The sequence below is a fragment of the Ambystoma mexicanum genome, chromosome 9, assembly GCF_040938575.1.
Source record: "Ambystoma mexicanum isolate Mex_15411 chromosome 9, UKY_AmexF1_1, whole genome shotgun sequence".
Lineage (NCBI taxonomy): Eukaryota > Metazoa > Chordata > Amphibia > Caudata > Ambystomatidae > Ambystoma > Ambystoma mexicanum.
The window spans coordinates 1,109,912,662-1,111,066,094 of record NC_090931.1 but is presented as its reverse complement, the minus strand read 5'-3'; the positions used below and the strand labels follow the sequence as shown (position 1 = coordinate 1,111,066,094).

Sequence of the window (1,153,433 nt, the reverse complement as noted above, 5' to 3'; positions counted from 1 at the left end):
TATCAGCCGAGCAGAGAGATGAACTGGAGATGGAGATCACTCTTGAAGACGTGCAAGGGGCAATCAGGTCGCTCTCCACCAGCAAGGCCCCCGGCAGTGACGGCCTTCCACCTGAGTTCTACACAACGTACGAGCACATTCTCACCCCAGTTCTCTACGAAGTCTACCAGGAGTCATACACAAACGGGGTCTTACCCAATACCATGAAAGAGACCATAATCATTCCCATGCTCAAGCCACATAAATCACCCACCGACTGTGAATCCTATCGCCCCCTGGCCATGCTAAATTACGACGCTAAGATTCTCACATCCATACTGGCCAGCAGGCTGGCTAGAGTGGTGGGATCCATAATCCACGAAGATCAGAACAGATTCGTGCCTGGGCGCAACACCACAGCTAACCTAAGAAGGCTACAACACATAATGGCCGAAACCTACGAAAGAGATGAAGACCTGGCGGTATTGTCGCTTGACGCTATCAAGGCCTTCGACTCTATATATTGGGAATGGATTAGGGAGGTCTTGAGGAGATTCGGCTTCGGAGGGGGCTTCATCAGGTGGATCACGGTTCTCTATAATTCCCCAATGGCAAGAGTAAAAACGGGAAGAATGGTATCAACAGCCTGGGAAATACAAAGGGGAACGAGGCAGGCTGCCCCCTTTCGCCCATGCTGTATATACTGGGCCTGGAGCCGATTGCATTATACTTTAGGCAACAGCTCTTCGACGCCGGCATCAAGGTGGGCAATGTACACCACATAATATCCCTATATGCAGACAATGTTCTTCTATACCTGAGGAACCCCGAGGTCAACGCACCAACAGCGCTAGAGGTACTCGACAATTATGCGAAATACTCCGGGATCAGATTCAGCAGAAGTAAGTCCTCCGCGTTCCCCCTGGCGGGCTTACACGGCACACCAGAAAATTATCTCCCTTCTGTAGGAATAGAGTGGCAACCAGTCAAGTTTCGGTACCTAGGGATCAACGTGAGCCACACCCCGCTACTTACGCATGAACACAACACAGAAGTTGCAACCACAAGTCTTCAACGCTCTATAAAATTCTGGTCCAAGCTCCCGCTGGCAATGGTAGGCAGAGCTGCGATTGTCAAGATGATCATACTCCCCAGATTCCTGTATTTTTTCGTGAACATTTGTCACTGCGTCAGACCGCCCTTTTTCAAGAAACTGGAGGCAATCATCAAGGACTTCCTGTGGGGACCTCACAGACACAAACTGTCGCTATCCATCCTATCCCTGCCACATAAGGAGGGAGGAATAAAGCTACCAGATCTCCAATTATACTACCTTGCTGCCCAGCTAAGCCACATAACGAAATGGCTCTCGGACGAACCTTCGGCTGAATCGGAATTACTGAGGCAATCCTCGACCAACGTAATCCCCAAGGAAACCCTTTGGCTCCCCTTACGACAATCCCCGTTTACCCCACTGGTAATTGAGCTAGGCAGGAAGATATGGGCCAGGTCCTGCTACATCAAGCGAGTGAACGGAGGCAGACCTATCCATAGCAAGGAGGTGGGAAGAAGCCGGCATATACATATGGGGTGACATGTTTGAGGAGGGGGAATTCAGGGACTTTGAATCAATAAAGGCCATTGAAGGAATACCTCTGGGCCAGTTTCTCTGGTACCACCACCTCAAGCAAACCGCCAAGAAACAATGGAACAGCTGGCCAGAAGTGCCCACCCCAAATCCTCTACTACAAGAGATGCATTACCTTATGGATGGTTGGAGACCAGTCTCCAGGCTCTACAACAGACTATGCGACAAACCCAACCCCAAAGGCGAAGCTCTGAGGGCAAGATGGGAAGCAGACCTCGAGACCCCAATCACAAAGAAGGTGAGAGAGTGTTAATATTCCCCAAAAAAGTGTCAAGGAATGCTAGATTCGGCCAGATTCAGTTAAACGTCCTGTACCGGACATATATGACCCCACACAGGGTTGCTTCCTTCAACAAGACATCCTTCCCAGCATGCCCATGGTGTGGGAACGATAATGCGGATATGATCCACATGTTCTGGACCTGTACTAGGGCGATGACACTATGGTCCAAAGCTAAACAGACTTGCATGGACGCCGGAATGCAGAGGTACGAATGGACTCCCGGCGAGTGCCTACTGGGAAATTACCCCAGACCCAGCAAATTCAAACATGTTGTTAGGTTAATGGACATCTCATGCATCCTGGTTAAGAGAACCATTGTGATGGCTTGGAAGACGCCTTCAGGCCCCAGACATGAACGCTGGTTAAAAGAGATGGAGAGATGGACGGCAGCTGAAACCAGAGCCTGGCAGGACGGAACCACATCATGCGGCGACTCAGAGAGCGGCGCCTTGGACTCTTGGAAGGCCCTCCTGAGAGACATACGCTTCAGCGCAGACTACAAACCTCCCTGATAGCCCACAGCATCACACTGCAACAAACTCCCTGCACCTGGCCTGAATTGACGGACCCTGTATGCGACCCCTCCTGCTTCCTGAAACACTAGAACTTGGTCTCGACCCACCCATCCACCGAAAGGTTCGCTACCACATGAAGACTGTTGTTGTTTTTGTTGTTCTTTCCTTCTTTTCTCAGTTTTCCCCTCCTCATTTTCCCTCTTCTGTTCTCCTCACTGTTCAAATTTCATGTTTGTACCGCACAGCACATTTTTCTCACCAAACACCAATAAAATACATTTAAAAAAAAAAAACAAAGACAGTATTGCCATTGCCTATCCCTGCCTAGCTCTGTCTTCACCCATGTTTCTTGCATCAACAGAGGTGACGGCGGTGGGTTGGACAATCTATTCACTTTTCTCCACCAGGGTAGTGATGTCAGCATCCAGCAAACATACATTGCAGACCTCGTTGCACTCCCCTGCCACCCCATCCTTAGGCCCTAATTCTGAGGTGCATGCAAATATAGGAAAGTGTTCTTCTATTAAGGAAGAACACTTTCCTTAAAAGCACCATATTCTATTAAAGTGATAATGTAGCAGCCTAGCATCAAAGCCACAACATTTGCATGTGCCTGAATTGCTGCTTGACAACAGCTTTCGAAACCATGAGGATTGCAGGGGAGACACTGCGAGAGGATTCTCCTTTCAAAAGCACTGCTTCTGCACGCAAAAATCGGAGATACACGATGACACCTCTGAGGTGTTGTTAACCTCTACTGTACCTTTTTCTCAGTCTAAAAATAGCATTTCCCAGACTGCCACACCATGTTTCTAAATTGCTGTGAGCTCAAGGACACTTTCACAAATTAGAAAAGCGGCAGCCTTTAAATACATGATTGTACTGCCACTGATGCACATGTTTCTCCCACAATGAGAGGTTTTCGCACATTTTTCTGCAGTAAAGCATCACCCCTCAAATACTCCCACTCACCTCAGACTGGTGGTGCTGGAAACTGGAGGAGAGAATGTCGGCTTTGCGCACTCCTTTTAGCACGAGCTCAGAATCGGGCCCTCAGTCTTCATATCCTCTCACCCATCAAAGCAGACTGACATGGAATGCTTCCCACGCTCAACAGGAAGGAGCGCATGAAGACATGATGACGTGGAGCCTGCCGGACTGTGGGGCAGCACACGTGAAGGTGGCACCACCGTCATTACTCTCCCAGTCTTGGAAAGGAGAACATGGATTTGGTTACCACCATTGTTGCAAAGGCAGTCCTCTCTCTTGTGTGGCATGACTCGTCAGTGCACGTTGACCAGTATTAGTGCACGTGCGTTGGTGCTAGCACTATAGACAGTGGTGCACTTGCACCCTACAGCCTCTCTTCGATACGGCTGCCATGGCATGACAAAATAGTTATTCAACCCCCTCACTATCTTGCTCCACGAACCTCATGCACGGCACCTCTTGTTTTGAGTACACTGGAATACCCCCTTCTCCCCACTGACCTCCCTTTTCAGGGTGACTTCCTCCCTGGTCCCAACCTGTGAGTGCTGCTGAGGACTAGTGTCTCACTCTGCAGAGAGCAGCCAGGTGAAAAAGCAGGTGTGTGTGATAGAAGCGGCATGGAGGCAAGGGTGCAGGTGACGTAAGCTGCGGCATCCTTGCTGGCCGACAACTGCTTTGAAGAAAGTAGAAAGTGTGTGGCAGGAGCGCTGGCACTGCAGGGGTGTTGCTAGGTCTGGAAAAGATCAGGGTCTAAGCTAATGTCCAGGCTTTCAGGACTCGGGGGTAGCTGGCCTTTTGGTTGTAGCTCCTGAGCTTCTATACGGGGTATACAACCAAAAGATCCCCCCCCCCCAACCCTAGCAACGCCCCTGGCTGGCAGCTACGCCTGCTCAGTCAGGCTAAGATATTCTCATGAGGAGATTTGCACCTCCACATTAATAGTGGCATGCGGGTTTTGGATCACTTCCGCAATAGTGCCATTCCCCCCCCAACTTTCCATTTGCACACAGTTCCTCGTTGCCCACCTTACCTGTGCATGTCCTCCGTGAACACTTTCCATTCTTCACACCCTCTCCCACTTGCGCACCTTTCACATGAAAAAATTGCCCCATACACCTTTTCGCACACACATCCGCACTACGCCCTTTCAGCCCACCCTGGGTACCATCTCACTGCCCCCATACACCGTCCCCAACGTCAAAAACACCCTGTGCCCCTGCACACCTTCTCCCAACGCTATGTACCTTTCCCACTCCTACACTGCTACACATTCCCTGCCCCTGCACAACATCTCACACATCTGGGCTCCTCGGCCACCACCGAGCTCCTTCCACTGCCAGTGTGCACATTGGCCCATAATCAGAGGATCTTCTCCCATGCACATTCTCCACCCTGCTCATCTTCCTCCTGTGCATCCCTTTCCAGATCCTGTGCGCCTTCCCGCTTCCCTCTGCTCCCTGCCCAATCCACGAACCTGCACCTCTTCCCATTGCACCTGCCCCACACCCTCACGCACTTTCCCCCGCCCATGCTCACCTTTCCTCCCCACTGTGCAACTCCCTTTGTACCCCAAGCACCACCCCCTACTTTTCCCCACACCTGAGCCCCTCGCTTTGCACCTGAGGGATCTTCTCCCGCACATCTACCAACCCTTGGACTCCCGCCACACCTGCACATCATCCTCAGCCGCTTTGCACCTGAGGGATCTTCTCCCGCACATCTACCAACCCTTGGACACCTGCCACACCTGCACATCATCCTCAGCCGCTTTGCACCTGAGGGATCTTCTCCCGCACATCTACCAACCCCTGGACTCCCGCCACACCTGCACATCATCCTCAGCCGCTTTGCACCTGAGGGATCTTCTCCCGCACATTTACCAACCCTTGGACTCCCGCCACACCAGCACATCATCCTCAGCCGCTTTGCACCTGAGGGATCTTCTCCCGCACATCTACCAACCCCTGGACTCCCGCCACACCTGCACATCATCCTCAGCCGCTTTGCACCTGAGGGATCTTCTCCCGCACATTTACCAACCCTTGGACTCCCCCCACACCTGCACATCATCCTCAGCCGCTTTGCTCCTGAGGGATCTTCTCCCGCACATCTACCAACCCTTGGACTCCCGCCACACCTGCATATCATCCTCAGCTGCTTTGCACGTGAGGGATCTTCTCCCGCACATCTACCAACCCTTGGACTCCCCCCACACCTGCACATCATCCTCAGCCGCTTTGCACCTGAGGGATCTTCTCCCGCACACCTACCAACCCTTGGACTCCCGCCACACCTGCACATCATCCTCAGCCTTTTTGCACCTACCCAGGCCTGTACCACTTCTCCACCCCAGAGGAACCATTCCTCGTGTGCACATTTCTTCACCTGCACACCCCCTCCACGTGCTTGGTTTCATTCAGCTCGTATCCACTGGAGCTCCTTTCCCCGCTGTGCTCCTCCCCACCCCCACTCTCCCTCCACAACATACAAATACGCTTGACTGATTGCTTCAAACACGTGGATACATTAATTTCATGCCAGTTGTGAAATGACTTAGTGAAAATGCGCGAAAGTGTGGACCCACCTTTTATCAACATCATTAAGTAAATAACAAAAATCTATTTGGCAACAGTATGTACGAAATACCACGTGATGCATAGTAGCCAGTGTGGCTTTCAAGGGATCATCTAGCCTGTAACGGGGTCTACACACCTGGAGAAATGAGCAGGTATAAAGAGCACGTGTTCTGGCAGATATGATGAACTGATGGGATTCTGGGATCTTAATTGACCATTTGCCATGTTGTGTTTGCAAAATGTCTTAGTGTTCACTGGATGAAAAGGCAAGGTGGCAGAAGTAGTCATTAACGTGATGGAGACCTTAGAACAGCGTGAACTAGCAATATGCTCTATGGAACCTTACCCATCATGAAGCTGCTACGGTAGATTCTATGTCAAGACCGGAGGCTCACATTATGCTTCTCTTTCTTTTAATTAATTATTAAACAGAAGCTCAGCAGCAAGGTATTTCTGCAATTAGATGTAACAAAACTCCTGTTGGAAGTGCTAGGAAAATACATAACAAGAAAAATAACATAAACACAGTAGGAGAAAAACTACAAATCCCATGATGCCCAGTAGTACATAGGGTTCCAATGTCACGTGACAAAGTTCCTCCAATAAGTGACCAAATGTCTCAATAAACAGTCCTGAATAAGAAACGTCTTCCTCTTTCTTTGCTGCTCACAGCAAGAGATAAGTCATTTCTTATTCAGCATTGTTTTGCATATTTAATACTTGCTATTGCTATATATTTACATGTTTGCCTGATTTTACGTATACACGACTCAGTATATTTGTATTTGTGTTCACTGGAGACAGCCGCGCTGCCGTCGGATTCTCTACTCGGAACACGAACGTTGTGTAAAGAGAGGGGTTCTGTTTACACAACTGTTCGACACATCGCGCGTGTGCCTTCCCTTTTTTTTTTCTCTCTCCTTCCCGGCCCAGATTTACATGCGTGGGATCCGGGAAGGCATTGTTTCCCTGGCGGGACACGCCCGTGAGGCGCAAGGGGGAGCTTGCCAGCGCGACGCGCCCGCGAGGCACGAGAAGGAGCCCTCACACGCGCGGGTTCTTTCTTCTAGCTCCGGTGCTCGTACGAGCATTTCCGTGGAATTTCCTAACGGCTGCTGCAGTACGAGCACCGGAGCGAGCGAGAGAGTGTTTGATTTTCTTCTGTCTATAAAAAAACAAAAAAAAACAAAAAAAAAACAAGAAAGAAGAAAGGAGAGACTCAGTCAGCTGCCAGCAGTCCCTATACAAGGAGCTGACTATATGCTGCTGCTTATTGAGTATTTAAAGGAAGTGAGCCTCCTGAGCCTCATAAAAAATATATATATATATATTCAGTGAAAAAACTTTGTTAAAGGGACGTTATGGTTAAGTTGCGCTACTAAAAACCTATGAAATTCAGTGAAAAAACTTAGTTAAAGGGACGTTATGGTTCAAAGCAAAACCGAAAAAAAACCTGAAATTCGGCAGTTATGGTAAGATAAGCAACCATAACTCGCGCCACCGTGCACTGCTAACACTAAAACCCAGGACATCAAAGATGACATCACAAATGTCATTGATGACATCACTGACCCTCGAGCCCGGAGGAAGACCAGCAGGGCAATGAAGAGGATACAAACCCGATTGTGCATGATGAGGATTCATCTCATACCTCCTCAGATGAGGATACAGAGAGATGGGCTACAAAACCCTCGACCTCGGGGAATGCGGCAGTCCCCTTCCCCAAGGCAAACATTCAGGGTCAGTGCCCTACGGAGGGAATGTTTGATTGAGAGGACTTGATTGACCCCAGATCTACTGACTGGCAGCCGTCAGTCAGAACATCAGAGTATATGTCCTGCAGGCTGCGTAAGCCATTAGAAAAAGAAACCCGAGCTCGACTCAGAGCAGAATGCCCTCGTCCAGACATCCCCCAGAAGATTGCCTTGACACCGGAACTAGATCCTAAGATGATTACCTTCATGGCCAAACACGTAAAAGACCCCAAGAAGGGCATAGACAGGGCCTGGAAATCATGCCAGGACAAATTGCTGGATGTAGCAGGCCCGCTCGCTAAGATTTTAGATCTGGCAGAAGGAGCTTCCGCCTCCTCCAATCCTATTGATCCGATTATTCTTTTAGGATGGGCTCAAAGAGCTACTTGTCTGCTCGGAAATGCGAGCTGCGCCATTTCTGCAGAACGCATGAAGGCTATTTTATTCAAGATTGATGGGAAGCTCGCAGAATTGGCGAACACTGAGTTTGGCGCGGCCGCACAAGGACTTCTTTTTGGCGATCCCTTTGTGAAAGAGATGACCAAATTCGTGAACACCTTCACCGCTTTAGATAAAGTGCAGGCCTCCATTAAGAGGGTCTTTTCATCTAAGGGTTTCGCCAGGGCCGGTCGAGGTCGAGGTCGCTCCACCGGCTGCTATGCTGTCGACCGAAGACCTCAATACCATCAGCAAAGCACATGGCAAGATCGAGCTGACACCTTTTTTCCCTCCAGAGGACGTGGTAGAGGAGGCTACTGGAGGAGAGGATCAAGGGGCGGATCCCAGCAACCCTCAGGTCAGTCTAACAATCGCAGCGCAAGCGCCGCGCACGCCTATTGGGGGGAGATTAGCTTTCTTTGCAAATGCTTGGGACGCTTTATCAGGCGACGCATGGATCAGGAATGCGGCGCGCAGATTGCAGCTAGAATTTTTCGCACAGCCCCTTCAATACACTTCCCCGGCTCCGATCCTTATTACAGAGCTAGATCAAAGAGCACTAGACAGCGAAATTCAAAACCTGCTCCAAAAAGGTGCGATTCAGCCCTGCTCGACAGCAGGCGGTTTTTTCAGTCCAATTTTTCTGGTACGGAGAAGGGAGAAAGTGAGACCAGTAATAAATCTAAGGGCACTCAACTAATTCATTGTCTACCGACACTTCAAGATGGAAGGCATTCACATGCTGAGAGATCTCCTCAGACAGGACGATTGGCTCGTACGTCTAGATCTCAAAGACGCTTACCTGGCAGTGCCCATCCATCCGGACCACGTGCAGTTCCTGAGGTTTTCTTGGGATCACAAAGATTGGGAGTTTACGAGCCTACCCTTCGGGCTATCTTCAGCGCCCTGGGCATTCACCAAGCTGTTAAGACCCGTGGTGGCTCACTTAAGAGAACGAGGCATCCGCCTGATAATCTATCTGGACGATATCATACTCATGGCTCAATCTCGAGAGCTACTACAGGATCAGGCCAGAATAACAATAGACTTACTTCACAGTCTCGGTATCCTCATCAACTGGGAGAAATCGGTTCTGTGCCCTTCCAAGAATTTGGAATTCCTGGGGTTCATTGTAGACACCCAGAACTCGCAGCTTCGCCTTCCGGCTGCCAAGATACACTCAACCAAAAGAGAAATTTGCAGGCTCTTGCAGAAGGACTTCATCTCTCTGCGGGAGCTAGCGAGAGTAATAGGCCACCTGTTCTCGTCCATACAAGCGATTTTTCCGGGTCCTTTACACTTCTGAGAATTACAGAGGCTGAAAGGTCAGCATCTGCGCCGCAGCCTTTCTTACTCCCAAAGACTGACACTATCATCACAGGCGAGGACAGAGCTGAATTGGTGGCTTTCGCACATGGAAGCCTGGAATGGCAGAGCCATTTTCGGTTCCACTCCAGACATCATCATAGAATCGGACGCCAGTCATTCCGGATGGGGGGCAAGGTGTGGCGCAGCCACCACTGGAGGGACCTGGTCTCCGCAGGAGTTGGATATGCACATCAATTGCCTGGAACTCCTCGCAGGATCTTTCGCAATACGATCTTTCGCGAAAGACAAAGTGAGCTGTTGCATTCTACTGAAGATGGACAACATATCCGCTGTGAGATACATAAATCATCTGGGTGGTACCAGGTCTCGTCCACTAGCAGAGCTCGCCAAAGACTTCTGGCATTTCTGCTTGGACCATCAGATCTCAGTAACGGCGGAGTACCTGCCGGGCCTCAAGAATGTAATAGCGGACTGGCACTCTCGCCATTACGTCGATTCCAGCGATTGGAGTCTCGACAAAAACATATTTTTCCGCTTACAGCAACATTGGGGTCCATTGTCCATAGATCTCTTTGCGTCTCGGCTCAACACGCAACTACCAGTGTTTTACAGCTGGAGGCCCGATCCAGCAGCATTAGCGACAGACGCTTTTCTACAGCCTTGGACACAAGGGGTACTCTATGCGTTTCCCCCCTTCGCGATGATAGCGAGGACTCTGGCGAAGGCACAGCTGGAGAGAGCAGAATTAGTCCTCATGGCCCCAGTATGGCCTTCTCAGATTTGGTATCCAGTTATTCAGGAACTTTCCACAGATTCTCCAATCCTTTTACCCCAGCGTCAGGATCTCCTGTTTATTCCAATTGCTGGAATGCATGGAAGCGCTGGTGTCAGGACCGAGACGTGCATCCAATTTCAGCACCACTGGATGAGATCCTAAATTTTTTAGCATCCTTAGTAGAGAAGGGTTTAGCCTATAGAACAGTGAACGCTTACGGTTCAGCAATTTCCGCAGGGCACAATTCTATACAGGGAGCTCCTGCGGGAGATCATCACCTAGTGTGTAGGTTAATGAAAGGTATCCGCCTCACAGTGCCTCCCACGTCTCGTTACAATAAACTTTGGGATGTCAATAAAGTACTTAATCTCTTCCTTTCCTGGCCCGGATAATGAGGAGATATCTCGTACGGCACTATCCGGAAAGCTTACCCCACTTCTTAGTCTCATCTCCCGCAGGAGAGTATCCGACGTCAGAGCCCTAGACCTGGAAGGTAGGTCTTTTTCTCTGGACGGTATCATTTTTCATATACGAAGGAGAACTAAATGTGATTCTAGAGTAATTTCTTACTCTGCATTCAGAGAGCAACCCAAGCTCTGTGTGGTTCGTTGTTTAAAAGTGTATGAGGAAGTCACAGCCCCGCTTAGACTCTCTCCAAACGGGCAACTCCTGATAGCTATTCGTAAGCCTCACAAAGCAGTTTCTGCCCCTACCTTAGCTCGCTGGGTGCGTTGGACGCTATCCCAGGCAGCAATAGACACATTACAGTTCAGAGCCCATTCAGTCAGGGGTGCCATGGCTTCTAAAGCCTTCCAAGTTGGCGTCCGTCTCGAAGACATCATGAGAATGGCTGACTGGGCAGGCGAGTCCATTTTTAAACAATTCTACTTGAAACCAGTAGCACAACCTGCTTCGATAGTGGTAAGTAAGCTTTGAACCAGCATAATGTGAGCCTCCGGTCTTGACATAGAATAAAGATTTTCCATAATAACTTACTAGAAATTATTGATTCTATTAAAGACACGGAGGCGAGCACTATCCCACCCTTCGAAGAAAAGCATATAGCGCTGTATGTAAATATCGCTTTATTGTTTCAGACTGCTAATCTAACTTTGTTTAAGATGTGTATGATATGCAGATGTTTTTCTTCCCGCCCTCTTGAGAACTAGGGTTGTCATACGCAAGAGCTAACTTTTAGGAATGTTGTTAGAGTGCCATCGTTTGGCAACAGGATCAGGATTGTCCAACGTGATTGAATTGTGCAACACGAACCAATGGTATCGCAAGAGAACCTTCTTTGCCTACTGATGTGCCTATTAAATTGCCATTTGTAGGGGCAGGATCCTGCCTTGTTGTGGTGGATTGCATTGGGCATTTGTTTTACAGAAGACACTGTTTACACTGCAACAATCATATCTTTTGCTAATGACCCACTCGGACCCCTTTAGAAATAGTACGTTTTCTTTTTATAATTGGATTAAGAGGACACGAAATATTATTCTAAAAATATTGATAACTATTTCCAAGAGTTTGCCAGGACCCGCAGAAATATTATTGTTTATTTTTCTGAAAATACTGAAAAAATATTTATTTGAATTTTTTAAATAATCCAAAAGAAGTCATGGGGCCTCATTACGAGGCCTCCGGTAAGGGGTTAATTGCACTGGTAAGGATGCCGGTGCCATTAACCCCCTACTGCCGCATTCCGTGGTCCCTTAGCGGGTCCCACTAAGGCCGGCTGGTTTTACCAGCCGCCCTTAGCGGTAGCTGCAAAGGGACCAGGGAGCTAATAACGGGCCCGCTATTTGCGGGCCCGTTATTACCTCCTTCCCCATTCCCATTGAGCCCTATGGGGGCTCAAATGGGAATGGGGAATGGTTTTCAGAATGGGGACTTACTGGGTCCTCCAAGGTTGCAATAACCCGGTAAGTCCCCATTCTGACTACCCAGACCCGGACACGGGTTTGGAGGCAGCCATGGTGCTAATAGCACCCTTGCTACCTCAAACCTTGTAATGAGGCCCATGGTCTGTGAAAGGGACCCACAATGCCTGGTAAGAATAGATGGTCATGGGGTGTGTCCTTTATGAAATGTCACAACACAAGATGTCCCACAGCCTGGACATCCACTGCCAGCTCTTAGTAATTACATCCACTGCCACCTGCATTAAAAATAATATTTAGGGTAATGCTGGCCAGGGCAGCGCCTTGGAGAGCGTGGCACCATTTCTGTGTTTTGCAGGGCCTACCTAGTGCCTCTTAGATATAGACAAAACATACTGGACGTTGATGTCATTCAAAGAATGCAAATTCACACCCAGGGAAGGGGGCACAGCCAATCAGGTGGCTGAAACAGCAGGCGAGAACACACTGCGTACTACTGAGGCCCTTCCCCAGCTGGCACCATGTTGATTGTGAGGAGGCAACAGTGAGCCTCTCCCTGTTGCCTCCACACGTCCCCACCCTCCTCCCCGCCTCCAAAGACATCCCTTGCCCTTTCCCCACCCTTGCTCCCCACTTCCCTACTGGAATGGAGCTTTCTTCTCTGGTCACTGCACTTCACCCACCCTGGCCACCGCCATTGAAATGGAAAGAGGACTAAGTCTCTTTTCCTATGGCGGTAGAATTCTTGTTTTCTTTATGTGAGATTGGGTTTGCACAAAACACGCAGAGCCCATCTCCCATAAAAATAAAACTATTTGCCCCACGGCCAAACACCAGGGTCCGAATAGCTATCACCCCCTTCTCAGGGGTGCGTACATGACCGGTACTGGCCCACAGCTCTCACAGAGGCCCTTATTTCACTTGCCTTTCACACGCTCGATTTCGCAGGCTGTTACCAGCCATGTTTGCCCCCTCCGCCCCCGACACTCGGTTGATTTCTACAATCGTAAAACAAAGGTGTTTATCAAAGAAAATAATTTAAACAATATCTTACATTCTATCATGTTTCCATCACCCCGGCACAATACCGATTTAATCCGCCAGAAAGATCACATGTATGAAAAGCAATGCAAGTGACCCTGAATAGTCAGAAAAATAAAACAGGCAATCAAGTCTTTAGTTACACACAAACCACAATCTCTCCCAACATGCACTATTCACAACCATGTATACAAATGAAGAAAACCAGTTTTGTTTGTAGAAGAATGTATTCAGTGGCTGTGCTGTGCCATCTTTTTGTCACAAGGCAAAATACTGGCAGCAAAAGAGAAACTCCTAACATTGTATGGTGGTAGGATATTGCATTCTGTGAGTATTAGCGGCTGTGCCATTGTTTTGTGATGAGTCAAAATACTAGCAGCAAAGTCATAACATTACTTGAAGCAGGGTGATACATTAACGACTGATAACGGACTGCGCTTCTATGACCACGTCTGTGCTGGCATGCACTGATTCCTCTTCATGCTGAGATGTGGGATGTTCTCGAAGAGACCAAGAAGATCCTTTCCTTTATTCAGAGCAACCTGTGGGAGGAACTAAGAGTGTCCCAAAAAGCTTATTTATTTCTACTTTCTTTTGTGGGGAAAAGAGCAGGGTTAAAGAGAAAGGGTTAAACAATCACACAAAGGGTGCAACACCTGGGGTTTACCAAGGGTTTCTAACAAAGGGTTTCTTTCACTTTCTTTTTTCAGTGTAAGGGCATTTAAGGTAAGTGGTTTCAAAAATAAAATCACAAAGGATTTCACAAAGGATTTGTTCTTATTTGTGGTGAAGGAGGAAGGGTGAGGGAGATCAGAAAACATGCAGAAAAGTTTCACAAAGCGTTTTTTAAAAGTTGTCACACTTCAGAAACTACACATATAATAGTAATGTGTTTATTGTGCCAGAGAAACGGATAGAGGTCCTTGAATGGCGTCTTAGTATAGGTGAAGAGAAACAATCGTAGAGCATAGATAGTGGCCTTAATGGGGTAAGACAAAGCCGCTAAGGAGTGACTGAAAACATAGGTAAGGTCGGCAACATCACAGGGATGTGCCAAGTATTTCTCTAATTCGCACCAGGGGGGGAAGTATCCGAGGATTCAGGAGGAGCAAACCAGCAGCAGGATTATTTAAGAAGAAACGCTGAGTGATATAGCTTGTAGTCCGGGAACCTAGCCCCCCCATATCATGGGGCTTTTAACTTGGCCACTGGGGAACAGCATAACTTTAATGGTGTCAAGCCGACCTCACCAGGAAAGGTAGAGAGGTGACCATATCAAAGTTAATTCTTTAAGTCTGTTGACCAATGACTGCGTGTTGAGCTTAACGGTATCACACACCGAGGAGGGAAAACCAAGGCCAAGGTATTTCATTGAATCGTTGCACAACTTAAACCAAAGCACATCTAGGCCATGTTTAATACAGAATGAGTTGAGGGTTAGAATCTCAGATTGTCTTTGTTGAGCTCATAGCCAGAGACTAAGGAAAACTGGTGCAGTGTCTTCAGCAGCTGAGGGAGATGGAGTTTGGGGTTCTTAATAAGGATAAGAATATCATCAGCGTATGCAGCAATTTTAATATTGGATTTCCCACAGGAGAATCCAGGAATATTTTTGTCATATCTGATAAGTTCCAACAAAGGTTCTAGAGAGAGAATGTAAATAATAGGATAAAGGGGACAACCCTGTCTAGTTCCCCTGTGTAAAGAAAAGAAGAGAGAGTACTGGCCATTAATACTAATAGACAATTTGGGACAAGAAGAAAGAAGGTTAATATTGGAAATAAAATGCTCTCCATAGCCATGCCATCTTAGGGACTGAAACATAAAGCCCCAATTAACCTGTTCAAAGGCTTTCTCTGTATCAAGCGCAACTGCAGCATAGCCCTGTTTATCTTTCTTATCCGTAGATACAATAAGAAAAAGTGTCAAGCAGTAATCTAGAGTTAGCAGAAATGTTCCGGCCCTTAACATAGCCGACTTGATCAGGCTTAATGAGAGCGGGTAAAGAAGATTTGATTCTGTTAGCGAGCATTTTAGCGAAGATCTTGCTATCAGCATTAATGAGTGAGATTGGCCTGTAATTGTTGAGAAGAGTGGGATCTTTGTCAACTTTGAAAAATAGAATGAGTAACACTTCTGAAAAAGAGCCGGAAGAGGATTTCTGGGAGACAAAGTAGGAGTATAATGATTTAAGTCTAGGGGAAATGGAATGGGCAAAATTATCAAAAAATTCAATAGAATTCAAAGTGGCCTTCCCATTACCCAGCCCCTTAATGGCACAAGTGATTTCAATAAGAGAGATATCGCCATCCAAATGAGTATGGTCAATCTGGGGATAAGTATGTCTATTGATACTACTGAAAAAGGATTCAATGTTTGCAGAGTGTATAGTGGTTTCGGGAGTGTATAAGTCAGAATAGAATTGCTTAAAACAATTTAAAATATCATCAGGATGAGTAAGGGTGATGCCAGATTTGTCTTTAATGTGTAAGATATATGTTTTCTCCTTTTTGGTCTTAAAATAAGAGGCAAGCGACTTCCCAGCTTTGTCTGCGGTATTGTAAATCTTGGTTTTATATTTGAATAGAGTCCCAGCAGCCAGCTCAGTTAGCTCATTATTAATTTGGAAATGTAAGGCCAGGACTAAGCAGAGGTTTGTTTCCATGGAGGCTCGATAGAATTGTATTTCTGCATTGGAAAGTTGTAGATAGAGATCATCAAGATGCTTTTTATGCTGTTTCTTTTTTCTGCTAGAATAGGCTATAATATGGCCCCTAAGTGCAGCTTTAAAAGCAACCCAATTGTTGACCACTGAAGTGTCACAATCCAGATTCTCAGCAAAGTATTGTTGTTGGAATGATTGAACGGATTGGATCAACTGCTGATCTTGCAACAAACAGTTGTTGAACCTCCATCTAGACGACGGGCTTCCAATGTCAGCAAAATGAAAGGAGGTGCAAACAGGGGTATGGTCAGAAATAATGATATTAGAGATAGTAGAATCTGTGATGGTACCAGTGAGAGATTTTGAGGAAAAGATGTAACCTAGGCATGATAGTGTGTCATATGGAGGAGAGTGAAAGGTGTATTCTAATTGCGTTGGATGAGGGAGTATCCATGTATCTTCTAGGCCGGACTCATTGAGACAACTCACAAAGGATTTGTGGGTCTTGGAACTCTTGAACACACATTTAGATTTCCTATCAAAAAAAGGGTTGAGAACCTGATTACTATCACCGCACATGATGAGATTAGTGAGACCATCATTGAGAATCATTTGTTTCATTTAAACTCAAAAACCTGTGTCACGTAGTGTAGGGCCATAGATGTTTAAAATAGAAATATGTTCCGACCCAATCAGAAGTTTGACCCATGCTCAACACCCATTAGTGTCAGCATCCTGGCCCACAATCTTGAAAGACATTTTTTTGTTGAGAAGTATAGCAACTCCATTTGTCGTACCCACAGCAGGACTCTCAGTGACATCTTTAACCCAAAATGATTTGAATTTCATCTCTTCCGCAATAGAGAGGTGAGCTTCTTGTATATACGCCACTGATGGCTTGAGTTTGTGAGGTGGGATATAATTTTGTGACGCTTAATAGGATTATTGCATCCCTTAATGTTCCAAGTTACACATTTAAATATCATGGAGTCAGATAAACAAATGTAAGAGCAAAATATAAACCTGTAATGAGAGCTGAATGAGAGCAACCCAAAATAAAATGTATAATGCCTGAACAACATGAATCAATGAACTAAAAACCAGGGCAGGACAGCCCATAAACTGGGACCTAACATAAATGGAAAACACATAAGGATGAGAGGATAGGAAAGGAAAGTCTGACCAGAAACAGCATATTAGGAGATAAAAAGTGAGGAAAAAACCTCAGTACCAGAGGAAAAAAGCTTTAAAAAATATGAGATAAAAACAATAAGAAATTCAGACTAGGAAATGGGGAAAAAAAGGGAGAAAAAGCAATAGGGGTAGGTGACACCTACAGAGCCGTCAAACGGCAAAAAACAAGCCACAAAAGGAGAAGGACGCCACAACTGCACCCGAACCACCAAAATTATAGCAAAGAGTTAATAACGGCAATGAATAGAGTTCACATAGATGAACTGTTAAGAGCATCATGTTTCAGAAGAGGAGGGGGCATTCAAGGCTAACGATGTATCCATGCCCTCAGTCTTTATGGAACGAATAAAGGACTTTAGATCAGCAGGACGATCGAAAATGGCAGTGCGCCCCTCATGAGTAACTTTGAAGGAGCAGGGATGGTATAATCCGTATCTGACATTAAGCTGCTTCAAAGCAGGGTGGAAGGATAACAATTATTTTCTACGTTGAGCCGTAATCTTTACCACATCCTGTGAAATATGCAGTTTGCAACCATGCCAAGTGCGGGAGTTTTTCTCAGTGACTTTTGAGATTATAAATTGAAACTGAGTGTATTAAAGCAAGTAGAATATGAGCATACAGGAGGAAGGCAAGGGGATGCAGAATCTCTTGGTGGACCAATGCGGTGAGCACGTTGTATCTTAAATGAATAATCCAGAGGTAGATGAAGCAGGGCAGGCAACAACTTCTGAATAAATGCAATGGGATCTGTACCTTCACAGCCCTCAGGCAGGCCAGAGATGCACAGGTTATTACGCCTACTCCTATTTTCCAACTCCTCATTATGTTTCTGAAGGTCTTTGACCATTTTTTCTAGTAGCACAACCCTTGCAGGGACATCCTCAACAAAGCCAACCCTTCTCTCCATTTTATCCATTCTATTTGTAAAGCCCTTCCACCTATCATTCAGTTGCTTAAGTTTTTGATTAGTAGTTTCAATGAAAGGCTTTAGTGTTGTGATTTCTTGCAAAATAGTCTCAATGGCTGGATATGCAGGTGCGCGTGGGGGAGGTGAGTACCTCTTACGTCTTTTCAGGTTGGTCGAGGAAGGGTTAGTGTCTTTATTGACAGATGGCGTTTTTAGGTTATTCTTACCAGTGGCCATAGTAACCCAAGGCCCCAGAAGAGAGTTCACTATATTGAAGAAAACTAATTAAGAAAGGAGCAGGCTGAGGCGAAGCCAGTAAGGTGATCTAAACAGAGGCTCACACACTCAAACATGCAGAGGACAACAACGAATACTGCGCAGTATCCAACTGCAAACCTGAGAAACTGAAACAGTCCAAAAAAAAGAAAAAAAAAACAGTGGAAAAACTGCATATCCAGGTTCAGAATTACTTCAGAGAGGGATAATATCTGCTAATTGTAATATAGGTGTTGTTGTAGTGTTTACTTCTTTTATATCCTTTGTCCTCACCCTTTTCTTTTATATTTTCCTTTCTTTTCCTTCCTTTCTTTCTTTCCTTCCTTTCCCTCTCCCTTCCCCTTCTTCCTTTTTTTCCAAATGTTATTTTAATTAAGTTCACCTTTAATACTTTCTCATACACTCCCCTCACCCGTACCTTGTTTCAATCCTTTGCTTTTCTTATTATGTGGAAAGATGTGCAGTAAACAGTAGCAGTGAGCATTGAGTAGAAAATAAACGAGCACCAAAAATGACCACCAGACGTTCAATTAAATGAAAAAAGACAACTTAGCATTGATGTATTTAAGCAGTGATCTTGGAATTCATTATGTCTGCATACGACGGCGCTGTTTCAAATAGGAAGGCCGACAAGGCCCGAGCCTGCGCGTTGCGTCCTGAACAACACCGGATGTTTCCTCAGACGAGGTGGCCGTTGTCGGGAGCAGCAGGCACAAGAGAGAGATGAGGCATATGTGCTCGCTGAGGAACGCAAGCAAGGACAGCTGGGATTTGAAGAGTCGTTGCCTGTAACCAGCTGCAACATGGAGGAGAGGACACACTGAAGAAAAAAGCAGGTAAGTGCAGGGAAAAGCTGTTAAAACAAGCAAGGTGGGTCGGAGCGGCGGTCTCAGGTGGCTATCATCCACGGTGCCAAGCCACGCCCCCCCCCCTACATTCAGAGATCTTGTTTGAGGCAGAGCACCCGTGAATATCTGGGAACCTCCTGCACCCCAGGGGATGCATGGAGTCCATGTAACCATCCTACTGTATTGTGAACAACAACTAGAAGTCGCAATGAAATGTAGCAGTTGATCAGCAAAGATGTTAATGTGTGGAAGAGCAAAACCAGATAAAACGGGCATGCGATTACCCAAGAAAAAGAAGTCAAAATCTGCTAGTAGGAGTGAAGGGAAGGACATTTATCATGGATTAATATCACTAAAATGATGGGCCAGGCTAAATGTGTATGCTTATATTCAGTCTTACTTTGCCTTGAACAAAGCATATTCAAATAGCCAACTCGAATGGTGCATTCTTTTGTGGTGGAAGTACATTGAGAATACTTTGTCAAATCATTATGACTGCAACTTTTATGAGTATTAGACTTCCAAGAACAGAAAATGTGATAATAATTCTTGAGTCAATCCTTCTTTGAGGCTGGGGCTATAGCTATTTTGCCCTCTGAGTATCATTCCACCTTTCATTTGTCTGTATGTCATATTCATAGAGAAGCAATGTTGCAGGAAATCTAAAACCAACCAAAGGTCGCAGGTAGAATTATTACAAGAATTCTGGAATAGGCAATGTTTTAGTCAAGCAATAAACTATGATGAACGGGGTCTTTACTGGGTCAGGGAATACCCTGGTCCAGGTTCCAGGGACGAGTAAGGCAAGGGCTCTAACGTGAACCCCGGGGCATCATTACCAGACAATGCCCTACCCAGAGGGGTTTATTGCTATTTAGCATCCCGGTATGTTTACAGGGGTGCTAATAGATTTTTAAGTTGAGAAATAGCATGGTGGCCGTTTCTCAACATTAAAAAACGTACAAACCAAGATGAACGCGATGGACAAGGGAGAAAGGAACTGCACGTAGTCCTTTCTCACTTTCCATGGTGGCCATTGTCACTACAGGGAAGCACCGCAACACCAAGTGTTCCAGGTGCAGCGAGGAACCAGGCAGTTTTTGGGTAAGGGAGTAGAGGGTAGGGTGAGGTGGGGAGTGCAAGGGATGTGGAAATTGGGAGTCAGGTAGAGGAAATTGCGGCCTCCCATGGCTCAGGGAACTTGGAACGCAGGATTTACCTTGTGGTTAAGCCTGAGTTAGTGCTCCCTGATTAACTCAGAGGACCCCCGACCCTACCTGATTGTTTGCGTGGCCCGCTGCACCAGCCATCCAGGATGATAATGAAGGATAATCTGGATACAACATGATTCCACCTATTTTAAATTTAAATACTCTTTTATTAGACACAGCAAAAAACGTCTAAAGGAAATAGGAAAAACCTCTGAAAAAACGACTGTCAGAATGATAGCCACATAGAATCAAACAAGTTACAAAGTTTACAATATCTTACAAAAATCTTCAGTCTTCTGCATTTAGACAAACCTAATAATCAAGTCATCCCTGAGAAACTGATGATCAGGTACTTGAAACAGCCAACACTTAGAAAGACATGTTGTCCAAGTCTATTACCTGAAACCAATCCAAGTGCAGGCTGTGTGTAGTTCATTATCAAACCCATGGATATTTCTAGTATGGTGTCTGCTTGATGTGTAGAAAAACCCAAAACAATAGCAAAGGTTTCCAATATGGAGTCCGTAAAAAACACTGTATTTGGAGTAGAATAAGAAAATGTAGGAATCATTTTTTTCAAACTATCTGAGAGCTTGCTTTTAAAGCTGTCAATGAAAGCTATGAGATAGCAACCCATGTGTTCATGGAACAAATTATCTGTGATTTGAACCAAATTAAGTTCTGTTGTCTAGCACATGTTCCAAAGAAAAAAAAAGGTGGAGGTGATCAGTCCCATTTGGTCCCAAGGGAGAGAGAAGCAATCTACACACACTGCTCTCCTTCAAGCTGCCATCTTCTACCTCCTCCTCCTCCTCCCTTATACCCAGTGGTCTCAGTGTATGAATAGAAGTAGCTGGCCCCCGCTCACCACAAACCCCATCGCTGCGCCACCTCCCACACAAAATACAAACCCCCCAAACAAATGTGCCTACACTTTAAATGAACGTTCAGTACAGTGTAGTGAAAGAGTAAGTTTTAACTGCTTCCTATACTTTTATTTTACAATGAAACCATTCCGGAACGGTTTCTTTTTCAAATCAAAGTATAGGAACAGTAAAGCTTAATAAAAAAAAGTAGAGGCGCACTGGCGCTCCCAACCACTCCCGCCCACTTCGACCACTGCTTATGCCTAAATGCTATTCAGGCATGGTGCTCTGCCAATGATCTCTGCCTTAATGCCAGTAAGACAGAGATCCTACTCATTGGGACGCCTGCTGCCTGTCTCCCCCCATCTCTCTGGCCAGACTCCTTGGGTACCATCCCCTCACCCACCTATGAGGCAAAAAACGTTGGAATCATCTTTGATTCCTCTCTCTCTATTTCTCCACACATCACAGATCTTGCCAATTATTCCAACTTTCAGAACCACCTTCTCAAGAGCATTCTACCTTTCTACTGCAACAGTCTCTTCCTCAATCTGCCTATTTCCTCCCTTCGTCCCCTCCAACTAATTCAGAATTGGACAGCAAGACTTATCCTTTGCCTCAAGCCCAAGGACCACATCTCTCCTTCCCTAAAATCTCACCACTGGCTCACGGTGACTTCAATGAACAAATTCAAGACCCTCTGCATCATCCACAAGGCTGTCTGGGGCCTGGCACCTCTTTACATCCAGTTTTCCCTCCCTAAATACCTCCCGTCCAGAGTCCTTCATTCCTCTGGTTCCAACTCTCTGCAGGTCAAACGTTTCTCTAAACAGAGAGAGGGAGGTAGATCCCTTTATGCAGCTTGCTCCTCCCTCTGGAATGGCCTTCATTCCCCCTCTGACTTGAGCCCGATCTTCTAAAGTCCATAAACATATCAAGACTTTCCTTTTCTTCTCTTCCTTCTCTCTCCCCTCCCTTGCTAACTCTTCATCTGCCGCTAGGACTGGGGACTGGTCCCTTCAGAGTCATACAGGGGCCAGACCACCCCCACCAGTCCCTCCTGCATCCTTTGACAACAATTGCCCTCAGACTCCCTTTCCCGGACTAACCCAACTTAGTCCACCCTGCTTACCGCACTCATCCTCCCTTTCCCCCTTTTTCCCCTGGCACTTACCTTCCTGGCCCACCCAGCACTTCCCTGCCCCCCTCCATGGGGGCACCCCACTCCTGCACTTCTCCCTCTAGTCCGTCACATCCTGCACTTACCATCTTCTCAAGCATTTGCACGGCATGATTGTCACAAGACCAATATACCAGTCTTTTATGTTTTGTTGTTATTCTCTTGCCCCTCCCCCCCATCTTGTCTTGTGGCACCTGAAAACACTTGTGTATAGGTGCCATACAAATGTACAATAAATAAAAAATAATAAATAACATGTACACATAAATCAGAAACAATGTACACTCCTGTTTAAGTGTCATCATGACAAAATGAGGTGTGATGAACCGCTTTGAGCACAAAACACTTGTCGGTGTCTTGATTGTAATCACTCACATATGTGACAAATAGAAATCCCTTTGAAAACGTATCATCTAATGTCATAGATTTTTTAACAAATGGGAGAGCACATATGAATCACCTCAGGTTGATATCTTCCTTTTCTCACTCTCCTGCAGGAGCAAAGGCAGACACCCCAACATCTTGTGACAGCTTTTTGCTGGCTCAATTGGCCCTATCAATCTCATAAACTATGCTGCGCTGCTCAACTGCACATTCCTGTCTATCTCAAATGTGCATTGACTTGGCCAAGACTTCTGAGCAAAGCTCCTCTCTTACCCCATGGGATGGACATCATTTTAATTGCCTCAATGCAGAGTTAACTGGGTCCTTCATAGTCATTTATTTATTCACTCACTGTTTATTTATTGCACCACATGCAGAGCCTGTGAGAGCAATGAGAGTAAAGGGGGAAGATTGGGTGAAGAGGGTGTAGGTGAGAGGGAGGTAATGAAAAGGGGAGAAAGAAGATGAGGATACCCGTTATTGCTAGACGTGGGGAATTTCTGGATCCATAAACGTTCATAAATGGAGGGGAATTTCTATTGGGATCTGTAACTCACTGCAGTGGATATTTCACTGCATTTTACTGTGGCAATTTTATGGTGGTGGACAGTCTCCCATATCAAATTGGTCAACCCTTCCTTTATTCCCCAATTCCTATCCACCCTGTTTTACCACCCCACACCCTCTACTTTCCCTAAAAATGCTTCAGCAAAATGCATTACAATGTACACTTACAGTTTGCAGTGAAATGGCTGCGGTGAGTTGGGAAGATACATTTCGCTTGTCATAAACCCTCCAGTAACAAATACATTAGGTTTTAACGCCATCTCTAAGATCAAAGGTGTTTCCTTTTATTTGGGGGATTCCCCCCGCCTTCGCCTTCTTCTCTGTGTGGATTGTCTTTCCTTTTCCCTATTTTGTTCCCTATCATCACCTCTACTGTGTTAACCGTAGGTTGTATCCCAGCTTGTACAACCCCCTGTTGAATTATTTCCTTTATTTCCTGTTACCCAAACCGTAAAACTAATCTTTCCAACTAATCCGTTCCTTCTGTAACCGTTTATTGAGAGGCCGCCCTCAACACAGGGAGACATTTAGGTGTCATACAATACATGGTTTAATGTCAGTTCTTTACTAAGCCCTACTTCTGATGCATATTATACCTCTTGCATCCATCACCCTGAGCTACCAATGAGCCAAGAACCAGGCCGGTTTACAGGAAATACATTTGTATTTATTTGGATGATAAGTAATAGAAGATCACACTAAAATGTCAAACACCACGTTATCTATGGTACAACACAATGAACCTCTTGCTACATAAATAACTTACACAATTTGGATGGGAAAACTTAAATCACAATATTTTCAAAATAAATGGTCATCAACAGAGGTCCCTGAATAAAATCACTTTACATTTGCAATGCTGTACAATTTCGGTTTTCCTGCACGCTTAAAAAGGCTAGCCGGTAATAAACACAGGGTGATTTAGGAGTGGGGTTTTTTCAGACCCTTTACCTCTACTTTGGTCTGCCTGGGATTTCAGACCCCATCCACTTAAAGGCCTGTGTTGTGTAGGCTGGATGGTAAAAATTGGGATGATTTGAGAATTTTAGATTGCAGTCCCCATCCGCTTACAGGCCTGTGCTGGGGAAGCTGGAAGTTTAGGGATTTGTTTAGTTTTGGGACAAAGACACCCCTATTCCTAAAATAAGTCAGGGTTAACAGGCAAAATAGGATTAACCAATTACATTGCAGTCTACAGTTTTCAGTGCACAATGGAAATTAGTTTTGTTAATTTAAAATTTTAACAAAAATCACCCCAATCATATTTAATTTAAATAGGCTAAGGATCTACACAGTTTGCCCCCACTGTGCCCGATATGAAGGGAAAGGATTTAAGTCCAACAGATTCCCCCACCTTTTGTTTGCAAAGGGTTTAATTCTACTTAAATAGAAAAAACTTCTATTTAAAGTTCCAGAAAGCCAGCTGCAGTTGAGGATACTCTTGGAGTGCAGGGGTCTGATCACACCACTCTCAGGGATGGTCCCCAGTTCTTCACCTTGGGTCCCAGTCAGCTTTTAGGCCTTCCCAGCAATAGAGCACGCCACCCAGGTGCAATTTCAGCAAAATCTCCTTATGATATTTCCTTGCACCTGTCAGATGATACATTTCAGCAGCTCTGTCCTTTCCTCTTAGTGCATTCACTTTATACACCTGTGATGACACCATCAAGTTTACAAATGTGGGCAGGTCCCTGCAAGAGTTCTCGCAATGATGATTGGCCAGTTACACTTCTGTCTACACCCAAGTTCAGCCTCGCTCTACGGATTGGTTTAGGAGTCTGGAGCAGATTTGCAATTCCCTTTGGTTTCATGTCAAATTTTGGCAAGAATCTAGTTATGTGTCAAAAATGTTATGATTTACTAGTAACTGCCATAATCTATATATATAAGACTAGTCGTGTTTGTTTGTGGGTTTGTGGGTTTTTATGTGGCGTTTTAGGGGACGCAACTCCTCATGAACGGTGAGGTCTGGTTGCCAAAGTAATGCACCTATTTCTGGCACAAAAGGTCATCCCGTTCCCAAGATAATTTTTTCGGCGTTATTTTTTGTGGTGTTACACCGCCATATACAGGTCATTCGTAGAAAGTGCTTATCATTGCACATCGATGCTGAAACACGATCAACACCTGATTAATTTCTATCGCAACATTTTGTAGAGGACAGGTACTTCACCCTCAAGACATCAAATGGAATATTGCTACAGTTTGAAGATGACATAGTTGAATCAGTTGATTTGAATCAGGTTCCATGTTTAACAAAAAGGCTTCTTTCTTCTGTACGCTCTCCTTTCATTAATGCTTTAATCCCACGAATATATTTTTACAGAAATGCCATGAAAAAAGAGAGCAGTATTTAATCCCACCCGAAGCAAAACAAAGCATTAATAGCTGAAACATGATCAACATTCGGAAGAGGAAGATCTCAAGACCATGAACCACATAGAATTCCACATGCTTTCAGACAGAACAATGAAACTGCTCAAGAACCTGGAGCAAGACTTACCAATCAGAGAATTTGTGCTGTTAAAAAACAATGAAATGCAACTGCTGGGGGAACTGAAACATGACTTGCTGTTATGAGAATTAGTGCTGCTGAATAACAAAGGAATGCAACTGCTGAAGAAACTCAAGCGAGACCTACTGATCTGAGAATACATGCTGCGAAAAAACAAACCAATGAAACTGCTAAAGAAACTGAAGTGAGACTTACTGATCAGAGATTTAAAAATCTGAGAATGGACATGCCGGGAGAAGCCAGTGTTGCAGTGTTTGCTGTTGGCTGCCCGTGATTACCATCTGCCATTTGGAACACTTTTGTGTGTGGAGTGCTGCTCGCCTGAAAAGTGTCTTTTGATGCCGTTCTCATTTGAAATATATATATATATATATAATTTCAGCTAATCATGGGGAATTTAATCAAACAAAACAACACCCGGGACCGCACCATGTTGCATGCCCATGCCATTTGTCAATTTTCTGCCGTTTTTACAAAAAGCATAATCCTTAGGAACATGCAATTTGTTCCCTGCATACCTAATTTTACCCACCACCAGTTCATCAAGCCTTAAATCCGGGGCATGTTCATAGTAGCCAGGAACACCTTTTAGCTCACCATTACAATTCCCTCGTCGTTGTAAGTGGATACATTATATTTCAACAAAATCACTGCTGAGAAAAATGCCTAAATGGTACTAGTCCTTTTAAATTAATAGGAAATCTTTCGTTTCTGCAAATTGGAGCCCTCCTGTCCATTTGTGTCTCTGGGCCACTGTTTTCATTAGTCTCTTTATTGTTTGAAGTGTAGGCTGCAGATCGTAAATGGGGAGACATTTGCTACAGAGATCCCCCTCCCCACATTCCAGTCATGCAACGGCTAGGGCCATTTGCTCTGCACAGAAATGAGCTTTCAGCGACACCAAGTCTGGGAAAAGTCACTATTCAACACCTCTATTAGCAGCCACAGCTTATTGCAGTTGTAAACCACTGGGATGCCAGCTAGGCTTTCACTGGAGGTGTCCTTTGTGAAGTTTGCCCAACAACAAGCAAAAGGGTCTGTCTAGGGCCTACAGGAACTTTTTCATGGAAACAAAGTGGCTTTTCTTTTAAAATGTTTGCCAGTATTTTGCATGTGAAGCTTAATATACATTACTTTTTGTCGACATGCACCATGGTGGTCATTATGACCCGTGCGCAAAGGGATACCGGGCACCGGTAATGACACTGGTGCCAGTAATCCCTTTGAGCCCTATTCCGAGGACCCTTTGCAGGTCTGTTGAGGAGGAGAGGAAATTACTGATGAGCCCATTGGTCAGTACTCACCCTCGAAAACTAGTAATACAAGATAGCTGCACCATGCGAGGACAGAGTGCAGGATTCACATACTCCAGCAAGGCTCAATAATCAGGACTCAGTAAATTGGCGAAGGGAAGTCCATTTAATGATACATACATCAGCTTATGGAAATCAGCAGCATCCCGAACACCTGCCTTACCCCGACTTCCTCGAACATTAGTCAAACAGCCTCTTTTATGGGCAAAATCCGTCTTCATTGACGTCTAATTCTACAAAAAATCATCATGCAATACAATTGGTTGGGAAAGGTAACTTAAGTATAGGTGCTATATCTGTATATGGAAATAAAGCAAGTGGATTGGATAACTCTTATCGGGTGGGCGTCTACGCCCTTCCCTCTACAACACACGTGATTGACGTCACTACAAGTACGACGTCTCCTTGGTTACAGTGTCTATAGGACCCTAGATTACATTGTCCCTTGTGATTGGGCAAGTTACACCCCTAAACATAAATCTCCATTTTAATTAGCAGCATGCAGAGTAGACACCCAGGTGCCTAGTGTCCCAAGATTCACCCTTCCTCCCTTCCATCAATCAGTGTTTTAGGGCTATGAGTCAATTAGTTGGCTGGGCATGGCCTCGGATCTGTAGTCTCTTATCAGGAAAAGTTATGGCACCCTCTGGTTCTGGATGACATCAGGCGGTGGTACATCTTCGCGCCTGTCTGGTCACGTGTTGGTTCACCATACATCTGCTTCAGTTTCCAACCTTTTGTGCATTTAATTCTGTGTGCGCTTGGCCACCTGCATGGGTCTCTCCTATCTTGACCTTCACGGGCGGGCTTGTATTCTCTGTAGTTGGAGGCTATCCGAACCAGAGCAGGGAAGGAGGGTTAGGGTCTCGTTGATTGGATAGGTTGGGGGGTTTAGGAAAACCGGATTGAGGATTGGGTAGTGGTTGTGGATAGGACGGGGAATTTTAGGGAAAAGGGTTGATTGTTGCACACTTTGGATCGTACTTGGTACCAAGTAGCTATTTACACACCACCTCCACGTAGTCAGACTTAGGCCCCCTCACTGATTAATCTAATTTACAAGTCTAAGGCATGCACCTAGTTCTGTCCACAACTAATTAGCTTTTTTCAGCATGCACACTTAGCTCTGGTTTTCAGTGTCCTGTCCATGATGAAGCCGTCAAGTCTTGTGGCAGGTCCGTACTGTTCAGTGCTGGTCCAAGAAGCTAAAAGAAATAACACGAGTTAGGGTTCTGCCTCTGCATTCCCATAACCTTCTAATTCGTTCCTCACACACATACAAACACACAACATTCCTTGCTGCCACCCGAGCTCAGATCACGGGCTTTTGATTGTGCCAAAGTTCGCCACTCTTCTGAGGCTTTTCCACTTGTTCCTGATGTGGAAAAAATGGCAGTGTTAACTTCCACAGGGGTCTTCCTTCAGACCGCTGCGGTAACTTTTGCCCATGTGTTTTCGCCTCCCGTGCGCCTAGTTCTCCCTGGTCCCAGGAGGCGGGAACACACGTACTAGCGTTTCGTACGCTTCACTTCCCCACTACAAATACAAGCGCGGATTAGCGACGCGCCTAGGAAACACGCCCACTTATCTTTTCAGTAGGCGCAGGGGCTAGGAATGGGCGGGCTAAAGCCCCCTGCGCTTCTCCCCCGATCCCTCTGATCCCCAAGATGGGTTTAAAGACTTATCTTGCGGGAGCGAGGGGCCGAACTGCTTCTCCGGCGGGGCAGGGCCCCTCGCGAATGGTTCTGGAGGAGCTGGGCTCTGCACGTCCTCTCCTTCCGAAGTCTCAAGCGCAAGCCCCGTGCCTCGGGGCTTGCGCATGCGCGTTGATGTGCCACACCCTGCTGGACTCCTGATTGGCCCGAGGCGCCCCCGAGCATGCTGGGAGTTGTAGGCAGGAGACTGCTTCTGCTGGGAGTTGTAGTTTTTGAAGGCTGCTTTTCTGCAGAAGGGGCACAGCAACCTTTTAAATGGATACAACTTTCTGGACACAACTCGTACGCTCATCACAGCCCCCACCATGCCCCTCTGCACCCCTTGTCTTGGTCTGGTCTTGCCTTTGGCCCTGACAGCACTCCCCCTCCCATGGAAGGTAGGCCCTCCGGGTTTATCTGGATAATTCTTATGGAAAGTGCGCAACAATCTTGGAGCATGAACGTGATGTGAGGGCTCCCACGAGCGCTCTTCAGGTCCATACCCCACCCAGTCCACTAAATAATACAATTGGCCGTTAGTGCTCTTTTTGGAGTTCAAAATTGCACGTACTTCATATTCAGGTTCTCCGTGAACAATTATCAGGGGGTTTTTCTTAACGGGAGTTCCATACGGGGCAGGTTTTAGCAGGGACATGTGGAACGTGGGATGAATTTTCATTTGGGATGGTAATTCTAATCGAACTGCAACTGGATTCACGATTCGTACAATTGGGAATGGGCCTAAGTAACGGGGCTGTAATTTCCTGGGACCATCCAATCGAATATTGCGGGTGGAAAGCCACACTTTGTCACCCACACGATAGGGAGGACTGGCACGGCGATTTTTGTCTGCATAATACTTATAGGAGTTTTTTGCTCTAACGAGATTACCTTGTACCTCCTTCCATACTTGCTCAATTTCGATTCGCTGTCCCGCTAGTGTGGGCAATTCCACTCCTAAGGACGGGACAGCTACGGGAAGAATACGTGGATGTCGTCCATAAAGACAGTAAAAAGGAGTCTTTTTGGTGGACGTGTGTACGGCGTTATTATAGGCCAGTTCAGCTAACCAAGTATGCTGGACCCAAGTGGTTTCTCTGCTTGCAGCAAAGCAACGCAAGTATTGCTCGAGCCCCTGATTCACACGCTCGGTTTGGCCGTCGGTCTCGGGATGGTACCCGGATGACAGATGGACTTCCATCCCAATAATCCTACAAAATTCACGCCAAAATCGTGAAATGAATTGTGGGCCTCTGTCGGTAATAACATGGTGTGGAAGCCTGTGTAGGCGAATGACGTTTTGCAGGAAGAGTTCCGCAATTGCACTAGCGGTTGGGACTCCCTTGCAAGGAATAAAATGGGCCATTTTCGAAAAGGTATCTACTATAACCAATATTGAAGTGTGACCTTGTATAGGCGGGAGATCCACAATGAGGTCCATGGTTATAGTGTGCCATGGTACGTCCGGAGTTGGTAAGGGACGCAGAAAGCCTGCAGGTCTTTGGTGACTGGCCTTATTGCGGGCACAGATGTCACACTTCAATACGTGTTGTTGAACATCTTGTCGCCACTTTGGACACCAAAAATATCTAGCCACCAGTTCTTGTGTTTTTGATCTTCCCGGATGACCTACAAGGGATGAATCATGACACCACGACATGGCCTTTTCCCGGAGTGCCGTAGTAGGCAAATACAGAGCATGAGCGTGGTAGGGAAGCCCTGCAAGAACTACGTTCCGAGGGTCCTGTTTGCACCAATGGTGCAGTTCTTGCATAGAGATTTCTTTCTGAATTGCTTCAAAGAAGTCAGAGGTCGCTCCAATAATATGAGCGGGAGGGATTATTGACTGGGGCGTGGGGTTCGCCTCTCGAATTGTCGGCTCGGGATAGCGTGATAAGATGTCAGCTTTCTGGTTGCTGTTTCCGGGCCTATATGTGATGATAAAGTCGAACTCCGCGAAATACATGGCCCAACGCAACTGACGCGGGCTCAGGGTCTTGGCAGTTTTGATAAATTGTAGGTTTCGGTGATCTGTGATTACTGTTATCGTATGACGTGCTCCCATCAGATAGTGCCGCCATTCACTAAATGCTGCCTTTATTGCCAGCAGTTCTCGATCTGCGATGATATAATTCACCTCGGCTGGCAGCAGCTTCCTTGAATAATAGGCCACCGGATGTAATAAACCCGTCATGGGATCTCTTTGGGACAGAACGGCCCCCAAAGCATAACTGGAGGCGTCCGTTTCAACCACAAACGGTCTGGACAAGTCTGGGTGTTTTAGTACCGGAGCGTCGGTGAAGGCCTTTTTGAGCTGATTAAAACCCTGTTCGGCTGAGGCATCCCAAACAAACGGGCAACCCTTACGAAGAAGCTTCGTGATTGGAGTAACCAATGCTGAAAAATTCTTAACAAAGCGTCTGTAAAAGTTTGCAAACCCTAGAAAGGATTGTATATCCTTTACATTAGCCGGAGGTGCCCAATCTAAAATTGCCTGCACCTTTTTGGTATCCATTTGTACGCCGGTTGGGGTTAGGAAATAACCTAAGAACTCCACAGTGGTACGATGAAACTCGCACTTTTCCAGCTTTGCGTAGAGATGATGTTCTCGCAATTTCTGCAACACCGCACGTACATGTTGGACATGTTCCTGGAGGCTACTGGAATAGATGAGGATGTTATCAATGTACACAACGGCACATACATCTAAATATTCTCGAAGTACCTCATCCAGGAAATGTTGGAAGGCGGCGGGGGCGTTACAGAGACCGAATGGCATGACCTGATATTCATACAATCCGAACTTGGTTTGGAAAGCGGTCTTCCACTCGTCTCCTTCACGTACCCGTACCAAGTGGTATGCGCCTCGAAGGTCCAACTTGGTATAGATTACCGCATCCCTAACTTGGTCAAGAAGTACAGGGATTAAAGGGAGCGGATAACGGTTTTTAATGGTTATCCGGTTCACTCCGCGGTAATCAATACAAGTCCGGAGCTCCCCAGACATCTTCGGTACGAAGAACAGAGGTGACGAAACCTGAGAATTAGAGTGCCGAATAAAACCACTCTTGAGGTTGGATGCTATATATTCCCGGAGGTGATCATTTTCAGCCTCGGTCAAAGCGTAGATGCGGCTGCATGGCAATACCGCTCCTGGCTCCAGGTCTATCCGGCAATCAAAGGGCCGGTGTGGAGGTAAAGACTCAGCAGCCTGTTTATTAAACACATCCACAAAGTCGGCATATTCTTGGGGCAGATCTTCAGGACGTACCTCTGGTTGACTATTAGCTATGCTGATGGAGCATATGTCCGGCAAAGCCTTTTTTAAACAATGTTCTCTGCAATATGGAGAATTCAGGTCTATCGACCCTGAGGTCCATTGAATGTGAGGGTCATGCTTCTTTAACCATGGCAATCCCAGGATAAGCCCAAATTGCGGGGCGGCAATAATGTCAAAGGCAATCTTTTCTGTATGCCCATCTCCACACTGAAGGATCATAACACAGGTACTATGGGTAACGGGACCTGAACTAAGGGGGGTACCGTCTACTGCATGTACCAGTTCTGACTTAGGTTTACATTGCACAGGAATTCCTAAAGTATCCACGAACTGGGCATCGATGAAATTACCAGTCGCACCCGAGTCGATTAACAGTGTAACCTGTTTCTTTTTTGTCAAGAACTCTAGGCAACCCTTCTGAGTGATATATGGGCCATGATTCGAATAGCCTGCAATTGGGGCCCTCCTGACTAGGCTCGACCGGGTGACCCCCACTACCGGTGAGCCGAGGCGTTTCCCTGGGTTTTTGGTTTGGCGGGGCATTCGCGAACGAAATGCCCAGCCTTACCGCAATACATACAGACCCCGTCTTTTCTTCTCTGCTCTTTCTCTTCTTTTGTTAGGGGGCCCCGGATTGAGCCGATTTGCATCGGCTCATCCCCCTCAGATTTGTCCACCGTCCCACGAGATCCTTTAAATTGATCTAACCGTGGTACAGGACGAGATTCTCCTCTTCTCTTGTCGCCTCGCCTTTCCGCCAAGCGGTGGTCAAGACGCAAGGCTAAGTTTATCATATCCGAACACTCTCTTGGCTGTGGATCAACCTGAGCTATAAGATCCTTTAACTCATCTTTCAATCCCTGATAAAATAGGGACATCCTTTTTTCTCTGGGCCATTCGGCTTCTGCCACTAGCCGTTTGAACTGCGTGACATAAGTCACCAGTTCCCTATTGCCTTGTCTTAAACTCAGCAATTCCCGATCTTTACAGAGGGTAGCTGCCTGTCGATTAAAGATTTTCTCAAATTCCCCTAGGAACTCATCCCAGTCATACAGGACGGCATTGTCCTTTTGAACCAAAGGATTCGCCCAAGAGGCGGCGTCCCCTGAAAGGTACGATATCACAAAGGCAGTACGTGCTTGAGCAGACCGAAAGGCTGACGCCTTGGTGAGAAAGTGGAGACGACATTGGGTCAAAAACGTAGAGAATTTTTGCGGATCCCCTGCATATCGCTCTGGAGGTGCAAGGGGAACTATGGCTTCCGGGGTTACATGTACCTGTAACGGGGTAGACGGTTGACCAGGTAAGGGCGATGCTTGGGCAGCTAGACTCCGTACTTGCGCGGACAAAGTTGCGTATTCCTGCCTGGATGCGGCTAACTCCCCTTGCAAATCCTGCAAGGCTTTAGCAATTTCTTCCATGACTGTTGTGAGGGTTGGCTGTGCCGCTCAGGCGCCTGGAAAATACGTGGGCTTGCGCTTCTGTCAGAGCATTCTGGTCCTAGGCGCAGGAGCGACACAGTACCAACCACCCCCACTATGGTCATGGAGCCTGCAAGTCAGAGCTTACGCAGGCTACCCGAACCAGAGCAGGGAAGGAGGGTTAGGGTCTCGTTGATTGGATAGGTTGGGGGGTTTAGGAAAACCGGATTGAGGATTGGGTAGTGGTTGTGGATAGGACGGGGAATTTTAGGGAAAAGGGTTGATTGTTGCACACTTTGGATCGTACTTGGTACCAAGTAGCTATTTACACACCACCTCCACGTAGTCAGACTTAGGCCCCCTCACTGATTGATCTAACGTACAAGTCTAAGGCATGCACCTAGTTCTGTCCACAACTAATTAGCTTTTTTCAGCATGCACACTTAGCTCTGGTTTTCAGTGTCCTGTCCATGATAAAGCCGTCAAGTCTTGTGGCAGGTCCGTACTGTTCAGTGCTGGTCCAAGAAGCTAAAAGAAATAACACGAGTTAGGGTTCTGCCTCTGCATTCCCATAACCTTCTAATTCGTTCCTCACACACATGCAAACACACAACATTCCTTGCTGCCACCCGAGCTCAGATCACGGGCTTTTGATTGTGCCAAAGTTCGCCACTCTTCTGAGGCTTTTCCACTTGTTCCTGATGTGGAAAAAATGGCAGTGTTAACTTCCACAGGGGTCTTCCTTCAGACCGCTGCGGTAACTTTTGCCCATGTGTTTTCGCCTCCCGTGCGCCTAGTTCTCCCTGGTCCCAGGAGGCGGGAACACACGTACTAGCGTTTCGTACGCTTCACTTCCCCACTACAAATACAAGCGCGGATTAGCGACGCGCCTAGGAAACACGCCCACTTATCTTTTCAGTAGGCGCAGGGGCTAGGAATGGGCGGGCTAAAGCCCCCTGCGCTTCTCCCCCGATCCCTCTGATCCCCAAGATGGGTTTAAAGACTTATCTTGCGGGAGCGAGGGGCCGAACTGCTTCTCCGGCGGGGCAGGGCCCCTCGCGAATGATTCTGGAGGAGCTGGGCTCTGCACGTCCTCTCCTTCCGAAGTCTCAAGCGCAAGCCCCGTGCCTCGGGGCTTGCGCATGCGCGTTGATGTGCCACACCCTGCTGGACTCCTGATTGGCCCGAGGCGCCCCCGAGCATGCTGGGAGTTGTAGGCAGGAGACTGCTTCTGCTGGGAGTTGTAGTTTTTGAAGGCTGCTTTTCTGCAGAAGGGGCACAGCAACCTTTTAAATGGATACAACTTTCTGGACACAACTCGTACGCTCATCACAGCCCCCACCATGCCCCTCTGCACCCCTTGTCTTGGTCTGGTCTTGGCTTTGGCCCTGACAGCACTCCCCCTCCCACGGAAGGTAGGCCCTCCGGGTTTATCTGGATAATTCTTATGGAAAGTGCGCAACAATCTTGGAGCATGAACGTGATGTGAGGGCTCCCACGAGCGCTCTTCAGGTCCATACCCCACCCAGTCCACTAAATAATACAATTGGCCGTTAGTGCTCTTTTTGGAGTTCAAAATTGCACGTACTTCATATTCAGGTTCTCCGTGAACAATTATCAGGGGGTTTTTCTTAACGGGAGTTCCATACGGGGCAGGTTTTAGCAGGGACATGTGGAACGTGGGATGAATTTTCATTTGGGATGGTAATTCTAATCGAACTGCAACTGGATTCACGATTCGTACAATTGGGAATGGGCCTAAGTAACGGGGCTGTAATTTCCTGGGACCATCCAATCGAATATTGCGGGTGGAAAGCCACACTTTGTCACCCACACGATAGGGAGGACTGGCACGGCGATTTTTGTCTGCATAATACTTATAGGAGTTTTTTGCTCTAACGAGATTACCTTGTACCTCCTTCCATACTTGCTCAATTTCGATTCGCTGTCCCGCTAGTGTGGGCAATTCCACTCCTAAGGACGGGACAGCTACGGGAAGAATACGTGGATGTCGTCCATAAAGACAGTAAAAAGGAGTCTTTTTGGTGGACGTGTGTACGGCGTTATTATAGGCCAGTTCAGCTAACCAAGTATGCTGGACCCAAGTGGTTTCTCTGCTTGCAGCAAAGCAACGCAAGTATTGCTCGAGCCCCTGATTCACACGCTCGGTTTGGCCGTCGGTCTCGGGATGGTACCCGGATGACAGATGGACTTCCATCCCAATAATCCTACAAAATTCACGCCAAAATCGTGAAATGAATTGTGGGCCTCTGTCGGTAATAACATGGTGTGGAAGCCTGTGTAGGCGAATGACGTTTTGCAGGAAGAGTTCCGCAATTGCACTAGCGGTTGGGACTCCCTTGCAAGGAATAAAATGGGCCATTTTCGAAAAGGTATCTACTATAACCAATATTGAAGTGTGACCTTGTATAGGCGGGAGATCCACAATGAGGTCCATGGTTATAGTGTGCCATGGTACGTCCGGAGTTGGTAAGGGACGCAGAAAGCCTGCAGGTCTTTGGTGACTGGCCTTATTGCGGGCACAGATGTCACACTTCAATACGTGTTGTTGAACATCTTGTCGCCACTTTGGACACCAAAAATATCTAGCCACCAGTTCTTGTGTTTTTGATCTTCCCGGATGACCTACAAGGGATGAATCATGACACCACGACATGGCCTTTTCCCGGAGTGCCGTAGTAGGCAAATACAGAGCATGAGCGTGGTAGGGAAGCCCTGCAAGAACTACGTTCCGAGGGTCCTGTTTGCACCAATGGTGCAGTTCTTGCATAGAGATTTCTTTCTGAATTGCTTCAAAGAAGTCAGAGGTCGCTCCAATAATATGAGCGGGAGGGATTATTGACTGGGGCGTGGGGTTCGCCTCTCGAATTGTCGGCTCGGGATAGCGTGATAAGATGTCAGCTTTCTGGTTGCTGTTTCCGGGCCTATATGTGATGATAAAGTCGAACTCCGCGAAATACATGGCCCAACGCAACTGACGCGGGCTCAGGGTCTTGGCAGTTTTGATAAATTGTAGGTTTCGGTGATCTGTGATTACTGTTATCGTATGACGTGCTCCCATCAGATAGTGCCGCCATTCACTAAATGCTGCCTTTATTGCCAGCAGTTCTCGATCTGCGATGATATAATTCACCTCGGCTGGCAGCAGCTTCCTTGAATAATAGGCCACCGGATGTAATAAACCTGTCATGGGATCTCTTTGGGACAGAACGGCCCCCAAAGCATAACTGGAGGCGTCCGTTTCAACCACAAACGGTCTGGACAAGTCTGGGTGTTTTAGTACCGGAGCGTCGGTGAAGGCCTTTTTGAGCTGATTAAAACCCTGTTCGGCTGAGGCATCCCAAACAAACGGGCAACCCTTACGAAGAAGCTTCGTGATTGGAGTAACCAATGCTGAAAAATTCTTAACAAAGCGTCTGTAAAAGTTTGCAAACCCTAGAAAGGATTGTATATCCTTACATTAGCCGGAGGTGCCCAATCTAAAATTGCCTGCACCTTTTTGGTATCCATTTGTACGCCGGTTGGGGTTAGGAAATAACCTAAGAACTCCACAGTGGTACGATGAAACTCGCACTTTTCCAGCTTTGCGTAGAGATGATGTTCTCGCAATTTCTGCAACACCGCACGTACATGTTGGACATGTTCCTGGAGGCTACTGGAATAGATGAGGATGTCATCAATGTACACAACGGCACATACATCTAAATATTCTCGAAGTACCTCATCCAGGAAATGTTGGAAGGCGGCGGGGGCGTTACAGAGACCGAATGGCATGACCTGATATTCATACAATCCGAACTTGGTTTGGAAAGCGGTCTTCCACTCGTCTCCTTCACGTACCCGTACCAAGTGGTATGCGCCTCGAAGGTCCAACTTGGTATAGATGACCGCATCCCTAACTTGGTCAAGAAGTACAGGGATTAAAGGGAGCGGATAACGGTTTTTAATGGTTATCCGGTTCACTCCGCGGTAATCAATACAAGTCCGGAGCTCCCCAGACATCTTCGGTACGAAGAACAGAGGTGACGAAACCTGAGAATTAGAGTGCCGAATAAAACCACTCTTGAGGTTGGATGCTATATATTCCCGGAGGTGATCATTTTCAGCCTCGGTCAAAGCGTAGATGCGGCTGCATGGCAATACCGCTCCTGGCTCCAGGTCTATCCGGCAATCAAAGGGCCGGTGTGGAGGTAAAGACTCAGCAGCCTGTTTATTAAACACATCCACAAAGTCGGCATATTCTTGGGGCAGATCTTCAGGACGTACCTCTGGTTGACTATTAGCTATGCTGATGGAGCGTATGTCCGGCAAAGCCTTTTTTAAACAATGTTCTCTGCAATATGGAGAATTCAGGTCTATCGACCCTGAGGTCCATTGAATGTGAGGGTCATGCTTCTTTAACCATGGCAATCCCAGGATAAGCCCAAATTGCGGGGCGGCAATAATGTCAAAGGCAATCTTTTCTGTATGCCCATCTCCACACTGAAGGATCATAACACAGGTACTATGGGTAACGGGACCTGAACTAAGGGGGGTACCGTCTACTGCATGTACCAGTTCTGACTTAGGTTTACATTGCACAGGAATTCCTAAAGTATCCACGAACTGGGCATCGATGAAATTACCAGTCGCACCCGAGTCGATTAACAGTGTAACCTGTTTCTTTTTTGTCAAGAACTCTAGGCAACCCTTCTGAGTGATATATGGGCCATGATTCGAATAGCCTGCAATTGGGGCCCTGCTGACTAGGCTCGACCGGGTGACCCCCACTACCGGTGAGCCGAGGCGTTTCACTGGGTTTTTGGTTTGGCGGGGCATTCGCGAACGAAATGCCCAGCCTTACCGCAATACATACAGACCCCGTCTTTTCTTCTCTGCTCTTTCTCTTCTTTTGTTAGGGGGCCCCGGATTGAGCCGATTTGCATCGGCTCATCCCCCTCAGATTTGTCCACCGTCCCACGAGATCCTTTAAATTGATCTAACCGTGGTACAGGACGAGATTCTCCTCTTCTCTTGTCGCCTCGCCTTTCCGCCAAGCGGTGGTCAAGACGCAAGGCTAAGTTTATCATATCCGAACACTCTCTTGGCTGTGGATCAACCTGAGCTATAAGATCCTTTAACTCATCTTTCAATCCCTGATAAAATAGGGACATCCTTTTTTCTCTGGGCCATTCGGCTTCTGCCACTAGCCGTTTGAACTGCGTGACATAAGTCACCAGTTCCCTATTGCCTTGTCTTAAACTCAGCAATTCCCGATCTTTACAGAGGGTAGCTGCCTGTCGATTAAAGATTTTCTCAAATTCCCCTAGGAACTCATCCCAGTCATACAGGACGGCATTGTCCTTTTGAACCAAAGGATTCGCCCAAGAGGCGGCGTCCCCTGAAAGGTACGATATCACAAAGGCAGTACGTGCTTGAGCAGACCGAAAGGCTGACGCCTTGGTGAGAAAGTGGAGACGACATTGGGTCAAAAACGTAGAGAATTTTTGCGGATCCCCTGCATATCGCTCTGGAGGTGCAAGGGGAACTATGGCTTCCGGGGTTACATGTACCTGTAACGGGGTAGACGGTTGACCAGGTAAGGGCGATGCTTGGGCAGCTAGACTCCGTACTTGCGCGGACAAAGTTGCGTATTCCTGCCTGGATGCGGCTAACTCCCCTTGCAAATCCTGCAAGGCTTTAGCAATTTCTTCCATGACTGTTGTGAGGGTTGGCTGTGCCGCTCAGGCGCCTGGAAAATACGTGGGCTTGCGCTTCTGTCAGAGCATTCTGGTCCTAGGCGCAGGAGCGACACAGTACCAACCACCCCCACTATGGTCGTGGAGCCTGCAAGTCAGAGCTTACGCAGGCTACCCGAACCAGAGCAGGGAAGGAGGGTTAGGGTCTCGTTGATTGGATAGGTTTGGGGGGTTTAGGAAAACCGAATTGAGGATTGGGTAGTGGTTGTGGATAGGACGGGGAATTTTAGGGAAAAGGGTTGAGCAACCTTTTAAATGGCTACAACTTTCTGGACACAACTCGTACGCTCATCACAGCCCCCACCATGCCCCTCTGCACCCCTTGTCTTGGTCTGGTCTTGGCTTTGGCCCTGACAGTTTCTAAACTCGGCCTGTCAGGCCTTTGGCCGCCTGGGTACATTTCTGCTTTCACACAATGTAGTCGCACATGTACATTGTGCAGTATTGAGGTAGATATATGGTTGGCGCTTGCCGCTCTGCTCTTCTACTAGGCATTGCAAGCAGTATCGATTTCTTAGCCTCTTGCATTTCAAGCTTATTTACACACATTCAGCAGGGCGGTTGCTTCCATCTTGTCTTATGGCACCATTCTCTTACGTTTTAACAGTGTCACTCCCCTGCATCCATTATCATTATCCTTGCAGTTACTAGTACTGGCATTCGTGCTTTCAGTAGCCAAGTCTGTTTGTTCTCGGGGCTGCTCGGGCCCTTGGTTTATTTTCATTGGCCTTCCATTAAGGCTTTAGGGGTCTCATCGTGGACCGTGTGCAGGTATTCCTCATTTCATATCAGTGGCTGGTATGGCTGTCTGATAGGTATCGTGCTGTCCAGGGTTGTCGCGTTATGGCTGCTTCAACCGGTATTGATCACCTTACGTACAAGGGGCAGAGTCCCAGTGCAGCTCTCTGTTGGTTCATTTGCTCCTCATACATCACGTACCACGGCGAGTACCTTACTGGCAACTCGCAATGGGGGGCAGGAGTGCAGGTCATATTTGGGACCTTCTCTACAGTCCCCCCTCTGGTCGGTTCATCGACCACTTCTGCTTCCTCCTTTATATTCAGTTTCTTTGATTCCTCAGCTTCTTGCTCATCGTTTCCTGGGTTTACACAAGAAGGCGTGAAAGTATGCAATTTTGGTGTCCATATCTTTATCCCCACTTTCAAGCTTCCTGCTGTTCTCACATGCTCATCTTTGTTCCAGGTCATCAACTGGCATTGTCCATTTGGACTGCAGTAAATCCATTTGCCTTCGTACCTCCTTCGTTTCTTGGGATAAGTGAATTTTGTTCCTTCTGGTGCAAATTCACTGGCCTTCACAAAGTCCTTTATTTCCTCATCTGTCAGGTCTCTGGGCTTCCAGCCTGGCTCGACATCGACCATAATTTTCATCTCAATGGCCATCTTTGCTGTTTTCTGACACTGTGTGATGATTATCTTGATAACACAGACTCCTAGCAGCACCATTGCTAGCAAAGCTCCCAGGAACTTGAATATATCTGGCATCCATTGCGGGACCCATGAGAATAGGTTCAGAAACCAGCTGTCGTCGTCCACTTCATCTGGCTCATCGGTTATCTGGTTTTTCAGGGTTGTTAACATGTCTATGGCCTCTGTGAGGGTTCCATTTTCTTCGTCGTGTGATGGTATAAATGTGTAACATAATTCTGCCATTTTTGCGCAAACACCTCCATCCATTGCGGTGATCATGTCAAGCACATATCTGTTCTGGAGGGTCATCAACCTGACTGCCCTCAGTTCTTCCTTGATTGCGTTGAACCCTTTTATGGTGGTATTGATGGTCTGCAGTAACTCCCATCTCGTTATCTGCAACCACTTGGTATTTGCACCAACCTGGATGTGCGGCAAAAGTATTGTTGTAAATATGGATGAAGTCAGGCTAAACAGCCTGTGTTCATAGGGAATGGCATAAAATGCATCCTCTGATTTGGCAGAGAAGTAATTCTCTCTCGTCATCCTTGACATTAGTTCCACAGACCTCCTTTTCCTCAGGTGAGCGTCTGCTTTCGGGAAACTGTCCGAATTCAGTTCATTTTTTGGGATCACTAGTGCAGGAACGTGGACGTTTACCAGTGTACATATGCCTCCCCAGTTCCTCGGTAGTCTCATGTAGGCCTTGGATCCACATGCCCAATAGTGGTCCATCAGGATTGCAGTCCCTTGCGACATCCCTGGGGCTTCGTATATTCGCCCGCAGTTTTGATTCTCCCCCATTTTCCTCGTGCCATTACTTCTAAAGCACAGTTTTGGGTTTTCCAGTGGTACTATCTGCAGGGGGCCTCCTCTGTCTTCGACCCACGTTAACCGCTGTACCGATTTTGGCCAGAGTGGTTTACATAGTCTTTGAGAGTTTTCTATGGCTTCTTGGCAGGCTCCAAGGTCCATTCAAGCTCGGCAGATTACAACTCCTTCTTCCCAACCGTCGGGGGAAACAACTGATCCCCAGATCTGCATTTGACCTGGGTTCTTCCATATTTGCGCTTCTTCTGCCGTTTTCCCTTGGATGTTCAGTCTTGAGTTTATTTCCCACCTTATTCCTGATCCTTCAATGTCAGGGTTCTCATATCTAATCACATGATTCTTGGTGTGCGCCCTGTTTCTTGTTTTGATGTCCTGGACATATCCGTCTTCATCAGGGTAGTATTTTTCGTTGGCCCATATCAACGAGGCATCTCTCCCCATGAATTGTCCTCTGGTGTTACACATTGCCACATGTGACATGCAGTGTGCTATGGGGACATCTATTTCTACAGCCACAAAGATTTTGGGCTTGCCCATGTTTTACAGAAGGAGTACACAGACGAAACATTCTCCTTCTGATTGACTTCGTCCAACTTCCTTCATGTGCTGGTACCATATGTTGTTTCCAGGATGGGCCGTGCTGTCCAAGTAATCGTTTAACTCGTTATCGGTTTCATATGGACTTCTCTTGATCCTTAGCATTTCTCTGTGGTTGGCTATCACTGTGTCTCTGAATGTGTCTGTACCGCTCTTTTGTTCAGGCAGACTCTCCGGCATTATTCAGGGAGAGGCAGGTTTCATTTCCTGCCCTGCAGTAATAGGGGGAGGTTTTGCGCTTCTTTTCCTTCTCTCCTGCATTCTTTTGTAGACCTCCTCCCACCGCATGTGATTATCATCCTTCCAACACGTGGCTGTGTCGTAGGCTCAGTAGTTACTTCTGGTGTTGGAGCTGGCGTGCTCGCTATCACAGTTGTGGTGGTTGTCTTGCACAGCTCCTCCTGTAGCTTCTTTGCTCTAAGTATGAGTGGAAACAAATAATCAACTACCGCATGTGTTTTCTCAGTGAGTTCTTTCATTGCTTCCTCTGATCTACTGAGTGATTTTGCTATTTCACTTCGGTTCGGTTTCTCACATAGCTCCCTGCTTTTTGGAGCTGCTTGTTCCACAGGTGATTTCTCTCTTTATGTTGGTTTGGCCTGCGGTTTCATAGCCATTGACACTTGCCCTTGTTCGTGTGCACTCAGCGTATGGGTGCGTGCCGTGGACAATGCTATGCTATCATTCATTCCGTGCTGACCCTGTCTCCAGCCTGTCTCACCATTCATTACTTCAAGTGTATATGTGTTACTGCTAATTACATTCAACTGTAAATTGTTTGCTTTATCATCAGTTTTTCTTGGAACAGGGATGACAATATAAGGTCTGGGTGCTTTTGTGGGCCCCAGACGTTCATTACCTGGTGGATGCAGAGACATTGGGATGCTTCGTGCACCAATAAAAAATGCAGTTCTAATAGTTAACGATAAAAATACTACAATAATCACAATGCATATACATATGACAGCCTTGAAAGACAGCTTGCAGCATCTCCTTCCAGGGAACTATGGGCGCCCTTCCACTGGTGGCTAGACTAAGTTACTGTTTTGGGCCCGCATTTCAAATACATCCACAGTCAATAGTTTATTTTTCTTCTTATTCTGTTTTCGTCGTTCAAAGTTCAATAAACACTAAAGGGACAAGTGCAGTCCAATGTCCCCCGTCTTATGAGTGCTGATGATGATAGTCTCTGAGTATGGAGTACAGTTCCTTTACTAGACTATGGAAAAAGGTTAGAATATCGTTTTCAACACATCATAATTATCCTGTATTTGTGTGGTCAGCGTATGCCCAGGGCACTCTTCCAACTCGCCTTGGCCCTGGGGACATACAGGACCTTGTTTGCTGTGACACCATGAAAGGATGGATTTGCTACAAATCACGCAAAATAAAAATTTGAAAAAATAAAAATAAAAATAGAAGTGAACATATGAGAAGGTAGGAAAAAATAGGAAAAAGGTTGAAAAAAGTAAACACGGTGGTGAAGTTCGTGTCTCTGTTCCTTTCACTTGGTCTTTCGAGGTCGAGTTGGTGAACAGTCTCTCTCTCCGCCATTTACTCCACTACGGAACGATGATGCAGAAAATAGAAAAAATAAGAAAAATAGGAAAAGAAGTTCAAGATGTCGTTGTCTTTGTTTTCGCCTTTTCGGTCCGTTCTACGTTGGAAGCATAAAGAACTGTGTCTTTGTTTCCTTGCTCTGTCCCCGGCTGGGGGATGATGGAACGTTTTATCTTGGATCTCCCTTCTAAGGCTCTTCTTAGCAGTGGATGTCCATAATTGCTTCTTAGTTGTGATGCAATAGCCCTCAGTAGCCGATTCAATTGGGCATTTTTTGCTGGATCATTAAGAAAAGTGGGCACATCAATGTTGTGGGGTGTGCCCACTAGTTCTGGAAAGTTTTCAATGAGATGAAAGAAAAAACGAAACGCATACCGACTGTCTTCGGGTGTTAATGACATTTGCTCTGACGCTTTGGCTCTTAGGTCACAGGCCTTTCATGCAGTGTGATCAGTCTTTGCCTCCTCCATCTGTCCCTCGCCGAATAGTCTCATAGGAATCGCCTTAGGAATTCTCGCTGGAAGTTGGACAGTTCCACTTGGAGCATAATGCCATGGAGAAGAGTCTTCATGTGTAGGAAATTGACTGGATCTCTAAGGAAGGTAGCAACATCGACATCAGCAGGCCTTCCCACCATTTCTGGATTGTCTGTGATTAGCCTAATCAGGATGTTGTGGGCTAGCTGCGTGTCTGCAGGGGACAGGGACATTTGCTTTGTTTTGCTGGTCCCCGATCACAAGTCTTTTTGTTGTTGCGAACAGGTCTTGCACTTTCCTGCTGCGTGGTCTGCTACCACATTGTTCAGTTTACTCCATATTTGATTCAGGATGTGATTATTTCGGCGATCTCTGATGAAAGTCAAGGTATCTGTGGTTCTCCCGACAAGTTCTGGGCACTCCTTAACGATTCGAAAGAATAAGATGTAGGTAACTTTCTCAATAACTGCTTGAGGCGGAAGCATTAGTCTTTTGTTCACTGTGCTCGGGCAACTCGGCGAAGACCTCTGCGATGACAGTCAGTAGTTGCCTGATTATCTTCTTATTTTCTGGATCCTGAATATATTCTGTGACACTTGTTTCTCTCCTTATGAGTGACGGATAGGACAGTACTACCAGCTGAAAATAGGTGAGCACATCCCACTTGAGACTTGTGCTGGGGTGAACCATATGTCTGTCAACAGAGTCTTGATACTGGATGCTTCAGGATACCAGTTTTAGTTTACATTCAGGATACCAGTTTTAGTTTACAAGAGTGTCCTGTTTTTACAGTTTATCAGAGTCTGAGAGTTTGTGTTCAATGCTTTGTGGCTCAACGAGATCAAGCTATCAGTGTCACTGCAGGTTCCGAGTGTGCAACTTTTTCCTTTACCCTGCGAGTTCAGCTGCAGTTTGCGTTCATTTGAAGGTCTTGTACCTCATTCAATGCCTGGAGTAGAAGTTCAGTGTACAGCCACAATGTTCACAGTGTGCTCCTTAGTTTGTGTTTTCTGCTCGTGCGTCTTTCTTCCTTGCCATAGACCTTGTCTGCATGTGCTCTAGTCCTTCCCCGTTGTCTGTGGATTCCTCGGCAGTAGATGTAGTAGGAGTGCTCTCTCCTATAAAGGGTTTTATATCGTTTGCCTTTGAGCTTGACAGCTGACGGGGTGCAGTCCTCTACGATGAACGGGCCATTAAACCTCGGCTCGTCCCATCTCTTAATCGCAAAGTTCTTTACCAGAACTCTGTCTCCAGGGAAGACAAGGGGTGCGCCAAGGCTGAGAGCTGCGCCTGCATCACCACTATCTGCAGTGGTTCGTACCAGGGAGAACCTCCCATTGAGTCAATTTTTGCATCTCAAAAAGAATAGCTCCACACAAGATATTTTCCAAGTGGAAGCCAAAGTTTTAAGTTCTAAATTGAAAGAGAGACGGTACCCGAAGAAAATAATTAAACGGGCATACAAAAGATCTACTAACAATAATCGTGAGGCTCTCCTCGAGTACCGCGACAGGACCACAGAGAAGAAGAAAAATCTTGTGTTTGTCAGCACTTTTGACCGTTTGGCTAACAAAGTGGTTAAAATTATTCACAAACATTGGCATATTCTACAAGGCGGAGAATGCCAGATGGAACGACCGTTATGTGTTTTTAAAAGGGGAGCTAACCTGAAGGATTTGTTAACAAAAAACGATATTTCAAGAGGAGATTCAAAACAAAAGAGCATAACTGAACTGTGGGGATTGCCCAAATTGGTGGGCCATGCCCCGTGCGGTCACTGCACGAATTGTCACCTTACAAAAAGATCTGAGCAAGTTGACATTGGTCTGAGAAAACCAAGGTCCAAGTTAATTTCACCAATTGTAATACTGATAATGTTGTGTATGCAATTTGGTGCCCTTCTAAGAAGATGTATATTGGGATGACAAAACGTAAAGTGAAGGTACGCATCTCAGAACATAAAAGCTGTATAAAAAATAGGGTTTCTACAGCACCTATGGTTAACCATTTTTTAATGATGAACCATGGAGAAAATGACTTCGTATAGACTGTATTGTTACATGTTGCTCCAGCTTCAGACGGCGAATCAGTTGTTAAGAAATTACAACAGAAGGAAACCTGGCTCATCTTTCTTTGTAACACCACGGAGAACGGACTTAACGAGGCCATCGATTGGAACAACACAGAGTAATTAATTAGAGGCTTTTTTTAATATGGCTTAACAGCCATTTCTCCTATAAGGATTAGAGCCATGAGGGCTAGCATCCGTAGTGACCATCACTACAATACGGGCGGCTAGCTGTATTTTCATTATAGAGGCTTACTAATATGTAAAAAACACATACTTGTTGAAGCCGAATACCAGGCACGTGTAGCGCGGTCAGTTCAGATGTGGTTTTTTTTTGGTTTTTTTTTGTAAACGGGCGCCTTGGCAAGGAGCGTTGCAAGAAACTCATTGCAGCTTGCGTCTGCAATTAGGTGCTGTGCGTGAGCCGGTAACTTTGAATACAACATACAGGAGAGACGTGGAGATCAGGTGACCTGAGATGTGATCCGCAGCAGGAGGAAGCAGAACAGCTCGTAAGCTACACAAGTAAGTCGCCTGTCCGCTTGTTTGGGCAACCGATGTTATGCAGTAGCAGTTTGTTTTGAACTACACCTAATGAGTCATCTAATTTCCGTGACTCCGTACACCCGCGATAGGAGTGGCGATATGCTCATCTAATGCGTCCTATTATGATGTAACGCATAACTTCTACTCGTAGGATGCCGACTTGCGAGTAAAGGTTCCAAACTGCCGGCGCCAGAGTTTATGACATGAACAGCAGCGGCAACCCTTATACGGAGACAAGTGTATACTTAAGGGTGCAGATGGAAGAAAAACCGCTGTGAAAAGGGTAAGCAACATGCTGGTAGTCATAGATGGAGTTATATATCGCTTTTCTGAGTTTTGGGCTTTATAATGAGTAGGTTAGTAAATCAGGTTGACGCTTCTAGGCCCTTTAATTGTTAGAGTACCGTGTTTCAATGCATAGTTCAAATGCAAGTTTGAGTATGCCGTTTAAGATATTTGATCAGAGAAAGCCACAACTTTGAGATTGAACTAGGAACGCCCCTCCCTTGTTGCTTAAACAAGTCCGCAGTTTCTGCTGGTTAAGACATGTGTATTTCAAAGGTTATGGCAGAGACACCAGCCGGGAGTATTGGAGTTGAAATAGGTTTTGAATGCATCCCCCAGGGGTGTTACCCGCCACCAATGGTTGTGTTTGTCTTTTTAGATCGTCGTGTTGTCTACAAAGAAGACAATCCTACCAATCCGCCGGAAGAATTAATGCTGAATGCAAATGCGGTAAGCCATCAGGTGGTTGTCTTGCACAGCTCCTCCTGTAGCTTCTTTGCTCTAAGTATGAGTGGAAACAAATACTCAACTACCGCATGTGTTTTCTCAGTGAGTTCTTTCGTTGCTTCCTCTGATCTACTGAGTGATTTTGCTATTTCACTTCGGTTCGGTTTCTCACGTAGCTCCCTGCTTTCTGGAGCTGCTTGTTCCACAGGTGATTTCTCTCTTTCCGTTGGTTGGCCTGCGGTTTCGTAGCCACTGACACTTGCCCTTGTTCGTGTGCACTCAGTGTATGGGTGCGTGCCGTGGACAATGCTATGCTATCATTCATTCCGTGCTGACCCTGTCTCCAGCCTGTCTCACCATTCATTACTTCAAGTGTATATGTGTTACTGTTAATTACATTCAACTGTAAATTGTTTGCTTTATCATCAGTTTTTCTTTTTCTTGGAACAGGGATGACAATATAAGGTCTGGGTGCTTTTGTGGGCCCCAGACGTTCATTACCTGGTGGATGCACAGACATTGGGATGCTTCGTGCACCAATAAAAATTGCAGTTTTAATAGTTAACGATAAAAATACTACAATAATCACAATGCATATACATATGACAGCCTTGAAAGACAGCTTGCAGCATCTCCTTCCAGGGAACTATGGGCGCCCTTCCACTGGTGGCTAGACTAAGTTACTGTTTTGGGCCCCCATTTCAAATACGTCCACAGTCAATAGTTTATTTTTCTTCTTATTCTGTTTTCGTCGTTCAAAGTTCAATAAACACTAAAGGGACAAGTGCAGTCCAATGTCCCCCGTCTTATGAGTGCTGATGATGATAGTCTCTGAGTATGGAGTACAGTTCCTTTACTAGACTATGGAAAAAGGTTAGAATATCGTTTTCAACACATCATAATTATCCTGTATTTGTGTGGTCAGCGTATGCCCAGGGCACTCTTCCAACTCGCCTTGGCCCTGGGGACATACAGGACCTTGTTTGCTGTGACACCATGAAAGGATGGATTTGCTACAAATCACGCAAAATAAAAATTTGAAAAAATAAAAATAAAAATAAAAATAGAAGTGAACATATGGGAAGGTAGGAAAAAATCAGAAAAAGGTTGAAAAAAGTAAACACGGTGGTGAAGTTCGTGTCTCTGTTCCTTTCACTTGGTCTTTCGAGGTCGAGTTGGTGAACAGTCTCTCTCTCCTCCATTTTCTCCGCTACGGAACGATGATGCAAAAAATAGAAAAAATAAGAAAAATAGGAAAAGAAGTTCAAGATGTCGTTGTCCTTGTTTTCGCCTTTTCGGTCCGTTCTATGTTGGAAGCATAAAGAACTGTGTCTTTATTTCCTTGCTCTGTCCCCGGCTGGGGGATGATGGAACGTTTTTATCTTGGATCTCACTTCTAAGGCTCTTCTTAGCAGTGGATGTCCATAATTGCTTCTTAGTTGTGATGCAATAGCCCTCAGTAGCCGATTTAATTGGGCATTTTTTGCTGGATCATTGAGAAAAGTGGGCACATCAATGTTGTGGGGTGTGCCCACTAGTTCTGGAAAGTTTTCAATGAGATGAAAGAAAACACGAAACGCATACCGACGGTCTTCGGGTGTTAATGACATTTGCTCTGACGCTTTGGCTCTTAGGTCACAGGCCTTTCATGCAGTGTGATCAGTCTTTGCCTCCTCGATCTGTCCCTCGCCGAATAGTCTCACAGGAATCGCCTTAGGAATTCTCGCTGGAAGTTGGACAGTTCCACTTGGAGCATAATGCCATGGAGAAGAGTCTTCATGTGTAGGAAATTGACTGGATCTCTAAGGAAGGTAGCAACATCGACATCAGCAGGCCTTCCCACCATTTCTGGATTGTCTGTGACTAGCCTAATCAGGACGTTGTGGGCTAGCTGCGTGTCTGCAGGGGACAGGGACATTTGCTTTGTTTTGCTGGTCCCCGATCACATGTTTTTTTGTTGTTGCGAACAGGTCTTGCACTTTCCTGCTGCGTGGTCTGCTACCACATTGTTCAGTTTACTCCATATTTGATTCAGGATGTGATTATTTCGGCGATCTTTGATGAAAGTCAAGTTATCTGTGGTTCTCTCGACAAGTTCTGGGCACTCCTTAACGATTCGAAAGAATAAGATGTAGGTAACCTCGTCAATAACTGCTTGATGCGGGAGCATTAGTCTTTTGTTCACTGTGCTCGGGCAACTCGGCGAAGACCTCTGCGATGACAGTCAGTAGTTGCGTGATTATCTTCTTATTTTCTGGATCCTGAATATATTCTGTGACATTTGTTTCTCTCCTTATGAGTGACGGATAGGACAGTACTACCAGCTGAAAATAGGTGAGCACATCCCACTTGAGACTTCTGCTGGGGTGAACCATATGTCTGTCAACAGAGTCTTGATACTGGATGCTTCAGGATACCAGTTTTAGTTTACAAGAGTGTCCTGTTTTTACAGTTTATCAGAGTCTGAGAGTTTGTGTTCAATGCTTTGTGGCTCTACGTGATCAAGCTATCAGTGTCATAGCAGGTTCCGAGTGTACGACTTTTTCCTTTATCCTGCGAGTTCAGCTGCAGTTTGCATTCATTTGAAGGTCTTGTACCTCATTCAGTGCCTGGAGGAGAAGTTCAGTGTACAGCCACAATTTTCACAGCAAGCTCCTTAGTTTGTGTTTTCTGCTTGTGCGTCTTTCTTCCTTGCCATAGACCTTGTCTGCATGTGCTCTGGTCCTTCCCCGTTGTCTGTGGATTCATCGGCAGTAGATGTAGTAGGAGTGCTCTCTCCTATAAAGGGTTTTATATCGTTTGCCTTTGAGCTTGACAGCTGATGGGGTGCAGTCCTCTACGATGAACGGGCCATTAAACCTCGGCTCGTCCCATCTCTTTCTCGCAAAGTTCTTTACCAGAACTCTGTCTCCAGGGAAGACAAGGGGTGCGCCAAGGCTGAGAGCTGCGCCTGCATCACCACTATCTGCAGTGGTTCGTACCAGGGAGAACCTCCCATTCAGTCAATTTTTGCGTCTCAAAAAGAATAGCTCCACACAAGATATTTTCCAAGTGGAAGCCAAAGTTTTAAGTTCTAAATTGAAAGAGAGACGGTACCCGAAGAAAATAATTAAATGGGCATACAAAAGATCTACTAACAATAATCGTGAGGCTCTCCTCGAGTACCGCGACAGGACCACAGAGAAGAAGAAAAATCTTGTGTTTGTCCGCACTTTTGACCGTTTGGCTAACAAAGTGGTTAAAATTATTCACAAACATTGGCATATTCTACAAGGCGGAGAATGCCCGATGGAACGACCGTTATGTGCTTTTAAAAGGGGACCTAACCTGAAGGACTTGTTAACAAAAAACGATATTTCAACAGGAGATTCAAAACAAAAGAGAATAACTGAACTATGGGGATTGCCCAAATTGGTGGGCCATGCCCCGTGCGGTTACTGCACGAATTGTCAACTTACAAAAAGATCTGAGCAAGTTGACATTGGTCTGAGAAAACCAAGGTCCCAAGTTAATTTCACCAATTGTAATACTGATAATGTTGTGTACGCAATTTGGTGCCCTTGTAAGAAGATGTATATTGGGATGACAAAACGTAAAGTGAAGGTACGCATCTCAGAACATAAAAGCTGTATAAAAAACAGGGTTTCTACAGCACCTATGGTTAACCATTTTTTAATGATGAACCATGGAGAAAATGACTTTGTATGGACTGTATTGTTACATGTTGCCCCAGCTTCAGACGGCGAATCAGTTGTTAAAAAATTACAACAGAAGGAAACCTGGCTCATCTTTCTTTGTAACACCACGGAGAACGGACTTAACGAGGCCATCGATTGGAACAACACAGAGTAATTAATCAGAGGCTTTTTTTAATATGGCTTAACAGCCATTTCTCCTATAAGGATTAGAGCCATGAGGGCACCTGGCATCCGTAGTGACCATCACTACAATACGGGCGGCTAGCTGTGTTTTCATTATAGAGGCTTACTAATATGTAAAAAACACATACTTGTTGAAGCCGAATACCAGGCACGTGTAGCGCGGTCAGTTCAGATGTGTTTTTTTTTTTTTTTTTTAACAGGGCGCCTTGGCAAGGAGCGTTGCAAGAAACTCATTGCAACTTGCGTCTGCAATTAGGTGCTGTGCGTGAGCCGGTAACTTTAAATACAACATACAGGAGAGACGTGGAGATCAGGTGACCTGAGATGTGATCCACAGCAGGAGGAAGCAGAACAGCTCGTAAGCTACACGAGTAAGTCGCCTGTCCGCTTGTTTGGGCAACCGATGTTATGCAGTAGCAGTTTGTTTTGAACTGCACCTAATGAGTAATCTAATTTCCGTGACTCCGTACACCCGCGATAGGAGTGGCGATATGCTCATCTAATGCGTCCTTTTAGGATGTAATGCATAACTTCTACTCGTAGGATGCCGACTTGCGAGTAAAGGTTCCAAACTGCCGGCGCCAGAGTTTATGACATGAACAGCAGCGGCGACCCTTATACAGAGACAAGTGTATACTTAAGGGTGCAGATGGAAGAAAAACCACTGTGAAAAGGGTAAGCAACATGCTGGTAGTCATAGATGGAGTTATATATCGCTTTTCTGAGTTTTGGGCTTTATAATGAGTAGGTTAGTAAATCAGGTTGACGCTTCTAGGCCCTTTAATTGTTAGAGTACCGTGTTTCAATGCATAGTTCAAATGCAAGTTTGAGTATGCCGTTTAAAATATTTGATCAGAGAAAGCCACAACTTTGAGATTGAACTAGGAACGCCCCTCCCTTGTTTCTTAAACTAGTCCACAGTTTCTGCTGGTTAAGACATGTGTATTTCAAAGGTTATGGCAGAGACACCAGCCGGGAGTATTGAAGTGATGTAATGGAGTTGAAATAGGTTTTGAATGCATCCCCCAGGGGTGTTACCCGCCACCAATGGTTGTGTTTGTCCTTTTAGATCGTTGTTTTGTCTACAAAGAAGACAATCCTACCAATCCTCCTGAAGAATTAATGCTGAATGCAAATGCGGTAAGCCATCAGTGGGAGACCAGTGGGTCCTGGCTGATTAAAGGCTTTTTTTCAATTATATACAGCTTCACTGACGGCTGTTTTCTATGTTGTTTTTCTCCCTAAGGTATTTGAGGTACACCATGAAGAAGCAAGAATGCCAGTGTGGCGTTGAAATTGTTATGACCAATTGTTGTTAGATAAATTGCTCTTAGTTTTGCCCCTGAAGAAGTTCTGTTACATCTTTGACTATTGATATAAAACTAAACATGTTGGGTTAAGAAGATGTGGTTAAGAAGATGTTGTACAAATTAGCCAACATCTAGTCAAAAGGTATTAGGTTATTCTGAACCTCATGTGTGTTCACATGAGGACCAATTGAATTAGGGCATTAGGTGTCACAAGAGGGTACCCTCGAAACAGGACAGTCTCTTTTTTTGCAATTGGAGTGTCTTATCACAACACTGTTTTTTTTATGTAAGGCAGAAGTAATTGGTTTCTGTATTATATGTGGGTGCAGTATAGGATTTTATTCATGTTTTTTAGAGGCGAAAAATTAATTAGTATTGATTGATTTGCACTTTAAATTTGTTAAAATGGAAAACGAAACGAAATAAATTGTGTGTTTTTATTAGATCGATGTTATGCACCGAGTTTTATGAAATGATGATTTAACAAAGTATTAAAAGTTTATGAATTGAATGTTTGTGTATTAGTCTTGCTTGTAGAGTGGTGACCATTATCCCTGGGGAGAAACAACATAGTAGTTACGAGATTCTAGAGTTTTGAAACTGTTGTGAGCCGTGCTAAGGGGGTGAATCTCAGGGCTAGTTAAATTTTCCCCAATGTCTTTTCTATGTTATTTCGTGCTGTGCTGTCCCCCTTTCGCCGTCGCTGTAGCTGGCCTGCAATAACAGTGGCACTTGTTGTGAGACAATCCAGATAGGCTTTCATCTCCTCTCCTAGAACCTCCCTAGTTGACTGGGCATCACATCTAGCTCTGTCTCGGGGGGTAAGGGGAGTTCTCATTCTTCTCCCAGTAAATATTTCATGCAGCGTAAAATGATGGTCGGAGCCTGGTTGGTTCCGAAGCGCATACAATTCCAGTGGTAGGCAGTGCATCCATCCCTTTCTTAATGTGAGCTTCAACTTGGCTATCCTTTCCTTAAGCAAGCTGTTGATCCGTTCACATACCCCGTTTCCCTTTGGGTGATACGCCGACGAGAATTTTTGCTTTATACCAAGCAACAAGCTAATCTGTTCGAACACTGCGTTCACGAAATGAGGCCCATTGTCTGATCTCATAACCTCACACGCCCCCCACCTAGAGAAAACCTCCCTCACCAGGAATTTGGCAGCACAGGCAGCGTCAGGGTGTGTACAGGGGCCTGCTTCTACCCATCTGGAAAAGTGACACACCACCACAAGTAAATATCTGTACCCATTACACACGTGAATCATATCGACATAATCAATATGTAGGTGCTGGAAAGGTCCATTTGGTCTGGGGATGACTCCTCTCACTACTTTTAATGTGTGCCCAGAAGTGAATTGCTGGCAGACAATGCAGTTTACCACAAAGAATGCAACATGCTTGGCTAAATTCGGTATAAACCAGTCTTCCGCGAGCGTTGCAGCAAGATTTTCTTTTGACATATGAATGGGGTGGTGAAGCTGTTCTAGCGCTACTTTTAGAAGGGTGACAGGCATTACTGGTTTACCAGTGCTGTCTTGCCTCCACAATCCGTCAGAGGGCTTTAAAGAACACCCTCGACGCTTCCATACATTTTTCTCCTCCTGAGGTGCCTCCCCCTAGAGCTCCATTAATTGAGACTGCCCCATATTGCTATAGGCTTCTGGAGTGGCTCGTGCTACCATCATTCATTCATGGGTACGTGCCACCTCTACGTCCATATTTGTTTCAGTTTTGGATGCCATACGTTTGGCTTCAGTGTCCGCTTCATGATTTCGATGTGACACAAAATCTGTCCCTTTGGTATGAGCGGCGCATTTTACGACCGCTATGCCCACTGGGAGCTGTAGTGCTTTTATCAGCCTGTCCAACAAGGCTGCGTGTTGCACTGGCATGTCGTCTGCTCAGAGGTAGCCCCTCCTTTTCCAGCACGCTAATCCTGCATGCACTGTTGACGTCACATAGGCCGAGTCGCTGTACACTATTACTTCCTGGTCTGCATGGTTCTCAATGGCTAGTATCAGTAACAGTAGCTCTGCAGCCTGCGCCGAATAATGAGATGGTATTTGTGCACTGACAAGTACTTGGAACTCTCCATTCGCCATGTGTTTCACTACGGCCACGCCTGTATACCTTTGTCCGTCTTCTTGGTCGATTCTAGAAGACCCGTCAATAAAGACGATCTCTCCACTTGGCTGGGCATTTTCCTTGACCCTGGGGATCTCATCATAGTATTCTTCATAGTTCGCACAGTCATGCCCAGGTTCTCCCTCTGTGACTGGCTCAGCAATAAACATAGAAGGGTTCACCATTTTGCATTGCACTATTTTGATCGATGGATTGGAGATAATCACTTCATAGGCAGATGCTCTCTGAGAAGTCAGAGTGCCCTTTGGCTTTTCTAGTATGGCGAATAGCGAGTGTTCAACATATAATGTCATGGAACACCCCAACACAATGGATGATGCCTTCTCAATGGCGAACGCGGCGGCAGCTAGATTTTGTTCGCATGGGAAGTGGCCCTTCATAACCGGGTCCAGACTCCCGCTGTAATAGGCTAGGGGTTTATAGCCCAGTGAGGTTCGCTGCGCTAGCACTGCCATCATAAAATCGCCATCAGTATGAGAAAACAGATAGAATTCCTCAGCATAGTTAGGAATCCCGAGGACTGGGGCCTTACAAATTGCCCCCTTGAGTTCTGTAAACCCTTTCTCCATCGCTTCATTCCATTCAATTTCTTCTCTTGTCGCCTGGGCCTTTTTAAGGGCCAGCAACAAGGGCTTGGTACACGAGCTGTAGTCAAAGATCCATGCTCTGACATAGTTGCACAGGCCTAGGAAGCTTTGCATTTGCTTTACTGTGCGTGGCTTGGCCGTGTTCATGATAGCCTCAGCCCTTTCTGAGGTTACCTTTTCCCCTCATGTGAGATCAGTTGCCCTATGTACAGCACCTCCTGTTGGCAGTATTGCAACTTGTCCTTGTCTACTTTGTACCCCTTGTCAGCCAATATAGTCAATAGCTGGACAGAGTCGTGTCGGCATTGCTCTTCAGTGATGCTGCAGATTAGAATGTCATCTACATACTGCAAAACAACACTGTCCACTGCAATATTGCTTAGGTCCATTTGCAGGACTCTGTTGAAAATAGATGGAGACTCGCAATACCCCTGTGGCAACCTCGTACTTTTCAGGCGCATTTGCCTGAAGGTAAATGACATCAGGTCTTATGAGTCACGGTGTAGTGGTATCGAGAAAAATGCATTTTCCAAATCGATCACCGTGAAGTATTTTGCCTCAGTGGGTATGTTGCACAAAATTGTGGATGGATTCGGGACTAGAGGGAACTCGGCTTCGACTATGTCGTTTAGGGCTCGTAAATCCTGGATTAAACGCCAGGACCCTGCCTTTGATTTCTTGACAGGATAAATCACTGTGTTGCAAGGTGATTCTGATGTCACTAAGATGCCCTGCTCGATCATGGCAGAGATTGTCTTTGCAATCCCTTCATCCGCTTCTCTGGACATGGGATATTGCCGTGCCCGCGGCAGAATTGCTTCTGGTTCCAATTTAATTTTTACTTCGCCAGCCCCTTTCAGAAGACCTACGTCATAGGGCCCTGTAGTCGATACCTTGGCCGGCACCAGGGCCATGTTGTTATCAAAGTATTCTGGACGTACTAATGCTAACATCATCCTCTGCGGTACCTCCCGCCTGATCATTTTGACCCAAAATATGAGACTCACTGCCACCCGCGTCTCTTCTAGGTCATGGTGTTCTTCGAACAGATCGTCATCGGTGACGTCAGTCACTCGATACCCTTCTTCAATGGCGACAATCGCACACCAAGGTCTGCCCTCATCGTCACATCCCTCAACCAATACCACTTTTCCTCGCACTGCGGCAGAGTGTATCATTAAGGGAAATACTTGTCCCTCCTCTTCATGCATGGGTATTCTTGGCCTGAATAGAAACTCATCCGGAGTTCTCATAGTTTTGTCTGCGAGGCTTGGCAACCCTGCCATAATCACTTGTACGCCATATGAGAACACTTCTAGTTCCAGTGGTATGGCACTCATGGCTGCACGTCCGGAGTATGCTCTAATCATTTCGCACACATTTGAATAATGCATTCCTGGGGTGGAGCACACTATGCCATCCTCAGTGAACGAGATGGTCATATTCAACTTTGTCATCGAGTCCCGACCCATGATATTTACTGGGGACTGACGAGAATACAATAAAGGTACATTCATGTCGCACTCTCCCACAGAGGCTGGGAGTGCATCAGTAAAGGGAACTCTGCTATGAGCTCCAGTAAAACTCGGGGTATCTCTTGCCTCGCCGGACAAGAAGAACTTGCCTTCTCGTATGCACAAGCACGTTGCACCCGTGTCAACTAAGAAGGAATATTCTTTCCCCCCTATGGTGACATTTACCCTAGGTTCCCTGTTAGGGTGTGGTGTCACTGATAGGATAGAACACATCAGAGTCCCCTGTGAGCCGTCCTATTTCATATATAGGTTCGGTCCACTGTATACCTGTGGGTTTCCCCCTCCGAAATTAGTGCCCTGAGACACTTGCGGCGGTATCTGCTGGGGTTGCCCTTGTGGTACATTCCCCATGTTCAGTGGTTGGACCATTTGCTGTGCATCTTGCTGCAAGCCAACCGCCTCCTGCTGCACGGTATAGTTTTGTGCATTGCCCTGTTGTGGGATAGCAGGTTGACTCGCCATGCCTGCCCCCATCCCTTGTTTGTTTTGCCACATGCTTTGGCTCCTGCACATGCGCGCCACATGTCCTGTCACTCCACACAGCCAACACACTGGCAGTGGTTGGGCCATCTGTCCATCTGGCATAGTTGGACTGCCCATTGGTGTGCTCTGGGTACCACCTTCAATATTTTGAAAACCTCCTTGGTTAACTCTAAAGCCTCCCTGATTGCTCTGCCATCCTCTTCCTCCAAATCCCCTTCCTCTTGGGTAATATCCCGCATTACCCTGATTGGTCTGTGGTGGGTTATTTGCACGTTGTGCACTTGATTCGGCTGTGCTTGTTAGCATGGCTCCCTCGAGAGCATACTTTGAGAGCTTCCTTTGCACTAGCTTTGCCTATTCTCCCTTACGTGTTGTCTCTTTTTTCCGATTCTTTTCTTGCAACCATCTCCACTAATGGGCAATCATCAGCTGGATTTCGGCCCATGGTTTAGCTTATACTCCTACCAATTTTTTGAGCTGTTTTTGCACTGGCTCAGGCAACCCTTGGCATAATACATGGTAGAATACAGGGATAGATTTTGTCCAAGACTCATGCGTTTGGAGCACCCACGCATCTTGAAAATTCTGGATATAAAGCAAAGGATCCTCTGACTCCTTCATTTTTCGAGTCATTATAGCTCCTATATCAGATGTGTCTGGATATAGCGTACACAGCGCTTTCCACACTGCTGCTCTAAAGTTGTTAAATGGTGCTCCGTCATGAAAGGTGTTAGTTATGGTTACCCTGAGGTATCCTGCCCTTTCACCAAGTATAGCAATTAGAAGACCCTTAATGTCCCCTATGGCTAGAGTGACGCCCCCTGTCATTTTCTCTAGCTCATGTATCCACTTTCCGGCTCCCGAGGTCAGCATTGGAAGCTTATTTTTAAGATTCTCTCGGTCCATGTGTGGCCATGGAATATATTGCGGTCTTGCTCCCCCCTTTTCTAACAGTGGGAATTGGAATGCGCAATCCTCCTTTTCCTTCTCTATCCCTCCTCGGTCTCTTGCCTGGGCGGTGTTCCCTCCTTGCCTTCTACCTGGCAATGCCCTTAGCCTATCTGTACAGGCAGGTACCGATGCCCCCCTTCGACCGTGGGGTGTCCCTTCATGTCGGCTGGACTGTCCAGCGGACTTCGGTGTCCTATCTATGGACCCGCTTGCATCTGACCATTGTATCTCTCAGTTCCCTGGGTGCTGCTTTTCACACCGCCTCCATACATCATACGCCACTTCCTCCGCTTCTCCATCGGAGTCTGACTCTGAATACTCCCAGTTTACACAGCTTCTTGCATCAACTTCATTCTGCCCAACTTCTAGTCTATCTAGGGAACGTCCCCTACTCCCACTACTTTGGGTGACATCCTCAGTGTCATATAGCTGAGTGCTCTCTAAGCGCTCATCTTTCCTTCCCTCTTGGGAGATTCGTTCCAGTCCCATCTCATCGTATATTTTATCAATCGCTTCCCCGATGCTTCTGGTGTCGAAGTTATCATCAATAATTGTCCCGCTTGTACCTGGTACCGCATCGGTGCAGAGAAGAACTCTTCTATGTCTTCCCAGTCTACAACAGAATTGGGTTTTTTCACTTCCTGTTGCAAATATTCTAAATCTCGTGCCCATTGCCTGCGTTTACGTTCTGCTTCCTCATCCATTTCTCTTCGCTTCTTTGCTTCCTTTCTAGCTTATCAACTTCCCTCATCCGTTCATCTCTACGTTTGTCCTTCTACTTTCCTCGTCTTCTCGCTTTTTTACCTTTCTTTCGTGCACTCTCTTCTATTCCTCTAACCTAAGCATGCTCTGCCTGTACTTTTCCTAGGCTGCATATTGCGTGCCACTGAGCGGTATACCTTGCTCTTCGCAATATAGTTTTTCTTGCCGCAACCTATCGTTCTTTCTTGCCCTTTCGTTTCTTATGTCCAATTATTTTTTACTTTCCTTATCTTTTTTTTGTTCCTCATCAGACCGTTCACTCGGCCTTGCACCATCACTTCCTTTTCCATCTAACTTCAACAGTATCTGCCCTCCCATCCATTCGTCCTTTGTACATGTTAACTCATCGGTTCCTTTCCGCTTCTTTCCCTCTCTCTCTCTATTAGAGGTGCACTCGTTTGTGCCTGGTCCTTCCTTTCCTCACCTCGCCTCTCTTTTCCCCATGGGACTGTGGAGACCGAGTCAATTTCCTGTTCCTTCTCTTTTGTCTTGTTACTGCTACACGCAGGTGACTCATATGCAGGGTTGCTATAACCTGTGGCTGCCTTAAGCTCTCTTAGTGGGTAAAGACTCTCTGACTTACTTCCCTCAACAACTGGTTCCGGCGGGGCAGGTGGCGCGGTAGGCGTCTCACCCCCCTCCGTACATACATTTAATATCCAGGCTGCGGGGGTTCTTCTTCTTTTGCTTGTTCAAACATTTTCCAAAGCTTGAGAACAGCAAGGCGTTTTTCGAGCTTCTTCCTGCTATATGTGGCATGTAGGAAGGTGATCATGTGCTGTAAAACAGCCTTTCCACAATGACCCATTTTGGGGCCACGGCATAAACATTTTATTTGCAGTGCCCTTAACCCACTCCTGGCTATATTTCTTCCATTTTGTTGCGTGCTTTGGCAACTGCTTGCATAAGTGCGCAAGCGGGGTAACTTCCTCCATTCTTAGTTTTGTCTCCAACAATATTCACACAGTTTTCAACGTTTTACTACTATGAGCGAGCACCACATACGCAAGCTCCAATCCAACTTTTCCGCCAAGCTCTACACCAGCAGTTTCGCTCAACACTTCTCAATTCAGTGGCGATTCCCTCTCAATTACAGAATCGCATAAAACCAAAATGCATTACAATTAATCAACAGTACAACAATTTCACATTTGACATATAAAGGACATTAGAGGACATATAGGACAGACGCTTGACTAGACAGACGCCAGCTGGTCATAAGTACACCTGCCTTCTAATTGTTACCCCGTCATGGGATTTGAACTATCCCCTTTATGACGTCTTTAAACTTCATCGTAGCCTAAAGTCCCCCCTCTGTGGGCTCTGGGTTCAAGTTCCTTCTGACCACTCTTTAAAGTGCAGGAACAAGGCGAATTTTACAGTTTTCTCTCGGGTGCCCCCTTCCCCCCCCCCCCGCTATTCCTTACAGTTTTTTCTCGGGTGCCCCCCCGGTATTTTTCCCAATTACTTCAGGTGCCCGGGTTTTTACCCTCTATATCTCTACAGTCTTTCCTACTTTTAACTGTATTAATCTTCTCCACCACCCTCCGTTACCTTTCCCCTTCTTACTCTAAGGCCTATAAGACATTTGCCAAGGTAACGAGTTTCGTTGTTTTCACTCACCAATCACCTCTGGAACTTCGGGATCACCGCCCCTTCCTCTTCCTGCTCTTATGGTTTTCGTCCGATCAGCTGCCCGTGGGAATGAGAAGGGTTATGCTTTGAAAGGCGGGTTCCTTCAGACCCACTGCAGATTTTTTGGGAATTATTACACTATCATTGTCCAAGGGGGGCTTCTCAGCCTACTCAGCCGGAATAGCGAAAGCACTTGTGATGTAACCGAAGGCCCAGAGTTACTTCGTGCCGTCGGTCTAAAGGTGCCTTGTACTATATCAATCGATGATCTATAATCAAGGGCTGAAACCATCCTCATGCTACCAAGTGTTGACAAGGAGAGGAAATTACTAACGTGCCCATTGGTCAGTACTCACCCTCGAAAACTAGTAATACAAGATAGCTGCACCATGCGAGGACAGAGTGCAGGATTCACATACTCCAGCAAGTTTCAATAATCAGGACTCAGTAAATTGGCAAAGGGAAGTCCATTTAATGATACATACATCAGTTTATGGAAATCAGCAGCATTCCGAACACCTGCCTTGCCCTGACTTCCTCGAAAATTAGTCAAACAGCCTCTTTTATGGGCAAAATCCGTCATCATTGATGTCTAATTCTACAAAAAATCATCATGCCATACAATTGGTTGGGAAAGGTAACTTAAGTATAGGTGCTATATCTGTATATGGAAATAACGCAAGTGGATTGGATAACTCTTATCGGGTGGGCGTCTACGCCCTTCCCTCTGCAACACACATGATTGACGTCACTACAAGTACGACGTCTCACTGGTTACAGTGTCTATAGGACCCTAGATTACATGGTCCCTTGTGATTGGGCAAGTTACACCCCTAAACATAAATCTCCATTTTAATTAGCAGCATGCAGAGTGGACACCCAGGTGCCTAGTGTCCCAAGATTCACCCTTCCTCCCTTCCATCAATCAGTGTTTTAGGGCTATGTGTCAATTAGTTGGCTGGGCATGGCCTCGGATCTGTAGTCTCTTATCAGGAAAAGTTATGGCACCCTCTGGTTCTGGATGACATCAGGCGGTGGTACATCTTCACGCCTGTCTGGTCACATGTTGGTTCACCGTGAATCTGCTTCAGTTTCCAACCTTTTGTGCATTTAATTCTGTGTGCGCTTGGCCACCTACATGGGCCTCTCTTATCTTGACCTTCACGGGCGGGCTGGTATTCTCTGTAGTTGGAGTCTCGTGAGCTCATGCTCACCTCCCCTTCTCTGGTTGACCTCGATCTCCCCGGCATAAGCCTCTCTTTGTTGAGTTTCGATTCCGCTCCTTCTCTGGTCTTTACTGGGTTTCTAAACTCGGCCTGTCCGGCCTTTGGCCTCCTGGGTACATTTCTGCTTTCACAAAATGGAGTTGCATGTGTACATTGTGCAGTATTGAGGTAGATATATGGTTGGCGCTTGCCGCTCTACTCTTCTACTAGGCATTGCAAGCAGTATCGATTTCTTAGCCTCTTGCACTTCAAGCTTATTTACACACATTCAGCAGGGCGGTTGCTTCCATCTTGTCTAATGGCACCATTCACTTACGTTTTAACAGTGTCTCTCCCCTGCATCCATTTTCATTATCCTTGCAGTTACTAGTACTGGCACTCGTGCTTTCAGTAGCCAAGTCTGTTTGTTCTCGGGGCTGATCGGGCCCTTGGTTTATTTTCATTGGCCTTCCATTAAGGCTTTAGGGGTCTCCTCGTGGACCGTGTGCAGGTATTCCTCATTTCATATCAGTGGCTGGTATGGCTGTCTGATAGGGTATTGTGCTGCCCAGGGTTGTCACGGTATGGCTGCTTCAACCGGTATTGATCTCCTTACGTACAAGGGGCAGAGTCCCAGTGCGGCTCTCTGTTGGTTCATTTGCTCCTCATACGTCACGTACCATGGCGAGTACCTTACTGGCAACTCGCAATGAGGGGCAGGGTTGCAGGACATATCTGGGACCTCCTCTACAGGTCCTCCCTTAACGCCTGGTTTTAGCAGGCGTTAAGGACGGGACCCGCAAAGGGATACCGGGGTCAATAATGGTACCGCAATTTGCGGTACCGTTATTGCCGCCTTCTCCCTTCCCATTGAGCCCTATGGGGGCTCAAATGGGAATGGGGAATGGCATTTCAAATGGGGACTTACCGGTCCCGCAAAGGGCGGAATGGACCGGTAAATCGCCATACCACCACGTCGGTGGCGGTACCGGTATTGGTGCTAGTCATGGCGCTAATAGCGCCATGACTAGTACCAACCTCGGAATGAGGGCCCATGTCTTTTCCATGACATCTTCATGTTATCAGGGGTACATTTTTCTCACGTCTTACTTTAAACTGCAAACACACATGCAAAGACATTTTGGTGTCAATGTTTTAAAATCCAGTTTTTCATGTGAAAGAGACCTGAATATCTTCTACCACTGTGAAATAAAACGGCTGCTTTTCCTTTTGTAATGACAGGTAACCCTTTTCACATAGCGCTTCCATGTGTTACATGCAAAAACCCCACATTTCGCCTCAAAAGGCCCCTTTTCAGTGTGAAGGTTCTGTTATTTTTTTATCAAGGTTGGCAGGTAATTCTTTCTGTGGGGCATTCAGTTCTGTGGGTTTGGGGCCTTTGATTACATCCCACACTTCCCTTTATTATAACGTATTTTCCCTTTTGTTACCTCTTTCTACAGTTGTCATGCTGAGAATTTGTTATTATGAACTCATCAAAGTGAAAGCATTCTTGTTGTCTCATAGAACATTCATCTTAATGGTGGTAAAGGATTGTATTAAACCATCCTGACTTCTTTCTACAAGCATTTATTAAGAAGAGGCATTTTAATTTTTACAGTGTGTTTCAATTCAGAAACGTATGTCTATTCTGGTACAATAGCTGAAACCGAAATATTTTGAAAATCAAGCTCAATTGACTTTATAGGAAGTTTAAACTGTCCACATATGCCCATTTTACCTTTCTTTTCTGCTGTGCTGAGAAATGTTGCTATTTGTCCTGTTTATAGGTGCAGGAATAAAATGCAACAGGGGTTGTGATTGTGGTTGTGTTGTGGGAACAGATAGAATTCTGCCTGTATTTACACACAACCAGAACTCTTGCAGAAGTAACAAGAGAAATAACGTCTTTTGCTGAAAATGTTGTGTTTTCGCAGATCCACACCTTCTGTCAATGTGCATGCATTAATTCACTGCAGGAGGAATGTATGTATGTATGTATGTATGTGTGCCCCATGTGCCAGTGCACATCTAGCTGTGAAGCAAGGAGGCGCTGTTCACGTGCATGTACCAACCATTCCGTATCAGCACTAGGGCAAACTTTGCAATGGTGCAAAAATGCTTTGAAGGTGATTTCTTTTTGCATTAGGGTGTCTTTTGCCCTAGTGCTTGTGCCATGAAACATTGAACTTGTCACGTTGCGAATGTTTTCTAATATGCCCCATTTGTTTTGCACTAGGGTAAACCATGCCCTCGTGCTTATACTGTGCAACTTTGCACTTGTGGCAGTGCAACGTTTCTGTAATCTGGTCAATGCATATGTGCGGAACAGGGTTTGTGATCAAAGCTTGCATCTTTGGGATCATATGAGTAGTTCCATTGACCCCTTGCGCAGGTGGAAATGGAGGGTGGACGAGGTCTTCCACTGCACTGCACATGTGCTTAAAGTGGAGGATTTACCTCGAGCATTATTCTGCAGCTAAATCCCCCAGGACAAAAAATACACTTAAAATGTTAAAATGTACAATTCGGCAGTGTGGTAAAAAAGGCTATAATTGCGTTACTGTCGAAAAAGTTATGGGCTTCCATGGAATTAGCAACCCATATTTCCCACAATGCCGAGCTCGTAATGAGGCCCTATGCTATAACCATACACACTAACAGGAGGCATTTGAGCATAAGATTATTTTTAAAGATATATTTATGAAATCCCGGTTGTGCTTTATGCAGGGGACCCACTGAGGTTATAAAAACGGATTTATTGCACATCTATTTTGTGCTATGTAAAAAAATAAAGGGACCATGGTTGCAATGGGTCGTTGCTGGGCACATTTTTGGGCGCAACACAAAGCAAATTCTTTTGTAGTGTTCCACTTTTAAAGAAGATACTTTTGTGGTTGTGATCAAATTTCACCACTATCGTGATGGCCTCATTACGAGGTTGGAGGTAGTCATGGCGCTATTAGCGCCATGACTACCTCCAATACCGGTACCGTGTCCGGTCCCGTTCGATGGGGACTTACCGGTCTATTCCAACCTTTGTGGGACCGTTAAATCCCCATTGAAAAAGCCATTCCCCATTCCCATTTCAGCACCCATAGGACTCAATGGGAAGGTGCTAATAACGGTACCGCAAATTGCGGTACCGTTATTAGCTCTGAAGTCCCTTAACGGGTCCCTTCCATAACACCTGGTAAAACCAGGCGTTAAGGAAGGGACCCACTAAGGGACCTCGTAGTAGGGCGGTAAGGGATTACTGGCACTGGTGCCCTTACCGGTGCCGGTAATCCCTTACCGCCCACCCCGTAAAGACGCCCAATGTCTTTACACTTAACTGCAGGAGCGAGCGGAGCCTACAATGATTTCCTATGGGAATTCAAGACAAACATACTCGGCCTTAGGTGGTAAACAGATCATGTGAAATGCTAAGCTCAAATTCTCCATGAAAACTGGGACCGCTGTCTCAGACAGACTCTATTACATTGAAGCAAGGTGCGATCCGGTGGTCGCCGGCACCCATGTCAATCATATCCCACAGATGGGGGCTAGATGGGGGGCCCGCGGGCCCTCTCCCTTTCACAGGTAGTGTGGTTGCCCAAGTGCAGGCTTTTATAACGTTATTATAAAGTGATTACTGTTTGTTTGTTTATTGCATTTCTATAGCGCTCCGGACCCGGGAGTATAAGGGCGCTTAGTACAAGTTACAAGGCACAGTACATGATAATAATCAGTAGTAGTAGTAGAACAACAAGTATACATGATATATGTACATATATATATATATATATATATATATATATATATATATATATATAGAATATACAGACAGTAGAGGTAATAGCAACCAAAATGACAGAAATGAGCCATGTGCAATATATACAGTTTATAGCTGAGGTCTAACTTGAAGGTAGACTTTTTGTCAGAAGCCACCCAATGGCCAGCTTCCAAAACGTTTGGAAAGATTTGGACGTCTTAATATTCAGAGGCAAGGTGAACTGGGGCCAGGCTCCCAGTTACTTATCCTAGCTCTATACATTTGTATGTGTGTTTTGCCAAAGCAATTCAATCTTACTGCAGACAAATGAGACACCAGTTGCGTGCAGGTCAAGATATTATTGCGAAATATATTCCCATTGGTAATTGCAAATACTGGTGTTTGAAACAGCGCGGTTTTCTCCGTTCTATGTTAGCTTAATTGTTGATTGTATAAGGTTTTCATAAACATGCTTTCTTTGCTTACTTTGAATGTATTGTTTGTATTTTATTTCATTCCAATTTTGAACTACTGTTTTATCTTTCTGAAAATATACATAAAATGTCAACAACAACAAAAAAATGAGTAGGACACACAGCGAACCATGGGCATTGCCGTTGTGCGTAAAAACCTTTCACCAGCTCAGGGTGTGCAACATGCTACTTTGCTTCGCTTCCCCCATCAGATCCGACCCTCCCCATCCCTTGGAGCACGTGTCTAATTTAAGGTTTGAGAAAATATACAGATCCTTCAAAACGCGAGGGACCAGTAAGGAATATGCGTTAAAGATGTGCCGAAGAAGCAAGATTAAACGCTGACACCAATAACAAAATCAGGAAGGGAGCCGGAAAGAAATTAAAATAGGCACCCCCTAGTCCAATAGTAGCGCATGGGTTGGGTGCAGTCGGTGACAGATGAAACCACACAAGCCTCCACATCTGCTTTGCTCTTTGCCAGTTGTATGTGAATAACAAAACAGCAGGGCTTCCCAAAATCAATCCGGCTGGATGGCTTCCAGGAATCTTTACGTGGGACGGGGAAAGCTGCAGGAATTCTGAGGCGCGCAGGAGTTCGGCTCGTGTTGCAGAGTTCGCTCTGGTTCCACTTAATGCCTCCTAGTTCCTTCTGGTGTGAGATCAGGTGTCTCCTCCCAGGCCACATGTCTGCAGAGTGTATGTGAGGGCCACTGTGGAGAGGGGCTGGCGGAGTTCAAAGGAAACACGTGCAGCCCCGGCAGGGTGGGTCCCCCTGCAGCTGATGAATGCAGCAGTCTGAGGGAGCCTGGAAAGTTCACTTCAGTCGCTGGATGCGGTTATCGCCTTTCGGGGCACAGCAGGCCTTCGGGAGCGCATGCAAAAGCCGGGCCAACTGTGCACACTGAGGCGCCGTGTGCCAAACCGTGGCCAACCTGAATAACATAGGCCATTTACATTTCTTGCATGCATGTCATGTGAAATTGCAGGGCCTGATTCCGAACGTTTTTGGCATAAGTGTGACTTCGACCAGGAAGAAGTCACCTTGCCTGATTCACAAACAATTGCACGTGAACAAATACGGGGAAGCCGTGAACATCTGAAATGTGCATCTGCTTCCATGCACATTTTCCGACTAGAATTATACGGCAGCAGGCCTGGAGATGCCCGTGAACATCTGACGTGCACCTGCTTCCCTGCACATTATTCGCCTAGCACTAAACTGCAGCAGGCCTGGAGATGCCCGTGAACATCTGACACGTGCACCTGCTTCCCTGCACATTATTCACCTAGCACTAAACTGTAGCAGACCTGGAGAGGCCCGTGAACATCTGAGTGCACCTGCTTCCCTGCACATTATTCGCCTAGCACTAAACTGTAGCAGACCTGGAGAGGCCCGTGAACATCTGAGTGCACCTGCTTCCCTGCACATTATTCGCCTAGCACTAAACTGCAGCAGACCTGGAGATGCCCGTGAACATCTGACATGTGCACCTGCTTCCCTGCACATTATTCACCTAGCACTAAACTGTAGCAGACCTGGAGAGGCCCGTGAACATCTGAGTGCACCTGCTTCCCTGCACATTATTCGCCTAGCACTAAACTGTAGCAGACCTGGAGAGGCCCGTGAACATCTGAGTGCACCTGCTTCCCTGCACATTATTCGCCTAGCACTAAACTGTAGCAGACCTGGAGAGGCCCGTGAACATCTGAGTGCACCTGCTTCCCTGCACATTATTCGCCTAGCACTAAACTGCAGCAGACCTGGAGATGCCCGTGAACACCTGACACGTGCACCTGCTTCCCTGCACATTATTCACCTAGCACTAAACTGTAGCAGACCTGGAGAGGCCCGTGAACATCTGAGTGCACCTGCTTCCCTGCACATTATTCGCCTAGCACTAAACTGCAGCAGACCTGGAGATGCCCGTGAACATCTGACACGTGCACCTGCTTCCCTGCACATTATTCACCTAGCACTAAACTGTAGCAGACCTGGAGAGGCCCGTGAACATCTGACACGTGCACCTGCTTCCCTGCACATTATTCGCCTAGCACTAAACTGTAGCAGACCTGGAGAGGCCCGTGAACATCTGACACGTGCACCTGCTTCCCTGCACATTATTCGCCTAGCACTAAACTGCAGCAGACCTGGAGAGGCCCGTGAACATCTGATATGTGCACCTGTTTCCTTGCACATTATTCACCTAGCACTAGACTGCAGCAGACCTGGAGAGGCCCATTAACATCTGACACATGCACCTGTTTCCCTTCACATTATTCACCTAGCACTAAACTGCAGCAGACATTATTCGCCTAGCACTAAACTGCAGTAGACCTGGAGATGCTTGTGAACATCTGACACATGCACCTGTTTCCCTTCACATTATTCACCTAGCACTAAACTGCAGCAGACCTGGAGAGGTCCGTGAACATCTGACACGTGCACCTGCTTCCCTGCACATTATTCGCCTAGCACTAAACTGCAGTAGACCTGGAGATGCCTGTGAACATCTGACACGTTCACCTGTTTCCCTTCACATTATTCACCTAGCACTAAACTGCAGCATGCCTGGGGATGCCCTTTAATATCTGAGATGAGCACCTGCTTCCCTGCACATTATTCACCTATCACTAAACTGCAGTAGACCTGGAGATGCCTGTGAACATCTGACACGTGCACCTGCTTCCCTGCACATTATTCACCTAGCACTAAACTGCAGTAGACCTGGAGATGCCTGTGAACATCTGACACGTGCACCTGCTTCCCTGCACATTATTCGCCGAGCACTAAACTGCAGCATGCCTGGGGATGCCCTTTAACATCTGAGATGAGCACCTGCTTCCCTGCACATTATTCGCTTAGCACTAAACTGCAGCATGCCTGGGGATGCCCTTTAACATCTGAGATGTGCACCTGTTTCCTTGTACACTATTCACTTAGCCACCGTAAAATTCAGCAGACCTAGAGATGCTGGTGGACATGTGAGGTGTGCACCTGCTTCCTTGCACATTATTCGCCTAGCCTTAAGTTGCAGGAAACATGGATGTGCCCTTACACGTGCTTAGCCTTAAACTGCAGAAAACCTGGCTAGGCCGCTATCATCTTCGAGATTCTAACACGCAAAAGCCGATCCACAAAGGTGTGATCGAGTGCATCTCAAAGATGCTTAAGGCCTCGCCAAGTTTGCTCCATTGTAAGGCTGTGTAAATATGCTATAAGGATGCAGGTGTGCACTTGTGTAAATTATAGACCGGATTCACACACATGTGTACATTATGTACGAGTCAGAAAAAGGTGAATTCCATGAATCGAAATGTAATTTAGGCTTGTGTGCATTATGGGCAAGTAATTTACATCCAGCTCTGCATATGTGGGCGTTGCCTGGGTTGTGTTGCGGAGGTAACCAGGGGAGGGCAATGCAAATGCCGGAGAAGCTCCACACAGTTCCAATCTTGCCTGGATATTCCCGAACAGCTTCACAACTATTTTCCACAAGTCTGCACTCCATGAATGTACACCTGATTGATCCAGGCGTATGTAGGTGACGCAGTGTGCGAGGGAAAGTACACCAGCTGGGTAGAATAGTACCAGCAGGTGTGCAGAAAGGGAACACAGTTATAGCAAATGATAGGGGCAGGCAGCAGAGAGAATATTAAATGTAAATGTAATAATGGTGACTTCCCTCTTTTAAGGCTGTTTCTTCTTTCTGAAGGCTTTATATAGAGACACACATTCACGGTTAAAGGTACGCTTTGGTAATTTTTGTCACTTATGGAAGCACCTACAGGAATGCACAGGTTCCCGGTGTGTTGCCCACGGTTGTCTGTGAATAGCATATACCCATGCACAGCTGTGAACGTTAGGCATGATGTAATTGATACGTTTGCGAATAAGTCACTAATTGAGCCTTTGCAATAGCACACACAGTTGGTGCCGGATGTCTGTCTCTGTGGCCATCGTATGCCATTTTTAATACATGGGTGCGTTCCTCTGGGGTATGAAGCTCCCCTGTACACCTAATGATTCAGAATCCATGCCTTTATTGACTGGAAATCTACATGGGGAGACAGGCCTCATGTAACACAGGAATGTGGCGGATCAGTCCTCATGAACGTAAATACTCTACTGCCAATAGCCGTTTCTGTCTTGGTGGCCCCTTTCAGTTGTTCAGGCTTAACTCTTGGAAGTCACATTGCCGCATCAACAAACATGGGGCCTCATTCCGAGTTTGGCGCTAGCCAGGCAGAAAAAGATGCATTCTCTCCGCTGACTCCCCGAGACAGAGCTAGATATGATACCCAGCCAACAGGAGAAATCTTCGGGTGTGAAATGCAAAATTACTTGAATTGCATGACATCTTGTCTTACTGTAATTTCAGGACAGCTGCAGCGATGACAATAAGGGTGTAGGGCAGCACAGAACACAGAAGGAGATATTGCTACACACTCAGTTCAGAGTCTACGCATTCCATCAATTTTTCCTGGAGACACGGTCCTGGTGAGAAACCACACAAGAAAGAAGTGGGACGAGCCAAGGTTCAAAGGACCCTTCACAGTGGAAGACGTCACTCCATCTGCAGTCAAGCTACAAGGAAGAAGAGTTTGGATTTTCCTGGGCGACATCAAGCCGTACATTGGAGAAGACCCCCTGCCCATACCCCAATGCATAAAGACTACAGACAACGGGGAAGAACCACAGCACATGCAGACGAGATCCATGACGAGGAAGAAGGACGCATGACCAGCAAAACAAAGAAAAATAACTTTTGCAATGAAATAGTGGCTTAAAACTGGACATTTCCTCTGAGAAAAAAAGGAGATAAGGACATAAAACACGAACACTCTGTGCATCCTAGTTTCAAGGTGAAAAAAGAAAATTGTACGTATGAGCCACAACATACTCTGTTGACTTTGAACCTTGGACTGAGGCACACTGAAGCCTTGATAAGAAAAGAATATGCCCAAATTTGATTGCGGACACACAAATTGGAAGAAAATACAGTATCTAGAGTCATTCAAAACAGGAGCTTTGTTTGGACTCACTTATGACTCCCCACAGCAGCAGCATCACTAAATACATTCTGAATTACTTTGACCTAGTATTGAGGTCATACCCGTCACTGGTGGGAAGACTCACTAGCATCACTGAATTTCTCCAAGACTCCGAAAACGAAAAGACAATAAGGAGGCTGCTCACTGTGATTGCCGAGCAGTTCCTCCTGCTTCCGGAATACAGAGAAGAAAAAACAAATGTCCCAAGCAGAAGGAGAAGCAAATAGAATTGTCAGCGTGCTATTCTTTAGTTTAATTGAAGACTGGCCAAATCTTGTCGGGAGACACACTGACGTCCTGACATTTTTTCGAGATCCAGCAAACACAGAATGCTTGAGTATAATCCTGAACAGAATAATAATTCAGGTTGTTCTTCACCCCCACCGAGTTCAGAGAAGCCGCTCACAGTGAGTACTGAATGGTGCCAGAATTCAGCAAGGACAAGACAAATGTCCCTGTCACTAGAAGGTAGTAGATTGGTGAGCAATGTCTTTTTTTGCCTAATTGAGGACTTTCTAGAACTTGTGGGGAGGCCCACCGGTGTTGACGTCCTTACTTTCATCATTTCATCAGAGACCCAGGGGACCAATTTCCAGGGGAGACTGTGAAGCTTTCCGCCGAGGGACAGATCGAGAAAGTATTGCCAGAGACTTCACTTTTATTCATACTATTAAGGACACGATATTTCTTCCGGATGAAACAGATAAGAGGAGTAGAGTTAGCAACTTGTGTATTTTTGAACACGTACAGTAAAAGAGAACTTGCCGAACCTATAGCATTAATTGACATTTTTTCGAATACAGAAAAGAGAACTGTATCCAGAGACAATAGACAATCCGTGATCCAGGCAACGGAGGACAATTGTTCCAATACCTGCAACCTACCAGCAAAGACATCAAAATCCAGAGATATTGCTGCATAGAATATATTAACGTTAGTCTTTTTTTTCGATGATAGAGATGGGAAATCAAACCAGCAGCATCGTCACCCCCCTGGAGGAAAGACGTACTTATTGTTCCAGAACTAAGTGCCACTGCCTAACTGATAGGGGAATAATGTATTTATGCATCATTTTCATCATTGTTTTATTATCACTGACAATTCAAAACTCCATTTTTTATAGGTGTAAAAAGTGTTCCGAGTACAGTGCACCCACCTAATAATGTACGTATGACACCCACAAAAGCACCAAAACCCTTTATAGTGATCCCAGTTCCTAGGAGGTCCTACACAGGAGTGAGTGAACTTGAAATTAATGTGATTAGCAATGACACACACACAGTGTCAATCAAGTTGAAAAGCCGTAGACAGGGTCGGCAGAGTAAGAATGAAAGAGGGTTAATGGCAACCACATGCATGCAAGCTATGAGTGCACACACACCAGGTCTAGTGTAAATAAAAGCAGAACCTTAGGCCAAAGAAGGGGAAACGTTTGGGCAGCCAACAATGAGAAGCTACCCTACAAGTGAAGTGATAACACAAATGGGAAAAGCTGAACTTTTAAAGAGGCAAAAGGAGTTGGAGAACAAACCAACTGAGACAGCATTGACAAGCATGAGTGCTGCAAAACTGTCACGTGCAGAGATGATAGCAGAATCAATTTGGCCATTCATAACCAGGGCCAGGAAAATGCAAGAAGAGAAGGAAAGAATTGGCAGACTTTCGCCTGCTCCACTAGTACAGATGAAGAGGCCTGAACCATAGATTGAGGTACCTGAGAATCCTCCAGTGAGAAGAAGCTACAAGGATGCTATTAAGGATGTGATGATAGCGAACTACATGAAAACCGTGAGAATAAAGAGAAGCATACAAGGCGATGACAATGAACTCAACAACTACCTGGACAACAGTGCACATTTGGGCACTAACATATGGTACTAGCATATGAAAGAAGTTGGAAGACAGAATTCAGAGGAGGAATGCTTTGTTTGTGCACTCCTACCTTACAGCATGGGGAAGTCAAAGATCTTTGTAGCTGTATAAATCGATGTCCAAACAGCACACTGTCTGTCACACGTAGCAATGTGTAAGACCAGAGGCCAGTTCATGGCAAGTGATGCCTCACTGAATTGGGCAATTGAAGCAACTGATCCAAATGAAGACGACTATGTCCAGGACATAAAGACAAGGAACAATGGAAAGACAAAGCACATTGTGATCACATACGAGAAGCCTGGAGTTAAAGGGCGGAGATCAGAGGAGAGGCAAATCAAAAACTGAACTCCAGAAGAAGCCAGAAAATGGAAGAACAGAGGTCAAATACAAATCTGAGGAACAGTGCTTTCACCAGACATATGGGAGAAAGGAGTATTGATTTGCAGAGCATGGATGTTCCTTGGAGCCTGCAAGATTCGCAGAAGATATGCAGACCATTATGGCCGAGACTTGCAAAACTACTAACATGGGTCGAAGACAGAGGAGGACCCCTACAGATAGTGCCATTGGAGAATGCCAAACTGTGCTTCAGAAACAATGGTACAAGGAAAATGGGACAAAATCAGAACTGTGGACGTATCTTTGATGCCACAGGAATGGCACATGGTACCGCAGTAATCATGGATCGTTATTGGGCATGTGGATCCATAGCATATATCAGGCTGCCAAAGAATAGGGGAGGTATTTGCACAATAGTGAATGTCCGTGTTCCAGCATTGGTGATTCCAAAAAGTGATCTGAATATTGACAGTTTTCTGAAAGCTGATGCTTACCTATGAAAAAGGAGATCTGTGGAACTGATCAATAGAATGAAGAGAGAGAATTACTTTTCTGCCATATCAAAAGAAGCTTTTCATGCAATTCCGTATGAACACAGACTGTTCAGCCTGACCTCATCAGTCTACATGACAATCTTCATGCCACAGGTCCAAGTTGGAGCGAATACTAAATAGTTGCAGATTGCTGCAAACCATCAACACAACCATAAAGGGATTCAACGCGATCAAGGAAGAGTTAAGGGCGATTGCACTAATGACTCTCCAGAACAGATATGTCCTTGACATGATCACAGCCATGGATGGAGGTGTTTGTGCAAAAATCGAAGAATCATGTTGCACATTTATACCATCTCACGACGAAGAAAATGGAACGTTAACAGAGGCCATAGGTATGCTGACAAAACTACAGAATCAAATGATTGATGAAACCGATGAAGTGGACAATGACAGTTGGTTTGGATCGCTATTTTCATGGGTTCCACAATGGATGGCAGACACATTCAAATTCCTGGGAGCCCTGCTAGTGATGATATTGTTCGGATTCTGTGTTATCAAAATAATAATCTCCCAGTGCCAGAAAACGGCAAAAAAAGCTATAGGGATGAAGATCATGATTGATGTCGAACCAGGATGGAAGCCCAAAGACCTGACTGATGAAGAAATAGGAGACTTTGTGAAAGCTAGCCTTCATGCACCAGAAGGAACAAAGTTTCGGTATCCAAGGAAACACAGAAATTATGTGGGAAGATGGATCTACTGTAGCTCAAACGGACAATGCCAACTGATAACATGGAACAAAGATGAACATGTGAGAGCAGCAGGAAGCTTGAAGGGAGTCATAAAATTATGGACCCCAAAGTGACATTTCAACAGACTTTCGTGTACGAACCCAGAAGATGAAGGAGAAGTGAATGCAGAGGATGCAGAAAAGATGGATACCAAGGAAAAAATGAAACTGGTCGATGAATCGCCCCGGGGGGAGTGTAGAGGAGGTCCCAAGCCCGACCTGCACACAAATCGCCCATTTTGAAGTGCCAGGACTTTCACGCCGAAGTATGTGACGTATGATGAGCAAATAAACCAGCAGAGAGCAGCAGTGAGGCTCTGCCCGGTACCTATCAGACTGACAGCACCTGTTGAAGTCCCTGCACTTAAGAAACCTTGGACAGTAAGGTACCCATTGAGAAAAACCATATCGGCAAGTGAGACAAACTGACGATTGCCAAAACACAATGTCTGAAGAAGCCAAGAAAGTCCTAAAGGAAGACGAATGGTGATGTCATAAGAACCCGGACTGACTCACATATAGAAAATATGACAACCTGAGAATGACGAAAAGAGACGAAACACCATGGATAAGCGACATCCTGAGTTTAAAGTGAAATGAGTGATGTCAAATATAAGAAGCTTATGCCATAAGCGTGGTGAAGATATGCAGCCAGTTTGCACATGTACATATGCTTGGAACTACAAGAAAGCTGAGAAAATTGTGCGGCTTGCTATGCTTAGTAGTAAGATAGATTGCGGCAAGCGTCACCTATACATATCTACCTCAAAAAGGAGCATTTTATATAAGTATACTTCCACTTTGCACAAGAGCAGAATCAACCAAACGTTACTAAAGGCCGCAGGAGAAGAGCCCCTCAACACGAGAATTGAAAGCTAAGAGCAGAGTATCCTGTTCAAAGAAGTCAAGATAAGCAGCAGAAAACTAAATTAAATACACAAATTGCATGGAAAATGAGATGATTTCACGGTGTCTGAATCACGTGACCTGCCAAGCAAGAAGAGTTTTGGCCCTCACACCTACGCGCGGTCTTGTGCCATGCACAGATATCTGAACTCTTCCAGACAGAGATGCAGTCTCAAGGCCAACCAACAAGAAATAATTGACACATGGCCATTGGGGAGATGATTGATGATGGCAGTGGTTGGGTGAAGGCTGGGAGAGCGGGTGAGCACCCTGCACCTGGCTGACCATTCTGCACGCTGCTAAGCCAGTGGAAAAGTACAAGGGGGTTTGGTGCCAACCCAATCATAATGGACCAAGTAATCTAGGATCTTATTGTTTGTAGAGCAAATGGGATGTCGTACTTTTAGTGACGTCCACAATAGCTATTCTGAAGGAACGGCTTAGCTGCCCCACCTGACACTGGTTACCCAATCCTGTCACCCCGTTACCATATACAGATATAGTACCTATAGTAAAGTTACCTTCCCATAACCAATAGAATTGCATGCCACATTTTAAGCGTTACACGCCAGTGATGACAAGTTTTTAGTAGAAAACATGTGTTTTCTATGAAGTTTGTTGGAGTTTAAGCAAGAAGGAAGATCGAGCGGTTGCTAATGTTCACTGAACTCCCTGTTTTTTGTACTTGTCATTAAACAGACTCTCTTTGCCAAACCATTGAGTTGTCATTATTGATTCGATGCTAGAGTACTAATCTGCATCCCCATCCATCGCACAGGTGCTGCTGCCTCATCTTAAAGTGCTATTGGGAAACCCCCAGCTTTATGGACCGGTTGGGATTCTGGTGCACAGTCTCGCAAATATGCCAAACTCGTGGCCGTTGAAAGGTGGACCGTTGTCTGACTTAATGGTATCCGGGATCCCCCATTCACTTATAACTTCATCACAGATAGTGGCTACATGGGCAAATGCTGTAGATTTTGCTTTCTTTACAATCAGGAATCTAGAGTGTTCGTCGATGAATAAGTAACAGGTACTCCCCCGTTTCGAGGGGCCCATAGAAATCTACGGCAACCCATTCCCACAGGTGCTCTGGGATCTGAGTTGTTCTGAGCGGTATTGGAGGCCCAGCCCTGGCTGTGCATTGGCAGACTACACAGTGTTTTACCCATAGGTCCATCATGGCATCCAGGAACAGGAACCAGACATGACATCTAAGTTGACGTTTGGTGTTGTCTGCTCCTCTGTGTCCTTCGTGAGCAGTCTTGATGACTTCCAACCGGAGGGTTGCCGGGATGACCATTCCGCACCCTCGCAAGAGTATCCCCTTATCTTGGACAGCAAGCTCTGTATGTACTTTGGCCAGCATCTGTAGTTCATCCTTGCAGGCGCTGAGATGGCTGAGGACTGCACGACGGACGTCCTTCCACTTGTTTTCTGTGAGACTTATTGCCAAGGCCATGGAGGGGTCTGATGCTGAGGCAGCAGCTACGGTCTCGAGTGAGAAAGCAGGAGGCAGTGCATTTGATGTGACATAGTTGATGTATTCAGAGTCTCCCGGTCCGGGGATTGGCTTGCCGGCTGGGTGTCTGGACAAGTAGTCTGCCAGGTTGTTCTCGCCGCCTGGGCGGTGGATAATTTGGAAATCGTACTCCTGAAGTCGAATGCCCCAGTGTTCTATCCTCAGGGGCATTTTCGTCCTAGGGATAGCAGAGCTAGGTGTTCCGTGATAAGAGTGAACCTTTTTCCAATCACAAAGTTGTGGAAATGTTCGCCAGACAGCTGCCAGACTCTCCTTCTCGGCCTGTGAATAGGCAGACCCAGGAGGGGCAAGCGCTCTGCTAGTGTATGCTACAACGTGTCTCGGATTAGTGTCTTCACCGCTGGTTTGCACCAGGATGGCACCTAGCCCCACTGGACTCACATCGACCGCTATCTCAGTATCCCAGTCCAGGTCAAAGTAGGCGAGTCTCCTGGCTTCAGCTAGTGCATGCTTGTGTCGAATGCTGATTGACACGCATCCGACCACAGGAACAGGAGCTCCTTTTTCAGCAGTCACCTAAGAATGATTTTACGTCTGCGACCTGGCTGGGTTCTTGCAGGTTGAATATGGTGGAGTCTTTGTCGGGATCTGGTGTCATTCTGTCAGCTGAGAAAATGTGTCCTTAAAATTTGAGCTTGGACTTGCTGAAACAGCATTTTTACAGATTGGGGGTCAGTCCTGCTTCCTGGACGGCAGCGCAGGTGGTGTGGAGGGCAGTGTCGTGTTCCTCTTGTGACTTCTCGAATACAAGGATGTCATCACTGTAGTTAAGTGTTCCCTTCACAGACCTGATAATTTGCTGAATGGCCTCCTGGAAAATTTCAGCAGCAGATGAGATTCCAAAATGTAGGCGTTTATATCAGAACAGTCCGTCATGAGTGGCAAAAGTAGTGATCCCTCTAGAGTCAGGGTAGAGTACCATTTGATGATATCCCTGGTTGAGATCAAGTTTTGAGAAGAGGACAGCTTTATTGAGTTGTACAATCATGTCCTCTATCCTTGGGCCAGGATGCCGCTCTCACTGGATGGCGGTATTGGCCACCCTCATGTCCACACGCATAGTCTCAGTCGGCCCCCTTCCTTTGGTATGATGGCGAGTGGTGAGACCCATGGTGTTGGGCCTGTGGCGGGTTCAATGATGTCATCTTTTAGAAGCTGGTTGAGTTCATGGGACACGGAATTCTGCAGATGGAAACCAATCCTGCACGGATGTTGGGGGACAGGGCGGACTGACGTCTCTTGAAAGATCCCACGCATTGTAGTGGGACGTCAGCGCCCCATTGGAAGATTTTGGAAGGTGTCTGTGTTAGAGTTGGTTTATTCTGGAGTTGTTGAAATTCTTTCTCTCCCATAATGTTCACGGTGGCCTCTGAGTCGATGAGAAAACAGAACTGTTTTCAACATATCTCCACGGGTATTCAAGGTGCTTCTTTCGCCTCTTTGTCATCCATGATGAGGTTCAGAAACTCATCTTGTGAGTAGAGGTCGTATGCTATTGATCATTTTCAGATTTTTTAGTTGTAGGGCGGTGTGGTGTAGTGACCCTGACGTGACGCCGGTGGTCCGTCGTACTCATTGCAAATTTATGGGTTTAAGTCTTGTGTTTCAGGCTCTTGTAGTTTATCTTCGGGTTATGGTTCTTCAACCACTCTGACATATCTCCTCAGCCCTTGCTGTTATGGGCGCATTTAGTAGGTTCGATTTTGTGGTGTCCTTTGGTAAGTCCTGTATTGCGGTGTCGAGGGTGGTTGTGGCATGGGGAATGGTCTGCCCTCTCTGCAGACTGACTGGAAATGTCCTTCTCTTCCACAGTTTCCGCATTTTTGGGTGAGTGCGTGCATGTGCCCGCATGTGGAAAAGCCATTCCGCATCTGTAGCACTGTCATTGCATCCTTGGGGTCTGCGTGTAGCTGGACCCATTGTTTCTCTCACTTCCTCGTGGTGCGTTTGTTTGGATTGCTGCTACCATTTCGCCTATGTCCTGCCTGGGTGTTGTGTTGCTGGTCATTTGAGTTGCTTGTCTATCCACCCTTTCGAGGATCCTGGCCATTTCACTAATCTCCTCGATGGTGAGGGGCTTTTTGAGTAGTTGTTTCCTAAGTGTTGGTGAGAGACAGCCTTCTATCACACGCAGGCGGATGGCCTCATCCAGGGAAAACACATGGAACCGGCAGTGTGCGTCTTTGATTTGCAATCGGGTTATTAACTCATCTACAGTTTCATCAATTCTTTCGGTGCATTGGTTAAATATATATCTCTCGTAGTCCCTGTTTGTTCTATTACTAGTCTTTTGTTGAGGGCTCTCATTAATGAGAAATCTGGATGTTCTGCTGTCGGGATGGTATTGATCAATGTTTTAACCTCTGTGCCATCTGTGTTTATGAACATGCTGCGCAGTCTTGGTGAAGCTTCTTCGCCTGCTGCTGCAATAAAGTTGTTGAAGTCTTCGAGCCATTCCACCCATGAGGGCCTTTGTCAGCTTGAGGGGTCATTCAAAATGGTAGAGGCATGCGCCATGCTGTGGCCGTTGATTTGGTTGCAGGGATCGGAGGTGGTGGGGCCTGGGCACCCTGATCAGGGGATGAGCTCATGGTGATGGCAGGCTGTGATGTGGGTTCAGATGCCTTGTAGTCGTGCTGTGTAGCAGCGTGTGCGGGCACGTGCTGAGGAGGAGCTTGCTGGTGCTCTTATTTCACTTCTGTTGGGTTCACTTGTGGCTCACACGTGGTGTGAAGCTTTGGTGTGAGGAATAGCTGTGTGGCAAGTTTGGAACATGTTTGCTGCCACGTGTCCTTGATATTCCTGATGACTGGTCTGTTTAGCTTTAATCTCTATGAGGGGGCTGGCACGTTGTAGCGTGATTGCAACCACATGTCCTGGGCACTCTTGTTGTCTTGCTTCTGTTGTGATTAGGGAGCTGGAGCGTTGTGCCGTTGCTCTCCTTCATCATAGGAGGGGGATAGGAATGTTACTGGTGTCCCTTGGGACACGTGTGCAAGGAGCGCAGGTCGGACGGAGCTGCACGGTGGGGAGAGGGGCAACACCCACCTGGAGTCCTACGTGGAGCCGTATTTCACCTCTGGCAGATTGCCACGCGTTTGTGGGACGATGCGCTTCCCTTTGCGCACCGTCTGTGGATGGAGATCAGCTTCGTGGAGGGAGGCAGAGCCCGGGATCGGGTCTGCCTCAGGACAGCAGGATGTGCGTGCTGACGCAGCATGGTGGGATCGCCCTCACTTGGAAAAGGAGAAGGACGCTAGTGCACACGGAATGAGCCTCGCCGCCAAATGTTGGGCCCTATGTGGCCTAGTAAATGAGGGCACACACTAGCGGAAAGGTTAACGTCTGATTTATTCATATTCCATCTCGTAACTGAACTCCCCACTTCCCCCTCCCTCCTTCCACGTCACAAGGTCACGTGACTTCTCCTCACGCCTCTGTCTTAAAGGCGCAGGGCCGCGTAAAAGGCTCTTATTGCTAGAGATTTACTAGTTACAATGAGCATAAAGGGCATTAAGGATGAACAAGACATTGTTAGCACATTGCAAACCTTCACTATTTTCTGGCACAAGATACATAAAAATAATGGTAGGGCCTGGCCATGCTCCTCATTCACTGCAGTGGGTCAAATCTCTGGGATCTCTACAAGGATGAGAATTTTATTTCGTACAACACAGACAAAAAGTGGGGCACGTTTATCTGTGTATCTATTCTTAAGTGGGGAGCTTCTATCTCTAGAGATGTGTGAGGAGCAGCGTGGTTCATTTCTCTTATAAGGGTTATATATTTCAGGCTCGGGGACACATGAAAGCATTCCACTTCAATTGACGAATTTTGCCACGCTGGATTACACAATCTCGGCCAAGGAGTGGGATGCATTGGTGTCTGTATTATACTTTCAAGGAGCTCCCACCCTGAGGATGAGCGACAAATGCTGTATAGCTGTGGATATTAAGATCCAGGACAATCAATAGCACAACAGATTTATTTCAATTACAGAAATATAATATTGCACATTAAATGTATTCACGAATGTTATGATAGGTTATTTATAGTGCGCTTAATACTCAGAGGTTTCTTAGCACGGACCCGTGGATCGTACCTGTGTTGCTCCGTGTCGTCTTGCGTCGAAAGGCGAGCACGTTGCCGCTGAGCTATCCCGTAATACTTTTTTTGCAAGTGCAAATATAATGATGCAGATCTTCAAAAAAGTGGCAGGGTGTAACTCACACAATTGGAAAAAAATGTTGATCTGAAGATTCCCCAGACTTCCTTGTTCTGTGCATTAGACATGGCCAGAGTGATTTCTTTAAGAAAACTAGAGGATTTGTGGGCTTTCTGTTACTGCATTCTAAGAGATAAAGGGGCCTAACTCTATTGGTTGAAAAGTGTTTAAAAAATAATGTGTACAGCAGCAGGATGATGATGAACTACATTCTGACAGCCAATCAGCCAATATAAATGCCTTCCCTTAAAACAAAGGGCGGGAGATACATACTATTTCATGAATTCCTCATATTCTCGAGATTCTGACAGTAGTGACTCTTCAAAAGATGAAATATCTCTTGTGTATCAGTGGGTTCAATTACAGATTGTTAATACTGATACGTTGGTGCATACACCCTGGGGTTAAATAAAGTATGTACATGAAAAGAAGATACCGATTTCACACTCGTGTAAAAGTGATACAAATGATAGTATTCTATTGCTCCTGGTCTGCTTTTATTTCATGCATTTATTACATATTTTTATATATATATATATATATATATATATATATATATATATATATATATATATATATATATATATGCACACACAAACACACATACATACACACATACGCACACAGGCAAACACGCTCACTCACAAAAGGACATCTAAATATAGGCACATACACAAATTCACACAATGATAACCTACTTAGGGGTTATTGGGAAGAGCAATACATGCTTCCCAATAACCAGTAATCAAACTATAATGATGTTGATTCCGGACATTGATGACTTGTTAATTTTGTGGAAAGGTACTAAGTCTGATCTTGAATTTCTGAAATGTGTTAATAATCATGATCTGAATTTGAAATTCACCTTGACATTTAGTAATAGTGAAGTAGAATTTCTTGACTTAAAATTATTCATAGATGACAAAATACACACAACTATGTATTAAAAAATGATGTCTCATAATTCTATAGTACATGCACAATCAGACCATACTCACAGTAATATTGACAAGATATCATACGCTAAGTTCCTAAGAGTGAAAAGAAACTGCTGTCCTGATGCAGATTGTGTTAGAACTTGTAAAGAAATGACTCAAAGGTTTTTTGAAAGAAAGATGATAACAAAATGAATTTCTAGGATAGCATTTAAAAAGACCTCTTCATGCAATATCATATTTTTTGGAGTATTACGTAAACATTGGCACATCTTGCTTAGTAGTCATCTATAATAGGATCACAAAAAGATCCAGCCTATGCTTATGATAGTGTTAAAACGTAAGAGCTTTCTTTTCAATAGCTACTTTGTTAATCCCAAAAATAAGTAAATGTGGCTAAAACAATGACATGTAATGTCTGCAATCTGGCAATGAACATTTCAATCTTTGAAGCTGATGGAATTAATTGCAAACACTACTTTTGCAATTTATAATTTGTATTATATGTTCTAATATATCTGTGCTCACAGCTCCGTAGGAGTAGTACTGTACAAAAAACGAAAATAAGAATTTTAGAGCATATAAGGACAGTGAAACACAATGAGACACATAAAGGTAAAGGTGACCTTTATCTTTTGAAATTGATTGGTCTTGGTATAATTAAATAGCATTGTAGAAAAGGTAATCATGAACTTATATTGAGATGGTTAGAATAAAAATGTCCAACCAGGAAAGATGGCTCAGACAATCAGGTGCCTGGCAGTGCAAGCAAAATCTGTCAGTGACCACCCAGGTTTTCCCCTCCACCTCAGCGCCTCACCCAGGTGCCCCTGTTTTGCCCTCTGCCCTCCTGCCCACTCCCCATTCCTTCTCCCTTTCTGAGGCCCACCCTTCACTCTGGTCTACCTGTAGTATGGCTGGTGAGCAATTATTCGCTCTTTATGCACCTGATGTGTGCTAATCACTAAATGAATCATTAGAGTTACCTGAAAGAGTCACTTTGGCCTTTACCTCGGCGGGGAGGATAGCTCGTGGGCAACACATTTGTCTTAGAAGCAAGACAACACAGAGCAACACAGGTTTCAACCAGAGTCCCGCGCTTAGCGACTGGTCTCCAGTATTAAGCTTGTTATAAAAGATTAATCAATGAACTTCATAGAAGGACATGTTTTTATTACTAAAATGGATGATGTTGATGCTATCACTATTTGAAATAGAGAATTTAAATGTTGTCTTGATGTTAATAATTATTAATATTCAAATCTAATCATATAAACACATTTTATTTGAGCTAATTACTCACTACTGTATTACAAATGTTGAAATATGTGTTTCCTTGTGATTGTGCATCAATGAGACTATGCAGGTATTATAGAGGAACATTTAAGAAAGGCACAATTATAGATAGATACTTTAGAGCAGTCCCATTGAATTTCTAGTGCAAATTGAGTGCAATTGTTGGGAGTAATATTATTTCGGAATCTCCGTTACCAAGGTAGATTACATTTGTATTGTAGTTACTACTCATTACAAGCACTTGCACTTTAAATTAATGCATTTAAAGAATATTCACTTCATGTATATTAATGGTAATCATTAATTTACAACATTCTCCAATTAAGTGTTATGAATAAATTATATATTTCAGAAAACATCTTGAAAATATTAGAGAAATGCAGTACGAGAGTAGTCAAAATGTTTATATATGACTGACAAAGTCATATTAAAATATTTTCATCACCTTGAATTTACTGCATTGTATCTATAATATAACTGTTTGCTGTCTTGAATGAAATGGGATAGAAGCTGTGAGAGCAAAACTAATTTGTTATGTTTTGTAACTGCTTGAGACAATGAAAAGGAGGATTGTCTCCTTTAAATATAACAAGAACAGCAGTTTGAATACAAGTCGTGATTAAACTGATGACATGACGACGTAATGAGCAGTTTAAAAAAGAATGCTTAAGACCAACATATACAGATGAATATAACAGCATGGTCGTTGTCACCACTGATCCTGTGATCAAGCAACAGGACAGGCAGAGATTGTGAATCAACTACCGGTGGATACATAACTGTGCTCACATACAAAATGCAAGGAAGACTTCAGGGAGTTAGGCCATCAGTTGATCGTGGCAGGGATGGCTGCGTGAGGACGCTTAGTCAGAAAAATGCAACAATGTATTCACGCACTCCACTTAAAGTCTAAAATGTTAAAATGCTGCATTTAAGAAGCCTGGGCTATGTTCCCAATCTTCTGAATAAGGTGTGACTCCTGCTAGTAAGCTATTCACCTGGGCACAGTGGGCAGAGACCTAGGACGAAATAATTACCCCTGATGAAGAGAGATATTCGAAATTCAGCCTCCCACCCCCAGCAGACCCCACTCATGTTGTATCACTCAAGGAGTGTTTATTTCCAGGTTCGCCATTTTGGGCAAAGCTCGCTTTCCTGCCTAAAATTTTATTTTTGATCTGTTTTATTCCCCTAAACCTTTGTCATATTTTCACAGCCCCTAATTGTCTAAAATTTCAGGTAAAACCACCCACAAAAAATCCTGCTAAGAAAACAACCAAAATTGCCATTTCGCTACATAGGCGAAATTGGTGAAGTGAGCAGTTTCGTCCAGAATGCACCAATTTCTATATAGAGCACACTTCATCTGTTTCGCCATGCCCTGTGCACAGGACATGGCCAAGCTTAGCCTCCACTCTTTCAAATTTTCCAAGGTACACTTCTAACTTCACCCAGCAAAATTAGCCTCTGGGAGCGAAAATCCTTCATGAATTGTACTGCAAACTATTAACACACTACCTGAAAATATTCTTGCATCTCCACTGGTAAAGTTTAAATGTGGGCTATTTTAGGCTTAGTGCCAGACTTTCTTCCCCATAGATGTGCTTCCCCAGTCAATCAGAAAGCGCAAGAAATAATCTTGCAGTCTGTTCTACACTTCAGTTCATACATTATGGATCCACAACTATAAGATACTACTTCCTCTTACAAAAATGTTTTTAAAAAGCAAAAAATGTGATAAATCAGATAATTCTTCTTCTCTTTTTTTTTAATGAAGTTTAGGAAGAGGGGATACATGAAATGTGTTGGGATAAATGTGTTAGGATGATGTAATAATGTTAAAGCTTTATGCTTTTGTGGCCACTGTGTGGTCGTTTTCTTTTTGTTCTTTTTGCTTTTTAAACCAGTAATACATTTTAATAAAATATATATATATATGTCAGATAATTAGTTCGGGCCAGCTTGCCGCCTTCTTGGCATAACCTATTTTCATATTAACACCTATCAACAGATAATCGATCAAACTGAAAGAAATCCTAACCACTCTGCCTGGTTCAACAGCAGCCACTCACGTCAATGGAGGAGACAGACTATGCGGTGTGGCGTAGGATCAGCCAACCCCGGCCCCTCTCCCTAGTGCCATTTACAATTCACTATGAGATGGCAAGAAACAAAGCCAATAAGAAACTGTTCCCCACCTCGAGTTCCTTGGAATTCAGCCACCCCGATATTTTCCAGTGCGGCTTTCCAAAGTCATTAAAGGGAGCACCGGGGATTAAGGGCAAGCATCAGATGCAAAACAGATGTGTCAGTTCTCTCTTTTATCTCTCGCATTTCCTTCAAATCCATGTCATGCTGTCTCTGGCCACTCTGAAAAACACCGGCCTGCCAAGCCATTTTCAAACCATAACTTTAAAAATGTAAATTCATGGTCTGCAGGCAGCCAGTCCAATCAGGCACATGCCTCCTTTCTTTACCTCTTCTCTCTAATATATAAGTGAAAAAGCCAGGAAAGAAACAAGCTATGCATATTGCAGACTGCTTGCAAGCTGCAGCAAAATAGTAATACGTTGTTAAAAACAACAATACATGGGCCAGGTTTGAATCTTATGCATATTAGTTTAATATAAATGCACGCCGTGGCTGATTAGTTTCAAGTTTATTTTGTCACTTGAGCAGCAGGTTGAATTTCTTAATTTCAATTGAGGATTGACTTGGCCAAGATAACTGCCGTTCAGATCCATGGGAAATGGAGCTCTATGGTCGAAAAGGAATCCACGAAATTTAAGTGTGCAACCCAAAGGCAAGCAAGCAAATTGCAGCGAAAGAGAGAGAAGGGTAAGCGGAGGATGGGGTGCAAAGAGTTGTGGGATGGACAGGGGTGATGCACAACATGAACAATGAGCACCAGGAAACTGGAAGAGGACACAATGGGTCTAAGGGCATAAAGAAAGAGCAGTACTGTCTTCCTTGCCAATTTCATTTGATCTCTTCTGCAAATCTGGTCACAACACTCGTGCAAACAATGCAACTACGATCCATGCAGAAAGATCCTCCTCTGCATCTGTTAGGAGTAACCAGGAAAGGGAGCGAGCAAGTGTGGCACCAGAGCAGCACAAGCAGCCCCGGCTGGGGCATGATATTGAGTAGAGGGGGGAAATGACCTCAAAACTCTTAGCTCCTCCAATCAAAAGAAGGCCTCAACCAGAATTAGCCCATGTCAGCATGAGTGAAAAACAGCAGGGAGGGGTAGGGGCATCCTACTCGCTCCCACAGAAACCCAGTGGCATTTAATGGACTCTCACCTGTAAACCACAGTAGCAGGGCTGAGGAAGACTGTGCAGGAAAAGGAGCACAAACATGAGATGAGTCTAGCACATATCACACAAGCGCTGTGACCACTGGTGTCCAAGCAGGAATCGTGCACACACACACACTCGGAGCAGAAAATAGGTGCTGCTTCCCCACATGCATGCTGCATGGCTGTGGCCTTAGGAAGGAGAAGAGGCACAGGCTTAAACAGGGTAGGGCCTGATCAGGCAAAGCCAATACTAAATCCTGTAATCTGTAAATGCCGACTGAGCAGTACTGTGTGGTCACTTGCATATGTCAAGTTGCAGCTGAGTAGCAGGGGTTGCTCTGCTGTTCCTCCCGCATGTGTCAGAAACCAGGAAGCTCTCCCAGCTTCCTGCTTCATGGCCGTGTGGAGCAAGGGAGACGAGGCCTAGAGAGAATCTGAGGAGCCTGGAGGAAGCGTTGTATCAAGTCTGAATTTTGACAGTTAAGACATTTTGACAGTTAAGACATTTTGTTTTAAAATGTGTGTGTGTATGTGTGTGTGGGAGGATGGTATTTATTTATGAATGTTTTTTTCATGCATGCCAGAGTTATATGTGTAAGTGCACGTATATATATTTATGTAAGCGTGGGAGTGTCTGTGTAAGTGCGTACATATGAATGAATGCTGTATGAGCAGTGTACATAGGTGCTAGTGCGGGTGTGGATGAGAATGCAGTACGAATATTGTGGGTGTTTTTGTAAATGACAGAGAAGCTGTATGTGTGCTATTTGTGCATGACTGGTGGGTGAAAATATGTGTGTGTGTGTGTGTCTGTGTGTCGCCCCCCTTGAGGTATTGGAGCATGTACATATTTTGGCAGGGTAATGGCAGGTTTTACTGGCGTTTTTGATCGAAGCCAACTTGATATTGTGGAGTTGGAGTCGGGGAAGGGTACTACAATGGGGATGGTGGCTGGGTCCTACTGTGCCATGGAACTTTGCACTTGCAGCAAGGACAAAGCCAACATGATGAGTGTTCTTAAATGGAGGAGAGGGGGGTATGTTTCCTTACTGTTGGATGACACTTTTCTACAGGGATCAAGGTCAAAGGCAATATGGTAAATGTTCTCATATGGGGAGGTGGATTTGTGCAGCCTGCAAGGCAATTGTTTTCTATGTGTCGTGTCATTTTGTTACTGGTGTTACCGGGTAAATACAACATGATGAGTATTCTTGTATGGGGGAAATTTGTATAACCAGCAAGGACATATTTTCTTATTATGGCATGGCCTTATTTTACTGGCATTAAGGTAATGCCAGCAGAAATATGTTCTTACATGGGCAGAGCCAGCATAAATAGAATCATTATTGGTATTATGGACAAAGCAAACATGGGTATATTTTTATATGGGAACACGTGTATATATTGGTGCACCAGCATGGATATGTGTGGGCACAATCATCAGTACAATGGCAGATTATTGGCATAGAGTGGCCAAAGGCATTATGAACATGTGTTGGAAAATGCTCCTATGCATTTTTGGTATTTTGGAAAATGGATGATATATAGGTGCACTCCTGAGATGTAAATGGAAAATGATTTTAATCTATTTAGGACTGTAATAGGGTGCGGGGGAGTAATAAGCAGCCCTGGCACTAGGCTGCAAGTACAAGAGACAAACAAAACAGGTGTCCACAGTCTGTGGTACACTTGCTTCCCCTGGACACCCAATGTGTTTGTAAAGTCAAACAATAGTTAGGGTATAAGTGCCAGGCTATTATGGCCTTTAAGGGATTAAGGTAAATTTTAAAACGAACAATTTTGGGAAATAAAGTTAATGAAAAAGTAATTCAAGCATAGACCTTCAGAATACAAAGAAATGTTATTTAAAGAATCAGCATAACATATAATGGATTGTACGCATTCTTTCAGTCATTATACATAACACATTAATTCCATCAGTTTACATATAATATTATTGTACAGTGTATAACTTGTACAACAATGAGCTCTATGCGTTTCAGGATTGAAGTCCCTTCGTCAGGAACATCATTTAATTGGTTTTTCATCAATCAACCTTCAATCTGATCTGTATTTCAAGGAAACAAATAAAAAATAACTGATATTAGCTAATCTATACTAATTTATACATTACATATTTAAAAATCAAGTGTTAACTCTCATGTGTACATCTTGGCCATTCACCTGTAGAAGATCAGAAGATGAAAGGGGCCGCGTGTCTGGGTGGACTACATACGATGTGGATTTTCCTTGTGTAGCGCAACCTAGGGCATGTATATGGGAAAAGGATTAGAATGGGGCTGCTAAAAATACATGAGGAATAGTGGTTTAAAAGATAGGTTCCCTCCTGAGAGTCCAATGACTGGGGTTGAGGCTGTAGTGGTGTCTAATGTCCGTGTAGCATAATATAGACACTGTTCATCTTAGTGGCGCCATGATGGTCAGCAAGGGTTCACTCAGAGCGGGGAAACAGTTGCTGTAAAGATACTGTGTTCTCTGAAAGTGACGAAAAAAAGGTTTAAAAAATGGCTCAGTGTCATGAAACTAAAAGTCAAGGTTTAAGTGTGGATCCCAATGCTCACCTGCGTCTGTGCAATGTTTCATCCAGAGTTGTCCAAGCGCGTGCGGATGGAGCGGCCTCCATTTGCGGATTAATTCAAGTCAGCACTAGGATCTAAAGATAATACAACTCTAGCACAGTACTACCGTGCCCAAAGAATTCCTAGAGGGTTGAGAGTTTACCTCCGACCCACTCTATGCAAAGACATTTCACACTTTGTCAAAAAATGGGAGCAAATCCTGAACAAGAGTTCACTTGATCTAATCTTACTGACCATTGAGGAATTATCTAAATCTGTCACACATTTAGATACAAAAATTAATGAACTTAGTGAACAATTTCAGCTTTGAAGAGCAGGGAAGAACTGCAGACCACCCTTGTCGACATTAACTTTTCCCTTGATAGCTACAAGAAGATAGCTACAGCGTAAAGTGCGTAAGTTCAGACGAGACATATTAGATTACTCTCAAGATATTGTCTACTCTTGGCAAGAATACTACCAGAACATTCGCCCTACATGCCCAAACAGACCACAACCCAGAGCTCCAAGACAAGACCACATTAGCAGCGAAACTCCCTCGGGCCAATGTATTTTGTTGCCTTTCTACAAAACAGACAACGTCCTGTGACCATAGAAAAAAAGAAAACCAGTTTTACATTAAAAAAAGTAGACTATGGAACAAATTGTGTCCCTGTTCGAAACCGTGTATTGCACACCATTATTAGAAAACTTAAAGAATAATCTTCTCTACTCCCTATCGCTAAAATAAAAGAAAACCAGTTGTTCATTCAAAAAAGTAGACTATGGAACAAATTGTGTCCCTGTTCGAAACCGTGTATTGCACACCATTATTAGAAAACTTAAAGAATAATCTTCTCTACTCCCTATCGCTAAAATAAAAGAAAACCAGTTGTTCATTCAAAAAAGTAGACTATGGAACAAATTGTGTCCCTGTTCGAAACCGTGTATTGCACACCATTATTAGAAAACTTAAAGAATAATCTTCTCTACTCCCTATCGCTAAGATGAATTTCCTACTCTACAAAAGAATAAAAAAGGGTTCTTGTCAGGATGTCAGAATGTAAGTGATGTCCTCGGTCCAAAACCTAAACTGACCTATCACTAACCTACACTGGAAAGAAAGAAGATAGAAAAGAATTCCAAGCTGATGATTTCTCAGGGTTACTCCAGCCTGAGGGGACTTTGGCAAAGACAGATTTATGGCCCCCACCCAGTGGTGCATGAAGTCCCTGGGGACTCTTCAGTAGAGTTTCTTCACACCAAACTTAGAGTTTGTTTAAATTCAAAGGAAACAGTATTTTCAAATAAACAAAATGTCACCAACAAGTTCGTTTAACAAGGCCTCTGCCAGATACCTGTGTTTATCCCATCTCTGGGGTTATTGAAGATGTCCTTTAGGTCTAAAAAAGGCAACTACCAAGAATGGTGATCTATGAGGTTTCCTGGCTGTTCCGGGGTCTATGGCCTCAGGTAGGCGGTGGGCCCCTCTGTGGGATATTTTTACCCATGCCGATAGGCCCCCTGCCTCACTTTACCAATATGGAAAGAAACAGCCAAAAATGGATGTTGTGCGTGCAAAGAGCTCCAAACTGCATGCGGGTCACACTCACCAAAGGCTGCACAACCCTGCCACACAGTCAAAGTGAGGGGAAACCAGAACTCATGGCAGGAGAATGCCAGTGGGTGATGTTACATGTAACATGAAGCAAGGTCACAGAATTGGGCTAAAAACTGAAAATGCATTTTAAAATGCAGCTTCCCCAACCAATTGCAACCTTTAAAGTGCTGTTTAGGTGCTAGATTCATTCATTTTCCAGTGAACCATTGAAATTAAAAGTGTACTGAAATCACAGCTCCTCCAGGTGGCTCAGAGAAACCAGGCCTCACTGACTGACAGCAGCTAAGAAATGTATTTCATTAAAAACTAGCCCAGCAACATTGTTTTCAGTTCCACAGGAGAAATGCAGCTAAAAATGGCAACATGTAACTAATTCAGCTGTGCAGCGAGAAACTACAAACAAAAGGCTGGATACATATCTCCAGACTGCAAGTCAAATTCCAGCAATCAAGGACAGAAATAATGCTGAATTAAAAGTGTATGTACTGCCTAAGAAAAGTGGATTTAAAAGACGCAGTTTAAATGTGCGTTTTCCCTGCAGGAAGTGCAAAAATCGCCTTTTTAAAAGTATGCTGTTGTGGAAAGGCTTAATTCTTTAATTGTCAAAATACACTGAAACTATATACATTTTAATTGAACGATGTAGGCAACTTAAAGTAACCCAGTCTGGAGTTAATTAAATAATTAATTCTGACTTGACAGTGCCAAGCCTGGGAAAAACGACACTTCAGGTTGACACTCCCCTGCTACCGGAAGGCTTAATTGATGCTCGAGGTTCTCGCATATTGACAACAATGACCTCATTAGACATTCGTCTCTGGCCCAGCCAAGGACAATGGCAGGCTGCATACTGATCCCTTCAAAGGAGTGGCAGGAAACTTCCTCCCTCTCAAGGGCAGAGGACCCCACCCTGATCAAAGGAATTTGGCAGCTGTTGCCTGTTGAAAGGAAAGTTACAAAGAAAAAAAAACTGGCAAGAACTTTTGGTGTTTAAATGCCTGTCTGTGATTAAGTTTTGAAACTATTTGACTTTGCAACATGAAGGAGGACAAATCTAAAAATTGGTAGTTGTAAATCTAATTTTATGCCCTTTCCTTGAAGACGTGAGTGAACCCTACTGCATAAGGAACCAAAGATACACCAAAACACTAATTGCGCCAAAACTATTAATGCTGCAAGTTTAATATTGTATACCCATGCTCTAGTGATGATTGCGCAGATATGTACTGAATTAGGAATTGTTAGGCCAAACCGTTATGATTAAAATTGACAAAATTCCACATAATGACAAAGACAGCTCTCACTGAGATGGGAATTGAATGTAAAGATAACCCATCAAATATGTAATGCATGTGTCTGATTTTATTGGCGGGCATTATTTCTTTTTTTTCTTTTTTTAAATTAAATTATATGTTTGATTGGACAAACTTTTCATTGTGCAGTTCGGTAACATTTGTTAAGAAAAGTAAAAAAAAAAAAAATGAAAAGATTTCATCTATTACTCAGTGTCCTTCTGGATCTCTATCCAAAATTTGATGGCTGTTGAGATTAGATGTTTGTTGTGGCCTTTTAGTAGTTGGGCCCAGCATTCCTGCGTAGTCATTTGCTTTTTCAATATTCTAAAAAAGTCCTTGAATACATTTCTTTTTTCACTCAAAGCAGGACAGATCATGATGATATGGAATAGAGTCTCTCTGGTATTTTCAATATTACAGAATCAGCAGACTGAAGATTTCATATCTGCCTCTTTGATCTTGCTCAGATAATCGCGGGTCGGTAAGATGTTTAATCGGAACCGTAAAAAGAGAACTTGCATGTATAGGTCTGGAAAGCCTGACAAGTATACAGGGAGTTCATGTAGAGCTCTTGTGTCTATTGTGCATTCTTGGTGTCATTTATATTTTGTCTGGACACTGAGGGTCTTTATCCAGTCATTCCTCTGTATCATTCGTTTCGCATGTTGTGGTCTGTTTATTAACATTTCTTCAGTGATGTCTCCTTCTTTCATCTGGCACCTGATCCTGGTAAATCATTGTTGCAAAACTGTAGCATTTACCGCATTCTTTTTAGTTTTAAATATATCTACAGATAGTATTTTGTCGTGACTTATTATTTTCCTAAAAAGGTCCATTTGTTTCCATACTATTATGGATTGTAACGATTGTAGAGCCAGTTCGAATCGGATTCTTGGCATTGGAAAATTTTTGGGTAAAGCTAGAGTTTTCCTCCAAAATATGGCTTTATATACGTGCCGTTGCAATCCTTGTTTGTTTACCAGTGTTTCACCCACATAGGTCAGAATGGGAACCAACTTTTGTTTGTAAATGGCAATATTTGGTTTCAATGAGTATGTGCCGGAATTTACAATGGTAGAATCGACCTAGTCGAGCTAAAGATCTTGCTTTCTCTTCTATGTGAGAAATTTCCATTCCTGCTCCATTGGTGAGGTATTTATCATTACACCTAAGTACTTGATGGCAGTAGTCAGTTCAATTTCCTTACCTTCAAGGTAAAGTTGTGGGGTTTTTTGATAACTCTTTTTTTTAATTGATCATTTCATTAATTTGGTTTTGTTTATGTTAATCTGAAGCGTGTTCTCTGTCATACAGCTTGCTACTTTATCAAGAGTTTTTTGCAATCCTGACGTTGTTTCATCCATTACCGTAATGTCATCTGCATATATTAATGATAATCCAGGTTCGTTGTTTAGTTTCGGCGGATTTGAAAGTGGATCTTTGATCGAATTAACAAAGTCACAAGTGTATAGGTTATAGAGGCAGGCAGCAAGAGGACACCCTTGCTTCAGACCATTAAAGGTGTTAATCGGTCGAGTGACTTTACCATCTTTTGATAGCCTAACTCGCACTGAGTGTTGGAATACAATTGTTTGATAGGATTTAGAATTGATAGTGGATATCCCCAGGTTGTTAGTTTGTTCCATAATTTTATTCTATTTACAGAATCGAATGCCATTTTTAGGCCAATGAAAACGACGTATACCTGCTGTTTCTTAGATATAGCCTCCTATTTTAACAGGTTCAGGAGTAGCAGGTTCACATTCGTTCCAATCTTGTTGACAAATCCAGTTTGCCTTTTTTCTAATTTTCCATTGTTTTCAACCCATGCGTTAAGTTTTTTCAATAAAAAATCTGCAAACAATTTTCCTAACGGATCTAATAAGGCAATAGGTCTGTAGCTCTGTGGGTTTTTTCTATCACAGTTTTGAAGATTGGAATCAGGGTTGCCGCAGTCCAACTATGCAGAATTTGTTGTGTTCTTTTGATGATCAGAAGCAGGTGGACAAAGAAGCTGGCCCATTTTTGCAGTGCTTCTTTTAGATTTGCATTTGATAGTCCGTCCGGGCCTGGTGCTCTCGATGATTTTAGGGTTGTGATGGTTTTGATTACATCTTGTGTTTCCCACCTGAGATTCCATGAAGGACCAATGGGGTCTTCTTGCATTTGGGTGGTAGCGGCTTTGGTTCCATAGAGGGTTTTGAAATGTTTGATCCAAGCTTGCGCTTCTACTTCTTGAACCATAGTTGTTTCTTTTTTGGTTTTGTTTAGAAGCGACCATAGTTGTCTCGTATTTTTCCCCTTAAGTGCTGCTAAGATTGCTTCGGCATGCGCTTGGCGTAATATCGCTTTAGCTGATTTAATGGAGTTCGAATATTTTTGTTTTTCCTTTTTTATATCTGCTATTGCGGCAGATGTATTCAATTATTTTAGTAAACGTATTTTTTTTAATGCATTGTTTTCCTATGTTTGATTTAAAAATTAAATGCATGTTTGTGTGTGGCGTTGCGATTGATGTCATTATTCGCCAAGGTCTGGTAGTCTCGAATTACCCATTCATAGTTGAGTTTTGAAGAATCTGGCAGCACTGATGTTTCGAACTTAGAGACGACGTTGGTCATGTGGTGCTGTTTTATTCGTAGTTTATTCAGGGCGTTGTTTATTTCAAGGGCTGGAAGAGTTAAACGAGATTCTAAGGTTCGAACTGTCTTCCATGTTATTAGAATTTGGCAATGATCACTGTTTGATTGCGGATGGTTTTCGGTTGCGATTAGGCTTTTCTTCATCCCGTCAGAGACATAAATACAATCGATAATTGAGTTAGATTTGCCTCTTGACCAAGTTGGAGGCATTTGACCATGGTCATTGGAAGGTTGTTCTGTGGAGTTAAGTTTCGGATCTTTATCTCTTTAGTCCATTTCTTTGCTCTAGGGGATAGTTTTTGAAAATCCAATCGACTGTCTTCAGGGTTGTAGAGATGAATATTTAGATCACCCGCAATGATGAACTCTGTTTGTGTGAAGGAGTTTGCTAATTTGTCGAACTTGTCACAGATTGAATCGATGAACTTGTTGTCATTCATTGCTATCGCATTTCAGTAAATATTAAAGATTGTTAAATATGTTTTGTCTGGATGGTGATTTGACTCGGGTGATGTGGTCGAGATGCAGATGACGATGTACTGGGCCCAGGCATGGATGTTTTTCTTCTTTACAATTGACCAGTTGGGATCTATTTTGGTCATAATTATCATTCCAGATGATGGTCTGCCTTGTCAGATGGTGATCGCGGGGTTCATGTAAGTGGAGAATCCGTCGCAAACAACTTCTGTTGAGAGCCAGGTCTCTTGGAGGCAAATTATGGGCGTTTCTTTTTGATTAGATGATCTGTCAGATAAGAGATGTTCAAAACCTTGTGTGTTCCATGAGGATAATGTAATCTCATTAGTTGAATATTCTTTAGGGATTGGTTGTTATAAGAAGGTTTTCATTTGTGTAGGTTGGAGTTTGGTTCCAATTAGCGAATTTCTGTTCTGGTATGTTTGTTGGATTAAGTCACGTGGTGAATTTGTTGTTCTGTTATTCAGGTATATATTTGGTTGACTGGTCAGATTTTTGCTTTCTCTTAGTCGTGGTACTATAGATAATAGATAGAGGGCATAGTTATAGAAATGTGTATTTGTGGAAAAGTTAAGTTTTGGTCCAAATCACTGAGGAAGTTCCTAAGTCACATCATAAAATATGACAGCTCTTTCTGACTTCCAACCAGGAAGAGGCAAGTGCCTCTGACCTATCACAGCCATGGGGGTGTGGTTTGAAATTCTGCCCCTACCATAAACTTTGTGATGTCACTTGGCATGATAAATATAGGAACTTCACCACACACAGACACACACTGATTCCTGACTTCATCCTGATTTCCACGCAGCGCTTTGTTCCTGACTTCTTCATCCTGTCCAGAACTTTTCATCTTGTCCAGATTCCAGAATACTTTGCAAAACCAAGGGCCAGAATTTGCTGAACTTTTCTTCAGCTAGACCCAATTCCTGAAACATCCCAAACTTCAGGAAAGAATAATTCTTATCCAGTCTGGCTTGCTACCATTCATGCTTGCCTACTGAACTCGCCACCCTGCTAATCTACCGTGTCCAGTGACCAGAAGGGCCAATCCCATCCAAATCCAGTCTGAGGTGCCAGTCCAATCCACCAGAACCGCCCAGTTGTCCTATCCCAATCTCAACCCATCCTCTCTTTAACTTAAGAACTTTTAGTAGTGTCACACCAGTCTGAAACCTTGCTTTGATTTCTTGTAATATTAATAATTTCTTAAAAATCCTTTTGTCTTTTGAAAATCCCAAACCCTTAATATTATCCCACGGGTAATCCGACTGAGTCCTCCAAGGCGGACACGGAGGTGCTGGGGTTGGTTTCCGTGGACGACTCTGTGGCTTACTGTGTTTCAAACTGGTAACCAGCCTGAATACCCTAGTTTAGAACATAATTGTCACTGTAAGAACTGATTTCTGTTTTCATTTTCACGTCTTTATTTTCAAAAACGCCTCTTATTCAAACTTGCATAACTTCTTCAATTTTATAGATAGAAACGTAATTGCAACTCTCAGTTAAACCTAACACCTGTTGGAAAACAGTATATATGATCCATTTTTATTAAAAATCGCGTAGCAGAAATTAGGCGCAAATTTGCATTTTTGCAAAAGTTTCACACATGTCTTTTTCTCATTCAAAGTATTTCCACACTCCCATTCTGATTTAAAGTGTGTTCTGTTGCTTATCTGGTAGCTTATGTTTGCTAGAACCCATTTAGTGTTGCTTCATAGGAATTTTTTTTTATCAATTTAAGCATTTGTGCCCGCTTTTCATTGTTTCACAAAGCCATTTTTCACCTGTCATTTAAAAAGTGTAAAATTTCCAAAAACGGTTTTCTCTCTTGTTTGGGGAGGGAAGATTGCATTCAAACTCTAGACACTGTTATGTCATTCCTGAATACCTGCTGCTTACTTACACTCATGTAGAATTGCTCATTTGTGCATTAAGAACTTTGCAGGGGGAAACTTTAACCTAAGCGCTATCTTTTCACAAGCCAAAACTGTTCTTTTCCCTGTGTTTTCTATTCTGGATTACAATAAGTGAATGCAATTGCTTTACTTACTTTCTGATTTGTTTTGTCACCACATTGGTGATTGCTGAGCCATATATATATATATATTCAAAGAAAAAACTTTGTAAAACGGATGTTATGGTTCCAAGTAACCCCTGAAATTTGCCAGTTATGGTAAGCTAAGCAACCATAACTCGCGCCACCACCGTGCACTGCTAAGACTAACACCCAGGACATCAAAAATGACATCACAAATGTCATTGATGACATCACATATCTGGGCCACTTGTTTTTGTTCCTTGACATATATAGACCAGGTGGTTTTGTTCACTGGCAGTCAGAAAAATAACATTTAAAAAGGTGCTATATATCTAGATGTTAACATTGTCGTATGTTCTTTAAGTACTTCCCTTAGGGTTTGGTCTCAGCTCATGGTGCACATACATGGGAAAATGAGCAGGCCTCAAACACGCAATTCATTTGTATACATGAAGATAAACTTTAATGTCATTAACATTTTCTGATGATGCAGTTTCTTTCTTCCTTACTTTAGTTTCCCTGTATGTGCCTCTGATTTGTATGCATTGTGGTGCTTCATATGTATTGTTTGTACCAGCACAAGTGCTGTAAGTCTTGAATTGTTAGCTAGATATTACATATTTAACATTACTCAAAACTCTGATAAGGGAGCATTCATTATTGTTTTATCCAAAATTACAATACTATAAATAGTGTACTAGTATGGTGCATGCTGCAGTCATTGCCTATGTTTATATATGATTAGGTTTCTGTATTAAGAACAACACTCCAATACAATAATGATATTAGATGAGTACATTCTTTAATAGATTAAGTAGTTCATGATAGGTCTCCCGATCACTCCTGACATCTTGTTATCAACAATATAAACACAACTCCTTGTAGAGACTTTTCATCAAAATGTATTTCACGTGTGATGTCATCAGTGATGTCATCAATGACATTTCTGATGTCATCTTTGATGTCCTGGGTGTTAGTCCTAGCCGTGCACGGTGGTGGCGTGAGTTATGGTTGCTTAGCTTATTATAACTGGTGAATTTTCGGTTTTACTTGGAACCATAACGTCCGTTTAACAAAGTTTTTTCTTTGAATTTCATAGGTTTTTATTACTCCAACTTAACCATAACGTCCCTTTAACAAAGTTTTGTCAGTGAATTTCAAAGGTTTTTATTAGTGCAACTTAACCATAACGTCCCTTTAACAATGTTTTTTCATTGAATTTCATAGGTATTTACCAGTGCATGCTATTTTCCTACAACTTACTAATATCATACTTACCCAATATAGCAATATTTGTGTCCAATTTCTAAGGTTTCACCATAAAACTCTGCCATTTCCCACCATCTGGAATAATTTTTAACACTTCTATACACTTCTTGCAACTATTTCAACTAGTTTTGCATCCGTAGACGTCTACGAACATCTGACTTCACAGCGGACCTTACGGACAGTGCCACATGACCATACTCTGGCACGAGGCATGATGACGTGTCTGAGAACCCGTCCGCACTTCACGATAAGATCTCTGCTTGGCGGACAGTTCGGAACTGCATTTTCTACTGACCTAGGAACTTCCAACTTCAAAATTTCCCTTGCACAGCTCCAACACCTATTCCTACTCATTATCCATTAACAATCTAGTACACAATACATAATTTAAGAAAAACTGCTATTTATCTTAAAATGGCATCAGCTAATGCCATCCCTCCTCCAAAAGAGCCACTACCACTGCTGTAATCAAGGATCATGACAAACAGTGCCCCCTAACTTAGAAATAACACACGCGCAAAATTTACCCTAGTCCACCTACCCCTCCATATTAGTGTTTGGTTGCTCTTCCCTCATTTCCCTCCCCACCTTTCATTCTCAGCTGTCCTGCCAAAAAGAAAAATACATCCAAAAACAACAAACGACATATTCCTTCAGGAACCACCTTTCACAATTAAAAAATAGAACAAAAAAAAATGTATAGACTCCATCTACTTTATATTTCTCAGTAAAGTACATATACTAAATAAGATTTTCCAACATTTCCATTTGCATTTTGTGTTATGCTAATGGGAATATTGTGGCATTCATCCTCTGTTCCAGGGACTGGAACGGTGGATACCAGCCCAGCAGCCCAAGTTACCAGCCCAAGCGAAGCGAGGGTGGATAACGAGGTCTCTGGACCATTATCCCCCCCATTCCAGCCCCTGTAATGGGGGATGAAGGCCATTAGCACCCTAGGTTCCCAAAGCAGGAACCCGGGGTGCTAAAAAATAGGATTTTTCTTCCAACACCGGGACACCCGTGGCCTGCGGCGTCCCGGTGCAGGAAGGAAAATCCTTTTCCAGGATGGCCACCATGGAAAGGGAAGGTGAGGGTTCCATACAGGGCCCCTCTTCGCTTTCCATAGCAGCCTGCAGAAGGCAAAAAGAGAACCTTATGACCATATTACCACAAGCACATTTTTCTTCCCTTTCAAATCTATCCTAATTTTGAATAACTTTACCACAAAGCCAGTCCCAGGTGGACATGGCCACTTTAATCCTATGTTTTGTTCTTTTTGGTCATGGCCAGTAGCCAGATTGTCCGGATCATGACCTTATTCCATGACCCAGACAATCTGGCCACTGCCCATGGCCACAGGCTATCCCTCAGTCACCAAAGGTATACCGCTATTTTTTGTAGCTACATTATGACACTTGTCAAATAATAAAACACTGGCACATTTGCAAAGCCATGCTTGTAGGTCCTTGCCAATGCTGCTTACGCAAGTTTGCTGGAAATCAACCCATGTTTTATTTTTTCAAAAGTGTCAAATGTATGCACATACAATCATCATATAACCTAGCCCCCACTTGACAAAATCCATTCAGACTTTACGAAAACATCTAAATCTGGATCTATAATCTTTTTGCAAACCTTTGTGTAAATTTGTCAAATGGCACCACATTTATAAGCCTTTACAATATTTTGGGACCCCCACTCTAATTTTGCTCCCTCTTGACAGAATCCCGCCAAACTTCGCAAAAACATGTATATCTTGATCTATTATCAGGTTGCCAAATGAAGTGTAGATTCGTCAAATGGCACCTCATTCATAAGCCTTTACATTATTTTGGGACCCGCCTCTAATTTTGCCCCCTCATGACAGAATCCCACCAAACTTTGCATACGCACTCAGAATCAGCCCAGGAATATACATGCAAAATGTCATGCAGTTACATTAAGTGGCGCAAAAGGTATAAACCATCCAAGAACTGCATTTCACCAACCCTGTAATGCTAAGGTGTTCGCGAACTTTCATAGGACTGTTCGCGAACATCTGAACTGTTCGCGGACTTTCGTGGCAAAAAACACCCGGTTTTTTGGCTTCTTGCAGCCATATCCCATCCCATCCTCATCACCCCTCAACTCCCCAGAGATTATTTGATAAGTTTGACAAGTAGAATGCTGTGTTTTTTATATGTTTTTACTGTGATGTCTGCGGACATCGGGCGCTGTCCGCGAATCAATCAAAGATGGCGGGCGTTTCCAAAAATCTGACGCACTTCACGCTCCTCACCATCCAATCAGCGAACATGTCGCATGTCTGCAGACATGACGCAAGCCGATTAGCCAATCAGACCACTGTCCGCGGAGCGAACAGGGAAGAGTGTCCGCGGACCTGATATAGATATCACAAATATTTTGTGACCTACTTTTTGGTAATTTTTTAAAAAACTACTGGATGGATTTTCACCAAATTTACAACAGAACACTTTCGGGACCAAGCCGCTGCTCCTGCTGCAAATCTGGTCAAAATCCGTCCAGCGGTTTGGGCTGTAGGCGTGAGCAAAGTTTTTTCCCCATTCAGACTATGGGAAAAAAAGACATTTTGGGACCCCCCTATAACTTTGCCCCCCCCTGAACCAAACCTCACCAAACTTTGCAAAAAAAATCAGAGTGGTCCATATACTTTTTTGAAAAGTTTGGTGAGGATTCGTCCAGGGAGAGTGAAGTTAAAAGCCGCCCAAAAAGTGCTCTTCCTATGGGATTAGCAACTTAACCATAACTACACGGCCACTACTGTGGCCGTGTAATTAAAACTTATGTGTGATTTGAAATTTAAATAAAGAAATAAATATTGACCTTTATCAACCAGTCTCATTCCTGGTCCATTGCGACCTGGGGGTGGGGGGGTGTATTTTGAGACGGGTCTGATATGAGTGGTATATCACTCACAATATTGAACCTATAGATATAATAAATAAGTATTTCATCTGTGCATTACATGCTAGGAGAGACCCGGGTGTGTGCCTGATTGAAATCCTTAACATCTTCAGCCCCACTCATGTTAACTCCTCATAGGATATAGGCGTCTCTAGCCCCTGCTGATGCTTGGTTAATCCATTCTGGGTTACCCCCATCTGAGGCTCTTGTGGTTTCTTGGTTCAGGTCTCATATGTTTTATGCCTCTCTCTCTATTTGGGTGCAGGTTGGCAATGGGCTTCTTTGGCATGGTTTGTGGTGGCCTTTCAGAGGCACTGGGTATCTCCCTTCCCTTTGACTCCTCAGTTGGTCCTTTGTGGGCTACATGTCTTCCTGACCCTTGTGGGTCCTTGATTAGCCTCTTGCACGCTATAAGCATCAGCGACCCTCCTGGTTTTGCAGTTCGCCCTTCATGGACGATACGCATCTCTCATCTCTTTAGTTCATTGTTTGGCCCCTCTTGGGCTATGGGCTCTTCTAGCCCTGACAGATTCTTCACACTTTATCCAGGACCATGGATGTGTCTCCGCCCCTACTGTTCCTCAGTTGACATCCAGCAATGGGCTCCTCTGGCCATGGTACAATCTCTGGGTTCACCCATCCCGGGCTTTGGCCGGGGTTAGTTTCCCCATGTGGGGATTGGCAGTCTCAGCATCTCCAGATGTGGTTTGCTTTTTATATTGGTGGAGAGGGCAATGCTCACTGCCTCGTCAGCCCCGTGGTGCTTGGCACTCTGCCTTTGTCTGAGCTCCAAAGCCCTTCTTTCACCTCAGAATACATCTTGAGCAGGACTCCTCCCTTGCACAGCTCCAATCGGATGAGATTTGCCTGTTCTGCGGTTGTTCTCCTCCTCTTTGGCATGGATTGAAAGAAACTACCCGGTTGGTCCGGGTGGTCAGTGAGAGGTGGTGTTATATTCAGGTCATAATCCCAGCCTCTCACTTTGAAGGGACTCTGTACATAATGGTCCTGCTTAGTCCCCATATATCCTATGAATATGTCAGACTATAAGGAAAGGGGAGGTGGACTTTTCTTGTCCCCAGAGGGCCCTACCCCCAGTGGGATCCCGCTTGCCCTGCCCCCTAAGAAGAGTGTTGCATAGTGACTCACTTAGTCACAAAGAGGGTGGCTCCCTCTTTGGAAGAAGAGACAAGCTCCTTGGATTCATCAGAGTTGGTAAGACGACTAGAACTTTGACACAGAAAATGGGTGAACATAAGTCTTGAATATAGTGCAAAGTGATAGATGCCCTGCTAGTTGCCCACTGTATGCAATACCCTCATACAGCAGACAAAGTAAAATGGTATGAATTAAAGAATAATAGAGGAAATACTGTCATAGAAGGAACCATGTTTTATATTGTTTTTAGGTACTTAAGAAAAATGGGTTGAATTAATGTATTGACTAGCCTGCATTAACGGTCCAAACATAATAAGGTGTTTATGTGACACAATCTGCCAAGATAATTAGTCAATTACTCCTTAGGTTTGGGTATCACCGCTTGTCAATGGTCTGGGGCTCATGTTACATGCCCAAGTTAAGTGAGGACCCTCCTGTCTCAACGCCATTACCAAGTGGTAATGCCCTCCAGTGAGGGGTTTATTGCTCTTAGCTCCCTAGCATTTTGTCTGGAGTGCTAATAGTTACAAAACGGCAAGTGGTAGTTTCACAAGTTGAAAGAACTACAAAAGAAAATGACCAGAAAAAGGGAGAAGGTACCTACTTTCTTTTACTGGCAGCTATCATTAAAGGGACAAGCTGACTGGGAACAAAGGCTGCAGCCTGGTAGAGGCCAGTCTGGTGGTGGCACCATCAGGGGTGTTGTGGCGATGGATTGTGTGGGACTGGTGTGTGAGCAGGGGGCCGAGCTGAGAATGGGCACAACTGTTTGCAGGGTGCAGCATAAAGGAGTGCAGGATGAAAAATCTTCAGAATTCGGCGGATTGGGGGTCTGGAAAGCTGGGCAATAGATCAACTAATGCCTGCCACTCAAGCCTTCTTATTGGGCGAGACATCACAAGCCATTGATATATCTGAATATTTTTGATGAATTATAAAAGTAAATCAGTATTGCAATGTATGGAGTAAAATAAGATCCTTCTATATTGTTGTTAAATTAGAAGTCAGTAGACTATAGATGGTATTAGATCATTATGACAAAGGACAGACAAAGACCTCACTTGTTTGTGTCTGTTCGAGCCTGATAGGCCAAGGACCAGACCCCATATCCTGCATTCAACCTACAAAGTCGTCACTACTGCTACTGCTCATCAAAAGACATCACCATGTGTCTCCTCCCTCCACAGCCTATCCCCACCCTCGCTAGAGTTCAAATGGCCAAGCGCCCTTGGCAGTCCCAGCAACCTAGCCCATAGAACATCATCAATATCACCCTTGCCCTCATTCAGCACCCACAACCCACACAGACACACCACCTCATGCTGATAAATGCTCACTCAGCAGTCCCTCACACTGCAGAGATCGCCAACCTCATCTCATACAACAAACTTGTTGCCCTCTTTGTGAACGAAACATGGTTTAGCCCATCCTCCTCCCATGTTTTTGATGCCCCACTGCCCCTAGGTTATTGCTTCCAACATGCCAATTGGCCAGGAAGGGCAGGAGGAGGAGTGGTAATCATCCACAGGAGTGATGGGACATACCCCTTCATCCCCTCTCCCAGAACAAGCTTGTTTGAATCGCCTCATCTACAGACCACCTCACAGGAGTGACTCTTTCACTGCTGAGATCTCCAACTTACTCTCCTCTGCTAAACTAGCACACACTAATAATGCTGTTCTCTGAGATTTTAACATCCCTGATTCTCATGGTGACAAACACACTCAAAGCTTGCTTTTTGCACTCACCAGATTCATTGACCTTAGGCAAATTGTGCTCTCCCCCACATAAAACAAAGGAAACACCCTAGACTTAGGGCCTCATCACGAGTCTGGCGGTAACCCTTAAATGCGGCGGTAGCGCTATTAGCGCTGCATTTAAGGGTCCACCACATCATGGCCTTGGCGGATTTCCCCCCAGCTCTGAGGTGGAGGGAAATCCGCTGCAAAATTGCCGATTTTCGGCGCTATTACCGCCAGTGGGAAATCTGCCGGAGGTAATAGCGCGATTTTTCCCCATTGGGCCCAATGGGGTATGAGGAATTCCCGAATGGGCCCAATGGGGAATGGGCACTAACCGTTCCGCCAAACCCGTGATCCGGCGCTAATAGCGCCGGGGGGTTTGGCGGTAGGGCTAATAGCACCGGCAGTAATACCGCCAGCGTTACCGCCCAACTCGTGATGAGGCCCTTAGCCTTTACATAATCTTCCTCATCACCTGCATAGACCCTGTCCCATTCAACTGGTCTGACAACGCTGCCATCCCACTGTCGATCACCAACTTGACAAACAACGGCCCACAAAAATCAGGCTAAACACCGCCTCATCTGCGCTGCTTATTTAAAATGTTCCCGGTCAATGAGCTAGAAGCACATTTCAGAGACTTCATCACCACAAGGTCCTCCACCTCACTCCTCCTAGAATTATTCAACAACTCAGCTATGAATCTGGTGGATACTCATGTCCCCCTAAAAACCACCCAGGCTAAGACCAAAGAATCTGCCCATTGGTACACATCTGAGCTCACCTCAAACAAACACTCATAGCCCTAGAGGAATGGTGACACACAAATCATAACCCAGGAGTAGTCACCAACCTCAAATCTCTCTGTACCACCGTACCACCCTAGGATTCTGATTACCGAGGCCAAAGCTGCATACTACTCCACCATCATTATGGCAGCCTCTAACAGGAGCAAAGCCCTCTTTAAAGTAGTAAAGCATTGTACCAAACCCTCAACCACCTCAGAGGTGCAAGCAACTCAACAGAAATACAACAGAATCAACAACTATTTTATAGAAAAAAATAGACCAAGTTCAACAGATCATCAAATCAACCCCACACAGCATTAGCTACATGTACTGCAGCACACACACTACACCTCTGGCCTGAATTCTTTGATCGCTTGCCCTCAGACCTCCTAAAAAACAATCGCCTCTTGAAAGCCTACTTCCAAGCTCTGATGATATAATCCCAGCCTCCATCATTAAACAATTGATGGGCCTGTCGGTCAAGGCACTACTCAGCACCATTAAAGGCTCCCTCACAGAAAGGTCATTACCAGACACCCTGAAGACTGATCTCATACAACCTCTTTTGAAAAAACAACTGTAGACCCAGGCAACCTCGCCAACTACCGGCCCGTCATGACGCTTGGTGGCAAATTATTTGAAAAAGTAGTTGCTACACAACTACGCGCCAGAATCAGTCAAATACACCTCCTAAATGACTATCAGTCAGGGTTGCATCCCAGACGTGGGTTCCATGCCTACTGGGCCTAGAGACCCAGGCTACTCCTCACTGATGAGGCCCAACAAGGCCGAAACATGTTTGGGGATGTTTGTGGTCTTGTGCAGAAGGGATGTGACCAGGCAGTTCGAACTGGGCTTTCCCCTTTTGTAATGGCTTGGTGGGTGAAGAACGATGGTCTAGAGGATTGCCCAGAGCAATGGCAGAGGTTAAGATTAATTCTAAACCTTCCATCCATCACCTCTTTTGTTTTGCCATTGAGATGACCACGATCCAGGTGTTGGATGGTGCCCACCATATCATGTATAAAGGTGACTCGTGCCTCCTCGTCCTCCGTGACGTCTCGGCTGCATTTAAAACAGTTGCCACTGTATCCTCCTCTCACTCCTCACTGACAGGATGGGATTCTCTGGCAATGTCTTCAATTAGTTTACCTACGTGCCAAAAACTTTTGACTGTACAAGGTGGTTTGGCTTGACCCTCGTATGACCACTTTGACACCTCACACTGGTCTCCCCTAAGGCCTCTTGGTACTTGTAGTTTCTACAACAACCGAAGACTTTTGAATATGCACAGGATTCAACATAACCTGCTGCAGGACCACTTTGATCCCCTTATTTAACACATTCAGGAGCCGGGCACCAAGTAGAGTTCTTTGAATGAGCGCCCACGTGACGCTGGGCCACTCTAGCACTGATGCCAATTTTACTCACAAAAGACCTTTGTACTTTAGTCTTCTTTCTTCATACAATGCTGCTCTTCGCAACCTTGAGCCCAACACAGTCCGGTCTATTATCAGCTCTTTCCAACTCACTGGCTGTGCAGAACTCTGTTGGCGTTGTTGCCTCTGGAGTCAAGAACAGTACCACAATGGCAACTTCTTCTCCCCGCCCTGGCTATCAGTACGGGAGGGACCCATGTACCGCTGACACCCTTTGCACCATTCGCCAGCTGCAATTCCCGGTCTTACGTTTCCCTTCTCGGAGGCTCCGCAGGTCTAGGTTGCAAAGGGCAAGGGCAATTCCCTCCTTGTCGTCCTTTCAGGTCTTGCAGCCTTTCTCCTCCGTTTTAACTGCCGTCCTGGAATAGCTGCTTCCTCTTGCGTTTGGCCTTGCTCACAGTGTGATTTTGTGCTTTGCCTTTTATCCATATGGGGAAAGGGAAGGGAAGTCAGGTGTGTGCAATTATCGGCAATTGCTTGACTCTGCATGACCCTTGTGCTGTGCAAATGAACTCATGGTGGCAACAGTAAAGACAGATACAAGTGATCATAGTTCAAGAGTGTTTATTAAACTGTATAGGTAGGTTGGAAAAATGCCTAATCTAAACCTAAATCTAAGATGGGAGCAAGCTTCGACCATCAAACAATAAGGAGGTGAATTTGCCAAATAAAAGGGCCTATACTGAAAACCCTATTGCCAATCCTTACTCTAAATATAAAAGGAAGTGTGGGATAATGTTCATAAGAAAGAAGAAATTGTTCACAAATAATTCAGGATGCAGTACTTGGGGTCTCCTTTCCCCACGTTTTCTTTACGGGATAGGTAGGACCTGGAGAACAGTACACACTCAAGCTTTCCCAGCACGAGCTAACAGTTCTGCTCTCAGAAATCAGGGCCTTTAGTGGTTAAGTCTATTTTCTACAAAAAGTCTCTTGCCTCCATGGGCCCGATGTATTAGAAATAATAAACAAAAGTAATTTCCTGCTTGCACGTTCTATGATGCCTTTCACCCTTGGATCCCCTCTCCAGGTCGCAGATCCTTAGAAAGTTCCTTAATGATACCAGGCCCTCCAATAGCTATGTTTTCTTGCTTTCAAGGACCTGACAGGTTCAAAGTAAAGGTTTTAACAATCACTTCTGTGATATTCATATATCTTAATGTCTTTTATACATTTCACTTTGGACATCCCTCACCCGGGTTCACTTTTGTCAACACACTGTATTTCGGGACTTTATGCTTCGCCCCCTCTTTATCGGCATCCCTATTTCGGGTTCACTCTTGTCAATCTTGTGTACTTTCTCATTCAACTCTTATGATGCGGGATGAATTTCCCTTAGCTTCACAATCATCTGTCGGTCAAAGACTTCCGACTGTACAGAGGATTTTACAAGACCCCTGTATGACCACTCTGACCCCCTTCTTGCCTTTCCAAAGGCCTTCTGGTTATGATTGTTTTAACAATTGGGTAATTGCCCAGTGTTTCCTGAGTGAGCACCCATGTGGTGCCGGACTCCTCTGTGGCTGGTTTTCCCTTTTGCATCAATCGCTCTTTATGCTTTCAAAGTTCAATTAGCCGTCTTTGCTACTTTTCGTTCAACACAGTTTGGTTTCTTATTGACTCTCCCCTCGACTCACCGGCTGTGATGACCCGCTTGGCTTTCTTTCTCTTTGGAGTCAAGGTTGGTAACACAGAGACAAGCGTCTCTCCCCAGCTTGGTTATCAGCAGAGTAGGGTATTGTGTACTGTTGACATTTGCTGCAACACTCGCCAGCTATTGTTCGCATTCTTACGATTCCTTCAGCAGAGGTTTCACAGGCCTTGGTCGGCTAGGGCAAGGTTGCTTCTCTCCTTGTCACCCTCTTGGTATGCACTGTCTTTCTTCTCCTCTTGAACAGCTGTACTGAGTTAGCTCTCTGGATGTGCAGTCTGTGTTTCTTGTATTGTGCTCTTGTGTTCCACCTTTTATCCCTGTGGGGAAGGGAAAGGGCTGTCAAGTGTGTGTGTTTCTGGTCAATTGCCTGACTTTGCCTGACCCTGGTGTTGGGACATGTCAGGTAAATGGCTCGAGTGTTAGTCCGTCATCCTACATAATATGCGAAAGGGTTCGCATCGGAAAAGGGGGGGTCAAGTTTTTGTGTATCCTACGTGGAAGGTTGAGGAAAAGTTGTCATAAGAAGGTGGATACCGCGTCTCACACATCGGTGTCCCACTTCCACTCCCAGAGGACCCCCCATCTAGGTGATCCTCCCTCACTGGTCCACCCCCAGTAACTGGATACAATAGCGATGGCCGTGTCCCGGCCACCTGGATGACAGACCCCCGGGAACTAGTCAAGGAGACACCTTCAGGTTTCTCACATACCCTTCTCCTATGCAGGGTGGATATGTCTGTTCTTTGTCCAGGATCTGGAAGAGAACAGGGACGAGAGATATCCACAAACTCTTGCATATCCTTTTGCTTGGCTCTGGTTGGTTTTCATAGACGTCTAAAGGTTCTATTGGTCTCTCTACAGTAGCCTATAAATTGGGGTTAGAGGGTTGTCTCTGCTTTCATGAATTCTGCGTTCTCCCAGTTCCATGTTGGAGAGCTTCGGGAGGAATAATCTGTTTGCCACCTACTCTGGGGTAGAAAATCTCCAAATGGAGGTTTGTTCTCCCGTAAGAGATTTGAAAAGGTAGGAAAGTCTCATCCCCGGATAACTTCAGGAAGGCCAGGTATTATGGCTGACAATATTTCACAAGATTCTCCCCTGATGTTAATGCGTGCGGGTATCTTGGGGTACCCTTCGTTATCGCCATGCACACAGGTGACTCTAACTAGGCCTGCATTTTCTAGGTCCTCAGTTGAGACTAAATTGGCTCGGATAGCAGTTTGCTTACTACCCAAGTCGATTAAGGTCCTTACTTGTTATCCGTTTAACCAAGCCTTCTCGTATGTAAAATTTGTAGATGATTGTCATAAACAGATATTAAAGGTTTCTAGCTCTTCTTCAGGTTCATCCCATTCCTCACCCTTTAGGCAACTTATTTCCATAGGTTCATCCTTTAGATTCTTTGGACAGTACCAAGCCACATGTCCAGTTTCTCTACAAGAGAAACAGACAGGAGGAGATGGTCTAATTACTTTTATTTCTTCCTTTTTGCTTTCATCTTTGGTTTTGAGGTCAACTCTTTTGATGTCTATTTTTTCTCATAGCAGCCTTTCATAGCCTTTATATAATCCCTCTGGTTTCTCTGTTACTTGCGGTTGAGGTTGGTGAATCGATTCATGATCCCTCCATTCCTCCAAATGATGGTCTGAATGGAAATGTTTAGCAGCATCTGAGTGGTTTTGTGCAGTCTGAATGGCCGTAGCCAGGGTAGGGCAATTTAACTGAAGGACAGCATTTTGCAGAAAAGTGGGTAAGGAATTAGTAAACGGTTCCAGGGTGATTATTTCTGTAAGCTCGTCTAAGGTTTTACCATTGATCCGTAGAGCCACAGTATTTTTATTCGGTCACCCATTTCTAAAGGGGTTTTCCCCTGAATTTATTTTAATAGTTCTCAACTTCTGCTGATAAAAATTGCAGGTTTGCCCTAATCTTTTTAGCAGCCCCTCTTTGATGGATAGAAAGGTGGCTCCTTGGGCGAGATTAAGGAGTAGATATGAGGTTTGTAATTCGCCATTCAACAGAGGTTCCGAATAACATCTTTTAAGATTCTCTTCCCATCCCAGCTGCGCTGCTAGATGCTCAAAATTTAGGAAAAACATTCCTAAATCTTCGCCCTCCTGATATGGTTGAAGTGCCCCTTGTAGTAGTAGGGGTCTTTCTTGCAACTCAATTAGTTTTGTTAAATTCCCTTGGAGTCTAACCTCAGCTTGTATCTAATGGACCACTAATTGGTCAATGATATTGGTTAGATCGGCCATCTCTTCTGCGGGTGTAAGGGTCCCTTCTGTGGATGGTTCAGAATCAGAAAAGAGACAAGTCTCAATCCCTTCAGATAAAGTCTCAAAATCTTCTGATCCTTCTGAGTCTGAATCTGCCGAAGGTTTGGACTTCGGTAGGTTAATCTGTAGCCCTGATGATCCTGTGACTGAGGGTAATTGGGTGGCAAAAAAATGGTTCACAGGGGGGAGGGTTCAGAGCACTAGGTCTATCCCACTGCTGTATATTATAGTGTGAGAGAGGAAGGATATCTAGTAATACCTGAATCTTAAAGAACAGATCTTGTTGACCAGTCGGAATATGTAATTGGGAGTACAACGCCACTTTGAGTGTGGATACGCGGTCAGAGTCGAGGAGTTCATCAATTCGGTTTTCCCCTTCTGGAGGTACCACAGTTATCAGCATGGGTTTAAATTTTTATCAGTTGACTCATAGCCCACTTCTGACACCATGTGTAAGGAACTCATGGTGGCAACTGTAAAGACAGACAAAAGTGATCACAGTACAAGGGTGTTTATTAAACTGTATTGATAGGTTCGAAAAATTCCTAATCTAAAACTGAATCTACTATGGGAGCAAGCTTCGACCATCAAACAATAATAAGCCAGTCCTAGTGGTGTCTTTGTCAAATAAAATAGCCTATACTAAAAAAACCTATTGCCAATCCTTACGCTAAATACAAAAAGAAGTGTGGGATAATGTTCATAAGAAGTGTTCACAATAACAAGTCAAGATGAAGTACTTAGTGTCTCCCTTCCCCATGTTTTAAGCACGGGATATGGTAGGACTTTGGAGCACAATACACGCTCGAGCTTTCCCAGAACAAGTTAACACTTCTGCTCTGAGCAATCAGGGCCTTCAGTGTTTAAGTCTCTTTTCTACAAAAAGTCTCTTGCTGTCGTGGGCCTGATGTATTTAAAATAATAAACACAAATAATTTTCTGCGTGCATTTTCGGTGATGCCTTTAACCCTTGGATCCCCTCTCCCAGGCGCAGATCCCTAGAAGGTTCTGTAATGATACCAGAACCTCCAATTGCTATGTTTTCTTGCTTTCAAGGGCCTGACAGATTCAAAGTAAAAGTTTTAACAATCTCTTTTGTGATATTGACAAATGTTAACGTCTTTTTATACAGTTCACTGTGGACATACGTGGAGCGTGGAGCGGATGAAGAGTGTGGAGCGGATGAAGAGTGTGGAGCGGATGAAGAGTATGGAGCAAATGAAGAGTGTGGAGCAGATGAAGAATGTGGAGCGGATGAAGAGTGTGGAGTGAATGAGGAGTGTGGATTGAATGAAGAGTGTGGTGCGGATGAAGAGTGTGGATGAAGTGTGTGGAGCGGATGACGTGTGTGGAATGGATGACATGTTTGGAAAGGATGACGTGTGTGGAAAGGATGACGTGTGTGGAAAGGATGACGTGTATCGAAAGGATGACGTGTGTGGAAAAGATGAAATGTGTGGAAAGGATGAAGTGTGCGTAAAGGATGAGGTGTGCATAAAGGATGAATTGAATGCAAAGGATCAGTGCGTGGAAAGGATGAAGTGTGTGGAAAGGATGAAGTGTGTTGAAAGGATGCAGTGTGTGGAAAGGATGAAGTGTGTGGAAAGGATGAAGTGTGTGGAGAGCATGAAGAGCGTGGAGCAGATGAAGAGCGTGGAGCGGATGAAGAGCATGGAGTGGATGACGTGTGTGGAGCGGATGACCTGTGTGGAGCGGATGGCCTGTGTGGAGCGGACACGTGTGTGGAAAGGATGACGTATGAGTAGAGGATGAAGTGTGTGGAGAGGATGAAGTGTGTGGAAAGGATAAAGTGTGTGGGAAGGATGAAGTGTGTGGAAAGGATGAAGTGTGTGGAAAGGATGAAGTGTGTCAAAAGGATGAAGTGTGGGGAACGGATGAAGAGCGTGGAGCCAATGAAGAGCGTGGAGCAGATGAAGTGTGCGGAAAGGATGAAGTGTGCGGAAAGGATGAAGTGTGTGGAAAGGATGACGTGAGCGGAAAGGATGAAGTGGGCGGAAAGGATGAAGTGTGTGGAGCGGACGAAGTGTGTTGAGTGGAAGAAGTGGGTGGAATGGAAGAAGTGGGTGGAACGGAAGAAGTGGGTGGAACGGACAAAGTGGGTGGAATGGATGAAGAGGGTGTAACAGATGAAGTAGATGGAACGGATGGAATGCATGGATCAGAAGGAATGCATGGAAGTGATTGAACAGATGGAGTGCATAGAACTGGGTGAGTACATGCGACGGATGGAATGCATGGAACAAATAGAGGGCATGGAATGGACATTGTGCAAGAATGGTTGGAGGACATGGAATGGTTGGAGTGCATGAAACGGTTGGAGTGCATGGAACGGTTCACGTGCATGGAACGGTTAGAGTGCATGGAAGGGTTGGAGTGCATGGAACGGTTGGAGTGCATGGAACGGTTGGAGTCCATGGAACGGTTGAAGTGCATGGAATGGTTGGAATGCATGGAACGGTTGGAATGCATGGATCGGTTGGAATGCATGGAACGGTTGAAGTGCATGGAACGATTGAAGTGCATGGATCGGTTGTAGTGCATGAAACAGTTGATGAGCATGGAACGGTTAGAGTGCATGGAATGGTTGAGTGCATGGAATGCATGGAGCATGAGGGAGCTCGATCTCAAGCACCTACTGAAAACCACCATATCACATCACCACGCTTACTCTCTTCTATACACCACCACTCAACTAGAACACAGCGATACTATGACAAATTCGGTATAACTGTTCTCATACCAACACCTGCCACATACTCCCCATCATCCTAACTAAACACAGCTGGCTGCACACCCGCCAGCCTAGGCGTTCTCCTCAGGACTAACGCAGCCAGAATCAGTCTGATTTCACCCTGCCAGAATGAACACATAGGGCCTCATTACACGGATGGCGGTAAGGATTTACCGGTACCGGTAAAATACCGGTACCGGTAAATCCTTACCGCCTTACTACGAGGTCCCTTTGCGGGTTGGGGGATTTAACGCCTGCTTTTTGCAGGCGTTAAAATCCAACCTGCAAAGGGACCTCGGAGCTAATTACGGCACCGCAAAATTGCGGTGCCGTAATTAGCGCCTTCCCCATTCCTATAGAGCCCTATGGGGCAGAAATGGGAATGGGGAAGGGCAATAGTGGAAGGGGCATTTACCGCCCCTCCAACCTTGGAATGGGGCGGTAAATCCCCTTTCCACCAAGGCGGTGCCGGTTTTTTGCACCATGGCTCACCGCCTACCGTGTAATGAGGCCCATACTCTTGATCTCCCAACCACCACACCTACCGCTAAGAAGCAGCTATCATATGAGTGCCACACCTGCTGCACACATAACCGGTGCATGCACACACCTTATGGCTCTCTCTCTCTCTTTCTCTACTGACTTGAACTACGGTTCCTGAGGGCGTTCAACCTACCAGCGCCTTGAGATCATAACAATGGTACATAAGGCGCTATATAAATGCAAAGTAACATAACATAACATTCCTCAGCCGGGTTCACTTTTGTCAACGCACTATATTTCGGGACTTTAAACTTCGCCCCCTCTTTAACGGCATCCCTCTTTCGGGTTCACTCTTGTCAAACTTGTGTACTTTCTCATTTAACTCTTACGATGCAGGATTCATTTCCCTTAGCTTCACAATCATCTGTCTGTCAAAGACTTTCGACTGTACAGAGGATTTTACAAGACCCCTGCATGACCGCATTGACCCCTTCTCAGTTTCCAAATGCCTTTTGGTTATGGTAGTTTCAACAATCGGGTAATCGCCCACAGTTTCATGAGTGAGCACCCACGTGGTGCCGGACTTCTCTGTGGCTGTTTTTCACCCTTTGCATCAATCGCTCTTTATGCTTTCAAAGTTCAATTAGCCATTTGCTACTTTTCGTTCAGCACAGTTCGGTTTCTTGTACACTCTCCCCAAGACCAAGTGCGGGTGAAGTATAAAAGGCTTTACCTAAATCAATGTAGGGCATGCAGAGGACTCTGCATACTCCGAGAGCACTCTGCCAGATAATAGAAAGACATTCATAATTATTACAAAAACACGTCATTGGTGAGGTAAGCTATAGGGGGCACATAATCGTGGGGATTGGGTGGTGAAGACTAGTTACTATGTACGATGTAGGTGCGGCGCTCCATGATTGGCGGAGATCCACGTGATGGGAGCGCGGGGTGCTCGGGTCAGCTGGGCTCATCGGGGTGGAGTATCAGGTCACGAGCTGTTTGAGTTGATACATCACGGCTGCACTAACATTTTGCCCTTGTGACCACACGTACTCATTCATTACTAACTTCTACTTCAATCTGTCATATGAATCCTACAAGTTGTTAATCTAACATCATTAAAAGAAATAGCATGTAACTCTGGGTCTTCTCAATACATCATCATAAAGTCATTGTTAACAGAGAGGGGCAGGTTTATGAGCCCAGGTGTCTTTTCAGGGGGCATGACTCCAGGTACCTTTATCATTCTACTTTGTTAGATGTAGTAAGAGGCATTTTTATAGTGTGTCAGTACAAGAGTGAATAACTGCCACCATGGCCAGTCGAGGTTGGGGTAAACTAAAATACCATTGGGTCAGGGGGGCACATAGCTGGTACATCAAAAGGCGGCAGCATATGGGGCCTTGTTACTCATAATTCTTCTAACCAGAGGTGGAGGTACACAGTGATTTTATGGTGGCATCAGGTATCAGGGGGTATGGGGGAAAGTAAATACCTCATGCGGGTTCAGCAGGAAAGAAAGCAAGGACGTGTAGCTGTGTTATTCTGACATCAATAAACCAGAGACCTTCAATCCCCGGCCTGGCCTTGGAGGGAGGAGGGTGGGGGCTGAGTACACGGCTCTCCAGGGAAAGGGGGAGATGGCCTTGTAACTTCTTGCACGTCTACATTACAGGGTTGCATGCAAATCATTATAAAATGAAAAACTGAGGTAGGCCAGTACAATTTCATGTACACATATATATATGTATCAACGATCATGTGAGCTTATGAACATTATTTGTATTATACTTTTTCGTATTTCATAGGTACTGTATTTACAGAATCATTGGAAGGTTTTGTTAACATCACGTCATTCATAGTTTTGCATTTGAGTGCGGGGACACATGGGGAAAGCTAGCATAGAACGTGAGGTAGAACCAAGTTGGCGTATACATCAGCATCAGTGAATGTTTACAAAATTCTACTTATGATCAGACTTGTGTACATGTTCAAGGGTTAAACAATTACTTTAAACGACATTTCATTGATAAAAAAGGCGGTGCTTATCACTTTAAAAGACTCATATATGTTGCAAAACTTAATTATTTACTTGTAAACTTGCGTGTTTTATGGAAAATCATATTTTGCATAGGGATTTTACACATTGCTTTTTAAATATTGCGCAGAAACGATGACCCTTGGTTAGTAATGACAAATTCGAATATACATATGTTTGATAACTTTACATGTGGGTGTTCTGGGATGGGCTAAGGTCCTCCCATTTTAATATAAACAATCAACCTTATGGACTTGAGGCTATTTCATCCTCCTTGCAAATGGCTTAGCAGCATTGATAAAACTGGGTGGCACACAGGCTTAACATTCATGTCTGATACTTCAAACGGGGAACAGGGTTGGGGGTTATTCCCAACATATATTATTGATGCAGGGGTCTTCGAGGAGACAGGACATATTTTATAGAGGCAGCTTTGTTTTTTCTCAGACCCCAGCTTAAGGTCCGGTCGCCGTTAGGTCAATGATGTACTGCGGAAGGTGAAAGATACAGTGTTTGTACTATTACTTGTTCGCGCCTAGTAGCTCGTGAGAACAGGCCTTCAGCGGAGCCGCCATGGGGAGGAGGGTGAGGGGAGTGCTGGCTCGCTCTGCGCGGTCGGGTGGGGGAGAGCTGCAGCCCACCAGGCCGCTTGTGCCACTGAGGCCTAGATTGTTGTACTCAAAATTGAGTCTACGTGTATCACAAAATGGAGTCTGTATCATGCTACAGGGTGAGCAGTGCAGACTCATGCGTTGGCCCGCAGCCATCCCACATCCCGGGCCCAGGTGCATAGATGGCTGCCGGCGGGTCATAAGTCCCACGTAGGTGAGAAATGTAGGGGGAAGGAGGTCCTAAAGACCTTTCCTCCCATACATTCAACCCTTTTGTTACTTAAGTAACAAATATTGTAACTCACCCAACCTACTTCATTTCTTTTCATCAGCTACTGCTTCATCCCAAGCTGGCGTTCCCTCTATTGGCATCCAGAGCCTACATACTCCCCGGAGACTCTGTCCTGCTCTAGCATATTCATCAGGGGTGCAGGTCATGTATATACATCCCCCATCCCCCTCCAAATCCACCCATACCTCTTTATACCATTCTAGTGTATGGGGCTCCCTTATTGTAGTGTGAATCAATCTGCCCACTATGTCCCTGTCATAGTACAGTGCTACCATTCTATATTTGGGCCCAGGGTCCTCACCTGTTTATACTTGTGCCTCTTGTGTCATCTGCACCACTCCTCTAGCATTAGCCATTGTCACCATCATGATTGCACCATTAGGAACTGCGTTTGTGCAGCACAGAAGACCCAGCTGGCGCACACAAAAAATCAGGAGCAAAAACACTATGATGGGTATCAGCAGTTTAACAGTCATCTCAGGCCAGGAAGGTACCCATGAAAAAATCTCGTTGAACCATGAGCTCTGCTCCACACCTCCTTCGTTCTTCATCCGCTTGCCCAGGCTGTGCACGGCTGTGATAACGTGGGACAGTGTTCCATTGTCCGCGTCTGCAGAAGGTACGAACGTTCAGCATGCGCTCCTGATTTTTCGGCAAACACCTCCATCCATCGTCGTCAACAGGTCTAGGACATACCTGTTCTGCATTGTCATTAGGCGCAAGGCCTTTAGCTCTACCTTGATCACGTTGAACCCCTCTTCAGTGTCGTTGGCCAATTGGATCAGTTCCCAGTGCGTTATTTGGAGCCATTTTGCATTGGCTCACGCTTGGCTACTGGGAATAAGGGAGGTGAAGAATGTTTCAGCGGAATTGAACAGCCGGAACTTGTCTGGAATTTGTGCCAAAGGTTCTGTGGATGCTTTGGATATGTAATTGGACGATCTCCTTTTTCTGGATACCAGGCTTTGCATGTTGTCCGCCGATAGGGCATACATTGGCGTCTCATCCGTTGGTTGTGTGTGTTCTGGAACTTGGAAGGCTTACAGCCGCCTTCCCCCTTCGATATGACTCTCTGGGACCACCATCAGGGTGGAGTGCAGCGTTACCAGAGAGCATGTGCCCCTCCAGGATTGTGGGAGGTGCAAGTATGCCTGTTTACCGCAAACCCAGTAAGTGTCCATCAGGGCAGCTGTCCCTTTCTTCATATCTGGAATGATGAGTGTTTTGTTACAGTTCTTGTTTGCGACCATGTTAGTGTTCCCTTCACCGAGGAAGAACAGTTCATATGTAATTTGTTTTTGCAGTTTGAAGGGTTTTTCCACGGGTGTGACCCAGGTGAGCTTTGTGATATGTTCGGCCCATACTGGAGCGCACGTTTTCTCGACCCATTGCAATTTTTCTGCTGCCAACCCTCGTAGTGCTTCTGCTTTGCATGTCACTTGTTCCTCTTTCCACTTGTTGTCCGAAAACAGTGTCCCTTTATCACTAGAAAAGGTTCCGTCAGGCATATCACTCCTTTAGGTCTCGAGTACCACGTTGTTTTGTTCTGCAGCATTTCAAAAGAAACTGTGTGCCTAAAAGGTGTTCTTTATTCTACATAGGGTGAGATGAAGGAGACACTGGGTGTCTGCAAGAGGTAGTTCCTGTGGCAGGAGAACCTTGGGGGTACCTGAGGCGTGGGGTATTAGAGAGCACACATAGCAGCTCTCTTTTGTGGTTTGTTTGGCAGTGGAACTCATATCTGCATACCACTTGTTGGACTGGTGTGGGTGTCTGGGATCTTCTATTGTGTCTAATCCCAACCCGGAGTATTCATCATACTTTCTCCTCCCAACCTCCATCTTTCTCCTATTGCTTCTGGCGTTTACTCTCTCTTTTTCTACTTCATGCCGTATTAAAGGCGCCCCACCACCCCTCCTTTTTCCCATTCGTCATACAGGGCAAGAAATCTCTCAGCTATTTCAGAATTTTCTTCTTTATACTTGTGGGGGAATTGTAACCTACAGGTGTTTCAAATGTTGGTGTTACAGCGGTGGTGGTGTCATCATATAACCAAGGCAAAACAGAAGGATTTGGATCATTCAGTTCATAAACATTATATTCAGAGGCATTGTATGGGGAAATAGGACATGGGGTTATCTGCTCATTGTCTGTATCATTTGGGTGCTGTGTGCCATCATGGTGGGTACCATGCTCCCATATGAGCTGAAAGCCGTTCCCTATGAGGTAGGTCCCTTGTTTTATCATACTTGTTCCGTTTCCTCCCCCCTCATTTATATCGATAGATATAAATGCAACCGTCCAGTATATTACTAGGCCAAACATCATTGTAAAAAATATTATAGCACACAGAAACAAGCCACACTCATAAGAATATCTTTGCAAGTCAAAATTAGTATTTCCATTTCTATCTATTCTAACGCTGTTCACGGCGGGAGCCCCCTCAGATGCCATGGTTTCTCCTATATAGTCAGACATAAAAGTTCATTAAGCATCCTATAGCATCCATTTCTATTTAATTTCTTTTGTTTTTTTTGTTTTTGTTTATACAACTCATAATTATGTCATTATTAGCATGTTCATTTTTTAAATTGAGAGGTGGAAGGAGAAGAAAAAGAGGAAGAGAGAAAAAGAGAGAGAGAGAGAGAGAGAGAGAGAGAATAAAACCACATCTGTCCATTTCATTACCATTATTATGTACATCAGGATATATATATTCATTTTTGTTTTTCTTCTCATTTGTCACATGGATACCATTAAATGTCCACACTTTTCATTATTAAGTCTGTGTATCTCCTTCATTCATACCTTCTTCTCTTTCCTGTGTTACACTTTCATAAGCCTTTCATACGTCTGTTAAATGTATCCAATACCTCAGGCCCTTCACTTTGACCGCAGTTGGAGTGCAATACACCACCTCGTACATGCCATGAAATCTTGGAGCATTCCACCGACGAACAAAACGTCTCACATACACCGTCTCCCCTGGCATTAGCTGGCATGTTGGACTGTCTACTGCAGGTGTTATGGTGTCACTGGATTCTTCGCATGTAAATGGAGGTGCTAGCTGTCTGTCTATCATATGAGCTGCTTTTGTGAGCTTTGTCAAATATTCATTGAATTCTTCCCCTAGTACTGTAGCACTTCTGTGAGCATCTAAATGTCTGCGTAGCGGGGAATGTGCAGTATGCATGTGCCTTCCTGTTACAATTTCATGTGGGGACAGGTGGTGGTCCTTGCTGGGTTGATTTCTCAGTTCAAACAAGGCCAGGGGTAGACAGTACACCCAATTTTTCTTGAGTGTGAAGCACAATTTTGACAACCTTCTTTCAGTAGGCCCTTGATTTTATCAACCATGCCATTTGATTGCGGGTGATAAATCGTGCATAGTTTATGTGTAATTTCTAGTAGTGCTGTTACTTCTTTCTTTGAATAAATCATTTACAAAATGTGTGCCGTTGTCGGAGCAGATTATGTCGCAAATTCCCCAGCGCGGAAACACTTGCCACACTAAGAACTTTGCAGGGCACTTTGCATCCGGGTGGGCACACGGTCCTGCTTCTACCCATCTCGAAAAAGGACAGACCACCACTATCATGTAGCGTGACCCATTGCACCTTTCTCCCATATCTGCATAATCAATAAGCAGCTCTCTAAAGAGACCTGTTGGTTTGGGCAATGTCCCTCACAATGTTCTTAATGTAATTCCTGAATTATATATCTGACACGTTGTACACTCCATTGTTAGTTTTAAAAGCTGCTCCTGTAGCCCAGGGATGAACCACTTTTCTTGTATCTCTGTGGCAATGTGCTGTTTTGCATTGTGAGCCTTGGAAGTGAAGCTGTTGGAACGTTATATCTAGTAGTTTGCGGGGCATCACTACTTTACCTGTGTTGTTCTGGCGCCAAAGGAGATCCGTGGATGACTGGCTACACCCTCGTTTCTCCCATAACTCCTTTTCCTCATCTGACACCCCTTCTTGCAGCTCTAATATTTGGGATATGGGCAATGAATTATACCCGTCTGGGCGATCCTCTTCCACATGTTTCTGCATCAAGTACTCACCTGTTCTCCCTTTTGTCAAATATGATTCGTCTTTCGCGTTTCCCAAAGAGATGACGTCATTGTTGTTTGTATGGGCCTGGCATTTCACTATGGCCACAATTGTAGCTTCTTTTAGCGCCTCTATCAATTCTTTAAGTAATTCTGCATGTTCCACAGGGGATCTGTCTGCTCTGTGGACTCCTCTTCTCCCCCATCTGGCCAACCCCCAGATTACTGTTGTTTTATCTTTAACCTTTAAAATGTGCCACCAGAGGTTTTTCAGGGACCTGATTCTTAACACAGGACCTGTGTTCACAGATCCTTTGTCTGATCGGCCTGTGAACACAGGTCCTGTGTTAAGAATCAGATCCCCGAAAAACCTCTGGTGGCACATTTTAAAGGTGCCCACCACAATGCGGACGATATGTTTTGAAGTACCTGGACTTATTTCAGGCCATAAACCATTTCGGGCTGTATACACCCCCTACACAAAGTATCTGGTGACAGGGGGGTGAGGGCAGAGAGTACATTTCCGTGAAAAATGTGTTGGTGAAATGTTGTTGTGATAAAAATACTGGATAACAATATAGACAATGGCACCGAGAGGAAGACTGGGAGGTGCTAAGTATTGTAAAATTGTATGTTAAGAAATGAAAATCTAGTGGTGTACAAAGAAATCACGATGCAATATATCCCTCTGCTGACATTAGAGAATAGAGATGAAGTTGGTACAGGTTCAATGCATGAAATGTTATGTTATAAATGTATGAAATGTTATGTTATAAATTACACAACCATGTGTTTTAGACTGTCTATGTTTTATTTTTTTAGAGATATTGGAACTATGGCTGGTAGCACGTAACGTTATGCGTGACAACTGGAAGAATACAAGAAAGATTTAAGTGCCCTGAAGACAGAACCAGCAGAATATATACTAGGGATGAATTCATGTATATGTTTGTGTTGAAATTGAGATTAATGCTGGTTCTAGAAACACATGTTTAGAGTGTTGGCACAGCCTCGTTGCCCGTAGAAATCAGGAGGGGCATCAATCACACCACTGAGGGTTAAGATATATACCCCACAGTGTGGTATAGAAGGGGTCTGGTATAAGAACTGGTGTTCCAGGTAGATAATACATATACAAGCATAGGAATGAATTCTGTATGGTGTCTTTGTTAAACATTTTTTAGAATATGATTGTTAAGTGTAATGTTTTTTGAAAAATTAAAATATGTATATTTTTGATAAATAACATGGTTAATTGCTCCTTTTTTGAGTAGGGGGTGAACATGACATTATGCGTTTGAATCTGTGAATACTCACTCTTAGCAAAGAGGATAGGAAGCTGGTTTGTGGGAATTTGTAGTTTTTGCCCCTACTGTTACATCCAAATCTTCTGTGTAAGGAACTTTGACCACCACCCCAGAGAACCCCAGTGTCTCCAATTTACGATTAGATAGCGGAAACCTGCCTTCTTGTAGGCATGATTTATCAGCTCCCGAATCTACCATAAAAATAAATTGTTTGTTCCCTATCTCCGCCCCCACCAATGGTTCCTCTGCTGAATCGAGGGTCGTTGATAGTACTGGACACGCAAGTGCTCTCTGTGGGCTGTCCTATGCTGGATGCCTTGTTGTACTCCCATTGTCAAAAACATTTCCCGATACCACAGCCACCCCGCCAAAAGGTGTAGGTGCACCATTTGCCATTGTGGCGAAAGGGTTGCCCTGTGTGTGTGTCATTTGCTTGCAGCATTGCGGGTGTTGCTGAACATTATGCGGCTGTGCCCGATGCTCGTCTGGGCACCTCTGATCTTGCTGTCCTCCTCCCCCTCCACCACCCATTGGTAGCCCATATGGGCTTCCTGGGTGGGGGTGGCCATACTGCTGTCCATTTTGATAAGTATTCAAGGGTCTGCTTCTACACTCCTGTGAGAAATGTCCCCACCTCCCGCAATTCCAACAATTCCCTTGTCCCCACGTGGGCCTGGACCTCCGTACCCACCATGCCCTCCGTACCCTGGACCACCACCTCTTTGCCCTTTGTACCCACCTCTTCCTCCCCGGGCGCTCCGCACTTGCCACTGCGGCCCTCCGTACTGCTCCTGCCCATGTCCTACCCAATTAGCTGCCATTCTCCCTTGTAATGCTACTGACCCCTCCTCCTCCTCTGGTTCTCTATCTGTGGGGAGTGCAGCTACAGCTGCTGTGACCTTCACCAGTTTCTTCTGTATTAATTTTGCCTCATCTGCCAACCTTCTCTGCGCTATCTCCTTCTCCATTTCTTTGATCCTTTTGCAGTGGTGTACTATGATTTTTGTATCTCGAGCCATCCTTTTGCTTCAATTCCTGCTATTTTGTCAAGCGCTTTCTGAACTTCTTTTGTGAGCCCTCTCTTTATTATAAAGTAAAACAAGAAGGTTGATTGGTCCTAAGCCATACCCGTTTCCACTCTCCACATCTCATGTACCCGTAAAATGAAGCTCATAGCATCTTCCCCATCATTCATTGTACACTGCATTACTGACTGTAGATCTGGTGTATCTGGGAAGGTGTCTCTTAATGCATCCCAGATTCTTGCACTTACTGTGTTAAAAGAAGTACCATCATGCCTGTCACAATCTAATGTTATTCCTGGGAATCCGGCCTTCGCCCAAAACCGGTCAGCTTGATCACCCACTTCCGATAGTAGCAAACTTTTAACATCACCTACCGCTAATGGAACCCCTGCTGTGTGTTTCTCAAATGTGTTTATCCATTTACATGCGCCTCCTGACAGTGGGGGCAACAATTTCAACAAGGTGGCCTTATCCATTTATTTCCCAGGGTATATAATTTGGCCTCCCTCCTCCTCTGTGTATCAAGGGCAGCTGTAACCTACTTTTTGTTCCTTTCCCAATACTCACCTTCAACCCTTTCTTTCCCACTACTGCCATCCTTCCCACTCTACTCCTTAGTCTTCCATTCCATCCTTCCTCCATTGGCCTCCCCAGAGGTGTTTCATCTAGCCTCACTGGTGCCCTTCCTGCCCCGAACCCTATTGTAACGCTCACCTGATTCCCGTAGAGGCGCCGGTCTTGACTGGGCGTATACCGTATCTTCGAAGGTGATGTGCAACACACGGCTGGCTCTTTGGGCTGGACCTCTGTGCACTGTATGTCTGACGCGAAGGGTAAGATCTCTGCAGATAGAAAATATGGGATTAAGGAACTGGGTTATTGAATGTCTCTCTCTTCTTCCCTTTCTCTTCTCCTGTAGAACCCCAAAGGTTAACGCTCTCACCTTAGGTAAGTGAACGCCGTGCTCTCCATCTGCCTCGGGGCAGGGTGCTGTAACCAGTTTCTTCACTGGATAAGGGGAGCAGGCCTCTTGACTTCAGAGGACTGCTGTCCGTCGTTTACTGCACGAACGGTAAGTTTCGAGTAATTCTAATGTCTTTAAAGTCTTTAGTAATGATGTTTCTTGTTTTGCAGGGTTCCGGCGATGGCGGATGACGGGCTGAAGTGAGTTGAAGATGGAGCCTGTGTGATGAATAGAAGCGCCTGGAAGCACATAAGTAAGCGCTTGTTGCCTGCTTCACGATGCGCTCTAACTGTCTTTTTATTTTGCAGGTACAAGTTCGGAGCGGCTGTAGGGTGCCGGAATACCCACTGGGTTAGATGTGGAAAGGAGTAATGGCACGTGAGTATTAAAGATCCCCAATGTCTTTAAACGCACCTTGTTTTGTCTTTCCGATGCAGGATGCAGCGCCGAAGGCCTCCGGAGCGTGCGAAGAGTTGGTAAGCTTTTGTCTTTCAGATGCCGGAATGCAGTGTGAAGACCTCCGGAGCGCACGAAGAGTAGGTAAGCCTTTGTCTTTCAGATGCCGGAATGCAGCGCGAGGCGTTGGTGACAGCCGATGGACCAGGTAAGTGAAGAGCTGTCACTGAAGACCGTAATGCTAACCTGTTCTTTCTTGTCTTTATAGGTGTTGCTGAAGACTGGATTCAGGATGGTAAGCCTTTTTCCTTAGGCCCAGGATCAGATGCAGAAGACACGATGAGCGTTCTGCTGCAGAGGATGCAGAATAACGCAAAGCAAGATTCATCCATCGGGTGTGGTTTAAATAGCCTCCTGTAGTGCTTAGGTGTCTCCTTCCACAGCCACGCCTAGGTAAGAAAAGAGCTCCTGCTTTCCAGAAAAGTTCCAGTGTTCTGAATCTAGGGAGTGGCTCCTGCCCACCCAACAGGAAAAGTAGTTCCAAACAGAAGAGGATCAGAGGCTTAACTGGCAGGCAAGTAAGCAGCATGGTCTGCTGCAGGTAAGTCCACCCAAGCATTATGAGCCCGGCGCTTCCAGCGCTGGGACTGGGCATATTTATGAGCCTGGTGCCACTGGCGCCAGGACTGGGTCCAACAGATCCCAATTGGGACTGGTTGGCACTCGGAACCTGGGTTATGGATCTGCTTCCAAGGGAGTCGGGAAAACCCTGACCTTTTGGAAGCAGAGATCATGACAGTACCCCCCCTCAAGGCCCCTCCCAAACCGGGCTTCTCCGGGGGTTTTGGCTTGTCAGGAAATGTTCGGTGAAATCTTTTGATTAGGCTAGGAGCGTGGACATATTCAGCAGGTTCCAGGATCTCTCTTGGGGGCCATAGCCTTTCCAGTCAATTAGGTAAAATAGTTTAGATTTGGAGATCTTGGAGTCCAGAATGCTTTTGACTTCAAACTCGAGTTCTCCATCAACTAGGATAGGTTTTGGAGATTTAGTTAGTCGGTTTGAGGTTGCACGGGTTTTAATAGAGAGACGTGGAAGACTGGATGTATCTTCATGTGCGGGGGCAAGTCCAACTTGACCGCTACTGGGTTTACCATGGTATTGATGGAATAGGGACCAAGGTATCTTGGGTTGAATGTGCGTGGCCCTTTTAGAGGTAGATATTTGGTGGATAACCAGACTTGATCCCCTACTTGATATTGAGGGGCTTCCTTCCGATGTTGATCTGCTCCTTTCTTGTATTGTTCTTTAGCCCTTTGAAGGTGAGAAACAGCTTCCTTAATGGCTTGGGTGATTGTAGAATGCAGGTAGTCTACTGCTGGTGTTTCGAGATCTTGGAGGGGATCCAATTCTGAGGTTCGAGGGTGACTGCCGTACAAAAGAAAAAACGGGGTTTTCCCAGTTCCCGAATGGACAGAGTTATTGTAGGCATATTCGGCTATCCAAAGAATGTCTTTCCAAGTTTTTTCAGTTTGTTGCAGCATGCAGCGTAAATACTGTTCCAGAGTTTGATTGGTCCTCTCGGTTTGTCCGTTGGTCTGAGGGTGGTGACTGGTCGATAGTCTCACATCAATTTGAGCCGACCGACAGCAACTTCGCCAAAAATGAGAAATAAATTGACTACCTCGATCCGAAATTAGAACCGAAGGAAAACCGTGCAGTCGGACGATGTTTTCGAGAAATTCTCGGGCCAGAGTTGCTGCTGTTGGCAAGCCTTTGAGCAGAATGAAATGCGCCATCTTGGAGAATAAGTCCACGATTACTAGAATCGTATTGTATCCGGAGCATGGAGGTAGATCGGTGATGAAGTCCATAGAAAGCGTATGCCAAGGGCGAGGTGGGATGTCAATAGGGCGTAAGAGGCCTGCTGGTCTTTCCTTTTGACTCTTGTTTTGGGCGCATACTCCACAGGACATTATAAAGTCTCTGATATCTTTTTTCCAAGACGGCCACCAGAAGTAGCGCTTGATCTTTTCTGAGGTTTTGGCCATACCGGGATGTCCTTCCATTAAAGAATCGTGATAACAAGAGATTACTTTTTTCTGTAAATCTGTGCTGGGTAGGTATAATCGTTCTTGGAAATACAATAAGTTGTCCTTTACTGCAAAGTCCTTTCCCTGCAGATGCCAATTCTGTATGTCTGCTGGAGTTACAAGTTGCCTGGCTTTATCCTTAACTTCCTCTATGGATTCTGTGGCGATTACACCCAGAATTCTTTGTTCGGGAATGATTGGTACAGGTTTAGGGTTGATCAAGTGTTCTTCCACTCCCATCCGAGAAAGAACATCAGCTTTACCGTTCTTTGTACCAGGTCGATAGGTAATTATGAAGTCAAACTCGGCAAAGAATAATGCCCAACGGAGTTGTCTAGAGGATTGGGCTTTTGCGGTTTTCAAATATTGCAGGTTTCGGTGATCCGTAATCACAGTAACGGTGTGTCGGGCCCCCAGCAGATAATGCCGCCAAGCCTTAAAGGCAGACTTGATAGCCAGAAGTTCCTTGTCAGTAATCGTGTAATTGATTTCAGGAGGCGAGAATTTGCGGGACCAAAATGCCACGGGATGCAACTGATTGGTTACCGGGTCCTTTTGTGATAGAACTGCCCCCATGGCAAGGCTTGAAGCATCAGTTTCCACGATGTAGGGGAGTTCGGGGCGAGGGTGTTTTAAGATTGGTGCAGAGATAAATTTAGTCTTCAAATCCTGGAAAGCTTGTTCCGCCTCGGTAGACCATTCAAAACGTTTGTTTTTCTTTAACAAGGCAGTGATGGGCTGGACTATTCGAGAGAATTCGGGGATAAACCTGCGGTAAAAGTTAGCGAAGCCTAACATGCTTTGCACACCTTTTACGGAGGATGGTGATGGCCATTTGAGAACTGCACCGACCTTCTTTGAGTCCATACGCACTCCGCCAGGTGATAATATGAATCCCAAGAATTCAACTTCAGTCACGTTGAAAACACATTTTTCCAACTTAGCGAAAAGTTTGTGTTGACGCAATCTTTCGAGGACCATTTTCACGTGTTTCCGATGTTCAGATTCCGATGAAGAATAAACGAGGATGTCGTCAATGTAAACAACAACACACACATCTATGAGCTCTCTGAGGACATCGTTCATAAAATATTGAAAGGCGGCCGGGGCATTGCAAAGTCCGAAGGGCATGACCTGATATTCAAATAGCCCATACTTGGTGCGGAAGGCCGTCTTCCATTCATCGCCCTCTTTTACTTGTACCAAGTGGTAAGCTCCTCTAAGATCCAGCTTTGTATATATGCATGCTTTTCTGACTTGGTCCAGGAGTTCAGGGATCAAAGGTAATGGATATCTATTCTTAACGGTGATCTGGTTCAGGGAGCGATAATCTATACAAGTTCTAAGGTCTCCTTCCTTTTTTGGAACGAAGAACAAAGCTGAAGAAGCAGGGGACTTGGAAGGACGAATAAACCCATTTGCCAGGTATTGATCCAGGTATTGTCGAAGGTGAAGGTTCTCAGGCTCGGTGAGGGCATAAATTCTACTACAAGGAGGAGTAGATCCAGGTATCAGGTCTATCTGGCAGTCATAAGACCTATGAGGAGGTAGAGAGTTAGCCTGATCCTTCCGGAAAACATCTTGGTATTCTAGGTATTCGGGAGGTAACTGGGGAGTCACTGAAGAAATTGCTGCCAGTGCAACACCAGGTGGAGGGTGACAAGTAGAGACACATTCTGGAAACTGGACCGTTCTTGCTCGCCAATCGATCAGAGGATTGTGTTTCTCTAACCAAGGTATTCCTAGAATAATCTGAAACTGAGGGGCCTTGATCACATCGAACACGATCTTCTCATGGTGTCCATCTTGACTTACTAGCGTCACCTCTTGAGTGGTATGCGTTACTGGCCCGGAGGCTATCTCCGTACCATCCACCGTAGTAATGACGTCCTTTACAGCCTTGGGACAAAGAGTTAGATTCATCCTCAAAACCATTTCATGATCCACATAATTGCCGATGGCACCGCTGTCGACGTAAGCTTCAATTGCATGTAATCGATCCGGATTATCAGGGCTAATGAGGACCATAGGTATCACGAAATGCGAGGTCACGGAACTGGTTTTCACGCTCGGCAAGAGGACCTCTATTCTTGTCGGGCGAGGTCGTTTCCCTGCTCAGAGTTTGTAACTTTGGTAACTGCAGCTCCTACTGCCTTCTTGGCAGGTTTCACCGGACAGTCTCGAAGAAAGTGCCCTGAGTTTCCGCAATAGAGGCATAATTGCAACTGTTTTCTCCTTTCCCGCTCCTTTTGTGTTAGAGGACCTTTCAGACCCCCTATTTGCATGGGTTCCCCTGAGTCTACTCCTTTGGAAGGAGTTGGCGGTTTGGAAAATACTCGAGCATCAAACTTGGAAAGATCGGCCTTCCTGTTCTGCAGTCTGTGATCTATTTGAACGACTAAGTCTATATAGTCCGAACAATCTTGTGGGGGATTCACTACTTGGGCTAACACATCTTTGAGCTCTCCACATAGACCTCTATAAAACAGCGTAATCCTTTTGTCCTCAGGCCATTGAGTTTCCACTATCAGTCTGTTGAAAGACGCAATATAAGCCAAAAGGTCTTGATTACCTTGTCGCAACGAAAGAAGCTCATTGTCCAAGGCCTGCCCCTGTGAATGTCTTGCGAACAGTTTTTCCATACTGAGCTGAAAAGCTTGAAAATCATGGAGGACCGGATCATCTTGATTTACTAGAGGGATCGACCAGTCTGCCACATTGCCACTAAGGTACTAAAGCACGAAAGCTACTTTAGCTTGATCAGTTGGAAAGGCTGCTGGCCGGCATAAGAAATGCAACCGGCACTGATTGATAAATACTGCAAACCTCTTTGGGTCACCAGAAAATCGTTCGGGCGGAGCCAGAGGTACATTCCCAGGTAGGTTGATCTGCACTGGATTCATAGAGGATGTAGAAGGAAGATTTCCCCCAGATGCGGGTAACGGGGTCTGTCCGGCTTGTGACTGTAGCAATTGTCTAGCGAGATCATCTGTTCGCTCCTTGAAAATAATCAGTTCCCTTCTTAGAGCGTTCGTTTCCTGACGGGCTGCATGCACTTCTGCCCTTAGTTCCCCAAGTAACTGGGCAGGCTGGTCGGTACCGGAGGTTTCCATAGCGCCTGGATGGGGGTTTTGTGGTAGGCTTTGCGTTCTGTAACGCTCACCTGATTCCCGTAGAGGCGCCGGTCTTGACTGGGCGTATACCGTATCTTCGAAGGTGATGTGCAACACACGGCTGGCTCTTTGGGCTGGACCTCTGTGCACTGTATGTCTGACGCGAAGGGTAAGATGTCTGCAGATAGAAAATATGGGATTAAGGAACTGGGTCATTGAATGTCTCTCTCTTCTTCCCTTTCTCTTCTCCTGTAGAACCCCAAAGGTTAACGCTCTCACCTTAGGTAAGTGAACGCCGTGCTCTCCATCTGCCTCGGGGCAGGGTGCTGTAACCAGTTTCTTCACTGGATAAGGGGAGCAGGCCTCTTGACTTCCGAGGACTGCTGTCCGTCGTTTACTGCACGAACGGTAAGTTTCGAGTAATTCTAATGTCTTTAAAGTCTTTAGTAATGATGTTTCTTGTTTTGCAGGGTTCCGGCGATGGCGGATGACGGGCTGAAGTGAGTTGAAGATGGAGCCCGTGTGATGAATAGAAGCGCCTGGAAGCACGTAAGTAAGCGCTTGTTGCCTGCTTCACGATGCGCTCTAACTGTCTTTTTATTTTGCAGGTACAAGTTCGGAGCGGCTGTAGGGTGCCGGAATACCCACTGGGTTAGATGTGGAAAGGAGTAATGGCACGTGAGTATTAAAGATCCCCAATGTCTTTAAACGCACCTTGTTTTGTCTTTCCGATGCAGGATGCAGCGCCGAAGGCCTCCGGAGCGTGCGAAGAGTTGGTAAGCTTTTGTCTTTCAGATGCCGGAATGCAGTGTGAAGACCTCCGGAGCGCACGAAGAGTAGGTAAGCCTTTGTCTTTCAGATGCCGGAATGCAGCGCGAGGCGTTGGTGACAGCCGATGGACCAGGTAAGTGAAGAGCTGTCACTGAAGACCGTAATGCTAACCTGTTCTTTCTTGTCTTTATAGGTGTTGCTGAAGACTGGATTCAGGATGGTAAGCCTTTTTCCTTATGCCCAGGATCAGATGCAGAAGACACGATGAGCGTTCTGCTGCAGAGGATGCAGAATAACGCAAAGCAAGATTCATCCATCGGGTGTGGTTTAAATAGCCTCCTGTAGTGCTTAGGTGTCTCCTTCCACAGCCACGCCTAGGTAAGAAAAGAGTTCCTGCTTTCCAGAAGAGTTCCAGTGTTCTGAATCTAGGGAGTGGCTCCTGCCCCACCCAACAGGAAAAGTAGTTCCAAACAGAAGAGGATCAGAGGCTCAACTGGCAGGCAAGTAAGCAGCATGGTCTGCTGCAGGTAAGTCCACCCAAGCATTATGAGCCCGGCGCTTCCAGCGCTGGGACTGGGCATATTTATGAGCCTGGTGCCACTGGCGCCAGGACTGGGTCCAACAGGTCCCAATTGGGACTGGTTGGCACTCGGAACCTGGTTATGGATCTGCTTCCAAGGGAGTTGGGAAAACCCTGACCTTTTGGAAGCAGAGATCATGACACATATTCTTCTTCCTACTAACTCATCTTCCTCTATGTCACACCACAACTCCTCCGCCCCTCCTCTATGTCACACCACAACTTCTCTGCCCCTCCTGTGGTCATTCCTTCTTCCACTCTCTCTCCCTCAGGAGTGTGTTGCTCTAGCTCTATTATTCTGGTCGGCTCATCCTGTATTCAGACTAGTATCTCTCCCTTTTTCCACCCTTCTTCTATAGACCGGTCAGGTGTTTGCACCCTCTGCGTTTGTTCGATTCTGGAACTGCCTGATCCGCTCTGTTCACATATATTTCTTATCCTAGTCTAGACAGTTCATTTCGGGCCATTGATAGTCTGGAATCTAAATCTTCTGTGAATTCTTCAATATCTATTGTCGGAGTACTCCCCTGTCCACTTGTTCTTGAGCACTCATATGGTGGAGGTGCAGTGGGTTGTGGTGCATTCGGGGTGGTGGGTTTTATACATACACTGGGTCACTGTATCCCTCAGTGGGCACTGGTTTATTTAAAAGGGGATATAGTTGTGTTACTTCTACTGGTCCTTCCTTCCCTTCGCCCTTTTTTTTCACTTCCTTCTGTTGCCAGGGGAGAGGTAATCTGTTCCTGTGCTGGTTCCTTTCTTTTAATTGGGGGCATTTCTTCAAACAGCCTCCATAAATCTAATATCTCCCTTCTATTATGCAATTGCTTTACTTTGTATTTCACGAACAATCATGTGGCCGCCATGTCCAGCACACTTTTGTCAAATGATCCTCCCAGGGGCAATACCTGGGGCAGCCCTTCCCCTTTTAATTCCGTGACCCATTGGTCATATACGTTCTGCATAACCTGGTAAATTTTGGCAAATATGGGCCCGGGGTATTTCTGCCCCCATCCTTCTCCCCCGCCTGTCACCCACCTCTAACACCCTGTTTTAATTGGTACACTTTATTTACACCCTACAAATGACGGTAGTATTCTAACACTAACGTACCACTTTTATATATCTTACGTACCAAATCGCTGAAGGTCACACTTACAATGACCAGTTCTCGTCAAAACCTTACACAATCATTTTATCATTTCACCAAAACATTATAATCACAAAATAAACATAACATATTCCATACATGACATTCATTTGACAAACGTTTTGCATACAACATGTAACATATACCTCCCTCTCTTCCCTACACTATTCTTCATCCAAAGGATTCTGTTTATTTTAACCTGTCACACCGTTTTAACCCTTAAATTGTCGGAATAACCCCTCATAGATTTTTAGAAAAGAAAAAAGCGTTTTATAAATTATACTCCGAGTCTTTTCCTCATCTGAGACTCTTACTAATATTTTTCTCTGTTTCAAATATTCCCAGTACTAGTCAAGATAGCACTATGCAGCACCGCCTTCTACCCCCTTGCAGAGCTAGATTCCCGTCTTCCCTTTTTCACCTTGTAATCTCCTTAACTCATCCTAATGGCCATATGCAAAAGATAGAAAAAGAAAGAATGAAAGCACCAACTATTTTACCCTCAAAACAGTCCCTTTAGCTTAACTTGACCTCATATACTATTATCTATATCCGACTCCTTTTAATATCGCTCGCACTTGATACTCACATGCCCGTCTTGATTCGAGACCCTCCGGACCCGGTCCGTCCAGGTGACGCCCCCCCAAGCTCAATGGCCACTCCCGGTTCCGGCAATTGGTACTATGGGTTTTGTGAAGTGGGACCTGTACCCTCTCGCCCTACTGCGTGCGCAAGTCTAAGCGTACCAGTTGCCGTAGGCAGGCAGCTCTCTTGAGGGGGCACGCCGTGCGTCTCCGCTGTGGCCAGGGACATCTCGTGCCAAAAGGGACAAAAAGACAAATCACGTCTAAGGGGTCACCACTTGAAAGTGCGCGTCCCCCAAAAAGGCATTTAAACTCTACAATGGGAGTCAATAATGGACACACCACAGCAGGGAATGAGACCAAGACCAAGTGCAGGTGAAGTATAAAAGGCTTTATCTAAATCATTATGGGGCATGCAGAGGACTGTGCATACTCCGAGAGCGATCTGCCAGATAAAAGAAAGACATTCATATTTATTACAAAAACACGTCATTGTTGGGGTAAGCTATAGGGGGCACATAATCGTGGGGATTGGGTGGTGAAGACTAGCTACTATGTACGATGTAGGTGCAGCGCTCCACGATTGGCGGAGATCCACGTGGTGGCAGCGCAGTTTGCTTGGGTCAGCTGGGCTCGTCGGGGTGGAGTATCAGGTCACAAGCTGTTCGAGTTGATACTTTGCGGCTGCACTAACATTTTGCCCTTGTGGCCACACGTACTCATTCATTACTAACTTCTACTTCAATCTGTCATATGAATCCTACAAGTTGTTAATCTAACATCATTAAAAGAAATAGCATGTAACTCTGGGTCTTCTCAATACATCATCATAAAGTCAAGCTAACAGAGAGGGGCAGGTTCATGAGCCCAGGTGTATTTTCAGGGGGCATGAGTCGGGGTACCTTTATCATTCTACTTTGTTAGATGTAGTAAGAGACATTTTTATAGTGTGTTAGTACACGAGTGAATAACTGCCACCATGGCTAGTTGAGGTTTGGGTGAACTAAAATACTATTGGGTCAGAGGTGCACATAGCTGGTACATCAAAAGGTGGGGGCATGTGGGGCATTGTTACCCATAATTCTTCTAACCAGAGCGTGGAGGTACACAGTGATTTTATGGTGGTGTCGGTTCTCAGGGGGGATGGGGGAAGGTAAATACCTTGTGCGGGTTCAGCAGGAAAGAAAGCAAGGAGGTGTAGCTGTTTTATTCTAACATCAATAAACCAGAGACCTTCAATCCCCAGCTGGGCCTTGGAGGAGGAGGATGGGGGCTGAGTACGCGGCTTTCCAGGGAAAGGGGGAGATGGCCTTGTAACTTATCGCGCGTCTACGTTACAGGGTTGCATGCACATCATTATAAAATGAAAAACGGAGGTAGGCCAGTACAATTGCATGCATACATATACATGTATCAACGATCATGTGGGTTTATGAACATTATTTGTATTATACTTTTTCGTATTTCATAGGTACTGTATTTGCAGAATCAATGAAAGGTTTTGTTAACATCACATCATTCATAGTTTTGCATTTGAGTGCGGGGACACATGGGGAAAGCTAGCATAGAACGTGACCAGGTTTACAACATTCTACTTATGAGCAGACTTGTGTATATGTTCAAGGGTTAAACAATTACTTTAAACGACATTTCATTGATAAAAGAGGCGGTGCTTATGACTTTAAAAGACTCATATATGTTGCAACACTTAATTATTTACTTGTAAACTTGCGTGTTTTATAGGAAATCATATTTTGCATAGGGATTTTACACATTGCTTTTTAAATATTGCGCAGAAACGATGACCCTTGGTTAGTAATGACAAATTCCAATATACATATGTTTGATACCTTTACATGTGGGTGTTCTGGGATGGGCTAAGGTCCTCCCATTTTAATATAAACAATCAACCTTATGGACTTGAGGCTATTTCATCCTCCTTGCAAAAGGCTTAGCAGCATTGATAAAACTGGGTGGCACACGGGCTTAACATTCATGTCTGATACTTCAAACGGGGAACAGGGTTGGGGGTTATTCACAACATATATTATAGATGCAGGGGTCTGCGAGGAGACAGGACAGGTTTTATAGAGGCAGCTTTGTTTTTCTCAGACCACAGTTTAAGGTCTGGTCACCGTTAGGTCAATGATGTACTGCGGAAGGTGAAAGATACAGTGTTTGTACTGTTACTTGTTCGCGCCTAGTTGCTCGTGGGAACAGGCCTTCAGCGTAGCCACCAGGGGGAGGAGGGTGAGAGGAGTGCTGACTCGCTGTGTGCGGTCGGGTGGGGGAGAGCTGCAGCCCTGCAGGCCGCTTGTGCCACTGAGGCCTAGATTGTTGTACTCAAAATGGAGTCTACGTGTATCACAAAATGGAGTCTGTATCATGCTACAGGGTGAGCCGTGCAGACTCATGCGTCGGGCCGCAGCCATCCCACATCCTGGGCCCAGGTGCATAGATTGCTGCCGGCGAGTCATGAGCCCCACATAGGTGAGAAATGTGGGGGGGGGCTAAAGACCTTTTCTCCCATACACTTGTTATTTGCCTAACAGCTGTGCGCAAACATTATGTAGAACAATTAGCAAGATAACTTGAGAATTTATGAAAGTAAATATCACTTATTTGTATACAAATGTGGCCTTTCTTGACTCTGGAATATATTAGGACAGTGAAATAATTATCAACAGCACTGCATTTAGTATTGCATTTTTTGCCTCTTTGAAGCTTTTCTGTTTTGTCTATCTCTCTATCTCTACGTGTGCATTAGGAAGCGACACAAGAAGGTGCGTGGAATGGTTGCAGGACCTGTGAGTAATCTATCAGGCTCAAGGGTTGTAAGTAAATGGCTATGATATTGAGTTGGGAAGAGAAATATGCTTTGAGGCCTGTGTACTCTAAATATAATCATTGTAGCAAGAGCACTAAATCAGCTGTGTAATGGTCAGGGGGAGGCATCCTCTGCACTCAGTCCAGTTGATGATAGCTTCATCTGTTGCTTTAGAAGAACGCTAGACATTTTCTCTGCATTGAGCTGAGAGCAAAGAACGAGTTCTTACTAGCCGCCGGGTATAGCCCTCAAAGTCCTCTACCCCCTCATTAAGTCATAGTTGATAGACGTACCTTATCGTGCCAAGAAAGTGCATGGTTTGGTATCATTAAGTTGCATAATACGTATTTTCCTTCGCTAGTGAAAAGAAGCGTGGGTTTCACACAGAGAAGGCATTTAGCAATTTAAAAGACATAAAGATATGAGAAGCCGTGGGTAGTAGACCTATCAGCTAGGGACAAGCACTGTTCATATACTTTTCCAGTGCTGACAAAAGCTGTGGATGTGCTGTGATAGATTTAAACATCCTAGCCCTTTTGGCAGTGAGGAACAAACACCTGTTTTATAACTGTTCACTATGAGTGCTTCAAACACACGCACTGATGCACGTTTGTCTTCAGATGGTGCTGATGAAGGGGTATTTGAAATGATGGCTGGTGGGATTTACTCGTCATTCACACATGACAAGTACATTCTCTTTCAATGTGTAGATAAGGTTAATGCCTGGCTACGCGCATACAATGTGTACAAAATCAATCAGGATTTTATAATTTGGGTGCAACAGCCGAAAACACAGATTTCTTTACCTATAGATGTGCCTTATGCACATGTAAAAGCACCCGCAGTGAGAATTAGGGGTTTGTTTAGATGCCTTGTAAATAGAGCACATCAGACAGAAATGTCCTATGCGTCAAATACAGAGCCAGAGCTCTGGCTCTCTAGAGAGAGGAACGTGAACTAGTTCCTCCCGGGAATGCCAGACATGTGTTCCTGGTTTAGGACCCTTGGTCTTATGAGAAGACATTAGTATTTCATCCCATCAGAGAGTTGACCCCCCCAATTGATGCTAGGGATTACCTTCTCTTAAAATATCAATATGGTCATCTGTGCAGGTGGACACTGAAGCAGCGAGCAGAGGTGCAGCATAGTCCTACGCTAAACTCTCAGGATGAAGGGATGACATATGAGTCTATACCATCAGACATAGGTATACAGACCTCAGCGTCTGATGATAAATTACCTCCAAGATCATTTAAATGCAAGCTGGATGGTGCGCACAAGGCAGTTTCTAGGATTGTCATATTATTGTTCAGAGAATCCTCTAAACAAAAGGAATACTCTAAACAGTAGGAGACATATAGAAATCCGAGAAAGGCACCGACAGGTCCTTCCTCTGTGAAAGCAGGACAGAGCACCAAGCAAGTGACTTATACCGTGGACATAAGAAGCCCTTGATTGTACTTAAAAAAATACTCTAAAAGCATGCCTAATAAATCTTTTGATGGATGGCCAGTTTCTGGCAACATGCAGTTAAATGCTACATAGAACAATGAAATACAAGATGCAGAAATGTAATCAAGGAGACATTCAAAGTAGAAGTAGAGAATAATAGCACAGTAGACCTATCTTATATTGTCTATTAAGTCTTTGTACATCCAATATAGGTAATGTGTAACACACTTCGTGAAAGCACATCTAGAACACATATGTCCAACAGACACATGTGATGCTTGTAGAAGTAAGAAGTACAAAATATACACTATGTATATATATAATTCCGAATTGGTGAAGCACAAAGAAAGCAGTAATGTATTGACTAGTGTGAGTGGCACTATATACACCAAAAGATATTTAGATTTAGCAATGGCTAGAAAACAGGTGTAAAAGATCAAGGCGAGAAGTGGTAGGGCATGGCAACAGAAACTGTAGAAGCCAAAGGTATTATTCACTCTATTCTTCTATTCATGGCACCTAGGGAAGATGTCATGGTGTTTCTCAACAATAGCCCTGCAGAGTTGGAGCAACCGGTGAGACACCATCTTATTTCAGAATATCACTTCATAATAGCAGAACTAACATAAGCTTTAAAAGGGCAAGTAGAATATAGTGCCGTGAAGGGAAATAGTAAGATGTGTGATAGATACGTATAACGATCTGAACTGCAATAGTTAGAATAGCAATAGTGCTTCAAATAGCAGGAGTATACTCAAAGTGCTTTAATGCCCAAAGAGGCCCCAAAGGCCTATATTAGCATTGCATAGAAGAGTAGTGACATAGCGAGAGAGCTTTAATCATAGTGTCACACACACATATTTAGAAATGTGTTTGAAAGTTAAAACACATTAATTTAATCATTTGTTTATGCAACCATTTATTATAGCAAAGCACTAAGCGGCTGGTTAGCTTGATCCTATCACATATACATGCATGCAAACATGCTTAGGCGTGTGGTTTTGAGCAGGCCAGTACATTAACCCCATATGCATACATTTAGCCCATAGCTATAATGAGTAGACCGTGAAATCAAATCCACTGCATTTTCCATGTTGGAGGAATAAGCAGCATTCAGCTTAGGAACCAAGACAAAACAAACCTGACATATGGTCCTTGAACTAGGCACATTCAGGGCCTTTAGATAAATCAGCAAGAAGTCATAGGTATAAATCAGCAAGAATCCAAGTCAAGGAGGAGGTAATTGCACATTAGATTCAGAAGCAGGGGATTTGCCCACCAAGTGACAGCATTTTATGGTAAGGGGGTTTCCAGAATTGTGATCCTATAAATATGCTGCCAGCCCATACACATGGGGTGGCTGGCTTGCTGTTGTTGCGTTTGCTGAGATCCTGTCAGGAGCATAGGGGGTGTGAGCTATGCGCTACACCTGAATGACTTTTTAAAATGCAATGGGTTATAGCTTGAATGAATAGTGTGCAATTCTGGTATTTGGTCCTTTGATGCTGTGTTGTGTGCTTTGCATTGAATATGGTCAATTATTGAAATGCATATGATTGCTATCTTGATATTTTTTATTTGATTTAGGATAGGGTTGAATGCCTTTACACTGGATTGCTTTAGATACTTGAGCATTGTGATTTGCCTTTAGAAATTAGATCATATTGTATACAATATTGCTTCAGACTATATTGCTTTAGTGAATTTAGTGCAATTTTGGCTTTAGAAATGTTTTGCCTTTTCCTTGAGAGAAAGGATAAGGTTGGACAGGGCTTTGTTTCGGAAATGTGAATTAAGTCTCATTCCTGGAGGCTGTATAGTCTCTTGGTCTTGAAAATGTGAATGAAGCCCCATGAAGAGGGTGTTGATGATAATTGGTGTTGTTAAAGAAAGGTGACTTGTTATTTGCCAAGCAGATGCATTTGAACATTTTGTAAAATATTAGAGAGATAACTTGACAGTTTATGAATGTAAATAAAACCTATTTTTATACAAAGGTGGTCATTCTTAACTCTGAGATATATTGATACAGTGAAATACTTATCAACAGCACTGCATTTAGTGTTGCATGTTTTGCCTCCCTCTTCAAAGCTTTTCTGTTTTTTCTATCTCTCTTTCTCTATGCGTGCATTAAGAAGCTACACAAGAAGTTCTGTGGAACGGTTGCGTAACCATCGAGTAAGCTACCAGGTTTGAGGGTTGTAAGTAAATGGCTATGATAGTGAGTTGGGAAGAGAAATACGCTTTGAGGCCTCTGTACTCTAAATATAAACATTGTAGCAAGAGCACTAAATCAGCTCTTCACTGGTTAGGGGGAAACATTCTCTGTGGTCCGTCCAGTTGCTGATAGCTTCATCTGTCGCTTTAGAAGAACGCTCAACCTTTTCTCTCGGATGAGCTGAGAGCAAGGACAGAGTTCTTACTAGGCAGGTGTGATCGTTAAATATAGCACATGACAATTAAAGCAGCTGGGGATGCATAGTCCTAAATTAGATGTTTGCGCAACAAAAATGATTATAGGGAATTATATTCAATAAGAATTTTGCTACATTTTAAACCCCGGCAGTGCCTTATCTTTGAATGCACAAACAGACTCAAGTGTAATATGCAAGGGCGGGGAGGGGTTTCAACATTGTAAATGTTAATGGGGAATAATAAATCTCCAGCCCAAAAATACATGCAAGCTGAAAATTACACACAGACAGAACACCTAATGCTGTGTATGCATAGATAGATTGACAGTTGCACATGTAAATAGATTGAAAGTGCACACAACCATATGTATTTAGAGCTTCACACACAGGTGTATACACAGGCGCACACAGACAGACATACATACATGCATTATAGACTGAAAGGACCACACTCATGTTTAGTGAAAGTGGCACACAGTTGTTCTGAGAAACTGTACATCCCGATTCTGAGACCACAGCACACAAATGTGGGTTCAGAACAGATTAAACAAGTACCTAAGAGCATTACTTCGAATTCAAACCTGCAGGAACCAAATTAAGTTGACCATTGTCTATATTTAAATGACTGACACATAGCCTATACAGTCACTAGCACACATCTGCACATGGTAGTCAAATTGATATTAAAAGTACTCTAAATGTTAATCGTTCAAGTACATTTCTCTGATACCAAACTTGTCTTGATACTGGAGAAAAACAAGTAGTTAGAAAAGTGGTTTGTAATGTTTCCATATGAAAATGCAAACTATTGCCTTAAGTTTGACATGCTATCCTTGAGGCATTCTGCTGTTTAGATGGAAGCAGTAGAAATGATCAAAATGCCTGGGATCATTTATAGTCCATTACATATATTGCATTGAGAGTGATTGCCTGAATGACTATGAAAAGTGAGATTTGCGTAGGCAGGTAAATTAGATGTGCTGACTATTTGCTTGTGGCATTTATACTATTGTAGTGATTTCCAGAGTAAAGCTGGAGACCACCTTTATCTAAATTGAGTCAATACTTTTTCATACAATTAAAATTTTGAAAACCACACTGTCTACATCATTTCCCAAAATTGGGGGCTGTGACTGTACATAGAGGGGAGATTAGATTGCGGGTGCCACACTAGCACATTCTAATCCACATATAAAATCAATGTCTTCCAACAAACCTTACGCCTATGAGGGAGAGGCCTGGGCACCTGGAAATGTCATGCCCTATCCCCTCCACAGTTCCCATCCACCAGCCTAGATACCTGCATCCTGCAGGGCAGGTCCGCGGGGCACAGAGCCCTAAGCAACAATTATACACTTCCCACACAAGAGTAACCAAATAGGATATGAGCTAGCTGTGATGAAATGACTTCTGCTCCTCTGGATACAATGATAGGTAGCAGCTAGACCGCCTACTGAGGTCCCACACATCTACAAACGGTGGTAAGTCAAGAGATTTACAAGATGTCATGTTTGCAACATGTGTTTTATTGGACCCAAGAAAAGAAGGCCTATCCTGTCCCTACATATATGGTAGTTCTCTGCCCTACCTACTGGAAAATAATAATGGATGCTCACCTAAAATCCAGTACTCCATCCTGGGACAGCTGTGGGGCTGAGAGGGCTGTGACACCCTGTGAATCCCTACCCTTTTTCCTGTCACTTGGACCCTGGGAACTATTGTGCCCATCAGGGGGAGGCAGTAGGGGACAGACTCTGCATGGGCAGACCCACAGCCTTATAAGTGGACAGAGGGCCAGGGCTCAGTCTCTTTTTGTGGTTGCACTGCTGTGCTTGATGTGTGGGTGAGGGGCAGAGTAATTATAGAGGCCCTTAGCAGGTATACTTCTCCCAGTCTAGCCTACTCCCCTTTCCTTCCCCTTGTGCCCCTTTATCCCCAACCAGTTCTCCTCTGCCCGTGCCTCTCTCTCTCTCTCCCTCTCTCTCTCTCTCTCTTTCTTTCTTTCTCTCTCTCTCTCTCTCTCTCTCTTTCTCTATCATTGTCTCTCTCTCTCTTTGTATCTCTCTCATTCTCTGTCACAGCCTCTCTATTCTCTCTCTCTCTCTCGCTGTTCAACACTCTTTTTGCCAGCCTCTCTCTGCACCACCATCTGCCTCTCTCTCTGTGCCACCCTCAATCACTCCATGCCACCCTCTCTCACTCTGTGCCTCTCTCTCGCTCTCTCTGCTGCTTTCTCTGTACTGCTCTCTCTCTCTCTGTGCCGCTCTCTCTCTGTGCTGCTCTCTTTCTCTGTGCCGCTCTCTCTCTTTCTGTGCCACTCGCTCTCACACTCTCTCTCTCTCACTCTTTCTCTCACACTCTCACTTCCGCCCTCTCTTGCTCTCTCGCTCTCTCTTTCTCTCTCCCTATTCCAGGTGTGCCTAACCAGTGTGCCTTCCATCAATGTCCCACCTTTCACCCGCAGTCCTGTGCAGACAATCATCCATGTCCAGTGTGCCTAACTTACTCTGCTGAAAATGAGCCCAATTCCCTGTCAGTATTAAATCTGTTTCCTGATTTCTGCAAAGACTTTGGTGCCTTCATTTTTGTTCCCACTTTTCTGTGTAGCCTGCCTGTTATTGCCTGAGGGTGGACCTAGTCTGCATAAACAAGGCACGACTCACTGGGGCCTGTTAATTCCCCAGCCCAAAACTGTGACTCTGCCTGTGGTCTACCACACAGCCTTCCCCATTTTGGGCCTGTCCTCCACTTCCACAATGGTGGTGCTTAATCCTCACCCCCACACAAATGTCTCTGTACTTTCTCACAGGCTGTCTGCTTTGCCTTACAAGTCAAGCTTCAGATTTCTCCATTGTCTCTGTACCTTTTCTTTCTGTCTTGGGTAACAGTCTCTGTTCCTTTGGGTCAACCTGTAGTTACCCGCTTCTGAACTATGGTGTCTCTCACCCTGTCTCGGGGTTTCACTTACTTCTCCCTGCTTGGGAAAATGTTGCACCTTGCATTAGGTTCCTGCTTCTCTCACCCTGCCTTGGTGTTTGACCTCTCAAACCCCATCTTGGGGTTTCCTGCTTCTTAGCCTGGCTGAGGGATTCCTCTCTCTCACCTTGTCTTGAGCTCTCTTGCCTTTTGCACCATCTTGTGGTAACTTGTGACTTGCCTCTTCTTGGGCTCTCGAGATTCTCACAATTCCTTGAATTGTCTCGGTATCTGATATCTCGCCCCTTCCTGGACATCAGGTTTCTCACCCCTTCTTTGATTAGCTTTCACCTCGCCCTGTCTTGGGCTACTAGACACCTCACCCCTTCTTGCGGGATATTTTATCGTGCTCTGTCTTGGGCTATTGCCAGGTCTGGCCACCCTCCTCCATGTCATCGAGTCCCGCCACATACCTTGTGCTGTGTGGCGGCAATCTTCGGGAGAGGCAGTCTTCCTGCCTGCTGCGGAACCATGACTCTGGTTTTCTTCTTGTCACTTTGCTTGTGTCGGTTCTTCCCATTGGTGCATGAATGGACTTCAGCCTCTGGGCTGGTTGCGTTTCTTTTCCACTTGGCAGGACCAAACTCCTCTGACTCCCAGCTTTGGTGCAAGTAGTAGCATTCCACAGGCTTTCTCACTCGTCCCCTCTCTGCCCTGTCTGTGTTGGTGCTGCTACTGGCTCTGCTTCCAAGGGGAACGGTCCCTTCTCCGCGTTACTCTGCAGGTCTGCATCTCTCTTTCTCTCTTTCTTGCTTCACCTTTGTGTCGGTTTCACATGGTCTATATGGTGTTCCCTGCAATAAGAAGGGGCAACCCATTGCTTCTGCTCTTCATACAAGGATACCAGCAATAAAGGGTCAAAAATCACACTAGGAATTTTTAAAGGGCCTTATACATTATTGCCCTGCTCAATGTCCATATAACCAACAAACACATGTGATTCTGTATGTGAGGCAGGATAAGTAAAATCCCTGCTTAGTGATACCTTGTCATCAAGGTGGAGTCACCCCTAGAAGGATCCTGCCGGCCCTTTCCCTAAGGTATATGAAATATGATATATATGATATGATATATGATTGTTTATACAATGTGTTTTAAAGCGCTTCAAAGGTAGGTTAAGCGCAGCAGGCTCATCTCCCTAGTCCCAAAGGGGTTGGCTTTCCCTTGGAGAGAAGTGATGAATTCTCTGGATTTGACACAAACCAACAGTGATCCCAATCGTAAAGGTAAAACAGGTACAGCTAAGAGATATACCTCCGTCGCCTCTTGTGGTAATGTGGGCAGAGGGAAGGCTATGCTCTCAGAAGAGGTGTGAATGTGATCCAGTAGCATCCGGACCAGCAAAGTAGCACAGTTCCAAAAAATAAAAATCCCCAGTCAAAGTTCTATGAAAATATACTTTACTTAACAAATCATTTGTACAAATAACTATTTAAAACATTATAAAAACCCAGCCCTCCAAAGGAAGACAAGGAAATGCAGAACAAGACCTTAATGCACTCAGGATACTTCCCAGAGAAGAAAAACAGGCAAGAAATGCAACAAGACATTCAAAAAGGATATGTTCTTAGTGGAAAAAGGTACAAAAGGGGCTTACCCAGTCTCTAGGACACATTAATGTGGACCACGGAGGCAGGGGCAGTTCAAAGTACTTTATTCCAAGTTCTGATCGTTTGACTGGTTACATGTGATTTTAACGAATCACAAAACAACAAATTAATTTTGAACGAACCAAATATATCTGAAAAAAAAACACATTTGGTTTCTTTGTTTTTAAGGGTTCCCTCCACCCCTCTGTTTATTTTGTGTTCATACTTTCCCCCACCCTCAAAACTACTATTTCGTTTCTCAACTACATATATATACCTTTAACAACTTCGTTATTTTTTTTAGATCTTTTTGGTTTGTTAAAAATTCTATTTCTTATTTTTAATTCTTCAAATCACTGCAGACCGGTTTGACTGTGTCGAGCCTGGTGTCGAGCTGTTGTGCCTCTGGGTGAACTGGATTTAGAGACAACAAGTCTCTTTGATCCTAGCCAGCAAGTCAGAATTGAGTCAGATTTTAGTGGGTGCTCCATGTGGTTGGGGGCAGTGTTGAGCGATGAAGGTCGAAAGGGTCAACAGGAGCAGTTTCCTGATCGATCAAGTTTGAAACTATGGGTACCGCTGGTTTGGGTCGATGAGTTACACTATGGTCCAGCAGTTTAAGTCGAGTTGCAATGCAAAGTCCTGGCAGTTTGATGCTTTGTTTCATGCTGCGGTTCAAATTCGTCTGCACGAGGAGGTGCTGCATGCACCGGTCAGGTAATGTGGCTATGCTGGGACAATGTGGCATTGAGCCAGGTTGATGATGCAAGCACAGTGGTTGAAATAGTGAGTTAGTGTCAAACGCAGCACCAGCAGATCATTCTGGTTCGAAAGTAGTGAACACGACTCAAATGCAGCTCGATCGGTTTGATTCAGTGAAAACAGGGATCCTCACTGTTCTGGCCCTTGATATGTGGTGAGACCCACTGCAGGTGCTCTAGGACAGAGGTATTCCTTTCAGGTTCTGTTCTCGCAGGCTAGAGAGGTTTACAAGCAGAGCAGCAGATCCTGATGCTCAGCAAGAGTCACCTCCAATGTGCCCTGGGAGTAGGTAAGGAACAGAGCTTTCCTCTGCCTTGAAAAACGTCTTCTTCACAATGGCTGAGGGCATTGGAAAGATCAACTCCCCCAAAAGAAGTCCAAATGAATTCTTCCTTGAGTCCTGGATGATCCAAAAGCAAATCAAAGGGTGTCAGATCAGCTCTTTTTAAGCAAAAGACTCCACAGGATTGGATGAAAGCAAGCCTGCTTTGAGGGGTCCACTCTCTGTCCTTCTGACAAGTGGTCTTTGCTTGGTTGCATCATACCCAGAGTGCATTGTGATAGATGACGAGTGGGGGAGAGGAAGGAAGAAGAGGTATAGAGAGAAACAAGATGGTGTAATCGTTCCCCAACGGTGCTGAGCTCCCCCTGACCAAACTAAACCTGGCCCAAATTCCCTTACAACACCCTGGTGTGAGGCTTGTCCGTTTTGTTTTTGTTATGTTACGTTAATGTGATTTATACTGTGCACTACTGCCCTTTTCATGGTCTCTAAGTGCTCTGGTGGATTTGAAAGTAAGAGGCAGAGGGGTGGGTTGGTTAGTAAGAGGAAAGGGAGAGCACAAGAGTGCTTTTGTTGTTTTGTTTGTAGTTTCAGTTTGTAACTACTGGTTGCTGTTTGTTGAGTTTACTTCAAGGTGGTATGGGTTGGTGGGCGTTTCAGTGTGTGAGTCTGCATACATTGTTTTGTGTGTGTGTGGCGTCAGGTTAGAATTGAACATGTTGTAATTGTGTGATTTCTTGAAGGAGGTGTGAATTTGTCTATATGGTTTTAGAATTGAAGTTGCATAGATTGCTTGGTGTTTAGATTTAAATCCCTTGTGCAGTGGTTAACGATATTACATTTTCTTTCACAGGGCCTACTCAGCTTGGCTGACTTGACTTGGAGTCCTATACAGGACCCAGAATTTGTGGTTTACCTCATTGTATTGAGGTTGTGTGTTTCGCTTACCCAGTGGTTTAGCTTTTTAGTCTGCAAAATCAAGCAGCCATGTTTTCCTCTATTGTGCTTATTTGGGGATTGAGTTCCAGAGTTTTGTTGAGATGTATATGAAGGCTGATCCACCATATTGCATTTTTGAATATTTTTAGGTTTGAGGTATATGTCATTGCTAGATATGAGGGTTCTTTAGGTTTATAGATGGTTATTCTTTCTTGCAGGAATTCTCATCTTTGGCCATGAATTGTTCTGTGGATGATGCAGAATGTTTTGAAGTAAATCCTTTTTTTGACTCGTAGCCTGTGTGCTGGTGTGATATGCTCTCTCTTGCAGAGTCTGAGGAGTACTCTTGCTGCTGTGTTCTGTATCCATTACAGTTTTATGGTGAGGTAGTCCAGCATTCCACGGTTGTTGTTGGTGTGGTCTATTCTTGACATGACGAGAGAGATGATGGCAAATGCATGTGTAAAGGTGAGTACGAATAGGATCCAATTGATTGTGCATTGGTGAAAGAAGCATTGTTTCACTAATGCATTGACTTGGGGTACTGGTGTTAGGCTGTTGTCCACTCTGGTGTGTTTCCCATTTTGGTCGGCCATGGTATGTGCTGTTTGTAGGGATAGGTTGTTGGGCATGATCATAATTTCTGTTTTGTCTGGGTTGAGTTTAAGGCTATTGCACCTCATCCATCCTGTTGATTTGTGAGGATCAGTTGGTAAGGGTTTGGTCAAACTCTCAGCTGGTGTTGATTGTGTAGATGATTTGAGTGTCATCTGCATAGTTGTAGCAAGTCAGACCATATCTTTTAATGAATTTCATGAGTGGGGTCATGTACATTTTGAAGAGTAGTGGGTGGTAAATAGCTGATTTCCCTTCTTTCTGTCAGGAAGGATTTTATCCAAAGTAATGCAGTGGTACTTATCCCTATTTCTTAGTGTCTTTTGATACGAGTTGAGTGTTCACCTGTGCCACAGGCCACTGAAAGACATAGTATTATCAGTGCAGAAGTACATTTGGAGTCAGAGTTCATTTTTAGGTTTTTTTTTGTTTATTATTTATACAGTACGCCACACCCTAGGGTATCTGGGTGCTTTACAAGACGTCTTGGGATACAGAAGTACATACAGGTAGAGATTAATACATAATAGAACGTAATGGGGGAGGGTAGAGTGAAAATGAAAGCATGACAGTTAGGTACATTAGTAAATACACACAGCTACATACATTTGTCGGTGTGAAGGCTAGATGCAACAGAGGGGTTGACAGCAAGAGTGGTCATGAGTGCAGGTAGATGGGGCAAGTAATAGCTGATTTACAGAATTCAGGCCGTGAAGGCAGTAGTGTCATTGGCGAGGAGCAATTTTTTGGCATTGAACCTGAAGCTGTGGAAGTTTAGGTCGATACGTATGTTGAGTGGGAGGGCATTCCAGGCTATGGCTGCTTGTACCGGGAAGCTGGTACCACTGGCTCTTTTTAAGTTAAAGCGCGGCGAGATGATGCAGCAGGAATTAGCTGATCTTGTGGGTCTGGATGATGTTTTCAGAGTGATTTTATCTGTCAAGTATTTAGGGGCAGCATTATTGAGACATTTGTGGGAGATGGAGACAAGTTTAAAGTAGATTCTATCCTGAATAGAGAGCCATGTGTGGCTATTTCTTGTTTCAGAGATGTGGTCCTTTCTTGGAATGCCCAGGGCAGTTCTTAGTGCATTGTTTTGCAAGGTTTTCACTTGTTTGTTTGCTTCTGCATAGAGTGCATTGCAGTAATCGAGTTTGGACAAGATTAGTGCTTATGCTAGGATCATGCAGCTGTTTGTGGATAGATAGGCTTTGCATGCATGGATAAGTTTGCAGGTATAGGCAGTGGCTGTCGCAGTGGTGTTGACTTGTTTCCTAAGGTTCAATGCGGAATCAAGGTGGAAGCTTAAGGTTTTTGTTTCCTTGGCTGTTATAATCCCGTTACCGTCTATGTTAAATTACGTGTATTTGGGGTTGAGTTTTTTAAGATAGGTAGGGGGCGTAGTATGAGAATTTCAGCCTTCTCGTCATTCAGGCACAGGCTGTGGGTGGCCATCCAGGCCTGAATGACGAGGTAAATTTTGTTTAGTAAGTCGTTGTCAGAGTCGTAGTTGCCAGATAGTGGGATCAGTATCTGGGTGTCATCTGTGTAGTTTGTGTAGATGACACCCATACAGTCCAGGATGTCGAATAAAGGTTTGGTAAAAACATTATACAATGTAGGGGAGGCTGCAGGATCCTTGTGGTTGTCGCAAATAGAAAGTAGTACTGATTCCGCTCCTCTCATAGCCCAAAGCAAACTTGTTCCTGGTCCAGTAGATGGCTGGCTTCTCCATAAGTAAGAATGTGTGCTTCTAAGTAGGTTTGGTTTCTAGGAATTCCACTGAGTAAGGGATGTTTGAACCTGGCCAGTAGTTGGTTCGGCTGTCTGTGTTTCCTGAGGGATCTTTGAGAAGTGGTATAATGTGGGCTGCTTTAAAACCCCTCTGCATAGTTCCTGTTGCCAGCAAGTCATTCAACATTTTCTGCAGGCACTTCTTTGCTAAGTATGTACTTGTAGATGTCTGGTGGACAAGGGTCTATTGGCAATCCAGCTTTATTGCTTTACTTTGCAAGTTTAGTGAACTCTTTTGTTGAGATCGGTGTGAAGTAGTTCAGACTTGTGGTTGCCTCTGGAATTGGGTCATTGGTGATGTTGTTACCTAAGTCCTTGGGCATGGTGTTGATGACTTGTTGGATGTTTATGTCTGTTTCTGTGTGAGAGTTTATTGCAAGATGTCAGGTTTCTTATCTCATTGGTGCTAAACATCTCTTTCTCTGTGTTGCTTGCCTTTGAGATTTGTTCGGCATAGTGATAGTTATTTCACATTCAGGATTTCAGCTTTATAAAGCTCTATCTGTTTCTGGTATTGACAATTTTAGTGTTGGTTGTAATCTTTCCTCCATGCTTACTCCAGTTTCCTGTTTGTTTCCTTCAGGCCACAGAAGTAGTTCATGAACTATCTGGCAACCATTTCCTTTTATGGTGGGTGAAAGGTTTCTTCGGAGCAACAGCATCTAGAGATTCCATAATCAATTTTTTTTAGTATCTCAATTCTTTCTTCTGTTGGTAGTGTGTCCTGGTGGGTGTTTGGTGGTTTTGTGGACTCAGGTCTGGGTTTGAGATCCATGGTGTTGAGGGATTTCTAGTTTCTTTTCTGGATAGGAATGTTGCTTATGCAAGAGGTCTGTATTATGTTGGTGCATGGATCACGAAAGGTATCGTAAGGTGATCACTCCAGAGAGCGTGTATTGAGGGTACAGTTGTGACTAGTTTGTTTTGCAGAAACTTGCACCCAGGTGTGCTCAACTGAGTGGGTTGCATGGGTTGTCTCATCACTAATTGTTGTAGGCACATCATGGATAGTTGTGAGGTCAGTGATTTGGCAGAGTTGGTGTTTTCTTCTTGAAGCCAGATTTTGAAGTATCCTAGAATAAACAGGTCGAGATGAACTGCATGTAAGTGGTCGATAGACAAGTAGCAATGAAAGATTGGTTTGATGGCTCAGAGTTAGGTTGAGAAAGAGTGATTCACAATTTGGGATAGTTAATGATGGTGCCGTTGTGATTTTTAGATGGTCTTTGCATGCAATCGTAAGGCCATCTCTTATTTTTTCTACTTTATTTGCTTGCCTGAGTTTGAAGTTGTTTCGGGAGGGATTTTTGCGCAAATACCTTGAATCCGCCATTAGCCAGGTTTCTGTGAGGAAGAGGATGTCAGTTCCATCTTAATTGAGGAGATTGTGTATCTGTGGGCTGTGTTCTGACATTGATTTGGTGTTAACCAGTTTGCAGTGAATCCTTTTGTTTTTTGGTGTATGTATGTTTTTTGGGGGTTGTGTTGATAAGTTGTTTTGAGATTGTTTCTTTCTTTCGATACTGTGGTTGGCATGGTGTGTGGGTTGTGGTTTGGACCATCATTGGACCCAGTTCTTCACTGAGTAGCTCATGTAGGTTCCACATTGGGTCAATGTTGTCTTTGGGTTTTGCTGTGGATTTGTAATTTATAATCCTGTAATGTTGACAGTTTTGGATGATGAAGGGTGAGTTAAAGTTACTTGACTCTATTATACTTATTTTATCGTTGTTAGATGCATTTCTCTTGTTCTCTCCCTTTTGGGTAGAAATACCTTTGGATTGCTGGTTGATATGGTTTGTAGGTAGATAGGTAGCGTGAGACATAGAGCGATTTTGGTTGTATTCTCACGAAAGGGCTCTCTTCCATGAAGAGGTTTTGAGCAGGGTTTCTCTGTGTGTTTTAGCTCAGTGAGGTAATAGCGTTTGATGCTTGGTTTTCTTCACTGGAACTTGCTCATTTATGGGTGGTTCTTGTCTATCGGTCTTTCTGAAATCGAGGCATTTCCGTGAGGGTCCTGCAGTTGGTTGTGAGGTTGCTGGCGGATTGTCTATATCTTGTTTGGGTTTAGGGTGTCATTATTTATTTTTAACTAGCAAAAAGTACCTGTTCTCCGAACGGGTTCTTTGGACAGGCATGACAACACTCTCATCAATTATTGAAAGTCAATGATCCTGTAGGTCACTGTTCCAATTTGCTTATCGCTTGATATGCTTTGCACTCTGAAGTAAACTGCACAGAGAATGGGTGTGTGTGGCTTGCTGACATACCCAGGAGCAGACGTTGGGGGAGGCTAGAGTTGGTGTGCTGCAGCATACTGGGATCTACTGTGCTCTCTCCCCACCTGTTGCCTCACCCTGGTGGTGGGGCACAGTTTGTTGTGGTGCATTGCAGTGCAAATGTCCCCGAAACCGTGCATTCTAGGCTTGAGGACCAGTCCTTCTTACACCACATTGATGTTTTGCCAATGTCAGGCACCCGTCTCATGTGTAAAGGTGCTGAAATCTGGGGAAGGGAGTGGGGTGTCCAAAAGTCATGTAGCCAGTAATGTCCAGGGGGTCGTAACAGATATCTATGCAAAATGTGGTGCAAATTGGTGATACATTGGGGAATTGTATAAGGAGCAACGCTTCACCAAGCCACAAACCCAAAAAAGAATTCAGAGTTTTGCTGGAATCCAGGGAGAAGGGTGTGGTGCCCAAATGTCATGTAGCCATTAATGTCCAGAGGGTCCTAACAGATAACTATGCAAAATGTGGTGCAGATTGGTGAAACAGTGTGGAATTGTATAAGGAGCAATGCTTCGTGAAGCCACAAATCCACAAACAAATTCAGAGTTTGGCTGGAATGAGGTGAAAGGGGTGGGGTGTCCAAATGTCATTTAGCCTGTTTTGTCTGGAGGGTCCTAACAGGTAACTATGCATAATTTGGTGCAGATTGGTTAAACGGTGTGGAATTGTATAACAAACAATGCATCGTCAAGCCACAAACACAGCCAGAAACCCGCAAATGTTCACTTTTATAAATATAGATTATGCAAGAAAATTGCTAGGGGATTATCTAAATGGGAAAAGACTCAATGGCATGTAACTCAGTGGGTGTGATAATGTGTGATAAGGTCATCCTTGGCTTGTCCTAGTTGGTGGGTGTCCCAGTGGCCAGTATTTTTCGAGTGGCAGTTTGTTGGGATGTGCAGATGTTACTGTTGCTATTGTGTTTAATGGGAGGCTAGATTATTATTAGCAGCCAACTGTCGCTCATTATAAACTATCCCAGTGGCCCAGTACCCCAGTGACCAAGTGCTCACATGGCCAAGTATCTCTGTGGCCAACTATCCCAATACATATGTATCCCAGCAGCCAAGTATCCCAGCTTTCAAGCATCCCGGTGGCCATGTATTCCGGTGCCAAGTGTTCCAGTGGCCAAGTCGTCCAGTGGCAAAGTGGTTAGGTTCCAGTACAGTCTAAGTAGCTTGTTACTCATGGGTTGGTAAGCCAATGAGGTTTCTGGCAACCTTTGCTGTTGATTATATTCAGGGTGGTAGGGTGGCTTTGGAACTGCAGGGGCGCAGAGGAGTGTTGTAGTCCTCCAGGTTTCCCAGAATCAGAAAGCTATCAAATGTATCAGAGTGGCACATTATTGAATGGGTAGATTAATAGGCTAACAGCCTATCGTAGCGGGATAACATAACTGTGAGAAATGGTCATAGGGCCAGATTATCCACCAGGGTGGTATATCATCGGGGACACAATATCAACCGGGGCACAATATCAACCAGGGCACACTACAACAGGGGAGCACTATCACAAGATCACAATATCCCAGGGGCATAATATCAAAGGGGTGCAATATCAGCAGGGCATAATACCAGAGGGCTACAGTATGAGAGGGGAAAAATATTAGAGAGGCACAATATCCAAATGGCACAATACCTGGGTGACAGGCTATCAGGGTGCAAATTGTCACAGTGGCAAATGATCACACCGGAAAAACATTACAGTGGCAAACCATTACAGTGGCAGAACATTACACTGGTAGAACATTAAAGTAGCAAAACATTACCTTGTCAAAACATTAAACAGTGTAGCAAACTACTGCACTGGCAAACTACTGCAGTGGCTAGATTTCACAGCGCCAACATTTCACAGTGGCAAATTATTGGTTTGGCCAACTATCAGTGTGGCAAACTACTGCATTGGCAAAATAACACAGTGACAAAGCATCACAGTGACACATATCACAGTGGCAGAACTATCAGTGTGGCAAACTCGGTGTAGCCAACTATCAGTGGGCCAACATTCAGTGTGGCAAAGTACCACACTGGCCGAATACTACAGAGATATATGTGTGGAAAACTATCTATGTGCCACCTACGCCTTTGGCAGAATATTACAGTAACAAAATATTACAGTGGCAAACTAAGCTCCTGCTGAGGTGCTGTCTTGCTGGAGAGAGGTATTACCTTGCCTCATAAAGGATCAAAGGAGAGGCAGCCCCCACCTGCTATGGTCCTGCTGGGGGCAGCTGGGACAGTCAGACTGGGGAGAGTACACACAGCCTCTATATGGTGGGCCTGGGCTCACACGGATGACATATGTATGATACAGATCAGATGCAGCTTAAATAATTATATGAAATATCAATCACCATATCCCAAATTCAGGTATGGCTTATGTTTAAAGACTAAACTGTCACCAGAATGGTAGGTAATTCATCATAATTATGTAGTTTTGGGAACAGAGGTGCAGAGTTTAAAAGCAGCCTCTGTGCTGAAGTGACTTTGCTGTCACCCCAGCTGTCAAGAAAACACCTGTGACCTCTGTACCTGTTCTGTCACTGCCAATGAAAAGCATTTGCTACAGATAAACATACTGATGCAGCAGGGCACATGTGTGCACTAGTCTTTTGGTATGGGGTTTGATGAAAGGGGGTCTGGTTAGCCGACCACCCTTTTTGAGAACGAATTACCTGCTTCATTTTATTAAAAATTAAAAAACAGGAGTTTACAACCTTGCCAGATGGCAATTCTTCAAGTCTAACACAACATTGTAACCATCTTACAATATGGGAGAGGGGTTCGTTTTTTCTGACAGTGGGCAAATGCATGTATCTTGCAATAACAAAACACCCCATTTGAGAAAAGTATTTGTAACAGTGTACAATTGGACACAACTGCTATGAAATATCAACAGACATTGAAGATCCATATTGACCAATTAAGGTGTCAGTTACATCAGAACAAATGGCACACATGTTATAGTTAACATTAAAAAAAATGATGCTAAAAAATAAATACACATACAACGATACGCTTTTTATTTCTACTATACTTGTTTCTTAATTTGGCAAATAAAACATCTAAAATAAGTTAAGGCAGGACCTGGCCTCAAACATCAGTTTGGCTCAGGAAGTAATAATCACTCAAATGCATTTGTCCCTGCAGATTTCTTTCGAAATAGTGACTACAATGTCAGGCCAGCCATGAAAAGTCTTGTATTTTAGCAGTCTCACAAACATGCACAGAAACTGGACAGAATGTTCTAGCACCGCTTACCATGAAGACCACAAAGCACTGATGCTCTGCTTCCACCTGCTTACAAGTTTGCCAGTATACCTCTGTTGGGGGAAACGCAGTATTACTGCATGCGGAAATACCGAATGGGGTAACAGCACTTCTGCCAACGCTTTTGATTGCAGGTTGTTGCCTCCACACAAAAGCAGGTGGATCGATCGCTTACAGGTTCCAAAAACCAGACTATAACAGAGCAGCAAAAACATCGGGTGAGGTTGCACACTTCAGAACCTCCGCCTACACCCCTGTTGGCTGACGCGGGACCTGAGGCTCAGGGAGGTAAAATGACTAGTCCAGAATCAAACCATGTTGGTTAGGTTGGAAAGACCGATTTCGATCCCAGGTCTCCTAGATTCACAATTAGGGGCTCCAATCCAGTGCAAAGATTAATGGGCCCAGTCAAAGACGAATTTGAGCAAGACATGTCTAAAGAGGACAGCTGTTAGTTTTTATAGGGGCAGTCTGGTGCCGCGGGATCATGGCACCTGGTCCTTGTGCTGTGGTCTCGCTCCATAAAAGAGTTAAAGGGATTATAAATGGCTAGTGGCTAATGTACTTGCTAAATTAGGAACAAACGACCTAATTAAATCATGGTATGGGACAAGCAAGCCGAATAAAGCTTGCGTTATTCTATTTTAGCTTGAAGGCAAAGGCAATGCCAAGTCTGCAGGGTCACCATCATGGGCTGCACGCTATGGCGTTGGATTTCCAGTGAATCTAATGTATGCACTTTGGAAACATTATGGGCAATCTTGCATTAAGATCGCTATGTGCGGGACAAAATAAACTTTTGTCAATACATTATAAATAAGGCATCTTGGCTGAAATATATACTTCACATCCAGGAGGGTAGAGCTGAAGAGAGTGTAATATTCCAGCTGGGGATGTCTGCCATATGCCTGAGCGATTGGTTTCTTTCAGTGATATGGTATCCTATGTGACCGGGGATGACATCTAAGCGTTGTTTATTTGCTCCATGCTCTTTTGTTCATGTAAACATGCTGTCCAAAATAACTAAAACGAATTCACCAAGATAATAAGAGACAGAACAATATACTATGTTGGAATATGTGATGTTATTCTGTTTAATGACATTTTTAAATTCAATCTGGAAAAGCATAGTCTGCATCTTTTATTATAAAGTTGTTGATCGACTCAATTGATTAAAGTATTACTTTCAGAAGCGCTGTTTGTAGGCTAGCTGCAATATAGTGTGATATTTAAAAGCAGCCGGTCTGTAAAATTCCAAGGACATATTAGGGACATGTGTTAAGGAGCATATGCAGAGAAACATACCCTTCCAGAAGCGAGGAAATCCCTCACCTAGACTCAACTACCTTCCACAAAAGCAACACTTTGGGACCACTGCCATTACTGCTCCCGGACCCCCTGTTATATCACACGCTGAGGAGCATCTACAGAAGGTGAATGAAGCCACAGTGAACAAAGTGACAGAGAGATGCTTCTCAATGGAAACCCCATGGGGCCTGCTCCTACAGATGTGAGAGTCCACCCAGACCTATAGGCTTATGCAAACCCACAAGGCCTGGAATGGGGCACATCAGGTAGATACCTCCATTGAGAGGTGATTGAGGTTGTGTCTGACCCAATGGGAACCAACCAAGGTAGGGATGCTAGATGCCCCGATGTCCAGTATTCCACTACAGGGAGAAGATGCTCCCTGCAGGTGCATCCCAACAACATTATATAAGGGAGTACTGGGGAGACCCCCGGCCGGGCCATAGAGTCGGGGTTTGCTCCGAAGTACTTTAAGACGAGATAGCTGCACCTTGAGATGAATTGGGGTGCAGATTTATTACTCCAACACCAATTAATAAGGACAACTCAATGGTTTGGCAAAGGGAGTCCGTTTAATGACAAGTACAAAGAACGTGGGAGTCATGGAAATCAGCAGTGATGCGATCGTCCGTCTCGCTTCAACTCCACCGAACTTCATAAAAGCCTGTCATTTATACTAAAAACTCGTCATAACTGACGTGTAACACTCAAAAGTTAATAAGCATTTCTATTGGTTTGGAAAAGGTAACTTTAATATAGGTGCTATATCTGCATATGGTAACGGGGTGAGGAGATTGGGTAAACACTGTCAGGTGGGCATCTAAGCCCTTCCTTCAAAATGACTACTGTAGACGTCACTAAAAGTACGACATCTCATTGGTTCTACTAACTATAGGACCCTAGAATATTTGGTCCATTGGTATTGGGTTGGCATCAACCCCATGCATATTCTTCCACTTTGCTTAGCAGCACGCAGAACAGTCAGCAAGGTGCAGGGTGCCCCCCCTCAGCTACCCGTCTTTCCTCCAATTACGGTTACAATCAATCATCGCTACAACAACTATGTTTTAATTATCTCACTGTGGTTGGCCTTGAAACTGCATCTTCTGTCTGGAAAAGTTCTGATATCTCTTGCTTGGGCGGATGCCAGGCGAAGGTGTGAATTCGTGCTGCTCTTCGCTCGGCTGGTCACATGATGCAGACACCATGAATTTGTCTAGTTTCTTGCCATTTCTGTATTTGATTCTCATTCAGCTTGCCCCCTGCCCACGCCTCCTTATCTTTGGCCTTTCAGAGGCAGGATATTCTGTTCTTAAGTTTCAATTATGTGAAGCTACTGTTCGTTCCTTTATTAGTATGACCTTGGCTCTCCTGGCACGAGTTGCATCTGCTGAGTTTCGAATCAGCCATCTCTTCTCGTTTGCTGGAATACGAATCTTGTCTTGTTTGGCCTCTAGTAACCTAAGTTGGTTCTGCTTTTAGTGCAAAGTGGACTTGCACTTATAATACTGTGCCTTGTTTTGAGGTACATTTTGTATAATGGTGCTTGCCGCTCTATTCTTCTATTAAGCATAGCAAGCTGCACTGGTTTCATATGTACAGGCGTTAGCGGGTTGGATATCTTCATCCTGCTTATAGCTTAAGCTTGTACATGTTTCAACATCGTTCTCTTCTTTTAGGTTCACAATATCTTTATTCATGGCTTTTCGTCTCTCTGCATCATTCTCTGGTTGTCATTTCTTCTATCTGCAAGTCAGTCTGGGCCCTTGGGACATCACCATTCGTCTTCCATTAAGGCCTTTTTGGTTTCTTCCGTGACGGTACTTAAGCAATCTTCATTTAGTCTCATTTGCTGGTAGGGTTTTCTTAATGGATACCTTACTGTCCATGGTGTTCTTGGTATAGGTACATCAATAGATGCTGTTCTTCTAATGGGTACTGGGCAGAGCTCTATTGTGGCTCTCTGCTGGTTTATTTGCTCATCATATGTCACATATCTCGGTGTAAATGTTCCTGGTACTTCAAAATGGATGATTGGAGTGCAGGCTTTATTTGGGACCTCCTCTACACTCCCCCCTCTGGGCGATTCATCGACCACTTTCACTTCCTTCTCTAAATCCATTTTGTTCTGTTCTTCTTTATTCTCCTTCACTTATTCTCTTGGGTTCATTCCTTCTTCATCTTCTGGGTCTACACATGATGTTTTGAAGAAGTGTCTCTTTGGAGTCCATATTTTTATTACAACTTTCAGGCTTCCTGCTGTTCTTACATGTTCATCTTTTTTCCATGTCATTAGTTGACATTGTTCTTTTGGGATGCAGTAAACCCATCTTCCCACAGAATTTCTGTGCGTCTTGGGATAGAGTACCTTTAGGCCCGTGCCTGCTGGCCTTCACAAAGTCTCTTATTTCTTCATCAGTCAGGTCTTTGGGGTTCCATCCTTGCTTGACATCAATCATGATCTTCATCCCTATAGCTTTCTTTGCAGTATTCTGGCATTGTGATATTATTATCTAATAACACAAAATCCTAGTAATATCATTATTAGCAGGGCTCCCAAGAACTTAAATATGTCTGCCATCCATTGCGGGACCCAGGAGAGCAGTGATCCAAACCAACTGTCATTATCAAATTCATCAGTTTCATCGATCATTTGGTTCTGTAATTTTGTCAGCATACCTATGGCAAAAATATCTAAAGGGCGCCTGGCGGAGTCCTGATATGCCCAGGAGGGTACGTGTATATAAAAAATAATCAGGATGTGAGACCCTCATACAGTTAAAGTTTTGGACATATCTATTTCAATCTCAAAACAGTTTTTAGACGTTTACATTGCTTTCGGTAAGCACGAAAGTAACACTGACAAATTTCATACGATTATGAAATTCAGAAGGCACTGGGCTTATGATTAGCCTTAGATCTGTAAGAGGGAAGATAAACGGCATCTCTGTGTCAGAGCCCCATGGCTGATGGGGGTGCGACTTTGTGTAGTGAGCCGCGGTGAAAAAAACCACCAGAGTGCGGGATGGTGGAGGAACAAGCCTCTGTGGAGATTGTACCATGGCTACAAGACAGTGAACTCGTACAGTAAGGCAAAATCACATGGCCATGCTTGATGGTTAAAAGACAAGTGCCGAGTGACTGCTGGGCTATGCCAAGATGGCACGTGTCAAAGGTTAAGCCCCATGGGTTGAAGAACTGGTAATACTGGTGCCAGCAAGCGTGATCTAAGTGATGTTGCAAATACGTCCTAGTTGGAGGATGCTGGTGTGGCCGTGTATCCCAAAAGGGAGTCTGCAATGGGAGTAAATGTGCAGTCTCAAGACCTGAGCGGCATGACTTACCGGCTATGAAATTATCTGGATCTTGCAGCACTCACGACTTGGCAGGATATGGCTTGCCGAGGTGAGCCAGCATAAATCCACCGTGCGCAAACCACGCCCCCTAGATTCAGGACGAATCAGGGAGGGATACGTTGGTCAATGAGAAAGTGGGTGTGTGCGTCATGGGACCGCAATTGCGTTGGATGAGACTGGGGAGTGTCTGCGAAAGGCTGATTAGACGGCTCAGGGTGTAGGGATGTCCCGCCCCTCAGGTGCGCAGGCCAATTGGAGAGAGGGTGTGCGCCATCCAAGGTGCCGTAAAGTGAAAGTGTAACTATTACTGATGGTAGCTACAGAGAGCCGGGGAGGCACAGAGTGGCTGTGTATCCCGAGAAATGTAGTTTTTACAAAAGCACATAATGACTGTACACATGGTGCACAGTTGAAAACTTCAGTAGCAGGGGGGCCGTGCTGCACAAATGTATGCAACAGAAACACTCATCATGTCAGTACAAATAGGTGCAAAGTTTTTGCATAAGTGACTGGGTAAACAAGCTGAATTCTGTCATGTGTATGGTACGATAATGTAACTGGACAAAGGCCAGTGCATGATCAACAAGGCAGTGTATTAGGCACTTGTTGGCGTGTATGAGTTCACAAAATGGTGACATGAATCAGGTACATAAATGAATGTTTCTCTTCTGGTACAAGGAGGCAAAAAACAACTACCAACGTACGTGCCTATAAGGCCGTGTTTCAGCACGTATTGGCATGTATGTGTTCACATTATAGTGACATGAATCAGGTACATAAGTGAATGCTTCTTTTCTGGTACAATGGGGCTTGCCCCGCATGGAAGCAAAACAACAGCCCAGTATGTGTTTTGACAAACTGATATCTGAGACTGTGTCTTCCGCAAGGTAAAACTTAGAAACCATGATCTGAACGGGGTGATGGAGTAACCCTGTGCAGTATAATGTGGGCTGAATAAGACCCAGGATGTCGGGGGCATGTGGGTGTGAATAGTATCATGCCGCCTGGAATGTGCGGTCAAACAATGATGATGAGGGAGGACCAAGTTGGTTCCAGAAAAGACCTAAAAGACCTAAAGCTTCAATGTTCTTGGCTTGAATTAGTCCCAGAAATGCTTCCACTCATCCGTGATATAAGCCCATTTTTCACTGTGTCAAGTTTATGGACCCATTTTTGTTCCAGTCTGGTGAGGGCTAGGTTGAAGTCTCCTCCTCGGTTTTGTGGTAGTAGTTGCTGAAGAATTGTCCAAGAAAACTCTTCAAGCATGTGTCCCTTCTTGACGAAGTGTTCCACAAGGGGTTTGTCTTGTATGACATTTTTTATGCAAGACCTGTGTTGTATGCCCCTGTGACCTAACATACATTGGGAAAACGCATAGCCTTTGTGAATTTTCAATTGCTTTTTTGCAGGCTCCAAGGACCATCCAGGCTCTACAGATTACTACTCCTTTCTCCTATCCGTCTGGTGAAAGCACTATTCCCCAAATGTGCATTTGACCTCGATTCTTCCATCTCCAAGCCTCTTCTGGAATTTTTCCTTGGACATTTAGCTTCTGATTTGCTTCTCTTCTAATCTCTGCTCCTTTAACTCCAGGCTTCTCATATCTTATCACAATGTGTTTCGTCTTTCCATTGTTTCTTGTCGTTATGTCCTGGACATAATCGTCTTCATTTGGATCAGTTGCTTCAGTTGCCCATTTCAAAGAGGCATCACTACCCATGAACTGGCCTTTGGTCTTGCACATTGCTGCGTGTGACATACAGTGTGCTGTCTGGACATCAATTTTTACAGCCACGAAGATCTTGGACATCCCCATGCTGTATGGTAGGAGTGCACATATGAATCATTCCCCTTCTGAACTTCGTCTTGCAACTTTTTTCATGTGCCGGTACCAATGTTGTTTCCCAGATGTGCTGTGCTGTCCAAGTAATCGTTTAGTTCATTATCATCTCCATGCATGCTTCTCTTGATTCTTAGTGTTTTCCTGTAGTTGGCTATGACTACATCCCTGAAGGCATCTGTATGGGTTTTTCTTGCTGGAGGATTCTCAGGTATCCTGGTCCATGGTGCATGCCTTCTCATCTGCGCCATTTGGGTAGATCGAATTCTGGCAGCTCTTTCTCTCTCTGCATGCATCTTTCTCTGTCGGGTTATAAATGTTCGTATCCATTCCAGCATTTGTCTGGTGTATGGCTGTACTGTGGAACTGGTGTGTGTACCTTTTTTTGGGACATATATGCTTTGTAATACAGTTACTGTGGGTTTGTTCTTCAGTTCCTCTTGCAGCTTCCTTGCTCTGGCTATGTATGGAAACAATGAGTCTACTATCCGTTGTGTCCATGTAGAGAGTTTCTCCGAGTTGGCTCTTGTTTTCTTAATAGTTTCTGGTATGACGGCTTCTGTTGGTTTTCCTCTTAACTCTTGTTTTCTCACAATGTCTGCTGTGGAGTTTCTTATGGTGGGCAGTCTCTTCTTCTCTGCTGTTTGTGTTTGTGGTACTTTAGTCATTGACAGTAGGCCTGTTTTGTGTGCATTCAGTGTTTGCGTGCGTGTAGTTGTCAGTGACGTTACTTCATTCATCCCTTGCCAACCCTGTCTCCGGCTTTCCTTTCCATTTGATACCACAAGAGTGTGTGTATCACTGCTAATCACATTCATTTCAAGTTCATTCACTCCACCATCAGATTTTCTAGGGACTGGAATGACTACATAAGGACTGGGTGTTTTTGCGAGTCTTATGCGTACATCATTAGGTGGGTGCACTGAATTTGGAACGCTTTGTGCACCAATAAAGAATGCAGTTCTGATCGTTAATGATAATAAAATAAAGATGAATATGATGTATAGATACATTATGCCCCTGTAGGTCAGGCAGCAGCATTTTCTTCCAGAGAAGCGGGATGCCTCTCTTCTTGTGGGAGGACCAGGTTTCTGCTCTGGACCCCCATCTTGATCATTCGCCAAATGTCAATGTTAGTATTTCCTTAACCAGTATCGTCTTTTGAGTTATGTGTTTTAGAGTGTCAGATACTCCACAAGTGTCCCCCTCTTGCGGGTGACAAATTGTCTCTTAATTCAGGATACAGTTCCTTTGTTAGACTATGGCAAAACAAATAACACTTCAGTGAGTCCCCTTTACTGTGCATGTTCAAAATAGGTAAGCTCCCAATCCACACCCCTGATTTGCTTCAATCCTGAGGACATGGTGTATGTTGGTCAGATACGAAGAGTAAGGACAGAAAATATCAAATGCAAATGAAGTTCTTGACGCTGCTTCCTCGATCTGTCCCTCGGCAAAAGCTTTTTAGAATCTCCTCAGATAGCTCCTCTGATGGTTAGAAAGTTCCACTTGAAGCATGATTCCCTACAGGAGCATTCCCATCTGTGCAACATTAGTTGGGTCTCTGTTGAAAGTGAGGACGTCAACATTGATTGGTCTCCCCACTAGCTCTGGAAAGTCAGTAACTAGGCAAAAAAGGACGTTGTGTGCCAACCTGCTGTCTTCTGGTGACAGGGACATCTGTCCTGTCTTTGGTGAGGTTCAGGATTATATGTTCTTTCCTTGATGCAAACAATGTCTGCACTGTCCGGTCGCATGGAGTGCAACCAGAATGATTATCTTATTTAAGAGATGACTCAAATGTTCTGTATTTGCTGGATCTCGAGGAAATGCGAGTGTGTCTGTTGTTCTCCCAATGAGAGTTGGACAATCTTCGATTATGCGAAAAAACAGTGTGTTGATGAGCTCATCTATTTCCGCCTGTGTTGGGATCATTTAGTTCTTTCTCACTGTACTCAGGGAGTAGGATAAATTGTTCGGCAATGACAGTGAGCAGTTGTCTAATTATATTTTCGTTTTCAGGATCTTGTAGAAAGTCAGTGACACTGGTGAGCCTCACTACCAATGACGAGTAAGATTTTAGCACTAGGTCTAAATAGGCGATCACATCCTTTGTGATGTCTCTACTGTGGGACACCATAAGTGATTTCGAACAGAGTTATCGTACGAAAAGAGTCAGTATACTGGTTTTTCTTACAGCTTATGTGTCCTCGATCAAAACTTCTCATGTTCTCCTGTCTCTATTAAGGCTTTTGTGTGCCGCAGTCCAGATTTCAAAGTCATCCGACTGTGTTGTGGTTTGTGCATGCAATTTTCATCTTTACCCTGCAATTAGGATGCACAGAGTGTCTGTTTTTATGTCCTTATCCCCTTTTTTGCTTAGGGGAATTGTTCAATTTGAGCCACAATTTGCAAAAAGTTCTTTGTCTATGTCTGGCTGGTCATGCGTCCTTCTTCTACATCATGGATCTCGTCTGCACGTGCTGTGGTTCTTCCCCGTCCCTTGTTGATTCCTCTCGTTGGGGTGCAGGCAGGGGGCCTCCTCCAATGCAGGGTTTTATATCGGCGAGAAAAATCCAAGCTCTCCTGCCTTGTAGTTTCACAGCGGACGGAGTGCAGTCCTCCACTGTAAAAGGACCGTTGAACCTTGGCTCGTCCCACTTTTTCCTTGTATGGTTCCTCACTAGGACGGCATCTCCAGGGAAGACGGGTGGAACACGTAGACCTTGGACTTGGTTTGCTGTAGTATCTCCTTCTGGGTTTTGTGCTGCTCTGCACCCTTTTCGTCGTCGCTGTAGCTGGTCTGAAATTATATTAAGGCAAGATGTCATGCAGTTCAGATAGTTTTGCATTTCAGACCCTAAAATTTCTCCTGTTCACTGGGCATTACATCTAGCTCTTTCTCGGGGTGTCAAGGGAGTTCTCATTCTTCTTCCTGTGGCTATCTCGTGTGGCGTAAGATGATTGTCAGAGCCTGGTTGGTTCCGAAGCGCATACAGTGCCAGTGGAAGGCAGTGCAACCATCCCTTATTTAGAGTAAGCTTCAACTTGGCTATCCTTTCCTTTAACAAGCTGTTGAGCTTCTCACAGATCCCATTACTTTGTGGATGATACGCCGACGAGAACTTGTGCTTTATACCAAGCAGCAAGGTAATCTGCTCAAATATAGCATTGACAAAATGAGGGCCATTATCTGATTTCATGACTTCGCAAACCCCCACCTGGTGAACACTTCCCTCACTAAAAATGTGGCTGCACAGGTAGAGTCTGGGTGTGTACATGGACCTGCCGCAATCCACCTAGTGAATGGACACACCACAAAAATTAAATATCTGTACCTGTTACATACTTGAATCATGTTGATGTAATCGACGTGCAAGTGCTGAAAAGGCCCATTTGGCCTGGGTATGACTCCTCTCATTACTTTTAATGTGTGCCCTGCTGTAAATTGCTGGCAAATTATACAGTTCACTATGAAGAATGCAACGTGCTCAGTTAAATTTGTTATGAAGCAGTATTCCGCGAGCTTTGCTACTAGATTCTCTCTTATCATGTGGGCTGGGTAATGTAGTTGCTCCAACGCTATTTTTAATAGGGCTACAGGCATCACTGGTTTACCAGTGCTGTCTTGTCTTCACAAGATGTCAGAGGGATTTAAAGAACACTCTTGACGTTTCCACAGGTTCTTCTCTTCCTGTGGTGCCTCCCTTTGGAGTTCCATTAGCTGTGTTTGCCCCAAATTACTGTAACTTACAGGTGCAGTTCGGCCATTATAATTAAAGAATGTCCCCCTCTTTTTTTGTTGGAAGCCATTTTGCAGTTTGTTAATGCCGCCTTTAAAGAGAGTGCCGTACCAGACAAACTGAAACGCTCCTGGGTCACTCCATTGCTCAAAAAACCAGGCCTCGCCAAAGATGACCCCTTGAACTATAGGCCCATTACTAGCTCGGCCTTCTTGATGAAGATTCTGGACCGAGTTGCCTATATACAAATAGCTAAACACATAGAAAGCCATCCAATTCTTAACTGTCGGTAATCAGGCTTTAGAGCGGGTCATAGCACTGAAACGGCCCTCCTGGAACTAAAATCCAGGCTGCTTACCAACATAGACAGGGGAGTATCTACCATGCTTATGTTGCTGGACCTTTCAGCCGCATTCGACCTGGTTGACCACGCGTTGTTGGTCACCAGCCTCGAACAAGTGGCAGATTTTTCCACCAAAGCCTCTCAGTGGGTGGCTTCTTTTCTCAAAAACAGGATCAGTTGTGTATGCTCAGACCTAGCTGAAGCAGACACAATCCCGACTGAGTATGGAGTCCCACAAGGAGCTAGTCTTTCGCCCTGTTTTTATAATATCTTTACCGTCCCCTTCTTCTCTATGCTGGTGCATAAAAATATTGGGTTCACTAACTTCGCAGATGATACCCAATGTGTCATTCCCCTTACGGGAGACCACACAGAAGATGAAGAGCGTATCAACAAAGTCTACACCTGTATCGATAATTGGATGGTACAAAATGGACTGGCGCTTAATAGAACTAAAACGGAGCTTATGGTTGTGGGATCCCCTAATCGGATCTTAAAACTCGACCCCAAGTATAGCAAAATTCAGCTTGGCGAAGTCAAACTAGACACACTTAAAAAAGTTAAGTCGCTAGGGGTGATTCTTGATCAACATCTTTCTATGAATGCTCATGTGGGAAGTGTTGTATCTGGGGCAACCTACTACCTTAAACTATTCACTCACCTTAGACCTATGATTTCTCAGGCCAACGCCAAAACACTGGTGAGAGCCATAGTAGGCGCACAAATGGATTACTGCTGCAGCTTGCTGACTGGTATCAGCAAAAGGGAGCTTAATCGACTGCAAGTTATCCAAAATGGTGCTGTGAGGGTGGTTACAGGCCTTTCGGGGTGGGACCATGTTACACCAGCAAGAAGAGCTTTACACTGGCTACATGTAGAGGCTAGAATCCAGTATCGCCTTATGCTCCTAACATTCAAGAGCCTTCTGGGCATTATGCCCTGTTACATCAACAAACTCATTCTGCCTAAGTGTTCTCCTCGTATTCTCAGGTCTCAGGATACTAATATGCTCTTAATTCCTAAAAGCAAATCCTTGAAAGTGGAAAGTGGTGCATTTTCACAGCAGCCCCTATTGCATGGAATTGCCTTCCCCTGGACCTTAGATTGGAACCTACTCTCGAGGCCTTCAAAAGAAAGTTAAAAACATGGCTCTTTGAATAAAGCCCAGTTGAATCTTCAGTTCTCTCCCCCAGCTTTATCTGCGCATATATGTTTCTTGTTGTCTAGTCTCGTCCATGCCATCATACCCACGGGTTTATTGCTGCACAGTACAAATGCAATAAAGTAAAGTAAAGTGTAACCATCATTCACTTGTTGGTATGGATAACTTCCACTTCCATGATCGTTTCACTTTTGGATGCCATACGCTTGGCTTCTGTGTCTGCTGCTTGATTCCCGCGTGAGATCAAATCTGACCCCTTCATGTGGGCGGCGCATTTCATGACTGCTATGCCCACTGGGAGCTGTAGTGCCTTGACCAGAGTGTCCAATAATGCTGCGTGCTGCACTGACGTGCCGTCCTCTCGGAGGTAGCCCCTCCTTTTCCAGTGCACTAAGCCTGCGTGCTGTGTCGACTTCACATAGGCAGAGTCACTGTACACCGTTACTTCCTGGTCTGCGTGATTCTCAATGGCAAGTATCAGCGCCAATAATTCTGCAGCCTGTGCTGAATAATGAGATGGTATTCGTGCACTAAGAAGCACTCGAAATTCCCCATTTGCTGTGTGCTTCACCACAGCAATGCCTGTGTATCTTTGCCCATCACTTTGGTCGATCCTCTAAGACCCATCAATAAAGACTATCTCTGCTCCTGCCAAGGCATTTTCTTTCATCCTGGGGATCTCATCATAGAATTCTTCATAATTTGCACAGTCATGTATCGGTTCCCCTTCAGTAACTGGCTCTGCTATAAACATAGCTTGGTTCACTATCTTGCATCTGACTATCTTGATCGATGGATTTGATATGATTACTTCATAAGCAGAAGCTCTCTGAGATGTCAAGGTGCCCTTTGGTTTCTCTAGAATGGCAAATAGTGAGTGCTCGACGTACAACGTCATTGAGCATCCCATCACAATGGTTGTAGCCTTCTCTATGGTGAACGCTACGGCAGCTAAACTTTGTTCACACAGGAAATGACCTCTCATTACTGGATCCAAATTCCCACTGTAATATGCCAGGGGCTTGTACCCCAATGAGGTTCTTTGAGTGAGCACCGCTGACATGACACTGCCATTTGTGTGCGAAAACAAGTAAAATTCCTCTGTATAGTTGGGGATCCCTAAAACTGGTGCTGTGCAGATGGCTCTTTTGAGTTCAGCAAACCCTTTCTCCATGGTCTCAGACCATTCAATCTTTTCTTTTGTCACTTGAGCCTTCTTTAGGGCCTGAAGTAAAAGCTTAGTGTAAGAGCTGTAGTCAAAGACCCATGTCCTGACATAGTTGCATAGGCCTAAAAAGCTCTGAATCTGCTTTATCGTGTGTGGCTTAGCCGTGTTCAATATGGCTTCAGCCCTTTCTGGGGTCACCTTCTTTCCTTCATGTGAGATCAGTTGGCCTATATACAGCTCTTCTTGTTGACAATATTGTAATTTTTGCTTGTCAAATTTATATCCTTTCTCAGCCAGTATAGTCAATAGCTGAATAGAATCGTGTCTGCATTGCTCTTCTGTTGTGCTGCAAATTAGGATGTCACCCACATATTGCAGGACAATACTTTCTACTGCAATGTTGCTCATGTCCATCTGCAGGATTCTGTTGAAAATAGGAGACTCACAGTACCCCTGTGGCAGCCTCGGGCTTTTCAGGCGCATCTGTCTGAATGTGAATGACATCAGATCTTGTGAGTCATGGTGCATTGGGATTGAGAAAAATGCATTTTTCAAGTCAATCACTGTGAAATATTTTGCCTCAACGGGTATATTACATAGGATTGTAGACGGGTTAGGGACTAGAGGGAACTCGGCCTCAACAATATTGTTTATTGGCCTCGGGTCTTGCACTAGCCTCCAAGACCCCCCTTTACTTTTTTCACAGGGTACATTGACGTATTACATGGTCACTCTGACGTCACTAAGATGCCTTGGTCCATCATGGCAGAAATTGTCTTAAGAATCCCCTCATCTGCCTCTCTGGACATGGGATATTGTTGTGCCTTTGGTAAAATAGCTCCTGGTTTCAATTTAATTCTTACTTCTCCAACCCCCTTCAAGAGGCCTACATCAGAGGGTCCTGTAGTCCATACTGAGACAAGCACCTGGGCCATGTCGCCATCAAAATATTCAGGACGATTTAGTGTCAACATCATTCTCTGGGGCACCTCACTTTTAATCATTTTAACCCAAAAAGTGAGATTCACTTCTACGATCGTCTCTCCCATATCTGTTGGTTCTTCAAACAGATCATCATCAGTGATGTCAGTCACTCAATATCCTTCTTCAATGGCAATTATCATGCACCATTATCTGCCCTCGTCATCATAACCGTCAACCAAGACCACTTTCCCTCGTATTACAGCTGTGTGTATCATCAAGGGAAATACTTGTCCCTCCTAATGCATCAGTATTCTGGGTCTGAATAAGAACTCATCAGGGGTTCTCATGATTTTATCTGCAAGGCCTGGTAATCCTGCCATAAGCACACGCATACCATACATGAAAATGTCTGGCTCTAGTGGTATGGCCCTCATGGCTATGTGTCCTGAGTATGCCCTAATCATTTCGCATACATTTGAATAGTGCATTCCTGGAGTTGAACATACTATGCCCTCCTCCATGAACGAGATTGCCATGTTTAACTTCGTCATTAAATCTCTCCCCAAAATGTTTACTGGGGTCTGACGTGAATATAGTAAAGGCACGTTCATTTCACACTCTCCTATAGAGACTGGAAGTGTGTTTGTAGTGTACATTGATGTATTACATGGTCACTCTGACGTCACTAAGATGCCTTGGTCCATCATGGCAGAAATTGTCTTAAAAATCCCCTCATCTGCCTCTCTGGACATGGGATATTGTCGTTCCTTTGGTAAAATAGCTCCTGGTTTCAATTTAATTCTTACTTCTCCAACCCCCTTCAAGAGGCCTACATCATAGGGTCCTGTAGTCCATACTGAGAGAGGCACCTGGGCCATGTCGTCATCAAAATATTCAGGACGATTTAGTGTCAACATCATTCTCTGGGGCACCTCACTTTTAATCATTTTAACCCAAAAAGTGAGATTCACTTCTACCATTGTCTCTCCCATATCTGTTGGTTCTTCAAACAGATCATCATCGGTGATGTCAGTCACTCAATATCCTTCTTCAATGGCAATTATCACGCACCACTGTCTGCCCTTGTCATCATAACCGTCAACCAAGACCACTTTCCCTCGTATTGCAGCTGTGTGTATCATCAAGGGAAATACTTGTCCCTCCTCCTAATGCATCGGTATTCTGGGTCTGAATAAGAACTCATCAGGGGTTCTCATGATTTTATCTGCAAGGCCTGGTAATCCTGGCATAAGCACACGCATAACATACGTGAAATGTCTGGCTCTAGTGGTATGGCCCTCATGGCTATGTGTCCTGAGTATGCCCTAATCATTTTGCATACATTTGAATAGTGCATTCCTGGAGTTGAACATACTATGCCCTCCTCCGTGAACGAGATTGTCATGTTTAACTTTGTCATTAAATCTCTCCCCAAAATGTTTACTGGTGTCTGACGTGAATATAGTAAAGGCACGTTCATTTCACACCCTCCTATAGAGACTGGAAGTGCGTTTGTAAACGGAACAAGACTTGTCGCTCCTGTGAAACTCTGAGTATTTATGGCCTCACCGGACAAGTAAAACTTGCCTTAACGAATACACGAGCGTATTGCACCCGTGCCAACTAAGAAGAAATATTCCTTGTTCCCCTATAAAGACATCCACCCTAGGTTCCCTGTGAGGATCTGGTGTCACTGAAAGGCTAATAGGATCGAACACATCAGGGTTCCCAGTGAGCTATCCTGGTACATATACAAATTTGGCCCACTGTGTGCTGGTGAATTTCCCCTATTCCCATTGTTACTTCCCATTTCAGGGTTTGTGGTCTGCCCTGTGCTTATTGTCTGTGACAGTTGCTTCGGTGCCTGTTGGGGTTGTCCTTGTGGAAAGTTCCCCATGCTCTGAGGTTGTGCACCTTCTTGCGCTCCTGGCGCTTGTTTTTGCACCGTGTGATTTTGTGCAGCACCCTGCTGTGGAACTGCAGGTGGATTCACCATGTCTGCTACTGCCCCTTGGCCGTTCTGCATCATGCCTTGGTTTCTGCATGTGTGCGCCCAGTGCCCTGTCATTCCACACAGCCAACATACTGGCGGTGGTCGGATTATTTGCCCATTTTACATATTTTGATTACCTTTTTACATACTTTGAAAACCTCCTTGATTATTTTGGAAACCTCCCTTATTGCTCTGCCATCCTCTTCCCCTAAATCCTCTTCCCCTGGGATAAAACCCTGTATTGCCCTGATTGTTCTGTTGTGGGTTAACCACCTGCTGCATGCTTGATTCAGCTGTGCTAGTTATCATGGCTCCCTCAAGAGCATATTTTGACAATTTCCTTTGCACCAACTTCGCTTCCTCACCATTTCGGGTTGCTTCCTTTTTGCGATTCTTTTCCTGCAGCAGTCTACAATAATGTGCAATGGTCAACTGTATTTCTGCCCAAGGTTTGGCTTTAATTCCCACCAATTTCTTGAGCTGTTTCTGTACCAGTTCTGGCAGTCCTTGGCACAATATATGGTAAAATACAGGTATAGATTTCGTCCAAGATTCATGACTCCCGAGCACCCATGTGTCTTGAAAATTCTGTATGTAAATTAACGGATCTTCAGATTCCTTCATTTTTCGTGTCATTATAGCTCCCTTATCGGAAGTATCTGGGTATAGCACTCATAGCACTTTCCATACAGCGGCTCTACAATAGTTAAATGGAGCTCCGTCATGCAAGTATGGCAATTAGGAGACCTTTAATATCCCCAATAGCTAATGTATTCCCTCCTGTCATTTTTTCTAACTCGTGTATCCATTTTTCGGCTCCCGATGTCAGTATTGGAAGCTTGTTTTTCAAGTTTTCTCGATCCATGTGTGGCCATGGAATATATTGTGGTCTTACTCCCCCCTTTTCCAGTAATGGAAATTGGAATGTATTGCCCTCTCTCTCTTCTCTCATTGTTCTTCTGTCTATTGCAGGAGTAATATTCCCGCATTGCCGTCTACCTGGCAATGCCCTTAGTCTGTCCACATAGGGCGGCAAAGACACCCCCCTCTGACCACAAGATACTTCTTCATATCGATCAGGCTGCGTGGTGGACTCGATGCAGATTCGCTATTGTCTGACCACCTTAGTCCTTTCTCCCTCAGGAGTCGTCTTTTGGTCCTTCCCTCTTCCTCACTTTCTTCGCGCTCCTACCTTTTGGAGTCAGACATTGTCTGTCCCCAACTAGTGCAACTTTTTGTGTCCTCTTTGTTCCTACTTATTTCTAATCTATCCAGAGATAGCTCTCTATTCCTACTACTTCGGGAGACGTTCTCAGTGTCGTACAGCTGAGTGCTTTCCAGGCGCTCGTCTTACCCCTCCCCTTGAGGTATTTGTTCTAGTCCCATTTCATCATATATACTATCAATTGTTTCTCCGATGCTTCTGGTGTCGAAGTCATCGTCAATATTTGCCCTAGACGTGCCTGGTACTGAGTCGTACTCAGGACCAAATTCTTCGATGTCTTCCCAATCTACTACTGGATCAGGTTTTTAACCTCTCTCCCCAGATATTCAAGATCCCGTGCTCTCGGTCTTCGCTTTCGTTCTGTGTCATCATCAAATTATTTGTGCTTCCTCGTCTCTTCCCTGACCCTATCTTCTTCCTTTCTCCTTTAATTACTTCATTCCTCTGCCCTTTGAATTTCCTCATCTCTTTGTCGTTTTCTTCTTTTCTCACGTATCCTTTGCTCTTCTTCTAACCTTTGCTGTTTCTGTCTGTCTTGATCATTGGCTGCCCTTGGGTTGCGATCGAGCTTTCTTTCTTGCTCTTCACGATACAGCTGTCCTCGCCTTTGTCTGTCTTTCTTTCTTATCCTTTCGTCTCTTAACTCCTTCTCCTTCCCCTTTCTCTGTGCCTCGTCTGACCTCTCCTTTTGTTTTGCGTCATCAATGCCTTTGCCATCAAGTTTCAGTAAAATTTGCCCTCCCATCCATTCGTCCTTTGCAAGTGCTATCTCATCAGTTGTATTTTCACATCCCTTCCATCGCTTCCCTTCTCTCTCTTTGTCTAGAGATACACTTGTCTGTGTCTGATCTCTTTTGTCATCTTGTCTTTCCCTGTCCCTTAGGACTATGGAGGTAATATTCTTGCCCTTATATTTCCCTTCATTTTCGTCACTACCATGTGTAGGTGACTCATATGCGGGGTTAATATACCACGTGGCTGCTTTGAGCTCTCTTAGTGGGTATAACCCCTCGTCCTTACTTTCTTCAACTTTCGTTTTGGATGGGGCAGGTGGTGCGGTAGGCGTCTCACCCCCCTCTGAGCATACATTAAGTATCCAATCTGTTGGTGGCTCTTCCTCCTTTCCCTGTTCATACATTTTCCACAACTCGAGAACAGCAATGCGTTTTTCTAACTTCTTGCCTGTATATGTGGCATGCAAATATGTCGTCATATGTTATAAGACAGTTTTAGATAAAGACCCATTTTGTGGCCATGGCATAAACATCTTGTGGGCAGTACCTTTAACCCACTCTGTACTATATTTCTTTAGTTCGGGTGCGTGCTTTGGCAACTGCTTGCATAAGTGTGCTAATGGAGTCATGTCTTCCATGCTTAAATCTGTTCCCTTTCCTTTTATATAACACTTGTCAATGTTTTCGTGTGACTTGAACATTTCCAACAATATGAGCGAGCAACAAACACTGCAAGCTCCAATCCAAACTTTCACAAACATTTTTATATCTTCTAATTTACTCAAAAACATCAATTCATATGCGATTTTATCTCAGCTGTAAAATCGCACAAAATTTGGATCCGTTTTCTCAAAGAAAAATGTTCAATATATATGACGTCACAAACAGGAAACATGTAAAACAGACACTCGACAGACTAGACAGACACCAGCTGGGCACAGATATCTCTGTCTCTAATCATTACCCCTTCGTGGAGTGTGAACATACCCCTTTCAAAACATCTTTAAACATTCTGGTAGTCTATTCATTCCCTATTATGTGGGACTCGTTTCTTCTGGCCACTATATTAAAGCGTAAGAACAAGGCGAACTTCTACTATATTTTGTTTTCTTCCGCCTCCCTCCGTTACCTTTTCCCTTTACTTGTTCTAAGGCATGCACTATTTGCCAAAACATTCACTTTTTTGTTCCACTCACTGTTCGCATTGTTCCTCTCTGGACCCTCGGGATCACCGCCTTTGTTATCGCCTTCTTCGGTTTTTCATCCGCTCAGCTGCCCGTAGGAATGGGAAGGGAAGTGTGGGGAACACGGGTCCCTTCAGACCCTGACTGCAGTCTCTCTTTAATCTGCCACTGTCTACAGGGAGCTTCACGGTCTACTCAGCCGAATGGCAAAGGACTTGTGATATTGCTGAAGACCTAGAGTTACATTATGTCGACGGTCAATAGGTGTCTTATTCTAATCAATAATCGATAGTCGATAAACCATCAATCTCTGCTACCAAGTGTACTCTGGAGACCCCCGGCTGGCCCACAGAGCCGAGGTTTGCTCCAAAGTACTTTAAGACGAGATAGCTGCACCTTTGAGATGGATGGGGGTGCATATTTATTACTCCAACAACAATCAATAAGTACAACTCAATGGTTTGGCAAAGGGAGTCCGTTTAATGACAAGTACAAAAAAACGGGGAGTCATGGAAATCAGCATTGATGCGATAGTCCGTCTTGCTTCATCTCCAACGAACTTCATGTAAACAGTGACATTCATACGCAAAACTCATGATAATTGAAGTTTAACACTTAAAAGTTAACATGCAATTCTATTGGTTAGGAAAAGGTAACTTTAATATAGGTACTATATCTGTATATGGTAACGAAGTGAGGGGATTAGGTAAACACTGTCAGGTGGGCATCTAAGCCCTTCCTTCAAAATGACTACTGTAGTCATCACTAAAAGTATGATGTCTCATTGGTTCTACTAACTATAGGACCCAAGATTATTTGGTCCATTGTGATTGGGTTGGCATCAACTCCATGCATATCCTTCCACTTTGCTTAGCAGCACGCAGAACGGTCAGCCAGGTGCAGGGTGCCCCCATCAGCTACCCGGCTTTCCTCCAATTAAGGTTACAATCAATCATCGCTACAACAACTATGTGTCAATTATCTCACTGTGGTTGGCCTCGAAACTGCATCTTCTGTCTGGAAAAGTTCTGATATCTCTTGCTTGGGCGGATGCCAGGCGTAGTTGTGAACTCGTGCTGTTCCTCGCTCGGCTGGTCATGTGATGCAGACACCATGAATTTGTCTAGTTTCTTGCAATTTCTGTATTTGATTCTCATTCAGCTTGCCACCTGCCCACACCTCCTTATCTTTGGCCTTTCAGAAGCAGGATATTCTGTTCTTAAGTTTCAATTATGTGAAGCTACTGTTCGTTCCTTTATTAGTATGACCTTGGCTCTCCTGGCACGAGTTGCATCTGCGGAGTTTCGATTCAGCCGTTTTTCTCATTTGCTGGAATATGAATCTTGTCTTGTTTGGCCTCTAGTAACCTAAGTTGATTCTGCATTTAGTGCAAAGTGGACTTGCACTTATAATACTGTGCCTTGTTCGGGCCCTTGTGACGTCACCATTCGTCTTCCATTAAGGCCTTTTTGGTTTCTTCCGTGACGGTACTTAAGCAATCTTCATTTCGTCTCATTTGCTGGTAGGGTTTTCTTAATGGATACCTTAGTGTCCATGGTGTTCTTGGTATAGGTACGTCAATAGGTGCTGTTCTTCTAATGGGTACTGGGCAGGGCCCTACTGGGGCTCTCTGCTGGTTTATTTGCTCATCATATGTCACATAACTCGGTGTAAATGTTCCTGGTACTTCAAAATGGATGATTGGAGTGCAGGCTTTATTTGGGACCCCCTCTACAAGGGCCTACTTATGCTTCCCAGCATTAGGGTCATTTGGGTCCAAGAATGAAAACAGCCTGAAATGTATTGGTGCAAGATATACCCTTGTTGAGGGATTTGAGGAAGAGCTCCCAGAAACTGTCAGGTGCCTTCCTTAGGAAAATTATGGTTGTCACAGAAGATGAAGCCCCTGCAGACAGTGTGGATCTCACCCATTTTGCCAACTTTTTTCATGAGAGCAGGCATTGATGCAGCCCACACTGCACAGTATCTCTAAAGGGATAACTAGGCTCTCCTGGCCTCCATGGGCACAGGAACCTTTTAGGCTCGTCCTGTTGGGACCTAGGCTCCGGGATATTGACGTTTGCTTAAATATATTGTCAACCGAAGCATTGAAAAATACAGTGCTTTCGATGACAGTATATTTAAGCAAACACTAAATGCTCAGAACATGGAGCTGTACTGTGAGTGAACACTCCATAGCCAAATAAGTTATGCAAGCTTAAGAGAGAACTGTTTCCTTACGTTCATTCAATTGATATGGGAAGTATATGAGTTCTCCTTTTCTTTATAGTGGACCTAAACTGCTGATTTTGTTTTCTGAGTTATCCTCTGTTTTACCTTGTTCCTCACTGGAGGTCTGCCGTGGATACAATGTTAAGGTATTTCCCTCCAGAGTGTAGAACCACTCATTGTTTGGAGGAAGATGTATTGTCAAAGGTTCTGTGACAGTCCCCTCGCTTTTGTCTTGTTCTTTCACAGATATGATTGTGATGTCTTGGACTTCAGTGTTTTTGAAATTAATTTCTACTCGATCAGGATGTTTCTCAATCAAATGCGAGGTGCCATTCAATCTACATTAATTGGCACTTCTCTTTAACTTGATCATGCCGCAAGTTTGGGCCAAGAGAACCTGGTTCTCACAATCTATCGGGGACGAAAACCTCAGAAGTAAATCGTTCCCTAGTAAAGCAGGTGTGCTCTGGGAAGCCATGACTATCATTGGATGGGTGAGTCGATGTCACCCTATTTTGATTTGTATTTCAGTAACTCCATCTAGTGGGCTGCTTTATATCAAAGTTTTGAAATTCCCCAAGGAGTAGTTTGATAGAAATACAGTGACTTTTCCTCTTTCATTGGTTTAGAGTCGCAGGTACTTCTCTGGGTATCACGGTCACTTTGGACCCTGTATCTATGAGAGCTGGTAAGGCACACTGTCCCTGAACCTGGACAGGCACAAAGAAACTTTCATCTTTCATCTCCAACTTACACGAAAGTGTGAGCTAGTGGATAATACATATCACATTTGAACTTGGGCAGCCCCCTCAGGGGCTTTCTCCTCATGGTCAGGTTTATGTGGGCTGATCAAGAGCTCTGTAGGAATAAAATAACATTTTGAAATAATGTAAGGGGGGCAATGTTGAGCAGCCTGCAAGATGGCTGCTTAGCTTTTCGGCTCCGTGCTGCGCCGTCCTTCATCTATGATTATCAACTGAGTTGCTGGCCATCCGATCCTGTAATGAGGACCAGCTGTCAAGCGCCTGTCTGGGCACCACCGGGCCGAGTTGCAAAAATATCCAGTGCCTTGGGGCTGAGAATGAGGACACTCTGTTCGAGGCGCGATCAGCGCCATCTACATCCGTCTTGCCATGTGGTGGGGCGGAGGGGACCGTTGAGTGGCACCTGCCTGCTGTGCTGGTCCTGCTGGGGGTGATCTCAGAGTCCTGCGGGCACTTAAGGTGCTGCTGGGCCACTGCACGGCGGTTGTGACCATTGAAGGTCTCTGGAATTGGCTGCGGGGTTCAGGATTCCCTGGATGCCCCCCCTGCCGTGGAGCGGCGGAGAGCGGTGCGGCCACCTGAGGAGGGGAGGAGGACTCCTGGTGCCAGACTGTGGTGCATAGACTGGGGGCTCCGACCGGAACGGAAGGCTGCAAAGTGCTCCTGCTGGTCGGGCCCTGTGGTGCTGCAGAGGCCGGGACCGCAACGTGAAGACCACAGGTGAGCCCGTGCGGAACGGCCCATTTCCAAGGCGGCTGGGTGCTTCATCCGCTCCCTGCCACGGCTGCACCAGCTGCACTGCAGCCCTTGGCCGTCGCCACCCTGCGGATCCCGTGGGTCCCCTGACCTGTTGCCTGTTCCCCCTCCGCCTAGCCTGGCTCCGGATCCCGTGTTGGTCCCCCTGTGCTCGCCTGCTGCGCTGTATGCGCTTTCTCTTCCCTGGGATGCCTCAGGATACACTCGCCTTGGGAGGGGCCATGAACCCTCCACTGCTGAATGCCCAAATCAGATCTATGGGCTGAGGGCCCCCTGGTGTGACTCAAGGAGCTGGGGGCGCGCATTGTGGGCTAGAAGCTCTCCTGGCCTGGGTACCCCTCCTGACCTCTGTTACTTTGCCCATCCTGGGACGGCCTGGCCTTGAGGTATCTGTATTTCACATTCAATGGCCATCTATGAGGCCCACAGCAGCACAACCTCCTTGCCCTGCTGCTGCAGCTTGCATGCGTGACTGTGGGATCCCTCAACCTCTGCCCGGTTGGGCAGGTTGCTGGCTCTGAGTCACTTTTTTGTGACAGTCCTGCCTGTTGTGCCTCCCCTGACCCCCTATTTCACCTCTGATCACCCTGGCTTGTCTCTCCGCTCCATCTGGTCACCTCTTGGGGCCTAGGAAAACTGCTCACCACATGGCCTCACCGTGGGGAACTTGGGGGCCACCACTGAACAGCGACATTGGCCTGCATAGGCGTCTACTACCCACATCATATTGGCAAGTGCCCGTCAGATCCTGAGGTGCCAACAAGGTCGGGGCAATGGATAAATTGGCTAAAGCAGTGCCTAGGCCGGACATGGGACAATCATCTGTGGATCTGGAGGATGCACCAGGACCTGTAGAGACTCCTCCTGTAGACTTACCTGCTATGATGGAATCCACGGCCAAGAACTTTGCATCTTTTCACGAGAAGCTGGATGATATCAATGCCAATGTTTCGTTACTCAAATCTCAACTGGATCATGCGGGTACGCGGATCACTGAGGCCGAATTGAGAATTGGGACCAATGAGGATGGAATACACACACTCCAGTAGATGGTGACCACTCTGGCTAAGGACATGAAGCTAGTCAAGGCAAAGTGCGACGATTTGCTCAGGAACAATATCCGAATCGTCAGCGTGCCTGAAAATGCCCTAAAGGGGAAGATGGAGCTTGCCATGAAGGAACTCATCAAATAACTACTGGACAATCCTGCTCTATCCCCGTTCTTCGTCACCGAGCAGGAACACCACGCTCTGGCACTGCGCCGCAGACCCGGAGACTTTCCGAGGCCCATAATTGCAAAACTGCTCAGTTACAGGGATAGAGACCACATACTCCGTCTGGCACGGGAGAAGGGGGAACTCAGACTGGGGTCCCAGATCATTAGAATCTTTCCTGACTTCTTTGTCGGCGTGCAGCAGGAGAGATGGCAATTTATAGGAGTGAAGAAAATGTTGAAATAACTAAACATCCCCTTTGCAATGCTATTTCCTGCACACCTCAAGTTCACCTTCAGGGACAAACTCTATTTCTTCACAGTCCCAGGTGAGGCTGTGAAATTCATTGAGGCGCAGGTCCCACTGAATGATCCTCCCGGGGATCTGGATGAGAACGACTGAAGTAAGATCCTCCCCCTCTATTTAGCGCCTTCCTGTACTCTTACACTGCGCTTCTGGTGTGACATGTGGAGTGACTCCTGGTGATGGGGGGGGTCTGTGGCCTTGGATACACCCCCGGTCGATTATCCTTAGTGGAGGGCTTTATTTGTTCTTAGTCTCATATGTCCTTTTGATTGAGGTTTCTACTTGTCATTCAAAGGATGTTGATACTGTAGCGCACAGTGATGGGTGCAGGATCATATAATTTTTCCTTCTCATATGTCCATAGTGGACCAGTATGGTATGTGTCCAGCATTCTCTGCATAGTGTGGCTTGGCCACAAATCCTTTTCAGTTGGTAACACGGCAGCAGCACACCCCACTGTGACTGCAATGGTTGGAAATGTGGTTTGGTTATGTAGAGACCCCTGTTGGGCCCGTCATGCAGGGCTACCAAGTTGGGGAAGGCTAGTCATTGCCTGGGAACAGGGATGGGGATAGCACTGCTCATGTTGGGGGGGCAGTGAGGGAGGAAGGAGGAGAGGGATGGGGAGGGAAGTTGGGGGATGTTATAACAAAAATTGAAAGGATGTACGTGAGACATGCACATTTGCTGACCGATACCGCAGCAACACCGGCATAGGTATGCTTCTACTAGGATACACATGCTGGGATGTCCCCTAAAGTAGGGATATACCTATACAGCTGATGTCTTGGAATGTGCAGGGTCTGGGCAACTTTATGAAATCCCGTAAAATCACGGCCTATGCTCAAAGACATTGGGCCTCATTACGACCCAGGCGGTAAGTTACCGCCTGGGCCGTGACTTTACCACCATGGCGTAAACTACGTTTACGCCATGGTGGTTGGCGGATTTACCGCCCCATTCCAACCTTGGCGGGGCGGTAAATCCCCATTTTCCCATTTTCCCTTCCCCATTCCCATTTTGCCCCATAGGGCATAATGGGAGTGGGGAAGGCGTTAATTACGCCACCGTAAATTACGGTGGCGTAATTAACATCAAGGTCCCTTAGCGCCATGGATTTTAACACCTGCTAAAAGCAGGTGTTAAAACCTCCATGGCGCTAAGGAACCTCGGAATCAGGCGGTAAGGGTCGGCGCTGTTTACGCCGCCGTAAAACCCTTACCGCCTGAGTCGTAATAAGGCCCATTGTGTTAAGATACTCTTATTACAAGAAACACACGACCTGGGCCGCCTTGCAAAGAGCCTGGCCCCATCACAACCTACTCCACACAGGCCAGAGGTGTCTTATTATTAATTCACAAATCTATCAAATTCGAGTTGAAAAAGAGGTACATTTTATTCTGCATTGCATTCTGGCCGGTGGGTAATACCTCATTGTAAACACATATGGGTCTAATGTCGATTCCCCAGATTTCTTCGACACAAATGCAACCATACTCATGGGCTACGTGGGGGTACAGGTCGTCTGGGGGTGGATATGAACCTGATACTGGACAACGTGATGGACAGGACCAGGGCTGCCCCAAGAACCCTATGGCGGGCGGCACGTAGGCTGAACATGCATCTTGCTTCTCTGGGTGTACGGGATGTCTAGAGGGCCTTTAACACACAGCAACAGGAGTATACTTTCTACTCCTCGGTCCATGACAGCTCCTCCAGGATCGACCTCTTCCTTGTGTGAGGTGACCTGATTGGCAGGGTCGAGGCAGCCCGGATACTCTCTCGCAGCATGTCGGACCACGCTCCGGTCACCTTGGCCATCACCTTGGGCCCATCCCCACCTTCCAGCAACACATGGCGTTTCAAATTGGCGGCCCTGCTGGACATAGTTTTCAAGGCTGAGATTCTGTCAGACATTGGAACTTTCTTTAAGTGTAACACACTGCAGGACACCTCAGCATGGATTAGGTCGGAAGCTTTTAATGTTTATATAAGGGGTATGTCCATCTCGAGGGAAGCAGGTATGCTGAAAGTTATTAGAAGGGATCTGAGACGGTCTGAGGCTATGGTGCAGCGCTGGAGCGTGAATGCTTGACGGCCGCCACCCCAGCCAAACTTGCGCTCATTAGAGAAGAGCTTGAGATATTTGAATTGCATGCCACACGGGAGTTTCGATCCTTCACTGCCCGCAGGCAGCCAAAAGGTACGGGGAGGGTGATAGACCGGGAAGGATGTTGGCCAGGCTGATTAGGGGTGAATGGGGCCAGACCCAAATAGAATGTATCAAAGACACCCAAGGCGCTCGGCAGTGGACGGACCAACAGATATTAGATACCTTCAGCCAGTTCTATACCGAACTTTATACTGCCCCCCAGGGCCATGATCCACAGCATATACGTGACCTTTTAGACCAGATCCCAATGACATCCATTTCCTGCTCCACCAGGGATCAACTTGAGTCCCCGATCACACTGGATGAGATAACTGAAGCTATTACCGGTCTCCCCAAAGGTAAGGCCCCAGGGCGGGATGGGCTTACATCCGAATTTTATCAGGAATATATCTCTATTCTGGCCTGAAACTGTTGGAAGTCTGGGAGGAATCACTTTGAAAGGCTGCTCTCCCCCCTCCCTGCGGGAGGCAATCATAACTATTTTGCTTAAACCTGGCAAACCCAGTGATGAGTGCAGGTCTTACAGGCCCCTCTCGCTTATGAATATCGACACCAAGATCTTCGCCAAGGTAATAGCGAATAGATTTCTGCCGATTATAACATACCTGGTACATGAAGATCAGGGAGGGTTTGTCCCTGGGAGATCGACTTCTCTCAATATTGGAAGGCTCTTTAATGTCATTTCTAGGATTGATTGGGACTCAGTAGCAGTGGCGGTTACGCTAGATGCCCAAAAGGGTTTTGACATGGTTTCCTGGCAGTATATGTGGGAAGTCTTGGAGGCGATGGGGGTGGGTCCCAATATGATTGGTTACATTAAAATACTGTATACAGACCCTGTTGCAAGGGTGTGGGTTAATTCCCGGACCTCGACACCCTTCCCACTCCTCTGTGGCACTCGGCAGGGCTGCCTGTTCTCCCCCATTCTCTTCGCCTTGGTCATTGAACCAATGGCGGACTACATTAGAGCGTGACACGCACACAAAGGGATACGCCTGAAGGATGCATTTGAGATAATATCATTGTATGCGGACGGCATACTTCTGTATGTCAGGAACCCTACGACAAACTTAGATCCTATTCTATGGGATGTGATGCGTATAGGCACCTTCTCAGGCTTCACAATTAATTATTCCAAATCGAGATGTTTCCGCTTATGGAAATGACTCAACAACTGGGGTGCGAGTACCCACTCCGGTGGTCCCCTGAGGGAATCGAGTACCTTGGCATCCGGTTGTCCCTGTCCAAGCCATCCCTCTTGGCCGATAACTACAATGAGGTAGCGCAACAAGCCGAATCCAAGATGTTGAGGTGGCAGACTCTCCCCCTGTCGCTAGCTGGGAGGCTCTCGCTGCTCAAGATGGTTCTGGTCCCTAAGTTCCTTTACGTCTTTGGAAACGTACAGGTATGGCCTGGGAAACAATATTTCAATAAGATACATGCAATGTGTGCACAATTCTTGTGGCATGCCGGTGCGGTCCGAAAGAAATGGATTCACATGACCTTACCGTACGACAGAGGGGGATACACTGCCCTCAATCTGTCACTATACTGGATTGCAGCCCAGGCCAATATGGCACATATTGGTACCCGAACCCGACGCCTCCCCCACATGTCAGACTGGAGGTGTTGGCCACTGCTGGACTGGATGTTATGACGCAAATTTTCTGCCGTGATTATGTACCTGCCTCCCCATCTGACCCTGTGGCAACCACGCTATCAGCATGGCGTAGACTGCTACACCAGTCTTCTGAGTCTCGTCCCTATTATAAATGTTTTCCTATATGGGGATTCCCCGGGCTTGAACTGACACATGATAAGCTTCTGGCTAGGCACTAGCCGGCATTGGGGTACCGGGCGCTCACTGATTTATTCCCTGATGGGAGGTTCATAACGCCCCAGACGTGGCGACCTGGTCATTCCAGGTCGGCGCTGGAATTCCTGCAATACTACAGACTCAGAGCAGCTTTACGTGCTATGTGGCCCTCATGCCCAGTCGAACCTCCTGACACTCCGGCAGTTAGTTGTATAGCTAATTCTAGCAATGCATGTGGGGTGGTCTCCTCCCTGTACAAACTACTTCTTGCTAAAACCCCTGATCAGCCCTCCAAAGCACGAACTGAATGGGCGACCGAGCTTGGCCTTGAGGTTCCTGAGGAATTATGGAAAGAAAATGTGCTCCCATACAAATACAGTATCTCTCAATTTCCGTCTCAGATGTATGCAATACAAACTGTTAAATAGATTATACTTTACCCCCGACAAAATCACAAAATTTGCACGAGGTGACCCGCACACTTGTCCACGTTGTAAGGCGATGGGGGCTGAACACTTGCATATGATCTGGTCGTGCGGGGAGCTGTCCGGCTTCTGGGATCAGATCCTACAAGCCCTCACAGACATTATTGGGGCTGTGGTTGATCCGTGCCCCCCGGGGGTACTGTTTGGGGTATCGAAAACAGATGACACTAGAAAGATGGCGAAGTTCCTGAATGTTAGTTGCATGGTTGCCAAGAAATGAGTATTACAGTGCTGTAAGTGCTCCTACCCCCTCCCCCGACTTTTAAGAGGTGGCACGCTGCACTTAGCTGGACTCAGACCTGTGAGGAGGAATATATCAACTCTCTTCCATTGCATTCCCGTCCCAAGATTGTGTGGCCTGCCTTTAGCGCTTGCCTTCTCAGACAGGCTAACAATGCATCTGGGGCTTCCTCCCCCCGGCCGTCATAAGTACAATATGAACTGTTATGGTGTATTGGAAGAATGTATCTGTTCTACTGTACTAGTTTGCATTACTGGATGTGTAAAAGCTGTTGCTACAAGCGGTTTGTCATGATCTGCCTTGTGTGTTTGATGTAGTTCCTTGCTAATAAATAAATGTTTTTAAAAAAAAAGAAATAATGTAAGGGATAAGGGATGGCGACTTCACCCTTTTCTGCAAGTTCCAGGTCACTGCTACTGCTTGGATTTTGAGGCTTAGAAACACCTGACACGGGTGGAGTATCTTCTGTTTTAGGGTTTCGGTCAAAATGATTGAATTTTGTTAATCTTGGGTCTTGTGTCTAGAGATTTATTGGTTACTCCCTGTCTTTTAATTCAAGTTCTTTGCCAGACTTCTTTTCACTTTGATTCTCTGTTCTTTTGGAGGAGGTTTTACATCTGGAAGGAAGCAACGCTGTGTTTCATCTCCACAGTTCTCTTATTTTTCAAATGTAATAGTTACATTTTTCTCCTCACAGAATTTCACTTCTCGTTTTTTCTCTGGTTTTATTTAAAGGAATAAAGAGAGTTCAACATCAGCCTTGGGCAAACTTTCAGCAAGCTTGTAGATACTTTTGCATTCGGTGAAAGAAGCTGCCTTGAAAAATTGGGCATATCGTTCCTGTTGCATCACCCTTTCCTCTTCTCCTTGTGTATTTGGAACTTGAACAATTTCTTCTTGTCATTGTCCACCCTGACCTGCCGATTCATTCTGGCCAAAGTTTCTATGAGCATTAGAATCAGGATCTCCCCATGGGGATCTCATGGATTTACCAATGCTCTCTGTCAATTGTTTGAGCTGTCACTCCAGTTATGAGAATCTCTCTCCACTTTCTGGACTATGTGGCCTTATTTGGTCATACCTCTGCTCTTCTCTGGAAGGGTAACCATCTCTTCTAGGGAAGTAGAATTGGTTGTTCTGAGAACTGTTATTATAGGTAGTATTAGATCTCCACTCACCCTGGTACTGAGATCTGTTATCCAGAAGCCTAGAAGGATGTGGATAATGGTCTTGGTAATTGGTTCTAGAAGGTGGTGATTGGATTTGTTCCCTTAATAATTCTGAATTCATTAATTTGTTCCTGGGCTCTGAGTATTTCTCTCTATGGGATGAACATGCTTATAGCCTAGGATACATTTTGAGCCTAAATACCAAGGACTCCAGGTGTAGAACTGGACAGCAGGCTTTGAAGAGAGGACCTTCTCTTTTAGGTTTCTTAACATCAGAGGCATAGGTCTTTGGCCCTCCATCCCCAAATCCAACTGAGGAGTACTCTTCACCTCAGCTACCTTAATGTTGGTTGGATAAGGCGTTTGTTTGGGGTTCTTATCCTTGTTTTTGGGGTGTTGTTGGGTTGTGTACCTCATAGATCCTCGTAGCCTGCATGATTATCCACTCAAGGGTTATCGAGTCATCAAAATCATGCACTAACTGAGTCACTTAATTATATATGTGAACAAGGATGAGTCAAGGCTACCTCTCCCTTTGACGCTGGGTATATGTTGACAAAGAAACTATATGTAACTAAGGAATATTTACATTATCTGTGCTAGACCACACTATCATGACACATAAGCAGTTAAAACTGTTGAAATGTGCCATGAATATGTATGCAGCACATAAACACTTCATGTTACTAACCTCACTGATTTGAACCAATAAATGACTATGTCGGCTATCTACAGTTGTCGAATTCTACTTTTATGTTGATTTTTTAGAATACATTTTGTTTTAACTGCTTATGTGTTGTGATAGTGTGGTCTAACACAGCTAATGGAAATATTCCTTAGTTACTCAACATATACCCAGCGTCAAAGGGAGAGGTAGCATTGACTCATCCTTGTTCATATACATAGTAATTTCACCCTCTTGAGTCAGGCCTCCCGTGAACAAAAAAGAGGGTATTTACCCATCGTTTTTGATGACTGAGTCACTACATGTGGAAGGACATGGAAGACTGTGGTTAAGAATTCTCGACTTTCGGTATCGACACGTCGATAAATCTGGCTAAAAGCACGCTTGAGTTCTTGAGTAAACTACCTAGGAGTTTGATGCTCAGCACATATTAAATTGTAGGCTGGCTTCTTGAGGATTTCAGTAAACTGAAAGACATTTCAAAATGGTCACCTTGTAAGAGGAACATTTGTAATGATTTTGATCTTCCAGCCCAGCAAAGAAACTAGAAAACTCATGAGAATGTCCATTTTACAAAGTCCACACTATTTTGATCATTCATCAGTCCAAATGATGCCATCATTTGTACATTTCTAGATGTTCCCAAATAAAATATTTAGCATTTTTATTGTAAGTGGTCATAAAGATGTGTATGGCCTTAATCTGTTTGATTGGGGCTTTCACTAACTGTGATTGTGACTTTCTTTTTCTATGGCTATTTACTTGGATACAAATTCCCTCATCAGAATCAGAGGCACTGCTTGAAGCACCTTCAATACTAACATATTTCCCCCCTTGTCACTATGACTGTAAGGATGTTATGTTATGTTATGTTATGTTAATGAAATGTATTAAGTACAGCATCCATCAAAAAGGCATATTGGCCCAAACCCACAGATCGGTAACTCAGAAAAATAAAAAATGAAAAGAGTAGACTCTTAAAGGAACTGTGAAACAGAAGATGGTTTTCAGTAGCGCTAAGAGCCACAGAAAGTGAATTCCATAGCTTTACAGCTCGCACAGAAAAGGCACAGCTGCCCAGATGAGACTGTCAAACGCAGGGTACTTGGGTAGTATAAGAAGTCTGAGAGAGCAACGGTCGGCGTGGTACATAGGGACAGAACTTAAGTCGCAGATTCTAAGCCCCGGTCTTATACAAAGCCCAATGCACAATGCACAAGGATTTAAATTGGACCTGTTTATCAATCGGGAGCCAGTGCAGCTGATGAAGAATAGGAGAGAAGTGTGCAGCAAAGGGTTTTGCACCACAACTCTTGCTGCAGTGTTCTGCAAGAGCTGAAGCCGGCGCATCAGATATGCTGTCTGAGCTAGATAAAAGTTACCAAGGTATACGCTACTGGGCACCAGGGGAGTTGCTAGGTCTGGAAAAGACCCGGGGCTAAGCTGATGTCAGAACTTTTGGGACTGGGGGCTAGCTAGTCTTTTGGCTGTAGCTCCTGAGATTCTATCCGGGGCTACAGCCAAAAGATCAGGGGCTATAGCCCCCTTAGCCCCCCCCTAGCAACGCCTCTGCTGGGCACCCTCTCTAATTTATCTTTCCCGTTTGTTGTCTGGGTTCTGGACCTCAAATCCTTTCTGACTAGCTGGATATTATGGCATTTCATCATATTGTCGTTGAAACTCAGTGTTTCTCCATCTATCCAGGCACTCTCAAGACTCACCATAGTCCCTGGCATAGATAGGAGCTATTAAAATGCTCTTTTTAGGTTAAATTTCCTGTCTGTCAATGTCAGCCAAGTGGGCTAAATGGTTTCTCTGTTAAATCATGCACTTTAACTCTTGTTACCATAACTCATTTTCATCTCTTGACTCACTAGCTCTCTGTTTGGGTGTACGTTCGCTGTCTCACCTATCCACCCTTGATATGCTGTGTGCGCCTCTCCACTGACCTGGATTTCTTTTTTATTAGGTCTTCCTGTGTATTTGGGTAGAAGAGACGGTGGGTCTGCTGCCCCCTACATCTTGCATATGGATAGGTGTGCTAAGGCTACTAGAATGACCCTTGGAATGTTTTGGCAATGGAGGAAAGTATCAGGGATGTGGGAAAATCGCCCCTCTTCTTCAAAACCGATCTTTCTGCAAGTTTTTGACTGTAAATTCAAAGTTGCATGTACAGCTTTAATTTCTTGTCTCAGTCTAGCATTATCATCCATTTCAATTATTATCCGTTTACTTCATACTAGCTGTTCCCTAGACCCATTCAAACTATCCTCACCAGCATCAAATACCCTAGTTTTGGAGGCCAGTGCTTCTTTCATATTTTGTAAGTCCATCTGTAGTTAGTCTCTTTGTTGCTGGAAATCTTTGTTTCATCTTCAGACGTGACTGATAGCGTCACGTCTGAAGATGTTCTTTATTACTTTCTGCAGGCATTCAATCTCTGACTTTGCATCATCAAACTTTTTCGCTAGTGCGTCTTTCCTTTAATTTCAATGATACATTTAATTCTTGTGCAGTCACCTTACTCTGACCATCTTGTTTTTCACGCATTTGTCACGTGCAAGGTAAGCTGGTCCATCTGCGGTACAGCACAATCTTTCTCATGAGTTAATTGAGTTATTTGCTTCTTAATGATTTTGATATCATTGTACAGCTGATCAAACTCGGTCTCTGAGTCAATCTGCTATATTACAAATTTGCATTTTCATCTTGACTCTGCCTCAATTACATTTTTATATTCACAGTGTCTCCTAAAAAGCCTTCAGTAAATTGTGAATGGTTCGTTATTTTGGCCTTTAATTCCTCATGTGTCTGTATTCATTGGCTGTACATGTCATTAAGGTCTGTGGGTTCTGCCTTTAGGTGCTCTTTGGCGTCTTGCGCCAGTGCTAATTCTCCAGTGGCCTCTTGACTATTTTGTGTACAACAGTGAAAATCATGCAAGCATTCTGCTAAACTATTCTTGAATGCAAAACAAAAGGTGCGCTGAAAGATTCACAAGATTGTGTATTTCCTCAGCTTTTGTGAATGTCAGGTATACTTTTTGAAGGGCCTCATCTAGAGGTCCCTGCAGTGCCCAAATATATGAGTCCTTACTTTCAATCATATATCTCATTTCTGATCTCCATGTTTCCAAATATTGCGTTTGCTACTGACCATGCAGAAAATATCTGGTTATTGCATGGCCAAGAGCTATATCTAAATCTGCCCTGACCTCTTGTGATGCCATGGCTCTATTGTATCTAAACAATTCTGATCAAGCAATATAGTTACCAACTTCAGTCATATAGGCAATACTGCTTCTTAAAATCCATTTCTCACTTTCAATTTAAAAACAAAATTGCCAACACTGTTAATTCTATGGGATCAAAGCGACCGTCTAATTCCATGCACTAAGGCAGTCTCTCACATGTGTGCTTTTTGTGCATATTCTGTGTTACCCAATGCACAACTGCATAGACACCAGGCAGGTCATCAACCTAACATCCTGGCTCGATGACCCCCCATTTATGTACAAATATTTAGTGTTTTTACTTATTCATAGACTTGGCTCACGGAGGTGTGGCATGCCAGTCTCACATTCCCATTTATACAATCCCACCCCATTATTCTGGGCAAGGCTTAGAGGGTGTGGCATTCAGAAATTCAAATATATTTAAAAGAATAATATAAGGTCATCCAACTTGGTCTCCAGCTTCACACTGTGGAGATCAATACAAGGCTATGCATAGCAAATCCAGCAAGACATTTCAAAAACCAAATTAGCTGCCTATATAAACCTCACTATTATCAGTCCAAATATGCATTCACTCTTCATTTAAACAGTCCTTATATCAATATATTGTATTCTAAATGATACTAGACATTCTAAACATGTCTGCTGCTTTGACTGCTCTCTAAATACCAATTTCTCAATGATTATGCTTCAACATGATGCAAATATCTTACAAACATCAGATGTTCTGCAGTATCAAGACAAGTATGGTATTGGAGAAAGTTATTTGAGCCATTGATGTTACAAATGCATCTAACGTAGGTTAACTTCCCTATATAGATGTGAGGTAGTGAATACGTATATGCTAGCTATACTAAACTATAAACAATGGCCTGCTTAATTTGGCTCCTACTGGTTTAAATTTGAAAGGCCCCTTAGTGATTGATTTACCCTGCTCTGAACAAACATGTATAGTGTGTTCTAAATACACACGCATGCAACTTTCATTAATCCTGCATCTATGCCTTTTAGTAAACATGAATTTGTTACTTTCAGTTTGAACATGTGGTGCATCTTGGTGTGTGTGTGTATGGGTTATTCTGAATTCAGCTAAATAGGCAGCTTTAAATTCACGTGGGTATGCCTGCACAATGTTGATGCAACAGTGTGTGTGGTTGTCAGCCTGCATGTATTTTTGGGCTGAAATTATACTCTTCCCCTGTAACATGTACAATGTTGAAACCCCCTTCTCTTCCACATTACACATGCGTCTGCCTGTGCATTGAAAGATAAGGGAATGCAGGGATTTGTGCTTCGCAAAAATCTTCTTCAATATCATTACTACTTTATATTCATTTTGTGGTGTCAACATCTGATCTATAACCATGGCTTCCCCTGACTGAAATAATGCATGATATCTCACACTATGATCCAAGGGAGTCTATACCAGCTTACGGCAATAATTATATTTCAAAAAGGTTCAACTTCAGAACATCCCCTAAGTTCAATCAATTAATTTCTTATAATATACTTCTGAAATTACCCCTATTTCCTGTGGAATTGTTCCCCCAACTTATAACACATCTACACAAATGAATTTCCATTAATCAAATTTATTGAAACAACTTTGTCTTATTTAGTTTTGCAATACCACAAATACATCAGCTGATTTAGCAGATTTATGTTGTATCTAAGTCCCTGCCTAACAATACCTACCTCGTCAAGGCATTTATGTACAATTCATTTGTTTAGTCAATACATTCCTCACCTAAATTCATGTCATATAGCATGCCTCTGCTAACACATGTTTTGCTAAGGTGTCACGTCAATTCATGTGGTCCCTTGTGAGCTTCTTTACGGCTGACTTAAGTTTCATACTTCCCTAATAATTAAATCTAATTTGCATGTTGTGAAAACAAGTTTCCAAATCAAACAACCATAGGTATAGGAGACAAAAATTAACAAAAGAAACAGATTAGGAACAAACACAAACTAACATTACTCATTATGTTTTATCCTCAATTTCATTAACAAAAATATACTAAACTCTCTTTTCACCAATACCTCTATCCCATTGGTTATGGATTTCAAGTGCTTCCAACCGGCAGTGTCATTTTATATTTTGTAAGACATCCCGCATGTGGCTTCACCCTAGTTTCCTTCCACTGTTTTGTGTTCCCCTCTGAGTCAATTAGACAACAAGTAAAAAAAGTGTCATGAGGCAAACCAGACATACCAGAATGCATAGAGCGGCAGGCACGGTTGGGGGCAAAAATCACAGCAGGTGACATGTGTGTCCCTCCTGCAGGTGCACCAGACAAATGCAGCCAGCACACGCCGGCAGAAAACACAAAACAGAACCCAATTGGGGAAAGACTACAAGCCCCAGCAGCACCAGCAGCTCCAACACCCAGAAGGCACAGCCCACAAGGCCTGTAAACTCTCTCGGCAATGCCCAGGCTAACACCCAGGCTTGCGTGCATGCATGTGCAATGAACGCTTGTTCGCACTCAAGATTTCCCCTGCAAAGACGCTCACAGAGATGCTCCCGGCAGGCAAAACTCACCTCTGGGCCACTACCTTGCCTGCAGCAACACTCACAGGCCCTGCAGGCTATACAGATAAGTGCTGGGATTCAGGCGCTTGGTGCGTCAGTGGGGAAATAAATCTTATGGCTGGGAAAGTGAAACTTAACAGCATGCAGTGGGGAACGGGCACCGGCGGAGCCACTAACATGCACAATGAAGTGTTTCGAGGGCGCACACCCTCAGCAGTGTATGTGCTATTTGATATGCCATAGACTAAGTGCATAAACAGACGGGAGGCATGTACTAACTGTCCCCTCTTTTCCAGATCACAGACGCTGCAACACTCATGGTTTCACGGCTTCAGAGACAGCTGATCACTGGGACAGGCTCTGGAATCACGCAAGCAATCGAAGCTAAGTGCTGCTTTCTTTTAATGACATTACAGCAAAAATGTGTGCAATGTCTGATTTATCTCTGTGATAACAGCAAAGCAAAGGTTGTTGCTCAGCCAGTGTATTCGTGTATTTTATGTTTACAGTCTAGGTTGTGCTTCAATCAAAGGTCAGGCGCTTCAGTCATAGGTCTGAGTTAAGGTCACTGAGCCACTGAATCTGTGTCAGGAGTGCTACTGCACCCTCCACCAGACAGGAGGGGCAACCACAGTGGGCAACAAAACGAGAGTACATGGTGAAAATTCAGTGATAGAGCAACTGAGTGGCTAAACCCCATACTGAGTGTATGCTTTTATGCATGAGAGTGCAATGTGCCAGATTGTGCTCTGGCAAGGAGCCAGCAAGGTGCTGGCCTGCAAGTCAAGAGCCAAGGAGCATGTTTACCCTGACACCCCTTACGTATCCATAACCTTTTCCTAACCCTCTTTCCGGTGATCCTACTTCCCCCTTCCCATTCAATCCATGGACCCTAACCCTCTTTCCCCCTAGGGGTCACAGAGGCCTGTGTTTTCACTACTACAGGTGCAAAGACCCACAAAAGGAGGTAGGTGTTCATGCTGCCTCCGCGCTGGTTCAAGATTTGCCTTGACAGTAGCGCAAACACACGTATTTTACAGCGCCCAGATAGCACGAATAGCCAACATGGAGGACATAGTCCAAGTCCTACAGGAATTAAAGGCAGAGTTAGCTGCTACCAGACAGGACTATGCCACACTGGCCAGCCGAGTGCAGGACCTTACCGCACAGGGGAGCCCGCTCCCAGACAGAACCCCACCAGCAGATTACCTTGCCCCGGTTCATGTCCAGGTGACAGCTAAACCCCCATTGCCCCTAGCCTCCCCAGAAAAATATGGGGGAATCCACAGACGTTCACTACATTTATCAGTCAGTGCCAGTTGCACTTCCTCACAAAACAAACCGCTTTCCGATCTGCTCAAGCTCGCACCGCTTTTGTCATCTCTTACCTCATGTGAAACACAGCAGCCTGGGCAACACCGCTTGTACTAAAGGATGATGCCATGTTATATGACTGGTGCGGTTTCCTGGAAGAGTTTGGGAAGATATTCAACCGCAAGGCTGCCTCCCTCATACGGGATCGAGAGCTATTGATGCTGCGCCAAGGCAGCAAGGACCTCGTGACCTATGTGGCCACTTTTAATCAGCTGGTGGTGGATGCAGAATGGCCACAGCAAAAGAGGTTGGCCTTATTCTACCAAGGGCTCAGAGACGACTTGAAGGACCTGATAGCACAGGTTGATCCATGGCGACGATTGACTAAGCTCTGCACCTAGACCACCGCCCTGGGGGAAAGGCACCAGGACAAAAGACAGTGGGAAGCTAAACAGAGTCACATAAGATTGGACTATCAGAGGCCCACCATCATTACCAAGAGTGTGAAAACTACCAAAGCGGAACCTATGCTAATTGGGTCAGTACAAGGCCCAATATCAAAGGCTGAAAAGGAAAAGACAAGGCGAGAGAAATTGTGTCTCTACTGTGGCAAATCGGTCATTTCATTCCATAACGGAATGTGGGTTAAAACCAAAAGGGGTCCCAAACAGCGGAAACTTCAGTGCTCGCCAGTGATTGGGGTGGACCTGCTGAGCTTATACCTTGCTGACGCCCAAACCCTTGGCTTGGCCAACTTCGCACATTCTTCCAAGCCCCACATCACTGTCACAGGATGGCTACGATCACGCCAAAAGGATGTACACGTCACGCTTATGTTGGATTCGGGGGCCACAGGAAGTTTTGTAGACAACAACCATGTACAAACTCTGGGTCTTCCAGTGTGGAGAATGAGGAGACAGTCTGGTCAATGGATGGTTCCCCGCTGACCTAGGGACCCATAACTCAGCCCACCAAGGAGGTGTTACTGGAAATACAAGGGCATAAGGGGATCATCCAGTTTAACGTAGTAGCAGCTCCCCAGTTCAGACTTATTCTGGGACTCCCCTGGCTCACACTACACAATCCAACGATCGACTTGTCTTGAGACACGGTGCAGTTTTTGTCAGACCATTGTACCAAAGAAGGAGAAATCAAGGGTCAGGTGTTGGGTGCAACTCAGATAACAGAGGCCGAAGTCTCCCAGGAACCACAGCAGACCTGCCCCAGTACGAGGAATATCGTGATGTCTTCAGTAAGGCAGCAGCGGTAACCCTGCCCCCTCATCGGTCGTTCGACTGCAGGATCGATTTGGAGCCCAGGGCTATGCTGTCCTGTAGTAGAATACATGCTCTGATGGAAGTTGAAAAAAAACGTTTGAAAGAATACATTGACGCAAATCTTGAGAATGGATTCATCCAACACTCCACATCACAGGTATCATCGCCGCTGTTTTTCATTCCTAGGAAGACCGGGGACCTCCGGACTTGTATCAATTACTGGGGAGTAAACTGCATCACAGTAAAAAAACGCTACCACTTGCCACTCATACCGGTTCTCCTGGATCAAGTGCGTGGAGCTACCATATACACAAAACTGGACCTACGGAGGGACTACCACCTGGTGCGGGTGCGTGAAGGAGATGAATGGAAGACTGCATTTAGGATGAAGTTTGGACTGTATGAATACCAAGTCATGCCAATCGGTCTCTGTAACGCACCCGCTGACTTCCAACAATTCTCTGCGGGTATTTGGACATCTTTGCCGTGGTTTATATTGATGAAATCTTGATATATTCCCAATACGAGGAGGAACATGTACAGCAGGTGAAAGCGGTTCTGCAACATCTGCGGAAGCACAACCTATACGCTAAACTGGGAAAGTGTGTCTTTCACTGCACCAAAGTAGAATTCTTGGGATTCATCATGTCCCGGAAGGAGTATGGATGGACATACGCAAGGTGCAAGCGATCTTAGATTGGCCTGCTCCTAAGAACATCTAAGAGGTTCAATCAGTTTTGGGATTCACAAAGGACTTAATACTTTGTAATCCCCAATCCTAAATATCTCCTTACATGTTTCTGTAGCCATGCCCCCTTTCAATCTTAAGCACTATCAGGCACCAGCAATGGTGAAGCCCGAGTTTGGAAGAGGGCGAGCAGAGTCATCTGAGCGGGACCGGAAGCTCAGCTGTGTTTGTGTTGCCACGCTCCCTTTGAATCTTAAGCACTTCAAGGCACCTGCAGCGGTGAAGCTCAAGAGTGGAAGGGCGAGCAGTGTTTTACTCTGCAGGTGTTTGACTTGAGCAGGGAGGACCTGTCAACACTTCCACTAATGGAGGCTTGTCCGGGACTGCCTGCACTATTCCCAAGGTTGTAGTTACCTGGATTTGGCTACTATTTGCTTATGGTGGGCAAGGTAACATTTATACAAGCTCCAGGTTCAGGGCTAGAGCAAGGCAATTTACATTGGACAGACTGCTGATCGACCATTGAGATTGCTACACAATATAAGTTGATTTTCATACCTTGTCCCCTACACTGTTGGGAAACAACCAAAGGACCCTTCCTGTCTACCCTTGCTTGGCTCTTTGCAAACCCAGTTGAATTTATGCGTAGGAACCCTGTTGCAAGTTAGTTTCAACTATCCCATGGGTTCCTACATTTGCACGACTTCTGCTTAACGTGTGGAGCAGGAAGAAGACAGCCTCTGGCAGCCTCCTTAGCCATTCAGGCATGCCCTGCTCACACTGGTAATGTTACTTCTTTCTTTCTTTACCGTTTTTTCTCACTAAGGTCTGCCATGAGGTGAGCTGGACACTGACCCTGCCCTTAAAGGCATGCTCAGTTTGTCTTGAAGGATACTGTTTGCCAGTTTATTTCTCTTGTGATATATAACTTATCTCCTTGGGCTAGCCCTAACAGTGATTTTTAACTGTCACTTTCAGCCCACAGCTTGCATTTCTGGGCCCATAAAGCTTGCAGGACCAATTTTACTTGCCTGGTGCACTAGGGTATGAAAATGTTCATCTGTACTCTAAATCTTTGACATCTTTTACCTATTTTACCTATTTTGAACTGTTCATAAACCAATTTTATTCCTTAAGACTGGGTGGTTTTGCTCCACTCGGCATTGTTTGTATTTGTATTTTTGCCAGTTTTTATTATTATTAAGCACACCATATGTATTAGTTTTTCAATTTTTTACCTTTTATTACTGAGCTTTTTTAGTGCTGTGTAGTGCTGTGTAGTGTTGTGTAATCCTAATGTACCCCTATGCCCTGGCCTTTATCTTGCTCTTATTCTGCTTTTTTTCCACAGATTGTTGTTACTCATTGTGGCCCCTTAGGGAGAAGGATGGTAAAGCGTAAGGCAAATTCATCAATTTCACCAGGGGTGGACCCCAAAAGGGTTTACAAACCTTTTGAGCTTATTCAAGAAGTTCATGTTTTGCTCTCTGAAATCAAAGGCTTCTTATTTGACCTGGATGGGGGGGCAGCGGATGCTCCAGTGCAGTTAAAGCCTAACTCCAACTGTGCACCCCAAGATGAGGATTGCAAGGTGTCAGGTGCAAAGGAGCCATGGGTTGAGAGAGGGTTAGTTGTTCAAAAGGAAAAAATAAACCTTGGGTCCTAAGGAGACAAGCTAAAGTGGACCCGCTGGCAAAGTTCATAGTGAACAACAGCATAGATAAAAGAGGTGGGAAAAGTTATCTCCTCCCAGTGCACTGCCCCAATCCATCGGGTCGAGAAAGATGACAAACGAGTAGCATTATTGAAGTGCACTCTCTCGTAGTATCCCCCAAGAGCTCTGATAAATTGGCGCAAAACCCAGATCAGAACTTAGAATTGGGTGTGATTGCCCGGTCCCACAAATCAGAGATAAGCAATATATCTAACACAAGCCCAAAAAGGGTTGGACAGACGTGGAACCAACCAGCATGACAACCATTGCCCCAGAAGTTACTCTCCACAATCGATTCTCAGCCCTCGTGGCTCCAACTTCGGTGTAGTCTGAGAACATGAATGTAGAGTTGGCTAGAACGGAAGGGGGACACCCTCCCCATGTTCTAGAGGAGAGAAATAGGCTGAATCAAATGGAGGGGCAGACTAAGCATAGCGTGGCTCCCCTTAACATGCACAAGAGTGCTGGTATAGGCGTGAATTTAATGTTACCATCTCATTCCTTATGTAAGTATAAATGTGACTGCTTAAGTGGTTTTGGCAATTTACTAAGGGAGGTGGGCAACCATAAAAGAACTGGTTGCCAGCCTAATCAAAACTGTTATGAAGCAGGAGGATTCGCTTTTACAAGCCCAGATAGGATCTTCGCCTGTCCCATGCAACAAGTAGAACAGCTGCAGTATACCCATTCTTATGAATGGAGCTAGAGGGTCCCCTAAGGGACAGCGCCAGGCTGTGGATGGTTGTTCCAATGAACGGGGGTCCGCTTGCCAGCTCCAAAAATTAGATCTCTGAAGGACCTCCAGTGGGTCAAACCCTTAATTGATATTATTAGTAAGCACGTGGCGAGTTACCCGCCATGGGCAAAATACCAAGGTGGGAACATTCCTTTCCAAACTCGGAGGGAAGGAGCTCGCCTAGCAATCAACCATAAGCCTCTGAGAGTACCAAAGGGTAATTCAATCTTCCTGTGTAATGTTCCTAAACTAAGTCCAAGCACTTTTGAAAATGAGGGCACGCTTATTAAAAAGAGTATCCACTGAATTTGCCATGTGACGGGTTGTACCTCTGTCATCAGAGAAGATATCCTACAGGCTGGCAGAGGGAGTATGGCACCTGAACATGGTGATCATATAGAGCTGGATCTGAGGGACTCTAAGATGTTAGAGGGACTGCTGACAATAGAGTCAAGAATCTACCCCCACCCCGCTGGGGGGTCATCAATTTCCCTGAGACCTTGTCCACATAATGCATGGCAAAATTGTCACCAGGCCTGCCACCGTTGAATGTTGATCGGGTTCTCCCTGAAAGGGGCGTATGCTTAGATGAGGTGTACTGACATTTTTCATCCCCCTACTTGCAAGCCGAGCTGGGCCGGGATGTATGAAGGTGCTTTTCTGGAACGTTGTTGGGATTGCTAAACATCTGATGCACCCTGACTGGAAAGCCTTTGCATCTTTAAATGAGATTATATGTATGCAGAAAACTTGGGCGGTACTACCTGTTAAGATACAAGGGTTTAAAGCTCTTAACATTCCAGCAGTTAAAGGCCGCAGAGGTAGACCATGGGGGTGGGGGGTTTAGTTGTTGATGCAGGTGGCAGTTGTGTTAAGGTGGGAAACAAAGATGAGTGGAGAAAGCACTCCGGGTTTGCAGCTGGTTGTCGCCACAAACACAGAGGTGCAGTCACTGCTAATGTTTAATGTGTAGATCAGGCCCTATGGCAACAACCCTTTGGGGACATTGGCCTTAATGAATGACCTCATGACTAGTTGTGTGGCAAAGATGCTTGGCCACTGCCATATTATTGTAGGAGGAGATTTTAACCTTCAGTTTGTGGTGCTCCGTGAACTAGAAGGGTCTGGGAGGATGTAGATGGAGCATGGGAGATACCGCCCCTAGATGCTAGCTTCCCCACTCAGACACACAAATATGCCCTGGAGACAGCAAAGATCTTATATGGCCCTAATTTAAGGGCATGTAATGAAGGTGCATTGAAGGCCAGGGAAAGACAACTTTTTTGTTTCTGACTGTTCCTCCAGGATTGATTACATTTTGGTTACAATGGGTGACTGGGCTGTAGTGGAACAGTTTCTCATTTCTGACCGCAGGGACAGTGACCATAAACCTCTTTGCATAAATCTAAGGTGGCAGGGTAAGGGGAATATTGGCACTGTGGCTCCTGTTCCGATCGTGATGTCTGGGAACACCCGACGGGTCGTCAAGTGGGCCAATATCTTGACAGCAGGGATAAAACATTCCATCTACCTCTCCCAGTAATTGAGCATCTAAGTGATGTTGACAGGGGGATGTTGAGGTATCCCTGGTTCTCTAATGTAGCAACCCGTCCTAAGCAGAGTACTGATCAGAATCCTTTGTGGTTCGATAATCTTTGTAACCAGGCTAAGAAGGCCCTTATGCTCTATCTTGTAACAGATGGAAAGGTGAACAAGGAGGTGTTGCGTATCAAGAGGAGCAATTATAAAAACATAACAAAGTCTAGAAAAACGGAATTCCTTAAATCTAAATGTAAAGCACTTAGGGAAGCTTTGCTTAACAAGGACAGTAAGGCCGTTTGGTCTATTATAGCTGTCGGGAAGGATTCTAATGGTAACAGGCTGCACTGTATGATGAACAAACCAGATGTTTGTCCACTTTAGTAGCCTATATCAAACTGAGGTCTGCACTGAAGGCACTGTTGAAACGGAATCAATAGAGATAGAACAGATGTCTATTGACCACACTCGGTCGCTTATTATTATCACCATAGTGGCTGTAAGAGCTCCCTTATCAAATACTACGGGGCAAAAGGCAGCTGGGCCAGTTAATATTCTGGTCGACCTTTTTAAGGATGAGTCAGACATTTGGGTGCCACTATTAGCAAGGCTGTTCCAAGCAGCCGCCAACTGTGAGCATATCCCGGAATCCTGGTGCCACGCAGAGATTATCCCCATATACAAAAAAGGGGTGAGGGGAGAAAACCTAGCCAATTTTAGGCCTATCTCATTGCTTGACTCCATGGGGAAACTCTTTACCGAGGTTCTTCGCCAACAACTGCTGGATTTGTTGCCCTGTAATGGGCTTATTTCCCATTTACAGGCTGGGTTTCAGCGAGGGTTGAGCACAGTGGATCAGTGCTTCCGCTTGTCTACCCTCCTCGAGAAATATACTGTACTAAAACATATCAGGTCTACAATGTGTTCATTGATTTACAAACTGCCATTGTCAATGTACCCAGGACACAGCTTTGCAGGTCCTTTTCAGAAGGGGGGTGCTGGTGCAGCTGGTGTCTGTAATAGCTGAGCTTTATTCAAACAACATGGCGGCTGTGAGGTGGGGCCCAGGAGGAGACTCTACTAGGAAGTTCCCAGTTTGTAGAGGTGTGTGGCTAGGCTGTGTCCTTGCCCCGCTCCTCTTCTGTCTTTATATCAGTGAAATTATCCTGGACCTGGTGGCAGAGTTCACTGGGTGAGAGCTGGGCCTCTCTAAAATTGGTACAGATGTTTATTAGGCTTTATTCTTTGCTGGCAACTTTTGTTGGCTACATCTCCCATGGGGATCAAGTGTGGTCTAGAGCATTTTATTCTTAAGTGTTCAGAGCTGTATCTGACCCTACATAGCAGTTACTGTTCAGACCAAGGAGATCTAAACCTGTGGTCCTTCATCTGGAAATTAATGGCACTCTCTTAGAACAGATCACACATTATGATTACTTGGGAGTGAGGTTTACAGACACTGATTCTTGGATAGCACAGTCTACTAAGTGCAGACCATCATGGAAAGAAATAGTGGAGCCCTCAAGAAATGATTTGTCTCACACGGAGAGCAATCTGTGTACCCTGCTCTAGATATCTACACCATCCAGGCTATACCAGCGACTCTCTATGGTGCTGAGATTTGGGGCCACATCAATTGCTTGAATCCAGGAGTAGCGGAGAACAAATTCTTGAAAAAGTTACTTAGACTGCCGTGTAGCTTCCCAAGTGCACCACTCTTAATGGAATGTGGGCTTGTCCCCATTATTGACCAGTTGGTCTGGAAACCTGTTTTTCATTGGATTAGACTCTTGGGGTCGCCTGAGTTGGAAAAATATCAAGAAGCGCTTTTCGATTTGATGAACCACCCTGGTGGACGTTCCCTTCAATGGTTGATTCACCTTAAACATCAACTTAAATCAGCTGGTCTGGATACATTTTGGCCGAAATTGAAAAATATACGCTGAGTCTCAAAACTGATGTTAAGTTGTTGGCTAAATGTGACACGCAAAAACGCCTTATAATCTCATGCTTAAAACTGAAAGTGGGATTGGCATATCTATCCCTGAAGGCATCATTGGGCAGAGAGAGATATTTGGAACTAATAACTCCAGCTCGTGCACGTTCCTTATTCCTGGAATTCAGGATTGGCACATTGCAGGTTGCGACCTTAACGCGTAGCTGGAGAGGTGCAGTTCTGAAACCTGCCCAGTGTGTGGTTTCGATTGTGAGACTGATACTCATTTACTGCTACTCTGTATGTGTTACAGTGATTTGCAAAACACATATTTGATGCCACTATTTAGGAATGCATGTGTGAACACTACTGCAGAAGCTATTAACCTTTGTAATTTCACTGCTCGTGTGAATGATGTGTACTTTGTAGCTAAATTTATCCACTGAGCTAGGCTTCGTAGGACATCCTTTTTAACCATTTGACAAATTTTGCAGAGTTTTTATCTATTAGGTTTTATTGGCCATTGAATATTTTCGCCTACCATTAATTGTTTGTTTTTTGTATGTAATTTATGTATCCTTTTTTCTTTGTTTTGTATTCGTTTGTGTGTGCTAAAGGCAAATTGCCAGAATAAAGCTTTACGGACTGACTGATTATTAATTATTTGTGTTGAATTACCTTCCTCATAGCTGATCACTGTGTCTTGATAAGCAAGTGTTTTTCAGAGTTTGCTTCAACCCGGGCGACATTTTGAACTCCCTCTTATAGGCACATTTCATCCTCATTGAAAGGGGACTATGTTCCATCTCCCCTTCAACCTATGTCCTTTGTCCAAATGGTGGTGCCAACTTGGGATGGTGTTGATTGTACAAGCCCCATGTAAATAGTATGTTATATCACTTGTAATTATTGTAGATATAACAATATCTATGTATGTCTATAAATGCTTCCTTTAGTTTGTAAATTGAATCCATGCAAAAGAAAATCCCATCAATCCCAGCACCATTTTGAAATCCCTCCTATAGGCACCTTTCATCCTCCCCTTCAACCTATGTCCTTTGCCCAGAAAAGGTGGAGCCATCTTGGAATGGTGTTATTTGTACGGGCCTACTGCTTTCCTGTCCGTCAGTAAAAAGTGCCTGAGTAACTCTGAAAATGAAACCTTTTGAGACAAGAAGAAGCAAAGCTTATCTTTTTCTTTCGAAGTTCATTTGTGAGTGTGAATACGGACGGTAGGCAGTGAATAAGTCGAAAACATTATGTCGAAAGACATAATGTCAAAAAAAAAAAGTCAAAAAAAAAAAAGTCAAATGCTTTATTTTTTAATTTATATGTTTTTTTTGGGTTCCGGAGGTAAAAAAAAGGGGTAAAACAAAAAAAAAATACTAAAAAGGGGGGTTGGGGGAACCCCCCATTTCGAACAAAAAGCAACAAAAAAAAGAAATTCGAAATTTTTTGTTTTCAACTTTTTTTTTAGACATTATGACTTTCGACATGATGTCATTCGACTTTATCACTATAAACCAATACGGACCACAAGTTACATTCATTTTTGGGATGATGAACAAAGCAGTCACAAGTGGAAAGCAAGCAGTGCACTTTCGCCAGTAGACCACGAACTAGCCTAAGAATGCCAACAAGAGCCGATGAGTCAGCCCATGGATGGTGAGGACCCCGGGGCATATCGATGACTGTGCTAAAAGCAAATGTTAATAAACAGAACAGAGGAAAGCGAGAAAGCAAACAGACACATTGTAAAAAGGGGAAGCGAATTGCTATCGAAGCCCTTATCAGTTTATGAATGCATGGAATGCAAATACATAGGAACATTGAATCGAATAAGCTAGCAGGAGGATATATTATCCAACCAAGTAAATGTAACATTGTGGAAGTGGAAAGAAACACTGAGTGAACATAGGAAGCTGTAAAGGTGCAGGTGTTACGAACAATCATAGTATTTTCGGCAGATGGTCATTCTGGCGCCGTTGGCGGCGTATCTCGAATATACAAACTCCCCAATCCAAGATGGCTGGGGTTTTACCGGTGGACAGTGCAGTGTTTCGGGAGACCGCAGACCAAGCTCCTCCCATTCATCACAGGAACGTATTTCCGGTCCCGGATCCATCACAGCATAGCGTTGCTACTGTACACAGAAGCCACGCTTCGTGAGTATCGCTTCTAGATTTCTCGGACGCCGAATATCAAGAGGACTTTATCTCACGGCCTTTATTCTTTACTCCCTTCCGTTAGGAACCCCCCGGAACTCCGGAGCCAGCCCTTTCGTAGCTCAACACGACACGGAAACCTCCGGGACCCTTCCACTTTAAGTAGTAGGCAGCATTCTTCATCAGTCATCCATGATATACTCCCTCCACTAGCGCTTGTTTACCCTCTCCTCTGTTTTCTCTGCACAGCTCAACCCACATCTTGCACGCACACGGACCACACCTCCAGACTGCCACTGCGGTTGGAATCCAAATCCTGGCCCTCAGATACTAGTTCCAACACCCAGTCAGGATTACGGTACGAGAAGGAAGATAGACTTCCGTAATCGCAATACTTTCTCTCTTTGAAACTGCATTCATTTACCAACGTGTCTGTTTTTGCATAGATATTTACCTTTGTCCTGCACGTGGGATCCAATCTCTCCACATCTCCGTACAGTCTCACTCCTAGGGTAGGTTCCACTTTCTTGAACCTACTTTCCTTTCTCACCTACCTTTCTATCAGGTATAACCTCTCCCCTCTCATTTTCAGCCGACACGGACAGCTGAGGGAAGGAGACGTTGAATTCAACACAAAGGAATAATACGCCAAACCTACTCTACGGAGATACGCATCTGTATCCTGTCCCGTCCAGCTCCTCCTCCGTTGGACTCCATCAGCGAGGGTTTTTTCCCCCTTGAGGGTTTCCCTAGCGTCTTCACTCTGCGCCGACTGGTCAGCGCCGAGAGAGGGTGTCAGGTGAATCACTCCCTTCCTCCGAATACCCTCCGAAAACCAGGTAGGAGACGCCTTGTTCATATACTCGTGTGATTTTGGGAAGGTGAATGTCGGCGCATCCCCAACATTGAGGGACGCCATTTATATAGGCTGGTTCCCCATTAACAGCCATAACAGCAGGTAAATGCTTTCTCAATAGTTCCCATCCCCCTCTCCGCCATCATACTGGAATGGTTGGAGACAAGCAGTAAATGGGACCCCCTGTGTCATTCCCATACCGCATCGAGGGTATGAGAGATGTTATGCACTCCGACAACCATACAGAATCTACCCTCACGTTGAGCCACTGGAAGGATGCCATGTGGAAGGATGTCAGCACACACCTATGGACATCATGGAGCATTAAGGGAAATCTTATGAGGACAAAGTAATGTCATAAAGAAGATATATGAAACAATATCAAAATATGCGTTGTGGAGCTGAGTGGTGCAGAGTGTGTCTTTTGTGCAAAGAAAATACTTTGTATACTTACACAAACCTATTGCCGCTCCACAGCATCTAGGCTCATTGTGTTGGGTCTGACCGGTTTGGCGCATCAGCGCTCTCCGCTCACCTGAAGGCTTGGATACAAAAACTGCCTTCCAGCGCATCAGTGCACGCTTCGTGGAGCTCAGTGGTGCAGAGTGTGTCTTGTGTCTCGTGGCGAGAAGGCAAATTGGCGAGAACATTCTCTAATATTGGCTGCCAGGTAAGACCCTTACTCAACATTTTCTTTTTAAAATGCCTGTGCTGCCACCTGCAAATATGGACTTTGCAGTGTGGCGTCCAGAGCAAGTAAAAGGCACAGAAGCCCAGAAACAATTGACACTGCTCAAGACCTAATGCAAAATTCAAAGAAAGACAGATTCAGTGAAACCATAAACACTCAGAAGTAATTACAGGCTTTTTCGACACCTTTCCCCTGAAGACAACTAATGCCCAGAATCCGGATCCTATATCTGAAAATTCTGCACAAGTTCTCTCCCCAACAATTGACAATAATCACTTGCTTTTTAATATGTGCATTGGACTAGAGCGTGCCTCCCTCCGTGGCAAGAAGTCTCTTCGTCTTAGCTCCAGAACTGAAAATGGAATTGGAGCAAATTTGTCAATTACACCGGACCTAGCTACTTTGATTTCCTCTTCTGATTCTCTGAATGCTTCATCTTCTGTTTTCTCGGATGATTCAGACAGTGATAGTGAAGACAAACTGGGCTTTAATGACGATGCCATGTCTCCAACTGTGGAGCCTATGATAGTAAATATTTTCAACACATTAACATCTAAAATAGATGCTTTATCTATACTAATGTCTACCGTTTTGAATGAACATTCTGACTTTAAGTACATACTGGCTAAAGTTGTGGACATAATGCTGTTAAATTCCTGCAAACCGGCTGTAGAAAGAACAGACCCTTTGGTCAATATCCCCAAACAGTTTTCGGTGCACACCCAAGGTGCCAGTTCAAGTGAACCTAAAACGATCCCTCAAAATATGGCTACGGCTATACCGTCTATACTTTCTAACGATAAAACCTTGTTAAGAACAAATCCCAGAGAGACTAGACTCGATCATTCTTTGCCTACTTCTTCCTCTGGCTGGGATTACATATAAATACACATCCCTCCCTCATTGCCTGACCCTATACTTCTGATAGAGAGTGCTATGTCGGAAGTAATCGACACACAAGTGAAAACAAATAAGAATATTAAGAGCAGCCAAAAAGCAAAAACCAAAAAAGTCACTATCAAAACATCAAAGCAACAAGTTTTACATAAATGTCCCTGCAAAAATGGCAGTTAAATGCTACTGACCAATCTGTCATCAGAAGGCACTATGAGACATACTTGGCTACAGGGTCCCATAGACCATTGGTTAAATCTCTCACTACCGACTGAACCAATGGACCACTCATTGCCAAAAACTTCTAATTATTTTTCCAAAGTCTTTGTACACACTGCCATGCAAACACAAACTCTGGAAAATGTTATTCATGTGACTAGAATAAGCCAGCCTTCTAGTCCCACAAAAACCATGGCATCCCCATAAGAGCAAACAAAAAAGTACTGGAATGTGCAACCCGGCTTTGAACATCAAAACGAATGAAAAGGAAGATACGAGTGAATTGTGAAAATTAGTAACCTTGGAGGAAATGTACCCAACTAACATCAGCCCTTTTTTAAATTGCTCGTATATTTTGCTCTTGTTTAACCAAATAAATCAATTAAGAGTGATTACTTCAGCTGATACAGTGTGGATAGCTCTCCCAAAAATGGGAAGTGAAACAAATGGGGCTCTTATAAAATGTACCACACCACTGATGATGGCGTGGTTAAAAAAACATGTTCTAACATTGGAGCAACTGGGCTTTGCCCTTACCATCTGTCGAAAACCTAAGAAACAACTGCCACTATCAATTGCTCCCAATCCACTCAAGGACCTATGCAAGTACCCAACACAACAGCTTCGAACATGTTATTCTAAGAGCTCTTCAATGCTCGAATGGCCAAAAAACATCAAATTACCAAGAAATTGAATATTGGGCACCTGAACAAGTAAAGACGAGGGGAAATTGGCAACTTGCAAGACAGCGATCTATGACTTGGCTCCCATAGAACATGAGGGGATATTAATCTTTAGAAAATATTGCAGCAGTCTTGCCTCTTTTTTGTGCTTTTGTGACTTATTCATTTTACAGGAAACATGGCTTACTATACTTTTCAATGTCGATGGGTACACACTGCTGGTCAATCCTGCCATACCTTCTACCGGGGTCATGCAAGCTGAGGTTCGCGATAGGGGCTAGATCACATTACATGTTGGAGTCATTCTTGGCTCATAAATCTTCTCCATATGTTTGGAGTGCAATGTTTTCTATTCCATTAATGTCTGTAACTAAAATATTGATCATCAATGTCTATGACCCCCCACTGGTGCACATAATAAAGCTACCCAAAAGAAAATTGGAGAAACAATGATTGAATGGTATGAAAAACATCCTAAAGATCCCATTGTTTTAGCCTGTGACCCAAGATCTCCACTTACTGTGCAACATTGGGGCAGCGCAGACCGTTACTGGAAACAACTTTTAAAAAGCTATGAATTAGAATGTTTACCTTTTAATATGCTGGCCAGTTAGGAACCTAGCTATACTTGGACTAATGGTACATCTCGATCATACAGTAATGGCAGCACTTTGTGGACCAGTTAACATTTGCCCAATTTACTTGAGCGATCATACTATGCTAACTTGATCTGTTAAAATATCACTGCCTATTTGTAGAACTTTAGGCAAATCAAATTTAGAAAATCAATCTACAGGGCAAGCGAATAAGATGGTCTGGTGCTCAGATAAGGGAGATTAATAATTGTCTTTCAAATAACCAACTTGGAGAGGAGAGGTGGGCGACGGAACAGGTCTGGGACTTAGAGGCCCTAATCAGGCGACTAATAAACTGTTCCTATTTTAAGAAAAAGAACTCCTTTGGTACATACAATTGGACATATAAATCTGTCCCCATTCGATGCCATGATACATCAACAGAAAATGTATTATCGTAAAGCTAGGACTGCCATTAGAGGAAACCCTGTTCTTTCGAATCTGCTAGAGTAGTCAATCTTACTACTTGCCAGAAAAATTGGCTGAAACAGCATAAACAGTCTATGCTCAATGCCAACTGGCAACAAGTGGCTGCCCTGTTAAAATCTAATGACAGCTGTAAATGTTGGTCTTGCTTCAATGATTACCAAAAAGCCCCTTTAGCTAGGGAGTTAAATTTAGTAACAGAAACGGCATGGTTGCTACACATTGCAGAACTGTATATGATACTGAGGTAGTACAGTTGGAAGACATTGCAGACTATATTAACCCGGAGGGGATTGCGCTAGGTTTGGAACTAGAGGAGATAGAAATTATTATTGGAAATTCCAACGCATCCAGGGCCCCTGAGCTGGATGGCATTCTGAATATTCTTTTTAAGGCTCATCCCCAACTATGGGCTAACATTTTGTTTAGTCTTTTTATTCAGATAGAACAAAGTGGAAAACTGCCGGCTAGCTGGCAGCGATCTGTCTTCATTCCTGTTTTTAAGAAGGGAGACAGATCCGTCCCAGCCAACTATCGTTTGCTGGCTATGCTTGACACCAGTCAGAAAATATTTGTCACCATATTATTAAAAAAAACTTACAAAATGGGCTTAAGACAAGATCATCCTAAAACCCTTTCAGATGAGTTTCAGAAATACATATAGCACAATTAATAAAATTTGGGCTATACACTTTTTATTGGCTGAAGCCTTGAGTGGTCAAAAAAACAACTTATTTTGTTGCTATGTCGATTTTAGCAAGGCCTTTCACTTGGCCTCACAACCATTTATTTGGGGTTAACTTGAGAAATGGAGAATTGACGTTCAGCTTCTATTTTACATTAAAATGCTACACACAAACACATCCATAACAGTACGATTGCATCATACTGGTGAGCTTGCCAAATATTTTAACACCAGTATGTCCTGGCACCCCTGCTTTACAATCTATATGTTACAGATCTCGCTGACACTCTCAGTTCCACAAATAATGTTCCTAAAAAAATTAATGGTGGGGGCGTGGCCAGGAATGCCAGCGATGTGACTTCTCCTCTGATGGCCTCCGTTCGGGACCCGCGGCATCCAGCTATAAACTAATCTTTCCGCGGTCGGGCAGAAGGGATCTCCAGATCAAAGGCGACGAGAATGGCGGAGGCGCCTTCTGCAGTTTAGAGGGACTCCATCACCCCCTTCCCCCAAGAAGCCCTGAAACGGACCGGACCTGCCCGCGCCTCCTGGCCCAGAGTGGTGCTTCCAAAATGGCGGGTGCGAAAAGCTGACTCTGCCGGACAGAGAGGGACGTGGAGGGGGACCCCTCCCGAGAGGCGCAGAGGCTGATATTCAGACCGGAATGATCCTGGAGTGCAGTGGGGGCATGAGCCCTGGAGCGAGGGCCGGGGCTCGGCCCCGGGGAGCCACAGACCCCGCCACTGCAGAGCGGCTGTTGTGAAGGAGGGGGCCCGTCGCTCTGGCGAGGCAGACCCGCTGGGGGGGCGGCAGTCTCTGCTCCTGGGATCCTGATCCAGCTGGTGCCCCCGGGGCTGGACCTGGCCTGAGTCTCCCGAGGCGTGATGCGGAGCCTCCTAAAGCCACCCAATGACAGGAAGGTGAGAGCCCTGCGGCGGGGTCTGCGCCCGGGCCCCGAAGTCCCGCTCTGGGGATTCCCCCCCTCCCAATCAGATTACGCTCACGGCCTGATGCACGCCGCGAAGCCCACAGGGGCAGAGAGGCAGATATAACGATAGCACCGAGGGGGGGGGCTCCAAAGTTGGCCTCTTAGCAGTGGAGAGGGAATTTAGCCCACAGCCTCCCGCTAATCAAGTCCCCAAAGCTCGGCAACTCCCGGTCAGCTGATCCTTTGTGTTGCAGATGCTGCCCGGAACATCAAGCGGCGCCATCACCACTCTGGCTGTGGGCTCTCAGTAGGACCCCGAGCCCAATAGTTTCCTGGGGTGCCCCATCCCACATCCACTAGACCACTGAGAATCTAAGGCCTACCATCAGTGGCAGTACCTTATGAGCACGCCTCCTGGACCCTCCAGAAGCCCCCAGCTGGACTGCACTACCCAAGCAGCGCTTCACCAGAGTGCCTGCACCGGCAACACGACAGCTCCAGCGCGGCCCCAGCCCCGCTGACTCCCTGTGGGCGAGCTCCCACTAAGCTCTCCGGCCCGGCTGCTTCCTGGGGCACCCCGGCCCACTTTCCTCCCCCTCGTCTTGCCGGTGATCTGAGACTCAATCTTTGCTGCGAGGAAAGAACACCCTGCCTCCATCTGGGCCTTTCTGGTAGCGCTGAGAGTCTTGCCCTAGCTGCCAACCCCCCCCCCATACCTGGAGCCTAGAGATCTGCTTATTGAAACCTCCCTAGGTGGACCTTGGACCATCAGCAAACCCTAGCTGGGGCTAACCTCTCAGCATCGCCCAGCTGAACCAAAACAGACGCAAGAGTCCCCGAATTAAACGTTAGGAACAATGACGAAACTCGTTAAAGCAACCAAAAGTTCCGACATTTCCACCATGTTGCTGGCAGCGGACAAGACAAAGAAACCGGACCCCCCCAAACTCACCCCACAGAAGACCCCCGAGGAGCAGGGGGAGCTGGCTACCAAGGAAGATATCCAGGCATTCATGCTAGACATTAAAGCAGAGTTTATATCCTGCATGGCAGAGTTTTCCACGAAGATGGAACAAACGGATCAAAGACTCACAGAGGCGGAACAGAGGCTGGGGGAGGCCGAGGACCTGACCCAGAGTCATGACGCAACATTAATAGAAATGCAGCGCGCCATTCAGGCTCTGCAAAACAGGAGCGAAGTGCTGGAATTTAAGCAGGAGAACCTGGAAAACAGGGCGCGAAATAATCTTCGCATCCGAGGGGTCCCCTCAACAATACAAGACAAAGAGCTGCCAGAATATATAGGCAACTTCTTCCAATCTCTGCTCCCGCTCACAGACAAGGCCCAACTCATCCTAGATCGCACCCACAGGCTACGCCCAAGACAAGGGGTAGATTCGAATGCTCCGCCGGATGTGTTAACTAGGGAACTAGGGTCCACTTCTACACCACTAAAGAGGCCTTCTCGGCAATAAGCAGCACCAGGGATGAGCTGTCCTTCCAGGGTGCCCCGCTCCAGATTTACCAGGACCTCTCCCTGACAACCTTGCAAAAAAGAAGAGCCCTCAAACCCTTAACCCTACTCCTGCAGAACCAGTATATCCGTTACCGATGGCTGTTCCCCACTACTCTCCAATTCACCTATCAAGGAACCTAGCGCAGAATAAGCCACCTGGAAGACGCAGAGACCATTTTGCACCCGGTCTCTCCGGGGAGCTCGCCCACTTCCAGTCCTCACCACCCGCCGGAGGAACCAAGCCAGCCCCCCCAGAAACAGCAGCAACTGACCTGGTCCAAGGCGCAGAGACGCCGGAAAATTAAATAGGCCTACCATGACCCACGGTCGTGAAACGACCGACCCCGGAACCAATCAAAGAAACAACAATGCTGCGGGCCCGAGCGGGCCATACCCCACTCCAAAGAGTATGCATCAATTTACCCTTGGAGGCGAACTCAGTTAGGTTGTTCGGTCCTAGCCCCGTTGGCTGGGAAAACAGATATGGCCCTGTTGGCCATGGGAGACGCCGAGCTGGAAAAACCGGCCCCCCACATTACCACAAATTTACTCTCCCGTTGGAGAGATTACAAAACCCAGCCACAGGGGAACTGCGCCGACGCTGAGCCTTTAGATGATGACTGAGAACCAACACCCCCCCCCCTCAAGATCAGCTTCGAGCACCGGAGGATGCCCGGGAGGCCCCCCTCCACCCCAAAAACTGAACTTTCTGACGATAAACGTCAGAGGCTTGAACTCACCGCAGAAGAGGAAATCCAGCTGCGGCGCTTGCAGAACGAAGAGGCCTCTGTAGTCTTTCTCCAAGAGACTCATTTGATCCCGGCAGATTTCACTCGGCTCCGCGATAGGCAATTTCCGTTACAGTTTTTGGCATCAAACGGCACAAAGAAGGGTGGGGCGGCGATTCTTTTTGCCAAGGACCTCAGACCTTAAATCCTAGACTATTTGCTTTGCCCGGAGGGCCGCTTCGTAGCAATAAAATGCCAGATTTATGACCAACTCTACTCACTTATTTCGGTCTATGCACCAAATGAAAAACAAGATGAGTTCTATTCAGCCCTAGAAGAGGCCCTCCCACAATTTGTTGAGGGCCAGACTATCATTGGGGGTGATTTCTACAGAGCCCCTGATCCACTGAAAGACAAATCACACCCTCCGGCTCGTAAAGATTTCAGTTTAGCAGCAGCATTACTCAAATTATTCAGAACCCTAGATGTGGTGGACACTTGGAGAGTCCTACATCTTGAGGAACGTGACTATTCGTTCTATTCATACATGCATAGAACTTATTCTCGCATCGACCTCCTGCTGGCCTCGCCACAAGTCTTAGCATTCACAGATGAAGTGACCATTGGTCCCAGGATGCTTTCAAATCACGCCCCAATAAAGCTAACACTCAGAGACCATGACCCTGACCCTGCCCCGAGACGCAGGTGGTCCCTATATGATCCGATCTTGGGAGATATGTCACTAAGAGATGCGGTGGCGAAATCAATAAAAGAGTTTTTTAAGGAAAACAAAAACAAAGATACCTCCCCAGCCAACACCTTGGACGCGATGAAGGCGGTGGTGAGAGGAGCGCTAATCTCCCAAGGAGCAGCCTACCATAAACAAAAGCGACGAGTCCGCCAAGGCCTGGAAGACAAAGTGCACGAGGCGGAAGCAGTGTGGAAAGCCAGAAACTGGACTCCGAGAGGGTTATAGGTTATAGTATCGACTCAAAAGGGTCGAATGACAAAAGGGTCAAGTCAATTCGACCGAAAAAAAGGATCAAACACCTTTTTTAAGGTAAACTAGAGCAAAACAATATATATACATTTAAAAAATGTTTTTGATCCTTTTGTTTTCGGTCGAATGCACTTTCACCTTTGGCATTAGATCCTTTTGTTTTTGAAACTTTAATTGGCCACCCTCCGAGAGCCCACCGAGCCCTGCAGGCAGCCCGAAAGAAGTTGGAAGCTCACTATGCGGAGGACACAGCCTAGCTCCTAACCAAAACAAAACAAAGCTACTACGCCAAAGGTAATAAGGCAAACAAATTCCTGGTGGAGAAATTAGCGAAGGTCAAGAAGAGGAACACCATCCTGGGCCTATGTGATCGTCAGGGCAGAGTCCAGTTTGTGGATCATGACAAACTACGAATTGCAGTGGCCCACCTCACAGACACTATGTTGGCATCTCTAAGATCGCGCAAAGAGCAACAAACCTACTTGCAAGATGCAGCCCTCCCTCACATCACAGCCGCGATGAGAGAAGAGCTAAAAGTCCCGATCTGATGCGAGGAGGTTGACGTGGCCATTAAGAGTCTTAAACCAAGAGCCCCCGGACCAGACAGGTTCTCGACCCGATTCTCCAAAATCTTTGGTCCCCAGCTGCTGGCCCCTATGACAACGCTTTTTAATTCCTTCGCCATCTCAGGGATTATCACCCCGTCAATGCAAGAAGCGATCACAGTCCTTGCCCTCAAGCCGGGAAAAGACCCCAGAGACAACACGGCGTATAGACCCATCTCCCTGCTGAATCTAGACTCTAACATATATTCAAAGGTCCTGGCAAACCGACTGGCGAGAGTACTCCCGGACATCGTAGATCCAGACCAGACGGGATTCATAATGAATAGAACAACCACAGACAACATACGCAGGGTCCTCAATTTGATTGAGGTTGCTAAACTAGACTCACAGAAATTAGCCTTGCTAGCCCTGGATGCAACCAAGGCCTTCGATAAAGTGGATTGGTCGTTCCTCTGACTCTCTTTAGAATCCTTCCATTTGGGCCCTCCTTCCTAAAACTCGTCCTAGTGAACTACCAAGTCCCAAAACCCTCCTCCGGGTTAATGGCCTGCTATCCAGTCCAATCCCTCTAACATGTGGAACCAGGCAGGTATGCCCCCTCTCCCCCTGCTCTAGTTATGGAACCCCTGGCCCAACAAATCCAGAATTAAAGGCCTCCAAGTAGGCCCCTCTCAACACAAGATTGCACTGTATGCAGACGACGTGATGCTGACCATAACGGACACCTCTCAGTCGCTGAGGTCTGCCCTAGCAGAAATTCATAGATTCGGAAGGGCATTAGGATTTTCTATTAACTTCGCAAAATCAACAGCCTTGGGGGTGGGGCTGGAACCAGAAGACAAAGAGTCCTTCAGATCCCACTGCACAATCCAACTAAGCGAAAAGTCAATCCCTTACCTTGGGGTCCAGATCCCTGCTCACCCGGAAGACACCTACCGGACAAACTTCCCTCCACTGTTCAAGAGCTTGGAGAGAGATCTCAACCGCTGGCTTGCACAGGAGATTTCGCTACTGGGTCGCATTGCGGCCTGCAAGATGAACCTCCTTCCACGGTTCCTGTAGGCTTGTTCAGCCCTCCCCATCATGATCCCACGCCCCCCGCTCCAGCGCCTCCAAAGGAAGGTTTTTCGCTTTATCTGGAAAGGCAAAAAGTATCGGATCCCACAGAGAACTATGCTGAGCGCCCCAAACCTGGGAGGCCTGGGTGTCCCCGATCTCCAGAAATACCAGATAGCGGGGCAGATAGCTCACACTCGAGCTTGGACCATCACATCGAGGCGCCCAAAATGGGTAGAGATTGAACAATCTCGCCTACCCCTCCCCCTCCGCTTCCTACTGCATCTGCCGGCATCCCCCTAAACACACCTTAAAAGCATGGGAGTGGGCACGTAAATATAGAGGCATCCCGAGAGACTTGAGCCCATCCGCCCCAGTGTTCTATAACCCAGCCTTTTCTCCGGGAGCCTGCCCCTCGAACTTAAAGAATTGGATCGCCGGGGGTCTTAGCTCCTTGGGTCAACTATTTGAAGGGAACCAACCGCTGACCTTCGAACAATGTAAAAGCGCTTTTCGCCTAGTGGAAACCGATAGGTTCTCATATTCCCAAATTCGACATTGGTGCTCACACCCACAGACCCGCTTAGCGTCCACACGAGAACTAGACCCCCTCGAGCTGACAGCAGCAGATCCACTGAACCGAGGGCGAATCTCAACGCTATATAGACTATTGCAGACAATCTTTCTTGTTGCTAAAGCAACCTATATGCCACATTGGGAAGCAGATTTAGGACACCCGATACAGGGCCAGTCCTGGGCAGACATTTGGTCAAGAACTCGTCCTCCTTTTGCATTACCAACCGGGAGTGCGCGCACAAACTACTTTTTAAGGTGGTACAATCCGCTGCTCCGACTACATCATTTCAACCAGGCCCTGGACCCCCTATGTTGGCGCTGCTGCAGCCTCCCGGGCTCCTACCTGCACATGTGGTGGACATGCCCGGTGGTGGCAAACTTCTGGTCCCAATGCATAGCCACCATAGCAGACATTACCCAGATAATGCTGTCAATGGAGCCAGAACCTATCTTTCTTGCTAGGAGTCCCGATCGCAGGCATATATCCGAGATCGGGTAAGAAGGCGGCCCTCATAACACAGCTGCTCCTGGCCGCTAAGATCACATTGGCGCAAACCTGGAAATCTCCAGAGGGCCCCCTAATGATCCTGTGGTGGCTAAAACTCTGGGACATCTTCATAGCGGAAAGGATCACGGCGGCAAACAGGGGTCACCTTCACCTTCTCCGCTTCACAAACATTTGGTCCCCCGTGATAGACTACGACCAGAGCTACCCAGCACTAACATATAAACCACGCTCAGTGGTGAACGCCCTACTGGCAGAGGACAAGGAACCGGTCCAACGATCAGAGGAGCAAGGACTTGACAGCGATCAAGGGGTAGAGGGTGGTGGGAAAGATTAAGGGAATGTGAATATATGGCTTAATAAGCGGCATGTACTTAAATATCTGTAATGCAATGTTCTCCTGTGCGCTGATCAAAATAAACAAGTTAAAAAATTAATGTTGAGCCTGTTTCATGTCTGACCTATGCTGATGACACGATCATCTTTGATGTGATTCCAGTGGGCTTTTAATGATCACTAGATGTATTGACAAAATATGCACAAGAGAATCACGTTTCGAAAACAAAAATGATGTGTCTTGCGGGTGGTTTTCCAAGAAAACCTGTTTTTGTGTGGAAACTATATGACAGTAAGCTAGTAAGTAACTACTGATGATTATACCTATTTGGGATTCCTGATAAAATATAAAGCTTCTATACGTTACTATGGTGAAATATTTATTTCCAAAATTTGGAAACAGTTGTTAGCAGTAAAACATGATATAGTGAGACTAGGGGGTTATAACATCGAGGACAAGCTAGAAATGTACCTAATTGGTATAGTACCAAGCTTGCTGTATGGTCTAGCATCTATCCCTCTTAAACATGTCTCTTGGCTGGATAAGATTGAGGGAAGAATTGCACATACTATTATTAATCTTCCCCCATCTATTCCCGTAGAAGCTATAAGACTGGAATTTGGACGTTCATCATTACACTCAACTTGGTGTCTTTAAATAACTTTGCTTTTTTGTAAACTAGTTCCCCATACATACATTCAAATGCCCTAATGAAACTAATAGGCAATAGCATGTTGTGCCCAGTAACAACACATTTATTGAGGAACTACAGCAATGCGCTTTGTCCCACCTTTCCAGTTTGGACATTTTGTTAACTACAGTTCTGAATTCTCCTAATATTGAATCCATTTTAAAGAACAAGTCAAAGATATGGGATAAGATAAAAAGTTTAGATACATTATTAAAAAGGAGCTATAATGAATACTCTCATCAGGCATTTGATCTAAACATCCCGCAAACTGTTGGGTGTCCTGACCCACGTTTGGACTATTATGCTGTAACATTTGGTGCTGTGGGCTTAGGAAATCCAAGATGGCGGAAAAGCCCACATTTGCGCCAGAATCCAGGAGAACCGTGCAGTTTTGCGCACACCAAAATGGTCCCCTGACCTGCCACCCACCAGTGCAAAGAAAGATGGTTCTGTTCAAAACCCGTTTTTATTAATGTCAAAAATTGCTAAGATCATGGGCCCGGAACCACCAAACAAAAATCCAACTATGGTTGAGTGTTTTATTTTACTCTACTACAGATCCACATCAATGCCATGTCAAGCAAGGATCATATACTATCAAGTAAAATCCTTTCTTTTTGAAATGTATTAATTCAATACAGCTGTCAAAAATAGGTGCAGTACCGGCATTGGACACTGACCGGCGCTGGCACTCTATAAATCCTGACAGGAGAGCTGTCTTGCAGAACTGTGCAATGAACAGAAGGGGGTCTTATGTAATTAAAAGTTCAAAAGACATGCCTTTCCTGAGAACTCTTAACACCCCAGAGACCCACACCAAGAGGCAGGATATCACATGGCCTGTTGATTGAGAGGGAGGGGACTTCCCTGCAGCCTGCTGGACCCAACACAATGGACCCTTTCAATTGAATGGAGTATGCTGATTTTGGGTGTGGACTGTAAACAGAGCTCTGCCTGAAAGAAGAGACATGTGATCCCTGACTCCCCCAGTTCCTAGGGGCGGGCCAGACAGGACTGTGGATTCATATTGCAGCAGAACCATCCCAGAACCAACAACCAACAATACAGAACTTAGACTCCAGATAGACTACAGAACTTAAAGCAAAGGCCTAACCCACAAGCTGAGAGCTCTTCTCAGGAGGCCTTCAGAATCAAGCAATCCAACCTATTCTACAGCCGGGCGAGTTATTGGATTCCTTGCCAAGAACTTTTGCCAGAACCGGTAGCAGACCCAGAAAGCAGTGCTGTATCCAGAATCCACTTGATCCAGACCAGCAGAACCACAGACCAGACCGCTGTGAAGTGCAGAGCAAAGCTGACCCAGAGAGCTGTGACTTCAGAACCACCCGCCAGGAGTCCAGTCCAACCTGCTGACCAGACCATGACGGCCTATTTCAAATTCATAGTGTGAGTACTCAGCCAGAACTGTGCAAAACCAATCTCTTAGCTTAATATAATGTGATTCAAAACATTTGAACCTGTCCAGAACTGCATCGTAGGAATCGTGTGTTCATTCTCCGATTTTAAACCTGTCAAAGTGTCATTTTGCCATTTTGAATCATTATTTCATTTCTGAAAAACTACCTTCATAGAATCGTCCGTATCTTTGGAATCGTAGGTGCTAGGAACGTGGTTTAACTTTCATCTTAAAGCTAAGATTCTAAGATTTCCAAAAAGCCTAAACCCGACTTGCTACTCCTTAAAGTTCTTCCGCAATAGCGATCGCCGCACTCGGAAAAAAGTGCCGCGAATTGACAGTTTGCTTCATTTCAGCCACGTGTAAAAATATCTGTCTTTTGCTTCCATTACTGAATCCCGTTTTCAACCTGATAACCATCCCTGAATCATTGGTAGGGCTGACCTGAACTGATTTAAAGTATCTCTCACTCACCCTGAACCTCCAGAGGGAATTAAAAGCATTTTCAGCATATTTTTCACTTCATTGCCACCACATTTAAAAGGATCTTGCCTGTTTTAAAATCATACCTGTTTTCCTCTAAGCTCGCTGGGGGGAACTGGAAATTTGTATTGCATTTTGTATTCCCGAGAATTGTGTGCTGTCCTTCCATCTCCTTATCTTGCATGGGGGGGGGGTGAATTGTCAAAGAAAAAGTGATCATATTATCTTTTGTTGAAATCATATCAAGTTTATTTCTGTGCTGCATTTTTCCCTCATTGCTTTCCTTGAAACCATAAAAGTATTTTCTGCTACCTTATCCTTCCTATACTAACTCCTCATTGATTGTAAAGAAGTGTGCTAGCGTCAGATTATCTATTGTCGATCAACATTATATTCATATGCCTAAGTGTGATATCAAATATTAATTTATTATAAAAGTGTGATATATATATATTGTTTAATTTTTCCAATAAATCTTTTAAATTGCAAAACAAACCTACTTCTTGGCTCAGTGAGGTCAGGGGGATTCATAGAGAGGGGTGTTATACAAGGGTTTATCATCCAGAGTATAACTTGTCATAAAAATATATAAATAAGGGCTTCCCTTGGGTGTCCCAGACGAGGCACTGACTTAGTGGGATTGCTTGGTTGAAGTCACTTAACAAAACCTATTTGAAAACATCTTGTCTGATGGACCTGAACTGATTTATTCTATACCTTAAACTAAATATTCTCACTACAAGAGATTGGGCCTCATTACAACTCAGGCGTTAAGGGTTAACGCCGTCGTTAACCCTTAACGCCTGATTCCGATTTTAACGGCTGCTTTTAAATCCATGGCGCTAAACCGCCTTGGTGCTAATTACGCCACTGTAATTTACGGTGGCGTAATTAGCACCTTGCCCACTCCCATTATGCCCTATGGGGCAAAAATGGGAATGGGGAAGGGTAAAATGGGAAATGGGGATTTACCGCCCCACTCACCTTGGAATGGGGCGGTAAATCCGCCATCGACCATGGTGTAAACGTAGTTTACACCATGGTGGTAAAGTTGGCGTACTTACCGCCTGGGTCGTAATGACCCCTATTATCTTCCGAAGGCAGAAAAGCAAAAAGTTTGCTTGGATTGACTACTAAAGCAACATGATGCTATCTATAAAGGGTGAATAAATATTTAAGACAACAACATGTTGTATTCATCAATAATCAGATTATGGTCAAGTACAATAATTTCTGTTAAGGCTATGTAGTTTCCTGTTTTCATAATAGGTGTGGGGAAACACCTATCTTAACTAGATTGCTGCTGATTGCTCAGACATTTTACTAGGGGATACGGAGCACACAAGTACCCTGCTATTATTCTCCATTTGTGATCATAGGAAATATATTTGTATTTATTTAAATTAGAAGTAATACAAATCACAATAACCTACACACACAACCTTCTTTGTGGCTCACAATGAACTTCTTGTTACAGAAATAAATCACACAAATTACAATAGTTTTCTTTTTTTTTACAGGTTACACTTCAAGAAATAATCAAACTGGTCAATGAACAAAAGTCAGTTACATGTGTAATGCTGTGCAATTTTGATTTTCCCATACGCTTAAAAGGTGAGCAGTTGGGTTAATAGATTGGTACAAATGCATATAACAATTATGATTTCACCCACACTTTTGGTTTAAAATAAACACAGGATGATTTAGCAGTTTGTTTTTCAGTCTGTGTGGGGGAGGTAGGACAGAAAATTGGGATGCTTTAAGAGTTTGGGCTTCGAGGCCCCCCTCCACTTGAAGGCCTGTGTTGGAGAAGCTGGATAGCAAAAATTGGAATGTTTTGAGAATTTCAGATTTCAGCCCCCCCCCCACTTAAAGGCCTGTGTTGGCGAAGCTGGTAGTTTAGGTGTTTATGGACAAATACATCCCTCATCCTAAAGATGTCAGAGTCAACAGGACAAATAGGATCACCAAATTAAATCACAGTCTATAGTTTTCATCACACATCGGGAATTATATTTGTTAACTTCGAATTTAAAAAGATCACCCTGTGGTGTTCTGCCAAGGGGAATTAATTAAATTAATATTTATGTGTTAAAATAGGCCAAGGATCTACATAGTTTTGCCCACTGCCCGCTATAAAGAGAAAGGATTTAAGGCCAGCAGATCCTCCCCACCTTTTGGTTGCAAAGAGTTCAATTCTACTTACATAGAAAACCTCTTTTTAAAGTTCAGGAAAGCCAGCTGCATGTCAGGACCCTCTGGAAGGACAGGGCATGGGGTCTGGTCACTCCACTCTAAAGAATGGTCCCCAGCTTCACCAAAGAGTCCAGTTTTAGGCCTCCCTAGAAATAGGCAGCTCTGCCCAGAGGCAACCTCTGCAAAGTCTCTTTTTGGTGTTTCCTGGCAGCTGTCAGATGGTAATTTTCAACAGCTCTCCCCAATGGTAAACTTCAGCAGCTTTGTCACTTCCTCATAGTACATCCACTTAATAAAGCAGCGATAACACCATCAAGTTTACAATCTTTGGGAGTACCCTGCAAGAGTTCTCGTAAATAGGATTGGTCAGGTATTCTTCTCTCTCCTGCCAACTCCAGCCTCTCTCAAAGGATTGGTTTAGGAGTCTGAAGCAGACATATGACAATCCCCTTTGTTTTCATGTCCAATTTTTGACAAAAACTAGTAATGTGGCAAAACTTCATAATTTTACTAGCAACTACCATATTATATAGTTTCTGATTCAGCTAATCAGCAGGAATTTAATAAAACAACAGCCGGGTCCGCACCAGGTTGCACAGCCGTTTGGCAATTTTCTGGGGTAAGATTGCCCTCGTCTTGTGTAAACCTGATGCATATTTGAAGAAATACTTTTAGCTGCCTCATCAGAGGAATGATACAATTTTAAACTGAATTTCATTTAGTTTTTAGCCTGTCATTAATATTGTACACTTGTACTGTAATGTGATATTGCTTTAGGGGTCTTTTTAAGTGGTGCTTGGTTAATTGAAGGACTCCCGATCGGACGTATTTCCTTTATTTCTGTTGCCGCATCATGCTCCCACATTTTACACTGCATTTGAATAGCAGCCTGGAACGGACACAGGGCAGACTGGGTTAAGATTGCCCTCGTCTGTTTGCCTGATTAAAGGAACAATAAAAATGTTTTATTGAATTTTATATAGTTTTTAGAATGACATTAATTGTGCACACTTGTATTGTAATGTGATATTGCTTTGAGGGTCTTTTTAAGTGGGACTTAGTTCACTGAAGGACTCCCGATCGGAAGTATTTCCTTTATTTCTATTGCTGGGTCACGCCCCCATGTGTTAGACTGCAAATAGCAGCTTGGAGCAGATGCGGGGTGGACTCGTCCAGTGGGCGTTCCGAGAGCACATCAATGGTCGCACAAAAGGCAAGCACATCTGGGTATAGGATGGGCCATGGGCCCAGTTGGTATGTCTAAATGTTGATATTGTACCCTACCACAAACATACATTTTCCATATGATGCTCTTAAACAATACTCTGGTGCAGAACTCCTTAATCTGGCCCCATTAGGCACTCGGATGTCAGCGGGAGTTCAGGGGAGACAGACATGTCTGCTAGATATGACTGATGGAGAAGGGACTACTACCTTAAAGGTGAGAGGCTTGAGGAGAGGTGGAAAGACTGACCCCACTATGTCCTTGAAGGGATTATTAATGAATGCTAGGTCAGCTAGGGCACATCGGAATGACATTTATAATGTACTCGATGAAATGTCCCTGGATATTTTGAGTGTGACAGAGACCTCGTTTTCAGCATGCTCTGACCCTGATGTCTGTCAATTGTTGCCTGACTCCTATGCCAGGGATAGGCCCCCTTGTAGCCGAGTGGGTGGCCCAGTAGTGAATCATCATGCCTCCCTTAAATGTCTACATATTCCTGTAGAACATGCTTTGTCATGTGAAGCTTTTCTGGTAAGAGTACAAGTGACCCCATATATGTTGGTCCATTTTCAGGTGATGTATCGATCACCTTTGCTTAGACTAGCTAACTTTATAACAGACTTTTACCAATTGATTACTGATTTAGCATTTGGCTATTCTAATCTGGTCTTGCTGGCAGATTTTAATGTTCACCCTAATGACCAAGCTGACTCATATGCAAAAAATGTGGTGGCTAGTCTAGTCAGACTCTTCTCTTAGTCTGTCCAATCATCTGCTTACCCACGATAGTGAAAATACTCTCTGAAGAGAGGGTCCCTGCAATGCCCCTCCTCACCCCCATGAAAAAGTCACTCACTATTCAGACAGTCCCCAGGAGGACCTGTGACTGACATGTATGCAAGAAGATATTCTCTCAGACAGCCATTCCAACTTTATCCAGCGAATGTCTTAATGGATACAGATGCGTCAACATTAGTTATGGACCCTAATGCCTTGATGAATGGCATTGACTAATGCTGAGAAACCAGATGTGCTGAAATCACTAGTGACACCACAACATAGCCACGTTAGTCACAAAGTACACTCACAACCATGCACAGAGTTACACAAACACACACGTGAGGACACGAAGAACATGTTTACACAGTTCTGTAGCTAGAGGACAGATACATACATACTGTGAAAAGCTATCATTATTTTTTTCATTACCCAGATGCAGAAACGCTGAACGCAAGGTAGCGAAGAGATGCAGAACAAGCTTGCAGATGCTTAATGCAACTAACCCTATAGAACTACAGGATCATGTAAGTAGCCTGGAAGGACCAAAGGTGACAAACCTATAGGAAACATAGCATGGTATAGATGTGGAGAAATCACAGCATAAGTATAATGAAGATCGCATGAGGCCACAAGCCGCAGGATGAGAGGCAATGGAAAGCAGAACCAAGCTGCACAGAGCAGGCCAGGACAAGCAACCAAGGTCAAAGATCAGTAGCCTATTCCAAACCGAACACGACAAGGGGCCATCTGAAGAAACACAGAATAAATCCTCATAAATTGCAAACCAGAAAAGCTCGATTTTGTGGTCCTCAGCCATGTGATGCAGCCGAGCTAGACAATAGGTATTCACCCGCAGTGGGAAGACGAACAGTTCTCAGAGACACAGACATGAAGTGAAACATGAAGTCATCAACAATGTTGTAACATTGAGGGCACTCTCACAGGCAAAAGTGGTACTGCTAATAGATACATTGGGAACACCTTCTCATCATCTTGAAGAGGTGCACGTTGCGCTAAGAACAGAGCTGGATCCCAGGCCTGGGGAGACCAGTTCCAGGAAATCAGGGGACAGAAATCCAGGGGTGGATGGCAGAGGGCAAGGGCTAATGGGAATCCTGTGACCCTGCCACAATGTAATAGTTTCTTGAGGAAGGGGAAGGCCAGCCACCTGACATGTGAGGGCCAATTAACTAAGGTCTATAGGGGTTCCCTATACGGTATACCACTATGATAACCCAACCAGAAAGTAGGATAGGTTTTTCAGGGAAGGGCCCATGTTGCGATGTTACTTTGCAACAAAAAAGTCTGACACGGGTTTGGGAGTGGTGACTCTGTAGATTTTTGAATGTCCTGTATGATCTGTGTCGGTTTTTGTAACAAACAACAGTTCTAACTTGCTCTTGAGTCCTCTGTTTGTTACTGGAGGAGGGTTGTTGGGACCTGGGAGCTGAACGGGTAAGCTTGTAGTAACCCCCAGACCTCTGGCAAAACTAAACCAACAAGTTGGTAGTAGAGGGATGGTGTTCTATGCACGTTCGGCATAAGTCGACTCTTCCGCCGTAGCGCCTGGAGGGCTGCGGGGTGCCTCGTGGAAATTGAGCCCGGCAGGGAGTGCACACCTGAAGGCCATCAGGAGCCACCTTGGGAATATCCTGCCCGCGGTCCGTGAGTAGTCCAGCAGACCAGAAGGATGGCGTGGCATTTTTGGTCGAAGCCAGCAGCTGAACAGCATCAGAGAGCCACGGAGTGTAGGTATTGACTCAGTCACACAGCAACTAAGCGGAGTGGGAAAGTAACAGTGGGCACGGGATGGTAATGAGTATTGTTGAGTATGTTTGGGGTATTGTTGAGTATTGTTTAGTAGTGTCGAGAATTGTGAAGCATAGTAGGGAAAGGAGCAGAGGTAGATGTAGTTTCTGTGGTTAAGGAACATTCAGTCTTAAGGAAAAGTTTCTGGTGAATGACCTAGATTATTGACTTAAGGGTATGGATGACAGAAGTTATGTGAATATTGCATTCCCTGTGAATTGGGCGTTTTAGCTCGGGTCATGGATGATGGTATCCACACGTAAAGGCTTAGAAAAGGGAGCTGGCCTAGATTGCAGAAGGTGTTCATCTGGGTAAGTCTCGAGGAGGCATTTTATCTGCAAGGCGACGCTGTAGGTACAGATTTAACACGAGAACTATTGGTATCCCCTGTTAGGAGACAGGAAGACCGCTGTGGGTTGATGTTGGGGTAGTGTAAATGTTTGTGTAATGGGACATTAGCATTGTAAGCATTGTAAGTCACCTGTAGCACTCCCTTGTTTAGTGAAGTGGTGACGTCACCCATCAGGTCTGCGCATAGGACTCAGAGCACATGAGGAGTTACAGAAGTTGTTGGTGAGAAACTTAAAATGGACAGAGGAGACTGTTCGGTGGCGGTGCGTGGATGGCGCATGCGCAAGATTGGTGGGTCTGCCTGAGAAGGCAGACAGTTGTACAAGGACAGTGCACGGAGTATGGCTGACAGGTTGTTTTGAGCCAGAGAGGCCAGGAAGAATTGTTGAGAACTGGTACTTGTGATATTCCTAAATCTGTGTTGAAAGTATTCATTGTGCTTGTGTAATAATGGAGTGTCGAAAGCCTTGACTTGAGGTTAAGTAAGTTTAGAAGCAATGTATCAAGGCAAGTCCAGGGGGATACGCCCCCACAGCACCTATATAAGGCCCTTCCATGATATAAGGAGAAGATTTGCAAATATAACGCGGAATGTATGAAAAGCACAGAGGGTAAATTGACTAAGCCATGGCCACAATGTGGAGGTTTCTCTAAAAATGTGCAGCAACCATTACAGACACTTATAAGGGAAAGAAGTTGGCCAATCGTATGGCGATGTTTGAGCTCTGGAAATTGTTTCATGTGGACGAAGGGGGAAGTAGTGAGGTGTCAATGGATGTTGAGCCAGCAGGAGACACCGGGCGAAATGCCCTCAGCCCCTGCCGCCCCCACCCACTTCCTCCTAAGCACGTGAAGGAAAGGGCTGCAGCAGAGGTGCAGGGATTATACCCTAAGAGTGAGCTAAAGGCAGCGGAGTGGTACACAAATCCAATATTTCAGCCTCCACCATACATTAAGGAGGAGAGGTAGAAAGAGGGCAGGCAGACAGGTGTGGGAGAGGAGCACATGATGGGGCAGAAACGAGCACCAAGGGGGGCTAGAAGGCATAGCATAGCATTGAACGAATGAGTAGGAAGGCAGATACTTCTGAAACTGGATGGGAAGACAACAGGAGAATCAGCAGGGTGAGTAAAGAAATAGAGGGTCACAAGGGGAGCAGCGAAGCGCAAGACTGGGTGGAGATAATGGGAGAAGTTGAAAGAAAAGAGAAGGAACAAGAGGAGGGACATGAGAGAATGTGAAGAGACAACCAAAGGGAAGAAGAGAAAGAGCAGGAGCAGCGATAGATGAGGAAGAGGAGGGTGCTCAAAGAGTTAGAGAGGCGAAGGGAGGAGGATGAGAGGAAAAGGCAAGTTCTAGTAAAAAGGGAATGGAGGAAGTGGGAAATAGAGCGACTCGCAAGAGAGTGCAAACACAAGGAGGAGGAGGAGCATGCAGAGAGAGACATAAGGACAAAGTGGGAAATGGGCATGAAAGATGACAAAGCAGGATGAGGTAGGTGAACGGAGCAGTCCATCGGACAGGACAGATGTGGGGTCCTCTGGGAGAGGGGGAAGCAGGAATATGATTGACTTCGAAGAACCTCCAGGAGGTTGAGCTTCGCAGACAATTCTGACAGTGACATGAACACCGACACAGGCAGGAACGCAGAGGGAAGTGAGTGCAAGGGCAACCCAGGGATCGGTCAACATGACAAGCACAGACAGGAGCATGACATGGGAAGTAGGAAGGGACACAGAGGGATCTAGGGGTGACATGGACGATAGATCACGACACTCCGGGGACACATCCCGCAGCATGGATGCTCAAATCCCATGCGTGCAGAGGCTCAGGGACCTTCTCGGACGAAGGAAGGGAGAACCTGCAAGGGCATGCACTGACATTAAAGATGCTGAGAAATCAGATAGGCAGTGGGGAATGGGGAGATCAGGTTCATACAGTTGCCCCTACTAGAAAAGGGAGGGGACAATCTCAATACATACCATGGACGCATATAGATAAGGAAAGCTTGAGGTGTAGGCTACCCTCGTTAACCGTGGGTGCAGGCAAATGGATGTATGATGTAAATAATGACAGCAGGCCAGAAATTAGCAGTGGGAGACGAAAAGGGGCTACTGGTTGCAATCATCAGGAAGGCCGCTGACTACTTATGGAGAAGGGCGGGGTACCCAGGAGTAAACACCCAGGACATGGCGCACAATGGAGCAGCATTTGTTAACTTCTGAGCGACTGTATGGCAAGCTCTACGGACACAATACCCATACACATCAGACATTAGTGTGATTATGATACGCAAAAATGGGAACGACGAAGACCCCTTACACTATATTCAGGCACGAGAACTGTGGGACAAAACAGTGGCATTATTCTATCATATACTATGCCAAGGGCTGCTAGAACAGGTGCAAAGGCAACTCAAGAGGTTGGTGGGGATGGAGGCAAAGCCTTGGTCAGAAAAACAGTTCACGATAGTACACTACAGTGGGTTAATGCAAGAGAATACAAAGAAAAGCACGAGGAAAGAAAGCAAGAAGAGGCAAAGTTAGTGCAGAAGAAGCTATCTAAATATGCCATGTAAGGGGTAGTGTTAACGAACACGGGAGGACAAGGGGCACCACACATACCACCGCCCGCAGGAGGGGGGTACATGGGGCGGGGGATGCGCAGCATGGGTTCCGAGGAAGAGGGGGGCCACCAAGCGGGCACAGATATGGACATTCAATGCAGCAGAAATAAGGGAGATTTTCAGAAGGGGGTTCCGAGGATATGGCCAACAAATGCAGTAGGGCCCAGAAGGGGATTCTGGGGAATTTTAGAGGCAAGTGAGTAAACCATCCCAATGTTGGGTGTGTGGACAGATAAGGCATATCTTGAGGGTGTGGAGGAGAAGGGGAGGAGCGCAACAGAGTGACAGAATGCAATACCAGCCAGCATATCAAGAGGAACAGAATGACTTCTATGCCCAAGACCAAACACAACACCAAGGACAGGAACTGAACACATACCCACAGACATACTAGCCAAACCATCAACTTGTGAGGGGAACTCCTCCCTTCTAAGATTATTTTAAACAATAAACAGCTATTTCTACCTTTTTTAGTACGCCTGATTAACGCTAGCTTTAGGGAATCCTGTGTGCCTGAGACACTAAAAAAGGTTTCTGTGACGCCATTGTTGAAAAAGCCAAGCCTTGACCATAATGTGCCAGCTAATTTTAGACCTATTTCTATTGCGCCGTTTCTTTTAAAAATATTGGATAAGGTGGCTACTTTCCAGTTACAAGAATATCTGGAATCATATGGAAAATTGCACCGAAATCAGTCTGGTTTTAGAACTGGGTATGGGACTGAGAGTGCACTTTTGAACATAAAGAATGAAATGCTTCAGATTATGGATAGGGGCAAGGCGGGGCAGCTGATGTTGTTGGATTTATCAGCAGCCTTAGACCTTGTCGGCCATGGGAAACTGTTGGCTGGTCTGGCCCTAGAGGCTCTTCTTATTTTACTCAGGCTATGACTTGGTTAAAGTCTTTACTAACTGGCCGTAAATCTCATCTAGTGTGGGATCATGCTTATTCCCCATATGAACTATTGGAATGTGGAGTCCTCAGGGTGTGTTATTATCCCCCTCCCTATTTAATATCTTCTGCTGCTCTCTTTTTTAACTCTTAGACAGGCTGGGTGTGCATTTTACAAATTATGCAGATGACACCCAGCTCGTGGAACACATAAATAAAGTCTACATGGCAATCCAATATTGGATGGCCACAAATAGGATGTGCTTGAACTCCACTAAAATGGAGCTCATGCTCTTTCGGATCCCCCCAGGCCAGATCTAATCTGGATGGCCAGTATGAAAGCTTCTCTATTGATAATCATACTATAAAAATGGTAGATCAAGTCAAAACACTGGGTATCATTTTTGACTCCTCTTTGAACTCTAATCTGCATATTGACCAGGTCTGTAACAAAGCACAATATCTCCTCAGGTTACTCAAGAGAGTGAAACCATATGTAACAGAGGTTAACTGCAGGATCCTCGTGCATGCATTAATCATGCAGAGGATCGATTATTGTATTGGTCTGATGATTGGAGATAGTAAAAACTGCATGAGGCGCCTCCAGGTTCTCCAGAACGATGATGTGCGCATAGTCAAGGGGATCCCTAGATACCAGCCCATTACTATACATTGGAAGAGTCTATACTGGCTCCCAGTGGAAGCACAATTCCATTTTTAAGCGTTCACCATTGTTCATAGGTGCCTGTATGGCAAGGCCCCAGACTATTTAAGAGATTGGGCCTCATTAGGAGTTTGGAGGTAGCCATGCCGTTCTTACCGGCATGGTAACCCCCAAACTGGGTACCGGGTCCGTGTCCCAAAAATAGGGAATTAACGGGCCATGCCGACTTTAGCGGGCCCGGTAATTCCCATTCTCGGGACCCGGTACATCCCATTCCCATTTGAGCCCCCATAGGGCTCAATAGGAATAGGGAGGATGCTAACAATGGACCCGTTAATGACGGGTCCGTTGTTAGCATCCTGGTTTGCTCGTGGGTAGCAGTATGCACGTCTGAAAATGGCCCTCACTTCGCCAATGAGATGTTCCAGCATATTCCAACTTTGCTCGGAATCCAACACAAAATCTCCTGTGCCTATCACCCACAAGCGAAAATGATGTGTGAATGCCTCAACAGCTTGCTTAAAGAAGCTATAGCCAAAACTAAAAAGAGTTTGAATGAAAGCTGGCTACATTGCTTCCCTCTAGCCTTGTTTGCACTGTGCAATAAGCCCGGGTCTGACCACCATTTCCGGACGGCACATGTGACTCGCCCTGGTTCCCCACACTCGGGCAATAAAGGATGCTAACAATGTGTCTGATGTATTGGGTCAGGAAATGTACGAGTATACAACTTCCTTGATTGCCAGTGCCTCTTTTATTTCTCAACAGCTTCAAAGACACCAGGAGAGGCCTGAAGCCAGAGAAGACGGTGACAGCGTCGATCGCAATGATGACTTACCAGCCACTGGTGTACCCAGGAGACAAGGTTCTCCTGAGGAACTTTTCCCACAAGTGGGATGCGCCATGGTTTACCGTCCCCCATATAATAGAAATTGTGACTGAGAGAGAGGTTGGGAAGAATGTTTGGAATCACCTCTGTGACATCAAGCACTACAAAGCAGTGGCCTTCCCTAGCACCGACATCGACAGGGCCAATGATCCACAACAAGAAGAGCGAAACAACAATCCGCAATCCACACTGCCGAGCAGAGGACACCCACTGGTCACTCGCTCACGAGCAGCAGAGTTAGGGCAAGGACTTCCTACACATCCAGAGTGAGGGTAGACTGTCTGTTTGTTATTTTTCTTTCCACACACATTCATCGTGAACATGCAACTGTTTTTATTACATTTTGCCCAAGCTGCCTACTGATCCCCATCCTGATACCTTCAAAGGCCAATTTATCCAATTTGTCAGAAGAACCAACAGGGCTCGGGGACGTCATCCTAATGTGTATTAACATAAACATGTCATCATAGCATATCTGGCCCAGGTTTACCCACAACTAGAAAAAGGAAACTCATCTGTTCTAGCAGTCCTCAGAGACCCTAGAATTAACGCTGTGTGGGAGCAACTATTCATTTTTTTCATGACAGACTACAAGGTCTACGGGACTTGAACTAATCCAATATTAATACGTTAATGCTCATTTTGCGCATTTCAGGCGGCAAACTTATATAATCAATCTCAAGCTGCACCAGGATCCAAGCAGTAATGGAGATGATTATTTAAAAAAATGCTCATCCTGTCTTGTCTCTTATTTCCAAGTGGTGTTTTGCTTTACTTTTCTGGTGGCTATCCCTTGTATCTAGTGCTACTGCTGTATCCTCTACTAACATTACCCCAACTCCAGCAGATGGACCAACCATGTCAGGTGGACAGGGGAGCACTGCAAGCACAATAATGAGAGGTAAGCGCAGTGCTGATACAGACATGAGGGGGGTAGACCAATATCTCACTAACGCTGCTCGAGTGTCTTACAACATGTGGTACAGGCACATGACAAAAGTAGGTAAAGAAACCACTGGAGATAGCTTCTATGTCTGCTCACTAATACCCTATGCCACGAGTGCCTCCAGAACATGTATAGCAACTGGAATACCAGCAGCAAGAGCACAATGCATTATGTACCTATCCATGGTCACAATTTGAGGAATATTCCAAGGGAAGACAGCAACATTGAGATGGATGGCCAAGGCAACATTTCCCTATAAAGACAGTTACATAAAGACTCTTGACATAATGAACAATTACTGGCAGTCACACCAGGCTATACAATACATAACTGACAGCCCACAGAAAGGAGAGATTTAAATAATCATACTGAAGGAACTGCCCTGCCCGAAGAGGGGGGTCAAGGAAATAGGAGGAGAACCAGGATGTTGGCAAAGACCACAAATGTCTGTATATGGCCAAGTATACACAGAAGAAGGGTGGAATGAGGGAGTAGTAGGTATCAAGGCACACACCCTAATACAAGCACTGGTAAACATAGTACAAAGGGAAAATGACAAGTGTCTGAAGGAACGGATTGCAAGCACCAAGTTACTAACCTGGGTGGACAATGAAGCTGGACCAATGCTCATAATACCACTGAAGAAACCAACTTTATGTTACCGGAATGACTGTGCAGTAAAGGATTGGGAAAACACAGAGTATAGCTACACAGAAAAGCATCCAGCAATGAAGGTTGGCACAGCAGTATTAATGGACCACTATTGGGCGTGCAGATCCAAAGCATATGAGAATCTGTCACTCAACTGGGGAGGAGTTTGCTTGTTGGTACTTATCAATATGCCAGCACTGGTGGTGCCACAGAAGGATGTGAAGATAGACGACTTCCCTAAAATGGATACTAAAGAGAGAAAGAGGAGATCAGTAGAAACTGAAGAAAAGGGAAGAGAGCAACTGTCAGTAGAAGTGAGTAGAGTGAAGAGAGACAACTATTTCTCATCAGAAGCATCACTAGATGATATACCAGCTGAGCACGGGTTGTTCAGTAGCACAGAAATGTTTTTCACGTCAGTAGTTCCAGCTGTCCAAAACGTGTACAAATGCAAAGTTGCAGATCACAAGATGGGAGCTGATGCAGACAATAAACTCTACAGTGAATGGCTTCAACACCATAAAAGAAGAGCTCTGTGCAGTAAGGTTGATGGCACTCCAGAACAGATATGTGCTAGACCTTCTCACAGCAATGGAAGGAGGAGTTTGCGCCAAGATCAGGAGTTCCTGTTGCACGTTCGTGTCTGCAAATGACGGAGAGAATGGCACACTTTTATAAGCATTGACAAAATTGTTGAAAATGCCTGCAAAATAGAGAAGGAAGCCAAACGGAAAGGAAAGGACCAGAGCTGGTTGTCATACATATGGTCATGGATGCCATCATGGCTAGCAGACGGACTGAAAGTATTTCTAGGAACACTAATAATAGTACTAGTGGGACTGGGTGTGGTCACGATTTGTATTAAACAATGTCACAAAACCACTGAGAAGACAATCGGGATGAAAGAGTTAGTGGACATAAACGATGACGAAGAAAAGGACAAGATAGTAGAAGAAAGATGATAACTTTCAACATTTCCTTTCACAACAAAAGATACTGGGGGAAATGGGTATGCTGCAACCTGGAGGGAGACAGTAGTTATATGACATGGAGTTTCGATGACCATGCAAATTACTACGGACATCTTGGAGGAGTAGCGAAGATATGGCTATCAAAAGCAAGGGTGATGAAGAATGGAGAATTGGTCAACACGTCGACCAGAGGCGGGACTGAATAGAGGGTCCCTGGAATGCCCCTCCTCACCCCTGTAGCACTTTTATCGGGACTGCTCCTGCATGGAAAATAGGGGGCTTGAGTATGCCAGCTTGTGCACCTGATCCCCTTCCAGATCCCTTCTCCCAAACCGTGGTACCCGTGGGATGCGCTGTCCCTGGAAAGCTCACCTGTTGATTAGTTTTGGCTAGCACTCTGTCATGCTGCTTCTGGCAGGGGCGCTTGTATGATCTGGACCAAGTTCCTTCACTGGTCCCATGCACGTGGTAGTCCAGTCCTGCTGCGACTAAGCCACTATACATCAGGTAAGTGTTCCTGTTTGCCTTTGTCTTTCCTCATCTGTTTTTGTTGTATTATAAAGTTTGTTGTCTTGTATTGCTGTCTGTTCCACTTTTGATGTTTGCTATTTTGCTTTCTTCCCTTGCAGGTGATGTTGCCGGCCCGGTAGAAGCTGCAGAGCTCGAGGTGGCAGCTGGAGGAAATGAGGAACGAAGCTGCAGCAGTACAGTAGCTGGTAAATTGTTAACTAGGGGGCGCGCGGGGTTCAAATGCGGTGCGGCACTCAGATGGATGTTCTAACCTTGTCTTTCTTCTTCTTCACAGGGTGCGAGTTCGTGAATACGGAGTGCAGTGCTGCGGCGTCGGGATCAAAATGACTGGATGTCAGGAGATGAGTCTGCAGACGAAGTGATGAGGCACCAGTTTTCTGGAGGTGAGTATGCAGGAGAACGCTTGGTTTCAAAGGTAAGTAAACTGGTCCAAGCGGCCGCGAGCATCACATTGCACGCAAGTGCACAGTAACGCGAAGCACCGGCCTTAAGGATGGAGCAGCTTATATAGCTGAGCTTCTGAATCCACGCCCACCAGGTTCAGCCTGCCTGCCACACCCTGCCACACCTGATGAGTCAGCACATGAAGACCAGGCCTAGGGAGTCAGCATATGAGGATGTTCTCTGGAATAAAGGCTTTCAGCTCCTGGAAAGTTCTTGTAAAATAAAAGCACTCCTGCACTGAAATAAAGTAAAAGCACTCCTGCACTGAAATAAAGTGTTCCTGCTCACATCTCTATATGAGCCTGGCGACAAAAGCACCAGTACTGAGTCCAGCCAGGGCCCCTGTGTTTATAGGTCCCAAAGGGACATAAGTGAGTCAAGTCACCCATTTCTCCCATCACTAGATGGTGTGGTTTTTGTGTTCTGGGGCCTGTGGCCATGACAACACTCCCCCTCAAGGCCCCTCTCATGGGTGGTTTCCCCCCTGGCTCTGGTTTAGTGGGGTTATTGTGGTGGAACTGCCTGATAAATCGTGCAGCATGGACATGCTCACTGGGTTCCCAGGTCCAATCTTGGGGCCCATACCCTTTCCAGTCTATAAGGTAGTATAACTTGGACCGGACCATCTTAGAGTCTAGGATCCTTTTAACTTCGTATTCTGGTTCTCCTTCAACTATTTCGGGATCCTGTGGAGTATCGATCCGCGTACCTGGTCTCAATGGTTTTAGGAGGGAGACATGAAACACCGGGTGAATCCGCATGTGGGCCGGTAATTCTAATTTCATGGCCGCAGGGTTGATCACAGCCTTGATAGTGTAGTGTCCCAGATATCTGGGACGGAACACCTGTGGTCCTTTCAGGGGGATGTTTTTGGATGCTTACCAAACCTTGTCTCCGACTTGGTAGTTGGGAGCTTCCCTTCGGTGTGGATCCGCAAACTGCTTCTGTTTCTCTTTGGCTCTGCTTCCTTAAAAACCTGGGTGATGGTTTTGTGTAAGGTCATTACAGCGGGCATTTCTAATGATTCGAGTGGGTTGAAAACTGATGTCCGTGGATGTCGACCGTACACTATGTAGAATGGGATTTGTTCCGTAGTGGTGTGAATGGAGTTGTTATATGCGTATTCTGCTAACCAAAGTACGTCCTTCCAGGTATCCTCGGTTTGTTGCAGCATACACCTTATGTATTGCTCGAGGGGCTGGTTAGTCCGTTCGGTCTGGCCGTCAGTTTGGGGGTGATGGCTTGTAGATAACCGGAGGTCGATTTTGGCAATTTTACAACACCTTTTCCAGACTGCAGAGACAAACTGAGTTCCTCTGTCTGATATCAATGTTGATGGGAACCCGTGTAGCCGGACGATCTGTTCCAAAAACACAGTAGCCAGAGTAGAAGCAGTTGGGAGACCTTTCAAGGGAATAAAGTAGGCCATTTTGGAAAACAGATCTACGACGACTAAGATGGTATTGTATCCGTTACAGGAAGGAAGGTCTGTAATAAAATCCATTCACAGTGTATACCAAAGTGCTGGTTGTACTAAATGACATAGCAGACCTGTAGGACTTTGTTTTTGGGACTTGGGTTGTGCACAGAGGCCACAGGTTGTGATGAACTGGACAATGTCCTTTCGTCAAGTTGGCCACCAGTAATTTTTCTTTGTTTTAGCTTGGGTTTTGGCTACTCCCGGATGCCCTTCTACTAATGAATCGTGATAGTTTGCAATGATTTGATTCTGTAATTTCTTATGCGGGATGTACAATCGTCCTTGGAAGTATGGTAGGTTGTCCACGATTGTATACCGGTCTCCCTTCCCTAGCCATTCCTGTTGCGCTGGTAGACTCATCAAGTGTTGGATGTCAGATTTTAAGTTGTCTAGAGTGGTGGTTGCGGTAATCATGCCTTGAATTCATCCATCAGGGATGATGGCCATGGGGTCTGGTGTAGTGAATGCCTCTTCTCCCTCACTCATGCGAGACAGGGCGTCCGCTTTTCCATTGTGTACTCTGGGTCTATAGGTGATGACGAAGTTGTATTCTGCAAAGAAGAGAGCCCAGCGGAGTTGGCGTGATGATTGCGCTTTAGCGGTCTTCAGATATTGTAGATTGCGATGATCCGTGACGATGGTGACTGTATGTCTCGCTCCATGAATATAATGTCTCCAGGCTTTGAACGCTGCCTTAATTGCTAGCAGTTCTTTATCAGTGAATGCATAATTCAATTCAGGGGCTGAAAACCTGCGAGACCAGAATGCCACGGGATGCAACTGACCTGTTTTGGGGTCTCGTTGTGACAGGACTGCTCCCATTGCTATGTTGGAAGCACCAGTTTTGACAACGTATGGTAGTTCTGGTCGAGGATGCCGTAGAATTGGTGCTGTGGTAAATGCTTGTTTTAGCTCCTGGAAGGCTTTCTCTGCCTCTGCCGACCAATTAAATTGTTTATTTTTCCGTAGTAAAGAGGTGATTGGGTAGACGATCTGGGAGAACCCAGAATGAACCGGCGATAAAAGTTGGCGAACGCGAATACACTCTGTACTCTCTTTATGGATGTCGGTGAGGGCCAGTAAAGGATAGCGTCTACCTTGCGCGTGTCCATGCGTATGCCCCGTGGTGTGAGAATAAAGCCGAGGAATTCTACCTCTGTCACATGAAAGAAGCATTTCTCCAATTTGGCATATAGCCGGTGTTGCCGCAGTTTCTCCAAAACTGCCCGAACATGGTTGACGTGGTCCTCCTTGGTGGTCAAATAGATAAGAATGTCATCAATGTAAACAAGAGAACAGACGTCCAACAGTTCGTGCAGCACTTCATTCATGAAAAATTGGAACGCCACCGGGGAATTACATAGTCCAAAGGGCATAACCTGATATTCATAAAGGCCATATTTCGTACGAAAGGCCGTCTTCCACTCGTCTCCTTTTTTTACTCTTACTAGATGGTAGGCCCCTCGTAAGTCTAGTTTTGTATATATCTGAGTGTTTTTGACTTGATCCAAGAGCTCGGGGATAAGTAGTAATGGGTATTGTTTTTTTACCGTGATCTGGTTAAGTGCTCTGTAGTCAATTACAAGTTCTCAGGTCTCCCTCTTTTTTAGACATAAAAAAGAGGGGCGAGGATGCAGGGGACTTGGAGGGACGAATGAAGCCATTTGCCAGATACTGATTGAGGTAGGTTTTTGTACGCTGGTTTTCCTGTTCAGTTAGGGCATAAATCCGGCTGCAGGGAACTTGAGCTTCAGGTACCAGATCAATTTGGCAGTCATACCGTCTGTGCGGAGGTAGGGTGTTTGCTTGCTTTTTTTGAAAGACATCTTGGTAATCCAGGTATTCAGGTGGTAGTGAACTGGTGAGGCCCAGTATGGTTTCTTTCTTCGATGAACCTGGGTTGGTAAGACCTTTTAATGAGAATCCCTTGCTATAACAGGTGTCGGCAGAGTCTTGGGGAAAGGTCAGAACTCGTTTACGCCAGTCAATCCTGGGATTGTGGGTCTCCAGCCAGGGCATTCCCAATATCATCTGGAACTGAGGAGCGCCGATGAGATCAAAGGTGATGTCCTCTTGGTGACCGTCCTGACACAGAAGCTTGACCTTCTCAGTGTAATGTGTCACTGGGCCGGATGATAGCTGAGATCCATCAACTGCTGTGACGTTTTCCGAAAACCGGCTTCTGTCGGAGAGGAAGGCCTATCCGGGTAGCCAGATCTTGGTCCATGTAATTTCCCACAGACCCACTGTCAATGGATGCCTCCAAGGCATGTATTTTTGACAGTTGCTTGTGGTTCACCAGGAGCACAAGGATGACTAGATGTGAGGTCTGTATAGGTTCCTTTTCACCGCTCGACAAGTGGACCCCTACGCTTGCTGGGCGTTGAAGTTTCCTCGAGTCCTGTTCTTCTTCTTCACCCTTGTCAGTTGCTCCAACTGCTTTCCTGGCTGGTTTCACTGGGCATTCTTGGAGATAGTGACCTGCCTTACACAGTACAAACAAAGCTGCTGCTGTCTCCTTTTCTCCCTTTCTGCCTTGGTGAGTGGGCTACGCAAGCCTCCGATTTGCATTGGCTCAGACTGATCGTGTGATTTGGTTGGATTCTCACGGGGTCACACGTACACCGACCGCCCCTCGGCCTTGGCCCGATCCATCTTCCGAACATGCAATCTGTGATGGAGCTGCACTGCCAGGTCGATGTATTCAGCACATCTTTCCGGAGGATTTATTACTTGGGCTAATACGTCCTTAAGTTCCTCTCGCAAGCCTCGGTAAAAGAGCATAGTTCTTTTCTCCTCTGGCCAGTTAGTTTGTGCTATCAGATGATTGAAGGAAGTGATATATGTTAGTAACATGAAGAACATGCTTACACAGTTCTGTAGATAGAGGACAGATACAAATACATACTGTCAAAAGCTTTTATCATTATTCTCATTAGCCAAATGCAGAAACACTGAACGCAAGGCAATGAAGAGATGCAGAGTAGAGCAAGCTTGCAGAGACATATGGCAACTAACCCTATGGAACTACAGGATCATGTAAGGAACTTGGAAGGACCAAAGATGACAAACCTATAGGAAACATAGCACAGTATAGATGTGTAGAAATCACAGTATAAGTATGATGAAGATCGCATGAGGCAAGAGGCAAGGGAAACAGGAGCCAGGCTGCACAGAGCAGACCAGGGCTTGCAGCCAAGGTCAGAGACCACTAGCACATTCCAAACCGAACACAACAAGGGGCCATCTGCAGAAACACATAATAAATCCTCATAAAGTTCAGACCAGAAGAGTTCGATTTTGTGGTCCTCAACCACATGATGCAGCCGAGCTAGACACTGGTTTTTCACCCGCAGTGGGAAGACGAACAGTTCTCAGAGACACAGGCATGAAGTGAAACATGAAGTTGTCAACAACGTTGCAACGTTGAGGTCACTCTCACAGGCAAAAGTGGTACTACTAACAGATACATTGGAAACACATAGTCATTCTCATCACCTTGAAGAGGTGCACAGAGCGCTGAGAACAGAGCTGGGTCCCAGGCTTGGATAGAGCAGTTCCAGCCAATCAGGGGACAGGATCCAGGGACGGATGGCAGAGGGCAAGGGCCAATGGTAGTCCTGTGATCCTGCAACAATGTAATAGATAATTTCTAGGTCTATAGGGGTTCTCTATATGATATGCCACTCCAATCACCCAATCAGAAAGTGGAATAGGTTTTTCGGGGAAGGTCCCATGTTGTGATGTCACTTTGCAACAAAAAGCCCTGACACAGCTTTGGGAGCGGTGACTCTCAAGATTTTTTAATGTCCTGTATGATCTCTGTCGGTTTTTGTAATAAAAGACAGTTCTAACTTGCCCTTGGCTAAGTTCTCCGTTTGTTACTGGGGGATGGTTGTTGGGCCCTGCGAGCTGAACAGGTAAGCTCGTAGTATTTGTATTTTATTTATTTGTATAGCGCACCTGGCCCACAGGCAACTGGGCGCATATCTTGGTTTACGATATCACAACAGCATACATTAATTATACATCATCAGCAGACATTAATAACAAAGGAGCACTCTAGGTTGAAACAAAGTGTAGAACTTTAAAAGATATACTTACAAAAAATATAATACAGGAAAGAACAAAATATACAGATCATTATAATAATAACAGAGTATGGTAACAGTGTGGCGAATCTAGCTCCCACATGAGAGTATTTAGGATAGTAGTGAGAGGTGATGCGTGTGGGAGTCCTGCGTAGTAAGCCAAAGTTTAGCTTTGCTTTTAAAGGAGAGGAATGAGGATTCTGTTCTGAATGAGTTGGTTAGTGAGTTCCAGAGTCTTGAGGCAAGGACGGGAAGCTGGAGCCTCCAGCTGTCTGAAGCTTAAATCTGGGTACAGAGAGACCATGTGCTTGGGCAGCTCTCTGAGGGTGGTTAGAAGTGTGTGGATTGAGGTGGCTAGCCAGGTAGATGGGTGCTTGGTTGGCCAAGCATTTGTGTGTGAGAGCTAAGGTTTTGAGGGAGATTAGTTGTGCTACTGAGAGCCAGTGTAGGCTACGTCTGGAGTCCGATATGCGTTGGTTCCTGGGAATGTTAAGAGCAGCCCTAATGGCGTTATTTTGGGTGACTTGTAGCTTGGTGAGGTTTCGTTGACTTGTACAATGCATTGCAGTAATTCAATTTAGCCATGACGAGAGTCCTGGCCAGGATAGTGCAGTTGGCAGTGGTGAGGAAGGGGCGGCACGCTGTGATAAGTTTGCACATGTAAGCAGATGCCGAGATAACGGCATTAGTTTGTCTGGTTAGTGATAGGGTTGAATCAGGGTAAATGCCTAGTGTTTTGGTGTCGTTGGCGACTTTAATGGTGTTGCCATCAATGATAAAGGTTTTAAAAATGGGGTCTAGTCTGCTATGTCGGTGATGGGAGCCCAGGATGAGGAGCTTTGTTTTGTCATCGTTGAGGCAAAGCTCATGTTGAGCCATCCAGGCCTGAATGACTAGATACACATTGTTTAATGCTTGGTGTCAGTTGTGTGGTCGCCGGTGCTAGGGATGAGTAGCTGGGTATCATCTGCATAGTTAGTGTAGATGATAACCAGAGAATAAAGAATATCAAAGAGAGGTTTTATGAACACATTATAAAGTGTGGGTGAAACACAAGATCCCTGGGGGACCCCACAGGGTACCGGAGATGGTTCTGCGGCTGCGGTGGGAGAGAAAACCCTCATGGTTCTATTGTCCAGGAAGGATCTAATCCAGGTAGTGGCCTTTTCAGAGACGTGGGCTGCCGGTTTGAGGTGCTGGCAGAGAATTTGATGGTTCACCAGGGCAAAAGCTGCCGATAGGTCCAGAAGTAGTAGTAGGGCCAGCTTTCCATTGTCTTTTAAGTCCTCGATTTGAGTTTTAAGATCTATGAGGGCGGTTTCTGTTCCATGTTTAGGACGGAAGCCCGATTTCCTGAGGCCTAGGAGTTTGTTAGTTTCCAGATAGTCCTGGATCTGCAGGTACGCTGCACGATCCAGTATTTTAAGCAGGGGGGAACGGTTGTAATCGGTCTGAAATTTGTGGGTATGCATGGGTCAAGGGTTGTTTTTTTAGTAGGGGGATAACGCAGGCATCCTTGAGGTTATCAGGAACGATGCCGGTACTAAAAGAGGTGTTAATGAGTGTTGTGATGAAAGGGGCTAGCTCATGGAGAAACTCCCAAACCTCTGGCAAAACTAAACTAACATCTCAATCTTATATTTTCTGAATTGAGTATGACTGGCACTTTTGCTCCCCTTCCAGTATCATGGTTAGATCACTTCTTGGTACCTTTTATTGTGTCTTTAAACAATTGCCCCCTTCCCCCCCTAAGGTCTCACACTGTCTGCAAACTCATCGGTTCTGGAGTAAGGTGGATCTTTCTCTCATGGCAGACTATATGGTAGAGACTAACAATCACTTTTTGATGGTGGACGGGCAAGATACGTGTACTGTCCTTCACAGCACCTTGACATTGGTAGCAGACTCGTTAACTCCAGTGGAGTCCTGGTTTGGACTATCTAAGCCAACCGCGTCCTGGTTCACCGATAGTCTGCAGACGTACAAACAAGCCTGTCACTGGAGTGAAGTGGCAGACAAATTATATCCAGGAAGCTAAAAGCAGCCATTACTAGTTTATCACAAACTGATTGCTGCAGAAAAATCAAAATGTTATGCTAATCGGATTACGGAAGCTGCATGTTTCTCTCTGGAACTTTTTATAGTTGTGAAAGAGCTTTCTGCATCGCTCTCAAAATCAACAGCCTGATTCATGGAATTATTTGCGTGAAAAACGCAGATTTGCGCGCCTTTCTGCCTGAAAATCCCTGTTTGAAGTATAGGGATTTTCGGGCAGAAAGGCGGGCAAATCTGCGTTTTTTACGCAAATAATTCCATGAATCAGGCTACAAATGTTAATACGCCTGACTCTCAAGCACAATGTAATGCTATTAATGTTTTTTCCTCTCACAGGATTAGTTGTATTCAGCAAGCCATAATTGATAAGAGCCAGGTACTTGGGTCAGACGCCCTTATGGACAGTTCCTGTAGGATGCAAGTCACACCGACCCCAGTTGGCATCTTCCAAATGGACCCTATGAATGAGCTAACTGTTGCTAGGACCATGAATTTGCTTAAACCAGCGTCCCCTCTTGACCTTAGTCCCCTTCATATTCTTAAAGCGCTCCCTTCGAAGGTTATTCCTATCTTCCCAGCACCCTCAAGCATGCATTGGTTACGACTCTTCTAAAAAAAATCATCTTGATCCTACCTAGTGGATAACTATTGGGCCATATCCCTGCAGCCGGTCTTGATGAAACTTATGGAGGCTGTAATCACTCCACTTTTTTCTGATTTCCTGGAAGATAACAACTGTCTGCACCAGTTCCAGTCAGGGTTTAGGCCCTTAATGGGCACAGAGGCAGTTATGATTTCTCTCCTGGATGATTTTGCACTTCTTCAGGATCTGTTGACTGCCAGTCCAAGGTAGTCACTTCGGCAATTATTACATCGTTGGACTACTGTAACAGGGTCTACCTGTAGCCTAATCATCAGATCTAGCAGCTGCAAGTACTCCAGAATTCAGCAGCCAGGCTGGCCCTGAATGCCCCTAGGATGACCCCCTATGTAGGCCTGCTGTTCAACTGCATTGGTTACTGGTAAAGGCGCGGGTTGATTTTAAAACTTTGTGTGTGACTCACCGGGCACTTTACGGTACTGGTGCTGCTTACCTGAAAAACAAGGTGGAGCACTATCATCCCACTAGAGGCCTCATTCATCCTCACATAGGCGCCTTAGAGTACCAAGATACCAGCGAGCTTGACTAGGTGGTTGCTCCTTCTCTTTGCTTGCTCCTACCCTGTGGAACAGACTCCCACCCCCTCTGAGAGTAATTGAGGATTATCTGCCATTTTGCAGGGCATTCTCTTTTAATTGTCCCCTTTTTACACTACTTGCTTTCCCCCCTGAAAGTTCGCTTTGCTCTTAACGCCTAGATGCCCATGGGTCATAGTTGCGCACTGAAGAGGGTAGGTCGAAATCCCCCCCTGCTTCCCCTCTCACAAGACACACAAACCGGAAGAAGAATCAAAGGAACCATGACTGTTCATACCTATTCCCAGTGCCCCCATAATAGACAAGTACATTGAGAGGTACCGACTCAGTGAACCCTATAGCCCAGGAGCAGTGAAAACGTTGCCCAAAGTGGACAAGGAGGCACGAGACGCGACCAAAGACACCTTTATTGACAGTCTTGATTAAAGCGCCAAGAAGCGATGCATAACGTTGTTAGAGTCATCACTACATAGCTGCCACACACCTGAGTTCACGAAGAACACATGCGTGCAGTTCTATAAGTTAGAGGACAGGGACATATACATACACTCTTTACGTTTATTATTTTGTCATTAGCTTGACCGCAGCAACACAGAAACTGCAAGAAGCAAGAGATCCTGTGTAAAAGCTTTCAGATGTTTATATGCAAATAACCCTATGGAAGTGCAGGAGCACCTGAGGGACCTGACAGAGCCATGCACAACTAACCTATGGATACTATAGAATAGCACAAATGGTTAGAAGCCATTCCATGGCTTAGGGAAATTACAGTAGGCCACAACCTCCTCAGTAAAAACTGAGCTGAGCGGAACTCAGCACGAACGGGAGAGCAACCGTGTGGGACATGTCCTGCTGTCAAGGCCACCAAGATACGAGTGACATTCCATTCCCTGAACTACAGTAACATCGGCTGCAGTAAATGCAAATAACTCTTCATAATTCGGGCTAATTCAGAGCTGCAGAGCTCAAAAACACAGTCTCTAGACACGTGACCCGGCCGAGCCGATGATGAACCAAAACTAGCAGCTGGGAAAGCAGAGCATCCAGACAATGGCTTGCAACAAAGTTGTTACAGAAGAAGTTGAGTGTTGCATGATGAGAACGAGCACTCTCATAATCTTTGGTGGTGCACACACATTACAATGCAGACACATAGTTGTTCTTATTACCTTGAAAAGGTACACTCTGAGCTGAGAACCGATTTGGGTCCCAGGCCTGGGGGTGACAGCTCTATCCAATCACAATTCAGTACCCTGGGGGTGGGTGGCAAGGGGCAAGAACCAATGATCAGACGCTTACATTGCAGCATTGTAGAAGTAGCATTTTTCGGGGATGATCCAGGCTTGACACCTGACATGGGAAAGCCAGTAAACTAACCTATATAGGGGCTGCTATAGGGGAACTACCACTCAACACCCAATCTACTTGCTCGATAGGTTTTCTGGAGAGGGGCCCAGGTTGTGACCTCATTGTGATGTGGATTTGCCTAAAAACTGGCCTGCGAGAGAGAGAGATCACTGAGATGCTCCAGGAGTTTGTTCCTTGTTCGGATCCCTGTTTGTTTTGGCTGTAATAAACTGCAGTTGAACTTGCTGGCTGTCTCGGTCTGTGTTCCTTTTGCGAAAGGGAAGGATTTCAGCCTTCCATGAGTTCGGGGTTCGCAAACTTCTAGTAGCCCTCCCGACTACTTGGGAGTTTTATCAAAGCAAGTTGGTAGCAGAGAGATGGTTGGCTGCGCCAGCCCGGCACCAAGCCAACCCCTTCGCCGCCGAAACCTGAGAAGCTGTGGGACCCTCACATGTATTTTGGGAAGAACGGGAAACGTGTACCCATTGAAAAAGTCATTAGGAGCCGTTTGAGAGTCATGCTGCCGGAATCAGCGAGTTGTCTAGGCAGACAAGGACGGGGAGGCGAGTGCTTTGATGGGGGAGCCAGCAGCTGAGCAGCACCAGTGCAGCAAAGAACTTAAGTAATGGTCCAGACTAACAGCATTTGTGGGTGTAAGGGAGGGTGTTGAGTACTGGGAAGTATTGGGTATTTTTATCTTGTATTGTTAGGGTATTGTCTGGTATTGTAGTAGGGACTGTACCAGAGGTAGAAGTATTTGTTTTATGGGTGTAGGTGATATCCGGTCTTAGAGGGCTTGGATGATGAGATCAGATGAGTAAAGCTATCTCTGTGGGTTGGGCGTTTTTAGCTCGTTTCATAGATGATGGGATTCTCGTGAGGGTTAGCTGGAGTTTTCCTAGATTGCGAAAAGGTAAATTGGCTGGTTAAGTCTCCTGGAGAAAGATGTTTCACACGTTAAGCAACGCAATGGGTGCAGTTCGATCACAGGAAAACAGGTATACTCTGCCCTGGAGAGGCACGAAGACAGCTGTGGGGTCTGTGTGGAGTTGGAGTAACGGATCATTGTTGTGTGTGCACAATCGTCTATCTGTATTGTGATTTTAGCCTGGTGATATCACCCTTAGATCATACATAAGATGAAGAAATTGTGGACGGTGAGGAGCTAGTGTTGTGCACTTGAGATTGGCAGACGAGGTGAGCCAGTGGCGGTGCACGGAAGGCGCATGCGCAGAATTGTGGTGGTGTGCCTAAGAGAGGAAGCAATTTTGAAGGAGGAGCGGTGCGCGGAGTACGCCTGGTAAGGTGCAGGGCCAAGAGGCTCCTAGAAATTGGAACATAGTATCCTTGCATTGTGACTTTTATTGCTTGAACAGCAGATTATTGAAAGCCTCGATTTAAGGTCAGGTAAAACAAGGGTTTTCAAAATGTATCAGGGAAATAGTGGGGAAAAACCACCCTTCAGAATTTATGTAAGACATTGCCACCTTATAATGAAAAGATTGTTAAGTATAGTACAGAATGGTGCAGAGGTACATAGGGCAAATTCACCAAACCATGGCCGCCCTGCGGCAGTTTCTCCAGAGACATGCAGCAATCACTATTGACACACATACAGGGTGCTTACAAGGGGAAGAAATTTACCAAATGCATGCCTATATGTGAACTGTGCCGCACGTTTAAGGAGGGAGAGGGGGATGCGGCGAGGCGCCAGTGGATGCTAAGCCAGCACGAGGTGAAGGAGGAGGGATCACACCCTTCCGCGCCTTACCCTGATCCTCCTAGCGTAATTTATGATGACACAGACGATGAGCAGGGGATATATCCAGTAAGCAAACTAAGGGCGGCAGAGGGATATTCGAATCCAAAGTACAAGCCACCACCATACACTACAGAGGACAACCCAGAAGGCTGCAGGACAACCAGCCAGTAGTGTGGGAGCAAGCGAGTAGGGGCTGCAGCATGCAAAGGCAGAGCTTCAGGGCATAGGTACAGAGGAATGCATAGCAGCACAGATACTCTTGAAACTCCAAGGGAAGACAAAGGGAGAGGTGGAAGGGGCAACTAGGGCAATAGAAAGTTTGGATAAGGAGCGTGAAAGACTCTACTGGGCAGAACAAAAGGCCAGGAGGAGAGAAGGGAAAGGACAGGGAAATTAGATTGGAATGTGAAGACAGGGAAAGGAGGAGAGAAGAGAAACTGGAACGGGAAGACAGAAGGGAACAGTTGGAAAAGGAGCGAGAAGAATAGAAAGGGATCTCAAGGAAAGGAAGAGAGCGGAGAGGGAAATGAGAGAAAAAAGGGAGGCGGAAATAGAAAAGGCAGTGAGGAGGAGAGAGATAGCACAGCAAGAAAAATGCAAGTTAGCAGAGAGGGAACAAAAGAAGTTGCAGTTGGACAGGCTGGCCAGGGAGCCATCAATAAAGGCGGTTAGTGCGCAAGTTGCCCTGGAATGGGAGAGAAATAGACGGAAGGAGGAAAGGCTAGTAAAACCAGACAGCATGGATATACAAGGAAGGAGCGCAGTAGGAGGTGGTGCTGCACGCCTAGGGGTATAGGCAGGAGGCAGCAAATATAACCTGGTGGACATTGATCTCAGTTTAAAACCTAACGCTGACTTGATATCAAGGAGATTGAATTTTTCCGATGACTTCTGCAGCAACATGGGCATAGGGTCTGACAATGACGACAGAGACAGTGGCGGCGAGAGGGTGGATCAGAGCAGATCCCACTCTAAACGGACAGGGGTGGGAGCATCATGGGGATGTAGATCCCACGGACAGGGAGATGGCGGGGCCGATCTTGAAGAACGAGCACAGCAAGCAACCAACAAGTGCACTAAACATAACAAATATGTCAAAAGACTCAGGGATCTCCCAAGGCGCAGGAGAGAGGAGACAGCACTGGCACATTCCAGAGAATGATTGTCTAGAGCTTATGACAGAAACAAGCAAGTACCCACACTAGAACCAGTGGACATATACACAAACATTGAGGACGAGAGGGGGCCAATAAAACTTAGGCAATACCGGAGGACCGCGGAAGAGAGAGCAGCATATTCACAGATGCCGCTACTAGAGAGGGGAGGGACGAGGCCGCAGCTGTTACCCTGAAAACACACAGAAAGGAGAATGTCAAGTGCAGATTGCCATCCTTAAGTGTGGGAGCTGGGAAGTGGATTTATCAGATGGAGAAACTGACGGCGGGTCACAGGTTGGCAGTGGGTGACGTAAAAGGATTATTGGTTTCAATACTCGGTGACGCAGCTGATGACATATGGAAGAGGGCAGGGTTCCCAGGGGTGACGATACAAAACACAGCGCATGATGGGTCGCCATTTGCAAACTGCAGAGCTGCAGTCTGGTAAGCGCTACGAACACAAAACCCAGACACGTCAGATATCGGAGCGATTACATCACACAAAATGCGTGAAGATGAGGACCCTGTCAAATACATTCAGGAGATTCAAGAGCTTTGGAGCCATGAAACTCGAGAGCCGTGGGACAAAACAATAGCTATCTTCTATCTTGGTGCAAGGCTACCTGAGCCAGTGAAAAAGAGTTTGAAGAAATTAGTGGCGATGGAAGCGAAGGGATGTCCATAAATACAGCTCACAATAATACACCATTGCAGACTATGGCAGGAGAAAGTAAAACAAAAGGCAGAAGAGAGAAAGGCAGATGAAGCTAAGCTAGTGGAAAAGAAGTTAGCAAAGTGTGCGATGGAAGGGGCAGTAATAACCAGTCCCACCCCGCATGCACCAGCACCACAGCAGCAGTGTTAACCACCACATCAATATGCACCACCCATGGCAGGAGGGTACATGGGGTGGGGTGGATTCCAACTGGGGTTTCAAGCGAGGGGAAGATTACAAAAGGAGCATGGGTTTGGACCACAAACACATCACAATCAAGGGGGGTTTCGGGGGCATGGACAACACATGCGCAGGGACGAGGCGATTTCCAGTGGGTTTCCCTGGGGAGAGGAGGGAACCACCTCAATGCTGGACCTGTGGGCAGCTAGGACACATTTCGAGGGTGTGCTGATTTAGAGGGGCACAGCAAGATTGGGGAGACCAGTGACAGTGAGCTATCACGGGGGACAAGAGGATTATTATGCTCAGGGGCAACAGCAACAGGGACAGATACAGGGGACCTACCAACAAATGCCACAAACACAGATGCGAGCAACAACACCACCACAGGTACAGACACAAGCCCTGCAAATGGCAGCACAACTACCACAATATTTGCAAGCACCACAGATCAGGGGGAATACACAGCAGCTAGCACAAATACAGAACAACAACACAAGGGAACCCATGGACACGATGGTGACAGTACCAGTTAGGAGACTGGGAGGGGTTACCATGGTGGGGAACAACCCCTTCAGAGGGAATGGATTGTCCTTGTACCCTCAATAGGACAGCCCACAGACGAACCTGATGTGTCCCATCCTGTCAGTCACACCCAATCCTACGGAGGAACCTCACATAGGGGTGGCAATGGGTGAGAAAACATTTTCTTTTCTTGTTGACACTGGGGCGACTAGGTCATGCATCCGGGAAGGGACATTTGCATTGTCAGGCGATGACATGAACATTCAGGGATTCTCTGGGGCTCGGAAAGTGGTTCCTTTTACTGATAACATCTCACTATCCATAGGGGATCACAACTTATTACTACCTTTACTTTACTCTCGACAGACACTTGTAAATATATTGGGATGTGACATCATGAGTAGGTTAAACATGACCATTTCATTCACAGACAAGGGCATAGTGTGCTCAACACCAGGCATACACATGTTGAACGTAAGATAGATTGTTCAGGCATATTGTGGGTGCACAGAACAGAGGGGGGTGCCGGTGGACCCCGAAATGTTTCAGTATGGGACCATCATCGCCATTGCATGGATGCCAGGCATCGCAGGAAGGGTATGGCGAGTACCAAGCGAGTATCTGTTCAGGCCAGAGACACCAAAGGATGAGGCACAGGGAACAATAGTGTCCATAGAGATTGAAGCAGTAATGGCAAGAGAGGATTGGATTACAGTATGCAACAGATGACACAGGAAGGGCATGGAGAGCAATCATTGCAGTTGCAGAAGGGTGCAGGCTAACAACAGTGATAGATGAGGAGCTCTTCCACCCAGAAAGACTGGAGGTGGAAATGGTGTTCGAAATGAGTGTAACCTTCTGGTTACAGGTTAATTACAGAGAAGTACTGCAGAGAATGGTGATGGCGCTGGAGGAGCCACCCTCATTCTGGGAGGAGGACATGGCCAAAGTACAGCCAGCTTATGGACCACAAGTCCTTATGACGTGGGGTGCATAAAGAGCGTGGGGAAGTGAAGATCAAACTGAAACTAGGAGCAATATTGCAAAGGGTGAAACAGTATCCCCTAACCAAAGAAGCAGATGAAGGCATTTATGAAACAATTAATACCCTCATTGAGAGGGGCATCCTGGTACCATCAGAAACTCCATTCAGTGAACCCTGTGTGCAAGGCCAACGGGGGGTCGTAGCATTTCATTCAGGATTTGAGACCCCTTAATCACATTGTAGAAGCAGAATATCCAATAGCAGCAAATCCAGTGACAACTTGTGTGGGATTCCGGCAGCAGCCAACTGCTTCACAGTTATTGATCTAAAGAATGCATTCTTTTTAGTACCAGCACCCAGCCTCACAAGATCTCACCAGTTTTATGTACCACAACCAGAAGTGGAAACTTACTTGTTTGCCACAAGGGTACTGCGAGTCACCATCCATCTCAACAGGGTGATCCAGATGGATCTAAGCAATATAGAGACAGAGAGCACAGTCCTACAGTATGTTAATGACATTTTGATTTGCAGTGAGGCAGAAGATGTGTGCAGGAAAGACTCAGTGCACATGTTGACAGTGTTTGCTGACAAGGGGTACAAGGTGGACAAAGCCAAGCTACAATACTGCCAGAAGGAAGTGCGATACATTGGACAGATGATATCTAAAGACGGTATTAACATTGCCCCAAAGAGAGTGCAAACAATATTTTCAACACCACAGCCAAAAACAGTGAGGGAAATGCAATGATTCCTGGGGTTATGTAATTACTGCAGAGCATGGGTCTTTGACTACAGCGCATACCCCAGGCCACTCTTGACTGCACTAAAAGAGGCCCAGAGGGGAACAAAGACACTGCAATGGACCACAGAGATGACTGACGCTTTTGACGAACTGAAACTGGCCATATGCACCGTTCCAGTGTTAGGGACCCATGACTACAAAAGGACTTCTTCCTGTTCTCCCATACTGACGGTGTAGTGATGAAGGCGGTAATGACTCAAAAAATGAGCATGGGCCATAAGCCGATTGCTTAATACAGTGGACAACTTGACTCAGTGTCACCATTCCCAGCAGATCCAGCAAGAGACAGAACAGGTACTCCCATACTGGCTAGGTATTAGGATCATTACCCCACACTTGTAGCATTGGCAGAGTTTGGGCTTTGAGAATAGCTGGCTGGCATAGGCAGCAATGCAGCAGTACTGAGCAACTGTACCAAGATGGCCACCGGGTTGAGCCAGTGAACAGCATCCCAGATGGCCCCTTAGTGGCCCATAATGAATTCATCTTTGGTGGTCTTTTGTTCCAGGGTGCAGCCAAGGGCTATAAAAACGTACCTTGGGCTGCACCCAGTACTTAGCGTTTCTCCTGTTTCATGGTGAACAGTGTACTGCTTATCTTCTGCCTGGCCGTGGTTGTGCCAGCAAGAATCCTGCAGCGGTGCCCGTAACACGAACTCAGGTCTGCTGTCACTTACCAGCTCTCGCCACTCCTGACTGCGATCTGCTTCCGTCGTCCTCGAATGCCTGAAAGACAAGAAGACACAGGTTCAGCAATTGGCAGAGACTCGCGGCCCTACCTTCTCAGACGGCTGCTCACCTTGGCTTCTTTCGGCTACAGTTCTAACATGGCTGCTATCCCTCAGTTGCTTGACAGCATTTCCAACATGGCTGTCAGTTTCCAGCCTCTCAGCCTTCCGGAGAGTCACTGCATCTACAAGGAAAGAAGCAAACAGCATTATTACTTACAACACAGTGCGAACGCTGCGCAAACTTTGTCAACACAGCTCAATTGTCCTATGCAGCAAGAGCCACCATTACTGCAACGCACCACACGCTTGGCAAGCAGCAAACAGATTCATAGAGACTCGTGCATCACAGCGCAACCTTCATTACTCCAAGACTTCTACTCACTGCCTCATCACGTGTGTCACAGCTGGTCTGGACCATGTCAGTCCACTGAAGCAACGGGATCCGGTGCTGGAGTCTGCCTGCAGTGCCATGTCGTCCCTTGAAGAGGTGAGCCAGTGCCATTGCCAGCCAGCAGCCACAGCGGAAGGAGCAAGGTAGGTCATGGGTCCCATGTTGAACCCAGACTAAAGTGTCCCTTCTTATCTGTAGGTCACACAGCAGCCCATTCCCAGTCCATACTGCTGTCATCAGCCACATCAGCCGGAGTAGACACCAAATCCCAAGACACTCCCCTCCACACTGCTCACAGGGCCAACGTGCCAGTATGCATAGTTGGTGGAGGAAGGAGTGTTTTGGACTAGCTTCACGTTTGAACACAGTAGAGGAGTCACTCACACAGAACCACTAGCCAAAGACGGACGCTCCTGCAGGACACCTGAAGGTAAGCGTTACACGCAGTGATGAGAGGACACCCAAGCAAACAATCTTTGGCAGCTGCAGCCTTCTCAGTGGAAAGGGCATCAGCGGTGACAATGGGGTGCACAACCACCCTTTACATGGAGCATGCCCCGTTTGCGATACTACATAAGCCAAAGAACACACTGACAACGCAGAGAGCATCATGGTACGAGGTCATACTGTCAACAGTGGAACTGAAGATAGCACCTTGCAAAACAGTAAACCCTGCCACATTTTTGGCAGATGCCCTTCAGCCAGGGGTCTGGGCTCATGACTGCACCAAGAACATAGAACAATTCAGTGAGACACACAAGGTGGAGGAAGATGCACTCGAGGGGGGAGGCGTGCTGTGCATTGATGGTTCATTGACTATTGATCAAACTGATGGGATCAGAAGGACTGGAACTGCCATAGTGAGACTGAAGGAGGACTGGACAAGTGAGGTGATTGTGAGTGCACAGTTACCACCTCGTTACTCAGCACAGGCAGCAGAGCTAGTGACTCTCATATTGGTGCTAGAGCACAGCATAAAGAAAAGTGCGACCGACAATCTATTCTGATAGCGCTTATGTCACCTCAACGGTACATTCCAGATTGGCGCGATGGCTGAGGAGGGGGTTCGGAAGGGCAGGTGGGTCCCCAGTACAACATGTGCTTTTACTAGGCAAGCAGATGGACGTGATTGCATATGCACGGGAGCTAGCACTAGTGAAATGCCAGGCCCACACAAAAAGGGAAGACACAATATCAAGGGGAAATGAGGCAGCAGACTATGAGGCAAAGTGTGCAGCATACTTTGGGGAACTGTGGGAACTGGAAGAGAGACCCAAAGCCCCAGGAGGAGTAAGGAACATGGTAATGAGGGAGGGCTACAGCAACATACCAGAGAGACAAATTATGGAATTGCAGGAAGCAGCACCACAGGAGAGAGAGAACTCTGGGTAAAAAGAGGCTGCGCCATGTCACCAACAGACACCCTATGGTGACAGAACAACCCTGGGAAAGTGGTCATGCCACTTGCTTTAGTGAAAACAGCCCTGGCGCAGTTACATTATTCAACACATACAGGGAAAGAAGTCATTGCTACACGCATTGGAGAAATGTGGCTTTGCCCAAATTTGAAGGAACATGTAGCCATCTTTATTAGTAACTGCTTGACATGCCAGCAGTTCATAGCTGGACACACCCTGAGAGTTGTGAGAGGAGCCATACCAAGACCAAAGTCCCGTTCCTGCATCTCCATGTGGATTACGTAGACATGATCCAAGTGTGTCAAGGATAGCGCTATAGGATAGTGATTGCGTGCCCATTCTCCAGATGGATAGAGGCTGGGCCCTGTTCGCATGCTGACGCCCTCAGGGCAGCAGAATTTCTGGTCCGGGAAATACTTCCAAAATGGGGCGTTTGTGAGGTCCTGCGTTCTGACAATGTCCCTCATTTCGCCAATTAAATGTTTCAACACATCACAACCCTGCTAGGAATCAAACACAAATTTGCTTGTGCATCTGCATCTGCAAGCAAATGGGGTGTGTGAACGCCTCAATGGCCTCCTGAAGGAGTGCATTGCCAAAACTCAGCAGAGCACCAAGAAAAACTGGCTTCAATGTTTGCCTTTGGCACTATTTGAATTGCGCAACAAGCCAGGGTGCGACCACCACAAGGTGGTGATAGGAGCATATGCATCTTCCCCTGGCTCCTCCCACTAGAGCATTGATGGACTGTGAGAATAGTGCAGATGTGTGAGATGTTCGAATATATCAATTCCTAGGTTTCTACAGTTTCTTTTATCTCTCACCAGATACAGCGAACACAGGGCAGGCCTGAAGACAACAAAGCCACAGATTCTGATGATCAAGAGCAAAACATTGGGCACCCACATTCAATAAAGGTGGTGGCCCTAGTCCTCCTAAAGAAATTTCTTTGAAGATGGAATGCACCCAGGTTCTCCGGCCCCTACGTAGTGGAAGATGTCACAGACAGAGCTGTGCGGTTCGAGGGGAAAACCGCCTGGAACCACATCCAGAACATCAAGCCCTACAAAGCAGTGGCCTCACCCGGCAACAGAGTAATAGTAATCGACAGGGCCAACGTTGATGATCTTGATGAAGTATAAGTCCGGGCAGATCTTACAGATTTAGGGAGGCCTGGCGATCCTATTGTCCGACGATCCCAAGCAGCTGAAGTAGCGACTGGAACACTTGTGCACATTGACAGCTGAAACACGGTGGGTTGTTTTCACTTTTTCCGTGCACACAGGTTGTAGATTTGCAACTGAAAAACTCTCGCCCATTGACAGCTGAAACACTGTACTTGCTTTCTCTTTTCTTCCGCACATGCAGGGTGATGCAAATGTTGTTAGAACTGTATAGGGAATTCTCCTGATGTTAACTCCCACTGACCACCCATAAGCATTTTCCAACCAATTAGTACACTATATAAGGAGACCCAGACGATTCAGAGCCCAATCCCCTGAAGTATACTTTCTCGTATTCATAGAGTACCTGGCCCAAGCATACCCACAACTTGAACAAAGTGCTTACCCCGTTGTGCCCACACTCAGAGATCCCTTAAGAAGGAAAGCCTGGGAGGAGGTCTTTGCATTTACCATTAGCGACTATCTAGTTTGCAGAGTTTGAGGGTACTGACAAGTATTAACACCATAACCCTTTTCTTGCGATTTTCAGGCAGGTAACTTTATTATCCCATCAGCTGCAAGAATCAAGCAACATAGGTGGTCATGTAGAAAATAATAAAATTTGGTTTAACTTTGGTGTGTTTATTGAGTCCCACTGGAGTGCTGGGCATTATAGTCTGGCAGCTCTACTTCGCTATGAGTGCTGCTGCTTTATGATATGATATATGTTATTTATAACACACCAGAGGTTTCTAAGCGCCGGACCCAGGAATCGAACCGGTGTTGCTTCGTGTCATCTTGCTTCCAAGACGAGCACATTGCCGCTGAGCAGTCCTCCCGGGACAACATTTTCCTGACCCAAGCAGGAGGCCCTACCATGTCAGTTTGAAGAGAAGCCACTGCTGATAAGGTAAGGCGAGGTAAGCGCAGTGTTGATGCAGACATGAAGGGAGTTGACAGGTATCTCACAGACACAGCACGAGTAACAAACAAAATGTGGTACAAACACATGTCAAGTTGGAAAGGACACCACCGGGGAGAGCTGTTATATCTGCTCCTTAATCCCCTATGCCATGAGTGGTTCTAGAACATTCATTGCAACTGAAATACCTTCAGGTAAAGCACAGTGCTTGATGTACATCACAAAGGTTGAAACACAAGCTGATTCCAAGGAACGATAGCAACTGTTAAGAAGGCTTTCCAAGGGGACCTTCCCATATGAAGATAGTTACATCAAGACCTTAGACATGATGAACAATCACTGGCAGCTCGATGAAGGGTTGCAGTACATAACAGATGGGCCAGAGAAGGGAGAGACTTAGACTATCACACAGAAGGAGTTGCCATGCCCATGGAAAAGAGCAAAGGAGATAGGACAAGAGCCTGGCTGTTGGGAGAGACCACAGATATTTGTCTATGGATGTGTATAAACTAAAAAAAACTGGGAAGATGGAGTGGTGGGAAGCAAGGCACTGACCTTAGCCAACTCACCAGTGAGCAAGGTACAAGAAGAAAATGACAAGTGCCTGAAGAAGTGGGACAGGAGTGCAAAGCTGGTAACATGGGTAGAGAACGAAGCTGGACCAATGCCAATAATTCCCCTGAAGACATCAGCCTTGTGTTACCGTCACAATGGCGATATGGACGTTGGTGAGAATGTGGGATGCAAGATGACTGAGACAATACTGGGCAATGGGAGCAGGAACTTCAGTGCTAATGGATAACTATTGGGCATGCAAACCTAAAGCATATGAGAAATTGCCACCTAACTTGGGAGGGGTATGCTCCCTAGTGCAAATCAACATGACCTTGTTGGTGGTACCCAAGAAGGATGTGAAGCTTGATGACTTTACAAAGATGGAAAACAATAAAAGGAAGAAGAGGTCACTAGGGGGGACACGACCTGTCCAAACAGAAAAGACTGACAAACAAAGAGGACTGAGCAGAGTGAAGAGAGGGGGGAATTACTTTTCAGGCAAATCAGAATCAGCACTGGAAGAAGTTTTAGCAGAACATAGACTGTTCAGCAGAACACAAACATTATTTGCATCGTTGATACCAGGAGTGCAGACATATTCAAATGCCAAGAGGCTACAAATCACTCGTTCGGAGCTGATGATGGCTGATGATGACCATACATTTGAGAGTGAATGGGTTCAATGCAATAAAGGAAGAGCTCGGAGCAATAAGGTCGGTGGCACTCCAGAATAGGTACATTCTGGATCTCCTTAAAGAGATGGAAGGAGGAGTTTGCGCACAAATCAGGAGTTCATGTTGCACGTTCATACCTGCCAACGATGAAGATAACGCAACTGTCTCAGATGCACTTGCACAACTAGTACAAATGTACCAGAAGATGGAGGACGAAGCACGTGGAACGGGGAAGGACAAGAGCTTGGTAGCATATCTGTGGTCATGGATGCCATCATGGCTGTCAGATGGAATGAAGATGATAGTTGGAGCACTGGCACTAGGGGCAGCATCCATGTGTGGGATCAAGATCTGTATTGGAAGGTGCAAGTAATCAGCAGAAGAAGCTATAGGAATGCAAATCCTGGTGGATGTGAACATAGGAGGAGCGATGGATGACATTGTGAGAGAAAGAGACAAACTAAGGGAGAGAATAACAATGGGTGACCTATTTTGGGCAGGGACAAAAGTGGACAATCGCTGTGACCCAAGGAAGTATGAAAGGAAGTGGGTTTGGTGCAACCCTGAAGGAGTGTGCGGTTATATGTACTGGTCCTTTGATGATCATACAAACTATTATGGACATCTCGGAGGAGAGACTAAGATATGGAGACTCAAAGAGGATGAGTGGTTTTTAGTGATGTGGTCGACAAGTCGACCACAGGGGGGACTGAAGAGGGTAGGTCAAAATTCCAACCCTGATTCCCCTCCCACCAGACACACGAACCGGAAGAAGAACTGAAGGAACCATAACCTTTGGTACCATTTCAGACCAATTTGCAGTGCCCCCATGATAGACAAGTACGTTGAGAGGTACCAACTCAGTCAGCCCTATACCCCAGGAGCAGTGAAAATGTTGCCCAAAGTGGACGAGGAGCCATGAGACGTGACCAAAGACACCTCCATTGACAGTCTAGATTAAAGCACCAAGAAGCCATGCATAATGTCGTTAGAGACATCACGACATAGCAGCATTAGACATGAAACACACGGGTCATCCGCATATCGGGACGCAACCACACACCCCAGTACATGAAGAACTCATGCGTGCATGCGTGCAGTTCTATAAGTTAGAGTACAGGGACATATACATACTGTCTTCATGTTTATTATGTTGTCATTAGCTTGACTGCAGCAATGCAGAAACCACAAGAAACAAGAGATCCCGTGTAAAAGCTTGCAGATGCTTATGTGCAAATAGCCCTATGGAACTGAAGGAGCACCTGAGGGACCTGACAGAGCCATGAACAACTAACCCATGGATACTATAGAATAGCACGAATGGTTAGAAGCCATGCTATGGCTTAGGAAAATTACAATAGGCCACAACTGCCTCAGTAAAAGCTGAGCTGTGCGGAACTCAGCGCGAACAGGAGAGCAACCGTGTGGGACAGGGCCTGCTGCCAAGGCCACCAAGGTATGAGTGGCATTCCATTCCCTGAACTACAGTAACATCGGCTGCAGTAAATGCAAATAACTCTTCATAATTCTGGCTAATTCAGAGCTGCAGAGCTCGAAAACACGGTCTCTGGACACGTGACCCAGCCGAGCCGATGATGAACGGAAACTAGCATCTGGGAAAGCGGAGCAGTCTCACGCATCCAGACAATGGCTTGCAACAAAGTTCTTACAGAAGAAGCTGAGTGTTGCATGATGAGAACAAGCACTCTCATAGTCTTTGGTGGTGCACACACGTTACAATGCAGACACATTATTGTACTCATTACCTTGAAAAGGTACACTCCGAGCTGAGAACGGATTTGGGTCCCAGTCCGGGGGGTGCCAGCTCTAACCAATCACAGTTCAGTACCCTAGGGGTGGGTAGCGAGGGGCAAGAACCAATGATCAGACCCTCACAATGCAACATTGTAGAGGTAGCATTTTTTGGGGCTGATCCAGGCCTGACACTTGACATTGGAGAGCCAATAAACTAACCTATGTAGGGGCTGCTATAGGGGAACTATGACTCAACACCCAATCCACTTGCTCGATAGGTTTGCTGGAGAGGGGCCCAGGTTGTGATGTCATTGTGATGTGAATTTGCCTAAAAACTGGCCTACGAGCCAGAGATCACTGAGACGCTCCAGGAGTTTTTTCTTTGCTCGGATCCCTGTTGGTTTTGGCTGTAATAAACCACATTTGAACTTGCTGTCTGTCTGGGCCTGTGTTCCTTTTGGGAAAAGGAAGGAGTTGAGCCTTCCATGAGTTCGGGGTTTGCAAACTTCTAGTAGCTCTTCTGTCTACCTGGGAGTTTTATCTGAACAGCTCTAAAAGTATCATTACATTACATTACCTTTTCAAAAAGCATAACAGTTAAGAACATGTAATTTATTACCCGTATTCCTAATTTTACCCTCCATCAGCATACCAACTCTTGCATTCGGGATATGTTAAACGCAGCCAGGAACACATGATAGCTTGCCAATACAATTCCCTAAGTTGCAAATGGAGGAATTTTATATCACCAAAATCGCCTTGCAATTATCTAAAAAACAAAACATACATGTATACAGTGTGATTTGTAGTTTGTCAGGAAAAGCACGCTTGTGACTGTCCATTTAAACAAAAGGAATCTTCATATGAGCAAATATGAGGTTCCCTTCCTACAGGCCATTTGTCTTTCTGGGACAGCCTGTTTGATTAGTCTCTTTGTTGTGTGAGGTGTAGGGTGCAGATCGTAAATGGTGGATGAATTTGCTACACAGACATCCTCCCGCTGCAGACATCTGGCATCCTGTCCTCTTATCTGAAAAGCTTCTATTTTCCTGTAATTTTTTCTCCAGAGTTCAGCCTTAATTATAGCCCCTGTGTTCACACCTCCCCCTACTTTGGTCATGCACCAATTCGAGCATTTGGCCTGCTCAGAACTGCCCTCAGAGACAATAGGTATAGGGAAAGTCTGTTTTCAACACCTCTTAGCAGGACACATTGTATTGCAGTTGTAAACAGTTGGGATGCCAGCCAGACTTTCAGTGGTGGAAGTTCTTTGTAAATTTTGCCCAGAGCCCCATCATTTGTCCATGGCTGAAATTGACTCACATATTACATTTTCTAACATCAGCCTTGATTCCTTGACATACAGTGTGTTTTCAGGGTCCACTTTGCTTTTTTTTCACTGAAAGGATAGGGCAGTTTCTTAGTCATTAATAAAATACACTTTTAATTATCTCCTGTTCGTTTTCCTGCTGAAATGTGAGTCTGAATGGTCACAGCGCACCACCTTTTGATGGTTGGCAGTCTCAGTGAAAATGCTGCATTTGATTTTTCAGCCAGTAATGTGATGTGCTTTTACAATCTGTACTTGGATTACATTTCTGTTTCATCCTTCTCTGGATTTCCCTTGCAGAAAGACATCTGCATATTCTGCCTAAATAGGCCTACAGGAAATGTTCATGGCAACCAAACTGGCTTTTCTTTTCAAATGTTTTACCAGTATTTTGCATATGAAACATAATCTACCTTACTTTTTGTCAGCACCCACACCATTGGCCTCATTACACGGTAGGCGGAGAACCATGGCACTATTAGCGCCATAGTTCATGCCGGTAAAATACCGGCACCGCCTTGGTGGAAAGGGGAATTACCGCCCCATTCCAAGGTTGGCGGGGCTGTAATTCCCCCTTCCACCATTGCCCTTCCCCATTCACATTTTTGCCCCACAGGGCATAATGGGAATGGGGAAGGTGATAATTACGGCACCGCAAATTGCGGTACTGTAATTAGCACCCTGGTCCCTTTGCGGGTTGGTTTTTAATGCCTGCAAAAAGCAGGCGTTAAATTCCCCAACCCACAAAGGGACCTCGTAGTAAGGCGGTAAGGGTTTACCGGTACCGGTGCCCTTACCGGTACAGGTAAACCCTTACCGCCGTCCGTGTAATGAAGCCCCGTGTCTTTTCCATGACATCTTTATGTTGGCAGGGGGACATTCTTCTCATGTCTTGCTTTAACTTGCAAACACACCTGCAAAGCCGTTTTTGTGTCAGTGTTTTAAAATCCTGTCTTTCATGCGAAAGGGACCTTTGAAGTTTTTCTTCCTTTGTGAATTAAAATGCTGCTTTTCCTTTGGTAATGGCAGGTAGGCCTTTTTCAGATGGCCCTTCAGTTCTGTTGGTTTGGGGCCTTTGATTACACCCAACACGACGCAAATATCCTTCTGAGAGTGCCCTGCAGAGTGCTGACTGCTGTCCTGCTGATCCCGCTCTTCGCCGTGCCGTTGATCCTCATCTGCAATCCCTCAACTTCACTGGATTCACACACACCATTGGAACTCTTCAGGCCACACCCTCCATCATGTGACCACCCATAAATTGAAGCGAGCGCGCGCAACAGCATGTGTGCACCTGTGAGAGTGCCCTGCAGAGTGCTGACTGCTGTCCTGCTGATCCCCATCTTCGCTGCGCCTTTGATAGTCATCTGCAATCCCTCAACTTCACTGGATTCAAACACACCATCGAACTCTTCGGGGTATTTAGAGTACCCACTTTGTACTCATTTGGACATTCGCTAATGTACCCCTCTATGCAGCCACGCCTTCCATCATGTGACCACACATAAATTGAAGGGAGCGTGTGCACCAGTGTGCGGCAGCAGCGAGAGTGCCCTGCAGAGTGCTGACTGCTGTGTGCCCTCTGTCCTCTTTCTTGAAGCCCCTGGACGTCTCCTTTCCCTTCCTGGCTGTTTCAAATTGTTCCTTGAGCTTGATCCTCCCAGCTTCTCCCACGGCCATGTACCATCTTACTTCTGGCATGCTTCAGCCAGCAGCAGCTCCTTTGATTAAATAGACTTGCACCACAGCTTTCAGCTCTATGCCTCAATCCTTGCGCTCAAGTCCTCCCGCAACGCTGTAATGCCAACGCTGACATCATAAACGTTCTAGCCTCCAAAGATGAAACTATGTTGCCTTCAAAGTTAAAGCCCAACTCTATTGTGGGTTCTGATGCAGCCATGGTTACCTTTGCCCGAACTCTCAGTTCGCTCCCCACATTAATCCTGCCTTTCCTCTCTCAGATCTTACAATGCAGACATAATCGACTCCAATCGCAGCAGAACAAGACATTGAAATCTATCATATGCCAAGCTTGACTGTAGACTCCTCCTCGGAAATTCAATCCTGTGCCTCCATCCACATGCTAGATTTGTCAGCAATCCCTCCTCTATATTACCAGATAGTAAAATGTGACATATTGCCCGCTTTACCATCTTTTCATACTACTGTACCCAGACCGCTGCTTACGCAATCTCCACTCTTTGAAAACCATTCTACTCAAATACGATATACTTGTGCTCAAGTCACCCTTAACACTTCCCCCCAACAGAATATTACTGAACAGTCAACATGACTCTCAAATTCTCCAAATTTTATAACAGTGAAGGAACTTCGAGGAATATATCTCCACCAGAATCTGACTCTTCCGTTGATAGCCTCCTTCACAAAACCAACCCGAGACCCTCCTTTGGTTTCCCCTCAACCTCTACCTTTGCTCTTGGTACGGCACTTATGGCTGTCAACGTGAGCATTTTCACTCTATGAATTGCTAGAACAGAAGGCAACAACACACACCTCTTTTCTCCAATATTTGACAGCCAAAGTTGACTGGATAGCCTGGAATATGACGTCCAAATTGAACATCTCTGACTGGAGTTCTAGATCTAATGAATAATCCTTAGCTAGACCTGAGCAACCAACCTTGATAATGCCGGACACAGGGACGGACAGCAACTCGATCACTGGAGTTGCATTCCCTGAATCTGTCACTTCATTGATCTCTCCCCCGATCTTCCCATCTGAGCACTCCAATCTATTTCCCACTGTGCCAGAAATAATAGAAATCTCTCATACTGAGACTCCATTATATGATGTATTTCGCCTAAAGCAACAAAGCAGGGAAAAAAAGGAAAATAAAACTTCTTTGCTGGCTAATGAGCCCAAAACGAAGACAAAGAATCTGTCTATGCCAATCAAAAAAAACTGCAACCAAAAAATAAAGAAATTCATAGATAACCTAATGACTCCGGCTAACAACCTTCCCTTGCCCCTAGCTGTTTCTGTTGTAGAAGATGATCAGATTAGCAACCAACCTTCAGCACGGCATCCTACTAGTCTCCCTCCCGTGTGTCATCCGGCATCGTCTCAAGGTAAGGTTGCTAACTGTGCTGAGAATGTCATAAACAACAATGATTGCTTGATTCAAGATCCGTCTGACTCCGATATTGTCAATGCAGAACTCATTAATCTTTCTGTGTACTCTGCAACTTCGCTTCCTGTGATAGAAATTGTTCACCAGAGTTTGCATGGTCCTCAAGTAATGTCAGATAAGCCTAAGCAAACCTTCTGAGTCAACAATGATGTAGAACTTCCACTTTTTAAAACCCTTGAACAAAAACGAGTGGTCTCCTTAGGAACAGTCACACCCAGTGACAACTCCTCCCCTCAATCAGAATCTGGTATAATTCATCATACCCTACCACCCCAATTAATCACGAACCAAGTCCTACCTTAAACACTAAGGCAATAACAAATGTCCCTGATTCCTGTCTCATTGAGTCACCCATATCAGACAGGGACATGCTAATTATAACAATGCTCGACAGGCTCTGATCCATGCCCCAATAGATGTACCTTGATAACAATTTTTCACTCTATCTCGGGTCTCGACAACGAGACAATAAGATACATTGACCCATCCAACCTTGATACTGTTGAACTGAACATCCCTTCCAAAATCGTTAAAAACATAGTGTGGCCGAATAGAGACACCTTAAAACGTAATGGGCTTCTTTTACAAGCTCAAAAACAACAACCATCCCCAAAGGAAGTGGAGATCCAACAGGCAGGACCCCATTGGCCATTATCTCTAGACAACAAACCAGCGCCGCAATCATCTCTGCAAGTATGTTGTAGATGCAAGGAAGAAAGTCGTCCAGATTCTCAACATCGATCACAACCAGCACAGTCCAAATCCAGATGGATGTGGATATCTCAAGCTGCTCAAGCCGCTGCTAAATCCACTTCATGCTAGCCTCATATTCCATACCACTCACATTCATGCTCTCTAGCAGTGTGGAACACAAGAGTATTTTCTCATCTCCTCTGCTCTAAGGCGGATTGTCTGAATTCTTATGACATTGTCATGTTTCAAGAAACCTGGCTCACGTCCGAACCGATCTGGCCAGATCATCACGTGGCTTGGGTAAGAATGAGCAATCAAAGCGCTGAGAGGGCGCCCTGCTGTAGGCTTACTCATTGCAATCAAAATCGATTCACAGATCCAGCTTGAGCAATGGCAGTCTTCCGATCCTAGTATCCAGCTAGCAAAAATATCATGCACAAACCCTTACCATCCTCTTTATCCAAAATTGGCAATCCTAAACTTCTATTGGAATCCCCTATCCTCCGACAATCTCCAATTTCTCAATAAAGTAGAACCAATGCTAGACCTGATTCTCCTAGACTCCTCGATCCATACTACCATCATAGCTGGGGACCTCAATATAAATTGCTTACCAACAAGTACTAATAAGTACAAATCGGGAGCAGCTAAATGGATCTCACTTATGCAGGTCAGAGATTTCACCATGTTGAATGGATCGACTACTGAAGACAATCCACCAACTCCAACCTGGCAGAGAGGCTCGAGCTCCTCCACGCTTGATTATGTTTTCATTTATTCTAACGCAAACAAGCAAATTGCATCCTTTAAAGTAAACCCAAATTCAGCCAGCAATCACCAGATACTAGAAATACACTGGACCCCTCACGTATACCAGGCTTCGTACTATTACTGACAATCAGTAACACTTAACCATGCCAGAAATCGCTTGCGGTGGAGTCCAGCCCAGATAGCATCACTAACACTGCACCTGTTCAAGGCCTATAAACATAAAGACTCGATCATGGGAACTAATTAAACCGACTACCTAAAGGTAGTCATACAGACTACTCACTACTCGAGTCGATCACCATTTAAACATAAATGTGCCCATCTTCCAGCTATTCAAGATCTCAAGACAAAATTATGTTAAGCCTTGAATTCTCTCTCACCTTTCACTCATGCAGATCCAAGAGTCGAATTGCAAACTAAATATAGAAATAACATCAAACAAATTCTAGCAACCAGGAAACAAGCTGATGCAGAAAAAATGTTAAGAGCTATAATGATGAAATCTGCTAAAGAGATTTGGAACCTAATCAATAATTATGCCCCAGATGCTAATCAATCACTAGTACTTAACACGATAAATGAAGAACAGTGGATCACGCATTTCAATGGTCTCCTTGGTAAACCTAGTCCATTATCATCAAATATACAATCTCTCTCGTTTGATCTCACAAAAATTACATTTGGCACCCTCGATATTATTCTATTGATTAAGAAATTAAGTACATCAAGAGCCCAGGGCTGTATAATCTGACCAATGTGACACTAAAAGCCCATCCCTCTGAATAGCCAACTATTTTAGGGATAATCTTCAGGCAAGTGATACAATCAGGTCAGATTCACCCTTCGTGGCAAGAATCTATTATAATCCCCATCTTTAAAAAAAAAAAGGGGACAGGAATAATCCTAGCAACTACAAGCCAATAGTGCTTATGGACGTACCGGGAAGATTTTTACAAGACTTACAGCCGATTCATGGAATAATTAGCGCAAGTGGCCAAAAACGTGCGATTCGCAGTGGAATAGCGAAAATCGCAGTGCAAGTTCGAAAATCGCACGAAAAGCAGCGCACATCGATTCATGGAAGGCCGTGCGCGAGAAAACCATCGGATGTGCGCTAAAAAAGTGCGCGGCACACGTTGGCGCACAGGCCATCTAACGGCGTGCGCCAGGTCACAGCGAAAATCGCACAGGCCACAGCGAAAATCGCACATAGCACAGCGCACACAACAAAAGTAGGCGGAACACGGGGCGTAACACTCGGAATGGGGAACAACTTGCCAAAATGTGGGCGTCACGGGGGAAGTACAGGGTGCAAGTGCGCGGAACGCCCACATGCTCGCCTACAACCCGTATTCATGGAATCGAATAGGGCAAAAAAGCGCACGGTCAAACCAGCGCACAGGCACAAACACGACCGCCACAAGAAAGCAGGCGGTAGCGGCTCTGCGCCTGTAATAAATGTGCGCCAAAAGGTGCGCCAACAAATAGCACCTATATACAGCCATGATGAATGTCCTATATTGTGGCCCTCCAGGACAAATGACGTGCAAAGGGGTACCCACAAACACGGACACCCGCTGACGGAAAAATAACGTGTGCGTGTATTCCGGGGTGCGCGGGAAGTCTCACGCGCGATTTGGCAGGTTATGTGGATTTCAGGGGTGCGTGGGAAGTTCCACACGCGATTTGGCCGGGTACGTGCGCGGGAATTTCCACACGCGATTTGTCTGGGTACGTGGATCTCAGGGGTGCGCGGGAAGTCTCACACGCGATTTGGCAGGGTACGTGGATTTCAGGGGTGCGCGGGAAGTACCACACGCGATTTGGCCGGGTACGTGCGCGGGAATTTCCACACGCGACTTGGCTGGGTACGTGGATCTCAGGGGTGCGCGGGAAGTCTCACACGCGATTTGGCAGGGTACGTGGATTTCAGGGGTGCGCGGGAAGTTCCACACGCGATTTGGCCTGGTACGTGCGCGGGAATTTCCACACGCGATTTGTCTGGGTACGTGGGTCTCAGGGGTGCGCGGGAAGTCTCACACGCGATTTGGCAGGGTACGTGGATTTCAGGGGTGCGCGGGAAGTTCCACACGCGATTTGGCCGGGTACGTGCGCGGGAATTTCCACACGCGATTTGTCTGGGTACGTGGATCTCAGGGGTGCGCGGGAAGTCTCACACGCGATTTGGCAGGGTACGTGGATTTCAGGGGTGCGCGGGAAGTTCCACACGCGATTTGGCCGGGTACGTGCGCGGGAATTTCCACACGTTATTTGTCTGGGTACGTGGATCTCAGGGGTGCGCGGGAAGTCTCACACGCGACTTGGCTGGGTACGTGGATTTCAGGGGTGCGCGGGAAGTCCCACACGCGATTTGGCAGGGTACGTGCGCGTGAATTTCCACACGCGATTTGGCTGGGTACGTGTATGACAGGGGTACGCGGGAAATTCTACACGCGATTTGGCTGTGTGCTCCCAGGTATTCCCTGTACACCCTCCACGGCCCCTGCAGGGAGCCGACACCACAGGGGACTACCCTGCACACCTGCTCATGTCACCCAGCACCCCCACCCCTCAGCAGTGCAGGGGCAGCCTCCACCAGGCCCCCACTCATGTCTCCCACCACCCCCACCCCCCAGCATCCAGGGGCAGCCTCCACCAGGCCCCCACTCATGTCTCCCACCACCCCCACCCCCCAGCATCCAGGGGCAGCCTCCACCAGGCCCCCACTCATGTCCCCCTGCACCCCCACCCCCCAGCAGTGCAGGGGCACCCTCCACCAGGCCCCCACTCATATCTCCCACCACCCCCACCCCCCAGCCACCAGGGGCAGCCTCCACCAGGCCCCCACTCATGTCTCCCACCACCCCCACCCCCCAGCATCCAGGGGCACCCTCCACCAGGCCCCCACTCATGTCTCCCACCACCCCCACCCCCCAGCATCCAGGGGCACCCTCCACCAGGCCCCCACTCATGTCTCCCACCCACCCCCACCCCCCCAGCAGTGTGGGGCACCCTCCACCAGGCTCCCACCCATGTCTACCACCACCCCGACCCCCCAGCCACCAGGGGCAGCCTCCACCAGGCCCCCACTCATGTCTCCCACCACCCCCACCCCCCAGCAGTGCAGGGGCAGCCTCCACCAGGCCCCCACTCATGTCTCCCACCACCCCCAACCCCCAGCATCCAGGGGCACCCTCCACCAGACCCCACTCATGTCTCCCACCACCCCCACCCCCCAGCATCCAGGGGCACCCTCCACCAGGCCCCCACTCATGTCTCCCACCACCCCCACCCCCCAGCAGTGCAGGGGCAGCCTCCACCAGGCCCCCACTCATGTCCCCTTGCACCCCCACCCCCCAGCATCCAGGGGCACCCTCCACCAGGCCCCCACTCATGTCTCCCACCACCCCCGACCCCCAGCCACCAGGGGCAGCCTCCACCAGGCCCCCACTCATGTCTCCCACCACCCCCACCCCCCAGCAGTGCAGGGGCAGCCTCCACCAGGCCCCCACTCATGTCTCCCACCATCCCCACCCCCCCAGCATCCAGGGGCACCCTCCGCCAGGCCCCCACTCATGTCTCCCACCACCCCCACCCCCCAGCATCCAGGGGCACCTTCCACCAGGCCCCCACTCATGTCTCCCACCCACCCTCACCCCCCCAGCAGTGTGGGGCACCCTCCACCAGGCTCCCACCCATGTCTACCACCACCCCCACCCCCCAGCCACCATGGGCAGCCCCCACCAGGCCCCCACTCATGTCCAACTCATGTCTCCCATCACCCCCACCCCCAGCAGTGCAGGGGCACCCTCCACCAGGCCCCCACTCATGTCCCCCTGCACCCCCACCCCCCAGCATCCAGGGGCACCCTCCACCAGGCCCCCTCTCATGTCTCCCACCACCCCACCCCCCAGCATCCAGGGGCACCCTCCACCAGGCCCCCACTCATGTCCCCCTGCATCCCCACCCCCCAGCATCCAGGGGCACCCTCCACCAGGCCCCCACTCATGTCCCCCTGCACCCCCACCTCCCAGCAGTGCAGGGGCACCCTCCACCAGGCCCCCACTCATGTCTCCCACCACCCCCACCCCCCAGCATCCAGGGGCACCCTCCACCAGGCTCCCACTCATGTCTCCCACCCACCCCCACCCCCCCAGCAGTGTGGGGCACCCTCCACCAGGCTCCCACCCATGTCTACCACCACCCCCACCCCCCAGCCACCATGGGCAGCCCCCACCAGGCCCCCGCTCATGTCCAACTCATGTCTCCCACCACCCCCACCCCCCAGCAGTGCAGGGGCACCCTCCACCAGGCCCCCACTCATGTCTCCCACCCACCCCACCCCCCCAGCAGTGTGGGGCACCCTCCACCAGGCTCCCACCCATGTCTCCCACCACCCCCACCCCCCAGCATCCAGGGGCAGCCTCCACCGGGCCCCCACTCATGTCCCCCTGCACCCCCACCCCCCAGCAGTGCAGGGGCACCCTCCACCAGGCCCCCACTCATGTCTCCCACCGCCCCCACCCCCCAGCCACCAGGGGCAGCCTCCACCAGGCCCCCACTCATGTCTCCCACCACCCCCGCCCCCCAGCAGTGCAGGGGCAGCCTCCACCAGGCCCCCACTCATGTCTCCCACCACCCCCACCCCCCAGCATCCAGGGGCAGCCTCCACCAGGCCCCCATTCATGTCCCCCTGCACACCCACCCCCCAGCAGTGCAGGGGCACCCTCCATCAGGCCCCCACTCATGTCTCCCACTGCCCCCACCCCCCAGCCACCAGGGGCAGCCTCCACCAGGCTCCCACCCATGTCTACCACCACCCCCACCCCCCAGCCACCATGGGCAGCCCCCACCAGGCCCCCGCTCATGTCCAACTCATGTCTCCCACCACCCCCACCCCCCAGCAGTGCAGGGGCAGCCTCCACCAGGCCCCCACTCATGTCTCCCACCACCCCCACCCCCCAGCATCCAGGGGCAGCCTCCACCAGGCCCCCACTCATGTCCCCCTGCACCCCCACCCCCCAGCAGTGCAGGGGCACCCTCCACCAGGCCCCCACTCATGTCTCCCACCGCCCCCACCCCCCAGCCACCAGGGGCAGCCTCCACCAGGCCCCCACTCATGTCTCCCACCACCCCCGCCCCCCAGCAGTGCAGGGGCAGCCTCCACCAGGCCCCCACTCATGTCTCCCACCACCCCCACCCCCCAGCATCCAGGGGCAGCCTCCACCAGGCCCCCACTCATGTCCCCCTGCACACCCACCCCCCAGCAGTGCAGGGGCACCCTCCATCAGGCCCCCACTCATGTCTCCCACCACCCCCACCCCCCAGCCACCAGGGGCAGCCTCCACCAGGCCCCCACTCATGTCTCCCACCACCCCCACCCCCCAGCCGTGCAGGGGCAGCCTCCACCAGGCCCCACTCATGTCTCCCACCACCCCCACCCCCTAGCCATCAGGGGCAGCCTCCACCAGACCCCCACTCATGTCCCCCTGCACCCCCACCCCCCAGCAGTGCAGGGGCACCCTCCACCAGGCCCCCACTCATGTCTCCCACCAACCCCACCCCTCAGCCACCAGGGGCAGCCTCCACCAGGCCCCCACTCATGTCTCCCACCGCCCCCACCCCCCAGCAGTGCAGGGGCACCCTCCACCAGGCCCCCACTCATGTCCAACTCATGTCTCCCACCCCCCCCACCCCCCAGCATCCAGGGGCACCCTCCACCAGGCCCCAACTCATGTCCCCCTGCATCCCCACCCCCCAGCATCCAGGGGCACCCTCCACCAGGCCCCCACTCATGTCCCCCTGCACCCCCACCCCCCAGCAGTGCAGGGGCACCCTCCACCAGGCCCCCACTCATGTCTCCCACCACCCCCACCCCCCAGCATCCAGGGGCAGCCTCCACCAGGCCCCCACTCATGTCTCCCACCACCCCCACCCCCCAGCATCCAGGGGCAGCCTCCACCAGGCCCCCACTCATGTCTCCCACCGCCCCCACCCCCCAGCCATCAGGGGCAGCCTCCACCAGGCCCCCACTCATGTCTCCCACCACCCCCACACCCCCAGCAGTGCAGGGGCAGCCTCCACCAGGCCCCCACTCATGTCTCCCACCACCCCCACCCCCCAGCATCCAGGGGCACCCTCCACCAGGCCCCCACTCATGTCCCCCTGCACCCCCACCCCCCAGCAGTGCAGGGGCACCCTCCACCAGGCCCCCACTCATGTCTCCCACCACCCCCACCCCCCAGCCACCAGGGGCAGCCTCCACCAGGCCCCCACTCATGTCTCCCACCACCCCCACCCCAGCATCCAGGGGCACCCTCCACCAGGCCCCCACTCATGTCCCCCTGCACCCCCACCCCCCAGCAGTGCAGGGGCACCCTCCACCAGGCCCCCACTCATGTCTCCCACCACCCCCACCGCCCAGCCACCAGGGGCAGCCTCCACCAGGCCCCCACTCATGTCTCCCACCACCCCCACCCCCCAGCAGTGCAGGGGCAGCCTCCACCAGGCCCCCACTCATGTCTCCCACCACCCCCACCCCCCAGCATCCAGGGGCAGCCTCCACCAGGCCCCCACTCATGTCCCCCTGCACCCCCACCCCCCAGCAGTGCAGGGGCACCCTCCACCAGGCCCCCACTCATGTCTCCCACCACCCCCACACCCCACCCACCATGGGCAGCCTCCGCCAGGCCCCCACTCATGTCTCCCACCCACCCCCACCCCCCCAGCAGTGTGGGGCACCCTCCACCAGGCTCCCACCCATGTCTACCACCACCCCACCCCCCAGCCACCATGGGCAGCCCCCACCAGGCCCCCACTCATGTCCAACGCATGTCTCCCACCACCCCCACCCCCCAGCAGTGCAGGGGCACCCTCCACCAGGCCCCCACTCATGTCCCCCTGCACCCCCACCCCCCAGCATCCAGGGGCACCCTCCACCAGGCCCCCACTCATGTCTCCCCCCACCCCCACCCCCCAGCATCCAGGAGCACCCTCCACCAGGCCCCCACTCATGTCCCCCTGCACCCAGGTCCTCTCAATCCCCAATAATGTGCGTTATGGTCATCCTCCACAGCCAAAAGGCCCTACCAAGTAACTCATTCACCCACATGGAAATGGAAATTACATGTTACACCCCCAATGTTCATAAAGCAAATGAACCCATGTCCGTCACACACAATGGTTGCAAATGAATGGGAAAACACCCAACATGACATGCATGAAACCAATGAGATGATACCACACAGTGAAGTATGAAAACAAAATTGTATTAAAAAAGATTGAATGCAAATGAAATGAAACAAACTACAATGGCAATGAAAAAAGATAAGCTGCATGTCCGTCCAAAAAAATCATAACTACAAATCCAAATCCAAAAAAATGTTGTTCAAAGTCACATTAAAAATAAAAACAATCCGAGAGATAAAAATAAATGCAAAGACCATTGCTCCATGGAGAATAAATCAAAAATAAAAAAAAAACAATCCAATGAAGAACTATGTACAAAACATCCAAGGGTCCATGAGCCCAACTGAACAAAGGAAACCTACAAAAAACCCTAACTAAAATGCAACTATATACAAAAAGTGGAGCAGTGTCCGTTGACTCCAAATCATAAGAAGAAACAAATGAAACCTAAAACTAAAGAACTATATACAAAGGCGGCGGGCAAGTCCAGCGGCTCACTCCGTGGTGTTCCGGGCCAGGGCATCATCAAACTCCTCGTCTATGTCCCGGAGGCGGTCCTGTTCCATGGCCCCGAGGGTCCGCAGGGACGACGCCATCTGCTCCTCCAACCCCCTGCGGATTGCCTCGAGGCACTCGGCCCGCCTCAGGGCCCTCCGCATGGAGTTCTCCGCCCTGACCATCGTGAGCCGCGCCTCTTCCGCCCGCCGCCGCTCCGCACCTATCTGCTGGCCCAACCGCAGCCACACGGAAGACACTTCCTGTCCTGGGTCCTCCTGCCCTCCGGCCGATGCCTGCCCCTCCCATGTTGATGGCCCCGAGCCATGATACCTCCCACGTTGACTCTGCTGCTGCCTCCGACGCAACTGCCTCTGCCAGCACGACGGCATCCAGGCTGATGGAATCCACCGACGCCGTCGTGCACGGGCCCTGCCTGATGATGCCGGCACATCCTCCATCTGCTGGGGTACACCCCTGCTGGACCTCCGACTCCCGACTGTGGCAGGGATGGGATCCCCACCGAGCTGGCTGCATTGGTCAGGGCAGGTCCACAGGGGGCACTGGTGGCATCTGGGCCGGAAGACGGCAAGGAGAACGACCGGCGTATAGCCTCCACAGAGGAGGAGAGGGCCGCCAGATTGGCCGACACATGCAGGAAACCCCCGAACATGGAAGACCCCAATTGGGCCACGTCGGCACGGTGCTCTTCGTGATGATGTGCGTGCTCCTCCCGGGAAGCACGCACGTCATCACGAATTGCACCCGCGCGCATCGCGACCCCAATCAGGACCTTCTCCATACGGACACGGGTCCCCTCGCACGCAGGTGGAGGGGAGTCAGGTGACATGGACATCCCCTCTACCTGCGGACGGGCCTGGGACGCGGCATCCCTGCTGGTGCATGGTGGTGCACTCACAGGCCCCTCCATGGTGACCTGTGCTGCCTTCTGCCCCTGCCCCTGGACTGCACCACTTGCACCAGCAGGGATGCCCCCACCAGGCCCCATGTGTGCCTCAGTGGCGGCCTCCTCCTCCTCTGTGGAAACCACCAACCTGGATGGCTCCTCACCGTCTTCCGCCGTAGCAGGCCCCTGTGGGGGCTCACCCACCCCTTCCGCTGCAGCCGTGGGGGCATCCCCGCCGCCTTGCTCCACAGCGCCGTCTCCGCCCTCTTCTTCACTAGCCGCTGCGTAGAGGGAGACATAGAACACAAGCATCAGGGTACTGTTCAATGGTCCCCCAGACAGGAAGCAATAGCAGATGAGTACCACTGTCAAAGTACACTTCCATCATGTCCCTCCACAACACATGGGTCAGTCCAGGCAAAACACACACAGTAACAGGCATGGTGCATGCCATGGACATTTCCATACATGTCCAATGGACTCTTGAAACATACAATGATATGGAACTCACATGCATCATGGGTCATGCCTATCACATGCACACACTTCACCTCAGTCACATCCATCTGGCCTCATACACCCCAAACACAGCGGATACAAGGGTAACTAGGCTGCATCAGTGAATCTGTGCATTGTCACACACATGTGTCATGCATCCATGGCATTCACAAGTCACAGACACGCAGGTCAGGCACACAGACATGGCTACCATATATGTTCCTGGCATCAGCACCCATCCCTCACCCCCACCCATGTCCAGGAACAGAGACTGGCATGCTCTCATGTGTAAAATCTGCATAGGGCTCCCCATGTGGCATTTAAACACATGCAACAACCATGTGGTTCACACATCACTGGTCGCACATGCATTACCATGATGTCCCTGCACACATACATGCATACATGGCCTATGTCACACATACAGGCAAGTATCAGACAACCAGCACACCGCAACATGCCCTGTCTCACACAGCAATGCTTGGACACTTACCGCTCAACTCCAGACGGGTCTCCCTCTCAAGGATCTGGGCGTGGAGCGCTGGGCGTACGCGTTCCAGGACCCTCATCTGGATGGAACTCATGCGGCCCCGGCCCCCCTCCACAAGGCGCCGGGCCTTCACGAGGGTCCTGGACCTCAAGTCCTCCCAGCGCTTCTTGATCTTCTGGACGTCGCGGGTTGCCACCCCCTCTGCGTTGATGGCAACCACACAGTCGGTCCAGATCCTCTCCCGTCCTTCCTTGCTGGCACGGGACGATCCAAAGAGGGCATCATACTGCCCCAGGACATGCTCCACCAGGACACCAACTTCGGTGGCAGTGAAGCTGGTGCCCCTCTTCCCCTCTGGCCTGGGGTTGCCACTGGTGCCAGATGTGGAAGTGCCCGACATGGCAACCCCAGAGGCAGGAGTGGGTGGGCAACTGGGTCCTGGGGCTGGGCTGTGGAGCGATGTTATCGCAGTCGGGAGTCTTCAGTTCCAGCAGGGGTGGACACAGCAACTGGACCCCTGCAGATGGCTGATGTGCAGGCACCAAATGGCAGGGCACGGTGGCAGCAGGCAGGCAGGCAGCAGCAGCAGATGGCACGTGGGAGGCTGCTCGGGGCACTGGGGGGCAGTAATTCGGCCTTCTGGGCAGGAGCATGGTCTTCCGTGTGTTTTCGCGTGGCCAGCTTGATACGGAGTGATTTGGCACGTGAAAATCCTGCACGTCAGCGTGAAATTCGAGGAAAGGCCCTTAGCGCGTAAGCGCGTCAGCACGCATACGCGATTCTATTGGACCAAAGGCCCTCAGTGCATAAGCGCGTCTGTGACGTGACCCGCACGGGTGTTTCCCTCATAGCACGTGATGACGGAGCACACGTGGAAAGACTGCACGTCAGAGTGTCATCGCGTGTAATTGGACAAAAGTGCGCGTACACGCGAAAGGCCTATGTACGTGTATTTCAGGGGTGCTCGGGCACTTACACAGGTGAGTACATCAGCGCACGTGTATACCGGGGTGCGCGGGAATTTCCGCACGCTATTGGCCTGGGTACTGGATTTCAGGGGTGCGCGGGAAGTTTCACACGCGAGTACATCAGCGCACGTGTATACCGGGGTGCGCGGGAATTTCCACACGCTATTGGCCTGGGTACTGGATTTCAGGGGTGCGCGGGAAGTTTCACACGCTCGCCTACAACACGCGCAAAGAAACACGTACGCCAGTAGGTAGCAGGCATACGTCGACCCGCAACGCATAAATTTGCGCGCAAACAAAATAACAAGCTCAGACGCCAGGATGAATATACCGTTCCTAGCAGCAGTGGCCGTGGGCTACCAAAGGAGGAGGAGGAGGATAGTCAGGGCCAGAATATTCACACCCAGAACCAGCCTTTTCGGGATGCCTGATGACCAGGTGTATGGGAGGTACAGGTTTCCACCACACATAATACTGGACCTGGTGAGTGAGTGGGAGGATGACCTCACATCACCCACCCTGTGCTCCCAAGCACTCAGCCCCCTGGAGAAGGTCCTCAATGTACTGCACTTCTTAGCCACTGGATCATTTCAGCAGACAAGTGCCATAGTGGGTGGGGTGTCACAGGCCACGCAGTCACGCTGCCTACACCAGGTCTTGAACATCATCACTGCACACCCATCAGTACGCAGGCACATAAACCTGCCCAGAACACCTGCAGAAAGGCACGCTGCCACCCTGGATTTTTACGGTGTGGCACGATTCCCCAAAGTGCTAGGTGCCATCGACTGCACCCATATGGCTCTACGTACCCCCAGGGCATCTGAGCACATCTATAGGAACCGCAAGCACTGGCATTCCATCAACGTGCCGGTAGTATGTAATGCCAAGGGAATCATCACCTCAGTATATGCCAACTATCCCGGGTCCACCCACAACAGCTTCATTTACCGAATGTCCACCCTAAGCCGGGACCTAGAAGCTGGGCGGCATGGCGATACATGGCTGATTGGTGAGTATGAATGCCACTGCACATGCATGCATGTCAGATACTGAGCAAGGTCACAACCCCACCAATGATACCAATCACCACCTCCACAGGGGACAGTGCCTACCCTCTCAGCCCCCACATGATGACGCCAATTCGGAACCCCACCACGCCACCCGAGGTAAGATATAACACAGCCCACATTGCAACCCGGGGCATAGTGGAGCGCACATTCGGAGTGCTTAAGTCACGCTTTCGCTCCCTTGACCGTTCTGGCGGGCAGCTGTTATACGCTCCCCCAGTAGTGTGCAGGATCATAGTGGCAGCATGTGTCCTGCACAACGTTGCAACACGCCGGGGCCTGGCCGTGGACATGGTGGTGGCCCCACATCCCCAACCACATGCACGGCCGCTGCGCATGGGAGGGGAAAGGGCACGGGGGGAGGCAGCCCGTACACAGCTAGTGGCTAATTACTTCACCTAGAAATCACACCCCTGTGGAGTGCACACTGCTCTGGCACATACCATCTGACAATCAATGATGACTCAACCTGACACTGATCCTGAATGTCTGGAGAATCAACCGTCAAAACCATATCAGCCTGAGATTGCTCACCTGGAAGTGTTACAATGTGTGCATCCCTACCTACACAGACACCACCAATGCAGTTTTGTGAAAAAACACATTCAAGCAGCTAAAATGAATACCCACTTGCAAAATGCAACATGAGGACAGTGCCATGTCACCCAACCCATCCCCAGCACCGCCACACGACACACCGTGCCATGTCATGCTATGTGCAGGTAAACAAAGTAATCCCCACAACATGACACAAGTGTCACAATGTACAGTGTCCCTAATTGAAACTCGCGACACCTGAAATGCTCACAGTAATGCAGGACCAACAACACACTTGAGCAGGTATTTAGCAATAACACTTATCAGCCACTGACCCTCAAAACTACCATTAACATGACATTACGAATGTAAGGTATTAGTAGTCTCACCACCTGGAAATGCCTGCACTCCCACCACTTCCAACTGTACAGTGTTGCCGCCATGTAGAGTTGTAGGTGCACTGCTGCCAACATGGACCTCATCTCCAAAGTAGAGGGCCTTGTGTAGACATGAGGAAGGGACCTGCAAATTGGGAGGTAGACACAGATGATGAGTTACACATCAATGCAACATGCAGTGTACAACACAACAGCAGTATGCACTAGGAATGTATACACAGTATTGACTAGACTACCCACACATGTAGTGGGAGTCCAATGTCACCATGTACGTCAATGTCACTTGGGCACACCCTTTGCAAGCCCATGGAAACGGGAAGTAGGAGGGGTGTGTGTGACAAAAACCCAAGCATCTGAACCAAATACATGACAAGCCTGCATGTGCCCAGCCACAATGCAGCGTATGCCCACAGGAGCCACGGAAGGCAACACATTGGCCCTCATTACGACCCTGGCGGAAATCGAAAAACGATGGCGGAAATGCAATACCGCCATCGAATAGCGCTCGGTGCGATCATGACCCGTCACCGTAAAGTACGATGCCATTAGCGACACCGTAGTGAACGCCAACGCTAACTGCACCAAGTACGCGCACGCGCGCCATGCCAAACTGTAATCACCACCATGGCGCAACGGTACGCGAATTCTGACCCTAGCGGACATGCACCTAACGCCATCAAGCATGGCGGAAAGTACCATTCCGCCATGGTGAGAAGTACGGCATCGCGAACCAACCGTAAACGGCCCTACTGAGTGCCTGTACACCACTCCCTGGCCACATTGCACAACTCCTCGTAGGTGCAATGAAGTCACACAATGCAACCAGTGAAATGTACAAGTCATCCATGCCTGCCAACGAACAAATGAATCTAGGGGCTCCAAGTGCCTTGTGAGTGGCCATCCATATTTGCCATGGCACCATTGCCGCACTGATGCAGCACAGGCATGTGAAGGGTCAAGTCCAGCAACATGAACAGAAAAATGAGACAAACAAAAACAGGCCCCCCCATCGACTGACACCAGTGTAAGGCAACATTCAAAGCAGTATCCTGAGTGACACTGCACCAGCCCTGGACTCCTGCCAGTAAACAAACCAACCATCAGCATAAGCATGTACCACACAAGTTGGCAGAGTGACTGAGCAGCCAGGCTCATCTCAAGAGGGGCCAATGGGAGCTGCAGGGCACAGATGGCACGAATACAGAAGCCATTCAAATGGACATGACCTCAGTCTCCCTCCAAGAAACGCACGCAAACACAGGCACCTGTGACCAGCCATATTCTGATAATCACATCATTCCACCAATCCACCTGGCTGACCGGCATCTGTTACACAAAAGCTAATCCCCCGCCCCTGAGCATGACATCATTAAAACAGTCATAATGGCAGCCCCTATCCCTGACCTCACTGGGCTTCGTAGGCAAACGCGCCCAGCACAGTACCACGCAACTATACTCAGAAGCCGGAATCCAATGCAGATCTCCTCACAATACATCGCTCCACAAATAGGAATATGCCACATCACTTGCAAAGAAGAACGCTACACGGTTCATATCAGAATAGAAATTTAATGCACAACAAAATCACCAAGCCCATACAGCCATTAGGTCATGAACTCCAAAATATATTTCATCATTGTGGGCTGCATCCGCAATAAATGACCAGCTTCTTCTTGTGTGACGCCCTGTTCCTTCATGGTACACAGGGGCTACATTCACGTTCAAAAAGGCAACATGGAAGCGCCTAAAACCGCAAGGCCGTCCCATTAGGTAGGCACTAGTCCAGCTGAAAGGCCGAAATGTTGCTCCTAGCCACTAGTACTGCGTAAGGGCATGTGGCCCATTGGCGATCGTCCCATAAGATCGTAATGGTGCTCCACTGATTAACACGAAGCAGCATGTGTCGGGAGTAAAATCCATCTGCAGGAGTGGCATACAGATGGCAGTGGCAAAAGGGGAGGAGATACCTGTCACCCAAATGAAATGAAAAAGAATAGTATGGGCATCCGAACTTCATTTGAATTACTCACTTCAATGATCACACTAAATCCACAGCCATATGCATGCTAGCCCACTCCAAAGGATTATTTCCACCCAAAAACCACTTGCGAATCATAACTATATATATCGAGGTGAAAACACTATTACAAACGAGTGTTTTTGTGCATGCGTCTGTTAAAACAGAATCCATTAGATGGGATTAGTAACGTGCATAGACACAAGTGTTTGAAGGTGCGTCGAGACAGGGAGGGTTCAACAAGGGCAGATAGACGATGGTCCCACTATGGCAGCTCTGCATCACATAGCGCAGGGGAGGTGGATAGATTCCAAAAAGCCCTGTACATGGCAAACTCCGTATAAAATCATCTGTCCATGCATCCATACATCATTCCCTCATCCCGTAATGAAAACGCCTGATTTCATACTCACATAACATGTGAAATTTCCATTGAGTCTGTGCGTTATGCAGTCTGCAAAATCCACTGTGCTCCAGCCCGTAATTCCAGTGTTGTGAAGTAACATGTATTTGGGAACGTCCGGCCTCACCGTCCACTACGCTATTGCGCATCCCATACTATTCATATCAATCATTGCATTCTCGCCATGGCCCCTGTCCCAAGGACATTGAACAATAGAACGTTATATTTGCAGTCAGACCTGTGGGCATCTCCTCGCCGCTAGCTGAAAACCGAAAGCGCTGTCCTTCGAATTCCTCATTTGCAACATCACGTCGAAAAGGCATCTGTGACCGCTTGAAATCACAAATTCATCCATCTAGTGCGGCAGTGTGTGAAAATGGCAACTGGCTTCACTCACAAATGGGACGCCCCGCCCGTCGGTGAACCTCGGTACAGTGTTGCATGAGGGTCCACCGTTAATCGAGTACTACATTCCACTGACCCTTCACAAGTCTGTTCGCGACTGCAAAGATAGTATGTGAAACAATGGGACCATAGCAGAATGAACATATGAACCAATATTTCACTGCCATCGGGATTAAATACGTGATTGCAATAGCAAGATGCCATGCGTCGATTTGCAGCGTTGTGTGCGGGACTTGCTCGCCCAAAGGGGATAGCAGCTTGCACAGGTGGAATGAATCACCACAGGTGGAGGCTATACAGCCTGAAAACACATAAATTGCACACCCAACCCCCTCCCACAACCACACCCACTCCGAAATGCTACCGGCAGGACTAGCGATGTTGGCCCTGGTGGACCTGATAGCACTGCAAGTACTCCAACTTCAAGAAGAAGACGAACACCAACTACTACAACAACCGGCCACACAGAGGAGACGCAGGAGGAGGAGGAGGGCAAGGCAGGGCCAGCAAGGGCCGCCAGCACAGCCACTACCACCACGCAGGCAGCCCGCAATCCCACGCCTCCGAGCACATCCGTTCAACCTCACTGATGAGCAGATCCACACCCTCTACCGTTTGGACCGGGACACCATAACCGCCATTGTGGACATGACACAGGCTGACCTTGTCAGCATGATAGATAGCCCAACCGCCATCCCACCCCTACTGAAGGTGGTGTCTGTACTCCACTTCCTGGCCACAGGCACCTACCAGCACACAGTCGGACAGTTGCATGGCATTTCACAGCCAGTGTTCTCACGGACACTATTGCAAGTGCTCGATGCACTCCTGAGGCACGCAGACGACTACATCTCTCTACCACGCTCGGAGCAGGAAATTACGAACGCCATGACATTCGTCAGCATATCATAGATGCATGCTTCTAGCACTCACGCCTGGTGGCTGATACATGGACACGGGACTTGTGGCACTGTGTGTGTCTGGAACATGCATAATATGGACTGTACGCCTATAATGGCCTCGTACACAAAGATCAATGTCCACACATCTCATTGGATGATCGTGCATTGTTTATGGCATATGTGAAATTATGTTACACACCCCATCGACCCGCCACCCAAGTGAGCCCAACACACCCCCTCCACCCTCCTACCTCCCCCCCCCGAACACCAGTGTCCAAAGATGCTCATTGTCAGTGGGCAGACGCTATTGCAAGCCCCCTCTCCGGGTATCAGGGGCACCCCTGCCTGTGGAGCGCAGGTTCCTCCCAGATCTACGTTGGGGGCTGCCCTGGACGGAACTTGCAACGGATGATATCTCTGCCTGCTCACGTCCATGCATGTCCCTAAGGGTTTGTGAGAGCTCAGTGAGCATACGGCGCACAGCGGCAAGTTCAGCACATACGTCTTTGGACGTCGCATGCAGTTCCCCCCTCAGGCTCTCGGTGCTTCTCTCCATTTGTACTCTCAGGCTCTCGGTGCTTCTCTCCATTTGTACTCTCAGGCTCTCGTTGCTTCTCTCCATTTGTGCCCTTAGTGTCTCTGTACTTCTCTCCATTTCTGCCCTAAGTGTCTCAGTTGATGTTTCTATGGCTGCCTTAGTACCCCCACATTCATCAGCATGGTCCTTGAGGAGCGTGGCCAGTTGCTGCTGTTGCACGATCACCTGGTCGAGGGACTGTTGCCTCTGCTGTGCCATGGCCATTTGCGGTGGTGTCACAGAGGGGCTGGTCACCTCATGTTGCCTTGCCACAGGGCTTGTGGGGGATGGCCAGTCGTCGTCTTGTGGGTGCCCCTGCGTGGTATCCTCATGGTGTACGGGATGGAACAGACAGGGGGATTGAGACAGGTCATGGATGGATCTTACTTCGACATCCCCGTTTTCTGTGTCGGAGCATGCTGCCATTAATGCAGTGTCACCTATGGTGCTGCTGCCACCAGAAGCAGTGCCTTCTGTGGCATCCATTGGGGGGACCTGTGGTGGTGCTGTTGTGGGCATGCTGGCTGCTGGGGTGCCTGTTGAAGTTCCCTCCTGTGTGCTGCCACTTGATTTGTGCTGCTGCCGTGTCTTGATGCGTGCAGCTGAGGTGGAGGGTCTTTGGCCGTTGGTCTTGGCCCTCTTTGCAGGTGTGCTGGTAGAGGTGTCCTGGAGCTCGTCGTTTGAATCGGACCCTGTGGTGGAGTAAAGGAGGGCGAGCGTTATTAATGGGTCTGTGGAAATTGGAATGGCAATGTATCACATGCATTGGGGTGGTACCTGAGGGTGATTTGGGTCGTGGCCTTGGAGGTGGTTTCATTTTTGTGTGGATTGAGGATGCAGTTGTTTTGCAGCCTGCAGTTAGGGTGTGCCTGCTGCACGTGTAGAGGGTGTTTTTAGGATTTTTAATTATTTATGTATTTAATGTGACTTTTAAAGTGTGCTATCAGGCCTATGTATGTGGACGTTCTCCTGGACATGTGTTACTGTTGCACTATGTGGACACATGGTGCTTCACATGATTGGACATTGTGGATTTGGCATTGTTTTATTTGGGACACCTACCTGATTCTTCGGATGTCTGCACTCCTTTCTCCATCCCTCCGACTCCCTCTATACTCTCCATTCCAATGGTGGAGGCACAGATTTCTTCCCAGGGGGTCACCTTGATGGGTGATTCCGATCCTCCCCCGGTAGCTGTGGCAATGTTACGGTTGGCGGATAGTATGCTCCGTACGCGTATCCGCAAGTCGTCCCATCGCTTTCTGCATTGCTGTGGGTTGCGGTCCCCACCGCACTTACCCGCTGTGCCACCAGGGCCCATATGGCCTTCTTGTTCGCAAGTGCCGTCCTGGTCATTTGCGTCGAGAAGACGACGGCAGCATTCTCCTGGAGGGTCTCTGTGAGCACGGTGAGTTCCTCACGGGAGAAGTGGACCTGCCGCTTGCGGTCGCACGCTTTTTTCGCTACTTTTCCCATTTTTATTGGTTTCACTAGGGTGGATGACGGGTTGGGATGAGTCTCAGGGTAGTATTTTTAATGGTTGTGTGGAAATTGTGTTTTTATAGGTGTACGGCGTGCTGTTTCCCGTTCCGGGTCCATGTTTTTGCTTCCGTTTCCGTATATTTCCGGTCACCGTACTTTCCGATTGCCGCTCATTGCGGTGACCGCTAAGATGGGTGGCGGAATTGCACCTAGGGCGCCGTACGGCGGCGGTGAGGGCCGTTTTGGGGACATTTCCGCCATCGCGGACTTTGCACTTCCGCCATGGCGTAGTGCTCGTGCCCGATGGGTCGGAATTAGCCGCACTTTGCTCCGTCGTGCAATGGCGGAAACGCAATTTACGCTATGGTGGTCAGGTCAGTCACTTTCCGCCAGGGTCGTAATGAGGGCCATTGTCCCAAAAAAATAAATAAATAAAAATAAAGAAAAAAAAAAAAATTCAAAAATGGCCATTAATGGGCTGGGTTGGGGAGGCCACCCAGGAGGTCCGAGGACAGGGTGCACACCAAAACCCACCTGTGTGGATCTTGGGAAAAAAAACACCTCCATGGGCTCATGGCCCACACGGCTACCCTATTGTGGGAGTATCACTGCTGTCGCTATTATCACCCTGTGCAGCTGCATCCGGAGGTGGTTGCACTATGGGAGGCAGCCCACGTTCCTCCATGGCTGCAAGCATGCGGGTGTTGTAGGTCTCATTCTGGAGGATGAGTGTGCGGAGGTCCCCATGCAACAACTCACGGGATGCCCGGACCTCCGCCCTAGTTGCCTGCATCTCAGCTGAGAGCGTACGGGTGAGACGCTCCAGCTGCTGTTCTGTCCTTCGGTTTGTTGAAGCCTCAAGCTCAACAAGAGTCGTCCTGAGGTGAAGGAGCTCCTGCCTCAGGGCTTCCCTGTGGCCCTGGGACTCTATGGAGATGGCTTCCTGCAGAGTCGCCAGTGCCGCCCGCCTGTCCCTGTTGGACGCCAACATGTCCTCCCTGTGTGACTGGCAGATGGAGTCGGTTGCCTGCTGTAGTCGCTCCATCAGCCTTTCGGGGGGACAATGGAAGTGGCCACCCTATCCATGGCCTGAGCCATCATCTCTGATGATGCTGCCTGTTGGGTTGCCATACCGTAAATGGATTGCTCCCATGCGGTATTGCCAGGTGGCGTACGGCCACCACGTCGGCGGGCACCACACCTGTCTGGGGCAAGGCGAACTGCGCCTTGCTGTGCCGGCACTGCCTGAGGCTGCAGGACTGCATTCCCCCTCTGATCTGCTGGCCCAGGAACAGGATCAGATGTCGCGGAGTGTGACCCTGCATCCGTAACCACCAAAGGCGTAGCTGCCAACACTGACATCCCCATTGAGGGTTCTGACCCTGGTGCAGGTGGGTGGGACAGAACAGAATCCCTCCCAGGAACACTCACCTGCGACGGCACGTAGGTCTCATCATCCGAATCAACACCTGAGTACAGCTCGGGGGAGGTGCAGCCAGAGACACCCCTTGAGAGCACGACCTGCAGCAGTTGTGGGTTCTCACCCACCACCACACCACGTCCCTCACTGGTGGTCGGTCGGCCCTCGGACCCCTCCTGGGTCTGCACCATCTCCACAACCCCAGCAGTATCAGGTGCGTCTTCCCCTGCAAAGACATAAAAGAAAACAAATGGAAACAGGCATTAGCACCATGGCACACAATGAGGGCTGAGAAGCAAGAGAACCAGTACTTGATTGACACATGTCCCACATGACTAAAACCCTCCCATGCATGCACCCTCACTGCGTATGAAGGGCAGGCAAATGGCACACACTGATGACACCAAGATGGAAGATGAACACATTTTCTGCATGCTGCCTGGCAGTGGCATCACACATTGGCCTGTGATTGCCAGGTGAAATACACATGCCATCACACAGATGGCATGTACCATTGCTATTGAGTGAAGATGGAGAGGAGGGCAGCACCTATTCATTCAGTCCAGTTCCCGCATGTAATAGCTTTTCTAATTCAAACAGGTCTGATTTTTCACCTGGAGCTGCCAGTCCAAAATGGTCCGATTGCACAGGGACATGTGTGAACAAATGATATTCAGGTAACAAAGTCACTCCACTTTACCATAGCCATGTCAGACATGTGACTACAGGACTGAGACATGCCTAGTAAAAGTGGTGGAATGCAAACAATCTGCCTGAATGAACAGAGAAAAATAAGCAACAATGTCGTGGCAAGGTGACACTTCAAGGGCAACTGGCGTGCTGTTGGCCTAGATGTCTACTGTTGGCAGAAAGGATACTGCTATGGCCAAATGCTGCTGTGCAGAATGTATTGCATGAAGCACATGGGTGACCCAAACGACTCAGGCGCACACACCCTCACCTGGCACACAAACAGAAGCCCTCACACACACACCATGCACATGGATGACACACACATGCATGTGCACTCACCGGACAATGCCTCATAATCAGGCAGATCTCCCACGCCTTGGATCTGTTCCTCCGTGACGTAGGTCCCAGCGACTGACTCATGTGGAGTGAGTTCCATGTCTTCTACTGGAGACCCACCTCCAGTCACTAGAGTTGCGGCATGACTTGAGGCCAGCTTATTCTTTGCCCTGCGCTTTAGGTCATTCCAGCGCTTATAGCAATCATTGGCTGTGCGCCTCACAATTACAAGGGCACTTACGATGTCCGCAACGGTCTGCCAGTGTGCCTGGCGTTGTGCAGGTGTGGTCTTGGATCCTGCAACAATGACCATCTCGTTATCATGTGCGGACACATACTCGACAAGTGCATTCAGTTCGGCATCCGTGAAGCTGGGCTTCCTCGACGGGCCGGACTGTGTAGCCGTGTCTGGGGCATCAGCCTGTGCCGGATGAGCACTCTTCCTCTTCCGCTTGGAAGGTGGTGGTGATCCTGAGTGTCCTGCGCTGCTCTGGACACTAGGGGCAGGAGCCCTGGTGGACTCTGTATCAGGAGTGTGGGATTGCACACTCAGCATGGGAGTTGGTGCAGGCATTGGCTCAAGTGTAATGGTGTCAGGGGGAATGTCTGCAGGATGGACTAGGACCGACACTGTCCTGGCTGGGTGTGTGAGAGCTGGGGTGGATGGAGCCGCAGCTGCCCCTGCAGCCTCTCCACCCTGCCTACTTGGGGCAGCAGATGACCTTGCTGCCCCTGATCCACGTGGCCTGATGACATCAACGTGCACCAGCGCACGAGTCATAGGCCTGCTGACCTGGAAGTCAGCCATGGAGTCAGCCAGGTCTGGTGCCACAATGGGCTGGTCCAACAAGGACTGAGCATGGATGGTGTCAGCCACATCAGCCTCAACCAGGGGGGGGGGATTATGGGTGCCCTTGACTGGTCCTCCACACATGGGGGGACAGGGTCACCCTGCAAGTAACGACCACGTCCCCTACCGGATCCACCACGGCCACCACTTGTGGCCTGTCCACCTTTGCCACCCTTACGGAATCCTCGCCTCCCAACCATGGCACTGATGTTAATGTGCGTATGGGAGTGGCTGTAAACTATTGTCCTGGACAATTGGGGGTCAAAGGGGTTGGGTACCAGATGGTAATTGTACCCTAGTGCTCTAGCAAGGCTGAATGTGACCCCTGGGGAAAGATGACGGGTCACACAACGCACAGGAAGCCCAAAAAAGGGAGATGACGTGCACGCAACCCCTCCTAGACCACATGTGCGGAAAAAAAAACCTGCACTACGCTGTGGCACCCAGTAACACAAGAATGAACGTATGCGTGTCACACGCAGCCTAGAATGACCTCTGAAGGGGTAGGCTACACACGGGGCAAGCACAGATGTTAGATACGTGCGTGACTCACCGTCTGCCAGGAAAAAGAGCGTGAAAAAGAAGCGCGTTTGGTTGGCAACACCGCCGCCAAAAGAAGATTTGTACGCTGTCTGAGGAGACAGGACAACAGTAGAAGGGAACACTGTTTGAGGGAACAGGCCCAGGAAAACCAGAAAAAGAGGAAAAAGAGAAAAAGCTGTCAGAGGTAACAGGGAGTACGAACTTGAAACGCCGTGAAGTAAATCGCGTGTGAAACGACAAGAAGTACAGAATTCACCCACTCGCTCTCCACGAAAAGCACGTACAAGGAAATGGTGTTCTACACGTACCTTTTATGCAGGCCCACACGTCCAGCGTCACTTACGCGGCGTGTACGCGCTAGGGCCATTTCCACCAATTACACGCTTTGTCACTTCTGCGTGTAGGGCCATTTCCACCAATTACACGCTTTGTCACTTCCGCGTGTACGCGCTAAGGCCATTTCCACCAACTACACGCTTTGTCACTTCTGCGTGTAGGGCCATTTCCACCAATTACACGCTTTGTCACTTCCGCGTGTACGTGCTAAGGCCATTTCCACCAATTACACGCTTTGTCACTTCTGCGTGTAGGGCCATTTCCACCAATTACACGCTTTGTCACTTCCGCGTGTACGCGCTAAGGCCATTTCCACCAATTACACGCTTTGTCACTTCTGCGTGTAGGGCCATTTCCACCAATTACACGCTTTGTCACTTCCGCATGTACGCGCTAGGGCCATTTCCACCAATTACACGCTTTGTCACTTCTGCGTGTAGGGCCATTTCCACCAATTACACGCTTTGACACTCGGATGTGTCTTTCATTTTTTTAACACGCAACATTTCCAACGTGTGCCCTATTCAACGTGCACGTGACTTCATAGACGCACATACGCTGGTGGCCTTTGGGCCAATGAATGTACAGTGTGCTGACGCGTTTACGCGCTAAGGGCCTTTCCTCGAATTACACGCAGACGTGTTGGATTTTCACGTGCAAGATCACTCCGTATCAAGCTGGCCACGGGTTCACACACGGAAGACCACGCTCCTGCCCAGAAGGCCGAATTACTGCCCCCCAGAGCCCTGAGCACGCTCCCACCTGCCATCTGCTGCTGCCTGACTGCCTGCTGCCCACGTGCCCTGCCATTTGCTACCTGCACATCAGCCAGGGGTGCTGTTGCTGTGACCACCCCTGCTGGAACCGAAGACTCCCGACTGCTTTTCCATCGCCCCACAGCCCAGCCCCAGGACCCAGTTGCCCACCCACTCCTGCCTCTGGGGTTGCCATGTCGGGCACTGCAACATCTGGCACCAGTGGCAACCCCCGGCCAAGGAGGCAGAGGGGCACCAGCTTCACTGCCACAGAAGTTGGTGTCCTGGTGGAGCATGTCCTGGGGCAGTATGATGCCCTCTTCGGAAGGTTGCGCGCCGACAAGGAAGGACGGACTCGGATCTGGATGGACATCGTGACTGCCATCAACGCGGAGGAGGTGGCAGCCCGCGACTACGAACGTGTCAGGAAGCGCTGGGAGGACTTCAGGTCCAGGACCCTTAACAAGGCCCGGCGCCTCCTGAAGGCAGCGGGTGCTAAGGGGCGCCGGGGCCACTTGTCGGAAGATCAGATGAGGGTCCTGGAACGCATATCCCCAGCGCTCCACATCCAGGTCCTTGAGAAGCAGACCCGTCTGGAGTCGAGCGGTAAGTGTACATGCATACTGATTGTAAGCTGTGCGTGTGGTGGTGTGCCAGGAGTGTGCAGGTTGAACATGTATTTTTATGTGGCCAAGTAGGGGGGGTGTACAGGGCCGTGAGGGTGACACATGCGAGGGGTCTCATGTGTGACACATGGATGGTGCTTGTGTGTGTGGGCTTGCATGGCACAGGATGTGGAGGAATGATTGTCAGGTGTGACATGGATGTCGATCAAAACACTGCGACAGTTGGCGGAGGTGTACACATGCATGCAAGTTTGGTGTTGTGTGTGCATGTGTAGTGTACTCCCTATGTTGCATGTGATGTGTGGATGACCTTTGGCTGCTCATGCTGTTGTATGTGAATGGATGGTGCTGGCTGTTGCAATATGGCTGTGGTATGGCTCATGTGTGCAAGTTGAAATGACATGTGTGTTGGGGATTGTGATGCCATGTCTGAGGTTAACCAATGCCACTCATGTATAACTGTCATGTGTGTATGAGTCCATTTTACAGTGCCCTGATGCCTGTGTTTTCTTTCTCCCTGTCTGCAGCGTCAACTGATGAAGAGGGCGGAGAAGGTGCTGTGGAGCACAGCGGCAGGGGTCGCACCACCAGCCGGAGACGCAAGGCCCGGTTCCCCTCCCAGGTTGTGATCTCGTCGGGGAGTGAGGAGTCCGGTGCCGCGTCCCAGGCCGCAGCTGCCGAGGGGAGGTCCAAGAGGCGGAGGTTGGAGTTGGACTCCTCGGCAGCAGAAGGGGCAGCTGGGACCCCACAGGGCCCAAAGGAGGAAGATGGCACAGAGTCATCCAGGTTGGTGGGGGGTTTGGTGGAGGAGGAGGCCGTGCAAGCGACAGCGGCGGGGTCTGGAGGTGGGGATTCCACTGGTGCTAGTGGTACAGTGCAGGATCAGGGACAGGAGGCAGCACAGGCCACCGCGGAGGTGCCTGTGTGCAATCCTGTCCCTGCTCCTGTCACTGCATCATCTTGCACCAGCGGGGATACCTACCTCCAGACCCGTTCTCAGAGAGAGGATTGGTTTACAACACCTGGCCTTCCTCTCCCTGCGGATGTGGCTATCCTGCACCAGGTTGAGCCTGTCCAGGGTGGGGTGGCGTTGCGTCAACGGGCCATGCGAGCTGACCTGCAGTCTTTTCATGATGAGTCTGCATGTTTTCTCGCATGGCTCGTTGACCGCGTTGACCCACTGGGACAGCTCACCAGGGCTGGATTCCTCCGTTTCCTGGACCTTGTTCCGACCCCCTTCTCCACAGAACCCCCTATGCCCCAGTCGTCCTCCATGCCATCTTCCCACCCATGTGTCACCTGGGTGCCCTGTGGAGCTGCCTCCGACCGTGCGGCCAGGCTGGTGGACAACAGATCCCTGCCACAGTCGGGAGTCGGACGTCCAGCAGGGGTGGCCACATCAACCACTGCACCCCAGCTGGAGGAGGATGTGCAGGCACCATCGGACAGGGCACATGGACAGCAGCAGCTGCAGCAGCAGGAGGCTGTAGGTGGGAGCCACGATAGCTCGGGGCCTTCAACATCGGAGGGGCAGGCATCGGCCGGAGGGCAGGAGGACCCTGGACGGGAAGTGTCTTCCGTGTGGCAGTGGTTGGGCCACGCCATAGATGCGGAGCGGCGGCGGGCGGAAGAGGCGCGGCTCACGATGGTCAGGGCGGAGAACTCCATGCAGAGGGCCCTGAGGCGGGCCGAGTGCCTCGAGGCAATCCGCAGGGAGTTGGAGGTGAACATGTCGGCATCCCTGCGGACCCTCGGGGCCATGGAACAGGACCGCCTCCGGGACATAGACGAGGAGTTCGATGATGCCCTGGCCCGGAACACCACTAAGTGAGCCGCTGGACTGGCCCGCCGCCATTGTATATAGTTATTTAGTGATAGGTTTCCTTTATAGTTTATTTTTATTTGGAGTCGACGGACACTGCTCCACCTTTTGTATATAGTTCCATTTTAGATTTTTTGGTAGGTTTCATTTCTTCTCTTGGGATGATGGACCCTGAATACTTTGTACATAGTTGGACTTTGGATTTGGATATTTTTTTTACTATGAATATTTTTTCCCATGGAGCAATGGTTTCCTATTTCTTTTTTCCCTTCATTTCCTTTTCATGGACTTGAACTTTGGAAGATATTTTTTTGGATTATCATTTATTGATTTTAATTTGAAAAGGGACAGCCAGCTTAATTTTGTTATTTTTTTACTTGTGTATTTTGGTTAATTTTGATTGCCATTGCTGTTGTTTTTAATACATTATTTGGATTTTTTCATTCTTCAATGTGTGGTTTTGTCTCATTGTTTTCATGCATGTCATGATATGGGTTTTCAGGTTCACTTGCAACCATTGTGTGTGTGTGAGACACATGTGTTGATTTACATTGTTTCCATTGGAGTAGTATCATGGGCACATGTAATACTTGGTTGTGTCTTCGGGATGTGGTGGCTGGCCATGAGGCACATGCTTGAGGATTGTCAGGGCCTGTGGGCAGGGGGACATGAGTGGGGGCCTGGCGGAGGGTGCCCCTGCACTGCTGGGGGGTGGGGGTGGTGGGAGACATGGGTGGGGGCCTGGTGGAGGGTGCCCCACACTGCTGGGGGGTGGGGGTGGTGGTAGACATGGGTGGGAGCCTGTTGGAGGGTGCCCCACACTGCTGGGGGGGTGGGGGTGGTGGGAGACATGAGTGGGGGCCTGGCGGAGGCTGCCAATGGTGGCTGGGGGGTGGGGGTGGTGGGAGACATGGGTGGGGGCCTGGTGGAGGCTGCCCCACAGTGCTGGGGGGTGGGGGTGGTGGTAGACATGGGTGGGAGCCTGGTGGAGGGTGCCCCACACTGCTGGGGACATGGGGGTGGGTGGGAGACATGAGTGGGGGCCTGGTGGAGGGTGCCCCTGCACTGCTGGGGGGGGGTGGGGGTGGGTGGGAGACATGAGTGGGGGCCTGGCGGAGGGTGCCCCTGCACTGCTGGGGGGTGGGGGTGGGTGGGAGACATGAGTGGGGGCCTGGCGGAGGGTGCCCCTGCACTGCTGGGGGGTGGGGGTGGGTGGGAGACATGAGTGGGGGCCTGGTGGGGGCTGCCCATGGTGGCTGGGGGGTGGGGGTGGTGGGAGACATGAGTGGGGGCCTGGCGGAGGGTGCCCCTGGATGTTGGGGGGTGGGGGTGGTGGTAGACATGGGTGGGAGCCTGGTGGAGGGTGCCCCACACTGCTGGGGGGTGGGGGTGGGTGGGAGACATGAGTGGGGGCCTGGCGGAGGCTGCCCATGGTGGCTGGGGGTTGGGGGTGGTGGGAGACATGGGTGGGGGCCTGGTGGAGGGTGCCCCACACTGCTGGGGGGGGTGGGGATGGTGGGAGACATGAGTGGGGGCCTGGCGGGGGCTGCCCATGGTGGGTGGGGGTGGTGGGAGACATGAGTGGGGGTGGTGGGGGCTGCCCATGGTGGCTGGGGGTGGGGGGGTGGTAGACACGGGTGGGAGCCTGGTGGAGGGTGCCCCTGCACTGCTGGGGGGTGGGGGTGGGTGGGTGACATGAGTGGGGGCCTGGTGGGGGCTGCCCATGGTGGCTGGGGGGTGGGGGTGGTGGGAGACATGAGTGGGGGCATGGTGGAGGCTGCCCCACAGTGCTGGGGGGTGGGGGTGGGTGGGAGACATAAGTGGGGGCCTGGCGGAGGCTGCCCATGGTGGGTGGGGGGTGGGGGTGGTGGGAGACATGGGTGGGGGCCTGGTGGAGGGTGCCCCACACTGCTGGGGGGGTGGGGGTGGTGGGAGACATGAGTGGGGGCCTGGCGGAGGCTGCCCATGGTGGCTGGGGGGTGGGGGTGGTGGGAGACATGGGTGGGGGCCTGGTGGAGGCTGCCCCACCGTGCTGGGGGGTGGGGGTGGTGGGAGACATGGGTGGGGGCCTGGTGGAGGGTGCCCCACACTGCTGGGGGGTGGGGGTGGTGGTAGACATGGGTGGGAGCCTGGTGGAGGGTGCCCCACACTGCAGGGGGGGTGGGGGTGGGTGGGAGACATGAGTGGGGGCCTGGCGGAGGCTGCCCATGGTGGGTGGGGGGTGGGGGTGGTGGGAGACATGGGTGGGGGCCTGGTGGAGGGTGCCCCACACTGCTGGGGGGGTGGCGGGGGTGGGAGACATGAGTGGGGGCCTGGCGGAGGCTGCCCATGGTGGGTGGGGGGTGGGGGTGGTGATAGACATGGGTGGGAGCCTGGTGGAGGGTGCCCCACACTGCTGGGGGGGTGGGGGTGGGTGGGAGACATGAGTGGGGGCCTGGCAGAGGCTGCCCATGGTGGCTGGGGGGTGGGGGTGATGGGAGACATGAGTGGGGGCCTGGTGGAGGGTGCCCCTGCACTGCTGGGGGGTGGGGGTGGTGGGAGACATGAGTGGGTGCCTGGCGGGGGCTGCCCATGGTGGCTGGGGGGTGGGGGTGGGGTAGACACGGGTGGGAGCCTGGTGGAGGGTGCCCCTGCACTGCTGGGGGGTGGGGGTGGGTGGGAGACATGAGTGGGGGCCTGGTGGAGGGTGCCCCACACTGCTGGGGGGGTGGGGGTGGGTGGGAGACATGAGTGGGGGCCTGGCGGAGGGTGCCCCTGCACTGCTGGGGGGTGGGGGTGGGTGGGAGACATGAGTGGGGGCCTGGCGGAGGGTGCCCCTGCACTGCTGGGGGGTGGGGTGGGTGGGAGACATGAGTGGGGGCCTGGTGGGGGCTGCCCATGGTGGCTGGGGGGTGGGGGTGGTGGGAGACATGAGTGGGGGCCTGGCGGAGGGTGCCCCTGGATGCTGGGGGGTGGGGGTGGTGGTAGACATGGGTGGGAGCCTGGTGGAGGGTGCCCCACACTGCTGGGGGGGTGGGTGGGAGACATGATTGGGGGCCTGGCGGAGGCTGCCCATGGTGGATGGGGGGTGGGGGTGGTGGGAGACATGGGTGGGGGCCTGGTGGAGAGTGCCCAACACTGCTGGGGGGGGTGGGGGTGGTGGGAGACATGAGTGGGGGCCTGGCGGGGGCTGCCCATGGTGGGTGGGGGGTGGGGGTGGTGGCTGACATGGGTGGGGGCCTGGTGGAGGGTGCCCCACACTGCTGGGGGGGTGGGGGTGGTGGGAGACATGAGTGGGGGCCTGGTGGGGGCTGCCCATGGTGGCTGGGGGGTGGGGGGTGTTAGACACGGGTGGGAGCCTGGTGGAGGGTGCCCCTGCACTGCTGGGGGGTGGGGGTGGGTGGGAGACATGAGTGGGGGCCTGGCGGAGGCTGCCCATGGTGGCTGGGGGGTGGGGGTGGTGGGAGACATGGGTGGGTACCTGGTGGAGGGTGCCCCACACTGCTGGGGGGGTGGGGGTGGTGGGAGACAAGAGTGGGGGCCTGGCTGGGGCTGCCCATGGTGGCTGGGGGGTGGGGGTGGTGGGAGACATGGGTGGGGGCCTGGTGGAGGGTGCCCCACACTGCTGGGGGGGTGGGGGTGGTGGGAGACATGAGTGGGGGCCTGGCAGGGGCTGCCCATGGTGGGTGGGGGGTGGGGGTGGTGGGAGACATGGGTGGGGGCCTGGTGGAGGGTGCCCCACACTGCTGGGGGGGTGGGGGTGGTGGGAGACATGAGTGGGGGCCTGGTGGGGGCTGCCCATGGTGGCTGGGGGGTGGGGGGGTGGTCGACACGGGTGGGAGCCTGGTGGAGGGTGCCCCTGCACTGCTGGGGGGTGGGGGTGGGTGGGGGACATGAGTGGGGGCCTGGTGGAGGGTGCCCCACACTGCTGGGGGGGTGGGGGTGGGTGGGAGACATGAGTGGGGGCCTGGCGGAGGCTGCCCATGGTGGCTGGGGGGTGGGGGTGGTGGGAGACATGGGTGGGGGCCTGGTGGAGGGTGCCCCACACTGCTGGGGGGGTGGGGGTGGTGGGAGACAAGAGTGGGGGCCTGGCTGGGGCTGCCCATGGTGGGTGGGGGGTGGGGGTGGTGGGAGAACTGGGTGGGGGCCTGGTGGAGGGTGCCCATGGTGGCTGGGGGGTGGGGGGGTGGTAGACACGGGTGGGAGCCTGGTGGAGGGTGCCCCTGCACTGCTGGGGGGTGGGGGTGGGTGGGAGACATGAGTGGGAGCCTGGTGGGGGCTGCCCATGGTGGCTGGGGGGTGGGGGTGGTGGGAGACATGAGTGGGGGCCTGGTGGAGACTGCCCCACAGTGCTGGGGGGTGGGGTGGGTGGGAGACATGAGTGGGGGCCTGGCGGAGGCTGCCCATGGTGGGTGGGGGGTGGGGGTGGTGGGAGACATGGGTGGGGGCCTGGTGGAGGGTGCCCCACACTGCTGGGGGGGTGGGGGTGGTGGGAGACAAGAGTGGGGGCCTGGCTGGGGCTGCCCATGGTGGGTGGGGGGTGGGGGTGGTGGGAGACATGGGTGGGGGCCTGGTGGAGGGTGCCCCACACTGCTGGGGGGGTGGGGGTGGTGGGAGACATGAGTGGGGGCCTGGTGGGGGCTGCCCATGGTGGCTGGGGGGTGGGGGGGTGGTAGACACGGGTGGGAGCCTGGTGGAGGGTGCCCCTGCACTGCTGGGGGGTGGGGTGGGTGGGAGACATGAGTGGGGGCCTGGTGGGGGCTGCCCATGGTGGCTGGGGGGTGGGGGTGGTGGGAGACATGAGTGGGGGCCTGGTGGAGGCTGCCCCACAGTGCTGGGGGGTGGGGTGGGTGGGAGACATGAGTGGGGGCCTGGCGGAGGCTGCCCATGGTGGGTGGGGGGTGGGGGTGGTGGGAGACGTGGGTGGGGGCCTGGTGGAGGGTGCCCCACACTGCTGGGGGGTGGGGGTGGTGGGAGACATGAGTGGGGGCCTGGCGGAGGCTGCCCATGGTGGCTGGGGGGTGGGGGTGGTGGGAGACATGGGTGGGGGCCTGGTGGAGGCTGCCCCACAGTGCTGGGGGGTGGGGGTGGTGGGAGACATTGGTGGGGGCCTGTTGGAGGGTGCCCCACACTGCTGGGGGGTGGGAGACATGAGTGGGGGCCTGGTGGAGGCTGCCCCACAGTGCTGGGGGGTGGGGTGGGTGGGAGACATGAGTGGGGGCCTGGCGGAGGCTGCCCATGGTGGGTGGGGGGTGGGGGTGGTGGGAGACATGGGTGGGGGCCTGGTGGAGGGTGCCCCACACTGCTGGGGGGTGGGGGTGGTGGGAGACATGAGTGGGGGCCTGGTGGGGGCTGCCCATGGTGGCTGGGGGGTGGGGGTGGTGGGAGACATGAGTGGGGGCCTGGTGGAGGCTGCCCCACAGTGCTGGGGGGTGGGGTGGGTGGGAGACATGAGTGGGGGCCTGGCGGAGGCTGCCCATGGTGGGTGGGGGGTGGGGGTGGTGGGAGACATGGATGGGGGCCTGGTGGAGGGTGCCCCACACTGCTGGGGGGTGGGGGTGGTGGGAGACATGAGTGGGGGGCCTGGCGGAGGCTGCCCATGGTGGCTGGGGGGTGGGGGTGGTGGGAGACATGAGTGGGGGCCTGGTGGAGGCTGCCCCACAGTGCTGGGGGGTGGGTGGGAGACATGAGTGGGGGCCTGGCGGAGGCTGCCCATGGTGGGTGAGGGGTGGGGGTGGTGGGAGACATGAGTGGGGGCCTGGTGGGGGCTGCCCATGGTGGCTGGGGGGTGGGGGGGTGGTAGACACGGGTGGGAGCCTGGTGGAGGGTGCCCCTGCACTGCTGGGGGGTGGGGGTGGGTGGGAGACAATGAGTGGGGGCCTGGTGGAGGGTGCCCCACACTGCTTGGGGGGTGGGGGTGGGTGGGAGACATGAGTGGGGGCCTGGGCGGAGGCTGCCCATGGTGGCTGGGGGGTGGGGGGGTTGGAGACATGGGTGGGGCCTGGTGGAGGGTGCCCACACTGCTGGGGGGGTGGGGGTGGTGGGAGACAAGAGTGGGGGCCTGGCTGGGGCTGCCCATGGTGGGTGGGGGGTGGGGGTGGTGGGAGACATGGGTGGGGGCCTGGTGGAGGGTGCCCCACACTGCTGGGGGGGTGGGGGTGGTGGGAGACATGAGTGGGGCCTGGTGGGGGCTGCCCATGGTGGCTGGGGGGTGGGGGGGGTGGTAGACACGGGTGGGAGCCTGGTGGAGGGTGCCCCTGCACTGCTTGGGGGGTGGGGGTGGGTGGGAGACATGAGTGGGGGCCTGGTGGGGGCTGCCCATGGTGGCTGGGGGGTGGGGGTGGTGGGAGACATGAGTGGGGGCCTGGTGGAGGCTGCCCCACAGTGCTGGGGGGTGGGGGTGGGTGGGAGACATGAGTGGGGCCCTGGCGGAGGCTGCCCATGGTGGGTGGGGGGTGGGGGTGGTGGGAGACATGGGTGGGGGCCTGGTGGAGGGTGCCCCACACTGCTGGGGGGTGGGGGTGGTGGGAGACATGAGTGGGGGCGTGGCGGAGTCTGCCCATGGTGGCTGGGGGGTGGGGGTGGTGGGAGACATGGGTGGGGGCCTGGTGGAGGCTGCCCCACAGTGCTGGGGGGGTGGGGTGGTGGGAGACATTGGTGGGGGCCTGTTGGAGGGTGCCCCACACTGCTGGGGGGTGGGGGTGGTGGTAGACATGGGTGGGAGCCTGGTGGAGGGTGCCCCACACTGCAGGGGGGGTAGGGGTGGGTGGGAGACATGAGTGGGGGCAAGGCGGAGGCTGCCCATGGTGGGTGGGGGGTGGGGGTGGTGGGAGACATGGGTGGGGGCCTGGTGGAGGGTGCCCCACACTGCTGGGGGGTGGGGTGGTGGGAGACATGAGTGGGGGCCTGGCGGAGGCTGCCCATGGTGGGTGGGGGGTGGGGGTGGTGGTAGACATGGGTGGGAGCCTGGTTGGGGCTGCCCATGGTGGCTGGGGGGTGGGGGTTTTAGGGGACATGAGTGGGGGCCTGGTGGAGGGTGCCCTACACTGCTGGGGGGGTGGGGGTGGGAGACATAAGCAGGTGTGTAGGGTAGTCCCCTGTTTTGTGGGCTGCCTGCAGGGGCCGTGGAGGGTGTACAGGAAACACCTGTGAGGACCCACACAGCCTAATCGCGTGTGATTATTCGCGCGCACCCCTGTAATACACGTACCCAGCCAAATCGCGTGTGATAATTCCCGCGCACCCCTGTAATACACGTACCCAGCCAAATCTTGTGTGATTATTCCCGCGCACCCCTGTAATATTCCCGCGCACCCCTGTAATACACGTACCCAGCCAAATCACGTGTGACAATTCCCGCGTACCCCTGTAATACACATACCCTGGCTAATTGCATGTAAAACTTCACGCGTACCCCTGTCATACACGTACCCAGCCAAATCGCGTGTGATAATTCCTGCGTACCCCTGTAATACACGTACCCTGGCTAATCGCATGTAATACTTCCCGCGTACCCCTGATATGAACGTTGCCCGCTTTGCGTTCCTTGTTTGGCAACCCTGTAAACTGGTCCAGGGTTGGCGCAGCCCTTTGCGATGATTTAGCGATTTTGATGGCTTTTCCTTGCGCGAGGGCGTTCTTGGGGGCGTTACTGGCGCTGCTGCAGGGTCGCTGCGATACTCTGCGCCACGGCTGGTTTGGGAGCCTGAAATCCATGAATACGCTGTGCACGGAAATCGGTTTTGGCGCACGCGCCTGGCGCAGACAGTCGCACGCGGACTCTCTGCGCCAGCCGCTTGCGACACTTTTCTGCAAAATTCTATGAATTACCCTGTTAGTTTACACGTTTTCACAAAATGGTTAGATGCGAACAATCTGCTATACAGACACCAATCAGGGTTTGTGGAGGGAGTTGTAACAGTCTAAAACTTGATGATCTTTTTGGCAATTAAAAAGCAAGCCATCGCTACTAAACAGCCAGTCTGTTTAGCCCTGGTTGACTTTAGACAAGCGTTCGCTTCAATATCCCAGGAAATTCTATGGACAAAATGTTTTAATGCAAAATGCCCTCTCCACATTATTTACCTGATTTACCAATTTTATTCTCACGCGTCCATTAAAGTTAAAGTCACTACTGGCTGTCATGATGCCTACCCCCGGAGCACCAGGCCAGGCCCAGCACCCCCGGGAGCAGGCATCACGCCCCTGGGTAAAAGCCCAGCGGCCCTTTATAGGGGCTCTTTGTACTCTGTCCTGGCGCCGTTGGCGCCAGGCTCATGTTGGACATCAGTCCTGGCGCCATAGGCGCCAGGCTCATAAAGGGAAGTGTTTGGTGCACTTACCTGAAGCAGACCATGCTGCACACTCACCTGATGCAAACCATGCTGCATGAAGAACCAAGCCAAATGAGGCTTAGGAGGGACTATTTTTCTGAAGGAACTATTTTGTTACTTGGGTGGGGCTGTGGAAGAATACTCACCTGGAACTTCTTCCAAGGCTAGTTAAGCCACACCCGAACAGCCACACGTGCTTCGCGTTGTTCTGCATCCCAGCAGCTGAACGCTCACCGTGTCTGCTCCTGCACCTGGGCTCCAGCCACGCCCGCCTCGAACCTGGAACACCTGTAAGGGAATAAGAGAAGAGAAAGGTGAAAACCAAGAACTATTTCAGCCTTCTTACCTGCATCCGGAATCTTCACGCCAGCATTCCTGAAGGAAGACTTCCATTTAAAAGCACCGCGTTGCTCGCTGCAACGCCGCGCTTCACTCACCTGTTCCCGAGACGCCGCCCGGCTCCATCGCGGCTCTCAGTGCCGGTCGCCAGATCTCTGCACCGCACCTAAGGGAGAGAAGAAGAGACAAAAAGTGAGCAAGGGAACACAAGAGGAAAGCCGGGTTTTCAACCATATTACTCACCGGCTATTCTTGGTGAGTCATTCCACATCTCGGGTCGGCGCCACATCTCTGGCAGGTACCGCACCCCGGCCCCTATGGCGAAAGGACAAAAGACATTACTGGGGAATTATAAAGACATTTAGAGGGGTCGCCCTCATCACTAACTCACCTGATTTTACCCCGGCAATTTAACCCCTCAACGCATCGCCTTTGTTCTGCACCTGAAATAAAGGACAGAAAAAGACAACATAAAAGGAGGCTCACACTTGAACTTTTGCATCTTCATTCTTACGGCGTATCGCTCAGTAAAGTCAAGTGGATTTGCCAGCGCCATTCTGAAAACCAGTGAAGTAACTGGACTAACGCGCGCCCCTGCACCAGAAGCAGGATGGCGAGTTCATCCTTCCAAACCATAAGGTGATCTTAAACCGGGGGTTTTGGAGGAAGTCAGAGGAGAACGAAGGGGGAAAGGGAGAAGCAAGCACATTATTCAGCAGACAGTTAATCCCCTTTCTCATCTGCAGAAGGATATTCCTACGGGCCAGACAAGCAAGATTTGGGGGTCCTGTTCAATCGGTGGTCCGAATTCTGCGCATCACGCTTGAAGAGGCCACAGCAACCCAGACCAGACCAGCGCCTCCGTGGGAGCCAGGTGAGCGTTACAGAACGCGAAGCCTTCCTACAAATTCCCACCCAGGCGCTATGGAAACTTCCGAGACTGACCAGTTGGCCCAACTACTGGGGGAATTACGGTCCGAAATACACGCCACTCGTCAAGAGACTAATGCTCTGAGGAGGGAAGTGATTGTAACAAAGGAAAGAGCTGATGACCTGGCTAGACAGCTTTTGCAAGGTCAAGCTGGACAAACTCCTTTACCCGGTTCCGGAGGGAACCCCGCTCCTGTGCTTTCCGGTAACCCGGTGCAGATTAATCTACCGCTGGCCCCACCCGAACGCTTTGCTGGGGACCCCAAACGATTCGCCGTATTCATGAATCAGTGTCGTTTGCATTTCCTGTGCAGACCTTGGGCCTTCCCTAATGACCAGACCAAGGTAGCCTTTGTATTGTCATATCTCAGCGGCAGTGCTGCCGATTGGTCAGTTCCACTGGTAACTCATGATGACCCGATTCTTCGTGATTTTCAAAGATTTCAAGCAAGCATGGAAAGGTTATTTGCTCGTCACTCCCAGGGGCAGGCTCTAGATGATGAACTTCTATCTCTGCGACAGGGGAATCAAGACCTCCTTTCCTACATTGCAACCTTTAATAGACTAATTGTGGAAACTGGGTGGCCAGAGGATAAAAGAATCACGTTATTTTATCGAGGTCTACGCGGAGAACTTAAAGATGTCCTGGCCCAAGTTGTAAATCCGCCCCAAGAGTGCTCTGAATATATAGACTTAGTGGTCCAATGGGATCACAGACTGCAAAACAGAAAAGCAGATCGGTCCAAGTTTGAGACCCGGGTGTTAGTCAAGACCCACGCTAACCTCAAGGGGGCTGAAGCCTCAGAGCCAATGCAAATCGGAGGAGTTAAAGGACCTTTAACGCAAAAGGAACGTGAAAGAAGACGGCAGATGCACTTATGTCTTTATTGTGGATCCTCTGGACACTTTCTACGAGATTACCCAGTAAGGCCGCCCAGGAAGGTGGTAGGAGCCGCTGAAAAAATCAATGAAACCTCTGTATCGGGAAACGACCCCGCCCGACAAGCGTAGGGGTCCACTTGCCGAGCTTGAAAACGAACTCTCAGACCTCGCATTTCACTGTGCCAATGGTCCTCGTAGATCCGGAACAGCCTAAGCAGTTGCATGCAATAAAGGCATACATCGATAGTGGGGCTATAGGAAACTACTTGGATCGTGAATTGGTCTCCAGGATTAACCTTCCCCTGCGTCCTAAAACCAGCAAAGATGTCATCACCACAGTCGATGGAACCGAAATTGCCTCAGGACCGGTAACACATTCCACAGCTGAGGTAACACTTGTAGGTCCGGACGGCCATCGGGAGGCAGTTGTGTTTGATGTAACCAAGGCTCCACAGTTTCAGGTTATACTCGGAATCCCTTGGTTAGAGACACATAATCCTCGAATTGATTGGCGAGCGAAGAGAATAACCTTTCCAGAGTGTGCACGAACCTGCTACCCAGAAAATCTGATGGTCAGTCTAGCATCAGTAACCTCTGTCTCCATGCAACTACCTCCGGAATACCAAGACTTCCAGGACGTCTTCCAAAAGGAACAGGCCAACACGTTACCTCCTAACAGATCGTACGATTGCCAAATCGATCTGGTGCCCGGTGCACAACCCCCTTGTAGCAGGATTTATGCCCTTACTGAGCCGGAGAATCTGCATTTGAGACAATATTTAGATCAATACCTAGCCAATGGTTTCATTCGCACATCAAAGTCTCTGGCATCCTTGGCTTTGTTCTTCGTGCCAAAAAAAGAAGGCAACCTTAGAACTTGTATCGATTACCGCGCATTGAACCAGATAACTGTTAAAAATCGTTACCCTCTGCCTTTGATCCCTGAACTCCTTGACCAGGTGAAGGACGCTTGCATATACACCAAGTTAGATCTCCGGGGGGCTTATCATCTGGTACGAGTTAAAGAAGGCGACGAATGGAAAACGGCCTTCCGTACAAAATATGGACTATTCGAATACCAGGTGATGCCTTTCGGGTTGTGCAACACGCCTTCTGCCTTCCAATTCTCCATGAACGATGTCCTTCGGGAACTCATCGACGTCTGTGTTGTCGTGTATATCAATCACATTCTGGTGTACTCCTCTTCGGAATCTGATCACAGAAAACATGTCAGGGCCGTCCTTGAGAAATTGCGCCAGCACAAACTGTTTGCAAAGCTGGAAAAATGCGTTTTCTATACCACTGAGGTTGAATTTCTTGGATTCATCCTGACACCTAAAGGGGTCCGAATGGACTCACGGAAAGTGGATGCCATCCTCAAATGGCCATCACCTAGTTCGGTGAAAGGTGTCGAAAGCATGCTTGGTTTTGGCAATTTTTATCACAGGTTTATCCCAGAATTTTCACGGGTGGTGCAACCCATCACTGCACTCTTGCGGAAGAATAAACGTTTTGAATGGACCGAGGAAGCTGAACAGGCCTTTCAGGAATTAAAAGCTAAATTTACGTGCGCACCTATTTTGAAACATCCGCGTCCTGATCTCCCATATATAGTCGAAACCGATGCATCCAGCTTAGCCATGGGAGCTGTCCTGTCTCAGAGAGACCCCGAAACCAACCAACTGCACCCCGTAGCATTTTGGTCCAGAATGTTCTCGCCGCCAGAGATAAATTATGCAATCACCGATAAGGAATTATTAGCCATTAAGTCCGCCTTTAAGGCTTGGCGGCATTATCTTCTTGGCGCCAGTCATACCATCACCGTGATCACCGAAATTTACAATATTTAAAAACTGCCTAGGCTCAGTCTTCACGACAGCTCCGATGGGCTTTATTCTTTGCTGAGTTCGATTTTGTAATCACCTACCGTCCTGGCTGTAAGAATGTCAAAGCGGACGCGCTATCTCGAATTGGAATGGGAGAAATGGACACAAACTCAGAACCTGTGCCGATAATTCCCGAACAAAGAATCTTGGGGATAACCACTTTACAAACCCTTGAAGACATTCAAGCACGGGTAAAACTATTCCTGGACTCTTCAGCCTTGCAGGATTGGATCAAAAGGGGGTCTGCCTTTTCAATCACCGATGGCTTACCTTACTTCCAAGGACGTTTATTTTTGCCAGAAAAGGAATTGCAAGAACTGGTTATTTCCCGTCATCACGATACTCTTATGGAATGACATCCTGGCATTGCCAAAACAGAGGAAAAAATTAAACGACAATTCTGGTGGCCATCCTGGCGAAAGTATATTAAATCTTTTGTGATGTCCTGTGGAGTTTGCGCCCAAAACAAAGGTCAAAAAACAAAATCCGCCGGTCTTCTTCAACCCTTAGACATTCCACCAGCACCTTGGCACACCTTGTCACTAGATTTTATCACAGATCTGCCCTCTTGTAATGGATACAATACTATTCTGGTTGTGGTGGATTTATTTTCCAAGATGGCCCATTTTATTCCGTTGAAAGGATTACCTTCAGCTTTTGTTCTTGCCAAGGAATTCCTCGAAAATGTCATCCGTCTGCATGGATTCCCGTCCATACTAATCTCCGATCGGGGAAGCCAGTTCATTTCTCGTTTTTGGAAAAAGTGTTGTCAACTGGCACAAATCGACGTAAGACTCTCAACCAGTCACCACCCACAGACCGATGGTCAGACGGAGAGAATGAACCAGACCCTTGAACAATATCTACGATGTATGTTGCACCAATCGGAGGGTAATTGGAAGAACATTTTATGGGTGGCTGTATATGCATACAATAACTCGATACACTCTGGAACTGGTCAGAGCCCCTTTAATACCCTATATGGACATCACCCTCGTACTTCAGACCTGGACTCACCTTTGAGTCTCGAAATGCCCGCAGTCGACCATTTGCATTCTACGATTACTCAAGCCTTCAAGGATGCTACTGCACACTTACAACATGCGAAAGAGAAATACAAAAAGAATGCGGATCTGCATCGCAAGGAGGCGCCTCCATACCAAATAGGGGATCAAGTATGGTTGGCTACCAAACACTTATCACTCAAGGGACCTCAGACTTTTAATCCAAGGTATTTAGGCCCTTACTCGATCAAAGCTATAATTAACCCAGTGACAGTCAAGCTAGATCTACCAGCTAACATGCGGATTCATCCCGTCTTTCATGTGTCGCTTTTGAAACCAGTGCAACCAGGAACCAGATTAATAAAGCCACCAGAACCAATCCAGATAGATGGGGAGCCTGAATTCGAGGTGAAGAACATTTTGGACTCTAAGATCTCAAAATCAAAACTTTTCTATCTAATTGATTGGAAGGGGTACAGGCCTCAGGAAAGATCTTGGCAACCCAGCGACCACATACATGCACCTCGGCTAGTAAAAAGGTTCCATCGGAATTTCCCGAACAAACCGAAATCTCCTGGGGAAAAAACCTTGGGAGGGGCCTTGGGGGGAGTGCTGTCATGATGCCTACCCCCGGAGCACCAGACCAGGCCCAGCACCCCCGGGAGCAGGCATCACGCCCCTGGGTAAAAGCCCAGCGGCCCTTTACAAGGGCTCTTTGGACTCTGCCCTGGCACCGTTGGCGCAAGGCTCATGTTGGACATCAGTACTTGCGCCATAGGCGCCAGGCTCATAAAGGGAAGTGTTTGGTGCACTTACCTTAAGCAGACCATGCTGCACACTCACCTGATGCAGACCATGCTGCATGAAGAACCAAGCCAAATGAGGCTTAGGAGGGACTATTTTTCTGAAGGAACTATTTTGTTACTTGGGTGGGGCTGTGGAAGAATACTCACCTGGAGCTTCTTCCAAGGCTATTTAAGCCACACACGAAAAGCCATACGTGCTTCGCGTTTTTCTGCATCCCAGCAGCTGAACGCTCACCGTGTCTGCTCCTGCACCTGGACTCCAGCCACGCCCGCCTCGAACCTGGAACACCTGTAAGGGAATAAGAGAAGAGAAAGGTGAAAACCAAGAACTATTTCAACCTTCTTACCTGCATCCGGAATCTTCACGCCAGCATTCCTGAAGGAAGACTTCCATTTAAAAGCACTGCGTTGCTCGCTGCAGCGCCGCGCTTCACTCACCTGTTCCCGAGACGCCTCCCGGCTCCATCGCGGCTCTCAGTGCCTGTCGCCACATCTCTGCACCGCACCTAAGGGAGAGAAGAAGAGACAAAAGGTGAGCAAGGGAACACAAGAGGAAAGCTGGGTTTTCAACCATATTACTTACCGGCTATTCTTGGTGAGTCATTCCACATCTCGGGTCGGCGCCACATCTCTGGAAGGTACCGCACCCCGGCCCCTATGGGGAAAGGACAAAAGACATTACTGGGGAATTATAAAGACATTTAGAGGGGTCGCCCTCATCACTAATTCACCTGATTTTACCCCGGCAATTTAACCCCTCAAAGCATCGCCTTTGTTCTGCACCTGAAATAAAGGACAGAAAAAGACAACATAAAAGGAGGCTCACACTTGAACTTTTGCATCTTCATACTTACGGCGTATCGCTCAGTAAAGTCAAGTGTATTTGCCAGCGCCATTCTGAAAACCAGTGAAGTAACTGGACTAACGCGCGCCCCTGCACCAGAAGCAGGGTGGAGAGTTCATCCTTCCCAACCATAAGGTGAGCTTAAACCGGGGGTTTTGGAGGAAGTCAGAGGAGAACGAAGGGGGAAAGGAGGAAGCAAGCACATTATTCAGCAGACAGTTAATCCCCTTTCTCATCTGCAGAAGGATATTCCTACGGGCCAGACAAGCAGGATTTGGGGGTCCTGTTCAATCGGTGGTCCGAATTCTGCGCATCACGCTTGAAGAGGCCACAGCAACCCAGACCAGACCAGCGCCTCCGTGGGAGCCAGGTGAGCGTTACACTGGCGGACTTTTATCAAAAGCCATTCCGACCTATGCAGAACTAAAGCAAGGCTGCATTCTCGCATCCATTCTATTCAACTTCTATATTAGAGACATAAATGTAGCCTTCGAGTCTGTCCGTTCCTTCTCTTCTAAATTGGGTGCAACAGAGACACCATGGCTACTTTATGCCGACGATTTAGTCATCCTGGAGAGAACTCTGATAGGCCATCAAAGAAAACTATCAGTTTTAGCCAATGTTGCAGAGGCCAATCAGCTCAAGATTGACACCATGAAGTCCAACATTCTGATCTTTCATCACCATTTACCTAAATCTGGATACAAATTCAACTGGTTTCTTTCCAAAATCTCACTCACTCAAGTCTCTCATTACAGATACCTTGGAGTAAACCTTAATACCCATCCCTCTTATCAACCGTACAAAAGCGAACTCAAAATCAGAATTAAGCTACTTACAATTCCAGGCAAAGCCCTACAGCGGAAATATGGCACATTTTCCCACAAACCAGCAGTAACGTTTTACAAGTATAAAGTGGTCCCAATAATCACCTAAAGAGCTCAAACGGGACATTCTAGAAGGTGCTTATCCCTCCCCCTTAGCACTCCAATTCCCATTATTAGCTATGAACTAGGACTTATTTCGCTGACAGCACTTGTATCCTGGCAAATGCTAGCTGTATACAGGAAATGTCTCGCCTTCTTAAGTACTTCCCACAATCTTTTCCCGACATTAAAATCTGCACTCATGTCTTCAGCACTCGGCCCTCTACAAGCATGGAAAGCGTGTTGCCAAGTGATTCTTGTTGATGCTGATATCACATCTGAGCTATTATTAGAGACTCAAGATAAAGCAAAATCAAAGCTCTGGTTGTGGGACTGGAGACTCACATGGGAAGCGTGCAACATATATACAACCTTTAAAGCTGGTGTCTTTCTCCTTAAGCCAATGCATGAACTATCAGCTTATCTCTCCAAGTTTCCTGACCGGTACATGCTAACTCAATCCTCTATTTTTGAAAAAAACAGATGTTGCAGCCAATGTCGGCTTGAGTTCCTATCTAGAGCGAAGCCTTTGTGCCTCTCTGGTTCCTTTCTCAGATGGCCAAGGGTCTGCACCAGGGGTGCCTGTATTGTGGCTGCAGCAATATATGTACAATTCCGAGAAATAAAGTTGGTACCCTTTAGTGCGCTCCTTGGGAAGAATTACTCAATCACTTGGTTATGTTAATTCCAATTTGTTTATTCAGTATAGGTTCTGGATACTCCATACACTTAAAGTTTCAATAATCAAACTTTGTCTCCCAAATTGTCTCCCAACACGTGTTTCCCCATGACTTTAGCCACGGTTCCACAGGGGAGATTCTAAAGTGAAAAAAGAACCCAAGTTCATACATTGTATATAAACAGAGACTTAAGTGCATTAAACCTCTAGTTTCATAACCACTTCTATCTGAGAAGAGGACATACACTCACCCTTGTCATGTTTCTCATAATTCTGATTCAGTGTTGATTGGTATTCAATTTTCTCTCTCATCGGCTCTCTATTTGTCTTCCTTTTGTTCTTTTTCCCTTTTTTTCCCTTTTTTTTCCTTTTTTTCTTTTTTTCTTTTTTTCCCTATAAGAAAAATGCACAAAGCTCATATGCTTTGGTTCACATTCTAATACTGGCTATTAATGTGTTATATTTCTGAACAGCAAAGCAGTCTTTGCTGTCCTATACAGTGTTCTGTGTCCTTCCTAGCCTATATAGAATGGCATTTTAGTATTGGTCCATTATTACTAGTATACATTCTGCATTTGCATTGGTATTCAGTTTGATTGAATTTATGCACCCTCTATGAGGTAGCCCTTTACATTTCTAGAGAAAATTATTTTAAATTGCTATAGAGTTTACCTTGTGTGTAGATTCTTGTGGATTCAAAGATGTTCCTTTCTCTCGGTACGATTGCCTCTGTGCATCCGTGGTTCCCGGATGCATCTTACCTCAATTCTGCTTCTGTTTATATATCGCGGAGCACGTCGCGTGATGACGTCATCGCATAATGTGCCGCGATGACGTCATACGCGTCAAAAAACGTGCGGCGGCCATCTTGGATTTGTTTTTTGTGTGAAAAATAAAAAAAAATTGTTGTGTTTCTATGTTGTAGCCTTCATTTTTGTACAAATAATTTTCAGGTTGCATTGCTATTTTGCAAAAGAATGGATTTATTTTCAAATAACCCCTAAGCTAACACTAATGTCTTCTTTAATTAAATTGTGTCTCTAAATGTTGTTGTATCTATGCGTATGTGATGGCATCAACACGTTGGATCCAGCTTTCCATTTACTATATTTCAGTGTATGTGATATAGCGTATATAGGCTCTATGTATAAATGAACAACAAGTTGCTTATACATGCTTTCAGTGGTAGACAGAGAGGTACTTAGGATGATGCACATATACAATCAATAGTGTTTTTATAACCAGTTTGCCATCTCTGGATCTGTGTTTAGACCAGTTTGGCATGTATCCATTATACAAATCCATTTTGACTCCATTCTCTTTAATATAAGTTCTCTGTCTCCTCCTCTTTCAGGTTGCTCGATTTTTTCCAGTCCAATGATTTTGATGTCCTTGATGTCTGATTGTTGGTGTTCTTTTGCAAAGTGTATGGCCATTGGGTACCTTGCATCCCCGTTCTTGATTGCTCTAAGGTGTTCCAATATCCGTATTCTAATTTCTCTTATCGTGCTCCCGATGTATTTCTTGTTGCAAATGCATTGTATAGCATAGATTACATATTGACTTCTGCAGTTTATAAATTGTTTGATGTCAATCATTTTTCCAGTGGGTAATTTAATTTGTTTGATTCCATTTATCATGTGTGAACAAATTGAACATTTGCTGCATTTGTAGGATCCTGTTGGTGCCGGCACTTTCAAAAAACTACTCAAGGAGTCCTTTACTGGGTTCCTTAGATGACTCGGACTTAATTTCTTTTTCAGAGTTGGAGCTTTTCTAAATACCATTGATGTTTTTTCTTCAATAATGGTGCTGAGTGTATCATCTGTGAATAGAATGTTCCAATGTTTATTCAAAGTTTTCTTTATGTTGTATATTTCACTACTGAATGTTGTAATGAAATGGGTTTTCATTTCTTTATTCTTTACTTTTCGTTTTTCAATTAATAGGCTGGTTCTTGTTACTTTTTCTGCTTTCTGAATTGCATGGTTAAGAGAGTCTTCTTTATATCCTCTCTGTATAAAGTTTTCTTTTAGATCTGTTAGGTGTTTTTGGTACCTGGTATCCAAGCTGCAATTGCGTTTTATTCTAAGTATTTCTCCATATGGGATGTTCTTTATGGTGTGTTTTGGATGATTGCTTTGTGCATGTAGCTTGTTGTTGCTAACTCAATCCTCTGCCTTCATTTGAATTTGTGGCCGACCAAAATCAGATTAGCAATTTATAACAAAAAATGGCACCACAGACACCATGTGCAGATTCTGCAAAATGCCAGAGTATCAAGAATCCCTCCAGCACTTGATAACAGAATGCCCCTCCCTTACAGAATCTAGAAATCTATGTTTTTAAGCATCTTAAACACATTACACTATTAACCAAAGAACACATGTGGGCTGGTATATTCAATGCAACTAATATCTCGTTGAATTTTGCAACTGTCCAATTGCTTCTAACCTTGAATCTACCATCAGTTCTTGAGTCCACTTGACCTCATCACTAGGTCCAAGTCAATACATAAATAAGCAGCAGTCTAACGCATTAACCCATCTACTGCGCAATCAGCAAAGACCCAATTCCTTTGCAGAATTTTAATTATGTATTGAGTACAGAAAAGGTTATCATAGTAATTCAATCTCTTTTAGAATCTTATTAAATGTTACCATTCTGACCATTTTCTGCTTGCATCACTATTTATAGCATCTTTTATAGAATTGATCTTAGGTGAAGTTCGAACTTTTATCTGTATTTATCCAGTTTTACCAGCTTTTACTTTTATGACCTAATGTATTTAACTGCATTGACTTGTTCAAATAGTGTATACTTGCTACTCACAGATCTAATCGAATTTAGAATTGATCTTATGTGAAATTTGAATTTGTATCTGTATTTATCCAGTTTTACCAGCCTTTATTTAACTGTATTAAATTGTCCAAATACTGTATATGTGTTAGCCACAGATCTAATCTAATCTAGAGCCAAATTCACAAATGTAATCTAAATGTGATGTACCTTCACTTTGGCTTCTCCGATTCTTGTAGCTGTGACATCATGGTCTAATTAGCTTCGCTGCAACGAAATGTGCAAATGTTGTATCCTTGTTACCCATAGATTTAACTTGCAGCTCATCGATAAACCCAGTGGAAAATGCAATACAAATCTTGCTCGGTTGTTAACATTTAATCTGTTTATTATCATAAAAACTGTCACTATAATCTTACTTATTTATATATATATAATCTATTGAAAAAGTTAAAATCTTCAACTAAAACAATTTTCTAATAAAAAAAAAAAATATATATATATATATATACATATCCTTCTTATGTAGTTCAGTAAGGCGAGGAGGGGGACAGTGGATATTGTTGTGCAAAGGGCTGTATGCCCAACCGTTGCTGTAAGCTACACAGACTACAGCCTCCAGGTTGGATTCTGGAGGTGAACAGAAAAACGCCTAAGTCTAGACTTATGAACAAAAAGGTCTGCCAGATTTCATCCACTTAACTTTGTAAGTACGGTTGAGTTATATTTAGGGATTGGTAAATCATACTGCAAGGCATGACCATAACAGGTTTATGTTTGCTCCAAAAAAATCACTGATTGATCTTTTGTGGTCAAAAGTACAAAAAGAATGCAGAGTACGCTGTTTATATGGTATCACATGTAAAACACCGGAGAATGTGTTGGATTCGCTTATTTAAAAAAATAAGAAGCAATACATTGTACAGTTAATATTGCAAATATACTGCAGTTAAAGTACTGAAGTCTTTGGGGCAAAGGATACTACAGTAAACTTCAGATTGGTCTCTACTGCAGTTATGATAGTAAACATGTGGTTTATATTACAATATAGAGTGGTAAATAACAACTGATACTGAGTAACATACTATTATACTGCAGTTAATGTACTGTAAATACTACTTTATAAGCTAAAATCGCTACTGTACTAATTATATTGAAAATACTGCCGTTATACTAGACTATTGCAATATTGCATGTACATTGCACTAAATTAATGTTTACGATTCTACAATGACTCCAAACAAATGCGTGGAACCGCATCACACTCTCAAAGCATTGCCATTTTAAACATGAACTTACTAGCTGAAAACCACATCACTAAACTCATACGCATATGTGCTGTGCCACATTAAAACTTAAACAGTGATGTTGATGGCATAATGTGAGATAGGGAAAACTCTAGGGTGATTATGACATACAGTCTCAACCATTGGGTGAGTTAAAAAATGTAGATAACCTATGAAAATAGTCTTCACGACAATATACACGCCATGGAACAACCTCCTTCAACCCTGATTGATGGAAGTCTTCCCAAAATAGAGTCGTAAGTAGAACGGTAATTGATTAAACTATTCATTTGCACCTACCTACCCATCAAAAACGTGGATTCTACTAGGAAGGTACTACGCTGTAGAATATGAATATCTACATTTTGGTTTTGAATACTGCAAACACTAAAATGAATAATATGCATATTTACAAAACCTGGAGTAGGTAAGCCATTCCTTGCAGTATTTAAGGCAAACAAGTGTACAGTTCTGTAGTACTTTGCGGTTGACTAACTTAAACTGCAGAATATATGGCAGTATACTAGAAACAAAGTAATGATCAAGGTATTTCTACTAGGAATGACTGCAGCTGAGCTTTGAAAACTGTAGGAAACGATAGAATATACCTTTCATCTGTGCAAATATTACATTATGCAAACCTTGAACTACTTTGTTCATCAAAAAATACTGCAGAATTCTATAGCTTACATTATTATAATGTGAAATATATCACAGTGTATTGCAATCTACTTTTATAAGGGTTATCTTCCGTCTTTACTAACATTACATAGATATGACTTAAACGCATTATTTTTGATTGCTCATGGGAAATATGCTGAATGAGGGAAAATATGGGCGATAGTAAATAAACTTTGCACCAATGTAATTATCACTAGGGCAAAAATATATTTTTGCACCAGGGGAAGAAGGGCACATATTGCTCTGGTACAAAAATGCAGTGAAATAATATGTTTTTGCACTAGGGCAATGTTTGCCCTTGTGCTACTTCCATTTGTACTGGTGAAAAGAATCTGTAGTAGAATGTTAATATAGCTTTCATACTGCTAAGAAATAGGGCCTGATTCACAGAGGGTTTCCCAATGGGGTTGCGACTTTATAAAACGCTTCTGTGAATCAGGCCCGTAGAGCGGACCTTCCTTTGAAATGCTACCCTAACTTAAAATTTCCACTGAAATCAAATGGAATGAACAAGTCTTGAAAGTATGAACTGTGGTATTTTTAGACCAAAAAATATTCGTAAATGAGGACATGTCCTCCAAAAGACTAGTGGCAAATGTGACTGGTGTATATGAAGTTAACAGGTTGCAAGCGGTGTATTCTGTACATACAGATGTATTTAATCGTCTCGAGGAAGCATATACAAGTGTACGTTTTAGTTTGAAATTACAATGTATTCTTATTGTACGGATTGTGTTAAGCAAAATGTTCAATAAAATACTGAAGTGCTGATGAAAAAAAAACGTACACGGTTCTACATTAGATGGAGTGCTCACTTGAGTCGGTGATAAGGTAACTTTTCATAAAAGCACACGACTTGTTTTGTGTGTCTGTAATTAATACACTGAAACCAAAGAAACAGCCCAGTTGGAAATCAACGGAATGCAATAGTCTTTACAGTTACTTGTAAAATCTTGTTATGAATACGTTTCAATTAGGTTTCAGGGGTAGTTTGGGATACTGTAACTATTTCAGGCAACTGTTACTGTTAGCCCGTTGGGCTCACTCACGCCTTCTGCCAAGAACTAAAGCTTTATTTTCTGTGCCTGTGTCCAATAGGAATGGAATGACAAGAGGTCGAATCATCGCACTGGAGGCTCTGTTAGAATATGAACATACCTAACCAGTGTACCATACACTTGAAGCCAAGAAATACGTCAACTGATGTGCATATTATATTCTCTCCAATGTCGCGTGCTTTAGAAAATAAATGACGCGAAGAGTTTCATTATGTAAAATGTTTAGTTTACGTTTTGTATATGCACATTCTTAAGATAGAAACACATACATAGGTAGGTTATTTTATGGTGCATAAAGTAATAGTGAACTACGTTACTAAGATGTGGTAAAGACACCTGCCAATATGGCCGTCATGAAGAACGTTTATTCCTGAAGGCGCGCGGGAGGGGGGTGGCGTCTCGTGCCTATTCCTGGGATGAGCTCCCAGCCTGAACTGAGAAACCTCCGATTCCCAAAATGGCTGACGGGGTTTCAGGCGGGGTGTGAGTGTAGGCGTTGTCCTTTCTCTGTGTCCATGGAGGTTAGCAGAATCATCATCTGAGTTATGCTCTTTGGCTCCCCTGGTGGCTGCTGGCTGCATGGCTGCTGGCTGGGCGCGTTGGCTGCATTGTGTGTGCGCTCCCTGTACGGTAGCAGCAGCAGCAGCATTGTGCAGAGCACTCAGCCAGCTTTGTGCACCGGGAGCTGCTGGGGTATTGCCAGCCCAGCATCATCATCACTATCGTCACCTGAGGGATTATGGAGTGAGGAGGGACCGCGGCCAGCCATGCTCCTGCATCTCACCATCCCCATCTTCATCCCGGGGGAGTGTTGGTGGCGAAGGGATTGTGCAACATGCAGAGGATGAAATCCCGGTTTCCTGCCACCCGAGGCTGCGAGCGAGGCGCCGAGATTGTGCTTGGAGGAGAGGGTGGCAGCATGCGGCTGGCACAATCCGTGCCTGGGAAAGCCCGCTGCTGACCGTGTTGCGGGGCCGCTGCGGGGGTCGCGGGGGATTGCTGACGGAGGACACTCCCTGGATTTCGTTTTTTTTTTGGTTTGCGTGACACGGGAAGGTGGAGCGGATCCTTGCCCTGCTGTGCACGGGGCCTGCCGGCACCATGGGGAATGCGGGGAGCATGGACGCCACCCAGACGGACTTCAGAGCCCACAGCATGCCCCTGAAGCTGCCCATGCCAGACCCCGCCGAGCTGGAGGATAGGTTCGCCGTGGTGCTGGTGAGTCTTTTCCTTCTTGCATCCATTCATCCCTTACCAGCCCTGGGCTGACGCGGACCTGCGGTGCTGTGCATGTCTCTTAGGAAGAGGAACCAGGGGGTGGGAGAAGTGGCCTGGGTACTTTATTACTTGCGCTACCTTTACTCACAGTAAGACCATTATATCACCCTGAGTACTGTACTGCAACTCGCAGCCAGCACACTGTACTACTACTCAAAGGAAGGTTTGTGCCATGTATAACCTGTGTACTGTGCAGCTAAATGTTACTGCAGTAGCGCTCACCGGCAGGGCCCCTCTCCCAAATGTTTGGGGAATGTACTGCAGCTCACAGCTGGGGGGGGGGGGGGGAGTTGAAAGTATACTCCCGGCCAAGCTTCTTCTGCTTGCAATCAGGTCTCTGCTACTCACACCCAGGAGGTTGCACTAGTGCACCCATCACACTGTTACTCGCTCGCAGCGCTGGGAAGACCGCACTCCTGCTCAGTCTTGGCACTGTATTTCTTGCTCTTTGTGCGCCCAGACAGAACGAAGGTTCATCTAAAAAAAGACGTGGCACTTCTAATCCCACCAGGGGTACCTGCACTTATATTTACCAGCAGGGCATGAGTGCACACATGTGTGATCCCTGACCGCGTCCCGGCGGGGGGAGAGGGTGGCGTTACTTCTACTGTACTTCTAGTCACACTGACAGAAGGGTGGGGGGATGCAGCGCACCTCGCTGTAGCAATGTCACTCCCACCGGGAACACACAGGGAGGTCTTTCTTACAGCCACACAGCTTTCAGTGCACATGCTTCCTTTGCGTGGAGTGGAGCTCGCACACGGATGCACGCATTGTCTGGGGCGGAGACGGCTTCTTCGGAGGGAGATGTTTAGCCATATTCCTGTTAGAACAATAGCTTTCCTTTAGATGTACTGAATAAGGGGGGCCAGGGAACGCAACTGCTCCCGCTGCTCTGCCGCGCAGTGTGCGCGAGTGCTCTCCGGCCTCCAGATGAGGCTGTCTTGTCTGGGTGCCTCCAGGGCCAGGATTTCGTGGCCTGGGCACACCCCTCGTCTCATTGTTTTGAAGAGCTATAACTAGGCAATCTGCATCTCATTGGCAACTGAAAAGACCCCTTTGTAATTGGAGAAGCTCAGAAGCGTACGCCCACACGAGGCTGGGCACTTTGGTCTTAAAGCCGTGGGCATTTCTGTACAGAGTTTTGGTTTTGTGCACGCGTTTCTTTAGTGACATGGTTGGGGATTTGTTTGCAGGCGTTGTGTACTTGTTAAAGTCGCCATTTTTAGTAGAGTTCTGTTTGAGCAGCGTGTGCGTGTGTGTGTGTGCCCCGTTAGCGGCAGGGAAGCTGGCCCCGTCCCTCTTATTGTGTGCAGCAGCGCGTGGGTGCGCTCGGGAGGGCGTGTCTGTCTAGAGTTCTACTCCAGTCTCAGTGTTTTGCCATATCATGCATGGCACTGTCTCTGATTGTGCTTTGGCTCGCCGAGTGTGTTGCCAGTTCGGTCTATCTCTCTATGTATATCCCTGGAAGAAATGACCAGACGGAGCACGATTTTCTTGGCAAAAGTTGCTACTGTTTCTGCTAAAGGAAAAGTCACTGCCTGCGAATGGGAAACTATTACTTTCAGAAGCTCTTCGGCTTTCAGTCGGTTCCCTGGTCCTCTTCTGGCAATGTTGTGATTGCCAGCCTTCATGGATGTGATTCCCTTTGTGTTGCAGGGGTGTATGCCATCTCGCAAGTGTCCCCAAGCTTGAAGAATAATCATGTCTAGTGATATTAGGACTCACGTTTTAGATCAACGACATGTTGTCACGATGACCAATTAAACATGGTATTTACTGGGCCCATTTGGTGCTGTGTGGGGTTTTTAAACATCTCGTGAACCGACAATGTGAAAACATTGGAGGATTATCATATAATTTTGTTGGAGACTATTGGTTTCAGGATAGCTATGTGTGTATGCATGTGTGCGCGTGAGTTCTTTTAATTTTCCCGTATCCAAATGTCATCTGTTTCGACTCGATCTAGTAGCAAAGATTTTTCAGCATGCCAAATTAAGTTTCCACCACAGATGTACTTTTTATAATTGTATTGTACTCTGAAATTGAAGTACGTGTACTGTGGGATGTGCACATGGACGTTCTAAACTCTAAGCACGCAGGCGTCTGCAAACTGCCGCTCTCCATGTGTTAGGACTGCAACTCCCATGATCCTCCGCCCTTGACTACTTTGCCTGTGGTTGATGGGAGTTGAAGTCCAAAACATCTGGAGACCCAAAGGTTGCAGACCCCTGCCCTAAGTTAACTCAAACTTTTGTTTCCTCCAATGCTAGTATTTGGACACTTGGAACCATGGTGTGCAGTGAGCCAACGGCAGTACGCACACACTCTTCTCTCATTCTCCATCTTGACACTCAGTGCTCAGGACGCAAAATCAACAGCTAGAGAGGGCAAGGGTAAGGAAATAAAGTGACAACGTTTTCTTGGCAATCACGACTGGAATATTCGGATGCCACTGCGCCCACATGTATTCATAGTGTTGAATGGGGAACAGTTGTTGCCTTGCCATGTCACTCAGACCTCTAACCATGTTGCGTTAACGTCTTTCGCCACAGACGTTGGCAGCTTGGCGGATGTGAGAGCTGTTTGTATTGGTTCCAGAGACAGCGCTGTTATGTAGCAGGCTGGCGGGCTACTGTTTGTGTACATTGGTAAAGCCTGCTAACGAATGGGGCTCCCTGGCTTTAAAAATGGCTCGGAAAAGACCAAGCAGCGAGAAAGTGGATACCTTTATGTGACATCATCGGAAATGAGCCATTCATGTGTACATTTGGGCCCTAGTGGCTACGTTGCCGAATGTGCACCTAGAAAGCCAGGGTTGGAACCGTGACTTCCCCCACTCGACTACACTGTGTGATCTTGGAGAAATCAAAACCAAAAGTTCTTATAAATAAAGTAAATACTGTTATGAAAGCAGCATGCAAATATCAATGTATTGACACATGCTGCTGGCTTCTGAAAGGCCACTTCTGGCAGGTTAGGACAGGCAGAGATGACGTGATTTGTCCACTATCACACATCATTGGGAGCGATCTAATTCACACCTCAGTCCGCAAGCTCCGTCTTAAATGTAAGCATTAGCAACATGTACTCTCCAAATAGCCTGCGCTGTATAACAGGAGCCCATACGTACACGTATGATCTTGACAGGGACCAAGCCAGAAAGCAATGCACACCCATGAGAATATAGACTTTTATAGAACTGAAAGTTATTGATCTGACCCTTTGTCACATATAGGCCTGTGCATTTGTCGGTCTTAAGTTATCACCATTTATGTTTCATTTGCGTCAGATCTAAGTTTTTGAATGTTTCCTGTGGAACATTATCTGACTACCACCTGGGGGTAGACCATTTTTTTCTCAACATCTGGCCCATTTGCAGTATCAAAAGATTAGGTGCCAGAGGGGTGATAGCTTTAATTTATGTGTCAAAATACACATGGAACCTCTGGATGTCTATCTCGCTCTGTATTGTGGTCCTTGAAGTTGTGTTTGGGAACTGGCCATCCTGTGAATGCTGTGGGATGTTCTTGGTGTACAGTAGTATTCTGTGTTTACCTTTTTTCCTGTCGCCTTTGATGATATGGCAGCTTTTATACTGATGCCTGCGAACAGCTTCAGTTGAGCTCCAGTGCAACCTTTGTACAGGCACTCCTACCGTTTCATGGAAATGACCTCCTCGTGGATGCTTGGGTGGAAAGAGTAGTTTGCCAAGGATTACTTTATGCATGGCATTTTCGATATTGCTTAATTATTGTCGCTTGAAGTAGGGCATTCATATGCATACCCAGCAGGCTGCTGAATGCCGCAGAGGGCTGGCAAGGGAGCTGAACACCTGGAATGGGCAATAACTTGTGAGGAAGTGGGCGATCCGAGGGACGGCCTGCAGGCAGTCACTCGCACGCCCACTATTGCGCAGCAAGAGACGTATTCATGGAATCAATCGTGCAACGTCTCGTCTGGGAAATGCCCACGCAAGTCCTTCATAGGATCCGCCACGCGAAGGCTGGCATAAGCACAGTTGCGCATAGGATTTTCAGCACCCAGATGCAGGAACATTTTACGTGGGTTTGTAAGCACTTTTCTTGAGTTTTTGCAGAGTTGTAATTTTTCATACGCATGTCGTCGGGGTGCCGGTTACAGTTGCGGGGGACCCCGCGCGTGCTGCCTGAGTAACAGGCTTGCTTACGGGGACCACACGCACTGTTTGAAGGGTGCGTGTATTCGCACCTAGGGGACCGTGTAAAGGTAGCGGATCTGGCAGTTTCCTATTTTTCGTGTGGGTGGGTTGGGTGCGTTCCAGACGGGACTTGCGAATACGTTACTATGCTCGAACAATCTATGAGTATGCGTTGTGTGCAGATTTTCTTAATCGCGCAGTGGCCTTTTTCGGGGTGCGGCCATTGCACGATTTCTGCACGTAATTCCATGAATCGGGCCCTGTGTGCTGAAATTGATTCTGTGGTCGCTAAGTAGGACAGAGTACCCTCTGGATTGCCTTCGGGAATTGTAATGCTTGAAGAACACGACTTTTTGAATGTGTGGGTGTCCCACATATCAATGGGTGGGTTGCATTGAAATGTACCAATGCTTTGTACAAGAAACAAGTATTTGGGAATGGTGAAGTTTAAAGGCTATGAAAACGCTCGATGTAAATGTGCTTATTGCAGAGCAGAAACTGTTTAGGGCATCAGGAAGTCGAGCAGAAGCGCCAGCCAGGATCTTCATTTTAGGGAACAGATCCGCAATCGCTTGTCTGGAAGACTGGGGGAGTTACTGTGTGAGACGGAGAGCAGAATTAAAGACTTTTGCCACTGGGATCCCAGCAAGTTGGGTGCGGCTGTAGCTGTAGGCTGGAGTAACTGGCACTTACTAGTTGCTACAGGTTGTGACTGTGTTGTAGCACCGCCCTTTTTTATTTGAAGCACGTCGTGACGTTGGCTGCCCCAGTAGTTCCGTTCTCATTTGTGACTAATACTGTTATCAGTTAAAGCAACCGCATAGTGGCCGGCCAGCTGTCTCAGCGCAGAGTTCACAAGTCAGCGCTGCATTTAACTTCGACATCTCTGCTTCATGTTATGCACCCGCTCCAGGGCAGGGGTGCTACTCTGTGATGGGGTCACTTCAGGCGATTGCTCCTGCTGAAGTTTCTCTATGGCATTTCCTAGCACACAGGGCTTTGCTTCTTTTCTGGAAGTAAATATGGAAGATTAGGACAATTAGAAAAAGGCACAGAACAAAAAGCAACAGAATCTAGTGATTGAAGCAGGACCACACCCCAGCCCATGCTCACTGGCAGCTTCATTTAATAGCTCGCAAACTCTCTTTAGACATGTCGCAAGTACATTCCGTGTGCCAATGTATGGCTGTTTTTGCGTGCACCTCTAATTCCTGCCTCATCTTTGTGTTTGAAGCCACTGTTAGAAATGTGCCTATCATATTGTATTGTATTCTAGTTGTCATTTATATAGCGCCATTTCCCCCATGTAACAGGCAGCCCCGGTTGTCCATGGTCTCCTCAACACATTTGTGGCCAATAAACTATGAGTGTTGTTGGAGATCCAGTTGCCTATTTAGCCAAACTCAGCAGTGAGCATGCAGGTGATCGATGTGGAGGCAGTTGCGACCTTTGGGGGGGGGGCTTGAGACCTTCCTTGTGTAGCACGAGAACATGAAAGTCGTGTGATTGCCCTGGGCAGCAATGTTGATGTCTTTCACCCACCCTGGAAAGACACCAGCATTCCCTGTGATCAGCCTGGAACTACTGTGGTGGGTGTAGCCCTCTGCCGTTTCATGGCAAGTCTGGTCCTCTGAAAAGTGAAACACGCCCGGCCCTCTCACGACCGTATTCAGATTGCTGATCTGCCTCCTGAACATGTATAGCTAATAATCATGATCTATACATTTGCAAGCAGGAAAGGCCTTGCTTAGCTCCACCGCCCAGAGGTGACCTCATCCTGAGGTTTGCCAATGAAGTGGTATCACATAAGGGCGGTCCACGTACTTATTGCTCAAATGTTCTATATGCACTTGGAAGGGTGGCACTAGAGGCATTGCTAGGGGGGGGGTTAGGAGGCTATACCACGGGTCTTTTGGTTGTACCCCCGGATAGAATCTCATGATCTACAACCAGAAGGCCAGATAGCCCCGAGTCCCGACAATCCCGACATTAGTGTAGACCCGGATCTTTTCCAGACCTAGCAACATCCCTGGCGGCAGAACATGGCGACTGCAGGTTCCTAGTCCATATGCATTTTCCCGGCATGCTCACCAGGTTTCCACATTAGGTATGCAGCTCCCCTTTTATTTTCTGTGCAGGGGAAGGGCTGGACCCATTCTGTCAAACTGCATGTGCCGCTGGCCCCAGCGAGCTCTGCCTGGTTTGAATGCAGGCAGTAAGCTTACTCTGAAGAGGCCCCGATGAGGCCGATCATTGCACAGCCCCCCACATTGTCAGCATGGCTGAGGGAACAGCAGCAGGGCCATTCTTTCTGGAGTGTCCATTTTGACAGTGTGCCGGGATAAAGCGCGCCATTGAGCTTTCGTTGTTTCAGCAGCATGCATGACTTCACTCTTATTCACAGGATAATTCCCTCATAATAGCAGGGAGCGAAAACGCAAACTGTACAGAACTCTGGGGCCATGCTGAATGCTGGGATCTGTTCTTCAATCACGTGCTGTTGTTCATTCCTTCTGCTTCTGGATCCAGAATCCTACTTGTGTAAAGAATAGTGAATTTGCTTTAGTGTTTATTTATCATTTGTTTTTTAAACTAAGATCAAGGTGCGAGGCTATCATTCACCCGGTCACTATTGAAAACATGCCTTCCCTTTTATTTTCTGTACTAACAATGAAATAAAGTTTAACAGTTCAGCTTTAGGTGTCATTAGACTCCACATGTTATGGATCAAAGTCTGTATGACACATGCTTTTCTGACAGCGTTTTGTGACAAGTTTACTTGACCATGCACGGACATCCAGACCCCACGGTAGGTGTGGTGGTCCCTGTGAGAGCTTCTGGTATTGGTCTCGTCTGTCCCATCACACCCTTTCAGAGCTTTGCGCCTGAGCATAGCCCCACCTTATGCTCCTGCAGTGTTCCGGCCTGCCTCCCCAACACTGTAATGCAGTGCTCCTCCCTTCCAGTGCCTTGCTTCTCTGCACTCTTGCCTCACTTCCCCTCTATAATCTAACATGTCTCGTAACTGTCCACAGCTTAATTCCCTATTGTGTCCATCCCAGTACTTAATATTAGGCCAGCAGGGTTCAACTTTCAGGGGAGCTGGGAACCATTTAGCTCCTTCTTGTAGCCTAGAAGAGCCTGGTTAGCTTGACACCAATAGCTACCAGGAACTACTTTTGGCTCCCCAAGCCAACTGATGGCAAAGAAACACACCTACGTGAATTTAACTATGTGCATTTGGACAATCATTTAAAGCACAAGTAGTCACAAATAATGGGCAAAATTATGTGTTTCCATCTTATGCGGAAGTTAGAGTTGCAGATCACTATGCAGTAGCTCCTTGTTCCCCAGTGGTAGCTCTTGGTCACTGGTTAATATTGGATACCCAGTAGCTGCGTTTAGCTCCTGCCTATCAAATCTTAATTTCAAGCTGTGGGCCTGTCGAAAGTCAGGTCTTTGGTATATCCTCGTTGGTGAGGAAGGTGACCAGGAAGTTTAGCTGGGTGTATGTCATAATTACATACAGGAACTTCCATAACCTCAGCTACCCTATCACAGAAGTATACGTATAGTATAGGTTCTTATACCACACACTGTTGCCACCTGTGCGCTCTCTTGGCTCTCTGGCAAATCTTTAATGCAAGGGGGCTGGCAAGTATGTTAGTAGGACTGAGCTGGAAAAAGAGCAAGAGAGCTGTGAGATGCTGTTGGCAGCTTTAGTTTGGATACACCGGTCACTGAGCGTAGGTGTGTTTTTCGGTTGGTGGCCGCCATGTGGTGTTGGATGGATTATTTGAGGTTTGTTTCGTTGTTGTGGTGTTGTGAAGTACGTGTTGTTTGTGGTGCTGTAGAGGTATGGTTGTGATTAGTTCAGAGTCTGAGGGGTGTATGCAGAAGGGTGAGTTTTTAGTATGGTTAGTTAGTGGCAGTACATTTCCTACCCCCGCTGTTCTTACTAAATGCGATCCATATCCATTCACCTGTTGTTCAAGTGCCGAACTATTGTTATCTTAAACAGCTAAATGCAAACTGTGATCACCTTACCCACTTGGGCGAGATATGAATGTTGGCCTCCTAAAACAACTATGCCATTGGTTTTGGCTACATTTCCACCCGTTGGCTAATTTTCAAACTTTAGCTATCTTAAGCCAGTGGCTAGATGCAAGCTGAGGCTACCTTAAACAATTTGTTAGATGCAAGTATTGGCTGTCTTACATGCCATGGAGTCCAATGGGGATTTGCCACCAACACCAGCACTCGTAATCCCGTGGTAATAACGCTGGGCCGAGTATTGGTATTCCGCTTGCCGGAACTTGTAATGAGGTCCAATGTCTGAGAATCGACTTTCTGGCACATTTGCAAAAATCTAAAATGAGAATGATACAAATTATTACGGGGGGTTTAGTATGTCTTTCGCTTGCCTGCTCATGTTGAGTGAATGATTGAGAAATTCCAAATCATTTTAAAATCATATGAGAATGACAAACTTTCAATGCCTTTCTGAGCATTCCTAATATTGACAAAGGGAAGTGGGGTACAGGATGATGAAGTGACTTGTATATGATTACATATTTTGATCAAGCTGGAACGCTATGAGTAGGACTCCATACAGTCTTCTAGATCCATAACCAACTGATCATTTAACCACTTTACTGCTGTTTGTTATGATGCTGTTTGCGACCTTGTTGTAGGGTCAAGAATACTCCATTTGCCTGTCAATCCTTCTAGTTAATTTGCTTGGAAGCATTCTGAAGCAGCTGAATATGGGAGGTTTAGTCTAGTCTAATATAGTTTCACTTAAGTCTCTCGTCACCTTCTACCCGGACTTGAACTATTTACTCACTCCTCTACAGCTTCCATTCTTGACCACTCCACTCTCCCATCGATCAGTCTGTTCTGGCACTTGGGTCACTTCCTTGTACTTTTCCTTCCTTCGTCCTCTCCCACCCTCCTGCATTTGCCTTTCTACTCTGACGCGGTCCTCTTTGACAGCCCATGACTCAGCAGGCCAAGGGTTAGGCTGTTGGGCTTTGGTTTCGGGGCGATATTCATTGCCATACCCAAATAAGCCTCCTTGCTTCAAGGGAATGCTCGAGCACATCTCAACCCCACCAAACACCTATTAACAGTACTTTATATGAGGCTGCCACTCAGATATAGCAGCTTCTAGCATTTTGCACCCCAGTATTGGCTTTCTTCTCCCCACGCAGCTAGAGGGAGCACATTTGAGCCCTACACATGCATATTCGAGCTTAAGCAAACACGCCCTAATGCTTCACCAGCAAATGATGTTCAGTTTTCCTGTAGCTGTAGCCACTTTGCCCTCCTACCAGTACACCCGACAGCGCCACAGACTGCCTGCCTACCTGCATGCAAGACTCGGTGCAGGCAGAGCTGTATGGGGGTAGCCCATGTAGGATAAAAGACTGCTTGTATTTACTCCAGTCCATGTCTTTCATTTCTCTGCTTGTTTTCCAAGGTTACATACTGCCTTTCCAGGAAAATGGTGAGAATTCCTGCTTCCTTGTATCGTTTTCTCAAAACTTTGGAGACGCAAAAAGCAAAGCGATCAAATTAACCGTTGCGTAAAAATAACTCTGAAGAATTCATGAGCAAATGGACTGCTTCTTCATTTTTGTTTAACGTAAATCTTATGCAACTGTCATGGAAGTAAAGACTTACAACTGTTCCATCAGTGGAGAAAGGTTCGCGCCATTATCTCATTGAAAGTCGATGAGAAATACAGGCCAGTGTAGATTCTGGGCTAGCGACAGCCGACCTCGTAGTCTGCTATGTTGAGAGCGTTGTCATTTGGGGTCGCTCTCAGGCCATATTTGCTGGCCGGCATTAAAAGGACTGAATAAGAAGTGTTTGGCAGGTAGGCGGCAGTCCGACTGCCAGCAGTCTTACAGCTCCGGATACTGTTGGCAACCGTTTCTGGGCCATCATTTCCTTAGTCTCAGTTCTCTCTGAAACGATGACGCGAATGTGTCTGGCACTGCTTGGAACAGAGAAACGGAGCCCCGCCCCCCACCCCACCAGCAGGAACTTCAGTTCTTGTGTTTTTCTTTGCAACCAGCATCCAGGAACCCAGGACTTTAAGGGTAGACGTGGCAAACTTGCTTCCCTTCATAAAATCCAGGTCCAGCAGGGTTATGCACAAGAACCTTTGGACCGTGCATGCTTTCCCACTATTCCCCTACTACTTATCTGCTGACAGCAACCCCATCGACATTTGTAATTGAAGCTAAAGGCCGTTTGAATTTAAAAATGTGATAAGAAAGAGCCACATTGGCGAGTCGGCAGCAAAGGTGTGTAAGGTTTTGTTCCCCAGTTCTGCTTTGCACAGATGTTTCCTTTTATTCCAAGCGAGCTGGGTGCAGGAAGCCAGGGCACTGTTGAAAGCATCCTCCCCCTTGCTAATGGAAGAGGTGCTCTGCGGATAAAGTGTACAGCGAATGTTCTGTAAACATTCAAGATGACATGCCACATACAACAAAATGGGTCAGCCTGTGTTCTCTGTGGGTTCCTTTTCTTACAGAGGAGGGGACTAGACTGCCTCAGCGGCCCGCTACTCGTGCTGAGGGTTGCCTACTGCATGAACTGCCGAAGGACCCTTCCCAAGCCCTGGAGCATACACAATCATCCTGAATCAGTGCACGGGCAGGGTCCTGCTAGCGGCTTGGAAATGTGTGAGGGGATACGCACTAGTATAGAATTGGCAGACTCTAGAGCCAAGCAGGGGCCAGGTGGCATTAAGGGCACCAATGCAGGGCCGGCAGTGTGATTCGCATTGGTGCATGGTAGTTTTAGATGACACTTACACTGACTGGCCAATCTAGAGATGGCATTTTTCACCAGTCTCGTCCATGCAAATGTAAGTGCCAATTTGCCCTGCTCCACAACAATACATATAGTGTGACCCAGGGATTGTAATCCTGGCTTCCCCACTTCGCTACATTGTTTAATTCAGGGGCTATCGCCCCCCCCCACCTCCATCCCTGTTCCTCAGTTCCTTGATCTGTCCATATTTGGAGCACTTAGAAAAGAGCTTAAAGTGCTTTATACATTTCTCAGCATGTACACATACACACGTGTGCAAAATATGCCATACTCTTCAACGAAATGCAGGGAAAGTGAACGTGCTTTGTGAAGCAGAACTATGGCTATACCCATTCAAATGGGCTAATTCAAGGTTTCTTTCTGCATATTTTTGCCGAAGTTGCTGCTTCCATTTGGCATGGATAACAATAATGTAGAAATGGGTGAGTGTCTGTTAAGCAATACCTTCTATGTTGCACTCCCAATGTGTTAGTTAGGGTTTTGTGGCTCCCATGAAAAAAATGATGGCTGTATGGCCCATCCAGTTTTCCTGCTCGCCTCCTGAACTGAACATTCTGGATTCTATGGATTTTGTGTATATCTACCCTCTGCACAAATTTGATTTGTTCCTCGTCTCCTTTATCCAGCTCGGGTTACGCGTTGTTCATCGGTTATCATTCTTTTTTAACGTAGACCTCGATGAAAGCATGCTGTCCAGAATCTGTAGACTTGCGTTCACCACCCTGCAATCTGTTTGAAGGACATTCCTTTATTGGAGCTCAAGGGCAAGGAGCAAGTAGGCGTCCATGTTCCTGAAGCCAGCCATTATGCCTCAAGTGGAGGCCTTCCATGGCTACTGCAAAATTGCCACACTCAACGGTTCTTGAAATGGGCTTTCAGCATTGATTCAGGCCACGCTGTTGAGTATTGGATAATTATGTTATTTACGCAGTGGATTCGCCACGAGGTGCTTTTAGCGGTTAGTCGGTCCACTTAGGATTATTTATAGTCATTTACACTTTGATGGTTGCCAAAGATGTCAGTGGCAGTCCGTGTGTTAATTGCCCAGGGACGTGTGCAGTGTTGGGTGCAGACGAAGTGACTTGTAATCGGGATGATAGCTTTAAAGATTAAAGCAGCACGTGGGCTGCACATATGGAAGCGCCACTGTGGATTTGCTACGCCTTTAGATACAAGCATTCATTAGGACCTGTCTAAAGCGTGATCTTCACTGCATGCCATTTTTGGAAAATATAAGTGTGTGAACATGAAATTGAAAATTGTTTTTCGTCTTGGATTTAGCTTGGAGATGTTAAGTTCTGGGGAGGTACAAAGTGACTGGATGACTGCTCCCCCTCACGAAAGGGGAGCCACACCCCACATTATTTGTTGCTAGAAGACCCCATTTGCTTGTGTTCTTCTGGAGACTTTTTTAAGTTGGAGAGAAAATAATACCAGTTTAGAAAGGCTTTGATTTCCTAGCACACAATAGGCACGTTACTCATACTCGCATTACATCAACCCATTGACGCAGACGTATTTACTGAAAAGCTTCTCGTTCATCTTCTATATGGGCAGTCCCACCCAAGATCTGCAAATGCTCGCTCCATAATTATAATTGTTCTTTTATAACATGCTTAATACCACAGATTGGTTTCTAAGCGTGAGATCGGGGTTCAAACCTATGTTGCGTGTGTTGTCTTGCTTCCAAGACAAACACGTTGGCCCTGAGCAATCGCCCCTCACCAAAGCAGTCGCTGAGTGGAACTCTGTGCGAAGGCGCCCCTATGTTGAGTATCAGTCTATTCTATGGGCTCCAGCTGTCTTTATAATCTATAGGAACGGCCAGCCAGCGTATGATGGTATGTTGTGATCTCTATGTATTGATGATCATATACAAAGGTTTTCTTATTTTTGGGACATTTTTCGAACAAGAATGTCCTTCACATATGATTTAAAGAGGACAACCAATGTATTCAAGTGATAAATATTATCTCTGGAAGATTTTTATATTTTGCAGCCCATAGAGACGAAGAACGACTGGAACGGAGTTGAGTCGTGAGATGCTTTTAAACAAGACAGGGCTTTTGAACTTTAGACCTTTTGTGGAGTCATGGGTGTAATGACTGGCTGTGTGTGTAATATTCCCTGGGACACATACGTTTTATGACCTTGATGTAGGATACATATTCTCCTGATGGCCGCGAAACGTGTTAAGATTGCTGTTGTTTCTCTTCTCAGGAAGATCTGTTTCAGATATTGGTGATTGATGTAGCTAATGGTGAAGTGCTTCAGAGTTATCTTAGTTTTGGGAAAGAAAACATTATAAAAGCAAAATAACTAGAATGCAGTGGTTTCTTGTTGTTGTTGGAAACCCAATCCAATATGATTTTATAGCGGTTGCTTGTAATCGAAGAAATCGCTTCGGATCTAAGACTTGGATTGATGGTGTGGGTGGGGCGTGCCAGAGTTTGATGTCAGCTTTGGATCTAAGATTTGGCTTGATGGTGTGGGTGGGGCGTGCCAGAGTTTCATGTCAGCTTTGGATCTAAGACTTGGATTGATGGTGTGGGTGGGGCGTGCCAGAGTTTCATGGCAGTGAGCACTTGAAAAGTTGTATATGAATCAAATTAAGTAGTGCTTATTGTTTTCGGAAACATCTTGAACTTTTGTTCCAATTTCCTTTTGAAGTTATAGGTCTATCTACTCATAAGAACAAAGTAAATCTAAGGAACAACGCTATGTCACTGCAGAGAATGAATTCATACCATTGGGAAGAAAAGAAAGAGGTTGCTTTACTGCACACCGGGAAAGGGGGTAGCAATTGGAGGGTGTGTTCCCCCACTGTATGCAGAACAGTACACGATAAACACATCATGTTAACTGAGTTATCTAACCAATAAGATTTGTTCTTGTGTGGCAACATTTATTACCACAGACAAAGTAACAGTGATACCCCGCACCATAAAATGTTCTCCTCAACAAGGGTGTGGTATAATGGTTGCTGATATTTGTTTCTGAAAGCATGAGTTACCACTCTGGTTCTCCCTGTAGCAGTACTGCACAGAGCTAATTCTTTATCTCTCTCTATAAATTGGATCCAAAAACTCTATTGTGAAATAATGTCACACCTCTCTCTGAATTCCTGATCCTCGGCTTTCCATACTGCCGCGGTACACTGCTCTTGTGAATAGATTGCGTGGGCCTCCATTGACTGCTGAACTCAGGACTTTGCTTCTGGGGCTTGTAAACTCCTAAATTCTCTTTTAGCAGCAGTGTGTAGTCTAGTCCCGGACATGTTCATGCTATTAGTACTCAGTTCAAGAATTGTATTCAGTGTTCCTTTAGTTCAGGTACTTTTTACAAAATAGTTGCATCAGTCCTTAACCACAGACCCCGGGCGCCATCTCAAGACATTACATTTTTCTCCCATCTGCCAAGGCCGGTTTCAGTATTTTAATAAGGTTATCAGTGATTTTCCTATTCCAGCCCTCCTGATCAGTAAACTAGAGAGATGTGTGCTTCATTTGGCAGATTTCTGTTCCATATGAAACATTTGATGCCTTGGTATATAAAATGGCTTCCTACAGTATAAGGATGTGTACTCGGTGGCCGTCTTTGGAATGCTTTTGACCACCATTGGAAGGGAAGCCGATGATGGCCAAACCAGGAATTAAACAGAGAAAAAAGTCTTGTACGGGTGACTTGGTGAGGTCTGTTGTTCCGGTAATAAGGGCCATCATGCCTTCACATCTGTCAATAACCTCTGCCTAATGGAAAGGCTGCAATTTCCAAATACTTGAGTTTTAGACATGGACAATGTCACTTGCCAACCTTCCATGTGAACCTTTTGATATTACCATAACTCCAGGCTGCCAAACGACAGCACATAGAGTTCCAAGATTCAGTCTGTCAGGGCTGGGATACGATGTTCACTTTTGAGTGAAGCACATTTAATGCTGTTCTGTGCATTTAGCTAACTTTAACAAAACACATGCTCTACTCCATGACTTATAGTGTAGTTAATTACTGTGTGGACGTTTCATTTTTATAAATGGCTTCTTTATGGCTTCCTGGTGATTCTGGGTAGAGGTGTGTTTATTAGCAAGAATATTGAGCTAATGGCAAGCATAATACTTTCCTCGTGTTCCTTGTGATCCTATGATTGGCTGCCTTTGCTATTTTAATGCAAATATATGAAATTCCTGTAGGTTGTGTGCAGTGATGGCTGTATTAGTAACCGTTGAAGGGCTTTTCCTTAAACAAACACACGTAATAACTCACACACTTCCGTTGTAAAGAAAAAAGACCTATCCCTGACTGCAAACGTTTGAACACATCTCCCCACTTGTGTGATTTTTGAGCCATTTCATTGTGAGGGGGAGTCTGCTGAGAAGCTGATCAGGATAAGAAAGGTTACAACACACGTGCTGCGATGCTCAGAGCCCTCCCCTGTCTGGACATTTCCCCACCCACTGTCATTAAATGAATCGGCCCTCTCCATCGCTTATCCTGCTCCTGTTAATATTGTTAATATTTCTAGTCTTGTGGTAATTGGTCTACTACTTTAAAGCCTTCACTTGAACATGCGAGATCATTTTTAAGAGGCTCATTTTGCCACATTTGTCCTTGTCTGTTTGCACATCCGGCGTTGTACTCCCAAGAATGAACCATGGATTTGATGCGAATGTCCCATTTGTTGAGGATGTCTGATTATTGTCTCCGGATGGGGGAACGTTTGCGGATCCCATATTCAGATTTGTCAAACATGCTGTTCAAAACAGCGCGCACCTTCTGTGGTCAGTCTGACAATAAGCATGGCGGCCATACACGAATCGGGAACACGATGGGATGCCATTGCCTGGAGCTCTGGGAGAGCCTACACATCCTTGTCCAACTCATTATCGCCAGCTATGCCGCTCATTACCACTGGAACAGGAATTCCTTCCCACCAGATGTCAAAGTCATTACCGAGCTCCGTGGATCCTCTGAGGAGCTGACGTGTTCCATACAGTGATCCGCCATCGCGAGTCCTATTATTTGGCATTCAGTCTGGTAACTGGAGAGTTCTCGTTTATCGCCTGCACATAGTTGTGGGCTCTGAATAGACACCGGTAATCCTAGCTTCAGGGCGGCAGAAAGAATGGAAAGCATATCATTTTGTCAGAAATCACTAGGCTATAAGCTTATAAAATGCAATTTTACTTTTCCACCCTTGCTTCTTGCTTTAGAATTACGTGGACATTGATGTATTCCAGGTTCCTAAACGTGTGCACACATCTTGCACACACTCTAGATTCCTACTTCACAATCTGTTCCTAGCCGCTGGAAAGGTGTGATCTGAGCGGTCCTGGTGATAACCTAGCCTCTGTCTGACTGCTCGGACATGCTGAGAACTTCGCCTCTATCTGCTTGTGCTGACGTCAACCAAGTATACAGGTCCAGTTTCTCATAAAGTCCCTGTATTTGTGTTCGTCACATTCATACGTGCATCCAGCCGTCCTGACCCCCTCATAACGTCAGGCAGAGGGAATACAGGCAATCTTGTTGCAACAAAGGTCTGTCAAATTGTGCATTGCGGTGTCAGGGTAGTTTTGCCTCTACCATACCAGACATTCACTGAATCCTACTTGAGTACAGCCCATTTTATTTTCTGTATGTGTTACTGTAAATCATTGTCACCCATCCTCTACCTTAGTTTCCAGTGAACGTCCACCTTGCATAGCCCACAACAATGTGTCGCCTATCATTTGAAAGTAATTGAGTTATTTATGTGCAGTTTGTTGTAAAAGTTTACAAAAGGATTGCCACATGTAGGAAGGGCTGATATCGGGAGATTAGTATTATTATTATTATGGTATTTATTGAGCGTGGACTTGGCTTCGAGAAGCAACGGAGCGCTTTACAGAGGTTTACAACAGTACAGATGCATAACGGAGCGCTTTACAGCGGTGTAGAGCATTACAGATGCATAACGGAGCGCTTTACAGAGGTGTAGAGCATTACAGATGCATAACGGAGCGCTTTACAGAGGTGTAGAGCATTAGAGATGCATAACGGAGCGCTTTACAGAGCTGTAGAGCATTACAGATGCATAACGGAGCGCTTTACAGAGGTGCATAACGGAACGCTTTACAGAGGTGTAGAGCATTACAGATGCATAACGGAGCGCTTTACAGCGGTGTAGAGCATTACAGATGCATAACGGAGCGCTTTACAGAGGTGTAGAGCATTACAGATGCATAACGGAGCGCTTTACAGAGGTGTAGAGCATTAGAGATGCATAACGGAGCGCTTTACAGAGCTGTAGAGCATTACAGATGCATAACGGAGCGCTTTACAGAGGTGCATAACGGAACGCTTTACAGAGGTGTAGAGCATTACAGATGCATAACGGAGCGCTTTACGGAGGTATACGACAGAACAGATATACAGGTCGGGGTGGGACACAGAGAGTCACCGAGAGAGATGCCCTGAATGGCAAGATTCGAAACGGTGCTCCTGCCTTTAGGTGCCAACACACTGGTGCCAGCCCAACCTCTGAACCAAAGGGGGTGGAGCAAGTAACACCCTGTGTCATCTGCATCACCTGCTGCAGATACAGTGTGTTCTCAGCAGATACACAGCAAACGTAGCGTCTGGCAATTCCCCAGTAGTCATCTACAGCAGTATCACAGACTGGCATAGGCCCATGTGATCTCTGTATTTATCAAGAGGGTTGTACAAACAGAAAAAAGAAAAAAAAAATACAATTCTTGGTAACCGGATACTGGGAAAGAATGTCCTCAGAAACATATGTCACATCTGATGTTTAATTAACAGACATTTCAATTAGGGATGTGTCTATCAAATGGCTTATATTAGGAGTAAACATTTCAAGTTGCAAGCTAATAGCCATAAAAGTGACGCGCCACCAAAATTCTACAAATACAATCAGCTCACCATTTCTTACTCACCAAGAGTCAGTTATCACTAGCCAGTGGCTAGCGGCAAGTGCACATTTCGAGCCCTTCTTGTATGCAATGCAAATGACGAAGGAATGCAGATATGACTCTGTCTAGATTCCTTGTCACATGTTGGCAAGACCCAGCTCATGCAACAGTTGCAGAAAAGTAAATGTCACTTTGCACTTAAGGTGTGTAGCGTGTGCCCTGAGGTGCCAATGGAGATATTCATCCTGTGCCCAAAAAGTCAAAGTCTCATGGCCCAGCTCATGATCTGTGTGTTTTGCATGTACATGAATCTTCTTGTGTGCTTTCTGCTCTTTAGTCAGGGAGCACATCTGGTGACAACTTAGCAGGACAAATCGGGCTTGTCAAAATATCTGCCTTGACTTGGACAGTGGTCCAAAATCTAACAGTGCAAAAACCTAGGGTTTATCCTGGAATTCTTTTGAGCGTCTCCCCCATCTGTCACCTGTTTCAGTATTAATATTTACACCCACCATGGTTGGGTAGGGATCAGTGTTTTTCTTGACCAAAGTTGGCGCAATGTTTACAATGCTGGTTGAGCAAAATACCGTCCTTTGTATCAGCTTAGCTCGCCATTCAAGTAATTGCTCTTTACTCCGCTCCAACTGATTACTCAAACACTTTTTATATTGACTTGAAACTCTTTCTCTAAAGCCCAGACCTTCCACTGGTGTTAAGAAGAATGCCTTTAACAGTCAGCATTCATTACCTGTTCAAACACGAGTGCTCTTAAAGGCAGCGCGGCTTGTGCACAAGTGTCTCTAACTCTGTCCTGACTTGTCTACCAACAACTGCGCCGCTCTGTACCCACCTTGCCTTTCTGGCAGACCCATTCTTTGGGACTTGTTGTGCAATGCTCGGCCTTCCACCATCCGTGGTGGGTTTGTCTCTGCATCATTGCTTTTGGCTCCTACTTTGTTTAGAGACTAAACTCTTCAGTCCAGTCAGTCATGGTCAACAATTTAAAAACCATACTTGATATTGGGCTATCTGGAGACAGCATGCTAGGATGGTTTAATGCATTAGCTTCTGGGGAGGCGCATTGTTGTGTATCTTTCCACCTAGCACTGTCTGCGTGATATTGAAAGCCTATACGTTGAACCATCGTGACATAATATTTAGACTTCTCTGCATAGAAAGTATCATAGACTTGGAGTATTTGGATCTTTCCAAGACCAAGCGTCTCAAGGCTAGCATGCAGCTGACAAACCTCTTGCTTGGCAGGGCGACGGGGACCTTTCTTCCTCTCAAGCGAGTGATCTCTGGGTTTATTTGCTGCCTCTGCCTCCAGCAGATGAATACACCTAAGGGCATTGATCTAAGCTTGCAGTATGACTTGTGACATGTAGGTGACCTTTTTCATGGTTTGCCATAAATAGCACAGTTTTTGTAAGTACCTTATGAAGGTCGGTTCTTATTTGCTGAAACCAGGTGGCATCTAGTGAAAGCAGGTCTTCTAAGCACCAAGAGCATTTTCAAGTGATGCTGTTAATTACTCATCTATTCTGGAGAGATGTAGCAAATAAGGGAGGGAGAAGTGCTTGTTGCAAATTGTGAATTAAAAGTAGCACAAACAGCGCCATATAGTTTGAGGATATTCAAATGCAGCATTTTGGGGTTTCCTCTAATTAAAACCCTTTGATTGCAGGGACACCATTGCTTTCCTATGCAGATTCAGAACACGTAGGCGCTTTGTGAATGCAGTCAATGAGTTAGGTGTGCATGGATGTGAAAAGTTCTCTCCGGGGAAATGCCTGCGCTTGAAGAGTGCACGGCTTCTTTGAAGGTTTTGTGAGAATGTTTTGAGGAGACTTCGTTCAGAAGCAGAGATCTCCAAACTCTGGAAGGCGGAAGAGATCTTTGACTTCTGCGTTCAAGAGTGGGCACAGACGACGTGTTATTTTTTCTTCTTTTTTGTGTAGTTCCAGTATCAGCTAGTGGTGTCACTTAACTGCAAAGCATGTATGGGTAGGAGAATAACAAACGACAGAATATGCCTTTGCTATGGAATACTCTGCGCATGAACGCTTCTAGGCACTTGGGCCTCTCACCCTTTAATTCTGATGGCTTTGGGGTTTTAAATGCATGGCATTACAAAGTACTTCAGTCTTTCCTACGAACATGTTGCTTGTTCAAGCTGATAAGTGAGCTGCATTGGGGCCCTGGCAAAGACTGGGCAACAAAAGTATCCTGTTAGCACCCACCCAGAAGAGAGTGGTGGAAGCCATTCTTTTCCCTCTGTCCAAGAGATAGTGGTGGAAATATCCACCATCCTGTTCTATCTCACCCATGAGAGCCTTGAGGAAGCCATCCTGTTCTCTCACCCATGAGAGTCTTGAGGAAGCCATCCTGTTCTGTCTCACCCATGAGAGCCTTGAGGAAGCCATCCTATTCTGTCTCACCCATGAGAGCGTTGAGGAAACCATCCTGTTTTGCCTCACCCATGAGAGCATTGAGGAAGCCATGGGTGAGAGCGTTGAGGAAGCCATCCTGTTCTGTCTCACCCATGAGAGCCTTGAGGAAGCCATCCTGCTCTGCCTCACCCATGAGAGCGTTGAGGAAGCCATACTGTTCTGCCTCACCCATGAGAGCCTTGAGGAAGCCATCCTGTTTTGCCTCATCCATGAGAGCATTGAGGAAGCCATGGGTGAGAGCGTTGAGGAAGCCATCCTGTTCTGTCTCACCCATGAGAGCCTTGAGGAAGCCATCCTGCTCTGCCTCACCCATGAGAGCGTTGAGGAAGCCATCCTGTTCTGCCTCACCCATGAGAGCGTTGAGGAAGCCATGGGTGAGAGCGTTGAGGAAGCCATCCTGTTCTGTCTCACCCATGAGAACCTTGAGGAAGCCATTCTGTTCTGCCTCACCCATGAGAGCGTTGAGGAAGCCATCCTATTCTGTCTCACCCATGAGAGCCTTGAGGAAGCCATCCTGTTCTGTCTCACCCATGAGAGCATTGAGGAAGCCATCCTGATCTGGCTCACCCATGAGAGCATTGAGGAAGCCACCCTGTTATGTCTCACCCATGAGAGCATTGAGGAAGCCATCCTGTTCTGGCTCACCCATGAGAGCATTGAGGAAGCCATCCTGTTCTGTCTCATGCATGAGAGCGTTGAGGAAGCCACCCTGTTATGTCTCACCCATGAGAGCCTTGAGGAAGCCATCCTGTTCTGCCTCACCCATGAGAGCGTTGAGGAAGCCATGGGTGAGAGCGTTGAGGAAGCCATCCTGTTCTGTCTCACTCATGCGAGCCTTGAGGAAGCCATCCTGTTCTGCCTCACCCATGAGAGCGTTGAGGAAGCCATCCTATTCTGTCTCACCCATGAGAGCCTTGAGGAAGCCATCCTGTTCTGTCTCACCCATGAGAGCGTTGAGGAAGCCATCCTGTTCTGCCTCACCCATGAGAGCGTTGAGGAAGCCATGGGTGAGCGCGTTGAGGAAGCCATCCAGTTCTGCCTCACCCATGAGAGCGTTGAGGAAGCCATCCTGTTCTGTCTCACCCATGAGAGCCTTGAGGAAGCCATCCTGTTCTGTCTCACCCATGAGAGCGTTGAGGAAGCCATCCTGTTCTGTCTCACCCATGAGAGCCTTGAGGAAGCCATCCTGTTCTGTCTCACCCATGAGAGCATTGAGGAAGCCATCCTGTTCTGGCTCACCCATGAGAGCATTGAGGAAGCCACCCTGTTATGTCTCACCCATGAGAGCCTTGAGGAAGCCATCCTGTTCTGCCTCACCCATGAGAGCGTTGAGGAAGCCATCCTGTTCTGCCTCACCCATGAGAGCGTTGAGGAAACCATGGGTGAGAGCGTTGAGGAAGCCATCCTGTTCTGTCTCACCCATGAGAACCTTGAGGAAGCCATCCTGTTCTGCCTCACCCATGAGAGCGTTGAGGAAGCCATCCTATTCTGTCTCACCCATGAGAGCCTTGAGGAAGCCATCCTGTTCTGTCTCACCCATGAGAGCATTGAGGAAGCCATCCTGTTCTGGCTCACCCATGAGAGCATTGAGGGTGCCATCCTGTTCTGTCTCATGCATGAGAGCGTTGAGGAAGCCACCCTGTTATGTCTCACCCATGAGAGCCTTGAGGAAGCCATCCTGTTCTGCCTCACCCATGAGAGCGTTGAGGAAGCCATGGGTGAGAGCGTTGAGGAAGCCATCCTGTTCTGTCTCACTCATGAGAGCCTTGAGGAAGCCATCCTGTTCTGCCTCACCCATGAGAGCGTTGAGGAAGCCATCCTATTCTGTCTCACCCATGAGAGCCTTGAGGAAGACATCCTGTTCTGTCTCACCCATGAGAGCGTTGAGGAAGCCATCCTGTTCTGCCTCACCCATGAGAACGTTGAGGAAGCCATGGGTGAGCGCGTTGAGGAAGCCATCCAGTTCTGCCTCACCCATGAGAGCGTTGAGGAAGCCATCCTGTTCTGTCTCACCCATGAGAGCCTTAAGGAAGCCATCCTGTTCTGTCTCACCCATGAGAGCGTTGAGGAAGCCATCCTGTTCTGTCTCACTCATGAGAGCCTTGAGGAAGCCATCCTGTTCTGCCTCACCCATGAGAGCGTTGAGGAAGCCATCCTATTCTGTCTCACCCATGAGAGCCTTGAGGAAGCCATCCTGTTCTGTCTCACCCATGAGAGCATTGAGGAAGCCATCCTGTTCTGCCTCACCCATGAGAGCGTTGAGGAAGCCATGGGTGAGCGCGTTGAGGAAGCCATCCAGTTCTGCCTCACCCATGAGAGCGTTGAGGAAGCCATCCTGTTCTGTCTCACCCATGAGAGCCTTGAGGAAGCCATCCTGTTCTGTCTCACCCATGAGAGCGTTGAGGAAGCCATCCTGTTCTGTCTCACCCATGAGAGCCTTGAGGAAGCCATCCTGTTCTGTCTCACCCATGAGAGCATTGAGGAAGCCATCCTGTTCTGGCTCACCCATGAGAGCATTGAGGAAGCCACCCTGTTATGTCTCACCCATGAGAGCCTTGAGGAAGCCATCCTGCTCTGCCTCACCCATGAGAGCGTTGAGGAAGCCATCCTGTTCTGCCTCACCCATGAGAGCGTTGAGGAAGCCATGGGTGAGAGCGTTGAGGAAGCCATCCTGTTCTGTCTCACCCATGAGAACCTTGAGGAAGCCATCCTGTTCTGCCTCACCCATGAGAGCGTTGAGGAAGCCATCCTATTCTGTCTCACCCATGAGAGCCTTGAGGAAGCCATCCTGTTCTGTCTCACCCATGAGAGCATTGAGGAAGCCATCCTGTTCTGGCTCACCCATGAGAGCATTGAGGAAGCCACCCTGTTATGTCTCACCCATGAGAGCATTGAGGAAGCCATCCTGTTCTGGCTCACCCATGAGAGCATTGAGGAAGCCATCCTGTTCTGTCTCATGCATGAGAGCGTTGAGGAAGCCACCCTGTTATGTCTCACCCATGAGAGCCTTGAGGAAGCCATCCTGTTCTGCCTCACCCATGAGAGCGTTGAGGAAGCCATGGGTGAGAGCGTTGAGGAAGCCATCCTGTTCTGTCTCACTCATGAGAGCCTTGAGGAAGCCATCCTGTTCTGCCTCACCCATGAGAGCGTTGAGGAAGCCATCCTATTCTGTCTCACCCATGAGAGCCTTGAGGAAGCCATCCTGTTCTGTCTCACCCATGAGAGCGTTGAGGAAGCCATCCTGTTCTGCCTCACCCATGAGAGCGTTGAGGAAGCCATGGGTGAGCGCGTTGAGGAAGCCATCCAGTTCTGCCTCACCCATGAGAGCGTTGAGGAAGCCATCCTGTTCTGTCTCACCCATGAGAGCCTTGAGGAAGCCATCCTGTTCTGTCTCACCCATGAGAGCGTTGAGGAAGCCATCCTGTTCTGTCTCACCCATGAGAGCCTTCAGGAAGCCATCCTGTTCTGTCTCACCCATGAGAGCCTTGAGGAAGGCATCCTGTTCTGTCTCACGCATGAGAGCGTTGAGGAAGCCATTCTGTTCTGGCTCACCCATGAGAGCATTGAGGAAGCCATCCTGTTCTGTCTCACGCATGAGAGCGTTGAGGAAGCCACCCTGTTCTGTCTCACCCATGAGAGCCTTGAGGAAGCCACCCTGTTCTGTCTCACGCATGAGAGCGTTGAGGTAGCCATCCTGTTCTGTCTCACCCATGAGAGCCTTGAGGAAGCCATCCTGTTCTATCTCACCCATGAGAGCCTTGAGGAAGCCATCCTGTTCTATCTCACCCATGAGAACGTTGAGGAAGCCATCCTGTTCTGTCTCACCCATGAGAGCATTGAGGAAGCCATCCTGTTCGGCCCCGCCCATGGGAAGGTGCTAGAATCCACCCCGGGATCCCCCAGCCTGGTGAGCGTGGTAGCCAAATCCTTCCTCTTTCCTGCTCAGGAGAGAGTAGGGAGATCGGTGCATTTTTCTTGCATTCTTCCTATTTTCTTGTACCTGGCAGAGAGCAGTGGAAGAAGTCATATTCTCAGTCATCTTACAGATAAAAGTGATATCCCTCAGAGGCACCCGGATCAGGAGGGAGTAGTGGAAACTATCCTGTGCGCCTATAATGGAGTAGGAGAAGAAACCATCCTGGAAACAGAAGCCATCTTCTGTTCCCTTGCTAATGAGGGAACTGGGTGAAATCCATTGTATTTTCCTGAACAGAGCAGCCATAGTTTAAGCTGTAGTATTCGTTCCAGGGCAGGCCAGCTGGGTGTGACTAAATAAACTCTTAAGGTGACATCACTTTAAAAAAAAACAGCTTCAATAGTATGGCATGAATAGCTGGATTTTATTTCATGGGCACAACCCTTTTTATTCATCACTAAATGAATCGCGGAGCATTGTCAAAGAACAGTTAGCCCGTGTTTCCAACTTTACTACCTATAATTATCAATGTCGGCTTCTTTCGTTCATCTCTTGATGTCTATGGCCGTCCTGATACTGTTGACCACTTATATTGGCTTGGCTCGGGAGGAAAGCTCAGGGGCAACGTGCTCGCCTTGGAAGTAAGACGATACAGAGCAACACAGGTTCGATGCCCGAAACCTCTGGCTATTAAGCGCGTTATAAATAACCTATCATATCATGTAAAGGTGCGGCAAGTGGATTTCAACACTGTCCTTTTTTTGTAAGGAATAATGTATTTTTGCAGGATAACCTAGAAACTGCAAATGTTAGTGGATGGCTCCTATTAGAGTACATTTTCCCTTGTTATTTAATAGGCCACTCAATTAGTGATTAATAACAGGGAGTTTCCCATCAGATCTTGATATCTGCCTTAACTGTAAGGTGCTGTGAAGCGCACAGCGAATCTAAAGTTATGCGCAGAATTATCGAATTCGGAGGTGCAAAGATATTTCTGGCCTTTAGACATTTTAAAAAAAAGTTTTCATAAATTGTATTGGTTTTCTTTGATGGCTTATTGTAGCAATACTTGTTTTCAATTCGTTGTCATTCATGTTGTCTGGTCTTTCAATTGAAACCTTTTAAGAACTGTAATAAAGACAATTGTGCTGAAGATATGAACGCGAGGCAGGCGATAGCGTAATGTTTGACTTTAGCAAGGAGGAGGTTTCATTGTGCACTGTGTAAGGCATCCACTGATCAGCACCAGTCAGTGCATAACGGAGTCCATGGAGGAATCCCTACCGGTATGCACTGCACATGGTGCGGCAGTGGGCACTGAGCAGTGTAGCAGAGTGTGCAGACCCCCCACAGAAGAGCCTCGGCCATTTGCTGAAGTAGCTCATATACTTATCTTTAAAGTTAGCACCGCCCATCTCGCAAGTGGGTAATGACAGAAAGACAGATGCCACAAAAGCACATTGGTGACTCGCAAATTTCGGCACCGTTGCAACTTAACAGTGCGAAGGAATTGCTGTATGGTAAAAGTTGTCACCTTGTATTTATCATCTAGACTATTTTTACATAAAAGTGAGAAATGAAATGTGTATAGTACATTATGAATCCAGCCTGGGTATTTAGCTAGGAGCCTGTGCTTTGTATTTTGTGCTTGCCTTGTTGGGTTGGACTCACCTACAACCAGACCAATGATCAACGGGTGGTCTCTTCATTTTCCACTGCCCCTCTTTTACTCTAGTGGGCTGCATCTGTTGAGTGGCATGCATTTAATTGATGGGCTCTGTTAAACTCCCCTTACTGTACAACGCCCCCCTGCATCCCCAACATAACATGACAGTGGCTCCTATTGGTTATAATTGGGACACAATATTGCCTCCTAGTTTGATATCGCATCTGTCCAAGGATGTTCGTGTGCCACATATGTATGTTTCTCTTTCTTTATCTGACATTTCGAAGCTTTTGATTTTCAAGAAACAGTGTCAGCCTAATGAGCTCTAGCAAGAAAGCCAGGTCTGATTTTGTCCAAGGTTTAATGAGTTTTAGTGATGCTGCGCTATTGGACGCGCTGTCTTTGAGTTGTAAGGATGTCTAGTTTCGAAGGCAGATCATAACAAATCCTTGCAAGTTTTTCAGAGACTGGCAGAAAAATATCGTCTACAAATGTACTGCTGCAATACAGAAGGCAGCGCAGCACACACAACAGTGTAATTGGAACGCTGGTGGCCATTTTGAAAAAAAAGCAGTCTATTTTAAACCATCATGTTATCTTCATTGTTAGGCTGACATTGTTTCTTAAAATCACGAGCTTCAAAATGTCACATAAAGAAATACAAACATGAATATTGTTCTGGCCGTACTGTCAGTGCCACGCAGCCCTGCATGGCAACGCCCTCCCTCCAAGTGCTGGTCGGACGCCAACCCGTATTATGGGTCAGGCATTCAGGAAATGATGAGGCGGACACGGACCAACTGTTCATGCTCATTAATTAACATGTACTGATCACTTCAGACCCTATCACTTTCCTTCTCCACCCCAACGAAGTCCCTCCCACACAATGAGACTAACAGGCCTCATATGGTAACATGACACATATGTGGCACATGAACATTGCTGGTCAGCTACAATATCATAATAGAGGCCAATCCCATGTCCACATTCTAACAGGTGGAAGTCATTGCTATGCTACGTTACGATGGGAATTTATTCAGCGAAATCCTAGCTTGGGAGCAGAAGAGCGTTGCACAGCAAGCAAGGGGACCTAAAATAGAATACACCCACATATGAAATGAAATGTCTGTTCACTAAATTGACATCAATTTAGAGACATTGGAATCGTTGCTTGAATTTCGCCAAGCCTGATTAGCATATGGTCTTTCCCCTTCTGTAATGGCTTGGCAGGTGAAGAACAATGGTCTGCATGGTTGCCCAGAGCAATGCCAGAGGTTAAGATTAATTCTAAACCTTCCAGCCATCACCTCTTTTGTTTTGCAGAGGCGTTTTTGGACATGGCTATTAGGAACAGGAAGTCTGAAACTAAAATGCTCTATTTTCAGCCGATTGTTCCTGCGTTGCAAGATTTAGCCACAGGCATCTGTAATTGTCTTTCTGATAGTTTGGAAGAGGTCAACAAACACTTGAATGGCTGGAAAGCCTTTGCACCTGAGGAAATGAAGTCTAACCTTTAGGGACATTAGGAGTAGATGCCCACCATTCCGCCCGTTCAGCGAGCACTGATGGGAAAGACCAGCCAGAACATGGCGCAGCCTCCTATGTTGAAATAGTCAACCCAGAGCAGCAGTCTCGTCATTGTCCATGTGAAAGAGGAAGCTGTGCCTTTGCGTAGAGTTTTTAACCACCCCCTCTTTCTGTGCCAGCGAGGCAAACGTAATGGGCAAATGGAGCCATGGCAGTCTGAACTTTCCAGATTCTTGCTGTAGCTTTGTCATGCTGAACCCTTAAAGCACGGGTGACAGTGATGCCTGCTTGGCTGACCATGTTCCTCTTTTAGCAGGGTAACTATACACTACGGTGAAATGTGTTCTGTGCAACATCTGGCAGGCAATACAATCAAAGCACCATTTGTCTATGATATCACTCAGAACCCAGAAGTGGAACACACACTGTAGTTGAAAGCTACCCATCTGTAATTTTATGGTGTGACTGGTCCCCTCTGTGCCTTTTCAACCCCCTTAACCTGTCCCCAGGGACCAGCATTGGAGGATGGGAGTTGGCGAAGGGAGGCATGAATTACCTGTCAAAACCTATCAAGATACCAGGCTCCAGCTCACCGTACCTCACCCACACACCAATCCAAACATGAAAAATAAATAGCTGGCAGAGAAAATGTCATATGCCCTAATGTGATGTCATAGCAGTTGCTTATCAAATCCATACCCACTGCCCTAACATCCCGGAAGGAGATAACAGCATTCAGACAGGGGAATGGATGCTATTGTCCTCCCACACAGTTCAATGCATTACAAGAAGGAAAGAGCACATAAATTACGCAAGCACAATGTCTGCAATTATCAATAACCTTGGCTCTGGAAGCATCTTTGTTTTTTTAAAGCCACTGTGGTAAAATAGGCGTTTTTAAGTAAGCATCCGTAACTAACTCTTTCTGGAGCGGCGTTTTTGATCCAGAGTTTGAACTAATTAAAGAGCATTTTAATTTATAGCAAGTTCTCTTCGTGACTCCCATATTGGATATTTTATGATGCACTATCATGAGGTAAATGTGGGGGTTGATGGGCTAATGCAATCTCCAGATAAAGGTCCCACAGCTCCTCAGGCATCTTAGGGTGCAGATAATACAAAAGATTGTGAGAGGTCCTGTCACAGTTACTTTACCCACAAATACGACCTTCCTCCCCCTGAGCAAGCTTCCTCTACATTCTTCCCAGGAATAAAATACCCAACGCCAAACATCTTGGGTCTGAGCAATGCACAAGTTTGCAGCTCACTTGAATACTTGTGGCTGCTTTCTATCACCCAGATGAGCACGTGCCTCCTAAAACCGCATGCCAACGCTGGTGTAGTGCTCCAGCCTTCATGTGCAAGGGTGACTTCTGCAACATATTTCCACACACATGAGGCCAACTCCATCCTAAGTTGCAGAACCTAAGAGAAGTCTTTTCGAAGCACCCGCTATCTCAGTAGATATGTGGACATGTGAAAGCTGGGGGTGGAGGGGGGGCTCTGAATGAGAACTTTTGTGCTCTGGGCGAAGATCTTCTACACAGAAACCTTCTACCTCTTGTTAAGTGAACTCTGTATCAGACCTTGATCAAGACCGGGCTGAGCTGCGTGATCCCCTTGGAAAGAGCCAAGAGAAGAACGGTGCATCCAGGCTAACGTTGCTGGCACGCAGCATGGTGGTTAGATCTCTGGAATCCCAGCTATAGTTCCTCCTTAGGTTTTGGCTCTTCATATGCCGCCCACTTGCACGCCAGGTGCTGGCTGCTGTGCTAGAGCATTTGTTCCAAGGGCTCTCTATATAGCACAAGCCACCACGTGACTTTCTCTCAGGCTCAGATCTCCTGCATGACGGGCTTATGCCCAATCTTGGTGACGCTTGCAAGGGCTGGATCCCCACAGAATGACTATTCCTAAATGCACCCTGTGGTGGCTTCAAACATGTAACCTCTCTTTAGACAATTTCACCATTTCTTTCGGACAACATTTGCGCCTGATGTACTGCAAGAAAATCACCTCACAAACCTGTCAGTCACTCTCATCATTATCACATATTCGCACTGCGGGAACAATGTTGAAATCATGGGAGCCAATCAGGAGGCAATTGTGTTAGGATGTGGTCTTGGCTCTCAGGATTCCTTCAACCGCACTGGGTGCTCCTGCACATTCCACTCCTTCCCACTGCCCCCTCTAACCTGTGGCCACCTTTTCACCAGATCCCCCATGGGCCTATCCCACATCTCCATTACTTTCTGGCCCAAACTCTGGCATTGGCAGAGACACGGTACTTCCGCTGTAACGCTGCCAAACATCCGTTCCGTAGCAGACCTCTTGGTACGTTTGGTTTTCTGCCACAAAATCACAGGTTTCCACTAAGATCTGGCCCCGCAGCTCGATACAAACAGCCTTTATTGCGCAGATCCACTGGGCAGTACTGGATGTTTTGAGCCCTTTCCCTTTGCTGTGTGCCCTCGCAAGTATTGACTCGGGGCTCCGTTTAATAATGCTTAAACATTACAAGACTGTTTGTGGAAAGTCAACCACGTCCCACAAATCAGCCAATCGCCAATGGTCAGAGCACACAGAGTTCATGCTTCCAGTCAGGGTCTCTCTGAGACTCTGCGCACCATGACCACGAGGCCAGCACGGCATGCCTTTCTGTCCAGCATGCAGTGTTGAGCAATGAGCAGCCTTCTCCTTTACAACTTAATAACCTTAATCAGCAACTTAACCTTTATTCCAAAAATACTCCGAGGATTGTCACTTTTAGCCAAACTCTTGCTCATTCTGGGTGTACTTAGCTAAATTAAAACAGCAGCTGTTTTGGCTTTCTGGAATCTGTGTGATGAAGGAGAACATTGGGCTCGTGCACCTATCAGAACTGGTCCTTCTGAGTGGTGGGCATTGAGAGCTTTGCCTTCATCCCATTAGAAAAAGAGAACCCCTCCTGAATGGAAAAACATCAGAAACTGTGTTGATGGCACCTTAGAACTGACACTTAATGCAATGTTCTCTCTGTTTTGCATAGCACGTTTGGCAGGGCAGTGGCCTCTTACCTCTGGTGTCTGACCAATGGCGCGCAAGTTCATTTTCATGTGGTAGTGAAGGCTGGTCATTTTGTTAAGTGGCCGCCTGTTTATCGCAAGGTCAACGGGGGTATTGCATTTGCCCGCACGCACTTTCATTCTTGTAAGGGGACCGGCATCCACGCGGAGGAGGAGGAGGAACTGATGTGCAGGTTCCTCACATGTTCATAGTGCATTGTTTTCTTCATGCGGATATGATGAGTCTAACTGTGGAATTACAGATGTGTAATGGATAGGGGACTGGATAATACTGTAATGATGGATTCATCAAGACTGGGAAAAGATATGCCCTGCAAATAGAACACCAAGCGAACCATGTTTGTGAGATACAGAGTGGTGGCTGGGATGTAGTGTCATCAAAAACCTAGAAAGGGAAATTAAAGTGAGAGTTCAGGCAAGGAGGAAAGGGGTGTAGACGGAGCAAATGGAGCATGCATCGAAAAGAAGAAGTAGTCACCACCATTCTTGGTCACGGTTTCTTGTTCCAACCCCTTGTTGAGCAGTCTCGTATCTTTCCCCATTTGTCTGTCATCCTATGCCTTAAGTGCCCGTGATTGGCCCTCTCCTTTGATTATGGTGCGCTTTCCTGTTAAGTTTCTTAATCCAAATGTTTTGCTTTCAGCTCCACCTTCCACGTGGCGGTGGGCATTCTGCACACCTTACTCTTAGCTTGAAGTCTGACGCATAGGCTTGCTGTTATGAGCCTCTTCCCACAAGATGGTGCCACACACAGAGAAATGGCCCCATATTGCCCCACGCACTTCCTTTCTGATGGCTGCCTTCTCTACGCTGTATGTTTCTGATGTGAAGCTCAGACCGCGGCCCCAATCATTGTGGTTCCCCGTTTAAGCCTATCTTCTTTTTCTGTACTACGTTTTGGGATGAGCCGTGCCTCTCGGACAGTCATGACAACTTTGTGTTTCCTTAAAAGGTCGCAGGACAAAGTCCAGGTGCATAATGTCATTTTCCCGAGGATAGTTTACAGGTCGCTACTCTAATGCACTGTGCCGAAGAAGTCCCCTTTGTTGGAAGGGCTCCTTGGAAGCTCATGAAAAGGAGCTCTGAAACTGAAAGACGCCCAGTTTACAGGAGGGGAATTCCGTGGAAAGCTTCGTCATGGGTTTCTGTTTCCAGAGGCCATTTTGCTTGAAATGTTTGTCATCTTTTGAGTACACGCTAGCAAACCATCAGCACATCGTGATGAAGACCTGTAATTGTGTAGATTTGGGGGGGCATCAGTAATCTACTTTTATAAAGAAAGTGCAGTGTTTATGATGAGCAGGGCTCTGAAATAGTGGATCATTAGAATTGATTTTAAATTCATTCTACCAGAGTGATTTGTACAAAGTAGAGTACTTTTTCTAAACGACACGCAAACCTGGTTTGTTATTTTAACCAAGCTGACTGCCATCCAGGTTGTGGTGGGGAGGGAATGGGGGGTCTGGTGAGTGTGCAGCTGCATCTGACCCCTCCCTTCCCTATGTAACCTCATTGGACCCGTTCTCCACTTGGATAGGCGGCGCTTCTCCTAACATCTACTCACAGCTGCGCATCCCGCCTACACCTAGGGTCAAATGGGAGTATGGCAAACTATTTGGGGTTTCTCTCGACTCCAGGGTACGATTGAAGTGTTTCAAAGGGAAGCCTATTTCCTTTTAAAACTGCTTTCCAAGCAGACAATTTGAGCACCAAAGTAGCCAGCAAGTGTGGGTTGGTTGAACTGTCCCTCTTCAGAGTGAACGCTCCAGAGCCAGAGTTGCTGCCTGTTGTCACTCCTGCTGTACTCTCCTAAGCCTTGGCCCACATCTCTGCACGCTAGTCTGAGATATTCTGAGATTGCATATTACACTGTTATGCTGCTACATGCATTCAGATATGGAAAGCAAAAAGAGGCTTTATGTTGAGAGTCAGTGCTTGTGAGAGGGAGAAATACGTGGCACAGTGGGAATTTTGAGGTGCCAAGGGGACTAGGATGTACTCAATTTCACTTGGTATAGAAACCACTGTGCCACAAGCAAGCAGCATATCGCACCTTCCAGAATATCTCCCATATCAGCCGATAACAAGGACGGAAAGAAAAGTATCCCAGATACATGGTTCTTGTCATTCATTCTTGGGGATGAACCACCGAAAAACTGAATCACAGGATCTGTGCAATGTGTTCCGCAGTTCTGAGGAAGTCCTGTGGGTTGTGGGGGTGGTCAGAAACCATTATGAAAGTCATTGAATTCCAACAAATCTCCCTGCAAGCTTCAAACCTCAAGGAAAGCTTAAGGGAGCTGGAGAGAATATGGCTTTAATGCCCTGCCTGGAGTGTGGACATGGTCTTCAACGGCCCGCCAGCCTGGGCTAAAGCAGGCTCGAGCTCGGACTGTGGGACATTAAAGGTCATGTCCTCCCAACTGGCAACGCATGAAAGCCCTCCCACGTCCCTTTTCCATGTCTATGGCAGCCAGACGGGAGGCGCTCCATGACTGGATCGCAATGCTCCGGGACCGGATCGCAATGCTCCGGTCTCACAGGTAAGTGGAGGGAGCGGGGAGGCAACAGGGAGACGCTCCCTATTGCCTCCCCACAATGAAAAATGGAATAAAAAAAGCACCGCTTGCTGTTCCAGCCACATGGTTGGCTGAGCGCCCTTCCCCAGGTGTGAATGGAGCTGATTCAAGGTACAAAAAGGGAAGTTCGTAGCACTTCAGCTCAGTGTGTTATCAGCCATATTGCAGACTTCTGGGTGCAACCCAAAGGCCACCTGTTTGTAAACAGGCATTCAGGATTCAGCCTTTCAAAATAATGAATTTCATAAAATAGCTAGCATTGACAGCCTCATTCCTTGACTGCAGAGGAAACCCACTCCAACATGCACGTGTGGGTGTCCCTGGTGTCATCAGATTGGGAACATGGACAACATTGGGGTCCTTTCAAGACTCCCAAACCCTTTTGGGATCCCTGGGCTGGCATAAACCTTTCTCATGTCACTAGGAATGCCTAGTCCCTTGCCCTTGAATCGATACATTTCGGTGGATTGTGCCTGGCGGTCTGCAGCTGTAATTCACTGAAATTAGTATTACAATAACCCCAGCCATGTTTGCTACCTCAGATCTCCACTGCAGACTTACACATGTGGTGAAATGCATGCATCCCTGGGCAGATCACTACACACACTCTGTGATCCCTTATCAATTTCTGACGTATGCACAGATTGATCAGCATCTGAGGAGGAACCCGGCCATATGAACGTGACTTGAATCCACTGACATGAGAAGGAGGCTATGTGTTGGGAAATAACTCCTTTTATTACGGCAGAAAGCTATTCCATTTTTGGGTTATGCTATATATGGGATCAAATACCATCCACCTTTACATTTTTGTGATAACATAAATCACCAAGGAGTTCAATAACCAAGAAGAAGAAAGAGAATGAATGCAGAGTTCTTTTATATGGTCAGGGAACTCCAGGATGATTTCCAGTGGGTGTCCGGACATTTCGTCGAAAGTCATTTGGTCGACAGAATTTGGTCGAAAACCAAATGGTCGAATTTTTTATTTTATTTATATACATATATGTTTTAGGTTTTAGTTTAGGGAAAAAAGGTTTTTTTTTAGAAAAAAAGGGGGTTGGGGGGGACCCCCCCAAAAAAAAATAAGTGGAAAAAAAAAAAAAATCATTCGACCATTTGGTTTTCGACCAAATGGTTTCGACCAAATGTCCTGTCGACCATTTGTTTTCGACGAAATGTCTGGTAACCTTTCCAGTGTCCTATTTTCGTATGGCAGATGTTATTTTACTCTTATGGAAAACCCTCAAACCACTTCAATACTTAGGGCCTCATTACACGGTAGGCGGTAAACCATGGCGCTATTAGCGCCATGGTTCATGCCGGTAATTTACCGGTACCGCCTTGGAGGAAAGGGGAATTACCGCCCTATTCCAAGGTTGGGAAGGCGGTAATTCCTCCTTCCTCCATTGCCCTTCCCCATTCCCATTTTTGCCCCATAGGGCATAATGGGAATGGGGAAGGCGCTAATTACGGTGCCGCAAATTGCAGTACCGTAATTAGCACCCCTGTCCCTTTGCGGGTTCGTTTTTTAACGCCTGCTAAAAGCAGGCGTTAATGTACCAACCCGCAAAGGGACCTCGTAGTAAGGCGGTAAGGGTTTACCGGTACCGGTAAAATACCGGTACCGGTAAACCCTTCCCGCCTACCGTATAATGAGGCCCTTAGACTCATGCATAATATTTCGCAAGAGATCTTCCAGCTGTTAATACATTAAATCAAGACAGATTCAATTTGGATGGGAACAAAAACACCAATATGCACCTTGCAATGCGTTGCAAAAAAATATGCTTACCCGATTCAATAGCCCGTCTTTTAAAGTATGTTTTGTGGTTTAATATAAGTAATGACAGGCAGATTGATTCTTGCTTTCCTGTGTTAAGAGTTAATGTTTGGTCTTCCTTACTGTCAATCATTGTACCTGCTTGTAGTTAGCCTTGACATGGACATGGGGCCTCATTCCGTGTTTGGAGGTAGTCATGCCGCTATTTGCGCCACTACCTCCCATACCGGGTCCGACCTGGTTCAATGGGGACTTACCAGTCCATTCCGACCCTGGAGGCACCGGTAAGTCCCCATTGAAAAATCCATTCCCCATTCCCATTTGAGCCCCCATAGGGCTCCATTGGAATGGGGAAGTAGCTAATAACGGTACCGCAATTTGTGGTACCGTTATTAGTGCTCAGGTCCCTTAGCGGCTCCCACTAAGGGCGCCTGGTAAAACCAGGCGACCGTTGCGGGACCCGCTAAAGGACCTCGGGATGGGGCGCAAAGGTATTACCGGCACTGATGTCCTTAACGGTGCCTGGTATCCCTTTGTACCCACCTCGGAATGAGGCCCACGGTCTCATTTTCATGAGCACCCCCTGATCTTTTCATTCATTTAGATTCATTAGAACTGTCAAAATACCTCGAACCTTTCTGAACAGCTTGAAAAGTTGGACCTGGTCAAATTAGCTGAACATGGAAAGATTTGAGTAAAGCTTGAATCTGATCATCCAGGACTCTTGACAGGGTCTCTTGTCTTTGGCAGGCCCGGTGAAGGCCAATGAGTAATGGTTGCTCACGAGAAGATTCATCCTTCAACAGGACCATGTGCAATTCTCCTGAACAACCTCACAAATGCAAGCAATGTACCATTGACCAGGCCTGCATGTAGTATTTCCAGTCACTACATGGGCTGTGCATGTAAAGTGCTGCTTAAACTGATTGAAAGCATATTCTATGCATATGTCACGTTATAATATGAGTGATCCATGAAAAGGACTGAAAATGATCCCCGCACAGGGAATTGCAGCATTTGAGACTAGTATCAATATTCTGTTAGTTATTTCTATTAACTCTTGGGGATGCCTTAAAGGTACTCACACCAATCCGATTTCTAGATGGAAATCCTTCATTCCTTACAGCAACGCACCCCGAATAAGCATCAGAAAGATGAAGTTACTGCGCATCTGAGTCTGACCTTGGCTTCATCGGTGTGTACTGAGCTCTCAAAGCAGAAGCAAGGGTATTGTGATCACGAGATCTTGTCCCTCTTAGGAGTGCGTGGCTTATATCACATCCAGTAATGTGCCAGATAATCCAAAGCAACTCGTCGTATCTTTTGGCTCCCCAATTATATTCACCTTTCACCTAGTCTATTCTTGACTGGTCTAGATTCGATCTCCAGGCATGGCAGTACCTGAATTTGGAGATTGACCCTTGGAAAAACTTAAAGGGCATCCCAGGTCAACAAAAACCCTGTGTGATTTTACTAGGTGGCTTGAGCACATCTTGAGGCCATCACACAAACATTATGTGTTATCAGCCTATCGATCTACATGGTATGCATAGGTGCTGGAATGCCATATGAGATAACAACTCCTATGTTAGGTTATGTCGGTCTCGGCCCTTAGATCATGTCTGAATGGTCTCTAAGACAGGGCTGGGCGGGGCATTGCTTTCTCTGGGAGCTTCTAAGGAAACATGTGGAATCCTGCTGGAATCATAAAGACGACATTTCATGGATCCCTCCCAGATGTCATCACATTCATAGCTACAGTGGTTAAAATCCCTTGGGATTAATACATTCATCACACTTGGGTCATTTTGAGATACGTAAGCATGGAATAATATGCCATTTTTGTTGTGTAGGAGCAATACACATTGGCACATTCATGCTACAGAGTGGCATATTATTTAATAGTAGGGTTCCGGGAAATGTAATCTCTGACCTATTGCGATTTTGCTGAATTGCAATCTCTTCATGACAGCAGGAAATGGAAGCGTGAATACTGCAGACAATGAAAGTAAAAGGTGGCCTTATATGTTCAACACAGCTGTTCTTTCTACAGACCCTTAAAAGTGGGGGCAATATAATGTGGGATTTACAGCTGTGGTTGCATCTCTGTTTTAGTGCAATTTAGCAGAGTTGCCAGGTATCTTGATGTGGTTTTCTCTTTCTTCATGTCTTTCCTTTCACCATAACTGAGTCTGTCTCAGTGTTTCTGACCCCCTCACTCGCTCTCTCTCACGCTCGCTCTCTCTCACACTCGCCCTTGTCAAGTCCTCTGTTAAATCGGATTGGCCTTCCTGTTGGTTGCGTAGCAAGTTACTCTGCAAAAGCTCCCTTTGCCACTTCCACTGTCTCTGAGCGGTATATGCCAGAGTTCCATATATGGTGTACGTTCCACCTGAGTGGAGTTCCATAGCACAAACATCATACTAAATGAGGGATGTGAGAGCCCGCTGTTTTGTATATCGCAAGGGGTCAAGGAGCTGTTGAGTAGTGTAGTGTTAGTGGGTGGGTGGGTGTGTGTGTGTGTGTCTGTGCCGGGTGCACGTTGTGTGCATGCACGTGTGTGGGTGAGTAAGTGTGTGTGTGTTATCGGGAAGATGGAGGAGGGATTCAATGGCGGGGCTAGAGGTGGGACTGGTGGGGCGGCTACTCCCTCTTAGTCTCCTTTCAGATCTCGGTTGCCCCCTCACTTGAAAAGTAACTAAATGGTATAGACCTGACCTGTGCCCCATGCGAATCCTGTTCACTGCTCTGGGCAACCGAGAGCTGTTAGAATGCACACAAGTAAACATATTGCAGATGGGAGTTGTTTCTTCCAGCTTGATATTCTGCCCCCCATGATGTTTCAGGAGTGGCTTTTACATTGTGCTTACTCAGACCCGATTTCTCTGTTTGGGGTTTGATGGGAAAGGGGGAGTCAGAAGTCAAATGTGATTTGTCTTTCCAAAGAAGATTTTTTCTCTCCTCCGCAAAATTAATATGAAGCACGTTCAGTTGAGTTTTTTGTGTAACTTTTTACCCATAGCAGCAACACAGAAGACGGCGAGCTCTTTCCAGCCGCAGTGTTCCATAGGCTTCAGATTTGCGTAATGGCTGCCAGGTCCACCGGAGTCTGACGTGGGAGTGATTAAGCCATGGCACAATGCAAAGTGCCTCAAACTCTGCTCCGCAGATGTTCACATTGAAATGTGAAGCGTCTCCTTATTTCTTGGCCAGAGTTGAGTTCTGTGCCGCGGAGCATGGAAATGGCCTTTTTCTGTCTTTGTGGCTGCGCTGTTGGGTGGCAGCCATGGAGCCTTTGGAGGAACTCTCTGGAGCCCACAGCTGCCTCTGGGAGGGCACGTGCTCATGAGCTAATGCGAACAGTAGGGAAGGGATGATATGTTTGGATCAGACTCACGCACCACTGTACCTGCTACCTTTTTCCTAAACAGAAACGTTCCATAGGAATGTTGAGTTTCTTGTTGACCCTTTGCAAATGAAATAAGGCTTTTTTCCTCTTTTTTAGAAGACAGTGCCCAGAGGCATATAAAATAGTTTGTGGGCAGGTTAGGATAGTGTACAAGAATAGTTCAGCAAACTTGGTTGTTGGAATATTTTTGTTTGGAATTGTAGTTCTTTTTATATTTTAGTTTATTCGTGTAATGTCTGTCTGTGTTTTTATTTCCATAGTTACCTGGAAATAGTTCAAATGTGTCCCATACATTAGTCAAAGTTATACATCCCAAAACTATTTAGCGTGCCGGGAGGAAAGCTCAGGGGCTATGCATTTGTCTTGGAATGAAGACAACGCAGAGCAGAACAGTTTTAAATCCGGCCCGCGCTTACAGACTCCGGTGTTAAGCGTGTAATACAATATAGTCATTAATTAAAGAAGGAAATTACTGTCAATCGGCTAGTGACGTGTATATATGTAAAATGTTGCAGGTGGTATTCTGGTGGTATTCTGCCCTTAACAATAATAATAATAATAATAATTTGCATTTTTATATAGCGCTACAAACCCTCAGGGATCTGAGCGCTGCTTATTATTACCCGCGGGGAACCCAAGTCATTGTTTATATGTGCTTTCTTGTGACCTCCTCTGGCATTTTGTGTCCCCCTTAGGCAGACTAACCTTCCGGGCAATCTGCATACTTCCCTGAGGACAGGGGCTCATGAAATCACCACCGGGACCGAGTCATTCACATTTAATGGACTTCTGTCTAGCCCGAAATGTCCTGAATCCCCCCAATGCAACTCTTGTGCCCCCCATTCTTATGAGTTGATAAGAATCTAAAATATCCTCAGCTTAAAGGTTTGAAGGCTGCAGCCATTGACTGCAGTATTCCCTGTGTCCCTCTTGATGCGCTTGTATATCATCAGCGCCTTGGTGTAAAGCGCTATATAAATAAATCAATAAATCTATGTAGCAGAGCAGCCCTAATGGTTTGGTTCCACCTAACCCACATTGCATGCACATTCCTTTAGGTGGGCTGCTAGACCATTTACTAGCATGCATGGGCCGGCCACCAGGTCCTCTGGCGCCCAGCCCTTCGTTTTTCCACCTATGCTTACCACGTCAGATCTGTACTCTGAAGATGTAGAGTCATTGCTTACCTAATTCACTGTCATGTGTTTTATCAGCTGCATGGAACAAGTTAGAAGCATTAGATACGTTTGACTGGAATGGTTATCTAAGATAGCCAGCGCCTGAGGCAGAGTTGATGACCTTGGGAAGCTGATGAAGCTATAGTGGCCACGCACAGTGCAGGCCTACTTGGACTGCACTAGAGGAAGATTGCAACTTAAAATACGTCGGGAACCCTCGAACGTTCAGTTTTATGTCTATATATCAATAGCGCCAATACCTCACTGAGACGCCGGTACTCTGTGCAAATGGGAGATTTAAACTTTGTCCAAATGTTGGGATATTGGTGGACAGATTGGGTTTGAGTTCTTTACTGGAGGCCAATGGGATAAATGCTTGGCAGAGGTCGTGTGAAAGCCTGCTTCAGGTGACTGTAGCAGAATGCTAGGGACAGGGGTCTACAGCCATTGATTCTTCATGTTTTGGACTACAATTCTAGATAGTCAATAGTGAGGGACTATGGAAGTCATAGTCCAAAACATTTGCAGAGCCGCAGGTTGCAGCCCCTTACAGTAGAAGTGTGAACTTGGTAGGCAGGCCAAAATGGGGAAGGCCGCGTGGGAGACCCCAGGCAGAGCCGCAGTTGTGGGACAGGGATTAACAGACCCGGTGAGGGTCCATTGTGTGTGAAGACTGACTGTGTCCCCCCTCTCACAATAATAGGGAAGCTACACCAAAAAGTGGGAACATCAATGAATTATTTATTAGAGGCTGAGAAGTAGGCTTATTGCTGGTAGAGTACGTTAGGCACACTGGACACAGATGATTGTCTGCACTAGGTTGCAGATACATGGCAGCACATCAATGGCATGCATACAGGATATGCACACTCATTTTCATGGACCCAGAGGCCTGGGGAGTACCCTTGGATGCAGGGGGAGACAGGACACCAGGTAAGGAGCAGAAGGGTTGGAGAGGGAAATGTTTGAGTGGGGAGACTGCTGTGAAGGAGGAGAGTGGGCGAAAGAGAGAGGTAAGAGTGAACAGCTGGGGAGCGGTGAGCGAGAGAGTGCATGCAAGGAGGAAATTAGCTGGTGGGGAGATAGTGGGAGATGGTAGAGAGGGTGGGGGCCGAGAAGGTGGAAGAAAGAGAGCGACACAGAGAAAGAGACAGAGGGCCTCATCATGAGTTGGGCTGTAGTCCTTAAATACAGCAGTACCGGTATTATCGTCGCATTTAAGGGCTGGACCTATCACGAGTTGGGCGCTAAATGGGCTGCTTTACCTTTAGCTTTTTCTGGAGGTGAAAATCCCATTTAGTGCCCTGTATTACCGCCGGCTGTATTAGCACACAGTATTCGCACCGAAGATTCCCATTGGGTCCAATGGACCCAATGGGTAATTGGGATTTACAGTTAATACCCAACCCGTGATCTGGTGGTAATACTGCCGGACGGGTGGGCGCTAACACTATTACAGTTGGGCGGTATTACAGCTGGTATACCGCTCAACTCATGATGAGGCCCAGAGAAACGGAGAGTGAAAGAGAGAGAGAGCAAGAAAGATAGGGAGAAAGAGAGAGAGAGAGAGAGAGAGGAGAAGGAAGAGGGAAAGGGAGAGAAGGGGGAGAGAGAAATAGAGAGAAGTAAATAAGGAGGGAGAGGGGGGGAGAAGGAGAGAGAGGAAGAGAGAGAAGCAGAGTCAATTTATTGGTGGAAAAATAAAGCAGGTTCGGGTAGAAGGAGGAGAAAAGGGGGAAAATGGAGAAGTGCAAAAAGGGTACCAGCTAAAAGGGCCTTCTCAGCTTCTCTGCCCCCACCCATATAGTCAGCACAACACAACCATCGTCCAAAAGGAGGCCAGGTCCTCTCTCCACATGATTATAAGGCTCTTGCTTCCCCACACCGCCCCCATGATGGACACAAAAGGGTGGAGCTGGTTTCTGGCTGTTCTCTGGGCTCAAGGCAGACACAGAGGCGGTGGGACATCAGAGATGTGCAAACATAGGCAGGGACAGGTCCTCCCTCCACACCCACCCCCAGGATGGATGCAAGAGGTGGAACTGCTTTCTGGCTGTTCCCAGGGCTCAAGGAGGACAGAAATGGGAAGGGACGTCACAGGTGGGCAAACGTAGGCATGGACAACAGATGGTGTTACTGGGGAGAGGAGGACATTTCTCAGGAAGATTTAAAAGGGTCAGCTCCCAGGCTGCAGATTGCACTGGCTGTAAAAGCTCACGGCTGTCGCCTGGGCTGGGAACAAGTTTAATTCTCGGAGAAAGAAAGGTGGGGGGGGGCAGGGTTGGCCAGGCCTTGGAGGGAATGGAATCCCTTTGTCTGGGCAGGTGCAGGGCTACAATTCGACAACCCCCACAATATACCCATAATTATACACAAAGTGCAAGGGACACAGAGTGGAATAATATAAGAACTCAGCACAGGTACACGTAGCAGGGCAGGGTCACGCATACACACACACCAGAGATTGCTATCCAGTCTAGAACACAGGAAAAAGGCTGACAATGTCCAGTGTGCCAGGAGAGACTAAAAAGTACAAAGCAAATTGAGCAGGCAATGTTGGAACCAAGTACAGTGAAGCGTCAATGCAATAAAAAAATACAGGACAAAACAGAAACACAGGAGAACATGCAAGTACTTGGCAGAAATTATCCTCAAGCACAGGAATGCAGTTAGGGTTTGTCGTAAACAGAAAATAAATACAGGATAAACACGAGCACAAACTGTAGCCAGGGGCGAGTCCGTGTAGGCGGGGGAAAGGAAATATAGACTCACATGCAGTGCACGATAGAAAATACATTTGGGAAAAATTAAAAGTCATGCAATACATTGGTACAATGAAAAATACAGAAAACCCATGGTAAAACACAAGTGAATGCTGCCAGTGGTCCACACGCGGAGACTGCCATTTCCACAGAAGGATTGTCGCTAGGCAAAGAGTTTGGCAATGGACAGCATTTTAAGGAGGATCTGACTGTCGGTTCTTTTCATGATTCTAGAACGGAGAGCTTGATTTTTAGTTTGGTGTAGTTTGGGGTATCTCCATGGATGGCTTTGTATGGGAAGGTAGGGTATTGGGATTGCGCACTAGTGTAAACATCTCAGGAGGAGGAGGATGATTTCTTCACTAGTCCTAAACATAGTATGTGGTGGTAATACAGGTTTTCCCCACTATTGCCTGGGGGAGAATGTTCACTTGTTTTTGGGTGGGTGTAGGTGAATCCCTGTGAGTACTGTTCATGTAGCTGTCGCTGGATTTTGTTTGTGGTTGTTCTCCTTCATTGCTACCTCTGAACCTTATTTAATCCTAGTTTTCTTCTCTGTTAGTCATGAGTGTGTTGAGTCCATGGCTGGAGATGTCCTGGAAGATGACGGTTGGCGATGTATTCTTTTGGTGTTAACAGGTGAACGACACCTTGCAAACTTGTACATTTTCGTTCCCTCTAACATTTGGTGAAGAATATAAGGTAGTTCAGGGCTGCTGTCCCTTTAATGGAAGTACCAGGAAGTCACGTGATGAGATTGGTGTCTATGCACAAATGGAAGTTGCGTCATTTGTGGTCTCAGATGTCATATAGTGCATTCACATTGATGTTGCGGGAGTGAGACATGGTTATAATTTTAATAGGGTGCAAAGCAGGCAATAGCTCTTTGTTGAAAGAATTGCTGCATGTTTGTTCCTGGAGGTGTGTGGGGTATATGTTATGTAAAATAATGTAGACTGGCGATGACGATAGTGTGACTGGCTGCCTCACACTCTCAAGAGCTGGATAACCTTCCTCATTAATTTGATCACTGTTGCCATAGTGATGTTTGACAATTACCTACCCCCATGCGACCACCACTCAGCATATGCACTGAAAAAATCGAATAGATGTATTTTTTCTTCAGAAGCTTAATTAATGGAATCAACAAGAGTCAGGAATAATTGTTTCTTCATGAAAGAAGCAGTCCCACCTAATCACTTTTTTAGGGTCGTCATGGGTGATTTGCGGCAGTGTTTCACCGCCTGATTGATGCACTGGCCCCTTTTTTGTCTTTGTTCCTCTTCCAGCGAAAGTAATTTACTGCTCCATCACCACTCACTACAAATCCATATTTTCTCTAATCCCTGCCTAAGGGAAAGCTGCATGTGTGTTACATATTGACGTACAAAGAGCAGTCAGCGATATCAACCAGTTGATTCTCCTTGCGTGAGTCGTTGTCTCGTGCACCCCGTCATATCTCAGATCCATTGTCCTTGTGGTTCTCTTTATTTTTCGATGTTCTCACCTTTGGGATCTGGAACCCGCCAGCGCACGCTTTTGGGAAGAGCCTTTGTGCGAAGGCAAATCAAGCCCAGGGAGAATTCGTAGACATATTGATTCTGTATACATACGTCACTAGACGCAAGCCATATGTCAGAGCTCAGTGTTGGTAACTGAAAGCATTTATACTTTCTCTTGTTTGGGAAACTAAAATAAACCCTAACACATTGACCTCTGTGCTCCTAACCTGCCAATCAAATTATTTAAAAATGTGAATGCTTTCCCAAACCTAATGGTATCAGGTGTTTGCTTTTATTGGTGGGCCGTTTTGCAGAATAGCAGATCTCTCATTGGCCACCCGCCCTATTTAGGGTTTGGCCAGCAGATGTCTGCAGCAGTGTCTAGTATTTGGGTGGTACCTCCAGGGGGGCTCTTTGAAGTGTTATTGATCATCAGAATGGAGGAGTGTGTCACACCTACTGCAGACTGGCTTGTGATCTGGTAGCAGTGGAGGGTGGACTAGAGTCTATGTCCCCACCTGTGAGATGAGACACAGTCACCTGGCCCTCACATTATATGCCAAACAAAGAGCAACAAGCAACATGGATGAGGCACCATTATCTGCAAAGGAGGATTGAAATGTTAGGTGGTGACCAAAGCATAAAAAGTAGGCAGTGTTCACACCCAGCTGGGGTGATGTCGAGGCCCCATTGTGCAGAGCCCTTGAAGAAAGAAGTGATTGAGCATGACAGGTGTGCCCAGGGTTCCTGTTGGCAGGTGAATTATGTTATCATGTCACTTTGCACATGCACCAGTGAGGTGAAAGAAGAAACCATTTCACACGCAAAAAGGATCCTCTGACAGACCAATGAAACCGGTAGAACCATCCCAAACAGTGTCTCTGGATGAACCAAGGCCACTTTTCCAGTAGAAATCTGTGAAGCACCAAAGGCTTGTTCATACCGAATAATTTGCACTCGTACATTTTCAAATTCAAGTTCATAACTGTCTGGGACATTATGGTTTGCCTCAAATTCAGGGGTAAGGACAGTTAGAAAATGCTGTTGGTGGATCAAATGGAAAATGCGAAGGGGTCCCAACCAAAACCCAACCAAAGTAGTTCTTCCACTTCACAGGCTCTCCCTTACCTTTCATGCAGTAGTTCCTCTTCTACAGTGAGGACAGAGTGGACATTGTTCCTCGTCTTTCGCTATGTTTCTTTGCTCTCCGGGACTCCCTTTCATCTCTTCAGGAATTCAGCTGGCAGGATGGGTATTCACCTCAAGCTGCAGAGTTGAAGCCCTCTAGTACTGGATTCAGGCAGATGGGCATCTGGCTGCTGGCGACTAACCTAAGATGGAGAGTCTCTCTCTCTCTCTCTCTCTCTCTCGCATCCCTCATTCAGTAAGTCTAAGTAACTCGCAAGTATTAGAGGAGCTTAGACAGCCCACTCCCCCTCCCAGCTTGGGTTGTCTCACGGGGGTCCTAATGCTCCTTACCAGGTTTCCGATATCCTCTGCACTGACGAGGATTACAACATAAGTGAGGCTGGACAGTACTTGAGGAAGATCAGGACTATCCACAACTACACTTACTGCTGTCTGTGACCTCCGCCCAGGCGCAAGCAATGACGAGAGGGAGGCAGCCTTTACTACAATGCTTTTGCTTCCTTGAGGCTCTTGTGGAATGAAGAAGGATAACAAATATAACAGAGTAGAAGGGGGCCTCCAAAGAGTTGGGAGTGTACATAAAGCTATGGCATAGGGTGGGCAAGACTAAGAGTCTTCAGGAAATACACAAATTCAAACTTCCAAAATCTGTTCTCTTGAGGAAGCATCAACGGGGTAACAGGCAGTGTTGCAAATGGACAAAATCTACTCTGTTACCCCCACCCCCTTTGAGGGGAGCTGGGTTGAGAGGGGCAGAGTGATCAGAGTGATGTCGCAGGGGTGCAGCCCCAGCCCAGGTTGAACAGCCTGATCTCCTCAAGGAACCAAATCAAGTGCAACTGGGTCACGCCTGCAAAAGGGACCGAGTCTTGGCGATTTGCAAAGCAGCAAAAAGGGTTTTGGGATCATAAGAATAACCACAGAATGTTATATTTGAAATATGCCTGGGATAGTGATTCAAGCATGAAACCCTTTTGAGCAAGAAATGAAAACTGGGCTGTGCTAATTTAATTTGTCACAGCACCCACCTGTACAGTAAAATGTCTGGAAACCCCCAATACCTATATACTCATTTGGACAGTAGGTGAGAATGGATGTGAGCGCGTCACATTTCCCCAACCTGTACATAGAGTGTGTAGATTAAGCACTCTGTCCCCCACTTCCTGAAGTCTCCTGACGCATAGCACTCGGCGGTCTGGGCCAATACGGCAGTCTGGCAATTTCTAATTTAGAGCCCTGGTTGTTTGATACGTCATGCCCTTAGGTTCCCGATTGCTATGAATGGGATGGGGACGTGACTATAGCTCAGGGACAATGCAGTTGTCTTGGAATCAAGACACTTCAGAACAACACAGGTTCAAGTCCCAGACCCGCTTAAACACTGGTCTCCGGTATTTGTGCATAGTAAAAGATTAATTAATTATGAACTAGACAGTGTTGTTCTATTAGCAATTTTCCATTTTTGAAATGCATAGATTACTTAAATTACCTACCTGTCTATATTTGGCCAACATGTTTAGGTGGTTTTCATTGCTGATATTTAAAAAGGAACTTCTTATGTGGATTCAGAGCTGGAGCATAGTACTTCTTCTAATGTATATAGAGTTGGGAATGGCAAAGGAGGTGGACCGGACATAGCAGCGTGTAACTTTTCATGCAATTGTAGTTTTATCTATTTTGGAAGATTTGTCTATTCTTTCCTTGTAGTTTGTAGCTCTCCCCTTTGTCCTGCAGCAGCGGATTGACGAATATCAGTGGTTTGTGCTGAAAACTCCTCTGAATGGGTTGCTGTTGGAGTTTCCTTGTCTGCAATGGTTGCATAAAGGTGATTTTCCCCTTGCATGAACAAGAAACCCGACCCTTGAAATAAAGGATTTACACCAGGGGGATAGGGCAAAGAACAATGACCCGTACAATCTATTTGATGTGCTTAAGCTGCAGTATGCATGATGAAGTCCTGACTCTTGTTGTGGGTCAAGGTATTCCCACGGGTGCCGGGGGCCAACCTCACAGTATGATTCAGGACCTGGTGGATCCACCTCCTCCTACCAGCGGAAAGCAGGAGATCGCCAATGGTCACCAGACCAACACCTGTCTCTGGTGAGGAATGTCACTTAACTTCGCCATATGAAGCCTCTTACTAGCCTAGAGAGTGAGGGGGACAGGGCTTCCAGGTAACCCACATTAATACGATCAGCAAACTAAGACGCATGGTTCCTGCGTGGAGACGGTACATTTAGTCGCATGTGCGCAGTAAAGAGAATTAGGATTTTAAAGGTCTTTAAACAGTGGTCCAGTTGAGGCTTTGCTGCCACACTCCGTTACTCTTAACAGGTGAAACGCTACAGGAAATAACGACAGATCAATCGTATTAGGATACTTATAATGGATTGCTGGAGACAGAGAGAGGTGCGAGAGGAGCAGAGAGGAGGACCTTTTGGAAGAGAGTGGAGAGGGAGAGGAGAGTGAAGAATGGAGGAAGGAGGTGGAAATGATCTTTAAAGGACAGACGAAGGAAGGAGGAGGGGGAGCGGGTGGAATTGAAAGAGATGGGAAGGAGGAGAGGTGCAAGATCAACAGGTGGAGGAGCTGAAGAGACAAGAGGTTGAATGAGGAGTAAAGTACATTGGAGGTGGAGGGGAGTAGTTTGGAAGAGGAAGACAACTTAATAAAACCTGGAGAAAGGAGTGGTGATTTGAGAAATAGGTGAAGGAAAGTGTATGAGGAGAGGAAAAGGGGAGCACTTGGAGGGTAAAATTAGATCCATATAACACCTGGAGTGAGCACTGCCTCTTAGGGGTCTATAACCTGTGGCTCTCCAGATGCTCAGGACTATGACTCCTATGATCATCATGCATGTCTGTCCTATCTAGGTCTGATGGCAGGTGCAACGGGCCTGCAGGATAGCTCAGGGGCAACCCACTTGTCTTGGAAGCAAGACAAATCAGTGCAACACTGGTCCTGCACTTAGAGACTGGTCCTGGGTATTAAGCGCTTTATAAAAGATTAATTAATTAATGCAAAACATCTAGGGAAATGTCCTCCAACTTTTCAGAATCCGATCCTAAGTGTGCCCAGTGGGGCCAATTCTCCAGCTCTGAGGCAAGCAAAGGCCTGAGTGCAGCACATTACATTTCCCAGGAGTGGAGACACAGCTATATAACTAGGATCCCGTTTCTCCTTCCTAAACTTCTGATTTCTTTTTAAAGCAGTCCCTGTGCCTTTTCTGTGAATAGGGGCACTCTAAATAAAACGAACAAAAAAGGGTAAGGATTTTGCTTTATTCGTGTTCGTTGTTTAACATGTTCTATCCTTGCATGAAGATATCTGATACATTTTGAAAGGTCTCTTTTAAAAACCAAATATTCTACAGAACGTCACCAGGGGTGGTCAGGACCAAAGCCTGCTAAAATACATCACACCACAGCATTTTCGAACTTCATATAGAGCCGAATGACAAAAGGCATCAATGCCAACTCCCAAAGCAAATGAAAGCCCAAAAAATATGACATTGGACTTGAGATCCATAGGCCGCTGCCCACCCTACTGCTATGAGTGAACTGCACAAAGAACATTACAGCTATGATCAAGCGTAGCTCTATAGCCCCAAAGCATGCCACGTGGCCTGCAGTGCACATGTCATTCCGGATGTAGCGCAGACTCAGTCCTGCGCTCAACCAGAGAAGACCTGAAAGCCACCACCAACGGTGGGAGCGCCCGCTGTGACCCTTTTTAATCTCTCCACTACTTTACATACCATGAACGCTGTGCGTTTTTCAAGCCGTTCCTCCCTCCCAAAAGATCACTTCTTCTGTGCATTGCAGACATCTTCTCTCCACAACAACTTGCCGACTCTTGCAATGTTTTTTTTTCCACCCATTCTCATCAAGGTCTATCTCGGATCTTATCACGCACCCCCTGCCCATTACTACTTTACCTGTGGCATGATATCACCCCTCTCTGTTGTCCAAGTAGCCTCTTCCCTCATGTGTTCTTGTTATCCAGTGTACCTTTCAATTCTAGTCTTTTTTTCTCCACTCTGTGTCTGCCCTTTCTCCTCACTTGTAGATATGTCACCACTACCACTCTCACCAGTTTTAACCCTCTTTTGTCCTCCCACCCCCTCCCCCCAGACATGCCTCTTTTCCTTGGCCCGCTACCTTGCCACATGCTCTGAGGGGATTGGGGCCTAGGGAAACCGGGCAGCCGCATGGCACTGCGGGGGGAGTGCCAGAGTGAGTAGAGACGTGCCTAAGATGGATGGCTAGAAGAGAACACTGTGAGAATGTGGGCAGGACAGGAGCGTTGCTTCCATCACTTCCCCTCTGCTGATGGGGGATTTCTACAGGAGGGCACTACTCCTTTTTGATGTCTGATCCTTGCATCCCTCAACTTCAACTTATGTCATTATTCCTGACCCTCAGTCTTTGGCAAGATCACTAAGTGTGGTCAGATGAAAGGTCCCTGACCTGCGCTGCACACCACCCACTATCATAGTCTCAGTGAAATACCCTAAAGCATTCCTTGGGTGAAGAGACTGAGACACAGAGAGAGCGAGGGGGGCGTCAGGGGTGAGGGGGGATCCCTGGCACTTGGAAAAATGACATGGTGACCTACATAATATTTAACGGGGATCCACTTCGGGTCCGGGAGGCTGACCCTGCTTACTCACTGCAGGAACCAAAATTGCAAATAATTGGATACTTTTGGAAATTGCAAACGTAGGAGGTTCTGGAGTTGTGCCCACACCCATCAGTTAATTGGTTGGTAATACACACTTGTATTGTCCTGAAGTAAGAGCTGAAATGCGTGTGCATCTATCTCTCTCACGCAGACTTTGTAAACTGGGTGGGAAACTTAGGAAAGCAAGGACCCCCATAGATGCTTCAATTATTTTTAAGTATTTTGGTTTGTACAAACCTGTACATTCTCTCTCTGATCCTCTCTCCCTCTCTTGTCTTCTCTCCCTCCGTCAGGGCTGTCAGAAGATGTGGTGAGGCCCGGGGCAAAACATTTAGTGAGGCCCCCTTACAATTTTTTGCACTCGGCCAGCGGCGGCACCTCTGCAAACAGGAGACTCGAGAAATCTCCCCTTGAGTTTGTGTGCAGGATCCCAAATATGGTTTATTACTACAACTCCAAATCAACTACAGCAAAGTTAGATTTCTCTACTGAAGAAAGGTTTATGCCAGACTAACCTTTGTATCATATGCAAAACTATATATAGGATGGCATGAACTCTCCACTGCGCCACCTCCAACTCTCTGAGGGTCAGTCACTTTTCCAAGCAAAGAGTTGGGGTCTCCCTCTGAAAACAACCTCCCTGCCTCTCTGAAACTTGAGCAGAACCATCACCGGTTCTGGAAGTAACTCAAGACCTGTCTCTTTGCTTCTGCCTTCTCTCTTCCTCTCCCTTGCTGATCACCTGCCTGATCCATGCACTGGTCACCTGGTCAAGCTCTGAATTCGGGCCCAGGTCCCTGCCTGTCCTGTTGCAATCCCACACTGCCTCTTGGCTCCCCTGCACTTGTGGTCTGTATCTGTAACCCTACAGTCCCCGCTCTTGCTCTTATTCTCCACCCGTTGGCTGCACTTATGAGTACCCACACTTGCCGCCCGTTGGCTGCACTCTTGTTTCTACTTTGTTTCTGCACTTCTGCATCCTACCCCACCCTCAGCACTTCTCCCCTCGCCCCTAACATTGGGTTAAAAGTATGCATTTTACAGCACTTTTTTTGCAAAATTGGGTAGAAATCCATACAGTTTGCAATTAGTTTTGTATGGAAGCACATGGAAATTCCCAATAGTTGCAAATCACAAATTGTGCATAGGAACATTTTCCAATAAATTTCATGCCACCTTTCCATGCGAAATATGCTATAATAAAAATATATTCATGCTGGTTGTTCTAATTATGTCGATGCAGGCTGCATCAATATATTCCATTATTACCATGTACGGACTCCGAGCTAGTAAATATTCCATGCCACAGAAAGTATATCCAGGCTGACTGTGTGCCATAAGTGTTATTACTGGCTAGATTGGCCTACATTCAATGTGGGCCAATTTAGCCAAGTAGTATGTTTGCTTTAACCTTGATGCATAGTCCTGTGCATCAAGGGTAAAGCAAAAAAGAGCACTGGCAATGCTAACAGTTTGGGCATTCGTGTAGGCATGGGAAAAGCACTTCTGTATTGGTATTAGCTGGCCATTGATAGTGTCAGTGCAAAATGGTTTGAGTACCTGAGCAGCTAATAGCAGTGCCTGATAAATGCCTAATACTTATACACAAGCCAAAACTGTTGGCTTCGCCAGTGCTTATTTTTAAAAGAACTTCAGCGAAAGACATGCAGGGTGTTTTTAAATTGAGTGGCCAAAGGCAGACCTGATTAAGACATTTTTATTACACCAGTTCCCTGTTTACAACTCCAATGAAGTCATGAACTCTCAGAAGACTCCTTTGAGGAAACACTTGCTGGCACATTGAGGGCAAAGTTTGATGGCAAGGCATGTTTAAAGCTAGCTCAAAGAGTTCCAGTGAGGAGGTGTTTTGGGTGGGGAGGGCAGGAAATGGGTGAGAATTGCCATAGGGATTAGCATGACCATGGGTGAGAATTGCCATAGGGATTAGCATGACCATGAGAAGTCATTTCACTGTTAGCACCTGCATTCATATCCATACATTTTTAGGTAATTGAAATTGTGATGTGGGATTAGAACTTGCATGCTAGGGGAGTAATTGGAAGGGAAGTGGTGACATGAGGCATCTCATTCTCACAGCAGTCCTTAAGTGTGACGTTTCAGAAATGAAGGCAAGAGGTAGCTGCTTGTAACGTTGAAGCTTCACCAGAATATACTCATTCGAAATGTGGAAAGATGTTAGGTGCCCCCACACAAGGAAGTTTGCCCCTTCCTCACAACCTCTGATGTTAGCGCCTCTCCCAACATTTGAAGTGTTAGTCCCCTCTCCCCCCTGACATTTTAGCCTAGGTGCACCTCTGATGCCATGAACCCACCCCTTAATGAAGTGGCCCCCAGGGTGGCTACATTTAGGGGTGGTGCTGAATACACACAAAAAACACTTTCACCCATGCATTCATCCACCAGTTACACAACTCCATACATGCATGTATACATAAAACCAAACACAGCATTGACACAAACACCAACATGCACGCGCATGCATTCATATATACACATATACATACTAATTTAATTTAAATACACATATGCACTTTTAATTTAAAATAAAAAAACACTTACCTTACCTCCATGCACCCTTAAAAAGCATCCACGCAGCCGACACGTAGACATGCTGCCTGACAAGAGAGAACTCCTCTCTCATCAGTCAGCGTGGTCACGCTGAGCAACGTGAACACACTGACTGACAAGAGAGATCTCCTCTCCCATCAGTCAGCGTGATCACGCTGACAACATGAACACGCTGACTGACAAGAGAGAACTCCTCTCCTGTCAGTCAGCGTGGTCATGCTGAGCAACGTGAACACACTGACTGACAAGAAAGAACTCCTCTCCCATCTGTCAGCGTGATCACGCTGACAACATGAACACGCTGACTGACAAGAGAGAACTCCTCTCCTGTCAGTCAGCGTGGTCATGCTGAGCAACGTGAACACACTGACTGACAAGAAAGAACTCCTCTCCCATCTGTCAGCGTGGTCACGTTGAGCAACATGAACACACTGACTGACAAGAGAGAACTCCTCTCCCATCAATCAGCGTGGTCACGCTGAGCAACTGAACACACTGACTGACAGGAGAGGAGTCCTCTGCCATCAGTCTGCATGGTCAAGCTGAGCAATGTGAACACACTGACTGACAAGAGAGAACTCCTCTCCAATCAGTCAGCGTGATCACGATGACAACATGAACACACTGACTGACAAGAGAGAACTCCTCTCCCATCAGTCAGCGTGGTCACGCTAAGCAACGTGAACACACTGACTAACAAGAGAGAACTCCTCTCCCATCAGTCAGCGCGATCACGCTGACAACATGAACACACTGACTGACAAGAGAGAACTCCTCTCCCGTCAGTCGCGCTGAGCAACGTGAACACACTGACTGACAAGAGAGAACTCCTCTCCCATCAGTCAGCTTGGTCACGCTGAGCAACGTGAACACACTGACTGACAAGAGAGAACTCCTCTCCCATCAGTTAGCGTGATCACGCTGACACCATGAACACACTGATTGACAAGAAAGAACTCCTCTCCTGTCAGTCAGTGTGGTCACGCTGAGCAACGTGAACACATTGACTGACAGGAGAGGAGTCCTCTCTTGTCATTCAGCATGGCCACGTTGTCAGCTGAATGACGGGAGGCAGCAGAGCCCACTTCAGAGCCCTGCTGTCTCCCATTATTTTGCTGATTGCTGCGGAGCCAAACGGCTTTGCAACAGACAGCAAAATCATTGCAGGGGCAGAGAGGAGACAGCATAGTCCCCCGTGTGAATAAAGGACACGGGAGACTGTGCTGCCTTCCACTTAGGAGAGTGGGCCGCGAGGCCCCCCGCAGGTGTGAGGCCCGGGGCAGTTTGCCTCCCCTGCACTCCCCTCGTGACGGCCCTGCCCTCCGTCTATGGGAGCCTATGTCCCAGGGTGTGTGTATTGTCTAACCATGTTGTGTGCAAGTGTTACAGGCATCTGCAAACAGGTTCCTCCTTCACGTATTATGATTTCAACACTGGACGTGTCCTAGCCTATTCTGAGTCTGTGCTGAAGTATGTCTGATCTAAGCGCTCCGCCTCCATCTCTCGCGGGAAGAGGGCTGCCTGTGTGCCTAAGCAAGCCGCCCCGGGACGCAGCACGGCGGTGTGCTCGAGCCGGTTGCTATGGCACTGGTAGGGACTGGATGAAGAGCCACACATGGCTTCACAGGCCTTGGAGCCTTGTGCTCGGGACGCATGCCCCAGTCTGCAAAGCTGCGTTTGGGTGTTTTCTTTACTTGTTGCTGCCTATGAGCGTGACTCATATTTACACGTGACAGGCGAAACGGGATATCAGAGCAGTTCAAGGTTCAGAGAACACGCTGGGGTTCCAGACAGTCACTACAATGAAGTGAAAGTGACATGGGATCAGGTGACGTGAGACTTCAGCCGCCTGTCTGCCGTTGGCCGGATTTGTGCTTGTCATGTGATCATGCGTGCCTCTGCTACTGTCCCCCGTACATAATGAAAAAAGAATGCACTGTCTTTGCTTTCTGGCTTAGGGAAGGCAGTGCAAGAAGGACATTTCATGCCTCTGTCTTTACATCAAAAGTCTTAAAAACAAAGCTATGTGTTTTGGTGCAAACCCTGTTCGTATATTTTTCAATATGAACGTGTCATGAATAATGTTGGTTTTATCTTCTGTTTACTGTTAAATAATCAGTTCAACCTAACATTGGCATTTCCAAAGGTTGTAGACTACATTTTTATAGATAGTAATCTTGAACTTTTTTTAAAGACCTGTGTCCACATGTTTGTGTGTGTTTGTGTGTATATGTGTATCTTGTCTATATAATATCCTATGTGTTCCCAAAAGCGTAATATGTGAGATGATGATGAAATGATTATCTTTTACCAAATAACTTTCACTGCAGATTTTGTACCAAACATTTTTTGCCACTTTTGCTCCCAAAAATGTAGGTAGTTGGTTTGGGTGTGCCAATGTTTTAAGGGGAGGCCTACGTGGTAGGGGCCAAGTGCACGGGGCAAGTGCGAGGTGCAGGTGCACCCCACACATTTTATGGGGGGGAAAGGCAGTAAAAAATCTGTGGTGATAAATTGAAATGACTAGAAAGTACCTACTGGTATTCTTTGTTCCTAAGAGCCGTAGTCTTCCTTGTCACAGTCCTTCCTCGCATTAGGTGAGCCCTCGGGAGTGGTTCATTTTTCTGTGGGTCTTTTTCCATGGACAAGTTTTCCATGGCAGCCAGACTTTCATATTGGGCTGGGCTGTGTCCATGTCATGGTAGAAAGGGGTGGGGTGGGTCATGGAAAGGGAAAACGGATTAGGAAGAAAAGTATAAAAAGGCAACAGTCCTCCAGAATTGAGCAGAAAGACCTATCCTTTGCCTTAAGCCCAGGGACCGCATCTCTCCTGCCCTAAAAAGGCTTCACTGGCTCCCGGTTGCAGAACGGATAAAATTCAAATTCCCCTGCATCATCCATAAGGCTGTCTGGGGCCGGGGACCACTCTATCTGCAACTCTCTCTCCCATACACTCCTTCTAGACCTCTACGTTCCTCTGAAATCAACACCTTGTGTGTAGAGCATTTGCGTTCCGCTAAACAGAGAGCAGGAGGTCTGTCGCTTTCCTAAGCATGATCCCTCATTTGGAACAGGGCCCCCCTCCCTCTACGTAGTGAGCAGGACCTTCTTACATTCTGAAAGCACCTCAAGACTTGCCTCTTTTCCTCCTCCTTTCCTTCTTCCCTCCTCTGCTAATCTCAGAGTTGCTGTGATTGGTGTCCTGGACCCTTATGCATCCTCTGGGCCCCTGACCACTCACACCGGATCTTCCAAGCTTCTGTCTACATTCAGCACTTGCCTGGGCACACCCTCCGCCCTGGAGACTCGCACGTTTCCACCCAGTGTAACTCCAGGCTGTATAGCACTTACCATGCCTCGCACTTCATCTGTGGCTCACCCACAAGCACTGACACCCCAGAACCTACCCCACTGCCCTCTTCCTTGCTACACTTGCATGTTTTGAATTCTCACAAGGCATAGTAGGTTTATCCGTTCCTTCCCACAATGTATTTATAATTGTGATTTTTTAATGTACTTCAATCCCATGCCCCCCGCGCCTCCTGCCCCGTGTTGCCCAAGGGGGCGTTGAAACTGAATTTGTTTGCTGTATAAGCGCCTAACAAGCAAACAATTAAACATTTTTTTTAAAAATGAGTGTACCCCTTGGGTTAGGTCACAAAAAAAGATGGGATGTCCCCTATGACAGGGCATCCGCAGGATTGGAAAATGCAGACACAGTGCTCCTGTACTACAGAGAAAAGATGGACATGCACTCTGAGAGGGGAGCTGGCAAAGCAGCAGAACAAACGAAAATAATAGAGAATTCGAGGACAGCGGACTGGGGACGGGTGGTGATGTGGGAAAGATGGCAAGAGGGTTCCAGGGATAAGCTGGGGGGACGCTGATCTGCAAGATGTGAACAGAGTGTGGGCAGCGTAGCCACCGTGGAACCAACAGATCTGGAAAATGACCCAGGGAATAAAGACCCCCATCTGAGTCCTCCACTGCATCCATGTATCCATGATGCTCCTAGAACTGGCATGCGGATCGGGATGAAATCCAGATTTTTTTTTTTCTAGGGCGCATCAGAGATTCCTGACTCCAGGCGAGGACTCTGCCTTAATTTAGTAAGGTCTATGAGGAGGAGGAGCAGGAGGAGGAGGAGGAGGACGGATGAGGTGGTCATGGGTAGTGCCTTGTTGGGCTTAGATGGTGCTGAAGATGCAGAAGGATAACGATGATCATTAAATAGCATACCGAGTGCTGGTATTTCCTGATTTTTGACTGGGCATGTGGGCTCTACTGCAAAAGGGCTGTGACACAAAAGGCCAGTATGCAGCATGCACACCTTCACGTCGCTTGGCCACTCCTTTCTTTGGGAGTGTAGTTTAAACTGGAGCTGCCAGTGTATGGTACCAGTGATTAAAGCATCTGAACCGCTAGCCATTTGTACATTGTTATGATTCCCCGTGTATAGATTTTTAATCACTGAACAGATTTTTAGTGAAGTTCTTTGTCTGGAAAGAGGCCCGAATGAAGGCTATGGTCATGACATTTCCCAGAAGTAGAAGCATGCATGGCTATGTTATTGGGCATTCAAATAGAGGATTTAGGTTTTAAGTTTAGTGATCTTGGTACTGATCAGTTACATAGTAAAGGATCCCATATAATTTTGCTTTGTGGTGTACTACCTATACAGAATCTATAATACATAGCAAGGTGCCGCATACTACATGCCAGCACCACGAGAAGCAGCATCATGTACATCGGGCCATGACACTAGAAACCTGTCAATTTGGACTGGGTGCCTGGAGTGAGGAGAGAGTGTGAGGCAGTGGTGGGGGCAAAAGGGAGCTTTTGTGGGGGGAAGTCAACCTTGATAGTTTCCAATTAAACAAGATCAAGGGCTGCGAAAAGACACTTTGCAGGTGATTTTATACAGGTAGAATGACATGTGCCTTATTTGGGTGCTCGTCTATAACCCAAGACCACCCTCTTCCCGCTGTAAAGATCATACAATGTAACCAGCTAAGAGCATTTGAAACCCAGGCGCTCTATTTTTGCAAAGAGCTGGGACATCTTTGCCATACTGCATTCGCCAAGGACAACTCCACTACGTTAGGTGGAAGCCCCATTGTTGAGAAGAGAACCCCTTCTTTTCTAAAAAATATTTTGTTAATGTTTCCACTGTCTTCCACTACCTCCCCAGAGAATATGTCTCTGCTTTGAAGAAAGCTAGCACACTTTTTCAAAAATGTCTCACTCCCCCGCCATATACAAACATCAATTTTTCTTGTTTTCAATGTTTTTTTTAGCAATTGACTCCTCTGCCTATTTGTCCAAGTCCCATCCTGGAACTGGAAGAGGGAACGAGTTTCCATGCCTTATTTTAAGGTTACATGCCATTCTTCTCTGTGGCATCTGTTGCAGATGCAGCAGTGCTCTATCTTACCCACATGATATGATATGATATGATATGATGTGGCATGTATAACGCGCCTGTACACACGTGTTTCTAGGTGCAAAACATGCTACTGATGTTCAGAAAAGAGGATGGCTGTGAAATGGAAACAGAAAACGGCTCTATGCCATGGCGGCTCCTCGCACACAGCTGCCCAGTAACATATTTCCTACTCGCATTAACCACCCCAAGCCCCATCCCGCCAATCTCCGGTAAAGTGGCAGATAACAGAGGTGACAACTGGTCAACAGGGCCGATGTGAAGAGATAGAGTCTATAGAAAAAGTGGTATCATTTGATTACTCAATCGAGCATGTACTCTCTCTGATTATTAAGCGGATGGTAACAGCTTAAAATGGGAATGCACTTTTTACAATGTTATTCTGGTATATTTACTCTGGGTATAAACCGAAGTCTTTTTGTTTCTATACAATGAGAGTTACAGCCAGCAAGCAGTTTCCTCGCTAGCTCGTGTTTACTTTAGGACTAGGAACAGACTCGACGTTAAGCATTTCCACATTGGAAGTCTGGACCGCTTTTCCACTCGCATTCATCACTCTGTGTTATGTGTTACCATGTCCCCCCCCCCCAGCAAGCACACACGGAGCACCAGGCAAAGCACTCCTCAGACTTGGCAAGAGAACCTAGACAATTGTAACTGCCAGGCAGACAAAACAAAATCCTAAAGAAGTTACTGTAAGTTTGGGGAAAGGAAAGGAATGTTCGTTTTTCTGGACGATGAGGCCCCTGGACCACCCCCGGGGATGTGTTTCATAGACGTGTTTACCCGGGCACTGCAGACCAGTTCGATTTCCACTGAGCTACCTGCTCCGAAGAAGCTCATTGCCATAAACTGGCATTTCCCCAATTTGCATGGCAAATGCACTTCCAATTAATACCGGAAAGAGCTCTGTGCTGCTGTTAATAAGCTCTTTGTTTAAGCTTTTACCTACCATCATGGGCTTTGCACTACTAACTGTTAAGCTGCAAATAACACATTCAAATAGAAGGTTGATCAACAACTTAAAATGCCCAATGTGGTGTTTTCCTACATTGCAAGAGCAACAACACACATTTTGGCCAGGCTTGCATGTGTCGGAATTGAAACATGGACTATTCATTTGTAAGTAACCAATTTCGATCTTGTGGAATTCACCCTGAAATCGTATGACTATTTTCCCCCAAATGGTGAAAGGTCAGCCAAAGAGAAATGGCCAAGAAGCCCTACAGCTAATATTGACAACTTCAATATCAGCCACTGTTGTCTACCAAATGTTGCAAAACACCACCTTGGCCATTTTAGGTTGTTGGCCGTCAATCAGTTTAAGAAACCTTCTATTTGAATGTGTTATCTCACTGGCTGGTTAAAGAGTCACTCAGACATATGTCCTTCTAGGCCCGACACCAGCCAATGCAACCATACAGGTACACCTCCGCAACCATAAGCATACCAACTGATAACACCATCCCATTCCCCCAAAACGCTTGAATTCCAACTGTGGTGCACAATCGTGAACTATGCCCCTGCAGCCTTCAGCCTCTTCACTTTTTTCCGCTGCCACCTGTGCCCACAAATAGCACCGTCCCACTTCAATAGTAGGTAGAGGAAGGGCATCCTCTCCTCACGATGGTCCTCTTACTAGAACATCAGCAACCCTTCAGGCATCGTACAGAATGGGTTGGACTCCTCCTCACCCCCCAGATCTTCCATTTGGGAGATTGAGAAATCAGGAATGAAGGCATAAGAGGCTTCAGTTCTGAGAAATAAGCAATGAAGGCATAAGAGGCTTGAGTTCTGAGAAATCAGCAATGAAGGCATAAGAGGCTTCAGTTCTGAGAAATAAGCAATGAAGGCATAAGAGGCTTGAGTTCTGAGAAATCAGCAATGAAGGCATAAGAGGCTTCAGTTCTGAGAAATAAGCAATGAAGCCATAAGAGGCTTCATTTCTGAGAAATAAGCAATGAAGGCATAAGAGGCTTCACTTCTGAGAAATCAGGAATGAAGGCATAAGAAGCTTCAGTTCTGCACAGAGTGTGCAGGATGAGGATTTCCCAGTGATTCTCCTCAGTTGTAGTCAACGCCCTGCCTTTAGGAAAGAAATTGCCCTCCCACACTACATTTGCCCTTGCAACCCCCTTGAAATTGAAGGGCACTGGGCCAAAGAAACATTGTTTTTCAGAATTGCAAAACAACACGAAAAGTGTTCTTCTTCCCACCCATGCTGCTTGTTCTCATAAGGTAGCATCCCACATTCTTCAAGCCAGGAAAGGCGTGTTATCAGTATGCTCATCCCACATTCTTCAGGCTGGGAAAGTCAGCATAGCATAGCATAGTCAGAAAGTCAACTGCAAAACATTTCCAAAAGGTCTTTCCATGTGTACATTTTAGTCCCTGCGCTGTTCAAACTCAATCGCCTCCCTCATTTGTGCTGCTTCAGCAGTCTACAGTGATCTGCACTGCGCCTGTGTTCTTGGCAGGATTTTTGCTTTTATTTTGTTGGCAACTTTTATTTTTTCTTCATTTCACTCCTTTTTGTAGGATGGACAGTTGCTATTGGCTGCATTTATCTAGAGTCTGTTTATTGCGGCCTACCCATGCGCCGGTTGCATCAATGTGCTGTCCACACCGCGCTTAGCGAGACTATCATTATAGAACCTTTGAAAGCTTATCTGTGGCTCTTTCAAGATATGAGTCAAGAGCACATGAGATGATGGTTTTTGCGCCTGACATTTGATGATCTGTGGTCTGCAAAAGGGATTCAGGACTGGGCTTAGTACCATATGCAAGCAAGTGCTAGTTGTGCTTTTTGAACAGGCTTGACCATTCACTGTTGCCGGTTCCTACCCGTGTGACTAATCATGCTCCATCTCAGCAACTATGGCTCATACATGCAAGAGCTCTGCAAGTAGCGTGTAAGACATTGATGTGACTGATGCCTACTAATAAACATGATCTAATGAGACGCACAGACACTTAGAATGCCGAAGCCCAGAAATCCTGGTCTGTAAACTGTAAGATCTGCACTTAGTCTGACATGATCTCTAGGATTACAGCTGAGCCTTTGTCTCTCATTGATGGGTCCTTGCTCTTAGAGAGCTATTTTGTTTCCTATTACAGTGTTGAGTCTATGGGGTACTTGGAGATATGTCAAACCATGGTCATATGTGAACAGATTTTCTTTCGGCCACTTGCTTGTCAGTTCACCGATTTTTATTATGTGACTTTTTGCACAACTAGCATTGGCAATTGTTGGGGTGTACGATTGAGCTTTGTTTTCGTGTGGTGTGGTAGGTCAGAAGAAGGACACAGGCTCTGATTAGACATTTCACTAGTAGGTTTAATTAAAGAAAAGGAATAAAGCCTGTCTTTCCCCATTCTACCAGGCATCCCTACCTAACAAAACTAGCTAAACTCGTCAGTCGTCAGTGAATTTCTGTAAATGAAACTGTGCAGCGTCTGACTCTAACCCATGTGGCCCTACCACTATTTCTAACAACTCAAAATCAGGAGGACTTCTCCTGGGGTGTGTTGACTTATCTTTCAGCCACTTTTCAATAGATGATCTTCAAATAGCCTCTAGTGATTACTTTTATCAGTTCCTACAGTTCATTGATTATTATTTTGGACTGTTGAGTATTTTCCTGCTTTCTTCTTTAAGAGTTGATCCCTATCTCCTCCTCTGGTAAATTTATCACAGAATTATCTTTTCCTTCTGGGCCGTTTCCTATTTTCCTGAACAGTTCATAATCTTTGATTTCCCTTAGTTCTTTATCTTGATATGGTTTTTACCAACTCCAGCTGGTCCTCAGGGTTCCTGCTTATGCCCAGATCTTTTAATTCGTATAGACCCTTTTGGTATTAATTATTACAAACTGGTTCACTTGCAGAATATTTCTCTTTATGTTCTTTGTCCTGTCTGTACAACACTTCCTTCTGGACCAAGACGAGTATGAGCAGTCCAACAATGAGTCTCATTCAGTCTTGTTAGGCTTTCCACCTCTTGGTTGTAATGATTATGATCATTGCAATAGCGATTCTCATTCACCCTTATTATGTTTTCTCTCTCTCTCTCTCTTGACTGTGACGAGGATGGCCATTCCAATAATGATTCTCTTTCACTTTTATGTTTTCTCTCTCATGACTGTGACGAGGATGAGCATTCAAATAATGATTCTCATTCACTCTTGTTAGGTTTTCTCTCCATCTCTCTTGCAACTGTGATGAGTGTGAGTGTTCCAAGAATGTCTCTCATCCACTCTTCTTTCTGGTCTTAAGATCTTATCTCTCTTACAACTGTGACGAGAAGGAGCATTCCAATAAAACTGGTTTTCATCCTCTCTCCTGGTTCCCCCGTTATCCTTTTTACCTTCAGTTCTTAGGGCTTACCTTACATCACCAGGGTTTTTGTTAGTTGAGGGTCAACTTTCTCTACTCATAAGCTGGCTTCTCGCTCCCTTTCGCAGGCCTCTCTTCCATTCATTAGTCTTGAATGGCGAGTCCATATTTCTGTTGTCAGCTTCTCCTGAGCTGATCGTATCGGAACGGTTTCAGCAGTGTTATGTGTAACTCTGGTCCACCATGGTCTTCCCGTGGTCATGCCACTGGTCCCTGCTTTTCTCCCTCTCTCTGCTTCGGGACACCTTGTGTCCAGCTTCGGTTTCTCTGGCTTCCTGGTCACCGGTGGTAATACGTCTGTTAACTCTCGGTCTCTCACATCTGCAGGACGCTGCACATCTTGCCTCTGCTTTGCGTTGAAGTCAGCGTTCCTCCCTTTTTGAACCTTGCAGGCTCCTCTTGCATTTTCCCAGGCTCCTCCCCTTCTCGGATTGACGTAGCCATATGGCTTCCCATGCGCAAAACCTGTTTCCTATTTCTCTTTCTCTTGTGGATTCACTTCTCCTCCATACGTCCTCTTCTTCGTCCCAGTGGAATGGGAGTTTAAAAGGATGTTTTCAATTTCATGATGGCATTGACACATATTGACCTTTTCTTCACAGATCTTTTAAGGTTTAAAGGTGTTATTTTGCAAGGTCCTTTAGAGAGTTCCTCTTGGGAACAGGGGTCCTTGTCCCGAAAGGGGGAGTCTCTCCCAGTGAGGTCCCACTTGCCTCTACTCCTAGGGGGGTATTTAGTAGTTGGTTCACCTCCCTAGCCTCACCTGGCGGGGCTCCCCCATGGGGAAAAGGGACAATTTCCCACGATTCGTCACAGTGGCTGTGGTGGGGGCATATGGAACTGAAGAGAAACCTTGTGACAAGATCCTTTTTCGAGCATGATACAGAACTTGTTTTCAATAACAAATCCAGTTTTTGAAACCAAAATTGTTACCTTTGGGTAGGCAACTTAATGTATTCGGAAAATTGTGTTTAGTGTAGCTTTGTACACTTTAACTTCTCTGTTCCAGGGTTTATGTGCCCCTCTTTGTGCAAACTCACATCAGGTTTCGAAATTAAGATTAGATCAGGAGGAGCTAAAACCAGCTCCTGAGTGTCAGGCATCAACATGTAGGCTGGAGCTACTGCAGGGGAACCAGGAGTTACCAAGAGATGCAACTTTAATTTTGTGTCTATTATGTATGATCCATTGTGTGTAAATGTGTATTAGATTGGCTTTAGTTCTGCTTTGTTAACCTTCTCAAAGTTAATATCACATATACATGTTTGTAAGGCATCAATTGGCCTGAGGAGCCAAAAGTAGCCCCCGGCAGCTGTTCGTTGTAAGCAATCCAGGCTCTCCTGGGCTAGAAGCAGGAGCTTAATAGCTCCCAGCAATTTTGCACCCTGTATGTACATTGATTCATTGGGGTGTTTTAGATACCCTTAATTCTGGCGTAATGGAATATCAGAAGGGGACTTAAGGAGTAAGATCAAAACATCTACAACTAAAATAATTTGTTCCATCTAGCCACCCACCTCAGCAGAGCAAGGTATTTTACCTTGGATGCTAATGTATCTGCTCAAACTTGTAGGTTGCAATGATCTCCAGATGTCTGGAACACGACTGACTCCAAAGGTTTGCCCATTGTGTGAACGAGGTGCGATGTGAGTTCCTTTGGTTAGGTACAATTGGATCCGGCCAACTCTCTTTTCCAGACGAAATATATTCTTTTTTTTAACATCATTCGGCTCCTGTGATCTTTTCCTTCTTTTTCACAGCGATTGCAGTTTTCTAAAAATGAACTAACTCCCTGTTGGCCATTTAGGGGAGAGTGGATTCCATCTGGATTTTCAATTCTCTTGAAACTGTCTGCAACAGAAACTTAAGAAAACGAGTAGGGCGTCTTTATTTGTCTGCAGATATTGCCTCAACGAAAGGCAATGAGGCTCGACAAACAGCCTGCACCAGGTCCCTTCCATTAACCTGGCATGGTCCGCCTTAGGGTTTTATAGTTATCAATGTAACTTTGCTTATTATAGTTTTTGTGCCAGAGATTTATACGTTGTTCCCCCAAATAAATGACCTCATCTGCTATGTTCAACTGGCAAATAAGGAAGACACGTCAGTGGAGTAACTTTGCAGAAAATGTTGGGGGTGGAGGGGGTAACATCTAAAGGAAAGTGGCCCCTGCTAAAGGAGGGGGACAAAATGGTGTGCCACGAAAGTTGGGGGGGGGCAAACACCCTTGCCCCCCCCTAAAATTACACCCATGCAAAACGTTCTTATTTTTACTTGCCGACACACCCGCAATAGAGTCTGCGGTTTAGACTCTGGAGGCAGGAGGCAGGGACAGGAGCTTGCCATAAACAGCCTCCCCATGAAGCCCTGGCGTGCATCTGCTTATCGCTCATATATTTGTATCGCACGTGCACCGGGCCGAAATTGCTGTGAATGCGGCAAGCTGTTCTGGAGGGCCCGCTTGAGTTTGCATCATGCTCGGCAACAGCTTCACCCAGCGTTTCTGCTGGCAGAGGATTCTCGCCTCCACTGCATCCTCTCCGGCTGCCAGCCTGGGGTACTGAATGGGCCCGCATGGCATACTGCAGACTCTTCCCCTGGCCCCGGGCCAGGCGCCCGCATTTGATATTAGCTTGATTTTCTTCCTGACACCAGGCTAATCCTTTTATTTTTCCCCTCCCAGGGGGACAGAGGAGCCCAGGGTTCAGCGTCATCTGAGAGAAAAGAAGCCCAAATAGCCTCTAAATATTCAAAGAGACAGTGACAGCGCATCACAGGCCCTCGTGGTTATTTCTGAGGAAAATAAGGATTTGGCAGTGTTTCGAATGCAGAACCTTGCTCAGTGTTCTATATTGAAAAGGAATGTTGCTTTTCTATGGAAAGAACCAGAGTCTTGCTTCATTCAGTAAGGCGCTAATGCTCTTATTTCCTTTATTGTTCTCTGATGTCTCCCAGGAGTCCGGATACAGGGACCTTGTTTTCTGAATGATGTGAATTTCATGCCATCTTTTCAATCCTCTCTCTTGTAGAACTGACGACATCTGACCTAGAAATGTGTAACGACAGATGGGCCATTCTATGGCATGACTAAATTGTAAATTTACTGATTTAAATATAATGATCTCTCGTGGCCCAAAGTCCCACTAGACAGCAGAGTCTATTGGGTTGGGTGCCAGTATGTCAGTACTGCTTAAAACTGAGGGGACCTGGTAGAGAGATGCAGACTGACCTCTAGGGAAACCAAGAGTTCTCAAAAGGCCAGTGCCACTGAAAGACGAGTGGAGTTAGGGCAGAGGGATTGATTCTAAAGTTCAATTTTGTTTTTCGGTTGTTTTTACACACAACATATATTTAAGCAGTATAATACTTTGAAAGTTAAAATATGCCGTTTTTTCTTTTACTCCTTTTTTGTGAATTTCAGGTGCATTTCTGGTATTTGACATGGATGTATAAAAGCATGAAAATATATCGTGTTTTCTAAACATGTTCTGACTAATTGCAATGAATGGTGAAGTTAATAAAAATGGACATGAAAGCATTTTAGAACGAGTTTGCTGCATTAAGCCATGTATAAATAGGCAATCCCCAGAGGAAACAAAGCACATTGTGGGCAGTCCACCTACCTTCGATGTCTATTACAGAGGATTTAAAATAGATGGGGAAGTCTACAGGTACGATAGGCGATGTAAGCCTTCTTAGAATGGGATTAGCACAGATCCCATACATGCTGCGTTTAATTAGCCCTCCTAAGAAGTCGAATGCCCCTAGCAGACCCTAAATGAAGACACTCTGTCACTCGCTTAGGGGAGGTAATAACCCTGCCACGGCAGAAGCTGATTGGTGGATTTAACGGTTCACACCTCTTGATTGCTATCTGACATTGCCAAATATAGGTCTTATGAGACGCTGTCACCTGGTTCTTCTCTCTGGCGCGTGCAGCTCCAGTCCTTTTTATTTGCAGCCACCGCTGCCAACTGCAAGCAGTGCCAGGGGAGTATCTGTGCTGCCGTGGGGCTGGATTGTGGGTCAGGGAGTATTACCCCGCCAACCTGATTCTAAGCTTTTATATAGAGTAAGAGAGAAGGCAAGGGCAGCGTGTAATATCACACTCTCGCGTGCTCTCATTCTGCAGTGCACTTGGGGGACGCCACAGTGGATGTTTTATTATGTAATTTAAAAAGCAGAAACCCGATCCTTACACAGTCATTATTGTGCAACACAGCCAATCCCTAACCACATTAGAAATACATAAAATAATATACCTCCAACTATAAATCTTAAGCATATACAGTAATTGTTGAGTTAATGCCATATAAATCACAAGGACTCAAGGCTGTGGACGTTGAGTTCTGTGCCACAGTAAAGTAGTGGTTTTTTGGGGGTATGGCGGGGGGGGCATTATGTATGATATACAATTTACAAACTGTTGCAGCTACAAAAACTAGCGATGGTGCCAGAATTAATTTTAATGGAAAGTTTGGATGGGCGATCATGTTATGCTATGATGCATGCATAGCACCCTCGTTCTGAACGCTAGCGAGGTGGTGGGCTATGCCTCGGAGATGGTGTGGGACTTGGAGCCAGTTTGGGGCTATGGGACAAGGGCAAATAGGGAATGGGCTACATGGTGGGCCAGATGAGATTGGGCCTTGGGTGGGGGTGGGCCTCAGCTAAGAAGCAGGTTTGGTCGTTTTGTGAGGTGGTTGTGGAAATTGCCTGTTTTAATGTCCCTTCTCATTTGAAATGTAGTACATGACTTTTAATTTCCTCACTGTATTCAATGTATTGCACAACTTCATTTTCCATGGGTGACTTTTACTTTTCACAAATGTATTTTCCTCTGCGTCCCCTGCACTGTGTGGGGGGTTGTGGTAAGCCATGACCCCCCTAAGAACCAGTTATACCTCTTGCTCAGCTGAAGCCTGGGACCCCTTTCAACTCTTCATCCCACTCGCTCCACCCTATAATTAATCTCCCCCTTGTTTTGGCATGAAGCCTCTCTGAACCCTGCAAAACAAGTTGCACTGTTGTGTCCATTATGGGCGTGGGTGGGCTCTGGAAAGCAATGTGTCCCACACCATGTAATTATCCTAAGTCACCAAGCTTGCACCCTTTCTGTGAACCTCCTCCTTTCGCCAGCCCTGCAATTAATCTCACCTTGGGGGCCAGACTGCCCTGCACTCTCACACAGAATCTAGCTTCCCCTATTGTGGGAATGGGTGGAGGTGGGCTCTAGAAGCCCTCCACCTTGTAATTTCCCAAAAATGTGTACCCTAGTCCCCTCCCTTGGAAACCACAAAGAAAACTTGCAACAGTCAAACAAACCTGTTGCTGGTCTCCCCTCCCCAGGAAACCACACAATTAACCTCCCGTGGGGCCTGACCTGGGAATCACACAGAATACCTGAAAATGTGTGTCCAGCCCTGCATCCCTTCTCCCCTATTAACCAAATAAACTGTGCCCTGAACAACCAATCAAACCAGTTGCCTGGTCTTCCCTTCCCAGGAGACCACACACAAAAGCTTATCCCTGGCAACCACATGTTGTGTTCCTGGGTGGGAGCGACAGCCTTATATAAGACCTCTGGAGAGAAAACAGGGCTCTTTCTTTTTGGTTGCTGGTGGTGGAGTGCTGACAGGGGGGCAGCAGAGCTCAGGAGGCCCCTTCCACAGGTACCCTGGTTTTCCAGCAGTAGGCCTCCTGGCCTGGCTGCCTAGTCCCCTCTTTCTCTCTCTCTCTCTCTCTCTCTCTCTCCCTCTCTCTCTCTCTGACTCTGTCTCCCTGTGTCTCTGTGTCTGTCTCCCTGTGTCTCTGTGCCTGTCTCCATGCATCTCTGTGTCAATCTCCCTGTGTCTCGGTACCCGTCCCCCTGCATCTCTGTGCTTGTCTTCCTGTGTCTCTGTGCCTGTCTTCCTGTGTCTCTGCGCTTGTCTCCCTGTGTCTATGTGCCCGCCCCCTGACTCTCTGTGCCCGTCCCCCTGCATGTATGTGCCTGTCTCCCTGTGTCTCTGTACCTGTCTCCCTGTGTCTCTGTACCAATCTCCCTGTGTCTCTGTGCCTGTCTCCCTCTCTGTGTCTGTCCACCGTTCCCTGTGTCTGTGCCTGTCCCCCTCTCCCTGTGTCTGTCTCCAACTCCTTCTTCAACCCTTCTCTTTCTCCCTTGGGGTCCCGTCTCCCCCCTTGCATTCAGGGCTACTCCCCAGGCCTCGGGTTCCATGCCAGTGGGTGTGCCTAGCTAGTATACCTGCCATCATTGCCACGCCTTGTGCCTGCAGGCCTGGCAGGCAATCATATGTGTCCAGTGTGTCTAATGTATCCTGCTGGCAATGAGTTTACTCCTCTTCCTGTGATAAATCTGTTCCTGATTTCTACAAAGACCTTGGTGCCTTCATTGTATTCCCACTTTTCAGTGTAGCCTGCCTGTTATTGCCAGAGGGGGGACCCAGTCCATCTGCTTACACAACATACCCCCACCGGGTCTGTTGACTCTGTGGTCCAAACCTGTGGCCCTGTCTGGGGTCTCCCTCACGGCCTCCCCCATTTGGTCTGCTCCGACTTGCACATGCTTGAGAAGGATGTTTGGAAAGTTTAACTTTGACTTGTGCGAGAAAAACAGTGTCTCATGTACAACCTGATGGTGTCCGTGCTTGCTAATTGGTTACATGTGACTTTATCAAATTATGAAACAAAAAATCAATTTTGAACAAACCCAAAACATCATCCAAAAAAAGAACAATTTTTTCCGCAATGTTTTTGGGGGGTTCCCCCTCTCCCCCAATTCCCCCTTTTTTTCTTTTTTTAATACTTTCCCCCACCCCACAAACTACTATTTCCATTCCTAAACACATAAGTACATTTGAAAAAAATTACTTATTTTTTTAGAGGTTTTGGGTTCGTTCAAAATTGATTCTTTGTTTCATAATCCGATAATATTACTTCATACCTTGCTAATTAGGTTATAATCTGATAGTTCTGATGTTATTATCTCCTGCTGATTATAAGATTATTCTGAGCTGTAAATATTATATTTTGGTTGTGTTTGCCTAGTACAGTACATGTCTCGCTGTTATTTTGTTCCACCACATTGCAGTTTCTTTCCACATTGTTTCAGGGTTAAATCTGCAATTCTGGATCTCGCTTTTGTTTTGTTCCACCACATTGCATTATCTTCCCACAGTGCTTCTGGGTTGGGCCTGCATTTTTGATTCTCGTCAGTGTTTTGTTCCACCACATTGTATTATCTTACCACAGCACTTCTGGGCTGTGTTTGCATTTTTTTTATCTTGCTGTTGTTTTGTTCCACCACATTGCATTATTTTACCACAGTGCTTCTGGGATGTGTCTGCATTTTTGAATCTCGCTGTTTTGTTCCACCACATTTCATTTTCTTCCCACAGTGCTTCTGGGTTGAGTTTTATTTTTGAATCTCACTATTTTGTTCCCCCACATTGCATTTTCTTCCCACAGTGCTCATGGTTGGGTTTACATTTTTGAATCTCGCTTTTGTTTTGTTCCACCATTTTGCATTATCTTCCGACAGTGCTTCTGGGTTGGACCTGCATTTTTGATTCTCGTCAGTGTTTTGTTCCACCACATTGCATTATCTTACCACAGCGCTTCTGGGCTGTGTTTGCATTTTTTAATCCTGCTGTTTTGTCCCACCACTGCATTTTCTTCCCATAGTGCTTCTGGGTTGAGTTCTATTTTTGAATCGCGCTGTTTTGTTCCCACACATTGCATTTTCTTCCCACAGTGATCATGGTCTCATGGTTGGGTTTACATTTCTGATTCTCACTTTTATTTTGTTCCCACACATTGCATTATCTTACCACAGTGCTTTCCAACTGTAAATGCTACTGTTTTCCACTACCATACTTTCATACGATAAAACATAACCGTATACCGCATGGGCACGGCCCACTCTCCTGCATACCTTTCAATAAACCCTACTCGATGACACACACCCAAAACACACATCACCTCATCCAATGGAATACAGCTGAGACCCACTTAAAATTTGGACCAGCCGTTCACATAATCTCGACCTTTCTGAATATCCCACGCCCCTGATAATTTGTCACGGCACCCATTCCCTAACCTGGTAAGTAAGTATGTGTTGCTTCTAGGGACCTACACACTCACTTCTTCATCTCTTACATTACTGAATACGGTCTTCTGAAGGGCGTTCAACCCCTACATCCCTTCGAAGCCTTACCAAAGGCAGTAGGCCCTATACAAGTGACAGCATAACGTAACATGTTTGGAAACCATTGTTCCATTGACCGAGACCCACATGCACAGCATACAACTGGAAATGTATTGACACAACCTACATTCACGCTGCATAATTATTCTAATTGTGGCCAACACCCAAGGATGCATGTCCACACATCACGTTCATAAAAGCAAAGGAAAAAACAGCACTGGATAAGCTACGGACGCCTCATACGAGGCGGCTTGAGAGCTCTGCAAGAATGTTTTCTCAGAGGAGATTGTCTCATGGAATCAAACAATGCATAAAAGCACCCCCCAACAATCGCAATTTACTCAAAGCACGACTTTCACCCTCTGTTGGTGGAAAACATTTTAAACTTCCTATGGTCCCGATCAGTGTGACCAGAGATCCTGTGCCAGTGGAGAGGGCTTTCTGTATCATCTATTTATCTGCTGTGCTGTTAAAAGGTACAGCGATGAGTTTCTTCCTTTACATCCGCCTGTCGCAGATGTTGCTGCTAATATATGTTCACTGTGGTCATATTGATCAACTGGATTTCTTTGGTACCTGGAGGGTGGATGTGGCAGTTCAGCGTCAGGCATGGCATTGTCACACTGGTCATGAAACTTCGAAAGGGTTCTGCCAGCTCTCTCTACGGGCACGACCAGTCTTGGCTAGCTACGCGGAGGATGGGGGAGGGTTGGGGCTTGCCTTGCATCTTGACGAGCTTTCAAACGTGTGCAAAGCTTGTCCTTTGGAAATTCGGCCATTTTGCAGAGCATTCTCTGCATTCTTAGCAAAAGCTTTTCCAATTTACTGCAGATGGTGGATGCTGTGAAAGTATCAGCAGCAGACAATGGCTATTCCCCGTGAAACAGTCCATTGATACTTCCAGGGCCCGCTGCCGCTAACCAAACAGTAGCTGTTTCATATCTGCGCTGATGGAGCCTGGCACATAGGTCTGCGCGCACCAGCTTTCAGAATCTGCTGCCAAGGTAAGGGGTACAGCGTTCCTCCTGCTTCCATGGTGACAGTAGGCTGCGGCTGGGAGGGGGCAGGAGTTAGCATGGGGGCTCCAGGATCCTCCACATTGAGTAGACCCACCCAGTGTGGTGCAGGCTTTGTTGGGGACGTCTTGCTGAAGTCCACTCACTTCCAATACACACAGAAAAGCACATGGTTGGTGCAGTAGTTGTAATGTTGTACAAGGAAAAAGTGCAAGACCTTGGGAGATGTCCCATTCCTAAATTGCATCCCAAATATCAAGTCTTCTCTGATGTGAGTAGTGCTGTGCCAGTTAAAAGCTGAAGGGTGTTAATATTTGAAATATTGTTATTGATGTATATATACACCGACCTTCAGTGAGTATGTTTTGTAGGTTATGCTGATGTGCAGGACCATATGAAATTAATATGACTAGCACAAAATGTGTATGATCATCCTATGTAATGAACTCATGCCAAAGTGTTTATATATGAACCAAATATCTTCATGGGGTATTCACGTGTTACAACCTAGGCTTTCTGTCTGAAGTGGGGTATGCTGGAGATTTTGGAGCAGGAATTAAGGCAATGGTTGAGTCCGAGTGGTAGTGACTGGAGTTTAGCAGCTTTGTTTCAGGCAGTAGCGTCATCCCTAACTGGATATGCTGTTTCCTCAAAGGACCAATTGATTTCAGACATTCTTTCTTTTCCTAAAGTTTAAGGGCTCACCTGCCCTCTGCTGTCAGCTCTTGATAGGCTGTGCTTATGTTTCTTTTGCAGCCACAGGCCTGGTCTCTGGTGGTCTGTGCGGTCTTCAATGTAGTTGTTATCCAGAAGCTGACAGACAGTGCTATGGCGATCAGTGCTTTGTGGATGTGGTGATTGCTGGGTTCCGGGAGCCCATAAGTCACAGGAGGGCTACTGTCATAAGGACACATAATTGCACTTCCGGGGTGGAGCCTTCCGTTATCGGAGTTTATTGGAGCTAGTGGAGAGTGACACAACCCACCCTGCCTCCCAACATATCTGGTCGACTGGTCATGGAGTCTATCCCTGCCTGCTTGTCTGGCAAGGGAACTTCCTACCAACTCCAACGGGGGGGGGGGCGGATCTTCTTTAAGACGCCTGATAGTCTTTCCTGGTTGCCAAATAGGTGTGCGCTACAATCTTCTCATCAGCCCAGCTACTGGCACCATATTGCTTTTGACAGCCTTACTCATGTGATTGCGTATGTGCATTTACTTTTTTATAGGATTTTGTAAAGCTGACATTAGGGCAATTGTATGTATGGAATTTATGAAATGTGAGCCTACCTAGGAGGAAACGGAGTACTCTAAATAAGTGATGAACGCAGGGGGGGCACATCCAGGGTACAGGGGTTGCAGAGGTAGCTGGAATGGGTAAGGGGCCAGGGAAGTGGTGGAGCTCAGGAGAAGTAGGTCCGGAAAGAGTGAGCAACAATTGGTGAGATGTTTTGTGAAGAGTATGGTCTTCTGGTTCTTCTTGAAGTAGATCTTCATTGGTAGCTATTTTCAGAGACAGGGTGCATAGCAGGAACAGGCCTGTTTCCTAGATGTTTCCCTCTTGCAGTTCTTTGTTTCTAAACTGGCAATGTCTTGGCTTCTAGTGGTGCATCTGCAACTTGGACGGTGTTGTTTTTGTTCAGGTAGAGTGGTGTTTTGGTTGTGACCTGTTTTGTATTTGAAGCAGGCTGTCTTGAACAAGATACATGGTTGGAGGGGGTAGCCAGTGCAGCTCCTTGAGGATGGGAGTGATGTGGTTGGATTGTTGTATTGCTATGATGAGGCATGTTTCAGCATGCTAGACTGCTTTCAGATGGGCCAAGGTAGTATTATTGACTACTACAAATAGGGTGTTGCCTCCATCCAGGATCGAGATGACCAGGGCTTTGACAACTGTTGTAAAACACAGGGCGGTGATGAAAAGCTTGAGTGTTCCCAGGTGCACAAGCTGGTACCATGCTGTTTGGGTGTTCTTACCAATGTGTGTTTTGAATGAGAGGGAGGTCACAGTTGATGGTAAAGCCAAGAGATTTTGCTTTGGATCAGAGGCGTGAATCTCTCATGCTTTGTCAGTCAGACAATTCTGAATGTGGGCATGCTTGGGGGGGGTTCCCTAGAAAAAGTAATATTGTCTTTGTTGGGTTGAGCTTTTGGTAGGTGTTTGACATTCAGGCTTGGATGCGGGACAGGCAGCGCTTCAGTCAATGGGCGTCGTTGAGGCAATTGCCCTTTAGGTAAAGCTGTGTGCTGTCTACAAATTTGTGTATCTTCATGTTGATGTTGGCAAGGAATTCCCCAGAGGTTCCATATAGAAGTTGAAGATGCCAGGTGATAGGAAGGTGCCTTGTGGAACTCTTCAGTTTTCTGGGTGACAGTGGGATGTGTCGGGGGCCTATCTGGATGAGCTGGTCTCTGTTGTAGAGGTAGGAGGTGCACCACTGCAGGTGTGTTTGGTCAAAGCCCATGCTTGTGATGAGAATGTTGAGGAAAGCTTATTGGTTGACTGTATTGAAGGAAGCAGGGAGATTGAGTAGAATGAGTAAGCAAAGGTTCTATTTGTCCAGAATCTTGAGAGCATCATTGATAATTTGGTTGGGTGCGGTCTATTTGATGCACCATGGCCAGTATCCAGCTAGGGAGTCATGTATTAGATTGTGTTGATTGATGCCTTTATGCAACTGGTATCTCTCAATCACTTTTGTTTGATAAGGCAATAGATGCACTCATTACCTGGGTTGAGTTTTGGTTTTGTTAGCAGGTGGAGGATCGCCCAATTTTTATTGCATCTCGGAAGTTGTCTTGCATGAAGGATACATTGATGATGCTGAAAAGTGTTTGTTTGTGATCCACCTGTGATGTTCTTCATAATGAGGCTGTTGGCATGTCATCTCTGAGATGGTAGGTTTGAGGGCTGCAATAGTGTTGATCAGATCTTCTGGAGTGATTATACTGATTTTGGTCAATCGTGATGCTGCATGGTAGTATGGATGGCTGCTTCGTCTATGGTGTGTTTGGAGCTGTCATTGTGGTGCCTTATCTTCTATCTTGAAAGAAGCTCTTGATAGTGTTGCATTTGTCAGTGAATGTTGTATTGCAGGCCTTGGAAAGGGGGTTGATGTAGTGTTTCATGGCTTGGAAGATTGTGTAATGATGGTTGCTGTATAGTACTTTTCTTTAGCTGTGTTGATGATAGTTCTGCAGCTGAATGGGGGCGCTCAAGGTGATAAGTTCTTGGTGGGATTTACTCAAGACCTTTTCTTGTCTGTAGATGCCACACTTACTGTCGATGGGATCCTGTGTGTATCAATGTGTGAAGGCCTTATGTTTGTTAAACCGAAGTTTCAGTTGCACATGGGGTTTGGTGTACTCAGGTTGTGGTTCATTGTGTGGAGCTCGACATTGACATTTTCAGAGGGTTCAGACGCGAAGTACAAGGTGTTGAGGTTTTTCTCCTTTGCATCTAAGGGTAAGTTCTTGGAGGAGCGGTGGGGTGTCTTGGTTGGTTTGGATGGACCAGTGTGTGAGGTATGTGGTGGAACTGGATGCATATGGCTGCCTTGTTTGTGCAGCCCAAAGGTAGGGGAGGAACATTCTATGGCTTGGGGGGTGGGGTGGGGTGAATACCCGCTCGAGCGTGTTGCCTCTATTCTGGGTTGATTCTGTGATGAGTCACTTGATGTCCATGATGTGGAGCAGTTTTACTAATGCCTCTGGTGTTTTTTGGTGGCTCGGCTTCCAGCCAGGTTGAGGTCTCTGATGAAGATGTTAGTTGTGCTGTTGGAAGCTGTGGTGATTAGCTATTTGAGGTTGTTTGATTTTTCGTGAGAAAGGCCTTTTTGGTTTGGGTGGTCAGTAGTTCAGGCAAAGTGGTCGTGTTTGTTTAAATAATGCATTGCTATGAATGTCTTTATTGCCAATGTTTCCTTTACTTGGGCTCCATTGCTATTCTCATAAATGCGCTTCATGCCTTTGGGATAATACAGCATATGTTCCATCACTGTACGGTTCAAAATAGAAACGTTTTGTTGATGGTATATTCACATTTTATAACACGCTTACTACGTAGACCAGTCACGAAGCGCGGGGCCTGTATTCGAGCCTGTGTTTTGCTGCATTGCCGTGCTTCACAGACAAACGGGTTTCCCCTGAGCTATCCTCCCAGCCTCGCGGTGTGTTCTGCCTTCGTCCCTCCGGCACTCTCCTGAGACTTTCGATCTGTGGACTACAAAACTTACTGTTATTCACTGTGTAGGTATGTTTTCAGTACTAATCTCCACCTAAACAGAAAGTTAGGAGGTATAAGAAGAAAGGTAGCAGGTTTACAGTTTTTGAAGGTTGTGGAGTTTTTAGATGAGACGATGTGCGCATGCCCATGAACACTTTACTTTTACTCTGTGAGTGAACATACCCCTTGCCTTTTTCTGTTTCCCCTGCTGGCCACAATCTGTGGACATCCTTTTTAGTGCTCACAATTAGAAAGTAATTGCCATCGAACAAAAATGCAGAACATGAATCTTAATTTAGAAACTCACAATGTTTCTGCACACCACAACCTCAGAGGCACCACTAATGAGACAAGACTTGTGTCAGTGCTCACCCCACTTGGTGAAGGACTCCCAGCTGTTGGGGGGGCTTGCTCCGTCGCCGATCTCCACAGAAAGAGATTGCAACACTGTTCCCGCTGCCAAGTCAGCGCAGTCACAAGTGGCAACAAGGCCAACGTTATTCTCCAAGTCAAGGACAAAACCTTGAAACTGGCAAATACTTTTCACACTCTTTGGCATCTTTCAAAGCCGTGACTCCATTGCTCGTGGGAGGCACTGCAGGACAGATGGGAGACCCCTTACTGCTCATTGCTTTGCATATCCTGGAGACCAATCTAAAGCGGGAGAAGGGGTGTCAGACCGGTAGGGAAGGGGAGTGGAGGGCTGGAGTGTAGACTGGCAAAGCCTCCCTATACACCCCACCCCCAATTCTGTTGCTCATTTGTTGTTTTGGGGGTAAAACTGTCACCACCCCCTTTGCACGTTGATGTAAAAGTCTTCAAACTATCTGATGGAGTCAAACCTTAAAGAGCCAAAGAGAGGGCATAACATTTTTCTCCCAGGTGATTATTTTATATTCAGACTTTCGTCACAGACACTCATTTCACCTACAAACAACTGGTATGTGTGGGGTGACTGGTAACTCCATCCCACGAATGCATTACATGTATGTAACCTGGCGAGTATTGAAGGTATATAACCTTGTGCCAAAAGGTCAAGTGTGCCACTGCTTAAATGTATTTGGGCTGGAAAAAATCTTTCTCTCGTTCGCATCAGCTTTCCTGAGCTCTGGTCACACCTCACTTCATTTTTAAGAGGACTATAAGACCGGACTCCAAATTAATTCTCCTAGCAGATTGAGAGAGACCAACACATCAGAACACACGTTGTGCAATCTCTATGAACACTAAAAGGCTCCCTTTTTATCAGGATTTGGATCATTTTACCCCATGCCATTAAATCGATAGACAACCACCATCTACCTGCCGCCCTCCCAAGACTCTCTCTGTTCAGTAGTACTGACCCCCCCATCCCCCCTGACACAGTAAGTCATCCCAGTGGTCGCTTTTCTCCAGCAAGGTGCACAATTTCAAGTTGCACGCTACTAGCCAGCCATAAAAATGCCACATGCCACCTCAATTCTATACATACAAACAGCACACAATTTCCCACCCGCCCACGGTCCATTATTACTAGCCAATGGCTAGTGGCGAGTGGACATTTTGCGCCCCTGCCCTAGGGGGTAGATTCAGTGCATGGATTTGGATTTTCATAGTGGACAGTAAAGTGCTATTCTAAACAACATATTTCAGTCATACAGCGCTACACATATGCCAGCAGTGTTTGCGTCATGCTATCAGATCCCTATTAAAATGAACAGATATGTTTTGGTGTTTACATTGGAACCACTGAATCGGTTTAATTTACGTGTATCCATGCATGCACGTCTGGGAACTGGAAAGATTTCTTATTTTTTTCATCTTTAGATCATCAGCGAAAGCACCTCTTAACATCCCAGAAGCACAGGCGACAGGTTGATAGTCTTCTTCGTGGACCCCTCTTCATAATTACTAATCAATCTGCTTCCTTGGTGTGGCCGTCATTGGGAGTGCTTCCAAAGCAGTGGGATGATCGGTGTTGCAGTAAACAAGTGCCGTGTTGCCATTTTGGAAATTCGAACAAGATAAGTTACACTAACCGACCAACCGCATCTATTCTTTGACGCACACCAGAAGTGGAAGCAGCCTTTGCCATTTAGCAATCCGTATTGTTGCTGAACCATCATGCCATAAGTGCTGTATCAGGGAAACCAGACTAATCAATGTTGTCTAGACTTGTACAAGAACATGGCGGACGTGAACACGAAGGAAGCACCAGGAGAGTTGGAGTCTGGATGTAAAGTCCAAGATCTCGGACCGCATCCGTGGGAACGCGCAGGCGCAGTGAACTAGTGTGACTGACTAGTCCCCACCGAATGAGAGCAGTTGGTGAACAGAAAGCACAGCGGGAGCTGAGGTGCAGACACACGCTCACAGCACATATTTATACACGGAAGTGCTGCATTTACCAAGCTGTAGCTGAAAATGGTACTGGGCTATTTTATGAAGGTGCAGTTAGAAGTCCAAAATTATGTTTTCTCGTTTAGACTCGCAAGGTGACTTCTATAGTCAAAACCGTGGACTAGGTCTCTTAAACCTTCTGAGTCATGGGCGCACCTGGCCGTTTGGCATGATGAGCAACCTAGATATATTAGCAAAATTCGGGGCCTCCAGCTCTGAAATGGATATTCTGAGCTCTCTGTCCTCTAATCTGCTTCGACTGCTGATGCAATGAAGATCATTCTTTAAGAAAGGCAGCACACCAGGAAGGAGCAGTCTTGACCTAACTGAAAGTTCCACATTGGCCCTTCCACATAGGAGCTGCTAATTAAATGTGTGTTTAATGGACAGAATGATATGTTCCGAGGGATGTTGCATATGATGGCTTGGGCACGAGTAGGTAGAAAGGTTAGCGTTACTATTCCCTCTATAGGTGGCCGACTAACGCAAAGTGCAGTCTTTCACCGTCTTGGTTATATCTGCATCATTGATGGGGAAGGGCCAGCATATTTTAGCCTTTCAACTCACCGTGGTGGGCGTTGCTAGCAGGTAAGGGCACAGTGACCAAGCAAAAAGCGATAGCAAACATTTGCTCAAGCCTTTATCTTCGACTCTGGGATTTTAATTACCCATGTGGTTATTGATGTATCCTGCCTCCTGCAGGATCTACCTTGAGCCAGTAATAACAAGGAGCAGGAACCAGGCTGACTCAGGTATGTAGAAAATAGGAAACACGCTTTATTCTCTTGGTTACAGGTTCAGTATAGAATATAGGAGAGAGAGATCATTAGTAGCTTCTTCCCTGGTTCCCTGCCCAGCTCCAAGTCCTTAAACGTCTCCCTTGGAATCTCCTAGAGCCTGAACACTCCAAGCTCCACTAGCATTCCAACACAGCTCTTACACTGACTCAGACCTCATTCACACATATGCAGGATACAACACATCCCCCCCCCTTTTTCAATCAAAAGAAAACACCCAAACTCACAACCACGTAAGGACTAACAACCACAATATTTTACTAGTGCTCCTTCCACCCTGGCCTGCCACACCAGGGTCTTGGTGCCGCCACCACCAAGCACAACCTTGCCACATGGGCAAACAAAACAAAACTACAGCCATCGACCCTCCTAAACTAAACACCTTCCGCCAAGACTGCCACTCTTGGCCTCAAGTCTGCCACACTTGAGCACAACCCAAAACGCCCCAAAAATAGGCTAACTTCCTTGCCAAAACTGTGTAGCCACGAATCTTGCAAACTTACACAAGGCCATCACAATAGTCCTAAACATGCCAAACAAAATATAACAATGCTTCATCCCCTCTCCCCTAAAAAGAACATGAAAAAAATTGGAAATATCTAGGAAAAATGACACACGATACAAAGATCACAGAAAACACAACCACAAAAAAGGAGAGATTGTGGCTTAAAAATTGCATAGCAAAAGCTATGAAAAAATGTTAACATGCAATTACTACTAGATGACAAAATTAGTAGTGCATTGCACATTCACCTTTGCAAAAACCAAAATTCAGATGTAAGCATTTTAACACTACCAGACGAAAAGAAACCAGTATTGTAGTGCAATTTCAAAATTTTGCAAAACCCAAAAGCTCCGACACACCACTGGGATGAAAAATCAAATGGTGTGACCTGAAAACTCTGAAAATATATTGAAAAAGTGTAATTCAAACTGAAATTAAATCAAGTAACCCCTGCCAGTGTACAGTCCACAACTTACATACTAAATAACACTGGCTAAACACTGTGTGCCCTCCACTACTATTAACTACCACTTGCAAACTGGCGTGCAAAAACAACAAATATCCTCCTCCCACTTGCACCGCCTGGCATCACAGAACTAACTAGGGCAAACCCTAAACTCAACAAAAGGAAATATCTTGCCGTGCGGTTACCTACAACGCAGACAATATAGTGTAGCCCTGATATAGAAAACATACACAACTGTGAGAAACTAAAATCTATATTCCCTTCCTTTACCAAACGCACCACTGCGTTGTAAATCCACAAAACAACTCCGAAGAGGGCCCATGCCCTAGGGGAAGGAAGAAGAGAAGTGCTGGGGGCAGGTGGACGGGAGAGTGCAGTAGCAAGAACACGGTAAGTGCTGCCAGGGTGGTTGCTCAGTAAGTGCAGAGAGGTAGGGGACTGTAGGGTTGCAGATACAGCCCCTAAGTGGGTGGGAGGTCCAGAGGCAGTGCAATGGGCTTCTGGTCGCAGGTAGTGCAGCAGCCTGGTGCTTGTGAGGTTCAGTGGGCGGCCAGGTAACCAGTAAGCAAAGCAGACACGAGCCTCAGCAGGCGAAAGAGAGAAAGCAGAAGTGAAACGGAAGGTCTTGAGTTGCTTCCGGAACCTTAGGTGGTCCTGCTCAAGTTTGAGAGAGTCGGGAAGGCTGTTCCAGAGGAAGGCCCCAGCTGAGGATAGAGATCTACCCCCCCACTCTCTGCCTGGAGAAGCGTCTGACCCTTAGAGAGTTGGAGGTGGATGAGCGGATGGCTCGAGAAGGAAGATCCTTAGGAAAAGAAAGTTGGATGTAGTGTGGTACCCGGCCCCAGAAAGCCTTGTGAATGATGCAATGGAAATAACTGGTGTCAAAGGGCCAGGTGGTGAACCTGCATTAGTCCGATAAGTTAATGTGCGAGTGAAGAGATTCAGTCATTGTTCGTCTGATAAATGAGTGCACAGCCAAACATCAAATAGCCAATGAGTAAGTCCTAGGTAAAAAGGGGAAATCAAATGAGAAAAATCTACAAAACTGGGTGCTACCAGAGAAATCCATCTTTGCAGGAGGAACAGAAAACCCCTTCACACAGTCTCTTTTCCAAACTACACTCCCCTAGCTCTGGCTTACTCAACGAACATGTGATACTTGTGAAAGGTTGGTAAATAAAACTGGATCTTGATGAAGGCGTGGAAGGCAGCACACTTTCATGAATCCAGCACACATTGACCCAGACACTGGGATTTCTAGCACTTGGTATACCCCTTTGGGTTGTGCTGTGCCAGCTCCAGACATATTGCATGGCCTGTCCTCAACGCATCTTTCTTAAATAGAATTTTCTACAGACACGTTTACAGGCCAGTCAGTCTCAGTGCATTTGATAGCATGGGTATTTCAGGCAAACCTAAAACGGTGATGGATTCTTATCAATGCAGTACCTAATATATGGTGTGTTTTCTATGTCTCTCTGAATATGCTTTTCCTACTCCTATTGATGGTTACATTAATGTCTCTGAATGTTTTTTAGCTGTGCTACTTTCATCGCATCACTGTCTTCCACTGGAAGTCTCGCTCCTACTTTAGTTGCTTTGTGCTAAATACCCCTCCCCAACCCTTGGATCAGTTCATGATACCTTTTTCTGAACACCTTGTTTCATACATCCCTTCTCTAATGCATGGCCCTCTACTGTCTGGGCCCTTCTCGCTGGAATCTTTGCCCCCTGGCTAGGGCTTTCTCTTTTTGAAGGTCACAAGGGTCGGCCTGGGACAAGAAATAGGCCCAGACAGGCAAAAATAAAATGGCCAACTCCTCGCCTCAAAAAAGTGGCCCACCCCTTGCCTCATGACCCTTGACCTCTGATGACATCACCGGAAGTGATACCATTTGACCCCACAGCAAAGTGACATCCCGGGAAGCGACAAAACGCAACCTTTCACCCCTTGACAAAACAGGAAGTGGCATCAAATAGCATTGTTCCAAAGTACACTGCGAAAAATATGGTTGATTTCACTAATGTGATATACATTTCATACAGGAATGGATCACCATATGTATCATTAATATCTGTGTGTAAAGATCCATATTGTCAAATTACTGTGAATGCAAGCAGACGTCCAAGGCCAAATGATATGTTATTCTATACCAAAAAAGGACCGTGGTAAGATTCACTTTCTGTGGTTTGAATAGCTTGTTCAAAAATGTGTCTCCATTCCAGGTGATATTTATTAAAAAATATGCTTTTTTATTTTCATATTTGAGTCCAACAAGTTAAAGTCACTGTTGTGGCAGATGCACTAAATGAGCTGTAATTGGCCTATTCATTTCGGATTTAACATTCTTCCTCAGGGCCAGCTCGTGCTAATATGTACCTTTGTAACCAATTGACCAATTTAGATAATACACCACCATTCGTAGAAACGCCATTAATTAACACGGCTGTACGAAATGTATCGCAGAATGTTCATAACACAATGCCACATATTCATAGAATTTATTGGTCACATATTCATGAATGATCAGTATCACATTGTCAAATTCATTCATTAATCAAAGAAATCAAACATTTTGTATATGCATGGGACCATTTTCACCTGTTCACAATCCCCCATTGTCAAAATCCAATACAAACGAACCATATGGGATGCATAAAACCAAATTGTGATTGTCATAATATTATGTATGCAAACATGAGCAGGTATTGTCATAAATAAGGAGTATATGGAACGTATACATACGTGTGTTGGTGTTGCCACATGTGATATCAAAACCACGGAATAATGGAAAGAGAAAAATATATATATGGTGACTTAAGTTATCAAGGTATTCCTGAGGTGATCATTGTTGCAATTAACTCCACATATGTTAACCAACTGTCCGACATAAACACTAACCTGTGTTCCTCACTGCCAATAAATCATCTAAAACAAATAGATAAGCATATGGATGGAGACGGTGCATCACAATTAACATTTTAGCTTTTATAAAATCCCTATATATAATAGAATCTCTGTTGTATCTTACCTATATGCTGCAATTATGGACTTCCAAAGGAAATTACTGTTTGTTAAGAGCACGAACCCTGCACTGTAAAAAGCCACGAAAAATAAACATCAGAACACTGATATTTATCTATGCCGTGTGCTTATGCTTCAATTATTGCCTTGCAGAATGAGTTTCTATATGTTACAAGAGCGGATGATGCGCTGAAAAAACTCGATGAGAAATTACCGATTTAAATAAAGATTCTGTTATTGTGCCATGTAATTCTATTACCTCCTAGGTGTTAACGACTGTCTCCAGAGACGCCAAAGGTGCGCGCGCCTCGTTGCTGGGCAAATTAATGTTTTGGAAAGTTACCATGGGAACGCTGCAGGCGAAAAAAGGCGGCGGCCATCTTAGACTAGTAAAGATCATGCCGGCTGATATATGTTAATCTTCTTAATATGCAACAGTTATAGTGTTGTTCAGGTAAATATAACGAATATTCAACGAAAATGTAAGCAATATTCTATTTCTACATCACTTAAAAAATGCATGCTCGTAGCTCATACTTCGTATTTCTAGCTCATAAAGAAAAAGTGTACTACACTATCCTAAATGTGTTTCCTAGTACTATCAATGTATCAGAGTTAATTTACTGTATGCCAACAAAACAAGCTGTGCGCTGTTGTAGCAGCAAAATATCAAAAGAATTTATTGTAAAAAATAATACGCCTAACTTAGGAATATCCTGATGCGTGATTAGAACAGAAGCAAGGTAAAAACACTGTTAATAAAGGCAGCATAAAGGGTGCTGCCTACGTTATGACACTAGATGCAATATGGGCTGCATCTGAGATAATTTCAACTACTGAGACTGAGGCAGGTAAGTACAAGTGTAGGTGTTGGTGTTTCCTGTGGGAGCCCTAAAATTATTCAAGTGGGGGAGCTAACAATACTCTAACCTACCATTCTACTTTCCCATGAGAACTTTCCTTTGTCATAACAGTGTGAGAAGAGCCTGTTGCAAAAACATAATACGGTGTCAACTTTTGCCATTCAGCAAGTACCAATCTATGCAGTCACCCTACTTGGGGTTTCATGTTCATTGTTTAAAGATTACACTGGCAATCTGTTGTGTGCACTCTGGTGTCACCCTAAATGTGATTCAGTATCCATTTTCATGGAACTCAACTCCTCCACAATCTATCGTATGGACTCCAATGTGCATTTGTCAGATGTGGCACTGCATCCCGCTTGATCTCAAAATTGGGTTCAACAAAGGTTATGCATCATTCATAAGAAACAGCTTAAATCCAGTTATTCATTCATTCCATTTGGTGCTAACGCGTCTAGTCTTTCAATCCAAAAGGCTTCCTTGTGTGCTCGCCATTTCTTCATATCTCTATTCTGTCCTTTGGTTGGTATCACTTCCAATATCTGGAAGCGCAACTTTGTGATGGAATGTCTGTTATCTTTGAAGTGTCTTGCGACTGCTGAAGCCTTATTATTGTTTCTAATGTTTGATTTATGTTCATTCATGCATATCCGGACCTTACATGACGTCTCGCCCACGTAATACTTCCCGCAGGGACATTTTCCGAAAAGCATATGGTGTGTTCTTTAAGTTTGATTATTTCTCCTGTTCGTGGATGTGTTACCACACTGCCTTCGATTACATTGTTGTAGTTACTGCAACTCATTCACGGATATGTCCCTGGATGTTTGTCTGGTTTGGTTGTAATTGCTTTTCGTCCGGTGTCAACCAACATATTGTGCAAGTTGTTGCTTTTCTGATAGGCAAACACTGGTGGTTGCGGGAACAGATCTTTTGTTCTTTCATCGCTGGTAAGTATGTTCCATCTGTTTTGAATGATTGCCTTGATTTGTTTACTTTGAATGGAAAATTTTGTTACAAAAACAAGCTCTGGGCTCTTACACTCAGTCTTCTTGGTTAGAAGTTGCTTGCGTTCTTGAGTGTTAGTTTTGGCACGGGCCACTGATAGATCGGTCTCCAGGTATCCTCTTGATTGTAGCCTTTCTTGTAGTTTTTGTAACTGTATTTGACATTCTTCGGGATCGCTGACAATCCTTTTAATTCTTAACATCTGTCCGTATGGAAGATTTCGTAAGGTGTTTGGAAGATAAAAACTCATCCGGTGTAGAAGATTGTTCCGATCTGTTTGTTTGGTATAATGGGTAGTACTGATTTTGTTGTCCTTAATTACAGTTTGTAAATCAAGGTAATGTATATCAGGATTACCTATCTCTAAGGTAAATTGTATCCACCTGTCGATACCATTGAGGTACTCTAAAAATTCCTCCAATTAATTTCTGTTTCCTCTCCACACTCCGAAAATGTCATCTATATAACGCACCCGTGTTTTCAGGTGTTTCTTCAATCTTTGATGACTGAGAATGTCCCAGATACTTGTGAGTAATATTTTTGATCGTACCTGAAATATGAGTGCTTAGAAATAAAGTCCAGTAGAATCATCAGAAGCTCTTTGTTGGCTCCAATATGTCCTGTATTTAATAGTAGAGTTCCAACAGCTTCTTGTCCCAAATCATGAGGGATGCGCGTGTACAGAATTACAACGTCAATCGTGTATAATATATCGTCCGTTGTTAATACGATCTTGTCTAATATTTGAAGAAAATGGGTAGTGTCTTTAGCATATGTTAGCGTAGCTTGAATGATGGGTTGTAAAAAAAAGTCGATGTAAGTCCCAAGTGGTTGCAGAATGCTCTATAGGCCTCCCTGGTGGATTGTCAAGTCGCTTATGTATTTTAGGTAAAGTATATAGATGAGGAATTTTACGAAGACTAGTTAACAGACATGATTTTGTTTTTGTGGTGATCCATTCTTCATCAACTGCTCTGTTCAATCCTTCTAGCTCTTTTATGGTAGCCTGCGTTGGATCTTGTTGTAATGGTACATATGTGCTGATGTCTGATAGTTGCTGCAAGCATTCCTCGTGGTACTGTGTGGTATCTTGGATCACTATTGCTCCACCCTTGTCTGCTGGTCGTATTGTAATAGAATCAACTGTAAACAAAGTTCTGATTTGTGATAGTTCGCCTCTGTTATGCCTCTTGGGTGCATGGAACTGGACTTTCTTCAGGTCATTCAATACCGTTTTCTGAACAATATCAATTGCTGGTACATTAATTGGTGCGCAGAATGTGCTGCTGGGTTTGAACTAAATGTATTCCGTAGCTGTTTCTGATTATGTTACTGTTGGTGATGATTCTGCAAAGAACGTCTTGAGTTTTACTTTGCACACCAGTTTGTCTCTCGTCCAGTCAGAATCCTTTTGGATAAATTGACAACTAAGCCCGATTCATTTGGAGTCTGGTCTGCATTCCTTGGTTTCTTATTCTTCCCTCGCCTTGTCCTCTTCCTCTGTCTAAAAAAAGCTGTGTCCATAGTATTCAAGGGTTGTGTTTGTCTTAAGTTTGTTCCTGAAGTGCCAGATGTTTGATTCTCTGTTGCTGTGTTATCTCCTTGCTCTTGGGTGTCTGATTCAGAACTGCTGTTGCCGCCAGAGGGTTTCTTAGGTCGTGGACCTTGTTGCTGGTACTTGTCTGCCCAAGTATATATGTTATTGTATAGCACTTACGCTTAAGCTCTTTTTTATAGAACAAATATGCATACAATATCACCCAACCTGTGTTGTTACTCATTTATCGACCTAAGAAGGATGAAAGGCTAAGATGGCTTTTCTGGGATTCGAACCTGCAGATTACACACACATCGCAGTAGCAAGCGCTCAACCCACTGAGCTATCATATCAGCTATACTAAAATGAGCAATTATTCTGTAGTGGATACCATTTAACAGGTAACTGAGATTTAACAGCAGACCACTTAAATTCATCTGCAGGTCTGGTGCAAAGTTGCCCGCATGTCAAGCCTGTATGCATCTATTTTCAGGCTTCAGAGGTTGGCAAAATAGGGAAATCAGCGCACTTGCAGGACATCCCATACTCTGAGCACTCGTTACCTCATACATGCAAACAAACATCCTGAACAGCATGCCAGTGAGATGGGAAAGATAGACACATTATAACAAAGCATTCATTGTGGCACAATGAAGTCAATGGCCACATGATGTGCTATGGTCAAATATTTGTACACCGTACATAAGCTTTTAGGCACAAGGATTTTGTCAAGTGACCGAGGACACTGAGATGGAATGTCTTGTGATGATCGTAATAGAGACAACGGCAGAAAAAAAACATGCAATTACTGCAACTTGCGAAAGGCAAAATACATAGTCCAAAATGGATGCTTATTCTACTCTAAAATTGGTTGTTTACCACTAATATCACTAATACATATTTATCACTAATACAACCGCACAGCAACTCCAGGGGGCACTGTACCCCCTGGAGTGGCGGCACGTTGACAGCCGCCGGCCTGGCGGAAGCCCCGGCCCCTCAAATTTGCATGCTGCAGCAGCATGTGAATGATGCTTGCATCATAATTTATGATGCATACATCATGCATGGCAATAAATCATCAAAGCAAAGTAACATGTGTTGCCTTGCTTTGATGAATTATGCCATTGCAGGTATTTTTTTCTCCAAAAATATATTTTATCAACATTTATTTTTTTTCAATTTTTTTTGTTTGTTGTCCAAATTGGCCCAGGTAGGCCCACTCCCCAGGGACTATTTCAGCCCGACCGAGGGGCCAATCCAACCCTGAAGGTCACCCCTATGCGTTTTGCCAGGTTTAATGTCTTCTTTGCTTACACGGTGGATCTGTAAGGCTCCTGTTTGACTTGGCTGGTTTTATGACTAGATTGTGTCGTCTGAAAGTACATGAATAAAGAGACATTGTTCTCTCTGTGTTGTCTTCTTAAGTCTAAAACGTGCTTCACCTCACGAGCTGTGTTTAAGCTTCGTTCCCTCCCAGCACAGATGCTAAACGAATCCCTGCTAGGTGCTGGGTTCGTGTTTATCACGGTGCAGATGCGATGGATACAAATCTTGATTCTCGGCTTCCGGTTAGCTACGGTCACGTGCCTTGAAACTTTGCCACCATGTTGTGTAAGGCATTAACTTCAAGAAGCACCACGTTTATATGCGCCTTCCAATTAGACTTCAAAGGGCAGTTTCTGAGAATAATAATTTCATGCTAGATTCCATCTGCTATTGGGAAACCATACAACATGGCAATTAAGTTTCAGCTGTTATCACATTCAAACAAATTACGTCCAATTATTTTCCATCCATCTCTCCAGCTTTAATTTGCTGACGATTCTGAAGCTCAAGTCTCGTTGCACTTTGTGCCACAGAACCTATCCCGATAAATGTCTCGACTGACGGTCGTAAGTAATGGTAAATCATTTACCCGGATTACCTGGATCCTGGCATGGCTCAGCAACCTGACTGCTTGGCTCCTGCAAGGCTTCTGCACTCTCTGCAAACGTCAGGGATACCGTCAATATGGCAGGACTCCCCCCCTCTTCCTTCCCCCGTAATACATTTTGGACAGGACAATGTCAAGGAGATTCTTTACTTGGTCCCAGCAGCAATGGCATGGTTCTACTTTCTGCAGGTGGGTGCTGTCAGGCCAGGCAGACACCCTTCTCAAGAACAAATTCCATGTGTTTTTCTAATTTGATTCGTATAGTTCTACGGTTCTGGAACTCTGTATGGCCAGCAAGGAGATCCAGATCTATTGAGGTCATCGAGAAGCAGTCACAAAATGGGATCTTAGTCTATAACTGCGCACATGCATGTCAATAACAGGATGTCCTGGGTCCTGGCTACTTTGAACACGCCACAGACTAGGATGTTTCGTCCATTTTCTAGATCTAGGTCTTGTTTGACGCATCCCTGCTGGGTGCTGGGTTCGTGTTTAGCAACTAAATACCTTTTTAGTTGCTCTAGAAACGGGCAGTAGTGGTGGAGCATCAAACAGGAACAGGTGACAGCATCCTGAATTGAGTGCATTTTCAGTGCACACCTCTAGGTCTTCCCAATAGCCATAATTCAGCAAAATTGGAGATTTGGAGAATCGTCGAGGACCACACAATTGAAGCAAGTAGAGTAGCTGGGGTTGTACCCAGGGGTCATCAATTTGGACACTGTCCATTTCTGCCTCCTTAAATGCTCTGTGGTGGCCCTATAATGCGAACATGGTTGCCTAGGTGATTGTGCTACCATTTGCTCAAACATGTAAAGATAAGGGCTCATTGGCACCGTTCAGGTAGCAGAACGGTCACCTGTGTTTGTGTTTTCACCGGAATTTAATGAGTCTAAATGAGCATGTTTACTGGATCCCATGTTGATTTCAGTAATCGAAGTGCAACACAGGGTTAGACTATGGGTTGCCGGTTCCAGTCTGCACAGTATCTCCAGGAAGGCAGCGGGTTCTGACACTACTACGTTCCCACTACACGGTTAAACGCAAGTGTTTGGCTACGGCATCAAACCACTCTGCATGGCAACTCAAGATAAAGCATGACCAACAGTCTATGCACTTTCAGCCAATCATTAAAGCACATCTTTACAATCTTGGACTAAGCCTTCTCTAGTGAATCAGACTGGCGGTCTTGCATGTGCAAAGTACCAGGCGCTGTACCACTGAGAACAAATGCTTTGCCTGGAGCAATAATATACCAGTGAATGTTCAGAATATTTTGCCTTTCAAATAGAAATATATTGATGTTGCAAGGGATTACGAGTTGGATGTGTCAGAGCTGTGATGCGTGTTAGTGGCCATTTTCTATGGTCACCACCATGTCCAGACTGTGGGGGGGGAGCGCAGTGTAAGTGATCTGTGGCCACCAATATATTTAAGTATCTAATATGTACAATGCTGCAAGTGCGCTCCACCTGATTTGATGTTTTTCTTTACACTTTGGAGAAGCTACAAAAAGACACTACTCTGCTATTGTTGAGTTAAATAATTAAAAGATTGGGCAATACAACGTTGATGCCTGTTGGCGAAAGCTTAGATTAGTATACACGGTGAACTCCAAACCTGGTTAACCACAGTTAGAAATGGGAGATTTGATGCGTTTCGTCTGATTTCAGATCAGTAAACAGCAGCAGCTTCGTTAGTGAACCTATTGCTTATTTGCTTGTTCATTCCAACCAAATGTATGTGCAGCACAGCACTGATTTTCTGTTTGCACCCCTCATACCCTGCATATTGCAGTCTTTTTGGCCCTATGAGAAACTGGCAAATTCGGTTAACCTCTGCATTTCTGTGAACCTACGTTTATCGGTGTGGGATATTTTTATGTGCAAAATGCAGAGATTTTTTTTATATGAATTTCTAGTTGGTTTTCAGCAATGCTAAAATCATGCACAATATGGATTTCTTTCATGACATAGAGCAACAGCAACTTGGGTTATCAAGTCTGACTTTTGGATGTGCCAACTTTGTCGAGTGGCGCTTTCTCTAATGCTGAGGTTTATTTTGATTGTCTTGTCTCCCATGTTATTTAGAGGTTATATTGAAAACTGCCAATTCTTGAATGTAGTTTTTGCGAGGTTTGGTCAGTGTTTGCTAACTTGCACATCTTGGGGTTAATTCATTTTCACTAATTGCTGATCCTAGTCGTAATAAAAACCTTTTATTTTCTGTTTTTCTTATCTCTTCAGTACGCTTTCTGTAAGCTTAAATATTTGCATTTGCCATCCTTAGGATCATTAGATGAATCCATGCTACCGGAAGCCCAAATATACTTGATTTTTTTTTTTTTAACAAACCGTGACATTCTGAAAGCTGTACTCCTAAGTAAGATCCATGAGTTACATTGGAATTTAGCACCTGGTAGCCAAGATTTGTAGCTTGAATGTGCAAGACTGGAAACGGACTACCCAGTAGTACATTGCCATCTACCCAATGTCATCTGTGATTTGGCATTAACTAGATAATGGAGTTATTTTTCACTGTAGCTTTTGTTTTCCTGCTCCCAATGTCCAGTTTTCGGGATAACCACAGACTATGTAAATAACTCCCTTTTGGTTAGATCAGCAGATGTTCATTTGTAAAACATCTATCAATGTACTAGTAAATAAAGGCAACATACAAAACAGAGATATATTTATTAGAGGGAGAAGTAAAGAAGCTGCGTGAGAGTCTTCTCTACTAGGGTGGACTGCCCTATACCAGAAAAACAATGGTGTGGAAGTGGGGGGCCTGCCAAAATGGGGAAGGCCATGTGGGAAACCCCAGTCAGAGCCACAATTTGGACCAAGGAATCAACAGACCCGGTGGGGGTGCATTGTGTACGCAGATGGACTGGGTCCCCCCTCTGGCAATAACGGGCAGGCTGCACTCAAAAGTTGAAACACAATGAAGGCACCAAAGTCTTTTTAAAAATCAGGAACAGATTTATTACAGGAAGAGGAGTAAACTCATTGCCAGCAGAATACATTAGACACACTGGATTAGCTAGGCACGCCCACTGGCATGGAACCTGGGGACTGAGGAGTACCCTTGGATGCTAGGGGGGAAACGGGACCCTGAGGGAGAAAGAGAGGGGTTGGAGGGGGAGTTGGAGAAGTGGGCCGATAGAGATGGTGAGGGGTTAAAAGAGAGAGAGGGGCAGGCACAGAGAGAGACACACATGGAGAGAGAGACACCTGGAGAGGGAGAGATGGGAGGGCAGACAGGCCAGGAGTCCTACTGGTGAAAATATAGAGCCGGTTGAGGAGGAAACGAGGCGAAGGATGCATAGGGAAGACAAAGGTACATATGGAAGGGACCTCCTGAGCTCTTCTGCCCCCTCGTCAGCACACCACTGCCAGCAACCAAGGAAGAGAGAGAGAGAGAGACCCAGAGCCCTTTCTCCACAGGCTCATATAAGGCTGTTGCTCCCACCCGCTCCAGCCCTGCCTCTCACCAAGGCAAGTGTTTGTTTGGCTGTCGCCAGGACACATTTTGTTTGTTTTGTAGGGGAGATGGGATGCAGGGCTGGAAACACATTTTCAGGTATTCTGTGTGATTCCTAGGTCAGGGGAGTTGAAATTAATTATAAAGTGCAAGGCAGTTGGAGCCTAGAGGGTATGTTAATTGCTGGACTTGGGAATGGTGGATGTTCCCAGAGCGAGTGCAAGAGGTCAGGAGCTAACTTGGTGACTTGCGATAATTACATTGTGTGGGACATGTGGCTTTCCAGAGCCCGTCCCCCATGATGGACACAACACGTGGAACGCGTTTGGCAGGGTTCAGAGAGGCTTTATGCCAAGAGAAAGGGGAGATGGAAATTATAGGGTGGGGCGAGTGGGAGGATGAGTTGAAAGGGGTTCCAGGCTTCAGCTGAGCAACAGGTAGAACTTTTTCTTGGAGGGATCATTGCTTGGGTCCACAACCCTATCCCCCCCCACTCTCCACCCCCACACAGTGCAGGGGACACAGAGGAAAATACATTTGGGGGAAATAAACTTCACCTAATACCTTGGAATAATAAGTTGTGCGATACATTAAATACTGTGGGGAAATTACAAGTCATGTACTACATTCCAAATAAAAAGTTACATAGAAACTGCGATTTCCACAATGTACTCAATTTCTGTACTACAGCTTCTGGTTTGAATTGAAAAAGGGACTAGAAAACAGTTGAGTCTTTGGAACAAGCTCATGTTCAGCCAGGAAAGAGATGTAAAACAGCTTTGGAGGATTGAGAGAAGGGTCAGGAAGCTGGAAGGGTCAAGCTGGAAAGTTAGCCTCATCCCTTTCTTATATGTCTTTGAGAAACCTCATGTCTCCATGCATTCAACGACAACCCCATCTTCCTTCCTCTCACATTTATTGTCCATATCTATCAACACACTTGTTCTGTGCTATTTGAGTTTGCATTCTTTTGATAGCTAACAATCAGCCAGCAGAGTGAGAGATGTAAGGCAGACGATGCAGGGCAACTAGAGTCAAAATCAGCACATTTTGTCTGATCTTCCTCTGTATTGCAGGTGCACTGCTGAAAGCTCCTGTTCCTCTCTTAATATTTTGTTGCCAAGGCCATGTTGACCTTTGTATTTGCCTCTTCACTGAAACCAATATGTTGTGCCTGTTTGTTCAGTAATGAGTAGGTAGGGTTAGACATCTGAGTGGAGCAGAGGGGGGCAGAAAAGCAATGTACCGCTAAAGCCCCACCTCTCCAAACTCTAAGAAAGGTCTGCCAGTCCGGCTTGGTAGGGTCGCTTGCAAAACCAGTAAGTCTACTACAACTGGCAGAATCCTGATTTTGGAGGTTCTGACAAATTGAGAGAACTGCCAGTCTGGCAAGGCAGTTGTTCAGTGTGGGTTAACACCTGATTCTAAATAAACCTTAAAAGCCCTAGCTGGCCAGTGCATGGCCAACCTGACCTTTGGTATGTGTCCAAAGAATCAGATCTTGGTTGCAAGACCTTTCTTTGTAGTTTCTCTGCTGGGCAGGGGAAGCATTTCAATTTGCAAGCTACTAGCCAGGCATTAAGTCACTCACCCCCTCAGTTAGGTTTCTTGCTCGCCAAGAGTCAATTACCACCAGCCAAAGACTAGTCACAGTTTCAGATGTTGAGCACTGCCTGCTTTCTTTTTCAACAGGTGGTGTATGTACGTATTTCCCTGGGCATGGTTTTATGATGTTTTTTTTATTCTGGTTAAACGTAAGCCATGTTGCAATTAACACATTTAAAAACTACCATGGTCGCTGTCTCTGTTGATAAGGCTCGTGACCGTGTATTGAGAACATGATGTTAGGACCTCTTGCTTCTCTAGTTCAGCTGTACGGTTTTTACGATAATGGCCACCTGCCTAGTTTATTGTTTGTAACTGAGGCCTTAGACATAACCTGCCAAGAGACATCTGTCAAAGCAGGGATCATTTTTAAAAAATGCACCATGTTAAGAAACTAAATCCTCTCGCGGGGCGGAAGAGAGTCCTGCAATAAGAGTTAAAACGCATGGCGCGTGTGGTTGGGAAAGTGCATCCTGAGAAGGTGCAATTACCATCAGATAAATTTTTGTGTTGATTGACATTTTTGACCTTGAATATATATTTGCTTCCAATGTGACCCTTGATTGGAAAAGCTGACATTATCTCTGAATTAGGACGATGGATCCAGCTATAAACATTCGGCTGAGTTACACTACTACTCACTTAGCCCTGCTTACAGCCTTCCCCAGAGGCGTTGCTAGACCGGCCTGGGGAGGTGGGAGAGGGCTGTAGTCTCGGATCTTTTGGTTGTAGCCCCGGATAGATACTCCCTGGCTAAAACCAAAAGGCTAGCTAGCCCAGAGTCCCGATAGTCCCAACATTAGCATAGCCCCAAATCTTTTCCAGACCTAGCAACACCCCTGGCCATCCCTATGACTTATGAGTGAAGCCTGTTAGTCTAATGAGTTCAAATGAGTACTGGTCCCCCTCATCTCCAAAATAAGCAAAGCACAGTCCTGGTAGGTTAGGCACGTTTTCTTAGTGGTTGAGCTCACACATAGCACAAAAACACATTTTCTTGGTTTTTAGGAAAGTGACAAAAAGAAACAATGAAGCAAACCGCTTTCTGGATCTAGGCCTTGGAATACTGCAGCCTATGCCTGTCCGTGCCCCTGGCCAGGGCTTCAGGGGTGTTCCTTGGACTGTGTCTTCATCTCCTCAGGCTCCGGACACTTTATATTTATTCATGTATTTTTACTTAATACAGCGCAATGCCCGTATGCAGAATGCCTTGTGGTGCCCCAAAAGGTTGGGAGGGGGGTGAGCAGGGGGCACTACAACAGAAAGGAGGAGAAATACACAAAAAGGAATTGCACACTTCTTGGAGCGTTTTAACCTAGGGGAAGAGTAGGGGGAGAAGGTCTTCGGGCAATAAAAGATAATTATATCGCAGGTATAAAGTATGTTCCAGGAACAGCCAAAAATGCCAAGGCACCCCAAAAGGATAGCAGTACAGTTCAGGAAGAAGGCCAAGGGCCTAATTCAGGAAGCGTTTTCACAGAGAGTCCCAAGTGTCAGTAATCGGTAGCCAAGGAGGACGAAGAGTAGCACAGTCTGGTCAGCATTCTCCAGGGTCAAGGTGACGGGGGCTGATCTCCATCAGAAGCAGTGGGTCTTGTTTTCTTCAGATCATATGCCAAGAGGTAAAGCTGTTCCAGAGGGCACAGTCCCCAGAGCCCAGCTTTGTTTCCTAAATGTAGGGATGTGAAACATCCTCTCTGTCATGGATCTTAAGATCCGGGTTGGAGGGGTTTATATTTGGCTGTGAATGGCTCAAAGTAGATGGGACCTCTGCTTCTGTGACTGTTTTCTGAAACTGTGTCTGGCTCGGGGCTGCTTCTTTGACTGCCTCCAGCTCTGTGCATTTAGCTCTTCAGGCCTGGATGCTACTGTGACTGCGTCTGTAGCCTGCCAGGCTCAGGGGTGCAAATGTGATGGTGTCTCCGGCTTGTTGTGCTTCTGTGGCTGTCTTCATCCTGGAAACCTCGGGTATGCTTCTGTAACTTTCGTCAGGCGTGGTTTGCTTCTGTGATGGTTTATCCAAGCTTCGGATTCTCTGTCACCATCCCTTCAGACTGGATGCTTCTGTGACTATGTTGCCAGGCATGGGTTGCTGTTGGGTCTGTGTCGCCAGGGCTAGGAGGCTTCTGTGACTGTGTCTCTTGGCATAGGATGCTTTTGTAAGTGTGTCTCCAGTTTTGAGATTCTGCTGTGACTGTGTCTCCATCCATTGGATGCTTCTGTGACTGTGTCTCCAGGCTTGAAATGTATCTGTGCCTTCTAAGGTAGGATGCTGCTGTGACAGTCTCTCCGGGCATACTATGCTGCTGTGAATCTATCTGCTTCAGGCATGGGATGACTATGACTCAAGCACTTCAGGCTGAGGATACTTCTGTGACTATGTTGCCAGGCATGGGATGACTATGACTCAAGCGCTTCAGGCTGAGGATGCTTCTGTGACTCAAGCGCTTCAGGCATGGGATGACTATGACTCAAGCGCTTCAGGCTGAGGATGCTTCTGTGACTCAAGCGCTTCAGGCTTGGGAGGATTCTGTGACTCTAAAGCACTTCAAGCTTGTGGATGCTTCTGTGACTTTCCTACTGCATTGCTTTCTTTAGTTTGTGGTGCAGTTCTATAAAGTCCACGGTTCTGTTCCAGCTCAAAGCCCAGGGCTTGCTTCCCGACTTGGAGTGCAGTGCAACACTAGAAAGAAGCCTGCCCCAATGTCCAGGTTATTTGCAGCAGAAGGAGGGTTTACTGAATTGAGCTCTTGATACCGGACTGCCCAGTTGCTCTTGTCCTGGCTGCCACCCAACAAGAAGCGTTTGGAAGAAAATGGACCCCACCTCGCATGCATGGCACCTGACCTCTACCCCTCTGTGCCTGAAGCCTCCCTGTACCGCAGTCCTGTTTTTCCGCTGCTGGGTATCAACTATTCCATGTCAAGCTCCCGTGTATACCAAGCTGCTGCCCTTGACCCTCAGGTTCAAGTGTCGAGTTAATAGTGCTGCTTCATTTTAAAGCTCATCTCATGCGCCCACGCTTGTCTTAAATATTTTGACAATTAAGTTCAGTTTGGGATTTTTCTTTCAAGCTTTCCTCGTAATGCAGACAGGCCCTGGGGTTTGCTTCCGTGTGTATCCACTGCCTAGTCTTTGGCTGTCTCCACGCATCCCTCAGCGCAGTTTCCCTTCTGGTGTATGGGCAGTGTGCAATAAACTGTTTATCTTCAGCTGAATAAATCTGTCTTCCTCGTGCAGCATGCTTCCTGGAGCATCCCGGCAATGGCGTGCTGGCCCAGAAGAAGGTAAACACGCACTCTGTGTGGATGTCAGCCCCTTTCCCTAATGTGCTCTGGCAGGTTCTGTGTATCGGTGCACTGTGTCTGCTCCTCTAAAGTGGGCTTCATCAGCTTAATTAAATTCAAGTTGCAATATGTAAGCATTGCCTCCGCGGTAATGAAGGCTCGCGCATGGTGGTGCGCCATCCTTTTGAGGGCTGAAGAATGGAGGGGGGTTCAGCGGGTGTCCTGCATTTGGTGTAGGAACATGGTGACACGTGACAGCACCCTCGCGAGACCCCTTCGCTCGGAAACAGCTTGCTTTGCAGACATGCTTGCAGTTTAAGCTGACTGTAAATACGAGGTGTTATTACCCGACTCCATGGTACTCATTTTATCGACCTCTAAAGGATAGAAGGCTGAGCCTTCCCTGCCTGGAGGCGAGGGTTGACCGTTCAGGTCAAAAGCGCATGCGCAGTAGGGTATTCGAGGTATCCTGTACAAAAAATAGCCAAACCTCCCACAAAACAGCACCCTGCACTGCACCATATGCCTATGTGGAGTGGCAATCATGTTACTGTGTTGGAGACAATGCCCTACAGAACATTTTTGACACTTTCTCTTTGCCTGTCAAATATGCAGGTGTATACACTAGCAAAATAAAAACTCGAAGGCACCAAAATACAGCCTTTATATGCGTTACAAACCCAACCTGTGAGAGCCGCATTCAGTGCCATAACAAATGGACCGAGGCTACCTGTGAAAATTCATGGTGCTCTAAGATCCGGTTGGGCGGGGAGTAAGGCCTTAATGGTGTCGCTCCCCCAAATAGTGGGTGTGCATTACCCTATAGTAATACGTGCATGTATACAAGAGGGTACGCAACGAAGCGCTGCACTAGGGGAAAGTGTATGGTGTTGTAGGGCATGTGTGAGGGTTTTTGTGTAAGGCAGGGTCATAAGGTGGGAGAAGAGTAGTTTGCAATTCAGCTCTGGACGCTCTGAAACACAAGTGCAGACTGGCTGGGCGGAAGTGGCAGGCTTTGAGCACATCCTCTGACAAACTGGCCTGCCGCCTGCTCCAAAGGCAATACAGACTCTCCATCTGCTTGAGGAAGAGGGCCCAAATCCAAGGCCGCATCTCTGCGGTCACTACCAACATGGCTGAACTTTTCAAAATCTGCAAGGAACTCGCCAACCCTACTGCAGTCTCCACTTCTCCTCTGCCTTCCCTGGCCCTCTGCACTTCTCTGGCCTCTCACTTCATTTCTTAAACTCAGGACATCTTGTCCTCACTCGCCTCTACTCCTCACTATTCTCCCTCACTAGCTCTCAGGCCTCTATTGGCCCCCCTCCCCCCTCCTCTCCCACTCACCTCTATTTCTCCCATAACACGTGATGAGGTTTCTAGACAACTCCGCTCTAAGAAGGTCTCATCCAACGGGGGGCTCCCCTGCTCCTCCAATACTATCAATGACAACATTGTCTCCCTTGCTCCAGCCTTGGCTGATTTCTGCAATCACTCCTTTGCCACTGGATCTTTCCTCTGACTCCTCAAGCACTCCCTTGTGCAACACCTCCTCAAAAAGCTTTCTGCTGACCCTTCTTGTCTGACAAACTACACCCTATCTCCATTACCCTCTTCCTGGGCAAACTCTTGGAGAAACTGGCTATCTCCCAGCTTATCCACCACACTGAATCTGTTGGTTGTCTTCACGACCACTAGTCTACCTTCAGAGCTGACAGATGCACAGAAACTGCTCTCCTGAACATCCGTGAAGACCTGCTCTCTAATCTCAATTCCAGCTCTCCTTCCGTTCTCATACTTCTCGACCTTTCCTCTGCCTTTGATATGGTCAATCATGCCACCCTTATAAATTGGCTCAGTGATACCCTTGGCATCATGGACCTGGCTCTAGACTGGTTGACATCCTTCCTCACGGACTGACCTTCCCAGGTTCAACTAGGCCCTTTTATCTCCACCATCTCACTCTCCACCTGTGGAGTCCCTTGGGCTCTATGCTCTAGCCTTGGCTTTTCAACATCTACCTGGCCCCTCTAGCCCATCTGACCTCCACCTTCTCTCCTAATCTTATAGTGTTATGTAGACGACACGCAGATCTCCTTGAAGTTTCCCTCCTTTGCCGCCTCCTCTTCCTTTCTAATTTCTGACTGCCTGTCAGCTATTCAGGCATGGTGCACCGCTAAAGATCTCTGCCTTAATGCCAGTAAGACAGAGATCCTTCTCATTGGGACCCTTGCTTCCTCTTTCCCTCCCACATTCTGGCCGTCCTCCCTGGGGCCCCTCCCCTCATACTCCTGTAAGGCAAAAAACATTGGTGTCATCTTTGACTCCTCTCACTCCTTCTCTCCACACATCGTGGACCTTTCCAAGAAGGCTCACTTCGAGCTGCACCTCAGAGGCATTCTCCCTTTCCTCACCTTCCCACAGAAACTCAATGTTTCCAGATTTCCAGAGCTCTGGTTCGCTCCAGGCTGGACTACTGCAACAGCCTCTAGCTTAATCTGCCTAACTCCTCCCTTCGCCCCCTACATCCAATCCAGAATAGGTCTGCAAGATTTATCCTTGGCCTCAAGCCCAGGGATCACATCTCTCTAGCCCTAAAATCTCTCCACTGGCTCCCGGTTGCTGCGAGGATCAAGTACAAGACCCTCTGCATCATCCACAGGGCTTTCTGGGGTGTGGGACCCCTCTACATCCAACTCTCTCTCCCTAAATACCTCTCTGCTAGGACCCTTTGTTCTCACTCCTCCACAGGTGCCTCCCTCTGGAATGGCCTCCTTGGCCCTCTCAGACTTCAGCCTGATCTCCTTACGTTCCGGAAGCTTCTCAAGACTTTCCTTTTGTGGAAGTGGGAGGCAGGCTAAAATGGGGGAGTCTGTAAGTGAGACCTCAGACAGGGCCACAGTTTTGGACCAGGGCGTCAACAGACCCAGTGAGGATGCGTTGTATATGCAGGCGGACTGGCTCCCCCTCTGGAAATAACAGGCAGGCTACAATGAAAAGTGGGAATACAATGAAGGCGCTAATGTCTTTGTAGAAACCAGGAACAGATTTATTACAGGAAGAGGAGTAAACTAATTGCCAGCAGGATACATTTGACACACTAGAATTGCTAGGCACACTGACTGGCATGGGACCCGGGACTTGGGGAGAACCCCTGGATGCAAAGGGAGGGCACACAAAAGGAGAAAGGGAAGGGTTTGTAGAAGGGGGGGCTGGTAGAGATGGTGAGGGGGAAATGAGAGAGAGGTCAGAGCAGAGACGCACACAGGGAGAGAGACACGCAGGTGGACAGACACACAGAGGCACAGGGGTACAGAGGCACAGGGAACAGGGGAACAGAGGTTACAGGGGTACAGCGGCACAGGGCAACAAAGGCACAGGGAAACAGAGGCACAGGGGGACAGAGGCTGGGAGGCCAGGAGAGAGAAGCAGGGGAAGAAGAGACAGAGGCCAGGAGACCCACTGGTGGAAATATAGAGTAGGGTTGGGGAGGAAGGGAACCAGGGGAGAAATATAAGGTCAGACAGGGGGAAGGGTACCTGCCAGAAGGGCCTCTGCTCCCAATCCATGTCACCACACCACACTACCAGCAGCCAAGGAAAAAAGAGAGCCTGCAGTCTTTTCTCCACTGTCTTATCTAAGGCTGTTGTCCTCACCCACTGCAGGGCCGGCCTCCCACCCAGGCAAGTGTTTGTTTGAGCAAGTGTTGCCAGGGTCGTCGTGTTCAGGGCCAGCCCCCTCACGCAGGCAAGCGGTTGTTTGGGCAAGTGTTGCCAGGATTGTTTCCAAATGAAATGGGATGCAGAGTAGGACGCACACTTTCAGGTATCCTGTGTGATTCCTAGATCAGGGGAGTTGCCAGTTTGAACCCATAGGGGAAGTTAATTGTAGGGTATGAGATGATGAAACTATAGAGTGTGGGGAATTTGGGGCCAAAAGGGAGGTTACTTGTTGGACTAGGGAATGGAGGGGGTTCCCATAACATGGGGTAGCTTGGTGACTCAGGATAATTAGATTGTGTGGACAAGTTGCTTTCCAAAGCGCCCCACTGATGATGGACACAAGTGGAACTGGTTTTGCAGGGTTCAGAGAAGCTTCATGTCAAGACAAAGGGGAGATTAATTACAGGGTGGGGCGATTGGGAGGAAGAGTTGAAAGGGGTTCCAGGCTGCAGCTGAGCAACAGATATAACGGGTTCTTTGGAGGGATCAACATAGAAGAAAATACATTTTAGAAAAATAAGTCACCCAATACTTTGGAAAATGAAGTTGTGCATTGAACACAGTGGGGAAATTAAAAGTAATGTACTACATTGCAAATAAAAGGGGACATAGAATTGCCATTTCCATACTTTTCTTCCTTCCCTCTCCCCCACCCCTGCTAATATCCATTTCTGCTTCTAGTCTGGCTTCCTGGTTCCTTCAGAGTCTTACAGGGCACCAGCCCCCCCAATGCAGTCTAATCATGCATCTGGTCGCCCCGACCCCCCCCCCCAACCTGCACTTGCTTTTCTGGGCCCCTCCCCCTGCGCTAGCCTGACTTGTCTTGGGCCCTTATATCCTTATTGCTCCCTACATTGCACTTAGCTTGTTGATATTCCTTCCACAGTCTCTGCTTTCCCCTGGCTCAATCCACCTGGCTTCCCCTGGCACTTGCTTTTCCCATGGGCCCTGCCGCCCGGACCGGCACTCCGCTCTTCCCCCTCTACCCTGCACTTCTCTTTTACTGCACTTGCACATCCAAATTTCACAAGGCCTAGTAGGGTTGTTTTTGTTTTGTCCTCACTGTTTCCCCCTCCCTCATGTCTTGTTGCGCCTCGAAACACACTGTGTATAGGTGCATTACAAATACCCAATAAAAAAATAAAAATTACATAATACTGCTCCTTAAACATTTAGCTTCCACCGATTTGTTTCTCTTTTTTTTGAAAATGTGCAAACTCAAACCCTGAATCACAACTCCAACTATCACAATTAGACCGCTTCTCAATGTTGGGAGGGTCTTTCAACATAAGTGGGTGCTGTACTCACTCATTCACGCCCTAGCCTCTATTCTCTCTCTCTCTGCCTCTCTCTCTCACACCAGATTTTCACACAAGACAACCAAAAGCCTAGCTTGATGTCTTTTCTCCGTTCTGAAGGAGAACTCCCACACGTGTCATTAACCATGTATGTTCTTTTTCTATGGTTATTAGAAATCACTACAAATAGTGAATAGCAAATCGCCTCCACCTCTCTCGTGACATATGTGCATTTTTGCCCCAGATGGCACCGACAAAACACTCAGTCAGAGACAGTTTACAGGTTTTTTTATTTTTATTTGTGGGGCCCAAGGCCATCCCTGTCTCTCTCTCTCTCTCTCTCTCTCTTTCGTCTGACCCTAAACCTCCTCCCTAGCCCAGGAGTCTGTAACCCCTAGTTAGTTGTACTTAATGGTTATACCTGTAGTCTACCATCTTTTCTTCTCCTGCAGATGGTTTTCCTATATGCAGACTATCTACACTTTCTCAGGGACTTCCTTCCTGTGCCTACTCTAGTGACAGAGTAGTGTTCTATTGGGAGATTGGGTAGTGCCTTTCACTTGCTCCATGGTATTCAGGCTAGATCCATCACATTCACTCACCTCTTCTAAGCTTACTACCACTCCCTCCTCCCACCAGATCTTCAGCCCTCTGTTTCACTCCGCCTACTCGCCACCACCACCCTTTATGTAACCACTCCTCCCAGGCAATTTCACTATCCCCCCTCACACTCTCCTCCCCTGAATATTCCACTCCTCCTCCCCATTACTACACTGCCCCTCTCACTACTATACTGCTCCATTCATACTACCTACTCACCCTCCTTTCTCCCCAGTATCAGTCACTTCACATTCACTCCTTACACTAACATGCTCTACTCACACGCCACCGAAACACACACACTCAAACGGCACAATAATTTTCACTTCAAAACAATACCTAACCTGCTCCGCCATTATTCTCCACAAGCCACTGCTCCTTCCTTACTCCTGCAGATCTCTTGGTCGCCCCCCCCCAACGCCACCTCTTACCTTCCCGGGTAAAGACACACTTCCTGTTCCTCCCTTAAGTACCTCTTCCTCTTTAAAGATTGGTCACTTGTCCCTATCCAGTGTGGACTGCTCCCCATGCCCAGGGTGTGCACGTGCATGCAAATGCTTTGAAAAGGGGTCTACCCTCTCCCCCCTATCTCCTTGTGGGCTCACTGCATAATGTCCATGGCAGTGTAACAGAGTCATGGTAGCAGTTTATATCCCTAGCTTTTGGCATTGAGCTAAAAGGGTTATCCAAGAGGAGGCTTTGTTTCTTCTTCATTCTCTGGTGGTGGAGGGGGACATTCTTTACACACTGTATCCCGACCACGCCGTCCTTGTGACTGCCACATAAATTAGTGGCTTTCTCCAGCGTCTTGTTCTGTCTCGCCTGCTCGTTAGTTGGCTTTGCGCTAGCTCTTCTCAGGGCTATACAAGTGCAGGTTCTCTGGAGGGTTTCAGTCTCGCACGTGGGTAGTATCTCCCCTTCTGGATGATTTTCATATGTTTCATGGTTGCTTGACTGGTTATCTAGAACAACGTTCGATCTGAAAGCTGAAGAGAAACACTGGCAAGCATTAATGAGGCATGACTAGAGATAAGGAGGATAGGTTGGCGAGTGGGTTGGATAGGTTGGCGAGTGGGTTCGAGTAGAGTCCTGTGTGCTAAATGCCCACCTTCTAAAATAATGTTACGTTTTGACAGGCATTGTACTTTCCTCCACAAAGCCCACCCACACCAGGGCCTGAACATGATACAATTAGGAATAGGGTTTGAAGGGGAATATAAACGCGCACTGTCTGAAAGTTATCACTCAAGTGAAGTGAAAGTATAAAAAATCGTATTCCAAAGAATGTTCTGTAAAAAGTCTGTGAATTTATTCCAAGGAGTTCAGCCGACACGTGTTTCGACCATAACGGTCGCTGTCAAGGCAAATCTTCTGGATTTGGACAAAAAATAACCATAAGGATTTGAGGTTGCGTGGAAGAGCCAATGTCTTGGGAGTTTTAATGAACTTGGTATTGTTGCTACACATCAAATTGTGTTACATATCTTAAATGGAATAATACAATAGTAAGCCAAGAATGCTCAGCTGAAATGACATCACAGTTATTTCCTGAGCGATGCGATGCGAGTCCGATATTCTGCCTGCCTCTGATGGCGTGTAGCAAGTCATGGGGTTATTCCCTCGCTGATGTGTAGCAACAATACCAGTTTATGCTCCTCTTGAATGACTAGAGATAAGGGTCTGCAGAGATACATACTGGAACAAAAACAAACAGGGGGTGGGCTAGAAATTTGGGCCGTCTCTGCTGCCAGTGTTCACCTCAAGGGTAGGACTCACTCGAGATAGCTTCCTGGTAGGCCGCCCACCCCTGGCTGAAAGGGATTTCCGTCATAAAATGAAAGTCATGGGTGCCAGAGGCTCTTAGCCCCACTCTTGCAAAAGGTTGGACATCTCTATGACAATGACACAGATCGGATACTCAATCTAACTTGGCAAAAAACATTGGCAGATTAATTTTATAAATCTGCAACGGTTTGTCAGTGTGCTGTCAAGGACACCTACAAAGGGTGCAACACCATGCTAGATTAAGTCCAATTCTGTAGAAATTAGTATCTTTGCCCTCCAAAAGTATCTTTTCACCCTCCAAAAGTATGTCCAGTGCACCATTTAAATCCTGGGCCAATTTCTGGTTGCATATTCTACTGAAATCACTATTGAAAACTCTCCCTTTCATTCATGATAAATATGGAACCATAGCAGGCTCGCTCAACAACTCACAGCTAAGGTAAGCAAGCACCCTCTGTGCCAGCCTCCCTGCATACCAAACTGGGAGATCACATCTGGTGCTAAACGAAGCAGGCCGCTTCACTGCTGGCATTCGTAAACACGTGCCCATTGCTCTTTCCCTGGGACAAGTATACTGGCTCCCTCTGCAGCACTGCGTCTCATTCAGACTACTGTGCCCCAGTGGCACAGCTGCGTATCCAGCATATACGATCCACCCTCAGCACCCTCACAGAGACCTCCAAGCTGCGAAGCAGAGGCACCGCCCGGCCCTCTGCCGCCACCAGCCTGGCACCCCTCGCGCCAGGACATCATGCTGCATCGGTTGTTGTGTCAGCAAGTACCCTACCTGGACACTCTGAGATTCTGGATCAATGCTTAGATACTGGTCTGTGATTCTGCACTGTACAAGCATTTTACCATCACTGTAGCAGGGAAGATGGAAGACTCTCTGGGTCGCTCATCTCCTTCCCTACAGAACACTTTCCCTCCACACATCCCTCGTGCTACTTCCTCACTACAGTCTGGGAAACCCTGAGCGACCTGACTCCTTGTGCACGTTTAAACTGTCCCTCCTTTTTCTATTCAGGAATGTTCTTGGACTGTCCCTTTCTCGGCTCTGTCTGTCTCTTGCCCCACCCCATTCAGACCCCCGCATCCCATCTTGTTCAACAACCAGAAATAATGTATGTTGTGGTGTGTACTCAGTAACTTCTTCAATAAAGCAATAATGTGTGGAATGTGACACGATTTGTTTTAACTATTTCTGTTATAATTTCAGGTACAATATTGATACTTGAAAACATTGCAATGTGATATGCTTCCAGAGGGGATCATTCCTGCCTCGAGAGGAAAACCGTTATGTGATGTTCATACAGTAAACCTAAACCGAGTCAGAGTGTTGGCTATGAACCTTTGACCCTTGGCTGTAGGTTTGGAAGCCCTGCGGGTGTCTCCAATGCAGGCTCTGTCACGCGAATCAAGTCTTTTTCCTGAAGCATAATTGCCGTGCAAAAATATTCAATCGTAAAACAATTGGGGACGATGCCATTGGTTTCTAACACTTGACGCCATACACTTAGGCATAATTATAAAGTATGTTCTCGGCAGGTGATTGGCTCTTGATTGCCCTGCTCCAAGCCTCATTTAAAATCCCAGGAGCGGCTATAATCCTTTGTCAAAGATTTTTTTTTTTTTATTAACCCAGCCTGTCTGGCAGACTGGCTCTTGCAGCGAAGTTGAAGTTTGCCTCTGAAACACGCTGTAGTCAATTTGGCCCCAATAGGGTTAAATTAACCGGGGTCAGGAAAGCAACGTAAAGGTCAGTGCGCCAGGACGCAGCGCGCAGCGAATGCTGGCTCTGCTGCGTGCGGGCCTCGCCTGTGAAAGGAGCATTGTCTGGCCTGCGCGAGGACACTGGGCGAGATCACACGGTCTTTGTTGCGGGGGAGGAATACGATCATCCAGCAGATGCATTGCTGGCATTTTCATGCCCATTTGTTTGGATACTTGCATTTTTACCCGCATTGTTTCCAGGGGCATCTGGGTGACCGCATAGGTTGTGGCTTTCCACATGCACATATTCCGTGCGAGTAATATGTATGTTTATATTCCCTTGTTTTGAACCGAACCAACTGTAAGATTTTGAAAGTAAAAATTAAAGTTGCAGTTGCTACACTAAACATACAGCCTTGCGTTTTCATGAAATGTGAGTAAAAAAGTTCAGTCCTGGAGTCATCCTGAAAGATCCTGTGCGCTTTTCGTCCGGCCTCCGTGGTGGCGCTACCAGATTGTGTGGTAAGCAGATGTGTCGCATGCCCCTGGACAGCGGATGTACTTTGCTATCTCTGATGAAGACACGTGTGGGAGACTACCTGAGGAGCATAGAGGGCTCTTGTGGCTGGGGAAGACTGTAAGCACTGGAAGGAGCTTTCCTGGGGCATAGAAGGAGGATCCCCAGAGTCCCTCTCCCCTTTCAAGCCCCCTATGCATTGTACATAATGACAGTGGCAGAGGTCTACATTATGGCCACACATCTGATGAAGCAGACACTCGCCACCACAAGTATTCCCCTGACGAATGACAGATCGTTTATTCGGGTAGAAAGGGTGGCTCACTGTCCCCACACCTCTTCCCACAGGCCTGTTGATGCAAAGCAGGAGTGATCAGTGGCTTTTGTGGTTAACAATGGAGCATCGTGGCAGAGTTTGGGAGCCGCTCACACATATTCGGGCAGCCCCGGGTAGTGTGAATATCCCTCCCAATTCCATGCAGGCAGAAGGTACTCACCAATGAGCTTTGGAACAGTCCTGGAGGCGAGCCAGGGAACGTTGAGCCTTGTAATGGTTATGATACTTGTGCTTAACCACAAGATGGTGGACTGGACTTTTAAACCCTCGGTTTGTGCCGGAAGAGGTAATCAGCGCACCAGTGGGAATAAAAGAGGAGAGGCTAGCAGGGAAGGTATAACACCTAGAGGGGTGGAGGGGAAACCGGAGCATTGCCAATCCCACGAGCTGCAGAGATGGAGGACATTGGAGAACCAAGCCTACATCATAACGAGCAGTGACATTCAGACAGAGCCCCATAGAAGGAAGCAGGAAAGAGGCGGGATTGGCACCCTCGGGGCAGTGGTCCAGATGGAAGAAAGTGCATTAGGAAAGCAGGAGAAGGTGAGAACCCAGCACCAGTTAAAGGCTGCCAGTCGTCTGTTTGGGAAAAACAGCATCTAAGGAAAGAGGAAAAGCATCCTCCCGCTGAAGGCATTGGCCAAGATCAGAGAACAAGATGGTGTGTATACTGCAAGCTTATTGGAGGCTTGTTTCTAGTACCCAGCACGAGCCAATGAAAAAGAAAGTCAGTTAACCTGTTATCCAGTTGCTTTCCTCTGTCCATACCCAAACTCCTGAACCCTCAGGGGCTGCCACATTCTACTGACTTCGGTGCCACCTTCTTAGTACAGCTAGACTAATCCATGCCGTGCCGGTTTGTGTCTACACCAAAAAGTTGGTGTGGTGCCGTCTCCTTGGCTGCAGTAAGGCAGCTCAGCAGGGATTCCCCAAACAAGGGTCCTTAGTAGGGGGATTGTGCTGTCATACTTGTACTTACTTTTGAGAAAGACCACAGTAGCAACTCCCACCTTTCTGCCCAAACTGTCCATCTCACCCATGTCTCCTAACCTCTACATGAATGTGTAGCTGCCTTCCTACCCATCGCTCACTCCACGGCATTAGCCACGGCATGGCCTATCTGCTACTGCGCTTACTCCATGACGCATACCTAGCCTGTCATGGAGTCAAGTTCCAAGCCAGAAAGGTGTCTTCTGTGTTTGCTATTCAGTCACAGACCTTTAGACTGGATCCAGTCTAAATCCTTACATCTTTAACCCAACATAAGGGGTCCTAAACGATGAAGTCTTCTAGCGATGCTCCATGGAGCACACACTATTCAAGCCCTCAGGACGCTAAACCTGGATTCTCACCGTGCCTGCTGGCTAGATCCTGGTGCTCTTCAGCACCTCACAATTTAGTGGTTAGCATGCAACAAAGCCAACTATAGAGAAAAAGGGAGGTTGGAGTGGGTTGCTTTCAGGTGATGAACCTAAAGCATTAAAACACATTTGCCCTTGAGATTATGCTAAATGAAAACATTGCACACATGATTACAAGCACACAGTAGCACCGCTCGCAGTAGTCAAACGGAATAGTTTAAGGCCTCGTGACTGGCTTTCAAAATTCATCCAGCGACCTGCTGCCACTTGGGTGCTGAAATGTATCCATTCCTGCACCCCAGGAAGGCCAGCTAACTTTATTTTAAGCAGAAGCTGCAAGTCCCCAGATTTCCTTGTGTGCAACAAAGACTACCAAGTTCTTGCTAAGAGGTGAGACCTGCAGCTCTTGCCGAGCCTGACATCTCTTCATGGACGAGCACCTTAAGGGAACACATTTCATTTGGGTACTGTACAAGTATACAGATTTACGCAAAATGTCAGCAGCGTTCTAAAAACCTAATGAAATCTTGCCTATTTCTAACTTGTACTTATTGTAGCCTGCGCCGCTCTTCCTCACAGTGCTCACCAATTCGAATGCTCTCACACAACCCTGCTTAAGAAAGGGAGAACAGGTGAAATGTGGTGCTTCTCACGCATCACCATGATTAGTTTGGGATATTTTGTGGTGCTGAGAGTGCTGGCTACAGGCCAAAATAATCAACATGGAGTGTGGAGCGGGTAGAGAAATGGGATGTGAGGAGGGACGGACACACAGCCTGTGGGGATGTTTTGGATTTTAACCCCAACCATTGACCACCTATGGACTTGGTAGCTGCTATGGCCACTCCTACACACTACCCTACCTGCCCCTCCATGTCCATAACCCACAACCGAGATCTCTTCAGCTAGGTATGTGTTTTGAAGGTGGTGCCAACATTATTTCTTAGCAGTCTTCAGAAAAGTAAGGGATACACTTCAGCTTGTGGGATGTATTGACCCACTCCGCTGTGCTATGCGGCATCACTCTGATAGTTATGGTGCAAGGAACAGCAACAATGGCAGCAAAACTCTTGTGTGCGCCAAAAACCTACAAAAACTGTGTGTTTGAGCACACAAAAAGAGGGATGCACAACCTGCCACCCATGGTGCATGTGTGGTGGAATAGAGCACACACTACTGAAAATGTGCCAGTGGGCTCCATGACCAGCAGAGTGCAGAGAGAGAAGCAGCACTTTACAATTGAAACTCCAAAATGCGTCTATGAATGACATTTGCTTTGTTGCTAAAAACTCCAAAATGCCTATAACACAACACTTCTCAACATTTAAAATCTTGCTTGACGCTAAAATTCATGTAATCTAATGAAGCATGGTGAATATATAAAGTCCTAAAGTGTAAAGAGTAAAACATTTCTTCAGAAAAACTGGATTATCTGTAAACTGACAGCCCCTGTCAAAATCTGTGTGCAGTACCCTGGGCTACCTGTAAATCACAGCTGTCAGAGGAGCTCCTGATGAACCTTCAAAGTATTTAAACTAAGTCTGCCAGATTACCAAACATAAAAGGATTGTTGCTAAAAGGAATATAGGTCTTAGTTGTGCTTTTGATCCCACAGATTTAAAGCTAAGAAAGTAATGTATTTATGTGATTTGATGCAACAAGTTTGGTTTCTGCTGGATTTTAAGAATACATTAGCCTGGCTGAGCTGCAACCCCTTGGAATTGGAAAAACAGGTTTCTTCCAAGGGGAGGGGGAATCCTCTCAGCAGAAACTGACTGGTAGATGATAATTGTGGGTTAGACCAGACTCTTGTCTACAGAAAGAGAACGAACAATAGAAGACCCTTCAGCCCAGGAAACGGAGGTGTGAAAGGGGTCATAAACTGCTCCTGGAAGGAAATCCCAAGGGAGGGGGCTGCTTCTGGACTGCAGGGAGAGACAAAGGGGCAGGACCATTTTCTGTTAACCATGAACAATGAAGATTTTTTAAAGATTCATAACTTGTGATTCAAAGTGGTGAAAAATATACAAAGGACAGATTTGTTAATCTAATTTTTGGCTGCATGTTTTAAGAGGCGGTAGAACGGTGTAACATATTGTGGACAGGAATGGCAATATGTGTGGTTTTATGTGAACTGTGTTAATGCTAAAATTATGAAACTTTACACACACATCCCTACGGTAAACACACACATTTGTGGAAAGTTGCAGAAAGATTGGAAATTGTATTCATGGTGAAAAGGACAACATTCTGTAGAAAGATGAAACAAGATTCCACAGCTGCAGGATTTTGAGGAACAGCTACTACATATAATATGGAATCCTTGTGTGTGATTTGTGTAGAGGTGACCAATGTAGAAATATGTATTTAGGATAAAATCCAATTTTGAGACTAGTGGCTAAAGGGAGGTTTCTAAGGACTGTAAAGCAAACCATAAAATGTGACATCATCCGGCCTTGATCCAATCACTCAGATGTAAGGTGATGAGGTTTGGATCCAATCCCAGTTCACAGGGGCAAGCTTAGTTAAGCCGGCCCATACACTCATTTTGTGATGTCATTTGAAAGGATAGAGACAGCTGACAACACTCACTGATTCACTCACTTTCCTGATTCCGGCGAAGCACTCTGATCCAGCATTCTATATCCAGCTTTAACATCCTTCTAGATACAGATGCCAAGACTCTTGCCAGCAGTAGAGAACTACTGACTTCCAGCAAGGCCGAAATTCTCAAAAATTTTCTCACAACCCAGTGAAGCGCTGTGGTGTGGGAAGGCCTTTTGAATCAGTATCCTGAAACTCTCAGGCTTGCTACCACAAGGCTTGCCTGAGGAACTCGCTATCCAGCTGATTGAAATACTCACAAAAAAGAAGGGCAGATCCTGTGCAAATCGGATGACTGGCCTAGCTGCTGCAGTCCTGCACCTGATGTGATGATGTTTCTTGACAGACCCAATCCATGACCAGAACTGACGGTCCAATTTAATAACTTATTCTGTGAGTATTAATAGGAAGAACAGTGACCCAGAATATATCTGCATTGTATGATCCCAATCTCAAACGCAACCCATCTCTAATTCAGAACCATAGTATTGCTAGAAATATCTTTGCGCTAACTCTTTTCTCATCTGTGTTTTCAAACCCTAAATTCTTATTGATTTGATTAAGAAAAGTAAATCCCTGGAAGAAGTAGCGTATCCACAATAGGCGGGTTACGCTGATCACGTGACTGTAAAATCCATCTGTGGCCGTCGCTTTTTCATAGTCATAATCTAGTGTAATCAAACCCATCTGTCATCTTCCAAAGTGCATTTCCGTTTTCCATTCTCGCGCCTATTTTGCAAAAACGACTCTTACTAAAACCTCTATAACTCCCTCAGTTTTTATGATAGAAGCGAAATTTCAACTCCTACTTGTACCTAACATCCTTAGCTATCCATAGAACCCTAAACCGATTGGCCCATTATAGCGAATATCGCATAAGGAAAAGTTTGCCGCGATTTGACATTCTGAAAAATGTTACACGTGTGAATTAGCTTTAAATTATTTCCTACTTTAAGATTTCAAATGTTCTCTTCTGACTAAACCATTGCTTGTGATTGTTTGCATCTGTTCAAAGCGGCTCCCATAGGAATTTATAATAATTTAACTATTTTTGACCACATTTGGTGTTTTTGCTCAGCCAATTCCAAAAATAATTTCAAAGCCATTCTGACAGTTGAAAAGTCAATTCCGTTTTTCTCTTGTGTTTGAAGGGGGAAGGTGGGAGTGACATTCTGTTTGATTTCTGTTATTCCTGAATACCTGCTCTCTCGGTTGAGGGGTGTTGTAGGGGGAACTCCTAACTATAGTGCCATCTGTTCTAAACCAACCCAAAAGTATTCCTTTCTGTGCTGCATTTGTTTTTGTGCTCATTACTTGATTCCTAGTGTATTAAAGATATTACTCAGTGTTCTGTCACCCCATTGGTGATTGTTGTTTACCTATTAAAATATATTGTGATTAAATTTTAAATACATAAATAAATATTTACCTTTACAAACTAGCCAGATTCCTGGTTCAGTGTGACCGGGAGGGAGGGGGTCTCAGGAGAAGGGTGTGATATGAGTGGTATATTGTTCAGAATATTGAACTTATAGATAGAATAAATAAGGGTTTCACTTGCGCACTAAATGCTGGGCGTGACTTGGGTGTGTGCCAGATTGAAATCACTTCAAAGCTATACATCTGCTCTTATAATAAAAATGTCTTAAACAAGCGCGTCTCCATCCTCATGATTTATGAGCATTATGTGTGACCTTCATCTGTTCCTTGCATTGAATTTGTGTTAAACCAAGCACTGGCAAAGCCAACCGTTTTGGTTCATGTTTAGGTATTTGTCAAGTACTATCATTATACTCCCAGGTTCATTTGACAGCGGTTGACATTTTATGGCCAGATAGTACCATTATGGCAGTGCCTGAAAATGCCTAACCCATGCATATACAAAAGCCAAAACTGTTTGGCTTTGCCAATGCTTGTTGTTCATTATTGTTACCCCTATTATGCCATTTGATGTGATTGCCCTATAGTACGGTGATAGCTCAAGTAAACAAAGAAATTGGTAGGGAGCTGCTGCCAAGAACTGCAGGAGCCAAACTGAAATAATTCGCTTAAAAAGAAGATAACGTTTTTTAGCTGCAAAAAGAAAAGCCCTAAATCTGAGAAAAAAAGTGGAACTATTTATCAGAAATAGCAAATCATAGATACTGTCTGTTGTGTTTAGTGTTATGCAGGGTTATGTTTTACTATGCTAGTATGTTTTTGTACTGTGCTGAATCATCACTGTACTAGTATTTTCAAAGTGCCAAATTCTTATCCATGGTGGATTATTCGGGATGAAGAGCATGAGCAAGGCTGAAGAAGAGCATGAGCAAGGCTGAAGAAGAGCATGAGCACAAGTGAAGAAGAGCATGAGGAAGAGTGAAGAACAGCATGAGCAAGGTCGAAGAAGAGCATGAACAAGGGCGAAGAAGAGCATGAGCATGGGTGAAGAATAGCATGAGCAAGGGTGAAGAATAGCATGAGCAAGAGTGAAGAATAGCATGAGCAAGGTCGAAGAAGAGCATGAGGAAGGGTGAAGAATAGTATGAGCAAGGGCAACGAAGAGCATGAACGGGGTGAAGAAGAGCATGAGCACGGATGAAGAATAGCTTGAGCAAGGGTGAAGACTAGCATGAGCAAGGGTGAAGTATGAGCGAGAGAAAATGGGAATTTGCAGACAGAGGGAGGGCGTGGTCTATCTTCTAGAGAGAGAGAGAGAGACAACAAATCTGTTGAGCTAGTATACGCACTGGGATTCCAAGTCAGCTTTGGAGTATTATAAGGTAGAGATTGAGTAGTGTTGGGTGTGTGATGTTCTTGGGAGCATGCTCATGCCATCCTGGTAGATGTGTAGGCTTACAATACCTGCGGTCTCTATTTGTGGTACCACAGGTAAATTCCAGATTAATAATTCTGGGGATGCCAGGCCAACTCAACAGGTGGTCTAATCCAAGCGAAGGAGGTGTGGGAGGCAAATATTGTTGGTGACAAGAGGCACAGGAGTGGGATGGGCACCTATGTAAATTTGCACAACTCCTAGATAGAACGAGTTGAAGGTTCAGGTCCAGTTTTGTTGTAGCATGAGCCTGGCATATGAGCTGCTCACTGCAGGTTGCAATCTTGATGAGACCGCTGCTATGCAGATCTTTTCGAGGCGCGTATTATTCTGCTTAGACGGGATACTCACGATGGAGGAGGGCGGGGGCAATGACCCTCTCTTCCACTGCAAAGAGTTGTGCCATTCTTATGGATATGAACGTCTGTCCTTTGGAAACAAAAGTGAGAAAGTTACACTCTGTCAGCCCCATACACCGGCTGCTTAAAGGAGCCAACCCGCCTCACTTGGGCTACTACATACCAGTTTCTCCGAGCTACTTGTCCTTTTACCCCAGGCCATGTCTTTGACAGCTGATGTCTGTCTGCTCTTGCGGGATCATGAGCATATTGCCATTTGATTGGAATGAATAGAGGCAGAATTCGGCAAGCAAACAAAAATGAGATAGAAGTGATGGTAAAGTCCCATGCCGGATTCCTACCACTTACAAGTGCTGTACTAATAGGTGATATTACTGCCAAGCTCAATGCAAATCAACGTATTCAGCTTGTAAGGATGAACGGTGAGTCAGACTCGCAGGGGGTCTCAAGCATGTGTGTGCAGGTTGGATTCAGTACTGTGGCTTTTTCTTCAGATTCACAAATACAAATACATGTTAGTTGCAAGTCTAGTTGCTTTAAATACCGCTTTGACTTGTTTTTGCCACACCACTATAACTAACCAGAGTGCAAGCTGTGAGGGGGAAAGGTCAAGGGGTACACACTAGAAATGAGGTAGTATGGTCCAGCCGGCAAGGTGCAAGGTGTTTCCTACTATATGTGCGATAGTGTTTGGTTCTATTTTTATTGTGCTAAGGTCTGGCATAGCCGTTGTTTTTCTTTGTCGGCGGGTGCATTTGTAACCTCGGCACTCCTGTGATTTAGGGGGTGCCTTCCATGGAGCGAGGCTGAGTGAGGCAAGTAGGTGCACTTTAGTGAGGGCTGTGGTTTCATTTTGGGTTTAGTTGAAAAGCTACGTTCTTTGCTGTTTTCTGAAGATTAGAGGACCTGCACGGAGAAGCTTGAGTAGAGAGCTTCTGAGGGTGGTTGCTGGGAGGGAGCAGGAGGCAACGCCTTGTCGTTTTTGGTTTAAGTTTGGTACCATTGCTAATGGCAGTCAAATCTTTATTTTGGGAGTACCACCACTCCCCTATAAGCAGAAACACAGTCACATCATTTATAATAAAAATAAGATAAATAAAAGTATTTCCAGTAGTAACAGCACACACAATTTTCTTTTTATTTGCATTTTTAAAGCGCTCACACAGCCTGGGGGCATCGAGGCGCTGTTACAGGAATATGTCTTAGTTGCGTATTTATAACGCGCTTAATACCCAGAGGTTTCTAAGCGTGGAACCGGAGATCGAACCTGTGTTCCTTCGTGTTGTCTTGTTTCCACGGCGAGCACGTTGCCGCTGAGCTTTCCTCCCGGGACAATAAATATAATCAGTTTTTAAATACAAAAAAGTATAAAAACTGCAGATATAACTATATTTCATTCGAATGAAATGACCACCTATAGATGTATTTGAATGAAGACTTCTCTAAACTGTGTCATTCCAAGGGATCTAATGGCCAATGCTGTACCTGCATGTTGTATTAATGCCCATGCTGCTTTTATTGTGTGTGCCTGAAGCACAGAAAGAATAGCAGGCTTGCAGTCGCCAAATCTTGCTATTAATGTAAGTACAACAGTGGCTCCAAACATCCAGTGCACATAACAATTACTAATGAGTCGACGCTGGATCACAGCGTTCCTTAAGGTATGAAATGTGAGAATCCGAGTCCCTGCCGTGGTAGGAACGGCGCGCAATGCAACGTTTTGAGGTCAATCCTTTTCTTGATAAGAAGCCAGCATAGCATGCGGAGTCCTGGGGTAATGTGTTCACATCTCTCCAGCCTTAAGGCTAATCTGGCTGCCACAATTTGAACTCTTTGTAGTTTCCTAAGCAAATATTCCAGGAGCACAAGGTAAATGCTGTTTGCTTAGTCAAGTCTTAGTACCAGTGAGAAAACTGCTAACATAAGCTCGGTGTGGAACATAAGCTGCTAAGTTGCTAAAAGCAACTCTTACAATGGGTTAAACCTGTGCTTCAAGTGCAAATCGTTGCCCATTGTGATTGCAAGGCTCCTTAACAGGGCAAGGGGCAAGGGCCCTTGCACCCAGCCAGGGGAGCGCTGCGAGGTTAGTACATGTTGCACCACAGATCAAGAATTCAGTTTGACTGGCTTCAGATTAGGTCTACTGGAAGTCAAACAAGAGTCCATAGGTGCAAGGCATGTATTGAGGTCCGGCCTGCCCATTGTTGGGAGATTTGTGCATTTGCAGATGTGTGTGTTGTCTGCATAGTTTGGGCATGTGGGGCCTGTGTTGCTGATGTGATCTAGGCGTGGTATCGTGTATATGTGGTAGAGAGGAGAGGATGGAGCCATAGGTCACTCTGCGTGTCAGGTTGTGGGATTCTTCAGTTCGTGGATGATTTTGAAGACTTTCCTCTGGCTCTGTTGTGTTGATTTGATATGAAGAGTGCACTGGGCTTTTATTTTGCTTTGCTCGTTTTTGCCAGTACTACTATTGGATTCAATGGTAGGCCAGTTTGTCTGTCAGAGAGTTTATGATGTTCTTTTTTGAGGCGGTTCAACTGGGGATAACAATTGGGCAATTTGTTCCTTTTGGGAAGATTTGAAAAGCTGTTTTGGTGTTAGGCTGTACAGCATGTTGTTTATCCAGATACGAATGTCGTTCAGTTGGTCGTCTGGTTTTCTGAGCTGTAATATGTAGTTTTTGTAAGAGAGTGCCCAGTTGGCTCTCCTTCCATGGTCTGGTAAACATGTAGGGGGTTTTGGATGTTTTTGCGAGTACTGGCGTTGCTGTGAAGTAAGTGAAAGGGATGGCAAGCTGGTCTCCCCTGGATGGTGGACCAGGGAGGACAGTGAAGTTCTCATTGTAAAATGTTCTGTCCAGCATGTGTCCAGCTTCATGGGTGTGTTCTTTAAACAGCTGTCTGATGTGAAGAGTACTGAGATTTGTGCATTGTGATATATGTAGCTGCGCTATCCTCCTTCTCAAGACAGTTGTGAAGTCACTGAAGATGGTGAGGTGTTGGGGCCTACAGTCAGGTTAGCGGATCAGCCAGGTTGGTTGGGAAAGAAGGGTTCTAGGATGGCGGCCAGTGGATGAGAAGGAAGGTTGGTGTGGATGCATGTGCGATTACTGGAAAAGTCATTTCGATCCGGGTCTATCTTGTTCTGGAGGTGCATAAGCATTTGCAGATGTGTATGAACACACGCATAAGCACGCTCACACACCCCAGCACGCCCCCTCTGGGTGGAAGGTGAGGGGGCCCATGCATGGAAGGTACGCGGGCACTTGTGAGGTGCATGTGTCTTCATGTACCTTTCCATACAGGCACGCACACGTGCCCATATACAGCTTCAAAAACTGATTGATGGACCAGGTTAGACATTTAATTTCCAAATATAGTGTCTACTCTGCAGGGCAGTGATATAATGTGACCGTATTCACATTCAGACCGGATGCAGGCTCAGCTAAACAGCTTCAGGTGCCAAGTCCTCAATCTGTTCTCAATTCTACCAGCGGTCCTTTTGGGGGCTCGTTCATATAGTCTTGTGTATTCCTTGAGATGTCACTGATGATTACCTCAAGGTTTATATTAAATGACGCATGATAGGACTCTACTGATCATATGTCTTCCTTTCAGACCTTTGCATGCGAGCATTCTGTATGACATGTCCTCCTTTCAGACCTTTGCATGCAAGCATTCTGTATGACATGACCTCCTTTCAGACCTTTGCATGTGAGCATTGTGTAAGACATGACCTTCTTTCAGACCTTTGCATGTGAGCATTGGGAATGACATGTCCTCCTTTCAGACCTTTGCATGTGAGCATTGTGTATGACATGTCCTCCTTTCAGACCTTTGCATGTGAGCATTGTGTATGACATGTCCTCCTTTCAGACCTTTGCATGTGAGCATTGTGTATGACATGTCCTCCTTTCAGACCTTTGCATGTGAGCATTGGGAATTACATGTCCTCCTTTCAGACCTTTGCATGCGAGCATTGTGTATGACATTTCCTCCTTTCAGACCTTTGCATGCGAGCATTGTGTATGACATGTCCTCCTTTCAGACCTTTGCATGTGAGCATTGTGCATGACATATCCTCCTTGCAGACCTTTGCATGTGAGCATTGTGTATGACATGTCCTCCTTTCAGACTTTTGCATGTGAGATGACATGTCCTCCTTTCAGACCTTTGCATGTGAGCATTGTGTATGACATGTCCTCCTTTCAGACCTTTGCATGCGAGCATTGTGTATGACATGTCCTCCTTTCAGACCTTTGCATGCGAGCATTGTGTATGACATGACCTCCTTTCAGACCTTTGCATGCTAGCATTGTGTATGGCATGTCCTCCTTGCAGACCTTTGCATGCAAGCATTGTGTATGACATGTCCTCCTTTCAGACCTTTGCATGCGAGCATTGTGTATGACATGTCCTCCTTTCAGACCTTTGCATGTGAGCATTGTGCATGACATATCCTCCTTGCAGACCTTTGCATGTGAGCATTGTGTATGACATGTCCTCCTTTCAGACTTTTGCATGTGAGATGACATGTCCTCCTTTCAGACCTTTGCATGTGAGCATTGTGTATGACATGTCCTCCTTTCAGACCTTTGCATGTGAACATTGGGAATGACATGTCCTCCTTTCAGACCTTTGCATGCGAGCATTGTGTATGACATGTCCTCCTTTCAGACCTTTGCATGTGAGCATTGTGCATGACATATCCTCCTTGCAGACCTTTGCATGTGAGCATTGTGTATGACATGTCCTCCTTTCAGACTTTTGCATGTGAGATGACATGTCCTCCTTTCAGACCTTTGCATGTGAGCATTGTGTATGACATGTCCTCCTTTCAGACCTTTGCATGTGAACATTGGGAATGACATGTCCTCCTTTCAGACCTTTGCATGTGTGCATTGTGTATGACATGTCCTCCTTTCAGACCTTTGCATGCGAGCATTGTGTATGACATGTCCTCCTTTCAGACCTTTGCATGCGAGCATTGTGTATGACATGACCTCCTTTCAGACCTTTGCATGCTAGCATTGTGTATGGCATGTCCTCCTTGCAGACCTTTGCATGCGAGCATTGTGTATGACATGTCCTCCTTTCAGACCTTTGCATGTGAGCATTGTGTAAGACATGACCTCCTTTCAGACCTTTGCATGGGAGCATTGTGTATGGCATGTCCTCCTTTCAGACCTTTGCATGCGAGCATTGTGTATGACATGTCCTCCTTTCAGACCTTTGCATGTGTGCATTGTGTATGACATGTCCTCCTTTCAGACCTTTGCATGCGAGCATTGTGTATGACATGTCCTCCTTTCAGACCTTTGCATGCGAGCATTGTGTATGACATGTCCTCCTTTCAGACCTTTGCATGTGAGCATTGTGTAAGACATGACCTCCTTTCAGACCTTTGCATGGGAGCATTGTGTATGGCATGTCCTCCTTTCAGACCTTTGCATGCGAGCATTGTGTATGACATGTCCTCCTTTCAGACCTTTGCATGTGTGCATTGTGTATGACATGTCCTCCTTTCAGACCTTTGCATGTGAGCATTGTGTATGACATGACCTCCTTTCAGACCTTTGCATGTGAGCATTGTGTATGACATGTCCTCCTTTCAGACCTTTGCATGCGAGCATTGTGTATGACATGTCCTCCTTTCAGACCTTTGCATGCGAGCATTGTGCATGACATATCCTCCTTGCAGACCTTTGCATGTGAGCATTGTGTATGACATGACCTCCTTTCAGACCTTTGCATGCTAGCATTGTGTATGGCATGTCCTCCTTGCAGACCTTTGCATACGAGCATTGTGTATGACATATCCTCCTTGCAGACCTTTGCATGCGAGCATTGTGTATGACATGTCCTCCTTTCAGACCTTTGCATGTGAGCATTGTGTATGACATGACCTCCTTTCAGACCTTTGCATGTGAGCATTGGGAATGACATGTCCTCCTTTCAGACCTTTGCATACGAGCATTGTGTATGACATATCCTCCTTGCAGACCTTTGCATGCGAGCATTGTGTATGACATGTCCTCCTTTCAGACCTTTGCATGTGAGCATTGTGCATGACATATCCTCCTTGCAGACCTTTGCATGTGAGCATTGTGTATGACATGTCCTCCTTTCAGACTTTTGCATGTGAGATGACATGTCCTCCTTTCAGACCTTTGCATGTGAGCATTGTGTATGACATGTCCTCCTTTCAGACCTTTGCATGTGAACATTGGGAATGACATGTCCTCCTTTCAGACCTTTGCATGTGTGCATTGTGTATGACATGTCCTCCTTTCAGACCTTTGCATGCGAGCATTGTGTATGACATGTCCTCCTTTCAGACCTTTGCATGCGAGCATTGTGTATGACATGACCTCCTTTCAGACCTTTGCATGCTAGCATTGTGTATGGCATGTCCTCCTTGCAGACCTTTGCATGCGAGCATTGTGTATGACATGTCCTCCTTTCAGACCTTTGCATGTGAGCATTGTGTAAGACATGACCTCCTTTCAGACCTTTGCATGGGAGCATTGTGTATGGCATGTCCTCCTTTCAGACCTTTGCATGCGAGCATTGTGTATGACATGTCCTCCTTTCAGACCTTTGCATGTGTGCATTGTGTATGACATGTCCTCCTTTCAGACCTTTGCATGCGAGCATTGTGTATGACATGTCCTCCTTTCAGACCTTTGCATGCGAGCATTGTGTATGACATGTCCTCCTTTCAGACCTTTGCATGTGAGCATTGTGTAAGACATGACCTCCTTTCAGACCTTTGCATGGGAGCATTGTGTATGGCATGTCCTCCTTTCAGACCTTTGCATGCGAGCATTGTGTATGACATGTCCTCCTTTCAGACCTTTGCATGTGTGCATTGTGTATGACATGTCCTCCTTTCAGACCTTTGCATGTGAGCATTGTGTATGACATGACCTCCTTTCAGACCTTTGCATGTGAGCATTGTGTATGACATGTCCTCCTTTCAGACCTTTGCATGCGAGCATTGTGTATGACATGTCCTCCTTTCAGACCTTTGCATGCGAGCATTGTGCATGACATATCCTCCTTGCAGACCTTTGCATGTGAGCATTGTGTATGACATGACCTCCTTTCAGACCTTTGCATGCTAGCATTGTGTATGGCATGTCCTCCTTGCAGACCTTTGCATACGAGCATTGTGTATGACATATCCTCCTTGCAGACCTTTGCATGCGAGCATTGTGTATGACATGTCCTCCTTTCAGACCTTTGCATGTGAGCATTGTGTATGACATGACCTCCTTTCAGACCTTTGCATGTGAGCATTGGGAATGACATGTCCTCCTTTCAGACCTTTGCATACGAGCATTGTGTATGACATATCCTCCTTGCAGACCTTTGCATGCGAGCATTGTGTATGACATGTCCTCCTCGCAGACCTTTTGCCGCCCAGGTCCTGCCCACCCTCTCCGTCGCTTGTGAAGGGTGTAGGTATGTAATGTTAATAGGTTTCTATCCCACGCCAAATCTCCACGTACCAGTCTCAGTGTACCTAGGCTGGTCCGTGGAGGGGCCTAGTGTGCCATCCAGCCTCCCGTCACACTCTCCACGCTCATGTTTAATCAGTAATTGTGGTTGTGGAAGGAAGTGGCCATTAGCCTCTTCTCATGCGCCGATCTACAAACTTCCATCATCACGTATAGACGATATCTAATAAAATTGTGTTATTCGAAGTGTGATATGTCTTTTACGCGGCGTGCAGACAGTTTAATCCTCATTGCATTAAAGTGCAGAGGGAAGCAAATAAATTGGATCCTTCCCTCTTCCAATAACCATGTACATTATAACCCTCTTTGTCCTGCAAATTTGACAGCATATTAGCGCAAGTCTGGCGAGAGCTCGAGAGCACACGTTATTATGCTTCCTGCAAAAGATTGCATTTCACGGCTCATTTAAAAGTGAGCAGCAGATCTGAATGAAAGAAATGGCAGTTGTTGGAGAGGACCCTGGCGCGCTGTGTATTAGCCCATAGACCCGGTGACGGGCCTCTGCAGATCACGCACAAGACGGGTGTTCATGTCTTCATTAAAAAGCAGAAGGATGCCATAGGGCGACGAGCCAATGTTCTGGGGCGGAATAGCATGACATCAGCACATCGGTCGCGATTGCTCTCCTTCCTTAAATCTGCTAGCCCCGTTCCTCCTGCCAATGGAGCTCTGTTCTGCTGCTTTTGGAAATACTCCCTGCACATCCACGTGGCCAGCCTAGAAAGACCTTCATGGATAGCAAAATGAAGCCCGTATTACTGAGCAGGTAACCAGACGTGGTTGTGCGGCCTCATGTCTGGTGCCTGGCGAGATACTCAGTATCAGACCTTTTTACTGGCCTACAGATCTTCTTTTCCTGTTGACTGGTTGGTTTTCATGCCTTTGAAAATGTAGGACACCCCTTGTCGGTGTTCCACTGGAACAGAAACAGTCCTGGCCACAAGAAAACGTGGCCCACATTCACAGATTGCAATTCGTGAATCTTTAAGAAAAAGTATTTGAGTTGGACGCAGAGGTGAGTGGAACTTTGCACATTTTAAAGAGCATTAGGCTGGCTCCACTGATCAGAATGCCATCTCACACAGCACCGCGTTATGCTAATATGCCTTTATACTGAGTCTTTCACCGCTGAGGGGTGTCTGCAAAGATGCCTATTGTGCCACACACGTGGGGTAAGCAGACCATGGCCTGTAGAGGAAAAGGAAAGGGAAATTGGTGAGAAAATGGGAAAAGATGGATTAGGACGAGAAAAATACAGAGTAAGAAACCGACAAGCTGGCTCATGCCTACCTGAAAGTGCGCCCACACTGTCTTGTTGAGGCATCGCTTTTTTGGGCAGTCAGTCTCTGCCCACCGTCTGGGAGGAAGACCGTGCAGGCCTTCTCGCCTCCGAGTCACTGCCTCTTCATCTGATTGGCTTCCTCTTGCCCTCATTTCCGGAGAGCCAGTGGCTGCCTTCCCACTGCTTAAACTCATCCACTCGACCCCCACCGATTGGGAATGTTCCAGTTTTAAGAGCAGCAACGCACGCAGGAAGGAAATGTATTTATAAAACAACAATACAGTTCCACACAAAGACAAGGGTAGCTTCAGCCTTAATGTCAGTGTGGGTAGTACTCCAAATAAGAGAGCAGGAAAATCCCAAGGAAACGGCTCTCGGTTTCCGTGGCGGTGTGTGTGCTTCCAGGGTTGCTGAGAGAAGCCATGTTGGCCTTGAGTTCTTGGAAATGTCTGTGATTACTCTGTCCTTCTGTTGGAAATGCTGGCCCTGGCCTCACCTCTCTAGTGCTCCTCTGGGACATGTACATTTTACTTAGAAAACTGTTGTCTCAAAGTGTGGCACTGCTTGTGTGCATGGCCAGTGCATGAACATGACTGAGCCGCTTGCATGTGAAAAGGTGGCTGACTGCGTAGGAAGTGCAGTGCATGGTCCGAGGGGATCCTCTCTTTTGTTGCGTGTCAAGAGGAGAACGCGGCACGCAGAAATGAATGTATTGGGCAAAGTTAGAAGTTAGAAATATAAGGAAAATGTCTGTTTCCCCACTGTTCCGGGATGCGCTGGCCGACCATGCCCACCTGCCGCAATGGGAGGCCAGGTTGGGGTTGTCTGTAGAGTGTGTAGGAAGAGGAAACATTATATGTGCATTATGTAGTGTCACTCTTGTTTTGGGACTTCAAGGCTCTCTGAAAGGTGGCTAGTCCCAGTCTCTACTTAGTTTGGTTCCCAATTAGCACATCATAAACAGCACATTGTCCTTGTGGGGTATTGCGTATGGGGGATTGTTGATCGATTAATGCCCCCCTTGGGGGTGCTTGGAGATGTGCTACTGGCGGGATAACGGAGTGAAACGTCGTTGTGGGATCTGAGCCCTGAAACTGGAAGCCTCTGCTGAAGTAGCTGATCGGATTCTTAACTTAAATGTTGTTAAACATATATATAAATATACCCTTTGTGGTCATTACAGCAGAGAGGCAGAGGACAGGTGGGCATTGAAACAAAGAGTTTATGAACCGGGACTGTGAGTACCTTCATTTGAGAGTTGGTTGAGCAAACCTAGCCTCAAGCAATGATGGCTGAACATTTTCACCCGGTTTTTTTAATTCATTATTTTAAAACACTGGGGTGCCTTTGCCTATCGCAATCTTCCTTCTGTAGGTGCGTTGAGTAATGGTACATGTAGCTTCTTGTGCCCAGTGAAGATCCAGTTACCCTTAGTCCCAGCGGAAGCTATTGTCCCTCTGCCACCTACCCACCCACCACATCCCTCCCACCCACTCCTGACACTCTGGTGAAGTCCACTCTAGACACCGGGGCCTTCTGTGGCCCGTTGACTGTTCAGAGAAGTGGATGAGTCGGAGTATCCTGTCGGAGCAGTCACGTCTACGCTCCAGCCCACCAGAGTGGCACTGAGTGCCTCCTGCCTTCTGGTTGGAGCGAAGAGCTGGTTTGCGAATAGAATCTGTTTTTTTCCTAGTTGAGATGGACACTGTTTCATACTTCTGTGCGTAATTTAATGCTAGACATAGGGGCAATTTAATGTTTCAAATGAGCCATTGTTGGCAAGTGCTTCTGATCAAGTGGTCATATTCCTAAGGATGTTGGGTAATCTCATGCCGCCTACGTGTGACTTGAAGGGGTTATTTAATAAATCCTGGTCCAATCTCGTCCTTCATATGATTCTAATTCTCTGTTTTACTGAGGATTTGTTTTATGAGTATATGGACAATTCCATGCAAGAATGTCAGGCGCCTTTACATAGAGATAAAGGCCATCCCATGATTGTGTGCCTGCTGTCCCATGGCTGACGCAAAGGTCATTTTAGGCCTGTGATGTCAAGTTCAACTACTTTCAGAGTCATTTGTGTGGGTCTTGTACTGTCCGTGATGCGAGGACCCATTGCGACGTTATAGGGCCAGTTTCATACTGCTATTGGGCAAGCAGAACTGCCTATGGCTAATTTCACTGACCTGAGAGCAGATAAGTTAATGACTGAGTATGTTTTATATAGAGCACCTTACATGCTTCATGAATTCACCATTTTGCCTCTTATTTGGAGAAACCCCTGCACCCTTTGTGCAGCGTTTCTCTTGAATATAGCATACACTGCAAAGCCTTAGCAGAAGTGCTAATAAAAGACACCCTACTCTTTATGACATTTGCTTCGGTGGTGAGGGGGGATGGTCACAGAATAGTTTCTCTAAATATATCATGTGGGTAAAAAGAAGAATGAACCGGAATTGCTCGTAACATTGAGAAATGTTGCTCCCCCTTGGAAAGGTTTATGTTAACCGTATCGCGTTGAGGCCGCCATCCACTCGCATTGGTGGAACTGTATTGGTGTAAAACACCCATCATTGTCGGCAGACTGGTTGAATCGGGTTAGGGTCGCTAAGTGTCCCGTTATGCCTAAAGCGCATTGACTCATTCGCTGTAGCGCTCTTTGTTCTGTGGCACAGGGTAATCCTATGAATGACATTTCGGGGAATGAAATGGCTGGGGAGCAGTTTAGTTCCTGGGTGTGCTAGAAGAGCCTGGTAAGACTGACACCAGCTGCGTGGGCACTCTCCGAGTGGTGCCACAACTCTTATGTGCTTTGGGGCATGTGTAAAAGGTAGCCGTCATTCAGAGCGTAAAGGCTCATAGGTAGTGGGCACAAATGTATAGCTTAGCTTGCCTTGCATGTGGAAGTTATATTGGCAGCACACTCTGTACTCGATCCTGGTTCCCAGGGTAGCACCTGCTCGCTGGAGGATGTCTGATACCCCTCAGTCGCTTTTAGCTCCCTTCTGCCCCTCGGATCTTCATTGCACTCCCTGAATTATATAAGCAAAAATAAAAGGCAGTGCTTGTTGACTTCAACCACCTCTGATGTTTGTAGGGCACACTCATTTCTTGGGATATCATGGACAGTCGCCAGACCTTTTTCACAACCCCTTTCTTTGGACTAAGACCTCAAGCCGCGCGCATGGCACTTTAACACACACGGGCAAACACGGCATTAAGTGGAATCTCCTGCATAGCCTGACATGTGTAGCTGTAGATGAGAGACCATGAACTGAACTAATATCGGTAGACTGGGGAATATGGCAGTGGTGTGCCGTATAAAACGTAATAACATAATCACCTCTGTCTGCATACTTAAAAAAGTTATGCACCGTATTCTTGTTCTTACTGCCTTTTATAACTAACATGGATGGCATACTGAAGACATAGGAATAGAATCCTGAACCCTAGAAACCCAAGTAAGGAATTGCACAGAATCATCTCTGAATTCAACTCCCCAGTAGGGGTGTCACGGTATTAGTTTTATGACGGTACGATAACCTTCTTGCCAAATGACGGTGTATCATGGTTATCGCGGTACAGCAGGTGGAGTTAACCAATCTTAACAAATATTTTCTAAAAGGTCATAAATTGTCAGATTTATCATCACAAACAAAACCAGGCACCCAGAGCCAGAATTGGGCTTTTCAACATACTTTACACTGAAATGTCACCCCTTGCTTCCACCAAACACAAACACACGTGTGGAGAGGAGGAGGGGGGAGCCCTGCTGAGAGTGGCAAAGCAAACTGAATAGCTTTTCTTAAGTGGTCGTTAGGCTTTTAGCTCCCTCACTGGCTACTGGTGAAGATGTACATGTTGCCATCTTTATAACCTGCATGTCGCAGATCAATGGAGGCTGATGGTAGTATACGCTTGTGTGCATACACACACGCACATGCACGTTCTCTTTACGTTACAACCTTTAGTTTATTTGTGGGCCAAAAGGTGTTCAGTAATCACGGACATGTTACCCTTTGGTATGGCAGCAGGGAATACCCACAGAGATGAGTGAATTTCGTAGTGTGACTTATTATATGTAAATTCAATGATAGAACCAGGGAAATCCCCATTGTCATATGTTTAGGAAACATTATCCATTATAAATGTATAGACCCCAAAGCCGCCAACCCAAAGTAAAGCCTTTTCCTTCTTGGCACTGTATTTATTCTTCCTTTTGCTAACATATTGATTTTGTGTCAGATACATGTGGTTTATGGAATGGCATTAAAAACTGCTCCAACTGAAACTACTTGGCAGATGGCACATCCAACAGTGCAAGACCAAGACTGTGCAGCACTTGCTTACTGCAGCCTTTCCAAATCAGATTGAGAAGCACACTTAACGGTATAAACGGTATACCGGTATAAACAATGTGACGGTTATTATTGTTTAATTGAGTGGTTCACGGTATCTTTAACGGTATACCGTTATACCGTTACATCCCTACTCCCCAGCCTGCACCAGCCCCGCCCCACCGGTCATGCAAGCACGATGTGACACGTTATCACTACACACCCACGATTTCACTATTGACAGACATTTTTTTGAAAACAATTTCCAAATTGAAACACTTGCCCCTGCGCACTGCCGACCCACATATCGAGTCTCTCAGCACACCCCCTCACCACCCGTTACAAACCTTTAACTGTTTCTCTCCAATCTCACACCAGGTGTTCCACTCCTAGCACAAAGCCGCCCATTAGACTCACCTGAGGATCCCTGCCCGCCCTACATCCTCAAAAAACATCCTAGCCTCAACCTGTGCAGGCAGCATCGCTCGCTGAATCATCAACCACTCACTCTCATCAGGATCATTCCCGGAAGCCCTAAAAACCTCATACATCAAACCCCTCCTCAAAAAACCTGCACTCGACCCACTCCACCCCCAGAACTACCGGCCAGTCTCCAACACACACTTCATGAGAAAACGAATTGACGGCACAGCATACAAGCAGCTTAGCCTATTGGCTGAAACCAACAACCTCCTGGACCCTGCGCAATCAGCTTCAGGCCACTCAAAGGAACAGAATCCACCTTAGTGTCAGCCTGTCATGACCTAAAAAGAACAGCTGATGCAGAAGGATGCGCTGCACTAATCCTCCTTGACCTCTCGGCAACATTCAACACCATTGATCACACTATCCTCCTGAGCAGGATACAAACACTAGGAATCAAAAACAAGGCCCTCTCATGGATCTCCTCCTTCGCCTCCAATCGCACTCAAATCACGCTCCTCCACCCGTTCAGCTCCACCACACGACCAGTAACAATAGGTGTGCCACAAGGAGCATCCGTTTCCCCCCCATATCTTCAAATTCTACTGTAAACCTATGCCCGCAATCATTCGCTCCCACAACCTCACTTGCTATAATTATGCAGACGATACCCAGATCATCCTAAAAATCCCAGAGTCACCAGGACCCAACAGTCCTGACCTGTCATGTCTCTCGGATATTGACCACTGGATGACTACCAACCACCTCATCCTGAACCCAGGGAAAACTTAAATCCTAGTCTGCAGGAAAACAGCGCTCCTTCCCCAACCGATTCCTTGCCCGAAATCCCTAGGACCCACACCAGTAACTGCCAACTCAGTGAAAAACCTGGGATGCACAATGGACACAGACTTATCCCTGTCCTCACACACCACCTCCGTATCTAAAACCTGTTTCTTCCATCTACGGAATTCTCAGGGGTACCTTCCTTTACCTCACCTACCCCCACCATTTCTCAGCCATCAACTGCATCATCCTCATCCGCTTAGACTACTCAAACTGCCTCTATCTAGGCGCTCTGGCATTCCAACTAAGGAAATTTCATTTCATTTATCACGGATGCCGACAGCTTTTGCATCCCATCACAATCTTTCACCCTCCAGTGGCTCCCCTCTGTCCCAGAGGCCTCGTCAACTCTACCGCCTTCGACCATCGGGACCGGCATCGCTATTCATACTATTTTTGCAAGTAGAACTGGAAATAGCGAGACCAGCCATCACCATCAGACAAAGAAAAACAACTCCATCCAAGCATATGGTACGTATATCTCACACCACTTCAGTGGACACAGGTCACAGGCACGGCCACCCATCCATACACCATACAATACAGCTATGGCTACGCCATTTCGGCCTAGCTGCACACATAACGATCTGCACTGAAACACCTGACGTACTTCACCACCTCTGCCACTAGGATGCAGCGACAACCTACAAAATAAGTTACGGTCTAGCTGGGCACACATTGACTCTTCTTCATTAATAGCTCTCTAGCCCAAACTACCATCAGCACCCAACCACGTGCCTGACCTGGGCTCTTTAATGGAGCTTAGCCATCCATCCAAGTCCTAATCCGGTGAAAATGCACACAAGCATCTCTTAAATTATACTCTTAGAACCTCCTACACACGGACTGCAGTCACCGAGGGCGTTCAAACCACAAAGCACATTGAGGCCATACAAATGGGGAAAGAGTGATATATAAATAACAAAATACAATATAATACAATACATACCTCAGTTGTTGCTCGTGCCCTCAACTACTCTACAACGGCTTTCTAATGTCCTAAAGTACGCAGGTCCATTCCCCATGTTTTACATTGAAGTAGATACATCAGGCTGGGACAGCATCATGAAAGTGTTGTGGCATCACTAACATGTGTTGTCATGTAGCTTCCTGAAAATGGTTTACATTGGCATGCTGGCATATAATGTGGTCACAGTTTCATGAAAGTTCTTTACAGTTGTAATGTTTGCAAATGTTGTGGCGGCAGCATCGTGGATGTGATATTCAGTCACAACGCTGCCGTATATTATGGGCGAACATATTTGCTAATTCTAGTGCTTCTTCCACAGTACCAGAAAACACCATCACTGGTAAATGCTTGTTACCATCCATTTTTTATATTTTGCCTCTTTCTAGATTAGCTTTTTGCCTGATTTACTACCTACCATTAGACATGCACCCTTACTTATACAATCATATTCTCTCTGCCACAATACAGTGATATCTTCTCAATTAGTTCTCTCTGTGCATCATTGTCGTAGTCCCGCTTCTCCTCACGTGCCAGTTTTGCCCTGTTTTCCCTTCTTCTTCCGTCACAGACTACTACCCCAAACAAGAGCACAATAAACTATTTTCTCATGCAATGTACCAGTACCAGAAGACCACTAGAGTGGTGGTTGGCACTGTATAAAACTTCTTAACATAACATGTTGGGGCAGAACGAGTGCTCCAGATAAGATTTTGAAGTGGGAGTATGTTATTGCCTATTTTTATTTATTGGAAGTAAAATTATTTTTTAGGGAGTAAAAATGAAAGCCCAATTCCCCAATGGGAGTATTTTATAAGTGAGTAAAAAATATGTTTTAACTGGGAAACGGAAATGTTTTTGTAATAATTATTTATTTGGGCCCAATTATTCTTACACGTTAAAAGATACATGTTTACTTCTTTCAATCAGGCAGTAACCATAGACATGTCTTCTTGTGGTACTGCCTGCACTGCTGGTCCGAACACATCCATGGGGCTGTGTGAGTGGAAGCAGGGGCACAAGGTCATATGTGTCTGTTTCCCATTTTTTGTTGCGAGTATTTTTACTCCATATTTCTGTTTTTTGTGAGTATTTGCCTATTTTTAGGGAGTAAAAGTGGCTGATACACCCCTCATCTTTAGGGCTGGGCACAAGCATTGTAAAAATATTGTAAAATGCTTTTGTGTACTATGGTGTTTTTGCATCTATTCTTTTTTCATGGGTAAAATGCACCATTTCAAGCCAGTATTTTAAAAATGTTCTTATTGAGAGCCCCCGTCTCTCCCAGCCCCATCGTTACTTCGGGCTTCTTTGCTAGACCCAGTTGCTCGTGATAACTTGGTCGGGATATGAATACCCCTGCAATGAAAATATGTACCACCCGTTACTGGCTTTGAATTATTTACAATGCCAGGACCCCCTTCCAGAGCCCCCCACAACCCTGGTGCCATTGTGTGAGTGCCTTGTGTTCCCCCTCTAGGGAACAAGAGCATTGTAGATCCGAGACCTGCATGACAGCAGAACAAAACGCTTGCCAGTCTCCGAGGCATAATTGGGATCCCAAGAAGCAGCCAATGGGTGTGTAAAAATACAGACAACACCCACAGATTGTTTCCCCTCCTCACATCCCATCTCCCTCCCATGTGTACTCTTATGCTAATAGTTTTGGCGTTATCGGTGGTCCACAAGCATCATCTAATAGCCAAAACTAAGCATCGAATTGACAATGATAAGAAACAAAGATGGTGTCTATAAATAGGCAGATAAAGTCAGCTGCGGTCAGGGTGTCTTAGTGCCACAAGAAGGCCAGGTGCTTCTGTAATCCTCCATTGTAAACCGGCAGTGGATTAAGTGCCTTCATTAAAACAAAAAAATGGAGCTGAACATATTGTCAACTCGTATCACACATAGAGTGCAGAAGGAATGTAGTGGGTGTGTTGTTTCTACTTCTTGTGTGTGCCAAGCAATTAAAGCAGATATGTGCATAATGTGACGCATTCGAACCTCCATCCAAAGCACTTATTTGTTTGCATATGTTTTGCATATGAAGCTTCAGCAACAAAACAGTTCTGTTATTGCAGGAGCACTCCTTTTTTACAGACATGTGCTGCAGGGCAAGCATTGCTAGGCAGCCCTCTGGGGCCCCACCGGCCGAGTGCACCAATGTGCCCTTACGCCCATCAAATGTGCTCCAATTAGTAGTGAAGGAGCCGGCACAGAGCACCTTGGGCTACGGTGGCGGAAGTTAATCATTTCAGCGGCCCTGTCTGCACCAGCCTTTGCAGTGCCTGTGCTAAGCACGTACGTGGAAACTCCAAGTGCTTTTCCCCCGAGGGCCTCTACGAACTGTGGCAATTCCGTACACAGCACTGGCAGTGGAAAGTTCAGGTAGGGAAGGTAGGCGTACAGGATAGGACCTGAGCGGGCGAGGCCCACCCAAAATCTGTAAATGCTCACTCAGCAGCGCTGCGTGGGCATTCACAGATCTTAATGTCACTGCGGTGGGCCCAACTACATTAGCTTCAGGCGCCAGTTGGTAGACAATCTTGGCTACGCCTCACGGTACTTTCGTGTCATAGAGCCCACATGAGACTGCTGTGACTGCCAGGCAAACAAAAATGCAGCACAATCAGTCTTGTTTTCATGTACCCTGCAAAGAGCACAGAACCATTCTTTTTATTGTCTGTGTGTATACTATAAGTAGGGGGCTGAAATTGTGGATTTACAAGCTACTAGCCAGCCATAAAAAGTCACTCGCCACCTCAATTCTACACATACACACAGCTCACCATTTCTTACTTGTCAAGAGTCATTCATCACTAGCCAAGGGCTAGTGATGAGCACACATTTTGAGACCTGCTATAACACGTCCCCCAGGACCGGCCTTAGGGGCAGCAGCACCATGGGCGAATTGGCGGACCACCCCACTCGCCCCTGGTTAATGGGGGGTGGGGCATAGGGGCGGTTGGGGCCAGGATGTGCCACTTTTTTTTTCCAGGATTGTTATTAAATGTGCTCTGCCGCGCGGGCGCATTTAATAACAAAGGGCACCTGACGCGCCTTCTGCCACTATGCCAGCTCGGTGCAGCCCTTGAAAGACTCCCCCGATCTGGTGTGGTGGGAGGCTAATGGCACCCTTTTGTTATTAAAAGGCGCCTGCGGTGGTGGGGCACATTTAATAACAATAGGGTGCTCACAACAGCACCCTATTGTTATTAAATGCACCCACAGCTGCGGGTGCATTTGTTTGTTTGTTTTATTATTTGTAATGTGCACCAGACCCGAGGGTATCAGGGCGCAAAGCATAAGATAACTTACAGCTTAGTTACACATCAAGATAATACAATACATAAAGTTATACAAAAACAGAAACTATGTACAAGCAGAACAATCAAAAAGAAACATAGGGCTGATCTTGTCAGGTAGGGACAGGTACGGTAGACAGAAATATGACTGATGACATTTGAGGTCTAGGCAGATATAAACTCTAACTAAGTTATTTACGTAAAAGCAGCGAAGGTCAGTTCTGGTGTCAGGAGTGGGCCTTACTTATCCGACCCTTAGAGCCATTTTATGAGGATCAGGTGGAAATTTTAGTAAGATTGGAGGGGGTAGAGAGTTCCATAATTGGGCGGCCTTGGACGGGAAACTACTACCCTCAACTCTAGACAGCTTGAATCTTGGGACTAGGAGGCAATTGGTGGGAGATAATCTGGTGAATCTTTCTGTCAGATAGCAAGGTGCTGCATTGTTCAGGCATTAATAGCAAAAGGCTGCCTGCCATGCCTTCTCCCACAACGCCTGCTCGGGGAGCTCTTGAAAGACTCCCCTGAGCTGGTATGGTGTGGCTAATGGCGCCCTGCGGGGGGCGTGGTGCCCCAAGTAGACGCCCAGCCTTCCCTCCCCTAAGGCCGGCACTGACGTCACCCTATGCTCAAGGCGAAGCCGAAGAATCAATGATTTTCCAAAGATCTTTACGGCCGGGCCCCCTAAAACTGAAAAGTTTGGGGGACATTCGTCCAACGGTTTAAAAGCTATTAACCATGAAATAATGGGTGGTTTTTACTTTCTGCATTGATTTTCCTACAGGAAACATGCATTCATTGCACTAGGCAGAGCCCAAACTGCTGGATGCGTTTTCTTTAAATTGTATTTTGCAAATGCTTGAAGCAGTGCAGATGAGCTTTATGTTGGTTGGAAATCCGTTTAGCAATGTTTTATTTTGCAGCGAGCGGAGTAGCCAGCATCAGACTAACATCTTTTATAATTCTTCCCCTGTGAATTGCATCAATGGAGGTTTTTCAAAAGTAAAAAGCCACCCCTTCGTTCACTCATGAAGCCATTCTCGCGATAATTCTCACTAGAGTGGGAAATGACAACGGACTAAGGAAATTAGGAACGATCGAAGTGAACGTTTGACTTCCTGGTGGATGTGGAGTGGGCAAAACTAGCAATTTAGAAGTTTCAGAGTTCGTGGTCAAATAGAGAATATTACGTATTTCCTTACGTTTTTGTCTTTTCTCGAGAAGCCACATTCTGTGATCTTTCCCGGGAGAAGTGACGTTTTCATAGGAATTCAGGAAAGTGTGCCCCAGGACTAAAAACATGATTAAAAAAGATATTGGGTGAGGGGAGCAGACTTTCTGTTGCAACCCCCAGCTCTGCGCTGTTAATAAACCAAAATAGCACGGATCGTACTTAGCAGCTGGCATGCTCTTCCCCACCTGCACGCTACAATCTGGACATTTATAAAAATGCATTAAAATTGACACCCCTTGTCTGTGTGGGGAAAAGGGACCTGTCATACAGACGCTGGCCGAAGAAAGGGGGATGGTCACCCGTCAAGGCTAGCCCCAGCTTTGGATATCCAGCTTGGCCGCTGCCTGGTGCTCTCTGTGCTCTCTCTCTCTGTTGGATTACAGCTGACTATTGCCGGATGGGAAAGGCTCAACGTTCCCGAGGTTTCCCGTGACTGCTCCGGGTCGAGGCCCATTACCTCGGAGGGCCGCTCTCAGCAAGAGAGAGGGATTATATGTGGGCCAAGAGCCAGTCGCTGAATACTTCCAAACATTCCCTGGACATATAGGCAGTGCTTCGCAGGGGGTGCTGAAGTAGAACCCTGGAATCGCACGTTATTAAAACCAGTGCCATGCGTTTGTACTGCATCTGTTTTACTTGGCTGCAGCTGGGGTGGGCTCGACACATGTACGAGGCCTTTTTCGCTGTACAAACTAGGAATTCTATTATGCTCACAGACCAGCAGCCATCAGATCTGAATGGGGGGCTGGGCTGCGCATCAAGTTATTTTTTCGGGGTGAGAGGTCCACCCCGGGTGGTTAATTATCTTTCTTATTGCATTCACCTTATGTGGCATTGGCTGCAAACGCTTTTTCCGCCATATGATCGGAGCAAAGCAAACGGTTCCAGTTAATGGCGTGGGAGGTGATGTGCGCCTGTAAGCGACAGAAGAGGGTGCGATGGGGAGGCTTGTCAGCCAGGATGCCTGGGGCTGGGGGGCGAGGGGGACCACCCCTCAGGACCGCACACGAGGCTCGCGCCTCACGCTGCGCGTGGTGAAGCGTCACGTCGTGATCCGAGCCATTCCTCTACAGGTCAGAGCCGCGAGGAAGCGTCCAGGGCGACTCCTGCCCGGGCTCGGGAGCCCAGCACACAGCCAGTGCCGCGGCCATGACACCGGCCCATCACAAACACACGCGCACGTTGCAATGAGTACAATGCATGGCGGGACTTGGCTGCCTCGGGGCCTTTTCCTGCCTCTCTTGGCCTCCGGAAACGGCGGCAGGAGGCTAAATGTGGACGCTCGGTGACCTTCACGCGGCGGAAGGTAAATCACTTCTGGCAGCTTGTTTTTCCACATCATCTCCGCAGGATCTTAGCGCATCCGAATGAGCGGCCCTAATTGACAATGCATTTCCCCAATCCGCTCGCATGCATTAGGCGCCCTGTGGCTCAGAGCACACGGCTTATCTGCAAGGCTCCCACGCCCTTACAGACAGGAGAGCTGTAACTTTCCTCGCAGGAAGAAAAAGACATGGGACACCTCACTTTGTAAACCTCCATTTAAAGTAGTTAATTCAGATGGCATCATCATACATGTTCAGCTGGAATCTACGCAGCATAACAAGAACCCCCCCCCCCACCCCGAGTCTCGGACTGGCCTATAGGGCAATGCCCGAATGCTAATGAGGGCCAGTCTTTTTGGTCAAAGTGAGCCACTTGTTGGGCCAATGTGGGCCAATTTGATGAGTTCCTTTGCTACGTGGCTAGTAGTTTTGACCATTGTCGCTGAATACATATTCTTTAAATTTCACAGTTTGCATCACATTTCATCAAAAAATTCCCCCTTGGGTACTATTCAAACAGTCTGTGTGACAGAATTGCTATTTGCAGCTGTGGGCCACTTTTTCATTGGTGCCCCAGTCAGACCCTGCCTCCCCTCCTCCACTGAAAGTAGCGCAGGCTGCAGCAGTCTCTATTCTATGAGGAATGCTTCTGATGCAAGAGTCGAAGAGGCCAGGCAGGGTTGCAAATGCGTTATAGAAGATATAACCCAAAAAAACAACCTGAAGAAGGAGCTGGCGAGGAGAGTCTTAGACTTAGAAGGGCCGAGTGTTGTGTGCACTGGAAGCCCTCCCGCCAGGAACCAAGTGCTCTGCGTGTGCTGCCACTGGATGGCTGGACTCTATCTACGATAATGGAGGAACAAGGCAACGTTTGTTCTGTATTCTACACGCCTTGGTAACAGCAGTGCTGTTTCTGTAATGCTAGTTCTACCTGCAATTAAAACATAAAAAAACAGGGCTTATGTCGTGAACGGGCGTTTAATTAAAATTGAAACAAAGGCGTGTTTAAAGGCCGGCGCCTTGGAGGGGGCGTTTTCAGCGGGGCGCAAGTGATGGATGTTTCATGCCATGTTCTGCTTGACTGAAGAGTAATGCGCGCTTAATCAGTGATTGGGGATTAAGGGGGGCGTGCATATGCTAGTCTTTGCCTCTTGATCAGACAATAGTCTACTCTCTTGCTGGGATTTCTCTATCCCGACATCTGCATCTAACGGCGAATCAAGCACACATTTCATCAGTTTTCCTGGGCATGGACGGCAGCTCGCGCATCTCGGAGGCTCACATACGATGTCAGTGCTCCAGGCTATGGGCCGTGTGGTCGTGCTTGCAGTCAGAAGTGGTGCGGTCTCGGCCGATGACGTACCCTGAGGTTGGGCGAGCTGAGCTGCCTTGGCCTTCACCCCTCAATACTGGCCTGGGAACCCTTTGAAGTCTGCATGGCTTTCAGAGAGCGGGATGCTGCATAACGTATTCTGGAGTTGCGTGGGTGGGAGTAGCCCCCCCCCCACCCACACCCCCCGCGCCTGAAATAATCATCAAGGACATGGGAAGGATTTCCACAGGGACTGGCAATGGAAACCTACTCCACCAAATGCCCTTCCCACGGGGAGTGGCAATGGAAACCTACTCCACCAAATGCCCTTCCCACGGGGAGTGGCAATGGAAACCTACTCCACCAAATGCCCTTCCCACGGGGAGTGGCCATGGAAACCTACTCCACCAAATGCCCTTCCCACAGAGAGTGGCAATGGAAACCTACTCCACCAAATGCCCTTCCCACGGGGAGTGGCAATGGAAATCTACTCCACCAAATTCCCTTCCCACGGGGAGTGGCAATGGAAACCTACTTCACCAAATGCCCTTCCCACGGGGAGTGGCAATGGAAACCTACTCCACCAAATGCCCTTCCCACGGGGAGTGGCCATGGAAACCTACTCCACCAAATGCCTTCCCACAGAGAGTGGCAATGGAAACCTACTCCACCAAATGCCCTTCCCACAGGGAGTGGCAATGGAAATCTACTCCACCAAATTCCCTTCCCACGGGGAGTGGCAATGGAAACCTACCTACTCCACCAAATGCCCTTCCCACGGGGAGTGGCAATGGAAACCTACTCCACCAAATGCCCTTCCCGCAGGGCGACTGGATCATCTCTAGGTTAAATGGTGAAGAAGGGAGCAGGCAATCATTACTTATTTTGCTTTAACTAATCATTCTTTGTCCAATGTTATTGTCCATTATTTTTGGCTTTTGTGAACGGCATATAATAAATGCTAGCAGGTGAAACCAATTAATAATGCTGTGTCTGGTAATTAGATGGTGCATCGGTAGCCCTGGGAACGAGCCCATTTGTGCCCATACTAAAGGCTAGACTTCACGGGGTTGGGCTAGTACTGCCAGTATGCCCCCATTCTATTTAAGCACAATAGCCATCACAATATTAAATGCTTTTTGCCCGCAAGATAACAATAAGACGTCAGCGCGTGGGACCTGCTGCCCAGACAATTAACATGATGAGAGCAATCTCTCTGGGATTCAGGAAATGCACCAGTAGTATAAATGCCATCCCTCTACGGAATATTAGAGCCCACCTAGATCATCATTGGTCATTGTAGTTCTTCCTCTCCTATGTGTATACTGCTCCATTCAGGCTCCCATTCATATCTTTATGCAGAGTTCAGCATTGCATAATGCATCCAGGTTGCTCATATGGCATATCCTGTTGCCTCTGGTGCATTCTGGATTGACACTGTCATGCCACTGACATGTTCACACATGCGCGGGACGATAAAACTCCAGCGATGGACCATGGAAAGCTCTGGTTGGGAGAAGCCCCATTTTAGGCCCTCCTGGACAACATTACCCACAGTGCAAATGGCTGCTGGCTGCATGGTCGGTGACCTTCTCGCTTGCGGCGCGGGGTGTTTTCACTTGATGGCGATCATTTGGAAGTCAAGATGTTCTTGAACCTTATTCCTATGCCACGCTGCTGCTGTGTACTTAGCACATGTAGTTGGCGGCTTTGTTATGTTTCTTCTTGCAAGGGGGCAGAGCAGTTTCTGTAGCCCCAACATGGTGTCGTTCGGCAATTCTTGAGCACTCGAATGCCTTTGAGACCTCAGTTAGAGGAACTAGAGGGCAAAGCAATGTAAGTCAAGATTGGATTGGCAGCCATGCCAAGTGGGAGCAATGGAAGCAACTATGGGGAGAGCGGCGGAGGTGGCACACAGTGATTATGCGGGAAAGAAAGCTCTGGATGGTAGGACTAGGGGGACAGGGTCTTGAATGGAAGAATGGTTTGCGAGAGCGAGTACAGCAAGAGGTAAGAATAGAAGTAAGGGTGGACAGGCAGAGGAAGTGACAGGAATGAAAGTACCAATATTGTGCTAGTGCAGGTTTGGGTGAAGATGTGGCAGGGCACGTGAGGACGCATTTCAACATGATGTTTGGGACAAACAGGCTGAGCCACCCTCGGGTGCTTACATCATAATAGAGACAGAGGAGTGAGCTGTCAAAAGCGGCTGATTATCACGGGATAAGGAGCCACTTGTAGCTGAAACACTAAATGCCCACTGAAAAGCTATTTAGTGCCTTACTGACGAATAGCGATGACCAGACAAAACAGATTAAAAGGTGATAATAACGTTGCTGGAAACTGCCAAGGGGACAGCCTCAGGGTGCCAGCAAGGTCAGCCTGTAACATTCGCTCTGCAGAGCGCACATTTAATGTCCTGATTTAAAGAAGCTCTTGCTGTATCGTAGCACTGACAACATCTTGGGGGCATGCTGCTCGGGGGTGGGCTGAGCCTTGGGCCCTATTTCACAACATGATTGAAAGGCCCTACCGCCATCCCATGCTGAGCTGAGAAATGTAAGTTTGGAAAACAAAACCCCCACCAGCCCAGAAACTACGCATGTGTTTCTTTTGTAGCGTCATGGGGCGCTAATTGCAGAAAGTCTGGCGGTGTGCTGCGCAGGCACCTATAGGCGAGATGCCTTGATTGCTAGGAGCTCAATAAGAGGGCTGTTCAGACCTCAACTATTGAGTGATGCAACTGGAAGGATTCAGTAAATGCGAGCCACTTGCTTAATTATTTCCTTAGGAAATTTCCACAGGAGAGTGACCCTGTGTCGGTAGAATGTGGTGCAGTCTCCAGCTGAAATGCCCATATCCTCGTATTTAGCATAGTAGTGAAGGACAGGAATGAACTGATGAATAACAGAAGCACTCACTAAGCTCGGAGGGGCTGTCTCAGTATAAGGGGACCTTTGCCCTCAATCTGAACTTCATGCCTACGAGTTGCCTTTAATGAGGAGTTCCCTAAGTTGGGCTAACCGCTCCGCCTGGTGCAATGTCTGTTCTGAGAGGGCTCCTCCTGTGTATCACAAGCACCCAGGGTAGGAAATGGCTAAGAATGGTGCTTCAGCAAAGCTTGCCGTTCAAGAACACTGCCTCTCCCAAGACCCAGAAAACCCCCAGATCTGTTCCCAAGCCAAGCTCTCACGCACAAGCAAACAACACTTCAGAAGACTTGGCATGCAAGACTGAATGCCGAAACAGCCAAAGCCTCCTATCCTGCGCAGAAGATGTCTCTTTCTTTCTTCTTCTTGCTGACAGATTTGTATCCATCAGCAGTGATTATTGGATACCGAGGCTTGAGCCTCATTACTCCATCTTCTTGGGTTGAGTATGTAGTCGTGGGCTGGGTTTCTTCATGGTCTGTGGGCTGGTTTCACAGGGTCTTCACCCTGATGGGCCGTGGGTAGTGGTCTAAAGGGTTTGCAGTGGTGGCAGTGAGTCTTCCGATCAGAGAATTTGCTCCAGTCCTTGGCAAAAGTTCTTGCTTAGCTTCGCTAGATGTTTGTCCAACATCTCGATGTCCAGTTCTCTGTGAAGGTCTGCTATCCTTGTGAAGAGTGGAGCTCCAGACGCTCTTCACAGAGCCTTGTTCGGAACTATTTGAAGACTCTTCTGGTGTCACTCATGGCAGGCCATCCATGCTGGTTTGGCATAAGTCAGGGTAGGTCCAATAATCGCCTTGTAGACATTGATCTTTGTCCGCAGGGGTATGTACTTGGTCTTCAGGAGTGGGTACAGTGCCGCCGTCCTTCCTGATGCCTTCTGCTGAGTATTCTCGACATGGCTTCCCCAGTTGAGTTTGCTGTCCAGGGTCACACCGAGATAGCGTCTGCTGCTCTCCCACTTAATGGTCTCCCCATTGAGGCTGATGTGTGGGTGCCCCTTGATCGTCTTCCTGGTGAACAATGTGGCTGTTGTCTTCCTGGTGTTGAATTCTATCCGCCAATCTCGGTACCACGTCGAGTTAGCATTCAATGAAACCTGCAGGTTCTTCGCCACTTCCTTTTCACTGAATGACTGGGAGATGACTGCAACATCGTCCGCATACAGTACCAGGTCATCCTTGTGGAGATCTGTTGGGATGTCCTTGGTTAACATGTTGAACAGGAAGGGTCCGAGGTTCAACCCCTGTGGCACGCATGCTCGGATGGGAAGTGATGAGGACATCTCAGAACGCATGGCAACATGGAAGAGGCCGTCTCCTAGGTAGCTTGCAATCGTCTTCACCAGGTAGTTCGGAAATCCCAGACTGATCATCTTGTGCATCAGCCCTTTGTGCCAGACTTGGTTGAATGCTTTGGCGACATCCAAGAAGACGATTCCCATGGATTTGTTGATATTGAATCCATGGCTGATGGCGTCCACCACTCTCAGCAGCTGACGGATCCAAACTGTTCCTTTGCTAGTAGATTTCTTTCGGATGCGAAGTCGCTGAGGTAGGCGAGGAGAATCTTCTCCAGGAGCTTCAATAATGCAGAGAGCAGGCTGATAGGGCGATAGTTCGCAGGATCTCTCGGTGGTTTTCCGGCCTTTGGGAATACGATGACCCTTGCTTCCTTCCAGGATCTCGGGACGTACTGAAGTCCCATGAATGCATTGAAGATCTTTGTGAGGTGTTCCATTTATGCCGGCGAGAGGTTCTTGATTGCCAGGTTGGTTATTCCATCGCTCCCTGGTGCCTTGCCATTCGCCAGCTTCTTTGCAAGTCCTGCTACCTCAGAGCTGGTACCACTCCTTGATCTCTTCTGCTCCCATCCTGGTTTGGTCTTCACCAAGATGCTTCTCAGTTTCTTCCTCCTCGCCGTCTGAGAGCCTGCCTGCCTTGTTTGGTGTGAACAAAGCCTCCAGTGTCTCGGCAAGGACTTCAGTCTTGTCCTTGTTGCTGCATGCAAGGTTGGTACATCCCTGGATTGGTGGTCTTGGCTCATTCTTCCCAGTCAGGCAACAAGTAATTCTCCACACTAAGTTGTATGCCTCCTTCAGCTTGGCTGTTGCGGCCTCCCACTTCTCTCCACAGTGCTCTTTGATTTGCTCCCACAGGAGACTTGTGAGCGTGTTGTACTTCTGCAGTAGATCAGGCTTGCAGAATTTATGCCACTGGCGTCAGGCTTGGTTCTTGTCAACGATTGACTGCTGGATGCCTCTTGGTAGGATATAGATGGAACAACGGTTTGTCTTCTGGTTCGGAATGCTGCTCTCGACTGCCTGCTGGACTGCTATCGTAAAGTCCTCCACAGCCTTGTCAATGTCTTCCTTGGTGCTGAGGGGATAGGTGTGACCTTGCTGTTCAGCTCTACCTTGTAGCGGCCCCAGTCAGCTCTTCTGAAGTTGTACCGCTCAGCCTGCTGGAAGGGTCCCATCTCCTCTCCGACAGTGATTGCTACTGGGTTGTGGTCCGAGGTTAGCTTCGCCAGTGTTTCCAGCTCCACAGAGTGTTGCTGGTTCTTCAGTAGCACGATGTCCAGCACATCTGGGTTGTGACTTGCTGCTCCTGGGTAGTGCGTGGACTCAGTCGGACTTGCTACCACACAGCTGTTTTTCCCGGAGTACATCAGCAGTGTCCTTCCCCTCTGGTTGGCAGTCCTGGAGTTCCAGCATCAATGTTTAGCATTGAGCTCTCCTCTGATGATTGTCCGAACAGTGGAATCCAGAAAAGCATCCAGGTCTCCAAGGTCCAGCTTTGCTTTCAGAGGGCAGTAAGCTCCAATCAACCAGAGTGGTCCTGTCTCATTCTTGACTTGCACTCCAGTGGCTTCGATGCTTCTGAGGGGTGGGAGTGTAATCTTGTGGTGGTCGATCGCTTTCTTCACTATCAGTCTACCTGTTACCTTTTGCCTCCTTCAGAGGCGATACAGTTGGTAAATGAAACAGTCAAACCTAATAGAGTTGTAATTGTCTTGCTTAGAAAATCAAGGATTATCGTGTGGAATGTGTGGCGATTAATGGTTTGGCGTGCTTTATCATACACCTGTGGAAGGGGCCTGTTTTAGTGACAGGCTTAATCTGGGAGAGCATATAATCAGGTCACAATGGAGATATTTTTGAGGGTTATGGGATGTCACCAGTGACCAGGAGCCAGCAAAGGAAGCCCTGATCCTGATCCATCCTTGACCCTGATCCATGGCTCTGCGAAAACAGTCGGTCCACTCGAAGAGCCAGAGACCCGTGCAGGCAGCATCCAATGGTCTATTACGATGTTACGTATGACTGTCATGACGCATGCGGGCAGGTTTGCACGAGCAAGAAGTGCACCTTCATGAGTGGGAGAATGTCAACCCATATAGACATCAAGGCAGTCTAGTTGAAAATTGAAGCTGGCATGATTCCATGACATGAGGGCCTGAACTGGGCGACAGCTAATCTTCCTAGAATGTCCGCCATCAAGCGAGCTTAGTAGGTGCTGGCCACCCGATCATCTTGTTGGTAGGATACAAGGGAAAGCCTTTTTTGAGGGTGATGGTAATCCCACTCCCAAGGGGAAGGCAAGGGAAGAATTGTCTTTGTTGTTAAGGGATGAAGCGAAGATGTTAACATATTCCTTGGCAATTGAGGTTGGGGCATTGTCTGGTGCTTGGCAAGAGTCCCGATTCTGGGTGTGTAGCATACCATAATCTTCTGAGACTGTCACAATAAGCTGGAGTGGTGTTCGGGGTATCAGGCATATTAAAATGCAATTATGGGGAATTGAGCAGAAGTATGACGTTGGGTAAAAATGTCCACCTGATTTGCATCACGACTTCTTTTTTGAGTGGTCGCTTTGGTCGTGCACTTTTCAATGACCAGAATTTGGGTAGCTTTTTTGTTATGGGTATGCAGGGGTAGGGAATTATGGGGTACGGGGTTGGGAGAGGCAAGCTGGGGGTGTGGAGGTAGTGAAAGGGGTCATGGGGCGATCCCCATAATATTTAAAAAACGGCTGAATTCTGGTCCAACAAAAGTGCACGACCAACATGACCACTTTAAAAGGGAAGTTGGTAAAAATACCAAGAACCCACTGGAATATAATTGAGCTATAGATATATTTTTTCCATTTTTTTTTCAAAAAGCCTTTCATCCTTCTAAGGTCGATAAATGAGTACCAACACAGGTTGGGTGATATTGTATGCATATTTGTTCTATAAAAAAGAGATTAAGCGTAAATGCTATACAATATCTTATTATCATTTGGCCTTGGACGTCTGCTTGCATTCACAGTAATTTGGTATTATGGGCCTATACACACAGATATTAATGATACATGTGGTGATCCATTCTTGTATGAAATATATATCACTTTACAGTGATATTGTAATTATATTTTTCATAGTGTACTTAGGAACAATGCCATTTGATGCAACTTCCTGTTTTATCAAGGGTTGAAAGGTCGTGTTTCATCGCTTCCGGGATGTCACTTTGAGATGGGGTCCAATGACATCACTTCCGGCGATGTCATCAGTGATCAACGGTCGTGAGACGAGGGGTGGGCCACTTTATTTTGGGTGACCGGGCCTATTTCTTGTCCCAGTCCGACCCTGCAACAGGCTCCCCGTTCTTGGAAGCTGACCAGCATTTTATTTGGAGGCGCGCAATTGAGGAAAGGCAGTGTCCTTGTCGAATTTGGAGAACCCCTGTATCAGCCATTTTATTTGACGTTAGGGTGAACTGACCAGGTTTGGAGCTGCGTGGTTTCAGCGCGCCCACAGTAATGACCTCAGCTCCTTGGAAGGAAGTTGGTCCGGAGAGCAAGACACTGGGACACGGGCAAATTACTGAGATTGACAGAAATGTGCGCCCTACATTTTGAAAACCTTAGTACCTCTCTGAAAACGCATCTGCAAAGGTGCTGGAGTCAATGCCTCGTTGGCATTGGCAGCTCTGAAACTTGGAAAGGAATGCCCAGCTCAGCGGAGCATGTGAAACCAAATGTGCAAACTCTAATGTCACTTCCATGTGTTGTTTTACTTTTTTAACCCATGCATTTATCAATCAAGTCGCCCCCTTACATTTTAAAGCTGCGCTTTAAGCTCCCCCCGTCTAACAGCTCACTTCACTGCGGGGGTTTTGGCGACTTCCAGGTGAAGAGGTCCTGTCCGACGGTGTGTGTCTTGGGATCGGAGTGGGCATGTCCCATGTACAGTGACCTTAACATTTCTGGCTGTTTCGCTATTTTGCTGTGAGCAGTAACTGACTGCCTTTTGGGGGGCACTCAATGACTGTCCTGCAATGGGTTGTAGGGGCACGCTGGCCTTCCGTGGCCTTTCAGTGGTAACAGTTCCACAGCTCCATGTGCGGTGATCCAGTGATACGGTTCCCCACCACAGCTTGGAGTTGCTTGATTCATTGCAGAAAAATGTCCTTTATTTAATTTTTTTATGTGCAAAACAAGTTGACATTTTTCAAGGCACTTTACATTGTGTTTACAGAAGGCATAGCAATGAGATGCAGGCCTTTTTCAAACAATCATAGTAGCAGGTGATTTCTTTTTGCATAATAAAACCCTGAGAGGGCGAATACTGACTTCACAAGTAGTCTCATTTCACTTGTGGATAGCACACCGAGAACACTGCTTTTCCTGTTCTGCCACTTGCAGCCTTACATTTGATAGACAGCACAACTACAAGTCCCAGAATGCAACCACCACTCCCACCTAATCTTAGACTCTGTGATCTGTTACCCCCTATTTCCTCCCCTGGTTGCTTGTGGATTCCATTGTTACGAAAGTGCCCAACCCCCCCTTGAATGAAATACTAATTTCCCCACTTGTCCAAACTGTGTGATCCTGGGAAAATCCCTTTGGATCACTGTGTCTTATTTTCCTTAGCTGCTAAAGTTGGGAGCACCCAGAAGTAATTACTTTAAATGTGCAGTACACAAATGACTCACTCATGCATTACACTACAGTGTTGCTCTGTGACAGTAATATTGACAGTTCACAATGTATTAACATACTGCCACTCACAGGCTGAATGCCTCTTATCACGGCAAGGCCAGGCAGAAACCGCCTCAAACAACTGGTTAGCAGTGTGAGCTGCCCCCAGATTGCACACTGTCAGTGCTCTCGTAGTCGAGTAGTGTGAGCATCCCTACAGAAATCAGTGTTGTGAGATTCTTATAGCAGTACCCTGTCCGGTACACCGTCCTTTCATCGTGGGATGAAAGGACGCTGGGTTTTTCACTGTTGTCATTTCAACGTGGAAACTCATCGAAATTTGTAGGGGGGTTAAAAATATATATATAGATGGGTTGTGGCTGTTCGGGATTAAAGGGGATGTCTGGCATACATTACTCAGAACATGTGAGCTACTCCAACAGTTACATGCTGAGGCTACAGGGTCCGACACAGCAGGACCTTTCCACCCTGCAGGGCTCCGGGTAGTGCGGGCTGCCTGCTGCAGTGCTCTTAGCTTGAGATTTCGCCAGCAGTGCCTGTCAGTGCACATTCTCCAGGCGAGCATTGTCAGCTTGATAGGACCTCGGCAATGCACCGTCAGTAAGGTAGAGTCCCAGTAGTTTGATCTTCCTCTACTAATGTCCCAATAGTACTGCACGGCTCTAGCTGGGTGGGCTTCCACCAGCAATTTAGGCTACAGGAACCCAGTATTGCGAGCTTCCTCCAGCAGTGCCCTCTCACTATCTGGAGTGAGTACTTCAGAAGAAAACTCTGTGTTGACGAGTCATACACTGTGCCCTGTTTCATAGAACGGTAGCAGTGTGAGCGTATCCAGTTTAATGAGTTTCGTTTCATTATAGTGAAGGCAGGATATTTTAAGGTCGTCTTTTTAGTTTTGGCTTATAGTTGGCACTTGAGCGCCACTCTAAGCTGAAGCTATTGCATTGGAGGACAGCTAGCACGGAGATTACATATAGGGAGGCATTTACCCACCCATTGATTGTTCATTGCCATGGTAATCCATATGGCTATTGCCACCCACCACCTGCCCCTCTCCACCCAAAACGCATCCTCCTGTGATCTCTTTGAGCTAGACCTATCAAGCAGTAATATCAGCCGTTCGGGTGCCAGTGTTATTTCTAAGTAATGCTGAGAGTTAGTAGCTTAATTGCAGCTGAACGTGTGCTACTGGAGTAATAAAGAATGTCTTAACCAAGTGTTCCTTCATAGCTTGATTTGTATCTGTTCCTTGCACTGAAGTCCTGTTAAAAACCAGCATTGACAAAGCCAATAGTTTTGGCTTTTGCATAGGCATTCGATAGGCATTTGCTTGGCACTGCTTTCCTATACCCAGGTAATCCCACTATTTTATAGCTGTTGCCATCTTAATGCCAGGTAACACCCTTAGGGCAGTGCCTGTCAAATGTCTGTCGTTCCTACAGAAAAGCCAACACTGACGGCTTTGCCAATGTTTGTTAAAAACTGTGTGTGCTGTTGTCCCTGATAATAAAATCGCATCACCCGCACGTGTGCAGGCATCCTTAGTAAGGTTAGCAATGAAATGAGGAACAATTCACTTTTGTATTAAAATGTATCGCCTCTATGTTTCTTGGAAGAATAACTTTAGACAAGCGTAGCCAGCCACCCAAGTCCTAGACCAGCGAAAAGGCACACAAGCATCTCCTAATCCTAATCCCTGAACACATAGGTGTATACGTTCTCTCACACTGTGTTCAGGGATTCAACCCAAATTCACTGCTACTGCACTATTTCTTTCTACAACATACGCTGAAGCTAAGAGAATCACGATATAGGATTTGGATGTTTCTCGAGTAACATTTTCAGACATTTTGCTAATGATCGGACAATTTATACTTCTCATTTTTCTCCATGCGGAGCTAGAACAGGGATTTGAATGCTGATTAACCTGCCTTGAGGACAACCCAGAGGGGGTCGAAACACGTGTCGGCTGAGCAGCTTTGCCAAGTGGACAATTAAAATACGATTGTTATATCATATTATTGTTGACAGCCACTTTTTATCTAACAATCCATATTGAATTTATATCCTTCATTTGAAGCTGAGTTAATCAACAGGATTGAGCGCTGACAAGCAAGACTCAATTCCCTTCCTTTGCCTTCCTCCAGAAGTACACATCTATTCAATAGAACTCTAGCAACATGAAATATCCCCACATGCCCTTTCAGTGCAATGGACTATGTCAGTATGAGCTTCTTCCAGCAAGCTGTTGTCTGTGCAAAGGAACCGAGCAGTGTAAGCCTCCTCCATCCCGAAGCACAGTGCCAGTTCTGTATGACCCATAAAGTACCTGTGTGCCATGTAGGATTGTGGTACAGTGAGTTTCCTCTACAGTATCCTATCAACATCTACAGGACACAGCAAGGTGCTCTCCCTCCAGAAGTCCAATGTCAGCGCAATTGGATTCCTTGTGCAGTGCTGCCACTAAATAGGCCCCTCTCCCTGTGCCGCTGCAAACCTTCTATCCATCTGGCCTGCTCAACACGTTAACAGTGGTTTCCCCACTCAGCGCACTCTGAGACACTGCAGCGGAAAAAGAATTGCAGAGGATGCAGCCAGTCACAGCTGCCCGTCACATTTTAGTATTCTGCATTTGCACACTAGAAATTGTGAGGCAGAGTCTCCAAACCTGTTTCCGGGCAAGTGATAAGCTTTGCAAGCTCATCTCGTACCTTGCACCAAACAAGTGTGCCCCATTGACAAAGGGCATCTGCCCGTGCAAATCTCAGCCCCTTTGCAAATGGTGCAAATAAGGGGCATTTCTGCACATTCTTTATCCTCAATTCAGAAAAGGAATGCGCCTTGAAATGCTCAGAAATCACACACATTCCCCAGGCCTGTTCAGAGCAGGCACAGGGGTGTGGGCAAAGTGTGACAGGGTGATCGCTGAACCTGTCTTGCATATTATTTAGGTGTAGCAGGCTTGGTATGAACTGCTGCTATCCCATTTGCATTTCTATCCCTGCGCCGGGATAGCAATGTATTCTTACTTTTGTTAACATTTCGGAATAATAAGCCCTTTAACGGCAAGTCACTGTGAAACGATCTGCCAGCACCGCCAGGGTTCGATGCGATAATGTCGGAGTGAAAAAGTCGCCAGGTATGCGACTTTATTTTCCTGACCCCTAAAATTCTTTCCCCAAATATTCTAGGGGGGGAATAGTTGTATATGATTACCTCCAATCCTAGAATATTTGGGGAAAGTGTTTTTGATTGTCTGGAGGGTGCACTTTTAGGGAAATGTTGCCACTTGGCAGGTATTTTGACAGCAACATTATCACTGGATACCACTACCAGCACCCACATGGCTGCTTGGTGCCTGCAATGCACCCACATGGCTGCTTGGTGCGTGCAATACACCCACATGGCTGCTTGGTGCCTGCAATGCACCCACATGGCTGATTGGTGCCTGCAATACACCCACATGGCTGCTTGGTGCCTGCAATGCACCCACATGGCTGGCTGGTGCCTGCAATACACCCACATGGCTGCTTGATGCCTGCAATGCACCCACATGGCTGCTTGGTGCCTGCAATACACCCACATGGCTGCTTGGTGCCTGCAATGCACCCACATGGCTGCTTGGTGCCTGCAATACACCCACATGGCTGCTTGGTGCCTGCAATGCACCAAGCAGCCTGCAATACACCCACATGGCTGCTTGGTGCCTGCAATACATTAGTGTTGGCTTGCTCCCGATACTAATATATGCAAGGGGCTGGGCAGCACATCTTTTGCATTGCTGCGCATGTCTTAAAGTGGTGCATGACTGTATTTATGCCTTGTGCACAGTGTTGGAGTTGTGCCCTGCAAATGACTGTAAGTCCAGAAGCCGGTGGCCAAACCCCGGCGCTGGGGTAAAATGATCATCCGGCCTGATTCTTATCAAACTGGGATAATGCACAGTCCGCCCATCCTTCCTAAATCTTCCTCCTCGTAGAAACCCTTATATATTTATTAACCTACAGGTCAGCCACCTAGTAGCCCACTCGTTAACCTCCTGTCACCTTCGGTTTCTGTTCCTCCTCTCTGCTTTGTCATTATTAGTCTTGGACAGTTAATCGTGGATTGCAGCCGCTGTACTGGCCATGCCATGTTTTATGCCATGCAGTTCTCCAGTTTCATGCTCTTGTGGTTATGCCAGGCCACAAATCCGGGCAAAGATCTGGAGAGAAATCAATTAAAAAAAATATATATATTTTATTATTTTCAATCAAATACTATACAGCAAAACATCCAATTTCCCTTCCCTTCACCCGACCACCAGCAGGATAAATCAGTTACTGTTCACGATGGTGAGTCTCTTGATGGTTCATAAAATGTCCAAAATTCTTATCTTATGGGGGCTCTATTGTAACATGTAGTTGCTCTGTAAATACAATAAAACTGTACCCCAATCCCATCTAATAGCTTCCTGGGCACCCTGTCTCGTATATGTAACCCATTCCAGTGAAACACTGGACCACACTTTCCGGAGCCATTCCTGATTTGTCGGGGGTTGTCGATGTTTCTATTGTTGAGCAAGCACTAGCCATGCGGCTATTAGAAGGGCCATAAAGCTATTTTTTCGAGTCTTTGAGTAAGCTTTGAAGGAGGGGTCCCGCAGGCCACATAGCCACACCTCTTTGCCTAGCCATTCTGTCCCCTCAAACATTCCCCCCATCTCCTCTCCCGCCATATCAATCCCCTTCATTTGATCTGGGACACGAAGTTTCACTAATAATGACTCTAGATATAAGGCATATAATAAGGGAGATAGGGGGCATCCCTGATTGGTGTCTCTCTCTATTTTTATGGTACTAGAGAGAGTCCCATTTACCGATACCCTAATCGTGGGGGGTTTATAATTAGCCTGCACCATCTGGCTTAAATTCATGCCCAACCTCATAAGCTCCTTTGTACGAAATAGGAAGGGCCACTCTACTCTATCGAACGCTTTCTCAGCGTCAAGAGAGACCAAAAGCGCAGGTTTCCGTGTCATGTTTGTCTCCTCGATTAAGTAGTTGTCGTGGGTTTGCCTAATGGGTATAAACCCTGATTGATCTTGATGTACTAGTTTCGGCAGCAATACCGACAACTAGTACATCAACTAGTTGATCAACTAGTCGTACGCATTATTTTTGCACATAATTTAGCATCGAGATTAATCAGCGCTATGGGCCTGTATTAGGCTGGCAATTAGGGCTCCTAATACTGCTTAGGAAACACCACCATTTTAGCTTCCTTCATTGGTGGCGTATTAGAACCCCTCGAATTAAATGTGTTGAATACTTTTGTAAACCCTGGGGCTAAAATATCTTGATATTTCTTATAGAAACCCACCGGGTACCCATCAGGGCCTGGGACCTTGTTACTTGGCAATGACCTTATTGCCAATCTGACCTCTTCCTCTTGTTTTTCCTTTCCCAGGAGTTCCCTTTCCACATATGAAACCTTTGGCAGGAACTCTTCCTATTGCCTGGTCATCCGTGGAATACAGAGATTGATAGTTTTCCTGAAAGATGGCCCCAATCGCTTCATTAGACAGCTGCACCGCCCCTTTTATATTTTGAAGTTTCATAATTGTTTGAGTACGCACTTTATCCTTCATTTGCCTAGCTTGTAATTAGTACCATTGTTTTGTATACAGTAACGCTTTCTCGGCTTGTTCCGTGCGCAATGTTTCCAGCTGGCCCTGAATATGTTTCAGTGCCCTCTGTAGCTTCCTATGCTGGTTCTTAGCTACCTCCCCTGAACATCTCTTAATTTCCCTTCCAATTCCCACATACGCCTTTGTCTCTTGCTGCTTACGTAGCTTTCTTAGCTATTAGTTGAGCCCTCAATACTGCCATGAATGCATCCCAAACCATTTCCGCAGCTGTATCTGGGAACTCGTTTTCCACAAACTACAATTCTGTCTTCTCTCTAACTCTACTAGGGCCTGATCACTTAATACTTCTGAGGGAAACTGCCACTTCCAGGCCCTCCCCCTGAGTTCCCCCAACGATAGTGATATAGACAGCGGAGCATGATCCAACAACGATATAGGCCCCAGTTCTATACCTTTCACTTTCCCTACCAATCGCGTAGAGACCCAAATGTAATCTATCATAGAGAAAGATGCATGTACGTGTGAATAAAATGTATATGCCTGGGCCTGTCCCCTTAGTGCTCGCCACACATCATGCAAGGTTAGCGTAGTCATTTTAGTTTTGAGAGCTTTGGACGGGGCCTTGACCTGTAGCGCCACACTTGAACTCCTATCTAGCTGCAGAGACCAGGCCAAATTGAAATCCCCAGTCAAAATGATATCCCCCTTAGCAAAGCCTTCCAATCTCAATAAAACTTCCCTCAAAAAAACCTCATGGTCTGTATTAGGGGCATATACATTAGCCGATGTGCATCTATACCAATATTCCAAAATAAAAACCTCCCTTCAGGATCAAGACTTGACTCCAAAACATGTGCCCCTACCCTATCATGCAGTGCAATAAGAACCCCAGCTGTCTTGTCACCTGCATTAGCTTGATACACTTGGGAAAAAACCCTAATCTTGATATTACCTCTATCCCGTTTCCTTATATGGGTTTCCTGGTACATAGCAATGTCTGTTTTTTCCACCCTCATGAGCCCTTCTAGTTTCTTCTGCTTGACAGGCGTATTCAACCCTCTTATATTAAAAGACAATACCTTGAAGGCCATTGTCATAACCACAAGTCTATAAAGCCCCCACCATTGCCTGGTTATTCAATTCCCTTATGCTTCTCTCTGGCGCTCTCCCCCACCCTCAACCCCCCCACCCCCTCTCCCAATCCCAACTTCCCCAAATATGAACAACTTCAAACACGCCCCAACTAATCCCACCCCCCTGACCCCAAGCCCCTCTTTTCCCTGAGGAGGGCACAGGTTCCTATGACCGCTGGGGCGTACTGCCCGCTGCGCCTGGCCCTTGCACCTTTTCAGAGACATGTTGTGGGAAATACTAAACCCCACTCTGGATCCCAAATCTCTCTCCTTGACCTAAGCCCCCGGGCCGCCAACCCCTTGTAGCATGTGTAGTTCTTTCCCCTGGACGCCAAGATATCTCCCCTCCAGGGTATCCATATTCAGTCGCTCCCTCCCCCTCAATATGCCCCACAAGGAAAAGTCTTCCCTCAAGTTTGGCTCACCACCCAGTTTCATGTCTTTTCTGCACTGGTCTTTCTTGTAGCTTTTTTCCACTCCCAAGGCCTTCTTGTGCCTTCTCCTCCTCACTGTGACTCTTCTCGGCCCCCCACCACCCATTCTTGCAAGTTCAGAATCCGTTCCACTTCATTGCAGGTCGTGATCCTGTGTTGCCATCCCTCCCACAAGAACAGAAGGCCGAACGGAACTGTCCATTTGTATCTAACTTTCTTTTGTGCCAAATGTCTCACCACCAGACCCATCCGTCTCCTCTTCTGTAGCGTGGATTGGGCGAGATCCTGGTACAGCTCTACTTCTACTCCATTAACCCTTATCTGGTCCCTGAATCCTTGCCACTCTCAAGATCTGTTCCTTCTGATTATATGATGTTATTGCCGCCAAGACGTCTCTTGGTCGTGAGCCCGGTTACGCCACACTCCGCGGGCCCACTATGAATGCAGTCTTTCTGGACTTGATCTTCTGAGCCACTTGCCAGGATCTTGACAAAATGTTGTTGTCCTTCAGATCCCCATCTGGGATCAACTCAGGGAGGTTCTTGATCCAAGTGTTGGATCTCCGTGAACAGTTCTCCAAGTCTTCACACTGAAGTTCCAGATTGTGTGATAGACGCAAAAGATATTACCAGTCTTCTGCATGTCCTCTTCCATGCTTTGAAGCGCCCTTTCCATGTTATCAGTCTGTTCCTCCAGTTTTGCCACATTCACTCTCAAATCTTGTACCAACTGCTTCATCACCTCCTTCAACATCTCAAATTTGGACTGAAAGGTCATCATGAACTGGTCCTGGAACTCCATGAACCAGCTCTGCATGTCCTCCCTGCGCAAAGCCATTGCTCCTTCCTGAAGGGTGGGATCCTGAGTGCCACCCCCGCTTGCCGCTTGTGGCGACGTCTCTGAGCTCCACAGTTGCCGTATACTCGTCTCTTGATGGGTCTGAGAGAGTTCTGACTTTTTGTTGCGGCTTTCCCCATGTTTTTGACATGGAGGCAAGAGGGAATGTTTGCTACTTGTGCACAGTCTCTAAGGCCTGGGCCCCTTCGGCTGTCAAATGATAGGACTTGGCCAAGTTTCTCTCGGCGTGCTCTGTGCGGGCTAATCCAATCCAACCAACATGCTGGTGGTGGCACTAGTGATGGCCCCTTTAGATCTCGTACGTGCTTGCTGGTTGATCCTGGCCCAATGACAAAGGCACCTCAGTCCTGCTGCTTTTCCTCCTGGGCCCTTGACACCTCATCAAAAGGCCTCTGCCTGCCCCCGGAAGGGAAGCCTCCTCTGATCTGGGAGGCTGATGTTTCCTCTGCTTTTCCCTAGGTACAGGGGTGCCCCGTGCCGCAGCCACCCTTGAGTAAGTCGCCTCCCGCTCAACCTCTTCAGGGAGTGTTATTTTATTTAGTCCTGCGTTGCCCTGGGATCTTTAACATATCTCCCGGGCTTCACCGCGCTGTACCTTCCCACTTCCGTTGCATCTGCTCTGCGGCCTCCTTGCCGGGTCTGAGCACTGTCCTGCTCCGTGCCCTTCCGTTAAATGTTGCTCACTTCCTCCTTACTTAGTTCTAGGGGCGTGGTGGGTTTACTCTACCCCCGCTGCCTGGTGCTCACGACCGCTCAAGCACTGGCCACTGTTTCCCTTCTCGGCTGCTGCTACCCACACTTCCTCTCACCCCCGGGTGCGCGACACTTGAACAGTCCACAAAAAATCAAAATGCTGCTCCACAGGATAACGGGGAGCACAGCTATTTCAATGCACACGTTGCTTCATGGTCAGCTGCAAATGCGGCCCAATGGGGGACCGAGACACTCACACACGTCCGCCTCTGCCGGCCAGCATCATGGAATTGGAGAAATCAATTTTGAATGTTTCCAGGGTATGTCTCTGACTGCGGGCATCCACTGAGTGCAGCTAACTGGGTATTGGGCAGGAGATAACTAGCTAGTAAGCTTTGTTCGAAAACCTTTCCACTTAAGCATTTTCAGTGAGTCATGTCCTCCTATTAAAGTTTACTCCCAGTTTTACAGCTAAGGTTTTGCCAAGTAGAGACGGCTGATCCACTTCCCTGGGGACTGGGACTACCTAACTTACATTGCCCGTGTTTGTTTGTCATGTATTGGCAGGGGCGTTGCTAGGGGGGGCTAAGGGGGCTATAGCCCCTGATCTTTTGGTTGTAGCCCCGGATAGAATCTCAGGAGCTACAGCCAAAAGACTAGCTAGCCCCCAGTCCCAACAGTTCCAACATCAGCGTAGCCCCGGGTCTTTTCCAGACCTAGCAACTCCCCTGTGTATTGGTTACTGTAAAGTGAGTGTAGCAAGCAGCAAGCAGCATGCATTCTGCATTTAGTGTGTCAGCAAGTCTGTGTGTTGGGTGCCAGAGATGTACTGTAGAAGGTTCTGCTAACCCGTAGTCCCCTATGTTCAGTACTCTGTGTCTTCCCAGCTGTGTTTGCACTTTATAAGTCCCATACATACATGCAAAGATGAAACGACTGCCAATCTCATGTTTTCTATTAGTTGGGTGATGGTAAACCGGTATCTCACTGTACAGTACTCTAATCTATATAGTTCAAATGTTAAAGCACTGTGATTAAGCTTTCCAAAGGCTCACACACTGAATATTTACACATACACTGAGGTGTTGTGATTGTCATGGCTTAATTTGATATTTTCGGTCAGTGTCACGCATGGAAACAGTGGGGCCATTTCCCCAAAATCATAAGGGTCGAGGAAATGACAACACATGACCCTTGACCTCCTGATGACATTGCGAGAAGTGAGTTCACATGCACCTTAACGCATTATAAACTCACAGTGACAGCACATGATATTTTTTGATCTGTGGTGATTAGTCATTGGGACTTATTATAAGCTTGCCAGTCCCGTAACAACGGTACTGGTAAGCTTTTATCTGGGAGGATAGCTCAGTGGCAACGTGCTCGCCTTGGAAGCAAGACGACACGGAGCAACACAGGTCCGATCCTCGGGTCCGCGCTTAGAAACCTCTGGGGATTTAAGCACGTTATACGCGACTAAAACAAAAACTCCTGTAACAGCGCCTCGATGCCCCCGGGCTGCGTGAGCGCTTTAAAAATGCAAAATAAACTGTTGTTACCGGACTGGCAAACTACGAGTTCTGCTTGTGGGTGCCTTAACGCCTGCCAGGTCTGACCTGCACTCACAAGCAGACCATGTCGGATGCAGTGGCACCATTAATGAATGGTGCCGGTGCATCCGGACTCCCCATTCTCATTGAGTCCAATGGGACTCAAATGGGAATGGGGAGTAATTATTACCGGCACCCGGCAATGGAGATTAAGCAGGTCTGCCGTGGCTGGAATGCCCCGGTAAGTCCCCATTGCCGGGTGCCGGTAAACTCATGACTCACCGACATGGCTAATGCCGGAGTCATAATGAGGCCCATTGTATGTATCGCAGAAATACTCCCAACAAAGTGGAGGTTGCCACATGCTGGTGAATATCGATTGACAGCCGGCAAAACACCCAGCTGGCAAGGCTGGCTGTGAAATGCTGAAAGCATACATTTCTTTTCCTTCATTCGATTAATGCTGCTGTTGTGAATGGTGAACATTGGGGATTGTGGATACATTAGGGATGGTAGAAATATGAAAGTGTGTGAATAGACTTCTCTTGTCGATACCGCATTAGTATGCATCAGTGTCTCGTCTTTTCCTACAGTTCGACCTAGATAATCATTCCGACGTAAATCCTGGACAGGTCACTTCATCTTGACGGAATGTTAGCGTTTAGCAGCCTCTTACATCAGCACCAGGCACTTTGCTAATTACTTTGAACTTCTGGTTAATTGGCTGACTTGCTTAACTATCAGCTGCGTCATGGTGTCGCCGATGACGGATATCTTTGAACGAGTGTAAACGAATTGTTTTGTCTGCGGTGTGTCCGTTTATTTTTAAAGAAGACAGGTGCAAAAACAAAGACTGCGCTAATGTGACACCTGCTGCCGCGCTGATCTTGAAGCAGTCTAATTTTCAGACCGAGCAGGTGTAAAAGTAGAGCCCTGCTTCAGCCTGTAACATTAGGGCGGCTTTAGTCCAGGCTTATTTTTACACAGAGCAGGCGTGCTTGTCCTGAGCCTTGAGCTGTCCCTTGGATCCATTTGGAGAATGCCATTGGCAGGCGGTTCCGAGCATAGCTCCTAGACTCTGGAACTGTGCTTCTCTGGGTGATTGCACACGGATGGGCTCCATCGAACAGACCCTAAAAATGTAATTCAACAGCCTTAAAACACAATATTGACTCCTGAAAGATTTAAAATGCAAGTAGTCAGGAAGAGACCAATAACGAAACAGAAGTTTTGAAGAAGAAAATTCAAAAAGGACTACAACTGTTTGTACTCAAAATGAGAGATTCCCAGCGCACGCATCGTTTGGTTCTTTATCAATGATCAGCACCTTTTGCACTCAGGTTACTGAGATGTGCACTGACTAACACCACCTGTATTCTGATTTTGAAATGTTAGAATCAAGGTCAGGTCCCCTTCTTGTAGCCGTTATCCTGCTGCACATTTTTACGCCCGTTCTCTCGCCCATATAAACGATGGGTGTGGGCATCTTAATCTGGAAGGGTGATGGGTGAAGGGGTGAAGTACCAGGCCCAAGGATCAGGGTATTCCCGTGAGAAAATAAAGATATTCGGGCCTACTCAGGTTATCCCAATAAATGTCCACAGCAAACAGAGAATGGCATGGCCCATGAGATCGGAAGGCAAGAGGGGTGGCAACTATCCAAAAAATACGGATAAAGAGGGGCATGGAAACAGGCATAGGGATTGCAGGAGAGGGTCACGAAGAACCCCTGGCAGCAGCCAGTATAGATGACAGGTAAGGAGATAGGGTGGGAAAAGGACTGATCTGATCAGAATAATGGGCCTCAGAACCACGGGCCGTGGAACCAAGATCCTAAGTGCTGCAACTCTCACCGGGCAAGACTTCGTGATTCGCTGTTGCTTGTCAATGCCACTGACACATGACTCTTGGTGTCTTAGAACCACAATTCCCTAAAATCAAAGGGCATTGTTTCTTTCGCTTGTTGGAGTAACTGCTGCTTGGATTTTGGAGTGTTAGACCCACAACTTCCAATATGCAATCGTTTTCCACCTGTTCAGTACCTGTCACTTCACCAGCCAGCCCTGCTGTCGCATGGGACCTTCTCTCGGGCTTTAGGGATCGGTCAGCCACTCTGCGTCTGAGATACTTCTGGAGCGGCTTCTGAGTGGCCAGTTATTCTCAAGGTCTGTTCATGAGCTGTCCCTCACTTTGCAGTGGCTTTGGTCTTTGAAGTCTCTGTGGAATCCTCCTACTGCAATTCTGTTCTGTGAAGGTAGTTCAAAGGTCTGTTGGCGTGGTCGGAACTATCTCCGTCAGCTTTTCCACTATGCACTGTGGTTCAGAGCAGCCTGGACTTATGGACTCCCAGACTAATACAGTTCCCTTGGTCATGCATTTCTGACCTGCCGCACAACCTCTTGCGTGTCCTGGATTTCTTCCATTTCTGCCCCTCACAGCTCCACTAGTGGGGCATGTAAAGCAGTGTACTGCTTATAATGTATGGTCAGACTGCCATCTGCCACAATTCCCAGACAACCCAAAGCACTTTGAGGCCATGACAGTGGCAATGTTGCTATACGAATATCACTTAATTACATCTTTCCTTGTATCCTCTTGTTTTAAAGGGCCTGCTTCGTCACAATTGCTTTAAAAGTGTTGTACTTTTTGAGGGCACAACCCTGCTTTTTAAGGGCAATTCCTCCACCTTTGAGGGGCTCTCTGCAGAGTGGAATGGCTCCAGATCCTTCACAGGAGTGTAGGCAGTGGCCCTTCAACAGCCGGGCGCCTTTCTCTATTTAACACAAGCATGATTGCTTAGAATGGCAAAGTAGGTTTACCCTTGGGAAAACTCCAGCTATTTGTCTGTTGAGTAGAGCAGTGGTCGAAGTGTACGAAAAGAAGTAGTGGAACTATGTTCCCAGCTGGCACGCCCCAGCTCCCCACAAACCCCATTTCCGCGTCCCTCCTACGTGCAATCCAAACCCCCAAACAAACACGCCTGCTGTTTAAGGGAACGTTCAGTGCAAGTTTCAACTTCTTCCTACACTTTTATTCTAAAACTAACCCATTCCAGAACGGTTTCATTTTAAAATAAAAGGATAGGAACAGAAAAACTTCATACAAAAAAGTAGAGGCGCACCGCTCCCACCCAGTTGGACCACTGCATTAGCGCCCGATACCATTCATCCTGCGAGAAGTTTTGTTGATTTCAGATGCGGGGAGGCGCAATAGATCCGTTCACAGCTCTGCTCCCCTCCCTGGGGTCCAGCGCGCGTAGGTGCCGCCTCGATGAAGTTTCAGAGTAACCGAAACTTCAGGGACAGAGTGAGAGATCTTTCTTGGTTGTGGTGGAGGCGGATGCACGATGCGCAGTTGCTGGGTCCATTTGTCTAGTTAAATCGAATAACACAACCTTGCTGTTGAATTTGAGTCTGCCTCTTCATGAATTCACATTAGTCATTGAAGTCTTTTTTAAAATGTTACTTTCTCCTTTAGGAAACTTTCAAATTAAATTTAGCGTGCAAGAAAATAAAATATAATCCCATAAATACACGTGGACGGAATGTTTAATAAATGAATGCAAGTTGATGCACCTGCAGTGTTTTAGCTGGCACGAGGGTATTGCTTATGCAGTGTGTATTAGGGCCAGCCATAACATCATAACATAAAGAGGTGTTTAAAGGTATTCAGGCACTCATATAACCAAATCACGATTTTATCCAGCATAATCACTCGACTGCATTCCGTTAATAGCATCTAGCCAGAAAGGACGATAGGAATCCATAGACATCTCTGGCACGGGAGTGTTTGGGCAGCTGAGGTGTATTTAATAATGTCCCATTATTAGGGGAACATTAATAGAACGTTTTGGAGTGTGCCCCTACACAGGGCCTCTTGTGCAGTCGAAGTCACTGCGCAGTCATAACCACCGTTCCCATGTCTTCATTGTGCCAGGGCAGCCTTCACTTCCGTGAATGTGCTACAATGGGCTATTATGTGGCATACATAGATTTGGGGGTATTTCTTTGAGCCTGCATTGATTGGTTGGTGAGATTGGTTGTGGGTAATGTTCCATGCCCTCACTCATTGTGTGCTGACCGACTCCACATTGGGTGTCACGATTGCCACCTTTCTATAAGACATTGGGAACACACTCACAACTGCTTTGAGAGAATGCGTTTGGTATTCAGTTAAATAGATCTTCTGTATATTCCTGGTGAACTTCATACATTAGGTGCACAATGTTTCTTGGCCTAATATAATATTCTTTCCATTACTGATTACTTCAGATTAATTTGAATCACTGAGTTATCAAATTAATGTGTTCAAATAATGTAGTATGAAAAGTAAGTTAATGATCGCAACAGCAGCTTAAGGCAATGCGAGAGATTAGATTTATATGATGGGCAGTGGCAGACTTAGGCTTGTATACCTGTTAAGTTCCATGCATTTAAAGTGGCTTTTACATGCTATTTGTGCAGTGAATTTATTTATTGTACTCCAATTCGCTGTGTTTTTAGTTTTCCCATTTTCCTGTAGATGCAACAACCTGTCCTCGGCTCAGCATTTTGATGGTCTTTGCATGAAGACCGTACCCTCTCTTGCCATCGGATGAGATCCTCTAACTTCTTATCTTAGAAATGATGTTCTCATTTAGTTCTCATTTCCTGTCTTGATGTCGGTCTCCACTGAATGCTTCAAGTCCTTCTTTTCCTCTTTTCTGCCAGCAGAAAAGCGATGCCCTGGACTAAGATGCCAGACTGTCTAACTCCTTGCCTAACCATATTTGGAAAACTGCAAAACGTCCAGCCCTCCGTGCCATTCTTGGTCAGTTGACTAGACTTTTGGCTCTAATATGTGGAAATAACTCTTGACAACTGACCCAAATCTGCCCAGGAGATATAAATCATAATTCCAAAACATCCAGCCATGTTCATGATATTTTTGGAGAATTTTCAAATGTTGTCATTAATTGTGCAACACTGAACCAAGAAATCGAGGAGCATTTGGGAATGTTCCCATCTGTCATTGAACTCCTCACCGCTTATTCTAAGTAGAATTTCCACACTAAAAATGTGTATTTGTGGAATGCTCAGCCAACAAATCTAGAATTAGTCCCAATCTACCAGTATTTTCCCCATTTATTTTGGCCTAGTTATTTTAAGGAGAACTTGAAAACATCAAGCAGTTTACAGTGAATCTCATATGTAAGCATGATTCCAAAATATGTAGCCGATCATTGCACAACTTCTAAAAAGATATGTGAACGTAATGCCCAAACCTCATATATTAACTGTTCTATTGTGGGGCAAGTGTTTTAAGGAAGATTTTTACATTTCAGATGTTAGTCCTTAAATATATCCAGAGAATGGAGGAGAATCCCCAAACGTGCAGCTTTTAAACTTCAATACAATCTTGGAAGTTTTCACACAAGAACAATTAACTTAGGCCTTGCTTTATTTCCAGTCTAAACACAACTGAATTGTGAAAGGTTTGTGGGGGGTTTCTGCATTATTTCAAAGAACATACATTTTTTAACAGATGGTCTGTGGTACCCATCCAATTCCAATGCCCCAAGTGTAGTAGTAACACGGCTTTCTGCAGAGATTTTGGCCTTAAATTACCCCTCCTAGCAGGAAAGCACAGTAAGCTTCGCTCTAGGTCAGGATCTGCAATCCTTGGCTCTCCAGATGTTTTGGGCTACAACTCCCCTAGATAGCAATGTCATTGGCGGGGGATTTTGAGGGCCCTAGACCAAACACCATGATGAGCTGTAGGTTGCAGACCCCTGCATAGGTTGAAGCTCCTCACCTCAGATTATAGTATAATCAAGTTGAGTATTCATAATGAGGAAACACAGATGAAAACTATGCCCACCACAATTCATTATAGGTACACATTTTGCACACATTTTTTGTTGTGGATATCCTGATTGATTTTCCTATTGATAGGACCAGAAAGCACATCTCAACTTTATACAACCTTTGTCCAAAGGCGGCACGAGTAAAGATGGACTGTGGACCTTATTGCAGTGTACTGCTGGCTATAGTCCAACCCAAGTTGTTCCCTTTTACTGGCATAGAAGTGCCACCAAACTCTCTCTCCCATCTAGTGCAGGGCTTTTCTTCCCACAAATGTTCTGTTGGAAGATAATGTTCCTTGAGTTGATTGTTTCGTGTCTGTTCTCTGGCCTTCTCTCCAGACTTTTGAATCTTTGTCCAGCTTATTTTACCCATGCCGCGGCCCCTGACTTGCTTTTATACATTGATTTCCTTGTATGTCTGTACCCTCTTTAGTTTCCTTACCTCATCCTGCATAGATTGCTCGTCTCAGCTGAACCACACACCAATGCTTCTGACTGTTCCCATTGGTCTTGTGCCTTCTATCTGAGAGAAACATCTATTACTACAAACGTTCTCTGTAAATGATTGAGAATAAAGTGCTTGAGTTGGTACACAGTCCTTGTGCTTCACTTTGACTGGCTATTTTTGCCTTCTAGGGTACAGCATTACGGTGACTTCATTGTCCCTTGTCACCAATATAACACCTTTTCAGTCCTGGGCTTTCCCATCACAAATCATTGGCATCAGGTGCTTAAATTCAATTTGATCAATCTGAGTTAGAGAATACTACATCTCCAGCCAACGCTTTAGCTTGTTCGATAAAAGCCCAGTACTGGGAAGGGGTTTCCCAGTGGCCATGTAGTCATCCGGTCTCCTAATTCACTCAGGCTCTGTAGACCTCGTTCTGAACGGCGCCACACGCCCCATTAAAGTAAGGTCCAGTGCCTCCTTTATGGATTGTTCTTGGTCAGGCTCTTGGAACATGGTTTACAAAGGTAGCGGGCGCCCCTCTCTCGACAGAACAAGGCATGATAACCTGTTCAGTGGTTATTAACCACTTGAGAGTTCGCAGCCACTGCTTTTACTCACTGTGCCTTTCACAGATGGGAAATATCCATTTGCATATCAGTCTTTGTCCTGCCCAGGGGCAGTCCAGCACCGAAATGCAATGGCAATTCCAACCTGAACGAGAGTACCACCAGCAACCCCATACACGTGTTTCACCCTTGTTGGGGATCATCAGTGAGGTGAAGCTGATGCCTCTCTAAGCACAGTGAGAGGGAGACCACGTCTGGTTGCCCCCAGGAGACCTAGGGTTACCAATCCCAGGTTCCTTGAAATTTGGTTTACAAAGGTAGCGGGCGCCCCTCTCTCGACAGAACAAGGCATGATAACCTGTTCAGTGGTTATTAACCACTTGAGAGTTCGCAGCCACTGCTTTTACTCACTGTGCCTTTCACAGATGGGAAATATCCATTTGCATATCAGTCTTTGTCCTGCCCAGGGGCAGTCCAGCACCGAAATGCAATGGCAATTCCAACCTGAACGAGAGTACCACCAGCAACCCCATACACGTGTTTCACCCTTGTTGGGGATCATCAGTGAGGTGAAGCTGATGCCTCTCTAAGCACAGTGAGAGGGAGACCACGTCTGGTTGCCCCCAGGAGACCTAGGGTTACCAATCCCAGGTTCCTTGAAATTTGGTTTACAAAGGTAGCGGGCGCCCCTCTCTCGACAGAACAAGGCATGATAACCTGTTCAGTGGTTATTAACCACTTGAGAGTTCGCAGCCACTGCTTTTACTCACTGTGCCTTTCACAGATGGGAAATATCCATTTGCATATCAGTCTTTGTCCTGCCCAGGGGCAGTCCAGCACCGAAATGCAATGGCAATTCCAACCTGAACGAGAGTACCACCAGCAACCCCATACACGTGTTTCACCCTTGTTGGGGATCATCAGTGAGGTGAAGCTGATGCCTCTCTAAGCACAGTGAGAGGGAGACCACGTCTGGTTGCCCCCAGGAGACCTAGGGTTACCAATCCCAGGTTCCTTGAAATTTGGTTTACAAAGGTAGCGGGCGCCCCTCTCTCGACAGAACAAGGCATGATAACCTGTTCAGTGGTTATTAACCACTTGAGAGTTCGCAGCCACTGCTTTTACTCACTGTGCCTTTCACAGATGGGAAATATCCATTTGCATATCAGTCTTTGTCCTGCCCAGGGGCAGTCCAGCACCGAAATGCAATGGCAATTCCAACCTGAACGAGAGTACCACCAGCAACCCCATACACGTGTTTCACCCTTGTTGGGGATCATCAGTGAGGTGAAGCTGATGCCTCTCTAAGCACAGTGAGAGGGAGACCACGTCTGGTTGCCCCCAGGAGACCTAGGGTTACCAATCCCAGGTTCCTTGAAATTTGGTTTACAAAGGTAGCGGGCGCCCCTCTCTCGACAGAACAAGGCATGATAACCTGTTCAGTGGTTATTAACCACTTGAGAGTTCGCAGCCACTGCTTTTACTCACTGTGCCTTTCACAGATGGGAAATATCCATTTGCATATCAGTCTTTGTCCTGCCCAGGGGCAGTCCAGCACCGAAATGCAATGGCAATTCCAACCTGAACGAGAGTACCACCAGCAACCCCATACACGTGTTTCACCCTTGTTGGGGATCATCAGTGAGGTGAAGCTGATGCCTCTCTAAGCACAGTGAGAGGGAGACCACATCTGGTTGCCCCCAGGAGACCTAGGGTTACCAATCCCAGGTTCCTTGAAATTTGGTTTACAAAGGTAGCGGGCGCCCCTCTCTCGACAGAACAAGGCATGATAACCTGTTCAGTGGTTATTAACCACTTGAGAGTTCGCAGCCACTGCTTTTACTCACTGTGCCTTTCACAGATGGGAAATATCCATTTGCATATCAGTCTTTGTCCTGCCCAGGGGCAGTCCAGCACCGAAATGCAATGGCAATTCCAACCTGAACGAGAGTACCACCAGCAACCCCATAAAGGTGTTTCACCCTTGTTGGGGATCATCAGTGAGGTGAAGCTGATGCCTCTCTAAGCACAGTGAGAGGGAGACCACGTCTGGTTGCCCCCAGGACACCTAGGGTTACCAATCCCAGGTTCCTTAACAAATAGTATTACAAAGGTAGCGGGCGCCCCTCTCTCGCAAGAACAGACATGATAACCTGTTCAGTGGTTATTAACCACTTGAGAGTTCGCAGCCACTGCTTTTACTCACTGTGCCTTTCACAGATGGGAAATATCCATTTGCATATCAGTCTTTGTCCTGCCCAGGGGCAGTCCAGCACCGAAATACAATGGCAATTCCAACCTGAACGAGAGTACCACCAGCAACCCCATACACGTGTTTCACCCTTGTTGGGGATCATCAGTGAGGTGAAGCTGATGCCTCTCTAAGCACAGTGAGAGGGAGACCACGTCTGGTTGCCCCCAGGAGACCTAGGCTCTTGGAACACGTTATGGATTTGTGGATAAAACTGCTCTGTGCTTGTTCACTCATTTCATCGGCCTACTGCTGCGCAGATCTTCACTAGCCTCAGTTTGTGGGTGCAGTGTGCTGTAGAACGTGTACAACATTTGCATATTCGGATCTCCCCATAATCATGAATGCGTTTTATTAACCCCAAACTGCAGTGGCATGTCCATTGCTATAGTGCAGCTCTGCACAGTTGGATACACGTTGAAATTTAAAAAATTTGCACATGGAGAACAAGGAGTGGATTAGATGCTCTGACCATCTTCGCTGCTTGTCTTCCTTTCTTGACTTCTTTGGTTTTGTGCATTGTCCTTTGTTTTATGTGCACTCTGAAGCCTTCGGGTGTATTGACGCATTATAGGCAATAAAGTAAAGTAAAGTAAAAATGATTGTTCTGCTTGAAAATGTTGAATAAGACATCTGTGCTTCTGGAGCAACCTCCTTGTTGTCGTGTGGGTGCCACTACATTGATATGAAATTAATGCAATGGCAACACGCTAAAAGAGGGTGAAGATGGCAGTGCCGATTGGTTACAGCTCACAGACGTAACTATACATGTATTATCTATGGGGAAAAACCGTTTTACAATACTCCAAAGGGAGCATTCCTTGGTGGGAGGTGGAGGGGGCTATTGTGCAGCTCCAAACTAGCAGAATTGACCTTCTCCCTAATCCTGCCTCGCCCATACCAGCAGTTTCTGTTATGATCAAAAACATTTTGTGGATGAGTTTAGCGCTGTGACGCAAACGCCCAAGTATTTACCACTCGGCTACAGACCTGGAGTTCTCTTGTTCTGGTGCTGTTCACTACCAGATACGGCTCCTTGTGGAGAAGAAGAATGACAGTAGACGACACTTTCATGTTGCAGTGAACCTGTTTGCTTTTCATTCATTCTAGTTATTCAGAACGTGGTGGAGCTATTCTCCTCATCCTGGTGAATTTCCATGATCTAGCTCATAGAATTCACGTTGAGGTGGGTCTCCTCTGCTGACAGGTCACTAATGGCTTACTGTCAAGATGGGAGAAACACATACGCTGACGGGCCATCCTACATGGCGGACTGGACATTTAGCCAGGTGAAAACACTACCCGGAGAAGACCTGCACTGGAGTGTTGGCTTCCAGATTCTCCCCGCGCTGTTCTTCTAAACTAAAAAGCAAAACATTGCTGTATTTCACTTCAATAAAAGTGAAGTTGCAATATGGCCCAAGGGAATATCTACTGAACTTTAAGAAACATGCCTTTGGCCCATAATGAGATTGTGGATGCAGGTCTGTTTATTTTTCCTCTGGAAGTTAATTATGCCATGCAGCTTGTCTGGATTACTTAAAATGTCTTTAACAACTATGTTCAATCTTCATCGATGTAGATTACAGAAATGTAGCAGTATAGATGTGAAATCATACAGGCCTATGCCGTGTCAGGAGGACCAGGCTAGCAGATGTCTGAGTCTAAATGAGCCCTTCCCTTCTATAAATCTCAGAGAGGAAGTGCAAAACAAAGTGTCATTTCTATAGCAAGTGGTTTAGAGTGCTCCTGCCCACATGACAATCCTATACTTGGGTCCACGTAAGAAAATGAGTGACCATTTTGTATTTGGTCAATTAAAAAAATCCCTTCTTTCGCTGGTACAACAGCTAAGCTAGGGGTCACGAAACACTGCTGTTGCTCCATTTGCTTGCTTGCTTACATGACTGGCTGTATCCACTGCCATGAACTCATCTCCATTCCTCTCTGCTTCCTGCAGGAGGGTTGCCAGTCTTCCTTGAGTGTAGACCTCTTGCATGCCTTTAGCACAGTCTTCACCCAAATCAGGTGTCTGCAATCACCGCCTCTCTAGATGTTTTGGACTAACATTACCATGAACCCTGACCATTGACTATGCTTGGTAGGCCTGATGGGAGTGGTAGACAAAACGGGTCTGGCAACCCAATGGTTGAATACCCGGGACGTAAATCAGTACTGCAGACCATTTGGAGAATAGCCCTATTCTTGGTATTCTATGATCGTATCTCAGTGTAATACTAATTAGCCCTTTTTTGGCCACATACTACAGCTCATTTGAGATGGATGAGGAGCCAGCGGGGGGAAATAACATTTGAGGAGGTAGAGTTTCTTAATCCACGGCCCTAGAATATTAGTCACCCACATAATGTCTACATAGTTATCTCTCAGAAAACTCATGAAGACCCAGCTAAATTACACCTACCTGTCCGGAGGCTACAGCAGATGGAGTACACCCTGTCGCCATCTTTCAGGCCAAAGCTTTAATATGTGGTCAAGAAGTCACTGACTGGCCCACACCATACCCCTGGGCTATAGGCTCTCAAAAAGCAGGGATGGAAATTTGAATTTGTTGACCAAGAGTAAAAAGAAGCTCTTGTGTATCAGTCATCACCCGTTAGGCAGAAGCTACATCTAGGGTGCCAGGAGCTAGAACATAGCGCACAGGAAATATAACGTTGCCGCAAGATGCAAACTTTATAACTTTTTGTCTATTAATAACATACAATAATATATATAACATTATATATTATCGAATCTGATTTAAATGCCCTTAGATGTGTCCATAATTCTCTTGTATAGATATTCCAAACCTGCACAGTTAATATTACATAGGTATGTTTGCATGGCATCATTTGCCTGGGGTGCCGAAAGTAGCTCCTGGGAACTGTTGGTTTCAAGCTAACCAGGCTCCCCTTGGTAAATGTGTGCCCCTCCAGTTCATAAATTCCCCAGCCGCTACTGATGTGAATGGAGACCAGCAAAACAAATATAATTTGGAGCCTTAGCTAGGACCTGGCGTCTGCTATCCTTGTGAACAGTTTACCACCGAGCCGTGCGACTGCACAGCTCTCCATGAGGTGCACCAGAGTGTTTGCTCATTCAGTGTGGGTTTGCCTGTAGCATTTCTGCGTCCTTCCTTCAGAAACTCTCCCTTGTCCGATCATAGTTTATACTGTTTATCGACCCGCCATCTCGTAGCCACTCAATATTATGTGATGCGTCTTTTTAGAGCAATGTTTATTGAACAGAATCACTGGCGTTTCATTGCTCTATTGAAGACTTGCGTTTTATGGCCAGGCATTATTTATCATCCCCTGTAGGACGGGGTACTTAAGTCATATTGTAGCATAAAAAAAGGGGGGGGGGGGAATACGAATACAAATTCTCTAACGTGGATTTTTACCAAATGAGACTTTAACTAGTGCTGCTTCATGTCTCTGTAAGTGAATACAAACTGTTTCATATATCAAAGCTGTTAAATTTGACACAGGTTTGTTGAATGTGAAATCATTGCATTTAGAAGATCCGTGCGTCCAAAGGAAGGGTGATTTCTGGAGCTTGTGAAATACATTTCTTTAATGATCAATTTGGAGAGCACCGTACCTTACTCGAGAAATGCCCCAAAACGGGGGTTTGTTTAGATGAATATGAAACTCTCATTATGGGGCATTATGGGGCAGTGGGGCCCATCGTTCGGGTGTTTCCTCGGTGTGCCTGTGTGTGCATTTGGCTGAGCCCCTGTGAAACTTGACCTTTTGCAATGAAGAAGTCGTCGAACCATGTAATCCTGCCAGACGGGTCATAAAAAGCACGCTTGCACCTAAGAAATAACGCTTTACAAATGGCCGCCACATTAGTCCCCTGCCCTTTAATCTCCACCACACTAAACTGAGTTGTGGATTAAACGCGATGTGACCGGGTGAGCCGGCCGGCCGGGCGCATCATTTGAGACCCTTGTGGTTGTGGAAATGTTTCTGGCCCACGGGTTTCCAGACACATGTTTATTTCTGTCTCACCAGAGGTAAATCCCAAGTTGCATATCAGGGGCTTGGCAGATTTTTCGCTTCAGCAGCCATTCAAATGTCTACCTCATTCACGCCTGGAAATGTAAAATAAATACACGAGCAAAGTTGAGCTGTTTGACGACCTTTCCAGGTGGCTGGGAGAACGATATTCTCATTTGGCGTCCCTTTATATCCACCCTCTTTTGGCCAGGGCATGACTAGACTCCTGTGGTGGGCAAATCCGGGCGGCCATGGCACAGAGAAATGGTAAGGGGCCCCACATTGCATCTTTTACATGCACTTCCCGATCTCCCTATTATTTGGGGTTTCACTACTGTCTGTGAAACCGAATTTAGTGTTGTTCTTTAAAACACAATAGCAAAGCACTGAAGTTAGTGAGGGAAAAGGAATTACAATATATATACATACATATGCTGGTCGTTTCCTGGTTGGTATGTTGATATATTTCGGTCAGAATGCTATTTAATGGAAAGTGAATAAATAAGGTCTTGGAGGTGTTATCATCATATCAGGAAACTTTAATAAGCTTTTTTATCACGGTTTTATGTTAGCAAAGGAAGAGCGACTAAGCGGGTAGATGCCTGGTCCACTGGGGACTGGGGTGTTGCGTACCATCTCATTGCTGCTCCAAACAACCTCCATGTGTTACACACCGAACTTCCGGCTGCCACGCACCAACCCGCCACCACTCACTGTGAGACAGTTCTTCCCACACATGCATGAGGAAGGTGGAGAATGCCGTCCGAGCCCTTGGTTGGCGAGCTTCAGAAGCATTAGCCTCCAATGGTCGCACCAGTCTCTTGTCCGGGTATTGTCTGAAAATGTTGTGGGATGGGACTGCAAAGATGGTGGAGCTGGACTTCTTTCCAAGCGATGTGGCCATCATGATTTTCTCTTTTCCCATGATGCCTTTGGGGGCTAGAGGAAAGATTCTTGGCATAAGAGGAAGATGGAAAAACACTATTTCATAAATGAATGGAACATGTCTTTATGCCAACAGAACAATATAAACTGTTCATCTGTCTCGAGTCCGCCTTCCTGTCTGCTTATGGACTTGATTGTGTGTCAGAAAGTGACTTTAACTGTGTTTGGAAGGACAGACTTTCTAAATTTAGAGCAGTAACTCCTAAAGGAACGGCGCTTTTGGCCGAAAATTGAATTTTTACTGAAGGATTTATAGCGTGCTTAATGCTCCAAGTGTTGTCGGAGTGGTAAACGATACTCCATGCATGTAAGTAACAATGCATTTTTTAAACCATGCTTCTCCAGTATTGGATCTTTCATAGAATCACATGCTGTGAATATTCCTTGTCATCAGGCTGGGACTCCTCGGTAACGTAGAGCAGTTTCAGCTTCAACTGAAAACTTTCAGTCACTTTTTGGTCATTCTGCTCACAGCCAATAGAAACACCTAACTTAGATCCTCCCTTGTTGGCCATCTTCAGCTTTCTTACTGCATGTTTGTGTAGGGAGTCCTCAAATATCATCTCTTCAACGTTTGTATGTGCCGCATCAGTCAATGAAGCCGTCAACAGCCACGACCACGACTACCTTGTCATCGACAAAATCGTCATCGGCCACTACCACAAGGATCTCGTCGACTGCATCTACGTCCACTTCTGTGATACCCCTGTGGACAACACTGTTGACGACTTTATCGACGGGCAAAAGTGGTTCCTCCCATACTATTGTTGCCACTGCCCTTGTCACTGGTGTCTCAGACACCCACACCAGCACAGTATTTGCATTGACTAGGGCTGTACCGAATAGCATATTTAGTATTCGGCCGGATACCGAATAGTTTGTCAACTATTCGGCCGGAGCCGAATAGTGAGCCGAATAGTTATTATTGCGGTGAGGCCGCAGGGGTTCCCTGAGGCCCTGCGGCCTCACCGTGGTAAGGGGGATGGGGGGGCACATTGGAAATCGAGGCCGCCGGGGTCGGCAAAGTGCCCCGGCGGCCTCATGAGTCTGGGGGGGGCGCTCCTGTAGGAGCGGCCCCCAATGCAAAATAAACGTCGGGCCACCGGCTTTGCACCGGTGGCCCGACAAACACAACATTATTGCGGTGAGGCCGCGGGGGTTCCCTGAGGCCCCGCGGCCTCACCGTGGTGAGGGGGATGGGGGGGCACATTGGAAATCGAGGCCGCCGGGGTCGGCAAAGTGCCCCGGCGGCCTCATGAGTCTGGGGGGGCCGCTCCTGTAGGAGCGGCCCCCCAATGCAAAATAAACGTCGGGCCACCGGCTTTGCACCGGTGGCCCGACAAACACAACATTATTGCGGTGAGGCCGCGGGGGTTCCCTGAGGCCCCGCGGCCTCACCGTGGTGAGGGGGTGGGGGGGCACATTGGAAATCGAGGCCGCCGGGGTCGGCAAAGTGCCCCGGCGGCCTCATGAGTCTGGGGGGGCCGCTCCTGTAGGAGCGGCCCCCCAATGCAAAATAATCGTCGGGCCACCGGCTTTGCACCGGTGGCCCGACAAACACAACATTATTGCGGTGAGGCCGCGGGGGTTCCCTGAGGCCCCGCGGCCTCACCGTGGTGAGGGGGATGGGGGGGCACATTGGAAATCGAGGCCGCCGGGGTCGGCAAAGTGCCCCGGCGGCCTCATGAGTCTGGGGGGGCCGCTCCTGTAGGAGCGGCCCCCCAATGCAAAATAAACGTCGGGCCACCGGCTTTGCACCGGTGGCCCGACTAACACAACATTATTGCGGTGAGGCCGCGGGGGTTCCCTGAGACCCCGCGGCCTCACCGTGGTGAGGGGGATGGGGGGCACATTGGAAATCGAGGCCGCCGGGGTCGGCAAAGTGCCCCGGCGGCCTCATGAGTCTGGGGGGGCCGCTCCTGTAGGAGCGGCCCCCCAATGCAAAATAAACGTCGGGCCACCGGCTTTGCACCGGTGGCCCGACAAACACAACATTATTGCGGTGAGGCCGCGGGGGTTCCCTGAGGCCCCGCGGCCTCACCGTGGTGAGGGGGATGGGGGGCACATTGGAAATCGAGGCCGCCGGGGTCGGCAAAGTGCCCCGGCGGCCTCATGAGTCTGGGGGGGCCTCTCCTGTAGGAGCGGCCCCCCAATGCAAAATAAACGTCGGGCCACCGGCTTTGCACCGGTGGCCCGACCAGCATACATGCAATTACTGCGGTGAGACCGCGGGGGTGCAGGGCACCCCCGCGGCCTCACCGTGATGAGGGGGTATGGGGGGGGTCACTTACCTGGTGATTTCTCTGGGTCCGGGTGCTGGCATCTGCTGGAATCCGTCTGTTGGCATAGGAAGCGAGGGAAGGGAAGAACTGTTCCCTTCCCTCGCTTCCTATTTCAACACGTTAGGCTGGTTCCTCTGTGGTCAGACTGCAGAAGCCAATAGGCAAACAGCTTGTTTGGCTTCTGCAGCCTGAACTCTGTCAAACATTCTATGATTGGCTGTCATCTCCCAAACAGGGAGAGGGCAGCTAATCATAGAAAGTGGACTTCGGCTTCGAGTCCCTAAACAGAAACTATTCTGCCGAAGCCGGATAGCTGTATTTCAGCCGAACTTCGGCAGAATAGGGACTCGAAGCCGAAGTTCGGTACAGCCCTAGGTTTTGACGGCCCGTCCACAGGCATCATTCGGAAACCTTGGGGTGGGCTTGGTGCAGAGTGTTATTGTGGTGCCAGAGGCAAGTCTATCCTAATCAGATGTGGAGAAAGCAGGGGGACTAGGCCATTATATCAGCGTCGTCGCCAACGCGCAGGACATTGCCTCCCAGAAGTTCACTGCGGGGTGAGGCAAGCCTGATCAGGCTACCACGCTTACCCCCTCTATATTCAGCCCAAGCCATAGATCTACCTGCCTCCACAAAGAGACATGTTACTAGACATTTTATCTACTCTAACCACTCTGGTGTTGACTTTGCAACAACGGCTGCCTGCTCCAGCCCCAGTTAGTGAACCTATCAGGTGACCTTTCTCAGGGGCCCCTGGACCATTCAGGGAAATAGATAACATCCCTTGTCCCCCCCAGGAGGGGTAAACACCAGTCAGTACCGCAGAGGCACTCGGATACTGGAACAGACACAGATTACGATGAGGTAGTCTTCACACACACGACCCAGACTGATGAATTTAATTATTTCATCACAGCTGAGGTGGAACCAGATGCCGTTACACTCTGACAACTCACCCCCTGATGAAGAAGGGGCCTTTCATGCTCTCCTGTCCAGGGCGGCCACGATGTTCGACCTTGCGCCGCAGAAGCATCGAAAGGAGCGTGTGCTGTACCAGCGCAGAGAGCAGCTCAGGAAATCTGTAATGTCTATCCCACTGTTAGAAGACGTCTGGGAGGATGGCCTCATCACCTTGAAGCATCCCGCAACTGCCCTGGCTAAAAAGGACTCGTTTGACAAAAAGTACAGTGTCCCCGAGAGCGCTGCCGCCAGCCTCCACACCCAACCGACCTTGTCTTGACGACTGCCAGGAAAAGGTTGGCTAACCCTTCTTTATCCTGCTCTGTTCCTCCAAACTAAGAAGGCAAATGCCTTGACGCCTTTGGTAAGAAGATCTTTACCATCGCAGCCATGACTATCAAGGTGGCTAATGCAATGGCCATACTTGTGCGTTACGATTGCAAGCTGTGGTACAAGTTGGGTCCTTTGTTGGAGTTCCTGTCAGATGACAAAAAGCAAGAGGCCTTGGACATCTTCCATGAAGGTGAGTTGGCGTCAGACCATGCCATTATGGTCTCTGTGGACATTGCCAACACTGGTTTTCACCAGCTGGGAATGGAGCGGTCCTACGTGCCCTTTGATGATCTGCCCTTTTTGGAAAGAAGGTGGATGAGGCCTTACAGTCCATAGAACTGACATGGAAACCGCTTGCTAATTGGGCTCACTACAGCAGAGGCACCAGTCCTTTAGTTCCTACAAAACCCCATACTCATCAGGGGACCAATACAGGAAAAAGTCCCAGTCCTATAGGTGATTGCAGCGACACTGTGGCTCCTCCCAGTCTAGGGGCCAGTTCAGCAAACAAGCATGACCAGCCCAGGGCTAGGTCCTCTCACTTCAGCACCCCTGTGGGAGGACAACTGTCAATGTTCGTCAAAGAATACACACACATCACGACCGATGAATGGGTGCTATCCCTCCTCCAACAGGGCCACCTGCTGGAGTTAATGGACTATCCACTGGACATTCGTCCCGCACACAAACCAAAGAAGTTGCGACACCTCTTGCTTCAGGAAGTGGGAGCTCTGTAGTAGAAGGGCACAGTGGAAAAGGTTCCCAAGGACGAGCTGGGCACAGGAGTATACTCCCGCTACGTCATTGTAAGGAAAATGTCTCTGCACAATAAATCAGGGGGTTGGAGGCCCATGTTAGATCTGAGAGTGGTCAACAAATTCTTAAAGGTGCAAACGTTTTGCATGGTCATGCTAGAGCAGGTGTTGTCCCAACTACAGCAAGGATATTTCTTGGTGGCCCTTGACCTCGAGGGTGCCTACTTTCAAATCCCTATTCACCTCTGACAATGGCGCCACCTAAGCTTCGTGATGGTAGGAGTACATTATCAGTTCAAGGCCCTTCTATTCGGGCTGCGGTCTGCTCTGCGGGTGTTCACCAAACGCCTTGCGCCAGTGGTGTTCACCTGCAGCAGAGATTCACGTCTCCCTGTATCTGGATGACTGGTTAGCAAGAGCCCCCACGTATCCGCTGGCAGAAACCAACACTTCCACCACCATATAGTGTCTGCAGCAACTGGGTATTTCCATCACCTTTCCAAAGTCGTGCCTGGTCCCATCTCAACACGCACTCTATCTCGGAGCAAGGCTCGACACCCAAACATGCACCGCCAGACCCTCAGACGAACCGGTGGCAACTCTTCTACACAAGGTGCTCTCTCTTAACAGCGCCCGAGTAACGCCAGTTCACAAATACAAATCCCTGCTGGGGATGTTGTCATCATGCATCCCATTGATCACCAATTGCCGGTTACACATAAGACTGGGGCAGGAATTCCAGGATGCACGCTGGATCCAAGCCTCAGGGTCCTGGAATGACCACATTCCTGTAACACTGGTTTTCAGACAGAGCCTTCACTGGTGGTCAGTGAGGGAACATCTGGTGCAGGGCGTCCCCTTCAGGTTGCCGGACCATAAGGCACTGTTGCAACGGATGCTTCACTGGAGGGCTGGGGCACCCACTGTCAACACCAACACATCAGGGGCCTTTGGTCGGAGGAGGACATGAGCCAGCACATCAACCTGCTGGAGCTACGAGCAATTGTTTGGGCCCTGACGTCTTTTCTTCCCCTCCTGAGGGGAAAGGTGGTGCGAATTTACACCGACAACACAACATCGATGTTTTATGTCCACAAGCAAGGAGGAACAAGGTCCCCACAGCTTTCCAGGGGGCATTGGGCTCTACAGTAGGGCATGTTTCTCATTCCCCTTCATCTACCGGGAATTGAGAACACTCAGGCAGATTCCCTCAGCAGGGAGTTATGCTCTTACCATGAGTGGGAACTGCACAACAACCAGCTGCACTTGTTGTTTCAAATGTGGGGAACCCCGGAGATCGACGTCTTTGCCACCCACAACAACAGTCGCTGCAAGACCTTTGCCAGCTCCTTTCCCCATCCCGAGAGCTTGGGGGATGCCTTTATGTTTCCATGGGAAAGGAAGTTTCTTTATGCATTTCCCCCGATTCCTCTTGTGCCTCGAGTCCTTCACACCTTCAGACTGTCTCGGTGCAAACTGATATTAGTGGCCCCTGCATGGCCTGACAGTTTTGGTACTCAGACCTCCTTGCTCTCTCGTCAGCAACACCGATCAAGGTGCGCCAACACCAGTCGCCCCTGTCCAGGAATCAGGGAGCGGCACTGTACCATGACCCGGCCCCTCTCAATCTAACAGCCTGGCTCCTGTGTTCCTAGAATTCACAGCTATGTTCCTTCCGGAAGATTACCAGGCAATCCTGGCTAGTGCTAGGCCTCTGTCTACCTTGAAATGCTACAAGAGCAAGTGGAAAGTTTTTAAGGATGGTGCAAAAACAAACGACTGCAAACTCAGGCCATCCGACCGGAGGATCTGTTGCATATATGTTGTCCGTAGCTCAGTCTGTTTTAATGCTTCCATTAAGGTGCACCTAGCGGCAATATCCAAGTACAATCGCACTGCAGGGGTGCCATCTCTGTGGTCTCACCGGCTGGTGAGGGAATGTTTGCGTGGGCTGTTCCGGTCTTTCCCACCTGTCCATCGCCCAGATCCAGCATGGGAGCTCAATGTGCTACTTGCAAGACTCATGAAACCACAGTTCGAGCCTATCACCAAGCATCTATTAAGCATCTTTCCTGGAAAACAGCGATCTTGGTGGCCATAACTTCGGCCAGGCGAGTGGGGGAGAACCAGGCATTTTCCGTAAAACCACCCTATTTGACGTTTCACAAGTCTGTCCTATGTACCAACCCAACATTCGTGCCAAAGGTGCCATCCGCCTTCCACCTAAATCAGCATGTGGTTCTGCCTGTATTCTTTGGCACACAGACATCTCCAGCTGAATGAACACTGCACACGCCAGATGTGGTGTGCGCCCTCAAATACTATGTGGCGCGTACTAAGTCCTTCCATACAACGGATCGACTGTTTCATTTGGGCCTTCTGGGCCTGGGAAGGCTCTCTCAAAGTCCTCCATTGCAAGATGCATTGCTACCTGCATCTCATTCTGCCATTAGGAAGCCGGCAGACCGCTTCCCTGCAGGTCCCGAGCTCACTCTACCAGAGCAGTAGCTGCAACCACTGCTTTCCACTCTGGAATTCCACTGCCTAGCATCTGCTGTGCAGCCACCTGGAGATGGGTGCATACGTTCTACTGTGTCAACAGACATTCTGCAGAAGAGTCTAGAGTCGGCCAGTCAGTTCTGCAGAACCTTTTTGCGTGATGTGGGTAAGTCTCCAGTGGTAAATTATGCTGGGAGTTTGCCTCCGCCCATGGGTGTTGTAAATACTGCTTTGTAATCTATTCACAACATGTGAATCTATGAAAGATCCAATGCTGGAGAAGGAATACATTACTCACCTGTAACTCTGGTTCTCTAGCATTAGTATCTTTCATAGATTTGCATGTGACCCTCCCACCTACCCCGCATGGCTCACCTTTTGGCTCTTACTGCCACTTACGTGCGCTACCAAATCTGAAGATGGCTGACAGGTGAGGAGCTAAGGGAGGTGTTCCTATTGGCTGTGAGCAGTATGACCAAAAATGACTAAGATAGAGCACAAAAGTGACTAAAGGTTTTCAGTTTAAGTTTAAACTGTTCTATTTTACTGAGGATTCCCAGCCTGACGACGCGGGACATTCACAGCATGTGAATCTATGAAAGATACCAATGCTGGAGAACCAGAGTTACAGGTAAGTAACGTATTCCTTCTACTCACCGAGAGGATACCTGAGGACAGGTATTAATCTATTTTCTCAAAGTTGGATATGTGTTTTACAGGCATGGGATGACTGATCTGAACTTAATAACTAAGTCAGTTAATAATAGGTTACATGTTAAGTGTAGGTTCTACTTTGCTCTCCTTAGACCAGTGCATATATTTCTGGCCTTCTTTTTTTAAACTTTGAACTTTCTTCCCCACTATTGTCATTTCATGGCTGCCTGGCTTTAAAGGGGCCAGGTGAGCAGCCGGGACCTTTCAAGTATGGCTTTACCCAATTGATATGCAAGATCTCTAGGGCCTGCACCACTGTTTAGCAGTTCTGGGGTGGCAGGCAGGGCTTGATCTTGTGGTGAAGAGATATCTGTTACCAAACCGTTTGAGACTTTTTCGAAATGTGTTGTTTGATGGATAGATTGCTATCTTAAATTAAGCCTAGTGATTTTGCTGAATGAGTGAGTCGTCGGTTGAACCCCGAGCCACCTTTGAGTGGGTTCCTGTTTGGAAGGGTGACCCAAGAGAATGAATTTAGACTTTGTGGGTTTTAGCTTTAAATAGGCACGTGTCACTCGTGTTTGAATTGTTTCAAGGCATGAGAGAAGGCAAGTGATATCTTCTGTCCCCTTGATCTTTAGGCCCATCTGTGTATCGTCTGCGTACTGGTGTGTTGGGATGTTGGGATGTATCTACGTGATAATTGCAGCACTGAAAATCTCAAATCGGAAAACTCAGAATTCTAAAACATGCAGCACTCAGTAATCACGTAGATCACTCTTTCCCGCATTGCCCTTACCCGCTGTCCCTAAACCCCTGTGTAAGCTGAGGTGCACTTACCTTTTTTACTTACCTGCGTCCGTTTCCCTGAGGTGTGAGTTCTGCATCCCCATTGTGGAGCGGAATTTCAGCCGGAGGGTTCGGTTTTTAACTTTTTTAAAAAACTTTCTTTTCACCCTGCTTTCCATATTATGGAAGCGGGGGACACCCACTAACCCCTGAACACATAATGCCGAACAAGGGGAGTGGGTGACACCCCTGCAACCTGCGCTTCCCTTGATCAACATTATGGGATTTGGTTTTTTTTCAATGCCGAATGCAGTAGCCGGTCATTCGGCATTTGTTTTCTCCGTATTTTCTCGGGCAAAACGATTGTGATTGTCTACGAGGAAGCCCAGCAGTTCCCTATAGAGGTTGAAGAGAAAACTCTCAAGCTGTTGTTCTTCTGCCATGGCCCGACCAACTGGAACTCAATCACAACAGAGGCTTGAAATGCCCCCACTGTCCTCCAGTTTCGCAGAACACAAAAACATGTCTCTTTTAACAATACCTCCTGGATGAAATAAAATCCCTCTTTCACTCCACCAACATTACTACGCTACTGTATAAAGTGCCAAGCGTAATGCTCTCCCCCTCCCATTGTAAGGTGGTCTGCTCGTGTGCTAGGTCTGCACTACTAGCAATCAAATAAAAATAAAATAAAAGTTGACCGGTGAAAGAATGGAACCCTTGGGAACTCCACATGTGACAGGGCAGTGTTGAGACCAGAGGGAATCTTTCTGAACAGCCTGGTGCCTGCCAGATAATCTTTTCCTGTGTGCAAGTAGGGTGAGAAGTGTGTGATGGTAGGTTGTGTCAGCCAAGAGGTCCAAGAGGACTAACAGGAATCAGTCCCCTTTATCGAAAATCCCAAGTGTGCCATCTACCAGGTCTATAAGGACAGTTTCACTGCTGCATTTGGGGCAGTACCCGGATTGGTAATCTCAGAGAAGACCTAGTGGCTCAACAGTTGATTATCAACTACCTTCTCCATGACTTTTCCCATAAACAGGAGGCTTCTGATTGGCCAGTAGTTTGCTAGGTCTTCCAGGTCGAGGGTGGGGTTTTCAGGAGCGTTCATTTAAGCCTTGATTTAAGAGTTCTGAGAAAATACCTTCTCTGAGAGAGGCTTTGACTATTCTCAGAGCCAGTAGGGCAGGGCCGGTACTTTTTTTAAGGATGGGGGCCAAGAGGATATTTTCAGAGTAAGAGTTCCGTTTTAAGAATGTAGGGGAGTCCTTCCAGGGATGAATGGTCTAGGGGTCAGGGGGGACGAGGGAGTTAGAGGATTTGGAGCCCTCAAAATTAAGCCTAAAATTAAATTGATTTTGATAAAGAACGTATTGATAGACATGCACTTCTCCTGGGCTTCTCGTACCTCTTGGTCTGGTGTGGGAATCAAGAAGTATTTGAATGCTATGAAAAAGGCTTTGCTCCTGTTAGAGGCTGCTGTTTGGAACATGAGGCCTGGAAAGATAGAAGGCCCTCGAGTCTGTGGGCCTCGATCGGGCATTTCTCAAGAGCTATAATGAACCGTTTCTTGATATAGAGAGCTCTTGTGTATACCAGGGCGTGGACGGTTTGATTCTGGCGTCGGCCTACTTTTCTAGAGTACAAGCTTCAGCCAACTCCTTTGAGGTTTGGCTAAATCTTTCTAGCAGTGAAGTAACATTAGCAGTGGTGGGGAGGTTGGAGAAACTGAATCCAGTGCCTCTACTGCACAGTTTGTGAAGGAGTGGTGTACCACCAGGGTTATTTTATTTTGCCCTGCCCCTTGTGAGCTGCCAGTGAGTATCATGAGAACAGGGAAAGGGGTGGCTGCATGGTCATAGTTCACTGAGCCACCCCCCCTCTCCATCTTTGCCTAGAAGCAGACCAGCTGAAATTTGAAACGGCACCAGAAACCCCCTAGTGCCATGGCACCCATGCATGTGAGATCATTGGAAAGCACCCTTTTACTTTCATTGTTGATCATACCGGATGTTTTTTCCCTTCCTCCCACACCTCCCCTCCCACGGCTCTGACTACCTGGCAATATGAGCACGTTATACAAGAATGAAAGAAATAAGCAACAAGTAACCAAGCTGTTCGATTGCCCAGTGTAAACATGAGCAAGGGTCGCAGCCAGCATGGCTTGGCCTGGTATGTACGTCTCTACAGCTGCGGAGTGATCTGGCCTTGGAAGTTACAGGGATGGCTCAGAAAGAGTTCTGTTTTAGGCATACATTTTGTTGGAGTTCTCTAAAGAACTGTATGCGGGAGACTTGGCCAACATTGCCTGAGAATGCAGCGCCGGTCTCGGGGTGCCCTCGTGGGGGTGACATGAATCTGCTTTCACAGGCGGTTATCACTGGAAAGGGAACCCGTCTGTTTTGCTGAAATATGCTCATGAGGTGCCAAGAGAGTTAGCTGGTTTGGTTTTTTATTTCCTTAAGACCAGCGGTACGTGGCGCCAGCACAGGCGTGCGTAGCTAGAGTGGAAGCGGGGACATAGTCGCCATGAAAAGCAAGGAATGTTGTTCACTGGAATGGCTGGACGACGGGCCCCACTCCATGCAAGGAAACGATCCATAGCCATTGAGCGTCCCTAAAAAGCCACCAGGGAACAGACCATTCGCCGCTTGCACAAACGTGCCATGCGCTTAGCACCAGACTTGTGCGAAATGAAGCAGTCTGATAGGTGCACTATGCTTGCTGCCTGACATAAACACGAACAGATCTTGCACCCAAGCAGGTCACACACTTCACACGGGAAAATTGGAGTAACCTTTATGGCGTGTTTCCCCCTTACATAAACAGAAAATAAAGATGTTCAGGATCCCTGCATTGGTCTAGAAGGTTATGCAACAGATTCGTAGCAATGTTTGGAGCCAACCCCCTTTGGAGTATTACCTATCACGCCGGGATAAAACGAAAACAAAAAATTGGTTTAAAAAAAGTCACTTCTCTATAAAAATGCTTTATGTGTTACGGGTCGGGGAAACCCTGTTTGTTCCATTCCACGTGACATGAGCAGCCTCGCTGGTGCAAAGTGCATTTGTTTGTTTGTTTATTTATTAATTTGTAAGGCGCACCGGACCCTCAGGTAACTGGGCTTAGGTGATATTGCTAGCGCCGGTGTGATCGTGGGATGATGTAGCCCACTCCCAGCTGATCATAGTGTAAGGCCCAGGTCATGCGTATCACTGCCTGCAGTTTTCTGACTGAAAAGCAAAAACGCACTCGGGTTTCCTGGTGATGCGCCAAACTGCAAGTGCATGATCAAAACAGAACTTCATCTAGCGCAGTCCTCAGTCTTGTTCAAATACAAAATACATTTCTGAATGAAACATTAAACACGATGCCTATCCTGAGGGAGTGCAAACCCTTACAAACCAACGTTTCTGAAGTAAATTGCCCATTGTCGCCAATTTTGCTACTCCAAGCTTTCAGGAGAAAGTAGTTGGGAGTCTTTCCAAGCCCTAATGCTGTTTTTGAGTGCATGCCCCTTGAGGAGGTTATTGCAAAGCCTTGGACTCCACACCCGGAAGCCATGGCCCCTCGAGGACCTTCATTGTGCTACACCTTAATTCCATTCCTGGGATACACAATGAAATTCACTTGTTCAAGTAGCTCTGGCCAACACCCAACCAGCACCAGCGCATTGGTCGAAGAGTTTTGAATTGTACTGCGCTGCCGATTGAGTAGCGCGGCTCTCCCCTCCTATTGGAGGAATGTTTTCTTCTCGTAAGGTTTAAGTTGAGCCTGACCGCTGTATTGTCTGATATCATCCTATGATGTGGAGAGTGTCATGCAAAGTCGATAAAAAGAAAGGCAGGGGTGCCTTTCAATGCATGCTACCTCCATGTGAGCCGGTTTATCTGTAAGCACTCCGGCCTGCTGTATCCTCCTCCAAGCCATCACAACTGGCCACAAGCGTTCTTGCTCAAGTATAGCTTCTCAGGGGTTCTGGCACTGTAGGGAAGGGCTGCCAACCCCTGGCTCGTGATCAAATATTGTGTGTCGCACATTGAGACCTGCGAGCCTGTCAGCGGTATGGCACTCCTTCTCCCACTTCCCTGAGTACACGTGTTGCAGAGTATGGAACTGCAAGATGGGGCCCACAAATAGAGCGGACACAAGCTGCTGATCTGAGGTGGCAGTAGAGGAATCATAAAGTACGATGGCATGCTTAAATTGCAAATCTGAAGTGTATGCTAAGAAAAGATGATCTTTTCAAGGTATTTGGAGCCTAGGAAAGAGACCCTGTCTTGGGTGCTCGTGCAGCCTCTGCAACACTGTACGAGCCTGCGGCCCTGCTGGAAGAATGTGCTCGTGGGGCTGGACAAGGCATTGCGGTTGGAGTGCTGGATAGTGCAGTTCGTTGAAGGCATCTATTTCCAAGACAGGCTTGTCTGATAATGAAGAGAGTATGGGAGATCCATCAGTCTCCGGCAGCACACGGAAGAGAGTGCACTCGGCTGCTGCTTAATGGCCTCAGCATGCCTTTCCCCATGCGCAATTGCCCAAGTTTGACATGCAAGGGGCGACTTTGGCCTCGGGCCCTGGTGGGAATTGTTGATAGATCATCTGGACATGTTCTTTGCAGAGAAGAAGGAAACGGACGGCATTGCCAAGAAGTCCATTCTCAGATTTTTCACTGGGGATGGAGTGCATAACATCTTCAAGATGCTACAAGTGGTTGATGATCCCCAATCCCGCTACGTCAAGCCCCTAGTCAACCCAGAGAATGAACGCGTCAGCTAGGGCAGGCAAGACAAGGTGTTCAAGAATCCTTGGATGCATATCACGCAATACTCTGACACTTGGCATTGACCTCTGTGTGGGGGGTGAAACGGACATTATTCAGGTGAAATTCATCCAAGGGTGTTCTTCAGTCTGATTGTGGAGTCAGATAATCGGGGAGCCAGGGAACTCCTTGCAGCTCCTTTTGGAAATGGGGAGACAACATGAACTTGCAACAGTGCTCGGAGATCACATGGACGATGCCGTAAAGTCACTCAGAGCAGAGGAGGTGAGGGCAGCGAGGGACAAGTCACCGTCACATGGTTGACAGGATCTAAAGGGAATACCAGTGCTTCAAGACAGGCATCATCGTAACTCTCGGGCAACATGCTATGGAGTTCAGTTGCCACAAGCGTGGCTGTTGTCCAGCTGCGGACCAGATGTATGATCAATGCCTTTAGGTGAATCACTCGTCGAAGGTCTGCAAGGCGGCTGCACTGGTGAGGATGTCCATGGTTAAGCCTATAGTTAAAAGGCGGTGTAGAAGAACCACTGCAATCCCGGAGTACGTATTGTTCATCTCTTCCATACTCAGCCACCATGCAGTTTGCTGGAGATTATTAGTGTGTGTATTGGTGAGCTCCATGTGGAAGCAGTTGCAATAGTCAAGACGAGGCTTCGTTCGGGGATACTGCCATAATGTGTAATTTCACCTTGGTGATAAAAGGCAGGATTCTTTGCACTTTCCTTAGTAGAAAGGACCGTTTTTATGGTTTTATCATTGTGTTACCATGGGTTTGGGGCAGTATTTTGTTTGTTTTGTTTGTTTATGAATTTTTCCTAGACATTTGGTTTTAGCTAACATTTTGATGTGCTCCCTAAGAATGTTAAATGGTGACTGGCAATTTTCATTGACTGGTGTTATATTTGTACTCAATTTTTTCACTTTGTGCATGTCATGAAGTACCACAAATGCTATGTGTGCCATTGATGAACACACCTTTCAACCGCAAGCCTCAGACCTACTGGATTCACCCCACTTAGACCCGGTGTTGCATTCAGTGGCCTACTTTATAAGAACTGTCAAGGCTAATGTTTCTAAATCACTTGTGAAATAGCTTCATATGTAATTAATAAAGCCTAACCTTGCATGTAGGACAAATCATTGCCACTAAAAGGTGGAAGGCTGAAATCTTGGGCATACCCAGTCACATACGCTTTCCCAGAGCATCACATGTACCAGGAGAAGCACAGTTGGCACACAGAGGTACACCGGAAGGTAGTGGTGGGTGGTACCAGAAATACTGTGCTTGCAATGGAGAATGGTGAGTGAGACATTACAAGACGACTGCAGATTCATCAATGAATATACACTGCAGTCCAGGGAGTCCAAAAGGTATCTGAGTGCAAAGTTGTTTTTGGATGCCGGTTCATGACTGACCCACGGCAGGGGCCTCCCATCAGCCCTGCAAGCACAGTCAATGGTGAGGGATTGTTGGAGTCCTAGCGCAAAACATATAAAGAGCAGCAGTTTGCAGACCCGTGCCACAAGGCTGGCAGCATTCCCTCATATTAGATCAGGTAAAAAAACAATGGGATGGAGTGTTCTGCACAGGAATCCCCAGAAGCCAAGAAGCAATGGTTCAAGCATGTCAATCCTTTACTCGTTGCTCTTCAAAGACAGTATAGAACCTTTCAGGGACTGTCATGCTGCCCTTTTCCACCCATGGGCACCCCTAGATATCTCATTGCAGACTGCGTAACCTCTCGTCACTGTATTGTCTTGTGACCATTCTGTGGATAACCTAAGGGCATGATGTTTCCTCTCCCAAAATATGATTAATAAGCAGATGTCCGCTTTAGGCAGTGTGTTGATCTAGGCAGGCCTCATCCCGCAGAATCTGAAGCTTATGGAATGATTGGCTGGAGTTCAGTTTGGCAAGGCTATGCAGTCGTCAGCGCACCTTCCCTGCCTTTCTGATTTTTTTTTTCCAAATGCTGACGTGTAAATTGCTGAGTCATCAACTCGTTCATGTTTTTCATTTTGTCGAACACTCCTCTAGTTTGTTGTACAGATTGATTGGGTAGTTTTTTTTTAAGTGTCTTCAGTGGCATAAGAAATTGAGTTAGAGTGCTAAGGAGCCACAAAACCATGTTTAGGGGGACCTAAGAAGTGTCTGATTTTGCCATAATTATCTTAGTAGCCCTTAAAATGAGCCGCCTAACAGACAGTCAAGTTTTCGTACCAGGCACAAAAGGGAGCCAAATGTATTTTAAAAGATGTGCTAATATAATATAATTCATAAGCAGTCCAAAATGCATAAAAATAACAAAATATATCAACTCCCCTAATTTCTTTTGAGTGAAATCCATGATTTGTATATCAATATAATACATTTCAAAACTCAAACAACGTATTCTGTCTATCTGTTGTCTGCAACCCTTGGCTCTGCAGATGTTGTTGGCTACAAGAATATTGATTAGGACAATATACGCCAAAACGAGACCCTGACACAATACTCACCTTCTGATGGGTACCAGTCAGACCCAGACCTTTCCAGTGTCAACAATAGGCACGGGATATACAAACATAATTTGGTCAACTATACCCAAATTCTATCAATTACATTTTAATGTTTCTCCTCAATTGGTCTTTTTGTTGACTCTTTCACACCTTAGGTTATCTATATTTTATACTTTATGATTCAAAATTATGATGAAACTTCATATCTCATCATTCAACTGTTCACTCTGAAAAATGTTTTCTTCTTGACTTATTAATCTTTAAATTGTTCCTTTCACAAGCACTTGCCTCACTGTTATAACATTGTACGTTTTTAGGCTATCAGAGCCACCATTGAGCATCACACACGTAACTACCGCTTTACTTGTACAAAATGTGACAGTTGATTGCTCCTGGTTAAGAATTGTTGTTTTTATGTCAGTGCAACTATTACTATGCAACTATGATTCATATTGTATGTTTCCTCGTATTCAAATTACTTTCTTGTCAAATATTATATTAAAAAAAAACAAAATTGCATTTTTAAAGCACTCACACAGCCCGGGGGCATCGAGGTGCTGTTACAGGAATTAGTTTCTTAGTTGTGTATTTGTAACACGCTTAATACCCAGAGGTTTCTAAGCGCAGACCCGGAGATCGAACCTGTGCTGCTTCGTGTCGTCTTGTTTCCAAGGCGAGCACATTGCTGCTGAGCTATCCTACCGGATTATGTAACTGTGATTCACAATTTTGAAACAATACACATATATTGATTACGTTACTTCTCTCCTAGTTCATGTTGTCTTTTGATTTAATTATAACCCGTGTTAAGTGGTGGGTACCCATAGACCCCACTCGATGAGCTCTAACTACAGAGACACGACAATTTGATTTATCAATAGGCCAAAGAGTGGTCTATTGGGTGAACCTCCTTTTTTCCACGTTTGGGGAAGAGATACATCTACTAGTTGAGATCTGCAGATGTTTAGGACTTGAACTCCAATCAGCCATAGCCAACAAAGAAAATGGGCAGGCATCATGGAAGTTGTAGTCCAACTTAGCCGTAGAGCTGCAGGTTGCTGAACCCTGATATTTTCCCTTCAGAGTATTACAAAAATGTCTCAAAACTGTGAATCCCACAATGTGATTTTAAGCATAGGTTTCTAATGACATCTACTTGGCAAAAGTTATGACGTCACTCCTTTTTTTTCCATTGACATGCTGCATTGGGGAAGTCTGATCAGGAAGAACCAGTTGAGCCCTGGCTCGAGAGCAATTTTTGGACCATGCCAGGTATAAGCCCTGTTTAACCATGCCCCACTCTGGTGGTTGTGCCAAGAATTCCTTTTGTAAATTACATCACTCTGTACCTTTTGTGCAACATTGGTAACCACTTTGCATTCTGGGCTGTCAACTCTGGATTATTAAAGAAATTCTAATCCAGTGGCACTCATACTTGTAATCACACCCTGGTGTCGCGAACAGCTGCAAAGTCTGACAAGGATGGGAAAACAGGTCCACATCGATAATCACAAAACTAGTGTCATGAAAAGTTGTGAGAAACAGCCACCAGGAAGCAACAGGCCTACCCAGAGAAATTACAATAGAGTTGTGGAAAGTTGCAATAACCAATCACCATGAGGATACAGGCCCACGCCAACATATCACACCTTGACAGGGTATGTGGGAGGATCACCAGGAGGCAACAGGCCTACCCGGAGAAATTACAATAGACTTGTGGAAGGTTGCAATAACCAATCACCATGAGGATACAGGCCCACGCCAACATATCACACCTTGACAGGGTCTGTGGGAGGATCATCAGGAGGCAACAGGCCTACCCGGAGAAATTACAATAGAGTTGTGGAAGGTTGCAGTAACCAATCACCATGAGGATACAGGCCCACGCCAACATATCACACCTTGACAGGGGCTGTGGAAGGATCACCAGGAGGCGACAGGCCTACCCGGAGAAATGATAATAGAGTTGTGGAAGGTTGCAATAACCAATCACCGTGAGGATACAGGCCCACACCAACATATCACACCTTGACAGGGTCTGTGGGAGGATCACCAGGAGGCGACAGGCCTACCTTGAGAAATGACAATAGAGTTGTGGAAGGTTGCAATAACCAATCACCATGAGGAAACAGGCCCACGCCAACATATCACACCTTGACAGGGCCTGTGGGAGGATCACCAGGCCCACACAGATAATCCCAACCGGTGTTGCAAGTAACATCTGCCATGAGGGTATAGCCCCACACTGACAAATACCACCCTGCGGTTTTGAAAGGTTCAAAAACATGACCACTGTGAGTGCGCGGCACTTGGTTATATGTTTGGGATGGTGAGAAATACCCTGCCCAACCTCAACTGGTGATGTGGAAGGTTGCAGGCCTGGACACCTATGAGAAACAGGTTACACAGATCATAATCTCGCTCAAGCAGCCATGCAAACGGATATCACATATATGATGCATGAAATGCCCTGGCACCTGTCATACTGTAATGTCAGACGTCGTCCACCCAGCCCTGGCCTCCAGCCTGTGAATCACTGATGTGCTCCCTTTCTCGTGGGCACCCTGAGTCAAGACGGAATTGTTTAACAAATGGACTAAAATGTGCTTTTTTTAGAATGCAGATGTAAAACTGGGGAAGTGCGATGAGAGTAGGCAGCTCTTGGTTCCCCCTTTATTCAATGTGAATCACAAAGCAGAGGCGCGTCAGGTTAAATTCAGGAAGATGGAAAAAACACTTAGCATGGAACTTATCAGCAGGCGGACCATCAGGCTCGACCAGGAAGCTGCTCTTACTTCTCAAGCTGTTTGGTCTCCAACCTTGCCCTGGCTTCCTCGACACTATTGGTTCCTTTGCTAGGTGTTTTTGAAAGAATGGGCAGTGGTTTGTAATGTCGGCTCCTTTCTTTTGCCACCCACAAGTATTTTGTGTCCCTCTCCTATCCTGTACACACAAGGGAATACGAATAGAGGCTGAGACTTTCCACAAATCTTCATGGAGGTCATGTTGTCATGTTCTTCCTATAAAATGGTTCTCTGTGTTTTAAAAAAAGGTTTGCTCTGTTATTAGAGTGACTAATTACCAGATACTTGAAAACATACTTTCCACTCTCAATTATTACGGAAGCACCTGAGCATTAAAATAACAAAAACTTCATTTTGTCCCATACTTCATGTTTTCATTCACACATGATTTTAATGCGCAAAGCATTAAACGTTACATGTTACGCATGCTGTGCTTCATCAAGGCTTCATAAAACTTGAACACCAATGGCAGTGCAAGCCTGGATCTCTATTTTCCCAACTAGTTTCTTTCACTTATTGCTCCAAATGTTTTGTTTGATCGCGGGCAGGGATCAATTTGAGGATTTTTGTAAAGGTTTATTTAATACGTGAGGTTTAAGCAGTGGCTTCTAGCCTAGAGAAATTACTTTTAAAATGGAGGCCCTAAGAACTAACTCCAAAGTGTACCTCGCACTAATTGACTTTTCATATGCATTTGACAACATAGACAGAGACAAATTGTGGAATAAACTGGAAATCTGGTACTGCCCTCTGAATCTGTTAGCTGCAATTAGAGATCTACACACGGCCACTAACATCAAGATTCGCCTAGACCAAAAAGGAACTCTCTTGGCACAGATCAACACCTATCGGGGTGTGAAACAAGGATGCCCATGGCCTCTGTCATATTTGGTCTTTTCATCTCCGACATCGGCGGAGCAATAGACGAAGCTCACTCTTTTCCACCGAAAATTAATGGGTCACACTTTAGCTGGCTACTGTATGCCGATGATTTGATTTTGTTGGATGTCACTCAGATTGGCCTCCAAAGAAAACTAGATGCAGTTTAATCATATGTGGAAAAGAATAATTTACAGATAAACACAAAAAAATGCAAGATTCTTCTATTCCAAAATTCCAAAACAGTGAGCAAAGTCAACGGCAAGAAGTTCGCTTGGACATTGGGCCAAAGAAGCCTGAAAATAGTGGCAAGCTCGAGATATCTTGGCATGCAAATAAGTGCGAGCATCAACGACAGCCCTTGGGTAACAATTGCCAAGAGTTAGTGCAGACAACTTGCCTGTCAAGCTTCTGTCTTAAATAGGAAATATGGAAAATTCGCTTTAAGACCGGTACTCAACTTTTACCAACAAAAAGTTGTACCAGCTCTTATTTATGGAGCGGAAAATGCCTTCGGCTGCTCGCACGATTTGTGGACAACGCTCAAACATTTTTTGAGTCAAGGTGTTGCAATTGCCAAAGGGCACATCAAAAGCATGTATACGATACAAACTATCCCTGACTTCCATTCATGCAAGAGTTTATTGGAACTTACTATCACTATTTTGAAAAACAAAGGCCATCAAAAAGATCCCACAATTTGAAATTCTGCACGGATCTGACGCAAACAACAAAAAAGACTTCTTATGAACCTGGAACAGGTGTTGTGAAGACATGCTGAAAGAACATGACATCAACATGGACACGCTTCATGGAAATCCTGATCTGGCCAAGAAAAAAATCTGGCAAATTTACTATATTCGAACTGGGGAGCAAAGATGGACCAACAGACTTATGAGGAACGCCCCATGTGAGGCAAACGGCCTTAACAAACCACAAAGCTACATAGAGCGCTTCCCCAACCAACACTCAAGATGACTCTACATGTATTTCCGTCTCAATGTCTTTCGGACAAAAGAGCGACTTCGAGTTTGGGCTAAATTGCGTGCATTGAGCCTAACATGCAGGTTTTGTAATAATGAAGGTGAGACTTTGAAACATCTTATTTTGCTTTGCCAAAAACTGCGACCATGTAGATCTAGCCACTTAGGTTCTGTGGTGTGGAAAGAGCCGTCCTTGTGTGCAGAGGACTGGTGGCAGAAGAGGTATGAAGGAGTCGACATGAAGCTGACCTTTGCCCTGACTAATTTCTTGAAGGACATAGAAAAGCTGTTGACACTTAACAGCATAGATGTACTGTGATTCTAAATAGCAAAAAGAAAAAAACCATCTTCGAATCACTTGGATACTGCGAAACGCTTGAATAAGGCCAGATGTGTGAAACGTGTATGCTTTGTATTTTAAAGGTTTGAATAAACCAATTAAAAAAACATTTTTTTTATTACTTTACTACTCTCACCCTGATCTAGTTGCTTCACTGGAGGATTATTGCATTTTAAATTGTACATCAGGGCTCATATGCTACCTATTGTCCCTTGACAAGGTTCAACCTATAGACTGTGCTCCACCATGATGTGACCTAGGAATGTGTAGAACTCCCAGGAATGTGTAGAACTCCCAGGAATGTGTAGAACTCCCAGGAATGTGTAGAACTCCCAGGAATGCGTAGAACTCCCAGGAATGGGTAGAACTCCCAGGAACGTGTAGAACCTGGGAATGGGGCTTCCATCAGAGCCTCTTGCTGAATCTGGCACCACTGTGTGAAAAGGCCCCTGGAAGGGTTAAAGAAATGCTGCATCAATACTCCCTTTCCGTGTGAAGTGTGGAACGCTACAGCAAAATCCACAAATTATTGAGCTAATGTATTGGACTGTGCCAAGGATGTCATGTTGCAGATCTATGGGGCCGGTCAAGGGATTGCTCCTGGTACATAGAGCCCCCTCAGTGATGTATTAGCATCTGTATAATGCCTGTTAAGATCGACCAAACAATCTAGCAAGGAGTGAAACGCCTCCTGGCTACTGCATGGACCGGCTGGGGAGCACACTCTGCAAATATACCCCTAGACCCTGACCAAAGTAATGCACACACAGAACCGTATAATCCGGTCCCACATATGCTTGCATTCTGCCTTGAAGCAAAATGCGGCATGCATGTGCTTAGCACAGGCCACCAGCTACCCTTCCCATGCCACACTTGTACCCCTTGCCCTCAAATGTACATATAGCTTCCCCACAAAGTAAATGTATCCAAGTGAATTACCACAAAGTAATTCACTTCGATGAAGCAACCGTACACCCTCCTTGGCGTTACCGTCTCTCCTACCTTTGGATCTTAGGCCACTATGTCTTTGCTTCTGCTTGTGCATGGACTTTGGTTTACTTATCTTTTGTACGTTTTTGATGCTGATATACTCTGGCTGCCATGTGCTGCTTCCGAGAAACTTTCAACCACAGCATCGCATCACAGAATGCAACCCAAGTCATGCCACAGCGCTTGCTGGGCTTGATCGGAATGAAGAAGAATTATCCAATGACCGGCCCACCAGCCGTGCCTGGCAATGCTGTCATTATGCTAAAATCATAGCAGTATTGGAAGCAACATCATTTGAACTTTGAGAACTCGGTAGCATCACAGAAAGTCGGGTCCCGGGAACCCGATGAGGCGTCATGCTGAGTAACAGTAACAGTAGAGGCAGAGGCAGCCTCGACACTTTTGGGGGCTGGATGACAGTTGTCGGGGATACAAGAGCCAAAAGCAGCTTCTAGGTGTCTAGCACCAGAGTGAGCAGGAGCCTTCCCCTGGGGAACGAGAAACTAATATAGGGAGTTATTAATGCCTTCTGCATGTGTCCCAGTGTTCCATTATACACATTCCCAAATACACAGAGTTAATGTCACAGATGACCTAGGGGTCGAAAGTAGCTTGGGGTTGTTTTTGTCAAGCCACCCAGACTTGTCTAGGCTATAATCGGGAGCTATATAGCTCTGAGCAAGTTCGAACATTGGTTCTGAAAGCAGGGGCTGTCGACCCCCACCCCCTCTCCTCTGAACCCAGGAGCCTGGATAGCTGTTCAACCTTCTTTTTTCCCATTGGATGCATCTTTCACCCCAATTCAGAGGATTATTTTTTTCACAAAGAGATGCTAATTGGTCTTGTCCCTCTAAAAGCTGACCATAGCAGTTCAGCTGTTGGCTTCCTTATATAGGGGGCATGTTAATATTCCCCGGGCGGGCGGTTGTCCCCTGCCACTGCACGTTTGCTACCGCCACCACGTTCAGGGCTGTTACTCTGCTAACCCAGGTGAGATATCTGACAGGCGGTAGCACCCCTAGCCCACCTGAGCCCCGGGCTGAGTGCCACAGCAGAGCCTTGCTTGCTGCCCGCAACCTGCTCCATTTAGGAGGGCTGAAGCTGGTGCTCAGTGCTCTCAAGTTTCCTCTTTCCATATGCGAGGATTGGGAAGACAATCACAAGTGGCTTTTGAGGAATTCTGGGATTTGTAGTTTTGGACACCATTTTAAATTTAGGACCACAAAATCCAGAATTTTAAGAAAGAAACCAGGGCGGGTGGCTTTCGCACGCATGTAACTGGCGAGCGTGGGAGCTCTGCTATGCCCGGGGACGATCATGGTCTGCAGGTTTTCTGCACAGTTAGACTTCTCCTATTCCCGTCAACTAATATAACGGTTTCGCTTTGTTGTGAATTTGTGTTGTGAATACAGAGTTGGGTCTTTCAGCAAATGTTAACAGAAGCCAGTAATCTGAGGCAGCAGAAGCACGAGTACCAAGATAGCTGAGATTCCCAAGACGAAAGCAATTTGTTTTCATTCCAATCAAGTGTTTCCGAGTATGCTTTGCACGTCTAGCGTTTGGGCAGTGAGCCACAGCACCCACTTCAGACCAGGAGGAGGTAAAAGGCTGGCGCAGCAGGGGCACACAGACGAGTGCATAGCTGAAACTCGTAGGCCGTTGGAATTTACAAGCAAACTGGGGGGGGTAACACTGAAATGGGAGGTTTGTGCTGAGGAACAGCTTGGTTCTGTGTTTTTGCTGGGTCTTTGCTTGGGTAATAAGGCGTCCATTTAATCTGGCAGCAACTTGGCAGGGAAAGCGTATCTCTCGGAGTGTAGTCATTATTTTAGCTTCATGTAGCAAAGGTCAACATGCGACTACATATGGGCGCAATGGCGGTGAATGCTGTCGGAACTGAATGGGGTTTACGTCACTGGCGTGCCAACACCACGTTTCACGTTGACGCAGCGTAGTAGGACCATAGCAGCACGTAATATGTGCACGAGACGCCTGCCCACATTTTTCAAAATCACTGCTGTTTTTTAAAATGGTGTTTTGCATAATTCCCATTTTCATTGGAATAATACCTTATGTAGGATTACAGCTAATCCCGATAGTTAGTGAAGGTGCCGGCCTTCCAATTATTTTAGCGGCTCAAATTCAGGTGCATGCATTTATACACAAATCACCACTTGGCCAAGTAACCTCCCCGGGGGACGCACCTAGCCCTCTTTCTAGGGGCTGGTGGGGGCAGTTGCTAGGGTGATCTCTGACTGGGTAGTGTGCTGGGGTAGTCGACCAACCTCAGGGTGCTCGCTGGTTAGCTAAGGTCATGGCACTGCTCCACTTGCAGTCATTGATGGAGGACAGTGCATTTCTATATTTGTGTTTGGGTTGGTATAGCAGAAGCCTTTGGGAAGGGAAGCACCGTTCCAGTAGAGGCCGCAGTGCCCTTTTCCCTGAAAAAGGTGATTAGCAGGAAACACTCTTCCACATCAGTGACTAGTCACAGGAGCAAGGTGGTAACGTCCCAAGACTTCAACTTCTTCTCCCCGATAATGAATTGCTGTACCGGCTTTTCCCAACCCAGATGTGTAGGGGGGCGCTATAGACAGCGTATTGAAAAAGGGCCACCACTGTCCAGAGGGAATCGCCGGCTGATTTGTGAATGTATCGGAAAGATGACTGACTGGCCTGAGGGTTGGAGTTTGTTTCATGGTTTGAAAGGTGTCAAGGCCATGGTGTCAGGCAGACACATCTGAACATGCAGCATATGAGATCTGTTTGGGGGAGACCCCTGTTACCCTCTACTTTTTTGTTTGTCAACTACTTTTCCTGCATCACTGTGATTGCCATATCTATCTATCTATCTATCTATCTATCTATCTATCTATCTATCTCTCTATCTCTCTATCTATCTATCTATCTATCTATCTATCTGGCTATCTCTCTATCTATCTATCCATCTATCCATCTATCCATCTATCCATCTATCCATCTATCCATCTATCCATCTCTCTATCTCTCTATCTCTCTATCTCTCTATCTCTCTATCTCTCTATCTCTCTATCTCTCTATCTCTCTATCTCTCTATCTCTCTATCTCTCTATCTCTCTATCTCTCTATCTATCTATCTATCTATCTATCTATCTATCTATCTATCTATCTATCTATCTATTTAGACTTTTCTCAGGCTAATCTGCATATGAATGTATTTGTCCCTGCAGTGATGTTTGCATGGATGCATTTATTTTTTCCGGTGATCCCTTTTTTTCTATGTTATCTTATGATTATGATTGTCTCGGGAGGATAGCTCAGTGGCAATGTGCTCACCTTGGAAGCAAAACGACACAGAGCAACACAGGTTCGATCCTCGGGTCCGCGCTTAGAAACCTCTGGGTATTAAGCGCGATATATAACCTATCATATATCATATCTTTTGTGCTGCGGCAATCGCCACTGTAGTTATCTGAAAGCACTAAACCTTGTCTGGAGACTGGCGTCTTGCGCCCCCGCCTGGAGTATCCAGACCCTAGCCTGCGAGAGAGTAGAAAAGGGCATCAGAGGAGAGGAAGAGTAAAGGGGGAGTACGTTAAAGACTTGTAACAGATTTGTACTGATAGGAGGGAATGAGGGTGAGGAGAATGAGTTTGCCGTACCTCACTCACATTTACTGTATGGATTTAAGATTTGTATTTCTGGTTATCCACGTGATTTCACCCATTTATTCATTTGGAGAATGCAAAACCTTTATTTCCTGCTCTTCCGATAGGGGGATGCATACAAGGTGGCGACAGAGGAAAGCACTGATCCAGGGATTCTCCCAGCTGACCAGGGAGGGAACCAGAGCCGTAGGAAGCAGTTGACCGGAGCCCCTCGCTTGCCACATGCTCACGCTAGCCCCCTTGTGTGCAGCCACGTGTGGCTTGGTAGGCAGGGAAAAGTGTGCATAGTAATGAGCTGGTCAGTCTATTTACATGAGCCACGTCGCTACCATGTGCCTCCTGGACTCCTAGCTTTTGCCGTCTTGGTGGGCAATGCCTCTCGCAAAGGAGTGAAAAGCCCGGATGGCTGATTCATTACTGGGAATCAGCATTGTGAAAGGAGTGCTTGCCCCCCTTGCCCCACGGAAGGGCCGCTAGTTCCAGGCTGCACCCAGACGCAAGGCCAATGGAAAGCAGTGGGAGCCTCAATATGGAGGGGTTATTAGGCAGTCTGTAAGATTTTCCGCAGTGGACATGTTGCATAGATGCATGTTCTTCCATCACCTACACGTACTTTTGTGAATGGTGCTCCCAGTCCACTGCCTCGGCACTGAGCGGGCTTTGCAGCCTCTACACTTCGCATTATGTGCGTCCTACATACTTGTGTCTCGGCATCGTGTTCTGTTCTCCCTGTTCAGAGCTCAGAGCTCCATGGGCCTTTGGTTCTTAAAGGGCGCACTGATCCGTAGTCGCAGCCCGATGACATCACGCAGGCATAACTGGCAGCTGACAGGAGGACTCTCGGAAATCACCTTCGCAAAGGCTGCGCTGTGCTACCCTTACCTGCCTGTGGCTCAGAAGTCCCAGACTATTCCACAAACGTGACATTCAGGCAGAGACTCGTTTCTCGAGTACGTAAGAGACTGTTTAGCAGGTCTTCCAGTCCCGCGACACTTATCTGCTACGGCGAGACCGCTGGTCTACCTGAAGGTTATAAACAAGTGGCCACAGCCAGACCACAGTAGGTGTTTGCCAACCAGGAGTGGCGCACGGTCTCTGTGCTTCCCCACACGCACCCTTCCCTCCTTCCGTTATGTGAGTGGGCGCTCTTCAGGTTTTCGGCCAGGTGTGGCTGGAGGGCAGGGCTGAGGTATTCCCCTGAATGCTCTTGGACTGCTGCTGCCTGTTTTAAACATCCGTCTTATGCGCTTGGTTGCTGCTAATTAAGGCCAAGCAGCCAGCGTTTGTTTGCATGCGCTCAGGTTTCCACCTTTCTATAGTTCCCTATGGTGGGCGCGGGTACTTCCTTGTTCAGTGGGGGTTACGGCTTTCTCTTGCGTGTTAACATTCTGCCTTGCTGTGAAGGGGGGGAAACCCGCTGCACATCTCCGAGCAGGAATTACTGTGTGTTTTAGCCCGTGCTCATGTCAGAAACCAGTTTACTCATAACTTTAACAAAGGTGAGACTGTAAAGTTTCCTCAGAAGTTATTGGCAGGAGTCTTTCCACATGAATTTTTGGGATGAAGATTTTAGAAGCTGGCGACAGTTCATTCCTTTTCTGCCTTTTCGGTAGAATCTAGCCACAGGCACGGCCGCCCACCCAAACACCAAACTAAAACACTATGCACAACATCTCGGTCATTAGAATGCAGCGAAGTCGCACGAGAACATATTCAGTCTAGATGGGCACATAACAAGTCGCTCTCCTGACCACCTCTCAGCACCCATCCACATGCCTGACCATCATGGGTAGCTGACTGGGCCTCGGCCATCCCACCCATTTTCTATTCGACCAAATGTACACACACATTCTAATCCTTCTGACAATGTTCCCACACCTTGGACTTCGGTCCCCCGAGGGTGTTCCCCCCACAATCGCATTAAGGCCATAATCATGCAATAACGTTGCTTTATAAATGACAGACTTCTTCTGGTGCTACTAGTTAATCCCTGAAAGAGCACTGATTCCATCTACACCCTTTGGCTCTCCAGCTCCCGTCAGCTGTAGCCAGCATGGCCCATAGTGAGGGATCATGAGGGTTGTAGTCAGGGCTTTAAGTGGGGTAATAAATCGAGGTGGGGGGGCTCATTTGGGGGTGTGGCTTTTGGGATGGGCGTGGCCTAAAAAGTATACAACCCATAGTAAAGTACGCAAACAAATATATATAAATGCATTTAAGCATTTATATATTTGTATGCGTACCTTACTATGGTTTGTGTATTATATAAGCCATCTTTTATAAACATAGAAATATGTAACATATGTCAATGTTTATAAAAGATGTCTTGAAAAGTACACAAACCATACTAAGGTATGCACACAAATATATACCATTTATATATATTTTTGTGCATGCCTTACGGTTTGCGTACTTTTCAAGCCATCTTTTTTAAACATTTCTATGTTTATAAGAGATGGCTTGAAAAGTACACAATTAAATCCATCTTATAAAAAGCTTTGACGACGGACAAAGCCTGACACTTCTTTGTCCGTCGGCAAAGCTTTATAAAAGATGGATTGAATTGTGCACTTTTCAAGACATCTTTTATAAACAAAGAAATATGTAAAGGAATCCCCAGGTTCTGAGGGTTAAAGACTCCTCAGCGACCTGGGGAGGGGTTGGGGAAAAAAGGGACAGTAACTTCCTCTGGTGACCCCTCGCGTCAGGGGTCACCAGAGGAATTTACAGTGACTGATAGAAGTGCCAGCCAGCCACAGCATTGCTGTGGCTGGCACTTCTGTCAGCTTGCCTGACTTAATGGCGGGCACATCTCCCGTTGCGGCTGGGCCGTGGTGGGATAATGTGTCCCGCCAATATAGTGGTGGGACCGGGGGGACCTGGCAGGGCCCCGGCTCAGCCCCACTTTTCGGAGACTGCCGGGGCCTGGACCCAGCTGGCCCACCCCACTTAAAGCACTGGTTGTAGTCCACAACGTCATAAGGAGAGCCACAGGTTGTAGTTTATGTTTTATCGCACTTAAATATGCACAGACTTGAAAACTGGACCGTTTCACCAGTGTCCCCTCTCTTGGCTTTATAGCTGCAACACTTTGCATGCTGAGTAATAATTCCATTCCTAAAATTCAAAAGCACAACTACAAGCACCAGTACGCAAAGTGTTGTTGGGTAAAAACCTCTTACTGGATGAACTTGACACTAACGTGGGGGCCAATTGGGAATGCTATGCTGTAAAAGATCATTGAGTTCATTAAAAATATTAGGACTTCTAAACAAGCCGGGAAACCTTCTTCATCAAGACATTGACAGATATCACATTTTCTGTCCATTGCAAGGAGCCCGGAATGGTAAGGCAAGATTCCCCTGCTTCTAATGCTAATGGAGATTTCCCTGTACTATCAGGTCCGGCACTAGGGTCTCTCGCACTCTTCTCCTCACTGCTTCTTGGGGTTTCTTCACCCCTGGCTTCTTTGTCCCCAGTGCTTTCCATGGTCTCTTCAGGTGAGTCCCAGTACTAGGTGTATGGGGACTTCTTCACTTGTCTACATTGGCTCTCTTCTATTCTTCTTGAAGTCTACTGCTGCTGTCCTCCAGTTGGCTGCTGAGGCCATAGGATATTGCCACCCTTGAGTTCTCACAGGGGTCGCCTTTAGTGCCCTCTCTTAGGGTCCCGACTCCTACACTACTTCACTACTCCAGCTCTTATCTGGCTAATCAATCCCAATCACACTCTCAGTACTCCTCTTTCTGCCAATGGCGTAACAGAAAATGTACCCGTCCCCCCGTGAGCCATGCTGAGGGCCCCCCAGCTCCTCAACAAAGCACGGGCTGTGCCACAGACTCCTGGGCTTGAACAAACCACCATTTATTTTCTGTTTTCCCCTCGAATGGACCACCAGGCATGCGCATTGCACATGATGATCAGGCTGCTGCAGGGCACACTGTGCCCTGCAGCAGGGCAAAGATGCAAGTATGTTTTTTTGTATCAAACCTTAATATTTCACCTAGTGTAAAAACAAGGTGGCAGGGGCATGGCCCCCGGTGCTCAAATTCACCAGCCTCCTCTGTGTGTGTCCAGAAATATTATGCTCAGTAATGATACCATGGTGAAACATGTAATAACATACTCCTGTTAGTTTTCACCTTAATGCCAGTAAAAATCTCATGCCCAAGGAAGAAAACATGTTATTGCCAGCTGCACAAAGGCTTCCCGCACAATGTAAGAACACTCAACGTGTTGACTTTGCCCTTAACGCCAGTAAATAATGCCATGCCACAGTAAGGAAACATTATCTCTTTGCTTGCTGCACAAATACGCCCCTCCCACCATGTAAAAACACTAATCATGTTGACTGTGCCCTTAACGCCAGTACAAAATACAATGCCACAGTAAGTAAACATGTTCTTGGTGGCTGGACAAAAGCCCCCCAGACCCCACCACGTAAGAACACACATCATGTTGGCTTTTCCCTTAACATGAATACAAATTGCAATGCCAGAGTAAGGAAACAATTCCTTGCTAGCTGGACAAATGCCCTCATTCCAACATAAGAACACACATTAGGTTGGTTTTGCACTTCATGTAAGCAAATGTCCAGGCAGCCTTCCCATTGTACTATAAACCCCCTCACCTCAAACAACCCTCCACATTATAACACACCTTTATTTGTTTTTTTCTTCTCCAGAAAGGCCAGTAAAACACACCATGTCACTGTAAGAAAACGTCCATGCTTCTTTGACCCTTGGTCCCCAGCCTAGCACACACATTCTTCATACCTATTCACTCACCAATACTGCTTCTCTCTCATTCATTAACACCCAGGCATACACATCATTCACACTGCACTCTCATTCATATGCGCGCTTACACAGATACATCCTCACATGCGCACACACACGCACACGCACGCACGCACACACACACACACACACACACACACACACACACACACCCGACACACACACACACCCGACACACACACACACCCGACACACTCACATGCCCACGCAGATACATACAAAGCTGACCAGTTTCCTGAGCTGCTCCAGACTCAATGCTCCTTTCCAGGCCACTGGCTCCCACGCTGAACACAGGCAGGAACCAGGAAGCAGTGAGAGCTTCTAGGTTCCTGACATATGCAGTGGAGTTGGGGCGCCTACATCTTGCCACCGCCACTGATTTTGGGCGGGTCTTGCCAAGGTCCTATCCCTACCCTGTCCACACCCCTGCACCCTTACTTTAGAAAGAAATCTGAGCTAAAATCAAAGTGCTCAGTTCCACCCCGGGGATATGGAGTGGCTGGGCCCCCTGCTACGTCAGTGCTTTCTATGGGATTTGACTCCTTCGGATCAGGGTCTCACCCCTTTCTATTAGACCACGTTTTCCTTTTAAAACTCGCACTTTCTAACTTGCTAGGTTCTTCTCCCCCTCCTAGTGATGTTATTCAACTGCCTCCTGGTCTTTCTCTAGCACCTCCCCCAAGTCTCCCTCCATCATCCCTTGAAGTTCTACCTCCTCCTCCTAACCTATCTCCCCTTCTGCTCTCCAACATCCTCCTCCACGCTCCTTGCTCTCTCTCTCTCCAACCTCCTCTAAACTTCTCCCTCACTCTCCAACACCTTCACACTCCAGGTGACAGCTCCCACTCTAACGAATGACCCTGCCTGACTGAAACGCAGGTCTTCCTTTAGTCCTGTAGGTACCTGTCCTGGGGCTAGGCCTTTAGTGAGGGTCTGCAACTGTGAAGGGAAATGGGAAGAGGGACTTTGATTGGCTTTGTGCCACTAGTCCACCAGTGTGCGGTTTCTGATTTTTGGGTTAGGTGCTCTCTACTGTGGCGTAACTCAAGTTGGTCCATGGGAGCCAGTGTTTGCTGTTTGCGATCTTAGTTGGTAAAGGTAAGCAAATGAAAAGCATGTTTGTACTTCCTGCAGATTCCCAGTCTAAGTGCTGGAGGTTTGCGCTACATGGCGATATCAAATGTGTCAATGTGTACATTGGGCCTGGAAAGTGCAACTTCTCGCGGAGACCAGCAAAGACACGCATGTTGTGCCGTGTGGCAGATTTCCCTCCATGGTACCCCACTAAAAGTCCCCAGCATCAGGCAAGGAGGTGACCTTTTCACAGTCTCCTTAAACTGTGACTGTGCCTTTTACACAGAGACAATCGGCATGATCCCTCCAAGTGCTCTGGTTCCTGAAACCGTCCCAGCTTCAGAGCCTGGAAATTCCCTTGCATGCAGGCCTGCAGATGGAACCCTAGGTCAGGGGCCTTTGTCAAAAAGGATTGCCCTTTTTTTAGGTTGACTCGAGATGATATAGTCTCAATGTTAGCACCCCAACCACAAAATGTCACGATTTCCTTCTTTCTACAAACTGATTACCCTTCTCGAAGATTTGCAAAGTGGCACAATCTAGATGCTTTTTGTCTATTGTCAACAGGCAGCGAGGTACTATCTAACATTCAGAAGGGAACTCCAAGGCCATATCCAGGGACACTAAAACAGTAGTGCTGTGATTTTCCGGTGAAGAGGGGAGGGTGCTTGGTTTGATAGCTACCCTCCAGGGTTTCATGGCATCCCAACGTCTAGCTGCAGGCTTTTCAAGAGTGATCACGTGGCTTGCCCATGTTCAAAGCAGAAATGGAATGGAATTAAGGTACTTGCTCGGGGAATGCAGTTTGCAGGTCTTGGGGCTACCATTTCAGTTTATCAGAAAGATAGCGGGTTGCTGCTCCATGCCAGGCTTTATGAACTCGTGTCTTAAGGTTTGCCACAGCAGACAGGGGCAGCGGGTATGCAGTGATTAGAACTAGTTAAATTATAGAGAATGCTTTAATAACAAAACAATAATAGCAAAGAAATATCGAATTTTTGTTTAAAATGTCTCTGGGGTAGGGTAAGGCATTAAAACGGGTGGGGAGGGGTTTCGGGTTCGTTTGGAAGCATAGGGAAATGGAGATTTGGTGGCTGCCCCCCTAAAATAAAAATAGAAATTTGCTGTTTTTTGTTATAAAACTTTTGTAAATACAATCCTTTCAAAAGAGCCAAATACGTTGGCTACAGAGCTGAGTGCAACCTGTAAGCCCTGTACAATATTTTGGGGGTGTACCAAAGAGCAACACATCGCAGTAGTCAATTTTAGCACCAGTTGTGTCCCACGTAAGGTTGTAGTTAGTACATTGCCACATAACCCCAACCTGTTTATTAATGGGCAAGACAAAGTGGAGAGTCTCCCCTCATCTTTTTGCGTGCTGCAGTGTATGGATGGCTAAGAGAGACTGAAATGAGGATACGGCTGTATGGATGTTTCTTTTGAGCCCAGTGAATATTGGAAGCCAGTTGCAGTATCTTTGTCTTTGATGCAGACCAAGCCAGCTCACATGCATCCGGTATCTCCTTTACATTATCACAATTTCCCCTATGACCTCAGACCTCAGATGAAAGACAATTTAGGTATGGGCGTACTTGTAGAACATGCCACCGTCCTGAGCCAGTAGATCATGTAGGGTTCTCACATATATTTGAAGTGAAAAGGTAAAACACCTGAGCCCTGTCTACCTGCATAATCTACACTTGTGTGCAAGGATGTGAAAAAATCCCTGTGTGACTCTGTGCTGTCTGTTGTAATGAAAGGAAGGAACCCATGTCAAGGTCTCCATCCACTCCACCAGCAGAGCCCTCAAGCGGCCAAGGAGGATGGAGTGGCTGAATCAGGGGTGGACTGGCCTATAGGGAACTCTGGAGATTTCCCAGTAGGCCTTTGCACCCTCGGCCTCTTTTGTGTGGTATTTCCAAATTTTCCCATAGGAAAAGGGTTGGGCTTGCTGAAAATGTGTAACATGGGGCCACTTTGAAAATTATTTCCAGGGCCTCTTTTGCTTCCCAGTCCACCGCGGGGCTGAATATGGCAGAGGGTGCAAACAGAAGATTCCTGGGTGCTCCTTGCTGGCGTTTAATAAAAACAGGTGAGGTGGCAGCTTTTAGAAGCAGAAAAGATTCCAACTTGTGAAGGGCGTGTCAGGTTCATTTGTACATATACGTATGTGAAATAAAATCAGAAACGCGTTTCCCCCCACTATGATAGGATCTAAAATGTCCAGTGTCACGTGTCAATGTGTTTAATTGAGTCCTGTTCTCTGTGCAGCATGTGTCAATTATAGACAAAGGAAACTTGATATCAATGTTTTCGATGCAGGCTCGTTTTTAGGACCTTCTTACGGTTGGAGTGTGACCCGTTGGTTTAGTGTTTAGCGACAGAGTTCACGCCTTTGAACATGTGCCTAAACTGCAACCAGTGTGGTTGAGTGGGGAAGCCGGTAGGTAGCCTCCTCGCCTGGTTGCTTCACAATCCGTGGAACTCACTTTTATGCATAACGAAGTTAGCTGTCTTTTTCACTGGATTTGCTATGCAGTGTGGTTTATTTATAGTCAATAGCTTCCATGGGATCCATTTGGTAGATGTTCTATCCCATGTGTTCCACGTGTCACAATTCCCAGGAACATGATACTCGACAGAAAAATATGCTGGTTTTTTTTGTTAGCAGAAGCCCGTCCTTTCATAACTTTCCCCAAAAGACTCATACTCGCTGTCAGTTGCCCCCTGTTGCTTTTTCCCACATCTGATTTCAAGCGTTGTATTTCTTGAGCTGGCCCACTTGCATGCTTCCCAGCCCCAGGAGTATAATTCGTGACCGCCTGTCTCTGCAATGACATTTCTTTAATCGGTTTCAGCCCAGGCAATCATGTATTCAATGAGCATGCTGTTATTTGGACGCATAAACTAGAACACATTTTTATATAGGGGACATCAACCCCGATTTCGCCCACATCCAAGCACCGTGTTAGGTGGGTAGTATTGTTATCCAATGTATTGTTCCTCACATTATCACACAGTCTAATGGACACAGCCTGCACAGGTAGCTCAGGATATGTTTTCTCACTATTGATATGAACGTATAACTATCATTTGATAGCCCACTTCCAAGTAAGGCACCAAGGAATTCGAGCCTGGCATGGTATGATATGATAGGTTATTTATAACACGCTACGCTTAATGCCCAGAGGTTTCTAAGCGCAGACCCGGGTATCGAACCTGTGGCGCTCTGTGTCGCCTTCTTTCCAAGGCGAGCACGTTGCCCCTGAGCTATCCTGCAGAGACCAGAATAAACTCTTAACCTTTGACATCAGGGTGTCAGGTTTTTTCAGTTTTACTCTATTAGTTTGACCACTGCATTCCCTGGGCATCTGTTACCAACACAATTCACCTGTTGTACACATTCTAGGTTTGACTAGGCCACTCTTTGCTTAGGCAGGGCACAGTTTGACCTGGGGTATAAGGTATAGAGACGCTCTGGCCAATACGCTAGGACAATGCCAGGGTTGTGTGAGAGCACTCTACAGCTCTACGTGCAGCCAACATTACATTCCGGACTAGAATTCTCAAAATCTGCCTTGGAAGAACGACTATGGTCCAGCGCACACGACTGACAAGCGCCCATGCTATCGGGAAACACTCTTCCCCACTGCATCCCTCCCTCTATCTGTTGGTAGCATCTAGTCAGCGTTGTCCCATCCTAATTTTCTTTCCCCCAGTAGCCTACGGTCAGGATATCCTTGACTGGACATTCTACACCACCCCATGGACTAAGTGCTCTGAAACTACTATGGCGGGGATTTCTTACTGTATAAAAGCCTATTAATACAACATAAGGTTCTCTAGCGGAAAGGAAGACGGGCTAAACTGGCTCTGCTGGGATTCAAACCTGTGACTGAAAGGAGGGTGTATGTGTATATATATATATATATATATATATATATATATATATATATATATGTATGTATATAGGTAATTTATAAAGTGTAAACACAGCTACAAAGAAACCAAGTGACGATACATAGTGGGGGCATAGGACAAGAATGCTTAATTTCTGGTCATCGTGTTGCACTTTTTGGATTCCAGTCTGGTGATATCTTTCTTCCTGGTGTTGTGTTGTTCCCCTGGGATGGTGATATTGCAACTATGTATGCTGGCATCTTGTCTTGGACATTAGAAGTTTGTAGGTGATGCAGGCTGTCTTGAAGGTTCTCCAAGCTTGCAGGTGTTACCCGTATAGTTCATTGAGAGTAGAGGAGATGGGGTTGAATATCTAGTCTTGTGCTTAGGCATGCAGTGGCATGCTGCACAGTTTACAGAGCGGCAGAAGTTGTGCTTGTGTCTTCCGCGTTGGCCCGATATAGGTGGGGGAGCACCAGGAGCTGGACTAAGGATCTGAACTCCAAGACTGGGATAAGGGCTTTTGAATCGGTGCAGGTGTGAGAGCTAGTACCGTGCTGTTGCTGTCTTTTTGGTGATGTGTGTTGTGAAGAAGTCACAATCAATGGTGATGCTAAGGCACTTTGTGCTCGGTGTGATTTGAGGGAACAAGGCATTGAGATCCATCTATCAGCAAGGTTTGAACTTGGGGTGGGTTTGGTGGCACCTCTGAGAAAGATGAACTTTGTTATGGTGGTGTTGAGTTTCTGGTAGGCACTTAACATCAAGGCATGAATGGTGGAGAGGCAGTGTTTAAGTTCGCGAATGTCATTGTGGTAGCTGACCTTGAGGGATAGCTGTGTGCCATCGGCATAGTTGGATTCCGATGTTGAATTTGGCCATGAGTGCCCCCAGTGGCTCATTGTAGAGATTGAAGATGATAGCGAAGATGACGAGCCCCTCTGGAACTCTGCAGGTGATAGTGTCAGGATTTGCAAGTGCCCATTTGGATGAACTGATGTCTATTATTGAGATGGAAATCAAACCATTGTAAGACTGTTGCATCAAATCCCATGCTGAAGTGCAGGGCATTGAGTAGCGCTTTGTGGTCAGCTGTGTTGAATGCAGAAGAGAGGTTGAGTAGGACAATGAGGCATCGGTCGCCTTTGTCCAAGATGAGGAGTGCCTCGTTGTTGACCTGAATAGTGGAAGTCTTGGTGCAACATCTTTGGTTGGAAGCTGGATTGGGATTTTTGAAGTAGGTTGTTTTGGAAAACCTTGTCATTGAGTTGGAGGGTGGAAGTCTTCTCGATGATCTTACCAATGAAGGATAGATGCGTGATGGGGCCGGTAGTTTGCTAGGTTGTCTGGGTGGAGTGTGGGCTTCTCTAGCATAGGTAGGCTTTGGCTAGTTATCAAAGCATTGCCGAAGATGCTTTGCAGGAGTGACGCGTTGATAGTGTGGAGCAGAGGAATGAGAACCTTTCCTGTGATGATCTTCATGATGGAGGCGGGGATGATTTTGCACTCATAGGAGGCGGCATTGAGCGATGCAAGGAAGTTTGTGTGTTCTTCTAGTGTAAGTGTCTTGAATTCTAACCATCTTGGGACATGATGCGGTGGTATGTCCCGGTGTCTATGGTGGATAGGATGTCATCAATGCAGTGACGGATCTGGTTGATTCTGTCCGAGAAGAACATGTTGAGTGCATTGCATGGCTCCAAGGGCTCAGGTTCTGCAGTGGTTGATAGCCCTGAAGAGAGCTCAGCTTTGCTGGAGGCTTCTGCTGTGGATGCTGTGTAGTAATGTGCTTTGGCTGAGTGAATGGCCAAAAATAAAAGAAAATTAGATTTGAACAAATAAAGCGTTAGCATAATTTCATCCGTTCATTTAAACTGGCATTTCACCAAAACCCTACTTTCTCAGCTTGTACAGAACAGTTAATGGACAATGAAGTGTTGGTCATTTGATAACCTTGACTATCATTGTAGTTTCTCTGACCTGTTGCCTCGTGGTGTTCAGTTAAGGAGTAAGGGAAGCGCTGGATGACAAGGCGCTACCTGCCAGACAGCTGCACACCATGAAATGCCATTTGAATTGCTTCATTTGCAACATTTGGCTTCTGAGATGGGTCTGACATTTTATAATGCTGGATTTCTCTTTCGATTCTGCTTTTCTCTTGAAATATAAAGTCGTGCAGTAATAGTTCCCCTTTCACGGGTTTCCTAGTCTGCCATCTCTCACGACATGAATGCCTCTCTCCTAGAAGGCTGGACATATTTTCTTAGGGGGGGATTTTGAACAATTTGCCTTTTCTGATTCCACTTCGTGGGTTCCCTGTGGTTAATAATTACACGTCACTAACCCAAATCCGAACATGTATGAATAGGGTTCTTTGTCTCTATAGAACTGCCATGGTACACATGAAAAATGGCAATGTTTCTTTTGAGTTTCCCAAGCCACAAAATCCTGACAGCCATATTTATAGAGCGTTCCAAATGTATACAAAAGGCAAAGTGGATATAGGCCGGCAATGAGAAAAGCAGCAGTGTAAGCCATTCACCTCCGAATATCATGTTGGCTTTTCTTGGCTCAGCTGTTGCCATAGTCTGCGTGATTGATGGCGCGCCATTCCTTTTATCCGCAAACACTTGGGCAGTTTAGGGGGCTGAGCCTCATTGTACCTGGCTCTGATGGGGCTCTCATGCCTCCAGGTCTAGCAGGGCATTGCCCCGACTACTTACCAGTGATCTTGATCACGCCGAGTCACCTCTTCCTCGTCACAGTCCACCTAAAGGCCCCGCACATATCCTGGAGATATGTCCTAGCGTGGTCAGGTCTAGTGGCCCAGGCCCTGATACCGGTCACCAGCCTTTCTGGCCTTCCCACTGGGCTACGCTCTTGCTGCGATCAGGCTACGTGCTGGCCCTTCTATGTGTTTACAGTCCTGCCCGCAGCCTCCTGTTATAAATTATGTTTGGGTTCAAAGAAAAAAGTGGGCAGCACAGTCTGGATCCGATGCCTTGCCAGTGCACCCCTGTACGAAGCTCTCTGAGACCAGTCCTAGGGCACACGGGCACACAGGCATTCTGCAGTAGCAGAAGATCCCTTAGTGGCTCCATTCATTAGATAGACACTCGTCATACTTCCTGGGTAGTTACTCTTTCCCAGCCACCATCACAAAAAATGATATGAGGAACTTCTGTGCAAGTGATGTGCCCCCGAGGGGGTAGTGCACGTTTCTAAAGGCTATCCGCTGAGGTGCATTGTTTGGATACTAGCGATTTCCGGAAGCTGCTTTTAGGGGAGATTTAGAGGGTCATTACGAGTTGGTCTGCTTTGGTAAACACAGTAGTATTTGCCAAATACCCCCGTTTTAAGCATCCACTCAATTCAGAGGCGACTTTTGAAATGTTAAATGTTATATTTGTACCGCACACCGTCACCAACAGAGTTGGTCCGCAGGCGCTCTGGCGGATCTGCAAATGAGAAGGTGGGATGGGTTAGTAAGGTGAAGAGGGAGTAGGATAGTGAGAGGAGTGGTGTTCTGTTGGCAGCTTCAACTCGGTATACACCGGGTGCTGAGCTTTGGTGCGAGTTTCAGATCGATGTCAGTCCTCGTGTGCTGTTGGTGCGGCTTATGTGTTGTTGCGGTGTTGTGAAGTGTGTTGTGAAATTCTGGTACTATTTCCATGGGATACCACTGGCGTTATTCTGAGATGATATTCATGTTGAAACGCCAGCAATGTTTATCTACACCTCAGATGTGGACGTAACATTTGTAAGGGCCATAAAATTGTGTTTAAAGGTATTTACCGCACAGAATGAAGGCACAAGCGCTCCGTTCAATGCAGTGACGCCTGTTCGTAAGGGGCCACTCAGATGCTCCCACTCGGGCTTTCTTACGCATGTAATGCATACACGGGTCAGAAATGAGCTGTCATAATGACATGGACCCCCTACTGCACAATGCCCAATGTGCCCAATGTCAATCTGATGGTGGAAACGGACGGATAAATGGAGCACAGGAATGGGTATCACTAGAGTATTGGCAGTGGGTTCCAGTGGCACCTCTGAGTTGTGCACATTTGTTAGAATACTGCCACCAGAAGTGGTATTTTTCTCTGGTGCTATTGCTGTTAAAAATCAATCCAACTCCTAAGGGGGTGGGGGAAGGTGGTTAATTGTAACCCTAGCTCCACAGAGTATGTGAAAATATGCAGGGCTGTGAGTACCACTGTCCCTATTGCTCTGTCCTGGCTGGACTCTTATCCTTCTGCTTCAGAACAAGCATCAGGGCCAGTGCAAGCCTAACACGAATCACTGGTCCAGTGTGGTCTCTGGATGGATGGATGGATGGATGGATGGATGGATGGATGGATGGATGGATGGATGGATGGATGGATGGATGGATGGATGGATGGATGGATGGATGGATGGATGGATGGATGGATGGATGGATGGATGGATGGATGGATGGATGGCTCATCAGGCAGCAGAATGATGTAAACATTAAGCATTTATTTTCCAAACACTGCCATAATGGTGCTTGCTACCTGGCCATAAACTGGCAACAGCTGGCAAATGGTGCAAGTACCTGGGCAAATGATGGCAGTGCCTGTAAAATACATGTTTACTACCTCTACAGGAGGAACAAGTGTTTACATTTTCAATGCTTGTTTTTAACAGGAATTCAGTGCAAGGAACAGATTCAAGGACACACATTGTTTATAAGCTTAATGGTGGAAGGCACATGGTTAAGGCATCTTTATAACACCAGGAGCTGGTTTTTAGGTACCACTAAGCCATTGTCTTCCAGAAGACAGTAATAACACTACCATCTACTTAAAACACAGTTAGCTCAAAGACATCTTGAGGGAATGTGAAAGACTATAGGCACTAGCATGGCAATGGGTGGTCAATGGGTCGGTAAAAAGCCAAACCAATTCCACAGGCTGTCTGTCCCTCCCCACATCCCTTCTTTCGACGATCTGCTCTTGCCATGCCAATATCTTCAGGTTATTTTAAGCACTTTCCGGGCCACCTAAAAGATAAAACGGTCAATATGAAGTTACAAGCTACTAGCCAGGCATATGTCGCTCCCTAGAATGAATGCCAGTTCTGCATATTCACACGGCGCTCCATTCCTTACCAAGAGGGAACGATCACTCGCCGATGGTTAGTGAAGAGTGAAGATATCGTGGCCGGTATTTCGGACTTTGGAGCACCCTTTTCTACTTTCTGAAAGTGGATTATGGTAGCAGCTTCTGCCTCATTTATTTATTTATTTATATTTCTATAGCGCGCAGACAGCCCAGGGGCATTGTGGCGCTGTTACTTGCAGGAACCTAGTTACAGGGGGTACAGGATTGGTAGCAGTCGTTGGCACATTATGATTGCTACAAACAGGTTAGTCATTACAGCTCATGCATCTTTGGTTATTACACTCATGTTCACCAGAGGATGCCTGCACAGCAGGCTTTGCATGTGTATTGGTGCCACATGGCTAGCAAGGAAAATCATATGTAGGATGAACTCTCAGGCTATGAGCGCTCTGTTCCGGACCAGGCATTTTCTGGCCTTGGGACAAATGAGGGAACCGCTAGTTTAGATCTTGAAGATTGGAAAGGAGGCAATATGTTTGTGGGCTTGTGACTTCTACTTCTATATGACTTCCATGCATAGCAAGTGCCCTGGCGTAATGATTTCATCCTGGCCAAATCCTACCAGCTCCAGATCCAGGGGTAGACTGGGAACCTAAAGTGTCCTTGGAAACGTTATCAAAGTGGCCCCATATTACAACAAGTGAGCAAGCCTAAAGTCTGTGAGAAGGGTTTGTGGGTGTTCTCCCACAAGAACATTTGGAAAAAATGGGCAACCACACAAAAAAGGGCCATGTTGCAGTGGGCCACCTGAAAATCTTCAGAGTTCCCTGTGGGCCTCTGCCAGTCCACCCCTGTCCTTCTCAAGCCGACTTCCACTTTTTTTAGGAGCAGATCCCTTTTTGCCCAGTGGGAGGGCCCTCCTATTCACAATGAGGCGTGCATTCATAATCTGGGCCTCTTGTCCCGGAACTTGGCAGTCTGCGTCCTGCAGAGCAGCATGAAGCACGGCCATCTCATTGTTTTGGCAGATGTTGAGTTACGCCAATATCTTGATATCCGCTGCTGCAAAAAGGAAAGAACCAGAAAAAAAGCCTTCTCTGCATGCGCCCCAAGACTATGGAACACCTTCCCGTCTGCATCAGACTCGCCCCCACGCTCCTACCATTCAGAAAAGAACGCAAGACCCACCTCTTCAAGGAATCTCTCCTCCTCAACACCATGGCCATCACGCCGCCCCTCGTGCCACTTGACTCGCTAGATGCTGACCCGCCCCTCTCCTCCCAGTCACCCAGTACAGCTGTACCCCTCCTCTGGGCCCCTCTGTATCCTACCCTCCGCTGTAGATCTATTTTGTTCTTGCCTCTGAAAAGCGCTCCATTATGCATCTGTACTGTTGTAGACCTCTATAAAGCGGTCTGTTATGTATCTGTATTATACCTCTTTAAAGCGCTCTGTTGCTTCTCAAAGCTAAGTCCGTGCTCAATAAATACTCATATACTATCTGAGCTGTTCACCTGCAGTCCATACAGGATAAAGTGGCGTAGATTGCAAGTACACGGTAAAGAGTCAGAATCTGGCGCCACGTGGTGTATTTTAACCCTTTAGTCCACTGGCTAAGGAACACCATCGTTTGTATTCTATCAGTACAAACAGGAGACACCTCAATTAGTTGTTCCCACTAAGACTTAATGAAGACCGCCTCACTAACTTGCAATAGATCCCGATGTGAATGAGTCGGCTTCCTTGTTTTCTGTATTTAGTAACGCATTGAGGCCAAGGGTGGTCTCTCACGGTGTTTTCAAGAAAAATTCCAGTAAGCTAAGATGTGCTGCTTTTGAGGAGTGTTGTGAGGGGCATGAGTGTGCCTTTAAGGGGTGGATTTTGAGCCCGTCATGGCGGTGTCATTGTTTTTCCAGATGCCATGTAAATGCATTTACTTTGAGTGTTTTAATACGGTTTCTATTCTTACGCTGCGCATGGATTTTAGATTTTATTTCTTGGGGAATTTTAATTTCATTATTCTTTTTTCATATTTCTTCTGATCATGTCATTACACGGATCCGGCTCCGGGCTGGCGCCAGAAGCCGGCCTCTCCATTCATCAGGCTAGACGCTTGGACCCTGGCCCTGGGAAGCGTACAGTCTGTTAGATTGAAGTCTGTTTTTCCTTTGACTATCATTTCAGAAAGGAGACTGAGGGGCTCATTATGAGTTCCCCGGTATCCCACCAGCGATTCCGGCGGGGCACCGTGGAACTACCGTACCGTCTCCACCGCCGGATATATTACCGGGATATTACGGGCAGCAGAGACGCCAGTAACTCGCTATACCACGGATGGGTTTGCCGAATCACCCGCACCGTTAGTAACGGTGCCAGTGAGTCAGGCATTTATCTGCAAGTAGGGGCCTGATCTACCAGCAGGTCAGGCCTGCCAGTAGATCAGAGCCCCAACCGGCAGTCTTGGAGTTGGCTGTTCCAGAAAGGTGCGGGTATACGTTGTTACCGGCACCTTATTTCTGGACCGGCCAACTTGTAATGAGGTTGGGAGTGTGTGCACTTGCATAATGGCACTAAAGCAATGAACTGTCTCTAGGATGCATGCTCTTCATGCTGCTACACTGTCGACTTGTAGGCTGCCGCAAGGTGGTCTTCTCTGCATACCCATGCCTCATGCCTAAAGTTTTATCAAATTGCCCTGTGAGTCATTAGAGCATTGTGCTATGTATGTTCCTGTGCTTTGTGCGCCATTTGCAGAACGGGGTGTTTTACTGCCTCAGTGGAACCGCCTGGGCAGGTTCCTGGTTTTGCCAGGGTGTAGTGAGGAACTGTGTCTGCTGAATGCATTCCCTTCATCCTTTGCTAAGTCCGTTTCCTCTTGGTTTACCATTGAAGAGTGTGTCTCTACGGAGACTGTATCCCAGGTAACTTCCTCGCCAATGACGTATTCTCCCTGGATGCACACAAAGTACCACCTACTCACGGGCCTGTATAGTGCTCTGGTCCATATTCTTCAGGGTAAAAAGCTGAAAATGGATGCGTGGTGGTCTTGTGAATCAGGACCTGAGGTCTACCCACCCTGGGTAGGCAGTTGCCATGCGTGTGCTGCTTTGCGTTATTGGATTTTGGCTTCTGATTGGCTGACGTTGAACGGCATTAGATCCATGAGAGCGGACACGAAGCGTGGATCCGTAGAGGCGATCATTGTCTCTTTACTTTTGGCATCATGCAAGTGGCGGCAATCATCAAGGTCCAATAGCGAGAGGGAAGAGTTTTTAGTAAAGAAATAAAGATTCCCAGGCGTCAGGATCCATTGAAGCGGAGGCATCCATCGAGACTGCCCAAGAGCAAGAGACTGGGGCGCACTCCGTGTGTGAGCGCAGCCCCGGAAGGTTGCTGAATAGCCTGCGCAGAGCGCCCCTCTAGGGGACATGTGGGTTTCCAGGCAGGGGTTGCTGCTGGGTGTAATGAGGTCCTCATCCAGTACCTCACGTGGGAGAGTTTGTAAAATGAAATGCCCAGAGCAGAGGACCTTGTTTGAGGCAGGATCCAGAGTGTCGAAAAAAGTGTACATAGAGCGTGTAACACTTTTTTTTTAAAAGGCCAGATATCCCTCCATGTTGCGTTGACTTGCTGGGTGAAGGCTGAAGGTGGGGCTTATTATGCGTAAGACATAAAGAGTCTAGGGAGTGGGCGCGGCTTCAAAAGGATTCAGTGTTTGTTTCCCCCCAGGAAGGACTGATGCCTGCAGCACCAAGTAACTCCCTCCTTGGCTGGCTTGCAAAAGTCACTCGAGTAGAGAGATTCTCTTTAAGACTGCCATGGAGTAGTGGTCTGTTCATAAAAGAACCTCCCTAGTGTTTGCAGGATGACTGTAAGCATGCCTCAAGCGGCTCCATATTGATTAACAACTGGGATGTGTTCAGTGATATTGAGGCCACAGTCATGTATCTAACAGCACTTCTCTTGCTGGCCTTCTGTGCCACTCAATTCCCCATCTATGCTATATCAATTTCTAAAATCATGGGTCTTCAGGTGATGCTGTGACCAGTGGAGTAACTTTGCTGAAAAAGTTGGGGGGGACATGACATCTGAAGAAAAGGTGCCCCAGCCAAATGAATGGGGACACAATGGTGTGTCATGAAAGTTGGGGGCGGGGGGGCAAACACCCCCGCCCCCTCCTAAAATTACGCCAAACCTGTGACAAACATTCCTTTAATATTATTGCCATAACGTTCACAAGACTCTATAAATTAAAGGTTTTCGTAAATGCATGTTTATTTTCTAAACAGGTTGACACGTGTTTTGTGCTCTCAGTGCTTCTTCAAGGCTCTATCATTGAGGTTCTAATCTTCTTTCATAATGTTATTAGAACTCAGAGGCAGTTATGATGTATGGTGGTTACTACTGAATTTGGATGAGCATCAACTCCACACCCAAAGGTCTAGAAATTGGTATAAAGTTTTATCTGTAGACGTATAACGCATAGATGCAGAAGTGCATGTCCTGGGACATATACAATATCCACAAACTCAATGGAATAGTGATCATTTAAGCCAGCATTCCTGTAGGTGTTGTTACATACCTATTCCCTAAAAGCTTTCGAGCTCAATAAAGCAGTTTGATTTCTGGTAAATTCTGAAACCCCAGATGGCCATCAGCCAATGTATGGTTATATAACTTAATGGTAATATCTGTCTTTGTAATGGATTCCTCCCACCTCTAAGCACTGTAAAAATAGCGCTTATTATTGCCCAATTGATCAGCCTCAGAAGGATGAAGGCAGAGTTAATGTTGCCAAGTTGTGAGCTTGTAAAGCGCATCCTCATCGCAAGAAAGGGTCAAGTGCTTAATCCAGAAGCCATTCACCTGGTGTAAGCACTTGGTCAATATTGCAGCGGTGATGGTTGTCTTCGATGACCAGGCACAGATGAGAACGGTGGCACCTTCTCTCCCACTTGATTTATTTGTATACTCTGCGGTCCATCGGTAGCACCTCAGTGACTGTGAATACTCTGATCAGCATCGCAGAATGAAACAGAAGTGAGGCACTGGCCGGCCTCTCTCCACTAGAAGTATTGTGGAAAATATTTAGATAATCTTGATGACCACTCGATAGGCGTGGAGCTAAAGAAAAGCCCACCAGACCCTCATAGTAGCCTAAACAAGTGCTGGTCCTGACGAAGGCAACAGCAGTCTTCAGTCGCTGAAACCAGTCGACGATCTATGTGGGATATCCTTTAGGGTGCATGATTTCCAGATGAAGAAATACCCAGTGATGATGTTTTTAACAATGTTTTTATTGTACAGAATTGGCCTGAGTTCTCTTTGGCTTGCACACTCCAGGGAGGGTTAATTAAAAATGAAAATCCCTACTGTTGACTGTAATACTTAGACTTGATTCAGGTATGCTCTAACTACTGTTGCAGCGTGTTCACACCCCATAGCTGACTGTGGGTCCCTCAGGAAGGGGCGATCTCTCTTTGCAACAATCATGTTTTGCTGCATTTAGTTCATAACAGAGGGGTGGTACATAGGAACTGTGTCTCGTTATCTGTCCCTTGTAGATAGACGTTACACCACCGTGGGCCTAGGGAAAGCATGCCTCCCACCTATGGGGATAGCTTAGCTCTTCTTGGGGGACAGTTAGGGATGACTGATGCTGTTGTGATAGAAATAACTAGAATGTTCTCCTGGTGTGTTGCATGTCTTTGTAGGTGACCTGCCCAGCAGGTATTCAGCATTTGCTTCTGATTTTTTCACTGTCGAGAAGGCAGCGGTGTTTCAATTATGGCACATGCTTTGATGTCAGTCGCTTTTGTTCATGCAAGTGGTCCGCTGTTGACATGTTGCTCCTTATTTTTTTTTTATTTGCTTGTGCAGACAAACATTTTTCATAGTTCCCGATTAAAGTCCTACGTATTTGACATTTGTATGCGCCTACATTTTAGCACCTCAAATTCTAAGCACAGTTTTGTATGGGTATTATGTAGCGTGGCGCAACTAAAGTTAATAATGGTCTCGTTAAGCGGTAAATGGTTGAGGCATTGTGTTCGTCCATTCTCCCCAGAGGGGAACCACCCTCCTTTGAATCTGGGTAGGTGAGCCTGCCTAGCAAGAAGCTCCCTAGGGGTCTGGGGCGGTGGGACCTCACCGTGAGTGATTCCCCTCTATGGTACAAGGACTTCCATTCCCACGAGAAACTCCCTATGAAAGCCAAACTATCTGCATACATGGAACTGCCTGTCAACAACAGTAAAGTGGCTTCCCTTCTATGGGCTTCAGGTAATGCTGGACTGGCTACAACATCTGAAGAGAAACGTAATGCCATGTGGAATGCAAGTCAGCCTGTAAAAGGAACGAGTGAATCATTGCAAGAGAAAGAGATGCATACGCAGGGGAAGCCCTCTGGCGTATGACCGCATTGGAGGGCAGAGCCGCACAGAGCCAGTGAGAGCCGGTGAGCCCGAGAACGCCAAACGAGGACACTGAAGGCTTCGTGTTGCCACTGCACAGACAGAGCTCAGGAGACCGAGAGGTGGCGTGACCACCAACAGGCCGTGGTGGGTCGGGTACCCAGACAACAACACTGATACCAAAATCAGCAGGAGGAATGAAACCTCCCATCAGCAAAGCTGTGCCTAGCACCGAGGACTAATGGCGTGAGAGGCGCGAGCCTCCAGGAGAAGCGAGAACCGCGAGACAGACAACAAGGAAAACAGATGTGTCCCCGCGGCAAGTCCGCAGAATCAGCCCACGCGAACTGAAGGTACCCGGGTGATTCTAAAATAAATGTGTGCAAAAAAACACTTGTGTACAGGCATGTTATAAATGGCATATCATATCAGAACAGGGGGCAGCAACGGGGACTGTATGAACTATATACAAGGAACTTTAAAGGAATGGTTCGCCCAAAATTTTTTATTTCAAAAATAGATAGGCAATATTAAAAAAAAACGATTGGCATTTTTTTTTCTTCAAGTCCCTATGTAGAATTTTCAGCAATTCAAGCTCAAAATTTGCAAAAGCAAGCACATGGGCGCATCCATTTTGTGAAATGGATGCCCGCCTGTGCTGGCTTTTGCTTTTGCGGCACTAATGAAGGAAAAGCCAGCCAGCTGTAGTAAACAAAAGCTACCACTGGGTGGCTTTTCCTTCATTGGTGCCGGGACTCGGAGGACGCGGACCGGAGACTACAGGCAGAAAAGCTGCAGCTGCATCTCGGTAAGTGCTATTTATTTATTTTTTAAAATAAGCACTAGCTGCAGTTTTTTTTCTAAGTTTTCCGGGCTGGAGGAGCCCGGAAAACTTAGAAATAAAACTGCAGCTTTAAAAATGTTTTATTTATGTTTGCGGTCGCTTTTGAAGCGACCGCAAACATAAATACAACGTTATTGTGCTTGAAAACGCTGCAGTTTTTCTTTTTAAGTTTCTCAGGCTCCTCAGAGCCTGAGAAACTTAGAAAGAAAAACCGCAGCGTTTTCAAACACAACCGTGTTGTGTTTCTGCCTAAATCTGCTTTCCCATTTGGGGCTCTAGGGCTCCCCCCGGGGAGCCCTAGAGCCCCAAATGGGAAAGCAGATTTAGGCAGAAACACTGCAGCATTTAGCATTGCAGAAAACAACTGCGTAGTGTTTCTGCCTAAATCTGCTTTCCCATTTGGGGCTCTAGGGCTCCCCATATGGGAAAGCAGATTTAGGCAGAAACACTGCAGCATTTAGCATTTAGCATTTGGGGCTCTCGGGCCCCCCGTGGGGAGCCCGAGAGCCACAAATGGGAAATCAGCTGTAGGCAGAAACACTGCGGCATGTAAACACAACCGTGTTGTGTTTCTGCCTGCCTTGGCTTTCACTTTGGGTCTCTGGTGCTCGCACCAGAGACCCAAAGTGATAGCCACGGCAGGCAGAAACACAAAGCGGTTGTGTTTAAAAACGCTGCAGTTTTTATTCCTGAGTTTCTCAGGCTCCTCCGAGCCGGAGGAGTCTGAGAAACTTAGAAAGAAAAACCGCAGCGTTTTCAAACACAATAACGTTGTATTTATGTTTGCGGTCGCTTCAAAAGCTACCGCAAACATAAATACAACGTTTTTAAAGCTGCAGTTTTATTTCTAAGTTTTCCGGGCTCCTCCAGCCCAGAAAACGTAGAAAAAAAACACAGCTAGTGTTTATTTTTATTTAAAAAATTGTACTTACCGAGATGCAGCTGCAGATTTTCTGCCTGTTGTCTCCGGCCCGCGTCCTCCGAGTCCCGGCACCAATGAAGGAAAAGCCACCCAGTGGTAGCTTTTGTTGACTACAGCTGGCTGGCTTTCCCTTCATTAGTGCCGCAAAAGCCAAAGCGAGCACAGCGGCGGGCATCCATTTCACAAAATGGATGCCCCCATGTGCTTTCTTTGAGCTTGATTTGCTCAAAATTTTACATAGTGACTTGGAAAAAAAAAAATTGCCAATCAATTTTTTTAATGTTGCCTATCTATTTCAGAAATAAAAAAATGTGGGCGAACCATTCCTTTAATATTGAAATTAAAAGCTTTAGGAAAGAGGAAGATATATTTGGAGAGGCTCCAAGGGGGTTGTCTAAAATAACGTGTGATGAATACTGGCAATCTTTGATGAAGAACCTTGACAAAGTCATGAAGTTAAGTTTAATCCCCAGTTACAAAACTCTAAGACACTTGTATGTAAAACCTGAGGACAGTCCCCAGGAGGGAGACTATCATAACAAGGCAAACAGTGGAATACGTTTGAACCAAGTGGAGCAGAGCATCCAAAAGTCAGAATGATATAAATTGTTGAGTGGCAATGGACAAGACTACCAATATAAGAGAAACCTGAGAGAACGTAGAGGGGCTCTGAAGCTCACAGATATCCAGTGTACCAATATCTATCAAGAACTCAAGAAGCTTATTCAGGAGAGTGGCCAAACCCAGATATATCCAAAACACAGACTGGACAATACTGGACAATACATTTCTGAACTAAACTCCTTCCGAAACCCTGCGAGAAAGCCGAGAAGCCCAGCTAAAGGGAAGATACCACACTTAGTTATTAGTTCCAAGTGGTAGGGCCAGACAGGTAGAGTTTTGAACGGAGGAGGTTTTTGTTTTAGATTCCTGATGACTAACGAGCACCCTTATCTAGTTTAGTTATGTAGGAAAACCCCATAGTGATAGGGCAAGCTAGGCATTACTAACGTCCAATTTGTGTCTGACCCCTTCTTCTGGTTCATCACAGCATACATAGTCTTGTGATCATCTAGCTGCTCCAAAATGCTGATCTGCACTATCTAGGCAGCGTTGTTCAGGTGTGATAAACCTTGCTCTAGATTAGTACCTACCTGTGGCTGACCCTCACAAGGCAAACGTTGATATGGTAAACAGACTAATCCATGTCATAAAAATTGAACCAGTTCATAAAAACAATGGTATGAGGTCTGCCTTCTGTCGAGCACTGACTTTGTGCAGATACCTCCTTATCGGAAACCACCCAAAAATGCTTTTCCTCAAATTACCTCATCTCTTCCCTTAGGCCCTAGCTCTGCCCTCATCCCATCTTAAGTCGGCTGTAGAAAGTAGCAGGCGTTCTCCTTGGATTTGGGGAACTGAAAGCTTTCAATTCAAACAGCTTGAAAGAACGGGCGCTTTCAGTGTCTGGTATCTTCATATCTGCACACCAGCAAGTGAAGCTGCCAACTATGGAAATACAGAAAATCCTCTCTGCGTCTAAGGTGTGCTTCGCGACCTCCCTGGTACATATTGATGGCATTGCCATCCAATCCGAAAACTTTATCCTGGGTGGCATACATCATCTGCTCACAGTAGAAAAAACCACCAGAGCTGCACACACTCATGCCCATTAAAAATAGTTTAGTTGGTAGGAAGAATAATGCATATCTTTTTATTTTAATGTCAGTAAAGACATTATGAATGCTTCAATCTGCTTTGGTAACTAATTCAATGTCAGAATTTGTGTTTGAGATGTTAAGCTTAAGCCCATTTGTCTTAATGTTTGATTGGTCTAAAGCCAGGGCTTCCAACCAGTAGATCACGAGCCACTGGTAGCTCACCTGAAGCTTCCCAGTAGCTCCTTGCATCAGAGACCAAAATGAGTGCTTTGAGTTTATTTTTGTTTCTGAAGTCCATGACCCTCTTCCCCTGCCCCATTCCTCAACTCTTCCTGCAAAGCAAACAGCCAAAAGCTCTGTGGATTGTGAGAGGAGGGGCTGCATCTGGGCTTGAAGCGCTTTTCGGCAGTGTCCCAAAAAGGGGTTAGCTATCAATAACAAAAGTAAATGGGGAAATGTGTGTTGTGGCCATTGTCACCAAGAGGTGGAAATGGCAGCTGATTGGAAAGGGTAGAGATGCATACATCTGCATGCCATGTGATACAAAGCTGGGGCTGTGCTCGTTTCAGTCTCACTGTGTTTCTGTAGATTTCTTTCAGTTAGCATTACTTTGCATGCTGGTAATTGTAGACTTTCAATCCGAATGGGGAAAATAAAGCTCCAGTTGCAATCGTTTTTTGCTCAGTGTGCGTTTACAAAATGGACAATCCCAGTTTCCAAGAAGAAAAGTAAATTTAGTGTTACGTGTCGCTGTTTATGGTAAAACTGAATTATTATAATTTTTTAATAAGATTTTAAGTTTTTGGTTTTAAGGCAGTAGGGTTAAGATGGAATTAGTTTTTATATGGACGATGCTACCTCTTTGCATGTCCCAATACAGGAATTCAAGCGCTAACACCAATTTTGCATTTAAGTAAATGGGGAAAATTGCTAGCTGCACTGCATTCTGGTGCTTGTAAACTTACATTTATAAAACTAAACAAAATGTAAAATAATGTGCGATCAATGCCAGGACTTAAAAGGCATGATTTGAGAGTACTGTTTCAGGCTAGGTTTTCTAAAACCATAGTACATGTAATTAGGTGGTAAAAGTGATCAGTGGTTTGTATGTATCTATTTTGATATATATAGGATTAATATAGCTTAAACCTAGTTACTAAGTAAAGAAGGACAGTACAAAACAGGATGGTGAATACAAGGAGAGAATATTGAGGAGCGCCATGGGATGGGAGAACAATTAATATGGTTGATCCCCTTTGGCTATGTACACAAACCGGGAGATCTACAGAAACCTGTGGGGAACCTGTAAGCATAAGGCTGGGAGAACAGCGCAGGGGCAATGCGTTTGTCTTGTAAGCAAGACAAGGCAGAGCAACACAGCTTCGAATCCCGGTCCCGTGTTTAGAGATTGGTCTCCAGTATTAAGCACATTATAAAAGATTTATTGGTTAATTAATATGGTCAAACTCTGGCAGGGTATTTTCAGCCTTTCAACACTGGGTTGAAATGGTGCAATTTATGAGCACTGCTCTTGCTGAAAATTGGGCAAAACAATTTACAATTAATTCGCTAATACATGGACATTCAAATAAATGTGTGGTCACCAACAGTACAAGGAATATACCGGCACTGATGCTGTAAAACACATGTTGATGCCACTGCAAATAATATATCATAATTGTCCATTTTAAACTATTTGTGCGAATCTGGCACCCTCAATATGTCTGAGAGCTGTAAATACAAGCCAGGCATGGCCCGTTGGTCGTGCACCAGAATTACCTGTATGATTCCTGCTGGGAGAGGCAGTGATCCTGTTGGCTGTTCTCTGTGATACTGCCTCCTTCATAAAGGGCAGACGGGTGGCAGTTCGTTACCCATTATGAACAAGTTGCCCTTCACAACAACCATAGTCTCTTTGCTAAAATTGTTAATATAACCATTCGTACATTGTCTGGCTGGGTTGTTATATGATTTGTGCACATTTCAAGTCATCGCTATAAAACGGAATATTATTGCAGCCCTGCGATTTACACTTTTTTGCATCTAACTCGATCACATGGGTTCCACATGTACATTTTTTCAGTCTTGACAATTATTTTGACATAAACACATTTAAGGGTAGTCAACAAAATAGGCTTTGTCTTACTTTTCAGTGGCTGAGTTATGTGACCTGGCATGTGAGCAATTTGCATCAATTGGGAATATGCTAAACTGGCAGTGGATTGTATTTTTTGACAAAGCAGAACGTGGTATATGTTGAATTTGTTTTAAACCCGTATAACACATTGATTGAAAATGCTCCTTAGATTGTTTGTGCACATGCAGTGGCAAAAAGCAAAAGATGTACCTTTTCCATCCAGATTAAGAATCCACTTTCTTTTCTTCCAGCGTAAAATGTTAGTCTGCATCTTCAATCTATGGTGCCAAAGTGACAAGTGGAAAAAAGAGTAATGTTGATAGACATTTTGCAATAATACACACAATTAATGAATATAATTTTCCCAAATGAAGCTGGCTGCGAAACCTAAAAAGTTGGTAAGCAAAACGCTGCAATGCCAATGCTCTGACACTGTTACAGAGGCATCCTTCAAATTAGCTTTTTTTTTGGCTTGGGAGGATAGCTCAGGGGCAACATGCTCGCCTTGGAAGCAAGACGACACAGAGAACCACAGGGTCGATCCCCTTTTTTTACATGAACTTCCCGAAATCACATCTGTGCTCCTGTCTGACATAGGTTACCGTCGTCAATCTTCACATGGAATATCTCGATTTGTTTCCTACATTCTGATATACTTGACAATTTTTAGGAGACAGCTACTAATAAAAATAATGACATAAAGAAGTTTTTGAAGTTATTAATATCATGCTAAATGAATAGGTTATTCCTTGTTTATATAAAGAGCAAGTAAACCGGCCAGACATATCTTGGTACGAATTCTGATACCCATGGACATCACCACCCCAGTAGCTCCCGCCTATTGGCAATTAACTAACCAACGTAAAGGCGGAAGTATTGTGTCTTCATAATCCTGTGGGGTCCTGCCAGGGGCTGCAGGAAGGTTTGCTTCAGGGGGGAGAGGTTGCATCAATTCTCCCTCTGACGTTTGGAAGTGTTCCTAACGCTCATTCTGTCTGATTCTTTTCTACTGAACTGACTTGATGAACTGTTCCCCCTAATTACTGTCATGAGGGATTTATGTAATTCGTGAAATCAAAAAATGCTGACGCTTGATTGAACCAAGCCCTTCACCTCGGTGATTCTGCAGGAAATCTGACATTATTACTTCCCCAAACACCCAGTCCCACACGGAATGATTGAGTTGCCAGGCTGCGCGCGATGGTGCTTTTTACTTAGGAGATGTTGCGTGACAGATCAACACAGTAGAACAATGTTCCCCCAGCTCTTGTGCGAATGTGAAAGATATAATAATAACAATTAATCATTTGATATTTATATGGCACTTTGATCCAAAGCGCTTTACATAGCATAGATTTGCATACATTACTATTATTACCCAATAGACTTTGCTGGCATGGCAAACACACCGTCACCTCCTCTTTGATTTTTGCAATGCAATCTATGGCTCTTTTCACGCGCCTCCCGCGTTGCCTTTTCCCCCATGTATCTTGGAAGTGGCTTCATGTAGCTTGTCCCCTTTCCTGGGCTGGCTGTTTTTCCTGGTTGCGTGCTGCTTCCTCTTCCGCTCATCTGCTTATCCGATCCTCTACTCCAGCCTGCTGCCCCCTTTGTTACCATCTGGGCTCAAGTATGTTCCCATCCTCCATTTCCTTGCTCTTCGTGTTCATGGCCGCCCTCCTCTTTCCTGGCTTGAAACTGTCATGCTGTATTGTTCCGTACCCTTCTCTGTACTCTTTAGGGGGACTCTCCTATGATTGGCTTTCTAGCATTATGCCATGATCTTTTTATGTAGCGCTTAATGACGCGTTCCTCCTGGTAAGTGCTGAAATAAGACCCTTTTCCCACCAAGTCAATGGCATTTCATTTTTCTGCTCTGAAGGATGGAGGGCCGAGTTGACCCTCCCAGGATTCGTACTGGTGACTGCCGACTGAGGTCTGTGTAACTCATTGTGCAATCCTACCGATGTCCTGCTATCAGAGGGTGGCCCAGTGCCCCCATTTGAAGTTCTTTAGCAATGTCCTGGAAAGAATTATACTTCACGTTCGCCCCATTTGGGGATTTTGTTTGTTCTAGACCTAGCTTTACATTTTGATAACTGTTCCCATTCACTGTCTTTACAAGTTTATGGATCTAAATCGCTGTAAGGTTTCTTCTTAAAGTTTTTTGCCAGTCATGGGGTGCAATTCATGCAATCTTATTCCGTATAGCAAGCCACACATTTCACACGCAGATCTATAGTTTGTGGGTCCCGTCTCCACGGCAGCCGCACCCCATTTGGTCTTTACTTGAGTTCTGAACTCGCCCTGCCAGCACCTTTGTCTCTACATTCTGATCTATATAGATGTTGTTCCGGATACACTACTCCCGTCGCGTTTCCATTTTGGAACCATTGTTAATTATTGATTTTCTTTGGTTTATATTGTCTTCCTCGCCTCCTCAATGTGCTCGGATTGTCCATCAATAATAGAACTTTGTATATTCTTCATTATCTTCTTTATTAAGTCCCTCACCCCCCCCTGTCTCCTCCATGTTTGCCTCACACATAAGCTGCCCCTGCATGCGCCTCATAGAGACCCCCATATAATTGCCCCTTTTCTGGGAGAGGGCTCCGGATGAGGCAAATCAGAAGACCATAATGGAGTGCCTTGTCGCCCCCAGGGTAACGCGGCCTAAGGGTGAGACATAGAAGACGTGAGATAAAACTCCACAAAAGATATTGCTGTGCAAACCAACTTATAAAAAATAGCCAGTTTCATGATCTAATTGCCACCTCTCAGTGCTGTCAATGCGATTGCAGTTAACATGGCGTTCCATGGGGTGTAATGTTAATCACTATGAAAATGTCACAACATAAGAAAAAACGACCCGTCTCTGGCATTAAGCAAAGGTCTTACCAGAAGGCAAGTCCACAAGCTGGGTTCACTCAGAGCTCCACAACATGTGGCAGCTCTGCAGCTGCTTCAGTAAGTGGGTCCTTCCATAATATGGAAAGCTCACAGAAGCCCCAAGCTGGGTCCCCATCCAGCGAATCCTTTCCTTTACTGGACCGGTGCAGATGACACCGCCCTGGTCACTTGCAAGTGGCTGGAGTGACCTGGAAATGATAAGAGAGCCTTCAGCACTCCTTCCAGGTACTGGGCGGTGTCCACTCTTTCAAGACTTGTAAGCACTGTGGACGGCCATAGAGATAGGCTGCGACAGCATGCAAGTAGGCTCCTTGATAGTTCCATTATCCCAGTGTGAGTGATATGTTGCCCCCCTCATGTAAACTGACTCATGCAGGCATCAGCCAGTCCTTTGCAGGTCTGGCAGACCCGAGGGGTTCATGCAAGAGGAGGACAACCGTTCATGAGTATCCAGTCAAAAGGCATAGTCCTTTCAGCCTCAAGGTCCAAGATTTTACCAATGAGCGGTTGCGGTTGCATACCAGTTCACCTCTATTCATAACTCAGGGCAGGTACACAAATCAACTCCGGGCCCATCTCTGGCTAATGTTCCCACCCAAAGTCATTCAATAAAGCTGAAAAGTATTCCCCTTTGTACGTTGCGAGACCGACCTCACACCTTACTACTGCTGAGGCTGTTGCAGGACCAGATTAAGTAGAGGCCATGAGTCAACCTTCTACAAAGGGAGCCTCCCAGTCCATACTGGTACTGCTTCTAACAAGTTCAGAATCCCACCCAGCCAGAGTCCATTATAGTTAGAGAGCAGGTAAAAGGTTGCTTGCTCCAGCTTCATTTGTTTAGCTTATTCCAAACCCCATAACCATGCCGGCAAACAGTGTAATCATCATGATTCATCAATAACTTGCCAGTTAGCACATGGAGATCGTTATTGATCTCCTCTCAGCCAATCAGAATATTTAGAGTCTAGTCTATAACTAATGGTATTGACTCCATTCTGAAATTCTTTCTTCAGAATCAAGAGTATATAAAGGGCGCCTGGCGAAGTCCTGATATGCCCAGGAGGGTACTTGTAGGTAAATAGATAGAAATCAGGGTGAGAGATCCGAGAGCAGCTGTCAAGTTTTTGAAGCTATTTTATTTTGCCTTCAAAAAGATTTTGCACAGATTAGTATTTTTAAACATTTACAAAACTTTAGATAAGCACGAAAGGTTAGGTGGACAGATATTTCTTTTTTTGCGAAATACAAATGAGTATCGTCCTCTTTTCTTGCGGAGGAACAATTTTCACAGTGATGCACGAGTATACAGTACAAGTGGTGGATGACAGAGGGTGTCAACAGTGTGCGGCCCAGGACTGTGATTGGTCCGGGGGTACTAGAACAACAATAGTGAACACAACACTATTCTACAAACACATATAAACAGGGGTTGTGCCACAGAAAAACGACATGACGGTGTTTCGGCCAAGCTGGGCTTGGATTGAGCCCGAGGTGGTAGTGGCCTTCATCAGGATGGTCTCTTAATAAAGGTTCTGTCCGTAAAGGAAATCTGTGGGGGAAGGGGAGAGCTGTCAGGATCTCAGGTAGTTAAGGTTTCATTTAAGTATTAATAAATAATGGCTGATTGGTGCCTAAAAATACACTTGGAGTGTATTGCCATAGAACAGCTTACCGTCTGCTGTGATACAGCGGGGACGCTGTGCTGTAGTCCTGTTATGGTTGCCGGACTCTTGGAGACAGGAGAGGACTCGTGTGAATCGGGTCACTCAGGCTATTGATTAATGCCTATGGTCTCTGGGAGCTGTAGAGACAAAGGTAAGTATACCGTTATCCCCACGTGTGGGGGAGACAGTGTATTTCTAGCAGAACACAAGGTCCATATACATCCAGCAGGGGATGTGTTGGAGTGGTGAGTGTTGGACCCGGATTGGTGAACACCGGTGGTGTGGGTGTCTTGTGAGAATGGTGTTTGTCAACAAAACAATCAGGTAATGGCTATCGATTTGGTATCCTGTCGGTGGCAGGAATCAAGTTTAAATGCCACGGTGAAATATGGGCTGTACAACGCTGTTTACTGTGATTAAAGGTGATACGAGCATACAAGAGGAGAAATACACTGTCTCCCCCACACGTGGGGATAACGGTATACTTATCTTTGTCTCTACAGCTCCCAGAGACCATAGGCATTAATCAATAGCCTGAGTGACCCGATTCACACGAGTCCTCTCATGTCTCCAAGAGTCCGGCAACCATAACAGGACTACAGCACAGCGTCCCCGCTGCACCACAGCAGACGGTAAGCTGTTCTATGGCAATACACTCCAAGTGTATTTTTAGGCACCAATCAGCCATTATTTATTAATACTTAAATGAAACCTTAACTACCTGAGATCCTGACAGCTCTCCCCTTCCCCCACAGATTTCCTTTACGGACAGAACCTTTATTAAGAGATCATCCTGATGAAGGCCATTACCACCTCGGGCTCAATCCAAGCCCAGCTTGGCCGAAACACCGTCGTGTCGATTTTCTCTGGCACAACCCCTGTTCATATGTGTTTGTAGAATAGTGTTATGTTCACTATTGTTGTTCTAGTACCCCCGGACCAATCACAGTCCTGGGCCGCACACTGTTGACACCCTCTGTCATCCACCACTTGTACTGTATACTCGTACATCACTGTGAAAATTGTTCCTCCGCAAGAAAAGAGGATGATACTCATTTGTATTTCGCAAAAAAAGAAATATCTGTCCACCAAACCTTTCGTGCTTATCGAAAGTTTTGTAAATGTTTAAAAATACTAATCTGTGCAAAATCTTTTTGAAGGCAAAATAAAATAGCTTCAAAAACTTGACAGCTGCTCTCGGATCTCTCGCCCTGATTTCTATCTATTTACCTTTCTTCAGAATCAGACATGGAAACAATGCAATATCCAGGCAAACTTTGTTTTAACAAAGCAATTCTACTCTGGGAGGATTTTGTTTTGGCTGCAACATGCTATTTAACATGAAAGAGAAAGCTAAAACATTGGAAAATGCTATTATAAACAGTTTACGTTTACATTCCACCTACTACATGCTCATGTTAAACCTGTTCGAGTTCAACCAAGTTCCAATCAAAATGCTTACCTTATGAAGACAAGCATGTTATTTAAATGATACAAAATAAAATCATTTTTCTATTTACTTTACTCTCTCATTTTTTCCTTCACCTGCAAAACAAGTATTGCTACTACCGCCATGTGCTAACAGCCCTATAAACTTTGGCAGGGGTCATTACTGCTTGAGATAATTACCCTTCCCCAAATTGTGGCCCTTGACTTCGCCTCAGGTTATAACTTGGTGGCAGGTCATTAAACTGGGATAATGACCCCTCCCTTAGTCTATCTATCTGTATTATAAAAGTGGGCCCATGGGTGCCAATCACACCAGGGTCTAAAGTCAGGAATTGTCAGCATGCAGAAGCAGAGCATGTTAGGCCAGTACCATGAGGCACTTGCTCTGTAGTTGAGTCTTATCAGTGTGAAACAATTAACCCAGGATACAGAATAACCTGGGGGTACGTACACACATTCTGTGTCACCTTCCTACTTAGTCTCTCTATTAATCACAAACAATGGCAACTTGGAAAATGCATTGAAATAGACACAGAGTCCACTGTGTTCTGCTTTTGCTTTAGATTGCATTGCACTGCCTCACCACACAGAGCTGCTGCACTAGACAGACTTGGAAAACATAGTCAAGCAATGAAGGGGAATGGCTGGGGGGAGGGGCATACGGGCAGGGCGCGCATGTGGGCGTATTTGTGAGAAAGCGACCATCAGACAATACTTCATAATTGCCCTGACCGTTGACCATGAACTGCAGTATTTACCAGTGGGCTGAAGGCAATTTCGGATACATAGTTTGTTATGAAAAGCTGGAAATTATTCATGCAGAAGTTGAAATTCTAGCTGATGGGAGGGAGGGGGTGGTATAAGTTGAAGGCATTGTTAAAAAGGCTTATTTCGAGACTGCACAAGGAATGGAGTGTGTTTGAGTGGGCTGAGTGCAGACATTACCATATCCCAGAACCTGGAGGCTTAATTGAGAGTGCTGAGCAGTGTGCAGCGGCATCCTGAGTGCTTCTCTCTGAGCATGTAGGCATCTGAAAGAGTAGCGGGAGTGCCTCGGCCACCCATGCTGTTTGCTCTGATGAGGAGGATCTTGTGGGCACCTTGCATGGTCAAGACAGATCACCCTTTCAGACTCGGCAGCAGTGGGCTGGCCGGTGGAATGTTACTAGAGTGCTGTGGGGTGTTCTAGGAGTGATATCATTTTATATAAAAAGGCCTATCTGTGGCCTGAGTCCCAAATGTATGGTTTAAGTTTTTCATGTGATTGTATATAGGCATGGGGAGCTTTCTAGGGAGTTTTGACACAAAGGCGGTGCTTAGGCACCCATAAAACAAAGGCATCCTTGAATAGGTATGTTAATAAGAGGCTCTCTTTCTGGACAGGTGAGGGCACACACAGTTGCTTGCTTTGTGGAGGTGGGCCGAGGGAGAGGTATATTCATTTGTAATGATGTTGTGGTCATTCATTGGTGGCAGTCGGTGTTGTCCAGCCAGTAGATCCCAGTGGCTTTTTCTAGATGTTCAGAGTACGGGGAAGTGGATCCCTGAGCTGTAGTGAGGCTGTGCTAGAGCTGCATCTTGAGTGTTGGTAAAACAAGATGGTTCCTGCAGGAAGGCTATATGCTTTGGTGCACGCTGCATCTTGAGTCTGTTCCGACGTGACTTTTTTGGCTGGGACATGCTTGAAATGGGCACGATAAGATAACAGTCCTTTCGATTCTTACTTGATGTCCAACAACCAAGCCTTTCGGAAGGGCATCTTGTTTAAACATTATTTTTAATTCCGCCAGGGAGAATGCTTAATCCTTTAGCAACAGCCATTTTCATTTCTGCGTTGGAGCATGACGCTGGGCTAATTGGACAGCTCTTGGCCTACATTTATAATTACGTGAAAATCATCCTAAGGCCCATCTGAAATGGCCATTGGGTCTCAAGACCTGTAAAGAGCCATGTGAGATGAATGGCTGGAATGTCTTTGACTCTATATGGAACCTCTGAGCTCAGACCTTAAGGCTGGCTGAGCATCCTCTAGAGGTCAAGCTTCGCTCATGCCACTAGTGGAGCGATGCCCGAGCCCTTCTTGCAGAGACGGTCCCGCTAAACTTGTCTGAATTCTAAACTATTCTAGTTTGCATTGTGTTGACCACTTCACATTTTTGTTTCGTTTGTTTTGCACATCCATTCTAATCGGTGCTTCTCTTGCTGTCTGCTGGCTTGCCTTGACATTGAAGGGGTTGGCTTTAGACGCCCTCCAAGCATAATTAGTGATGAAGCGTTGGTCAAATGCCTACGATTGATGATCCCAGCCCCGACAAGCCATATCTGGGTCTTTTCTTGGAGACGTTGAAGCAAATCAATGGGAATTCCTTACTGAGAAGTGAGGCACATTTTTGTTGAAAATTAGGAAATGTAATGTAATGGTGTAGTTCTTGTAGCGCGCAAATGTCACCTTCTGGTGCTGAACGAATACCAGGAGCAGGATGGCAACGGCCAAGAATTGCTGTGGAATAACAGTGTTTAAGGGTTGCCTGAATTTAATGTAGTCTGTTTCCGTTTTTAGCAGAAGATTGTTTCACACCCTCATGGCCATCTTGGAGAAGGCCACATACCCGGTTCTGCATTTCTCGGTCCCGGATACGGGAAGCTGTTGGCAGGACTGGGAGCGCAGAGAGTGGCCAGGAAGGAAGGAGTAAAAGTTGCCCCAAGAGAATTGTGGCCCCTGCCCAGGGGGAGCCTGGTGGACCATGCAGAGGGGCCTACATGTGGCCTGGACAGAGACCAGCAGCAGAAGCAAGGGATGCTGTGCACCCGAGATGCGCTCAAGCTTTTTAAGGAGTGGAGGAGAGGTGCAGCCGCATTCTGGACACCTTGGAATCTGGCCATTGCACTGCTGGGGAGCACTAGTAACATGCTGTTGACATAGAAAGGGTGAAGAAACGGGGACCATATATATAGTATGTTGAGTATTTATTTCTCATAAGAATAAATTATAACTATTAACTGTAGTAAGTATAATGGATATACTAGGGGACATGAACAGCAACATCTCTTCTCTCCTTCGTCTCTCCAACTGACACCCTTCAATATTCCAAACTGGAATCCTTCCTTCACGACCTCGCCCCCACTCCTCGTGCATTCCTCACGTGCTGGACGTACGAGCGGTGTCATGTAGATAAAGAACACTACACAGGGCAAGCAAAAGTTACTGCCTGGACCCTCTGCAGGAAAGGTAGAATGGGACAAACCTTCACCAGTTTAAGATTTTGAAGAAAAAATCTTCTTGTGAGAAACGTGAGCTCATCATCCAATACCACCTCCAAGGTCTGTACTACAGATGAAGGTTGTGGGACAGAGCCTGGCTGGGAAGGCCAGTTGCTATCACTGTTTCCCACCGCCAAGATTCTGGTAACCTGGGGCTTAGTTTGAACACATTTTGGGGTATCCATTGATGAGATACAAGAGATCCTTGGGGGGATAGCACGGGTGTGTGTCAAAAATGGATGCTTCCAGTGGCATCGCATCATTTCCCAACAATGCGCAAGGTCCGTATTGTGAGTGAAAACATGCACAAGGCCCCAACTCTTAGGGAACTAACATCACCACATATCTTTTTTTCGCTGACTTCTGCTGAGCCACGTAAACGCGTAACTTGCCAGGAAAGGCCATGCTTAAATCTTCTTATACTGTGATGCATAGCACAGGAGACGTCTAAGCACAGCATAAATGCGTAGCGGGTAGCCTCATCGCAAGATGCTATCATAGGGACCGAATATGATAGGACAGGATATATCTGTGAAATAAATTCACAGCTCACAAGCACAGTTCGGCCCACATAACGACCAGACGAAGGAGGACAAACACAACAAAAAGATTTAGCTTCTGCAAAACTTTAGGTCCCAGCCCTCCATCAAAACGTAGCATTATCACATTGGCCCTCATTACAACCCAGGCGTTAAGGGGTTAATGGCGCCGTAAAAGGTGGTGGCGCCGTTAAACCCTTAACGCCTGATTACAAGGTCCCTTTGCGGGTGGCACTTTAACGCCTGCTTTTAGCAGGCGTTAAAAAACCAACCCTCAAAGGGACATAGGAGATAATTACGGCTCCGTATATTACGGTGCCGTAATTATCTCCTAGGTCCCTTTGCGGGTTGGTTTTTACGGTGCCGTAATTAGCGCCTTCCCCAGTCCCATTGAGCCCTATGGGGCAAAAATGGGAATGGGGAATGAGGAAGGGGCATGGCGGCATGGGGACTTACCGCCCCGCCAACCTCGGAATGGGGCAGTAATTCCCCATTCCGCCATGGCGGAGTCGGTAAGTTACCGGCATGGACCATGGTGCTATTAGCACCATGGTCCCACGCCTGGGTCGTAATGAGGGCCATTGACTCTACGGCATCCGTTTGGGTGTTGAAGGAGACACCATTAAGGGATGTACCATCACATTATCCTATAGCAACCCAGAGATGAACACAAGACCACAACTGTTAGCTACTGGGCCTGTGAGCGGCCTATGGGCGGCTCGGGGCATATTACATAATTATCAAAGCGCTCGAATTTCAGGAGGTCTAGTTACAAACCACATCAGCGGATTACACTGCTCAAGCCCACGTTTTCAATAACATAATATCCGAATTAGGTTTCTCATTTCTAGAAATGAGAAAGATGATTCTCTAGGTGCCCTCGGTCCATCTTTGGAATTCCAGAGTGCAATTGTGGAGGTGAGCTGCAATTTCACTGTATGTGCTTTTTGGAGATGTGTTATGGGCTTTGTTTTCGGAATATGTTACAGGGAGTCACTGGGTTCTTTTGACCGTGTGCCCCTGAAAATCTCTGCACAAAAAGCTAGCTGCAGGCGTTTTAAGTCTTCTCTTCTTGAGTGTCGGTATCTGTGTTTTTGATGATCGCCCACTAGTTTGAGTCATGTATATCATAGTCCCGCCCACTCAACACCTGCTAGAGGGTGCCGCATTAAGCAAGAAATGGGAAACAGCATGATCTTACGTAGATCCATGTTATTTAGGCGAGAAGACATTTTCTGCGCTTTTTTTGAATTGTTGTTGTGCTTCAGATGTTTTCGTTGGCGATTTATATTTAGGGTAAGTAAAAAAAACTAATTGGTTGCAGGAAAGAGCCTTCAACGTCTACGAAAGCATAAAGTTGTGATGAATTGGTTTTGGTTCACTCTTTACGTAGCGCTTAGTGACAGCGCCGCGCACTGTTAGGCCAGGGTCCTTACTTTGGCCCAAGGCATTTCTTTTCTCTACTTGCAGGTCAGTAGGACATGGGAGGACGTGTGACCTCTTCATGATGAAGGCTGTCAATATTCCACATGTAGAATAGAAGTAGTGATGCAATAGCAACATCATCGACCATTTTAATAGAGTAGCACCAACTAAAGAAAAGGACCTCTTGGTGTTGCTGGCCTTACTGGCCGCTCAGAGGCAGCCATTTTATCGAGATCGGCAGCTGCGCCGCGTGCTGAACCTGCGGCTGCTCCAGGTTACACACACACACACACTTCTCTTGGGCAGGTGCCCAACCCTCTCACCTATCTTACCATCTTCTATATTGCTAGCTGTTGCTCACAATAGCCACTATTATTTCATGACAAGAAATCAGTGTATCCGAAGCTCTATCTTTTTTTCTCGACTCAGTAATGATAAAAGGATGAGGTCATGGCACTCGGATAGCTTGAGAGTATTTCGACAATTAAACACTCCCTTCATTCTATTCTATTCTAATATTTTTTATATAGTGCCAACTAACCCACAGGCCTCACAGCGCTCGCTCTTGTTTCATTTCTTTTGTTTGTTCTGCAGCTTAAAGTGTGTTTCCTGTCGTTGCGCATGATTTGCAGCGTCACCACAAGGAACAGTATGTTTCGAGGGTGGGGGGGGTATATTCCCCCTTTGTCAAGTGCTGGGACCTTTGATGATTTATGTAGAAGGACAGAGCATCAGAGAGTGCTCTTGTTAATCAAGCTGGTGAACATTCTGAAGAGCTCGCTGCTGCTCTGCCATTGTAGTCAAAGATAAATAGTTGTTTAAACAAGATTGCCTTATTTGGTTAGTTAGGCATACCATCATTGTAACCACAGTCTCCTGATCGGACGGTAGACAGTCGAACCCCTGCACTACCTCTCCTCCCATATTGACTGAGGCTGGGCTGCATTTAGTTTTGCACATGGTGTTGACGTGCTGCTGGTACTATATTCCCTAAAGGTGGCCTTTTAAAATGTCGGTTCACCATGACTATTGCCTCAGTGTTTTGGATGACCTGCAGGCCACTCAATGGGTCTTATGGACCTGTGCATTCAGGAGAGTTCAGTAGTGGATGGCTCACACGGTGCTGGTCAGGCATTGATGCGCTAGAAGCCGCTCCCGGGTGTCCAGCATTACCCAGTGACCAGGAGCTACCACTGGGGAATGATATTGCTTTCTGGAAATCTAACCTCCAAATACAATGCAAGCATATTGTCGTATCCATTATTTATGACCCCTTATGCTTTAAATGTCATAGAGATGTGTCCTAATGTTTATTTATAGATTGTCCCAAATGCACAGTTAAATTCACATGTTGTGTTTGTTCGGCATCAGCTGATCTGGGGAGTCAAAAGTAGCTCCTGGTAACTGTTGGTTTTAAGGTAGCCTGGCTCTTCTAGGCAATGAGCAGAAGTTAAATAGCTCCCAGCTCCCCTCCATGTCGACCCCTGGTGTGGGACGGACCCCTGGTGTGGGACAGCCTGGATTCTCTTCATGATGGGCTGTATTGAGTTGATCAGAATTACACAACCAATCCATAATATTGATCTTTTTTCCACATCTGAAATGCTAAGCGAAAGTGCATTCACAGAAAATTACCTTGTATATTGCTATGGGTTTATTACGATAGAGGAGGTTTTCTTCCTTTCTTAAGAGTTATTTCAAAACCACAATCTCTAACTGTCCACATAACATTGATCTAAAATACTTCAAAGTTTAAAAACAATGCATCGGATTTTCAAGAAAATGTAAATTCTATATGTTTCAACAATAATATCTGCTTTTGGCTATTGAAATCAATTTAAATTGACTCAAAATTCTGTAGAAGCTGGTGAGACCTAAGCATGATCTTCAAGTGTAAGGCTGAGCATGGTTTGTATATGTGGTCTGTATAATCAAAAAAAGGTGTGTCCCAAACAAGCTGTACATTCGTTAATACTTTGTTTGCATTAGTGACCCCACGTTCAATTAATATGGGTGTTACAGATAAATGTCGACATGTTTCGGCCTTATAATAATTTAGGCACTATCCCTAGTGCCTTGTGTTCATTCTTTGGGCCATCTTCAGTACACACATTTCTTCCACACAAGTCGATCAATGACTCTATACCCCACTTAATATTCAACGAGGTGAATTTTTTGTGCGCCTCGTTTTTTCGCATTTTGAGCGCTAGGTGTTCAGTCAGCCTTTATACAAGCAGGCTGCTCTCTCTGTGTACCACTCAGAAGCACACAAAATGACATACAACAACACCCATATTAATTGAACGTGGGGTCACTAATGCAAACAAAGTAGTAACGAATGTACAGCTTGTTTGCCACACACCTTTTTTTGATTATGGTTGTTATGTGCAATATACCCTGTTTGTCCAAAAGGTTTTAGAATATCCTTTTGTAATATTTTTTGTACTTGTGGCACTATGTGCTTTTTTAACTATATACAATATACAATGCATTGTTTTTTTTATTCTTCTTATGTGTATTGGGTTCTACATAGCATAACAACAAACTGTATTTGTTTAAGTTTGTAAATGCTGGTCTCTCAAACTTTTGGGCATTGTAAAGGGGGGTAATCAGACTTATGTTCAGTGTTCTTTCTTTCTCCATAGTATCGTCCACATGTTGTGTTGGGTTGTTGTGTTTCTGAAGCAGTGGATGCAGCATGCATTGGGGGGTTTATAATTTCCGATGCAACTGTTACAATGCAGCTCACAGCCTAGTGTTCTGTAGAGCAGTTAAAAATGCACGAGAAGCATGTGGTTTTAACATTGTTTTGCACACATCTTGCACGTGAATAGATTTAAGGCCCAGAAAGAACATGAGTAAATATAGCACAGACAGGGCAAAACACGGGGGAGAACCCCCATGTGGAATTCGCTCGTTCTGCTAAACGGATGTTTAACAAAGAAGCAAAACAATTAGAAAGGAGGACATTTGTAAATGGTGTTTTCTTTGCACGCGGCAAGCCTTGGGGTTGTACTACTCCCTTAAATGAAAAGGCCATTGACGTTTTACTGAACTTGCAAATGATAGCAGACAATGTGTCAAAGTGCTGTCAATCCTGTAACAATAATCCACTATAACCGCATACAAGCTCCAGAGTTCTTGGCAAAATAGCTGCCAGAGTATAGTGGCTCCATGTGCCCACACACGTGGCATCATTGTAATGCCCATTCCAATGCCCTGTGAAGCTCATTGAAGACTTTTAGCCCATTTTAATCAACCCCTGGACTTTAGCATCTGCAGCTATTTCAGTGTCATAATTAAAGAACTTTATCAAAAATAGGGCACTATGACCGTACTAAAATACGTTGCCAGTGGACACTCGCTAGGTAATTTGGTGAGAAGGCCACCTTACAGCAAGGAGAACACTAGTTAACACAGTGGGTCGCATTGCCAAACTAATGACATGTTTACATAACTTAAATAAATGATCAATGGGACTGCATTTGGCAACTATAAGAATATTTCGAAATGGGTGAAGGTTAGTGGGCTGCAAGTATGAGGACATCGGGAAGACCAACTTCTGCAATAAGACCATGGATCACAAATAATACTGGAATGGTAGAGTTGCCAATGACCGCATGCTGCAGTCCAGGGCTTTCCTTTTACCAATCAGTTCTTTGTCTAGTTAGCAGGTTGAATTAAAGTTGGCCAATGCTGCATTTTCTAGAATGCCTTAAGTTGTTAAACAATGCCCGGTCATATTGAGGCATCTGATAACCTCAATGCATGTTTTCAGGGTCCGGCTGGAATTGATGCTGCTTGTGGATAGGATCAAAAGGGCACTCTGGATTAAAGAGGAAAGAGTTTGGTCCCTAAGAGGGCCTGCCTTACATCACGCCTGGAAGAACAACTGCTACAGCAGCAAATCATTTCTCTGTCAATTTTATGATGAAATCTCCAAAGAAAGATGACTTTTGCAAAAGTATTCTTGCCAGCAAGGAATGGCGATATCACATCTTTAAAAATGTACACGAACCACTCATACAGGAGTGAGGGACACCTTCATGCATGTGTGACTTACTGAATGCATATACCAACCTGCACATGATAGCTCTGCAAATTAAATTGTCTGAAAGTGTTTTCTAGCTAAAGGAGTTTTTTCTCTGAGTAATAAAAAAAAGGAGGATGAGGTGGTTTGTTTCCAGATGTCCCTACAGAGCACATCGATAGCCAGGTCTTTGGCAATTGATTTTGCCACAGCAGATGCACTTGCTCCCAATGCCTCATTCTCTGCTTTCGTTCAAGGTGCCCTCTGCTGGCAGGGCATTTGTTGGATCTCCACATTTCCTAAAATAATTGCCAGCCCTGCTGCTGTCATTGATCGACACAATGTCTAACTCCATTTGAGATGCAGTGTGTTCTTGGGAAGCAAAGCATGGTTTTTGCTCGGGTGTTGGCTGAGAGAGCACAAGAATATTGAGTATTATTTTGTTGACTTATTATGTGGGTATTTATGTGGAGGCAATGATGACATACTTATGTTTTGAATTATAAGATAGGATTGAAGAATACAGGAACTTATAGTGGCCCACGTGATTATTTATGGCGGCTGTTGTGACTGAGTTCCTATTTTGGGGATTCTGGGGCCGAATTTAAGTCCCATTCCACTTTTTGCTTTTTCTGCCTTTTATTTGTGGATCTCTGACCTATTTTCGGTGGGTAGGGGACTTCTCCTGAGCTGCCCCTGCAACTGTGGTTCACACTTCATGGTCCTGAGTTGCCCATAAAGCTCCTTATGCATGCAGTGCTTCTGAAGGGTGTCCAGTCAACTGGTCGACAACAAACTGGTCGACTGCAATTTGGTCGACACCATTTGGTCGAATGCCAAATGGTCGAATTTTTTTTTTTTTTATATATATATATATGTGTTTTGTGGGTTTTCGTGTGGGGGGAAAAAAAAAAGAAAAAATGGGGTTGGGGGGGGGGACCCCCCCAAAAAAACCCAAAAAATGGGTAAAAAAAAAAAAAAAAAAAATTCGACCATTTGGCATTCGACCAAATGGTGTCGACCAATTGTCCTGTCGACCAAATGTTTTCGACCATTTGACTGGTAACCCTTCTGAAGCACCCCATTTATGTCTTAGGGTGATTTGACCACCCTTCATTGCGTTTCAGAGGTAGGTTGGGGACAGCTGTACTTTCCTTTTTGCTTCACCAGGGGTGCAAGCAATGTGAATGCATTGGCAGCCCAAGGCAATTTTATGGTAGCCATGTTTGTATTTTAGGGCTTCCTTTGTTCTAAGGAACCACGAGATAGGCTTAAAATGGCGGTTCTGCACATGTGAGCTCTTTGTGAATCCGCATGGCGGCCTCCATGTTGGTTTTTACTGGTTTACACCCCTATAACTTCCTCAGCTGTTCCTCTCATATCCTAAGGGGGTGGCTGGGCTGGGTGGTAGTCCCACCAGCCAAACATATTGGTTGGCCACCGGATCCCTTTGTCCCTGATCTCCTCTTGTGATTGGTGTGATGGCATTGTCTTTGTATTGTGTGCCTACCACCAAAAAAGTGGACCTACAAAATATTACAAGAATAGGCTATCTTTTTTTGGACAATGTTCTGTGTTGTGTAGCCACTAGGGATTTTATTTGATTTTTTTAGAATGTCGGGTTCCCTTTCTTCCCCACACCATTGTCACTCACTACAGTTTGTGTGCCTTTCTGTAGATAGTGGATCCACATTTAAGTATAGGGGGGAGTACAGTCCTCCAGGACATGCACTGTTTTTATAATATATTAGTACCTGTTGGGACGTGGCTTAGGTCTCTCAGCTAATGAGGAGGCTCGGAGCAGGGGCTTTATCACACGGTATAGCCCCCGCTCCGAGCCTCCTCCGAGCCTCCTCCGAGCTGCAGGCTGACATCTTCCCCCAGACGTATCACTGTTAAATGTGCGCTTCCCCCATGTCCCCTTCCCTCTGCCCCCACCCTCCTTTTCCACATCTCCTCTCCCACACCACCCATCTCGCCCTCCACTTACCTGCGCTTCTCTGTGCTTCTGCGCTGAGAACACTACGTTCCCGGTGCATCACCGACCTGACAATGGCCGCCATGGAAAGGGAGAAGGGACCACGGGTAGTCTCTTCTCCCATTCCATTGCGGCCATCTTGCTTTGACTAGCAGTCGGTACTACTGCACTTCACGGTGCTCTTCATCATGCATGCTCGGGGAGCACTGTCGCGTGCTGTCATTTGTGGGGTCATGATTACTTCCCTGGGGTTGTACACCTCAACTCTGACTTGTGTCCCCTGGCCAGTATTCTCTGACCGCATGACTGCATTGCATTGATGTTGTGTTTGAGGTTGATGTGTGTTTAGTTTCTTTGCCTTGCACGCTGCCATGACTGTATTGTGTGTTCCTTGCTTGTGCGAGCAGTGGAATTCGCTCAACACAAGTGTGAAGGGAAGTCATTTGTGAATACATATATCCAGTCAAGGTTGTTTGTTGGTGCTTGACATTGAAAAGGGGCGTCCTCAAAAGGGTTGGTATTGTGGCACGCGTGGGCATGTGCGGATCACTCCTAGATCAAAGCTTGTGTTGGCTGTTCAGCTTCCGCCGGTTACTGGAAGATGCTTGGAATTCAGCATTTTAGGAAACTGGCTCACCCCACGTGACCCTCCCCCTGTCGGCTCCACGTCTCTGTTTGCGCAACCCTTCATCTATATTTCATGCTGGGTTGTCTGGCAGTACGGGCGTGTTGCATAAAAGGACAACATCTGCACTGCATTGAAAATGCCACCTTCGCCGGGAGCAAAAGGCGCGCCTGCGCGCACGGCACCGGATAAAGAGCACGTGCTAGACTCGCACACGAATGGGAGGAAGCCCAGGGTGCCCGAGTGCCCGTGGACAGGAGAAGTGGCTGCCGCCCCGTGCTCCACCGACGCCATTACACAGTCAGTGGGGATGCCTACTGGTTGCTGCTCGCTAGACTCAGCCTTGTCTGTTGGTACATTGATTTCTGGCAAGCTGCCAGATGCTTGAAAGGGTGTGAAAATTATGGGGGGTGCGAGGGGGGGAGAAATCCGCGAGTGAGATTGCAGTTGTTAACACTTAGCAAAACCTGCCTTAAGCTGGGAGGATCAGTGGGAAACAGCTGTTCAGTGTGCATTGGTCGTGCAGGCAGGATTTGGCACCAGAAATTGAATACAGCTAAAACCAGTCTCCGCTTTTAGTAATCAAGCAGGCCTCACGTGGCCTCCAGATTATCACTCACTTGCTCATCACTAGCAGTCCTCTGTGCGTGTTCAGTGACTGTTTTGTGCACTTCTGCACAAAGACTACCATGAAGAGGCAGGAGTTAAGGTGATTGTTGCATAAAGACTACCACGAAGAGGCCGGGGTTAAGGTGATTGCTGCACAAAGACTACCACGAAGAGGCAGGGGTTAAAGTGATTGTTGCATAAAGACTACCACGAAGAGGCAGGGGATTAAGGTGATTGTTGCATAAAGACTACCACGAAGAGGCAGGGGGTTAAGGTGATTGTTGCATAAAGACTACCACGAAGAGGCAGGGGGTTAAGGTGATTACTGCACAAAGACTACCACGAAGAGGCAGGGGGTTAAGGTGATTGTTGCATAAAGACTACCACGAAGAGGCAGGGGGTTAAGGTGATTACTGCACAAAGACTACCACGAAGAGGCAGGGGGTTAAGGTGATTGTTGCATAAAGACTACCACGAAGAGGCAGGGGGTTAAGGTGATTGTTGCATAAAGACTACCACGAAGAGGCAGGGGGTTAAGGTGATTGCTGCACAAAGACTACCACGAAGAGGCAGGGGGTTAAGGTGATTGCTGCATAAAGACTACCACGAAGAGGCAGGGGGTTAAGGTGATTGCTGCATAAAGACTACCGCGAAGAGGCAGGGGGTTAAGGTGATAGCTGCATAAATAGGCACGAAGAGGCAGAGGCAGAGGGTTATGGTGATTGTGAGACTCTCTCAATGGGTGCTGTTTTCTCACTTGTTTTGCTTTCTGCATCCATAAACGTGTTCCTTCCTGTCGTGCCCCGTTTGAACTTGTGGACTGCATCGTACATTCAATTTCCAGGTAGTCTGGCACACGCCTGTAACGGGATTATATATACTATCGCACTTTATGTGCTACTGTTTTATCAGTGATTTATTAGAGGCCACTGATACAGAGGCAAAGAGTATGCGAAGAGGGGAGAAAGGTGGCAATATTGCATTCAGTTGCACTGGGTTGGGACAAGGTTTGTGAGGAAGATGGACTTGCTCCCCACCTTTCGTCAAAGTGGTCAGTGATTGCCCTGCAACAGGAACCAGGGAATCCTGTTAAACATACAATTCTCGTCTGCGCCACCAAAGACTATGGGCCTCATCATGGCCTTGCCGGTATCCCGGCGGTAATTCCACATTGTGTCCATTTTTCGACACAATTAGTGCCACGCTAATATCACCGAAAAACGGGTGGAAAGTTGAGTTTTTTACCTCCAGCCAAAAGCTGGAGGTAAAACTCAAGATTTCCGTCCAACTCATGATTGGGCCAACCCTTAAATGTGGCGCTAATAGCGTTACTGCCTCATTTAAGGGCCACCGCCCAACTTGTGATTAGGCCCTATGCTGTAACCCACACGGGTGGCACAGGGTTCCATCCAAGACAACCTAAACTACCACTGTCCCTAACAAGAAGGACTATACTCTCCATGAGGGAAGAAATGACAGTAGGGAGCTGTGTTCAGCAACCTATCTAACAGGCATAGCAGGAGAGAACTATCCCTCCACTAAACTCAGGAATGACTCAGGCAGCCATTGCTTATGCAGGGTATCAAAAAAGCTATCGCTCAATTCACCCACCCACTGTGCTCGTTTCCTATAACGCAGACCCCCCCACACTAGCAGCGAGCAAAAACATGAACTCAATCTAGCCAAAAAGCAGATTAGCTAATAGTTAATAGTTAAAAACAAAATAAAAAAACAAATGCACAGGGCTATTTGTTGCGGGACCAACCTACCAGGCATTTCAGGGGGATTTCTCACTTCCTTTGACCCACCCTCAAGTGTGCGTGCATGTGATTTGCCCACAATTCAATCATCCAATTACATTAAACCACAAGCGACAATGCCCGTAAAAGCCAGAACTTCGCATCGTATCCCTATAGCGCAGTTAAAAGGATATCCATGGGTGCAGGTCGACCAGTTTCAGTGAGTATGAATCTGCCAGACCTTCCTCAGGGCTAGCAAACTCCATAACCAATTCCTTTGGGGCTTTCCAGTCCTCAAAGCAATGTAGAGGCGGCTCGTGGGCAACCTGTGTCAGACCATGCCACTGTCAGTCTGCACACTATGAAGAGCTTGTGTTCTCAAACTCCCGGCCAATGGACTGCCTAACATTCCCATCCCTTTGATATCATCTGTATTGATTGCCTTCTTTCCATGGGTAGCCGGTGTCCGTCCGGGACAAACGTTCGGCAAACACACCCACGCCCCTTCTCATTCGATAATAACGCTGCGCTCAAGTGATTGTATCCCCTGCTCCTTTTGCAAACTTTTGTCTATTCTGATCGTAAATTCACAAAGGGGAAGGATGTTCTTAGTTCTTTCCATGACCTCTTTTCCTGCTGTCTTGGGCCCGGGTTCCATGTGTACCCGGGGTTTGACCTACAAAAGCCTCACGTTGAACATTGTTTTTGTGACCTTGTTGCCGGCCCCTGATTTCCTAGTAGTGGGGAACCATTTTCCTCTTTCTTAATTTACAGCCGCTGTTTACATCTATACAGTTTAGTACAAGATGAAGTTGTTCCGTGGACTTTTATGGAAGCCTATTATATCGCCATTATTGTAGGCGCGACATGATAACATACAGGCGTGTATCATGTCTCATTTTTTTGGATAAACTGAGCACAAGGGGACATTTGCTGTGCGTGTGCGTTTGGCAGTGCACTCTTTCTGTAACCACGTTCTCTCGCAGGGGTATGGGAAGCAAAGGTTTGCTACACAAGTAGACTTGTGTAGCAAACCTTTGTCATTTTGATGGCCTTATGGTACGTGGCTTTGCAAGAAAAGAGGAGGCATTGTGGTGGTTTGTGGAATCGAGCGATGGGGTGTGGGTGCAGGCTTAAGACCTGAAGACTATAGACTGAAAGTACCTGCGTGCCAGTATGTTTCTATCTGGTTTGGTATTGACAATTGGGTATTTCTGTTATCTGTATGGTTCCATCTGTTTTGGCTTTGGCCATTAGGAAAGTATTTGTTTTATCTTGAGGGGAAAACCCATGACCTGCTAAATCACGGTGCTGTGGGGGGAGGCCGGGTTAGCTGCTGTCCTGGGTGAGACTGGAGGGCACAGCTATAGATGTGAGCTTGGCCGTAGCTTTGCCACAGTCAATGTTTTATTGGTGGGCATGAGCTAGCAGAGTGGGAGGTGGTTGGTGTGTATGTGCAGTGGAGTAACTTTAATGAAATTGTTGGGGGGGGACATGACATCTGAAGAAAAAGTGCCCCAGGCAAATGAATGGGGACAAAATGGCGTGCCATGAAAGTTGGGGGGGACAAACACCCCTGTCCCCCCCTAAAATTACGCCCATGTGTATGTGTGCATAGTGTAAGCTGGTAGGAGATTTAGAGGTGAATCGGTTCGTTTGGTAGAAGAAGAGGCTTGACATTAGTAAAGGATCCTGTTATGGAGTCTTGATATTTGGCTTAGCCGTTAGAGTTGCAGTCTTTTGTTGATCCGTGAGTGGGGTTGTAAGTTCTGGTGTTCACCATGGGAAGCATGATTATTAATGTTCTGTTTTAAGGCCAGAGCAGGGGAAATTGAACCGACTTAATCTAATATCCTTAGTTTATTGATTGAGGACGTGTGCAACGGTGTAAGCTGTGTGTTTGGTGAGACGAACCTGAACGGGTCGCATCTCGGTTGCACCGTTCCTTGTCATGAATGTCAGCATAAAGAAGGTTTCAAAATAACCTTGATCACTTTGGTTGGAGGAATAGTTGAGGGGAGAAGGATAGCTAGCAACAAAGGCATTTGCAGTGCTGAATGGACTCGTCTCTCCTTGCAGAAGAGAAATGGGTCCGTCTTGGACCTGTACCGATACAGGCTACTGTTCCACTTCCATTCCTGTTCCTGGGGAGTCAGGTTTCAGTGTCTTGATTGGCCTGCGGATCACTGCCAAATCGGATCATGATTTGCACAGCATCTGCTTAAGTCTAAAAGCACATCGATAGATAACATTAGCCAAGGGATGTAGTTAATCACTGAATAGCCAAGGTGTGATGGGAGTGCTCGGGCTTTAACTGCGAAAGTGGGCAGAGCCTACAATGATTCCTTATGGGAATGCAGGATTCACATACTCGCCTTTGGCATTTAGGAGGTAAAAGGACCCAATTGTATTTGCTGTGTTCTTCCTGGACTGGAGGAAGGGTGTAATCCACGCCATGGCCATGCCAGGTATGGGCGTGTGATCGTGCAGCAGTGAAACCAAATGGTCTTATGCTGTTATCATGCTGTTGTAAACTTCAGAATCGGATACCGTCACAGGGAATGTGCATCTCTTATGGTATCCATACGGTGCATGAGATTTAGGGCCTGATTCACAGAAGTGTTCTTATAATGGTGCAATCCCATAGGAACGCGCTCTGTGAATCAGACCCCAAGTCTTTTGCCGATGCCATGTTTACATCTCAGCTTTAATTGCTTCCACTATACTTTCAGTGGCTCAATATTTAGTTCTAGCTCTTTCCAGTCTCTCCTGGCATCCCTATTCCTCCTACACAATAAAACAGCAATTTGAAATGAAATCTCAGACCTTTTCCACATCAGCAACCTGTAAGGTCACTTTGCTACCATTGGTTTTCGTTAGGTTTTGAGGTGAACGACATTGGTGAAACGGAGCAGGAATAACCAATGGGCCCAGGAGGATCTATCGGACCCTTGCCATAGTATTTTTTCACAAGGTAACTTTTAGCAGGGCGGATACATTTTATGTGCAACTCCTTGTCTTGAAATGTATCCACGGTCGTACTCCCCCTTCCCCGCTGACTGTATCTCTCTTTACTATTCTTCTCAAATGCTGCGATTTGCCCCCTTCCACTCCCTGCCCCCTGTTCATCCTCCCACTTTCACTCTTTCTCTCTATTGCCCCACCCCACAAAATGCCCTCTCCTGGGCCATCAAACCCAGCCCATCTGTGGAACTCTTCAGGACCAACCTCCACATACTAGGGAGTGAAGCGTTGCCGCCCACCCCTCCCTACACTTGCCCCACTGACCTCCAGCTGACCTTTACTCATCAGCTCACACATGGCTGTTTCTGTGTAGATTCTGGCAATATGCCCTCTGTGGTCATCTCATTTATGTCCCTATCCTGGCCCCTGTGCCCGGTCTGTATGCCACCATCACACGGCATAATTTCATCCAGTAATAATCTCATGCCATGAAAGCAGCACACCTAGTAGGGCAAGTGGAAGGGCGTAACATTAGAAGAGACTGCCACCAGACTGGTCAGCACCTTGCAGAAATACAAGCCAAGAAAGGGCACTGCTATTGTTTTCTCTTATATGGTACCTAGATGTCCTACCCAGAACCCCAATGACTTTTGCATGGCCGCCTACGCGAGGCTGAAAGCCTTGTTGCTCTTGTTTAAAAGGTCCGCCTGATGTTGGTGCAGGGAGTTCACATCACTCCTCCGAGTTATTGCTGACACCATACTTATAACTCGGCTTTCTCTGCATCCTACCAACACTGTGTGTGTGGCTACTCTTGTTCCTTTCCTATCGTGTCGGCTCTTGCAGTTTACATGGGTTGTTTTGACACTCTTTAGTTAAGCACAGCGTCCTCCTTTTGTTCTGTCCCTTCTCAAAGGTGTTTTCCCCAATATATACCAAAGAGTAGGCGTGAACCTGCGCTTACCTTGAAACAATGTGTGCATTTTCTTTCACTTTAATGCTGCGCTGTCTTCGTCTTCAAGACCAGTTCCTTCATTAATTATTGTCAAGCTCCAAATGTCCACATATAATATCCATAAATCTATGATTGTAAATAAATCATTAAATCTATGATTGTAAATCTCAGTATGTCCACAACATCCGTTTGCCGATTAAATAACCTTGCCATCTACTTTGGTTGTTTTGTAGTTTGCTGAACCAGCGCGGGAACTCTCTGTGCCTTCAGGACCGGATTCTCGTTTAGAGGCATGAGGCATCAGAGGGAGCGTTGCAAATACTGCTGAAATCCAATTGGCCCCTGTCGTCTTGTTGAAGTTAGCGCTCTCTTGGGATCTCACACAATTTCAGGATTTCATTGTTGCAAATGGCAAAAGAAGTGCAAATGAGAACCAAGGGTCACTAGATCTTCCCTGCATCACAATAAAGATGGCTCCGATGCTGTAGGATGGGTCTCCTCGACTCCTTGGCCATCGGATAACCAGTGCTGGAAATGGAAATGATTAACTGCGGGATCCCACCAACCACACACGGGAGAGACACACGTGCTTTGGGATGGGGCTGTACTTTAAGGCGAAGTGGAACAAACAAGGTTTTTCTCAGCACCCACACATGTTGCAAGCAAATTAGAAAAAGTGCACATCTTTACAAAGCTGTTCTTGAGTATTTTCTACAAAGTACAATCCTGAAAGGAATATTCACACAAGTGTTATAAGCAGAAGTTGCTGTAAGTGTAGTGGGTAAGCCACTCGACTTTGGTCCTGGTGGTTAGAGTTCAAAACCCGGTCTCTAGAACAAAGGGAGATTGGATACCTTAATGCACATAAGTAGTTTTCTCGGATCTGTGACCCAAGGAGAGATTTTTTGCCGGATCTTGTAACTGGGAAAATCCAGCCCATTGGCCATCACTGCTCATCACCCACGATAAGCACATACATACTTTGATATGATTTCCTGCACATGTATACGTTAAGGGCGGCTCCCTTGTCCCGATATGCTTGTTGGTGTTTTTCTAGTGCAGGTATGTGTAGGATCGCTTGCATGTTGGAGGTGGTGGGGGAGTTAATAATGGTCCCACGGGTAAAGAGAGGTTTGAATCGCACCTGCCATATTGGGGACTGGGGTGTTGCAAATCGGCACAAATATAGTGTAGTTCATGTAAATGGGATGAATGTTACCTTTAGGTTATTTGTGTAAGATGATACATTTTTAGATTTGCACGTGTGCAGCAATACAGTGACAACTTTGTCAATATGATATAAATACCATATAAAGGCATGGAGTGTCACTCAGCCTTAATGAGAAGCAAGGAGTTAAATATGCGCATGTGAGATAGAAGGTTCTGAATGGAGATTGTGATAAGGGGACACAAGTCTATAACTGTTATGCTAGGATTGCAGTTTTTCAGCCAGAGTTCAGAAATAGCACACACACCACCTACCAGTATCCCGATCAATGACTTCTGGACGACCTCTGCAGGAATTGATGTCTTCCTAATCGTTGTCGTGACTAAAGGAATCTACCTGAGCTTCCCTCTGAGCCCCAGCACAAAGCTCGGGCTCAGTGACAATCCCAGGGAAACCCCGAAGGGAAAAATCCCTGAGGAGAGCTGCTGGGGTTCGTGGAATCCTGAATGCTGTCTTCTCTGAATCAGGACCGAAGATATTCGAGGATGATTTCTTCTGTCCTTTAGATCGATAGCGTGTACTGGGGCTGGTTATTAACTGTACAAGAGAGAGGAGATGGTTGTGAAAGTTGTTGTTCCCCCTATTCTCTACTATAGAAAAGCTTTCACCTGCCCCACTCCTCCTTACCCCCGTTATGCAGCTTTTGAGTAGGAAAGTCTAGGAGTTGAAAGGAGAGGATGGATGAAACTGGAGATGAAAATAGAAATACAAGAGAAAATCCGGAAATGATTAAATAATGGAACCGGAGGCAAGAAAACAAATGTTCGGGCCGTATATGCAAGAAGGTTCCTACCGAGGATCGGCGTTCGTTCCAGAACATGAAGTGTTTGCGTTCTTATAACGGTATGCTCAGAAGGCAAATGCAGAAGGAAGGATTTCCGTTCGACTCTAAAAGAGAAAACAGATTGCAGGGTGACGACCCGGAAGAGTGAGATCTCTGATCCTAAGGTAACACATTGTGTAAGGGGGAGGAGTCTGATGCTTAACGCAGCGTCTCTGTGTGGCTCTCTGGGACTGAATCGACTGAATCGAGCGGAAGTTGCAAAGGGACTTAAGTAAGTTCTGCTCGATAGCCAAAAAGGCAGATCTGGAGTAGAAAGGGAGAAAGATCAAGGAACAGGTTAGGAAAGAGAAACAAGTAATCGGGAGTAATCTAGAACCAAATCACTAGGCGAGCTCACGGAGCGTGGGCATACTCCTACGAGAGTAGCAACGCAACGTAACCAGGATTCGCCTCCCAGATATATCGTACTGGATGTGGGCAGAGTCTTCACCCGACCTTCTGGGGAGGAAAATACTAGACCGCGGCTTGAGGTCTCATAAGGTTCTTTCTGGGGCTCACTTCCTTTCGAGCCATTACCCAATGGAAAGCAAGAAATGTTTGTCACAATAACACCCACATGCACAAGCATACATACACAGGAAGCTTTTTGGGATAGTTGGGAGATATGGGGGATATTATGAATAAAGGATTCTGTATTGTGTGCCCCCTCGTTGTGGGGAGTTTCTGTGCATCAAAAAAGCTTGGATCTGCTGCGAGGTGAAACTTTGAACAGCGAGAAAACTGATTTTACAAGATTGAAGGCTGAGAGGGAGAGCTGCGGTCAGTTTCGACCAAGCCTGTTGCTATTTTGGAAGAGAGATGTAATCTCTGTAAGTACAAGGGAGCCTGTTATTGAATGACAGAGGAATTACGGCCACCTGGTAGGGCTGAGTTTAAGGGCCGGACAATTAACCTGATGCAAGTGTTGCTTGCGGGGAAGGTTCACTAATAGAACATGGGCTTCGATGTTATACCTTACAATAATTCTGTCAACTCCAAGCTGCAATGTGCAATGGAACCCCCGAGACTAGAACATCTGAATTACCTCTAATACAAATTGAAGGGATGGAGGCTATCAATGAAGCTAAGTCCTGTCTAAAGGACATGCAAGAGTGGCGCTGGCTTGCACTGTCCTTACGAGAATCCATTGCACAACTGAAATCGGTCCCTAAACCACTTTAGCACGAGGTCTTATTTCCAACTTATATCATGGAATACAAGGGGATATAAACATCTTTTGTTAGACACTGTGCAATGTGTGAAATTTAGTGAATATGACTTTGTGTTGTTGCAAGAAACCTGGGTCACCTCTGGCTTGTACATTGATGGTTTTAATACCCTAGGATTAGCTGCAAAAAAAAAGATAGAGGCAGACAAAGTGGTGGTTTGCTGCTGGCTTATAGAATTGATGTGTGTATTAAACTACTGGATAGTTCTTTTGTGCTGGATATTGGATTGTGCCATAAGAGCTAGTTTTGAATTGATAACAGAGGCTGGTATTGCTCATTTGTTGATGTTCAACGTATATTGGAATACATGTAATGAGAATAGATGTGAACTACAGGAGTTCTTTGTCTATCTAAATGTAGAGATATGTAACTGGCTTGATTCATACCCACAAGGTTTTATTTTGCTTGCGGGGGATCTGAATGCAGATTGTTCACCTACAAAAGTTGAACAGTACCAGATACGTGCCTTTTCATCCAATCTGGGTAGTAAAAAAACTAGAGGTTGTCAATGGCTGGATTTTGGAAAGAGTTGGGGCATAGAACCAGTCTACAATATCATGCCTACTTGGGCTGTTCGTGGGTCATGTTCCATACTAGATTATATATTTGTGACCACTCATGAGAAACTGTACTGTAAAAAGTTTGAAGTTATAGAAAATTGTAATAGTGATCATGCAATGCTAAAGCTGGAAATCCCTTGGCTTAAGGGTAATAATGAAACCATGTCCTTTCCTATTCAAATTGAAGCATTTAATGATGGCAAACATGTAAAATGGAATTGTGGCAAAATGGAAAAGGTTAAGCACATTTTTTCACAGGACTTTGCATATTCAAACTATGAGAAAAAGTTGATCTGCTACTCGGTCGATAATTTTGGTGATTATATTGAAGATATGCTACATTGTAGCAAGGTGCTCAGAAGTGACAAGACAGAATCAATTATTAAGTGCACACACATACATTTGCTGAGACTGTAAAAAAAAGCAACGATCACTTTGAGAAAACATATTAGAAATATAAAGAGAAAAGATATGGGAGAATCCGAGAGGAGTCTAAAAATTAGGCAATGTAAACAAAAATATAAGAACTGGATCAAGAGTATCAAAGGCGGGCTAGCTCAAAAAGATGGGGAGGCAATGTTAAAGGCCATGCATGGGAACAATAATACCAGCTTTTGGTCTTTAATAAATAAAGACCGCAGTAATCAACAGTGTTTACAACTGAACCCAATTGATGCTGGGGTATGGTCCAAGTACTTTGGTTCCTTATATAAGTCTCCGGAAAATTGTTTGTGGTCTGAGGTTTTCATAGATGCTGTATGGCAATTGGACACATCCATTCTGAATATTAAAAGCCTAATTAAAAAAGCGAAGCCTACCTCCACTCCGGGTCCCAATCTTTTATCTTTTGTTAACCTAAAAAACAATATTGATCTGTGGTCTAAGATCCTACATTTTTTATTTGTGGACATTTGCCTTAAAAAAAAATCCCAAATAAATGGAAAGTGTCTTTATGTTTTGCTACTATTTAAGAAAGGTGATCGTCTGTGCCCCAAAAATTATCGCCCTATTTCACTTATGAATGTGGAGTCAAAAATCTTTGCTGGTATGGTACTTAAACTGAAAATGTGGATTGATGACAACAATATTCTTGACTATAGGCAGATTGGTTTTTGTAAAGCCATAGGTACTGTTGCTGGAGGTCTGCTGATGGTCGAGTTAATGAGTGCGGTCAAACAAAAAGCTATGAAGCATTTATATATTGCATCCATGGACCTAAGTTCTGCATTAGATCTCGTTGACAGGCCCACTCTATGGAAAACCTTGTCAATGTTAGGCATAGATAAAGACCTGTTAGACATAATTATTCATCTTTATACAGAAACATCAATTAGAGTCAGACTAAACAGCAAAGGAAACATGACTGATATTATTCCCACTGAGAATGGGCTTAAGCAGGGCTGCAGATTAGCTGCAACACTCTTTAATCTGTATGTGTCTAATGCAGGCAGGTCCTTGGATGCTAGCGGTCTAATTGGACCCAAAATTGGAGGCTCAATTGTTAGGTGGGTGTCATATGCTGATGATTATTTATTAATGGACTGCACAAAAATCGGCCTGCAAAAGCTTATAAATGATTTTGGTTTGTTTATTGAAGAAAGAAAACTGAAAATTAACCCGAGCAAAACCATAATCTTTCACGTGGGCTGCAAAAGTCCAACACCATTTTTTTCCTATTGGACCTGTAATGGTGCTAAAATCAAAAGCCAATCTGTCCTAATCTGGTTGGGGTATGTTTTGTTTTTTCCAGTAACTCCAGTAAAGTAATAAAGACCAGACTGATACAAAAAGCAAAAGTCGCTCTCAATCAAATAAAAGGCACTGAAAGAACATATGGCAAATTTACTCTCGACCCTTGCATCTTGTTTTATAGGCTTAAGGTCTTGCCAAGATTGTCCTATGGGTGCGAATTTTTCTCTAAAAACATGTGGTCCTTTTTACGCCAACTGGAATCTATGATCTGGCGAAAAGTTCTATACTATGTTCCAAATTGTATTCCTTTAGAGCTAATAAGATACGAACTTGGTCAACGATCACTCAACAGTATCATGTTTAATAGAAAATTGGCCCTATTAAGAAAATGTTTGGTTGCTAAAAATGGCACAATTTATGCTCATCTGAAACATGCGTCAAATGGAAACTTTATGCTTAATCTAAAAGAGGACTGTGAGAAGAAACTTCTTGATTTGGGTCTATCGGTAAATACACTTATTAAGTTTCCACACAAAGGGCCTCATTACGACCCAGGCGGTAAGTTACCGCCTGGGTCGTACCTTTACCACCATGGCGTAAACTACGTTTACGCCATGGTGGTTGGCGGACTTACCGCCCCATTCCGAGGTGAGTGGGGCGGTAAGTCCCCATTAACCCATTTACCCTTCCCCATTCCCATTTTTGCCCCATAGGGCATAATGGGAGTGGGGAAGGCGTTAATTACGCCACCGTAAATTACGGTGGCGTAATTAACAACAAGGTCCCTTAGCGCCATGGATTTTAACACCTGCTAAAAGCAGGTGTTAAAACCTCCATGGCGCTAAGGGACCTCGGAATCAGGCGATAAGGGTCGGCGCTGTTTACGCCGCCGTAAACCCCTTACCGCCTGGGTCCTAATGAGGCCCAAAGTGACCTAGGTTGTTAATGCATTTGATTGGTTGGAGAACAATGTAGTTCTGCTAAACTCGAAGCTATACTCTCAAAGTGTGTCATATTGGAAATTCTGTCCTTACCCGGAAACATATCTGAAAAAATATCCCTCAAGAGAATTTCGAAACTCTTACATGCGATTCAGGTTTAACGTTCTAAGAACAAATGAGATTCTCTTTACTCTGGGGTTGAGCTCCTGTGGGACAGAAGTTTGTCGGTTCTTTAAATCAAAAGATGTAGGTGAATCCCTAAAACATTTACTACTGGAATGTCCAAATCTTCGAGAGAAGAGATTGGAAAGCTTTGCACAATTTGTTTATAATACAGCCTGGGTGGATAGAAATAAACTGTGGTGTGAAATGCTTCATGGTTCTTCTATCGCCTTGAAAATAAAATTCAACGAATTTTTGAAAAACATTTGTATGTTGACATAAACCTTTGGTGCCTAAATGGATGATGCAGAATGTGTTATAGTTTAAAAAGGTCAATGAGCTTGTAAGATGGTTATATTTTGGATTGGAGTAGGTTAATTCTCTCACTTGTTCATATGTGTTTTTCTGTATTTTGGATTTTAATGAAACTGAAATGTATAAGTAATGTATTGTGAAATCATTTTTTTAATGAAATCTGTTTTCTGTACATTGTGATATCAGTGTTTAATGAAACCTGTTTTCTGTATATATTTCTCCTTGTAAAGGTTTGAATAAACCAAAACAAATAAATAAAAAAAAATTAAAAAAATAGATCATGTATTTTTTATTGAGTTTTCAGGGTGTTGGTTGGGACCATGTGGGCTGGAATGGTAAGTCGCATAGTTTAGAATGAAATGTGGACACCAACAAGTTTGGGCAATAAAACCAGCAACAATAGATCAAAAGGAAGTGTGTTTGTTCCCCTTCTCATAAATGGAATTTCTATAGAATGACCGTGTGCGTCACAAGTAGGGGTAAAGTTTTCCAACCAGATGGAACCTGTAATAACTGAAACTGTAAGCTGTGTAAACTGTATAACTAGGAGATGAGGGTGTGGCCAAATATGGACGGACCCCAGAGAGGGGTATAGTGTAAATATGAAACATGTAATCATAGGTTTAAATAGGATGGTGCTTAAATGAATGTATCCAATGAGAAGTGTGAGAACTGACGGGAAAATGGTTACATTGTATAGGTTTAACCAATCATGTGTGGGGGTTGACTTTGTAACAAAACCTGTGGGAGTGTTTGAACTGTTGCAAATTGTATAAAGTGTGTGTTCTATGTGTGGTTCAGGGAGACTCTGGTTAGTTTGACTCTTTGATGTCCTCTAGCCCCTCCCGGCCGTTTGTACAATAAACTTGCTTTACGGATAAACGCGCACTTACTCTTTAAGTGGTTGGTTACGATGAACAAAGGCCCACTTCTACAGAGGTGACATATACTCTGTTATTCCCTGATTTGACAAATGTATCTTTCTATGCCAAGCTGCCACTAGCTTTGACTAACCTGTACCTTTGGGGCGACCCTGGCAACCTCTGTCAGATGTAATATACTCTTTGTATTGGGCTATTGGCTCTTTACTCACAGACTAGAAGTATCCCTTCTGGGCCAGTACTGCATTGTTAGAACTTTGCAGCACTGTTTGAGTTGCAGTGTTGTTAGCATTGCCTTTCCTAGTTGGAGATTACTTGAGTGACGACGCTGGCGGGTCTGATGCTTGTCGGAGCTTCCTTGGCTATGTTCTGCTCACCAATCCAGTTATGTCTTCCATGATCATGTCCATGTACAAGGGGAGGCTTCAAGAAGCCAATAGCCACCTGCGGTCCAGAGGCATAGGCCAAGAGAAGTAAAGTTACATGTATTTTTCCTATTTAGGCCTGTCTACCCATTCCTCCCAAAACCCTCCAACTCCCTTCCCGCGTGTTGCTTTTGATCCCCAATAATCAGTCCGCAGTTCCTGCTGAGGGTGAATTTCCCCCATACATAGATGGGCAAAGCAGCAGGTCTCCTCTGCTCAGCTGAAAGTGTGCATAACGTAGTTGGGTGTGGCTGAGCTATGCAAAGTGTGTGTGAGTAGTGCAGTAATTGGTCCACATTGTCGGCCAAAATACGGTGGCCGCCTCACGGCTAATTTTTCATTCCAGAATGTTGTGGGCCCCTCAATATACAGGTAAAAGGGCATAGCGGTCAACTAGCAAAAACAAGTTCGAATTGAAAAGTGTAGGTCTTTGAATACAAGAATAACTCTGTGTGCGGCTGGTGTATGCAGCAATCATGCAGCATGCTCCATGCGCGGCTCATTCGCAGAACCAGATGTGCGCATTGAAAAATATGCATCCCCGCTCCCCCAAGCGGGAGACCACCTAGAGCCTGGGAATAGAGAGCCAGTGTTCCAGGCTCCGCCCACGCCCAGGTGACTCATTCTCAGGCTGCATGAAGGAACAGATCTGGGCCATTCTAGGGGCTATTTTTAGAACTCTGGAGTGTGCTCATGTGCACCATACACTATACACAACACAAACATTCCATAGGAAATGTATGGAGAACACAATCACTGCCAGGGTAGACAGGTCAAAAGGCCTGCACTGTTTGTTTTGAAACGGCCCTGTTTACTCAAGTCATACTTTCTGGCGGCGACTCCGACCTTTGCGTGTTGGACATAATCCACTTTTCTGCATATCCAACCCTAGCTCTTACCGCAGTAGCATTCCTCGCTGTGCACGCCGCCTAACTCTGTGTACAAACAGTGGCATCCTATGTGACCACATAATGAAGGCTCCGCTGAATTTAATTATCAGACATCTGAAAATATGTTTATCAGGCATCTAATTTGGATTCCGGCATGCGATGTTTTCTCTTTATTTGCCTGGTGCAGCCAGGCGCTGCGCCCCTCCACTGTTTCATATAGAGCCGGATTACAAAAATAGGATTTTCTCCACGAATAGAGCGTTACTAGTTCCAGCTTTGCACCTCGCTCGCGAGATGACCCTGAAACTGGATTCCCGCGTCAGTTCCTCGAACCACCTACTGTGCAATGGAGAATAGCATTGTGTTGACCTTCGGGACCTCGCTAGGGCCCCATCCAGTATGGTCCATTTATGCCAGATCGCCATCACTAGCGGCGCTCTCTTGAATTGGCAAAACTGAATGAAATGCTGTGCAATGCGGACAGGCTCGGATTGACCTATAAGGGGTCAGGGCAATGCCCGAAACAAAAATGCAAAATGCAAGTTTGGTCAAAGCGGGCCACTTTTTTGGCCAATGTGGCCCAGTTTAATTAGTTAATTCACTATGCGGCTAGTAGTTTTGACCATTGTTGCTGAATACATATACTTTAAATTGCACAATTCGCATTACATTTTATCAAAAAACTCCCCCTTGTGTATTGCTACACCGGTCTGTCACAAAAGGAATAAGTAGCCATTTGCAACTGTGGGACACTTTTTCATTGGTGCCCGAGTCAATGTTATGCCCCAGTCCGACCCTGAATGCAGAGCACCAGCCCCGAACTGTGATGTGTGAATTGACATTCTCTGCCTGGCATTCAATATTGATGTTCTGGAGGTGAAACGTCCGTATTTCTTAGCTTGTGAGTTGATGTGCCAATGCAGTCAAAACAAGGTTTCCATTCATTGTGTGACACAGTATCTATGAGTGCATGATCCAGGCATAGGTTTCTTTGACTCATTCTTGTTAGTAATCACTGCCGATGCTATGGACCAAGCGAGGAGATTTAACCAGGCTAGTTTAGGCTAGGCTAGTCTAGTCTAGTCTAGTCTAGGCTAGTATAGTCTAGTCTAGTACAGTGTTTGCTTCGGATTCAGGTGAGCAAAATGTTGCTTGGTGGTGGCCAAGGGGCACAGGAAGCACCCAGCTCTTGTTCATCCAAAGAATGGTCTTACTCACCCAGTTTCTTTACTGCAAGTCAACCTAACAAACCCAACGAGCAGGCCGTTCCACCACACAAACTAGCAGGGCTCTGGACAGCCACCATATTGGTAACTGGTGCTCTCGCCTTCCTGGTGGCACCTGCATTGTTATCTAGGACCTCGCTTCCTGTAGCCACCGTGGATAGCGGACACATGTGCTCTGTTGACCCTCTCACATCTGTTTACAGGTTTCTTGAGCAGGAAGAGGGAACAGTGTACAGAGTTGCAGCTTCACTGACCCCCGCTCACTGTGTGGGGGGGGTGCATGAGGGGGTGGCAGAGCAGTGGTTAGTCGAGAAGTAGCTCAGCATGAAGGTTTAATGCAAAGCCGATGAGCCCCTCTACTGGACCACACCATTATGCATGCTCGCGGTGCTTTGAATGTCTGTCTAATCTCTCTTCCGGGCTGGCTAGGAAATGTCATTCAGCTCCATCTCTGTCTATGGCCATATTGTGTGCAAGTACAGCCCACATGTGACCGAAAGGAGCAGTGACTGCATGCGGGATGGGATGGCTGGATTCCTTCATCTTCTTCTGCCTTGTGGGGCCTTGTTCCCCTATACCTGGTGCATGATCTCTTCTATGTGCCCTCTCTACGACCCCCAGAAGGTCTTCTGTTATTCAGTCTTTAGTCTGCAATGGCACTTTTATGCTGATGATACCCATCCCGTTCTCTCTTTTTCCTCTCACGCTCTGATCAGATCTGTCGGCAATGAAGTCTTCGATGCGTTCACATTACTCTCCACCTAAATTCGTCCAGAAATGGTCTCCATTTTTCCTGTTCCCTATCCTTATCACTGCCCGTCCCGATCTTCTCTCAACTTTCCCCCGATCATCTTTTCGTTTCATCTTCTACACGTAGCCCTGGAGTCATTTTTAATCCCTCTTTTTTCTCCACATTTAGTTGGTGCCACACACCTGCAGCTGTCAACTGTTTAAAATACACAAGATACATCCCTTTCTTACTTGTTCAGCTGCGGAAATTCGCATTTTTGCTCTAATCGTCTCCGGGCTGGACTCTTGCTCTTCCCTGGTTCTTGCTGTTCCTGCTTGTGCTCTTGCTCCTCGGAATGTGATATGCAATTCATCTGCTATTTCAGCGCCTGGCTCGCCCCTGCAGCTCCTCTTCCTAAGCCTGTCTGGGCTGGCACGCACCCTCTGCTCGTCTGAGTGTCTTTAAGGTCTCGCTGCGTCGTATCGTTCCTCGCCCATCTCTGGGTACATCCTGTCTCGCTCGCTGTCCGCATCTTATTCATGTCTGTTATCTGTACCCTATTCTCCTTGTGCAGTCTCGTTTCCACCCTGTTTCTCTTCTTGCTCCTAAACTATGGAATTCTGTTTCTCTCTCTTGCTCTTTCACGCTCTTTTCACTCGGCCTCCACTCTTGCTTTCTTAGGGTCTTCTCTCACAGCCCATCTTCTCTCTTCTTTTACATTTTAGGAGTGTTACTTCATACTGGCCCCACTTTGTATATTAATGCATTTTTTTCAGATTTTGTTGCATTATGTACAGCACTTTGTAGGCATAAGCTTTTTCATAAATTTGAATAAATAGATGTCCAAAGTTTCCGAGTTTGGGCTGAGACAGTTTTTATTCGGTAGAACCTATCAGCAGGTCCGATGGGGCCGCTCAGATGAATCCAGCAAATGGCTTGAGCCTTCTGCGTCCCAACTCGTGCATGGGCTGCAGGTGTCTCGCGGGAGCAGCATGTAATGCAAGGCCACTTACCATCCTTGGCCACACGTATCTCATGACCACAAGTGCCGCAAAACAGTAGTAATAAGAGAATAATTCGTAAATGCAGCCCTACAGATAAGGGGTGTATCGGACACTTTTACTCCCAAAAAATAGTCAAATACTCCCAAAAATAAGAACAGGGAGTAAAAATACTCCCAACAAATAATAGTAAACTGACACGTCGGACCTTGTGTGCCTGCTTTCTCTCCCGCGCGGCTCCATGGATATGTTTGGGCCAGTAGTGCACATAGTACCACAGGAAGAAACTACTATTATTTCTGCCTGATGGGAAGAAGAAACACTTGTGGGTTGCCTGTGGGTTGTATGGTTGTTGGTCATTGTCATGTAGATGGATATATTTTTCTTTAGCATGTTCATATGATGGTGATGTGTTGGAAGCACTATCAGGGAGTAATACACTGGATTATGCTAGTGTGCTAGTAGTTAAAGGGCAAGGTGTGGTTTAGTTTGTTAAACGGAATTCTCTAGGCTTCTGCTTGATAGATATGTTTTCATTACTTTGAAAGCTTGAACAATTCCTATGTAGTTTGTCATAAAAGTCCCCCTGAAGGCATTGTAGAAAAGCGCTCAGAATCTTGCAACACGTGCCAGCTATGCTTGATGCCAAATGCAGAAGTGCTGTGACTAGAAGTATTACGTGGCGGCCATTTTATGCATGTTTTGGAATATTCATCCCTTCTCAGTTCAATTCTACATGTTTTTAATTGTTATGGGCGTATTTTTTAAATGGACAGGAATTATGAGATGAGACTGGACAGATGTGTGATAGATGAAACGCGAATTGATTAGGTTTTTTTTTTACCCTATGAAATCAAAGGCAAACGTTCCTGGTCTGTGCTTGAGTATTAAGATTGCCTAAATGTAAGCAAGCACACACACACACAAAAATCATTAGTGGGGAAAGGGACATTGAATGGGCCTTTCCATTGACTAGTGAGAGAGGTTTCTTTTGTCAACGAATATGTAAGAGGTTCTAGTTTCGTTGACTAGTGCATCCACTCGGCAGAAAGAATAAAAGCCATAGGTGGGTACAGCACCTGCTTCCCACACCCAGCAGGAAGGGGCAAGAATGCTATAGACATTCCATCCAGGACGTACCCGCGATAGGACCCTGGCCCCTCCAGGTCCAGGATGTACCCGCGATAGGACCCTGTCCCCCCCAGTTCCAGGACAGTCCATCCATGATGTACCGCGATAGGACGCTGGCCCTCCAGGTCCAGGACAGTCCGTCCAGGACATACCCGCGATAGGACCCTGGCCCCCAGGTCCAGGACAGTCCATCCAGTATGTACCTGCGATAGGACCCTGGCCCCCCAAGTCCAGGACAGTCCATCCAGGACGTACCCGCGATAGGACCCTGGCCCCCCAGGTCCAGGACAGTCCATCCAGGATAGGATTCTGGCCCCCCAGGTCTAGGACAGTCCATCCAGGACGTACCCACGATAGGACGCTTGCCCCCCAGGACGTACCCGCAATGGGACCCTGGCCCCCGAGGTCCAGGACAGTCCATCCAGGATGTACCCGCGATCAGACTCTGCCGCCCCCCCCATGTCCAGGACAGTCCATCCAGGACATACCTGCGATAGGACCCGGGCCCCCAAGGTCCAGGACAGTCCATCCATGACGTACCCGCAATAGGACCCTGGCCTCCCCAGGTCCAGGACAGTCCATCCAGGACGTACCCGCCATAGTCCATCCAGGACGTAGCCGCGATAGGACCCTGGCCCCCCCAGGTCCAGGACAGTCCATCCAGGACGTACCCGCGATAGGACCCTGGCCCCCCAGGTCCAGGACAGTCCATCCAGGACATACCTGGGATAGGACCCTGGCCCCCCAGGTCCAAGTCCAGGACAGCCCATCCATGACGTACCTGCAATAGGACCATGGCCCCCCCCCAGGTCCAGGACTGTCCATCCAGGACGTACCCGCGATAGGACCCTGGCCCCCCAGGTCCAGGACAGTCCATCCGGGACGTGCCCACGATAGAACCCTGGCCCCCCAGGACGTACCCGCGATAGGACCCTGGCCCCCTAGGTCCAGGACAGTCCATCCAGGATGTACCAGCGATCAGACTCTGGCCCCCCCAGGTCCAGGACAGACCATCCAGGACGTACTTGCGATAGGACCCTGGCCCCCGAGGTCCAGGACGGTCCATCCAGGATGTACCAGCGATCAGACTCTGGCCCCCCCAGGTCCAGGACAGACCATCCAGGACGTACTTGCGATAGGATCCTGGCCCCCGAGGTCCAGGACAATCCATCCATGACGTTCCCGCGATAGGACCATGGCCCCCCGGGTCCAGGACAGTCCATCCAGGACGTACTCGCGATAGGACCCTGGCCCCCCAGGTCCCGGACGTACCCGCGATAGGACCCTGGCCCCCCAAGTCCAGGACAGTCCATCCAGGACGTACCCGCGATAGGACCCTGGCCCCCCAGGTCCAGGACAGTCCATCCAGGATAGGATTCTGGCCCCCCAGGTCCAGGACAGTCCATCCAGGACGTACCCGCGATAGGGCCCTGGTCCCCCAGGTCCGGGATCTGAGCTGGAGCTAGATTGCAGGCTTCCAATGCCCACTGTTGCAGGATGCGAATTTGCGCCAGTTCAAAGCTTATGATTGGGGCCACTGGTTATGAGGGCCACTCAAGCTGGCTGGGGAGTAATATGGCGGGTGCTGAATATCGATTGCGAGACCATGCAAGGCTGTTTGTACCATTTATTTTTTCTTGGGGGTGGTGGGCAACTTGGCCGTGAATATGATGATGGGTGAGAGCTGAATGCAGGCGCATACAGTGATAATGAAAGGAAAATCTGCTGGACTCCTTTAGAGATGTCACTTTGCGCATGGCTGCGTTTTGATGATGGGTATTTCATCAGTTCACCAACTCCTGCATGCTTGGCAATTTCAATCGGCTTTAGAGCAATCTCAGGCTTAGGGACCAGATAGTCCAAGGTGATTGTGTGATGGTGCTTCTGGAAAAGTAAAAGATCCTGTGCTTTTGGTCGAGTAATTGTATAATCTTCAGGGCTAAAAGTGCTCTGCAAACGCTCACCTTCTTTGCACACATAAATTGCGGTCTAATCACCCACCGAGTTATTTCAGCTTCGTTGAGGCAGGCTTCTCGCGAGCCTAGTGTGGCTAGCATGTCGAGTCACTGGGGCTGGGTGTCCAGTGACTTGCCTGTATTTTAGCCCATTTAGCTTATGAGACTACAACGAGACGACACACTCACTGGCTCCCAGTCCAAGATAGAATTAAATTCAAAGTCCTTTCACTTACCCACAAATGCCTCTCAAACAACGCACCAGCATACCTTAGCAAACAAATGGCTAAAACCCAATCCAACAGACCGACTCAGGCTTCCTACTCCAACCTGATCTCTACACCGAGACCAGCTTCCCAGTGGTCATGGCTAAACTGTGGAATACCCTGCCATTCAGTCCGGAAAGCTATGAAACCCCTGCGTTTCAAACAAGACTCCCATTAATTGCTACTAAGTCAAGCTAAAAAAAAACATATCTAACATGGGGGTTAACCTGCAGAAACAAGCAAATCATGCAGATCCGTCAACAAATGAAAGGCTGTAAAAATATGTATAAATCTATGGACATTTCACTTCAGTCTTCAACTAATGTATGATAATGTATGTTTATGCCTGAGCTGTTTGCAAGATCTTACTGTAACTATCCTTTCTATGAGCTTTACCTGTATCAGATGAAATCTATGTCTGTAACCAACTTCTTAAGTTCAAGCGCCTAGATACCTCTGGGTTATGTGCGCTTTATAAATGTTCAAATAAATAAACAAGTGCCATCTATGAAGATGGTATCTATAGAAGAATGGCTTTTTAGCCACTCTGGAATGCCCACCAACTGACCTTTCTGCTAAGTGATGGACATGTTTGCTGTCCAAATGTCAGAATTTGATCGTCTCATGTCTTTGGCTTATTTGTGACATCTTATCAGGTTCCCAGTTTTCCCTAAGGTCCGGGCCGTGGTTTGTGTGGATCAGCTTAGCTGTATATTTTTCGCTCTGTTTTTCCTTATCCCACACTATGGCACTTCCCCAGGATCGAACTGCCCTAGTTGTGGGGTGGAGGTGGGGGGGTCATGATGACATTTCACTTTTGGATCCTTGGACTGACAGACTAATAGTGCACTTTGTTATGAGTAATCCTGCAGCTTGGAACCCTGATGAATTAAAACTTCTGTTTTTGTATTCATTTTGCCGATGTACTTGAAGGTTTCTTAAAAATGAATGATTCGTAGTGTATTGGAAATATCGAATCTTTTCAAGGTGCCTGCCAGTCTCGTTAAAACGGTGGCAGGTGGAAGCTGTTTTGCGAATAGCGGAGTTCAAAATTGTCTGTGAAGTTTACGAAGAGCTCGGGTGCAGCTGGTGTGCCCCGCTCCCATTGGCATCATTTGGGGATCACAAAGGGTCGCACCTGCGACCCCTGTGGTCTCGATTGCTACCCCTAAAAAAAATATATATTATTTTAACTTTCTAATTTAATCACCTGGGCTATGGCCAGTGCCATATGGCTCTTTGTTTCTAGAGTGGCTGGCGTTCTTGTTCAGGCCTCTTTAAAAAACAACAGGGGGTTCCACAAGTATAACGCTTTGAGAAGTGGCCCTAAATAAGAAAGTATAGGAATAACAAACATGTTGTCTTTCTGGAATTCTATACAATAATTGCTAGACCCATTAAAGGTTTATATCAGGCACACTTTAGGGTGTGAGTCACTGATTTAGTCTGTTCTTAAACACCTCAAATTCACAATGCAAACAAAAACGTCCAAAAGGCATTTAGAGTAGAATAAGCATCTATTCCGGACTATGTATTTTGCTTTATGCAAGTTGCAGTTATAGCATGTTTTTTTCCTGCCGTTGTCTCAGTTACGATCATCACACGACATTCCATCTTGTGCTCAGTCACTTGACAAAATCCTTGTTCCTAAAGGTTTGTGTACAGTGTATAAATGTTGGACCATAAAACATAAAGTGGCCCTTGATTTAATTGTTGCACAATTAATGCTTTGTTGTAATGTTATCTTTCTTATCTCCCTGGCATGCTATTCAGGATGTTTGTTTGCATGTATGAGATAACGAGTGCCCAGAGTATGGGATGCCATGTGAGGGCACTGCTTTCCCTGCGCTACTCTAAATTCTTTAATACACAGTTATGAACTATCCCAATGGTATGTATTTTGCCAACCTCAGAAGCCTGAAAAGTAGGTCCACGCAGGCTTGACACGTGGCCAACATTGCACCACACCTGCAGATGAACTGCAGTTAGCAGTTTAATGGTATCCACTACAGAGTGTAATTTGCTTTCTGACTTTGAGAACATTCAGACATGTAATTGCTTATTTTACTGTAGCCGGTAAGATAGCTCAGTGGGTTCAGTGCTTGCTGCTGCAATGTGTGTGTGATCTGCAGGTTCGAATCCAGGCAAGGCCAACTTAGTCTTTCCTCCTTCTGAGGTTGATAAATGAGTACCAACACAGGTTGGGTGATACTGTATGTATGTTCTATATAAAGCTCTTAAGCGTAAGTGCTATATAATAACACATCATTATTATTTGGTATTGGACGTTTGCTTGCATTCACAGTAATTTAATAATATGGGCCTATGCACACTGATATTAACGCTACACATAGTGATCCATTCTTGTATGAAATGTTTATCAGATTACAGTGACATGGTAACCGTATTTTTCGTAGTGTACTTAGGAACAATGCTATGTGATGACACTTCCTGTTTTGTTAAGGGGTGAAAGGTTGTGTTCCATCGTTTCCTGTGATGTCACTTCAGGGTGGGCTCAAATGACATCCCTTCCTGGGATGTCATCAGAGATCAAGGGTGGTGTGATGTCACTTCGGCTACCCGTGGCATTTTGGTGAAATGACGTCCCTGACAACAGGTGTGTGTCATTATCACCCCCCTGCATGCTCCCCACCAGGTGTACATCGCTCCATATTTAAAAGGGGCTTGCATATATTTAAGGTTTTAGCAATAAAAATATGAGCAGATTGGCATTAATTGCATGTTTTAAGGATTTCGATGGTATTCTCTTTGAAGCCCTAATGTACGTCCTGGCTTTATGCCCCCTAGCTTTGTAAAGCGGCGCTCGCGCACACAGCTGCTAATCACGTGCAAGTGAATGATCCCGGTATTATTGAGGGGCGCGTGTAGCCTGTAATTTATGTATTGAATGCAGGCCCCTCGCGCGCTCTGACTTCCTGCGGCCGCCTGACAGTCGTGCAATTATCACAGCCCGCGGCTGATGAAACACTGCCAGGTTGCAAATGGGCGGCCTGCCTTTCATTTGGAGGCCATTGTAAGTGTGATGGGAAAGGGGCTGTGTGAGTAAAAGGGAGTTCATTCTCATAGGGAACTGAAGAATCATGTTCACGTTTAATGGAAGCGACTCTTGCCCAGTAAACATTTCATCTTTCCCAGTCTGCATCTTCTGATGGTCTTTCCAGGTAGGAGCCGCACTGGTCAAGGGGTCGGGTCAGGGATCCGGCATCCTATGTCTTCCCTGATCTCGGACCCGGCCTTCCTCAGCCCTGACCAGGCTTTACCGTGACGTCAGCGTCGCCAGGGAGGCTGGGGGCTTGGTCCTCTAATCTGCTCTGTGCTCACGTGCGTTTATAGGTTCCATTTGCCTGCCCTGTTTCTTTCTTCTGGCCTTAAAGTGACACCGCTAATCGAGGGGCCATGACTAGGACTGGGGTGGGGGCATCACTGTGGAGAGCAGGCTTTCCACATGCTGGGCACACTATTGTTCACTAAATGTGTGTATATTACACTTTCATAAGGAAGCAAAGTAATTTCCAAACTCAAAAATGCTGCTTAAACTTGCATTCACTAGTTTTCTTTCAAATGGGTTTCTTTTTTGTTAGACTACCACACAAATACCCTGTAATGTGTGTTCCCCTTCCTTTGTGTTTTCTCACAGGTTATATTTATAAAGATGTAACATGCTTGTCAAACTGCTTAATCACAAATTCTTCTACTGTGCTGAAGAGCAGTTATTAGGACATTAAACTGTGGGTTTATGGGTGCCAATTTATGATTTTCACTACAGGGGCAGAAATACCCCCACCTCCACCATGAATATAAGCAAGAGCCCAACCCATCCCCCGGCCAAACACATTTTATAGGGCTTGTTTTTATAAAGAATCGCAAAAAGTAATATGAGTAACAACCAGCTTTTCATATATAACATCTCAGCAACGGTCTCTCAACCTGCTGAGCTACCCTGGTAGCCTTCTACTGTAGAACGTGTCTATGGATCTATTAATGTATTAAAAATCACTGCATAACCAACAGTATTTTGGGTGCACCACTGCCACGGAAGTGCTTTAAAGTGGAACGGGTGTACATTGTGCATTTTGGAAAGAAGCAGCATGAAAGGAATTGCACCATTTAACAACTATTATTTGGAACATTTGCTTTGAGTGGAGTTCAACTGCCAGCTCCGCTTCCTTGGCACTCTGACCCCTCGGACCTCGGCCCCCTCCACCAAACTCCGCCCCACCCCAGCTCTTGTGGGATCATATCATATCATATCCCCCTTTACATGTGTTTCCCTTTTCACCACTGGGTAGAAGTATTTCATTCTGGGAAGAAGTGTATGGGCGTGCTTGTTGAAATACACCAGAAATACTGAAGCTGCATAACCCGTTTCTGGCGAGAGAGAGGTGTGTGCAATAAGTCTGGGAGATGTTCTTAACTATGGACTAATCTCCTCTACAGGAATGGCGCCGCGACTTGGCACCCTGCTCCACTTTTCTTGCTTTCCCCGCCGGTTTTTTAACCTGTGCAGTTTGAAGCGCTGGCTGGCTGCATTAGCCGGCAGAGGCCTAATGGCAAATCCCAATACCCTACAGAGAGCAGAACAGAATACTGCCAGTTACCAACTAACAACGTCTGTTTCGACCAGCTTCCATTTTTATTCAATAATGGACTTTGGGAAAACGGAGGCTCTTCTCCATGTAGAATCAGACTTTGCTCCAGTAGGATTAATTAATGTGTCTTTTATAACACACTTAATACAATATTGGGGACCAGTCTCTAAGCAGGACTGGGGCAAGAAATAGGCCTGGTCACCCAAAAAAAAGTGGCCCACCCCTTGCCTCAAAAAAGTGGCCCACTCCTCACCTCATGACCCTTGACCTCTGATGACATCACCGAAAGTGATGTCATTTGACCCCACTCCAAAGTGACATCCCGGGAGGCAATGAAACACGACCTTTCACCCTTTGACAAAACAGAAAGTGGCATCAAATAGCATTGTTCCTAAGTTCACTAAATTACTGTGAATCCAACTAGACGTCCGAGGCCAAGTGATATGTTATTGTATAGAACTTACACTTAAGCTCTTTTTTATAGAACAAATATGCATACAATATCACCCAACTGTGTCAGTACTCATTTATCGACCTAAGAAGAATGAAAGGCTTTTTGAAGTAAAAAAAAAAAGAATTAAAAAAAAAGTTTTTTCTAAAAAAAATTCTTTCAAATCGGCCAAGGCATGGTCAGAACGCGGCTCCCACTCCCCAAGGACGATTTCGGCCTGGCCACGGGCCGAAAGACCGAGGGGCCAATCCGACCCTGGCTCTGTGTTATCTTTCTTCTGAGACAAGCATGTTGCCCCTGAGCTATTCCAATCCATATCTTCTGCTGCTGGAGGTGACCGTATAACCACTGGACCACACCCCCTATTGTCAGGGACGGCATCAGAGCCTTTCTACTTTTCAATTGGAAGGGGCTTCGAGCCTCAGAGGGCCCCACCAGAAACTGCCCCCATATTGCCTGTCAGCAGTCTTATAATACAGCAATATATTCCTTTCTATATTTCTTTCCTTCTGGGGCTTTAAATCTGGTGGACAAGGGCCACGTGTATGTGAGCCCAAATGTATGGTTACGAAGAGATGGGGGCTGGCATTTCGGAGGCGTATCAAACTCCTTTGTGCCCTTTGGCTGCAATGCTGTGTGTCTCTGGTATCAGCCATTTAAGGCAGCAGTGGCATAAAAGGAGGGGTAAATGGGTGGTAGTGGGTAGAGGGCTGGGGAGTGGCAGGTGGAACAGATTGCACGTGGTGATGGGACTGCGGGGCAAGAGGGGGTACACAGCAATGGTAGTGTCTAAATAATCATGGCATCTGCCAGAGTGAGCAGGAGGCTGGAAAGGAATATATCTGCTTATACTGGCAAATATATGTTACATTTTGTTAAAGGTTCTTATGCCGTGCACTGTTGCCAGCTGCGTGGTTTCTTGGTGCTCTGGCGGATCTGTAAAGCGGGGGGGGGGGGGGTTAAGTTAGTGGGACTGACCAGGAGAAAGAGCAAGGGAGCTGCGAGGTGCTGTTAGCAGCTTCGGTTCGGTTGACACCGTTCACGGAGTGTAGGTGTGTTTTTCGGTTGGTATCCACCATGTGCTGTTGTCTGAAGCTATGTGTGGTTTATTTCGTTGTTCTGGTGTAGTGAAGTGCGTGTGGTTTGCTGTGCTGTAGCAGTATGGTTGTGTTTAGTTCAGAGTTTGCAAGGTGTATGTAGAAGAGTGAGTTTTTAGTAGGGTTGGTTAGTGGCAGTGCCCTTTCCTACCCCCGCTGTTATGACTGTTGCCCATTTCCCTTTGCCCTGTCGTATATTCTGGTGCGCTGCAATTACCGCATCGAGGATGTATGCAGAAGTGTGGGTTTTAGTAGGGTTGTTTAATGGCAGCAACTTTCCTACCCCCACTGTTCTGAATAAGTGCCGTCCATGTCCCTTCCCCATTAGTGCCTGTCGGTGTGCAGCAATTATCACACCTACGGGTTCCCCCTTGGAGCACAGCTCTTATGCATGAGAAAGTCTAGAACCGAAACCCAGTAGTGGTGTGGGGAGACCCTGGGACACCGTGCTAGAGGGGAAACGCCTAGAACTGGGAGATAGACTCACAGGTGGAGTAAAGCGGCCTATGGAAGAACATCTAGACTGGAAACACGGGCAGTATGGCGACCTCTATAACTGGCACGGAGTTTCTGGAGGAGCTCCCACATTTGAGATACAGCAATAAGTGGGGAAACAGATTGGAGATACCTGGCAAGTGGGGAAAACGGCACATATAGCAAACGTTTCACACCACCTGATTGGTTGGTGCCACTCCCCCCCCCCCCGTGTCAATAAGATTTTACAATTTTGAAGTATATTTCCATGAGACTGGCTTTTACCATTAGCGTTGGGCACGAACCCAGTGCCTCTATGGCACAAACTGCCCACCCATTTACTGTTACCATTTTGTCTTCCGTTTTCCCACACAATCCAATTGTTTATTCTGTTGCCTTAGATGTGTACGTCTTTTATTTTGTTGATGTTTTTGTAGCAAGCACAGCAGCAGGAAGCAACTTCAGAGTGCGGGGGTGCACGGAAAGTGGGGGAGGGCAGGTGTCACACATGCAGTCATTGAAGAAAGGGGACCAAATCATGAGGGTCTTGAGACATTCGATGTGAGGATGAGATGGGAGGGAGGTGCACGTGGAGGAGCCTACATATGACTCCCCTTTCTTTATTTTCCTTTGCTTCCTGTCTCCCAAGTTCTGCACTTTCGTTTCCCTTCCTTAATCGCCCCCCTGCCCCCTCCTCCCCCCGCCCCCTCCGTACCGTCTCCCACGGCAGGAGAACAGTTGTGCAGAACGCTGCTCCCCGCAGAGGCTTCCGGCCCCAGAGCGGGATTAAGAGCTGAGGTCATGAAGAAGGAAAGTGTTCGCTTACCCTGGGGTTACACAGATAACAGTGATTTGCAGTGAGTAATAGGAGGTTTCCTGTTTCACGGTTAAGCTTGAGTTGTCACGTGACGAGGCAGATAGGTAGTGCTCGGGTCTCATATGCACATTCCAGACAAACACATGTGTGAGTTCAGGCATTGATAAAAGGTGGAATGGCCCTAGGGAAACCGGTTTCTGATGTGAACACAGAAGGGAACAAAACGCTCCCACTGTTTGTATCTGTCACTACTAGCTATCCACGGCAACAGCAAGCATTACCCCTGTGCTGCTATCACTGGGTGCAGCGCCGCCACAGTGGGAGCAGCACATCACGAAGAGCTGTCCATGGTGGAGCCCAGTGCTACACGCAGCCATGTGACGCTTGCCACCCGCTCTGGCGCCTTATCCAGCGACGCATAGTAGAGGCTACAGTCAGCTACCCACAACTGCTCCTAGAACTGGGGAGCATGCTAGCCACAATGTGTCCTGGCACTTGCACAAACAAGCAAGGCACAAGACTGCAAGCTCTACACAAGGCTGCCGCTAAAGAGTACAAGTAAATGAAGTCTGTCAACTAAACTACCCCCGTGTTACCTAGCAGCCCCAATCTGCCCCAACCGGCGTGTGACCTTAACATCATCCCCGCCGCTTAGGCCCTAGGAGCCTATGGCCCCCATTGATATTCTTGGTCAACAGCACTCTTACTGGCATAGGCTTCTGCACCAATGGCCAGCAAGCCTCAGGTCCCCTCGGCTGGAAATGATGAAGAAAATGCCAAGTCATTTTACAATTGTACAGACGTAGTAACGCAAGAAGACAAAGCATACTTAAAGGCTGGCTACTTAGTTAATAGATTGCAGCGATGCGCCAACATAGATGCATAGGAATGTGTAGACTATTGTGGGTGCGATTTCTCGCCGTCCATAACCAGTACAAGAGGGACCCTGCAATAACTCAGACAGAAAAGAGCCAAGTTAACATTACTTTATTAATGCACAAGCATTCGCGAATGGGCAGCAAGTTCAAACGTCTCGCAAAGCAAGTCGTCAAAGTGCCGCGCTTTGCCCTGCACATCGTGGTCCTTTTATACCCATCTGTTTTACATTGTCATACATTGCTGCACATAGATTATGTCCACCACAAGGCGGTTCCTCCCAGTCATGACTTTGCATCAAGGTCAACAGTTCAACATCTGCTATTGTGGTTTCCTGTTATCTGTTATTCGCTCTCTCTCGTGCCCCTCTGTGTATCTCTGTGCACGAGGCTGTGCTTACTCATTCCTTCCCCACCCGTAATCTGCAGATAGTTTTAGCAGGCTCAACATGCTTCGACATACAGTGACCAAACACAATTCTTCTGTTAAAAACAAGTTCTTGCCAGGTCAGCAGGTCTCTTTCTAGTTTGCAATTGCTATTCATATATGGCCATTAAACGCCACCGTATAAAAGAGAAGGCCTCTTCTTTTAGCAAAAAGTACATTCTTTTAACGCATATGATGATTAGTACAAACTCCAAGTGTGAGCACAACATTACATATGTATGCGTACCTTCAATCCACCCTTTGCTCACACTTGAGCATCAATCTAAACCTTCCTAGCATAAGCAGATGGCAGGAAAGCAACATCATCACATACTGTATGTACCATAATCTTCTCCAGGCCTCCCATGTCAAAAAATTCCTGTTGTACATGGCTTTTATCCATTGGATTTAGGCGCGTTATGCTGGAAGAACACATGGAAACACAGCACGACACACATACCGGGAAACATTGGATGCAGAGACAAATACCTACAACTATTGCCGCTAGAACCAGTATAGGCGTAAGAAGTTGCCATCCAATTTCTTTCAGGAGCTTCATCCACCAGCTATCTCCTGACCCTTCCTCCTGGTGGATGCTATCCGCCACTTTATGCAGTTTGTTTACTCCATCCAGGATTCCTGTACTCCCTTCTGGTATGTAAACACAGCATTGGGATCCCACCAAAAAACAGACTCCGCCCCTTTCTGCAGTGAGTATGTCTAAGACATACCTATTTTGGAGAGCCACTAGCCGAATTGCTTTCATTTCATAAGTGATGTTTTCCATTAGGTCTGCAGATTCTTCGATTACGAACTCAAGGGCCCTGCTTAGCTTTTGGATTTCTTGACTGTTCATAAAGATGCCCGCTGGAGGAACCAGGACCCCCATCAGATCTATAAACGTTTCCCATCCTGTAGGTTGATACGTAGGAATTTTTGGGTTTACTGCTCGTTTATTTCTGCTGTGTATTTCTTTATGCAGAGTAGACGGGGCATATACCATCACAGCCGGCATTATTCTGGCTATGTAACATACCCCAACAAAATCTTTGGCTAACCACAAATAAGCCCTCTTGTTACAGACGTAGGCATGTCCTTCAATCTGTAACAATCCCTTTGTGTAGTTATTTAGATTCACCATTTGACTGCACCCCGAGATCATTCTTTGATTACCTCTTGCGCTCCTCTTAAAACATATATTCTTTGGCCTAAACTCTTGTGTGATGGTGATAGGGGGAGGAGGTTCTCTTACTATCTGTACCATAGCAGGTGCAAGCCCGATTCCCTCAGTTTTGATTTTATAGCGTATCTTTTCCTTTAGAAGGGTTTTGTTCTCTCCTCTAACATAACAAGCGGTATTCGGTATCATATATTGCTGTGCTGACACTATTCTCATGTAAATTAATGTACACCCCGCATCCTCAGTAACTGGCGATGCGTACACTGGGATGCCTTCACTGCTATGTCGGGGCATGTGGGTGCAGATCCAGCAATCAGTTTTATTCACTACCCCATATGTTGTGTTTATTATCTTCACGTATTCATTTTTAGCATAGTCTTCCGGGTCGTGTTGGTCATAGGCATCTCGATTCCTGCTCTTGACCCAATCTGTTCTCCCTGTTTCATTTGACTCGGGCAACAGGTTCTTTAATTCATATCTAGATGGATGTTCCAGATACCAGAATATTATGGCAAATGCTATTAGTACTACTATCGTGCATACAGAAAACAAAATTTTGCCTCTTGTGGTACAAACTGGTATTTTCCTCTTACCTTCTGTGTTTGAGGAGCATACACTTATCCGTTCAGGGACTAAACCAGCATACACGGGTGTAGACATAGTTCAGTATATGGCTCAGTATACAGCGTATATCAGTTGCAACCTAGCGATATAGCAATATCCCCTATTTAAAGCACCAGTGTCCTTATTACTCTAGTAGTGGTAGGTCTCACTGAAAACCTTCATCCGATCTGTCCCACGTCTCGTAGTGCCTGTCCCAGGAGGGGAACGCCGAAGGCCCTTCAGGCTACAAGCCCGTCGTCTTCAGTAAGGCACAATTCTGCTAAAACCAACAAGAGAGTCCAAATGTTCATCTCCCTAATGATCAAAGTTCAAAACAGTGTCCTTACACGTTGCTTGGCACATACACGTCACGGGATCGGAGGCGATGGGCACACCTGTCACTGGCATCTGGCAGTACACTTGCAACCTGCGGTTTGTCGGTTCCCTTTTCTGGAGGAATCAATAGTGGCAGCGTCTTCTTGACGTGATTCACGTGGTACCAGTGCGGTTTGCCATCAACTTTTACCGCAGTTTGTGTTGCGAGGAGAACCTGAAACGGGCCCCTCCATCTGGGTTGCAGTCCGCTGGTGCGATCGAAGGCTTTTATAACAACCCAGTCACCGGGCTGCACGTCGTGACCTTCTCCTATCAGAGGAGATGGAGCTACTGCGTTCACCTGTGCATTAATAGAAATCAGTCTATTAGTTAACCCAATACAGTACTGTTGTAATGCAGGCCATGCTTGCTCAGACAATCTCTTAGGTGATATGGGGGTCCCAATACTTGGTGGACGCCCCATAACAATTTCGAAAGGAGATAAACCATGTGTACGCTTAGGCATAGTACGCATACTCAATAATGCAATAGGCAATGCATCCGGCCATTTCAGTCCCGTTTCAGCACAAGCCTTTGCCAGTTTGTTCTTCAATACCTTATTTGTGCCCTCTATAATCCCAGCTGATTGAGGATGAAAAACTGCGTGGAAACGTTGATCAATACCAAGGGCCTTGCAAACTTTGCGTACTACTTCACCAGTAAAATGAGTCCCATTGTCAGACCATAGATATCTGGGGACCGTATACAAGGGCACCCAGTGTTTCAATATGCATTGTGCTGTGGAGGTGGCACTATTGTCCCGCAGGGGATATGCTTCCACCCATCCTGAGAACCCACATTTCATCACCAAACAGTAGGAATGTTTATTTACAGGCTCCAGCTGTATAAAGTCCATATACACCACCTCAAAAGGGCAGGTGGGTAACTTACTGTGGCCCGCCGGGGCCGGTACACCTTTCCCCACATTATATAAAACACATATTTCACATTGTTTTGCCCATTGGCGACAATACATTCCCAATCTTTTGTTGTACCACACAGTACTTAAAACTTCTTCCATAGTTCTTGCGTTAACGTGGGTTGGACCATGAGCCACGCTCACTATCACAGGTAAGTATGCGTCAGGTAGTACCCAGGTGTTCGTTTTGGTATGTGCCCATAGCCCATCTACCGTCTCCTCATATTGATCATCCTTGTGCCAAGATAGTCTTTCTTCAATGGTTGCATCTGCTTGGATTTCCTTTACGCGCTCCTTCGTCCCTTCCATAGTCACATCCCTCCCCACTATGAGCTGTCGGGCTTCCCACCGAGTGTCCCTTGTGGCAGCTAGTTTAGCCATCTGGTCAGCCAAAGAATTTCCCTGCGTGACATAATCCAGTGTTTTTTTATGCGCTGAGCACTTCACTACGGCCACCATTTTGGGCAGCGTAAGGGCTTGCAATAATTCAGCAATCAATCGGGCATGTTTAATAGTATCACCTTGAGAGGTTAAGAAGCCACGCTCTCCCCAGAGTTTACCAAAACTGGAAACCACCCCGTGCGCGTAGGCTGAATCAGTATAAATTGTCACTTTCATGCCGCTGCTTAACACTAATGCTCTAGTTAGCGCAATCAATTCTGCCGCCTGCGCCGATTTCTCACACACTTTCCCACTCTCAATCAACTGTTCCCCTGTAGTTACTGCATACCCTGCTGTTGTCTCCCCATTTGGCAGTTTGAAACAGGAACCATCACAGAATAATATACCCTCATTATCAACCAGCGGGGTGTCTTGCAGGTCTGCTCTACCCTTAGTGTGTTCTTCCATTTGAATCACACAATCATGCCTAATGTCATCAGGTGAGGTGGGCAAAGGAAGCAGTGTCGCTGGATTCAAAGTGTTACACCGTTCAATTTTTACATTACTGGCAAACAGGATCATCTCATACTGTGTGAGTCTAGCTGTAGTCAAATGCTGTGTATGCACTCTATTCAGAAGAACATCTACCGTATGTGGAACTTTTACTGTTACTTCACTCCCTAGGATGATACCTGCACTTTGTTTTAGGGCTGTCGCTGCTGCAGCTACTGCTCTCATGCATGGGGGTAGGCCTCGAGCTACTGAGTCCAGAGTGCTAGAAAAATATGCACATGGTCTCTGTTTACCCCCTTGTTCCTGTGTCAAGACTGACACAGCGCAACCTTCCTGTTCATCAACAAAAAGGCAAAATCTCTTAGTATAATCAGGTGTGCCTAAGGCCGGTGCGTGGCATAGAACATCTTTCATAGCTGTCAGGGCTTTTTCCATCTCAGGTGTCCATTCTAATGGGCCGTTTTCTTGTACTTCTTTTAAGGCTTTTAGCATGGGCTGGATCAATACAGAGAATTCAGGAATCCAGTGCCTACAGTAGGATAAAACACCAATTATCCTTCGGAGACCCTTTGCCGTGTCTGGACCTTTTATGGACTGTATCAAAGCAATGCGATCAGTAGACAGGGTTCGCCCCTCTTCGGACAGCTCAAAGCCTAAATAATGGACCTTTTGTTTTACATACTGCATTTTGGCTAGGGCTACCTTGTGCTTATTCTCTGCTAAGTGCATTAGCACCAATCTGGTCACATAATGGCATTCCTCTTCGGTGGCTGCACATAATAGCAAATCATCAACATATTGTATCAGAGCAGTGTTAGCGGGTAGGGCTAGGTTATCCATCTGTGTTTTTAGTGCTTGGCTGAATATGGCGGGACTTTCTGTATATCCCTGCGGGGCTCTAGTAAATCGATACTGTCTATCTCGAAGAGTAAAACTAAACAGGTACCTGCTTTCTTCGGCAATAGGAATGCTGAAGAAGGCATTTTTCAAATCAATTACCGTAAACCATTTTGCTGTTTTGGGAATTAAAGTGAGTACACTTGAAATATTAGGGACAACTGGATATCTGGGTTCTACTATTTTGTTTATTTCTCTTAAATCAATAATAAAACGATAGGGTACGGCTTCATCACCTTTCTTGTGTACTGGAAGGATCGGAGAGTTACAAGGGCTATCATTTGTTGGCTCTACCACCCCTAACCGTATCATGTCCTGTACTATTTGATATAGTGCCTGCTCTCCCTCGTGTGATATGCGATATTGTTTTATCCTGGGCAACCTGGCACCGGGCTTTAGTTTGATTACTACTGGGGAAACATCCAACACTCCTACATCATTCCCATGAGTGGCCCATAGTTCATTCGGGATGTCTTGGAGTTCCGGGGGCAGGGTTTGCATTACTCCTATCATACTCATAGGTTTGCTTATGGTCATTCTCACTCCCTGGGGGGAGCAATATATTGTGGCCCCTAGCGTTTTTAATGCATCAATACCTAACAAGTTTTCTGGGCAGTGATTGGTCAACAGCCACCCATTCTCCCATTTTACCCCATGAAGTTCCGCTTCTACTATTTCACTTACAGGAGTCTTTATTGGATTTCCCCCAAATCCAACTGATACCTTGCTTTTATCCGATAATGGGACAGCGGGGACGGCTCTGATATTCACGGAACTGTTTCCAGCTCCTGTGTCTACCAGACATCTCAAGTTTCGGTGGGGGCCGATCCTAATAGAGGCATAAGGCCCCCTTTGGTCTATAGGAACCTGCACCACTCCCGCTATCTCATTCCGGCATCCTCAGGACATATCGCTTGTGTTATCCTGAAAATCATCGCTATAGTATACCCCTTCTCCACATTCTTCACCCTGGCATACACCTTGTACTTGTGGTGTTTGTTGTGGCTGATACAGTAGATTGGGGGGAGGCGGGGCCGGCCAGGGAACATCCCCTCTTGCTTGTCCGTCAAAGGCATTGGGTTGAGGGGGTTTAAACATTCTATTGTCTTGGTTGCCGTACCCACCAGTCCTATTTCCTGGGGCAAATGTTGTCTGTGAAGGGGGCCGTACGCCCCTTCCTCTCCCACCACTCTGGGGACACTGGGATTTCCAGTGTCCGGGTCTCTTGCAGAAGGCACATACATCTTGGGGTAGCCCATCACTCCTCCCATATAGCGCACCTCCTTGCACTGTACCTCTTCCTGTCCCTTGGCCCCCTATCATGTTGCTGCTATAGCCCTGTGACGGGCCGTTATTATTGTAGTTATACCTGCCTTGGGGCCCTTGATGCAACTGTTGCATCAACACTTTGGTTTTTAAATCCTTCTCTTGTCGTGCCTTTTGTTGTCCCTTTACTCTTTCCCCTCTTTCATAATACCTGGCCATTTCGAGGAGATCCCGGGGGTTTCTAGTCATCCATGTACTTTCTGCCCTCCTAATGTTCTCCTGAATTGGCCCGTGGAGCCCCTCTACAAAGTTTGTGGCAAAGTACCGTTGGCCCGTTTCAGACCCTATCTCTAGCCCACTGTGCGCTTTGAATGCTGCTTCATAACGCAGAAAGTACTGTGCTACCTCCTCACTTGCACCCTGTATCACAGCGGACAGTTTCTCCACATTCACATCAAATGGGGGTAACACCTTTTCTAGAGCCCTCAGGACTGCCATGCCATGCCCCCTTAGGGGTTCAGGATATTCCTCATGCAGTTTTCTATTTTTGCTCGCATCCATTACATCTTTCCATTTTATTGTTTCATTGTCTTTGGCACGAAAGGGGGTCCATATTTCTTCTGGGACAATGGCTAACAATATGTTATCTACATCCTCTACGGTAAATAACCCTGGTCTGAATAACTTTCCCACTTCTTTGTAGAATCCTGCCGGGTCTATACGGGGGTCGGGGATGGACTTGGTGATATGCATTAATTCAATTCGGGATAAAGGGACATACACATAGGTGCGCATCATGTTACCAGTGGCTGCCTCTATGGTGGGTTGGCACTCTCTCATTGGCATTAATAGTGACTTTTCTGTATTTGTTTGTTCACTCACAAGGGCCTGCACTGGTGATGAAGCAGAGGACTGGTGACTAAGAGTTTTCTCTTTTATTTTTTTATAATCTTTTAATAGTTTCTCCACCTTAGCCATCCTCCATTCTTCCGCCCCTGAATCATCCACTCTTATATTAGATAGCAGTTTCTTATCCAATTCCGTCCTAATCCTATTCCACTGGGACACATATCTAGGCTCCTTTTCCTCTTCTATATCATCCACCCTAATAAGAAGATATTTAATTACGTTTACTTGTATAGGCCAGCCAAGGCCCTCCATCAGACTCACCAGGGTGGACATGGACTGCGAGTGTATGGATGCTATCATACGATTAGCTACGTTTTGGCCCGCCTGGTCTGCATCTTTGAGTTTAGCCTCTCTTTCCCTCACCTCTCTTTCCCATGCCCTCTTTTCCTTCTCCCATTCAACACTGCCCCTTATGACTTCCTCTATTATGTCTGACATACATCCCCATAACTGAACACTGGACGCAGTCACTGGTAGTAACGCGACAGCGTCCTGATATGCTGAGGGCAGATCCGCAGTACTCTGTCCTCTCAATTTACAGTTACCCTCATGAAAGGTATATAGTTTAGTGGCCACTGTCCTAAATTCCAAAGGTGTCAAACACCCCAATTGGTCCCGTAGGCTGTCATTGAGGGGTGTGCCATACAGCCCGGTCATAAGGATTTGCAAGTCTCCATCTCTATCCTTTTCTACAGTAGTCGTTCTCCTATGGTCTATCAACCTATCTGGGTCCCCATACTTCATTGGGAATTCCACCCTTTCACCCTCACTGTCTGCCGGTGGAGCTGTAGCTCCTGGAAACAATAATTCAGTCGTTGTTTGTTCTGCTTCTAGCCCTATCACATCTTCATATCGAGGCACCGGCACGGCAGGATACATACCCCCACTGTTCTTAATCATCATATGTCTATCCAACTGATCTAGCCTCTCACCCTTCTCTTTTATCTCTAGATCATGTAATTTTTGATTTACCGTTCTCTTCTGCTCCTTTGCTTTTTGTTTATTCTGAGCATTGCGCCTGCGCATTGCTTCTACCCTCCATAGTCGTATAGCCTCAAACTGTGCGGGTCTAACCCGTCTTTTTACTAACTCTATTTCTACTTTGGATATGCGGTCCACATCAAAGGACCCGGTGTCTGGCCATTTATGCTCAATCAAATCTTTTGTGTATTCGGACCATTCTTTTAAGAACAATGTTGAATTCAATCCATGTTTAATCAACATATCAAATGCAGGGGTTCCTTCAAGAGGGGCATAGTGTCTCTTGCCTATACCACTCTTGCTGGAAGCCGCTTGACCCATTTTGTTGGTATACCGCAATTGCCTAAAACACTCACCTTTCCCAAATATGCACCTATTGGTTAACAATAATAATACATCCTCCTGGCGTATCTAACATATCATATCATCATTTCAACATTACTTCTTCATAGACGGACTTACCACCGTCCTCTTCACAAACCCTGAATCATTATTCCCTTATTCCATCATGCATCCGTCCATACCACTTATCTTAAGGGTCCCGCCAGAGTGTTCCGGACCCGAAGGGCGACAGCCTGCTGTTCCACCGCCGACGGAGCCGGAAAAACAAGGATGACGCGTTGGTTGCAATCAAAGGTGCGGATTCAGTTGTTGGGGCCCCGTGATCAATTCCTTCTCCGGTTCCGCCGCGGCGTTCCTCACCCAGTGACGGACTGTCGCTCCTTCGCGTCCCACTTCTGACACCAAAATTGTGGGTGCGATTTCTCGCCGTCCATAACCAGTACAAGAGGGACCCTGCAATAACTCAGACAGAAAAGAGCCAAGTTAACATTACTTTATTAATGCACAAGCATTCGCGAATGGGCAGCAAGTTCAAACGTCTCGCAAAGCAAGTCGTCAAAGTGCCGCGCTTTGCCCTGCACATCGTGGTCCTTTTATACCCATCTGTTTTACATTGTCATACATTGCTGCACATAGATTATGTCCACCACAAGGCGGTTCCTCCCAGTCATGACTTTGCATCAAGGTCAACAGTTCAACATCTGCTATTGTGGTTTCCTGTTATCTGTTATTCGCTCTCTCTCGTGCCCCTCTGTGTATCTCTGTGCACGAGGCTGTGCTTACTCATTCCTTCCCCACCCGTAATCTGCAGATAGTTTTAGCAGGCTCAACATGCTTCGACATACAGTGACCAAACACAATTCTTCTGTTAAAAACAAGTTCTTGCCAGGTCAGCAGGTCTCTTTCTAGTTTGCAATTGCTATTCATATATGGCCATTAAACGCCACCGTATAAAAGAGAAGGCCTCTTCTTTTAGCAAAAAGTACATTCTTTTAACGCATATGATGATTAGTACAAACTCCAAGTGTGAGCACAACATTACATATGTATGCGTACCTTCACTATCGATGTTCCACAATGCACTTTAACAGAGCTTGGCCCCAGTAAATAGAAAGGCTTTTTCAGTGTGGCGCAATTGGAAAACGACTTAATGAAGGAGGTAACTTTGAGAGAAGCTTGGCTGGCCCAGCAACAGAAAGTCAAGGATGTTCATGCACTAGCTACAAAACATGTGAAAAGAACAAACTCCTGTCTGAGGTGAGGAGCAAGAACATTGAAGACGTCAGAGGTCATCATTTAATAGTATTTCAAATACAGATAAGCTCTGAAACATGGTCTCCAGTCACATCATTGGATGAAAATAGATACTGAGTTGAGCTACATCGAAACCAAGAGAAAAAGTATGACTATACTCCCTCTTATTCCCAGGCACGAAGGAACATTTCCAAGGCCATGTTCAAAGGCTAATTGACTGGCAGACCGCAAGAGTGATGATAGATGCCAGGCTAATTAGGTGGGAAGCTATGGTTATGAACATCCCACCAGCACCTGGTTGTCAGCCTGTTTGCTGCTAGCGTGTGTGGAATATTACAGAGGGGTACAAGGGTGCCAACCAATTATAGAGGGCCACCTAATAGAGGGCCCTGTAGTTTATATAACCAATAGGACCTTGTATATTTGATGACGTTCGTAGTGACTTGCACTAGAGGAGGGCTTAGTTGCCCCACCTGATGTTAGAGGCCCAATCACTTTCCCAAACAAGTATGGAACGTATACCTAGATGTTCCCTTTAAACCTATCACTTTACCAAGTAGGTTTTTGTAGTTTGCCACGTAGATTGACGTCAATGATGATGAGTTTTTGATATATAACCTGCATTTTTTATGAAACTCACTGAGTGAGAAGATCGAGCGGATGTTCGTTGATGTTCCTTATACTCCCTGTTTTAGACAATTGATATTAAAACGGATGTATTTTACCAACTTCCTGAGTCAGTCTGATTATTGATATTTGAGTATATTCTGCATCCCCATCCATCTCAACGTATTGCTACCTTGCCTTAAAGGGCCTAGTGTTGGGTACACAGGTTCAGCACTCCCCTAGCCCCACCTAGCCCTAGCACGCCCCTTTACGTTCCTCCCACCTACACTGTTTGCTTTCGTAGGTGGGAACGGTGCGTTAAATTTTATCTTCCACAACTGTGACTTTACAATGAGTCAGACTCAGGTTGTGAGTGTGAATGAGTCGTCAGGAAGCACTGACACTCTGCCCGAGGTCATAGTCTCAGGCTATAAATGACAAGTGTGCGCTTTGGAAAAGGAAAATGGCGAGACTGTGTGTAAAGCTGCATCTTGCTGGAGGGCAACGATTATAAACAGCAGTCAGATGCCATGAATAGTCTTAGATTGTTGGGAAAACCTGTGGGTTTTTACAGGGGTAGGCCGGCTTACAATCCAAGATATCTGAGAATCCGCGAGGGTTGGGGCAAAGTCTGTCACACGGCCAGGCTTTCCTTAACCCTCTTTCCTCTATGGTTTTAGATCCGCCGAGGGGTCTGAGCTGAGGTTGTTAACGTTTTGCATCTATATGTCTACTTATCGGCTCCCTTTCTTCTTTCTATCAGTCCCTTTTATTATGGTGTGACTCGCAACCTGCTTGTGTATTTGTGCATGTACTCCCACTGCCTCCTTTTGAAACCCACTAAATAGAGTTGTTCTGCTTCCTGCTTCTCAAGTGGCCCTTCTCCGTCATTCCTTTTATTCCTGGCTCTGTCTGTAACCCCTTTTTAGTTTTGGCTATTGAGTGGTGCCAGAGTACGAGATGTAAGCCAAAAGTGTTGCATTTGAGAACAGCTAGACGGAAGAAGGGCTGTGTGGATGGCACACACACCTTTTGGGTATTGTTCAGCTTTTTATCCTCCTCTGACCATACTATTCCCTATAGCAGCCCATCCACGACCTGCTTCACCCTACCCAAAAAACATCCTCTTGGGATCTTTTTGAGTTATATCAACACCATAAAACTCTGTGCTGTATAGTGCCCGTCAATGTTCATTCTAATTAACAGCCGAGCGGGCACAGCAACCAATCAGTGTGCTCAGATCGCAGGCTGAATTTCCCTATCTAAGCCTGCATTTTGAGCAACCTGACAGCTGCTGGTACTCTCTTCCACCCACCACCCTTTTCTTCCACTCGCTACCTCCACCTCACCCCCCTCACCCAGCCCCAGTGCCACTCCTGTTTCCTGGGCAGTCATGGAAATGAAAGAGGGGCTCCTAAATGGAGTCACACTTTCCATTTCCATGGCGGCCATCTTGCGTGAGCATTTGCTTGAATCAATGGGTGGTGGTGAACACACAACCCGTTGATGCAACTAAACACATTTTTACTAGTACTACGGGACGTCATCCTGAGGTGCTAATAGCAAAAAACAAACAGTTCCTCTGGCTGTAACGGGTGGTAAGTTCTGTGAGACTCTAGTTAAAGCTCCTTGCTATGCTCAGGCCTATTAACTCAGGGCCATTGCCTACCGGTACACCCCGGGGACCCAGTTATTATTGCTATAGTAGTCTTGTGGGAGTTAATGGCTTCATTGCAACTGTAAGAGATCTCCTGGTGTAATTAAAATGTCTTAAACAAGTGTGCCTTCAGCTATTTCATTTATGAGCAATGTGTCTCCTCACGTCTGTTCTCTGCACTGAAGTCCTGTTAAAAACAAGCTGTAGCCGTTTTGGCTTGTGTATCATATAAGATGCATTTGCAGGCACTGATGTCATTTGCCCATGTACTCACTCCATTTGCCAGGTATTGCCATTTTACGGCCAGGTAGTACTATTAAAGCAGTGCCTGGCAAACGCCTCTTACATGCCCAAAATATTAACTAATTAGACCTGAGTGTTTCGCGCTTTGCATTCAAGGTATCCAAATGGTCCATCAACACGAAAAACTGAATTACTCGTGCATGTAGGTGTCTGAATCAATTGTGCTTTAACAAATGAGTCCATCGGTATCTTAGCCTAACTTAGATTTGAAGTCTTACATTCACGAAAATAAAGAGACTGTTACGTCACAGTTTTTAATTTTTCCCAATCTGAATACTTTAATAAAGAATGACAATAGTGTGCATTCAGGTACTTATGCAGGTTAAAGAGCAAGTTGCATGTTTGCGGTTCTGGTACATTTGGTTCCAATTTGTTGTTACAAAATTAACACTGTTAACATGAATCTTGTTACAACACAGAAAAGATTCACATTGACTTAGTGAATTCCAGTTTGTTATAAAATGCTGTCCTCTTAATCACTGTTACTTCACAGTTTAGGATTCCATTTGTTAAGTACCTTGGATGCACAAAGGTGATTGTTATAGGTCTGTGCCCTCTTAATCACTGTTGCTTCACAGTTTTCACTTATTACTTAACTCAGTTTCGTGCCTTTGAGTTTAACTTCACTCAGTTTTGTGCCATTGTTTATGAAAATACACTTGTGGTGAGACTGTGCCTTGTTGGTCTGCTACCCGACACGTGTTTCACCGTCTAGTTTTTGATGGATCATCAGGGGTTTTTTATTTGAATACTAATTCATAAGGAAAATTCTGATTTGTACTGGTTGAATTAGTTATGGTTGGTCCTGTTTGAATTGCTCCTAATAGGAGTAAGAAAAAGAGAAAAAGAGGGAAAAGAAAGTGATAATTTGAATGAAACTAAATCGAAACAGGGAAAACATTACTTCTGTTTATTGAAAAAAAGAATATGCTTTCGAAGCCTTGTCTTAATGTAAAAATTAACCGAACGGCATATAAATTACTGATTGTCTATTTATAATAGCTGCACTAATTTTACCACGGGTGTTTTGAAAGATAGGGTAGAAAAAAGATAAATAGTGAATAACTCGGTTTGTTAAATGACTGTAAGCACTTACTTGGGCAGCCCTTTTAAAATGTTGTAATGAAAAGAACGAGTTCCAATTCGTAAGAATGTCAAGGTTTTCTGTGGCTGCTCTCTAGGGAAGATCTACAGTGGTAGAAAGACACAAAAATGCAAGAGCGTATTTACATTTGAGGTGGTGCCTTGCACTTGATATCACTTCGCATAGCATGTAGCTTAATGCGAGCTCTAGGAAAAACTAATTGTTCCATGAAAACGGTTGAATGTTAGTTCTTACCTTGGTCTCAGGCAGAAAAAGAAAGAGATGCATAGGTGCGCGCCTTCGTACGGTCCGATTGCCGTGTACTATTGAGTGCGAGTGCTGCCTATTTTAACCCGGAAGTGAAGGCACTGCCTCTTGCGTGATAGAACGTGAAAGTCACGTGAGCGCTTACATGTGTAAAGTGTTATGAGAAAGATAATGCCGCTAACGCGGAGAAACAATTATATTCTCAGGGCATAATCGTAAGTAGATTTGTTTGATGATACATACCATATGGTGTCAGTATCTGTGGTATTGGTTGATATACCGGCAAAATATGTCATTCCTGGCTCGCTCAAATGTGGGAAGAAAACCTACTTTTACAAGGGGAGTGGTTATTTGAAGCAAAAAATGTAGTTTCATTGCTATTTAGGCTTGAGAGCCACGACGAAAATACCTGTGGGCATATAATAAGATATTAAAAACGAGCTCTATGGCTAAGTGTACCAATGTAAAATGGTCAATAAAGATTGTAACTGTGGAGGTAGACTAATGGACTGGTTGAATAGTATGTGGCACGTGCTCAATGCACGGCGCTACACTTCGGCATATTACTGCAACAGATTTAGCACAATGTTTAGCTATATTTGGAAAAAACTGCCACCTGAACCAAACCAGTAAAAAAAATGTTTTCCAAAATATTGCAATATGGAGAACATACAGTGTAACATGAGCATGTTATGATTCCCATAGATACGATACGCCCATTATGCGGCTCACAAACACACATAAACATATGCATTTACAATAGAACGTGGTGTAATTCTGGGTCCACGTTGAGCCCATTATGGATTGAGTCCATAGACCAAATCCAATAGGCTTCTCTTTTGCGGAGGCTTAATTCCAAATTGCCTCCTCTTTTCAATGGTGATAATTTCTCAATCCCATAGCATTGGATTTTGGCTAGATCTGTTTCTTGATGTTGTTGTTGGAAGTGAAATGCTAGGGGGGAGGTCAAGTCTTTATTTTTTATAGCTCTCATATGTTCTCCAACTCTGGTTTTGAGTTTCCTTATAGTACTTCCAATGTAGGGTTTATTGCAAGCACAGATGGTGTATTATAACAAAGTTGCTATTGCAGTTTATGAGTTGTTTGATTTGAGTTTGTTTGCCATTTGGTTGAACAAATTCCTTTTTCGCATTAAGCATATATGGACAGATCTGGCAGTTGTTGCATTTATAATTTCCTCGTACTGGTGCTGGTAGCCAGGATTGCTTGTCTGGTAGGGGCTCTTTTTTGAACTTTTCATATTGTTTGTTGTCAAAGTATGATGGACTGATGATTTTTTTGAGGTTGATGCAGTTTTGAAACGTAACGTTAGGTTTCTTGTCTAGAAGCATGTTCAAGTCTGTGTCTGTTCTCAAGATGTTCCAATTTCTTTGTAAAATGTTCTTGATACTGTGATTATTTGTGCTGTAGGTGGTGACAAACCTTGGTGTTTCCAAGGACGTTGGTTTCTTTATTTTTTGTTTGAGTAAACTTGATATGGATCTTTCTTGGGTTTTTCGAAGCATGTTATTAAGATGTTGAGAGCCGTAACCACGATTTTTGAATTTTTGAATGGTGACTGATTGGTGTTTATTACATTCTAATTCAGATGTGCAGTTACGTTTAATGCGAAGCAGTTCACCAAATGGGATGTTTTGGATAATGTGGCGAGGATGATTGCTCGAAGCATGTAAAAGACAATTCAGAGCTGTTTCTTTGATGTACAATGTACTGTGAACTGGACCATTTTGTAAGTACAGATGGAGATCCAAAAAATTGATGGCTTTTCGGCTGTAATTGATTGTAAATTTCAGGTTATAGTCATTGTTGTTGAGGAAATCATAGTAGTCAAGCAGTTGCTGTTCTGTACCATTCCAAATGATGATAATATCGTCGATGTATCACCCCCAAAAAGCAATTCTGTTGTTGGTTGTGAAATCGGGGTGCTGCCAAGCAAATAGAGTTTCAAAATGTCCCATATAGAGATTCGCATAAACTGGGGCAAATTTGGTGCCCATTGCGGTGCCCTGTATTTGTCTATAGATTTAATCTCCAAAGCAAAATATATTATTGTTGAGAGTGAAATGAATCATTTCCAAAATCATCATATTTTGGTCTTGAAGTGAGACGGATAGAGTTTTCAAGAAAAATTCAGTTGTTGAGATCCCTTTTTGGTGAATGATACTAGTGTATAATGCCGACACATCTAGTGTTACAAACCAATAGTTTTCCTCCCGAATATGTTTTCCAATTGGTTAATTGCATGCGTGGTATCTTTGATGAAAGAGCTTAAACTGGAAGCTAGCGGTTGTAAGTAGTGGTCAATGTATTCGGAAATTCTTTCTGTAATGGATCCAATACTATTGATGATGGGTCTGCATTGTGGTAGAACAGAAAATGATTTGTGTATTTTAGGCATAAAGTAGATTGTTGAGAGTACTGGATGTGTAATATTCAAATATTTGTATTCCTCATCTGATAGTAGGTTATTATTATGACATAATGAGCTCATTAGCTTCCAGTCTGCTACTAATTCCTTGGTAGGGTTGGTTGGAAGTGGTTGGTAACAGTCAATGGCTTGCAAATGATTTCTGGCCATTTGAATATAATCTTCAGTTTTCAAAAGAACAATGTTGCCTCCCTTATCTGCTGTCCTCACTGTAATATCATGATTTTCTTTCAATGTCTTCATAGCTTGTATTTGTGATTGATTAAGATTATAATTGAGTTTGATCTTGTGGTTGGCCAGGTATAGTTGTCTTAACTCATTTTGTACTGCTTTTTGGAAGATATCAATAACATTATCCGGTGGTAGAATGGGAGTGAAACGTGATTGGGATTTGAGTCTAGTATGTTTGGCTAGTCCCAGAGTAATATCCTGATCTTGGGCAAATGATGCCACTGTATGTGTATCTTCTTCTTCAGATAGGTTTAAGAGGTTGACCGTGTTTTCCACATGTTGTAATGAGAGTTCAGAGACCCGGGGTGCAGATGTCACTTTCTTATGACCCATATTGTGTAAAAAATGTTTTTTCAACTTGAGCTTTCTGCAAAATCGAAAAAGGTCTGTAATGGTTCCAAAGTAATCATAAGTATTTGTCGGACAAAAAGTAAGACCTTTGTTAAGTGTAGAAATCAGGTCTTGTGGTAGAGTTGAATCTGTCATGTTGAATACTAGGTTTTCCTCTTTGGTTGGTTCTTTGATCTTGTTTGAACGCCATTGTTTTTGTCTGATTCGTTTTCTTTGTTGGCTGCCTTGTCCTCTGCGTCCCCTCTTTGTTTTGTGGTCTCGACTGTCGGCGTAAAACCCCATTTTAGGTTTTGTTTTGTATCTGAACGTGTTTTCTTGAAATGTCTGAATTCCTCTAAAAAAAGAGTATGGTGCAGTTGGATTCAGTGTTTCCTCCACTTACTGTCCTTCTTCCTGGAAGGACTCTGACGGTGTTTGTTCTAATTCGCTCAATGATTCGGATTCTGAAGATGGCGGGGTAGTAGTGAGTGCTGGTTTCTTCTTTGCGTTTTGTGGAGTGGGAGGTCTGGATTGTCTCCCTGCTGGTTTATTGAAGGTGTAAACCCTTTTGAACTTGTAGTCTAACTCGTCTCGAAGAAATTGACGTTGTTTTTTTATTTTAATTTCTTGTTCGAATTTTTCAATGATGTCATCTAATATTTCATAGTTTTTGAATGTTTTTTCCGGAATGTTCAATAATTCTATTTTCTCCTTGATTGTCTCAATATCTTTGATTGTTTGCTCGTGTTGTATTTTTGCGTTAGCAATCAGCTTTTCAATAACTTGTCTTGAGGTATTAATAAGTAGTTCCTGCCAGTCTTGTAGACTGGCAATGTCTTCTTCATGGAACGATGGAAATATGCAGATTCTGAGCCCTCTCGGAATGCGACCTACTTTGAGGTATTGTTCAAGTGTTCTTATTTCCCACCACCTAGATAGTTCCGAGTTTAATAATTTTTCTTGTTGTATAAACAGAGTTCTCAAAGATTTAGAATTCGTTTTCTGATCTGAAGTGGACGGTTGTTGTTGATTTGAAAAAAGAGAGTCTGCCTCCTCCTCTTCCATGCCCACACAAAAGATAAAACCTTTGGCTTTCCCAAGTTTTGTTTCCTCTGCTTATAATCCCAACGTGATTATGGAGTCTTCACTCTCATATAGCCTATGTACTCTCCTATTTGTCAACATGTGTTATTTTATCACTTTTCAAGCCACCGAGAAGTGAAAGCCTCTTTCCTGGGCTTGTCTTCTCTCCTCTTGCCCTTTCTACTTGGAACCTCTTCTCATGTTTCACCCCTGGTGGACTCTCTCTCACTCTGCTGGCTTAATTCATGTCTGGTTCTTGCTTCGCTCACCTGTCTCAACTCACTTCCGCTTTCCTATGGCTCATTGTCCTGGGTTGAAAGTGTGTCTATTGGGTCCTCCCAGCCCCTCTGCCCTGGTGCCTCATCTCATTTTAGATCTTTTCAGGGCACCCTCCCCGTTTCTTTCTGTTCTTCCTCTTCCTTCTTTCAATGCCCTGCTCTGCTCTCAGAACCTTCCTGTAGGGCACAGCTGGTGTGCTTTATGAATGAGCAAAAGGGAAACGCGTATCTACCAGCCTAGTTGTATCCTTCCATGTCTATCTGCACATCTAAATGCTTGCATCTGTGCCTGCGTTAGTCAGTGTCTCTTCAGTAGGATCTGGTAAAAAAAAAGTTTTCATTAAATGGTAGCGTATTCACAGTGCAGCCATTGCTCTGTGGCTGTGAACTGGAAGTGAACGCACAGGGAGGGCTACCAAGTGGTGCTCTGACCTGGGGCTTTTTAACTTAAATGGCCTATTCTACACTAATATTATATGGTTGACCTTGTCAACTATGATATCCTAGGCATGCACCTAAAAAAAGAAGCACATTTCTCACCAGAAGCCATGGCCTGGGTGGCCTCCTTCCTAAAAGGAAGACTCATGAAAGTCTTCTCGGACACTGCATCTGCCTCCCCCACCACCATCCACTGTGGCGTTCCTCGGGGCTCTTGCACTGCCCCCGCACTCCACAGTATATTCACCCTCCCGCACTTCAATGACCTCGACTGTCGCAACATAGCTTACACCAATTACTCTGACGACACTCAGGTACTACTCCCACTAACCGGGACCTATGAAGAAGATCCTGCAGCCCTAACCAAAATCTATTCAGCCATCCAGACTTGGATGGCCGCAACTGGCCTCTGCCTAAACGGGGACAAAACTGAGATCCTCCTAGTAGGTACCAGCGAAACTCTCAACAAAATCCCACCTAAGTATAAAACCTTCAACATTGACTATTCCACCATTCCAGCCTCCTCGACTGTTAAAACCTTAGGTGTCTATCTAGACTCCTCACTATCCATGTCTCGCCAGGTTAACACCATAGCTTCCTCGGCCCCACTCACCACCAAAGTGATCAATGCAGTTAAGCCCTTTCTCTCCGCTACAAACTGCCTATCCATCGCTAGAGCCACAGTAGGTACCAAACTGGACTACTGCAATGCCCTACTTTTGCGCACCTCTGCAAAAAACCTGAAAAAACTTCAAGTTACCCAAAACAATGCCCTCCGGGCAGCACTGCACATTCCCAGAAGGGAACACATCTCTCAAGCTAGGAAAAATGCCCACTGGATACCGGTCAAGGAACACATACTATTCAAATCCATGGCGATCACACACAGATGCCTCTCACTAGATGCCCCACCCTACCTATCTGAAAGAATCACACGCAACTCTTCTAACAGACCTACCAGAACCCATCTCTCCAATCGGATCTGTGTACCCATGTTCAAAAGATCTAAAGCGGGTGGGTCCAGCTTTCAGCACCTCGCACCTAAAAATTGGAATGCCCTGCCCACATCACTAAGAAACGAAAGATCCTACTTCACCTTCCGCAAAACGCTAAAAACCCTACTGTTCTGTTAAATGTTTACTAACCAGTCTGCATTTACTTGCTGTTTCCTTGTAACCCCAGTAACAGCATACTGTATAATTCTCTCTGCATCTAGCTTCTTTACATCTGTTTTTATTCCATTATCCTCACTACTGTTGTGTTACCTATGTAAGCTAAGCAACCTGTAACAGCGCTACGATGCCCCTTGGCCGCTTGTGCGCTTTATAAATGCAAATAAATAAAATAAATAAATAAATATGGTAGAAATATGTTTGCACTATTCAAAGGCACCACAAGCTTACATGACAAAGATGTCATACTACAGAGATGGTCAGCAATGACTTTGAAACGCGTATGTGGTTGTTGCATCCTTGAGAGCTGTCGGCCACGGGCTGATAAAGGTGCGGTCCGACTCCCTCATTACAAGTCCGGCGGTAGCTGTGCCAGAAAAACCGGCAGGCTGCCACTGGACTCGTAGTGAATTACCGCTTCCATGATTGACGGAATCACCGGGACATTACAACCCCGGTGACCCTGTAATTCCGGAGGCGCAGGGACCATGGAAAAGCTGGCACCCTAATTAACGGTGCCGGTGTTTCCATTTCCGTCTGCAGGTGGGTGGTGTTACCCCCGCCAGGTCAGACCTGGCGGGAGTGACACCACCCGCCTGCAGAACTCTTAATCTGCCGGTCCAGAAACAAAGGTGGCGGTGGGTTTACCACCACCGTTGTTTCCGGACCGGCACGGTCATAATGGCAAGCGTTTGGTTTAACGGCTGTACGGCCACAATGCGCTACTCGGTGACTCTGAACTGGAGGAGAACATGCAAGGATGGCTAGTGGAGATGATGTGTGGCTTGATAAATGACGTGGCCGCTTCTACTCTTAAAGCGGCCTTGCGGTTACAGGTCACCACAAGCAATTCGTCAGTAGTGAAGGTAGCTACTAATCTTAGCTCAGGGCTGCTGGTTTCCCAGATGAGTGCCTCCTTAATGTTTTACATTACATCAATGACGACGACACCAGCTTACAAAGAAGGCACATAGAAGGGCGCCAGCCCACATGCCAGACCCTCCTCATGGGTCAAAGTTAATTGGAGGGTATTGAGTGGACCTCACCCATGCACGCCAAAGGGGCGAGTTCCCAGCGATGTGCCACATGCTCTCCAAAGCAGTGGATGGCATCGGGCAGCCCCACGCTGCAGGTACCCCCACACGCCCGCCCAAAAGGATTGGGTGCATTAAAGATAACCTGACAACAGAGAAGGGACCCTCCAGTACTATGCAGAGGGCACTCTCCTAAAGGGTGAAGGGTATAGGACACTATCTCCAAAGGGGAGAGGTAGATCGGAGAATGCCCAGGAGCTCGCTGGCACTCTTCAAAGCAATAGTCACTGTCCCAACCTCCCCAAAGGGGTGCAGTGCTTTAGGTAGAGGAGGGATACAATATTTGTTTTAAAATGTAATGTAAGGTATTACAATTGAATATGTATACATTGGCCCTGAGACCATTGCTTGTCTAGTCCAGGAGTATTGTTATATAATGTTGAGTGTACCTTGATTCTCATGTAGGCCAGTCTACCATTATCCACAGCTGTTCCCAGCAATCCCTCTGGCACTCAAACATTTGCTAGGCGGGCATTAACTGGGCAGTACGACTCTAAGTGGAGTATGAAAAGCTGCAATAAGCTCTGTCATTAAGTCTTCCCTGTCTGCCCGCCTCGCTTTTATTCTATAGTGCTGTAGGATCAGCTAGCTGAGCACTTTCGCCTCATTTATCTGATTGTTCTGCACTGGGCATCAAGCTGAACGCTGGCATCAGATACTCTTCACAGTCCTTGCACATGTGCCCGCTGCCACATAAGGGAGCCGAGTATTTCACTGGCCAGCAGCGCCTAGATTATTTACTCGCAATCCTCATTACTCCTAGTCCTACTCTTCCTCGTCACATGCAGTCATATGTAACAAGAGTTTAAAAGAATGTAGATTGAAGTTAACTGTAAGTGAATTCAAACGAAAAATTAGAACACTTTACTGATTTTAGAGAACTACGCCTTATATATAATCAACCGGCCTGGCATAATAGAGGGACTTAAGTTTTAATCATATATGCTTGCTGTCAGAATGGAGTACTGCATTTTGGCTCACTGAAGTGTATTTTAGTTGCACTCTAGCTTTCTGCAGCGTCAGCATGCGTTTATGTAACCTGGCTTATTTTGCCAGGAGGATGTGAAACTTCTTCAAACGACTACTGATCGGCAATTGTGTGCTTTAATTGAATAATGAATGCACAAAAATTCTCTGATAGCTCTTAAAGGTAGCAGGAGTGACCTTGGAAGACCAAGGCTTGCCTGGCTTCTCATAGAAAATCATTGTACTAATTGGGGGAGTAAAATCCCCCCTCCATCCCACCCAAATAAGGTCATTAAATCTTTGTTTGGTTAAAACCTATTTAAGTTGTACTGTGAACAGGGCTAACACAGTTTCGCGATTGTTTCAGGATTGTGTACTGTCCATTACTGTGTTCACACTGCAGTGCTGCTAATCAGTTAAGTAAGTGAGAGGGTATTTATAATGCCCCTATGAACACGTGTTTTAAGGCGCAACAAGACAAGAGGGAGGGTAAACAGGAAGGACATAACAAGAAACAATCCTACTAGGCCTTGTGACATTCGGAACATGCAAGTGCAATAGAGGGAAGTGCAGGGGGGGGGGGGATGCCAGTCTGGGCGGCAGGGCCCGTTAGACGAATGAGTGCGAGGGGAGGCCAGGTGGACGGAGCCAGGGAAGCACACGGTGCAGGGAAAGGCAGGTCCAAAAGCTGAGTGCAAGGTAAGGGGCTGGAAGGGCTACAAAGGGTGCTGACCCAGTCAGGCTAATGTGGGAGGAGGGGCTAAGAGGGCAAGTGCAGGTTAAGGGGTGACAGAGGGAACCAAGGGCAGGGGTAGACTGGATTAGGAGGGCCTGGAGCCCTGTAAGACTGAGGGAGCCAGGCAGCCAGTCAAGAAGCAGACATGGACATTAGCAGGGGGTGCGGAGAGGGAAGGAGGAAGAGAAAAGGAAGGTCTTGAGAAGCTTCCAGAACTTAAGGAGATCCGGCTCAAGTCTTAGCGGGGCAGGGAGGCTATTCCAGAGGGAGGCACTTGCGGAGGAGAGCGATCTACCCCCTGCCCCCTGCTTGGAACATCATCTGATCTGCAGAGAGTTAGAGCTAGATGAATGAAGGGGTTTAGGAAGGAGCTATTTATGGAGAGAGAGTTGGGTGTAGAGGGGTGCCAGGACCGAGAAAGCCATGTGGGTGATGCAGAAAGCCTTGAACCTGATCCTCGAAGCAACCGGGAGCCAGTGGAGAAGTTGTAGCGCTGGAGAGATACGGTCCCTAGGCTTGAGGCCAAGGATAAGTCTTGCATTGCTATTCTGGATTAGTTGTAGGGGGGCAAAGCGAGGAGTTAGACAGATTAAGGAAGAGGCTGTTGCAGTAGTCCAGCATGGAGCGAACCAGAGCCTTGGAGACATGGAGTTTCTGGGAGAAGGTGAGGAAAGGGAGAATACCTCTGAGGAGGTGAAGCTGAAAGTGGGCTTTCTTGGCAAGGTCTGTGATGTGAGGAGAGAGAGGAGTCGAAGATGGCACCAAGGTTTTTTGCCTCACAGGAGGATGAAGGGAGGGAGCCCATGAAAGGCAGCCAGAATGTGGGAGGGAAAGAGAGAGCAGGGGTCCCAAGGATAAGGATCTCTGTCTTACTGTCATCAAGGCAGTGATCATTAGCAGTGCACCATAGCAGACAGGCAGTCAGGAATGAGAGAGGAGGAGGAGGCAGATGAGCGAAGCTTGAAGGAGAGCTGTGTGTCATCTGTGTAACACTGGACGTTAGGAGAGAAGGTGGAGATCAGATGGACTAGAGGGGCCAAGTAGATGTTGAAAAGCCAAGGCGAGTGAATAGAGCCCTGAGGGACTCTGCAGGTGGAGAGTGAAATGGTGGAGAGAAAAAGGCCCAGTTGAACCTGGGAAGGTCGGTCCGAGAGGAAGGAGGTCAACCAGTCCAGAGCCAGGCCTGTGATGCCAAGGGTATCACAGAGCTGATTTATCAGGATGCCATGATTGACCGTATCAAAGGTGGAGGAAAGGTCGAGAAGGATGAGAACGGAAGGAGAGCTGAAATCAAAATTAGCTAGCAGGTATTTACAGGTGTTCAGGAGAGCAGTTTCTGTGCCTCTGGCAGCTCTGAAACCAGACTGGTGGTCGTGGAGGCAACCAACAGATTCAGAGTGATGGATAAGCTGGGAGATGGCAGCTTCTCCAAGAGATTGCCCAGGAAGGGGGTAGTGGAAATAGGGCAGTAGGTTGCCTGACAGGAGGGGTCGGCAGAAGGCTTTTTGAGTAGAAGATGCACAAGGGAGTGCATGAGGACCGAGGGGAAGGATCCAGTGACAAAAGAGTGCAGACATCGGCCAAGGCTGGAGCCAGGGAGACAATGTTGTCCTTTATGGTTCTGGAGGAGCAGAGGGGCACCTGTTTGGATGAGACTGGACTTGTCTAGAAATCTCATCAGGTGTTTGGGAGAAAAAGAGGAGAGTAGGAAGGGAAAGGAGAGCGGGGGCCAAGGGAGGCCAGAGAGCAGGTGAGGGAGAGAGGTGAGGAGTAGAGGAGAGCGAGGAAAATATATTCTGAGTTTTAGAACTGAAGTGAGAGGCCAGAGAGGTGCAGAGGGCCAGGGAAGGCAGAGGGGAAGTGGAGACTGCAATAGGGTTTGCGAGTTCCTTGCAGATTTTGAAAAGTTCTGTTGTGTTGTTAGTAGATGCAGAGATGCAGGCTTGGATATAGGCCCTCTTCTTCGAACAGATGGAGAGTCTATATTGCCTTTGGAGCAGGCCATTTTGTCAGAGGGTGTGTTCGAAGCCTGCCACTTCTGCTCAGCTGCTCTGCACTTGCGTTTCAGAGCGGCCAGGCCGGAGTCATACCAGGAGTTGCACTTGGAGGCAGGTTTCATGAGGATCCTCATGACAGAGGCAAGGATGTTCAGAGTGTTGGAGATGGAGAGTTGAAGGTTAGTAAGGGCTGTGTCAAAGTGAGAGTCAGTGGCAGGAGTAGGAGGGGTGTGAAGGTGGCAGCAAGAGCAGCAACTAACACTTGCTTCATAGGCCGATTGACAGAGAAGGAGGCTGGCAATGCAGGCAGGAGCTTAGTCGGGAGACCCAGGAGGTCCAATTGAGAGGACAGGAGAGAAGAATAATCAGAGGGTTGGTGATGGGGATATCTGAAGAGATGAGAGCATCCAAGGTGTGACAGGCTGAGTGCGTCGGCCCGTAGGGAGGAATGGAGAGGGAGAGTCACAGAGGTTACAGAAGACCAGAGGGGCCACATCAGGGGAGTCAGGGTGAATATATAGGTCTCTTGAGGAAGAGAATCTTGGAGGAAGAGGCAAGGGGAGAAGAGGTTAGGTCAGCCCATTCAGAGAGCAAGTGGGTGGCCAGAGTCAGAGAGAGGCCAGGAGAGACACCGACCCTGCAGACAATGAATTCGAAGGAGGAGTAGGCCTAAGTGGGTATGATAGTAGCAGGGACCCACTCAGGGAAGATCAGGCCAACTCCGCTCCCGGCCAGATAGGTCTGGGTTTAGAGAAGATCTTGTTCCCTTCCGGGAGAAGAGTGTCAAAACTTGTGACAGAGGTAGTTGCGAACCACGTCTTGGTGAGAGCGAGGAAGTCAAGGTTGAGGTCTTCAAGGAGGTGGCAGATGTCAGAGGAGTGTTTGACAGCAGCGTGGGAGTTGAGGGTAGCGAGGTGAGCAGGTTGCCACTTTTGACGGTCTTCCAAAGAGGGGTACATGAGTGTGCTACACTCGTCGGAGGTGGCCTAGGGACCTGAGGGGTGGCAGAAGAAGGAGTGGCAGGAGAGGGAGGAAAGTTGATGAGAGACCGAAGACACCTATCAAGAAGAAGGAGGCTGGGATGAGAGCCTTGCACAATAACAATGCCATTTAGGTAGACATTAATGATGACCCTAGAGGATTGGAAGTGTGCCAAGAGTACCTCCCAACGGGTTCGACCATTAATGGGAGAGGAGGAGAAAGGGAAGAGCACAGAGATCATAATGTCTGGGGAAGGAACGACAGAGTATGTCAGTGACAGTCTGCCTGGAAGAAGCGTTGACATAGGTGTCAACGATGGGAAAGCCTGGATTGGAAACCAGGAGATCCTTGTTTAAGTTTTTCTTTCAAGACTTCGTCAGATGGATAGGATAGGTGATAGAAAAGCAATTAGTGAAGATAGCGGAGATTGAAAGCACCATTGAAGGAGGGTGCGGAGAGAAGGGGGGCGAGCGAGGGAGGAACTGCAGAGCATGACACAAGCAACAACCTACAGCAATGGCACAATATAGAGTTAGGTATCCAGGAAGGGAAAAGGCCTAAGTTACAGTCTATAGCAGAAAGCACAACACCTAGAGCGAGATGTCAGGACACAGGCCTTCAAGGCACCCAGATAGAGGGATAGAGAAAAAAGCCAATTTTTTAAAACACAGCAGCATTGCAAGAGCCCACAGATTCAACTTTCTTATAAAAGAGGGAAAAAGCCTAACTTTTAAGCACAGCAGCAAATGCAAGAGCACACAGATTCGACTATCCTAGAAGATTTACGAAACTTAGCGTTACCCAAGAATTAAGTGCAGGGTTTGATGTACTATACAGTAAGTGGTTTATATAGTGTGAACCTACCTAGAAAGCAGCAGGGTGCTGTAAAATAAAGGGAGTCATAGATAGTTGGGTGAGAGGGGTTCATCTGGTCAGTCTATGGTCCTCATTTGTAAGTGAATCATTCCTTGAAGTGCAAGATTTTCAGTTTTTTTACTGCATCGCAAGAGGAAGAGCGCCAGCCTGATGTTATCGGTAAGGTTGTTCCAGCGTGTGGGAGTATAGCAGGAGAAAGATTGTTGTCTGATCTTCTCCTTCTTGCACCTCTTAGAGTCCAGTCTGGCAATATCTTTGCATCTGGTGTTGCATTTTTCTCTTACGATGGTGATCGTTTTAGCTAGGTATTATGGCTTTTTGGACATTAGAGCATTGTAGGTGATGCAGGCTATCTTGAAGGTGATAAGAGCTTGAAGAACCAACAAGCGCAATTCATTGAGAGTGGGGAAGATATGGTTGAATTTCTTAAATCCTGTGATGAGGCATGCTGTGGCGAGCTACACAACTTTGAGAGGGGGTAGAGTTTTGGTTGGGGCACCTGCTTGGAAGGCGTTGCCAACCTTCAGGTGGGAGCGGACCATGGCCTGGATGACAGATATGAAGTCCGAAGTGGGGATGAAGTGTTTTATGCAGTGCGGGAGTGAGAGCTGGTACCATGCTGTATGGCTTTTTGGTGGTGTGTGCTTTGAGAGAGAGGTTGCAATCAATGGTGAAGCCAAGGGACTTTGCCGTTGGAGTGGGTAGGGGAAGAAGCTGACGAATTCCATCTGTATCAACCAATTTTGAACTTGGGTGCATTTTATGATTCCCCCGTGGAGCATGAGCTCTGTTTTGGGACGGTTCCATTTCAGGTTGGCACTTCACATCCAGGCTTGAATGGTGGAGATGCAGTGTTTTAATTGCTGGATGGTGTTGAGGCATTTGACCTTCAGGTATAGCTGTGTGCTATCAGCATACTGGTGGATCTTGATATGGAATTTGGCAACAAGTGCCCCCAGTGGCTCCATGTAGAGGTTTAAGATGTTAGGGGACGGGATGGTGTTGTTGGGCTATGCAGGTGCCAATTTGGATGACCTGGTTTGTTTTGGTGAGGTAGGAGTCAAACCATTAAAGGATAGTGGCATCAAATGCCACACGGGAGGGCAGGATGGTTGAGTAGCTCTTTTTTGTTGACCACATTGAATGAAGTCGAGCAGGACCAGGAGGGATGAGTCACCTTTGTCCATGATAAGCAGTGTCTTGTCGATGACCTGGATAGTGGTAGTTTCAGAGCTACATCTTGGTTGGAAGTTGAGCTGGTATTCTTGAAGTAGGTTGTTTTGGACAATCTTTTCCTGTAGTTGAAGCTTGATGGTGGTCTTAATGATCTTGGCACTGAAGGGGTGGTAGTTTCTCAGGTCACTTGGGTCTGGTGTGTTTTTTCAGTAGAGTTATGATCTGACCTGCTTTCAATGTGCCTGAGAAGATGCCTTGCATGAGTGAGGCCTTGATAGTGTGGAGGGGAGAGTAAGAGTGTTTTCTGTGATGTTCTTCAAAATAGAGGCTGCAATGCCTTTTTCCTTCCAGTAGATGGCTGCGAGTGATGAGAAGAAGTTTTTGAGATCTTCTAGTGTTAGGGCCTTGAATTCATACCATCTTGGGACATGAGGTGGTGGTGTGGGAGGGGTGTCTGGTGGGTAAAGTGTTGTCAATGTGGCTTCAGATCGTTGATTGCATTGCATCTCTCTTTTGATTGGGGTAGTGTGGGAGATAGTAGGAGAATGATCCAGACCTTGACGGCCTTGAAGAGGGCACTGTTCTTATTGGATGCTTATGCTATGGATGCTTTGGCTGAGGTGATGAGGGTCATGCATGTGGAGTGGAGGTTTTTGAAGGGAGCGATATCTTCTAGTAATTGTGTTTCTCTCCAGATCTTTTGTTTGCTGGTGGCACACTTACTGGTGGCTAGTTCCTGTATATCCCAAGATGCAGATAACTTGGTTTTGTTGATTTATAGTTGTAATGGTTCATGGGTGTTGGCAGAGCCAGTTAATATATGTTTCAGCTGGTTGAGAAGGATATTTGAGTCGGATGAAGGAGTGAGTGTAGAAGCCAGGTTGGTGATGTTTTCTTTTAAGGCGTACAGGAAGAGGCTTTTGAATGGACACTGAACTCTCATTGTTGATTTTAATTGCCCTCGATTGGAGGGTTTTGAGTGTTGGTGCTTCATAGGTATGGCTTAGTGGTCAGTCCAGTAGAGTTGAATAGGTGGAAGGCACTTGATGTCTGGGGATGTGGTGAATACTGTGTTGAGAGTGCTGCCTTTGGGGTGGGTGGAATCAGTAATTGGTTGTGTGATGTGGATAGTGTGCAGGCAATTGAAGAGGGCTTCTTTGATTTTCTTGGTTTAATGCTTTCCTGCCAGATGTGGGTCTGCTAGGAAGACATTGATGGAATGGTTGACAGTTGATGCAGTGATGAGATAGTGGCAAACCCTTCCTGGATGAAATCACCTATGTCGTTGGTGGTAGATCATGTGGAAATTAGCAGTGTGGAAGATTGGACATGTCAGGAGTTCTATGAGTTTGAGGGGTACGAGATCCTGGACCATGCATGTCCTGAAGTCTTGTGGATGACTGAAAGGCCCCCGCCTGACTATTCTCTATGGTTGACTTGCTGAATGCTGTGGTCAGCAGGGACAATGATGTCAGATATATGGGAAGGATTGACGCTAAGCCATGTTTCTGTTATGAAGAGAGCATCACTGTTGTTGGTGTTGATAATATCGACAATGTCAGTTCATGCAGTACAGCAGTGTGAGTGTTGATGATGTTGCAAGCTAGGTGGTTGTAAGTGGACTGTTCATGTCGATGTATGTGTTAAAGCTGTGGTGGTGCTTGGTGCATGTTGAGTGTTTGTGTGTGGGAGTTACAGTGAGAGTGGGCAGAGGTGTGCAAGGAGGGAAGCATATGGTGGTAGGGTTACCTGGGGTGTGTTGTGCAGGTGTTCTGGTTGTTGCCCTTTATTATGCCCTGAAACACTAAATAGGTGTTATACTGGCTGAAACCCTTGTCTATATCAGCCCTTTACTTTGGACACCTGGGCTTACAGAGTGATGTGGATCTCACCTCCTAGTCTGGAACCTCTGTTGCTTTAAATATTTTTCAACCCTTTTTCTGGGTCTTCCTCATCCACTTCTCCAGGTGTGCTATAAGGGGTCTGTTACACAACCCTTCACATTTTGGGCCGCATCCACAGATAATTGAAGAGGGTGGGCGGAGATCAACAGCCAAACAGGAATAAACACAAAGGGTTGCATTGCGTCTAAACATATGAGTTTATTTTTAAATGACCACATTTATTTTTCAGCCACCTGAAAGACTCTGATCTTGGACACAGCACTCCCAAAATCCTCAATTTACTGGTGGCCATAGGCATGATAGTACTGGTATCTGCTCAGCAAATGTAACTCAGGGGAACACCCCAATCTCTGGCCCAAGAACTTCCTTTCCTCAAATAGATCTGCTTGCCACACAGAAGGATGATCCACCGAACATGCATAGGATATGGTCATCTAGATCAAGGGTCCGCAACCTGCGACTTTCCAGATGTTTTTAACTACAACTACTTTCCAGATGTTTTGAACTACAACTCCCATGATCCAGCTCTATTGACTACGCTGGTTAGGGCTGATGGGAGTTGTGGTCCAAAGCATCTGGAGAGCCTAAGATTGGAGACCTGTGATCTCAACCATTCTAAACAATCTGCAGCCAAAGGTCCTTGGTCTTGACTATCTTAATGCAAGAACAGCGTTCTGAATTCCCAAAACATCATTTCGGCTAGTACAGAGCAGGTCTCCTGGCTTCCAGAATGTGTAACTGCTCTTCCTGAGGAGAAGACGGAGAGGAACAGAAGGCTGGAAAGTCATCCTTGAGATCAGAAAAAGCTTCCTACAAAGAAAAGCCTGAACATATCTAGGTCTGCTAGCAAGAAATGTCTGGTCGAAATAGTATTTTAAAATTCTGTAAATTAAATACATTCTTTCCAAGAACTCAAAGGAGGTTGGTCACTGGAGGGAATAATACACCCAAGACCCACTCCTAGATGAAACAAGAGCCCTAAGGGAAGAATAGTAAATTGAACGCATGGAAGGCACATGGCTGAAAAAGATTCATCACCTACCAACCCCTGACCCCCTCCTAATCCTCCCAAATTCCACAGAAGCAGCCTCTCGCAAGTGGAGAGTGGAGACTGCAGGCCAAGGTCATAGAGAATCCCCATAGAACTCAGCAGCATTGGAAGAAATTGATGAAAGTTCAGCATCCTCCGACATCCACTTACATGAACCAATACCCTAGTGCCTCATACAAGGATGCTGACAAGTCTTAAGAGAAGCCCTGATGCCGTCTTTCCACCTGCCCCACATTGGAACAATGATGCCATGCTACATGGAGCAGAAGAGCACATAGAAGAATAAGGAGAGATGGAGCAGCAGATGCTACCTTTGACCTACTGGCCTCTGTTGCTGGACGGGTATGATATCTATGTGACCAACATTATGGAGGAGAAAGATATTGCTCAGAAGACAAACATTCCTAACCAGTGCTATCCAGACGTCTGGCAGGAGTTTTTGAACCACTCTGAAAGATGAAGGAATGCCTGGTATACAACAAAATCTGTGGAATGATTAATTCCAGTTAGCTGTTCCATGTGGCTGGCAGAAAGCCTTCAGAAGATGGTAGAGATGCAGCCTGCTCCATTGCCTTACATTGATATAAGTGGTCCAATGGCCCAAAGCACCTAAATATGCATTATGTGTAAGGCTAGACACTGCCATGGCTCAATCAGAGTTGGAGGTGATCAATTAGCTTTGTGGCTCACTCAAAAAGAAACCCAAGCCCACCCAAGCCCTGTGCCAAGCAGCACCAGGTCTGAATGCTCAGAAGGTCTGGGGAGCAGCCACAGCAACTTCTACTACTTATCAAGTAAGCTGCGGGGCTTGCGAAACATGTAGTTAAATACCAACTTTTGATGCAACTTTCATCTAATGGGTGCAATAATAAGCCAGACATCCAGTGATGGAGGTTGGCAAAGTACTCTGGTTCAGAAAAGCATGCCATACCCTTAAGGAGAGCAGACGTCTCCTACAAACACATGGACCTGACCATACAGTAAGAGGAACCCAGAGAATCGAAGTAGGGGCCCTGTGCTATGAATCTGTGATATCCTCTTTTGGCTCAGTTCCATTGTTACATTGATACTTGTATCCAACAACACCTTTTTCTCTCAGCAAGGTGTGAAGAATCCTGCAGATCCCCAAGAGAGAGCAGACGCTTCCTGATCCCAATCCTGGGCTGGTGTACTGCGGGAGGATCACCTGGGTGGAGATAGGGCCCAGGGTAGTGAGGAGATTCCATGGGATGAGACATGGTATTTTTCCGCTCAAAGGGATATCATTACCACCATTCAGAAGAGGTTATGCCTTGTTGTCCTTCTAATGGTTTTCAGCCTCCAGATAAAACTAAGGTGGAAAAACCTAAAACTGAAACATCTAAATGTATTACAACAAAGGAACAAATCTTTTGTATCCCTGAACTCAAATGTCCTCTTCAATACCAAAGCTACACTACTAAGAATAGTGAGAGTGTTGCCTTCTTTGCATTTTCTGTCTCTTAACAAACTATGTCCCAGAATCCCACACGGACTGAGATGAAGAAGAGGGTTGCAGAGGCATGTAGAAGTAAAGGACAGGCAAGTAGGACTAATAGACTTTGCCACGGTGAGGCAATTAACATTAAGGGTCTAGACCTGAAGTCAATTGCCCCACCTGAGAGGCATAAAAGGCTGCAGCAGGAAGGAGCTGAAGGAAGGAGCTGGAAGGCTGGTAGTAGTAGGAGGAGAAGACAACAAGGCTAGCAGTTTATGAGGAAGTGTGATCACTTAAGGGAAGCTGCGACAAAAGAAGAGCTTGATTTCACCTGCAGGTTCTGAGTTGGTTCTGTGTTCACAAACCCTGCCTTGGGAGCACTGGGAGAGACGTGCTGAAGTTGAAGGTCTTCCCAGGTGCGCCTAGTTGCTGTGACTGCAGAGCTGAGATAGTGCTGCAACCTGAGGCCGGTGTGCAGAAGCAAGCTGAGGGCCCGAGGAGTGAAGGAGACTGACCGTGGTCAATGCTGGACCAGAGACACTGATGCTGCAGAGGGGTGTGGGTCCTGAGTGCCTGAAGTAGTAGCAGCAAGAAGAAAAGTCGAGAAGTGAAAGCAGCCTGCAGTCTCTTTGTTTTTGGAGTTGGTGAGTGAAGCTCCTTACGCCGATTCACTGACAAATCATTACCGGTAACTGGAGCAAGCACAATTATAACTTGCATAGAAGTGAGAGCAAGTAGAAGTTGTTTGTTGCTGTGAGAAGTCTTAACAACAAAGGAAATGTATCACGCACACATTTAATGCAAGTCACAATGCTTGCGTAAATGAAAAGCTTTCTATTTTCCAATATTGAACGATATAAGGATTTGGTGTGGGAGGGTAGCTCAGGAGCAACACAGGTTTGAACCCTGATCCCGCGCTTAGAAACCAATCTCTGGTATTAAGCATGTTATAAAACAACAATTATAATAACTTTACCGAAGCAGTTGGGTTCTCCAATTAGGAGGGAGAACACTGTTCTAAATCACTCCGAAGGTTAACTCTGACTTTAACAAATTGTTAGAGGATCTATTACATCAGAGAAAGGTCGCGTATGGGTAATATTGGTTCCCATCCAGAGTCAAAGTATCACTCCGTATGAATGAAAGGGAACGCACATCCTTACTGTTTTTTATGATTGTTAGGCAACTTAAAATTAAGTTAAATATCACCATCAAAGAGTGGTCGCGTGTAACTTAATCTGTTTCTCTTGAGTAACCTGAACCTTGTAACATCCAGAACAAGTATTCTGTAATTGTAGGAGTTGCTGAAGTAAAGAGAAGAGCAAGTAATACCCAAGCCGGTAGGCAAATCCCTTCTACAGTGAAACCAGCCCTATTAAAATCTAACCACCTATCTTTGAGGTTGTCGAAGTTCTAAAAGGTCCCGTATCCTCTGATACAAGGGTGACAAGGTTATGCCAAGCTTGAAGAGTGGCAATACAGCAATTGGGACCAAGAAGGTGTGCATAAAGCTGGGAAAGGGAGCTGGGTGCTTGTAAGAAGATTACATCAACTATCTGTAATGCTGAGACTGTTGAAGCAGTCTAGAAGCAAAGGCAGATAATATTGGTAGCAGTAAGACAGACAGAAGAGGCAAAGAGGCTGCTCTTTTCTTATAAAACAGGAAAGAAGTGGGCCTTACCTCTGGATGTCGAAGAGTCTTGTCTTTATGTTGCCTAAAAATCATAAAGAACCAAGTTCAAGCAGAGTTAACAGAACTGTGGTCGTCTATAATATTGTCAGAGAATGTTGCATTGAAGGTGGTTGAAGCAGTAGCTACTTACAAGGAAAGGAAACCCGGTATACAACTGTCTAATTACAATTAGCAGTGTATACTTTGTCTATATCCGGGAGGATAGTGGTAGGGGTACAAAGAGACAAAGTTGTGTAGCAGGTACTAGAGGTGTGTGGTATAAACACTCTTAGTAAAACATTAGAAGGGACCAAAAAAAGGTTAAAAAGGTCAGTATCATTTTTTAATAGTAAACAGTCTGTCAGATATAAAACATCCAATTAAATAGATAGGTCCGTAATACAGAAATTGTCACTTCCCATGTAGACAACAACAATAGGGAATACATAGCAGGCTCCAATGGCCAGTTACAAGTAATGTTGTAGCAAAAGTACGACCACTGAGGGTACCTATCAACCTAGATAGTAAGGTACCCACCCAAATATGGGTAAATGTGTCATAAATTTAACTCTCTGTTTAAAGTTCAGAGGTATGTCTCGACATGTTTCTGTTCCTCTAAAGCAAAGTGTGGAAAATTCATCAGGAGGGAATAAATTACAGTATAGCCTATTTGACAATTGGGGTGGTAAACAATACCACTACAGTATCCTAGCACCTGCAAAAGATAAAAACAACAGACATCAAAGATTAGCTATTCAATAGTTAGATACTTTGGAAGGTTCAAAAAATGAATGAACTGGGCAACCTATCCCAGGAGATAAATACCTGATAAGGTGCCTGTGGGGGCTCTCTACTAGTATTAGTAGGTCTAGGGTGGTGAACATCGTTGAAGCAGTAGCACACTGTGGAGAAAAGGAGCTGACCTCCACAGTGACAGTAGTTGAAGGGGGTTGTCGAGAGAAAAACAGCACCCTAAGAAGAAACATCCTGACAGGTTATACTAAAGACATTGCAGACGTTACAAACATATGGACAGTTGTTGAAGTAGAAGTGGTACTTTTGTCTTTGAACTGTATCAAGTCCATCCTGGAAGGAGGATATGCAGGATTACCATTGGTGCAGTTTTCTTTGCTGGAATTGGAAGGGGAACTTTTCAACAGATGGATAAAGAGCTGTTACCAATGGATATTTGTTTGGGTGAACATTTGTTTCCTTTTGAACTCTCAAGATATGTTGCAAGACTTTACTTTTCTTTATGATTGCTTGGAAAGATTGACTTTGGACATTCCTGGGAAATTGATCTACCCAGGACAGTAAAGGGTTCATCCAAGTCACTGGTTATTTGGAAATCATTTGTTTGTTGTTTATTATCTACTTTTAATGTTTTGTTGTTTTGTGTCAGGGCCAGTTTTGTGTACACTTGGAGTGCCCTTAGAACCTAGACAAGATAGGGAACTCCCTGGTAGAGTAGGTTTGGTTAGATTTTCTTTGTATTTGTATCAATAAAATGTCTAACACTGATAAAACCACAAGCAGTTGTCCGCCTCATATTACTGACCCCTCACAAAGGGGAGATACTGATCAGAGTTTCCAAAGAAGGGGCCACATTATATGCCCATGCAGAAAGAACTTGATTTACCACCAAAAAGAAATAAGGTGAGGCCAATCCTCCGGGAAGAAAATTGCAACTGATCGCGACATGAAATCCTGGGCACTCCTAGAATGGCATGTGTCGTGGGGATGCTTTTCGACTTTCAGGAGCAGCTGACTTTAGCTGGTGTTTCTATGGACACTAGCATTAACGATCCTCAGAGAGTATATATTAGAAAATGTAATCATGCACACTTTTCCAAGCAAGCTTTTTCCGTTTCGAAATTACCATTCATTTGGATGTCCTCCTCCCTATTGAAGTTTCGGAAGCAGTTGAAAACGTATTTATTGAGACTTTCCTTTCCCCCATCTGTGTCATGATTTAGTTTTCATCAGGTTTATTTTTGTGTTTGTTTAAATCATCTACAGATACCCAAAACCGCAAAGCATGAATGCAGAAGCCCGTCTGGCCTTATCGATGATAATCAGCACCTTTACCAAGGACCATCCCTTATGCAAGATACTCCACTGCCACGACAAAGACCCATTGGTCGAAACATGTGGTGGATTTTTTAGTGTTAATGGAAATATTTTTGCTCATTAACACAAGCAACCTTGTGCCAAATAAAACTTGTACCACGCATACATGACGGGCTCAGGACTCATCTTTTCCACTACCCTGAAGGAATTATCATAAATCAGTGATCAACACTATACGCAGCGCCTATTACAACACGGGGTTCCAGCACCCTCCTCTTCTTTTAAATCATGTTGTACTTTTGCTTCTTAGTCTGTATTTGATTGATTATGGGTACAGCGCCCACCTGCCTTCAGGTAAATTAAAGGTTTAAAATAACTTTTTAATAAAAAATAAAAAAAAGCATAGAGAGAATATGGCCAACGTTTTCTAAGGGATTCCCCCTGGACATCATAGAAAAAAGCTTACCCAGGATCTTCACACCTGCCCAGTTCTGTCTACCCGCATGGCCATGCCCACAACCTGTGGGTCTGCTGCCAACCCACATCGTGGGGTAAGATGACTCCATGTGATGCTGACAGTGCAGCCATACCCGCTTTCACAAAATGGTGCTCAGGTGCATTACATCAAGTGAAGCAAACCAAGATCACCTCTCCCAGAATGCACCAACCAGCATGGCAAATTAAACTGCACTGGAAATGGAACTTTGGTTCCATTCACAGCTTTGCATTCATCCTAGTTCCCTACCTGTGTGCTAGCAAGTTGCATTGATGAAGCAAAGCAAGACGACATCACCCAGAGCCCCATTGCATGGTCATTGTTACCGAGGGGCTGCTTTCTGGTTCTGATGGTCAGTTTAGACTTGCATGTCTCACGTGTGGCTGAACAATCTCAGCCGGCATGCTGGCATGTGTGTCCGACCCACCTGAATGTTCAACACTTGTGTCGGGCACGCGTCTCTGGTAGGCATCCTGCGCATCTGAGATTTGAAGAGAAGCCACCAACCTCTACTCGTTCTGGGGATGCCACCCCACCAAACGTACAGGAAGAAAACGACTCAACTCAGCAGGGGCCCACTGAGAAATCTTTTGGCGTCCAGCCTGCCTCATGTGAAACCCTTCCCCCTGCCTGTATCACAGCAGAGGAGGAGACTCCAGAGTCTGCTGGGGACCGCATGCCTGGCAGGCGCTGAATCCTAAAATGCAACAGAAGACAGGAAAGAAAAATATGGTGGCGGATCTAGCCCAGAAAAAGTATTTCAAGCAGTAGAGGTTTCTCTCTCGGTGTGGGTGGGTACTGTGACATGATAGAGGGGCTTGCATGGAGTGGCCAGCATCAGCAGGGCCTGGGGCCTGTTGTTTTTCTTTAATGCTAGTGCGATATTGTGAAGAAACAGTGGGTGTGACTAGTTGGCTGAGGGCTGGTGAGATCATGAGCACTAATCAGAACTCCCTGCTGTTGAGCCATGACCCTTCCTCGCGCACTTTCAATTCATTGGAATACGCTGCCTCCGCCATCCACAGATGCGCTGGCAGTGGAGAGTGTTGGGCGCAAACTGTGTGTCAGGATTGTTCCTTGGACAAGGATTCTGCTCGAATCATTTAGTCCTACTGCATCCAGTGAGCACCGCCCAGCAGCAGTTCGGGAACGGGATTGTGTTCTGCTTTACTCCAATTCTCTGATATGAGGCTGCAGGTTCTTACTATCTGTGATGCAATCCTCATTGTGACTGTATGATACTCTAAATGTGTAACCACCTATGTATGTATCCTACTATTTTCCCTGTTAGGTTACATGCTCACTGTAACTCTGAGCCAAGCTTTCCTCTTGAACCACCTTTGTATGTATCCTATGAAATTCTTACTATTAGGCTACACGTTCAATGTAACTCTGAGCCAAGCCTTCTTGTTTGTAACTAAGACATTCTCATACAACAGCGCCTCGATGCCTTTGGGCTGTTAGCGCGTTTTACAAATCCAAAAAATAAAAACAAATTAAATAAACATTAGACGAAGAACATGTAACCTATTGACAAAACGTTCACAGTGCACTTAAAGGCATTTAACGCCTGCCATAATTGTTCACCCACCCATGGAAAAAGGATGGACGAGGGCTTGGGATATTACATTTCCCTTTTCAGTCCTCTTCCTATACTTTTTACCAACCAGAAAACTCCTTCCAGGCTGAAAACCCCGCATTAAACATGCTTTTCTGGGAAAGGCCACTCCCCTTCGACGACGTCAGTTGGAGAAGGAACGCCGTCTGATTGGCAAAGGGAAAGCCACATGGTGGCGCGAGCCTCTAAACCCGAGTGCGGGGAGCAGGGTTCACAAGTAAACTGTGATGCGCAGGAGCTAAAGCCTATCTAGTTGTTGTCTAGGTGCACACCTCTGAAGTATAGTATTTGTGTTCCAGCTACTGAAAAGTTGTGGGGTGCCAGGGAGATAAATCAACCTTGAGACAAGGTGGTACAAACAATGAACAACAGCAGTTGTCCACAACTTTGTGGAACCCTCCCGCCCCTTGCACACCCTTTTTGTGTTGTAAAACAACCAATAATTTTATGTTTCTAATAATATTACTCAAATTACTTGAAATTATAATTTTAAAGATTTACTTATTGTGAATTTGATTTCATATAGAAAATTACAGATCATAGTACTTCACATAGATCATTTTTATCACAGTGAAGACAAAAACCAAGTTTATGTTGATATCCTCATGCATTGCTTCTATTTCCAGAAAGTGTTGCGTGCACACCAATATAGTTATTGACCATTTGATTCCAGACCATTTCTCATGTCCTTGAACTCATAACATTCGTAGTGTTGCAATTTCTTGAGAACTTGCTCTACGCGTTTCGGGAGCTAAAGACAGCTTCTGTCGATCCGCCCACTGTGATCGTATTTTTTTCTCCCAACAGGCCGCCTTTGCAAAATGGCGGCTTATCAGACATACGGTAGAAGGGGACCAGGATATGGCGGCTGTCTAGGTTTCAGGTTAGGTGGAGTACGGTGTTGTGTATGTGGGAAGAGGGAAAGAGAAACGCAACAGCAATTGGAGCGGGCCAGGCTACCGGCTGTTGCAGGGGTGTCCCCCGCAGAACACGGCAAGTGGTGGGCAGGGCCGCCCGGACAAACGCCCAGAGCACCATTAGCCCCTTGTCATGCCAGCCCGCGGGAGTCTTTCAAGGTCTCTCCCAAGCTGGCATGGTGGGAGAAGGCACGGCAGACGCCCTATTGAAATTAAATGCACCCGCTCTCGGGAACAGGGCGCTTTTGATAGCAATAGGACGCTGGTGCTTTCGTATCTGCGCCTATTGAAAAATGTCCACCCCCCCCCGCATGACCAGGGGGAGGCGGCTTATTTTTGTTTTGCTGCCTGGGGCGCTGCCGCATCCAAGGCCGGCCCTGGTGGTGGGAGGAAGAGGGTAGGGAATGGGAGTTACTGGGGTGACACCTGCATTGGAGGGGGGCGCAGAGGTGGCAATGATATTTTCCCACAGCACTGAAGCCGGGCCACAGAAAATTAGGCTTTGGTGAAAATGGTGTGCAGGAAAATATCATAGATCCCTTTTGGTAATCAGGCATCATCCGGTAGACGGGTGCAACCAGTGTAGAGCTAATACATAGCATGCTGCATATCTAACTTCCATACGAGGTGCAGACTTTAACTTGTTGTCCGTTATGCTTCAAATGTCTTCTAAATGTGACCTAATGCTTCTGTATACAAATTATAGTTATGCAAGGACGGTACCTATGGCCTTAAAGGTGCAGTCTCGCTGCATGCTTAAGACATTGCATATTTAGAGTGGAGTTCTAGGTCAGCCAATCACATTTGATTCACAACTACCAGTAACTGCCAGTACAGTCCTGTCGTCGTTAGACAGTCTGGCCAGTTCAAGCTTTCTATGTTATGCACCCATGGTTTTACCTCAAGTAGAGATATCAGTTCGCAGGAGACCATAGAGTGACGTGATGGCCTCGAGACTTGGGTCCTCATTACACGGAGGGCGGTAAGGATTTACCGGTACCGGTAAAATACCGGTACCGGTAAATCCTTACCGTCTTACTACGAGGTCCCTTTGCGGGTTGGGGGATTTAACGCCTGCTTTTTGCAGGCGTTAAAAACCAACCCGCAAAGGGACCCAGGGAGCTAATTACGGTAACGCAATTTGCAGTACCGCAATTAGCGCCTTCCCCATTCCCATTATGCCCTATGGGGCAAAAATGAGAATGGGGAAGGGCAATGGGGGAAGGGGGAATTACCGCCCCGCCAACCTTGGAATGGGGCTGTAATTCCCCTTTCCGCCAAGGCGGTGCCGGTATTTTACCGGCATGAACCATGGCGCTAATAGCACCATGGTTCTCTGCCATCCGCGTAATGAGGCCCTTGGAGTAATCAGTGCTCTCTTCAGATCCCACAACAGGCTTAGGAGACATATTCACAATCAAGCAAAAAGGCTGTCACATGTCACGTGTAATGATGATAGGAGCCTATCAGCAGGTTTAGCAGAATCCAGGTGTTCCCAAATAATCATGTAACACAATAAGTACTAACATCCCAATAGCTGAGAGCTGTAAGTTCTTTAGCTCACTGTATAAAGAGTCTTGGCCTGAGCTGAATATCAATACTATTCCAGAACGAGAGGTTGACCCCACTATAAACCCCAGTGATACTTTATTAGAAGTTCAAATTGGAATCCGTGCTCAGAAATCATGGAGGGTCCCGGTTCCAGATAAAATACAGGTTGATGCACTTAAGGATGACATTGGATTCTGGGGCCCTGTCCTTTTGAAATGATTCAATTTCTTAGTAAAACCAGCCACTATTCCACTTTCCCGGAAAGGGTTATAAAAATGAGGTAAACAACTATAAACTAAATTCCTCTTCTTAATATAGTAGGAAAAATCCATATCATCTCATCACTGCGAACTGGAAATTCCCAAAAACGAAAATGTCGAATTTTGACATGCAAATGTCCTCGCAATTATATGGGGGGTGGGAGTCGGGGGGATTTACGGTTATGAAAAAATATAAGGGGAGTATGGGGTGGTGGTGCTGCGGGGGTCTCCCCCGCATATAATTGCAGGGAAATGTTCCAGGGGAGAGAAAAATCGCCATTTTCGTTTTTAGTATTCAACATTCGCAAAATCTATGCAAAGGTCCGGTTGGGACATTTGTTAACTTGGATAGATACAAACAATGCCATCGGCCACCGGCAGGCAGGCTTTCGGAGAGGCGACAGTATAGTTTCAGATTCTGTTTCACCATATTAAGGTATGTAGTCCTAAGAAAAGTCAACCTATACGTCTGTTACATGGATCTGAAAGCTGCCGTCCATGGGGCCACACTCCAGGCTGTGTGGCATAGACTGGATTCTATAGGCATTCCTTTATGCTCAGGTAATGCTATAGCATCCTTGAATACTAACAATGTAACAGCTGTAAAATGGTCCCTTGCAGGTGACCCGACTGACTCCTTCCCTACCCAAGAGGGAGTCCGTCAAGGGTGTATCTTGGCTCTGGCTTTGTTCTGCCTGTTTGGCAACCCTCTATTTGATTTCTTCGATTGTTCAATGGTGGATGCTCTAGCTTTGGCCACTAATAGACTGTCACTACTCCTATTCACAGATGACGCAGTCTTAATTTCCATGACACCAAAAGGCCTACACAAACAATGTAATTTGTTTAACGAGATTTGTTTAGAGAAAGGCCTGGAAAATAATACGACAAAGACAAAAACCATGGCATTCAACGCACCTCGGAATAAGATGCATAAGTTAACAATCAAAATAGAGGATATTACTCTTGAACAGATGACATAGTATGACATATGGCCCTAACATTCATCATCAGTTGGACACGAGCAAGGCAAATAAGCAGAGGTTACCCTGGAAAGATTGCCTAGTGCTATTATTAAATTTGCAATTAGCCATGGAAATGGCACAGTGAGATAAGCGCTACAACTGTATCGAGCCAAGGCAAGAGCATCCAGCATGCATGGTTCAGAATTCTGGGGCTTTGATAATGTTGGTAAAATAACCATAATAGAGAACATCTTTTTGAAAACCACTTTTTTCCCTACCCAGGTCTACCCGGAACACGTCTTTAAAACTCGAACTGAACTCGTCTAATATTGAACATGGTCTGGCGCTTAGGCCTGTATTATTCTGGGTAAGAGTTTGGTCCTCCAACTGCATATTAAAAATAGAGGAGGGACTAAGGGATGTTACCACATTTGCCAGATCTCTGGTTATACGATTTAGGCTGGGTACCTTACCGATAGATCATCTAAAGAATCGCTGGAGTCCAAGTGACAGTGCTTCTTGCCCTCACTGTAATGACATCGTTGATTCCCTGTACCATTTTCTATTTTTGTTGCCCTCCTTACACAGGCCTAAGAGCTGCTTAACTGGCCCGATTAATGAAATCATCTGGGGTACGGTGTCTTAATGATGCTCTGACCCTTTGTAAAGCGATGCATGACTACAAGATCTTTTTAGCAGGAACCAGCTGTAACCAAATAGCCTGGCTGTGATGGTAAAACACATCTATATCTGTAAATAGCTAGTATTAGAAGGCGCTGGAGTCTCACGACTGAAACACTTGCATGTTCCCCTGCACTTGCGTGTTCTCAATGTCACTGGGCCTAGTAAAATCATTGCTTTGTTCTCCCCTGTTTCCCCTCCCTTGCCTCGACGCGCTCTGAAACACTTGTGTATGGGCGCGATACAAATAAAATATCATATCACATCACGAAAATGTGTTTCTGAGAATGTCCTACTACAAATAATGGGTGCATGACAGATGTGGACATGTACTATACCATTCCAGCAAACAAATACGCCAAACCCCAAATAATCAGGTTTACTACTTTACAGGAGGTCATCCTATTGTTAAAGGGGCATTTTAGGACCGCATTGGATATGAAAGATGCATATTTTCATATAGGTCAAAGCAAGCATCTTTGCCTTAAAATACGCCAAAGACATTATCAATTCAAAGTGCTCCCGTTTGGAATTGCATCAGCGTCTCGTGTGTTCACCGAGGTGCTTGATGTCGTCGAAGCACATCTGCGCCACAAGGCCATCCCAGTTTATCCTCATATGGACCATTGACTGATAACAGGGGAAAGTCTTGACAGCCCACACTTATATCAATGACATTGGTTTTATACATGATATGTTTTTCTGCTAAAATGTTTACAGTTTGAATGGTGTTAATATTTGTTTGGTATGTGTTGAGAGCGCAGGGTGGTAGAATCCCTCAAAATACTTTACTTTATTGATATTGGGCCTCATTCCGAGTACGGCGCTAACCAATGGCGCTATTAACGCCTTGGTTGACGCCGTACCCGGACCGGCAGCGCCTTGGTGGATGGCGGAATTACCGCCCCATTCCAAGGTCGGTGGGGCGGTAATTCCCCATTCACCAAGGCACTTCCCCATTCCCAAATGAGCCCCCATAGGGCTCAATGGGGATGGGGAAGATGCAAATAACGGTGACCGTTATTACGGTGACCGTTATTGGCTCGGAGGCCCCTTTGCGCCCTCGACTTTAACACCTGCTCAAAGCAGGCGTTAAGGACGAGGGCGCAAAGGGAACTCGGAGTATGGCGGTAAGGGATTACCGCCACCGGTCTCGTTACCGGTGGCCGCTATCCCTTAACGCCATACTCGGAATGAGGCCCATTGTTATTTAAGTAACTCACAATACATTAAGAACATCTGGTTGGCACATGTGATTGAAGTGTCTTGGCATAGATTGCCCTAGGGACACAAAATATAAAATGAAGCAGTCCTAACCGGCCTTAATTGTCCAGGTCGGATTAAGTCAGGTCGAGCAACCTATATGGATGCAGACTAAATCCAATTCAGAGGTTAAAGGATTGGGGTGATGCACAGAAAGAAATGGGGGGAATCAGATAAAGGGTAAATGGGTGGGGGATGGACAAAAAGCTAAATACATGGAGACTAACAGCAAGCACAAAGAGAGGTAAGAGCTCCGCGAGTACTTATCTACAGCAGTTGTTGCTAAAAACATTAATATCTGTTGACCAAGACATCCGACTCCATACTCATTATACATATACAACCACCGGCAACACATGCAAAGACTATGTATCAAAGTTGCTCCCCTGTCTCGAGGGTTCCGGGTTATGACAAAGAGGAGAAGTAGGCAATATGTGCCAGCACGGTTAAGAATCACTGAACTCTTGGGTCCCTTTTAGCATCTTTCGAAGTCTAGTGTCTGCAGATACTGAGAGAATGTCACGATCTGGATGTTTGTGGCAAGATTTTGCAACAGTGCTTCCTAGGGCTGGATAATATGGACCAAAAGTCATATGTGCGCCCTGAGGCCTACGGGCATGTGCCGCGTTACAAGAATTTAAATAAATAAATAAATATCTCAATATTTTTATGTGGAATGGTGATGTACAATATATATATCACAATATTGTTTGTGTGGGTTAAATGCTCAGTTGTAAGCCAACTGCATGCAAGATGCCAACATTACTAATACTGAACAGTAAATGCAAAACACAACTCAAATTGTCAGTTAACCTCATCCTAAAGTTGCAAAAGGGCATCATCTCAACAATACCGGCAATACTAACAAGAAAATGCAGGTAGGATACACATCCCTATATGCACTGAAGTAGGCATTAAGTGACATTTTGTCATATTGGTTTCTCATTATCCTGTTTAGTCCCTTTGCCCGCCCCCAACCCGACTAACGCATCTCGATTGGCAATTATATTCAGCCTCGAGGGAGTTGACCCTTTGGGAGCTTTGTCCCGGCACACTGTGCTCATTCCACCTGAGGTGAGTGCTGCCTGGCTTTAAAGACCCCATCCCTGCAATTCGAAGGCAGATATTTCATTTTTTAAATAACCCCACACTCTCCAGCGCTCCAAGCACTTTCCTCGCTCCCACTGCAGGCCACTTCCCTGTCTAGCCCATTTGCCTACCCCCCAATACAACCAACGTATCCCGATTGGCCTACGAAGGCCATTTCAATCACCCACTCTGGGCAGCCCCTGCCCAGGCAACCCTCAGCGAAGGGTCCCAAGGCAAAGGGCAGCTCCTGTTTAAGCATCTCCAGTCTGTGTTTGCCCAGCTACAGAAAAGGTAAGTGTGGAGTGGGCGGGGAGTACAGCCATTACTGTACTCCATTAATACCCCACCACTCTTACTACCTATTATAAATATAGCCTAGTTGCCTAAGGTATCGATTTTCTGTACTTAGCCTTATGGTGTATGGTAGCCTGATCTGGCTGTTAGTCCATATGTGTCAGTCAGTCATTTCTCGCACTTAGCCTATTTGTGCAAAACCCCACCCAGATGCGTTTAGCCCAATTGCGCCAGTTAGCCATATTCTGCTTTTAGCCTGTATCAAGTAGCCATAGTCGGCTTTCAGCCTAATTGTGTCAGGAAGCAATTTTCTGCATTTAGCGATTCCAAGGACCAGCCATGCATCTCACTTGGATAGAATTGTGAAGATCAGCCATGCAGCATTTTTAGATACATTCTGAAGATTAGCCATGTGGCACATTAGATAGAATTGTATAGATTAGCCACAAGGAAGAATTTAGAGTAGCCAATGTACTAACCACCCTGCTCCCTCCAGCACACCATCCAAATACTAGACATGCCCAATGGGCTAGCCAACCTGCACACTAGCACACATCCAACACAAGTAACACACGCTTACAACAAACAAATCCGGACAACACTGGACCTTATCCATACGGATACAACAGGCCAGTGCGCACAACCTTAAATGTAAGCCAATCTACACATAAAACACAAAGACATACCCAGCAGAACAAACAATAACAAACAACCCAGGCATTGGACCTTACCATTACCAGTACGGACACAATAAGCCAATGCAACCAACCAACCATCCGCAAGCCAACACACACAGACACCAGTTTGTCCTGGTTCTGGACCTATCCTATCACTCTACCTTCACTAACCAACCCAGGCCTCTTTCTTGCAGAGCCATGTGAGCGCCTGGAGAGGGCCCTTGGGTGGTAGCGGTGCACAGTATAAATCAACATAACATAACATTTGCACTTTTTGCCTCCTGATTATATTTATACGTATTATGGGGATTTGTATTTACTTGGTTCTTGCTGACTAAGTGGCTATGAACTAGAGTGGACTCTTTTTACCAATTGTAATTTTAAAGGCAATCGTGAATTTTTATTTAAGACATACAGCTTTTAACTTTCTAAACTGGTGGTGTGTGGTATAATGTATTTGTTTGCTTTTATGACATGTGTCAATTAAAGCTTATTGAAAGAAAGAACGACACATTTGCTAAATTTGCTAAATGCTCAAAGCCAGTTACCCAGAATATTTTACCTCTTTGCTGTAGCACATCTTTTTAGTTTTGCCTATCAGGTGGTTCCAAAGTGCCACCTCTAAGCAGAAACTATTGCAGTGCTGTACAGCTAGGAGGGACATAGGTTACGAGATGGGACACAAAGCTTGTAGATGTTGTTTGGCTCTTTACCCACACATTGGCTGTCCATGCCCATGCTAATCCTTATGGCCAGTCCCACCCCATTTGTGCCCCTGCCCGCCAAAACACACATCCCTGGGATCTCTTTGAGCTAAATTTATAAAGCTCTAATATCTAACTTTGTGATTGAAGTGCCTGCCAGCGTTATTTAAAATAAGTCTTCTGAGAGTGAATGGCTTAAATAGAGCTGTAACTGTGCAACTGGGGTAATAAAAACGACTTAAACAATTGTGTCTTCAGCCACTTGATTTAGGGAAGCCAGGTTAAAAACGAGCATTGGCGAAGCCAACAGTTTGGGCGTGTGTGTGTGTGTACGTGTAGTATAGGTGCTTGTCAGGCGCAGCTATTCTACGCCGAGGTACCTGAACCATTTTGCAGCTGCTACCACTAATGGCCAGTTAGTACCATCACGGCAATGCCTGGCAAATGCCTACCCAAAACTATTCGCATTGCCAATGCTTGATTTTCCTTGTCGGGTAATTATTATGTAATGAGGCAAGCCATTCCCTGTAAATGACGCTAATACGGTCGAGAATGTAAGTGAAACGGGACTTAACTGGTTTTATAATAAAGAATGCAGCGTGTTTCTAAAGTCCAGTGTCTAAGCTTTGCTATTCTGGTTATGTTGGGTCATCTCATGGAACTTTTTATGTTCACTTCCATAATGTGTGCTAATCAGTTCATTTTGAATAAAACTTGATCTCTTGGAAACGCCGTTTGGCATTCTAGACCCATCTCCTCAGGCTATGGTCAGGGGTGGACTGGCCTATAGGGAACTCTGGAGATTTCCCAGTTGGCCTCTGCACCCGGGGCCTCTTTTGTGTGGTATTTCCATATTTTCTCATAGGAAAAGGGTTGGCCTTACTGAAAATGTGTAATATGGTCCACTTTGAAAATTATTTCCAGGGCCTCTTTTGGTTCCCGGTCCACCCCTGCCCATGGTGGTTGCTTAACACTCACTGCCTGGATTGGACATCCGAGCGAGGGCCTGCAATGAGGGGTTCAGTCACGTGACCGGCTTCACAGGCAATCCCACATAACAGTCTCACACTCAGGGTGAAAGGCAGTAATAAACACTGGCCGGGACCGGGAGGGATCAAGGGAGTACAATAATCATTCTTAGGCCTTGAAACGTGTGTGGGGTTTTTTGTGCTCAGGTTGATGGGGAAACTGGGCAAGCAGTTGGTCTGGATTTATATGTCCAGGTGGGTGGGGTCACGGCTGATTTGCATATAGTATTATTATCCCTTCTGCAAAGGTGCAGACTAGAAACACGATGCAAAGAACACTTGCCCCATACAGGAAAGCAGTATACAGTGATCCGCCAAAGGTCGGGCACCCTGACATTTTAAAGGCACCGCCCCCTTGAGGAGCCAAATGCCAAGACTGCTTTTGTTTTTCCCACACAAAATGAATATCATAGTTTTGTCGTTTCATCTGACTAGAGATGCTAGGTTTTACTTTCATCTGCTTTGGTGGGACTCCGTTTATCTTCAGAAGTAGCCCTGGGTGCACTTGTTCGGCATAAGCCCCACTCATCAGAGCCGCAGTATCCGCGTCATGGATTTGCGAGCTGAGGGCGTTCTTCCAGGGTGCATGCGGGCAGGAAAGGTGATCTGCCATGCCACTCAGGGCTCCGAATATTGATTTAGACGAATAACTGAGTGTGTTTTGCTTTATTTAAAAAAACATGTCCCGTTGCCCTGTGGGGGCCTTGAGTTGCGCAATGAACAGAGGAATTACTTTTTTCTAGCGTGTCTAGGGCAGGAGGAGATAAACTCCTAACAGGATTCTAGATATTCGCAAGAAGACAACCCACATTCTATTCAGCGGCCAAAGTGGGCGGGAGCGATTGGGAGTGGAGTTCTTCTACTTTAAAAAAAAAAAAAGGTTTTACTGTTCTTATACTTTTATTTTAACTGTTCTGGAATTCTTTCTTTTAAAAATAAAAGCGTAGGAAGAAGTTGAAACTTGCAGTTCAGTGCACTGAAGAGTCCCTTAAACAGCAGGTGTGTTTGGGGGTTTGGATTGCGGGTGGGATGGGGTATGGCAAAGGGGTTTGTGGGGAGCGGGGGCAGGCCAGCAGGGAACATAGTTCCACTACTCCTTTCCGTACACTTTGAGCGCTGTGATAGCTTTGCGTATTTGCAGTCACATCGTAGGAAGTTTGCCCAAGACTACTAACTATGGAGGGCTGAGACAGCCCTGCCAAGACACCAACAGGTGACCTGCAGTTCACACAAAGATGTCAGACACTAGCGTGTAAATAACTAAACCATATGACCTCTGGATTTATATTATCAAAATGTAGAGTGTCCTTTAATACTGGACATGGCAAAGGGGTGAACTGGTTTGCCCTGCGGTGGTGTGTGTTTTTGTTCTTTGTTATTCCATTTTGTGCACCTGAGGTGTCTCTTCCGAAATTTCTTTAATGTTCCCTTCCCATGGGATTGATGCAGAAACACTTACAGAAATGGCCTCTGATTCTGGGACCCTGAGATTTGTCACACATCGCGGACACCCTGAATTAGGGTGACCAGATAAAAAAAACAAAAACCCGGACGGGTCATTGAAATAGAAGTAGGGCTAAAGCAAATGCACATATAACTTTCGCCCTACTTCTATGTCGCTGGCCCGTTACGGGAGGCGGAGAGGGGCTGTGCTAACCTCCACTCTCCTCTCATTTGAGGACAGCGCCAGGGAGGGGACGGGGGAGGAAATGGGGCCGTGAAAAGCATTTCACACCCCCATTTGCGCAGGAAGAAGTGGGTCGGGACCAATTTCAGGATTCCGAAATCGGGTCCGGGCAAAGAAAGACACCATGACTAAAATGGCGAACAGGGTTTATAAAATAAAATAAAAAACTATCGGGACCCCAGGACGTCCGGTGATTCCCCTGGACTGTCCCAGGAAAACTCGGACGTCTGGTCACCTTACCCCATAGCTCTCAACTCACCCGCTTTTGGCGGGTGTCACCCGCCAAAAGCATCCAGACACCCGCCCACCCACCAGCTCATCTGTTTCACCCGCCTTGGAGCCATGGTCTAATTTTTGCCGGGACCCGATTTCGAAATCCCGAAATCGGGTTTCCGGCGCGACTCTTCCTGCGCGAATGGGGGCGTGAAAAGCAAGTGAAGTGCTTTTCACACCCCCATTTCCTCCCCTTCCCCTCCCCGGAGCTCTCCTCCAATGAGAGGATTGTGCCTGGGAGCACTCCCCACCCCAGCAAAAGGTCAGCGACATAGAAGTAGGACTACCGCTTTATTTGTTTTTACAGCAGTCCTACTGTTATGTCTATGGCCTGTCTAGGTTTTCTTTCTTTTAAAAATCTGATCACCCTAGTTTTCACCCGCCTTGGTGTCAAAAAAGGTTGAGAGCTATGCCCTACGCTGGATCAAGCTATGAGACTGTCAGCATTTTAGGCCTGATGCAAATAAAATGGAAAGGGCCCGGTCGCCCATTCGCCTCTGTACTAGTGGCACGGGCTGCATATAAGGTCCGGAAATGTGCAATTCCTCTGCAAGAGTGCAGCAAAATGCTAGAACAAAACGTGTAAGTCACATTTTAGTTGGGTGTCGCTCGCACTGCTGTTACTGAAAATGCTTTGTAGTGTTTACTGGGGGCGCTCCGCTTTATATGGACTGCTCTTATTTGTTATTGCGGTCTGCACGCTGCAAGGGAGAAGCACGATGTTCCAGCGTGTACGATCGTGCAACGCGAATAGTGCAAAGCGCTTCCCCCGAGCGAAATGCAGCGACAACAGGCAGGACACCGGACGGAGCAAAACGGTGTCATTGGGGGCAGGGACACCGACTAAAGGTGTCGGTGCACGAAAAAAAAAATCCCATTTAAAGTATAGGAACTTTTACACAAATGGCCTTTCCTGGGTGGGGTTGGGCGGGCCCATGACTGTTGCATGTCACCCCTTCTGGGGGACATGGTACCTTCCACAAGTGTGTCATGGTCACATGGGGGCAACCATATGACAAAGAAAATAGAGGACGAGCCGCTTCAGGCTCGTCAGTCGATCCAGAACTGACTCCGGTGTCGTTTCCTTTCCGCACCATGCTGGTGCAACACCGCATGCTGGAGGCCCAAGGTCAGGGCCCAGCACGAGGATGGTGCCCCTGCTGGGCATCCCTGTCCTCTGTGATTGGAGGGGCCATATGGACATGGCTGAATGGGCAACCCCGGCCTGGGTGCCCCCAGAGCTGGGTGCTTTCAGCCCACGTGTGGATCTCCGGTGACCCGGAGCATGCAGGGTGATCCCTGCTTCATGTTGCCCACGTGAACGCAGCCCTGATGTCCCTGTTGGGTGATCCCAACATCTGTGTGGCCCGCTTCGGTGACCCGGGAGCGGGCCCCCAACAATGGCGACGAAGCTGATCTAGGCCCGTGAGCTGGAGCTTGCGGGCTGCATGGAGCCTGTGTGTGCAATGATGGCGTCGGCTGCTCTGTGGGTGGCCCATGGCCCCGTGCTGCTGATGGGTACAGGCTGCCCAGTGCCCGCAGGTGGGGAGGCAGTGCTAGCCGCTTTGCGGGTGGCCCAGGGCCCGTGCTGCCCATGAGCATGGGCCGCCTGGTGCCCGCGGGAAGGTGCGCAGCATCGGCCGCCGATGGTGTGGGGGCGACGTCGGTAGCAGGACACTGGAGGAGCAGACAGCGGCGGCCGCAGTGAGAGGGGTGTGGCCGTAACATCAGGAGGCCCGCACCACAAAGGAGAGCTCGCTCTGAGGAGCGGGCAATGGAGGAAGGTACCAAGGGGGCCGCCAAACAGTTGAGGCAGCCCCGATGACCAGCGGTGTCGGCCGCGGCACTGAAGAACAACTCAGGTGTTCCCCAAGGGAGGCGAGCCCATCACCGCCCGGGCCCGCAACATAATTAAGAACTGTTACGGGAAGCCCGTGTGGCCCGAGATGAACAAAAGAAGTGGGCGTGGCCTAAGTAATCAGGGCCCGCTGTGTTGAGAAAAAAAGAATTTGGAACCCGACCATCTCGACACCACAGGCTGCTTGGTGCCTAGGGAGAAGGCTATCCAACTGCCCGAACAACATGGTGGGCAGCAGCAAGACTGTGCACCAAGTTGGTGGAAGGAAAGAGTGTTGGATCATTGACGGGGGTAACCGCCGAACATCGTGGGCAGAGCATGGTGGCCTGGCCCATGTCGGCCGAGTGGAGAAGAGTTGCTGCCGACAAAGGAGTGGGCGGAGCCAGGTTGGCCTTGGCCCGCAGTGGGAGGTTGGTACTTGCATATGGCCACCGCGCCGCGGCGGTGACACGGTCAAGCTTCTGCCTGTGGCGGACCAGGGGTGTGTGTGCCCCAGCGAGCCCGTGTTCCTCAATCCTCACTCGGCCCACCTCCATTGGACCACCTCCATCGGCCCATGGCAGGCGCGACCTCAAAAAAGGGAAGTGGCCCAGCAACACTGGAGCAGCGAGAGGAACAAAAGGGACAAGAACTGTTGTGAGAGGTTGCATTAAAGACCGCAGATGCCACTGGATATACCACAGTTGTAAGGGCCCGCATACACAGTGGGTAACACAAATGTTGTTTGGCCCTTCCTGGCATCTCCACCAGCGTCAGTGTCCCCAAAGAGATGGCAGCTAATCAACAAGTCACTGTGCACCCTCTAGTCTTAACCATCATCGAGGTCACAGAGGGTAGCGGCTCCTTGAGGAGTGCTTGTGCGCCTTCAAGAACGACCACTTAGTCCAGCCAGCCCAGGGGCCCATCAAGGGTGGGCACAAACTACATCACACTCTATCATCACTCCCATGCCACAAAGACTCCTGGTCTAGAGACGGAAGAGGCGCACTGGCCCAAACGCCTCATCACCAGTGCCTCCCTGCCTGCAGCCCCGGAAAAGGAGGGGGAAGTGAAAGGAGCAAGCGGCTCGTGACAGGTTTGTCATTCTGCCGCCAGGACCCTCCAACAGTGAGCCCACCCAATCCATGAATGGGGCCAGTGTGGCCCCTGGTGTTTCCAGAGGCGTGGGTGCCCACCCCGAACTGTGTGTTCGCCCGTCATCTGACTCTCACTAACCAAGGACTGGGTCGATGTGGCCCCCGGTACTTCCAGGTGCAGCCTTGCTGGCCCGTTAACTCTTGTGGTGGACATGCAGAGGCTGGGAGTCTGCAGACCGAAATTGGACCAGCCCAAGTATGGAGTGTAACTGTGTTAATGCGTTTGTGGTTTGTTGTATTGAGGGGTGCTCAGGGGCGAATCGTAGTGATGCGTCAGTGGGGCAAGGTCCACTCACCCAGGTGAATAAAGGGTGTGCCTAAGGGGGGATTTTGAACGTGCCCCAGTAACTCACTAACGCAGACCGTCGCCCGTGGACAACCTGGGCCCCCCTAAGGGTATTAGCATCACTGTGTGCATTGTGCTGTGATTGTGGATTTCGTTTTGTTGTTATGAAAAAGGAGGAGTGTTGCATTTCACCCCTTCTGGTGGACATGGTACCTCCCACGAGTGTGTCATAGTCACATGGGGGCAACCATGTGACAGGGAAATAAAGAGGACGAGCCGCTTCCAGCTCGCCAGTCGATCCAGAACTGACTCCGGTGTCATTTCCTTTCCGCACCATGCTGGTGCAACACAGCATGCTGGAGGCCCAAGGACGGGGCCCAGCATGAGGACAGTGCCCCTGCTGGGCAACCCCGTCTTCTGTGATTGGAGGGGCCATGTGAACATGGCTGAATGGGCAACCCCAGCCTGGGTGCCCCCAGAGCCGGGGCTGCAAGGAGCTGGGTGCCCCCAGCTCACGTGTGGAGCTCCGGTGACGGTGCATGCAAGGGGATCCTTGCTTCATGTTGGCTGCGTGAACGCAGCCCTGATGTCCCTGTCGGGTGATCCCGACATCTGTGTGGCCCGCTCCGGTGACCCGGGAGCGGGCCCCCAACAATGGCCAACCACGCCCTCGCCGCCCCTGTTTGGGGGTACAAGAGGTGGGGAGGGAGCAGTGGGCATGGGAGTGCCTGTAGGGACCACAGAGCAGGACAAGGGGGTTAGTCGGACCACGACCCCCAAAGAGTAGAGGAGGAGGAGGTTGTAGACAGAGAGAGCGGCCCTAGTGAGCGCTTCCCTCTCCAGCATCAGTCTTATGTGAGAGATTTTCCCTCATGGATCCCTTATTTGCTCTCCTCTGAGAGAGTAAAGTAGCACCAGCACATCAGCAGTGGCTCGGTCTGACCAGGCCGCTGTTATGTTTTCTCCTGCACCTTCTTTCCCCCTGCAAGAACGGTGAGAAGTGTGGGCACCAATTGCCGAAGCCTAGTGAAGCAGTACCATGCTCGGCTCTAGTGCTCTCCTCTCTCACAGAAGGTTAGCTGTTGAGTCATTTCTTGTATTTGATTAAATAACTACAGTGGTGAAATACACAATAGCAATTAGTAGATCTACTGTACAATGGGATTATATACACACATGTATTCAGTAATCTGCAGCCTTGAGAAATGTCAGTCTTGGGGTGAAAAATCTATGTCTAAAATAGCATTGCCCTGTAGACAAAGCCAATTGTCTTGAGCTAAAGGCTTGCATTGGGCTAATTTGCATATCCACAATTCTCAATTCTTTGCTTGTGTGGCTTTGAACTGAAGGTGAACTTTCAGTTAGACCTACTGGATGGTGCTGTAGCATGTGTGAAATATGTATTAGAAATGAACCAATGGCAACGCTTCCACCTGTGTTGCATAGAAAATGGAGATGAGGGGTGGGGGCGAGGGATTTAAAGGTAAAATATGCAGAATATGGAAGGACATCTCAGGTCTATGTTACAGCACTTGTCATCCGCCTGTCTCTGTCTGACTGAGACCCTGGAAGATAAACAGAACAGAGTTGGAGGAGAGAAATGAGCTTTAACTCTAGCTAAAATTGAATTTGTGAAATAAAGCAGTATGGTTATGTGTAGGTTTCAGCAGAACATGTAAAATGCTACATTCTCACAAGCTGCCACCTCGTGTAACACTCAGCATGGTAAACCACAAAAAAAAACCAATTCGAAATGTAGGATGTTTATCCTCCTACACCCTTTTCCAATTTTGTAGTTTTAGACCCTTTTTATGAGTTTTTTCCTCTGTCTTCCGTGGGGTGTTTATGGAGCAGGGCGTATTTAGGCTTTCTGCCACCCTAGGCCCAAATAAGTGCATGTGCCACTCCAACTTTACTCCACCTCTGCCAGACTCTGCACCTTCACCAAATTCCACCCCTTCAACAAACTTGGTCCGCGTTGTCCAAACTACACCCCATCGTCCCCACTTTGTCCCCCTTTTTGGCTCCATAACATTATAAGGACATTTTTAAGGTTGCATGGATTAGAAATTAGAAACATATTGTTTCCTCTATTAATTCAAGCATATCATCTTCTATGTTATGGTAGTTGAAAGAGTATTTTCAGATCTCTGCTGCCCAAGATTTGGAGAAGGCAGTGCATTCTACAATTGAGTGCAGTAGAGGTAATTGGTATGGCCAATTGTCTACTTTCGGTTAGGTCAGAAAACCAACTTTTAGAGGAAGCGATAAGAACATAAGCTGTCTGCCGACAGTGCACAAGTGAGAGAAGGTTAGAATAAGGAATTGTGGTTTCAATGCTAATATCTGGTTTCTCTCACAAATTGCCTGCTGTCACTCTATGAGAAGTCCTGACGAAGGCCCACATAAGAAAGGCTCATATTCCAGGCCGAAACACCTTGGTGTAGACTTTGACTTTGTAGTCACAGTGCTGCCAAATACTCCCTGTTTTTCTTGTTTTTCTTGTGATTATGTTAAATTGCACTTAATGTTGTACTTGTTCATTTAACATGACCCCTGTCTTGTTATACCTTGACCGCAGGATATGTACTGTGTAGATTGTATGTACTTCACCCCAAGCAATGTATCTTGGATATATACCCATTGTAATTCACATTGCTCTACGAATGCAACAAATGGATTGCTGTGTTGTATCTCCTAGCAGACATTTATATGTGGTTGTTTTGAACTAAAAGAAACATTTTTGAAACAATTGAGGTGCGTAATCATAATTGATTTGGGTGATTTGTTCTCTCACGTGCTCAAGGGTTTTGTTTTTGTGTTTGTTTTACTGACCCGTTCATCTGTGTCTGACGACAGTTAAGCCCTCCTGGGCAGAATAGGGTCACAACCATTAGCCTGTTAGTTTTGATCACTCTATGAGAAGCACTTAGACTGGTGTGTAATAATAATGCAGCATAATACATTTCTACATCTGGTCTTGTCAAATGGTAAACTTTACATATGAAATATATGCAGATGGTACAGGCGCATCTTATAAGACTGTTGAATAAAAGGAACTCAACCCCGCCAGTGTATGGTTACAGCTCTGGTGTTAGCAGTGGGTAAAATGGAAATAAGGCAAGTTACCTGCTGCAGCCGATGTACCTCCAATCCCTTGGGCTGGAACGCCATTAACATATGCCAAAATCACAAGTGAAGTTTGTAAACTCTGCCTGGGCATAAACACCTCGTAGAGACAGTTGGAGAAGGTTCTTGGAAGCTTTGGCTGTGCATTCTCACGGTGGAGTAATGGATAAGGGAGACACTGAACATGTGTGGGCAGCAACATCATTCCTCGCAGCTGCACAATGCAGGCACCTTTTATAACAAATGAAGTGGTACATACTGTTTACATCATTGCTTTTTTTATTTTTATTTTTGAATTTGTAAAACGCACTACAGCCAAGAGGCCTCAAGGTGCTGTTGCGGGAAGATGTCTTAGTTACAGGAGTATGCAGGCGTGCTCGTGGGTTACAAGGAGCTTGGCCTACGCATTGCTGTTTGTGCAATTGTTTAAAATACCCAACACTCCAAGAGTAAAAATGAGCAACGTATCGGGCGTTCCAGCATCCAGCACAATATTTCCTTTGTGGCTGTGGTTTAGGCTATGGGTCTTGCCAGCTTACATTTGTTTAAGGTAATTTTTGTTTGTTAACTCCGTAGAGTTGTTTGGACTGTACAATACATTTAGAATTGTGGATATAGATGTCCTGCTGTTGTTGGAAGTACTGTTTCACAGTAAAAGTCCTATCTTGTATTTCAAATATAACTAATGTAAAGATGACTTATAAACATCACAGTAATGCATCGTGTGACATTCTTTGCAGTTGGTTCTCCTGGTAGTACTGAGTGTGCTGCAGAATGTTATCAGCTTCTGTAAAGATGGCTGAATGGATATATATATGGGACACCTTTGCAGCTGTGAAACAGTGTGTACCTTTAGCAGACGGTTTTTCTTCTCACCGTTCTGTGGCTTTGGGTATCATTTCCTAAATTTCTTGATGCACTTCGTATTCAGATTTACTCTTCGCCATTTTAACGTCTCTATGATCTATTTCATGCTTGCACCTTTTGGGCAGCCACAGACCTCTGAAAGGTGTTCCACCTGTCTGAACTCTGTGCTTGACTTAAGCATAGGCATACATTTAATATTATAAAATGATGCATAATTTTTAACCTTTACCTTTCTGAAGAGGAAACCCTAATTTATGCAACAGTTAAAAAAATGCATGCCTTGTATTTGAATATAAGTGATTGTTTAACACAGTGTATGTGTGTATTGATTAGAAAGAACTCCAAAGATAATGTGAAGTGGCATCAATAAAACCAATGAGGTTTGGGCTGTTATGCATTTTAAAGAGCATTTCGGGGAGATAAGGATGACCAAAGTATGTCTGAGAGTTGCATCACTGAATCACTAAATACTAAAGCATGCTGTGTTTTTTGGTACGTGTTTCCCTTTTATATATATATATATATATATATATATATATATATATATATATATATATATATATATTTCTGAGGCTTGTGGAATCTGCTTAGATCACATGCTGTGCATAGGCCGACATCTAGTGGAAGCTGCGGAGTATTACAGTTTGTTTTTCGAAAGTCGAAAATGGGCGTCGACACAGGCGTGCCAGTAATACTATCCCTAGTGTGACGTCCACTGTACCCAAGATCCCTCACGCGTGTAGGATCCTCAGATTGTTTTTTTCCGCCATACTGGTCGGAAGCATCTTGCGGAGTTCCCTGGCCTTAGCCATACTTTTGCTGTTATTATAATTATAATTCTTATTCATTCCCTTCCCCACCCCAACGTCGACCCTCAACCTCGACGACGGCTGGAGAAGTCATCGACCGTCGACTGCTGCACGACGGATCTGGGCCTCGGAAGGCCGCTGGCCTCGGCCCGGGCCTAGTAGGCCGCTGGCCTCGGCCCTTACAAGTAGGGAGAGTGGGGGGTGGTACATACTCTTCACTCTTGATATATAGTTACATTTTATATATTCCTACACTTAGCAGCCCGCTGCCTTAAGGTGCGTATGGAGGGTACCCCTTTTCAATTCTGCCCCAAGTGCAATCGCAAATACCCTTGGGTCGACAGGCACGCCACGTGCAATCTCTGCTTGCCGAGGGATCACCCCGAAGCGAACTGCAGAGCGTGTAGTAGGTTTAAACCTAAGACACTTAAGGACCGTTCGACAAAGCGTTGGGCCCACCACGCCAGGCAGGAGGCCATGGCAGCGGAGGGCGCCTTCAGCGATGGCAGCGACGCCGTACTTTCGGACGGCGAGGGCATTACGGCGTCGAAAGACAGCCGGCGAGCGCAGGTCCCCGACCTCGGAAGGTCGTCCGGCAGGGCGGCTATGGGGAAGACCCCCGGCGACGCAAGCGCTACACACCTAACACACACTAAACACACTAAGACCAACCGGACCTCGACGACGTCGACTTCCCGGAAAGAGGCACAAAAAGAACGGTCCGACTCGGTGTCCTCTGGGCGCTCTCGATCGAGATCACCTCACGACGCAAGGCAATCATCCACTCTTGCCAAGAGTGCCTCGCTACACACATTAACGGAAGTTCGATCGTCGGGAGACGAAGACGACTTCCACCCCCAGGCCGCGCTCCAAGATACCGAGACCGCGGTTAACACCAGTGAGGCCCCACGCCCGAAGCACACAGATACCTCTCCAGACCCTCGGCGCCCGGCGTCGAAAATCTCTGGGGCCTCCAAGGGACAGGGAAAACATTTTTCCACGCACGGGGAGGGGGGGAAACAACGGAAAGCACAGCCTTCCACCCCTGTAAAGCCATCCTCTCACCCTAGGCAGACAAGTAAACACAAGTCTACCCTTGAAAAGTCCCATAAATCATCTCCTGCTAAAGTAATACCCTGTTCCAGGGAATGGTCCAGTGAAGACATAGACAGGGTTATGTCTAGGATGTCTTCCTTGGCTGATTTTTATGATAAGAACCCAGAACACTTTCTTTCATATAACCCTCAAGGGGCCACACCCTCAGGCTCCTCCGATCCTATCCCGCTAAGTAAAAAGCCCCGGGTCGAAAGACCTGAACCCTTCGAGGTTCAGCCTTACTCCTCTCCATATTCTACTCCACTCCCCAGTTACCGGGGACAAGTTTTCCCTGAAGAGGACCAGGAGTTTGAAATTATGGAAGAACAAACCGGGACAGATTACTATGCAGAGGATGAGGACCTGGAGGAGGGAGAAGATGAGCAGGAAATTTACAGAGTAGATTCCCCAGTACAAAGCGAAGCCCCAGTTACTGACTCTCCAGTTGATAACCAGCCCCTCCTCAACGAGGTTCTCGCTCGAGCAGCGGAACACTTCCACATCGACACCCACGGTGTACAGGAGGAAAGGGACTTCGCGGAGGAGTTTGTAGGAGAGAGAAGACCGGTCGCTCAGACCATCCCTATCCTCAAATCCATCCAACGAAGAATAGATCCTTCCCTGGTGAATCCTAACCTCACCAGAGCTGTCAACCCCAGAATTGAAAAGATTTTCCGGGCAGCCCAGTCTGACCCTCTGTACATAAGGGGACATCTTAAACCAGATTCCCTAGTGGTGACCAACACTAGAAAAAGGGCTGGCACGCCCTTATCTTCATCAGAAGCTCCTCCCGATAAGGAGAGCAAAAGACTTTACGGGTTTGGCAGAAAGGTAGCCTCAACGTCCGCCTACCAAGCAAGGATTGCGAATTCCACCACCCTGTTGGCTAGTTACAATTGCCATCAATGGGAAGAAGTCGCGGCGCTCATTGCCTCTGCTCCAGAACCGTTTAAGGGCCAGCTGGCTCGGATCTTAGCAGAGGGGAGAGCCGTGTCTGGTTGCATTTTAAAAGCAACTTTCGACGCCGCTGACAACGCAGGGAGATTGATAGCAGAAGGTACTGTTATCAAGAGACATGCGTGGTTACGACAGTCGGGATTCAAGACAGAAACCCAGGCTTCTTTAATAGACAAGCCAGTGGAACCCGACCTATTGTTTGGGAAAGCGGTCGAAGACGCACTTAAAAATGCCAAAGATGAATATGAGACTCTCAAATCCCTTGGCCAGCTTACCAACAAACCCCCTAACCAGAGGGGGAACAATAATTTTCGTCGCCCACGCGGCCAAAATTCACAAAGAGGCAACTATGCCCAGGGACAAGGTACACAATGGAATAACAACCAGCAGTCTACCCAGAGTTACGGCAGGGGTAACAAGAGAGGTCGTGGAAGAGGCAGAGGCAGCCCCAACAAGGGAGGTGGCACGCCTCCACCAAAACATTGACGCTCAGTTCAGGGTCCCTTGCCACGCAACCCCAGTAGGGGGACGCATTTCCACCTTCACCCAGGCTTGGGAAGGGATCACCTCAGACAGATGGGTGCTGTCAACAGTATCCGCAGGATATTGTATAGAACTACTGCAGCGTCCCCGGAATCATCCTCCACGACAAAGAGTGCACTCCCTAGAGCATCAAAAGATCCTTCTCGAGGAGATCGCCATTCTGCTAGAAAAGGACGCGATAGAACTCGTCCCAGGACACCAGGTAAACAAGGGTATCTATTCAACTTACTTCCTTGTGCCAAAGAAAGATTTGACAATGCGCCCAGTATTGGACCTACGGCCTGCCAACAAGTATGTCAAGCCCCAAAAATTCCGTATGACCACGCTACAAGAGGTAATCCCCCTCCTAAAAAAGGGGGATTACATGGCAACCTTGGATATGAAAGATGCTTATTTTCATATTTCCATGCTCCCAGCGCACAGAAAGTACTTGCGCTTCAAGGTGGACAGTCGCCACTACCAATTCAAGGTACTGCCCTTCGGGATAGCTTCAGCACCAAGGGTATTCACCAAGGTACTGGCGGTGGCGGCTGCACACCTACGCAGGGAAACAATCCCGGTGTACCCTTATCTGGACGACTGGCTCATAACGGGGGAAACCCCAGGAATTTGCAGGTCAAACATTCAAAGGACTATCGACCTCCTCCACGAATTAGGCTTCTCCATCAACGAGAAAAAGTCAAGTCTGGTGCCAAGCACCTCAAAACAGTTTCTAGGAGCTATCCTAGATACTCAGAAAGGATTGACCTTCCCTTCGGAAGAGAGAATTCGGAATATACTTCTGCAAATTCCGCATTATCAGTCAGGTCAACAGATAACAGTACGCAAAGCTATGCGGTTACTGGGCATGATGGCGTCATGCATTTACCTGGTCCCCCACGCGCGTCTGCGCATGCGTCCCATGCAGGAATGGTTGGCGAAACAGTGGTCTCAGGCAAGTGGTCATTGGGACGATCTAGTGGTCGTTTCGCCAACGCTCGTACAGAGCCTACACTGGTGGACAAGAGAGAATCTCGCAAGGGGGAAACCCTTTTACGATCCCGAAGTACAAGCCGTGGTGACTACAGATGCATGCCTGACTGGGTGGGGAGCTCACCATCTCCACCACACAGCTCAGGGTCTCTGGTCTCACTCAGTAGCCAAGAACCACATCAATATGCTAGAGCTTCTGGCAGTATTCCGAGCGCTAAGGGCGTTCGAGCCCCATCTACTGAACTTGTCGGTGCAAATCAGGACGGACAGCACGACAGCCATGTTCTATCTGAACAAGCAAGGGGGGACTCGTTCGCCAAATCTGTCCAAGCTTGCCCAGAAAATATGGATATGGGCACTCAGACGGAACATCTTCCTGTCATCGCAACATGTTCCAGGGGAGCTCAATTCCCTAGCGGATGCTCTAAGCAGAGACTCCCTCCCAGAAGAACACGAATGGGTCCTTCACAGAGACGTAGTAGAAGATCTCTTCTCTCAGTGGGGTTTCCCCACTATAGACCTATTCGCCACAAGCGAAAACAAACAATGCCCAGGATTTGCATCCAGGTTCCCCCAGCCGGACTCCCAAGGGAATGCCCTGTGGATGAACTGGTCAGGGATGTTTGCGTACGCTTTTCCACCAACTCCTCTCATCAGGAAGGTGGTGTACAAGATGAACAAGGAATCGATGACGCTCATCCTAGTTGCTCCCATGTGGGCGAGACAACCATGGTTTCCACACCTACGCAGGATGGCGGTGTGCGAACCCATCAGACTGACAGCCTGGTACAACCTACTGTCCCAGCAACAGGGTCAAACAGTGCATCAGGAGCCCAACTCTATGAACCTAGCAGCATGGCTCCTGAAGTCATAGAGTTTGGACATCTCAAATTACCACAGAGGTGTATGGACATTCTAAAGGAGTCCAGGAAACCAAATACAAGGCACTGTTACTTTGATAAGTGGAAAAGATTCGTTATCTGGTGCCAGAATAAACAAATCAACCCGGTTGATTGCACTCCTTCCAACGTTGTGACATACATGCTCCACCTGCTAGATGCAGGGTTGGTTTTTAACTCGCTGAAAGTACACCTGGCAGCCCTCTCGGCTTGCACCACATCCCATAACAAGGTCTCGTGGTGGAAAGTACCAGTGGTTAAAGCCTTCATGGAAGGAGTAAAGAGACTTCACCCTCCTATTTCGAACCCACCGCCAGGATGGGACCTCAACGTGGTGCTAGCTAAGCTCATGGGACCCCCATTCGAACCCATGCATAAAAGTAGTCTCAAACACCTGACTTATAAAACGGCCTTCTTAGTAGCCATTACCTCCATAAGAAGGGTCAGTGAAATTCAGGCTCTGTCAGTGCAGGATCCTTTCTTTACTATCCACAAGGACAAACTGGTTTTACGCACACACCCTAGGTTCTCACCTAAATTCATATCCAAGTTCCATGTAAACCAGTCCATCGAGCTTCCGACTTTCTTCCAGAAACCGCAAAGCTCGGCTGAGGTGAAACTACACACCCTAGATGTGCGTAGGGCGGTCCTATACTATGTAAATAAAACCAGACCGCTAAGGAAAACAGATCAACTGTTTGTCTCCGTAGCTACAGGCAGAGAGGGGGATCGCGTCTCTAAGGGCGCTATCTCGAAGTGGATTATCAACTGTATACAGCTGTGTTACTCTCTTTCTGAAAAGACACTGCCTTTTACGCCAAGGGCCCACTCTACTAGAGGCATTGGTGCCACTCTGGCTTTCATTGCAAATGTTCCCCTCGACACCATTTGCAAAGCGGCTACTTGGAGCTCTATTCACACTTTTACTCAGCATTACTGCATTGACACTCATTCCAAGACAGATACACAAGTGGGACAAGCGGTTCTAAGACACCTGTTTGCTCATGACCCTTCTCACATCCCACCTCCTTCTTCTGGTACTGCTCGCTAATCTATGCACAGCATGTGATCTAAGCAGATTCCACAAGCCTCAGAAGGGATACATTACTCACCGTAATCGTATTTCTGATGCTTGTATCTGCTTGGATTCACATGCGACCCACCCTTCCTCCCCTCCGAGAGAAGGCGCATGATTGCTTGTAGTCTTACCTTTCTGTCTATCTGCTTGGATTATCTGTACTCACGCTACTCCTCATGCTTCCTCATGTCAGAAAAAATACAATCTGAGGATCCTACACGCGTGAGGGATCTTGGGTACAGTGGACGTCACACTAGGGATAGTATTACTGGCACGCCTGTGTCGACGCCCATTTTCGACTTTCGAAAAACAAACTGTAATACTCCGCAGCTTCCACTAGATGTCGGCCTATGCACAGCATGTGAATCTAAGCAGATACAAGCATCAGAAATACGATTACGGTGAGTAATGTATCCCATATAGAGAGAGAGAGAGAGAGAGAGAGAGAGAGAGAGAGAGAGGTGTCACCCTAATAATAAAGCTTTCGTAAATATCAAGCATATATACAAGTTTGACCATCAAAAACTATAACTGTCAGAGTGGAATACCTGCTAACAGCTCGAAAAAGCAAAATTGACTTTATTTTTAAAGACAACCCATAAATTAATTATAAACTACAATAAAATGCTGCTCCTCTGCCAATCTGCTGCCCTAGGCCTGGGCCCGGTCTGCCTAGTTGTAAATACATCTATGCAGGTCCCTGAGGTGTTGCAACAAGATGACACTACCAGCATTGAAGAAGTGAGCGCCGCCACTGCCGAGCAGGCACATGTGGTCTTGGGTGAAGAAGTGTGGTGGGCAAACAACTGAAGCCCACCATTGCAGATACCAGCCGTCGTCACAGAAAGGCAGACTGCTGGTGTTTTTATTTGGTGCCGGGGCATCAGGCCCTGTTTGAAGGGGCCATGCTAGGGTGATGTCACAAAGTCTGGGAATCTCAACCATATTCCAGCACCTCGCAGCCCCTTAATAACAAAAAATGCAAAACGCTGAAAAAAATGTTGAGGTTGTTAAATGTTTAAACTTAACTGCAGACGAACATACACGCCCTTAGCACTCTCCTTCCTGTTTTGCCTTCTAGTTTCTCCCCACGCTCTATCCCCATAATGTTCTTCTCAGGACCACAAATCTATTTAAAACAAGCATTGGAAAATGGGGCTGGGAGGATAGCTCATGGGCAATTTGCTTGTCTTGGAAGCAAGACAATAGAGAGCAGCATGGGTGTAATACCAGAGCCAGCTGTCTAAGTTTGGACTCCTGCATAAAGCGTGATATAAAAATGCAATTGAATTTTTTTCAACAGTTTTAGCTTTAGTATAGGCCAGGAATAGGCCTTTAAAAGTCATTTCCATACTGATGCCACCTGTCCATAAGATTGCAACAGCTGGAAATGTTGTGAGTACCTAGGTATATGATGTCAGTGGCTGAGAATTGCCAATCTAAAAACCATACACAAGCCAAAACCGCTGGCGTTGCTGCTGCTTGTTTTTAGCAGAACTTCGGTGCGAGGACCAGATGCAAGGACACTCGTATTGCTTAGAAGTCAAGTGACTGAAGGCACTCTTGGTTAAGGCATTTTTATTGCACCAGGAGCTCATATACAACAACATCTAAGCCATTAACTCTCAGCAGACTGCTTATAAATAACTTGGGGAGGACCTATAAATACAGCACAGATTTATATGTTGCTGCAGTGACGAAACTAGCTCAGAGATCCCAAGCGGGTGTATTTTTAGCAGGGAGGGGCAGGTAGTGGGTGAGAATGCCCATATGAATAAACATGGCCATGGTCAATGGGTGAGTAAATAACCAAACAACACTCATCAGGGTTGGACTGGGGCATCACATTGTCTCGGGCACCAAAGAAAAAGTGGCCCACTGTTGCAAATGGCAATTCATTCCTTTTGTGACAGACTGTTTTAATAGTACCAAAGGGTAGTGTTTTGATAGAATGTGATGCAAATTGTGCACATTAAAGAATATTTATTCAGCATCAGAGGTCAAAACTACTAGCCACACAGTGAAGTAACTCATCAAACTGGCCCACATTAGCCAAAAAAGTGGCCTACTTTGACTCAGAAAACTGGCCCACACCAGCATTTTGCATTTTTGGTTCAGACATTGCCCTATAGGCCAGTCAGATCCTAACACCCATAGGCTGTGCGTCTCTTCTCATACCATTCTCCAATTTATCTGTACTCCAATGGAAATGTTTTGCCTTTTGGGTGCTTCACCACCTAATTGTTAAAACTAAAAACATATATAAGTTATGTGATCTGTATTTCCTATCTTAAATCATGTCTGGAAGACCTGACATGTTTAAAGAAATATTTTGCGATTCTTTTCTAGTTTAAATAAGGGTTTATATACAGTGTGCATGTTTTATTAGAAACCCCCTGTGATGCAGCTTTCGGATCCATTAACATTTTGTTTTATAAAGCTCTTAATACCCAATGCCAGTTTCTAAGCATGAGACGGGGATTGGAACCTGGGTTGCTAGTGTTGTACCCGGGCTATCCTCCTGGCCCAATATTGCGGATGACATCACGGTTAGGAAGCGCGAGAAGAACAAAGAAAACAACTTTATTTTTTTATTTTTTTTACTTGTTTAATCGATTTACAATTTTTCCAAGAGAGCCTCTCTCCCATTTTTAAAACTTTACAGTCCATTAAAATATAATAGAAGAAAAGCCTGTCCACTTTAGAATCTTTAACATCCTTTTACCTCCATTTGGGTCTTTTGAGTTCTTTGACTTCTGGTAGCTACACAGGAGTGGGGAGAGTGGGCCTGCGTAGAGATTACTAAACAAAGAAGCGCAACCTCTGAACTTCTTCAAGCTCCCACTATTTTGTTTACCAAGTCCAATCTTTGGATAAACACCACCACTGCTATTACCCATTGCACTCTTTCCCCACTTAGCAAGCTAGACCACCAATCTTCCTCAGAGTATGATTCGAATTTTGAAAACAAGTGACCCAGATATTGTTCTCTTTGTGATGACAAAGCTCCACAAGACAGCAGTAAGTGTCTCAGAGTCTCTGGGTGCTCCGCTTTGAGACAATATCTGCAATATTTGCTAGACAATAGTCCCCTTTTTTCCAGGTTTGTGGGCAAAATGTTGAGCCTGATCCTTAAAAAAAAGTTTCTATATGTCTTGTTAGGGCATTTTTTCAAGTAATCAGATAACTGGTTCACTCTTTTTGGATTGGTTGGTACATCTGCCGTCAATTTATATTTACTGGCTGAATCGAGTGTATCAATCCAATCTGATTGCAGAAGTTTACTTTTTATTTTATTCAGGTTTATACAAAGTACATCTTCTGAACTATTAATTCTTTCTAGGACAGACTTGTTTTTCTCTCCCCAAATTTTGATGATATTGTTCTTTCCTTTTTCTAATTCAGATCGAATTATTGTGAACACTGCAGGACGAGTTGGGGCTATAATTTTCCTGTATAGCATCAACCTATTACGCCCTACTATACTTTGCTGAGACGTCAAACCCAATTCACGCCAAATGATCAGCATTGGGGTGGAAGATGGTAGATTTAGAATCCGACGCCAAAAGTGGCCCTCCAATCTTAACCAGATGTTCTGTGGTAGTTGAGGTAATGCTTCCATTCCATAAGTTAAGGCAGGTGGCACCTTAGCCTTATAGAATTTGATTGTAGGAATGATTGAGAAGCCGCATATTTTTTGTCCACCATTTTGGCCTGTGATACCAGGTTCCCGATCTTCTCAAATAGGGACGTCTGCATTTGTTGTTCCACCGAACTGTTGTTGAAAACAATGCCCGGGTACTTAAATTCCTTTACCCTCTCAATTTGAACTCCTTCTAGATACTATTGGAGGTTATCAGATTTCTTGGCTGTCTTCTCAAGAATCATTATTTTGGTCTTGTTCTTATTGATCTCCAGTTTGTTGTCGCTGATGTATTTTGACAAATTGTCTAACTGCCGCTGGAGGCCAATGGGAGTCTGATCGAGTAATATCATATCATCGGCAGATAAGAGACGCAATATTTTGATGTCTCCTAATGTTGGTGGAAATGATCAAATGTTCTCGTTTGAGTATTATCAATAGTCGCCCAGGTATGCATTAAAGAGGGTTGGAACTAGGGGACATCCCTGCTTAACTCCTCTAAACGTACTAATGCTCTCTGAGAGAAGCCCTTCACCATTCAGCCTGATGTTCATACTCGTATCAGTATGGAGGGCTTGGATTGGTTCCAGTATTGATTTAGAGCAATTCCACTGGGCAAGTTTATACCATAGACGGTCGCAATCGACCTGGTCAAACGCTTGGACCAAGTCTATAAAAGCGATGAAGATTCTTGGGCTGCCGTCTTTGATTTTCCACTTTAGGGAGCTAAGTAGTAGAATATTAGCAGATGTACCAGTCTCTTTAACAAATCCTGTCTGGAACGGGTCCACGCACGCAGCTGTTTTTACCCAGTCTTGGAAGTCGTCTAAGCAAAAGGATCCAAATAACTTTCCTATCACGTCCAAGAGAACTATTGGACGGTAGTTCTTTGGACAATCACGGGCGCCTTTCTTGAAAATTGGGACAACTGCAGCGCGTTTCCATGATGGAGGAACTGATTTCGTCTGCACACATCTTTTAAAGATCTCCGATATCAAAGGAGCCCATTGATCTTGATGTTCTTTCAGATCGATGTTTCTGATTCCATCTGGTCCTGGGGCTCTAGACCTATTCAATTTAGATATCTTTTTCTTTATTAGGTCTTCTTCGTATGGTATTTTCCAAGGATGTTCTAAATCAGGCAGATGTTTGTTATCAGTTTTGCTCACAGCTGAGATGAGACTCAGAGTGGGAAATCCAGGATTACTCACTAACGTTGTTTTGTAAGGCTTCCGAGTTTCCTGGAGATGTTTGTCTTATCAGAGACCAAAATTCCATAGTTTTCTGGCCAATAATGGCTTTAAGCATTTCTTCAGCATCTGATTGATAAAGTTTGTTTCTATGGAACATCAGCCAATTTTTATAGGTATTTACGATTTTAGTTACCTTCTCTTTGGAGTTTTTTACACCGCTCTTTAATGCTTGGTGTTTCTCCTGTCTCATTGTTTTCTTTTTTTCAGCCACCATCTAGTCAAAAACATGAAGATGCTTAAGTACTTTATTCTTCGAACGGTCAAATTTGTGATAATAGTACATCAATAATGGTTGAAAGTCCACCGCCTGGCATGCATTAACACACCGGTCCATAGTTGTTGATTCTTTGTAGCGCTTAGTCAATGAAGTAAGTCACCCGGACGTACGCGGTTGCAGGGAAGGGCCCTGTGAGGCTGTAGTGACACAGCCTGGGTGCCAGGGGCACGTTGGATGCCGGCAGCATCTTGGATGGTGGGTGCCTGGGCTGGTCCCAGTACACCAGGCTGGTCTGGGGGGCCCAGACCAGCAGGGCCGTGATCATACGGCTTAGGCCTGCAGGCCAAGAATGAGATACAGAGACAACAGATGGTGGAAGTCTGCAGCCGTTCTGATGCACGTGCCTGAAGTTTCTCCTTTTATTAGCTTGGGCCATGACAGTCATGGCCCATCTTAAAAGGACATTACACATTGGGAGGGACCCACTGCTTAAAAGGCCAATACACATGGGAGGCTCACACATCACACTCCTCCTTTTCCATAACGAACAAAACAAACGTTGCTGAAACATACATGATTCCCCCTGTTACAGAACGACAATACTTTTACCACTTAGGACTCATGGGATAGACAGATAGTAGTATATGCCACTGACACATACATAAGGACTCAGGTAGTCGCAGGCATAACACATTAACACACTCTAAACATACTCAGCGGGTGACAGTCGTGGTTGGTGAACCGCTGGTGGAATGGTGGCAGTTCTACCACATTTTACAAAACCCTTTATTAACCTGGGGTAAGTGGAACTTCAACCACTGAATGATGCCATTGCTAGCTGCTGGCACCATTTAGAGCATGCCTACAAACTACGGGAGCACAGCTTCATATCTATTTAACTGGGGCCACTTTAAGCACATAATCTACATGCAGGCGCACAGCATCTAAACACATGTTTGCTGAGTCTCTTCTGAGCACTTGCAGGACTGCAGGAGACCAGATCACTTTGCTCCAGTGTCTGTTTAGGATAGTCATTTCCACAGATCCAGGTCCGTTGATGGTACAGGTCAAAGGCCGGCAAAGCCACACCTGGGGGCACCAGGGGCCACATCAGCTTAGTCCCTTGATGTTCGGGCAGGGCAGCAAGATGCGGATAGCAGGGCGTCTAGGCTGCACCACATTCAGGCTCAGTCAGTCCCTTGATTTTGGGGCAGTCAGCGAGACGCGGATAACAGGGCGCCTGGGCTGCGCCACATTATGTTGACAGGGCAGGGGTGGCAACATGTTACTCACTCCCCTTTTCTTGGCCACGCTCTCCCAGGCAGGAGTGTCACTTAACTGCAGTGGCACAGGAGGGCGCACAAGCACTTGTGCAGAGCTGCAACCCTCACTTGCCCATTGCACCGCTTCTTATGTCAGGACCGCATGACCTTGGTCGACCAGACACAGGTGACAGGGTGTCTTGGCCACATCCTCTCCCCCAGACAGGAGTGCTGCCCTCTTTTTCCTTTTCCCGCAACCACAGTGGCAGGGTGTCACTGGGGGAAGGTGTTGCTGGGGGTAGGGTGTTAGAGCCACTTGACATTCAGGCAGTACGACACTAGTGGCAGGTGCCAGGACCACCTGCAGGACGCTTAGTTCTCTCCCCCAGGGAGGAGTGTGGGCAGGAAGCTGCCAGTAGCAGAGGACATGCACCAGTGGCAGGGTGTCACTGGGGGCAGGGTGTTGCTGGTGGCAGGGTGTTAGGGCTCCTTCTTCATTCAGCTCCACCAGGCAGGAGTAGTTGGCATTGTCATGCCAGCAGTAGAGGGAGCACACTTGTGACATGGTGTCACTGGGGTCACTTGATAGTCCTTTGCTCCTCCAGGCAGGAGTAGTGCCTTAATGGAGTAGCAACACCCACTCTTCTCCCCTTCAGGCTCCGACAAGGAGCGTATTAAATATCACTGCTGGGCGGCCTGGGTTCTTTATTCTGCAGCGGTGCTTCTCATTCTTTGTCTTCTTCACCTTCACCGCACACGCACCCTGGGGAAAAAGAGCATTTGCACAGCAGGGTGCACTTCAGCTCTTACATTGGAGCTTTACCAATTTCACTGCTGGCTAGCTTGGGAGATGCAGGGGCTTTCAATTTCACTGCTCTGGCCCAAAGCATACACCAATCACTGGCGTGGCCCAGGTCCATAGGAAGGGGCATACTTCATCAAGCTACAAGGTCAGGAGCACTTTCGTTTCACTGCTGCATTGGCCCGGTGATCATACAGCGGCTGCCGGCACAGCTCTCTGCTGGCAGGCAGTGCTATGTCGTGCGAGCGTGCGTGGGCAGCCTCCTCATTTACTTTGCACAGCTCCGACATACAGCATGTTCCTTTTCGTCACCGCCTGATGGCCCGGGATCAACTGTGAGGCTGCCAGCACAGCAAGAGTGCAGAAATGTGCAATGCTGGCCTCCCCATGAGCGCGACAGCCGCATTGTTGAGTGTGTCTTTGCTCCGAGACAGAGCTCATTACTATTCATCGCCAGTGGGGCCGGGGACTTTCTTGGGGCTTTCACTTTCCCAGCTCTGACCCCGGCGCATTTTCCACTTTCTGGGGGGCCCAGCCAGCAGGGACCTGCAGGCCGTGATCACACGGCGTGGACCTACAGGCCAGGGCTGCAGGACTGTGATCACATGGCATAGGCCTACAGGCCCAGAAGGAGATACGTAGACAACACATGTTGCATGGTTGGAGTCTGCAGCCGTTTTGATGCATGTTCCTGCAGTTGCTCCTTTTATTAGCTTGGGCCGTGGCTCATTTTAAAAGGGCATTACACATTGGGAGGGACCCACAGCTTATTTGTTTGTTTGTTTGTTTGTTTGTTTATTTATTTGTATAGCGCTCCTGACCCAGAGGTATATGGGCGCTTAAACATCAAGTTACAGGCAAAGGTAAGGAACATTTGTACAGTTATGAAGCAAATGTATAGTTGACAAGAAAGCAGTTAGTGCAGAGATAATAATAGGCAGTCATAGTAAAGGATACATTCATACAATGGATATGCATACATACATAGTTAGTTATTTGTTGAGTAACCAAGTGATGACCTTAGTTCTGAAAGGTTGGAAGGTGGGGGTGGATTTGATATCCAGTGGAATGGTGTTTCACAGTTGTGAGGCTAGAGCTGGGAAGCTGGATCCACCGGCTCTTTTAAGGGAATATTTGGGCACCGTCAGTTGAAGTGTATTAGAGGATCTAGTGGTTCTAGTATTCTGTCTTAATGTGAATTTGTTGGTTATATAGGGCGGGGCTAGGTGGTTGAGAGTTTTGTAAGTGAGGCAGATGGTTTTTAGGTCTATTTTTTGTTGGATGGAGAGCTATTTGCATGAGATTCTTGTAGCCGAGATATGTTATCTTCTGGGAATATTTAGGGCTGCAGGGAGTGCATTGTTTTGTAGAACTTGCAATTTATTGATTACAGTTTTGTTGGCACCTACATAAAGGCTATTACAGTAATCCAGTTTGGATTGTATTAGTGCTCTGGCTAAAGTGAGGCAGTTGTTGGGGGAGATCAGCGGTCTGCAGGCCCTAATTAGTTTACCAGTGTAGGCAGTGGCTGAGGCGGTCATATTAATTTGTTTGGCGATGTTAGTCTTCGTATCTAGGTAGAAACCAAGGGTTTTTACACTTTTGGCGATGGGAATGGTGTTACCGTCAATGGTGAAGCCGGTGTAGCTGGGACTGAGTTTCCGGATGGAGTTAGGGGAACCGACAAGGAGCAGTTTAGTCTTGCCATCATTCAGGCAGAGGCCATATCTGGCCATCCATGCCTGAATGATAAAGAAGACTTCATTGATCCAGTTGGCGTCCGAGTTGTAATTGTCGGATAAAGTGAGGAGTATCTGGGTGTCATCTGCGTAATTAGTGTAGGTGACACCCAGATGGGCCAGCTTGCAGAATAGGGGCTTTGTAAATATATTATACAAAGTGGGTGAGACACAAGATCCTTGTGGGACACCGCAAGTAATGGGCATGGGGTCGGCCGCTGCTAGGGGTGAGAAGACCTGCATGGTCCTGTTGTCCAGGAAGGATTGGATCCATGTTTCCGCAGAGTGGGAGAAGTGTGCTGCCGATGACAAGTGGTTGTACAGGATTTTATGGTCAACCAGGTCAAAGGCAGCAGAGAGGTCGAGGAGAAGAAGGATGGCAGCCTTACCTTTATCTTTGAGTTCGTCTATCTGGCACTTGAGATCAACAAGGGCCGTTTCTGTCCCATGTGGAGGACGAAAGCCAAATTGGCGAGTTCCTAGTAATTGGGTGTTTCGAGATAATCCTGAATTTGTAGATGGGCCACTCTGTCAAGAATTTTTAGTAAGAATGGGACAGTGGTAATGGGTCGATAATTCGTGGGTATATCTGGGTCGGGAGTGTTTTTTTTTAGCAGTGGTAGGACCCAGGATTGTTTCAGATTACTAGGGACCGAGTTATTGGAGAATGACAGGTTTATTAATTTGGTAATGAAGGGGAGAGATCCCTGGCTGCATCTTTTATGATCTGTGTGGGGCAACTGTCCCCCTTACAGTTTGAAGGTTTCAAAGATGCTATAATTTTTTGTACTTCAGGTATGGATACCTTTTTGAAAGTAAAGCCTGAGCAAGTGGCGGTAGGTGGAGGAAGGGTGGAACTGGAAGTGGTACCATGAGTGACTTGTTGACGTTTGTTGTCAATTTTAGTTTGGAGCCCTGAAATTTTGTTAGCAAGGGCATTCTGGATCCCTGTGCACTATGGTTTATCCTTTGTGCAAGTATCAGTGGGAGGAGTGGGGTTTTCTAATTCCTTAGGATGTTAAAGAGCTCCTTTGTGCTAGAGCTTGCCTGAGAGATCCTGGAATTGAGAGATTGTTTCTTAGCGCGTGTAATCTCATTTTTGTAGAGAGTGGAGATATTGGTGAGATTAGTTCTGTTATTTACTGAAGGGACTGATTTCCATAGTGATTCAAGTTTACCTTTTTGTTGACGGAGAAGTTTGAGCTCCGGGGTGTACCACGTATTCAGGTGCGCTTTTGGTTTCCCTTTGCGCATTTTTAGTGGGGCAATGATGTCGATGGCTTTAGCCATGGAATCATTATAGACGTTGACCAGTAGGTTCAAGTCAGTTGTAGCTGGTAGTGCGTTCAGAATAGGGGTCACCAAGGGTATTAAGGCTTCCGCTGTGATGTTACTCTTTTTCCTAGTTGGGCAGGCCGGAGCAATAACAGGCCTTTTATGCAGTAAATTGCTAGTATTAATTTCGAATGGGAGGAAGTGGTGATCAGTCCAGGGTCCTTCAGGGTAATGTTGCAGTTAAGGGCGGTTACCCAGTCAAGGATTCTGCCCTTTGAGTGGGTGGGTTTGGAGCAGAGTTGTTGTTGGCCATGCTCCTCTAATGCCATGGCCAGGGCAATGGCTGGGGTGTCGAGAGGGTCATTAAACCCAAGATTGAAGTCTCCAAGTATAATCATTTGTGCTGAAGGTTTGGAACTTTCGGCAACTAGTGAGGTGATGTTTTCCTCAAATGAGCCAGGAGGGCACGGGGGTCTGTAAATTAGATGCATCATGATAGTGCTCTTAGGGGAAGTTTGTAATTTGACTGTGAGAAGCTCACATGATTTGAGTGGAGGAGAAGAGGCTAGTCTAATATCAAGCGAGGACTTAAAGATGATAGCTACACCACCTCCTCAAGCGTTAGGTCTATCTACTCTGAGGATGGTGTAGTTATCAGGGATAGCTAGGGTAAGAGATGGTCCTGCAGCATCATGCAACCAGGTTTCGGTCACAGCGAGGAAGTCCAGGTTGTTAGTTAGAATAATGTCGGCAACTTCTATGGAACGGGCGACTAATGATCTAACATTTAGAAGAGCTCCTTTTGGTGTAGGAGGGGTGGAATTGATAGGTGTTACAGTGTGATTGTTAGTCTTGTCGGGTAGTTTAGCTGGGTGTTTGCTAGTTCTGTGGTGGGTTCTGGCACCAAGTCTATTGTTCCGATTGGTAGGGATGCGGGTAGTGGTTTGAGAGACAGTTAGGTCAGAAGTTATGGAGGGGCTGTAGTCAAGGGTAGGGCAGAATGCTCTCCTGTCGGTAGAATTCTGCTTGGAGATATCTGAATTCTTATTGGCTAGGACATCAGAAAAGTGTGCGTGGCCATAGGTAGGATAGGCGGATTGTGAGACCGGGAGGAAAGCTGGTGTGGTAGGCAAGAATGGTGTGGGGCAGATGATAGGGTAATGTCTTGGGCAGGCAGGTCTGGCTAGACCATTTTTATGGGCTATGTAACTATTACCAATGCATGGTATGTTGCTTTGCATGACACAAAAGGGGCACATGATCACGGTAAGGCAGAGTAGCATGATAAGGACGCTAGGGCCGGGGTACCGTGCAGAGGATTGGAGAATAAGGGGCATCGGTGATAAAGGGTAGTGCCAGATAGCACCAGAGTCAGAGGGTTAAAAGAGGCTTAAAAGGGCAATATACATGGGAGGGTCACACATCACAGCCAGGACCCTATTCTTCAGCCCCTGCACTGCTGATAAATGAGGAGGCCATTCAGGAGGACTGAAGCATGCCTTTTAGGCAGATACGGAAATTGAGTGGACTATATGCCCTGTAAGTTACTGTATGTTACTGTGAATATAGTCACTATCCTCTAATGGACATGTTTTTCTATCCTGGGCTTCAGTGACATCCTTGTTGTGCCTGGAAACCTGTCCACAATCCAATTTATTTTGTTGATGTTCTTTCCTGTTGGTGTATGTTGCTGCCAGAGCCGGCCTTAAGGACAGCAGCGCCCTGGGCGAATTGGCGCCCCCCCTTGCCCAGCGCGCCCCCCTGGTTAACAGGGGCCGGGGCAGAAGGGGGCAGGCCAGGAGGGGCCACTTTTTTTTTTTTAACCTCCTCGCTCCAGCGAGGAGGTTAAATAGGGCGCGTTAGCACCCTATTGCCATCGAATGAGCCTGCCGCTGCGGGTTAATTCAGTGACAATGATGCGCCTGCCATGCCTTCTGCCACTACGCCAGCTCGGGGGAGCCCTTGAAAGTCTCCCCCGAGCTGGCATGGTGGGGGGCTAATGGCGCCTTTTCTTGTGAAAAGTGCCGGCGGCAGAGGGGCGCATTTAAATGCACCCCCCGTCGCGGGCACATTTTACAGTAAATGGCCGCCTGCTGTGCCTTCTCCCACAACACCAGCTCGGGGGAGCCCTTGAAAGACTCCCCCGAGCTGGCGTGGCGGGGGCAAAAGGCACCCTGGGGGGCGTGGCGCCCCGGGCGGTCGCCCGGCTCGCCCCCCCCTAGGGCCGGCTCTGGTTGCTGCTTAGGGTTTAAGAGGACCAGGCTAGCCGATTTCCCAGTGTATTAGTCAATTACATTATTTCTTGTGTGATATGCTGGACAGAAAATGTAAAGGGATACATTAATTTTTGCTACATATTCGTCTTTTAAATTGTATATTATATATTTTATATTTTAGTCTTGTAAATTAGAGGGAGTTAATACTTAATTCATACATACAAAACGTGGATCGGTTCAAAAGAAGTTGGGGGTTGCAACCTGTATTGACCTGTTTTGATTTCATATGGTTTCCCAACTTGTTAGCCCCCTCAATTTGTTTATCCAATTTAAGGCACTGATTGGGCAGTATTCTGTATGTATAAGATGATTTGCACGAATAATGTGCATGCACAGGCAATAACAGGCATGGCGAAAACAAAGCGGGGAGAAGAGCAGCTGTGCTCGTGAACATTCGAGATGTTGGCTCATTTTACGCGTCGAGGGCTGGAAGGGTGGGGGGGGTCACACAGGAAGTGGCGAAATGATCACTACATAACATTATTTCCTGCAAGGCGGTATCTAGGGAATAACCGCCTTTTTTCCTTCACTGCAGCCTAGTTTGTGTGGACACTGCACGCTGTGGAGCGGGCACGCAGCTTGTCCTCGCGAGAGCGGATGTGGAGCCAGTGGCGCAGACCCCTAGGAGGCCCTGGTTCTTGGCAGGCCGCGGACGCTCTCATTTCCTCCCCCGTGCGATGCTGCTCAATCGCAGCCTCTTAAAAGCCTCTGACCTCTGTGTTCGTGCATTGCACGTGTCAGGCTGAGGTTTTGACCTAATGTAGAAAGCTGTCTCGCGCACAATTATGAAACTAGTTCCCAAAAAGTCGGTGCCCAGTGGATTCTTGCGGCTACTGTTAATGCAGTAATATGTGCCAGAAAACACATTATCTTAGAGAGGGCTAAATAAAACAACACAAAAACGCTGACCAGTTACTGAAGCCGGCTGCCACGCATTAACCTCCCCTATGCTCTCCCAGCTCTTAATGTACCCATTGCTCCACCATCCTTCACAGCAGGAAGAGCTGCGTTCTAGTGGTTAAACTGGATGGAGCACGGAGACAGTCTGTAATCATTCCTTAGTTCCCTACTTGCCACGTTTTGTGATCCTAGGGAAATAATGTACCTCTTGTGCCTCTGTTCCCTTCTATAGGGCACTTTCCGAAGCAGACCTGCAGCAAGGCAAAACAAGCATTGGCAATGCCAACACTTTGGGCTTTTTTGTAGGCATGGGATAGCCACTTGCCAGGTATTAACTGGTCATTTATGGTAGCAGGTGCAAAATAGTGTGAGTACCCGGGCATCTAACAGCAGTGCCTGGCAAATTCCTAATACTTGTACTCAAGCCAAAACTGTTAGCTGTGCCAATGCTTGTTTTTAACAGGACTTCAGTGAAGGACACGCATAGTACCTATAAATATAGTTGCTGAAGGAAGACCTGGTTAAGACATTTTTATTACACCAGTAGTGTGTTTACAGCTTCAATTAAGTCATTAACTCTCAGAAAACTGATTTGAAAAAACAGGGGCATGTACTATGAGTGAAAAGTGTGATGGTAAGGCTTGATTAAAGGGAGCTCAAAGAGTTCCAATGAGGAGGTCTTTTGGGCGGGGAGGGATAGGAACTGGGTGGAAATGGCCATAGGGATGATCATGGCGGTGGGCAAACAACACCTTCAAACTTTGTGTCCCCCATATGCCATTTTTCCTCTATCTGTACTATAATGCAATAGTTTCGGCATATAGGTGGCACTCCCACCTACTAGCGCAACCCAAAAAGTAGACATTTGTTGGACATGACTGCTCTCTGTGTACATGAGAGGGCAGTGAAAGAGGCAACTGCTTGGGGAAAAGCATTGTGCATTCAAAAGCATCAATAGCCCCCCAATAGAAATCATCCATAAGCGTGGTTTGTCGATGCTCCTAATAGCGACATAGGATTGCAACATAGTGCCTAGGGAGCAGGAAAGACCATTAGGATAGGAGGAGAGAGCAAGATGGCTGATGTTCTCCAATGTATATCTATTTTTGGCACCTCACTGTGAACCTTACACAATTAGTGTGTGTCTGCCTTTTGTGCATGTTTTTGGCGTGGGGCTACTACGTAAAAGAAATATGAATATGCATTTTAATAATAATATAGTCTGTGTAATAGCAGTAGACACGCTTCAGACAAGGCATGTAGGATCAACAGGCAAGTGTTAAAGTGTGTGGATAAAATTTAGCGGATGGATGTGCAGCCAGCTGAAACTGGGAGAGCGGTGAGGTGTTGCAGTGCGACCTTTGTCTCGTTTCACATTACATCATCACTTAAAGCTTGCCCATGAAGGAAGTGTGACAGATTAGGTGGCCTCAAGCTCAGAGGACAAAGCCTATGGAACAATGGTCTGCAAGGTAAAGGACTATAGCTCCCCACACTCGGCACAGCAGCAATGTTACAGAATCTCAAAGTAAGCTGCTCGTTGGTGCTTCTTCGGCCGCCATCATCCGCAAGAAATCACTGAAATGAAACGCTAGCGCAGTGCAGGTGCACAATGTGCTCCCCTGCACCAGTGGTTGAAGTCGGCGGGGCGGTTGGGAGCACTGCTCCTCTAACTTTTTTTATTACATTCTACTGTTCCTATACTTTTATTTTAAAAAGAAACCGTTCCAGCATGGTTTCGTTTTAAAATAAAAGTGTAGGAAGAAGTTGAAACGTGCACTTCAGTGCACTGCACAGAAAGTTCCCTTAAACAGCAGGTGCATGTGTTTGTGGGTTTGTATTGTGCGTGGTGATGGGGTTTTTAGGGTCTGGGGGCAGGCCAGTAGGGAACATTGTTCCACTACCTATTTCTTACACTTTAACCACTGCCCAGCACCCAATATTCAGTTGCTCTCAGCTCGAGGAGTGTGTATGTTTCTAAGCAGCTGGAATCGCAGGGGCTTACACCACATTTTGCGGGGCCGGGGGTGCTACCTGTCTTTTGTGTTATACCCCTGTTGCAGTTCCATACATCCAATTTTTGCCAAACTTGAGGGAGTCTCCACAGCTGGGAGACAAACTTTAAGATGCAAATTTTTAACATGAACTTCCCCGAATTCTATAATTATACCCTTATAAGTAACCTAATTGAAAACCTCATTGATCTCAGTTATAGTAAGGGCACAAAGAGAAGACCTTCCATAGAAATGTATGCTGCAAAAGAAACAATTTCATGTTTTCGTGTAAGGAGTTTTTAGAGCAATCGTAGATAAGAGATTTCATGGCACGGTGTGAGAATGAACACACCATTGTAGAGGAGCAGAAGACGTCATCTCTAGTGCCTGCCCCCTCACCTCCGTCATACAGAGACCACTGTAGTATTGCGTAGTGCCTTATGGTCGCCCAGAGACCACTGTATTATTGCGTAGTGCCTTATGGTCGCCCAGAGACCACTGTAGTATTGTGTAGTGCCTTATGGTCGCCCAGAGACCACTGTATTATTGCGTAGTGCCTTATGGTCGCCCATAGACCACTGTAGTATTGTGTAGTGCCTTATGGTCGCCCAGAGACCACTGTATTATTGCGTAGTGCCTTATGGTCGCCCAGAGACCACTGTATTATTGCGTAGTGCCTTATGGTCGCCCAGAGACCACTGTAGTATTGTGTAGTGCCTTATGGTCGCCCAGAGACCACTGTATTATTGCGTAGTGCCTTATGGTCGCCCATAGACCACTGTATTATTGCGTAGTGCCTTTATGGTCGCCCAGAGACCACTATATTCTGACATCCTCTAGGCAACTAGCGCCTTGCACTACTAGAACCATCGCTGCTCAGTCTCGCCTCCCTCCACGTGCACTACAGAGTATTCCAGCATGCTACCAGGGCTGCACCACCAGATTAGCACACTACTACTCATAGGCGCACTCCTCGCCAATGCAATATATGAACGACACTATCTACACTCGTGCTTACCTAGCCCCAGCATCATGATGCAGTCCAACACAAATTCGACACCTCACCCCAGCCCCAACACCGCGCATCCTCACACCTCTACACCTAATAGCTGCACCAGACTGTGCAGACTGAGGACACGCACACTACCTAGGTCCTTCTCATCGCAACACATCCCAGCATCACTCAGAAACTATAGATTAGGTTCTCGCACATCTGTCTCTCACAACTTTGTGGGTAGGATTCCCCACATCCCCACACCGTGTTCCAACCACACACCCACCACTATACCATCCACCCCACCCAACTTCAAGCTGAAAAAACAAACGAAACAGCGGCCTCCCAACAGAAGTCAGGTAGCACCTACACTCAAATGCGCATTACTTAACACTCGATCGCTCACTGCCCATGCCTTAGAAATCAACGAGCTCATCTCCAGCTTCGACCTAGATCTGCTAGCCATCACAGAGACTTGGCTGCATGAAGCCTCAGGCCCCGCCATTACCCTAGCTGTACCAGTAGGCTACTCCATCCTTAGACAAGACAGACCTACAAAATCAGGGGGAGGGGTTGCCATAATCTATAAAGACATCCACCATATCAGGCCCACACCCCACACATGGGAAGGGAATGCAGACATACTATCGGCCAAACTATCCCTCTCTCACAACAACACCATTAACATTCACGTCATCTACCGGCCTCCAGGACTCCCAACCGATTTTCAAGGGCAAATCACGCATATTCTCAGCGAAAACCTAAAAAAATCCACCAAAACCTTACTCCTAGGTGATCTTAACCTAGGCTATAATGACCCAAAGGACAAAACAGCAACCTCCTTCCTCAAGGACCTCTCCAACCTAGACTTCACACAAAAAATCCTGTCACCCACCCACTCCAAAGGCAGAACTCTTGACTGGCTGGCCGACCATAACTGTAACTCCTCTATCACATCCAACACATTCCTCCCTTGGACAGATCACAGCTGCATACAATTCTCTATCCCTACGTTACCTACCAGAAAAACACCAGTACATAAATCCGCCACCCTAGCCAGAAGCTCCAAAAAGTTAACTGCAGACAATCTACTCCCCCTTCTCAACACCCCATGCCTCGCCCCTCCTTTCCCTCAAGATCCTAACATCCTAGCAGACATACTCAAGGATACGCTCACCAATGCTATAAACTCCATCGCTCCTCTAGAAGAGAAAAAAGAAAAAAAATCCTTCCACTCAAACGCATGGTTCACAGAGGACCTCCAAGCTCTGCGTGACAAAAAGCGCCAAGCACTTAAAAACTGGCAGGCCAACCCATGCGACATCACCAAAGACTTATTCAAAGTCACTGCAAAAAAATACAAAACCGCCATCTTCAATGCCAAATCTGAATCATACAACCGTCGAATACTAGACTCAAAGTGCCACTCAAGAGAACTCTTCTCTATCTTTAAAGAGCTCACAGTGCCTCCCACTTCCTCTGACGAGATCATCAAGGATGAAGGCTGGTGCAACAGTATCCAAGCCGCCATGCTCAACAAAATAGACCTCTTACAAAACAAAATCCGCGACCACTACAATACCTTGCCAAAACAGAGTCGACACTTAGATTCCCAATCCCATAGCAAAACCACTAACATTCCCAAATTTGCCTTTAAAGAAGTTTCAGAACTAGAAGTCCTGGACATACTGAAACATCTGAAACCATCGACTTGCAAAGCCGATACATGCCCCCCTAAATTAATCAAGGACTGCGCTGAACCACTTGCCCCAATCATTACCGCATTCATTAATGCCTCATTCAAGTCCTGCTCTGTCCCAGACAGTCTTAAAGAAGCCTGGGTGCGCCCACTTCTAAAAAAGCCCACTCTCGACCCCACGATGCCTAACAATTACAGACCTATAACAACTGTCCCCTTCCTTCTCAAGATTCTAGATAAAGTGGCACACAGCCAAATCCAACTATACCTCGAATCTAACTCCATCCTAGGCACCAGACAGTCAGGCTTCCGCAAAGGTCATGGAACAGAGACTGCCTTGCTGGACCTAAAAAACCAAATAACCAAGATATTGGACAAAGGTAAACCCGCCCTTTTACTTCTCCTCGACCTCTCTGCGGCATTCGACCTAGTGGACCACAAGACCCTCACCTCACACCTCTCCCACTCCGCACATTTCTCTGACCAAGCCACCTCCTGGATAACCTCATTTCTTGAAGGGAGGGCCATGAAAGTCTTTTCAAACATTTCGAGCGCAACACCATCCATAATACACTGCGGTGTCCCTCAAGGCTCCTGTACAGCACCTACGCTTTACAATCTATTCACTAAGCCCCTATTCGAGAAACTTGATGCACTTGGGATTGCCTACACCAACTACGCCGACGACACCCAAGTGCTCCTCCCTCTATCAGGCTCATACCACAAAGACGCCCTAGCTCTAAAACTCATATATGCCACCATTCAAGCCTGGATGGCCACTAACGGCCTATGTCTTAACGGGGATAAGACTGAAATCCTTATCCTCGGCCAAAAATCCACACTGGCCAGGCTAGACAGCTGCTATGCCAATTTCAACATCGACAACTGCACTATCCCAGTCCTATCCTCTGTGAAAACGCTAGGGGTCTACATTGATGCAACCCTGTCCATGGACAAACAAGTTAGTGCCATTGTCTCCGCATCTGCACTAAGCACTAAACTCATCAACGCCATTAAACCATTCCTTTCCAAAGAAAACTGCCTTTCAATAGCAAGAGCTACCATAGGCGCTAAACTTGACTATTGCAATGCACTTCTAGCCGGCACCTCTGAAAAAAACCTAAACAAACTCCAGGTCGCCCAAAATAACGCTCTAAGAGCAGCATTAAACATCTCCAAAAGGGACCACATCTCACTGGCAAGGCAATCAGTTCACTGGCTCCCTGTCAAAGAACGCATCACCTTCAAGGTACTGACTACTACCCACAAATGTATCCACCACACTGCACCATCATATCTCTCAGACACCATTCTCAGACAGACCTCATCCAGACCTACCAGACTCTGCTACACTAACCAACTCACTGTACCACGCATCCACAAGATTACAGCCGGGGGGCTGGGTTTCCCCTACATAGCACCAAAACTTTGGAATAATCTCCCCCACGCTCTAAGAGCAGAAGGCTCCCTCACAGCGTTTAGAAAAAAACTCAAAACCTCTCTCTTTAACTAAAATTCCTCTACCTACTGCCATTCAGGCACACACTGCTAACTATTGCTACTGCCCAAACTGTATGCATGTATGCCTCTGTATGCTGTAACTAAGACGCGCTTTCCCTGTAACCAGCGCTATTCTGTAACCAGCGCCACGATGCCTCAGGGCTGATTCTGTGCGCTTAACAAATGCGAATAAATAAATAAATAAATAAATACTGGAAGCAAAGCAGGAAGACTCTGTGCATGACACCAGGTATCATCCCAATACTGCACCGTAGATATGAGAGACGTTATGCACTCAGACAACGACTGCAGTGAATGTACCCTAGTACTGATGTTGTGGAAGGATGTCAGCATAGAGCATTGGACATAGAAGAGCTATAAATGAAGTCATATCATAGTAAAGTGATATCATGGAGAGAAGATACTAAGGGGTACTGAAACGAAATACAAATTCTCAAAGAATGATAATGTAATTGAAGTAACAAGAGAAAAATGTATGCAGAGACTAAGGAGCCATGTATGCAAAGAAGATGGGTAACCAGATGAGTAGTGATGGTATATACTCAGAAACGCAAGGTAGATGAGATCAATAGAAGCTTGCTTCAGTAGAAACTATACCTTGAGGAAAGCGGTCATGATAGGAAGATAGACATTGGATCGTGTCAAAACTACCTCAGAGACAAGCCAGGGCCGCAGATCAGAAACTCTGCAGAAAACAGCTTCATGCAAGAAACAAAGAACATCTGTTTTGCTGAGATGAAGGATGACACATGAAGTACAAAGATAAGCTATGATTGAAGGGCACATTACTCTTAGATTAAGCGGAAGCGAAAACATTTGGAAATGCCTAGTATTGGACAATCAAAGTAGAAGAACCAAGTCTCCAGAGGCAAAGAGGAGTAATAGCACCTAGCATAATTAAATCAAATAACAATAAAAAAAGGTCAAAATTGACAAATTCGTGGTCTACTGACACGTGGTGCAAGACTCAAAAACAAGGTCTATACACAAGTGTTTTAAGGCACAACGAGGCAAGGGAGGGGGAACAGAGGGAAGACAGACAACGATCTTACTAGGCTAGGTGACATTCAGATTGCGCAAGTGCAAAGGAGGGGGAAGGAAAGTGCAGGGGGGAGGGGAAAGTGCAGTACATGGTATAATAAATAGCAAGATAAATAAAAGAACGGCCAGCTGGTGGTAAGTGCAGACCTAAGTGCTGGTGGGGGGACTGTAGGCATACAGAAACAGTCCCCATGTGCAGGGGTTGCCAGGGAGGCAGTGCAGGCATGAAACTGGCAGGGCTAGGGCCCGAGATCAGAAGGGTGGCCAGGTAACCCTGCAGTATCAAAATAAGCAGGACTTCAGCAGGAGAGAGGGGGAGAGAAAGCAGAAGCAAAGAGGAAGGTTTTAAGGTGCTTCTGGAACTGAAGATGGTTCTCCTCGAGTTTCAAGGAAGCAGGGAGGCTGTTCCAGATGGAGGCCCAAGTTGAGGAGAGAGATCTACCACCAACTTGTTGCTTGGAGAAGCAACTGACCCTGAGGGAGTTAGAGGCAGATGAGCGAAGAGCTCGAGAGGGAAGATATTTAGGAAGAGAGAGTTGAAGGTATTGAGGCCCCAGGCACCAGAAGGCCTTGTGGACGATGCAGAGGGTTTTGAACTTAATCCTCGCCGCCACTGGAAGCCAGTGCAGAGATTTCAGTCCTGAAGAGATAGGATCCCTGGGCTTGAGGTTAAGACAAGTCTTGCAGTCCTGTTCTGGATGAGTTGCAGAGGGCCTAGAGTAGAAGCAGGAAGATTTAGAAAGAGGCTGTTGCAATAGTCCAGCCTAGAGAGAACCAGGGCTCTGGACACAGTGAACTTCTGGGGGAAGGAGAGGAAGGGAAGAATACCTCTGAGGAGGTGCAACTGGTAGTTTGACTTCTTAAAGACATCAGAGATGTGAGGAGAGAAAGAGAGTGTGGAGTCGAAGATGACCCCAAGGTTTTTAGCCTTGCAGGTGGGAGCAGGAGGAGGGCCAAGAGAGGCTGGCAGAGGGTGACAGGAAAGGGGGGAGCAGGTGTGCCGATGAGGAGAATCTCAGTGTTACTGGCATTAAGGCAGAGGTCATTGGCGACACACCACTCCTGGATAGCAGACAGACAGTCAAAGATGAGGGACGGGGAAGAGGTGGCCGGAGGTAGCATGAAGATGAGTGTCATCAACATAGCACTGAAAGCTGGGGCACAGAGCGGCAATGCGGTGGGCAAGGAGTGCCAGGTATTGGGTGAACAGCCAGGGAGAGAGGTTTGACACCTGGTGGTCACCACAGGTAGAGAAAAAGATAGCAGAGGGGAAGGACCCAAGTTGGACCTGGGAGAGTCGGTCAGAGAGGAAGGAAGTCAGCCACACCAAGACCTGAACAGTGATACCCAGGTTATCACAGAAACAATTAAGCAGGATGGCATCGTTGACAGTGTCAAAGGCAGAAGAGAGAGCAAGCAAGATGAGGACACAGGGGGTGTTAGAGTCAAGGTTGGAGAGCAGGTCTTCACGGATGTTCAGGAGAGCAGTTTCCCTGCTTCTGGCAACTCTGAAGCCAGACTGATGGTCGTGAAGACAACCAACAGATTCAGTGTGGAGATTAAGCTGGGAGATGGCCAGTTTCTCCAGGAGCTTGTGAAGGAAGGAAGTGATGGAGATTGGGCGATAGTTACCTGGACAGGAGGGATCGGCAGAGGGTTTCTTAAGAAGAGGGTGCACAAGGGAGTGCTTCAGGGGGGATGGGAAGACTCCAGTGGCGAAGGAGTGGTTGCAGAAGTCAGCCAGAGCAGGAGCCAGGGTGTCAATGTGGTCCTTGATGGTTTTGGTGGAACAGAGGTGAACCTGTTTTGACAAGACCTTCATAGATCGGACTTGTCTAGAAATCTCGTCAGCGGAGAACAGGGGAAAGGCAGAGAAGGAGGGAGGAGAGGTGGCTGCGGAAGGGCCAGAGGAAGAGCAGGGAGTATAGGGAGGGAGGGGAGAAGAGGAGAGTGAGGACAGGATCTCCTGAGTCTTAGAGATGAAATGAGAAGCCAGTGCCGTGCAGAGGGCCTGGGAAGGGACAGGAGAGGTAGAGACTGCGGCAGGATTGGCCAGTTCATTGTAGATTTTAAAGAGTTCAGCTGAGTTGTTAGATGCCACAGAGACGTGGGCTTGGATATGAGCTCTCTTCTTGGTGAGGACAGAGAGCCGGTATTGCCTTTGGAGCAGGCGGCAGGCCAGTTTGTCAGAGGATGTACAAGAAGCACGTCATTTCCTATCGGCCACCCTGCACTTGTGTTTTAGGGTGATGAGGTCTGAGTCGTACCAGGAGTTGCACTTGGCTTTGGGCTTCAGGCGGATCCTCATGACAGGGGCAAGGATATCAAGAGAATCAGATATAACAGAGTGGAGCATGGAGAGGGCTGTGTCAGGGTGAGAGTCAGCCACAGGGTGAGTGGGGGGTGAGAAAGTGGTGGCGAAAGCCTCAACTGATATGCGCTTCATGGGTCGGATGACCAAGAAGGTAGGTGGCACTTTATTATGATGATTCCATTCTGCGCATATGATACGCTCCAAGGTGCTACTGCACACCATGTAGTAATTATATTTAGGAAATAGCGAAATTCTCACTGCTCTTCTGAGGTGCCAATACCATAAAGGTGTGATGCCCGAGTTTTTCTTGAAAAAAGCAGGAACATGGCAAAGGAGGAGCAGTACTTGAGTACAAACAGGGGCCCAAGGCTATGTGGGCAAAACTAAGAACCTTAACCCTTTGACTTCCATTGTAAAAATCCATTCTACCTGAAATGTGAGAATAGAATAAGTCTTTTCAGCTAAAAAGATGCATGCCCAGTAGCCATCCCTAGAAGTTCACCTCTAGTGCAGAGCCACAGACAAATGCATTGCACGCTTACAAATAGGCCCACTCTCACATTTCAGGCAGAAGGATGTTTTCATGCATTTTTAAACCCACTTGAACTTGTATGATGTTTGCTAAACATGCCCTAATGCTTCAATCTGAAGGATATTGTACTGTACTGCACAGATGAGCCTTAATGAGGGTGAAATGTATATAAGTAGTTGCCTGCATCCTTGAGAGCTATCTGTTTTTGTTTTGGGTTGATATAACTATGTATAAAACAGAGCAACCATCTAAGACAACGGTCATTTTCTGGATCAAAAGGCAATCTTCTGATCTAAATTGCACACCCACAATTCATTGCTTGGGGGTTCTGACCTGGAGGTGAACTTTCAAGGTGGTTATTGGTTGGTGTTGTGGCATTTGTGGTCTTTTAGCTAAAATGGCATATTCAATGTCTAAATACAACCTAAATTGGGGTATTGGGGAAGATCTGTATCAGGGCATCCTAGGTGGTCAAAGAGGGTGGGCAGAGTATGGGTTCAATCTCAGTTGATCAGAAAATGTGAAGCTGGCAGAGCAAAAGAGCCACATGATAACTTCTGCAGGCTCCACTGGGCGGTCTAGCCGGAGCATTCTGCATGATCAGCAAGCATTTAGTGAGGTACTCTGTGCATCTAGGGTGCAGAGAATGTCCAAAATCCAGTTATGAAGAGGTGCTACCGCTAGCAATCACAATCAGATTTGTTTCAGAAGAGGAGCGGAAGGCAAGAATATTGCTCAAGATGCACAGATGAAGCAGCAGGTGCTAGTCACCGATTCACCTGTATGTTCAGAGACAAGAGGCTAGTGAGCCCCTTACACAGGGGACCATTAAGAGAGCGGTGCCCATGTCCGGAACCAGAAGGAGATATACACTTTGCCCATTGCAGTCCTTTAAAGAAAATGTCACCGAATATCAAGGAAGAAACTGAATCCTTGGGTGTACATATTTAAATAGAGGAACACCCACCATTTTAGCATCAGTAGCTAATGAATAATGCTGTTATCTAAAGGCAATGCAGCTTCTCGATCCTCCCTAAAAGAGATCGAGATACTGGGGATGAGAAATAAAGCAAAATAAGTGTCCATGAATTAAATGTTCTCTATTTGGGTTCTAAGCAGCTTCTTAGCACCAACCAATATCGAATTGTGTGACAGCACAGGGCTAGGCTCGGGGAACATCTGAATAGTAAAATCCATTTCAACACAGCCATGTGCATTACCCACCACAATATTCATAAGAAAGTGAGTTCCACCAAAGCAAGCTCACAAGCTACCGCCTCACCAGAATCCTCAGATCAGGCTCCACACAGACCTCCTGGTAGTCCCCCCTTTCAAATTTTCCAGATTAGGAGGAGCCTGTTTCTAGGTCCTTGCACCCACTTTCTGGAACTCCCTCCCCTCAGTCTTTGCCTCATAGAGGATCACCTGGCCTTCAGGAAATCCCTCAAATCCTGGCTGCCCCATTCTTCCTGATCTTCCATGCTTCCTGCGCCAACTCCTACCACTTGCCCACAGGCTTCATCCAACAGTCCCCCCCGCACACTCTGCCCTTTGTCAGCCACCAGCCTCTTTTCTCCTTTCATCCACTTTGCTCTACCATCTCCAACCCCTCGTTGAGGGCCGTCAGCAACACATGGAGGACTCAGGAAGTTATTCCAGTAACTTGCATTTGGAAAGAATCTTGACAGTGGGCCGGGTATTGCACTCATATGGGCTTGGATGATGGCCAATGCATTGCACTCAATATGCACCGTCGAAAAATCACTCTGGTCATCCTGGAGGAGTACAATCAGGCACTTCGGATCTCTCCGTCGCGGTTGGCACTGCATGTAACTATAAAGCACATCAGGGTGGGCCATGCCACTGCATGTAATCAAGAAATGGTGACCTTGTCCGCACTAGAAGGAACTAGGGATAGCCATTTTTCACTCTAAGAACCTCTCAGAAGGTGAGTATTATGTATTTGTCTAGCACTTAAATAGTCTGTGAAACATAGCAGTGCTCCTTGTACATAGAGGAACCCAGGATGTAGATGTTGTTGTTTGCGCAGCTAACCCATTTTCTCCTCTTGCACACCTTTGCAACTTAGCAGAAGGCACAGGCTCACTCCACACACCTTGCACTCACATATAACAACCACTATTGCACAACACGTCTGCCATAAGAATAAAGCAACCTTTAACAACAAACATTCACTGTAGCTTCCCACATTACTCTCTATCTCCATAAACACAATCTTACTCCTTTAGTTCATAGTATATCTCAGCCACGTCCATCCGCACTCCATTCAGACCTGAGTGACAAGCCGGGTCTTGCCCACCCTCACATAACTTGAATGGCTTAAATGCATACACGCATAATATCACCTCCCAATTTTCCCAAACTTTTGGACCCGTCCCTCAGAGGGCGTTCAACCAACAGCGCGTTGGGACCATAATAATTATAGTGAAAGGTGCTATACAAATGACTGAATGAACAGCAAATGAATATTCAGATCACCTCCATAGAATGTCCTTATTTGTAAATTTGTCTGATGCATATTCATTGCAGGTATACTGAAAACCTGACTGGATCTTGCTGTTCGCAGGTCCAACCCTAATGCCATTTATCACTCTACTGAAGTTTTGGCATTCGTCAACATCCTGCTTCGGGGCTTGACATATGTGACAATGTAAACAACGGCTCTTTTGACATTTCGTTTAAAGATGCCATTAATATGCACAGCGCAGTTTGAGGTAAATGATGGTTACCATGGTCGACTTTTTCATAATGTTGCCATGTGTTACATAAATAGAAAAAGAAACGTGTGTTACAGGGGAGAAACTAAGGCTCGTATTTGAGGTTAATTGTGGGAGTAGTGGGAAGAAAATAGAGACTGCTTAGCTTTTTCTGCCGAGTAACTGGCGCTAAACATAGGAGGCATTGAGTAAACACGGTGAGAGTAATACAGATGAGATGGCTCTGAAATGCTATGGACAACCTGACCCTGGCAGACAGAAGAGCGTGCCAGGGCGAGAGGGAGGAGTGCGCGTGTGGAACGGCGTTCTCTCGTGTTACGTTAACGTGCTGCGTCCTGCGCTTGTTTTGACGCGCTTTCGTCGCGCTGAGTGGGCGGCGGGTCCTTTACTCGAAGCTAAGCAAGCAGCCTCGGCCTTCCGCCATCTGCCGCGTGCAGCGCCCTGATTTTATGTGTGAGCACAGAAAGTGTTCACATGCGGAACAGCTTGGAGTGGGCGGACTGAGTTCAACGATCTGGGGCCGCGTCTCTCGGGTGAAGCGCGCAACCTCACCCCGCCCCAAGGAACCGTTTCTGGATGCACACGGAGACTCCACAGTTTCGCTGGAATGCGGGGGAGAGTGTTCGGACTCCCACCATGGAGAGCACGTGGCCTTTGACCTGGGAGCTCGAAATCTGTGCTCAGAAAAACATGTGAACGCTGGGAGAAAACGTGTTGCTGTTACACTCCTCCAGTAAACCACAGGATCCTCTCATTCAACGACTACATTAAAAAGCAAACTATGTCCCGTGTTTAGGAATCTTCAAAATAAACCAGTTCTCGTAAACAAGTGACATCGAACATTTAGTCTATTTTTGATACAAGCTTTATTATTTATAATTGGGAACAAAACTGCAGCATTGTCAGAGTACCTTTGGCAAAGACACGGATCATGGCAGTTCTCGCCTGTGGTTGGCATGTATTAGGCAGCCCAAGGAAGGAGACTGTGTGCACATCAGTGCTTTAAAGGGAAAAAAATAAGTGCAGGTACTGGCCAGGCTGCGAAGATGCACATTCCGGCACACTGATTTTGCCGCCGGACATTCCGGCGTAGCACCTTGGGCACAGGTCCCTTTTAAGCGCACTCTGCAGACAATGCCCAGTGAGATTAAATTATGTGCCAAGGATCACACACTTTGGTAAAGCAGTGTATCTGTGATTCTTTCAGTTTGTTGTTATGCATTGTGTTAAGAAAGTTTGACTATTTTTATAAAGTGAGACTTTCTTTTTTTGCAGATCAAAGGAGCAGATATCATAGCTGTAAATAGAGCTTCAGAAGAGGAGTTTTATTATGTATCACTTTCATTGCCTAATAAGAAATTCAGTAGGAAACTGGGGCTGTGTGTGTTTTCAGTCAAAAACATTCCATCACAACTCCAGTTACTTAAACAATTACATATTAGAATAGGCTCTGCTAATAACAAAGAACAAACTTTAAAAAGGTATTTCCGAAGCTTTCCAAATCAATCCTTGCTCCAGGGACACCAATAGTAAAAAGTGAAGCCCACAGTGCTCTGCGCCTGGTGTGCTGAGAGCACAGTACATGCATGTTTGTCTCTCCTTATGTTCTGCAGTGTGGGCTCTGAAGTAGACATTATGCGCACAGCGTGTGGTGGAGAGAGGAGGAGGGAGAGGGCACTGATTTCCCCAACAAAAGCTGCAGAAGCTTAATCCTTTAAGTTGTAATAAAGTGAAATGAAAAGCTTTCATTTTCACCTCGCCCCCTAGTAGAGTACCGGTACTCTCTTTCAGGCGTTGAGAAGTGCAGGTACTCAAATGCTCAAAAATAAGAAGTGCAGGTACTGAGTGCTGGGTAGTACCGGCCCATTTAAAGTAGTGGTTCACAGCAAAGGAACTGCACAGACTCATCTTTACTAAGCAGGGTTATTTGGGATTGCGATTAAAATGAGTAAGAAAATAGCAAAGACTGCCTTACAGTTTCAACAAGTGCCTAGCACAGCAACTTCACACTGGAGCTGGACCTAACAATACTACCAACGCCTGATGCACTCCAAGCCCACCTAGTAGTCCACATGTGGATGTGGGCTACGTTTTTGCTTCAGGCAATTTATGTCAAATAAAACACGACACTCTTTGGACAATGAGAACCAATTTTCACCATTTTATACTTGTATAGTCATGAGCGAAATAAGAGCTTTTGTAATGCAAAATGAGCAGTGCCCAAAATTCTGTAGCGGTGAGAACCCTGTGGTCTGAAATGATGCTAATGTCCAGAACAAGTGTGTTCTAAGCAGTACTGTTACATGTGTAGCTCCCGATAAAGGCTCTATTCTTCCTCTTTGTATAAAACTGGTCTGCTTCTGTACATCCTTCCTGTTTATGACATTTATTTCGCAGTATGCAGAGTGCGTGGCATCGCAGCGATGATATATTCTTTTTGGAAACAGATCTGCCTTTGTAATAAGCTTGATGTTACGTTAATGGGCATTTGTAAATGGGACATCTGCCACTTGTAGCCCTTTAGCCTGTCATGATTATTGAGAGCATTTAAAGTCAAAGCCTAGGTGCGTGTGTGGACGTTTGTAAAGTTTGAGTGTCTCCTGTGTGTTTTATTTTTAATGTCCTGCATGAGGACCACAGATGTGACGATGTGTTCTTGTTAAATGTGTGCCAGTAGAGCAGCAAAATGTATTTGGCAAGTGATAGTAACGAACATAGGCTTTCCTACCCTAAGGGGCAGTGCTGGGTTCTGTGTGTGATGACCAGATATGTGCACTTATGTGAGTAGCAGGAGTGTATCTGAATGCGAGAGTAGGATGCGCAGGCATGGAATACTCATTCGTTATTTTGAGCATTCATTGATGGGGCAGCTAGTGTGAAATCGGCTATCTCATAACAGTGCTAGGAATTCTTTACGTGCCTTCCAGAACGCAAGGTGCTTATGAATGCTACATGTTGGAGAAGAAGAGAGTTCCACAGCTTGGAGCTTAAGACTGTGATGGTGCACCACAAAGGCAGATTTCGAAGATCTGTGTATTTTCATCCAAATTTGCCATTTTGAGTTAATGCTGCGTCTGTGTCAGTAAATGTATAGGTTGGATCTTGGGGCAAAATGAATTGGTGTCATGCACAGAGGATGGAAGTATATGCAGCATGTGTCTGGTACCCAGTGAACTGCAGTTAGATGTGTCCCAGAGATCAAAAAGGGGATTGGCCTTTTAGTTGTGAACATTGCAGTGTGCAGAACACGAGTGGCGGGTGGGGGGGAGGCTTTGGGGTTGATTGTGAGAGGGCAGAGGAAGGGTCAAAAGATGGAAGAGGAAATGGGCAGAGGGGTAGGGTAATGGGAAAGGAGGGGTAGCAGGAAGATGGCGGTTGGAGAGACAGAAGGCAGCTCTAAGCAGAACCCAAAGGTGTTTTGGTTCATGCTGAGATGTCGGCATAGTCACATCTTGAGTGTTTAGGTGGCTGTAACAAATTGACTTCTCCCTGCATGAGTACAAGGTTAAACGGAGGCTAAAGCGCCTACTCAATCCTCACTTCTACTAACCAAGAGCCAACACAATCACAAAGGTTAAACAGGCACAGTTAGGAGAAATACCGCCTTCGCCTTTTGTGGTAACATGAGCGGAGGGAAGGTTAGACTCTCGAGAGTATGGTTCTTTGACTGTGTAGCGTCTACTTCCTGCTGAGCTGCAGTGTGGCTGTCTGCGTCCTGGACTGTGTCCTGGATTACACCTGGGGAGCTTCAGTGTGGCAGGAGGAGTCTTGGACGGTGAATCATCTATTGCCTGCTGAGCTGCAGTGTTGAAGGGTGAGTCCGGGGCTGTGAATCGTATATCTCCTCCAGCTGCAGTGTGGCTGCATGCGTCCTGGACTGTAACTTAGTTACTGCCTACTGAGCTCCAGTGTGGCAGGACGATTCTTGGATGGTGAAGCATCTACTGCCTCCTGAGCTGCAGTGTTGATGGGTGAGTCCAGGGCTGTGAAGCTTCCATCTTCTGCTGAGCTGCAGTGTGGCTGTATGCTTCCTGCACTGTGATCTGGATGCTGTCCTGCGGTGTGGCAGGATGAGTCTTGGACTGTGACCTAGTTACCACCTGCTGAGCTCCTGTGTGGCAGGATGAGTCGTGGACGGTGAAGCATCGACTGCCTCCTGAGCTGCAGTGTTGATGGGTGAGTCCAGGGCTGTGAAGCTTCCATCTTCTGCTGAGCTGCAGTGTGGCTGTATGCATCCTGCACTGTGACCTGGATGCCGTCTGCTGACCTGCGGTGTGGCAAGATGAGTCTTGGACTGTGACCTTGTTACTGCCTGCGGATCTCCAGTGTGGCAGGATGAGTCTTGGATGGTGAAGCATCTACTGCCCGCTGAGATGCAGTGTTGAAGGGTGAGTGAGTATCTCCTCCAGCTGCAGTGTGGCTGCATGCGTCCTGGACTGTAACTTAGTTACTGCCTACTGAGCTCCAGTGTGGCAGGACGATTCTTGGATGGTGAAGCATCTACTGCCTCCTGAGCTGCAGTGTTGATGGGTGAGTCCAGGGCTGTGAAGCTTCCATCTTCTGCTGAGCTGCAGTGTGGCTGTATGCATCCTGCACTGTGACCTGGATGCCGCCTGCTGACCTGCGGTGTGGCAAGATGAGTCTTGGACTGTGACCTTGTTACTGCCTCCGGATCTCCAGTGTGGCAGGATGAGTCTTGGACGGTGAAGCATCTACTGCCCGCTGAGATGCAGTGTTGAAGGGTGAGTAAGGGGCTGTGAAGCCACACTCTCGTCCTGAGCTGCAGTGTGGCTACATGCATCCTGCACTGTGACCTTGATGCCGCCTGCTGAGCTCCAGTGTGGCAGGATGAGTCTTGGACGGTTAAGCATCTACTGCCTGCTGAGCTGCAGCGTTGAAGGGTGAGTACCGGGCTGTGAAGCTTCCTTCTTCTCCTGTGCTGCAGTGTGGTTAGATGGGTGCATGGAGCTCATATATATGCAGTGTTGCTCTGGTTCTGTAAGTCAAGGACATCATGGCAGAAAAGAGCTTGAGCCGGTATACCAATAGTAGTTATAACTGCACATAAAAGCATTGTGCAGCTACTGGTGCACAAAGCACACGAAAACACTTCCAATGAGAAGGGGCACTGGCCTAGGGATTGTACTGTTTAATACAAAAGTTACATTGTCACTCAATGAACGATGCATTTTGGGAAACCAATCACCCCAGGACTAGCAAACATCGAGGAACAGTGGTGTTGCAAATATAAAAACCCCACAACACAACAAATCGCAAGACATGCTAAAGAATATTTCCATAAATAAAGCGATTACCTGAACAAACCATGGGGCGCAAAGGTTCCTATACCGTGGCACAAGGCCGCCCATTTCTAAAGACGCACGAGGGTTGTAGAAAGCTGGACTTGGCACTAAAGGGCTGCTTGGTAATGCAGGACTTTCATGACCACTTGAGACTGCCAAGTAATATAGGTGAGGTTTCCGTTTCGCATGCTTTATGTCCACCACGCTGAAAGCCAGAGCCTAATTTAATTACAGTAGCAGATGGAAAACTACGAAGTGCTGGGACATCTACCAAGGATGACATTACTGAAGAGTTATAAATAAAACTAAGAATAAACCACGGAAATATGCGTCACCCAGCCAATGAAATAAAAGCAGATTAGAGCCAGACACAGATCCTAATGCTTTTTTCTTGCCCAGTCTACCTTCACCTCGTTGGTTACTTCTGCTTCACGCAGACACTGCATCTACTGCTGGCGCCCCCTGGGGCTTGCGGGGGGTGGGGGGGTCCTTAGGCCAGCTGACTACATGCAAGTCTTTCCCGTGAAGGGGGGTTTGCATCCCGTATGCGGCAACCCACCCCTGCCCGCTTATGGAGCAGGACTCACATCCCCCATTCCACAACCCAAACCCCGTCTTCCCATGCAAGAGAGTTCTCATCCTTCACTCTGCAAGCGGTCTGCAACCCAACCGCTGCCTGTGCATGGAGGTTCCTCATCCCTCACTGTAGAACTCATCCCCTGTCCTAGCGTGAAGGAGGGTACTCCTCTGTCACTCTGCAACCCAAACCCTGTCCTTACATGAAGGAGAATTCCCAACCCTCACTTTGCAATCCAACCCATGTCCTTGCATTGAGGAGGGGTCTCACCCGTCACTCTGCAACCCAACCCCTGTCCTTGCATGAAGGAGGGGTCTCACCCGTCACTCTGCAACCCAACCCCTGTCATTGCATGAAGGAGGGTTCTCACCTGTCACTCTGCAACCCAACCCCTATCCTTGCATGAAGGAGGGTTCTCACCCGTCACTCTGCAACCCAGCCCCTGTCCTTGCGTGAAGGAGGGCTCTCCTCTGTCACACTGCAACCCAACCCCTGTCCTTGCATGAAGGAGGATTCCCAACCCTCACTCTGCAATCCAACCCAAGTCCTTGCATAGAGGAGGGTTCTCACCCGTCACTCTGCACCCCAACCCCCGTCCTTGCATGAAGGATGGTTCTCACCTGTCACTCTGAAACCCAACACCTGTCCTTGCATGAAGGACGGTTCTCACCCGTCAATCTGCAACCCAACCCCTGTCCTTGCATGGCGGAGGGTTCTCGCCCGTCACTCTGCAACCCAACCCCTGTCCTTGCATGAAGGAGGGTTCCCACCCCTAAATCTGCAACCCAACCCCTGTCCTTGCATGGAGGAGGGTTCTCACCCATCACTCTGCAAACCAACCTCTGTCCTTGCATGAAGGAGGGTCCCATCCCTCAATCTGCAACCCAACCCCTGTCCTTGCATGGAGGAGGGTTCTCACCCATCACTCTGCAAACCAACCTCTGTCCTTGCATGAAGGAGGGTCCCATCCCTCAATCTGCAACCCAACCCCTGTCCTTGCATGGTGGTGGGTTATCATCCCTCACTGTACAATCCATACCCTGTTCTTGCATGGAGGAGGGTTATCATCCCTCACTGTACAACCCACCCCTCATTATACAAGCCAACCCTCGAAGGAGGGCTTTTATCCTACACTCTACAGCCCAACCACTGTCCTTATATGCAGAAGAGCTTGCGTCCCTCTCTGTACAACCCAACCCCTGTCTTTGCATGAAAGAGGGTTCTCACCCATCACTCTGCAACCCAACCCCTGTCCTTGCCTGAAGGAGGGTTCCCACCCCTCAATCTACAACCCAACCCCTCTCCTTGCATGGCGGAGGGTTCTCGCCCGTCACTCTGCAACCAAACCCCTGTCCTTGCATGAAGGAGGGGTCCCACTCCTCAATCTGCAACCCAACCCCTGTCCTTGCATGGAGGTGGGTTATCATCCCTCACTGTACAACCCATCCCTCATTATACAAGCCAACCCCTGCTGTTGCACGTAGGCGGGCTTTCACCCTACACTCGACAGCCCAACCAATGTCCTTATATGTAGAAGAGGTTGCGTCCCTCTCTGTACAACCCAACTTGTGTCCCTGCATGTAGGAGTTCTCTCAGCCCTCACTCTGCAACCCCAACCCCTGTGAGAATATGCACCCCTCACTGTCTAGCCAATCCCCTGCCCTCAAGGAGGATTCCTTTCCCAGGAGGGTTCCCATCCCTCGCCAAGCAGTCACTCTGCATCTTCAAGCTCTGGCTGGAATGAGATTCCAAACAGGTCCCTGGGGCAGATGCCAGAGCCCTGGAGGCTCTGCCCCAGTCAAACCTGGCTCTGAAACATTGTGAGGGATTGGTGCGTCAGGTGTTGCCTCTGTTCGCTGATGGTCAAATAGAGTGCCAGTGCCCCCACACGAGAAATCAAGACTGAAGTGGGCCAGTGTTTTTCTTATCAATTGAGGGCCGCCGTCTAACCTTTAGTGTAAAGGAGGCGAGGAGGTGCAGCGAAAGAGTGCCTTTCGCGATGAATACAAGTAAAATCAGTCTTCCTGGCCCAAAGCCTGCCCCCAAAGTGCGCCTGAGTCCCACTGAGAGGAGTTACCCTGCTCACTCTCCAGAAGAGCGTCAAGATAACCAACTGCAAGGTCAAAAAAGCTGGCGTCTTCCAAACATATTTTCATTGAAATACTGGGCCAGACGTCCTTGTAAAACGCAGTTAAGACTTGATTTAGTCTTTACAGCAAAGATAATAGCCGTTATCTCTGCAGTGGTAATATTGCAGGCCAGTGATACACGAACCCCCAAGGCCGCATTCTTGCTGGGGCGCTGCGCCCGCGAGTCTGTAAAAGGGGCGTTCTGTAGTGGTGGGGACGCTAGACATTGTGTGGTGGCACTCATCGCAAGTAAAAGCAGCGTGCATATTCACGCTAGGGAAATGTTGCTTTTACGCATGCTCGGTCATTTAGCGGTGCGCCAAAGGCTCCCTCTGGTAACACCATAGTGTGTGCATCACTACACTTAACAAGTAGCACAATTAGTGGGCTGGTATTCTAATGCCGAGCTACCTGACTTTTACAGTGCATTTAGTAACGACACTGAAACAGCACCTTCAGCGACACACTGTGCTTCTCTCTGTTCCATCCATGGCATCGCTTTACATCGGGATATTTTAGCATTGGTAGAAAATAATTGGTGCTGTAGCATTTTGTTTTGTTTCATGGAGCAAGACATGTCAATTGAAACAACGACTGGCAATGCCAACAGTTTGGGCGTTTCTGTAGGCATGGCAAATGCACCTGCCATACACTGCCGTAGTGGTATTAAATGGTAGCAGATGAAAAACGATGCAAGTACCTGGGCATATAATAGCAGTGCCTGCCAAATGCCTACTGTTAGGTAGAATCATGTGCAGTGCCCTTAGGGACCATTACACACAATTAAGACTACAGATGGCAATACAAGTTTTACCTTTGGTACAAGCCTGTACTACTATGTCAGAGTGGTAGCAGTAGCGGAGCAGCCAGGCTTATCTCGAGAGTATATGAGCAGTAGCAGAGATTACACAAAGGGACCACAATTACTGTGACTCAAGCAAACACTGACTCAAGGTTTCAGGTAGAAAAATATAAGTACATTTATTTTTAAACCATTTGTTATAAACACACTTCTATTAAACAAAAAAAACACGTTAAATATACAACAACTAACCAATTCACTTTGTAAAGTATGTGTCAAGGTAAGTACCCTGTGTTTGAATGAACCGGTGTTATGCACAAAGCACGTTACCGCAAATACGATTGCGATCCCTTTTTGACAGTAAGGTCTACTAACTAAACGCGTATCCGTGACATGAAATGCTACCGGGGCAAAAACACAGACTCAGAGGGAGTTGGAGGCAAAAATCACAGGCAATATTTTGGTTAGGCAGGCAGAATCGAGAAACAGACAAGAATTCAAAAGTCAAAGGGCCGGAGCCAGGGTCAAGTGACACCGGGGCCTGTTGCCGAAGATCACACAGTGAGATAGTTCACGATTCAACGTAGCCAAGAGTACTTCGATATTGTCAATGTTCAGAAGCAAAAGTTATAAGAAGGAGGGAAGACAAGGTCAAGCCTTGGAAATGAAGAAAAGGGGTTCACCCAGTTTCCTCAACAGAACACAGTACCTTGTTCCAGTGGTGCAGCTAGTGCCTGGCAGTTGTTCCTGTTGATTTCCCGCTGACCCACGATTCCTGGAGCTTCGTTGTGAAGGAGGACATCTGAAGGGGGTCTGCACCACACAGGGATGAAGCCGGCAGCAGCGACAACGAATAAAAGGTGCGCTCCTTAAAAAACACAGGAGAGGCTCTTCAAATGGCTATCCGGACCACTACAGCTGTGTGCAGCGATTTCGACCAAGGAAGAGGATCCTCTGGCTGTGGAAGATGAGCTGGTTATCCCCACCAGGCTCAAGGGAAGAAGACTTCGGACTGTATCTCCTCTTAGTCGTTGAAGGGCAGATAGCTCAGGACTGCAGCAGGGCTTTACCGGGATGGGGTAGTTGCAGCAGCCATCGTTCTCTCCGCTTCTCTTCGGTTGCTTGTAGTTCGAGTGGCGACTCTCTGACTTGTAGCCCAAGAGACCTGCCTTTTATGCGAAAAAACCCCATTCACACAGCCTGGCTGTCAATCATCCAGCAGGGCGGTTGTCCAGCCCGGACAACTACCCTGGCCAATCATGACAAAGTGCGACTTGGGTTTCCTAGGATACCCTGTGCAGGGGTGACTACACCCCTCCCTCACATTCAGCCCACCTAGACACCCAGGTGCCTTGAGGAGGGCTTCTGAGCAGAAGCCCGCCAAAAGACGGTGAACAAAGAAGGCGAACCTAGTTTGCCGCGCAAAGTAAAACACAAGAAGGACTTTAACAAAAAGAAATGGTGAATAAACCCAACCGGAGCCAAAAGAAAGACGATTTGGTCAAGCGGGTTTTATGTTCGAGGCTAATATAATATCCAAGAACAATACCACGCTTATCTAATATAATCGCGGTAGAAAAGTTAGGGTAGATACCACTGCCACCAGCCAAGTCTAAATGTTAAAAGAGTGAAACAATGCTCTAAGAGGTCCAGATAAAAAGAGTTAAGAGTTAATCCTTCCAGTACTCCATGTATGATGGGGTGTAATGGATCTGTGGTAGATTGACTAAGTAAAGTTAATGGCAACTTTACCCTTTTCTGGGGGACTGTAGTCAGCCTCAGAAATGGAGTCGTGGTAAGTCTCAAAGACAATCCTGTGCCATGGGACTGAAGGTGCTGTGTGACACACACAAAGAAGGGGGCTACTGAAGTGGTGTACTCCAGAGCCCACCATCCCAAAAACAGGTAAACACACATAGCAAAATACAAGTAATAGTGGTGAAAAGCCCACACTCTTACCAAGTGGAAAAGAAACCACTCCAGAGATCCAGCAAAGCTGCTGAGGGAGTCACTAGGTAAGGGAAATTAGCCATGAAATGAGAATTCTCCCTAACACCTACTATTTATACACAAGCTAAAACTGTTGGCTTTGCCAGTGCTTGTTTTCATTAGGGCTTCAGTGATGGAAACGCATCAGGCTTATAAACTGAGTGGTTGAAGGGCCTCTGCAGTTGCGCACGAGCCTCTCCTGTGTTGGGGAGCCAGAGAACTAGCCCCATCTTGTGCGCGAGTGCCTAGAGTGGAACTCCCAGCATCCTGAGGAGGTGACTACCTGCTGGAGCAATACCTGCCTCCCTGCCAACCATAGCGGCAACCAGGACCTCACTGTGTTGAAAGACCGCTGAAGTTGTGTGCCAGCCTCCCCCGTGTCTGGGAGCACCAGAAAAGAGAACGAGAAAAGGATTCATCGTGTACTTGAACCCCTGGATTGGGACTCACATCACCTTGCGAGCCAAGGCAGCCGTGACCCTAGTGCTTTTCCCACGGAACTGCTTTGAGACATTTTCAAGACCCGTTTGCCACATCCAGTTCACTAGGACCCTCCCTTGCCGCCTTTTGAACTCTCACGATTTTCGAATTGCTCACAGAGCACCAAGAAGCCTGATTAGGCTCTGCAGCTGGCTTTCTTTGCTTGTGTTCTTCCCTCAGGGGTGGGTTTTGTGTAGTGTTTTTCTGGTTAGTATTGTGCATGATGTGTTTAAAGAATATATATTTTTATAGAACCTTGTTTGGCCATTCCTTTATTTTGGACTGTTATTCTTGGCTGTTTGAGTCGCTACTGACCCACAGTCACACCCCACTTCTCATCACTGCACCTTGCTGAAAGCAACAGAACTATAAACTCTTCTCACGTCACTCTTAAGCACTTGCTATTTTAGTCAGAGTTTTTCCTTTTATTGTTGAACAGTCCATTTGACTTTTCTTTTCTAGATTTTATGAATTGAGGAGCATTTTTGAGTAATGCAGTCCTCCATAATAATTATCCCTCTCAATGAAATTATTCACCAGCCGCCACTGTCTCCAAATGCTGTTGTGATCGAAGACCACTAAATAGCAGATAGACCTTGTGAGACAGGGCTCGAGTCCTAAAAAATAAAGTCAGGGGAGTCTGAAGCGCATTGGGAAGTGGCGTCACAGGACATCAAAGTGAAGTATGCACATTTCATTCAGCTTGTCTTTCACGATTGAAAAAAACACACACGACTAAAAAAGTTTTGCCAAGAACACATATTTGCATGTTACTTTTAAAGTATAAAATCTACGCACCTTTTAAATCTAAGAGCCAGTAACAGAAGATGTCATGTGTAGTAAGATGTCATAATAAGTCATTTTACATATCCACATGAGCAGTTAGAGTGGTCTTGTAGTTGAGGGTCTTGCTTCAGAGACACGAGTTCAGGGTTCGAATCCCAGCCGCAGCCCTGCAGCCCTGTTATTTTTGTTATTTCTCACACAAACCCTGGGTTGGCGTCTACCCACGAGGACCCTCGACTTGTGCCCTGCTTCAAAGGAAGATCATTCAGCATCTGGTTATGAATGGCCCGGGCGCACCACAGTGGGGGAAGTTCAAAACATTGCACTCGCATCTTTGTAAATAGTTGCCACGTGTGAGCATAAAAGGGAAACTTGCAAGCGAAAGTTTTGACAGCCTACTAACAGCAGTTTCGGCAGGGTTGGGCTCCTAATCACCTTGCTGCCGCCATAATTCCTCGCCTGCTGCTCGTTGAGGCAGCGATGCTGGTAGCGAAGGGCACCTGTGTGGGGCCGACGCCAGCCCATTGTGATTCCTGCGATCCTGACCAAGCATTGGCATTCCTTGCGCAAAACCCCCCAGCATAGGCCATTTCAGGTTCAGACGGACCTTTGGCGTGGGGGTGAAGTTGCCGACCTGGAGACAGTGGTTTCAAACCCCAGTGTCGGGCCAGCTGCGAGTATGGACTATATCATACTTTGTAAAAAATCGATGAAATAACGCAAAGAATTTTATTTTTACTGCCGGCCTCAAACATACACACGTCTTCTGCAAAAAGTGGGCAGACGCCTGCCACCCGCGTGTACCCTCGACTTGAGCCCCGCTGTGACAGAGCCTGCCCACGGAATGGGCTATTAAGGAGATGGCAGCAGTCAGTGCCTACTGTGCGATATGCCTAATGACCTTTCTATCCTACCGCTTAACACATGAACTCCTAAGGTCTAGCATTCTTCCTGGACTATGCAGTAAGATGCAGAGTGATTTAAAAAAAATATATTTAACAAAAAGATTGGGTGTCCGACCGGTTTGGAAGGATTTCGTCACAGTAATTCCGTTATATGTATTTATCAGTATAACTCACAACCACTGGAACATGAGAGGTCTGAGGGAGAGACTCTTGTGGGCTTCCGCACCCGCAGCCCTGCACCTCTTTTTTGGCCTGACTCACTTCCCGCTATGGTCCATGGCATTCCTTTTCTTTATTTCTATATTCAGGTATTTTGAACAAAGCCAATGGGCCCGATTCATAGGAGGAAAATCAGGGATTTACATGCCATTCTGCATGCAAAACCGTGTTTGTCGATTCATGACTTCGCGCAGGCTCAACATGTCTCTGCGAGCCGTCGAGTGCCTTGCGCAAGACACCTCGCATAGCGTGGGCGAGGCCCTTTGCAGAGAGCGGAGTAGGGGGCGGAACGCGGAAAATGAGGAAGAACAAAGAAAAAAGTGGGCGTTACGAGGGACAGGCCGCAGGCAGTCCATAGCACACCCACAAATGCACATGACAAAGCTAATTCGTGGATGTGACCAGGCAACCTCTCGCCTGCGAAATGCCCATTCAAATCTCACCGCCACTTGAAAGCATGCGTAAGAACACTTGCACATAGGAATCGCAGCGCGGAGGTGGGTTTGCATGTCGGATTTAGGGGTGCATGTATGAAGCCGAGGACCCAATTGGATTTAGGGGTGCACATACACAGTGTAGTGGTTTGCGAGGGTTTGCACGCAGATTTTCTAAGTTTTACCCGAGTTACGATACATGGCACGCATATTGGCGGAGTGCCGATGACAGTTACAGGGGACCACGCGCAGGGTCCCTGAGTTGCAGGCCCACTTGCGGGTGACCCCATCCACTGTTTCAAAAGGTGCATGTATTTGCTACCGGTGGAGCGCACAAAGGTAGCGGTTCTGGCTGTTTTTGCTTTGCGTGGGGGGCATGTTGGAGGTGTTCCGGCTGCGACTTGCACATATGCTTACTTTGTGCAGAAAATTCCATGAAAACGCAGGACACACATTTTTGATTCTGCGCACAGGCTCACGCAGTGTTGTTCTCGGCGCGTGGCCTTTGCAGGATAAATGTGCACTTTCCATGAATCGGGCCCTCTGTTTCCTTGTTGCCACTTTTGGCCCTTCAGTGTCCCGAACCCCGCTCCTTTGTCCTGCCTGTTGTATTGTATTGTTTATTTATTTATAGAGCGCGCCTGGCCGTTAAGTAACTGGGCGCTTGCAGAGAAATAAATCTTGGGTTACAGGTACATGAATATGTTACATTTCTTAGGTTACAGGATCATATATTACAGTTACATTACATTTCTTAGGTTACAGGAACATATATTACAGGCTCATATATCGAGCATTGCTTACAAGGCATTTTTACTTACAAGAGAGATATGTTACATCTATCAGAATCTTTTGTGTAGCACTGTCAGATGACTTACAGTATAGATAAGTTACAGTTACAGTGTTTGCAATGAATATACAGAGTATTTGGTATAGTTTGGGCATTTAGCGGTCGTTATTTTTAATCCAGAGTTTAGCGTTTAAGCCCTATTCTCCCTCACTTCTGGGCCATGACTTTCACTGTTCCCCTGCCTTCAAACACCCTGCCCCACTTCCTTTCACTGATTGCCCACTTTCAATGTTCGTCTTTGCTTCCCTTTAGCGACTCTCCTACACAGTGTCAAGCCCCATTGTCATGTATGGTCTGGGCAATAACTTGCACTGCCCTGCCGGCTTCCTTGTCCTGCCTACTTACCATCACCGTATGCCCCACTGTCAGTGTTCCGCCGTGCCTTCCTTTACTGCTGACCTGCACAGTTGTATTGGGTTATGTTAAGTTCATTTAGATTAGACTGTGCACCGCTGCCTTTTTCATGGTCTTCATGTGCTCACGTGGCTTTGTAAGGTGGGTTGGGTTGCTTAGTGGGTAGAGAGGGATAGGATAGATGTTCTGCTCATCTGTTAATGCGTGCAGAGCCAGGGGGAACTGATGTCTTTGTGTGTGAGCTTTCTGGGAGTGCTTTTGTTTGTCCACTGGGGCTTCTTGTGTCCGGAAGGGCTGCATCCCGTGTTGAAGGTGTTTGGTGTCGGAGATTATTGGTTTTGTAGCTGGCTAGAGAGTGATGTGCGGTTTGAGTGTATTGGTGGGTTGTTTCACTAGCCCTTTGGGCGTGTGTGGTAGGTGAGACGTGTGGAAGAGAGAAAGGGGGATGGTAAGTCGGTTTCGGGTGGTTTCTGGGTATTGTGTAGCTTTATTATTGTTTCTTGCTGCAGGTATTTATCTTGTTTTCATTATTCCAAGCATTCACGTTTGTAGAAGCCGGCATTTGATGCGGTTGGGGTGGCCCTCTCGTTGGACTGGTTTTTGTATGTGTTTGTGTCTATGTTTATCTCGGAGAGTTGAATGTCACGCCCCATTGTCCTGTATGGTCTGCGCAATGACCTTCACTTCCCTAATGGCTTCATTGTCCTACCCTACTACCCATCACTGTCTGCCCCACTTCCAGTGTTCCGCTGTGCCTCCCTTTAGTGTCCTACCCTGCACAGTGTCACACTTCATTGTCCTGTATGATCTGGGCAATGACCTTCACTGCCCTGCTGGCCTCATTGTCCTTCCCTGCTTCCCTTCACACTCTGCCCCACCGTCAGTGTTCCGCTGTGCCTCCCTTTAGTGTCCTGCCCTGCACAGTGTTACGCCCCATTGCCCTGTATGGTCTGGGCAATGACCTTCACTGCCCTGCCGGCCTCATTGTCCTTCCCTGCTTCCCTTCACTGTCTGCCCCACCTTCAGTGTTCCGCTGTGCCTCCTTTTAGTGTCGTGCCCTGCACAGTGTCACGCCCCATTGTCCTGTATGGTCTGGGCAATGACCTTCACTGCCCTGCCGGCCTCATTGTCCTTCACTACTACCCATCACTGTCTGCCCCACTTTCAGTGATCCACTGTGCCTCTCTTTAGTGCCCTGTCCTGCAGAGTGTCACGCCGCATTGCCCTGTATGGTCTGGGCAATGGCCTTCACTGGCCTGCCGGCCACATTGTCCTGCACTACTACCCATCACTGTCTGACCCACTTTCAGTGTTCCACTGTGCCTCTCTTTAGTGCCCTGTCCTGCACAGTGTCACGCCCCATTGCCCTGTATGGTCTGGGCAATGGCCTTCACTGCCCTACGGGCCTCATTGTCCTTCCCTACTTCCCTTCACTGTCTACCCCCACTTTCCTTCAATGTTTTGCGGGACTCTTTTTAGTGTCCTGCCCTGCACAGGTTACGCCTCATTGTCCTGTATGCTCTGGGCAATGACCTTCACTGCCCTGCCGACTTCATTGCTGTGCCCTACTTCCCTTCACTCTCTGTGCCTCTTTTTAATGTCCAGCCGGGCACAGTGCCACGCCCCATTTTCCTGTATGGTCTGGGCAATGACCTTCACTGCCCTGCCGGCCTCATTGTCCTGCACTACTACCCATCACTGTCTGGCCCACTTTCTGTGTTCCGTTGTGCCTCCCTTGACTGCCCTGTCCTGCACAGTTTCACGCCCCATTGTCCTGTATGATCTGGGCAATGACCTTCACTGCCCTGCCAGCCACATGTCCTGCGCTACTTCCCTTCACTGTCTGCCCCACTTTCTTTCAGTGTTCCACTGTGCCTCCCTTTAGTGCCCTGCCCTGCGCCATGTCACGCCACATTGCCCTGTATGATCTGGGCAATGACCTTCACTGCCCTGCCAGCCACATCGTCCTGCGCTACTTCCCTTCACTGTCTTCCCCACTTCTAGTCTTCAGCTCTGCTTCCCTAGTGTGAGTGTCTGCTGTATTCCCCTCATTTTTGTTTACTGCCCAAACAAGCTCCCTTTCACTGTTCTACCGCACGTACCTTCAATTTACTCTGCTGCTACTTGCCTTCAGAGTCTCACTCTTCTCAATCTCTCTCCCATCTTCCTTCACTGTCAGACGTGCTCATTTTCATTGTACTGACATCCCTGCATCCCTTCACTGGCCAGGAACTCTGGTCACCTTCCTTTCGGCCTCACCTATCCTTGCACTCACACGCTCCTGCCCTCAGTAGTGTCCTCCCCCCCCTGGCCCACCTCACCCTGTGCTTCAAGGCGAGATCTTCCGACTGGCTGCATCGCAGGCACTTTGCCAAAATGATCCTGTTTAGTAAAATCAGATTCACCCTGCACCCAGGAGTGACATACTGAGACTAGAAAACAGAAACATTGATATTGCACACCAAACACCCTCCTTTTACGAATGGTGCATTCCAAAATGGTGTTCTCATTCAAAAGGATGGTGGTCTGAGTGAGATAGTTTTAAACGTGTGAATGAAAGGTAGTCTTGTGTTTGTGATAGAAATATTCTACGGGCTCTATCCTCAACTTGTTTTGATTTCTGTTGGTATGGTTTTGCTGGTTTAGAAACCCATTGGCTTTAGAGCAGTCTTGGGCTTCTGTCTGGCTCCTGCTTGTGAGAAGTCCGCTTGGCTCCTTCTCGCATCGCCGCGCCAGACTGAAAGGTGATACGGTGATAGGTCGCCTGCTGCAGCAATTGTGCAATGAAAAAGGAAGAGAAGCAGGCTTAGACTGTTCTAAAAATAGGTGGTTTGGGAAAGGAGTCAATTTCTATCCACGGAAAATGCGTAAATCATCGAATGGAATGTTCATATGGTATGGAAAAGAAAAGTTGGGTTTGTCACAAAAGCTAGCACAGTGTGTCCATTGTAGGGGATGCAAGATGGACGGTGGCCCATTGGGTTCATGGCACATTGTTACGCCGTCTTTCCGTAGAATGGTTTCACATGCGTGGTTAGTGGAGCGGTTTTTCCATAATGCCATGTCTGTCTTCAGTCACATTAGAAGAAAAGCAATGAGATCATTTGATACTTAGGTTATTTATATAACAAAAAAATCCTTAAGAAAATTATAAGACTGATTATAAAATGCTGGTTTCAAATGCATCTGCATCTAGTTTAAATCCTATGTTTTTCAATGTGCTTTGGCTTTACATGTGTATGCTTGCTGCATTAAGATGAGAAGTGTTAGTGTTTTTTCTCAAAGTTCCCTAAATCCAACTCGTTGGTCACGGCAGATTGTTTTCATCCATACCAAAACACCAGTCACTTGGTGGATTGTCCTCTTAGGTGAACATGGGTGGCAAGACTAGTTCCTTACAACAGGCCATCAGCAGAGCACATTAGAAAATAGGTATTCCTCTTTCTTGCATTGCTTAAATACCCATGACACACTGCTTTGCCCAGGTGGCACCCAGATGCCTCCCAAGCAGTAGTGTTCTGGATGCACCTTTTATGATGTCCGTTCGCTCACCATCTCCTGCCGCATAGAACTTAAACCACTCGAAGCTAATCACCAAAAGCCTAGGTGCTTTGGCTGCAAAGTTTGATGGTAGAGCTTGATTACAGCGAGCTCAAGAAGTTCCCATGAGGAGGTGTTTTGGGTGGGGAGGGGCAGGAACTGGGTGGGAATGGCCATAGGGATTCACATGGCCATGGGCAGTGAGTGGGTGGTTAAATAGCCAAATAGCACCTACAAGCTTTGTGTCCCTCCTCATATGCCATTTCTCCCTATCTGTATTCTAATGCAATAGTTTTGGCGTATGGGTGGCGCTTAACCGCCACCTAATAGCCCAAACATAACATAGTGAGTAGCAATACTATTACCAAAAGGTAGGAAAGAGACCCATTGGCACCTACCACCTTGCTTCCACTCCATGTACATGTTCTGGTCCGTGGCACCAGCAGCTGTGCTATAGTCAACAACCACTATTGCTGCCTGAGCATCTAAGAATGGACTTCAATGGCTTGCTGCAAAGACGTATAGTTTGAAGAAAGATATCTCTTTCAATGCATTTTTACTTGCCCAACCAAATACCCCCATTGGAAGTGTGAATTGGATTTTTACTCCATAGATTTCTTTTTTCTCTGCGCTACAAAAAATAGGGCATCAAATACTCACACCTCAACATCTTATCTGGAGTCCTGGCCCTTCCTACAGCCAGTCTGTCTTACATGGGAGCCGTCGGCATTTTTTCTAATAATTGGCAAGGACTCTCGTCTTGCCCTGTGTAATTTCCTTTTCCATAAGTATTCTCATGTGTAAGTTAAGGAAGGCCAGAGTGGATAATTGTAGGCACCTAGACACATCTGTCCTGGATTTGAGCGCCGTAATGTTGCAGTGGTCCTTACTGCTGACACTACAGGGACAGGCCGCGGTCTTCTGACCCCACTCATACTGTGAGGGTGGGGATTTAAGAGGCGCCCCACACAGTCTGTTTGTGTGCATGAATCGCTCATAACCGAGATCAACTCATCTAATTATAATCCGTGGCCCCGCCTTCGCCGCAGCAGGAAGCTGCATGGAACCTGCAGCGACTGCTCCTTGTGACAGGTCCTGATTAGGATCCCTGGAGGCTTGCATTTGCATGGTGTTCATCAGGTGATAGAGCTGTTTATGTGGGCTAGAAACATGAGCAATCTTAGCTGCACACGTGGTGCTCACATTTGCATCAGTCAAATCTTCCTTAAGGGACTATTTCATTTCATGACTGTCGGAAATCAATATTTTACCTAAGACCTCCATAACTCACGCAAACGGAAGCTGCAAATATCAGTTCAGGGGTAACAGGATATCCAAATATTGTACTTTAAGCTATACGTCTGTATAAACTCGAAAACCGGGGCATTTATATGGTGCTGATGGGCGAGCGTGCATCCAATGCTCGTGCAGAAGGAAGGCCACGTGGGTGGACGCGCTCACGTAGCACGGAGGGATGTGCCCGCTAGGAGGCGTGCCTCTGCCTGCGTGTGCAGTGGTATTCGGAGCCACAGAATTCCCTTATTAACATAACTGTTTTAGAATCCTCGATATATAATATACTTTTTGGAAAGAGAACCCCAATAGCCTTCACTTGCCATGCCCACTTCTGCCACCTTATTGTTTTCTCTGCCCTCTATTCGCCCTTGGTAATACAGTAACAGGCCGCTACAGGGGTTGGGAATAACCACACAGCTTAAAAGCATGTGTTTGTAAACCGTGTTAAGTGATTTGAAGACAAAAAAAGGATGCTTTAAAACTTGGTTGCTAATCCCAGCTGGCTAAATGTACTTGCAGAGAAAAGGCTGTAGAGAGTGCAGGTTCCTCGGGTGGCACCGGGGCATAGGGAGTTAGAGGACACGGGCATGGGCTACAAGCTCTGTTTGCAATCAATACATATGCCACTGTTTGTAAACATGGGGTAGAAACTGGGGGGAAAGTGCTGATTTATATGCTTAGTAATACCGATTACAGCCCCTACTGTCATGAGTGGAATGGCACAGGTGTTATGGAAATGATCTCCCTTCCATAAAAATGATACCAACTCAGTGTTTACTTATATCCTGCTGCTAAACGATTTGGACTCCAGGGTACTGTAAATAATAGGCCTCTGTAGCGTTAGAACGATTGACCACAGGCGAGAAGGGTTGAGTGGACAAAGCACGGTTCCATCCAGTGACTTATCTCAGCAGCAATGGGTTAACCCTCTCAGATATCTTCCTGGTTGGTTTGACAGCAGTGGGCATACGTGCTGCAAATGACTGTAAGGCCTTTGGCATTAAGGATGGACGGGGATTGCGGCGTGGGGGCGAATCATCCCACGCCTTCATATCAGTCACGCAATGTGCATCTTTGTAATGCATTCTGTGCTGCAAAGCAGAGTAACTTCACTGCAGCATGCCCTCTCTGCAGGAATCGCTCAATATTAGCAATGTATAATTCAGAAGGAAGCATTGAGCCATAATAAATCACCCAACGCCTGTCATACAGTAATTTCATAGACCGTGATAAACTCCAAGTGTAAATTGGATCAGTTTTGGGGGCAGGACAGACGAATCCTATTTTTAGAAACTGCCTTCTAGCAAACCTATCAAAAGAAATGCACACCAAGCTCTTGGAAACCTAAGCCAAGTTAAAAGAAGAGCGCATGCTTGTGTTGCTATTCACATGTTCATAAGGTAAGACTGGCTTTCAGTGCTGTATAGGCGAGTTTCCATGCACACCTTTGCATATGATGGGTTGGTAGGCTAGGTGGGTTCCCATAGAGACCTATGCCTATGGTGGGCTGGTAGGCTAGTTCGGTTTGCATGCACGCCTATGCTTGGTTGGTATGCTAGGTGGGTCTTCATGCAGGCCAATGGTGGGTTGGTAGGCTAGATGGGTTTCCATGCAAGCCAATGGAGGATTGGTAGGCTAGGTAGCTTCCCATACATGCCTTTGCTGGGTTGGTAGGCTAGGTGGGTTCCCATGCAGACCTATGCCTATGGTGGGTAGGTAGGCTAGGTGGGTTCCCATGCAGGTCTATGCTAGGTTAGTAGGCTAGGTAGCTTCCCATACAGGCCTTTGCTGGGTTGGTAGGTTAGGTGGGTTCCCATGCAGACCTATGCCTATGGTGGGTTGGTGGGCTAGGTGGGTTCCCATGCAGACCTATGCCTCTGATGGGTTGGTAGGTTAGGTGGGTTCCCATGCAGACCTATGCCTATGGTGGGTTGGTAGGCTAGCTGGGTTCCCATGCAGACCTCTGCCTATGGTGGGTAGGTAGGCTAGGTGGGTTCCCATGCAGACATATGCCTATGGTGGGTTGGTAGGTTATGTGGGTTCCCCTGCAGATCTATGCCTATGGTGGGTTGGTGGGTTCCCCTGCAGACATATGCCTATGGTGGGTTGGTGGGCTAGGTAGGTTCCTATGCAGACCTATGCCTATGGTGGGTTGGTAGGCTGGGTAGGATCCCTTACAGACTTATGCCTATGGTAGTTTGATAGTCTTGATGGGTTCCAATACCGACCTATGCCTCTGATGGGATGGTAGGCTATGTGGGTTCCCATATATGGTGGATTGGTAGGCTAGGTAGGTTCATTTATAGACCTATGCTTATGGTGGTTTGGTGGCCTTGATAGTTCCAATACAGACCTATGCCTGGTGGTTTTCCATACAGACCTATGCCTATGGTGGGTTGGTAGGGTAGGTGGGTTTCCATGCAGACCTTTGCCTGTGGTGGTTTGGTAGGCTACGTGGGTCTCCATGCAGACTTATACCCAAGGGGGGTTGATAGGCTAGGTAGGTTCCTAGACAACCTTTGCTGGGTTGGTATGCAAGGTGAGGTTCCATACAGACCTATGCCTATGGTGGGGTGGTAGGCCAGGTGGGTTTCCATGCAGACCTACGCCTATGGTGGGTTGGTAGGCTAGGTGGGTTTCCATGCAGACCTTTGCCTGTGGTGGTTTGGTGGGCTAGGTGGGTCGACAAGCAAACCTTTACCTGTGGTGAGCTGATAGGCTAAGTAGGTTCCAAGACAGACCTTTCCTAGGTTGGTATGCTAGGTGAGATTTCATACAGACCTCGAACGAGCACAGCAGCCCTCCGTTCCCCCTTTCATTCACCCCCATTAGTATTCTCTTGAAATGTTGGATTTTAAAATCCTATTTAAATGATCGAAGGGCAGCCTCGACAGCTTAAAATGACGTTTAGTTCAAGTAATGAAAACGATGTCTTTGAGAGTATACAGAAGAAATCCAACGGCCAGGGGTTCCATTGCACACTTCCTATTTTGCCCAGGGAATCTGCGAAACACCACCAGCGGGAAAATGCTTGCTCTCATGTTTTTTGTTTGTTACCAATGCCAGTATACTAGGATTGAAAGGGTTAACGTTTTTTGGTGTTGACGTGCAAATGAAGGTGCATGAACGACCTTTGAAGGTCCACATCGCGCACAGTTCATACAGTAACCATAGCTGCCTATTGGGCTAGTTCAATTTAAGGACATTAGTCATTGTCCATAAGGAACCTGTGTAGAACTCTGACCTCTGCAATGGGCGGCACTCTCAGATAAAGCAGGGAGCCTCAGAGCACCGGTGACGGTTGCCGCAGGGCTGCGCCAGCAGACTACCCCCAGCAACGTCCTATGCAGACTGAATAGCATGAGTAAGGGGATGGACTCGAGTGCAATTCCACAGGCTATGGGCAGGATGCTAAAGCCCACCCACAAAGAGTCGGTCTGAACCCTCCAAGCTAAGACTTCACCAGCCATGAACCCCACCCTCCCCACGTAACTGAAATGGGGCGGTCTTTGACCCCAACCATGAAAGGAGCAGCCTTGTTAGTGCTTGTATGACAGTTTTCCATTGCGCCAGATTTGACTTTGTATAAGCAGTGCACCAAGCATGCCGGGCCTGCTTTTTTATTTCATACTCAAATTCAATGTAGAGGATCAGGAAGTTCATCCTTTGTATGTAAATAATCCCAAAAAAGGATGTTTTTTACCCCAATTATTTGTTTGTCTTGAAATAAAGCATGTTTTGTACCACAAAGAGTTCGTGATCTACTAAATGAAAATACAGATTTAAAGTACTATTATCTGTTCCATGTATTGTGTACTACATCTGTAAGTGTTTAGAGGAAGAGGTAGCCTGATTCCCCCCTCCTCCCCCCCCAGCTCTTTACAGAGGATCAGGAAGTACAGGCGCCCCATTATCTGTCAACGCTATCTGCAACGAGACCAGCACCACATAGACATCAGCAATGCAGGCGAGATGTTGGCAAGGAGGTGGCAAATTATATTGAATGTAGCCCAAGTTATGTCATATTAGCAGGGGGTGAACATCTCAAGTTTCAAGCTACTAGCCAGCATAGAAGTCAAGCCACTTGCCCCTTCAATTCTAAACATACTAGCAGCACACCATTTCTTACTCTCCGTGAGTCGATAACCACTTGCCAGTGGCGAGTGTACATTGTCTGCTGTGTTAATAGTCACACATCTATGCCAAATCTTCACCATAGTCGTTTCAGTGCTCCTAGCTGCCTGCAAAGGTGTGTATCTAGGACTTGAGGACCATGGTCAGGTTTCCGCAGGAACTTACCTTGCTGAGGCTAGAGTGGTTAGTTTATTATTCCAACGTTACCATGAAGTGAAGTTGCATTTTAATGGACAAACTTATTTTCCAGAGAGCTACAACTGCAATGCAAATATGCAAATGCATAGTCTTCTCCAGAGGTTCTTTGAAAAGTGCTAAAGGGACTTAATTCTGCTCTGCCTAATGGAGGACAGGAGGGGTGACATGGTAATTGAGAGATCTCTGCAGCTTGGCTATGGCAACGCCAGTGGGATGCTTGGTTGCTGACATTGCTAACAGGGAAGGTGGGATGTGGATGATGGATGATGGAGTACAAAAGGCAATTGTGTTTTTGAGAAATCCACTCAATTGCATTCGTAGATGGAGAAGCAGTAACGACATTCTAAATTCCCCAAACAGGGTTAATAGTGGAGTGATATTAAGCACTGATATTTTAATAGTACAAGAAGGTCTCCATCGTTTGACTTGGTCAGGGATCCATCAACATGACTGTATGACAAACAGCAAAAAGCCTGTTGCGCAATGAGACGTTTTTTTCTTTACTGGTCTATGGCCACCTTACTTTTTCAAGAAAATCTAATAGTGCATAGTTTGTCTAAATTCAAGACTAATGGCCTCATTATTAGTTTGGTGGTAGCTCAGCAGTAAATCCGCCGAGATATCACCAAACGGATTTACTGTTACTGCCACTTGGTATGGTGAAATTACCACCGGATTACAAGTGGCAATATTAGTCACCATCTAGGACTCCATACGGATTTTGGCGAAATTACCACCAGTGGTAATTCCGTCTGTGGTAATTCCACCAAAATCACTGTTTTTTTGCATTTGGCTGGAGGTTTTTCCTCCACCTTACCGCCAAACCCATAGTTTACCACTGTATTAACACTGTTTTTGGCCACACATAATGAGGCCCAATGTATAGTCTGCAGGGATACACTAGGCAGAAAAATTAACACATAAGAAACAGTAAAAAACATGTGCCTGTTTTTTCCACTGCTAACCTGCGTCTGTAATTATATGCCTTGCTTTTTACCATAAATCCGTGAAATATGCTAATTTCCCGTAGCCAACGCCCCCCTGGGAAGTACGCTTCACATGCAGCTAATCTCCTGCAGTTTGCTTGCACAGAGAAGGGCATGCACAGAATTTCCTACTCATGTGTATTGGCTGTGTTAGTCCTTCTGTTCATGTCTCCCCATGTAATGCAATTTTAGAACTATCCACACAAACACTCGCAAAGCCTTTGCTGCGGTTCACAACATTTGCTGATTCTGATTTACTGTAGCCCCTGTTTCTCCTTTAGTAATTACTTCGCGTACAGTACATCTATATATTGGGACGAACAATCATTTTGTAACCAATCATATACAATGGTACGCTGTCGGGCAGGACAATTTTAAGAAACCGAGATATATCAAATAAATACATGAACGCCATGAATGTAACTACTGTGCTATTGTCATGGGTTTTGCTGGTCAATCTGGAGTGGTTAAGGGATGGGCCTACACTCTTGCATTCTCAACAAGGCAAGCCCCGGGGGACTGCGTTAGCCTAAGCCGCTGATGCACAGTGGTAGAAGGGTACCAATAAAGTAGTGGAACTGTGACTCCGGTGGTGGCGGGTAGAGTAGGAAGGACGGGAGCAGAGTGCAACACATTTTTCAAGGGGTGCAGCATTCTGGTTGACAGTCAATTGAGTTGAAACAGATTTCACTTTAGCTCTGACTGATATCCGGTGGTAAAGTGGAGAAGTGTGCTTTAACTTCATAATGAACAGTTCTGGAATGGTGAAAAGGGTTGCAAAAAGTAGTGGCGCTGTTAACAGTAAAAAATAAAAGTAGTGGAACACCGCTCCCGACTGTTCCCACTCACTTCGACCACTGCTGATGCAGTTTTCATCACTGTGGTTCAAAATGAGCGTTTGCCCAGCTGATTGACGGGAGGGTGGTCAGGTCAAGGGCCTGACATTGGCAGTTCTCAGAGGACCGTGTGGAACACCTCCACATTAGCGGCTAACCAGACCCAAAGCACTGCAGTCTATCAGATCTTGGGCTCTCCCCTTCACAGATGTCTCCACCAAGCCCATGGAAACAGAACAGCACCAAGGTCGTGGGTACTTCCGACTGGCACCCATCATCACCACAGATTACTCACATGACTCAACTGCTCTCCCACTAACAACTCCCTCAGGAGCAGGTCATGCAGAGGAGTGCCATTCTGCTCCTATTGGTTTGGTGGCGAAACCTGGGAGTATTTACAATGTCCCATGCAGTGAGATTAACAAACATGGCAGAAGGGCACTGCAGAAGACAACTTTACGATACTTGAGCTGTGTGCTCACCTTGGCGCAGACCTTTCTCCCTACCTTTTTGGAGGCAGTGATGTTCGAGGCTGCCCTATGTAAAGGCCATGTATATTTTATTATCAGGTGTGAACCACTTGCACTGAGCTTTTGTCTTCATTTGATGCAGCTGCCCCTTTAACCAGTGGGCCACATTGGGCCCCATTTAAGTGTGGCGGCCGCGGAATGAACGGTGCTGGTAGGGGACCGGCACTGTTCAGTTCGGGCCGCCACATTACGAGGTCTGCAGCGGGTCCCACTCTGGATGCCTGGCCAGACCAGACGTGCAGAGCGGGACCCGCTAGCAGACCTGGATGCTAACAACGGGCCTGTCATTAACGGGTCCGTTGTTAGCATCCTCCCAATTCCCATTGAGCCCTATGGGGGCTCAAATGGGAATGGAGGTGTACCGGGTCCCGCAAAAGGGAATTACTGGGCCCTCCAAGGTCGGAATGGCCCGGTAATTCCCCATTTCTGGGACCCGGACCCACTTCCCGGTTTGGGGGTAGCCATGCCGCTAAAAACGGCAAGGCTACCTCCAAACTCGTAATGAGGCCCATTGTCTTGAAAATGAAGTAGTCTGTGATTTAAAATAAACCCTTCATTTTGCGTGTCATGGTAGTTATGAATGTTTTCAGGAGTCCCTATCAGACCTGGTCCCAGATGGAAAAAACTTTGACCAACACTTTGCAATAAATAGATAGGATGTCAGCCAGTGGCAGGCGATTTGGAGGAAGTTTCATAAGTGCAAAGGTACCTCTCACCCTATTCAAGCACATGTACATGCTTGCGTTTGTTCATGGGGGTGGTGTGGGTCTGTGATGTGTCAATGTGCAACTTCCCTCTGCCAAGGACCGCTGTACCATGTGGAATGTGGTATCTCATAGTGAACATGTCCTAGGATGTCGTGAGTAGGAGCGAGCTCACACGGTGTGAGTCAGAGTAGGGCATATGCCATGGCATTGTGCAAGATCCTGGGCTCTCCTGTGAGGATCACAAAGGATACCTCTTTAAAGGGTAGCTCCACGGAGTGCATTTACAATGGGGAGAAGTGTGATTGTTGGCAATTCCAATGGGTTGTGGAAGTCCAGCACAAGAAAATCCAACATTTGGTAACTTTGTAAAGCATCAGCTTCGTTCTCACAATAACACGCTGTCCATTCAAACCATGGCCACACCATAACCGCAGTCATGAGCTTAACAGTAAGCAAGGATGTGCATGTGGTTATCACACAGTGATCACACTTCACGTTTTAGTCTTCTCTCTCATACATCTTTGCAATGTAGAATGGTGTGTTCTATTTCTTTCATGCATTAGGCCTCATATACCATGACAGGGTCTCACAGAACGCAGGGAGCCCTGTGGATTGGGTGGACTTCAAGACCCTACTTCTTAATAAACATTGGCTTTTTTACCCACTGCAAAGGAAAATCCTGCTGTTTTTATTAGTTCATCCAAATAATATTCAAATAGTCGCCACCGTACATCATTAGATGTAAATTAAAGACATGGGAGTCATTACGAGATTGCTGTTAAGCGCCGGCAATCTCGGCTTCCTGTTTCCGCTGCCCGATATCCTGATATTACTGGGACGTTACAGGCGGCGGAGTAACAGTAAGTTCCCATTCCCATGGAGTCCCATAGGACTGCGTGGGATGGGAACCACTGAATTACCAGCACCGCTGTTAACGATGCCGGTGCTTCAGGGAATTATCTGCCGTTAGGGGCCTGAACTACCGTCAGGTCAGGCCTGCCGGACATTCACTGCCCCTACCGGGAGACTCAGAGTATGCCGGTCTGGAAAAGGTGCCGGTACACGTTGTTACGGGCACCTTAGTCCTGGACCGGCTCACTCGTAATGACCCCTATAGATGCTGATTGTGGATCTCCTGAAACCCTTTCGAGATTTACTTACCAGTTGGGCCCAATTCAGTGCTATGAGATCCAAAACGAGTGCACCCTGGACCGCAGCAGGCCCTGGATGCCGAATCCCGCTTGGGCTGTTCCTCCATTTGTCTGGGTGCAAGTTGAGGGCTGGTGAGGTGAATGTTGGCTAGTGGAGGTCTTTGGAAATGCCTGGCGCATTGGTAACTTTACCGACGTGCCTCATGCCACAGAACCAGGTTTTCTAACTATTTCTCTATAGCAAGTAACAGTAGCCTCGTCCTTCAGCCTCTTTGGAGGCAATTGCTTAATTATGAAAATGCGAAATATACTTTTCTTACTGTTTAATGTTGTGATTGCTGTGCCTTTGTCTTTGAAAGGATGAAGCCGGAGGCCCTTTAAACATCTAAATCGTGTGTTTTTTTTTCTCGTTACAGAATGCCATGAATCTGCCCCCTGATAAAGCAAGATTACTGCGCCAGTATGACAACGAGAAGAAGTGGGAACTTATTTGCGACCAGGTAGAATAACCCTGTACTCAAGAGCGCATGCTCAAGTTTATGACAACATGCCCTCAAAGCAAACGCGAAAGTCACCCTGTACTTGAAAGCTCCAACACTCCTCTTATTTGCTCATCCTTCACAGCCGATTTCACATTAGATGGTGCTCCCATTCGTCGCTAGTACCACGTGCATCACAGTGGGCCCCTATGATAGGTTATTTATAACGCACTTTATGTCCAGAGGTTTCTAAGCCTGGACTCGGGGATCGAACCTGTGTTGCTCTGTGTTGTCTAGCTTTCAAGGCGAGTATGTTGCCCCAGAGCTATCCTACCGAAACAATTACACAAACCATACTGCATCTTTTAGTGTGCATGTCTCCCGTGTTGGCACTCCCCAAACACCTCCCTCGTTGAGTGGCATAAGAAAAATATCTGTGTGGGTGTCTCCCCAGGAAGCCTGTCTTCTGGGGCAGAGGCAATTAAAAAAATGCTTCAGTTCAGAAGCGTGGCATCCCAAAAAAGGCCACTCTGCTGGTGCCGCCCGCAAAAACGCCACTCTGGCATGCCACCTCAGTAATTTCCCTCAGAAAATCCAACCCCTTCATCAGTACCGCTTTTCAGGGTAAATCCGGACAGTGGGGCAAAACAGTCACAGAACCTAGGTGGAGTAAGAGTCCTGTAATTCAGTACTAGCATTTGATCCCTGATTAGTATATGAGAGCGTCATCCATCTTTATAAATCTAAGCCTGCCACTTTCTTTTATCCACAGGTCACGTGGAGGCTCAGGGCTTTTACTTGCTCAGTTCCCCTTGTGGTTGAAGTCAAAACAAATCTTCGGCAAGGATCTTGCTTCTTGCTATTGCTTGCTAATAGGTGTGTTGGACCTGTTTGACAAGTTGCCAAATTTTCAGCCATCAACTGGTGGGAGAGCTTTCACTCAGTCTTTTGCTCTTCTTGGCCTATTTTCATTCTGGAACTTGGAGTGAACCTTTGCAGTCTTGGGCGAATCATGTGTAGCGAGATAAGGGTAAAAACATGTGGTATTTTAAATGCCACTGGTTTTTAAATTACAGCCTAATTAGGAGTTGGGAATCACATGAGATGTTTCCCTCAGGAGGTGTATAGAATGTACGGCATATGATATATATGGATTATTTAAGCCCAGCAATACTTTGTGCATATGCCATTGGGTAAATATCCCATGCAATCCCAACTCCTAGTTAGGTGATCTAGTGAAAACATGAGATGTTTAAAATACCTCTTTTCTTTACCATTACCACTTACACATAATGAGGCTTTGGTTGTCACTTCTAACAATGAGCACAGGTGAACCTTCACTCCAGTCGCCAGGGTGCATGCAATGCATTTACGGGGGGCGTAGGAGTGTTACGTGCTTGGGAGCGTTTGCCCCAAGATGCAGCCCAGTGGTTCTCACACTCTCCCAATGCTCCAGCCATGCAGATCTCCACCGTTTCCATTGGTATGCTGTCTCCAACGTCCCCCTGGTTCCTAGGACTCAGCATCCCTGTTACCACTGTGACAACACAGTGTCTCCTACTTCTCTAACTTTCAGTAGTGCACAGTCACTCTCCCACCTCTGAGGCGTTCACCACCTATCGCCTCCTATCTCTGTCCCCTGCTCTCTCTTGGTGCCGCTGCATATTATGGCTTTAGTGTCGGACATCTATCTGTGGATCTGATTTTTTTCCAGTGGATTTGTTGCATAGCACCTCTTGCAGGAATATCATTGACACCTTCTGCCTCTCACTCCTCCGCTCTTGCAGGCCCCCCTCTTGACAAAGTACTCGTCAGCCTCCCTTTTGCAATCTGGCAGGATTCTACCGCCTTCCACCATGCACTGGTCATCAACATCTCTATTTGGTGCAGCTGTATCTCACCTCTGTTCTTCCAGTGGCTTTTCTTGTGCCCGTGGAGCCACGGTTTGGAAGTGGGAGGCAGGCCAAAATGGGGGAGGCCGCGTGGGAGACCACAGTCAGGGCCACAGTTTTGGACCAGGATGTCAACAGACCTGGTGGGGGTGCGTTGTCTATGCATGCGTACTGGGTCCCCCCTCTGGTAATAACAGGCAGGTTACTCTGAAAAGAGGGAACACAATTAAGGCACCAATGTCTTTGTAAAAATCAGGAACCGATTTATTACAGGAAGAGGAGTAAACTAATTGCCAGCAGGATATATTAGACACAATGGACACAGGTGATTGCCTGCACTGGTCTGCGGGCACAAAGTGGGGCATTGATGGCAGGCATACTAGCTAGTCACACCCAATGGCATGCAACCCTGGGGCTTGGGGAGTACCCTTGAATGCAAGGGGGAGAGAGGACTCCAAGTGAGAAAGAGAAGGGTTGGAAAGGGAGTTGGAATGAGGGGGTGGTAGAGATGGTGAGGGGGGAAAAGAGGGGCAGGTGCAGAGAGGCACAGAGAGAGACACACAGGGAGAGAGCGAGACACAGGGAGACAGACCCAGAGACACAGGGAGAGGGGGACAGGCACAGAGACACAGGGAGAGACAGGGGGGTAGGTAGACAGGCCGGTAGCCCTAATGGTGGAAATATAGAGCAGGTTGAGGAGGAAAGGAGGGGAAGGATGGAGAGGGAAGACAAGGATACCTGTGGAAGGGGCCTCCTGAGCTCTGCTGCCCCCCATCAGCACAACACCGCCAGCAACCAAGAAAGAGAGAGTGAGTGTCCCCAGTCCTTTCTCCACAGGCTTATATAAGGCTGTTGCTCTCGCCCACTTCAGGGCCAGCCTCTCACCCAGGCAAGTGTTTGTTTGGCTTTTGCCAGGACACGCTTTGTCACTCCACCCCTTCCCAGGCAAGTGTTTGTTTGGATTCTGTGTAATTCCCAGGTCAGGGCAATTGGGCCCAAAGGGGAGGTTACTTGTTGGACTGGGGAATGGAGAAGGTTCCCAGAAAGGGTGCAAGAGGTCAGGGGCTAGCTTGGTGATTTGGCAGAGCACAGGATAATTACAGGGTGTGGGAGAAGTGGCATTCCAGAGCCCCCCCCTCATGATGGACACTAGTGGAACTCGTTTTGCAGGTTTCAGAGAGGCTACATGCCAAGACAAAGGGGAGATAGAATTTATATAGTGGGACGAATGGGAGGAAGGGTTGAAAGGGGTTCCAGGCTGCAGCTGAGCAACAGGTACAAATGGTTCTTGGAGGGATCATGGCTTGGGTCCACAACCCCCCCCCCCCCACACACACAGTGCAGGGGACAAAGAGGAAAATACATTTGTGACAAATAAGTCACCCAATACTTTGGGAAATGAAGTTGTGCAATACATTGAATAACGCAGGGAAACTAAAAGTCATGTACTACAATCCAAATGAAAAGGTACGTAGCTACTGGCATTTCCACAACGGTTCTGATCCCACTTGGATCAAGAAGGACAATGGGCTTCAAACGCATATGTGTTTATGTGCTGCAATGAGGAAACTTCACACCATTAAACAGGACTGTTTTGCAGTAATCTGAGAACCAACGTTCACTTTGGGCAGAATGTGTTGTAGATGTTCCTTTTTTCCTCCGTGTCGCTCTGAGCTTGAAACAGGCACCCATACTGCCGTTGTGTAAAAAAGGGATTATTGATCAGATGCATCCTGCAAACTATAGTATTTTTTCATCCCACTGGCTTTTACAGTAACATTTTGGATATAAACTATAAACTTTCAGCTGAAGTCACTTTGTAAAACTAATGGTCCCTTGGACCGTATACAGGCTGGAGTTGGTCTAGGTAGGGGCACTGAATAGCTCCTACCAGCGTGATAGAAAACATGAAGGGTGTGGTGTACACATGTGTTGATATCACTAGATCTGCCGGTAGCTTTCAACACTGTCGGCCACCAGGCCTTTCTGGGTTGCTTCCACTGTGCTGGTATCCAGGGCATGGCCATTTCTAGGCCAGTATCCTTCGTATTTGGTAGGTACAGTCTGCCAACATTTGAGTCCAAGCAGACAGCTGTATATGAGAAGTGGCAAACTGGATAGGCAGAAAATAAGAGTTTATTATCCTCGGTCTGCTGAAGAGGAATTAGACATTATAGGGTTTTCTCCCAATTCTGTGCCTTAAGACACGATTGGATCTATGGCACCTAAAACCAGAGCTTAAGTTAAATCCAGTGTCTGTCAGCTGAAGTGTCTCATGCAGATCCTCTTCTACTCATCCCCCAGCCCCCTCAGGTGGCAGTGGCCAATTCCTTCATTTCCACTATCAGAACACTATCAGATTTCTTTAACTCCTTTTACAAAGGACAACCCAAGGCAGGGGCGCAGAGGTCGCAGATCTACTAAAATGTAGTACTCGGAATGTCGATGAACCGTGGAAAACTAGGCCATGTCACGTCATTGTACTGATCTTTGCATTGCCTGCCTGTGTTCTATGTACCAGGCCCAGATGATAAGGCCTTGTATGGCATTGGTCATACTTTAATAATAGGGAAACTAAGAGCTAGTCGTCCTGTGTGCACTTTACAGTGAAGGACTGGATGAATCCTTGCTTCCTCGATCCCGCTTGGGGGTTGGGTGGTGCTCATTCTCACTGTTCGATCATAATCTTTGAAACCTGGTTGCTAAGCATATTGGAGTCCTGGGCTTCCATAGGAAGTTCTGCTAGGCCTTAATAACCTGTTTTTCTGCCTGAAGGCAGAATTTGGCAGCTGCATATCTGCTTACAACACCAAGGTACACGTTGGGTAATTCACTGTGCTATCCTTGCTTTCACTTGGATACTGATTCTCATATTTGTATAGAGAGAGGATCCATGGACGTTTATTATCGGAGAGAAGAATAAATTACTAATCCAGAAGACCTATCTCTGCCCGTTGATAGTAAGCTCTCTGGATCTACATGTCACTCAGCCATCCCCATTGGCTCTAGGCTGCAGTGGTCTTTAATGTTTGTATGGTCTATAACTAAGGCATGCCCATAGGGCCTGGTGGAATGGTATCACCTTGGTGCTTCCTTTTGTTTTAAATCTTTTTCAGGGCCTCTAAGGACCGTACATCTGTAAACCTCACATTCCTAGAGAGCAACAATGAAACTACTCATCGTGGTGATGTAGCCTCCGATTAGAAAGCTCTTGTTTACATTTCTGACCAATTAATAATCATGGATGAGCTATGGACATCACTGCAGTTTAAGGAATGTAGAACAGTTGTGACCTTGAGTGTACAAATGTGAGTTTTTGCGTGTTATGTTGTGCACCGTAACCCAATAGGAGGTAACACAAGCCACCACTGGGACGTAACTGAAAGAGATAATGTAATAACACACCCTCTAGATCAATAGTGCCCTTGGAGTTCAGGAACCGATCCCTGTTCTTTCTGCTTAGATTAGCACTGTTACAACACCTGAATATCCCTGAGATGTGACACCTAGGTTGTGGGATGTACTGGGCCACCTGTTCCACGAGTGTCCCTTCTTGCTCCCTGCCCGAGCACACTCTCGAGCTGTAAACCATATCTCCAGTTTCCCTATAAACAGAGGTTTATGTGCCCGGGCTTTGTCCTCACTTATCTCACGTGTTAAAAAATGCATGGCAGTCTCCTACTTACCGAAACAAAATACTTCAATGTTTTGAGCCTCCTTATAAGCGCTTTCTAATAAAAACGGAGACGTTCTGTCAAAGACTTGTGTTAATAAAGTTTAGAATCAATTTTCACTTTCAAATGTAGAAATGTGTCTGCTAATCTTGGGACCCTTCTTTTACGTAAAAATATAAGTGGGGTTCTGTGGGGACAGCATTTAGTGTGTGTGTGTGTGTGTGTGTGTGTGTGTGTGTGTGTGTGTGTGTGTGTGTGTGTGTGTGTGTGTGTGTGTGTGTGTGTGTGTGTGTGTGTGTGTGTGTGTGTGTGTGTGTGATGCGTGTGTGTGTGTGTGTGTGTGTGAGAGATGCGTGTGTGTGTGTGTGAGAGATGCGTGTGTGTGTGATGCTTAAAATATTGATCAGGAATATTACTAGGTGAAATGCAGCAAGTCTGATTTGCATAGTTGGCTTTCCTTGTAAGAGCACAACACAGTTTGCCAACAAAAATAGGCAGTTAGCTCAGATTTGAATGCCTTGTAACTCAGCCAGCACCAGTTCATATCTACGGAAATGATTAAGGGAGTTGAGCGCAATCCTTTATTGCGGTCAGAGGAGAATTGATGAGTCAGCGCGTGGAAAAAAGCTGATGAATGGGGTCTCTTTGCTGTAATATTTCCAGCATCACAGATTTGCATGCTTATTTTCTGCTTCACACTGGTAGGATGTGCATCTTTTCTTTTCCTAAGCATGACATCATTCATGAGGATTAACCTTGAGCACTCATTTAAGGGTCCAGAGTACAGAGTAAACTTCCAGTGGTAGTGTGTGCTTTGATTCACGACCGCACAAAGAGTAAGCAGGCACCACCTGGTAAATTCACTTCAAGTCGAGTAATTCATAAATACGAGATCTCTGCTTCATAATAAATCAAAACGTTTTCCAGGAGCTGGCTGTGATGAGTCTGGAGACACCCTGACTCAAAAAAACATGTGAGGACGGAGACTAGAAAAGAATTGATAAACAAATTCAATTTACCAGCGAAATATCCAATGATACAAACACTTTCTTGGATGTCAAAATAGAGAAAAGGGGTGGCAGCTACAATAGCACCCTGTTCCGAAAAGTGACTGACCGGAATAATCTGCTACAATAGTTTTCATCAACCCAGTCTACTTAAGAATCTACCATACAGCCAGTTGCTGCGGGCTAAAAAGATCATCAGTGACCCTGAAGACTGCTTAGCGCAACAATTAGTGATGAAATAAAACATTTTGGCACAGGGTTATAAGAAAGGAGAACTCGACTCAGCATCTCAGAGGGTGAATTTGTTTGATCGGGACACCCTATTATCAGGCACCACTAAAACAAAGAGCGAATTGAAAACGCCAGTGTATGTTTCTAAATTTTCTGTACAGAGTAACAAGATCAAAAACACCATCAAGAAACATTGGAACATCTTTAGAAATGACATAAGGGTACAGAACCTATTTGATCAACCCCCAGTGTTTGCCATGCAGCGCAGCAGGAATCTGCGAGACAAACTGGTTCGTACAAGACCCCCTTTGAAAGAACTGATCACACAACGAACCGGAACATTCCCCTGCCTTCATTGTAGTAATTGTAATATGGTAATCAAGGGGAACACTGTATACCATCCACGTACAGGCCAAAAGATTTTCCTCCGAGCCTTTGGTACTTGCGACAGCATCAACATTATTTATGGCATAAAGTGCCCATGTGGAAAATATTATGTAGGCCAGTCCACCAGAGCAGCAAAAATTCGCTGGAATGAGCACCGATCCTGCATCCGGAATGCGAATCCGATTTCAGCAGTGTCTCGTCACTGGATTGAAAAACGGCATAATTTGACAATCAGGTTTTTGATCCTTGAAGTACTGATCAAAGTCAACCCACTTGAAGATCTGGCCCTGCGGCTCAACAGGAGAGAAACGTTTTGGATCGACAGGCCTGGGAGTTTGGTCCCAAACGGTCTCAATGAGGAGATTAATTATCACTGTTATATTTGAATGTATATGTATCTTTTGATGTGCTTTGGTTTTCTCTCATTTACCCATATATTGACCCTCTTGTATGTTTTTATGTTGTCTCTTTCACTTCTTGTTACATTACTATGATGGTTTCTTGTGTATACAAGTATTGTTGCCATATGAGTTAAGTAAAGGTACCTAGGTCGCAGATCCCGGACATTCTGTCTGGGACCCAAGGTGACACCATGTGATGCCACCTCCCGCGACTCGGATACCTCTCGATTACTGTTGCACCTACCTGACATTGAGACTCTACCTTACATTCAGTTTTCTTTAGTGATTGACTCTGACCGGCTTGCATTAGCCAGTTGAGTATTTGTTTTATGTTCATGTTTTTTTCCAGTTCCAGGATTACACTCATTTTATTTTCATGATTCGTCTACAGTACTTGGTAATTATTTTCCTTTGCAATCGGACTCTGAATTACTGCATTTGTAGTGATCAGTCCCCGTTGCACCGTAACGCGCCAAACATTGACGCGATACGAGTACGAGGCTTTAACAGCACCACTACCATGGCAACGGCGTTACACAGCGTTGCAATTGACCGACTCGGCGTTGGCCGCAGCTCTGCAAGCAGCACAGACACGACAGGTATGCATTACGCAGCTCTTTTTTACTTTTGAGAATCCAGCACCCAGCGCTGGAACGGTTTATTGACTCATACTCCATATCTATCCACAGAACGTTACACGCGTTCCTGCCCTGTGTTAATCTGGCATTCTCCCGAACACACTTTGTGACTACACGTACGGCATTAGTACTGATTCTTTACCTACGGGCTTGACACTCTTCAGGTAAACGGCATTCTTATTTGATTAGACACTGACCAACACGCAAACTGTCCTTGATTTTTACTTCTCTTCTGTTCTCTTGTCCTTCGGTATTCCAATCCTCACCTGAATCTACCCACGTTTGGTATGTTACTATGTTTATTTTTATTTTATTACATTGATTGTTTTCACTGTAACTTTATATGTTTGCAATAACATAGACTTGCCCTGACGAAGGAGAACACTCTCCGAAATGCATTGGCGCAATAAGTCTGTTTAACCAAGAGATGTGCTAGCTGTTTCCTCACTAAGAATCAATTAGTGACCTTGCTTGGAAAGAATTGTCTTTGATAAAATATTATTCTTTGAAACACAACAAGGACTCTGACAATTTTTGAAATTTGTCATGTTCCATTTATATATTAGGTTCTAATAATTTTGAACATTTCAACAATTAATTTCATAACCCAGTTTGGGTACAATGGAGAGCGGCTGTGTGACTGGGTTTGCAATCTAGTCTCCGTCCTCACTTGATTCACGACCCTATCATTTTCTGACACCTCAGGCAGCATGCCGCTTCGGCAGTGCCTGTTTTTTCCGGACCTCCCTCATGAAAACCTTATTTGACCACAACGATGTCCTGGCGATGATTTAAAGAATTGATGAAGTCCTGAGCTGGAAGGTCAACATCTATCAACGGGAGCTGGCCTTTAGAAATGTGAAATCATCACCGCGGAAGCAGTGCAAGGATTTGGCAGCTGGCATGCCATGTTTTCACCTCTGTCTCATGCCCCTTTACAGTGGGGCCAGATATGATATTGTGCCCAATGCTAGTAAGGCCACAGCTGGGTTGCTAGCTATGCATTTCTGTAGAACCGGCCTGTCTCTCCTTTTATTGTGCAAGTGGGACACAGGCACCGTAGCCACACATGAGAGACACATTTTTAATAAGCCACTATCTTCAAGGTTGTCTCCCGAACAAACATTGCATTGCGCAAACAGACTCTCCATATGCCAGTTGGGCTGATAACAAATGTGCTGAAAAACCTGGTGCAAATTTTACTGCGTTTTTGTAGACTGCACATAGTTGGTATCTGAAATAATAGCTGAGATTCTGCATAAAGAAATTTGAGGCATCATGTTATGGAAAAGGCAAGTGCCATTTTATCTGCATCTGCTTTTCCCCGGTAGCCAGGATTCTTGGCACACATTCTTTGTGCAATACATGCTTTCAGTTACCAAACCTACCATGATTATATACAGAACCATCAGACCTGTGTTCAGATATAAAAACAAATGTTTCTCCTGCAGTGCAGATTCAGGTATGAAGCCATTGTTTCCTTGGCCATCTGTCTGATCGGATAACTGGGAAGACCCTAACCCAGGGATGTTTACCATTGGTGTGGGTGGGGGCGGAGGGTTCTCTGCGCAATCAATACCACGTTACTTCTGTATGGGATCTAAAAGGGATCTTGCCATAGCTCTGCAGATCTTTGTTGGCAAATCGTCTTAATGTACCTAGTCCTCCGGCCTGAAGGGTACATTAATTCTATTCCATGGAATCATTGGTGTTCATAACCTTCCCTACAAGATGACTGAATTCCTCCTATGATACCAGCCCTTGTTTCTCCCTCGAGTCGGCCGGAGAAACTATAGAACAGTCCCTTCTGCTGTGCTCATGCTGCCCTCAGTAGATGTGGCATTCCTATTGGCATGTTGAGGTGCATTTGTTATCTGGTTAGATAGACGCTTTCACAATTAATGAGACATAAATGTTGCGGGCATTGTGCCCATGTACAATGTTCTTGAAACACAGAGCCCCAATTGATTTTCAGAAACCTTGAGCACCCAGATATAATGTGCATAGTGGTATGTTGACCTGAACTGGTGTCCGATGACACAAAAAGTCTGATACCTTTCGAACCTTCCTATCTATATGCCAATATACCCGACAGTGTGGATGTTCTTCAGTGGTGTTGCCAACACTGGATATGCAGCCTTTTGGTGTTCTGCTCTAACACCTGTTTCGATCCACCGGGTCTTTCTCTAGGCTGTATACATTTTAAACATGAGAAACAATTTTGAAAACCAAATAAACACCAACTGGCATACGCCTGTACAGAATTGAATCATATTGGATTAAAAAGAAAAAGTGCATGTAATAGAGGACCCAAGATACATGAGTTAATCTGTTTGTTTTTGTAAAAGAGAACACATTTAAATTGTACATTGTGTAAGGAAGGCATGGTATGAAACAGTGAAGACAGACACAAGTGTTCACAGTTCAAGGGTGTTTATTAACCTTCAATGGGTTGGTAGAACGCCTATCTAAACCTAAATCTAAGCATGGGAGCAAGCTACGACCATCAAATAATAATAATGCAGTCCTAGTGGAGTCTTTGTCAAACTTAAAGGGCCTATACTAATAAACCTATTTCCAATCCTTACTTTTAAATACAAAAGGTTGTGGGACAAGTGGGACAATTGTGTATACAAAAAAGAAAGTGTTCAAGAAATAATGTCAGGATAGTTGAGCCGTTGGCTTCCCTTCCCCACGTTTTCAGCACGGGACAAGGCGGCATGTTGAGCTTCACACACTCAGGCTTCTTGGCCACGAGGAAACAGTTCAAAACACAGGTCTGAGGGCCTTCTGCCAAAGCCTCTTTCCCATTAACAGTCTCTTACTGCAGAGGGCCTGTCGTGATAAACAAATATCAAAGTTCTATTCTTCTCAGGATTTTCACATGCACAATTTCTCACTTTCAATGTTCATCATGGGTCGCCCTCCTTTAGGTTTGGACCCTTTTTTAGCACAATGTTTACTCTTGGTCTCCCTCGTTCGGGCTTAGACCATGGATCTCCCTTGTTCAGGCTCGGATCATGGATCTCCCTCATTCGGGCTCGGATCATAGATCTCTCTCGTTCAGGCTCAGATTCCTTTAGCACAATATTTACATTTGCTCTCCCTCGTTCGGGGTCGGACCATTTAGCTTGACTTTCTACATGTTCCTCTTGATATCAAAATCAAAGACTTTCGAATGTGCAATGGGTTTTGCTTAAACCGTCGCAGAACCACTTTGATTCACTCACACAATTTTCGTATCAATCTTTTACTTTCATTTATCTCTTCTTGGTGGGATACCTTACAAAGACCTTCGATTGAGCACCTTATGCAATGCCAGACCACTCTGTCAACGGTATCGTATCTTTCCATCTGAAGTTCAAACATTCATTAATAGTTTAGCTTTACTCATGTCTTTCATCACACGCATTTATCAATGATCGTTCCTGCTCTCATTTCACAATGTTGCAATGTTTACATCACGACAGGACAAGAATGAACAAAAGAAAGTCAGGGAGGGGAAAGCTACATACAAGAACACAATTGGGATAAAGAACACAAAAGAAAGCAGCATTAATATGTATAGCACAAAGCACAATATTGTAACTGTTAACCATGTCCAGAATAACAACCGGGCCAGTACCAAACAAACTCACCCTCGCACGTGAGTCCGGCATTGAGTCCAGTCCCACCAGCTCACACTGTTTAGAGGTCATGCTGTAGATTCCTGCTGCTATGGAGAATCACTGCCTGCCTCTTTAAGGATTTCTATTCTGCATAGAAGACTTTCCATGACCCCACTCATGACCAGGGCCTGCACCTGACTGGACCTGGGTAAACGGTAAGTGGATTGCCTGCACCCTGCTGTCTATTGCCTGTTGCGGCTGAACATTATGGTTGCATTTTGATTGAAGCTTGTGGGCTTTGCGACTACACTTACATGGCGGCATTGGATTCTTCAGGTCCGTGCACTCGGCGGCAGCTATGCTTACACAAATCCAGCTTGCATACTCTTGGGGGTTCTGAGGTGAGCATGCCTATGGCATCTTTTCCACCTAAACTTTGAATAAAGACTGTAATGCTCTATTAGCGTAACCTAATATGCCCAAATTGCTTGATGTCACGGACACCGGACTACTGGATTTGGATAATGTTTTCCCCCATCCAAAAGGGCCACGCTGTTCGCTGTAGTCCCCTCGAGAGGACCTTGGGGGTTGACTCCGGTGTGAAGGGTCAAAGTGAGAGCAAACTCTTGGTCTATGTGGAAACTGCATCGACGGCACTAGACATTGCTACCATGAAGTGCGTGGAAAGTCGAGACGATGCTCTTGTTATTGCTATGGCCACAGGTGGGTTAGACACAGTAGATATGGCAGGTTTGGGGGCAAATCTGCTATCGCCTTCTACTCAGAATAGGGCGGATTGATCTGCCCGCCTGGTGGCTAGACTTTCCCGCGATATGGCAAAGCTCAAGACATGCTTGAGTCAAAATACCCCAGGAAAGAGGATTGAAGCTGAGGGTGAAATTGGAAATGCAAATCGTCACCTACTATCTCTACCTCGGTTCCAACAGCATGAGGAATATGAAAATGGTAAGAAACACTTTAATAATTTCAATAACGCTAATTGATCAACTGCGCAGGAAAAAGATCCACATTCATGCCCGCTAAAATCTTTAAAGTCATGGGGTGATTTGAACACTACCTGAAGTGGAAATAAAAAATTGGATGAGATCTATGGAAGAGCTGAAGCCCTTACCTTTTGCCAGCATCGTGTGCGCTCACTTGGATCATCTGAGTCATCCGACACATCTAATCTTTAAGAACCTTCTACACTGGTTGATCCACTTTTACCACTGTTACCCCCGGTGTATGCAGCCAACTTGTCTGAAGCGTCAACTCTTGAAATCCATTTGAGTATCATAGCAGCATTGACTATATCTCTAGCGCCCTTTCTGAAACTATATGAGCAACTAAAACGACAATTTCAAGGACCAGGCTACATTATTGACTATAGTCCATTCTAAACTCATTTTCCTAGAAACTTTTACATTGAGGGTTCAATCACGTTTGGATCAGGAGGTGGAAACTCCAGCTCAATGGCAAGCAAAGTTGTGTTATTTGGCTAGTGGTGACCTTGCGGAAAAATCGATTCTGATAGAGGCCTCATTGGACTCACTGAAATGGCTTCGAAATGGCTTCGAGGTCAAGCCAAACTAAATGACCAGAGCCCGACTGGGGGTTGAAATAACTAATAAGTTTGTCTCGACATCCCTGGGCCAACAGGGTAGTAAACCTTTGGTGTCTCCCTTGCATGATAAAAATATAGTAACTTTACCTCTGATAGTGATTCATGATCTGGATCCAGTGGATGGCTTGGTGAGGCAAAAGAAGATTTGGAGAATACACCTAATGACACACTTTCACAAAATAATCAACTTACTCTAGCGGCTTCCATGACTGGTCCGCGACAACCCTTGGGAAAACATTTTCCGTTATTTGTAAACTGCTCTTCTCGGAATTCCAAAATTCCCCAGAAAACTGTGAGAGATTTAAAGGGAATGGGGAAAAGTACTAAGAGCCAAAAATCCAGTACAAATGGGAAAATAAATGGAAATGTAATGGGTCTAGATCATTTCTGCGTAATCTGACCACCTCACCTTCTAAGGAAAAAGTGAGTTATAGATCTTTGAAAATGAATCCAAACTCAATTAACCCTGTACAAATTCCCAAAATTAATACCAGGAAATGTATTCAAGCAGAATGTCCGGCGGTGATTGCACCGCTAGAGGAAGGGGGAAAAAAATCAGTTGTTTGATCACAAAGAGTGTGAAGAAGACTTGCTAATGAATATTTTGTATTACTCACTTGATGAAGGAGAAATAGTGGAGAGCCTAGACCCGCCTAAGAGGTGGTTGAACCAACAAGGATTAACAGATTCTGGTCTGATCGAGTTAAATGGGGGAAGGCTGCCCCCAGAGACTGCACAAGTCCAAATAAAGACACAGGACAAGCGTAGGTGATCGTCGATTTTTCAAACACTGGCACACAAACGTTACATGGTGGACATGGCGTATAGAGCAGACCTGGAAAGCCAGGGCAAGTTGGACAAAATTGATCTGTCACTTGAGTCAAAATCAAAGGAGTCCACGTCTGGTTATTCCAGATCAATGAACTCCAGCTCGAAAAATCAGAAGACGGCTCTGTATATCTCAGTGAAGAGGTCTGCATGTGAGATAGAAGAACGATCATTGAACATTAAATCTTGCTTGCCACCAGATGTAGAAAAGAGGACTTTGGAGTCAACTAAAAGGTTGTCCCTAGAAAGAATTCTTTACTCTGAGGAAGAGGTTATGCTAAATCAGAGAAATATCATGCAACTGCTACATTGTGTTCTGATGTTGAGGTCTATTAGATCAGAGGACATCCGAATTTGTTAAGGAATCATAGATGGACTGAGTGGTGCTGCATGTAAAATCAGCCCTGATTAAATCCACTCTTTTGGATGCAACAGCTGCGCTCTTACTGCTGGGATATGAAATAAAGGACTGTGTGAGGGATCAGGGTGCCATTGAGACCTGTGTAAAACAAAAGGCTAGCAAGCTACAACAATGTCAAGAAAATCAGGGCACCGACAAATATCAACATAAGTCTAAATCCCCTCAACTACAAAAGGAGGCGCACAGGGAATTACTTTGGGCAAGCAATATGCTACGAGCTTTGGCCCAATGAAAATAATTCTCAAAGAAAGTGGCCGAAGGAAGGTTATTGAAGTAACGAAACCCCATGTACTTGCCAGAGAGGAAGCTGACTGGTTGTGGGTAGCGGGAGCAATTGCACCATCTAAGGGGGGGTTAAATTTAGTCTATTGGCTTCATGGAACACAAGGGTCTTTGTCCACATGTTTTATAATTCAGAGTTAAATATACTTCATTATGAAATTATATGTTTGCAGGAAACATGGTTGCAGACAGTACCTATAAGGGATGGATATTTGCTTCTTCTAAATCCAGCACAAAAGGGTACAAGTGGTAGACCCTATTTGGGTCTTTTAACCATGATAAAAAATGGTATGGGACTGGTTGTACTCAGGTCTAGTCGCCCGCATCCATTTGTTCAAATTACAATACTGCATTGTGATGAAACCTATTGGTCCACTATGAGGCTTCTAGTTGTGCTCAATCTGTATTGGAATTTGGCCATGATTGAGACAGACATATTTGTTAAATGTGTAAGGGACATGATTGATGAATGTTATATTCAAATGTCAAACCCCCAGTTTCTTGTTTGTGGTGACCTGAACATGAAATGTTTGGATGATTGTGGCAATTGACTCCCTGTATTAAAAAATACATCCTCCCTGGCTCAAGAGAAATCAGCTGTATGATGTCGAGAAATTGAGTTAAGAGGTTGCCAGATTTAAAAGGGCAGACAGTGAGTGACCTCCCGGGGAAGTCAACTTGGTGCCGGGGGTCATCGCTATCAACAGTAGATTATATTTTTGCATCTCGAAATTTGCTGCAGGGGCTGGACTTGCTTATGGTCTGTCTCATGGATAATAGTGATCATTCCTTACTTATACTGTCATGGAGACCCCTTAATGAACCCCAGAAAAGAAATACTACATGAATTCTAAGTGTCAACCAGGGAAGAAATAGGTTGAGGATATCATCTGGGGAGTTGGATGTAATCTCATTTAAATACTCAGAATCCTTGAAGAAAGGGAAATCGGGCTTGGACTATTCCCCCATACTCACACTATTAGAGGTAAGTGGGAGATACAGAAAGCCGGATATCCATCCTAAACATCGATATAGTGAACAAGTGTTTGAGCAACGGAAACCACTTAGAGCCGACCTAAGACAACTAAAACAAATTGGGGTTGCTATTGGCCTCACTCTTATTAAAAGAAGGAGGCAGAAATATAGGAATTGGCAAATATTCTTTAAGGTGACTAGGCATCAAGAGAAAGCAGAATCAATGTTTAAAGCCGTGTGTAAAAAATAATTCAAGAGACGTCTGGTCTTTGATTAACAATAAGGACTCTCATCAATCAGCCCTTTTGAATAGTGGGGTCTCAGAAAATTGTTGGGTTGAGCACTTTACAAAGCTCTTTGCATCTGCCTCTGGGAAGGTGAATGAAGGAGGTATGAAACAACTTGTGGCTTGGCCTTTTGAGTGCAAGAGAGCAGATATAAAGCATCTAATTATGAAATTAAACTCTTCTCATGCATGTGACCCGGATGGACTGTCTAATTCCATGCTGAAGGCAAACCCGGAGTCATGGTATGATTTTGTGCTCTGGTTGTTTACTGAGATTTTGAGGCTTAGGGTGGTACCCTCCTCTTTGAATTCGGCTATTATAGTTCTGATTTTCAAAAAGGTGAATAGGGCGGATCTGATAAATTATCACCCTATAGCATTAATGGATGTACTGGGCAAATTATTTGCGTCAGTCTTGCTTCAGGCTCTTATGTCTGTAAAAACAGAAGGTAATTTTGATCCTCGACAGACTGGCTTCATTAAGGGAGTGGGTACGGACCTAAATCTGCTTTCATTGAATATTGTGCACTAAGCGAACGCTGTGAGGATTAAAAGCCTTCCAAAAATGGTTTAATAAGAATAATAGACAAAGAAAAAGGCTCAAAGAACCCACCCTCTAGGAAAACCATGCAACAACAACGCACAGGGGGTTTCAGACACAAGTGGATCATAAGCCAAAAGACCGGCAATCCTTTACCGTGTGAACTTGGAAGGGCACATGCCCCAAATCCCAGATCAGGTTGGATGTAAGTGGCAGAAAATATTACTATTTTCCCTCTGGGGGACACACATCAGGCAGCACCAGAGCGATGTGCATGCCTCAAAGTGCGGAACAGCACACAACAGTTGATGTAAGGCATATACCTCTCCACCATCCATGGAAAAGACAAAAAGAATGCAGAAAAAAGTTAACTGCAAAGTCAAAGAGACACCAGGCACAGCTAACATGCTGGACCTACCAAATACACCGGACACAGATTACACAATGGCTCCACCGAATGCCACAAGCCTTTGTATGAAGGGCGGCAGGGATCAGCCTCGAGTTGGCCCTACGTGGAAGTAGGGTCCCCGCTCACCTGATCCCTTGTTGCATAAACAATCCACGGAAAGCGCACTGGGGGCCCAAACACAAGTGGATCATGAGCAGGGTAAGTCCCCAGTAAGGCTCTTAAAACCCACCCCCAGCAGCGAAATAGTACAGCACAAGCGCTGAGAGGGTCTCACAACACAAGTGGATCGGGAGCAGGGTAAAATCCTAGCAAGGCTCTAGAACCCACCCCCGCTGGAAAATAAGCAATAAAAAGTGCAGAGGGGGGTCTCATAGCACAAGTGGATCAGGAGCAAGGAAGACCCTAGTAAGGCTCCTAGAACCCACCCCCGAAGAAATAACAATCCCACAACAGAGTGTTGGGGCTTCAAAAACACAAGTGGATCATGTGAGTAGAAAATGACAAATTCATCCCCAAAAGGTTACACCCAAAGGCTAAAACGCCTCCATGGAAAACTACAAAACACATGATCGAAAAACTCAATGGCTCAAAGAACCCACCCCGAGGAGTATCAAATGCAAGAAATCGCAGAGGTTTTTTTTTTCAGAGAAAAGCGGAATAAGAGCCATAAGAACAGTAAAAATCACCCTATGAGCATGCGCGGGCGCAAGTGCTAAACCCGGTCCAGTTGGACACAAATGAAAGGCACATAAAGAGCATACCATTTAGCACCTAGCTGCTCTGCCACTTGATCACTGCATTTAGTATCTAGCTGCACTGCCATCTGATTGTGGCATTCAGCATCCATACAGCACTTAGCCTATATCTGTCCTGCCATTTGATTGTTGCATCTCACCCACACCCAACAGAATGTACCTCCCAGGCATCTTCTCAGCACTGCTGAGAGTAATTCTCCACCTCATCCACTCATCTAGCTATCCAAGCTTTACATCTAGCTTTGCCTCCACAGGCACCATTCCCCCCACCACAATGCCTTATGTCTACCCTCTACCGCTTACACTCACACCCATTCTGCCCCACCTCTCCACGCCATGCAGTCCATCCGCTAGAAATGTCAGATTACGAGCCAGACTAGCTAAACTATATGAGCCTTGTGCCAGGGACTCCACCCAGTCTAAACCGACTAACCGGACCCCACCTATGCACACAGGCACTCCCACCAACCGTCCCATGGACAGACCCAAGCATAGACCAACTAATACCATGACCAAGCATAAGGTTCACAATACAGCCACGATACCTACCCGCACTAAAACTATCGCCCCGCCCATAACAGATACCTTAATTAATGTGTGATCTGTAGTAGCCCATGCCACAGATATAGCAGACCTCATTCTAGTAGAAAAACTAGACTTTCTAGCCATCACCGAGTCCTGGCTCCATGCAGCCGCTGGCCCAGCTCTCTCGCTAGCTATCCCTGATGACTATACTATCCTCCGAGCGGACAGAATAGAATCCAGAGGCGGAGGCCTCGCCATAATTGCCAAAACACACCTCAACATTAGACTTGACACCACAAACAACCTCTCATCTTGCGAATCACTCACAGCTAAGCTGCCTACTGCCAATTCCCAAACTATCACCATTCATGTATTCTACAGACCTCCTGGACCCTTAGTCTCTTTTGAGGAAGACTTCATTACCATCCTTACCAACAACCTAACCAATACCTCCCAGAGTCTCATTTTAGGAGACTTTAACCTAGGCCTCAAAGATCCCAAAGAGCCCCAGGCTACCCTCATTAATAATACCCTGTCAGAAGAAGGCTTTACCCAAAGAGTGTCCACCCCTACCCACAACAAAGGGAGAACCCTTGACTGGGTAGTAGACCATAACTGTGTGGCCTCCATCACCGCCAACTCTCCTCAACCATGGTCCGACCTCCATCTCCTTACCTTCGCCCTCAAAGCCTCAAGCCCGATCCCCAATAACTTACTAGCCACAGCTATCCCTACGAGAAACAAGAAAAACATCACAGCGGAAAAACTCATCCCCCTCATTCTCCCGACTCTGAACCTACTCTCAGCTACCTCCAATCCTCACCACCTCGTAGAAGGTTACAACAAAATCATGCGCTCAGCTTTATACTCTATTGCACCGCTAAAATTGAGAAAAGGCAAACCGAAAAAACACTTGAAGACTTGGTTCTCTACCCACTTAAAAGCTCTCAGATTAGAGAAACGTAAAAAGGAACAAGCTTAGAGACAATCACCCACAGACAACAACAAGCTGATCCTCAATAAAATAGCCTCCACATACAAAAAAGAAATTATGATCACTAAACAAGAATCCTATAACCAGAGAATGTCACAAGCCAAATCCAGTACTAGAGAATTGTTTACTATCATCAAAGAGCTGGAAACACCTGTCCCTGTCCCAGACACATGTGTGAAAGACAAACAATGGTGCACTAGTGTCCAAAACGCCCTCTCCAACAAAGTCGCAGGCCTACAAATCAAAATCAACAACAAGAAGGAATCCCTAACTAACTCTACTAACTCCAACAATACTCCCCCACGCCCTACCCCCCAGAACCCTATACCCAACCCACTCACCCGCTTCAGCTTTTCCAAAGTCTCCACGTTAGAAGTGGAAAAAATAATCCTCAGCTTCAAACCTTCAAATTGCCAGGGCGACCCTTGCCCCTCACAAATCATTAAAGATGCGGCAAGAGACCTCTCACCATTCATTACCAAACTCATTAACGCCTCCTTCTCTTCGGGCATCATCCCCAACAATTCCAAAGAGTCTTGGGTTCTCCCTCTACTCAAAAAACCCTCCCTAGACCCTTCTATACCCACCAACTACAGACCCATCACTAGCGTCCCCTTCCTGCTCAAAATATTAGCTAAGACAGCCTATCTACAAATACAAAAATACCTTGAACTAAACCATCTCCTGGGAATCCGGCAATCAGGCTTTAGACCCCAACACGGACAGAAACTGCTCTCATCGATCTCAAAGCTCAAATCGACACCCTTAGAGATAATGGGAAAACTGCTCTACTACTTCTACTTGACCTCTCTGCAGCATTTGATTTAGTAGATCACAAAATTCTCTGTAACCGTCTATACTCGGCAGCCCATTTCTCTCAAGAAGCCATCGGTTGGATCGAGTCGTTCCTGAACAACAGGTCTATGCATGTCTTCTCCACCTCAGCATCCGCTGACCCTATCCCCATCACTTGCTGGGTACCTCAGGGGTCATGCGTCTCTCCCACATTGTACAACGTGTTCACGAAGCCCCTGTTTGATGATCTTGACAGTCTGGGTATCACCTATACTAACTACGCCGATGATACCCAGATCCTCATCACGTTAACGGGAGATTACAACAAGGATTTGGCCTTGGTGAACAGGGTGTACCTCATCATCCAGGCACTGATGGCTTCCCACAGTCTATGCCTGAATGATGACAAGACTGAATTTATAATCCTTGGCTCCACCCCTAACATAAACAAACTGAATCATAACTACACCAGCTTCATCATAGACGGCAACTCTATCAAGGTAGCCAAGGAAGTGAAAACTCTAGGAATCTATCTAGACTCTTCCCTCTCCTTCCACAAACAGGTGAGCTCCTTGGCCTCCTCCACAGCTTACACATGTAAACTTATAAGAGCAGCCAAACCTTTCCTATCCACCCAGAGCTATACCACCTTAGCCAGAGCCCTTATACTATCAAAACGGGACTATTGTAACGCCCTTTACGTAGGAGCCAACAAATATGTTACAAATAAAATCCAGACTCTGCAAAACAATGCTCTCAGAGCAGCGCTTAGTATCTCCAAGAGAGAACACATTTCCAACATCAGGAGAGCCCATTGGCTCACCACCACTGACAAAATCCTGCTCAAAGTAGCCTCCTTAACCCATAAATGCCTCAACAATGCAGCCCCCCATTACTTTGCCGACAGAATAAAAAGATACACCCCTAACCGACCCACCAGAACCGCCTATGCCAAGTTGCTCTCAGTTCCCAGGTTCAAACGAACCAAAACGGGTGGTAGCAGCTTCCAGGTGAAAGCAGCCCAACACTGGAACTCCCTGCCACCTTCCTTAAGGACACCCCAAACTTACCTCCACTTTAGCCGCAACTACATTCAGTGGATAAAGGACAACGACGGATAACTCGCCTTGCCCACCCTATGTATACTATGTAAATATGCATTTTTGTAAACTATCACTGCATCTTTCGCAACTGCTTTAACCTATGTACACACTGTAACTATTGTACAGCACTGTAACCAAGCTGAGAATATCCTTGCTGCTTCTGCGCCCTTATACCTTCGGGTCTGGTGCGCAATATAAATGAATAAACATAAACCTCCCCACCTCACATGGAAAAGACAAGTGAAAGCAGGGAAGACCCACTCCAGCTAAAAATCCAATGCAAAGTAGCGCTCTAGGGGTCTTACAAAAACACAAATGGAGCGGGATCATGAGCAGAAAAATGTACTAGTAAGTCTCTAGATCGCACCTCCATGCATAAACAATCCAATACAAGCACACAGGAGGGTCCAATCGCAAGTGGATCAGGAGCAGGGTATGTTCCTAGTAAGGCTCCGGAACCCACCCTCCCTTGCATTTAATACCCAAGATAAGCGCACTGGGGTTCACAAACGCAAGTGGATCATGGGCAGGGGAAGTTCCCAGTAAAGCCCTTAGAACCCACCCCAGCCGCGAAATAGTACCACACAAGTGCTGAAGGGGTCTCACAACACAAGTGGATCAAGAGCTGGGTAAATCCCTAGCTTAAAATTAAGCAATCTAAAGCGCAGAGGGGGTCTCATAGCACAAGTGGATCAGGAGCAGGGAAGACCCTAGTAAGGCTCCTAGAACCCACCCCCGAAGAAATAACTATCCCACAAGCAGAGCGTGGGGGCTTCAAAAACTCAACTGGATCATGTGAGTAGAAAATGCCAAATTCATCTCCAAAAGGTTACACCCAAAGGCTAAAACGCCTCCATGGAAAACTACAAAACACATGATTAAAAAACTCAATGGCTCAAAGAATCCACCCCGAGGAGTATCAAATGCAAGAAATCGCAGAGGATTTTTTTTTCAGAGAAAAGCGGATCAAGAGCCATAAGAACAGTAAAAATCACCCTGTGAGCATGCGAGGGCACAAGTGCTAAACCCGGTCAGGTTGGACGCAAATGAAAGGCACATAAAGCGCATACCCCCCCCCCTCACACGGAAAAGACAAGTGAAAGCAGGGAAGACCTGCTGCAGAAGTCAAGCATTTTATGAACAAGACACATCTCACACGCTGGGTCCAACAAATGTCACAAGCATTCATATGAAGGGCGGCGGGGATCAGCCTTGAGCGGGCCCTAATTGGGAGTAGGGCCCCACGCTCACCTGATCCCTCTGTCCCAAAATATTTTATTGTTATTCTCTTCATGATAATGTTATACCAATCATACCAACCAAACCAACCAAATACCGCTGTACAAATTAGGCTTGACACTCAAGGCACAGTAACCTTGCGTGGACATCACAGGATTCAACTCGTATATAGAATAACAGAACAGGTATTTGTACCAGATAACTTGAGGCACATGTGCCGCCATTCTATGACCGCCGCAATTTACTCACCAACTGCTTTGGACAGATTGTGTGAATTAGAACGCATATTATGCAAACGTTTTAAGAACCATCGACCCGATTGATATAGGATATGAATTGGGAATTAAATTATCTATTACAAGGAGAGTTCAACAGACACAAGAAGTATTACATGTGATTCTCTTTAACTGTAGGCATACAGAATTGGATGCTATAAATTGGTTAAGCAGGCGAACTGAGCTGAATGTACCTCACCAGGAAATGTAAGAAGAAGAAGTTGAGTTTGCCTTGAGGACGACTGCCAGGTCGAAACACATGTCGGCTGAGTTTGTGTTGATCTTGAGAATAAATCAAGATATGAAGAGAAATTTCTGTTTGTGATGATGATCAATTACTCATGGACTGAATAGATTGATGTTAGCTAATATATTGGGGGTCACAGCGCTACCAAGCAACATACATCTCTTATAACTGTTAAATGTTTGGGAGGTTGGGGGTCCTTCCTATGTTGCGGTTGCGGCACATGACCACATTCTGAAGTTTGAGTGACTAGCGCTTCCACATTGTGTTATACCCCACCTCTGTTTAACTTGTAATATCTACATACTTAGATTATGCATCCATCACATCTACACAAATAGTCTCTTATTAATCCCCCACCAAAGTTGCATACATATTAAAAGTAATTGAAAGGGAACATTTCTATTAAAAAGTCATCCATATATATATATATGTATATATAAATATACGGTTTTATAACAGTTAAGAACTAACTATACACACCACTGCAATCATTCATGTCAATCACTGTGCCAGTTTTCTGGACCAGGCACATTTTAAGTATCCAGGTGCTGCAAAATCACGGTTTCACTGCTGGAATATTTTCAGGACGTTCAGGCTCCGACCAAGGACCTGGTTACACCATCCCTCAGCACAGGCTTTAACCACCGCCTCGCGACAATGGCAAGATCTGTGCATGCCAACAAATGAATATCATCCTCTTTTCATGGAGCAGCACGGACACGTGCCTGAGGCACCCAATGCCTGGTTCAACATACGGCAGGTGAAATATCACAAGGTCAAACTCCAAATAATACCTTAAGGTGGAAATGTTCAATGTGATCCAAATCCACCTCAACAAAACCAGTGTAGGGCTTGTGAGGGCTGTAACCATCCAAAAGTCGCATACTCCAAGCTTTATTACAAGCATCCCTCATCCTTTAGTCCTCATATTTCTTCTTTGCCACAAGGGTTGTTGACTCCCCAATGGTGGCCGAGTTACACCAATGGGCACCTTTATAAATCTTAAATAAACATGTTTAACATGTTAGACCCATGGCCATAGATCACCACCGCTCGCCCGAATGACATGAAAGAGTGGATCCTTGCAGTCATCGAGATCTGGATTTAGCCACAGCCTCAGCTATAACAAAATATGTTTTATTCAAGATTCAAACTGTTCTATTGTATATTGGTTGAGGGCCCAGCAGTAAGTAGTAGGACACTTACTCTCCTGTTTCCTTGTGCATTGTTTCAACACACCCAGGCTAACATTGACACTCTGGCGTTATGGAAAAAGGACTCACAGCCTTACAATCCCTGACCAAAGACACACTCACATCGCAAGGCTATTTCACTCAAAAAGCTGCCATACATACGGCCTTTCATACATTATTTTTTGCTTTGGCCATTTAGCTTGGCAAGCTCAGAATTACTAAATTGGAACTAGTATTGTGAAAGAAATTAAACACTTTCTCAGGCAATATAAGTTGACATGCTTCAAGGGTCCACTAGAACACATTTTGAGCTATCACGCAGCCACACAATACTTTTAGTAGTACTTATTTATCTCACTGAAAATATCTTCATGAAAATATTCCTGTGTCCTTCAGGCACCTTAAATCAGGATTGCAGAAAAGTGGCAGCATGGGACGAAAAAGCCAAAATGAGGGCATAGGCGAAACTTATTTGTCCCAGTCCCAACAAGGTTTAGAGGATGCTTTCCTGGTGCCAAATCAAACAAAAATGGCAGCAATTATGGGCAATTATGAGCAAGCACTTGCTGTCCCACCAGGAGCTCTGACAATGCCCACTGTGAGGTGTGCGTGTCTTAGTAGGCCCACCTTCATGCTGGGCTGTATTTACATGCTTACCTGGCTAGCTGTGCCCAAAGCAAGCAATACCACAACTCCTCTTTTATGGCAGGATGAAGAGCTTGTCATCAAATCCTTATCTTAGCTATGTCTGCCTTTCCCCAAAGAAAGGTTTCACCCTGAAGTCTGTCTCTCACTGACTTCGTAACTGCTTGGAATTCTAATGGATTCCTTCCTCCCACGGATTCCTCATCTATGATATCCTATCCACAGCGCAGCTGTTCTCTGGAAACATTTCTGCCACCACGGGGCGTGTCTTTGCATCGGCTCCGCCTGATATATCTATGCGCCTTGCACTAAAATGGCGTCGGTGCCAGTATATATAAAGGCGCTGCACACCATGACCTCAGCTCCTTTTTTCCATGCATTCTGTTCGCTTCTGGACAATGCCGTCTGAATCTTCAAATGTGTTGGCACCATGGCCAACCCTGTAAAGGCCTCAGGGTTCAGACCATGCATGGACTGCAGCAGCTGTTGGTTTCAGATCTGCATCAGATTTATTTATACTGCATGGGCGAGGAGCACGAAACCCAGGATTGTGGGTCATGTCAGTCCATGCACCCAAAGGCCCACTTTGGGAAAGGACGGCAAAACGCTTACCTTTGTCCACAAGACGAAGGGTGATGTTGCACTGTCTCGTTCGAGTGGAGCATCAGTCCGAGGAGAGGTTCCTTCTGCACGAGGAAAAGAAGAAGAAGCAATGCAATAGATCCTGCTTTCCTAGTGGATCCTCACATTAGCATTCTTCCTCTGCTTCCAAAAAGAAGAGCCTCCAATCCAGAGGTTCTCCGGAGCAGGATAACATACTGTTTCCAACCCATTCCTCAACCCCAGAGGAATGTGAACAATTTTGCCAAAAGATGCTTGACATCTTTGCCAAGGCGCTGACAGCTTTAGACTCAGCGTCAATAGGACCCTCTGTGTCATCCACAACTGGCTGAGGTTTTCTGCCATAGTTCTCCTGTTGGGGGGAGGATTCCCTGTTCAGCAAGGAATGGTTCAAGACCACGGGCCTCATTATGAGTTGGGCGGTACTCCCTCAGTAAATTTGACAGAAATACTGCCGAACGGAATTACCATTACCGCCACTTAGTCCAATGGATTTACCGCCAGATTACAAGTCGTGGTGCTGGTGGCGGCGGTCCTAGTCCCCATTAATTTGGAGTCCATAGGACTCCATTGGGAATTTCAGCAGAATTACCTCCGGTGGAATTTCTGTTGAGTAAATTCCGCCGATTTTGACAATATTTTAGAGGAAAGTGGGAGGATTTACCCCCACTCCAGGGCCAAACTCGTACTATGGCTAAGCGGGAAAAGTGGCAGTAATTCTGTTACCACCACTTTTTCCTGCACCTACTCATAATGAGGCTGCTTGTGCTTACAGGTCATTAAACAGGGTTACTGTCTCCCTTTTGTGCAGCGTCCTCCAGACCACAGCCATTACACCAGCACATTGCCTACAGATCTCATCTTCTTGGAGGAGGTCTGTCAGCTTCTTTTAAAGAGCGTGATAGAACTGGTACCATAATCGGTACGATACAAGGGTTGGTTCTCCACTCATTTTCTGGTGCCAAAGAAAGGCAGGGGTTTGCGTCCAATTCTGGAACTGGGGATGTTGAATTTGTACCTGTGCAAGGATAAATACAGTATTGTTACACTCACTCATATCCTACAAGCCTTCGATCTGCAGGACTGGTTGATATCACTAGACCTTCAGGATGCTTGCTTTCATGTTTTGATTAATCAGAAACAGGAAGTACCTGAGGTTCGTTGTGGGCCAACATCACTATCAGTTCAGAGTCCTGCTATTTGGGCCTTTCTTCGTCTCCCAGTGTTTTCAGCAAGCTGCTAGCAGTGGTGGTGGCTCGCCTCAGGAGGGAGGGCCTTCATGTCTTTTCCTCCCTGGACGACTAGTACATCTGAGCTCACTCCCCAGATCTAGTGTTGGAGCATCTACTACCCACATGCACTCTATTGCACACCTTGGGCTTTTCCTTGAACTTCAAAAAGTCTCAGGTTTCCCAGTCCCTCCTATTTATCAGAGCAGTCTTGGACACTCGTCTGGGCAGGGCACAGCAAGCGCCACCTTTGTGCAGTCCTCTCCCTATTAGCTTTGCAGTGCTGTTGACCAGTTCCCAGCTCCTGGAGAAATTCCTCTGCAGGCTAGCTCTTTGTGCAGTAGGTATCTACTTCCACCTGGGTGCCCCCTTTGAAATTTTAGGGGTCATCGGTTAGCAGAGCACAGAGCCCTGAATTAGAAAAATGCACTTTTGAAAGCTGCTCTCCTGTGCTCTGATGTGGCGGTTGGTAGAAATATTGTCAACATTTAATTTTGATCTTGAACTTGTATAGAAACGGACACAAGTGTTCTTAACTCTTCCTCTCTATTTCTGTGGTTGCAGATCTTACTCCCACTGTCCATAAGGGTTCCTATCTCTCATTACCCTCCATTGGTATGTTGCCTGGGCTTCAGGGAAAGGCCTTCTAATTTGTGTAGTGTACATTTGCTTCCTCCCTACTCCACTAGACGTTATCATTGGGTCTAACCCACCACGCGTGCGTGTGTAACCTGTGAAAGACTTTGAACGCCCGCAAGGAAAGGAGCACTTTCCCGGACATTTATTTATGGTTAAGAAGGCCTTGTGCGACACTTTTAAATGAAGCCATGGTTCACGGTGCACATCATTTAAAAACAGTTTTTTTATGTTCATCCTCCAGTAAACCATTAAGTGCTTCAGTCCATTTTGCGCATTGTTGCACATTATAATGTCTTGTATCTGAAAAGGTTTTTCTTGGTGATTTTAATGTGCATTGGCATGAACCGCAGATGTTTTAGTTGAGAACTCTATAACTGTATTATGTTACAATTGCCTTGCATGTTGGTAGCCTCTTCTACTCACACCAGGGGAATATATTAGATTTGATTATTGCCAAACAGAAAAGGGTTCTTTGTCAGGGCCCTATTCCTATGAGCCAGTCCATACATTTCCTAATTCCTTTCTGGGTTCAGGCAGTGGTTGTCGCAGTTAATTGTAGGCCACCTTGTAGGGACTTCCTATGAAAATGAAGGGCACATGTGATGTCATCGGTGATGTCATCAATCATATTTGTGATGTCATCTTTGATGTCCTGGGTGTTAGTCTTAGCAGTGCACGGTGGTGGCGCAAGTTATGGTTGCTTAGCTTACCATAACTGGCGAATTTCAGGGGGTTTTCGGTTTTACTTGGAACCATAACGTCCCTTTAACAACGTTTTTTCACTGAATTTCATAGGTTTTTAGTAGCACAACTTAACCATAACGTCCCTTTAACAAAGTTTTTTCATTGAATTTCATAGGTTTTTATTAGTGCAACTTAACCATAACGTACCTTTAACAAAGTTTTTTCAGTGAATTCCATAGGTTTTTATTAGTGCAACTTAACCATAATGTCTACGAACATCTGACTTTATTGCAGACCTTCCAGAGAGTGCCACATGACCATAGGCTGGCACGTGGCATCATGAGGTGTCCGAGAACCCGTCCACACTTCACGATAAGATCCGTGCTTCGCGGACAGTTTGGAACTGCATTTTCTACTGATCTAGGAACTTTCAACTTCAAAATTTCCCTTGCACAGCTCCAACATCTATTCCTACTCATCCATTACCAATCTAGTACACAGTACATACTTTTAGCAAAACTGCTATTTATCTTAAAATGGAATCAGCTAATGCCATCCTTCCTCCACAAGAGACACCACCACTGCTGTAATCAAGGAGCATGAGAAACACTGCCCCCTACCTTAGAAATATCACACGTGCAACATTTTCCCCTGTCCACCTGCCCCTCCATATTAGTGTTTGGTGCCTCTTCCCTCAATTTCCTCCCCACTTTTCGTTCTAAACTCTCATGCCAAAATAAAAAAAAACATATAGACTCCATCTACTTTATATTTCTCAGTAAAGTACATAGACAACGTTTCCATTTGCATTTTGTGTTACGCTAATGGCAATATTGTAGCGTTTATCCCCCGTTCCAGGGATGGAACAGTGGATACCGGCCTGGCAGCCCAAGTTATTAGCCCAAGCGAAGCGAGGGTGGATAACGAGGTCTCCAGACCATTATACCCCCATTCCAGCCCATGTAATGGGGGATGAAGGCCATTAGCACCCTAGGTTCCCAAAGTGGGAACCCAGGGTGCTAAAAAAGATGTTTCTTCCTACACCGGGACGCCTGCCAAAATCCATTCAGACTTTACGAAAACATTTATATCTAGATCTATAATCTTTTTGCAAACTTATGTGTAGATTTGTCAAATGGCACCACATTTATAAGCCTTTACAATATTTTGGGACCCCCACTCTAATTCTGCCCCCTCTTGACAAAATCCCACCAAACTTCACAAAAACATTTATATCTAGATATATTATCAGTTTGCCAAATTAAGTGTAGATTCATCAAATGGCAGCTTATTTATAAGCCTTTACATTATTTTGGGAACCCCCTCTAATTTTGCCCCCTCTTGACAAAATGCCACCAAACTTCGCAAAAACATGTATATCTATATGTATTGTCAGTTTGCCAAATTAAGTGTATATTCGTCAAATGGCATTTCATCAACCATGTAATGCTGAGGTGTTCGCAAACGTCTCAGGACTGTTCACGAACATCCAAACTGTTGGTGGACTTTCGCGGCAAAAAACACCAGTTATTTTGCTTCTTGCAGGCATATCCCATCCCATCTTCATCACCCCTCACCCCTCCAGAGATTATTTGATAAATTTGACAAGTGCAATATTGTATTTTTTAATATGTTTTACCGCGATGTTCGCGGACACCGGCAGATGTCCGCGAATCCAAGATGGCGGGCGTTTCCAAAAATCTGATGCACTTCACGCTCTTCACCATCCAATCAGCGAACACGTCGCATGTACCTGGACATGACGCAAGCCGTTTAGCCAATCAGGACACTGACCGCGAAGCAAACAGGGAAGTGTATATCCGCAGAGCGGACATAGATATCACTAATTTTTGTGACCTACTTTTTGGTCATTTTTTTAAAAACCACTTGACGGATTGTCACCAAATTTACAAAAGCACGTTTTCGGGACCAAGCCGCTGCCCCTACCGCAAAAATCAATTTTTGGACCCCCCTTTAACTTTGCCCCCCCTGGACCAAACCTCACCAAACTTCGTAAAAAAATTCTGAGTGGGCCATATACTTTTTTTGCAAAGTTTGGTGAGGATTCGTCCAGGGGGAGCGAAGTTATAAGCCGCCCAAAAAGTGTTCTTCCTATGGGATTACCAACTTAACCATAACTACACACACACACTTATATATATATATATATATCTTTAGGGCACTGATTTTCATCAGGCAAAGTGAGTGGCACTCTTCACAGTCGTTTTAGATAAATAAAGCATCCGGATTCAAAATTGTCGTTTGGTAGAAAAAAGATTTTCTTTATTTGGATCCTTGCAACTCAGCAAGCAAAATTTAAAAGTTAAAATTACAGGCCATCAAAATGTGGCACTCCCATAGTGCAAAAAAGTGTGCGTTTTTGGGTGTTGACGCGTTTCGCGGCAAATCTCGCCGCTTGTTCACAAAAGCAAGCCCCCAACAACCAGTGAGTTTTAAAACATTAGTGCAGAGCATACGGGAAACACTGGAGATTGTTTTAGTCAAAATAAAAGAAGAACTCCCTTAGCCAATGCACATCTTGTCTGGCAAAAGCATGGTGGCCATCTTATAATGTGACAGAAGTAGTGCTTTTGACTCTTAGATGCAGCTTTTCTACACTAGACACACGAACAGTACCCCTCGTGCATCGAATATTTTAAATTGTGCTTGAGTATCCTCTGTTTTGGGGATTCCGTGCATTTTTGAGAACACAGTATCTGACATTTCAAATCTAATGTCATGTAGATGCCCAACTTGCCACAAACTTATAAACAGCCACATAGACATTTAACGGTATTTTGACACAGAGTTCTACCAAACACATGCACAATGCACTGACAGGGTTATGGGCCACCCAGTCCCAATGTGCGATTAACGCCTAGTGGCTTAATTGATCAGCATAACATTGACTTTCTCAGAAACCTTTGTATTTCATGAAATGCATATTGCACCAATAGCTATGTTGGTTAATGATCCAGTTGTCTCATCTTTGGCTTACAATCGGCAGCACAGTTCTTATACTACGCAGTGCATTGGGATCCTATGATATGTGGGTAGCGAGATGGTGCATACTTCAATGGCAGTCATTGTGATAGTGTGGCTGTCTTCATTGCTCTTCAATTAATAGGGTGCATAGTGCAAAAGGCGACAAGCGCCAAACTTTTTCTAATTTGGCAGTATAATATTATTCGTAAATAATACATTGGAATCCTTACGTGCCAACATATCGATGGACCACATCATGCAGTGGCAACAGTTTTGATGATTCCATAAGGTGCATAGTGCAAATAGCAACAAGTGCCAAACCTTTTCTGATTTAGCAGCATGGTATTGTTCATATAAAAGCCTTGGAATCCTTCAGTGCCAATATATTGGGAAACCACATCATGCAGTCATGCAGATTGTGATCATGTTCCTATCTCTGATGTTCTAAAATGTGTAAAGTGCATAGTGCAGTAGCAGCAGTATTGGTCTGCATAACAATGTATCATGACTGAAAGTTTCAGTTGGCAACGTAGTTGGCTTAGTGCAAAATTGCATTAGACTCATTAAGTGCATACATATCCATAAAGTGCAAAGTGCATTAGCAGCAATTCTTATCAGTTGCATACTTATTCCATAAAATCATTTCTGAATTTCCCATTACAAAGTGCATTGAACTGCTGCATCAAGTGTGTCTCGCACGGAACCTAATCATATAATTCTTTACCAAATTGCACATTTACTAGTTTTGTCCACTGCATTTCTTAAGGCTCCTTAAAATCCACAAGTTCCCAACATCTATGCACCACATGTTAAAAATATCAACTATCACACGTGTAAATATAAAACGAAAGAAACAATCACCAAGAAATCTGAAAAAATCATAAAAATGTTAAAATACTAGTGTCCAACTTTGACTCCTAATCACAAAGCACATTTTGGAATCTTGCAAAGTGGCATATCATAGCGGAAATTATGACATTCTGTCTTAATTCATACATTTGTTGACTCAAAAGAGGGAAGAAAATCCAGGTGGTACAGACATCGTTGACCTAAAAAAATGTACAGTTCTTCGTCTATGTTGTGCCCATGCAGGAATTTACTTTCAAAGTCTATAATGCACCTATTCTCTTTTTGTCGTAAAAGTTTTTCTTTGTTACCACCTCTGGGTCCTGTATCAATTTTGTGAATCCCAAAGAAACCAAAGCTCTCCATGTTTTTGTTATGACAATCTGCAAAGTGCTTGGCCATAGGGTAATTAGCATCACTGTTGATGATGGCTCGTACGTGCTGTTGTATGCGAGTCTTTAATTTACATTTCGTACTGCCTATGTACCATTCTTGGCAGGAACATGTGAGGACATAAACAACATATTCAGTTTCACATGTGATTTTGTCCAATATCGAAACAGTTTGGCCTGTAATGGGGTGTTTAAAAGAACCACAGTTCTTACCATACTTGCAGATGCTGCATCGAGTGCATTTGAAAAAACCCTTCTTTTGACTTAATAGCCAGCTTTTCTTGTTGGTGTCTTCTTCTTTGATCATATAACTTTGAACCAGAGAGTCTTTTATAGATCGATTTCTTCTAAAAGTTATCTGAGGGCCGGTCTTTAGGTTACTGCGAAGATCTTGGTCCACCATGAGGATTTTCCAATGGTTGTTCAGAATTCGCCTAATCGCAGGTACCTGAGTGTCAAAAGTTAGGATCAGGCGAGTACTGTCTTTTTCCGTCTTCGTCAAGTCCTTCCTCTCGGATCCTGCTATGAGACTTGATCGTTCTTTCGATCTGGCTTTGAGATACGCTCTCTCAATCACTCTCTTGGGATACAGTTGTTTTGAGAAGCCATGAGCCATAATTTTACTTTCTCTGTCGTAGGATTCCAGTGTGGTGGTGTTTCTTCTCAACCTGATAAATTCTCCATACGGAACACTCCAAATGAGGTTTTTGGGGTGTCCGCTGTTCGCATGCAGTGGTGTATTTGACCCTATAGCTTTTCTATGCAGCTCACAAGTTATCTTCTCATTCATAATTCTCACGTTGACATCGAGGAAGGTGATTAATGTGCGACTATGCGTTTCCGTGAATTGGAGATTGTTCTTGTTGAGGTTCAAATGGTTGACAAAGTCCACCCAACCCTGCTCCGGCCCTTTCCAGATAATGAAGAGATCATCAATGTATCTCAGCCATAAAATAACATTGTCTGTATATTCACGATTACTGTCTGTCCAGACTTCAAGTTCCTCCCAAACGCCCATCGTTAGATTTGCATACGATGGCGCAAAGGTGGTGCCCATAGCCGTTCCCTGCAACAGTTGGAAGAACTCATTGTTGAAGAGGAAGACGTTGTTTGTGAGGCACAGTTCAATCATTGAGAGTACCATTTGCATGTGTTCCAAATAGTTTAGGGATCTGGTGTGAAGATAATGTTGACACGCCTGTTTCCCGTACTCATGGCCAATAGATGTGTAAAGCGAAACCACATCCATACTGGCCAACAAATATTCCTTTTCCCATGGTATGTCTTCGATCCTGGATAGGAAATCCGTCGTGTCTCTTAGGTAGGACGGAAGCACAGAGACAAAAGGAAAAAGGACTTCGTCTATATACTTGGACATATTTTTCAAAGCCGACCCTATCAAACAAACAATGGGCCTCCCTGGTGGTTTTCTCATGTTCTTATGTACCTTGGGGAGAAAATAGATTGTTGGTGTAATGGAGTTAGTGGTCGATAAGAACTTGCGACTCTCTTCGGTTAATAGGCCCTTTTCTTCCCATTCTGCAAGGAACATACTGATCTTATTTTCCAATTCTTTAATGGGGTTGGTTTTGATCCTTGCATGGCATTTTTTGTCATTGAGCTGTCTATATGCCTCTCTTATATAGTCTGTTCTGTTCTGTATGACTATATTTTGCCCTTTATCAGATGGTATGATAATGTAGTTTTTTAGTTCCTGTAGATCCTGTAATGCTTGTCTATCTTGGGCTAACATATCCTTTGGGATTCACTTTTGTTCCTCATATATATATATATATATATATATATATATTTATATATATATATATATATATATATATATATATATATATACGCCCACCACACAAATCAGACGTTACAATGAAAATCAGACGTGTAAAGGCAGAAACAAAAATACAATGCTGCCTGAATTCCAGCTCAAATTAGTAAAACAAAAACAATAATGAACAAATTAAACAGAAGACAAGAAATACATACAATTGTGTCATTAACACAACTTCAAAAGAATTGCACATATATTGACAGAAAACCCCCCTTTCAGGATAGGGGACAAACAGATTTGCTATCAGTTGTGGTATACCTGCCCTTCTTTAGCAGTGTATTTATTTCTTTGGCATGTAGTCAACACGTTGTGTTTTGGCCGATCTATGACAGACGCCGTGATGCCCCCTGTGCACCTGCAAAATAGCCAGAATTGGCAGTAAACCTGTGGTTACCTGCCGCTTTCCTCCCCCCTGGGGTGAATTTTACTGTCACCATCCACAAGCCTCCATTGCTACGGTCCGAGTCCAAGGTCCTAATGTAGAGTCCGCATATGCATGTGCAATCAGTCCTACTGGCTTGAGTCCTCATGATATTGTACCAACACCCTAACGGCTGTGGTCTCAAAATACTGTTCGTTAGTGTTCACTACATCTTAAGAAAATAAGTGTCCTAGCTGAAACTGCACAAAGAAGAAACATAAAGTGAACAAACAATTCTGCGCTCCGCCATGGCAAACACCTTTGTATTTATTCTCTTCACCTGCTGATGTTTGGTCTCAGATTTCTCCCAATATACTTGCTGAAAGGTTTGACATTTTCACAGCAGGTGGCCAATGAAGAAGCTCCTATGTGCAAACAGAAATTTGGTAGAAATATTCAGCACCTGGTATCATCAGTCACTAAGAGAGTAAACACCTGATGCTAGCAGTGGAGAGCGTAAATGGCAATTTTGCAAGGTATTCACTCTTCATCCTAGTTGCTGGGAAATCTGCTCGAGGGCTTGTCCATCAACAATCACCATTACATCGATGACACCCCTTTATATGAAAAGGCTTCCTCCTTGGCTGAGGTCCATCGCCCAGGGGACTGCCTAATTTCCATAGTAGACTGGCTATCCTTGCACTCCTTGAAGCTCAACCCTCATAAAAGCTGATTCTATGCTACTTCCTTCCCCTTCCGCTTCTCACTCTCTAGTGCAATGACGGCTGACTCACTTGCCTTTTCTTGGGAGGCCACCGTATCTTGTATCTTCTCTTCATTCTTTTGGGTTCAGTTTTGAATATTTGTTACATATCTTCATACCAATATCAAAACTACCACAGAATTTGTTTTTCGTCTTATCTTTACTAAGATGCATTAAACCTTCCCCCCCAACCAGCTCCAGCGACTCAATCAGCAGCCCAAGGACTGATTATTCCAAGAGTGGATGCCAGTGGCACTCTTTTTTTCTAGACTTTCAGGCTCTACTCCTGCACATTAAAATCTGCCTGCATGCTGCAGCTTGTGTGGTATTGTGAGCCAGCAGATATGATCACCCTCCCATGTTAGTCCAACTTCACTGGCTCCTTTCCCACTTCCGCACTCAGTCTACATTTTGCCGTCTGACCTTGAAGGCACTGGTATTTGAGACTCTCTTCTATCTGAGTGATAAGCTGCATATCTCATGGGGAAGCATACCGACCTGGAGCACTGATATAAGAAGGATGGAAATTGCCCTATTAAAGCAGGAACAAAAAAAAACAACCAGGCCATCTCTGCGGCTGCGACTCTGTTCTAGAACTCGCTTCCAGGTCAGATTCAATGCTTCCTACCTTGTTCAGGTTTCGGAAGTATCTGAAAAGGCACCTAGTTAGACGAGCTTTCTCTGTGTAGGGTTTCTTGACACCCAGGCTTCTAGAAATGCAATAACTACTTTGCTGTTTTTTAAATCATATTTTGTATTCCTGATTTAATCGACCTGTGTATTTAATTTGAGGTTAAGCATACTGTTCAGCGCCCCACTGCCCTCAGGTAAGAGTACGCTTAAGACAGTTCTAGGGCATCCACCAGACCAATGAGCGGTTATTGAGAGTGAGCACTCAAGTGTCGGCGAACCCTTTGGTTTCGGCAGCTCAGGAGCGTGTGTAGCACATATTCTCCTGCGGGGGATCTTCAGATCCAGTGCTCTATAGAACTGCAGCTGCTCGGGGGTTACGCCATCTGCACTTGAACAAGCCATGCACGTTCCACAGGAAATCTTGTGTCATTGAAGCAGGAAACGCAGGAAGGAACAGCGCCTGCAGATGCTCCCTGTCCTGTACAGATAAAGCTGCTTAGAGAAAGCAGCCAGAATACAGCGCAAGGCGGGCCCTCTGGAAGAGACCGCTTTCCAACAATTTGACACAGTTTCCAATATCAAAAAGCGAAGGAACTAGCGTGCAGCAAACATCAACTCTACCGGTAATTGACGCCCCCAAGCAAATAGAATAGAAGAATTAGAAACAATTATAACCACCTCTGATCATTCGCTTAGTTGTCAATTGGGGAATATCTGAGTATCATCAGGAAATGAAGGCTAATGCACATATTTGTGTTACTGCCTTGATGAAGATTATAAGGCGGGCTCTATCAGATGCTATAATCGCATGTCCTGTGCTTTGCGTCAGCTGCTTCCCACTGCACCTTCCTTTCACCTATGTTGTTTGGTCAGTGCAGTGGGTTCTCTTGCTCCTTTCTCCTTCTGCGGCGGTGCTCCCTTCCTACACGTACCTCCCTTGCCATTTCTTTCCTATATTGAAGAACCATGGTTGCATAGGGTTAGTATAACATGATGTACACCAGAGTGCGCGATGGGCGATGGCACCAGTAGCAGAGAGCTGTATGGGCGGGCAACAGTTCCATTGCTCTTGTGAAAGGCTCTCACTTTGGGCTGGCCTATTGGCTCAGGTTGGCGGGAACAGCTGTAGGTGTTATCTTTTAAGTAAAAACAAAGAGAAATGCGCTGCCAGGAAAGCTAATGATGTATTTAGAAGTACATTCTTAAGACAACTTAAGTATGGTGGTGGAGAAATGCTAAACTTAATTCTGCTCCAGTCTACCTGACCCAATCACAGGTAGGCGAGCTCCAACTTAATGTAGTATAATAAAGTGACAGTTAGTCTTTATTTCTAAGGAATAACAGGTTTTTTAATTCCAGCAAATAAGGTTAGTCACTAGGGACAAATATATACAAACATATACCTGTGCATTTTCTTTGAAGCGCATAAAACAAAAGATATATACATTGTCATTAGTGAATATTAAACACAAGCGCATGACTGAAATGGGTAATAAATGCAAGTAATGGACATATTCAAATACAGGTTGATCTTGTTTTAAACTCTGGATCCTGTTGCTAAAGCCCTTACTGGCTAACTAAACCTCTCATAATGACAATTATGGGGTCTAATGGCCTAGGCGTGGGACAGGGGTCTACGTAGGACACAGCTGCACAATTTCTGGCTGTGTCACCACACTGCTGTGTTCCAAAAGTGTTCAACAGCTGACTGTACGTTTCGGCGGCTAGATTGTTCATGTTCTGCCTTCCTCAGGACCAAGAAAGATAAAAAGGCGACCTCCGAGGACCAAATAAACGTAAAATCAGATCACTGCATGGTGTGATATTCTCACAGCACCAGCGTGACCCTTTATTAAAACATGCACCACATGCCCAAAAAAAAGTGCCTCGTAAAACCTCCACCAAAAACTGAGAATACAAATAGGACATCAGTGCCTGCATTGGGTTATTGGCTTGCTTTAGAGTTTCCTATATGGAATGGGAGAGGGCACCCCACAGGTAACGCACTCACCCTCTGTACTCTAAGGGGTGCTTCTTCTTGTTGGAGAGGGCTCTGGACCTCTTCGCTAAAGGCCATGGCTAGTGGCCCTTGAAGAAACTATCGTATAACAAAACCCTTGAAATTCATTGAAAAAAACTTTAGTTAAGGGACAGTGAAGGTGATCAAATTTAACGCAACAAAACCCTTGAAATTCAGTGGATGTGGCCACATACAGATGCTTTTCAATCTGGAGGACACGCGACCGGGCACAGGAGTAAGTGTCAAGTCCATAGTTCCATTTACTCCATATAGCCCTCCATCTATCCCTCTTAAACCACCCAATGTTTGTGGAGCAGATGTAAGACTGGTGGTTGAGGCTGACAGAGTGCACGAGTGAAGTCCAGTGCAGAGGAGGGAGTTACTCGTGCACCCCGTCATGCGCAGCATGCTCCGGTCACATTGCCTTGCAGGGGATGGCATCCCGGTGGTGTAGCGGAAAGGGTACCATGCTGCTAGGAGTACTGCAATCACTGCAGTGAGTGACCTGGGCTTTTCATGTTTGAGGAAGCAGCATCACAGAGCAACGTGTTTTGGGGATCTATGGTAGGACATCCTCACTGTGGCCTCTCTATCTGATGGTAGGGTTCAGGGTTCTAAGGAGGCCAGGTCTGTTTTTCCGACCTCTGGAAATCTACTATCACAGGGAAGGATGGGTGGGCGGCAGCAGCGGCGAGTGGGTGGCAGGCAAGTTGTTTTAGAGAGAGCTCTCCTTCCAGGACTTTCCAGGACTGTATACCTCTCTCTCTGTAACCTCTGTGGGCACGCTCAAAGAAGCAGCTAGTCCGATGATAGTAGCGCATAATTGTACAGACTACAGGACATGTGCGGAATTGCATACATACTATAGGGAGCTCTAGTTCAGTGGGTGGACAGAAAGGGTTGCGTTGGAATGTTTCCCCAACTCGTGTGAGCCAAATAATACATTGATACCTTCATAAGCACTGCAAAAAGTGCACGTTTTATGTGTGATTAGTTTAAATAAAGGGTTCAGTGTTTGCCTTTTCGAAATTAACAGCGCACAGTTAAGTTGCAAAGCCCATTACATTTTGTGTTTGTGCTGGCTTGGTACAATTTCCACAAGTACAAAATAATGCCATGTATATTGTGGTACCGAACCTAACCTCAGTGGAAAATATTTACTCACTTTTATAAGCTTTGACTGATGATTTGGCAAGTACACTTATGCCTTTTATTTTAATTATGATGAAAGGTGCCAAGAATGAGGTCAAGGCAAGTCCCGTAACATGTGTTTTTTTCAGTGGGGCACGAAAAACCCTTGCCGAGATCTTGTATTCCATGCTGCAGCATACCAGGCAAAGGACTGGCATGTTAAAGTGTGCAATTGTATCGTTTGTGACTCGGCTTGTCTCAAAGCCTCTGTGTTCTGCCTACTACCATTCCCATGTATTAAGCACCAAGATGTGCTTCCGTCAATAGTGAGTGGTAAACATAGCATCCCATCGGATCGAAATCAGATGACTGTCCTTTTAACATTCTATACAGTTCAGTCCATTGTCCATTACCCATTGATGACGTCATGGAGACAGGGGCCCAACAAAACCTACATTTCGTGGGAGGGGGGCTAACTGGTGATGGGAGGGCCTACTTTAGAAAATGGGCATGGCAAACTTGGAGGCTCCACCCCCCTCTATTCTACCCCAAGGGTTGTCTGGCATGGGGCCCAAGTATCAAATGTTCATGTTAATTTTGAAGGTTATTTGTACCACGCACTGTCACCACCGGAGTGGTCCCCTGTTGCTCTGCCGGATTTGAAAAGGACAGTGTGAAACAGGGAGGGTGTGGGAGTGGTTAGAAGGATGCAGTGGGAATAGGAAAGTGAGATATGATGTTCTGTTGGCAGCTTCAGTTCGGTTTTGCACCGTTCACTGTGCTTAGGTGCGATTTCCGTGTTTGAGCGATTACCATGAGTTGTTGTGCAGGGTTATGTGTTTGTATGTTGTTGCAGTGTGGTGAAGTATGTGCAGATTGCTGTGCAGAGATGTGGTCTTCAGAGTTTCTGTAGAAGTGTTTGCGGAAAGATGAGGTTTTAGTATTGGGTTAGCAGGGTTTTTACCCTACCTCTTTGCTTTGGTTTCTGTGGTTGATATCTATGACCGCCCTGTGTACTTTGATTTTGTTTGGCATCTTAGTCGGCAGGCACGTTGCGGTGTGGTACTTGTCCTCTGTAGCAATCTAGCGGTATGTAGACATGGGTGGTGGCTGTGTGTTCCCCCTCCCCATCCTAGGGTTACAGATGGTTCGGTTAGGAAGGTTATGGGTCCCTCCCTTGACGTCTAGTGGGGGTCCCTGGCCTATTGTGGCATTCTTCTGTAAACTTGGCGGTGTGTGTGCATGAGAGGTCGAAAACGTCTTCCCTACGCAATCAATGGATTCTGGGTCCCTCCCTGGGCTTCCTGTTTCTGCCAGAATGTATGGTTCCTACTCGTTCCCTTCTGATTCTGGGGTGAAGAGTCAAGTTTGTAGTCGTTTTCTGAATTCCAGATGATCCCTTGTATTGCATATGCTTTTTGGTAGGCAATTCTATGTTTTTGGAGCCAGGTGTGAGAAAGATGCTGCTCGGAATTTTCTTTTATTGTATAGTTTTGGTTGTAGGTGAATCTCGTAGGTTAATCTGAGTGGTCTTGCTGGATGGTAGATGGTTATGTTCTTCTTTAGGAACTCTGCTCCTCGGCTGTGGATTGCTCTGTGCGTTATGCACATTGTTTTGAACCCTATTTGCTGTTTTATCGGTATTTAGTGTAGTATTTTCAGTGCTTGGCTAATGTGTTCTATTTGTGGTCATTTGAGCAGGAGTCTGGCCGCTGCATTTTGGATACGCTGCAGCTTCTTTATTGGCGTTCCGGCATTCCTAGGTATAGACTGTTGGCATAGTCTACTCTGGACATGATGATGGTGTTTTGTGGGTGAAGGAGAGGAATGGTAGGATCCTTTTTACTGTGTGCAGGAGGAAGAAGCATTTCTTAATTATAGCATTTACTTGTGGCTCAAGTGTTAGTTCATTGTCCATTTGGATTCCAAGTTTTTTTTTACTGTTGTTGATGGTGTTGGTGCTGTTCCTAGTTCTGTTGGCCATCTGGTGTAGTGGCTGTTTTTCCTGTTTTTCGATATAACCACTATTTCTGTTTTGCCAGGTTTGAGTTTGAGGTTGTTTGTGTTCATCCAGCCGTAGAGTTCTTGTAGACATTCTTGCAGGTTTGTGTTTTCTTCGTGTGTGTTTTGTACTTTGTAGATGATCTGTGTGTCATCAGCGTAGTTGTAGAATGTGAGGCCATGTCTTTTAATGAGCTTGATGAGTGGAGCCAGGTATATGTTGAAGAGCAGTGGAGATGGGAAGGATCCTTGTGGTACTCCACAGGTGGATTCCCTTGGGGTGGATTTGAATGGTTTGATCCAGACGGCTTCTGTTCTTTCTGTTAGGAAAGATTTAATCCAGAGTAAAGCTAAGTTGGTGATTCCTATTTCTTCCAATCTGCTGACGAGGATGTCATGGTTGACTGTGTCAAATGCTGCTATGGGATCCAGAAGTATTAGAGCTGCGCTTGTGTCTGCGTTAGCCTTTAGACGGTCCCAGATTGAGAGCAGCGCCGTTTCTGTTCCTCTCATCGGTCTGAAGTCTACATATGCCTGGTCCAGCAGAAGGTGTTCTTCTATGTAATCTTGTATCGTTCTATATACGTAGGTTTCGAATAGTTTCTCTGGATAGGGGATGTTTCAGATGGGTCTGTAGTTGTCAAGGTCTTCCACATTGCCTGCTGTGTCCTTGAGGAGCGGTTTGATGTATGCCAATTTGAATGATTGCGGTACTTTCCCTGTTGAAAGTGATTGGTTGAAATGTTTTTTGTAGTATTCCATGGGTGTTCCTTGTGTAAGGATTGATTTGTGTATGTATTGCGGGCAGTGATCCATGGGGAGCCGGTTTTGTTGTGGTTTCTTACCTGCTTGACGAATGTCAAATGGTAGCAGCCCAGCATTACACATAAGCGCACACACAATTACACATTCACTCACTCATTTACACATCCCATTTACCATACAGTCGCTCATTTACATGCACACCCAGCCCCCATACATCATACACTCATTCACTCACACTCACACACACATTACATACACACTCCTTGCACACATACATACACAATGAGCTAATATGCACTGCTAGTTTCAGAAAAGACTTTCCTCACATCTCTCCCTAACAAAAAGAAAGTGTGCACATCAGCCCCTTACCCTCAGATGTGAAAGAACGTATAATGTTTGCACACATCCGTGGGGAGGGGGCTGATGTGTCCATTTGATTTTTGTTAGGCATAGAGGTGAGGGAAGCCTTTCTTGAAACTAGCAGCATTAAGGTTTTGCTGTGTTTGTGCAAATACATTTTTCTGTACAAACACAGTAAAACTTTTAAGTCTCCTGTTTCATGAAGGGCTCCTGTCCCCTTTCTGACTAACAGAAAAGTATGGCGTGCAACGCCATTGAGCAAATCGGGATATAGCCCCGCCCCTCAGCTCAACTTTCGGGGGGCTGAAGCCCGATTATGATATGAAATGATATTTTATTCATATCGTGCTCATACACAAGTGTTTCAGAGCGTGACCAGGCAAAGGGAGGGGAACAAAGGAGAAATAAAAAAAACAACGATCTTACTAGGCCCAGTGACATTTAAAGAAGGCAAGTGCATGGGAAAGAGGAAAGTGGAAAGTGCAAGGAGGGGTGGGATGGAAAGTGCGGAACATAGGACAGAACAGAATAAATAATAATAAGTACAATAAATAAAGGCGATAAACAGTGTTAGTGCAGCCAGCAAGTGTCAAAGTGCTAGGTTAGTCAGATAGGGTGTATCTGATAAGTACAGAAGAAAAGTGGGTGGGGGTCTATATGCAGGGGTGGCCCGAAGGCAGTGTAGGAGGGTGGCAGGGTGAGCAGATACGTGGGCCCGAAGGACAGAGGGTGGCCAGGTACCGAGAGATCAGGGCAGATCAGCAGGAGAGAAGAGAGGCAAAGGCAGAAGCAAAGAGGAAGGTCTTGAGCTGCTTCCGGAACCAGAGATGGTTCTCCCCAAGTTTCAAGATGGCAGGCAGGCTGTTCCAAAGGGAGGGCCCAGCCGAGGACAGAGATCTACCCCCAGCTTGTTTCTTTGAAAAGCAACTGATTTTGAGGGAGTTTGAGGTAGAGGAGCTAAGGGCTTGAGATGAGAGGTATTTACAGAGAGATAGTTGAAGGTATTTTGGACCTAGGCCCCAGAAAGCCCTGTGGACAATGCAGAGGATTTAAAAAGTAATCCTTACATCCACTGGGAGCCAATGAAGGGATTTAAGAGCTGGAGAGATACGATCCCAGGGCTTGAGGCCAAGGACAAGGCTTGCAGTGCTGTTCTGGATTAGTTGTAAAGGGCAGAGAGTGAAGACAGGTAGATTTAGAAAGAGGCTGTTACAGTAGTCCAACCTAGAGAGAACCAGAGCTTGTGAGACAGTGAGCTTCTGAGGGAAGGAGAGGAAAGGCAGAGTACCTTTAAGGATATGCAGTAAGAAGTTCGACTTTTTAGAGACGTCACAGATGTGTGCAGAGAAGGAAAGTGTGGAATCAAAGATGACCCTGAGTTTCTTAGCCTCGTAGGTAGGGGTAAGGTGAGGGCCAATGGAGGCAGGCCAGAGAGTGAGGGCGAGGGATGGTGAAGGTGTACCAATGAGGAGGATCTCAGTCTTGTTGGCATTAGCTCAATGGCGTTGCGTCCCTGCATGGAGAACAAGGACTGTGTCAGCGTGTTTCAACTTTTTCAGTTGAAATGGCCCGTGGGGCCTGATCAGCTGCCCCCATGTTAACAGGCTTATCAAAAAACAAAATTATTCTTTAATTCAGTACATTAAATGTGTGCTTTTTTAGCATGCAAATTACACGCTGCTTTCAGGCTGCCACCTCCTTCAAGCCTCCTGCAGTATCCAGCAGCGTTCTTATTGCCTTTTTTACTCCGGTTTCGCGTTCATTAGCATCTTGCTGACAAAGAGCTCAACAACTTTTAAGTGGACATTTAGGGCCTGATTCACAGAACGTTTTCCTATGGGATTGCGCCATTATGAAACGCTTCTGTGAATCAGGCCCTTAGTGTTTCGGCTCCACAATGGCTGCCTGTCCCATGATCATTTCCAGCTATTAACCCCTTCCCTGCATTTCTTTAAGTCTCCATTATATTCTTTGCAGCCCACCAATCCCTCAGACTTATTTTCCCAACTTGTAGGTAAGGCGTTACCCCAGAAATCTTTTTGAAATGGGCCCTCACGACCACATACTCAGCTTCAGCTGGCCCTGATGGGGAGTGCGCGGTTGCGCTTTCGTTTCTGCCCTCTTGTTGATGCGCTACAATCATAAACGGCCGATACATGTAAATATGCATGCATGTGCAGTAATTACCTTAATGTTAAAATGGCTTTTGTTCTCTTGTAGGAGCGATTCCAGGTGAAGAATCCGCCACACACGTATATCCAGAAACTCAAGGGGTATCTTGATCCGGCAGTAACCAGGAAGGTATGAGGTTCTATGCTTTTCCCGGTAATGTTATTGCTTCAGTGTGCAAAGCCTTCCTTCCTCTTTGCAGTTCAGAATAACCTCTACGAGTTGCCAATAGAAAATCAGAGCTGGGCTCATCGACCTACCAAATGATAGATCCAGACTTGGTTTTTAGAATCGGCTGAAAATATGCAAATAACCGCTACTGCAATACGTTTTATGACAAATTGTCAACATACAAATTCACAGTGAATATCCCAAAAGCCAGACTAGATTTCACTCTGGTGTATCGCTAAGCCCAGCCAGCCCTATAGAAAAGGGAGGGTGGTTGGAATGTTACACCATATTTGGGTATGACACATGAGGTGTGTTGCAGCTTGTCTAGACGTGTCAGAGTGGGGTGTTCTAAGCTGCGTGGTTCTCTGTGGAGCAGGCTTAAGACCATGGCCGACATTGACAGGGGAGGGAGCAGCGCCATTGTGCTGCTAGTCACCCCATCTGTACTCATATCCTGTGTTGGTGTTTTTTACACATTTTTTTCACAAGGCCAGAGGACGCAGGCTGTTCTTATTCCCCATGGCTCCTCTCATGCCTGCCACCCGAACAGTCCTTGCCTTGTAATCGGCTGTGGTTGCTGCCTCATGGTCAATCTGCAGACTCCTGGGAACATTCTGCGAACTCTCCCGCCAGTCAAGGACACAGGATCAGCTGTAGTGGTCTTCATTATTAAGGCATGTTAGGGTAATACCTTGCTTAGAGGTCAGTTTCAGGCATGTGCGCCTTAGTCTGTAGCTCAGCTATACTAGAAATATATAGGACTTGATAAGTATATGGCAAGAGTCAACAACATGCGGTTGTCCTGGTGTTGTGAACTACGACTCCCATGGTCCCCCACCATTGAGTACACTCACTGGCTAGAGCTCATGGGAGCTGTGTTTGCAGACACCTGGTGTATGATAATTACAGTAGCTTTTAATCTGTGCTATCAAAGGCACTTATTACTTGTATTCTATTAGCACTATTAGCCCAAAAATGAGTACTCTTGCGTGTGGGTATTTATTTCATACCCTGGACTCCGTGTTGTGAAATGAAGAGGAGGGTTTTACGCCCTCATTACGAGTTCAGTGGTGTGGGAAAAATCAGCAGTAATGCAGCTGCATTAACACACCGCCGAACTACGAGTTTAGATGTAAGGTGGAAGGAAAACCTCCAACAAAAAGCTGGAAGTAAACCCCCCATTTTACTGCCAAAACTCTGCAAAATCGGCAGAATTACTGCCGGCAGTAATTCTGGCAAAATTCTAAAGGAGTCCTACGGACTCCATAAATGGGGACCTAAACCTCCTACCGCCACTTGTAATCCAGTGGTAATTCTGCCGGACCAAGTGACAGTAACAGTAAATCTGTTTGGTGGTATTCTGGTAGATGTACCACCAAAACACTGCCAAACTTGTAATTCAGCCCTAATGACATGGCTCGCATTCCACGTCTTACATTCTGACTGCTCCGTGACTTTGCCCCAGAAGAGGTATTTCTCCTGTACATCAGGCCTTTATTCCACCAGCAACAAACATTCAGATAAGAATAGCCAGCAAGGTACCCTTGTGTGATAAGTGACAACTTTGTGCATGTAAACAGTGGTAACAGCAAAGGATAATTGACCTCATAGAGAGGTTTAGTCCTATCCTTGCACTTTGCCGCCCTATAATGGACTATATCAGGGTACGAAAGGGCCGGGCGCTATTTAGCTTCTGCCTCTACCTTAGCAGAGCCTGGTGTGTTTAAAACCAACAGTCACCAGCAGCTAGTTTTAGCTTCCCAGGCCAGCTGGCGACTTACAAACATTACGAATAGAAATACTATGTCACCGCGCTGGCGCAGTAATATTTTTTTTAAAACATATAAGTCATGAGGGTAACACAGTCAACACGTGTTTCGACCCTCTAGGTTTTTATCTAGGCTGTACACACATTATATGCACCATTGAGGTGTGTTGATAAATCAAACATGAAAACATTTGTAAAAATAAGACACATCACGTCATGAATACAAACAGAACATGAAAGGAAAATGATTGAAAAACATCAAATTGAACACTGAAAAAAACTTCCCCATGAACACATACAGAAAACAACAATGGAAGAAAGAAATGACAACAAATATAAGAACACATTAGTATGATTATTCAGGGGCTGGGGATCAATTACAAAAGCAAGAGAAGGGGAAAACAAATAGATATTGGCCCCATTAGTGACATCCAGTAGGATAAGAAGTATGCCAGATATAGGCACCAACTGATGTCAATGTAGAAAAGTGCCACACAGGCCAGAGAAATTGCCATCCAATTGAAAAAGGCAGTGAGAATAATGTTTATGAAAAACATGCTAACGTACCTAAAACCAATGTGTGCAAATGTGATACAGTGCCACACAAGCTTTAAACGATTGCAGACATTTGGAGAAGCCAATAATGACCATGTTGAAGAAAAACATGCTACCACACATTGGGGGTGCACATAGGAACCCATACATATCAAGGGGAACCCAAACTAATGGAATCACAAAAAAAACAGCAATTGAACAATCACCTCATCGATCCAGATCGCAACTAATAACTGGAAAGTCAAACGAACCACAATGTAATCGAGGACCATAATAAGAGTTCAATAGCACTAGAAAGACCACTGGGGCACGTGAACATTGATAAAGTATCCGCTACAGTGACTTTTTCCAAAAAATGATGGCCAGGTAATTTCCTCAAAATCCAAGACTTGGATCACTAGTATTCCTTGAGCCATGAAAACGGATTTAAATTAAGTAAAGCATAAGACCTACCTTGCACTGCCCATAAAGCTTCTGAAAAACGATCACTTAAAACGTTACCTGTTGCGCAGGAAAGCACATTGATACTTGCTATACAGCGATTTCTCTAAAACAATTGAAAAAGCTTTATGTAACATACATTAGGTGTGACGCTATTGTCATGCATCTGTTATCACAGAAAACCACATATAACTTACGGTTCGCTGTTTCTAGCGTTGTTGAACAGCCTTTCAACAAAGAGATGCAGATCAGCTTTCGCGTCCCCAGCAGTGGATTACATATGTACGAGACGTGGGTGAAAAGCGTAAACCGCCCAGGGAAGTGCCACTGGCTGCCATTTTGGAGTGGTGACTCGAGAGTGTTCATACCATTAGAATTTCTGAACAGGAATGCTTGCAGTACTAGTGTGAAACATGAAAACTTAAACAACCGTGAGAAAATGTTTAAGTTCAAATACTAGTTTCATACACAATATTGCGACTCAGCGATGCCTGATCCTACTTCACCCTGCTTGGCAGTATTAACATGTAAAGGCAGAAGTTGGCCAATGAAGTGCCACTGGCTGCAATTTTTAGAGTGGTTACTCAGGAGTGTTCATACCATTGGAACGGGTGACAATACCAGGTAGAATACCATGCCCGGTAGCCTAGACAGGGGTACTTACAATACTGCTGTAAAAACACGTAAACAAATATTTGAATTCAATTCCTATTTCCATATCGGCATATTATTGCGACTCGGTAGTGCCTGATCCCACCTCAACTTGCTTTAAAGTATTACCAAATCAAGGGGACTCCTGTTGGGAAACAATCTAGTAGAATTGCCTAGTAATCAACACATAAGAATCGATGTGAACCGATTTCGACTGATTCTTATTACCAATATCCTGACAGGATGTTTAACCAAGGGGAAAATGTAGTCAATAACATGGGACCAGAGCAAATCAAGTTGAAATAGACCCGAAGAAAATTAGAATCTAATCACATGACCAAGAACAGAGTATTCATTTTTCATTTATAAAGCACACAAAACCCAGAGGCATTGAGGCGCTGTTACAGGTACCAGTTAAATGTGGCCATCTGGTATAAGAGGGCGGATCGGGGCGGGGGGTGCTCATGTAGCTAATTAAATGGCCTGGTTTTGGGAGCTTTGCAGAAGGCCCAATAGGGTTCTTCAGCTCTCAGTGTATGTGGTAGGGCATTGCATTGTTTCTGGAGATGCGTTTGTGTGTGATCGAGAGAGTCTTGAACTTAATCATTTCTTGGATGGGGATCCAATGTACAGCTCTGCAGACGGCAAAGATGTGATCAATTTTAGGAATGTTCAGAGCCACTCGCAAGGAATTGATTTGGATCGTCTGTAGTTTCTGAATGTTGCGTGCAGAGGTACTAGCGTAGAGTACAATGCAATAATGCAGCCTGGCGCCGACCCCTGCACGGGCAATCCAAGTGGCAGCTATCAGTGGATAGGAATGGTCTAACAGCATTTATCAATTTGGTAGTGTATGCTACTAAGGAGGAGATAGCATTCACTTGGCGAGTCAAGGATAGAGTAAGATAAAGGTAAACCCCTATTGTTTTCACTGTGGGGGAGACTGTAATCGGAGTGCTGTCAATGTTGAAGACTGAGTACCCAGGGTCAATTTTTTTAGCATCGTGGACGGTCCCACTAGTTGGAGCACAGTCTTATCATCATTTAGAACTAGGCCATGCATTGCCATCCAAGCCTGGATGGTTGCATAAGCTGTGTTGAGGGTATCGGCATCATTGGAATAATTTCCAGAGAGATGCATAAGGATTTGGGTATCTATAGTGCAGACTATGCCGAGGGAGTCCAAGAGGTCGAATAGGGGCTTCGTAAATATGTTGTAATGCACGGGTGAGATGCAAGATCCTTTTGGCACACCACATTTGATTGCCACAGGTGGGGCACTTGTATTGTCAGCAAAAACTTGTATTGCTATGCCCTCTAAAAAGGAGGCAATCCAGGCCATGGATTCAGGAGAGAAATATGCTGAGGTGGTCAGATGGTGGCAGAGGATTTTATGCTCGACTAGGTCGAAGGCAGCGGATGGATCAAGAAAGAGGAGTAAGGCAGGTTTCCCTTCATGATCTCGTCAATCTGGTTTTTGAGATGTAGGTGAGCTGACTCTGTGGCCTGGGCGGAATCCAGGCTGCCAGATTCCTAGGATCTGGTTCACTTCCAGGTGATGTTGAATTTAGTCATATGCTGCTCTGTCCAGAATTTTTAGTAGAAAAGGGACTATGGTAATTGGCCAGTAGTTGTTGAGCAGGGCAGGGTCAAGAGTAGGTTATTTCAGTAGGGGGAGAACCCACGCTTCCTTAAGGCTGGAGGACACTGAACCTGCCTCAAAGGAGGCATTAATGAATGCTGTGATGAAGGGAGTTAATGTTTCCGCACATTATTTGATGAGCGGTGCCTGGCAGATGTCACTTTTACATCTTGAAGGTTTAAGCTCTTCAAGATGTGAAGGGTTTCAAGTTTAGTGACTTTTTTGAAGCGGAACAGGGAGATGCTGTGGGAAAGGCGGTGTCAGCAATGGCCAGTTGGCAAGGTTTCAAGGTCAGTTGTTTGCTGAGAATTGTTTTGTGTAGAGAGTCGATTTTTAGGATCATGATATTCTGTATGTTTGTACACCATGCCTTGTCTTTAAAAGGGACAGAGAATAAGGTAATAGGGGCTTCCAATTCCTTGAGGATGGTGAAGAGTTCTCTAGTGTCAGATTTGGCATTGGCAATTCTGATACTGAAGGCGGTAGCTTTGGTGTGGATGATGGCTTGTTTGTACAGTTTGGAAGCTCTTGTGAATGGTAGCCTTAGAGCGTCTGGGTTTTCTGTTTCTCCAGCTAGTTTCTGCCAGTCACTTGCTGGTGTGGAGTTCAAAGAGGTCAGGGGTGAACCATAAATTAATACATCCCGCTGGTTTCACTTTTTTTGGCAGTAAAGGGGCAATGGTGTTCATTGCAGTCATTAGTGTTGTGACATAGAGGTCTGCTAGGGTGTCTGGGTCTAGTGAATGGAGGTGCTCTTGCTTAAGGGGAGAAAGGTAAGGTAGGATCTGCTCCTTGGTAAGTTTACGGAAGCTGCCATCCAAGGAGGGAGGGAGTGGTATGGTGGTGGGTTGGTTTTTTGTGGCAGAGAGGGATAGCTAAGGCAATAATATGATGGTCAGACCACGGGCAGGGAGAGTTGGATTTTATAGTGACCGGGCAGTTAATGTCTGCGATCCAATCCAGGGAGCGGCCTTTGGCATGCGTGGGAGCACTAATGCAGTGGCTGAATCCCAAGACATCCAGGAAATTAGCAAGGGTTTAGGCTTGCAGGTCGGTAGGGTCGTTCAGGCCCAGGTTCATGTCGTCAAGGAGGATCATTTTGACTGGGGTTTGATGTTATCACCAATTGTGTGGAGAAGGTCTCCCTCAAAAGTTAGAATAGAGCTTGGTGGATGGTAACTGACACGGACAGTAATGGTGTTGATAGGGGAGGTGTTCAGATTCAAAGATATGATGTCGCAATTTTTAATCGAGGTGTCAAATGCCCTGATGCTAAGGAAATCTTTGGCTATGATGGCGACTCCACCGCCTTTGGTTTTTAGTCTGTCCTTCCCGAGAACAGAGAATCCTTCCGGTATAGCTAATGAGAGGGCGGGGCCTGAGGAAGTATGGAGCCATGTTTACGTGAGGGCAAGTATTTAGAGGTTTTCAGTTGTGAGGGAGTCATGGATGTCAAGGGCATGTGCTGGTAGGGAACGGATGTTCATCAAGGCGCAGCAGATGATGGGCACATTCATTGTGGTGATGAGAGACTTACCAGGAACCTTAGTAGAAGCATTTGCTACAGGATTGCTGAAGGCTGGAGAAGCAGGCACATTGGCAGCAATATTATGAGTTCAGGGCATCAGTGTTGTTAAGCATGGGGGCAGCAATCATGTTAGCAGTAGTGATATTAGGTACAGGACAGGCATAATTGGCATCAGTGAGGTTAGGCGTCATATCAGCCCACACATTTGCAGGAACAAAGTTTGGCAAATGCCAAGTGATAACCTTGGCCTCAGTGTGGTTAAGCATAGGGGTGTCAACAATATTTGTAACAGTGATATTAGGCACAAGGCAAGCAATGTCAGTGACAGTATGGTTAAGCGTTATATCAGCATGCATAAATGCAGTCATATAATTTGGTACATGACAAGTGCTAGTGTTAGCATCTGAGTGGTTAAGCGTAGGGGCCTCATCCGCATTTACTGCAGTGATATTTGGGACAGGGCAAGCAATATTTCCACCTGTGAGGTTGGCAGCAATGATATTTGTGGTAACACAATTTGGAGCGGCGCAAGAAGAAACATGATCTTCAAAGTCAATGTGTACAGGGGGTATATTTTCGTTATGACGGCTAATGGAGGCAGACATGGAGTCCATATTCAGTGCAGCAGTGTAGTTGGCATTTGCATACTGGCTCAGCACCGAGGACAAAACAGACAAATAATTTGCTGTACCTCGTGTGCACATCTTCAAGTGGCTAACCTCTGGGTCTGGACTGGTGGCGGCCTGGTGAGCCAAGGGTCAAGTACAAGTGAGGCAGTCTGGGGTACTGTGATCCTAAGGCCAGAGACAGTTCTTTGGGGTCAGTGTTGGGCTCGTAGGTTTAATAAATTGCGTAATCAATCGGAGCCACCGTAGAAACCGGTAATCAGCAAAATCAGGTGCTACCAGCAATACTATATAGCGGAGGGCCATTCCCAGTTCACGAACCAATTGAAGTATGGCGTAAGCATCCCCCTCGAGTGCTAATGAATAGGTAGAATCAAAAACCAATACTACTCAAGGGGACAGAACAATTCAAATCAGAATCATCTGGAATTGTGAAATTAAGTAAACGGGCTGCTAGGAAAACAGCATTGAGGTACCAAGCAATGTAAAGAAACACATCAAACTCATGGTCTGTGTCTCAATTTAATTTCACCATCTCCTCCCCTTTTGCCAGATGTGACGGTCATAAGTCCAACAAACCTCAGGTCCTCTTTTCTGTCCATCTGATGGTTTGCTTGCCAATGAGTGGCCAGTGAGTATTTGGAATCTTGGCTTCTGATGGCACTAAGATGTTCACGGATCCTGGTCCTGAGTTCTCTCTTGGTACCCCCAATGTAAGTAAGTTTACGTACACATACAATGCAATCATTCACATACTTAGTTCTACAATTAATAAACGGTTCAATATGATGGGAACCCAAGCAAGTAAACTCAATATTGTGGGTGTTCATAACATAAGATAAAACGGAGCATGAACCGCATTTGTGAAATCCCACTGGTCTACCCAATCGTAACCAACTTGACTTGTCTTGGAGTACCTCTTGCATGAAGGATGAACATAGGAAACACCTAAGGGTAGGTGCTTGGTGCCTCATCCACCCACCAGCTGAGATCTTTGTCAATTTGTAACAGATGCCAATGCTTCTTAAGTATGGCAAATATTTTGTGGCTGTCCGAATTCGATCTGGTAATAAATCAGAGCTTGGTATTCTTGTCAGTTGAACTACATATTTTGGGTGTCAGTAGCTCCATTCTCTTTACTTCAGCAACATCCATCTCGGTGTTGTCCAAGGTTTCGGTTTGGTATCCCCTGTACAGGAATCTCTCCCTCGGTGCATGGCATTCCTGTAGATACAGACTGATCGCTGCAATTACGGCGAGCTCTGATAAATTCCCCCTTCATGATATTTGTGATTACAGGTTTTCTGTGACAACTGCTAGCATGTAACACTGATTTAACAGCTGTCACATTTGTGTGTGTATGCGTATGCAGACCCTTGTCCGTGATATTGATACTACTATCCAAAAATGAAATGTGGGATCTGCTAGAGGTAGAGGTAAAGAAGCTACCTTGATCATTGGCATTTAGGTCATCAAGAAATTGAGAAAGTGCTTAATCAGAAACGTTCCATATTACAATGACGTCAATATACTGTTGCCCTAGAATCACCTGAGACCTGAAGTCATGTTCGGTGAGGGCATATGTGTCTTCCAATTAATTTATGAAAAGGTTGGCCAAAGCTGGGGCATGATTAGCCCCATAGCAATACCAACCGTTTGCCTGAAATATTGTCAGTTAAACATGAATACATTGTTGCTCAAGGAGAATTCCAGGAATTCTTTGATCATTTGTATATGGGTATGAAAGGAGGCAGGCTGATGTCGATAAGTAAAGTTGATACTCTCGTTAGACAAATCATGCTTGATACAATTATACAAGGCTTAGTCGTCCAACATGACTAACGTATAGTCAGGTTCCCAGTCTAAGCTTTCTCGAATACAAGTATGCAAGGCTTTGACATCCAACGAGACTAACGTATAGTCAGGTTCCCAGTCTAAGCTTTCTCGAATACAAGTATGCAAGGCTTTGACATCCAACGAGACTAACGTCTGGTCAGGTTCCCAGTCTAAGCTGTCTCGAATACAAGTATGCAAGGCTTTGACATCCAACGAGACTAACGTCTGGTCAGGTTCCCAGTCTAAGCTTTCTCGAATACAAGTATGCAAGGCTTTGACATCCAACGAGACTAACGTCTGGTCAGGTTCCCAGTCTAAGCTGTCTCGAATACAAGTATGCAAGGCTTTGACATCCAACGAGACTAACGTATAGTCAGGTTCCCAGTCTAAGCTGTCTCGAATACAAGTATGCAAGGCTTTGACATCCAACGAGACTAACGTCTGGTCAGGTTCCCAGTCTAAGCTTTCTCGAATACAAGTATGCAAGGCTTTGACATCCAACGAGACTAACGTCTGGTCAGGTTCCCAGTCTAAGCTGTCTCGAATACAAGTATGCAAGGCTTTGACATCCAACGAGACTAACGTATAGTTTGGTTCCCAGTCTAAACTGTCTATAATCTGTTCCTCAGAGCAAGGTATTACCCTAACATGCGTTAATAATGAAGACCACTACAGCTGATCCTGTGCCCTTGACTGGCGGGAGAGTTCACAGAATGTTCCCAGGAGTCTGCAGATTGACCATGAGCCAGCAACCACAGCCGATTGCAGGGAAACACAAGGCAAGGATTGTTTGGGTGGCAAGCGTGAGAGGAGCCACGGGGAACAGATCTGCCTGCGTCCTCTGGCCTTGTGAAAAAAATATGTTAAAAAAACAACAACACATGTTATGAGTGCAGATGGGGTGACTAACAGCACAATGGCGCTTGCCCGTTCCCTGTCAAGTCGGCCATGGTCTTAAACCGGTTCCATAGTGAACCACAAAGCATTGAACACCCCACTCTGACACATCTAGACAAGCTGCAACGCACGTCATGTTTCATACACAAATATGGCGTATCATTCCAACCACCCTCCCTTTTCTATAGGGCTGGCTGGGCTTAGCAATCCACCCGAGTGAAATCCAGTCTGGCTTTTGGGATATTCCAAGACCTTGGAATGGGTACTTAACGCTATAGTGTTTGAGAATGTACATAAAGAAGAATTAGGACACATCTAGGGCACATTTAAATATAATGGATCAAACATAATAGGCAAAAAGGTACAGTGTGCATCTCATGTGCGTTAAATTTGCAGTACGCTGTATACTCGTTCCTGCTTCCCCCGCCATAGCTCCTGCCTACTAGGTGCTGCCTGACACCCAGGTGTTAGCTTTAGCTACTGCTCATCAAATCTTAATTTAAAAACCCTGCAAATGCACACTGACCTCCATAATGCCGCTAAAGGATCTCCTCCCACTTCCCCTGCCATATGATTGGCCTTAGGTTCACCACTCTGCATCCAATCCAAAGATCTGCCTCTACGTTGGGCATGGCAACATGACACCCTCATGTTTTGAAAAACAACACTGCTCCTCTTTTTTAGGCAAGAGTTAGAAATGTTCAATGTTTGCATTCGAAAACATGCCATTGCTCTGAAAGGGTATGTTTAGTGCCCTAAATGACAGCCAAATGCCCTGCCCACATCGAATTCTGGTCACATCGATGCATACAGTGGATTTTCAGTGCTGTGTTATGCTGTGAGTAGCACAGGGATGCATGTGGATGTAAAGTTGGGCCTTTGCTTGACAGGCAATATTTAATCAATGTACAGGGCTCACGTAGGCCCCAGGACATTACCTGATGGGGTAATGCCCCACATGCTCGGGGCTTATTGCTATTAGTAGCCCGGCCCGTAAAGCTGCAGTAGTAAAAGCATTTTGTTTTCTGTTAAGAAACGCAATGGCGTTTTGGGACTGAAAAAACAAATGTCAAAAAAATGGCTGTTGGGGAAGGGTAAACGAAGTCCGTTTTCCTTTTCTATTGCGGCCATTGAAAATAATTGAAAAAAGTAAGGCAACAAAATTGTGGCCATGGAAAGGGAGAAGGGACTACATGTAGTCCCTTCTCCCTTTCCATGGTGGCCATTAAAAAAATAGGGAAAAAAGTAAACAAAAAAAATATCCACGAAGGAAATGAGAGAAGGGACTACCTGTAGTGCCTTCTTCCTTTCCATGATGGCCTGTCGCAGATCCAGAGCAGATGCGCTGGGGACAGAAGTGTTCCCAGCACATCTGCTCCCGAAATGGACAGAAAAGAAGGTAAGTGGGGGTGAACGAGGGGGACTTACCTCATTCCCCAAAGAGGGGAGATGGCGGCCGCCAGCACTGAGGAGGCGCAAGGCGGCGGAATTACCGTCTGGTAACGCCTGCTTTCTAAGACTCCCCATTGGCTGAGAGGGCGCCACACCCCCCTTTGCTGGGTACTAATTATATGTAACTATTTGTTGTAAGACAAGATTCTACTGCTTTGTGGTACCCATTGAGATTGCTGTTTGAGTCTATGTTCTGCCAGTTCTTTTATTTAATGTACTATCTACTACCTGTACTTTTAAAAGCAAAAAAAAATATTAGTGAAATGGTCAGAAATGTGAAGTATTGATTTCCAAAAACATTTGAGCACTCTAAATAAGTAGAGATGGTACGCAAGGTCTAAAGCAAAGGAAGAATACTAGGACAGACCTTTCGGAGCAATGTGGTGGAAATGTACAGTAATAGGAGACTTAGGCCGGCACGCAGAATAGGGATCCAAAGGGGATGATTGTGTACGTAACACAGGAAGAGATAGAGCATGGTGAAAGGTTTGCAACAGATGCATAAGAATTTAAGATTTAAACAAGTAATTCAGCAATCAGCATAAGCTGTGGTCGAAGTGTACGAAAAGAAGTAGTGGAACTATGTTCCCTACTGGCCTGCACAGCCACCCACAGACCCCACAGCCACATGCACAATAAAAAACCCAAAACACACGTGCCTGCTGCTTAAGGGAACGTCCTGTGCAGTGCAGTGAAAGTGCAAGTTTCAACTTCTTCCTACACTGTTATTTTAAAACGAAACCATTCCGGAACAGTATGTTTTTAAAATAAAAGTATAGGAATGGTAAAACTTAATTAGGAGAAGTAGAGGAGTGCCGCTCCCGCCCACTTCGACCACTGAGCATAAGTACATTGCAGAAAAGGCCCTAAGTGTCAATAGGGGCATTGCTTTGGGTGAGACAAGGCACATAATAACAAGGACACTACTGTGAATGATTCATTTGATAGCATATTGCAGTGAGAGACCAAAACATGTGATTGAAGTCCCGGAGCTCGCACTTTTCTGGGAATGTGTAAAGCAGCATGGCATCACTCAGTTTAGGCGTTTAGTTGGTGCTTTAGCGCCACCCATAAGCCAAAACTATTGCAGTGGAGTATAGATAGGTGGGAAATGTGATGTGATGAGGCTACATGCAGATTGTGGGTGGTGTTTGGTTATAAACTCATCCAGTGACCGCCCATAGCCATACCAATTTCCATCTACTACTTGCCTCGCTCCATCAAAAACACAGCCTCTTGGGATCTCTTTAAACTAGTTCTCCTACACAGCGTCATCATTCTTTGTGCTGTATAGTACCTCCCAGTGTTATTCCTACACAGTCTTCTAAAGGTTAATCGCATGATTTGAGCTGAATATTAGCTCCCAGTGTTATAGAAATGTCTTAACCTAGTGTGCCTTCAACTATTTATAGGGAACATGTGTGTCCTCACATCTGTTTCCTGCACTAAAGCCCTGCTAAACACAAGCATTGGCAAACCCAACCGCTTGGGCCGTGTATAAGTGCAAGATAGTCATTTGCTCTGACATCTTACGCCCAGGTTCAACAACATTTCCATCTTTTGACATCATCTGGGCAGGTAGTATACCATGCCTTCACAAACGCCCAAACTATTGGCTTTGTCACTCGCTTGTTTGTAGCATTCCGGAAGAAAGTGATCAGCTTCATGCAACTCATTCCTACCGTACTCCAGACTGAGCAGTCTAGGCCGAACTACTACCATACGTCCAACAGGCAGCCTCCAATGTGTGACAGCTGCATCGGGACCCCTCCTTGGCTTGTAGCTTGGGCCCCTGGGCACAGCCAGAATGGCTATTGTGGAGAGACATTATGAGGAGCATAGGTAGGAGAGCAATTAGGAATGTTATCCTTAATGTCTCGTTTTCTCCCAATGCCCCTGCTCAGAGGTTTGGCTCGTACCCTGAAAGGGACATTGTGGGACACAGTTATGAATACGGCTCCTTGTTTTCTGTTTGTAATGATTTTTACACATACATACAGATGGAAATCACTGTTTTCCCTTTGAGTATTTATTAGAAAAAATAGATAAAAACGGAAATGCACGTCTCTTGGGTCTTTAAGTTATAAAACATGGATTGCAGGTCAGTGGCTGTGCAAAGTAACAAAACCGACAGGTTCAAAAAGAAATGTAGTTCCTTTTGAAGTTGTTTAAATGGATGCAGATAGACAGCCCTTCACGTGTTGTTCAAGAGCACAGCTCTGGGGGCCTACCCTTACAGGTATCCAAATGCTAATGCGTGTCCATGTAAATGAATGCGGAAACATACTGGCTATGGGCCTCATCTTATGACATTGTAAAAAATAAGTGTGGATAAATACAGAAAAAACCACCAAAAAAATAATAAATATGGATTAATGCAGACGGAAATGGTGCAAACACAGATGCCATAAAACCGGGTGTCTTAACCATGAAATGGATTTCAGAAATAGTCAAAATGGGGCCAGCTGTTTTCTGTTGGAGAGGTTTGACTCTTAAAGGATCAAAAAGACCAGTCAACTCCTAGCATTAGGATTCAGTGTATTCAGTAGATAAGCACTCATGGGCCAATTTAAAATATGAAACCAGCACTTACAACCATTTAAGATTTGGTAAAAATGCATCTGATTCGCAAATGGGAAAAGAACTACCTACACATTGTTTGCATTTCACTGAATCTTGGCGAATTGGCCTTTGGATCCTAAAGAGCTGATTGTCAAAGGTTCAGGGAAATGTGTGTAATTTGCACTTTCGTTACCTTTGGCGAACCAGTTGCTTTTTACTCGTGGTTCATTTGCACATCTGAGGTCTGTAAGTGCTGCTTTCCTTTCTTTGATCTGCCTCATGATTGGTAAATATAGAAGAAGGTCTAATATCTCATTTATATATATATATTTCTGGGGCTTCTGAGGAATCTCTTTAGATTCACATGCTATTCATAGTCTGCCATCTAGTGTTTGGCCCGAAGTATTGTTCACTTCTAAAGTCAAATGAAGACTTTGGCCCCTGAGTGGCCATGTCCTCAGATTGTTTTTTTACGCCATTGGTTCAGCAGCTGAGAACACGTTTGACTTGATTTTGCACGGAAACCACAACCCGGCACCAAAGCAGCACCAATCTGGCACCACGGCAGCACCAATCCGACACCCACCAAGGTGCCTTTGCACTGCGACCCTCACACTTAGTTTTAGGGACAGGTTGTATTAAAATGACCTATGCACATGTGCATTTAAATGGTGGTCGTAACTCTCTAATTTGCACTAACCTCGATGGAAAATGCTCTATTTTTTTTTCAATTGTGTTATACATGTTGTCAAAATATATTTTGTAAAGGTTCAATTTTGAATCATGAACAAACAAATAAATAAATAAATAAATAAATAAAACCTCTCTAATTTGCACTAACCTCGATGGAAAATGCTCTATTTAAATTCTGCACTGAGCGCGGTGCAAAGATTCCGTGGGTGGACACAGAGCGTTCTCAGAGGCCTGTTCAGCACTTGCAATGTTTAAGCCAAGGACTGTTCAGAGTCCTGGGCACCTGCGTTGGGTAACGAAGGCAAGAGAGGTGAGCCCTTCCAGGCAGGGCCCCTGTGAGGTTGCAGAGATAGAATCAGAAAGGGCAGGGGGTCGAGTCCGAGCCATGGACACCGAGTGCACCCCAGCTAGAAGCTGAAGAAACTAGGAAATGTTCCAACCTTCCCCCACCTCCATCTCCAGAAAGCAGCCTACAGGGTCCCGCCTGCGCCCCCCCCCCCCACCCACGTATCTAGGCGTGCAGGCGCTGACACATGTCTGCCGGTCACACCAGCCTCCCTCTAGCACCCATTAAGTAATGGGGGAAGAGTCGGACTTGATATGTGGGCAAAGTTCTAATGGGGACTGTGGGGGAAGAACAGGGACAGCCAACTGCAGTATTGGCAGCCCGCCAGTCTGGAACAATGAAGCTAGCCATGCGAGTGTGAGAAAAAAGAAAGAAAGGCGGGCCCAGCCCAGGAGGGGCTAGGCAGATGGCCCCCCAGGGGGTCTAGCATTAGATTCTAACCAGATGAAGAGGACGGAGGGGATGCTTGAGACCCGCAGCGCGACAAGGAAGTGCCCCAGTACGAGACACATATATTTCAGAAATAACCAAAATAGGGTGAGCTGTTTTTTGTTGGAGAGCTCTAATCCTTAAAAAAGCAACAAAAAAAACAACCAACTCCTAACAATAGGATTGAGCGTATTAGGAAGATACTCACTCAGAAGACATAGACGCTAAGTACCACACTATGGACTCCTCAGACCAAACCAAACCACCAGTATCTGGCAGCCGACAGACGGACAGGGCCCTTACATTGCATCAGTTAAGGGGCAGAGGAAATGCACGAGGAAAATTGGGATAGGGCCTCTATTCTCTCAGAGGAACCAGACCTCTGCAGCACAGGCTAATCTGGTAATGGAATCTGTTAAATTTACATTGCAATGAACTCCCACAATAAAGGCAGTCAAGCCCAGAATTGAAAATAAACACAGGGCTTCTGCTTCCGATCCCCTCCCAATTAGGGGGCAGTTCCTACCAGACACTCGGGTGACTACTACAGCCAGAAGACATTGTGGCATACCAGCATCTACAGTGGATGCGCCAACTGACAAGGATAGCCTAATAATGCATTCAGTGTGCAGGGAAATGGCCATTACCATGGCATACAATGTAAGAATTGTTAGTGCAACTGTATTTATTGCAAGATGCAACATTGTCCAGTAGGATACGAATCAGCTACTACTAAAAGACACGCTGGAAGTGTTGTAGGCAAAGCACAATGCATAATACAAGCTGGCCAGTTAGCAGCCACAATGAACAGTAGTCTGAATGCAGCAGCAATAGCAGGCCCTCAGGTAGCCAGTGCTAATGTCCTGAAAAGGTGCTCATGAGCTATGAGTTACAGGCTTTAAACCCAAGGCCCAAGATCTCACCACAACCACAGGGTTCCCTCCCATTTCACACCTGCCGGGGGAAGAATTACATCTTTTACCCATGCATGGGATGGAATTACCATGGATCAGTGGGTATTAAACACAATGACGGTATTGCTCCAAACACCAATATTTACCAGAACTCCAAGCACGGAACATCACTTTGCCTAGCGGCAGATGCATCAGCACTTCTGTAAGCAAGCTCCTACCTGCAATACCAATCCACACATTTCATTTTCTCACGCCCAAAAATGGTTTGCATTAAAGGCCAGTCCTCAGTCTCCCCCCGCTGAACAAGTTCATCAAGCCACAATGATTCTGGAGAACTGCTCCGTAGGAGATCGTACCGCATGGCAGGTAAAATACACCATCAACTCGAAGTACTTAGTTTTGGAAAGCCATTGGCACCACGTCCATTCACGTAGGTACTCTTGGTGGTAGCTGCACATCTGCGTCTACCCATATCTAGGTGATTGGTTAATAACCATAAACAGCCGCAAGCAGTAATCCCAACACACACTGGAAACAATTTCACTGCGCCACCAATTGGGCTTTTCAATAAAATGACCTAAATCAAGTATGACACCATGACAGGCCAAAGTATTTCTGAGAGCACTAACATTCCCTTCAAGGGAATGAGTCCAAGGTTTCCAGGCGATGGTTATTTGTTATCAGTCATCGGTGACATTCACACCCGTCAAAGGTGGATTGACCAATCACAATCTGCCTTTCCCGGGCAAGATTGGGCCTTCACCCGTCACTGCGATTGTAAAAAAAAAAGTGTAAACAAAAATGCCCACCACCATTAACATAGAAAAGGGACTAGGTCCCTTTTCCCTTTTCGGATGACAACGGCCATTTTCAAACCTATTTTCTATGGCAGCCATCATCCGAAAAGGGACCTAGTCCCTTGTCTATTTTAATGGCAGCAGACATTTTTTTTTCTTTTTCATTCTGTCATCTCCTGTCGGAAAGGGGGGAAAAATGAAAACTATTTGCACCCCGGTAAATCCGGGGCTGCGAATAGCTTTCATGCTGCGGCGGTGGGGCAGACATGGGATTTAACTTCCCACAGTCCGAACTGAGGCCCAAGCTTTGCTCGGGCCTACAAAGCTCTGAGAAGTTTCAGTGAGAAGTTTCATGGTGATGTTAGACATCATGGTTTCATGCTTTTATATAATACCACTTGCCATAAAACCATTTGAGGAATGGGGCATCTGACAATGGTCACAAGCGACAAGAGACTAGTGGTAGCAGCAAAGAAGTTCATGTCAACTCTGTATTGGTGGAACACCTCAAATGTGTAAAAAGGACAACCTTTCTCAAATCCTCTTCCACAAGTAACTATATCAACAGATGCCTCCCAGCGAGGCTGGGGAAAACATATCTGCTCAAGCACAACCCAGGGTAAGTGGACAGTCCAGGAGGCAACGATACACATCAGTGTTCTGGAGTGTTAAGCAGGGCAAACACGCCATACACATCTTTCACACACTGGTGCAAACGAGGAGGCTTTTCATTAAGGCAGACAACACAACCGTGATGCTTTATTTAGCAAAAAGAAGGGCACGCACTCCCCGATAGTATCACAATTAGTCCAACTCATTTGGCACTGAGAGATACGTCTCAGACAGCGTCCTACAGGAACACGAGCAGGAGCTCAGCACAAGAGCACTGAAACCTTCTTTTGACAGGCAAGGCACTCTAAACAGACGTATTTGTTGCAAGTACAAACAAAATACCGCAGCATTTCATCCAAGTTCCCCGAAGAGAGTTCTGTAGGCAATACACTGTGGGTGACATGGTTAGGCATTTACCCCAACAACAGTAATAAATAGATTATAGGAAAAATGGCAATGGGCATTCTTAACCCTGACTGTAATCCCTCCAAACATGGGCATGTCATGTGTGTGATCCTCAACTTCTACATGTAGAGGTGGAACCCTCAATCAAGCTCTGCCCTATAAACACATACTAACACAACAAGGCCAGCAGACAACCCACCCAAATCTACAAGCTATGAACTTGGTAGCTTGGATTCTGAAGTCATACAATTCAGTCATTTAAACCTTCTCCCGAGGTGTATGGACATCTTCAGGGAGGCTCACAAGCCTAACGCACGTTTCTGCTATTTTATCACATGGAAATGGTTTGTGGTTTATTTTGGGAAACACACTATCAACCGGATTGTATGCATAGCATCACACATCGCTTCTGTCCTTTATTGGCTAGACTCAGGGCGAGTGTTCTGCTCCCTAAAAGTACATCTCGTGGTGCTTGCTACAGACACCATGTCACAACACAAGGTTTCATGGTGAAACATATCGGTCTTTAAAGCCTTTGTGAAGGTGTTAACCACACGCTCAATAGCTCGTCGGCTCCCAACTGGGACTTAAATCAGTCCTATTATGGAGACTGATGCTACAACCATTTGTACCAATCCGGAAACGCTCACTAAAGAATTTAGCATACAAAGAAGATTTTTTTTGTCTTGCTCTCACCTCAGAAGGGAGGGTGTGTGAACTACAGGCTCTGTTGGCAGATTAGTTGCTTGTTGCCATACACGAGGACAAGGTGGCTTTAAAAATGCACCCAAAGATTTAAGCAAACCTTATTTCATGTCAGTCAATTGGGCTACCAGCTTTTTTCTCAAAACCTGGCTCCAGTACAGAACGATCAATGCATATGCTTGATTTACGTCATGTCCTACGTGGACCTCACCAAAGAGATATGGACAACAAGCCGGTTTTGATCTCCTTTATCCCAAAACAAAAAGGCTTTCTTATATGTAAATCCAGCAATTCTAAATGGATTGTATGTTGAATTCGGGTGTGCTGCGCTCTTTATCCAAAAATCTTTGATGCCTAGAGCATGCTCCCTGTAGGTGGACTGAGCAAGACAATCATTCTTAGCCAATGTCCGTGGAGACACGGTCTGCAAAGCTGCAACGTGGAATTCTGTGCACACATTTACAAAGCACTACTGCAAAGATATACAAACCAGACAAGAGAAGATTCATAGGTGGATCAGGCCGTTTTGTGTCATTTGTTTTCTGCCATATCATCTACACAACCACCTCCAAACAAAAACACTGCTTGCTAATCTTTGCATAGCATGTGACTCTAAACAGATCCACAAGCTCTGCAAGGACAGTTATTTACTCGGTAATAGGCTTACTGTCACATGTATCTTTTTAGAATTACATGCGCCTGCCCTTCCTCCCTATTGTTACTCATAGATGAGTATAGCATAAGCCTTACTCCGGCATAAATACAATCACTGCTTTACTTTCCTTGTGGCTGCACTCTGCTCTAAATCTTACACTGGAAAGAAAGAATTTGAGGGTGTAGGCAGGGAGTGGGTATCTGCATACATAGGCTAGGAAAACGACCTTTGGATGCCTACATTTTACATTTGGAGTAAATAACGTGTAATACTCTTTACCATGCACTTGATGGCTGAATAGGCCTCGCATGTGATTCTAAACAGATACAAGCTCCAGAAAGGCTATTAACGGGTACTTAACATTTATCAAATATAAATAAAATATACATTTCCAATAGCCAACCATATTCTCTGCAGATAATTTGCTGTTTTTTTAGGTATCCATTGTTTTTACCAAACAATATTCCCCCAGTATTTTTTAATTGTGCTTTTCTTCCTACTGTCCTGCAAAAAGTAGATGGTGGGTTTGGGGGAGGCAATAATGGTTGGGGGCTGGGTGAAAGGAGCGGAGCGTGCAGACTCTTTTTTTTGTATTAAAACAGCAGTAAAAATGTGTGGTAAGGAAAACTGCGGAGTAACATTCGTTGGTTAAAACACATGAAACCCCTATTTACAAGCTTGAAGCCTTTTTTTAAATTGCTTTTCAATTTTTTGCAATGGACAGTTCTCCATATCATTATCACTGTTAGTTCTTGTGCCGCTATGGTTTGCTTTGGTAAAAACAGTAATGATACGTTTTGGCAGAATTTGAGTTTCATAATGGGCGAATGGCAATAATTGTGTATTTCTTACCGGCATCTGTTTTAAGTGAATGCACTTGTCCCAAATTAGGCACCACAGAATTAATTCACAAAGGCATTTTCCAACTTCAGTGTGCATGCAAATAGGACAAGTTCTGCAATTTGAGCATGGGTCGATTAACAAAAGGGCTCCGCAAGTGCACAAGTGGGACGTCTATACAGAAAGTAGATTGTGGGATATCTGCATTCCAGGTGCACATTCTGCTGGAAGGGGTTTGATATGAGTGCATGCATGATTCACAGAGGTGGATCCTTGCCTGCGCATGTGTGTTGAAATGTGCAAGGCAGATGGGTAATTTCAGACTGATGCCTTCCTTGCAGAGGCCCATCAAGAAACACCCATGAGCAGCTTGGACATCACTGGCCACTTGTACATTCCCAACCTTGTTTTAGAAGTGGACACATAACATTATAAGTGAATGTGCTTCCAAAACCCACCCTTCACCAATGCAGCTATGATGAGCCAGTGTTGGGCCAGTGCCTGATGTTTCAATATGCAGAAAGGTTTGGCTGGTTTTGCACACAAGTGCCCTTTGGTTAATCTGAGGTACCCGCATGCTGCCCCATGCAAAGCACTGTTGAATCATTGTATTGTGAAAGATGTGTTAGTCTCTCTTTTTATTTGGCACAGATAATAGTGGACTTTTGTTTTTTTTTCTCCAAAGGAACTAACTTTTACACATGTTTTTATTGCTGCGTTAAAAGACCTGGCTGAGCATCAATGTGCAGGTGATTGCAGGGGGCGGGCTTCACTCGGGCTGCCCGGATGTTGGGATGGGTTTATCTGTCATCACTTTTGGATTGTAATGTTGTTTTTTTTATGTTCCTGTCTGACACCCACAAGTGGGACCTTTGCGCCCTATCTAACATTACAGGACCTCAGCCATATTTAACACCACGGTCTTGGGAATTGCGAGCTTGCCTTCACGCCCTCTCTTAATACAAAACTATTCCCGTTTTGCTTTTCTACTCTGGAGTTTTCCAAGGTGCTAACTGGCCCCTTGGCGTTAGAGGCACAGCCCCTGCATGCTTTGCAGCCAGCACCACTTTGCATGCAGGGACTTGTAGTTCTGACTCTCCCTATGTGTAAGGCTACCAGTGCAGTTGGGTAAAAAGCCAGATCTGGATGAACATGGACCTTGTGACGTGACCAGTGGCAGCTCTGGTATTCCATCCCACCATCTCCCATGTGGATAGTGTAAACTTGTCACTATCTTATTCCTACGTTTTATCACTATCTTCATTGCCCATACTAGATCTTTTCTTTAGTTATAGAACACCCCCTGTTTACAAAAAGATCAGGCAATAGACATTCCTTTTTCATAACCTATGCCTTCTGCAATGAACAGGCAATGACTAAGGTACTTTTGACCTGTCTGACAGATGGTTGGCGTTCAATGTGGTTATTGGGCATTTCAGCCAATGTTACCTTTAAAACACATAACTATAGACCAAGGCATCGTATGATAATGATGTTAAAAGCAGACTGGCTCGGCTATCTGGAAGGACCATATCTTAATGGGAAGAGTTGGCATCTGGCTCTATGTTCTCTTCTGTTTTTTTCCCAAATATGTGGGGTGCCGATTGCATATGCTGAACCGGGTGACATATTGTCAAAAACAGATGCAATTCTGATCCCTTTTGCAGCGCCATAACCCTTACATTTCATTTTCAGATGCTATGGAAGGGTTGGTAAACGTTGGAAACATGTATTTATATGAGATATGCTCCAAACAGTGGTTCTCCTTGCCTCTTTTAAAGATTCCCCTAACTATAACTAACCAGGACCTCAACAAATCAGCACTAGAATTAGCAGAGAACGAAGGAGACTAGTCTCCAGGATCAAAATTGACAGAGTTTAGAGTTGTGCATTACTACAAACCACAAACCTCATGCCCCCAAGGGTGCCTTGAGTGGACGTCATAACTTATGGCAGGAGGTGCTATATAAATGCAAGGTCAAATAACATAGAAACATTATATGCAACACAGCCTTGCTGGCATTCATGGTCATGTTGCATGTCAGCGTGGCAGTGATGGGCCAACTGCTGTTGAACACATATGAAGGCTTTCCAGGACATTAACAACTTAAGTAGGGTCCTGGTACTGCTTGGTTATAGCTTTGCCGACTTAGCGCAAGGCCCAAATGTGCGAGGCCATAACCCCAAACACCTGAAACACCCTGTGCTCGCCTCATATGTACATAGACAACTTTGTGACCTTTGATCGGCCACCTGTAGGTTGACTGAGGTAACTAAACAGCAGCAGTAACACTAACGTATCATATTGGAGGCAAAACCTAAATTGTATGCCTGGAAAAGAAACACACACATTCATAGATTTTGAAAGTGGCAGTTAGCATTGTGGAGGTGTTGGTGGCATTACTCGTTTCTGGGCCTACACACAGCATGATGTGAGAAGCATACCTGAAAAACCACTGCCAGAATGAGCCAGAATACTTATCAGAGTTCTGAATCGCATTGTTCTTTAATGCAGATACAAATCCATGCAGTCTTTAATGAAATCCAGTAATGGCAAGCTCAAAGCAATCTTGACATGTTGATCCATGTATTGAGGCCTAGCCCCATGCAGCCACTCCTGAAATCCAATGTTGGCAAAGTCACACCAATCATGACATGTGGCCGCAGGTATTGAGGCCTGGCACCATGCAGCCACTCTTGAAAGCCAATGATGGCAAAGTCACAGCAATCATGGCATGTTGAGCCATGTATTGAGGCCTGGCACCATGCAGCCACTCCTGAAAGCCAATGTTGGCAAAGTCACACCAATCATGGCATGTGGCCCCAGGTATTGGGGACTGGCTCCATGCAGCCGCTGATGAAATGCAATGATAGCAATCACAGCAGTCGTGACATGTGCATGCTGGTATTGGGTGCTGGCTCAATGCAGCCGCTGATGAAATCCAATGAACGCAGTCACAGCAGTCGTGACATGTGCACGCTGGTAATGGGTGCTGGCCACATAGAAATGGGAAGAGTAAAGGAGAGAGTTCTCAGGGATAATTTGTGGGTTGTGGCCAACAGTGCTGTGCCAACAGTAAGACTGTAACCCAGATGTACATGCATGGCAAAGTACATCAAGTGAGATTGACCTAGCATCCTGGCGAAATGCCCTGCTGTAACTTAGGCAACACACCAGCCACTTAAAGGAGGCAGTGGAGACACACAAAGTGCCATTACAAAGTCCCACATCAAACGGGCTGAGCAGAAGTGCATGCAGAGCATTGAAAGGGCTGGTTGTGGTAGAACACTTCGAGTAAATCTGCCCTGCAGCCGAGAAGTAACTCGACCTCGAAGACTAAGGTCTCACGCCAGCACTATCATACCCAAAGACTAGTGCATATAATAAGAACGTCAGTTCCCTCTACACTTGAGACACTTAATGCTAGGTAAGGTCACTCTGATGCAACCAAAGACTGAGGGATCACTATGGCCAGTCCAACGGTGAAACCCTCCGCGACTCCATGCCCCAGGTACGACAAGGAAAGATGGCCCCACCTCAGACAACTGTGAACTGAAAACCGCATTGATCCTTCCACGCAATGATTGTTGGGGTGCCACTGCCCATCAAAGGGAAGCATTCACCACAATCTAGAGGCGGAAGGGCCAAGTCATCTCATCACAGTACCCCGGCAATTAGGGGTTGGCCAGAGTCCCAGGGTGCCGCAAACAGGGGTCCTCCATTTAAACATCATGACATGGTGACAGACACGTGCACGCTAGCACAAAGTAGCATGCAGCGTTGTCGCTGACATATGCACATAACTATGGGCAGCTATAGTCAGAAAAATACATGCTAAAATTCCAAGCAGCACTGCGAGCTAAATTCCCTTTACATGCAAAAATGCATTCGCCCAACTTCAAAAGTATGCCAATTTCACAGTAGTAAGGTGTCGCGAAAAATCCCACCAGGGCACCGCCATATAAGCGCTTACTGGCATATGAGAACATTGACCGCGCAAGACATTTCAATTAAGGTCAATAGTCTAGCCCAAAAAACATGGACCTCATTTAGCCCTAAATGAGCCTCATTAGTTTCACTGATGACCCCTGATATGGAGCTAATTTGTTAAAATATACATTTCTTTTTTCCGACCAGGAATGAAACACGCACTGCATCTGTATCAATTAGAATCGAATATTTACTAACCTTCTAATATACCTAATTAAAGAGGTACTTTGTGAGGTTTGGAAAAGAATCCTGAACCTGTTAGTAAAACAAGAGGCATTTATTTTTTCCGGGGCAAAAGGAAATCTTTCAGGTCCTCGAGTAAGGAAAAATACTTTTCTTGTGAGTTGCTTTCACTCCTTTCGTCTTCATTTTTGTTTCTGTTGTTTCCTTATTCCAGCCTGTCCCTATGTGTGAGGTATGCTCGTTTCCCCCAACTATTTCCGATGGGAAATCAGGATTTTATGAGAGACTTGGACTCAAAAGTTATGCAGCGACTCATTCTAGTACTCGTCTAGCAGCACAAATTAGGAAAATGACTAACGTGTAACCAATAACCAGTCGTCACCTGGCAGCACAGCACTTAGATTCTGGAACCCCCCTTCTCCTGTTCCTTCTCTCTTTCTTTGATTATCCACCACGAGTAAAGTTCAGCAAACATCCCCCCAGCAGTGTTCTGCCCCATTCATCCTGTCACTCAACAGCAGCTCAATGGACGGCCCTGAACCTGAAAAGTGGGATGGCCCTGCACCCTGGATCCTCAACTGGAGCATTCCACCCCTAGTTCCATAGAGTGGCTCCATTGAAACATGTGAACTCGGTCTGATTGCCACAGCCCTGCCCTCCACTAAAAAACAAGCACGCCAATGTGGCCCACCCCGTACATGAGTTGGCCGTGCGTCATCTGAGCGCTAGAGAACGCGGGGGCTTATAGAGCAGTGTTCCTGGTAGAGAAGTCTCTTCATTCCTTGGTCTTCAGAGTGAAGAAGGTACAGAAATGCATCACTTGCCACCGGCTCAAGAAATGTGCAAGAAAGTCGCCTAAAGCCGGAGGTTTGCAGTCCTCGCCACCAGGCTCATACCCTTTGTGCACACAATATCCCCAACGCCCCACACAATCACATGCACATTAATAGCAGGGATAGACGGAGTCTCTGCATCCATGCTAAGCGTGGAAACCCGTTCCCAATGTACCTGGCGGGAATATGTACTCTAGGTACAGAGCAGAGGTTAACATTACTGTGGGAAACTTGATGATACACATGTTAAGAGCTGGGTCTGTGTACTGATGTAAGTCTGCACACTGGGCCCTGATGTACTGGTCTGACTCTAGAACGGATTTTAATTAATTGGGCCTGCTTATGGTCCGGTAGATAATGAGGGCTATTTGCTCTTGGACACGCGCAGGTGCAACCCTTAGAAAAGTGTTTCTTTTGGGATTAACACACCTGATTAGGAAGAATGAGGGGGAAAAGTTGGTATAAATGTGCTCCTTGCTTTCCCTGCTCAACACAAGTGCACCAGCCTTGTCCAGTGTAGATGGAATCTTATAATGGAACGGGCATGTTTTGGGTAATGGGAAAATGTGTGGTGAGGGTTTTAAGTATGCTCTGGTCCTGTTTCTCTCCTCTATTTACATGAAAATCCCACTGCACACCCCTATTCGCAATCACCCGCCATCCTTTGAAATGCCATATGTCTTGCATTCCACCTCATATAGTTAGTTACAACCACTTCTCCGCCCAATAATATTAAATGTTCACCACCGAGCAAACATTGGAACAGGCATCCACTTGATTTCCAGCATGAGAATCTAGTACTCTGCAACCCGCACCCCCCTCAACACGCGTTGGTAAACTAAATCAGCACCCTTGTTGAAAAGTGGCAATTGGTTGGAGTTCTCTGGTTCGGAACTCCCTACCTGCCGCGCACCTTTCTTTGGAACACAATTTAGGTCAACCTGCAGCCTCACTCCTTGTTCGTCTGGGGACCAACTCCAGATCCCCAATAGGTTGAAAGGATACTGGGATGACAAACTGTGGATGATGATGGGCACTCACGAGAATCCGCTCGTCAGGGCACACGCACTTCCTAGCTGGATACGGCTTCAGATCAGGCTACCCAGCCCAACTGGTGCCCGGACTCGGGAGGACCAGCCTCTAGCCCTATTCAGAGCTCATCCTACTACCGATCTTCCCCTGAAAAAGACTTTCGTCGAAACGCGCGTCGGCTGTTTTCACTTACCAATGGGTTATGACTGATGTTATACATCACTATGTTCTTTCATTTTTTATCGTATGGAGTTGCATAAGCAATAATAAAACAACAAGTTTTAATGTATAAAGAAGACTTTTTCTAATCTGACCATGAAACCAATTCTTTATGCAATCGCTACATGCATGGGCCAGTGAAGCCCCCCCAGCGCCCATCATCATCCACAGTTTGTCATCCCAGTATCCTAAATCAGCACCCTTGTTGGCCTCAAGATCACACTGCTGTCCTCCTTTCACATGAGAATGCAACGGCAGCATTGAGGGGACTTTACATGCTGAATTATGCAGATACCTCCTACAAGAGGCCAGCGTTAGCCAAGAGGTGCTCCACCTCCCCATATGGATTCTAGCAGACCCCAGGTACTTACAGGCAGCCATACCGAGCAAATTGCTCTGCGTGGATCCACTGATCAAAGGCAGCAATAATTGAAGATCAAGCTTGGCTCCACCGATCCCTTCTTTTCTGAATTTGGGGGCTAGATAGTTAGGGTACCTCCTCTCATCTTACCTGGACATTGCCAGAGCCAGGTCCAACCTCTTTTTTCCTCAGCTGAGCTGTCGTGTGGTCCATTGTAATGCACAGTGAGGTGGGGAGAAGTCACATATTGCCAGTCTGCTCTGACTGTTGACCATCCTGTGTCTCTATCCCTTATCTTTACAGGAAGGGAAACTGACACAGTGTTCGTCCCGTGGTAGACTAGACGGGGACCAGCTCATTCCTGTCCGAGGGGCCTAGCCCCATCAATTGAAGATGAAATCGCTGGCTGCTGTCCTTCATAATGTCAATGAATTGACTTTCCGACTGATCACAGCATTTACTTGAAGCCATACTACCAGCCTGCTAATTGTTCACAAGCTGGAAAAGAGCATAAAGTGAAGGCAGAGAGATATGTAACAATGTACAGAAACCTAAATATACATTATATATAAATAAATTACCCAGGAGCAACGCCTCGCAACTTTAACAGCTCAGGAATATTCTGTTGGTATAAACAAAATGTCTTGAATGTTGGATGATGAGTGTAGTCTGTAGATCTCTATTAGCTTGTAGGCCTTAACGTACCATAAATAGTTTTGAATCAATTCTGCAGATTAGCTGCTAAAACCTTGGCATCTGTACTTTACATCTTCCTGCCCGAGCCAAAGCACTCCCGTGGTCTACATGGGTGGAAAAGCGGCACCCTATTGTCTAGAAATAGAAATTAAGAGGGAGTTTTGTTATTGATGCTATGCGGTGTAGTTCTGGTGCCTCACTCTTAACCTTTGTGCCACAAGATTTCAAATTGTGCAGAAATGGTGGATATAAACTAGAGGTGGACAGCATGGTGGATATAAACTAGAGGTGGACAGCATGGTGGATATAAACTAGAGGCGGACAGCATACCTGTAGACACATAAAGCCACACACCAGGTTTACACAGACGACTAGTCACGTCCATTGCCCATACACACAAAACCTTAAGGTAGACTACAGGCCTAACTGATTTGAAATGTAAGGAAATCGATACTTTGATATTTTTGTAAAAATTGCAAAGTGCAATTAAATCAAATAAAAATAAATAAAACAAAATAAGTTAGACTTCAAGCCTAAGCTCCATAACTAACGTTTCCATGCTGCATGTTGGAGTCAGAAACTAGTGCACAGAGTAAGAAGAACGCGAATGTAATAATCAATAACAGATCCACGGTACAGTATACCAAGGTAACAGGCACTTATGGTTGGGCTCTATTTACTGAAGCACAAATTAAGGATTTCTTCCACACATACTTCCTACAGATCAGCTAATTCTGCATCAAATGTGCAGATCTATAAACATTAATTGCTTCAAAGATTGATTTCCTCAAATAACTCATCACTGCTGGAGGCGCTGTCAAATCCCACTCCAACTTGCAACAGAACTTCCTTGGGCATTTACATGAGGCGCCATAGTTTCCTATTGGTTCCTGAGGCACGCTCTGGTTAACAATGCAGCCTGTCCCAACATGCCAACACGCACTGGCCAGTTTCCCTCAAGTCCTACACAACATCAGGAGGAGACCATCTTATACCACCAAATTGTGCGCCCTTCTGTCAGTGAAAAGTGGCAGGCAGGGGCGCTTGATTGCTGTGTAAGCAATGCTGCAGACCATCCTTGTGACATTCACCATCGCATCAGAAGCACGGAGGGCTCCTCCATTGTCTTCCTGTGAACAGTGAACTCTGGGGTTTTGACAAATCGAGGGTAAATACTGGCCGAACAGATGCACCCTTTGCAATTGTGTGTCGGTTTTTGCTAACTAGAAAAATGATTCGGCACCCTCTGGGAGGCAAGCAGTTCAGCTCTGAAGGAACTCCGTGTCCCCTGAATCCTGGGACACTTCTCCAGGGACTCTCGCTACTTTCATCCCTGCGATCACCAGCTTCAGTAGTCTTGTACGCATGCTCTGTGGCTATTAACAGGGGAAATGCGGTACAGGCTGATTCCTTACCTCCCTTAAAAAAAAACCCAGGTAATCGGAATTTAGTCCAAATATTGGGACTGTCAAACCTTCAATCTTCAGAGTTGAGACAACTCATCTCTAAGTGCATGCCGAAAAAATGATCGCATTCACTCATATTCTGGAGTGCCAAACTCGGGCTCTACCTTCCCTTTTGAAATGGCCATATATGATCCTGTTATGGAGGAAGAGGCATGTCCCATGAATAGAGCCTGGGCTCTCCAGGCATAAGTACTATTTTGAATGCTGCCTCTGAGGCTCCTTCCTCCTTCCACGGATCATGTGGGGGGTTTTATCTGCCGAGCTTCATTCTCTGCCCGGTGACCGCATCACTATCTTAGTCTAAAATAGATTAACTGCATATTCTTATGATCTTGCTCTCAGGCGCAGGTCACCTCCCTGTTATCCAATGATATACCCTATCCTGCCTTTCTAGCAGTTTCTATCCTAACTATTCACTCATTATGTCCGGACCCTTTCCCAACTGCGTGGCCACGCGCGAGTCACCTTGCTCCTTTCATTCAATATCATCTGTGGCAAACCAGTATTCTTGAACACGGGCATCAATACTGTGGTTCAAAGTCTTGTTTTTATAAGAGCAGGCTCATCCGATTGGTGTCTCAGAGTGTGGTCGTTTTAGTCCCTCCTGGAGGTTTCCTGTCTTCATCTGGTTCCTCAAAGGCTTTGACAGTTCTCAGTCTATCACAGGTTCTTGTACTTACAGCTTTTCCCAGCACCTCCCTCAACCTCTAGACTCTTTCTAAGCCCTCGCAATGCCCCTCTTAGCTCCCGGGCACTTTTCAGGTGTCTTGCTGCCCCTTTTAGGCTTTCGGGCACTTTGTGAAGATCCCCAGACCATTTCTCAGGTTTTAGGTGTGTTCCAGGGTTCGTGGCACCAGTCTCAGGCTCTAGGCACTTTTCACAGTTCTCTACGCCAGGCTCAGGGTTTAGGTGCTTATCAAGATGTCTGGGCAACTCTCGGCCTTCAGAAGGGTTCTCAGCCATCAACCTCCTGGTAGGCAGTCAGGCCCTGGGTGTCAGAGGCTGTCTCCTTCATTCTCTCAGTACAGTAGTTTGATGCTTCCTCCCCCTGCTCCAGACAAGGATGCACTGCCTTAATCTCGATGTTGAACCGTAACCACTGGCACTCTGTGGACAACGCCCCAGACCATCTTTTTTCAGTCTGCCATGCCATTACAGATAGGGAAAGAGCATATGCAAATTAGAACTGTTAGTGCACATGCTTTCTGTGCAAGACCACAATGGACCCTAGAAATGTTTCAGCCTCATTAGGCATCACCAGTGAGGTGCCGCTTGGATCTCCAGGCACAGCATTTTCAGGACTCACGCCTGGGCATACTCATTTCACTCGTGCTGACATATTAAAAACTGAAGAAAGGTGGCCAGAAGGTTTTGAATTCATCTTAACGACTCAGTGACTTTCTACAATCTTGCTCTTGGTATGTCCCTCCACTGGAGCTCTAGCTGGTTAGGAGCCTCCCTCCATTATCTTTTTAAGTCTATTGGCTCTGGGAATGTTGTATCATCCCCTTTTCCCATCATGCTTTACTTCTGGCTCCTGTCATTTTGCTGGGGAAAGTCATGTTCTATGAAGCAGGTCAATCATCCTGGAGGTTTTCAGTCACTCTTTGCTGGTGGAAGCCTCCGCATGGAGCTGAGCTGGTAAACGGTGGAGTGATTACATCAAGGAAACACCATTTTTTAGGTGACTCACTTTTTATCTATTTTTCCTTTTCTTTAGGGTTTGCGCATCGCCAGATCCACAGCTCTATCAACGAACTGTGGGTTCAAACCTGAAGATCCCCAGTCCAACAACTAGTTAAGCTACATGTGCCCCTGTGTAGACATAGATTTAAATGTATAGGACATTTTCCAAAGTTATATCTATGGCAAATATGCTAAAACTAGCTGCTTCAATTGCCAATCGCAATTGATGAAATTCCTTTGAGAAAATGGCATCAAGCTCAATCAGCCTACAGCGATCGATAGTCCCAAACGGCTTGTTCTGGAAGATCATGCTGCTGCTCACGCACTTGTTAACGCTGCTTACGCCTTCATATGGGTGTCGTCATACAAATGATGTCATGTGCATGCGCGTATGTATGCATCTTCATGCACATGTTACAGCCACTGCACCAATTAGAAGCCACTAGACTGGGGACTAGTGGTTTATTCATACCAATTATCTTACTTTATCTAACTTTAACCTGCCACCACGTGTATCTTCCACGGGCACAGCAATCAGAAGGTGCCACTCAGCCACCCCAAAAAAAAGATCTGAGCATGAAAGGTAATGGCCATGAAAAACAGTCCAATGGAGAAGCAAACCTCTCTAAAGACCTAACCTCCAGCCCCGAGAATCCTAAATGCATAGGTGAGAAACACTCTGCACAACTCAACAAACCCAACCTTACACAACCGAGTGGCTATCATCCCAAATGTCCTCACTAGGAGAAAGGACCTGCTGGAAGCACAGCAAAGAAGGAAGGCCGCCCGCCCGCAAGGACGTGCCATTATCTGTGGGCTGTGCTGCCCGGTGACTGGTTGCTTGAGGGGTACTATGTAGCTTTGGCCTAACGTGTTCCTGCTAGAAGAGCGACAAGGTGCGGTCCTGCTGATTGGTAGCCTCCAGGCCATGCCATAAAATCCAGATGCATGTATGTAGATCACCACTGGGGCCAGACATCGGGCACAAGGCAACAAAGGCCATCAGGATGTAGGCAAACCAGGGACCATTGACACCTCCCATCGCATTGCTACCATTGTGGTGTTTGCCATTGTATACATTACCATTGTATATTCACGCTGTCATGTGCCCTTTTGATGAATATATATGAATGCGTTATTACTTAAATTAAACAGTTGTATTCCCTTTTTGTTTCTTGAAAAACATAAAATAGAAATTCCGAAGACGGGTCCAAGAATCCACACAAGTATTGCGGGAACTGGAAATTTCATTAAGAACAAACCACATTGGGTAAGGATGATTGCTGTTTAAAGTCATTTGCAATATAAATAATCACGTTGAAAAGGGTCTGCTATTTCGGATGTTCTGTCTTTCTTCATTACTCTACTGTGCTACGCGTGCTTGAGAATCCACCTGCTTGAGTCAGTAGGCATTGGAGCGGTGCCGGACGCGCCAAGTGGGTGAAGCTGGCATCCAGGTAGAAGAAAGCCTGTAAGAGAGCAGAAGCCACAGGAGGAGCGGGTCACTGCTCAACAACTGCTGGTGGCGGCGTGCACTACATAGAAAGGATGCTATGGTGAATATTAGTGAAATCCATTATCCACTAGTTCTTACACAGTTCCTCTAAATCCGGCCCTCCCATACCCCAAGGATTTCCTCTCTCTCGTCTTAGCAGAGCTAATGACCCTCATTACAAGCATGGCGGTCTGGCAAGTACGATACCAGTAAGCATGCCGGTACCGTACTTCCCGGACCGCCATACTACGGGCTCTGCTCGCGGGAACCATTTCACACGCCAGGTTTTCCCTGGCAGGTGTAACGGCACCAGCGAGCAGAGCACGTCGGATGCACCGGCACAACTCTTCATGTGCCGGTGCATCCGTCGTCCCCACTCCCATTCAGCCCTATGTGGCAGAATGGGGATCGGGAGGCCCTTGAATCCGGCACAAGAAAATGGGCAATTACCAGGTCCGCCTAACTCGGCATGAGCCGGTTCTTGCCCATTCACGGGTGCTTGAAAAAAATGCAACTCTGACGGTAGCAGAGTTGTAATGAGGGCATGTCAGACCGGGTGAGGAGTGAGAGAACAGAGGCATGCTGAGGGATTTTCTTTTGTTTCTGGGGACATTCCATTCTAATCATAAATCTTGCTGTAGCCCAAATCATATTTAGATTTAAGTTAAACATGTTATTGAAATGTAGGCCATGTATTATTCCATTCAGTATTTGCGTTGTGAAGCTGCTGCTTATCAGCCTCTACTTCCCATTTGAACCCATAAAAGTACTGCATGCTAGACCGCCACAGTACAGGGGCTCCAAACGTAAAGGGGAACTTCCAGCACCCACTCACTCCAGCTCACCCGGCTGACTGCCTTGAGACCGGTGCTCTCGCCTAGCTCCCTCAGTAGAACAAGGAGAGAACATAGAGATTCTGCCATGGCGATCGTGCAAGCATTACACACGCTGATCAGAAGCTGACCAGCCAAGAATGCCAGAGATCTGATAGGCCAAAGCCGAGACCAGAGAGACTATGTGACCTGATTGGGGAAATTCAGAAGAAACCAGAGTAGTGAAGAGGAGGAAGAAACAAAATGCAGAGAAATAGAGAAGTGTAGTTCGGCTTGAAGACTCTGTGCCTGAAAGTCGAATGCCACTTGAGCCAGGTTGGAGTACCCCACAAGCTAGGAACACCAAAACAAGATTGGTCACCAGACAAAACAGCCACCAGGAAAGACGGAGACTGAGCACGGGTCAGGAGGAGCGAGGAGGAACGCGCCCCAGACTCAATGACAAGGGTCTAGAAAACACTTGTGTGAAAAAGGCATTCATTATAACCACGTCTGCAGGTCCCAGTGCGGTTATCCTAAGAATGCCTGACCTACACAGTTAAGCTCTAGCAGCGGGACCTGCAAGAGGCACGGAGGAGGAGCAGGGGAGGAAAGAAATTGGACTAAGATGAAGAGGCGGAGCTGGAGAGAAGAGGAGAAAGGGGAATCCAGAAGCCAAGAGAGTTTTGAGGTGAATGAAGGGCCTTCAGTTAAGGGCCAGGTCAAAGCTTATGACTGGGATAAGGTTTGCCGCAGAGGCAGTGGGGCAAAGATGTTATTGCATGCTGACAGATGTGGTCTTTCTTGGCAAACTCAAAAAACACTAAAAGTGACACACTGGTAGAGGTAGCCCAAATATGAGAGAAATGAAAGTATCCCTTATCGTCACATGCAACGTCATGTGCAAAGCTATCAACAAAGCCAAGTAATGTATGTTGCATGCCACGTCCTTTAGTCTGTGTGCTAGTGCGTGTGGGTGGCGGTGGGTACATCCGTGGGCGTGCAGGTCCGTCCAGTTGTGTTTTTCTATGCGTCTGCGTGTGCATGTGTGTAGTCCAAGGTACCAGTCCAAGTTTGAGATAACTGAAATAAATAATGTATGCTGCATGCCAAATCAAATATATAAGGAGTGAAGCCAAGTCATTTATTTTGCATGCTGGTAAAAGTAGTTAATGCTGCCAGCTCCACTTACCTCGAAAAGTCTCTAAAATGCTCCCACACCTGGAGGTCGAGTAACTTTGTTTACCGACTCGAACTAACAGAAATGCACTCGACCAATTAAATGGATGGGATAATATTATTTTCTTCATGGAACAAAATATGGTGGTGCATGAAGGGAAATTGGCCGCACTTTAAAGATGAAGGCAACCTGTTCCCAACATCTAGAATAATAGATGGGTAGATGCCAACTACAGGGTTGTTTTCAAGCAGGGGTGAAGCTATGATGTCACTGGTCCCTCCGAGGTTGAATACACCCCGTAGTTGGAAGCTGACCATTTCTAAGTGCATGTTGTGTGTATGGCCACTCTTGCATCCCTTTTCCACCCTTTGTGCTATACCCATAGGTCGGCACTGGAATGTGAGGACTATGCAACAGTCAATATGGAATGCCCCATCACACCACAGCAACCCAAAGAGGGGAACAAAGTACATGCTAGAAAAACCCATACCCCCCCTTCCTTGATGTCAGGTAGGGGGATGACTTGATTATGAATCCCATAATACTCTGCTTTGATGTCATTGTAGGCAATTAACCATTCAGGAAGGAAAATAGTTGCTAATGGCATCCCAAGGAAGGCATTCAGAATAAAAGGATTAGCAGCGGGATTCTTCTCGTGAGAAAACTAAAATATACATGTTTTCGAATACTTTTGGAATTGGCCTAATTTGCACTCCTACCACCTCACAAAAGTCAAGTTGTAACCTAGAGACTATATCAGCTTCTGGGTGGGCTTAGTGACGAAAAGGCTGACTGTCTTAATAATCATCAGACAATGACACAGCACCTTGAAAGCTGCGGTGACTCTGATCTGGATGGAAGGTGGATGTAGCCAAGAGATAACCTCGCAGGGAAGCTCCTTCAACCGAGTCCCACCATTTACCCCAGGGTTGAGATAAATGCTGGATGGCACACGGTCCATTTCCTAAATAACAGGATGGAGGGATGCTATCCTCCGAGAAAGGCAGCGAATACCTTGCCTGGTGTCACCATCCTCCATTTACAGAACTGCACGCAGATGTCCAGGGCAGAGCACAGTTTCGGATGCAACTTTGAGATTCTCCCATAATATAGAAAAGTATTGGCTGGGTCATCTCTGGCCACAATCACCACATGGCTGTCTAGGTTTAATGTTAACCTGCGAGATATCCTCTGCACAGGAGCCTGACAGGGCAGATTGGGAATGACTTAGCTGTAATTGAGTGTGCATCGCTGTATCATCGGAAGCCCTGACCATGGGGACCCTCTGGTTCTTTCCGAGCAGCTTTTGGTGAATCACGCGCAGTGGCAGACAGAAGACAGGCTGGTCTACAGCTGCATAGATGATGCTACTTACATCCATCATGTTCTCATTTTGCAGGATGGTAGCACCATGACCCCAGCATGGAGCCATTCCCACACTCCCCTCTGCATCTGGCGGATCAGACTGGAATTGCTTGTCTTGATCTCTCCTTAATCCAGGGACATGGCAGAGGCATGCCACTTTCAGAGGGAGGACCCCCCTATGTGTGTATAGCATACCTACACAGTGATCCTGCACATGCTTTATTAGTAGACTGCATAACGCTACCTTAATTTTTCGCTTGCGCTTAATAAAAAGGTATAGATGAGAAATCAAACATTTTTATTCAATGTTCTTTTCTTAAAGTAGGAGCCTGAAAATCTCTTCTTCTAGCAAGAAAAAGACATACAGCGCTGTTCCATTTACGAAGATAAATCTGCATTTTAGCTTAAAAGGCCTGAAGAGGTTACATTCCTTTCTGCAATCAAGAGTAACACAGTATAGTGAGCCTAATGATTGGAACAATATCACACTTGTTGAAGTGACACAATTTTGTCATTGTCATTGATGCTGGAGGTTTTTTTGCACATTTATCCTGTAGCTTCTTTGCTTTTCTGAAGTGTAATAATCAGCTGAGTGCTCTCTCCTCTGGAGTTGTACTTGAAGACGCTGCGTCCTGCCAGAATTAATGACAGAATTGTCTGTTCCATCGTATCCTGTTAAGTTCACGTATCAGACCTTCTCCGGTCAAATCTACAGCACCTCGATGCCCTTGGGCTGCTAGTGCGCTTTACAAATCCAAATCAATAAATACATGTTGGTTTGATTAGAATCAGTAATAATAGGTTTTAGAATCAGAGGATGTTCAGATGCCTCCATTTTGTGATTAGGTCCAGATACTTACCTTTGTAATTCCGATCAAATTGGAGGAGGGTGTATCTGTAAGGAGGTCCCCTTAAGAAATCACCCAGCCTGCCGCAAAGTATGTACTACTCCACTCCTTCGCTGTTTGTGCTAATGAAGAAGACTCCTTGTACGTTCTGTTGGAGGCATAATTACTGGGTTCGTTGGATTGACTAACACTGGTTCTGCCCTCACGGGTCACCCAGGGATCATGCAAACACATTGAAAGACATTAGTCAAAAACATGTCAATTTCAAAGTAAGGACATGTTATTATTTTAGGGTCGGAGCTCTTGTCATCTGGATGACGTGTCATACTACAGGCACATACTGTGCTCGATTTGTCGATTCTGGGTGAAAACCCTGGCTTCAAGAATCAAGGTGTACTACACTCATATTCACGTACACGTATATTTATGGGAGCCTGTAGTCGACCCCGTGGTCACCCTATGTAAAGTGTCAGACCGAGTTTTTTCATGTGTACTCAGTTGTAGACTGCAGCTTGGGGCCTGCTGCTATTGTGTCCAGTCAGAGAGTCACCTAGTACAGGAGCCCTGGGTACACCAGTTTGTGCTCTGTACTCTTTGGTGCACGTTTCTCATGACAGTACCTGTGCATTGCTGGTGTCCATCACATTGCCATATATGGCATAACATATTATGCATGATTTAGGTAAGGGAGCTGTCCCGCTTTACCTTTCTGAATTAAGTCTGTTATTAGCTTTGTTGCTGTACATATGTATGTGTGCATATTTGTATAGGTATTTAGCAATAAATAATAGGTGCACCCAGACACGTGTGTGTGAGTATACATGCTTATGTATATTCGTGTATGCATATATAGAGATTTTATATAAGCATAAACCTGGCTATAAAACACCAGGAACTATAATAAAGGGTCCAGTCGGAGAGATAGAAGGCGGGTACAATGAAGAAGGGAAAACAAGAGTGGATGGAGGGTTTAAGGTATGGGGAGCTAAGAGTAAGGCACAGTGAGAGGGGTATGGGTGATGCCAGTGGCTCTGTTTATAGACATGATCAAGGATTTCTTGCGATTTGAAACCAAGTACCTCCTCTGGCAAAAGTGTGAGAGCCCCTCTGCTGAGAGCGAACAAGGCCCAGCACCCTGTTCTATGGGATGTTGCCCACACATGAAGGTCTACAGTCACCCGTACCAGAGGATTAATATCTATTGGAAAATGTGCCTTGTCCCAGTCAGCAGGACAGTACACTGTCAAAATGCTAGGCGATTCTCTTCTGGCCAAGAGTACCACCGGCAACCCCAAACATGTCTTTCTGTCTTGGTGGGCATCATCAATGATGCACAGCTGAGGTGCAGTATTCCCATGTGCATAGAGAGCACGGGGTCTAGGTCTGGAGTACCCACACTAACTTAGGGTGAAACTCCAAGCGTTTGACGATTTGCCAAAGGTGAGCGAGCCCCTCTGTGGAGAGATAATACTTGATTGCCGACCTCCATGAGTGGGCTCCATGCCATATAACATGTTATGTGGCCTGGATCATTCTCAGCAATGAGGCCCTCAAAATTTGCACACACATTTTGGTTGCACGTGTGTGTGGTGCGTGTGTGTGTGTGTAGTGTAGAACCTCTGAAAATGACATGGAAACTTCAGAAACTTCTCTGCATGACTCGCCTGTTCATTGAGAGATAGCCAATTAGGATACAGTAGATAGTACAAGCAAGGACATGGTACATGACAAGGATGTTGTTTGTTCAACTTGACAATGTGACAGTCTAATGGTGCTGGAATGTGCTGTACAAATGATGCATCTGGAGCATGGATGTGCCAGGTCACATTGAGCTGGCCCTGCTGTGATGGTGCTTACATACATGCCAACATTTCAACCCACCTGTGCGGGAGATTACGTCAGAAAAATCGAGACTCAAAGATTTTCCCATAGGAATGCATTGGGCAAAGATTTATTTTAGGCGGGAGAACGTGAAAAATAGGATTATTTTTCACCGAAAAATCGGGAGTCTCCCGCCTAAATCGGGAGGGTTGGCATGTATGTGCTTATGCACTCAGTGCTGAAACTAAACAGTGTTGCCTGAAGCACACTGACACAGCTAAATGTTGCAGTGTCTGATCTGTTCCATTCTAGCAGTCTCATCATGAGTTTGGCAGTAACCCTTAAATGCAGGGGTAACGCTATTACCGCTGCATGTAAGGATCCGCCAAATCATAGGTTTGGCTGCATTTACCCCCAGCTCTGAGCTAGGGGTAAATGCGCCAGGAATTTCCAATTTTCGGTGCAATTAATGCACAGTAATACTGCTGACAGTAGTTGTGCCGTAAATTCTCCATTGGGCCCAATGGGGAATTCCCAAATGGGCCCAATGGGGAATTACCGTTCCGCCAAACCGGTAACGCTATGAACCCTGGCGGACCGTCCAACTCGTGATGGGGCCCTAGGTCTAGAATTACAGTCATCCCTCTAACTACTGCCAGTGTGTCCTATCTACCCAGTACAGGTGCTCCGCTTTCCTGCTCTACTACAGTCCTGTTGCGCTCACTACCTGGTGTCTTCGCCTGCGATGCTCATTCCTCGCTGATTGCTTTGCAGAAATGCTTGTGAAATGCTCATTGTACCTCAGGGGACTATCCAGAGACGGAAGGTTTATTGCATGTATGTGCCGGCAGGATATTTCGGGGGCAATGCGTCTGTCTTGGAAGCAAGACAACGCAGAGCAACACAGGTTCGAATCCTGGTCCCACTTTTTAAGGCTGGTCTCTGGTATTAAGCGCCTTATAAAAGCTGAATTCATTATTGTCTGACTGGATGAATTAGCTTCAGCACAGCAGACAGAAACTCGCATGTTTCACGTAGGTTTTGTTTTGGGATTTTGCATTTGTACTAGCTTTGTACGTCTTTGAGGTTGCCCCTTTATCGAAATGGATGTAGACAATGCAGGCGAGCACAGTCATGCAATACATCTGGTTTAATAGGCGTGCTGGCTGCCTCTGGGAGAGTGTCCCGCTCTTATCAATCCTTCGCTTTCTAAATATGTGTCTCTTCTATATGTGGGGTTACTTGTTGATCTGATTGTAGAGTTTGTAAATTAATTTTGGGCAGGATCAAGATTTATTTTTGTACACTTTGGGCCCGATTCATGGAAAAGGGCGCATTACTCCTGCGTTTGCCACGCACCGAGAACGACACTGCGCAAGCCTGCACGCACAATAAAAAATGTGCACCTCGTGTATTGATGCACCTTACATCGTAAAGTAACCGTATTCGCAATTCGTGCCCGGAACACCGCTGACACACCTCCACGCAAAGCATAGACAGCCGTAACAGCTACATTTGCGCTCTCACCCTGGTGCTAATACACTGACCCTTCAAACAGTGCGTGGGGTCCCTCGCAAGCAGGCCTGCTTCTTGGGGACCCTGCGTAGAGTCCCTCGTAACTGTTACAGGCACCCTGACAACATGCGTATGACACTTTGCAAATCTCAGAAAATATGCATGCGAACCCCCATAAACTGGCCCAGCACCCCACTACGCAGTGTACGCACCCCTAAATCCAATCAGAAACCCTCTCTGCATGCACACACCCCTAAATCCAACATGCAAACTCACAGCTGCTCTGCAAATCCTATGTGCAAGTGTCCTTACGCCTGCCTTCGGGTGGCAGAGAGATTGAGGGATTTGCGTGTGCATTTCGCAAACGAGAGATTGCACAGTCATATCCTTGAATATACTTTGCCGTGCGTATTTGTGGGTGTGCTATGGACTGCCTGCGGCCCGTCCTTTGTAATGGCCATTTCTTCCCTTGTTCTTCCTCATTTTTCCAGTTCCACCCCCTACTCTGCCCTCTGCGCAGGCCTTGCCCACATTCTGCAGGGAGTCTTGCGCAAGCACTCGGCTGCTCGCATAGCCATGCTGAGCATGCACGAAATCCACGCAAATCCAAGAAATATCCTGAATATCCTGTGCATTAGATTCCATCAATCCATGAACGGGATTACGCACGCAGTTTGGTGCGCAAGTACCATATTTTCTGCTCAAATATGGCCCTTTCACTTTAGACTTGTTGTTTTTCTCGATTACAGTTGTCATCTACATTTTTGGACATGCTTCTCCACTCTTTTTTACTGCTTACTCTCTGTTCTCTCCTCCTCTCCCTTTCTCCATTTTCCAATCCTCTCCCCTCCTCCCCTTACTTTCTTCTATGCACTTACTCTATCCGAATTGTCCCTGGACCGAGTATGATAGCAACCTTGTCTGGCTCCTCCCCCATCCCCTAAATTGTTCCCCCCTTTCACCCCAGCACTATCTGAAGTGTCATCAGGCCGAGTACGATAGTCACTTGTTTTGTTCCTCCCCTCCCTTTCTGCACCCCTCTCCCTCACCTTTTGTTTTCTCCGGCTGTACCAGAAATGTCGTCAGGCCTAGTACGGTAGTCGCCTGTCTGTTTCCATTTCCTTCCCACTCTCCCCCTCCCTTCCTTATCTATGTCTTAGCTCTTGCACTACCTGAAATGTCGTCAGGCCGAGTACAATAGTTAATTTCACATCCTTACTATTCATGGCCTGTAAGAATGTTGTATTTTCCCTTGTTCCCTCCCTTGCCTTGAAGCGCTTTGAAACAGGTACCGTCTCCAGCAACCTCAAAGAGTCCTGGGTCCTCCCCTTCTCAAAAAACCCTCTCTTGACCCCTCCATTCCCACTAACTACAGACCCATTACCACCGTCCCCTTTCTGCTCAAGATTTTAGACAAGGCAGCCTACCAACAAATCCAAAAATTCCTTGAAACAAACCACCTCCTTGGTATTCGGCAATCAGGCTTCAGACCCCAACATGGGACAGAAACAGCCCTTATCGACCTGAAAGCTCAAATTGACACTCTGAGAGACAATGGGAAAACTGCCTTATTGCTCCTCCTAGACCTCTACGCAGCATTTGATCTAGTTGATCACAAAATCTTATGCAATCACCTAGACTCTGCTGCCCACTTCTCCCAAGAAGCTATCGGCTGGATCGAGTAATTCCTCAGCAACAGATCCACGCGTGTCTTCTCCACCACAGCTGCCGCCGACCCCATACCCATTACATGCGGAGTACCCCAGGACTCATGCGTCTCATCTACACTGTACAATGTGTTCACAAAGCCCCTGTTTGATGATCTAGATGGTCTGGGTATCACCTACACTAATTATGCCGATGATACCCAGATCCTCATCCCGTTGACGGGAGATTACAACCATGATTTGGCCTTGGTGAACAAGGTGTACCTCATCATCCAGGCATGGATGGCATCTCACAGTCTATGCCTGAATGATGACAAGACTGAACTCATCATACTTGGATCCACTGCAAATCTAACCAAACTGGACCACAACTACACCAGCTTCATAATAGACGGGAACCTGATTAAAGTAGCCAAGGAAGTGAAAACCTTAGGAATATACATTGACTCCTCCCTCTCATTCCATAAACAGGTTAGCTCCATGGCATCCTCCACAGCCTACACATGTAAGCTCATAATAGCAGCCAAACCTTTCTTATCCACCCAGAGCTGCATTACATTAGCCAGAGCCCTTATATTATCAAAACTGGACTACGGTAATGCCCTTTACGTAGGAGCTAGCAAACAGGTTACCAACAAAATACAGACGCTACAAAACAACGCTTTCAGAGCAGCACTCAGCATCCCCAAGAAAGAACACATCTCTAACATTAGGAGAGCCCATTACTGGCTCAACACTACAGACAATATCCTGCTCAAAGTAGCCGCACTAACTAAGTGCCTCAACAACGCTGCCCCCCGCTACTTAGTCGACAGAATAAGTAAACACTCGTCCAACAGACCTACTAGAACCTCCAACGCCAACCTACTCACAGTTCCCAGATTCAAACGTGCCAAAATGGGGGGAAACAGCTTCCAAGTGAAAGCAGCCCAGCACTGGAACTCCCTACCACCCCTTCTAAGGACACCCCTAACCTATTCACACTTTAGACGCAACTACATACACTGGATAAAGAACAATGACCGCTAATCCCATCCTACCCATTCTCGGTACCCACTTTGTAAATATGTATACTTGTAAATCTGCAAACCTTTTTGCCTTTATCGTGACTGCTGTAACTATCTTTGATCCGATTGTAACTACTGTAATTACTGTAATGCTTTGTAACATGTAACTAAGCTGTGAATAACCTTGTTGCTCCTGCGCCCTCAGGCCCTCAGGTTTGGTGCACAATACAAATGAATAAACTAAACATTGTGTACAGGCGCCATATAAATAAACTATCATATCATATCAATCTCATGTAAACAAGGTGTTAATCACCAGAGTTCTACTTTTTTTGCATAGGTGATTTGGTTTTAATCAAATCCACCTGGCTTGTTGTTTGATGTCCCAAAGCCTGCAGTTTGTCAATTACATTTTCTTCGGTGTATATTGCATATCTAGATTTTGGAATCAAATGTTTACATAAGTATATTCTTCCTGTTCTTTGAGGGTGGCCTTGATTGTCTTGTCTTGAAACAATGGTTTGCCCAGTAAAGAATGCGTCCCCGCATGAACCGTCAACACTTTGAGAAAACAGAATTATGTTTTTTCCTCCTGAGCAGAGTCTCTAGGTTATTTCATGGCATATGCATGTAGAATCCAATATAAAAATGTGCCCTTCACCCATTAAAGGTCATCTCAGCTTGAAGTAAAGAAAAACTTTATTTAAAAAAGAAAATTAAGATTAAAACTTGAAGTGTTTTCTGTGGTAAAGAGCACTTCTTGTGAACATAATGGTATTCTCTTTTTACTGGTGCACACAAGGTCTGGCTTTGTTCTTTGCCGCAGTCACTGAGTTACGTGGGAATTGGGTTTTTTGCAGCTCACTTTTGCAGATCGCCGCCCCCGGCCCCTGCATTTTATCCTAAACTCCCCCCGCTCCCTGACAATCTGTGATCCCCCGTTGACAGGGCTTGAAAGAGAGGCTTCCTCCGATACTGGATCCGTTGGGATGTTTTCGATCAGCTGCAGTCTCCCGAGCAATCGGCAACAACCGGAGCCCTGTGGGGTTAACCTGGCCAGGCCGTGGCGGGATCCGCGAGCCTCCTGTGGCAGAATGCCTAGTGGAACTGCCAAGCCCCACCTACAGTGAAGTGTGTATGTGTGCGCCTTCTTCCTGTGGGATTGCCGCAGCTGAGATATGGCGCACAAGGATTCCATTTGGAAATACTGCAGCGTCAGGGTTAAATCACACTTCCTGCTACAATTTCGGCCCCTTCTCTCTGCTACAAAGTGTCCTTTTTTGAGGCTTGAGGTGAATGTGTTGCCATTTCTGTGCCTTTTATGAACGGATCCGTCTACACAGAATTGCACGTGCGAATGACAAACGTTTCAACAAATTCAATTTTTTTCTCCAACATTTGCAAGCCAGAGAAAAATGCACTTCCACCCAGCCATGTTCTCAGCACAGTTTTGGATTAGAAAAATAAAAGACGAAACCATTTTATTCAATGTGATATATTTTCCCTGATGGAATACCTTGTGCTTATATCCCCTTCACTTTCATTTTGTATAGTCCATTTTTGCAAAGATATAGGGGCTCCCAATAAAGTATGCCCCCCTAGCCCCCCCCCGAGGTCTGTAATGCTGTATGTGCATAGCGTAATAGCAATATAGGTTTTGGAGTTGTGGCTATTGGTAGGCAAAGTTTGAATGCAGTACTCTCTGGGAACACTTCAAGCAACTATGACTACAGGTGTAAGCAAACCAACCTTTGGTATAAGTCTGTACTACACAGGTTTGGTAGCGTGTTGAGCTGCTAGGCTTATCTCAAGAGGGCCAATGTGAGCAGTAATGATGTTACACAGAGGTCTACAATCACAGGTGTTCAAATAAACTCTTACACTCAAGGTTTCTTGGTTAAGCACTTATTAATTTATTAACCAGTCAGTTATAAAACATTCAATAGGCAATAATAATAACACACAAATATACTTCAATACTGTACACTCTAAGTTTCGGAATCAGATAAGATCCTATTGCAATGGCCCACAAACACAACCTACAATCACAGGTAACTTTTAGTAATAAGGGTCCTGGGGAGATGAGTATCTTACTGTAGCATTCGGAATACTTTTCAAAGGGAGTAAAAGGCAAAAGTTATTAGAACAAGAAAGGTTACAATTATTCTTTAGACAGTGCAAATATTTTGAGTTCACCAGAAGAGTCAGTTCAATTCAATACTCTAGGCCAAAGTCAATGGGCTAAAGTCTCGGATAGGATAAAGCAGTTCTGGTAAGTAAACGGAAAAGTCTTTGCCAAAGTTCTTAGAAGTAGTTTGTTGCAAGAAGAATCATATGTTGGGTCACAAGCTGATTAGGCCTGTGAGTTGCAAAAGTTTCAAGCACTTTCACCGCGAGAGGTAAGTACTCTCAGTCTTGTGTCACAGTACCTTACAAATGAAGAAAAAGAGGCAGCTGATGACTTCTGTTCCTAGCAGTTCCTGCAGATCTCGCTGTTCCTGGGCCTCAGTCGTGGGGACAAGAGGGAGTAGGTCGGGGGACTCCTGCACTGCGCTGGGACAGTCAAAGGCTCGCAACTGGCAAACTTCAATTTCGGTGGCTGTAAGCAAAGCACACAAACTTGTGTCCCTCTCCCTGGTTCTGCGGTTTCCTGCAGCACTCTGAGGAAAATACAGCCAGCTCTGAGATAGGTATCCAGGTGGCTTACTGTTGAGTTGATTGATCCCACCAAGTCAAAGGGAGAAGTCGTCCTTGCAGGGCTTCTCTGTCGAGATGAACTTGGCGATTCAGACCTGCAGCAGGGCTTCACCGGCCAAACCAATGGACCAGGAGTTGCAGCAGCCGTCCTCTTCAAGCTCTTCTTCGGTTCCTTCGTCCAGTGGTCGACTCTGCCTTCCAAGCCAAGAGACTCACCTTTTATTCAGTTCTCTCCCATTCATTCCAGCCTAGATGTCACTCACCCAGCAGGGTGGCTGTACTTGCCAGACAGTCAGCCATCCAATCACTACAGAGTGCATTTTGGTCTCCTAGGAGACACAGGGAGTTTCGGGCACCTCCCTCACTTCCTGCCCACCCCAGACACTCGGGCGCCAGATGCGGTCTTCACTCCTGAAGCCCGCCAAAGGCAAATGAACAAAGAGACCAAACCTGGTTTGGCGCGCAGAGAAACACTCGAGAAGAACCTTTCCAAAAAGAAATCCTGAAAAAAGAAGACTGGGGCCTGTTTAAACAAAGGGGGTTTAGGCACCATCTTGAAAAACATGGCTGCCGCGATTTAACATTACTTGAGCTACGAATAGTTTGCAGTCTGGAAAAAGCATGGTAGTTTGTTGTAAAACCACTGCCACCAACCATTCTAAGAGGAAAGGATAGCATTTGACTGCTACATGAGTATCTAGACATAGGGTATGCAACGTAACCACTCCAGTACTCTATTGTAAGATAGGGTGTACTGGGTCTAGGAATTTAAAAGACTAGTAAAGTCAATTTCACTTTACTTACTCTGGGAAACAGTAGTTTATCCCAGAGAAGGTATTTAAACCTTGGGGCAGCCTGGAGAGGCTTCCCTGTGCCACTGCACTGAGGGTGCAGTGTGATACAAATGAAAAGATGATGCCTATGGAGTTGGTTAGACTCCATAACCAAAGAAAATACAGACAGAAAACAAACAGAATTAAAAGTACAAGTCCCAAAGTTCAGCAAAAGAGCTGGGGGTCTCTAAGGTAGAGAGGAATTAGCACTTTTATGAGAATTCTTTCTAACAGTTATGAAATAAAAAAGTGACTTTATTAGTGAAAACACTTAATACACAAAAGGTCTAAGAAAATAGAATATTTTATTTTGTAATATTTAAATAACAATGTTGTGTTTGTAAGGTATGCATTGTAATCATAAACTTGGTTGATCTGGCAAAGTTTTATTATTACCATGTAGTAGGTGTAGTATAGGAGTACATGGTTTCGTTATACTTAAGTGAAATCATAATTACATGTTTTAGCTTTCACCTTGGTGTGATAAATTGGATGTTGCCTGTCAAACTGAAGATGCATTGAAAAAGTTCCTCCCACATGAGTGTCTTGTTGAAAGAAATCTTGGTGGGAAATGTTTATTGCTGTTTCTTGTATGTCTCTTTCTTGGATGCAGAGAAATGCTCACTCTTGTTTCCATGCCTGGGGAAGAGAACCCCAGGGTTGTGAACCATGGGTGAGGGGGTGAGGAGGGGAAGAGCTAGGAGAGGGGAGAGTGGTGTTGGCATTGAAGTCAGGGAGAACGAGAATAAGGCAGCAAATAGCCATCCCGTGGTGGATGGCAGTTAGGCAGTTGGCCATGTGCCGAGAGAGTGCAAGGGTGAAGGAAGGGATAGATAAAAGGATCAGAGTAACACCAGCAAAGATGTTATAATTAAAGGCAAAGGAGGGAATGCGTTTGTTGGGGGAGGAGGTGTATAGACAGAAAAGAAGTGGTTGTAGGACATGATCCTTGAGGAACGCCTACTGGGATGGGTGTTGGTAGGAGGTGCTGAAGCCTCCAGAGACAGAAAATAAGTGGACCGAGAGAAAGGTTGACACGAAAATAAGTGGACCGAGAGAGAGGTTGACACCCAATTGACTACATTGCACTTGAAGCCAAGGATGGAAAGAGTTTGAAGTAGAGAGGGATGATCCACAATGTCAAATGCTGCAGAAAGTTCTCGAAGGAGGAGAATGGAGTTGAGAGTGGTCGCAGTGGTAAGAGAATTGGCTTTGTGGAAGAAAGCAGTCTCCGTAGAGTGGTTTGAACCAAATCCAGGTTTGAGTGGGTCAATTAGTGAATGTACTTTGAGAAAATTGATTTTGCTGTTTGTTGAAGACAGCACTGTTGAGGATTTCAGAGTGGTAGAGAAGTAGTGATACAGGCCTGAAAAGGAGGGGCTGTGGGCCAGACTTGGTTTATTTTGGAAAAGATGAAACCCTGTAACTTAAAAGTTGCACACAGATTCTAGCAGTAGGCACCAAATTCACTGAGTTATTTTTGGGAATATTTTTTATGGAAGTTATTCAGTAGGAGGATCCATGGGGCATGGTTTAAAGAGCCTAAATTTTGGAGTATTCCTAGGAGACTAGATCAGGTGATGATTACAACAATCATAAAAGGCAAGCTTTCATAGGTGTGTTGAATTTCTGTGATGGAATAACTTAATCAAAGCCCTTTATTTGGAATTAAATGTCATAATTGTCAGATGAAATCTCCAGTTACCTGTTGAGAAAAACAGTGTTTATTTTCTTGTTCCACTACTGCTCCTTGAGTCAGGCACTGGGGACTGGAGCTAGGTAAGTGATGACAAAAATAGGTGCAGCCTTTGTGCCAGCTTCGGTGAGTTAAGTATTTGTCAAATGTGTTTGAAATCTTGTTTGACTGGTAATGCAGAGACTGATGCATGTCAGGTTGTGTGAGTCCAGCAGGGGGGAGGGCGATGTGCCGGAAAATTGTGATGTACAGTTCAATAAAGATTCTTAGTTTTGGAGACGATGGGGGTGAGAAAGAGTGATTAGGAATGAAAGGAAAGGAAAGAATTACCAAGAGGGAGGTCAACAAAGGCACATCTCTACCGCAAGCCAGAGGATATACTGATAAAGAACAGAGGACAAATCATTGCGAAAAGGAAAGGAAAAGTTGGATATAGTCATCAAAGCAATCGAACGAACCTGAAATCTACAAGACAATGAAGATGGCTATGGACTTATAATTGGAGTATGTCAACTGAATGCGCGAGCGGCACAATGATGTAGGCCAGTAGCATAACACAAAAGGTTCATGGAGAATACGGTCCTTGCACTGACCAGGCTGGTGGTGCCGCTCTGTAATCCCACCAGCATGACTAGTAGCTTGGATGGAGCCTCCCAGTGGTGCTGTCATCTTGTCGTGCTCACAGTTTCTTAAATGCGCCACATGTTTTTGGTTTCATTTGACAGCCTTTTGATGGCGTGTGGAGGGGCACCACTGAGTGGTCTCATTTTGGAAGGCATCTTCAGGCATTCATAATTCTACAGTATATAAAGCTTGTGCAATCCACGAACATAGATTTCCTGTTAACCACCTAATTGTCCATCTAAAATGCTGCACTTCTCTGAGTTGCATGCATCAGAACCTTATTTTATGATTTATTCCAGTCTCGTAGGAAGAAATAAAAGGGGTTACAGGCTTTGAAATTGCTAGGAGCTATTTAGCTCCTGCTTCTAGCCTAGGAGAGCCTGGTCAGCATGAAACCAGCACCCACCAGGAGCTACCTTTTGATCTCCAGGACAACCAGTACCTTACAAACCTACAAATGTCACATTAACTTCAAGTATTTGAGAATTTTAATGTAGATGAATTGGACACATTTAAACATAATGGATTACAGATAATGGGCAGAAAGTTAACGTTTGTCTCTCCTATGCAAGCTAGATTTACCATGTGTTGTGTACTCACTCCTCGTTCCCCAGTAGTAGCTTCTGCCTACGGGCGATGCCTGACACCCAAGAGCTAGTTTTAGTTCCTGCTCATCGAATCTGAATTTCAGACTCTGGGACTGCACTGCTTGCCCAGCATTCTTTTGTAAAGCCAGTGCTTCTATGGTTACTTCGCAAACAAAACCATTGTAAAATGAAGAATTTTATAAAGAAAACATTCCTCCAGGGAGAAAAGGGGCGATATGATCTCTGTGTTCATGGTTAAAGGGAAGTGTCCAATATCTATGAAGGAAATGAAAAGGGCTATTTTGGCTCATGAATACGAGTATCATACTGAATCCAGGACGACTGGCATAACTCTCACATGCACACGAAGTTGGCATAGAGTAAACTGAATACAATAGGCTTTTATTGTGTGTAAAAACATGTTGTACTTGTTTTGGCTGGCTATTTTTCTGTGCCCTGCTGTTATTTCAAAAGCTAATAATCAAAAAGTACAAAAGCATGTTTCCTTTTTTGTTATAAAGAGTTAACAAGGCGGATATGTTTATTTTCTAACAGCTGGGTGAGGGAGTTCCTGAATGAAGAAAACCAAGGCCTGGACATTTTGGTGGAATATCTGTCATTTGCACAGTATGCTGTCACGTGAGTATGACTCTACTTGAAGAACCTCGGGCGGCAAAATGGCCGGGACCTTTGATCTGCACTCTTTATGCGCTTCCCAATTGTTTCTCAATATCTGGAGTGTCTCCTGCTTGAAGGATATCCTTGATGTGCAGTATGTTTAAATCGCTGCAACTCTTGCATGCCCGGTTGTATCATAGCCCTCGTAGACTCTTTGTTTTCAGATTTGAATAATCCAAATTTGCATTTTCTTAGTGATTCAGTGTTTAATCGGAAAAACTAAATGTTTAGGGTCATTTAGGTTAAACTGTTGGTCGTAAGTGTTTTCCTAGATTTAATGCGCTTAAAAAAAAATAACGATAAAAATGCCATCCTGGGGATGAGCAGGAGAGGGTCCCACATGGCACAGTCTTTCTTTTCCATATGTAAATTGCCCAAGGTTGAAACCAGACAAAATGTAAATAATATTGTGCGTTCGGAAACATGAAAGTTATTGCCATCTATCTATCCTTTGCAATTGTGCAAGTAAGGAACCCCAGCAACCTGATTGGCCACAGGCTTAACATGGGTTGCTGCAGTGGGTAAAGCTGGCTGTTTTATCTCCGGACAATCATGTCATTTAAGAACCAGAACTCTTTAGCCCCAGCTTGTGTAAAGGAGTTTTGTCTACAGAATCTACTTTTTGCAAATCTGCCCCTATGTCTCACAAGAAAATTACAGCTGGTGAAGAAAATGGTAACTCAATTCCTGCAATGTGTTTTGTGCTTCAGATATATTACCCAGACTATGTGCCATCTGCATTATTGGTAGATTTCTATGTTTAGTGCACACTTGCCATTCTGGGATTCACATCTTTGCAGGGGCAGGGGCAGGGTGCCTGCAAATATGTGTGTTTTGCTTGAGGGCAACTATGCAAACCTACGGCCCTCAGTTTGCTGTGCCGCACCATGCAAATAGTGATCTATCAGATGCTGCAGGGGCATACTCTCTCCAGTGGGTTCACATGCTCTGCCCTCTGCTCTGGGATGCACAGTAAGAGGTTTCCGGTTACAAACTCATTCTACGATATGATATGGCATTTATCACGCGCCTATACACAAGTGGTTCAAGGCGCGACGAGGCAGGGGAGGGGAAACAGAGGGAGGACAAAAACAACGATTTTACTAGGCCTAGTGACATTGAGATCAGGCAAGTGCAGGGGAGCGGAGAAGTGCCGGGGGACCCATTTTCTCTGTTTAGCTATACCCCATGTAATGTTTTTTCAACATACCTTTCTGTATGTTAGTTTTATTTTGTACAATGCTTTGTTGCTTCTGAGTGGGGGTTTCAATACGTTCACAAACATTTCATGGATGTAATGAGGGCCACCCCATACAGAGCAGCACCGAGCTCCGTTTATGTTTGGCATGCATTACAGGGAGATAAAAATGCTCACTTCTAATATATTGCATCATGTGCCACAGAGATGATAGTCATTTCCCCATGTTGAGCTTAGAAGGAAAGCTACCACCTTCTTTATTTGTGCTAGCAGAATGTAGTCTTCCTAAATAACTTAAGTAGATGTGCACTCTTAAGCAAACCTCAGAGAAAGATGACAGTAAACTAGCAGGGTTGCATCTCATTTCAAATTCAGAAATGTTCATTATAATTTCAATAAAACTTCACATCATTTAACAATCAGACCAAGGCACCCACAACTGTTTGGCCAAGAACGCTTGACCGTAGATTTAACTACTGTGTAACTCCGAGGATTAAGTCCCTACTTACCCTTATGAATGTCTTGTGAATGTGGTTGGAATGCACTATAAAATGTTAAGTAAAACACAACAATATTGTTGTACATGTAAACATTAAAATATATTATCAAAATACTACTTTGTATTACATCAATAGATACCATTGTGACAATTCTTGAAAAGGTATGTTTGAATGAATGTATCTAAACTTGCCAGGGGGGTCCAGGCTAACTTCTGTATGCTTTTCAGATCATAAAGGATTCTTCTTTATGAGCTGATTAACCTGATGTCCTACCAAAAAGGTAAAAAGAATGCTTAGTAAATAAGAGGATATGCAATTGACTGAAATAGTTAGTGTTATACTCAAACAAAATAACCACAACTAAGATTTCTAAGGTTATTGACCGCAATAACAAATTGACCAAAACCTAACTGTGCAAACAGACGTGTTAAAATTGGTTCCAATTCCGAATCAATTCAGTAGCAAAGATGTCCAAAATCTTTTTTAAAAACAGATAACATTGATAATGATCATCCACCCTCATGGAAAGTTTTTCAATGAAAGTACTAATTCTGCATCATTTCCACTTGCAATTCAGTATGCTTCAAAAAGCATTAAAGTCTGAAACCAATTGAAACATATAGTCAAAACAAGCAGGTGAAAATACTAGTGCCACCATCGTTTAACTGTCAGATCCAGGTATTTCACTAGAATTGTTTGCACATGCAATTGGTGAGATATTTATAAAAGGTACTCCTACCTAATTTTTGATCCATTATTGTTTGCAATATTGAGAAGTTATCTCCTTAGTATTGAAATGGTTTCCCTACTAAGTTTGAATGTTCATTTATACATCCCCGGAAGAGGTTGGAACCAACTTTAATGCTTCTAATACCATTTCCAAAAGGATGTTTTGGTCCCTTTGGATTGGGGAAATAATAAGGTCAGGAATCTTTATTAAGGTTACATGTATTGGAGAATCATGCAAGTTATTTGCTTGCCATATTATTTACGAAGTAGTCATTTTACTAGTAGAATGTCAGGTTAGTCAGTTCTTGAAGAAGAATCTTTTATGATCCAAAACATGGGAAATTAACTTTGATCATCCCAACAAGTCTACCCTTTCTCATTGACTTTTTCACAAACTTCCACAACAATTTTGATTTAATACAAGGTACTCCTTTGTTATCATTCTAGAAATCTCAGGGCATGTTTCAGTTTGTAATACAGCTATGTCTTCATTTGAGAACCTTTTTATTTGAATGTTGTTTGAAATTAAAATACAGTTTAATGTTTACATGTATGTCAATGTTTTGTTTTACAATATACTTTAAAGTACATACCACCCAAATTCACAAGATGTTTATAAGAGTAGGTAGGGAATGTATCTCTGGTGAGTCGTTGGACCACACATTTTGCAAGACAAATAACATTGTCAAGCATCCCAAAAGATGGAATTTCCTCTACAGAACTTTGCATCATATTGTGTGTTGACCCGGCCAATCCTCTGCTACAGTCATCCCTATAATTCCTTCTCAGCAACCATACAACAACCATATGGAAACCATCTGCATCTAAATCAAACCACAGCTCAAAATTTCACATACAAATTTACCTCAGTCGCCAGACAGCCTAGGGGAAAGCTCATATGTGAGTTCACCTTGAACGCTGAACTCCTAGTAATCCCGCCCATGAACCCCCAAAATTTGCAATGTAAAGCTTAACTCATGCAACCCTTGTGGTCACACAACCCTGATTGTCCATGCAAGATCACCTAAGGCTAAACGAACCATCCAACATGGCCTTAGGAATAAGGTCCCATTGATTTGAAATAGCTCCACAACATGTATAACTGAAGATAACCATGCCAAAACCTTCAGATCACCTATGTTCCTACCTAAACAAATTATTACTGTGGACACCATATTTAACAATCTCCACCTTGAATTAGCTCCTGACCTTTCTAAAAGACACACAACTTCCACATCAATTTAAAACACATTTATTTACCAGGATGTAGCTCTTCTGAAATATTAGGGGAGAATCTATAGAATTGTAAGGGAAGCTAGTTTGTACAATACATACCTGTGGGTATGAATCAGCAATAGAATGAAACCAACCCACAATAAAACCTCTGAAGGCTTTAAAGAATTGTAAAGAGCTGAGTAACCCTAACCCTAGACAAACTATTAGTAAGTGAATACCCTATTAAAATTACCAGAAGAGCTTGCATCCTACTTACAGGAGACATGTAAAACAGTACACAATCACGTTAACAGACATGGAATCTAACCCCATTTATCAAAAATAACAAGATCACTTTTATGTTCTTTGTTTTTATCCCTGTAACGCGAATATAGGTTCTTTGCTTTTATCCCTCTCAGTCCCCACATTCAAAAGAGCTAAAGCCGGAGGCATAAGATTTCCTTTCTTAGCACCAAATAATTGGAACGCTCTGCCCCTCTCGCTTAGGGAGAAGACCTCCCTCACAGTGTTCCGGAAAGCCTTGAAAACCAAGCTTTTGAACGAATCCGGGCCGTCGTTAACCAAAGATTAGACGGTTCCCCATGTAACCTTTCGGAACCTGTTCATATCTTATAAGGTACATATCTCGTAATGTCATCCCTTCTTCACTATACCATTGTCACCACAACGGTTGTACTGTATCTCTGTATCTCGACTTTAACATTGTCATCAGAATTGTTGTACTGTTTTTAAAGGAAACACTGCTGCATGATTCTGTCACGATTTTGATATATGTGCAGCATAGAATCTAACCTTCTCACATTGTCCTGATTTGACTAGATCTATCCACTGCCCATGACATGCCAAATCCCACCAGCCTCTTTCACCTACTCCACCGTGTTCTGGGGATTGATGGGTTGGCACTTGGATGGATATCCTCCTTTTTATAAGACCCCTCAGCAAAAGGGGAGTCCTTGCAGTTTCCCATCAGCCACAAATATGTTCACTTGTTCACTACCTCAAAGTTCCATCTTGCATTCCCTGCTCCCCAATGCCAATGTGAAACCATTGGCCTCTGGTATTGAACCACTCTCTTTAGCATTCCACGTTTATGCACATGACTGTCAGGTTGCCCTCAATTTAGGTCAATGCGCATGTGACAACCATTCAATAACAATGTGCCTTTCAGAAATGCAGGACTGGATCATAAATAATTCATAGATCCTTGGTACCAAAACTGAAATCATTTTCGTAGGAGAGACTACACTCTTAACAGTGCCTTTCTATTGGCCAAATGCAACTGTCCATCCCCTCCGACCCACATACCCTTACTGTACCCCAGTGAAGGAAGCATGGAACATAGGGTGGATTTCATATGGATAGAACGTCCCTGTCACAGATTGACATAAGTACACCTAAAACAAGTTATGAGCTTGCTTTGTTGTGCCATGTCTACAATGCTAGGTGTGTCACAGAAAGTAGAGTCAATTAGGACTCTTCTTCAGTCACATAGACTACTGCAGTCACCAAACATAGGTGTGCTCAAGAAGTTGACCTATCACCTTCATCTTGTAGTAAATAGAGTGGACAGAATGATATCGGGGCTCATGCTAAGAAACTTAGTTGGGCCAGCACTACAGTGGCTTTGGGCCGAGAAGGATACCTCACTGTGCATATTGGGCATATTGGGGCATGGGCGCGTACAACTTCTCTGACAAGATCAACAAACAGATGCCCATTGAAACTTATGATCAGAGGAGAGATGTAAGCCCCTGAGATCCATTTTAAAATACTTTAATATGTTAAAAGGACCCAGCCCTACATATGGCTCAAACTCTTGAGCAATCTAGGCATTTGGGAGAGGATGGAGCAATGACCCCCAACATGTAGGAAAGCACTCAAAACTGAACTTTTCAGATGATCATTTGACAAATAATGTCCACTAACATTACATTTGACAGCCACCTACTAGCATCTATTCAACCAAATCTGAAGACTAACCCTTGTATCTACATAACCAGAAATATGGATAGAGCCAAATGGCCAAACATACTGTGTTGACTTCAGGAGATTAAAATCTATTTTATTCAGAGTATCATTAAAAAGTGAGATAAAGTTTCTGCTGTGAGATATTTTAGCAGTCGTATGTTTAGCCTCTTAACGCTTTGACAAGGCATCCATCTTGTGGCTTGTTGCACACTTAATTACTAATTTAATTAACGGAATTGTGCTGGTAACTCAGGCTTGTACATTAAGTGCTAGTCATTTCATGTCATATCATTTGTGCTTCAAAGCATATTCATTTTTTTCCAGGCACACACTATTTATCCCGAGATGATGTCTACATCAATGTATATAATTTATCCACAATGTACACTAATGAACACATATAATACACTCCAAATGTGTCACAATGACTTGGGTAATCTAATCCTTAGACAGCATACAAATATAAATTAAAATCAGTTACTGTACAAAAAGGCTTAAAATATACTTCCAAAAAGAATAAAGATAATCAGAATTTCAAAAACGTAAAGTTATATCTCAAATAAAAATAAGCAATGAAATGTTACTTGGAGATCTATAACAAGTAGGCAGATTCAAGTTCTTCGAGCTGATGATCTAAATCTGCACTTTCTCCTGATCTACATTAAAGATATCTATACATAGTTCTACTAAATTCTAGCATCACACATCAGGTATCGTTCTTTCATATCACCAGCCTGAGATGGAGTCCATTTCTATGCACTTGTTCCAAGACAATAAAACTGACTAGTTCTACATCACCCCCGTGGGCTTCCTTCTTGCTATCGGGTAATGGGCCTCATTACACGGACGGCGGTAACCATGGCGCTATTAGCGCATTTGTTGCCGCCGGTATTTTACCGATTCCGCCTTGGTGAATGGGGGAATTACCGCCCCATTCCAAGGTTGGCGGGGCGGTAATTCCCCATTCACCATGGCCCTTCCCCATTCTCATTTGAGCCCCCATAGGGCTCAATGGGAATGGGGAAGGAGCAAATAATGGTACCGCTATTAGCGGCACCGTTATTTGCCCTGTAGTCCCTCAGTGGGTCCCTTCCTTAACATGTGGTCTGGCACACGTTAAGGGCGGGACCCGCTGAGGGACCTTGTAGTATGGCGCTAAGGGATTACCGGCACCGGTGCCCTTACCGGTAATCCCTTAGTGCCATCCGTGTAATGAGGCCCAATGTGTGCCTTCGTTCTTGAGTGCTCAGAAGTGTTTTTGAGTTCCCAGCTGGGCCTTAAAATTGAAACTCTGTACATAGTCAATTTCACAAGAGTATGCCAGCACGTACATTTAAATAATCACTGTGGCGATTTAAAAACGGTTGAATAATTAATTTGAAATTGTTGTCGTGGTTCCAGATTTCCGAAGTTTAATTCCCGGGAATGTGATGAGGATTACTGTGAATGGGTATGCTGTTTGACTCCTCGCCACATCCCGCGGATCTATGTGATCACTGCGCTGCCGAAAATACCGAATACAAAAACAGAGGCCTGTGGTGATTATATAGACCGAAGTTACGGCATCAAAGATGTACGAAGCCTTTTATCTTGGTCGGCGGATTCTTTGATTGTGCCGGCAGTGAAACAAACTACATGTCCATTACAGATTAATGTAAGCATTGCAAACTGCTGAAATAAACCAAAAAATAATGATGACTAGTGCTTACTTCGGAACACAGCTTCCGTGGTCACAGTCCGTCTTGCGAACACGTTCAACAGGAACCAACACTAGCCTTCTCATGAGGGAACGGCATCCGAGAGCAACAGTCACATTAATTTACAAAAACAAGTACTGAGTGACAACAGAAAAAAGAACAATCTCTGTGTCCTGTGAATGGTTTTAACTGTGCGCAGGAAGCAGGGGGATCCCCCAAAGCCCCCAAGCCCCTTAGCTGCGCATTGGTGGCAGACATGGAAGTGGGGCACAACACCCCCACAACCCCTGAACTGTTTGGCGGTGCATTGGGAATTCGATATTTCCGTTACTGCAAAATTCGCAGTAAAAGTATTTTTGGCTTATTGCACAAAAACCCAGACTCATTTAAAAGTGGAAAAGGTCGCTTTAATGTGACATGCCCAAGCTTACAATTAATGCTCCCTGGCTCCATGGCCATACAGACTAACGAAATATTTAAACCACCAATTAACTAATTACACATTTTCATTTCCCCAACAATTAAATAATTAAATAAAGCCATTTCCTCCCTAAATGTCCCTTGGATCCTACCATCTCCTTACCCCTTTCCCAGGCGTCCCTCTTTCTCCCTGGGGCCATGCCCCTCCAGGCTCAATACCTGTTCCCCCGGGGTGGCCCGCTTGTGCAAACAGCACCACCCCCTCCTTTCCCGTGTCATTCCCCCATTGTGCTTCCCTCCCCCCACAGCAAAAGGGGCCATGCCCCCGGCACCAGAAAAACCCACCCCTGAGGTGTTCTTTCTGCCCCACCCCTCCCAACCACCTTCCTTTATTTCCAACTCTTCAACCAATCTCCCAGCCAACAGCACAAGTCCGCCAAATAGTGATTGTTCCCATAAACCGACAAATGCACCCCATCCTCCCTAAAGATCATAAAGCCTTCATACACTATTTCCTTATGTTCCATCACCTGTACTACCACAGAGGCACAAAACTTCACCATTTCTCTGTTGATCCCCTTTATAGCACCCTCGCTCCTTGCTCCCCTCCATACTCTGCGCGGCAACAACTTAGTCCACAACACCTCTGCTTGAGGCCACATTTTCCGCACCCAAACCAAATCCCTTTTCATTTTCCTTAGCAGGGCCACCCCAGTATCCCTCACCAGGTCCTTCTCCCCAGCGTGAATAATCAACACCTCCGGCGCCCCATAGCGCTCCCGCAACCCCGCCAGCATAGACAGCAACAGGTCCCAGCGCAGGCCCCCTAACCCGTGCCATCTTACCTCCACATCCTTATAGCTACACCCCAGTTGCCTGCCCAGAACCCTTTTCTCCACTTCTTTCCCAGCCCATTTAACAATTGAATGGCCGACAATCCACACTTACGCCAACTCCCCCTCCTTTCGCATAGCATCTGAAAAAGAAATTACAAAATTACCACCACAATACACCAAAACCCCACGTTGTTGTCAGCCCCACTTATACCCCCATCCATCAACAATTCCCCTTATGAAAAATCCCTGACGTACCCCTTGTACCTCCCAGACTTCCACCGCCCCAAATTTTTCACCTTATCCTCCGTGAAACCCAACCTCTTTCCCTCCGATGCTGCGCCCATCCTGAATGAATGTGTACCAAAATCCTCACCCTTTTCTCCCAACACCCGCAGAGCCTTCCGGAATACCCCCAAAACTTGAGCCGCTGAAACCGACGACCCATCCTCATGCTTGAACACCAAGCCTGTCTTCACCCCACACCGCTCCTTCCACAACCTACCTGCCAGCACTGGGCATAAATCCTTACTCCCCCGCCCCAACAAAACCCAGGAACCCTTTCCCTTCTGGTCCGTTTTAGACTTATTAATCCTTATGTCCAAACCCAATTCTGTAATGTGCAAATCCTCCCACTGCAGGCCCCAGACCCCTCTTTTCCCCCCACCAACTCCGACACCCGAAAGGCCCCAAAAAATAGCCACGTAAAACATGTCGCAAACAGCTACCCCTCCCATACCGACCAGCAAATTCCCCCCACTGCCTTGACCAACCTCTGCAGCAATTCCGCCGATATCGGCCTCCACCTGTCCTTATCCCTCTTACTTTCCCTTACCCATCCTTCCAACATCCTACTCGCCATTTCCCCCCACTCGGCTGAAAACCCCAAAACCACTTCCTGTAAAAAGCAATCCCAGCTAACTTCCCTGCTATAGTCGTTCTTGACCAGCCCCTGTCCATACACCTCAGGATGAAATTCACCACATCGTCCCTCCTCCTCTCTTCCGCATCACGTGTGCCCTTCCAACTATGCGCTCCCCCCCAATAAAATCCTCCCATGCCCTCCTGTATGCCTCCTTAGACTCCCCGGCCAATGAACCCTCCACCAAAGCCAAAGCTCTCTTCTTCCTATCTTCCACAGCTCTTCGGGAATCTGCTGCCCCTCCTGATCCGACTCAGGAGCCATTCCATGGAATCTCTGCCATTGAAAACGAGATAATGCATCAGCGATGCCATTATCCTTCCCCGGCACATGTGTTGCCTTAAACACCACATTCAGTTCCATGCATCTCAGCACAAACTCCCTCATGAGTCTTGCCACCCTCTGATCCTTTGCTGACTGCCTGTTTACCACGTGGACCACACATTCATTGTCCACATTGAAATTCACTTTCCTATCCCGCAATTCCTTCCCCCACAGCTCCAATGCCACCAATAGTGGGAAAAACTCAAGGAATGCTATACTACTCCCCTCCTTCAACCACAGTTCAGGCCATTTCTCCGCACACCATATCCCCCCCCAAAACACTCTGAAACCTCCTGCTCCTGCCGCGTCCGAAAATATCTGTACCTCCCATGTCACCGGGTCACCATGCAACCACATTGACACCCCATTAAACTTCTCCAAAAAACGCAGCCAAATTCTGCAGTCCTCCCGCACTGACCCTGATACTCTTATCCGGTGATGTGGGCACTTAGCTCCCGCCATAGCCCTTGCCATGTTCCTGCAAAACGTCCCCCCAGGGGCTACCACCTTACATGCAAAATTCAGATGCCCCACCAATCTCTGCATGTCCACCAGCGTCATTTTCTTGGCCCCCACTGCCTTTTCCAGCAAAACCACCAGTTTGCTCACCTTGTCGTGCGGCAAGCGTGAGGTCATACCCACCGAGTCCAATTCAATTCCCAAAATGTCAATACCACTGCAGGCCCTTCTGTTTTGTCTTCTGCTAACGGCACCCCCAACTCCTCCATTAGCTCCTGGAACAACTTTAGCATCCCTCTGCACTCACCCTCTCTATTTGCCCCGAAAATGAACAGAAAATCGTCCAAATAGTGCAGCACACTCTCCCAACCCGATTTAAATGAAAAAACCCACTGTAGGAATGAGCTGAAATGTTCAAACAGCGCACAAGAAATTGGGCACCCCATTGGCAAGGCTTTGTCTATATATATGCGATCCTCAAACTGCAAACCCAGCAACCAAAAATCCTCTGGGTGCACCGGCAGTAACCTGAATGCCGCTTTGATGTCACACTTGGCCATGAAGGCCCCCCGCCCTTCTTTCCTTACCAGCTCCACTGCCTGGTCAACACTTGCATATACCACCCCACATTCTTCCGGTGCAATGAAATCATTCACCAACATGCCCTCCGGCCAAGACAAATGGTGTATTAACCAAAACTCCCCCGGAGCTTTCTTGGGCACCACCCCCACTGGGGATATCACTAGGTCACCCGGCAGGTCATCAAATGGCCCCACTATTCTTCCAGCCGCTATTTCTTTGTTCAACTTTTGCCTTACCACTTCCTCATTTTCTTTGGCTGACTTCAAGTTTTCAGCCCACCGGCGCACCCTTGGGCCCTGATACCCCAATCTGAAACCTTGACTGAACCCTTCACTCAAAATCTTCGCCCCAACCCTGTCCGGATAAAATTGCAACCATTTTTGCAGAACCCCCAGCTTGATTGGTGTAAAAGCCTTTCCCCACAACACCTCTGCCCGAACCTCTCCCCCTCCCCCTGTCTCCCTGTTGGAAGCACTGCGTAAGCGGGTGTTTTCCACCACACTTGCTACACTCATGTCTGAACCTACACAGGGTCCTAGTGCAGCCGTCCTTATTGAACGCCCAACATGCCGCTGAGGACTGCCCTCTGCCCCCTCCCCCCGCCCCTTCATGGGCGGGGCGACCAAGAAAGGGCCGGAAGGGCACCGGCAACCCACTTGCTGTATGCAATGTCGGGGCAGGCCTCGTTGGAGCCATCCATTGCAGCCAAAGATCCATATCCCTCTCCCCCCAAACCACTTGACTGTCCTCCGCCATTCTCCCTCTAAATTCCTCATCATACCTCACCCATGCAAAACCCCCAAAACTCGTGAAAGCCTTCCTAATTACGTCCATATATTTAAGTAGGGCCACACAACGCTTAGGAAATTTTTCACAATAAACACTGGCATAAATGATAAAAGCCGACGTCCAATTCTCAATAGTCACCGGTACCCTTGGACGCGCAGCCAGTTCCCTCTCCTCTTCTTTAGACCCCTCCTTAGCTCTCAATTCCCTATGGAGCAATTTAAAAACATCTACAAATTCCCCCGCCTGAATCTTTTCCCTGGTCGCCGCCATCAAGTGCGCCCCCAACGGCTTTGTTATCCCCATCTATGGCAATTTTTTCTCCTTTCCTTTCACTTCAACCTCCTTTTCTTTTCCCCTTGCACCTCGAGCCCCAATGGCTCCACCACCTTGTCCGTCTGAATCTCCACCGAGCAAATGCTCTTCTCAGCCCACAAGGCTCCAATGGCCTGTACACCAACTTCCTTCCTCCGCTCTTGCAAACCCGCCCCTTCGTTTCCAGTCCCCCCTCCTGGGACCCCTCTCTGCCATGCAGATGACCATTCCCTTTCCCGCTCACCTCTTTCTGCACCCGCCGTCTGCTGTCTTGCGTCCACACCAATGCTCCTCATCTCCTTCCTTATCGGGCTCCTACTGCGGGGACAAAACATGTCAGCAGACTCACCGAGCCAACCTTTCCCCCTCCCGCTTGCCCCCCGACCCCGCTGCACCTGTCTTTCCATATCCCAAGCCCAACTTCTTCTCTCCTCCCCCCTTACCCCTGCCGACCTATAACCATCCACCTCCCACTGCCCTACATAATCCTCCAAACCCATTTCATCACCCATCAAATACCATTGTGGCTGCAAGCTCGTGCCCCAGTCGAGTTGCTCATCCTCCTGCGAGCCCGAGGTGTCCACCCCGCCACTCCTTTAACGTCTTCTCGGCGGGGCCGTGGAAACCCCTGCCTGATCCTCTTCTCTCGGGCGAGGCGCTCCGACCTCCACCCTGGGTTCTTCATTGCTAGGGGCCGTGCTGCACCCTCTAGGCTCTCCGTACGCTGACCGAGTAGGGGCCGCTCTCAAACCCTCTACTTCCATTTGAACAGCGGGGGCTGCGCAGCGCCCTCTGCCCTCATTCATCCTACCCGGGGGGGGCCGTTCTGCACCCGGCCCTATCCACCTCAATTGATGGGGACCTCCCTCTCCTTCTCCCACCTGCACTCTTCCGTAGGTATTTCCCCGCTCTTCCCCACTGCCCTTGAACCCCCTTCTGTGCACCATCCTTAGCACCGCCCTTATTCCCTCAAGCCCCCTCCCTTTGAGCACTCCTTGCTTCCTTAGAGCTATCCTTCATTACCTCCCCACATGGCTGCCCACCCAAAGTCATCTCGTCCCCGGACGCCCTCCTGTCTATCTCCCTCCTCAACCTCCTGCCCCTGGATTCCCACACCTCCCCTCTCCCCGCCGCGGGGGTGCAAGCCACCACTGCCGCGAGAGCCCCATCGGCTGCCGCTCTGCGCTGCGGCCTACCCCCACTTGTTTCCCCCTCACCCGTGACCTCCCCCTCATGGTGAAGGCAGATCTGTGTTGTAAAACTCTGGGTCATTCGTGTCACAAATCGTGTAATCCATGGCATTCTTCCATCACTACTACTATTACTTCCTTACACTATCCTATGTCATTGCTATGTCATATGACCTCTGCAAGAAGACTCTCTCCTGCATTGATTGTATCAAGTACATCTTTTCCATTGTCCACTGAAGACACTAGCCAAACTACAAGAAGTCCAAAAGAATGCTGTCCGCCTCTGTGCTTTAAGTAAGATGGGAAATTGAGGAGGGCACCCACAGGGGATCATGCTTATGTTGTCTAAAGAGTGATGAGGGTAGTTTAGCGGCTGCAGGAGACCTGGACAAAGTAAGCCTGCTCCAAATAAAACTTAATGAGACCCTGAACATATGTATTTTGAGTCACTTAGCATTGGTCATGCGTGGTTGTTTGCATCCTGTCAGCATATTGTAAATAAAGCCCTATCTCAGTTTGTAAATAAATCACTGTCTGTAAATATATCACTCTTTCCTTCAGTATATAAACAATTCAATCAGTTAGTAAATAACTGTTGTTTGAAATAAATCGCCTCTGAGAAAGGGCAGATAAACAAATAGCACCAGTGAAGGTTCATGGTTGTTTTAAATTAACTATGGGGTATTTTGGGAACATAAGAATGATCAGAGTTTTCTATTTGACAAATATGTATGTCATAGTAATTGAAGCATGCAGTTATTTAAACACTTAATGCATGCTGAGCTTGGTGCTCGTTTCATTTGTGTCAGAACTCACCCAAGCAGTAAAATGTCTGTAAACACAAACCATATATACTCATGTGTACATCTTTAGCATTCAGTTCTGAAGCCTGATCTGTCCTGCTTAAGCAGAGGACAACTTCGGCTTCCCATGCACATCAATCTCCTTACTAGAAGTCTCCTGGAGCATGCACAATAGGAATAGAGTTGGGCGCTGGGACTGCTGCTACTAATTAATGAGGGACTGGGGGATCCCTGGCCCTGGATCAGTTTTTGGAAACTCATTGTTGACATGATATCATTCGCTCACATTACCCTGACCTGCTGACTGGGTTCACTCTTGATCAAACAGGTGGAATTTGGAACCAGCTGCCCATTTTGCAGAACCCTGCAGAGTCCTATCCAGACTAACTCAATAAGGTTGCAGGCTGTCTACCAGCTGTTCAGCAGCATGCTATGATGTAACTGTGCCTCTGGGTGATGATATACCAGGGTTACCTGCAAGGGTAAAAGCCCTATAGGAGGATGTGCTGCTGATGGAACTTAGTTCCTGTACTCCTCTGCATGGAATCTAATATTTGAAGAACTAGAAATGTCTGAAAAAATTCACCTATTCAGCCTCACAGCAGGTGTACTTTACCCGCTATTCCTCCTACCGTCCGCTATCTCATTTCCCAGGCCCCTGTAAACTTCCCTTACACTGTCCACTTCATAACTGCCCTGAAGTAGCCGAAAAGTGGCCTGATACAGTACCGCTGGTTCCTAAGAGTGCCTAGCACTCGGCGAAGCACGGGTACATTAACACATGCCTCAGTTGTTTCCCTAATGTGCTTTTTGTTTGCTAAGTGCAGATTTGCTTAAAATCACTTTTGATCTGACAGAACCCCAGGGCAGATCGCCATAGAATTAAGTCAGCTTTTCTGGTGCCAGGGAACAGAATGCACTGGCATTACATGTGCTCTTCTGCCAAAAGCTTCCAGCCACAGACTTACAGAGAGTTCTTTTCACTTTCTTGACGAATGCTGCAGCCGTGGTGCTCCTCTTCAGTGGGTAGGCCTCACCATTTAACTGGCAGATGGGGCATTGCTAATGCATACTCGATTAGCCTCAGACTTGTATTCATGGATGATGAAAAGGAAGCGAGAGAAAGCCGAGTTAACCATAATAACCTGAAAAGGGTTTTCACAACTGACCAAATGGTGTTTTGGTGAAGTATTCTTGGATTTGTAGGAACCTTTCTCTAAGCTTCCTTAGTTTCCTAAAGTTATAAAGTAGAACATCCTCTCGGGTGGAGCTGGATTTGCGTCTGGGGCGTGTGTAGTGCAACCAAATGAGCATGCTCCCTCATGCCCTCCTACTTGACCTTGCCCTCCCCGACATATAGATTTTATGCAATATCCAAACCTCTGTTTCATTTCGTGTCCTTCGTGGACTGGATATTTGGTGCTGTCTCACATTTTCTGGGATATGCAACTGAGTGCCCAATGTTTGTTTTTACTTTTTTAGTCACCGAACTTACAAAGATTTCAAATACATGAATGTGCCAACTCATGTAACCCAAGGTACAAGAGTAACTGCTGCTAAATTCTGTTTTCATACACATTTTATGATGATAAAAATAATCTACCAACACCACACAGATTCAGATCAATGTGGTGAAAGGAATCTACTCCCGTGCATATGCTGCACACTAAGAAACACAGATCTGCAACACAAAGTGCTCTTATCACCTGTATATTTCCATGGCTTTCATCACTACCAGTCATGAAATCCTCCTAAGAAAACTCCTGAACATCAGACTAGAGACAATCGCACTACACTGGGTCGCAACCTTTCTCTCGTATAGGACAGAGACAACCACCATTGTCCCCTTCATGTCACACCGCAGCAATGTCACCTGTGGATTACATCAAAGACCTGACCAACCATTTTTTTCAACATCTACATGATCGTCCTCAGTGGAAATTACTAATAAGTGAGGTCTTACATGCTACAACCATGCAGATCATACAAAATCTTCTACAAAAGTACCCAAATCACAACCCCAAATATCCGTAAATTATCCAGACCTACACACATGCCTCTCCCATATCGACTCCTGGGTGATAAGTTGTTTGAAACGGAACTCAACTAACATTAAATGAAATGTGGCATCGAAACAACCAAGCATACTTAAATTTCTTGGACTGAAGAAATGGCAACCTGCCACCAGCCTAGAGCATCAGTCGCACACCTAAGATTCCTTATGGCTATCTCCCTCACACTACGAGTTAAAGCCACAGAAAGAAGCTGCTTCCAATTCCATCTAGTGCATCGTATCATACCTTATATCTGCACAGAGGGTCTTAGCAGTCATCACCCTACTGCTCTACTGGATTTATAATGCCAGGAGCCTCCCGTGTGTTATAAAAACTGCCTACAAAGAGCTCTGAACGCAGCTAACCTCCTCCTACGATTGGAAAGATGGGAAGACATCACCAATACTCTACAAACTCTCATTTGACTTCTGATCAAATGCAGGATACAATTCAAACCCCTCTATATTCCAAACCCTGCCTTCTAAGGCCAAGCCCCAGAATCCATCAAGACAAAATTCACATCTGCACACCTGCTAGAAAACTCTATTTTATCAACTCGGCCTTCTTAGATAATCCAACATGCAACCGAAAAAATGTCAAAACAGATCCTCATTCTAATTCCTGTGAACGAATCTATAGCAATCTATGACCAAGAGACTCAAGATATACTAGTATATAGAAAATCCCCCCAAAATGTGCTGTTTATGAGACCAAAAATGACAAATCAGATTGGCAACTTCTAAAGACCAGGACAATTGTATCCTTATAATGTTAAGTTATCTTATACTGCACACCGTTGCAATCGGCTTGGTCTCCAGGCGCTCATATACTATACTACTATACTATACTAACCACTAGGACCCACTAGGACCCAAATGCCCGATGCAACACCCCGGATAAACACATTTCAATGAGGGCACCAATAGGATACATACAACAAAATAACCACCATATGCCGCACCAGCCTCACAATTAAGAATGCCCTCAAGATTGGACTGACTCAGGTCAGTCCCGCCGACTGTAAGGAACTCATGGTGGCAACAGTAAAGACAGACACAAGTGATCACAGTTTAAGGGTGTTTATTGAACAATAAAAGCATGGTGGAAAAACGCCTAACCTAAACCTAAATCTAAGATGGGAGCAAGCTTCGACCATCAAATGAAAAATGAGGGAGTCCTAGTGGCGTCATGTCCAATAAAAGGGCCTATACCAAAATAAAAACCTATTGCCAATCCTTACGCTAATTACAGAAAGAGTGAGAGATAGGGTTTTTAATAAGAAAGAAGTGTTCACAAATAATAGGTCAGGATGTGATTGACAGGGTTCTCCCTTCCCCATGTTTTGAGCATGGGACAAGGTTGATCTCCCAAGCACAGCACCCACTCGAGCTTTCCCAGAACAAGTCGACAGTTCCGTACCAGCTATCAGGTTCTCCGATGGTTACATCTCTTTCAATAAAAGTATCTTGCCTTCGAAGGCCTGATGTTTTCCATAAACAAACACAAAGTTCTGTTCCACATCTACCTTGGGTGATGGGTTCTGGGTGCAGACCCCTCACAAATCATATACAACCCAATCAAATAAACAGTTCCTTTTCTTGATGAACCTTGGGTAATGGGTTCACCACTGGATCCCCCTCTTACGGGAGCAGATCCCTAGAAAGTTCCTTAATGATACCAAGACCTTGGATGGCTATGTTTTCTTGCTTTCGAGGGCCTGTCAGGTTCAAAGTATCGAAACAAAAGTTCAGTCAAAAAGTTCTTCTCTTTATTCGGGTGATGGTTCTTCACCCCTGGGTTCCCCCTCTTCTGGGCTCAGACCCCTCTCGGACGTCAGACTCCCTCCGCCGGTTTCGCTATGGCTTTTCCTTGGTTCATGAATCTTTCTAAACAAGTCTTCAGGCTTCACCCCTTTGTGTTGACATTCCTCTGTCGGGTTCACTCTTGCCATCTTTTGCTAAACAGTTCACTGTGGACATCCCTTTATCGGGGTCACTTCTCTTCAACACACTGTTCATAGGTACTTCAGACTTCGCCCCTTTTTGTCAACATCCCTCTGCCGGGTTCACTGTTGCCAACTTTATCAATCATGACTTTCTCAATCACCTGTCGGTCAAAGTCTTTCGAATGGACAGAGGATTTTGCAAGACCCCTGTATGACCACTTTAACTGTTTCTTTATGGCCTTCCCAAGGCCTTCTGGTATTAGCAGTTTCAACAAACAAAGGATTGACCAGAGTCTCTCGAGTGAGCACCCATGTTGTGCCGAATCCCTCTGCAGCTGGTCTCCCCCTTTATTATTAACAGTTCTTTGAACTTCCCTTAAGTTGCTCCTTTCATTCAATACAGTTTGGCTTTTTTATCGCTTTACGTCTCCACCCTTCGGCTGTGATGAACCACTTGGCTTTTTAGGTTATCCAGAGTCAAGGTTGGTACCACGGAGACAAGCGTCTCTCCCCGGCTTGGTTATCAGCGGAGGAGGGTCTCATGTACCATTGACATCTGCTGCAACACATGCTGGCTATTGTTTGCGGTCTTATGATTCCTGCTGTGGAGGGTTCACGGGCCTTGGTTGGAAAGGGCAAAGTCGCTTCTCTCCTTGTTACCCCCTCGGTATGCACCGTCTTTCTTCTCTTGAACCTCAGTGAACCTCAGAGGAAGTGCAGCCGGCAGGGTGACCTCCCTGAGACATCACGGTAGTGATGAGAGAAGGCGATTGTGGAGTGCAAGCTCATCAAGACCATCCGCCATCACAGGTTGGGGCAGGAAGAGGCCCAAGAGAGGCTTGACAGGAAGTGACATGCAATCAGTGACCCGGTGTGGTGATGAGGATTGTCACGTTGTGCAGCACATCTCTCGTATGCAGTCAGCACAACAAAAAGCATGGATCACTCCACATCCACATGGCTCGCCCTGCCCCTCATGTACATATAGGCACATCTGACAGACAATCATCACACTACATCCAACCAAGCGACATGCACATGTCCCTGATGCACATGTATCAACACTTACCGGACATGTCCTCATAATTTGGCAGGTCTCCCACGCCTTGGACATGCTCCACATCGATCATATCACTGACGATCACTTCATGTGGAGTGAGTTGATCGTCCTCTTGCGCTGGCCCACCTCCAGTCATCAGAATATTGGCGTAGGCATAACCAAGCTTGTCTTTGGCTCTGCGTCCGAGATCATTCCAACGCTTCATCAACTCACGTGATGTGGGCCTCTCATAGCCCAAGGATGTCCAGTTCCTCATCACAGAAGCTCCTCTTCCTCGACGTGTTGGTGTGCTGTGCCGTGCTCGGGGTTTGAGCCCTGTCTGCTCCTGCACGCTTTTGCTTTTTGGCAAGGTTGTGCAGACCCTGAGTGGCTAGGGCCACTTGGGTCAGTAGGGGCTGGAGCACTGGTGGACTGTAGCGTGGCACCAGCCACTGAGAGCATGACAGTAGCTGCCCTGGCAGGTATCTGTACCTCGGTGCTGGTGCCAGTAACCTGCACCGCACGTCTCTTGCCCTTACTGCCAAGGACATTTGCTCATGGGTCTCTGTGGACCTGTGCCTGGACCACCACAATCCTGGCTGGCTGACTCTGAGTCTGCGTGGTGGTAGCTGCATCTCTCACTGCGCTCGCATTGCCGTGGCTGGTCAGGACAGCAGATGACAATGCTGCCCTGTGACCCCTGGTGCTGCTGTTGGCAACTTTCACAACATGTCCCTCCCCCTTGGAGACAGGGACGACAGCACCTGGGTCTCTGTGGACCTGTGCTAGGACCTCGACAGGCCTGGCAGTGGCCCTGAGCCTGGGCACGGGGTGCTGCAGCTGCTCCTGCAGCTCCCTCACCCTGGCTGGTGGGTACAGCAGATGACATTGCTGCCCCGGGATCCTGAGTGCTTGACTCGGGACATCAGCATCAGCTACATGTCCCTGACCATGTTGGGGGGTACAGCTCTCCCTTCATGGACCTGGCCACCTCGGGCTTCTAGGCCACCTCGGCCACCTTGTAAACCTCGTAAACCTCTGCCCCCCTTCCCACTTCTGGGCCTCCCACTCATGGCACTGATGGAATTATGCAATGGGAGGCACAAATATGAATTGTCCTGGGCAATTTTGGTGGGTGGGGCAGTGTACGTGATGAAATACGTACCACTGTGCTCCAGCTAGTCCCAATGTAACCCCTGGGGTAAAAATAACATGTTGCATAACGCACAGGCACCCAAAAGCAAAACAAAAATGTGTTCGCAACCCCTCGGTAGCCCACGTGTGAAGTAAAACCGTTATGCAGTACGCTGTGGCACCCAGCGACACAAACAATGCATACGTGAGGTACAGGTAGGGTACTATGACCTCGAAAATGGGGGTACACGTGACACACTGGGGCAAGCACAGTATGGAAATTGTGTATGCGACTCACCATTTGCCTCGTAGACAAAAAAAACACATGCAGAGGCAGCCCCCCCCCCCGCCAAAACGAGAAGTACGCAGTGTCACAGTATTGGAGAATTCGCCTGGGACCCCAGAATACTACAAATTCCAAGCGTTCATCCACAACAAAATGCACATACAGTGCAATGCTGTCCTATGCACACCGTTAACCCGGACGCTCAACGTACAGCGCGTGTCACGTAAGTTACGCGTGTAGGCCCTTTCCTCTAAATCCATGCTAATGCGCTGGTTCCGCATGTGCAGAGGCACTCTGTTTCCAGCTGGCCACGCTAGTAACACAGAAGACCCGCGCTCCTGCCTGCAGCCAATTTACCTGCCTACAAGTGCCCCGAGCTGCCTCCTAGGAGCCACCTGCTGCTGCCTGCCCACTCTGTGTGCCTGCTGCCCATGTGCCCTGCAATTTGGTGCCTGCTGTACAGCCATTGCCAGTGCTCCTGTCACTGTGACCACATCTGCTGATCCCGAAGACTCCCGACGACATGCCATACCACCGTTCTACAGCCCAGCCCCAGGACCACCTTGCCCACCCACATCTGCCTCGGGGGTTGCCATGTCTGACCCAACATCCCCTTTTATCCCTGTGTGGAAAGGAAAGGGCAGCCAGGTGTGTGTGGTTCTGGTCAATTGCCTGACTCTGCCTGGCCCTTAGGTTGGATCATGTCAGGTACACAGTTTTATTAGTCCATTGTCTGTGGTGTGCGAAAGTGTTCATGTCGGAAGGGGGGTTACAGTGTCAGAGTATCCTGTGGGATATGGAGAGGAAGCGGTGTTGTATGGGATTATAAACCTCGTACTAGAGGGGATTGTAGTGATCTCAGAAGGGTGATTATTGTTGGGTTGTGGAATGAGTAAGAGGATTTGTGGGAACTGTAGTTGTTGGCGACCTCCGACTGGGAGTTCGGAAAAGGATGATTGGAGGGACAGGATTGGTAGGGTTTGTGAAGCAAACGGGAATAGCCGGGATCGTGAAATGAATAGAGGGGATTGTGTGAATGGTAATGTTTTGTCAAGGTAGATTGGGTGTTCGGGAATGACTTATCAGAGGGACGTGAAGAAGAATGATTGGGAATATCCGAGTAGAAGCAGGATAGCAGTGATTCTGAGAGTTGTGGATTTGGAGCGCAACAGGGTATGGGTTCCTAGGGTATCTATCAGATATGGAGCGGTTGTTGGACTTAGTAAATTCAGAGGTGATGGTATTCTAGTAAGGGAGCTTCATTGGGAGCAAGGGAGACAGATGTGGTACAATCTACAAAGGTCTTAGGGATCTTGTCCTCCTCTCCTTCTTCCCCAGTATAATACTGCATCTCACTTGGGGTATTGCCCTGAGCACAACCCGGGCTCCCCTACCCGGGTGATCCTCCCTCACTCGTCCACCCCCAGGGTTGGGATCTGAGAACGCCAGCCAATCCTTGGACACCTGAATTAGGGATTCTCGAGGTCTACTTGGGAGAATACCTTCAAGTTTCTCACACCACTCATTCAAATAAACTGGCACTCAACACTTTAATCAAGAAAGCCCTTGTGGTCGGGCTCAATGGGATCAGTCTTTCCAAATCGGCATCAGGTGCCGAACTTCAACACCACCTTGTTAAGAAAAGAGCAAAATTATTAACAGAATCACAAATGTTGCAAACGGCTCAGCCACCATTAACTTGAGTACCAAATACCATCACTCAACAATCTTAGTTAAATTGAACTATGAATTACATATACATCCGGACAGATACCAACACTATAGGATTCAGACTTCAACCAGATGGCACATTCATACTTCCACAGGATCTGTCTACTTTTTAAATTCCAGACAAGGCTTCTCAAGAGCCTTTTGTGGACTTGGGAGGCAGGCCAGAATGGGAAAGGCTGTGTGGGAGACCCCAGGCAGAGCCACAGGGTTGGGTCATAGATTCACAGACCACTTAAGGGTGCTTTGTGTATGTAGGTGGACTTGTCCCCCTGTGGCAATAACAGGCAGGCTACACTGAAGAGTGCAAACACCAAATGACTGCACCAACGTCTTAGTTCAGGTGACAGATTTATTTCTGGCAGAGAAACAAACGTATTGTTGGCAGATAATGTTAGGCACACTGTTGCGGGCATGGGGCAGAACATCAATGGCAGACAAACAGTCTAGGCACACCCACGTTCATGGGACCCAGGACCTTTGGAGTACACTTGGATGAGGAGGGGGGGCAAGGGACACCAAGGGAAGAAGGGGAACAAAAGGTTGGAGGGGGAAAAACTGAGAGAGAGAAATGGAGCGAGAAAAAACAGAAAGAGAGAGAGGAAGGGAGAAGGAGAGAGAGAGAGAGAGAGAGAGAGAGAGAAAGAGAGAAGAACAGGGTCAGAGATTGCTGGGCAGCTGACCTGTGGAAAAATAGAGCAAGTTGGGGGACAAAGAGGAACAATAGGGGGAAAGAGGGAGAGGGTGAAGGGCAGACGGGGATAAGGGTACCTACTAAAGGACCTCCTCAGCTTCTCTGCCCCCACCCACACATTAGCATACCACTGCAGGCAACCCAGGAAGAGAGCCAGGTCCTCTCTTCACGCGCTTATAAGGCTTACGCTCTCCCCTCAAGAGCCTGCCCATCCCTCATGATGAACACAGCTGTTCCAAGAATCCAAGGATGCTGGGTGACAGAAAGGGGCAGAAAATCACAGGGTATAGGGCAAGTGGGCAAACACAGGCAGGGATTGGTAGATTGATGTGTTCTCGGGAAGAGAGGAGGTTCTCAGGAAGAGATGAAAAGGCCAGCCCTGGGCAGCTGTTGCATGGGCTGGGAACAAGTTTAGCTTTTCTTGGGTAAGGTGATGTTGGCCGAATTCAGGACAGAATGGAGTCCCTTTGTCTGGGCAGGAGCATGGCTGGAGTTCCGGATCCCCGACACATACCCATACTTACGCACAGTGCAAGGGACAATTAAATAGACTAAAGACAATAACAGGAACTCAACACAGGTCCACATAGCAAGTCATGGTCACAGACGCACACACAAACTAAACACACAATGGGCCTCATTCCGAGTGTGGCGGTCTGGAAACTAGGGTGCCGGAAAGCTCACCGGCACCCTTGTTTCTGGACCACCACAGTACAAGTATGCCTGCAAGGGCCATAGCGCCCGGGGGGTCTGACTATGCCGCGCACATTGGCCTTAGTAGGCAGAGTCGTCACGGAAGCACCAGCACCGCTACCAATGGTGCCGGTGCTTCCGTCTCCCCACTCCCATGGAGTCCTATGGGACTCCACGGGAATGGGGAGTTACCAAATCTGCCATCTGACTTCCCGCTCCGACGGGAACTATAATTTCCTGATGGCACCGGGAAGTCAGGCGGTGGATTCAGCGTTTCGAGGTCGGCAGCAACCTGCCGGTAGCACCGGCAGGTTACAGCCGTCCTCGTAATGAGGCACAATGTCTGCTATCCATACAGTGCAGGAACACAGGTTAAATGGTGGGCAATGTCCAGTGGGCCAGGAGCCAAGCAGCTACAGAGATTATAAAGTAACAGTACAAAACACAGTGAGCAGGCAATGTGGAATCCAAGTACAGTGAAGGGTCAATGCAGTAACTGAATACAGTGTGACCAGGCTTCTGTCATGGACAAAATACAAACACAGGAGAACACAGAAGCACTTGGCAGAAACAAACCACAAGCACAGGAATTGCAGTCAGGGCTTATCATAAACAGCACAGAAACTGTAGTCAGGGGCAAGTGTGTAGATTCATAGGCAGGGAAAAGGAAATATATAGCCACATCCAGTCAGGGGTGGACTGGGAACTAAAAGAGGCCCTGGAAATAATTACTGGGGACCAAAAGAGGCCCTGGAAATAAAGTTCAAAGTGGCCCCATATGACACATTTTCAGCAAGCCCAATGCTTTTCCTATGAGAAAATTTGGAAATACCACACAAAAGAGGCCCAGGGTGCAGAGGCCCACCGGGAAATTTCCAGAGTTCCCTATAGGCCAGTCCACCCCTGCATCCAGTGCGAGATGAAAAGTACATTTGGGTGAAATGGAACGTCATGTAATACAAGTAATACAGAAAACCTGCAATAAGCTCAAGTGGCTTATATGTGAAGCACAAGTGAAGGGTGTCCGGGGTCCTCACGTGGAGACTGCCATTTCCGCACTGTCTAACTCTCCTTTCCCAAATAACCTTCAGTCTCATCTCTACACTGTATTCGTGGATCCCCATGTGCACTGAAGCCTTACACCTGCTTGCACTACCTCCGCCACATTAAACTTTTGCAGAGTCACTTAAAGCCAATGCATGGCCACTAAAACCCTTACAATTAACACATGCCCTCCCTGCCCAGTGTCTCCCTGAGTGGCTCAGTGCATCCATGTGTCACCACCATAAACCACTTCGAAACAGACCAGCACACAGGACCTGGCTACTTTCTGCGTGCATGCATAAACAGCTTATATTTTGCATCCCCCTCTTTGCCCACTAACTCTCCCACTCCTCTTTTATTTCCAGAACCACGTGCCATGAGATTGCCAAAAAAGCAGATGTGTCCTATACAAGAATATTGCATAGATAAGAGTGGGAAGGAAGGATAAATAATAACAAAGGCAGCAGTTCAGATAGACAGTGAACATGTTACATTCATTGTAATGTTGAATATGATCTGCGGGCATTCCTGGCAGGGTTTTTTTTTTTTTTAACGTGTTTTTATTATTTTCATACATCTATGCAGAATAGAGTTCAACCACAAATATAACATTAATAAACCTTCCCCCCTGCCCCGCGACCGGGTTATTCTCAGTCCATGTAAATCTTCTCCCGGAGGTACAGCTCCCCTTTACGTGAATAAGTCCAACATCCTTATCTTGTGCGGGCACCATTGTTCTTTATAGTCCGATTGGAGATACTCTATCACTTGTCCCCAATCATTTCTAAACCTCCCGTGTTCTCCTTGGATGTTGTATGTTAACACTTCCATGGCCAAATGTGTCCACACCCTTCGCACCCAGTCTACTGCTACCGGAGGGGATATTTGTTTCCAGTTATGTACAAGTTCCAACCTAGCCCCTATCAGCAGGCCCATAAAGTTCCTCTTCTGCGACATGTTGAGAGTTTTATCCTTGGGATCCCATAGGCCCCCTATCCATACCTCGACCCCCAGGTGCTCTGTCCCCGGGGACATTTTATACATTTGGGCCTTGATCTCCCCCCAATAGGAGCTTAGTTTCGGGCAGTCCCACCAGATATGTCGCCAGTCCCCTTGCCCACCGCAATCTCTCCAGCATTTGTTCGGGGCGTTAGGATACATCGTGTGTAGTCTATAAGGGGTATAGTGCCATTGAAACATTATTTTCACCCACATCTCTCTGGTTTGGATGGGTCTCGTCAGTTTTGGCATCAGGCACCAAAGGTACTCCCATCTATCCCTGGGAAGTGAATAGCCCAGGGTTTTCTCCCACCTTTTCATGTATTGCCATGAGGTTGGTTCCGGTTGTGCATTTATGTATTTATATGTATTGGAGACAAATTTGCGGGTGCCTGTATGGGACATAATGTACGTTTCAAAGGGGGTCAGGTCTCTGGATGCTGCTTCTTTTATCCGGGGAGTGCTCAACCAGTGACAGAGTTGTTCATATTTAAATCGGTCCTTTGGAGTTAGATTTAGTAGTGCTGTGCAGTCTGCAAATGACCTTATCTGTTGGCCTATTTGCATATCACCCACCATTTTGCACCCCGCCCTTTTCCATTCCTGGTGGGAACTCTGGATTGCCAAACATTGGCATATACGGGGCGGGATCTTTAGTCAGGGTTTCTTTTTTGGTGGCTGCATCCCACACCCCCTATGTTGTCTTCAGTATCCCACTAATATGCGTATTGTCGTGTCGAAATCGACTGTTAATCCATAGCATATGCCTGGTGGATGTCATTGCCACAGGCCTATCCTGCATCTCCCATATTTTCTCCACCTGCTCCGGGATCCATTCCCTTAATATCCAGAGTTGTGCGGCTTCGTAGTATTTCTTAAAGTGTGGCATGGCACACCCCCCTTCCCTTCTATGTGCTGTCAGAGCCGCATTCGAGATTCAAGGGGTTTTGTTCTGCCAGACGTATTTCGAAACCACCTTCCTAAATGCACAAAAGAACGCCCGGGGGGGAGTCTTATCGGGAGGGCTTGAAATACGTACATTAGTTTGGGAAGTATCGACATTTTAACCGCCGTGATTCTACCCCACCAGGAAATAGCTTATGGATTCCATTTTAACAATTCTTTTTTAATATTTCCCAAGAGTATGGGGTAGTTGGGAGCATACAGTTCGTCAATTTTCCCGGTGAGAGTGATGCCCAGGTATTTGATGCCGGTGTTCGCTACCTTCAATTGACAATCCGTTGCAATTGTTCGGATTTCTTCTTTGTTGCCTGCCAGGATCATTATCTCTGATTTCTGCCTGTTTATTTTTAGCCCCGAAATTTCACCAAACCTGTCTATGATTTCCATTAAATGTGGGAGGGATAACCCCGGGTCTCCTAGGGCCACTAGCATATCATCTGCATATGCCACCGTTTTGTGCTCCTGTCCTGCCATTTCTATGCCCTTTACCTCTGGTAGATCCCTAATCTTCGCCAATAAGGGTTCCAGGTATATCGCGTATAGAAGGGGGGAAAGTGGGCACCCTTGTTTTGTCCCTCTCCCTAGATATACCTTGTCCGACAATCCTCCATTCACCGCTATTCTTATGGACGGGGAATTGTAATTGGCCCGGATCATGTTGATGTATCCCTTACCCATTCCCATTTTCTGTAAAACCTGGAATAGAAATGACCATTCCACCCAGTCAAACGCTTTCTCCGCGTCCAGGGCAACCAATGCTGCTGGGGTCTGTTTAATGCCTATTTTTTAAACCAGATGGAACACCCTACGAAGGTTGTCATGAGTCTGCCGATTTGGGACGAATCCTGATTGATCCTGGTTGATCAGTCTAGGAAGGAGTGGCGCCAATCTGGTCGCTAATATCTTAGTATACAATTTTGCGTCCAGGTTTATTAAAGCTATGGGGCAGTAAGCAGTGGGGCATTGTTCTTCCTTCCCCTTTTTGTGAAACACCAACCCTTTTGCCTCATTCATGGTTTGGGTCACGGTTCCCTTTTCCCCAAATCTATTGTATAAGGACGTGAGTACTGGAGCGAGGATATCTTTGTATGTTTTATAGAAAAGGGTGGTATACCCATCCGGGCCCGGAGCTTTGTTCTTCAGGAGGGACTGAATTGCTGCAATAACCTCTTCTATTGTGATTTCTTTTTCTAAGTGGTTCCTATCTTTCTCCTCCACCACGGGAAGCTTAACCCCAGTGAGAAAAGCTTTCTGGAGATCCCTGTCTGGGAGATCCGTAGTATACAGCTTTAGATAGAATCTTTCGAATATCTGTCCTATCTCGGAGATCTGGGTCTTAATCTGGCCTGACTCATCTTTTAAAGCTCTTATTGTTCGAGTCTGCTGTGTACCTTTCAGTTGTCTTGCTAACAATTTGTCGGCTTCGTTCGCCTTTACATAGTACCAATGTTTCATGTATAGAAGTGCCCTTTCTGCTTTTTTCATGCGTAGTGCTTCTAATTGCCCCTGAACATGTCTTAATGTTCGCATGATTTTCCTAGTGGGTGTCTGGATCAAATTTGCCTGGATCACCCGTATCTGTGCCTCTAACTCCTTTTCCCATTGGCGGTTCAATTTCTCTCTCTGTGCCTTGAGTGCTATTAGGTGCCCTCTAGATACCGCCTTTAGGGCGTCCCACAATGTGTCTTTGTTTGTGTCAGGTAGGTCATTGTTGGTTAAAAAATCTGTGATATGTTCTCTAAGCGGCTGAGCCAGCACCGGATCCCTAATTATATCCTCTGGGAGGCGCCAGCTCCAAAGCCTGGGATATTGTTTGGACCAGTTAATGGTCGCCCAAAGAGGGGCATGGTCCGAGAGTGTGATGGGTTCTATCTCTATCTGTTTAATCTTACCTAGGAGGCTCACCGATACCCAGAGATAATCTATTCTCGAGGCCGTGTTATGTACATGCGAATAGTAGGTATAGCTTTTCCGTTCGGGGTTGCCATTGTGCCATGCATCCGCTAGCCCAAGGTGCATGATTTTCTGCTTTAAATTTTTTGAAGGGGCATCCTGAACCTGCTTCCTGGGCCCTGATCTATCTAGGGATGGGTCCCACGCCAGATTAAAATCGCCCCCCCCCAAGATAACTTCCCCCAAAGCTTGTTGATCTATTTTGTCTAGGGCCTCTCTTAAGAAGCTGTCCTGACCTGTATTGGGGGCGTATACCGTGGCCAGTGTCAGGGGTCTGCCTTCGATTGTTATGGTCACTATTAGACATCTCCCTTGTTTGTCTCCCCATGAGGACTTAACCTGCGCATGCAAGGAGTCTCTGACCGCTATAAGCACCCCAGCCTTTTTCTCTTGGGCGTTCGCCTGAAGGATTTGGTTTCAGCCCCTGAGGCGAAATTTATGCTTGTCTTGGGCTTTTATATGTGTCTCCTGGAGCATGATGATGTCGAAGGCCCCCTTCTTGATGAAGTGTGCTACCTTTTTACGCTTGACTGGATAGTTTAAGCCCCTTACATTCTGTGTCAGGATCTTTATCCCCATCCCTTCTTTTGTATGAGGTAGCTTAACATAGGTACCTTCCTCCCTTTTACAATTTCAGAGTTGTCCCCGGTCTTCCCCTGTCCCCAACTCCCCTTTCCCCCCCATTGTGCCACGCAAACCCCAACTAGCGTGTTCCCCTCCCCCCGGCCCCAACTGCCCTGAGGATGGCATGATTTACTACTAGCACAGAGGCGTGTCGCCTTGTGCTTCACGCCCTCACCCATGTTCAGGGATAACTTTGAAGGGAATCCTAAACCCTTCCTCATGACTTCAGTGGCCCCTGGTACCTCCCCCCCCTCCCGGCACCTGAATCTTGGGGTCTCGGGTTGTTACTGCCGCTGTTAAGTCCCCTTTGTTGGCTGCTATGTCGTTCTTCTACTGCCGCATTCTAGACATTCCCCTGAGCCTTATTTCTTTCTGCTAGATCGTCTCGCTCTCCTGCTGATCGTTTTCCATTCCGAGTGGGTCTTCCTATCTGAGGGGCCTGAACCGCTCGCCTGTGGGGAGTCGTCGTCCTGGTCCTGTAGGTTCAAGAGTCTCCGGCCTTCTTCACTCGAAGTTATTTTTTTTTGCGTCCCCTCCCATGTAAACAAGAGGCCAAATGGGAATGTCCACTTATATCTAATTTGGCGTGCTGTCAGCTCCTTTGTTATCTGAGCCATATCTCTTCTCTTCGGAAGCGTTGTCAATGCTAGATCCTGATACAGCTGTATTGCCTCCCCATTCATTCGAATGAAGTCCATTGTTCTGGCTTTCCTTAGAATCTGCTCCTTTTGTGTGTATCTAGTGAGGGCCACCAGAACATCTCTTGGGCGGTCGGTTTGGGAAGTCGATCTTTTTGGTCCCACCCTGTGTATTCGATCTATCGGGACTTCTTCTCCCTCTCCCAGGTCTAGGATATCTTTGAAAACTTGCTGGACCGCTGTTTTGAGATCTTTATCCTCCACCGTCTCCGACATGTTCTTTATTCTAATGTTCGATCTTCGTGATCTGTTTTCCAAATCTTCACACTGGATTTCCAGGTTGCGCGTTAGGCGGGCCAGATGTTCCTGTGTTTCTGCGACTTGTTGCGTCTCCTCTTCCATGTTCTGCACAATTTTCTCTAGGGTGTCTGTTCTTTCTCCTGGGCCTGCGACTTCTGTTTTTAGTTCCTGCAATGCCGATTTGAATTCGCCCTTCATGGCATCCAGATGCGCGTTCATAGTCCATAAATTGTGCCTGAAACTCCCCAAACCACGTCTTCAAATCTTCTTTTGTGGCCATGTCTTCGTGGGGGGTGTTTGTTTCCGAGCCGCCTTTAGATCCTTTGGTTGTTTTTGCCTTATCCGGGGTTCCTTTGTCTCCCCCCCCCAGAGATGGACCAGGCTTTGATCTTGCTTCGCTGGTTGGGTAGAAGGGTTTGTTTGTCCTTGCTTCCCTCTGGATCTTGACATTTGGCCCTACTCGTGCTAGTTGCTCAATGGGGTCCGACCTTTCCTGCGTGGTTCCCCTTCGCTGGCCTCTGCAGGTCCTATCAGTGATTCTCTGTCCCGGATATCTGGTTCGCTACTCCATCCGAGGTTCGCCCATTATTTGCCCCGAAAAGGAATAGGGAGGCTCAGCCGTATGTGTCCGCTAACCACTTAAGTCCGCCTCCCGTGGAGGTGAGGAGCCTCCCGCTCTATGGCTGCGCCTTGCTACATGGGGAGATCACTCTTCTCCCTCCAATGTGCTATGCTTGTGGCCAACTTCGGGCAGTGCCCTCCCAGAGTATATGGGCGCGGGGAATGGGGGTGAGCAAGACAAATGCGGCGGCTCCAGGTGTCCATGGCTCCAATTGATCTTTGTAGGCCCCTCTTCCCCTCCCCGCGATCTGCATGTTCGCGCTCCTTGTGGTGCTGTCCCTTGGCCTCTTGCACTCGGGATCCAGGCCGCATTCGAGGGCTGGGACCGCCAGGCCGCTCTCTCCTCTTGCTTTCCCCAAGCGGACCGCGCTGGGCTCACCTTAACTGTGCCCTACTGGGCTCACCAGCATGCGGCCGCGGCGGGCAGGACTTCCTCCCCGCGAGGCCGTCTGGAGCTCCGATGCTCACCGAGGGAGGGGGGCGCCTCCGCACCCGAGATCCCCCACACTGGTCCGCCCCCCCCCCGGCAAGGTATTGCCGACCCGCAGACACAGGGGGGGCCGAGTCTCCGTGCCCTGCTTCGCTGCTGGGCGGTCCTAGTACCGGGCCGCGTCCTCCCTTCTCCGGCGCCCTGGTGTGGCTCGACAGGGATCCACGAGTCTTCTGCGGCGCTCCGGCGGCAATTGTATTGAGCTCCGGTGTGTGTGGCGGCGATGTGGCCTCGTCTGCGGGGAGCTCCGCCTGCTGTCTCTAGGGTCGTCCCGTCCTCGGTTTACTTCCCCGAGAGATCCGCAACTGATCCGGCTGCTGTCAAGGCCCGGGAGGGGAGACGGAGCTCAGCTCAGACACGTCCTCCCTCCACGGCGACCATCTTGAAGTCCCCTGGCAGGGTTTAATGTGATTACTGGTTGCTGGAAGCAAAAGACTACCCAACAAAATGATGGAACCTAGTCTGATAGTCATACTGCATCATGTTATGGTCACATTCCCTTCCAGTTTGTTTTAGACCAACTCAACCAACAGTCTGCACGTTTTCTCCTAGTGCCTGGTTTTGAAAAAAGACATTCTATGCACAAGAAATTCTTGCACTGGAGTGTGCCTTTTATTCTGTCACTTCGTGGTATAGAGGCTGGGCTTCATTTGCCACGTGGCACACTTTGGACATGTGTTCCTTGCCTCAGTCTCTTGCATTCACTCACTACTTTTCCTTTTGTTTATACATTGACTCACCTTGTATCCAGCTATGGATGAAACATCTGAGCAAGATTATGAGAAACATGGTTCTCTTTGAAATCCTGGGATTCACTTATCTCAGAAACAACAGAGACCTACCTCTGATCAGAGAAACCATTCATTCTGACTGACCTAAAGCTTTCTTAAGTTGCCTCATTTTATGGGGAAAGCACTTCATGGTTCAGATTAGTTGCCTTTGAGGTCCCCTTTGGGACTCTCTTATCTTTGGCACTTTGAACTCATCCGACTGAGTTTTCAACACTGACCAGGCCACAGAAAGCTGACACTTGCAGATTCCCTGTTGATGTTAAAGTTAAGAGTGATGGTATTTATTGCCTTCCATCTCATTGTGTCTAATTGGAAAAATGCTTGAAAATTAAGTTATGATTTATGGTGGAACCCTGTTTGCTCTTTTCAAAGAATTGAAATGATGTATGCCTTATCAACAAAAAGCTTACCTAAGTTTCATAACAAATGGAATGCCTTTAATGATTACTTAACATAACATGCTCCTTTTATTGCCTTTATTGCTCTTCCCTCTCCCTATTCCTCCCTTAACGTGCCGTGTCTGTCCTCCCCCGTTTGTCCTGAACCATGCTATGGTTTTATTTCATATTATTTTGACGTTTATTATATATAATATTGTATGTATTACCTCATTGAAGAACCCAAAAAGATAGAAATATGCTTGGGATACTTCTCATCTCATTCAAAGGAAACATGGTTTAATGTTTAAACAGACTCCCGCCCTCATAAAGCGAAAGTGGACTGAAGTCCATACAGCCTGTAATTCCCGTAACGGTACAGACACACTAAAAGAAAGGCGTGCTGTTGGTTCTCTTAGAGGCAGCAATTATGGATTGCAACTTCAACTGACATGTATTGTCTCTGGGGAAAGTATGCCTAGCAACTAAGAAACTCGAAGAGGTGCCTCAAGGTTGCCCCATTGGACTCCCTGGGCTCCAGTTTGGACAATCCGCAATCCCACACACAAATAATAGTTTTGTGAAGGTTTCAGTCTGTGGAAAAGGAGTCCTGCCTACACCTGGACAATGGCTGAGACCAATAACGGGCAGAAGACAAGCCTCATGATGGCATCATACACTTGGCTATTAATGGCCAAAGAATAACCAAGCCAATTCTAGCCATGAACATGAATATTGTCGAATTCCAAATTAAATCATAGTGTGCACAAGCCCATTTTTTGGATATACAGAAGTGAATTCCACTCTAGATAGGGAGCCGGGAGGATAGCTCAGGGGCAACACGCTTGTCTTGGAAGCCAGGCAATGCAGAGCAACGAGAAACTGGTCTCTGGTATTAAGTTTGTGATAAAAGATGAATTAATTATTTCAGTAAGCCCTGCCATTAATTGACTATTCTCTGAAGATTAGACATGGCCTAGTTCCCAACAGTAAGGAAGGTTTGGACTGGAGGGCCTGCCAAAGCTGGTACTCTGTCTGGCCTATTGGGGAGCACTCTTACCTATTAGTAGAATAAACTTGCGGGGTGAATTCGATAAGTTCTGGATTATTACCTCAGGACCATGGTTTTATTTCAAATTTTCTTCCTGATGGAGGGTAATCAAGCATCTGTGATGGATACTGCAATTAAAGGCATGGCATCCACTATCACCATGATCTGGTGGGCCTGACTGGTTGCTTACCCAAACCGTGGATGCACAGAAAAATGTTTTAGATCTTATCTCTAATGGGTGCAACCTTTTCTGTCTTACACTGAACAGGGCACCACATCAGTGATCGACTGGGGTTATCATAGTAAGTGCCCCGGGCATTTGAAAAGCCTGCTCCTTAATCCACAAATCTCAGGTTCTCCGCTTCACTGGTATGCCAGCTAAACACTCAAAGCCTTCAACAGAAAATACTGGAGCTTTTGGGTTTCTTGACAGAAAATCTCTTTTCTTTCTCGTGACAAGTCCAGAAAGTCCGTTATAATGTCATTTTGGGGTGGACTGCGCCTGTTCCCTTTTTGCATCACAGAGCATCCCATCCCTGTAGGGATAGCTTGTGTGGTCTAGCAACACGTTCTTTCTCCCATTGTCCTGATGGCAAATGGGCCTGGTTCACAAGGGCAACAGCAATGCATGCACTGTATGCACTGCTTGAAGAAAAAAGGATCTCACTTCCTGCTCTTTCGTGTCTGTCAATGGAATTCTGAGAGTCAGCCTTGAACCACATCTCTTTTGTCACAGACCATCTTTCATTGACAAAGAACAGAAATGCACTGGCTCAGTAAGCTTTTCCTTAACTCATTGCTCCTACACCCCACAGTCACAGGGGATGCTCGGTTCATGGAAGCCACCCTGGGTTCAACCTCTTTGCCACCAGAGTAAACTCCAAAGTGTCTGGTTATGAATAGGCAAGGATTAGGGCCAATAAAATGCCAAACTGATGGGAAGGTAGAAGATGGCCCGATATATATTCCCTCCTCTGTCCGTAGTAGGGAAAGAAATCCAGAAGCTGAGTGGATGCAGGATATGTATGTGCCTGCCTAATGAACGCGGCATGCCGTATACTTTTTTCAGTCACTAGATCTTATGGTCATCTTCGTACTTTCCCTCGAATCTCTCTGAAGAACTAGTCTATCAGCACCTTCTTTTGTTTCATGAAAACCTCAAAGAAATTACAATCCAAGATCACTTGGTTTCAATTATGCTATTAGGCTTATGAGAGCCCATTTATTGATCATCCCAGATCTGTCAGTTCCCTTGTGCATATCCAAGCATTGAAGGGGGTACTGTCTGCCTGCTCCTTGGGCTTCCAAGCATACTTCTGATCAGTAAATCGCTTTGCCCAATCCTGTAGATGGGAGACGCTGTTGGACTTGTACAGCATTTGAATACAGCCGGAGTCATGGTCATTCATTTTCCCTTTCAAAATCACAACTTTCTGCAAACTAACATTCCAGACCTGCAAGTACATCTTCCTACTGGCCACTTTAGCTCTATGAGATACGGAACTAGGGACTGTTTCTGCATCAGAGGTTTCCATAGTTTTTCACTCAGGCAAAGAGGCCATTGTGATTTAGGCAACATTCATTCCCAAATGTAATTACTCCTCCCAAGTCATCCAAAATATTCCCTGCCTACCTATGCACTGTACTTGGTAGGGAAGTCAAGCTGTGAGGCATTACACAGAGCATGCAAAGCAGCTGTCCTTCCCCATTGAGCATGTTTTTAATGTTGGTGGAAATTATCTCTGTATTCTCCTTTAGACTGTGTTCTGCACTTGCCATTGATAAGAAATACAAGTAGTGGGGATTGTGAGGGATGCACACCCAGGGCCATGGTCCTAATGAGGCACTTGCTTATTTCTAATGGCACTTGCCTCCAGGAGAATAATGTGCCTTTGCTGCCTCGGCGGGCATTTACATGTTGTTGCTTTGCCATCATTGGCGAGCGATTGCTGCCTGCTACTTCTAGCTGCATGTTCATTGCAGCATTTGTCGAGTGTGTGGCCTTCTGCAGCTCTTGTTCTGAATAGAATATCAATGGCATGCTTCACACAAGAGGCACATTGTGTAGAAGCTGGTTTGGCAATGCCTACCCATGCAGGTGAAATGAGGAACATACATGGTTCCCCTCGACTTGTAATCTACAGTCTCTTTGAAGGATGTTTACCCCGAGACACTGACCACATGCCCCCGATTCACAGTGAATTTTCACTTATACCCATGAGGCGCTGCTTGATGAGTCAGCTCCCTTTTTGCTGATTTGAATGTTAAGAGAGGATTTGGGGAGACCATTCACCCTCATTTCATATTCTAGCAGCATTGCTTGCCACCCACCCCTCCCCCCCCCAACTGAAAGAGAATCTGTTGGATCCAGTAGCCTTTTTGTCATCCGGTTTCACGCAAAATATGCAGTTCAGGATTTCTCAGTATTTAAAACCTAGAACCCTTATTTCTGCTTTGGACTTTGATGCACATCACATATAATGTGAGGTTTGCTCTATATGTATAGTGTTGCTCGAATCCCATCAATGGGGAGGAGACACACGCTAAAAGGCAAGTCCTATAATTTTCTCCATATTTGCTAAAGGATTGCGAAGCTTGCAGGATTTAGAAATGCATCTAAAATGGGGATCATCGGGTGCATTTCTTACCAGGCTTCGGAAGATGAATTGTGCTATATAGTGTTATGTTATGTTACCATATCTTGTAAAGCACCCGGTCGCCCAGGGGCGTCATGGCGCTAGAGGAGAGCGCGAGCAGAAGCACAGAAGAATCAGAACAGGTATGTTTTGACCTTCTTCCTAAATTCCAAATAGTTGGAAGTTTTTTTGATAGCAAGTGGGAGGCCATTCCACAAAACAGCAGCAGCGATGGAAAACGCCCGTCCACCTACCCGGTCACGATTGTATTTAGGCACTATAAACTGCTCCACCGTGGCCGAGCGTGGACTCCCGGCGGGGTGGTAGCGGGAGAATTTGGCTTCGAGATATTCAGCTCCTTAACCATGAAGGGCCTGATGAACGATACACAGGGCCTTAAACTCCACCTGCTGAGCCACCGGGAGCCAATCAAGTGACTGCACAATTGGGGCAATATGAGCAGCATACGGAGTGCCAGTGGCTACCCGGGCAGCCAAATTTTGGAGCTGTTGCAGTCGTTTCATAATGGTCTTGGGTTGGGCTGGATATAGGGAGTTGCAGTAGTCTATACGTGATATTACTAGAGCTGCTACCACTGGAGGGCGCAGTGGAGCCGGAATAAGAGGCAGTACCTTCCTCAGCATTTTCAGTTGGAAATGACCAGCCTGACATACAGCAGAGACTTGTTGGTCCATGGACAGTGAGGCCAACAACACGACGCTGAAGTTTTTAACCTTTTTTACCAGAGGCGGCAGTGGTCCCAAAGAAGAAGGCCAAAAGGAGGACACCCAAAGGGTGGGATCAGGAGGGTAACCCACCACCATCACCTCTGTCTTATCGCCATTCAGCTTGAGCCAGTTGTGGTTCATCCAATCTACAATGGCAGCAAGGCACCCCCGTAGGCACGACGACACCTCAGACCGATCTAGGTCTAAGCAAGTCAGTATCTGAGTGTCGTCGGGGTACGAGTAGCACCTGACGCCGAAGGAGTGGATGAGGCACACAAGGGTCCAGATGTAGATATTAAACAGAATCGGCGACAAGGAGGAGCCTTGAGGCACTCCACAACTGAGGTGACAAGGGGGGACAGAAAGGGAGGCATAGAGAGGGTCTGTGTCCGATCCGCAGGGAACGGCTGAAACCAGGCTAGCACCTGCCCTGAGATGCCAAATTGGGCAAGACGGGAAAGCAGGATGGAGTGGTCGGCTGTATCAAAAGCTGCTGAAAGATCCAGCAGAATCAGGGCTCCCACTCCCCCAGTATCTACCAGCCTGGTCATGTCATCCAAAACGGCGACAAGCACGCTCTGCGTGCCTTGACCAGGACGAAACCCAGATTGAACAAGATCTAAAAGATTAGTAGATTCAAGAAAAGGAGATAGCAAGGGAGACATCAATGATTCTAGGAGTTTAGCCAGGAAGGGAAGAAGAGAGATAGGATGAAAATTAGACGGAACAGCAGGGTCCAGAGTAGGTTTCTTTAAGAGAGGGATCACCCTAGCTGACTTCAGTTCACACGGGATAGAGCCTGTCTGGAGGGAGACGTTAATGGCTCTCGTAATCTCAGATGAGAGAGTGTGGGCAATCTCCTTCATGACCCGAAGAGGGATGGCATCTGAGGGGGAGCATGACTTACTTTTGTCGATATCTGACAGTACCATTTGCTCCGAAAAGACTGGAAAGCTTGCCCAGGTGTTGGCTGTATTGGAATCAGCCTTGACTGGGGTGGGGGGGGAATAGGACAATCTGATGGAGGAGTTCCTGTCGTGGTGGCAGGGATCTTTATCCTGATGTTGCCGATCTTAGTAATAAAAAAGTGTGACAGAGTATCACAGAGATCTTGAGTAGGTTTGACAATGGGAGTAAGCCTCTCTACCAATGCCAGAGCCTTGACTGCAGAGAAAAGAGCCCTAGGTTGGGATAGAGAAGACTCAATATTAGTAGTAAAGTAAAGCCTTTTAGCGGCATTAATTTTAGCCGAATAAGCAGCCAGACTTATTTTATACTGCGTTCTGCAGATAGAGTCATAGGTTCTGCACCATGTGCGTTCAGTCTGGCAGAGTTTAAGACGCTCCTTTTTCAGGAGGTCAGTAAACCACAGCTCAGGAGGCAATCTGCGTGGTTGAATCAGATGAAGAGGGGCAGCGGTGTTAGCAACATCGAGAAATGCTTCTGACAGTGAAAACCGTGACACCGCAACCTCCTTGCCACATTTGGCTTGGATTGCGGTCGCCACATTTTGTGTGTTCACTGTGTGCCAGGAGCGCTACCAAATTTTCTCGGTTGGGATTTTGGTGGGCTTACCAATATCTTCCAGACTACACGAGATAAGGAAATGGTCAGACCACAAAACCGGTTCAACTATTTGCAGTGTTAGAAAGGATTTTTGCACAAAAATCTGATCTAGAATATTACTTAATTTGTGAGTGTGACAATTAACATATTGATGGAATTGGAGGTCCGAAAGACTCTCTGCTAATAAATCAAGAATGGGGGGTCTGGGTGGATTATATTTCAAATTAAAATCCCTTAGGACCACCAGGCGAGTATATTGGACCATAAGATTGGCCAGCAGACCAGGAAATTTCTCAAGAAAACTGCTTTGAGAGAGACCAGGGGGTCGGTATACAAGCAGAAAGTGGCAGGTCACAGTGGATTTGCTCACACAAGGAAACAGGAGGGCCTCCATGGGAACTTTGTGAGAGCAGTCCAGTTGGGTTACCGTGAGCTCATCTTTAAATACAACCGCAACCCCACCACCATGATGGGGGTGGTTCGCGATCAACATGTAAAACACAGTAGCCAGGAGGAATAGCTTGAAGCAGCTGCGGGCCAGAACGGGCCTGAAGCCACGTCTCAGTAAGACATAGTAAGGTAGGTTGGCAGTCCTCCAGCAAAACGCAAAGCTCCTCTGCATGGGCCGGGAGCGAGCGAGTATTAAGAAGTAGCACCGAAAAGTTAGCTTGGGGTCAGAGGTGTCAGGATCAGAGGGGGAGCACTTCCATTCTGGAGGAAATGTGGTGTCCTCAGGAGCGAGATTGATTAAGTGTGCTCTAGTGAATTTAATAGCTTTCCGGACCTCCCCGGCCGAGGCCCGGACGGGCACAGACGGGCTTGCCTTAAGCACGCCTTCGGCGCACAGCAGGTGTGCCCGCTGCACCCGACTGCTGCGCTTCCGGTGGATGAGGCACATAAATGCCATCGGCGAGAGGGAGGGATGGCTAAACCCGCCCCCTCAGGGGAACAGAAAGGGGACTGCTCGAGGCAGCACCCCAGAAGGCTGGTGAGTACAATTCAATTCCCAATTAAAAAACACAGTTTAAAACAAAGTGCAAGTCACTGAGAGTGGCTTTAAACTGACTGGCTCCTAAGAGCTCGTCTCACCTTTCCTAGTGAATGCGGAATCCCACGGCGCTAAATGCCGTCGGCGAGAGGGAGGGTAGGCTAAGCCCTCCCTCTCAAATGTGTGACATTGCATGACTTTGTCACCTCTGTTGATGTGACACAGATCTAGGTGCACACTATTCTGTAGGGGACAGGTTCAGGGGTCCCACCTCTCAGAATACTTTTAACCCCTCGCCATGGTTCAGCCCATAAAACCTGGAAGCTGAAAGAACCCCTCAGTATGAAGGTATTCATACAGTTCAAGGTTCTGTGTTTAGGTCCGTGCATCTGTGGAAATGGCACTCTCTTCCTTTAGACTTAGACAATTCCCAATCCTTTTCTTGGATATTTTTCCTACGAAAGCCCAGGTGCCATCTTGGCCCATCCAAGCTGAATGCCTGGTAGAGTCCTTCAGCTGGAACAGAGGCGTGTTGAGTAGTTTGAGGGTTTTTCGAGTGTCTCAATGAGAATTTAAAACTTACGATTCCTATAAAATACGATTATCAATGGAAATAGATCCTCAATCCTAGAATTGTTATAATATGCTTTTTAAATCCATTGTTTCCAGTATTTTCATATTTTTCCTGTTCTCCTCAATGTTGACCTCATCTGCAGTAAACAATTTCCTTTTGATTTATACCTATCCAACCCAGTCATGGTCCCCTTTCGCACCCTCCGTCACTACCACGTGTAGCTATCCATCTGTAACCTTTATTAAACATTTACCAACGTGTTCAAGTCCTCTGTGTATTTCCTGCGTTGTCCTCTAGTTTTAGGACAAGTTAGAAGGCAACCTTATGTAGTGTCCCCAAGTTCAATAGGTAAAAACCATAAATCTGTAAAATGTTCATGACCAGGCTCCCGCCAACGATTGATCAAGCACCATGGATGTGAACCAGGAGCATGCTGGGAATCACTGCAGATCTGCTGGGCTACCGATATGTGGCTCCGAGTGCTTCGATACAGGATAAGAGAAGAAGAGAACAGACATGACTAACAGCATATCATGGTTGGGAGGAGACCATGCAAGGACAGCACTGTCACTTACTGCTCCCAAAATAGCACTTACCTTGCAGGTCACATCAGCTGAGAATAGGACTTCTTTGATAAATGCCTTCTTACGTCCACCATGGGTTGGTGTCCACCAAGGATATACGTGATTACACTGCGGCGTGAAATCACAAATTCGAATTGGAAAAGCATGCCGCAGTGTAATCCCGCATTAGTTCCCCACATTCCCTTACCCGCTGGCCACCCCTGCCCCCTTCTTACCTTTTGGAGGCACACTTTGTTGAGTGCCGCCGACTCCCCTGTCCTCCTGCGACGCCAGTTCCCTTCACTTACGTGGACGGGAACCGGTGCTGCAAAGTCCTTTTTTAAATTTCTCTTTTTTATAAACTTTATTGTAAAGAAAGCAAGAGGACACCCCTGCAACCCCCAAAGTCATTATAGCAAACAAAGGTGCGGGGGACACCCCCAGCCCCCTTGTTCGTTATAATGGAATGAAATTTTAGTACAGCCGAAATTCGAACAATTATACCATACGTTGTTTCTACGGATACCGTCCACCAACACTAGGTCCTCCGTCATTCAGCAATGTTCACTGCAAAAGGAAGATCTGCTCCTCACAGGCTAGATTGACCCTTCTAGGGCCAACATGTAATGGACCTTCCGAGGGTGCACTTTGCGGTATCATATTCCCCATAGTTCATTTGATGGCTGCTGGAGAAGATGTTTCGAACAGTGGCCTCATTTTCATTTTTCTATCTGGTATGAGTGTAGGAAGTTCTGTTTAGCAACACAAGCTCGCCAATAGGGCCATTTGTTGGGTCTACATCTGAAAACAGCAGCATCTGAAAACAGATGTTAGTACCTGACAGTTGTTTTTTTTCAGTTTCTTTGCATCTAATTCCTTTGAGAAAAGCCTTTGACTTGCTTGGTCTTTAAATGCGGAAACGTTTCAGGGGTACATTAATTGTCTCTAGCCAGCAGTTATTAAGGCATGGCCGGCATGTAAAAAAACTAGAGGTGCCTTTAAGGGCATCTAAGACAGAACATGTGCATTTAAAGGACTCGGAACGCAAATAAAGGTATAAAGGTTCAATAAACGGCACAGCGGCTGAAAGGGTGCAACAAAGGCATGGAAGTTGAAGTAGAAGGCTGAGCGTTGTATGGATCCACGAGAAGGCATAGAAATAGATGGAATTGAGTAAATATAAGATGACCATTTTTTGCATCTGAATAACCCCCAAATTATTGAAGCTTTAGACCTAGAATGAACCAGGAATCGCAGGCGGTGTGTAACTGTGATTACAAATGAACAGAGATGCTTGAGTATTTGTCTTGGAATACACACCCGGGGCCAGGTTACAGAAGCTTTACACCGGTGCAAGTGCAAAGTTTGCATGGTATTAGCACTAGGGCAAAGTTTGCCCTATTTTTCAAAACACCAGGACACATTTAAAAATCATTGCACCTCGACAAGTGCCGTTTGGCATATTAAAAGCACCAGGGCAAAAATTATCCTAGTGCAAAAAGATGCGTTTTCACTACATTTTTGCACCATGAGAAAGTTTGCCCTAGTGCTAAAACAGACTGGTATTAGCACTAGGGCAAACTTTGCCCTGATGCAAAAATGCATCACAAATGTATCTTTTTAGCACAAGGGCAATTTTAGCCCTGGTGCTTTTAATATGCCAAACTGTGTTTCATGGTGTCCCAGTGTTTTAAGAAATAGGGCAAAAAGTGCCCTGGTGCTAATACCGTGCAAACTTTGCACTTGCACTGCTGCAAAGTTTCTGTAATCTGGCCCCAGGAGGAATGTTTAGACTCCTTGTGATCCGCAAAAACAAACTGGTGCATGCACAGGGTACTGATTAATTGAAGCAAGACTTGCACTGTTTTCAATCCTTTTTCTTGGTAGTGTTCTGAATCAGTTTATTGCAGCAGTTTAAATCTTCCTAGCTCTTTATTCATGTGTGCCTTAACTTTTTCCTACTTTCTAGTATCCCCCGCTAGAGGTTTGAAGGACTAATCACTTTAAACCAGTCATGGCAGAGAGAATGATTAAACACAAAGGGTCATATTTCCGATGTATTGTTGTGCTTCATTCACTGGTATTTTCCACGTCTTTTCAGGTTTGACTTTGAGTGCTTGGAGAACAACCTGGAAAACGCATTGGACAAGTCGAAACCCTGGAGTCGGTCCATTGAGGACCTACATAGAGGAAGCAACTTACCGTCGCCCGGTGGCAACAGCATCACCCGCTCTAGCAGGCATTCCACACTACGGTAAGGTGTCCTTTTGTGGGTGCATGGATTTATGTGGTTCTATTTTCACTGTGTTGCGCACCAGCAAGCTGGATTTCCTTGACTATCAAAATAAGACAAGACATCGCAAAGGCTTGTCACGAATAGAGTACACTGCAAGGCAACATGTCATTGCATGGTTTTCAATTCTGGACACAGTTTGTGCATCTGTCTAATGTTTCCTTTTGTATGCAGTCGATTGATTTTCCGAGTCATATTTGAGATGAATGGGCTCTGGACTGGAACAAGAATGGAACACGTGTCTTAATGAAGTGAATGGGTGTCTATGAGCTGTAGATTTGGTATATGAACAAAAGCTCCCAGGGCATCTTTTATTCTTCTCCTTTCATTTAGTGGTTTCTTGCAGTGTCTTTTTCATACATCTTCTGGGGTGCACAATGCTTTGGTTTGGTCTGTGTCTGGGCCCTCATTGATTACTGCCAAACACATTAAGCTCCCCAAACTCCTAATACCTCCATAGCAATGATAGTGGGAGTTCGAAATCCCGAGAAATGATTTGCGATTCTTAGAAGTACATTGGGCAAGTCATGTAGAAATAAACATGAAAAGATTTCAATACTGCAGGCAGGGTTTGGCCTTTCTATACAAGGAATGTGTGTTGCCGCTTCTGCCTAGTGGTACGTTTAAAGTACACAGGCAAGTAACATAGAGTGCACATTTCAGTTTGTACGTTTTTAAGAAATAAATCGTGCTAGTTGAGTAACACTAACCAAAAATGTGATGGGATTTAAAAAAGGAAACAATTTTCGCAGAGGTTGGTAAACTTGACAAAGACATTTTTAGAGAACGATCTGAACCCAGCATACGGTCCACCAATCCAGTGCCCTGTCCCTTTCTTTCTCCTCCTCTTACTTCCGCTGCACTCTTTCTTTCTTTGCCTCTCTGTCTGTCTCCCTTTGTCTCGTTCTATGTGGGCGAGAGTCGCGTTATCAGGTGCACGTTTGCCAGAGCCACCCCAGCCGTTGGTGACAGCTGCGTGACGAGAGCAAAAAACATATCTGGAGTGGGTTGGGGTTTTTGCAAAAGTCGATTTTAAGAAAATGTTTAAAAGGAAATTATGTAATTGTTCAGACATTGTGAAAACTGGCCCCTTTTTGGGAATTTTGCAATGCTCGTTTCTAACGATCACTTCATGAATATATTTTTACAATAATAATGCTACACGTATCTTCTGGAGCATAGCACATTATCAAAACTTGAAATAACTTTATAGATACTTTTTTTTCAGATAGAAAGTTATAATTTCAAGCTAAACAGTCTGTTTCACTCCTACTGTACTCTTTTGAAATTCCTCTATGAGGGTTTCAGCCTGCGTTGCATAAAATCAAAGAGCTTTTGGGAAATTGGGCAAGTGCAACACAAATGAGGAATGAACTGCCCTCTTGGTGGTACTGCTGTGGTGTTTTTGGCTCCTCGCGTATAGTAACCATCTCAGCTGTCTGGGTGGATAGCTCAGAAGTAAAGTGCTTGCTTCTCTCATGTGACTCAACAACACCAGGGTACCTTGACCTAGTTAAGGAGAGCAGGACAAATACCATGACAAGCACACAGTCGCCTTGATGATATACCAGGAAAAACATGTATTCCATTTTAGATAGGATTTAAACAACTCATTCCGCTAGATCCCAAATCTAACCCCTGGAAGGGTGGGGCTGCCCAACCCAAAATGATAATGATATGATAGTTTATTTATATAGCGCCTATACACAATGTGTTTCCAAGCGCCTGAGACTATAATGTGCTAAGTGAGCTGAAATACAAACGTCTTTTAATCATAAAATAACATATCAAAATGTGCAGTAAAACTGTTACTTTACGTACATGACAATAAAAAAAACCTGTAGGAATGACACACCTAATATATACTAAGCCTAACATACAAATAACAAAACATACATCCATGTAATTGAAGAAAACATGTAAACAAATACATATGTAAAGGGCAATGAATGGGATCCAGTACATTGATGTGTGCACCTATACATATTAAGAAAACACAATTTAAGGATGAATACCCTAAACAGGATAATTAATTATTTACAAAAATGTTGTCAGCACACAACAGTGTAAACAGGCCTAATAGGGTGAATGCCTTCATCTCTAAGCTAATTAATTCCTCCTTTAAATCAAGTACTGTGCCCACTAACCTTAAAGAATCCTGGGTGCTGCCTCTCCTCAAAAAACAGACCCTTGACCCAGCTATCCCAACTAATTATAGGCCCATTACTACGGTCCTGTTCCTCCTTAAAATCATTGACAGAGTAGCCTACCTCCAGATCCAAAACTATCTGGAGACGAACCAACTACGAGGATCACGCCAATCTGGATTCAGACCACACCACGGCACTGAAACGGCCTTAATTGACCTCAAGACACAAATCGACGAGTTGAAGGATAAAGGTAAAACAGCTATGCTCCTCCTCCTTGACTTATCGGCGGCCTTCGACCTGGTGGACCATGCAGTGTTATGCAAGCATCTAGCGTCTGCCGCCTATTTCTCAAGTGAAGCTATAGCCTGGGTGCAATCCTTCCTAGCCAACCGTACAATGAGAGTGTTCTCCCCCTTAGCTTCAGCGGACCCAATACAAATCACCTGTGGTGTCCCACAAGGTTCATGTGTCTCCCCTACAATGTACAACATCTTCACCAAGCCACTCTTCAACAAACTTGACAGACTGGGGGTAACCTATACTAATTATGCGGACGACACGTAGATCCTCATACCACTATCTGGCAACTTTGTCGAAGACACAGCTCTAGTAAATAAGATTTACCTCCTCATTCAGGCATGGATGGCCTCTCACAGCCTCTGCCTGAATGACGACAAAACAGAGATACTGATCCTGGGCTCCGACTCTAACCTCAAAAAACTTAGCCCCAGCTACACTGCCTTTAATATAGAGGGTAATGTAATCAAGGTTGTAACCGAGGTAAAAACACTAGGTTTCTACCTTGATTCCACACTATCTCTTAAAAAACAAGTCAACTCTTTGGCTTCTTCCACAGCCTACACCTGTCAATTAATCAGGGCCTGTAGACCCTACCTCTCCAAACCTAACTGTATCACACTAGCCAACACTTTAATAATGTCTAAGTTGGACTATTGCAATGCCCTATATGCAGGTGCCAACAAAACTGTCATAAACAAAATGCAAATACTGCAGAACAATGCTCTTAGAGCAGCCTTGGACTTACCCCGTAGAGAGCATATATCTAATATCAGGAAAGACCACCACTGGTTAAAAATCAGTGACACAATTCTCCTCAAGACGCTATCTCTCATAGCTGCGCCCCCATATATCTTGGCTAGATTGACCAGAAAATCCTCCAGTCACCACACCAGAGCTTCTAACAATCTCTTACTAGAAATTCCCAGATTCAGACTAACAAAAGCAGGTGGAGCGAGCTTCCCTGTTAGAGCTGCCCGTGCCTGGAATGCACTCCCTACCGCATTGAGAGATGATCAGCCCTACTCTAGATTCAGATGTAACGTGAAAGGTTGGCTCTGGACCAATGACGCTCATCAAACTGTTCCCCTGCATTAGATCTTGGATTTCTGCATGTAACCATCATGATTTTCCTGAAACCTATACTATAGACTATCTCTCCTCCTCCCAAGCTTAAGTATTTTTGTTACCTCTGCGCCCGGCTACCCCAGGGTTTGGAGCGCATTATCAAAATAATAAACTAAACTAAACTAATGCACACAATTGTATAAATAGGCCACATGTACAGGCCAACTAGAAGCCCCATAGGTGCATAAATTGCATGATATGAAAACCACGACCACATGACCCCGGTGGCCATGTACAATACATGTTCCTAATAGATGTCTAGCTTCGACTGAAAAGTCTTCCTCAGCGCCAAAGGACCTGTATCCCAACGTAAAAATCAGGTAGATGATGGACGAGGAACTCTACACTACATGTGGCCAGTCCGTCCTCTGTAAATCTGAATCCTGTGGCAAGGCTAACGTAGCCTTTTCGTCCTTTCAACATTGGTCGAAGTGGGCGGAAGTGGTTGGGAGCATTGCTCCGCTACCTTTTATTTTTAAGTTTTACAGTTCCTATACTTCTATTTTCAAAAGAAACCATTTCGGAATGGCTTAGTTTTAAGATCAAAGTGTAGGAAGAAGTTGAAACTTGCTTCAGTGCACTGCACTGAACATTCCCGTAAAAAAACTGGTGTGTATGTTTGGTGGTATGTATTGCGCTTGGGGGGGTACTGTCGATGGGGCTTGCGGGGGGCAGGGGCAGGCCAGCAGGGAACATAGTTCCACTACTTCTTTTCGTACACTTTGAGCACTGCCTTTCAAGGTAGATTCATTGAGTAGGCTAACGGGGTAATAACCTAGCAGAAGGAATCGGGCACGAAGCACTATATGCAAATTACTAAAACATGAATATGAGGCATTTACTGAAACTGGATGATATTACTAAGGCACTTGAAGCAGCACTTGGCATACGGTGGCAGCAACTAGACCTGTGAGGGCTGCAGATTACGTTTGGAGACTATCACTTTGGCACTTGAAGCAGCACTTAGCATATGGTGGCAGCAATTAGCCATGTTAGGGCTGCAGATTACGTTTGGAGACTATCACTTTGGCACTTGAAGCAGCACTTGGCATATGGTGGCAGCAACTAGACCTGTGAGGGCTGCAGATTACGTTTGGAGACTATCACTTTGGCACTTGAAGCAGCACTTGGCATATGGTGGCAGCAACTAGACATGTGAGGGCTGCAGATTACGTTTGGAGACTATCACTTTGGCACTTGAAGCAGCACTTGGCATATGGTGGCAGCAACTAGACCTGCGAGGGCTGCAGATTACTTTTGGAGACTATCACTTTGGCACTTGAAGCAGCACTTGGCATATGGTGGCAGCAACTAGACCTGCGAGGGCTGCAGATTACGTTTGGAGACTATCACTTTGGCACTTTAAGCAGCACTTGGCATATGATGGCAGCAACTAGACCCGTGAGGATGTGATGAGCACATGCTGCATGTGAAACATTAATTAGCACTGGTTGGAGTCACTGCATATTGAGGAGATGCCTGCATATGATGGAAGCACCTACGCGTGTAATGCTGCACCTTTAAAATGAAAAGTGCTACCTAGGTACCGGCACAAAATATTTTAAATTCAAAAGCCAAAGAAAATGATTTGACAGTGCTTCTTATTTTCATTATTATTTCCTCTCTCATGGGACCGATATTTATTATTTCAAAATTCTTGTTGCCAGTTCCCTTGACAAAGTTGATGGTAGAATAAAGAGCACTCCAGAGGTTGAATGGAGAAGCTCTAAACTCATTAAACTGGCCCCCTATCAGCTTCATTGCTGAAGGGCCTGGATTTGCAGCAGAGGGGAGGCCAGGGAGGGGCACAGCAAATGGTCTGAAGGGGTGTAAGTGGCCCGAGGGCCTTATGAATATCCTTGATCTAGAGCAGGGTGGTCAACTACAGCCCTCGAGGGCCAGAAACATGTCATATTGTCAGGATGCCCCTCCTTAATATTCATGAGAATAATTAGCATACAATGATTTTAAATGTATGCAAATGTCTTCTCATGAATATTAATGAGGGATTGATTGCCTGAAAACCCGTCAGGATTCCGGCCCTTGAGGCCTGGATTTGGACAGCCCTGATCTAGAGAATGACCTAGTAACTAAATTTATAATTTCCGCACTTGCCACCCCACCCCACTTGATTTTGTTTTGATCTCCAAGGCCCAGTGACAGGATACTGTGCGTTTAACTCAGACCGGACCGGGTAGAGGATTTATGCTTTCCTAACCCCCACCCCCTGATACACCCCCCCCCCCACGTGCATCCTGAATGTGACTCCTTTAGTCTGCTTTCTCTGTGCGGATTGATGTCAGGCAAGGATAATGGAGGAACTGCACAGCAGCTAAAATTATTCCCGGAAAGCGGGAAGTGGCGAAGTGTTGTGTTTACTGATGACTGTAACAATACGTTTCTTCTCTGGGGCACGCCAAATTGAAACAAACGTTCCTGGAGAGGATGTACAGGCAAAGGCGAGATCAGCTTTTTTATTTCAAAGGAGTTCTCTGCACAGGAAATAGGACAGTATGGCTGTTTCCCATTATTAGGATGACGCTCAATGTTTAATAAAGAGGACCTGCATTCCCTAAACAGGTACAGAGGAATCCACCTTCCCTTTCAGTGGCAGCAGACTCTCCTCTCATTTTATTCTTAACAGGAGTCTCACATGTGGGCCTTCCGCCCTCCATATCTACCGCAATGTCCCTTTGCCTCTTGCTCCTCTTTCTGAACTCAGATCGAGCCATCAACATCTTTATGATTTCCCTGCCTGGCATTGGTTGATGATGGCTGCATTGATAACTTCTTCCAATGGTTATCTCCAGTCTAGGGTGCCCTGAGGATTCAATTTTACTAGGACACCACTTTTCCATGCTGGCATTTTACACCTCCTTGGAATGAAGTGGTTCAGTCGAATTTGTTCAATCAAAGATTGATTACCTCTGAATTTTTGTAATGTACATATTCTGTCTGCTTTATCGGTCTCAAGAGCAGCCTCTCCTGCAAAACACTTTTATGTTACGTTATAGGATTTTCTGGAGCACATGGTTAACTCTGAAAGCACCCTTGCATAGACCGTGGGCACACTGAGTCTTAGTAGGAGGGCACTGGTATTATTTAAAGCCATTAGAAATAGCCATCCATCGTAAAACGGTAGGTGTTCTTCTAATGGAAGTGGTCTTGTGCAGCTCCCATATGCCACTATTGGTGCCCTTGCTGTTTTTTGATGGAAACAGTACTGTTCAATAGGGAACTCCATAGTTTAAGGGGAAGCAAGGAAAAAGTCTGATCACACAAGAGGTTGACTTTGATTTTGGAATTGAATAGGAAGCATTAGCAGCTCAATGGAAGGTTCTAGATATTCTGATATAAGAGAGCAACCTTTATTTTTCTAAATGTATTCTTAAAGTCCAAGAGCGCACCCGGTGCAAAAAATCATGACCCAAAAACCACAGAACAGACCATGTTTTAGCTTTTTCCAGAACACTCTGAAGTCAGAGTGTGCGCTTAAACCGACAGGAAGACAGAACACAAATATTAGGCTAGCCCTGAAAGAACACAGCAGGATGGTCACATCCTTTTAAATCTCAAATCTTGTGACACACTTGGCTGTGCCCACATAATCAGTTCCTACAAGTAGAGAGTTTCAATCTACTTGCAAGGCAGTATGGTGTACACGTACATATAGCCCAGTGGGCCAGGTCTATGAGCTTTACATTAACACAAGGAGACAGTGGCCACCATTGTGGGTGCTTCAGTCCAGGGCTAACATTGTGAGACCTCTAGAGCAAGTCAAAAGCCAGTGTGCAGTGTGTAATAACATCCACAGAGGAGCAAGGGGGGGATTAGTAAGAGAACCAACCCTGTTGCAGAGGAATCTGGGACTGATCCCATACTGGTTAGGTAGTGTGTAGACATCTGCCACGGTTTCCATAGTTTACAGCTGTTGTCACACTAGGTCCCAGGTGTTATATTTACTTTGGTACCCATGTCCTATCCCAGGCATTGCTATCAGCTACCAACTACTGACATCAAAAGCCCAGCTACTCACATTAATGATCAGATGTTATGAACCTGGGGTAGAAAGTTATAAAATACATTTACAGCTGCAGAACACTTCCAGCCGTCATGCTTTGAGGGCTCACCCTGCTCGCTCGCTCTCTCTCTGGCTCAGGGAGCTTGCAGCCCATATCACCCCATTGTATGTGTACCATTTTGCAACTCACTACCTTGCATACCGAAAATCTCCCTACCCCTCGACCATGAACACGACAACCGTTTCCAGCTGGTGGCCGGTCTATCAATCAGTCAGCTCGAAGTTGGCTGTATCCAGAATGAAACAATTTGGTCAATAGAGATTTGAATTTTGACTGCATCAAACAGATCTGAGCAACAAAAAAACATACAAAGGCAGTGTATGACAGTAGGGTTCTAATCTGTACTGCACAGGGGAAAAACGTTAATTCAGTGTAAATGGAAGCAAAGACACCGAAAAGACCAAACAATTGTATACGTTTAACATAAGAATTTGCTGTGTGTGTTTGCACATGTGTGTGTTTGTGCATCTGTGTGTGTGTGTAGTATTTTTTATTATTATTTTGTTTTTTTCGATAAAACATGCAACTTGCTCTAAGTAGCATGCCATTTTATTGTCACTCTCCAACATGAGATTCTGTACACAGTACAGTATGGTGTGTTTGTGTGTGGTGGAGGCTTGGAGGCGTGAGTTGAGAGCAAATGGCTGAAATCAAGATGTCACAGGGTGATGGAACGCGAGCATGTAAGAGGGACAGCACTAGACCTCACACTGAACAACTGGGCGAGCATGTAAGAGGTACCGCACACATTTGCAATTTGAGGGAGATAGATATCTGTGCGGAATGACTCATATCGCAACGTCATATTGTCAAATCTTTAGTCACAAGAATACATGTGGTGGTGGTTGTGATGTTGATGATGGTTGCTGCCAGTTGGGTTTCCTGTAGGGGTTTCTGCTTTTCTTTACTCCATCACCAGTTAGTTGAATTATAAGTGAATCTGTGTTTCTTACTTTATTCTGTTTTCACAATGTTCATCTCTAGCACTGGAACAGTGACAGTTCCTCCCTGATATTTGTGTAAGCCGATTGTCATTGCATGTATCCAGTGAATATGTTGCCAGCAAAAATGCAGTAAGTGAAAAAGTTGTGATGAAAATATCTCTGCAGTAAAAAAGTGGCCAAGCAAAATGTAGTCAAAGAACACACCTGAAAAGTCGCCCAAAATGAGGGTTTTGTGGGTTTGTGATTGCTTGGTTTAGGGCAAGGATATGGTAAGGTAGGGTTAGAGTAAAGATTTTGGTTAGAGTTAGGGTCAGGGTGGTTGCTCCAGGGTTGGTGAGGTTGAGGTTTGGTTAGTGATTAGGGTACATTAAGTGTTTGGGTAAGTGTTAGGGTAGGGGTTATGGTAAGGCTAGGACTAATAGAGTAATGGTTTGGGTAAGTGTTACAAAAAAGGGATAGGGAAGTTGGGGAGGGCTGGTGATTCTGGCGTAGCAGGTAAGCCTAGTGGTCCGAGCCAAGTAAGCATTAGGGCAAGTGTTAAAGTTGCAGTCAGGGTAAGGTTAGAATTAGAGCAACAGTTTGGGTTGGGGCAAAGGCTGTATCATTTGTAGTGAGCTGGTGATGGGGTTGGAGATTTGCCATTGGTTTTGCATTGAGTAACATGCAATTAAAATGCGTTAGTGCTCCTAGGGGTTAGTGTTCTGTAAAATTTCAGGGTAGCAATTAAAGCTAGAGGAAGGGTTACGAACACAGGGTGATTGTGGAGGTTGTATTGAAGGTTTGGGTCATTGATAGGGTTACAGTCTTATACATTTAAGAATAGATTTTTGGGCAACCTTATTACTGGCAACATTTTCACACTTTGCATCGAATGACTATATTGTTTTAAACGATTTTTTGCTGGCTATATTTTCACATGACTACATTTTCCTGGGGACATGTTTACATAGAACCGCTTTGGCATATACAGGCGCGCCATTGTGTCTGGCCTGCTATGCCTACAGACATTAAGCGCAGGCCCCCAAACACGTAGTCTTAAGTCGCGTGCCTCTGTTCACTGATGGCTTCTAGCAATTACATCTGAAAAGCCTTCTGGAAAATGGCTCCTGCAAAAGCACCTTCTGAAGAAGGCCAAACAGAATGAATCACTTCTTGAGAGAAATCGTCGGGCTAAATGAAAAGTACACCTGGAGGTCCCAGCGGATCGAGTATAGGGTAGAAATAACCCTACGTTTCACGTGGGGCTGGGGCGAGGGTGAGTGGTGGTTTGGATCGGTTAAGCAGGGGGTACTTTCCTTGGTTAACCTATTAATGTGAGTGTTCATTTGTCCACAGCGAGACAGTCTAAATCATTCTCAGGGTTGCAGTTTCCGAAACGAAATGCCAACACTAACGGCCGAAGGCAACTAGCGCCAGAATTACTTAAAAAATGACTCAAACCCATGAAGCGAAAAGCACGTGCTTGCGGAGTGGGCTGTGGTTAGTTTGCTCTTTCATCTATAAACCAAGCATGATCCACGTCAGTTATGACAGCAACTTTCCTTGGACACTGCATATTCCAGTCTGCTGGTTTGTTTGTCACTCCAATCTTCGGAGACATTTTCCTCCAGATCTGCCGGAGTCCGCTTCCTCCCTGGGCTGTTCTCCGGGACCTTCTGGTTGCTGCAACTCCCTAGATTGCAGCCATTATCCAGTCAGCTATGCATCTAGCGCTGCACCCACCCTCTCGGGGTCCTTCTCTCTGACTTGTATTATCTACGATAGTGTGTCCCTCTCCAATTAATGATAATGATGTGTTAATTATATAGTGCCTTAATCCAAAGCCACATCCAAATTACTATTAATCACTACTCCAGCCTCTCTCCCTTACAGCTCATTTATAGATCACATGAAGGGCTGCTCTCTTTTTATAGGCGAGCAAGAGGTCCAGAGTCAGAATAAGCCCTCTCCCATGTTTTACACGGATTCAATGTCCATGGACAGATCTGAGATGCTGTGATCACCAGCGGCCAGAATACAGAAACGTGCGTCATTGCAGGTGACATTTTGAACAGCGTTAGCGCTAGAGTAAATATACCCCCCCCCCCAAAAAAAATGGTCAATGCATTTTTGCGTAGGGGCAAAGTATGTCCTAGTGCTGTTCAGAATGATACTAGCACTAGGTAAACTGTCTTGGAAGCATATTTTTGGAACGGTGCAAAGTTTCTGTAATCTGGCCCGAGATGTACTTTTGGTCTAAATGGCTGGGTCCTAGCTACGCATTGTCCGCCCATCCTTAAGAGGGGTGTGCTGGCTTTACATGGCCTAGTGGGATCATCGCCTTCCGGCTCCTTATGTTTCTGGGCACCAGGAAAGAGCTTTGGTTGGCATGTCTGCTTCTCTTTAATGCGGCTATATCGGGAGAAAGGAGAGTGTCCTTCCTCTAGATTCGGCATGTCCCTACACTTCATCTGGTAATGTGGTGACTAGCCACCCGCCCCCATGGGATGCAGCCTCTCGGGATGAATGTGGTTGGCTTATTTACTTGGCGACAAAGAAGGAAGATCACAGGGGCAGAGTGTGGATTGCGCCCAGGGAGCTTGATATCATTTTGGGAAGAATCTATCATCCAATCCTGTTCACCCTTGAGATCCGGTGATGCGACAGGCCACGCAAGCCAATCTCTTTGCTATCACTTGGAAACTGGCAGAAGATACATTATGGAGATGTTGACTGCCCGGCGCTCTCCCAACCCTGCCTTCATTTTCTGCCCTAATTCTCGGAATATAAGGATTTATTCTTCAAATAGTGGGGGGTGTGCTAAGATTGATAGCCAGCTGGCGATTGAGGCGCGTCCAATGTGTGCTTGTTTGCATTGATCCGTTTGGCACATCATCTGAATCAGAAATGCCGTCAGAGTTTACATCGCGGGTCCTTTGGGGCATTTTTTGATAGTCGTTGGCTACAGAAACCAGGATGTGGGGAGGAGGCTAAAGTATAAGAGGACAGCAGTGGTTTGCTGTGCGAAAAAGATGTGCCCAGTCTACAGGACAGAACCGTAACCTAACTTTGGTCTGTTGTTCATAAAAATCATTAACACTAGTTATACTCTGCCCTTTGCCATTGAGTGTCTTATCATTTCACAACTTAACAACGTAATAAGGCACCATCGCCAATACGACACAAAGAGCCCATACATAAAGAAATGTTTGCGACTGCGGAGTAGGAGCGTTTTGTGGAGCAGATCTTATGGGTGTAAGTAGGCGGGGTGAGTCAGGCGAACTCTGCTGATGCGCGAGATGTGCAAATGCTCACCAGAAAGGAAATGGCCTTATTCTGCTTGGCTGTGATAGAGGGGGGTGGGGTGACTTGCCTCTGAGGGAAAGAAGAAGCCTATTGCGTCTGGATGGCTGGAGCTCTAACCCAGAGGGAGGTGTAATAAAGGGGAGAGTGGGGGATCACAGTGTGACACTCAGGGACTCAAGAAACACAAAACACAGCTATTACGGAAGTGGGAAAAGCCATCTTTAGAAGTTTGAAATGGAAGCAGAAACACTGGCTCGACGCACTCGTCTTCAATTTCAAAATTAATCCATTTTATTGTTGTCCAAAGGTGAGAAGTCTATCAATTCCTCGTACCCCTCAACACTTTTTCAACAAAACCTTGCAAAAGTTCCCGCACATAGTGGGACATGAGTATTCAAAACACTACTTAAGGCGTATTCACCAAGGAATGGTTCGGGATCCAAGTAGTTGCCCAAAGCTCTGCTTTGAGACCATAATGGAGCCACAAGCACAACAGCAGAAAGGGTAAATGAGGAGTAGTAGAAAAATCAGAAGAGAACATAAGATGTTTACTGAAATGTAGCGAGTTGTAATATATTAAAATCGTTTTTGTTTGATTTGATTTATTGTATTTGTATATCGCTATACGCCAAAGCGCTTTAACAAAGTTCAGTACAAATTAAATCCGAACATAAGTAAAATAACCAAAAAGATTAAGTAAGCAGGGGAGATTTGAGTCGAGAGCTCAAAAGAGAAAAAGACAAAGAACCAAGTGGGAGAGGCAAAGCGTTCCAATTTTCTGGAGCCAGCAGAAAGAAAGAGTGAAAATGCGAGTAAGCACAAGGGGGGCAAGGGACTGAAAGAAGAAAGAGAGATTGAAATCGAAGTGAGCGGGAGATAATAGAAATAAATATGAGAGGGAAGATAAGGGAGAGCCAGACCGTGGAGCCACTTGAAGACGAGGCAAAGAACATTAAAAAGCAGGTGTAATTCAAAGGAGAGCCACTGAAGGGAGGAAAGTATGGGAGATAGATTTGCGGGAAGACAAGGTAAAGACACAAAAAGAAGAATTATAGATAGAACGTAAGGGAGCCAGATGAGTAGCAGGAAGGCCAAGAAGAAGAGACAAGCAATAGAATAGACGAGAGAATATGAGTGAAGAAATAAGGATTCTGGTATCATTAAATGAAAGGAAGGACCTAGTCTTCTGGAAAAGGAACAGGAAATAATAGAAATGTGTGAGGAGAAAGTAAGAGAGGAGTCAAAAGTGACCCCATGATTTCTAGCAGATAAAGAAATGTTAAGAAGGGTGGGAGGAAAAGAAATCGACGGCAGGGGTAAGAGAGAGGGAGCGTAGAAGCAGGAAAGAATAGTACTTCATCTTGGAGGGGTTCAGATGAAGATAATGATCCGCCATCCAAGACTGAATAGCAAGTAGGCAGGAGGTGTGTACAGACTGAATAGCAAGTAGGCAGGAGGTGTGTACAGACTGAATAGCAAGTAGGCAGGAGGTGTGTACAGACTGAATAGCAAGTAGGCGGGAGGTGTGTACAGACTGAATAGCAAGTAGGCAGGAGGTGTGTACAGACTGAATATCAAGTAGGCGGGAGGTGTGTACAGACTGAATAGCAAGTAGGCAGGAGGTGTGTACAGACTGAATAGCAAAAAAAAAGGAAGAGAAGTAAAGCAAGAGCTGCGTGTCATCGCATAAAGGTGGTGAGAGAGACCAAAGGAGAAGCTGAGAGGCCAGAGGAATCGTGTAGAGAGAAAATAGCAAGGGACCAAGGACAGATCCCTAGGGACACCATACTGTAGTGGACAAACTGGAGAGGTTTGAGCAGCCCATGAAACAGAATAAGAACGGTCAGTTAGAGAGGAATGAAACCACATCAAGACAGAATCCCTTAAACCAAGAGAGGAAAGTGAGCAAAGAAGCAGAGCATGGTCAACGTGTCGAATGCAGTCAACAGGTTGAAGGAGAACCAAAAGAGAAGAGCGTTCAGACTAACGAGCGGACACGAGAGACATTTGCAGACAGAAAGAAGAGCAGTTTCCGTAGAGTGAAGAGGGCACACACCAGGCTGGTGTGCAGGAAGATGAGAGAGAGAGAGAATGAATGGAGTAGAGACTTGGGAATAGACCACACATTCCAAACGTTTTGAAAGAAAAGGAAGAAGTGAGATTGGGCGATAGTAAGAGGGAGAGGAAGGGTCCAGTGAAGGTTTATTAAGATTAGGAAGAATAGTGGCATGCAGAAATAGGGATGTAAAGGAGAAGACTGAAGAGAGAGATTAAATAAGAAGGCCAAGTCAGGAAGAAGAAAGGAATAGACTTTTGGAATGAGAGGAGACGGAAGAGGGTCAGAGCGGAGCAGCAGTGGGATGAGCATTAGAGCGTAAAGACGAGATCTATGAGGGCAAAAGAGAAAGAGAGGAGGACATAAGAGAGGGAGGGGTACAGTATGGGGGGAGATGGAGAGGAGGCAGAAGGGGGAGCAATAGATGAACGAATAATAGTAACTCTCAAAGAGAAACAAGGAGCGAAATCATCCGCTGAGAGAGATGAGTATAAAGAAGGGTCGGGAGGAAGAGGAGAAAATAATAGGTTTCACATTTTGAAACATGCAGCAGGGGTGGGAAGAAAGAGTAGTGTAAAGATCAGAGTAATAATGTTGTTTGGCAAAGAGTAGGGAAGAATCACAATCAGCATGAGGAGCAGACCGATTGGCACGGCCAAGGGGAGATTGGGATTTCCACCATCGACCTTCAGCACCGCGCAAAATGCACCCGGAAGCACCAATGGGCAGCGGTAAGCCAAGGTCAGGGTCGTTTGTAGAAAGGGATTTATATAGAGCGAACCTATCTGGGAAGCAACAGGGATCTGTACAAAGGGGAGACCCCCAGCGCCTATAAGTAGGGTGGAGGAATAGCGGAGGAGCTGGGATGCGCAGGGAGAGCAGGGAACTGTAGAAGGGGAGAGTAGGGTTGAGCGAAGAGACCCATTTAAACTCTAAAGTGGGCTCAGCATAGAGACGGGTTGTGGAGCTTGGCACTTAAACTATGAATATAGTTTAATCGCACAGTGACGTCAGTAGCTATCACCGGCAGTTTCTATGAATTACCTGTGTGTTGAAATCCACAGAGCTACGGAAATTACGTGCAGAGCGTGCAAGCAAACGATGAGGCATGAAGGGGGAGCGCATGTTCCTCGGGGCCGATTGGAAAGGCGCTTCGCTCATTCCTGTGACTCCCTAGCGCAAGGTCACTTCTTAACATGTCTAGAAAGTGTCCAGTGCTTTCACAAGTAGCGTTCAAAGTTGACACAGTAGTAGTCATGGTTCGAGGTGAGCATCTGTGTGCGTCAGCCTGCCGGAATGCTCTGCGGTTTCCCCCACACTTCCTCAGTCTGGTGAGTCACTCTGGTCAGGATCGGAAACCACATCTTCACACAGAGCTACAGGTGCGATGTACGGGTAATTCAAGCCATTCATCACACCGGCTGAGGAGATCATGGCGTAATGTCAGATTTTCAAGTTACACGTTGGGTAACGCAGAGGTCATTTGAATGTTAATATATGCATTGATGCATTTCTTCACTTGTGCTTTGTTGGTGCTCCCAACTGTTGTTGAAATCTTTGGTTTAATAGCGTAGAAACGTATTAACTTGTGTCCCAACATTTTTTTGTTATAACCCTCTTCAATCCATGCTCACATTGATGACCTTACCTCGCACCCACTCTAACTCCTTCCAATAGCAGGAGGCCAAATAACCCTTTGCACGGATATGTACATGATATATGATATTTTATTTATATTGCGCTCGTACACAGGTGTTTCAGAGCGCGACCAGGCGAAGGGAGGGGAACGGGAGAAAACAAACACAACAATCTTACTAGGCCCAGTGACATTGAGAACGCGCAAGTGCATGGGGAAGGGAAAAGGGGGAAAGTGCATGGCAGAGGGGAGAAATTGGAAAGTGCAGAGCATAGAAGAAAACAAGATAAATAATAGATGAATAAATAAATAAGGTGATCAAAACAATGATAGTGCAGCCTGTGAGTGACAAAGTGAAGGTTAGTCAGATAGGGTGTATCTGATAAGTACAGAAGGAGAGTGGGTGGGGGACAGTATGGATACAGATACAGGCCCCAGTGCAAAGGGTGGCCAGGAGGCAGTGCGAGAGGGTGGCAGGTGAGCAGGTACCTGGGTCCGAAGGACAGATGGTGGCCAGTTGCACAGTGCCGAGAGAGAACGAAGATCAGCAGGGGAGAAGAGGGGCAAAGGCAGAGGCGAAGAGGAAGGTCCTGAGGAGCTTCCGGAACCGTAGATGGTTCTCCTCAAGTTTCATGGTGGCAGGGAGGCTGTTCCAAAGGGAGGCCCCAGCCGAGGACAGAGATCTACCCCCAGCACGTTTCTTTGAAAAACGACTGACCCTGAAGGAGTTGGAGGTAGAGGAGCGAAGGGCTCGAGAGGGGAGGTATTTACAGGGGATAGTTAAAGGTATTTTGGACGCAGGCCCCACAAAGCTTTGTGGACAATGCAAAGGGGTTTAAATTTAACCATTGCATCCCTGGTAGCCAATGGAGCAATTTCAGAGCTGCAGAGATACGATCCCAGGGCTTGACGCCAATCACAAGTCTCGCAGTCCTGTTCTGGATTAGTTGTAAAGGGTGGAGAGTGGAGGCAGGTAGATTTAGAAAGAGGCTGTTACAGTAATCCAACCTAGAGGGAATCAGAGCTTGGGAGACAGTGAGCTTCTTAGGGAGGGAGGGAGGAAGGGAGGAAGAGGAAAGGAAGAGTCCCTCTAAGGAGGTGCAGTAAGAGGTTTGACTTTTTAGAGATATCAGAGATGTGTGCGGAGAAGGAAAGTGTGCAGTCAACGATGACCCTGAGGTTCTTAACTTTGCAGGTAGGGGCAGGCGGAGGGCCAAGGGAGGCCGGCCAGAGAGTGAGGGGAAAGGATGGAGAGGGTGTACCACTGAGGAGGATCTCAGTCTTGTTGGCATTTAAACAAAGATTATTGGCGGCACATCAATTTTGAATGGCGATTAGACAGTCAGAGATGAGGGAAGGACAGGAAGTGGCTGAAGGAAGCCTGAAAATGAGTTTGGTGTCGTCAGCATGGCACTGGAAATTTGATCCAAAAATTGAAATGCAGTAGGCGAGAGTTGCCAGGTATTGGTGGAAAAGCCAGGGCGAGAGGTTAGACCCCTGGGGAACACCACAGGTAGAGAGGGAGATGGAAGATAGGAAGGACCCAAGTTGTACCTGGGAGGGTCAATCAGAGAGAAAAGAGGTCAGCCAGGCCAGTGCCTCATCGGCGATACCCAGGTTGTCACGGAGACGATTGAGCCGGGTGCTATGGTTGACAGTGTTGAAAGCAGAGGAGGGATCAAGTAGGATGAGGACAGAGGGAATGTCAGAGTCAAGGTTGGAGAGCAGGTCTTCACAGATGTTCAGGAGAGCAGTTTCCGTACTTCTGGCAGCTCTGAAGCCAGATTGGTGGTGATTGAGAGAGCCAACAGAGTCAGAATAAAGGTTAAATTGAGAGATGGCAAGCTTTTCCATGAGCTTACCCAAAAAGGCAGTAATGGAAATTGGCCGATAGTTAGCCGGACAAGAAGGATCAGCTGTGGGTTTCTTGAACAGAGGATGCACAAGGGAGTGCTTCAGAGGGGAGGGGAAAGATCCAGAGGCAAAGAAGAGGTTGCAGAAATCAGCGAGGGTATCGATTTGGTCCTTATTGGTTTTAGAGGAACAGGGATGGACTTGTTTTGATGAGGCTTTCATAGATCAGACTTGTCTAGCGACCTCATCAGGGGAGAACAGAGGAAAAGTGGAGAAAGAGAGGGAAGAGGAGCAGGAGAGGAGGAGAGTGTGGACAAGATGTCCTGGGTATAGAGATAAAGTGTGAGGCAAGGTCATTGCAAAGAGCCTGAGAGGCGAGAGCAAGGGTGGATACTGCAGCAGGGTTGGCCAGTTCCTTGCAGATTTTAAAGAGTTCGGCCGAGTTGTTAGATGCCGCAGAGACACGGTCCTGAATATGGACTCGCTTCTTGGTGCGTACAGAGAGTCAGTATTGCCTTTTGAGCAGGCAGCAAGCCAGTTTGTCAGAGGCTAAGCAAGAGGCCATACATTTCCTCTCGGCCACCCTACACTTACATTTAAGTGTAGCTAGATCAGAGTCATACCAAGAATTGCACTTGACTTTGCGCTTCAAACGGATCAGACGTACATGACTTGGCAGTCTCCATCTTACTTCCAGCCGCCCAGACTGCCTAACTATGGTCACACCTTGATGTGCCTCTTCTCAATTCAAGTCTTTTACTCTCCCATTAGGCTAACTCTCTTCCTGCAGGAACTGAGAACATTGCCTCCCCTGGCCCCATGTCCTTCTAGAACCCCCTTCTCCAGCAACTGTAACACTTAAATCTTCTGCTACCATATGTAGCCCTGCACGCACATGCGGTTGTATGACTTGCATAGGATCTCAGTTGATACACCAAAAACATTTTTCATGTAAAAGAACTTATAAATATTGGACCGTGTGTATTATTATATTCTGTTTATTTACTGTTGCACAACGGTCGCACCAACATCTTATCCCCCCTTTCCCAGTTTGTTAACCCAGCATATTAATATGTTGATCTCTGTGGCACCAGTAGATGTATGCCTATCACTACAGTAGAGATCAACATATTAATATGCTGTACCAAGTTGCCTCATTTATTTGAATGTTTAAAGTTTGGTATTGCACGTGTTTTGTGTGTATACATATATATATTTCTGAGGCTTGTGGAATCTGCTTAGATCACATGCTATGCATAGGCCGACGTCTTGTGGAAGCTTCAGAGTATTACAGTTGTTGTTTTCGAAACGGGACGTTGGCAGGGCGTATTAGTAATACTAACTCTAGTGTGATGTCCACTGTACCCATGGACCTTCACGCGTCTATGTCCCTCAGATAATTTGTTTCCGCCCTCATCGACGGATGCTTAATGGCGGGGTCCCTTTATCGGCTAACGCCATTGATTGAAAATACCTACAAGTTGCTTCTCACCAAGGGACTCACTGACGGACTTCAAGGAGCGCACTGCTCACTACCCCTTTGTCAAATCCAGAGCTGCCCCCCTGTGAGCCACTCTGTGCCCTCGCAAAGCTCCTTAACAAAGCACAGGGCACAGCACACCGTGGGACGGGCCAGGCCACCAAATGTGCGCAATGTCTAAGATGATTATAGCGCTGCAGGGGCATGCACTACTGCAAGTGAAAGAAGTAAATATGTTTTTAAATCAAAGATTAAATCTTTCACGTAACGTAGAAAGAAGGGGGTGGTGCCTGGTACACAAAGATACCAGCCACCAGTGGTGGATGGTGTGTTGTTTTTTGGAGGGTGTAAATATTTGCCACAAGTATGCAATTGCGCCCGAGCGTAGCGAGGGAGCCCGACCTAACGATAATGGGGTTGGGAGGGTCACGGAGGATTCTTCTTCCCCTCCTGAGAAACTGTTTTGAATAATCGGTTAAAATGGTGCCTTACACAGCACACTTTCTGTGAACATTTTGTTAAAAGCCCAGCAATTTGGGTAAAAGGCCAACAATCAGTTTTGTAGGGTGTAGGGTAAATCATGAAAAAAGTACAATGGATGCAAGTCACCAAAAGTGCACAGGGCATTTCACAAAGCATTATCATGCCATTCCCTGCAATATATGCCAGTATAAAAAGCATGTTCATTCTGGCTGTGCCCATACATTTCCATGCTGGCTCCACCAACATAGGCTAGTATTCCCATATAAGACCATACTCGAGTTCACATTAAGAAATATTTTATAGTATCATTACTGGCACTGGGCACAAACCTGGCTGTGCCAATATATGCCAGTACTCCTATGTAAGAACATACTCGCGTTGGTTTGGCCATTAAAAGTGACATGTCACAATATGAAAACCTGTTCAAACTGGTTCCAATATAAGCCAGTCTAAACCCATAAGAACACTTATCATGCTTGATTCATCATAGATGCTCAGTTAATATAAAGTCATGCTACAGTAAAAAATATACAGGCCGCTACACAAAAATATCAGTCTAGCAATATAAAACTACTTATCATGCTTGCGTTTTTGAAGATGCAGAGTAATTAATGTAATGCCACAGTAAGCAATGGCTAGACTGACTGCACCAAAATGCCAGTCTAGCCAGGTAATGACACACATGAACTTGGCTCTGCCTGAAAATGCCAGTATAACATGCAAAGTCAGTAAAGGATGTGGCAAAAATGCTCTAGTGATCCCAAGTCTCCCAGCACTTACACACATAGGTACACATGCATCCCTGTTCACCCACTGGTCACTCACCCAAACATCTCCTCTCACATTCATTCCCACTGCATTCACCACACAGGCAAACACCCAACCCTGACCCAGAACATTCAAGCACACACTGCCACATGAATACTCATTCACCCACCAATCACACCTTCTCTTACATCCACACATTGCGTTCCCTACACAAGCACACACCCACCCAGAACATTTGAAAACACACCATCACAGTCATACTCATTCACTCACCGGTCACTCACTCACACCTCCTCTTACATCCACTCATTGCGTTATCTACACAGGCACACTCCACCCACCTAGAACATTAAAAAACACACCATCTCATTCATGCTCATTCACCCACCAGTCAACACACCTTCTCTTACACCCACTCATTGCATTCTCTACACAGGCACACAAGCACCCACCCACCCAGAACATTCCAAAACACACATCACATTACTTATCATTCACCCACATTCACATACATACAGCTGACACGCACTTCAGGCATGCAAAATGCACATCATATTTTTAAAAGAAGCCTTCTTACCTTTTTCTTGCAGCTTCGGTCCATCCTTCCAGGCTACCTTCGGCTCCTCTGTGTTTCTCACAAACAGGAATCAGGAAGCTGGAAGAGCTTCCTGGTCCCTGTATGTGAGCTGCAAGGAAGCAGGGGGAGAAGGCGTTGGAGCTGAACGTGGCATGTTACATCTGTCACATAGGGTTGATCCCCTTGTAGAGCTCCCAGTTAATGTACCTAGCCAGCAATCGGTGGGGAACCTGTACGCATATGTTCAAATTATGGCAGGGGATTTCCAATCTTTCAATACTGTGTTGAAAATGGTGCAATTTATGAGCACTGGTTTTGCTAAAAATTGGGCAAAGCACCATACAAGTAATTCTCTAAAACATGGAATATTGTTGTCTGTATGTCTGAGAGAGCTATACATGGAATCCAGGCATGGCCCATTTTTCATGCACCAAAATGACCTACATGATTCCTGCCGGGAGAGGCAGCGATCCTGTCGGCTGTTCTGTGATGCTGCCTCCTTCATAAAGGGCAGATGGGTGGCAGGTCGCCTGCCATTATGAATAGATCGGCCTCGCTGCAACCATACTCTCTTTGCTCAAAATGTTAATATAACGATACATCTACAGTCTGATCGGGTTGTTTTGATTCATGCACATTTCAAGGCATCGCTATAAAACTAAATGTTATTTTGGCCCTGTGTTCATTTTTTCAGTTTTGACAATTATTTTGACATAAAAACAATTGAGGGTAGTGCACAAAGTAAGCTTTGTTCACTACCCTCACTACTTTGTTTAACCTTGGCTAAATTCTGTGACCTGGCATGTGAGCAATCAGCATGAATTGTGGATATGCTACACTGGCAGTGGATTATATATTTTGACAAACCAGAATGTGGTATATGCTGAATATTTTTTCAAACCGTATAACACATTGATTAAAATACTCCTCAGATTGTTTTTGCACATGCAGCCCCGAAAAAAACAAATCAATTGCCCTTGTTGAAATCCTAGATGCACATGCAGCAAAAGGCAAAAGATGTACCATTTCCATTCAGCATGGGAAACCAATTTATTATATTCCAGCATAAAAAAGCAAATGCGCATCTTTAATTTATGGTGGGGGAAAAAGAGGAACGTTGATGGGCATTTAGCAATAATACATACAAATTATGAAAATAATGTTCCCAAAGGAAGCTGTCTGAAATCCTAAAAAGTAGGTAAACTAAGCACTGCAATGCAAATGCTGTTACAGAAGCATCCTTCAAAGTTGCTCATTATTTGTTGAAAAACAAGTGTACTTTTACATATGGCACAATTGTGAAGGGTGCAGTGACTACTGTGACTGAGTCTGCTCTAAGAGATTTTAATAGCTGTCCTGAATGTATGCCGATTGGCTCACGTGCCCATCATGGATGGTGCCACGCCTCCATGCAGCGTCAGACATAGCGGATATTCACCGCTGCAGCCGCTCAGTACACCCACAGCCTTGGGACCGAGCAGGCTGCAGCTTTTCAGTGCCTGCCCCGATTGTCCTCAGGTAAGCGAATTCACTCGCGTTTTTCTAGCGTTCCCCCGGCTCATCCAGTCCCTTATCAGCCTCGCTTTCTCCGCAGGTACGCCACTGGAGAGAGCTCATTTTCCGCTCCCAGCGGACCTCCTGGATAGCCCAGCCATCCTTTCCAGGTAGGTCCCTCCCTCTCCCCCCCCCCTCCCCTTCCACCCTCCCCCCCTCCCCTTTCCCTCACGTGCACAGGTTCTGTCACTTTCCCTTCCCTCCGCCACGGGGTTGACTTGTCTATGTTTATAGCCACCACTATATTGGCTTTTTGCTCTGAATTGGCGAGCACCTTGTCTGTGTTAGCATTCACTTGCCTTGCAACAGGTTCTTTAGCTGTACTCTGGATGTACCATAGTTGCAACATTGCAGTTAGAGGCCAACTCATGCCCTCTCTGCAATTATGTTTTTTGTGTCTCCCATTCTAGGATCCACTTGCAGCCTGTCATCGCTGCCCTATTAAGAGGACAGACACTATTCAGTAGCACATGAAGATCGATCTTGTCCTGAAGAAGATGGTCGGTAATCACTCACGAACCATCGAAACCGGTCGACCTCACCTGTTGTGGCTTCACCACAACACTTTTATGATACCCCCAAGACCAACAGGGGTTACTGCATGAAATTGAGAGAAAACCCAAAAAGCATGGGTTTTCCCATCCCACAACAAGTGGGACAGTGCATTTTTAAGTGATAATTTGGTATCACCGAAACCACTCCCTGGGCAATCACCCTTTTGCAAGGAACCTTCTAGTCATCAGTGTTAAAATAAAGTTACATGACTATTCCGATGCCTCAATCTTTGCAGTTGTGACCGCTAGCTGCCTAGATTTAAGAATACGAGATTTAATTCCCCTCTCGCACTCTCTCACATAATTGTGCTGGTTGCCCCCACTCCCACCCTGCATCAGACCAGCTTCTTACCCTGTGTCCAAGAGAACAGGTCCACGGTCAATACAAATACCATTAGTTGTTTGGTCTTGCCCTCACCGGCAAGTTGATGAACCTTTTCCCCAATAAACCGTTCCCTGTGTATCAGTATCTCCCTATGGTTTGGGAAGGCAATTGCCACTCTGGCTCTCTGAGCTTCAACTTACCCTGTTGTTTCTTTCTGATTTTCGCACAACTGGACTCAGTTGTTGGGTTTGATTTATTCAAGTAGTAGAAAGGCCGGACCTTCTCCAGCCTTTCGACACATTATCGTTTACTTATTACCTCTAGACAAACCAACCCCTTTTCCTTTTTCCCTCCCCTTTTCCTTCCATCACCTCCACACCATGGCAGAAGGTCATTACCTAGCTTTTGCTGAAGAATTAGTTGATGACATTTTGGCCAATCCATCCCTGCTCGGGATTGACCTGGCACCTAACATCAACAGCAACACCGATGAATGGAATGAAATAGAAATTCTCAAGAAAAAGATCATCCGCTCCGAACTTCATGGAGCCCTCATGACAGAATACCTGAGGGCCCATGCTGCCCCGAATGGACTTATCATCCGTATAGAACCACGGATTTTCCTAGATAATCTCCAGTTCAGAAAAGATTGGTCCTTTATTGCGAACAAGTGTACTCGAGACTGGCTGATTTTAATCATCAATACAGCTAAAACAGTTACAGATAAATTAATAGCAGAACTCACGATCAAAAGTAACACTCTCAAAACCAAAATTGCAATAGACGTATATACAGCAAAACTAGCCCTTTTGGAAACATCTCTGAAAGAATTTAAAGACACCAATCTCAATAGAAAAATCTTGAAGCTCAAAAAAGACTTGCAGAACTTTACTCAGGTAAAAGTCTACCCGTATGTTGCCGATGAATATTTCACAGATGAGGCACGACAGTCAAGGAGAGATGCAGCACAATTGCGCTTTCAGAATTCACAGAGAGGCCAAAACAGGTCATGGTCTAACTCCAGTTCTAATTCCGGTAACAGCTCTGGCCGCTATGGACGTCAAGGCCCAAGAGTCCATTACAACATCCCCGTACCACACAACACCCCTGCGGTACCTTTTTTAGGCCAGCGAGGCAGAGGGCCACGCGGACCCAGATGGCGCGCACCGCCACAGCCGACGGTTGTAACACGCAGCAGAGGACAGGCAACAACTTTCCAACCTCCCTTATTATGAACAAATCATCGCATCAATTGACTCGACCAGAGGAAGAGATCCTGCAAAAGGGCCTCTCATTTATACCTACAGCAAGATACGATCCTTTTCAAACCCGGATCGAATGCAATCAACTCTTACGGGAAATACATCTGCAGCAATTTTTTGAAGATAAATCTAATCCACAAAAGGACGCCACTGGTCTCAGACCCACCTCACAGTTCTGCGTACCGTCTAGCGCCTATACGGCCGAATCTATCACGTTTGAACAAGCCCTCATGAAAAAACTCTCAGAAATTGAAGATAGCATTCCATTCGTTCACAACAACTGTACTAAAATCCAACTTGATGCCCTCTCTGCTCTTGCCAAAAATCAAGCCATAACCATCAAACCGGCAGACAAAGGAGGAGCCATAGTCATTCAGAATACCAATGACTACAACAAAATGGTGGAAGCCCTGGTCTGCGACACCTCCAGTTACCAACTACTTCGCAGTGACCCAACAGCCTCTCTGCAGGCTTTGATAGCACCTATCATTGAAGAAGCGGAAGCAGAAGGATATGTCAGCCCAAGGGAAGCAGCTTTCCTGATGCCATTGCATCCAAGGACTCCAGCCATGTACGCCCTTCCAAAAATACATAAAACCACTCTGCCCACCCCGGGCCGTCCCATTGTATCAGGGATTCAGTCTATTTTGGAACCTTTATCTCAATACGTAGACTTTTTCATTAAGGACGAAATTCCGAAAATGCAATCTTATGTAAAAGACTCCACAGCAATGCTCATTCTTCTTGTATCTGTGCAATTCAACCCAGAACTTGATTGGCTAGTCACCATTGACATCGAATCTCTGTACACTAAGATCCCGCAACAAGAAACTCTTACCATGCTTAAAGATCTCCTTGACTCAGGCATTGATCTTCATGAGGTGCCTTCCACCTTCATATCCACCTTGGCTGAAATAGCCCTCACGAAGAACTACTTCATGTTCAATGACCAATTTTACCAACAGATCTCGGGTACTGCTATGGGTGCTACCTTCGCACCGAGTCTGGCCAATCTCTATGTCAACTCCTTTGAGCTCCAGCATATATATCCTCCTACCAACCCTTTTTTGACAAACTGCTCATCTGGCGCCGCTATATAGATGACATTTTTATCATCTTCAGAGGCTCCGAAGAAGAACTCTTGGCTTTCCATGAATGGCTCAATACACGCAACATCCATTTGCAGTTCACCATGGAACAAGACAGAAACAAAAGACCCGTTTTCTGGATTTAGACATTATGGCCTCACAAGGCGGGCTCATTTCCAAAGTTTACCGCAAGAGCACGGATAGGAATTCCCTCCTTACATACTCGAGCTACCATCCCCAATCTCTCAGAGATAACTTACCGTTTGGCCAATTTTTGCGGTATCGTCGTCTCTGCAGTAGGACGGAAGACTACATTGCTCAGTCTAAGACTCTCAAAAACCAACTGATTGAACGAGGCTACCCGCAGAGGATTGTCCGGAATACATACAGAAGGGCCAGAAACATCCCACGTGCATGTACCCTTGAACAACACCAGAAGGACCCAGATGTCACAACCATCATGGCTTTACTGAGTTACTCTCCTCTACTTAATAAAATCAAAAAGGAAATTAAGTCCCTATGGCCCATTCTCAACACTGGTGCGTCTAACATGCCCATGCCACGTTTTGCACTAAAAAGAAGACGCAACCTGAGAGACGCCCTCGTCAACACGGTGCAGCCAGATACGGACACTGCCAAGAACACACAGGTCACCCTATGGAACCAGACCAACCCTGTGGGCCATAGTCCGTGTGGCCTTTGCTCAATGTGCACTCAGACAGTTCGGAGCACCAGTCTGGATATTGGCTGGACTACTCCCTGGATTCAGAAATTTTTCACCAATTGCAACACCAAAGGAGTAATTTATATGATCACCTGTCCGTGCCACCTGCGATATATTGGGATGACTGCTCAAGAAGTGAAGAAACGGATGATTGAACATAGATCTTGCATCCGTACTAAGAAACTCACAGCACCTATGGTTCCGCATTTTTTGGCGGAAGGACACACAGCAGAGTCTTTTCAATGGACCATTTTGGAAAAAATCAAACACCCAAAGCTAGGGGGCAACTATCATGCCATACTCTTCACTCAAGAACAGAAGTGGATTTTTCGTTTGAATACCTGCAAACAAGGGTTGAATGAAGCAATGCAGTGGCAAGAACTGGCGATGCTACAACATTGAACCACGACATTCCACGAATCACTATCCACTGGCAGATGTATCTGTGTGATTAACGGGATAACATAAGAAATTTCTGATGCATCTTTTCTCTCTGCTATGTGTTTTTCTGTTCCATTTACAAATGTCTCCCTCTTCCATTCATCTTTTTCATCTATTGGTTTCTTCCTTGTTTACCCATCTACGTTGCATCATCAACTTTACCTCCCTTTGCTTTGATCTATCCCTCTGGTGCACCTGTGGATCTTATACACCAGCTTTTCACTGTTTATTCCCTGGCATCACCCTCACTTCTCCACTCCTCCCTTGCTGCATGCTCGTTCCGATCGCGCACCCTTTCATTGTTCACCCCCTGCACCCACCACTCATGACCCAGATACCTCCCCCCCTGTGAGCTCACACGCAGATTCGGTTTCTCCCTCCCCCTGCCCGCCCCGTCACGTGCCTAGTCCCGTCCACACACACACACCCACCGATGAGCGAGCATCGATTGGCTCCGCGCGTGTCCACGCCATCCCACGGGCCACGCCCTGTCCGGCTCTTCCCCAGCCGTCCCACTCGATACATGGCCGCCCCTGGTTTGTCCCAGCCCGGCAGCAGACACACCTTCCTAAATGTGTGTTTTGATTGGCCGCCCGTGATATAGACTTCCGCCCGGGCTGCGCCTCTGATAGGCCACCGATCCACCCAGACGCCCGTGACGTGGCATAGCCGATTGGCTCACGTGCCCATCATGGATGGTGCCACGCCTCCATGCAGCGTCAGACACAGCGGATATTCACCGCTGCAGCCGCTCAGTACACCCACAGCCTTGGGACCGAGCAGGCTGCAGCTTTTCAGTGCCTGCCCCGATTGTCCTCAGGTAAGCGAATTCACTCGCGTTTTTCTAGCGTTCCCCCGGCTCATCCAGTCCCTTATCAGCCTCGCTTTCTCCGCAGGTACGCCACTGGAGAGAGCTCATTTTCCGCTCCCAGCGGACCTCCTGGATAGCCCAGCCATCCTTTCCAGGTAGGTCCCTCCCTCTCCCCCCCCTCCCCTTCCACCCTCCCCCCCTCCCCTTTCCCTCACGTGCACAGGTTCTGTCACTTTCCCTTCCCTCCGCCACGGGGTTGACTTGTCTATGTTTTTAGCCACCACTATATTGGCTTTTTGCTCTGAATTGGCGAGCACCTTGTCTGTGTTAGCATTCACTTGCCTTGCAACAGGTTCTTTAGCTGTACTCTGGATGTACCATAGTTGCAACATTGCAGTTAGAGGCCAACTCATGCCCTCTCTGCAATTATGTCTTTTGTGTCTCCCATTCTAGGATCCACTTGCAGCCTGTCATCGCTGCCCTATTAAGAGGACAGACACTATTCAGTAGCACATGAAGATCGATCTTGTCCTGAAGAAGATGGTCGGTAATCACTCACGAACCATCGAAACCGGTCGACCTCACCTGTTGTGGCTTCACCACAACACTTTTATGATACCCCCAAGACCAACAGGGGTTACTGCATGAAATTGAGAGAAAACCCAAAAAGCATGGGTTTTCCCATCCCACAACAAGTGGGACAGTGCATTTTTAAGTGATAATTTGGTATCACCGAAACCACTCCCTGGGCAATCACCCTTTTGCAAGGAACTTTCTAGTCATCAGTGTTAAAATAAAGTTACATGACTATTCCGATGCCTCAATCTTTGCAGTTGTGACCGCTAGCTGCCTAGATTTAAGAATACGAGATTTAATTCCCCTCTCGCACTCTCTCACATAATTGTGCTGGTTGCCCCCACTCCCACCCTGCATCAGACCAGCTTCTTACCCTGTGTCCAAGAGAACAGGTCCACGGTCAATACAAATACCATTAGTTGTTTGGTCTTGCCCTCACCGGCAAGTTGATGAACCTTTTCCCCAATAAACCGTTCCCTGTGTATCTGAATGTATGCCTGCCATGTCATGTGTGCAGTTACGTGCAAACCCTATGGCATGGAGGCTATCCTCACTATCAGCCAATGTGATTGCATATTTCCGCAAATCTGCCTTTTTCAGACGAACTTCCTGAAATCAAAACTTTCATCCTGTCTGGCAGCATCTGAGTGCTGTTGCTGTTTCAAGCTACATGCCAGATTACTGAGCACTGGTGGATAGTATGCAGTGTCAGCCTTCACATTGAATGTCCCGGTTGGTTTCCTACATTCTGATATGCTTGACAATTTATAGGAGATGCTAGTAATAAAATATTATTAAATAAAGATGTTTTTGGAGTTATTAATATCACATATGATATTCCTTTTGTATATAAAGAGCAAATAAACCTCCCAAAACAATCTATCTACAAATTCTCATACTCATGGATATCACCGCCGCAGGTACCTCTTGTGAGTAGCTCCCTCCTATTGGCCATTAACTAAAAGTCGGTCTTGCCAGCGTAAAGGTTGGAGATCCCTGATACTTCAATCACCACCGACTACATACTGAAGTAGTTCTGTACAGGGCTGGTGCTGTCTCACAGCCATCGTTCTGACCAATTTGCCAGAGAAGGGTGTCGGTGATATTGGTTAGTATTTACTTTCATCTGTGGAGTAGAACAAAGGTTTATTAGTACTGTAAATATCGTGGCTTGCTGTAAGCATTTGGGAACTGCCCCAGATGTCAAACATGACTTAAGTCCTCCTCTGTCCAACAGTTTATAGTTTGTATTACTATGTCCAAGATGGGATTTTTAGGGGAGCTGGTTAGTCTGTATTGATTCAAGAAATGTGGCGATATATCACTGATCAGGTTGTTAAAGCTGTATAACGTACGTTGTTAGGATATACGCCATTCATTCTGCATATTGTGATTGCTTATTGCAGACTGATACAACCTTAAATGGGAAGAAATATGCTAACCTTCCACAGAATGCTTTTGAGGGTTAGATAGGGTTATCCAGCAATGTCAGTGGTGTAGTGCTGTAGTACCATAAAACATTCTTTTGTATTTTTAGTGGTGCTTAGATGCAACTATTTGAACATTTGCTTGGCATTAAAAAATGTGTTATACATTCTTTGGCAATATTTCAGTTGCAGCACAGAGAATTGGGCAACAGCGTGTTCTCGAGGCATGCTCAAGGCATCTCAGTCACACCATGTTTCAGCAAGTTCTCCTATGAACTACTTCTGAGAGGCTCCCTTCTTAGTGTGTAAATGGGTGGATTTTAGTGGAGTACCTGATTCTAAGGCAGAGATACATTTAATTTTCTAATTACAAAGAGAGGTTTTGGGGTCTTGAGGCTCCTTTTGGGTTTTACCTGCTGCAAAGAAAAAAGGCCCTAGTTGGGTGCACTTACTAAGTACAGTTGTTTCCAAATGAAATATTTATCTTTTGCAGCTGCTCTCACTTTCTGGTGTTAGATACCAAGACTATACAGGGAAACCCTGAGTTTCCCGGCCGATTCTTCGAGTGGACAAAGATACAGGGTGAATAAGCCATATAGAGCATAGCCTATCACAGGGGTGTATCCACAATTAGTTGAGAACAATTTGGAAAGGTGGCAGCAAAGTAATTCACCAAAGTGCGAAATATCATCATTTTGAAGGCCAGTAGTTTCCACAAGACAGGTCTGGTTATCATCCTTAAATGCTATGGCCAAACTGCCACTTATTTCTTCCTGTTACATGAAAAGGAAAACCTGCTGGAGGGCGGGAAAGGAGAAGAAGTGAAACTGATGCTTTTATCACTGAGAACCGTTTTTCAGTTATTCGCAGGATAATTAGCTCCTGGTTAGTCAGTAAACCACTGATTAAAGGGTCAGTAAAAGACACTGTACATGTGTTAATTTCTGGAGAAAAATACAGTCAGCTTTGATGTTACTGTCTTGATGGCAGGAATTTGCATGAGTAAATAAGCCCAGCATATATATCTATGTATGTATACTATGGTAATCTGCTGTGCACCATGATATGATTTCCCTGGCCGTAAATAGCCTTGCAATACAGAAACAAAGACTGGTGAAAACACAACCCTCCAAAATGTGGTATACTACTGAAATCCAGAAATTAAAATGTCAGAAAAATAGTGCGTTATGGATCTGGAAAAAGACCATGGAATTATTGCCTGCCATTCTGCCCGCAAATCCCTGTTTGACGAACGGGGGCTTGCGGGAAGAATGGTACGCAAATACACGTTTTACATGCAAATAATTCCATAAATCAAGGTCTAGGTCTACAGAAGACAAAATCAACTATGCATGTGCAGCTAAGGCACACAAAATAGGCATCTGCACAGCAAAGAAATCCTGCTACGACAAGAGAATTAAAAGGGCAACATCTGACACTAAGGAATTGTTTAAAATCCTGAGAGAAGATCCTCACCCTCTCGTCTCCACGATCACAAAAGATACCAAATGGTGCACTTCTATCCAGAATGCGTTGCTGCACAAAATTGAGAAAATATAGGGTAACATTGTGGCTAATCTAAGTACCCTGAACGGTTGTTCTCCCACGGGCAGGTTCGGTAGACCGGTCGTCTCAATGCCTAAATTCAAGGTTAAGGGGCAGCTGAAGCAGATATTTTGGACATCCTAAAGATAATCAAACCGACAAACTGTAGGGGTGATATCTGCCCAGTCACTATTGTTAAATCATGTGCTGTACCACTCGCCCCCCTTATCACCAAATGTGTCTATTCCTCCTTTCTAGAGCTATGTTCCATCGGACATTAAACAGGCTTGGATGTCTCCCCTTTTGAAAAACCCACCTTGGATCCAAACCTGACAGGTAACTACCACCCTATCACAAACACTCCATTCTTACTGAAGATTCTGGATAAGATCGCCCATCGCCAAATCCAAGATTTCTTAAGTCTACACTACATCTTAGGTCCAAAGCAATCAGGCTTTGGAAGCGCTCACAGTACTGAGTCTACCCTTTTGGATCTTAAAGCTAACATCATGCAGTACAGTGATAAAGGAAAAACTGCTCTCCTGATGCTTTTGGACCTAACCGCAGCATTTGATCTAGTGGACCATTCCATTCTGGTAGCTAGACTGCAAGATTACGCCTCTTTCTCCTGCAAGGCCTCTAGTTGGGTTCATTTATTTCTGACGAACCGGACGGTCAGAGTTCATCATGAAGATGTCGTGGCTGGTGGTTATGTGCTATCCTGTGGTGTACCACAGGGGTCCTGTGTGCCTCCCACATTTTGACCCTTGCACTTTTTGAGTTGTTGGATTCAGAGGGCATAGTGTATGCCAACTATGCAGATGACACACAGTACCTTATACCACTCACTGGATACGGCGACTATTAACAGCATCTACAACCACATCCACATATGGATGTTGCACAGTGGGTTGGCACTTACAACGCCAAAACCGAGATTATGATTACCAGCACTGCACCCAAATTATGCAAATTGGACATTGCCTATCGATCTTTCCAAATTGCTGACTGTACTCTGGCGACTCTTCCTAAAGTCAAGACTCTTGGAGTAGTCATTGATCAAGATATCACTATGAAAGCTCACATCAGTAGCCTTGTACCATGCACCTCCCATTATATTAAGCTCCTTGCTCAACTCAGACTGTTCCTTGATTCTTCTAATTGTGCCACTCTAGCCCGCGCCATTATTGGAGCCCACCTTGATTATTGCTCCAGCCTTCTACAGGGTGCTGGTAGAGGAGAAATCAACAGTCTACACGTGGTGCAAAATAACGCTGTTCGGGTGGTCATGGGGCTTCAAAAAACTGAACATGTTTCGGAGGTAAGGAGATCCCTACATTGGCTACCAATTGGAAAATGGATTACATTTCGGACCTTGTGCATCATCCATGCCTGCCTTTATGGTTATAGTCCAATCTGTCTTTCCCACCACCTTTCCTGGCTCCCTATCGGGCAAACAATGAGGTCAAATAACTCATGCCTCCTGCAAACTCTCTTGTGTGGGATGGGTGTTTCCCCATGGCAGCCCCGCGCCTGTGGAATGCTCTACCTCATGACCTTAGATTGTGCTCTTCCTTAGCGACCTTTAAACATAGGCTGAAGACCATTCTTTTTGAATGACTGATGTTTTCTTGACCCTGCTTCTGAATGTACGGTCCTGCGGTCTCACTCTTTTTTGTTACTTGTGTGTGTGTCCTTTGCCTCAGCGCTTCCATGCCTATGGGCTCTATTCCAGCAATTTAGAAATAAAATAAATAAATAAATGTATAGGATTTATGATGCACAAACCTTGTTGGGTGGCAATGGGGGGGTTGTCCAAAGGAGGAACACAGAAGGGTTACAATTGGGGGGCAGCACGCTCTGTTTATCGAAGGTCCCAGTGCCTAATGTGGAATATGGCCCATGAAGGCATAATTCCATCATAGCCAGTATCTCCAGTTGAAGCATCGGTTTTCATGGCACTCGTGGGATATTGCAGACAGGCTCAGAGGGGCTGGGCTTCATCGCAACAGTAATAGGTCCACTTCTTGCACCAATGCAGCCAGAGCTTTATATACTCAGCAGACAAGTCATCCATAACTATGAGTTCCAAGATTGCCACCAACATAGAAACAGAAGAAAGACCATGCATGCACCGACAGAGAGATGTAGGAATGAAATGGTGGAATGAAGTGATATTATAACAATTATGGCCACATTTGCTAAATTAATGGGTTGTCAAATCAACATCAAACATTGTTTGAATGCTTTCCGGGTGACTGGATCTACTCTCACTATAAACCTAGATACAATTATTCAGTACGAAAGTTTGCATCAGCAGCAGATGGAGGCCATATCTGGATTTTGGTTTTGTTTCACCCAGACAAGTCAAAGCATACGGCTTTACTAGGCCTCTCCCATTCTTTCCCTGTTTGTGATATATTTATTGCCATTTATTAGACCCCCCCCACCCTCATGCAATATGAATTTGCTTCAGAGCTCATTGAGACATGGACTACAACAAGATGGGGAAACCATGTGAAAGGTAAACGTTGCTAAACTGAGGAGAAGAGAAATGTCACTTCAGAACCAAAAGTATTTTCAGAACCAATGCATTTTTCTTCATTCCAAAGGTGAATCAGAGCACTGTTCCACATCTTTGGGGAAGGACCTGTGAGCCTGCAGCCTCTGTCTCTGCCATTTTTAAAGGGGGTGGGGACTTGGAAGAAGGAGTTGTCAGCTGAGTGAAGGAGACGGACTGGGCAGTATTGTGAGTGATGTAGAACGTTTTAAATGTGATGCAGAAAGTGACAAGGATCCGGTTCAATTAAGTGCTGCGCTGGCGTATTCATGGGGTCTCGACTGGCAGATGAGCCTGGTGGCTTTCTTTTGAATTCCTCGTACTTTGTCAAAGGCATTCAAGTAAACCTATGCAGAGAGCATTTGCATAATCAAGACTTGAGAGAACGGTGGCTCGATAAGAGCGATCGATGGGGATCTTGCAAGTCTGAGGAGGTAGTTGCAGTTTCTGATCACTGTGTTAACTTGTGGCCTTGGGATACCTTGTGGTGAAAAATCCCTCCAAGGTTTCTGGTGGCACTTCATGCATACTGGGTGGGGAGAACAGGAGGGATGTGGTGCACAGAGTCAAGCACTAGGATTTCTCACTTGCCTCCGATTAAGGCCAGCGATGAATTTCCTTGAGGCATTTAGGTATAATGTCAGACATTTGTGGAAAGGAGTAAAGGCAGCTTGCTGGGCAGGGTTCTCATATGGCCACTTGAATATCATCTGTGTACATCTGGAAGACGGGGACAAAACGTCTGATGATGCATGCATTGATGAGGAGGGGGAGAAATCGGAAGACCTGGGATACCCCACAGTCAGGGATGCGTGAAGGTGAAATGAAAGGACCCAATCTGGCCCGTTGCAAACTTTGGTCCAGGAAAAAGCTGGCCCAATCTAGGAAAATACCAAAAATACGGAACCAGAAATGGGAACGATCAATGGGGATGGGGTGATTAACTGTGTCAAACGTTGCTGATAGATGGAGGAGGATTACGACGACAGCTTGGAAGGCATCAAAGTGCTCCAGGATGAGTTCCCTGATGGCGAGCTGTGCCGATTCTGTTCTATGTGCTGGCCTAAATCCAGACTGATGCGTATCAAGGAGCGGGTTTAGCTTAAAATGGCATTGGTGCTGTTTCACACACAAGGTTTCCATTACTTGGCCTAAGTGGGGAAGGTTGCAGATGGGGACATCAGTTGGAGGAGATGGTTTCTTTAGTTGTGGGTCAATGGTAGCAGGTTTTAGCATCAAGGGAATCAGTCCTTCTTGGAAGGATTTGTTAATGATCATCGAGTAGTTCTGAAGTCGATTTCGAGCCAATGGGATTATGAGGTGAGGAGGCACTTGGTGTTAGAAGACCCAGACAGGCCTTCCCATTCCTTGCATTGAGGATGTCATAGGCTGAAGCAGGGTTGAACTGATTGAAAGAAGTGAGAGAACCTGCGGCAATGTAGAGTGCAGAATTGGCGAGCTTTTAATCTTCTTGATTTTTGAGGTGTAGATGTTGTGCATGAGGGTGCATAGTTACTGAGTGGGTAGAATATGTGAGGGAACGCATGAGGGTGTAGTGAGAGCATTATACATCTTGACTAACTGTTTTGTGCTGTTCTGGAGCTCATCAATCTTATGGGGGAAGAAACCTCTGCTGGCTGTGCCAATGGTTTTTGGAGGTATTGTTGCTGAATTCTACTGGTGAACTTGCCCTATTGGTCACGGGCTCTTTTATCTGATGCAATATCATCATTGGACTATTTTTTTAAGTGGCGGTTAGACGGTTTTGCGAGTTTGGATTTTGTGGGGACTACGGCTTTGAAGACTTAAATTGGTGGAGTGTTTGCATGGAAGCCTTTGATTTGGGATTATTGGGAGAAGGTTTCTGCTATGATGTCCGGCTGTAGTCTGTTGTCATAGCATGTCTCAGCACAGCGTGGACACTCCGAGTAGTTGAAAGCGACCAGGAATTGTTTGGAACATGTGATGAGTGCAGTTATGAGGTGGTTCCTCTACCAGTCGGAAGCAAGGTTTCAATCATGAAAACGACATTTGTAGTGTGTGGGGCTGCTGGCATTTTACAGAAAGTTGTGAGTATGTTGTTTTGAATAGAACAGACACCTGCCCATGATTTTACCTGCATATACATTTACAACGCTGGGGTATCTTTTACAGTTTAAGAAGCATACATTTAGAAACCATACTTAACCTTTGTAGAAACATGCGTTTTCAGTCAGGCAATATTTGTATTGAAATGTTTGTTAGAAACAAGCCAGACAGACATTAAAATATATACAGAGGTACATTTCCCAATAATTGAAGCATAATTATACTTTTTTAATATAAAAATGCAATGCTCATTATTCAGATGAATACTCTGAATATCAAGCCTTTCAGATTGAACAAGGACAGCACAAACCTGCTACACTTTTTTTTAATTTTTTTAAATGTTTTATTAGTTTTTCATTGCAACCAACAATTCAAACAAAACACGCAATGCAGTCCACAATCATTACATTAACATCAATTGGTCTTTGTTCACTGCCCCCCTGTTCCCACCCCCCCCTGCGAGCCCAATTGTCCTTAACGTCCAGTATCTGCCGCACATAGCTGGGCGTCATTTTCATCAGATTCCTCTGGGTCTAACATTGTCCCAAATAGGCCAGATATCAACGTTTTCCATGCCATCAGGGTCCCACTTCTTCCTCCCAAGACATGCTACTCACTTCCTGCCACACCACCGTTTCAGCTTCCGCCCATTTCTGTAAGTCTTTCCACCACACCTCCACCCGTGGCTTATGACACTTTTTCCAACCCATGGCTATCCTTCGCTTTGCAAGCACATACGCCAAGTCTTTCAATTTCCCAACATGCTTCAGCTTCCGTGGCCTAGGAAACCCTCCCAACAGACAGGCTCAAGCCGTGTCAACAAACCTGCTACACTTGCATGCAGGACAAAGTTCTGCATGCAAAGCTCACCCTGCCACCCACCCGCACTGTCTCCGGGCAATCCCTTGCACTGGGGTCTGTATCTGCAACCATACAGGCCCCCCCTTTTTTCCTGTACTTACCAGACATACCCTGTCTGTTGCCTCAAACCCAGCACTTGCCACTTGCTGGCTGCACTACCACTGCTTGTTGCTTTCTATTATTTACGTATTTATTATTTATCTGTTTTCCTCTGCTGGGCACTTTCCACTTCTTCCCCCTTCCATGCACTTTTCCTCTTTCCCTCTCCCAAGCACTTGCGCATTATCAATGTCACTGGGCTTAGTGAGATTGCTGTTTTTTTTTGTTCCCCTCCCTTGCCTTGTGGCGCTCTGAAACACTTGTGCACGAGCGCAATGCAAATAAAATATCAATATCAATAAAGGGCTGGAGAGTTGCATGTTTCTCAACACTAGCCAGGATCTCGGCATCTCATCCCTTCTGCCTTGTGTGGCTGGAATAGGCTCGTCTGGCTGTAGATGCAAGACAAGACCAGATTGGAGAGTTGACTCCATACCAATGTTGTCTTTGCCATGTTTAAGGAAGCCAGTTTGATTCCATCCAGCATTGTGTATACATTAGACGTGTCTTAAAGATGAATTCTAGAGTAGCTGAGAGCAGGCAGGCTGACAGCACAAGCCACACCGATGCCTCTGTTTTATTGGAGTCATAAACCAGCCAGCCTTGTATTCAGTAAATCATGTGATCATTTTTTATGACTGCAACTGAACAGTCAATTTGGCACAGTGGTCGTTATTGTTATTAAACCTCAATAGCTTAGCTACAGATGTATTACTGTTCAAATGGAATGCTGCAATCTGCTTTGGTCCTCCGTTTTACTGGCATGAATGGAGAACCTGAGGCCCTACCAACTAATGTGCTCCATCGACCTGTTTTGTTTAGAGCTCCATTGAGACCCTTTTCAATGATAGACATAAACAGAGGGGCCGTAACATGGAGGATGAGACTACTAGTCATTTATGGGGGGAGAGGCAATGTCTGCTAAAGAACAGCCCATGGTAAACTGGGAGACCTAACCTCCGAATCCCTTCACCTCACATGGGAGAGTTCCTCCAAGAGTCAGTCTGGTCCCTGTTTCCCTTTGTTGTGAGGGGCCCAACTCCCTCAATGAATCCTTTAAAATGCTGTTCCAACTGTACGCAGAAGATTCCCATCTGATGATCAGCGTTGAGAAGGACAATGGTAACTAAAGAAATCTTACCCGTGGCCTGACCTGCACCCAGATTTGGATATGGGAGAGCAGACTCTGTTTTAATTGGCCCTATGAGTGTTAAACACGTGCCTTTCAATTGCCCATCCTCATGGGGCAAAACATTGGCCCCGCAGAAAAGAGAAAATGAGGTATCCTGTTTTTCCCTCATTTATCCTTCACCCCACAAATCAATCTTCCTAAAACTTGCAACTACTCACACTGACGAACCTCCTCCCCACACCTTCCTCCCAAAATAGATGTGGCGCGTGCCTTAGTGGTAGCCAAACGTCACTATGGCAACAGTCAAGATGCTGGCCTACCATAAAAGCCTAATCATGACATAGAACTAATATGGAACAGAGGCGTGCATCGGATCTTAAATAGCAAATTGCAAGAAAATATCAGGGAATATGTGAAGATCCTCCGTGACTCCCCATCCAACAGTGAATACAGTGCAAGGCCCAATGTACTGCGCACACAGCCTTCTAGGTCGAGGACGATCCGCCATAATCCCAGGGAACCGCTTGGAGTATTACAAATCGTGAAGTACTCTCTGATCGGCATTGGAAACTTAATCCATCAAAATTGGGCACTGTACTCTGGAACAACCCCCTCCCTCCCCAAAGGGTGGACAAAGATCACATCCAGCGAATCCGAAATGCATTGGAAATCTTACTTTTCATAAATCCATGTGGAAACAATCAGTGAGGATCCTACTATCGAACCAAAGCCATCAGCAAGTCCCACCAGATCACAGGAAACAACTGGAATGCCTCCCTTTGGGTGCAGTGAATGCTGTCCTTCCGTCCCACCTCCCTCTTCTGTACTTATGGTGTAACATTCAGGACTAAGCTTCTGGTTTATATGTGCTTCCTCCCCCCCCGCCCCCAACCCAGTGCCTTGGGTTGACCCCTGTCCCCCATTTCATGCACTGAATAAATGTGTGAATAAGACGCTTGGGCATCTGAGGCCCCCCCAACCCCCGCCTCATCACATGGACCTGTCATCCCAGATCTACTGCTGCGATGATTGGAGACAGGCCTGCAACAGCTTGGGAATCTTTCACAACCTGTCCAGCTGATGTTTCCATGTGCATCGAGACACATTTTCCAAAAGTCCATCCAGGCAAAATCAAAAATAGTGACAGGTGGAGTGCGAGCTGCTATTTAATTCATACTGTGTAACCCTAGTGTGTGCCGTGGTTAGTGATGCAGTCTCATGTTGTGTGCTGACCTGGAATCACTAGTCCGCACTTGTATACCAACCTTTCTTGATAGTGATACACCCTGAGCCTCTTTTTTCTAGAGCCCGTAAACGACGTAGTGGGGAGTGTCTCTCTCCCACGCTGCACAATCTGGCCCGGAAACTGGTTGAGTTTCTGTGAAATGAAAGCTCGTCATTTATGACCGGGTAATGCGCCATTACGACCCAGGCGGTAAGTTACCGCCTGGGTCTTACCTTTACCACCATGGCGTAAACTACGTTTACGCCATGGTGGTTGGCGGACTTACCGCCCCATTCCGAGGTTGGCGGGGCGGTAAGTCCCCAATCCCCATTTACCCTTCCCCATTCCCATTTTTGCCCCATAGGGCATAATGGGAGTGGAGAAGGCGTTAATTACGCCACCGTAAATTACGGTGGCGTAATTAACAACATGGTCCCTTAGCGCCATGGATTTTAACACCTGCTAAAAGCAGGTGTTAAATCCGCCATGGCGCTAAGGGACCTCGGAATCAGGCGGTAAGGGTCGGCGCTGTTTACGCCGCCGTAAACCCCTTACCGCCTGGGTCCTAATGAGGCCAGTCCCATGCAGCATGCATGCAGAACTGACGGTCAGCAGAAATGGGTGTTACACTAGATGCTGTCCCTTCGCGGGGGCGGCTCCAGAGGTTTGGACTGCTCCAGCGCCTGGTGTATGAAGCGCACTGGTGCTGTCCTTGTCCCGGGCTTTTTTGTTCGACCCATTCATTCTGTATGATTTTTCCCCGGTGGGTGTTAATTGTATTCACAAGCTCTTTTGTCAGTCACTAAAATAGCGTGCATTTGAACACTTACATAAAGGTTCAAGTCCAATGCTGAAACTCCAGATGTCGCCCTTCTAGTCCAGTGTAACTGGTTAGGAGTGTGTGGCGGGGGCTGCTCTTTCAGAGAGACTGGGCTCTTTACCTGTTCTCTGTTGGCTTCACACTGTAGTTTGAATGACCGGCAATACAGGACAACGTAGAAGGGCGCATGTGTGGACTTGGCGGGATGCAGCAGGGGCTTTTCAAGTGTGGTGGTATCCGTCCTTACTATATACGGGAAAACCTACACACAACACACTTCGAATGAGATTGTTTGCATGTGCTGTGTGAATGAGCAGCGTTTCATCAGCTCTGACCAATGCACTTTGTCATAGGCTTGTATAGGGGACACTGGATAGAGCTTTCATTCTGTGCCTCTTGTTGACTTGCAGGAGGGCAGTGATCAATCATGCCTGGAAAATGGCTAGATGTGTACCAAATACAGCTATACACCCAAGTGCGAACAGCCTCTGGGAACCTCCTGCAAGCGGAACTATTTGAACAAGGCGTGGGCTGAGGCCAGGGATGCTAAGCTGCAGTGAGCCGTGAATGCCTTGTAGGCCCTAGACTCCTGGCTGGCTGTACTAGCGCTGCATGCTTCCCGTAGCATGCAAGCTTTCCCTGAAAATCCGTTTAAGAGAAAACTCTGGCTTCCCAGGGACGTCATTTCACCAAAATGCCAGGGGTAGCGGGAGTGACATCACACGACCCTTGACCTCCATTTGATCCAACCCCAAAGTGACATCAAAGGAAGCGAAGGAACACGACCTTTCGCCCCTTGACAAAACAGCAAGGAGCATCACATAGCATTTTTCCTAAGTACGCAACGAAAAATATGGTTATGATATTACTATAATGTGATGTACATTTCATACAAGAATGGATCACCATATGTATCGTTAATATAAGCCCATATTACGAAATTTCTGTGAATGCAAGCATACAACCATGGCCAAATGCTGCTTAAGTGCTCTACATGGAACATATATACATACAATAACACCCAACCTGTCTTGTTACTCATTTATCGATCTCAGAAGGATGAAAGGCTGAGTTGAGGTGTTTAAGAACAGACTAAATCAGGGACTCACCCCCTGAAGTGGGCCTGAAATAAACTTTTAATGACTTTAGCAATTATTGTATAGAATTTCAGAAAGACAAATTATTTGTTATTCCTATTCTTTCTTATTTAGGGTCACTGCTCAAAGTGTTACACTAGTGCAACCCCCTGTTTGTTTTTTTCAAGAGGCCTGAACAAGAAAGCCATCCACTCCAGAAACAAAGAGCCACATGGCACTGGCCACCGCTGTTAGGAAAGATTTCGTAATTGTAGGTAATTTTCCTTCCATGTGGCAACCCCTAAACTTTTTGCTGTTGTTTTTCACCTTGTTCTTGACTTTGCCAGAGAAGTGCAGCCTTCTGCCGCACTCCTCTGGGCTTTCGCTCCTTTCTTACGGGGAAACTGACATGCCCTTAAGACAGTCAGTACCGGGGAACGCTGTTTCCCGTAGTTTCTTTTATCATGTTGCGGCTTTCGTGCAACATGACACAAGAGGGCACTGTAAGCTAAGTTACAGCTCTCTTGGGTCTCTAGCCTTCTACAGGCCCTAGATACTCGTTTAGGATTGTATCTGATCGGTGCAAGTGATTCAGGGACGGGAATGGTGGCAGCGATCGTTTCTTGTTTTGAGCTCCTTTTGGCGTTCTAAGCACGTTTCTCGCGCTTTACCCAAAATGGTGGCCTGGCTCCCAAAATGGCCAGACCACGAGGCTCCTTTGTCCTGTCCGCTGACCGTCTTGCTCCCTTCACCTTCCCCAGGTCGAGCCGACCCGGGGCCTTCCTTATTTGGGCATGTACTTTCCCGCAAAACACGGATGCTTTCGCGGGCTTCTACATGTCTTGTGTGTGCCTCCAGGATGTGGGCTGGGATGTCTGGTCCCAATACACATCCTGGGTGCCAGAGAGTCTAGGGTGGTGTGAATGCCTGGGACCACCGTGGTCCGTGATTGGTCCACGAATGGTGTGAGTGTTGATGAGCGGATCTCCCATTGGGTCCCCTCCGTTTTGGCGCGAAGGGAACCGTGGATAAGAGGGGGCTGGAAACACCACTACCATGTCGATCTCCTGAGTTCTCACGAACGAAGAAATACAGGAGCCAAGTATCCTGCAACCAAGAGGCTGGACCGAGGAATCGCTGGTGACCCGCTGAAGGACTTCTCCTCTGCACTGCTGTCGCCTTGTGAAACCCTTTTCACCTTTGATCGAACCAGAAGGCCTGTACTGGTACTTCGTCCCTTGGAATAGCGGGAACAGCTATTCTCGGCATCTTCACCATCTCCTGCCACTAAGCCTTCGGAAGCGTCTCTGGGCCATCCAGCTGACTGACCAGCTTACACGGGAGTCTTGCTCTGTAACCGCCGCCAGGTTGTGTAGTATTTCGAGTCCTTGTCACTCTCACACGCTTCGTACACTTGGCGTTCCCAGGTCTGAAGTGAGTAGTGTACATTTGGCTCAGATACACACGGCCGCTCCGTTGCCCTGCTGTGGTAACAAACTGTGCGGGTTTCTTCGATTGGGACGTCTTTTTACTCAACACGACGACGAGGCGTTCCCTGCTCTTCTGAACCTGCCAGCTACTGAAACGGACGCGGAGAAGCCTGGGTCTGCTTGCATCGGGGACCGGTGAGTAGCATAGCTAGGATCTGGTCGCCCTCCTGCAGGAGCCCATTGCTTTTCCCCGCTGTATCAAACAGCACCCTTGTCCGTACTCGCGCTCTGCTTCTGACCACTATGGAGGCTGCGCTTGAGTCACGGAACTTGTTCTTCTTCTTTTGTGCACTAAACTGAACTGCCTGATTTCCCTCGAAGAGCTTCTCCTTTTGCCCGTTGGCACCAGCGTGTGCAGGTACTCTTGAGCACAAGGCTCCACTCTTCGCAGGGCTCGGACTTCCATCTAGTTAGGTGCCTCTGAAGGCGAACTGGGTCTAAGCATTATTTCGCACTGCCTGTCTTCCTTCCCTTTTAGGTGGACTACCCATTTCGTGCGTCTAACGCTTGAGACTGTCGTATTTGTATATATATTGTGTTGATATGGTATGTGTTGGTTTACTATCGTTATATTGTGATTTTCTCGCTACAGTCATTGTTTTAAAGGCCTTGAAATAAATGTGTATATATTTTTAATATAACAACTGTTTGGAGTAGTTTGTAAGTGATCTTGCTTTGTGTGCTCATTGCGGGCTTTCAGTCACCCTCACCCCTCTTGAGACCTAGTCTTGACCGCCGCGATCGCTACCTTGATTGGTCTGGCTCGTCCAGAGGTTACCCTGTTCCAAGTAATTAGGTTGGCCTTCTGAACTTCTGCGCCACCAGGACAGAGTTCAGAAATCCGTCTTAACAAATTGGTGTACAGCGGTGGGATCCGACTGAAGGTATCCAGTGTTGCGCACGAACTAAGGCATTTCAGGTTATTCCAACCAGGACACGAAGTGAATTGTTGTAGTATAACTTTAAAAAAGGCCATAGTCCTATCTAACAGTATGGAAACAAATACCTTGTTAACTTTAAATGCTTCCAAATCAGAAACATTGAAAAAGATGTGTGCAGAGAGAGGTGTTTCCTCTCAAGGCACGAAATTGGAAATGATCCAAAGAATCGTGGCGTGGCAAGAAGCGCAGCTTGACGCTATAACTTCTGAGGACAGTGCGGAAGGAGGTGGGGCTGCTCTCACTGGTAGAACCGACGGTTATGCCGCTGCACTGATCCATCGCGACCACGAGGACAGGGAGGACGAGATGTCTAATGTTTCCTCTGCCAGTGCTGATGGGGAGGCTATGCTTGAATTCAAGAAGCAAGAGCTGCGGTTTAGGCAGCAGGAGCTTGAATTCAGCATAGCCAAACTAAAAATCGAACAGGCAGAAAAACAAAAAGACAGGGATCACCAGTTGGAACTGGCCAAGCTTCAGTTTGCAAATGGGTCCAAGGGTCCTGGACATGGGTCTGGGGCTTCCTCTCATCCACGGTTTCCGAAAGATCTGCTCAGTGTGTATGAAGAAAGGAATGACATTATGGACTGGCTGAATGCGTTTGAGTATGCATGCGAAGTTCAACAAGTTGACAATGCTGATAAGATTGCCTGGTTACTCAGCAGACTGCCCCATTCTGGCTGTAGTGCCATTATGGAAATGTCGAAGGCTGAGCGAGCTGATTTCGCAATGTTAAAGCAAACTCTCATTTTAAAGTTTGGGAAGACTCCGGCCCAATATTTGAAACGTTTCAGAGAGTATAAGAAAAAGGAAGGTGGTACTTGGGTATCTTATGTCACTGAATCCTTGAAAAACTTAACTGGCTGGGTCGAAGGTTATAAGGTTTCTACCTTCGAAGGCATGATAAATCTTGTCATGCTGGAACACATTTTTGCATCTTCTTCCCCGGAGCTTAAGCAGCATTTGGCCGATTCGAAGGAGATAGATCCTAAGAAGCTGGCCATTGCAGCAGACTTATGGGTGTCACATCGAGTGTCCCATAAGGACAAAACTCATCCTGGTAAGCAGGAGGAAGGGAAAAAGTCCAAAGATAAGGAGGGTGGAGAATCTGATAAATCTTCTTCTCATAAGGGCCACAAAAAGAAAAATAAGGGTAAGACACAAGAGAACTCACAGGGTAGTGGAGGTCAGCCTCCGAAACAGAACTCTGGTTACAATAAGCCTCCCTATGTAAACAGACCCAATGGATCTTGTTTTGCTTGTGGAGCAACTGACCACGTGAAGGGGGATCCCCGGTGTAAGGTTAGACCTTTGGGGGTCCACTCCGCTAATCTGGCCTTCTCCTCCTACGAGGAAGAAGAGATTACAGGAGCATCCTTCTCCTCAGACTCATTTCCCAGCGGGATAGAGGCTGAGGTAGTTTTAGTTTCCCTGGGTTCCTGGATTCCGGATAATACCAAGCACTACTTTAAAGACAGTGTGCTGATCAATGGAGTAGATACTCCAGCTCTTAGGGATAGTGGGTGCAGTCGCACTGTAGTGGATTCTACCTTGGTAGACTCAGAGGAAGTTGCCAGAGCGACTCTGATGCCCACTAAGTTGGCTGACGGCCCACTCCGTATGTTCCCAGTAATACCTGTAAATCTTACTATAAATGGTACAGCAGTCAGGATTCCAGTGAGCATTCAGAGAAACGTCCCGGGAAAGGTCTTGTTAGGTAATGATCTCAGAGCTTTAGGGCTCGTAGGAGACACTGCCGAAAGACCCTACACACGGTCTCAAGCACGGGCAGCATTGGCCAAGACCAATACGCCGCCCCAGCCGAAGGGGAAACCCAAGGCGAAAGGAGTCGACAAGTCAAGACGAGGGAAAGAGAATATTCCCCCGAGCTCGCCTACCACTGCGGTGGAGGAAGTTGGTCAATCGCCCGGGCCTGACGAGGAGGTGGCGATGCCTGAAGTATTTGACCCCAACGATCATCCTGAACTAAAAGACTTGTTAGTTGAAGGAGGTCCTGATAGGGACGAATTCAGTAAAGGCCAACGTGAGTGCCCATCTCTGGAAGGCCTAAGGAGACAGGCCTGCTCCCAGCTTGTGGGTGAACCTCCTGGGACGCATAGGATTTATTGGGAAGGTGGACTCCTGTATAGTGAGCCCACAGAGTCTACAGAAGGAGACCATAGGAGGTTGGTGGTTCCCCTTGCTGTTAGGCCCTTCCTCCTGCAGTTGGCGCATGAAGTTCCCCTTGCTGGTCACCTTGGTATGAAGAGGACCAAGCAAAGGTTATCCATGCACTTCTACTGGCCCAAGATGGGGGTGCAAGTAGAAAGTCACTGCAGGAGTTGTGCCTCCTGCCAATTGTCTGGTAAGGTTGGCGCGACAATCCAAGCTCCGTTGGTACCGCTCCCAGTTGTGGGGGTACCATTTGAAAGGGTAGGGATCGACATCGTTGGTCCCCTTGACCCGCAAACATCCTCGGGCAAAAGGTTTATCCTGGTGCTGGTCGACCATGCAACCAGATATCCTGAGGCCATCCCATTGAAAACTGTAACTGCCAAGTCAGTTGCAAAAGCTTTACTTGGCATATTTACTAGGGTTGGCTTCCCTAAAGAAGTTGTGTCGGATCATGGCAGCAACTTTATGTCGAAGTATATGCAGGCTATGTGGAAAGAATGTGGGGTCACCTACAAGTTCTCTTCTGCATACCACCCCCAGACCAATGGTCTGGGGGGGCGTTTTAACAGGACGTTAAAGAGCGTGATTGGGGCTCTGGAGGAGCCTCAGAGAAGAAAATGGGATCTTCTTGTTTCATGCTTACTGTTTGCCTACCGAGAGGTACCACAGGAGGGTGTTGGCTTCAGCCCCTTCGAACTTCTGTTTGGTCATCCCGTACGGGGACCCTTAGCCATCGTCAAAGAGGGATGGGAGATGCCCACTCCCCCTGTTACTACCAACGTAGTTGATTATGTGCTAGGGCTCAGAAAACGGATGGTACTTCTGATGGGCTTGGCTAGTGATAAATTGAAGGCAGGACAAGCGCTGGTGAAACATTGGTACGACCAGAAAGCTTCCCTCATCAACTTTACACCTGGTCAGCAAGTCCTGATCATGAATCCCATAAGGCCTCGAGCTTTACAGGACAAATGGTCAGGCCCTTACCCAGTGGTGGAGCCCCTGGGTGAGGTTAACTATTTAGTGGACCTTGGAAGGCCTGGACAGGCTCCACAAGTGTTTCACGTGAATAGGCTGAAGGCTTTCGTCCCAAGCGTCGAAATTGCAGCACTGCTACTGGCTTCAGATGTTGAGGAAGAGGAGTCTGAACCTCTCCCCGACCTGTTCCAAGGCAGTCCTTCAGATAGCTCTTTTGAGGGTGTCCGAGTGGCCCCTCACCAAAATGGACAAGGCTCAGTGGTTTACCTTGGACATGAAGTAGGTGGAGGGAGGATACAGCCTCTTCCCAGTAAAGTACAAGCAGTACAAGACTGGCCTACCCCCACTACGCAAACCCAAGTGAGAGCCTTCTTAGGACTCACGGGGTATTACCGCAATTTTGTGGCAGACTATGGCACCATAGCTGCCCCTCTGACTGCCCTCACAACTCCGAAGAAACTCAAGAAGGTAACTTGGACCGACGAGTGTGAGAAGGCCTTCAATGGCCTAAAAGACTCCTTGTGCCAGGCCCCTGTCCTCAGGGCCCCTGATTATCAAAGACCTTTTATCGTGCAGACGGACGCCTCTGACACTGGGATAGGAGCTGTACTATCACAAGTAGATGAGAAGGGTAAGGAACACCCTATTGGTTTTATTAGCCGCCAGCTTAAGGACAGAGAGCTCAGATGGTCCACGGTAGAGAAAGAATGTTTCTCTGTTGTGTGGGCCCTAAGGAAGCTGAGGCCCTACCTCTATGGGACCCACTTCGCTGTGCAAACTGACCATAAGCCTTTAAAGCGGCTAATGAACATGAAGGGGGAGAATCCAAAGTTGCTTAGGTGGTCCATAAGTCTACAAGGCTTCGACTTCACTATTGAGCATAGGCCAGGTGTCCAACATAGCAATGCTGATGGGTTGTCCAGTATGTTTAACCGACCTGAACAAGAGACTCACCCAGGGGTGGATTAGTTCCCCCTGTCCATGGTCTGGGAGGGGCGAGTGTTAGGAAAGATTTCGTAATTGTAGGTAATTTTCCTTCCATGTGGCAACCCCTAAACTTTTTGCTGTTGTTTTTCACCTTGTTCTTGACTTTGCCAGAGAAGTGCAGCCTTCTGCCGCACTCCTCTGGGCTTTCGCTCCTTTCTTACGGGGAAACTGACATGCCCTTAAGACAGTCAGTACCGGGGAACGCTGTTTCCCGTAGTTTCTTTTATCATGTTGCGGCTTTCGTGCAACATGACACAAGAGGGCACTGTAAGCTAAGTTACAGCTCTCTTGGGTCTCTAGCCTTCTACAGGCCCTAGATACTCGTTTAGGATTGTATCTGATCGGTGCAAGTGATTCAGGGACGGGAATGGTGGCAGCGATCGTTTCTTGTGTTTTGAGCTCCTTTTGGCGTTCTAAGCGCGTTTCTCGCGCTTTACCCAAAATGGTGGCCTGGCTCCCAAAATGGCCAGACCACGAGGCTCCTTTGTCCTGTCCGCTGACCGTCTTGCTCCCTTCACCTTCCCCAGGTCGAGCCGACCCGGGGCCTTCCTTATTTGGGCATGTACTTTCCCGCAAAACACGGATGCTTTCGCGGGCTTCTACATGTCTTGTGTGTGCCTCCAGGATGTGGGCTGGGATGTCTGGTCCCAATACACATCCTGGGTGCCAGAGAGTCTAGGGTGGTGTGAATGCCTGGGACCACCGTGGTCCGTGATTGGTCCACGAATGGTGTGAGTGTTGATGAGCGGATCTCCCATTGGGTCCCCTCCGTTTTGGCGCGAAGGGAACCGTGGATAAGAGGGGGCTGGAAACACCACTACCATGTCGATCTCCTGAGTTCTCACGAACGAAGGAATACAGGAGCCAAGTATCCTGCAACCAAGAGGCTGGACCGAGGAATCGCTGGTGACCCGCTGAAGGACTTCTCCTCTGCACTGCTGTCGCCTTGTGAAACCCTTTTCACCTTTGATCAAACCAGAAGGCCTGTACTGGTACTTCGTCCCTTGGAATAGCGGGAACAGCTATTCTCGGCATCTTCACCATCTCCTGCCAGTAAGCCTTCGGAAGCGTCTCTGGGCCATCCAGCTGACTGACCAGCTTACACGGGAGTCTTGCTCTGTAACCGCCGCCAGGTTGTGTAGTATTTCGAGTCCTTGTCACTCTCACACGCTTCGTACACTTGGCGTTCCCAGGTCTGAAGTGAGTAGTGTACATTTGGCTCAGATACACACGGCCGCTCCGTTGCCCTGCTGTGGTAACAAACTGTGCGGGTTTCTTCGATTGGGACGTCTTTTTACTCAACACGACGACGAGGCGTTCCCTGCTCTTCTGGACCTGCCAGCTACTGAAACGGACGCGGAGAAGCCTGGGTCTGCTTGCATCGGGGACCGGTGAGTAGCATAGCTAGGATCTGGTCGCCCTCCTGCAGGAGCCCATTGCTTTTCCCCGCTGTATCAAACAGCACCCTTGTCCGTACTCGCGCTCTGCTTCTGACCACTGTGGAGGCTGCGCTTGAGTCACGGAACTTGTTCTTCTTCTTTTGTGCACTAAACTGAACTGCCTGATTTCCCTCGAAGAGCTTCTCCTTTTGCCCGTTGGCACCAGCGTGTGCAGGTACTCTTCAGCACAAGGCTCCACTCTTCGCAGGGCTCGGACTTCCATCTAGTTAGGTGCCTCTGAAGGCGAACTGGGTCTAAGCATTATTTCGCACTGCCTGTCTTCCTTCCCTTTTAGGTGGAATACCCATTTCGTGCGTCTAACGCTTGAGACTGTCGTATTTGTATATATATTGTGTTGATATGGTATGTGTTGGTTTACTATCGTTATATTGTGATTTTCTCGCTACGGTCATTGTTTTAAAGGCCTTGAAATAAATATGTATATATTTTTAATATAACAACTGTTTGGAGTAGTTTGTAAGTGATCTTGCTTTGTGTGCTCATTGCGGGCTTTCAGTCACCCTCACCCCTCTTGAGACCTAGTCTTGACCGCCGCGATCGCTACCTTGATTGGTCTGGCTCGTCCAGAGGTTACCCTGTTCCAAGTAATTAGGTTGGCCTTCTGAACTTCTGCGCCACCAGGACAGAGTTCAGAAATCCGTCTTAACCGCCAGCCCAGGAGCTTACTTACATAAAAAAAAAGAATAATAATATTTTTAAAAAATGTTTTAGGGGTACCAAGGGAGACCGCAGGGGTAGCAAGGAAGACCTCAGGGGTCACAGTTGCGACCCCCAAATGACCTCCCTCTGCTCATCCTGTTAGGGGTCCCACTTGAGGGAGGGAGGTCCACTACTTCCGGTATCACGCCCTATGGGCAGAGCATCCTAATGCCGGGGGAAGGGATTACTGTCTTTGCAGTTACATTAAAATGGTGGCTTGGTGCCAATTGACGAATACTTTTGCTCTTGACTTCAGTGTGCCTGGCAAGCTTTTTGGTGCACCCAGTCTGCTGCCAAGATGCAAAGAATATTTCTGTTTGGCGCCATGCAGGGCACACCATTAGATATTTGCACTTCAGCATCTGGAGACGGGTCCCCTGTGTTTTCGAGAGCTAATACACATTAACCTCTACTTCATATCACTACCATTAGTCCAATGAAACATATTGCAAATCCAATCCCTCCTCCCTGAGATCATGAATGCGTCCAAGCTACTCCTCCAGCACCGCAGTGTATCTCCTGCCCTACACTGTTTAAGGTAATGCAATGCTGACACGCATTATCCCTTTATTTCTACAGATATAGCACTCTGCCAAGCAGAAGAACACTTAAAAATTCCAGATTAGTCAGTAAGAAGGACGACGTCCATGTGTGCATCATGTGTTTGCGGGCCATCATGAACTATCAGGTATTTTATCTTCTTTTCTTTTGAACTTGAATATTTATGTTGTCTTGCTGACCAACACTGTATAAGCATTTTCATTCAATGTGGTAACTTGTACAATCAATTCTTCCTAAATAATGCATATTTCTGGCACCTTTCCTGTTCATTTTCGACGTGGCTGGACTTCAAGGTCTGCTATTCAACTAACCCTGCAGAGTCTTTTCATAACCCTATTCCTAATGGACTATTCCACAGCTTCACCTCACTGATGACGCCTGACTAGTCTGCAGCTCTGACCGAGCGTGGCGTCTGTACTGCAGTGTTAGCAGAGCCTGGCCTGTCTGAAGTGTTACATCTGCAGTCTACGGATCACAGGCCTTTGGCTGCTGGATACCCTGGTTACGAAAGTGCTGTGAAGACGTCAGCTGCTGCGCCCTGAGGAGAGCAGTCCACTCACCTGCTTGCTCTGCCTGGGTTCCCAATCAGCAGGATCCTGTTGCTCTCCATTCTGCGGACTGTGGCCACGCCCCCTGGCCCGCCCATCGGCCTTCACCTCACGCCACTCGCTGCTGTCTTCAGCTGTCCGCTGATAGCTGCTTTTAGGGTGGCCAACTTTGGGAGATCCTTTTGCGGGACACAAGGCGGTGATGACATCACAGCGTCATTCACGTTTGGCCCGCCCCTTTCTGTGCACTACCGCAGAGCACTGGGCAGAATCCATGCATTGCACCTGCAGCTGCTGACGTGACAGGCCTCGCCTGCATCGTCTGGAGTCCCGTTTTAATGGGAGGTGGACCAGTGGGTGGACTGTCACGTCAGCAGATGCGGAGGCAATTGAATGCAAGAGGACTCTTATTCACAGATTAGCTGCCACTTGCCAGTCACTGTAATTCCAATTCGCGGGAAATGTAGGCATATGACCCCCTGCCCGCTCCTATTATAGGAGCGAGGAGGGGGTCATATACATTCATTTCCCACGAATCAGAATAAAAGTGGCTGGTAAGTGGCAGCTAATCTGTGAGACAGATGGATGCACAGCAATTAGCTGTGACCTGTGCGCCCTGCAGCGGCCGGCCCCAGCCCCCACCATGCCTAATTGTGACTCCCGACTTGCTCTGTTGGAGCGCAAATTGTGCTCGAACAGAGCAAGTCGGGACAACCCGTGTCTCGCAGAGCCACTCGGCAAACTGCGGGACGGAGTACCCAATTACGGGTCAATCCCGCAAAATACAGGACAGTTGGCCACCCTACCTGCTTTAGCTTTTGTCTCATTTTCTTTTCTGTCTGGTCTGTCATTTATCGCCATGTTTGCCTTTTTGTTTTTTCTCTGGCGTCCCCGTTTGCTGCGCGTGCAGCTTATTGTTAGCCCTATTTCGCAGTTTATAAGGGCTCCAGCTATTTCACTTACTGGCCGGATTTCTTGTATCATCTTGTCGATTTTAACATGTTTGCTGTTTTGTCTCTCAGTTTATTGGCGGCTTCATCAGCTTCTATGCCTTCTTTGATTCCGCCTTACTACACTTCTCATCCTCATGCTCATTTTCCTTCTCGTAATCTTTCTATCCTTTCTTATGTTCCTTGTTCTGCTCTTCTTCTACCAATAATGCTAGCCTTATGGAATGTGTGTTCACTTTGTAATAAAACTATTTAGTTCTTGATATGTTTCTTCGCTTTCATCTTCATTTTCTTTGTATTACTGAAACTTGGATTCTACCAACTAATAGTATTACTACTGCTTCTCTCTTTAATTCCGGTTCGGCTTTTGTACACAGCACTCGCCCTTACGGTCATGGGCGGGGTACTGGCATTCTTTATCTCTCCTCTTTTATTCTTGCTCCGGGTCTTTCTTCTCTTACTACGTTTACTTCGTTTGAATATTCATATACTTCATTTCGGAAACCTCATTCTTTGGCTTTTTTGACTGATTTATCATCCTCCTGGACCTATTAATTCCTTCTGTGAGGACCTTGATGTTCTTCTTTCTGTTCTTTTCCTTCTTCTTCTTCGTTGGTTCTCTTAGGTGATTTTAATCTACATCGTTCTTCTACTCTTTAGTATCTTTTCTTTCTATTTTAGATTCCTACCACCTTTTCTGCTATTTCTGTTTTACCTCTCTGGTTCTCAACTCGATCTTATTTATTCTTCTACACTCTCAACCACGTCTGTGTCAGCGGTTCCTGTATATATTCCTGATCATTTTCTTCGCTCATTCTCTATTCTCTCTCTCTTTCTTACTATCACTGAGCAACGTCTGTTTCTTTTTCTCATACATACTATCATCGTCAGGGCTTTAAGTGGGGTAAGAAATCGAGGGACACCCTCATTTGGGGAGTGGCTTGCGTGATGGGAGTGGCCTAAAAAGTACACAAACCATAGTTAATGTTAAGTCTTTTTTGCCACGCACCGTCACCAAGGGAATTGGTCCCCAGGCGTTCAGGCAGATCTGTAAGCGGGAAGGTGGGGTGGGTTAGTCGGGTGAAGAGGGAATAGGAAAGTGAGAGAGGTGGTGTGCTGTTGACAGCTTCAGTTCGGTTTTCACCGTGCTGTGAGCTTTGGTGTGAAAGTCGGACCGAAGCTAGACCTTGTGTGCTGTTGGTGAGGTTTATGTGTTTATTTGTTGCGGTGTGGTGAAGTGCGTGCTGTTTCCTGAGCGAGAAGATGGTTGTGTGGATTTTCGTGTGAGTTAGGTATGCAGAGATTTGAGCACAGGGTTAGTAATAATGTGGTAGTAATGTCTAAATGTGGCAGAGGCTAACATTCAACAATCCTTTCCAGATGTGACGTGAGACAATATTCACAATCCTGTCTCGTTGTGACGCATGCTAACATTCACAATAATGTCTAAATATGGCAATGCCTAGCATTCACAATAATGTCTAGACATGGCAATGTCTAACATTCAACAGTACTGTCCAGATATGACGCGAGCTAACATTCACAATAATGTCTAAGTGTGGCAATGGCTAGCATTCACAAAAATGTCTAAATGTGGCAATGGCTAATATTCCAATCCTGTCTAGCTGTGACGCAGGCTAATAATCACGATCCCGTCGAGATGCAATGCAGGCTAGCATTCACAAGAATGTCTAAATATGGCAATGGCTAACATTCAGAATCCTGTGTAGACGTGGCGCAGGCTAATATTTACAATCTCGTCTGGATGTGGCGCAGGCTAATAATCACAATCCCGTCTAGATGTGGCACAGGCTAACAATCATGATCCTGTCTAGATGTAATGCAAGCTAGCATTCAAAATAATGTCTAAATGTGCCAGTGGCTAACATTCACAATCCTGTCTAGATGTGACGCAGGCTAATAATCACAATCCTGTCTAGATGCAACGGAAGCTAGCATTCACAATAATGTCTAGATGTGGTAATGGCTAATAGTCAACAGTCCTGTCTAGAAGTGGCGCAGGCTAATAATCACGATCCTGTTGAGATGCAATGCAAGCTAGCATTAACAATAATGTCTAGATGTGGTAATGGATAATATTCAACAGTCCTGTCTAGATGTGGCGCAGGCCAATAATCACGATCCCGTCTAGATGTGGCGCAGGCTAATAATCACAATTCTGTCTAGATGCAACACAAGCTAGTATTCATAATAAAGTCTAAATGTGCCAATGGCTAACATTCACAATCTGTCTAGATGCAACACAGGCTAGAATTCACATTAATGTCTAATTGTGGTAATGGCTAATATTCAACAGTCCTGTCTGGATTTAACGCAGGCTAATATTCACAGGTCTATCTAGTTGTTAAGTAGGACAGTATTCATATCCTGGTCTACTATCTTCTGAGGGTAGCTAGAGTGCCAGGGCTTCTGGAGTAGAGTGATTGCTCTACTCCCCAACCAGACCACACCTACCTTGATGGTTGCTGCTGGTTGATGGCTGGCCTCCCCTGCTGACACCTGCAGACACAGTTTTGAGCCACCAAAGTAGGAGCCGCCCTTTGCATTGGTGCCCTTAGAGGGATGCCAGGCAGAGGGCTGCCCTGTGAGGGTGTGTTAAGGGCAGCATGGAGCTAATCAGGTGAGGGGGTGGCAGGGAGGAGGGAACAGGCCGGAGCAGGGAGTGGGAGACGAGGGGGGAATCCTTTGCCCACGGAGCACATTAAAAAAACAATCATACCCAACAACGTGGCAATTCTAATCAAGAACCCACAGTGGCTCAGACTCACCTCAAAAATCCCCAGCAAGTACTGGATTTCTTGCCTGTGCAGACCTAGAGCCTCGCTCAGTAAGCAGCTTGCAGATGAGCCAATCAGGTGAGGGGGCGGGAGGGAGGAGGGAACAGGCCGGAGCAGGAAACTGGAGACGAGGGGGGAATCTATTGCGCACGGAGCGCATTAAAAAAACAATCATACCCATCAACGTGGCAATTCTATTCAAGAGCCCATGTTGCCTCACACTCACCTCAAAAATCCCCAGCATGTAAGCATGTATATATTTGTGTGCGTACCTTACTATGGTTTGTGTACTATGCAAGCCATCTTTTATAAACATAAAAGATGGCTTGAAAAGTACCCAAACCATAGTGAGGTACGCACATAAATATATAAATGCTTACTTACATTTATGTATTTGTTTGCATGCCTTATTATGGTTTGTGTAGTTCAAGATGGCTTGAAAAGTAAACAAACCATAGTAAGGTACGCACACAAATATATAACATTTATATATTTCTGTGAATACCTAATGGTTTGCGTACTTTTCAAGCCATGTTTCTATGTTTATAATAGATGGCTTGAAAAGAACACAATTCAAGCCATCTTTTATAAATATAGAATTTAGCACAGAGTCCCCAGGTACGCCGAGGGTCAAAGAAGGCCCCATGGGACACCAGAGCAGCAGCGCACCCACACCTGAAGCTGCAGTGAGACAAAGAAGGGATGCCATGGCTGCCATGACCCTTGCGGGAACCGTGTTGGAGAAAAGAGAGGCGGAGCCAGCATCCAGAAAACCACAGCGGCACAGCAGTGAAACAGACATCGCAGCCTGGATCAGAGCTGAGTTCCAGCAGGCAGCGTCTGCCAGAACCTGCCCTAAAAAAAAGACACACTTATGCCCTAGTACTAAGCAGGCTAGGTTAGGGACATCTAGAAGACCCCTATAAAGACAGGTAGCCATCGGCACAATTAGTCCCAACTAGAATCAGACGGATGGGTGGCACTGTTCAACAGAACCAACACCTATTAGGAATGCCTAGGTTAGGGAGGTGGGGAGAAGGCCGGGAAGCAATAAAGAGAAACGTACGGTCCTAGCGCCAAATATCCCTAAGAACACGGTAAGCCCTAAGGACTTTTCTCAAGATGCTGACAATTGCTTGTGGTTGAAAAAGCTATAATAAACACCTCTGGACTGTCGGACACCGTCACAGTGCTTATTTGTGGCAGGCACTCTGTCTCACTAGTGATGTACTTTCAGTGGAACTTCTGTCACTGTACTGAGGAGCAACACTGCTCCATCAATTCTAGGTTTTTGGACAATCGCTAATATTTCCGATGGCTCCCACTACCTCAGGAATTCCAGTTGTCAGAGTGACACGAGATGCTCACCACACAAATGTCACCCCGGACAGCTCACATAGCCTGTCCACGTTTCTGTACTTCTGAGGGAGAAAGGGATTGACATTGGGATTGGCTGGTCTTCAGATGAATAGAAGACAAAAGAGAATATGTTCTACTCTTTTGTTGCTCCTTCAACTTGCCCACTAGCCCTCACCTCCTGAACATCAATTACCTGAGAACCTTTGCCAAATGTCTAAAGGTGGGGAGCCTGAACTCCCTGGAGAATTGACTGATTTTTTTTCTAATTGGGCTTTTCTCAGAGGTGACCAAAGAATTCCCAGAAAGAGTTTTCCAATCCTAAGAATTTCCCAGGATAAGGGATTGCGGACCCTCAAAGTCTTGAACAGGTCCTGTACTGTCCTCAATCTTTTCTTCAGTCTTGAGGTTTTCACTTATGATTAACATAAAATGTAAACCTAAAACTCTATCTATCTTGACAGACTTCTACTACCCTCAGGCTATCCCAATGCTAAACTAGAAAGCTCTTTCCCAAACGATTGCCTATTTTCATGGAGCTAATTCCAGCACTATGAAGCCCATTTCTGCCCAAATGTTGTACTGTTTCTTATCTAAGAGTTAACGTACTGACCTCTTACTCTCAAGTTGTTGTGTAACTAATCTGGTTCCATGTCTTAAAATCCTGGCAAAAATGGCCGTGGATAAAAAATATCATGGCAAAAATGCTGTGGTTTTTCCACCACAATCATGTAAAGGATACGGGGGGCCCCCGCAACCCCCAGACCCATTATACCATTTAAGAGGAGCAGGGAACACCCCCGCAACCCTCGCTCCCCTTAAATGGTATAATGGGGTACACCTTTTCCAGGTCAAACCATAGCATTTTTGCTGCAATTTTTTTTACTGGCGACATTTTTGCCGCAATTTTATTACCTGATACCACTAGTCTCGAATGATAGTCTTTATCTTTTCTCAGCAATACTCCTTCAGTTGGGGTTTTCTTCAATCTACGTAGACAGATGCACATGTCTGCAAGTTTCTTCTGTGCTAGTCTTAACTTGCTGTATGTGGCGCAAGCTGCGTGGTACTAAAGCACTAATAGAGAAGTGTCTTCATTACAGACTGCAGCAGTTGTGCACACGCTGTAACTGTCGGAACCTGTCCCATGCTGTGTTGTAAACTAGGCCTGTGTTGAGGAGCAGGAGGAACATATCTGCATGCTAGGAAACAAATTGAAGGGCAGTTTCCTACTCTGTATTAATTATCAGTGGTGCTGCACCTCGGTTAAGACACGCCCTGTTTGCCTGTATTAATTAATAACTTGAATGAACCGTTTAGCGGCCCGCCATGTTCGATTGGTGAGCAGTCTGAGCTATAAAGAGTGAGTCAAGGAAAATCTTGAAACCACCAACACCTCACATTTCCTTTCTATTCTAAGCCAGAGCATGAACACAACTTACACCATTGGCCAATGAAGCAATAAAGTGTAGGGGTCCTTACTTAATGTATGAAAAGCAACCCTCACCCGTAAACTCGAAATCCGGCAGGTGCTTCCCATCTTACTGAACACCTAAAATCCTTTTTGGACACTATCCTCCACCTCCTTTCCCTCATTCTTTCAGAGCCTTGCCTCTGATAAGAGTTCCTGGCACTCTAGGCCCAAATGATTCAGGGAGATGAGCAGCACATCATTTTCTAGCTCCTCCCAGCAAAGCTCTTAATTACATCCTCACAACTCCTCTCTAATGGGATTCTCATACTCCAAGCCAGGACCATCTGGCTAAGGTTTTCTCAGGTCTGCTGTGAGAACTCATTCTGATTGGTTTGCAGATCTTTCACATGAGTAGGCTGTTCATCACTCCCATACCTGATGGTCTTAGAAATTACGTATGGGCTAGCCTCTTCTCACCCTTCTACAGTGGATTATCTTTGTTGCTGATCCACCTGCTGGCATGGTGGGCTCTACAAGACCCATTAGATGCCCACCACCTTCTCCACTTTAGATGATAGTTACAAGATTGAGAACTGGCTAAGGGTACTCTTCAGGACCTCTGACTTCCAGTGGGCCAGTATTGGGTGTTCTCCACCCATTCCCTACAAACACAATCTGTGAACGAACCCCACATTCCTTTGTGGGAAGTTCTTATTAATGTTCAGTCTTCATCTCTCATGTCTTTAGGGAATAAAACCCTACATTTGAAGATAGCTACTATAGTCACTCTTCAAGCGGAAGCCGATCTCAATCCCACAAATGCCTCAGTTATTGCAAAAGATGTAAAGCCTCGTCACTATAGGAGTCTTAGCATCATATGAATAGTATCATTCATGTCCTGTCGTGCTCTTACACATTTACTGCTAGTACTGATCAGTTAACGGAAACTCATTATCATTTTACATTTGGCTATGTAGTGTATAAAAACAACATAGACTGTTTTTAGTCTACATCCAACTGTTTACACCCAAATCTATGACTGGACTGAACATCCACTTTCATAATTGATCTTTGCATCTTTGCTATCTCTTAAGATGTGGAAAGATCCTGTATCCTGTGATGCAATACCTGCAAAATACTCATATCAGGCCAGCAATCTATTGGTCTTACGTTTGTAAGCCAAACGAATGATGCTGCCCTTCTTTGGAAATGTAACCTGCTCCTTTGGAATATGATGAACAAATTCCCAGATACAATGATGTATTCCTCTACAGGGGGAGAGGGCAGGCATGGGCTGTGGCACAGCTACAACTGCGGTTATTTTCTGGGCACTGCACCTTTTTGGGTGTCGTCTGCAGATGCATTGACCTAGTAGGAATACATTTAGTCCACCTCTGTGAATCAAGATACACATTGATTGTGTTGCTGATGAGGTTTAAATGTGGGTTTGTATCTAATGGGAAGGGTACTTTGCTGGTCTCTCAACAACAGTCTGCTAAACCTAGTTCTTCCAAGACATCTTGTGGTTGCAGCACAAGAGGGTCCTTGAATAAAACAAATGTTCAGTTGATTGCAAAGCTATCTTGTACTTTCAAGTCAAATTTGCATGAAGATAGAATATACCAGGCAATGGAAGCTATGATTGTGACCTAGGAAATGGCAGTTTCCACTCTTAGCCCACAAATCTTCAATATCAAGCTACCTCTGAGATTTCACTTAGACTCCATAGTGGATATCAGATTTACTCAAAGGCTCTTTCTTGTGTAAAGGAGGAATTCACTTGAAAGTGGAGCTTTATTTTTTTCAGTATTTCTCTAGATTGTGAAGATCGCTTTTCACATTGCTATGTCATCCAGTCTCTAACTCATGCAAAGTGTGTCTCTCTGCCATTGTGTATTCCACAAGTGTGAAGGCAGCACCTATAGACTTCGCTCGGCACGCCACATAAAGAATCTTTGTGCAGCACCTATGGCTTGGATTGGATTCATAAAGCACAAGCTAACACCCATAGCCACACCAAGGCACTGACTGAAGGTTGGGTGGGGACATCATCAAGGAAAGTACCAGCCTTAGCACACACAAAGGTAACCATTTCAGCTTTGGTCAAGCTTTAAGGACTTATCTAAATTCCATAGTGTTTGAGCTACCCTGCCTGAATTCGAATGAAACAGTGCAACCGCTCCACTTTTTATACTCCCTGAGAGGGGAGTAGCTGAGTGTGTTCTGTAGAAAGGTTGGGGCTATTTTATGTAAGTGTCTTATACTGGACACTGCACACCACTAGCTGTCAGTGAAATTGTGCTAAGCCTGATGAAATATGTGATCTTTTTGGGATCATCAATTATCCTAACTGCACTTCACTGTAAGGTGATGCGTGTAAATGTAACAATACAAGAAATTCACAAAGACTATGGGCCTCATTACACGGTAGGAGGTAAGGGTTGCCAGCAGTGGTCTCAGGAGGGTAAGTGAAACTATCGAAGTATCTTCTCCCCTATTCTCTTGGAAGTATACCTCACTCCTCTCCGAAATCAAATAACAGCAGGTTACATCTGCCAATAATGAATCATTTATTTTCCACATCACTGATTTCCTAGACTGGGCCATATAGGTGTCCACCAGCAACGTGACCAGTGCGTGGCTGGAAACCACAGCCAATTCTATCGTAGACACGGAAATGGATGGCAGCAGGAAGCTGGATGTTAAAAGAAAATCTGTCATAGAAAAACTACAAAGAAAGTTGGAAATGTGTGTATAATCCCTCGTTCGAGGGTGAAGATGCCGCCACACGTCCACTAAATGGAGCTCCTCGATGGCCTTCCACAGGGAATCTGATTCCCTGAGACATAGGTAAAGACCGAACTGGCCTATCTAGGTCCCCTCTTAACACTACATTAAAATCCCCCTGCCCGATAATCAGCTCTCCCTTTTCAAAGTGCGTAATCTGAGGGAAACACCTAGCATATAATTCTTCCTTGTGTTGATTAGGGCCATACACTGAGAACAGGGATAGATCTTTCCCCCCCCAAATCTATATGTATACCTACAAACCTCCCTTGTGTATCCTGGGATTCTCCTAATTTGTCAAACTTTAATGACCTATGAAAAGAAATCACCACCCCTGCCTTTTTAGCAGTAGATGCAAGAAATTGGTGTGGAACCATATATTTCGTAAGCAAGGCTAGTCTGTCTTTAAGAGATGAGTCTCCTGAAGCAGAACTAAGTTGGCCTTCAATTCCACCAAGTTAGCAAGTATACCCTTCCCTTTCCTAGGGAAAGTAAGGCCTTGCACATTCAGAGACACTATTGTAAGGTCCCCATTCACCAACCATGTGGAGACACTTTTCTCGGCAGCACCCCCTGAAGAGGAAACATTACAAAGATTCGTAGCAACCCCATACTCCAGACGCTCAAACTCACCAATCTCATGAGCATCCAGCATATAGAAGCTATGTACCCCCTGAACCTTAAAGGAGCACTAGTACCACTAAGCCTGATCCTAGAAGCAAGCCTTTTCGCAGTCTCTTACTCATATCTGTGAACAAAAATCTGTAGTTGTAAAACATGCATGCCTTGGAAGATTTGAATAGAAAACAACTCCGTTATGGGGATGCATTAGGTTATCAACCTAAAGAAGGGCACGTACTCCTAACGCACCTGCTTATTAATCTGTGATTCAAATATGAACGCAACTTCACGGTTAGATCATAAAAAACAGATCAGCAACCGTCAAACCGCCCAGGTGCATCCCCTTTGAGAACCAGCTTCAGAGAAGAATGAGGCCTTGAATTCCCTGTTAATGCCAATAGACCCACTCAATGCAATTAAGACGCTGTTTCTGAATCCACACTTCTCTCCCTCCTATCCAGGGAAGATCTCCTTCAATCTTTACGCCTTGCCTTCCGGGAGCCTGCTCTAGCCCAGTCAGATCGCTGGCTCCAGGTCTCGTCTACCCGTGTTGTCTGGATCTCCACACTTGGGATCTTGAGAACCTTGACCACAGCCTGCAGGGTCATAAACTGGTGTTGGACCCTGTCCATTGTCAAAATGATCCAAAAAAGTATATCCCCACCTTACGAAGCAGCCATTGTGTGAGAAGTTTCATCTGCCGGCGTCTCTAAATAGGTCCTTGAGCCAGGTCCTGGAACAAAGTAATAGTGCTGCCTCGAAACGCAATGTCCCTCTGAGATCTTGTTTTCTGGAAAATAAGCTCCTTAGTTTTGAAATAAATGCACGCTAGGAAGCACATCTGGGAGGAGATTTTGAAGCTGCTGGAAGTTTGAAAATACCCCATGCATGCGGTCCAAGGTGAGGTCCACACTGGAGTATCACCCAGCACCTCCAAAAAAGAGGTCACGTACATAGTCCTCCAGCTCCCGGTTGGTAACCTCACATGGGATGCCTCTGATCCTGATGTTATTCCTGTGCGACCGATTTTTGCTATCTTGCATCCTTTCTTCCATGTATACCTGTTGCTGCTCCAACTTGCTCACTCTCTAGTGAAGGGAGGAATAATTATTCTCCTGATAGCAATAGGAATTCTCCAAATCCCCTACTTGTTGCGGGTTTTGGGCCAGCTCATGAAAGGCGACTTTGAGTTCCAGGTGTGTAGCCGCCATATCTTTATGATGGTCTGCAACAATCGGTCAATGTCACCTTTTGTAGCTGGCTCAGCATCATCGCCCATTCCAGCTCCCCCTCTGGGTTGGATGCCACAACCGGTGAGGGTTTAGGTGTCTGAAGCATGTCTCTGATGGAGGCAGTGGATTTGTTTTTTGCTTTGATGTCATGGTGCAGATTAGCTGTCCCAACACAAAGGTTACTTTGTGCCTCCTGATGGGCTCATGGGGGCAGCCTTTACCAAAAAAGAGGGGAAAGGGACTGCTACATCAATCCCCTACTGCTGTGAAGCTCCCTCAGTCGGTTAAAGTTGATGGCGGTGCAGATGAGCTTTAGGGCTACTAAAGCCGTCACACTGGCCCACACAGGGAGCATGCACCAGGAGCGCTCCACCAATAGCTTCAACCTACCCCACCCACCAGCTGGCTCACCACACACCACTTTCCTTTTGCAAACGGACAAAGGGCCCAAACTCCACCAGGGACCTCTGTCTCACGGGCCCTCACGCCTCACCAGATTCTCATGGGCTCTGCAGTGCCCAGAACTAGCGCGGCACTCGCACCGCCCACTCCTCATGCTCACGGCCAGCAGAGCACAGCTGCAACAACGGAGCGCTCCGACATCTGGGGCCACACCTCACTCCACTTGGCAGGAGGGGGGCTGCACTTCACTTGTGGTGCTATATTAGCCTGGTGTACCTCTGCTGGACCGGAGAAGTCGTGTCGGCTCCACCACACCTCTGTAGACAGCCCATCAGCTCATGGGATAATACTCCCAGCAATTCGCCTCATTCACCGCTCCTCCTGTCATGGATGCCTGCAATCTTGCACGCCCGCCATCTTTGACTAGCCCGGAGCGAGCCACGGCTGTTGATCTCCTCTGCTGCCGGTGTACTTGGAGGGTCAGCCTTAAAGAGTATACCATTAGATGCCTCACTCCCTCGTAGTTCTGAAGTGACCAGCCAGGCACTCATCGGTCCTCTAGCCCCGGTCAGGCCACGCCCTCCTGGAAATCCTTCTTAACACTTGTTTGTCCAGGTATTTACTGCAGTTATGCAGACCATAAATGTAGTTGTTATATCTTGAAAGCTATCTAATCTGAGCAGGATGTGTTTGTCGTCTGTGTATGGAAAGAAATGGGCAACAAAAGCGTATAGTATTTTAGCCAGATGTTGCATGTACAGATTCAACAGTATTGTGGAAAGTGACAAACCCAGAGGGACACCACAATCTACCAGATAACTAGCACGCAAATGGTTGTTATGTGTGCAACTGAACTCAGACAAAGTGAATCCACACAGTTCCTGACAGTAAAGAATCACAATCCACCTGGCTGACAAAATGAAATCAAATGCTTGTGGATGTATAATTGTATTATCCACGCAGTCACCATGCTGAAAACTAAACATGGCTTATATTTATTTTATTATAAACTGCCACCAAATGGCTTAGTTCATCCAATTATGTAATTTTGAACTGCTTTTTCACTTTCAAAGGTATTCCTGGTTTCATTGCTTAAAAGGCCAATTCGAACATTAGAATACCATGAATTGTATACATGCCAGCAAGAAATCTTTTGGAAGGCATCCTCCTCTGGTACTATTGAAAGTCTGAATTGTAGACTTCTACCACCTTTGTAGCAGATCTGGCAACCAGAATCGAGTTTACAATTTTTTGTAAAACAAATAGGTTTTCCAGGCACATGTTTCTATGTTTCTCTTCTCATGGGTGGGTTTTATGAGGCCTGTTATGCTTTCTCTCCTTTATCTTCATTCAAAGAAAGTGAAGAAGTCCCTCAGTGGAACAATAACCCTGTACCTTTCCGTCACTGAAAAAACCCTCCACAAGAAATCACGATGAAATGAAGTGAGGAGCCAGTTTGTTATTGTAGACATTGTACTTAGTAAGCTGTAATTACCCAATGTTATTGGATACAAGAAAGAGCTGATTTAATTATGTCTTACGGTCTGCCTCTTCCCTTGTGTTTAATATAGATGATCAGGACAGCCACCCCTAGCCATAGACAAAGGTGATCATGATGTGTAAAGGCCAGTCCTTAAGTAAATGAACCAACTTTATGCCAAGAATTGAATCTGGTTTGGTTTGGTTTGATTTTCTTAAAGCACCCCTGTGAGCCATTGTAACAGGCATACAGTAATTTACGCTAGTTATTTAATTCAGCTTGAAGCTTTCTGTACTGATGTTATGTTACATTGATTTATAAAGCAGGGCTTAATCTCCTGAACCATCAGCACAGCGCCACATCATTGAAAGGGTGAACTAAGATATACATGGGAAACAAGGTTACTATTTAAATGAGTATATGCTTGAACATGTTTGGTAAATATGAGGGTGTTCTGAAAAGATCTGATTGTCAAAGGAAGTTTATTCCACAGAAATGTACGTCCCCATTTCTTTAGCTGAAATAAAAGCTGTCAAAGAAGGTGACTAGAGGATCTTAATGAACAGAACACTGCATCAAGGGAGGCGTCGAAGCCTGTCCACGATCTGTAAGAAAAGACTGAGCTGCACCCCAAAGTGGTGTATACAACCAGGGCGGCTGGCATGACCCACAGTGTCGCGTGCAGCTGATAGCGCTGCAGCCACTCCACTGTCATCCACACATTTCTGAAACTAGGATGTAGTTGCTGTTTCCAATATTTTGCACAAAAATTGGAGTTTTGAAATAGGTCATGAACCTGCTGTCTCACCCTGATCCAGTAATGGCTTCTTTAACGGTTGTTAAACAGAGGCAATCTTTATTCCTGAAGCAGCTGTGCTGGGAAAAAAGAACTGTTGATCAGATCAATCTGAGTGAAAAGAAATGCTATATATTTTAAGATATTAGGTGCACGTATATTTTTTTCGGGAATCCAGATGTTTTGAATTTCTAATTAATAGGTCTAGTTCCTGAAGGATAAAGAGAAATATCGAAGCCTCTATGGATAACTAGTGCAATCCCATGTTAATATGGAGACACCGTCATCTAAAAACGTGGCGGCCATCAAAATCCTGTTAAATAATGTCAATGTGTGTATGCAAGAAATCTGTGTTCTTTCATATATAGCATGGGATTGGCTGCTGGTCTATCTGAACTATGGGGCTGTCCTCTGTCTGCACCTGTATTGCGTGCCTAAGATCATGTTTCTCCCTGGCTTATTTTCCCAGGCCTCCTTCAGGCTGTATGTGTAGGAATCTTTATACAGTTGATATTGACATTCCCAAGTTGATGTTGGAGGGCCTGGGCATTTTGCTTGTCTCAGTTTGTGACTACAAGAATGGTTCGCCGGGTGTTATTACTGTCCACCTGCTTCTCAGACCAGTATTGCCTTTGTTGTCAGTGATCTTGCTAATGTCATTACTGAATGCTCTGATGTGCAAGCAGGTGCCTGGTGTTATTACAGCTCAATCTCCTCACTACAAGGCCATTGCAACTGCATTTTTGATAAACAGACCTACTGTGGAGATTTCAAGAGCTTCAACTTGGAATTTCTCACACAGTTTCTGAAAGCCTAAGTGTTCCCACACCAGTTCCAAGACGCAGCTGCCAAATTGGACCTCCTGTTTCTCAAAACCTTTGTTTGCCTGTTGAGTAGTTTAACTATGTCACCCCTCTCCACTGGGAACTGCTTGTTCTACTCACTAGTTTGGATTTAAGGAGAGTGCATCAGGGGAGACAACCGCTTGCTGTCCCGCTTCTTGGGGGTGGGGTAGTGGGAACATGTAGATTCATGAGTGTTGCTAGCATGTAGAGAACCTATCATGGCATGCGGGATTATTACAGATGCGTCGCTCTGTTCCTTGGACACAAATAATATTTTTAAAAGCCAAAATTAAAGCTGCATTACTCACGACAGACCCCCTTTTTGTGATCTATTTCACATTTGACCAATGTTTCCCCAAATTGGTTTATTCCAGGGGCAGCAGCCATTTCATGATATGAACATTGTGTGCACATGTCATCAATATACTGCAATCAATAGCACTTTGAGACAACGTCTAGTTCTGTGAGCATTCTTGTAAACATTCGGAGTTGAAATACTTTTTTTTTTCTTCTTTTTAGTATGGTTTCAACATGGTCATGTCTCATCTTCATGCTGTCAATGAAATTGCACTAAGTTTGAACAACAAAAACCCCAGGTAAGGTGGAACTTTAAGTTCAGAATGCGAGTCAATGGACGTTACATGTGCGAGTGGCCTGTACATGTATGAGTAATATAGACATGGCTTTTGATTTGTTGCTCACTTATTTGGGGTGCTGCGTAGGGGACTTTAGAGGTGTTCCTTTGCAGTCTACCACATGCTGCAACGAGTGAAGAGCAGTTGAGGGTTACATCTCTGCATGAGGGGGGGACTTGAATGATCAAGCCAATTTGAATGGATCTCTGATGACAACCTGGATCTCTTGAGACTGGCGGGTGGCCTTTTAATGCCTGCTTTGCACCATAAGAGAGATCATTTTCCAAGCTGGGTTTATAAATACAGATGTTACTTTCTCGCCTTGGCCTGGATTACATTGTGCATCGACCGACTCACAAGAGACCACCATAAAGCATATGAATAACGCCAGTTTATTTTCAAAGTTCTACCAATCTTTTTTTAAGTATGCATTGACATGGTTAGGGAATGTATTTTTGTGTGTAAGATACACTGCAAAATGAATTGATAGGAGCACTTAAATTCATCACGTTGTAGGACGTGTCCACTGGAATCGTGCCCAGATTCCATTCTATGAATTCATTCGTTACTGATGATTAATTTCCAAGCTATATACACAGTGACACCTTGCCTCATGCAGAGCCGTTGCTGTACACCACAGCTCTGGGAATGTATTGCGCCTCAGGTACAGGCATGCTGTGTAGACCAGCCCCTTCACACTCAATATTAGTATAGGGGACCAAGAGCTAGAGCGGGGTACAGGCATGCTGTGTAGACCAGCCCCTTCACACTCTGTCTTAGTATAGGGGAACAAGAGCTTGAGCGGGGTACAGGCATGCTGCGTAGACCAGCCCCTTCACACTCAATGTTAGTATAGGGGAACAAGAGCTAGAGCGGGGTACAGGCATGCTGGTTAGACCAGCCCCTTCACACTCTGTGTTAGTATAGGGGAACAAGAGCTAGAGCGGGGTACAGGCATGCTGTGTAGACCAGCCCCTTCACACTCAATATTAGTATAGGGGACCAGGAGCTAGAGCGGGGTACAGGCATGCTGTGTAGACCAGCCCCTTCACACTCAATATTAGTATAGGGGACCAAGAGCTAGAGCGGGGTACAGGCATGCTGTGTAGACCAGCCCCTTCACACTCAATATTAGTATAGGGGACCAAGAGCTAGAGCGGGGTACAGGCATGCTGTGTAGACCAGCCCCTTCACACTCAATATTAGTATAGGGGACCAAGAGCTAGAGCGGGGTACAGGCATGCTGTGTAGACCAGCCCCTTCACACTCTGTGTTAGTATAGGGGAACAAGAGCTAGAGCGGGGTACAGGCATGCTGTGTAGACCAGCCCCTTCACACTCTGTGTTAGTATAGGGGAACAAGAGCTAGAGCGGGGTACAGCAGCCCCTTCACACTCTCTGTTAGAATAGTGGAGCAAGAGCTAGAGCGGGGTACAGGCATGCTGTGTAGACCAGCCCCTTCACACTCAATATTAGTATAGGGGACCAAGAGCTAGAGCGGGGTACAGGCATGCTGTGTAGACCAGCCCCTTCACACTCAATATTAGTATAGGGGACCAAGAGCTAGAGCGGGGTACAGGCATGCTGTGTAGACCAGCCCCTTCACACTCAATATTAGTATAGGGGAACAAGAGCTAGAGCGGGGTACAGGCATGCTGTGTAGACCAGCCCCTTCACACTCAATGTTAGTATAGGGGACCAAGAGCTAGAGCGGGGTACAGGCATGCTGTGTAGACCAGCCCCTTCACACTCTCTGTTAGGATAGTGGAACAAGAGCTAGAGCGGGGTACAGCAGCCCCTTCACACTCTCTGTTAGAATAGTGGAGCAAGAGCTAGAGCGGGGTATAGGCATGCTGTGTAGACCAGCCCCTTCACACTCAATGTTAGTATAGGGGAACAAGAGCTAGAGCGGGGTACAGCATGCTGTGTAGACCAGCCCCTTCACACTCAATGTTAGTATAGGGGAACAAGAGCTAGAGCGGGGTACGGGCATGCTGTGTAAACCAGCCCCTTCACACTCTCTGTTAAGATAGTGGAACAAGAGCTAGAGCGGGGTACGGGCATGCTGTGTAGACCAGCCCCTTCACACTCTGTGTTAGTATAGGGGAACAAGAGCTAGAGCGGGGTACAGGCATGCTGTGTAGACCAGCCCCTTCACACTCAGTGTTAGTAGGGGAACAAGAGCTAGAGCGGGGTACAGGCATGCTGTGTAGACCAGCCCCTTCACACTCTGTGTTAGTATAGGGGAACAAGAGCTAGAGCGGGGTACAGGCATGCTGTGTAGGCCAGCCCCTTCACACTCAATGTTAGTATAGGGGAACAAGAGCTAGAGCGGGGTACAGGCATGCTGTGTAGACCAGCCCCTTCACACTCAATGTTAGTATAGGGGAACAAGAGCTAGAGCGGGGTACAGGCATGCTGTGTAAACCAGCCCCTTCACACTCTTTGTTAGGATAGTGGAACAAGAGCTAGAGCGGGGTACAGGCATGCTGTGTAGACCAGTCCCTTCACACTCTGTGTTAGGATAGTGGAACAAGAGCTAGAGCGGGGTACAGGCATGCTGTGTAGACCAGCCCCTTCACACTCTGTGTTAGTATAGGGGAACAAGAGCTAGAGCGGGGTACAGGCATGCTGTGTAGACCAGCCCCTTCACACTCAATGTTAGTATAGGGGAACAAGAGCTAGAGCGGGGTACAGGCATGCTGTGTAGACCAGCCCCTTCACACTCAATGTTAGTATAGGGGAACAAGAGCTAGAGCGGGGTACAGGCATGCTGTGTAGACCAGCCCCTTCACACTCAATGTTAGTATAGGGGAACAAGAGCTAGAGCGGGGTACAGCAGCCCCTTCACACTCTCTGTTAGGATAGGGGAACAAGAGCTAGAGCGGGGTAGAGGCATGCTGTGTAGACCAGCCCCTTCACACTCTGTTAGGATAGTGGAACAAGAGCTAGAGCAGTGAAATGGCCAGAGTTATTTTCTTTTTTGACTTTTTTAATTATCCTATTCTGTATCATAGTGTCAATATGCTTTTGTGAGTTACTTTCTTTCCCTTGCGGTTCTTTTCTCTTTTATAATTTATTTCGTTATTTATCATGTTAAAGCTTAATTTGTTTTTTAACCAATAAAACATTTTTTAAAACAAAAAACATTAAGGACCCAATCCCTTCTTTATTGTTATAGTCATGTAGAAAGAGGAAATGTGATGATAAAGGGAACTGGGCCAGGCATTGTCCCCTCTCCACTCTGGCACTGTTATGGAACTGGCCCAGGCATTGTCCCCTCTCCACTCTGGCACTGTTATGGAACTGACCCAGGCATTGTCCCCTCTTTACTCTGGCACTGTTATGGAACTTCCCCAGATGTTATGCCCTCTCCACTCTGGCACTGTTATGGAACTGGCCCAGGCATTGTCTCCGTGCCACTCTGGCACTGTTATGGAACTGGCCCAGGCATTGTCTCCGTGCCACTCTGGCACTGTTATGGAACTGGCCCAGACATTGTCCCCACTCCACTCTGGCACTGTTATGGAACTGGCCCAGACATTGTCCCCACTCCACTCTGGCACTGTTATGGAACTGGCCCAGGCATTGTCTCCGTGCCACTCTGGCACTGTTATGGAACTGGCCCAGACATTGTCCCCACTCCACTCTGGCACTGTTATGGAACTGGCCCAGACATTGTCCCCTCGCCACTCTGGCACTGTTATGGAACTGGCCCAGGCATTGTCCCCTCGCCACTCTGGCACTGTTATGAAATAATAGGGATCTTCTCCTCTTTGTTACCTTTTCCCAAGGCCTTACGTTTCTTTACTCTCTTCTGTGAACCGCTTCCTTCTTTCTCTCTGTCTCTAAGACTTCTTTATTCCCATGTTTCCTTTGTCCTAGTTATTTGTATTATGTATTGTTACTTCGTGTGCTCTTCTACATCGGTTCTCTAGCTAAGTTAATATCCTAAATGCTTACACCTTACTGTGATTAAGTCAATATTTTTTTCTGAGAGGCAACAGGTGTACAACCTTGGTTTTGTACTAAGGCTTCTCTCCTTTTCTGCCTTTTTTTTTGTTTCTTGTATGTGTTGTTTTGTTTGTTTTTATTTAAACCTCTTGTTGCGATGGCAACTGTCAGTTGAATTTCTGTTGTTATTGCTGTAGTGTCTAAGTTGCCTGGTCGGAATAAAGCTGTCATTTTTCTTGTTGGGTAAAAGGTTTCTTTGATTGAGACATGCTCATGTATCTGAGTTTTAACTGAGTGTGCTGTGGCAGGCTAGTGGTATATACGTACATGTTTAAAGAAAGCACATGCCTTAATAAAATAAATATAGAGCAAACCCCAGCAAATGTTTGGTGGGTTTATAAAGGCTTGAAAAAGCAATCCACCTGAAATGTGAGAGTCGAATAAGCCAAGTCGGCTAAGTCACGCATGCCACAGTCCAGCCCGGTGGCCATCGCTGGAGGGTCTGTGTTTAAAATGCCACTGCCCGATAAGCCAGACAGTTTTCCGGGTTAAAAGGCTTGCATTGGAGTGCATTTGAGCGCATTTGCATACCAACACTGCATCAATGCATTGCTCAAGCAGCTCTGAGCTAGAGGGGAACTTCCAGTGATTGCTCCTGGGCGGCGCTGGGGCATGTGTGAGTTAGCTGAGATGGCTTATACTGCATTATATACTCTGAAACCGACTTATTTCACATTGTTTGCGTTGTAAACCAGCCAATAAAATATAATTTTAAAAAGCTATAGACTATAAAAACCGTTCTACATAAAGTTCCGTAATTTGCATTGCTGGACGTTGTACATGGAGTATTTGCTTCCCTATGGCATGGGGAGCAGGGGCTATGAAAAGCACGCATCCCTGGGAACAGTTCCTGCCCCTCTCTTAGCCGCCATCTTGCAGAACATACGACTTCTCCGACGCTGATTTTCTTGGTTTCTTTTTCTTACAGGACAAAGGCCCTGGTTCTAGAGCTGTTAGCGGCCGTCTGTCTTGTCCGAGGAGGGCACGAGATCATTTTATCGGCTTTTGATAACTTTAAGGAGGTAAGGAATGGTTGTGCACTCATGTGTCCGATGGCCTGAAAGCACATTCTTGACACAGCGCCATAACATGTTTTCTTTTACTAATACAGTCCTGGGTTAGGAGATGTCCTTGAAGGGAAACATTGAAACAAGCTGAGGCATTTGTGACCTGTTGGAATGGGAAAACACACTGAGTTGCTGTTTGTTGGTTTGTGAAGAAGAGAGAATGGGCCTCATTACACGGTAGGCGGTAAGGGTTTACCGGTACCGGTAAATCCTTACCGCCTTACTACGAGGTCCCTTTGCGGGTTGGGGATTTTAACGCCTGCTTTTTGCAGGCGTTAAAAACCAACCCGCAAAGGGACCCAGGGAGCTAATTACGGTACCGCAATTTGCAGTGCCGTAATTAGCGCCTTCCCCATTCCCATTATGCCCTATGGGGCAAAAATGAGAATGGGGAAGGCAATGGTGGAAGGGGGAATTACCGCCCCGCCAACCTTGGAATGGGGCGGTAATTCCCCTTTCCACCAAGGTGGTGCCAGTATTTTACCGGCATGAACCATGGCGCTAATAGCGCCATGGTTCTCCGCCTACCGTGTAATGGGGCCCAATGTGTTGTGCTTGCGGACCGTGTCCTTACTCCTGTGAAACAGCTGCATAACCTGAATATCATGAGTATCCCCCCAAACTCTGTAGGTGGCAAGGCCCTTTGGTGCTGGGCCAGGGCAGCAGTGAGCCCCCTGCTATGCCAAGTGGAGTTAAATATGGGGTTCTGCCTGCAGGAGACTAGTGTTTCAGTTTTAGGGAATGAGTAAGTTGGCTTAGAGGCAATTTGATTATGGTGATGGGATTGAGTTGAATTCACAACTGTTCAGGCACACAACATAGTGCTCTGGGGGCTCGATGTGGTCCTGAGTTTCTGAATGGGTCATATTTTGGGTGTAAGAAATTAAGGTTTAGTTTAAGGGCCAGCAGGGGGGGCGGAGAGAGGAGGGAGAGAGCTAGAGAGAGAGAGCTAGAGAGAGAGCTAGAGAGAGGGAGAGATAGAGAGGGAGAGATAGAGAGGGAGAGATAGAGAGAGAGGAAGAGAGAGGGAGAGAGAGGGAGAGAGAATATATATATGTATGTATGTATGTCGGCACGCGCGTGTACTATGGAAGCGGTACATTAATTGGAGATTCCACCAATGGGAAGAAAGCAGTGAGACAGCAGGTGGCTGGCTTCTTGAGCTAATGGAAGCAAGTGCAGTGGTTTTCTGGTCCATTTATAGAAGGACAGTATGTTATTTTGGTGGAGCTTTTCATGGGTAGTGGGTTAGCTAGCGATTTCCTTTCTAGTTTAAAGAAGTTGCCTTTTTTTTTTTTTCCAGGCCGGGGATTACCACTTGTTAGACATTTTATATCTGATTCGAATTAGTAAACGCGGGTTTCGTGGGCGGATAATTGTGTGAGAGGGTTTTGTTTGTCCAAGGGAATTGATTTTATTGACTTTGAATGAGACGGCATTGGCGACATGGTCTGTCTAGAAAACCATGAGTGGGTTTTTCTAAGTGAGGGGACAGCCCTTTATGATCAAAAGAGCATGACTACTACACGTGTGTGGGTATTGTGATCAAATGTTAGCTGAATTTGGCCACTGGAAGTCATTAATTAAAGAGGTTGGTGGTGGGAGTGGAGTCAATATTGAACACCCCAGTAAATAGGCGCCAGTGCGAGCTATGATGGGAGTAGCTTTGACGCAGTACTAGTCAGCGAGTCTCCGTCGGGTCAATAAATGCAGACAAAGTGAGCAATCAAGGTGTTGCAGGATATGCGGCTTTAGGCAAGGAACTGGTATGGCAGGGAGCAGCATTTCAAATTGCAAGCTACTAGCCAGCCATAAAAAGTCACTCACCACCTTAGTTCTATACATACACACAGCACACCATTTCTTACTCGCCAAGACTGAAATATCATTAGCCAATGGTCGTGGCGAGTGCAGATTTTGCAACCTGTGGTATGAGAAATGCTATATTCCAATGAGTCCAACGAGATGTAGGTTTATGTTCTCTTACATACCTGGTGGCCCTACAGTCTTTTCAGGTGACTTTGATACCCATATACATTTTGTCAATTAAACGCATAGGAGAGGTTGACGTGTAATGGTGTGCGTTGATAGGACGTGTCGCGCAGAGATGGACATCCCCTTTCTGTCATGGTTGAGGATTGTGGTGTGGACGGGCAGCAAGAGCCCGATCACGGTATGCTTTGGGTCCCACAGACAGTGTCGTTAGGCCACTGAATTGCATGAAGAAAGTTGGGCGCTAGAGGCTTGTGTGAAGAACCTGATTTCTGGCTTTGCTCTCCACGAAGGATTCAGAGAGTTCATTCTCTTGACCCCTGTTCCCAAATCCACATCTGCCATTACCTGAAGTTCAATCGGTACATTGTCTAAGTGTGGGCCAATCAGGGGTTCCCGGCCATGGAGGGGTGATGTTTTATGGGATCTAGGAGATATGCTGTTTTAGAGACCCTCTGTTGTCCGAAATCAACGCTTTCCTGGTAAGAGGGCCACCAGCACCTTGCCTGCCTGGCTGCACTTGCACCCTTGCTGGTGAACCTGCAGCTGCTCAAATACCCCTGGCTTGCACCCCCACCGTGTCCCCAAAACTACTCCAGGCTTCGGATTGCTGTTAAGGGTAATGGGTGGAGCAGGTCCTGGCAGAGCATCCATGCTGGCCCATCACCCCCTCTGCCCCCACGTGTATGTGCCCGCTGATGCTGGTAAGGGCGCTAGCTCTGCCAGTAAGCCCTGCTTTGCCGGTGGCACCTCGACTCCCCACACCGTGGAGCTGCTCCATGCAATGTCGCCAGTGCTGGACTTCTTGTGAACCGATGAGGACTAGGGAAAGTGGATAGAGGAGGACCCTCCTGCCCGGCCACATGCATGATGCATGATGCATGTGAAGAAGGTGAGGACCCTCCTGCCCGGCCACATGCATGATGCATGATGCATGTCAAGAAGGTGAGGACCCTCCTGCCCGGCCAGATGCATGATGGAGGATGCATGTCAAGAAGGTGATCCCTCCAGATTGCTCACTTGTCTGTTTCTTCTGCATGGTCCTCCTGGGGTTGTGATTGGGGGCTGGATCCCAGGAGCTGTAGAGACTGGCAAGAGCAGGCGCATTCAAGATGGCCTGCTGCTTTTGGCGTGACATCTCATCTCATTGCCTGGGCATACTCCGAGGATGCGCGAGGGATCCGAGAACTGGCGCTGCTGCCTCATTGGTGGTGGAATTGTGGCTGCATGTTTTGTTTGGGCAGGGGGGTGTGCCTCAGATATGCGTATGTCAATTGCCACAAAAGAAATGGGCTGTTAACCAAACTGCATTTCGCTGAATTTCTTTTGTCGCATTTTACCACTTTCTTTTACCGCAAATGTGTAGATGGGGTGTTTGGAGTAGGGATGTTAGGGAGTAAGAGGGTGGTTAAAATTGTGGTAAAATTTGCACAAAAAGTCTTCGGTGAAATGCAAAATGAATGGAATCTCACTAGATACAGGAAAGGATTTATGGGGGTGTGGGGGCTCCCGCTTGTCCTTGCTGGCACATGATGCCGTTCTATAGGTGACTGACGGAGATGCCCATCTGTTCTGCGATATGTGCTTGGTGCTGTGATGATCGTCTTTGGTGCTTTCCTTTGGACCTTTATTCCTGTGCATTTGGTGGGCCCGATTTTATTAGCGTCCACTTTGTGATTTGGCCTTGGTGAGACATTGTTTATGATATGATATGGCATTTATAACGTGCCTATCAAGTGTTTCAAGGCGCGACGAGGCAAGAGAGGGGAACAGAGGGAAGACGGACAGCGATCCTTCTTCGCCAGGTGTCATTCAGATCGCGCAAGTGCGTGGAAAGGGGGCAGGGAAAGTGCAGTACATGGGAAGATGATAACAATAAGTAAGTCAACGGCCGGCATGTGGCAAGTGCATGGGTAAGTGCAGGCATCATGTGTCAAGGGCTGGTAGGGCGACTGTAGGGATACAGAAACAGTCCCCAAGTGCGGGGGTTGCCAGGGGCCGTGCAGTTGTGTGACGCTGGCGGGGGAAGGACCTGGGCCCGAGATCAGAGGGTGTCCAGGTAGCCAGTGCAGTTCCGGTTACAGCCAGGAGGTCAGCAGTAGCTATGGTAAGCTGAATTTGACATGGTATGTTGCGTTGGACATCAATACTGGCCTATAATGAATGAACTGCTTCAGCTGAAGGACATTGTGATGAATGATCCTGTCGCTAAGGTAATGACCACAAGGCAACAGCACAGCTCAGCGAGGCCTCTGTGGTCAGGTAGAGTAACTGCATGGAATGAAGACTCTGGGGGCACTGCATTGCATCTCTATAGAGCTGCCAGGAGAGGGGGGGGTCTTCAAGCAGGGGTCTAGTGTAAAGAGAACGAGTTTAGATGCTGTGAATCATATTTTATAACACTACATCAATCATAATGTGGGCAAACACCGCAAGTTTCCTTTCAGCCGGGGTGGTTGGACTAATGGTGTCCTTGCTGCTTCTGTCTGCCGGGGTGGCTCCTAGCACTGCAAATCCCTGCGGGCACGCGTTGTATGTGTTTGTGGATTAAAGGTGGCTGCTTTTCCGTTATTTCTTTATTTATTTTCTTTATTTTTTTACATTTGTATAGCGCACAAACAGCCCTAGGGCATCGATGCGCTGTTATTTGTGGGGCACTTAGTTACATGGGCAGAGTACAGGTTAGATGCCAAAATGGAAATATGATGTCATGCACCAGTTGGAGGGTAAATGAAAATGTATTCCCAGCGCTTTGGCGTAAGGCGCTTAATAAATCAATAAATACAATACATTCAGAGTTCGGCATGATGCTGTGAGTTGCAGAAATTATGCTAATATATAGGGAGAACGTCTCTATAAAATGTGCGGCTGTGCGCACTCCACAATGTTTACTGCTTTCCGCCAACTCGTGAGGCTCTCTGTGTAAAAGTTCAGCGATTAGTCCCCGGCTAAATGTCCTAGTTTTGGAGTGGCACAGGGACAACCAAGGATTGAGGAACCCTTGTATGTTTTGGGGGTTTGACCCGTAGTTGTCCAGAAGAGGGTACTACTGGACTAGCTTCATGTCGAAGCGTGCAGGCGCGCCTCTCTTTGGGCGCACGCGACCAGCGACGCCTGGAGACACGTGCGCGGCAGTGGTAATTCATCGGCCTGTAAGTGGCTGCTTTGTTGACATACCAGCATAAGCTGTCTGGCTGACTGTGCAGCGGGAGAAATGCAGCATCATGGGGGCTCGCAGCAGCTGCACCCAATCTCATCCAAGCGCCAGCCTCCAATGCGTGGAATGCAAACAAAGCAGCCTGCACAAGTGCAGGGGACTAAAAATACGACAGACTCATTAAACCAGTGCCAGGTGCTCAAAGCACACCCCGGAATCCCACCACCACGCATGCGCAGGCTGCGCCTCGGTGCGTAGAATCACTTTTCAGAAGTGGGGCCGGGCATTGGAACCTAATCATTTGCAAAACCAAGCAGGTGATCTGAACTGTTTCCCATGGGATCGCCTGCACAGTTAATTCGTTAGCACTGTTGCCTCACAGTTCATTGCAAATATGCCTTATGCTAATTCTGTTTAATGTTAAATTGCACATTTTTAGGGTGACCAGATAAAAAAAAGGGACAGGCAGTAGACATAGATGTAGGACTACAGTAAACAAACACAAATAAAACTCTAGTCCTACTTCTATGTTTCTGACCTATTGCGGCGGGATGTGCTCCCAGGCTATCTCCTCTCATTGGAGGAGAGCAACCAGGGAGGGGAAGGGGGAGGAAACGGGGGCGTGAAAAACATTTACGCCACCATTCATGCGCATGAAGAGTTACGCCAGGCCCGCGCATTGAGGCCATACAAATGGGGAAAGAGCGCTATCTAAATAACAAAATACAATACAATACAATTTTGAACTCGGTTTCTGGCAAAAACCATGACCATAGCCACCCACCCATCTAAACCCAGAAGAGGGTTTATAAAATGAAAAAAACTCCCGGGAATCCGGGACAGAGGGTGATTTCCCAGGACCATCCCAGGAAAACCGGGACGTCTGGTCACCCTAACATATTATACATGCGCCCTGTAATAGCATGGATGCAGACAATATCCCTCGATGACTGCAGTAATTCCCGTATCCCCAGAAGGAGCTGCCGGTGCTTAAAAACGAGACGGTGTGCAGGTGCTCCCTGCCTCGCCCTGAATCCCCTGCATGGCGCTTCCAAGGCTAATGCAAAACAGGCATTGTCAAAGACAGCATTTTGGGCTTTTCTTAAGTGAAGGGCTAGGCATTTTCCAGGCACTTCTCTAATGGCACTATCTAGCCATAAAATGACAACAGCTGGTGTGATTATCTGGTCATATGATAGCAGCGCCAAATACCTACACTATTTGCTTTGCCAATGCTTGTTTTTAAGCAAACTCCAGTGCAAGGAACAGACATAAGTGGCTAAAGGCAAACGTGGTTAAGACATTTTTATTCCGCCCATAGCCCATTCACAGCTGCAGTTAAGCCACTGCTTAGAAAGAACACGGGCAGGGCAAAGTGTGATGTTACTGCTTGGTAGAGCTTTTTCAGAGAAGGATTTGTTTGTGGAAGAAGAGGAGGGGCAGGTAGTGGTTGGGATTGACCCAGAGTTAATGTCCTTAAAAAAAGATGGAGGACTCTGGCAAGCATTGGGAAGTGTCACGGGGTGTCCCAATGTGAAATATGCAAATTTCATTCAAGGCTCGTCTTTCACGATTGAAAAAAAACACACATGGCAAAAAAGCATTTGCCAAGGGAAAAGATGTTCATATTACCTTGCTGCTTAAGTATAAAATGCACACACCCTTCAAATCAAACAAGCCCGTATAGAAAGATGTCAGTATGACACCTTTTGCAGCTTTCCTTGCTATTGCCGCGATCTTGCGGTGAAGTGTCTCATTTCAGAGGTGCGAGACCGGAGTTTTGAAAACCGACTGCAGCCTGCTGTTATTCTTTATTTAATTTCTTAAACACTGCATGGGGGCGGTGTCCGCCCTCTCAAACATGTGGCCGGGCGCCATCCACCTGCATGGTCCCTCGACTTGAGCCCTGGACTGGCCAGCAGGATTAACATGGTCATGGGTATCTAGTGGGTGGTTATATAAACATACAATAGCCCCAGGCTGTGTATCCCCCCTTGAAATGGCCTCTCCCTCCTGGCTGCACTTGAATGCAATAGTTTGGGCGTGTAGGCTACGCTTAAGCACCACCTAATAGCAAAACTAAAAAGTGCATCATGGAACTACTGGGCATGAAGGCACAGATATGTTTTCCCATAATTAGGGATGGCATGGCGCCAGTGCTGAGAGCCTAACAGTATCACCCTATGGAAAGTACTAGATCGGATGCGCCTTCCCAGCAAGCAGACCTGACCATGTAGGATCTGTGCCTGTACTCTCCAGAGAATTCCCATGATCCCTTGCCATTGACTATGCAGGGTAGAGATGGTGACGCTGTCGCCCTTGACATCTGGCGAACCACAGGTTGCAGACCCCTGCTCTAGCCCGGTGGTCTTCAAACTGTGGGGCAGGACCCCCTAGGGGGGGCCTGAGGGATGTCCTAGTGGTCTGCAAGCCTCTTGAAACGGGACTATGGTAACTGCTTTTTATAGAAAATATGAGCAGATATGCGGTGTCTTAAGTGGCTAAAGAAAACAAGACGGGCTCATCAAGTGGGCGTGGTCTAAGGGTAGGGCCAACTGCCCCCATTAGCCCACGCCCCCTTAACGGGCCCCCGCTTCATGGGTTACAGACACCCCCGGGCCGCCAGGAAGACCATCACTGACAATCAGCACCCTGCTGATCTCTGCAGCTATTCACAAAAGGGATACCTAGCAGGGGACAGTGCCTCACCTTTTCAGCCTTAATGGTGGCGCTGTCTCTCGCCAGACATTTCTTTAGCTAAGAAATCGCTGCAGCTCTTAGCAAAAGAAATGCCTAGCAAGGGACAACACCACCATTAAAGCTGAAAAAGTGAGGCAGCTGGAAACCGAGGCCTTTTTCCTAAAGCCTGAAGCTCCCATGAATGAGCGGGAGCTTCAGGCTTTAGAAAAAGCCTGCGTTTCCAGCAGTCTCACCTTTTCTTCGTAATAGTAGCGCCAACACACAGGCATCTCTGATGCATCTTGGATGCTGTCGCCACCATTATGGAAAAAGATATTTTTTTCTAAACCCTGAAGCACTCCCACATGAGCGAGAGCTTCAAGCTTTAGGAAAAATGTCTTGGGCTCTAGCGGGCAGGGCTGCCAGGGGACCAGAGTGAGCCCCCGGCAGGGCCCCGTCTCAGAACCATATTTTTGAGATGGCAGGGCCTGGTCCCAGCCCACTTAAAGCCCCGCAGATATGGCATCTGCAGGGACTGGCAAGAGTATTTTCTTTTAAGGGCGGGGTTCTGTAACAATATTTTTACTGGGGGGGGGTCATGGGGGAGCTCAGTATAAACAAGTTTGAATGCTACTGATTTAGACCAAGATTTCCAACGGTCTTTGTGACTGTCTATCCCAAGACGTCCTGGCCAGAATGTGCGGAATGCGTCGGGGAGCCTGGCTCTTCCGATTACGTTTATTCAACATTAGGGGCTATCCTTGCCTTCCAGCTCAACATGCAAATAGCAGCCTTAGTCACTGAGTCGCCTGAAGGCCTGGGCCCCATATCTGCCTCCTGTGACGATGTAAACATAGAAACAGGACTGTGCTCTATTGAGAAATGCCTTTAGGTAAAAGGAGACGTCCTGGAGCCGGCGTCCTAAACAAATAGCAGCTGCCTTTGAATAAACAGTGCGGGCCGAACCCCGCACCCCACGGGGCGCCGAAGGCTGCTGCCAGAACTTGGTTGTTAAAAGATTAAACCTAATCATAGTGTTGAGGCTGCCACCTCACCGTTCTTCACACTCGTGTGACTCACGCTGCTCTGGAAATTCGAGAGTTTGTTTTTAGCTGAAAACTAGTTTACGCGTAATGCTATTTTGTTGTCGCCTCATTTTAGGTAGAGAACTCTAGTGTGGGGTCTTGGTGAGGAGAGGGGGAGGGGCTCGCTGGAACTGGGATGGTGGAACATGTAATAGCGACTTGACTGGGAATGTTTCTGACCATGGTGACGCGCTGACTCAGCAAACATCTCAGGCTGCCCTCTGAATTCTAGTGACTTTTTGTGGATTTAAAAATATTGATTTGCGTTTTCAAAAGCAACCTGACTGTACAGCAAACAGAGTGAAAATAGCGTGATAAGCACGTTAGTGTTAAGCAATGCTTCGCAACAGTTGGGGCGCTGGGGTGAGGGGAGCCCTGGGGGTGCAGTATTTTCAGGTCAAGAGTCGTGTTGAGGCACAGCCCCTGGGAGTGTGGAGTGGGGGTCAGATGTGAAGATGCGGTGTGCACACAGGTGTACTTTTACACCTCTCCACATCCATTAAAATAAAAGACAACCAGAGGTGATGTTTCTTGGTTGAATGTATTTTTTAATATCAATAATACTCTATAAATATGACATGTGCACATCTCCCAATTATACTGCAGTGTACTGCTCAAATATACCTAAAATGACGAGTAGGCCTCAAAGCATCGCTGAAGACATCATTTCAGCCCCCCCAACCCCCCGCAAACTTTACACGCTCCCCATTCCATAGATGGGGGTTCAAAAGACGCAGAGGAGCCCGCTCAAATACCCTTTGCTTGTGAAAGGCTTTCGGTGTCATCACAGCTTGGGGGCCTTGAATGTTAAGCTGCCAGCCTAATCCTCCTAACGGCCTCCATCCCGCCTCGAATGATCCGTCTCTACCTTGGTGTGCCAGCAAGCAGAGCTCCGCTCCCCCTTGCCCCCCCCACCACCCCCCACAATATATTACCGTATGAGTAATGCCTCTCGCACACTTGAGAGCCTTCGGCGGAGAGAGGGCACTGCGTGCATGTTCATTATTAACTTATCCATTAAAGAGTAATCCAACCTTGGCCGCCCTGCCAGGTGTTATTAAACAGAGGGATTGGCAGGGAAGCGCAGGCTGGCAGCGTGCTGCTCTGCTTCTCCTCTTGTTAAGCTCTGTGCTACTGGAGAGCATCGCGCCCTGAGGGCCGGGCCGACATGCCATAGCAACACACTCACGTGTTCAACACTCAAGAACCCGCACGGGTGTGTTTCACTCTGTCTCACCACACACCTGCTGACTACACGATTTCTGCAAGCGTGGTGGGCGGCCATTTTGTTATAAAATGCTGATCATGCCTGTACTTGCTGTTTGATGTTTTTGTTTAGTTTGTTGCACAGTGGATACTTCCTGGAGGCAGCTTTGGCCATGCTATGATAAAAAGCCATATGCATACACTAGAGCGCAAAACACCATACCCAGTGCCTTAAGTGGCACTACAAATCGAGCCGGGGCCCATCGAGGGGGCGTGGCCTAACAATGGGGGTCTTGATGGGCCGTTAGGCCACGCCCCCTTGACGAGCGCCGGCTCAATGAGCTACTGGCACCCATGCCAGGCAGCCTTTTGTAGAGATTAGCACCCTCTCCCCTTTGGGGGAGAGAGTGCTGATCTCTGCATTTCTATTCTATAGGCTTACCTGGCAGGGGACAGCGCCTCTCCTATTCAGCCTTAATGGTGGCGCTGCCCCTCGCCAGCTGGGGAGGGGCAGCGTCACCATTAAGGCTGAAAGGGTGAGGCCACTGGAAGCAGAGGCCTTTTTCCTAAAGACTGAAACTCCCGAGAATCCACGGGAGCTTCAGTATTTAGAAAGCAAGGCCTCTGCTTCCAGCGGCCTCACGTTTTCTCCATATTGGTGGCGCCGGCCCACGTGCATCCCTTGATTAAAGGGATGACTCGCAGGTGCGGCACCACCATTATGGCTGAAAGGCATTTTTTTCTGAAGCCCGAAGCTCTCGCATAATAGCAAGAGCTTCAGGCTGTAGAAAAAAATGCTTTTTCCTGTAGTGGCCGGGGCTGACAGGGGAGATTAGTGGGCCCCGGCAGGGCCCCGCCTCAAAACGAAATTTCGGAGACTGCCAGGGCCCAGCCCCGGCAGGCCCCGGCCCACTTAAAGCCCTGACCATACCACATCCTGAAGACATCACTCTTCACCATCAACGAGTAATCTAAGTACACATCAAACAATCATTTACTGCTTTCATGAGAAAATCAGCATCCCGAAGGAATTATGGCTGATGGAAAGTTGTTTACAATTTAAACAAACAGGCCTTTCGCCTATAACCTATGGGAATCTGAAGTGGTAGACATATAAAAGTAATACAATTGGCTCGGCACCTAATCTATCACTTTTTAAGGAACTGAATTACATTTTTGTATAAGGTAATTCCACCAAATAGTGCAAGGTGCATAATAGATTCATATGTGTGTGATCCTATAAAAAAAGGGACACAGTTGATATTGAACCTATCCAGACAGTACATCATTCTAGGAATTAAAAAGAACACTTTAAAGTCATAGCATTCAATTCGCTGGACAATACATGTCTTAAGACGATGTTGTGTAGAGCTTAACTATTGATATATTAGGTGCCAGGCCTGTAGTGTATTTAATGACTAATGGTATAATAAGGATGTGTAGCTGTACAGTAAACACACAGTTCATGAATTGTTGTTTTTTTAATGTAATCCTCCCCTCCCACATTGGGAGAATTAGTTGTCAATTAGTGGAAGGCTGTTCTGCAGGTCTACTCTGTTGGGTCCTACAGCCTTCAAGCAGTTACCAATAGTGTCACTTCAGCGAAGCCTAGCGGCTTCCGAAATTCAAAAGATGTGCTGAACCTTGGCTTTGGACTGGATCCCTTATGTGAAGAAGGCATTTTTGCACAATGCACAGGCTCCTCACTTGGTTCTCTGTCATATTTTCATTTTTTGTTGGTTGCCTACCAAAAAGACCGATTTTTTTCGGGCCGATTTTCGTCAGCCCGCAAAAAGTGTAAATATGACAACCCTTTGCCCACCCCCACCCTCGCGGGGTGTCTGTAAATTTGTGTGGTTTCCCCTACCCAAAGGCCGCTCCTCAGCTGCCCCTGCATCCCCTCGCACCCAATCCTACCCCTACTCTCACAAACACGCAACACACTCACACGCACACACATAATCACACACATAAACACTTACCTTTTCTCCCGCGACAGCTCTTCCTGCACCCGACGTGTCTGTCAGGCCCTGCGCGCACTCGTGTACGGCAGGGGCATGACAGTTCAATTTAGAAACACTGATCTGTGCGGTCACAGAGCAGTCTTTCTAAATCGATCTTTTAAAAACTATTTTTTGATGTAATACCCTTCGGTTTTATCCAGCTGTTAACAGCCAGAGCAGAACTTTTACAGCATAGGCATGGGTTCTGCTTTTGACCTCGGGACCTCTAAAACTTTGCTCTTGTACAAAAATTAGAGCAAATTAATGTCGGACCAATGTAGAGGAGCAGGTGGACGCATTTTCCCTAGCTCCTGCCCCCTCACCACCGTCATACTGGAGCAGCAGGAGAAGGACTCTATGTGAGACCCCATGTGCTATGTCTACACTTTGTTGAGTGTATTAGAAGCGATATACACTCAGACAACTGTATGGAATGTATCCTCGCACTGAAAGTGTGGACGGATGTCGTATGGAAGTATGTCAGCACGCACCATTGGACATCATGGAGTGAAGTCTGAACAGGGCAGAGTGATTTCAAGGAGAAGTCTTGATGTATGAAAGCAATGCTGAAACAATATGAAAATACTGAAGAGTGACAATATAACTGAAGTGATAAGAGAAACATGTACAAAACTATAAAGTAATCATGAATACAAAAGAAGACAAAGTAACTTGTGGACCAATAAGTGTAAATACGCATTAACGCAAGTTAGAAGAGATGCATAGAACCTTGCTATAGAGGAAAATATAACGTGGCAAGGATGGCCATTCTTGGAAAATGGATACCGGCTCATGCAAATATTCAATTCAACTACCTCAGAAGCCCATCAGGGTTGCAGAGTCACGAGATGCTGGAAGAACAGCTTTGTGTGCAAAGCAAAGAGGAGGCAATGTTGGCTTGGGATCAAGAATGCTATTTTTAAAGAATAGCTGCAAAGCACGAAGGGAGGCAGATGGAAAAGCCATGGATGAGACATATTTCCATTAGTTTAAAAGAGAAGAAAACATTTGCAAGAGCCAAGTATTGGATAATTGAAAGTCTATAAAGTCTGTACAGGGTCGAATGAGCAAGTCTCTAGAGGCCAAGAATCGCAACAACTCCCAGTATAATTAAATCAAATAACAGTAAATAAGAGGCTGAAATTGACATATTGGTGGCCTCTTCACGTGTGACTCAGAAGTAAAAAACAAGGGCTATTCATTAAGCTTAAAATAAAGATAGTGATGTGTTTTTAATTCACCTTGAATGTCCTAGAACACAGAACAGTCTAAGGTCAACTACAGATGGAAAACTTTGGCTCATGGCCGGTCTGATGAGAGATGATGTACTAATTTGGAAAGTGGGGAGTAATCTGACGTGATTCAAGCACCTGGGTTTTCGGTTTCCTTAAATGCTGCTAGACGAGTTGAAAGTCCAAGGTTGTATGAGAATGCCAACCAATCAGTGGGACTATGGGGCAACCTGCTGTACAATGTTGCATAGACCAATCTGCTGCCATTTTGTTTGCTATAATCAGTATTATATGTATTTAGAGGTAGTTGGAGGGTTGTCTTACTGATAAAAGACAGCCAATGAAGTACTAACCCAGGTGTGCACAACTGATTTTGACAGAGGGCCGAAAGTACCTTACATGAGGGCTATAGTGGGCCGAAAAGTAAATGTGGGTGGGGCGGTAGGCGGGGCCTGGCAGGAGGCTTTTTAAACCCCCAATTTGTACTAAACACATGGAAAAAGAATGTTTTTGAGGGGTAACGATTTTTATTTGCATTTCAAACTTACATTTTGTACTACACATTTTCCATTGTTATAATTTATTTCTATTTAGTTATTGTATCTCGCCTGTTTAATTAACTTATATATATTTTATTGACCCTAGATACACTATGCCCCATGGCCCCCTCACCCCAACCAAACACTATGCCCCATGTCCCTCATCCCCAACCAAACACTATGCCCCATGGCCCCTCACCCCCAACCAAACACTATGCCCCATGGCCCCCTCACCCCCAACCAAACACTATGCCCCATGGCCCCCTCAACCCCAACCAAACACTATGCCCCATGTCCCTCACCCCCAACCAAACATTATGCCCCATGGCCCCCTCACCCCCAACCAAACATGCCCCATGGCCCCCTCACCCCCAACCAAACACTATGCCCCATGTCCCTCGCTACCAACCAAACACTATGCCCCATGTCCCTCACCACCAACCAAACACTATGCCCCATGGCCCCCTCACCCCCAACCAAACACTATGCCCCATGTTCCTCACCCCCAACCAAACACTATGCCCCATGGCCCCCTCACCCCAACCAAACACTATGCACCATGGCCCCCTCACCCCCAACCAAACACTATGCCCCATGTCCCTCACCCCCAACCAAACACTATGCCCCATGGCCCCCCTCACCCCCAACCAAACACTATGCCCCATGGCCCCCTCACCCCCAACCAAACATTATGCCCCATGGCACCCTCACCCCCAACCAAACACTATGCCCCATGGCCCCCTCACCCCAACCAAACACTATGCCCCATGGCCCCCTCACCCCCAACCAAACACTATGCCCCATGGCCTCCTCACCCCCAACCAAACACTATGCCCCATGGCCACCTCACCCCCAACCAAACCCCCCAACTCAGCACACACACAAACATGCACCAAGACAGACCCGAACCCCCACCCCCCAACTCAGCACACACACAAACATGCACCCATACAGACCCGAACCCCCACCCCCCAAATCAGCACACACACAAACATGCACCCATACAGACCCGAACCCCCCACACCCCCAACTCCAAACTCCCACCCCCAACTCAGCACACACACAAACATGCACCCATACAGACCCGAACCCCCCACCCCCCCCAAATCAGCAAACTCTCAAACAAGCACCCATACAGACCCGAACCCCCACCCCCAACTCAGCACACAAAAAACATTCAAATCAAAACATTCATACACATCCGACACCCCCCCACCCCCGCATCTCAGCATACACACAAAATACATTCAAATACAAACATTCACACCCCCCCACATCTCAACATACACACAAAATACATTCAAATACAAACATTCACACACCCCCCACATCTCAACATACACACAAAATACATTCAAACACAAACATTCATACACATCCGACACACCCCCCCACCCCCGCATCTCAACATACACACAAAATACATTCAAATCCAAACATTCATACACATCCGACACCCCCTCCACCCCCGCATCTCAACATACACACAAAATACATTCAAATCCAAACATTCATACACATCCGACACACACCCCCCACCCCCCCATCGCGACGTACACACAAAATACATTCAAATCCAAACATTCAAACACATCCGACACACACCCGCCACCCCCCCATCGCGACGTACACACAAAATACATTCAAATCCAAACATTCATACACATCCGACACACCCCCCCACCCCCGCATCTCAACATACACACAAAATACATTCAAACACAAACATTCATACACACCCCCCCACCCCCGCATCTCAACATATACACAAAATACATTCAAACACAAACATTCATACACATCCGACACACCCCCCACCCCCGCATCTCAACATACACACAAAATACATTCAAACACAAACATTCATACACATCCGACACCCCCCCGCCCCCGCATCTCAACATACACACAAAATACATTCAAACACAAACATTCATACACATCCGACACACACCCCCCGCAACATACACACACAAACATAAAGCAAAACAAACCCGACACACAAACACAAACAGACCACTTACCGGAGACGTGCTGGAAGGCAGGCAGGTAAGCGGCAGGTAAGCTGGAACGCTGGAATCGTACTACGGCTGGCGTGGTCCAAGGCTGAAATGCCTTCCGGCATCAAGCCTTATGGACCACGCCAGCCGTAGTGCTGGCCCTCCATTGGTGCAGCACACACGCATTACGTGGCTCGTAGGAGCGGCGTGATGCGTGTGTGTGCTGAGCCAATGAGGGCCAGTGTTTTCACCGGCCCGGAAGACAAAGACTTTCCTAATGGAGGGCGGCCGCGGGCCGCCCTCCATTAGGAAAGTCTTTGTGCCTCGTGGGACGGTCAAAAGGGCATGGCGGGCCGCAACTGGCCCGCGGGCCGTATGTTGTGCACCCATGTAGTAACCCATATACCTTCTATAAGTAGATATCTTCCCCTAATCCAATCCCTCCCACTAATGGGTTTTATGATTTGCTACGTAGGATGATGTCATAGATAATGTATACTGTGTTATAAGACCCTTGTGTAATCAAGTGTGTGTGTGTGAGTGTGTAAGCATCGGTCCGATGTCTGCCAGACGACCCTGCTTTATTTAATCTGAGAATAAAGTAGTACTTTGCCATATTCCCTGAGTCAGTCTGGTTATTTGGTCTGAGACTTTTATTGGTAATTCCATCTAACACAAGAGATGCTTCAAGGCGCTAGAGCACACCAATGTTGATGCTTGTAAATCATGACATAGAGCAAACTTGTTTTGTTCGAATCCATGTTGTATACACCTGTTTTCACCAGCGCAAGAATAAAGCAAGCTGTTATTGCAGTAGACACATTTCTTTTTTTGGTTATGCAGCAAGCATAGTACAAAATGCAATCTTTATATAATCACGCCCCAGTAAAAGTTATCATCCTTTAAGAAACAGGCCGCTAGGTTTAGCTGACTAAATGGGCATTTTCCGTCAACGGTTTTTCAAATAAAAAGCCTTCAGGATTAATGTGTTTGGAATAATCTGGAAACGAAGCTTGGCTCAGCGGCCATGGAAGGCAGTGTGCTATAGTAAGTAGTACGTGTGATCGCATATGCCATGTTCACCTTTTATTCTAAAAACATCATAAGAACATATTGCATTTCAATTCAACTTTTCTTTACACGACCCTTTTGCCTTTCACAAGCACCCGAAATTCGAAGAAAGCGAAAACCCCCAAACCTTGCCTGCAGTGCCATGCATCCATTACAGTAGGGGTTTCAGTTGGTGCAAATTCCTCGATTCCACCACATCCTGTGCGGGGCAAGCATATTCATGCACCCGCAAGCCATAATGACCCCAAATGCGACCGGCAAATCACTGCCAACATTTCCCCACGTGCACCTGGAGAGCTGCAGGGCAAACTTGTAATTTCCGAAAAATTGGCAGTATGCACATGTGGGCTAGGTCGAAGCGGGCACGCCCATTATTAACTTAGCGATGGCTCATTATGCACATGCGCAAAGCCCTGATGTCCACGCGGGCCAGCGCACGCGCACTGCTCACAGGCCACTAAAAACCAGGCATGCCATTGCAAATGACATATATTTGGCCAAGTCGTAAGGCCAGACCTTTCAAAAGTGTTACCACTGAAGAATTGGGGATCGAATTGGCCTTGAAACAGCAGCTCACAGTATTGGATGTTGGTCCCCTAAGCAGCCAATTGGCATTCTGGAACTGGGTACGCCCCCACTACTGCATAGTGGGATCCCGAAGAATAGCAGGGATGCTATAGATACAACCCAAACTAAGCACACACAAGTGAATGCGGAAAGTCTGCCTTTTTTGCATTGAACTTAAATCTGATAAATGCACAGTGAAAATGGGAACACATATTGGGAAGCTCCCTCCAATGACAGCTGCTGCACTTATGCCCTGCCTATCAGGGGTTGCCGGCCCCCTGCTGTTTCAACACATTCATTCCACGTGGCAAAATACCCTGCGTATGACTGACCCGGCAATGTTCCTGCCTCAAACATATATTGTGCAGCAGTGTAGCCTATATTCCCCTGATCCCTCACGGCAACTTTGCTTACTCTTGCCCGCTGCTGCAGCAACTTTGCTTGCTCTTGCCTGTTGCTGCAAGCAACTTTTCTTGCTCTTGCCCGTTGCTGCAAGCAACTTTGCTTGCTCTTGCCTGCTGCTGCAGCAACTTTGCTTGCTCTTGCCCGTTGCTGCAAGCAACGTTGCCAGCCTCTTTCGGTCGCTGTATGACGATGTTGCCGGCCTCCGACTAATGCTGCAGGAGGATGTTGGCTACCTCTATCGAATCCAGTGGGGCAAGGTGGCCAATCTCTGCCTCACAGGTGGTATTGCAGTGATGGGGTAGAGGGCACTGCGATGCTTTTCCCTGTAAAGAATGGAGTCTAGTTGGACTGCTGATAATGGTGTAAATCCTTATCATGCACTGATTTCATGTTTTCCTCCAAAATGCTCCACATGGCTCAGCAACTGTCGTGACCAGCTTGTCACCTTTTCCGAAACTGCTGCGCCATTTGACCTGAAATTCTGAACACTGATCTTGACCATAACCTTTATTTTGAAATTTGAATGTTACATTTGTGGAGGGGGAGGGAGATCATGTTTTGCAAACACTTTATGTCAAAGAATTAAGGAACAGAACCCACCTGAGCAAGAAAAAAGGCCCCCGTCCAGTCCCACCTGCCAAAGTCTTGAAGGAGAGTACACTGCCATCTTGTGAATCGTCTTCAACTCTTGCCATTGCAAACCCACACCGTGTACAATGCTGTCGTGGTTATTGATCATTATAAAATCTCCATTCAATAGCGTGAACACAAAGCATCTGGGAGCGACCTTGAAGCACCTCGAAGCGCACCATTTCTGAATATAGGTGCTGTGGAAACATGGAAGATGTCACCTTCTTTTCCTAATCTTGGCAAAATAGAAAAGGGGAAATAATATAAGGGCCAAAGAGGTAAAACCCAGAAAGTGATGAATAGAGTGGGAGAAGATTCGATTTACATTGGTTTTGCGTGGAAGTACAGTTGCTTAAATGTTCAACTTCCTAGGGAATTTGGTGACTATATCTCTCCAAAACCTCACATTTACTTTGCTGACATTTCCTGCACTAATTATAGTAGGATTAGGGGTCAGATACACAAGTAAAACAGCATTATGAAATCAGTAGAGCTTTACTTACATGTTTTCTTCCATGTATTTTGGGCAAGGTGCCCTTCTTCGAGAATAAAGCTCATTTCCAAAAACAACAAATAAATGCACAGGAAATGTTTTTTAATGAATCACGTTTCCCGCTATGCAATAGCTGCTCAATCTGTATGTAACCTGACAATCATCAACAGCTCTCTAACTCAAGGCACCTTCCCCTCGACCTTCAAGACCGGGCCAATCCTCGCACTTAAGAAACCAGCACTGGGTCCTGACAATCTCAGCAACTACCGCCTCATCACCCACCTGCCCTTCCTCGGTAAGATCCTTGAGAACCAGTATCCACACAACTCCTCTAACACATCGAAGCCAATAACCTCCTTCAGTCCTACCAATCTGGCTTCAGACCCAGATGCAGCACAGAAACGGCTACCATCAAGGTGATCGATGATGGCCTTAAAATCCTGATGATGGTCCTCCTTGCCGCTTAGCTCTCATTGACCTCTCAGCAGCATTTGACACAGTAGACCACCAGACGCTCACCGACAATCTACATTGCCACATGGGGATCAGCAAGATCATCCTCAGCTGGTTCAAATCCTACCTTGTGAATCACCAACAGTTCATACAAATGGATTTGTTCAGATAACCAGTTCTACCCATCACCTGGGGAGTCCCGCAAGGATCCATCCTGCCCCACATGATCTTCAGTCCTTACGGAAAACCGCTCATAACCCTCCTGGCTCCACACAACCTCCACATCCAGCGATACACAGATGAAACGCATATCTACCTCAAGATATCCTCCATAGAAGACATCTACAGGCTCAAGGCCTGTCTCACATTGATCCAGTCCTGGATATCCAGTGCTTACCTGAAGCTCAACCCCTTCAAGGCTGAATTCCTACGGCTGAGCAACAACACCAAACACCCTCACATCCAGATGCGGCTCCCTGCTATGAACCTCGAGGGATTTGCACCCCAGCTGGCCCCCTGTGCCAAGTCCATGGGGTTCAACATCGACAGACACCACACGTTTGCAAGGATGACACAGATAGCTTGGTACCAACTTTCTCTCCTGTGGGACATCAAGCTCTTCATCCCATAACACAACTTCAGATCTGCTGTCTAAGCCTTGGTTCTCTCCCACCTCGATGATGGCACTGACCTTTTTGAAGGACTTCCGGCAACTAACTGGCACCTCTGATATGTGCCCTGTATGATGTAGCAAGACTCATTAAAGGACTCTGCAAATTTGACTACATCCCACCGACCTTCATCGAACTGCACTGGCTCACACTGAAAGCCTGTATCATCTTCAAATCCTGTTGCATCAGCTACATGCCGTCACCCTGAACACCCCAAGCTACCTCACTGGGAACCTCAGCATCTCCAAAGGCCTACAATCCACAAGAAGTAAGGAAATGTGCAGGCTTGAACTCCAATGATGCAGGGAGAAAAGAACCAGAAGACATGTCTTTTCTGTCTACTCTCCAAGACTCTGACACCTCCCCTCCATCAACATCAGACGTGCCCCATCACTTCTACATTTCAGCAAACAGCTCAAGAACTTCCTTTTCAAGGAATGGTTCCTCCCTAATACCTAGGTATGCACACCCTGCACAGTAGCAGAGGCAGCTTTTGGTGCTGGGGGTGGGTAATAGGGTGCTAGCAGGGGGCTGGGGGGCACACTGGGCACCAGGGAAGGACAGGGGCGGTGGCCACCCTCCCTGCCCCATCCCCCCGGCTTGGCCACTGTCCCTGCACTCCCCACCCTACCTGAGACCCTTTTTTTCTGCTTTCCTCACTGTTCTTCCCTCTATCATTGTAAAGCAATCCTTTGCTTCCCGAAGCTAGGTCCATCCTCAATAAATACCCTAATAATAATAATAATAATGATAATAATTAATTGATTAATTATTTGCGTGGTCATTTGAGTTCATCTTGCGTTAGGGATGGACAAGGGTCCTGAGCTTTTGCGTTCAGATCAAGTTTTGCAGTGGATATGTATCCTTTTCCATGGCTTGTGAATCTGCTTAGCGTCACATGCTTTGCATTATCTGCCATCTAGTGGTTGGCTCTGTCACACTATCCCTATCCTACGTGTACAGGTACCCGTGATCTCTCGCGCATTGATGTCCTTCGATTGGCTGCCAATCTCGTAGCAGAGAGAAACATTTCGACTCCACTGCACGCGTGGTCACTGAGTGCAATACCGAGACACAGTTGGACGATAGAATTTGACTCGACTGCGACTACAACGAGGCGTACAGTAGGGAGAGCGTTGAGTACAGATCCCTGTTTTTGTATTCTCTTGCAGGCCTATAGGCTTAGAAAACGTGTCGGTCCCTTTGCACTCCTTTCACTAGGGCAGTTTCAATAGACTGAGGCCCACATGAAACATACATCTTTTAAATGTGACCCCAGGTGTGACTAAACATTTCCATGAAGAGGCTCCAGATGAGTAACAGTTGCTTTCCAAGGGACCACGCCGAAGACCGCTGCCAGGTGTGCCGAAAATTCAAGATCTTTTAATGGTGCTCTTTGGGAAATATTTGGGCCCTGGCACTTATTGTGTTACATATTGTCACTGGCTATAAACTGTAGTCGTCATCATGGGCGCGAGTCGAGCCGTCCTGGATGCAGTGTCTGCAATGCAATGCACGATCTGAAGGCCAGTGGTCCCTTCTATCTGACCGCACTGTGCATTCAGCAGGCGGGCCAGCATCCAGAGCCGCAAGGCCAGTGGACCCTTCTATCCGGCCGCACTGTGCATTCAGCGGATGGGCCACCATCCAGTGCGGCGTGGCAGGTTCCTGAGGCAATGCAGGGTCTCAAGGCCAGTGGACCCTTCTTTCTGACCGCACTGTGCATTCAGCGGATGGGCCACCATCCAGCGCCGCGTGGCAGGTTCCTGAGGCACTGCATGGTCTCAAGGCCAGTGGACCCTTCTATCCGGCCGCACTGTGCATTCAGCGGATGGGCCACCATCCAGCGCCGCGTGGCAGGTTCCTGAGGCACTGCATGGTCTCAAGGCCAGTGGACCCTTCTATCCGGCCGCACTGTGCATTCAGCGGATGGGCAGTCACCATCCAGCGCCGCGTGGCATTTTCCTGAGGCTCCAGATAGTCGCTCTTTCTTCCACCTTCTATTTTAGTAGCTCACACATTCTGTCCATTGATGCGCATTCCTGTCACTGCAGCTGTGCTCACAATGCTCAAGGTTTAACAGCTGACGGCCCGGAAGTGCCCAAAGAACCCCAGACTCTAAACTCAGCAGAATAATAATGTGTGTCAATCAGGGCTTGGCGCGTCTTCGTCCACGACCCTGTCAACTCATTGGCATTCCAAGGTGCAAGTGCAAATGCCTGCTTTTAGCCATGGGTGCCATGTTGGCAATGGTTGAACCTAGGCACTCATCTCCTTAGCGGCCAAAGCCTAGGATTTGAACGGACAGGCATATCCATGGTGCCACGTGCTGCCATGTTGCCTGCTCATTAGCCCATTCTGGATCTACGTGGAAAAAACGCACCCCAAAAGCACGAGTCTCAAGACCGCGGAGCTGACTTCTTCGCATTTCGAAAATCTCGAATGCTTTTCTTTTACATTGGTCCCCCACTTTGCATTCATTGTAAGCGGGGGACACCCCCGCAACCCCCGAAGCCCATAATGACGAACTAGGGGAGCAGAAGGGTGTGACTGCCACAGTTTGCTTGGTTGGTTGCTCATATTAAGGAGGGGGGGGGGAAATGTAGCGAACATTGAAAGTTGGCACCCATGCCGCTCTGGGGGGCTGGCTTCCCTCCCCATGCTGCAATACGTTGGTGCAGCCAACGCAAACGACAGCAATTATCAGACCCCCTGTGCCTGTCTGCCAAGTCTACCCGCCGGGCTGCCCTCGTGTATGCAATCACTTGTTTAGAAATCCTCTTCCGACGTTAATGTGGGGGGCGGGGGGCTGCAAATCAGTGCACAGCTGTGTCCTGAATGTGTCTTCACTGCTTGCCATCTCTTCCGTAATTAGGAAAGCATCACAGGTCTTGTGTGGTGTGAATGCATAGCGTGCGGCTCGCGGATTCATTCCTAGAACCAGGTGCTACTAATGCTGCCACGGCGGCGACAGTGTCTAAGGGTAGGAGTCACTGACTGCAGCCTGTACAGGTGGCAGCAATTGCCAGAGTCATCTTTCTATTGAAAGGATTCTATGGTCTGCCATCTTGGGTTGGGATGTATCGAAGCATTAACTCAAGGATACGCTATCATGTTCCATTGGGGAAAGGCAGAGCTGCACAGCAATGTATTCAGGGCACCCAGATAAGGCATAACCGGCTTAAATATGAATGGGAATTGCGTCCCCTCGTCTGAGCCCAACTATGTATTTCTATTTTAATGTCTCCGGAGGTTTCAAGAAGATGACGCCCCCGAGTGGAGCAGTGGGAGCGAAAGCTGTGGTATTCCCCTGAACGCTGCACTGTGAATGTTCCACCTTTAAGCCCACCTCTTGGCATCATGACTGACCCCCTACCTCCTCCAGCCTGCCCGTGGAGGAGGAAGCACAGTCGACTGAGCTTTGCTTCTTAAGTTTTGTCCAATAGGTGGCTCTATGGAGGACCTACTCATGTCCACACTACTCTCTGATATATTTAGTAGGTATCCGGTCATTGCATCAGCAACCAAAGCATCAGCAGCCATACCATCTAAAAAAATCATCAAAAAAAAATCATCTAATGCATTTTTTAGATGGTAAAGGGTTTAGTTTAATAAAAATGGGTTTTAAAGATTAAAAAAGGGGGCTTAGGGGGACCCCCATTCAAAATAAAAGGAAAAGAAATGCATTAGAGTCTTTTTTTTAGATAGTATGGCATTAGATGCTTTGGCTGTCGATGGAATGACTATAAACCATTTATTGATCTTAATGTATAAAGCACTTATGCATATGCCCTCTTCAAAAGCTAAAAACATCTGCGCCAAAATACATGGATAAAATAAGGTGCTACCATCAGTAAGGATCAAGTGCAAAAATGAGGAAAACTAAAGAAGATGAGTTTTAGGAGAGGCGTGAACGGAAGGCGCAAGATAAGAAAGAGTGGGAACGGGAAAGGGCACAAAGAGAATTCGCGACTTTGTTAGTAAAAATTAGCAAGATGAAAGAAGGTGAGCTCTAGGACAGGAGTGAAAGGAGCAAGAGTAGAGGATGAAGAAAGAGAGAAAAAGAATGTGAACAGGATTGGTCACAAAGAGGATGGGACTCTGTTAGTAAAAATAAGGATGAGAGAGGTGAAGCACAAACTGAGATATGTGATGAAATATAGGATGGAGCAAGACCATGCAAACATTTAAAATAAATACAACGAACACAAATCTGGAGGTGAGCAGACAGAAGGCCAGCCCTGAAAGGCTGGAGCAGTAAAGTGGCGGAACAAGATGGAAGTTGAAATAAGACACATAGTAAAATTTAACATGGAGTTCAAGGGGGGGAAAGGCTACAAGGGAAGGTCCAGTAAGAGGGAAGAGGAATAGCCAACTTGAGAAATAATTAGAGTGAGACTGACCACCATTGTGGCTGAAAAAGTAATAAAAAGACATAACATGAGGATGTTGAAGAGTTAACAGCAACAGGAAGGAACAACACAAAAGATGTCAAGGAAAAAGAGAGCGGGATCAAAGATAACACAGAGATTATGTGCAAAGGAGAAAGGTTCAAAGGGCAAATTCATAGAAGGCGGAGGAAGGACAGCCAGGAGGGAAAGGGGCAGGGGTAAAAAGCAGCTGAATTTAGATGGAGGGACTATGCAAGCTTTCAAGCCTTAAGAACGGACCAGCACCCAGAATTAGAAGAGTGAATATACTGAAAGAAAGAAGAGAACAAAAGAAGATCTGGGTAGCATCTGCAGCCTTTGGCTCTCTAGATGTTTTGGCCTACAACTCCCAAGATCCTTTACCATTGACTATGTGGCTAGGCCTGATGGGAGGTGTAATCCAAAACATCTGGAGAGTCAAAGGTTAAAGACCCCTGATGAAGAGACGGCCTCCTGTGCCTCAGACTGTTTCCTGCTGGTAGTCCTGGAAGGTGAAGAAATGTAGCCCCTGTGTACCTCTCCCACCCTGTTATTCCAGTAACTATGGCAACACTGGCATGCCTAAGTGGGCCATGATGAATGCACACTAGATGTCTCCTTTCCATTGTATGCAAAGCACCGGATCTCCAAGTCCAGTATACTCCTCTACACCAGAACTCCAGGAGAGAGCAGCGGGTCAGATCCCCCAGAGCCAAATAGATGACTTCCCTTGCCAAAGGAATTAAAGCAAATGGGAGGGCATCCACTTGGCCCCAGAGGATAACTAAAAGTTCTCAGTATGAAAGTGATATAAGACAAAATGCGGCACGCTCACTGCACTTTCTATGCAATCCAAGGGGGGGGGGGTGGAGCATAACATTGCCCACAACATTGCCCACACGCCAACCCTGCGGCCCAATATCACTGTGATTTAAAAGTGGGGACACGTGGGGTCAAAAGAATTACAATTGCCTCAATGTTAATGATGAACAACCTCTTATGCGCACCCCCTCAATCGCATCTTGCACAGCGCCCCAACGCACATGCTATAGCGGAGCGGGCAATTAACTGTTTGTTTAATGACCCTTTAAAAATTGCCGCTTGTCCAGGAGCAGTGGGTCCATCCTCAGCGGAGTGTGCCCTCTTAATGAAGGCTTGGGTGGGATGGAATGTGGTTAAACAATGTTCTTGGGTTGGATGAACCTTGTAGGGGCCCCCGGAGTTAGTAATGCAGCGGGCAGGTACATGCGATGGGTAAAGGGGCCCTCCATGACCTGGCTACATCTCTTGAAAATGGAAAATGCAACCATGAATAATATGGAGATGGTGATGAAACCAGTGCCTAGACCATAGTCTCTTGGTCTACCACATACTTCTCATCTCAGGGGTGTCAACATCCAGTGCTTCTACCTAATCACGCTGCCCCACACACGCGGCCCAATAAAACCCTCCCCCCTCTGCCGCCACCCAAGCACTGCCATTGCCTTACAATGACGTGTCGTCTGGAATGTAGACATCCAGGGACTCGAAATAGGTGTTCATAGGGCAGTAGGCCCATGGCCAAACCTAAAACGCAAAATACTGGTGTGGGCCAGTTTTTGGGGTCAAAGTGGGGGACTTTTTTGGCCAGTGTTGGCCAGTTTGATGAGTTACTTCACTAAGTGGCTACCAGTTTTGACCAGTGTTGCTGAATAAATATTCTTTAAAATGTACAATCTGCATCACATTTGATCAAAAAACCTCCCCCTTGGGTACTATTCAGACACCATCACAAAAGGAATAAATTCCCATTTGCAACGGCAGGTCACTTTTTCGCTGATGCCCGAGACAATGTTATGCCCCATTCCGACCCTGGGTGTTGAGCCACATAACCAGCCAAGAGGCATATTGAAAAAAGTGCGCCCTGAGGCCCAGGGCCATGCGGTGTGTAATAAGAAATAAAATAAATAAATAAGTGGTGAAATGAATACCGTCTTGATCTTTACCTTCTGGGAAATGTTACGGCAAACCCTGTGGCTGCCTCGCTGCAGAGGACTGAAGCTTAGTCTGCCCATGGTGGGGGCATATTTTTTAACTCAACCCCTCAGTACTTATGAATTGTTTAGCAGGTCTTTTGTAGACCTCTACCACAGTTTTTCCAAAATGTTTCACACTTTCCATGCTTGCTGCTATCACTATCTTGTTGCTGGAGTTAAGGGCTCCTTGTTGAGATTGCAAAGTACCTGGGGACAAAATGTGTCTCAGTTGGATCGTAACAATGCACGGAAACACAGAATGAACATTACTGCTGGCGGGACGCATGCAGGAGTCGGCACGATTGAGTCCTGCAGACCCTTTCGTTTGTTTGCATCCGACTCCCTTAGGATTCCACAGAGAAATGCCATATTACCGCACGCAGGCAGGCTTACCACATGCAGTTATGTCGTATGCTGGTCTATAACCTGCAGTAATGTCGCGTGCTGGTCTATAACCTGCAGTAATGTCGCATGCTGGTCTATAACCTGCAGTAATGTTGCGTGCTGGTCTATAACCTGCAGTAATGTCACGTGCTGGTCTATAACCTGCAGTAATGCCGCATGCTGGTCTATAACCTGCAGTAATGTCGCGTGCTGGTCTATAACCTGCAGTAATGCCACATGCTGGTCTATAACCTGCAGTAATGCCGCGTGCGGGTCTATAACCTGCAGTAATGTTGCATGCTGGTCTATAACCTGCAGTAATGCCGCATGCTGGTCTATAACCTGCAGTAATGCTTTTGTGTGGGGGCAATCTCCTCCACACACAAGCAGGTGTAAACAAAGAGTTTCGGCAATACAACTCAGATTTGAGCTGAGCGGTAAAACATGCGATATTCAGAAGTGCTGCATGTTTTACCACTAACTCCCACACCTATAATCATGTGTGCGGACAACGACAAGTATTAACACTTCCTCAGCATGCAGAACTGTCTGAAGATCATAGGTACGTTCTATTGTAAGCAGTAGCTTTACATTGTTCATATTGGACCTAGTTGTTTGCAGCTATAAAAAAGCAATCTGCTGACAGCAGCCAGACGCATACTTAAAATCGCTCTTTTCATACCTCGGATAGAGGTTTTTCTGTTGATCTGTGGACTTATTTGCTAATATTGATTAAGGGCGGATGGATTTAGTCTCAGGTTTGCTTTGTGGTCCCAGGACTGTGATGAGCGAGTAAAGGAATGCTTGCTCTCCCATTGGGCTACTTCAGTTGGAGTGGTGCTTACACATTTGATATCAATCTTTGATTCCCTAGAAGGTTAGGCGTGCATTTTCAAACAGAAAATAGCTCAAAATGAGCTCCTCTTCAGTAAACGATAGTTGTAAACGCTGTGCTGAGTGGTTTTGAGATCACTTCCGAAGCCGTCCTCTGCACAGAGTAATGGCCCCTTGGTAGGCGAAAAGGGTCCGGCTGAAAAGCCAAGACGTGAACCGGATCCGAAGACGCTCACTGGCTGCCTGTACTCCGGGTCATTCCGAACCGTGCAGTTCTAACCACAGCCAACAGAGTTCACAGCAAATAGCTGTTCCCTGAAGTATGAATGTCTCAGAAGAGCACATTTGCAGATGAACATTTCAAAGACATGAAATGAAGAGGTGAAGTTACTGGAAATTGAGTGGTGATAATGTTAAGTTATGTTAATATGGCAGTTACCCCTGTGTTGGCAGGGTGTGCATGGCTGGTAACGGTGCGCCAGCGTGAGCCTACAAGGTCCGAGGGAAGCAAGAGCCTTGGTGAGGGCTGTGGGCTGTTAATGGCCATGTCCAACCCCAGACAAGGGGGTGATAGTCATCCCCCCCCCAGAGTTCATCCGGGGTGCAAAGGGTTTCATGTTAATTCTTTTAACAAGAGATGGACTGATGTGTATTGTGCAAGCCCAATCTCCCCCAAAAAGAAATAAAAAGAAGATGGCCCCGCCATAGGAAAATGGTCTTTGTCCGTTTTACATTTCCATGGCAGCAATGCGTGAGCGGGAGGAGCGCCGGGACCGGAGCACAAAGCTCCAGCAGGTAAGTGAGAGGGAAAGGTATGGTTTGTTTTTTCGGCTGGGGTGGAGGGTGTTGAGGTAGAGAGACACTAGGGAGAGGCTCCCTGTTGCGTGCCCTCAATCAAGATGGCACCACTTGAGGTAGGGCTCAGGTGGCTGTAAACAGTGGGCGGTACACAGTGTGTTCTCACCTGTTCTTCCTGCGTGCCCTTCCCCGGGTGCGGACACGCTTTTCTACTGCCCCCATCATCATAGTTGTGGTCTTACGACACTGAGGCTTGTCCGCACAGTGTCCTATTGTGCTGCCACCAGGGTAACTGGACCCATGGTCTGTGGTTGAAAGGAAGAGCTCAAAAAGCTGAGAGGATAGCTGCAGCAGGAGCAGAGGAGAAACGAACTGACAAACAACTGGACCACTGCATGTGGCTTGAGTGCATTATACCCCCATGTTCTGCTAACGATTCAATTGGAGGGGGCAACAGTCTCGTTTGAAGCCACATTTAGATTGTGGTGAGTGAACGAATGGAGGAAAACCCAGCCACCTTCTAACACCTAGCCACAAATGGACATGCAAGGGTTTTCCTCAATTCTTTGACTCGCCTGCCAAATCCTTCTCACTTCCAGGCAGCTCTGCAACTTTGAATTATGCGTACACTTTCCCAGCAGTAATACCTCAAATGAATCTTTATCAATGTAAACATACGCATAGTATTAACAGGACAAAAGCTTCTAGTGGCTACTAAACATGGAGCAGGGTACTTGGGGTGATTAAGGGGTAGTCAGAAAAGGGATTAAGCTCCATTTACCACATTCAGCCTTTTGCTTGCTCTTAACTTCCAAATAGTTATCACGGGGCCAGGGGTGTTAAAGGCCACCGTGTACAGCAAGTGGGCCTTTGCCCCTTTGCCACCTGTGAGAAGTGCCTCCCAGGCTCCCCACTATTGAGTTGAACAAGAGTGCCTTCTCCTGCAGTACGAGGAAGATTCCTTCAAGCACTGTCAGCCCAACCCAGGCACAATTTTGCGATGTCCAATTAGGCAGGTTGATTTTCTTACCCACCACTATGAATCTGAGGGCCCACGCCTTTAAATTTGAGGCCACTGAGTAGGTTTCTTCTGAGCTGTTGAACAGCACCGTCCTCTTCTTTACGGTTTTAGTAGCCTGTAGTGTTTCAGCAACGAAACAGTGTACGGAGCCGCATGACTCTGTTGAATGAACCCAATCCCAGAACATGTGGCCAAGACTGTCCCCTGGTTGCCCTCAATGTCAGCAATGAACCTCCACTGACAGGCACAGGTGACCAGACAAGAGCAATAAGTTGCTGTACACAGACTGTTTCCAATCGCCTTCCAGCTTCTCTGATGATTGGCACTATACTGAGGCAATTCCCATTTGCTGTTTGGTTCTCCAGTTCCATCGTCCAGGCCCGCGTGATCCTCTCTAGACAGGATGCACTACCATGTCGCGCGCTCCTCTTGTTGTTGGTCAGGTGGGTGGGTTATACTACAGAGGGTGCTGCTTTGGCAGTGACTGCGGAGCTACGATGCGGGGTAACAGAGCAGGTTACATGCTCGGAAGTTGAGGGAGCCCTATCATTTTGCCACTTGGTTCGGGAATGACTCTGTGATAGGGAACAATTGGTCCTCTTGAAACCTTGCAGAGCCAGGCACGTTGCTCCGAACTGGGGCATGCAGATCACGCCTGGTGTCCTTCGCCCACATTTCTTCTGTTATGCCTTTAAAACATAATAAAATTGGTGACTGGATGCCCAGAGGGACGGTATTGTATTGCTTGCTTATTAAGGTCGAATGTAGCTCAGTGAGTTAGGCAAAGTACCATGAATTGCATTCCTTGCTCCCCTTTTGGAATCAGGGTTACGTGACCATGTTTTCTAAGGCGCAGGCACACCGATCTAACATGTAGCCGCAGGGTTCTCTGGACGAGGCCTACGATTGTTCTCCAGTTTGCCCCTGACCTTGAGCAAAAGCCTCGCCTGTATTTCAGGGAACCAATACCATTCTGTTTCAACCTCATAGTGTTGCCAGAATATTACATTTTAGCTCGTGGACCATGTAGAAGGTATTGAAGTAGACTTTGCCTTCATTTATACATAACATATATGCATTTGTATACACACACCTGCATACATCCAAACAGGTTGGTTCGCGTGCTCACGTATTGTAAGAAGCCAAAACGTGCACAGAAACAACAGAAAAGTGCTCCCCGGGACAGGAGGGTGCTGGGATTGGTTTTTGGGCAGAAAGCAAGGGTGGTGGGGCAAGGGAAGGAGTGCAAGGCCATGGGTGGGAGTTGAGGAGGGGTGCACCTGCTGCAGTTTGTTTAACACCAGCATTGAGACTATGGTTAAAACGCCATTTCTCTTTGCCATAGCAGGTTATTTACGCCGTTAACAGCATTTTCACCAATACGTGGTTTGGCGATTTCACAGATTAGGCACAATATGCCCTGACCTTTTTGATTTTTTGCGAGTTTTGGTGGTGGAACCACCACATATTGCCAAAACATTGGTACTGTACAGGAGAAAGGGGAGTTTGGGAGCCGTGTATGGCGTTGGCACGGCAACTTGCCAACGCTTGGCGATGAAAAGGCTGACGCAGCAGCTGGACCTTTTTTTCCCCAACTGCTTTGCTTTGTTTTTTTATCCATGTGCTTGCGCCATTCCATGTGCTTTAATGAGTTCCTCAAGAAGGGAGCACACACGCTCATTTCCCACACACAAAGTGTACATTCCTGTAGTACTACGTAGATGTAATCCAATGCTGGCTATTTTTTAACATATTTTCACAAAGCAGGAGTACTGTCACATGTCACTTGTTATGTGTGACTTTCTACGCTCGAGACACGGTGTGATTTCTTTTCCAGACGGCACCCATTTGCGCTGCTTGTCCCTGGTGGAGGGTAGGGGGGGGAGGGGGGGGACAAGACAGATCAGCCCGTGCGTCCTACGGTACTTCTTGTTGCACTGCAGCATGGCTCCTGTGTCATATAAGCTGCGTTCTGCAGCATGTCCCAAACATGCTGGTTTAACTTCCATCGCCCTCCGTTCCCGGGGCACAGTTTAACACCAGTACGGCAGGCAGTCACCCCACGCAATTACAGCGTTGTGGACTGCTGCAAGCCAGCAGTGTGTTTTCGCATCCGAGCCTGCTGGATGGTAAACTGCATCCGGCCCGGGCATTGGGCTGCATGGCTCTGTCCGGCATCTCTGACTTAATGAAAGCCCGGTCATTGGGATGCATGGCGCTGGCCTGCATCTCTGACTTAATGAAAGCCCGGTCATTGGGATGCATGGCGCTGGCCCGCATCTCTGACTTAATGAAAGCCCTGGTCATTGGGCTGCACAGCTCTGTCCTGCATCTCTGACTTAATGAAAGCCCGGTCATTGGGATGCATGGCGCTGGCCCGCATCTCTGACTTAATGAAAGCCCTGGTCATTGGGCTACATAACTCTGTCCTGCATCTCTGACTTAATGAAAGCACTGGTCACTAGGATGCACAGCTCTGTCCTGCATCTCTGACTTAATGAAAGCACTGGTCATTCATTGGGCTGCACGTCGCTGGCCTGCATCTCTGACTTAATGAAAGCCCTGGTCATTGGGATGCACGGCGCTGGCCTGCATCTCTGACTCAATGAAAGCCCTGGTCATTGGGCTGCACGGCGCTGGCCCGCATCTCTGACTTAATGAAAGCCCGGTCATTGGGATGCATGGCGCTGGCCTGCATCTCTGACTTAATGAAAGCCCTGGTCATTGGGATGCATGGCGCTAGCCTGCATCTCCGACTTAATGAAAGCCCTGGTCATTGGGATGCACGGCGCTGGCCTGCATCTCTGACTTAAAGAAAGCCCTGGTCATTGGGCTGCACAGCTCTGTCCTGCATCTCTGACTTAATGAAAGCCCTGGTCATTGGGATGCAGAGGCTTGCATCTCTGACTTAATGAAAGCCCTGGTCATTGGGATGCACGGCGCTGGCCTGCATCTCTGACTTAATGAAAGCCCTGGTCATTGGGATGCATGGCACTGGCCTGCCTCTCTGACTTAATGAAAGCCCTGGTCATTGGGCTGCACAGCTCTGTCCTGCATCTCTGACTTAATGAAAGCCCTGGTCATTGGGATGCACGGGCTTGCATCTCTGACTTAATGAAAGCCCTGGTCATTGGGATGCACGGCGCTGGCCTGCATCTCTGACTTAATGAAAGCCCTGGTCATTGGGCTGCACAGCTCTGTCCTGCATCTCTGACTTAATGAAAGCCCTGGTCATTGGGATGCATGGCGCTGGCCTGCATCTCTGACTTAATGAAAGCCCTGGTCATTGGGGTGCACGGCGCTGGCCTGCATCTCTGACTCAATGAAAGCCCTGGTCATTGGGCTGCACAGCTCTGTCCTGCATCTCTGACTTAATGAAAGCCCGGTCATTGGGATGCATGGCGCTGGCCTGCATCTCTGACTTAATGAAAGCCCTGGTCATTGGGGTGCATGGCGCTGGCCTGCATCTCTGACTTAATGAAAGCCCTGGTCACTGGGATGCACGGCGCTGGCCTGCATCTCTGACTTAATGAAAGCCCTGGTCATTCATTGGGCTGCACGGCGCTGGCCCGCATCTCTGACTTAATGAAAGCCCTGGTCATTGGGATGCATGGCGCTGGCCTGCATCTCTGACTTAATGAAAGCCCTGGTCATTGGGATGCATGGCGCTGGCCTGCATCTCTGACTTAATGAAAGCCCTGGTCATTCATTGGGCTGCACATCGCTGGCCTGCATCTCTGAATTAATGAAAGCCCTGGTCATTCATTGGGCTGCACGGCGCTGGCCCGCATCTCTGACTTAATGAAAGCCCTGGTCATTGGGCTGCACGGCGCTGGCCTGCATCTCTGACTTAATGAAAGCCCTGGTCATTGGGATGCACGGCGGTGGCCTGCATCTCTGACTTAATGAAAGCCCTGGTCATTGGGCTGCACAGCTCTGTCCTGCATCTCTGACTTAATGAAAGCCCTGGTCATTGGGATGCACAGGCTTGCATCTCTGACTTAATGAAAGCCCTGGTAATTGGGATGCACAGCGCTGGCCTGCATCTCTGACTTAATGAAAGCCCTGGTCATTGGGGTGCATGGCGCTGGCCTGCATCTCTGACTTAATCAAAGCCCTGGTCATTGGGATGCACAGCGCTGGCCCGCATCTCTGACTTAATGAAAGCCCTGGTCACTGGGGTGCATGTCGCTGGCCTGCATCTCTCACTTAATGAAAGCCCTGGTCATTCATTGGGCTGCACGGCGCTGGCCCGCATCTCTGACTTAATGAAAGCCCTGGTCATTCATTGGGCTGCACGGCGCTGGCCTGCATCTCTGACTTAATGAAAGCCCTGGTCATTGGGCTGCACAGCTCTGTCCTGCATCTCTGACTTAATGAAAGCCCGGTCATTGAGATGCATGGCGCTGGCCTGCATCTCTGACTTAATGAAAGCCCTGGTCATTGGGATGCACAGCGCTTGCCTGCATCTCTGACTTAATGAAAGCCCTGGTCATTGGGGTGCATGGCGCTGGCCTGCATCTCCGACTTAATGAAAGCCCTGGTCATTGGGATGCATGGCGCTGGCCTGCCTCTCTGACTTAATGAAAGCCCTGGTCATTCATTGAGCTGCACGTCGCTGGCCTGCATCTCTGACTTAATGAAAGCCCTGGTCATTGGGCTGCACGGCTCTGTCCTGCATCTCTGACCTAATGAAAGCCCTGGTCATTGGGATGCATGGCGCTGGCCTGCATCTCTGACTTAATGAAAGCCCTGGTCATTGGGGTGCATGGCGCTGGCCTGCATCTCTGACTTAATGAAAGCCCTGGTCATTCATTGGGCTGCACGGCGCTGGCCCGCATCTCTGACTTAATGAAAGCCCGGTCATTGGGATGCATGGCGCTGGCCTGCATCTCTGACTTAATGAAAGCCCTGGTCATTGAGATGCATGGCGCTAGCCTGCATCTCCGACTTAATGAAAGCCCTGGTCATTGGGATGCACGGCGCTGGCCTGCATCTCTGACTTAAAGAAAGCCCTGGTCATTGGGCTGCACAGCTCTGTCCTGCATCTCTGACTTAATGAAAGCCCTGGTCATTGGGATGCAGAGGCTTGCATCTCTGACTTAATGAAAGCCCTGGTCATTGGGATGCACGGCGCTGGCCTGCATCTCTGACTTAATGAAAGCCCTGGTCATTGGGATGCATGGCACTGGCCTGCCTCTCTGACTTAATGAAAGCCCTGGTCATTGGGCTGCACAGCTCTGTCCTGCATCTCTGACTTAATGAAAGCCCTGGTCATTGGGATGCACGGGCTTGCATCTCTGACTTAATGAAAGCCCTGGTCATTGGGATGCACGGCGCTGGCCTGCATCTCTGACTTAATGAAAGCCCTGGTCATTGTCCTGCACAGCTCTGTCCTGCATCTCTGACTTAATGAAAGCCCTGGTCATTGGGATGCATGGCGCTGGCCTGCATCTCTGACTTAATGAAAGCCCTGGTCATTGGGGTGCATGGCGCTGGCCTGCATCTCTGACTCAATGAAAGCCCTGGTCATTGGGCTGCACAGCTCTGTCCTGCATCTCTGACTTAATGAAAGCCCGGTCATTGGGATGCATGGCGCTGGCCTGCATCTCTGACTTAATGAAAGCCCTGGTCATTGGGGTGCATGGCGCTGGCCTGCATCTCTGACTTAATGAAAGCCCTGGTCACTGGGATGCACGGCGCTGGCCTGCATCTCTGACTTAATGAAAGCCCTGGTCATTCATTGGGCTGCACGGCGCTGGCCCGCATCTCTGACTTAATGAAAGCCCTGGTCATTGGGATGCATGGCGCTGGCCTGCATCTCTGACTTAATGAAAGCCCTGGTCATTGGGATGCATGGCGCTGGCCTGCATCTCTGACTTAATGAAAGCCCTGGTCATTCATTGGGCTGCACATCGCTGGCCTGCATCTCTGAATTAATGAAAGCCCTGGTCATTCATTGGGCTGCACGGCGCTGGCCCGCATCTCTGACTTAATGAAAGCCCTGGTCATTGGGCTGCACGGCGCTGGCCTGCATCTCTGACTTAATGAAAGCCCTGGTCATTGGGATGCACGGCGGTGGCCTGCATCTCTGACTTAATGAAAGCCCTGGTCATTGGGCTGCACAGCTCTGTCCTGCATCTCTGACTTAATGAAAGCCCTGGTCATTGGGATGCACAGGCTTGCATCTCTGACTTAATGAAAGCCCTGGTAATTGGGATGCACAGCGCTGGCCTGCATCTCTGACTTAATGAAAGCCCTGGTCATTGGGATGCATGGCGCTGGCCTGCCTCTCTGACTTAATGAAAGCCCTGGTCATTGGGCTGCTCAGCTCTGTCCTGCATCTCTGACTTAATGAAAGCCCTGGTCATTGGGATGCACAGGCTTGCATCTGTGACTTAATGAAAGCCCTGGTCATTGGGATGCACGGCACTGGCCTGCATCTCTGACTTAATGAAAGCCCTGGTCATTGGGATGCATGGCGCTGGCCTGCCTCTCTGACTTAATGAAAGCCCTGGTCATTGGGCTGCACAGCTCTGTCCTGCATCTCTGACTTAATGAAAGCCCTGGTCATTGGGATGCACGGCGGTGGCCTGCATCTCTGACTTAATGAAAGCCCTGGTCATTGGGCTGCACAGCTCTGTCCTGCATCTCTGACTTAATGAAAGCCCTGGTCATTGGGATGCACGGGCTTGCATCTCTGACTTAATGAAAGCCCTGGTCATTGGGATGCACGGCGCTGGCCTGCATCTCTGACTTATTGAAAGCCCTGGTCATTGGGATGCATGGCACTGGCCTGCCTCTCTGACTTAATGAAAGCCCTGGTCATTGGGCTGTACAGCTCTGTCCTGCATCTCTGACTTAATGAAAGCCCTGGTCATTGGGATGCACGGGCTTGCATCTGTGACTTAATGAAAGCCCTGGTCATTGGGATGCACGGCGCTGGCCTGCATCTCTGACTTAATGAAAGCCCTGGTCATTGGGATGCATGGCGCTGGCCTGCCTCTCTGATTTAATGAAAGCCCTGGTCATTGGGCTGCACAGCTCTGTCCTGCATCTCTGACTTAATGAAAGCCCTGGTCATTGGGATGCACGGGCTTGCATCTCTGACTTAATGAAAGCCCTGGTCATTGGGATGCACGGCGCTGGCCTGCATCTCTGACTTAATGAAAGCCCTGGTCATTGGGGTGCATGGCGCTGGCCTGCATCTCTGACTTAATGAAAGCCCTGGTCATTGGGATGCATGGAGCTGGCCTGCCTCTCTGACTTAATGAAAGCCCTGGTCATTCATTGGGCTGCACGTCGCTGGCCTGCATCTCTGACTTAATGAAAGCCCTGATCATTGGGCTGCACAGCTCTGTCCTGCATCTCTGACTTAATGAAAGCCCTGGTCATTGGGATGCATGGCGCTGGCCTGCATCTCTGACTTAATGAAAGCCCTGGTCATTCATTGGGCTGCACGGCGCTGGCCTTTATCTCTGACTTAATGAAAGCCCTGGTCATTGGGCTGCACAGCTCTGTCCTGCATCTCTGACTTAATGAAAGCCCGGTCATTGGGATGCATGGCGCTGGCCTGCATCTCTGACTTAATGAAAGCCCTGGTCATTGGGGTGCATGGCGCTGGCCTGCATTTCTGACTTAATGAAAGCCCTGGTCATTGGGATGCACGGTGCTGGCCCGCATCTCTGACTTAATGAAAGCCCTGGTCATTCATTGGGCTGCACGGCGCTGGCCTGCATCTCTGACTTAATGAAAGCCCTGGTCATTGGGAAGCACAGCTCTGTCCTGCATCTCTGACTTAATGAAAGCCCGGTCATTGGGATGCATGGCGCTGGCCTGCATCTCTGACTTAATGAAAGCCCTGGTCATTGGGGTGCATGGCGCTGGCCTGCATTTCTGACTTAATGAAAGCCCTGGTCATTGGGATGCACGGCGCTGGCCCGCATCTCTGACTTAATGAAAGCCCTGGTCATTCATTGGGCTGCACGGCGCTGGCCTGCATCTCTGACTTAATGAAAGCCCTGGTCATTGGGCTGCACAGCTCTGTCCTGCATCTCTGACTTAATGAAAGCCCTGGTCATTGGGATGCATGGCGCTGGCCTGCATCTCTGACTTAATGAAAGCCCTGGTCATTGGGATGCATGGAGCTGGCCTGCCTCTCTGACTTAATGAAAGCCCTGGTCATTCATTGGGCTGCACGTCGCTGGCCTGCATCTCTGACTTAATGAAAGCCCTGATCATTGGGCTGCACAGCTCTGTCCTGCATCTCTGACTTAATGAAAGCCCTGGTCATTGGGATGCATGGCGCTGGCCTGCATCTCTGACTTAATGAAAGCCCTGGTCATTCATTGGGCTGCACGGCGCTGGCCTTTATCTCTGACTTAATGAAAGCCCTGGTCATTGGGCTGCACAGCTCTGTCCTGCATCTCTGACTTAATGAAAGCCCGGTCATTGGGATGCATGGCGCTGGCCTGCATCTCTGACTTAATGAAAGCCCTGGTCATTGGGGTGCATGGCGCTGGCCTGCATTTCTGACTTAATGAAAGCCCTGGTCATTGGGATGCACGGCGCTGGCCCGCATCTCTGACTTAATGAAAGCCCTGGTCATTCATTGGGCTGCACGGCGCTGGCCTGCATCTCTGACTTAATGAAAGCCCTGGTCATTGGGAAGCACAGCTCTGTCCTGCATCTCTGACTTAATGAAAGCCCGGTCATTGGGATGCATGGCGCTGGCCTGCATCTCTGACTTAATGAAAGCCCTGGTCATTGGGGTGCATGGCGCTGGCCTGCATTTCTGACTTAATGAAAGCCCTGGTCATTGGGATGCACGGCGCTGGCCCGCATCTCTGACTTAATGAAAGCCCTGGTCATTCATTGGGCTGCACGGCGCTGGCCTGCATCTCTGACTTAATGAAAGCCCTGGTCATTGGGCTGCACAGCTCTGTCCTGCATCTCTGACTTAATGAAAGCCCTGGTCATTGGGATGCATGGCGCTGGCCTGCATCTCTGACTTAATGAAAGCCCTGGTCATTGGGGTGCATGGCGCTGGCCTGCATCTCTGACTTAATCAAAGCCCTGGTCATTGGGATGCACAGCGCTGGCCCGCATCTCTGACTTAATGAAAGCCCTGGTCACTGGGGTGCATGTCGCTGGCCTGCATCTCTCACTTAATGAAAGCCCTGGTCATTCATTGGGCTGCACGGCGCTGGCCCGCATCTCTGACTTAATGAAAGCCCTGGTCATTCATTGGGCTGCACGGCGCTGGCCTGCATCTCTGACTTAATGAAAGCCCTGGTCATTGGGCTGCACAGCTCTGTCCTGCATCTCTGACTTAATGAAAGCCCGGTCATTGAGATGCATGGCGCTGGCCTGCATCTCTGACTTAATGAAAGCCCTGGTCATTGGGATGCACAGCGCTTGCCTGCATCTCTGACTTAATGAAAGCCCTGGTCATTGGGGTGCATGGCGCTGGCCTGCATCTCCGACTTAATGAAAGCCCTGGTCATTGGGATGCATGGCGCTGGCCTGCCTCTCTGACTTAATGAAAGCCCTGGTCATTCATTGAGCTGCACGTCGCTGGCCTGCATCTCTGACTTAATGAAAGCCCTGGTCATTGGGCTGCACGGCTCTGTCCTGCATCTCGGACCTAATGAAAGCCCTGGTCATTGGGATGCATGGCGCTGGCCTGCATCTCTGACTTAATGAAAGCCCTGGTCATTGGGGTGCATGGCGCTGGCCTGCATCTCTGACTTAATGAAAGCCCTGGTCATTCATTGGGCTGCACGGCGCTGGCCCGCATCTCTGACTTAATGAAAGCCCTGGTCATTGGGGTGCACGGCGCTGGCCCGCATCTCTGACTTAATGAAAGCCCTGGTCATTCATTGGGCTGCACGGCGCTGGCCTGCATCTCTGACTTAATGAAAGCCCTGGTCATTGGGCTGCACAGCTCTGTCCTGCATCTCTGACTTAATGAAAGCCCTGGTCATTGGGATGCATGGCGCTGGCCTGCATCTCTGACTTAATGAAAGCCCTGGTCATTCATTGGGCTGCACGGCGCTGGCCTGCATCTCTGACTTAATGAAAGCCCTGGTCATTGGGCTGCACAGCTCTGTCCTGCATCTCTGACTTAATGAAAGCCCTGGTCATTGGGATGCATGGCGCTGGCCTGCATCTCTGACTTAATGAAAGCCCTGGTCATTGGGGTGCATGGCGCTGGCCTGCATCTCTGACTTAATCAAAGCCCTGGTCATTGGGATGCACAGCGCTGGCCCGCATCTCTGACTTAATGAAAGCCCTGGTCACTGGGGTGCATGTCGCTGGCCTGCATCTCTCACTTAATGAAAGCCCTGGTCATTCATTGGGCTGCACGGCGCTGGCCCGCATCTCTGACTTAATGAAAGCCCTGGTCATTCATTGGGCTGCACGGCGCTGGCCTGCATCTCTGACTTAATGAAAGCCCTGGTCATTGGGCTGCACAGCTCTGTCCTGCATCTCTGACTTAATGAAAGCCCGGTCATTGAGATGCATGGCGCTGGCCTGCATCTCTGACTTAATGAAAGCCCTGGTCATTGGGATGCACAGCGCTTGCCTGCATCTCTGACTTAATGAAAGCCCTGGTCATTGGGGTGCATGGCGCTGGCCTGCATCTCCGACTTAATGAAAGCCCTGGTCATTGGGATGCATGGCGCTGGCCTGCCTCTCTGACTTAATGAAAGCCCTGGTCATTCATTGAGCTGCACGTCGCTGGCCTGCATCTCTGACTTAATGAAAGCCCTGGTCATTGGGCTGCACGGCTCTGTCCTGCATCTCTGACCTAATGAAAGCCCTGGTCATTGGGATGCATGGCGCTGGCCTGCATCTCTGACTTAATGAAAGCCCTGGTCATTGGGGTGCATGGCGCTGGCCTGCATCTCTGACTTAATGAAAGCCCTGGTCATTCATTGGGCTGCACGGCGCTGGCCCGCATCTCTGACTTAATGAAAGCCCTGGTCATTGGGGTGCACGGCGCTGGCCTGCATCTCTGACTTAATGAAAGCCCTGGTCATTGGGATGCATGGCGCTGGCCTGCATCTCTGACTTAATGAAAGCCCGGTCATTGGGATGCATGGCGCTGGCCTGCATCTCTGACTTAATGAAAGCCCTGGTCATTGGGCTGCACGGCGCTGGCCCGCATCTCTGACTTAATGAAAGCCCTGGTCATTCATTGGGCTGCACGGCGCTGGCCTGCATCTCTGACTCAATGAAAGCCCTGGTCATTGAGCTGCACAGCTCTGTCCTGCATCTCTGACTTAATGAAAGCCCTGGTCATTGGGATGCATGGCGCTGGCCTGCATCTCTGACTTAATGAAAGCCCTGGTCATTGGGGTGCATGGCGCTGGCCCGCATCTCTGACTTAATGAAAGCTCTGGTCATTGGGCTGCACAGCTCTGTCCTGCATCTCTGACTTAATGAAAGCCCTGGTCATTGGGATGCACGAGCTTGCATCTCTGACTTAATGAAAGCACTGGTCATTGGGATGCACGGCGCTGGCCTGCATCTCTGACTTAATGAAAGCCCTGGTCATTGGGGTGCATGGCGCTGGCCCGCATCTCTGACTTAATGAAAGCCCTGGTCATTCATTGGGCTGCACGTCGCTGTCCTGCATCTCTGACTTAATGAAAGCCCTGGTCATTGGGCTGCACAGCTCTGTCCTGCATCTCTGACTTAATGAAAGCCCTGGTCATTGGGATGCATGGCGCTGGCTTGCATCTCTGACTTAATGAAAGCCCTGGTCATTGGGCTGCACGGCGCTGGCCCGCATCTCTGACTTAATGAAAGTGGGGGCAGCAGCACTAACCCCAAGCTTTCTGAGCAAGTCTCCTTTCTCGCTCTCTTCTGACTTTAAGTCCATCCACATGGCGCCTCACACCTTTTCAATTCATTTACCTCTTAAGGTCCACACACGCAAAAATGTCACAACTCAAAAAAGCGCAGATGATGCGCTTTTCAGTGTTGCCTGCTTGTGAGTAATGCACAGTCCAGAAACCAGAAAACATCAGCCCGGGGGATTATATCCCCGATCTGCCTGGGAAGCAGCCTGCTTTGGACCTGTTCGGCTCCCGTAAGGTAGGGGCTTTCCAAAGCCTTTGCGTAGGGGAGAGGGGGCTTAAAGGGATGAGGCGGGCACTGAAGTGCTGTGCCTTGAAAGGGCCCCGCCACTGTTTAAGCATGCAGAGGTACAGCACGAGTCAGAAAACGTGTGTTACTAACCAGGCTGCCAGACACAAAGCAGAAGAATTTTTGTTATGTGATACTGGAAACATAGAAGCCACTTTCACTGTGTACGCAGCGTACAGCTGGACAAAAAAACAGCCGGCTACGTATGAAGCTTCTGCGTCACCCCGCGATTGGCCCCTCTCTCCCTCAGCCCATCACCTTTCTTCTCCCTGTGCACCCTCAGCTTGCGTGCCACATGCCCGGCTTTGTTTCTGCTCTCTATAATGCAGCTGTTAGCAGGTAGTCGGGTTGGGCAAGAAACAAACAGTTGCAGTAATCGATAAGGCTTAATACAAGGCCAGCGGCTACTGGAGTACAGTGATGGCAAGGAAGAAAACAGAGGACCTTTTCGAAGAACTTTAAGCTGGTAGTGGCAGATGGAACCAACTTGCGCTGCAATGGAAAGAGAGGCAGAGATTTTAAAGCCCACATTTTTCACCTCTGACACAGGAGTGGGAAGAGATCCAAGTTCAGAGGGCCAGAAGGAAGAGGTCCATAGAGAGGAAGAGGGGAAACAGAGGGGGGGACAGAGAAGGGGGAGCCAACCACCAGTACCTCGCTCTTGTCCCCATTCAATTTAAGCTAGTTGCTGCTTATCCAACTTCCGACCACCGCCAAGCAACCCCTAAGCTTATACGCTGTGTCCAGTGAAGATGAATTAAGCCACACAATAATTTGTGTATCATCAGCATAGGAGTAGCAGCGGAAGCCAAAGGAGTGGATGAGCAGCACAATGGGCTAGATATCTGTACATATAGAATAGCATGGGGGACAAGGCTGAACCCTGGGGGACCCCACAGGAAAGGGTGCGTTAAGAGGAGAGTGAGAGAACCTGGCCAGGAAGGAGGTGAACCAGCACAGCACAGAGCAAGAGAGCCTGGTACAGGATAGACGTCTAAGAAGGAGGGAGTGGTCGACCATGTCAAATGCTGCAGACAGATCTAAAAGAATCAGAGCTCCAACTCCCCCCTGATCAATCAACCTGTTAAGGTCATCCATCACCGACACCAGAACACTCTCCATGCCTCGGCCTGGACGGAACCCAGACTGAAAGGGTTCAAAGAAATCGGAGCTCTCCAGAAAAGAGCTAAGAAGAGGGGAGATCAGCGATATAAGCAACTTCATAAGGAAGGGGAGAAGAGAGATGGGGTGAAAACTAGTTGGCATAGCAGGGTGCAGAGAAGGCTTTTTCAAGAGAGGGGTGGCAAGTGCTTGCTTAAATACTGTAGGAATTGAGCCTGTGGAGCAGGAATGGTTAATAGCTTGGGTCACCAAATGAGAAATGGATGGCATAATTTCCAACAGCTAGAGGAAGAGAATCCAACGGAGAGGCAGACTTCAGTCGATCAGTAGCTAATATAATATCGTCAGGCTTGAATATCGTGAAAGAGGTCTAAAGGTGGGGGTGGCTACTACTAGGAGACTGTCCAGAGGAGTGGTGGTACTGGGACCCTCTAGCAAGATCGTCTTCCTAATTATCTCAATCTTGTTTATAAAAACTTCAGAGAGAGAGTTGCACATTCCTTGGGAAGGGGTAACCGCAGCCAAGGGTGTTGACTTTGCCAATAGTGACTGCACCAAGGAAAATCCTTCCGTGGGTTGATTTAAGGCCATGGACACTTTTCTCATCTTAGAATAGGCATGTGGACTCACTGATGGCAAGGTGATTTTTCTTAGAGGCAAGCTGAACGAATGGGTGGGTTCTGCAACAAGCTCCTCAATCCCAAAATCCTTCATTGCCTGAAACATCTGAGCAACAGAGGAGAGGAAGAAATGGAGGCATTACATTTCAGATAAAGTCACCAACAATCAGTAGCTGGGAGAGATTATTGTGGAGGCTGGCTATAAGCTTAGAAGTAGCCCACAGAAGGACGAATCAGTCCCAGGGGGGACATACATCGTCAAGCTATGAATCACCCAAGCAGCGGATATAGTAAAGCGTAACAGAAGAGCCTCCTACTTAATTTTGTAAGAGAGAGGGAGTGAAGTAACTGTGTATTGGGAGTTGTACGGCACAGCAACTCCCCCTCCAGGATGAGCGGCGTTGCGGTCAAGATGGAAAACATCATAATGGTCGGGAGGAGTTTGGACAATGGTGGGGCCAGAAGACTCCCTGAGCCTTGTCGCAGTGATGCAAAGAAATTCCGGGCTGGTTTCCAGAAGCAAATCACGACAGAAAGCTGAGTGAGCAACCAATGAGCGAGCATGCAGCAGCAGGCACTTATGAGTCAACAAAAACAAACCACTAGGTCTGTAGGGCAAAGCGTCTTACCTCTCTGGTGCACAAAATATATTGTGAAAACACTGAAGAGAGAGAAACTTTAACTTCAATTTAGAAAACCTGTAGAACTAGGTAAATGTCCCTGCACAGACTCGAACTGTCCCTGTGTGTGCTCTTCCCAGTGGGTGGTGGTGGGCCGCCTATCTGGGGGAAAGATCGAGCAAGAGCTGTCGCTGTCTACACTATTTCTAAAATGTGTTGGTTCTCAACTAGTCTTACTTCATTTTTTATTATCGACTGTTGCACCAATATCTTTAAAAGCAATCTCAAAAATATTTCTTCAGTGTGGGCGAGGACTATTGCTTCATTCCAAGTCAACCTTTTCTTTTCGTTATTATTTAAGGCATTCAAAAAAAAAACCTCTGACTGGGTGTGTGTCAAAAAGAAAACAAGTAGGGAAAAGAATTTTCACTTGAAAATGTATTTTCCCGGTAGTTTAGCCAGGTGTGTATCTGTCCCTTTACACATCCATTAGTATCGTCGACCGGTTTCGGTGGAATAAAAGGTAAGTGTTACGGCCTTCGTCAGGACAGTCAGCTCAGACTTCAGTCATGAACCACCTTTATTATCTGTTCTATTGCCATTAGCACTTTCCCATAGCGTAATTGTTTCGTAACCTGCACATTGCATACTCAGTGTGTATCTTCACTAGCGCTCCATCTGGGTTATGTGGTCTTCTTTGATGTCTCTATTTCTGGGGCCCCATTTCCTGGTAATGGTTCTGAGTTCCCCTCTTCTTCTTTTACTGGAGACTGTGCTGCTCTGTAACTCGTTAACGAAAAGTCACTTAACAAGAACATTTGGCGCAATCACCATCCACTTCCTTGGGTCCAAGAAATGCTGGCCCTCCTTGAGTGTGCCAAATACTTTGCTACCCTGCATAACTCCATTTGGTGGTATGCACAGGATACATTACCACCAAATGGAGTTATGCAATGAATCAAAGCACCTCACTTCTTTCATAATGCCCGTACAAGTTCAAGCACATGCCCTTTTGTCTCAACCATGCGTCTGCCGTATTTCAGTGCAATATGGAGGAACGATTTAAGGGCCAAACAAATGTCAAATGCTTTAAAGACACGCCACAGCATCACGCTGCTCTGAAAAAGTTGATCAGGTCACATGAAGTGTTTGGCCAGTTCGAAAGCGACATCGTGCAGAACAGGGATGTTTGACTCTTGTGAGCAAGCTATACTGACCACTGATGCAATCAAAGTTGGCCTGGGGACTGCCCTCACCCATTGGCACACAAGGCTGGTAGTACAGTTGGCTTTCGCAGCCTGCAAGGTACCGAAGAGAATTACTCTATCGCCAGGAAATCGCTGCTCCCATGACAGTGGGCCATTGAGAGTTTTACATGTTTCCTATGGGGCATACCTTTTTTGATCAAAATAGACCATACCATAAACCCCTCATCCATACACCTATCAATCCAAGGGGGTCCATTTGTCTCCACTAGTATCAACAGGTGGGACCTGTTTCTACAAGAATACCATTTCAGAAATAGCACATACCCCGGTCCTGAAGAACATAAAGCAGATCGACCCAGGTGTGCCAGAGGAAGACTCATGGCTGTGATAGCCCAAGCGGTGGTGGGTACAGCATTGGACCAAGCTGCGCGGCTGCGTGAAGCATCCTACAGCAAAGAACTAGACAATATATGCCCAGAGGATGGTCTAATCATGATGTTGACATCTGTAACCAGATCCACCGATTCTACAATTAATTATGTCAGTCAAATAACCTTATTAGGCCGTCAGGCCAACAAAGTACATTCTAGCACAATAAAACGATTCCTTTAATTAAACAATACATCAAATCAAAAAGAAAAATATAGTCCCCCTTATTATTTTCACAGAACAGTTCTAGATCCCTTAGGCTTAAAGCCACAGTGGCTACCATTTAACCTTGGCCCCAGTGGCATTAGTTTTGCACCAGATAAAGCTGAATTGTATAAGAGGTTTCCAAATAGGCCAACAGATTTCGAGTAAGGATAGGAGTTAAATACAATGCTAATATTTTACAGTCCTGCCAGGGTCCCCAACTCTACTCAGAACACCATTGGCCACTCTTGCATTAAAAAATTAACAGAGTCACAGGAATTCTCACCCTCATTGGGCACTCTATGGCAGCTCGCTATACCCTCCCTGGACACAAAAATCCAGCCCCTTACAGTACGAAACCAGTGCAGGCATTTAAGAGTGCTTCCCTTGATTATCGCTTGTTGGGAGGCAATTTCTGTAGCCCATGAAGAAATACAGTGGCCCTCTTTGAGCCCCCAAGGACTTGATGGCTGGTCATACGTTCCCTAGAACAAGGTCTGTGTTTTCTGTTTGCTGGGGCCTTGAGTTCCCTCTATGTTTGTGGCGCGATTCCTACCTACAATGTTCATAATGTTAACTTTGGGGACCTCGTTGACTTCCCTGGGTATATTCGGCTGACCAACTTGCTCATCTTGGGGCCGTGTCACGTGAATATACATATTGGTCTTGCAGTGAATAGGGACCTGAAGTTGTGTCACATTCATTATGGTTGGTGGGGGAGTTGCTGCTCAGGAGCGAGAACATCATCCCTCCCAAAAGTGCCTGTCACATTATCATTGCCATACAACACAAAGGCCACAGGGACAGAATCATGACAAAGCACCGTATCTGTGAGTGGTATTGATGGCTGGGCATAAACGTACAAGTGGAAGAGATGGTGACATTTTGCATACCTTGCACACATAATGACAAATCCCATGGTCAGGAACCTTCCCTATGCCCTAGTGCAAATCCCCTACTCCCCATGGGTGAAATTGGTCTTGGACATCATTGGACCCCTATCAGAATCGGACCCAGACCGTAGATTTTTGTTTGTACTAGTTGACTGCCATTCCAAATGTACTGTTATGGTTAGGGAGGAAGACACCACCGTCAACTCTGTGATGCAATTACCTAACAGGGTTTTCAAGTAGGGTTTCCTACCATTTTATTTATGGGCAATGGCGTCCAGTTAAGGTCAATCATAGTCTTCCATTTCGGGAAGAACGTTGGTGTCCACCATGAAACCCCAGCCCTATACTGCCCACAACAAAATGGCCTTGTGAGAAGTTTCAGTTGCGGTGGTAAAGGACACCCTCCAGCTGGCCAATGTATCACACCTGGATGCATAAACCCAGTCAAAATACACCACCCTACACTCTGCCACTGGTGTAATTCCATTTGCATCCCTTAAGGGCCAGAATCCTGTCTGCAGGTTTACTCCTACATAGCAATGTCTTGTCCTGTGCAACTGGATAGGCGTGAACTATTCAGCTGTTCATAGTGGTGCCAGGCAAAACATAAGCGTTGGAATGATGTGATGAAGACTGTGTGCCAAACTCCTCAAACTGGTCGACTGTTTCATAGAAAGGCACCTAAGGATGGCTGGGAGGGATGCCCCCGTTTTCCCCCTGGGAGGAGTGTCTGTAGAGCTCTATGCCATGAAGTTATCATGGACGATGACAGCAATTGGAGTTAAGGGTAGCTTGTTAAGTGTCACAGAATGTCAAACCGGATGCTTTTCCATAGAGTCTGACAATCATGGAGCCAGCACTGCCGGCTTCTCCAGCTGGAGGGGCAATACTGGACTCCCAGCATTGCACACTCCACCATCAAAGATCACAATGTGTACATCAAATTGCAGGTGGTTCATGCTGACACGACTGCAAGCAACCTCCCACAGAGCACTGCTGCGGAAAAGCCACCTTGACGGGACACCATCAGCTGCCCACAGGGCTCAAAGACTTTGTTATGGGTTGGTTTGGTTAAGGGATGAGGTCTGTCGGAAACTAGTCACCAGCAATGGAATTAGCTGACCATAAATGCGTGGAACCCTCTGGGATTCAACACAGGCAGTTATCCACAGCTGGTGTTATGTTATAACATTTATATAGCGCCAAAGCCCTAGGGAGTCCATGCACTCCCTTGCAGACAAGGAACTAACAAAGAACTGCTGGCAGCTGCATTACGTAAACAGAATCGTTTTAAAGGATTTTCTGAAAGCCAAGTGATTACTTTCCTCTCTAAGGGCTTGTGGCAGTTGGTTCCATGCATATGCCACTAGAACTGGAAACGAGCGTCCCTTTCCATGTACTTTCTTGGTTCGATCTCCATTCAAAAGGCATGCAGTAGTGGTTCGAAGGTTTCTCATTGGTTTATATGTAGAGACCTTTTCTTTGAGATAGCTCGGTGCAGATCCATGAATGCATTTGTGCCACAGAGCCAGTGACTTGAACATTTAGCAATATCTTCTTTACTGGCCCCGCCTAGCAGAGCATTGCAATAGTCCACTCGTGGAAGGATGACAGCTCTGACAAGTTTGGCCCGATTGTTTTTCGAGATCAGGGGGGCCACCTGTCTAAGAACTCTTAGATGATATTGTGTGCTCTTCACAATGCCATCTGCTTGGGCGTCTGATTTCAGGAAGGCTCCCAAATATGTCCCTAAGGTTTTAACAACCTCAGGCAGGCTCTAGCACGAGAGAACTATTTAACATCTTAAAGGAATTAGAAAACCCTAATCCACCCACAGATACCTGTACTAAGGATAAGCCCTGGTGCACAGGTATTCAGAATGCCATCGCCAACAAAATTACAGGGCTCCAAACCAAAATTGAAAACAAACGACAACAACTCATTTGTGGCCCAACCTCTAGTCCAACCTTACCATCGCCCACAACCATCAACTCAGGCTTCACATTCAAAAAGGTAACTATACCTGAAGTACAAAAAATGATAGCAGCCCTGAAACCCTCGAACTGTAAGGGTGACCGCTGCCCCGCGCAGATCATAAAAGACGCAGCGAGGGATCTATCCCCTTTTATTACTAAACTTATAAAACTACCATTCACCAGTAACGCAGTCCCAAGCAGCCTGAAACAATCATGGGTCTTACCTCTGTTAAAAAAAAAACACTCGACCTGTCTATACCTACCAACTATAGACCGATCACCACCGTCCCGTTCTTACTAAAAATCCTTGATAGAGTGGCCTATATACAAATTCAAGATTACCTGGAGACTAACCAACTGCTAGGAATTTGTCAGTCTGGCTTTCGTCCTCGACATGGTACAGAAACGGCCCTTGTCGATCTCAAGAGCCAGATCGACGAACTCAAAGACAAAGGTAGGGCTGCCATCCTCCTCCTCCTAGACCTCTCCACTGTCTTCGACCTGGTTGACCATAAAATCCTATGCAACCACCTGTCATCAGCAGCACATTTCTCCCATTCTGCGGTGACATGGATCCAATCCTTCCTCGACAACAGGACCATGCGTGTTTTCTCACCGTTAGCAGCGGCTGACCCGACTCCCATCACCTGTGGCATCCCACAAGGATCCTGTGTCTCGCCCACTTTGTATAACATATTTACAAAGCCTCTATTCAAGAAGCTGGACCGTCTGGGTGTCACCTACACTAACTATGCAGATGACACCCAGATACTCCTAACACTCTCAGGCAACTATAATTCGGATGTTAACCGGATCAATGAAGTCTTCCCCATCATTCAGGCATGGATGGCCACTCATGGCCTCTGCCTGAATGATGACAAGACCGAATTGCTTATTGTCGGATCCCCTAACACCATCCTGAAGCTCAGCCCCAGCTATACTAGCTTTATCATTGATGTCAACACTATTCCCATCGCGAAAAGTGTCAAAAGCCTAGGCTTCTATCTAGACACCAACACCAACCTTGTCAAACAAATCAACATGACCGCCTCAGCCACTGCCTACACAGGTAAGCTGATGAGAGCCTGTAGACCCCTGTTATCCACTAACAGTTGCCTTACATTAGCCAGAGCACTTATACAGACTGAACTGGACTACTGCAACGGTTTATATGTAAGCACAAATAAGTCTGTTATCAACAAACTACAGGACCTCCAAAACAATGCACTCCAAGCTGCTCTGAATATTCCTAGGAGAGATCACATCTCTGCCATCAGAATATCATGCAAATGGCTCTCCATCCAACAAAAAATAGATTTAAAAACCATCTGCCTCACCTACAAAGCCCTTAATCACCTTGCCCCGCCTTATCTAACTAATAAATTCACACTGAAACCTGCTACCGGAATCACCAGATCCACCAACACACTATGCCTGTTGGTGCCCAAACACACCCTAAAAAGAGCTGGGGGATCCAGTTTCCCGGTTCTAGCCGCCCAACTCTGGATGGACATCAAATCCATCGCCACCTTTCAACCTTTCGGAACTCAGGTCATCACCTGGCTACTAAACAAACACTAACACCACCTAGTTCCTGGGGACACCTCACACACATACCAGCTTCCACCCACCACCACCTCGTACATAGCACATTTAAGTAGAAGTATACAGCGAAATTTCATATCTCTGCGTAACTATCGAAATGTCTACCACACATCATTGTCTTTCTGCTATCTGCATTAACTGTATTGTTGTAACTGTATAAATATTGTACTTATTTTCTAATGTATTTACCCATGCCTGTAACCATATTCTTGAGCGCCCATATACCCCTGGGTCTGGAGCGCTATACAAATAAATAAATAAAACAAACAAACAAACAAACTTTACTCACTACCGCTATCTGGCTACCTTCAACCAGGAAACTGGAGAAGGCTGGAGCTAAGTTTTCTCTTGACTTCTTTGGCCCATATATCATTAGCTCCGTCTTTGCAGCATTAAGGCACAACAAGTAAGTGGTCATCCAGTTTTTTATAACTTGTTAGATGTCACTACACTTGTCCTGATCCTTCTGGTGATTTCCGGAGAGCTCCAAGGAAAGCTGAAAATCATCTGCATAATTAGTAAAGAAAAATCCCAGCCTTTCCAACTCTCTGCATAAGGGTACTATATAAATGTTTAAATGTAAAGGGGATAGACATGTCCCTTGGGGAACACCACAAACAATGGTCTGCCTTAGAGAAAAAGTCCCTCCAATACACCCTCGAGCTTCTGTTTTCCAGAAATGACTTAACCCAGTTTATCGCATCATCAGCAAGTCCACCGGTATCCTGCGGCCGCTTGAGTAAAATGCCATGATCTAGCAGATCAAAGGCTGCTGACAAGTCCAGTAATATCAGCAGCCCCGATCGACTTTTCTCTACTAGGGATAGCATGTGGGTCTGGAGATCTATCAAAGCACTCTCCGTGCCATGAAAGCAATGGAAACCAGATTGTCTTTCGTGCAGTCGACCAGAATTTTCCACATACAACTGTAAGTGGGTAGTAGCCACTTTATCAATCAGTTTGAGAAAGAATAAGGTGTTTGTGATGGGTCAAAAATGTACAGCATCCTTAGGGTCCAGACCTACTTTCTTCAATAGTGGTGTTGTTGCCACAGCTTTAATAGCTTGCGGAACAGTTCAATGGCTGAATGATGCATTCACGAATCTGCATAGGAAAGGTGCAAAGATATCCTGATGACGTAAGATTATTTTGGAAGGGATTATATCCCCAGGGCAGCTTGTAGGGTTCATTTATTTTCATGGTATTAATAGTTTCTGCAACTGATATCCCAGGAAAAGAAAAACCTACAGAGGGTGTCTCCCGATTACAAGCATTTCTCACTTTACGGGGATCTATCTCTAATTTCAAGTTCTCCAACTCCTTCCTGATTTTCATTTGGGCAGTTGACAATTTATCCGAGAAAGTCCTCTGGGTTTGCGTGCAATCGTCCTGAGTAGGGATAATGGTGTGGTTTAGAGCACTGGGTTTTTCTCATGACCTGAAAAGGCGAAAGAGTTCTTTAGTTTTATTTCGTGCCACTTCTATTTAGCCATTATAATAGGTCTATTTAGTTTCTATGATCCGAACTTTGTAAACCTTTTCCAGGAGCTTCTGAGCTGCTTTGTTTTCCATGCTTTTTTCTTTGAGCCAGAGATTCTCAGTGTGTCTCTTGCTGGCTTTTAATTTAGCCAGCTCTGGCGTAAAACCATTTTTGATGGTGGATAACTTTCCTCGTTGATCTGGATTTTATAGGAGCAAATTTATCCAACAGGATTTCTATGTCCTTGTTGTATTTCTCTACCAGTATATCAGGGTGATCAGCAGCGTTTGTTTTCCTCATAAGAGCATCCATACACTCAGACAGTTTATCTACAGTGATGGCCTTATAGTTCCTCTTTGAAGTTTTGCATGGTGGTTTGTGTTGTGGCTTAAGTAGAAGGGGAAGTGTATTTGACCAGAGATAATCGAGTGGTCGGACCTTATACAAGGTGTAGTAGTAACCCCAGATAAAACAATGTTACAACTAGCCATCCAATCAAGGATGTTCCTTTTAATATGAGGTGGGTCATTATAATGCACACAAATGTTACTGTTGTTAAGTAGTTTCTGCAATTCCTTGGCTTTCTTATCCTTAATACTGCCTCTCCATAGAGTCAGGTCTCTTGCTAATAATATGGCGGAATGTGGCTTCAGCATCAGGTTAAGAACATTAATAAGATCTTCACGAAAATTCTTAGGGTCCCCTGGTGGTCTGTAATTCACCACCAGGTTCAGACTACAGTTGTAATTAGGGATGATCTTGGTGAGGATCAATCGGCATGCCCTCTGGTGTGGGGGTCTTCTACCTAATAAACCTCCCTTCTCCTCTAAGTCGGATCCTTTCATAATTTCTACAACACCGTGGTAATGATTTCTGTGGGGTGAGGTTTCATAAATATGTTCTATAGGTACAAAATTATAGAACAGAGTGGCATCCCCACTTAAGACCATCACGCGTATAGTGCTTACTTAATGTGAAGGGGAGCTCCGCAGATATGATTCTTTCCGGAAGTATCCTTTCAAAGTAGGGTCGATATGAAAACAATTCAAACAGCTGGAATGCAATATTTTTTCCGGAGGAAACCTTTGGGAAACAATGCATACACATTTTTCTTTTCGTCTAAAAATGTAACACCAAATCTCATTCCCCACATGGATTGAATACATTTGGAATGCTTCTTCTCAGCGTGTTAAACCTTTTCCCTGCAAAGGTATTTAGTCATAGCAGATTTTAGCCTAAACGGTTCACTACTTGCCCGCTCACAGTTCGGCAGTTGGGACGTGGGTGTCTTTCTCCTTGCTGCACAGCATTCTGCAGAAGTTGCGACCTCTTAATACACATATTTCTGATTGGTTTCACAAACAACCCTATCCTGAAATGAACCCCAAACCTCTTGAAATAGATACAGTTACTGAATATCTCCTTTACATGAATACAGATATTTAGAACGAAAGCTGGGCATCAGGTCAATATATTATATCTTGTTATTAGACATTTGCTGACTTTGGTTGTCTGCTTTTCTTGGTTATTTATTAACTTATGTTCGTTTTTTCTGTTGTTAGGCTCAGGACAGAGCCAGGGGAACAATGGCTTTGACCGCCGCTCCTGTTTCCTCCCTGTTGCACCCCCAGGCCCTTCGCAGGGCTGGCACCCTAACTGAGTTTCAGCCCTGATATCAAAAGAAATAATAACTCTGAGTGACACACTGACGCGTGCAGCGCGCCACTCTCAGGGTCTTTTGTTAACATTGCCAAGGCTGGCATAGTTGGGGAACTGATTGAACACTAGCCCTGGTGATGTTAAAAATAAAAGAACCCTGTGAGCGGCAGCAAGCCACTCACAGGTTTATTTTTGTTTTTGTTGTAATATCACCAGGGCTAGCGCTCAGTCAGGGCACTGACTGAGCACCAGCCCTAGTGACATTTGCAAAAACAATGCTGCGAGTGGCGGGTCAGTTTGTGGCACTCACAGGGTTGGCATGGAAAACACGTTAGTTGTTGCACGCATGGCGCCAGCGAACCCTGGGGATTAAAGTTCAATGTGCTGCCTTCCTTCCTGACCGAAGGTAAGAGAGTGTTTTGATATATTTAGAGTGACCATTACTGGCATTGATAGGCTGTGGCACAACCTATCGATGCCAGTAATGGTAACTATAAATCACATGCATGAAGCGCTTCAGCCTTCATGCATACGATATAAAGTGGCCATTACTGGCACATACAAATTACTCTATCGATGCCAGCAGTGGTCACTTTAAATCATATGCATGTGGCGCGTCATCCTTGATGCATCTGATTTAAAGTGACCATTACAGGCAGCGGCCGCTGACCCCATACCCATTACCTGCGGTGTGCCTCAGGGATCCTGTGTCTCGCCAACACTCTATAACATCTTCACTGAGCCCCTTTTCGATGATCTGGATCATCTTGGTATCACCTACACTAACTATGCAGATGATACCCCGATCCTCCTCCCACTTTCTGGGGATTGTGAAAAGGATTTGGCCTTGGTGAATAGAGTGTATATCATCATCCAGGTATGGATGGCCACTCATGACCTATGCATGAATGATGATAAAACTGAACTCATCATCCTTAGCACCCAAACCAACTTACAAAAACTAGGACCCAATTACTCATCTTTCATAATTGATGGCAACATCATAAAAGTAGAGCATGAGGTTAAAACACTCAGCTTCTACCTTGACTCTCAATTATCATTCACAAAACAGGTTAACTCCCTTGCATCGTCTACAGCCTATACATGCAAATTGATACGCACAGGTAAACCATTCCTCTCAGATAACAGATGCATTACTTTGGCCAGAGCTCTCATCCTCTCACGCATGCAATACTGTAATGCACTCTACCTAGGATCACCCAAAGCCATTATCAAACATATCCAAATCCTTCAAAACAATGCCCTGAGAGCGGCCCTAGGAATGTCCCGAAAAGATCACATCTCCCAGATCAGTCGACAACACAACTGGCTCTCAACTCACGAGAAAGTACTCCTAAAAACTCTATCTCTGACCTATAAATCCCTCAACAATGCTGCTCCCATTTATCTAATAGAGAGATTCCACTAGTACACATCCTCCAGACCTACCAGATCTGCCATCAAAGACCGTCTTGTCGTACCCAACTTCAAACGGGCCACAATCGGAGGCAACAGCTTCCCGGTGAAAGCCTCTAAACTATGGAATAACCTGCCTCCTAGCTTAAGACTGAACCAAACGTACCACAAATTCAGAGCTAACACTACTATATGGCTAAAAACTAACAACCAACTCTCCTAACCTAGCAATGAGACCTACCTATATGACCACGCTAGCCTGCCACTAGCCTTTACTCTGTATCTCTCGCTTTGGTCCTCTGTATATTATGCTGAAAACTTGTCTCCTTGTAATTAACCCCCTTCCCTGCATTATGTATATTGATGTGTATATAAGTCTTGTATTACTCTATGTATAATTTTTGGTGTATACCATTGTATAATCCTGTGTGTAACCAAGACTTGCATATTCTTGTATCTGCTGCGCACTGTTACCCCTGGGTATGACGCGCATTACAAATAATAAAGAAACAAACAATATATATGTTAGTAATGGTCACTTTCAATCATATGCATGAGGTATTTCAATCTTCATGCATGTGGTAGGATAACCTATCTATGCCAGTAATGGTCACTTTAAATCACATGCATTAGGCGCTTCAGGCATATGATTTAAAGTGATCATTCCTGGCATATGCAGGTTGTTTTTTCATTGACCCCTTACTTTGCACATCTGCAGTCCATGTGAAGTCATTAGAGCCGGCAGCCTGGTGATCTCCTGTTAGACAGAGCCACTGGTGACCAGGCCCTGTCGGCAATCCACTGGTAAGCCTTTTCTCTATTATTATCTCCACTCCATCTCAAACCTTATGTCATTCCAGTGAAGACGTTTGTAAAATGTCTGGCTGACCTAGCCACCAGGGCAGTGTATTCTCAAGTGCACAGATGTGACGGAGCAGATGTTGAGGGCCTAGCGGTCTGGCAATCAAGCGTGTTTTAAAAAGAATTTCAAACCAAAGTCCAAGAAAGCTTTTATAAGTCTCTGACCCAGCACTAACGTGTGATGTGCTGTCATCTTGGTGCAGGAGTGCAAGCCATTAACCCCCAGCAGAATGGAGGAATTGGCCTAAATCAATCAAATGAACTCAAGCATGAGCTTGAGCTGAGATGCAAGAGTTCAGAGTATGACACTCTTGCTGAGACATATCACGCTTGAAATTCTAAAAGTGTAAATATTACCTGTTGAGACACCAACCCGCGCCTGTGTCGCCGGATCACCTAACCTTTCTCATTGACACACATCTACTGTCGCAGTGACATCCTCACAGCTGAAGGGAGGCAGTAACATTCGAGCACAGCAACCAACACAAGGGAACTGCTAGAGTTGTACTTTTCAATTGCTCTATTTCACTGTGTGGCAACTCCCAGGAGATCGCCACCTCTCCCAAAGGATAGGCATGGTTGGGGTACACACCACCGTTCCCGTTTTGGGCGTTGGGGTGGGGGGTGTGCTTTTAATGAGTGGTTCTTGGATACTCTGGTACACACTCAGGCGAGGGTTTAATAAAACGAGTAAAATCCCTGCCTGACTGCACTAGAATAGTCAGTTACTCTATTGAGTGGTACTCAGTACTCTCACTTCACCCTAAGGTGCTGCCGGTGGAGTACAGATTACATCCTCCTACGGGGAGAGGACTGTAGCCAACTTCACGTTTGTGGCACATTCCAACTGAGAATTTTGTGGACTCTTTAGTTTAGAGCACTGCCCTCTCCCACCCGCCATTACCGTAGAAAGAGGATTTCTCTACTTTCCTGGATCACTGTCCCTATTAGACAAGCGGCACACCAGCGGCGACTAGGGATCGCTGGGACACGGGATACGTGTATCTATTCTTGAGGGACAGGACACGCTTTGAAATAGGCATATGTTCATTAATTAGTACAGTGTCCACCCTTGTGTGATACAACATTGTCCTTTTTGGTGGACGATGTCCATAGAATGGGAGTGTTAGGTTGGTGTTTGACCTAGTGTGTGCTTCAATGCTACCTTTATGCCAATCGGGTCACTTCACCGGGCACTACTGAATGTGTAGCCGCAATACCACCAACCTTGAAACGTTGCTTTCACTAGACTAATGTAAGAATTTTAACCTCTATGGCTAAGCTTTTCCTTTTCTTAGTTGGCACAAGCAAGAAAATGCACATTTTTATGAGTGTACAACATTGTTGGATTAAAATAATTTTGATTGAGTGATATTTATTATTGTAATTTTTTGAATTGTTGTCATAACTGTATTTTGGCTGCTTTTCAGCGTATAGTTTGCAGGTGACGGGGCGAGTTCATGGTATGCACTTTCTTTAACTACTCTTTGTCTTTTGACCTCGTGTCTGGGTCATTTTTCCTCCCCTGCACCTAAATCTATCTAAAATATGGCAACACTGATTCTATATATTGAGGTGTGCACCAACAGGTTATTGTGCTCGTGAGGGGGATACAGTAGAGGCCCCCAGTCCTTTACATGGGGTCACACCAGCCTAACTTAGCCCAGACTTTACGTGGCCGCGTTGTATTGCAGGTGGCTACAGGATGCTGTTCTGTGTCCTGCATATGAATGCGCTGCATTTTCTGGACTTCAATGCTGAAGCACAGGGACATGTCCTTGTCTGCTCGTCTGGCTAGGAAGATGCTGGCTGCGAGCTTTGGCTGCTGCGCACTGACGATTTGCCCTTTCACGTCTGGCAATTCACAGCAGACCCTTTACACATGTGTCCCTGTAACTGTGGAGTTCCCCTCATCCTCCTCCTGCACTGCATCACTGGTTTCAACAATTGTGTTGTGGCCTGCCCTCAGATTGGTCATCAACTTGATCTTGCACGGCTACGCTGTGCCTTGTTTCTCTCCAACTTGGTCACTGGTGCAAGCAATTTCTCACACGATTGCCTCACGTCCCTGAGTTTTTCACACTTTAAATGAAGCATAATTACCCATGTGTGCTATTTAAGCAACATGCCCAGAGCGGCGGGGGCATTACCGAGTCAGGTAATGCCCCGGGGCCGATAGTTATAGGCCAGAGCGAAGCAAGGGCATTAACGAAGGCCCAGGGGCATTAGCTGACTCGGTAAGGCCCGTGCCTCGAGGGGCATATTGCTATTATTACCCCGGCCCGCAAGATCTGCATGACCGGGGTACTAAAAGCAGGTGACAGCAAAAAAAAGAAAAGACCAAGAAAATGGGCGCCGGGAAAGGAAAACCGGAGTCTGTTTTCCCTTTCCATGGCGGCCATCGGGAGCGGACACGCTCCCAGCATGTTCGCTCCCGAAAGACGACAGAGAAGAAGGTAAGTGGGGTTGGGAGGGCGGTATGAGAGGGAAAAGAAAAAAAATAGACATACCTGAATCCCCAGCGGGGGATGAAGGCAGCCTCCAGCCGTGTGGAGGCTCGCAGCGGCGATGGCCCCGCTCCGAGCATCTACACGGCTGGAGGCTGCCACGCCGCCCGCCGTGGACAATGGAGACAGAAGGTAAGTGGGGTGAAGTGGGGTAGAGAGGTAAGGGGAGGGGAGGGGGAGCAGGTGGGAGGAAAGGGAAACAAAAAAAAACACATACCTGAGTCCCCGGCAGTGGGCGAAGGCAGCTTCTCAGCCGTGTGGAGGCTCGGAACAGGGATAGCCCCGCTTCAAGCCTTCTCATTGACTGAGAGGCTGCCACGCCCCCCGCCGGACACAATGGCTGTGGAATCCCAGCCGAGGGATTCCTGGCCGGGTAGTGCCCCGGTGAGGGCCAATCAGAATGCTTGTTTCATTCTGATTGAGCCCTCGCCGGGTAATAATTGCCCTTAGTACTTGAGTCCTGCTCTTTAATGCATAAGTATTGCGCTCAGTACTCTTTGTGCATGCTATTTGCTGCGCTGACTACGCTTCTTAAATTAATGCGCCACTGTTTGCATGCAGCTGGTGTTCTCCCATTGCACAAGGTTCTAAATGCACCTGCAGCCAATCAGTTGCCTTGCCGTCGTGATGTTGGTCAGTAATTCATTAGGTGACTGCAAACAGAGTGTGATGGGAAATGGAGCACTTTTAGAATCGCAAAGGGAGTACCTCAGGAGTCAGTAAAATAGCTGGTACTCACCCAAAGGCAAATTGCTACAGTCTAGGAAATCCACCCCAAAGCAACATTGCCATGTATGTACTCGGGGGCAGGATTGTAGTAGTTTCTAGAGGCACCCAGGAGTAGACATTAGTGTGGATGCGTGGTGCCGTATTAAAATGCAATATGAGCTTGTGTTGGGAATTATGCTGAGCAGAGAAGGCAAGCATAGGTGAGAAGTTCGCCCCTGAGAGGGTGGGGGCAGCTTCCCCCGTTGCTATAAAGGAACTGGGGATGAATAGTTGATGATTCCCCTTAGTATTAAAACTTTAAAAACACCCTCCTCCTCCTCCCTTTTTACTTTCACTGAAACTAAAATAGCACCTGTGTGTCTTTGGTCGCTGTTGCAACAGTTGCTTGGAGCAACTGTTCTGTCTTGGGAGATAATAACGCAACATTAGCACATGGGTACACGCCCCCGCTTTGAAGTGCAGTGCAGCCCGAGCCTGGCAGACTGCTCAGCCCCCAGTGCAGGAAGCAGGAAGCAGCTCCCGCTCCCACTCCATGACAGTATGCTTTGCCTTGTTGCTCTCATTATCATCACGTTTACTGGTTGCAGTACAGATAGTATGAAAAATCATGCATGTACATGTTATGATTATTAGTCCAACAATAACATGAACTTACTAGTTTACTCATAATATGGTAGGTCCACATTGGGTCACCACTCCTCTAAAAAGAAGTTGAAAAAGTAGGCTGTGTAGAAAAGGATAATGATACTAATGTAAGGATGTGCAGTATCTGCGCTAGTAGTTTTGCTGACTTTGTTTGTCCTTTGAATAGCGGGGCCGATACAGGCCTGATAAGTGAATATAGCTATGAATGCAATAAAGACTGGAAGGCTTTGCTTCAGAGGCGATGATTTAGGAGTAGAAAATAATTGTGGTTTGGCATTATGGCCACATTCCTAACCATCAAAGCAGATAACAGAAGGGCTGTGCTCCCCTAAGAGATACAGGACAGCCTTGGTGAAGCAATTGGAGCCGTTGCAAAGCAGTCTGGGGTGCAGCAGCGCCTGCTGTCGGACATGCTGCTCCTGGCGGTCTTCTTCATTGTTAAGCTGCGCGATTCTTTCATTCTAGTCCTATTAGGACTTTCAGTTTAGAAGAAAACCAAAATAAAGAGCAATGAACGTGAGCACTATTCAATAGCCAGTGCTGATGGATTCAGTGCAAATGAGAAGAGCGCTTTGAGTGGCTTCATCCTGTGTTATGTTTTGTGTCATTGTATAATGTGCAACATAGGGTTGGTGACAATGATGTTTTGGGTGACTGAGTAATGTGGAACATAGGGTTGGCGCTAGTGATGTTTTGGCTGATGGTGTATTGTGGAACATGGGGTTGGTGATGGTGATGTTTTGGCTGATGGTGTATTGTGGAACATGGGGTTGGCGCTGCTGATGTTTTGGCTGATGGTGTATTGTGGAACATGGGGTTGGTGATGTTTTGGCTGATGGTGTATTGTGGAACATGGGGTTGGTGCTGGTGATGTTTTGGTTGATGGTGTAATGTGGAACACGGGGTTGGTGACAGTGTCCAGAAAGCAGCACTGAAGAGTTTGGTCTTTTTTCAAAAACTCAGAGTGGTGCTTATGTTCGACATCATATTCTCCAGTCTTACATGTGTGGTTCTTCAGGATGCCCTCCCTTCAAGCATCAGTATGGGCCTCCTGGCTTATACCTCCCTGGCCTATGTGAGGGGAGCTAACTTCAGAGTGGGGTGTGCCAGATCGTTGTTAGAGGCCTTGGTGATTCAGTAACTAGGTACGTTTGCCCTTGGCCTGTTTCAGATAGGCTTCAGAATGTAGATCCTATCCCCAGAAGCAGATCGCGCTGTCTAGCCTGGCCACTGTACACCCTTACCACCATTAATGTAAGGACTGCAGAGATAAGTGAATGGGCAATCTTGCATTGTCACTTCTCATTTGAACACCCCCCCAGTGAAAGTTAGGAAACAGGTACAAAAATGTTTGTATTTGATTCATCTCTTCCTTACTTTCATTGGCTCAGGGAACAGACCAATGATCATTTTTTAAATCACACAAGAGCACAAAACATTGCTGGTGGTCACTCATTTATATGAAGCAAGTGACGCTATGAAAATCTATCTTTATTTCGGAGAGCACTATGTCGACACCTGCAGTGTAATTTTTGGGTTTTGAAAGCTAGGTGTAGTTGTTTTATTAAGCACAACAGACCAATGCAGACCAATATTTCTTCTCATGTCGCAAATATTTAAAATCAATGACGTCATATTTAGTCTTTAAACTCGCCTGAGTATCTGAGTTCCAGAATCCACTTCTACAAAAGAAAGCAAACCTTGTTCTCTGCTCATGTTAATCTAGCGTCGGTTCTAAGATTCAGGCTCAACTCTGCTGACGGCAACCTTCTCTCGGTTCCGGGCGCACGAGTGTGGAATTCGCTTTCTAACTCTATGAGAATGTTTGTCTCACTAAGTTTAGCAGGGAACTTAAGTCTTTCCTTTTTCAGGATATCCCTTTATTTAAACTGCAGTAAGCCACAGTCATCCTCCACCTATCCAAAACATTCACACATCACCCCAGCTCTCGCCGAACTCCACTGGCTCCCTGTTCCCCAAAGATTTGCCTTCAAAGGACTCTGCATTATTTTCAAAGCCATCCACCACAAAACCCCATCTTACTTTCAAGACAAACTCAAACCCATCACCCACACAAACAAGCCAGCATTTCCTACACATTGCACTCTGCAAACTAACAAGCACACAGAACCAAGCATTTACCCTGGGAACCCATGGCACGGGACACCTTACCTCTTCACATCTGCACTGCACCCTCCATCACTACTTTCAGAAAGAGCCTAAAAATATACCCGTTTCCCCACACTAACCCTGCCCCATTTCCCCTCCTACAACTTGTCTATCCTTATCTTTCCATCCTATCATGAAAATATTTTGTAACTTGTGTTTCATCTCCCACTTTTTCAAACTGTGAACCTTGTAAGGTACTTCGAGACCCTCCGGGTAGGGCCAGCGTTGAACAAAATAAATATATAATCTTGACCCAGAATGTCCCCAGTGAGCTATTCATTACAAAATGGCCTCTGTGCAAACAGTAAATAAACCAAGAGTCATTTCACAACATTTCTTTAAAGGTATACAAATTGACCCTTGAGTGACATCACAGAACGAGATATTGCATAATCCTTGATTGTGTTGATGGGCCATTGTATTTTCTTTAAAATATCTATGTTGAAAACCTAAGGTCTTACCATGTTGAAGAATTCTGAATGATAGCTAGCACAAACACCCATCTATGTAAACTAGCGTATTTGCTTTTAATCCATCAGTTGTGCAGGGGTTAAAAAGTAGTGAGCCAGGGGTTGCAAGCAACAACAATTGCCATCCTCAAAGATACCCATCCAAAAGGGGCCTGTCATGAACCTGTATGAAATAGCATGCCCTATAAAAGTCTCACCCAACTTGTTTGAAAAATGTTCATGAGAATATTCTAAGAGCAATTTTTGTATCTGTGTTAAGGCCACTGGCTAGAAGCCACACACCGAGAATCACTGTGCATGATTTGTTTACCCTTTCTAATACCCTTTCTAATAAGGACTCCTTTTGTTGTGTTTGTTTTTTGAAAGGGTAGATCGTCTGGATTCTTTGTTTTCAGTTGGTTGCTGTTTGCCAACCATCTTTTGGAATCCATGCACGCCTGCAGTGCTGATTTGCGTGACAAACCAAGGCATTTAATCGTAGCTGGGTACGGCAGCCTGGCAGAGCTGCCATTCCATATCATCCTCTTCTCTATACTGAGGTCACGTGGTCAGTTGATTCCTTACTATCAAGCCCTAGCAATTTCGGAGATCAAAACTCATTCCGTTATTGTATGCTTCTCTTTATGTGCACCGTTAGTCTATTACCACTGCAAGGAACTGTCACAATTTCTTATCCCCCGCAACTAACTACTTCACAGAAATAACTTATTGTCACAAGAAGGTTTCAAACAGGAGATGCTGTTCACACACTATTGCAGAAAGCAGAGTTTGATGGGGGGTGTGTGGCGGCAGCAGGGGCGCTAACGTGAGTTGGACAGTAATAGACATAGGTAATAGGTTGATTATGTTCCTATTAGATTCGTTTTCATATGTACGATTGGGAACACAGCAAGATACAACCTGACACTTTTTGATGAATTATGAAAGCTGGGATGAGAACCCAGGTCTACAGGTACCAAGGTGAGCACATTGGCCAGTAGGCCACATAGCAATGGGAAATGTTCTCCTGGTGATTGCTACTAATATCTCAGGCTGTTGTTATTGGAGTCCTTTGTGCACTGTGCAAGCCCTCTCACAGTGCACCATGCAGGCTGAATTGTTCTCCACACTCCTGCAGACAGAGCATGTGATCCTGATTGGCGTTTAGCAGGACTGCCTCATGTTAGATGCTTTGTCATTTTGGCTGATATTGCTGCTTGAGTGTCCCAAGTATAGGAGTTTTATTTCCATTGTAGTTAAATGTGAAAAGCAGTGCTTAACTAATTTCAACAAAGGATTGTTGATTACTCAATTTAAGTTGTGAGCTCCCTCCACCGTCAAAGCAATGAGTAGATGGTTCCGCCATTACCAGTTGCATCAGATTGTAAATGCTTCACTGCCTCCAGGCCACCCCTTGCACTGGTATCTGTATCTGTACCCATACAGCCCCCCCCCTTTTTTTCTTCCTGCACTTATCAGACCTACCCTGTCCGCTGCCTTAAATCCAGCACTTACCAATTGCTGGCTGCACTTCCACGGTTTGTTGCTTTTATTATTTATTTATTTATTCTAATTTATCTGCTTCTCCTTTGCTCCGCACTTTCCACTTCTCCCCCTTCCATGCACTTTCCACCTCCCCTTCTCCCATACACTTGTGCGTTCTCAATGTCACTGGGCCTAGTAAGATCGTTGTTTTGTTCTCCCTTGTTCCCCTCCCTTGCCTTGTCGCGCTCTGTAACACTTGTGTACGAGCGCAATAGAAATAAAATATCAATATCAATATCTTTGGCGGGAAATCAGCCTTCAAATCTCTTTGCAAATAGTTTAATGATGGGTTTTGCTTTGTAACAAGATCACACATGCTGTTGGGGTGCAGAAGCGAGACACATGTGCCGTCAAGGTATCAGGGTGGCATTTTTGTCATTAGTTTGTGCAGCTGAGTCCATCCTCTTAATAAAGCACCTTTATGTCTGAGAATGAACATCAACGGCTGGTAGAGTCATGGACCTCCACGGTAGCATGTGGTGAGAGAGTGTTGGTGTGAGTGGCTGACCTGACTGAAATGCGATTAAGAAGGAGCATAACCAGGTGTTTAGGGTTGGTGCACTGTCAGTCGGTTGGTCTTCAAAGGGCCTCGGAATACTGTGTTACTTGACCAGACTATTCCTTCTCTCCCCAGGTCTGTGCTGAGAAGCAACGCTTCGAAAAGTTGATGGAGCACTTTAGAAATGAGGACAATAACATAGACTTCATGGTGAGTAGTGTTTCGCTCGGGATTCGGGAAGATCTTCCTGCTCCGTGGACTCATTCGCTGGTAAACCTGTGCTGTACTTTCATGACTCAGTCATTTGGTGGTACTCATAAAATATCAAACACAGCTTTACTGATGAAGTTAAACACAGGCAGAGTCACTGTGCATTTCTCCGCAACGGAGCTGCCCACACCTCACCCCATGCCTGGATCACGCTCTGTAGGTTTCTTTTTGAAAGCGGGGTAAGGCGAGTGGTCAGGCTGCAGAATTCTTTCAGGCAGAGGTCAAGGGAGAGGTACGTGTTCTTAGGCTTTAAACCCACTTTTGGAATCTTGGCTTGGCCAGTGGCTCACACCATTAGTAGTAGTGCAATTTCAGTTACAAACAGTGGCAAGTTCTGTTTCACACGTCTTGAGAACACAAATCTCAAATTGATGAATTGCAGTGCTGCTAGAAGCTGACTTTTGATTTAATTAAGGTTGCATGTAATTGTATCCACATGTATGCAAGATATGTTTGATCTTGACCAAGGACATTTGGAATCTACAGCTGTGATTTATCAAAATTGGCCACTCGTGAAGATTTGCAGTCAGTTATAATTCCCAGTGGTTTGGTTCTGGCCCATCACAAACGAATAAGGATCTTGTTTCTCAGTGTCCTGCAAGGACCTGAGGAGGAGATGTCCAGCGTGCAGTATGACACTGCGTGCTAGTCTACCCTGGACATCTCGGTGAGAAGATCCAGAGACGGGGCAATGGGGCAACATGTGGAGGCAGGAAGGGATACAGATTGTCAGGAATTGAAAAGTGCAGCTAGAGCGAGACACATCATCGCCTTCTGGAAACGGTTCCCTAGACTGCCTTGGCCAAACCTGTGGGCATGTTGTTAATGCAATAAAAACAAAATCATACTCCTTTTTTCTTTTCTTGCCAATTCAACTGGCGGCCATGCCCATAACTTGTTATTGATAATATTTTAGAACATTTCATTGGGTCTCTGGAAGATGATAACCAGACACACACGCAACACAAGGTCTATTTTGCTGCATATATGTCTTGTGCACATATTTACGAATGGTGGAGGGTATGGCCAGTGCCACTCAGCTTTACTGGTCACCACCGACTACAGAAATCCTCTCCCCTCTCCAGGACCTGAACACATTTTTTAATAGGTTTGGGAAGGGCATATGAGGAGGGGGGGGGTAGGGGAGAGTTAATCGGTACAAAATAAGGGTTGGTGCAGGCCTTTACATGTTCAAATCCCAAATGTCTACAATGCCAACAGATGTAGGTTGCAGGTTTGCATGGTTTCATCAAATCTCTTTTTAACCTTATTACCTCAACTGGCTTAAATGAATTTCATTTGTTAGGAAATAATTGCCAGTGAAATTATTTGTTTAAAAAATCTAAAGTAAAAATAAAAGCTGCTTTTTGTATTTGTATGGAGACTCACCCCCGCTCCCCTTTGGATTTTATAATGGATGCCTCCCTCACCCTCATCCTTATCTCCAGCACAGTTCCTCCTCCGCCACATACACCCGGCGGGTCCGTAAACATTTTCAGTGTCATTTTACTTTGCAGATAAGCAGAACTATAAATCATGTTTAATCTCTGTAAATATATGAATACATTCAAGGGATATATGTGATCACTGTGCCGCAAAAAATGTCGACAATGAACATGCCGACTTGCATTACGGCGAGGCGCAGTGATCACATAGATCACTAGTTCCCCGCATCCCCCGCCCGCTTTTCCCCATGCCCGCTTTCACCCCTACCCACTTACCTTTTTTGGCAGCACACCTATGTGTGTGCCGCCGACTCCCCTCTATCCCTGTGACGTCAGTTCCCACCCACTTATGTGGGTTAGAGCTGGCGCCGCAGCGTCCTTTTTTTAAATTATTTTTTTGTTGTACTTTCCTGCAACCCCCTCCATCCATCTAATGGAAGCGGGGGACACGCCTACAATCCCAGATCCCCTTAGTCAGTGTAATGGGAGTCTGGCTTTTTGGACGGGGCAAAGGCGCAGTTATGGTCATGTCTCAATAACTGAGTCAACATTTTGATATGATTCCAATTAGAGCTGTAATGAGGCTTTGGGATAATTATTTTGCATGACAAGAAATGAAAATGCTCTACAGTGAACTACAATTTCTGCTTATGCATGTACATTTAAAACTAATTGCAAAGCCTGCCAATATACACATTGAACATTTGAGAATTGGCCGGGTTAAGCAGGGATGTGTATGTTCCTTTAGTGGACCGAGTACTTCACAAAGTAGTCTGAGGGGAGGAGGAGGAGGAGAAAATACGCATTTGGGAAGAAGAACATAGGAATAAAGAGGGAAGATACATGTTTGTTATGTTTAGATGAGTGTGGGGATATTTCTGGCGCTTAATGAAGTAGATGTCTGGAAAATAAAGCCCCCTAACATGTACTCCTGAGGCCTTACCAAGATTTTGGACCCTAAACTAGGTTCAGTCAGTTCATTGGTGCCAGCCCAGTTTGTCCATAGACAGTATGTTCTATAGCAGCACATTATGCCTCTGCCTTTGCTGTGCTCTGTCTCCCTTCCATGCGTCCGCAGGAGGGCAGCACTGATGCCTGCTCGTTTGCCCTTGCAGGTGGCGTGCATGCAGTTCATCAACATCGTCGTCCACTCGGTGGAAGACATGAACTTCCGGGTTCATCTGCAGTTTGAATTCACCAAACTAGGACTGGACGAGTATTTGGACGTGAGTATCCGCCACTGAAAATCATTATCCTACATGAGCTGTGAGCTAAGCATCCACCCCTGGATCCAGAATCAGTGCACTCTGCTGATGCTAGTGGAAGATGCTCTGCTGCCAGGTGGAATTCGACGCTGATTCACGATGCAATGCTGGTTGCAAGAGAATCATAATACTGTTCAGAGTCGCCACGCCTTTATTATTTATTATTTGACCCAAACTCCTTTGATTTGAAAACTGTAAGCATCATTTACCTTTCTTCAGTTCTCTCAACTTGTCGTTGCTGGGTGGAACCTCCTTTTCACCACATTACAGCGGATCCGAAGTGATTGAAGAGTTGTGTGCCACATGTGCAACACGTCTGAAGCCTGGATTGGCTCTCCAGTGGTACTCTTGTCACAGTCAGACTGGTCCAGGACCCCTCTCTCCCCTGCACGGACTGAAATGATCTGACCCACTGTAGCATGGTGACAAAATGGCCAAAAAGGCAACGTAAAGTTAAAAGAACATGACATGGTGAACTATATAACATTCTATTTCTGAATAGTGGGTATAGGGTTCAGATCAAAAGAATTTTGATAAAAAGTATATGACTGAATACATTAATTCATCACCTACTCAAGTTTTGGAAAAAAAAAAGTACGAGACAGCATCACAGCTCCTTTAAAGGTGCAGGGCTGGGACCAGTACCATGTTTCGTCTACCCATTAATAAATCATTGCACCCAGAAAGGTAAGGGCTCCCCACTATTCAGGAATCAACAACTAGAGAGTGTGCTCTGAAAATGTGCCTGTCTCACAGCTTAATGGGGGCAGTATGGTGTGTATGTCTCGCAGCACAATGGCAGCAGTATGGTGTGTATGTCTCGCAGCACAATGGCAGCAGTATGGTGTGGATGTCTCGCAGTGTAATGGCAGCAGTATGGTGTGTATGTCTTGCAGCATAATGGGGGCAGTATCGTGTGTATGTCTCACAGCGTAAGGGGGCAGTATGGTGTGTATGTCTCGCAGCATAATGGCGGCAGCATGGTGTGTATGTCTCGCAGCGTAATGGGGCATTATGGTGTGTATGTCTCACAGGGTATTTGGGGCAGTATGGTGTGTATGTCTCACAGCGTAATGGGGACAGTATGGTGTGTATGTCTCGCAGCACAATGGGAGCAGTATGGTGTGTATGTCTTGCAGCATAATGGGGCAGTATGGTATGTCTCGCAGGGTAATGGGGCAGTATGGTGTGTATGTCTCACAGCGTAATGGGGCAGTATGGTGTGTATGTCTCGCAGTGTAAAGGGGCAGTATGGTGTGTATGTCTCACAGCGTAATTGGGGCAGTATGGTGTGTATGTCTCACAGCGTAATTGGGGCAGTATGGTGTGTATGTCTCGCAGCATAATGGAGGAAGTATGGTGTTTGTCTCGCAGTGTAAAGGGGCAGTATGGTGTGTATGTCTCACAGCGTAATTGGGGCAGTATGGTGTGTATGTCTCGCAGCATAATGGAGGAAGTATGGTGTTTGTCTCGCAGTGTAATGGGGCAGTATGCTGTGTATGTCTCACAGCGTAATGGGGACAGTATGGTGTGTATGGCTCGCAGCGCAGTGGGTGCAGTATGTCTCTCTTACAGTTCCCACCTCTTGTTCACAGGTCAGTATACAAATTAGCTTAACACAGCCTGGCCCCCTCCTTAGTGTCATTGATCAGAGTATATTTAGGTCTGGCTAATATGCACTTAAATGTTCTTACTTTTAGCCCTACATCTGCACCTGGCTCTCACCAGTCAACTAGAAACTATTTGTTTGCCAATATTCTCGTCTTTTGTGACAAACATTTGATGCAGAAACACCATGTGTCGTGTCTTGGTTACTATAGGTATAAGTGCATGAGAAAAGGCTCAGTCTGCAATGCATTGCAGGTTCTTGCAACCCTTAGGGGCAGCTCTTACTAGGCAACAACACTCAGCTATGCATGACTTGTATGTGATAGGCAGGGTGTGGGGCACCTCCTCCAGCATTTGACGCAGTATGCTCCCTTTTTCCTGTCGATGCACAGGTGTATCATGATTAGTGTGTACATGAGAAACCAACGTGCACATCAAGGGCCTATTTCATGGAAGCGTTTTATAAAGGCAAAACCCCATTGGAAAACGCTCTGTGAATCAGGGCCTCAATATCCAGAGCCATATGTCTTTCCAGGCTCTGGCATATCAAGGTAGGTGCGGTCTAGCGACTTCGTACATATGAAATATCCAAAGCTGTACACCTGTGCCCTTTTATGGCAAAGGCATCTCATGGTAGCTCTGTGTTATAGCCACCACTCTACTTGAAATGGTCAGTGTCTCAGTTCTTTCCCACTCATATGTGTTTCATGATGGTTTGGTGAATATTGTCCACCTTTGCTGAGTCAGGTTACCATAATGCACACTCATTATTTACCTTTCACAAGCTAACATGTCACGTGTGTCTTACTTTTAGAAGCTGAAACACACAGAGAGTGACAAACTGCAGGTCCAGATCCAGGCCTACCTGGACAACGTGTTTGACGTGGGTGCTCTGCTGGAAGACGCCGAAACCAAGAACGCGGCGCTGGAACGGGTTGAAGAACTGGAAGAAAATATTTCTCATGTAATTTCAAATCAGAGCCAATGGGGTCTTTGCTTGACTGCTGCCCAGCACCCACCCAAGCCTGCTTTCATGTTTGGCTCTCGACCCCTGCAACTTGACGCTCACGGGGGGCATCAGTTTGGCCCACTGCTTGGAGATTCTTCTTGGATCTTTGGGCTTGTCCTCCTCTCTGGTGCAGGGGCTGCAGTATTTGGCATTTAGGCAGATGGCTGAGTGGGTACTTAGGTCCCACCTGGCAGCGGCCATACTGTCTTTTCTGCTTCCAGAGTTCCCCACACCTAGTAAATTGGCCATTTTATCTTAGGTGAAGGATGATCATGGGTGAAGGGTTAATCAAAGGGCATCACCACCATATCATATTTTCAAAGCCACGTAAGGGGAAAGAGGCATACACCAGCATGCATTGCAAATGGCCAAGATGGTGTCTCTAGGTTGGTTGATGTGCAGCTCATTTGGTGGAGACATGTTGCCCCTGCTTGTCAGAGTGGCATAAAGCCATTTTGGCCAGATAGAGGGGGTGGTTGTTTGCCAATTGTTATATATTTTTCTTGAAAAAAGTAAATTAATCTTAAACACGTGGGATACACATTTTGGACACTGGAAGGGATAACCTGAAATCGTATTTGCTCAGAAGTGAAGTAGATGCACCCGTTATTGGACCAGACTGGTCATGTTGCCCATTAAAGGGTATTCCTAAACATCGACAAGAGGACGTGCAAGTGGCACAAGCCACACCATAGAAAGGCCCAGGAGCCTTACAGCACACTTCCTTGGTAGGGTTACAAGATGTGGACGAACCATGCCTTCAACCTCTTGTCACCCTCATTAAACATGTACGTTTGTTTGCTCTAAAGGGCGTCTCAGGTAACCCCCACACTGCCTCTTTGAAGCCGTGTCTTTCCTTCCCATGAAAGCTCCCCCACATCCTTGTGTGATGCACAGGGACCAGACTCTACATGCCATGGTTATAAGGGAGACGTTGCTCACCCTAATGCATTAATGGCATAGCGCAACCTCTACATGACCTAACACAGATTTTACGTAATTGCAGTTATCTGAAAAGCTGCTGGATACGGAGAATGAAGCCATGTCAAAAATTGTGGAACTGGAAAAACAGCTTATGCAGAGACACAAGGAACTGGAAGTTGTCAGAGTAAGTTTGATGTGTGCAGTGTTGCCTGTCTCTTGATGTGAACCTACATTTAAGAATGGTTGTATTCCCAGTCATTTGGATAAATCTACTTACATTGAAAACCTCTGTTTATGGGCACTCAGGGAAGGTGGCAGGGCTCCTCTTTGGGACAGCACAAGGTCTGGTCAAGCACTTTAGTCAAAGATAGTCACCAGAGTCCATACCTCATTTGGCTCTCCTTAATCATAGGGCCCCGTCAGCTCTTAGGTTTTCACGGTTTCCGTCTCCTATGCAAGGTTAAGTCTCCATAACCTTTAAGGCCTTTCCACCCAGGCTAAGCAGCTGTGTCAGAATTCACCCAGATGGATTATAGTCTCCTTCAAGTTGTTTAGAAGCTTTCCCTCCAAGATGGTTATTAGGCAGGTTTGTCTTGTGTCTCCCTATGGAGCAAGGGCTGTTAACTCCATACGCCACACCTCCAGTTATTAAAGTTAGCAGGTTCCAGTTTTTTGGTTCTAACTTTTCATTGGAGGATTATCCTCTTTTCCTCCTCCCAAGGTTCAACCCCTCTCTGCCGATAGACTCTTGAAGTTCCATAATTGAAGTGATGTGAAGAGGCACACACCTTCTGTCATAGAATTCTTTTTGCATGTCGGCTGTTGCACTCAAAAAGTTCCTGCATGGCAAAAATGTGTAATTTACCAATAAATGCCCTAATACATAGATATTAATGTTCCCCTAATCATGAAGGATATGTGGAACTTATTTTCTTGTCGGCAGGTTATTGCACGCGCAAGCTTTGGTTTTTTGCCCTTTATGCAAAAATAACATAGTTCTGAATGTGAAAATTCCGACCCAGATATCTAATTTGATAAGTCATTAGCTTTCAGATTCAGGAAATTTCCGGGGAAGCTAGAAACGCCTTTTAAGTTGTAACTAAAATTCCCCAAATAGCATTTGCATGACAGTCATATCAACACCATTGCCTTGAAATCAGCTTTAAAACGACAACTGTCAAAACCCTGTAATTATCATGGGTCAAATAAAAAGACATTTCTAATATAAGTCTATGGCCAAATAATTAACATAGATAATTTGCAGTTTATTTTATTCAATTTAAGTTGCAGGGAGGCCACGGCATATGTTCCAGTCTCTGAGCCTAATGTTGACTTTGCCTTCAATAAAATGATCAATCTGTCTTGTGGAGTCAAACGTTGAGGTAATGCATACTGCAAAGATTGTATCTCTCTGACCAGATGGTCTCTGATGTCCGGTGCCCCACTTAAGGGCAGGCCATCCCCCCAGTCAGTCCAGGGATAGTCCACACAATTCCTTGAATTAGGGGTATTTCACAAATTTCAGCTTCACTTGATAGCAGCCTCTGTTTATACAGCCCACCAGACATTCCTGTCACACAAGAGCCAATCCCGTCTGCTAGAGCTTTTAAGCAATGGTCTTTCAGAGGGACAGCAGAGCATGTCATGAGGGAAGGTGGCCCAGCAACCTACAGTCATGACTTTCACACTGATATGTTAATTTTAGCAATAGACCCTTTGCCTCCATGTCTTTATTTAAAGCTGTGAAATGCGCACGTTTCAATATTGGCAAAACCCTGCTTTTCATATAGAATCACCCTTTTACTTTTTCTCTGCCTTGCCAACTACATGAAAGGCCCTTCTGCATCAGTGTCTATCTTTCTTGCTTTGCACTTGCAGTATTTGTAAGGTGCCAACTGAAACTGACAGGCTGCACTTATGTCATTCACAAGGTGTGTATTTTCCCATTTTCCATATATTCCTTGTGTCACTTTCAGCAAGACACACACTCTGCATTCACTAGGCCACTCGGCTGTGTAAAGGTTTAATGCAAGGCATGTCATTTTTCCAGTGTGCCTTTTCCATCAGACCAAGGTATTTCGCATTAGAGTACTAACCTTGCCTTCAGTTCATGTTGTTTTGGGGCTGTCATTAAACCCCACCCCACCTGACATTCTCCTCCCTTAGGAATGCATCCTCGTGGCATAGTTAGCTGGAGCATAAAATCTGTCCAGGCACCAATGAAAATGTGGCCCACAATCACACATTACAGTTCATTGCTATCAAGAACAGACTGAGTACTGTCCAAAGAGGGGTGGGGGAGTGACTTGGTAACATATGTTGCAAATAATGCATTTGAAAACATATTTGCTTAATAACATTGGTTAACACTAGTCTAGTAACTTATGAAACTGGCCCACTCTGGCCAAAAAAAGAGTTCAATTCTTTCAACAACAAAAATGGCCCATCTTAGAATCATGGACTGGAACTTCGGGCATTGCTCTATTGCCCTACCCGACCCTGCCTTGTGGTAATTTGTGACAAAGATGTAAACCTACATTACCTTTATTAGTTCTACCTCTACTGAGGCCAAGATTAACCTGATTAATATTAGTAAAAACGACCCTCTCCTCACCTAATACTCTACCAAATTCCTTTATAGTAACTGTGGGACTGAGCCACTTTGACTACTGTGCCAGCCTCTTCTTGTGCCTCCCCTCTACTCCTTCTCCTGACTGTACATAATACTCAACTTCACCACCCTAACCATCTACAATCGTACCCGCTCCTATTCCAATCTTCTTCACTGTCTCCATGCTGGCTGGGTCTCTATGAGAACCCGAACCCCTATTCATTTTCCTGCTCCCCGTCTTAAAATCACTCCGCAGCCTTGTACCCCTTTCCTGGCTGACACTGTCTCCAGCCACTCTCCTACACGTAACCTTCACTTTATCTCTCTCTCGTCTCTCTCTTATCAAACCACCCTGTGCATCCTCTCGCTTTCACTCCTCCTCCCTCCTCACCCTCCACAACCAGAACCCTCAACCCACATGTCCAAAACTCTACTACAATTTACTCTTTTAAATCCTCACTGAAACATTACCTCATCCCTTAATACCAAGCACTGAGCCCATATTTATCCATCAAACTGTACATATCCAGTTCCCTTGGAATCCTGTCCGTCTTTGTCTTGTCTCCTCGCTGGTCTTGTTGTAATGATATTCCACTCAATGAAATGGTTAATATTCGCACCACCTGCCACTCTTATGTTAGGCACCTGTTGCAGGATTGTCCTGACTACTGTATCTTCGCTTTGAAAGTGTTTCTGGATGAAGCACATTGTTCCACCAATAAACTACAATACAGTAATATATCCATGTTTTGCCATTTCTCCAACAGTCCGTGTCAGTATTACGTTTGATTCAGGTCTGTGAACTCCAGCATTCTTTACACTCCTAACAAATGGTTAATGATCCCGTCTAGTAGTGTGTTAAAATCTCGTTTGGAGCAAACATTTTCAAGATTTACATTTCATGGCTGCATACCCATAATGCATTGCCCTGGAGCTCTGAATTCAAGCTGACTTCCAGTGATGCCTGCCATGTGGCTCTGACGCTTGTGCGGCTTTTTAACGGAAATGGTCTAATCTTCTCTTGCATTATATAGTAGAAGGTGTTTTGCCCCCATTTTTTCATCCCACCATAATATTACTGGTGCACTCTAATTTATATTGGCCCTCATTACGACCCTGGCGGTAAGGGGTTTACGCCAGCGTTAGCTGCGCCGACCCCTTACCGCCAACTACGAGTTCCCAGAGCGCCATGGTCACTTTTCCGCCCGCTTTTTGCGGGCATAAAAATCCATGGCGCTATGGGACCTCGGTGTTAATTACGCCACCGTAGTGTACGGTGGCGTAATTAACGCCTTCCCCACTCCCATTGAGCCCTATGGGGCCGAAATGGGAATGGGGAAGGGTAAATGGGTCAATGGGGACTTACCGCCCCGCCAACCTCGGAATGGGGCGGTAAGTCCGCCATCCGCCATGGCGTAAAGGGACTTTGCGCCATGGCCGTAAAGTCCGCGGATGGCGGAAAAAATCCGCCAGGGTCGTAATGAGGGCCATTGTGTTAAATGAGAGCATTGTACCCACATTGACGGTGGATGAAAAGAAAGTCAAGGCGGTGAGATCTCTGGTGAAGATAACCCCGTTTGGGAACACTCTTGAAACATGTGCTCGTTTCTGTTTGGAGACTTTGTTCTCATATAACCAGGGCTCCTGATGAGATTTCGAGGTAGGGGTATTTTACTCCCTACATTGGGAAGTTGTTGAAAGGATATTTCTGGGAAGAAAAGGGCAGTTTTCATTGTTGACTGGGATGTGTTTAGGGAAGGAAAAATACATTTTAGTTTTAAAAACATTAGTATTTTGCCAAGTAATTACCATGAATGAAAAAATGTTATTTGTATCTTGGGTAGCAAATCTCCTGTGCATGGGATACACTGCTGGTGTATCTGCTCGGAGGGCCTCAGCTCCATAGCACAGGCAAGAAGGCGTGGGCACCTGATTGTTTGGTCCTTCCAGGGGTTTTTGCTTATATTATTTTCATACTCTAGGGGCTTAGAACAGACAGGTGTGCCGCTTATCCGGGGTTGGGGCTACATACCTGTACCTACATTGCACTTCTCTGAGCTGAGGCAGGTGTTTCCTCAGAAGGATGCCCCTCCTTTTTTCCATTTGGATTTGCAATCTTAATCCAACATTATGAAATGAGGTTGTGTCATTTTAATTTTCATTGATAGCGTGCAAAGGCTTCTTTTTATCGGATACATGAATCAAACAGACCTTGGCCCTGTGCTTGCGTGGCCTCAGAAACCCAAATAATGTATTCTGAACTATTAAAGAATGAACTTCAGAGATTTGATGGCGTCATAGATCATTTACTTCTCTGCCACAGTCTTGTCAGTACCACAGCCCTGAACCAAGCTTCATACTGTATTGTGTCTGTGGTGGCGACCATTAACAATGGACTCTTCTACAGGAAGTTTACAAAGACGCAAACACGCAAGTTCACACCCTGCGGAAAATGGTGAAGGAGAAGGAAGAAGCTATCCAAAGACAGTCCACGCTAGAGAAAAAGATCCATGAACTTGAAAAACAAGGGACCATTAAGATTCAAAAGAAAGGTGATGGCGACATCTCCATTCTACCTGTCTCGGCATCGGGAGCAGGATTCTCCAGCTCCGCGGCTGCACCTGGTGCTTCTTCGGGACCCGGTTCCGGAGATGGGTGTTCTGCTGGACTGCCACCCCCTCCCCCACCAATCCTGCAAGGATCTGACACAAGTAAGAACTGTAAGATCTTAAACCAGGACAGAACATGACCAATAATGTTTTTAAGATTCATTGGAAATGTAAATCTAGACAATTTGGACATATCTTGCAAAATGTACGTTCTCTTATCACATACATAACATATGATTTGTGGCCTACTGGAAGACAGAGTGCTTTTACCAAGGTAATCTGCTGCAAAGTCACAGTAGTTGAGTTTGATGTGTTCCCCTGAAAAAACATGAGCTTTTGTATCTGCCACAGCAGCAGCTTCAGATCATCTCGCTTATCTGGCCGCCATGGTAATGGAAGAGGGGCTCCGTACGGAGCCCTGTCTTCTAAAACCATAGAAGCCATCTTGTAAAAAGTATTTTCATTAATTGAACGGGACGCGCGAGGCGTCCCGTTCAATGAATGACATTTTTTTTTTAACACCCCGGTTACCGCTTTGGTAACTTGTGGTGCCAATAGCGTTAGCACCCCATTTCAAGGGCTGGAACGGGGAAGTGGGGTAACATCCTGCTGCCCTCGTTATTGGCCCTAGCTTCGCTCTGGCCTATAGCTCGGTCCGCCGGACCGTTACTCCCGTTACAGCCCTTGGAATGGAGCTGCTAACGTGTTATTATAAAGTGCATTTAGCATAAAGTATCTATGTATACATCATCAATTTCAATGGAGCTACTGATTCAGAACGATGCTCTAAAACTGTGGTTAATTAATTTAATTAAATGATGCAGCACATTCAAAACAATGGTCAGTATCAAAAAGTTCTATTGTTATTCATTGCCGGGTTCTAATCATGTATCTATTATTTTCTAGTGCTTAATGGACCAATGACAGATCCTATGCCTCCGCCACCACCTCCACCTCCCCCACCACCTCCCCCTCCTCTTCAAGGTCCAGCAACAGAAACTGCACCAAGCGCACCTACGCCCCCGCCGCCACCACCACCACCTCCTCCACCTCCTCCTCCGCCGGGTCCACCGCCTCTTCCAGGAACAGCCTCACCCACGGTCATCTTCAACTCAGGGCTAGCAGGTAGGTGGGGGAAGATAACCCCCAACAAATGATATTAAAATATTAACCTTGTGCCCCGTAGAAATTTCATGCACAATTGAGGCCCCTGGTATTTGCAATGAAAGTAGAAAATTTAATTTCTAATGTGGCTCATCTAGTCCGTAGCAATATTAAGTGCAGTCCCCCATGATATATATAAACTGTTAAAATGCATGGAGTGCAAGTTCGCAGTGCACTGTCGGTATATAGTGATCTATGGAAGGTGTCATATTGAAGACTTCATTATTCTAGCTTTCACACCCTTCTTCTGAGGTGTTGCTCAGGCCTCAGCAAGGCCTCACGGCTGCTACCTGCTCTCTATGTCCTCAATTGCTATTTTCACCCTGGGGCTCCCGCCAGGGTGCGAACAGCTTTCACGTTTTTTTCCTTCACAGAAAATGTTCTCTGCGCCTGTTTCATGTGAAGTCAAGATGGCCACCTGCATCGAAATAGAAAAGGGCGTATGGCCATTTTCTATTGTAATAGCCGATTGGTGGGAAGTTGGGGAGATACAGGCTCGGATCAGAGACGAACAAATGAGTGGGGTGGGTTGGGGGTGCGACATGTGAGATTCCTTGGTGGACCTGGGAGGAAGTGATGGGGGGGTTGTCTGAAGGGAGCCAGTAAACAAAAATGGAAAACACCCATGGGAGGCACTCGGGTGGCCCAGAGAACACATGCGGGTACATTTGAATTCTGCCTGTGTTTCCGGCCATCTGATTGGCCATATACTCTCCCTGGGTGGATTTTCAGTTGTTTGCTGTATTTCACCTAACAAAACAATGTAGAATTGCCTTGTTATCTTTTGAAGCAGAAACAAACTCTTCAAATGAACAGACCATAGTCACAAGATTATGTCAGACTTAAAACCTATGAAGAATATTTACCTTATTGTCACTTTGGGACACCCGGAATGGGACATGTACTGGATGTGTTTCCATAGCGTCCATGCAAAGGTTTGCATAAAACGCGTGAAAGCAGGCTTCACAGATACCCTAGTATTGGAGGGAGTAGGTCTAGGCTGGTAGAGGATCTGCTGCTCTCGAGCTCAATCTTTGACTTCGCAGAGAGCAATTCAATTCACACTCCTCCACAACAACCAAGGTTGTGTGAGAAGAAAAGTGTTTCATTAGACACATTTATGAATCTTTTTATTTTCATGCAATTTCAGCATTGCGGTTAATCATTTTTGCATTTTAAACATCAACTGATTTTCCTCTTGACATAACACTTGCATTCCTCATCCAGTGCACTTTGTGACTGCACTTGACACCAGTGTAAGCACCAACACTATTGCTTCTGGATCTTTCCGGCGGTCCTCTCATCTTCGTACAGTCAACTTAAGTAATACGAGGAAGGCTACATCAGCCGTGTTTTGTTACAATCTAGAGAGATGGCTTAAAGGTGACTCTCGGCAATACCAGGCACCCCTGGTTCCTTCAATTTACACACCCTTTCCGTTCCTACTGGGGCTGTGAACGAGTGGATAAGCCTTAAGCCTCTCCTCACACCAGGGCTGGACTGGGAACCAAAAGAGGCCCTGGAAATAATGTTCAAAGTGGCCCCATGTTACACATTTTCAGCAAGACCCAACCCTTCTCCTATGAGAACATTTGGAAAAACAATAGGTTAGCACACAAAAGAGGCCCAGGGTGCAGAGGCCTAGTGGGAAATCTCCAGAGTTCCCTATATGCCAGTCCACCCCTGCCCAGGGTTCAGAGGCATACCGGGACATCTCCAGAGTTCCCCATGGGCCAGTCCACCCCTGCCTCACACCAAAGCAACATCTTGCACTGTCACTCCTCTCCTGCCCGCCACCAAATCAGATTTGCGCCTGTCCCTTCACACTGCGGCTAGAGGTAGGACCAGACTGGCCGTAACTTCCTTCTTATTGAAGTTGTTCTATTTTGAGGCACAGTTGGCTCTTTTTGGCTACTTCTAGGTGCTTATGGACTAGAGCAATGTAAAGAGGAGGCAGGGGGGTTTCACGAGGATCAGGGCAAAGAGAAGGAGTCCATGCATGTGGCTCTAGTATATGATTATGTGCCCTGGGCTGCGGGCGTGAGAGCACAGGCACGGGGAAAAGGTAGGAGTAGGAAGGGGAGTGGAGTAAGGCCGATGAAAAGAGCGTGAGACACTATCCCCTGTTAAACCGTGGTTAAAGCCCAGCCATTGGCTTTACTCATTCACCGCAACAGCAAGACACTTAGCAGTCAAATGAGGAAAGATCACTCAGTAGACCTAACACTGCACCAGGCAGAAAAGATCCGAAAGAGAAACACAATGGCAAAAACCCCTGAAAAAAGAAATACACTGTTGGGAAAATATTTTAGTACGGGTTCCGAAACTTTGGAACAGTTTAAATCCAACCCCGGGGTCAGATTTAAATTGTTCCGAAGTTTAGGACACTCTACTAAAACATTTTCGCCACAGTGCGTTTCTCTTTTCAACCTTTTATGCCCAATAGGCTCTGATTTGAGCAACCAGAGATTTCTGTTATGAGTGTATAGTGTGGAGCCATTTATTGTAGGTAGTTTGGGCCTTAATAGAAATGTGAACCTTCTCCTGTCTGTCAAATGACGGCAGTGAAGGGCTTTTAATGGTGGTCTGATATGATCCTGTTCTTTTATCAGATTGGGGGCCACTCCTCTTCCCTGCTGATCTTTCTATCTTGGCACCGTGCACCTGGCCACCCTCTGTCTTCTGGGCCCAGGTACCTGCTCACCGTGCCACCCTCCCGCACTGCCTCCGGGCAATCCCTGCACTGGGGTCTGTGGGTATCTGTTACCATACAGCCCCCCCCCCTTTTTTGCCTGCACTTATCAGACATACCCTGTCTGTTTCCTCAACCCAGCACTTGCCACTTGCTGGCTGCACTACCACTGTTTTGTTGCCTTTATTATTTATTTATTTGATTTTTTATCTGTTTTTCTTTGCTCGCACTTTCCACTTCTCCCCCCTTCCATGCACTTTCCCCTTTCCTTCTCCCATGCACTTGCACGTTCTCAATGTCACTGGGTCTAGTAAAATCATTGTTTTTTTGGTTCTCCCTTTTTCCCCTCCCCTGCCTTGTCACGATCTGAAACACTTGTGTACGAAAAGTGCGATCATCACCACTGTCTTTCCACCTTGTGGATTATAGTTTTTAAATTGGCCAGATCCATATTATGCCCCTAATTATTAAATTTGTTTGAGTTTGGTTCTTTTCAGTTACATGAGCGCAACACGAGTTTTGTTGATTTTGCAGTAAAGAATTCTAGTAAGTTATTTGGGCCTGTGCTAGTTGTCCGAATTCAGTCCTTCATGACATAGGTGTTGTGAGAGAGCTGAAGAGTAAGGGGAGAATGGTCAGACCATGCTTTGGGTATGATTGGGCTGCATGAAGTTTGGATGTCAGGACCAAATCAAGCCTATGACCAGCCATGTGGGTGGGACCAGTTAGTTGAAGCACACTGTGATCATATTAGCTATAAACATTGAGGCCTGCCCAGTCTCAGCTGTGTGTTCCCACAGATGGAAGTCCCCCAATTAAAGGATATTGTGTTACTGTTTGCCAGTCGTCATAGGGTGTGGCGTACATAGCTGCTGTTATGAATGAACTTAGCTTTCCAATGGATGGTCATGTATTCATAGGACTAAAGGGGAATATTGATCTCTAAATATTGCAGATAATTGCTAAAGGCAGCAGCAACTGTGGACGTGGGAGGCAGGTTAAAATGGGGAAGGTCGTGTGGGAGACCGAGGCCACAGTTTTGGGCCAGGGAATTAACAGACCCGGTGAGGGATGCTTTGTGTCTGCAGACAGACGGGGTCCCCCTTTTGGCAATAACAGGCAGGCTACAACGAATAGCCAGACCACCAATGAATACAAAGTCTTTGCAGAACAGATTTATTACAGGTAGAGAAGTAGACTTATTGCCAGCAGAGTATGTTAAGCTCACTGGACATGGATGCTTGTCTGCACTGGGCTGCGAGCATACGGCAGGGCATTTATGGCAGGTAAACTAGCTAGGCACACCCACTGGCATATGACCTGGGGTCTGGGGAGGACCTTTTGAGGAGGGGGGAGACAGGACTCCAAGGGAGGAAGGGAAGGGTTGGAGACGGAAATGTTCGAGTGGGGAGGCTATTGGGAAGGAGGAAAAAGACAGGGTGGGAGGAGAGAGAGAAGAAAATATGGGCATCTGGGTCGCAGTAAGAGGAAGAGAGAGTGGGAGGGAGATAGTGGGAGATGGGAGAGAAGGAGGCTGGTAGAGAGGGTGAGGGCTGAGAGAAGGGGGAAGAAAGAGAGAAAGGGAGAGAGAGAAAGAGAGCGGGAGAGCTGGGGAGAACACAGGAGAGAGAAGCCGGGGCAGAGAGGCCTGGAGAAAGAAGTAGGGGTGCAGAGAGGCCAGAAGAGAGCAGGAGTGAGAAGCAGGGACAGAGAGGCCAGGAGGCCTACGGGTGGAAAAGTAGAGCAGGTTGGGGGAGGAGGAAAACAAAAAGGGAAGAATAGAGAAGGGAAGACAGGGACAGGATACCTGCCGAAAGGGACCCCTCAGCTTCTCTTCCCCCACCCGTCAGCATACCACCACCAGCAACCAAAAAAGAGCCCCAGAGCCTCTCTCAACATGCTTATAAGGCTGTTTCTCCCCTCTCCACCAAAGCCCGACCACAGGGTCCATGGAGGATGGGGACTGGGATCAGAGGGTGTAGGATGAGACATGCAGGGACAGGTGCCCCCGCCACAGCTGTTGCTTCCCCCCTCCAGAGCCTTTCGGGCTGTTCCCACGGCTAAAGAAAGTTTGGTACAGGAAGGAGGTAGCGGCATCACAGGTGGGAAAGCATAGGCAGGGACTGGGGAGGGGACATTGTTCCCAGGGAGGAGATGGAAGGGCCAGCCCGCAGGTGGCAGATATTACACTGGCTGTAAAGTGGAAGGGGAGGCAGGTGGGCAAACAAAGGAAAAGACAGGTCCTCTCTCTACAGCTGTCCTTCCCCACTCCAGAGACTACAGAGTCCATCCCCACCTACCACCCCCATGATGGACACAGTGATTCCCTGGGTCCAAGGAGGAAGGTGACAGGAAAGGGGCAGGGAATCACGGGTAGGCAAACAAAGGCAAGGACTCGGGAGGGAAGGAGGGTGTTTAAGGAAGGACACGGAAAGGCCAGACCCCATGCCAGACCCCATGCCCCCAGGCTGCAGCTTGCAGGTGTTGCAGCTGTGTCTGGGCTGGGTGTTTTCAGGGGGTGGGGGGCCGGCCTTGAATTCTCTGTGTCTGGGGCAGGAGCACGGCCTATACAGTGCAGTGCACATACAGTGCAATATGAAAAATAAATATGGGAAATGAAAAATCATGCAATACATTGAAATAGCACCAAGTGACATACATGAGAAACACAGGTAAAGGCTGCCAGGGCTCCACCCATGGGTACTTCCATTTCCACACAACTCTACCTCCTCTCCCTGTAATCCTATTTTTGTAAATTATCTTCTCTCTAGATTGCAGTAAGTTCACCAAAAGCATGCCAATTCTTTGATAGATCTACTAGCTGTTAGACCTACTAGCTGGCAGCCAGATTCAGAGATCAGGTCTTTGCAATTCACATCATGATAGATATTAATGAAGCAAACCACAATAAAATAATCAGTTGCCTGTGTTGACAAAGGTTTCTTTGTTGTCTTGGGTTGAATGACATTTTGAACTAGGTCGCTTATCTACTTTCAGGAGCCTCATTTAGGTAACTTAGTTTCATCCAAACATTTTGGTTGGTTTATAATAGCTTGATGCTAGGATAGCAAGAGGGCTTGCAAAGGTACGGCCATGACTGTTCTGTTGAACAGAATAGCTCCACAGTTGGACGTTTGGATCTTTAGTGTGGATGAACATCTTTTAGCTTAGAACATTCATCCAAAATTGGCAGAGTTCAAAATTGAGGGGAGCTATTTAGCTTCTGCTTGCAACCTAGAAGAGGCTGGTTAGCTTGACAACAACATATACCAGGAGCTACATTTGGCTCCCCAGGCGAAGTGATGCCGAACATACACAACTATGTGAATTTAACTCTGTGCGTTAGGAAAATCCATAAATAAATATTAGGACGCATCTATACTACATTTAGAGCATAAGATGGTCATAAATAATGTTCACAATTAGATGTTTCCATGTTATGTGGATGTTATATTTGTGGAACCCTATGTACTAGCTCCTCGTTCCCCAGTGGTCTCTCCTGGTCACTAGTTAGTGCTGGATACCAAGGAAATGCTTTTAGTTCCCGCTTATCCAATCTTAATTTCGAGCCCAAATTGGAATGCTGCCATTGAGTCTGTTGGGTTCTTAAAGATTCGTGTCCACTTGAGAGTGACTGAGCTGATACAGCTGTATAGGTGAGGGTAGTGGTTGACGCCAAGAGGCTTGATTTTGATTGATTGATTGATATTTTATTTCTATCGCGCTCGTACGCAAGTGTTTCAGAGCAGGACAAGGCAAAGGAGGGGAACAGGGGAGAACAAAACAGCGATCTTACTAGGCCCAGTGACATTGAGAACGCGCAAGTGCATGGGAGAAGGCGAGGGTAAAAGTGCATGGAAGTTCGGAGAAGTGGAAAGTGTGAATCAGAGGAGTAACAGATAAATAACAATAAATAAATAATTAAGGCAACAAACAGTGGTAATGCAGCCAGCAATTTGGAAGTGCTAGGTTTAAGGCAGCTGACAGGGTAGGTCTGATAAGTGCATGAAGAAAAAGGGGGGGCTGTATGGGTACAGATACAGACCCCAGTGCAAGGGGTGGCCCGGAGGCAGTGCGAGAGGGTGGCAGGGTGAGCAGGTACCTGGGCCCGAAGGACAGAGGGTGGCCAGGTGCACAGTGCCAAGAGAGAACAGATCAGCAGGGGAGAGGGGGGTGCGAAGGCAGAAGAAAAGAGGAAGGTCTTGAGGTGCTTCCGGAACCGGAGATGGTTCTCAAGTTTTAGAGTGGCAGGGAGGCTGTTCCAGAGGGAGGCCCCAGCCGAAGACAGAGATCTACCCCCAGCTTGTTTCTTTGAAAAACGACTGACCCTGAGGGAGTTGTAGGTAGAGGAGCGAAGAGCTCGAGAGGGGAGGTATTTGCAGAGGGATAGCTGAAGGTATTTTGGACCCAGGCCCCAGAAAGCCTTGTGGACAATGCAGAGGGTTTTGAATGTAATCCTTGCATCCACTGGGAGCCAGTGGAGAGATTTCAGAGTTGGAGAGATATGATCCCAGGGCTCGAGGCCAAGTACAAGTCTCGCAGTCCTGTTCTGGATTAGTTTCAGAGGGCGGAGAGTAGAGGCAGGTACATTTAGAAAGAGGCTGTTAAAATAGTCCAAGCTAGAGAGAACCAGAGCTTGAGATACCATGAGCTTCTGGGGGAAGGAGAGGAAAGGCAGAGTACCTCTGAGGAGGTGCAGTCGGAAATTTGAGACCTCAGAGATGTGGGGGAGAAGGAAAGGGTGGAGTCAAAGATGACCCAGAGGTTCTTAGCCTCGCAGGTGGGGGTTGGAGAAGGGCCAAGGGAGGCCGGTCAGAGAGTGAGGGGAAAGGATGGTGAACGTGTGCCGATGAGGAGGATCTCCGCCTTGCTGGCATTCAGACAAAGATCATTAGCGGCACACCAATCTTGAATGGCAGTTAGGCAATCGGAGATGAGAGAGGGAGAGGAGGAGGCTGAGTGATGCAATTCAGTGTAGTTTCCTATGATTCTAGTAGTTGTGAGAAGTTTGTGTGTCTCACTGTTTCCATCAAGAAATAAGTATTGCTCTTTATTCTCGAACATAACTGTTTTTGGGGTTATTGGTGTTTGGCATTTCTCAGAACCGATGGATTTATGTATGAGTTACAGGAACCAAGTGGTTTAAGGATGCATCTTCTTTTGTGATGTTGTTTTTTTCTAAATAATGGATTTGATGTTCTCTTTATTTGCTTGTGACTTTTTCTGCAGTGAAACATCTTTTCTAACGTGGTCAAGTTCTTGTTGTTCCCATGAATCACGCTTACGCCATAGTCGTATATACTTTTTATGAAGTCTCGAAGTGTTCAAGGTCTCCTTTAGCGTCCAGGCTCTGTCCCTCTTAACCTTCCACCGAGGATGAGGGTTTCACCCGATAGTTCTACCCATTGTGCGTTGTGTGCCGTGTAAAGCAGTAGGGTCAGTCTAGGTGGTTCCTATTTTAAAGTTATGGTTTGAGCCTGCAAGGAGGGTTTCTGGCTTAGCCTATAAGGTAGCTACTTTGAGCATTATAGATCTAATTCATCTATAATGGATATGCTTTGGGTAGATGATAGAGTGGCTGAGAGGGTTTCATTAATGCAAAAGGAGTTGATCCATCAATCTCCGTAAGTCCTTCCATGGGCATTGTGAGAACGTAGTGGGCAGAATGAGCATTCAGAGCCTGCTGCATTATTTAACTTCTCTGTGCATTAACATGGTTAGTTGATTGGATTAGGGGTGTACATTGTAGAGGGTACCTCTAAACGTGTTTAGTCTTCATAGCTGGTGAGATCCAATGGCTGTTGAAAGTTGGGTTTCTATGTAAATGAGACTCTTTGGGGAGGATTAGGAAGCTTGTTAGGGGGCGCAAAGGTTGGCTCGGGAGAGGGGTTTTCCTAGGTGGGTGAGCTTGTGGCGGTCTGGGGTGTGCTTGGGAGCTTGTTAGGAAGGCGCAAATGGTGCCTGGTGAAATAGGTTTTTCTAAGTGAGTGAGCCTGTGGCGGTCTTGAAGTGTGCCGTTGAAGTGTGGTGTATGTAGGCGTCCTAACTGGAGATGTTTATCATATAATCTCCCTTTAGCTGGAAACGTCGTCTATGAGCACCAAGCCAAGTGACAGGGATGCCGGTATCAAGAGTCAGTAGTGTATAGGTGAATGCAGGTAACAAAAGAGGTGGGAAGGGAGTTGGAAGTATCAGAACCTTCAGCAGTAACATTGGCTGGGCTCCTGGGTGTGTGAGTTAGATTACAAATGCAATCCTCAATCGGTCACTATAGTGTTATTATGATACTCAGTAAATGAAAGGTAAGGACCCTTCTCGCCCCAGCTTTGGACCAGGCAAGCAGCTTTAGAATCAGTTGTCCTATTCTGCAATGCTCATTCTATGTAGACATCGGATTGGTCAACCTGGCTGTTTAAATACCATTGCCTGCTCTTCTCACCCACTGCCTTTTGTTGGTTCTAGAATCCTTACGAATTCCAACCTACCTTATGATGAAACCGTTCTGGGGCAGCAGCTTATTTTGCTGACAGAAATATTGGTGGCAATGGCATAGCGCACTTCCGGCTCGCGTCTAATCTGGCCACGTGTTCTGCCACAGCATGTTCATGAGGTGCATTGTTCTATTGCACAACGACTCACTAGCTGGTATGGTTAAGTGCCCTCTGCAGCAGTCATTGGCACCATTGCCCATATAAGAAGTTGGTCAAGTTTACCACCATGCGTTCTCCATTATCTCAATGTTTTGTTGGAACTGGTGAGGACCCGCCATCTCGCTTAGTGTCTCAGTCTTCTGCTACAGCTTAGCAACACATGTTGTGCTAACTGGCAACTGCTGTATAAGAGAAAATCCCCACTTCTCTAGCATATCCCATGAAGTTGCAATTTATGAACATGTAAAACGTGTGAAGAAGGTGGCTGCGACGGAGTGCCGCTGTTTGGGCTAAGGAGCTTAATCCACGTTCTACTTTGAGACAAAGTGAAGGAGGGACTGCTTTACTGAATTGGACGGAAGTGTTACAGGGACAAAAAGGTTGCAACTGGGAAAAAAGTGGCCATTTTATATTTTGTCAAATAATTCCCTTCTTTCTATTCGATGGCAACTGTTGCAGTTTCTAAGGCTCACAGTGAAATGTGTTGACATGTGCCACCCTCTTTGTTACCGATGAGCTTAGTGTTTAGAACTCGGGCCTGCTGAAGAGGTCAGGTGCGGACGTCATGATTGTGCAATATCATGCAAAATGTGTTGGATTTTGGCAACCGTGTAGGCAACAGAATTGGTAGAATTAAATGACTGCACATATCAGCCTCTCCTTTGCCACACACCATGCTGCCTCTAATGCAATCGTGACTATGAACTAGAGTCAAGTAAACTGTTGTGCACAGAAGATTCTAGCCAGCCCACACTGTACCCCAATATTTGAAAAGTCCTATTGTCTGCCAGTTGTTGCAATGGTTTGCGTAACTTCTCCTTGATCGTGTCATGTTGTTATGCTGTGCTCGTAACTCTTGAAAGATTTCTTCCACACTAACCTCTGACTTCTTTCTTTGTTCTGCTTCCTCAAAAGATGGACCAATCAAGCTGTTCTGTAGGTTTCTTTTTTCCTGCCTCTCTATGTGTGCTTCCATTCCACAGTGTTTTCCATTGTAGAGTGATGTCCCATTCCACAGTGTTTTCCATTGCAGAGTGATGCTGAGTTCCATGGTGTTTTAAGTGCAAACACCCCCTGTTACATTAAAGGATAGTTGAAGCAGGCTGTAAAATCAACTTTTCCAGCACTCTTTTGTGTGCGCTTATTGAGTCCAACTCTTCTGTGTGTCTTCCCTGCTCACAGCACCCTCTCCTATTCCTGGCACGGTATACCTTCATCCCAGAAGGGATTGTAAAGCCTAAGACCCCAAGGGAGTCTAGAGCTTTGCAATGGGCATTTCTCTGCTCACATTCTCTCTAGCCCCTATGTTTCCACCCCAAAGTGATGATATAAAGTTGGAGAGTCCAGAAAGGCCTAAAATAAAAACATGCTAAACGTTAATTTGGTTAATTTGGAAGGTTTGCACTGAAAATACTTTGTCAACCCCCTTGTTTTATGTTATGATTGCATGGGTTTGAGTGGTGTTTTCTGGTTCACTGATGGTATTGTTTGCATGGATGTGTTTTATTTTCATGATAGTACCTTGACATTTTACATGATGGTTATAGATTGCCTTAAGAGCAAGCCGCTAGACCTACTTTTACATGGAATACTATGGAATCCAACTTCTGATCACACTTTTACCATCTTTTCATTTTCAACTAGTGGACATGATTAACAAAATAATCCTCAGAAGCTAAACAAAAGTATATATGTTATGACGACCATTTGTCCAATATACATTGAGCTTTACAGATTTTGCTCCATAGAGTTTGCTTCCAGATGCCCTCCTACCACTGGTCCCAGTTAGAGTGTAGGATATCAGACCGTATATCCTGTGCACCAGGACAAGGTGGTCCAGAGGTAGCCAGTCTGCCTTGCCCTTTAGATGAATTATTGCCCGCAGTTGACCAGAATGCACTTGAAGGCTCTGACTGGAGAGGTTGTTTTGGCATATGGCACAGTCCATGCTCAATGGGTGGCACCCTCAGTGGGCAGAGGAGGGGACCCAGATGCTCCCACAATGGCAGGTGGCTACCCAGAGAAGTGTGTCCCCACCAATGACAGGGCGAGCACATGCACATCCCGCTGCCACCTTCATAGGTGTGATGTTTATGTGTATTTACTTATACTGCGCCGGAGCCCGCCGAGATGGAGGACAGGTTGTTTCCATCAGTATCATAACAGTTCAAGAATGTGATCCTTCTGTCATTTCACAGGGTCCCAGGATCTGGCTCAGTGGAGTTCAGAGGCCTTTTCTTTTTTGAAATTCCTCTTAACCAGAATCACATTCTCAGAATCTAAAAGTTTTGGTGTTGGGGGTGTAGCCTTCGAAATCCCAGTATCACTCTAGTGACTCTAGTACCACTGTGCATTTGCCCTAAGGCTGGTTGGTCCCTAGATGCACAATGCCCTTCTGACTATGCACATCCCCTGATGCAGAGTGTCACTGTTCTCAGCCCCAGGCACAGAGCGCCTTCCCTTCTCTAGTCATCCCCAGGTGCGGGGTGCTTTATCTTCTGTGCTCACCTCCAAGTGCAGAGGGCTTTCCCTTCTGTTCCCATTCCCTGGCGCAGAGTGCATTCCCTTCTGTTCTCATACCCAGGCACACAGTGACTTCCTTTCTGTTTTCATCATCAGGTGCAGAGTGCCTTCCCTTCTGTTCTCATACCCAAGCACAGAGTGCCTTCCTTTCTGTTTTCATCATCAGGTGCAGAGTGCCTTCCCTTCTGTGATCATCCCCAGATGCAGAGTGACATCCTTTCTGTGGTCATCTCCAGGTGCAGAGTGCCATCCTTTCTGTGGTCATCCCCAGGTGCAGAGTGCCATCCTTTCTGTGGTCATCCCCAGGTGCAGAGTGCCATCCTTTTTGTGATCATCCCCATATGCAGAGTGCCATCCTTTCTTTGGCCTTCTGTAGGTGCTGAGTACCTACTCTTCTGTGGTCATCCCCAGGTGCAGAGTGCCATTCTTTCTGTGATCATCCCCAGATGCAGAGTGCCATCCTTTCTATGGCCATCCCTGCTTGCAGAGTGCCATCTCTTCTGTACACATCCCCAAGTGGAGAGTGCCATCCCTTTTCTGTACACATCCCCAAGTGGAGAGTGCCATCCCTTTTCTGTACACATCCCCAAGTGCAGAGTGCTGTCCCTTCTGTGATCATCCCCGGATGCAGAGTGCCATCCTTTCTGTGGTCATCCCCAGGTGCAGAGTACCTTCCTTTCTGTGGTCATCCCCAGGTGCAGAGTGCCTTCTCTTCTGTGGTCATCCCCAGGTGCAGAGTGCCTTCTCTTCTGTGGTCATCCCCAGGTGCAGAGTGCCTTCTCTTCTGTGGTCATCCCCAGATGCAGAGTGCCATCATTTCTGTGGTCATCTCTAGGTGCAGAGTGCCTTCTCTTCTGTGGTCATCCCCAGATGCAGAGTGCCATCATTTCTGTGGTCATCTCTAGGTGCAGAGTGCCTTCTCTTCTGTGGTCATCCCCAGGTGCAGAGTGCCTTCTCTTCTGTGGTCATCTCTAGGTGCAGAGTGCCTTCTCTTCTGTGGTCATCCCCAGGTGCAGAGTGCCTTCTCTTCTGTGGTCATCTCTAGGTGCAGAGTGCCTTCTCTTCTGTGGTCATCCCCAGATGCAGAGTGCCATCATTTCTGTGGTCATCTCTAGGTGCAGAGTGCCTTCCCTTCCATGCTGATCCTCAACTTAAGAGCTCAATTCCTTCTGTTTTCATCCCTGAATATTTGAAGAAAATGATTGGTCCTATTATTAAAACCATTCTCACGGGCAGAGTGAATGTCAAAGGAAGGTAACCAACTTTTTGTGAGTGCAGACACTGAGTGAAATGAGTGAAAAATCTACTACATTCCGCATCAGTGGCTGCATCATTGTGAAATAGTCTATACCAGGGGTTTCAACCTTTGCCTCTCCAGATGCTTTGAATTAGAGCTCCGATCAGCCCGACCCATACGATTCAATGACAACGGGTCTTTAAAGTCCTACCCCATAACTTCTGGAGAGCCGCAGTTTGTAAACCCCTGTCCTAGGTAGAATTTCCTTTCCAATTTCTGACTCGCGTTCTTGAGTGTGAGGGAGCCTACATTTTTCACTTGCTACTGTTATGCCTAAACTCAGTCAGTGCATAGAGTTGGAAATGCTCCTTACAAATTGGGTGCACTTCTAAAATTCTGACATTTTGGGAGGATCCTGGGCAAATCAGGATGAACAGACACTGCTCAACATAAAAGGCAGAGGGTTTCATTATGTCAAGACTGACTGTTACTTAAAATTAATCTCTGTAATAATCAGTTAATGCCTGTGGGGTTGTCTTCAAGTTTATAAGTGCAATATAGCAATGTATCAAGTCCCAACAAGCAATGTTTCACTGTATCAATGTTACTAAGAACATTCACTTCAAGTTCCGGCATGCAACTTTTATCACGGGTATCAGATTCTCACTGTATCTCAGAGCAATTCCTCCAGGTTTCAGCTTGTACTATTTGTATGTACAACAAGTGTTTCAGAATACACTGTTTCTCTTACTACTCCTCCTCAACTCTCTAAAACTGAGGTTTCATTGTTCCAAATGTAGAGGCTTTCTTGATACTTTGGTACTTTGGTTTTCTATGGCACAGGAGCTTCCCCTCCAGGCTCCAGCCAGTAGCCCCTTTTTATTGTGGGCTATTGGATGGAGCTTGTGCCACCTATAAGCCAAACCTATGCTATTGGAGCGCAGATAGGGAGTGTAGACATGTCCGCTTCCTCGATGGACTTCATGCACAGCTGGTTTGCTTCATAGATGGCCAGTGATCCTCTCTGCATGGTGAACACTTGTGTTCTAGATTAAAATTGGCGATACCTTTGCACTTCTATTTCCCCCCCAAATAGTGTGATGAGGTTCAGGTGGCCGCACTCATGTTACGGGATTTTGGTGCCAACTTGCAGATGAGTTTTCCATTTGTGGCAGAAGCCGGTCATCACAATTTAGATTAGGGTGTGTCAATGGACCTAATGAATAATGGGGGCCATGTAGGTGGGAGGAGGATGGTTGCATCCCACCCCCTCCCCGCCTCCTTTGGCTCATTATTTCCCCATACTCTCATTTCTTGCTGTTTACTGGGTTTGACTATTCATAGAATTGCTCCTGCGTGGACTCCCGCAGGCCAGGGAAGCGGTGGACAGAGCAACACTCATTCCTGCGCGTGCATTCGTTCACTGGAGGTGCATTAAACACGTAGGGTAATGTTACACAACGGAAAGTATTGGTAGTGAAACAGGATTACATGGTGAGCCAGTTCAAGGCACTATCATGCAAACCTAAACCACGAACTCACGACATATACCATAGAAGTGACCGGAAACCAATCGGAATCACTAGCACAGCAGTCGCAAGAAGCCAGGTGTCCAATAGGATCCCCGGCCCATCTCTATAGCCAAAGGGGACTGTAGTCTGTCTAAATGAGCATTGCGGGGCCATTTATCCCAGGAGGATAGCTCAGCGACAACATGCTCACCTTGGAAACAAGATGACACAAAGCAACACAGGTTCGATCCCCGGGTCCACGCTTAGAAACCTCTGGGTATTAAGCACATTATAAATACACAACTAAGACATATTCCTGTAACAGCGCCTCGATTCCCCCGGGCTGTGTGAGCGCTTTAAAAATGCCAATAAATAAATAAATAAATACATTTACACTGGCCTCTGGCCCTGTAGGCACATCTTAATCAAGGCACCTGGCCAGTTCCCGAAGTGCCTTTGACACTTTTGGCGGGGAACAAACTACATCTGGTGTTGGGGCACAACACTGCTTAATCGCGACCAGGGCTCAAGTGGAGGCTACACGCGGGTGGACTCAGTCCCCCCCAGCTAAAATGAGAAACATTGAAAGTCTTCTTTGAATGTATGAATTAAAGCAATCTCAGGGGTGGCAGACGTCAGGTTTGCAGGCCGGATTACTTCACCACTGCACTATATCACCTGATGAAAAATAACAAACAAGTAAAGGTGAAATGTCCCATTTCGGTACTGCATGTTCCAGGGAAAACATTAGTATTGGTTATTGGAGTTTAAAACATGCACACCTTTTAATGTTTTAAAAAATACTATTAGAAGAAAATCTCCTCTCTTGGTTTTGTGTGTCTGTTGATTTTATGAAAGGCAAATGCCATTCGTTCTGTGCAATGTGGGTGGTTATGCAAAGCCGTTTTAATGAAATGTGCATATTTCACCTTGATATGCTCGTTTCTGGCGATGACACACCCCACTGTGTTTGTTGATGAGTCCCCCCACTTTTATTTCTAGGACTTGACCCCTGATCGCGACTGGGCACATGTTGTACCACACCATACAGACCACACACCTCCTCCTAAGATATAGAGGCATTGATTTCAAAATTATGCAGCAAAAAAAGGGGAGTATTGCAGCACAAATATGTCAATTGTGTGACCTTTATTGAAATAGTTTTAGGTGGCTGCTGACCTCACCGTTTAGTTTAGTGTATTGTTTTGTATAGCGCGGCCTGGCCAAATGGCAACTGGGCGCTTCACATGGTTACACGCAGGTAAGAATATACATGGTTGTTGAATGCACACGGTTGTTCTAGTACAGGACAGTAATTACATATGCAGACTTCAGCATGTTTTACATAATTGATACAGTCCGTTGTGGAACATGGAAATACAGGTAAGATTACATAAACATGGTTTCACAAGTGTGTAGGCTAGGTATGTCAATAGATATATGTGCTTGGTTTCTAATGTCCCTATTATGCCGAAAGCAAGCGATCAATCTACGAGTGAAGTGCTGTGTGGGTCTTGCGAGCACTCGTTCAGTGGGATCTGGACATCAGAAACTGGCATGGATTTTGTGGCACATTGAAAAATGAAAAATGATTCTTTTTGTTACAAGTGCAAAATTACTGGATGGTCTGATTAGACTCGACTTTCACACTGCTCACGGTAACACACAGCACACACTCACCCATCACTCACCTGAGTTCTGTACAAGAGGCTAAATCCCCGCCCGCCCCCCCGCCCCTACTCACCATGACCCATCCTGTAAAACGAACCAATGGCCCACGCATGAGGATCCTCAACCCTCAAGCCACACCCTGGCCTCCACACAAGGACACACACGTGTCGGGGCAGATTGCACTGTACAAACCCCAAAGGGGCACCAGAAAGTCTCGGAGCTCCAGCATCCCTCCCCACAAAGCCCTTTCGTGTAGCGGAACCAGTGTAAGGCTCGCTTTTGCAAACATATCATAGTAGTCAGTGTCAAGAGGCCAAGAAGACCTTTTCATTCTGCAAAAGTCTCGGTAACATACATCATAGAGTATTAGTTGAATAAACACCTTCACCTGTAGTTGCAAACCTAGCATTTAAGCTGTGCACATCCGTGTCAGTCGAGGGCAGTTCTCTTTGGAGGCGCATGGCTGTGCATTGGGTGTTCATTAACCATATAGCGTAGTGCCTGGAAGATGACATTTTATTTGTTTTCACACCCCTGTCCTTATCCATGTGTGCTCAAGATGTGGTTTTAGATTTGAATTGGCCTGTTCAACTTATTTTGCATGCAGCTGTTCCCTTTTAGCAATGTTTGTGTTGCATCCATGAATATGTATGTCAGAGTTTGTGAAAAAAGGTAAAACCTTACAAACAGGATCTTCGTGTTTTCTAAAGTGTGTATTAAAGCACCATTTCCTCAGCATGTTTTCAGAGGTCAAGCGCATGCTTTGTTCCCTTTGTGCACCCCTGACTCCCCCATAGTCTGTCCCGGATGGCCATCCATGTTTATGTCATGCTTGTAAGGTTGCCCGGAAGTGCTGAGGTTTCAGCTTCCGGATATGTTCTTGCACGATGTAATTGTATTTCTGTCCAATGTCATTAGCTGTGAAAATCAAGAAACCAATCAAGACGAAGTTCCGCATGCCGGTCTTTAACTGGGTAGCTCTGAAGCCCAATCAGATCAACGGGACGGTCTTCAATGAGATCGACGATGAAAGGATCCTGGAGGTATTGCTGCTTTATCACGCCTGTATCAGACATTCCTGGTGCATGAATAATGGGTTTGGAACAGGCTTGCATATGCTCTGCTCGTGAAGAACATGGCGAACTATACGGTTTTTGTATTTGCCCCTTGGAAACCATCACATCTGTACTAATGATGGCAAATTGTATCACACATCCATAGTTTCGCTATAAATAAAAGTTGCATTATATTTCACAGATGACTATGTACACCAGGGGCCATGTCACCTAAACGTTTCCCTTATGCAAACAAAAAACATGTATACACAACTGTGCTGCTTGTAAAATCAGGAATGGGGCCAAAAGGTTTTGCCCCAATCTATACGACCTAAACATGCCCTATGACAAAAATGAAGCAGACTTCTTTTTTTTTTTACAATGTTTGCTGTGTAACAAAAAAGAAATGTACCAAGCACATGTTTGAGCAAACCGAGTACAAAAGCAGTTTGCTTCATGTGTGCCCTGATGCACACGCTTTTAGGCCTCATTACACGGAAGGCGGTGATCCAGGGTGCTATTAGCACCCTTGACCATGCCGGTAAATTACCGGCACCGCCTTGGCGGAAAGGGGATTTACCGCCCCATTCCAAGGTTGGTGGGGCGGTAAATCCCCCTTCCGCCATTGCCCTTCCCCATTCCCATTTCTGCCCCATAGGGCTCTATGGGAATGGGGAAGGCGCTAATTACGGCACCGCAATTTTGCGGTGCCGTAATTAGCTCCGAGGTCCCTTAGCGGGTTGGTTTTTAACGCCTGCAAAAAGCAGGCGTTAAAGCACCAACCCGCTAAGGGACCTCGTAGTAAGGCGGTAATGGTTAACGGTCACCGTTACCATTAACGGTGGCCGTTAACCATTACCGCCTTCCGTTTAATGAGGCCCTAAAGATTGGGTTGAAACCTCTTTGCTGCATTCCCCATTCATACAAGCAGCGAAATGTGCACTATTTTTGCACAAGGGCCCTATCTTGATAATATGGCCCTTGCTCTTCGTCCTCCTGATGTCTCCATTCCTGCATCTTAAAACAAGTTACTGAAAGGACTCCCCTGTACTATTATTAGAAATGACAGCAGTTTCAAGCCGGCCCGCCATTGCATCTAGAAGCCACCTTGCCTTTGTTTCGGAAGCTTCTTCACTCAACAGAAGCTTTTTCTTTTTAGCTCTTCTACTTTCCTGTGGCCGCCTTGACACCTCTGCTGCTCTGTCCACCATCATCTTCCTCAGTCCCCATCTGCAGCACCTCAGTGAGCCGTGGACATAGACTGTTGTATGTGCCGTCCCTGCGGCCCTGCTCGGCAGCACCATTGCAGCCACGGGGGCAAGCCCGCGAGATCGGGGCTGTGCCCCACTCCTGGAGCACTGCAGCCCCCACAGGAAAAGATCTGCTTTTACCCATAGGCAGGCACAGTAGAGGGCTATCTTATATGTCTCTTGATATTTTTTTATTGTATTGTTTAAAGCGCAGTCCTAGCTCAAGAGCAGCGGAGCACTGTACAGAGTGTGGGTAGCCAGCGCTTGGGCAGGCAGCTTTTGACAGTTGCGCAGTACTGTGACTTGAGGTCTGTGCGCCGGTATGCGCGTCCATTGGAATTAGATCTTAGCCAGGTGTTGTTGCCCCTTGCATTGCACCAGTAGAAAATAACTTTTATTTTCCACTGGTTTGATAGCAGAGCAATGGAAGTCAACACTTAGATGCACCTCCATCCAATGGTGAAACATCGAGGCTCTGTCACCACGTATTGATTTACTATAGGATTAGATATACGATGTAAGTGAAGCTATATTGTTATTTGGTAATTCCAGTAACGCGTAAATGACACCAAAGTGGGCTTACACTGTGTCCATTTGTGTAATGGAAATGCTGATTGAGATGCAATGTCTCCTTTACCGGTAAGGAAATGTAGGTACTTTCTGACCTCAAAGATATGCTACCGCTACCACTGAACCATCAGATATCCTTGGTTGGTTATTAACATACTAAATGTCATTTGGAATCTGAGATACCCCGAGTGCTAGAAGAAGAGGCATATGTTGAGACATGCCCTGTCCTTCAAAGGGTCAGAGCCAGGGGTGAAACATCTTCAACTGTGCTTTCTCAAAACCCATATGACCTCTGTGAGGTCTTCAATCACCTTAAACTCCCGTCATCTCCACTACCATCCTGAACTATAGAGAAGTCTTCCAAAGGATTCTAGGACATCTGTGAGAGTCAAGATGTAGGTAATATGGCCTGTAAAATCCATGACAGAAGACGCCAAGTGTAGTCTGACGATAGACGAGACCAAATTCCACCAATCACATTAGAGTCTACAAACAAAGCTGCATAACTATTCAGTGTGTATATAGAGATGCGGGCAATACCCCAGGCAAAAAAAACAATTGCAAAACATCACAGAAATGAGTTTCCACCAGAAGCATTATTGGCCACAGAATCAAAATAGAAGACCAGCATCAAACAAGCATACCAATAGGTTTGCGAAAACCGGATCTCACTGGAACCTGTACCATGTTCTTTATGATGACAGAGGCACCATCTTTTACCCAAAGGCAGTGTAAGCCCTAGCTATTTCGGTTAGCAGCATGAACTCATTGTCTGCCCAAAGACCACACCTTACGAATAGTTTAATTAAATACGCTCCACCCTTGTCCCCTCTTTAACAGACATAAATAAGTTCTTGTTTGATCACATCCCAGAACTAGTTGTTCTCAAAAAGCAATAGTCACCCCTCTCCTAAAAAGCAGAAGTCAGAGACAAATGAACTATTGAGTAACCAATCGATCTAAAACTCACTGATTCCAATTTTACGTGAAAAATGGATCCTCTTTCGTGACTGTCAATCTTCCTTTGGAACAACCAGAGGCACTGAAGCTATGTGGCTAGTATTCATAGAGCTCCGTTTGGGACCAGTCAATAGCCCCAATTCTGCATAATTATAGACTCAGTGGCCTAGGACCCTATCGACAATTGCTTTGGTTTATGCAACCAATCCAGTACAGGAGAGTTCCTCAAGAATGTGTTATTACAGAAGAATGCACAAAGATCAGAGGTGATTCTAATGATCATGTTAAAAGATCCAGATAAGTCCTCAAACTGCATAGTTATTTAAAGGGTAGCCTGTCTTTTAGCTTTTAGGTTATAATCTGGGGATATTCCACCATTACTGCTTTAATCAGGACTTTGAAGGGGAATCACCAATTGATTCAGTTGAATGACATCAACCCTATAATATAAAATCATAAGTGACGATTTCGTATAGCATTTTTGTGCAACGATCTTTGTAATGCTTAAAATTGGGGTCATCGTAGGTCCTACAGACATAGTTCTGGTGTCATTCCGTTCCGCATTTAGCCCACTTTAATGGCATGCTGTCCAAACTGCAATTACTAAGGCGTTTGAAGTCCATTCACTGGAGTTTATCCACTGATGAAGTTGTGTATAAGTGACAATTTCGTATATAACGTTTCAAATGAGTCTCTTGACATTCCGTTACACATGCGTCCAACGTTGAAGGTATACTGTCCAAATCTACAATTCCTAAGCTGTTTGAAGTTTATAAACCGACATTAACTGATGAAGTTGTGTGATGAACATGTGTAAGTGATGAAACCATAACGTGATGAATTGGGGTCATTGTATGCCCTAAAGATATGTATCTGCTGTCATTCCATCCCACAATTCTCCAAATTTGCTGGTATACTGTCCAACTTTCCAATTCCCCAAAGGGGGCGGGCGGTGCGAACGAACCGAGCACTTGGTGGAGCATCCCTACAAGCAACCAAGCCACCGAGTTCAATGCGCAGCAGTCGCCAGGGGGGGAGCGAGCCCCTCAGGGGCACCAAAGGTGTCAGCGGAGCAGAGCCCCCGTAGTAAATAAATAGAATGAAAGACAATGGCATTCCCGGTCTCGTAAGGACTGATGTCAGGCATCTAAAATATGAATCTCCGCCCTCATATAGAAGGGACATACACGTAGCAAATTAAATGGGGGAATCCAGAGAGGACTCTAGAGGGGAATAACTGGTCACGTATATACTGCAGAACATATCTTTCCTCTTTATGAGATCAACATAGAGAACTGATGGTGCTATGTCCCAGTCCACCTAAAGATAATGTTGACTTACTAGTCAGCCGGGGATGTGTTTTCAGGCATGCATGATACAAATGATGAGTGCCCAGTTATGGGTGATTTCTGGCAAAATGTGAGTGCCACAGCCAATGTGATAGCAAGCCTAGATTTAGCATCGGACCCAGGCTACTAGGCGAGTGGATAGCACTTGCCTTAGACATGGGTCAGTGCACTTCACAAGTTGGAAACCCATGGCTGGACCAGCTAAGCCGATCATCATTCTATGGTTGATTAATCGATTCTATTGCGTGGGGTAATATTTGCATTTGCATTTATTTCTTTGTATTTATTTATTGATGATAAATAAATGTGTCGGTCAGTAAGTCACCAAAACACAGTACGGACAGGGTGAGACCGGCAAGCTCGCTCTGCTGCTGCCCCATGTAGCAGCCAGACCTTGTAAATGACATCATTGGGGAACACTTTAGTCCTGCAGGTTATTTGGGCTCACCCCTAATTTGAAGACTTTGGGGATACCCAATACACATTTTTATAGACTCTCATTCTGTGTAGCATTTTGATCTTACATGCATGGAAGTCGAATTAATTGGAAAATAGGTATTTGCTGATTCTGGTTTTACGGTTTCTAGAACTGTTGCCACTCTTTCTATGTGATGTAGGCTGAGCCTAATTGCTGTGACAGGGATGCCTGCTAGTCCTTTCGAGGTGTATTTATTTGTTTAATTGCTGTTTTGTATCACTCTGCATGCAAACCAGATGCGTCAGAGTGCTGTGGTTCAAAAGTGCAGGGGAGGGAAGGGTGGAAGCAGCCCTGGGTGGAGCATTCCATGTTTGCACTTTATACATTGGCAGAGATTGTGCCAGTAGAAAGTTGAACCTCTGTTTTCCAAATGTTAATGATAAATGCAAGTCCTAGTTTCACGATTCTGAAGTTATTAAGAAGAAATTAACAGATGCTCTTCAGAAAGCACCGTTTTAGAGCCACTTCTGCCCTAACCCGAATAGAGCACATTTTATGAACCTTTTGGGGAAATCTGGAATTGAGCATAAATTGTGCTTTTTGAGGATGTGCAAAGTTTTTGACATACATGCATGCGCGCGGCAAAGAAACCTTCCTTGATAGCTCGTGGCAGACTGTCCTTGCCTCTCCCATGTCAAGTAGCCGTTGAAATGGAATTCAAAGAATGTTTATTTCTGAGCGCATTACTGCTCTTTTTCATTTTAGGATTTAAATGTGGATGAATTTGAGGAAATATTTAAGACAAAAGCACAAGGATCTGCCATTGATGTTCCATCAAGCAAACAAAAGATCGCCCCGAAAGGATGCAGCAAAATAACGTTGCTTGAGGCAAACCGGGCCAAGAACCTTGCCATCACGCTGCGGAAAGCCGGGAAGACGGCAGAGGAGATATGCAAAGCCATTCAGACGTAAGTAGATGGATGGCACTGAAGGTTTGTATTTTGTTGTATTATGTTGGACATGGCATTGTCCTCAGAAGCGCGTACTGAGATATATCCCATAGCGTCGGCCATCCCTGCATCCCAGCACTTGCCACCTGATGTCTGCACTTACCCTTGCACTTGGTACCAGCTGGCCCTACTTCTCTTATTGTCTTCTTTATTCTATTATCCCTACTGCACTGTCCCCACCCTCCTCTCACTCCGCACTTTTCCCCTTCCCATGCACTTGCGCGATCTGAATGACACTTGTCCTGATAGGATCGCTGTCTCTGTCTTCCCTCTGTTCCCCCTCCCTTGCCACGTCGCGCCTTGAAACACTTGTGTATAGGTGTGTTATAAATGCCATATCATATCATATCCTGCCATTTGGTCGACTCTGAACGTGGTGATGGTAAGTGAAGGTCACCACCCAGTGCTATCACGCAATGTGCTGGACAATGGACCTGGTGCTGACACATATAAGGTACATGGGTCAGCCAGGACGGCCGTTGCAGGGTTCGAGCTGAGCCGCCAGGCAATGGTGAAAGAATGGAGACTGTGAGTGACCTTGGCCCAACGTCACTAGACAGTGACTAACAACAGATTTCAGTCTCCTGTTGCCTGAGCTGACTCTGATCATAGTCAATGAGCTCTTTTTGCTACGTGCATCCAATGTTATGGCTGTTAATGACCAGGTCGGTCTCTCCAAATGATATAAGTATTTATTCAATGAAATGCCAACAGCATACACGGGCTTCAACCAATGGAGGGCCTCTTCAGGACGATGTAGATATATCAGACGGACCCTTGTACGGGTACATATTTCCTCATGTGTTCCTGCTCTATAGCGAGTTTGTTAAGACCTGCTGCCTCAATAGCCTTGATCAGCGTTGCGCGTGTTGGCCAAACCTGAGAGACCGAACTGATCATTAACAGCCATAACTTTGGATACACATAACAAAAAGTGTTCATTGAGAAACCACGCAGGTGGTGAGAGTGCGCGGTACGTATAAAAACCTTTAACATAACATAAATTACTGAGCGCAGGCAACAGGAGACTGAACTCTGTTGTTAGACATATAGGGTACAGCCTAGGGCCATCCTGCAATGTGCTCGACAATGTACCTGGTGATGACACATGTGGGGCACAGCCTAGTGCCATCCTCCAATGTGCTCGACAATGTACCTGGTGATGATACGTGTAGTGCGCAACCCAGGGGAATCCCACAATGTACTCGACTATGCACGTGTCGGGCGAAACATAGGGCCATTCTGCAATGTTCTCAACAATTAATCTAGTGATGGCAAGTGTATGGCACCACCTATGGCCCTCCTCAATGTGCATGACAATGAACCTGGTGATGACACATCTAAGGCCCAACCTAGGACCATTCCCCAATGTGCTCCACAATGATCCAGGTGATGACAAGTTTAAGGAACAACGTAGTGACATCCTACAACGAAGCTTGGCATGCCACGCGTAGGACAAAGTTGGGGGCAAAAACAGACAGACGGAAGCAGAGTGCTAATCCCTATTGAACAGGGCAAAGGGTGTGCCGGTTGGATTAAAATATAAGTACAATGATGGTAAGAGAGGCAGGTACATTGGGGGGAGGTTCCTTTGCTCTGCGGGGGCCCCTCCAAAGTGTAAGAGATGTGTTCTGAGGGCAGACTTGAGTGCATGATTCCTGGTGGTGTTTTTAGGAACAGGGCATAGAGAGTGCCAATGGTGGAAGCGAAACGATGCACTGGCTGGGCGAGGAAGGGGGGACTGAGAATGGATACACAAGGTTTCTATGAAGCTAAAATGGAATCTGTAGCTTGTGACTGGCGTAAACATTATAATAGCTGGAGACGCTCCAAGAAGAAGACCCATCCTGGCCCTACACACGCTGCAGCCTCCCACTGTTTGTAGGGATGCATCAGAAGGGGCACCGCTCTCCGCTTTAACGCAGCAGAGATCCACTACTTGTCGTTGTAATGACTTGATGAAAACCATCATTGCTTGTATGCTTGTGAGCGATATTTGCACCACGTGTTGCAACGCTTATTAGACAGACGGTTTATAAATGTGCAGTGCCGCCAGAATGGCTGAATGCACAGCACCGCAACACAATATACATATCAGTGTTTTCAGGGGGTGCAACGCCCACCTGCTCAGTGTCGGAACAGTCATATTGGCAGACGTTCCACTGAGGCCTCTTCACCATTTTCTGAAATGCAGTTGCTTACATGCAGGAAAGTCACTCAAGCCTTATTTTTAAGTGCCCTGGCTCGATTAGGTTTAGTTGAAACTCATCTGATTTTCTTTACAGTCTGTTTGGTGAAATAACTAAATTGCCCTTTAAAATAAGAAAATAACCTGGAATTGCCAGTGTTGGTCTTAAATGCTGTTGCCACTGTATTGTATTGATCTCTAAAATTGATTTCTTGTTCTCTGCAGATTTGACCTAAAGACGTTGCCCGTGGATTTTGTTGAATGTTTGATGAGGTTCCTGCCCACGGAAAACGAAGTGAAGGTGCTGCGGCTGTACGAGCGGGAGAGGAAGCCCCTGGAGAACCTGTCCAACGAGGACCGCTTCATGCTGCAGTTCTGCAAGATCGAGCGCCTGATGCAGAAGATGACCATCATGGCCTTCATCGGCAACTTTGCCGAGAGCATTCAGATGCTGACTCCGGTAAGCGATAGCCTGGCTTCCAAGCGTGACCAATCTGCTCCCAATCATTAGGAAAGGAAGGCCAATCCCTGCTCACATGTCAGTTGATTGTTGTTCCATACAGCAACTACACCACCTTTCTGAAATCATTGGCATGCGAACCCAAAGGACCAGTCATTGATAGCGCCATTGCAGAGTGTAGTGACATTTGCAGGAAGTAAACACTGCTTCATCAAGTTCCGTAATCAGTTTCTCTTTCACTTCTACAGAAACTTGCAACACTGTTTGGTTGATCTTGTGCAGCCCTGCAACTTTCCTGGAGAGAAGTTTGCTAAACCACAATCAAACACCTGCATTACAAAAGCAGCACAGCCATTGCAGTGGGTGTCTAAAGCAGCCAGGTTAAGCAAAGAGTGCAGAGAGGGAGCGGGGTTCCACAGTAAAGTGTGGGCTTCGAGAGGGGGAGAGTGGGGTGGCAGCTAGGCTAGCTGAAGATGCGTGGGGGCCCATTGCAAAAGGATGTCTAGGTGTCCCTTTGCCTTAAGTTTGGATATCCTGCCTCCATAGGTTACATATCTCCTAGTCAACCTGATGATAAGAATGTTGCTTGTTTAGTGAATGTATGCAAGCCCACAGCCTCAGCCTGTGCCTTAATTCTGTGGATTCTGTGGATCCTAAACAAAGCCATGCATGGGGCGTACTCCCTGCAGATGATCAAGCGCCATGTGTATTGTTTATCTGCACAGCAGAGCAAAGAAAGACATCCAGCTGGAACCAGCTCCTCCCCCAGCTGCTCCCTCCCCAGCGTATGGGGTCCCATTTCAATTAAGAGTTGAAATATCCTGGCGCCGCCTGTGAGGCTGGAAATTTCTTATGCAGGGACAGTGCCTCCTTTCCTTGTCCTACCTGTTCTCTCTGTGTGTTTTCCTTATATTTTCTGCCACTGAGGTCCAGCCTGGACCTCTGGAATTGCAGCTCTTCATTTTATCTTTTGGTGAACAACACCCATGGGATTCCCTTATAGCACCCATGGGTGGGGGTACACCCTTGTACACCTTATGTGTGTTTTTGGAACGGTGTGTGTTGCCCACAGAGCAGGGTATGGGCTGATGGCAGCTACATGCTGACCTGGCAGTGGCTCTGAGTGTCCTCCATTTTTGGGGTACCCAGGCCCTGCCATACCACACTAAGGCAAGATGTCCACTGTGGCCTCTTGGATTCTGTTGCCTTTTACTTTGTTTTCCAAAGTCCTGGGAAACCCTTCCTCCTGAGTGGCTGTTGTTCCCTTTCCCCCCTGACTGGTTGTTGGGTGGAAATACGATATATGGCTCTGGGGCTGCCTCTTGTCAGACAGACTGAAGCTGTCCCAGGTGTTGTGTGTTGTGGGTATAACCTAGGGGTGGGACCTGTGTGAATGGAGTTGGGAGTCAACTCACACTCTATGCTGTGGGTGTCTGGTTTCTGTGTGTGTGACACAATGAATGAGACAGCCCTGACTGAAACTGACATGAATGCAGTGTAGTGTGCTGAAAGGCTGGGAACTTGCCCCAATCCACATTCTTTGTTATGGGTGTCTGGGTGGAGTGAATGACATGAATGCCTGTGGGCCTGATTGGCTGCCTGCCTGCATGAATGCCCTTCTGTGTGATTGGCAGACTGGGCCTAACTCAGCCAGAGTAAGTGAGGGACAGATGTGTATATCCGGAGACCACTCACTTACCAATTTGTTTAGAAGCTAAATTCGAAGCTGAAGCAAGAAGAAGATGTTCCTTGAAGCCCAGCTGGAAGAGAGGTCTGCAGCAACATTTCTTCAATTAATCCAAAAGCTGTTGTGTGTCTACCAAGGACTGATCCAGAAAGAACCTGCAAAGTAGACCTCTCTCCGAACTATGAGGGACTATCGTGCAAAGCTGCTGCTCTTCGTCGAAGTATCCTGGAAGCCAGTCCTGTGTGCCTGCCGTCCAGAGAAGTGGTCTTCGAAATCCAGAAACGGAGTGCCGGACATCTCAAGCCCGAAAAGTTAATTGGTGTTGCCCAGGGTCCAGAGGGGCGTTTTGTGACTGCTGGAACTGTTTCAGTCTACCACCCAGAAAAGGGGGGTACCCTGGCATAGCTGCTGGATACCCGGAGCTGCAAAAGTTCTAAATTGCCTAAGAACATTTGAAAAGACATCCTTGCCACCACCACTGACCACTTTTTCCCGCCGGAGAGAGCCCAGAGTCGGTGGGTGCAGTGGAAGGTCTGTCAGTGGGTTTCCCACCACCAGAAGCCAATGAAGATGTCCAGAGAGTCCATACCTGGTGAGCGGCTGAGGTCCACTCCAGTGGTCAAGTCCAGGTCGCCAGAAGCCGTCCAGAGGTCCGTGCTGTGGCTGCAGCTCCTAAAGTCGGAAAACCATGATATTCCAAAACACGGCATCAAAAGTGGCCTATGCACCCGTCGCCACTAGAAGTCATTGAAGGGTCCCAGGGGTCTTACTTTCATCTGCCATGGCTTTAAGGAGCCCACAGCAAGTTTCCTCTTCACAGGACTTCTACAGTCGGAGAAATCGTCGACCAAAGGAGAGCACAGCGAAGAGCCAGACTGCTGCACTTCAGAATTACTTTGGTTCCTTTTTATTCTTGGACTTAGCATCCCAGTGGCTCCTTTTTCAAAAGGGGGTCCATCCTCAGAGCGAATCGTCGAGTAAAGCCGAAAAACTCTGCCACTTTGCCTGCCAAGGCACCAACGGTACTGTGACGAGGAAGAGCATCTTCTAGCCTCAGGAGTCATCCAGGGGTCCCAGAGTCATCTTGGATCTTGTTCTCCTGTGGCCTCTCAGGTACTTTGGGGTGGTAGAACCTTTTGAAAGAAAGTAGAAGGTTATTGAACATTATTGGACTGGGCTGTAAAAAACAACACAATTTACTCCCTAACCTTTCTATTACAGGTTACCCAGGTGGGGGGATCCTCACTCAGAATTACTTTTCTAGTCTAAAGAAAGCATTCTGCCACTGTTCAAAACTAACCTGCCTTTCTTCCCTATTCTATGCTGTTACACCTAACTTAAGAATCCACCTGCCTATTTAAAACTGTTTGCAGTTAGTGCATCTATTACTGGATTTAAGTAATGTGTGGTACCACAGAAAGTGTATATATTTGCCATTCTTTAATAAGTTATTATTTATATGTGTATGTATTCCTGAACCCTTATTTTATCTAAAGAAGCTGTGTTATCACCTAACATAGTGTGTGGACATTCCTTTGTCGGGGCCTTGGGGAAACACTGCAATTAAGAACCAGCCTGCATCACCTGCTCAAAGCTTAAGCCTGGCTGCTCGTCCGTTGCTACCAAATTGACAGCCTTGCTGGGGTGTTCTGTGTCTTTATCCTACCATATAGAAGGCAGAAGTGCAGATACACCCCTCCAGGCTTTACACCGTCCCTTGTTGTGAGCGTGCTCAAGGAAAGGAGTGGGAAGGGACTCTGGTTCAGGACAAAGTGCAAGGAGGCAGATGGCCTTAAAGCGAGCAGAGCATGGAGTAAGATGGCCAATGGGCAGCAGTGCAAGACAGTAGCAAACCTCAGGGTGAAAGGGATGCATTAAGCACAGCTTGGTTCAAAGACAGACGAGTAGGGAGATAGGGGGCTCACGAGAAGAGTCCAGGAAAACAGTTCTGATAAAGAAGCGCAGAGCAGTGAGCGGTGGGGGTGCTCAAAGGCACAGTGCAGGGTGGCAGTAGAAATGAAGCAGAGCTGCAGGTGAACATAGAGCAGTTGGACAGTGAAGGGGGTGAACTGGTATAAAGCAAAACGGTAGGGTGGAGCTTCGAGCAAGGCCAGCAGAGTTGAAGGGAGTGGGCCACGAGCACCCTCGAGATGAGATTGGTAGAGAGTGGACCTAGGTGGGTGAGTGGAGGGCCTAAGAGGGGAGCAATGCACAGATCAAAGAAGACATGTGCGGCACAGAACTAAAATCGAGAGGACGCACAGAACTAAAATCGAGAGGACAAGAAGCAGGCAAGGATTGATGGGTGTTTAACTGGAAGGGAGGTAGACTGAAGCAGAGCAGATTAGGGAGGGAGTAGTGCGCAAGGCTAGCGGGCAGGAGGAGTTTGAATTGGGAGCGATGGAGCATGACTTAATGTTGTAGTGCAGGCTAGGAGCTGATTTCACTGGGGGAGTGCGGGGAAACGAGAGGAATTGGGGGACTGTAGGAGGGTGGGAGAGGACTGGAAGAGAGCATAGAGCGAGAGTCTGTGGAGCTCTGCAGTCAGATGTGCCGGGGAGCGGTGTAGAGAAGTAGACATAGCAGCGACAGGACTGTGCCTCCCATGCTAAGCGAGCAGAACATTACTGACAGCATCTTCTTCTAGGATATGCTGCATGCGCCGCTTACACGTGCACCCAGATTTCCGCCATATTGGTCTATTTCTCATGTTCGACATATTTCACCACTTTCTAGTCATAGTGAAAACACAGTGATCTCTTGAATCGCGTGCACATGTTGTTACCACTTTCTTTCGGTCGCTGTTTGGAAGTAGCGATGCGTCGCCTCCTTTTTCACATGGTGTAAACACCCGTTGCACTTTTATCGGGAGCCTTGCAGAAGATTCCTAGAATGCACCCGAACCTGGGGTATGTATACCAAGGCATCAGCATTGTGTGGTCTTGTTTTCTCCGTGCATGTTTCAAAAGTGTGTCACCTTTGAAGTTTAGCAAGATTGAAAGTTAATTCTGGTGACTCTGGTGCAAAGTGCTCAGCCTGATTGTATATCCTATGTGCTTGTACCTTTAAGCAGCCTTTTTCTAAAGTGTTAAGTAAGGCGTTTCAAGGATTAATTCACTTTATGAAGTTGGCCTACTTGAAGTATTATATTTAACTAAGAGCCTGTGTACATGGGCCAACGTGCAGGTTTTCATTCCCACAGTTGGACCACTACATATTCTAAGGCAAGAGCTCCCTCTAGTGGTGATAACAGGTGAAGCTATGCAAATTGGCATTGTCTCTATGTATCATAAGGCAACAGCTCCCTCTAAGGGTGACAAGAGGTGAAGCTACTGCATCGGACAAACAGGCACAAACATACATCTGGCCTATTATTATATTTTAAATTTTGTTATTTAAACATCCAGTTTTAATACAAAAACTTGTGTTTCTCCTACAGCATCCCAGAAGCAAACATACAAAGTGAAATTAGAATAATGATGATGATCATGTTAAATAAACATTCCTTTACAAGTCCTCAAAAGAAAAGAAGGCTGTTCACACCTCAACTGGGCGGAAGACCAGGAAATGTCCATGTGGGTCAATGGAAAGGAAGAGGTGCAGACAAAGTCCATATAGTAAATAGGTCCGACTACGTCCTCCAAAACTTGTCACTCCATTTGGCCCTCTCCATCTATGTTTGCTCCTTTATCCTAGAGTGTTATGTTATTATGGGGTCCTGACCGAGTTGTCTTCAGGTTCCAGAGGTAATTCTGAATTTCTTCTTAAAAATTCCCTCTAGGAATATTACCAAACTCCTATTTGTAGACCGGTTATTGCCCCCATACAGGTACTCACACCACAGTTCTGCGTCGGTGCCAGCTATGTTCTTCATTTTTTCCTACAGTATCAAGGTTCTCTCTACTCGTAACTCTGGACGATGGAGGATCAAATGTTGTAGAGTTTCCTCTCGATGTTTGCAAAGTCTGCAACTTTTGTCCTTCCTCCATAACGACACAGCACAGATCTTGCGTGAAGGATGTTTAGATGAAACCTTAAAAACAGGTCTCGAGAGCTGGAGTTCGGGGATTTTCTTAAGTATAGTGGCACAACATTAAGAAAGTTGGTCACAGTTTTAGACAGAGTGTGGTGTATTGAAGCCAATCTTTTTGCTTCTGTTTCAGACCAGTCAACTGCCCACAATGCTCTCTTGACCATTAGCGGGTTTTCGCATAAGACTTTTAGGGGCACACCCAACTGGGTCAAGGTTTCCAGGCAGTTTGCGCTCCATTCACTCAAGGTCCATTTTGATGAGCCTTCTACCCTCTTCTTATTGATGTCATACTGTGGGGGGGCGGTTACAGGAATTTAGTTTGCAAAATACTGAGAGAGATTGCCATAGGATTCTTACGTGCATAGATAGTAGACCTAGATTGTGCCTTATGATTGCCATAGGGATCGTATTTGGCACTCTGAGCGGGCGTTTCCAAAATGTACTCTCAAGCTTTTTCCAGGTTTCCCATGCTAGGCCCAAGACTGCTTCACCACCACAGGTCCAAGCTGGGACCACCTTCTGGTTGTACAATTGGATTACCAGCAATAGTGAAAATGTGCCATATTTTCTGGGCCTGTGCTGTCAACTGGTTGGTTTTCTGAATTAGATTTGCGATCCAGACTGTCTCCGTTCGGCTGGCAATTATCGTAATTCCTAGGTATTTGGTGGAATTCGTTGGTAGTATTATACTATTGCCCAGTCTCCATTGGAACTGTCTTCTCTTCTGTCCTCCTGGATTTTGTATTAGGAGTTTCTCAGTTTTTCTGGCGTTTATTTTTTGGTTGTTCAAGGTGACGTAGGCCTGCAAGGCATCCAGTCTTTTTTGGAGGCCGGGTGGGAGCGTTCCTGTCCAGCAGGACCAGATCGTCCGCATATAATAACCATCTGGCCGAGCTGGCGTTGATCTTTGGTGGACATGATCTAGGTGGATCCAATATATTCATCATGTACCTAATGAAGAAGTTATACAAGATGGGCGCCAGAGGGCACCCCTACTTCAGGCCCTTAGTGGTTTGAATTTCTTTTGTAAGGCATCCGTCTTTGTTTAGCTGGATCTGTAATGTTGTTCCCGAGTAGAGATCTCTTATTGCAGCGACTAAATCTTTAGGGCAGCCTCTTTTAATTAGTTTTGACCAGAGAAGCTTTCTATCTATGGAGTCAAATGGTGCCTCCATATCGACGCTGGCCAGATAAAGACACTCTTTAGCTTTTAATGTTCTTGCCTTTAACAGACTAAGGATTAACAAGTTTAGGCCACAATCTGCTCCACTCACGAATCCCGTTTGTCTTGTATCGTATTTATTTTGGTATTTGTAGAGCGCACTACAGCCCACAGGCGCTGTTGCAAGCAAATGTCTTAGTTACAGCATTATGGAGGATCGCTAGTGGGTTACAGAGAGCAGAACCTAGGCATAATGAACAGGAGGCAGGTACATGGGCAGAACAGCGTCAATGAAACTCATAGCATACAAACCAAGATTACAGTGCAGGTGTGCAGGATTACAGCAGAAGGGAGGCCCAACAAAAGAACCCAGGAGTTCGATTCTATTATCCATTCCTTCAAACGCTTCAGTAGGACTCCAGCAAAAACTTTTGCAAGGACATCTAAAAGGGCGATTGGCCTGTAGTTCCTAGGGTTCAGCCTATCTCCCTTTTTTAATATAGGAACTATATTCGCTCTTTTCCATGATGGTGGGACCTTTCCTTGGTTTATAATTCTTTCAAATAACTCCATGCAGAAGTCTGTACATAAGTCGGGTATAACAATGATATGTTAGGTGTGCAATGTCTAATCTGACAAAACAAAGAGGTGATGGCTGGAAGGTTCAGAATAAATCTTAACCTCTGGTATTGCTCTGGGCAACCCTCCAGACCATCGTTCTTTGCCTGCAAAGCCATTACAAAAGGGGAAAGACATATGCAAATCAGGCTTGGTCCCACCCCCAAAGGGGCAGTCCAGCCCGAGCTGCTAGGTCACATCCCTTCTGCACGAGAGCACAAGCCTCCCCAGACATGTTTCGGCCTCCTTGGGCGTCATCAGTGAGGAGTAGCTTGGGTCTCTAGGCCCAGGAGGCACGGGACCCACGTCTGGGCATACCCGTCCTGCTCGGGGTGACTATAGAAAAACCCAAGAGGTGATGGCTGGAAGGTTTAGAATAATCTTAACCTCTGGCATTGCTCTGGGCAAGCCCCCCAGACCATCGTTCTTTGCCTGCCAAGCCATTAAAGAAAGGGGATTGTTTAATCTGTTCCCTTTTTCTTGAAAGATGCTTTCTTACTTATTTCATTCCTTTGCCTGCAATGTTTGCCTGTCACAGCTGAGCCGCATTTCCGAACTAACGTTCGGGATGCATTCCTAAGGAGTTCCACAATGGTGACTGTTAGTTAAAACTCTCTCTATTCCAAACACGCGGTAATACTGCCACCTTCAGGATAGTACAGGAATGTGCTGGTGTGCTATGAAGATTCACATTGACTCCTTCCCTGCATCTTAGTGTTCCTCTCCGATTGAAGGAATTGTCCTGTTTTTACTCGGTTAATTATTGTTTTTTTTCGGGTTCTCTTACTGATCCAGGGGGGCTATGGTTGAGGCAGCTCATTCCACGGAGGCCCCTCGTTTCATATGTGCGGGGCTTACGTTGAATACCCCTGTTAGCTGTGCAAGGTCTCTGGTAACATTTCTTGCTCACATTTAAGTAGACACTCTCTTTGGGAATTACACCCAGTGGATAACGGAGTACTTCACGTAGTCTGATCTACCATTCCAGCACGCCATGGTGCCCCGGGGTGTGATAACACACATTCTACAGATATGTACCAAGATGGTCATGCAAGCATCCAGTGGCCCTCTAAAGAAGCGTTATTCAGCGGGCCAAGGATGCTAGACCATGTTATGGTTGAGGCCCGTGAATGCCACGTCGAAACTCTCCACGGATATTAATAATGCCACTGGAAGATGGGTGGAGCCATGGTGACTTGCTCCCAGAAACACTCAAATGATAAGTAAACCTCTATCCATCACCAAAGCTAGACGGAGGAGTTGGCTTTCGCCATCCATGATGGTCACTGCGTCATTCCCTGCCCCCATCAACCACACTCCCAGGAGGCAGGACTGGTCCCCCCTCCCTGGATGTCACTGTTCCAATGACACTTCAATCTCTATCACAAATGGTTCATATTACGCCCTCTCTTCAAATGACAACAAATTGCAAAGCAATGGACTACTACTGTTATGCTTTGTCCTACATGTGATATTTGCAACAAAAGCGCCCTGTATTCTGACCAATAAAATACACACGTCTTCACCAACTCTTCGTCTTGGAAATCACATCAGCATGTCAATAGGGCCCCTTTGCTTATTTCACTGTTCTGGTTTCTGTTTTTCTGTCCTGACTACTGTCATGTGTACTGCCTACCTCCATCTGTGTCCTCACTCTTCTCCGTAGGTTCCCTTTGATCACTTCTCATTTATCTAGTCATAGTTCTGCCTGGTTGTTCCCTGTTGTGTCCTTTTCTTTCAGGTTCCCTTGTTCTTGCCATATACTGTATTGCCTGCTACTTCTGTATGTTCTTTCACGCTTCTCCTTAGGTTCCCCTGACCTTTGTTCTTTGCAGCCCCTGTTCTGCCTGGTTGTTCCCCTGCTGTGTCCTTTTTCCTTTCAGGTCTCCTCGTTCTTACTCTGTTAACTGGTTTGGTTTTCACTTCTACTTGATTACTCTTCTATTGTCCCTTTGAGCCCTTTGTTAATTTATGTATTTACTAACTTGTCTTGTCTCGTTCGGTCTTGTCTGCTTGCACCCCTCCTTGCCCCTCCCAGTGTCTCCTCCTTACCGTTCTCTCACTCCTCACCTCTCCCCTCTTCCTCTCTCCTCTTTCCTCCACCTCTGCATCCTCTATGGTGCTCTCTGTTCCTCCGATCTTCTCTAGCTGCTTCCTATTGACTATCCTGCTCTTCTCACTAAGTCTGGGAGGAAGATGTTCAAAAAGGGTATCCTGGTCTCCAACCCAGGCCTGCCTATTGCTGACACCTATACCAGCGCTTCTTCCAGACAGACCCTCACCGACATCCTCTTTGTCGTTCCTTCACCAGACCTATGGACACCTCATATGGTCTCTATGCTCTCGCCTCTCTCTTCCTCTCCCATTAATGGTGGCACCTGGTGGGAGGCCCACCTGGCCCCCTTCCACTCCTCTAAGGTCATCATTAATGTTTACCTGAATGGCACCGTCTTGGTCCAAGGCCGTCAAGCCAACCTCCCAACTGTATCAATTTCCTTTCCTGTCCTGATGTCCCTTCTCTCCCTTCTTCGGCTTCCTTGACTCCTTCCTCTGCCACCTCTCTGGTGCCCACTCCTCCTTCTACACTTCCACAGGGAGTACCTCTGATTTGTACCCCTACCCAAAAGTCTTTTAAGGGTGGCAACCTTCTCCACATTGCCACTCTCAACTCTCGCTCAGCTGTCAAACTCTCCTCTGACATCTGCCGTTTCCTGGAAGAACTCGACTTTGATGTTCACGGTCTCACCGAGACATGGTTCGCTTCTCCAAGCAACGAGTTGGGGGCAGATCTCTTTCCTCGGCTGGCACCTCTCTCTGGAACAGCCTCCCTGCCTCTCTGAAACTTGATCAGAACTATCTCAGGTACCAGAAGCACCTCAAGCCCTTCCTCTTTGCTTCTGCCTTCTCCCTTCCTCTTCCCTGCTGATCTCCTGTCTGATACTGCACTGGTCACCTGGTTACCCTCTAAATTTGTGCCCAGGTCCCCGACCGCTGCAATTGTTGTCTGTATCTGCAATTTTACAGTCCCCATACCTGCACTTATTAGACAGCTGTTGTCTGCACTTTAACACCCACACTTGCCACTTGTTGGCCGCTCTACATGTTGTATTTGATCCCATGTCTGACACTTGCCCAACCTCCCCTCCTCCTGGCCCTTTTCCTCTCCCCTCTGCACTTTCGCAATCTCCTAGTAAGATCATTGTCTTTGTCCTCTCTCTGTTTCCCCTCCCTTGCCTCTTCGCGCCTTGAAACACTTGTGTATAGGCGTGTTATAAATGTCATATCATATCATAACAAGTATTTTGTGGGGTGGATATCTCAAATAGCTAACCTTGCCCTTGCCCTGAAAGAAACAGCAGTCATCGACTGAGATTATGCAGTTACCACGAGGGACACTGGTCCCATCACCACGTGTCCTGCTAAGAGGTCGTAGAGAATGCCAAGCAAGATTTCACTGGTTTCTGATTTTACAGGAGTGTTCATGGCCTTCGTGAATAGTGAACACATAGGTCAGTTTATGGACTCTCGCTTGACAAAGCAGGAGAGGCTAAGAACCATCTGCTCCTGGGCAAAGTCTGCAGTAAACTCTGTGCCACACCAGTAAACCCTAGCAGTGGAATCCAAGATGCCAAAATGTCCTCTATCAGCAGAAGAGCACTTGCCATAAAAAGTAGTGTGAATATCCAGAAGATAGCAGGTGCCATTCTGCCAAGATCTTCCAGGGCAGTATGTATAATACCTTAGATTCTTATGGCCGAATCCAGCCAGAGTAACCCTAGCTGAGGACAAATGTTCTCTCTCATTCCAACTAGCTTATGCAAGCCACACAATCACAAGGGGTCCAAGCCACACAATCACAAGGGGTCCAAGTGAATAGCATATCAATTTCAAGTCCCAGATAAACCATGCTGCGATTATAACTAAAATCACACCCATTAAGCATATTGCATTGTTATTCCATTCATTTAGAAGCAAAGTTACCCCTTTTGCAAACATAAGAACTATAAGCATCACTGTATATGTTTGGGTTGTATACGAATTGTTCGAACTACAATTGTTCGAATTACAATTGACCTTTGCACAATTGACCGAATTGTGAAGGTCAATTGTTACATATATGCAGGGGGAAACCCCCCCCGCAACTCCCCATTATATATATAAATTTCTGAGGCTTGTGGAATCTGCTTAGATCACATGCAGTGCATAGGCCGACATCTAGTGGAAGCTGCGGAGTATTACAGTTTGTTTTTCGAAACTCGAAAATGGGCGTCGACACAGGGCGTGCCAGTAATGCTATCCCTAGGGTGACGTCCACTGTACCCAAGATCCCTCACGCGTCTAGGATCCTCAGATTGTTTTTTTCCGCCATACTGGTCGGAAGCATTTTGCGGAGTCCCCTGGCCTTAGCCATACTTTTGCTAAAATATTAAATTATTTACATCCTTCCCCATCCCAACGTCGAACTTCGACACTCAACGCCGGCTGGAGAAGAAATCGACCGTCGGCTGCTGCACGACGGATTTGGGTATCGGAAGGCCTCTGGCCTCGGCCCGGGCCTTGGAAGGCTTCTGGCCTCGGCCCTGCAAGTAGGGAGAGTGGGGGGTTGGACATACTCTACACTCTTGGTATATAGGTACACCTTATACATTTCCTAGGCTTAACAGCCCGCTGCCTCAAGGTGCGTATGGAGGGTACCCCTTTTCAATTCTGCCCCAAGTGCAATCGCAAATACCCTTGGGTCGACAGGCACGCCACGTGCAATCTCTGCTTGCCGAGGGACCACCCCAAAGCGAACTGCAGAGCGTGTAGTAGGTTTAAACCTAAGACACTTAAGGACCGTTCGACGAAGCGTTGGGCCCACCACGCCAGGCAGGCGGCCATGGCAGCGGAGGGCGCCTTCAGCGACGGCAACGACGCCGTACTTTCGGACGGCGAGGGCATTACGGCGTCGAAAGACAGCCGAGCGCAGGTCCCCGACCTCGGAAAGTCGTCCGGCAGGGCGGCTATGGGGAAGACCCCCGGTGACACAAGCGCTTCACACACCACACACACTAAACACACGAAGTCCAACCAAGACTCGACGACGTCGAGTTCTCGGAAAGAGGCACAAACAGAATGGTCCGATTCGGTGTCCTCTGGGCGCTCTCGATCTAGATCGCCGCATGACTCCAGGCAATCATCCACTCTTGCCTCGCTCCCTAGGCTAACAGAAGTTCGATCATCGGAGGACGAAGACGACTTCCACCCCCAGGCCGCGCTCCAGGAGTCGGAGCCCGCAGACAAGATCAGCGCGGCCCCAGGCTCGAAGGACAGGAACTCTACCCCCGATCCTCGACGCCAGGCGTCGAAAACCTCCGGAGCCACAAAAGGACAGGGAAAACACTTTTCCACTCACGGGGAGGGGGAAAACAGCAGAAGAAGCAGCCTTTGCACTCTTCCACACCTGTAAAACACGCCACTCCCCCTAAACAGACAGACAAGACCAGGTCTGCTGATATGTCTAAAACCAGCAAATCTACTCAAGATAAATCTCCGAGACTTGCTGAGAGAGTCATTCCCAGTTCCAAAAAGTGGTCGAGTGAAGACATAGATAGGGTCATGTCAAGGATGTCTTCTTTGGCTGACTTTTACGATAAAAATCCAGACCATTTCCTTTCGTATGGTCCACAAGGGGCGACACCCTCAGGCTCTAACGATCCTATCCCCCGAGTAAGAAGCCCCGGTTTGAGACGCCGATGAGGTCTACAGACCCCTTCGAGGTACAACCATACTTTAGACCATACTCACTGTATCAAGGAGAGGCTTCCTTTGGTGAGGACCAAGAATTTGGCATGGTAGAAGAGCAAACCGGGACGGGCTACTATGGGGATGATGAGGACCAAGAAGAGGAAGAGGAAGACCCTGAAACCTACAGAGTAGATTCCCCGGTATGATATGATATGATATGATATGATATGGTATTTGTAACGCGCCTATACACAGGTGTTTCAAGGCGCGACGAGGCAGGGAGGGGAGGAACAAGGGGAGACAGACAACGATCCTACTAGGCCAGGTGTCATTCAGATCGCGCAAGTGCAGGGGTGGGGGAGGGGGAAACGTGCAAGGGGAAGAGGAGGGGGGAAGTGCAGTACAAGGTAAGTGGCGTAAAGTAATAAATAAATAGGGCCAGCTGGTGGCAAGTGCAAGGTAAGTGCAGAACAAGTGCTGGGGAAGGGGGGGGCTGTAGGGATAAAGAGACAGTCCCGCAGTGCAGAAGGGGTTCCAGGGCATCAGTGCAAGTGGAGAGTGGCTGGGCCCAGGGCCGAGGCCGTTTAGAGAGGTCCAGTTGCAGGATCAGTGCAGTTTCAGTGAAGAATATTAGCTGTTTAGCAGGGGAGAGGGAGAGAGAAAGCAGAAGCAAAGAGGAAGGTTTTGAGGTGCTTCCGGAACCGGAGATGGTTCCCCTCGAGTTTCAGGGAGGCAGGAAGGCTGTTCCAGAGGGAGGCCCCTGCCGCGGAGAGAGATCTACCCCCAGCTCGTTGCTTCGAGAAGCGGCTGACCCTGAGGGAGTTGGAGGCGGATGAGCGAAGGGCTCGGGAAGGAAGATATTTGGGAAGAGAGAGTTGAAGGTATTTAGGACCCACGCCCCAGAAGGCCTTGTGGACAATGCAGAGGGTTTTGAACTTTATCCTCGCAGCCACTGGGAGCCAGTGTAGAGATTTCAGTCCTGGAGAGATACGATCCCTGGGCTTGAGGCCAAGGACAAGTCTCGCAGTTCTGTTCTGGATGAGTTGCAGAGGGCGGAGAGTGGAGGCAGGCAGATTAAGATAGAGGCTGTTACAGTAATCCAGCTTCGAGAGAACCAGGGCTCGGGAGACAGTGAGCTTCTGGGGGAAGGAGAGGAAGGGAAGAATACCTCTGAGGAGGTGCAGCTGGTAGTGTGACCTCTTGGCGACGTCAGAAATATGAGGAGAGAAGGAGAGTGTCGAGTCGAAGATGACCCCAAGGTTTTTTGCCTTGCAGGTAGGAGCAGGGAGGGGGCCAAGGGAGGCAGGCCAGAGAGCTGCAGGGAAGGAGGGAGTGGGAGTACCGATGAGTAGAATCTCAGTCTTACTGGCATTAAGGCAGAGGTCATTGGCGGCACACCATTCTTGGATAGCAGACAGACAGTCAGAGATGAGGGAAGGAGAGGGGGAGGCTGAGGGTAGCCTGAAAATGAGCTGGGTATCGTCCGCATAGCACTGGAAATTTGGGCAGAGAGCGGCGATGCGGTGGGAAAGGAGTGCCAGATACTGGTTGAACAGCCAGGGAGAGAGATTAGATCCCTGGGGGACACCACAGGTGGAGAAAAAGATGTCGGAGAGGAAGGACCCCAGTTGGACCTGGGAGGGTTGATTTGAAAGGAAAGAGGTCAGCCACGCCAGAGCCTGACCAGTGATACCCAGGTTTTCCCGGAGACGGTTGAGCAGGATGGCATGGTTGACAGTGTCAAAGGCAGAGGAGAGATCGAGCAGAATGAGAACACACGGAGTGTTGGAGTCGAGGTTCAAGAGCAGTTCTTCACGGATGATCAGGAGAGCAGTTTCCGTGCTTCTGGCAGCTCTGAAGCCAGATTGATGGTCATGAAGACTACCATCAGATTCAGCATGGAGGTTAAGCTGGGAGATGGCCAGTTTCTCCAGGAGCTTGCCCAGGAAGGGAGTGATGGAGATAGGGCGATAGTTAGCCGGGCAGGAGGGGTCGGAAGAGGGTTTCTTGAGAAGAGGGTGCACAAGGGAGTGCTTGAGGGGGGAAGGGAAGACTCCAGAGGCGAAGGAGTGGTTGCAAAAGTCAGCCAGGGCAGGATCCAGGGAGTCGATGTGGTCCTTGATAGTTTTGGAGGAACAGGGGTGAACCTGTTTAGACGAGACTTTCATTGATCGGACTTGTCTGGAAACCTCGTCAGCAGAGAAAGGTGGAAAGGCAGAGAAAGAGGGAGGAGGGGTGACTGCAGAAGGGCCAGAGGAAGAGCCGGGAAGGGAGGGAGGGAGGTGAAAGGAGGAGAGCGAGGACAGGATGTCCTGAGTTTTTGAGATGAAGTGAGAGGCCAGTGCAGTGCAGAGGGCCTGGGAGGGGACAGGAGAGGTAGAGACTGCAACAGGGTTGGCCAGCTCCTTGCAGATTTTAAAGAGTTCGGCGGAGTTGTTTGATGCCGCAGAGATGCGGGCTTGGATAAGGGCTCTCTTCTTGGTGAGAACAGAGAGCCGGTACTGCCTTTGGAGCAGGCGGCAGGCCAGTTTGTTAGAGGATGAACATGATGCACGCCATTTCCTCTCGGCAACCCTGCACTTGCGTTTTAGGGTGACGAGATCCGAGTCATACCAGGAGTTACATTTGGCTTTGGGCTTCAGGCGGATTCTCATGACGGGGGCAAGGATATCAAGAGTAACAGATATAGCAGAGTGGAGCATGGAGAGGGCTGTGTCAGGGTGGGAGTCAGCCGAAGGGGCAGGGGGGGGGTGAGAAGGTAGCAGCGAAAGCCTCAACTGACACACGCTTCATGGGTCGGATGACCGAGAAGGTGGGTGGCAGTGAAGTCGGTGGCTTTGCCTGTGGGGTAGGGAGGGTGAGGTAGGAGGATAGGAGAAAGTGATCACTCCAGGAGAGAGGAGTGGAGAGAGGGACGGAGAGGGGAAGGTCAGAAGAGATCAGAGCATCAAGAGTGTGCCCAGCAGAGTGAGTAGGCCCAGACGGGAGAATAGAGAGTGAGAGAGAGTCGCAGAGGTTACGAAAGAGACCAGTGGGGGGACTGGAGGCATCAAGGTGGATGTTGAAGTCGCCAAGAAAGAGGAGTTGAGTGGTTGAGGACAGGAGTGAGGAGGAGAGGTCAGCCCACTCAGAGAGGAAGGAGGAAATTTGACCAGGTGGCCGATAGATAGTAGCCACGGTAAGGGAATGGCTAGGAGCGAGAGAGAGTCGGCAGACAAGACATTCAAAAGAGGAGTAGGTCTGCGTAGGAGTGACAGTGGCAGGAATCCACTCAGGGAAGATAAGGGCAACACCACCCCCTGCACGGTTAGGCCTGGGCATGGAGAGGATCTTGTAACCGTCAGGTAGGAGTGTGTCAAAGCTGGTGGCAGAGCTGGCTGTGAACCATGTCTCAGTGAGACAAAGGACGTCGAGGTCCAGTTCCTCAAGAAGGTGACAGATATCGGAGGAGTGCTTGATGGCAGAGCGAGTGTTTAGAGTGGCAATGTGGAGGAGGCTGCCATCCTTGAAGAACTTCCGGGGAGGGGTACAGATCAGAGGTACGCCCTGCGGAGGTATTGAAGAAGGAGGTGAAGAAGGAGCACGAGAGGGGGCAGGGAGGGAGGGTAGAGGCAAGGTAGCCAAGGATAGAGGAGGGGGGACAGCAGGAGAGGAGAGGAAGTTGATGAGGCGTGGGAAGCGTCTATCGAAGAGGTGAAGGTTGGCCTGAGGGCCTTGGACCAAGACGGTCCCATTAGCGTAGACATTAATGATGGCCTTAGAGGAGCGGAAGGGGGCCAAGAGGACATCCCAACGGGTGCCACCATTAATGGGAGAGGAGGAGAAAGGAGAGAGCACAGAGACCATATGAAGGGTCCATAGGTCAGGCAAAGGCACGAAAAGAGGATGTCAGTGAGAGTTTCCTTAGAGCAGGCATTAGTGTAGGTGTCAGCGATAGGGAGGCCTGGGTTGGAGACCAGGATGTCCTTTTTAAACCTTTTCCTACCAGATTTAGTGAGGAGAGCAGGATAGTCAATGGAGAAGCAGTTAGAGAAGATAGGCGAGACAGAGAGCACCATGGAGTAGAAGGGAGGGGAGGGGGGGGGAGACAGACGAAACGAGAGCACGCAGACAGGAAGTGAGCGGCAAGCACAAGTTACCACAATTAGAGCAAACAAACAGTAAAGCGTATTAGGTACCGGGCCACCTAAGTTTGAGAATCCTGCGAGGGGAGAAAAGCACCCTAGTTTACCACAGTTCAGAGCAAACAGTAAAGCGTATTAGGTACCGGGCCACCTAAGTTTGAGAATCCTGCGAGGGGAGAAAAGCACCCTAGTTTACCACAGTTCAGAGCAAACAGTAAAGCGTATTAGGTACCGGGCCACCTAAGTTTGAGAATCCTGCGAGGGGAGAAAAAAACACCCTAGTTTACCTCAACTGTGAATACAGTGAGGCAAGGCCCCATGCGGATGTAACCAGGCGTAGGAGGGGTGGGCCGGGGAACGGAGAACAGGTGGAACTGGCGCCTGGCGTCCCCTGCGGACACCTGCAGACACACAGGGAGCCGCACTGTAGGAGTCGCCCTTGGCCTGGGGCCCTTAGCCGCGGGGGCTGCCGGGCAGAGGGCTGCCCAGGAGGGGGAGGTTATAGGCAGAGGGAGAGGAAGGGGGGGTGGGCGGGCAGGGAGGCGGGGAGGGAGAGGAAGACCAGGAAGTGGGAGGGGGGAGCAGGAGCAGGCCAAACACCGCGCTAGGAGCGCGAAGAAACAAACTTTTTTTTTTTTACAATTAAAATAAACACTCACGGAGGCCCAGGCAGGGCTTCCCAGGCCTGCTGTTCCCCTCAGGCCACCGGCGACCGCTCTCCACGCTCAGCTGGAGAAAGAAGCGAGCGGGGGGAACGGCCGTCGAGTAGGCCAGAGGGGAGGCAGGCACACAGCCAATCAGAGGGGGGGGGGGTGGGCGGGCAGGGAGGCGGGGAGGGAGAGGAAGACCAGGAAGTGGGAGGGGGGAGCAGGAGCAGGCCAAACACCGCGCTAGGAGCGCGAAGAAACAAACTTTTTTTTTTTACAATTAAAATAAACACTCACGGAGGCCCAGGCAGGTAGAAAACGAAGCCCCGGTTACCGACTCCCCTGTCGATAACCAACCCCTCCTAAACGAGGTTCTCGCACGTGCAGCAGAACATTTCCATATTGACACCCACGGTGTCCAGGAGGAGAGGGACTTCGCCGAGGAGTTAGTGGGAGAAAGGAGGCCTGTTGCCCAGACCATCCCTATCCTTAAGTCCATTCAGCGAAGAATAGACCCGTCTCTGGTGAACCCGAACCTCAGCAGAGCAGTCAATCCCAGTCAATCCCAGGGTTGAAAAACTTTTCAGGGCAGCCCAGTCTGACCCTCTCTATATAAGAGGACATCTGAAGCCAGACTCCCTAGTTGTCACTAACACTCGTAAGAGGGCTGGAACACCCTTATCATCGTCCGAAGCTCCTCCAGACAAGGAGAGCAAAAAACTATATGGTTTCGGTAGGAAAGTAGCCTCAACGTCCACTTATCAGGCAAGGATTGCAAACTCCACCACCCTGTTGGCCAGCTTCAACTGCCATCAGTGGGAAGAAGTCGCGGCACTCATAGCCTCTGCTCCGGAACCTTTAAAGGGCCAGTTAGCTCGGATTTCCGCTGAGGGTAGAGCCGTGTCTGGTTGCATTTTGAAAGCAACCTTTGACGCCGCGGAAAACGCAGGCGGATTGATAGCAGAAGGCACTGTTATCAAGAGACATGCGTGGTTATGGCAGTCTGGTTTTAAGGCAGAAACCCAGGCATCATTGTTGGACAAACCGGTGGAAGCCGATCTGTTGTTTGGTAAGGCGGTCGAGGACGCACTGAAGAATGCCAAGGACGAATATGAGACACTCAAGTCCCTTGGCCAGTTAACCAATAAACCCCCTAACCAGAGAGGGAATAGTAATTTTCGTCGCCCATGCGGCCAAAATTCCCAGAGAGGATCTAACTATTCCCAGGGGCAGGGTACACAGTGGAACAACAGCCAACCGTCTACCCAGGGTTACGGCAGGGGTAATAGGAGAGGTCGTGGTAAAGGCAGAGGCAGCCCCAGCAAGGGAGGCGGCACGCCTCCACCAAAGCAGTGACGCTCAGTTCAGGGTCCCTTCTCACGCAACCCCAGTAGGGGGACGCATTTCCAACTTCACCCAGGCTTGGGAAGGGATCACATCAGACAGATGGGTGCTGTCAACAGTATCCACAGGGTACTGTATAGAACTACTGCAGCGTCCCCGGAACCATCCTCCACGACAGAGAGTACTCTCTTTAGAACATCAGAAGATTCTCCTCGAGGAGATCGCCATTCTGCTAGAAAAGGACGCGATAGAACTCGTCCCGGGACACCAGGTAAACAAGGGTATTTATTCAACTTACTTCCTTGTGCCAAAGAAAGATTTGACAATGCGCCCAGTATTGGACTTACGGCCTGCCAACAAGTATGTCAAGCCCCAAAAGTTTCGTATGACTACGCTACAAGAGGTAATCCCCCTTCTAAAAAAGGGGGATTACATGGCAACCTTGGATATGAAAGATGCCTATTTTCATATTTCCATGTTCCCAGTGCACAGAAGGTACTTGCGCTTCTAGGTGGACAGTCGGCACTACCAATTCAAAGTACTGCCCTTCGGGATAGCTTCGGCAGCAAGGGTATTCACCAAGGTACTGGCGGTGGCGGCTGCACACCTACGCAGGGAGGCAATCACGGTGTACCCTTTTCTGGACGACTGGCTCATAATGGGGGAAACCCCAGTAATTTGCAGGACAAACATTCAAAGGACTTTCGACCTCCTCCACGAATTAGGCTTCTCAATCAACGAGAAAAAGTCAAGCCTGGTGCCAAGCACCTCCAAACACTTCCTAAGAGCAATCTAAGATACTCAAGAGGGGTTGACATTTCCTTCAGAGGAAAGAATTCGGAATATACTACTGCAAATTCCGCAATATCAGTCCGGTCACCAAATAACGGTACGCAAAGCAATGCATTTACTGGGCATGATGGCGTCATGTATTTACCTGGTCCCCCACGCGCGCCTGCGCATGCGTCCCATGCAGGAATGGTTGGCGAAACAGTGGTCTCAGGCAAGTGGTCAGTGGGACGATCTAGTGGTTGTTTCGCCAACACTAGTACAAAGCCTTCACTGGTGGACAAGAGAGAATCTTGCACAGGGAAAACCCTTTTACGATCCCGAAGTACAGGCAGCAGTCACAACCGATACATGTCTGACGGGGTGGGGAGCTCACCATGTCCACCACACAGCACAGGGTCTCTGGTCTCCCTCAGTGGCCAAGAACCACATCAACCTGCTAGAGCTTCTGGCAGTATTCAGAGCGCTTCAAGCGTTCGAGCCCCACCTACTAAACCTGTCAGTGCAGATCCGGACGGACAGCACAACAGCCATGTTCTACCTGAACAAGCAAGGAGGGACTTGTTTGCCAAATCTGTCCAAGCTTGCCCAGAAAATCTGGATATGGGCACTCAGACGGAACATCTTCCTGTCATCACAACATGTTCCAGGGGAGCTCAATTCCCTAGCGGATGCTCTGAGCAGAGACTCCCTCCCAGAGGAACACGAATGGGTTCGACACAGAGAGGTCGAAGAAAATATCTTCTCTCAGTGGGGTTTCCCCACTATAGACTTATTCGCCACAAGGGAAAACAAACAATGCCCAGGATTTGCATCCAGGTTCCCCCAACCAGACTCCCAAGGGAACGCCCTGTGGATGAACTGGTCAGGGTTGTTTGTGTACGCTTTTCCACCAACTCCTCTCATAAGGAAGGTGGTGAACAAGATGAACAGAGAGTCGATGACGCTCGTCCTAGTTGCTCCCATGTGGGCAAGACAACCGTGGTTCCCACACCTACGCAGGATGGCGGTGTGCGAGCCCATCAAACTTCCAGCCTGGTACAACCTACTGTCCCAGCACCAAGGTCAAACAGTGCATAAGCAACCCAACTCAATGAACCTGGCAGCATGGCTCCTGAGGTCATAGAGTTTGGACATCTCAATTTACCACAGAGGTGTATGGACATCCTAAAGGAATCTAGGAAACCAAACACAAGGCACTGTTACTTTGACAAGTGGAAGAGATTCGTTATCTGGTGCCAGAGTAGACAAATCAACCCAGTTGATTGCACTCCTTCCACTATTGTTACATACATGCTCCACCTGCTAGACGCAGGATTGGTTTTTAACTCACTGAAAGTACACCTGGCAGCCCTGTCGGCATACACCACTTCCCATAACAAGGTCTCGTGGTGGAAAGTACCAGTAGTTAAAGCCTTTATGGAAGGAGTAAAGAGACTTCACCCTCCTATTTCAAACCCACCACCAGGGTGGGACCTTAATGTGGTGCTATCTAAGCTCATGGGACCCCCTTTCGAGCCCATGCATAAAAGCAGTCTCAAACACCTGACTTATAAAACGGCCTTCTTAGTAGCTATTACTTCTATAAGAAGGGTCAGTGAAATTCAGGCTCTGTCAGTGCAGGATCCCTTCTTTACTGTCCATAAAGACAAACCTGTTTTACGCACACACCCTAGGTTCTCACCTAAGTTTATATCTAAATTCCACGTAAACCACTCCATCGAGCTTCCGGCTTTCTTCCAGGACCCTCAAAGCTCGGCTGAGGTGAAACTACACACCCTAGATGTGCGTAGGGCGGTCCTCTACTATGTAAATAAGACCAGACCGCTAAGAAAAACAGATCAACTGTTTGTCTCCGTAGCTACAGGCAGAGAGGGGGATTGCGTCTCTAAAGGTGCCATCTCGAAGTGGATTATTAACTGTATCCAGCTGTGTTACTCACTCTCTGAAAGAACTCTGCCTTTCACGCCAAGAGCCCACTCTACTAGAGGCATTGGCGCCACTCTGGCTTTCATTGCAAATGTACCCCTTGACACCATTTGCAAAGTAGCTACTTGGAGCTCTATTCACACTTTTACTCAGCATTACTGCATTGACACCCATTCCAAGGCAGATACACAAGTGGGACAAGCGGTTCTAAAATACTTATTTGCTCATGACCCTTCTCACATCCCACCTCCTTCTTCAGGTACTGCTCGCTAATCTATGCACAGCATGTGATCTAAGCAGATTCCACAAGCCTCAGAAGGGATACATTACTCACTGTAATCGTATTTCTGATGCTTGTGTCTGCTTAGATTCACATGCGACCCACCCTTCCTCCCCTCTGAGAGAAGGCGCATGGTTGCTTGTAGTCTTACCTTTCTATCTATCTGCTTGGATTATCTGTACTCGCGCTACTCCTCATGCTACCTCATGTCAGAAAAAATACAATCTGAGGATCCTAGACGCGTGAGGGATCTTGGGTACAGTGGACGTCACACTAGGGAGAGTATTACTGGCACGCCCTGTGTCGACGCCCATTTTTCGAGTTTCGAAAAACAAACTGTAATACTCCGCAGCTTCCACTAGATGTCGGTCTGTGCACAGCATGTGAATCTAAGCAGATACAAGCAATAGAAATACGATTACGGTGAGTAATGTATCCCATATAAATATACATTTCTGAGGCTTGTGGAATCTGCTTAGATCACATGCTGTGCATAGGCCGACATCTAGTGGAAGCTGCGGAGTATTACAGTTTGTTTTTCGAAACTCAAAAATGGGCGTCGACACAGGGCGTGCCAGTAATACTATCCCTAGTGTGACGTCCCCTGTACCCATGATCCCTCACGCGTCTAGGACCCTCAGATTGTTTTTTTCCGCCATACTGGTCGGAAGCATTTTGCGGAGTTCCTGGCACTAAGCCATCATTTTGCAAAATATTGATAATTTTACCCCTTCTCCACCCCAATGTCGAGATACCGAATTTCTACACTCGACGCCGGATCGGAGAGGATTTCGACCGTCGACTGCACAACGACTTTGGGCCTCGAGGCTTCCATCTCGGCCGGGCCTGGGCCGCTGGCCAAGCCCCTGCAAGTAGGGAGAGTGGGGGGTGGTCATACTCTACACTCTTGTAATATATAGACACACTTATATGTTCCTACATTTACCAGCCCGCTGCCACAAGGTGCGTATGGAGGGTACCCCTTTCCAATTCTGCCCCAAGTGCAATCGCAAATACCCTTGGGTCGACAGGCACGCCACGTGCAACCTCTGCTTGCCGAGGGACCACCCTGAGGCAAATTGCAGAGCCTGTAGTACGTTTAAGCCTAAAACACTTAAGGACCGTTCAATCAAGCGTTGCGCCCACCATGCCAGGCGTCAAGAGGCCATGGCAGCGGAGGGCGCCTTCAGCGACGCCGTACTTTCGGACGGCGAGGGCTTTATGGCGTCGAAAGACAGCCGAGCGCAAGTCCACGACCTCGGAAGGTCGACCGGCAGGCCAGCTATGGGGAACACCCCCGGCGACACAAGCGCTTCCCATGACACTTTCACAAAACACACAAAGTCCAACAGAGACTCGACGCGCACGTCGAGTTCTCGGAAAGAGGCACGTAGAGAACGGTCCGAATCGGCGTCCTCTGGGCGCTCTCGATCTAGATCGCCACACGACGCCAGGCAAGCATCCACTATTGCCAAGAGTGCCTCGCTCCCTAAGGTCACGGAAGCTCGATCGTCGGGAGACGAAGCCGACTTCCACCCTCAGGCCGCACTCCAAGAGTCGGCGCCCGCAGATCCCGAACCCCTACTTCCACGCTCGAAGGATAGGGTCAAGACCCCCGAACCTCGACGCCAGGCGTCGAAAAGCTCAGAGGGCCCTAAAACACATGGGAAACACTCCTCCAGTCACGGGGTGGGAGGGAAACAGCAAAGGAAGCAGTCTCTACCCACGTCCAAGCCCGTAGAACACTCGACTCCTCAAAAACAGAAAGACAAGTCCACGTCTTCTAATAACACCAAAACCCCTGCAGAGGCTACCAAGTCTAGTCAGGATAAATTAAAAAAACTCCCAGAAAGGGTAATTCCCAGTTCCAGAGAATGGACCATTGTTGACATAGATAGGGTAATGTCAAGAATGTCATCTTTGGCAGATTTTTATGCAAAAAACCCAGAGCACTTTCTTGCTTATACTCCCGACGGGTCAGCACCCTCTGTCTCTAAGGATCCTATACCTCCAAGGGCAAGGTCCCACTTTGAGACACCAACAGGGTCTTCAGACCCCTTCTACGTCCAGCCCTACTCTCCTTACCAGGGAGAGACATTCTTTGTTGAGGATCCAGATTTGGGCATGGTGGAGGAACAAACCGGGACAGGCTACTATGGGGATGATGAGGATCAAGATGAGGAGGAGGAAGACCCCTACAGGGTAGACTCCCCAGTAGAAAGAGAGGCCCCCATTACCGACTCCCCTGTCAACAACCAGCCACTCCTGAATGAAGTGCTGTCTCGAGCAGCCGAACATTTCCACATCGACACCCAGGGTGCCCAGGAGGAAAGAGACTTCGCAGAAGAGTTAGTGGGGGAGAGGAGGCCTGTTGCTCAGGCCATCCCTATCCTAACATCTATTCAAAGAAGAATAGACCCGTCACTCCTCAATCCTAACCTCACCAGAGCAGTGAACCCTAGGATTGAAAAACTTTTCAAGGCGGCCCAATCAGACCCACTATATATAAGAGGGCATCTAAAGCCGGACTCTCTGGTTGTTACTAACACCCGTAAGAGGGCTGGAACACTCTTATCATTGTCCGAGGCTCCTCCCGACAAGGAGAGCAAAAGACTGTACGGGTTAGGCAGGAAAGTGGCCTCCACTTCCGCCTACCAGGCAAGGATTGCCAACTCCACCACCCTGTTGGCCAGCTACAACTGCCATCAGTGGGAAGAGGTCGCGGCACTCATAGACTCCGCACCAGAACCCTTAAAGAGCCAATTGGCACGAGTTTCAGCGGAGGGGAGAGCCATGTCAGGTTGCATTTTAAAGGCAACCTTTGATGCCGCAGATAACGCAGACAGATTAATAGCAGAAGGAAATGTTATTAAGAGACACGCTTGGCTACGCCAGTCTGGATTTAAGGCTGAAACACAGGCGTCACTATTGGACAAACCGGTGGAGCCGGATCTGTTGTTTGGTAAGGCGGTTGAGGACGCACTAAAGAATGCTAAGGACGAGTATGAAACACTCAAATCCCTAGGCCAGCTAACCACTAAACCCCCTAATCAGAGAGGGAATGGCAATTTTCGTCACCCACGCGGCCAAAATTCCCAAAGAGGTTCTAACTATTCCCAGGGCCAGGGTACACAGTGGAACAATAATAACCAGCAGTCTACCCAGGGTTACGGTAGGGGGAATAAGAAAGGACGTGGTAGAGGTAGAGGCAGCCCCAATAAAGGAGGTGGCATGCCTCCACCGAAACAGTGACGCTCCGTTCAGGGTCCCTTCTCACGCAACCCCAGTAGGGGGACGCATTTCCGACTTCACCCAAGCTTGGGAAGGGATCACATCAGACAGATGGGTGCTGTCAACAGTATCCGCGGGGTACTGTATAGAACTACTAGAGCGTCCCCGAGACCATCCTCCACGACAAAAAATACATTCTTTGGAACACCAGAAGATCCTCCTAGAAGAGATCGTCAATCTGCTAGCAAAGGACGCGATAGAACTCATCCAGGGCCACCAGGTAAACAAGGGTATTTATTCAACTTACTTCCTTGTGCCAAAAAAAGATTTGACAATGCGCCCAGTATTGGATTTACGGCCTGCCAACAAGTATGTCAAGCCCCAGAAGTTTTGCATGACAACTCTCCAAGAGGTAATCCCCCTCCTAAAAAAGGGGGATTACATGGCAACATTGGACATGAAAGATGCCTATTTTCATATTTCCATGTTCCCAGCGCACAGAAAATACTTGCGCTTCAAGGTGGACAGTCGGCACTACCAGTTCAAGGTACTGCCCTTCAGGATAGCTTTGGCCCCAAGGGTATTCACCAAGGTACTGGCGGTGGCGGCAGCACACCTACGCAGGGAGGCAATCCCGGTGTACCCTTACCTGGACGACTGGCTCATAACGGGGGAAACCCCAGTAATTTGCAGAACAAACATTCAAAGGACTATCGACCTCCTCTTCGAATTGGACTTCTCAATAAACGAGAAAAAGTCAAGTCTAGTGCCAAGCACATCCAAACAATTCTTAGGAGCTATCCTAGACACTCAAGAGGGGTTGACCTTTCCTTCAGAGGAAAGAATTCGGAATATACTGCTGCAAATTCCGCAATACCAGTATGGTCGCCAGATAACGGTACGCAAAGCAATGCGTTTGCTGGGCATGATGGCGTCATGTACTTACCTGGTCCCCCACGCGCGCCTGCGCATGCGTCCCATGCAGGAATGGTTGGCGAAACAGTGGTCTCAGGCAAGTGGTCAGTGGGACGATCTAGTGGTTGTTTCGCCAACACTGGTACAAAGCCTTCACTGGTGGACAAGAGAGAATCTGTCCAAGGGGAAACCCTTTTACGATCCCGAGATACAGGCAGTAGTCACAACCGATGCATGCCTGACGACGGGATGGGGAGCTCACCATCTCCACCACACAGCTCAGGGTCTCTGGTCTCACGCAGTGGCCAAGAATCACATCAACCTTCTAGAGCTTCTGGCAGTATTCAGAACGCTTCAAGCTTTCGAACCCTACCTTTTAAACCTGTCAGTGCAAATCCAGACGGACGGCACTACAGCCATGTTCTACCTGAACAAACAAGGAGGGACTCGCTCACCAAATCTGTCCAAGCTTGCCCAGAAAATCTGGATATGGGCACTCAGACGGAACATCTTCCTGTCATCACAACATGTTCCAGGGGATCTCAATTCCCTAGCGGATGCTCTGAGCAGAGACCCCCTCCCAGAGGAACACGAGTGAAGTCGTAGAAGACATCTTCTCTCAGTGGGGTTTCCCCACTATAGACCTATTCGCCACAAGCGAAAACAGACAATGCCCAGGATTCGCATCCAGGATCCCCCAACCAGACTCCCAGGGGAACGCCCTGTGGATGAACTTGTCAGGGATGTTTGCATACGCTTTTCCACCAACTCCTCTAATCAGGAAGGTGGTCAACAAGATGAACAGAGAATCAATGACGCTCGTCCTGGTTGCTCCCATGTGGCCGAAACAACCATGGTTCCCACACCTACGCAGACTGGCGGTGTGCGAACCCATCAGACTTCCGAGCTGGTACAACCTATTGTCCCAGCACCAAGGTCAAACAGTGCACCCTCCACCCAACTCAATGAACCTGGCAGCATGGCTCCTGAGGTCATAGAGTTTGGACATCTGAAATTACCACAGAGGTGTATGGACATCCTAAAAGAGGCTAGGAAGCCCAACACGAGGCACTGCTACTTTGACAAATGGAAGAGATTCGTAATCTGGTGCCAGAGTAAGCAAATCAACCCAGTTGATTGCACTTCTTCCACTATTGTTACTTACATGCTCCACCTGCTGGATGCAGGGCTGGTTTTTAACTCACTGAAGGTACACCTGGCAACCCTGTCAGCATACACCACTTCCCATAACAAGGTGTCATGGTGGAAAGTACCAGTAGTTAAGGCCTTCATGGAACGAGTAAAGAGACTTCACCCTCCTATTTCTAACCCACCACCAGGATAGGACCTGAACGTGGTGCTATCTAAACTCATGGGCCCCCCATTCGAGCCCATGCATAAAACGAGTCTCAAACACCTGACCTTTAAGACTGCCTTCTTAGTAGTCATTACATCCATAAGAAGGGTCAGTGAAATTCAGGCTCTGTCAGTGCGGGATCCTTTCTTTACTATTCATAAGGATAAACTGATTTTACGGACACACCCTAGGTTCTCACCTAAGTTTATTTCCAAATTCCATGTAAACCAGTCCATCGAGCTTCCGGCTTTCTTCCAAAACCCACAAAGCTTGGCTGAGGTTATACTACACACCCTAGATGTGCGTAGGGCGGTCCTTTACTACGTAAACAAGACCAGACCGCTTAGGAACACAGATCAACTGTTTGTCTCCGTAGCCACAGGCAAGGAGGGAGATCGCGTCTCTAAGGGTGCCATCTCCAGGTGGATTGTCAACTGTATCCAGTTGTGTTACTCTCTTTCTGACAAAACTTTGCCTTCTACGCCCAGAGCCCACTCGACAAGAGGCATTGGGGCCACTCTGGCTTTCATTGCAAATGTTCCCCTTGACACCATTTGCAAAGCAGCTACTTGGAGCTCTATTCACACTTTTACTCAGCACTACTGCATTGACACCCATTCCAAGACAGATACTCAAGTGGGACAAGCGGTTCTAAGACATTTATTTGCTCATGACCCTTCTCAAATCCCACCTCTTTCTAACACTGCTCGCTAATCTATGCACAGCATGTGATCTAAGCAGATTCCACAAGCCTCAGAAGGGATACATTACTCACCGTAATCGTATTTCTGATGCTTGTATCTGCTTAGATTCACATGCGACCCACCCTTCCTCCCCTCTGAGAGAAGGCGCATGGATGCTTGTAGTCTTATCTTATATATCTTCTATCTGCTTGGATCATCTGTACTCACGCTACTCCTTATGCTACCTCATGTCAGAAAAAATACAATCTGAGGGTCCTAGACGCGTGAGGGATCATGGGTACAGGGGACGTCACACTAGGGATAGTATTACTGGCACGCCCTGTGTCGACGCCCATTTTCGAGTTTCAAAAAACAAACTGTAATACTCCGCAGCTTCCACTAGATGTCGGCCTATGCACAGCATGTGAATCTAAGCAGATACAAGCATCAGAAATACGATTACATTGAGTAATGTATCCCATATATATATAACCAAACCCAAAGGTCAATTCGGACCCTCGACTTTCGGTCAATTAGGTAATTCGAACAATTGTGTTCGAACAATTTGGGTAATACCATGTGTTTGTATTCTTGGATATCTTAGCTCATAACATCCCAGATGACTATTCTTGTGCTTTAAGTTTTCTGGACAAAGAAGCAAGTAACCTTTTAACATTGCAACAAATACCATTTGATTCACAACCAAATATAGTGGATCTGCAGTAAGTGATCCATAAATAATAGCACATCTACACACTATCCCAACAGGTTCAGGTGGCTTCCTGCAAAGATTGTGTGTTGCCACTATGTTATGCCCTATCAAAGTCCTGCACTGTATTGCCTATGAAGCAAAGACAGGCTGCCTCAGTAGCAACCCCACCAGGTAAGGCTGGCGAGTGCTGTAATGAACATCTCAAAACCGCAACTGCAAACATGTCCTCTGGCACCCAGAAATGTCTGCTATTCTGCCAGGCATTCACAAGCTGATGAAAAACTGTACCCATTCCACTTTAATTTGATTGAACTTTTTATAGTGCTTTATCATGTCTTCAGTTTTGTCTTAAAACTAAGTCGACAGTACTTTGTAACATGTAAGGGTGCCTCATGCCTTCTCGTCCTCCTTGACCTCTCAGTGACATTAGAAACCATTGACCACTGCATCCTCTTCTCCCTCCTCGCCACCTGGAAGGTATTCACTGGCACTAACCTGAATTAGTTTACATCATGGCCAGACATAAAGCCTCCAGATGAACAGGTTGCATTCTAACTGATGCCCAGTCTCCTGCGGAGTGCCCCAAGGCTTCATCCTCTCACCAGTCGTCTTGAACATTCATATGGTTCCTCTAGACACCATCCTCAAATATAGCCATATGCAGACGATACTCAGTCGTACATAAGAGTAAAACATCCACACGACAAAATACCTAACCATCATCCAGTCCTGGATGTCGACTGCCTACCTCATACTTAGCCCCTCCCAGACTGAATTTGTCTCGTCGGTCCCCTGGCTAAACAACAACATGTCCAAAAATGGTTTAATAATAAGTGCCTAGAAGATTTTGATCTGCAAATCTCGGATTCAAACCATCTTTAGACTTTACCGTCGACAGCAGCCTGTCATTCCAAGAACACATAGCCAAGAAGGTTTCTAAAGGCCCCACGAGTCCTGGGACTCATCACATTTGTCCCAGTTCCAGATGGTTAAAGTGGCTTCCTGGGAGGCATGTCTTCATGGTGTTGTGCCTTCCATTTGACAAATACTTTGAAATGTACTGTTCTGTACATTCTACTGAATGCTTTGCCCAGAATGTATATTTTGAGAGAACCCCCAGATGTTTCAACAACTCAAAAATGTTCATTTGACCCTGTTCATGATTTCCAGTCTCCACCTGCAGCCTTTTGATACCAGGGGAGCAAATGCTGAAGACATCAATGGCTCTTTGGATAGTTTCTTGCACTAACACATTCTAGTCTGTCCTCCCTGGGACATCCCTCCATGGCAGGCGTTCCTGCCCATTCTGCCAGAGCTTTGCATGTGCCCACTATTATAGTAAGCAAAGATGGCTCTTGGCTCGACTTCTCTTCATGCTTTAAGTGGTGTTGCGTTGGCACAATCCTGAGGGTTCATAATGAGTGTTCCATCAGTCTCTTTGCATAGTTCATTTGTATTTGTTTTATTTTTATAGCGCAGACCAGGCCCAAGGGCAACCAGGCGCATATCTTAGAAGAGCGTTACAGGCATGACATAGTTACAGTGGTTACAATAAATTGTGAACAAAATATACAATTGACGTTAGTTACCATTCAGAGCAACGAGCAGAAATATACAATTGACGTTACAATTTGGAGCAACAGCAGATCAGTAGTGGAGGAGCAAAGCATAACAGGGACACAGTGGTCCACCCATGGTCAGAAGAACTGTTGTTAGTGAGATGAGGCTAGCCAGAGCTTGGCTTTGTGTTTGAAAAGGTTGAATGAGGGTAGGGTTCTGATAGAGAGAGGTACGGTGTTCCAGAGCTTGGCCGCCAGGACAGGGAAGATGGCACCCCCTGCAGATTGGAGCTTGAATCTAGGCATCGCAAGGCCTTGGGATTGTGCAGATCTGAGTACTCGTGATGGGATATGTTGTATAAATCGTGAGGCCTGATGGTTTACACATTTGTATGTGAGGGCCAGTGCTTTAGGTGAGATTCTTTGGGTGACTGAGAGCCAATTGAGGTTATTCCTGGTTTTTGAGATATGAGCAGAACGGGGGATATCGAGGGCCGCTCTGATGGCATTATTTTGGGTAATCTGAAGTTTGTTGAGATTGCCCTGGTTAGTGCCTTGGCACAGAGCATTGCAGTAGTCCAGTTTGGACATAACCAGAGTCCTGGCCAAAGTGATGCAATTCTGAGTGGTGAGGAATGGGCGACAGGCTGAGATCAGTTTGTAGGTGTACGCAGATGCAGTAGCTACTGCATTGGTTTGCCTCGTGAGAGTCAGGGAGGAGTCCAGATAAATACCCAAAGTTTTTGTGTCTTTGGAAACTTTAATTAGGTTGCCGTCAATGTTAAAGGAGCCGAACAGAGAACTCAGTTTAAGTCTCTGTTGCATACCTAAAATGAGAAGCTCAGTCTTGTCATTGTTGAGGCACAGCTCATGTTGGGCCATCCATGCTTGGATGACAAGGTAGATATCATTGAGGGCTTTGGAGTCGGCAATGTAGTCACCAGTGATGGGTATGAGTATCTGGGTGTCATTGGCGTAATTCGTGTAGGTGACGCCCAGATAGTCTCAAGCACATCAAATAGTGGTTTGGTGAAGACATTGTAGAGAGTTGGGGAGACACAAGACCCTTGAGGGACTCCACGAGGGACTGGAGTGGGATCAGCCGATGAAGTCGGAGAGAAAACTCTCATGTGCCTGTTGTCAAGGAATGGCCTGATCCAATTGGATGCATTGTCGGAAAAGTGGGCGGTGGATTTCAGATGCCGACATAGTATTTGGTGATTGACCAAATTGAAGGCCGCGGATAGGTCCAGTAGAAGTAGAAGGGCCAGTTTGCCGTTGTCTTTAATGTCCTCAATTTGGGTTTTGAGGTCTAATAAGGCTGTTTCAGTCCCATGCTTAGGTCTGAAGCCCGATTGTCTAGAGCCGAGGAGGTTATTGGTTTCCAAGTAGTTCTGAATTTGCAGGTATGCTGCTCTGTCAAGTATTTTGAGTAAGAACGGTATGGTGGTGATAGGTCTGTAGTTGGTTGGAGTTTCAGGGTCTAGAGTCGTTTTTTTTAGGAGAGGGATAACCCTTGCGTCCTTTAAGTTATTGGGTACCGTTCCAGTTAGGAATGAGGAGTTAATGAAGGTAGTTATGAAAGGAGCGAGGTCATGTGCCGCTTCCTTAATAATAGGTGCTGGGCAGGAGTCACCTTGGCAGTTAGATGGTTTGAAAATGCGAATGATGTTTTCGACCTCGAGGATAGTAAGTGGGGTGAAGCTAAAAGGGGTGTGAGAAAAGGAGATCGTGGGGGTTATGGAAGGTTTGGTAGGAGGGTTGGTGAGTAAGGAGGTTTGTTTGGCATTGATTTTTGATTGGAGGGTGGTGATTTTGTTGAGGAGAGCGTTTTGGATGTTATTGCACCAATTGCTATCTTTAATGCAAGTATCAGGTGCAGGGGAGGGGGATTCCAATTCTTTAAGGATTCTCATGTCACCGTTCTACCCCTTCCATGTCCTGGTTTAGAATTTTGGCAAAACTTGGGACCCGGTGGAGCAGATTGTACGGTTATGGAAAGGTTACTCGCCTGGGGTTGGCATTACACGAGAGAGACATAGGCATTATCCAGCAGGCGCGCTGCACTGGCAGCAGCTCCAGCGTGCTCCCCATTACGTAGAGAGCACCCTGGTCAGAAAGGAGGCATGCGTTGTGGACACAGTGTACCCAACAGGAAGAGGGGAAGGATAGAGGGGCTGTGCTCTTGAGGAACACAGCTTGGCTACGGTATAGAAGGCAGTGTTTGCTGGACACTTGTGTGGTTTCTGGGAGTTTGAAAGCACACCACTTAAAGTGGAACAATGCAGACTGTGTACCCTAAACATATTCCCTCCTCAATTGAACGAAAGAAGGATCAGGCAGCGCATAAGGCAACCTTCTACCTATGACCCTCTGACCCATGGCGCTTTTAAATGGAATTGGGTACACCTGTATTTTCTATTTTTGTATTTAAGGCGTATCTGTGAAACTTTATACTGCTATTTTTACCCATGATTATCTCTTTTTTTTTGTAGCAACTTCATGCCATTATAGCTGCATCGGTTTCCATAAAATCATCTCAAAAACTTAAGAAAATGCTTGAGGTAAGTGTCAGTTTCCCAACGCAAATCCGCCACAACATGTGCTTGTAAGCAACAGTGCGTTCCGCCTGTGCAGACAGTCTCAGCAGTAGAAGCGCTATTCCAATGATGCGTTTCCTTGTCCCCTCTTACAGATCATCCTGGCCCTCGGCAACTATATGAACAGCAGCAAAAGAGGGGCAGTTTATGGCTTCAAGTTACAAAGTTTAGATCTGGTAAGTCCAAGATGTTGAAGATAATAAACGGGCATTGTGTATTGCATAGCACACGGGAATGGCACATTTCGTAGTATACAGGAATGGCACCGTTCGTAGTATACAGGAATGGCGTAATTCATAGTAAACAGGAATGGCGTACTCCGTACACTTGGCTCTTTACTGCTTACAAGCTTTGAGTTACGGATAAACTGTGCAGAAAAGAAACACAGGTGCATTAAGGCTTCCACTTTTGCGAATCCCATTGATTTACGGCCCAGGTTCTGTTTTTCAAGCTAAAACTTTTATATTCGGAACCTGAGGCAAGGAATTTTGTTTATATGCATCTTCCAATTTAAGAGTACATTTTTTTGTCAACAATGCATCAAAAGACCTAATGTATAACTTTACTACTTCGCCTCCGTTCATGAGTAGGATTGTGTTGGACTTGCTTTCTTGTAGGGAACTACAACTTAATTGCCATTTTATTTTGTTAAAATGGTTATTTAAATTAAAAAAATATATTGTTATTGATTTTCCTAAATAACAAAACAATTCAACATTTAACCTTCTCCTTCCCACCCCTCCCCGCTGCCCTTCCCGCCCTGGATCCAAAGTAACGCCTTAATCAAGACTGTTGGCGGGGGGGGGGGCAAGGATCATGAGATCCCCAAGATACGTAAATCTGCGGGTACAGAGGTTCTCTAAAATCATTGTGGTGGAAAGCCATCACCAATCCCCAGTCCAATCGAAACCGTGCTTGTCCGCCCTGGATTGAGTAAGTTACCCATTCCAGGACTACAAAGTTCCACACTTTCGATAGCCAGCCTTGTTCTTCTGGAGGGTCCTTCTGTTTCCATCTTTCTGCTAAGAACAATGATGCTGCTCGGGTAAGAGTCATGTAGGTCTTCCTCTGTAGTTTCGCCAGTGATTCGAACTCAGGATCGCACATCCCTGAGATACTTCCATCTGTATCCCTCCTCATGTATGAACCAAAAACCTCTTTCCACATACTAGTGTTCACTGCATTCCAGTATGGCACTATCCTCGGACAATAGCACCAAATGTGCCCAGCCCACCTCCCCCCCATCCCTGACCGCCCCACCTTCTCCAACACCCCAGAGGAATCGCTGTAATGCCACTGTACCATTACTTTAATCCACATTCTCTGATTTGTATCGCCCTCACCAGGTTGCGTGTATTCTTCCAAAGCCTATCCCAGCTATCTTGTGCAATCACGTGCCCCAATCCCAATGATTTTCCCACTGCGTCATGTGTATCCAGTCAGTTTGGATGGCTGAGTCTGAGAATATTTTATAGAACGCTGATAATAAATTCTTATCTCCTGAATTTACTGACGCAGGTTCGAATCCCGGCAGGGCCAAACTCAGCCTTTCATCCTTCCGAGGTCGATAAATGAGCACCACACACCGTGGGTAATAATAAGCAGCGCTCAGATACCTGAGGGTTCGTAGTGCTATATAAGTGCCTAATTATTATTATTACTGTAATGTACTTTTAAAATGGAGTTAGTGGCCTGCTGCCTTATTAATCAGGTCTATTACTAATTTCTCCCTCTCCAGAAACCTCTTTGCACTTGTCGAACATCTTTACCTCCTGGCCCAGTAGCATGTCCTGCATGTTACGACAGCCTATCGTTTTCCACTTCGTGTACGTCCCTTGTTCCCTACCGGTTCCGAACTGAGGCTTCTGAAAGAGTGGAGTGAATGGAGAGGGAAATGGAGTGATTCCAATCCGCTTCAATAGGGCGTCCCACTTGTCGTCCACCACTGCCGTTGTTTTACTTAAGCGTGTGTTTTTGGGCCTGTCCGTTCTTTGTACTCAAAGGAATTTTTCAAGGGATTTTCATACTATCGCCATATTCATTCTACACCAGACCTTCTTATGGTTCCATAATCACCCTTAGTTGTGCCGCAGAGTAATAGATGTTAAAGTTTGGGAGTGCAGTACCTCCTTTATGTCATGGTGCCATTAATGTGTTGAGAGGCACCCCCTGTTTATGATTCTGCCAGGTCAATGCCTCCTTCAATTTATGTAAAGATTTAAAAAATGTATGAGGAATTGCAATTGTGAGGGCTAGGAAAAAATATTGTATTCCAGGTAGGATTACCATTTTAATGGTGTTACGCTGCCCAGCCAAGATATGGTCATCCGGCCTCATTTGTTTGGTTGTTGTTTGACCGATTCTACGAGTAGGCTATAGTTCGCTCCATACAATGATTCTAATGTGTCCGTTATCTTTACACCCAGTTTTGTTATTTGTTTTTCTGCCCCTTTAAACATGGTGTTCAACCGTGTGCGTGCAAGCTGTTCACCTCAGAGTGTTAGAGTTAATATCTCTGATTTGCTGCTATTGATCTTAAGGTCAGCATTTATCCCATATGTTTCTAGCTCTTGAGTGATCCCTGGAAGTGAGAGGTCTGGTTCTGTAATTTTGAGGAGCATATCATTCACAAATGACGTCACTTTGTGCTCTTACCCGCCAAATAAGATACCTTTGATTTGGTCTGTTATTCTTACGTACGTTACAAGTGGTTCTCAATATAATGCAAATAAAAGCATAGATAGAAGGCAACCCTGCTTTGTTCCCCGCCGAAAAGCTATTTGTTGGGAAAGATGCCAGTTGTTAATCGTATGGTTGGTGAAACATAGTTAGCTGGGACCATTTGTAGGAACTGCAGGCCAAAACCCATTTGTTCCATTGCATGGAATAGGAATGACCATTCAAGTGTTAGGAAAAGGGCTGGGTGACTTTTTTAGTCACCTTCTATACTAGATGACATACACGTCTGATATTGTCGAACTTTTCCCTTTTTTTTGTATAAACCCTGATTGGTCAGGGTTTATCAGGTTGGGGAGATTCTCCTCCAGTCTGTTTGCCAGGATATTGGTATACAATTCTGCATTAATATTGATCGTAGCTATGGGTCTATAAGATTTGCCTCTTCCATTGTCGGGGTGATCGCCCTGTCTGTTCTAAAGGAATTAAATGATGCTATCAATTTGGGGGCTATGGTAGCCCTATAGGTTTTATAGACGACTGTTGGATAACCCTCTGGGCCTGGAGCCTTATTGAGGGGTATTCATTTGTTTGCTCGGGACACTTCTTCCTGTGTAATGGCTGCTTCCAACAGTTCCCTCCCCATCCATCTTATTTTACTGGGATGGATACATTGTAAGTATGATATGTGTCCTTCCGGACTGGGGAGAGACCAAAGAATTTAGGGCTGAATAGTATTTTGCAAATTGATCAATACTGTCCGTTGTTGTTGTTACCTCCGTACCCAGATGATCTTTAATCTTTACTATTGTTTGAGCTTCTTTTTATCCTCTCAACTGCGCCGCTAAGAGACAATCTGCATTATTTGCTGTGACGTAGTATCTTTGTTGCATGTGTAAAAACGATTTTTCTGCCCTCCTTGTATGTAATAGTTTTAGCTGGCCACAAATATTCCTAAATTCCCACCATATGGAATTACTTGAATCATTTTCCATTCTTGTCATGATCCCCTTGAGTTTATCTGCTAAATCTATCTCCATGTGTTTAATGTGTTTATCTTTCATAGCTCTGAGAGGCTTATTGGGCATATATCATATTTCTCTACTTTCCCTATCAATGTCATAGAGGCCCATATGTAATTAATGCGAGAGAGAGTTTGGTGGCCATGCAAATACAAAGTATACCCCTTTGCCTCACCGTGTATGGATCGCCAGGTGTCTCTATGGGCTAGCTGCTCTATTCTGTGCTTCAGTGCCTTCGATGGGGCCACCTGCCCATGATACACGTTGGCGCTGCAATCTTGTTTGTTTTTCCCAGGCCATGTTAAGATCCCCATCAACAAAATATCATCTGATGTGACAGTCTCAAGGTCTGCTAAAACTGACCTCATGAAGCCATCCTGTCCAGTGTTGGGTGCGTATACCGAGGCAAATGTGAGTGCAGAGGTTCCTATTTGGATCTTTACAAACAAAAACCTACCCCCATTGTCACCTCGCATTTCAAGGATTTGTAGGTCTGGGATATTCCGCAGGCTATGAGAACTCCCCCTGTCTTTCCATCAGCATTGGCCTGGAATAAGTGTGGGTATCCCGGCAATGTTAGCTTGTGTTTGTCACGTTTTTGTATATGTGTGTCTTGGAGCGCAATATCTGGGTTTTCCCTGCATAAGCAGTGTTCTACTTTCCTTTAACTGGGAAGTTCAACCCCCTTATGTTGTTTGTTAGGAGCTTGAATTAGGAGTCCCCTTCTGCCCCCCTACCTCAGCCTTCAATCGCCCTTTTGTTTTTGCTTTCACAACCTTTTTGGTGTCTTTGTATGGGTATCCTAATCTTTCACTCCTCTCCCAAAAATGCATCCTGTGGCTCTTATTTTGGATTCTTCCCATCTTACCCTCCCTTGACCTTACTCCAACTACCTCCCCAACCCCTTTTTCCCAACAAACTACCCAAACATAACATGCTCCGGGGCGAGTCAAAGTTCCTATTAAGCATAGGGGCATCTTTCCCTTGGAATTGACCCCTGCCCATATATCTCAGAGACAAAGGGTGTTTGTACCTTAAGACCCACCCTAAGATTATAAGTGTCCCCTGGCACTCCAGTGGGAGCTGATCCAGACAGACAGCCACTCGTCTTGACTTCCCTTCTCCGCTTTATCCTTGTGGAAACTGCCCCTCATGTCCCAAATTCGGTGTACATGATTGACGCTTCTCACTGCCCAACTTGAAGACCTCGAGCAGCCTTCATTGGGCCCGGGCCCTTCTCTTCTTGTCTGCCTCCCGCTCCGGAAGCCGAATGGGTGCCTCATGGGATCAAGCCCCTTTTCCTGCATTTTGCTATTTTTGTCCACTCCCACAGTTTCCTTGTAGGGGGGGTGCACTGTGGGAATCTGTGCCCACGCCTGGCTGATCATCGTCTTTCAATTGTAGGATGTGGGCCCCTTCTTTGCAGGTCGCAATCCGGTATTGTTTGCCTTCCCACGTGAACAGTAGGCCAAAAGGAAATCTCTGTTTATCTTTTATTTGCTTCCGGGCTAGTGCTCTGACCACCGTGCCCATTGCTCTTCTTTCTAATAGGGTTAATTGCGCTGGATCCTGAAATAAAGGACCTCCTTTCCATTGATCTTTATAGCTCCCATTGAGTGTGCCACGAAGAGGATCTTCTCTTTTTGGCTTTAAGAGGTTAGGGTACAAGCATGTCTCTAGCTCTAGGTCCAGGATCCCCTCTTTTAGGCCCCACTTGGGGAATACATTCTATAGGCACCTCCTCATCATGGTCATCTCTCAATAGGTCTTTGGAGCGATGTTGCACGGTTTCTTTCAGATCTTTGTCTGCTATTACGTCTGATCAGTTCTTAATTTGAATATTGGACCTCCTTGATGGATTTTCGAGATCCTTGCATTGCAGTTCCAGGTTTTGGGATAACCGGAAGAGGTGCTCCAATAGCTCATCTTTCATCCTGGAATCATCTGTTAGTTCTTGCAAGACATGTTCTGTAGAATTGGTACGCTTCTCTAATTTGGCAATATTCCCTCTTATTTCCTGCAGTGACTGTTTCAGTTCCGATGTCATACTCACAAATTGGGACTGAAAAGATTTTGTTCGTTTTTCTTAGAAGTCATTGAAGCATTGTTTTAGCTCTTTGCTTATCACCACGTCGGGTGTTAGCGGCACTTTTTGATCTTCTCTGGACGGATTCACAGGGCATGCGTGTCCTGCTCTCCTCTCTTGCCTACAGCACCTCTGCAGACTACCATCCCGAGTCTTGCAAGGAGGATTGGCAGAGGCCTTCACGTCTTTATTTTTATTCCACGGCATCTGAAGCTCTTTTACGAGCCCACAGCGAGTTAACATTGTTGCCCCTGGGTATGAAGTCCCTTATTCCCCCTTACTGCCCCGTTTTGCCTTGAGCGGGTATTCGAGCCGAGGCAGAAGTTGTTATGGGCTTGCCCCCTGTCCCTCCAGCTATTACGACACCCTGTTCGCATGGTTAGGCTCCTTCTCTGAATCAAATCACTCATTCAGAATCTGGCTTCTTCCATCCTCATTTTTTATGTAGGTGGCTACCGCTTTCCACAGCCCCCGTTCTTCTTGGCCTTCTTGGGGGGCTTATACTGTATTTGATGGACAAACTCTTGTGTTTCCTAGCAGGGTAGATAAAATCTATATAATAACTTTCTGGGATTGCTGGTTTATGTCCAGCATGATCCGGTTCTCCTCACCTTTTCTGAGCTGTGAAGCCCCCTCCCCTGTTGAGGTATGCGCCCGAGCTGTTTACTGTCTTCCACCTCTCCTCTTCTCCGGCTGTCATCTGGTGGATAGCCCGGGCCCACCGAGAGATCCGCTGTCTTCCCTGTAAGCCGCATGTAAACATGGGCTTTTTACCACCTCTGTCCTGCTACTTGGCCGGGGTGCCTCATGATCTGTACTCCGTGCTGGGTCCTCTCGCCCCGGGGACCCTGCTGCCTCACCGGTGTTGTTTGGTGTCCCCCGGTATGTGTTTGCCCCAGCACTGCTCCGCTTCCCTGAGGTCTCCTCTGACACTTGTTATGTATTACCTGTGCCGTGCCACCTCTGCTGATGCCTCTTGCCACATGCCGGACCTACAGTTGTAGGCCTTTCCCGCTCCTCGGGAACCTCCTTATCTCCTGTCGGGGTCCTTCACCCAGATCCCCCGCAACTTTTGTTTTGTTTTTAGCAGTCCTGGTCGTTTTTTGTAGGTGCTTTGTTGTTTTTAGCGCCAGGTGAGCAGAGCTCCCAGACTCGTGTCCTCTCTGCTCAAGCGGCCATCTTAGAATCCCGTTAAAATGGTTTTAATACTGTTTCCATCCAATACACCGATGATGAATATTATAGCACAAGTACAAAAAAGAAGCTATTTATTGACAGGATATTTGTTCCCCACGTCTCTATCTATACTAGCATATGGGGCAGAGCATTTCAGTCTACAACCTGGAACATGAATTACTTGCATTCACAAACAAATCAATCTCCACTTTCCACAGTTGGACCCGGCACTGTAGATTAGCACTCCAGAACTAGGCCATCTCCTCCTAACCCAAAATAATTGTATAGAAAATTCTAGGTTGCTAAATTCGGGTGATTTGGTGTTGGAATGTATCCTTGTGGGGGAATTAAATAGTGGTGTGAATTAGCATTACGTGTGAGTACTTTATTGCTTTACTATTGTGCTCACAAACACACAGGACATATTTCCAAAGAGCATCAGTGGGTCAGAAAGCATTACAAAGGGTAGCGGTCGGGTAAAGACATTGCTCAGTGCAAGTGTTTTGAAGAGTACTTGCTGTCTATTTCCCTGAGCGAATGTTTAGCATTTTTGGATCAATGGGATCCCAAGGCCCTCAGTTGTGGGTACTTCTGTTGAATGTACTCATTGCAACTCATTTTTATTGTTGAATAGTGGAAGATCCATGTGTAAACATTTTATGCATGGATTTTTCTCTACTCCACATTTTCCTTCATTTGCATGGAACGGAATATCAGTTTACGTCTCCACCATGCAAATTCTACAGCATTTCCACCAGCATGACATGTTTATTCTGGCGTAAATGCTGTGAATGCCTGTGGAATCCTCCATCTTTTTACACCAGCAAAAAGCAGGCGGATTCCAGGACCCCACTGTATAAATATTGTCTGCCATGCGTAACCGGCAGGCTCCTTTTACTCTGTTGGCACTGCAAAGTTCAAAAACAAAGGCGTACAGGGGATTAGGTCTGCATTGACACAGGTTTATTTGTACTTCTTTTTGTACTGTTAACAAAAATTGCACGGAAGGTACCAGTTTGCAAATAAGTGCAAATGTAGGCTGTCTCCTCCATGCAATTTATGGGGACATTGAAAATGAATCCCATTCTGTTCTGGTGAGCTGGGGGTCCTTGCCATATTCATGCAGGCAACTGGAAGGTAGCTACAAAATGGCCATCTTTGGCAATAATCAGGGGATGCATCTATGCTACTTTATGCAATCCTCAACATGATTCCGCGTGTCATGCTGGCAGGACCTCAGTGTGACAGGTACAGAGGAAACGCGCAGGACATTGCCACTGGCCATAAAAGCAGTGCATGCTATAACAGGCATACAACACACAGCTGTTGCCAGTATAGGCGCCACCCCACGCAAAGCACCCTTTTGCACATGCCCCGCCTTACTGTGCGGTATGATTTGATGCTGTTATAACCAACTACAATGGGACCTCCTGGTACACCTCTTCTGTTTGGCCATTAAGCAGTCATCCAGAATAGCCTTATTGTAGCACCAACCGTGGCAACGCACACAGGAGGACCAGGGCAACAAAAAAAATATGCTTGATTCAAGACGTAGAAACATGAAGGAGCGGAAGCTAAAAGCACTGCATAGAAAGAGAGTGCACGGGTACGGAAAACAACGCGAATCGATAGATGCGTTGAATCAATCGGTGCATACAGGCAGAGCGGCCAGGCGGTGCAATGATGAGCACAATGCATGCAGAGTAGTGTGGCCCGCCAGACACTAGGGGGCGGGGGGTAAGGGAGGTGCCGCAGAGGCACTGGATTCAAGTCTGTGAATGGTCTCTGCCACCTGAGGCTGGCAGAGGAACTGTCTGAAAGGCGGTCCCTCCATGGCCGCCGTACCGCTCTACCCATCTACTCCCTCTCTCTCTAAGGACTTGAACTACGGTTCCCGAGGGCGTTCAACCTACCAGCGCTTTGAGATCATACCAATGATACATAAGGCGCTATATAAATGCCAAGTAACATAACATAACTTGTGAGCGGCCGGGGAGGGAGCGCAATGAAGCTAATGAAGACCCTGTGAAACCAGCCTTACTGTGACAAGTCCACACAGACCATGAAGAAATCCAACCCACGACTACACACTCAACCCGAGAGGATGGAGTAATGAGGCTCAAGGCTGGTACCCAATAATCACAGCTCATGGACCAGATCTGAAAGGCCCAGTGACGCATCTGCATACTGTTAATTGGGGTAGAGGGGAAGCGTTAGGAAATTGAGCCCTACCGTTACCCCCCTTGTGGGTCTCCTTCCAACCTGAAGTGGTTTCCGAAACAATAGGGAGATGGCTACGACCAGAACCTAAAGTATTAGCCTGGAATTGTATTACTGAGAAGGGTTTATTTTGTGGCCATTTATGGTAACCTCAAATGCACCCTTGTGTGGCTTGCATTCGCATCTTGTTTATGTCACCACACAAGCTAGCTGTGCTCGTTTCATATTTTATACACACAATATTTAATTAGACACGTTCAGTCTTAACACACCTTTGCTGTATTGAAACACTCGCACAAGTCATTCAACGATTAAAAGATGTATGTCCATTCCCTCTCGTTTGCAGCTTTTAGATACAAAGTCGACGGATCGAAAACAAACCCTGTTGCATTACATATCCAACGTCGTGCGAGATAAGTACCAGCAGGTGTCGCTCTTTTACAACGAGCTCCACTACGTCGAGAAGGCCGCCGCAGGTACGTGCTCCCTGTTTGTGCTTGCGTAGCAGATTTCCGGATACAAGGGGTCTGTGCAGCTCGAAGTAAATCATGAATACTGTGTAATTGGGTAGCGATGCCCGTATTCAGGCGTATATATGTACGTTTTTGGGCATTGTATACGTAAACACAGTAAAACTCATTTAGCAGCATTCCTAGCTTCACAGCACCAACACATTTTGGATTTCTAAAGCCCTGGGGCTATAGTCCCCCCTCCCCCACCTAGCACCGCCTCTGCCCTCATAGCAGCCATTGTAGGTTTTTAAAACTGTCTTTATTAATACATTCAGCCCTCAGCATTTTAATAACCAGCAATTGAAGAATTTCACAAAAAAGTGAAATGATCAGTGAATTAATAGACACCTTGGAGTTCATGCTCCTCCTGGCGTGGCATGAAATGCAGGCATAAAGTGCTTGCATATAAATGTTCGCATGCATTTCATGCCACGCCATATTTGTATTGGTGTATGGCAGAGAGGGGTGTGCAGATTGTAATTTACGATTCTGCCCCCCCCCACTCCGATCTGCCATACAATTACTCCACCATTTACACCATCATGTTATTTTCATGCTGACGTAACTGCTGTGGATTCCTATGAAATCCGCCTGCTTTTAAACCAGCAAAAAGCAGGTGGATGGTATAGGAATCCATTGGAAACACTGCCTGCTATGCGTAAATGGCAGGCAGCGTTTACTCCAGTTGCATGTTGGAGTGCAAAAGGGAGGCGTAAAGGAGAGTACGCCTCCACTTTACACCTCCCTTTTGCACTACGTAGTGCAAGTGTTGAAATGTAAGCAGAGTTGGCCTGTTTGCACCAAAGTGCAAATGTAACAGGTTCCCTCGCCGTAAATTATGGGGACTTGGAAAATGAGCACCAATGATTATTCTGCAGGGATTGCAAAGCATCTGCAGGGGTTGCACGCCGCAGGATCTCCATAGCAACCCACAAATGACACCCAAACCTGCAGTATTCAGCTTGGCCTCTCTGCTGGTTCGAAAGGAACATCAACACGTTTGCTCGCAGATGCTATGCTGTCATGCATGCACGTTTATATACATCTCCCTATTGCACAGGAAGCACTACTGAGCCATCTGCAAAAGGGTTCGAAAGAGACAGGCACTCATCCGAAGCCTGGCCTTTGGGGGACAAGAGTATTAGGCAGCAAATTAATTATGGAGAGTGGTCGTGTCATTCTGGTGGATTTCAAACACATGTCCAGTCCTAGCTCTCATTCAAAAACATTTAGGGAGTGGGAACGTCAACATGTTGCATAATTTCAGCTTGGTATTCTAGCCATTATGAATGTCCTCATATGTTACCACACGTTATGAACAGCATCAGGTACTACCACACATGATGGCATTGGTGATTATTGCTGTCACCAGACCTAATGCACATGAAAGGCCTTCTTTATTAGAAGAATGGAAGGTGAAGGATATGATTAGGAATGGCTCGCTATGCAGGTGTTACAGTTCTGGCCTTCGGAGAGCCACTCCCATTCCCGCATGAAACTTCTCCCTCGATCACACATTTGGACCCTTGCTGGATTGTAGTGAATAGATGAGATGTGACAGGTTGCAGGTGTGTAGAGCACTTTGGAATCCACTTGCGCTGCACATTTGATAATATCTGCTGAGTTTGTCTATATATTATATGAACTGCAGAGCAGCGCGATCATAGGTCGTGGAGGTTTTGCCCACACCTCTTGTAAGGATTAGTACTTGTGTGTTCCCGGATTTCTTGCGCTTGAAAGAATAATTTGAATTCTTTACATCTTAGTTCAAAGTAAATTGTATAATTGTATTGTTTAGGGTGATCTAGGTGGTCAGCCGACACGTCTTTCGACCTCACAAGGTCTTTATCAAGGCTAATACGTTTTGTTCTGATTGACCGAATGCTGTAATGGTTCTGGATTGCACTTGCCAACTGGATGGAATTATAAAGGGCCAGCTGATTAAATCTATTGTCCAGCCGGGCATACTCCAATACAGTCCAACAGGATCAACTGTGGAAGGCATCCACAACAACCAACAATCAAGAACCACCACACAATTTGGTCAGTGAGAACAAAACGTATTAGCATTGATAAAGACCTTTTGAGGCCGAAACACATGTCGGCTGACCTCCTAGATCTCACTAAACAATACAATTATACAATTTACTTCAAACTAAGATTCATAGAATTAGAATCATTCTTTCAAGCACAAGATATCTGGGAACACACAAGGTTGTTGGGGAGCGTGGCTGTTCCGAAGGGTGTCAGTACTTCAGAGTACCCTTGGTCCACCAGTAGTAGCACAGGCCAATGTCGACCTTTAACTCCATCTTTTGGCTGGTGGATGCAGGAGTCAAACCACACAATGGCCCTCATTAGGACCCTGGCGGAGTGGGTTTCCGCCAGCGCTAATCGCGGCGGACCCGTCCGCCGTACTACGAGTTCCCTTAGCGCCATGGAGGTTTTCTCCGCCTGGTTTTGCCGGGCGGAGAAAACCATGGCGCTAAGGGACCTCGTTGTTAATTACGCCGCCGTACTTTACGGCGGCGTAATTAACTCCTTCCCCACTCCCATTATACCCTATGGGGCAAGAATGGGAATGGGGAAGGGTAAAATGGGGATTGGGGATTTACCGCTCCGCCAAGGTCGGCATGGGGTGGTAAATCCGCCAACCCCCATGGCGCTATCGACGGCTTTCCGCCGTGCTTCGCGGTGCATTTAGCACCGCGAAATCCGCCAGGGTCGTAATGAGGGCCAATGAGTTATTTAGTTAATAAATACATTGACAGAGGAGAGCAGCATAAGGCAAGGTGTGAATACGGTCAAGGTCTGGACCTGGAAAGCCCATCAGTCGGCCTGCAAAGAGCTGATCATAGAACAAAATGAGGTGAGAGCCCCAACCAAGGTCGGAAACGCAGAGGCCGACCTATGGAGGCTTTGGTTAAAACCTCTCAAGAGGGCTTCAAAGACCAATCCCGTAGTGTGTGCCATAGGGCGTCCACCAAGTTAGTCCAAAGCACTCAAAATGCTCACGTGACAGAGCTGCCTGCCTTCCCTCTTATTAGCGGAGAAAACTGGTGTAAGGTATAGTTAGTCTCACAGAAGCACCCAACAACATGCACAACACAATGTATACTGAAAGTAACGTATTACAGTAAAGTGTGTCGAAAGGAGCCTTCTCGCCCATTAAATCACTATGAGCAGCATTCAAGCACGTTATCTACTTTCTAGGGAAAATATTGGCAGTGAATCAGGGAAATGTTTTAAAAATACAAGGATTGCTCTAAAAATTCCTGGACCCAAAGGGGGCAAAGTGACAGTGACTGTCTAACGGCGTAAACCAAATAGGTCTTTGGCATTTATAGTGAAATATATGTATATAGCACTCACTTGCTATAGATGCAGAGGTGGCGGCCCCCATCTAGCTAAGGAGTGAAAGCGATCTCCCCACCGCCCACAACCAGTCGTGTTCAGGTGGACGCAGTAGACATGCTTCATGTACTTGCACCAGCAATGGCATCGAGGTCATAGGACCCAAGGAGAGTGACCCCATGCAGTGGCAGTGGCGGAAACCGCCCGGGAAGTGTGGGTGCATAAATGAGATTCAGATTGGATCTTGCAGGTCGACTGGTGGGGTCCCCAGTCAGCGTGAGCAGTGACCTAGGTGAAGATGGACCCAAGAAAGCAGGATCCCAATGAAGAGAGACCCACTCCATATGACCCAAGAAGAGGGTGGCACTGGAGCAGCAGCAGCAGCAGAAGAAAAGGAGCACTGAAGAGACGCAGCAAGCAGGTCAGAGGCAGCTCAGGTGGAGACAAAGGGTCAGCAAAGGCAGCAGGAATGGTCTCACGATGGAGAGCAGCTGCACAGGGCGATGAAAGACAGATGGAGAGCAGCTGCACAGGGCGATGAAAGACAGATGGAGAGCAGCTGCTCAATGGCGATGAAAGACGAGAAGAAACAGAGAGGATGCAGCACAGCGACACGCCACTCCTAGTACAGCAAAGCGGCAGAGAGGCTCTGTCCATAGGGCCAGTGGATTCTACGTGGATGGGTGGCTTCTAAGAGAGCGTCAGCACAGTAGGCGTGGAGTTTCCAGCATTGGCCGGGAGGACAGCTCAGGTGCTTGTCCTGGAAACAAGACAGCTCTGAGCAGCGTGGGTTCGATTCCTGTTCCCAACCCTGCGCTTAGAGGCTGGAGTCCGGCATGAAACTTGTTATAAAAAATAATTAAGCAACACTGAAGGGAGACAGATGCTGAGCCTTAAAGAAGGATTCTTCGAGGTGGAAAGGCATCCACAAAAGGGCAGGGCACCACCAGGGCGTACCCTGGGCTGAGTCCCTCCAGCCTCTGAACAACAGGTTAGAGCATCATGGCACTGAGGTTCCCATCGCATCGAGCCCACACAGATGGCAGCTGCCCCGCGGAAACTGACTCAGGCAACAGCTTTGACCTCACATCGGTGAGGTTCTGGATAAGGATGGGGCAGGTGTTAAAGGGAATTTTGGGGAATCTGTTCTATCACTGCGTGGATCGTCCTTCATAGAGGACTGTGACCAGAGGCGTTGCTTGGGGTGTGGGGGCTGAGGGGGCTAAAGCCCCGGGTCTTTTGGTTGTATCGCTGTATAGAAGCTCAGGGGCTACAACCAAAGGGCTATAGCTAGCCCCGAGTCCCGACATTAGCTCAGCTCCGGATCTTTTCCAGATCTAGCAACACCGCCTGACTGTGACGAGGAAGAGGAAGATAGAGGTAATGATTGCAACCTTTCCTGAATCGAAGTACAGTGGGAATTGTCGGTATCTGCCCTGCAGTGAAGTGAGGTTTTGCAGAATCCCTGACGCTTCAGGAGCAAGAAAGTTAATTCTAGAGACAGGACTGCTGGCCGACACTGTAACTTTATCAAACAAATAATGAGAGCAAATCAGTGCTTTGAAACGATTGTGATGCGATTTGGCAAACTTCAAATCTCTAAAATAAAAATGAACAAGCTCTCAGAGGGGTCCATGTAATAATTTCCACGCAAAACTAGCTCCTGACAAAAATGTCGCTGTTTTTTTGCAGAGACATTATTACGTTGAACATGGGGGACACCCCTGCCACCCCCAAATTCATTCAACCAGTTATTGGGGAACAGGACGGCTCTAAAAATGGGGCTTCCCCGGAGCAAAATCGCTGTGCAACTAGAGAAAGTTGCAAGTTGCTACAATAGAGGTCTTCGTATGAATGCAGTGTTGATGTCCACCCTGCCCGCGGTTCCCACTGACGGTTCATTCGATTGTCTGTGGTTGCGATAATGATTCCAGCTGCATGGGAAAGACTGACCTGGTTCCCATAACTCCTAGAGATGTGAGTGTATCCAATCAAGAAACTGCCTGCATGCCTTATCCATGTACTGACCAGACTGGTGGAGCGATGGGTCATGCCAACGCAAGTACGCTCAGTTTAGTAGCGTTGCCACTGAATTGATAGAATGCACCTATCTGGACTCTACACCGCAGGACTGGCAGGACCCGCAGCAAGAGCATGCTTTGCCAGGAAGGAAAGAGACTTCACGGGAGGTATTTGCAAAGATGATCATCAGCAGGCCCTAGGGAAATTCAAGCGGCACTTTCACTTCTTATAAAAAAAAAAGTCAGTAATGATTATTATTAGAATACCAAAGATTAAAAAATGTAAAAACCTATTCCTTGTTTTAAAAAACTTTCTCTTGAAAGTCTACACTTTGATTGTGCGCTTTTGGTCGAAATCAACCAGTCACATATGCCTATCCATATATATTTTTGTGTGGGGATAGGTGGGTGGAGGTGTGGTGTGATTGGAGTGTACCCCCCATTAATATAAAAAAAAACAGGTCGAATTCAGGTCGACCAAAAGTGCAGGACCAAAGTGCATGCTTTCAAAAAGAAATCTGTGGAAACACGAAAAACCGTTTTGAAAGGTTTAGCGAAAACACACAAACAAATAGGACTCTAACCAGAAGGTGAGAGTTCACTGTGGTTGCCAGGAGACTGATGGGAGCACTGTTGGAGCTGTTTCAGAGCACTGTTGGAACTGTTTCGGCAAGTCATTAAACTTCATGAATATCAATTCAAGGACCTGTAGTCGTAGTAGTCCTAAAACGAAGGGTGAGTTTCAAAACCCTCCAAAATGTCTGTTGTTGAAGTATCAGGGGAAGGAAATTAGCAGGTAAGATGTGTGACTTGAGTGGGCATGCAGCTGCAAAGTTACTATTTCAGATAAGTAACCTGCGTCTCTCCTGTCTGGTGGGCTTGTGTTGAGAGGGTGTATTTTGTATGGAGGCCACTGTTAAGATTCAGTCTCTCAAGGAATGAGGACTCATTGCATAAGTCGTAACCATAACCCTCCAAACTTCAACAGACGGCTCATAATAACCGGCCTCTGAAATAACTGAAGTCTGCGATACTAACATGTGAGCTGCACACTCCTGCACGGGCATCCGTCCTGCAGGCCTTGAGATGCATGCCTTTTCTGTAATGTACACATACTATACGTTCTCCATGCTTGATCGGTCTCCGTTTTGTTTCCGCTGCGATACACACTCAAGACAGCAGGAGCAAATAGGACATAATGCATGAATGAGATTTGAATGACATATTTTAACTCTGCCATGCTCTGCCCTTGTACCTTGTGTGCTGAAGTGCCCTTTGAGATCTTCCTTGCAAAATGATGTGGCATAACTAGTGAGCACGCTTTGGAATTGGGGTATGCTCTGGGGTTCTGTGGAATCTCTGCAGGACCTCATACCTTCTGGCGTTTGCCACTGTACCACCGTCAGCACCCCAATCTTGCAGCAATCTGCCTATGGAACCTGGATACAGGAAGGGGAGCTGTGGGCGGGACCGGCCGGCGTCTGCCACGGCCACAGGTTTTGATAAACTTGCCTGTCAAGGCTTCCTTTGCTTCTGACGCAGTTGAATACCCAGGAGGAGTTTCCCCTCATACCATGCATGCTAAAGCAACCTCTTAAGTACAATGAAACTTTGGTAAACATGAGTACACCAAGGCCGTGTGGTACAGATGAGAACACTTCGATATCAAGATAGATCTTTTTGGGAAGGTCAAAGTATTTGAGTTTTCCAAAAAAACGGGTTGGCTTCCCTATGTGTGTGTAGTTGGTTTGGATTGTCTATCTATGTGTAGAGTTGGTTTGGATTCCATATGTATGTGTAGTGTTGGTTTGGATTCCCTATGTGTGTGTAGAGTTGGTTTGGATTCCCCATGTATGTGTAGAGTTGGTTTGGATTCCCTATGTATGTGTAGAGTTGGTTTGGATTCCCTATGTGTGTGTAGAGTTGGTTTGGATTCCCTATGTATGTGTAGAGTTGGTTTGGATTCCCTATGTGTGTGTAGAGTTGGTTTGGATTCCCTATGTATGTGTAGTGTTGGTTTGGATTCCCTATGTGTGTGTGTAGAGTTGGTTTGGATTCCCCATGTATGTGTAGAGTTGGTTTGGATTCCCTATGTATGTGTAGAGTTGGTTTGGATTCCCTATGTGTGTGTAGAGTTGGTTTGGATTCCCTATGTATGTGTAGAGTTGGTTTGGATTCCCTATGAGTTTGCATCCAGTTACTTGCATGCTTCAGATATTACCAAGATGCACTGCAGCGAAATGAGACACTTCTTCAGGCTTGCGTTTCTGGTACATGCAATGTTATGTTCATTCTCTGCATATGTTCGTTGTCTTTAGTGTCTCTTGAAAATGTCCTCTTGGATGTGAAGGAGCTCCAGAGAGGGATGGACCTGACGAAGCGAGAGTACACCATGCATGACCATAACGTTATGCTGAAGGAGTTCATTCACACGAATGAAGGGAAATTGAAGAAGTTACAGGATGATGCAAAAATATCCCAGGTATTTACTAAGCCCCAGATTCTGGCAGAAGACCGACCAGTGTAAAAAAAGAAAGCGTGAAACTATGCAGAAAACCACAACTAGACCTCTCCGAGTATTGTTGGAGGTTCTTGGGACATTTTCATGACCCCATGTAGGCCTGTTTATAAATCACCGTCTTTGTAGATGACTCTCTGATCACAGTATACAAGCAAGAGCAACCTTAATTAAATAAATAAATGTTCTTGTGTAGCCCCGCCTCAAGACACATACTGTTATGAGGATTGGGTATGAAACAAGGAACATACATGTTGGCTTTTTTATTTTATTTATCTGTGCGACTTAGTTTACCAAACTTTTCACACCTCATATAAAACTAAAAAAGCAACATTTTCACACATATAACAGTAAAAGAGTCTATATACTAAACATATTACATTTTTATTCTGTGCTATCAATAGATCCAGCTGATGCATTGAATTTCTTGTATACATACTACACGTTTAAAAAGTGAGTCCATGAGCAAGTTGATAGAATGTTGGCTTTTTAGCTGCTTTTTTCTCTATACTGGATAGTTGACTTCTTTGTGGATTGTGAAAGTGCGTGTGTGTGCCATAGCCATGGTACTTGTACTGCGAAACATGTGCTTCCTTTTAAGCTGCAATGGGATTTAGGCATAACAGGAGGGTTTGAGTTGGGGGAAAGTAGGGAGCATCCTGGTGTGTGGTGTTGTTGTTAAGTTAGTTGGGGATGGTCAGCTGATGTCATTATATTTGAGGCAGGATGGTCTTGGAAACTTGTTTCCGGGGCTTTTCCATGCTAATAGTCAGTGAGCCATGTTCTGCACCACCTGAAGACAGGAAACAGGATAGTTGGCTAGTCCAAATGAGAGGGTTTGTGTGGTGGAATCTGCAGTTGATGGTGCTTTCCACTGTAACTGGACAGTTCACAGTGGTGCGGAAAAGCACTGTGCATCTGAGCAGGCAAAGGTAATGGTGGGATGTTCTGACTATGGAACGAGTTTGGGCATCAAGGACAACTCCTCGTCCTTTCATTTGGTGTTGAGGGTAATGCGCGGACCTACAATGACTGGTGGAGCTTTTGGGCGAATTTGGTTTTGATGAATAGAAGTTCTATTTTGCTTCTGTTGAGTTTCATTTGAAAACCTCTTAATATCCAGTAGGGAATGGCTTATTTAATTGCCCATGGCTTGTTACAGTATTTTCTTGTTCATGAATAGAGTTAGAGGTCGTCAGCCCTGGAGTGGTAGACTAGGTGATGGTTGCTGTTAATCTTCGGGAAAGGGGGCAAAGGTAGATATTGTGACATGTAAGATCCTTAAGGGGTCACTCTTTACTAAATGGGAACAATGGTGTGTCCCTTGATAAGATAAGTGGATGATGGTTGTGTCCAGAAGGGGACTGGCCATGTTTTGAAGAAGCACCATTTTATAATGACTCTGTCTCCAACGTCCCACAGGGCTCTTGTCCTCCTCATTGTTTCTCTTGGGTGTGAGCATGAAGCCTCTTTTGTTTTGTTGTTAATAACCTCTGTGTCTACTTCCATATGGATGTTGCTGAGACCTCATTGTACATTCAGAAGTTTCCTTTACGTTTCTGCTGAGAACCAAATGAGAAGGTAGAGTGCAGTTGCAAAGCCGCCAAGCAGACGGTCCCTTCCCCTTCTCATTTGCTCACATCAGGACCCGTCCATGTCTGCTCTTAAACAGGCTTCTGTGTGGGGGTGTGTGTGGCGCAGGGTGCTTGCCTTTCTTTGACAAATGAATGGGGCGTTCTGCATTCTATGTTTGTCATAAATAATGTTTGCGATGAGAATAAGTGATCCATGTGACTTCCATATGTCTAATCTATTGTATATATGGCAGACCCATTGCATCAGTGATTGTATGTGGTGATAAAGGTGCAGTGTGCACACTACAAACCCCACCTGTCTGTGTCTGTCGTACAGCACTGCCACCTCTCACTGTTCTACAGAGACACCAGTACAGGTTTAGGGGTGCAGATGTGGGCCTCATCTCCCCTGTGAATGCAGTAGACGACCTGAGGTCCGAATGGCAAAGGAATATTATGGGGTCCCCAACATATCCCCCCAATCTTGAGTTCATGGAACGCTGTTCTGAAGAGACGAAGAAAACCACAGATTGATGTGAGTGTGCATTAAAGTGCATCCATTGTGCCCAAAGCCATGGCACTGGCACGTGAACACCTGTGGCTTCCCCTGCCCATATCCAGGAGGGGGCCTTCTCACAAGCCAAACTCAGATCTTTCCTCAGCTTTTCATGCTTTAATCACACCCTATTTTGGCGCTCATCGCTGCAGGCTTGCGATTGGCCTGCAGGCACGGCTCCTGCAGGAGCATTGTGGCCCGGGCGACCATCGCAGAGGAACGTCGACTGGCGCTACTGATTCCGGGCAGGGTGAGCTCCAGAAAGGTGTGGGCAGACGATCCTGCGGCTGCCATCATTTGGGGGCTCCAAGCCCGGTGCTATTTCAGAGGAGAATGACAACAAATAGAGATGGGGGTAGCTTAACCCTTCCAATTCTTATCTGTGGAACTGTGTGGGGTTTAGTTATTGGCTGTCGGTCCACGAAGCGAATGGATCCAGAGGGCTCCGATTTACGTTCAGCGCACCCCTTCATAAGCGTATGCCTGGCCTCAGCGGGGGCGGGGGGGGGGGTCTTCAGGTGATGCATGCCCGTTTCTATAAAGCCTCTTTGACAGATTTGCCTCATGCAACTGAAGACAATGATGCAAGCCTCTTCTAGTCTCAGGCCCTGCACATGTCTGTCTTTCACTCGCATGTATAGGGACTCCCACCTCATCCCTTTTCGGATTGCCATGAAGTGAGGCCTGCACACCCACATTGCAGACGTACTAACGAGCTGAGCCCCTCGCTCCCCGCCTCTCCTGCCCACTCAAAAGTAGGGACGGAACGGGGTATAAGCTCTAGAGCCCATAGGAAATCCCATTAGAAAAACCCGCTCCTTGCATTACTACTTAATGAGGGGGGTGGGGGATGTCAAAGCATAAGTGGAGTGTGTACCACCTCCTGAGAGGTGCATTCTCAATGGCCCGAGGAAAGCAGTGTCCACTTTGGGCTGTGAGGGATAAAGCTAGAGACTGGAAATGCAAGATAAATTGACATCGAGTACAGCTAGGCTGACAAGTTGGCCTATCATAGATAGGCCAAAGAGCATTGCGAAGAGGCATGGTTATCTCTGCAAAGCGTTTCACTCCTGCATGGCTATCTCTGCAAAGACGTTCCCTCCTGTATGGCTATCTCTGCAAAGAGCTTCACTCCTGCATGGCTATCTCTGCAAAGAGTTTCACTCCTGCATGGCTATCTCTGCAAAGAGCTTCACTCCTGCATGGTTATCTCTGCAAATAGTTTCTCTCCTGCGTGGTTATGTCTGCAAAGAGTTTCACTCCTGCATGGCTATCTCTGCAAAGAGCTTCACTCCTGCATGGCTATCTCTGCAAAGAGTTTCACTCCTGCATGGCTATCTCTGCAAAGAGCTTCACTCCTGCATGGTTATCTCTGCAACGAGTTTCACTCCTGCATGGCTATCCCTGCAAAGAGCTTCACTCCTGTCCTGCATGGTTATCTCTGCAAAGAGTTTCACTCCTGCACGGCTATCTCTGCAAAGAGCTTCACTCCTGCATGGTTATCTCTGCAAAGACGTTCCCTCCTGTATGGCTATCTCTGCAAAGAGTTTCACTCCTGTATGGCTATCTCTGCAAATAGTTTCTCTCCTGCGTGGTTATGTCTGCAAAGAGTTTCACTCCTGCATAGCTATCTCTGCAAAGACGTTCCCTCCTGTATGGTTATCTCTGCAAAGAGTTTCCCTCCTGCATGGCTATCTATGCAAAGAGTTTCCCTCCTGCATGTCTATCTCTGCAAAGAGTTTCACTCCTGTATGGCTATCTCTGCAAATAGTTTCTCTCCTGCGTGGTTATGTCTGCAAAGAGTTTCACTCCTGCATGGCTATCTCTGCAAAGAGTTTCACTCCTGCATGGCTATCTCTGCAAAGAGTTTCACTCCTGCATGGCTATCTCTGCAAAGAGCTTCACTCCTGCATGGCTATCTCTGCAAAGAGTTTCACTCCTGCATGGCTATCTCTGCAAAGAGCTTCACTCCTGCATGGTTATCTCTGCAAAGAGTTTCACTCCTGCATGGCTATCCCTGCAAAGAGCTTCACTCCTGTCCTGCATGGTTATCTCTGCAAAGAGTTTCACTCCTGCACGGCTATCTCTGCAAAGAGCTTCACTCCTGCATGGTTATCTCTGCAAAGAGTTTCCCTCCTGCATGGCTATCTCTGCAAAGAGTTTCCCCCCTGCATGTCTATCTCTGCAAAGAGTTTCTCTCCTGCGTGGTTGTCTGCAAAGAGTTTCACTCCTGCATGGTTAGCAAAGAGTTTCCATCCTGCATGGCTATCTCTGCAAAGAGTTTTACTCCTGCATGGTTATCTCTGCAAAGAGTTTCACCCCTGCATGGTTATCTCTGCAAAGAGTTTCACTCCTGCATGGCTATCCCCGCAAAGAACTTCACTCCTACATGGTTATCTCTGCAAAGAGCTTCACTCCTGCATGGCTATCTCTGCAAAGAGCCTCACTCCTGCATGGTTATCTCTGCAAAGAGTTTTACTCCTGCATGGCTATCTCTGCAAAGAACTTCACTCCTACATGGTTATCTCTGCAAAGAGTTTCACTCCTGCATGGTTATCTCTGCAAAGAGTTTCACTCCTGCATGGCTATCTCTGCAAAGCTATCTCTGCAATTAGTTCCACTCCTGTTAACACTGGAGGCAGGTTTTGCATGATCCGATTCCTGCACATTTCCATTCAGTGCCACTAATGCATGTGTCTCTTACAGGATGCCTTCGATGATGCCGTGAAGTATTTTGGCGAAAATCCAAAGACCACGCCTCCTTCAGTATTCTTCCCTGTGTTTGTGCGATTTGTGAAAGCCTACAAGGTAAAAAAGGAGCACATATATTCTCACTACAGTTGTGTTTTGACAGCAACGCTTTTGCACCGTTTCACTTTACTTTGTTCCCATTTATGGATTAAGACAGTCCAACAAAATGTACAAGCCATCGCCGGATACACATCATTCATTATCTGAAGTACTCACATTGCACTTGTCAGGTCTGTGATAAAGTTCCAAGCCCTTTCAAAGCAGCCTCTCTGTTTTGCAAAGCACGTGATGGTCACGTGCGTGGTTACTTATGTCCAGGTGGAGGAACATGGCGGCGGAGGTCCGTTTTCATGTCATCAGAAAGAAGGCGAAACCAAAAGTGTGTATTCATTCAAGAAGGGAGTGTGCTGACTGGTGAAAGGAGGGGAACAAGTGTGCCAGGCACAAATGCAACAGTGAATGCTCTCATGTAAAGATGTAAGGCAAACTGTGGGTATTGTTTACGGCACGTGCCGAGGCACTGCGGAATGTAAAGGGGAAGGTGCTTTACTTTGACAGCGGCTGGGCAGAGCTATAGTAACACGAGGACAGGGGAGCGAGACCTGCATATTTACACTGGCACGGAAGTCATAGAGTCGTCTGGGGAAAGCTGGTCCTCTGCCAGTGGGACTCGCTAGTTTCAATGTGTCTATGACTTAGGAACTTTTTAAAGATATCGGGCCTCATTACGAGTCCGGCGGTAAACGCAGCGGTAAAACCGCCTGGTTACCGCCGGACTCGTATTGCCATTCCGCCTCCGTGATTCCCGGAATTACCGGGGCATTACAACCCCGGTTTTCCGGGAATCACGGAGGCGGAATGGTGTTAATCCCCATTCCCATTGAGTCCTATGGGACTCAATGGGAATGGACTCAATGGGAATGGGGATCATGGAAACACTGGCAGCATCTCGTAATGCTGCCGGTGTTTCCTCGTCCACCTGCAGGCGGGCGGTGTTAAACCCGCCAGGTCAGACCTGAACATCACCTCCCGCCTGCAGGAGTTGTGATCGCCCGGCATGGAAACAACGGTGGCAGCGGGTTTACCGCCACCGTTGTTTCCATACCGGGCGATTTGTAATGAGGCCAATCAACTTAAAAACCAAACGCGCCCTGAAGTTCCTTTGTAATTCAACCATGGTGTCGCATGCGTGTGGCAAAGAACGGAGACATAGAGTCCCTCTACTCCGTGCGAAAAGTATAAACAGATTTTCTCCACACAGACTCAATGTGCCACAAAAAAGTACTTGAAAGTATGTACTTCAGATTCTTTATTGATGGCCTTTGTGATTACACGTGTTTCGGCACGCTCATGTGCCTTCTTCAAATCAGGGCATGTATCGATTCATTATCTGCGGTAAATTGATCTCAGTCAGTGTTTCCAAACACATATCACGGGTTAAATCCCACCTATGTATTCCATGTTCTTTCGGGTCTCGCATGGGTTGTTGGCTACTTCCCGTAACGCTTATGGGTAGAGCGGCACTTTACAAGATGATGACCCTGCCAGGATTCCTATATGTCTTGCATTGCACGTGGGACTCCAAGGGCACTGGGCACATCTTTTCTAGCTAGGGAACTACTTTTAAAGTGTCGTGGGACGGAATATCATGTTTTAAACGTCTTCCTTTCTTTCATATTAGTTCTCTACTTTGATTATTGTTTACCTTGCTCTTTATTTACTTGCTTTGCTACAGTTGCCAAGATTGTTTTAACTGTGCTCAAAAGTAAAGTGTTGATGTTCTGGAGCCAGTGCAGCCCAAATGTCAATGGCCCTCATTACGACCCTTGCGGAATACGAAAAACGATGGCGGAAATGTAATACCGCCATCGAATACCGCCCGTTGCGATCATGACCCGTCACCGTAAAGTACGATGCGATTAGCGACACCGTAGTGAACGCCAACGCTAACTGCACCAAGTACGCGCACGCGCGCCGTGCAAAACCGCAATATCCGCCATGGCGCAACGGTACGCGAATGCTGACCCCAGCGGACATTCACCTAACGCCATCAAGCATGGCGGAAAGTACCATTCCGCCATGGCGAGAACTACGGCATCGCGAACCAACCGTAATGGCCCTACTGAGTGCCTGTACTCCACTCCCTGGCCACATTGCACAACTCCTCGTAGGCGCAATGCAGTCACACCATGCAACCAGTGAAATGTACAAGTCACCCATGCATGCCAACGAACCAATGCATGCAGGGGCCCCAAGTGCCCTGTGAGTGGCCATCCACAATTGGCAACACACCATTGCCGTACTGATGCAGCACAGGCATCTGAAGGTGCAAGTACACCAAAATGAACTGAAAATGCCATGACACAAAACAACAACAGTCCCCCATCGCTTGCCACCAGTGTAAACCAACAGTCAAAGCAGTAACCTGAGGGAGACTGCACCAGCCCTGTACACATGCCAGTAGTCAAACCAACCATCAGCATAAGCACGTACCACACAACTGTACCCAGAAGCCGGAACCCAATGCAGAACACCTCACAACACATCGCGCCACAAATCGGAATATGCCACATTACTAGCAAAGAATAACGCTACACGGTTAATATCTGAATATAAATTTAATGCACATCAAAATCACCAAGCCCATACAGCCATTTGAGCATAAACTCACAAATGATCAGCATTACTCCGCAATAAATGACCAGCTTCCCCATGTGTGACGCCCTGTACCTTCATGGCACACAGGGGCTACATCCACGTCCAAAAAGGCAACATGGAAGCGCCTAGGACCGCAGGCCCGTCCCATGAAGTAGGCACTAGTCCAGCTGGAAGCTAGGTATGCTGCACCTAGCCACTAGTACTGCGTAAGGGCATGTGGGCCATTGGCGATCGTCCCATAAGATCGTAATGGTGCTCCACTGATTAACTCGAAGCTGCAGGTGTCGACTGTAGAAGCCATCTGCAGGAGTGGCGTACAGATGGCAGCGGCAGAAGGGGAGGAGATACCTGTCACCCAAATGAAAAAAAAGATAGTATGGGCATCCGAACTTCATATGTATTACTCACTACATTCAACACACCAAACCTACAACCATATGCATGCTAGCCCACTCATAAGGATCAATTGCACCCAAAAATCACTTGCGAATCATAACGACACAAATCGAGGTGAATACACTATTTCAAACGAGTGTCTGTGTGCATGTGCCTGTCAGAACAGGATCCATCAGATGGGATCATCAACGTGCATAGACTCAAGTGATTGAAGGCGCGTCGAGACAGGGAGGGTTCAACAAGGGCAGACAGATGATGGTCCCACTATGGCAGCCTTGCATCACATAGCGCAGGGGAAGGGGATAGATTCCAAATAGCCATGTACATGGCAGACTCCCAATTAAATCATCTTTCCATGCATCCATTCATCATTCCCTCATCCCGTAATGAAAACGCCTGAATATTCACTCACATAACATTCGACATTTCCATTGAGTCTGTGCGTAATGCAGCCTTCAAAATCCACTGTGCTCCTGCCCGGATTCCTTGTGTAGTGAAGTCACATGTATTTGGGAACGTCCTGCCTTATCGTCCACTACGCTATAGCGCATCCCATTCAAATCACATCAATCATTGCATTCCCGTCATGGGCCCTGTCCCAAGGACATTCAACAATAGAACGTTACATTTCCAGTCAGACCTGTGGGCGTCTCCACGCCGCTAGTTGAAAAACGAAAGCGCTGTCCTTCGAATTCCTAATTTGCAACATCACGTTGAAAAGGCATCTGTGAACGCTTGTATTCACAAATACATCTATGCAGTGCGGCTGTGTGTGAAAATGGTAACTGGCCTCAATCACTGATGGGACTCCCCGCCGTCGGTGAACGTCGGTACAGTGCTGCATGAGGGTCCACCGTTGATCGAGCACTACATTCCACTGACCCTTCACAAGTCTGCTCGCGAATGCAAATATCGTATGTGCAACAATGGGACCATAGCAGAATTAACATATAAACCAATATTCCACAGCCTTCGGGATTAAGAACATGAATGCAAATGCAAGATGCCATGCGTCGAATTGCAGCGTCGTGTGCGGGACGTGCTCGCACGAAAGGCATTGCAGCTGACACAGGTGGAATGAATCACCACAGGTGAAGGCTATACAGCCTGAAAACACATAAATTGCATACCCAAACCCCTCCCACAACCACACCCACTCCAGAATGCTACCGGCAGGACTAGCGATGTTGGGCCTGGGGGACCTGATTGCACTGCAATTACTCCAACTTCAAGAAGAAGACGAACGCCAACTACTACAACAACCGGCCGCACAGAGGAGACGCAGGAGGAGGAGGAGGAGGGCAAGGCATGGCCAGCAAGCCCCACCAGCACAGCCACTACCACCACGCAGGCAGCCCGCAATCCCACGCCTCCGAGCTAATCCGTTCAACCTCACAGCTGAGCAGATCCACACCCTCTACCGTTTGGACCGGGACACCATAACCGCCATTGTCGACATGACACACGCTGACCTTGTCAGCATGATAGATAGCCCAACCGCCATCCCACCCCTACTGAAGGTGGTGTCTGTACTCCACTTCCTGGCCACAGGCACCTACCAGCACACAGTCGGACAGTTGCATGGCATTTCACAGCCCCTATTCTCACGGACACTATTCCAAGTGCTTGATGCCCTCCTGACGCACTCAGACGACTACATCACTTTACCACGCTCGGAGCAGGAGCTTACAAACACAAAAGTGGGATTCCATGCACTTGGCGGCATACCGGGTTGCATTGGTGCCATCGACTGCACCCATGTGGAATTGGTTGTCCCACATGCCATGGAGGCCCAGTACCGCAACCAGAAACAATATCATTCTATCAATGTACAAATGGTGTGTGACTCCAACAGGATCTTTACACATTGTTCTGCCCGATTTCCAGGATCAACACATGATTCCATGGTCTTGCGGAACTCTAGAATACCACGCTACATGGAGCGACACGCAGGGCGCCGATCCTGGCTACTCGGTGAGTCTCATTTAATGCATGAGTATGTGGGGTAGGTGATGCGTGAATGACCTGGCAGGAAGGGGGGGTGCGTACGTAGCAATGACATTCCACAAACATCCTTTCTTGTCCACATACAGGTGATTGCGGGTATCCACTGAAGAGATGGCTCCTTACACCAATCCGGAACCCACAGGACCAGCATGAGGAGGACTACAACCATGCCCACTCAGGTACCCGTGTGGTCATAGAACAGGCATTCGGCCTACTGAAGGGTCGTTTCCGCTGCCTCAGCAGGTCTGGCGGGGCACTCCTGTACCGCCATGAGAAGGTGGCAAAGATGGTCATGGCATGTGTCATGCTACACAACATGTGCGTACGTAGGAATGTGGCCATGCCCCCCGACGCAGAACTGCTAGCACCTGAAGATGGTCATGATGAGGGTGGGGATGTGGCAGCACCTCAAGGGGTCCGCGAGGCACAGGAGGCCCGTGAATTACGTCAGAATCTCATAGATGCATGCTTCTAGCACTCACGCCTGGTGGCTGTTACATGGACACGGGACTTGTGGCACTGTGTGTGTCTGGAACATGCACAATGTGGACTGTACGCCAAGATAGGCCTCGTACACAGAGATCAATGTCCACACATCTCATTGGATGAATATGAAGAATTGTATTGCAGATGTGAAATGACATTACACACCCAATCGAACCGCCACCCAAAGAAGCACAACACACCCCCTCCACCCTCCTACCCCCCCCAACACCAGTGTCCAATGACGCTCATTGTCAGTGGGCAGACGCTATTGCAAGCCCCCTCTCCGGGTATCAGGGGCACCCCTGCCTGTGGAGCGCCGGTTCCTCCCAGATCTACGTTGGGGGCTGCCCTGGACGGAACTTGCAACGGATGATGTCTCTGCCTGCTCACGTCCATGCATGTCCCTAAGGGTTTGTGAGAGCTCAGTGAGCACACGGCGCACAGCGGCAAGTTCACCACATACGTCTTTGGACGTCGCATGCAGTTCCCCCCTCAGGCTCTCGGTACTTCTCTCCATTTGTGCCCTTAGTGTCTCTGTACTACGCTCCATTTCTGCCCTAAGTGTCTCAGTAGATGTTTCAATGGCTGCCTTAGAACCCCCACATTCATCAGCATGCTCCTTGAGGAGCGTGGACATTTGCTGCTGTTGCACTATCATCTGCTCGAGGGACTGTTGCCTCTGCTGGGCCATGCCCATTTGCGGTGGTGTCACAGAGGGGCTGGACGCCTCATGTTGCCTTGCAACAGGCCTTGTGGGGGTTGGCCAGTCGTCGTCTTGTGGGTGCCCCTGCGTGGTTTCCTCATGGTGTACGGGATGATACAAACAGGAGGATTGAGACAGGTCATGGATGTTTCCTACTTCGGCAGCACCGTTTTCTGTGTCGGAGCATGCTGGCATGTATGCAGTGTCACCTGTGGTGCTGCTGCCACCAGAAGCAGTGCCTTCTGTGGCATCCATTGGGGGGACCTGTGGTGCTGCTGTTGTGGACATGCTGGCTGCTGGGGTGCCTGTTGATGTCCCCTCCAGTGTGCTGCCACTCGATTTGTGCTGCTGCCGTGTCTTGATCCGTGCAGCTGAGGTGGAGGGTCTTTGGCCGTTGGTCTTGGCCCTCTTTGCAGGTGTACTGGTAGGGGTGTCCTGAAGCTCGTCGTTGGAATCGGACCCTGTGGTGGAGTAAAGGAGGGCGAGCGTTATTCATGGGTCTGTGGTAATTGTAATGGCAATTGTATCACATGCATTGGGGTGGTACCTGGGGGTGATTTGGGTCAGGGCCTTGGAGGTGGTCTCATTTTTGTGTGCATTGGGGATGCAGTTATTTTGCAGTCTGCAGTTAGGGTGTGCATGCTGCACATGTAGAGTGTGTTTTTTGGATTTTTAAATATTTATTTATTTAATCTGACTTTTAAGGGGCGCTGTCATGGCAATGTATGTGGTCGTTCTCCTGGACATGTGTTTCTAGTGCACTATGGGGACACATGGTACTTCACATGGTTGGTAATTGTGGATTTGGCATAGTTTCATTTGTGCCACCTACCTGATTCTTCTGATGTCTGCACTCCTTTCTCCATCCCTCCGACTCCCTCTATGCTCTCCATTCCAATGGTGGAGGCACAGATTTCTTCCCAGGAGGTCAACTTGATGGGTGATTCCGATCCTCCCCCGGTAGCTGTGGCAATGTTCCGGTTGGCAGAGAGTATGCTCCGGACGCGTATCCGTAGGTCGTCCCATCGCTTTCTGCATTGCTGTGGGTTGCGGGGTGCGGTCCCCACCGCACTTACCCGCTGTGCCACCAGCGCCCATATGGCCATCTTGTTCGCAAGTGCCGTCCTGGTCATTTGCGTCGAGAAGACGACGGCAGCGTTCTCCTGGAGGGTCTCTGTGAGCACGGTGAGTTCATCGTGGGAGAAGTGGACCTGCCGCTTGCGGTCGCACGCTTTTTTAGCAACTTTTCCCATATTTATTTTTTTAACTGGGGTGGCTAACGGGTTGGGATGTGTCTCAGGGTCGGATTTTCAATGGTTGTGTTGGGATTCTGATTTTATAGGTGTGCGGCGTGCTGTTTCCCGTTCCGGCCCCATGTTTTTACTTCCGTTTCCGTATATTTACGGTGACCGTATTTTGCGCTGACTTCTCATTACGGTGACCGCTAAGATGGGTGGCGGAATTGCACCTAGGGCGACGTACGACGGCGGTAAGGGGCGTTTTGGGGTCATTTCCGCCATCGCAGACTTTGCACTTCCGCCATGGCGTAATGCTCGTGCCCGATGGGTCAGAATTAGCCGCACTTTCCTCCATCGTGCAGTGGCGGAAACGCTATTTACGCTATGGCGGTCATGTCAGTTGATTTCCGCCAGGGTCGTAATGAGGGCCAACGTGTTTAAAGTAGTAATGTATGTTTAATGTGATACTTTATCATTTTTTTTATGACTCAGAGTTTGTCCAAGGCCCTTATAATTAATTTGTATACATTCTGCTTGACTTGTGTTATTAAGAGTGATCTGTGTGTGTGTGTTTAACTAAAATCTTCACTGCTCTCACCCTCTGCCCAGTCACATGACCCGGATAGAGGTTAGCTAGGTATTAGTGTCTTTCCTTGTTCACCAGAATAGGGTGGCCTCTCTGAATCTATTTAGCAGTCTGTATAATGAGAGGCAGCATTGGAGCTGTGCGTGCTGGAGCTGAGCTCATCGTCGTCTGTTTGTAGTAAAATGAACAAGCTTTATGTGCCAGCAGCTTCCTTCCCACCTCTCGGCTCAGCTTCCAGGATCAGCTGCTTCCTTTGCAGCCTCCTCTACATCACTCTCTAGAGCATGGTGCTAAGGAGCAGCTTCAGCGTGTAATCAGATGTGCTCATGAATCAAATTACCAAAGGAATGTGACCTATGTGCTCCCTCTCACACGGTGCCTACATCATCTAGATAACAAATATGCTGTGTCGCCTTTATTACATCTTAAGTGTTTGACAAACTTTGAAAAACAGCCTCTTTGCATTTCTCAGCCATAGCAGTGAGTACTTAGAGTTATGTCCTGGTACAGTACCAAATCAAGGCCTGTGCTAATATGCCTACTGGCACATTTGTGTATTCAATTTCTAAATATGAGCTGTTTCACTGAACTGATGCATGACATTGCTATTAGTTAGTGACTATTAACCAGCATTAACTGAGAGATGTCAACTAGGGAACCAGATTAATTCTACCATTACCTTGAGTTGAGGAAATAAATAGCAATTTCATATCTAACCATGTTTTTTCTTTAACACCTTCATGGGCAAATTGTACGTGGCCAATTCACTGCAACCGTTACACCGCATTTGGTGAACGGACATGTTACCACATTTTTTGCTGCATTGTCTTATGGGGATTGGGATAGGGGTATATTCTTAATTGGATTTGAGGGTATTGAGGTTTGGGGGAGGAGTGGTGGCTTAGAAGTGGGATTTGGGGGGGTTCCCCCTTAAAAAATGACCCCCAAAAATGCAGTGAAACGGCCAGCGCAGTGATTTGTAAATAAACAACCAGATCTCTGTGCAGTTTGATAGCCACAGTACTTGTTCATATGTTTAGTAAGTTCTGATGGAAAAACATTGTTTTTCCATCAGCGCTTACTAAACATAATCCTTTCACCTTTAAGTCCTATAGTATCTTATTGTTCATTCAAATGATAAATGGTCAATCAGTGTTACATCAGCAAGGATCCATGAATGTCTGGGTCCAGTGCTTCTGGAATACTGGGTGTTTTTGGGCTCCACCCATAAATGTAATGAATGAAAGTTTGTGATATGGTCATTTCTGGGCGCAATTGGCTCTTGAATAATACAAAGAAAGAAATACTCCTATTGTCAAAACACTCAGAGGGCCAATCGAGATAAAAAAGGGTACTACAGTACCAGAAGGGGGGAGCACTCTAAAGGCATAACATTATGTTTCTCATATGAGTGGGCACTCGACAGAAAAAAACAGTAGAGAGAATCCAAAGAAAAACCTAGACAGCACAAAATAATTGAGGCTGGAAAGAAGAGAATTCCCAGTATTAAAACATGCAGAAACCACAGCCTGTGTTACCCTTGGCCATACTTACTCCACTATGGGACATCCTTTATTCTGCTTCAGGCTGGTTACTGGGGAAGGAACATTTCTCTGAATTTCCCACTCCTTGAACAGGTGCGCTGGTGTTCATTGGATGCAAAACCTAGGTTTAAACTTGATTGAAATACTAAAATGGGCCACTCTTCTACCCCCAGTTACTTGTCCTCAAAACACATTTCCAGCACATCTAGGTACTCACTTTAAGATGTTGGACGGCTCTGCTCTGGAGGTTACCATGGGGGAGGTTGTTCAACAAAAATATACGTCTCCTTTCTAAAAAAAATAATTGTGAATTTTACAGTATTGCCTTTGGCTCAACTGAAAACTAGGTGGCAGTCGGAGTCGGTCCATTTAACAAAGAAGGATTGAAAGTAGAATTGATGGATCCCCGGAAAGTAGCAATTTTTAGGCGATATCAGTTTTTTCAGATAAAGGTCCTGTATAGAACTTATTACTCAAGAAGCGCGTATACACCATGGGCAGACTGCCAGACTTGAAATGTCTCCATTAAGCTGGGCTCATATTTTCAGCTCTTCTGGCAATGTCCTGTGTTAGGTCAGATTTTTCATTTTATGCCAAATCGCCTTCAACTATGAGACCCCCAGCATTCTTTGCTGGACTTGTGGATTTCTTTTCTGTGTTCCTAGGTGAGTGGGAACCTTTCCCCCACTCAGCCTTTCTTTTACTCTGGCTATGGGAGTCATATTTATGTCTCTCCATACTTTCCTCCAAATTTTATAGGCTTCGTTTGCTACACACAGCACCCTCTGTGCAGTGTGGCCGAGAGCTCCTTGGTCTTCCCTTTGTATTTTCTTTTATTTTCCTTGTGAGAACTAAATGTTCTCAAGGGTAGAAGGGTACTTTTTACCCTTTCTACATTTTATGTTGTGAAATCAGCACACCCGACCTTATGTGCAGTGCTGAGGAGTTACACAGTTCTTAGTCTTCTGGCATGTGCCTGCCTGGAACCAGTTCCAACTGGGAGGTTAGCTGTCCTGAAAGGACAGCCACCCCTCAAAGTTCATGAGTGCTAATTGGCGGGGTTCCTGGATAAATGGCTTGGATCCTAAGGCTGAAGACAAGTTGACCACTGGAGCTGAATCCGAAGAGGAGGAAGAAGAAGAAGAAGAGAAGATGCCTGTAGCTACTTCCAGCAACCGGACATGCCTTTTGAGTGACAGCTGCTGTGCTGACCCTTTCTTCCATGCGACAGAGGAGATCCAAAGAGGACACCTCCTTCCTGTGGACTAGGGGGACCAATCAGTCTTAAGAAGACCTGTATTTCGAGCCATCCTACAGCGAGCTGTGACCTTCCTAGGCAATAAACCGCCAATACACTGGGACCTCAAGCCTGAGTGCAGTGCATCATCTTCCAAAGAATTCATCTTCCTGAAACGTTGGCGGACTACTGCTGGACCTCAAGAAGCAGCATTCTACTCCTTGAAGTCCCCTCACCGGAGTGCTGGACAGACAAAGCAAGGCGAATCGTTCAGAGGACAACCGTTCTTCATCTGGTAACTTGAAAAGGGTGCCAAAATCACAGAGCCGCAAGAAGCAATGAAGAATTCTTTCCTGGTAGCCTTTCCACTCCACTGCTGCTGTGTCCTTTCTTTCATCTGAAGGCCAAGAATCCAGTGACCAGGTCCTTTAGCTGCTGCAATGTGAGGACGTCCACCTGCATCATCTTCTTCATTGCTGAGGTACTGTGAGACTCGAGGAAATATTTACCTAGAGTCATTCTGTCACTCATGTGTGACTAGGGGAATAATGCGTGTAGTTGGCAGTTTGGCAATCCATGTTCGCCCAGGCCTAACTCTGGAACACATTCAGGGAGCCTTCTACGAAGCCCCTGAGCCCTTTTACCCACACAAAATGTTACTTACTTGATACAGAAGAATTCAACAGGAACTCTTGACTTTTCTACAGCTTGTTCCTGCCTTTTTGACCTCCGACATGCCCCTGAAAGAAATTCAGAACTAGATAGGGAAGGACTCCTAAAGCCTAGGCTCTGTGGAAAGATTACCAAGTAACCTACATTGTGTTGGTGCTGATTCTGTCATAAGGATCTGAAACAAAGTTATTACTCACCTTTGAATTGCATGCTCTCATTCTGAAAAATAATTTCCAAGTTCTTATTTACCTTTCTATTCTAGAAATTATTACACGTGTAATGGAATTATTATTGAAAAAGTATAAGTTACAAGTGCTACAAAGTTATTACTCACCTTTGAATTGCATACTGCCATTCTAGAAAGTATTACAAAGTTTACTACAGAGTGGTTTTTACTTACCTTGAATTGCATACTGCCATTCTGTAAGTCTTTTACACTGCGGTTTGCTTACCAGAAATATTGTATTGGTTTTTCAGTGTGTTTGCTAATTGTGATAGTACTTACCTTTCTGAAGATGTATCTTTACCTGTGCAAATGTAAATAAACCAGTATTTTTATATAACTCTAGAATGTATAAGTGTTTGGACCATATCTATGGTACACGTTCTTTGTGCCTTCCTACAGCACTATCTCCCTCCTTAGATAAGCCTGGCTGCTCTGCCATTGCTACCCCTACCTTGAGTGGTACAGGCCTATATTAGAAATTGGAGCTCTGTATTGCCAAGTAGAGAAATTCCTTAGGGTGGGCTTTAAAAAAACTCTGTAACACTGTTGGCACATGGTGGGATTTGTGTGGTGCTGGATTACATTGATTCTTTGGATACTTGTGTCCTTAGAAACCATCCTCAATGTTGGTTTAACCAAGAAAGTGTACCTACACGTAAACACAACTGTAACATGGGATACTTTAACCCTGAGGCCTTCTTAGGAGTGCCAATGGAAAGACTGATCAGCCCTGTAAAGAATGTGGCCTAAACTATGAAGGAAGTAAGCTTGCACAATGTATACAAACATTGTTGCACGGAGATCTCATGGTTGACAACATGAACATTTGTTGAATGATGATACATGTTTTTAGCTTGGTTTCATGCTTCTGTAGAGTCCCATGTTTAGGCAATGTTCTCTACAGAAGGGGGAAATGTAGGGAAATGGTGTGACCTAATTTGAACAGTGCACTCATTTCAACGGGGCCTCTGATTTCAACATAGACAGAGTGCACCAGTTTCAACTGATGCAAACATAGCAGCATGTTCTGTGTGTGTGATTTATTATTTTAGTACTGATGTGTAGCATTGATGGTATAACAAAGGGGGTGATTGTAGCAATAGGACTTGAAACTGAGGTGATTCCGAGTGTAGGGGTTCCGCAGGCATTAATATTAGCATTACATCATGTGCATAGACAGCTTTGCTTGTTTAAAACCACTTTGTTTGCAAGGGTTATATTCGGAAAATAAAAGCGAAAAATCAACAGCCTGTGTTGCGCAGTGTAACAAGATGACAGGCTTTGGAGATAAACACGGGTATTGTTCAGTCAGAAGCTCAGGAAGAGGATGGCATGTTTAATTTTCTTCCAAGCACAGGAAAAGACGGTCGAAAGGGCGTGCAGTTTGCCAAAAGCCAGAGTGGGTAAGATGGGAGCTAGAAGGCTCTGGAATATTCCCAAAGGCCCTGTCACGTGTATGTGGTGAGTGGCAAAAGGGGCTGGAGTGAAGGAAGTGACAGGGCCAGATAGGTGGATAGAAATGTGCAGAATCTATTTGTCATGGGCTGGTTTCTGAGAAAGGCATATAATGCGAGCTGGGAGGCAGGAGATTTTGGTGGCTGGTGACTTTTTGCAGGACTTTATGCAAGCGTTTTGCATGGGCTTCTCCCATGTGGTCTTCGGCAGGGCTCCTTGCTGAATGAGAAGAATGCTCTGGGCTTGTGTCTGGTGAAGGCTTTAAAACAGGCCAAGATTCAACAAACTCCAATTTCATGTAAAGAATGGGGCTGCATTTCTTTCGAATTTGGAAAGTGATCTTAGAGTGTGAGAGCCAGGCTGTGTTCCACAGATGTACTGTCTGAGCATAAAGGCATTTTGCCAAGCCACGCTGGGCCTTGAAGGCTTCAAAGAGTGGAGCTGTTATCTGTGTGGCTGGTAGCACGACAAAGTAGCGCAAGCTGAAATCCCGAGCCGGAAAGACCTGAGGCTGCTGTGAGTTTGTTGTGGAGACAGGCGCTGAGCTGCACACAGGCTGAAGGAACTGGGGTCGCAAAGGGTCTCAAGTAAAGCTAAAGTGAGTATTAATAGGAATCATAGACATGGGAATTTCTTGCTAGGGGTGATTTTGCCAGATCCAACTAACTCATGAGAAAGCACCCACTATCTCCATCGTACCCGGAGATCAAGGAAGGTACCTGCAACAAAATTGATTATGGGAATAATTTCGCTTTGCAAGAGACTCCATTATCTCTAACCTCAGATTAACTCGATTTTAGTTAAGGGGCAAAAGGAGGCGACGCTGTTTCTAAAATGAATTTGCTTTCATAAATCAACTAAGGTGCTTGCCATGGTGTCTCCTACTTTATTCCGCAATCTACTAATAGTAAACAAGGGGGAAATAGCAAAAAATGTTAATCCATGGTACACATTATCAATGAGTGCTGATTAGGTTTTATTTAGACTTCAAAGGAAACTGTCAGTGTGAAATTGCATGTTTGCTTTCTTTTCTCTAATAACATGCACAGTTGAATTTATGTTTTGCTGATTGATGCGGGAATATGACTTTGAAAATGTTACATTTTTTCTTGTCTGTAATCAGTGCAAATGGAATGAATGGCCATTACATTGTTGTTTGAGCTGAGAAATCTTCATATAAAGTATATGGAATTGTAAGCCTGTGTGGTAGTCTTTTATTGCGTTTCCTGGTGAATTTACAATATACAGTGTGAAAATGTAGTGTGTCTAGTACGGTACTACGTCTTCTGATGCATAACCAAAGAACCCACAATTCTATAAATCAGTATTAACAGAAAGTGACAAGGGACCATTTCTTACAATCCAAGAGTTGCTGGGTCAGTATGACCTGAAGAGGGATATTGTTGTATGTCTGAAAACCCTTGACCTTACTTGTAAAAAGTTTGGTCTGAATGAGAGTGAGAAAATCCCCTGGGCTGTTTTTAGTTTAGGCTTCCCAAGAATGACTACCAATTGATTTTGGATATGAGTAAAGCTGAAATAAGTGACATAACTGTGGTGAGACAAGCTCTCATAGATAGATGTGGGAAGACCCCTTCTCTATATCTACACCCCTTAAGGGGAAATGAGAAAAGGCATCGTTTTCCATGGCCCACCTGGGTGAGTGAATGCCTGAAAATCGCAGACGAGCGGATGGAAGACCAGAAAGTGAGTCTTTTTTTATAGCAAGAGGAAATCCCTCCTGCTAGATAACATTTTGCATCCTAGTTTCCCAGAACTGACAGCACCTGGCTGACTCAGGGGAACTTGACCCCAACAAACTAGCACTAGCTGCTGACTTGTAGGAATCAAGAAAGGTCTCTCACAAGGATGCTGGGCTCCTCATACTGAGGAGGGGAAGAAGCATAAAATGGGAAAAGAAAACTTAACTGAACCTCAAACCAATGAGGCCCACAAAAGTGTTTTGGGTAAAACCCCTGTGAATTCCAATAGGTCAAGGGACCCCCTACATGATCCCTGTCCAACCTGTCACCCTACAGTGCGACAGGAGGGCTGCCAGAACACCTGTCAATCCACAGGCAGAAATGCCTGATGCTGTACCTTTAGCCAGTAATCCTGAAGCAGTAGGAATAGTCTTAGACTCAGCCGAGCCCCCTTGTAAAAAGGTGAGGGCTCTTAGCCCAGAGGCTGGAGAGGCTACCTTAGGAACCCCCTCCTCAGAGACTAAAGGCACACTCTGCCACTCTGAAGGGCACCTGGATACCAAATCCATGGCTTCCACTGGGGTCCAAGCCCCTAAGCCCAAACAGCCCCAGATCACTCCAGCATCTGTTGAGGTGATTGAACCTCCTGAACAACCACTTACACTCAAAAGCAGAGAGCCACAGAAGACCCTCTCTCACGCAAGGAGGTTATTCAGCAGGTTGCCAATAACTTAGGTGTTCCTGTCAATGCTCCTATATGGTGTAATGCCATTGTGCAGGTCACGCCTGTGACCTCACCTCTATCACCCACCGAGATGACTGGGCCCCCTGAAAATCCACTGATAGTGGAGGAGGTCCAGAAAACTGAACAGAAGTTACACATTCCTGCCAGTTTACCTGAGCCACTTCGTCAGAAGAACGGTGCTCTCACTGTGGAAGACAGAGAGGCGACCCTTAAGGTCCTGTCTCCTGATACCTAAAAAAATATTTCTTACTCTAAAGGTCACAAGGACTTAAAACCCCTTGCTCCTGCTAGGGATCCCACTAGTAGGCCCAAAAAAAGGAGATAGTTCCAATGGCCCCACCTTCATCTGAAGCAAAGGGGACTCGCATCTCTGGAAGTCCACTTACAGTGGAGGAAGTCCAACCAGCTGTTCAGAAAGTAAATATACCTGTCAGTTCTAGGCTAGGAGGGTAATTTGTGTAGTTAGGAGCTCGCCCATCCATATTCGCCCAGGCCTAACACTGGGAACACATTCAGGGAGCCTTCTATGAAGTCCCTGAACCCTTTTAGCCACAAAAACTGTTACTTGATACAGAAGAATTCCACAGGAACTCACGAATTTTCTACAGTTTGTACCTGCCTTTTTGACCTATAATCTGACCCCGAAAGAAACTCAGAACTATACAGGGAAAGTCTCCTAAAGCCTAAGCTCTGTGAAAGGATTACTAAGTAACTTACATTCTGTTGGTGCTGAGTCTGTCATAAGCATCTGAAACAAAGTTATTACTCACCTATGAATTGTCTACTATTTTAGAAAGTATTACAAGTGTAACTATTATTCCTGAAACAGAATGGGCCTCGTTATGCCCCTTCCGGTCTGGAAACAAGGGTGCCGGTTGCCTTACCGGCACCGTTGTTTCCGGGACAGCATATTACAGGTCTGCCTGCCAGAGCGGCCATGCCCGACAGGTCTGACCCTGCCGGGCACTGCGGCCACGGTAGGCAGACCTGTCACGGAAGCACTTATAGGACTCTATGGGAATGGGGACATACATTTCACCGGCACCTGACTTTCTGTGCCGCCGGTGTTGTCTCCCGGTGGCACCGGGAATTTAGGCACCGGTAAATAATGACAGGTCCCGCGGCAACCCACCAGTAGCACCGTCTGGGTTACCGCCGGACCCGTAATGAGGCCCAATATGTTACAAAATGATTACTCACCTTTGAATTGCAGATTGCCATTCTAAAAAGTAATTGCCAAGTTCTTACCTTTGAATTGTGTCTACTATTCGAGAAAGTATTACAGTGTAACTGTATTATTCCTGAAACAGAATATGTTAAATAGGCTTCACATTGACCGAAATCACGCAACAAAAAAAACAATTGAGTAGAAGGGGAAGAGATAAGGAGAACGAAGAGGGTATATTCCAACAGATGACAAACCCTCAGTCTCCGCAAAAGCAGAAAAAATACGAAGGAAGATTGGAAAAGAAAGAGGGAAACTTCAGAAACAGGAACTACAGTAATCAAGGAGGCAGACGGGAGCCAAGCGGTAGAAGAGAGCTCTACCCCGTGGGGCAAAGGCAGAAAGCACCGGCATGGAAGAATGAGAGACTTTATAACGACAGTCATGTTTCGAAAAGAAAGGAACAATATCAAAGACCAGCAAAAGAGGGCATGAAAGAAAACAGAAGGTATGAAGAGACCAAAGAAAGAGGAGAGGACGAGCCAGAAAGGGAAGACCTAAGAAAACCAAAAGGCCAGTGGAAATGGTTGAAAGCGGCACTAAATTCTAAATTGGATAAATAGCAACCACTAGGAGGTGAGTCGGGAAAACGACCTCCTCCAGACGAACTTCAGCAAACAAAGATAAAGAACACCTTGACAATGGCCTCATGGAATACGAGAGGTCACCATCACCTAATGAACCCAGATAACCAAGATCTCGGGGCTTTTGATATACTCTGTCTTCAGGAAACATGGTTAATGGAGAAACTGGCACTAGACGGTTTCGAAATAGCATTCTCGGCGGCAACCAAAGGAATCTTTGGCCGCCCGTCTGCAGGGCTACTTGTAGCAGTCCGAATGGGTCCAGGAATTGAAATTACCAAGATAATAGTAGAATCATATGGTACTCTGGTGGTTTTGACCACCTGGACAAAAGAACAAAAGGGAACCAGTCGCCTAGAAACAGAGAAGATAGCAATTGTGACAATATACTGGAACCCGCAGAGAATATCAAGCTTGGAGTTCTGCAAAAAAATAGAAGACGTGATGGATATCATCTCAGTGGAAGATCCACAAACACACATAATCATATGTGGAGATTTGAATTCCAATTGCAACCAAAATACGGAAAATAGTGAGAGTAGGAACGTGCAGACGCAAGCAGAAGAAAGAGGAGCCAGATGGAATGCCTTAATGAAATCAAGGAACCTACACAATGTCGCAACATCGAGAACATGGGGGGAGACGATACCAACCTGGGAGAGAGGGGAATCGAAAGCTACCCTGGACTACGTTTTTACATCGGAAAGTATGCTACACTACATAGAAAACTACGCAGTAGTTAGAACCACAGAGAGTGACCACAATTTGGTAACCATCGCATGGTCATCATTAAGCCACCTCACCCAAACGTATCAACATTCGATAGAGGCCAACACCCAGCTAACTCGCCTGCGCCTAACAGCTTCAGACATCGCCAACATTACAGAGAAATATCAAAGAGAAGTCCTTACCACGGACCAGAAAACAGCACAACCAGACTATCTACCCTTCCTCTTGCAGCACAGACAGAAAAGGAAAGGGGGAAACCCCGCTAAAACGAACAACATACATGCATACGATAAAGAGCTAGTGGAAAGAAGAAGAGAATTTAGAAAAACAAAAAAACAAGCTTAGAGGCTTAACACCACGCCAGGGTGGAGAAACTTGCAACTGGTAACAAGGGCATACAAAACCTGCATTTTAGGGCATCGTCACATGCAGTATCAAAAGGATGCAGAGGCGATGCTTAGGGCATTAAGCTCCAAGAAATGTAGTGATTTTTGGACACTCATCAAAAAGCCCAATAAAGAAGCAGTCAACCGACTGTCCAACGCGGTGAGTGAAGAATAATGGGCCACTTTTTTTGAAGATTTGTTCAAAGTTCCGTCATCATCTACGAAGCGAATACAAAGAGCGAAAGGTCCCCGATGGCTTGATGTGTCTGACAAACAAGAGATAAGTTCAGCAATAACAAGACTCAAGAAATCAAGGGCACCAGGCCCGGATGGCCTGAGTAATATAGATATCAAACAAAATGCTGACGCGTGGACAGATTTCATCAGTACGCTCTTTGAACACTGCAGAGATGCACAAGCTATCCCGACATCATGGACAGAAGCGGTAATTGTACCAATTTTCAAGCAAGGTGACAGTGAAGAACCGGGCACCTATTGCCCAATAGCACTCTTGGACATAATAGGGAAAATCTTCGCTACTATACTGTTAAGGCATTTTCAAACTTGGGCCAAGACATCACCGGCAAACGACCCCTTTCAAATGGGTTTCCTCAAGAACGGAAGCACCATAGTAAACATTTTTATGTTGAACATTATAAAAGCAAAGGTAAAACAAGGAGCGGCACCAGTACATATGGCTTTCATAGACCTGTCACAAGCATTCGACAGAGTGGACAGGGAAAGACTATGGAGCAAACTGGAAAGTTGGAAATGCCCAGGAGAGCTACTGGACCGAGTGAGGGCCCTTCATGAGAACACCAGAATATGAGTTCACCTGAACACCCAAGGTACGCTGACGCGTGAAATTACAGCAAACCGCGGAGTAAAGCAAGGCTGCCCATTAGCCCCGGCACTTTTTATCGCATACCTGGGTGACTTCAAAGAAACAGAGCTCTCAGTAAGGTCCTTCCTGCCTAAACTAGGAAACATAACCATTTCACGGCTACTGTATGCAGACGACCTTATTCTACTGGACCAGATGGAGATAGGCCTACAGCGCCAACTAAACAACTTGGCGACATACATGGAACAAAACAACCTACAAATAAATAAGAAAAAAACAAAAATTCTGACATTAAGAAGGAGAGACACAAAAAACAGAAGTCACAAATGGTATCTGGATAAGGAAAAAATCAAGGTGGTTACTGACTATAAGTATTTAGGAGTCCTGATAGATGCCTCAAACCAAGAGGACTCCACGCAAACAACTCTCTGGAAAAAAGCAAAAAACCTGGCACCTGGCAGATAACCCTGGATAGAAAATACGGGACATTTTCCATCACTCCGGTCATCCAATTCTATAAAGGGAAAGTTGTCCCGACCATCACCTATGGGATGGGTGCCATGTTGAATATACCGAACACCATATGGCAGAAATTGGAAGGGTACCTGTGGAAAACTCTGCTAGGTCTACCAAATTCAGTTTCAATGGACCTTATTAGATGAGAGTTGGCCTGCTCTTTCTAGAACAATCAGTCACATTGAGTGCTATGCAAATCTTAAGAAATACTTTACTACCAGAGGCCCCACCAACATACAAGATTATCAGAACTGAAATATCAAGTCGTAAACTGACCGTCTTAAACAGCTGGGTGGACACGCTCAAAGAGAAACTGGAGCAGGTGGCATGCACGGAAGCAGACTTGCAAGCAAACCCAGAAAGAGTAAAAGACAAATTGAAGGCCGAAGATTGGATAAACACCCTGGAAAAAGCACATGGAAATAAACTGGCAAAACATCTCCCACCGACCTTCAATAGCCTGAATAAACCGCTACCATACTGTACAAAGTTTCCGGCTAAAAGATTAAGAGCATTCTACATGAGAGCACGTTTAAATCTCCTCCCGACATGAGAAATTCAGGCAATCCGACTAAAAACCGCACCTAAAGATTGCAGATTATGTGGAGAAACCAACAAACCGGAAACAATAAGACATCTGCTAATGGAGTGCCCGGAGCTAAGAAAAATACGGACGGACTTCCTCAACAACCTATGTACCAGCTGGATAGGCGTACAGGGAGAGGAACAAGCCACCTGGTGGAATAGACTGTCAGGTGAAAAGACTCCCTGGACCTTGGCCGCAGCAAAAATTCTCGAAGCAGCCTTCGAAAAAGTAAACGAACAAACTGAACAGAGACCCATCGGTGTAGCCAAAGACCCTAATGGAGGCAATTAACTTAATCTAGCAACATTTCTTCTTCTTCTTCTTCTCTCCTGACTTCTGGGCGCGACCTTGCCACCAGGGCTTCGCTCCGCTCGACTTTTGGACTTATCTTCGTTCGTTCTTCCTTCTTCTTTTATGTCTGTAATTTCTTAGCTCCTAAGGAATACTGCATGATTCTTGTAAAAAATTGCTAAAGCAATTATATACGAGCAAATAAAAAAATAAAAGAAATAAAAAAATATATGTTAAAAGTGCTACAAAGTTATTACTCACCTTTGAATTGCATACTGCCATTCTAGAAAGTATTACAACGTTTACTACAAATTGTTTTTTTGTTTTACTTACCTTGAATTGCATACTGCCATTCTGTACTTCTTTTACAATGTGGGCTACTTACCAGAAATATTGTATTTTTATATAACTGTAGTGTACACGTGTTTCTTTGGACCATATGTATGTTTCAAGTTCTTTGTACCTTTCTACAGCCCTCTTTCCCTCCTAAAATAAGCCTGGCTGCTCTGCCATTGTAACACCCACCTTGATTTTGACAGGCCTATACTAGAAGTTGGAGATCTGTATTGCCAAGTAGAGAGTCTTATAAAGTCCTTTAAGTGGAAAAACCACACTACATAATGGCCCGGGTCATTGACGGACCACTTGCATTGGATCTCAAGTAATGCTATGGATATGTTGGGTAAAAGTGGAATATCTCCTTGTTATGTAAACCTACTGTTGTCCAGTACAATTGCAATGTGGAAAGAGTGAACGCACAGGTGCAAGTTCTTACAGTTCAAAGTCTGCTGATACAGGGGCTATCTGCAAACACATGCGAAGATCTGCAATCAGTGGGAGGAGTTGCACTGACCTTATTGCAACCCAAAAATCTAATGGGATATCTCAAATGGACGTAAGCATTTGCCAGTGTCCCCCTTTGAAAAGAACATCGAGGATAATTGTGACAATAATTATAATTTTTTCTCTTTGGTTTTATTTGTTGTACATTTCTAATGGATAACCTTGTCGTTGATCATTAAAGAAGTAGAACATCGTATATTGTGTAAGGTTATTTTTATTTTGTTTTATGGCTTCAAAAACTCGATAAAGTATCTTCTGTTACAAATCGTAGCTCTCGTATACTTTTGCGGAAAGATTTTGTTTATGGTTGTCCATGAGAAGATTCTGGCTCAGCAGGCTTCTGCTCGAATTCACTTCTCATCATTCTTTGGCAAGGTGGATGCCCCACTCTTGAAAGGTAAAGTAATGTGTGGCAAAGGCTACTCCGAACTTGGGAGTGGGAGCATCTAACTTTCTGCCCTCACGTCCAAACCTAATTTAGAACTTTCAAATTATCCCTAAAAGCACTTGAATGGTTCTAAAACATGGGTGTGGCAGAATGTACTCACTTAATTTGTTTTGTGCAGGTTGTGGGTCGTTAGGAGTGTTGTGATTGTTATTTTGACCACTGTGGGTTCGCCATTTATTGTCCTGTTTATATCCTGTTTTATTGAAAACTAGCCGTTCCCAGCGTAATATACGCTGTTCCAGCACATTTTAAAGATCAATATCGGTTGGTAATTCATAGGGACACTTCTGTCCCCCTTCTTAAATATTGGAATTACCACTGATCACTTCCAGGAAAGGAGGGCGTAGGTCCCTGGGACTTATTAATGGTCATTGAAAAGGCTAAACGTCTAGGACTTCTTTTGAACTTGAAAGGCATATTTGTATCAGATGGAATGAGAGGTATGCGCGGTATAAGAACAGTATCTAAAGGATAGCGTCCAAAGGATCCTGGACAAGAAGTTTGAGGAATCCAGGGCCCACGGGAAGGACCCCGACGAGGAGAGCGTCGGGGGGGCGACGAAGAAGATAGGGCTGCGGAGGACCCCGCACCCCAACCGTCGGCCCCGTTGCAGCCAGTACCCATACCGCAGGACAATTCAGGAGCCATCTTGATGGCTATACAGACCCTGTGCGTGGAGATAAGGACGAGGATGCCCTTACCCCTCACCGAGGACCCAGCGTAGCCTGGTCCGTCGGGGAGCCCGCCTAGCAAGCAGAGGTGAGTGCATCCTCCCCCCCTTTCAGCCTTCACCCCCATCCCCTCCTCCGGGGACGGACGACGACGGAATGGACCTGCCCTCACCACCTCCTCGGGCCTCCCCACCCGACGAAATTGGCTCCTTCCACGCCATGATCGCCAGGGCATCTGAGCTCTTCCAGCTCTGCCCCAAAGAACAGAAGAAGGAAGGTTTCTACCAACGGTGGGAGGCCAAGAGGAAGACTGTCCTCTCAATCCCGTTACTGGACGACATCTGGGACAAGGGGCTAGCGCTCCTGAAGAACCCGTCCACGGCTCCTGCCAGGAGAGACCAGTATGAGAAGAAATACCGGGTCCCGGACTCTGCCCCTATGTGTCTCAGGGCACGGCCGTCCCCGCATTCGGTGGTCTCCGCAGCGGCCAAGAAGAAGACGGCGGGGGCGATGACGTCTACTTCAACATCCCCACCGGACGGCAAGGGGAAGAAGCTGGACACCATGGGATGACGAGTCATTTCGTCGGCGGCGACAAGGATTAAAGCGGCCAACGCCCTCGCGATTGTGGCATGCTATGACAGGGAGCTATGGTTCAAGATCGCTCCCTTGCTGGACTTCCTTCCGGACGACAAGAGGGCAGAGGCCCTGGAAATCCTACAAGAAGGCGAAGTGGCATCGGACCACGTCATCACGGTGGCCACGGACATCGCTGACACCAGCTTCCGTCAGATGGGCAACGGCGTTTGCCTTCACCGGTGCGGTTGACTCTAGGCCACCGACTTCCACCAAGACGTGCAGACTAAGGTTCTGGACATGCCCTTCGACGGGAACAACCTGTTCGGCAAGACTGTGGATGAGTCACTACAGGCCATCAAGGCGGACACCGAGATGGCTCGGGCCCTGGGTGCCCTTCGACAACGACGGCCGTCCTTTTGGAACGCCAGAGACAAGCAAGGTGCCTCCAAAGGATTCGGCGGCGGCTCTTTGTCGTACCGCCAAGCAGCCCGTTCCTCGTTGCAGGAGGCCTACAGAGGACGCGGCAAGACAGGAGGATCTCGTCGTCGTCGCCAAGGAGGACAAGGCGGCAGGGCTGCGGCGAAGCAGGATTGAACCGACCGTGGTGTCGGACCCCCACCTGAGCACCCCGGTGGGAGGCTGGCTGGCGAAATTCGAAAGCGTGTGGGAGTCCATCTCCACCGACCGTTGGGTGCTGGATGCCCTGGCCCGCGGGCATGCTCTGGAGGTGTACTCTTGATACTTTCTCGTCCGAAAGAAGGCCGGCGGTTGGCGACCCATCCTGGACCTTCGTCGTCTGAACAAATACATCAGGTCTCTTAAGTTCCAGATGGTCACCCTCCAACACGTGCTGGGACAGCTGGAGGAGGGTGACTTCCTATCGTCGCTGGACTTGGAGGATGCCTACTTCCACATCCCCACTCTAAAAGGACATCGAAAATTCCTGCTGTTTGTGGTCCAAGAGCAACACTACCAGTTCAAGGCCCTTCCCTTCGGATTAAAGTCAGCACCCAGAGTGTTCACCAAGTGCCTAGCACCAGTGGTGGCATAGCTGCGCCTTCAGGAGATCCACATCCACCCCTACCTGGACGATTGGCTCGTCCGAGCAAAGTCAAGGGAACTCGCCGTCGATCACACAGTGAAGACCGTCCAACTGCTCACGGATCTGGGATTCTCGATCAACTTTGCAAAATCCCACTTGGAACCATCGCAAGTCACCCTGTTCCTGGGAGCCAGGCTCGACACAGTGGAACGATTGGCTTTGCCGTCGGAGGAAAGGACGAAGGCCATCCTGGGCAAGGTACAATGGCTGTTGACCATGGACGTGGCCAAGGTGAGGTCCATCAAGTCCCTCCTCAGCATGATGTCCTCGTGCATTTACCTCTTGCGCATATGCAGGCTGCGGATGCGACCCCTGCAAGATTTCCTTGACGCCCGTTGGATGCAAGCGACGGGCAGCTTCGAAGACAGAATCTATCTCAATGAGACTTTTCGCCAAGCGATCCGGTGGTGGGGCACCCGCCTGCATCTGGTGGCAGGCACGGACTTCCAGACCCTGGCACATCAGGAAACAGTGATGACGGACCCCTCCCTGGAGGGTTGGGGAGCGCACGCCGGAGATCTCCACGCAAGAGGCCTTTGGCTCCCAGAGGAGAGGCCATTACACGTCAATGTCCTGGAGCTCCAAGCCGTGTTCTTGGCCCTCAGGTCGTTCCTTCTGTCCCTCAAGGGCAAGGTTGTAAGGGTCTTCACCGACAACACCACCACGATGTTCTACATCCGGAAGCAGGGGGGCACCAGATCCCCAGCCCTATCCAAGGAAGCGCAGGATCTGTGGCACTGGGCCCTCGCCCAGGGGATGTTTCTGGTACCCTTCCATCTGGCAGGAATAAAGAACACCATCGCCGACTCACTCGGCAGAGAGCTACGCTCGTGCCACCAGTGGGAACTGCGGCGGGATCAAGTGGATCTCCTATTCCGATGATGGGGCAATCCCCAGATTGACTTATTCGCGACGGTGGCGAACACCAAGTGCCAGAGGTTCGCCAGCAGGTTTCCCCAGCCGGGGAGCATAGGCGATGCCTTCTCATTCCCCTGGGACGGCCTGTTCCTGTATGCGTTCCCGCCATTGCCGTTGCTACTGCGACTCATCAGTCAACTCAGACGGTCCCGGTGCAGGATGATCCTCGTCGCACCAGCGTGGCCGAGGCAGATTTAGTTCCCAGACTTTCTGGACAGGTCAGTGCCCCCCCCAGTGAAACTGCCGACGGACGTGGATCTTCTCACCAGAGAAGGAGGCGCCATCCTCCACCACGACCCGGGGTCGCTGAACCTGCAGGCCTGGCTCCTGCAGCATTAGAGTTTGGTGGATACGATATCCTGGCAGACTAGTGTTTATTGTGGCCATATCCTCCGCACGATGAGTGGGAGAGATCCAGGCCCTCTCCTGTAAACCTCCATACATGACATTCCACAAGACGAGGGTAGTGCTGAGGACGCACCCCTCCTTCATGCACAAGGTGCCATCGGACTTCCATATCAACGAGCCCTTGGTGTTACCTGTTTTCTTCCCATCGCCTTTGTCGCCGGCTGAGAGGACTTTGCACTCGCTGGATGTGGCTAGAGCGCTGAAGTTCTACGTGGACCGCACAAAGAGTTTTCGGAAGACATCACAGCTGTTTGTGAACTTTGGACCTGTGAACCAAGGGAAGGCCCCCTCGAATGATTCCATTTCCAGATGGCTCTCCAGCTGCATCATGCACTGTCACCGGTTGGCAAACTGACCGTTGCCCGGCCGGCCAAGAGCCCATTCAACCAGAGCGATCGCTGCTACCACAGCATTCCTGTCTGGTGTGCCCCTGTTCGACATCTGCAGGGCTGCTACGTGGAGGTCGACGCACACCTTCACGAGATTTTACTGCATCAACTGGGATTCCAGGGAGGAGTCCAGAGTCGCCCAGGCAGTGCTGCACAACCTGTTCGCTTGAAGGTGAGCCTGGTGAGGAGGTAAGATATGCTTAATGTTGAGTTGTTGTAATGCTTAATGTTCAGCCTTGCCACCTCCCGTGGTTGTGCATGTGTGTACTGCTATGTATTCTTATATTCATGAGCATGTGAATCCATGCCAGACCCCATGCTGGAGAAGGAACAAGTTACTTACCTGTAACTGTTGTTCTCCAGCATGGGTCTGGCATGGATTCGCATGCGAACCCTCCCGCCTACCCCTCTGTGGCTCTTCTCTTGGTCCTACTGCCACTTTACGTGCTACCAAATCTGAAGATGGCTGCCAGAGGAGGGGCTTAGGTAGAGGGCAGTCATTGGCTGGGGGCAGTATGACCCAGAGACCAGTGATTGGTTATTAGTAGAAAGACAGTTCAGAAACGGAAGTGAAACTGATTTTTTCTTTACCAAGGATTCCGAGCCTGACGACGGTGAATATTCATGAGCATCTGAATCCATGCCAGACCCATGCTGAAGAACAACAGTTACAGGTAAGTAACTTGTTCCTTCCTATTCCTATTAAACTTAGCAGATAGTAGTATTTCCAGAACTGTTTAGCTGCCTAAGATTGTATTCAGTCATCAATATGTTATGATATATTTAACTCTGAATATACCTTCTTTTAATGTAAACGCAGCAAGCGGAAGAAGAGAATGAGTTGAGAAAAAAACAGGAGCTAGCACTTATGGAAAAACTCCTTGAACAGGAAGCATTAATGGATCAACAGGACCAAAAGGTTTGTAAACCTGTGTTTGTGCATACACACGTGCCTACTACAGTAGTCCAATATGCATCGATATGGACTTACAAACAAACAATGTAAACACATGTCAGTCCAAATCATCACAGGGCGGCTTCTACCACAGCTGAGGCGTGTGCTACTTTTAAACCATGTGCTTCGGCTGCTTTCATCTCTGTAGCCAGATGGGCAGCCTGTATAACTTGCACATGAAACAAGTGCAATCCCATAACATATCACCCCTGGGGAATTGAGCTCTGCATTTTTGGTCATGTTCTTGACTTTGGGTTTTCTCAGGTTTCCCAACAGAAACACCCATGATCAATTCACAACTTTTCCCTTGCAACAAGACCTGTTGAATGATTTCATAGTCAAAAACCTGGACATTCCTATGCGACTGCTTTGTAGGTAAAGTGTCCCCTACGTTTCTCTCCTACATTCCCACGCTCCAAAACAGAAAATGAAAGGAAATGGAGGCTTTGGTGTCTTGCTGCTTAAGATGGCCGCAAACCCAGCGTGCTGAAAACGTAGGGCAGCCGGGGATACTGTTAAGGTGGAGAAATATTCAATTCACCTGAGCGCTTCCAAACACAAGGCAATGTCCCAGAAAATAATTTGATGTCCTCCTTGACTACTACGGAAACGCAATCCAGAACAATGCAACCAACACATATCACACAAGAGGTCACATTCACAAGACCCCATTTGCAGAATATGTCTAGAGAGATTTACATCAGGTGGGCCAACATTTATTCTTTGGAAGATATCTACATGGATACAATCAAATTTGCTGCGAGCAGAGGACTTTGAAAAAGAGCAGAAACACGCCCTGTAGATATTTGAAAAGAGAGGAATGAAAGCACGGTTTGCGTGGAGCTGAACTTGCCACACAGGGGCGAACTTGAAATGCATGTTCCCGTGAGAGTGGCCCAACATTTACTAAGATAGCATGCCTGCCGGGATCAGGAGTCTAAACATTGATAGCCACAAATATACATTTGAGAGCCAAATACAGAAAAGATCATAGGGACCTAATGGAACAAAAGTGGCCTTGAAACCCACTGCGCAGCTGGGGCTGGAGGCAACCCCAACCATGAAAAAGGATGTAAGAGCTGGAAGTAAAATCTCCCCTGCAGCTTTTTACTATCTGTATATGAAGTCAAACGTTATTAGGGTGCTTTGTGTATTTTAAAATAAACAAGTATGTTGATTAGCTCGTGACCGACAGCCATCGTGAAGTCAGACAGTGCTGAAATCCTGACCACATGGCTCTCTGATTAAGACTTTCCGGTGGTTTCCCGCCATAAGGCACGAAGTCCTGTTTTTCCGGCACGACAATGGTCTCCCGCAATCTGAAGCAGCTAGGGTTCACAGTGGCTTCCATGAGTGGCGCTTGCAAGCTTACTTCTGTCTGTCAGCTGATACTCGCGGAAGCTACCATGCAGTCGGTGGGGGTCTGTGAATGGGGTGGCTTGAACTCTTTGGTTATCACGCTTCTGGTTATATTTCTGGGCTAGGATGGGGGCCAGGGGTTCTGGCTTGACATATGAGTCCAGGCATGGGATGGGGAACCTGGGGAATCGCCCGCATGCCACCTCCGGGGCCAACGTTGTGAATCGGGAGGCAATCTCCAGCCCCTAGGGCTCCCCATCCACAATCCACCTCCATGTGACCTCATCACAACACATACGCAGCACACTTTACTTTGTTATATTGCCTTTGCAACTTTGGATGGACAGTCTTAGTCCCTTGATCATTCAGCCATGATGTGAATTGTTGTTGAATAATATTGCTGGCATTTGTGTTGGTTGCAAACGGTTCAACACTTAACCTAGAATTTCTGAATTACGTAGATTGGACCAGCAGCAGTCTCACCAATTCTTCTCTTAATATTTCTACCCTCCCTTATTCTGCTTTCCTTTCCATTCCAGTCTCCACATAAAACGAAAAGACAGCAACAAGAGTTAATTGCCGAGTTGCGGAGGAGGCAAGTCAAGGATAGCAGACATGTATATGAGGGGAAGGATGGTGCTATTGAAGACATCATAACAGGTAAAGAAAAGGGGTTTGTGTAGGTTAGTAAACAGGAAAGGGCTGGACCTCAGCTGCCTGTGTAACCTTGTTGGATGCCTTAAGAGTGTATCGAGGTAAGGAGTTGACAATCACACTTCACCAACTGTGCCTAGAACAGGAACTGTGAGCCTTATTCAGTGATGAACCATTTCTAATGATTCAAATGTGTTTACGTTTTTAGCAACAGTACCAGAATATAGCATTGCATCAGTGCTGCAAATCTTTAGTTTGATATATCAATGTTAAAATGACACACCCAGCTGACCGCAAGACAAATCCTGGGTGCTGGACGGGCACAGAAGAGTTCTGCCTGCTGACCCATCATTTCTCTTATTGAGGCCGTCATAGACCCCACCTGGCACACAAGAGGCAAAAGAAACCCCTCCCCCACAGCAACCCCCCCCCCCCCTCAGAACACCCCATGGATACCATGCCGTTGTAAGGTTTATGCGTACCATAAAGCTCTGGAGAGCAGTGTAATTTGGCGTGTAAGAAAAACGGCGCCCAAATGTGGTTATTACGCAGATTAGAGTCGTCCCATGCTCAAGATTCCATGCGGGGTGTACAGTGTGTGCAGCATGTGTCCCCGTTTATGGTGCTAAAAGTAGCTCTAGTGACCGTGCTGGAACACCAACTTTATAATGCTGCCACAAAAACCAGGCCCATGTAAACAGTATGATTGTCTGCAGTCTCTGTATTCTGGCGCCGTGGTCTGTATTGGACTTTTCATTACTGCGTCACATATCCATGGGTTTGTTACTTCTCCTAAACTCTCTCACTGGAGAGCTGGGCCGCGCATCAGGACCGCTTTGCTTGCGCACAACATAGATTCTGCCAAAGATCAGTGTTACTTCTTGCCTCCGATTTCCTCTCCCACAAACTGCACACGGTGCCTCCGGGCGTGGAACTCAGATTATGGCATCAGGCCTAATCTGCCTGCAGACTACAGAGTAACAGAGGTGGCAGGGAATGACAGACTGTAGTGATCCGCGATGCTGCCTGGCTTTCACTGCCCCATTGGCTGGCTAACTGCAGCACTCTTTCGCTCCCATTGGCCCGTTGTTTATCCGTGACATGCAGTACTGGTTTGCTTCCGGTGCGACATATGGCGTGGAAGTTAGAGAGGGGCAATGTGGAGTTGCTTCCGTTGTATAATGGCATAATGCGCTCAGACAAAGGCAATGCTTCTTTGCTTCCATGTCCCCGTTTTTTAATGACATGTATGTCAACACCAGTAACATGCAGTACTGTTTGGCTACCATTGTATAATAGCATGAAGGTTAGAGAGGGAGGGGCGGTAAGGATTTGCTATCATTGCCCGGTTGTATGATGCCATAAGCACACATAGCATGCAGTGCGGCTTCGCTTCCGTTGCCCCACTGTATAATGGCATACACATCGATACCAAACAGTGCGGCTTCGCTTCCGTTGCAACAGCTGTATAATGGCATGCACATCGATGCCATGCAGTGCTGCTTTGCCTCCGTTGCCCCATTGTATAATGGCATACACATCGATGCCATGCAGTGCGGCTTTGCTTCCGCTGCCCCATTGTATAATGGCATACACATCGATGCCATGCAGTGCGGCTTTGCTTCCGCTGCCCCATTGTATAATGGCATACACATCGATGCCATGCAGTGCGGCTTTGCTTCCGCTGCCCCATTGTATAATGGCATACACATCGATGCCATGCAGTGCTGCTTTGCCTCCGTTGCCCCATTGTATAATGGCATACGCATCGATGCCATGCAGTGCGGCTTTTCTTCCGTTGCCCCATTGTATAATGGCATACACATCGATGCCAAACAGTGCGGCTTCACTTCCGTTGCCCCACTGTATAATGGCATACACATTGCTGCCATGCAGTGCTGCTCTGCTTCCGCTGCCCCACTGTATAATGGCATACACATCGATGCCATGCAGTGCTGCTTTGCTTCCGTTGCCCCACTGTATAATGGCATACGCATTGATGCCATGCAGTGCTGCTTTGCCTCCGTTGCCCCAGCTGTATAATGGCATACACATCGATGCCATGCAGTGCGGCTTTTCTTCCGTTGCCCCATTGTATAATGGCATACACATCGATGCCAAACAGTGTGGCTTCACTTCCGTTGCCCCACTGTATAATGGCATACACATTGCTGCCATGCAGTGCTGCTCTGCTTCCGCTGCCCCACTGTATAATGGCATACACATCGATGCCATTCAGTGCTGCTTTGCTTCTGTTGCCCCAGCTGTATAATGGCATACACATCGATGCCATGCAGTGCGGCTTTGCTTCCGTTGCCTCAGCTGTATAATGGCATACACATCAATGCCATGCAGTGCGGCTTTGCTTCTGTGGCCCCATTGTATAATGGCATACACATCAATGCCAAACAGTGCGGCTTTGCTTCCGTTGCCCCACTGTATAATGGCATACACATCGATGCCATGCAGTGCGGCTTCGCTTCCGCTGCCCCATTGTATAATGGCATACACATCGATGCCATGCAGTGCTGCTTTGCTTCCGTTGCCCCAGCTGTATAATGGCATACACATCGATGCCATGCACTGCGGCTTTGCTTCCGTTGCCCCAGCTGTATAATGGCATACACATCGATGCCATGCAGTGCTGCTTTGCTTCAGTTGCCCCAGCTGTATAATGGCATACACATCGATGCCATGCACTGCGGCTTTGCTTCCACTGCCCCATTGTATAATGGCATACACATCGATGCCAAAGAGTGCGGCTTCACTTCCGTTGCCCCACTGTATAATGGCATACACATCGATGCCATGCAGTGCTGCTTTGCTTCCGTTGCCCCAGCTGTATAATGGCATACACATCGATGCCATGCAGTGCTGCTTCACTTCCGTTGCCCCAGCTGTATAATGGCATACACATCGATGCCATGCAGTGCTGCTTCATTTCCGTTGCCCCAGCTGTATAATGGCATACACATCGATGCCATGCAGTGCTGCTTCGCTTCCGTTGACCCATTGTATAATGGCATACACATCGCTGCCATGCAGTGCGGCTTCGCTTCCGTTGCCCCACTGTATAATGGCATACACATCGATGCCATGCAGTGCGGCTTTGCTTCCGCTGCCCCACTGTATAATGGCATACACATCGATGCCATGCAGTGCTGCTTTGCTTCCGTTGCCCCAGCTGTATAATGGCATAGACATCGATGCCATGCAGTGCTGCTTTGCTTCCGTTGCCCCATTGTATAATGGCATACACATCGATGCCATGCAGTGCGGCTTCGCTTCCGTTGCCCCACTGTATAATGGCATACACATAGATGCCATACAGTGCAGCTTCGCTTCTGTTGCCCCAGCTGTATAATGGCATACACATCGATGCCATGCAGTGCGGCTTTGCTTCCACTGCCCCATTGTATAATGGCATACACATCGATGCCATGCAGTGCGGCTTCGCTTCCGTTGCCCCATTGTATAATGGCATACACATCGATGCCATGCAGTGCGGCTTCGCTTCCGTTGCCCCACTGTATAATGGCATACGCATCGATGCCATGCAGTGCGGCTTCCCTTCTGTTGCCCCACTGTATAATGGCATACGCATCGATGCCATGCAGTGCGGCTTCCCTTCCGTTGCCCCACTGTATAATGGCATACACATCGATGCCATACAGTGCAGCTTCGCTTCCGTTGCCCCAGCTGTATAATGGCATACACATCGATGCCATGCAGTGCGGCTTCGCTTCCGTTGCCCCACTGTATAATGGCATACGCATCGATGCCATGCAGTGCGGCTTCCCTTCTGTTGCCCCAGCTGTATAATGGCATACACATCGATGCCATGCAGTGCGGCTTTGCTTCCGTTGCGCCATTGTATAATGGCATACACATCGATGCCATGCAGTGCGGCTTAGCTTCCGTTGCGCCATTGTATAATGGCATACGTATCGATGCCATGCAGTGCTGCTTTGCCTCCGTTGCCCCAGCTGTATAATGGCATACACATCGATGCCATGCAGTGCGGCTTTGCTTCCGCTGCCCCATTGTATAATGGCATACACATCGATGCCATGCAGTGCGGCTTTGCTTCCGTTGCGCCATTGTATAATGGCATACGCATCGATGCCATGCAGTGCTGCTTTGCCTCCGTTGCCCCAGCTGTATAATGGCATACACATCGATGCCATGCAGTGCGGCTTCGCTTCTGTTGCGCCATTGTATAATGGCATACACATCGATGCCATGCAGTGCGGCTTTGCTTCCGTTGCGCCATTGTATAATGGCATACACATCGATGCCATGCAGTGCTGCTCTGCTTCCGTCTCTTGAATGTGAAACGGCCTGGACATTAGTAAACTGCCCCCGTCAGTGAAGTGCAGTGCTGCTCTGCTTCTGTTGCCACATTTCTAATGCCCTGAAGGTTAGGGACCTGCATTACAGCTTTGCCTCAGTTGCCCCCATAGTTAAATGCCATGGGATGTTAGTGAAGGGCGGTACTGATTTGCCACAGACATCTCTAATCCCCAGAAGTGCTTTGCCCCCATAGCCCCACTGTTTGGGATCTTCAGCCCTTTCGGTGATGCTATAGTCTGAACACGCAAAAAAACATGCTTTGGAGCACAGGAAAAGAAAGAATAGGTCCAAACTATTATGCGATTGAACAAAGGAAGTTTTAGGATTTTGGCATCCAGCCTACATTTTCCACATGCTAAATTGCCTCCAAGTACATGTTTTGGCGTTTTTTGGATACTCCTGCTGTTTTTGGCATAGCAGTGGTGTGCAAGCTATTAACCATATGAGTCGTTTGCTTTGAGAAAGCAGGGCTGACTAACAGCATGGTCCAGGCTATGCAGGCGCTCCCGCTGAACAGGCAGAGTAACATTCCCTAGTCCATGTTATCCTCGGAGTAGACCAGGAAGTCGCTTTGTGCAAAAAAGCAAACCTTTTTTGGAATGAAACTCTTGAGAATTGACCCCATAACTCCGGTTTGAGCGCATCCAACTGGTAGCAGTGGGTCAGATAATGCGGTTACATGGCGCAACATCAACCATGGACGAGGACAGGCACACTCAGAGTAGGCGAAACCGGTGAGCTGGCTAGGGTTTGTTCCATGATGAGGGCCCCACAGAAAGAGTTTGACCCTTTATCTGCGTGGCGCCAACCTGCAGCGTCAGGGCCTGCTCAACACCCTGGCAGCCAATTCGTTTAGTACTTTTATGGGCCGCGAAAGAAATTGTAGCAGTGCAGTGTTCAAATCTCACATTTGGCCTTAGGCAGGATAACGAAGGGCTTTAGTGTGCCTTGAAAGTGCCAAGTGGTGGTCGAGGAGCTATGCATTCCACTAACCTCCTGAACCTTCTTCCCTCCCCATCCCCAGTGGAAACCGTCACTAATAGTTCCTTACTCAACATGTCCTAATGATTTGCAGAATCCAAACGTTAGACTCTTCAGATTGCTTGTATCTTTGTGAATCTTTTAGACAGAATATCGTAATTGTGATGATTTTACTAATAAGGAATCGCTGCAAAGACACCACATATATCCACCCTTGAAATATCCGAAAATATGCATGATTCGCACAATACATTACCTCACCACAGCCTCATGCAGAGGCAGTACATTCCCTCACCACAGCCTCATGCAGAGGCAGTACATTCCCTCACCACAGCCTCATGCAGAGGCAGTACATTCCCTCACCACAGCCTCATGCAGAGGCAAGACATTACCTCACCACAGCCTCATGCAGAGGTAGTACATTCCCTCACCATAGCCTCATGCAGAGGCAGTACATTCCTTCACCACAGCCTCATGCAGAGGCAGTACATTACCTCACCACAGCCTCATGCAGAGGCAGTACATTCCCTCACCATAGCCTCATGCAAAGGCAGTACATTCCCTCACCACAGCCTCATGCAGAGGCAAGAGATTACCTCACCACAGCCTCATGCAGAGGCAGTACATTACCTCACCACAGCCTCATGCAGAGGCAGGACATTACCTCACCACAGCCTCATGCAGAGGCAAGACATTACCTCACCACAGCCTCACGCAGAGGCACTACATTCCCTCACCATAGCCTCATGCAGAGGCAAGGCATTACCTCACCACAGCCTCATGCAGAGGCAATACATTACCTCACCACAGCCTCATGCAAAGGCTCTAAATTGCCTCACCACAGCCTCATGCACAGGAAGCACATTGCCTCACCACAGCTTCATGCAGAGGCACTACATTACCTCACCACAGCCCCATGCAGAGGCAGTACTTCACGCAGAAGGTCTGTGTATTGTTGGCTTTTCCAACTGTATGACACTAAATAGAAATGTCTTTACATCTGTGGCGGTCTTTAGTGGTGAAATCTTTTGTCAGTCAGTACTGCTGTTAAAGGTCCTGGCACCCTCCCAACCCGGTGTAATCACAATGAAGTTATTTATTTTTGCCTTTTGAAAGGCACCCACTTCACACTGCAGTCCCCTTCCCTGAACACGTATTTAAGGTGTAGAATATGTACAGGACGTTTCCCAGAAAATGTGATTTTAGAAGCTAGTACTGCAATGGGCTGCAGGTTGAGCGAGAGCCCAACCTTCCCGCGCTGGTTCCTAGTCTGTAAGGGCTGTTCCCTTTGCTTCTAGCCAGGCCAGGATGTCATTTGCAGAGCACTAACACTGTACTAATGCCATAGCCCGCTGCTTCTTACTGTATTCTGTTTGTCTTGTTTGGCTGTTATCTTCCATGCAGTGTTGAAGACAGTGCCCTTTACAGCGCGAACAGCCAAGCGTGGCTCACGATTTTTCTGCGAACCTGTTCTCACTGAGGAATTCCATTACTAAAATAATACCTTTTCACACCAGATGTTCTAAACAGGTTGCTATAGGTTTTTGAAATATATATATTTCTCCATGTTGTGTGGATCTCAAACAAGGCCCCCATGATTATGATTGGATAGTAATGCTTGCTGTCCACTTGGAGTGTTATCACACGTGGCCTGGTCACCTCATTGCATGTTCTGATTTTCTCTCACCTTTGTCTTCTCTGTCACCTCTTGCATGAGACATTTGGCCATCCTTCCATTTTAAGGGTACCGTTAACCCCTGCACTGGATGGCATAGAGCATCACGTCTCGATTGCACAGAACGCCAGGCTGACGGACAACCTTTCGACTGCCATCTTTATTGGGCACGAGGTGCATGCAGGAGGTGGGCGTGAAACACAGCAATTGACGTACATGTTCTATGCCAGCTTCACTGCAGGGCGTCTTCTGCACGAGCACTCGTGGATGCCTCTGTAGACATGCGAGTGCGATGCATGATCCGAACTCGGACCCCGCTGGGTTTTGAGTTTTCCTCGCATAAGTAATCTCTCCCTGGTCTGAGTGTGGTTGAACATACCCTTACTTTTCAGAGATGCTAAACATCTGTTGCATGCCAATTTGTGCATGCAAAACACACTCAAATTAATGTTCTCATTCTGTTCAGTCTACAGCTAAGTGAGTTACCAGTTCCATGGCAAAAATGTAAAATGAATAGGGAGAGTTGTAGCAAACCAGCCATACTTCCAATGTGAATCTTAATGCTGGCAGTACCAGTTTCAGATTATGGTGGGGCCACCTAGAAGTCATTCCAAATCTCTATATACATTGTCAAAGGTGAAGCAATCCAGCACGAAGGCACGCTTCCTTCACAATGGAGCCCTGCTTTACTCGTAACTGAATGGTGGCACCTCAACATACTTGATTTTCAGATGTGGGTTTTCTGCCCATGAACGTTTTGTTCACGGGTGGATTGCCCGCAGTTTTACTGCGCGGGCCCTCGTTTTGACCGTTCATTTAAAAAAAGGGGGTCCCGAGCAATTTTTCTCTTCCGCCGCCAATGTTAAGGATGCGGGTGGGACACCCCCACAACCCCTGAGGCCAAAGATACCGAACATGGGGAGCGCTCATGTTTGGTATTTTCGGCTTCAAATTTATGGCAAAAATTCGAACTAATGTTAGTGACCGAATTCGGTCAAATCTACCATTCGTTCAAATGTTTTCGATCAATTTGGGTATTGCTTGATTTTCATCTGCATTCTGGTTAGCCTTTGACACCTGGAAGGAGATGCAGCAGTGAAGGTTGACCTGCCTTCCTTCCTCATCAGGCTACGTACGACCTGGTCCTTGTATAAAGGAAAGGAGGGGCTGTCAAAAGGAAGGCAAAAGGTTAGTGCATGCAGAGCAATTGACTGTGGTAGAGGAAAGAGCAGAGAATGGAAAAACAAGCAACGTCCGAGAAAGGAAGGGGCCTAAAAGAAGAAAGCATGGGGTATAGCAAATTATGAAGGCCGAAGGGTAGATTTTCGGCTGCAAGCAGGATCTGATGGGGACAATGGGCAGATTGGGGGAGGGGGTGGCTAGAGTACAAACAAGGGAGATAATCAATTCATGGTGACAACGGTTTCGACAGTGGATCAGGGAGAGCAATACTTGTTGCGGACAGACTGGCAATGAGCAGCACATAAACTCCTAAGGAAGCAGAGGAAAGATGAGGAGAAGCAGGTAGAGCAGGCTCTACTGAGACATACATAGAACAAGAACTCCTCGGGTCAAAGGCAGACAGAAGAGGTTTAGAGGAGCGAGGATCCAGGGTGATAAAAGGAGAAGAAACAGGAACACTATATAATAGAGGGCAGAGTAAAAAAAGAAAGATGTCAAAAGTACTGAGGACATAGAGGCAGGCTGAATTAAACCTGTAATAGCTGATGACAACAGATGGATGCGCAGAAGGTAAAGGAGGGGGATTACCGACTGGTGCTAACTGGGGAGCAGGGGCACTCCGGGAGAGAAGTCTTGTGGGATGACACAAAGGTAGACTAGGGAAATTCGATGATGATGTATTGCTTCGGATAAATTATTAGGCTTGCAAAAGGAAGGGCAGCAACAACTACTAGGAAGTAAAAGGGCACAGTTCAGAGTAGAGGGACAAAGCCAAGGAGAGCAGAGACAATGAAGAATAACATGGCAAATAACTGAAAAGCAAAGGAGTTGGGGACTGGCGAGGAGAGCTTATCTTGTACGAAGACAGGGGACCTCATACCGAGGTTGGTGCTAGTCATGGCGCTATTAGCGCCATGACTAGCACCATTACCGGTGCCGTGTCCACCCTCGTTCAATGGGGATTTACCAGTCTAGTCCGACCTTTGCGGGACCGGTAAATCCCCATTGAAAATGTCAATCCCCATTCCCATTTGAGCCCCCATAGGGCTCAATGGGAATGGGGAGGGTGCTAATAACAGTACCGTAAATTACGGTACCGTTATTAGCCCTGAAGTCCCTTTGCGGGTCCCGTCCTTAACTCCTGCTAAAACCAGGCATTAAGGAAGGACCCACAAAGGGACCTCGGAATAGGGCGCAAAGGGATTACCGGCACCGGTATCAATACCGGTGCCCGGTATCCTTTTGCGCCCGGGTCGTAATGACCCCCAGGATGTCAGTAGGAACTACTGAGGCGTGGTGGAATGGGGAAAAAAGGGAGAATTGATTGCGGCAGACAGATTTGCAAGGGTGCGGTGAAGGGAGGTGCAAGACTAGTAACTCCTAAAGAGGAAGAGGTATACAAATGAAGACAATAGAGAAAGGAACTACTTGGGATGGAGGGAAGTAGGAAAAACCAAGGGAATGCAGTGTCTGTTTAGAAAGGGAAGATCAGGAAGTAACAAGGATAGATGGAGTGTCATGGGAAAAGGAGTGTTTGTAGGATGACAGGAGGCTAACGTGATGGGAAAGGTGTACGAATTGAAAGAAATGCAGCATAGAGGAGGAAAAAGGGTAAAACATAGGTTCCTGTGAGAGGGAGCAGGTGGGAAGGAAGAGGGAGGGAGAATGAACTGCTGAGATAAGATAGCAGGCTCAGGAGAAAACAAGAAAAACAAGGAACTGCATTGGAAAGGAAATGAAGTTGAAAATGATGAGGGCAGTGGCAGACCTTAGAAACTGATGAGGAGAGAGATGGGGGAACAAAAACATAAACCTATGAGTTTAGATAGGACAAACAAAGGGAAAAGCAGGAACCACAGAAACCTATTGGTAGTGTGGATGTGTAGGAGGGAGAGCAGGTGCTTTGAAGAAAAGCAAGCAATATGGAACATAAGAAAGTAAATATCTGTTGAGGACAGAAAGTGCATAGGATGTAGACTCACATGAGAAAAGCAAGCAAACACCAGTCAAGAATGTGGCAGGATAATACTAGACCACAATATCTGGCAAAATGTTTAGGTTTTGAGCCATATTTAGTCTTGTTTACTGTGGTTTAACTATGCTAGATAAGGTATGGTTTCTGCTGGGAAAATCAACATAGTGCATTCACCACTGGACCTTAGTAATGTGTACTGGGTGCAAAACCGGTATGATACCTAGTGAATGCAAGTGCATAGTTAATTAGAAAGGCAAAATTGGAGGTTGACAGACTGGGTTCTATAGTAAAATGGGATTTTGTCTGTAAAATGCTTGAGAAAACAGATTACATTCAAACATGTATTAATCTTTACTGATCTGACATTGCAGCTTCCGTCCACAAATACAAAGAGGGTTACGAGTTTCCCCGTATCCTGACGGAAATTCCGGAGGGATACAGGGGAAGTGATCCTACCGTTTCCTGCACCTGATATCCTGTATTCCCGAGATATTCCAGGTGCCTGCAACGGCACTTGTAGTTTGCCGGTCTGGGAAAATGTAATGAGGGCCTCGACAGATCATGGAATGACATTACTAGTCATTGTTTCAATTTGGAAGAAGAGGTACACCCACATTTCCAGTCAATCAATACACATGAATAGGGAGAGAAATTGCCTTGGAGTTGGGTAACAACTAAAAGCACATTGTTTTAACACAAAAACAAAGTTAAAACTGTTGTCTTTGGTAAATAATCAAAGGTTTACAAAGCCAACAGTGTTATTCTGGTCTTTTAGAAACATGTTTAGGAATGCTTCTTTATTTCATTTTCTGGAAAGAATCAACTGAATATACTCTCTTTTATTTAATTATTGTGTTAAATATCTTCCTGGAGCCAATCTTCAAAGCAGCTTGTGGCTATTCGTGAACAAACAGGGTGGCCATCTTGTCCTTTTTCCTGCTCTTTCTAACCTTCTCTCGAAGCCTTGACCTCATGTCCTCCTTGCTCTACTGGCTAACATGCCATGGAATCGTGAACACTGAGTTGAGTTTCTTTCATTTCCATCCCATTTTTTTATTTAACCACCATTTTGTGTTTTCTCCTGTTTAGCCTTAAAGAAGAATAATATCACTAAATTTCCAAATGTTCACTCGAGGGTAAGGATTTCTTCTAGCACACCGGTGGTGGAGGATACACAGAGCTGGCAAGCATCACCTTTTACTTAGCTTCCTCCTCTCTCTGTATGCCAGACCAGTTGCTGCTTCTATAGCTAAAAGTAATACTGGTGATCACGCTAACTCACATCACTTGGAAAAATGCTTACAATGCATAATTCCCTCAAAGAAAAACATCGAATAGAAAGAGGTTTTACATATCTGCAATTTTCCAAAACCTCTTTTGGGTATGAGCATTAGTCTAATCCTATTGTATAGATTTTTATCCGGATTAATATAATTAGCGGTTTATGCTAATGCATCTTTATTGCTGGTCAGTCTTTGCATTTGGCTTTTTTAAGTGTTGAACATTAAAGCTTATATATATATATATTTATATAGCCAAAACTTCTTTGCACCTTTCTTGTTCAATGTCATGTCAACATGTGCTGCTTTCGGTGGGAATCATTGCTTCGTAAGCTTTATGGCTTTAGATCCACTGTCACCAAGAGTTATGGTGATTTCAGTTGGAAACGATTTTCTGTGATCTGTGTGCAATGTTAAAACATGGACAGATTTCAGGTGGTCGGTTTTATACAGTATTCCTATGACATTTGACTTTTGAGCATATCAAAAATATAAATGGACCAGCAATAATGGCATTACAGGACAAAAATAACCAAATCAAATTTCATGGCAATCTGGGTATAAGTAATGAAATTAAGAAAACAAATAATTGTATCTTGTTACGTATAGATGTAAATCTTGAAGACTTGAAACAGCATTCATAAAATGTGTTTTGCTCCAAAGTGAACAAATGTCACATATGAGTTACACCAACCAAAAGAAAATATTGGGTTAGATTTTGACAACCCCAATAAATATTCAAGATAACACCAGTATTACCTTTATTTTGGTTTTATTTAAAAAGGGCTCAAAATAACTTATCAATATCTGATAAATTGTTAAACACGTTTAACATGTTCTATCTTCCCAAGCTGCTTTGATTGGCTGCCAGAAGGGCTTTTTCTTGTGTATGGACAGACTGCATTTGTTCCTTCTGCTTACAATTTCCTGTTTGTCCTTTTAGATCTTAGAAGCCAGCCATATAGAAGAGCCGATGCGGTGAGGAGAAGCGTTCGGAGACGCTTTGATGATCAGATCTTGCGCTCTTTCAATGGTGCTGAAATTCCCATGTAAACTGGAGTAACGTGTACAGAAGAGGGGGACCTCATGCCCCCAGTCGATGCTCCACGGGAGATAGTGTGTGTTACCAAGTAACTTCAGCCTTGGATACCATCGGTTTCCATCAAACTTCGCAATCTTGGAGACGTATTGCATAGGAACTATAATGTGATGGGCTCCGGGCGCCGACGTGAAAACCTTTTCATCCATAGCTAACAAGTGCCTAAAACTGAAATACCTGCTCAAATGAATCAAAGCAATAGGACTTGATTTGATTGGGTATCTTTTTACACCAATACATAATTCAGTATTTTTAACCAAAATGTAAAATAATTGTTGTGTTGTTTTTGTTACATGCAATTTTATTGCTTGGTCTTCACGGGCCATCCTTAGTTACCTGACATTTTGTAAATAATGTAGTTCAAATGCGATCGGCTGTGGACTTGAGCTTTCGGACTCACCATTGTATCGCCTGCTAAGGGGTATCAGCTGCACTTGATTCTCTGCAGGTAGGTAAGGGCTTAGAGTATGTGCGAAGGAAGCAACTGAAGCAGTGCAGCATCTCTTCACAATACTGAACACCCTGTGAATTCAGAAATAGGACATGGAACCCTGTAATTCAGCTATCAGAAGTTATGGCTTATTGTTTTTAAATGCTTATTTGAAAAGTTGGATGAGCAATGAGGGACAGTTAAATGATGTAAATGCGAAGTCTGCACAGACCCATTAAATAGCAATTGTTTTATTTATTAATTAGTGCTAAGATATTACCATCTCAATAATCAGTATTAGGCTGCCTGGGGACCAGTGTTCAGGTGTTAGCACCGCTTGTGGCACAGTGATACAGTTCAGAGTCCTACTTCAGTAGGATTTGAAATGTTTGGGAAGGTTGAAGCTAAACATGTTCTGCAAGCCTGCTCACACAGAAACATGAAATTGCTTTTCCTTTGAAAGATCAGTGGAAACCACTAGATCTTCAGTCATTTGTTTTCTTAAAGTGTTAAAACACTAAGTTGCAATAGACTACAATGTAGTTTGTCTTAACAGTTAACACTTCAGAGCACATTTATTCAGGATTTGAATTATGTTCGACTTTCAGAGCGATGAAGATGACGGTGCTCACTTATAACATGGAAGTGAGTCGAGTTACTGTAGGATAAGTAATCAGTTGGGGTTAAAAATTGAACTCAAATCGCTCAATTTGTATTTTCCAAGAGCTGCATTCTGCTTGCGACTTGCCTTTCTTTTCATCAATATTTTAATTGTAAAATGTATTGTATAGTATTTAACCGCTGACATTCTTTGCCCGTATGTTGTGCTTATGTGAACCACTGGTGGAGGTCCCATTTTCCGTGGATAACGTGTAGTTATACGATAACCTCTTTTTAAATGTACAGATATTTTGCTACAAAATTGGTGCCGCTTTTTATGGTTTTTACACTTCTCTTTTATCACCACTTAGCCTGTGGTTAATATTGTAAATATTGTTTAAAAGATGCAACGGCCTGTGCTATACAATCTTGAATGTTATTTTAACTTATAGTTTTGTTTTTTATATTTAACTCAATGAACAGTTTCGGGATAACACTTACCACTCAGACCTTTGCGTACTTATACACAGATAATGTACTTTAAAAATACTGCCTTTTACTACAGTGAAACAGATGTGTACTTTACTGGCTCAAGGGAACATGCCAATGTTTATTCTGCCATTTGTATCTTCTATGCGAAGTACGCATCTGCCTAATGTAATGTAAACATTGTTATTGGTTATATGACTAAGACACCATTTTGAGTAGCCAGTTAAAATTAAAACTAAAGAAGGACTTGCTATTATTAATATACACATGGACTTAAATATTGGCATGTTCTCCATCATGATTCCCTTATTATAGACATATTTCCTAGCAATATTATAAGTGTTTTATAAAAGCAGTTCATGTTACTTTTCTGGTCTGTTTATGTCATATGATCAAATAAACTATTTACACTACTACACCGTAATCTGCTGTTTTGACAGGTGTACTAACTGCAAAATAGCGTGTGTAATGTCTGCTCTCTAGTTGCACAGAAAGATAAGCTATTTATGTAAGACACTACTAAGTAATTGTCAATTGAAGCTTATGGCATGTGATACAAAATGAATGTGCTCACTTGACAGACCTCACAAGAGTGAATGCATGAGGATACAAATCTGTGATATTAATGTTGCAGCAGGAATATGAAACCACTTAACTATTGTGTTGGTTTCACATAGAACTTGTGGTGTTAAATATTGTATAAATATACCATTTATTTTAATTTTTTTATTTTAGGATTTGTAGAGCGCACTACAGCCCACGGGCATCGAGGCGCTATAATAGGAGCGTAAGAAGGCTTAATTCAGGGTTACAAGAATGCGGCCCAACAAGATTACTTAATACAGGTTGCTTAGTTACATAAACAGAGATACATACAGGTGGTACATGTGCACTGTCATACAAAGAGCCTGGTTTTGATGGCTTTCCTGAAGGCTGTATGGGAGTCAATCGACCTGATGTGAGAGGGAAGGGTGTTCCAAGAGATGGCGGCCAAGTTGGGAAGCTGGTGCCACCTGCTCGAACTCTGCAGGTTTTGGGTTCGGTGATCCTGTTGGAGTATGCTGCTCTGGTTGGCCTGGATGGAGTGGGTTTGGAGATCCTGTGGACTATGTAAGAGGGTGCCAATTCATGGACACATTTGTGCTTCAGAGCAAGGGTTTTGAAAATAATCCTTTCCTTGACGGGAAGCAAATGGACCTGCCTCCTGATCTCAGAGATGTGGTCCCGTCGTGAGATACCTGTCGCAGCCCTGAGGGCATTGTTTTGAGCTAGTTGAAGCTTGGCAAGATTCTTCCGGGATGTCCCTAGCAATTATTGCCCAATTATTGCCATAGCAATGGTGAGGCAGTTATGTTGGGATAAGAAAGGTCTGGCTGCTTTAAGGAGTTTAGAGTGGTACACAGAGGAAGATGCTATGGCATTAACCTGCCTATTCATAGTCAGGATAGGTTCCAGATATACGCCCAGGGTCTTAATGGCTTGAGAGACAGCGATAGGGATGTTATCGACAGTGAAGGAGCCGTATTGCTTGTCCAATTTGCCCAAGGTAGACAGGGATCCAATTAGCAGAAGTTCGGTCTTCTCACTGTTGAGGCATAGCCAGTTTTCTGCCAACCAGGATTGGATTGTTGAGTAAATGGAGTTGAGGGTGTTCAAATCAGACAGATAATTGCCCGAAAGGGGATGAGCACCTGGGTGTCATCTGCATAGTGCGTGTATGAGATGCCCAGGGCGTCATGGATTTTGAACAGAGGACTATTGAGCAGCTGATCACTCCTAGGCCAGCTATATTCCTGGAACCTATGTGCATTCATACCCATTTACTTTGACACTGTTCATCAAACACAGAGATGCATATCCACACATGTGAGTTCAGACCTATTGAGTTTGACATGTCTTGCAAACACAGGTAACGCACACAAACTGTTAAACCTTTTCAGTTGCTTTAGATGGTGGTGAAGTAAGCACACGACCGTTCCAAATGACACATCGTCAGTGTTTTCATAACTAAAAATGTTGTTACACTTACAATAAAAAATATTATTTCCAGACTACACAGAGAATGAAGACCTACAAAAGATTTCATTTATGTCTTGCATTGTTCATTTATGCATCAATCCGTGAAAACATTGCTTCGAGTTTAATTCCAGAACGAGTGCGTGCTGAATGGACAGTGTCGGCTGTTCTCATTTTAATATGAGACAGAGAATGGAGGATTCATAAAACATAGCAAGGCTGTTTGTTAAACACAATAGATCCATTGCCCACTCTAGCTAAGGAAAACTGTTTGCATTTTCTCAAAGGACATGTCCTAGGAAATTAACAGTTAACCATGTTCTCATTTGATATAATCCATGTAAACATGAATCTAGAAAATCTCACGGCATAAAAAAAAGTGTTTGGCCATGGATGTCAAACCAAAAAGAAGCAAGGTAGTCCCCTTAACCCACTGACCACTAGGGACAATAAAGACATAGTGCAAAAAGGGTTTGTACAAAGGGATAAATCAGTAAATTATTTTGAATACAATCAATGTTAACACACTTAATAAAGACCATCAAGCTCAAAAAGTTTTGTTAGTTCAAACATGTTTTCCGGCAAGTGACATCACATGTACAAAATTACATGCCAATGAACACAATAACCACACATTTCATCTATATTTATCAACTAGGTGAGACAAATACGAGAACACCTTTTTGTCGTTGATGTGGCAGGATTGTTACACAATGCCATGTTATGCTAGGATTGTTATGCTATACTATGTTATGCTAGGCTATGGTATACTACATTAGGCTCTCTCGCATACATTTAAACCTCAGATCTTCCCTCTGCCTCCCTCTGCACTCAGCACCCCAGACATGGCCAAACCCCTGCTGCGGCAGAAGACATGTCAGAGCTTCTCTTCTGCTTATTCTCTACAAGTGTATAGCATTAGCACCATATATGGGAGATAACAGTAAGGTTTCTGCGAATGACGCTTATCCATAATACAACACAATGTCCCTGCAAGGCTGCGTTAGAAGGTCACAAGTGAGATGTCGACAGTTCTTGCCAAATGTCTGCAAAATCGTGCACTTTATTTTTCTCGGCACTACACTCTATTTTCAGTTAAAGTTGATTTGCAATGTTGTGTATTCGCTCTCTCTCGCCCTACACCTCCTGGTATGTTCTATATTTTAGCTATGTAGATATCTGCGCTGCAGCTATTTTCAGCTCTACAGGTCACATTCATCGTGTCTGTCTACAGTCTGTTTGTTTTGCTTCTATGCGCTGTTTGCTGGCTTCAGTGTAGAGTCCCCATGAATTAGTGCTGCAGGCTATCCTGTGCGTTCCTTTTTTGTTTGTTTTTTTGCCATTTTCTATGAGATCTTTAGGATTACGAGTGTGTACAGTTACTTTGGCAGTCAAGTAAACAGATCGGTTTGTTTGTTTTTTATTTCTATAGCGCTCCAGACCCGGGAGTAAAAGGGCACTTAGTACAAGTTACAAGGCACAGTACATGGTAATAAGCAGTGATAGTTGAACAACAGATATATACATGGTAATAAGCAGTGATAGTTGAACAACAGATATATACAGAATATACAGACAGTGGAAGTGATAGCAACCAATAATGACAAAATGAGACATGTGCAATATGTACAGTTTATAGCTAAGTCTAACTTAAAGGTTGACGTTTTGTCAGAAGCCACCCAATGGCAAGTTTCCTGAACGACTGGAAGGATTTGGAAGACTTAATATTCGGTGGCAGGGCGTTCCAGAGTTGGGAGGCGAGGACAGTGAAGCTCGAGCCTCCGGCTCTTTTAAAGGTAAATCCAGGTACTGTGAGACACAAGGTATTGGAAGATCTCGTGGTTCTGATGGAAGATTTCATGCTCCCATATTGTAGCAGAGCAGGCCGATGCAGTCGCAGAGACTCTGACAGCCCATGACCCCTCTCTTCCCTGTATCAGAGCAGCTCGTTGCAGACACAGAAGTGCTGGCAGGCTGCTACACCTCATATAGAAGCCAATGTTTTTGCAAAATGTTCTTGCCAAACGTACAATGATAAAGACAAGTTCTGAACTACAGAATGCAGTGCGTGTGTAGTTCTATTTTAAAGGGCCTTTCTTGCAAACAACTAGTCTATCGTGTACATGTCATTGCTGGCGGTTTGTCATGTTCTGATTAAAACTGCTTCTGTTTTCTACTAGTGTTTGTATTGCTTGTTGCATTGGATGTTTTGATTCTCAATTGGTCAGGTTTAACAGTTTGGGTTAATGGATGTTCTTCTCACACTGGTCAAAGAGGAGGTTTAGATCCTCATTGCATTTTCTTGTAATTAAGGCACAGGGCCACCGTGTGTTCACAGTGTATTTCTGGTTTTCAAACTATTGAGACATGCTGCTGTCTCTAGGTTGAGTGAGCTTCAGAGTCACTGGGCCTGTGGTTAATGTGTGCCGCCACATAGACATGGTTTGTGACTAGGGGGTCCAGGTGTGTTGTTGCATGGCCCCAGGATCGGATGCAGATTTTGGTGCATTTGGCCATGGTTGTCTATTAAGAGTGCTTTCTTTGCGGGACGTCGCTGCAAGATTTTAGTGCATTGTGGGCTGCTGTTTCTATGGTCGCAGCTGACCGGGTTGTCTTGTGTTTTTGTCTCCGCCGCCCTGTTATTTTGACTTTGCCACTCAATCAAAGGGTCTCTGTGGTACACCATTACCACACATATCCTTTGCCTACTCCAGGCACTTTTAAAATACTGCCTGCAGGCCTGCCATGTTTTGAGATTTCCATATTCTCTTGGGGTTACTTGTCATTGGGATTTTTTGGTTGATGAATTGACTTCATGTTTTATTATTTATTAGATTTATTGTTGGCTTGGTCAAGATTTTGGCTACTATTCACCAGCACATTGTCCATGCTACAGACAATTTAGCACTAAAGAGATGCCTACATGCTTTACTTTCAGGCCTTGATTGGCTAGAAAGAGGTTTGTGCATAACTACATTGTTGTGATTGCCCTCCCTTCATTGCTTTATCTACTACAACACTCAGCTTTGCGGTCTATATCTGTGCTCTAGTTTCTGCAATGCGGGTGGACCTTGGCCATTTTGGAATTAAGTGCCAAGTGTTATTGCTGAGGCAACCCTGATGCAGTTCCTTTTGTCCATCTTGTGTCTTACTTTATCTTTATATACAGCAAACTCTACCAATCCTTACTTGCTCCTGTCTTCCCTTGTGTACCAGCTCTCTGGTTTGTCTTTACAATGTCACCACCGGTAAATACCAATTGCCGGGAGGTTGTTTGCACCGTCGCTCTTCTTGATCTGCAGTATCTGTAGGCCTACCTCCCTTTGTGTCTCCCCGCTCTTTTGATTTCTAGACTTAGCCATGGCCTCGGAGCTTTCCACAACACCAATTACACCTGCAGTAGGGACCAGTGCCTTCAACGTATGGGACATTCACCCGTAAATATTTGAAAGAGTGAATTATTTTGACTCAGTGCTCAAAAGCAGTTTGTGGCCACTTGAGGGTTAGTTTCATGCGGATCACCTTGTTGTCTTGTGCATGGCTTTGGAACAAAGAAAGTCGAAGGTGTCCCTCACAAAACAGGCCTCTACCTAAGTGTTTTTGCAGAAACTATTAAAGACTCCCATTCAGAAGTGCCTACAGCGCAACCTGTGGACCTGCTAGAAGAACTACCACCATTCTCGCCTCTCCTGAGGGCCACCACCCCCTACGCCACAACTAGACTAGACCAGCCAGCCCAGCCACCTGCCACACTCCCCCCCCACCTGCATCCCGACCTCTCCGTCCACTCCTCAAGGAGACTTATCAACACATCCTCCCTCCTCGTCACCTACACTTCTGGCTCCAGGGGCCTCTACCTACATGCCACCATGGACTCGCTCCTGTGATGCTGGAAATGCCTTATGGAGGGACAGGGCCTCCAGTCCTTGTCCTACCACTTCTATGTGTGTGTGTGTGTGTGTTTTCCTCATGTTTTCTGCCACTGAGGTCCAGCCCTTCATGTTTATCTTCTGGTGAACAACACCCATGGGATACCCTAATGGCACACTTGGGTGGGGGTACACCCTTGTACCCCTTCATTGTGTTTTTGGGCACCTGTGTGTTACCCACCCACAGAGCAGGGTATGGGCTGGTGGCAGCTGCATGCCGACTTGGCAGTGGCTCTGAGTGTCCTCCATTTTTGGGATATCCAGGCCCTGCCATAGGAATCAATGGATTCCTACACAAAGGCAAGATGGCCACTGTGGCCTATTGGTTTCTATTGCCTTTTACCTTGTTTCCCAATGTCCTGGGAAGCCCTGACTCTGTCCCTTCCTCCTTAATGGCTGTTGGGTGAAAACCCCCAAATATGTCTCTGTTGTTCCCTTTCACCGTGACTGGCTGTTGGGTGGAAATACCATATATAAGTCTGGGGTTGGCTCTTGTGAAACTGACCGGAGTCTTCCCAGGTGTTGTGGGTAAACCATAGGGGTGGGATATGTGTGACTGGAGTTGGGAGTCAACTCACATTCACATCCATGACTGAAACTGACATGAATGTAGTGTAGTGTGCTGAAAGGCTGGGTACTTACCCCAATCCAAGTACTTTGTTATGAGCGTCTGGATGGAGTGAATGGCCCGAATGCCTGTGAGCCTGATTGGCTGCCTGCATGAATGCTCTTCTGCACGATTGGCTGACTGAGGGACGGATGTGTATATCTGGGGACCTCTCCGTTACCAATTTGCTCAGAAGCTGAAGTTGCAGCTGAGGCAAGAAGAAGCTGTTCCTTGAAGCCCATCTGTATTTGTATTTTATTGAATTTATATAGCACTTTAATCCAAAGTGCTTTACATAAGAACTATAAGAAATGCAACAAGCATAAGATGGTAATTGAATCACAACTCGAAAACAGTATAAGGAACAATTTACATTATTTCTGAGGTGAGGAGGGAGTGGGGAGGGACAAAGGAATCGTGGAGGGGAGAGACAATAAACAAAAGGTAGTAATTGAAACACAAATTGAAATGGTATAAGGAACAATTAACATTATTGGTGAGGAGGGAGTGGAGAGGGACAAAGGAATAAGAGGGAGTGGGAGATACAACAATATGAAATGGTTGTTGAATCACAACTCAATGGAAAAAGGAACAGTTTAGATTAATGCTGATGAGAGGAGGGAGTGTAGAGGGACAAAGGAGTGGGAGGGAATAGGAGGGATGAGAGGAGATGTCAGCAGAAGTAAGATGGGAGGCAAGAGGGTGTGAGGAGAGGGAAGAATAAGATTAGGTAAGAGCAGGAGGTAGGATAAAAAGGGAAGTAGAGGGGAGGAGAGGGTGTAGAGGTGGAGAAGTAGGAAGTGAGGTAAGGGCGTAGAGAAGTAGAAAAGGGAGTGAGAGGTGTTGGGGGGAATGGAAGAGATAAGATTTTAGAGAAGAGCGAAAGGTAGGGTAAGAGGGAGAAGAGCGGATGGGTAGGGGGAGACGGTTCCAGTGGAACGGAGCAAGGAGTTGGAAATAGCAGAAGAGGCAGGAGGCGCAGGGAGGTGGAGGAGGGAGAGTAGGAAAAGATCAGCAGAGCTAAGAGAACGAGAGGGGGAGTAGAGAGCAAGAAGGGAGGTAAGGTAGGGAGGCAAGACCATTGAGGGATTTGAAGACAAGACAGAGGAACTTGAATTCAAGCTGGGAGTGAAAAGAAAGCCAACCTAGAGAGGTGAGAGAAGAGGAGATGGAATCAAGAGGAGAGAGAAGGCAGAGGGAGCGGATAGCAGAGTGGTAGGTAGATTTTAGTGGGGAGAGGTGAGAGGAGGGGAGTCCTAAGAAAAGGGAGGAACAGTAGAAAAGTCTGGAGAAGATAAGGGAGGTGATCAAGAGTTTAGTAGCATGAAAGGTAAGGAGGGGTCGTATTTTACAAATATTGTAGAGGTGAAAGCGACAAGATTTGGCAGTGACAGAAATGTGGTGAGATAGGGAGAGATAAGGGTCAATGTGAAGACCAAGGTTACGAGCATGGGGAGAGAAGGAGAGTTGGGAGGGGGGAAAGAGAATGAAAGGGGGAGGGGAGGGAGGAGAAAGAGTGTTAGCAGGGAAGAAAAGGAGTCTGTAGGAATCTGGAAGAGAAGTCTGTTGGTGCTGCATTTTTTCAATGTAATCCGAAAGCTGTCGTGTCTCCCATGGACTGATTCAGAGAGGACCTGCAAAGGAGACCTCTCGCCGAGCTGCGAGGGACCATTGTGCAAAGCTGCTGCTCTTCTTCGAAGTATCCTGGAATCCAGTCCTGTGTGCCTGCCGTCCCTAGAAGGGGTCTTCGAAGTCCAGAAGAGGAGTGCCAGACATCTTCAGCCAGAGAAGCCCAGAGGTGCATTTTGTGACCGCTGGAAGCCATTCCCGCCTACCACCCAGAGGAGGGGATACCCTGGCATAGTGCTGCTGGACACACGGAGCTGCAAAAGTTCCAATCTGCCTAAGAACATTTGAAAGGACATCCTTGTCACCACTGACCACTTTTTCCCACCGGAGAGAGTCCAGAGTCATTCGTACAGTGGAAGGTCCACGGTGGGTTTCCCTCCACCAGAAGCTAACAAAGATGTCCTGAGGGTCCAGACTTGGTGAGGGTCTGAGGTCCACTCCAGTGGTCGCGTCCAGGTCACCAGAAGCCGTCCAGAGGTCTGTGCTGTGGCTGCAGCACCGAAAGTCGGAAAACCGTGATATTCCAAAACCCGACAGCAAAAGTGACCTATGCACCCATCTCTGCCAGAAGTCATTGTAGGGTCCAAGGGTTCTTACTTTCATCTGTCCAGCCTTTAAGGAGCCCACAGCAAGTTTCATCTTCACATGCCTTCTACAGTCTGAAAAGGCGAATAGTAAAACTGCTGCACTTCAGATAGACTTTGGTTCCTTTTTATTCTTGGACTCAGCATCCAGTGTCTCCTTCCAAAAGGGATCCATCCTCAGAGGGAATCGTCGAGTAAAGCCGAGAAACTCTGGCACTTCGCCTGCCAAGGCAGCAAAGGTACTGTGATGAGTAAGAGCATTTTCTAGCCTCAGGAGTCATCCAGGGGTCCCAGATTCATCTTGGATCCTGTTCTCTTGTGGCCTCGTAGGTACTTTGGGGTGGTAGAACCTTTTAAGAGAAAGCACAAGATAATTGAACATTATTGGACTGGGCTGTAAAAGACAACATAAGTTACTCCATGACTTTTCCCTTACAGGTTTACCCAGGTGGGGGATCCTCTCTCAGAATTATTTGTCGAGTCTAAATAAAGCATTCTGCCATGGTTCATACCTAACCTGTCTTTCTTTCCTATTCTATGCTGTTACACCTAACTTAAGAATCCACCTGCCTATGTTAGTCTGTCTGCAGTTAATGCATCTGTTACTGGATTTAAGTAATGTGTGGTACCACATAGAGTGTATATATTTGCCATTCTTTGAATAAGTATTCCAAGTACAAAGTGTTATCATTTATATGTGTATATATTCCTGAACCTTTAGTTTATATAAAGAAGCTGTGTTATCACCTAACATAATGTGTAGACATTCCTAGGTGGGGGCTTTGGGGAAACACTGTACTTAAGAACCTGCCTGCATCACTTCCTGAAAGCCTAAAACTGGCTGCTTGGGGGAGCCACCAGGGGGCACTGAGATGTGCTGAACCACTTCTGCTGCTCACCTCCCCAGGACAGCATTTAAGGGTGTCGGAGCCCCTCAGACCCCCTTCAGAACAATGCGGGCACCCCTGGTGACGAGGTGACCCCCCAGGCTCCGGATGAGTGAAAGTCCGGGGGTCGGCGGTGACAGGATCTCTGAGAAAAGAGCTTAGCGGTCTGGCCAGAGGAACAGCGGGAGGCCCGTTTCCCACCGACTGTGGTGCGACGGTCAGTGGATCCCCTAATCCCTTCTCCCACTGGCGCTGCTGTTACCCGTGGCGGTGCGGGTGAGGGGAGAGCCGGAGTTGAGCAGGCCGGGGCTGGCGGCTGGAGACTTCACTCACCTGCAGAGGACTGCTCTCATCGTGCCCGCCCGGTCCACTCTCTCCCTGGGGCTGTCTGTCGGGGCGCGGCAGGAGCGAGCGGTGCTGGAGTCGTGCTGGGTGGAGCTGGGGGCAGCGGTGCCCTATCTTTCTCTGTGGCCGGAGCAGCTTGTTCCCTGGGGGGTCGGTGCCAACGGGCGGGTGACGGAGGCCCCTGCATTGTAGTGCAGACCCGACACCGCTGAAGGGGAGGATCAGCGTGGGAGGCCCGGATCACTTCTGTCCCAGGTGTGAGCCCACTGGGAGGAGGCGGAAAGCTGTGGTGTCGGAGCACTGTAACAAGCACCATCAGAACCTTGGAAGTCTTCACTGGTACAAATGCAGTCCTCATCGGCCCTCACTTTGGCGCGCAGGCGCCTCTGTAGCCTGTTGACGAAATGGCTCCACTCCACTCCAAAGGTGTGAAGTACAGGTGGAGGCATCCCTTTTCCCTCTCGTTTGAGATGGAAGGCTACAAGTACACTCTGGTTACTGAGGTCGATATACAGAGAGTGACCCAGGAGCTTCTGGGTGATCCGGTGATGAGGGAGGGAAAGTCCAATGGAGAGAAAGTTTCAATGGAGCCTCGCAATGTAAGCAGCTTTGTGGAAAGGCGCCGCATCCTAGGCCATAGAAAGTTAAGAAGGATGGCACCCTCCTCTCCTGAGCAGCCGACAACCTAACTTGGCCATGTTCTTAACTTGGTGGAGATGGTTCCTGGGGGGGGGGGGGATGGAGGATGCAGTTATATTTTGATGTGTTCTCAATGTTGGGGGGGGGGCTTGGAATGTTATGGGCTTGTAGTGTTGTAAATCGCCCTGGTGGAGGCGATCTCTGGTGGCCTGGTCGTACGTCAGGTTCAATGTCACAGGTAATCCAGGCGCTCGGGGAAAGGGAGGGAGGGGGCTTGAGGGGGGTGTTTCTTTTTTTGTGGGGTATAAATGTTGGTATTGTCATGATCTCTGCTTCCAAAAGGTCAGGGTTTTCCCAACTCCCTTGGAAGCAGATCCATAACCCAGGTTCCGAGTGCCAACCAGTCCCAATTGGGACCTTTTGGACCCAGTCCTGGCGCCAGTGGCACCAGGCTCATAAATATGCCCAGTCCCAGCGCTGGAAGCGCCGGGCTCATAATGCTTGGGTGGACTTACCTGCAGCAGACCATGCTGCTTACTTGCCTGCCAGTTGAGCCTCTGATCCTCTTCTGTTTGGAACTACTTTTCCTGTTGGGTGGGGCAGGAGCCACTCCCTAGATTCAGAACACTGGAACTCTTCTGGAAAGCAGGAACTCTTTTCTTACCTAGGCGTGGCTGTGGAAGGAGATACCTAAGCACTACAGGAGGCTATTTAAACCACACCCGATGGATGAATCTTGCTTTGCGTTATTCTGCATCCTCTGCAGCAGAACGCTCATCGTGTCTTCTGCATCTGATCCTGGGCCTAAGGAAAAAGGCTTACCATCCTGAATCCAGTCTTCAGCAACACCTATAAAGACAAGAAAGAACAGGTTAGCATTACGGTCTTCAGTGACAGCTCTTCACTTACCTGGTCCATCGGCTGTCACCAACGCCTCGCGCTGCATTCCGGCATCTGAAAGACAAAGGCTTACCTACTCTTCGTGCGCTCCGGAGGTCTTCACACTGCATTCCGGCATCTGAAAGACAAAAGCTTACCAACTCTTCGCACGCTCCGGAGGCCTTCGGCGCTGCATCCCGCATCTGAAAGACAAAACAAGGTGCGTTTAAAGACATTGGGGAACTTTAATACTCACGTGCCATTACTCCTTTCCACATCTAACCCAGTGGGTATTCCGGCACCCTGCAGCCGCTCCGAACTTGTACCTGCAAAATAAAAAGACAGTTAGAGCGCATCGTGAAGCAGGCAACAAGCGCTTACTTACGTGCTTCCAGGCGCTTCTATTCATCACACGGGCTCCATCTTCAACTCACTTCAGCCCGTCATCCGCCATCGCCGGAACCCTGCAAAACAAGAGACATCATTACTAAAGACTTTAAAGACATTAGAATTACTCGAAACTTACCGTTCGTGCAGTAAACGACGGACAGCAGTCCTCTGAAGTCAAGAGGCCTGCTCCCCTTATCCAGTGAAGAAACTGGTTACAGCACCCTGCCCCGAGGCAGATGGAGAGCACAGCGTTCACTTACCTAAGACATCAGACATACAGTGCACAGAGGTCCAGCCCAAAGAGCCAGCCGTGTGTTACACATCACCTTTGAAGATACGGTATACGCCCAGTCAAGACCGGCGCCTCTACGGGAATCAGGTGAGCGTTACAGAACGCAAAGCCTACCACAAAACTCCCGTCCAGGCGCTATGGAAACCTCGGATACCGACCAGCTAGCCCAGTTACTTGGGGAACTAAGGGCAGAAGTGCATGCAGCCCGTCAGGAAACGAACACTCTAAGAAGGGAACTGATTATTTCCAAGGAGCGAACAGATGATCTCGCTAGACAATTGCTACAGTCACAAGCCAGACAGACCCCGTTACCCGCATCTGGGGGAAATCTTCCTTCTACATCCTCTATGAATCCAGTGCAGATCAACCTACCTGGGAATGTACCTCTGGCTCCGCCCGAACGATTTTCTGGTGACCCAAAGAGGTTTGCAGTATTTATCAATCAGTGCCGGTTGCATTTCTTATGCCGGCCAGCAGCCTTTCCAACTGATCAAGCTAAAGTAGCTTTCGTGCTTTCGTACCTTAGTGGCAATGCGGCAGACTGGTCGATCCCTCTAGTAAATCAAGATGATCCGGTCCTCCATGATTTTCAAGCTTTTCAGCTCAGTATGGAAAAACTGTTCGCAAGACATTCACAGGGGCAGGCCTTGGACAATGAGCTTCTTTCGTTGCGACAAGGTAATCAAGACCTTTTGGCTTATATTGTGTCTTTCAACAGACTGATAGTGGAAACTCAATGGCCTGAGGACAAAAGGATTACGCTGTTTTATAGAGGTCTACGTGGAGAGCTCAAAGATGTGTTAGCCCAAGTAGTGAATCCCCCACAAGATTGTTCGGACTATATAGACTTAGTCGTTCAAATAGATCACAGACTGCAGAACAGGAAGGCCGATCGTTCCAAGTTTGATGCTCGAGTATTTTCCAAACCGCCAACTCCTTCCAAAGGAGTAGACTCCGGGGAACCCATGCAAATAGGGGGTCTGAAAGGTCCTCTAACACAAAAGGAGCGGGAAAGGAGAAAACAGTTGCAATTATGCCTCTATTGCGGAAACTCAGGGCACTTTCTCCGAGACTGTCCGGTGAAACCTGCCAAGAAGGCAGTAGGAGCTGCAGTTACCAAAGTTACAAACTCTGAGCAGGGAAACGACCTCGCCCGACAAGAATAGAGGTCCTCTTGCCGAGCGTGAAAACCAGTTCCGTGACCTCGCATTTCGTGATACCTATGGTCCTCATTAGCCCTGATAATCCGGATCGATTACATGCAATTGAAGCTTACGTCGACAGCGGTGCCATCGGCAATTATGTGGATCATGAAATGGTTTTGAGGATGAATCTAACTCTTTGTCCCAAGGCTGTAAAGGACATCATTACTACGGTGGATGGTACGGAGATAGCCTCCGGGCCAGTAACGCATACCACTCAAGAGGTGACGCTAGTAAGTCAAGATGGACACCATGAGAAGATCGTGTTCGATGTGATCAAGGCCCCTCAGTTTCAGATTATTCTAGGAATACCTTGGTTAGAGAAACACAATCCTCTGATCGATTGGCGAGCAAGAACGGTCCAGTTTCCAGAATGTGTCTCTACTTGTCACCCTCCACCTGGTGTTGCACTGGCAGCAATTTCTTCAGAGACTCCCCAGTTACCTCCCGAATACCTAGAATACCAAGATGTTTTCCGGAAGGATCAGGCTAACTCTCTACCTCCTCATAGGTCTTATGACTGCCAGATAGACCTGATACCTGGATCTACTCCTCCTTGTAGTAGAATTTATGCCCTCACCGAGGCTGAGAACCTTCACCTTCGACAATACCTGGATCAATACCTGGCAAATGGGTTTATTCGTCCTTCCAAGTCCCCTGCTTCTTCAGCTTTGTTCTTCGTTCCAAAAAAGGAAGGAGACCTTAGAACTTGTATAGATTATCGCTCCCTGAACCAGATCACCGTTAAGAATAGATATCCGTTACCTTTGATCCCTGAACTCCTGGACCAAGTCAGAAAAGCATGCATATATACAAAGCTGGATCTTAGAGGAGCTTACCACTTGGTACGAGTAAAGGAGGGCGATGAATGGAAGACGGCCTTCCGCACCAAGTATGGGCTATTTGAATATCAGGTCATGCCCTTCGGACTTTGCAATGCCCCGGCCGCCTTTCAATATTTTATGAACGATGTCCTCAGAGAGCTCATAGATGTGTGTGTTGTTGTTTACATTGACGACATCCTCGTTTATTCTTCATCGGAATCTGAACATCGGAAACACGTGAAAATGGTCCTCGAAAGATTGCGTCAACACAAACTTTTCGCTAAGTTGGAAAAATGTGTTTTCAACGTGACTGAAGTTGAATTCTTGGGATTCATATCACCTGGCGGAGTGCGTATGGATTCAAAGAAGGTCGATGCAGTTCTCAAATGGCCATCACCATCCTCCGTAAAAGGTGTGCAAAGCATGTTAGGCTTCGCTAACTTTTACCGCAGGTTTATCCCCGAATTCTCTCGAATAGTCCAGCCCATCACTGCCTTGTTAAAGAAAAACAAACGTTTTGAATGGTCTACCGAGGCGGAACAAGCTTTCCAGGATTTGAAGACTAAATTTATCTCTGCACCAATCTTAAAACACCCTCGCCCCGAACTCCCCTACATCGTGGAAACTGATGCTTCAAGCCTTGCCATGGGGGCAGTTCTATCACAAAAGGACCCGGTAACCAATCAGTTGCATCCCGTGGCATTTTGGTCCCGCAAATTCTCGCCTCCTGAAATCAATTACACGATTACTGACAAGGAACTTCTGGCTATCAAGTCTGCCTTTAAGGCTTGGCGGCATTATCTGCTGGGGGCCCGACACACCGTTACTGTGATTACGGATCACCAAAACCTGCAATATTTGAAAACCGCAAAAGCCCAATCCTCTAGACAACTCCGTTGGGCATTATTCTTTGCCGAGTTTGACTTCATAATTACCTATCGACCTGGTACAAAGAACGGTAAAGCTGATGCCCTTTCTCGGATGGGAGTGGAAGAACACTTGATCAACCCTAAACCTGTACCAATCATTCCCGAACAAAGAATTCTGGGTGTAATCGCCACAGAATCCATAGAGGAAGTTAAGGATAAAGCCAGGCAACTTGTAACTCCAGCAGACATACAGAATTGGCATCGGCAGGGAAAGGACTTTGCAGTAAAGGACAACTTATTGTATTTCCAAGAACGATTATACCTACCCAGCACAGATTTACAGAAAAAAGTAATCTCTTGTTATCACGATTCTTTAATGGAAGGACATCCCGGTATGGCCAAGACCTCAGAAAAGATCAAGCGCTACTTCTGGTGGCCGTCTTGGAAAAAAGATATCAGAGACTTTATAATGTCCTGTGGAGTATGCGCCCAAAACAAGAGTCAAAAGGAAAGACCAGCAGGCCTCTTACGCCCTATTGACATCCCACCTCGCCCTTGGCATACGCTTTCTATGGACTTCATCACCGATCTACCTCCATGCTCCGGATACAATACGATTCTAGTAATCGTGGACTTATTCTCCAAGATGGCGCATTTAATTCCGCTCAAAGGCTTGCCAACAGCAGCAACTCTGGCCCGAGAATTTCTCGAAAACGTCGTCCGACTGCACGGTTTTCCTTCGGTTCTAATTTCGGATCGAGGTAGTCAATTTATTTCTCATTTTTGGCGAAGTTGCTGTCGGTCGGCTCAAATTGATGTGAGACTATCGACCAGTCACCACCCTCAGACCGACGGACAAACCGAGAGGACCAATCAAACTCTGGAACAGTATTTACGCTGCATGCTGCAACAAACTGAAAAAACTTGGAAAGACATCCTTTGGATAGCCGAATATGCCTACAATAACTCTGTCCATTCGAACTGGGAAAACCCCGTTTTTTCTTTTGTACGGCCGTCACCCTCGAACCTCGGAGTTGGATCCCCTCCAAGATCTTGAAACACCAGCAGTAGACTACCTGCATTCTACAATCACCCAAGCCTTTAAGGAAGCTGTTTCTCACCTTCAAAGGGCTAAAGAACAATACAAGAAAGGAGCAGATCAACATCGGAAGGAAGCCCCTCAATATCAAGTAGGGGATCAAGTCTGGTTATCCACCAAATATCTACCTCTAAAAGGGCCACGCACATTCAACCCAAGATACCTTGGTCCCTATTCCATCACTACCATAGTAAACCCAGTAGCGGTCAAGTTGGACTTGCCCCCGCACATGAAGTTACATCCGGTCTTCCACGTTTCTCTATTAAAACCCGTGCAACCTCAAACCCGACTAACTAAATCTCCAAAACCTATCCTAGTTGATGGAGAACTCGAGTTTGAAGTCAAAAGCATTCTGGACTCCAAGATCTCCAAATCTAAACTATTTTACCTAATTGACTGGAAAGGCTACGGCCCCCAAGAGAGATCCTGGGAACCTGCTGAATATGTCCACGCTCCTCGCCTAATCAAAAGATTTCACCGAACATTTCCTGACAAGCCAAAACCCCCGGAGAAGCCCGGTTTGGGAGGGGCCTTGAGGGGGGGGTACTGTCATGATCTCTGCTTCCAAAAGGTCAGGGTTTTCCCAACTCCCTTGGAAGCAGATCCATAACCCAGGTTCCGAGTGCCAACCAGTCCCAATTGGGACCTTTTGGACCCAGTCCTGGCGCCAGTGGCACCAGGCTCATAAATATGCCCAGTCCCAGCGCTGGAAGCGCCGGGCTCATAATGCTTGGGTGGACTTACCTGCAGCAGACCATGCTGCTTACTTGCCTGCCAGTTGAGCCTCTGATCCTCTTCTGTTTGGAACTACTTTTCCTGTTGGGTGGGGCAGGAGCCACTCCCTAGATTCAGAACACTGGAACTCTTCTGGAAAGCAGGAACTCTTTTCTTACCTAGGCGTGGCTGTGGAAGGAGACACCTAAGCACTACAGGAGGCTATTTAAACCACACCCGATGGATGAATCTTGCTTTGCGTTATTCTGCATCCTCTGCAGCAGAACGCTCATCGTGTCTTCTGCATCTGATCCTGGGCCTAAGGAAAAAGGCTTACCATCCTGAATCCAGTCTTCAGCAACACCTATAAAGACAAGAAAGAACAGGTTAGCATTACGGTCTTCAGTGACAGCTCTTCACTTACCTGGTCCATCGGCTGTCACCAACGCCTCGCGCTGCATTCCGGCATCTGAAAGACAAAAGCTTACCAACTCTTCGCACGCTCCGGAGGCCTTCGGCGCTGCATCCCGCATCTGAAAGACAAAACAAGGTGCGTTTAAAGACATTGGGGAACTTTAATACTCACGTGCCATTACTCCTTTCCACATCTAACCCAGTGGGTATTCCGGCACCCTGCAGCCGCTCCGAACTTGTACCTGCAAAATAAAAAGACAGTTAGAGCGCATCGTGAAGCAGGCAACAAGCGCTTACTTACGTGCTTCCAGGCGCTTCTATTCATCACACGGGCTCCATCTTCAACTCACTTCAGCCCGTCATCCGCCATCGCCGGAACCCTGCAAAACAAGAGACATCATTACTAAAGACTTTAAAGACATTAGAATTACTCGAAACTTACCGTTCGTGCAGTAAACGACGGACAGCAGTCCTCTGAAGTCAAGAGGCCTGCTCCCCTTATCCAGTGAAGAAACTGGTTACAGCACCCTGCCCCGAGGCAGATGGAGAGCACAGCGTTCACTTACCTAAGACATCAGACATACAGTGCACAGAGGTCCAGCCCAAAGAGCCAGCCGTGTGTTACACATCACCTTTGAAGATACGGTATACGCCCAGTCAAGACCGGCGCCTCTACGGGAATCAGGTGAGCGTTACAGGTATCAACCGTTTGGAGCGTCAGTTCATAGGAGAGAGAAATGTTTGGTGGGGAGCGGGTGGCGAATCAGTCAAGGGAGAGGTCTTGGGGGGTTTTGTATGCTGAGTGAAATGGAGCTTAGATACTGTTCCCCTGATGGCTGATCCTGATCTATTGCTGACTCTGGGCTCATTGAATGCACGTGGTCTGAATTCCCCCTGGAAGCGTTCCCTAGTAGTTCCCTATCTTCAAGAAACCCACTGGGTGAGAGGTGGGGAACTGTCCATGAAAGCTAGGTCCATTCAGAAGGTTTTTCATGTGTCCTGTCATACCAAGAAGAGGGGGTGGCAATTGTGGTCTCGTCAAACATCCAGTTCTCCCTGAAAGCCCAAAATAGGGACCCAGAGGGTCGATTCATTGTGGTCAAGGGGGAAGTGAGAGTTTCTAAGGTTACACTAGTTTCTGTCTATGCCCCCAACGAAGTTCAGGATCGTTGTTGGTTGGAAATTAAGTCTAAAATGAATTCTTTTACTGAGGGCACCCTTTTGGTGGGAGGGGATTTTCATATGGTCTTGGACCCGGACCGAAATAGAAGTCTGAGCGTCCTTGCACAGATTGTTTGACACAAAGACGTCAAGCGACCTCTTTCCAGAGCATTAACAATGAATTGGGGCTGTAGGATTCTCACTTGAACCGGGGGAACCAAGACCCATTATTTACATTCTTCTCTAGAACCCACCTGCCGTTCTCTAGAATCGATTATATACTGGTTGATAAGGCACTTTGTAGGAGGATCACGGGAGTGGATGTGGAAGTAACCCCGTGGTCAGACCACGACTTAGTTAAGGTCCAGTTGGGGATGCCGAGGCAAGTCCTTGGTCCAGGGAGATGGACCTGCAATGATCTCTTGTTGAAAGACAAAGAGTTGTTCCAGTCCATCCTTGCCTCCATTAAGAAATATTTTGATATTAATGATGGGCAGGTGCGGACAGATGGTGTTTGGAAGGCCTTCAAGGCCACAATTAGGGGTGTTCTTATAGGGTTGGGGACAGCGAGAACACGTGAGAGATGCAGGGAGGAGAGGCTGCTCAGGGACAAAATTGAGGCCTTATGACCAAGGGGCAAACTTAGGTCTCAGATGTTCCCCGGCAAGTGGGCTGAGCTTCAACAACAAAAGGCGAAACTCGCCTCCCTGTTAGTTGGACAAACGGAGAGGAAGCTTTCCTTCCTCAAGCAAAGGTAAATGGAGAGGGGTGAGAAATCTGACAAGATCCTTGCATGGAGGCTTCGGGAACAAAGAAATAATAAGAGGGTGTATTTGCTGACCCTTCCAGATGGGACTAGCTGTAGGGACGTTCCAGGGATTGCAGAGCTGTTCCGTCAATATTACGAGTGCCTGTACCACTCAGAATATGATGGGGGTGGGGCTGACATAGATAGGTTCCTGGACTCCATTCCGCTACCCAGTCTCCCCCCTGAGAGGTCTGACCCCCTGGAGAGACCAATTACCCCGCAAGAAGTGATCGATACAATCAGCTCAATGAAGTTGGGTACATCTCCGTGGGACGACGGGTTTACAGTTTTCTTTTACAAGTCCTTTCATCTTGTCCTTGCACCCTTCCTAGCTAGGCTCTTCAACGTGGTTTTAGAATCTGGCCGACTCCCTCTGTCAATGCTTTCAGCTCGTATTGTGGTTATCCCGAAGGAAGGAAAGGAACCGAGACAGTGCCAATCCTATCGTCCCATTTCTCTTCTCAATATGGATGTGAAGGTTTTGGCCAAGCTTCTGGCTAATAGGTTGGCCCCACTTCTCCCTTCGCTGGTGCACAGTGCTCAGGTGGGCTTTATCCTGGGGAGGCAGGGAAGGACAACATTAGGAAATCTTTGGACCTAATGCATGAAGTAGCGGTTACAGGCGAGGAGGCCTATCTGTTGTCTTTGGACTCAGAGAAGGCCTTTGACCGGGTTGAGTGGGCTTACATGGGTAGAGTCCTGCAGAGGATGGGTCTGGGGGCTAGGTTTCATAGCTGGATTTCAGCACTTTACAATGGCCCAACGGCCAGAGTGGCAGTGAATGAGACAGTCTCGGCCTTATTTTCACTCTCCAGGGGGACCCGTCAGGGTTGTCCAATTTCATCCCTTCTCTATGCTCTTGTGATGGAGCCGCTGGCGATAGCCATAAGCGAACATCAAGGGATCACTGGTGTTTGCTGTGGGGATCTTGAGTTCAAGCTCTCCCTATTTAGCGTATTTGACCAACCTTCAGTCCTCGCTTCCGAACCTCGTGGATTTGATCCGAGAGTTCGGCTGCTTTTCGGGGATGAAAGTTAACCCGGGGAAATCATGTTTGATGCCGATGGGTAAAGCCGAGGTGGAAGTAGAGGGGAGGGAGTCATGGGGGGACATTAGAGTTGAGCGTAAGACCACATCCTATCTGGGCGTTCTACTCCCAAGAGACTTATCCCTTCTCTTCAAAGTAAATTATCCTCCCATCCTAGCTAAAATAAAGTCTGATTTACTTCGTTGGGCCCCCTTAACCCTTTCGTGGTTTGGTCGTATTGTGTCAGTTAAGATGAACGTTTTGCCCAGGCTTCTCTACCTGTTTTCTTCCCTCCTGATCGCCATACCAAGGTCCTTTTTCAGATCCCTTCACTTCAGCTTTATATGGAAGGGGAAAAAAGCAAGGGTCAATCATGGGACCTTGACGCTCCCAAAAGCATATGGGGGCTTTGGTTTACCAGACTTCAGGCTTTACTACAAAGCCACTCAGCTAAGAGTGATGCTTGAACACTCAAGAGATGACTTGAGAACCTACTGGTCTTACATCGAAGATGTACAAGTTCACCCCAGGAAGGTGGGAGATCTCCTCTGGTCCCCTACCAAATCCCTCCCGCATAAAGTTAAAATCATCCGACGTTGTCTGTGTTGTGGGAGTTATGGAGGGACAACAGGGAAAACTCTGTTTTTTTCTTTTCTTCCTGGCCCTCCCCTTTATCGTCCTTGTGGGGCCCCCCTATCGACCTTGGCAAAAGAGATATACGTGGGACAGAGGGTTGGTCGGATGCAGGCCTTGAACGAGCGGCACAGTTCTTTCAGCAGGGTGAATTTATTGAATAGCCCAGCTTGGTGGAGGCTATGGGTGGCTCTCTAATGTCAATTTTTGGAGTTCATTCGAGTGAAGGGTATTTTGACGGATAGCCAATGGGGGGAGGGGCTGGCCCGGCCCGGCCCCTTACGCCACTTGAGAAAATCATTGTTGAATCCCCATCGAGTACAGGGTCGCTATTAGGATTCTATAGGGTCCTAATTACAGGTAGAGAGTAGACAGAGGTTTAAGAAACTGTGGGAGACTAGGTTGGGGATGGTGGTGGAGGAAGGTACTTGGGCAGCCATCTTTAAATCCCTTTTCTCGGGCCGCCTGTACAAGGCAGAGATGGAGCACAACTTAAAAATGTTACACGCGTGGCACCTTGCACCTGGGAGACTTGCTAAAATGTTTCCTGGGGTGTCCCCAGCCTGTCCGAGGAAGTGTGGCCATCAGGGGTCATGGTTCCATTTATGGTGGGAATGCCCGGGTGTTCAGGAATATTGGACAGACCTGCAGGGTTGGATTCATGAGATTATGGGTGTTCCCCTGGCCGTACACCCCCTTGTGTTCCTCTTTGGCATCTCACCCCCTGATGAGGTCTCAGCTCCCTTACCCGGGGTAGTTCAGGCCATGCTCCGGGCAGAGAGATTGGCTTTAGCCCAGAAGTGGAAAGCGGCTTGGTGCCGGTGAAGTCAGACTGGATGGCTAAGCTTTGGACTATATTCACATATGAGAAACTCTCTGCTTTGTCACACGACACCATGAACTTGTTCCTCCAGGAGAGGATGATGGTGCTGCTCCATGAGAGCTGCAAAGCAATGAGGCTATGATCCTTCTGAGTACAATCTGCTCCTCAAGGAGTGTGTGCCTTCCAGTGTTTGCTAGTTCTTTTTCTCTTTTAGTTTGAGCCTGATATGTCAGCCATCATGAAATGTTTGATCCTTGATTGATTTGACTCTAAAGCTCCACTATTCTGTATAATATGGTTGTTATAGAGCGGGGGTGAGTGAGGGTGGTGGGGAGGGGTTTTCTTTTTGTGGTGTTTTCCAAGGTTACTGTTGACCTATGGTTTGTGGATCTGGGAATGTTCAATAAAATTTAAGTTTAAAAAAAGACTGCTTGTCCATTGCTACAAATTGAGAGCCTTGCTGGGTTGTTCTGTGCCCTTACCCTACCATATAGTGGACAGATGTACAGGTACCCCCCTCCAGTCTTTACAGCTCCCAACTGAGTTGGTTCCCACCTCTATCTACTTCCAATCCCTGCCTACCTCCAGTCCTACTGACGCATGTCTGACTCAATCTGCCAAAAATACATGGATGACTTACAGGCACTGTCCAACTCTTACTATTTTCTCCAGGCAAGCACAACGTAACAGGCAAGATATTCAATTGTCACATTCATCCATGTCTGAGCCACCCTCGCTACACACTATGCCAGCATATATAACATGCCAAGCTAACAATGGACCAGGAAATGTTGTAAGAATAGCCATATCATCCTGCAGGTGCAGCATTTTTCAACCCTGTTTTAGGTACAAACCAATGGGATCATCAAGAGAGTGAATGGGATTATAAAACATGCCCAGGCTAAATGCATCATCTGCTCTGGGGGCAACTGTGAAGATCCCTTGCCCGTTGGTAGTGAGAAGTATAAATAAAAGGCCACAAGGGACGCCTCTGGGAACATCAATCAGGAAATTGCCTCATACAAGCAACACCAGGGACAAAATCAGAGACCAACCACTGATTGACTAGGCAATCAGGTGACAATATAGTGTGGTGTCACTTCTGGTTTGTGGCTTTATTTCCTGTGTTTGATCGCTCTTACAGTGGCCTTTTTGGTTTGGTGACATCACTTCTTGCAGCCATCTTAGTTTGGTGACATCACTTCCTGAGGTCATCTTGCATCAGCTCAATCTCCAGCTAAAGGCCACAAGAGACTCCTCTGGGAACACCAATGAAGCAGAAATCTCTCTCATGCCATCAACACCTGGGACAAAGTCAAAGAGACCAACTACGGATTGACTAGCCATCTTAGTTTGGTGACATCACTTCCTGCGGTCATCTTGCGTCAGCTCAATCTCCAGCTAAAGGCCACAAGAGACTCCTCTGGGAACACCAATCAGGCAGAAATCGCTCTCATGCCATCAACACCTGGGACAAAATCAAAGAGACCAACTACGGATTGACTAGGGAGGCAATCATTTGACGAGAGCGTGTGACTTCACATGTCAGTCCTCTAGGGGGCGTCCATCCCCGGGTTTCCAAGTTAAGGGTGGAACAGTACAGCATGAAGACAAGCAGCTGACCAGCCTCTTTGCCTCTTAGCCTTTGCTTTTGCCTGCCTTCCTGCTGAGCTTTTGAGTACTCCTAACTGGGAAATTAGTGTCATTCCTGCTGTTCCTCCTACTCACCTCTCCCTATGCTTTCTCAAATCACGCATCAACTTCCTCATTTCCTATAATAAAACTCATATCTCGAAACTCCCGCTACTCATCTCTCTTTCACCTACTTCCAACAAACAAAGCCTACGAGCTAACCATACCTCCCACCTTACCTCACTTCATCTGAGACAACTTCTCCACTCTTCCTTACTGCATTAACAAAACATTGCACTCTGGAATGCTTAATCTACATGCAGAAAAAACATCTTGCTATCACTGAAACCTGGATTTCTTCATCTGACACTGCCGGCCCTACATGACTCCAAACTATCCTTCATTCACTCTTCTTGTCTGAATGGCAGAGGTGGAGGTATCAGACGCCTGCTTGCTTTCTGCCTCAATGCCTCCCAAATCTCTAGTACCACGACCCTCCTACCTCTTTTGGATTCACCATCTTTACTGCAGCTCCAGCTCACACCCTCTCCATCTATCGCCCCCTGGTCCCAGTGGACCATTCTTTGATTAACTTGGGCAACTTCTTGATTGTCTTTCCACTAAACATCACCTTCTTCTCTTAGGTGACATTAACATTCCCTCTCAAACTACATCTCAGAAATCTGAATTTCAGTCGTTTCTGAATGACCTCCCTTTTCTCTCTATCCATAACCTACAACCCACACAGGGAGTAACTCTTTGTATCTCTTATTCATCTCCACCAGGAGGTAACTCTTTGTATCTCTTATTCATCTCCACCAGGAGGTAACTCTTTGCATCTCTTATTCATCTCCACCAGGAGGTAACTCTTTGGATCTCTTATTCATCTTCACTTCTCTCTCAGCCACTAGCACTACAGTCACACCATCCATACCTGATCACCCCATTGTTTCCACCGCCATCTCTTTTCCGCCCTCTGACCTCTTATCTCCACTTGCCTCACCTATTACTAAAAGGAAATGTAAACCTTCTGCCATTCTTCCCTTTCTCTCTGACCTACAGTTCTCACTCTCCTCCTTCACACCTGATGCCTCTTTCACTAACACTGCCTTATCAAGCTTCCAATCCCTGCTATATGATTCTATATGATTCTTCTCTCACTTCACACTGCTAAGTTTCACACTATCTGTTAACTCAGCGTCCTAAACAATGGGTTACCCCCTTAATGCACTCTCTCTACGCAGAAACGCATCAGCTGCTGTGCAAATGAAGTTGTACCAGTTAGCATGAGGACCTCCGACGCTACCTCTCTGCCCTGAAATCTCTCAAGTCCTCTCTTTATAAAGCGAAAAGGGAATTCTACCTACCTCACCCTCATTGACTCTCACTCCAACCATCATCGGCAGCTACAGGGCACGTGTTAAGGGGTGGTGGTAAAGTCCTGTCTGAGACAAGACTTTAGAAATCCCAACTTGGATGAAGATGGGCCACCCTTAAAGTTTAGCCTAAACTACCCAAAGGTTTGGTAGCAAAGGCTGAGCAGCCAGGCTTAGCCTAGGAGGGATGTAGTGAGGCACACAGTACTCAGGGCATACACTTAGTTCAAGGAAACTATACTCTAGCAGTTATATAAAAATAAGCATTTATTTTATATACACTAAAGCTTATCACTTTTAAGTAAGGTAAGTACTATCACACAGTAGTATTGAACACAGAATAGTTGCAACATCCAAAGGATGAAAAATAACTTTATTACAGTTTAAAAGGTAACACAAAGAAGTATAAACTTCTGAAACAAGTATGCAAACTTTAGAACAACTTGTATAACTTTAGTTAACCCCTGTTTAACCAATCTTAAGAACTCTATTCTAGGTGAGTCCCACCGAGTCAAGGGAGGCACCGGCGGTCTAGTGGCCATGGGCTGAGGCAGGAAAGGCAGGTACGCAGTAGACAATGCAGAGTCTACAAAGAGTTCTTCAGGTTTACAGGTAAGGAGCACAATGGGTTGTCCCCAATGTAGCTCAAGGTAGGTCTGGGAATGGATGCAAGTAACAGCTTAACTGCAACCACCAAAGCACAGGAACAAGAAAGCCGGCCCCAGGTAAGTATTAGGGGATGAACAGTACCTTATGAATGAAGACGCTGGTGCAGCAGGACGGTCCTGTAGGAGAGGTGACAGCAGACCCCAGTTCAGGATTCTTGGCCTTGGTGACTGAAGAAATGAACTGGTGATGGATCTGAAGGTTGCTCTGGAGTAGTTGGACACCCAGAAAAGGATATTTGCAGTACTGGCTCTTTGATGCCTTTTTCAAGGCCTGGTTGAAGGACAGTTGTTATGTGGTAGACTTTGCTCCAGATCTCGGTCCTCGTCTCGGCTTAGGGGACTTTCAGGAATGGATCCAGCCTCTGGAGTTCCAGGGGTATTCCTGCAAAGTTTGGCTGCTTCGGAAGACGTTGCACCGCATAATGGCACAGGATCCTGGGCATTGGTGAATTGCGGGCCGTGGAGGTCGCAGCTCTTCCAGCGAGGGGGCAAAGTAAAGTTTGTCTTGGGACTGGTTAGGCCCACCAGTCCAAGGGAGGATGTCATCTGCTTCGGGGCTTAGGACGTCCTTCTTCTTCTTCTTCTTCTTCAGATCTTCAGTTCCAGTGGTTGACTCTCAGTTTCTGCTCCAGGACCCCCATCTTTTATGCAGGAAAACTGTCTGAGCCCACCAATCACCAGACAGGCATTCATTCAGACTTGGGGGTGGTTGTCCAATGGGGACAGCCAGCTTCCCAGCACAGCCAGCTTCCCAGCACGGACGCACGGCCTCCAGTCCATCTCATCCCTTCACACGATTCCTTCGCCCTGGTAAGGCCCTTGCCCTTATCCACCTTGGCCTACGCAAAGCACCTTTGCTGCACTCTCCACAGAGCGGGGGAGCGCATAAATTGCCCGCCTGACCATCTTTGCCTGACCCTGCGATGCCGGGCGCGACGCGGCACCATAACGAGGCTGGCGCCTCGTTGCTAAGCTACTGCTGTATTTAGCAGTGGCCATATCCGCCGGCAGGCGGAAACGCCGGCGGCCGCCTACGAAGGCCCGTACTAAGGCCCCTGTTTGCCCCCTGTTCGCACAATGGAGCATCAAGGAGCAGAAGAAGCCCCCTGCGCCTACTATTGCCACCTCTACCCTCCTACCCATGAGCTCGGCAATGCAACATATCCCTAGTAAGACTTTGCATAAGGTTGTGCCTTATGGTCGCCTACAGACCACATTGATTAGTGTGTTGTGCCTTATGGTCGCCTACAGACCACATTGATTAGTGTGTTGTGCCTTATGGTCGCCTACAGACCACATTGATTAGTGTGTTGTGCCTTATGGTCGCCTACAGACCACATTGATTAGTGTGTTGTGCCTTATGGTCGCCTACAGACCACATTGATTAGTGTGTTGTGCCTCTGGTCACTAACTAACCACACCTGCTACCCTGTGTACTAGCAACACCCACATCATGTATTGGTGCTTATCAACCCTCCTCCACTTACTGTATACATACAGCAGATATTGGACTAGCCAACCCAACCCTCATCCAAACCAAGACTCCTACACTAGCTCATTTATGGGAACTACCACCCCTTCCTTGTGGCTCAGCACCATGACACCTGCGAATCCGTACCTGGATGATCCAGCACTTTGGATACGCCACTTCACTACTAGACCAACACCTAACCAACCTTGTACAACTGCTATGAGAAACACCAGATTGAACTCAAGAACCAGCCCACCCTCCTCTCCTGTCTCTCGCCAGCCCTTCAGGCATACCTGCCATGATATCATCAACACCTACCCCTGCACAATTCTCAGTAGAAACTTGAGGCTTGGTTCTCGCTTGCGCCTCGTATCACAGTACCCACTCGCTGCAACAATTAATACAGCCACTGGCACTAGCTACCACGATTCGCGCCCCACCACACCTCTAGCCTACAATCCCTCTAACGACAGCATACAGGCTCACCACGCTACCTCAGTTGCTACTACCCAACCTAGCCTACCTTGTGCCTTATCAATCAGGAACCACAAATTAGCATCTAGATGCACACATTGGTCTTACCACACTACCAGCCCTGCATCAGGCAACACCTGCAGTTCCAGCCCTCACAAACCACAACACCTTTTTACTCCTACCTCGAATACTCAACAAGACAACGTTACCACGGTCCCTAAGCTCAAAGGTGCTCTTATAAACGCACGTTCTATCCAAGCTCACGCCCTTGATATTGCTGATCTCATTGTCTCAGACAACCTGGACCTACTTGCAGTCACGGAAACTTGGCTGCACGCAGCCTCTGGACCCTCTCTGACACTCGCTATCCCTGACAACTACACCATAATCAGGTGCGACAGAGATACCAACCAAACTAAGGGCGGCGGCTTAGCCGTCATATTCAAGAATACGCTTAACATCAGAATTGCGGACAGCCTTCAGTTACACTCAGCTGAATCGCTTTCTCTCAAACTATCTATCTCGCCCAATCACACAGCCACTGTTCACCTAATTTACAGGCCTCCTGGACCCACATCTACCTTCGTTGAAGACATCTCCTCTATTCTAGCATCCAGTGCGAAGCCTAGTTCCCAAATCATCATCCTGGGCGACTTCAACCTGGGTTACTTGGACAAGAATGACACCAAAGCCTCAGATCTTGCAAATGTCCTGACTGATTTCGGCTTCACACAACATGTCACAGAGCCCACCCACATCAAAGGTCGTACTCTTGACTGGATTGCCGACATGAACTGTGCCCTTAATGATATTACTGTTTCCCCCTGCGCTTGGTCTGACCACCATCTTATTTCGTTCTCTATTAACACTAGCCCTCCTGAGGACACACAAAACCTCGCACCGCCCACGCGCACACGGAATAAAAAAGACATCACTGTTGAGAAACTCTTACCACTCATCCTCCCATTATTGCACGCAGCTTCAGAGTCCTGCACTGACCCCACAGCATTAGTAGACACTTATAATCGTGTTATGCTAAAAGCCCTTAATACTATCGCCCCTATCAAACTGCGTAAACAAAAACCACGGACCCACTTGAACTCTTGGTTCACTCCGCAACTACGTGACCTACGCAAAGAAAAAAGAAAAGCAGAGGCCTCATGGAAAAGTATCCCCTCCCTGTCCAACAAAAATAATCTTACGCTAGCCACCCTGGCCTATAAAGAAGCCATCCTTGCTGCCAAAAAGGAAGCTTATAATAAAAGAATCACCCAAGCCCGCTCTAACACTAAGGAACTGTTTAAGATACTTAAGGAACTGGAGTCCCCTATCGCTCCTCTCAATAAGTGTACCCCTGACACTGATTGGTGTACAAACATCCAAAATGCTTTACTAGACAAAATCACCACTCTCCAAACTAAAATCAAAGCAAAAAAAAACCACCTCTCAAGTTCAACGAGCACCACCCTGAATTATAAAATACAAGCACTCAAACACAACTTCAAACCATTCAGCTTCTCTCCCCTCTCCATCAAGGAAGTAGAAATCATTATATCTAAACTAAAACCTTCCAATTGCCAAGGTGATGCATGCCCCGCTGTCATCATTAAGGAAGCCGCACCCAAGCTCGCCCCATTTATTACCTCCTTCATAAATGCCTCCTTTGAATCAAGCACCGTACCTGACAACCTTAAGGATGCCTGGGTCATACCATTAATTAAAAAAGCCAATCTTGACCCCAGCAACCCTTCAAACTACAGGCCCATCACCACTGTGCCTTTCCTGCTTAAAATCCTTGACCGCGCAGCCTATCTCCAAATCCAGGAGTATCTCGAACGCAACAATCTACTAGGGCTGAGACAATCTGGTTTCCGTCCCAGGCATGGCACTGAGACAGCTTTACTGGACCTGAAAACCCAAATCGAGGACCTGAAAGACAAGGGCAAATTGGCACTCCTGCTCCTCCTTGATCTCTCAGCTGCCTTCGACCTGGTTGACCACCAAATTCTCTGTCATCATCTCAAAATCGCCGCCCACTTCTCGGAAGCAGCCACTTCTTGGATCAGTTCATTCCTTGCCAACAGAACCATGAGGGTCTTCTCTCCACTAGCAGCGGCTGACCCCTCCCACGTCCCCTGTGGAGTCCCACAAGGATCCTGTGTATCTCCCACCCTTTACAATGTGTTTACTAAACCACTCTTTGATATCCTTGATTATCTGGGTGTCTCCTACACTAATTATGCGGATGACACCCAGATACTCATCCCTATCACTGGTGATTTTGTAACCGATTCAAAATCTCTTAATACGGTCTACTCCGTCATCCAGGCCTGGATGGCCAATCATGGGCTCTGCCTTAACGACGAAAAAACAGAGTTAATCATCCTGGGCTCCCAAACTAAACTCGCGAAACTTGACGCCAACTACAATTCCTTCACTATTGACGGGATTGACATCAAAGTGGCCAATGTCACCAAAACCCTAGGAATCTACCTTGATTCTACCCTGTCCCTCACACGACAAACCAATGCATTTGTCTCTGCATCGTCCTACACCTGCAAATTGATTACAGCCTGCAGGCCATTCCTGACTCCAGACAATTGTCTGACCCTCGCGAGAACCCTCATCTTATCCAAAATAGACTATTGCAATGCCCTATACCTTGGGACGAGCCAAAGAAATCTGGACAAACTACAGGTCACACAAAACAACGCCATTAGGGCAGCATTCAACATACCTAGACGGAATCATATAGCCACTATCAGACGCAACATCCAGTGGTCACCTATCTTGCACCGCATATCACTCAAATCACTTGTGCTCACACACAAGGCACAGAACAATGCAGCTCCAGCCTACTTAATATCACGTTTCTCGCATCACACAGCCACCAGACCCTTGAGAGCTGCCCAGGCGCACACTTTGGACATCCCCAGCTTCAAATTACGCTCGGCAGGAGGGTCAAGTTTTCCGGTCCTTGCTGCCAAGCTCTGGAACTCACTCCCCAATGCACTAAGGAACATTCCGCTTTGCCACGTATTCAAAACCAAAGCTAAACTTTGGTTACGGGAACAAGACATCCTGTAAATTTGTAACTGCTCACAGCGCGTACCCTTCTACTGTAACCTTGGGTACTGCTACTTTGTTGTTATTATCTATGTCATTTTCACCCGTTATGTTATACTGTATCATTGTCATTTTCACCGTTCATGTTATACTGTATCACTACCTATGTAACTGTTAACCTCTTCTCCTGGAACCTGTAACTTCTCCTCTGCAACTTGTAACTGCCTACTAAACATGCGCCCGCAAGCCTCCGGGCAAGGTGCGCAATACAAATAAATAAATACAAATACAAACTGGTACCAGGCAGGCACATTGCAGGACAAAGACCTGGGGAGATTCGGTCACCTCCCCCATTTCCTGTCCTTTCAGGCACTGAGAGGGCCTTGGCAGGCTTTCCAAGAGAAGCCTGACAAAGACAAAAGACCCATCAAGACCTCCTTCCCCAAGAAGGTACAAGAAGGCGCAAGAAAGACCAAGTCCTCAAGAACAGGGCTTAGAAAAGTACATCCACCATTTTAGGCAGCTGGTGTCCCTTGCCGTAGCTGCGAAGGCAGCCTGTGACAAAAAGATGAACTTGGAACCGTAACTAAAACTTACTGGAAAAGTGAGAAAAGGGAAACCATGTTTCCCCTCAGTACTCCACTTAAGGTGGGGTGAGCGGATCACGCAAAATAAAACCCAGGTAGGATACAAAGTATCCCCCAGCCCTGGCAGCAGTGTGTTATCATAGGGAAAATTAAAAGGGAAGCTCTAGGAGCTCCCAGCAACACTGCACAGAATGTGCTGGGTGCTGCAATAATACATTGTAGATGCCAGAAAAGATGGAGGAAAGCAAAACTCTATTAATACGTTTCAAAAAGAGATAGAAAGGGTTCCCAATGTCAGAGTAAAAGAATGTGTGAGCGCAGAAAAAGGTTCCAACTCACTCAGGAGAATCAGTCCAAAAATCCAATAGTTCAGCAAAAATGACTGGGGGGAATTTCACTCAAGAAGGAAAATCTACCTAACAGGACCCCAAACTCACTTCACTCCTCCTAAACCTTGGACTATTATCTACACTCTCACAGCTAATAACCTAGCTGAATACCTCACTGCAAATATGCCAAAATGAGAGTCTCTCTCCTGAGTTTCCACACACTCCCTCTCTTCTACTCTCTACCTACTCTACAATCATCCTCTGCCTCTATCTCCCACATTAGTCACACTAATACTGAAGAAGTCCTATCTCTACTGATGAAGACTAGCTTCTATTATGCCCCATCAGACCCTCTTGTGCCACTGCTAGTAAAGCCTATGGCCTCTTTATTGGCCTCTCACCTTGCGTAACTCTTCAACTCTGCTTACTGTCCCTCTATTTTCAAAATGGTCACGGTCATCCAACTCCTAAAAAAGCAAGGAACTGACCTGAACCTACCAACTAACTTTCGGCCCTTCACTCTCCGTTTGCACTACTGTAAAGTGAGAGGGTTGTGAATAACCGCATTACAAATTTCTCAGACATCCACAACCTTCAAGACCCCTTACAAGCAGGTTTCCGTTCATGTCACTCCACTGGAACTGCTCTCATGAATGTCTCCATATTTCCCTGCTAAGCAGTCTAATGTTTTCTCTATCCTAATTTTCCTTGACCTGTCTTTGATACAGTCGATCACTCTGATCTCTTAATAGTCTCTCTCTTCTTGGGAGTCACAACTGAGCCGCTGCCTGGATTGAATCCTACCTCGCACCTCGCCAATTCTCGGTCTCCTCGAACAATAACACCTCTCAACTCAGTTCTCCAACTGTTGGTGTTCCACAAGGCTCTGCCTTGCGTCCTCTCCTCTTTACACTCTACACCTCTGCTCTTGGGGCATGAATCTCCTCCTTTGGGTTCTCATACCAACCCTTTGCTAACGACACCCACATCATCTTCTGCTTTCCTGAATCCTCCTCTGATCTCTCTATCAAAATTTGCAACTGTTTCTCTGCCATTAAATATTGGATAGCTTTGCACGCTCTGATGTTAAATAATATCAAAACGGAGGTGCTCTTCCCTACCAAAAACTCACACCTCTTCCCCTGCCTATCCATTCACACCTGTCACTTTCCCCCAACTCCATACTGGAGTCCTACTGACATGCACGTTAACAATGCCCTACGGCGCACACCGCAGTCCCCAGTAACGCGCATCAGGAACGACTGCTCTAAATATGCATTTCTACTTCTTGCGGGGGATGGAGGATGGGGTGTATGGAAGAAAGGGGACTATGGACTAGGAGTACAGTAGTCACTATGGGGAGTAACATTTCCTTACTCCTACGCCCCGTCCCTCCATACTGTATGGGAGATTCCAACGCAGAATGACTTAAGGGGGAGAACCCCTATAGCCTTATGCAAATACATCCCTGACAACCGCATGGCCAAAGGCTGCATCCTCCTTTGAGCTAATGTCCAGACAGTAATGCCATCAAAATGCTGACGGGGTAGCCCAGGTTGCTGCCTTACTCATCTCAAAACCACAGGACGTGTCTCTGAAACGCAACCACAGTTGCCTTAGCCCTTACCGGAGGAGCTCTAATACCTTCTGGAGGTGACTTCCCTTGCACTTTACAATTATCTTATATACAACACACTATCCACCTAGTGATGGAGGCTTTGGATGCCCGAAAACCTGGAGCTGTTCCACCAAATGTCACGATCAAATGTCACAAACAGTGCATCTGACATTCTGAATTGATTAATTCTGTCTAAGTAGAACTTCAAAGCCAGCCTGACATCAAGACAGTGCATGACTGCGGGTTTGGGAAGAAAGTAGGTAACACCATCTCTTGGTTTATTTGAAACTCAGACGATTTTGGGTAGAAAAAAAGGATGAGTGTGAAGCACAACCTTATTCTTTGTGAGGAACCTGAGTGCGTCCTCACTTCTTTTCCGCCGGTACTCTCGTCTCAGGTGGCCAGGAAAAGGCCATCGCTTTTGGATCACGACCCTGGGGATGGATATGCAAGGGAGGATCACCTGGGTGGAGGCAACTTGGTGAGTGGGACGAGAACGTCCTTAGGTGAGACATTGGATCCCCCATTTCCCTTTCTTTCAGAACACTCTGTCCCTCGAGCATTTGTAGGCTTTTGTCAGTACCTCCCCAGGAATCACCAGTTTAGTACTGGGATGAGGAAGAGACCAACTATTGAGATGGATCCTCATTTTGTTAACACACACACACCTATCGCCTCATCAATGTACTGAGACGAGGAGGAGGACAACAAGAGCAAGACCGGACTACCATTTCACTAGTGAGCACTCTAGTGTTTTCTGGACTAATCATGGTGGTGGGAACTTTAAAACCCGGCATCCTTGTGTAAATGGAGGCAGCTGTGGAAAAAGGGCTACCAATTGCTGGGTGCAGGCAGACCTTGAGGAGAACCATCTCCGGTTCCGGAAGCACTTGGCACTGTGCACCTGGCCACCCTCTGTTCTTCGGGCCCAGGTACCTGCTCACCCTGCCACCCTCCCACACTGCCTCCGGGCCACCCCTTGCACTGGGGTCTGTATCTGTACCCATATAGCTCCCCCTTTTTCTTCCTGCACTTATCAGACCTACCCTGTCTGCTGCCTTAAACCTAGCACTTGCAAATCGATGGCTGCATTACCACTGTTTGTTGCCTTTATTATTTATTTATTTATTGTTATTTATCTGTTTCACCTCTGCTTCGCACTTTCCACTTCTCCCTCCTTCCATGCACTTTTCCCCTCCCCCTCTCCCATGCACTTGCGCGTTCTCAATGTCACTGGGCCTAGTAAGATCGCTGTTTTGTTCTCCCCTGTTCCCCTCCCTTGCCTTGTCGCGCTCTGAAACACTTGTGTACGAGCGCGATAGAAATAAAATATCAATACATTTTTTTTTTTTAAACTCGCCCGATCAGCGGTATGGCAAGTGGAGCGCTAGTGACTTGAGAAAGGATGCATAGTTTATGCAGCGGGAAGCCGAGCTGAAGGACACTTGGGGTCGGTGGCAGACTGAAAGAAGGAGACCAGCGTGACCGAGCGAAGCGGTCGAGCTAGTCCCGAACTGCAGGAGGAGCATCGCTGGGTGAGCAGAGCCACTGAGAGAAGAAACGAGTTACCACATGGGAAGGAGAGAACCTGTGGCAGCCAAGAACCTTGCAACAAAGTTGTAAGGTCCGACTGGTGAGTGAACCAGGACAGGGGAACACGGGACTGGCAGGCAGATATGTAAAGCAGGCAACGAAAATTGATTTAAATGGAATCAAGCATTTCTATGAATTTGCAAGGAAGCGAAAGTAAATATAAGCACTTGTAAATGCTGAACAAAGTGAAAGCCAAGTACTTTTGAATGCCCAATTAAGTGAAAGGAAAGTACTTTTGAATAGTGAACAAAGAGAAAGCCGGTTTTGAGACTTTTTGATTAGGGAACGGAGTGAAAGTAAGTTTTGAGTATTGATTTGGAGGACAAAAACTTACTTGGCCTCCGACAATCCGGATTTTGGCCTAGACATGGGACTGAGACAGCCCTTCTGGACCTGAAAATACAGATGGATGTGGCTAAAGACAAAGGCAAACTGGCCATCTTTCTATTGTTACACCTCTCAGCTGCATTTGACCTGATCGATCACCAGATCCTCACATTCACGTTGGCAGATAATGCATACAGACTTGTTATGTATCACATTCTTTGTTCATGAGTAAACACTCCCAATTAGCTCTGATGGGCTGCAAGTGTGGGAGACCCGGGGTCTTCTTTGGCTAGTCCATTTAGATAACTACAGAATGCCGTCCATACATTTCTAGGCCTAGATTGCGTGGGTAGGGAGTTGATGTACTCTTCCTCACAGGTCTGAGTCCAGGTGAGTGCTTTAAGCCACATTTGAAAGTTAGGGGGGGAGGGGTGCTTCCAACACAGAAGTATACATTTCTTGGCCACCATATTACTTACATTAAAAAATGTAGACATTTTCTTGGCGTCAGCGCTACTCCAAACCCCAAACAGCACACCCATCGGATCAGAGTCAACCGATGTACCCACAATATCCGAGAGAGCCCCTAGCACCTCCCCCCCAGAATCCATGGAGCACCGTAGATGACCAAAACATGTGAATATGATCAGTCCCTTCAGAGCGGCATCTGGGGCAGGTGTGTGTCTGGTTGCCGGTGAACCTAGTGACCCTGTAGGGGGTGTAGTATAATCTGTTCAAGAGTTTATATTGCATGCAGCGATACCTGAGGTCAAGCAAGACTGTGTGTATGGGAGCGCATTCTCCTCCACAAGTCATCTGAGATCTCAAGTCTAAGCTCACCATCCCATTCACTGTGCAATGTGGGAGGTTGGTCTGGAGACTTCTTCAGCAGCATTTTATATAGCGAGTAGACCATCCCTCGGGCATTGCCTGAGTTGGCTATGTATAGTAATTCAGGCGTATCCGGGGGCTCGTCCGGATTGGACACCCACATATCACGCACCGCAACTTGAACTCTATAATACTGCAACATCTCCAGCACCGACCCGGAATGACCAGGACACCACGTCTGTGGAGTGATAAACTTCCCATCGGGGAATAGATCAATCAGCGCTTGATATCCCAGTGCTAGCCAGTGTTCGGACAACAGTTTGTCGTGCGTGGGTGGGAGCACGGGGAACCCCCAGATTGGAAGCAATTTGTAGTAGGGACACTCCTCCGACACAGGAGGAAGCAGACAGCTCCATGCTATAAGTGTGGACGCAATGGGGTCAAGTGACGTGTCAACCTCGTACTTGCGGTGGAGGACCAGTGACATGATATTTACCTCGGCCGCAGCCGGTCTCTCTAATTTGACATGAGGGGGGCAGTTGGGAACTTGTACCAGTATGTGGCATATTGGGCTTGTGAAGCTACCCAGTATAGTGTCAGATTAGGGGCAGTGAATCCCCCTTTGGCATTTGGTAGAGTCATGTGTCTCCACTTTTTGCGGACCACTCCGGCATGCCAGAGGAATCGCGTACACATTTTGTGTAATTCTTCAAAGTATTGTTTCCCAGGCCAGATCAGCACATTTGCAAATATGTAGAGGAGTTTAGGGACCAGGATAATCTTAATCAGTGAGAGTTTGCCAGCCAATGAGAGCAGGAGGGGGCGCCACCTCGTCATTTGGGATTCAGTGTATTGTGCAACAGCAGTATACTTATCGGTTAATAGGGTTGATTTGGACAGTGATACTTGGACCCCTAGGTACTTAATACCTCCCGGGGACCAACAGAGAGGATATTTGCATGCGGGTTGTTGTGTCGTGTTAGTAAGGTGGGGGTAACATCTCCGATTTAGAATAGTTAATTGTGAAGCCGGAGAAAGTGGCTATTCTTGTGATGTCACGTATAATGGGGTCTAGATGAGTATTTGGATTCCTGATATTTAGCAGGACATAGTCTGCATATAGTGATATTATTTCGGGGGGCATCTTTTAGGTGTATTCCTTTGCAGGCATGTCTCGCTCTGGTGTAGTCCGCCATTGGCTCGATGACACAGGGGAAAAGGATGAGGGAAAACGGGCAGCCCTGACGAGTGCCCCCAAGCAGAACAAAGGATGGTGAGGTTAAGGAGTTGACCAGGACCCTGGCTGTGGGGCATGTGTACAGTAGCTTGATGTACCACATCATGTTCGGACATACTCCCATTTTCTCCAGGACTGCCCACATATATTGCCACAAGACCATATCAAAGGCTTTTTGGGCGTCTAGCGTGACCGCCACGGCCTGAGATTTTTGGTCAATCCTGGATATCACATTGAAGAGCCGTCTGATGTTAAGGGCCGTCGACCGCCCGGTACAAAGCCGCTCTGGTCCTCGTGCACCAGGTATGGCATGATCGGGAGGAATCTGTTCGCTATTAATTTGCCGAATATCTTGCTGTCAATATTGATGAGTGGTAGAGGCCGATAGGAGCCACACTCGTCGCTAGGTTTGCCGGGCTTGAGGAGGACTGTTATGATTGCCTTCTGGAGGGAGAGGGGGGGTGGGGGAGAGTGGCCTCACACAACAATTCGTCCCAAACCTCCAGAAGCCGCGGTGCCAGAAGCTCCACATGTTCCTGATATAATTCCGTGGCGAGACCGTCAGGCCCAGGGGCCTTGGCCCGAGGGAGGTCGGTGATAGCTTTGACTATCTCGTCCGATGTGATCAGGGTATCAAGCTGTTCCCTGGTGGATTGGGATATGCACGTCATATGGATCTGGTCCAGCAGGTCATGTATGTATTGTACACTGTGCTCGGAGTGTGGTGTGTATAGGTCAGTGTAGAATTTTGAGGTTTCAAGTATCTGGTGGTGAAACCATTGCTGGGCTCCTTGCGTGTCCTTGATGCATTCTATCTGGGACCTGCCTCCCTCTGCCCGCACCAACCTAGCCAGTGTTCTCCCCAACCTATCGCCTTCCCTGTACTTCCTCACTGCCCGGGGCCAGGCAAAGTATCGTATTTCCCGCAAAGCATGAGATTCATAGACTTCAAGTTCCTTTCTTATCTGTGCTAGTTTGGTGGGGGCAGCATATGTGGCGCATTGCTGCTCAAGATTTTTAAGTTTGGACTCTGGTAGGCATAGATCATTTCTGATTTAGTATTCCCGCTTCCCTCGAGATGGCCATGCCTCTTATGTACACCTTAAAGTTCTCCCAACTGACCCCCGTGTGTTGTGTCCCGCTGTGAATTACATTTGAAATAAGTCTCTAGGTCAGAGAGGATCTCTGTGTCCAGGTCACTATGTCCAGCAGTGCATCCGACTTGAAGCACCAGAAGTTTCGGGCAGGTGGGCTGACCCCAGCAGAACAGTTAGTGTCACTGGGGCATGATCAGACAGCGTACGGGTAAGTATCTTAGTATCGTTGACCTTACCAACCAGCTCACCCGATGTTAGGAATAGGTCAATCCTGGATGAGCTATCATGCACCGAGGAGTAGTATGTGTATTCCTGCACAAGGGGATGCAGTGCCCGCCATACATCCCGCATGCCCAGTGATGTTATGTGTGTGTGCAGTCTCTGGGATGCACGTGATGGGGTCCTATGTGCAGTTCCTGTCCTATCAAGGTCATTGTCCAGTATCAAGTTCATGTCCGCCCCCCCCCAGATGATCGGGACCCCAACATATCCCATGAGAAGGGAAACTATAGCGTCGAAGAATTCAGGGGTGTCCACATTTGGGCAATACGTGTTCACAACCAGATACTCCCCATTAGCTATTGTACAGTGAAGGACGATGTATCTGCCCTCCAGATCTATATGTCTCTTCTTGAGTGTGAATTTGACCGATTTGTGGATTAGTGTTAAGACACCTCTGGCTTGTGTGGAGTATGTCATGTAGTATCTGTTAGATCCCCAGGACGGTGCCAGGACCACAGCAAGGTGTCCAAGGGTATGAGTCTCCTGTAATAGGAGTATCTGTACCCTGTGTCTCTGAGCATAGGCTGTAATTCTGCAGGCCTTTGTGAAGTTACCAATCCCTCTGATGTTCCATGACATTAACCGGATAGACATAGCAGTACCTCAGGGGACATCCCAGCAAATGCGCCATTGTGTTCGCAAAACAGCGTATATTGCAACAACACGGTGCTCACCCGGTATGTGTAATGCCGCATCTCCTCCGCCATTTTTAGTGCAACATTCCCCAACCTTTCCACTCCCCACCCTCACTGCCCTTACCCGGTCAGCAGTGTAGGCTCCTCTTCCCTTAGACCAGGTGTCTGTGAGCCGACCCCAACTTGGCTCACTGGTTTCGCACGCACAACAGAACTGACAAAAAAAACCATTGCAGCCGCAGTGGGGTCGGGCTGTTGCCGTACGTCCAGCGGTAAGGAGCCGTGGTGAGGACCGCACATATTGCCGGTAGCATTCCCACATTGCATTGTAAAATGTACACAGAAGGATAGAAATTCGCAGAGGCGAAGGTAGTTAGCAGTTCTCGCACCATCACCGAGCATTACATACATCACAAGATATAACAGATGAATAATATGGAAACGTAGTGCTGTTGCCTAGTGGGCAAGAGGCTCACGTCTGTAACAGATATGAAATTGCTATGTGGACATCTACTTCCGTTTGATCCTTCAATGTGAATCTGGAGAAGCGAGTAATTGTTTCTCAGGGTGCCATCAACTCGTGTTACTATGGATACCAAAGCTCAATTGTAGGACCTCCAATGGAACAAAGGGGCCAGCACCGCTCTCAGTCATTGTCCATTAATTTGTCTACATGGTTGTTCAGAGGGATATGTGAGTCTATGAATTTCGCTGCTTCGTCTGGGACTGTGAAGAAATAGAGCTCATCTCTGAAGGTGAACTTAAGACGTACCAGAAAGAGTATTGCATAGGCCATATTTCTTTCTCTAAGCATCTTCTTCACCCCAGTGAATTGACGGCTTTCCTGTTGGACTCCCGAGGAGAAATCGGGAAAGATTCCGATGACTTGTGATCCCAGCCTGAGCTCACCTTTCTCGCGGGCCAGTCGGAGTATTTGGTCCCTGTCTCTATAGCTTAGTGTTTTTTGCAATTATGGGCCTTGGAAAGTCGCCAGGTTTGGGGTGTGGGGCTAGCGCACGGTGGGCCCGTTCAACAGTGAAGAAGGGAGAAAGCGCAGGGTTATCCAGTAGGTCTTTGAGTAGATTTTCGGTTACCAATTCCATTGGACCCTTGAACGCCTTCTCGGGAATCCCAATGATATGGATGTTGTTCCTGTGCGATCTGGATTCTAAATCATCAATTTTGCTTTAACGGTTTTCATGTCTTGGGAGAGGTTGGCGACCGTATCCTGCAGAACCTGTATTGCATCTTCGTTAGCCCTGATTCTGTCTTCAGCCTCAGTGATTCTGGAGCCTTGTTGGTCAAGTTGTGATTTAAGTGATGCCACATTTGCATTGATGTCGTCAAGCTTTTCGTGGAAGGATGCGACATGTTTTGCCATGGACTCCATCATGCTGGTTAAAGGGATGGTCTAGTAAAAATTTTTATTTAAAAAATAGATAGGCAACATAAAAAAAAAATACTAGCATTCTCCGTTTTAAAACTTCCTATGTAAATTTTTGAGCTATTCAAGCTCAAAATTCGCAAAAGCAAGCACATGGGCGCATCCATTTTGTGAAATGGAGGCCCTCCTGTGCTGGCTTTTGCGGCACTAATGAAGGAAAAGCCAGCCAGCTGTAGTAAACAAAGGCTACCGCTGGGTGGCTTTCCCTTCATTAGTGCTGTAGGCGGAGGACGGGGACCGGAGACCCTCCGCAGGGGGAAGCAGGGACAAGCAAAGCGGTTACCGTGGCACAACAGCTCCTCAGTCGGCTCCAACAACAGGTGGGGAGGAGGAGACAGGCAGCTCCAAGGAAGGAGCCCGCCCCGGCAGGCAGGAAAAGCAGGTGTTCCACCAATGTGGATGAGATGGGGGCCAGCCACCTCAAGTCCACGGCCCCCAGCAACCACCCGCACCCTGCCGGCACAGCAGTTCAAGGAGGCGGCACGGCAGTGTTTCAGTCACGGGTCAGGAGCTGGCACGGGCGGTCACTCCAGCAGTGCAGCACCGGTCTCCTCCAGTCAGATTAGGCAGGCGGGATGGTTCCTCCTCAAGGCCACAGACCGGAGTCTGCCAGCCACTGTTCTTCAGGTCGCGGGGTCAATATCTCTGCCACCAGATGTTAGAGCCTCACGAAACTCAGATTGATTATGCTCAAGGCTCTCTGCTTGGCATTTTTCTGCTTTTTGATAGATGAGGATCTCTGGAACCGTCGTACCGGTGAGCATTTTGCTGGTGCCGTGCAGAGCTCATAAGGTAGGCAGCCATTTTCTGGCTGCTCAACAGCGCCCCCAGATCCTCACTGAACATCTGACCACAGCAGCAGCCTTCTCTATCAATTCCTCTTATTGGATTAAATCCTTCTTATCCAACCGCACCACCAGAGTCTTCTCACCCTCAGCTTCAGCAGATCCGATCCCCATCCAATGTGGGGTGCCCCAAGGCTCATGCGTCTCTCCAACGTTGTACAACATTCACGAAGCTCCTCTTCGACGGCCTTGACAACATGGGTGTCATCGACACGAATTACGCAGATGACACCCAGGTTCTCATCACACTGTCAGGATGCTACAAAGATGACTAAGTTAATTAACAATATTTACTTGGAAATTCAGGCATGGATGGCTGCCCATAGCCTCTGCCTCAAGACCGAGAAAACTGAGCTCTTGATTGTCGGCACGCAGGCTCGCTTAAACAAACATGACCCCCGATATATGTCCTTTAATATTGACGGCGATCCGATTAAAGTTGTGAAGGAAATAAAAACACTTAGAGTTTACCTTCAATCAACCTTGTCCTTAAAGAAACCAGTCAGCTCCATTGCATCATCAACAGCCTACACCAACAAACTGATCAATGCCTGTAAATCATATCTGTCCCCTTCTAGTTGCATGACGCTAGCTAGAGCCTTAGCACTTCCTAAAATAGACTATTGAAACATGTTATTCCTAGGATCCTCTGAACTGAATCTCAACCGACTACAGGTCCTACAAAATAATTCCTTAAGATCATCACTAAACATTCCCAGATCCAGTCACATCTCGAGCCTGAGACAGAAGGCTAACTGGCTCCCAGTACGTGACAGAATAACAATTCGCGCCCTGGCAATCACCCACAAATGTCTGTCAAAATCTGCTACGAGATACATGTCGGACAAGTTCTCCAAATACCAACCTGCCCGTCCCACCAGATCCTCTCAAACACACCTCCTTTCAGTTCCTAGGTTTAACCTAAAAACTGCAGGAGGTGCCAGCTTCCCCGTCTAAGCTGCCAACTATTAGAACACCCTGCCTCCCACTATTAGAATGGAACCCTCCTTCTGTGCTTTCAGAACCAGAGTAAAGAGTTGGCTCACTGACAAGTCTAACATCTGATGCCCAAGTCTGTACTACTGCTACCTGTCCTGTAGTCTTGTATTCACCGTTTTGATTTGTATGATCCTACCTGTATTTATTGATTGCCAGACCTACCTGTAACCTTGGTCGACCCATTTGTTGATGTCTTATTTATGTATGCCTGTAACACACTGAAGTTTTTCCAGCACCAAGTTACCTCAGGGTTAGGTGCGCGATACAAATAATAAACAAATACAAATAGAACCAAGCATTTCTATGAATAACGAATGAAGTGAAAGCAAAGTACTTTTGAAGGTCAGTCAAAGTGAAAGCAATTAGAAACACTTTTGGATACCAAACAGAGTGTAAGGAAGTTTTGAGCAATCTTGAATATTAAACTGAGTGAAAGAAAGTATTGGAATCTGCCTAAACACAGAACTACAGTATGAGGAAACCAGCATGGGCAAAAGGAGAATTAAAGGAAACACATGTTATGAACACTCATTGGCAAGAGCCAGGAGAATATAAGAAAGTGTAGCAGGTGCATTGTGATCAACCAAGCCACCGTGCAGTGTCTGAAGAGTGTGACACAGGTGGAGAAACAACAGAGCACTGTCAAGTTGATGCAGTGGCCTAATAATGATGGAAGCCCAGGGGTCTGGTGGAGAGTGGAGCTGTCGGTGAGAAGCTAGCAGTGGCCCCTCGCTGCTTAGTTGTCTGTACCGGGTATCGAGTTTTCGGCTAACCGCTTGGCACAAATGTGGTTTGACCCATAGCTTTTTTGGCAACTTCCAGGACGTCCTTTTGAAGCAGAACGGCAGATCTGGATGATATTTGGAGAGCCAAAACCTCTGCCAACACTCCTGCCTCTGGTTGTTCCTGAGGAAGCAGTGGTACCCCCAAATAACTCCGCCAACCCCTGTATCCTCTCATGGAATGCTTTTGTTGAAGAATGGGCATCGGATTCCTCCTCTTCCGTGTCCTGCCCTTTGCCGGACACACTCGACCGATCCTGCATGCGCTGACTAGGCACTGGTTCCCTGGGCCCTCTATCCAGCGCCAGCTGCCGTGGAGCCCGAGGCGCTTGAAGTGGCGCTGAAGGGGGACGTAGAGGTGCTTGAGGCATGGCCCCCGTCAGCAAAAGGGGAGCCTGTTACCCAGACGGCCTGCTGAAGCCCATGAGGAAGAGCATCCTTGATGAGTCCCTTCAGAATACCAGACATCTGAGGAGGCTTCATTAATTTCAGAAATGTATCAAAGAACCTGTCCTCACAGGCTGGCGAGGCTTGTACGGAGGCTCGTACCCCTTCTGTCATGGGAGTCCAGGTAGATGTGACTGGAATATGAGGGCTCTGCCTGTGCTAAAAATGCCGTTACGGCATACCTTATGGAACTCAACAGAATAGGGTATGAGGTGCACCAGGGACAGTGGTCGAAGTGAGTGGGAGCGGTGCTCCTCTACTTTTTTAAATTACATTTTACAGCTCCTATACTTTTATTTTAAAAAGAAACCGTTCCGGAATGGTTTAGTTTTAAAATAAAAGTGTAGGAAGAAGTTGCAGCTTGCACTTGCAGTGCCCTTCACTGAACGTTCCCTTAAACAGCAGGTGCAAGTGTTTGTGGGTTTGTATTGTGCGTGGGAGGGGCGTGGTGATGGGGTTTGTGGCGAGTGGGTGCAAGCCAGCAGAGAACATAGTTCCACTACTTTTTGTACACTTCGACCACTTACCAGGGAACTTTGTCACTAGACCAGTCAACCCTGACCAATGGCTCCATAGCCAGCCCTGAACCAGCCTTTGAAGGACTGGCAGGCTCTGCCGCTCTCTTAGACGATGAGTCCACCAAAGATGGCAGTGCGGACCCTCGACTCACCACCATTTTGTGACCTTGCTTTGTGCTGAGCCTGAACCTGAGTGTGCGGGGAGACTGTGCCCGAAGTACCACTCTTAAGAGTACTTAGACCGTTTCTCTTATGGCCCACGGTCTCCGGCCCGGAAGGCAAAACGCCCTCAGCGGGAATGCTGGTAGTCCTGCGCAAAGGTGCACCATCCCGCCAACTCACAGCCTGAGAACCGTCTGGTAGTAGATCCAACCGGCCACTCTGACAACCGTCTGGTAGTAGCCCACCAGGCCCCTTGGACATCCATTTGGTAGAAGAGCTTTTGTGCCCCTTCGGTACTAGCTGTTGTAGGATCCCTGGATCCCTCGGTGCAAGCACTGGTAGCCACTTGAGCCTTGGGCCTAGTACTGGTACAAGGATCCTTATGACCCCTCCCAGTCTGTGAGCTCCCAGAAAGGGTGTCCCTTTTCTGAGGTGCCTTAGAAACTGAAAGAACACTTACCTTCTCCTGAGACTTGCAATGTGCAAACTTCTTGAGATAGTCCA

The 1,153,433-nt window shown here is 46.5% G+C and overlaps 1 protein-coding gene across 14 annotated transcripts; it reads left to right on the top strand.

Annotated features, from left to right (window-relative positions):
- The first annotated feature begins 310,741 nt into the window (after positions 1 to 310,741).
- On the top strand, positions 310,742 to 1,109,154 carry FMNL2 (formin like 2). Of its 14 annotated transcripts, XR_011274735.1 has the most exons (30): positions 310,742 to 311,409; positions 698,619 to 698,702; positions 743,147 to 743,227; positions 764,346 to 764,369; positions 775,281 to 775,357; positions 792,790 to 792,873; positions 835,455 to 835,607; positions 885,858 to 885,966; positions 901,588 to 901,664; positions 906,645 to 906,738; positions 971,355 to 971,429; positions 974,050 to 974,160; positions 976,622 to 976,771; positions 977,823 to 977,924; positions 982,759 to 983,062; positions 983,867 to 984,085; positions 994,382 to 994,402; positions 1,001,327 to 1,001,451; positions 1,006,776 to 1,006,978; positions 1,009,434 to 1,009,668; positions 1,042,961 to 1,043,029; positions 1,043,161 to 1,043,241; positions 1,052,592 to 1,052,721; positions 1,060,451 to 1,060,614; positions 1,065,487 to 1,065,588; positions 1,092,527 to 1,092,625; positions 1,094,560 to 1,094,680; positions 1,101,413 to 1,101,538; positions 1,105,930 to 1,105,976; positions 1,107,064 to 1,107,134. XR_011274735.1 is itself a non-coding variant. In XM_069616442.1 (29 exons), exons 1-29 carry the CDS (start codon positions 311,293 to 311,295, stop codon positions 1,107,100 to 1,107,102), a joined length of 3,297 nt encoding a protein of 1,098 aa, XP_069472543.1. In that variant the 5' UTR covers positions 310,742 to 311,292; the 3' UTR covers positions 1,107,103 to 1,109,154. The 14 variants fall into 14 exon arrangements, 13 of the variants coding, with proteins under 13 accessions (XP_069472543.1, XP_069472538.1, XP_069472539.1 ...); XM_069616442.1 differs by lacking the exon at positions 1,101,413 to 1,101,538 and having other exon boundaries at positions 1,107,064 to 1,109,154; XM_069616437.1 differs by lacking the exon at positions 1,101,413 to 1,101,538 and having other exon boundaries at positions 1,105,930 to 1,106,023; positions 1,107,064 to 1,109,154.
- Positions 1,109,155 to 1,153,433: the final 44,279 nt, after the last annotated feature.

Bases quoted from the DNA above. Each gene is read 5' to 3' on its own strand.
- FMNL2 (XM_069616436.1), top strand. From the start codon at position 311,293: ATGGGGAATGCGGGGAGCATGGACGCCACCCAGACGGACTTCAGAGCC. The intron at 743,228-764,345 runs GTATGAGGTTCT...CTGCGTTAAAAG, and splicing joins ATCCGGCAGTAACCAGGAAG to ACCTGGCTGAGCATCAATGT. The intron at 1,006,979-1,009,433 runs GTAAGTAGATGG...TGTTCTCTGCAG, and splicing joins ATATGCAAAGCCATTCAGAC to ATTTGACCTAAAGACGTTGC.